An 873,571-nucleotide genomic window follows, 5' to 3' on the forward strand; every position below is an offset into this window, starting at 1 on the left:
TAAGGGGATTGGAAAGTGCCCTTTGTTCAACGTATTAAGTGTAATGGCCACAGAGGACCTCATCGAGGACAGGAGGGGACGTTTAAGTTGAAATTTGAAAGAGGGGAGAGAGTCAACCATGCAGGTAACTGGGGGAGGGGAGTTCGGGAAAGAGGACAGGAGGGGCATTCCAGCCAAGGGACCACCTGAGGCCTGTAGATGAATCGAGGAGTAGGGAAGGATGTGGCTATGTGGCTCTATGGAAATAATACATGGAAGAAGGTAGGAGCTGAGATTGGAGAGATAAGCCTGAGTCAGTTCTCAGGCTCTATGGGACTCTACATGGACAGGGAGAAAAGGAGAGCTACTAGGGGGATGGCATGGCAGGAATTTAAAGAGCTCACTGTCTGCTGGGTTGAGAACAGACTGTGAAGGGCAGAGGATGAAGTAGTGAGTTCAGTTCAGAGGCTGTTGTGGTGATCCAAGTGAAAAATGAGAAGATTGTGCCAGGGGGTGGCAGTGGAGATGTCGAACAGAATCTGGCTGTATGGTGATTATTGACACGACTTCCCAAAAGTCTAGATACGGGATAAGAGAATCATAGAGCATCATAGAACATAACGCCTTAGGGCTGCTACTCTAGTCCCAAACTCTCATGTTATGGTTGAGGAACCTGAGCCCAGAAAAACGGAGACTTTCAGTTACTTGCCCAAAGAGTTAGAGTTACTTGCCCAGTCGAGCTGGGAGTAGATGCCAGGGCTTCTAGTTTCAGTGACCACTGACAACAACTGACTACTTCCAGTAATGGGGGACAGCCACTTCCCTGGACCTGAGTAAAAATCTAACCAGGTACAGACCTGGCCACGAATAAGGACCTAAAACATACATGCACCCCTGTTGGGCCTAGTCCTGCCACAAAAGGCCCATTCTCTGTTTAGAGCAGTGACATTTTCCTTGGTAGCAGTACTCAGTCCCAGCTCATAGCCATGTTCTCATGAATGATATAAACAGCAGGCTTCCCTTTTAATTTATTGATAAATAATAAAGTCTCTGTAAAATCTTGGCGTCTTCTCATGACAGTAATGGTGCATGTACTGATGGGAAAGTCCCCAGCACCAAGAATAATGCATTCTATTCCCCTCTCCTCAGTTATCACTTTGACATTTCTCACAAATGTACCTTCCGCTCCTCTAATAATGTCTATAGAGCTATTTGGCTGTCAGCAGCAAAGCCCCCTTGGGTAATCTCAAAACTCTGAAGAAAAGAAGACTTGGTTCCCCCATGATCATCAAAATCTATTTGATCTAAGTCTGGACGCTTTGCCAACAACACATCTATTTATGTATAAGAAAAGAAACCTCACAACAAATATCTACAGACTGATAAAGTGTTTTTCCACTCACAAGGGGCTAAATTAAGGGTGCTGGCTCTGGAATGAAGCCAAAGTCATTTGGAGGAAAGGCCATTTTCTCTCCCCCACTCCTTGGCACTGCCGTGTGTCTCTTCTTTCTTCTTATGAGGCATATTTAATTGATAGGAACACCAATTCATCAAATATAACTTACAGTTGTGTAGAAGATGAGATGTGTGTAGTTGTTTTACAAAATATCTAATTTCCTGTTTGGCTTTTTCTTAATCTAGTAAAAGAATCAGTTTGCATTCTGTGAGCATCCACACATCAGCTAGCAGAAGAAGCCTCCAAAAAGCCTGCTGAGAGACAGGAACAAGTTTTTCTTGACTCAAAGCCAGCTTTATTCATTCCATGAAGCTGCTCACTCTGCTTTCACGGTGACTTTAATACAGGGTTCCTCTTTGCCAAATAGTATTTTGAATATCACATTTTATTCCAAAGACTAAGTTCAAGCTCTCTCTCTCTCCCAATACTGATACAGAAAAACAAACTTGAGTCTAACAGATTTTTCTAATTATTCTCTCCTCTTGCTTCCCCTAGCTCTGACACCCTTGCCAACACATTCTTTTTTTGGCAGGTAAGAACTAACCAAACGGTATGTATCTCAAGTTATGGGACACTGAATCCAACGCTCCTGAAATCTGAAGTCACATTTGTTTCTGAAAACATAAACAACAAGCTTCCTTCCTTATCTTGTACTCTTCAGTTACTCAAGATACTTGAGAAGGGGTTCAAGGAGGATTCTGTGTCTCACGTTTACCTCTGCTGATAAGAGGTGCTCTTGGGACCAAGTAATGCTGTCTCTGCTTAACTGACTCTTAATTTGGAGAAAGAAAACCACAGAAACTCAGAGAGGATGTGCTAGAAATTGGGAGACATGCCCAGTCTCAACAAGTAAAGTGATTTCTATGAGAGGAGTTTACGAATACGTGGGAGCAGAATCTGGATTTGAAAGTGACATGTTTACAGGGAGATGAGATGCTCATGCCTGCTTAAATACTTCTGTGTGGTTATTAATAATCCCCAAACATAACTAACTCACAAGGCATATGTTTCTGTTACAGTGAAATCAACTCACCGTATCATCAGGCAGGATAACATGCAAAGATTATCCGGAGCCACCCGGCATTGTCAGTAAGCGGCCAACTTTAGATATGGGTGAGCAATGGTGCTGCTTCAGTTCCTAGTGCCAGCACCCAGGAATCTGGCACTGAGGAAAGGAAATAAATTAGATCACAGCCCAGGTGGAATAGTTGTTCTGCTGGGCAGCCGGATGGGTCCCAGAAGAAAGCATGTGCCATAATTCTGCTGAGTCCTAGCAGAGACAGGCTATGTTGCAGTAAATGCTTCCAATACGACAAATCTGTGATTCAGGAATGGGGGAAGACAGGATTTTAAAATGTTCCTGTGTATCTGTAGCATTTTAAGCAAGTCATTCCACTTGCCCTTGCACTGGCTTCGCAAACTGCTCACTCGTCCTCCCATGCATAATCCTGCTTTTGGCTCCATTTCTTTTTCTTCAGAAAATCAGCTTAAAAGTAAGGAAGTTATCTGGGAAGAGTGGCATAGTCACCCATCACCACTTTAAGCCAACAGTGACATGCCAGAGGTAATTGAAGCTGGACAGGAGGACCTAGGTGCTAATGATGACCCTTGACAATGAGGCACCCTGGGACCCTGCCACACAAAGTGTTATTTATTGGCAGCACCGTCACCATCCCTCACAGTTTACTAGAAATGCAGGATGTCAGGGGCACCCCAAACCTGTTGGATCAAAATCTTCATTTTAACAGGTTGCGCAGGGGATTTGTGTGTATATTCAAGTTGAAGAAGCAGTGTTCTAAGTTACACGGGATCATTAGAATCCAGGAAAACAACTTCAGAAATATGATATTGGAAGTTGCAGAAAACAAACTTTTTCTACTTGATCTTTTCTCCTTAGGGGACATATATCTGCTTATTTCTATTATTTCTCTAAATGACTATATCTGCCAGAAATCTTTCAGATGTAAAGAACAAAAATAAATGAAAGAATGAAGAGAAAAAGAATAACAGATAAAAATTAAACAGGTCAAAGGAAAACTAGGAATACACTGGGCTATACGACAAAATGGTCATGGGCACGTAACTTCAGGCATGATTGAAACCAAACCTGTCATTTGGAATTTGGTCTTTGACTCTTGGCTCTTTTCTTAACATAAGCATCTTATAAAAGCAAACTCTCTCAACAGGTACCCCTTAACGTGGCCAATAGCTTTACTACAATAGCAAAGGAACAAACTTCTTTTCCAATAATTTAAGCAAAAACATCTGAGGTTCACTTTAATAAGCCCGATTAAGCCAAGTATTCATCCCTGGAGCAATCACTATGTATCTGATTGGGCAGGTCGGGTCACATGTACATCTCTTCGTCAATGGGATAAGGTCAGTGTCCAATTACCTGTGATTTTTTTAAAAAAATATAATTTCCAGAGGAAAAGGCAGATGCTCTTACTTGAAAGAGAGGGAATGGGGGTTAGGCAGGCCAGAACAGCAGATGACTAGTACTTTGTTGTCTTTGATGTTTATATTTCTAGCAGAATTTGTTGCAATCCCACTTTGTGATTGGGTTGCTCCAAGATGAATAGTGCCAGTCCTCACAAGAGAGAGACACTAGACCTCTAATTATTGTGCAAGGCCAAGTGAATGCACAAGCTGCCTGCTATGGATTCCAGAACAGGGAGCCCAAAGGAAAGCAAGGGCTAAGATTTGGAGACATGTGACCAAATCTTAGAGTTTGGGATGTAAACCAATAATGAATTGAAGCTAGCTTGCAAAGGGCATCTGTGAGTGTGAACTTGCTAATGAGGGGGATGACATCCAGGGAGAGTTTTAAGAAGTTAAGTTTGACAGCAAATGTGGGAGAATTACAATGGTGGATGAGGAATAAATCTTATATTTTAATCACCCTTCAGGTGAAAAAATTAAGATTCTTCACCTAAGTACTTGCATCTAAACTGACTTCAGCTGGCCATAAGAGTCCCTAAACAATAAGAGAATAGTTATTGGTTAAAGACAGTTCTCTATTGAGAAAGAGTTATGAGAACTGGTTAAAAGTCAATACTCAATACCTGTTCATTGATTAAATAAATTTTATAACAAATTTTGAAACAATCCTGCTTTAACAACTGGACATTCAGTTGATGTAGATTATATTTAAGTAGAGGGCTGCCCTTTTTCATGGAACATAATGCAATAACATTCTTTGGTCTCAATAAAAATAGTAAAGACTACAGAAGGAAAAAAAGAAGGAAGGAAAAAAGGAAGATAGAGGAAAAAAGAAGAAAGGAAGGGAGGGAGGGAGGGAGGAAGGAAAAAAGAGCAAGCGGGTTGGGAAGAAATGGAAAGAAAAAAAGGAGAGACAGGGACAAAGCTGTGCAAAAAAGTTATTTAAAAAGTCTGATAGGGTTCACAGCATTTTCTGTGAATCGATTTCCCATCAGAGCTCTTTAGACAGTCCTTAAACTTGTGAAGTCAGATGTCACTCTAAGTTCAGGCCTCCTCTGCATTTGAGCTTCACACTTACAGTTCTGACAGCCATCTGCAGTGTGTTCAGAACATTTTCTGAAGGTGACACTGGGAAAAGGACAGTTTCCTAACAGGACATGAGATTATGTGCTGTGGATCCTGATGGGAGGCCTGTCCTTCTGCTGAGAAAGGCCTTTAGTGTGTTGACATGTCTTTGAGCTTTCATGGGCACTGGGCTGGTCTCTATCTTCCTGAGGGAACCACTGACCACTCCCAGGAGTGAAGGCTGTCAGCCTCCCACTGAGCAGTACTCCAGGCAGCACTGGGCCTCTCAAGTCTTCAGTTTTCAGGAAGCTAGAAATAAATACTGCAAAACAAAGGAGCCCGAGATTGATAGGCCTATTTATTCTGGGGGGGGTGGGGGATTTCCAAGCTGGACTACCTCATCCTTCCCAGTGATGAACAACCACATCCTCAGAGAAACCCCTTTCTTTTCATCACACATGGTATATTCCTAGTACATTCTGCAATCAGTGCTGCTCTTCACCATCTGTCCATGGCTATTGATGTGTGTATGTGTGTGTTGGTCAGATGCCCTGATTTCGTTCTTGAATCTTTGGCTTTGACCTTTCATTTCCACTCAGGAGGAATGGGTCTGAGTTTTCACAGACAGGACATGATCAATAAATGAAAACTATTCACTTGGCCCCAAAAATCTGACTTTCTGGAAAGTTACTAAAATACGTGCAACAATCTGAAGATTCATTCTAAAATACTTCCCAATACATATTTTACAGTGTACACTTTTACTTGTTTTTATGTATAAATTTTTTCACCATCATTCTTGACAGATTAATATTTTTATTTATCGTGCCACCACAGACTAGTCGTCTGTGTCTGTGTGTGTGTTTGTAGTTTGTGTATATGTGGATCATATGTTTATGTGCATGAATGGTGTGTGTGTGTCTGTGTGTGTGTGTGTGTGTGTATATGCTGTGTTTGGGGCAGGATGGGATGTGTGTAATTTTGGTGTGCCTGTTTAAGGTTGTGTGTATATATGTAGTATGTATGTGTTTGTGTGTATTAATATATGTGTAGTATATATGTGTGTGATACATGTATGTGTTTGTGTTTGTAGGACTATGGAATGTGTGTATATATAGAGTGTGGGAGAGTTTACACATATGGTGTGTGTGTGTCCACTGTGTGTGTGTACTGTGTTTGAGGAGTATGCGGTATATATATCAGAATTTTGTGTATATGCATTTGTGACTTCCTTAATCATGTTTTGATCTAATAAAGAGACATCTTAAGAATATAAGAGGACATTGCTCTATTTCATATTTTAAAAATCTGTGTTTGAAGTAGGTTTTGAATATTTGTTTTCATACACAAAGTAATTATTCTGGTGCATAGCCAAAGGCAGCCATCTTGAACTTTTGGGAAAATGTCCAAAATAATACTTCCTAAAAGCTATTTAAAATTGGAATGGACATGCCATTTTTAGCTGTCCAAAGGGATGATAGAAAATAGTTGATGGTGTGTTATTTTAGAGGGAGAAAAACTATTAAAATGTTTCTGACGGTAGCAACAATAAAATACTAATGAGCCAGAGGAACAGATGGAAATTGAAAAGCATGTGCAATGTCAAAACCCAAAATACAGTGATTTGTTAAATTACAGGGCTTCTTCCCCCGGGAGAGGAGCTGCAGTTTGCTGATAAGTCAACGACAACCAGGATTATTACTGTAACACAGCAACGCCATTTTCCGCCTGAAACCTGCAAGAACTAATTAATTATATAGCTTTGGTTACTAGGTTAGAACCAAGCTTTTCTGTCTGGTTTCCAAAGACTGAACTTTATAAATTGTCAGAAGAACAGCATTCTCCTAATTTTCTGCTAACTATCGTAGATAGTTACAAAGACTACTATCAATTGCTAGGAGGGAAATATCCCATGATAGATTCTGTTTGCTCTTTTGACCATTTGGAAAGACTCTTTTTTCCCACAGCTTTTTACATACTGAAGATACCCAGACGTCTTTAGTGAGCAGAAATTTATAGTGCTGAATTGCAACTCTAAATATAATGTGAGCATCAGGAGGTGAGTGGCTACTAAGAAGGGTTTTCTAATAATGCCAGCTGGGCTTACTAGGCTTACTTGGGTAATGGAAAGAATATTGCTCTCTCTACTCAAAACAAAAGACCCCAATCTACTCCTTAATAAAGACGCGCGATGTCTCACGCCTGTAATCCCAGCAATTTGGGAGGCCGAGGTGGGCGGATCACAAGGTCAGGAGATCAAGACCATCCTGGCTAACACGGTGAAACTCTGTCTCTACTAAAAATACAAAAAATTAGTCGGGCTTGGTGGTGGGCGCCTGTAGTCCCAGCTACTCGGGAGGCTGAGGCAGGAGAATGGCGTGAACCCGGGAGGCGGAGCTTGCAGTGAGCCGAGATTGCGCCACTGCACTCCAGCGTTGGCGACAGAGCGAGACTCCGTCTCAAAAAAAAAAAAAAAAAAAAAAGTGAAATTTTAGACGCTTCCTGAGTACAGGCAAATAGGAAATTATATTCTATCCATTATAAAAGAGAAGAATCTCCATTGTTTTGTTTTTTACCCCAGAAGTAGTTGGGAATCAGAAACCAAACTGAATCCTGTAGATGCAATGAAAGCTTAGGAGAAGCAGACACTGGCTTGGAGCCTCCTGTGGTTCCTGGAGTCTTTCCTCTCTCCCTATACATTTCCTTTCTACTCAAGACTTGTTTTCTTAGTGCCAGAGAAACAAACCCCCTTCATTGCCCATGGGAGAGTGAACTCCCAGAGCCACACTGAAGAGAAGCTTGCTAAGATTCCCTAAAATTGTAACTGTGTACATTTATGGCCCAGCAAGTGTACTTCTCGAAATCTTACCCAGAGAAACACACATCTATCACACCAGGGGGCTTGTACTAGGGTAGCCAATACAGTATTGTTAGTAATAGATATGTGTTTACCAAGAGTGGAAGGGCTGAATAATGTAAGAGTATATTTAGGCCATTAAATTATTTGGGAAACTTTATATAAGATAGATTTATTTTAGTAACACCAGAAAACTTCTAAAATATAGTGTTGAGTTGAATGAATGCAAGTAATGGAATATATGAATATAATATAGCATGTTTTAAAAGGAAATCTGCACATATATACAAAACAATATCATACTTTTACAAATGTAAAGATAAATACACATAAAATGGTCTGGAATTAGTTCTATTGAATAATAAAAATAATTATTCTCTATGATGGAACTGGGTGTGGAGATGGTGGTCAAGTTGGATTTAGACTTATCTCACTAGGTATGAAATCCTGGAAAAGCTACTTACTCTGACTTGGATTCTTTATCTGTAAGATGATAATTGTTTTTAAAATGCCTACGTAATAGAGTTGCCATGAGGATTAACTGAGTTAATAATAACAATACATACGGAACACTTACTTAGAGTTCAGAAATGCTCTAAGAGCTTTACCTGTATTACCTTGTTTAGTATAAAGCAGGTAGAATTATTATGTACATTTTACAGGTCAAGACACTAAGGGACAGTGAAGTTAAAGTAACTTCCCAAAAGCCTCATAACTCCTAAGTTATGAGAAACCTTCCTAAAGCCAGAGGGTCTCAGACAATGAAAGTCTTCAAAATGAAGCAGTTAAATAAAGAATGAAAGGTCTTGAAGCCTAAAGGTATTTCCTGAAGTCCATGAGCCTTCTTTCATTGGAGGAAAATAAGTTTGGATCTATTTCCCAGCTGAAGAAAGACTAAGAAACCCGATCTATAATAGCATATTGCTCTAGCAACTAATTAAACAGAAGACAGACAGTCTTCCACTCAATCAGGTCCAAAATTTTGGGGTGAGTTTGATCTCTCCTTTTCCTGTATCCACTGGGACAGATTCAACAATTGATTTCAATGCGTCACCCCTCTGTGGCCTCATGTTGGGCTGAGTGCGCCTCCTCACCTTTTAACTTTGGGCTTATTCATGTGAATTACTTTGTTCAATAGGATGTGAATAGTCTTAATGTGAACAAAGGCTTAAAATGTGCTTGTGAAGTTTGGTTTGTCCTTTTGCACTTGTGCGCTGTTATGAAAAAAAATATAGTCTGGATATCCACTGTTCCTCCAGCCTAGGCTTGGAATGAGACAGGTAGAACAAACATGAACTTAACCGATAGCCTAGAGACAAATCCTGCTGAATCCAACCAGGATCAGCCAAACTCTAACTAACTGAAAGTCTCATGAGTGAAAAAAAGTGTGGCTATACGCTACTGAATTTCTGATCATTTATTGTTTTCATTATTGTTGTTACACAGCATTATTATAGCTTTGCTGACAGATATGCTCGACAAATATAATGCCTTCTTTTTTCAGTGACTCTGAAAGCTGTCTCTCCCCTTGCCCTGGAATAGATGCTTTAATTCTGCAAGTAGACAGTTTGAGAAGATAGCCTTCAACTGCTTTTCTTGCTTATATTATCCATCTGTTCCAATCACAGATCAGTGTTGATGATTGACTAATCTTTCTAGAGCCTAGTTTTGCTACTGTCATTTCTCTATTCCAAAATCTTCACTGACTGCCTAGTATGAGATACTGTCCCCACACTGCTCTAGCCCTTGCCAGTACCTGCTTTCTTATGCTTCTATACATTTTCACATGCAGTTTCCCCTGCCTAGAATGTTCTTCCATCAGCCCACCATTTCCATGTCTCTTATTCACATGGCTAGATTTTACTAATGATTGAAAGACTTCCTCTAATTTCTTTGAGTCTGCCCCTTCTTGAGGCACTCCTGTTCAGCATAAACCTTACCCCTTCCCCAAGTATATATGCACACATGCAGCAATCACACCTGGGTCTCTTGAAATAGAATATTCTTTTTTAAGCTCTTACAAGCTCACCATCCTATATAACTATATATATAGTTATCCTATATAACTATCCTAATTGTTTGCCCCCAGTGAAGGCCACAGGTCCATGGGCCTGTAAGTACTTGTCAGACAACACTTGGTTAAACTACGGAAACAAATTAATCCCTGAATTTCTGAATCTGTTCTATGATACAAATCTCCCATTGCACATTTCAGGTTTAGAGTATTTTCAGTGCACAATACGGGTTCATTTCACACTCATGTTATAAAATGAGTCAGTTGGAGTTCTACTCCATGTGATCACTCCAGGACCCAGGATAGAGGAGACCTTCATCTCACCACTTGTTCCCACAATTTCACTGTGGGTAACCAATGGAGCTGGGATTTGAACAAGGCAAATGACTCCCAAATCTGTTCTTTTACCCACTGCTTTATATGCCTCTCTAATCAAACACATTCCCATGAGGATACAGAGAAGGAATTCTCATGTAATCAACAATTTGCAAAGCATTTTAAATTTATTTTTTAACTCTTACTGTGGTACTAGGAAAGAAGTATTATTATTATATACATTTGGCTATAAGGAAATAAAATTTCTTAAGGTTAAGTAGTTTGCCAATGGTCACATAACTAAAAATATGCCAGAAACAGAATTCAGAACCATAGCTAAATACATGCCAGAATCAGAATTCAGAACCAAGATTGTTTGACAGGTTTCCAAGATATTACCTAGAATATAGCACTCAAGGATGAGAACAAAAATTTATTCTAAAAGCCAAGGGAGATAAGGGAATGCCAACTTGGAGATAATCAATAAGGGAAGCCACTCACACACACACACACAAAAAACACCCCACTATTTCAAGAATTTTCCCTTCAAAAGAATTAAAAATACTAATAAAAATGTTATTCTAATTACCCATATCTGATGAACTATGCATCAAGTAGCAATAATATATGCTTGATCCTCATTATTTGTGGATTTGGTATGTGCTAATACATCTACTCACTAAGACTCATTAGTAAGCCCCAAATCAATGTCCATGAAGCTTTCACAGTCATTCATGGACATGAAAAGAGTGATGAAAAATTTGAGTTACCAGACATGCATGTTTCCAACTCCAGCCAAATAAGGTAACTTCATGCTTTCTTATCTCAGCTCTAATACTGCAAACAAGAGTTTCTTTGGCAATCTACTTAATGCCATGTTTTTCACGCCGTTGTGCTTTTAGTTGCTGATGATGCTGTTTAAAAGGACCCCAAGCATAGTGCTGAAGTGCTGTCTAACTGCAAGAAGTGTTTCTACATGCAAGAAGACTGAATGTGCCTTATGGAAAACATACATGTACTAGATAAGTTTAGTTCAGGCATGATGTATAGTGCTATTGACTGTGTTCAATGTTAATAAATCAACAATATCATACATTTAAGAAAAAACAAGAAACTTGCTGCTTCAGCAAATGCTAAAGTAACATCTGCAGTGTATGACAAAGTTATGGAAAAGATGAAAAAGCAGCTAATTTGTGAATTTAGAAGATTACATGTGATAAAAATGCATAATGGACAGTATTGTCATGAGGCTAGAAACCAAAGAAATTTATGGTCATGTTACTCCGGGCCAGGAAAATTTCAAATTCTTCTCAGCTATTGCTGGCTGGCTTACATGCTTCAAAAAGTAGTATTGCATGAAAAATTTTAAATATGCAGTTTCTGCAGGTCAAGAGGCTGCAAAAAAATTTGTTTAAATAGTTACTAAGTGCTATGTGGAAGAGTAGATTTTCAATGATGATAAGTCTGTCTTGTCTTAGAAGGATGTTATCAAATGAATCTATATAACATAAAAGACCAATCAATGTTTGATTGATGAAAGCATTGTGATCAGAGGCTCTGGGGAACTTAACCCTGCATTTCCTCTAGGAGCAATAGTTCAATATTAGCTAATTCAGTGTCCATGGTAACTTTGTAGAACATAACTATTGTGAATAATGAAAACCAACTCTGCGTGTGTGTGTGTGTGTGTGTATGTGTGTGATGTATTAGATTGTTGCGCAGCACTTTAAACAGTATTAAGAGTTTCCTGGAGATGGGAAATCTGTATGGAGGTAAGGTCGAAATTATATTTCCTTTTATTGCTCTTCAATTTTTAATTCATATTCTAAGGTGATTTCTAAATTTTAAAAAAGAGTTCTTAGATTCTTAGAAGAGAATAGCAATAAAAATACAGGTGTGTATGTGTATATACACATATTATGTTATATAGATTCATTTGATAACATCCTTCTAAGACAAGACAGACTTATCATCATATGTGCACACAAATATATTGCTTGTGTGTGTCTAGTATTAACTGAAATTTTTTTCTAGTTTCTGCATGTAGGAATTTAATACTTCCAGGTTAAACTCTCTCATTGCATATGTTAACCATGCGGTATTTTCACAAAGTTCTCTTTTTTTTTTTAATCTTTTAATCTTATGTCATTTCCAAATAAATTTTTTAAATTAGCTAACAAGGAAATTGTGGCCAATAGTATTTTTTAAATTACTTTAGACATTTTGGGGGGTTTTGGAGTGTTTGTTTTTAAGACCTTAGCTGTTTTTAAATGAAAATGAAAGTGATTTGGCACTGACTGTATTCCTCTAAGAATTATTGTGATTGGAATAGATGCACTTAAGTCTCAGTGGGTGGCTAAATATTTGTTATTTTTTGAATAAGTTAGACTTTTCCATCTTTTGCAAAAATATCCCATAGGGTTCTTTATCAAAGGGACCATTTGCAGCCTTATTTTTTTCTTTTTTTGCAGTGTGTGTTATTAACACAAAATCTGATAAATAAGTAGGCTTCCTCTTATTCACATGGATCCTATTCTCTTCTATGAATCTAATAATTTTTTTAAATAAAAAATCACCTTAGAATATAAATTGAAAATTGAAGAGCAATAAAAAAGAAATATAATTTCTGCTTTATCTCCATACAGACTTCCCATCTCCAGGAAACTCTTAACTGCAGTTTAAAAGTCTGTGCAACAATCTAATTGTTCTACTTGATTGCAAATCATAGGATATGCAAACATAAAATGAACCTATCCCAGTAAATGTATTATCAAAATATTTTAAATATGCTTGCACAGAGGTGATGGAGATGTTATGTACCTGGATAGAAAGAAAACAAGGAAAGAAAGGCTTTCGGCAGAGACCTTGGATACTCTAGATTGTAATAGGAATAAAACTGCCATGAGTCTGTAGATATCTGGCCATGCCTAATAAGGGGATGGTAGAGGAGGGGGGGTTGATGGACCTTCGGAAATGGGAGCAGAAATTTCATATGCATAAGTGAAAGCAACACATGTCCAGCTCTATGTATTGAGGCTGTAAGAACCAGGCTTCTAGGATCTAGATTCTAGGGGCAGGAGACCTGAGAGAAAACATGGAATATATTGACATAGCAGCCAGTTATTGCCTCACTTGTATTCCTGTCTTATCATGTCAGTCCTTGCCTTCCAAATGCCAGCAAGCATCTGCTTTTGTTTGCCTGAGAAATCCTCAGACCTCCAGAGCCCACTTTGCACACAAGTACACCAGGTCTGAATTCTTGGGGAATGAGCAACACTCTCCCAGCAGTCTTCAACAAATGAATGAGGCCTGCTCACCTCAAGAAAGTATTGAAGCAGACTGGTTGGGGACTGTGAATGAAGCAACTGCTTGGGGACTGTGGTGAGCTCCCTCGCTGAAGTAGCCAGCTACAACTAGCTACAGCCTGTTTGATTTCATTTGGCAGTGTGGCCTTTGATTTGTCCAATTCTCTTGTGGGAAATCTGATTTTTAAATATTTATAATTAATTTAAACTTCTTTTTTTAAAAACAAATCATATTTGTTTATTTGATTTTTTTGGAAATAGAGTCTCACTCTTTCTCCCAGTCTTGAATGCAGTGGTGCAATAACAGCTCACTATAGCCTCAACCTTCCAAACTCAAGGGATCCTCCCATCTCAGCCTCCCAAGTAGCCAGGACTGCAGGCATGCACCGCCATGCCTGGATATATATATTATATATATTATATATATATATATATTATATATATTATATATATATATTATATATATAATATATGTCATATATATGTCATATATATGACATATATATGAGTCAGGGGTCTCCCTATGTTGCCCAGGCTGGTCTTGAACTCCAAGGCATGAGCAATCCTCCCTCCTCGGGCTCCCAAATGCTGAGATTATAGGCATGAGCCACTGTGCCCTGCCCAAACTTCTAAAACATACAAAACACACTACACAAAACATCAAAAAACCTTAGGTGGCATCTACTAAAACATATGTGTATAAACCTTATGACCAAGCAATTCTAATTCAGGTGGATACTCAAGAACACTACGTAATTAGAGCATCAAAACACACACATACTGTAATGTTCACAGAAGCACTATTCCTATCTCCAAAGCTGAAAGGGTCCAAATGCTTATAAACAGAAGGTTGGATAGATACATTTTGCATTTCCATACTATGGGATACTATGCAGCAGGGAGAATAAGTCAATCAGTGCTACCCACCACAAAATAAATGATGCTCTCAAACATCATGTTGAACAAAAGAAGCCACAACCAAGTATACCCTCTCTGTGAATTCATTCATATAAAATACACAAGCAGGCAAAATTAATATATGTTGTTGAGCATCAAAACAGGAGTTCCTATTCCAAGTCAGATCTTCCACTAGGATTTCATAAGTAATGATATATGCTTTGGGGTTAAATTATTTCTGTCTCTTTTAAGCTGTAATTATTCCTGGGAGGTTGATAACATGATTCTATAATTCATTATTACTTTAATATGGATTAGGTACCAACATTGACAGAAGGCCTCCTATTAGAGCTCCTAGCTCTGCTAGGAACTATAGATACAGAAGCGAACAAGTCAGAATCCCTGTCCCGCTGATTGGACAATGCCTAAAGCAAACCTTGAAATCATATATTAATTTATATAGATTTTGATTGCTGCCCATTCACTTCTGAACCAGTTGCAGAGGGCTGGACATATGAGATTATACTCATTTGCTTATGCTCAAACCTTAGGAGTAATACTCCCTTACTTTGAGTTTCCCAAAAACCTACCCTGAAAACAAAGAGTTAAGTGAAAGTAGCTTATCGTGGAGACAATTCTGGAAAACACTAGTGCAGGAGTGAGGTATGAGGGAGGAAAGACAAGTCTGAGGGGTGAGGGAGCTGGAGTGTTTATCCAACTACTCCTCTGAGTCATTAGTTTCAGACTGGTATTACAGAACATTACTTCTCTCCAATTACCTATGTGACAAAGAAAAGTCAAAGGAAACTCTCAGAAAAAGAAATGCAAAAACTGCCAGCTGGAAGTCAGGCCAAATACAATTTTCAGCAAAAGGACCAGAACCCAGAGTACATACTATAAGCATAGAGATCGGGTTTCGGTATCCTCCATCGGCTACAACTACCCAAAAAGAGGCAGTTCCTCAAATAAACGCATAGGTCCAGGTGAGAAGGGAAAAGAGACAAAATGAATTTCAGGTAGGCACTCAAACCAGTGTCTACTGCACACTCAAACCAGGAGTCAGACATCAAACAATGAAATAATCAAAAGTGAAAACAACATACTGTTGCTTATCTCTGGGTCCTCTCCAAGGATGGCCAACCTGGGTGTCTACACTCATCTCTGGACAGCTCACTTTCCAATTCCCTGGTTAATGCTTAGAAAGAAAGTAACCCTACAATCTTCCCCACTGGGCGATTTGAACCCGAAATAATTTCCTTGAGTGCAGAAATCCAAACTTCATCTTGCCCGACAGGTGTCCCTGCAGCCTGTGTGATTCTTCCACCAGTAGGGGGCACACTCTCTCACAAGGCAGCCTCTTCCATCACCAGAAAGTCTTCCTTATTCTGTAGCTCTGGCATGATCATAAAATCTGCATCCCCATGACTTCCATCATGCTCCCCTCTGTTGCCCTCTGGCCCATTGCTCCCTCCTGGGCCTGTCCTAGACTCCAGTTCCACCTCTGTAGTGTCACTCAGCCATATCCACAAGTGCCTTGGACCAGACATTGTTTTCACAGCATGGTAGGGGATGGGTAGATTTTTCTTTCATTCAGTCTCTACAGATGCTTTACAGATGAGCTCAATGAGGCTCAGAAAGGTTAAGTAACTGGGCCAGGATCATAGACTGACTAGTGAGAGAAGTGAGGTTCAAACACAGATTATCTGACTCCAATATAACCCACTGAGTATCTGGGGTGGGGGTGTGGTGTGGGTGGTGTGCATGTGTATGTATGAGTGTGAGTGTGCATGCATGCATAGTGTGCATGTGTGTGTATGTGTATGTGTGTATGTGGCTTCTCACTATCCCCCACACTACCACCCCCAAGTCCATTGAGTATCTCTCCATTTTCCACACCTATCCCTGACTACCTCATGCAATGAGATTAACCTCCACATCGGCAGCCCTTGAATCTTTCACCTTCCCCCAGCATCAAAATACACTTCTTTGGGGTCTCAGCCTCCAGAGTCTGTGCCTGCCCACCAAAAGGGCAATGGGTTCTCCCAATGAAGCAATGAAGGCCTGTGTGATAAATGACTGTGATTTCTCTCCAGGTTTTAACTTACCCTCAGATAATGCCTTCATGCAGAGACACAGCTGGGGTGGGAATTTCTGTCACTGGAGTAGGTGTAGGAGAATTGGGGGTTCCTTTGGAGATTTGTGGTGCAACCCAAATAACATCATATAACACATCCCACCTACTCAACCTATAGGCTGAGATCCCACTTAAAGGGATGGTAGTTTGCCCTAAGGAGCCACAGCTACCAGGCTGCAATGAAGCCCTGAATGCCCTCAGTGCACTGGGGTATACATTAGAGCCCCCCTGCCATGATGTTTGGGATTCAGTGTGCCCCTTCTTTTTAAGTCACAAAACAGTCCCATCCCTGCTCTTGTAGATTCCCCAGACAGATATCACAGACCAGTTGTTTCCTGACAGAATTTTCCTCCTCCTTGGAAATCAGTGCAGAAGGGAAGAAGCAGAGCTATTTCCATAAGACAGTGCTTGTTTTTGTGAAAAAGAGTAAGGAGTTTTAGTCACACAGGGGCCTGTTCAAAGCTGGGCTCTGTCTTAAACTAATGGGACAATGTGCTAGTTTCTCAAACTCTGAGTCTAAAGTCCCATGTATAAAAGAGAATAACCCTCACCAGCTCACAGGTTGCTATGAGGATTAAATGTTATGATACCTATGGATGTTCCATGCATGCTGTAATACTCAAAGTTGCTTTTCTTTTCCTGTTATAAAAGCAAGTCCCCACTTTCCTTCTGGTACAGAAAGAAAGGGCATTTCAAAATTAAGGGTTCTCTCTCTCTCTCTCTCATATTTTTAAAAGTAATGTATGAGACAGGAATACAGTCCTTCCTTGGCAGAGACAGCTAGTGACAGCCATGTGTTTTATCAGGGCAAAGAACTCCCCAGTTTCCCAGGCATGTTCTTTACATTGTTCTTAACTGTTGTTCATTTTTGTGCTGTATCTTCCAGTTCACAATCTACCAGACTCCATGGCAAAATCTGCCTTCACTCCTGCCAAAAATGATCATTTTCTCCTTCTTTGCTTCCCAATCGACTTTCCTATTCATTCCTGATGTCACTTGAAAACTTAGCTGCCCTCCCTCATCTATGAGTCTTAAGTTCAGCCTCCTACTGCTATGATTTTTCTTCAGCATCTGGGTTGCTTAACTTACTGCTGCCAGGGGGGATACAGATGTGCAGCAGATGCCAGGCTAAGTGGAAAGAGTGTGTCAAATGGAAAATGTATTCAGGTTGCCGTATGGATGGTAGAATGCTGGTTTTTTTCCAGACCTCTGGCTCTGGAACTTTGCAGAAAGTTAAGATTTTTTGAACATCTTATTGAAGCATAACATACAAGCAGAAAAAAATATGTATATATCACAAATGTGATATATATCATATATGATATATATCATAGCTTGATGAATTTTCAGTCTAAGCACACGTGTGTAACCACTATCCAAACCAAGTAAGAAAACATGACTAGAGCTCTATTCACCCACCACTGTCATTTCCCCAAGGATAAGCACTATTCTGACTTCTTAACAAAATACTTTCCATCATCAGTATATGCAGGGAATTGGCTCCAGGACTCCAGGGAATATCAAACTCCACATGTACCCAAGTCCTGCAGTCAGCTTTGCAGAACACACCTATACAAAAAGTTGACCTTCTGTACACATGGGGTTGGCATCCCAGGAATACCGTATTTTTATCTGCATTTGTTTGAAAAAAAAATCTATTGTATAAGTTGACCCATGCAGTTCAAACCTGTGTTGTTTAAGGGTAAACTGTAAATTTGTTTTTGAATTTTGTATGAATAAAATTCTCCATGATATACTCTGTTCTGTCTGGCTTCTTTCACTGAATATTATGTTTGTAAGATATAGTCATACTGCTGCATGTCATAGTTGTTCATATTTTCTCATTGCTGCGTGTAGTTCTATTGTATAAATATGCCACTATCCATTTCATCGTTAAAAAACATTTGGAATATCTCCAGAGTGAGGCTTTTAAGAAAAGCTCTGCTACGAAGATTCTTGTGCACGTCTTATATTGCATATGTGTGTTCTCTTGGGTACATACCTAGAAGTAGAATTGCTGGATTATAGGGTATCCATATACTAAACTTTAGTAAACTACCAGTTTCCAAAATGGTTAGACCATTTTATGCTCCCACCATCATAGGATGAGAGTTTCAGATGCTCTGTGTCCTCATCAACACCTGGTATTGTCTATGGTGTTTTGATTTTGCCTTATCTTCTTATTTGTTTTTTGGCATTCTAGTGGATGTGTAATTGTACCTCGTTATGGTTTTATTTGGCATTTTCCAAATGATGAATGAAGTTGAGCACATTTTACACATATTTATTGGCCATTTGTGTATCCCTTTTGTAAAGTGCCTATTAAAGTGTTTCATATATTTTTAAACTTTTTAATACTGTATTTTTAAAGTTTTTTATTAATTAAAAGATTTAAGTTTTTATGTAAGACTAGAATTGGAGAGTTGGTCACACTTTAATGGACTTTTCTATCACTTGTCCTGATTTTATAATAACTATAAATGTCTCCAGTTATCCCTAATGGCATCTCAAATTGTCAGAAATTTCTCCAAGCAATTTACTTTTATTCAAATGTGCACTCTATAGCACTTTTAGAAACCATGGATGGATATTCAGAAACCTAGTTTTTGTTATTTTATTTTACTGAATAGCTCTGTGACCACAGGCAAAGATTTCATTCTTCTTTAGTCTTAGTATCCCCACCTGAAAAATGAAAAGGCTGAATTTGAGATCGTCCATCTCTAATATTCTATAACATACTAATAAGTACGTTACTTGGAAGGGCAAGGAACAGGGTAAAAGAGATACTATGAAACTTAAAGAATTCCCATAAGCTTGGTAACCCTTGCTCTTGAATGAAAAATCTGCAAAACATTCTAAACCTCAATTTCAAAATTTCTTCCATCTTCTTTCATGTCTTAAATTTTACCCAAATTGTGTTTTCCACGCTAGGAGAAATATTGTATCAAAGCTCTAGTTATCCTTCTCTTCTTCAAAATTTTTTTCTTTACTGCAAACAGTAACTGGATCAGAATTGCCACTCTCCTCAAAATAAAGCAGCTCAGTATGGTTTGGTTTTGTTTTGGGGTGTGTGTGTGTGTGTGTGTGTGTGTGTGCGCGCCTGAAATGGAGGCAAAGAAAAAAAAATAAAACACTTATCTTGCATGACCTAACCATAGAACCCTGGACCAGCCTACTGCACCTATCCTACTTTCTATATACTTTTGCTTCCTTGAACAGATCCTTCTAAGCACTCAAAAGTAAAATGGGTGTCACTAACCTGAAATCCACAGTCCACATTTTCTCTCTCCCCTTCCTCAATAGTGGCTTAACTTCAGCTGCCCGATGGTGAACTGTTGTATCCCCACCTTAACTGGAAGATTTTACAAAATAGCATTTAAAAAGTCTTTACAACTTCAGTGAAATGAAAGATTTCATATAACAAGACACAAAATGCCATAAGCATAGGGGAAGTGATTAATAAATTAGACAATGTTTAAAAGAAGAAGCACGTTCATCAAAAGACACCATCAGAGAAAGAAAAGGCAAAGCATAGAGGGAAAAGGATATTTGATACATGGATAACCAACAAAGGACTTGTGGCTAGATTATTGTTTTCTAAAACCTTACAAATCAGTGAGAAAAGATAGACAACCCAATAGAGAATAAGCAGGACCTGTGAACAAACACTTTAAAAAGAAGATAAATAAACTTATAAACAGATGCACCCTCGGTAGTAATCAGGGAAATGCATATTAATACCTCCGTGAGATGCTACTATATGGACACCAGACTCATCATTACTTAAACATGCAAAAATATTGAATGTTGGAGAGGGTATGGAACAATGTAAATTCTTATACTTGCTAGTGGGAGTGTAAATTGGGACATCTACCTTTTTACGGGCAGTAAGACACAGTCTAATAGAATTAAAGATATATATAATCTGTGTGTGACTCAGTAATTGTACTGCTAACGCATAGCCTACAGAATTGCATACATATGTGCATCAAGATACATGTACTAATTTATAAGTGCATCATTCACAAGAGCAAAAAGCAAGAAACAATCTAAATATCAATCAATGGTATGAGGTTTAGATAAATTATTATATATTCATCCAGTAGAATACTGTAAGTAATGAAAATGAATGACTACAGCTATACAGAATGAGTTGAATGAACCTTCAAAACCCCATGTCAATAAAGGAAACCAAATGCAAAACAATACATGCCATTTGATTCAATCAATATAAAGTTCAAAAAAAGGCAAAACTTCTGGGCATAGTGTCTCATGCCTGGAATTCCAGCACTTTGGGAGGCCAAGCCAGGCAGATCACCTTAGGTCAGGAGTTCAGTTGGAGACCAGCCTGGCCAACAAGGTGAAACCCCATCTTTACTAAAAATACAAAAATTAGCTGGGCGTAGTGGCAGGTGCCTGTAATCCCAGCTACTCAGGGGGCTGAGGCAGGAGAATCTCTTGTAGCTGGGCATAGTGGCAGGTGCCTGTAATCCCAGCTACTCAGGGGGCTGAGGCAGGAGAATCTCTTGTAGCTGGGCATAGTGGCAGGTGCCTGTAATCCCAGCTACTCAAGAGGCTGAGGCAGGAGAATCTCTTGAATCTGGGAGGCGGAGGTAGCAGTGAGCTGAGATTGCACCAGTGTACTCCAGCATGGGCAACAGAGCAAGACTCTGTCAAAAAAAAAAAAAGGCAAAACTAAACTATATTATTTGTGGATTATTAAAAATATAAAGAAAAGCATATAAATGATTGCTTTAACCCTAGAATAGAGGTTACCTCTAGGGGAAGGAGGAAGAGAGATGTGTACTCACAGTTTCTGGTTTGCTGATAGCATTCTGATTCTTGATGTGGTGGTAGTTCACAGATGTAACCTTCACAACAAATTCTTACACAATATAATGATGTTTTAGGAAATTTTTGATATATGCTTTATTTTACAATATAAAAATAAAATAATGTGTGTCAATACCTGGCACATAGTAAATGCTCAATACATAATCAATTATTATCATAAATATATAATAATTGTATTTTTAAAGTACTTTGCATTTTACAAAGTGTTTTTCATGAAAAACAGGCATTGTTATTATTCCTGTTTCACAGATGAAAAACTAAGGCTTATTCTTGCCACAACGCAGCTAACCAAGAAGGAACACAGCTGGAAGCACAGCTCGGGTCTGCTGCTTTCAAATCCCATCTCTCTTCTAGGCTTTCCTACCTGCCATGTTGTTTAACCAAGGAAAATGAGCCAACAGCCTGATATGCAAAATCTCATTCATAACAGTGTTTGTTTAGCTGTGTGACTTGAGTCAAATGTCCGTGTGTGTGTGTGTGTAAGCCTTGGTTTTCCCTTGGGTCAAAGGTGTATGCAGGCTTCCTATTTGCTATAGAACCCAAAGTGACAGAAACAAACACATGTTGTGAGGTATAAAATGCTAAACATACTCAGTGAGTGCTGCTTTGATGTGCTTTTATCTATACTTTGAGTCTGAGCTTATTTTAATACTCAGTGTAAAACCAACATTGATGTTAACAGTTTCTCACTCTTCCTCCCAATGCTCCCACCTATCCACCACCAAAAGAAATAAATAATAAGGAGCCTGGTCTAATTGATGAGTTGAACATCAGGACCAATTATAACCAGACTGCACAGGACCAACACAGCCAAGTGTAACTGTAAACAATAGAAAGCATACATCTTTTCCTCACTGAAAGTTGATAAAAAGCATTTTCCCATTACATCCGTTGGAGAGAAGTTAAAGTGCACAAACTGGGAAATTAAGCTTATTTTCAGGCTGTTTTAACCGAAAACAATCTCTAGGCCTATCTCACATGTCTTCTGACAGGAGGGCATCCACTAGGAAGATTACGTCTATTATCAAGGTGAGCAATGAACTTTCCATTTACATTAGACTTTTATAATCTGATGAAAGAAAGGTACATTTATCTAGTCTTTTAAAAAGGAAAAGGAAACCCTACAAATCTGTCCATTATACCTGCCGAGAATCTAAAGTGAGGTCAAGACAAAAGCAGATTACTTTTGATAGTGTTAATAAGAGTTTATTGCAAGGCCTGTGAGCCAGATCTCCCTCTGTGGATTTCTGAATGGCTTTAGGAGCTGGGCTATTCTTAGAGTAATGAGAAAGAGCCTTATCTCACTCTATAGGAAATTCAAAGATCCCCATGGCTTCAGAAGCCTTACTGATGCACTTTAGCAAAACTGAAAGCTAGGGTGGTTACTATCACAAATTCATGTACAATATTAGGGATATAAAAAACCCTAAGAGGCATAGGCATGCAGTTCCCAATATGGTATATTAATAACAGCACCCCATAAAACCCTAATGGGACTGTGGCTGTTGCTATGACTAAATTTCGTTTTGAGGCAGTATTAGCAGTAGTATTATTAGTAAGTTAGGGTTATTGGTTTTCAGTATCAGACACTGACTCTAATTTAGATAACAGGGAATATATTGGAAAATTATTGAGGGCTCAAAGAATTAGTGAGTGGTTGGGTTTGGGAAGAAGTGGGAACCAAGAGAGTGACAGAGAACAGGACTCAGGCAGCAAAGCAACAGTCTCCTTGTCTATTGCAATAAGAAAACCCTAGTCAGGTAGGGTACCATCTTTATTATGTACGACCTATAGTCACTGTGTTCTTGGGTGACTGGATCAAGGTGTGAAGTTCTAGGAAAGATCATCTGATTGGCTAAGCTCAGATCATAGGTAACCTCCCTTCCCACAAAATAAACTTATATAGGGGACAAAAGCAGATGGAATATGACCCATTTCAGCTTCAGCAGTGGGCATGGAGTACCTGAAAATTTCTCTGCCACCAAGGCTACATAAGACGTCTCACTGAAAGTTCACTAAAGCCTCGATTTTTTGTCTGACTCAAATCCTCAGATAAAAAAGTCTTGAAAAAGACCTTGATTGCCGTTCCTGGAAGAGACACACTAACTGTCCCTATGTCTGTCCCTCAGTTCCCAGTCTCACATTCTTCACTAAATATAAACATACTTTATTTTTACTCTTAGATAATGAATGTTTTGAGGGCAGAGCATGCATCTTCATAAGAAGCCCAGGAGATGCTTGGCTTGTGAATGTTTTCTCTGAATTGCTGGTGAGTGGAAACAGTGGGTCCCCACTGGACTTTTGCCAGGCACTGCTTCAGAAGGCTTCCCCAGACTGATGAAAGGATGCACATGGATGGCCCGGGGCCCAGCCCGTGGTTGGGATCACGGGTTGTTTAGTGTTAAAATCCAGTTTTTATGCACTGGCGCATGAAGGAAAAATGAATCATTTAACCCCCTCAACCCCTCTTTGTCCCCTCAGCTCGTGACTCCATCCACCACCATCAAGATTGAGAGCACTACATAATGATGGGAGTGCCTGAAGCCACGTCTAAGGGTTTGCTTTAGGCTTCATCCTCTTTGTACTTCTGTCCCATTATCATCATCATCATCATCATCATCACTAAATGGTTTTCTTCTTCTTAAAGACATGCAGCAAGCACTCAATTAATGTCCACTATGAACAACATTCTATGCCAGATACTAGGCTAAGCATTTTAACATGAATTATCCAATTTAATCCTCATAATGACTACATTAGGCAAGAACTCCTACCATTTGTGACTGGTTTGACAGAGGAGCCCAGCTTTTTCTTGTTTTTCACTATCTGCTTTTTTGGAGAGGTATGGCAGAGTGAGGATAGAAAGTGCAAATTCAGGAGCCAGCTTGAGTTCCAATCTCACTCCCAGTGCTTACTCTCTATGTGACCTTGGATCAGATACTTAACTTCTCTGTGCTTCAGCTTGTTCTTCTATAAATGGAGATAGTAATAGTTCATACTTTATAACAGTATGTGTTAAATGAGCAAAAGCACTCAGAAAATTCCCAGTGTATTACAAGTATTCAATAAATGTTTAGAGTGGCCATGTCAACCTTCCTCACATCTACTTAACTCCACACCTCATGCCCCAGTCTCCCCTATCCTGAAAAGATTCCGATGGCCTGTAACTGCAACCCAGTTCTGGCCAGTAGAGACCAAAATGGGTTTGTGAAGTAGCCCATCTCATCAGGAAAGCCCGTATTCACTTTCACCTTCACAAAAAGCACAAGGAAATCCCTTAGGATGTTTCAGATGTCCTCTCCATAACATTACAGTATTTTTGTTCATTCTCCCTCGTCAGCACCTGTCTAGAGAATGGCTATTTTCGATTACAGATTTGATGTCTTAAGCTTGCTTTATTTACTTTTTATTATAAATTTGACTGCTTAGGATTTTCTGTTCTTAATTTCAGACATTTATATCTCATTTTCTTTATGAGAAAATCTAGGAATTATAGGTTTAATGCCATGGTAAGTAATATTAAAATAAATAGCAAGGCATGAATTGGTAAATTAAAACATCTAATAATTGGATTGGAGAAATACAAAAACTCTGGATTCAGTGAACCAGCACCAGTCTAATTTAAATGTCTAATTAAAAGTTATTTGGAGGCACAGCATACACGAACTGCATTGCTGTCTTCAATGACTGGGAATGAAGCTTGGTAACCAGAAGAAAAATTGGAATTGCATGAAGAAATGGGAATGGAGTGTAATATTTAATCAGAGTACTCCATTTTTATCAAGGCCTGTCCGACTCTACATTCCATTACCACTTCATTAAAAAATATGCTGTCCCCGGTGCTGAAACTGCTGTACTTGTTTAACAGCAGAGCAACCAAGCTTCAAGCCAGAAAAGGAAGTAGCAATGCCCCAGATGGAGGCAGGAGCTTTTGTTAGCTAAAGCACTATTTATCCAAAGTTGCTGGAGAGCTATGGAAGAAGAAAAAGAAGAAGGTTTGTGATTAGGCAAGTCTAGATTGGAAGTGATTTGACAAGAACAAGCCTGCCAGTCTGCAAGCTGATTCATACAGAGGGCTATTCATAGCACAGGGCTATTTAACACATTGTCAAATATGACATTCTAGAAATATAGCATGATCATTTGTACAAATAGCTAATGAACAGTGACATATTTAGATTGCCTACATAGAGGTGGCAGAGTACATGCAGCTAGGCAAAAAGAACTCCATCATCGTATAGCAAAAACAGAAAATGTCCAAAATAAAACTCTAAAATTAGATTTGTCTCCAGAGACTTACCAATTCTGGCACTACCAATTTGTCACTGCTACCTTTATCTCTCTGCTTTATTGTCTATAATATGGGATAACAACTGTGTCTACTTTTTGGCCTTGTGTGAAAATCAAATTGATATTAAGTAGGTTAAGATATATAATGCAATTAGGACAGTAACCAAGAAAGAACTAAGTCCTTAATAAACATATATTGCTATAAGTATTGGTAATATATCAATGACAGGTATTTTTCCCAACTAACAGCATGTGAAGTATAAGCGTTTGTATAAATATTACCAAAGCAAAACCTGAATGCTAAGCTGAACTTTTATTTACAGTGTTAATTACACGATGCTTTTATTTCTGTAGAATGGACAATAGAGTTTCTTCCCCTAAAGATGTTTCCCATTTTTAAGAGGTCAAAAGTTGGCTCCATTTTTTCAAAAACCTCTTACTTTTCTTTCCTTCTACTTTCTTAATGTCCTCAATTTAGTTCATTCATTCATTCCTTTATTTTAAAAATCTCCTATATCAAGCCCCCTTAATAAACTAGGCACTGTGCTAGACTAGATTTCTAAAAGAAGCCAATCAAGGAACTTGAAGGTCCTCTGTCATTAATAACAAGAGCTACTGTAAACACACAACCTATAGTACATTTGTACATTAGCAAACACCCACCCCACTCCCCACATACACACATTAAACAGGTTTTCATTATTATCCCATGTTACAGGTGAGGAAACTGAGGCTTAAAAGAGGGAGGATCTGCCTTAGGCACTGTGCCATAAGGGCTGGGGGCAATGACTAATCTGTACTCACACCTCACTGTTGAGTAGCCCACGTTTACCGAGGTGCTGACCTCTTCCTACCTCCCCTTTATCAGGACTGTGTAAAGAAAACAATTCGGGATAATTTAGAGACTAAGATCTCCTAGTGAAATACAAAGTTCCATCTTCTCCCCACTTCCTGCAGACACTGTCAATAGAGCATGAACTAAGAAAAATCTCTGCAGTCAAAATGCGGTGAGCGCAGCAGATGAATTACCTCTTATCTTTAGTTCTGCTTCCCTTCCTAGTGAATAAATGAGTAAATCAATATATCCCTAGGTCATATGCACCTCCTTTTACTCCAAGCAAGTGTTTGTGTTTTGTTTTGTTAAAAAAAAAAAAAACTAAGCCACCTAAAGCCATTTTCACAGTTTACCATCTAACAAAACACAGCAGTGGTAATTAAAACAATCTGGGGCTAGGGAAAGATGGAAGGAAAATCTGTCACCACCGAGACTATCAAGGAGAAAAAAGAGTCCTGGGGAGCGAAGCAGAAACATTGACAATTTGTTAGATCTAACCCCAGAGTGACGCACAGTGAAAGGATGAGGCAGAGATTGTTGCTACAGGAAATGTCAGCTTTATGTGAGAAGCCCGTGGAAGAACACTGAATAGGTACTCATAGTTTTCATCTTCTGCCAAGTCCAGGAAAGGACTGGGTTTTCTTTGTACAAATAGGAATTAACTCTCTGTCTTTATTTTCGTAGACTAGTTTTGGAAAGGAATAACCATTCTAGTATACTCACGCTGTGTCAGCTTAAAGTCAAGTGTTAAAGAGAAAGTCAACCCATATCCTAACTTTAAATTATTTTAAGTTTTGGTTTAACTTAATTTTAAGAATGCTGTCTTTCAAGTTCACAGTTAGTTTCCTTTTTCTTGTTCTGAGATAGTTCACCAAACTCCCCACCCCACTGGCTGAATTCACTCAGACCTCTCTCTGGGGTAAAATTGTTCAGTAGCTTTCAGCCTCCAACCCGTACCTGCTAGAGTAAAACCAGCAAGAACAACCCTGAAAAACTTCTGACCCCCACTCTTGTTATTCTGAATCTATTTTATAGGAAAAGTTTTCCTACTGGAGGTTTTGAGTACTCTACATCTTACACAGTTGCTGTCTTAAGGGGAAACTATTTGCCAGAAATTTGTGAATTCTCACACAGTAAGAAAAATAATCATTGGATTTGGAACAATTTTACTAACCTCATTTCTCTTACTATGTTGGTTAAAGGACATTGATTGGATGATGTAATAACAATAGCAACATCAACAATAGTAATCACAAACTCCTGTGTGATCGTATTCTTTATGGTAAATGTTATCATTATTTTAGTCTTCAAAGCAACTCTATGAAGTAAGGGTAATTGTTATCCCTACTCTACAAACAGGAAAACACCCACATTAGTTAGAAATGATTGATCTACATCAATGTTAAAAAAAAAAAAACTAAAGCTTTGTTATTGCTGCCTCCCAAAAATGTGAATCATTTAATTTACCATAACAAAATATAAGAATAACATGAAATGTAGGCTTCTTCATATCAACCAGAGATTTCTCAGGGGTTTTACATTATTTAGAAATTTATTGGTTTTTAGCTAGTCAGTCAGATAAGAGTGGAACAATAAATTACAATTTTCTATATTATCTTTGTCTAGATTCATTTTGAATTGTCTTTAAACAACAATTCTAGTCCCCCCAAAACTTATCCACAACATTAATATGTAGAAGTTGAAGAACAGAAAATATTAAGGGATGGAGACGGAAGAATATACATTCAAGAAATAAAAGAAGTAATCCCTCAGGGAGTGAGGGGAGTGAGATTACACAAGCTTTTTCCCCTAAACTGTTCCCAAATTGTTTGTTATAAAAAGAAAAACTAAAGAAAAATGCAGGGGTGTGTTATCTTCTCAAAGGAATTATATCTACTTCTGAGATGAGGAGTTTATACCTATAAGGACTAGAATCTGGAGTAAGAGGCACCTCTTGGATCCCTGCTTCCTCTCCTTCAGGTTGTCACTGGTGATTTGGAAGTGATCCTTTGTTACCATTGGCATTACCCGAACTTTAGCCATTCATTCCAGCACCAAGGTGAGAGACACATCCAAAGAACACCAGGCAGTGCTGGGCACAACAACATTGAAACGTATATTGCAGAGAGAGGGGGCCCAGCCAGAGAGAGTGAGAATAATCCAAGGAGGAAGAGGCAAATCATGAAACAGAGAGAAAACAATAAAAACCAGGCACGTAATGAGGCAAGAGCAAAAGGCTGGGGGATGCAACTGTGGAATAAAATTTGCAGTTCAGGAGCAAATTTTGCAATTATGAGAGTCCAGTCACCAACTGGGCTTGGGTGTCCTTGAACATATCATAGTCTTTGACCAAAGGAGCAAGAAATTCTAACATCTTTACCATTACCCTCATTTCTCAAAGGGGATTAACCTGACCTCCCCGTTGATTGTTATTTCAAGAAACCAGGCTCTAAGAGGTAAATCACTGAAAACATTTTGTGCTCACAGAAAGAATGAAAAGGAAGTGTTTGTAAGTAGTAAGAGTTGTAGTAATAATGGCAACAATTGCAACAGTAATGATGATAGTAATAATAGTTGAAATAATTATAAAAATTACATTTAATGAGAGCTTACCATATGCTTTCGCTGTGTTGCATGCTTATTTTAGACAATTCACTTCATCTTCACAACTCTGCTTCACTCATTTTGCAGAAGAAGAAAGTAAGTCTCAGAGGTAAGTCATTTGTTGAAAGACATAGAATTAGCAGGGGCTGGAGCCAAGATTGGAATCAAAGTCTGTCTGAATATGGAGCTTAAGTTAACTTATATATCCAGAAAGATGGATTAGACATACTGTTCTCTATTTCTTCTCTAAGTAAACTAAAAATCCTGGATGTGACGTATAAAACAAACAAAGGAGAACTCTGAAAGGTGAATAAAATAAGGCAGATAAACTAGGGGCCTTAGAACCCATGGAACAATGTGGTGGTGTGTTCTCTGGACTTGGATATGAAAAAGGAAGCAACCTGAAAATGTCAATGGACATAGAAAACAAGCAAACAAAGCATTTTTCACTAGCCAAAGGACCAGGAAGGGGAATCTTAGAAAGAAAGAAAATTCCTAGACCATAATTATACTATTATAGCCAAAGAACAAAGAACAAACTGTAAACCCACTCATGGCAGTAAGTATATTAAATGTAAATTGTCCAAATATACCAATTAAAAGACAAGGATGGGAAGAGTGGATTCAAAATGTAACTCAACTATATGCGGTCTACAAAAAAAAAGCACTTCAAATATAACAATATAGGTAGGTTAAAAGTAAAAGAATGAGAAAGATATATAAATATTAATTAAAAGAATACAAGAATGTCTATATTAATATCAGATAACATTATGTAATAGAAGAGTCAATCTGTCAAGAAGACATAGGAATCTTAATGTGTATGCATCAAGCAACAGAATTGCAAAATATGTGAAGCATAAACTGATAGAACTGAAAGGAAACAGAGATGTCCCATGATTATAGTTGGTGACTTCAACATCCCTCTCTCAACAATTGATATTTCTGTTCTAGAGAGAAAATCAGCAAGGATGTAGAAAACCTCAACACCACCATTAAACAGCAGGATCTAATTGACATTTATAGAACAACTCACTCAACATAGATAAAATTCTGGACCATAAAACACACTTGAGCACATTTGAAAGAAATAAAATCACACAGAATAGATTCTTATACCTTAAGGAATCAAATACACATTGATAACAAAAAGATAAGAATACCTTCAAATATCTGGAAACTAAACAACACACTTCTAAATAATTCAAGAATTGGAGAGAAACTCTCAAAGGAAATTAAAAAATACATTGAACTAAATAAAGAAATGGAACATATCAAAATCTATGGGCTATTTTTAAGGCAGTTCTGAGAGAGAAATTTACAGCACTAAATGTATATATTCAAAAAGATGAAAAAGTCTCAAACTAATAACCCAAGCCACATCAATAAACTAGAAAAAGGATAACAAAATAAATCCAACATAAGCAGAAGAAAGTAGTTAATAAAGATTAGAGCAGAAAACAATGGAATTGAATTGAAAACAGAGAAACAATACAGGAAGGTGAATGAAACAAAGAGCAGGTTATTCGAAAAGATCAATAAAATTGCCAAACCTCTATCAGGACTGTATCAGGGTTCTCCAGAGGGACAGAACAAGTAGGATATATGGAGGGGGATTTGTTAAGGGGAAGTGGCTCATAGGATCACAGAGGCAGAGAAGTTTTCCAATAGGCTGACTGTAGGCTGGAGAACCTGAAAAGCTGGTTGTGTGGCTCAAAACTGGTAGCATGGCTCAGCCCAAGTCCAAAACCTCAGAACCAAAGAAGCTGACAGTGCAACCTCCAGTCAGGCCCAAAAGCCCCTGAGAGGCCACTGGGAAAAGTCTCAGAGTCAAAACCTGAAGACGTAGAGTCTGATGTCCAAAGGCAGGAGTAGGAAAAGCCTTCTCTCTGGAAAGGAGAGAGAAGGCAGAGGGAGCAAATCCGCATTCTCTGCCTGTCTGTTCCAAATGGGCCTTCAGCTAATTGGATGGTGCCTGACCATAGTGAAGGTGAGTTTGTTTCTCTTAATCCACTGACTCAAAGATCAATGTCTACCAAAAACACTTGTACAGACACATGAAAAACAGTGCCTCATCACCCATGTAGGCATCCCTCAGTCCAGTCAAATTGACACCTGAAATTAACCATCACAAAAACTGAAAAGAAAAAGAGAAGACACAAGCATATCAGAAATAACACAGGGAATATGAATACAACCCAATTCTTTGAAAAAAAAAACTATTACAAATAACTAAATATAAAATGATAATTTGGATAGCCCTGTAACTGTTAAGTTAGCTAAATTCATAATTTTTAAAACTTTCAAAAAATAAATTTCCAGGCTCAGAAAGATATTTTCACTTTAACAATTCTTCCAAATCATTAATGAACAAATAGCATCAATTTTACATAATCTCTTCCAAAAAAAGATTTTAAGTGAGTTTAACAAGGCCACATAACAAAAGATAAATAGACAAAAATCTATTGTACTTCCATACACTACCAATAAGCACATGGACACTGACATATGTAATACCACTTCAATTTCTCAAAAATGAAATATCTAAGTATAAATCTAGCAACACATGTAAGGAACTCATTTTCTGTAAACTCCAAAATACTGATTACATACAACAAATAACTATAAAATGGTGATACATACAATGTACTGGGTGAGTCAACACAGTAAAGATGCCAGTTCTCTCCAAACTGGTGTACATCTTTAACACAACTACTATTAAAATCCAAGCAAAAATTTTGTAGATATGGACAAGATAATTCTAACATCCACATGGAAAGGTAAAATAACTAGAAATAGCTTAAACAATTTTTAAAAAGAAGAATATAGTGCAAGGAGTCAGTTTTCCTAATTTCAGGACGACTACACACACCCACACTAATCAACACTGTGTAGTATTGGTAAAGGGATAGACACATATGCCAATGGAACAGAACAGAGAACCCGAAAATAGAACCACACAAGCATGTTCAATTGATTTTTTGACAAAGATACAAAAGTTATTCAATTACTCAATGGAGGAAAGATAGTCTTTTAAACAAATGGTGATGGAGTAAATGGACACACATAGGCAAGAAAAAGTAAACAAGCATGCCCCTTAAAAACCCACACAAGACAAGGATGCCATCTCTCACAACTCATAGTCAACACAGTATTGGAATTTCGGCAAGGGTAATCAGGCAACAGTGAGAAATAAAGGGTATCCAAATAGGAAGAGATGAAGTCAAACTATCCCTGTTTGCAGATGACATGATCCTATATCTAGAAGATCCCATTGTCTTAGCCCAAAACATTCTTAAGCTGATAAACAACTTCAGCAAAGTATCATGATACAAAATTAGTGGACAAAAATCACTAACATTTCTATACACCAACAACAGGCCAACCAAGAGCCAAATCATGAGTAAACTCCTATTCACAATTGCCACAAAAAGAATAAAATACCTAGGAATATAACTGAAAAGGGAGGTGAAAGATCTCTACAAGGAGAAGTACAAACCACTGCTCAAATAAATCAGAGATGAAACAAACAAATGGAAAAACATTTCATGCTCATGGATAGGAAGACTCATTATCATTAAAATGTCCATACTGCCCAAAGCAATTTATAGATTCAACACTATTCCCATTGAACTACCATTTACATTCTTCACAGAACTACAGAAAACTATTTTAAAATGTATGTGGAACCAAAAAAAGGCCTGGATAGCCAAGGCAATCCCAAACAAAAAGAAGAAAGCTGAAGGCATCATTCTACCCCACTTTAAACTATACTGCAAGGCTACAGTAACCAAAACAGCATGGTACTTCTGCAAGAACAGACACATAGACCAATGGAACCGAATAGAGGACCAGAAATAAGACGGTACATCTACAACCATCTCATCTTTGAGAAACCTGACAAAAACAAACAATAGGGAAATGATTCTCTCTTCAATCAATGGTGTTAGGAATAAATGGCTAGCCATATGCAGAAAATTGAAAGTGAAACCTTTCCTTATACCATATACCAAAATTAAATCATGATGGATTAAAGACTTAAATGTAAAACCCCAAATTATAAAATCCTTGGAAGACAACCTAGGCAATACCATTCAGGACACAGGTATGAGCAAAGATTTCATGACAAAGACACCCAAGGTAATTGGAACAAAAAACAAAAATTGACAAGTGGGATCTAATTAAACTAAAGACTCTCTGCACAGTAAAAGAAACTATCAACAGAGTAAACAGACAACCTCCAGGATGGAAGGAAAATTTTCCAAACTATGTATCTGGAAAAGGTCTAATATCCAGCATCTATAAGGAATGTAAACAAAGTTACAAGGAAAAAAAAACATTAAAACGTGGGCAGGACATGAAGAGACACTTCTCAAAAGAAGACACACATGTTGCCAACAACCATGAAGAAAAGCTCAGCATCACTGATCATTAGAGAAATGCAAGTCAAAACCACAATGAGATACCATCTCATACCAGTCAGAATGTCTATTATTTAAAAGTCAAAAAATAACAGATGCTAGCAATGTTGTAAAGAAAAAGGAATGCTTATACACTGTTGGTGGAAGTGTAAATTAGTTCAACCACTGTCAAAGACAGTATGGTGATTCCTCAACGACCTGAAGACAGAAATACCATTTGACCTAGTGTCCCATTACTGGGTATATATCCAAAGTAATATAAACCATTCTATTATAAATACACATGCATACATATGTTCATTGTAGCACTGTTCACAACAACAAAGAAATGGAATCAACATAAATGCTCATAAATTATAGACTGGATAAAGAAAATATGGTACATGGACACCATGGAATACAATGCAACCATAAAAAGAATGAGATTATGTCCTTTGCAGTAACATAGATGGAGCTGGAAGCCATTATCCTTAGCAAACTAATGCAGGAACAGAAAACCCAATCTCGCATGTTCTTATAAATGGGAGCTAAATATTGGACACATAGAGGGGAAACAATACACACAGGGGCCTCTCAGAAGGTAGAGGGTGGAAGGAGAGAGAAGATCAGGAAAAATAACTAATGGGCACTATGCTTAATACTTGGGTGATTAAATAATCTGCATAACAAACCCCATGGCACATGTTTCCCTATGTAGCAAACCTGCACATGTGCCCCTGAATTTAAAATAAAAGTTTAAAAATAAAAAATAAATTAAAAATTTACAAAACAAAAAAAGAACAAATAAAAAAATAAAACCTGGCACATGTTTCACACTATGTACAAAAAGTAACTCAAAACGTGTCATGAGTTTAAATGCAAAACATAAAAAGGTAAAATTTAGAAAAAAATAAAATAAAATATTTCCAATCTAGAACTAGGCAAAAAGTTCTTACAATTAACATCACAAGCATAATCAATAAAAGAAAAACTTGACAAATTGAACTTTATCAAAATTAAAAACTGCTGATCTGTAAAAGACTGTAAAATAAAAAGACAAGCTATAGATTATTAGAAGAAAATATTTTCAATTCACATATCTGGCAAATAACTTTTATCTAAAATGTATACAGAATGCATAAAACTCAGCAGACAAAAAGTTAGATAATTGGGAAAAGACATAAAGAGGTATTTTACTAAGGAAGATTTGTAGATGGTAAATAAGCACATATAAAGATGGTCAATATATTAGCCATTGGGGAAATGCAAACTAAAGCCACAATAAGATATTACCACACACTATCAGAATGATTTTTTGTTCTTGTTTTGTTTAAGTGACAATGAGAGGTGAAGCTGGCTGGGCTTCTGGGTCAGGTGAGGACTTGGAGAACTTTTCTGTCTAGCCAAAGGATTGTAAATGCACCAATCAGCACTCTGTGTCTAGCTAAAGGATTGTAAACACACCAATCAGCACTCTGTAAAAACGCACCAATCAGCGCTCTGTGTCTAGCTAAAGTTTTGTAAACACACCAATCAGCACTCGGTAAAAACGGACCAATCAGCACCCTGTAAAATGGACCAATCAGCTATCTGTAAAATGGACCAATCAGCTCTCTTTAAAATGGACCAATCAGCAGGATGTGGGTGGGGCCAAATAAGGGAATGAAAGCTGGCCACGCCACTGGCTGGGGTCCTCTTCCGACGTGTGGAAGCTTTGATGTTTTGTTCTTGCAATAAATCTTACTGCTGCTCACTCTTTGGGTCCGCAGCATTTATGAGCTGTAACACTGACCGCAAAGGTCTGCAGCTTCACTCCTGAAGTCAGCAAGACCACGACTCCACTGGGAGGAACGAGTGGAACGAACAACTCTGGACGTACTGCCTTTAAGAGCTGTAATACTGACCGGGAAGGTCTGCAGCTTCATTCCTGAAATCAGCGAGGCCACAAACCCACCAGAAGGAAGAAACTCCGGACACGTCCGAATATCAGAAGGAACAAACTCCGGACGCACCATCTTTAAGAATTGTAACACTCACCGCGAGGGTCCGCAGCTTCATTCTTGAAGTCAGCAAGACCAAGGACCCACCAATTCCAGACACACCGCCACCACATGCTGGCAAAGATGTGCGGAAACTGGATCACTCATACATTGCTTATGCGTATGTAAAATAGTACAACCACACTGGAAAACAGTTGTCGATGTCTTTAAAAACTAAATATGCAATTACCATATAACCCAGCAATTTCTCTCCTGGACATTTATTCCACAGAAATGAAAATGTGTTTATACAAAAACCTGAAAGTGAATGTTGATAGCAGCTTTATTCATAACAGCCAAAACAGGGAAACAGCTCAGATGTCCTCCAGTGGGTCAATGGTAAAACAAACTGTGCTACATGTGCATAATTATTATTACTCTCTAATAAAAGGGAGAAGGCTGCTGATGCACACAGCAACCTGAATGAATCTCCAGAGTAAAAAAGCAAATCCCAAAAGTTGCATATGGTATGATTCTATTTATTCGACATACCTGAAGTTACATAATGCTAGAGATGGAAAACAGAATAACCATTGCCCAGAGTTAAGGGAGTGGTGAGACAGGAGAGAAGTGGGTGTGGCTATGTAAGGGCACACAGGAGGGAGCCTTTAGTGATGGAAATACCCTATATCTAAACTGTATCAATGTCAATATCTTGTTATTTCTTACAAGATGTTGTAAAATTCAATTTCATTGTAAGATACATATGCTTCCACACTAATCTCAGAGTAAAAGGTTTAATTTATTTATTTATTTATTTATTTATTTATTTTTGAGATGGAGTCTTGGTCTGTTGCCCAGGCTGAAGTGCAGTGGCACAATCCCGGCTCACTGCAAGCTCTGCCTCCCGGGTTCACTCCATTCTCCTGCCTCAGCCTCCAGAGTAGCTGGGACTACAGGTGCCCCCCACCACCCCTGGCTAATTTTTTATATTTTTAGTAGAGACGAGGTTTCACCGTGTTAGCCAGGATGGTCTTGATCTCCTGACCTCGTGATCTGCCTGCCTCAGCCTCCCAAAGTGCTGGGATTACAGGCGTGAGCCACCGCACCTGGCCAAAGGTTTAATTTTTTTAAGTCAAACATAGGCTTGTTGGTTACAGCTAGTCTTAGAATTGTACATGCTCAGTTCCACCATACGCTGTAGGGGAAAGATGTGCCTCTGTAGGCTTACTTGGCATAGGAAACAGATGTTCCACCATCTGTACAGAGACCATCCTTCAGGCTGCCTACACTCTAGTATTCCTTCCAGACCCAGAAGGTTTTGACTCACGACTGTATTTTGATCTTTCACTCACCCTAAATGTACATACAAATTCTAAGTCATGTATACATACATACAAGTGCTAAATCATCATAATTCCTATTTTCCTCTCAAATAAAGTTTTAAATCAGGAGTATGACACTGCCAAACACTGAGTGACTATAGCAGCACATATGCCACAACAGCCACAACAGATGGCTTACATGTCATGGTTTCTATCCCCAAGTTCTTCTGCCTAGTAAACCTATTAGTAAGCATGTTACAAAGAAGTATTATGGAATCGGGAGGAAAAGAAAGCAGGTTTTGTTGGCTAATGAGATCTCAGAGAATGAAAAAGTAGCATTCCACAAGGGTACATATCAGGTCCAATATTATAGCATCTAGATCCAAGGACTAAGAATCCTTTGTGGACATTTTGTTACTTTGTTTTTGTTTTGGTTTGTTTGGTTTGGTTTGGTTTCATTTGGTTTTGTTTGGCTTGATAAGAGGGATAAAGAAGGCCACAAATGCTTTTGAGAATCCAGTGAAAGTCTGGACCCACTTCCAACCTCCAAAAAAAATACACACATACACATTTTTCAGTTGATTGAAACTGTATAATCACTGCTGGAACCATTTTCTCTGACCTGTTTTAGAGAAATGCTCATTCAAGATATGATAATGTTCAAATGTCCAGATAACAAATATCAAACACATCTCTAAAATCCTTGAGCTGATGATAGCCAGATTTGTTCCCAGAATCTTTGGAGACTGTTATTAATTATAAATATCTCCACGTTATTGCATTGTTTTCTTCCCATATTCAAAGTGCTGATCTTCCTTACCTGTTCAGGTCCACCGAACATGCAGACTTAATAAATGATGTCTTGTCAATGCCATGCATTAATTGGCTATTGCCATAATAATGCTGTATAATCAACCATCTCAAAACTGGGTGTCTTACAACAACTAGCATTTCCCAAGTCTGCAGGTCTGTATCTGGGGTGGCTTTGGCTGGGCTCAGCAGGCAGTTCTGCTTTAAGCTAAACATCAGGTAGACTTGACATGGCTTGGGTTTGAGCATGATCCAAGTGTCTCTTGTATCCTTGGGCCAAAGGCTGCTTAGAGAAGGTTCTAATAGTAAATGTCAGAATAGTGAAAGACAAACCAAGCCACACAGATCCAGTTAAAGCTTCCACTTGCATCACATCTGTTAACATTGCATTGGCCAAAGCCAAGTCATATGACTGAACCCAGCATCAATTAAGTGGCCAAAAATGTCTACAGTGGAATAGGAGAATGGATGTTTGCTGAGCACTAATATAATACTTCACAAATCACAAACAACTTTCTAGTATTTCCCAAGGCTCTCATGATGCCAGGTGCTCTAGTGAAATTTCACCATACTCAAATGACTAAAACAAGAAATCAAAAAATATAATTACAGCTGAGAACATTTTGTATGACTCAACTATGTTTTAGAGCAGGGCTTCTTAACCTTGGCACTATTAACATTTAGGAATGCATACTTCTTTGTTTCTGGGAGTAAGGTGGTGCAGGGGGTGGCTGTGTGGTTCACTGAAGAATAGTTAGCCACATTCCTGGCATCTACCTACTAGATGCCAATAGTTCTCTCAAGTGATACTAACCAAAAATGTCTTCAGGCATTGTCAAGTGATCCCTGGGGGTCAAAATTGTCAGTGTTTGAGAACCACAATTTAAGAAAAATAGTCAACATCCAAGATACAATAAATATTGTCAATTGCCAAATAGAAAACATCAGTAATAAAATATATATTCTTGGTATCAGTATAAAAAAGTTTGCATTCAAATAAAATTGACCAGGTATTTTTATATGGTAGGCATTGGCAAATCCTTCTTAAATCCTTATTAACTACTCTGCCAGATGGGTAGCATTATTTCATGCTATTAAAGTTGAAAACAAGCTATAGTTAAATGAATTGTTCAAAGCCACAAAGATAAAAAGAGTAAAACTTGGATTTGAAATTTGATGTCTTCAACTTAAAATCCGCTTTGAGTAATAACACATGCTCTTATAGCATTTATAAAGGCTCCTGATTATTATAACCATTTCCACTCTGCTTTATTGGGTGTCCCTTTTCTATAAAGATGTGTGAGAACCAAAGAGTTCATAGAAAATAAGCCAATGTTTTATGTAATAAATAATTTAACAATTTATGTAATATTATGTAATGTAATAATTAATTATAAAAAGTTCATAGAAAACAAGGTAAGGTAAGAACCTCGAGCAGAACCTAAAAACAGATCTTGGAAAGAGCATACTAGGTGAATGGCCAGTGAAATGGCAAGAACAGAGGGCCTGAGTTGGGAGTTTGCTTGTTGGCTTATAAAAATAAGCCAAAGTTTTATGTAATATTTTAATTGAGTGCTCTTTATTACTGACATCACAAACACTAAATGATAAATTATTTATAAAGTCTTCAACCACTAAGAATAGTAGTTACATCATATGTACATTATAAAGAGTACTTGTTTTCTTATCAACTAAACCCACGATCATCATCATCATCATTAAAAGCATAATTTTAAAGTGGAAATAGTACCAATTTACCTTTTTTAGCTGGTTTATAGAAAGCATCTCAAAAATCAAAACTTCTACCCATGTGATTCTCATTGTTTGGAATATAACCTCTGGGGAGCTGTAGAACTATCTTCGATGTCTAAGTTTTTGCCACAACTCACTTTGAATTTATACAACTCCTTCAAATCCATAAGTGGATTATTGGATAATCCTTCACAATATACTGTTGGTCAGACAATATTTCACTGCTCCAACAACCCCTGCCTTAGTTGAGGCCACACTCTTCTTTCTCCTAGATAATTACAGTAGACCTAACTAATCTCCTTCCACCTTTGCCTGCTACAGACTATTCCCCGTGCAGCAGCCAGAGTGAGCTTTTGTAAATATAAATCAGGAAATGTTCATCACACTCCTACTTTGAGCATTCCAATGGGTTCCCACCACATTTAGAATAAAACTCAAATTCCTTTCCAAAGTTTGAAAGACCTAATAAGCTGGCCAACAGTAACATTTCTGCACTCATTCACAGCTTTTTTCCCCTTCATTCAGTGTTCTGCAGCCACTCTGACCCTGCTATTCCTCAGGCAAAACAAGCAAACTCCCAACTCAGGCCCTCTGTTCTTGCCATTTCACTGGCCATTCACCTAGTATGCTCTTTCCAAGATCTGTTTTTAGGTTCTGCTCAAGGTTCTTACCTTACCTTGTTTTCTCTGCAAAGCCTTTCCTGACCTTTGTGAAGAAGCATCTCTCGACTCTACCCACCCCCTCACTTTGTTCTTTTATAGCACCTCTTACTAACTGGCATCATATTGCACATGTTTTCTGCTCTTTTATTTATTAACTGTCTTTCCTATTAGAAGGTAAGCCTTACATAGGCAGGAACTATGTTTTGTTCATTATTCTATCTCCAGGACCTAGGAGCATACCTGGTATGTTGTAGGTCTTCAATAAGTATATGATGAGTAAATGATGAATGAAAGCTAAATATTAGCTGGAGACTCACAATATTTGGAAATTGAGGTAAGGTTTTCTTAAGTGGCTCTGCCACCCTACCACTACCATCCCCTACACACCTATAGATTCCAGAACGCTTCCCAAGGCTTCTGAGATTCTCTAAAGCTTTATGTTTTCAGGGCATCTCTAGTTCTGACTTCCTGATTTCTTAGTTTGTGAATCATCTTGTCATCCTCTCCATGCCGTCTTTGCCTCACACAAAAAAATAACCTTCTCATATAAGGCAACTTGTGTTTTTGGTAAACTTTACCAAAGACTTATAGACAATCTAAGGTAGGTTTATACTGAGACATTGTAAAGAAAACCTTTAGAGTAAACAGGAAACATTCTTCTTCTTATGAAGACTTTAGCCTCCACCCTATAGAAGACATCACTCATGGGTTCTCCTAAGCCCACAGCAAACTTCTGGCCCCCGCTTTACCCCACCCCCCGCACCCATCCTCTCCAGAGTTAAAACAAATTTCTCTCTTCACCTCACACAGAGCAATTCAGTCTTCTCTTTTATTGCCTTTGATCTTTCTGTCATCATGCTTCAGGGTCTCTCTCTTCCCATTCCAAGAAGCTCTTCAAGACATTCTTGAAGACATTCAAGACATTCAAGAAGACATTCAAGACATTCAAGAAGACATTCAAGACATTCTTGATAGACCTATTGCTTCTGTGACTATAAGAGGCTCTAATATTCCACATGGCCACAAAATACTGCCATCTGAATAAATATAATATCTAACCATTCTTCATTCTTCTTTTTCACGTGTAAATATATGCAAACACCCACACATACACACAGATGCACATATATATGTTATTGTGATTCATAAAAGAAAAATAATCAGGAAGCATCACTGAACTCACATGAACTCACAGTAAGTGTTGGTCATGGAGTATTTTGTCAATTAATCAGTTCTGAAAGATCAATTTTAATCAGGCAGATATCTATAAGACTTCCTGATGTTAAAAGCAGTTTTCTCATATTTGAAAAGACTAATAGCTTACTGCCTGTACAGTATCTATTTTCTCAAATAGAACCTGAAAATTAAGAATGGAAAGGGACAAAGATAGCCATCCTTGTAGATTCTTTTTATGCTTGTCCAATATTTTCACCTCTGAAATTCCTACAGGGATGAAGAAAATATAGGGACTGTCTGTTTACCTAAATGACATGGGCATATTGTTAATGAATAAAGTTATATGCAGATCAATATTTAGTGTTTCATCTAAAAATAAGAATATGTTTATATTATCATTTGCTTGTGAGACATAAGGTCTTGCTTACCCTGCCCACTGCCTGGTAGTACAGGGATACCTAAAACTTCAGGAAGTCGCAGTCATGGTGGTGGTGGGAGGGCTAATGCCTAACATTACCTTGCACCTAAATTGCTCCAGCAGGATTGTCACCCAGGCCATCCTGCATTCTTTGCTCTATTCTAAATAGTTGAGGGCCTCTCACTGTTTGCTGTTGCATCTGCCATACTATGTTGGATCTTTGGGAAGAGTTGACAGCTATTCCCACATCTTCTAAAATACTGTTTCCAGTATCTCCCATGTTCTGAAATATTCTATTGAGGCACATCACTCATTACTTGCCAGTAAATTCAATTGTCTAATAAGCATCTTAGATCCCAAGGCCAAGCATATATGCCAATGAAATCTCCCCTCCTTCTAGTATGACACGGTATCCCTAATAAGTAAAAAAGGCTAAGACCAATTCTGAATACCTGAATTCAATAGTCTTAACCTCTGGTTTGTAGCTTCAGACACTGACTATGGCCAACTCCACTCACTGCTTAGGTTCACCAATGAGGAAAAGGGCCACTGACTTGATTGATCCTTATGACTATACATGACACTTTTCAGGCTGGGAAATGTAGTTCCCCTGAGCTGTTATCCCCCCATGGATCAACAGCCTATCCTTTTCTACCTGAGTTGAACAAAATCTGAGCCCAGGGTTCAGACGGTCAACTAGTCATTTCAAATTTTCCTACAACGTCTTCTAGGACCCTATGCATCCCTCTGGCCCAAGTGTGAAAGAATAATCCTCCTGGTATATGCTTGCCAATTAAGGACCTTCAGAAAGAAGACACGAAAACAGGAGTAGAAGCTTCAGGGATTTATTGAGGTAAAAACTGTGAAATATAAAAGGGTGAGAGAAAGCCTTTGGACCATTATTCAGGCCTGATGCCATGAATGGAGAAGGGAGAGAAAGGAGGATAACACAGAAAGAGGCTACAACTGTGATGCAGCTCTGAGAAAGTCTTAGGCATCGCAGTGGGGAGCTCCAATGCAAAGAATGACTGTAGAAGAGTCTCTCAATAAATAGAAAAGCCCAGACCCTAGTCCCTCCGCAGCATGTAGACAATGACTGGAGGCAGCTTGGGAACAGTGTGCTCTCAGCTCAGATGCTGCAGGAGATCTTGAAGGTGCTACAGTAGGCTGTTAGCTATTTGCATTCCTTTCAGCAGTTTTTTCTTGTAGAGATATCTGAGCAATGTACATTCATGGTTGTCCCAGTAGGCAACATAGCACTCTATAATCTTGGTTGTGGCCTAATTCCGAGATGGGGGATAATTGTGCTGATGACATAATATAGGATCTGTCAGACACCAAGGCCAAGTAGCCAACAAGATCCCCCATGCCTCAAAGATCCAGAAAATTAACCTAAATTCTAGGCTCATCTTAAACAACATAATTTAATTATCTTTTGGCCAGATAGGGAGCATCTTAGCCTGGACCAATGCACCACCTGCATCTGCATCAGCACCAGTGGGGAGCTGGAACATTCAGTGCCCCATACATGGGAGCAGGAAGAAGGATTGTCTAGAGCTCTCAGCAACCTGGAACCTGTCCTCTGGGCTTGGGTTGGGCTTTCTGAGCCTCTCTGTTGGGAGAGGGCCTCAGGTGTTACTCATGGCTCCCATTTTCTTATTTACATCATAACCATAGTCCAGTATCTCCTATAGCAATACTAGAGACTAGCCTCATGATCTTACAGATTAAAATGATATGGGTTCCTGACTGAGAGGGTAATTATGCAAAGCATCTGTCCCTGTGATAAGGGGTGAGCTGAGATATAACGTTTAATTCTATTGATTCCCTGTGGGCTGGCTCCTCAGAAAAGGTAATAACCTCTGTAGGGCTCCATGAAAATTGTCCGCTTAAGGCAATTAATCCTGGAAAGGACTGAGGTAGAACACTTGGTCCTGATGTAGAGCAATTAACTATTGTCACATAGCTTCAGCCACAAGATTTGGACCCTAGCCCTCTGATGGTGTCAGTGGAGGGGATCCATGTACCCCACCACCTACTGGCTGGAGACCTAATCCCGAAATCTGACAACTGACCTTTCAGGATCCTTGTCTGCTATCCCACAGAATAATGGGGGACCACACAGGCACTAACCTGTTATGTCTCTGTAAGTTTCTCTCCCAATAAGTGTTTTTCCAGATCACCTGTTGTGTTTGCTATCAGGTCATTCACCCTTGGTTGCTATGCAGCTTCCCCCTGCATATAAATAAACCAGCGTATGGCACATGAGAAATCCACAAAAGTGGTAGACCATTGTGGAAAAGGAGTAGTGGGTTGATCTGAACAGAGGTAAAAAAAAGATTTCTCAATGTGTATATTTGATGTTTGAATGATAAGGATATGCCATCTATTTTTTAAAAATATATATAATTAAAAGGAGAAAAGGTTAAATCAATAACTGCTGGGAAACAATTATTAAAGTAAATAATTTAAATAAATGTCATACCGTTTTCTGCTCCAAATTTCTTAGCATGGATTTGAAAAGGACATTAACAACCACAAAAATAAAACATACCATGTGCAACAAGACAACCATCCCAACAGTGAAAGAGCATCACAATGGCGAAGGAGTGGTGCATATGTTTTCTTAAATAACACATTAGGATGCAATTTTCACTGAATCTGAAAAAGTTTTTAAACTCAGAGAGAAAAACTAACTAAAAGTAAGAAAAAGTTCTACTGCTTAAGAGTGGCAGAAACCTAAACATCACACAGATATTTCCCCCTGTTGGAGGTTAGGAAGCTGCAATTCACATTCTTCCTCCTAGCTCTTTACAGCCTAGTTGGAGAGACAGGCAACTAACAGGTAAGTAAAATGCAGCGGGATATACATGAAAAACAATTCCTGATAGATTGTTGATATATGTGCGAAAGAGAAAAAAAAAAGTCTCTAGAAAAATGTGTCCAAAACTATCTTGTCTACTTCCAACTAGAGATAGTTTTCTTAAACAAAGCGAAAGAGTAATGACCATAGAGGAAACAGCTAATCAATTGGATAACATTAAAAATAAGAACTTCTGTTCACCAAAAGACACAATTAAAAGAGTAAGAAAGTAAGCCACACAGTGGGAAACTATATTTTTATTACATGTACCTGACAAATCACTCCTACAAATTAATAAGAATAAAAAAGATGCTCCAATAGATAAATGAGCAAAAGACTTCAACTGGTATTTACAAAACAGGACAACTATATGACCAATAAACATTTGTAAAGCACAAAAAGGAAATGATAACCACAGTGAAGACACCACTATACAACCACCAGAATGACTCACTACTGGCAATGCCCATTGTTGACAATAATGGGAAACAATTATAATCTACGTACACTGTCAGAGAGAGCAAATTAGCAAGATCATTTTGGAAATTTGGGGTAGTATATACTTAAAGCCAGATTCATGCCTACTGTACATTTCTCAAATATGTACCCAAGAGAAATGAGTGTATATTTTCACCAAAAGGCAGGAGCATAAAAATGTTCAGAGCACTATTATTTGCAAAAACCAAAATCCAGAAACAACACAAATGTCTAACCACAGGGGAATGAATGGACACATAGTACTTTACTCATACAATGGAATACTATGCAATAATGAAAATAAAAGAGCTACAGCTACACACAACATGGAAAAAATTCACAGACACACTATTGAGTAAGAGAAATCAGAAATAAAAGTATTTATAGTGCCCAATTCCATTTGTACGAAGTTCTAAAGCAGACAAATGTAACTATAATATTAGAAGTCAAGATTGATGATTACTTTTGGGAAAGAGGAATTGTATGGATTGGAAGAAAGCCTTAAGAGGTCTTCTGAGGTCCTGGTTATGTTCAGCTTCTTGGCCTGAGTGGTGATCATACGGGTAGCTTCACTTCAGGATAAGTAAGCCATGCACTATGAGTTATGCACTTTTCTGCATGAATGCTACATTTAAATGAGAGAGTTTGAAAGCAAATAAAGTGTAATGAGTGCTTTGATAGATTTTACTGAGGACTCATGTGGGAGGAAACCCTGACACTGATTTAGATGACTGGGGAAAAGTTCCTGGACAGCTACACTGAATCCTGGAAGACTGATAGGAGTGAGCTCTGTCAATGGCAGTAAAGAGTACTCCAAGAAAAAAAAAAAAAGCTGGAGGTGAGAGAGATTGTAGTGCCTTCCAGGTACTGCAGCTATTTCTTGTGGCTGAAACACAGGGCTTTGGCGTTATGAGACAGGAGTAAGAAGAGAAGAAATGGGAGGGCTAAGGGAGTTGAGATTATAAAGGGCCTCCTAAGCCTTGTTAGGAAGTTTGGGTTTGCTCTTTGAGCAATCAAGAGTTGGTGTTGAATAGGGAGAAATATGATTAGGTGTGCATGTAAAGTCATCAGTGTAGCTATAATAGAGTATTGAGGATAGAGATGAGAGCTTCTGGAAAAAAATCTAAGCTAAAGGAAATAAAATCAGAGAGATAGAAAGGAGTGGAGGCTAATAAGGGCATATTTTACAGTAGGCTTTGGTATGTGATTGACTATGTGGCATATTCCATATTTTAGCCTGAGGTAGATGGATAGGTCTAGGACAATTTCCATATTTTAGCCTGTGCCATCTTCTGAGAGGAGAACACAAAAGGACAAACGGTTTGGGTGAAAATATGGGGTTAATTGACCAGCTATAACTGGTACTTCTGCATGTTAACACCACAGTGAGATTCTAAACACCCCAAACAGACTCTTATTCTTTATTGCACTTTTCTAAATCTCTTAGCAGTTTTTATAAGTCATTTCATTTCAGTCCCTCAATAGGCTCTAACATGGTCAGCCAGGCATTATTGTTCCACAGACAATGACTTCAGCTTGTAGACTTGTGCGGCCATTTAGAGTTGGCAAGCCATGATGCAGGACATGGAAGGGTGAAGTTGAAGCTCTACTATTATTCCTTCAGGGCCACATTGAGGAACCCCAGGGAAAGCCACTCTTCAACACCATACCTCTCGCTCTGTGGCTCTTGCCTGCACCAACATAAAGGTCAACCAAAGCAATGCATTTTATCATGTTCAAATATTAAAAAAAAAAAAAAAGCTCAAGAAGGCTTTATTATTGTTGCATCTGAGAAGCATCTGTAACTTATAGAAAACCCCAAAAGAACCACCAGTCAACTTCCTGGACTAACCCAGCCCTTGCTTGCTCTCCTCTCTAGTTGTCTAAGCTAATCTGAGATGATCCTTGGCCCTAGCTTGTGGAGCTATGCTAATTTTCGTGGCTACTGAGGCCCAGTTCATTGATTTTCCATGAGGGTAGCTGTGTTCAGACAGGTAGGTGGTGTGGCTATTTGTCCAATAGCATTAAAACAAACTGATTGACAGCTTCATCTCTTTGTCATGGACACCCACATGCCAAGTATTGTCAAACACTGGGAACACTTTGGCATCTCATGCTTAATGTCTCCCATTAACCCACAGATACAGATTAAGGTGATGAATTTCATGTCAACTCATTTTATTTATCACCTCTAAGATGGGCTGTTAAAGAACCACAGTGGTCAAATTGCTCATATATCTGCCACAAGCCAAATAGTCAGGAAAACTCCGCAAAGACCTGACATTTGAACATTTTCTTTCCAGAGAAGAAATAGCTGAACAATGCCATGTCTCTGAGTTTAATACAAAATCAAATTTAAAACTAAACATTTTTCTACTAATAAACAGAAAAGAATATATTAAGTGGGAAACGTTAATATCATTGGACTATTTGTTTACTGGGTGATGGTGTGGAATGAGAGAAGACGTATAATTATGGGTCATTTTGTCTAAAAGAAAATTCAAAATGAATAAGATTCAAAGACTTAAATGGAAAATTAAAATGTCTAAGTGCAGACATTGAAGCCTTAGGAAGCTTACTATCTATGAACATGTCCTCCAAAACAAATAATTCAAGGCTTGCCGCCAAAATCCATGCTATTTCTACATTTCTACTCGTTGTTTGAATAGGCATATGGTACATGAGTGAACCTAAGGGAATTAATTTTGTATCATCTGTCACCCATAAACTTATAGTAGAAACAAAATTGGAAGCCGGGAAACAGTTTCATCTGAGACTCGGCAAGTGATAACTGGATCATTGCCCAGTGGATCATTGCAGGAGACTCGAGGCAGGACATGGAAAGAGACTGTCACCAAGAAGCCATTGATCAGAGGGTGGATGTACCCAAGGGAGAGGCATTAGATTCCAAAGAGTAATTTAACTCTCCACTTTCATTTGAAGATGTCCAAGCACAGAATGTACCTCTACATCACTGTCTAGCTGGAAATGACCCTGCTTATTATCTAGCCTCATCCTTTCATTTTACAGAGGAAGCATCTAAGGACAGAGACACTGAGAAATGGAGCCAAGGTCATATAGCCGTTCAGGGGGCTGTGCTATGAATAGAACTCAGGACATCTTGAGTTTGTATTTGCCAATCTTTCTAGTACCTGTGCCTTATGCATTACAGTCACTGACCCCATAAATCTTTACTGAACATCATGTGTGATTAAGGTGCTGTGCTAGATGCCACGAGAATGATTTAACACTGCCTGTCCTCATTTGGATCAAATAAATTAACTGGTCTTTACCAACCAGTGTGTGGTCCACTGGGAATTTAACATCACTGAGACTTATTCATTCATGGCATTCCTCTCCAAAGATGACACTTCTCTAAATGCACAAACATGTTTGGGTGAGTGTCCCTTCCATGACACAGATCTGTACCTTCTAGGATACAAAGTGGGCAAAGTTTATCTGCACTGGCACCTCCTATTTGATAAAAACACAACAGGCCGGCTCTCTTTTCATTTGGGGAAACAGAGCTGCTTCCTAGCAGGCTTCATGAGGTCATGATGTTCTAGAGTGTTTATTGCCAAATAAATTTTTCTGACCTCAATACTCATGCTTGGCCATATTTATGTAGCAGCATCTCAACCCTTGGGCCATACTGCTTCAGCTTACCTATAAGGAGGACATGAAGGAATGTGTGAAACAAACACTGGGTCAAGGGTAAGACCTGAAAGAGCACAGTAAGCCTGATCACCTCGACATATCACAGCTATTAAATCCTTCTATTACACTATTAAATATTTAGGGAATCTTGTCATTACATTGTTAAATATGCTTCCATTTTTTTAAGCACTGCCCTCTCCGTTTAAATGCAAATACCTCTGAAAGGGTTAGTACACCAAACTTTTAATTTAGATCATTAGAATTTGCTTCTCCTCAATAGGAGGGAGCAGTGAATTAAGGACCAAGGACACCCGTGGCAGGGATGGAGTAGTCACTGTGATAACCTCAGACGTGTCTAATTCTGTAAAACTAGGATTCGGATCTCAAGGAGCAGCAATTCTGTACTAAGAAATTGGTTCTGTGCAGCCTTCTCTGGGGGTGATAATAACCATAATCATCATCATAATCATTAAGGCAACTGATATTTATTGGGGGCTTATTATGTTCCAGACACTTAGCTGAGAGCATGATACTATTGAGGCCACAGACAGGTTCGTTTGAGAATCTTAAATCTTCACTTATGACCCCTGCCAGCCTGCCAAAAGACTATGAGCAGATCTTAGTATACACCTCTTTCTTTTACCTGTAGACCAGGAGTACTCATTTTCTCTTTTGTGGAATTACCGAGATAAAATATATTCATTGTAAATATTGGTTACTCATTTAGCTGGTATGAGGTTATGCCTGGACAAGAAATACCACTTTCCTTGACTATCACAATTCAAGCATGGATCTTAGAGCCAAACTGCTCAGGTTAGAATCCTGGCTGTGTGTCCTCAGCTTCCCCATCTGTAAATTGGGGTGTAAAATGCCACTGCATAAGGTTTTCATGACAATTAAATGAGTTAACATATGTAAAGTGGCTGGCACATAGTATGTGAGCCTAAGGGCTAGCTCTTATTATTACATTATCATTATGCCAAAATATTGACTATGTAGAGTCTTGGCATAATGAAGGATGCAGAGCTGTGGACAGAGAGGATGTCTTTGCTCTCAGGCTTTAGATCTTCCCCTTAGTCAATGAGACTTTTCAAGCCAAATGGCCTCAATTGTCTATCAGCCACACGGTGGATCCAGGAACCCCCCTGCAAGGCTGTCCAGGACCTCTCCAAACTGTGCAGCATGGCCACTTTCTCTTCAAGGCTTTGCCAGTTTTCAGAAGCATTTCTGGGAGGGCAGCTACAGACCCTCCTCACTATTTTTCCCTGTTCTCATTCATGAAAAAAGGAAAATGCTTTTCTAGTCTAAAGATGGAAGAAAGATCTGGTCATCTGTATTTTTCTTAACTGTGAATGTTTAATTTTTCCTAGAAGTCTAGGGTTTAGGACACAAAAGCCTGGGAGATCTGCAGGCTATTTCTGGTTTCCAGGCCCTGCCTTAGGCATCCCTCCTCTGAAGCAACTGCCACCCGCATGATGGGGGAAAATTCAGTGAAAAAAGAAAAGAAGAAAGGTGAATATCTCCATACATTATTCTACCCTACTTAAACAAGAGGCTGTTTCTTAAATATGTAATTGCGAGTATCAGCACCTCAGTAGAAAGTCAGGTTCCCACTGCTTGTTCAGTCCTGAGAGCCCCTGAACACTGCCCTCTTGCCATTGCTGTCTTTTATTCTGTGTCCAGCATTGGACCCTGAAGTCTGTCCAGAATAGGAAATCAGAGTCCGGTGTGTTGCAGGTGCTGAGGGGACACATGCATCCGTTTCCATCCCTGGTAAGTGCCTGGTAAGTTTCTGCAGACCCGGGAATCCCACTTCTCAAATTGGCCCCCGACTGCTCAGCCACATTATCAATCCCTCCTGCTACCATCAGCAAATGAGGACGGGGAATGATTCCAGCTATGAACTGGACTCCTGGCAGGTTTGAATTCTAGGAAGGTCTGGTTGCTGCTGACTCCAACTTTGGTAGAAGTCAAGAGACCATTCCTTGCTTCAGCCAAGAAACAGAGTTCAAGTAAACCTGAAGCCCCACTCTTTATTTCCTGTCGAGACACTCCCTCTATCAGGGGTGTGTGTGTGTGTGTGTGTGTGTGTGTGTGTGTGTGTGTGTTACAGGTCTGAGTCTGATGTTGAAGGTTGAAATCCACAGAACATCTGGCTGCTGGGGAGGGAGGATGGCTAGAAGGTGAGGGAGGACAAGAACAAACTGGAAACTCACAAACGTGAGCTGGAGACCACAGAAATGGACTGAAACCAACCTCAGTTCTCATTTCTTCTGACCTTGGTCAGCTTCCTAAGACAAAGGAAGGACAGGGAATGGATCTGAAGGGACAAAGGGAAATCACTGGGCTTCTTAAATCGGTTAATTCTTTTTAGGAATCATCAGATATAAACGACTGAAGGGTACATAGTGGCCGGAGCAGCAAAGCTGCAGAAATATCTGAAGCTGTCACAGCAGCAAAAAGCAGGAGGTAAGGACACAGTTCAGTCTGACATAACTGCCCCTATCCTCAGCAGTATTGCAAGATACCTTACAATGCAGAAAAAGGCTAGGGCCATATCTAAATTTTAGGTAGAAATTGATGATGGATGTTTCCTGCAAGCTGACATAAATGTTATTACTCTTTTGCTCTAACGCTTTGGAAGCCACAGGGAAATTGCAGAATAAAACAAGTTTTAGGCTCTTGAGTCATCTGCCAATCTCCTGGCAGATATCTTTACATCTCAGAGCTGCCCCAAAGCAGTAGCATTATTTTTATGTATGCACATATAAAGAGGCATAAAAATAACACAAACATAAAAATAGTGCTGTGGCCCATCAGCCATGTGGCTCATCTTTGGGGTTATTCTAACCATGCTGTTCATCCGCATTGACTCACGCTTCAGAGAGAATATCTGGAAAAGGAGTGGGCAGAGCAGCCTGAGATCCTTAGACTTTACAGAGTGGCTGTGACCCACCCAGAAAATAAGCCATTTCCCTCAAATAAATTGAGTGCTGTAAAAGAAAGAAAATAACCCTTCCAGACCCATGAAGGCAAATCAGGATGATAGGAGAGAATAAAACAAAACAGAAAAGCATATCAGGTGCTAATGTGTGTGTGTGCGTGTGTGTGTGTATATATATATATATATATATACACATACGCACATGCATACATATACATACATGTATATATATACATACACACACGCATATATATACACACACACACGCATATATATACACACATGTATATATATATGCACACACGTACACACACACATACATAGAGAGACAGTGAGAGAGAGAGGACAGAGAGAAAGAGATACAGTATGATAAACGCTAAGAAAAAAGAGGAAGTACAGTAGTGCTGGGGTATAGGGACCACCAATTCTGCCTTGGAGAAATATATATATATATATATGTTCCTGAAATATAATAGGCTGAAACATATATATAAGCCTGAAACATAACGGGCTTTCAATAAATATTTGCTGAATTTTTCATTTTTGTTGTTATATACACTAAGTATAAAATAGAGTGCTAAACTGAAAATTCTCAGGCGTCAAACCCTCAGAGTGGGAAAAGCCTGTTGCCTGCAGTCCCTGAACAAGAATCCAGGTAGAGGTGGCCTAGTAAGGTTTGCCCAGCACTTTCCTAGAGACCGCTGATGGAAATAAATGGTGACCTTTCCCAGACAACATTGCCATATGAGATGACTAGATGGTGACCTTTCCCCGACAACATTGCCATATAAGATGACTAGAAACGTGCTAGGCCCCTGCCACAGATCAGGGTCCATCCAATCCAGAGCTATGCCCTGCTATGATGACAGTGCTTTGTTCCTGGAAGAATATGAAAGCCTCTGCCACCTTGATTTCACCCTGTGACACTGATCACTCTGAGCTGCAGGTGCTCAATGTTTGGTTGGAACATGTCACTTTTCGTATTTATTTCTCTTTCTGTCTCCTGTGCAAACCCTTTTTTGTTTATGGAAATCAGGCCTGGACTGAGAGAATAAAGGAAGACTGACTTTTCATTCTATATCTATCCTTTTTTTTTAAGTTGTTTTAAAACTTTTTCCTGTGAATTGTATAACATTTTCAATTAAAAAATGAGTTTAAAAGACCAAAAATCTACATGTTGCTTTCCACCAGTCTTCCTACCAATATTATTAGCAAGCGCTAGACCCAAGCACGACTTGCAGCCGGCTGGGAAGATTTGCTTTGATTCCAGCCTCTGACTCAATCCCATTTTTGCTACAAAGTAGGGCAACGAGATATAGCAGCAGGACTGGCCTCCTTTGCTGCATTTATTCCAGAGCTGCATGACTGTGAGTTTCTTTAACTGCAGAAGGCCTAGTGCACAGGACACAGCTCTGTGTGGCCCCCCTGTGGAGTTATTCTCTGACCCCCTGTCCGAGGTTGGGTAAGAGGAATGGATATGAAAGGCTAAACTTATTTGGCCTGTGCTTTCAACACCTGTGTAGCAATCCTCTTACCCAATATATTGAGTAGACAGAAGCAAAAGGATAGTCAATTATAATACGACAGCCCATTCTTTCATCAGATCCAGAATTCTCACAGCTTTCTATTTCAACTGACATTTGTTCCTTTTTAAATAAAGACCTTGTGCAAGCTTTATGAATATTTTTAATTAATAGATGCCTTCATCAAACACAAGAATAATTAACTGTTAAACTCACCAGAGAGCCCCCTAAAATTAGACTGATTATCTGGACCATAATTTGCTTTTTCAACACCACAGGGCACCCCCAGGACTCCAAATGCTTCGGTAACTCCCCCACATGCCTTTGCTCAGGGCATCTGAATCCTGCTCTGCTCCCTCCCTTCTAGAAGTGCACCTTCCTTTCTCCTAGCTTGTGACTTCTCTGCTTATTTGACCTCTCTCCTTCTCCAAAAATTGTAATGAACACAGCTCTCTTCTCTGCTTTGGTGCTCAGCTGCAACCTCTGCATGGAGAGCAATTATGGAGTAGAAGGAAGCAGGATGGATCATTTGGAGTTGGTCACAAGAAGCCAGAAGAGAAAGTGGAGAAACAAAAAGTGAAGGAAAGTGAAGGCAAATGTTTTCTCCAGCTGGCAAAAATACTTTAGGAAAATTGGCCCTGATTTAGACTGTGTGAAGGCAGGTCTTGCCTTTCATAACAAAAATCAAGGCCATCTTCTGAGAGTCAAATCAATTGAAGTTGGTTCTTCTTGAAATAAAGACCTTATGCAGGCTCATTTTTATGTAAATATTTTTAATTAATAGATGCCTTCATCAAACACAAGAAGAATTAAGCATTAACACTCACCAGAGACTCTGAAATTAGATTGATTATCTGCATCTTAATTTGCTTTTTTGACATTACTAATTTATTTTTAATAGTTCTGTAATTTAGCTTTATCTATTTCTTATTCTGCTTGACAGATCCAAGTGCCTGCAGCTCACCAGTCAGCCTCTATAATCTTTAGGTACTGCTGTCAGCACAGTATATTAATTTTTAAATTATCCAGCCAGTGTGAGGAAGAACATCAATTAATTTCCATATGGGAATCAAGCTAACATCTCTTTCCCCTCCCCAGTAATGGTGAAATTTAAATGAAGGAGAGGGCCAACTGCAAGGATAATCTAGATAAAGATAGGAAATTCTCACTCTTATATTACAGAATCTGCTGCCCTTGAAATGCCTTCCATTTGAATCAGTGCCTTAAAATCATTATTGTAGTGAAAATAAATGTTCCTTTGCTGCTACCTGTTATCCATAGAGTAAGTCATGGAAAAGCAGGGGATGGAGGGCAGGGACCTGTAATATTATGTTCATGGAAATATCCCAGGCACCTAGAACGATGTCTAGATGCAGTAGGCATCCAATAAATACTTGTTACAATACATTTACAAAAACACTAGATTGTGTATCTAGCAAACACTGCTGATGCTCTCTGAAGCTGAAACAAACTTGATTCATAACATGTAAAGTGGAGACAGTAGACACAGGATGGTTTTCAGCAACAAGCAAGGACAAGCAAAATCAGACAAAAGAGAATCACCTAAATTGCCATGACAAATGAATGAAAAGCAGGGAATGTTTACTTCTTTGCAAGGGATCATTTAGAACCATCATTTGTTTTCACGGACATGATAGATGATAGATAGATAGATAGATAGATAGATAGATAGATAGATAGATAGATAGATAGACAGACAGACAGATAGATAGATAGATAACACATTGAATGAGGTGAGCAGAGATTTGATATGACTTATTTGGAGAGAGTAATTGTGAGAGTCTATGGTAGGCAAACCACATGTAAGAAATTGGCTTAATTCTGACCCTGAAATTTAGACAGGGCATTGATAAACAGGTGGCCTCCAGAGGGGCAGATGAAAATGGGAGGGCATATGGAGAAAGGCTGCAGTATCTGGCAATGTTTAGTGTAAAGGAAAGATCTAAAGGGCCAATGGCATCTATATTGAACAAGAGGGAAGAACTGGATCAATGAAAACAGATATTTATTCCAGCATAAAAATATTTAAAGCAAATGAAAGTGACCCAAGGCTGCCATTCCAGCATAGACTCTCAATGCTTCTCATCTGCACAGCTGGATTAGACTCTTTCTTCGCCTTCCTACCTTCTGACTCCCTGATCCCAATCCATCCCAGTCCATCCCTGCCACTAGTGTCAGCCTGGTATTTCTAAAGCACGACATCCACTGCATCCCATCCAAGCTCAAAATCTCTTCAGTGGCTTCCAACTTCTTGTGTTGAACCAGATTCAAATTTCTGAGTCAGGCATTGAAGGATAGCTGCAGTAGGGCCTCAATTTACCTTTCCAGGGATCCTCCACATACCACACATGCACATCTTTCCCCCAGCTAAGCCAAAGAAACTCACTTGTCTTCAAACCAACATTATGACCCCTGCAAACATCAGCCCTGTGTTTCATGTGTAATCTCTCTGTGTGTCGTGATCCCTGAGCATCTCAGGTTGTCAAAAATCTCTCCACTTTTCAAAGGACCTTTTCCATTTGTTTCCATTTCTGATGAGATGAACACTTTATTAGTCAAAAAAAATTTACCAGAATTTCTCTCTAAAAGGAAGCTCCCTTTGTTTTTGGAAAACCCCTTAGAAACCTCATGGGGTCAGAAGCAAGAGCAGAAAAGCAGAATCCCAAATCAAAAAGTGGAATGACTGAGTGTCTGTGCATGGAAAAAAAGGTAAACAACAGAGTTATTTATGCAGGGTAAATTAGAACTGTAAGATTTGCATGCTGAAATCACGGCTGCTATGTGGCCCTTAGATTGGAGTATGAATAGAGAGGGCAGTTGCATTAATCCAGATGAATATCATGAAGGCACAGCCATGGGCATGCTAGTAGAGAGGGTGAGAAATGGTCAGGTTGAAGGCATTTATTAGACAGATCCATCAGGTTCACTGATGATCATATGTGGGAAGGGGATGAATTATGGCTAAACACCTCAATCTCTGTCTTGAGAAATGGGGTGGTTGGTTGTTAGAGCCAAAACTGAGATCAGCAACAATGGGCTTGGGGGAGGTGGAAATCAAACATTGCATTTTGGATGGTTGTCTCAGATGTCTGTGAAACATCTACATGGAAATATGAAACAGGCAATTGGATAAGTAAGATAAAAGTCTAAAGGAAAGATGTAGTTTAGATAAACACAATTAGGAGCTATTATTATAAGACTACGTAAAATTATAAAAATGGATTAGATGACATAGGGAAGGGAAGAAAAGAAAGAAAAAAGATTCTAGCTCAGTTCTTAGTCTTTAGAAATCCTAGAATTGGGGTTGAATGAAAGCAAGGGAATCTTTAATGGGGACAGAGGAAATGCAGCCCAAAAGGAAGTGGGCATTCAGGAGGCGTAATGTCCACAGGCAGGAAAATGGGAGACTCTCCCAGGAGAAGTGAGTGCTAACCATCTCAAGTATTACTAAGAAACCAAATAGCATGTGAACATAAAGTCAGTCTTACCTCAATAAAGCTTCTAATTTACTTAAATATTTTTGAAAGCACGAGGAGATTGAATGCTGAACTTCGAGGGCAGGACTTAGCCTTTGATAGGAGTATGAACTCTTTTTCCAAGATGATAAGAGAGAGAAGATGGATACACTTAGAGATCCATAAGTCTCCACAGAGCATGATGTCCCTGCAAGCAGCAGCTCTCTGAGATAGGAAGCAGTTAGTGATCTCATTGCCACATGAGTCCAACACCTGCAGTCCCCTTGACTCTGAACTCCAGCAACAGTACATTGGCATGCCTTTCATGGCAGCAATTTTTGAATTTGTCTACAAGAATGTACATTCCTTGAGGGAATAAACAGCACTTCTCTACATTTTGTGCAGCACCTAACATTGTATCTAGCTTGGAAGTCTTTAATTTGTGCTTTCCACTTGAGATCCTGATTTTTTTTTTGAAACATTGCTGAAAATTTCCTAGCATCATCAATATGTTATAAAAGATAGAAGAACCTGACCCAGAAATTAGTAAAATCACAAATGAGTTAGTCTATAAATATATTACTTTTCTAATTTAATTAGTAAAATCACAAATGAGTTAGTCTATAAATATGTTACTTTTCTAATTTAAGGTGAAAATCCTCACACAAGCTAAAGAAAAATTAAAGGGATTAGTTACACAAGGGATGGGACTATTTGATAGTGGAGTAGGGATTGGTTAAGAGAAAAGCTCAAAGCTGATCTCAGTCTTTCCTCTGAACTGAAGATTATAAGAGGAGCATGCCAGAAACCAAAGCCATAGTGTTTACAGAAAATGTATTTTAAAATAATTTACTCCAGGGCTTGAAATGGAAATGCTCATTTGCAACACAAAGATCTGGAGTTCCAGGAGCAGTTTGTGTCAGATGATGTTGCATTTACATCTCATGCAGAGTAACTTACCATAGCCTTTCATTCAGAGCATATTAACCAGTTTACAGTCTTAAGAGTGGCAAAGTAATCTTGGGATTTATAGGAGAGTCTTATCCAAAATAAATGAGGCCGGAGGTAAGAGGAAGACTTAGCAAGAAGGCTAGAAAGAACTAAAAAAATGGAGACATCAAGCAAGCAAGTCTAAGCTATTTTAACATAGTCTTGAATGTAGAAGGATGTGGCAGTCAGACCAAGTAGGAAGGGGCACCAGAGACATTTGAGAAGTGACCAAGGGGTTACTTCAGTTTCTGATCACAAATCTCACACCTTGTGTTTTCCTTGCAAGGTAACTTGCAATTCCTTAACTCATCACTTTAAAAAAACAAACAAACAAACCAACAAAAAAAGCGGTCATCTGAGCCCTCACTTCCTCCATCCAGAAAAGTCTCTTTTGCCATGTTTCCCTCAGTTCTTAACAATGGAGGTTTCAGATAATGCTTTTGGTTTTCCAGTGCACTGGGGACCACTAATGCCTGCTCTGCCAGATGAGTTTGCAGACTCTGTGGAACACGGGAGCCACCTAAATTATCCCTCTTGGAAGAGATCACAGAACTCACAGAAAATACTTGGAATATTAGAATCCAGAACCTTCCTTCCAGAATACACAAAGCCCTAGTCCAACTCACTCATTTTTCAAAGGAGAAAAATTGAGATACTATGTGAGTTGCACAGCTAGCTATGTGCAAAACCAAGACAAGAATGAGTAATCCAGCATGATGCCATGGATCAATTTCTCACCCTGAGCCTCAACTTCTCCATTGGTAAGTAGAGATAATAATGATCATTTTGCTGGGTGGCAGGGAACAAAATAATTGATGTATGTAAAATACCTACCACAGTGATTGGCTTGATTGACACGTAGCAGAAGTTCAAAAAATTGGTCTCTTCTCTTTCTCCCTTTCTTGTACCCACAACACAATGCATTACTTAATGCTATGAGAAACAACAGATTAAAGAACACACAAACCTTTTGCCAGTTTCAAGAACACCTAGAGAAGGAAATTTTCAGCATCCACTACATCTCAAATCAGTATGTTTCTGTATGTTCTATCCACAGTTAGACTGTTAAATAGCTTAGAAGTGTTTTATGTTGCTTCTTACATATGCTTCACCTTTCCTAGCATCTTCTCTCACAGCTGTGATACCCTAGGAGGCTCAGGAGGCATGGGATAAGAGCTTGTGTCTCTCAGGCTTTCATCAGCACCCTCAATGTGACCCATTCTCTCTACAGCAAGAGAAGAAAGGTTGTTCCTCTTCAGATGAGAACTGAATTTGCTTGTCTCTGCAGCTCCTCAGGATTTAGAAGAATGAATGTTCAGTGGCAATCAGCAGCCCATATAGACCCACTAGAAACTTAGATATTTCTATATGGTCAATTGAAATAGCAGCAAAGTGAGAGATGTTTTCTATCTATATGTTTTGGCGGAAAAAAATGAAGAAAAGAGAAGTGGATGGGCAAGAACTAGGAAAATGGGGATCCTGAAGTATGCACAAGGTACAGAAAGTCAATTTTGTCTCTCTCCACCTAATCAGTCGTTTCACATCTTGAATAGATAGTTCCCAAAATGTTAATCATCACATTAGCTTCCCTCTAAATCCTGGCTACTACCATCCTATCTTTTTTAATCCTGAAAAATATAAAAGCATTAATATTCCAGAGAAAAAATATTAATAATTGCTTATATAGTTTAATTCAGGTTAAGCTTGTTTTCTATGAGGAATCACAAAAGTTCTACTGCGAGGATCCAAGCACACACACAAAAAAACTCTAAGAGACAAGAGTTAAAATCTCTCATTTCAGCTGAGTTGTAATTTAAAAAAAAAAAAGAAAAAGAAGGAGAAGAAGAAAAGAAAGTTTTACAAAGATTATTTAAGTTTCACGGAAGGCATATTGGCATCAGGTATGTCTGGTTTTCATCTAACTTGAAAAAGCCTTCGATTTCAAAAATGAAACTATGCAAATGATTAGTTAGTCATTTTGTGTAAATGCTTTAGGATTTAGATGTTACTGTGGAAAATAAAGTAAAACAAAACAGCTTTAGTACAGCCCCAGTAAGCTTAGTCCATGGACAGCACATTAAATCCTGAATTAAACACTCCACCAAACTCTTCCTAATGAGCCATCCAAGTCTCTGATGTATATAATATACCTTTTTAAAAATGCATGAATACATATTCCACCCAGAGTTTTGGATGGCTCCTTTGGGTTATTTAAGTTTCAAAGGAGTCCATCAGTATCCCAGGTATAACATTCTATAAATGCCTTAAAAATGAAAATTCAGAAATTAGAAGCTCAAAATACCTTGAAGGGGAGCAATGTATTAGGAAAAAAAAAAACAGGCCATTCAAAGGCAAGGTTGATGAGGCATCTGCCTCCCAGAATTTCCTATCTCTGTCAGTTTGGGTCACAACCCTTAAAACAGCTGTAACTGTGTTCCTTCCAATCTAATTATACAACTCTTGGATAGCTTTGTTTATAATTCGAATCCAATAACCTCCCCTGACTCTTCTCTGGGCTGCTGTTACATGGCTACTCTTGGATGCTAGCATGCAATTGTAGAGACTGAGCAAGGAGGGATAGGCTGCTCAAAGCACTGGGATGGAGTCCCCACAGGCTCTTCTTCAAAGAATGTGAAGGTTGGTGCATCCCAGCCTAAGGAAGTTGGTGAGTCCAGAAAGGAAATACTTGTGGGTAGAGAAGAGTGAAGAAATCACAACAGAGGCTTACAGACAAGAAGCAGATGTCATCTTTCTTCCAGGGAGGCACAAGAAATAAACAGTGGATGACTTAGCAAGCAAGATGAGTCAGGAGGGAGAAGAGAGGGCATTTGGGAGAATGAAGGAACAAGTAGGAGTAGATCAGCATTAGCTGGGCAAATTCATTGTGCCTATGAATTCATTTAGCCTCATTGCAACTCTGACGGATAGCTGGGATTAGTTTTATTCTACAGAGGAGGTAACTGCATTCCAGGGAGATTTGGAAATCTCCATGAAATCACACAGCTAACAAGGGATAGAGCCAGAACTCACCCCCAGGACAAGATGACTCCAGAGCCTGTAGGCTGTGGTCCTGCTGTCTAGTGAAGGATGTATACTGAAACTGATTCCAGGGACTGTGGAAATGGGAAGGGGTGTCTGGAGGAACCTAGAAGAGCTATACCAAAATCTGTCCAACACAATCTGACTGCCCACCTGCAGTGTGTTTCCTCAAGTGTAAAAATATAAATCCCACTTCCTAGGGTTGTGGTAAGGATTTAAAAAGTTAGCATATGCAATGCACATGGCACATATACCTGGCACATTGAAAGTATCCAATGAGTGGGAGCTGTTTATTTTTATGTTGCTTGCCTAATGATTCATTTTACCACATCTGCTTGTAGAGAGATTTATGTTATGGTTCCATAGCTGTCTGTACATGAGAGCAAGTATTTGATAGTGTTTCAAGATTCTATAAATCCTACTCAGAATTTTTTCCAGTAGTAGAGAAATAAGTGATGATGAGCTAAGTGTGACTTGAACAGATCAACCTGGAGAGAACATTGTGGATCATGACCTAAGTTTAACAAAGTAAGACCTGGAAAGCTAGTTAATTCCAAAGGTTGAAGTTGAACATAGAAGCACATTTGTCATTGCTGTGTAATTTAGATCTTTAAATAACTGATAAAAAGTAAATCTCAACTTTCATACAAGGACAAAGGAAGGAATAGCTCACTGAATCTGATGATGCCACCATTTAGCACAAGTGGACTTGGTGGCTTGGAAGAGTCAGCTGACTTGTCCCACACGTCAGAACCAAGTCTGGACTTCCCACATCTAGTATCTGGATGCATTGTTCATTCAACTATGCCAGAGTCCTAGCAGTGTTGATGGTCATGCTAAAACACATCTAGACCTGACACATTCTCCTTGTAGTCAATGATGCGGTAAGATGATGCAGATTTTTCATGGCACCAGTAAGTGAACCAGATGGTCAGTCAAAAATGACATGCCCAGCCTCCAGAATCATCATTTCCAAAATTACGGGGATACTGATTGGCAAAGAAACTAAACACTTATCATGTCCTCTTAGAACTCTTGCTCCCACAAGTACAGAAGAAAAGTTAAGAGGTGACTTCCTGCCACAGCATAATTCCTGGGTGGAGAGATGATGGGAGGAGTGGGGAGAGTGGTCACACATCTTTTGTCAGTTGCAAGCCTGATCCCTGCTAGGATGCAAACCCCTACAGAATGAACCTCTGTGAACTCCACTCATTCCCCCTTTTACTTCCCCTCAATTTTTCTCCGCTCTTTTTCAAGACTCTTCTCCTCTCTCTAAAGAAGATGTTTTATTTGCAACAACATGGATGGAACTAGAGATCACTATGTTAAGTGAAATAAGCCAGGCACAGAAAGACAAAACATCCTATGGTCTCATTTATTTGTGAAATCTAAAAATCAAAACAATTATATTCATGGAGATAGAGAGTAAAAGAATGGTTACTAGAGGCTGGGAAGTGTAGTGGGGGTATGGGGTAAAGGTGGGGATGATTAATAAGTATTAAAAACAGAAAGAAGTAAAACCTACTATTTGATAGCACAACAGTGTGACTACAGTCAGTAATAACTTAATTATACATTTTAAAATAACTAAAAGAGTATAATTAGATTGTAATGTGAAGTATAAATGCTTGAGGGGATGGATACCCCATTCTCCATGGTGTGATTATTACACATTGCATGCCTGTATCAAAACATCTCATGTACCCCCAAAATATATACACCTACTATGTACCCACAAAAATTAAAAATTAAAAAAAAGATTTTAGGTTAAGATTTAAAGATAAGAAGGAAAGTAAAAAAGGAGTCTTCTATTTTATGTTTATTTGTTTTTTCAAATCCTAAGCCTGGACAAAGGCTAGGTACCATTTCTTCAAGTTACACTCACTATCTCAGATAGTCCCAGCAAGAAGGGGTGGGCTTTTCATGCATCTCAGAGGTATGCAGTTATCCAACCACTGTGTGCTGGCACTGCAGTGGGTATAATGGGTAACAAGAGAAGGCCAAGACATAGTCACAGCCAGGTTGGGAGAAAAGGAAAAGTAACTATGAAGGTTTTTCTTGTAAGGCTGATCTGATCTAATTATAAAATTCTGACACAAAGAAGCCCAGGCTACAAGTGCTATACTAAAAAAAAAAAAAATAGTGGGGAAGGGGTTAGGGGTTCTTTCCTTTAAATGTATTCCCTAATGTCAATGGAATTAGTTGAAATTCCTAATAACTGCAGATGTCAACCTCTTTCCCCAGAGACTGTGCTCTTCATTTGGGCTTATGTCTCTGTTGGCCCTGCCTTACCCTTCTGGGTTGTAAGGTGCTTTACTAAGCTCTTGGTACTAGCCCAACCAGAATGGTTCCCTGGGTTCTGAGAAGTCCTGCCCCAAGTGTCCCCCTGATGCTTGAAATCCTATCAGGGAGGATGGAGAAATTTTACACACAAATGTCCTCATGAGTGGCAGTTCAGTGACTTCAATCCATACAGTCCAAATGACAGAGAGAAAAGATACCTGCCAGATGCAGAGTTTTAAGGAAATCAAAGAAAGTCGGTATGTGGGAGAAAGATACAAAAGGAGAGGGCAGAGCCATTCAGAGAAACGTCATCTCGTGGCTAAGGTGACACTTGACTTTCCTCAGGATGCTGACTAGTTCTCCCACCTGCTTTGCCTATCCAGATTTTGTTCTGGGTGAAACTGACTTACCCATTTCCTCCAATTGGATCATCTCAGCCACAATCCCAGCACCAGCCTCCACTATGAGAGTGGGAATGGGTAGGTCTTTAGAAAAAAGGGAACTCAGGCTGAGTTGTTTGTCAGTCTTCTTGGCTTTGTTGTTTGTGTGGTCTCAACTTTAATTTGGATTGAGTTTTCTTTCTCTTTCTCTTTTGGGCATAAGGCTTTCTGCCCAAAATGAAGTGTTTTGAAGCACATCCCAGCCTGTTCTGAATTATAAAAGATTGAGTTAATTAACCTTCCCCCAGTTGATTACTTTCAACCTTTTTGTTGGCACATTGGGAAAATGTATTAGCGGTTACTAATTAAAGGTATTGAATATACCTTTATACTTCTTCAAATTCTTGGACTCCTGAGCTAAGTTGATTAAGAAGAAAGGGGAAAAGTTTATGTTGAATTTATCTTTGAAAATAGCTAGAAGAGACTACAAATAAACCAAGAAAAGGGAAGTTGTGACCTTATTTTTAACCTCTTCGTCCCTATAGTTTTGGGACTATTTTTAAGAATAATAGCTAATGATTTTTAAGTGCTTATCACACACAAGAACCATAATAAAAGCTTGCATGTAACATCTCATTTAAATTTCTCTATTCTCTGAGATAGATATGAATTCCAGTCCCATATTACAGATGAGTAAATTAGTTTAGAAGTCAAGCAAATTGCCCAAGATCACAAAGGTAGTACACGCCAGAGGCATAATGTAATGTTGGTGGTTTGTCTCTAAAGACAACGCATTTAATCTCAACAGCGTTGACCTAAATGATGATGTAATCATAGTTTTTGGAGTTGGAAACCTAAATGCCTGCTTGTAATTTCGAAGTTCATCATATTTTCTTATAACTCCTTTCTGCATTGGTTATTTAGTGTTGCATAACAAATTATCCCAAACATTTATTATCCCACACAGCTACAGCACTCAGGAATCCAGGAGCAGCTCAGCTGGGTGGGTCTGGTTCAGGGTCCCCGTGAGGTTGAAGTCAAGCTGGTAGCCAGGGCTGCAGGCATCTTTAGGCTCCACTGTGGCTGGAGTATCTGCTTCCAGGCTCACTCATGCAGTTGTTGACAGGTGTCAGCTCTTCACTGACTTTTGGCCAGAGACTCAAATTCTTCACCATGTGGGCCTCACCATAGGCAGCCTGAATGTCCTCATGACATGATAGCTGCATTCTCCCAGATCAAGTGACCCAAGAGGTATAAAGGTCATGATGGAAGCTGAAGTTCTTCACAGCTTAATCTCAAAGCTAAGACAGGGAATTTATTTTGAAAAGTGATTTCAGGTAACAGGAGTGGAGGACTGGGAAGAATAAAATATGAGAGGAGGGAAAGTCATCCAAGCGGTAATTATTGAGCTGGGCAACTGGGCTTCATCAACTGGGGATGGAGTCCTCTGGGAGTCTGTGTAAAGTATGCCTAGAATTATCCACCTAAAAACAGAAGAGTATGTATTTATCCAAAAGATCCTGTCCCCCAGTGATCAAGGGTGGGCTCAGGGAGTAGTGACAATCAGGCAGACAGCAAGAGATGTGGTGAGTTGCCAAGTGTACTTGGGTTGTGTTTGAATGCAGCATGTGTCCACAGCAATGACCAGAGCAAAAAGTTGGGATGGGACAATGTACATGTCTAATATATATGCATTAATCCCAATTAAGGCTAGAGACAAGGCCTCATTTATTTTTGTACCTTAGTGCATAAACTAGAGTCTAGTAGCTGGCAAATCTGTGCCATCCCATGTAATCAGTCTGGAGGCCCTTAATTTATTCAACACATAGGTACTGTACACATACTATGAGATAGACACCATGCAATACACTGATAGTCCTGTTGGAGCAATTTACAAAAATATTTAATAACCAGTATTACACAGATAATAAAATGCACACCAACCCTTCCCAGGCAGTAGGGTTACCCTGGAATATGCTTTCTTAATTCAAATCCGGAGATAGTTGAGTAATGAGCCATAAACTTCATTTTTACCGCGTGTCAAAGAGATAGGTCTGTTTGGATTTGGGGATGGAGTATGAAGGAAGGAGATGTTTTAGGGTGACTTCAAGAGAGGGGAGTGAGAATGATCGTTGAATAAAGAAGGAAAAGGCATTTCCAGGGTGGGAGGAAGGATGGGGAGAAAATGCACATGAAAGCACAGATCAACCATGTAAAAATGAATGGACCTCCCTTTATGTAGCTGAGAGTCAAGCTGGGAAACAAATACTAAATTAAAAAGTGTCAGAATCACCAAGTATCAATGTAAAGAAGTGCAAAGTATTTTTAAAAAAAAGCATATAAAAGTAGGGTATTTGGGGCCATATTAAAAATGTAAACTTCAATCTAAGGAGTCATAGAAAGAAAAGCTTTATTCTTTGCTATAGTCTGGATGCTGAGCTTCTGGAAGAGCTGTTCAGAAATGTTTATTGATCAAATAAATAAATAGAATCTAAACTGCTCATCTTAAAAAGAGGAAACTGGCCAGGCGCTGTGGCTCATGCCTGTAATCCCAGCACTTTGAGAGGCCGAGGCAGGCGGATCACTTGAGGTCAGGAGTTCAAGACTAGCCTGGCCAACATGGTGAAACCTTGTCTCTAATAAAATAAAAATAATTAGCTGGGCATGATGGCGGGTGCCTGTAATCCCAGCTACTCAGGAAGCTGAGACAGGAGAATCGCTTGAACCTGGGAGATGGTGGTTGTGGTGAGCCGAGATCGCACCACTCCAGCCAGGGAGGCTGAGTGAGACTCTGTCTCAAAAAACAAACAAACAAACAAACAAAAAAGAGGAAACTAAATCTTGGACTTTCGTTCTGATTCAGGAAGTTGCCAGACACTCTCACTGCCACCCACCCTAGCCAAAAAAGCAAAAAGTAAGCTCTAAATCATTTTACAACCCATTAGAGAGCTGACGACACTAAGAAACCTAAATGAAATAAAATCTAGAAATTAACAAACACTTCCAAGGAGAGAAGACACTCAAGATTGCTGTGTCCCCAGCAGAGTGATGGGAAGAAAAGGACTCCTCTATAGACAGAAACCTGAACTACGAGAAACGCTAAAAGACATGTTACCGGCTGAAGGAAAGTATTAGACAGAAACTCAGATTAATAGTAATGAACAAGGAGTACCAAAAAGGGTAAACATAAAATACTTTTAAATTATCTGTATTATATTATAGGAAATTTATTTAAAAGGCTATTGACCAAAACAAAAAATTTAATGAAAGTATACTGTAGGGTTTATAGCATATAATGGTAAAATAAATGACAACAAGTGCATAAAGGCTAGAAGAGAAGCAAATTTAGTGGTACTCTTACAAATCATTACAGGCATGGGAAGGCATATAACTGTGACAATTAAAATTTTTTATTATTACACAGAACAACTATTTTTAAATTATGTAAATATGTAGAGCTAAGAAAAATAAGGAGACTAGGTAAAATGGAATAGTGGGGGGAAAAAACTTCATTTATCCAAAAGATGACAGGAAATGAGAAGCAAAGCAAAAAGCAAAAAAGGTGAGAGAATAAAAATGAATATCAAGGCAATAGACATAAACTCAACAACAATAATAATTACATTAAATTTAAGTGGGAAGAAAAGACCATTGAAAGGCAGAGACTGACAAAACAAAAAGTAAGATCCAACTATTTAATATTTGTGGTCTAAGAGAATCCTCTAAATATAAAGACACAAACAGATTGAAAATGTAAGGTGGGAAAAGGATCTAACAAGTAAACTTAAAGCAAAGGAAAGCTGGCTATAATATTAGTATCAGATAAAGTAAATTTTAAAGCAGAAAGTATCACAAGAGATAAGAAAGGACGTTTCACAATGATGAAAGAAGAAATTCATCCAGAAGACATAATCTCAAATTATGCATCAAATAACAGTTCTTCAAAATACATTAGTTTATTAAGCAAAAACTAACACAACTGAAGGAAGAAATAGTCAAATCTACAATCCTAATCAGAGATCTAGGCAAAAAGATTTACAAGGTTTATACGTGATAAAGGACTTATATAGAAAACATATCAAAATCTCTTACAACTCAATAAGAAAACAGAAAAAAATCCAATTTAAGATATGCACAAAAGACTTAAATAGACACATCATAAAGGAAGATACAACAATGCCCAATAAACACATGAAAAGATTCTCACCACCATTACTCATCAGGGAAATGAAAATTAAAAACGCAGTGAAATGTCACTCTACACCTACTGGAAGAGCTAAAATCCACAAGGCAAGGATGTGAAGGAACTGAAACTCTAATAAATTGTTGATTGGAGGTAATATATCATAACCAGTTTGGAAAACAATTTGCCTTATAACCCAATAATACCATTTTCAGGTATTTACCAAGGAGGAAAGAAAACATCTGCTGAAAACAAAGCAGCTTTATTCATAGTAGCCAAAATCTGGAAACAACCCAAACGTCTATCACCAGGTAAACATGTAAACAAATTGTGGATGTTCATGCAATGGAATGCTAGTCAGCAATAAAAAGAACAAACTACTGAGACACACAACATGAATGAATCTCAAAAAACATCACATTGATCAAAAGAAGCCAAATGCAAAGAGATTGCATTGTGTGATGCCATTTATAGGAAACTCAAGAATGGGCAAACTAAGCTAGTGATAGAAATTAAAAAACAGTTGCCTCTAGAGAGGGGGAGGTAGAATTGCTAGAAAGGGGCATGAAGGGATTTGCTGGAGTGATAGAAAATGGTCAATAGCTTGTTGGGGATGGTGGTCATGAATGTGGAACCTTGTCAAAACTCATCAAACAGTAAGAATAGTAAAATTTCTTCATTTTACTTTATAGTATGCAAATCATACCTCAGATCAAAAATAGAAAAATTCAAACATTAAGGAACTTGAAATCTTTACGTCAATCAAATATTGCTTCAATAATGTTGATGTGGTTTGGCTGTGTCCCCACCTAAATCTCAACTTGAATTGTATCTCCCAGAATTCCCACATGTTGTGGGAGGCACCCAGGGGGAGGTAATTGAATCATGGGGGCTGGTCTTTCCCATGCTATTCTCTTGATAGTGAATAAATCTCATGAGATCCGATGGGTTTATCAGGGGTTTCCGCTTTTCCATCTCTCTCATTTTCTCTTGCCGCTACCATGTAAAAAGTGCCTTTCATCTCCTGCCATGATTCTGAGGCCTCCCCAGCCATGTGGAACTGTAAGACCAATTAAACCTCTTTTTCTTCCCAGTCTCAGGTATGTCTTTATCAGCAACATGAAAATGAACTAATACAAATGTCAAGTACCAAACAATTCCAAAACTTAGTGGTTTACAACAGCAAACATTTGCTTCTGCTCACAAGTGTGCAGGTTGACCAGTAGTACTTGGGGACTCATCTTATCTGGAGGCTACAGCAGCCACCCAGGGCAAGTTCTTCTCATGGCACTGGCAAAAGCAGAAGAGAAATAAGCAGTGACAGCCCTTAGAGCCTCAGCTTGTAACTAGCAACCTGTCATATCCACCTTCCATTGGCCAAAGCAAGTCAACTGACCAAGGCCAAAGCCAATGGACCAGAAAAGATACCTTACCCCCAGTGAACAATGGCAAGAGTGGAGAGGGAGGAAAAACTTAGGACATACAATACAATCTCATTAATCCAAATTAGTGTGAGAGGTGAAACAGAAACTGGGTCTCCGGACAACAAGCTCAGTGCCTCTGCCTCAGGCCACGCTGTCTCCACATTGTCTGGAAGCCAACAAGCTGGACTCCAGCTGTGTTCCAGGGGAAAGTTCCAGCACATCTTCCCACTCCCTGACAGGGAAGGGTGATAAGCCCAGAATACCACAGTGCTCCATACAGATATAAGATAGAAAGCCTCACTTTGGTTTTCCTAATGTTTGTTCCCCACACAGTCTAGAGGCTGACTCTGGGGAGCAACGGAGCTCACCCCTTGCATTGGGAGAAGAAACATTTGTTAATGGAAAGAAATGCAATACAGCCATCTAATGGATCCCAGATATCATAGGCCTACCTACTGCTTCCCTGCGAACATCTGAAGTAAATCACAACATAAAGGGCTGTTGTGTTTGTTTCACCTGGGTAGTTTCAATTTGAGCAAAGATGGGCACCCTCAAGGGTGGGGAGCAGCAGGTGCATGAGTTCTGTCACTGGATGTGGTTAATGGCTTGCAGCAGGTGCTTTTCACCTTTTGGGGGATAAATATTGAGCCCATCCCCAGCTTAAACAGCCAAGGAGATGAGATGTAATTCTGTTCCAAGAAATGAGTAGAAACTAAGGCCAATTTTTGCCCACCTACAAGGGGAAAGACTGTGATGGTCATTTCTTCTGCACATACTTATATAAATCAACCAGAAATTCCAGTCTCAATGTTCCTTTTGCTCATGTCAAACCATTTTCTCCTTGTGAACACAAAGTAAGCATAGCAAAGGCCTCCAGGGTCAAGCTCCCTTCCCACAAAATTATGGTCTGACCCTGGCAAGTGACCTGAGCTTCCTCAAGTTCTCCTGACTTGAGACATTTGTCCACATTCCAGTCAACTGAAGAAGTAATTTGATCTCATTCACTCTTCCAACAATCAACAATTGCTCACCTGCCAGGTGTCAGGAACTCTGCTGAGCTCTGGGGACAAAGATGTAAATAAGAAAACCATGGTCCCTTCCTTCCCAGAGCTTGTACAGGAGGAGACAAGACCGACAGAGACTAAACAGCTCCGGTGTGGTAGGAGTTAGGAAGCTGAACTGCACAGGTGCCTTCTGAGCCTCCTGAGCCACCTTAAGGACTCACACATTAACCCTAAGGCAGAGGGGAGTCATTTAAGAAGCAGCAGTCTGCGGCCACCGGCTGAGGCTGCAGTATTTTTTCCAAGAACCGCTGTGTATCAAAATGACGCTGCAGCTTCCACAGCCCTCAGGGAGCTTCATCCCGCTCTGCAGGGTTTCAAGCTGGAGAGCCTTCAGATGCACTTAAATTTTTACAAATGCCGTAAGTGGTGAAGTTGAGGGTGGATGCATTCTCTCTGGCCACACCCCACAGAGATTGGAAACAGCCTTTAGGGGTCTCAGGAGCGTCTGACTGAGGGGGGTAGTGGTCCCAGAGACCGCACACAGGCCCCTCTTACACTCTCACACCTCTCAAAGACTGAGAAGAAAAAAACCACCCTCACATTGTGATGCAGCGTCTTCCTTGCCAGGCCAGGTGTTTCTTGAAAAATCACCAGAGGGATTCTTGGTTAACACCCAGGCTCTACACTCAGCCCGCTGTGTGGCTTTGGGAAAATGACTTAAATCTTCATCTCCTTTTCAGTTTTCCATTAAATGAGTAAAGCAAACTTGAAAGTCTGGGGCCTCTCTGACATTCATGAACTATCATGGGAACTCTGGTAATACAAAATAAAATAAAATAAAAGTGAACTTCGCTTGGAAAATGTGGCTGGAAAGATATCTTATAGTTTCAATCAGTTATTCCTCAGAAGGCTTGTCTATGTAATAGCTTAGGACCAGGACCACACAAAAACAGTAACAGTGGTGTGTTTTTTTGGGGGGTGGAGGGAGGTCAGAGAGTTAGGGTTTGTCCCTTGCCTAGAATGTTATATTTAGAAGAAACTATTATTAGCCAAAATTTGGTATTTGGAATTATATTTATAAACCAACACACACAGTTCGGGCATGTTTCATTTAGCTCCCTAAGTATGAACAGGATTGCCCGGGTCAGATATGGAAAGTGATTTATGGTAATGTGTGCAGAGAACGAGGAGGCAGGCGGTATTGGAGCCTCAGAGGGGCTTAGGAGCTTGACACCAAACCAGTGGAATTGATTAAGGGAGATTTCATTTCCTCTGACTGTGTGGGAACTCTATCAGAGAGGGCATTTGGGGAAATGATTCTTATAATTTGTTCCCAGAGTAACCCGGAATAACAGTTTTGCCTTGCAGCTGAAACAGCCCTTCAGGGAAAGGCCCATCATGCCAAGGCAGTGTCAGAATTTTCCTCCAAGCCGGCTCTGCTCATACCTCAGGCTGGGAGCGAGGTCTACACCAAAGTGTGGGATGGGTCAGGGGCTCGGACTCCTTGGCCCCCACTTCCCACCCTCAGCACTCTGCATATCAGCAACATGGGAAAAGCACCAGAGGTGATTCATTACATCTGCCAAGAGTTGATCCAGAATAAAGGACCATACCCTCACTTCTGTTTAAAGGCTCCAGGCCAGCCTCGCCTCTGGGTTTATGCACAGGGTTTTACTCTGATGTCAGAGGACCTGAATGTGAGTACACGCACGTGTGCATGCGCGCATACATACTCTCCATTAGCATCTGAATTCTCCTCTTCCCTTTCTTCTTCTACCAAATATTAGGCAGCTTCTGTTACATTCTGGACACTTGATCTCGTAGTCAAGGTATCAGTTTGGAGATGGTGTTTGAAATGGGTGTAAACCAGCTCTCAGTGGGAAGTGACCTGGATAAGGAGAAGAGGGTGTGAGTATTTGAAGTTCTCTCAGTTGAGGGGGAATCAATGGGAACCTTGTGAAATCATTAGCGGAAATCCCAAAGGCACTCAGGACTGGGTCACTAATCATTTCATATCTGGGATCAAAGATTCAAAGTCTTTTATTTTTCTTCATCTGCCTTTGTTTTTAAACCAAGTAGAGAGAATAGGGAGGACAACTTACTCTATGACAAAAGAAGAAAATGTTTTTCTGTAAAAGAAATGTGTTATTTCTTGAATGGTCAGCAAGATTATACACAGTGGCCTCCTCCTGTCCAGGGGAAAAGCCAGCCAGCCTCAGGCCTTACCACGTGTAGAAGGAGGAACAGCAGTCCTTCAAAGATGACCACATCCTAATCCCTGGAACCTGTGACTATGTTGCTTTACACAGGTAGAGACTTTGAAGATGTGGTAAAGTCAAGCATCTTGAGAACAGAAGATTCCTCTGGGTTATCTGGGTGGACCCAATATCATCACAAGAGTATTCATAAGGAGGCAAGAGGGGTAAGAGTCAGAAGAGGAGAAGGCTGTGTCATGATGGAAGAAGAGGTGTACAGAGCCAGAGGGAGGAGATGCTAAGAGGCCATGAGCCAAGGAATCTAGGTGACTTCTAGAAGCTGGAAAAGGCAAGGCAATAGATTCTCCCCTAGAGCCTCTAGGTGGAATTCAGCCCTTCAGCATTTTGATTTTAGACTTCTGACCTACAGACTGTAAATGAAATTTTTGTCTTAAGCCACTGCATTTGTGATAATTAGAACATTAATAGGAAAATGATAGAAACTGATAAGAAACTAAGATACTATGTTACTATAAGACCATTTGGCTTCCAGCTACCAGCCTCTGCTTTGCTTTCTGAGACCACTCGTGCCTGTGGCATGCCAGAAGTGCTTGTAGAGTGACTGTCACCACCTCCTCCCAAGGGCTATCAAACAATGACTGATGGGAGCTGGTGAATACAAATCCCAGCTCCCTTGCCCTTGGGTGGAATAACTTTGCAGTGTGGGTTCTACACAAGCTCTCCAAGTTCCCCAATGGGATTAAGCTCCAGGTGCCCAGTGGCAGCGGGGTTGGTTAGCCTGGTTACCAGCTGCCTTCTCTTCCCTGTCTCAGTTTCCCAGTGCCCTCCAGGTGCCTCCTGGGATCATCTTCCAAATATACTACTTGTGCTTGAATCCTTGTCTCATGGTCTTCTTCTCAGGGAACTCTAAGTTGGAATATGACCAGAGCCCTGCTCTCCTTAGCTGGAATCACTCACTTGAGTCAAATGACTCAAGCAAGAACCACCAGACAGCCATAGCATGGAACATAAAACCCAAATAGACAGACAAGTGGCCTTAAACAAAAGAGTGCTCAGTCCTGTGGCAGCCTCCTGACCAAGCTGCTCCCACCTGGTTTCTCTCAGTCTCCACCTGTCTTACGTTCTGTGAGCTTCCCAATGAACCACGTTCTCTTAAGTTACCCAAAGTTAATTCCTGTAACCAACTTTGTGATCAAAAAACCTTATCAGACAGAGAATTATGGAAGGAGTGAAGGGAGAAGGTACACTTTTGGAAAAACAGAATGGGAACTGTGCCCCAAGAGTAGAAGACACATAATCAGACTTAATACCGAGCAGACTGGAATAAACATCGGCTTTCAGTGTTTCTCAAATGGAAGACTCCAAGGCATCCATTCTGCCCTTTCTCTGCCAGTGTCAGCCCCTCCCTCAGGAAGGACAATATCTAGGTGAGGCCACATGATTTTTCTATGAGGATTGACTGAACATGGGATTTTGGTCATTTAAATCTTGGGTGAATTATTTAACGAGCAGAAATGCAGGTGCCCAGGAGATCTTCCCTTTCTATTACGCAATGAGTGGAGGTGATGGGAACCCCTTTTTCTGTTGTTTTGGGTAGACCCATGATAGACTGAGCTCATGATATGTAGGGCTTGATCCTTGGTATCAGAAAAAAATAATAGGGGAGAGAAGCACAGCTGTTATCATCAAGAAACCTGTACAAGACTCATTCATTAGTTTATGGACAACAATGAAATATGTTGAAATAATGCAAATGACACTTAGATTCTAGAGACCTGATTTCTAGTTCAGCTAGTAACAGTAAACTTTGGCAAGCAACTTCACCTCTCTGTAGTCTCCATTTTCTTCAATTGTCAAGTGATTGGACAATGTGATTACTCCATGGCCTTATGACTATAGAAGAACATCATATTGGGGTGATCCAGTGCCAGCAAACCTATCACGGCCAACTGTTATGGTCATGAAATTAAGTAAGCGTATTTCCTCCAATGGCCTGCATGGTTGCTTCCTCATCATACCCAGCCTCCAGTAACCTGGGAGTTTAAAACTAGGAATCTAATTATTTTCTTTCAACATGAAATAGAGGCCGAAGAAATGGAGGTACAGCTCTAAGCTTAATTTCAATTCCAAATAACATAGACCAGTGTTGTAGGTGAATGTATCAGCTTTGAAAGAGAAAAAAAGTTTAAAAAATCTTATTCTTCATTAGGTATAGAATGAAAACATTTCTATTCCCTCCAGAAAGCAAGGGCATTTGGCTTCTAAAGCTGCTTTAAAAGAAATATGTTCATTTTGGAGAGACATAAGCTAACTACTTTCCATAAAATTGCTACTTCTTAGGACTGTAGCTAAAACCTGTAATCTGCTGAACCAATTCATTTAGCAAACATTTTGAGCACTTGCTATACCCCAGACACAGTCAAGTAGTGGAATACAAAGCTATATAATATTTAAAGTTCTTTCCTTATCTTGGGAGTATACGTTCTAAGATCCCCAATGGATGCCAGAAACCGTGAATAATATTGGACCCTAAAGATCATATAATTTTTTCCTACACATACATACCTATAATAAACTTTAATTCATAAATTAGGCAGAGCAAGAGATTAACAACAATAACTAATAATAAAATAAAACAATTGTAACAATATACTGTAATAAAAGTTACGTGAATGTGGTCTCCACGATCTCTTTCAAAATATCTTATTGTACTGTACTGCACATAACTAAAATCATAGAAAATAAAACCATGAAGAAGGAGGTACTAGTGTAATCTCTTTTATCTGAAAACTCACATCTATTTATTTAGTGCACAACTACATTCTGGGAACTTATTATGTCCTAGAAACAAATAAAACATAATGAACAAGGCACAGTCTCTGCCTTCAGGTGGCTCCCATGCCAGTGGCCAAAAGGGTCAAGAATAATGGGCTATTCTTATACTTTAGAGAGACAGATGTATACGCACAAGATTCTGGTCTAAATTCCTGCATAATTTTACTTTTATTTTCATTTAAATTTCACCAAAATGAAGAACATTGATATCAATTTCTCCTTCCCAAATGACAGTACTTCTTGTGTTCAAATTCCATTTAAGTCCCAGCAAGGTTCAAAAAATTACTTTGTGATCTGTGTAATTTTAGATTGATGGAGCAATATTTGTATGTGATTTGTTAACTCCTCATCTCCCATTTACTAGCTGTGCAACATCAAGCAAGTTGCCTCACTTCTCTGTGCTTCCTTTTTACACCTATTTCACATTGAGGTGAGGAGTTGCTACAGCAACTAAATGAGTTAATTTATGCAAAGCACTTAAAACAGAGCCTGCTGGATATATCCCAAGTTTACAACAAAAGTTAAATATTATTTTTGAATGTTTGAATTTCAGACATTCAACCAAAATGGGCAGTAAACTAATTTCTAAGGACTACATGTCTATTGACTATGAAACTTTCTGTATTAGTTATCCATTGCTACGTAACAAGCCACCCCAAAACTCTGTGGCTTAAAACAATAATCACGGATTACTTCATGATTTCTGTGAGACAGAAATTTAGGAGCAGCTTAGCTGGGCAGTTCTGCCTCAGGGTCTCTCACGACATCGCAGTCAGGTGGTGACTGAGACTGGGGTCATCTCAAACAGGTGTGGGCTGGAACAACTCGCCCTGTCTCCATGCAGTCCCCCCACAAGGCCTGACAAGCATGGGAGTTGCAGGTAGCCAGACTTCTCACACAGTGGTTCAGAGCTCCCAAGTCTCATGGACAGAGAAAGAGAGAGAGAGAAAGTAAGAGCTATATCACTTTTGAGAATCAAACCACAGAAGTCACATAGCATCACTTCCACCATAATCTGTGGTGGTAACAAGCCCTCCCCCGATCCCTACCCAGATTCAAGAGGAGGGAATGTAGTTCCACCTTTCAGTGGGAGGAGTGGTTGTCACATTATGAGAAGAGCATGTAAGACGGGAGAGAGATGATAGGTAGATAGGTAATAGATCGATAGAGAGAGAGAGAGAGAGATGGATGATAGAACTTTGTTAGCTTTATTGATGTATAATTGAGAAATAAAAAATATACACTTAAAATATACAACTTGATGTTTTGAAAAGTGGACACATTGTGAAATGATAACCACATCATATTTATCACCTCATATAGTTAACATATTCTTTTCTTTTTCTCCTTTTTGTGGTGAAAACACTTAAGACTTACAGTCTTTGCAAATTTCAAGTATACAATACAGTATTGCTATGGTCACCACGCTATACATTTGATCTTCAGAACATATTCATCTTGAATAACTGAAATGCTGTACCCTTTGACCAACATCATCCCATTTACCTCTCCCTCCCAGCCCCTGACAACCATTAGTCTATTCTCTACTTCTATAAATTTGACTATTTTAGATTCCACATATAAATGAGGTCATGTGGTATTTGTCTTTCTGGGCCTGGCTTACTTTACCTGGCATAATGTCCTCCAGTTTCACCCATGTTTTTGCAAATAGCACAATTTCCTTCTTCATAAAGCTGAATAATATTTCCTTGTGTATGTATACATATGCAACATTTTATTTATAAATTCATCCATCAATAGACACTTAGGCTGATTCCTTTGCTTAGCTATTGTGAATAATCCTGCAATGACATGGGAGTATAGATGTCGCTTTGACATACTGATTTCCTTTCCTATGGATGTATACCCAGAAGTGGGATTGCTGGACCTTATGGCAGTTTGTCTCTAATTTTTTAAGAAATCTCCACATTGTTTTCCATAATGGCTGTAGCAGTTGACATTCCCACCAATAGTGTACAAGGGTTGCCTTTTCTGCACATCTTCACCAACACCTGTTATCTTATAGCTTTTTGATAATAGTCATCCTAACAGGTATGAAGTGGCATCTCATTGTGGTTCTGATTTGCATTTTCCTGATGATTTGTGATATTGAGCACTTTTTTTATATTGCTGTTGACCATTAGTATAGCTTCTTTTGAGAAATGTCTGCTCACATTCTTGGTCCTTTTTTTTTTGAAATGATGTCTTGCTCTGTCACCCAGGCTGGAGTGCAGTGGCATGATCTTGGCTCATTATAACCTCCGCCTCCTGGGTTCAAGCAATTCTCCTACCTCAGCCTCCTGTGTAGCTGGGATTACAGGCGCCTGCCACCATGCCCAGCTAATTTTTGTATTTTAGTAGAGACGGGTTTTCACCATGTTGGCCAGGCTGCTCTCGAACTGCAGACCTCAGGTGATCCACCTGCCTGAGCCTCCCAAAGTGCAGGGATTACAGGAGTGAGCCACCGCGCCTAGCCTCTTGAACCATTTTTTTAAATTAGGTTTTTTGTTTTTAGACAGACATCAACTCCGACGATGAAAAATTAACAGGAGATCTATGAAACTCGGTACCAAGCTGTCCTCCACAACCTACCAAAGCCAGAGGGTGGAAGAAGGGACAAATGTCAGCTGCAGCAGGTGTCCTGGTGAAGCCCCTGATACCTGGGCATGGGGCACCTTCATCTGCACTGCCCTGAGGAACTGTGAGCTGTTGGAGATGCCAGCAAGCTTGGCTGTGTGCTGTGGTGAACATGAATGTGTACCGGACCCTGAGCAAGGCAGGCATGGCCCTGATTTCACAGTACTAGGGAATCAGTCTGTGACAATGGTCACTGTTTCCTTCTGGGTGAGTCTTAATACATCTAATGGCCAAAATGCAGGTGCCAGGAGCAAGAGAGCTTTGTTTTGTTTGCTGATGAATACCCTGATGGGCCTAGATAAGTTACTGGCCCATAATGTGCCCTCAATAAATATTTGTTGAATGAATGTATACTTCAAAGTCCCAATATAAACCATTGATCCTTACAAGGGGCTTCCCTGTTCTCCTCCCTACGTGTGAAGAAAGAAGGATCTACTTCCACAGCTTGCAATAATGATAAAAGTCATTTAAAGACTTCTTTAAAAATAACTCATTTGAAAAAAAGAAATCAAGACTCAATTGGCATCTTGTCCCTCAGAGCAGAGCAATCAAGCTAGGGCTGCCCTCTGTGGCTGCAGAGGGACTCCCTTCAATCCAGAGCCACCAGAGCAATGGAAAAGAAACAGGATAATTGAATGCCTGGCCCAGGCTTCATTGCAGTGTTTGGTCTCTGTCGAGCCACCGAGGAGAACTCTGAAGGCCAATTTGCAGGTTGATGCTTGGGGTCAGGTGTGGGGCTTTTCTGCCAGGAACGAAACTCAGCGATAATTTGGGGCCTGACTCAGGACCTGATTCTGATCCTATCTTGCTTCTCTTCCTCCTAAGAAGTCTGCCCTGTGCAGGGGACCTGAGGAGAATAGCTGCTAATGAGCCCAGTGCCATTTTGGGGGCTTTGCGTTCTTTATTGCAAGGTCACCCAGTGGTACTCTATATTCTAGAGCCCAGCCACAGCACCGTGAAAAAGAGCCAGAGAAGAAGCCCATTGGTTGTTGCAGGGCGAACCGCGAGAGTGCCAAGCATCCAAATACGGAAGAGGAATAAAATGAATCCTGCCATTGGTGGCACATATAGCCAGGCCTGCTGTTGTCAGGTTAAAGTCAGGCCATGTGCCATATAATGTCAACCAAACATTTCCAGCACCTGGTTGACCTCACATTCATAGCCACGCACACGAAAACACATCTACACACAGAGAGGGGAACACCGTGCTCACTCAAAGCTGAGATGTTTGTGTCAGCCCTGAGCAAGTGAGCTGAGGGTAGCTATAATCAGACCACTGGGACTTATCTCAGCAGTTTTCAAGGCAATGCCTTGACCTTTTTAAAAGATTTTTTTTCTTTTTTTTTTTTTTAAATAGAGACAAGGTCTCTGTATGTTACCAAGTTTGGTCTCAAACTCTTGGGCTCAAATGCTCCTCCTGCCTCGGCCTCCCAAAGTCCTGAGTTTACAAGTGTGGGTCACCACACCTGGCCTGCCTTCACCTTTTAAAAAAAAGCAGAAGACATTTTGCTACATGCAAATAAATAAATAAAAGCAGAGTAAGAACTGGGAAACCAGCCTGACATCCTAAGCCATGTGAAAATTATATTTTCACACCGTGAATTCAAGTCTTTCAGAGAAGTAGAACATTACAGAAAGATCTCTACAACTCATATGATACCTCCTCAGCCTTAATAAAGTACCTAAGGAATGTACTACAGGGTGCTGATTTCTTCTTAGTTTATTGCAAAAACTCCCCATCCAAATTATTTGAGGAGAATGAACTTTTTTAGTGTTTGTCTTAAAGGACAAGATCACTTGAGGGAAATCCGAAATGTCAGATTTGTTCAAGCAATATATACTTGAGGCTGGGCACAGTGGCTCACACCCGTAATCCCAACATTTTGGGGGGCCAAGGTGGGCCGATCGCTTGAGCCCAGTCATTCAAGCCCAGCCTGGGCAACGACATAGTAAGACCCTGACTCTACAAAATAATACAAAAATTAGCTGGGTGTGGTAGTACGCACCTGTAGTCCCAGCTACTTGGGAGGCTGAGGTGAGAGGATCACTTGAGTCCAGAAGGAAGAAGTTGAGCCTAGATCATGCCACTGCACTCCAGCCTGGGTGACAGAGTGAGACCCTGTCTCAGAAAAAAAAAGATATAGATATATATACTTGATTTGGGCACATTTTTGAATTTAGGGATGAATATAGATATTTTGGATGCTAAGAATTCATACCTTAGAGAAGAAAAAGAAAGAAACTAACTGAAACCCAATGGTGAAAGGGCAGCCTACCCTGCTTCCTCCACCTTTCAATGACTAGGAACAAATCTCTTTCTCTTTCTTTCTCAAAAAAACAAAAAAAAAACAAAAACAAACAAACAAAAAAAAAACTTATGGAGTCAGGAGTACAAGGGCAATTTTACTACATGGATACCTTGCATAGTGGTAAAGTCTGAGCTTTTAGTGTACCCATTACCCAAATAATGTACATTGTATTGTGCTCAACAGGTAATTTCTCATCCCTCATCTCTCTCCCACCCTCCCACATTTTCAAGTCTCCAGTGTCTATCATTCCACTCTCTACATCCATATGTATATGTTATTTAGCTCCCACTTATAAGTGAGAACATGTGATATTTGATTTTCTGTTTCTGAGTTATTTCAGAAAAATAGGGCCTCAAATTTCATCTATGTTGCTGGAAAAGAGACGTGATTTCATCCTTTTTTATGGCCACATAGTATGTCATGGTGTATAGGTACCACATTCTCTTTACCTAATCATCCATTGATGGACATTTGATTCCATGATTTTTGCTATTGTAAACAGTGCTGTGATAATCATGAGTGCAGGTGTCTTTATATAAAGCTTTCTTTTCCTTTGGGTCGATGCCCAGTATTGAGATTGCTGGATCCAATGGCAAGTCTATTTTTAGCTCTTTGCAAATCTCTTTCTCTTAACACTTTCATACCTCAGTGGCTTCCAAACTCTGTGAATAGTGGAATCCCTTTTTCAAATGAAAGTTTACATAGAGCCCCAAATACAAAGAAGTTCAAGGAGAGTGGCCGTGGGAAGCAGATGAGGACTTACGAGTCTGCATGTATCCCAGCTCCTTTCTGCTGTCACCCCCAAAACCCCTCATACATGTCCTGGATACTCCATGGAACATAGTTTTAGTGTCTCTGCACAAATATACAAAAGTAATCTCGGTGGAGGGAAAAAACATTTTTTAAGTTAGTTTTACACTTTTTTTTCAAACTTATTTTTAAAAAATAGCAATGTGTCTTTCCCAAATTTAGTATCCATTAGGAAAGAAAGAGTCTAAATTTTAAGTGTATATGTGAATTTCACAGGGAGTCAGACTTAATATTCTCAAAACCAACATCTCTGGGGAAAGCATAAGCCATGGTAAGAGGTATATTTGAGGATCCATAGATAGTTCATGATAGATAGTGATAATCATTCTTTCTATTTTGGACACTACGTTGTGTTAACCTTTATCCATGAGGTAAACGGGTGGATGGAAAAATCTATAGAGTCATTTAAGTTTGAAAAAGGAAAGAAACTTCAAGTTGCAGCTTCCCTATTTAGTATTAGTAGACATGATAGGTAATTTTTTGAGTGTCAACTTGACTGAGTCATGGGATACCCAGATAACAGGTTAAGAATTATTTTCCACTGTGTCTGTGAAGTTATTTCCAGAAGAGACTGGCATTCAAATTGGTGGGCTGAGTAAAGCAGATTGCCCTCTCCAGTGTGGGTAGGCTTTATCTATTCCATTAAGGGCCTGAATGGAACAAAAAGGCAGAGGAAGATTGAACTCACTCTCTCTCGGCCTGATTGCTTGAGATGGGACTTGGTCTTTCCCTGCCCTTAGCTCTCTGGTTCCCGGGCCTTCGGAATGGAACTGGAACCTACATCATTGGCTCTCTGGTTCTCAGGTCTATGAATGACCATCAGCTTTCCTGAGCCTCCAGCTATCAGACAGCAGATGTGAAACTTTCCAGCTCCATAATTGCATAAGTCAATATCATATATATATATATATAGTCATGTGCCACTTAATGACGTTTTGGTCAATGACAAACCGCATTTACAACAGTGGTCCCATAAGATTATAATGGAACTGAAAAATTTCTATCATCTAATAACATCAGAGCTATTCTAACATCATAGCATAATGCATTACTCGTTTGTGATGATGCTGATGTAAACAAACATACTGAGCTGCCAGTCATACAAAAATCTAGCACATGCAATTATTTACAGTACATAATACTTGATTGTGATGATAAATGACTGTTATTAGTTTAGGTATTTATTAAACTATACTTGTACTGTTATTTTAGAGTGTACTCCTTCTATTTATTATTTAAAAAGTTAACTATAAAACACCCTCAGGCATGTCCTTCAGGAGTTTCCAGAAGAAGGCATTATCATCATAAGAAATGACAACTCCGTGAGTATTATTGCCCCTGAAGACCTTCCAGCAGGACAAAATGAGGAGGTAAAAGACAGTGATATTGGTGATTCTGATCCTGTGTACGCCTAGGTTAATGTACAGATGTGTGTCGTTTTAACAAAGAGTCTAATAAATAAATAATTAATTAATCAATTAAAGCTCACTTTGGGAGGCCGAGATGGGTGGATCACTTGAGGTCAGGAGTTCAAGACCAGCCTCGTCAACATGGTGAAAGTCTGTCTCCACTAAAAATACAAAATTAGCTGGGCGTGGTGGTGCACGCCTGTAGTCCCAGTTACTCAGAAGCCTGAAGCATGAGAATCATTTGAACCCAGGAGGCAGAAGTTACAGTGAGCCAAGATTGCACCACTGCACTCCAGCCTGGGTGACAGAGCAAGACTCTGTCTCAGAAAAAATAAATAAATAAGTAAATAAATAAAGTTTATTGAATAAGGATATAAAGAAGATATTTGTGTATAGTTGTACAATATCTTTGTGTTTTAAGCTAATGTTACAAAATACTCAAAAAGTTAAAAAAATTAAAAGTTTGAAAAGTAAAAAGTTACAGTAAGTTAAAGTTAATTTATTATTGAATAAAAATTTAACATATTTAATGTGTCCTAAAGTTTATAGCATATAGTAATGTCTTCGGATTTCTCATACACTCACCACTTATTCACTGACTTATCCAGAGCAACTTATAGTCCTGCAAGCTCCGTTCATGGTAAGTGCCCTACACAGGTGCACCATTTTTTTTTTTTTTTTTTTTTGAGACAGAGTTTAACTCTTGTTGCCCAGGCTGGAGTGCAATGGCACAATCTTGGCTCACCACAACCTCTACCTCCCAGGTTCAAGCGATTCTCCTGCCTCAGCCTCCCTAGTAGCTGAGATTACAGGCATGCACATGCACCACCACGCCTGGCTAATTTTGTATTTTCAGTAGAGACAGGGTTTCTCCATGTTGATCAGGCTGGTCTCGAGCTCCTGACCTCAGGTGATCTGCCTGCCTCGGCCTCCCAAAGCGCTGGGATTATAGGCGTGAGCCACTGCGCCCGGCCAGGTGCATCATTTTTTATCTTTTGTAGTATATCTTTTTATCTTTTCCTGAACTCTCTCGATGATTAGATATGTTTAGATATACACACACTTAGCATTGTGTTACAATTGCCTACAGTATTCAGTACAGTAACAGGACGTACAGGTTTGTATCCCAGGAGCAACAGACTATGCCATATAGCCTAAGTGTGTAGTAGGCTGCACCATGTAGGTTTGTGTAAGGGCACTCTATGGTGTTCACACAACAACAAAACTGCCTAATGATGCCTTTATCAGAATGTAGCAACATCATTAAATGACACATGACTGTATAGGCATCCTATTTGTTCTGTTTCCCTACAGAACCCTAATACAGTAGATAAAACAAAGAAGGTCAGGAAAATTGGGGGATGAGTCAAAGTACAGGAACTAGTTAGAGATACTAGAGGAGACTGATCAAATCAGACCACAAAGTTATCAGTTAAGACCCCTTCTGACTACGAGCCCCCAGATGTGGAGATGGAGTCTTAAATCCCCAGGAATCAGTGCAGGGCGGCTGCATTTCTTGAAAGATCAGTATTCCTAACTTGATTCATGCAGAACTCACATAAGATTAACTCTGACACAGTGCAGCTGTTGTGTTTTGTTTTCTCTCTCAAAGGGGTGCACGGTGTGGCAATCACTTTGTTCATATTTTTGAATTTCTTGTGAGTAAAATGAATTCAGGGCACTTCATTAACTTTCTTAGCAGAAGAAGTCAATATGGTTACCTGTAAGTAATTAGTCAACCTGGAGAACAGTTCACGGCTGATTGACCAGCAAGTGAAAGATTTAACATAATGGGCAAAAAGAGTACTAGGGCAGCAGTCCTGGGGGCCTGGGCTCAGATTTCACCTCTGTCACTCACTCTGTGTCTCAGTACAGATCCCAACCATATACCTCCACTGCTCTGAGCTTCAGTTTCCTCACCTACAAAATTCAAGGCTGGGAGAATAATATTTATGTCATGAGCTTATAAGGGTTTTTTGAGAAATAAATTTAAAATATATATAAAACTGGCCCGGCGCAGTGGCTCATGCCTGTAATCCCAGCACTCTGGGAGGCCGAGGCACGCGGATTACGAGGTCAGGAGTTCGAGACCAGCCTGGCCAACATGATGAAACCCCGTGTCCACCAAAAAGTTTAAAAAATTAGCTGGGTAGGGAGGCGCGCACCTGTAGTCCCAGCTATCCGCGAGGCTGAGACAGGAGAATCGGTTGAACGTGGGAGGCAGAGGTTGCAGTGAGCCGAGATCGTGCCATTGCACTCCAGCCTGGGCGACAGGGTGAGACTCCATCTCAAAAAAAATAAAATAAAATAAAATAAACAAACAACAACAAAAAATATATATATATGTAAAACTTTCTTACATAGAGCCTAGAACATACTAGGAGCTCAATAAATTATACCCATCATAACTAATTAAAAATAAAGAGTATTTTTCCCCCATTAACCAGTAGTGGGAATAAATGACAACTAAGAGTGAAGAAGAGATAAGACCAAGAAAGACCAAGTAAAATGAAGCAGCAAGCTAAGATCCTTTAAAGCAGGGCCCTCCTTGTCAAAAAGATGCCTCCCACATGACTTCATGGCTGTAGTGGGCATGTGCCATGTATGTGACTACCCAGCTTGTTTGACGTGGCCTTTCTATTTTTTGGATAATTTCTCCTCTTTTAAGTCTGCCACCCTTAGGTAGGAGCTATAATCATTTATTTGCTTGTAATTATGGCATGGACATGTGACCTCAACCCCATTCCATCACACATTCCCAACTTGGACTTGGAAGAGAAAGCAGTTGCCATGGGGAACCCATTCTCTGCTGAGGGTGAATAATTGTGGCAGAGAGAATGCCTGCTTCAGAGGAAACAGTAGCTGAGATAGCACCCCACAGAGAGTAAAACCTGTAGGGTTGGTGCCTGATGGTGGCAGAACTTTGGTCTCTCTTAGGGCAGCCATTGGTGTCATTTGGCCATCATTCCGGACTGCATAGGCTCCATGTCTAATTCTCTTACATTCTATAATGCTACAAGCTATTTAGTATCTTGGCATAAGTGTATTTTATTATTTAACTGGTAGAGTGGATTCTGCTATTTGAAACCAAGAATGCCGCCAACTACTTGCACTCAAGACCACCATTGCATCGCAGCCCAGAAAGGAGTGCTCAGTAAATATTTGGCCAGTCAATGAGAGTTCATAAAAATGAATTACTGAAAACAAAGAAAGAGTTTAATAGGTTCAGAAAACTGGGACTTAAAAGTTATGATACATTATAAAAAGTTTTCCATTTTGGAAAATGGTTAATGCAAAAATTTAGGAGAGGTCATGAAAGACTTTGTGCTTTCCGTTTTACATGCATTATGTCTTCAAATCAACTTCAGTTATCTAGAACTTGATGACTCAAGTACCACCAACTTGTTGCTTTTAGTCACAACACAGGCACCAGGTGCTATTGTCATAGACAGGAGGGGACTAGCAACCATCTGTAGTCTATACTCTAACCCAGAAGATAAAGATGTAAACAGTGTGAGGGTGGGAAAGAATTTTCTCATTGCCTATAAGCATATCAGAATGAAATAATTAATTTATTTCTGTCCCTTAATCATTATGGTTTAAAAATAACCAGTCATTAATGTCTTCATTATTTTTATTCAACAAATATTTATTTATTCTAGGACTACCAAGTACCTGATACTATGCTAGAAATAATTAGAAATAATTAACAGTTAATAATATATCACCTGCTACTGGTTTGATTAAATTCAACTCAGAGTGTTCTCTCTGAAATTGCTTAACGGAAATCCAACTTGGGTGTTAACTAAAGTCTTCTAGCTCCTTAAGGCTTTGGTGAGATTGACTCAAATCTCTGTGCATGTTCTGGAAAGTTACAAATCCTCACCCAACCAAAAAGAATTGTAAATTCTATTTCCCTCTGGCTTCTACTTTCAACCTTGTGTGAATTATACACTTTCCATTACATATTTTGGAACTTTTTTTTAACCAAAAGTGAAACTCATAGTTTTCCCCTGACTGCCACCTCCGCTACCAAAGAATCACATTTACATAAGACCTTTATATGTATAGCGATTTGGGGAGAGAGGGATGTTTATATTACAGCAATGCAAATAACTTTGAAATGAATATTTGCCATTTGAGCTTCAAAATCCTTCTATTCTCTTGCAATAAGGCTCAGCCAGCCCATCACCTCTATTTCTCTTTCCCTTCTTTTTGTCCCTGTGTCCTCTAATTCTCATATATTTCTATATAGCAAAATAGCTAAGATATCAGGCTTTGGAACCAGGCCTCTGGGGTATGGATTCCAGCTCTATCCATTACAATTCGTGTGCCCTTGGGCAAGGTACTTTAGACCTGTGGGCCACACTTTCCGTGTCTGTGAAATAGGAACCACCCTAGTTCACAAGTGATTTGTAAAGTGAGTTAACATATATAATGTTTTTTAAAGTGAGTTAATACACATATGTAGCCCCTAGCACGTATGAGTGCATGCAAGCATTAGGACTTTCATTATTGTTAATATGGAGGGTTCAATTATCTTCTTTATTGGTGCTATCACATGGACTAACCCATCTCACATTCTGGCCTGAAAAATGTTTGTAAATAATTTTTCTTCCCTAAGAGGAATTTTCTTTCCATTTGCTAAGGTACTATCTGTTACTGGCCTGTGTGTAAGGGCTCAATTAGTAGTCCACCCAAGTACTTGGTTTCGAAAGCAGATGGCCTGAGTTGAAGCCTGGTACCACTCCTTACGACCTCCCTCTTGCCCCTTAAGCAACTTATCACTCCTGATGCTTCAGTTTCTTCATCTATAAAAAGGGGAATGATAATATCACCTATTCCAAAGTATTGTTTTGAAGATTAAATAAGTTAATACTTTGAGAAAGTAAACATTAGCTTGGACTGAGAAAGTAAAAATGTCTGGCCATTCATCAGGCTTGGATAACAGACAAAAGATGAAAACAGCTGCAAAGTTAACAGCTAATGATATTTCTTGCAAGGACACACCACTCTTGTAAAGTGTCATAAAACCCTCTTCGTTGGGTGACATCTGCTTTCTTATTTAGTGAGAAACTTTGTTCTTCAAAGTCATAGACTATCAGAAATGTGATGTTGAAATCACATCAGTATGCATGAAACATCTCTCTCTTGGATTGCTTGGTTGCTTGGTTTGGGCTTCAGTTTTTTTAAACACACATTTATTATCCCACAGTTTCTGTAGGTCAGAAGTCTGGGTGGGCTCCCTTGGCTCTTCTGCTAAGGGTCTCATAATGGTAAAATCAGAGTATTGGCCAGGCTGCATTCTTTTCTGGAGGCTCTGGGGAAGAATGTTTCCAAGATCATTCAGGTTGTTGCCCAAATTCAGTTCCTTGCAGTTGTAGGACTAGGGTCCCATTTCCTTGCTGGCCGTGTGAGCCTACTGGTCTCTGTTCTTGGAGGTTTCCCATAAAAACATCCCCCTCTTACCTGGAAGATTTCAGCTATTTTAACATTAAAAAAAAAAAAAAAAAAAGCAGCCCAGAGTTAACAACTCATGTGCAAACCTTCAAATAAGAGGTTTCTGGCTGCAATATTTTACATCTACCTTAACTTTGGTATTTCAAAGTAATTAACAGGACCTTAACAGGACCAACCCTGGGTCTACTTTGTGTCCAGATATAATGTTGATCCATTAAATATGGCACTGCTTTGCTTTGAGCCCATCAGAATACTACTTTAGTTTAATCTTGCCTAAAACTCCACCTTTCTCCAAAATCCTGTAATAACTGCATTGGTTCCTTTATTTGGTAAGATGCCCCACACTTCCTCTGATGTGTGCTCTCCCTCATTGCAATGAATCAGCAACCCAACTTAGTGGGACTAGGAGCTTGTCCCTGGTGGTCTTAGACTGATTGAGCTGGAAGAACTTAAATTGCTTTGAACAGAGACTGCCAAGTGGCAATACTCAATTTAATCTTCTCTATAACAACAAATACAATGATAATAACTATTACTAGTAGTATAAACTCTGTGGGTAAATACAAATAAAAGGACAATGATGCTGTGCCAAGGATGGAAGCTGCAGATAAGGCAGTTGGAGAAAACAAACAAACCACCATGTACTGTGTCTACAGAAATCCCTCAAACTGCAAAGATTTTCCCAAGGCAAATTTCCACTTCAGAAACCTCACTCGGTGTCATGTGACAATACCCTCGGTGCTGGTGGAAGAGGTTCGCTCCTTTGAAATGCTTTTTCAACATGCAACGTGGTTTTATGTTAACACTTCTGGACTATGAGCTGGAACAGTGAAGCCACAGTAAGACTTTAAAATGGATTTAAAAATCGGCCCCAAGATTAAGTAGAAAGATAAATTAATCTTAGAACTGTCTCTCACCCTTTCTTACTGAAAATGTGATTTTAAAAATATTTTTAGTAATAATTATTGATAATCCTAGCATAATGTAAAAGGGCCTGGGCTTTGGGGGATATTTTAAAAACATGCCAGAGGTTGCTCAGAGCATCCTCCCTCCCCATCTTTCTGGCCCATTTAGGTCGTATCTCTCTCATTTGGACAGTTAATCTTCAGTGTTTTCCAAACACTCAGTTTACAAAGATTGGGTCAATGTCTCGCAACGTTTGGAATCTTAATAGACTCTTAATAAATATCTGTTTGAAAAAATGAGTGGACTCTGATATGTGCTTCAAATGGTATACCACCCCCTAGAAATGTAAGTATGAGAGAAAATGCTGACCTGGAAATTATAAAAGGCAACCAGAGAGTAGTGTAAAAGTCGTTCAGACATAAGTAGATAAGACTTGCCCTAGGGCCACAGAACAACAAAACGTTTCTTATTGTTTGTCTGGTTTTTGTTTTGTTTTGTTTTGTTTTTGCTGTTGTTGTTTGTTAACTCAGTGTAGACAGAGCAATTCAGCTCACTTTAATTGGCTAAGTCGATCACTCTGTTAGTTTTCAGGTCAACTATCCTGCCTTCCTTAACTTTATGGGTATCTACCAGTAAATGCTTGATGGATGAATTTCCACAGTGTGTTCGGTTTGCTTTCAACCAAGCTCTATTCAGACTTATATGTATGTACACTTCTAATATTCAATTTTTAATTTTCTTAAGCTAACAAATAACTATTATTCACAGCAAATACTTAAGCAAATATCTGATTCACCAGTATGCTATTTAGTCTTTTCTGTTGCTGTTTGATCATTTATTTAAGGGGGAAACATTTAGGATATAACAAAATATACAAAGAACAGTACAGTGAACACCCAACTTAAGTAATAAAACAACAATCCGATTGAAATCTCCATCTCTGATTACAGACCCATCTATCCCAAGAGGTATCAATAATATTTAATTTGGGGATTATTGTTTCCATATATTTTTCTAAAACATTTGTAATTATCCATTTAAAAGTATATACAGTTTGTTTGCTTATTTTAGTCTAACTGGTATAATAATTTATTTCCTCCCCCAAAAAATGTTTAATCAATAATATCGTTTTGAGGTTTATCCCTCATGATATGTGTAACTCCTATACAGTATTCTATTATATGACGTTATCTGAATATACCAACAGTTTATTCCCTCTTAAATGAGTAAGTTGTTTTCTTTTTCCTTTTTCCTTTATTTATTTATTTATTTTTTGCTATTGTAAACAGTAATGTTACGAGAATTCTCATTCAGGCCTTCCAGGGGCTATGTGCAAGTTTTCTATGGTACACAGTTAAAAAGGGTAATAAAGATACTATTACAGTTACTACAACAACTACTACTAGTGATAACAAGGCTAACTTTTATTAGCCTATTTGTTTTAAAGTTATTAACTCATTTAATCCTAAGATTTCTATGAAGTAGATACAATTATTAACTCCAATTTACCAATAAGGAAAACATTTTGGGGAATTATTAGTTGTAGAATGAACATTCTCTTTTTTTTTTTTTTTTTTCTTTTTTGAAACAGAGTTTTGCTCTTGTTGCCTAGGCTGAAGTGCAATGGTGGAATCTCGACTCACTGCAACCTCCGCCTCCTGGGTTCAAGCGATTCTCCTGTCTCAGCCTCCCGAGTAGCTGGGATTGAATGAACATTTTCTGTCTTACAGAAATATTACCAAATTGTTTTCCTGGCTTCTTACAAAAATGTATATTCCCATCAGGAATATATACAACTTCCTGTTGCTCTACATTCTCACAAAAACTTAGTATTGGCAGACTTAAAATTTGTCTTCAAATGTGTACGTAGAGATAGATGTAAAGAGATATAGTCACTGAGTGTTTGAAACACAGATCAAGAAAGACTAAAGAGGTAGACTGAGATTGACATAGGAACAAATCAAAAGGAAGGCAAGCCTATGGAAGGAAACTGGAATATTTCACCCCCAAATATACTTTTTTAGCATATTTCAAGATGGATACTCAGAAGGGCTGCAAACCACAGAAATATCTTGAAATGCTGTCTTTTTGGGGCGGAGTTTTGCATCTGGAAAGGGAATCTGCACTAACGAAGTGAACAGCAGATACAAACAGGTTTTCCCTGAGGCCCTCCTTGTCTCCTTGTCCCAACCTAGGAATGATTAGCTCACAGAAAAAAAGAGACTAAAAGTCTGAAACATTTAAGGGTCTGCCAGAGAAACTTCTACCACAGGCTCCCATCTATTCTTTCTGAGGGCAGCTCTGAGATTTGTCATCTCCATAGCAAAGCAGCCATGGCTTCCTCCCTTACTCTCATCCCACCTCCCTCCCAAGAAACAATAAGTCTCTACTCTTGCTGTAACCTTCCAATGTAACCTCCAAACTCAGCCATCTGGCTTTTCTTTGAATCTCATACTTCGTGTCTGGCCCCTGTGTCAATATGCACTTTAATATATTTGTGTTCCACTTTTTCCTATTAATCTGTCTATTGTTAATCTGTCAGTTTGTTTTGTAGACTCAATTTGTCAAGCCTGAAGAAAGAGAAGGAAAAAAATTTCTCCTCACCCCTACATTATTTCAGGAATTAGGAAAGGTGGGCAAAGTAGTCAAGAGTTAAAAACTCAACAAAAACACCTCATCTGAAGCTTGACACTTAATTGATAGTCTTAAACATGCCTGTCCAAGCAATAGAGTCATACACATGCTAATTCTTCATTTCCCCAGCACTCATTCAGCTGTCAAAGACTACAGGGGGATATCTGAATTAAAGATCAGAGAATAGAAAATTCCTTTATCTCTAACTCTCAATTCTTCCCTACTTTTAACATTATGACTTTTCAATAGATGCTGTGTCCCTAAGCACCTCTACTCTCTCCTTTTTGTTATGAATAATTCAAATAGCACAGAGCAAATCAATAACACTCTTTTAAACCTAAAGTTATCACTTTTTCAGCAGCATTCATTCATTTTCTTTTGTTTCCTCTAGGAGAAAGAAATGTTTGTTATGTATGCTTGATCGATGGGCAAACATTCCCAAACTATGAACACAAAGAGATTAAAGGCCTTAGTACAAATCGGACTACACCCCCTGCAAAAAAAAGTATATAACTTACTAGGCCATTAGAGACACTCATTTTCACTAGTTCATTAGCATTAACCCTCTAAGACCAAAGGAACCTTAAGGTAGCACCAACTGGAAAATCTCCAGAGTGTGGGAAGTAGGCTTCTCACTGTAGCTACTATAGATTCCTTCCTCATCAAAGTGCCTTCTGTATTCAGCAGATTGTAGAGAAAGGTATGAAAACATGCTGGACCTGATCAAAGGGTAAGACTTGTTTTACTAAAAAATAAATTCAGGCCATGAAATGTTAAGATAGGCTCTAACAACAAAATAAACTATGTTTTACTCATGCATCCTATGTTTTTGTGGCAAACTCCTTTACACACTGAAAGACTTGAAGATACTCTCACCTCCGTAAAACACTATGCCTTAATTCTCAAGGAGAGAATTTTAGAGCTCTGGAAATTCCGGGTTCCTACTAGAGTTGATTTAAAAATTGTTACTGTCTATGAACCACCTCCTCTGATCTTGCAACCCCAGAAAAAAGCATTGCAATAGCAACAACAACAGCAACAGAATCTCCCTTCTTTCATTTCTCAGTCCCATTCCATTTTGTTATCGCCTGAATTTCTAAAATACCAGCCAGGATCACCAGTGGAAAATACAAAGAATATTCAACATCTCTTTCTGGCACTCCAATTTCAAAGACAAGCCCTCGTTCGGTGTCACTGTTACTGATAAAACCACTTCAGCTCAGGGATGGAAGAATGCCTTGTTACTTCCTCTTCCTGAAGCAAAGTAAACATGTTTCATGGCAGATCGTTGGTAGTTGAAAAGATTTGCAAGCTACTTAATGATTACAAACCAGCTTTTATTCTTTCATAAGGTGGGCAGAATCTTCCACTGTAATTTTCAAACAAAAAACGAATACTAGTAATTTTAAAAGAAATTTCTCTCCATTTGATTCTTGATCAAACCATGATGTAACTATTCTCCATTAGAAAATTGATTCTGAATCCTTTTAAATTACCCCATGACTTATTCACAGCTATAATTGTGATTCCAAGAATACTCAACAACTTCTAAAGAATATTCCAATTAGTAGTAGTTGAATTTTTTCTCAGAAGACAATGTCTTTTAAAATAATTTAGTGTGAGGTTAAGATATCAGGAGGTATGTTGTTATGCAAAATGTGTTTATCCTGAGACAGATGTCTAGAGGAGCCATCTAGAGCTTGTCTTGGTTTTTGTTTTTGTTTTGTTTTGTTTTGAGATGGAGTCTCACTCTTGTCGCCCAGGCTGGAGTGCAATGGCGTGATCTCGGCTCACTGCAACCTCCACCTCCTGGGTTCAAACTATTCTCCTGCCTCAGCCTCCTAAGTAGCTGAGCTTACAGGCATGCACCACCATGCTGGGCTAATTTTTGTACTTTTTTAGTAGAAACAGGGTTTCACCATGTTGGCCAGGTTCATCTCGAACTCCTGACCTCAAGTGAACCACCCAGCCTTGGCCTCCCCAAGTGCTGGGATTACAGGCGTGAGCCACTGCGCCTGGCCTTGTCTTGTTTTTAAAGAGTTTGTGACGGGTGGGAGAGGTCCAGAGAAAGACCAAGGTTTGGGGGGTGGGAAGGAATGCAGAGTGACAAAAGAAAGGGAGAGGAAGCAAGGAGGAGAAAGAACAATGGAGAGAACGGAAAATAAAGTAGACTGCATTTCATCACAGCTCCTCCTGATTAATGAATATGATAAGAAACTGATAATTGTCCTTAAGGAAGCATACAATTTTCATTTCTTTAGCACATTTGAGATCTATTTCTTTGGAACTACACTAAACTCCAGAATATCAGTATAGATACATCAGTATCAGGAAAAGCTGCTGCACCCAAAAATGCTAACTAAATAATGATTTAATTTTAGAAAAAGAACTAGCTATACACACACACACACACACACACACACACACACACACACACATCTACCAAAATAAACTAAGACCTCTCTTGATCCTCAACTCTCTTCTGTGTGGTCCATTGGCTGTAGGACATAATCGTTGTAAGAACAAGCTGCTGGATTTCAGGTACAACTGTTAAATGAGATAATACATCCACAATTATCAGGAGCTGACAATGGGAAATTGATATTATTGGCCATTGGTGGATTACTCCAGAAACAGACCTGAGATAAGAATTTAAAAGGGGTATTTAGCTTATTGGGGCAATAAAGGAAACACCAGGAAGAGGAGTGGGGAAGAAGGACAGGGAGAACATCATCAATAAAGAATGTCTTGTCAAACCGGCTGTCACAGAGCATGCCTGGGGAAAGTCTGGGGACAAGTACAAAACACAGTCCTCAGAATTAGATTATCTAAGGAGGGATGGAGCTAGGGAATGCATACACTAAGTTCTATAAGTCATTGGTTGAGGGCTGCTTGGATGAGGGGAGGAGGTGCATTATATCCCAGTCATCTCCAATTGGCAAAAGAGGCTTCAATGGCTACAGAAAGCCTCAGGCAAAGCAATTCAGATACTGGCAGGGGAATGTGGGCCCTGGGCCCTGTGAACTGTGGCTGCAAGGGCAAAAGGGTACAGGAGCATGACACCATCTGCTGACTACTCATGCAGGAACTCAACACTGCTGAGTATAAGGAAAGAATTACCCCACATTCCACAGAGCACCTGACTGAAACATTGTGCGGGTCATCTCTTTCAAAGGCAGGCTATTAAGCCCCAGGAGTTGGAGGACAATTGAATTTGATGTGACCAACTCAGCTTGCTTTCCACTCTCTAGCAAGATGCCCAAAGAGAACATGATGAAGCTCCACTCAAGTTACAGAGTTTGGACGTGCTTTGTCTTTTCATTTCTCAAGATGGATCTAAAGTCATGAAAATGTGTCCTTTGTTCTATAATCCTCATCTCGCAGAATCCTCACATCACACTATGTGAGCAAACATCCAATTATAGGATACAGAATTTGGCTGGCCTTTCCCACTGGTTCCTGGGAGGAAACCTCTAAACCCTTGGAATTTCTTGAGTAATAGGTACGTCTGTGTTATTCATGAGGGGTGTACTGGACCACACTGAGTTTGCACTAAAGAGGTGATTCATGGAAGACCCTCAATATCGTTTCAGGATGGGGTATCATGCTGCAAAAACCAACCACATTATTAGAAGGCTGGGGTTTTGAGCCACGTGATATCAGTCCAATTTCTTTAGAGAGAATTGGAGCTGAAGATTGAGTGCAACTATGTAGACAATGATTCAATCAAATATGCCTACATAATGAGACCCTAATAAAAGAAATCTGGACACCCGAGGCTCAAATGAGCTTCCCTGGTTGGTAATTATACATTGATGTGTTAGCGGAGGACAATGAGTCCTGAGGACTTGTAAGTTTCCCACTTGGGACCCTACCAGACATCACTCTGTGCATCTCTTCATTTGACTATTACTCATTTGTTTCCTTTATAATAAAACTATGATAGTAAGCATAGTGATGTTCTTGGTTCTTAGTTCTAGCAAATTATCAGAAATGGCTCAGGAACTCCCAAGCTTGCAGCTGGTGTCTGAAGTGAATTTAGTCTTGTATAGAACTTTGTTCTTCACTTGAAAATTTGACCTAACTTCAGACAGTTACAGTCAGAATTACACTGCGTAGCCCAAAATGTTATGCAATTCTTTTAAGATCTTTTGAGTGCTAAAGGGAGCAGAAGTTAACACAGGTCTTCCTTGTTCAAATCACAAGTGCTTTTCACTTCACCTGGCTGAATTTTGGGCTATTTCAGGAAAGGTTCAGGCTAGGTTCAGGGAAAACTCCAATAAAAGCGGCTTAAGATGTCCAAGAATATGATGAAGTACGTAATGTTTCCAAAAAAAATAAACAAAATTTGTTTCAACAAATAATTATCTATAAAGACAGCATGCAGATACAATTATGCCTGAATCTGTTCTTAAGCTCCTGTAGCCTAAAAGTTAATCTAGAGAACTTTGCTGATACTTCTCTAAAATTAAATATTGAGCCAGCTTGAGTTTTTCCTTATAGCATCACTACCATTATGCTTTGACATTTTCACAGATTCACTGATTTTTGTTTCACTTTCTTTAGCAAAAGAGCATGAAGTACATCCTCTTGCTCACATTAATCTCAAATGTGCAGAACAATAATATGTTTTTATTTATCTATAATTGAATTCATGTTTCTCACAACTACCTGCCTTCTGGGGGTGTGTGTCGTGTGTGTGTGTGTGTGTGTAGCATTTTATTTTGTAGGGGAGAGTATAGATGATTTGTATAGATTTTTTAAGTCATCTTTTTGAAGTATATATATACAGAAATATGTACAAATCATATGTGTCTAGCTGGGTGATTTTTCCCAAAGTAAACACACCTGCATAACTGGCACCCAGATCAAGAAATAGAACATGAACAGCACCCCAGAGCTCCCATGGCACCCTATCTTGGTCAAGATGGTAGGGGGTGATATAAACTTTCATATCTGCCTTCAGAGTCCTTGGCAGTGGTCTCTGGGGCAGAGGTCATTCTTCTGCCATCAGCTGCTGACATCTGTGGCCAGCACAACTGAGTAGCACCCATCAGTGGTCTCTGCTGACTGGGCCCCACGTCAGCTCTGGTTGGTGCTGTGAGCCCCTCCCGCCCCAGGAATACTATGGTGATTCTCCTGTGATTCTGGCTCACGTGGTCACTTGGCAGCCCTCCAGGACAGAACCCACACTCCATCACAGTGACACCCTCTGGAAGTATCCTCCACTATTTTCCCAACTATTTCTCCTTTCCTTCTTTGAGAAGGGGAGTTAGGTGGGGTGGAAACACTTCATGTTTCAGCCATGCCATGCCCAAACTCAAGCCCTCGCTCCTTCTGCCTAACAATGCAGTACCATGAAAACTGCTTATATGGGACCACTCCAGATTGGGGGCAGGGCATTCTTGGAAGCAGCTCTTTGTCTTGAGATAGGATACTACCAGGACTCATTTTGTCTCCCAGTCCAAATTGGAAACCTGCCAAAACTGAAACTGCAAGTGGCAGGAAAGCAACCTTTCACTACTGCCAAGACACTACCCTACCGCCGTGCCATGACAGTTTACAAATGCCATGGCAATGCCCACAAGTTGCCACCCATTTCTATGGCAAAACCCAGAGGTTACTCCCCATTTTCTAGTGATTTCTGAATAACCTGTCCCTTAATTTGTATGTCATTAAAAGTGGGTATAAATACCACTGCCAGCATCCCATGTGGCTACTCTCTGTGCACTGCCTATGCGCTAACCCTGAAATCACAGAGTTGTAATACAGCTGCTTCAATATAGCTCCTTTCTTCCACCACCAGCTCTCTCTTGAATTCTTTTGGGAGTGAAGCCTGCTCTACATCAGTTTTAGAGCAACAATTAGATACTCCTGTCTACTTCCCTCTGTTCTTGCCTAACACCAAGTTGATGATGGCCATATGCAGAGACAGAGGCTTGCAGAGTCCATCCAGCGTAATGTGGAAGCATGCTGCATACCCAGCTGGATGAGCTTAGGAAAACCTGGCCCCTCCACAAGATCCAACCTCATCTCAGAACAGATCTCAGGCACCTGACCTATTACTCTCTCTGTTTCCTTTCCTTCTTTTAACCTTGATATTATGGGCCTAGAAGCATGAGTCTTCAAACTTTCCTTTATTCCATATCATATCCTTCTACTCCAGGACATTAACTCTCCTATCTGAGCTTCTTTTTCCTTCACTTGGTTTATCTGTCTCCCATCCTAGTGGCCATAAACAAAAAGAGTATCCTCACTACCTTGGAAAAATATTGATAAGAGTCCTCCAAAGTTAGGAAATACATTATGGCCCAGTAAAACCTGATTTTCAAGAGTCTGGCCTTATAGGAGGGATAAGAGAAACATTACATTTCATGTCAAGAGCTGAATATTACTTTTTTCTCCTTAAATATCTTCTGTAATAATCCTAATCCTAATTTCCTCACTCCATTTTTCTCCTCTGAAACCAAAGAAATAAAAAATAAAAATGCTTTAGAAAGAAAAGGGAAAAGCCATATACACAGAAACATACAATTGAAAAGCATACCCACATAGTTTAAAATATCAATCATATAAGAGAAAAAAATGCATTAATGTAAAATATACAGTGAGGGATTTCAGCCAATGTACCTGCATGTATATAGTACCACACTTGGTAACTAATTCATCAACTCTAGAAGCACTGGGTTAAGGAACTCTGAAAACAAAAGGGAGATAATAATGTCTCCCATTTATGTGGTTATACATAGTTTATAAACTGTAGTGTTTTGTAGTTTATAAGATGCTTTTGAACACTTGCCTTATTTTAACTTCACATGACCCCTGTGGGATATGTTTTACCATCTTCATTTGGAGGCCTAGAGCAGTTCAATTACTTGCGACCCACATACAGCTATAATGTGAGAACAAAAAAACAGTGTATTCAAAACATGTCTTGCTTGTGGTTCTAAAGGTAGAAATGAAATGGGTATTTGGGGCAAACTGTCTTGTTTTTCCAAAGAGATATTTTTGTCACGTTGTTTCAGTTGTTCAGGTGATAACAAGCACAAGCCCACTCCATGTGCCCTAGAAACACTCAACAGGGGAAGTAAGCTACATGCCAACTGTGCATGCCTGAAAGAAATGCCCTACTTAGGAAAACGTAAAAGGCCACCATCTTCCCAACTTCTCAGTAGAGTGCTCCCCTTGAAACTATTGTGATGTGCATTGACACTGTGTTTTCTAGACAGGGATCAGAGGCAGGGGTTGTACATTTCCCACTCTGAAGGCCATTAAAAGCTTCAACTCTCAGAGTGGGAAGCAGAGAGGTTCCGAGAGAAGAAACAAGTTCTAGGAAATTCCAGGAAAAGGGTATCCTGGTATTTTATCTTAATTTTCCCTTTTCTGCATTGAAATTCCCTTGTGTTATCAGGAGTCAGTGAGGTCTGTTGTGTTCAAAAGCTACGGGTTATTTGTTCTTGGGAAATCATCTTTTGTACAATGCTTTGGGAAAACAGACCAGAGATGATAATTATGAAGTAGAAAAGGGATCACAGGCTTCAGGAAGAGATAGAGGGAGGGGATTGAGCCTCAGCCTGGAGCAGGAGATACTGAAGGCGCAAGTGGACCCATGGAACCTTCCAGTATTCCTCAGGGTTCCCAGAAACCTGCTATCACCCATATGGGGCTCAGACTTGGGGCCCCTAGACAGTAAAGAAAAGGGGGCGATATTTTTGGATCTGCATCTCCAACAAATCTCATGTCAAATTGTAATCCCCAGTTTTGGAGGTGGGACCTAATAGGAGGTGATTGGATGATGGAGGCAGGGTTCTCATGAATGAGTTAGCACCATCCCTCTGATGATGTTCTTATGAAAGTGAGTGAGTTACCATGAGATCTGGTTGTTTAAAAGCATGTAGTACCGCTCCCCTTCTCTCTCTTGGCCCTGTTTCTGCCATGTAAAATATCTGCTCCCACTTTGCCTTCCACCATGAGTAAAAGCTCCCTGAGGCTTCCTCAGAAGCAGATGCCACTTTGCTTCCTGTATAGTCTGCAGAACTGTGAGCCAGTTAAGCCTCTTTTCTTTATAAATTGCCCAGTCTCAGGTATTTCTTTATAACAATGCGAGAACTTACTAATACAGAAAATTGGTACCAAGGAGTAGAGCATTGCTCTAAAGACACCTGAAAGTGTGGAAGCAGCTTTGGAACTGGGTAACCAGCAGAGGTTGGAAGAGTATGGAGAGCTCAGAAGAAAACAGGAAGATGAGAGAAAGTTTGGAACTTCCTAGAGACTTATACATTTGTTTTGATTACAATGCTAATAGTGATATGAACAATACAGTCCAGGTTGAGGAGGTCTCAGATGGAGATGAGGAACTTATTGGGAACTGGAGCAAGTCACTTTTGTTATGCATTAGCAAAGAGGTTGGCTGCATTGTGCCCCTGCCCTGGGGATCTGTGGAACTTTGAATTGAGAATGAGGATTTAGAATATCTAGTGGAAGAAATTTCTAAGCAGCAAAGTGTTCAAGGTTTGGCCTGGCTGCTTCTAACAACCTATCTCATATGCACGGGCAAAGAAATGACCTAAAACCAGAACTTATATGTTAAAGGAAAGTAAAGACTAAGTTTGGAAAATCTGTGGCCAGGACATGTGGTAGAAAAGAAAAGCCCGTTTTCAGGAGACAAAGTCAAGTGGGCTGCAGAAATTTGCATAAGAAAAAAGGAGCCACACAGAGTCCCCATGGGACACTTCCTAGTGGAGCTATGAGAAGAGGGCCACCATCCTCCAGACCCTGGAATGGTAGATCCAGCAGCAGCTTGCACCATGCATCTGGAAAAGGCACAGGCACTCAATGCCAACCCATGAGAGCAGCCACAGGGGCTGAACCCTGCAAAGCCGCAGGGGCGGAACCGCCCAAAGCCTTGAGACCCCTCCCCTTGCACCAGTGTGCCCTGGATGTGAGACATGGAGTTAAGGGAGATTATTTTGGAGCTTTAAGATTTAATGACTGCCCTGCTGGGTTTCAGATGTGTGGGGCCTGTAGCCCTTTTCTTTTGGCTGATTTCTCCCTTTGGGAACAGGAGTATACCAATGCTTATACCTTCATTATATCTTGGAAGTAACTAATTTGTTTTTTATTTTACAGGCTCATAGGCAGAAGTGACTTGCCTTGTCTCAGATGAGACTTTGGACTTTGAAGTTTTGATTTAATGCTGGAATGAGTTAAGACTTTGGGGAACTGTTGACAAGGGATGATTGTATTTTGCAATGTGAGAAGGACATGAGATTTGGATGGGGCAGGAGGTAGAATTCAGTGGTTTGGATCTGTGTCCCCACCAAATCTCATGTCAAATTGTAAACCCTTATGCTGGAGGTGGGGCCTGGTGGGAGGCAATTGGAACATGGGGGCAGAATTCTCATGGATACATTGACATTATCCCCTCAGTGCTGTTCTCATGAGAGTGGGTGAGTTTTCATGAGATCTGGTTGTTTAAAAGTTTATGGCACCTCCCCCTCTCTCTCTTGGTCCTGCTCCTTCCATGTAAGACACTTCCTCCCACTTTGCCTTTAACCATGAGTAAAAGCTCCCTGAGGCCTCCTAGAATAAGCTGCTGTGCTTCTGGTACAGTCTGTGGAACTGTGAGCCAATTAAACCTCTTTCCTTCATAAATTACCCAGTCTCGGGTATTTCTGTATAGCAATGCAAGAACTGACTCATACAAGGGGGCTCCTTTAATGCAGGGAACCTGGGTTATAACTACAAATAACAGAAAGGATTCCGGTGTCTGAGTCTGTGTCTCTATCTACCCTTCTTACCTGTGTGCCAAAGAGGCAGGAGGGTGATTCTGAAAGTAAAAAGCTCACCGCCAATATTTTATTTTAGTACAAGAAAAGAGATTAATACTATGGATGTAGAGAAAGCAAGAGCTTGGAATCTAGAAACGACTTAGATCCCACCATGCCCTTACCAGCTATGCAATCTCAGATGGGCCACTCAATCCCACTGACAGTCAATTCTCTCATCTGTGAAATGAGTGTACCAATGCTACTTTATAGGCAGCTTTGTCAGGATTAAATGAAGTAATTTAGAAAAAGTACTTAGCAGGGTGACTGGTTGCCTGGCCCTTAATAAGTATTTCATGAGTTCAATTCTGTGCCAAAGATAAAGTATTGCTCACCAGCTAATTGGCCATTGTTCAAATTTTTTTAAGCAAAATGAAAACTTCAAGCTTATTAGAATTAAAATGCTCTGACCCCTTGTATTTTGGAATTATAAAAGATATTGTTTCTCAAAATAATGGTGGTGGGAGGGGTGGGGGGAACCCTCTGTTTGCTTAGGGCCATCTTCCAGCTCTTATCAGGTGGCATTTGCATTAGTCTGGTGGTAAATCCGTCCAGGATGCTGAATAAACAACTGCTTGCCTTTAGTTGGATCTTCAATTACATCAGATATGTGACCTGATGTCTGGAAGCCCTGGGCTGCCAAGGACAGAACAGTCTCTGTGAGGTGATTTAAAGGAGATCTTTGTTCCCTGGCCCCCAAATGTCTTTGTCCCATTATTTCTTGCAGTCTGACATGCTCCCTTTAAACCCCAAAGGCTTTCTGTGTTCAAGAGCTCCTTATCTATTGTTATGCAAATGTCCCTGGGAAAAACAATAATAATTCTTCATCGGCTAATATTTCAAGGAGAACTATAGCAACAAATGCTAACAATTTCTTGGAAGCTCAGATGTAGGAGAGGTATGTGTAAGATAAGGAAGAAGGGGTTGGGGGAAGAGTGAGTTATCTCTAAAAGGGGAGGTAGATGAGAAGGATGGGTTTTAGAAGTAGATAAGCCAGCTTCAGTTTCCCAGGAGCCAATCTCTAGAGCCATGATTTCTGTTTCCTCATTCATAAGGCAGGAAAGACAAAATTTACCTCACTAGGGTGGTTTTAAAGATTAAATGAGACAACATGCAGACTGCTTGTTCCTATGCATTCAAAGGAAGTGGTGACCATTAACTCCGCCTCCAGGCTGTAGGTTCTGAGGGACTAGGATGCAAGATCCCATCTGCCATTTGCTCACTGTGACCCTGGCCATCACTTGGCTTCCACCTGTGTAAAATGGGAAAAAGGTGTTTTCCTAGTCATTAAAAATGTAATATATGAGGCACAGCTTATTAATTTCTAGGTAGAAAACTATACGATTACTCAAGTCAATTGCATGTCATTGCTAATTTAAAGAAAAAGATAATCAATTGATTTTGGGTGAACAGTTTTAATTTGAAGCAGGATTAGTCAAGATAACAATGTATTTTAGCCAGAAATAAATTTAAGTCTGTAGTCATTAGAGTTAAAATATTCTTTCTAATAGCTATACAGTACAGAAAAAGACTGCTGAAGAAATTTGACATGTAATAAAAAAGAGAATGAAGAAAAAGTGAGAGTGGATTTAAAAGGCTGCTGTTCCGTTTTCAGACTGCAGGCTGCCCCCCTGCTGAGCTGCCCAGCTGCTCAGTTCATTTCTTAGTGAAGTGCCTTTTTTGGGCTTAGCCACAAGATGTCAGCCTAAGCTTAGCCATTTGTGCATTTTTCCGCGCCTCCAACCCATTTCTTCCCTTCCATTTCATTTCCTCTTTCGGCTCTGAGCAAATGAATAATCTTTTGGATTGTGGGCACTAGATGAATAACAATGGAGTAACTGGAGCATTCAAAGGGCCTCTGCTGATAGCAGCTTCCACCAAGTCTCAGGAAGAGCCCCCTTTCCTTCCCATTGCAGTCCCCAAGCCTGGGAGGCCATTGTCCTCTCTCAGGCCAAGTGTATCTATGTGTTGGCGCTTCCTACACAGGGACAAAAAATCCAGGATCCGTGACCCCTAGGAGAGAATGCTGTTAACCTGTCTCCCAGGAAGGTGGATAAAGGCGATTTCAGGTTGGCTCAGCAGCCCTGGGAACTTTCAAGGGTGAATACTGCTTTCTCAGCTGCAACCTGTCTTCCCCAATGCATCGGCATTTGAGAACAAGATACCCCACCTGGGTACGAGATGCCTGCAGTACCTCTAAGAATCATGTTCTCACCACATTGGTGAAGGCAAAAAATGGGCAGATTTTCTTTCCCCATGGATTTTTGTAAAGGTGAAAATTTTCCAGACACCCCCCCTACACACACCAGCAAATGTACACTTACAACTGACTGGTCAGAAATCAGTCACCTGCCTGTCCCTGAAACCATCAGCAGTAAGAGGAGTAGGGATGCCATAACTGGTTTAGATTAGTGAGATCCATCTCCTGGGCCTAGGGAGGGTCCACCTTCCTTAAGCACATAGCTTTTGCCAGAGATCAGTACTCCCGGAGCTGAATTCCAGGGCCTGCCGTGATGACCCAGAACTCAGGACACAGCCCTGTCTCCCAGGGGCTCAGTGAACACACGTCCAGTCACGACTGCCCAGGGAGATTTGCAGTGGGCTAGAGTTTTGCTAAAGAGAGGCCAGGCAACCACCAACTAAACTACCTGCCCTTTGCTGGAGAAAGAGGAGGAGGAAAAAGAAATAAATGCTGCTGAGACTGACAGAGCAGGAGCACCGTCATCTCAGACAAACACCGCCACTTTAAGCTCCAGCTCCCCTTCTAGCCTCATGCATTTCAAGGAAATCACTTCTCTTCTAACTACAAGCAGCCAGAAAGAGCAGACAGTAAAACACAGATAAGACAGCTCGGGCACAGAGGAAAGTAGGGGGCAAGTCGCTTGGGTAACTGCCAAAGTTCACCCTCATACAACGGGCCCCAGTAAAACAGTGGGCCTTAATAAGCACATTCCTTTCCCTTCAGGTGCACTAAGATAGGGAAGCTAAAAGCAGACTCAGGGGGCTATGCCTGCAGCTGCAGAAAGATATATGAGAACAGACACACAACTCTCCTTCCCAGATAAGCACAACAAAGAGACACAGAAGCAATCCAAGCCTCTGATAAACTCTCCTATCCTGAATTCTTAAAAACTCTTGGTCATAAGAGAGTGTGGCTCTGACCTAGCTTGGCCAGCCGCCCCTCTCAGGTTTATTTAAAATAAACTTGTCCCTGTTGACTGTAAAGCCACCCTTGAAGTTTCTCTCCTCTTTCTTTAATTCTTGCAGTGACTATATTGTCTCTGGCATCAAGAGGACTGGGGTCAGTCCAGTAGCTCTGGGCTCTGGGACCTGCTCTGCTTAGACTGTCTGAGAACCCGAGAGCATGGTGCCTCTGTTCTCTGGGTCTGTTTCCTTCAGAGAAATGCAGTCTGTTCCAGGATGTACAGCATCAGAACCAGCCTGGGCTATAGGCCTCCTATGGAAACAGGCAGGCTCAGGCCCATGCTTATCTGTCTCTCACTGTGCCATTGAGCCACCAGAGTCATGGGAGCCAGTGTTTTCCAACCGAAGGGACTTCTGTGCCCACTTTCTAGAACCTCTCCTTGAGCCGACCTATGGGGATAAAACACACACACGAAAGCAGGACATCCTGAGGAAGGGACCCTGGGAGGAAGATGAACAGTGAGACCATTCCTGTTCATCCTTGTAGAATAGGAGATAAGTTGATTTATCATTCATTAGACAGAACTGTGTAATAAAGGTATTTATGTGTGCAAGGCTGTGGTATGCAACAACTCTGGGGGAAGGAGGAAGAGAAAGAAATGAGACTTGGCTTTGGGTTGGATGTGCGATGCTTTTTCTCAGAGAAATCAATTTTTTGCAGAAAGAAGCATGCTGTCTATTGGGATGTCGCTGCCCCACGAACAGTCACTACACCCTTGATGCATCCTCTGCGGGGGGCTCAGGGCCTCAGGAACACTAAACACCACAGGGGACCAGGCTTCATCCTGACACACACTGGGAATCAACCCAGCTGTCATTTCCATGGGTGTGGAAGAAAACTAATGACTCAAGGCTTGAATCATAAGTGGTCCAGCTTCCACTGGCAGAGGTAGATAAGTCAGTGAGAAACTCAGATACATTCACAGCAACTGCAGCCTCTGACCGGAATGGGTCGAACCTGCAAGCCACCCTTGGCTTCAGCCTGCTTTTAGTTCACAACTTTGTGCAAAAGAGAAATTAGCAGCAATGTGAAATGTCACAATTTGAAGGAGTCTCTGCCAGGGCTGGACAGTTCAATTTCCTTTTCAACTCACTGCCCCAACATTGTCCTGCTACTTTCAAGGAGAGAAATTCAAGCATAAGGGCTTTGTGAACCAGGCTGAGAGCTCTGGACATGGAAGGAGAGGGAAGGGCCAGGTTCTCACTGGGACACATACTGTGGTGTGTAAAGGCATGGACCCTGGACCAGAATAGCCCAGGCCAATGCACTGCATCATTTCTCCTATTTCTGGGACTTCTGGCAAGCTCCCTGGACACTTCTGTAGCTCAGTCTTACCCTTAGTAAATAAGGCTAAGAGTAGCACCTGCCCCTGAGTTTTTATAAGGTTAAAATCACAAAAGATTCAGAAGAATGCATGGTATAGTGAGGGCTCAGTAAATGTTTATTATTTTTTATTATGATTTACCAGTTATTCTAATTTTGAGCAAGAGGGTTTCTCTGAGCTCTAATGAGGAGTCTCACCCTACCTCAAAGCAATGCAGGACAGAAAAGCCCCCAAATTGGGGCTTAGCCTGGTTCTTGGCTTCACCCAGGAAAGAACGTAAGGGTAAGCTGGTGGTGTTAGACAGCAACTTTATTGAAGCAGTAGCCTATAGCAACAGAGGCACTGCTCCTTGCAGAGGAGGGTTAACCCATAGACAGTGTGCCCACAGTGGCATCTTACAGCAACATCACCAGAAACAGACCTGTGGCTGAACAAGTTGTTTCTCACTCATTGAAATAAGGGAAAACACTGTGGAGAACTGTGGTGTCTCTCAGTAAGAGCATGTTAAAAAAGACAGTATAGGATGTGGGACTTTAGTTAGATTCCTGTCTTCATCAGCTCTGGCTGCTATATAACGAAGTACTGTAGCCTGGGTGGCTTATAAACAACGGCAATTTATTTCTCACATTTCTGAAGTCTGGGAAGTCTAAGATCACAATGCCACCATGGTTGGGGTCCAGGGAGGATCCTTTTTTGAGTTGCAGAATGCCAATTCCTTGCTGTTTCCTCACATGGCAGAAAGAGGGTGAGAGAGCTCTCTGGAGTCCCTATTATAAAAACACTGATCCTATTTATAAGAGTTCTACCTTCACTCCTCAAACACCTCCCTAGGCCCCAGCTCCTACCACAGTCACCTTGGGGGTTAGAATTTCAACATATGAATTTGGAGAAATGTAAACATTCAGTGCTTACCAGTGCTTTAGGGGATGTTTTACAGAATCGGACTTTTGCTCTGAAGTGGAGGCCATCAGGAAGTGGTGTTAACACTATGATTGAATACTTTAAAAATGTGATCTACAATTTGGAAGGAAGTAAGGTTAAAGCTGTGGTTGGTGAATAAGCCACTGTTACACATATTAGCTGGGAATGAGGAGTGTTTGGTCATTTGTGTAGTTTAGATAAGGTTCACGTTTCTGTCTGCATTCAGACATGACTGGAGTGGTCTTCTTTTTGTCTTGATTCACCACCATCACAGAGTGGCCTTTTCTGATGCTGGTACTCAGTGAAATTGTTTATACTCAGCCAGAGAATATTATGACCTAGCTGTGAGTGCCTGTTCTACTCCTAGCAACACCAAGAACTAACAGTGCTAGACCAGTTCTCAAATATGAAGGGTTGCGTCTCTGTTTCTTTCTACCCTCTTTTGGCCAAAGCAAACTAGTCAGGCATCAGGATGTAGATCATTGATCCCTACCATTGCTGAGACATTGCTAATCTGATATTTATCCAGAGCGCACTGTCTGCAGGCAAATTAGGGTTTTAATTCACCATCTTGTATTAGTCAGGACATCTCTTTTCTTCTAAAGCATTTCAAAGTCATGAACTAACCTAAAAATCATACGTGCTATAACACCTTCTTTATCTCTGGGCAGCTGACATATCTGAGTGAGGGCAATTAAGTCAGCCCACTGGAATTATTCAATTTCTGAGAGAAGCTTGTATTGCAAGGCCAAATTTAAGTTTCTGATCACGTAAATGGCTTTATAATTTTTAGCTTTTCTTTTTCAGTATGAACCACATAAAATCAAAATAAAATCACATTTATCTTGGCTAGAAGGTTTGCATGATTGTGAATAGTTCCCAAAAGGCTGGAAATTATTGGGTCCTCTTTCATCAGATAAAAAATAAATCAATCAACAAAATAAAATACAAATTAAAATAAAAAAGATGATGCCTGGGTTCAGAGGGAAGCAGCAATGGATGTAGACCTTTGAAGGGTAAGGCGGTAATATTTCATAGATGTCACATGACTGTCAATAAAAGAATCTGTGTAAGATGAGAAATTGTTAAGTGTAGTAGAGATCCTAGAACTAAGTCAATGGAAGTTTTCATACATTTTGCTATTGCTGTTATAGATCTTAAACAAGGTCGATATAGCTTGGCTACTAGAGCTAACAAAAGACTAAAATAAGCAGTAGGTCCCTAATGATTCCCACATAATTGGGTCAACACTTACTGAGATTTTTTATAAACAAAAAGTAAAAAGGGATTTGTGAATCTAGAAACTTGGAGAAAATTCTTTTAATAGTTACTGTTTCTGTGTGTATGCTTAAAAAGGAACATACTTCTTTTAACTTGAAAAGTATATGATTACTAAAAGCTAATTCTAGTAATACTTTTTACTAATATAAAATTAACATCAGCTCTCTTCTGGATTTGACATGTTTGGAAAATCTTTTGTATGTTTTTAAATCCCAAAGTTGAAGGACTCTCATAACAGTTTTGAAGTATTTAAAACCTGAAGAGTTTCAACAAACCTAATTATTCCTATTTTCCTTTATTTTATAGGGTGAAAGAGCAAAATTATTCTGAATTTTGGAAGGGTAAAAAAAATCATTATAAAGGACATGATACAAAGTCAAATAATTTCAGGCAACATTATAAATATTTTGTAAGTAACTGTTCTAATTAAGAATCAATTAAGAAAACTAAACATGAAGTTTCTTGAAAACTGATTTAAGTGCGTACAAAAGGCACCAAAATTTAACAGAATAATTAAATCACAAAAAGAAACTTCTACAATCTAAGCATAAAATAGGCCAGTCATGTTACATAAAAATGACACTCATTTTTTTCTGTTTTACGTCATTTTTGTAATAATTTGGAGTAAAAATTGAATACATGTCTCTGCATGTATTCAGGCATGCAGAGACAAGTATAAAAATAAGTAATGTTAAAACTTTTACTCATAGCTTTAAAAAACAACTAACTTACCAGCATATTAAATAATACATACATATCATATTAACTTTGTCCCATGAATAAGCTATTAAACATTTCTTAAGCATAAAATTATATATTCATATTCATATTCATATTTCTCTAATTATCATACCTTGTGTAATTAAATATTTATATTAATTATCCTTATATTAAATTAAACAAATATATATTATAAAATGTAATATATAGTACTTCATATTATAAATATATAAAACATAATTATATTATAAATATATAAAATATATAATTTGTTATCAATATGCAATATGTGAATTACATTTATAATATATAATATAATATTTATATTACTTATCATCTCTAATCAAAATAACCAACTTCTTTTTGCAGACACACAAAAAGTTAGAGAATAAAAAAGGAATTGTTTTATTATTTTTCTCTAAGAACACATATTATTTTAACATTTCAAAGGGAGAACAACTTTTTGCTTCTTTCTTTTCACAGTTAACAGCTTAATTAAAATAAGATTTGCCTACTATAAAATGTGCCCACTGTAAGTGTACAATTCAAATTGACTAAATTTATAGTTGCACAAGCACCACCACAATCCTACCTTAGTACATTTTCATACTCCCCAAAAAAGGTCCTTCACATCCATTTGCAGTCAATCCTGTCTTCCATCCCCAGCTTTAGTTAGGCACAATCATCTGCTTTGTCTCTATAAACTTGTCTTTTCTAGACATTGCATATAAATGGAATTACACAATACATAGGCTATTTTCGTCTGGATTCTTTTACTTAGCACAGTGTTTTTAAGGTTCATTCATGTTCTAGTACATATATTAGTTGTGTGCTTTTAATTATAGAACAGTGTTCCATGGTATGGTATACCACATTTATTTAACCATTGGCCAATCGATGGGCATTTCAATTGTTTTCAGTTAGACCTATTAGGAATAACACTGCTAGAAACATTCACAGACATGTCTTTGTATCAACATGAGTTCATTTTTCTTAAATAGATTCCAAGAAGTGGAATTTCTGGGTTGCATGGTAAGTTTAACTTTTTAAGAAACTGCCAAACTTACTTCCAGTGGAGCTGCACCATTTTAAACTCATACCAGCAATGTGTGGGGATTCCAGTTTCTCTTCATCCTCACCAACACAAGCTACTGTCTTACTATAGCCATTGTAGTGGGTATTTAGTAGTATATCATTGTGGTTTTTATCTATTATATATGGACCTATGATCCACTTCAGTTAATTTTTTGTGCAGTATGAGACAAGAGTCTTACAGTTTTCGTTGCTCTATATACCTGAGCTTGTGGCAATACTAAGATGTCTTGATTACTGGAGCTACATGGCAAATTTTGATAACAAGTATGTAAGTCCTCCAACTTCATTCTTCTTTCCAAATATTCTTTTGAATATTTTAAGTTCTTTACATATCCATATAAATTTTAGCATCAACTTGTTCATTCTGACAAAAATGCCTCCTAAGATAATTACAGGATTGGTTTGAATTTGTAGATTAATTTGGGGAGAATTGTGATCTTGACAAGAATTAGTCTCTAATCAATGAATATGACATGTCTTTACACTTATGTATACCTTTTAAATTTCTCTCAGCAATGTTTTATAAATTTCAATGTATAGGTTTTGCAAATGTTTTGCTACATTTGTAACTTTTATTCTTTTTCATGCGATTATAAATGAAATTTTTATTTCATGTTTGATTTATTTATTGCTAGTATATGGAAACATAATTTTGGAGTTTGATTTACTATCCTACAAAGTTGTTAAGCTAATCTATAACTTATAACATTTTCTACAGGATCTTGACATCTGTGAATAAAAACAGTCTATTTCTTCCTTGACAAACTGGATGCTTTTATTTTCCTATTTATAATTTATGTTTGCTTTATTTCACTCAGTAAAAAACTCTACTATAATTTTGAATAGAAATGGCAAAAGTGGATATCTTGGACTTGTTCACAGACATAGGGGAAAAGTATCCAGTTCTGTACCATTATGTGTGATGTTATCCGTGAATTTTATATAGGTATTCTTTATTAGAATGATGAAGACTTGCTTTTTTTTTACAGTTTGTTGAAGTTTTATCATTTATGGGTTAGATTTTTTTTCAAATTCTTTTCCTCCATTTATTAAGATAATCATGTGGTTTGTGTTCCTTATTCTAATATGGCATATTGTTTTGATTTTTGAATGTTAAACATACTTTGTAATCCTGAACCAAATCCTATTTGGTGATTGTGTAGCCAAATTGAGAGGGTCTCAATGGACTGTGTAGGGGTGGGCATCCTGCAGTTGGTGGGATCATACTGGACATTTGTAAGGAAAACCCAGTGTCAGGGGCACCAATGTGGAAAGCATCTCTCTTCAATCTGGAAGAATCCACTGCTTAAGGTGACAGCTGTAGCCAAAAGAGGGCACAGCTCTGAGATCATTAATTTACTGAGCATTTTGATGATTCACTGGTACTACATGGAGTCTCTTCCTCAGGTATAAGCTCAAACCTTACATTTCCGGAAGAGAAAGAAATCACAAGTTGGGTCATTGTGGAGAGATGGTAGGAAATTCCTCCATTTCAATGTAAGGACCAAAGAGGCCCCCCAGCTGGAATGACCTCTTTGTGAAACTGTTTGGTGAATGTTTCTGGAGATGGCCATCAAAGCTGAGCTGATGGTTTACTTTCTAAGGACCTTACTCAGGTGGCCACTTTCATTCTCTCTGCATAAATTATTTCTGCTCCCCCCAGCCCCAGGCGACAATAAGAACTGCATCGGCTTTCTTATTAAGAGTACTAACAGGGAATTTCTAACGTGGAATTTATAAGACCACTCAGTTTTGTGTAATTTCCCTTCTAATTATTGATTTCTTTCCTTGTACTTTTTGTCTTTTCTGAAACTTTGATTATTTCATTTTTCTTTTTTTCTGTAGTTTTTTTTAAGTACCATGCAAGATTTAAATAAAATATAATCTGATAGTTTATTTAAAATTACCTAGATTTCTCTTGGGATGTTGTTTATATTCTTCTTGGTCTACTTTTGAGACACTTCATATCCTCTCTTTATAAAGAGCAGATATGTCAGGAATATAATAGCAATAATCATATGCCCAGAATTTTTTCACTGTAAGACGTCTGTGATGCTTCAAGGCCTTCTATTGAAACAATGTCCCAGAGAGTTCATAATGACTAACAGAAATTCTTGCTTTGAAGAATTGCAGATGAAAAAAAAAAAAAGAAAAAAATCCACTGAAACTCTCTTTGCTTATTTGATAAAAGAACTGGTTGATACCAAAATTATCTGGGCATGGTGGTGGGCACCTGTAGTCCCAGCTGCTCAGGAGGCTGAGGCAGGAGAATGGCGTGAACCCAGGAGGTGGAGCTTGCAGTGAGCCGAGATTGCACCACTGCACTCCAGCCTGGGCAACAAAGCAAGATGCCATCTCAAAAAAAAAAAAAACAAAAAAAACAAAAACTGGTTGATACCTGTTAGAACCAAGATGGCTGACTTTAACAAGCTTGCTGACATTGCAGCCTGAATTTGCAGCCTGAATTTTCACTGATTCTTTCACTCTCACTCCTCCCAAATTTGCACATATGACTCATGAGTAGCATGAAGAGATAACTGCACAGGCCTAAGGACTTTTCAGACTCTGCTTACCTTCTACAATCACCTGCTAATCCCAGTATCTACCCCATGAATCTTTCTAAATACTGCCTTGGAACCAACACAGGGACACAGATGAGATTGACTCCTGTCTCTTTAGGGGTTGAATCTCAATGCAAAGCTTTTATTTTCTCAAAAACCCATTGTCATAGTATTGGCCTCCAGCACATAGGGCAGTGAGCCCCTTTAGGTTGATACCACTGTTCCCTCCTATGGGCGATGTCATTTATCTTCATTGGGCTCTACTATCTTCAGAGGTTCTTCTTTTGTGGAATTGCTTTCTGATTTTTCAAAGTTCCATGGCATCAGTTTCTTCTAGTGGTTAAGAGTGGCCAGCAAGTCACCTTCTCATGAAGGCTGTTTGTACACCCTCCTGGGGGCCAGAGCAAACTCTGCCAAGACACCAGCCATGTTTTTGAGGCTTCTCTCCCAAGCAGACTCTGCAACCTCTCTGCAAGAATGTGCAGACTATAGCATGTTTGTGGCAGCCTCACATACTGATCCTAGAGCACTTATATCTTCCTCAGTGTCAACTTCAAAACAACCTTTCTGTGAAGCTTTGTTAGATCTAATAGGATGCATGTCTCATCGACAAAGTGATTCAGAAAATGCAAGCAGTCATCTTCATCACAGTCCTATGGACTTCCAGGCTGAGGTGACACGCAGGGCAGGACTGACAGGTAGGCCAAAGTTCTGGGTAGAGAAGGTGGCACCAGGCAAAAGGTTTGGAAATTGAGTGGAGGGCCTAGGACCATTGCAGCCAGGAACTGAGAAAGCTGGGGTTGGGACTCGGGGAGAGGGAAGATGTAGGCCATAGACTGTAGTCTGACCGTGAGACTCAGGGGAGGATGCGGTTGAGAGCATGGAGAGGGTGTCCTTGGGAGAGGACCTAGGAAATAAGCCTCCATGAAAGGGCCCTGGAGCAGGAGCTGAAGCCTAATTGACATATCATCACCCCATCCCTTCATGCCCAGCCTCTCTCTGCTGGGATCACTCCCTGGCAACCAGCTTTTTATCAATCCCCTCTACCTGGCTGGCAAATCCTGAGCTTCACTCCAGGTGGTCACAATCTGACCCTTGTGACCTCATGCTTCCCCACCCCCATTTGTGAAGTTCCATCACAGGAAGTTCTTCTCCAGTGGCCCCTGATCCAGGGAGACCCACCCTGCAACAGCCCTTGTCTCCCTCCGCCCTTGGTTCCTTCTCACCCATCTCACCACCATCTGCCCAGGGGAGCCACATGTCCCAAATTTTGGAGAGAAAATAATTGAGGCTCATTTCCAGGACAGAGGGGCAAGCTGGGTCTAAAGAGCCAAGCAGAAAGGCTTCCCAAAATCGCTAGGTTGGGAGGGGTCAGAGACGTGTGGCTGCCCCAGCTGTTCTGACTCTGCCCCAGCTTTTGGCTCCACCCCCTTAAAGCACCTTCAGAGGTTCCCATGGCGACAGTAAACAAGTCTCCACTGCCTTGGCCATGTGCTGTGTTCACCCCACTCCTGATCTTGTTGGCTGCTCAGGGGCTGACAGCCCAGATGTGCAGCTGTGATGAGCAGAAACAGGGAGGAATGGAGCCCCCAGGTGAGCGGCGAGGCTTGGATTTAGGGAAGAGCAGCCTGGGGATGTGGATATGGATGGAAGAGGCTCTGAGATTTGGGATCTGAACTTGGGCATCAAGGCAGCAGTTCTTTCTTTATAGGAACTTCCTATTAAAACACATTTTTTAAAAAAAAAATTTAAATAAAGAAAGGAAAGGGCCTTATAGGAAAGGCCACAGTAGCTCAAAAATTATCAGTATAAGTTAAGGTTTCTGTGTCTGTTTACTTTTCCGATTTTAATAAAATAAAATATCTGACTCACTAGAGAAAATACATAAAACGTGTACTCGAAGCAGAAAGAGAATTAAAGAATCCCAGCATGGCCATTACTCATCTTAAGAAACAGAGCAGTATTTACCTTAGCCTCCTTCTGTGGGCCACCACCCCCTTCACCAAACAACCACGTCCTCGGTAGCCACTCTCCTGAATTATATGTTCATTAGTCAACTGCCTTTCTTTGTAGCTTGACTTAAACTTTCTGTACTATTAAACTATATATTGAATAGTTTTGCATGTTCGTAAGTTTTAAATACAGCTTGACACTCTATTATCCTGTTGATCTTGATTTTGTGGTGCCATATCTTGCTCCTGCTGACCCACTTCCTGAATGTCTGTCATTCTCACCTGTGTCTCTCCCTTTCTACTCTTCTTCCAGCCATTGTCATCACTTCCTCAAGCTGTCTAAATTCTGCCCAGCAGTCTGTGAAAATGTTGTGCTGATGACATATGTAAGGACTCTAACTCCCCTCAAACAATCTGCTCACCTGAAAGGCTCACTCCTGTTGTAATAAATGACACATAAGGTCACAATTCAACCGGTACCCATCTTGGATACCACTTCTTATGTAAACATCAAATATACACCCTCTTCCCACACACTAATGTATCCTGTATATTTGAAATAAAAGTTAGAGATATACATACAGAGATTTAAAATCTAAAACTGTCCCCTCCCCAGTAAGTCATGTATCCGTTAAAAGAATATCTGGAAACCTCCAAAAGGAAGCCAAGCATAGACTATTTGGAAGAACTTGAAGGAGCGAGAGCTGACCCCATCTTTGTACACTGGCAGCACAAGGAGTAAGTGTTACCCTCCCTCATAAGTAAGTGCTACGCTTCCTTATAATTTGCTAGTGCTTAAGGTTTTCAGTCCGAAAACTTCTCCAGCTTGGTGATCTCTGTCTACCTGGTGGCTCCATCTAGAGGGTCAAGTAAAAAAAAATGAAACCCAATTGTTGGCATTTTTCAAGAGTTATGCAAGTAGTGAGTGGGGTCTTTCTTCTCTCTTTATGCCTTTGTAATTTACTCTTTACATTTACTATTACACTTATCATGATCTGTTGTTTATTCGTGTTATTTAGGCCAATGCTTCTAAAGCTAACTGCTTTAGGATCATTTTTGAAATTTCCATTCCTTTTCAAATAAATATTTTTGTAAAAGAAATTGTTTTAAAAAAGTTCCTGGAAAAATAAAATGCAAAATTTATACACATTAGAAGTAAAAAAATGTTTATTAATAAATTTAGCAAGTCAGAACAGCTATATAGAAAAAGAAAAGAATTTCAGAAACTGTACTTGGTGTTTGTTGATAGTGTGCACATGGGGGATAAGTGTGGAAAAGAGCAACTCAAGGTGTGTTTTTCCTCTGTTCTCTCAACAGCAACAATCAACACGGAAGACTTCTGTGACCAAATGTGTGCACGTTTCTCTCCATACACCAAGCAAGCAATCTATTCTGCAGCAGACACCAACTGGAAGTCCTCCAATTCAATTCAATTCTGACACTGTCTACCTGGAAATGGCCTCAGCAACCACAGGTTGAGAGCTCAGTCCCACAAGAACACCTCCTCCTTCCAACCAGTTGAAACTCCACACCTCCAGAACTTCTCACTGACTGGCTTCGAGTTGAGGTTTCCACAGTCCTCTGTTTGAGTTTGATTAATTTGCTAGAGAAGTTCACAGAACACAAGGAAACACTTACTTATGTTGATCAATTTATCACAAAGGATGTTTTAAAGGATCCAAATGGGGGCCAGGCACAGTGGCTCATGCCTGTAATCCCAGCACTTTGGGAGGCTGAGGCAGGCGGATCATGAGGTCAGGAGATCAAGACCACCCTGGCTAACACGGTGAAACCCCGTCTCTACTTAAAAAAAAAAAAAAAAATTAGCCGGGTGTGGTGGTGGGCACCTGTAGTCCCAGCTACTCAGGAGGCTGAGGCAGGAGAATGGCATGAACCCAGGAGGCAGAGCTTGCAGTGAGCGGAGATTGCGCCTCTGCACTCCAGCCTGGGCAACAGACCAAGACTCTGTCTCAAAAAAAATAAATACATAAAATAAAAAATAAAAAATAAATAAATAAATAAATAAATAAAGGATCCAAATGAAAAGCCAGATGAAGAGATATATAGTGTGAGGCCTGGAAGAGCACAGGAGCTTCTGTCCCTGTGGAGTTGGGGTGTGTCATCCTCCTGGCACATGACAGGTTCTTCTTCTGCTTCCTGTCAGCCTCCACATGTTCAGCTCTCCAGAAGCTCTATACATCCTGTCCTTTCAGGCCTTTTATGAAGACTCCATTGGATAGGCAAGATAACAAACATGTAGAAATGTTATTAGACCAAAGGGTATGATCTATAATATCTATTATAATGCCAATAGACTGAGTGGGGAAACCCGGCAAGGCCTGTCTATTCAGATTCTTGTTAGCACCTCTGTGCAGCATTCCTTCCTCCAGGGTATGGCAGGACCTTTCTCAAATGAGGATCTTATGGCCCACAATCAGAAAGGCAGGGGAAGATTAGAGGAGGGCAGGGGAAGGTCAGAGAGAGAGATTATATTTTCTGAGGTCTGCTCCTGAGACTTAAAGCACTCCAACATTATAACAGAAGACTATGGGAGTTATGCCAACAACCATGGATGAAAACATGTTTTATATATAATATATATATTATATATAATTATATATTATGTATTATTATATATAATTATATATTATATATATTTTATATATACTCGCAAGAGGTTAATTCAGAAAATTGCTACTGTGGTTGCTACTTTTTGTCCTTTAACAACCAATTTAAAGTAAAATTTTGACTGAAATAGCAATTGATTTTTGAGAAATGTCAGCAATCGCAATGATAATAATTTTTTAGCCATTATCCCAAAGGAAACGAGTGATGTTTTCAAAATGTACTTCAATCCTTCAGCAATAATCAGATAAATAAATTTCCTGTAAAATTATAATTAAAAGTAAATGATACTTTTAATTTTTATGGATAAATAATATTTGTACATATTTATGAGATTCATGTGATATTTTGTTACATGCATACAATATATAATGGTCAAGACAGGGTATTTAGGGCAACTGCTACCTTGAGTATGTGTCATGTTCTGTGTTTATCATTTGAAATCTTCTTGCTATTTTGAAAGACAATACACTGTTGTTAACTATAATCACTCTACTATGATATTGAACAGTATAATTTATTCCTTTATCTAACTGTATGTTTGTACCCATTAACTAACCTCTGTCCATCTCCCGCACCCTTGCCATACACACTCTTTTCATCTTCTTGTATCTATTATTCTCTTCTCTACCTCCAGGAGATTAACATTTTTAGCTCCCACACATATGTGATGACTTGTAATATTTGTCTTTCTGTGCCTGGCTTTTTTCACTTATGTTAATGAACTCCAGTTCCATTCATGCTGCTGCAAATGACACGATTTCCTTATTTTTATTGCTGGATATTATTCCATTGTGTGTATACGCTGCATTTTTATCCATTGGTTTATTGACGAACACTTAGGTTGATTCCATATCTTTGCTATTGTTAGTAGTGCTACGATAAACATGGGAGTGCAGATATCTTTTTGAAATATTGATTTTGTTTTCTTTATATAAATACCCAGTAGTGGTATTTTTGAATCATATGGTAGTTCTATTTTTTGATTTTACTAATTTATATTCCCACCGGTAGTGTGTAAAAGTTCCCTTTTCTCCACATCCTCACCAGCATCTGTTATTTTTTGTCTTTTTAATAATAGTCATTCTAACTTAGGTAAGAGGATATCTAAATTATCTTTCAATGAAAGGAATGAGGGATACATTAATATTAGGCATTGATCTTCTTTTGACAGAAAAACATCAAAATGTTGTACAAATTTGTAAGGATTTGATAATAAATTTTGGCAGATGTCCAATATCAAGATCACCAACCACTTCATTAATAATTGTTGTTAAGTCATGGAACTTGTCTGCAGAAATTGTATTCTTCCAAGCTTCTAACTGAGGATTTTGCCCTTCAACCTTATCTGCTGTGAAAAGACATGTTTTTTTTTGCAAAGCAATATTAAGATAATTGAAATATCCAAAATACTAGACAAATGAGAAAGATTCGTTGTCCAATTTCATCTTAAAGTCAATATCAAATTGGTTGCTTACCTTGGAAACACTGAGATTGTTCTATAGTTCAACAGTTCTCCACCAAACTTTTACCCTCAATAAAGATGTACTTCCACATACATTAACAGTTGTTTTTAGTCAGCTTTCACATTATTGCCTATAAAAAAATTAAAGTTATTACCCTTATGGAATGATTACATTTTACAATTTCTCTAAGCATAATGTTTAGTTCAACAAGATTTTTTGCTTTTCTATATATAACAAAAATTTCTCAATGAAGCAAACATTACATTGATTTATAATCTATCGCAAGCTTCTTAATCTGACTAATTATTTCAGAACATGCCCCTACTGTGCTCAACAATTACATAGTTCCTGCCATTTGTGACTCATCATGTGAATTTGACCTGTTCTGTAACTCTTTCAATAAAGCAAGTCCACTTGCTTTGGCACAGTCAAATTGCACTAAAAGTGTTGAAACACTTACTCTCAACAACTGTCTTAATCCTCTCCCAGGACAGTAGTTGAATATTCACCATGCAGCAATGGTCCACAGACCACCACTTGAATTCCACTGAATAGGCATTGTTTTCTCCCCATCAACTGACAGGGAATTCCTAAAAGTGATGTTTAGCTTATTTTCTGTTTGCAAAGTCATACTATGGCACACTACATTTAGATTCATGCAACAAATATTTATTAGAATTAGAAATATTTAATAGAATTAAACAATGAGGCTATATCATTAGATACATGTTAAGTAGTGATCTTCCATGTCCAAAAAGTCTTTTCACACACTTGTCTTTCTTTGGGTTCAAATCAAGATAAAAAGTTTGTGTGTGTGTGTATGTGTGCTTTGTTTGTTTGGAGACAGAGTCTCGCACTGTTGCCCAGGCTGGAGTGCAGTGGTGCAATCTTGGCTCACTGCAAACTCCACTTCCCAGGTTCAAGTGATTCTTGTTGCCTCAGCCTCCCAAGTAGCGGGGATTGCAGAAGCCTGTAATCCACCACGCCTGGCTAATGTTTTGTGTTTTTTTTTGTTTTTTTTTTTTTTTTTTTGTATTTTTAGTAGAGATGGGGTTTCATTATGTTGGCCAGGCTGGTCTCAAACTGCTGACCTCATGATCCGCCCACTTCGGCCTACCAAAGTGCTGGGATTACAGGTGTGAGACACCGCGCCCGGCCGTGTGTGTGTTTTAAAATATTATTTTGAGTATGTCTTTTCTTGGTGGGGAAACTCAGCAGCAGAGGGCTGAGTTCAATAAAGGCTCCAATCAAAACATGATATACTCATTGATTCCCTCAAAGTTTACTCCCTTTGTGATTTATTTATTCCAATTTCTCACATTTTGTTTCTGCCTTTTTAGTTTAGCTCTTCCTCTAGACCACTCCAAGAGCATAGGCCTTGCTGGCATACTACTGTCTTTTTTCTTAAAAAATATATAGAGGGATCCTGTTAGATTAGTGTTCAGCAACTACTGCAGGCACGACATATCTGGCCCTGTACATTTTATGAAAATGAACTTACTGGAACACTGCTGTGCCTACTCATTTGTGTACTGTCTACGAAAGCTTTCATGCTACAACTTCCAAGTCCAGTGGTTGACACAGGAACCATATGACCTGCAAAACCAAGTATATTTACTATCTGACCCTTTACAGAAAGTCATGGAACCCAGAACTGGATGATCCATGGCAACTTCCATATTCTAGTTTTTCAAAATCCTTTTCTACTGCCATTCTTACTAAGGAGAATTTCAGCTGATAGCGGCAAACTAACAAGTAAATGTTTACCATGACTGAAGAGAGCTTCCTAAGGCAACCTTCCACCCCAGAAGCCTCATTTGTGGTTATGGGGCATGACCATAGTGCTGGCAGACCCCAGTCACTCAATAGATACAACATTCATTTATTCATGATTTTCTTTAAAAAATACGTTACACTAAAGGAACATGATTAAAAAAAAAAAAACACTACAGACTAATATCCCTGATTAACATAGATGCAAAAATCCTTAACAAAATACTAGCTAACCCATACAACAACATATCAAAAAGATAATCTACCATGATTAACTGGGTTTCATACCAGGGATGCAGGGATGGTTCAACACACACAGGCCAATAAATGAGATACACCACATAAACAGAATTAAAAACAAAAATCACATTATTATCTCAATAGACACAGATGTATTTGACAAAATACAGCATCCCTTTATGATTAAAACCCTCAGCAAAATCAGCATAGAAGGGGAATACTTTAATGGAATAAAAGGCATGTATAACAAACCCTCAATCAACATAATATTGAATGGGGAAAAGTTGAAAGCATTCCCCCTGAGAACTGGAGCAAGACAAGGAGGCCCATTCTCACCACTTCTATTCAGCGTAGTACTGGAAGTTCTAGCCAGAGCACTCAGACAAGAGAAGGAAATAAAGGACATCTAAATGGGTAAAGAGGAAGTCAAACTCTCACTGTTTGCTGATTATATGATCATATACCTAGAAAACCCTAAAGGCTCCCCCCAAACTTCCTAGAACTGATGAATGAATTTAGCAAAGTTTCAGGATACAAAATTAATGTACACAAATCCGTAGCTCTGCTATACACCATCAGCAACAAAGCTGAGAATCTAATCAAGAACTAAACCTCTTTTACAATAGCTGTAAAAAAAATAAATCAATAAAACCTTTAGGAACATACCCAACCAAGAAGGTGAAAGTATCCACAGAAAAAAACTACAAAACACTGCTGAAAGAAATCATAGACGACAAAAACAAATGGAAAAACATCCCATGCTTATGTATGGGCAGAATCAATATTGAGAAAATGACCATACTGGCAATGCAATCTACAAACTCAGTGCAATTCCCATCAAAATACCACCATCATTCCTCACAGAACTAGAAAAAACTATCCTAAATTTTATATGGAAACAATAAAGAGCTCACATAGCCAAAGCAAGATTAAGTAAAAAGAACAAATCTGGAGGCATCACATTACCTGATATCAAACTATACTATAAGGCCATAGTCACCAACATACCATGGTACTGATATAAAACTAGGCACATAGACCAATGGAACAGAATAGAGAACCCAGAATTAAACCCAAATACTTACAGCCAACTGATTTTAACAAGGCAAACAAAGACATAAAGTGGGGAAAGGACATCCTATTCAACAAATGATGCTGGGATAATTGGCAAGCCACACGTAGGAGAAAGAAACTGGATCATCAGCTCTTGCCTTATACAAAAATCAACTCAAGATGGATCAAGAACTTAAATCTAAGACCTGAAACTATAATAATTCTAGCAGACAATATCAAAAAAACTCTTCTAGACATTGGCTTAGTCAAGGATTTCATGACCAAGAACCAAAAACAAATGCAATATAAACAAAAATAAATAGCTGGAACTTAATTAAACTAAAGAGCTTTTGCACAGCCAAAGGTACAGTCAGCAGAGTGAACAGAAAACTGACAGAGTAGGAAAAATATTCACAATCAATACATCTGACAAAGGACTAATATCCAGAATCTAAAATGAACTCAAACAAATTGGCAAGAAAAAAACAAACAATCCCATCAAAAAGTGGGCTAAGGATAGGGATAGATAATTCTCAAAAGAAGATATTCAAATGGCCAACAAACATATGAAAAAAATGCTCAACATCACTAATGATCTCGGAAATGCAAATCAAACCCACAATGTGACACCACTTCACTCCTGCAAGAATGGCCACAATCAAAAAACAGTAGATGCTGGCGTGGATGCAATGAAAAGGGAACACTTCTATACTGCTGGTGGGAATAAAAACTAGTACAATCACTATGGAAAACAGTACGGAGATTTCTTAAGCAACTAAAATCGTAACTACCATTCGATCCAGCTATCCCACCACTGGGTATCTACCCAGAAGAAAATAAGTCATTATATGAAAAAGATACTTGCACATACATGTTTATAGCAGCACAATTCGCAACTGCAAAATTGTGGAACCAACCCAAATGCCCATCAATCAATGAGCAGATAAAGAAACTGTGGTGTATTTATATATGTATATGATGAAGTACTACTCAGCCATAAAAACGAATGAATTAATAGCATTTTCAGCAACCTGGAAGAGATTGGAGACTATTATTCTAAGTGAAGTAACTCAGGAATGGAAAACCAAACATCAGATATCCTCACTCATAAGTGGGAGCTAAGCTATGAGGATGCAAAGGCAGAAAAATAATGCAATGGACTTTGTGAACTCGGGAGAAAATGATGGGAAGGGGATGAAAGATAAAAGACCACAAATTGGGTTCCGTGTATACTGCTCAGGAGATGGGTGCATTAAAACCTCACAAATCACCATTAAAGAACTTGCTCATGTAATCCAATACCACCTGTTCCCCAACAACCTGTGGAAATAAAAAAAATTAATTAAAAATATATCCATTATTGTCATTTCATTTAGTTGAATACAGTTAATTCATACAACTTTGTATTTTAAGCAAGTTATGCAATCAGTGGTAACTTTTTAATAAGTTTATTTATAAACTTGCTTGTTTATAAGTCTAATATAGGAAATTTATAAAATTGAAACCATGAGAAATTTTATCCTCTTGCTGAACAAACAAAAATAGTTCGTGGCATTATGTGTATATTGTAAACTGATTTTTTAAAACCAGTTATATCAAAAACTCTTCTCATGTTGAACCCAAAGCCATTACTTCTTAGCTCATAACTATAGAAACAGAAGCTTACTATGTAAATATGCTTTTAACTGTCCACTAAAAGAAACATGACTTAATTACTTTTTCTTTAAGACAGGGTCTCACTCTGTCACCCAGGCTGGAGAATAACTTTCTGCTTCTTTCTTTTCATATTAAACAACTTAATTAGATATGATTTGCATACCATAAAATATATCCTCTGCAAGTGTACAATTCGAATTGTTTGGGTAAATTTATAGTTGTGCAAGCACCACCACAGTCCCGTTTTGGTACATTTTCATAACCCCCCAAATAGGTCCTTCACATCCATTTGCAGTCAATCCTGTCTTCCATCCCCAGCCTTAGTTAGACACACTGATCTGCTTTGTCTCTGTAAACCTGCCTTTTCTAGACATTGCATATAAATGCAATTATATAATACATAGGCTATTTTCCTCTGGCTGATTTCATTTAGCACCATATTTTTGAGGTTCATCCATATTTTAGCACATATGTTAGTAGTGTGCTTTTAATTATGGAACAGTATTCCATGGTATGGATATACCACATTTATTTCACCATTGATGGGTATTTGAATTGCTTCCAGTTAGACCTATTATGAATATCAATTCTAGAAACATTCACAGATGACTTTGTATCAACATGTTTTCATTTTTCTTAAACAGATTCCTGGGTTGCATGGCAGGTTTAACTTTTTAAGAAACTTCCAAACTTATTTCCAGTGCAGCTGCACCATTTTATACTAGTACCAGCAATGTGTGGGGATTCCAGTTTCTCTGCATCTTCACCAACGCTTGCTTCTGTCTGTCTTACTATAGCCATTTTAGTGGTACGCAGTAGTATATCACTGAGGTTTCAATCTGAATTGTCTAATGGCTCATAATATTATGATAATGTAGATCATTCATAGGCCCATAAGCCATTCTTATATCTTCCTTGGTGAAATATCTACCAAAATACTTTTGAACACTTTTGAATTGGTTTCTTATTGTTGAGTTTTAAGTGTTCTTTATATATTCTGGATTCAGGTCTATTATCCAATATACGATTTGCAAATGGTTTCTTCCTGTCTGTGGATTGTGTTTTTGTTTTCTTGAAAATAGTTTTTCTTCTTTCTCTCCTCTTTTCTCTCTCACTACGCATATATAGTTTCTATCAGCGTTGTCATACAGATTTCTAAAGTTCTGTTCACTTTTTAAAAATCAAAACTATGCAAATTTGTGCCCAAAGAAATTTCTTCTAATAGAAAAGCAACACACAAAACCCTAAACAAGCAGAAGGACCACAGAAGCTGGTGTTAGGACAGAAAACAAATTCACTGAGGGGAAAAAAAACAAAGCTGATCAGACAAACAAAAGTACCAGAGGACCTCATAATTAGGAAAATAAACAAAACACAGAAATGCTTAAATAAAATATTGGAGCTTAGTTGTACATTAACTTAGCAATCAGCCAAGGACAATTTGATACCTTAATATGTAAACACACAAGAGATCACAAATGTACACACTCTTACTGAGTCAAGGCTTCCAGCCCAAGACAGTAAATGTTTCATATGAATCCTGGTGAACCTGCATTTCTGTCAATTCCTTACAGGCAAAGACCCTAAAGAAAACAATGCAATATTAATAAGCAAGTATTAGAAAAGACTTATAGGATTTTGGCTTATGTAAAGTTTTTCAGAGATAATTCATAAAGCAAAGTTTTGCTTTGTATTGGATGCTATTAGGAAGTGGGGATAATTCCATGATTGGTTATCTTGATAAATCTTAAACAAAAAAAGCAATGGGATGGTGAGGCTAAAGCTGTGATTGTTAAACAAATGTCAGTTACTCATATTCTGACCAGGAGAGGAATATGTTTGGCCATTTTTTGCAGTTTTAGCAGTTTGTATGTTTTGTTTGCATTCAGACGTTATTACAGATTGGTCTTGGTTTTTGTTTTTGTTTTTCATCCACTAAAGCCACAGAGGTGCCTTGTCTAGTGCTCTTGTCTTTTTATGTTGAACAGGAGAACTTTACCACCTAGCTGTCAGTACTGGGCCAGATCCACCACACCTAACAGTAACAGCCCAGTTCTCAGATGCCAGGGGCTAGTGTCCTCTTTTTCAATGTGATAATCCAGGAATGCTACTATTAAGGATATGGGCTAGCAGGACTCTGAGGTGGGATGGAAGGCTCTCAGCTTCCCACAGGTGAGGAGAGAGGGTCTCAATGGACTACGTAGGGGTGGGCATCCTGCAGTTGGTGAGATCACATTGAACATTTGTAAGGAAAACCCAATGTCAGGGCACCAATGTGAAAAACATCACTCCTTACTCTGGAAGAATCCAGACTGCTTAAGGTGATAGCCGTGGCCAAAAGAGGGAACAGCTCTGAGGTCATTAATTTACCAAGCATTTTGATGATTCACTGTTACTACATTGTAGTCTCTTCCTCAGGTATAAGCCCAAATCTTCCATTTCCAGAAAAGAAACACATCACAAGTTGGGACATTGTTGAGCGATCACAGGAAACTTTCTCAATTTTTTTGTGAGGGCCAAAGGGGCCCCCAGCTTGAATAAAACCTCTTTATGGAAGTGTTTGGTGAAGGTTTTTGGAGATGGCCATCAAAGCTGAACTGATGGCTTATCTTCAAAGGACCTTCCTCAGGTGGCCACTTTCATTCTCTGTGCATGAATTCTTTCCGCAGCCCAAGCGACAATGAAAACTGCATAGGCTTTCTTATTAAGAGTGCTAATATGGAATTTCTAATGTGGAATTTGTAAAACCACTGAGTTTTGTGCAATTTCCCTTCTAATTATTAGTTTCTTTCTTTTACTTTTTATTTGTCCTGATACTTTAATTATTTCAAGTTTCTTTTTTTTCAATAGTCATTTTTAAGTACCATTCAGGATTTTATAAAAATATTAGTAATCGGGTAGTCTGTTTAAAATTCCTTAGATTTCTCTTGAGATGTTGTTTATATTCTTCTTAGTCTGCTTAGTAAACACTTCATATCCTCTCTTTAAAAAAAAGCAGATATGTCAGAAATATGATAGCAGTAATTACGTGCCCAGAACTTATTTTTTTTTTTTTGAGACCTTGCCCTGTCACCCAGGCTAGCATGCAATGGCGCAATCTCGGCTCACTTCAACCTCCACCTCCTGGGTTCAAGCAATTCTTCTGCCTCAGCCTCCCGAGTAGCTGAGATTACAGGTGCGCACCACCAAGTCCAGCTAATTTTTTGTATCTTTAGCAGAGGCGGGTTTCACCATGTTGGCCAGGCTGGTCTTGAACGCCTGGCCTCATGATCCACCCACCTTCGCCTCCCAAAGTGGTGCCCAGAACTCTTTCACTGTAAGATATGTCTGTGATGCTTCTGGGCCTGCTGTTGAAACCAGTCCCAAAGAGTTCATAATGACTAACAGAAAATCTTGATTTTGCAGAATGGCAGATGAAAAAAAACCAAGTCACTGAAACACTGAAACTCCCTCTGCTTTTGAGGTAAAAGAACTGCCTAACATTGGTTGGGACCAAGATGGCCTACTAGAACAAGCTTGCTGAAACTGCAGCCTGGATTTCCACTGCTTGTTTCATACTAACTTCTCCCAAATTTGCACATATGACTCATAAGGTAGCATGAAGAGATAACTGCACATGCCTGAGGACTTTTCAGACTCTGCTTACCTTCCACCAATCACCTGCTAACCCCAGTATCCACCCCATAAAACTTTTCTAAAAACTGCCTTGGAGCCAACACAGGAGACAGATGAGCTTGACTCCTGTCTTCTTGGTTGTTGAATTTCAGTGTAAGGCTTTTATTTTCTCAAAACCCATTGTCCTAGTATTGCCTTCTAGTGCATCAGGCAGTGAGCCCCTTTTGCTCCATAACACTGTTTCCTTCCTACGAGCAATGTCATTTACCCACATTGGGCTCTGCTGTCTTCAAAGGTTCTCCATTTGTACATTCACTTTCTGATTTTTCAAAGTTCCATGGCATCTGTTTCTTCTAATGGTTAAGAGTGGCCAGCAAGACACCTTGTCATGAAGATGTTTTGTACACCAGCCTGGGGGCCAGGGTAAATTCTGCCAAGACATCAGCCGTGTTTTTCAGGCTTCTCTCTGCAAGCCTCAAAGAATGTGCAAACCACAGCATGTTTGTGGTAGCCTCACATACTGATCCTACAGCACTTATGTCCTCCTCACTCTTCATTTTGAAGAAGGTTATCTTCAAAATGACCTTGCTGTGAAGCTCTGTTAGCTCTGATAGGGCGCATTTCTCATTGACATAGTGATTCAGAAAATGCAAGCAGCATATCAATGACTGTCATCTGGACTTCCATACCGATGGGACATATAGGGGAGGATTGACAGGTAGGCTAAAAATGCTGGGTAGAGAAGCTGGTGCCAGGAGAAATTTTTGGAAATTGAGTGGAGGATCTAAAATCCTTGCAGCCAGGAACTAAGAAAACTGGGGTTGGGACGTGGGGAGAGGGAAGCTGTAGACTATAGACTGTAGTCAGAGGCTGAGACTCAGGGCAGGATGCAGGTGAGAGTGGAGAGGCTTTCCTTAGGAGAGGACCATGGGAAATAAGTCTCCATGAAAGGGCCTTGGAGCAGGAGCCAGAACCCAATCATCACCATCCCTTCACCCCATCCCTTCAAGCCCAGCCCCTCTCTGCCGGGCTCACTCCCTGGTAACCTGGCTTTTATCAACCCCCTCTTCCTGGCTGGCCAATCCCCAGCTCCACTCCATGTGGGTCACAATCTGACCATTGTGACCTAATGCTCCCCCACCCCACTTGTGATTCCGTCACCGGAATTTCTTCTCAAGTGGTCTCTGATCCAGAGAGACACACCCAGCGGCAGCCGTTGACTCCCTCCACCCTTGCTTCCCTCTCAACCATCTCACCTCCATCTGTCCAGTGGAGCCAGATGTCCCACCTTCTTGGGAGAAATTAATTGAGGCTCATTTCCAGGACAGAGGGGCAAGCTGGGTCTGAGGAGCCAAGCAGAAAAACTTCCCAAAATCACTGGGTGGGGAGGGGTCAGAGACTTACTGCTGCCCCAGCTGTTCTGACTCTGCCCCCAGCTTTTGGCCCCACCCTTTTAAAGCACCTTCAGAGGTTCCCAATGGTGACAGTAAACAAGTCTCCACTGTCCTGGCCATCTCTGCTGTGTTCACCCTACTCCTGATCTTTCTGGCTGCTCAGGGACTGACAGCCAAGATGTGAGGCTGTGATGAGCAGGAACAGGGAGGCCTGGAGCCCCCAGGTGAGTGGAGTGGCTTGGCTTTAGGGAAGAGCAGCCTAGGTAAGTGGATATGGATGGAAGAGGCTCTGAAATTTGGGATCTGAACTTGGGGATCAAGGCAGCAGTTCTTTCTTTATAGGAACTTCCTATTAAAAAACATTTTTTTAATTTTTTTAATAAAAACAGGAAAGAGCCTTATAGGAAAGGGCTCAGTACTGTAGCCCAGGCTCTCAAAAATTATCAGTATAACTTAAGGTTTCTATGCCCAGTTACTTTTCCTATTTTAGTATAATAAAATAAAATATCTGACTCACTAGAGGAAATGCATAAAATGTGTACTCGAAGCACAAAGATAATTAATTAAAGAATCCCAGCATAGCCATCATTTGTCTTAAGAAACAGAGCAGTATTTACCTTAGCCTTCTTCTGTGGGCCCCCACCCCCTATATCAAAAAACCACCTCCTCGGTAGCCATTATGCTGAATTTTATGTTTATTTATCAATTGCTATTCTTTGTAGCTTGACTTCAACTTTCTGTACTCTTAAACAATATATTGAATAGATTTGCATGTCCATAAATTGTAAATATGGCTTTACAGTATATTATTCTCCGGGTCTTTTTTTGTGGTGCCGTATCTTGCTCCCACTGATGCACCTCCTGAATGTCTGTCATTCTCACCTATGTCTCTCCCTTTCTACCCTTCTTCTAGCCATTGTCATCACTTCCCTGATCTGCCTAAATTCTGCCCAGCAGTCCGTGAAAATGGTTTGCTGATGACATATGTAAGGACTTTAACTCCCCTCAAGCAATCTGCTCATCTCAAAGGGTAAAACATTGGCTCACTCCTAATGCAATAAATGACACATAAGGTCACAATTCAATGGTACTCTCCTTGGATACTGCTTCTTATGTGAACATCAAACTTACACTTGCTTCCTACACACTAACATATCTTGTATATTTGGAGTAAAAATTAGAGAAGTACATACAGGGATTTAAAATATAAAACATTTTTTTAGTTACCATTTCAATCTCGCTGCTTGTTATTGGTCTGTTCAGGGTATCTAATTCTTCCTGTTGTAAGATAGGAGGGTTATATCATTCCAAGGAGTTATCCACCTCCTCTAGGTTTTCTAGTTCATGCGCATGAAAGTGTTCATCGTAGCCTTGAATGATCTTTTGTATTTCTGTGGTGTCAGTTGTAATATCTCCCATTTCATTTCTGATTGAGTTTATTGGGATTTTCTGTCTTCTTGGTTAATTTTGCTAATGTTCAATCAGTTTTATTTATCTATTTTATTTATTAAGCTGGTTTCAAGAACAAGCTTTTTGTTTCATTTATCTTTTGTATTGTTTTTCGTTGTTATTTCAATTTCATTTAGTTCTGCACTGATCTTGTTTATTTCCTTTTTCTTGCTGGGTTTGGGTTTGGTTTGTTCTTGTTTCTCCAGTTCTTTGAGGTGTGAACTTAGGTTGTCCGTTTATGCTCTTTCAGATTTTTTGATGTTGGCATTTAGAGCTGTGAACTTTCCTCTTAGCACTGCCTTTGCTGTATTCCAGAGGTTTTGATAGGTTGTGTCACTATTTGCATTCAGTTTGAAGAATTCTTTAATTCCCATCTTGATTTCATACTTGACCCAGTGATCATTTAGGAGCAGGTTATTTAATTTCCATGTATTTTCATGGTTTTGAAGGTTCCTTTCGGAGTGGATTTCCAGTTTTATTCCACTGTGGTCTGATAGAGTACTTTATATAATTTCAATTCCCTTAAATTTACTGAGGCTCATTTTGTGGCCTATCATAAGGTCTATCTTAGAGAAAGTTCCATATGCTGATGATTATAATGTATATTCTGTAGTTGTTGGGTAGAATGTTCTGTAAATATCTGTTAAGTCCATTTGCTCTAGGGTATAGTTTAAATCCATTGTTTCTTTGCTAACTTTCTGTCTTGATGACCTGTCTAGTGTCGTCAGTGGAGTATTGAAGTCCCCCACTATTATTGTTTTGCTGTCTATTTCATTTGTTAGATCTAGTAGTAATTGTTTTATAAACTTGGGAGCTCCAGTATTAGGTGCATATATATTTAGGATTGTGATATTTTCCTGTTGAACAGGCCTTTTATCATTATATAATGTCTCCCTTTGTCTTTCTTAACTGCTGTTGCTTTAAAGTTTCTTTTGTCTGATATAAGAATAGCTACTCTTGCTCGCTTTTGGTCTCCATCTGCATGGAATCTCTTTTTCCACCCCTTTACCTTAAGTTAATGTGAGTCCTTAAGTGTTAGGTGAGTCTCTTTTTTTTTTAATTTTTAAATTATTATTATTATTATTATTATTATACTTTAAGTTTTAGGGTACATGTGCACAATGTGCAGGTTTGTTACATATGTATACATGTGCCATGCTGGTGTGCTGCACCCATTAACTCTTCATTTAGCATTAGGTATGTCTCCTAATGCTATCCCTCCCCCCTCCCCCCACCCCACAACAGTCCCCAGAGTGTGATGTTCCCCTTCCTGTGTCCATGTGTTCTCATTGTTCAATTCCCACCTATGAGTGAGAACATGTGGTGTTTGCTTTTTTGTCCTTGCAATACTTTACTGAGAATGATGATTTCCAATTTCATCCATGTCCCTACAAAGGACATGAACTCCTCGTTTTTTATGGCTGCATAGTATTCCATGGTGTATATGTGCCACATTTTCTTAATCCAGTCTATCATTGTTGGACATTTGGGTTGGTTCCAAGTCTTTGCTATTGTGAATAGTGCCTCAATAAACATACGTGTGCATGTGTCTTTATAGCAGCATGATTTATAGTCCTTTGGGTATATACCCAGTAATGGGATTGCTGGGTCAAATGGTATTTCTAGTTCTAGATCCCTGAGGAATTGCCACACTGACTTCCACAATGGTTGAACTAGTTTACAGTCCCACCAACAGTGTAAAAGTGTTCCTATTTCTCCACATCCTCTCCAGCACCTGTTGTTTCCTGACTTTTTAATGATTGCCATTCTAACTGGTGTGAGGTGGTATCTCATTGTGGTTTTGATTTGCATTTCTCTGATGAGGTGAGTCTCTTGAAGGCAGCAAATAGCTGGTGAATTCTTATCCATTCTGCAATTCTGTATCTTTTAAGTGGAGCATTTAGGCCATCTAAATTAAATATTAGTATTGAAATGTGAGATACTGTTCCATTCATAGTGCTATTTGTTGTACGTATATGCAATTCTCATCAAAATACCACCATCATTCTTCACAGAACTACAAAATCAATTCTAAAATTTATATGGAAGCAAAAAAGAGCCCGCATAACCAAAGCAAAAAGAACAAATCTGGAGGCATCACATTACCTGATTTCAAACTATACTATAAGGCCATAGTCACCAAAATATCATGGTACTGATATAAAGCTAGGCACATAGACCAATGGAACAGAACAGAGAACCCAGAAATAAACCCAAATACTTACAGCCAACTGATCTTTGACAAAGCAAAAAAAGACATAAAGTGGGGGAAAGGACACCCTATTCAACAAATGGTGCTGGGATAATTGGCAAGCCACATGTAGGAGAATGAAACTGGATCATCATCTCTTACCTTATACAAAAATCAACTCAAGATGGATCAAGGACTTAAATATAAGATGTGAAAAAATTCCAGCAGATGACATCAGAAAAACTCTTCTAGATATTAGCTTAGGCAAGGATTTCATGACCAAGAACCAAACAGCAAATGTAATATAAACAAAGATAAGCAACTGGGACTTGATTAAACTAAAGAGCTTTTGCATAGCAAAAGGAACAATCAGCAGAGTAAACAGAAAACTGACAGAGTGGGAGAAAATCTTCACAATCAATACATCTGGCAAAGGACTAATATCCAGAATCTAAAATGAACTCAAACAAATTAGCAAGAAGTAAACAAACAATCCCATCAAAAAGTGGGATAAGGACATGCATAGACAATTCTCAAAAGAAGACATACAAATGGCCAACAAACATATAAAAAATGCTCAACATCACTAATGATCAGGGAAATGCAAATCAAAACCACAAAGTGATACTACTTCACTCCTCCAAGAATGACCATCATCAAAAAATTTAAAAAAAAAAAAAAGATGTTGGCATGGATGCAATGAAAAGGGAACACTTCTACACTGCTTGTGGGAATGTAAACTAGTACAACCACTATGATAAAAACAGTATGGAGATTCCTTAAGGAACTAAAAGTAGAACTACTATTTGATATAGCTATCCCACTACTGAGTATCTACCCAGAAGAAAAGAAGCCATTATACAAAAAAGATACTTGCTCATGCATGTATATAATAGCACAATTCACAATTGTAAAAATGTGGGACCAACCCAAATGCCCATCAATCAATGAGTGAATAAAGAAACTGTGGTGCCTAGATATGTGTGTATATATATGTGTGTGTATATACATATATATATGCTACAGTTTCTGTGGCACATACACACACACAATGGAATACTACTCAGCCATAAAAAGAAATGAATTAATGGTATTTGAAGCAAACTGAAAGAGATTGGAGACTATTATTCTCAGTGAAGTAGGTCAGGAATGGAAAACCAAACATCGCATTTTCTCACTCATAAGTGGGAGCTAAGCTATGAGGATACAAAGGCATAAGAATGACACAATGGACTTTAGGAACTCAAGGGAAAAAGGTGGGAAGGGGGTGAGGGAGAAAAAACTACTAATTGGGTGCATTGTACACTGCTCTCACGTGATAGGTGCACCAAAATCTCAGAAATCACCAATAAAAAACTTACCCATGTAACCAAACATCACCTGTCCCCCAATAACCAACGGAAATAAAAAATTTTAAAAATAATAAATAAAACTGTCTGCTCTTCAGTAAGTTGTGTTTGCATTAAGAGAATATCTAGAAACCACCTACGGGAAGCAAGCATAGGCCACTTGGAAGAAGTTTCAAGAAGGAGAGCTGACCCCACCTTTGTACGCTGGCAGCACAAGGAGCCCTCAGTAAGTGTTACCCTTCCTTATCATGTGCTAAATGTTTAAGGCTTTGAGTCAGACAACTTCAAGATTGGTGATCTCTGTCAACCTCATGGCTTTGTCTAGAGGGTCAACTGAGAAAAGCAACAACGAGTTGGTGCATTTTTCAAGAGTCATGCAAGTAGTGTTGTCTTCCCTCTCTCTTTAGGCTTTGATGCTTTAGTCTTTACATTTACTGTAACACTGATCATGATCTGTTGTTTATTCAAGTTATTTAGGCTGATGCTGCTAAAGCTAACTGTATTAAGGACCATTTTTAAAATTTCCAGTCCTTTTCAAGTAAATATTTTTGTAAAAGAAAAATTTTTTAAAATTACTGAAAAGAGGAAATGCGAAAATTATACACATTAGAAGTCAAAAGTGTTTACTGATAAATTTAGAAAATGTAAAACTAAATTTAAATACATATATCAGGACAGATATATGGAAGAAAAATAATTTCAGAAACTGTACTTGGTGTTTGCTGAATGTGTGCATTGGGGAATGAGTGTGGAAAAGAGCAACTCAAGCTGTGTTTTTCCTCTCTTCTCTCAACAACAACAATCAACACAGAAGACTTCTGCCACCAAATATGTGCAGGTTTCTCTCCATACCCCAAGCTAGCAATTGATTCTGCAGTGGAAACCACCTGGGTGTCTCCAATTTAATTTAGTTCTGACACTATCTACCTGGGGATAGCCTCAGAAACCACAGGTTGAGGGCTCAGTCCCACAAGAACACCCCCTTCTTCTAACCAGTTGAAACTCCACACCTCCAGAACTTCTCACTGACTGGCTTCAAGCTGTGTTTCCCACAAACCCCTGTTTGAGTTTGACTAATTTGCTAGAGCAGTTCACAGAACACAAGGAAATACTCATGTTAATCAATGTATAACAAAGGATGTTTTAAAGGATCCAAATGAAAAATCAGATGAAGAGATATATACTGTGAGGCCTGGAAGAGCACAGGAGCTCCTGTCCCCATGGAGTTGGGGTGTGTCACCCTCCGGGCACATGGACAAGTTCTCCTTCACCTGCCTGTCAGCCTCCACATGTTCAGCTCTCCAGAAGCTCTACACACCCTGTCCTCTTAGGCATTTTATGAGGACTCCATTGGATAGGCATGACTGACATATGTGTAGAAATGTGATTGGATCAAAGGGTATGATCTATAATATCTATTATAATGCTGATAGACTAAGTGGGGAAACCCAGCAAGGCCTCTGTCTATTCAGATTCTTTTTGGCATCTCTGTGCAGCATTCCTACCTCCAGGGTATAGCAGGACCCTTTTTTTTTTTTTTTTTTTTTTTGAGACGGAGTCTCGCTCTGTCGCCCAGGCTGGAGTGCAGTGGCGCGATCTCGGCTCACTGCAAGCTCCGCCTCCCGGGTTCACGCCATTCTCCTGCCTCAGCCTCCCGAGTAGCTGGGACTACAGGCGCCCGCCACCTCGCCCGGCTAATTTCTTTTTGTGTTTTTTAGTAGAGAAGGACCCTTTCTTAAAGGAGGATCTTATGGCCCATAATCAGAGAGGTGGGGGAAGATTAGAGAGGACAGGGAAGGTCAGAAAGAGAGATGATATTTTCTGAGGCCTGCTCCTGAAACTTAAAATGCTCCAACATTACAACAGAAGACTATGAAAGTTATGAGCCAACAACCATGGATAAAAAAGTATGTATATGTATGTGTATATATATGTATATCTCACAAGTGGTTAATAGAGAAAATTGCTACTGTTATTGTCACTTTTGTCCTTCAATAACTATATTTGAAGTAAAATTTTGACTGAAATAAGAATTGAGTTTTTGAGCCATTTCAGCAATCTCATGACAATAATTTTTTTAGCCTTAATCCAAAATGAAACAAGTGATGTGTTTTCAAAATGTATCTTCAATCCTTCAGCAAGAATCAGTTACATAATTTTCCTGTACAATTACAATTAAAAATAAATATTTTTAAAACTGTAATTGGTAATTAATATTTAACGTATTTATGGAACAAGTGTGATATTTTCTTACATGCATAGAATATGTAATGGTCCAGTCAGGGTCTTTAGGGTAACCATTACCTCAAGTATTTGTGATATTCCATGTTTATCATTTCAAGTCTTCATGTGATTTTTGAAATATGCAATACATTGTTAACGATAATCACTCTACTCTGCTATTGAACATTAGAACCTATTCCTTTTATCTAACTGTATGTTTGTGCTCATTAACTAACTTCTGTTCATCTCCCTGCACCCTTGCCACACACACTCTTCTCAGCCTCTGATATCAATCAATCTATTCGCTACTTCCATGAGATTAATTTTTTTAGCTCCCACGTATATGTGATGACATGCAATATTTGTCTTTCTGTGCCTGGCCTACTTCACTTAACATAATGACCTCCAGTTCCATTCATGCTGCTGCAAATGACATGATTTATGCTTTTTATGGCTGAATTATATCCCTTTGTGTATAGACATTACATTTTCTTTATCCATTGGTTTATTGATGAACACTTAGGTTGATTCCATATCTTTGCTATTGTGAATAATGCTGCAATAAACATGGGGGTGCAGATATCTTATTGAAATATTGATTTTATTTCCTTTAGATAAGTACCAAGTAGTGCAATTTCTGCATAATATGGGTAGTTCTATTTTTAGTTTTACTCATTTATATTCCCAAAAATAGTGTATACAAGTTTTCTTTTCTCTACATCCTCAACGGCATCTGATATTTTTTGTCTTTTTAATAATAGTCATTCTAACCGAGGTTAAGATGATATCTAAATTATCTTTCAATGAAAGGAATGAGATCTGGATATATGAATATTAGTCATGGACCTTCTTTTGACAGAAAAACATCAAAGTGTTATATAAATTTGTAAGGCTTTTGATGATAAATTTTGGCAGATGTCCAATATCAAGACCACCAACTACTTTATTAATATGTGTCATTAAGTCATGGAATTTTCTGCAGAAACAGTATTATTCCAAGCTTCTAACTTGGGATTTTGCTCTTCGACCTCATCAGCCATGGAAAAAGATGTTGAATTTTTTCTTCCCAAAGCAATATTAAGACAATTGAAATGACTAAAAATATTAGACAAATGAGAAAGACTGGTTGTCCTATTCCATATTAGGTCAGTATCAAATTGGTTGCTTAACTTGGAAACACTGAGTTCACTCCATAGTTCAAATATTCTCCACCAAATCTTTCCCCTCAATGACAATGTACCTCCACATACATTAACAGTTGTTTTTAACCAGCTTCCACATTATTGTCTACGAAAAATTTTGAATTAAAATTATTACCATTTATGGGATGCATATGTTTTACTATGTCTGTAATCACAATGTTTAGTTCAACTAGATTTTTTGCTTTTATACAAATAACAAGAATTTCTCAAGCTTCTAAGTCTGGCTAATTATTCCAGAACATGGCCCTACTGTGCTCAACAATTACATAGCTCCTTCCATTTGTAACTCACCACATGAATTTGACAACATTCTCCTGCTCTGTATCCCATTCAATAAAGCAATTCCGTTTGCTGAGACACAGTCAAATTGCACTAAAAGTTTTGAAACACTTGATCTCAACCATTGTATTAATCATATCCCAGGCCAGTAGGTAAATATTCACCATGTATTAGTGGCCCACAGACCACATCAGAGTTCATGCTGGTCCTAGGACAAGAGTCAAGCACACCCTGCGTCCACCAGCTACTGGTAGCTGTCACTCAGGTAATGCACAGCTGAACAGAACCCAGTTCTCTCTCTTGCCTAGGTCCCCATCAATACATTAGTTCTGAATGATGCTGTGAATCTCTCTCAATACAAGGTCATAATCCTAACCCAGATGATTCCAAGATGGTGCTTCTTTCCCCACCATGATAACCTTTCTGCAACATCCTTGACCATTCCCACCATTATTTCTATTTCCCCTCTAAGAACATGTGGGTATATCTGGATCCCATTCATGTCATATGTGAACTGAGGACAGCTTGAGGACATTCAGTGTCAAGCCCTCTCTTCTTATGCCTTTATCACTGTGACATTTTCTCCTCCCAGGATCCCAAATGGGAAATAGGTCTTGAAAGGGATATCAGACACATGTCTGACCATGCGTCTCACCATTACATCAGTCTTTGGCCACTGTAGGAGCACCATTGCCCATCACCATATTAAAAGTGGCCACCTGCAGTCTTCCTTCCTTAGAGTGCATGCATACAAAAAAGATACTTGCTTATGCATGTTTATAGCAGCACAATTGCAATTTCAAAAATGTGGAACCAACCCAGGTGCCCATCAATCAACAAGCGGATAAAGATACTGTTATATATATATATATATATATATATATATATATATAATGGAATACTACTAAGCCATAAAAAGGAATGAATTAATGGCATTCACAGCAAACTGGATGAGATTGGAGACCATTATTCTAAGTGAAGTAACTCAGAAATGGAAAACCAAACATCAGTTATGAGCTCCCACTCATAAATGGAGCTAAGCTATGAGGATGCAAAGGCATAAGAATGATACAGTGGACTTTGGGGACACAGGGGGAAAGGATGGGACAGGGATGAGGGATAGGAGACTGCAGATTGGAAGATGCATGCACCAAAATCTCACAGATGACCACTAAAGAAATTACTTGTGTAACCAAATACCACCTTTTCCCCAAAAACCTGTGGAAATAAAAACTTTTAAAAAGACATCCATTATTGTCATTTCATTCAATTGAATACCATTTATACATATAATTTTGTATTTTAAGCAAGTTAGGGAATCAATGGTAACTTATTTATGTTTAGTTGTAAACTTGTTTATAAGTATATAAATACAATATTGGAAACTTGTAAGTATGTTTACTATCTGACCCTTCACAGAAAGTCATGGACCCCTGCACTGGATGGTCCATTACAACTTCCATATTCTAGTTTTTCAAAATCCTTTTCTGCTGCCATTCTTACTAAGGGAAATTTGAGTCGATGGCAGGAAAAAAAAAAAGTGAATTTTTACCATGACTGCAGAGATTTTCCTAAGGCAACTTTCCATTCCAGAAACTCCACCTGTGGTCATGGAAAAGGGCCTTTGCTCTGGCAGACCCCAGTCACTCATTGGAAATGCTCCTTCAACAAGCTCCACATTAGCTCCCCTGGATTTTACAGGCTCAAACAATTAAATCATAGTGTCTCTGACAGTAAGCCAGCTTTTAAAATCAGTCCCGTAACTAATGCTGAGTGGAAAGAGAAGCTGAGCTCAGTAAGTAGTATTTCTCACTCTTTGTTATGAACCATGTGTCCTTTCATTTTTTAATATTAATTATGTATGGCAATTGTTTTCTATATTATAGATTATTGTGAAAGGCTCCAGGCTTTTAAGAGAAACATTTGAACGTATAGCTGCCAAAAGCACTTTGAGATTAAAGTAGGGCTGGTGGAGATAGAGGTCCCTAAGCTCTCATTAAATGACAGCCTTTCAGAGAATTATCATTCTTCATCTTATGTCTTGGTCTAAGCAGCAGAGTCTCGTTACGGGGAAGTTTATAATAGATTAAATTTACAACTGTTACATCAGTGCCTAATATGGTGCTAGGCATATAGTAGACACTCATTAAATGTCTGTTGGATGAATGAGTGGTCTGTGATGGGTGCTTTCCATTGAATCTCAGCCCTCTGGAAACTTTAAATGTAAGAAAAAGTACTGCCGTGGGCATTTGGTAATGAGCGTCTGGACAGCAGCATGAAAAAGTCCAGACATAAATGAGCAGCGAGTTACCACACTTAGAGACCTGCACAGGGGCCACGGGGCGTGGGTCTGGAGGGCTTCAGGGGTGCACAACAAATAATGAATGACTAGCTTCACTGGAGTCTTATTTATGCTCAGTTGGTGACATTAGCTTCAGGTAAACTATCTTGTCTTCTTTAACCCTGTGGGCAGCCCTACTAAGTACTTGCTATAAGAATTTTCTCATGGCTTTTGGTTTTTGCTTATCTTCAATTCCCTAACAAGGATTTAAATAGAATCAAGACATCATTATATAAACCTTCTTGTATGGCAGTCAAAGGGACTTTCCAAGTTAACAAATAACTATTTTTTCCAAAAAATGCATACGTAAAAGCTGATTCATGAATTCGCTATTTATTCTTCATTCTTGATATTTGTTGCTTTCTTTTGTTGTGCAATATCTAATATTTACTGAAAGACATGAATGATACAATGAAAACATATTTACATATTATGCATCTTGAGAAATAAAACATTTTCAATCCATTCGAAGTCCCATGCGGTCTTACTCTTGATTATATAGCTCTTTCTCCCAGCTAGAGATAACAACTACCTTGACTTCCCTTAAAATATATAGTATTGTTTACAAACTTATGGTCTTTATGTGACTGGTATCATAATTTGGATATTCTTTTGCAAATTATTTCATTAATATTACATTTTTGAAGTTTAGCCTTACTGATACATGTGGCTGTTGTTTAGTATTTCATTGTATGAATATAACATGATATTTTTATTCATTTCACTTTTGATTAATATTTAGGTTCTTTGCACATTTTTATTCCTATTACAAACAACATTTTAATGAACATTCATATACAAGTCTCTTTGTGGACATTGCAAGAGTTTCTCTAAAGTTGGAAATTAATAATAACAACATTTATACTACTACTACTGATAAAATCTGCAACTTATTAAAAGCTAAAAATGTTACTTCTAAGTATTTTACATATATCACTTTATCCTTACATCAATGCTGTAAGAGAGATAAAATTATTGTCACCATTTTACAGATATAGAAAACATAAGTGGGCGATTGCTGGATGATATGCAAATTTTCAATTTTACCAAATATATCAAATAATTCTTCAATGGTTTCAAACAGTTTCCACTCTCATTAATGGTATATAAATATTAATATGTATTTTTGTAGCACTTGATCATGTCAGGTTTTCAAAATTTGTTTGAAAACATTTATAAAGATAAATAATATATATTCATGTATTATTTGTGTAAATGCTCAGAAAAGAGAGAAAGACAGAGATATCAAAATAAATTCTTTCTTAGACATGGTGGAAAAGGAAGGAGATCACAAAGTTTGGGAGATGAGAACACAGTAAAATGCCCTTAAGAGAGTCCAAAACATTATTAATCACCTGGCACATGCCTGTGCAAGGAGTGAAGGCATACAACTACAAAGTCTTTGTTTTCTCAATGCTTAAGGGGCTACTGAACACACTAACAGGAAAAGTCTGAATGAAAAATCCGAGGATAGAAAATCCCATCACCTCATTCAATGCTTTCCCAGCTTGAACATTGTAATTTCTCAGTGAGTGCTGTATGTGCTCTGAATACTTTCACGTTTTCCTTTTAGTTGTGGGTCATAAAGGAGCAGGTTTTACCTCCTTTAGTTGGGAAATAGCACAGAGAAAGCTCAGCACTTTTTTAAAACCTAAAATGTTCACTTTTCTCCAGCATGTATTAATTTTCTTGCATGTCCCATAAAAGGAAAGAATGTTTATTATGCATGCCTGATTGAGGGAGAGATATACTGAAATTATGAAGACAGGAGATTAAGGATCTTTACAACCATGGTCACATCAAATGAAAATAAAACTTTCCAGCCCATGGAGGCTGTGGGAAATGCCGTTTTCCACTAACCAATATTAACACTTGAAGCACATAGGGACCTTAAAGTCCCACCAAATGGAAATTCCCACAGTGCGGGAAGTGGGCTTTATACCACAGGGACAGCTGATTCCCTCCTCATCAAAGAGACCCTCTGTGTTCAGCAGATTTCAGAGACTCTGGCATTTTTGTAAGGGAGTTATGCAAACATGCTTGACTAAGTAAAAGGGTAAGACCGGTTTTGCAAAGAAATAAAAAATCAGGCCATAAAATTTTAAGATATGCTCACAACAACAAAACTATATTTTAGTCACACACCCTATGGTTTTATGGGAAATGCCTTTCCCTACTGAAAACTTAGAGGTACTATCACCTCTATAAACTACTACCCCCTAATCCTCAAAGGGAGAATTTAAGAACTCTGAAAGTTCTGATCCTCTGTTGAATTTTATAGAAGAAGCTTTACAAGGCCATGAACCACCCCTTCTGATTCTCTAATTCTGGAGAAAACATCAACAGCAGCAACAAAAGATTCCTTCTTTTGTTTCTCAGTCCCACTGAGTTTGAAAAGGTCTCTGAGTTCTTCAAACATCAATCTGGATTACTTAGTGGACAAAATTTAAAAGATAAATAAATAAATAACTCTTCCTGGCATTTGAGTTATAAAGAGACACCCAGGTTTGGTGTCACTGTTATTGGTTAAATCCCCTCAGCTCAGGGAGGGAATGTATTCTCTTCCTCTTTCCTGAAACAAAGGAAACATATTTCATGTTGGATGCTTGGTTATGGAGGGATCAGTTTCCAAGTGATTTAGTGATTATAAGCCAGTCCTTATTCCCCCATGAAACTACTCGAAAGTTGACATTTGCCATGATATTCAAATGAAAGAGAAGAAAAAAAAGAGTAGCTCATTTAGAAAATGCATTTCCCTTTGTCTATGTCTTAATAAAGCCATTGTGTCTATTCTCCATTAGGAGATCTGTGTCTGAGCTCTCCTAAATTACCTGAGAGCTTAGACTGTAACACGTGACTCGAGAAGAGCCTCTTCCATTAAAGACTATGCCAACTAACAGAACTTCAGCTCATGTTGTATTCAGAAGTGAATGTCTGAAGTCATTATATATTTTAGTTTCAAAAAAATGATTTTGAGAGGCATACTATTATTCAAGAGTGTGTTTATCCTGTGATAAGTTTCTGGAAGCATCATTTGATACTTGTCTTCTTTTTACATGGAGTGGGAGGTTGAGGTCCAGAGATACATAAAAGAATAGGGAAGGTATGTGAAGTGCTGAAAACAAGGGAGAGAAAAAAACAGAGAGAGAATCAATGAGAAAGACAGCAATTGAACAGGTCTTAAAATGTCTCATTCCTCCCTAATAAATTAGCATATATAGGAAATCTCAGTTTTTTTAAGGAGCATGAAGGGTAGGGCATGAAGGGTGGATGGCTTAGCTTAGTCCATTTTCTGCTGTTGTAAAACAGTACCAGACTGGGTAATTTATAAAGAACAGAAGCTTATTTGGCTCATGGTTCCAGAGGCTGGGAAATCCAACATCTAGGGGCTACACAGTGAGGGCCTTTTTGCTGTATCACAGCATGGCAGAAGGCAATACATGGTAAGGGACAGAGAGAGAAAAGGGAGATCAGACTGAGATAACTAACCCACTCCTGCAATAGTAAGCATTCACCCATTCATAGGGGCAAAGTTTTCATGATCTAGTCACCTCCTAATGGTCCCACCTGTTAATTGCATCACAATGTCAATTAAATTTCAACAGGAGTTTTGGAGGGGACATTCAAACCATAGCAGTGGGAAGGAAGAGTTCTGAACCTAAGGAAGCCCACAAGTGAGGCAACAAATCCAACTTCAAGAGTCAAAAATTAAAGCTAATATTGCTGGTTGTTGTCTTAGTTTGACATCCCATAGAGGCAGACCCTGATGCAGGGATTTGAGGACAATTAGCATATCTCTGAGGCAAAGGAAACACAAGTAGGACAGTGAGGAAGTGAGACACAGAAGGGAAATCAACCATAATGATAATAAAATCCAGCCAGCACTGGAGTGACTGGGACTCAGTCCCATCAGAGAATTCTGGGAGTTAGTGCAGAACAGATGCCTCAAAGGTCTTCCCTCTCTGGGGGTAAGAGAGCTGGGATACTCATTGACTGCTGCTTCTAGGGGTATTCATTTTGACACTTTCAGCACTGTCCATGAGCAGGCTCAGCCAGGCTTGCTCACCAGAGAAAGCTCCCAGGCACAGTGATATAGGCATTGGCAGCTGGAATCTATGAGTATACACTGAAGTGAGGGGAGGGAGGGTGGATGAGCACCAGCAGTGTCAGCTACATTTGTGCAGGGCTAAATATAAAGAAAGGGTTCTGCAACTCCCACTTTGTATCATACCCACAAAGCAGCTGACTTCCATGTTGCACAAGCTATTTTATAGATACATCACTTCATGTGACAGATTATGAAGCACAATTAATCAGGGGCCAATTGAATTTTAATACTGCCTCCTTTAATGACCTAGCAGGGCACAAAAGCTCTAGAAATACAAAGCTGCAGAGGATGGACGTGTTCTGCCTTTCATTTCTCAAGACAGATTTGCAATGATCAAGAGGCGTCCTGTGAATGCAGTTTGCAAAGGACTTAGGCACACAGCATCTCCTTTGTTCTCACCACAAGGCTGCCGGGTGTGCAGATGTGAGGATTATTTCAATGGTGAAGAAGCATCCTGAGAGGTTACGTAGTTCAACTAATGTCACACCAAGAGGTATGGACTTGACCCACTTTCTTCTTTCTGTTTTCTTCTTCCCACCATACCTTGCTGCATTATAAGACTACTGCCAGTTCAGGGAAGATTTTAGCTAAAGTTAATTTAAGGCCTCCAAGAATATTTGAAACTATGTGCTATATCTAAAAATATATAAAAATGATGATAAAATATAAAGTTGTGTTTCAATTTCTGACACACTGGTAGTTATAATATACAGATACAATAATGACTAAATCTCTAATTTCTGTCATCTGAAGTTGATTCTAGAGCACTTACTACTTGGAGAGTATTAAATATAAAATGAGCCTGAACTCTTCCTTATGGCATCATTGCCACTGCATTTGGAGAGTCTTCTAGGTTCACAGATTTTTGACCCACTTTCTTTAGCAAAAGCTCAGGAAGTAAAGTCACACATTTACTCACATTGCACTCAAATGTGTGGAGAAAAGACAGCATCTTTATTTCTCTAAAATGGACTTTTGGCTTCTCATAAGTGCCATCTGCTGGGTTGTATGTGTATGTCCTTGTGAATGTACAAGTAGGTTCAGAGGCATTAGAATTCTCAAACCTTTTGGTTGAAGCCTAACATATTTAAAGGACTGTGCAAATGTCTTAAATATACATCTCCATGATTTTTCACAAAATAAAGACAGGGAGTCAGCTCTCAGAGCAAGAAATAGAACATCATCAGCACAGCAAAACCACCACGCCCCTGCCATCTCTGTTACTATATCTTAGAGTGGGAGTAATTGACATAATCCAGTCTAGTAACCTAGGTCTGATTTAATATCTTAATCATGCATAAACTATTCATTATGTAAAACACCCACTCTGTCAGACTGTGCCACTCTCTCCCTTCTCTGCCCTCAGCAGGAGAGCATCTGGGCATTTGGACATGGAAGGTGTGGGGCACAAGCATCTCATGGCCAGGGAACGGGGGAGGAGCATCTCAGAGCTGCATCAGAGTTCATGCTGGTCCTAGGACAAGAGTCAAGCACACCCTGCTTTCACCAGCTGCTGGTAGCTTTCACTCAGGTAATGCACAGCTGAACAGAACCCAGTTCTTTCTCTTGACTGGGCCCCCATCAATACATTAGCTCCGAATGATGCTGTGAACCTCTCTCAGTACAAGTTCCTAATCCTAACCCAGATGATTCCAAGATGGTGCTTCTTTCCCCACCATGATAACCTTTCTGCAACATCCTTGACCATTCTCACCATTATTTCTATTTCCCCTCTTTAAGAACATGTGGGTATATCTGGATCCCATTCATGTCATATGTGAACTAAGGATAGCTTGAGGACATTCAGTGTCAAGCCCTCTCGTCTTATGCCTTTATCACTGTGACATTTTCTCCTCCCAGGATCCCAAATGCGAAATAGGTCTTGAAAGGGATATCAGACACATGTCTGACCATGCGTCTCACCATTACATCAGTCTTTGGCCACTGTAGGAGCACCATTGCCCATCGCCATATTAAAAGTGGCCACCTGCAGAGTCTTCCTTCCTTAGAGTCTATGCAGAAGCCCAAGAAACAGGCTGCAGCCCCAGTAATCTGGGGCTACTCTATACCTCTCTGGATGAACTTAACCTGCCACATTCCTGGGGGTAAGAACTTCAAGAACTGACATGTTCACTCCCTCCAATATCTGCCTTCCTTCCTTTTCTGACTTTGGATATGTAAAGTGATGATCTTCAGGCTTGGCTCTCATCTTTATTGTATTATAGCCTATCCTATCCCACTGAGCTTTTCTTTCTTCCACTGCATATCCAACCACTCCTCTCTTAGTGGTCCTAGACAGGAGGGGTCTTCTTTGCTGTAGAAGAAAGCCTGTGATCTCAGCCTGTAGGTGCAACTCTTAGTCTGCTCAATGGGGCCTACAGGAACCTTAGAAAATCTTTTCTCTCATAATAGAGGCTGACTCTCAAGGTTCTTATTAAACAACAACAATTTTGCAAGTCATGTTGTTCTCTTTGGATTTCTGCTATAGCAATTCTAATGTCTCTTCATCCTCCCATCCCCTACTCTCCACTTCACCAATCTTCCCAAGGCAATGGATGCTTCAGGCTGACTATGGAGAAGGCAATATAGTTAAAAACAGAAAAGAGAAAAATGTGTCAATATGTCTCAAAATATTAATCCCAACATACACAAATAAAGTAGTAAGTTGCATGAAGAGTAATTTTAGCATTTCACCCAATATTCCTGCATTTATGCAGAACCATGCATTGTAACTAAAGAACTCTAATTTACTAGCTTCGGAAGCATTGAGTTAAGAAGATTTTTTTAAAAAGTCAGCAGACATTCATGTTTATATGATCCTTTATTGTTTAAAGATGTTTTCACATAAATGATCTCATTTGATCCTCACAAAATGAAGTAAGTTTTGCTGTCTTCATTTGGAGGCTGACAAAGGCTAAACTATTTGCCACCAGTGTATAGTGATACAGTGAGATCAAAAAATAATCTTTCATTTTGAAACATACCTTTCATGTAAGTCTGAAAGTAAAAACTGAAACTAGGAGTTTGAGCTAGACTCGCGGCTTTGAGAAGAACCTTCTTTGTGAACCACTTTCATCATGAGATGTAAATCAAATAGGAGCCCATTATCCTTTGGGAAACTCTGAATATTGTCAAAAATCTCTAAATTCAAATGCATCAGAATGTTCTTAAAATGCGTACGGCATGGTTGTGGATGGTGCATCCTTGCAGAGGTTAATAAAAAGTGCAAAGTGATGTTTTCCTTCCTCTGGCAATAACCAGAGGCAGGACTTGGGGCTCTTTCACTCTGGAGAACATTAAAAACTTGGACTCTTTTCGGGACACAAATGTGAAAACCAGCAGGTTTTCAGTGTTCTAGCAGCTGTGCCCAAAGAGAAATCAGAGATAAATGGCAGCTGAGGAATTCTTTTAACAAGGAGAAGCTGGGATTGTATCTGTGAGCTTCTGTTTTGCACATTGTACTTACATTCCTTACGTTATTTTCAAGTACCAGCAGTGTCTAATTCATAGCCATTTTGGAACTGAGCTTAAAGGAATCTTCTTATCCACATTCTTTGGCAAAACAGACCAGAGAGAATAATTGTAGGAGATTGGTCAGGGTGGTGGGAGAAACTGTAGGAAAAACGCAAACCTTCTTGGAAGGCCATGGGGGTTTTGCAAAGCTTCGGGGAAGAATGAGCAGTTCTTACCCTGGGGCAAAGGGCGAGAAGTAGGTACAAAGGAATGCAGGGGAGTTTATCAGAATAGGTTGTTTACTCATATCTCCAGAAACCGGGCCTTTAATCATCCACGCAATTACCCACAAGTGTATTGACTCAAGGCCTTTGTCATTAAATCTACACTGAATAAATGCCCGCAGTGCCAGCTGGTCAGGGCCACAGCTGCTGACTCTTTACAGTACCCTCTTTGGGGTCTGTGGGTGGCCCTGGTCTCCTAGCCCACTCTTTCACTAGATACCTGTGTCTGAGTGCATTTGTTCATCTGTCATTCAGCCAGGGTCTGTGGGTCAGACCTGGCAAATAATTATGGTGTGAAGAAGGGGTCAGAAGGCCCAGGAGCAGTGGCTCACACCTGTAATCCCAGCATTTTGGGAGGCCAAAGTGGGCAGATCACTTGAGGCCAGGAGTTCGAGACCAGCCTGGCCAACATGGTGAAACCCTGTCTCTACTAAAAATACAAAAATTAGCTGGTGAGGTGGTGCATGCCTGTAACCCCAGCTACTCAGGAGGCTGAGGCAGGAGAATTTCTTGAACCTGGGAGGCAGAGTGAGCCAAGATCATACCACTACACTCCAGCCTGGGTGATGGGAATCTATCTCAAAAAAAAAAAAAAAAAAAAAAAGGAGGGGTCACAGACCTGAAGAAGGAGATAGATGGCGCCTCAGTCTGGAGCATGATGTGTTGAGGGCACAGATGGGCACATGGAACATTCCAGCACTCCTCAGGGTTCTCAGAATACCTGCTGACATCACAGAGGGGTCAGCTTGTAGACCACTGGACAGCAAAGGAAAGGGGACCTCTCATGCTGGAAATGGATTGGAAGCAGAATAAGTCGTTTTTTCAGTAATTGTCTAGGCCATGTGTATTAGCCAAAAATAAATTTAAATCTGTAGTTAAATATTCTGTTTCTCACAGATATCCTTTAAAATACATTAAAGGATAGCATCATATTGTCCAAAATAATAAGTGGGTTTTGATGTCTTTTTCTCTGTTCGCAGGCCACCTCTCTTTGCCAGTCTTGACAAATAATTTCTTAGTGAAGCACCTATTTCAGGCTGAGCCACAAGATGTCAGCCTAAGCTTAGTCATTTTGAATTTTCCTGGCCCTTGAAACAACTACATTTTTTCACTTTTATGACCAAGAAAAAGTCTGAGAAGCTCACGACCCCTCAGGATTAGGTACAGAGACCACAGCAGCTGCTTGCCCTGGGAGCTCTTCATGCCTGTTCTCAGCCATCTTCAGTGAAGATTTCACAGGATAACCCAAACTGGCTCCTTTCTGTGACACCACCCAGGGAACTGCATTCCAAGTGTGGGTGTACACGGATCTCCACCATTGGTCCTTGCTCTCTCTCCTGTCCCATCCTTTCTCCCCTTCCTCAGTTATGCTCTGGGGCAGGTGAGTAATCCTGCATGCCTTCGGAGATGTCCATTTGGGAATGAGATCCTACCTTTCCTTTTCCCAGGCACCCCCAGCCTTATGAGGGATTCCCATCACGTGGCTTTAGAGATGAGAAGGCATCTTTGCCATGAACTCTTGCTTCATCAGGTTGAAACTCACTCTTCCTGTGAACCCCCCACTTCTCTCTATTCTTTCACATGCTGGGAAGGGGACTGCAGAGACCTTTAGGGATAGTACAGAGGATGTGTCTCCTCGTGGCCAGCCCAGGGCAGGGACTGGACCCAGTGGTTTGCAGCCCTTTTTAGAAGGTTGGCATTTAACTCACTTTGTCCTTAGGTTTGGTTCATTGTCATCAAGATGGAGCGATGATGAATGTCCTCCTCAACATCTTTTACATTTTACACTGATAACAGTTATTAGAAAGAACAAAGTTGGACTTGTGGATCAGTGTGCAGTACTAGAGAAAAGAGGAAAACTCTAACCTATTTTGAGTACTTACTTTTTTTCATCTAATTGTCACAAGACAGTGAAGTTGCTATCACCTTCACTTGATAAATGAGGAAAATTTGAGCTCAGAAAGTATTCAGAAACTCGTTCAGGGTCTTAGAATGAATGAGTGAGACAGAAACACAAGTCTGTCTGATTCTAGAGTCCTGTTTTTTTCTTTCATTCTTTCCTTTTGAAAAAATTCCCTTTACTACTTCTGCATTTGATACAAAGTGGTATCTGGTAAATGGGCCTGAAAACTTTCTAAATAACTAGTTTTAAATAATCTCTGTGGAAATTTATACAAACAAAAAACTTCCTTGAAAAAGTATAAACTCCCTCTTCCAGTAGGCTACGACAGACTCTCAAATCATCCGCTTCAATCATTTAGAGCTGCCATGTGCCTTTGGCCTCCTGGTTAAAACTACATAGTCAGAATTGGAAATACAGGTAGCTATTAGTAGGAACAAAGACAGTGAATGTCCAGGACAGAACTGAGCTGCATTTCTAGGTTTGAATGGAACCAGTAATAAAAGTCCAAAATAAATGATCACCTCCACCATTCACTCTTCTATGATGGGTGTAATGTATTATTTTTTCTTTTTTAAAAAAAATTTTATTTTAGGTTCAGGGGTACATGTGCATGTCTGTTATATAGGTAAACTTGTGTCATGGGGGTTTATTGTACAGGTTATTTCTTAGCCCAGGTACTAAACCTAGTACCCAATAGTTATATTTTTCTGCTCCTCTCCCTCCTCCAACCCTTCACCCTCAGGTAGGCCCCAGTGTCTATTTTTCCCCTCTTTGTGTCAATGTGTTCTCATCATTTAGCTCCCTCTTTTACATGAGAACATGCAGAATTTGGTTTTCTATTCCTGTTAGTTTGCTAAGGATAATGGCCTCCAGCTCCATCTATGTTCCTGTGAAAGACATGGTCTCATTCTCTTTATGGCTGCATCATATTCCATGGTGTATACATACCACATTTTCTTTATCCAGTCTATCATTGAAGGGTATTTAAGTTGATTCAATATCTTGGCTATTGTGAATACTGCTGCAGTGAAATATGCATGCATGTGTCTTTATAATGGAACAATTTATATTCCTCTGGGTATATACCCAATAATGAGATTGCTTGGCCGAATAGTGGTTCTGGTTTTAGCCCTTTGAGGAATTGCCACACTGCTTTCCACAATGGTTGGACCAATTTACACTTCCACCAACAGTGTGTAAGCATTTCCTTTTCTCTGCAACCTCCTCAGCATCTGTTATTTTTTGACTTTTTAATAATAGCCATTTTGCCTAGTGTGAGATGGTATCTCACTGTGGTTTTTTTTCTTTACTTCAATAGGTTTTTGGGGGACAAGTAGTGTTTGGTTACATAACTAAGTTTCTTTAGTGGTGATTTCTGAGATTTTGGTGCATCCATTACCCGAGCAGTGTACACTGTATCCAATGTGTAGTCTTTTATCCCTCACCCCCTCCCACCTTGTCCCCCAAGTCCCCAAAGTCTGTTGTATCATTCTTACGTGTTTGCAACCTCATAGCTTAGCTTCCACTTATGATTGAGAATATCTGATGTTTGGTTTTCCATTCCTGAGTTACTGCACTTAAAATAATGGTTTCCAGTTTCATCCAGGTTGCTGTGAATGCCATTATTTTGTTCAATTTTATGTCTGAGTAGTATTCCATGGTATATAGATAGGTACAGATATAGACATATCACAATTTCTTTATCCAATCATTGATTGATGGGCATTTGGGCTGGTTTTACATTTTTGCAATTGGGAATTGTGCTGCTATAAACATGCATGAGCAAATATCTTTTTCATATAATGACTCATTTTCCTTTGTGTAGATACCCTGTAGTGGGATTGCTGGTTCAAATGGTAACTCTGCTTTTTAGTTCTTTAAGGAATATTTACACTGTTTTCCATAGTGTTTGTACTAGTTTACATTCCCATCAGCAGTGTAAAAGTGTTCCTTTTTCACCACATTCCCTCCAACATCTATTATTTTTTGATTTTTTTATTATGGCCATTCTTGCAGGAATAAGGTGATATCGCATTGTGGTTTTGATTTGCATTTCCCTGATCATTAGTGATATTGAGCATTTTTCATATGTTTGTTGGGCACTTGCATATCTTCTTCTGAGAATTATCTATTCATGTCCTTAGCCCACTTTTTGATGGGATTGTTTGTTTTATTCTTGCTTATTTGTTTGAGTCCCTTGTAGATTCTGGATATTAGTCCTTTGTGGGATGTATAGATTGGGAAGATCTTCTCACATTCTGTGGGTTGTCTGTTTACTCTGCTGATTGTTTCTTTTGTTGTGCAGAAGTTTTTTAGTTCAATTAAGTCCAACTATTTATCTTTGTTTTTGTTGCATTTGCTTTGGGGTTCTTGGTCATGAAGTCTTTGAATAAGCCAATGTCCAGAAGGGTGTTTCCAATGTTATCTTCTAGAATTTTTATGGTTTAAGGTCTTAGATTTAAGTCTTTCATCCATCTTGAGTTGATCTTTATATCCCATGAGAGATGAGGATCCAGTTTCATTCTTCTACATGTGGCTTGTCAAGTATCTCAGTACCATTCGTTGACTAGGGTGTCCTTCCCCTACTTCATGTTTATATTTGCTTTGTCAAAGATGAGTTGGTTGTAAGTATTTGCCTTTATTTCTGGGTTATCTATTATGTTTCATTGGTCTATGTGCCTATTATACCAGTACCATGCTGTTTTGGTGACTATGGTCTTACAGTATAGTTTGAAGTCAGGTAATGTGATGACTCCAGATTTGTTCTTTTTGCTTAGTCTTGCTTTGGCTATGCAGGCTCCTTTTTGGTGCCATGTGAATTTTAGAATTTTTTTTTCCTAGTTCTGTGAAGAATGATGGTGGTATTTTGATGGGAATTGCATTGAATTTATAGATTGCTACTGGCAATATGGTCATTTTCACAATATTGATTCTATTCATCCATGACCATGGGATATATTTCCATTTGTTTGTGTTATCTAAAATTTCTTTCAAAAGTATGTTGTAGTTTTCCTTGTAGAGGTCTTTCACCTCCTTGGTTAGGTATATTCCTAAGTATTTTTTTTCTGCAGCTATTGTAAAGGGGGTTGAGTTATTGATTTGATTCTCAGCTTGGTCGCTGTCAGTGTATAGAAGAGCTACTGATTTATGTACATTAATTTTGTATCATGAAGCCTGCTGAATTAATTTATCAGTTCTAGGGGCTTTTGGAAGGAGCCTTTAGGGTTTTCTAGGTATATGATCATATCATCAGCAAACAGTGACAGTTTGATTTCCTCTTTACTGGTTGGATGCCCTTTCTTTCTCTTGTCTGATTGCTCTTGCTAGGACTTCCAGTAATATGTTGAATTGAAGCGGTGAGAGTGGGCATCCTTGTCTTGTCCGAGTTCTCAGGGGGTATGCTTTCAACTTTTCCCCATTCAGTATTATGTTGGCTGTGAGTCTGTCATAGATGGCTTTTATTACATTAAGGTATGCCCCTTCTATGCCGATTTTGCTGAGGGTTTTAATCATAGAGCAATGCTGGATTTTCTCAAATGCTTTTGCTGTGTCTATTGAGATGATCTTGTGATTTTAGTTTTTAATTCTGTTTATGTGGTATATCACATTTATTGGCTGTGTATGTTGAACATCTCTGCATCCCGGGTATGAAACCCACTTGATCATGGTGGATTATCTTTTTGGATATGCTGTTGGAGTCGGTTAGCTATTATTTTGTTAAGGATTCTTGCATCTGTACTCAACAGGTATATTAGTCTGTAGTTTTCTTTTTTTGTTATGTTCTTTCAGTATAATGTATTTTTTGAAGGAAAACATGAATAAACCAATGTTGTATCTACTGAAGTCATTATTGGTGCTCTCTCTCACTTGCAACCTGCCTTCACCTAAGGTCATACGAAGCTTCTAGGGTTCCCTCCTCAGTTTCCTCCTTCTAGGGTTCCCTATCAGATTCAGATTCACCACTTTTTTTGTACCAAACTTATTTTAATGTTCCCTACAATGTTGAAATAAAATTCATAGATCACATGACCTATCTAGACACAAAATCTTTAAAACCATCAATATATTAAACTATAATACAAATAAAACATAAGACAAATGTCTAATAAAAATAAATGTATATAAATTTGCAAATAATCAAGTATGATTAAATTTGAAGATATAATGCAATGATATGAGGGTTGTATCTGTACATATAATGCCACAGCTACAAAGGCAGATGAGTCCAGGTGTGTAGTAGTGGTGGCTCAATTACCATAAGTATTGCTGCCTTAATGTTATTTTCTAAAATGGTAAAATAATCTGGATAACATTCCAAACAAAACAAGTAGAATTTCCCATGATTCACATAATGATTTATTTCTGAAAAATTTAAGGTATATGAAAATTATGCCAAAAAATGCTTTTTTTTCATTTGTTATACAGAATTAGATTCCAAACCAGAAAGATTATAAGCAAGCTTTTTATCCTCATGAATGCCTGGGGCCACTGAAAATCTGTGGGACACTGATCTGTGCATTGGAGGTGTTTACCATCTTCAGTGCACAGAGCTAAATGGCTCAATGCCAGGAGCACACCCTTCCTAATTAACCAAAATTGCCTTCAAAAGTTTCAAAACTTTCTGGGAGGCCATACTCGGCTTCCTGAAAACTTAAATTTTGAGCACACTTGAAGAGGCCCTTCTAGTCAACATTGGTCACAAGTGAGATGCTCCTGGACCAAAGCCATCCTGCTTCCTGGAGCCTGACACCGCTGAGATTTCAGGCCTTAGTTAGGAGCTGGGAGGCTTTACCAAGGTTGATAACCAACCCCAACCTAGCCTTCTCAGATGGACCTCATGACCATACCCCATGAAGCACTGGCTGCTTCCCAGAATGTAGCCACCCAGAGGATGTAGGTCCCTTTCCAGTAAAGAAAAAGTTTACCCTTCTCTCTTCCTTAAAGGCATCTTCCCTTCCCCATTATACTCACTCCAGCCACGGACATCACAATCTCTTCAAATTAAGCCAGCAGTTCTCAGAACGTGATCCAAGAAGTCTTGAGGTCCCTGAGACCCTCTCAGAGAGTCTGAGAGATCAAAAATATTGATATTATAATGTTAGGCACCATTTGCCTTTTTTATTCTTTCAGGAGTGTACAGTGGAGTTTTCCAGAGACTACATAATGTGATACCAGGATAGAATGAATGAACACAGAGCAGACCTGAGAATCCAGCTGTCTTCTTTAAGCTATTAAAGAGATTCATAAAACAAACACAAAGCCACTGATAGATAAAAACCTGTGTGAATATATCCCCTTGGGATCCTCAGTTACTTCTAACAGTGTCAAGGGGTCCTGAGGCCAAAAAGTTTGAGAACCGCTGGTTTAGACTTTCTCAAAAGACAGAAAAGTATTTACTTTCAACAGCTACTATTTCCACAGACCCACTAGCCCCTGAAGCTGGGAAACTAAGATTCAGAGCTGATTCCTTTCCTACAGTGATGCGAAGAGAGGGGCTGGCAGACAGAGGGAAAAAAACAAACAAACCAAAAATGGAAACAACAAAGCTCAGACTTTCACCTCAGTAGATATCCTCGGCTCACATACTTATCAGGCAATGAACATGACAGGCTGGGAGGAGGGTAGGGTGTGTATTTCATTTTCCACACCCAGATAATAGCCATTTAAAAATAAGTGGCCACCACTGGTAATAAACAGCACTCGCCATTCCCACTTACAACTCACTCGGCTTATTCATTCCTTCAGTTAAGAGCTATTGAGGGCCTGCTATGAGCAGGGAAGAAATGGAGTGTTATCCTCACCAACTAGCTTACAGCTAGGAAGAGACCTAAAGGCATAGAGAAAATGAACTCTAATAAAAGTTGAAGGTGAAACGGCCTAACACAAAGGCAAAAATTCAGTTCTATAGGGATTCTGAAGCTTGATTTTTCTGTTTGGAGCAGTGAGCATCATAGCAAGTTACAATTTGAGCCGAGACTCTGGAGAAATAGGCTGCAGAGATTAGACATAGTAGGGAAGGACTTGATGGTGAAGAATAGCATGAAAAAAGCAGAGAGGCAAGAACTGGGGAACAGGTTAGGAAACAGTCAGCTATAGCTAGTTTGGCTGGAATGCAGGGTGTGTGGAATTTACATATGGGAGATTGGGAAATAAAATTAGAGATGTACGTAAGGATCAGATCACAGAGAAGTTTCACTGTCAGGCTAAGGTTGTGACTAGGAAACCATAAGAAGACTTTGAGCTATTACCTTACAAGAGCTGTGCCTTAGAACAGTGAGCCTTGGTGTACAGTGTAGGATCAATTAAAGTAGGAGAAACTGGAAAAGTATAAAATAAAAGACAGGAAGAAGAACCAGGAAATAACATTTATCATGGGATGCATTATAACAGCAAACATTGGCAAGGGTATAGAACAACTATGACTTTTGTACACCGCTGCTTGGAGTATAAAGTTGAAAAGTCACTTCTCAGCATTTTGGCAATTTCCTGCAATGTTTAACTTGACCTTATGACCCAGCAATTTCACTAAGTGTTTGCCCAAAACACAAAAAAACCTAAGTCCACAGAGAAACTTGTACAATAATATGTCCAGCAACTGTGTTCAAAATATCTAAAAACTGGAAATAACCCAAATGTCCATCAAAAAATATTAAATAAATTATAGAATATTCATATAATAGAATATTTAACAATAAAAAGAATGAACTATGATACACCACAACATGGTTGAGTATCAAAAATGTGTTAAGTAAATAAAGAGTATGTGCTCTGTGATTTCACTTACCGTGTTTGAAATCTAAATTCAGAGAAAGTTAATCTTTTATAGAAATTATAGAAATCAAATAGTGGCTGCCTGGGGAGAGATGAGAAGGGAAGGGTGGGGAATGGACTGGAAGGAGCATGAGGGAACTCCCTGGAGGAATACAAATGCTTTGCATATTATTTGGGGTAGTAGTACACATATTATACAATTGTCTGAAACTCACAATCTGAACATGTGATACCTGTGCGTCTTATTTTGTAATAGTTCTGTCTTAGTTAGAAAAAATTCTAGGTCACTGAAAATGTAGCATTCACTCACCCTTCCTGAAAATAAAACTTACAACTAAAAACACTTATTTCTATTATCTGTGGAATCAATCAAAATTAATACAATGGCTGAAATCGTGGTTGGAAAAAAGCTTATTAGTGAGCAATAAAAAAAACTATAGGTGAAAATAAATGTGCTTAGATTTTTAAATCAATTTACTAATTTCTGTAAAAGACAATTAATGTGATAACATTAATACTTAAATTGTGGCCAAAAATTCTGAAAACAGTGGTGAATTTAAAGAAAAGGACATTATTTTAGTCTTGCTGCAGACAAAGCCAATATTACTCTCAAATACCATATTTTTATATTTAAAGTATTTATTGTAGACTCTAGTGAATGTCTTTTTGATTAAGCTCATGGTTCATAAAATTGGCTTTGAAAATAAAACTGATGTGTTTGCACTTATTTCTCACACTGCAAAGTAATATAGTGCTCACTGAAACGTGTCTTTCTATCTATTGAGTAGATAAAGCTCAGGTTTAAAAAAAGGTAGCATATAGCTTTATGCAATTAGCTTAGGAAGCAAAATTAAATTACAATTCATCATCTCTCACTCAGGTAAGCTCTATGTATATACTTAAGGTTACCTGTTTGGAAGTCAGGATTGTATGTTATGTTTAAAAACAAGATAGAGATCTGTGGAGTTTGTCATTCTAGTCACTTGCTTGGGAAGTAAACATGAGTTAAAAGTAGTTGGAAGTCCAAGAGGGAAAATATATCCTTGCACTGTGTGTAACTCATGTACCTCTCTCTAGAGGGAAAGCTAAGCTGCTACCTCTGGAGGGTGTTTTCCAGCGATAAGCAAATACGCAGTGATAAGATCTATGTAGAAATGGGATATTGTGTAGAAATGGGATATTGTGTAGAAAGTTGATTGAGTGGAGAGGGTCATGCAGTGTAATCTCCTGAAATACACTATAATTATTTGGATCTTTCCAGGTTCCCACTTTGGCCACTTAATTCTCTGAACCTCTACTACATGAAGAGACTAGAACTTGATTAGAAAAAAATGGAATGACTCTTAATGAGCAAGTGGATGAATAAATTGTGGTAAATCCCTACAAGTGACTATTAGAAAGCGAATGAGTAGAGTTAATTAATTCCATATTGACATTGTGCACTGTTTATGATACATTATGTAAGAAAAAAAAGCAAGATTCAGTATAATGTTCATTATAATAATATATTTTGGCAAAAACAAACCACAAGGACAAAAATTCCAATACAGATCTAAAAACAGTCCAACAAACAAATGTCATACTAGAAGAACAAATAATATTGTTTGGATTTAAGAGGAAAAATTTGACAGATCTGTTTATAATGCACACAGCAACTGCTATAAGGAAACAGCTCAGGAATGCATAGACTATGAAAGAAAAACCAGGAAAGATGAGTTAGCATGGATAGATGGATGCATGGATGGATGCATGGATGGATGCATGGATGGATGGATGGATGGATGGATGGATACATGGATGGATGCATGGATGGATGGATGGAAACATGAATGGATGGATGGATGGACGGACGGATACATGAATGAATGGATGGATGAATGGGTGGATGGATGGATGGATGGGTGGATGGATGGATGGATGGATGGATGGATGGATGGATGGATAGACGTAAATGAGGAAAAAATAAAGGGAAGAAGGAAAATTATTTTTCTTCAACAATCCAAAGACACTGTTCCTTTATTTTCACAGTATCTTATGCTTTTAATAATAATTCTATTGCTGAAATAACTTTTTTTCCTCTTCATCCTTAGTGTTCTCATATTTCATAATCAGGATCTAGATATGAGTCTTTTCTATTTAAAAAAACTTTTCTTTCAGCTCTGAAAAATATTTTTATATTGCTTCTTAGATAATTTAGAACCCTCAACTCCCCGTGTTCTTTCTTTCTGGCATAACTACTTGCTCGCTGTTGTACCTTCTTGATATATCCTTTATGTCTCTTATTATTTCTTTACAACTTTCTGTCTTGTTTTCTTGTTGTTCTACATTTTAAGAATTTCTTCACTTTTTGTCTCTTTTACTTAAAATGATTCTTTCATACACTTTATTCCATTTTATAGCATCCTGTTCTTGCCTTATGGATACAATAGCTCTGTAAATTGGTATTTCCACGTTCTCTTCTGTGCCCTGAATTCTCTCTCTCTCTCTCTCACACACACACACACACACACACACACACACACACAGAGAGAGAGAGAGAGAGAGAGAGAGAGAGAGAGAGAGAGAGAGAGAGAGGGAGATTATATTATCCTAAAACAGGAGACTAGGAGTTGGAACTGTAGTTAGAAAATGAGAGATGTCCACAGATTTCTGGAAAATAGGTAACATTATTAGGTTGGTGCAAAAGTAATTGCAGTTTTTGCATTACTTTATTACAAAAATCACAGTTACTTTTGCACCAACCTAATAAAAAGTGGTGACGACCAAGGAATAGGTGAGGAAAAAGGAAGAAAAGTTCCATCTTAGAATGGATGCTGAGGAATGTATGTGGCAGAAGAAGCCTACTGACCTGGTGAAAATGGGTTGCAGTTCCAATACCGAGATGACTCCAGGTAATTCAGAACTTTCACTATTGTTTATGAGATCAAATATACAAGGGTATGTAATACATATAGTTTAAAGAATTGAGCGTGTTTCCATCACTCAGTTTTAAAATTACCCATATTTTAGAACCTTCCTTGTGTCTCTTTCAGATTACATCCCTCTCTCATTCCTGATGTTGATTTGTGTGTGAATCATTTTTCTCTTTCAGTTTTTAAAGGTTTTTCTATCTATGTATCTGTAAATACATATATCAGATATGATTTTTATATAATTTTATATGATATATGTTATGTGTGCATATAACTTAGTTTTGCTTGGTTTTGAACTTATATAAATAGAATTATGCTATAAGTATTCTTCTAAGACTTGCTTCTGCATTCAACATTGTGTTTTTGAGGTTCATCCATGTTGAGGCATTTAGCTGTTATGTATTTATTCATTTTTCACTGCTGAATTTTATTTCATTATGTGACTATATTACTATTTATTGATTCAGTTTACTTTAATCAAAATTACGTGGTTCTCAACTTGGGGCTAGTCTGAATCATGATGTTATGAACATTCTTATGCACATATTCTATTACATGAGTACTGTACACAATTCTCTCTTGAAATAGATTCTTGTATTACAGAAATGCATAGGTTCTGTACCATACTAGATGCTAAACTGGTTTCCAAAGTTCTTGTGCTGTTTATTACATCCCAACCAACAGTGGATGGAAGTTTTAGTTCCCCTACATCTTAATCATTTTCAAACATTTAAAATCTTACCAAAATGGTAGTATACAATGGTGATCCATTTTGGTTTTAATTTTAATTCTTATTACTACAAATACATTTTAGGATTATTTTGAGCCACCTGTATTTTTTTTGGCTGTGAAAATTTTTGTTTATGCCACCTGACCATTTCTCCCCAAGATTTCGAGTTTTTTCTTAAACTGCCTATAAAAGAGGCTATCAGTTTGCTCATGATCTTTGATACTCACTAACAGTCATATTTGTTATTTATGAAATTTCCATATGGTCCTCCACATTTCTCAGTTCCCTTAGAGTTATATGGAATCACATGGCTAATTTATGAGGAAAGGCCTATTACAAGTCACTTCTAAGCCAAAGAATTTACAAGCTGGCACATGACCCTCTCATTCTTGCTATCCGTGCCACAGTGACAAAACAAGCCACAGGGTTCTCAAAAGTACAACTACAAGGCCAGGACGGCTCTGTTTGCCTGGATCCCTGAGTGATTCTGAGGAGCAGAGCACATACCCACACCCACTCACTCCAGACAACTCACACTGGATTTGTACTCTGAGAAATGTGAGGAGTAATTTGTTACTACTGCATAGTCTAGTCTAACACTGACTATACTTGCTCTTCTATGAATCAAATTTCCAGGCAGGCAGAAGTTTGTTCTGAGCTCTGTATTATATTTCACAGGACCATTTGTCTATTCCAGCATGAACAGCATGCTATCTCAATTATTATAATAATAATATTTTTCAATTTCAGTAGAAAAAAAGTCTCTATAACTTGTTCTGTCTTCAGGGGTGTTTCGTCTATTTTTGCCTTTTTATTCTTTTAGATAATTTTAGAATCTTCTTTTCAAGCTTCATGCCTAAAAATCCCTACTGAGATTTTGCTTGCAATTGCATTAAATATACAGATCAATTTGGTGAGAATTTACATCTTTGGTATACTGAATCCTTCATTTAGGTATGTTGTATATTCTGCACTTTATTTAGATTTTTAAAAAATGTTTTTCAATATATTTTATTTTTCCATAAAGCATTTATACAACTTTTAGTATATCAATCCCTAAGTAATTTATATTTTTATGTTTCTTTTCCTAAATGGCATATGTTAAAATTGCTTCATACAATTAATCACTATCGGTTTATGACTATTCAATTAATTTTATATTTTGATTTGTATCCAGCTACCTTATTAATTCTATTATTATTTCTAATATTTAACTAAACTTTCTTTTAGGTGTATAATATAGACAATTGTATCATCTATGAATAATGAAGATTTTATTTTCGCCTTTCAGATATTCATCTTACCTGCTGATCCTTCAAAGATCTCTAGTATCATCATGAAAAGAAATTACTATAGCAGGCATTTTTTCTTGCTATTAATCTTACAAGAAATTCTTTCAATCTACCACCATTGCTAGTTTGCCGAGAGGTTGTTTTGTGTTTTGTTTTCATTAATGAATGGTAAATTTTGTCAGATGATTTTTCTGCATCTATTGAGATGATCAGATATTTTTCTCCTTTAATTTGCTAATGAAATAAATCACATTGATAAGTTATCTAATATCAGACTGAGATAAGCAAACCTGGCAATGATAAATATTATAATTTTTATATTTTGCTGGATTTGGTTCATTAATATCTAGTTGAGGGTATTCCTAACTGTGCTAGTAAGTAAAATTACCCTGTAATATTCATGGTTTTGTCAGAATTTGGTATCAAGGTAACTTCGTTTCATCCATGAGTAGGATAGCATTTCTGTTTTTAATATACTCTGGTATAGATTGTATAATACCTGAACTATTTTTCCTAAGAATGTCTAGTAGACCTCACTGAAAATGTGGGGTTAGTGCTTTCACTGAAAATTTGGGGCTAGTGCTTTCTGTGTGGGGAGTTTTTTAGCTTCAAATGTAAATCTTTTGAAGTTTCTAGCTATATCCAGGTTTTCCTTTGACAGTGGGTCCAGTTTGGATTACTTGCATTTCCTTGGAAATTACCAATTTCAGCTAAGTTTTCAAATTAATTGGCATATATTATTCTATATTCTATATCAGGCCATTTTTCTTCTATCTGCTGGTTTTCATCAGTGATATCACCTTTCCTTGTGCATTGTGAATTTTTGAACTGTGAGCTACTAATTTTTATTTGAAATTTAATCTCTGGGAATTTTTTAATGTCAGTTTGAATTCGAGGTTTTACAAAAGGATATACATTTTCATCTGCCAGGTGCCTAAGGGTATTACCAAATTGCTACCACTTACATTAGAAGATCTGAGTGACATTTTCTAGACTGCACAGGCAGTGTTAAAATGAACTAAAACCCACTTCAGAGCTGGTTTATGATTACATATTTTTAGAAGAGACTTCTTCATTCAACACTAAGGTTAAAAACCACAAGCTTTATTGATGTTCCTTTCTGCACAGAGAGATTTTCTTTCCTAGTTCACCTTACCTCCAGGGGCATAGCCCTTAAGGATCCAAGCATTGCGCAATCTCCTAAGAGACTTTCACTTTGAGTGGGCCCTAAAATTTACCTCCCATACCCTGTATCCAGAGAGCTAATCAAAAGCTCAAGTTCCCCCACGCTTCTTAGAATCCCTTAAGGAAGCTCCAGCTGCAGTGTTTACCTGAATTATAAGATTCTGCTTTCACTTCTATGTGGAGGCTGCAGCTTGCAGATTCTTTTTTTCCTAATGCCAGCTCAATGAAGCACTTACATAATTTTTTTAAAAAAAAATTCCATCCAACATTTTCATTGCTTCAGTTAGAAGAGTTATTTAGTGTATCTAATCTAATCTGGTAAATTGCCCAACCCACTTCTTTCATCCTTATTGAATAAATCAGTGCTGCCAAACAGAACTTTCTGTGATGATAACTGACCAATTCAGAAGCCACCAGCCACATGTGGTAATTGAGCAATTCTTTTATATGACTTTTTCCCTGGCTATGGCATTCTGAATTGTGTAGCCAAGCATCTCCTCTACTCTTCTATATGGAATTCTAAGTTTTACCTCATAGGAACATTATGTGTCAGCACCGTCAATGGGTGAATGAAGGTCTATTTCTGCACAGTTATAGAATGTAGCCACTAGCCACAAGTGGCTATTTAAATAAATTAAAATTAAGTGAAAATAAAAGTGCACTTTTAAAATCACGAGTCACATTTCAATTGCTCATTTTCTTTTTTGTAAGAGAAGAATTTCTGGATGTGTGGCATCTACCTGGACACATCACAACAAAGGATTTAGCATAGGTTGTGGGATTGCATAAGCCAAAAACAGAAACAGAGCATAGGAAATGGCAGGAGGCACTCCCCAAATGGCTTCATTAGAATGAATCTTATCTCTGCAGCCCTGGCCTTACCTACCAGCCCTAATGAGCCTGCTCTGACTCATACTGGCTTCCTTTCATGCCCAGACCCTTTCATGCCCGGACCCATAAACACTTATACCTGAGCTCTCATCATGGAGTCTCTCCTTGTTATCTCTGGCATCTAATCTCTCCTTGGAACCTCAGGGAATCAGCCATTCAGCAGTAGGCCCATTCATAGAGGGTCTCCTCCCAAAGCTGCTGCAACCGAACACACAAAATGTCTATTTCCTTAAGGAACATGGATGAGTGTTTAAACTGTATCTCTTTGTAGAGTTACATTCTGCATAGGATAGGCACAGTTGTATGAAAAGAGCCCTGGACTTAGGGTCAGGAGAAACCATTTCTAACCCCAGCTCTGCCATTAGCCAGTTGCTTGTCCAAGTCCCATGGCTGTCCTGGGTACAGTTTCTCCAACTGCAAAAGAAGAGTGTTCAACTCCATCAAAATAGAAATCCCTTTCCTGGAGTCTAAATGGGAAGATTGAGTTACTCAAAGCTCACATATATAAACAGGTAGGAGATTGGACATGTTAAGATTTTCTGTTTCTATGCTGCTGGGTCCTTGTAACGGGTCAATCTCATTAGAAGGAAAACCAACCTCAAACTGGTAACTGGGGACTTGATGATGAAAGTGGTATAAATGGGGACTTTGGGGACACAGTCTGGGGTCCATATTACACGATTATTCACAGTGCACCATAGGACCTTCCTCATTGACATGGAGAGAAAGGCAGCATTAACCTGGCAGGCCTGGTGGGGATTCCATGGGCCCAGGGCTCCTTCTCTTTTTGTTCCATCTGGAGCTTTTCAACCTGGCCATGGGGGGTGGTAGTTTTGAGCCCCCCAGTGTCACTATAGGACATTTCTTCCATAGCAATCATTATTATTCCTATTTCTCTTAGTTCCTCTACACTCCATCCTGAATGACCAGTTTTCTAGTTTAGGGAAAATTAAACACTTATTGTTTCCAAGAGTATTTCTGGGTCATTTCCTGGGATTTTTGTCCTCTCTTTAAGGATAATATTTTGTTTCCCATTAACATGCATGTCACTTCTATAAATGGAAACTTCTTCCACTTATTGACTGTCTGAAAAATTGGAAACCATAGGATAAACTTATTTTCAAATAACATGTCAGTAATATTTTCAAACAGTAGGCACTAAATTTAAAATTGTGTATTTGTTAGTTGGAAAAAAGTACAATAAACACACCATAGGGTACCCAAAAGTCTAGAAACATAGGTGAAATCATATACATACTATACATTATACAGATGGGGAAATTGAGTTTCAGGGTGGCTAAAAGCTCAGGGTTGGTAGGTAACAGATCAGATCCAGAATTCAAGCCCATATTGGTTTGCCTCCAAAGCTATGTAGCTCGTCCCACATTAGGTGTAAATATCTCAAATCAGAAACAGCCCCCTAACACGTGTATATAAGTTTTCTCATTGGGAGCTTATAAATAACAGTCCAACATACCAACCAATCACCTTGAGAGTGATTGAATGAAATTGAGATGCTTTCTTTAAATATATTTTACTGTATATATTTGAGGCTTACAAGATGATGTTATGGGATACATATAGATAATATGGTTACTTATTGAAGCAGACTAACCTATCTATCATCTCATAGTTATTTTTGTATGTGTGACAAGAGCAGCTAAAATCTACTTATTTAACAAGAATGCCTAATACAATACAATTTTATTAAGTTTAGTTCTCAGGTAGTATATGAGATCGCTAATTTGCTTGTCCTACATAGATGCTTTCAATGTACAATGGGAGAATTAAACTAAGCTTTGGCTACTTCAAGATGTAAAAAACAAATTATCTTTTCATTATCTTCTTTTTGTTTTGGTTTTTTTTTTTTTTCCTGAGATGGAGTCTGGCTCTGTTGCCCAGGCTGGAGGGCAATGGTGCAGTCTCAGCTTACTGCAACCTCCACCTCCCAGGTTCAAGCAATTCTCCTGGCTCAGCCTCCAGAGTAGCTGGGATCACAGGCGCTCACCACCACTCCTGGCTAATTTTTGCATTTTTTTTTTTTTTTTTTTTTTAGTAGAGATAGGGTTTCACCATGTTGGCCAAGCTGGTCTTGAACTCCTGACCTCAGGTGATCCACCCGCCTCAGCCTCACAAAGTGCTGGAATTACAGGCATGAGCCACCACGCCCAGCCTCTTTTCATTATCTTTTCTAAAGAATTTTCTGAAAACATTATCTTTTCTAAAGAATTTTCTGAAAACATTTGTTTACCTTTCAAAAGGAAACATTTTCATCCTAAAGCCAATTCTATGTACCATTAACTTGTCTTCATTCTATGACCTTACATGTATGTGTAATGTCCTCTATCAGAGGAAGAAATCTAGTCACAGGGTGCAGTCATGTCTAACTCGTTTATCCAATTTGTGGCACAGTCCCCTCAGCAGCTATGATGACATAGCCTTAAGGAATCATCAAATGTTTGAGCTGAACAAGACCTTATCATAGGCTATTCCAACCTCCCCACTTCACAGATTAGTAGATTGAGGCCCATTTATTCACTTGGCACTCACCTACCGTGTGCCTTCAATGGGTGAGAAAAAGATGAATTACCTCAAGACATCAAATGACACCCCATGCCAGAGTTGGAATAATCATATCAATAGTTGAGACAATGGTGATGAGAATGCTTAGGATTTAAATATAATAGCACACATTCGACATGAGTTATGAAGGTATTGAAGGCAAGAGGTTTTGTGAATACAAACTCAGTGAGTACAAGGGAAGGAAGCCTGGGGAATGTCTTTAAACATGAAGATCTGAGGACTTCAGAGAAATATTTCAAAGCTTATATAGCAATGCCGCTTAAGTTGGAGAAACATGACTTGATGGAATAGTTGAGCATTTAACAAAGTATTATCAAGATAAAGGCAAGCTGTGGGGCGGCCTGGTGCCCAAAAGGTACAAGGTGGAGCACATGAGGCTCTCCAGCCTTCAGACATCAAAAAGACATTTCTGCCCTGGGTGGAACCAGTTTCTCCAGACTCATATCTTTCTCTCCTCCATTCTGCTCTGCAGGTGAAATCTAAGGGCACTCTTACCTAAACAGATACTGAATTACAAATGAAATCAATTGTCCTTGGCAAATCAAGGAGGTTAAGGGGAAAGATAAACTCTGTTCTACATCACCTCCCTGACAAGGCAGCAAGCCCGCGGATAAGAGCAATGGAGCACTGACGAGTGTAATGAAAATTCACAAGTTTGTTCTAGAAATGACTGGAGGAGACACCACAGGCCCCGTGCTCCCAAGACATCACCAATTCTTCTAAGGGATGCTTGGCCTCTGGGCACGTCTAATTACCCTTCAAGCATAATGTGGTTATAAAGAGCCTAAGCTGCTGTTGTATATGCCTCCCAAGTCTCCCCCCATCACCTCTGGAGGTGGGGACTTAACCAGAGAACTCTCCCTTTGGAGTATTTATGGCCTCAAGGAGGCTGGCTTTAAAACTGAAATGTTTCTGACACCTGAGCATCTAGTACACGGAGATGGGTCCTCTTTGTGTCTAAACTGTATTTGTTCTAAGGACTCAAGTGTATCCACACAGGTTTGGAGGGCATGTGAGGTGGGACCACTAAGACAGATTTGATGGAGATCTGGAAGTCTAAGCCACAACATTGATTCAAGGATACTGGAGCAGTGTCACAGGTAGGGGAGTACCTTCCTTGAAGTAGCCCCTGAGTATGTTTGAGATGAAAGGGTGGATAGAGACTCTCATAGAAGAGCAAATGAAAAGGTAAAATTGCATTATTACACTCTCCAGGACACTTGGAGAGAACAATTAGCCAACAGCATTGGGGTCAGTAGAACCAGGAACTGGCACTCTCAGCACAAATGTCAGCAGCCTCCATATTACAGATCAGCTGATTTCGTGAGGACATTGGCAGGCTCCAGGCCCAAGGCAGTAGTGGCCATGCCCTAGGATAGTTAGGGATTGATTAGCACAAGGAGTCAAAGCAGAGCGATGCCTTTTTCCCTTCTTCACTGGGAAAGAAATGTAGAGTGTGTGTCCTCTTGTGTCCCCTTCGCTAAGACAATAGGATTTACTTGCAGAATGTATGTAAGAAACCTGCAGAGACATCCCAAAAAGATTCAGTAGGAATTTGAGAGAGGTTGTCCTTCTTGCAGAGCATTTGGTGCTGGTGCAACCTCTAAAATCCAGGTCAAGTTAAAAACAAAAAGGCCGGGTGCGGTGGCTTATGCCTGTAATCCCAGCACTTTGGGAGGCTGAGGCAGGTGGATCACAAGGTCAGGAGATGGAGACCATCCTGGCTAACACAGTGAAACCCCATCTCCACTTAAAAAAAAAAAAAATACAAAAACTTAGCCGGGCGTGGTGGGATGTGCCTGTATTCCCAGCTACTTGGGAGGCTGAGGCAGGAGAATCGCTTGAACCCGGGAGGCAGAGGTTGCAATGAGCCGAAATCGTGCCACAGCACTCCAGCCTGGGCGACAGAGTGAGACTCTGTCAAAAAAAAAAAAAAAGCCTGTTTCTTTTTTTTTATTATTGAATACAATGTCCTTGTGGAATTCAACTACTTGGTATATTATAAAATATGGTTTCCACCTTTCTAGCATTCTTGTGGGTCCTTCGGCATCTTCTTTGTGTACTGCCATGAGCATTTCCTCACAAAATAGCACCAGTCAAGATAAGAACAATAACTTCTTTGAAAGGAGCAATGTTAGTGGATTCCGAAAATAACATACAGCAATTTCTACTGCACTGAGCCAATTGCCAAGAAGAGGTTCTAGAAGACATAATTTATTCTATCTGTGGCTGTCAAAACACATCTGCTGCCCTTTACACATTTTGCTTAAAAGATCACCTCCATGAATACTGAATCCATTACATACTGATGAGGGTTGGCCTTTATATGACTATAAATATATGTATGTTTGGGTGAATATATGCCACATTTGTATTCTTGTTTATTTTGTTCTACAGTGAGTGTATTTATTCAGGCAGTTTCCAACACAAACAACTGATATACATATGAATAAGACACAGGGGAGTTTAGGTGTAGAATGCCACACCTTCTTGCTCCAATTCAGGACACCGATGGAGTTACCAAAGTAGGGAGGCTCTAAGCCTTACCTAGAGAGAATTAACAACTGATTAGTGTTCATTAGTATCATTCTCACCCATATGCTGTTGAGTAGGAGAGATTGCCTCTTATACTTTCAGATAAAACTGTGTGTGTGCTGCTTTTGTTCACTAGATGAGATCCTGGGCAAGTAGCTTCACCTCTCTGGGCTCAGTTTTCTGATTCATAAAATAAGAATAACAATATCTGCTTTTTTCTCCCTCATAGGATGATTGTAATATATCATTACATAAAGTGGAAAATTACAATGCAAAAATATTTCTTTTTTATTACAATTACCCTTTTTTTAACAAAAAAGTATCAATTGAAAACTAAATGGAACCCTTAAGAAGAGTCCCTCTCAAAAACTAAATTATTGTAATGCTGAATTCCAAAGTAATTTATTAACAGTCTTTAGGATCAAAGCTGTCTCAATAGCTACAGGCAGTCTGCGTGGGATATTTTGTGTCCTCAGGATGAGGAGCTTTGCTTTTGGGAATCTATCCCATGTTAGTAACAGAAGCAGGGCTGTTGGAGGTACAGTGTTCCCTGAGACCCAAGGCAGAGACTCTCTTTTTCTGTAATCTGGGCTTTTCATAATTCAGGGTGATACACACCATAATTTATTGTTCTATAGTTTGGAGGATAAAGAAGTGAAAATCACATGTCAGAGCTTTCTCATCTGAAAAGTAAACACTGAAAAAGAAGTGCAAGTGGAAAAAAATATTAACTAACTCATACACTTAATTTGTTTAGAGTGCAGATTTCATGTTCTATGTTTTTTACTAGAATTTAAAATGAAGTTAACCAAGTTTGTTCCCACAGGCACTGGTTTCACCAGCACATCAAAGATGCCCCTTGGCCCCTTAGCTGATTGCAAGAGGTCCTTCATCACGTGAGCTTTTGGCAACAGAAAAATAAAAATTTTAGGACGTTTACCTGTTATAGACCCCAGGGGCCAGACATCTAATTTCTATTCCTCTAAGTGTCTCCTCTGTTCTCTTTGTGGCTCTGGAAACCAAGAACTCTTATCTGTCACCATGAAGCAGGTGGTTGCTGGGGATGAGGCTGATGGGAGCCCCACCCCTTCCATGAAGCAAATTGAGCCCATGTGAACAGGGTTAAGGATGGGGAATGCCAGCAGTCACATCTGGGTACTAGTTCCTGCCCCACCCCATCCGAAGTAAACAGAGGAAGGGGTGGCAGCATTTTACTAACTGAAAGTGAGGCTCAAGTATTTGTAAATGTCAGAAATCTAAAGATTAACACTTAGGAAAATGTTATACTTGCCAAAAAAAAACTAAGGATGCTATACAATTTTACTTCTTAAAAAATCAACCAAAAATAGTTCTCATATGCACCAAAAATAAGCATTCAATAAAAATATTCTTCATGGGTTTTACGTTATTTTACTAGTGTTTGGATTGTTCATGAAGCTACGCAGGTGGAATCATATGTAGACTCTTACATGCATGCCATTTGGTATTAGATGAAAAATTCACATTAGTAATAATTCTATACTTAGAAATTCATGTCACATAATTTTTTTGTCCAATACCCAAGTATAAGTGCTTTGGAAAAATCAATGACTTTTAAAAAGTTTTGTTGTTGTTGTTGTTGTTGTTTGTTTTTGTTTTTGTTTTGAGACGGAGTTTTGCTCTTGTTGCCCAAGCTGAAGTGCAATGGCACGATCTCAGCTCACTGCAACCTCTCCCTCCCTGGTTCAAGCGATTCTTCTGTCTCAGCCTCCCAAGTAGCTGGGATTACAGGCACCCGCCACCATGCCCAGCTAATTTTTTGTTTTTTTAGTGGGAGACAGAGTTTTGCCATGTTAGCCAGGCTGGTCTCGAACTCCTGACCTCAGGTGATCCATCTGTCTCAGCCTTCCAAAGTGCTGGGATTACAGGCGTGAGCCACCATGCACAGCCAAAAGTTTCAACTTTTTAAAATTAAATTTCTCTTCAGAAATTACACAATAACATGTATTCAGGCTCACTGGTACAAAGACATATTAAGAAAAAGTTAATATGTAGATCCTTATTTCCAAGGTAGTCAGACATATTTCTCCATGACTCCACAAATGTGTATCATGTTTTGTAATATTTTTACAAAATGAGTTTGTATTATTTACATTACTCTTCAACCTTCTCATCTCACTTTAGCAATCATTCATGGGTATTCCTCCAAGTCAATCTTGAAGATCTAATTATTCCTTATTATACCTGCAAAATGTTTCATTCTATGGATGTACCACAATTTGGCCAATCCTTGCACAGCTGATGGGCATTCAGTCTGTGTCCAGGTATATTGTTTTGTTTTGTTTGTAACTGTTTATTTTTCTACTACAAACAGTTTTATGACACCTTGCTAAACTTGATACACATATCTTTGAGTCCTGCCACTGTTACTAACATGGGATCGATTTCCAAAAGCAAAATGGTTGGGTAAAAGGGCACATGCATTCTTAGTTTACCAATTATTGATTGTTTGTTTTCTAAATGCTGTAGCAATTTATACACTCACCATCTTCTCTTTATGAGAGAAACACTCAAATTATTCTCTTCTAGCTATTTTGAAACATACAATAGATTATTGTTAAAATATTCTATATTTTAAATAGAAAAGCTTGTACATGCTATTGCAAAGATTTTTTAAAAACTAAAAGTCAACCGACAGCTATCCAAATGACAAAAATGTTAAAGTACAGTAACATTCAAAATTGAGCTTGAGTCATTGCTTATTTTTCCCACCAGATTTTAATTACACTAACAATTTTGTAATAGAACAGATGTAGAAAGGAACCAGCATCCCTTCCTAAATATTTTCCTGATCTTGCTCATATGCATTTGAGTCTTACAGATATGGTTCTAGCACATTACAATTTTTCACTTTTAATTTTTACTAAACATTAATAAGATAAGTACTTTTCCATTAAAAGGCTACTTAATATTTTATGATTTGGATCTATAAACTACTTAATAATTCACCTATTTTTGATTGTCTAGGTTACCTCCTGGTTTAGTAATTAGAGGTAACTGTGAAGTGAAAATATTCATGAATGCAAAATAATTCTTTTTGAAATATTTTCTTTGGATACATTTCCAAAAACAGAATAGCATAAACATGTTAACAGGTGTTGAGACATATTGCCAAATTATTTTCCAAATGTGTTGCACCTACTTAGCTAGGCACAAGCAAAGAATTAGGTTTATGAATGGCATTTAAACACCTTTAAAGACCCAGAAATCATTATTTTTCATGAGTTTTTTGGCACTTTAAAACAATTTTATGCTTCTAGAAACCAGTGGCTATTTTGGGGGAGATAGTGACTAGAAGAGGGAGCAAGTGGGTTTCTAAGGCCCCTGTCATTTTCTGTTTTTGACTGAGGAACTGATTCCTGGGTGTGTTTAGTTCATGAAAACTAGAAGAGCAGGCAACTGAGGATTTGAGCACTTTCTCTATGTATGTTATACTTCCATGAATGTTCAAGGAATGCACTGCAGGAATTTCTTAGAAATGTCAGTCACATTACTGAAAGACACAGGAACAACCTGGAACATTTTGCCAAGCCTCTCTTTGGTCAGAATTAGATTTCTATTTATGCTCATACATTCATATAAACCATCAAGTATGTTCAAAAGCACCAACTATGTGGCTGTTAAAAAATTAACTGCAGTCCAAAGTGATGCAACATCCTTCATTTTCTAAACCTCAGGAGCAATCTGATTATGGCACCATTAGGAAAGCAAAATCTATCAACTTGGAGCTTACTGTTTCTCAGAATAAACTCAACTAGGGACAAGGCCTAGAGGGGTTAAATGACTGGTCTAAAATCCACAGCTAACTGGTGGCAGAACTAGAACTAGAACCAGGTCTCAAGGTCACCATCGCAGACTTTCTTCAATATAACAGATTGCCTTCTCTCCTGTCTGAGACAAGCATCAAAAAAATAGACACTGATTAAAGTCTTTCAGTGGCTTCCTATCAGGCTTGGTTTAAGTTCTCCAATTTAGACCTTCCCCAATTTAGTGTTCTCTGTCCTATGTTTTTGTTATTTCCCAACACACACTGTCATCCTTGGGAGAACTAGATACTTTTATGTTTTGTACCTGTTGCCTTTTTTACTTAAAAGATCCGCCAGTGCTCAGCCTTTGTACATATTACCTCATTTAAAATATCCACACAAGAGTCCTATAAGGTAGGTTTTACAGATAAGAACTTTTCTAAGAGCACATAGCTACCACATTACATCCAGTTCTTTTTGATTTCAAAACCCATGTTCTGAACCACTCTTGCCTGCTGCCTCTGTTCTTCTGTCTATAGCAACTGTGAGTCTTGACAGTTATATGCAAACTTGTAGACAGTGTCTCCCTCATTTGCTCTTTCTTACAGCCCAGCCCTTTGGCTAAACATTTTTACTTTCCCAATTTACAGTTGAATAAATGGCGGCTCAGAAAGGTGAAGTGACTTGCTCAAGGTCACACCACGCTTATAGTCTGTACTGTACAATTCCCTGATTCTATATGATATTTCAGTTAATTATCTAAGTATTTACTGAAGACTTACTTGAAGAGCATTAAACTGGATACTCTAGGAATTAAAAAGATTGTTCATGAATTGCTTCCTGTATGTTCATGAATTACTTCCTGTGTGCTCATGAACTGCTTCCTCGTGTGTCTCCTCCATCTAGTGTATGAAACCCTAAAGAGAACAGAGCTCATCCCGTATTGCTCATCAGACTCCCACAATGCTTAGTCCAACCTGGGACCCAGAATCAGTAAGTACACATTATTAGACAAATTACCCCCAGAACTTTTTTTGGCTGCCAAGATAATCAGATGCCAATTACCCACCAGACATTCTTATCCTGTAGTTGATTCCAAGGTCATTCATCCCTTGGGTACCATTACTTCCTTTCTTTAAAAAAAAATACTTTAGAAAAATAGTTTTTATTTAAACCAGCCTTAGGCAACAAATATGAATTTCAACCTGCAAAAACATGTATAAAAGCACTGTCTGATTCGCCATCAGAAATTCTTTCCTAAGATGATAGTAAACGTACAAGTTCCAGAAAAAAAATACAATGAAATTTAAGCATTAACAATTCAAAAATGCTTTGAAGTCATATTTAAGAATAAAGTTCAATAACACCAAAAGCACAAATGACAACAGAAAAATAGATAGGTCTTCATCATAAATAAAAACTTTTGTGCTTCAAAGGACACCACCAAGAAAGTAAAACCACAGCCTACACAATGTGAAATAAATATTTGCAAATCATGTATCTCATAAGGGAACTGTATATAAAATCTAGAATGTGTTCTAGTACCTAGAACTCCTACAACTTAATAATAAAAAGGCAAATTACCAAAGTTAAAAATGGGCAAAAGATCTAAATAAACATGTCTCCAAATAAGATATGCAAATGGCTAATAAGCACATGAAAAGATTCTCAACAGCATTAGCCACCAGGGAAATGCAAACCAAAATCATAATGAGATACCACTTAACACCCATTAGAATGGCTTTAAGCAAAAAAGACAGATAATAAATTTTAATGAAGATGTGGAGAAAATGGAACTCTCATACTTTGCAGGTGGGAATATGAAACAGTGCAGCCACTTTGGAGAACAGTCTGGCATTTCCTAAAAATGTTCAACATAAAGTTACCACATGACCAAAAATGCTATTTCTAGTTATATACCCAAGAAAATAAAAACATATTTTCACATGAAAACCTGTCAATATTCCTACTAGCCAAAGGCGGAAACAATCCAGATATTCATCAGTTGATAAATGGATAGACAAAATGTGGTATATCTATACAATGCAGTATTATTTGGCCATAAAAAGGAGTAACGTACAAATACATGCTACAGTGTGGATAAACCTTAAACACATTATGTTAAATGAAATATGCCATTTGCAAAAATACCACATATTCCCTGATTCCATTAAAGTAAAATATCCAGGATAGGCAAAACTATAGAAACAAAGTAGATTAGTGGTTGCTTAGGTAAGAGGAGGTTTGTGGGAGAGGTGGAGAGCAAATGGGGAGTGACTACTATACTAAAGAGTATAGGAGTCTTTTTAGGGGGTGATAAAAATTTTAAAACTTCATGGAGGCGGTGGTTGCACAACTCTGAATATACCAAAACCATCAAATTGTATACTTTAAATGAGTGAATTGTATGGTATGTGAATTATATATCAATAATCCTTTCATTAAAAAGTACAAATAATACAGTTTGAGAAACTTCATAAATATTACAAGAAAATATTTGATGACATATCTTTACATTCAAAACAAGCTAAAGTATAATCAATGCATATCTTACTTGTGATTCACTTCTGTGAGTTTTTCCATATGTCACGTACATGTGATTTCTTCATGATCATCATCACACGAATTGGCAAAAACTAGAAACCAATCGCTTGGAAATTAAAGGAGAGAAAGTTGTCAGGTTGCCAGAAGTGGAAAAACAGGTTGAATACAGATTTGATGTTACCAGCTAAAGTTATGTGCATTACTTCACTAATTGGAAGAAAACAATTTTCCATTTGGAAAAGAAGGTGATACGATTCAGTGTGTCACCAATATCGTCTAGAAATTTAACACATAATGGCTATTGGGCAACGGATAGCCTATTCAAAAGTCAAAACCCAGTTAATATACAGCCCTCCTTTTCCCACCACTATGCTGAGTAGAGTGAATTCATCACTGTGTGTGTGTGTGTGTGTGTGTGTGTGTGTATGTGTATGTGTGTTGAGAAAAGGGAAACTTACTATGATACCAGTAGTAACAACTTTAAGATTTTATAAAACGAGTGTTATCAAGCAATGAGAATAAACAAATTACAATTACACACAAAAATATGGAAAAATCTCACAATCATAATATTAAGCAAAAGAAGCCAGATTTCATGCATGATTTCATTAATATAAACTCAAAAGGAGGCCAAGCTTACCTATGCTATCAGAAGTCAGGATAGTGGGTATCCTTAGGAAAGCTGGGAGTGGAGAGGGCATCTGGGAACTTCTGGGGCACTAAGAACATTCTGTTTCTTGTTTCAGATGGGGTCTAGATTTTCATTTTGTGCCGTGTCTGCAAATTATGTAGTTCATCCTGCCCTTACTCTACTCCTTTAACACATTGACTGTGTCTGGAATTTAAGAAAACAGTGTTTATAGCAGCTGTGCAAAGTGTCATGAATCACACATTCAGGGCAGGAAAAAATAGTCAATGTAGTCAAGCCAGTCTGAAGAAAGCAAGAATTCTTATGCACGTAATGAGAAGAAGTGTCCCAGTGCTAGTATCATTCATCTTTGAATCACAGCTTCCTCACCATTTAGAGAGGGGAGAAAAAGGAAAATAAGATGAACTGACCATCTTTTAACCTGAATACCAAGCAGATATAAAACATTATCATCTATGCTTTTCTCTTTCCACCAAGGTGAGGCATAATACATTTGATCACCAATTACTAATTAATCACGATTCTTTATCCATTAATTTTCAAAAAAAAAATCCTGGCAGAATCTTTCAATCTTGTGAATATTTTTTATTTTACATGTGCCTACCTTGCCGCCAGCACTAGATTGTTGACTGTTAGGCCTCTTAAATACCATACATTCCTTCAAGCAATTGACGTCCATGTCCAATACCCTATAGCCTCTATGGTGGAGGGAGAAAAATGTTGCTTTGAATTTTTGTTGTTGTTTTGATTTTGTTACATTTTTGTGTGTTTTTGTTTTGTTTTGTTTTGCTTTGCTATTTGCTTTAAATTAAAATCTCCAAAGTTGGCTAGATGCGGTGGCTCAAGCCTGTAATCCCAGCACTTTGTGGGGGCCAAGGCAGGTGGATTGCTTGAGTCCGGGAGTTTGAGACTAGCCTGGGCAACATGGTGAAACCCCTGTGTCTACAAACAATACAATTCCAGGTGTGGTGGCATGTGCCTCTGGTCCCAGCTACTCAGGAGGCTGAGGTAAGAGGATCATTTAAGCCAGGGCAGTCGAGGCTGCAGTGAGCCAAGATCATACCAGCACACTTCAACCTGGGCAAAAGAGCAAGATCCTGTCCCTAAAAATACCCTCCAAAGTTAACAGTTTGCCTTTTCTTCAAAAGGCTTAAAAAGAGGAGCATAAGGTCTTGCGATACTTTTACTTTTACTGTAAGACTGTACAGTCCTCAGCAATTTTGGCCTTAAAATGATCCAGAGCAACAAATGAGAGGCACAAGGGCTTTGAAGTAAGCTCAATGTTTATTGGAAACCCCAACTCTACTACTAAATATTTTTTTATCTGCCTTGGAGCTACAACAAAACCATTCTCTGAGCCTCAGGTTTTAATGGGTAAAATGGAAATTTTATTACCTGTTATTGTGAAGATTACTGTGAAGGCTAAATGAAATGTGGAAAAACCCTGAGAAAGTTTCTTGGAATATAAGTCAAGGAGGGGAAGAGAATAGCAGTTTATACAAAGAAATGGCTTATATTGTAAATCACTAAAGTATAATTTTCAAAAAGTAAAATCTTGACTTTTATGTAAATATAAAATGAACACATTGAAGATTTTATTCAACTTAATTAATAAACAGCAATATATAAATACTGGATCAAACAAAAATGTGAGAAACAGAAAAATATAGGTAGATGTAGATATATTTATAAAGAGAGACAGGAATGCAGAAATGAACTTTCTAATAGATGCAAAACTAAATATTGTTCTCTAGGGAAATTATTATAATGATGCTTGGGGTTATCTTATCCAAGGAAGATTTTATTCAACTTAATAAACAGCAATATATAAATACTGGATCAAATGAAAATGTGAGAAACAGAAAAATATAGATAGATGTAGATATATTTATAAAGAGAGACAGGAATGCAGAAATGAACTTTCTAATAGATGCAAAACTAAATATTGTTCTCTGGGAAATTATTCTAATGATATTTAGGGTTATCTCATCCAACTGGCATAAATCAAATTGTATCTCTACTGGTGAAAAATCATTTGCATTGCTTTCCACATGAATAATTAACTTTGCTATCAGTTTTCTACACATTAACTTCTATCCCTACAGAATTGTAAAACAGTCAACAGAAAGTCAATAAAGAGGTGCAGATTCCTGTAGTATCTGATGATCCTCTGAAAGTTCACTATACTATGTTTTGCCCTCTACTAAAAGGGCACTTGGTAACTTATCTTGCCCATTTCCAAGGCCGGAGCATTTTTTTTTCTTACAAAATTACCTACTGTGTAACGCATATGTGTACATGTAGCTGAATGGAGACAATTTGAAATGCAAAGCTCACACACATCCATTTCAAGTGCTGTAATGGGACAATACATTTCCTTGCTTTTTTGTGTGTATGCGTTTTGTAAGGAAGGATGGATATGTAGGTAGGTGAATAATTGTTGTAGAATATTATTCTTTTCTTTCTTTCTTTTTTTTTTTTTTTGAGACAGAGTCTCGCTCTGTCACCCAGGCTGGAGTGCAGTGGTGCAATCTCACCTCACTGCGAGCTCCGCCTCTCGGGTTCACACCACTCTCCTGCCTCAGCCTCCCCAGTAGCTGGGACTACAGGCGCCCGCCACCACGCCGGGGTAATTTTTTGTATTTTTAGTAGAGATGGGGTTTCACCATGTTAGCCAGGATGGTCCGATCTCCTGACCTCGTGATCCACCCACCTCAGCCTCCCAAAGTGCTGGGATTACAGGCGTGAGCCACCACGCCCGACCAGAATATTATTCTACTATACCAACTGATGATCAGTCTCTCCTTCACTCCTCATCCTAGCTGTTGAGCTGCTTTATTCTCATTGTACCAGGAGGGGACGGTTGCAGAGTAAAATGCAGATGCATTTAAAAAAAAAAAAAAAAAAAAAAAGCTCTTTTGGAGTTTTGAAGTCTTTGGGGTAACACAGAGACACCCATGAGTGACAGCAGCAGGTTTCTGGAGAAAGGGATGTTCTTGAGGGACCAAAAGAGAGATGCTTCCAGATTGAGAGGAGAGTAGTCGGTAAAGAAGTAATGAGCGGAGGCACAGGTGGGTGGCAGGGAGGGGCTTGCTCTGCTTCCCACGCAGTTCCCCTGAAAGGAGGAAGGTCCCTGGAGAGAGAAAACTGCTGCAGAGGGAGTCTAGGTGGATGGAGCCATAGACGGACTTGCAGGGATCCCTGATCCCTGGTTCCTAGCCTGACAGGGAAGGAACAGAGCTGAATTATTCCCTTGCCTTCCCACATGATGCAGGGAAAGCAGAGAGAAAGCCACTAGAGCTTCAGGGTGCAGGAGGAAGAGGAAATGTGAGATGATGCTTAGGAGCATATGTCAGTGACCAAAGACATTGTCGTGCTTCAAACCTGCTCTTCCCAGAGCAACCTGATTTCATAAATGCTCCTTAGGACTGGGCCAATGGACTGAAATTATCTCAACCACCTGGTGGAAAGTGAAAAGCAGGGGGGGTCCTCAATATTAAAATTAAGTTCTAAGAAAAAGTTATATTTTTTCAACAGCTATGTTGTGAGCTGATTTATAGATGCTATCTCTATGATTGCTGTGCTTGGAGAGATTCAGCCCCCCAGAAGGCCCAGTGCTTTGCCACCTCTTAGGATCCACACTACTGTACCTCTTTTACTGTCAATATCAGAAGGGCTCAGCCACAAGCCCTTGGAAGCTTAGAAAATTTGTCCTTCCTAAGACCCCAGAATTGTCTCAGGATTTAACTCTTGAGGCAGGCCACCCTGGAACGGGTTCACTCTGCATGTGTCTATAACCAGGTGGACTTTTATAACCAGATCATGTCCAACAGGGGTATAAAAAGATCCAATCGCATTTAGGAGTCCAGATAAATTTCCTAGTAAATCAGGAGACAGGCTACATAAATGTCTCCCACAGAGTCTATGCATTTAAGATGTCTAGAAATAGATGTTAAGCGACAGGACTAAAAGCACTGGATGAATATTTTTCAAGAGCCTCTAATTCTTACCTACCTTGCTGCCTCACTATGGCTGCTACTATATTCCTATGAATATAAGAAAAGTTACCCTAGGTCAAGGTATAAACCATCTGTGGCTAAGACAGCTGATGGTCATCAAAATCCACATTCTCCTCTTCCTTCTGGACACAGGGTAGACTACATTTCCCAGCCTTCCTTGAAGTAAGTGTAGTCACATAACCGAGTTACAGCCAGTGGGACTGGGGGAAAGCAGTGTGTGCTGCTTCCAGGCCCAGCCTATAACCCTCCCATAGGCACTGCTCCATGCTCTTTGTCCTTTGCCAAGAAAAGAGTGGTGATCACAGTAGCTTTGGTTGCCATGATCTGAGGACAGCAGCACTTTAGGTCACATCGGTGACCAAAGACATCAGACTTTGAGTGATATGGTCCCTGCCAACGTCCAGGCCTCTTTCTGGTTTCTTGGGTATAAGTGTGAAGACTGTGAGAGAGATTGAGGGCCACAGTCCTGGCTGTTGACCCTTCTTACGGGAGACTTTCTATCAGCCAAACTTGTAGTATGTGGTCATTGAAACTTTCTTCTTAGGTCCAAGAATGTCATTATATTGTCAGTAACAATATTCCTGGACAAAGAGGAAGAGAGATGCTAAAGTTTTGTATCATATGATTTCTGAAGTTCTCTCCTATAATCCTTATGTTAGCCCTCAGAGGTCGTGATCCTCTTTTATAATAGAAATAAACAAGATTCAGATGAATGTGCCTGATCTTAGCAGAGCCAATTATCCATGACACCCAGCCTCCATGAGTGACTGACATATTACTGAAATGAAATTTGAGGGTGTTTCATTTGATGGAGAACATCCAGGTCACCATCTTTTTATAGGCCAGCTGTTTTTTCCATCTTCCTTACTTGCAGAGAAATTAAAACTGCATGATACATTTCCTGTAGTGAAGCTAAGCCTGAAGCCTCAGGACCTGTGTGCACAGGGGCATGGAAGAGAATGTGTTTTAGCCATGCCATAAATACCTTATCATACATGACTTTTACAGAAATGTGACAAGAGCAACAAAAAGAAAGAAAGAGGCAACTTTGAAATCTCAATGCTCTTGGATTCATTCTTATCACATACTTGTGTCCTGGCACCCCCAGAAAGACCTTGGGGCAGAACAGGCAGACTCTCTGAGGCTGGGTCACTATGCAACGTTTCTAACACTCAAAAGCCACCGCTTCGCCTTTTTCCTTTTCCACACCATTGCCCCTCAGGTCAGTAGGTAAATGCCCTCTGCGGTAGGTAATATACTAACAACATAAACCAGCAGTCCACAGACCCTGACTACTCACCCATGCCTGTCACTGGAAGAAGGGGGTGGGAGCACAAGGTAAATACAATTTTCCCTCTTTAGCCACAAAGGATTTAATTCCCCCAAGCCCTCTTGATAGGAAAATTCACAATTATACGACTTGGAACACTAAGGTTCAAACAAGTTTAGATTTGACAAAATTCACTGAATTGTACCTTAGGATTTGTGCATTTCCTCATATGTAAATTCTACCTTAAAAACAACAATAAAAAAAAAAACACCTGACTACACTCTCACCAGGCTGGTTACAATTTTAAAAAGACTGACTATACCAAGTGTCAGTGAGGATGTGGATCAACTGGGATGTTCATTAGTGGTTGGTGCATAAACTTGTGCAAACACTTGGAAAGCCATGGATCCATGTATTAGTCCGTTCTCACACTGCTACAAAGATATTGCCTGAGACTGGGTAATTTATAAACAAAAGAGGGTTATTGAATCACAGCTCCACATGGCAAGAGAGGCTTCAGAGAACTTTCAATCATGGCAGAAGGTGAAGGGGAAGCAAGACGCATCTTACATGGTGGCAGGAAAGAGAGAGAGAGCAGGGGATACTGCCACTTTTAAAACCATCAGATCTCATGAGAACTCCCTCACTATCTGGAGAACAGCATAGGGAAACTGCCCCCATGATCCAATCTCCTCCCACCAAGTCCCTCTCTCGACACATGGGGACTACAATTTGAGACAAGATTTGGGTGGGGTCACAGAGCCAAACCATATCAATCAGTATCTTCCAAAGTTGAACAGATACACACGTTATGTTCCAATGATTCCACTTCTAGGTATGTACCCAACAGAAATGTACGTATATGGCTACCAAAGGCTATACTAGAACATTCACAGTAGCAATTGCTTTAATAGCTAAAAACTAGAAACAACCCAAATGTCCACAATAGAATGATTAAATAAATTACAGTATGCTCCTAAAATGGAATACTATGTAACACTGAGAATGAACAAGTTATTGCTAAGCACTACAAAGTGGAAAACTCTCTCAAACGTAATAATTGAGTGCAAGAAGCCAGACACAAAAGAATATGAACTGAATGACTCTTTTATATAAAATAATGAGGCAGAACTGATCCATGGTGATAGAACTTAAAATAGTGGTTTCTTTGTGTGATTAAGGAGTGAAGAGTAGGGCAGGGCCTGAAGAGGGCTTCTGGATACGAGAAATGTCCTATTTCTTCAGCTGGGTACAGTTCCCATGTGTGCTCACTTTATGAAAATTCACTGAGCTGTGCAATTAGTCTGTGTATCCTTGTCTATGTAAATTAGCCTGCAATTTTTAAAACTGCTAAAAAAAGATTTCAGATGCTCAACTTGAAAATTAACCTATGAGAGTCTTTAAAAATATACATTTTCTACATTTCTTGGAAGAAAACAATTAGAAGAAAACTCTTAGAGCAGTAAACTAAATAATGAGATCCTCTGACTAGCTGCAAAATTTTAATTAGTAGTAATAAGTACTGCAGTAGGCAGAGTAATGATCCTCCAAAGATGTCCACACCCTATCCCTGCATCCTGTGAACATGTTACCTTACATAGCAAAAGAGACTTTGCAAGATATTGGTCAAATAATGAAAAATTTCTGTTAGAGGGGAGGAACAACTTCAAGACATCTATTATACAACATGATGAGTATAATTCATAACAATATATTGTATACTTGAAAATTGCTAAAAGGGTGAATTTTAAGTGTTTTCACCACACAAAAAATAATTATGGAGAGGTAATGCATATGTTAATTAGTGTGATTTGGCCATTCCACAATGTATACACGTATCAAAACCCATCATGCTGCACAACATTAATGTATACAATTTTTATTTGTCAACTTAAATTAATTACTTTTAAAAGGGACTTTATAGATGTAATTGAAGTTATTCCAAGATTATCCTGGATTTCAGGATGGTCACAATCTATCATATGATTTCTTAAAATCAGAGAACATTTCCTGGCCGTAGTCCCATATATATACAGAGATGTATGATGGAAGAAAGGTCACAGGCATTCAGCATTGCTGACTTTGAAGATGGGGGAAGGGGGCATTAATAAAGGAATGTGGACACCTCTAGTATCTGGAAAAGCCAAGGAAAGAGGTTCTCCCCTACAGCCTCCAAAGAGAAATCAGCACTGCTGACACCTTGATTTTAGCCTAGTGAGACCCACGTCAGACTCCTGATCTGCAGAACTCTAATATGATACATTTGTGTTGTTTCAGCCACTAAGTCTGTGATAATTTCTTACAGTAGCAATAGAAAATGAATAAGAATGCTAAGCATTTAATTTCCGTTTATCATCCCATGCTAGCTAGAAACATAAAAGTGTTCTTTGCATCAAAGCATTAACTAAAGAATAAGCTAGTTTTAATTTTTCTGCAGATAAAGCACATTCTAAAAGACTTTCTAGAGCCTGTTTCTCATTCAAAATATGTGGTGTTTTTATGATATTATAACTCAAAGTTAATGACTTTTCTTCCCCAACTAAATTGTAGACACCCTCTTCTTATATAAATTCCACAAATCTTCCCTATGGGAGACACAAGAGTACACATTTTCTGTCTGTCTCTAGAATTTATGAGGTTTTACCCAAATGAATGTATTAAGTTTTTCTACATGATATCTCTCTCAATCTTCAGAACAGTCTAATATTGATCATTCAAAAGATCCAATTTGATCTCTGATCAATAAGATCTGATGGGCTAATATGGACTTGGTTGCCCTAATTTGGGTTCCCACAAACAGACTCTGAGACAAGGATTTAGGTGCAAGTAGTTTATTGGGGGGTATTTTCAGGAAGCATGGATAAGTAAAACCAGGAAGGGAGGAAAACTTAATAATGGGTGTTTTTATAAGAGGGTTACTACTGAGGGCAACAGAGCCACAGTCCCATTGGGATCTCTCCAGAGGCTGTGAACATGCCTCAGAATTGTCCCATAAAGAAGAAAATAACATGGGGTGTTTATGCACCAACTTCTGTCCCTTGTTGGCTGAGAGTTGCTCTCAAGGATGTGAATTTCCCAGCACACCTGGCCCACACTGCAGAAGCAGAGAATACCCCATGGTCAGAGAACCTGCTTGGGCATAGAAACACAGAAAACAGCTGACACCGTGTATCAGGGACCTCCAAGCTAAGTCAAAAGGATATGAATGAGGGACTGACTGTGTCAGTATGATCTATTTCAGGGCAAAGATATGTGATGTTAAATATGTGCTATGCATGGATTTTCCAATCACAACAGTGTGCAAAACCCAAAAGTGTGAAAACTAAAATTAACTTGATCTTGATTAAGAGTTATAATTTCCACCTGATATCAGATAAATTGACATGATCACTTTCTGGGTTTTCTCAGATAATTTTCATGACTTATTGGTCAGTTCAAATTTAATATTAACTCACATGCGGCTGGCCTTCTTAGGTCATCACGTTTACAACCTATTCATGGGGAAATCTATGGAAATGAATGGTCTCTACGATGAGAATTTTTCCAGATTGAACTCTTCGGGAAATTTAAGTACTTCCACGTAGACTTATTAGTAGATATTGACATGTCATTAGTCATTTGTAAAAAAATTTAATATATTGCAAATTTTTAAACATCAAAAAGCAAATAAAGCATTTTTATTCATTATTTGGCCAATCCAATGAAATCTCCCAAATAATAACAGATTCTGTTATTTCTTTTCTTGGTGGTTGATGGTTCTCAAGTCAACAGCTGAAGGAGAGGTGTCATGGTGTAAGGAAAACGGCACTCACTTAGACCCAGACATTCTTGAGTTCATGACCCACTTCTACCACATATTATTCTGTGGCTTTGGAAAAGTCACTTAACCTGTTGAAAATTTAGTTTTGCATGAGCATCACTCTCCATTACATGGGTAAAACTTGAGTCACTGAGAATGAACAGATTTCTGTACACTGTACAATTCTGACAGTTCATTCTGCTCATATCCTCCCATTTTTGCCAACTCTCTATCCCCAAGTTGTTCCAAGAGCGTTTTCACAACACATTGCCAAGCCTCTGTCCTTCCCTTTCTTGCCTATCCTCATTCTGTTATCTCCCTTTTTGGCTGCTTCATTAAGAGAGGAGCTGAGAATCTGGCATCTGGGCAAAACCATTACTTTGGAGAACACCACAAGGCCATTGCTAATTTTATCATCTTTGCCTTTAATGTACTAGTGGGAAGATTTATTTCTACCTTTAATAGTAAGATATCCTAAGTAGAAGGCATGTGGGTACTGCTGAGTCTTAGTTCTGTGAAGGTGGAGACTGTGTATGTTTTATTCCTTGTGAGAACCAAGGACTCAGCAAATACAGAGTACTTATTCAAACATTTTCTGAGGTTACTAGTTGATCCAAAATGTATTTAGTTGTTCAGAGATGCCAAATCTTGCTCAATATTTAGTCTGTGTTTTAGTATTGCTCCAAACCTTAAACCTAAACCTACCACTGACTTCAACAGAACTCTTCGCTTATTTTAACTGGAGATGGTATGAAGCAATGAGTCACCACTGACTATACATACCAGCAGTGCCTGATGCCAAATGGTTGGTGTGTTAATATAATTTTGTACACACAACAATGCACACATTCCAATACGGTAAGTAAAATAGAAAAGTTTCAAGAGTGAGAGCACGTAGTAGATATTTCTCAGAAATCTATGTGTGATTACCTAACCTTAGCAATTGCAATTAGGGGAAGGAAACGGAGAAAGCAGAATTCAGCTGTGTTTTAAGATTTATTTTATATATACCTTTTGTCCCTTGTAAAAAGAAAATTTGAAAAAGAAGAAGAAAAAGAAGAGGAGGGTGGGGGAGGAAAGGGAAAAGGACAAATGTGAAAAGAGGAAAGAGATGGAGAAGAAGAAAAGAAGAAAGAAAAGAGACATCTAATGTTAAAAAAGTTTTATTTCAAAATCTTTATTAAAAAAATGCTTTGCACTGAGCAATAGAGCTCAGGGAAAATAACGCCCTCTCTTCAACTTGTCTTTCTAAGTAACGTGAGGCAGTTGGGCCAACAATAGTGCTCCCCTCTACCTCTTCATCTCTCCATTTCCTAAATCTTAGAAGAAAATAAACCTACAAGAGTTTAGCCCCCAAATCTCAGTGAAACAGCCATGGAAGGGAGAGACCAGTGAAAATCTACTTCTACTTTGATGATAAAGGTTGAGAGAAATGCGATAAAATTTTTGAACTTGAGACACAAACTGGGCTGAACACACTTGGTATTAACTCCGTCTTTCACCTTGGCCTCAGGCCTTATCTTATTCCTCCAGCATTCCTTGGGATGGTAAAGGCAGGTACCCTCATATGCAAGTCATAGTTAGGAGAAGCGTTAGCATGTCCACCTCCAAAAGCTACATTAATCTGGAGTAGAACTGAACCCTGTCCAAGGGAGCTGAGTTACAGGACATGAGGCTCTGGAAACAGGGGCCATTTCTTTCTTTTTGTTTGTGTGTGTGTGTTTGATTGTTTGTTTTTGTCTACTGCCCCAATAAATTGGTTTCTTTTCTTAGAGTCTGATGCTAAAGAAGTCTCGACTCAGGAAAACCACAAGGGTGGACTTGGGAAGACTCAACAGGTTGTAATGACTCTCCAGCAAATCATGTCACCATGCCATTTGATGATGGTAGGAAGAAACAAAGCCTTGAAGATTCATGCATTGAGAGAATAAGAGTTAGTGAGTAAACCAGATGTGTTTCAGGACTGGGACCCTGCAGTCATCAACCACCTCACACCTGCGTCAGTAACAAACCCAAGCTACAGCATGATTTTTGTTCTACCTCAGCAGATATTTTATAGATGGAAAAACTGAGGCATAAAGTGGGTAAATACCTCCCCCAAGGTCACGAGATAAAGATAACGCAGTCATCAAATATTCTGTCTCCTCAACATCTGTCTTACTGGAATTCTTGATGGATTGGTACCCCCTTATTATAGTACTGATTTTAACATAGGTTGGTTTTGAATACTGGGTTTTTAAAAATCTTTTCAAATCATTTGTAAATTATGGAAATGTATACATCACATGAAACTTACCATTTTAATCATTTTTAAGTGCACAGTTTAGTTTAAGTACATTCACATTGTTGTGCACTGATCCATCACTATACCTTTTTCATCTGCTCCAGCTCAAACTCTGTACCCATTAAACAATAACTTCCCTTTGCCTCATCCCTCCAGGCCCTGGCAACCACCTCTGAATGCTATTTTATAGCAAAAAGAAATATTAACTTTTGAGCTTGGTTTACAACCAAAAACCACAATTACATGCAGGAGAGAGGGGGTGGGAAAAAGAGGTTAACTCAGAACTCAGTTACTTAGAAGACTCTGTGAGTGTGCTGTGTGTGTGTGTCTTTAAAAGACTCTCCACCTCCCAGCCCGCCTCCTCACACTTTGCCACTGGGTTGTTCAGTCCCCAGGTTCCCTCAGTCCCCAGAAGGAGCCAGCATGGACAATCTCCTTTACAGTTTCGGAAGCAGGTTTGTTGCCATGGAGTTCACATTTTGACGGGAGTTGAGAAGTATAAAGGTAACCATTTGTTTTAGTTTCAACGATCTGACAAAAAGATAGGCTGTTGCTCTTCTTCTGGAAAAGCCTGATTGGTAAGATTCCTTTAAGGGCTCAGCCCCAAAGAGCTTTATCCCATCCCCTCGCAGACTGAAAACTAAAGCCTGCAGAGACCTCTGAAGGAAAACCTGTCCCGGGCTCTGTCACTTCACACCCATGGCTAACCCTGGAGGTGGTGCTGTTTGCAACGGGAAACTTCACAATCACAAGAAACAGAGCAATGGCTCACAAAGCAGAAACTGCACAAAGAATGGAATAGTGAAGGAAGCCCAGGTAAGAGGCACTCTCCCCTACTCTTCTCTGAATTACCTGAACGTTTCAATATTTCTCTGTGAAGATATTTGAGGCTGTCCTAACTTAGAGTTCATCTTATGAAGGGTTTTTACATGTTTTGACTGTTGACTCTGTTAATAGAAAGTGCTTGGCTACCAAAAAGTTTAGGTGTGGATTAAGGAGAAAATGTCTTCTGTATGCAAAAGAGGATACACACAGACTCACACAGCTTCAGGCTCCCTAAAATACAAATGTACCTACTAGACTTTTGTCTCAAGCATTTTGCGGGGAGGGAAGAATTAAGAAAGTTCCAACTCTTTGCATATATTTTTGTCCAAGAGACCTGCTACAACCGTCATGCTTCAGAAGAAAAAGAGGAAGTGAAAGTACATTTTGCTGACATTATGTGGTGGAGATGGCATTCTTCCCAGGTCCATGAGAAATGCATCACTGTTTGAAAGGCGAGTTATTATTGGTGTGTAGTGGAGCATTGTTTTAGCTCACTACTTGATTTGAGGCCACAGTATTTCTTTGAAATGTGACGTCACAGACATTCTTTTCCAAAACACTTCAGAAAGCAGGGCTGATTGTGACACACTGCTCTCAGAAAACAGAACAGCATCTTTAAAACAAACTTGTATTTTCCAACTTGACACTTTTTTTTTTTTTCACTCTTATTGCACCGGGATGTTTGCAGAGTGTCCTAGGCAGGAGGAACTCGAGGAAAGTTGTCAGCTTGTTTTAAGAGAGAGCCTGGGTCTGTGAGGTCCTTATGTAAGGCAGTTCCCCACTCCCCACAGGACATCCCGTGTCACTCTGCTCTGAGCAGCAGAAGTGAGCTCATCTGCCTGAGGAGCAAGCCCAAGTAGTCAAACAGGTAGCCTCCTGTTTGGAAAGAGAAGTGGCACAGGGAGCCCCATGCAATCTTCCATCATTTGATCATCCAGAGAGCAAGTATCCACCCACAGGAAAGGCAGATTGTTCTAAGATCACAGGACAGGTGGGTCTGGCTGGGGCCAGTCCTCCTCTCAGTGAATTACATTCGTGTGTGCAATTGGAAGAGGCTAAAGGAGCTCTAGAGCCTGAGTTGTGTGTAAACAGGCTGTGGTCCCCAAAAGCATTCCCCTCTTAACAAAAGGCACTGTCCAACGCTGGGAGGTGTCTATCAGAAACCTCAGAACTGGCCTGTCCCACCTGAGGATCTGAAACCTGGAGCAATGTGAAGAGAAGGTGCTCAACTCCTGTCAGTTGTATGAAGGAAATTGCAGTAATATCCACCACTTATGCATCACTAAATATCAATTCAGGCCACTACTCAAGACGATCCTTGCCTCTGGAATGCCTGTAACTCACAAGCTATTCATCTACTTACCCTTGTGATTATTCTGACCCTGAGGGATCTCATCTGGGAAGAGATTCCTTCTTAACTTTTCTCCCTTTTATTTATTTTATCTTGGTTTTATAATCACATTCGAGGTATGAGATTAGAAACTTAGACAGTTATAACCACTCCTAAGTAAGGATAAAACCCAGGATTCTAAAGGTTCATTATGAAGTGCAGCTGCAAGACTGTAAATATCCTTGGACACTGAGGCTTCCCTAAGAACGGTCGAAAACATCAGGGCTGCTGTTGCCTTCCTGAAGGGCCATCCAGAGCCTCTTGTCTCAGACATATTTAGGTGTCACTAAGCTACAATTGGCTTTCATTGAGAGCCTCAATTATGGCTTAAAAAATATTTTTCAGAAAAACAAACGAACAAAAAAAACCCGGCTGAGATCATAGTGTAATAGGGCAAACGAGGGCTTATTGTCCCCTCCATGATGGGAACGAAGTTGTCTTTACTCTCAAGTTCCTTTGCCACCAGTTTTGATCCTTGGGACCCTTTAACAAACTAGGCCTAGACCAAAAGCCTTGCCTGTGGATAGAAGCAGTCTGCAAAGGCTTACAGAATCCTAGGCTGCTGGTCTCCCAAACACGTTCTGCCTGGCCTAACGTCTTCTGCCGCAGCATCTAAGATCCTACCAGCCCCTCCAATGATCCTCCCACCCTTTCTCTTCCCACTTATTTGCAACCACACAGCAACACAGTTATCTCTTTTATACATTAGGGGACCCTACAAGATTCTGTTGACAAAGGGTTCCCTGGCATAACAAACATATGAAAATTACTATTAGGCGGTGCTCATGAGTCCTCCTTCCCCCTGGTCCAGCGTAGGCTGCCATCCCTGCTCCAGCCTGCAGCAGGCTTGCTGCCCCAGTCTCAAGGCTGGCAAGGACCAGAGCCTTTCCATTCTTAGAAACCTTCTAGAGTTCCTTTCTGGAGCTTTTATGGAGCCTGACTATTTTTCCTGTTTTTTTTTTTTCTTTAAACCTCATATGTCCTGAGAATGCACAAAAACTGGTTTTCATCACTGACTAAGTCCATTTATTTGTTTATTCCCAACATGGCCTCCTACCTTTTACTTGTAACAGGACACTATCATACTAGAGGATTTGTTCTCCCTCTTCATGAGCATATCCACACTACAGACAGATGGGTGCTTAAAGTCTTAATCTATAAACTTGATATTTCTTATAATTTTTATTGAATTAAAATTCTTCCTAATGAATAGGAATTTCCTATTCCTTACTTAATTCTATATAATTACTTTGCAACTATTATCCACATAATTGCTTTTTAATTCCCAGCAATTATTTTTGACCTGACCATAAACTTTTATTTGGAAAACCAAAACCTAGGAAGGTAGACCTTGTGTCTCCATTGCATTTTCCCAGAAGTAGTTTCTTAAGAGGATAGAGTCTGCATTTTCTTCTCTTAAACGAAACCTGCAGGATGAAAAAAAAATTGTAAAGTTTTCCTAATCATCCCTTTCCTGGAAAACAAAAATGTTTGGGGATTAGAGTTACTCTAATTCAAGGTTTATTGAGTTCTTGACCTGAATGTTGTAATATTACCAGGTATAGGTTATGAGCCCTAACAGGTGGTTGCTTTTTTTTCACCAATACTTATTAAGCATCTGTTATTCTTAGGACCTATAAAGATAAATAAGAAGTTTACAATTTATCTGTTAGGAGAAAGCTTATATCAACATTAAAATAATCACATCAAAGTTAAATGCTAGTGCAAGGACAAGAGCTGCCATAAAGCAGACATAACTTGAGTACAAATGAGTGGTATAGATACTAGTACTAGAAGTTGGAGAAGAGCAAAAATAATAATAAATATCAATATTCTGCTATGTATCAGGAAGGGCTAAGCACTTCAGGCAGGCATCTCCTGTACCTTCAAAACAGCCCCATGAAGTGGTAGTATACTGTCCATTATACAGATGGGGAAAGATAAATCACTAAGGAACTTCTGAAGAATCACAATCAGCATGGCCAGGATTTGAGCCCAAATCCAAGTTGCTCCAAAGCCAGTTCCTTTTTCAGTATGTTCTAGGAAATCACAAGTTGGGGTGGTCAGTGACAGCTTCTCAGAGCAGAGAAGACTCAAATTGAACCTTGAGACATTATAATTGCAGAAAAAATAGGGAGCTTATTCCTGAGGGGCAAATGAGGAAAAGACAGGAAAGGAACTCCAGAGATGAATGTAGGAGTTGCTAGTAAAGGGCATAAGAAAGGTCATGAAGCATTCCAGGAAGCTGTGAGGCACAATAGGTCATGTGACTTTTGAGAGACTTTTCTCAATTCAGTGAGCCTTCATCGCAGACAGTGAGAAGCAGTGCTGTGGCTGAGGTGGTGCTCAGCAGATGCTGGAAGAAGAGAAAGGATTAAGCCACATTATTATGGAAATCATTTCCAGTTTTAGAACCATTTAAGCTGAACTTCTATTCTCCCCACCTTTCTATATCCTCTTGAAGTCTGCAATATCCTGGTAGAGCTACTCTTCTGCTGTAGTATAAACTTCTTCTAGAGAATAAGAGCAATGACTGATTGATAGTTTAATTGCAAACAGTGGTAGCTGCCTGACAGCCGTGGTAAGTACCTGTGTCTGTGGGGCTCACCTAGGCTACCCCCTGATTGAAATAGAGGTCAATATTCTCTCCAATTACTAGGAGAATTCATAAACTAAAAGTTTTGGAAATCCCTTTCAACTGCTCTGAGTCTTCATCTTAGTCTTGTCTTTGGTGTTCATTTTCTAATGCCTTTGTTTCTTGGCTCCTATTTCCTTAAAACAATCCCCAATGTGGCAAGGCTTCTCCATGAACTCCTTAAGGAATCCGCAGTTTTTCATGAGCTCATCATTTATAAAGCATTCTTGTGTGTCAGGTGCTGCAGTCATTAAGATGAAAATATTCTCCCTCCATTTATAAATAGCTCACAGTATAAATGAGAAAGACAAGCAATTATAGTATTTAATGGTAAGTACTATAGCAAATGTTACAGTTATCTATTCCTATGTAACAGCCAGTCCAAAACCCAATGGCTTGAAACAATAACTATTGGATTGTTCATGATTCAGGCAGGGGCTGCTAGGGATTGCCTTTCTCTGCTCCACGTGGTGTTTGCTGCAGATCAACTTGCCTGAGCATCCAAGATCACCCCATTCACATGTCCCAGACCTTGGTACCAGCTGTTGTCCAAAGCACCTTGTGTCTACTTCACCAGGACACCCTCTGCATGTGGTCTCATTATTCTGCAGAGTAGCCCAGGCTTTTTTACAGGATGACTGGCTTCTAAGAGAGTAAAAATAGAAACTACAAGACCTCTTTTATGTCCTAGGGACATTTCTGCTACATTCTGTAGACAAAGCCAGTCATAGTCCAGCTGAGATGCAAGGCGAGGAGAAACAGATGCTGCTTTTTTCATGACAGAGGCTGCAAAGTCACATTGAAAAAGGTTGTAAGGGATTGGAGAGATTATTGTGACCATCTTTGGAAATAGTCCACCACAATAGAAATATATGGACCTTGCATGGGAACACAGAAGAATGTGTATCTGACCTAGGCTGGGAAGACAACTTGCTTCAGAGAGGCATTTGACCCAAGTCTTGAAAGCAGAGTAGCCAGTTGTACAGGCATAGAAAGGCATTCCAGCAGAGGGAAAGGCTGTTAGAAGGATATAAAATATCAGAGCATTATGCCTTTGGCCAATGAAAGATGAGTTCATGGTAGGAGGTTCAGGATGCTTAATGGAAAGAACCAGGTGGGAAAAGATTGTAAAATGCCTTTGTCTTAGTTTACATTCCCCAAGAAACAGACCCAGAGATAAAGATTTGAGTGCAAGAAATTTATTAGGGAGGTGAACCCAGGAAGCACAGAGGAAAAATAGTGAAGTGAGGCACAGAAGGGAAGGAAGCCGATACGCTCATGAGCAAGTTACCATTGTTGGCAACTGGGACTGAGACTTGTCGGGGACATCTGGGAGATGGCGTACAACACATCTCAAAGCTGTCTAAATTTAAAAAAAAAAAAAAAAGATAAATGTCAACCAATTCCGGTCCATAATCAGTTGAGGGATGCTCAGCACTTGTAGACTTTCCACACATGGGCTGAGCACACTCCTATGGCAGAGAAAGCCCTCAAGCTGAGCTACAGGTGCTTGCAGTAAGAAATCACCAGAATGGAAGAAGGTCTGGATGCGCCAAGAGTGTCTTTTATAACCATTTATATGTGCAAGTGATGGAGGTTTGAGAAGGGAATTAGCATGATCAGATACGGTTTCTCCCAAACTGTGTAAGCTTTATTTATGGTGACTCTTAGAGCATGGTTTATGAATTAGCCCTGATCTAATGGGCTAATCATCATACAAGACAGGATTATGCTGTTAAGCAACATAAACAGAGCTTACCCACTGTGTTTGGCAAAGGAGAAAAGGGATATATCAAGGGTAAATATTATTGCCATAATTTGTTCCCTTTGCACTCAAGCAAGATGAAAAACCAGAAACCATGAACAGCTTAGCAAATTTTAACTATATAAAAAAACTAAAACTTAATATGGCAAGAAGCATCATAAAGGGTAATGCATAAAAAGCAATTGGAAAGCATGACTGAAGTAAAAACTCCTTTACAATAGCACCAGAAACATGAAGGACCTGGAAATAGATTTAAATAAAATGAAAATCAATTGGAAGGGAGTATGAAAATGCTACTGAGGGACATGAAAGGAAACTGAAAATAAGTGGAAAGGCATACAACACATGTAGAGGAAGACTCAGGATGAAAAATGCATTAATTCTGCCTAAGTTAACCTATCAGTTTCTGTGTAAGTCCAGTAAATAAATCAACATATTTTTGAGCCAGACAAATGACATTGAAGTTTATGTGTAAAATTAATAAGGAAGAATAATTGGAAAGACTATGATAAATAATAATAATGAGGGTGACTAGCACTACCAACTAGTAAATCATGTTGCTCACCAAAAGAATTAGAATGGTTTTCTATTAGTACATGAACAGATAGATAAATATTATAGGTAATTGTTAATCTATTAAAGTATAAGAAAATATCAATTTTAAAATAATATTTACATGGGAAAAGTCTTTATAACTATGATATAATACCCAGGAGCCATAAAACAGGAGGTCAACAATCTGACTACATAAAAATCAAATATTTATTTCTGCATGGCAAAAACAAAACAAGAATAACACCGTGAAATAACCAAAAGGCAAATTACAGACCAGGAAAATGTTTAAAATTTATATCATAAAATGCAATTTTCTGATTATATAAATAACTTTTAGAAATGAATACAAAAAGAGGCCAAACACCAGAAAGAAAAGAATGGACAAAAGCTATGATGAGGGAAATACAATTTGAAATACAAAAGGTAAGGAAAGGAAGAGAAAGAAGGGAAGAGAAGTCAGAAAAGGGAAGGAAAGGAATATGCTAGAATCAGTTTCCATGAGAAAAGAAAGAAAAGTCCATTTTCTCAGTTTGTGTGCATTAAGTGCAAAGTCAAGTTGAAACTTAGTTTGAATAATCTAGTTATTTTGATCAGTTTAATAATGATAATAGTAAAGCTAATAAATCAATTGTTGATGGGTGCTACATGCCAGGTCCTACTATGTAATTTGCCTCATTGAATTCTTATAGCAGTAATGCAAAGTGGATATTATTAGCCACATTCATACAGATGAGGAAACTGATGCTCTGAAAACATAAATAACTTACCCCAAGGTCACACAACTAGAACAAAACTGGGACATAAACTCTAGGCTATCTACCTTATCCTAACTTCTTACTTCAACAACTGTCGAAGACCCCATGATATTATCTACTTTCTATGATAATAGGCTTAGAGACCTTTATTTAACAACTGAACATAATACCAGTTGTCTAAGGTATCAATAATATACTTTTAAAAAGAAAGGTGCTTATGCTTTCACTGTGACTAAAGATATTGAAAGACATCAAGCTCCAATAGCTAATGCATGTTGGCCTATAGTTAAATCTTTGGGAGGTAATCAAGAACATAATAATTATAATAATCTTTAACATGTCTTGAGATCTTCAAAGTGCCAGGCATTCCCAGTGCTTTATGTTCATCATCTCACAGCATTCCTATGAGGTATTATTTTTGGACCCATTTTATAGGTGAGGAAACAGAAAGCTTTAGTAACTCAACCAAGGTCACCAACTTATAAGTATCAAAACCAGGTATGGAAACCAAGTTTGTTCAATCCTAGAACCTAAGTTCTTATCCTTTAGTCCACGCTTCCCCTGTAAACACAAGATAATGTTAGGCATGGGATTCATACCCACTTCCAGAGAGAAGGGGCCAGCAGACACAGCCTTAAAGGGCAGAGTCAGTGTGAGTTAAAAGAATGGTGAGTTGTTTTGTTTTCCTGATTTTTCATTCTTAATAAAAATTTTAGCTTATCACAAATGACACCAAACTGTCATATATCTGTGCTTTCAATAGGCAATGTTATTCACTCAGAGACATACCACATTAGTGAACCTGTCACCTCCATGCCTCACTTTGAACAACTCTAAGCTAAAGAAAATTGACCTCATGTGACTCTGAGTCATGTGGACTCACACTTAGCCCCAGTCAGAGCTTGAGAGATAGTCTGGCTTTCAGGAGCTTTTTTCAAGAGTACATGGCCTCCCTGAATAGAAACTTCACTTAGTACAATATTTTCTGGCAATACTGATATCTTAGACATGATGCAATAGATCAAGCTTGTCGACATGTGGCCTGCAGGCTGCATTTGGCCCAGGACATCTTTGGATGCAGACCAACATAGATTCATAAACTTTCTTAAAACATTATGAGATCTTTTTTGTGATTTTTTTTAGCTTATCAGCTATCATTAGTGTTAGTGTATTTTATGTGTGGCTCAAGACAATTCTTCTTCCAATGTGGCCCTGGAAAGCCAAAAGATTGGACACTCCTGCAGCAGATGAAAGATAGTTACAAATTCTTTGGAGTATTTCCCATTGAGAGGTAGAATCTAATTCTAATCCACTTGAACCTGGGCTAGACCTAATGACTTACTTGACCAAAAACGTGATGGAAGGGACAATCTGGGACTCCTGAGAGTCAGTTACAAGAAGACTCGCAGCTTGAACCCAGTCCTTGTAGAGTGCCCATTCTTGGAATCCAGCCACCATGCTTTAAGGAAGCCCAAGCAGCCCAAGAAGTTCAAGGAGAGAAACCAAGTATCCTTGCTCTGTTTCTAGCTGAGATGCAGTACCAACTTCTAAACTGTGTGAGTGATGTATCTTGGAAGTGAATCCTCCAGCCCCAGGGTGTGTTTGCTCCAATTGATACTTCATGGATCATAGACCAGCTGTCCCTGTTGGGCTCTGCCCATATTAAAAATTCTTGAGCAAATAAATAATTGCTGTTTTAAGTTTGCTGGTGGCTTATTAAGCAGCAATAAAAACTGAATACATGGATATTATATTTCCTTAAAATGACTAGAAAAGTCATTGTGCAATCTCAGTACCATTTTCAATGCTTTCATTTATATTTACATTTACAGAGTTTGCTTTGACCATGAATTTGCTATTAATCATTGGCAAAGACACATTTTCATAAGTTATAAATTTCTGTTTTGTTTGGCATAAGGACTGTATGCTTAAGCCCTTAACCAGAGATGAGTGTCCGGCTGTAAAAGCCAAACACAATGAACCTAAACCAATGCAAAAGCACACCCATTTGAAAATTGCCAAATCTGAAGTGTAATTATTAACCCTTAGGAGGTCTGTAATTTATTACATTGTCTATGAAGAAATAGTTGACTCAATAAAGTGTGTGTGCTCAGGTGTTTCATTGGCTTAATTAACATATTTTAAGTATTTTTAATATCTGCCAATTACAAATTAATTTTATCTATTGGTTAAAGCTTCCTGGAAAAATTTTCTCTCACTGTTGAGGTAAATTGATATTAACCTAATTAATTGCAAGAAGTCAACTATGCTGATTTTGAAATATATTTAATGTTTTTAGTAAATATGGCTACCTTTGTCTCAGTTGGCCTGTACTAATGTAGTTTTACTGGAATTCTAAGGTATTACAATCTATAAATTTACGACAGAAAGATCTATTGCCACCATATTAGAAATATTTTCCGGTGATTTGGAGTTCAAATTAACTATTTTGGGGGAAAAACACTACAAGCATAGCTCAGAGAAATACTCAAAATTATCCTCCACAATCTACTTCATCTATCTATCACAGTGCCATCTGAATCCTGCTCTCCTGAAGAGTTTTGACATATTGAAGATCATCTGAGCCCAGCGGAGTTTCAGATTGCAAATGCCTAGAGGAGCTAGCAGGGCCTTGTGTAGGACAGTAGGAGATGGTAAGAATGGGTTTAAATGAACAAGGCCTGGTGTTTCCAAGAGACAGAACAGGCTCCATCTTGATAGTTTTTCCAACTTTTAAAAGAAGCTGGAAATCCAAATTGAGGAAAGGAGGTCTCATGATTTCTAAATGTTGGCATCTAATTTTTAAAAATTCAAATCCTGTGGATTTAAAGAAAACATTGCTAACAAACACCAATTTGTAACCTCTAAACTATAGGCAAACAGAGTGTAGGAAATAGGCTAAAAAGTCCTAAGTACAGTGCTATTTTCTCATTTGTTTAGGAAAAATGGCTCAGAGAATTTGGCTCGCCTCGATTTAATTTACTTTATATTTCAAAAAGTGATAGATGAGTCTTCCACCTTCACTTTCCTGAGTTGATATATTAACAATTACCCTAGACTCTGCAGGTTTGAGGAACTCTTATGACCAGCTACATACACTAGATTTCCTTGACTAACCCAAATCTAAAATATTAAGTCCCAAAGTGTTCATCAAAGTGTTAGAGACCTGGTGATATTTATTGACCAAACCACAACTCTCAGATTTCATAGTCAGTGGTGCACAAACCTTCGTTAGATGATGTATTCATGAAGTCTAGTCACCAAGATTGTTCTCTAAATCTGGTCTAACTGGACCTTCAAAAGTTTCCCAAGCAAAAGGCTATGTGCAAGTCTTAATTATTCTCTTACCTATGGGTTATACACAGCTCTTATTTGTCTGTCTTGTGGTTGTGAGTCTTTTGGAGTTCAAGGATTCCTTTGAGAAGCTGTTATATACTTTCTAATGAAAATTAATATGTCCATAACTGCAAAATTTTTTACATAGAGAATGTGTGTATTCCCTGACTTCCTCAGATCCCCAGATTAGAAACTTTGGCTCTGAAATTTTGTATAAAACTAGGCTATTTCTGCACTTACAATCCAACTAGAAAAAAACAGCAAATCAACTGTTCCAGAGAAGACAGGGTAAAGGATTCACAAATTGATCCACCAAAAAAGAGAATATCACACATAACACAAAGTGATTGAGGCAGCAAGCCCCATGTGTGTTAGACATTTATTTAAAAATTGGATTAGAGGGTGGGTGTGGTGGCTCATGCCTATAGTTCTAAAGCTTTTGGAGGACAAGGAAGGAGGGTCAGTTGAGACTAGGAGTTTGAAACCAGTCTGGGAAACATGGCAAGACCCCATTTCTTAAAAAAAAAAAAGAAAAAAAAGAAAATTAATTAGCTGGACGTGGTGGCATGCATCTGTAGCCTTAGCTATCCCAGGAGGTTGAAGTGGGAGGACCACTTGAGCCCAGTAATTCAAGGTTACCGTGAGCTGTGATTGCTCCACTGCACTCCAGCCTAGGCAACAGAGTGAGACCCTTTCTCTATATTTTGTCATTTATATTAGAAGTTTGCATTTTATTACATAATATATTAATATTTATTTTGCTGTAAAACTATTTTTATATACTCTTTTAAAACTTTGAAGAAAACTGAACTCCGCAGAAAGATGTTTATGTGGTAGCTTTTCGCACTCCCGCACCCCTTAGGATGTCCCAGGAAAATGTGAACTCCTTAAGGAGGAATGATAGTAGAAAGACCACTAGCTTTGATATCAGATGTAACTGGGTTTGAATCTCGGTTCTGCCACTTACTAATTGGGCCATATTAGGAAGGTAACTTTATGTCTCTGATCCATTCTTTATGAGGCTATGGTAAAGAATAAATGAGATAGCACATGTAAGACTCCCAATAACTATCAGGCATACAGTAGATAGTCAATAAATGATTATTATCTATTAACATTAGCCTGCAGTCACCTCTTTCTTCTCTACTGCTATCATAAGACTAATCAGTACGATGCCCAGCATATAGTAGATGTTCAATAAATGACAGCCATAAACCCTTGAAATCCTTCATCCCATAATGACTTCTCAATCTTCATTTTACTTGACCTGTCTGCAGCATTAGTGAAAAATAATCACTCTCTCTTTCTCAAAGCACATTCTTCTCTTGACTTCCAGGGTATTACACTCTTGATTTTCCTCTTTATCACTAGCTTTTCCTATGCATTTTCTATTCTTGGTTCCTCCTCCTCTCTTTGACCTTTAAACAATGGAATGACCCAAGGCTTAGTCTATGCCCCTCTATTCTTTTCTAACTGCATATCTCTCATGAAGATCTGATCTTGTTTCATCATGTTAAATACAGTAAGACATTCTTCTTCAAAGGGTTAACTTGTTTAAGTTTGCTTGCCCTTTTTTCCCTGCTTTCAAGGCCAGACTCCCTTACTCTCTGTGTTCCCTTGCCCTGGGAAACAACCTTCCTCTCAGTCTTATCTATAGAGCCTACATTCCACATCTGCTACTCACTCTGTAAATCACCTCCCCCCACCACAACAGCCCCCCCACCAATCCCCCGCCACCATCCCCACCTCCACCAAAACTGTTTTCTTGTCAGTGTAACTGCATCCCTGCACGTCTCAAGTTAGCCAACTGGGTTCAGCTTAGATTGTGTGGTCCAACTCTAACCAATGGAGACTGCACACAGCAGTAGGAGCCCAGTGTGTTAGGGATAAATCTGCTGCTTTCCTTTGTTTGATGTGCTCTCGTGGTGACCAAACTAACGAGCAGCACCCTTCTGCAGAAGTAAACTTTGCCTTGCTGAGAAATCAACTATCAGAGTGTCATTTCCTTTGCGACTTCAAGCTTTATTTCTAACACATCATGATAGATAGATTAGATGGATGATAGATAGATATAGATAAGTAGATAGATGTATAAAATAGGCATTTCCAACTGACTACTTGATGTATAGAGATATGTAAATGTATATGCATAAATAGGCATTTCTGACTGCCTACTTGATCTTTCCACTTGGATAATCAAAAGTCGTCTCAAACTTAATATGTACCAAACTGTGCTCCTCATGTTTCCTCCTCCCGCTCTCTAAAACTATTTCCCTTACAGTCTTCCCCATCTCAATAAATGGCAACTCTATCCTTCTTGTGGCTCAAGCCATAAACCCTGGTGCCATTCGTGACTTTTCTCCTTCATTCTATTCTGCATTCTATCTCTCAGTAAAACATGAGCTGACCTTCACAGCACATCTAGAATCTGACCACTTCTCACCTTTCCCTCAGCAACTCCCTGGTCTTAGCCCCCTTTATCTCTCACCTAAAGTATTACAGAGCTCCAACTCTTTTATCTGTGTTCCACTGTCTATTGCTGCATAACAATGCAGCCCAACACACAGTGGCATAAAAAAATGATTTTATTATGCTTGTGGATTCTGCTGGTCAGGAATTCAGAAAAGGAACAGTGAGGACAGCTCTCCCCTGCTCCATGGTGTCTAGGGTCTCAGCTAGGATGACTCAACTGGCTGGGCTGGAGAAGCTGGGCCAGGAGGGTCCACTTTCCAGACTGCCTCCTCAGTGTCACACCTGGCACCTGGGCTGGGAAGGCCAAAGGGTGAGACAAGCCAGGACTGTGAACTGGATCGATGCAGCCATAAACAAGCCCACCAGGTTCAAGGGGAGGAGATTAGCCTGTCTCTTAATGGGAAGAGTAGCAAAGAATTCATGAGCATGTTTTAAAAACCACCATGTCCTGTTTCCACCCTCCCCTCCCCTCTGCCACAATCCACTAGACTTTCTCTATACAGCAGCCAGTGCTGCTGAAATAAAATCCAGAGATGTCATTCTTCTGCCCAAATCCTTCCCATGGCTCCCATTTCACTCACAGCAAAAAACAAAATACTTACCACGACCATAAGGCCCCACAGCCTGGCCAGATCATCTGTGACTCATCTCCTGCTACTTTCCCTGAGCTCACTCTAACCCCAGATGCTGCACAGCCTCTTCACTGTTCCTGGAGCCAGCCACCCATGGCGTCCTCCCACCTGCAACATTTGCATTTGCACTCCTCATCCCCCGTCCTGGAACACCCTTTACCCAGACATCCACAGGGCTCACCCTTCTCCTACTTGAAGTCTTCACTCACATAGCACCTTCTCTGTGGGACTCAGGCTCACATGCTTTCTAAAATTGCAACCCACCCCCCAACTTCCTGGCCCCTTTCCTGCTTAATTGTTCTCTTTAGCATTTAAAAACATCTGCACATGTGCACACACACACACACACACACAGAGTCACACATATACCTACACACATAAACACACATGCATGCACACATTAATTTATTTCCTATCTGTTGCCTGTCTCCACATTTAGACTGTGAGGTCCACCTGGGCAGGAATTTCTATCTTTTTCACTGCTGAATCTCTAGTACCTAGACCAGAGCCTATATGTAATAGGAGCTGAAAAATATTTATGGAATGAATAAAGACTATCTGTTTTTACAAATCTGTTCTTTGCAAGAACTCCCATTTAACATACCTAGATCTCTAAAAGACTAAGAAAGCTCTGCTCATATGATCCACAGACTTCTTTGTAAACTTCAAAGTATATAACCTCTTATTAATTAATTCACAGGTTTCTTAAGCTTTGTTGGACAGCATGGCTACTATTTACTACCACCTTTTTAAAAATCACAAAGTCATTAGATTACTTTGGTGACCAGGTAACAACATGCTTCTCTATTGCTATCCAGATATGATATACTCCAAGCTTGGAGGTAGGGAGCATGCTTTAAGCAGTGGAACTTTTTGAAGAGAATGAAAATAGAAATAAAATATTATTAATTCATCTTGATCATTCCTGCTGCATCTTAGCAGGAGATGAAATATGCCTGGATTAGAGGGAAAATGACTAATCTCCCAAGGTGTGTAGGGCTGTCATCAGCTTCTAATAAAATACTGCATTCTCAGAGTCGAGTGTCCAAGAAAGTAAATGCGATCTGTTTTCCTATGAATGACCCATATATGAGACGACTTTTAAAACTTTTATTTAACAAACTTTTACATTGCACTACATGCTAAGAACTTTACAAAAACCAACTCCGTTGACCCTCACAACAACCACGTGAGGTTGATACTGTTACTATCGTCATTTTTTAGATGACTAAACTTAGTCATGCAAAAGTTAACTAAATTTGCCTGAGATAAAACATATAGTTAGCAGTGCAATCTAGTCACAGGACCTGTCTTTTTATCATTAGATGAAATGCCCTTTCCTCCACCATTTTATTGTAAACATTTGCAAATTTATAGAAAACCTTATATAATTCTAAATAAATATTCATATATCTACTACCTAGATTCTAGTTAGCATTTTGCTATACGTTTACTACTTGTCTACCTATCTATCTATCTATCCATCCATATGTTTTATGCATCTCAAACGAAGTTGTAGAATAAATACACTTCACTTCTAAACCCTTCAGCATGCATACCATTAACTTCAATATTTTTCTATAGTTTTTTTTCTTTTGAGGTAAAATTTACATACAATGGAATGCACAAATCTGAAGTATATCATTCAATGAGTTTTGACCTGCATTGGCTTTTGATTCCTTTTTTGGAGAAAGTTTCCTAATGTAGTTTTGACTGTGGAAAGATGAACTAAAACTGCTCACTTAAAATTAAAGAGTTTAATCTCTGGAGAAGAGAACTGGCTAATGTGTAAATCATCATCTAATGACGTAAAGGAAGAGCTCACCAGAAGGCTGTCTTCTAGAGAAATTCCCCTGCTACACACTCATAATTCCACAGCGATCAGCAGCTATTTTCCTCTTTGTCTTTAGTGTAATCTCTCCAGCAGGAAAGGAACTTAGTTCAGTAATCTTTACAATTCCACTCCATCCCCTGTCTTCTTGAACACATGAAGAAAGCAAAGGCCAGGAATTATAATAGTTTGATGATCCTTAAAATAATGTCTGCTATTGCAAATTTCTTTAGTATCAATTTCAAAATTGATATTGTGAACTTGTATTTGTCTCATGTTACAAGCAAAGGCACTCCTTTCCTATGGCCCAAAATAAGAGCCACATGTAGAAAACTTCCTTTTCTGCGTGTCACAGATCACCACGTCAGAGAAAATAATTATACAGGTAATAACTGCTACCATACATGAGGACACTACTATATGTTCACCCTTTTATAAATATTGTCAATCCTTACAATAGACTTTCAAATTTCACATATAATGAACCAAGATTTGAAGAAATCAGATGATCACCCACACAGCTGGCAGGTAGTGGAAGCAGGATCTTCTGACTCCTAATATCACGTAACCTCACCCTACAGCCTTATCACCCTAGTAACCTGAATCATTATGTAAAACTTGGAAGCAGGATTTGACTTTCACACTTCCTGAGCTTGAATCCCAGCTTCATGGTGGTGTGACCTTGCATAAGCAGTTTAATCTCTCTGTGCCTCAGTTTTCTCACCTGGTAAATGAGGTGAATAGTAGTGCCTACCCTATTGGATGGTGGTGAGAAATTAATAAGATAATGCATGCAAAGCCTTAGAACAGTGCAGGCACCAGAGGAAATTCTCTACAAATGTGCACTATTACTAATATTGACCCTTGCAAGAATCTGCCTTATGTCCCTCTCTGCCCCTTCTTTGGTGAAACAGTGCCAGAATATGACAAGAGGTTGCATATTGGTTGACCTGCAGAAACCTTTTTTTAAAACTTCTATTTTAGGTTCAGGGGTACATGCACAGGCCTGTTATATAGGTAAACTTGTGTCACAGCAGTTTGTTGTACTTATTATTTCATCATCCAGGTACTAAGTCAAGCACCCATTAGTTATTTTTCCAGATCTTCTCCCTCCTCCCACCCTCCACCCTCCATTAGGTCCCAGTGTGTGTTGTTCCTCTATACCTGTCCATGTGTTCTAGGCATTTAGCTCCCACTTCTGAGAACATATGGTATTTGGTTTTCTCTTCCTGCATTAGTTTGCTAAGGATGATGGCCCCCACCTCCATCCCTGCTCCTGCAAAGGACATACTCTCGTTCTTTTTTATGGCTTCATAGTGTTCCATGGTGTATGTGTAACACATTTTCTTTATCCAGTTTGTCACTGATAAGGATTTAGGTTGATTCCATGTCTTTGCTGTTGTGAATAGTGCTAAAATGAACATATATGTGCATGTTTCTTTATGGTAGAACAATTTATATCCCTTTGGGCAGGTACCTGGTAATGGGATTGCTGCGTTGAGTGGTAGTTCTGTTTTTAGCTCTTTGAGGAATCATTGCACTGTCATCCACAATGGTTGAACTAATTTACACTCCCACCAACAGTGTGTAAGTGTTCCCTTTTTTTTGCAACCTTGCCAGCATCTGTTATTTCTCAACTTTTTAGTAATACCCGTACTGACTGGTGTGAGATGGTATGTCATTGTGGTTTTGATTTGCATTTCTCTAATCAGTGATATTGAGGTTTTTTCATATGCTTTTTGGCCACGTGTATGTCTTCTTTTGAGAAGTGTCTGTTCGTGTCCTCGGCCTGCAGAATCCTTTAACACACAGTGACAGAAATATACTTGAATAAAGCATCAATACGTCTTCAAATAAAAACAAACTGAATAGTAGAGTATAATAATATTAAGAAATTAAGGTTAGGTGCGAACAAAGTGCAGTGTTGAAACTCGGATGACCATAGCAGACCCTGCTGGTGCCATGTCCACTTCTGCTCTTGGCGGTTACCATTTCCATGTGCACAGCCTCCTCTCCAATGGCCAATTCCCATGCCCTTTTTCTGAGAACTTTCTGAAAAACTGTTACATGTCAGACACTGTTCTAGGAACTGGAGCCCGTTCTTCCCTAGTGGGCATCAGGCCAAAAGCACCGGAGATTCAACACCCCCTAGAAGCAGTGCTCAACCTTTGACTGATGGGAGCTGGATGATAAATACCCCAGCAGCCTCATCCTTCGGGAAAGATAATTCTTAGGTGTGTTCTACACTGTCTTCTGCAGACCCCGGTGGAAGCGAGCTCCAGCTGCCCACACTGGTAACTGCCTTAAAAGCACACCGTTCATTGGTTTCCTTCCCTTTTCTGGCTGGCTCATCTCTCCTCCTCTAACAGTGCTTCCTGGGATAACCTTCCAAATAAACAGGTTGTATTTGAATCTTTTATACAGGTTTGCTTCTGGAGAACCCAAAATTAAGACAGTGATTTTTATAAAACACGGCCAATTTTTACCCCTTTAACCTTCAGCATCAACTACAATGATCCTTACGTCTGTACGTCCCTTTCACATCCAGGATCTCATTGTACCCTCAGTCATCCAGGAAGTGATCCAGTGCTGTGAAGCAGATAAACAAATGCTACTGACCTGTTTTAGGATGAGAAAATGGGGCTCAGAAAAGTGAGATCAAAACCACATAGATAATAGAGACAGAGCTGGATAATATTATAATGCCAGACACAGACACGCCGACTCTACATTCAGGAATGCCTTCAAGGGCTGGGTGCAGCAGACACCTGTCAGGCCCTTATTCAGTGCATACAACTCCGTCCACTTCCCCTCATAAGAACAGGAAGGAAGGAAAAAAATCAGAGCCTCTGTTCTTCAGTAATCTATTTCAGCACGCACACACACACACACACACACACACACACACACACACACGCAAAAGTGTCAATTTAGTTATTAAACTGCCCAGAGGAACAGCTTTGGGAATCAGTCTTACTAAAATTTTAAAAATCCATGCGATTCTAAAAGCCTCAAAGAATAATACTGATTTCTACCTAAGACTTTTATAGCTAGGCAGCAAAGTGATTTTACATGGCATATCAGATAGCAAAATTTTCTACAAATCTCTCTTAAACAATTATTTACCTTTGTCATCACATCTCTATGTTTTATATGATGTATATTTCTTAGAATACCTTCTTTGGAGTCTTTGACCAGCCTCAGCTCTATTCTTAAAATCTTGACATTACGAATGGTTAATTCTAGACCCAGCAAGGGCACACGAGTCAATTCACGCCTTGGTTCCTTTGTTGAGTTTGCCCAAGGCAGAGGCATTGATGACACGGTTGGAACTCTTGGGTTCTTGCAACATAACATGCTTTTCAACCACCTACTTTGATAATTAGTCCTAAGGAAACTTGGCTCCAGAACTTCTTACATATTAGAATAATAATGGCAGAACGGATATCAGATCTCAGAGAACCATGTTATATGATTTTTTTTAAGATCTTAGTAATACATTTCTCAACAGGACCAGAAGTTTCTGTTCACAAAGTGTGAAAGCTCAGGGGGCTGATGTCTGGTGATTCAGTCCAGTGGAATCAGACTTCAGAATTTCATAGACCTGTGAGTTTTTTTTAAGTGAATTATATTGTACCAAAGTTTTTATTCTGCCATGATTCAAAAGATCTAATAACCCCTTATCCACTATCACTATCGTCCATAAATTCACCCTAAAAGATATTATGGACATGATGTCTGATTAAGAGACAGTCCCTAGGAAGATGTCCATATATGTATATACTTGCAAGCATAATATACTTATATGTTACACATATATATCATTTTTAAATTTTACCATACATCAGTGAAAATTTTCATACATGTCTTTAAAGTGTTATAGACTAGTATTTAGGAACTATTAGACTAACCAACAAGTAGATACAAGATAAGAATGGACTATTCTTCTCTGCTGGTTTTGCATTTTGTCAAAACCAGGATCAAAGCCAACAACAGTAACTAGCTTCCACTTCCTTTAAGGCTGAATTATTTATGCTTTGTTCTCTCACAAGAGTGTGATATTCAGACCTGGAACACAGCCTTGGGACACTCGTATCCTTTACTGCTGATGAAGCTATTTGGCTATTATTTTAAAATAGGAAGCAACAGAGACTCAAACAGGTATAGTCACTTGCCCAAGATCTCAAAACGGCCAATCCAGGGCAAGACATGCCTGTGCCCTTTGCCTGTAACACTGTACTCCCTTACACATCACAAAACCAGAAACAAACTCCGAAGGAGCCCTTGACAGTAACACTATTTGTCCACCCATGCAAATGATTTGGGGCACCTGGAGATATCCCACAGCTGAAGTACATCTCGGGTTAGTTTGTTAGCTTATGACAGGAGGGGCTGGCCTTTTCTTTAAGAATCCATCCTTTCCCATTGGTTCATTCTTAGCAAGACAACTGAATCACGTCCCTACAGACTGAGTATAGTACTCAGAAATAAAAGTGCTCCACATGGTGACCTGCGAAAATGATTCAATGGTTGAATTAAACAAGTCACAGACATCAGTTCGCTTTTGTTAAGTATAATGTCAATCTTAATATTCCAGTCAGATAACTCATGCTTTTCACCTATTCACTTCTTTCGGCTCAGGAGCTATGATGGCTAAAACATGCCTGGTTATACAAAGCTGGTTGATTCAGGAGTATTGCTAGTCAAGATTAGCCTTGCTCTGGGAGAGGTTATTTTTTCCTATATTATATGGCACTTGAAAACAATTAATCAGATAATTATAATTATGATCATGGATATTATTAGACTTTTTGGAAGCAAATTAATAAATTGTTGTGGTGCCATTTTCTTAGCGAATTACTTGTTTGGAGACAATATACTTATTTTTCATGGAAGCAAAAGGCTTTCATGAAAAGTAAAATAACATGTGCTGCTTTCAGTGCAAACAAAAGATCTCAGCCAGGGAATCCGTATATTTCAACTAAGTGTAATCTGTAAGGATACATTCTGTCTTCAAAGGAAACCAAAAGATGAACCAAGTTATATGGGGTAATAGGCTATGTGCAGCCACACACCAATTCCTAATAAACACACAGAGAAGGGAACAGCTGCTGAATCCTTGGCAAGTTTCTCTCTTTCTAGGTCAGAGAGCCTTCTGCTTCTACATGTGGCTGAATAGCAGTCCCTGTTTGGTCTAGCATCAGGGGACAGGAAATTTTGGGTGGGACCTAGGTATAGTAGCTCAGCAAGGAGGTGCAAGAAGAAATTGGTTTATTTTGATTCAAAAAGAAAAACTGTGGTTTGTAATCCAAGTTCAGTCCACGGAGCTCAGCCAAATGACTGTCAGAACCACATTGCATGTGCCTCCAGGAGCCCCACCCTCATAATAACTCATCCATGAGTCACTGGCTGCCCCTACTGTGAAGAAATGCCACAGGGCACACCACACTGTGATGTCAAAACACACCTCTGTTGTTGGTTCATTCCTGTGGAATTTAGGAGACTAGCCTTTTGAATTTTGGTCAGAGACTTGAAATTTCAGAACCAACTAAGTAAGCTGGACTCATCAAATTTTCTTCCACCACGAATATAAAAGAGATTTTAAAATGACTAACCACAAATCACTGTGAACCACTGAATACGGGGGCTCCCTGGAGATCTATTTACCACATCATCTTCCAATGGCCCTTTCAAGAACCATGCCTGATCAGGCTACCATTTGTTTAAACTCATCAGTAGCTTCCCGTGTTAAGATCAAAGCTGCAATCCTTAACACAATTTGCCAGCCCTGCATCACCTCCTCAGCCTATTCATTCTTACATTTGTTCCTTCATTCATTAAATATTTACTGGACCCCTGTTACATGTCAGACACTGTTCTAGGAACTGGGGTACTACTAGCAATGGACAAAGTGGATGGAGGTCCTCCTCCTGGAACTGACATTCAGCCATGCCTGCCCCTCCCTATCCATGAGCTACCCCAACCGCACACCCTCCTTACCATTCCTCAAGCACTTCCTTCTGCCTGGAAGACTTTTTATTCCTGGTAAACTCCTACTGATTATTCAGATTTTATTTAAAACTTCATTTTCTTTGGGGAGGACCTTCTCTTTTTCTGAACTAGGTCAGATCCCATCCTATAACCACTCCACAGCACTCTTAATTACTTATAATTTTCCTTTTTCTAAATATTGTTCATCCGTATTTCCTTCCAGACCAAGGGTTGGCAGCCTTTGATAGATAGTAAATATTTTCAGCTCTGTAAGCTATTCAGTCTCTGTTACAACTACTCAACTCTGCCACTGCACCGGAAATGCAGCCATAGGCAATACATGAACAAATGGATACAGCTGGGTTTCAATAAAACTTTATTACAAAATTAGGCTGCGGGCCATAATTTGCCAACTTCTGGACAATAGAACTTCCTATGATGATGGAAATGCTCTATAAATGTCCTGTCCAGTAAGGTAGCCACCAACTACATGAGAATATTGAGCACTTGAAATGTGGCTAGTGCAATCGAAGATCTCAATCTCTAAACTTAATTTAAACTATTGAAATTTAAATGTAACTAACGACATATGGCTAGCAACAATTGTATTGAACAGCATAGATCTAAACCGTGAGAGCAGGGCCTCTGTCCCTCTTGCTCACACCATTTCACCTGAACCTAGCACACTAGCTGGCACAGAGTTGGTGCTCAATATATAATTTTGGAATGAATGAATGAACAGATGTATAAACATGAAATAAATTATCAAACTCCTTGTCTCCTTTTCACCACTGCTATGGCACTTGGCTAGACTTCTTGCTCTCTAGTCTTAAAAGGTTCTATTTTTGTTCTATTTTGCACATGGTTTCTCTCCACTAGCCCATGACCTCCATGAGGCTGGGTGCTGTAAGACACTACCCAAGTGATCTTTCCCATGCCCAACACAGGTACACGCACGTGGAAGTCAAGCTTTGCACAGTGTTTGCAGCTACTAGTATTCACCTGAGATGGAAAAAGACTAAGTCCCATGGGTACTCTATTTCTGAAATATGTTCCAGTTTGTCATGTCTTAAAGATCTAACTTTTATGTTTCTTTCGGGCTTTAACCCTGGTATGTGGATTTGAGAGGATCAACTTAGTCCTGTCTTTTCCCGCTTCATAACCTTAGGCAAGTTGCTTAATGTCCTTGTGTCTCTCTTATTACGTGAAGATGATTCTAATTCCATTGCAGTGATCCACCACCTACTTCTTTGGAATAGCATGTAAGTAAATAAGAGCATGTCCATAAAAGCTTTTGAGCACCTGAGAGATAAACATTGTTCTCACATGGCATTTTATAATTGGTCAAGAACGTGGTAGTTATTCTCAGAGATATAAAACCAATAGTACATTGTTTTCTCTGATTTATCAGAATAACTCAATAAAAGCTCTGTGTTCCTCAAGTGAGCCAGCCAGTTATAAACAAGATCAGAATAATGCAGCCATTGCAGGATGGTGAAGGATAGCCACTTAGCTCTAAAGCTGAAGTAAGTCCAATTGACTTAGAACCTTCACCCTAGCTGTCATTCCAAGTGGGGTCCAGTTTACAAATATTTCTGCCCTGCATTTCTTCTGCAGTTCTGATAGGGGAACATCCCAATGAAAGCACACCTTTCTTTCACAACTACCTGAAAGACAAAGTCTGGCTTACCCTGCTATCAAAGGCGTTCCATTATTCAATTCCAGTGGACTCTATACAGCTTATCACCAAGTATATACCATTCAAGGCCCAGCCAGAGGCCCATGCAAGGCCATGTTCCCTCATTTCCACCCACCAATGGGTGCCCACACTGGTCCTCCTATCCTGGAAGGTCTTTACCACCTCTCTTAACTTTCCCAGTCTTGGCTCTCCCTCATTCACTCATTTCTTCAGCAGATATTCACTAAACACTCTGCTGGGGACTCAATTTAGACCCCTCCATGCAATCCTGCCTTTTGTGGGAATCCTTCATCCTTCACTCACCACTCTGGCTGCACCTTGCTGAAGCCTTGGCCCTCCTCAGATCCTCACTGTTTTGTTGGCTGACTTCTCAGGTGGTGAATGGGAAACTCAAGATGATGGGAAATTAAATTAACCTCTTATGAACTGACCTGATTAATCAATAGAAAGAAAGGGCTGGAGTAGCTAATATAGGAAAACTTGACCCCTCAAAGTTTCCATATTTGTAACTTATCACTCTCTTTGACTTCTGGGGTCAGTGAAGCCTAACACTTACAAAGACATGCTCAATCAATCAAGAACTAAGACTTGGGTCTTCTACAGAGTTAATTTTATACTTAAACTTCCTCAGACCTTGATTTGAATTTTGATCAGACCAGGTGTTTCCTAATACAGACATTTCCTTGAGGAGGTAATTTGGTTCTCAGACTTCCACCAAACCCTTCTAAGCAAAGGTTAGAAAGGAAAGAATTTAACAATATTCTGATAGTATGTGTGTATTAAGGTAATACTTGGTGTCATAATACATAAGCCACCAAATCCCAATGGCATAACCCAACAGAAATTTATTTCTATTCATAATAAATCTAATTGGTAGTGATAAGAAGTAGGGTTGGGAGGCGGTAAGGACTCTGTTCCTCACATTTCTTCAGAAAACCAGGCTAACAAAGGTTCTGGAATCTTTAATGTGTAGCTTCCAAGGTCATCTTGGCCATCAACATTCAGATGGCAACAGTGAAGAGAGGCTTTTATGAGCTAGTCATAGAAGTAACACACTTTTCTTCTATTCACTTCACGTTGCTCAGAACTCAGTCTTATGGCCACATTTGTCTTCAAGGGATGTCAGAAATGTAGCCTAGCTGTGAGGAGGAGAGGTAAATGGGTTTGGTGAATAGCCAGTCTTTGTCACACCAGACAATAGTGTTGAAATATTTAAAAGATAATAAGAGATAATGGAAGCTATTATTTTTGCAAGTGATCTTTTATTTTCTGTTCTTTCATTAATGAACAGAAAATATTTATTAAGTGACTTGCCTATTAAAAAATCTTTAAAATATTATTGTTATACAAGGTGGTGAGTGTAATGATGGTGTTATGCAGTGAGAACATCCAGCCTGGTGCTTTTTAGGAAGTGAAGCCAGAGCTGTGTCTTAAGGCAGGCAGAGTGTCTGTATGTGAGGTGGAGGTGAGGGAGAGGTGAAAGGGGAGAACAGTTGGGAAGAAACAGAAGAAACTGAAGAAATTACGAAAAGTGACGATATGAAGAAAGGCTAGGAAGGAATAAAAAGCAGGGTGTGAAGTGAGAGCCATTTGATACTGCTTAGGCAATAAATGGAAGGTGGAACATCAGAGATCAGGCAGATTATTGTCTTCTGTACCAAATAACTAAGCTCTATACTGAAAACCAACAATTCCCAAAGAGTTTTTCTCATGACATAGGTAGATGTCATGAAAGATAAAAGAAAAAAAAAATGTATTTGATATATGTACTGAGTTTCCCAAGTTAAATGGTTTTTCACTTCAGTATTGCTCACAGCACTTAACAAGTTGATTCAATCAGCAAATATTTATCCCACATCATGTGTGAGGCCATGTGTAGACACTGGGGACACAGTGAGGAATAAGAAAGATATTGCCACTGACTGCTACATCCTAGCTTTTGACATGAAAATCCCCAGCACAGGGCAAAGGTACATACTTTTTTTTCCCAAACTCTTTTTGTTGATGGCCATCTCTAGGGAGCAGATTAGAGTTAGACCTCCTGATGGTGTCCCATAATTCTTGTGGTCTTTCTTTATTATTCTTAATTATCTTTTCTCCTCTAACTGGAAAATTTATTTTCCAGAAATTATATTTGCAGAGAGTGGCTGAAAACATCTACATCTGGGGAAAGATGCCAACACACAGACATAGGAAGTACAGAGACCTTCAGTAAAATTTAACCCAACGAGAAACTTTACCATCACACATAAAATTAAACTACCCCAAATCAAGAACTAAATAGTGTATCATTTGCGTCAGTTCTACATGTAAAAACATACTTTTTGTTATTCACCAAAAAAAAAATGCTGTTATAGATGATGGTTGGATGTTAGAGCTAGAGAAAGAGTTGTCTAGCACCTGCAGAGTTGAGGAGTCAAAATCAAATAAAGAGACCACCCAGGAGGTAATTGCAGTGGTCCAGGAGAAAGGTGATGGGTATCTATCCTGATGTTCTCAATTCTATCTTGGGGATCTTTCTCTCTATTCATTGCTACTGTGCCTATCCTTCCACTGCTCAGCAGTCAAACCTTTGATCAATTCTTCCCTCATTCATGAAACCTCCCCTGCCTTTTCCAGCCAGTGTTAGCTTCATGTTCCTCCCAGTTCTCACAGCTGTTCCCTGAACATCTCTCTATGTACCATTTGTCAGCTTTCAGTCTCTCTGTGGACATTTCCTGTCTTCTGGCAGAACAGTTGGTAACATGGACACTCAATGAGACTTGGTTTAGTGTTGAACTGGTAAGAAAATAATGACAATAACAAAATATTTCAAATAGAATTGGTGCTGGAGTTTTGATGCTGTCGAAAAAGTAAATTTTACTATAAGTTGTCCTACATATTGGTAGATTTCAGCGGCCTGAACAACTTGAGTTGACTGAGCAACTAGATTTCTTCTACTCCAGCTATCCTACTTGGTTCTGCTAAATAGGAGCTTTCTTGAAGCTTGGATTTTATCATGTGAAACATTGTTTTATTACAGAGTCTGCTAATAAACTGCCAAGAGGTCAATGATTAATTACACCAGGTGCCTTCCGAAACAAAAATAAAATTATCAGGAAGGTGCTGTGTCCAAATAAACGTATCAACCAATAAACTGCTAACTGGTCAATGATTAATTGCACCTTGTGCCTTCCAAAACAAAAATACAATTATCAGGAAGGTGCTGTGTGCAAATAGATTTATCATACATGACTATACACATGTAGAATCAAGTGACACACTCTAAAAGAAGCAACTCTCCTATTTGTAAACAAATGATCTGGGCTGAGACTTGAGTTTTATAAAGCATTTCTAAACATTTGTATTTATAAAATACATGTCATAAAGCTATTGTTAAAATACTCATTTCTTAAAATCTCCAGACAATTTAGAGAAATTAATTCACCCTAATTAAGTAAGGCAAATTAAGTTGTATTATATGCCCTTCCAAGTAAGGTAGAACTGTACTCTCATCATTCTTGCATCATTCCATTTTCATGATCTTTGGTGCTATATCACTTGCATAACTTCAGTCATATCTAATTGACATTCCAAAGTATTTTGAAGAGAAATAAATGGCAGCTTTGAAATCAATCAGACATTCAAATGTTTTAGACTAAAAGCAGAGTTTTCTACTGAGGAAAGAACTGAATTTTACCAAACATTAGGTGATGATTTAAAAAAAAATACATGCTAAAAGTGCATAATCTATACAGTTGACCCTTGAATAACACAACTTTGAACTGTTAGGATCTATTTATACACTGATTTTTTTTCAATAGAAGTTACACTGGGTGCACCTCTCCTTCCTTCCTTTCCACCTCATCCACCTCTTTCATCTCTGCCACCCCTGAGATAGCAAGACCAACCTCTTCTCTTCCTCCTCCTCCTCCTCCTCAGCCTACTTAGTGTGAAGTCAGTGAGGATTAAGAACTTTATGATGATCCACTTCCACTTAATGAAAAGAAAATACATGTCCTCTCCCTTATGATTTTCTTAATAACATATTTTTCTCTAGCTTACTTTATAAGGATATAGTATATAATATAAATAACATACAAAATATGTGATAATCTGCTATTCATCAGTAAGGCTTCCCATCAACAGTAGGCTATTAGCAGTTAAGTTTTTGGAAAGTTTAAAGTTACACATAGATTTTTGACTGCACAGAAGGCCAGCACCCTTAACCCCCATGTTGTTCAAGGGTCAATGGTACTACCAATCAGGTTAGGGCATTCATTAACCAATCAGAGTTGATTTGGGACATAAACAACTGAGATGAGTATATCAGTGTGTACTAGATAGCCATCAGTCCTGCCCCCTCCACTGAGACCCATCAGTTAGTCCCATATTTAGTTTACAATTTTTGTTACTCTGATGGGAACTGACTGATGGATCCTTTCCACTGCAAGTAATGGAAGCCTCAAACGTGGGTAGATTGAAATGAGGCTTTTGTTATTCTCTCATAGCAAGTCTAGTATTGGGTAGTCCTTGGCTTTGTTGATTCAGTAACTCAACAATGTAATCGAAAACCAGTATTTTCCATCTCTTCATTCTACCATCTTTTGTGCATTAAAAAATGCCTTCCCCTTATGCCACAGGAAGGTTGCTGTAATTCCAGAAATCCCAATCAGACACAACAATGTCTGGAGAAAAACAGAGACATTTTCCATTTTTTACCAACTATTTTTATTCTTACATAAAGCCTTTCTCAGAAGTCACCCAATGGACGTTCCCTCACTTCCCATTGGCCAAGACTGGTCTTCATGCCCATGTCTAAACCAGTCACTGGCAAGACTACTATGGCTATCTTGGACTAATTATGCTTTACCCCCTGAGGCTAGAGAAAGGTCACCTTCAACTGAACATCAAGGTTCTTCTTGCAATAAATAAAGAATATGACCATAAGGTAGACAATCAACAGTCTGCATCGCATAACAAACCCCACCAGATGATCTGTTTGAAAGGAGAATTTGTGATCTTGTAAAGCCACACTTGCACTCAAGTCTCAGTGCTATGCTCATGAAACTCAAATTGAGCCCCATTTTTATGTTTCATTTCTTCTGTAGTAATGACAGTTGGACCACAGGGCTTGTTCAGAGTCTGAGGGAGAAGTGCTCCTATATAACTATGAATGAAATGTGAATCTCTTACAATCTTTGAAGGCTCATCTCCTACAACAGAACATTCCTTCAGGTTATCAAGAATAAAATGAGTCTTAGAGATGCGGAAATATTTTAGATGGGTGGATTAATCAGGATAAATAATGCTAACTGCTGCAACAGAAAAGCCATAAGTCTCACTAGCTTAACCATGAGTTTTATTCGTCAAACATGTAAAGTTCATTGAAGATCAGGCACCACTTTCACCCTGTAGCTTTTCCTTCTGGATCTGGTGGTTTGCAAGATTCAACGGTAGAGGAAGAGAGAGATGGATGAGACATACCAGCTCGTGACTGCCTCAGCCCAGAAGTGACACATGACATTTCCACTCAGAGTCCATCAGCCAGAATGAGTCACATGGCCTACCACAATTGCAAGAAAGGCTGGAAAATACAGAGAAAATCATGAATATATATATATATAATATATCTTCATTATTAGCTGTATTCTGTCTGCCATATGGTGTGTAAAAATCATTTTCACCATTGATATATTATTGGTCTGTAGTTTTCTTTATCTGTGATGTCTTTGTATAATTTTGATCACCAAGGTAATATAAGGCTCATATAATGCATTCAGAAGTGTTTTTTCCTTCTGAATATTTTAGAAGACTTTGTAAAGAATAGGCATTAATTCTTTAAATGTTTGGCAGAATTCACCAGCAAAGACATCTGGGATTGGGCTTTTTCTGTGGGAAGTTTCAAATTATTAATTCAATGCCTTCATTTTTACGGGTCTATTCAGATTTTCCACTTCTTATTGAGTTGGTTTTTTGTATTATGTGTCTTTCTTAGAGTGTCCATTTCATCTTAATTCTAATATGTTGACATATAATTATTCATCGCATTCCCTTATAATCAGTGTTATTTCTGTAAGAACAGCAGCAATGTCCCTCTTTCTTGATTTTAGTAATTTTGCTGGTTTCTCTTTTTGATTGATCCATCCAAGCAAAGCTTTGTTAATTTTGTTGATTTATTTGAAGAGCCACCTTATTTCTGTTATCTATTTCATTAATTTCCACTCTAATTTTTGTGATTGTTTTCTGTTTGCTTTAGCTTTAGTTTGTTTTACTTTTTCCATGGTCTTAAGATAAGGTGATAAGTTATTGATTTAGATCTTTCTTTTTAAAATAGAGGCATTAGAGCTATAAATGTCCTGTTAAGCACTGCTTTAGCTATATCTAATAAGTTTAGGTATACATGTCTTCATTTTTATTTATCTCAAAGTGTCTTCTAATTTCACTTGATGTCTTCTTTGACTCATTTACTATTTAGGAAAATGTTGTTTAATTTCCACATATTTGTAAATTTTCCCATTTTTTCTGTTATTGATTTCTAATTCCATTGCCGTTGGAAAGAACATACTTTGCATAATTTCAAGCTTTTTACATTTATTGAGGCTTATTTTATGACTAGCTGCAGAATGTTCCATATGCGCTTTAGAAAAATGTGTATTTTGCTGTTTTGGGGAGACGTGTTCCATAGATATCTCTTAAGTCTAGTTGGTTTATACTATTGTTCAAGTCTTCTATTTTCTTGTTGGTCTTCTGCCTACTTATTTTATTCATTATTGAAAGCAACATATTAAAGACTCTAATATTATTATGAAATTTTCTACTCTATTTCTATCAGTTTTTACTTTGCACTTTTTGGGATTTTGATGGTAGATGCATACATGTTTATTATTGTTACATCTTCCTAATGAATTAATCATTTTATTATTATAAAGTATCCATCTCTCCAGCAACAGTTTTGTTTTAAAATCTATTTTGTCTGATACTACTATAGCAATTTCAGCTTTCTTACGGGTGCTGTTTTCATGATATATCTTTTTCCATTCTTTTACTTTTAACTTGTTTGCATCTCTGAATCAAAAGTGTATCTACTCTAGACATTTTAGAGTTAGATTTGATTTTGTTTTCATCCAGTTTGACAATCTGTACTTGATTGGGTCATTTCATCCATTCACATCTTCTGTTATAACTGAGATAGTTTCATTTATGTATTTTTGCTTTTTGCCTTCTGTATATCTCATGTCCTTTTTGTTTATCCATTCCTAGTTTAGTGCTTTATTCTATATTTTAAGTGAATATTTTCTAGTATGATATTTTCATTATTTTAATAATTTTTCACTTTTTTTGAGTTTTCTTAGTTGCTCTACGGCTTGCCATACATATGTTAATGTACCAAAATCAACCGCAAATTTATACAAACTTAAATCCAGTGATATATAGAAATGTTACTTCTATATAGCCTACCTTCCCTTTTATGCTATTACTGTTATAATATGACATCTATATATTTATAAAATCAACAGTACAATCTTATAAATACTATGTTGTACAATTTTATGTCTTTTTTAAGAAGCTGGAAAGGAAAGGATGCCAAATATATAGGTGTATGCATGTACGTGTGTGTGTGTGTGTGTGTGTGTGTGTGTGTATGTATACATATTGAGAAAGAAAGAGTTTGTTACATCAACTTTCTTATTTATCTTCTTATTTAACATTTCTGGTTTTATTCATTAGTTGCTGTGGACTCTAATTGCCATGTTGTATAATTTCCTTAATTCAATATAGTTTTGCTCACATCCAATTTCTTTGTGCTGTTATTGCATAATATATGTCTATATATGTAAGTTCAACAATGAATTTATACATATTGTTTTATACAATTTCTTTTAAAATTATTTAATAGTAGTAAAGGGAAGGGAAGAAACGTGTATTTATACTTTTTTTTTTTTGACGGAGTCTTGCTGTGTCTCCAGGCTGGAGTGCAGTGGCGCAATCTCGGCTCACTGCAACCTCCACCTCCTGGGTTCAAGCAACTCCCCTGCCTCAGCCTCCCAAGTAGCTGGGACCATAGGCGCAAGCCACCACACCTGGCTAATATTTTTGTATTTTAGTAGAGACAGGGTTTCACCATGTTGGCCAGGATGGTCTCGATCTCCTAACCTCGTGATCCACCTGCCTTGGCCTCCCAAAGTGTTAGGATTACAGGCATGAGCCACTTTAATAATTTCATAATCACCTTTGCCTGTGCCCCCTTTTTTTTTTTTGGTTGGATTTGAATCATTGTCTGAAGTCACTTGCTTTCAGTCTGAAGACCTCCCTTTAGTACTTCTTGAAAGGTGGGTCTGCTATTAACAGATTCTTTCAGTTTTTGTTTATCCTGAAGTGTCTTTATTTTGCCTTCATTTTTGAAGGCTAGTTTTGCCAACATAAGATTATTGGTTGACTTCTTAAAATATTTGTGCATTTTGAATATGTCATCCCACTGCCTTTTGGCTTCCATTTTTTTCTACTCCAAAGAAAGCTGTTCACCTTATTGGGGTTCATTTTTATGTGATCAATTGTTTGGCTCTTGCTGCTTTTAAGATTTTCTCTTTGTCTCTTAACATTTTTACTATAATATGTCTGATAACAGATCTCTTTGCCTTTATTCAAATGGATATCATTAAGCTTCCATAGGTATGATTAATGTTTTTCATCAAATTTAGGGAGTTTTCAGCCAATATTTATTGAAATGTTTGTTCTGTTCCTTTTTCTCTCCTCTCTTTCTAACACTCATATTGTGTATATGTTGGTGTACTCAACGGTATCCCACATGTTTCAGAGGCCTTGTTCATTTGTCTTTATTTTTTTCCTCTGGTTTTTTTGTTTGTTTGTATTTTGTATTGCACAAATTCCCCTTCTCTATCTTAAAGTTTTCTAATTTTTTGGTCTTCCAGTTTAAATCTGCTATTGAGCCCCTCTAGTAAGTTTTTGTTTCTGTTATTACACTTTTCGATTTCAGAATTCCCACTTGGTTCTTTTTATTGTAATTTCTATTCTTTATAAATATTTTCTATTTGATAAGACATTGCCATCATACCTTCTTTTACTCCTTTAACATGGTTTCCTTTAGTTCTTTATATATATTTGTAATAGCCACGTGGCTGTATTTACTAAGTCCAACATCTTGGTCCTTCTCATAAGCAATATCTGTTGTTCTTATGTAGATCACATTTTTCTGTTTCTTTACATGACTCATATTTTTGGCTTAAAACTGAACATTTTAAATAAATTGTACAACTCTGAATACTAATCACTGCCCTCCCCCGCCCCCACTAGAGGATTGTCTTTGTTGTGTTTGCTTATTTTTTTAGTGACTTAGATGAGCTATTTTCATAAAGTATATTTACCTCACAGTGTAAAACCTCTAAGGTTGCCACTTAGAGAGTGCAGACTTCAGCATGTCATTGAAGTGACAGTGGTTTTAGGAAGCTTCTATATGACTGTGCCTTCCCAAATCATTCTGTAAAGCTATCTTCCTCTGTTGGTATCACTCCCAACTGTGAGTCTCCACTCCACTACTTGCTGCCGGATTGCTCTATTGGTTTTGACAGTGCCCTGCGGCATAAATTGCTTCACAATCTAATCCAATTAAATTCATGATCCTTGGTATGTTTAGCCTTTGAGGTTTATTCTGATCTTAAGAGGGCTCTTCATAGCTATCAATTTCCCTGATTCTCTCTGGCTGAACTACCTACATGAAGATTAGCTTGTTGCTTTTACCGAGTTACCAGTCTCTTCTAAAGTGCTTGCCACCAGAATCTCCACTGTTTTCCAGAGCACCCTTTAATCTTGAACTTCCCTACTCTTTGTGCCAAATAAAATAAGTTATCTTGGGGAATGCTCTGGAGCTCTCTCTCCCACTGGGCAAAGCCAATGAATCACTGCTTCAGAGCTAGGGAAAGGATAGTAGCTCTAGGTGGGGCAATACCTTCTGGTTTTCTTGGCTTTCCTCTTCCACCATGGAACCTCTATCCTGCTAGTGTGCTGGAGTAAGGGTAATTGGGGCCCCAGTATTCTCAGCATGCCATGTCTGATATAGAGTCTCTACCCTACCAGTGGGTGTTCATTAGAGGAAGTAAACCCTCAACCTCTCAGCCACACTTGCACAGAATTTAGCCTCTGCAAAACAGAACTGAGAGTGATAAGAAATGATGGTAGCTTGCCCCTCTCAAAGAAATACCATAACCCTTGCCTGAAGCAGGGGACAGGAAGCCTCATCTTGGCCACCTGCTCAAAGTAGAATGTTTCTACTTGCTGAACTGGGAGACAAAGGGAGAGAATAGGTCATGGCTCAATGCCACAGACTCTCAGTGTTCTTTTTTGATATTTAGTGTATTTCCTTCAATAAATATTTCTTCATTTGTTATATGCCCTTAAGACAATGTCCAAATACTTTAAAAAGTTATATTTTTATAATTTTTACCAGTTATGCTTTATTTCTACTGTGAAGATGATCTCTGAGGCTCTTTATGCCACCAGCAGGGAAATAGTCTACCTTCCATAGATTTTTAACCAGGCTCCTATGTTTGAACACCATATAATGTTTAAAGTAAATCTCTTATTCTATAACACTCACAGTGGTTCTGTTTCCCTACGCAAAACCTAACTGCTACAATGTAGGCAGAGACTTATTCTTAAACACCAGTATCCTTGGAAGTTTGTGTTCTCCCTCAGAGAAGGATCTATGCCAATCTTGATCATGATGTGGAAAACCCCAAATACGTTCCATTTCAGAAAGGAACATGGCCCTCTCGTTAGCTCCAGTGCTCTAGATTTCCTTTGCCATTTCATCCTCCCTGAGCCAATCTTATCCCCAACCTTCCTGCCCTTGTAGATCAACTAAGGCCTGAAAGCCTCCTCTTCCTCCTCATTCTCACCCTGACTTTTCTTTTCAAGGACTAACCTAGCAGTGTAATGGAATGTGTCATGTTGCATGGGCTGCCTCACTCTGAAAACAAAAGTCTGTTTGTGAATGGATGGTGAATTGGCAGCATTAAGTTGGTTTTAGATTTGCTCATCCTTTTGTATCATACCCTAAAAAGCTAGAGCACAAGAAGTGACTGCATCACACATTTTTCAAAGTGCTACTGAGATAGTCTGCGTCCCTGTGGCCAGGACAGTCACATGTGCTCTTCATCCTGTCTCCCTCAAGGGGTCGTGTTCCAGGAATTATACTGTCTCTTACCTTTATCTACAATTATGCTTAATCTATTAAATATTTTTCTAAGCTCCTATATACACTCAGTCTTTATTGCAAAATAAGCAACTCCCCTCACTATTAGTAACCGAAGTCACCACCTTCTCTCTGTCCTCTTCCCTACCACTATACTTCTTTAATAAGTCATCTCAGCTCCCTGTCCCATTGCCTTCACATTCTCTCTCTCCTTAAGTCCCTGCAGTCTGATAAAATTGCAGGGATAACAGGTTGATAAGATTACTTACTCAAGTTTTCTTGTGAGAGTCCCCATATACAATGGTCTTGTTGAACTTCTATATCTCAACTTAGTGTCACTCTTCAGTCCCTCACCTCTTCCTCCCTCTCCCACTTGCTGTCTCCTTAGAGGACCCTCATTCTCCCTCTTCTCCCTAGGTATTGATACATTATATTCTTTTGTCTTGTTTCTTTTTTTTCTTTTTTTTTTTTTGAGATGGAGTCTTGCTCTGTCACCCAGACTGGAGTGCAGTGATGCAATCTTGGCTCACTTCAACCTCTGCCTCCTGGGTTCAAGCAATTCCCCCTGCCTCAGCCTCCTGAGTAGCTGGGATTACAGGTGCCTGCCACCACACCTGGCTAATTTTTGTATTTTTTAGTAGAGACAGAGTTTCACCATGTTGGCCAGGCTGGTCTTGAACTCCTGACCTCAGGTGATCCACCCACCTCGGCCTCCCAAAGTGCTGGGATTACAGGCATGAGCCACAGCGCCCAGCTGATACATTATATTCTTGATCAATATATCCTAGGTCAATGTATATCCTTGGTCTCCTGTCTTTCTTCGTGAGACTCTCAGTCCCTTTTGCTAGAGTCTGGACAAATCCAGCAAGGAAGCCATATATATCCTTGGTCAATATATATGACCGAGAGAAAATATTGTCTTTCTCTTTTTTCTCAAATATGTCTCTAAAAGCAGCATTATCCATTCTAATAGTTTTCATCTATCATCTCTATTCAGAATATTTAACAAAAATCGTAACATTTAATGAGTTTTTGTATTGTAGCAGGTAACCTGCATATACTATCTCACTTAATTTTCAAAAGTGACCTTTACTAGCCCCACTTAGCACTGGAGACATTTGAGGCCTCGAAAAATTAAGTGACTTTCACAAGGTCACACAGGCAGCAAAGGAAAGTCTGACCCCTGAGCAAATCATCTTCATTGTTATGCTCGACAACCCAGCAACACCAGACTCCAGTTCAACCTCCTCAAGAATCACTCCTGATCACCCAGTGTGATGTGGTCCCTTCATTTGCATCATCCTTTGACATTCACATTTTGCTCTACATTATGGTCATTTGTGTCCCCACCACACACACACACACACACACACACACACACACACACACACCCTACTGCACTATCAATTCTGGGGAAAACATACTGTATTTATTGATTTCATATCTCCTCTAATGTTAGCCTAGGACAGCCAGTAAAAGAGCTACCTATTGAACAGAAGAGTAATTGTCTGTAAAGGGCTCCCTGCATATTCCAGCACCCAGTTTATTTCCAGATATGACAGAAGCGCAGGAAGTAAACAAACCCCAGGATGTCACATCATCCCAAACGACTAGATACTGTAGGCAATGTGGCTCAGGGTCTGTTTATTTTTAAGGCTGCGAAAGAAAAGGTAGAACAAGCCAAAGTGTATTACAAATAACAATGCTTATCTGCAGTAATAACAAGTGCTTAATAAATGCAAACTTATTAAGCAAGATTTTATGCTTCATTTACTTTGATAGGATGAAATTTTATATTTCAAAATAACTATCCAACAACAGATTGAGGAATTCCTCCTGGGAGGTGTGACTGACTTCAATTATAAGTAAAAGAATATAGTAAGTGAGTCACTAGCTATCTCTTAAGGAGACCAATACATTTCCAGATAGCTTTTTTCTCTGTGAAGATATCTCATTTTTCCTCTGCCAAATAAAATTAATTAAGTGACATTAAATTTAAAATGTATCTATTTATATGAGAGGAAAATAGATCCTGGTTTGGGCTGATGGACATTTTTGAAATTTTCTCCTTTGTGTTATTACTTGCTTCCAGAACAAGTCACAGGGGCAAGTAAATAGTTACATATAGGCCCAGTCTGTGCAACCAACTGAGGGTTTTATTTGCATCTAGGTAGACCATCTGTGATGTACAGTGCAGGGTTGCCTCAGAGCCAATTCAAGCAGAAACTGCCTATGGATTTCAAGAGAAAAGCACCACTTGATTTGGTTACAGGTGAAGCTCAGAAATGAAGATGGGGCCAGGAAAGGAAGAAGAGAAAACCTGCTGATTGCCATGGGTTGGACTTGAATGTCCTCACATTTTCTGTCTTTATGTACACCCACATAACTTAGCCATTCTCTAAGTCAGCCAAAGGGGTTAATTTGCAAGCAGGTTAAATTAAGGTTCTGAGGTCACCCACACTGGGTTCCCTTTATTCACCCTTTTTCTTCTGTGGTACCGGAAAAAGCACTGTATCCACAAATTCTGTCCCAAGCCTACTGCTCTTCCCTCTTTATGATTTGTACCTTATCGCATTCACCTTCAACCATGACTTAAACTGTGGCCCGTAGTAATTGACTCAGTCAGGGTCTTCCTTTTCTCCTACATTCCTCAGTGCTCTGGGAATTTATGCAGGCAATCACCACCCCCAAATTAGCATGTTCTGTACAGACTCATGTCTTCTCTCCAAAAAGCAGCCCTCCTTCCAAGTCCTTCTTTCTTCTTATCAACAATACTATACTGCTCCTTGCAGATAGTTTTCTTTTTCCTCTTCCTTGACTTCATATCTAATCAGTAGAAGTTCCAACATGTCTTCCTTCATGAGACTCTGAGTCCCTTTTGCTAGAGTCTGGACAAATCCAGCAAGGAAGCCAATTTTGTGTCCCTGTGATGCAGAAGGATGTGGGAGGTGGGTCTTAACTGGGCCAGGAAGTCACCTGGAATTGTGGAGATCGATGTAGTCTAAAGTTCAAGTGCAGAACAGAGCCAAGGAAAGGAGCCAAAGGTTTGTACTAAAATAGCATAGCAAGATCAGCCATCCATCAGACCTACATGACTGGGGTAAGGACATAGTTAGAGGGAGGAGTAGGAATGGGGTCTGTCTTGTTCATCTTTGAATCCCCAGTGCTGAACATGTTGCTTGCTCAGGGAAGGCATGCAACAAATGCCCTATATACAAGCCAAGAGTATAACCTTTCATTTACCTTTTACTCAAGACTGCCTATTAACCAATGCTCTTTCATTTTCATTAGCTTATGCCATGAAGTAGTGTTTGGGATGACACACTAGACAGGAATATCCACCTATGTTAGTTTGGGGTACCTATAGAAGTAACCTGAAATAATAAATAAATAAGGAGGCAAGCCATTTTAATAATATTTTGTGATGTTTTGACTTAAGAATTCAAATTTTAGATATCACTATAAAAAGGCTTTTAAAATTTCTTTAAGAATAATAATGTAGAGATTTAAAATATTCATCTACCAGACTGATTTGCTTTTCATCTATTTTTGTGGCTTGGGATAAAACTTCCAGTGACTAAATCACAGAGATTCCAAAAATTCTGCTTCTCATATAATGTAGAGGGAATGAAGATAATATGCTCTGGAAAACTGTGTTGATTACAATGACAAAGACTAGGAGAATCGTCAAAACAGTATTTCAAATGTACACGATTTAATATCATAAATCATTCTAAATACATCTAAATACATATATATGTATAAGCTAAATTAGTACCTTAAATATTAGTAGAGATCTGACAATTTTTGTAAATCACTAAAAGTTATGTATTCCAAGTATTCAAAACATTTTTTGTGTGTCATCTCTTTAAGAAATGGGAAATCTGCAGATTGATTTGTATTTATTGAATGAAATAATAAATGAATGTATAAATATTTATTAAGGACTAAAACAATTAAATATTAGCATTAGAGATACGTATTTACTAATCAATTGAGCAGATGTTGTTTGAGCTACTCTGTGCAAATCAATTAAACAGTCATCAGAATGGTTTGGTGTTAAAAGTCCACTTTCTACTGAAAAGTGAAATAAAACAGAAAATTTTTTAAACTTTTTACTATGAAAAATTTCAGACATACAGAAGAGTAGAAAAAAATAATATCATGAACACCTATATACTCTCCATCCAGATTCAAGAGTTAACGTTTCTCAAAGTTGCTTTATGTTTTTATGCAATTTTGACAAACCACCTTAAAGAGAACTACAGCTATTATAATGCTTTGCCCCTTAATACTTCAGCATGCATCACAAAGATTAAAACATTATGTGATGTAACTAAAAATATCTCTATCTTTCCTACTACAATTAATAATTCTTTAATAAGAATTTAATAAGAATAACAGGCTTTAACTGACAAAGATCAAAAAAGACAAAGAAGGGCATTACATAATTGTAAAGGGATCAGTGCAACAAGAAGAGCTAACTATCCTAAATATATATGCACCCAATACAGGAGCACCCAGATTAAAGCATAAAGCAAGTTCTTTGAGACCTACAAATACATATGGTCCACATTTGGATTTCCACAGTTGCTCAAAATTTGTCTTTCACCTGGTTTTTCACACAAAAATTAAAGAAAGAAAACAATTTGATGAAGGAACACACACTGGATTTACTTGTTTCCCTTAAGTCCTCTCTTCCACACTTCTTTTCTTTTATCAGACTTTTTTAAAAGACCAGGACAGTTGTCCTATAGAAAGTTCTACATTCTGGATTATCTGATTGTTTTCACATAAGGTCGTTTACCATGTTCCTTTAGTCTAGTATTTCTTGTAAAATGGAAGTTAAACATAAGAGCTTGACTAAGTTCAGGTTAAATATTTCATAGGTTTGCTGTGTATTGAATATTACACATAACAGGAGTGTAGAGTGGCTGCTTATTCCAACATTTGTGATATAATTTGATCACCTGGTTAAAGTAACGACCCCAAGTTTGTGATTAGGAAGTAAGCTGTGGGGTCATACTTTAGCAACTTGCAAACACTCTGTTCCTCATTAACTCTTCACCCAATGGTTTGAGTTTCTGTTGAGAACTTTTGCTTGAATCAATTATGTTACTATGGCTTGTAAAATAAAGTTTGCATTTTTGATTACCCTCTTCAATGGTCAGTTTCTAATTTATTTACAATCTTAAATATGGCCTTTGGAATTCAAAGGGTTGAAAGTTCACAATTTTAGGTATCATAGTATATCTGTAACAGGAGAATGCTAACCTTGGATTTTCTTTTGTGTTTTCAGCAAAATGGGAAGCCACATTTTTATGATAAGCTCATTGTTGAATCGTTTGAGGAAGCACCCCTTCATGTTATGGTTTTCACTTACATGGGATATGGAATTGGAACCCTGTTTGGCTATCTCAGAGACTTTTTAAGAAACTGGGGAATAGAAAAATGCAACGCAGCTGTGGAAAGAAAAGAACAAAAAGTACGTATGCGCACCTCCCTGGATCTTTGTCAATGCCTACTCCTCTCTAAAGTGTTCTCAGAAGTGGTGATGCAGGTGCAGATCCTAGAAAGCATGAGGTGCTCAGGAACTATTCAGGGCAAATTTCATTCATCTCCACCTCCTAAACCCCATTACCCATGGGCTTATGGACCTGTTTTTACAAACATCTCATGGGCAACTACTATTTGCCACATACCAAACTAAGGCTTTTCCCATACCTTGTAATATTTAATTTTTGTAACAACCCCATGATATAGATATTAAACTATAATTTTGAAGATAAAAACATCAAAATATAAAAGCAAGTGCTCCTGGGTGGGACTGTACTTTGGTCTTCTAGTTGTAAGTTGGGTATTATTTATGCTCTATCCTGAAAAGGAAAGTGCATTTGAGTGAACTGGGACTTTTTTATTTCATCTAAATCTGATTTCTCACCTTTGACACTATTAATATTTTGAACCAATTTTTTTGGGCATTGTAAGAATTTTAACAGCATCTGAAAAATATAGCATTAAACCACTAAAGCTAAGGACCCTGATGAAGTCACTGCACCCTCCACTACCTCTACTGGAACAGGCACTGGTATCCACTGCTGAGAGACCCATAGACAGTTCACATCACAGGACTCTGTGGAGACAATCCCCAGTACCAACTTGGAGCCGGGTAGACTCGGTGGGTGGTGAGACCCAGAAGAGAGACAACAATCACTGCAGTTCAGCTCACAGGAAGCCACATCCATAGGAAAAGGGGGAGAGTAATACATCAAGGGAACACCCCGAGGGACAAAAGAATCTGAACAACAGTCTTCAGCCCTAGACTTTCCCAAATGAGAAGGAACCAGAAAACCAACCTTGGTAATATGACAAAACAAGGCTCTTCAACACCCCCCAAAATATAATACTAGTTCACCAGCAATGGATCCAAACCAAGAAGAAATCCCTGATTTACCTGAAAAAGAATTCAGGAGGTTATTAAGCTAATCAGGGAGAGGCCAGAGAAAGGCAAAGCCCAATGCAAGAAAATCCAAAAAATGTTACAAGAAGTGAAGAGAGAAATATTCAAGGAAATAGATGGCTTAAAGTAAAAACAATCAAAAATTCAAGAAACTTTGGACACACTTTTAGAAATGCAAAATGCTCTGGAAAGTCTCAGCAATAGAATTGAACTAGTAGAAGAAAAAAATTCAGAGCTTAAAGACAAGGTCTTCGAATTAACCCAATTCAACAAAGACAAAGAAAAAATAATAAGAAAATATGAACAAAGCCTCCAAGAAGTCTGGGATTATGTTAAACAACCAAACCTAAGAATAATCAATGTTCCTGAGGAAGAAGAGAATTCTAAAAGCCTGGAAAACATATTTGGGGGAATAATTGAGGAAAACTTCCCTGGCCTTGCTAGAGACCTAGACATCCAAATACAAGAAGCACAAAGATCACCCAGGAAATTCATCACCAAAAGATCTTCACCTAGGTACACTGTCATCAGGTTATCCAAAGGAAACCATTTTAAGAGCTGTGAGACAGAAGCACCAGGTAACTTACAAAGGAAAAATCTATCAGATTAACAGCAGATTTCTCAGCAGAAACCCTACAAGCTAAGACAGAATTGGGGCCCTATCTTCAGCCCCCTCAAACAAAACAATTATCAGCCAAGAATTTTGTATACAGCGAAACTAAGCATCATATTTGAAGGAAAGATACAGTCATCTTCAGACAAACAAATGCCGAGATAATTCACACCAAGCCACCACTACAAGAACTGATAAAAGGAGCTCTAAATATTGAAACAAATCCTGGAAAACAGAGCTTCTTTAAAGCATAAATCACGTGGGACCTATTAAAAAACACACACACACAAGTTAAAAAGCAAAAACAAAAAAGAAAAAACCCAAAGTACACAGACAACAATGAGCATGACGAATGTAATGATACCTCACATTTCAATACTAACATTGAATGTAAATGGCCTAAATGATCCACTTAAAAGATACAGAACCACAGAATGGGTAAGAACTCACCAACCAACTATCTGCTGCCTTCAGGAGACTCACTTAACACATAAGGACTCACATAAACTTAAAGTAAACGGGTGGAAAGAGGCATTTCATGCAAATAGACACCAAAAGATAGCAGGGGTAGCTATTCTAATATCAGACAACTGTAAAGCAACAGTGGTTAAAAGGAACAAAGAGGGACATTATGTAATGGTAAAAGGCCTTGTCCAACAGGAAAATATCACAATCCTAAACATATATGCACCTAACACTGGAGATCCTAAATTTATAAAACGATTACTAACAGACCTAAGAAATGAGACAGACAGCAACACGATAATAGTGAGGGACTTCAGTACTCCACTGACAGCACTAGACAGGTCATCAAGAGAGAAAGTCAACAAAGAAACAATGGATTTAAACTATACCTTGGAACAAATGGACTTAACAGATATATACAGAACATTTCATCCAACAACCGCAGAATACACATTCTATTCAACAGCACATGGAACTTTCTCCAAGATAGACCATATGACAGGCCATAAAATGAGACTCAATAAATTTAGGAAAATTGAAATAATATCAAGCACTCTCTCAGGCCACAGTGGAATAAAACTGGAAATCAACTCCAAAAGGAACCTTCAAAACCATGCAAATACATGGAAATTAAATAACCTGCTCCTGAATGAGCACTGGGTCAAAAATGAAATCAACATGGAAATTAAAAAGTTCTTTGAAGTGACTGACAATAATGACATAACTTATCAAAACCTAAGGCAGTGCTAAGAGAAAGTTCATAGCCCTAAACTCCTACATCAGAATGTCTGAAAGAGCACAAATAGACACTGTAAGGCCACACCTCAAGGAACTAGAGAAACTTGAACAAACCAAACGCAAACCCAGCAGAAGAAAGGAAATAACCAGTGTGGCTGGCAAGATGGCCGAACAGGAACAGCTGTGCTCTGCAGCTCCCAGCAAGATCAATGTAGAAGGCATTTGATTTCTGCATTTCCAACTGAGGTACGGGGCTCATCTCACTGGGACTGGTTAGACGGTTGGTGCAGACCACAGAGGGCAAGCCGAAGCAGGGTGCGGCACTGCCTCACCTGGGAAGCGCAAGGGGTTGGGGAACTCCCTCCCCTAGCCAAGGGAAGCCCTGAGGGACTGTGCCACGAGGAACAGTGCATTCTGGTCCAGATACTACACTTTTCCCACAGTCTTCACAACCCGCAGACCAGGAGATTCCCTCAGGCGCCTACACCACCAGGACCCTGGGTTTCAAGCACAAAATTGGGCAGCTGTTTAGGCAGACACCAAGCTGGCTGCAGGAGTTTTTTTGTTGTTGTTTGGTTTTTTTCACACCCCAGTGGCACCTGGAACACCAGTGAGACAGAACCATTCACTCCCCTGGAAAGGGGGTTGAAGCCAGGGAACCAAGTGGTCTAATTCAGTGGATCCCACCCCCACGGAGCCCAGCAAGCTAAGATCCACTGGCTTGAAATTCTTGCTGCCAGCACAGCAGTCTGAAGTCAACCTGGGACACTCAAGCTCAGTAGCAGGAGGGGCATCCACCATTACTGAGGCTTGAGTAGGCTGTTTTCCCCTCACAGTGTAAACAAAGCAGTGGGGAAGTTCAAATTAGGTGGAGTACACCACAGCTCCTCAAAGCCGCTGTAGCCAGACTGCCACTCTAGATTCCTCCTCTCTGGGCCTGGCATCTCGGGAAAGAAAGGCAGCAGCCCCAGTCAGGGGTTTATAGATGGAACTCCCATCTCCCTGGGACAGAGCACCTGGGGGAAGGGGCAGCTGCAGGTGCAGCTTCAGCAGACTTAAACGTTCTTGCCTGCTGGCTCTGAAGAGAGCAGCATATCTCCCAGCACAGCACTCGAGCTCTGCTAAAGGACAGACTGGCTCCTCAAGTGGATCCCTGACCCCCAGGCCTCCTGACTGGGAGACACCTCCCAGCAGGGGTTGACAGACACCTCATACAGGAGAGCTCCGGCTGGCATCTGGTGGGTGGCCCTCTGGGATGAAGCTTCCAGAGGAAGGAACAGGCAGAATATTTCCTGTTCTGCAGCCTCCGCTGGTGATACCCAGGCAAACAGGGTCTGGAGTGGGCCTCCAGCAAACTCCAGCAGACCTGCAGCAGAGGGGCCTGACTGTTAGAAGGAAAACTAACAAAACAGAAAGGAATAGCGTCAACATCAACAAAAAGGACGTCCACACAAAAACCCCATTCGAAGGTCACCAACATAGAAGACCAAAGGTCGATAAATCCATGAGGATGAGGAAAAACCAGCACAAAAAAAGGCTGAAAACCAGAATGCCTCTTCTCCTCCAAAGGATCACAACTCCTCGCCAGCAAGGGAACAAAACTGGACGGAGAATGAGTTTGACGAATTGACAGAAGTAGGTTTCAGAAGGTGGGAAATAACAAACTCCTCCAAGCTAAAGAAGCATGTTCTAACCCAATGCAAGGAAGCTAAGAACCTTGAAAAAGGTTAGACGAATTGCTAACTAGAATAACCAGTTTAGAGAAGAACATAAATGACCTGATGGAGCTGAAAAACACAGCACAAAAACTTCGTGAAGCATACACAAGTATCAATAGCCAAATTGATCAAGCGGAAGAAAGGATATCAGAGATTGAAGATCAACTTAATGAAATAAAGCGTGAAAACAAGATTAGGGAAAGAAGAATAAAAAGGAACGAACAAAGCCTCCAAGAAATATGGGACTATGTGAAAAGACCAAACCTACATTTGATTGATGTACCTGAAAGTGACAGGGAGAATGGAACCAAGTTGGAAAACACTCTTCAGGATATTATCCAGGAGAAAAATGTTTAACCTGATTTGGTGTTTAATGAAAACTTCTGGGTAAAAGAGAAAGTTAAATTGGGATCTAGACGCTGATGAATAAATAGTAAGGCAAAGGGTGAATCAAGAGAGAAAAGGAATCTCTAAGAAGAGAGAATATGGTGCAAGATGGTCCAGAGGTTAGAGAAAGCATTGTACATTCAAGGAACCACGGAATTCCAATGACCGAGTGTTGTGAATGAGAGTGGGAGTATGTGGGCAGAAAGACTGCTGAGAGGCAAGCAGGGGCCAGACTATAATGGGTTCTTTTAGTAAGCCATGGACATGTATTATAAGAACAATGGGAAAGTATTGAAGGACTTCAGGCAAAGGAATGCATATTTGTAGACAGAAAGATAATTCTGTCTACCCTGTGAGAAATGGATTGCAGAAAGACAACAGAGAGATCAAAAAAGACATTAAGAGGTTGATGCAGATATACAGGTTTAAAAAAATCTAGGTGAGATGGTTGGCCTGGGACCAAGGTAGTGACAATAGGGTTGGTGACAAGAGAAAAGGCCAGGAGATGTTTAAGAGGTAGAGTTAGAGATGGTTGATTTGACCTAGGAAAATAGGAAGAAGGACAAATCAAAGACCACATCCAGGTTTATGAGAGGTAGCAGAAGGTGGTGTCATTCACTGAGATGGGTAATAGAGAAGCAAGATCCAGTTGGAGGGAGAAAGTAGTCAACTCATTTTTTGACAAGTTGAGTTTGAAGAACTGGCAGCTAAACTTAAAGATCTGGACTTCTGGAAAAAGTCTCAGTGGGATACTGTAACATCTTCAGTTTATCTTCAGCATGTCGACAGGAATCAAAGCCAGGGAAGTAGACAAGATCTTCCAGGGTAAGTTCATGGAGAAAAAAGAGAAAGGATGAAAAGAAAGTGAAGAACTTCAGAAAATTTAATAGATTTCAGAGACAGAGTCCCAATTCAAGACGAAAAGCAAAGTGACAAGAAAAAAAGTTAACAGTAGTTTAGAAACGAGGTTATTTGTGCTTGAACTAGGAAAGAGGCAGGTGGAAGGAAAAGGAAATTAATTATAGAGAATATTTAGGAGGTATCAATAAGTCTTGGTGGCTGAGTGTACAGAAGATAAGATAGAAGGAGGAAAATAGGGGAATCTCAAGTTCTAGTTTGGGCAGATACATGGATAGCAACATCACATCCATTACAATGAAATGGTTCTGTTGGCAAAATGGTGGCCACAGACAGCTTTGAGGACATAAAGGTTCTTGAGTTATAAAGGATAAAGAAACAGTTAAATCAAGCAGGAGACAACTCAGCATGCTTCCAGAGACGCAGGTTTCTCTGGTCCTAGTAGAGCTGACAATGTAACTGGGAAAATGGGATTTGAAGGGGAATTCTCCTTGGGCATTCTCACAGTGATCTCCATGGCCCCTAACCCCACCAGCTGCACTGTTCTAGAGGCTCTTATCACCAGTCGGCCTGCTCCCCAGGTACAAGTAACTAATGCATAATAAATCAGCACATTTCAGAGCACAGGGACAAAGGCTGAACCAAATGTAAATTTCTCAGGTGTGGCATTTCTTGGAAGGCTTAGGCTTCAAATCTACAATCTATTTTCTAACCTTTCAGTGTATTTGCTCTATTAAACTAGCAGGTCTAATCTTCTTGTTTATCTAAAGCAATTTCTTACATTTTATCAGGAAAAAAAATACACATGAAGAGTTGTTTCCTAGAAAGCCTACTCTGGGATGGGGGCCTGAATGCAGGAAGGTTATTGGGGTGTGCTCCTGGGATCAGCACCTGTGAGGCAGAGAAGGAAATGGCATGGCTCAGGAGGGAGGGGAGTTGGAGAGGAAAGAGGGGATGGAGTGAGTTGTGATGATGCAGACCCAGCAAAGGCCTCAACGAATCCCACAAGGAGTTCCGGAGATGAGAGGGCCTTTCAAGAGTCATCTGAGCTGAGGGAAGGGGGCTAGATCTTTTTACTCCTGCATTGATAGAAGCTGCCACCAGGGATCTTGGTGGAGGAAGATCCCTTCAGACCCAGGCAATCCTCATGGAGCTGTAAGCCTCCAATGCTCCTAGCAACTAGGGGAATGGATGCATCAGTTCTGAACGATGGGCTATGGACATCAAATGGCAGCCTGCACTTCAACACTTGCCCCTGTTGCTACAAGAACTGCTCGAACCGCCCCACAGGAGAAATGCATTGCATTAAATAAATTAATGATTTACCTTTCTTTACAAAATAAATGGTTTCCATCCTATCTGATCTCTGTGAGGTCCAGAGCAATAGTCAATAGACTCATGTAGATAAATGTGCCTTTCACATGGCATACCTTTTATTATTTGTTCAATTTGAGTCCCGTTAGAGACTTACAGCATTTCAGAGTGACAGGTTCTAATTAACTGCAGTCACTATCTTTCTGATGGGACTTGATCTCCCAACCCTGTCCATAGACTGACGCTTTAACTTTTTTTCTTTTTTTTTTTTTTGAGACGGAGTCTCACTCTGTCACCCAGGCAGACTAATGCAATCTCGGCTCACTGCAAACCTCCACCACCTGGGCTCAAGTGATCCTCCCACCTCAGCTTCCCGAGTGGCTGGGACCACAGGCATGTGCCACCACGCCTGGCTAATTTTTTATATTTTTGGTAAAGACAGGGTTTTGCCATGTTGCCTAGGCTGGTCTCAAACTGCTGACCTCAAGTGATCCATCCACTTTGGCCTCCCAAAGTGCCACCGCACCCAGCCCATCCTTAATCTTTTTTTTTTTTTTTTTTAAGAGAGAGTCTCACTCTGTCAAACAGGATGGAGTGCAGTGGTGCAATCTTGGCTCACTGCAACCTCCACCTCCCAGGTTCAAGTGATTCTCCTGCCTCAGCCTCTCAAGTAGATGGGACTACAGGCGTGCAACACCATGCCTGGCTAATTTTTGTATTTTTAGTACAGACAGCGTTTCACTATGTTGGCCAGGCTGGTCTTGAACTCCTGACCTCATTATCTGCCTGCCTCAGCCTCCCAAAGTGCTGGGATTACAGGCATGAGCCACCGCACCTGGCTCCCTTTAATCTTTTAATACCATCCCCAGTCCTTTACATCTGATAGTATTCTTGCTTTCTGTAAATAAGCTGTCTGATGCACATTTTGAATTCTCTTGCTCAAAACATGAAACATCCTATTTCCAGTGACACTTCATTCTTTTCAGCAGAAATGAGCATTATTCTATTCTAAAAGCTGGTTCCTAGGAGTGCAGAATACACTGCCCCACATGACAAGCCAGCCATGGGCAAAATGACACCAGAAAAGAGAATGCATTCATGAAGTGATGGTGGAAAATAAAAATTATGATTTTTTAAAAGATCATAAGTGAATGTTCTTATATCCACCTTTACTCATTTACTCTTCTTTCCTTTTCTTAATCAAATATAAGAATTTATTAATCCAATTTCACTATTTTCTCTTTCTCTGTGATGACTTGTCTCATACAGCCTTCCATTCAAATTAACGTGTTGTCCAAACTTATCTCTATTTATTTCTCCTTCTTTTTATTTCTAACTCAAATATTCTGAAATTGGTTCCCAAACATAAAGGCTCTGATCATCCTCTTTATCTGAATCACTTGAGTATTAACTGAAAAGAATAGAAAAATCAAAACCTCCTTCCAAGACAGCACTAAAAAGCTCAAGTTAGACTCCACTAACAATCAGTAGATCTTAACAAAAAGGACAAGATGCAAAGTTAATATTTTGCTTAAATGCGACTCTTTAGTTTTGGGCCAAGAATATCTCTTTGTTTTAATAAAAGACAACTTTAGAGTTGAACCACAAGTTCTCAAAAGTCCCTAGATAATTTATTTTTGCAATGATGTAACAGTCCAACTTTGCAAAATCCAGAAGAGAATGTCAGCAAATATAATCAATTAATGTCGAGCATCATCAGAGATTAGAAAATACTTCAAGTGCAGCCAATTCTACAGGTCCGCATTTCTCAAGTCGCTATGGTCCCAATATCAAACAAGTTCTGCAAAATCCGATATAACATGGCACCAATGGTAATTCTGTGTTCACATTAAATCCAGGTATTTCCTAGTACCCACACAAGTAAATCACAGACATTTCTGGCCCATCTTCAGAGATTTTTACTCCCACCGAAAACAAAGTGGGTTCAGCAAGCTGCAGCTGTAGAAAATTTTAGGACAAATATCTAAATGTTTGCATAAATTATAAATTGTTATTTTGCATCCACATTTTGCATCCTGATACATTAACAGTATTAGCCCAGAGAAACTTTCTTCTGAAGGATGAGGTCCATTAAGGTGACTGGGTATGAGATATGGTCTTGTCCAAAACAGACAGCCCAGGCACTGGTCTTCCTGTTTGGACCTGCATAGATCCGAACCCAAAGTTTCATTGGGGTATCTCTAGGAACGTAATATACTAATAAGTATGCAGCTTATGGGATAGAAATATTAGACCAGTGCTTTGCAGACTTGGCTACCCATTGGAATCACTGAGAACCTTTAAAAGATACAAATACCTAGGCTTTTCTCACAGATATCCTGATTTAATTGCTTTGTGATGCAGCCTTGGTAGTGGGGGGTGAGGCAGAGGGGAGGGCTGGTCAAACAAGCTTCCCAAGTGATTCTCATCCGCATACAAAATTGCAAATCAGTGTTTTAGAGCAATGCTTCTCAAACTTCATCATGCACACAGATTATCTGGGGATCATGTTAAAATGCAGATTCTGCTTCAATGGTTTTGGGTGGGGCCAAGATTCTGTAGCTATAAACAAGCTCCCAGGTGAAGCCAATGCTGCTAGTCTAAGACCACATGTTGATCCTTCCGTAACCGAGCCCAGATTCATTCTGCTCATCACACGACACCCAATAAGTTGACAGACATGGAGTTGGAGCAAGGAAGGTGACCTTATTTCGAAGACCCAGCAGACCAAGAAGATGGTAAACTAATGTCCCAAAGAACCAACCGTCAACACAAATTTCAGTCTCTATGTTAAGGGCAGAGGGAAGACAATGGGGCTCTGTTCAAGAGGTGACCAAAGACCATGGACATCTGGGCACCAGCAAGGTTCTGTGGAGGTTTGGAACATTTTGGCCTTGACCAGGTCACAATGCTCCTATAAATCTTTAACAAAACATAGTTGTTTACATATCTCCCCTTTAATCTCAGAGTTAAATTCAAAAAACTACATGACTGCTGTTTTTATGTTTTATTTCAGTGCCCTAAAATTATCCTAGCCTGTGTGCAGGAATGGGTAAAGGCTGCTTAAACAAAAATGGAATTTGCTGTGTTAGTTCTTTCGCTGTTTCACTGTTACGTCGCTAGTATCGCCTGAGAGCTTGCTAGAACTCTCAGACCCAGCCCAGCATCTTTAGTTTATCATGATCCTCAGGTGATACAGATACACATTAAAGTTTGAGAAGCACTGCTATTCTAAAGGTTCTCAATTTGCAATTCGGCTACCACCTGCATTCAGGTGCAGGCAGCGCCATCCCTTGAAACCTCCAGGTGTCTATCCCCTTTCACATGCACAGCTATCCTACTATCCCTTACAGGAAAGATGGTCTTAGCCCATCTGTGCTTTATTGTGGTAGACTTTGGCAATTAACGGTTACAGATCAACAGCTGATAATACCAGATCAATGCTTTACAACCTTGGCTGCACATTGTAGCTGTTCTGCCCCACACATTCATCATTACTAGCTTTCTGTCTCCGGTACTGCCTCCAATATCTCTTTTACCACCCCCACAAACTCCACCCTTGGAGCCCTCAAGCCCTTGATTTTAAGATCTTTTCATTCTCCTGTTATATTTCAGGTTCTCTTTTCCTTTCTTCTAACCATCTTAAATTCCATGGGCTTTGAAACGACCTCATCTTGATACCCACCCCCATGCTGACTGGTCGCCCTTCAAATTCAGCACCACTAGCCTCAAGATAGCCCTTGGTGCTGCCTGCCTATCACTCTGTTACTTAGGGCCTCTAGTCACTGACTGTTCTAAGTGGCAACTTCGTACTTTCCCCTTTCCCCTCAAACCTGCAACATTTCTTGTACCTCCTGACTTTCAGCTAATAATCTTGCTTCTATCAACTACAGAAAAAAAATAAGCTTTTAAAGAATTAAAATTACTTTTATTTAGCAGTCTTCCTGAGGACTGTAGACTGAAGCCTAGAGCCTCAGAGTAGCCCTTTAGACAGATCCTATCAGACTGCTCCAATGCAGCATTTCAGTTCACAGTTTATATACAGGTAGCAAAGATTCAGTATACGCAAAATCGCATCTAAGTTTGGGTGCAAGAGTACATCTGATTATAGTTTACAGAAGCATAACCACTAACCCCATCAGACATTAACTTATGTGTAGGAGAAGGCAAGAGCTAAAGTTATTTATTTATTTATTTATTTATTTATTTATTTATTTATCTGGGGGATTGTCCTACTTTATTTATTTTTTAATTTTTTTTATTTGTATGAATTTAAGGGGTAAGAATGCAGTTTTGTTACATAGATATATTGTGTAGTGGTGAAGTATAGGCTTTTTGTATAACCATCACCTGAATAATGTGCATTGTACCCATTAAGTAATTTCTCATTCCCCTACCTCCTCCCACCCTCCCACCCTTCCAACTTTCCAGTGTCTCTTATTTTACTCTCTACATCCATGTGTGTGCATTATTCAGCTCCCACTTAGAAGTGAGAACATGTAGTATTTGACTTTCTGTGTGTGAGTTGTTTCACTTAAGATAACAGCCTACCATTGCATCCCTGTTGCTGCAAAAGACATAATTTTATTCTTTTTTGTGGCTGAATGGTATTCCATTGTGTGTGTGTGTGTGTGTGTATGCACACACCACATTTGCTTTATCCAATTGTTGATGGACTGTTAGGTTGATTTCACATCTTTGCTGTTTTCAACGGTGCTACAATAAATACATATCTTTCTGATATAATAATTCCTTTTCCTTTGAGTAAATACCCAGTAGTGGGATTGCTGGATCAAATGGTAATTCTATTTTTAGTTCTTTGAGAAATCTCCATACTGTTTTCCATAGAAGTTGTACTAATTTAATTCCCACCAACAGTGTATAAACATCCTTTTTTCTCCACAATCTTGCCAACATCTGTTATTGTTTTGGCTTTTTAATAATAGACATTCTGAAGTAATTTATCTTTTGAGGAATACCGTGACTCAGGGAAGAGACATGGGGGTGCATATGCTCTACCTTGTTTTGTCTTCGAAGCATCTTTCTAGAAAGCTGCATATCATCACAGAGTCAGGGGCCTTGTGAAATTATGCAGGCAAGCAGAAATGAGGAAAAAACAGCTTCTAACATTTGTTACTTTGTCTCACACTTCCTATTTCATTGAGAAAATAGAAAAAGGTCAGCCCATCCACCTGCCCCCTCCACCACCTACCTGCTATTGTGCTCATATACTTGGCCTTCCACCTGCCACCACGGGACAGGTGTCTGGGTTCCTATCGAGGCCACCTGTGCGCTAGCTCACAGTCATCAGCAGTCATTCAGCCTTGACACATCCAAAACTGTGGGTTGAGTTTCCCCTCCAAACCTGTTCTTTTCACAATCTCCAGGTAAGTAAATGGCAACTCCACCAGTCCAGGTGCTCTGGACAAAACCTGTGAGTCAGCTTTGACTCAGCTCTTTCCTTTGTACCCAAAGTCAAATCTGTAGGCCAATACTGTCAGTTGTATGTTCCAAATACACTGTATTTGTTATCAGACTACTTCTTACCACCCCTGCTGCTACAAGCTTTGTCCAAACCACCATCTCCTCTCACCTCAGATGTACCCTGCTTCCACCCTTGAACCCAACAGTCTCTTCTCCACTAACAAGCAATGTGATGTTTAAAATCCTAAGTCAGGTCACAGCACATGTCTGGCCAGAACCCTTTAACATCTTCCCATCTCCTTCCAAGCAGAGCTGCCAGAGACTCTGCAGAACGCAGCCTCTCTTATGTCTCTAACTTCATCCCTTCTCCTCCTCTTCACTCCCAAGCACTGCTTCAGACACTAGGACCTCCTTGCTCTTCCTCAGACACTACCCACACGTGCCTGCCTCAGGTAATTTCCACTTACATAGCCCTCTGCCTGGAATGGCCCTCCCTAGGGTATCTGCATATCTCACTCTTTGACTCAGCTATCACCAAGAAACCAATAGCTTTAAATGCAGCCAGAATCACTGGCCAACACAATCCCCCATCTCCCCCACCAGGCTTGGATCTAAATATCTTCTGGCTAAAAAGCAAGAAGGGGCGAAAGTTGTCCACAGTTGTATCTGGCAGAGCATGTGCCATAGGCTAAGAAGGCAACCCCAAAATACCAAAGGCCGAGAAATATTTTGCTAAATAAGATAACTGGTAAAATCAGATCATAGTCTCCCACAGTGAATACTCAACAGAGACCAACATCTCTTTGTAGATATATATGTACAAGATATATATTTTTATTTGTATAATACAGAAACATATATATTTACACACACACATATCACTTGCACAAAGCCAGTATGTGAATGAGCGGGTTAAGACAAGCCCGAATGAAAAGCCACTTCTTAAACTAATGTTTTCTTCTTTTTCCTTTTTATTATGGAATTAGTGCACCAAAGCAAGCATTATTTTATCTTTGTGCATGCATTTTTTCTGTCTCTTCTGTGCACTTAACTACACTTAACGTTCGTGTGTACTTACTCTGTCCTTTATGGGATCACATCATACATCTTGTGTGACTTGTTTTTTTCCCCTAACTCTGGCTTTGAAGATATTTATATGCCAATACAGAACTACTTCATTCCTTTTAATAGCTGCACGATATTCCATAATATTCCATGATACTCCATATATGGGAATGCCATAATATACTTATTCCCATTTTTATTTTCATAAATAACTTGTCCATGATCAGTATATGCATTTATTCTAGGATAATTCCTGGAAGTGGCTTTCTGAGTCCAAGGCATGCACATTTTAACTTCTGAGACATACTGCCAATTTGCCTTTCAAAAATGCTTGCCTAGACCGACTCCAGTGAACAGTATCTAACAATGCATGCTTCCTTGCCAGCACTTGGTAGATTGATTATTATCAACATTTAAAAATTGTTTGGCTAATCTGATGGGTGAACATTATTTATTTTTGTCTTAATTTGCATTTTCCTGATTAATAGTATGACTGCACTTCTTTAAATATACTTTTTAGTTCTTCACACTTAACTCTTCTCAGACTGGCAGTTCCTATCCTTTGCTCATAATTTTATTAAACTTTTTGAAAATTGATTTAGAGGAACTCTATGTGCTCTTATATCAATAATTTTTCCATTAAATGTGTTTTAAATATTTCTCCAATTCTGTTTCTTGGCTCTTAACTTTATTTGCATTATATTTAGCCGCACATAAATGTGGAAACATTTATGTTTTCATTGTTGTTATTAGTTTTGATGTTAGTTTTCTTTTTTTCTCTTTGGGAAGGGGTGTTAGTCGTGTTTATAAAATGTTCCTACAGTTTCATTCAGAACTTTTGTGATTTGGGCTTTTATTTTAAACATTTGGTCCATAAATCTATTCATCCATCTAGTTTATTTCTATGTGCTGTCTGAGGTAAAGGACTATTTTTTAAATTTTTTTTAAATTTTATTTATTTATTTATTTATTTATTTATTTTTTGAGACAGGGTCTCACTCTGTCTCCCAGGCTGGAGTGCAGTGGCGTGGTGTCAGCTCACTGCAAACCTTCTCCCCATGGGTTCAAGTGATTCTAGTGCCTCAGCCACCAGAGTAGCTGGGATTACAGGCGCCCGCCACCACACCCACTTAATTTGTGTATGTTTAGTGGAGATGGAGTTTTCTCCATGTTGACCAGGCTGGTTTTGAACTCCTGGCCTCAAGTGATACGCCCGCCTCGGCCTCCCAAAATGCTGGGATTACAGGCATGAGCCACTGCACCTGATCAATTTTTTTAAAGATATTTCTAATAATTTCCCCAGTATCATTAATTAAATAGTTCTTTTCTTTTCTTTTCTTTTTCTTTTTCTTCTTTTTTTTTGATGGAGTCTTGCTCTTTCGCCCAGGCTGGAGTGCAGTGGTGTGATTTTGGCTCACTGCAACCTCTGCCTTCTGGGTTCAAGTGATTCTCCTGCCTCAGCCTTCCGAGTAGCTGGGATTACAGGCATGAGCCACCGCACCTGGCCAATTTTTTTTAACGATATTTCTAATAATTTCCCCAGTATCATTAATTAAATAGTTCTTTTTTTTCTTTTTCCTTTTCTTTTTTTTTTTTGTTTTGTTTTTGTTTTTGTTTTTGTTTTTGTTTTTGTTTTTGTTTTAGACAGTGTCTTGCTCTGTCGCCCAGGCTGGAGTACAGTTGCACGATCTTGTCTCCTAGGTTGGAACGATTCTCCTGCCTCAACCCCCCGAGTAGCTGAAATTACAGGCATGCGCGCCACCGCGCCCGGCTAATTTTTGTATTTTAGTATAGACGAGGTTTCACCGTCTTGGCCAGGCTAGTCTCAAACTCCTGACCTCAAGCGATCCGCCTGCCTCAGCCTCTCCAAGTGCTGGGATTACAGGCCAGGTGTGAGCCACAGAGCACGGCTAAATGGTTCATTTTTAACTCAGTTATATGAAATGTTGACCTATTTTCCTATTATTTGGGTAACTCTACAAGTTTTTAGATAATTCTTTAAGATTTTCTTTCTGTGTATACTTTAGAATTAGCTTGCGAGGTATAGAATTTGGAAAAAACTGGCCATTTTCATTAAATCTATAGGTTATCTTTGGAAAATATGATGTCTTCATAGCAGTCTTCCTGTTCAGAAATCTGTCTCTCCATTTCTTTACGTATTTCTTATGTTCTTTAGTAACAATTTATAATTTTCTTTATAAAAGTCTTACCATTTTCTCTTATGGGACACAATTTTTAATCATGACATAATTTGAATATTATCTTTTTCCCATACCATTTTCTAGTTAGCTATTGATAACATATAGCAAAGCAATTGTTATTTTTATATTCTAACCTCAAATGCTACCACCTTAATAAATTCACTCCTTCACAGTGTCTCAGATAGTTGCATTGGAATTTCTTGGAATTTTTCATGGGTGACATGAAAAATTGTACATATATTATCTTTGGGGTTTGATATTACAATAAACTTATTAATTGTCATATTTAACTCCTCTAAACTTACTTTTTTCTCTACTGAACTTTTTAAAATAAATGTATATTAATGCCTTTCACTGTGATTGTAAATTTGTTAGAGTTTTTTTTTTTTTTTTCTAAAGTGTTTCTGTGTAACTATCAGATACATAAAAGTCCTTGGCTCTAATAGTTCTTGGTGAATTTTTCCTTTTATTATGCTTTTTACCTTATATTCTAGTTTACCTTCTATTATTATTTATGTACCTTTTTTCCTTCAATAGCCATCTCTTTCTTTTATCTTCAGCATTTCCGGAAAATGTATGTCTCTTATAAGCAACAAATAGATTGAAATACAAAAAAAGTTGTATTTTAATAATGTATTCTATTAACACTTATTTAAACCATATGAAATTGCTGTTTTGATAGGTTAAAAATGGTCAAACATTGGCAATTCCATATGGTTAAACGTATTATAATACTGTAATTACATATTTATACTGATTCCTGCCATATTTTTTACATTCATATCTTCTTTTATTTTTATTTTTTATTTTAAATACTTCTCCTTTTATACTTAGTACAGTTGTTTTTCTTTTAACATATATGCATTTTTTTACTTCTCCTTTTTTAAAAACTTCAAGCTTTTTAAAAATTCTAAATATTTATAGTGTACAATATGATGCTTTGATATATATATACATTGTGAAATAATTATAACTGTCAAGCTAATAACATATCCATCATTTCACATAGTTACCATTTTCTTCCTTTTTTTGGTGAGAACATTTAGGATCTACTTTCTTATTAATTTCAAGTATACAATATATTATTAACTATAGTCACCATGCTGTACATTAGGTCTCCACAACTTATGCGTACAACATAATTGAAACGTTGTACCCTTTGACCAGTATCCCCCTATTTTCACCATGCCCCCAGGCCTGGCAACCACCATTCTACTCTCTGCTCCTATGATTTCAATGTTTTTAGATTTCACACGTAAGTGAGATCATATGCAGTAGTGTTTCTTTCTAATAGTGTTACAGTTTCAGGTCTTACATTTAAGTATTTAATCCATTTTGACTGCATTTTTATATATAGTATGAGAAAAGAATCCAATTTCATTATTCTGCATATGTATATCCAATTTTTCCAACACCATGTATTGAAAAGGGTCTCCTTTCCCCATTGTGTGTTTTTGGCTCCTTTGTCGAAGATCCATTACTGTGAATGCATGAATTTATTCCTGGGCTCTCTATTCTGTTCCATTGGCCTATGTGTCTGTTTCTATGCCAGTACCATGCTGTTTTGATTACTGTACCTTTGTAGTATATTTCAAAATCAGGTAGTGCATTCTCAATTATTACAGAAAAAGCCTGTGGGTGTTAACCTTATGACTCCTTGCATATACTGAAAAATGTGTGTATTTGTTTTTATTTGGTTGCTGACTTGGAAGAGTACAGAATTTTAAGTTTTAAGCAATCTGATAATTTTCTTCTGTGAAGTGTGAAACTTTATTTGCTTTAATAAGTACCTGATGAACTCTTTATATCTTAAAATTCAAATCTTTCCTCATCTCTAGAAATTTCTCCCTTCTCTTCCTTCTTACACTTTGCCTTCTTTCCCTCCTCCTTCTCTTCCTTTCCTCCTTAGTCTCCTTATTTCAATCTTGCCATGTCTATTAGAGAGATGTTTGTTCTTCTGAATCTGCCCTATATATATCTCTTGACTTTCCCTTTATATTTTCTTTATCCTTTTCACTGTCTTATGAAAAAAAATCATCAATATAATATTCTAGCTTATTAATTTGCCTTTTTGTCATGGTCATTATTTTTTGAACTGTTTATCCTTTAAATGGGTGCATTGTTCTGTTATGTTTATATAAAAATGTCACTTCTACATATATATATATATATATATATATATATATATATATATATATATATATATATATATATGTATTCATGTTCACCTATCTTGAGTGACTGTAGAAGTGGAACAGGATGAGTTTTCCAGGGCCAGTAGATTGTCTTCTTGTTATGTGGACTCTGCATTTCTCTACATTGGGGCATTGCTTTTCCCTCTTCTTCCTGTTGCCCACCACAAAGCTTTGTCCTGTGGCCAATATTATCACTTCTTATTTATTAGCCCAATAGAAAGAGGATGAAGGGATCTACCCTCACCTTGAATGTCAGCTTGTTATAGCTCTTCACTCTCAACTTGAAGCTGGCTTTATTAGCTTACATCCATGCCAGTCTTCTCTGCAAATATTTGGACCCATGGTTTCCTGTGGTTTAATTTCCCCAGTGATCAGATCTTACTTATGTCTGTCTTTGTGATTCTTCTGCATTTCTGATTCATTGATGACACTCTTGATGGTCTTTCGAGGCATTTACAACTTTATTTTGTTTCTTAAATATCTATTTTTTATTGTTTTTCCATGGAACTTTTAGAAGAGTGGTAGGATTCATATAAGTACTGAGTCTGCCATCTTTATTCAATATCTCTATCTAATTCTTTAAGAATAAAATTTAAATTTAGCCATCTTTAAGTTAGGTTCTTATACTTCAAAGAACTACTGTAAATACAGTTACCCTTATCAACCAAAAGGAAAATATAAGCATATTTTGTTATTATCCCAAGTTCTGCCTTAGAAACAGCTGGCTCTCAAAAGGACAATTATATAAAATACAGTATTCGGTGAGAACTGAAGTGTCAATGTAGACGCAAATGAATAACATTGTGTTTGATAAAGATTCTTTCTCACTCTACAAGAGATATGCTTCCAAATTTGGTAATAGTTTTAACAATGAGCTATGGATATGCTCTTTTCACTTTCATACAAGCATCAAGCCTTGTAGCAGGGTTTTTTGGAAAGAGCATGGTTTGGGAACTGGAAATATTAATAATTCCCATTTTGTCCAATCAAGTTTTCTGACTTTCCATCAACTTATCTATAAAAGTTTGATAGAAATATCTATAACACTTGGAAAATTATAAATTATCGTACAAATATAAAGATTGAAAAATAAAGATTATGACATTGCAGAAGAAACAATGCTATTTTTGTGGGTCTTTTTAGGTTTAACTCACTTCTTTCTACACTCCATTCTCCAAAATGATTGTGTCCTTATGGCCTGGTATTTTCTATCATATCTAGCCATTTGTATAGAAAGCAAAATAAAGATGGTAAGCCAAATGACAAATTAAGTCTATAGATAAATAAAGATATATCCTATTGCAATGCTTTTGTTTTTGAAATATCAAGTCCAGCTTCATTTTCTGGTTTAGTTAAAATGCTGTGGGAAGCTTCTCTGGGACTAGAGGACATTGACCTTTGGAAGGCGTTGGCTGCTCCTGAAGAAAGCTCCTGGCTGTTTAAAGGAATGGGGTGGAGTGGAAATACACACAGACAGGAAACCTCACAGGTGGGGAGAAGAGGGCCACGCCCAAAAGCAAGTCAGTTCATTCACCGATCAGATCTTTAATTCTAAGTAGGTCTCCAAACTCAATTGGCCCTCTCAGAAACATGTAGGTTACTGACCTTGTGTATCAGATCTGGGTTAATGTTTATGTCATGCACAAAGAAATAACTCTGAGTACTTTAAAAAAAAAAAAACAACAACAACAACACTAGCCCTTCCTTTTTGCAGGGGAGTTGCAAGTACTTAATTTATACAATTTCCATTAAGCATGAAGATTATTCCCTAGAAGGAAGTCTTTTCTGACCCTGCAGAATATATTAGAATCCCTGTATCTTGCCCTCAAAGCATTTATCTCAGTGAAGAGCCAGCTGTCCATTTCTACATAGGTACAAATTCTGAATCCCTGAGTCAGGAGGCAGAGAGGTTAGACAGGATGAAGTATTTTCCGACCTTCTCTTAGGTGGCCATGACAATGCATCTTCATGTGGCATGGGCTGGGAAGCCATGGGCTGTTTTTTCAAGCCAACGCCAAGTTCCCTATGACTAAAGGACACTCCTACTATATATAGTCTGGCAACCTGCTGGCCCTAGTTTTCCATATCACGGGCCAGGGTTTTTGTCATCACTGGTGTTTTGGAGGGAAGCTAGGTATGACCGAAATCACTCTGAAGTCACTGTCTAGGGGAGTGGGTGAGGTCCGAGGCTGACCAGAGTTCAAGTCACGCACCTTTCTGGGCCTGATTCTCCTCATGGGCCGAGTGGGTGTTTGAGCTCTAAAACAGCAGTCCCCGATCTTTTTGGCACCAGGGACTGCTTTTGAGGAAGACAATTTTTCCACCAAAAGCCAGGTGGGGTGAAGGGGTATAGTTTCAGGATGAAACTGTTCCACCTCAGATCATTAGGCATTAGATTCTCATAAGGATCACAAAACCTAGACCCCTCGCATGCGCAGTTCACAATAGGATTTGCACTCCTATGAGAATCTCATGCCACTGCTGATCTGACAGGAGGTGGAGCTCGGAGCCCAGGTGGTAATGCTCGCTCACCCGCTGCTCACCTCCTGCTGTGTGGCCTGGTTCCTAACAGGCCACAGACTGGTACCTGTCTGCAGCCCAGGGCTTGGGGACCCCTGCTCTGTGATTGTTGTGGCCCCTCTAGCCCTGGTGCCCTGTGCATCTTGTAGTTCCAAATCTGAAATTAATTTTAATTTTATAGACAGAATACTTTGATTCTTGTCTCCTCTCCAAAACCAACTGATACTTTATTTTGGGTAAGATTCCTCATAAAACCTAAAATTATAATTCTCTTCAGAGTCCAGAAATATTACTTACACACCTACTGCTCTCTTTTCTCATGATAGGATGAGTTTATAGATTATTATTTCAAATAAGACTTTTAAAATTATAAATAGAGAAACACAACATTTGGGGATATAGAATAATCCACAAAGCAGTAAACAGTCTGAAAAAAATGTATTGAATCAAAGAAGAAATAGTTTGAGAATGAGTTTTCTAGAATTATATAATCTTGTAGCCTCAAAAAATATGTCTCTTTCCCTGTGAGAAAGACATATAAAGAGTATAATTGATTATCAGAAACTTGGAGCTTTAAATCATAACAAAACCTACATCACAGCTACTTAAAGAAAATGCATTCAAGGTGAGACTTTTAAATGTAGAATTGCCCGACCATCCTTCAAATTTAAACAGTATATGCTTATGAACATTCTTTCCTACAAAAGAAAAGTATACTTTTTCCCCAAGAAATGATGCTGTTGTCACCAAGGACCAAAGGATGAAGTGACAGAACGATCTGTGGCTTGGGTGTAGCCATCTGCCATCAAAACCTGCCTATTCTCCATATTATATTCTGCAATGAACCAGTGCAGAGAATGAGTGGGCAAAGCGGTAGCATACGGTCATCCACAAAGGCACTCCCCATGGTCTCCTTGTTCCTTGAGGAAATCAGCTTCATTTAATAAGGGAAAGGAGAGCCAAGTGCTCCAAAGCATAGGCGGGAGAATGAGAAGGCTCACTCCCAATTATTCAGTGACCCCTCATTACCTGCAGGATAAAGGATGAGCTCTTCCTGCAAATGCTTCGGGTCCTCAAGCTTCCCACTGTCTGTGCCCAGCTGACATTGCAGCCTCACCCACGCTGTAGGGAGTCATTAGGGGATGGGGTCAGAGAGGTAACCAGAAGCTATATGAGTCAGGATGTCTAATCAGGAGTGAGGTGGGAGCCATTATAAGTTCTGAGCAAAGAGTGACAGCGTGTGCATTATATTTTATTCTTATCAATTCTTCCCAAATGCACTCCACATTCCCAGCATACAAACCCACTCCCCTGAGAACTCCCCAAGCATCCCTGCCCATAAAAATCTCATTCTGCTTTGGTGTCCATCTCCAAGGACTCTCCCACATAAAGCTTCCTTGATTCCTCCAACAAGGTAGGACTCTCCCTCCTACTGTAATCCCACGAATGTCCAAAGTGCTTGGCTTAGACGACAGTTACCATTATTGCATTTTCTGCCTTGGATTAATTTTCTTCTTGTTTGCTCCAAGAATACTCGCAGGAGAATCTTGAGGCTGCAGCATTCATCCTAAGAAAACCTTGCCATGAACTATTAATATCTCACTTGTATTATTTTCGCATTACTCCAGTATATCAACTTTGAAAACAAAAGACATCATTCTATTTACAGCATTCTGGTTTTAGTAATGGTATTTCCACTTACATAATATAGTAACTCTCTAGCTCACGGAAAATGTCAAATCCTAGAAAACGTAGCATTCCTACGCGTGATGTTAGCATCATTCTTTAACAGTTGTTAGCCAAAAATTAATTTGATGAATCTGATTTTTCCTAAATAGATTATTCTGATGCAGATGATTTTGATGTTAGTTCTATTTAGAACTAACTCCAAGAACAGTTTGTATATTTTATTTTCACATTGAAAATCAGTCAGATTTGCTTCAGCCTCAAAGAGCATGTTTATGTAAAATCAAATGAGCGCCGGCAATGAGCTATACTTTTTTTTCTAAACGGGAAGAGGGAACTATTAAGAGTCAAATGATGACATTAGACATGTCTTGCTTTAAGCCTCAGCTAGATTGCAGATCCCTTTGGTCATGGATTACACTTTATACAGCAACTCAGCGTTCTTACCTCAGCTGTGAGAGAGGCCCGCTGCCTCCACGAGCTCCTCTGATTAGTTTCCATTGGCCATGTAACAGCTAGCCACCCTCGAGTAGCAGTTTTGCCAGCAGGTCCGATAGTTCAAGTTCATCCCCACTTCTAATCACACGGTGAGTGATATATTCATGTTCAAAAAAGTTGAAATCACATGATCATCTCAACCATTTTTTTCCAACGAAACTGCTTTGGACATAGACACCTGTGTTACCCTTAGAGAAACTGCAGGGACGTGTTGTCTCCACTTGCTTTCGGGCTTGTATTGCACTGACATCTTTGTTACCCCTGTTCATCACATGTTTTCATTCCCCCACTAAAAGGCATGTTCTTTAGCCTCACAGATTTACTTCCCTCACCTACTGACCTTTGCTCAAAATATATCTGTAGATGTGTTATTTCCACAGCTCTTCCAGGTCTTCTTCCCTGCTTCAATTGTAAGTGAAATCCAGAAAGCAAAGAACCAGAGATAACCTTCTACCTCTGTTCTAACAGGATTTTGTGCCACTGTATCAAGACTTTGAAAATTTTTATACAAGAAACCTTTACATGCGAATCAGAGACAACTGGAACCGGCCCATCTGCAGTGCCCCAGGGCCTCTGTTTGATTTGATGGAGAGGGTATCAGACGACTATAACTGGACGTTTAGGTGAGAGAACTTCTTGGAGGGGATTGGTGAAAAGAAAAACCTTTCAAGGAAATCCTAGCATGGCCACTAGATGACAAATCCAAAAAAACAAGGCATGGAAGCCATTGGTTTTGTATCATTTATGCCTTTGCAAGCCCTCCTGATGCCAGGGGAGGAAGGCACAGTAAAGTAATCAAGCAGCTGCCAGAGTGGCTTTTTTGTATTGTAATTAACCTAAGACCTGGGTCAGAAGGTGCAGGACACACCAAGCCAGCCAGGAAGACACCTTTCAGCTTTATTGACAAATTCTACTCTCCTACTTACAGCTGAATGAGACAGTGATGACCATGGTTCTTGTTCTTCTGGAAGGCTCTTGCTAGAATTTAAACCAGAGCATGAGTGTCATAGAAATAAGTGCCCAAGGAAAATCAGGTCTAAGTAACAATCCATGGGTCAAGATGTCTTTCTCAAATGCTCTGCCCAACTTCATCATGGGTTTACCTTTCTCTTAGGGAAAACCATTTTTTGGTAACAACTTTGTTGATGCATAATACATGTACATTATTTTGGAGTACATGTAATAATTTAATACATTCATATAAATTGTAAAGATCAAATCAGTGTACTTGGGGCATCCATCATCTTAAATATTTGTCTTTTTTTATGCCAGAATCATTTAAATTATTTTCTTCTAGCTATTTTGAAATAGACCATACATTATTTTATAAACCACAGTCACCCTACTGATCTGAGTTTTATTTCTTCTATCACACCATATCTTTGTACCTGTTAGTCAATTTCTCTTTATCTCCCCCTCCTCCCTACCTTTTCTAGCCTCTGGTAACAACCAATCTACTCTCCCTTCATGAGATCTGCCTTTTTAGCTCCCACGTTATAGGTAAAAAGAAATGTGATATTTGACTGCTGTGCCTTGCTTATTTCACTTAATATAAAGGCCTCTAGTTCCATCCAAATTGCTTCAAATTACAAGGTTTTCTTTCTTTTTCTTTCTTTATGTTGAAAACAATGCAAGTTAATAAGAAAGAAAATATATGATTTGGGCCAGACCTAAGGCCCCTCCAGCACTAGGATAATTTTTTTTTTTTTACATTTGGGAAAATAAAACTTTATTAAATCAAATGAATGGGCATGTCTGTTTCCTAAGAAAGACAATGATAATGAACTTGGTGGAAGGAATAATAGTGGGTAGGAGTTTGTTGACTTTGCTTTTAGCCTCACGGTAGTTGGTAGAGCATCAGGGAATGATTAACATTTTTTTTTAATGTGACTGCTTATCTGCTTGTTCATTGCTGCAGCTTCAGTTCTGAGTTGACGCCTGAACTGCCAACAGTATCCATTATTCCAGACACGGTCCAAAGAGGGCAGCCAGCCTGCACTGGTCCTGGAGCTGTGATTAAAGTTGGCCCCAACTCAGTTTGGGGAAAGTTCCTTCAACTTCTCTTTTTCCTTTTCTTTAATAAATTCTTTATAGGACGGTCCTGTTTGTTGGTTCCCAGAGATGCATTCTTCATCCTGGATCATCCAGGGAGGTGTGGCACCTGAGTGGATGTTACCAACTCCTGGTATATCCTGATGACCAATGAATATCGGAGATAGTCCTGTCTCCATCCAGTCAAGCTCTGGAGCTGTGGCAGGTCCAAGTTGGAGGCCTGCTGTGGGCTGGAAGCTACCTGGCTGTTCATCCTTTTCCAGCTTCCAGGGACTAAAGTGCCCGGCACTGGCTGAGGGGGTCTGGATCCTCCGAGGGAAACCAACCTCTAGGACAGACTGAACCACCTCCTGCCAGCTCTGTTCCACCTCACAGATCTGAGCTGCCATCTCCTTGGTCACCTCATCCTCTTTTTCTTCATAGGAACCCAAGTCTTCCACCAGGGATTTTTTGAATCGTGCATAATCCTGGGGAGGGGATTATGTGCTCATTTACATGTTTCCCCACAGGTTTACTGGAAGAGTCATCAAAGATGTCATCAACATGGGCTCCTATAACTTCCTTGGTCTTGCAGCCAAGTATGATGAGTCTATGAGGACAATAAAGGATGTTTTAGAGGTGTATGGCACAGGCGTGGCCAGCACCAGGCATGAAATGGGTATGTACATTCACTGTTTTGAAACTTTTTGCTGTTAGGTCTCAGATTCCTTGTGTCTGTCTCTCAAATCTAGATCATATTTGGACTGTGTCCCTTAAAAAGGTGTTATAAACTGCAGAAAGAAAAAAAAGAGATATTTTGGGAAATTTCAAGCATTAGGCTGTTGCCAGGCAGTTTATTAATTGCATGTTTCAATTCTCCAGAATAGACAAAAATGGATCTTTCCTGCCCATATTATCTAAAATAGCAACACTGTGCCTCCTCTAGCTGGTCCTTTTCTGCCCTTTCTTCCACTTTTCTTAACGATGTTCATCACCAGTTAAAATGATCTTGCATTTGTATTTGTTTATGGCCTGTCTCTGCTCCTAAAACATAAGCTTTGTGAGAAGAGGGATTGGACTTGTGGAATGTTGCACTGAATAAATGAATGAATGGACCAGGTGAAGCAGACGAGCAGCCTGCCTCTTTATTTTCCTTTTAGTGAAAATGTTTTTCTCTTACTCAAAGTAGTAACATCTGTGAGAAGGAAACCCACTCATCTTCAATTCAGGAAGAAAGAATAATGCAAGCTTGTTCTTATAGAGTGCTTTTCAATTCTTGGCATGAGGATAGAGAGAGGGAGAGCGTTCATTTATTCAAAAAAAAAAAAAAAACCTGTGTAGGCAACACAGGTGGTGTTATTCTCATCTTCTGGGGGAAGAATCTGAGATCATGGCACCTAAGTGATGTACTCAAGGAAGTTAAATAACCAACCTAATTCCCAGTCTAGCTCAGCTTTCTCTACTACAGCCCTTCTCCCTCCTAGTGACACATGCAAGGTTCACCAGGTCAGTTAGGTCTGCCTAAGAATTGGAGGCAAATGTGATTAAAAAGGGATTTACTATCATGTTAATGAATTATGAACCACATGTCCCTCTTAGGTAACCAATTAGTAGAGAGTTTTAGAAACTATTTAATTATTCAGACTTGTGCAGCAAATAATTCACATTGAACAAAGTAGGTACCTTTTTAATCCTAACATTCATTGGCTAAAGCTCTAGAGTTAATAGTGGGTGCACAGATTTCTTAAGAAAAACATCTTACTTATCTTCATTTTGAGGCATAAGGGCTGGAGATGTTAACAGGGTGGAGATGAAAACAGGAGGCTTTACTCCACTTAGAAGGACTGGGTCACCGGTGATGCCCCATTTGGAGATGGGGCAGAGACTGGAGGAGTACCCCCAGCCATAAGGAGCACAGAGTCAGTAACCATTTGAGATATTTCCTCTGGTGCTGGTGACACCCAATACCAGGGTTGTTAATGACCAGCCAGAAGACACATTCCTGATAACAACCCCCCAACTCAGTGAGACAGAATGCTGCCTACACAGGCAGTAGAGGCTGAAGGAAAGCTGCTTGATACAGGCAGTGGTTCACTTACAGGGGAAGCCAGATATGGAACATGGGTCCCCGACTCCATAGGTTTAGCAAACCTTAAGAAACTAGGCAGAAATGAAGGTCCCATTTGGGACTTTCACTCAGCCCAAGTTCTTTCTCCTTCTGAATTGCCCAGTTTTTAATATTTCTCCATTTCATTTAGCTCTCCATGTCAAGTTCTAAGAAAAGGACTTTAACATTTTTCAAGTAAATAGTGAAAGACTCAAAGAGAAGCCACCGTCACTAATTTTAGGCAAATAGAATGACTGAAACATGAATATAAGGAGCCAGTCAGGAAATGAATAAATAAAGAGAGGATATTTAAAGTATTCCGCAACATTAACAATAATCTTAACATGGCATGCAAGAATTAGGAGTAGCGTGATTCTGAAAGCCATTTATTCTAATGAACACAGGTAACTTCTGGAAAACGTGTCTTAAGAGAATATTTAACAGTACAAATGGGTTAACAATGAAAATTGGAAAGCTAGAAGTTCAACAATTTTTAGTAACCAAAATACCTTCTTGAGAACCTACAAGTTCATGAATATTTAATCACTAAAAAATAACTCCTCAGAGCTTTTAAAAATAGTTTTCAATGTTCCAGGGGAAAAAGGAAAATAAAATCCATGTAACAAAAGAGGAAAGATAGAAAACGAAATAACAAGGAATCACTTAAAACTTAGATGACAGATATTATTTTGACAAAAAAAAAATGTACCTAAAACAGATTTGTCCATTAAAAGAAAAAGACTGAGATTTGGCCAAAAACCTAAGTTCAACTATGTGCTGCAATTTAAAAATATACGATATTAAGTTAAAATTATTTCAAAGGGTGAAAAATAGAAAGATAGGTCCCACCGGGTACCTAGAGCCCACCTCCCTGCTGCAACCACCAAAGGGGCTCAAAAGGGAGGTCATGTCAGTAGAAGGAGCAGCAAAGGAAGAGCCCAGGAGGCAGGTTCCCGGAGGAAGATTGTTTGCAAAACCTGCACCTGTAAATGTTAAAACTGAGCCCAAAAATACAGCTGGAAATGATATATTTCCAGACACATCTGTACAGAAGTGCAAAGGCTATTTTTAAGATGTGAAATTATGTACTACTGCTTATTTTAGAGTACAACTAGAAAATAGTGGAATACAAAATTAAGGGAGACTTTGACTCCTTTATGGGTCAATTTACATTCCACATAAATGAAGCAGCAAAGAACAAAAAAATGATATGGTAATAGGAGACAATAAGGTGTCTCCCACAGTTGACAACCATCGAGCCAGCATAACCTTGATCTCCAAATCTGACAAACAAGCATTTAATAAAGGGAAAACTATAAGTTACTATTACTTTATGTATTTTATATATAAAATACAAATAATATTATTACTTATAAAGTAATAAAGTAAGAAGCCAAAAATAAATAAATGATATAGAAGACATTAACAATGTAATCATTAATGATTGCTAATTTAATAGTTATCAATTGAATGCTAAACCTTAAAACATATTACCACTAGACTTCACCTTTTTAAATCCTCATTGAATTTACATAAAAATCTACTATATATTATGCCACAAAGAAAACCACATGAAATTCTAAAAAGTAGAACCTACATAAGTCACATTCTTGAATCCTGTGAATAAAGCTAAAAATTAATAAGAAACTAACAAGTATGAGATTATGGGAAGCAGCTAGTTGTGTACATAGAGGAAAATATAAGTCTTACTTTACTAAGCAGGAAAGATGAAAGCTAGTAAACTGGGCAACCAACATAGCAAGGAATAAAAGAAAAGCAAAAGTATTGAATTATTAAAGTTAAAAACAGAAACTTAGGAATTTGAAATAGTAATTTCTATTGAGCCAAGCTATCTGTACTTTTTTTTTTTTAAAGAGTTAGAGTTTCATTCTGTTACCCAAGCTGGAATGCAGTGGTGTAATCACAGCTCACTGTAACCTCAAACTCTTGGCCTCTAGTGATCCTCCTGCCTCAGCCCCCAAAATGCTGGGATTATAGGGAGGAGCCACCAGCCCAAGCCCAACATCTGTATTTTTAATAAGTCACTGGAGGTGATTCTGATAAGCAGCCACAGGTGACAATGATTGAGCTAGCATAACCTTGATTTCCAAATCTAACAAACATGCATTTAATAAAGGGAAAAGAATACATTACTATTACTTTATATATTTTATATATAAAATATAAATAATATTATTACTTATAAAACTATTACATATTTTTGTAAGTAACATGTATTTTGTAAATATGTAAAAAGAAAATATAAATATAAATATTTTATAAGTAATAATATAATATTATACATAGTATATATAAAAATTGGCATTGAGACTAACAGTACCTTCAAATAACAGAATAACATAATCAAGTAATTCTATTCAGGGATCAAAATAATAGTTCAATAAGGAGATAATTTAAAATATTGAAATAGCTAAGAAGTAAACTGATTATCTTCATAGATGCTGCTAAGCATTTATAAAATTCATTATCCATTTCTCTAAAATTTTAAATAGAACATAAACAAGAAATTCCTGAATAGAATAAAAAATATCTACCTCAAAGAGATTGTACTATGATTCTTGGTTAAATACTAGAAGTATTTATTTTAAAGTCAAGAAAAAGATGAAGATGCCTGTTTTACTATCATTTTTAACAAGCTTTGCAAGTACTAAACAATATAATTAATTATTCATTCTCTAAGTTAATGAATATTTATTGAAAGACTATTGTACAACAGAATAAGAAGTATATATATTACAAAGGAAGAGGTAAAATAGCCATTATTTGTAGATGAGTTTATTGTTCACCTTCTGGGTTTCAAGCTGTGACCTATGGAGGGCAAGTGAGACTTGTGGAGGGGCTGTTCTTGGGGCTACCAGAGAGAGAGGGAATTGAGCAAGTAGGACAGTGAGCCCATCCCTCCACTCGAAATAGAGTTTTGGTCCATTTTCCTCCACTTTACATATTTAAGTAATCAAAAATTTATTAGACATAAAAAGATTCAATAAAGAACAATTTTTTAATTCATACAGTAAAGTTAATAATCAACTATAAACGGTAAGAGATATATTAGGGAAATAATATTACTACTAAATATAACCAAAAATGGCAAACACCTAGGGAATAAACTTATTTTGAAGATGTTTGGAACCTATTGAAAGAAAACTACAAAACTTTTATAAAAGACTTAACAGAAGACATTTATAAAAAAAGACGGAGATACCATATCCTTGAAGGGGAAAATTCAGTATTGTAATTATATTAATTCTTCCCCAAACAAATACGTAAATTGAACACAAGCTCAACAGGCAGGGTAGAGGTGGGTGGGTAGAAACTAAAAGCCTGGAAACAGATAGCAACATTGCACTCTCATTTGTATACGATAAGAAGAGTATTTCAGATCAGGTGAGAAAAGGATCAATGATTTCATGATTAGTGTTATAACTGGTTGGTCATATAAGAGAAGAAGTTATATTCCCACCTCACATATTACATGTAGGTAAATTACACCCAGATAAATTGCAAATACATTTGAGATTGACATGGAAAAAACAAAAACCACCACCACCACCACCACCAAAAACACTTTCAAAATAAATGAGTGAATGAATAAATGAATTGATGAAAAATATCAAATGAGTAAAATGAAACTACTGAGACAATTCAAATATGAAATGCACTTGTGTGTGTTCCCAGGGAGGACCCTGTTAGGAATGTCAGACTGTTGTTTCCTTGATGTGCGCAATGCTTCTTTTCTGGTTTGTTGCTTATGACCAAACCCTGCTCAGTTCTACAACCTGTGTTGGCCTCCCATCTTTTCCAGGTGAATTCACCTCATCCTGGCAGAATGCCCTCTGTGTGGGAGGGGTCTTGCAAGCTGACTCAGTGCCACAGGGGCCACCCTGGTCATGGAAAATGGGCAGGCACTCTTCCCTGTTGGAGGTGAGGCAGCCTGCTCCCAACCCAACCACCTGCCACAGCTGTTTGCCCTTCAGGCTTCTCAAGCCTGATTCTGACAGTAGTCTATTTTGTCCTAATACCCCAGGGAACCAGAGAAAACACCCACAGAAACCTGAAGGGAAAAGATTCGGCAAAGTGAAACATTTAAACTTCTGTACATAGAAAACAAGGTTAACAAAGGTAAAAGTCAAAGAACACAATTGGAAAAAGTTATTCCCAATATATATGACAACATGTTAATATTCTTAACACTTAGAGACTCTCACAAACCACCAAAAAAAAGAATATCCCAATTTAAGAAATAGGATACGTTTTTGATAAGGTTCAAAACAGGCAAAACTTGGCCAGGTGCGGTGACTCATGCCTGTAATCCAGACACTTTGGGAGGCCTAGGCAGGCGGATCACGAGGTCAAGAGATCAAGACCATCCTGGCCAACATGGTGAAACCCCGTCTCTACTAAAAATACAAAAATTAGCTGGATGTGGTGGCATGCGCCTGTACTCCCTGCTACTTGGGAGGCTGAGGCAGGAAAATCGCTTGAACCCGGGAGTCAGAGGTTGCAGTGAGCCGAGATTGCGCCACTGTACTCCAGCCTCATGACCGAGTGAAAATCCATCCATCTCCAAAAAAAAAACAGGCAAAACTGCACAGCCAGGATAGTGTGACATTTCTCAACCCTTTTGTCATTATCACATCACCCCAAAGAATGATTAAGATATTGAGATATCCTTTTTCCCTAACTGACAAAAGTTAAAAAAAAATAATAACCCGTAGTTTCAAAGGAGTGAAGAAAAGAGCACTCTCATATACCATTGACAGAGAAAATTAGAGAGCAATTTGAAAAGGTATCAAAAGCAGCCATTTAACTTTGTAACTCTATTTTGAGCAATTTTGTCTTTAAAAAATGAATAAGTATTTAAACTTGAATAAAGTATTTAAATATGTTCAAGAATAATCATTGCAGTGAGACTAATAATGATAAAGTTAGGGAAACAAGTATGTTTCTAACATTCAGAAATTGATTAAATATATTTGGTGGATCTGTTTAGCATAATATTATTTAGCCATTTGAAATTATAATGAAATTCTTTAGCACCATGGTCAAGAACAAAAGCTCTGGGATTAAGTTGCTTAAACTCAAATCCTAGTTCCTCCTGTCGACCTAAAGAAAGAAACTGAAGCAAAATTAATATAGAGAGTTTATTTGGGCCGAAGTTGAGGACAGCTTCCCAGGACACACTTCCAAGTTGCTTTGGGAAGTGCTCCCTCCCGCCTTTGCCACAAGCAGGTTTTTAAAGGCAAAGAGGAACAAGGAGTGGGCTGATGCAAACTTACCTGATGGCAATTGTCACTGATATACAGAAATAACATTGGTTAATAATTGGCTATACATTGCTGAACTATAGGTTATGAACTATAGGATGCCCAGCATATTGTTCTTAATCATTAGAGAATTTGTAAAGCCCTCCTCCCAACCATTTATCTTCCTAACAAATTATCTGCTATCATTTAATTCAAATTATCAAGGCTCTTCCTGTGTTTCTTTCTCAAAGATTTGTAGCTAGGTCTAAGAAATGTAGTTTTGTTAACCTGAGCTTTTGAAGAAGGGACCAGCCTAAATATGCAATATGCCTAAAGTATATTTTAAATAAATATATTCTTATGGCCTTTTAAGTTGCCTTAAGAACGAGCAGTTTCTAAAAAATTGCTACCAAGTAGAGATCTTAACTTTCTTTTAAAAAGAAATTTTAATTAACATATTTTTACGTAAATCAATGTAACAAACACATTTTCAAGCAGTGGATTTGATTAAATTAGCAATGAACGTCCCAACTCCAATTGGTTAATAGACACCACAAAACCTTTCTTCATGAATAGTGCCAATTCCTCTCAAACCAAATTATTATAGATTCCAATTAATGAGATTTTATTGCATTTCTCTCAAGCCTTTTAATTTTCTTTTAAGAGTATGTTTCAGGAGAATGGGACTCTTGGAGGAATTGTTTGGGAGGAGAAAAATGAAAGCATATCTTTGTTTCTTAAAGCCTTTTGGCAATTTCCTGAGACCTAGTAGAGTTCTGACAACATAATTGCCCTTCTCCTGACCGTGATAGAAATTATAGCACAGCTCAATTTCAACTAGCAGGCATATTTCTGCAAGTGTAGAATTTAGTCCTATAGGTTCAACAAAGCCAAGCACAATTCAACAAGATATGACAGTAATTTTACATAAGTATAATACTTGCCAGCAAAGTGATATCTGGGATGATCAAACAATGTTGAAACTCATAGAATTTCAGAATTTGTAGATCTACCACCTTCCATCTTCCCACATAAATACCATAAGATGAGACACATGAAGCCCCAGAGATTTTTAATGACTTGCCAGTCAATGTTTCCACAGTCTGTAGGTCGAGAAGACTAGACATCAGTTCTCTTGAGTCCCACTGGAGAGCCATTTGTACTGCCCTATACTGCTCATAGCAAAAACTGAAAACCATCAAGATCAGAGGTCACTAAACCAATACAGCTGCCCCCTGTTTTTGTACAGTTTTAAATAATTGGAATAATAAAAATAAGAATAAGACTTGTGACACATGAATATTATATGAAGTTCAAATTTCAGTGTCCATAAATCTTTGTTGGATCACAGCCACACCCACTATTTTGTGTATTGTCTGACTGCTTTCACTTTACAATAGCAGAGTTGAATAGTTGCAACAACAACCATATGGCCTGCAAAGCCCAAAACATTTATTCTCTAGATCTCTATCAAAAGTTTGCTGATCTAGACAAGTACTTGACATCACAATGATTTAGAGAAAATAAATCCTCCAGATTTATAGCACTGAGCCACATTTCCAAATCTCAGTTCACATCAGCCAAACACCAAGCTCCTTCCTTTAGACTAAAAAACTCTCACTAGAGCCAAATATATTAAGAATACAAACTTCATTGACATCGGCACCTGTGTATATCTTTTAAGGCCAGTGATATCAACTTGAAGAAGACCAAGGACATCATCAATGTCTGCTCCTAATTTCTCATGTCCAGGTGATTATCTTTGGGAAGAGGGGCATTGAGGGTGGCAAAAGAACCATGTGACAGAAATGTAATACCAATCCATTTATTCTGTACTCTTCCTGATAATGCAAAAGAGTTAGACCTGGTAGTACAATGGAAGTCATTTCTGATCATCTTGACACCTGTGTTTCTTCTCATAGACAGGACATAACCTAAATACGTGACCTGACTTTTCACCTAGTGTTAAGTAGCCCAGGGTTGAAAAGACTTAAGTTGCAGGGTCCAGGAGTTTATCCAGACTTTCCCTATTTTTCATCTACCTATTTTATGTTTCTATTATCATCCTTCAGGGTAAAGATGTGTATATTCCTCTGAACTATTCACCAGCCTGGAGCCCCTATATAATTTGAGTTTATTTTAGTGAGCCCAGAAGGAGTAGAATAAACTCTCCTAATGAAGAGCTAGAACTGAAAGACCACATAGGGGCCTATGTATTAATCTTCATCAAAGGTACAATATAGAGCCTCTCATCTTATCATATACTACTTTCAGACTTAATTCTCTGCCATTTAGTCAAAGTAAAATACAGAAGGAGTAATGAAATCACAGAACTGAGGTTCAGCAAGGTCCCTAGAGTTTAGTCTAACTTACTTTTATGAAAGCTCATGCCAAAGTCCAGAAAGTCTCAATAACTTTCCCAAGGTCACATAGTTAATGAATGGAAAGGCCATGTGTATCACAAACTCGAGAGTGCAAGAATTATTCAAGTTCCTTTTTTTTATTACCAAGTTAATGTTGGCCCCAATTCCCAACCTGGATTTCTATTTTTAGTCCATATTGAGGCTCCCATTCTTCAAGATGGAGCAAAGCTTTTAGATTATTATGCAGCTCCCAACATCAGGGCTGTCTCCTGGTCCTTGGTCCCACAACCACACTGGTCAACACTGTTGGCCCACTGTTTAAATACAAGCCCTGTGGTCCAGCAACCTAGTGTCTCTGTCCTATGTTGGAGACTGAGGAGTCTATGTTGAGGATAGAAACTCCAGTATCTAGCGTTCAAGCCATGTTCATGCAACTTGCAACGGTCCCCAGGCAGCTACCATCAAGAGATATGAATGGATCCGTTGACCCCAGTCTTGATCAAATCCTCTTTACCCTCTCTGCTTCGCATACCTTGATTCCTCTCCTTTGAGTACTCCTAATGGAATCCCTTCAATTTGTGTAAGCTTCTATAAAGACTGGCAGGAAATAATTCCTGCTTTGGACCCTGTATCATGAACCTCTCTACGAACAAAAGACTAAACCCAACCTGGTTACTTACTAAACATGGAAGGAGGGGAATAAAAAGTTTTTAAGGAGAACGTGCATACATTAATATTTCAATAAATTGTCCTATGATGTTTATAACAACAAAGCTTTATATATTTAAGAACATACAGATGCTTAGCATCCCTTGGGCTAAGAGCTGCCAAAATTTCCTGCTTTGGAAAAAGCCACGGAATTGTGATGAAGTGTTTCATCTCTGGAGTCAGACATGCTGATTTGAATCTTGGCTCTAAACTTACTAACTGTGTGACCGTGGAACCTCCAAGGGGTCTTGAGGGTAAACTAAACTCTCAAGGTTCTTTTTTCCCTCATCTATAAAATGAAGATAATAATAGTACCAACCTCAAAAACTTGGATGACAATTAAGATAAGGTTTAAAATATTTCAGTACGTTAGGTTGGCACATTGTTAAGCAGATGGTCTGCATTTATCAGTTCTGTCTCCTTTAAGTAGCATCACGTTGGTACCTGTGTCCTCATTAGTAAAATAAGGATACAGTTGCTTACTTTATAGAATATGTGTAGGTGTGAGGATTAGAGAGGATATAGAGCATGAGGATTAAATTAAGCAATCATGGTACATTGCTGAACACTCATTACACATTATTTATAAAAATAAATAAAACTTTACAAAAAGGAAATTGAGACCAGGGGATGAGAGAGAAGTTATTATTCTGTCTACTTAGAAAATCTTCTCTCATCAGAATTGTTTGATGTGAAAGACCATCATAATTATATATCTGTGCCCCACTTAAGGTTTTTATTTACATCTGATCTAATATTTGCTAATGCTTCAACCTGCCAAAAAGCAGGTTGATTTGTGGTTTCTTTAAAATGAAGGCCTGAGTGAGTGGGCAGTTGAAAGTTACTTCCACCATTTTTCCAGACTTCACCATGATGGAGGGTCTTTAACCCAGCAGCAGTGGTGTATGCTTCGTAACTGTATGACCTAGACCCATTTCAGATACTACATCTGGCTTCTTCCAGACTATCTCGGAATATTGGCCAGAAAAACAAACTCACTCAAAAAGCAATATTGCTCCATAACCTCCATTAGACTGGATGGAAGTGGATCAAAGAGGACAGCAGAGTACCCCAAATGCTTTTGAAGCATGAACTCCAAGATGGAATTCTTTAAGCAGAATGTGAATGCTGGCTTTAATGCAAGAATTACCAGTTCAAGCAAAGTGGCACAGATGTGAACTCATAGCTCTGACTCACAGTGTGAATGGCAAGATGGGACAGCTGGCAGTTCCCCATAATAAACCGCCTGCTCTTAGGCCAGGTCTAAGGAACAGTTTATGAACAGGACATTCTGGACCAAAAGTGGCTACGGTTACAATTTGGAAAATAGTCTTCACGTGGGCTACAAAAGAAGAATTGGTAGTTGTGAAACAGGCTTGTTAATAACACCCACACTCTTTGTTATTAACAAATGTCAATATGTAGGCCAGTAATCTCTGACTAAAGAGTATGAGCCAGTCAGTATCAATAAAAATTCAGTAGACATGCATACAGTCCATAGATAGAATATTGGTACTTTATCTTGAATCTAATTTTTGATTTGACTGATGGCAGCAAATGTGGCACTTGGCACATGAAAATACCACTTAGAGAGCTGACAAGAGGATACTTCCAGTTTATGTTTATTACTTTATTCATAAGGCAGGTTTTGAGCATAACACTGAATAAATGGACCACCAGGACAAAAATAAGATTCATTTTATGCATAACATAGCAATTTGGAGATCCACTGTCAATAGCCAATCTATGGCTGTTATTGACTTTCAGAGACTAAAATGTCACAGAGAAACAGAAAAAAAAATTGTGGATTTATTTATACCTTCAGATAGCATTATAACTACGCTTTCTTAGGAGTTAAAAAATGCCAATATTTATATACCAAAGACAAAATGTTGTACTTGATTTCTAGAATTACCTAAGTATTTGCACCACCAACTGCAAGTTGACACCTTTACTCAATCAGGGTATGGCCTGAATCAATGTTTGTAGAAAGCAAAGCTTCTAGTGACTACTTTATTTCCCCAAGCTCTTCCTACATTTTTATTTTTTGAATATGAAGAGCAGGAAGAGAAAAGCAGCCCTTGATTAAAAGGAAGATTTTTCATTATTCCTTTAAAAATCCACCTCACCCTAGACCAGTCCAATCTGACTTTCAAAGGCATGACTTCCTGAAGTAGAAGTGGTGAAAGATCCTCAGCCATCCTAGGAATCTTTCAGGTTTGTTAATAAAATCTGAGCTATGAACACCAAACAGAGAAATTCCATGGTAATGGAGTTTGGGGCTTATTGTTTTCTATATAAATGAAGGTAAGCCCCTGGATGCAAAACCACTCTTAACTTGTAACTCAGCTGTGAGACATCTGGTCATAGAAATTGGTCTTGCATCTAGGAGATACAAATCACTTTGCTAACCATGTGCCCACTGGAAATCCTGAAAAAGGACTGTGTCTGGGGACTTCAGACCTCAGATGGACACCTACATTTCCTTTTTCTTCTCTCTTCCCTTGTTTTCTTTTTCCTTTTCCTTCTTTTCTTTTCTTCTTTTTTTCCCCTAATGAGATCTTGCTTTGTCACCCAGGCTGGCATGCAGTGGTGTGATCATAGCTCACTTCAGCCTCAACCTCCTAAGCTCAATCCTCTCACCTCAGCCTCCCAGATAGCTAGGACTATAGGTGCATACCACCATGCCCAGCTACTTTACTTTTTATTTATTTTTTAGAGATGGGGTTCTCACTGTATTGGCCAGGCTGGTCTCAGACTCCTGACTTCAAGTAATCCTCCTGCCTCGGCCTCCCAAAGTGCTGGGATTATAGGCATGAGCCACTGTGCCTAGCCTCCTCCCCGTCTTTAAGCCAGGTCTAATGGAAAGGATCTTGTAGGGAGCAATTTCTCAGACTGGTCTTAGACATACCCACTTCTCATGAGTCGGCTGGCTGTTTTATTGCGTGACAACACATCCCATATCATCCTCACAACTTTTAGTGATGCAATTGTTGTAGATACGCTCCTGAGATAGCAGGTTTTGGAAAGATTAACGGTGGAGAAAGACACATGGAGATGCATCATGAACTTCTGCTCATGCACTTCTGGGTGACTGGGCCAGTTTCCTGACCCTCTGGGCAGGAAAGGGGAAATATATCAAGTTGGCAAAGTGTGGGCACCCTGTGTCTTTACTAGAAGACTTCTCTAGGAATCAGTGTCTTCAAGCTGGTATTCACTGGCTAGTCACCTTGTTGCCTAGGCATTGAATGGCCATTTGATCTTCTTCCCTGTGCCACCTCCTACTCTAAGCTCAGCCCTGTCTTCATTATTCATCAAAAGGCCCCATATAACTCTACAAGTACCTACTATGTGTCGGCACTGTGGCAGACACTGTGGTTGCCAAGACAAACATCTATGACACCATCATAGAATGTCTGACACTATGGCCATCTATGATACTATTGTCAGTATCTATGGAAGTCATGGCATCTCACACACAGTATCTGCACCCCAAGGACTCTTTCTGTACTAGAGAAGATTGCCCTGGGAACATTCTCAGTTCAACTTAATAAGTGCTATAATCATCATATGATAAATGTTATTCAATCTTGGAAGAGAAAAATGACCAGTTTTCCCTGGGGAAGCTGAGAAAGGCATTAGAGAAAAGATGAAGGGCAAAAAATGGTTTTATGTGGAGGAAATAGTACGTGCAACATCGGGAAAGCCTAAAATGGCATTTTTCTCAATCCCTCTGCAAACTTTCAGGAAAGGTAGCCAGAGTCCACACAGCTGGTAATAGAAGACCTAAAGCCAGAACCTAGTCTCCTCATGCCCAGGCTGTTGGCCTTTTCACTGTCTGTTCTTGGAACCATTCCCATTGGGAAGAAGCCTCTTTTAGGTAAACGCGTATCTGGCAAATGATATGCCCATGTTTTATTCCCAAATATCAGTTTCTCTTTCTGTTCCATAATATATCTTTGATAATACAAAGTTTGAAATTACAATGTAAACTTTTAACATTGCACCAAATCTTGAGTCAGATTGACTACTAGAACACTTGTTTTTTGTTGTTGTTGTTGTTGTTTGTTTTTGTCTTTGTTTTTGTTTTTTGAGATGGAGTCTTGCTCTGTCGCCCAGGCTGGAGTGCAGTGGCACCATCTCAGCTCACTACAAGCTCCGCCTCCCGGGTTCACATCATTCTCCTGCCTCAGCCTCCCGAGTAGCTGGGACTACAGGCGCCCGCCACCACGCCCAGCTAATTTTTCGTATTTTTAGTTTCACCGTGTTAGCCAGGATGGTCTCGATCTCCTGACCTCGTGATCTGCCTGCCTTGGCCTCCCAAAGTGCTGGGATTATAGGCTTGAGCCATCGTGCCTGGCCTTTGTTTTTGTTTTAAGATGAAGTCTCTCTCTGTCGCCCAGGGTAGAGTGCAGTGGCTCGATCTCAGCTCACCGCAACCTCTGCCTCCCAAGTTCAAGCAATTCTCCTGCCTCAGCCTCCCAAGTAGATGGGATTATAGGCACCCGCCACTGCACCCGGCTATTTTTTTTTTTTTTTTTTGTATTTTTAGTAGAGATGAGGTTTCCCCATGTTGGCCAGGCTGGTCTTGAACTCCTGACCTTAGGTAATCTGCCCGCCTCAGTCTCCCAAAGTGCTGGGATTACAGGCGTGGGCCACGCGCCCAGCCTAGAACACTTGTTTTACTATGCCTTCTAATAACTTTGGGGATAAACAAATTCTAGTTTGAAAAGCAAGGCCCTTCAGTGTGACCTCTCATGAAGGCCACAGATCACCAAGTGCCTCTTCAACATGAAATGCAATATAAATGTTAGAACTGACCATTCAATACCTTCTTACCATTTTAGCACAGTAAGAAAATTAACGTACAGATTTAAATAAATTCTTATATCATACTTTGTATAGTAAACTATGTTGATCCTTAGGCAGAAGAAAGTATGTTTATAGCGGCCCTAAACATGCTAACAATACTTCCGTAACTTAAATCTGCGCAACAGCTCCTACGTTCTGTGTGTGCAAATTACAGCATCTCTCCACTTGTACATTTATCTGTTATGTTATATCATTCAGAAAGCACTGCTCAATAAAAACATGAGGCAAGACGCATGTGTAATTTAAATTTTCTAATAGCCATATTTAATAAGTAATAAAACAGGTAAAATCAATTTAATTATACATTTTCTTTAACACAGTATATGCAGACTATTGCCATTTAAATGTGTAATCACTATAAAAAAATATCGGGCCAGGTGCAGTGGCTCACGCCTGTAATCCCAGCACTTTGGGAGGCCACAGCGGGTGGATTGACTGAGCTCAGGAGTTCGAGACCAGCCTGCGCAACAAGGTGAAACCTCGTCTCTACTAAAATACAAAAAATTAGCTGGGCATGGGGGCATGCACCTGCAGTCCCAGCTACTTGGGAGGCTGAGGCAGGAGAATTGATTGAACCCGAGAGGCTGAGGTTGCAGTGAGTCAAGATCACACTACTGCATTCCAGCCTGGATGACAGAGCGAGATTCTATCTCAAAAAAAAAAAAAAAAAAACAAAACAATGTGCTATTTTACATTCTTTTTGTCATCGTACTATGGCTTCAGAAAATGGTACATATTTTACACTTACAGCACATCTTCATAAAGACATTAAATTTCCAATAATTAATATGAAATGTAATGCTATCAAAAAATAAATTTGCAGTTGGTGAAATGCAGTTTACTATGCTTTAGCTTTACATTTTAAGTTACTTAAAATAAAATAAAATTTGAAATTCAGTTTCTCAATTGCACTAACCACATGTAGCTGGTGGCTACCATATAGGACTGTGCAGACCTAGGAGTTCAAGTGAAAGCAAACAGAAAATACGGGCAGCATCAACATTTGCTGTAGCAAAGCATAAGGGGATTATGTTTAAGAAGGGATCAAAGGGCAAGTATGTAAGAGATTGTAAAGAGATAAAAACTAAACTTTGGAGTTAAACTAGATTATCTCTGTTGCTTTTTATTGGTAACCTCTTAAGCCTCAGTTTTCTTATCTGTGAAGTAAAAATACCTGCATTATTGGGCTTCTAAGATTAAATGAGAGAACCTAAACAGTGAGCTTAACACAGTATCTAGTACATTCCAAAGGTTCAATAAATTATAACTAGTTTTATTGGTATCTATGGAAATCATGGGATCTGTTTTGCATTTAGGTGTGGGAAAACTCTGATGGGGTTATAATTTAATTAATTACTTGTGAGATGTAGAGTAAAAAGAGAGAAGAATTGTGGGGTTTTTTTGTAAATTATATTTCATTTACAGCATGGTGAAAAGTGCACCAGTCATAGGTATACAGCTCAATGGATCTCCACAAAGCAAACATACCTATGTAACAAATGCAGAAATAGAACATTCAGAGAATCTAAAAACCATCCTCATGCTCCTAACAAAAGTAACTACTATCCTGACTTCTAACACTGCAGATCTGTTTTGTCTGGTTGCATATTTTATGTAAACGAAATGATACAGCCTGTACTTTTTTAGATGTCTGACTTTTTTCACTCAACAACAGATTTGTGAGATTTATCCACAATGTTGTGTGGAGCAGTAGTTCATTCTTTCTCATTGCTGTATTGAATTCCACTGTATAAATACCCCACATTGTATTTTTCCATTCTACAATAGTTGAATATTTGGGCTGTTTCTAGATTAGGGCAATGGCAAATCTTCCTGCTACAAGCACTCTTGTATAGGTCTTTTGGTGATGTGTACGTACTGGAATTTGAGTTTTCAATCTTGGCCTTGTTGAAAAGAGAAGGCTCACTTCTCATGTAATTTTATGTGCAGGCACCTTGGATAAGCACAAGGAGTTGGAGGACCTTGTGGCTAAGTTCCTGAATGTGGAAGCAGCTATGGTCTTTGGGATGGGATTCGCAACTAACTCAATGAATATCCCAGCATTAGTTGGAAAGGTGAGAATTGTTAACCTAATTGTCTTCTACTGTATTACTCCTAAGAACTGTAACTCTGAGTAGGTCCTTGTTAGAAGTATGGCTGAGATGGGCACGGTGGTTCACGCCTGTAATCCTAGCACTTTGGGAGCCCAAGGCGGGCGGATCACGAGGTCAAGAGACCTAGATCATCCTGGCCAACATAGTGAAACCCCGTCTCTACTAAAAATAAAAAAGTTACCTGGGCATGGTGGCACGCACCTGTAGTCCCAGCTACTTGGGAGGCTAAGGCAGGAGAATTGCTTGAACCCAGGAAGTGGAGGTTGCAATGAGCCGAGATCGGGCCACTGCACTCTAGCCTGGTGACAGAGTGAGACTCTGTCTCAAAAAAAAAAAAAGAAAAAAAGAAGAAGTATGGCTGAGAAGGTTCTTTTCGTAGGAGAAACTGATTGGATATTGGTATTTTTGAATAAGTATGCCAGCTTAGTCCAGCAAATCTTGTCATGATATTGCTGATTATATAATTGCAGCCCTAGACATGGGTCAGAATTCATCTTCAATGACAGTTTAACAAAGCAGTCATAATTTTGGGCTCCTGAGTTCCCATCTGCAACTTCTCAGAGCTAATATTTATTAAGCATTTATTTGGACAAAATATTTGTCCTACATTACCCATTTATTTTTTCATTCAATAAACCAATTATTGAGAACCTACTATGTCCTCATATAAGGGAAGATACAAGACATACAAAGATGAACAAGACCTATGTATTTTAAATTTATGTAGTTTAGAGTCTAATGGGGGAAACAATATGCTGAATAAAATAGGACAAATACCATAGAAAAGGCATGCCCATATACGAGGAAGGACAAAGAGCTGCCCAAAACCCTTCCTGAGAAAGTCTGCAATGTCTGTGCAAAAGTGGTGAGAGGAGAACAGAATTTTAACAGATAAATAAGTTGAATTATTTAGGACACGAAGAGGGAACAGCATGTGTAAAATACATAGGTTTGGAGGAACTAGAATATGGAATGGTGGTCAAAGAAAAGACCAGAGATGAAAGCAGGTGCCAAATGGCAATGAGCCATGTAATGACAATCATGCTGGTGTTTGAAATTGTTCCTCAGAAAAAAATGGGAAGTTGGCTGGTTCATTGCAAGTAAGCAAGTACATTAATCAAATTTATGCCTTTGAAAATGTGTCTCATCACAACTACATGCAATGTATGGTCTTAGACTGGATTTTGCACCAAACAACATCAAACGAATGATAATGTCTATAAAAAGCTTAAGACATCATTAGAAAAGTTGGGGAAATTTAAATTTGAACTGTCTATCAAATGATAGTATTGTAGAAGCATTGAACTTCTTGGATGTGATCACTGAATTGTGATTTTTTATAGGAGAATGTCCTGTTCTTAGGGAAGGTGAGGTAGAGGCTTATAGATAACTCCTAAATGTTCCGCCAGAAAAATTACAAATATGCATATATCTAGAGTACAAATATATGGGAATTTTTGTGGCTTTTGCCTCAAAAAAACTCAAAGCATGCTGTATGTGAAACTACAGAAATATAATGGAGTATTCAAAGATTCTGGAAGACCACAAAAGACAAAGGTCCACCATAATTTGCCTGCATTTTTGGTATGCTTAAGAAGTTTTACAATTTAGAAATGTTTAGTTTAAAAAGAAGAATACTTTTACAAAGGGTAATTTACAAGCAGTAAGTTAGGCTGACTTTATCCACATACCTCAGACTGAATTGCCATCCATACTTCTCCAAATTCAAAGTTTTTGACTGTAAAACTGAAGTTTTTGCATACATGGGATGTTAATACAGTGGAAAATAAGAATCAGAAGTAAGAGCTTGAATTGTCCTGCACAAAAGACCCTTGCCTTTCAGGAAGAATAACTAAAACTGTTCCAAATAATCTCTCATGGAAGTGCCCCTACAAGTTCATAACCCACCCAAAAATCTACCAGTCTTCCTGTCAGAGATCAACACTTTAGGCTCTACCTGGTGCTTAACAAGGATCTTGGATGAACTTCTCTACTGAAAACTATATGCAAATGTCGCAGTGAACATGTAATCTCTTAAAACAATTCCCATCTCCATCAGCTAACTGCTATACATGATTTTGTCCACATAGACACCAGGTTAAACTCTTGGCCTTTTAAAATTAAAGTGAGTTTTAGAAATTGTGTTATAGGTTTTAGAGTGTCTTCCTGTCCCCACAAGTTGTTTTTCCTTGGTTTTATTTATTGGCTTGTGTTTTGTGTGCTTGTTTTCTGCACAGGGATGCCTCATTTTAAGTGATGAGTTAAACCACACATCGCTTGTGCTTGGGGCCCGACTCTCAGGTGCAACCATAAGAATCTTCAAACACAACAGTGAGTATCAGTGTATTTTCTCAACATGTACTGGATTGCTCCTAGAAGAAAGTAAAGATTATTGATGAGGCTTTGTTCTGCTCTTCAAGGTGACAACGTAGCCTCATGAAACACAATTATGTTTATATTCACTCCTGGCTTGTTAACCTCTGGTGACCTGGAACAAATGGTTGAAATGCATTAAACATCCAAATTGTTAAGTGTAACCCAAACACATTAATGTCACTGTTAGTGGTTTTGCAATGTGGCCTCTAAATACATGATTGATCTCTCAGGACTGCCATTTAATTATCAGAAGTGTTATTACTCTTCCCTTTCTACAGCTCTGCCTTGGGAAAGTTTGAAGACTTAAGTTTTGTGTTAAGGTCAGGTAAAAAATTAGCCTGTTCCTTAGAAGAATGCCTCCTTTCACTTTGCCCACCCACAGATGCTCAGATCCCCACCCAACAAAACCATCTATTCGACTTCATTGAAATGTCCTTTCAGGGTCTGGTTTGTGTGGCTGGGTGGTGAGGAGCAGGCAGAAGGCTATTTCTTCTTTTAGGGTCTTGATGAGGCAGCATGGAAATTATCAGGAAACACTTTGAAGGAGGTGGATGGTGGTGGACATCTGAGTTCTCTCGTCCAGCTCTGCTCCTGACTTACTGTGTCACTTTGTATAAATCCTTTCATCTTTCTTGCATTCATTTTCCTCATCTGTAAAATGAGGTGTCGAACTCTGTGATAGGTAAGGATCCTCCTGGTTGAAAGGTTTTGATTCTAATTTGTTATTGTCGTTGGAAAATTCCCTTCTTTCTGTGCATGTGTACATGCATGCACACACATGCACTCACACACATGCACACACGTGTACACACACAAATTTGTTTTCTCTTTCTTCCTTACCACCTTTCTCTCCTGCCTTCCCTTCCCCTTCATTTTTCCCTGTTCCTCTTTCCTAGCTCTCCCCTCCATCCTCCAAGAAGGTAACAAAGTTTGAAGTGACAAGAAGAAGGCTGACGGAGAACTGAGGAAGAATTGTTTCAATTCTGTTCTGCCCACCTCGCAGCAATCTTAAACCAAAGAACAATTGTCCCATGGGGGAGGAAAGAAAATGCATGGGAGTATTCTCAAGTGAACCCCCTTGTCTAACTCGTAGAGTTGTTCAAATGAAAAATCTATGGCTCTCACTGAGTGGGGTGAGGTCTGGCTATGCCTTACTGAGCCGCTTTCAGTAGCTATGTGAAGATGAACAGTTAGAGTGCAGTTCAGGACCAGACCTTCCAGAAGAGCCAAACTATGGCCCCCTCAGACTTATAGGGTGGCTATAACATCTGGCTTAATGTCATTCAAAATACACTGACCTCATTTGTCCATTTTGCATCAAACACTCAATTTCGGCTTTAGACTTGGATAAGCCAAGTTAAATTCTTTCAGTTCTGCCTGAAATATCATGGATTGTCACATCTAGACTCAAATCTTTGGCAGTGTTGGGAATTCATGTTTGGAGTAGACGTCTTTCAAGGCTCCAAGTAAGTTTATTAAGAGACTACAAGGAATGCCTTTGGTATTAGCACAAGTGTGTTGTGCCCTTTGATTCTTCAGCATGACAGATGATTGCTGATCAAAGGCTCTGCCTACTTGGCAAAGGATAAAGGGGATAGCTAGGCAGTCATTCAACTGTAGTTCCATCTATGTATGTGGTTAAACGTGATAATCTCACTTCCAGAGAGACGTAGTCGGGGTGTTATCTCTTTGGAACAGATCAACATGATCATCATCAATGTAAACCCCTTGTTTCTTCACTCCATTCTACTGCGTCAGTGCTCATAATGCTAGCTGCACAATAGTGGCATCTAGGGAACATCCATAAAAGATCAATGACTGTGCCCACCTCAGATCAACTCAGTCCAAATATCTGTCATATAGATAGATAGGTAGGTAAGCATACATACATATATAAATGACCAACTGGGAGACTAAACGTAAGCTTCATTAATCATTGACCAAGCATTCCCTATTCTCCAGCTTAAGGCTTTTAGGGTAGAAATCCTCCAAGATGACCATCACTGGGTTGGGGCCAAAACACCTGCATTTTTTTCTGAGTTCCCCAGATGATTATAATGTATACTGAGAGATATAAGACCTAGAATCTTATTTTTTGAACCTCCTTTAATCTAAGCTGTCCCCAGACCTTGCCAGTGTGCCCTGGGATATATCACCAGACACCTGCCATATTAATTATCCTCACTCTTCCTCTCTCTACTCTTTTACACTCTTGATCGAAAGTTGGCAGAGAATGTGTTCCAAGCCAACATTTATTAAGTGTTTATTATCTATTCTGATTCAGGCACTATGTTAGCCCTTTGAAGGACTATAAAAGTGATAAGTAATATCTTAGCTATCTGAGGGCTTGGAATCTAGTAGGAAAGGTAGATATGCATGCAAGTTACTGTATAAAGTGAAAAGGGCCATGATGACATCAAGCAGTGGTTAAGAGTATAGGCTTTGGCTACGGTGCTTTCTCACACCCACTAAAATAGCTAAAATTTAAAAGATGACAACACCAAATGTTAGCAAGGCTATGGAGCCACCACTAGAATGCTCACCCATTGCCTGTGGAGTATAAAATGGCACAACTTCTTTGGAAAGTTATTTGGCAAGGTTTTATAAAGCTAAACATACTCCTTTACTATGACCCAGAAATTCTATACCTAGATATTTACCCAAGAGGAATGAAAGTGTGTGTCCATTAAAAGTCTTGTACAAGAATGTTCGTAGCATCTTTATTCATAATAGCCAAAATCTGGAAACAATCCGAATGTCTACCAACAGGATAGTAGAAAAAACTATTATTTATTTATACAATAGAACACTACTCCACAATTAAAAAAAAAAAGCAACAAGCTACTGCTACACATAACATGGCTGACTCTCAAGAAAAATTATTTTAATTATTTTGAGTGAAATAAACCAGACACAAACGTGTATACATACTGTCTGAGTTCATTTGTAGTCAATTCAAAAATAGACAAAACTAATCTATGATGATAGAAATTATAACAATGCTTGTCTCTGGTTTGGAGGGAGGGAATTGGTGAGAAGAGGCATAAAAGAACTTTCTGGGGCAATCTTTTGATGGGGTGATGGTTACATTCTTATTTAAATTCATCGAATTGTACACTTAATATTTGTATGTTTCCCTGTAAGTAAATTTAAGCTAACAATATTATTATAATCATACAACATATATAAAATTAAAACCATTGCTCCAATATTTTAAAACAAAGTACAGGCTTTGACCCATGCATTTGTGTCCTCATCCTACAGCTTATTAGACTGTGAAACTGTGGTCCTAGACACACTACTTTACCTTCTGGATCTCAATTTTTCTATTCCAAAAATGAGGATAATTATGATACACAAATAATACTGTGGTTGGAAAAGGCATATAAGTGCTTAGCACAATGCCTGGCAATGGGAACTACTGAATTATTTGTAGCTGCTATGTTATTACTATTATTACCCTCGTCATTGTCATCAGTGTCACTAAGGGACAGTAGAAAACATTATGGAAAAATGAAGAGTCTATTTCTCCTTGGGAATTGCATAAAATGGATGGCATTTGCAGTAGATGCTGAAGGATTAAGATAATTCTAATCAGGGAAGAAGAAAAGATTATTTCAAGCAGAAAACTAATCTGGAGCATGCAGAGAGCAGCAGGACTTTCAGCATGACCTGAACAATCATGCTAAGAATGTATGTACTTCAAAAAGCAACAAAAGGCACCTGGGAGTTCTGCTTCTTACCATGCTGTTCCCCAGCTAAACTGGTTTTTCTCAAAACATTTAGTTGCCTTCTCCATATGTCTAGTAGAGATGGAAACAGAGACACAAGCTTTAAGTTAAAGCTTTGAACAGCACTGGATGAAAAAAAAATAATAATTCTGAAGATCGTCTGTCTCTACAGCAGTGTTCTCTTAGAATTTCTCTATTCTCTGTTTTTGTGTTGTTTTGTTTTGTTGTTGTTTTTCCATTTGCTATTACCTGGAAGTCATCAGTGAGGGGCAGATGGACCCTGTGTGTCTCCAGATATGATACCCTAAAAAGCCTTTGACATCATTTATATGGGATGCAGGTTAGAGCACTGAATCCTGTCACCAGACAACCCCAAATTAGGAATGTTCTATTTTTAAAAAGGGAATTGTATTCTCTAAACATGTCAATACCATAAGAGACAGTGAAAGGCTGAGGAAATGGCCCAGATTAAAGGATAAGAAAGAACAGTATCAGCCAAGTGCAATGGCGGGTCCTAGACTAGATTCCAAAAGAGACAGGAAAATGCATAAAGGAAATTACTAGGCCAGTTTGAAAAATTGGAAGATGCATGGTAAATTAGATAATATTAGATAAGAATAGTGTATCAACATTAAAAATACTGAAGTGGATCATTTCACCATAGTCCAGGGGTAGACAACTTATGACCTGTGAACTAAGAACACTTTTACATATTTAAAGCGTCGTATAAAGAAAAAGAAGACTACGCAACAGAGACTGTATGTGGTCCACAAAGCCTAAAGTAAAACTATCTGGCTTTTTTATAGAAAAGGTTTGCTGAATCCTGCTGTAATTGTATGAGAATACCCTATTCTTAAAGGGGAGAATACCCTATTCTTAAAGAAGACACATTGAATTATTTAGGGGTAAAGACCATGATATATGCAACTTTGTCTTAATTCAGGGAAACAATTGTGTGTGTGTGTACACACACATTTAAACACAGGTGGACAGACATAGCTATAAATATGCATAGACGAGATGATTAAGCAAATGGGATAAAGTGTTAATAGGTGAATCTAGGTTAAAGTAAGTGGGTGTTCTTTGCAGTACTCTTATTCTTGGAATTTTTCTATTACGTTTCAAATTATTTCCAATAAAATTTTCCCTTAAATTCTTAACTTTTTGCTGAAATTACAATTTAAGGGTTAAATTTTATCTCCCAATTTTACAAAGCTCTCAAAACATTCAGTAACTTATTCTTCATGCCCTCCCTTTGTACTCATGAAAAATAGATAATAGTTACTATCTCTATCCTAACAATGAATGTTAGCTGTTGTTATTTAGACTAGCAACTAACATTTATTGAGAAAGTCCTCTGTGCCAGATGCTGAGGTAATGGCCTTCTCTAATTTATTTAGCCCTGTGAAGAATTCCATGAGGTAGGAACTGCTTTACAAATGAGAAGATTCAGGCTTAGAGTTATTAAGCAACTTGTCCAAGATCATACAACTGATTAATAGTGAAGCCTGGAGCTATCTGGGTAAATACTGCCCTTCCCAACTAATTGAGAATTGGGTGCAGCTAGGGTCAGAGTCTGTCCTCTAACCCATGGGAGTCTATTATGCCTGAGCTGCTGTTGCTCTTCTGCTCTCTTTGGTAGGAAAAATAATGCTCACCCTCCAAAGACGTCCATGCCCTCATCCCCAGAACCTACAAACATTATGTTGCCTGGCAAAGGGAATTCAGGTTGCAGATGGAATTCAGGCCGCAAAACAGCTAACCTTAAAGAGACTATCCACGTAGGTCTAGTGCAATCATAGGGTTGTTAAATGTGGAAAAGAGTGGCAAAAGAGTGAGGATCAGGGCAATGCAATGTGAGAAAGACTTAAAGAGCCCTTGCTGGCTTTGAAGATGAAAGAAGACCACAAGCTAAGGAATGCAGGAAGCATTTCCCTAGAAGCCGGAAAAACCAAGGACATGGATTCTCCCCTAGAGCTTCCAGACAGAAATACAGCCCTGCCAATATCTTGATTTTCACCCAGTCGAACCCATTTCAGACTTCTGACCTCTAGAACTGTAAGATAAGTTTGTGTTGTCTTAAAGTCACTAAGTGTATTCTAACTTCTTACAGCAGCAATAGGAAACCACTAGGCTTTCATTCACAGGTGCACAGAACCCTTGTTCCCACACACCCACATGTTTAATACAACTTTGAAACACGAGCATATTCTGCTGCTGTTGTATTTACATCACAAAAACAGACCCCTTGAGAGCAGTTATTTCCAGGGTCCTCTGAATGACTTCTTTCTTGAGAGGTGAGGGAAGCAAGAAGTATAAGGACAGGGAAAGAACTGAATGGAGTTATAATATGTACAGCATCAGATGCTGCTGGCTCTGTTTCTTGCTCTGCTATTCCCAAGATAATACTAACTGCTTTAGTATGCAGTGATGTCTTAATCCTTCATATGCATCCACACAGATTGGACTGATAATACAGGGATTGTTTAGGATCTGCAGAAACTGTATGTGCATGACACACACAACCAGTCCAGATAGAAGCTAATAACTTGTGAGACAGGTTTTAAGAATGGCCACCTGCACCAGAGCATTCTTAAACAATGGGATTGTGGAATTTCATGCAACTCTAAACTTGTTCTGCTCTCACAGACTGTCCTCTGCTTCATGTCCTCTCCTTACACCTTAACAATACTCTTCTGCCTGTTGGAGAGGAGGAGGTTCTATTTTTTAGCAGTACCAATGGAAGTGGACATCCTTTGTTATTTAAGCCAACTATAAATGAATCAGAATTCTGGGCCCTTGGATTTTTTAATTCTCTGTAGGAAAAAATACCTAAGATATACTTAAACCTACTCAGACCATCATAATAAACTTTTAAGCCTGTGTAAATAGGCTTGACCATTAACTCCAAAGCTATTCATTATTATTCTCTCTCCATTTCCCACAAAGCCAGAATGAATACCTGAGAAGACTAAATAGAAGGAAAGTTCTGCAAGGGAGCAAAATCAGAACACCGAAAGTCTATTTCCTAAAAAAACAGGAAAAGACTCAGAAGTGCATTTTTAGTGATGCTAAATTCAAAACTGGGTACTAGAGCCAGGCCTGGTGGCTCATATCTGTAAGCCCAACTACTCGGTTAGCTAAGATGAAAGGCTCACTTAAGGCCAGGAGTTCAAGACCAGCCTGGGCAACATAGCAAGACCTCATTTCTTAAACAATAACAACAACAACAAAAAAAACACCTGAGTACCAGAATCTTTTATCACCATAGATTAGTTCTTCTATAATAGTACATGTGGATAATAGCTGAGTCATAACTACTCTATCATTTATTCAGCTTTCACTGGTATTAAGTTCTTAGCTAACTGGTTCATTTAATTTTAACAGCAACCCAGATACAGAGTTCTTTTCATTATCCTCATTTTATTAAAGAGAAAACTAATCCTCAAAGTGATTATATGACCTGCCTAAGGTCAGGCAAATGATAAATCACAGGGGTCAAAATGCAGACCCAAGTCTGTTGCTTTTGTCTTGGTTTGCTTCCCCCAGCAGCAGACCTTGAGACACGGATGTAATCACAAGTCACTTATTCAGAAAGTGATGCCAGGAAGCACCAGTAGGTGAGCAGGGCACAGGAAGCACCAGTAGGTGACCAGGGCACAGGAAGGCAGCCAACATGGTGCATTGTCAAGCAAGTGACCAGAGTGGACAACAGGACCTCGATTCTACTAGGAAACTCTGGGTGCCAGGATAGATAACTCACTGTTATCCCTACCTGTGGGCTGAGGGAGCTGAAGTATTTACCCACAAATTCCCATTTGTGACTGATTGAAGGCTGCTCCCTAATCAGGCTATGTTCCCACAGCCAGAAAAAGAGCTCTTAGGCAAAGAATGGCCTGTGTTTGCATGAAGAAGCTGGGCTGAGAGGGTATAGGCAGGATGTGCACAGCACTTGTTAACACTCTTAACCACTAGCTGAGTCCAGCTATTTGCTGCCAGGCCATATGTAGGAGTCAGAAAGCTATGGTCCCTTGTGTAAAACTCAGTCCAGTGTGATGGCTAATGGAGCCCTATCCTGTTAGTAGCCTCAATTTCAATTCAGAATGCTGAAGTTTGGCCTCTGCATTCTTGCTCGCTGAGTATTAAAAAGATCTCTTTGCATTTTCTACTGTGGGCAGCTTCAGGGACATAGCCAACCCTCAGGCTGCCCTTGTGCTATCCAGCCATTCTCCAGCCATTTCACGGCCTCAGCTACAGAGTCAGCTGCAACCAGGAACCAACACATTTGTTCTCCATGGTGTTTCTGGTGCATTTTGAGGAAATGAGCAAATAATGAAATTATTTTTCCCCAATATTTCTCAGGCTTTCATATGCACACGAGGTACTTGGGGGCTCTTGTTAAAATGCAGACTCTGAGTGAGCAGGTCTGGGTGGGGGCCTGAGATCCTGCATTCTGACAAGCTCCTGGGTGCCGCTGCTGCTACTGCTGCTGCTGCTGTCATGCAGAACCACACTCAGAGCAGCGAGACTGCAGGCAACCTCGGTCCTCAAGTGAGTCACTAAGACTTTCTTAAGCTAGCCTCGGAGAAAAGCTGTTTCTTCAGCTTAGAGAGTTGTCATGAGGTCAGAGGTCCAGGCAGGTCAAGAATTTGGAGTAGTTTAAAAGAAAAAGTGGAAAGGAAGAACCAAAACTCTGCCTACTAAAGACCAAGAGGAGGAAGAAAAAGAAGGCCAGTGTTTGCCAGAAAACTCTGAGCACTACCTAGTCTGCAGAACAAGGGCTCGAGAGGTTGTTTAAGTAAAAAGTTAAACCCGTAAACATGGCTTAGACTACTTTGCAAGCCATGATCTTTTATATTTCAATGTCCAACTTGGATTTCTAAACTAGGTTGCTTAATAAAGCCAGCAATTGCCTCCCTATCTTTTAATGATAATTAAAAGGTATTGAGCCTTCATTGTAATGAGCCATTTACATTCACCAACTCATTTTAGCCTCATAACTACAAAATGAATCACCTGCTACTCTTATCTCCTTTTTGACAGATGAAGAAGAAACATCTATAAAGTGGTGAAGTGACTTAGATACACAGAGCTAGTAAGAGTCAGAGCTGGTAAACCTAGGAAGTCTGACTCCAGAGTCTCCGTTTTTAAGCATGACACGCTACCTCCTTTCCTGGCCTTTTCTACCCTCTGTTTGCCCCTGGATGGCAGAGTGATGAATGTAATACTTGGTAGCCTCCATCTCCCGTACACCTCTCCCAGGGCCAAGGCAGTTTTGGTTAGGTAGATGCTGCCAGCACCCACCTGACTGAGAATCCTAACCACTGGGCTCCTACACTGTTCCCTGAATCATGTCTCACCTTGGTGCATTGAGCCCCCTCATTTAGAGATCCCATCTCAGTACTTTGTCTCATTCCACAATCTCCTTCCTGAGGATCAGAATCCTATGCATTACATCAAGCCCAGAGCCCAAGCCTATTGGACACCCTGTCCCTGGTTTCTAGGTTCTGCCTGTCCTTCATCTCATGCCTACAGAGTCAAAAGTTGCTGCAATTACCCCCTCCCCCTGCAGGGTAAACAGGCCCTGTCCCTAGCACCTGCCTCATCCATAAGCCCAACCCAGGTCACCTGCTCTCAGCTGTCTTTTGCACTCTTCCAAGAAGATCCCTTTGCTTCTTTCAACTGCCTAAGGCTGTGCGACATCTATCCACATGTTTAAAGAGCCATCCAGAAAACCTGAGCCAAAGTCCTTGCACAATCTGCTTTATAAAACTTAAAGGCACCAGATTTTCAGTCAAAAATGCCCTCTGTGATCTCATGGAGAACAGACCCCATAAATGTGACTTTCAAAAAATAATTGTTTTGCTTGACAAAATTGGTCATTGTGATTTTGTTTCCGCCGAAAGGCTAAAAAAGGGGGACAGTCCTCCCCACCACCATCTTAAAAGTAAGAATAATTTCTTTGTCATCATTCATAGCTATTTAAATACCCGCTACTTACTATTTCACATTTGGGCTGAATCTTGAAGGATGAAACTGCATGTCCAAAGGAATAAGAGGAGTGGATATAGAGATGGGGGGTAAGGGACTAGGAACAGTAAAAAGTGACATTCATTCATCATCCATCCATCTTTTCATTTACAAAATATGAGTGCCGCTGATAGGCAGACACAAAAATATTTTTGCTGAGCAACCCAGAGAGTAGGGAACCAAAGGGTGTCTCTAAATGCAGATGAAAGTAGTTTTTGTGGGGTCATGGATGACAAAGAATAAACCACCAACCACACCAGGAGCATATGGAAAGTGGAGGCTGAGTTTCAGCCCCAATCTCGCATTCCTGGATCCATAGGAGAGGGAGCAGGGGCACTGAGAAATGGGCAGTGAGTGAAGATCTCACAGTAGATCTAGGCCTTTGGAAAACCCACAGCTGCACAAGAGAAGAGAAAGGAGGAAGCCCTGATGTATGCAACAGTGTTGCCATTTGACAGTGAAATAAGAGGAAAGCTAAATGTCTGGGTTTTTTCTTCCGGAAGACACACTATGAACTATGCCCTACCTTCTTGGAAGATTCTGGGTCCCTTGCTGCCTTGTGCTTTCTTTTCACAAAACTGCATCTTCAGCTTTTCCAGATCCAGGAGGCTTGCTATTATTAGGGTTTTGAATGTAAGAACAGGCACAGGCTCAGGCTGGCTAAGAGCATTTGTCACCTAAGCCTGATTGTAGCTTTGGACACATAGTTGGATTATTCCAAGTATTTAGTAATTCAGTAATCCAGTTAACTATGCTGGCAAAAGGCTAGGACTGTTTTGCACTAGGCACCAGAACATGGTCTCCACATTTTCATTTCTTATAGCTAGATATTTATAACCATCTGATAGGGTTTGGCTGTGTCCCCACCCAAATCTCATCTTGAATTGTAGCTCCCATAATTCCCATGTGTTGTGAGAGGGACCCAGTGGGAGATAATTGAATTATGGGGGCGGTTCCCCCTATACTGTTCTCGTGGTAGTGAATAAGTCTCACGAGATCTAATGGTGTTATAAAGGTTTTCCCCTTTCACTTGGCTCCCACTCTCTCGTCTGCCATCACGTAAGATGTGCCTTTCCCCTTCCGCCATGATTGTGAGGCTTCCCCAGCCACGTGGAGCTGTAAGTCCATTAAACCTCATTTTCTTTATAAATTACCCAGTCTCAGGTATGTCTTTATCAGTAGCGTGAAAATGGACTAATACACCACCAAACCAGCTCAATCCTTTTAGTCCTCTACAAACCAAAAGAAACCTCCTTAGTGAGTCAAATTTTGTGCTGAGTAACACCAAGGCATTATTAATGCTCAAATAGTGGTCATTTTAAGTCCGTGGTGTGTCATTGTGACTCAAGAACCACACTGTACCATAGCACCGTGTGTGTGTGCCTAGATGGTGTCAAAATTATACTTTTATTTTAATTTCCGTATCTCAGAATTTTCTTATTAAATCAACAAGAACAGGTTTGTTTGGAGGGCTTTTGTTTGGGGAACTTTTTTTAACAAAACTTCTGGCATTGTTTTTTTCATCTGCAAAAAACAAAAACCTAACAGTCCTTCCCTACTTCTCAGAGGTGTCATGGGGATTAACATAATGCAAGTGTAAGTGCCTTAATAAGCATCATTATTTTAAAAAAAATCCCTTGCAGATGTAAGCATGCAGCTTGCTGAAACGGTAGAATCCCATAAGGCCTACAGAACATAAATCACAATCCCTTAAATCTGCGGGTTTGTAACCCACGCACTGTAGCCTTGTAGAACGACAGAGAACCAGAGAGGAACATGCCAGGGGCTAAGGTGGGGCCAGAATCCAGGCCGAGCGCAGTCTTCCCTTTTCCTGTGTAGCTTCTGTGATTCTAAGAGGTCGGAGAGTTCATCCCCTGCAGGAGGAAAAAAAAAATGGCTAATTGATTTTCCTTCTGCTCAAGAATCCTGGTGTGTTGACCCTGGGGGGCTGTGAACTCCACCAAAAGCCACTCCCATGGCTATCTCCATTCAAGTCAAACACAACGAAGTCCCTGACTTGGAAAAGACTGGGATTCCTCTTGCTTCCCTCCGCAAAATGTATAAAACACAGCGCGGCCACCGAAAGTCTTGTTTTCATGTCTTGCGTGTTATTTTTAAAAATGGAGAAAAGCTTCTCTTTAGGACTCGTGGTGTTCATTTTAAAATTCTGGATTAATCCATCGTGTTTATGTGACCTTTTTGGTGCAAAAACAACACAGTGGCCTCTGAATTTACATATTTTTTCCAAATCTTAGAATATTCATTTTAAAATGACTACTAATTTAGTTCACTTGGGTTTAGTTTTTATTCCAGTGTCGTCGGAGCCACATTTACCATCTATCATTTCTGCACAAAAACTTATAAATTCCAAGTCCCAAAGGGAAAACATTCTTAACAGGAATGCTTTTATTCACCATCTCTTTATTCCATTCAGAGGATTTGGTTATAGAAGATGAATAATAGTATAAAATATTATAGACATAATAAATAAAAGATTATAGGAAAGGAAGACTGGTTCTCCAAGTCGCAAGGTTTTCTTCAATATTTTAGGAACTCTGCCTAAAGCAAAAGTGAAAAGAAGATACCCAAATAGGTGAAAGTTTATTAACTGAAAATTTCAAAACAAGAAAGCCGCTTTTTGTTTCCTTGGCTGCCATCTAGTGGTTAATAATGTACGCTAAAACACGCTCTTGGGAACGTTCAAAAAATATCTATCTGCTCGTTTTAAAACAAAACAAAAGATACCATCAATTTTTGAAAATATATTGCAGGTAGGAGATATTTATCTTTTCTAATAATTCTTATTTCTATCCACAAGTGGCATTTCCTTGCCTGTCTCCTAGTCTACGTTCTTTCTCCAGGAAAAGAACATTGATGCAATTATTAGGTAATGATTGAGCCTAGTACTGTGTACTAAGACTAGGGCGAGAAGGATGAGGACGAGGTCCCTGACTTCATGGAAGAGAGACATGAAAGCAAAAAACGAACATCGCGATGAGTGCTTAAAAAATAATAGACAAGTCGGGAGGGACACCAAGGAGGAAGCCCTTAACTCTGTTCTGTATTATTGACGAGAAGAGTTTGGGTTAAGACTTCAGTGATGAGTGAGCATTCTCCAGACAGACAAGAGGAAAAAAAGCATGGAGGAGAATCAGGAGGCTGTGTGTTGGGGGATGTTGACAAACTATGTCAGAAAGACAGGCAGAGGCTATATCAGGAAGGGCCATTCGAGATTGTATTAGGCAACTATTACTGGAACAAACCTCAGTTGCCAATAATAATCAGCAAGTATTTCTCACTGGAGGCTGCAGGTGAGCTGGGGTAACCGTGCCCTACGTGCCATTAATCCTCTCCCAGGGCCAACCTGAGACCAGGGGGCTAGCCTGGGCATTTTCTTTTCCTGTCACTAGCAGAAGCACAAGAGAAAGAGTAGAAATGCATAAGACCTCTTCAGATCTAGGTTTGGAACTAGCAAACTGTCTCTTCTCTGTATTCCGTTAGCCAAAGCAAGTCACTTGGCTGAACCCAAGCCAAGGGGCAGGGAAACGTTCTCCACTGGTGAGAGGAAAGGACTGCAAAGTCACAGAAGAAGGAACTCAAATGAGGTGGAAAATGGGCCAGTAATGTAGTCTGCAGCAAGTTCCATCTTGGAAATGGGTTTGAGGTTCCCATATTTGTCTAAAAAATGGTAAGAAAAACATTATATCGATCAAAGTAGAGGTCTCGCTTTGCGTTATGGGTTCCAGACCCCAGGGATACTGAGCATACAAACGTCTGGGCCCTGACCCACACCAACTGATTCAAAATCTCTGAGTAGAAATTTCGAGAATCTGCATTTTAACTGGTTACCCAGATGATTATTTCTATTCATCCTGAAGGTTGAGAACCACTGGAAGATTAATGAGAAAATAGAAAAAAAAGTCAAGGAGAAAACATAAAAGGAAAATGGGTTAAAAGAGGAAATAGTGCTCACAAAGAATACTAGAAATAGTGGGAAAAGGAATAAGAAAAACTAATGAAAAATGGTGTCCAGATGGCAGAGGGAAGAAGCTTAAAAGATAAGTGTGTGTTGAATTGTGTCAAATGCTGCCCACGGTCAAGTAGAACAAGAACTGAAGAAAGCTCTGTAAATTTGTCAATTAGGTAATATTATGTGAAAAGAACACAATAGTGATGCCAGGATATCAGGAGGCCTGTTTTGCAGATAAAAAGAGAAAAAAACAAAGAAAAGGAAAGTGGCATGAAATAAAACAAAGATCCACCATTCTTCCAATTCTTCTTTCACGGGTCCTTACGATCTTGGTGAAATTGATTAATTCCACATTTAAACTGACAAAGCACCTAAAGAGTTAGTTTCTGGCTAGTGATTAAAGAAAGGAAAGGAAAATGACCTTTTTTTTTTTTTTGTATCTGTTGGTTCTGATAACATGCCAGATATTATTGGTAGCATACAGGTAGCATACTATATCTAATACCTAAGGCTTTATATATTTGAATAAAGAATTATTCCCTTAATTCTTCATTATTTCATTATATATTTCCTTTATTTTTTCATTATTTATGTGATGTTTTCTTAAGGATGTTAAAGGAAGTCAAATAGTGTATTAACACTACTGTTTGGATTTCCAAGAGATCTTGCTAGTATGCAGCATCTTATTCATGTCACATGCTTTTTCTGAATTTCAGGACCCGATACCCAGTCTCTAGTGGGTGGATGCTGAGGACAGCTTGGAAGGTGCCATGCTAACAGGGGCCTCTCAGAGATGAGGTTCTGATATTGCACTATCAAATTCTGACTTGTCCTATCCCACTCCAAGTCATAGGAAGTCACCTTTATTTAAATGTGGTTTGCTTAAATGTACTTGATAATTAAAAAGAAACACACACACACAAATATATTCACAACTCTATTTCAAAGAACTATCTTGTGGCCTCATTGAATGTGGCAGAGTTGCAGTGTGGAAAAGTTAATGCAGCCACTAATGCATTCACTCAGCTTTGGGGGAAGCCCTAAAACAGATCTGAGCACAGACTGGAGACTCAAAGACAAAGTTGAAGGGCTCTCCATTGAGACCAAGAACTGCAGCTAATTTGAGCCTAGACCAGTGAGTGATAAGCCAATGCACATACGCTTCTTGAGAGCTTTGTCTGTAGTGGTCAAAACCAGTACTGACTATGCAGCTTTAGATTTATCTTTTTTTTTCACTTTGAGACAGAGTCTCGTTCTGTCACCCAGGCTGAAGTGCAGTGGTGTGATCTCGGCTCACTGCAACATCCGTCTCCTGGGTTCAAGCAATTCTCCTGTCTCAGCCTCCCAAGTAGCTGGGATTAGAGGTGCCTACCACCATACCCACTTAATTTTTTGTATTTTTAGTAGAGACTGGGTTTCACCATGTTGGTCCCGAACTCCTGACCTCAAAGATTTAGCTTTGCTAGATGTCACCTTTTGTGAGCATTTTAAATGGTGTTTCTAATGCCTGGTGAACATTGCATAACAGTCAAGCCAGCAGTTAAGTAGCATCTCCATCTTTTAAAATTAAGATTGGATTCTGGACCTAAGTATTTCAGTTTCATCTTCTCAAAAAAGGGAAAGCTTAGGAAATGCAAAAAATACACAGTACAAATATAATCAGTCTAAAAAATATGCCCATAAACCTCGGCCATTTTTTTCTTGCTAGGCTTAAATGTTAAAAACAAAATAATACACACACATGTACATATATACCAAACAGCTAGGTTGGTAGGCAAGTTCTTCTAAATGACCTCTCAACCCAAGCCCAGTCATCAACCTCTGATAGCAGATAAATGAATTGTCACTATTGATTATATTTGACATTAGAAGTTAACAAGATTATTCTGCCAGACATTCATCCTCCCTTGTTCTACATCACCATTTCATTTGAGAAGAAGGGACAATGGCTTTCACATAAGGCAGCAAAGGGTAGTGTTACAAATGTGGATTACAGTACAGACTACATGGGTTCAAATCCTGATTCTGTTGCTTATGATAGACCTCAGGCAGTTTACTCAACTCCTCTGTGTCTCAGTTTCCTGAACCACAGAATGGAAATGCTACTAGTACTTCCTCCAGATGGTTCTTATGAGGATTAAATGAGGTATGACAAAAACTGAGCTTAGAAGGGTGCCTGGCACACAGATAGGGCTCAATAACTGTGAGCTATTATTGTGTTCAGAGATCCCCAAATATTTTGAAAAAGAGGCTTAATTGTCCCACTGCTTTAAAGTTTTGAAACTTCTAAGACTGGGGGATGTCAGAAATCAAGGCTCAAAGTGTAGGAAGTGAGATCCGTGCAAACTCAGCTAAACTCTAACATGCTCATGTCTACACGATTGATGAGTGGTATTAATTATGTCTCTCAGAGTTCATTTCAGCCTGCAACAAAGCTTAGACCTAAGAGATGCATTTAACGTAGAATTTCAATCTCTCTAAGGCAGGCGGGGAGAGCCTTTAAGAGCCTAGGAAACCATGCCCCACTGGTGAGAGTTTACTCTGCCTACTTGTACAAATCCAACTATTTGTCTTGTCAGAGTTAAGTTCTACTGAAAAATAGACCTCTGTCTCTCTCTCCCTAAGGGTTCTCTGATTCTGAATTTGTTCTCTGAAAGTTTAGGTCTGAGTGTGAACATAAAACATCTGGAAAAAGAAAGTGGAAAAGGAAAAGTAAACCCTTTCATGACTCAATTTTTTTTTTTGGTATTATTTAAAGACACACAAAGCCTAGAGAAGCTCCTGAGAGATGCTGTCATCTATGGCCAGCCTCGAACCCGCAGAGCTTGGAAAAAGATTCTCATCCTGGTGGAGGGTGTCTACAGGTATGTAAATAACAGGACACATTTTACGACTCGGAGGCCTGCAGCAAGCTGACCAGTGCGGAAAGGCTCACCTTTCCTAGCTAAACAGAGAAATGACTTAGAATTGGTTATATGACACAGGGACCTGAGACAGAGCCACCAATGGGAGCTGTCAGACGTGGGTTATCTGTCTTTTTGATGACTCTATATATGGCACAGCAGCTTGGAGGCTGGCCGGCTTGTGAAGGCTTCCTCAGAAATATCCTCTCAAGGCATTGCTAACTTGAGTTGATCTTTCCACTACCTTTGACTGCCCCAGAGTTTCAAAGGCGTTTCGCAGCTGGGTTATTCAAGATCAAAACACTCCTTGCCTTTATGACTGGTAGAAATTGTTGATGGGTGGCCCGGATGCCCCTACCTGGACAGCACGCCCAACCCCCAGCTGCTTGCTGAACTTTGTTAGTGATTGCCATCAATACAAAAGATCTGCCTGTTTTCCCCAAGGTAGGAGTAACCTGGGGTGCAATTCTTGTTCCAGAGCCAGCGGGTAGGAATGGGCTGATGTCTAGTCCATAAGCCAAGGAGACATTATTTCAGAGTGCCCAATCCTGAATCAATTCTCAAACAATCCTGACGTTAGGCAAATTGAGGGGGATATCTCCTATAATGATAGAAAAGTGAAAAATATTAAAAGGAAGGAAGTGAAGGCTGTTCAACTTTAAGACAAGGAGGAGTGTGGCTACAAAGGAGACTTGAGGATAGACATAGGATTTCTTTCAGCCCGCTAATCTCATTAGTCCCTGAGTGCACATTTTTTCTGCTGCATGAGTGGATAATGAGCAGCAGCAGAAGTGTGCCTTTATTCCTTTTAAGAAAAAAAAAGTGAATTCTCCCAACTCTAAAATAATAATAATAAGAAGCTTGGTTTCATTTTATTTTTAACATTTTTAACTCCAGTACTTCTGCCCCCATGGTTAGGGTTCTGGATGTTCCCAGTCCTACTGTGGGAAATGCAAAGTTTGCATTTCCAGTTTCTACCAGCTCACTTTCTGCATCACCTACCATTACCTCCTCCAGCCAGCCCAGAGAGTATGTACTGTTGATGAAGTCTTTGGGAGCACTCTAGACATAGTAGTTCTCCAGGGTGAGCTTGTCCTTGCCCCAGCCTAGGCACATTTGGCGATTTTCAGTCATTATAACTGCAGTAGTGTGTGACTGGCATATGGTGGACAGAGGCCAGGGATGCTGCCAAGCATCCTACGATGCATGGGACAGCCCCTACAACACAGAGTTATCTAGCTCAAAATGTCGATAGTGCTAAGGCTGAGAAAACCTGTTCTGGTATAACTGACAACTCGTAGGCCTTAACTTGCAATTTTAAGAAATAATCTCATATTGACTCTGGGCTGTCATAACCTCAAGCATGGATCTTTTTCCCTGTGTGATTTGTGCCTGCTGCCAGCCTGGGAGGGGAGCAAATAGCCCTTATCTAAACACCTGTCATTCAGGCCTAGATTCGTGGGAACACAGATCAGCTGAGAGAGAGCAGACTGGGCATCTCCTTTAAGCAGAGTAAACAAAACCCAACTGCAAATAAATAGAACTTGGCTCCAGTAAATGAAAGTTAGGTCTTAACCATTTTGATCATGGCTGAAATTAAGTAGACAACTGGCATTTTACTGGCAAATATTCCCATCAGCTACACAGAGAAACAACTCCAGCAGCAGGGCTTCTTAGTGGCCATGCCAGGCGCCTGCATCCCACCACTTCAGAAGGACAAGGGACCCAGGTGTGGACTTCCAGCTCCAAGCCAGAGTGGTACCAAACCACAATTTTGGTTGCACTAGCAATAGTGACTGCTCAGTTACCTATTGCCATGTAACAAACCACCCAAAGCATAATGGCTTACACAGCAATGATTTATTATTTCCCACGCTACCGTGGGTTGTGTGGACCAACTGGGCAGTTCTTCTACTCCACATGGCATTGGTTGGAGGCCTCTCATGGAGGCCACTTCATTCAGCTGACACTTTGTCTGGGGCTGGAACATCCAAAATTACCCCACTTGCACATCTGGCCCTCGGTACTGGCTCTCACCTGGAGTGCCATGCTCTCTTCCACACAGCTTTCTCTATAGATAGTCTCTTCTCATTCTGTAGTCTAGCCAGAACTCCCTTACAACGTGGTGCTGGCTTCCAACAGAGCAAAAGCAAAGGCTGCCGGCACTGAGACATTATCACTTCTGCCCTGACCCATTGGCTCAAGTACATCATGAGGCCAGCCCCGATTCAAAAGAAGGTGAAATAGACCCTACCCCCTGATGGAGGATCCACTTGTATGTATAAGGATGGGAAGCTTTGCAGGCAGCCATCTTTGGAAGCCATCCACCACAGTGGCTCAATCAACCTGGTGATGACACAGAGTGAAGTCCCCACTTTCCAAGAATTTTCCTTCACAAGAAAGTTCCTTTCATTTCACCCACACAGGAATGTTGACTTTAAATGAGACCAAGACCTAAAAGGCCACATTCACAGATAGGTAACAGGGCATCTCTTTGACAAGCCTCAATCGCTCTTGGGGGCTTCAATTTCCTCATCTGTAAAATAAAGATAGCCTAGAGTTGAGTTCTACAGCCTTAAACCTCAAAGGAAAAGCCTTTATACAGGTGTTCTAATTTGCAACTATCACCAGATATTTCCCATAAGGCCAGGTGCAGTGGCTCATGCCTGTAATCCTATCACTTCGGGAGACCAAGGCAGGTGGATTACTTGAGGTTAGGAGTTCGAGACCAGCCTAGCCAACAGGGTGAAACCCCACCTCTACTAAAAAGACAAAAATTAGCCAGGTGTGGTGGTGCACTCCCATAATCCCAGTTACTGAGGAGGCTAAGGCACAAGAATCACTTGAACCTGGGAGGCAGAGGTTGCAGTGAGCCAAGATCATGCCACTGCACTCCAGCCTGGGAGACAGAGAGAGACTCTGTCTCAACAACAACAACAACAAAAAATTATTTCCCGTAGGATTTTCCAAAGGAGGGTTAGGAATGTGAAGTCAATAGTTCACAAATGCACTCCTACTTTTCGGAGGTATATTAGGAATGCATATCTTGTTGGTACCTACACAAAGCCTCCTTTGAATTTTAACTTCCAGATTTTTTCTCTTGCTTATGGTCTGCCACCATGGGTAAAGCACCCCCACATACATCAGCACAGAGCCCACATACATCAATTTTTTCATAACCCCCAAAGAGAGCAGTCAGCCAAATCAGAAAGTTTCAGGGAGATATCAAGATAGAAAAGGCTAGATACCCAGTCTGAGAAGTCAGACAACTCCACAAAACTAATAATAATAATGTCACCATTCATAGGTATTATTATTCATATGTAGAATATAGAGGAGTCAGGATTTGGAGGCAGGCCTGGGACCTAGGTTCAAATCCTGGCATCACCACCTACATCTGTGTGGCCTCCATAGGGTACTTTGGTAATAATAAATATTCAATGAGGTCATATAAGCTAGTGTTGGCAGAGGCCCAGCCCATAGAAAGCTCACAACCAAGAGTGGCTGTCTTTATTGTCACATTGATTTTCAGTCTAAGAAGTTGCAACTCAGAAAACAATAAGTCATCTATGTTGCAAGGCTGTTTGCTCTTCTTCCATCCAGAAAGTGGCTGTTAGAGAAAGAAACTCACACTGACCATGTGTCTACTCCTTGCTAAACATTTCCCATGTGCAGCCTTGAGTAAGCCTCCAAGTATTCCTGAAGTTATTGTGAATATGAAGAAATTGAGGCTCCGAGGCTTAGATTACTTGCCCCAGGACAGATAACCGAGATGAGGCAGAGCGGGGATTAAAACCAGGTGGCCCTGATGGGACAAAGGCTCAATGTAAATAGAAGAGTCAGCCCATGTGTCCACATCCAATGAAGTAAACATGGAAAATGCAAGATCACCCATTTGACCTTTACCATTAACCTATCTAGGCCTCAGTTTCTTCATCTGTAACACAGGGGCATTGAAACGTAAAACCCAAAGTTTCATGAATGCATGATTTGGGGTTTAAAACTAAAATAGTATTATTTCAGTGTTCTGAACTGTATGTTTTCATTAAGTATCATTTTAAAATCACATTTTCTAATTTCATGTCTCTGAGAAGTCTAGATCCCTTATCAACTCATAGTGGTTGAGAATCTCAAAATTATTCAAAAATATCCTTGAGGTGTGGTGTCCCAAATAACCTGGGACATAAACTAGCATAGCTGGAGCACTAACTTTCAAAATAAAATTAATCAAGGAATAATAGTCAGCTCTTCTAAAACAAATACATATATAAACATATGCACATATGCTGTAGCCTCAGAATACCATTTACTCTAAGAATGTAAGCTATTCTCCTATGCTCAAAATAATGTAAATTTAAGGATTGAGAACTTCAGTGGTAAACTGTCACCTGTATCTCTATGGTTTAAACAAATAAAGAAAAGAATAAGAAAACATTTGTTACTTTACTTTTAATTGACCTTAACTTTCTTTTTCTCTCTTTCCACCTTGCTTTCTTGTTTTGAGTTACACTTTGGGCCCACCAAGGAGATTTTTCCACCATGTGAGTTAGCTAGCCGGTGGTTTAATTCTCCATCTGCCAGTGGCTAATATGGTTTATATGTGGAGGGAAAAGTGGTGAGAGGGAGATTTCAAAAAGGAGGCTTTTCACTTAGCTAAGACATTATGTAATAGAAAAGATATAAAGGAATTATTCACTGGCTTGCTGGTTTAAGAATAATTCAAGTCCCTGCACAGAGCTTCAAATTAACTCGTGGAATTATCTTTACCTACAGTCGTGTTTTAGTTGTTTTTCTTCTATTGAAGTCAAAAGAAAAACACAACCTTCCATTCAGGAAGAAAGAATAAATTGCTGTTCTTGTTTTCTGTATCATTTTTGGCACTGTTTTTTGACAGCAATTCATGGGAATAACATAGATAGCCTTTTTATGCATGCGCTAGACTCAATATCCCACTGTGGGAAAAGGCTCAATTCAAATTTGATCACATTGTGAAAATGAAAACTTAGTGTGGGTGAATATAACTCTATAAAAGCTGAGTTCTCCCTAGGACTCTGTGTGTGCCCTGCATTAACTCCAAAAGTCAGCAGTATTGTAGAGTCATTAATCTTAGAGGAAGAAATATAAACCAGGTGGGCAGGCTCCTAACATCAGCTAGACCAGCCCCATGGAAGGATGGTTAATTAGCTGCCCGCAGTGTCTACAAACACTGTGGGCCATTAACTTTGGCTTCTGTCAAATTCAGTTCCAGAACAAAAAAATGGCTATTTGTGGCATGTCAGGTTTTTTGGCATATTTGTGTTACCAACTTATAACATTTTAAAGAGAAGAAAATTCTAGATTTCTGAGGACCTGCAGCCATTTATTATGTATGACATCCAGCATGACACCCACATGCCTCGCTCCTATAAGATTCAACACAGAACATTGTCAAGGGCTCCCACTTTCCCAAGTTAGGACTCGTTGCAACCATTTCCTCCTAAGCTCCTCCTCCTGAGGGCCGTAACGATTCACTAAATGCCCATCATGGATCAGGTAGTTTACAAGCATGATTTCAAGTGATTGTTATAAAGACCCTGTGAAGAGGGGCCCATCATCCTGTTTGTATTGCATATGAGGAAACTGAAGCAGAGAACATCACGCAAATTGCCCAAGCTCACAGTTAGTAAGCTTAGGCAGCCAGATGGCCAGACTGTCTTCCCCTCAATGGAAACAATTTTAACAAGCAATTAATTTAAGAACATGTTGGAATTAACTCACAAACTTACATAAGAAAAGACAACTGTATTTGGCCTTTATTTCATTAAAATCTGAACTCGGCCATCCAAAACTACCTCGTGGAACACACAAATGCTGCACCCAGTGATCATGATACTCTCTCCAAACCAACACCCGTTGGTCTGGGTGACTGTGCACACAGCCAGCTGGACTGTTTTGACTGAATCGACCTAACACTTAAGCTTATTTTTTAATACATTAAATTTAATCTAATAAATAATTAGGGGAAAAAGGAGACGTTCAACTCTGTTTGATTCAATGAATTAGCTCTTGAACTAACCTAAACGGTTGTTTGAATTGTTTGACAAGTTCCTTTGTGTGGTGAGTGTGTCTGTGTGTTTTCGTACAACTTGCCTGTCAATGCAGTCAAAACTGTGTGCAACATAGACACAGCTTGCAAAGTGTTCTGAGAACTGATTACTGTCAGATTTTTTTAATCCATTGAGTCCCAGAGGTGCCATGTAAATAGAAATTTTAATTTTATTTATTCATAGACTACATTTTTTTCCCTTTGTGCCGGAGGATGTACCAAAGCTTCCCAGGAGGATCTTTGTTAATTTAGAGCATTTCTGTCTCTGCCCTAGCATGGAAGGTTCTATCGTGTATCTGTCCCAGATCACAGGACTTGAAGTGCTTTTGCAACTTACAATATCATGAAAAATAAAACAGTTAGGGCTAAAACAAAAGAGTTCATCTACAGCAGTGGCCCTCTATATGTGGTCCGCAACCATTGGTGGCAGCATCTCCTGGGAGCTTGGCAAAAATGCACGTTCTCAGCCCACCCAATACCGACTGAATCAGAAACTCTGGGGTAGGAGTCTAGCAATCTGTGTTTTAACAAATCCTTCAGAGGATTCTGATGTTCACTCAACTTTCTGTTCCTCTGCCCTAAAGGAACAGAAAGAGGAGACACCTCGGTCTTTGACTTGAAGTGGGTATTGAACAAGAGGTCTCAAAGACTTCCTATTTTACTTTAATTAACACTATGATGTCTTAAATAAAGTTCTGTGTCTTTTTAATTCCCTCTTTTAATCTATGGCAATTCAAGCACCAAATTTAAGTCAAACAGACCTGGCCAAAAAGGCAATGCCAGGCTGATAAAGGGAATGACTATAGGGTAATTTAATCAATTCTAGCAGAATATCTAGAATCCAGAATGGTCAGTCTAGTTACACCAGTTGGCTTTACAAATAAATTGGATCAATAATGCAGTGAGCTGATTGTTTGCTTGAGAATTAGCTGAAACCAAAAGCACTTAAATCCATTGAATGTAAATTATTTTATCCAAGTAGCATAGAAATGCCCAAGTGGCCTTACAAGATTGAAAGGGTTGTCTCAGCCAAATAAAACATGCCTTCAGAACAAAGGAATGGCGTGTGTCAGGGAAGACTGTCTAGGATGTATTGATGGGGAAACTGACAGAGCTTCCCAGGAGGGTATTTGTTAGTTATGAGCATTTCTCCTTCTGCCCTAGCATGGAAGGTTCCATCGTGCATCTGCCCCAGATCATAGCTCTAAAGAAGAAATACAAGGCTTACCTCTACATAGATGAAGCTCACAGTATTGGGGCCGTGGGCCCAACCGGCCGGGGTGTCACGGAGTTCTTTGGACTAGACCCTCATGAAGTTGATGTGCTCATGGGCACATTCACCAAAAGTTTTGGAGCTTCAGGAGGTTACATAGCTGGAAGGAAGGTAAGAGAGGGCCTGCTTGTGTCTGTTTAAAACCTGAGCGCCCTGGGGATGCCGTGTGTAGGGCTTCTCTGAATTTCATGAAAGCTTCAATTCAGTTCACCACACCTCAGCTGATCACTCCAGCCTGGCTACAGTGGGTTCACAGCCAGATAAGGCCCAGAATATCGAGGAGCTCTCCCTCGAATAGTGAAGAGGAGCATGTGATGAGTGATCACACTATAATGAAATGGCAACACTGGCCGTGTACATAAGATGCAAAGTACCAGGCAGAGGAATAATTAACTCTGTTAAGTAGTATCTAGGACATGGTTTAGAATGAATATCCATCTGGTAGACAAATAATGGGGGGCCATATTTAACACACAGAGAGAATAATGTATACCAAGCCAGAAGTGATAAGGGATGTTCTGAAAACTATAAGCATTAAAAAACACAAAGAAGATAATAGCAACAGTAGGCAATGTTAGTTATTAGGGAGGCTGACCCTATGCTACAAGTTGTGGGTTTTAAGAGTTTTAATCAAAACGGTGGCAGGAATGTACTTTTAAGAAATATTCTCTGCAAAAAAAATTCTTTCCATAATGTTGCATACACCATAGGTCAAATCCTGCCATTCTCCAATATCTTATCAATATGCCTTAAAAATTCTGATCTGCTGGGATTAGACTGTTAAGTGAGTGTTGGCCCTGTCATTCTAGTGCCAATATCACCAAGAGGTTTGTGGAAAAAAAAAACAAAAAAAAACAATAAATATTTGAGAGAAATTTAAAAGGAGGGAAAGGAAAGGGACAAAGAAAATCCAATATTCAAACCTGGGTTTGAGAGATAAAGGAGCCAGTTATCTGAACAATGAGAGGATAGCCTTGTCCAAATTCTGACACCTATCTCAGACAAACCTACACCTGTCCCAAAGAGCAGATGTGACAGTGATGTTGGCTCAGCCTAGGATGCCACACCAGGCCCAAAACCAGTGCATGCAAGTGGTATCAACAAAAATCCCCACTTTCTTACCTATTGTGATGAACAGGAACAAGAGTTCAGACTTCTGGTAAACCAGTTAGACAAACCAAGAAGTGCAGCAGAAAACAGTCCTCTCATTGAAAGCTCATGATTTAAAACAACAGATTTAATTCTGGCCACTGGCCCTGCCATGAAATGCACAGATGCTTAAAATGTTCAGAGTTTTAAGTGGCCTTTACCCTTCAATAAGCACTGCTTTCTTTCGGGCTCAAAGCATTGTTTTTCATCCCCTCTTCACTGGCCTGTGGGAATCAGCTGGGTAATGCTAAAACCATTGGGAAAGCCCAGGATCTTACAAAATTCAGCTAAATCTGGTGAAAGGTTAAATGTTCCCTTCCTAGACTGTCGAAGCAGTAGGAGCAGAGGGTCTCAAATTTAGGAGCTCCCTGATCCTGGCTACATTGCTCTGTGAGCTTGTGGTTTTGTGATTACTTTAGCAGCAGTTCTGAACTACAAAATTTTTAACGAAGCATAACTCTACTTCCTGAACCAAAGGCACCTGAATAAACCGAAGCAAGCCAATTCTTGAAATGTTGTCAAATTTGGTGGATGTCACATTTTTCCCCCTAGAGTAGCTTCATTTGATACCCACTTTAAACAAAGGCTCGCGACTAGCAGAAGTAAACACCAGTTCACCATGATTCTCTCTCATGCTCTCCATTCTGATGTCAGCTAGAGTATTTTTAAGATGTAGGCGTTCTTGTCCACACAATTTCTATTCATTTGGCATAGATACTGAGCAATTGTGAAAATTACCATTATTTACATTAATCGGGATGCAGAAAAAGTATGTACATCTGTTCATTTTCTTATCTCTTAAAATGCTCATTTTATGCATATTTGGATACAGAGGGTCGCATTGTTCATTCCCTCTCCTCTCCCTCCTTTTTCCTCCCCACCTTTCTCTGTCTTCTCTTCCCTTCATGTTACACTGCAGTGTCTAAATTTACCACTAGATGGCAGCAAGAATTAGAGCGTGTCTGGCAGAGATTCGTTAGCCTACGCTGAGATCTGCCCTAAAACAGCAAGATGCAAAACCTTGAAAACATAGGGGCTGTTTCCAAGACCTGGGCGGTGAGCAGGAGGGCATTTGAGAAAATGCCTGTATCCCTGATGACTTAAAAATCAGTCAGATACACACCTGTGTGGAATGATTTTGGTCAGACTGTGATAAACCTGGGTAAACTGGCTTCCTTTCGGCTTAATGAGCCCATGATTTGATGGAACTTATGTATCCGTTCCTTTGTACCTTTAATTCTTTTTAATTATGTTAAGTTTCATTATGTATAATTTCAAGTCAAACATATATTTTATTCCTATGAACTTCAGATAATTTTGTGAAGAATTTTTACTTTGAGTCTGTTTAAATTAGGATTCGGCAAATACTAAAGATTTTTGTTTGAAAAAACTACTTCTACTAGTATGTTTAAATAATTAAGAGTAGAGTTTTCAAACTCTGATAACTGTACTGTAAGACAGATAGATAGGTAGATAGATAGTTGATAGACAGATGAATAATCTCCCAGATACTTCCCGTATATCTCAAATTCGGGGATTATTGCAAAATAGCTAGGATTCCAAACCAATGTATACAAAAGCAACAAAATTGAACATAAAAAAAGTTAAAGTACACACATTCAGACTTGCTGTTTTTCTGAAACTGTGTATAATTTCAATTTCACTGTTCTCATAGGGTTCTCAGTAAACCCTGAAATTTGAAAATAATCAGTTAGCTCCAAAAATCTAGAAAAAAGAGATAAAAACATCTGGCTCTTAACTCTCTTTTTAAGTGATGTTAATATTGGTATAGAGGGGCTGCATTCCCAGTAACAGTGTCTAGGAGGTTCTGGAAATCTTTATGGAATGGGTCAAGGTCAGAGTTTTATATATTAGCAACCAGATGAGACATGTAATGAAACACATTTGAAAACAAGGAGAAAAAAATGGTTTAGTATGACGATACTACTAGAGGAAACAGAGGTTTTGTTTTTATCTCAGAGCCTTTTCCTCACAAAGTGTCCTACAAATTCCCCTCTGCTAATTGGAAGTTGCTGCCAGGCTGTGATCCCCACTTTCCACCTCAAGGAAACTGCTAACAGTCTGTCCAGAGCCAGCAGAGTTTTGCTGTTTTGCTCACTTTGGGTTTGGAGCCGCTATAGATGCACAGTGAACAGCCTAACATGGAGGAGTCTGTCCTTTCAAGACCTTCCTGATGAAATTCCAGATCACTACTTCTCTCCACCTGTCAGAGCTCCGTGCCATGAATGGCTTCTTTGAAGGAAAGCCTAAGCTGATGGGACTAGGTTTCTTATTTTTATTCTTTCACATTTGTATTGATCCTGTTGCTGGGAAATGTGGTCAATGCCGAAGACCCCAAACTTTTCCCCAGGCAAGGATCTTGAGTCCACCTGCATGCCTGGTGCCGAACACTGGCTCCCACAGCCTCCACAGGCTGACCAGAGACTTGCAAATGAATGAAGCGATGGTAGCCCTTGTAACTGATAGGTTGCAGGGCTGGAATTCTGGAGAAGGGAACTGGGACAGGGCAGACAAATTTGGGGTGAGCATTAGCCCCAGAAGCCTGCATGCCAGCCAAAGCCAGGTCACTCTAAAAAGTGAGCTCTGCCCTGCACACTAGGCCCTGGCTGTATTTAACATCCCTTTGAAGTAAGCAGGGGTCAGGGAGTGAGCTCTAAGATGTTTATTCTAAGAGTCTCCTGTCTGATTTCCTCCCAAAAGGCCACCCTTGCCCTTGAACTTCAGGCCTGTGTGTAGAGAAAACAATCAGGGTTTTGAACTTCCAAATGGACGTGGAAACCTCGATACGAGGAGACCTCTAACCCACCCTGAAGAAGACACGACCCAGACTCGCCTTGCAAAAGACCAAAGCCACCTCTTAACTCATGGCTCATAGCACCCAATGGGGGAACGAGAGGGGGAATTAGTAGCCAGGAATCAAGGCTCTCCCTGACACTCTCCAGAAGTTACTCAAAGAGCTCCATTTTTTGAAACACACAAGCAAATAAACTTCCATCCAGAAACTCAGACCCTGAGAGAAAGCAAACTCAGTCCAAAAAAAATAAAATTTTGGGCAAGATAGTCTTAACATTAAAAAGAACCAGTGCTGCACCGATGAGGTATTTATTCAAACTAAGAAGGCTCATGACCTTGACTTTAAAAAATGTCTCAATCTGTGAATTAGGGTTGGGGACATTGGGAAGAGCCCTTTTCAAGATCAAAGGAAGTTTTGTTTTACTTCCTTGTCTGATCTTTGTCAGTGATGGTCCCCAAGCTAAGAGACAATTGCTACACTTGTCCCTGAGAATGCAGTTGAGTAATACCCTATATGCTTTGAGGCCCCTGGCCACCTTTCCTCCATCTCTAAAACCCGTCTGTTTTCCATTAGACGGTCAATATTTAGCAGGCCACCACTAGGTATCCACCACTATGGATTTTAAAAGAAGTGTAAAGCTCCATCCCTGCTCTCAAGGAAGTTTCAGTCCCTTTTGGAGAAACAAGAGAGATAGACATGAAACATTTGGAGACCAATGTGACTCAATCTGTGATTTAGTACCATATAGATGAGTAGATCAGGAACTCCCCACCTGCTCCAAAAAGAGGAACAGTCTCTGGGTTAGGGAAAGTACCGCAGGGTAAGGAGAGTGGAATTGGGGTCTGTGTTCTCCTGGACCCCCTCACACCACACCAAGCTTACTCTTCTGGGGAGAAGTCTGGAGAAGTCGAGTGTGGCCTAAGGGTGGGGCTCCAGAGCCAGCTTCTTTAGGTCCAAATCCTTGTTCTACCACCTTTTGGGAATAATTGTGTAAACTTTTCTGTGATTCAGTTGTTCTGTCTATAAAATGGGAATTAAAACAGTACCTACCTTAAAGAGTTATTGTGAAATTTAAATGTATTAATGCATACAAAGTTCTTAAAATGGAACCTCAGGCCACCAGGGAATATCAGCTATGCTGTTAGCTTCTAGCCTTATTATCTCTTCAGGGTCATTCAACCTGTCATCAAGCCTGGGTACTCCCTTATTGAAAATGTCTCTCTTTTCCTTTCTTTTCACTCCTACTGCCACCCCTCCCCATAAGGATGGAGGAAGAGTTAGGCTGAAAATCCTTGGTTTGATGTATGGGTCTACCAATGCGTAGTCACACAACCTTAGAATGTAACCCTGTGCAAAATGAGAGAGTTGAAACAGAGACACTCCAAGAAGCTTTTATATTTTGGTCCCTTCCTCCCGCCCCATGCTCCCAGTTCTAAGAATCTTTCAATTGGCCATTGATTAACAATACTCGGCCAGGCGTGGTGGCTCATGCCTGTAATCACAGCACTTTGGGAGGCCAAGGCCGGCGGATTACCAGAGGTCAGGAGTTCGAGACCAGCCTGGCCAACATGGTGAAACCCCATCTCTACTAAAAATACAAAAATTAGCCAGGAGTGGTGGCACACGCCTGTATTCCCAGCTACTCGGGAGGCTGAAGCAGGAGAATTGCTGGAGCCCAGGAGACGAAGGTTGCAGTGAGCCAAGGTCATGCCACTGCACTCCAGCCTGGCCGACAGAGCAAGACTCTGTCTAAAAAAAAAAAAAGTCACCAACTGCATCAGGTATTCACTGTTTCACTGTGTACCAGATGCTTTTCTAAGCATCCCATATATGTATTCACCCATTTCATCCTCATAAACTCCGAGGTAAGTATTACTATGATCTAATTTTTCAGAGAAGCCAACTAAGGCACAGAGAGATTTAGTAACTGGCCCATGGTCACACGGCAGTAAGTGGCAAAGCCAGGATTTGAATCTAAGCTATTGGGCATCAGAGGCTGCACTGTAACTCCTGCGTTATATTCCCTCCAAGGGGACAGTTCCTCATCCCCTTGTCTCAGAAGCACTGGCTTCTCCCTCTCTTCCCAATTGACACCTCCATTCTATGCCCATAAGATGCCATCCTTATTCCTAATTTTAGGACAGGCCCATGCCTTTTTGCTCCTCTGCATCTATCCAAATCTCCCCATCCCTCATGGCCAGATCACACCCTTGAAACACCTTGTTCCTGACACAGGTCCACGTAAGCCTCCATCATCCAATTCCCAGGACCCACCCACCCACTCCTCATTGGCTTCCCCAGCATCCTGTAGGGAGATATTCACTCTCAATAGAGAAAGGCAATCCCTGCTGCTGCTCCTCAGGAGCACGGAACATGCCACTGTGAAGGACAGCCCTGGCTGTGGCTACTCTGGCAAATGACTGCTGCTGTCTCTTTGAGGCACCTCAGATACTCCAAAGTGAACTTTCCGGATACCCTGTGGCTGATGAATTCAGTCAGGCCAGCATCATGCACATACTCTTCAGATATGGGGAAAACCCACCCAGCTTTTTTCATGAGGCTCACCAAATAAAAGAATCATCAGAAACTTAATTTCATTTATATAAATGGATAATGGATGCCAGGGACTAGCCTTATGGTCCCTTTCTATCCTCCCTCCCCTCCTGGACTCCCACACATGTCTAGGACAGAGAAGGTTATTGGTATATACTTGCTGGAAGGAAAGATGGAAGGGGGGAGGGGGAGAAGAAAAGAGGAAAGAAGGAAGGAAGGGAGGAAGGGAAGAAGGGAGGGAGGAAGGAAGGAAGGAAATACTTTGAAATACAGAGAAGAAACAGATTTAAATAAAGAATTTGAAATGAAAAGAGAGAGAACTAGAGTAGAAGGGAAGGGGAAGGAAGGAAGCTAGAAGGAAAGGAAGAAACAAAAAAACAAAGGGAATAGTTTGAAGTGAAGGAGAAGATGGAAAAAGGAAGTCATAGAAGAAGGACGGGTGAAAGGGGGGGATTCAGAATGAAAGACATATTGAAGACAGCAGGAAGAACAGAACACATCCCTTGGTTCCCCTCATGGACCAGGCAGAGTCATCACATCATTAATCTAACCTTCACCGACCACTGTAAGGCAGGCCACACACTGTGCTGAGGAAGAGAAACTGTGAATGTTGAAAATGCTTGTGAGCAACAATGCCCACACATACCTAAGAGAGATGGAAAAGTGATGGGCAGGGACCAGGCCCAGGCTCGGAAGTGGGAATGAATGTGACTAATGAAGGAGGGTGAGGAGGACATGAACCTACCCCAAAGCAGAGGATCTCGATTCCCAAGAGCTCTTTCCAAATCACCTTCATGAGGAAGGAAGACATAGCGAAGACACCTGCCTAAGTGGGATTCTGAGCTGTGCCGTTATTCTAAAGAGAAGGCATCTGATCCTTTAAAGACCCCACTGCTAATGCAGAGGCCTGTCATCAGCCCATTAGCTTTTCTGCAGGACACTTGGAGAGTCCCAGGCCATGAGACACTGTATAGGTGGGCTGATGGAGGGTCTCTGCCACCCAACTGAGCACCTGCAGATGCCAGCTCTGAGGCCCTCACCACTGCGGCATTAGATTACTGGAGCTTCTTAGGGCTTTCAGCAAGCTTACTTGGGACCTTATATTTGGCCTCAGGAGTCAGGCATACAGGTGAAAAATGGCTCCTACCACTGAAAACCAGCATTCTGGAGTGGCTCAGCATTCCAAAGAGTGTTACACAAAACACAAAATTCCAATAGTTCTCTGCTGCCAAAGGCATAACCAGAGTTTATCTGGTCCTAATATTCTGGTTTAATTTCCCACAAGCCTCTACTCAAACTGTCCTTTGCTGTCCTCCAAACATGCTGCCTCCATTCGTTTTTGCTGTGTAACAAACCACCCCCAAATTTGGTGTCTAAAAACACCACCATTTATTTAGCTTAAAACTCTGCCCATCAACAATGTGGGCTGGGCTCAGCTAAGGAGTTCTTTTGGTCTCATCTGGGCTTGCTTCTGTACAACAGTCCATTGTTGAGTCAGCAGGGCACTGCTTGGCCTGGGGTAGCTTCAGCTGGAATGGTCCTTCTCTGTTCCACATGGTTGTCATCCTCCAGCAAGCTAGCTCAGGCTTATTCACATAGCAGCTGGAGAGAGTTCTGAGAGGACAAAAGCACTCAAGGCATTTTGAGGCATAGACCCAGAACCACCACACCATCACCTCTGCCATATATTACTGAACAAAGAAAATCACAAGGCCAGCCCAGATTAATCCGCCTTTTGATGGAAGCAACTGCGAAGTTGGATTGCAAAGATGCATGGGTACAGACAGTGAGAGAATTACAGCTATTTTTGTAAACACTGCTATACATGCCTTCTGCTTTCTTGCTTCTGTTCCTTTGTTCAACTTCTCTCTTCTGCCACCCTCCCTCCACGTTTTCTTTTCCCCCTTAATTATCTTCATTCTTCAAGGCCTAATCATATCTCCTCATTGGAACCTTCTCTAACTACTTCAGCTAGAAGGACCCTCTCTCTTTCCTCTGCATCTTGCAGGCCTGTTGCATGTCCTAGTTTGCATGGACTGTGACTTATTCTACCATGCTTGTTCATGGGCACAATCATATGTAATATTCTCAAGGGCAAGGACCACATCCTGTATTCTTTGGGCACTGAACACAAAGTCAGTGCTCACACATAGTAGGTACTCAACAAATGCTTCAGGAATCATTTTTTCTTCACACATCTGGTTTTGCCTTAAAGTTCAACTCCAAACCTGCAGCATCCTGCTTTGCTGTAGATTCTAGGTTTTTGAGGGAGAGACTATGAAGGAAATAGAAAAAATAAATAGTTTGATGAAAACCATTGAAAGTTGGACCCCATTCATCTTTTGAGCATGAGATCAAATGTCTTTTGCTATGAGGATAGGGATGGGACTAGATGTAATTCCCACCACCAGTGTTGAGATTTATTTGCCTTCTTTTTGGGTTTCCCCTCTTTATTTAAGGACCTCGTGGATTATTTACGGGTTCACTCGCATAGTGCTGTTTATGCTTCATCCATGAGCCCACCGATAGCAGAGCAAATCATCAGATCACTAAAACTTATCATGGGACTGGATGGGACCACTCAAGGTAAGAGGATCTGCAGAGAGCACAGCTCCTGGACCTCTCTGTCTCCCTTCTGCCTCATTAATCTCCCCGCTTCTCAAATACACACCTTTATCTTATAGAACCCTATTTGTAAATCAAGCCATGTGATAAATGCACAAAACTGCCGTTAGCACACCATACAAAAACCCTTTGTTAAAGCAAAGAAAACTTTCTAATTTACCTCATTGTGAACAGCAAATTTCGATAATTTTGTGTGATCAATTCTGTTGAAATTAAGCAAATATTGTTTGTGTGCGTGTGTGTGCGCGCACGTGAGCGTGCACATGTTTGCCTGTGCTTGCTTGGGGCTGTCACTTGTGTTTCCCTAAGACCAAAGTAGCCAATTTAATATCCAATTTTTCAATCCTTTTATTTTTTATAGCCAGAGGTTGGACAGTGGAAGGCCACCACTGGCCATTGAGGATATATAGACAAAACACACACAATAAGCTTCCAGCCATTTCTTTGTCAGTGGGACCAGAGCTAAACTGTGCTACTTTGCTCAACCCAAATTAATCCTCTTTTTGAAAAATTGTTTCATAAAAGCCTCTTGGAACTCTCCCTCCATCTTGCAGAGATGGTTTATACAGATTCTACCACATGTCACACACCAGAGGGGATACGGTGCTGAATAAGGCAGTTCTTGCTGCCAGGCAAACTGGTGAGCACATTTATGGAAGTAGCAATTTATCCTGGCCACTGGACTGTACAATCTATGTGCCTCACCCCACCTCCCAGCTGACCTGAAGTCCTACATTGTTTAATGCAATGCTTCAAGCCTGCTATTTCAGTAGAAGTATGGGGTACTCCATCAGTTTTCAATATTATTAAAGCAGCAGAATATTCACATACAAATTTTGCTAGAAGCCTACTATATAAAACAGATAAGAACAAGGCTGATCTAGTTAAAGTAGTGTCTTCACTTACCCCCATACTGATACCCCCTGGGGCCCTTCTACTGAGCCCTAGTGCTCCCCAAGACACTTGTTTGAAAGACAAGACTTTTTCTTTTTCACTAAAGCAGGGTAAAGGCCTGCAGGAGGATATTTTTTCCTCCATATGAAATGCGGTGATTGGCTGATCTCTAGGATCCCTTCCAGGCTTGCCTTTTCGGTGTTATGACTCTGCATCCTATTGGTTGGTCTTTGTGAAAAGAAAACGACAGTCCAGTCTAGGAAGCCCTTATGGTATGAGACTGAAGGTAGCTGCCTGAATCTGCTCCTGTGATACTATTCACTCGTATGTGGCCTTAGATGAGTGACTTATCTATTCAACCCTGAGCAAGTTACTCAACTTCTCTGTACTTCAATTCATCCAGTTATGAAGTGAGAAAAACAATATTTATGAGCCAAGGTTTTTGTGAGAAGTAGGCAAATTAATCTGTACAAAATATTTAACATTGTGTCTGGAGACAAGTATCAGTAAGCATTGTATAATTGCTTGCTACTATTATTTGCTGTTGTTTCTGAGGTGATCGACAAGTATTTGAAGCATTTCTCAGAGATGCTGTAGGAAGCATCCTTATGACAGAAGTGAAGTAGGACTAGATGTCCTCTAAGATCCTGGATTAGTCAGGATAAGGGAGGTTTTGCCACCATAACAAATAAACCCTGTAGATCTCAGTGGCTTAACAGAACCAAGGTATTTCTTGTTTGCATCACATCTAATACCAATCAGTCAACTCTCTACACAGTGCTTGTCCTTGAAGACAGTGACTCAGGCTGCTTTCACCTTAAGGGTTCATCATCTCAACACATGGCCCCCATGGTTACCAAGGTAAAAAGAAAGAGAGGGTCAGCCTAGAGGTGACTCTTATCACCTTGCTTACAATTATTGGCTAAAACTAGTCATATGGCCACACCCCTGAAAAGAGGTAGGGGTAAATTAAGGGATACAGACATTGGATAAACAGGTACCTTTTATTTTGGAGGGGGAGGAGGTTCTTTTTTGTTTTTTGGGTTTTTTTAAAATTTGAGACAGAGTCTTGCTCTGTCACCCAGGCTGAAGGGCAGTGACATGATCTTGGCTCACTACAACCTCCACCTCCCAGACTCAAGTGATTCTCCTGCCTTAGCCTCCTGAGTAGTCAGGACTACAGGTGTGCACCAACAGGCATGCACCACCATGCCCAGCTAATTTTTTTTTTTTTTTTTTTTTGGAGACAGAGTTTCGCTCTTGTCACCCAAGCTGGAGTACAATGGTGCGATCTCAGCTCACTGCAACCTCCGCCTCCTGGGTTCAAGCAATACTCCTGCCTCAGCCTCCCGAGTAGCTGGGATTACAGGTGTCCCCCACCATGCCTGGCTATTTTTGTATTTTTAGTAGAGATGGGGTCTCGCCAGATTGGTCTCAAACTCCTGACCTCGGGTGATCTGCCTGCCTCGGCCTCCCAAAGCACTGGGATTACAGGCACGAGCCACCACACCTGGCCAATTTTTGTATTTGTAGTCGAGACGGGGTTTCACCACGTTGGCCATGCTGGTCGGGAACACCTGGCCTCAAGTGATTTGCCCACCCCAGGCTCCTAAAGTGCTGGGATTACAGGCGTGAGCCACTGTGCCTGTCTTAAACAGGTATCTTTTAACCTTTTAACATTGAAGCGAGATAGAGTGGCATCTTTTCCTCCACAAGCTTTCTGCTGTATGAAAAACTGTTCTGGAACTACTGGCTTCCCACAAAGCCATATTAATTCTCTTCTTAAACTTCAAGTGTTTCTTAATGGAAAATCAATTATTTGAGATTTAAGCAAAAATGCAAGTTAACTGAATTGTCTCAGAATGACTAGAATTATTCTTTGGTCTTGTTTTAAAGACAAGTGACTAGGAAAAAGTTATTCTAGAAATTAGCTTGTGTCTCAACAAAAATTTTCACTCATTTCCGGAGTCCTTTGGTCTATATGTCATCCGAATCAGTTGCTTTACATGTATGCAACTTTGCAATCATGTCCTTCCCTCCTCCGATTGGTTCATCACAGACAAAACTTGCTCTATTGATCTGATCACAGTGGAAGATCTGCAGAAAGATTACATTAAAGACATGAGCATTTGCTCCTCAGTAATCATCTGCCATCAATTTTTCTTCCCCTGAGGTAGTAGATATTTCCCTTGCTTCTCTCTCTTAGCCTTATACCTAAAGAATTCTTTGGTTACTTTTTTAACCTCAGTTTTAAAGCTTCTCACTTTACTCCTCTTGTCATCTTAAGAGAGAAAAAAAAAACAGAGAATGCTATGTGTATGGTCTGGTTTTTTTAGAGGCAAAATAGGAGAATGAGGGAGAAATATAGGACAGTTTATTTTCAAAGAAACAAAGGAAAGTAGAAGAAAAAGAAAATTGACAGAATTATCAGCCAAGTTTCAGGTAGTTCTGCCTGACACATCTTTTGAAGCAGTGAAAGTCATACAGTGAATGATCACACTGGCCTCATTTGCAACAATGGCTGCTTTAAATCAAATGAGCAGGACAGGTTAGGAATATTGCATTAGCTCACCCCTTTCTGCAGAGATAGACTCACTCTCAGGGTAAAGTTGCCCAGAGCTCAAAGGATGCACTGTTTCATGCAAGAGCTGCCTTACAGGATCTGAGAAAGAGAAGCCGGGCTCTGAGCCTTCATCTTCAGCCCACTCCACTACAACTGTGATTGGAGCCTTTCAAGGCTTTGTTTCAGGTTGAGTTTGGGGAGCAGTTGGCCAGATCTGTTCCTTGATGAATGTCTTCACTTTAATCTGCAATGCAAAGCCATACGCTTCAAAGAAAGGCAAGCTACAGGAATAAGGTCAGTGTTCCTTTGATGCCAAGGTTCAAAGATGAAATAGCAGTCCCAGTGAAATGACAATGTTTATGCACAAACAGCCACCTTCACTCTGCAGCCAGGCTGCTTGTGGAGTTAATGCACACAGGCTGAGGGGCTGCAGGCCGTGCATGCATTCCATATGCACCAAGACCCTTTTAATCTCCTGGTCTGTCACTCTGAGGAGTGCAGTGAGCCCAAAAGTGGAGATTTGATTTCTCCATCCTAATGGATGCTGGGTGGTCTTCCAGCCAAGCCAATGTTGTAAGCCCCTTAAGGGCAAGAAATGTGTCTTGAATTATTCTGGTGTTCCTCTGAGTGTCAAACTCAGTGCTCAGCTTAATAAATATGTCATGACTCAACTTCCCTCTTGCCAGCCTGCTCCATTTCAGGCCAATGTTTATGCTAAATAAGATCATGAGGATGTTTATCTCATAGGACTGGGAGCTGGGAATTGGTTCCACACCAGTTGTGGCAGCGGAAGGGATCACTCAGTGATTGAAGTTACTTTTGGAAAGGTCTAGAAAGATCGCAGCTCAGTCGTTTTCTTATCTAGACATAGCACACATAGCCTCAGGAAGGTGAGCCCCAAACCACACCGACTCCCCTGAGAAAGCATTGTCAAAAATCATCTTATTACTCATGTTTAAATCTTCGATGTATATTTTTCAAGTAATCAATCAACATTTTTTGAACTCCCAGTCTTGATCTTACCTTACTACACCTTCTTTCCCCAACTCTGGGTAAAATTCCATTTCTCAGAGAAGATAGAGTTTGTATGATGTGGCTAATTCACAGTGTGCTCTGCAGTGGTGCCCGGCCTGACATCTGCTCCATGAATGGCAAGTCACTTTCCCTCTCTTGGCCTTAGTTCCTTCATTGCAAATTAAAGGTTGTCAGAAGAATTAAGTGATGTGATACAGATAAGGAACTTAGCATGATGCTTGATACACACTAAACACTCAATAAAGTCATAGTACTTTCAACACATCTGCTTTATTCCCTTACTTCTGCAAATTTTCCAATAGCTTTACCCACCCTGGAGTTCTCCCTTTTTCCCCAAACTCACATCTTCCTACTCTATTAGCAACTCCCACACACTCTACTTGACATATATTCAGAATCAGGTCACTTCTCACACAGCCAACACTCTCTCTATCACCTCTCACCTGGATTCCTGGAGTAGCCTCCTGAATATTCTCCCCACTTTTGCTCTTGCCTTTTTATGGCTTCTTCTCCATGCAGAAGCCAAAATTATCTTTTTTAAAAAGGAGAAGAAAAACTAACTCATACCATGTCACTTCCCCACTGAGAACTTTCTGTCGTCTTTTCAGCTTACTCAGCAGAGTCCAGACTGTGGTCTTCACAGCTTCTCAGGATGTGGTCCTCCATATACCCTGCCACCCCTCCCCTCGCTCAGCCTACTACAGGCAGCTGGCATCCTTGCTTTTCCTAAAACACAGAGAGCAGCTCCCACAGAAGGGTCTTTGCACTTGCTGGTCCCTCTAAAACTGCTCTTCTGACCTATCGGCATAGCCCACTCCCTCCCTGCCATCCCCTTTCTGCTGAAAATCTGCCTTATTAGGGAATTGGCCCTATCCTAAATAGCAAATCCTCCTGTCCCTCTAATTCTCCTCACCTTGCTTTAATTTTTTTTTTTTTTTTTTTTTTTGACATGGAGTCTCACTCTGTCACCCAGGCTGGAGTGCAGTGGTGCCATCTCGGCTCACTGCAACCTCCACCTCTCGGGCTCAAGTGACTCTTGTGCCTCAGCCTCCTGAGTAGCTGGGACTACAGGAACCCACCGCCACGCCCAGCTAATTTTTGTATTTTTAGTAGAGACAGGGTTTCACCATGTTGGCCGGGCTGATCTTGAGCTCCCGACCTCAAGTAGTCCACCCACCTCGGCCTCCCAAAGTACTGGGATTACAGGCGTGAGGACCGCACCCAGCCGCTTTAATCTTTACAGCATTTATGAATACCTGAGAAATTGTATATGTATCTGCTTATTATCTGTTTGCCCTCACTAAAAGGTAAACTCCAGGAGAACAAGCACTTTGCCTATTTTATTTATTACACTGAAAACAGTGTCTGGCAAGTATAGGTTTCCAAAAATATTTATTGAAAGAATTCTTCTCGCTATCCCTCTTACCTCAGCAAATAAACAGCTCTGATCTCTTTTACATCTCTGTGCTTGATTCTTTCCCTTTCCATCTTCTAAAGACACCAGCCTCTTTTCACAAACTTGCACTTGTTGGTTTCTCTCATCCTAAAAAGACTTTCCTTGCCCCTTCTTTTTCCAACAGCCACCGAGCCTCAACCCATCCATTGCAGCAGATCTCAAAAGAGTGAGCTATTCCGCTGGCTTCCCATCTACCCTTCTCATGAAGTTTCCAGCCCCTGCAGCCTGTCCCCCGCCTGTCCTCTGCCTCCTTGCTCCATGGATCCTGCTCCCTCTAAAGCCACTCCTGTAAGCACACTCCCCTGCTTCTCTGCCAGATTAAACTTGATCTCTCTGCATCATTCTCTCTCTTTGAAAACAGCCTTCAAAGACTGTCTTCGTTGTAGAGATGCTCTTCTCTTCTGGTTTTTCTCTTATTTTTCTATTTGTTCTTCCTCTCTTTTCTGCCAGGCCTCTTTCCCTATCACTATTTGCCCTAATCCCACACTCTGTTCTTTTTATAGTTCCCGCTGCACAAGTACCCTCACCTGTTTCCTTTCCAAAACAGCTTGCGGACCCTCTACCCCCAGAGATTTCTGCATGACATGCTTGCTGCATTCTAACAAGCCCCAGGTGCTGCTGCTAGTCCAGGGACCAGCCTTTGAGAATCACTGCTGCATAATGACCCTGTAGTCACTCTTTCCCTCCCATCAGACATTAATGGCTTGTGGATTTCTTGTAGATAGAAACCATTAAATCTCCATAACAGGTCGGGCATGGTGGCTCACACCTGTAATCCCAGCACTTTGGGAGGCTGTGGTGAGTGGATCACTTGAGGTCAGGAGTTCGAGACCAACCTGGCCAACAAGGCAAAACCCCGTCTCTACTAAAAATACAAAAATTAGCTGGGCATGGTGGCACAAACCTGTAATCCCAGCTACTCTGGAGACTGAGGCAAGAGAATCGCTTGAGCCCAGGAGGCGGAGGCTGCAGTGAGCTGAGTTAAGGGGTAGCACCAGAGCTGAGAGGCCAAAGAAGAGACCCTGAGCCAGCAGACGAGATATGGGGTTTATTTAGGGGAACTTACGTACAGGGATGGTCCAGTGATTGTAGGCTGGACAGGAGAACTGCCACCACTTGTAAAAAGCATGTAGTTCATGTAGCATTTTCACTTAACATCCTTTCCCTAACAACCCCCACCTGGCAACCTTTATTCAACCTTTACTCAGCCTTTATTCAAAGGGCCTCAATCCCCTGTATGACAAGCATCCCACTGGACAAGCTGGGTACTCAGATGTTCCTCATAGGTAAGGAATGAATCTCCAGGTTGGCCACGCTCAAACTGTGAACACACATTCAGGTGTGTCTGCCATACAGGGTCATTCTCAGGAAATGCTTAAACTGTCACGGTCAGGTGTACGTACCATGCACAGGTGCAGCTACCATATAACAATCCACACAGTTCCTGACACATCATAGGCCTTCAATACATACTTTCCAGTTGAATTGGAAAGAAATGTGTTAAGTCTCAGTTATGTCGTGATGCAGATGCTCACAAAATATCTGTTTAGGGCCATCTTTTCATCAAAAGAATTGTATCTCCGAATACTTAACATCAGCAATCTGAGTAAATAAACTTGCTCATCAAGGACAACTTCTTTCTTATAATTCTTGTCTGCAGGCATGTCTAATTTTACTCATTATGCCTATCTGCTTATGATAGAGTCACTGATGTTGGGGAAAGTTCCCCCGCATGTCCCCAGTCATCATTTCATATTTCATGATGATGGGAGTGCCAGACAGAAGGGAGAGAGTGATTACAAGGTCATCATACAGCAGTGGTTCTCAAAGAGTGGTCCCTGGACCACCAGCAGCAATGTTACCTGGGGCTTGTTAGAACTGCAACAAAGCATTTCTGAATCAGCTGTTTTAACCATTCCTCCAGGAGATTCTGGTGCAGGCTCAAATTTGATAACCATGTTTCTACGTAACAGAAAAGAAACAGATCTGTGCAGTGGGAGAAGTAAAGTGAACAGAGGATGGAATTCTGGCAGATGCAAACAAAGGTAAAGGACCTAGCAAAAAAAAAGAAAAAAGGAGGAAGAAGAGCAGGCAGAAGAATAAGAAAAAGCCCGAAAGAGAAAAGCATGAAATGTGTTTGGATCCATTTCTTTAAATCTGTGTTTAAACCAAAACATCAACGCTGCCCTCTCAGTTACTACTAGCACCTTGCCTGTCCTTCAGTCCCCATGACCACTTTGGCATCAGGAATAGGAAAGGGAGTTTTGCTTATGAAATGCATGTGCCTCACAACAGTCACTCCCTAAGCCTGTGCTTTCACATAACTTTTTGAAGTATGTAAAGTCATTAAGAGTTCATGGTCACAACATTCATTTTATTGTTTGATTTGATAGTAGACATCTGACAGAGATACTGCCATTTCTCCAATAACTGCTATCCCTTAGGATAAATAGGGTAGCATTTATAATAATTATTTAAATTGTCTCTTCAGTGTATCTTCAATGGGTAGGATCAATTTGATGAAAGGAAATCCACAATGGGCAACACTGCTAGGTGTTGATTTATCATAGGATGACTCATGACAAAATATTCCATATTCCTAACTCAGAAAGAATGGTCTCTCCTATAATTATGTGGGATCTACTTAACTCATGCTATAACAGTCACCCTCCATTTGACTGCTGATCTTCCTCCCATGATCGTTACAATTTTGATGACATGGTGTTGAAATGAAATTGGCACTTTTTTGAAAAAAGATGATCTGCTTAACCTGATGCATCTAGTGAATATTAGATATTAAGATTCTTGTTATATTTTCAATTTCATGTCAGCTGTTTCATGAAACAGCAACTATATATCTTACCAAGCACTTACTTTGCCTACTGGCTACTGTGTAGTTTTTAGATCTACGGGCCCACTTATCTGAAGATCTAAACGTTTAAATATTTTAGAATTTTTGTGTAACATTAAGTCTTTCAAAATACAACACTTAACCAGAGACAGGAAAGTTGGAACGATTCTAGCTATATGAACAGGCCAGTACTTAAATTTGGATTACTCCATTGACGAGTTCATTTCTAATTTCACCAAAATGGCTATAAGAAAAATCATAATGTCTCTGACTTAATCAATTCTCTCTCAGCTATTACCTCAGTGCCAGGCTGGTGGGATAATCACCAACTTTCTGAATCACAAAACCACATTTTGTATCACATGGATGAAAACGTGATTCATTTATAATCAAGTGACCAGTAATGTCGGAAAGGGAAACAGTAATGGAAATTTACTTACAAGAGAAAAGGTATACAGAATTTCAATTACTAATGTGTAATATCTGATTTCAGTAGAATACACCTGCATCATTGTTAATAACACCTAAACTTAAATGATAAATTTAGGAAAAATGAAATTCTCTATTTTTCTTCAAAGTCACACATGTCCCTCTCTGCCCTTAAACTGAAGGAGTTTCTGGGTGGTAAGGCAGGGGAGGGGACAATGTGTCTGGAAGAAAAGGAAGGAGAAAACTAAAGATAAAATTAAGATGGAATAATGACTTGTGTTCTTCCTGGAAAACAATAGCTATTTAAGATCCTCAGAAATAGAGGAATTTGGCCAGGTGTGGTGGCTCACACCTGTAATTCCAGCACTTTGCGAGGCCAAGGCAGGTGGATCACCCGAGCTCAGAAATTCGAGACCAGCCTGGGCAACATGGCAAAACCCTGTCTCTACCAAAACATACAAAAAAATTAGATGGCGGTGGTGGCAGACACCTGTGGTCCCAGCTACTCGGGAGGAAGTGGTGGGAGGATCACTTGACCCTAGGAGGCAGAAGTTGCAGTGAGATTAAATCGAACCACTGCACTCCAGCCTGGGCAACAGAGTGAGACCTCATCTAAAAACATATATATATATATAATATACATATAAAAATTATATACATGTATATATAAATAAAAGTTATATATTATATACTTATATAGTATATAAATAAAAGTTATATATATTTATATATAATATATAAATAAAAGTTATATATATAATATATAGGGAGAGAGGAATTTGGCAGGAAGAAATAACAATGCAATATTTTCTCTTTTTAATGTTATGTTTTCTCAATATAGTATTCAGGGATTATTGCTGCAAAAAAGGTCATAAATAGTTACTCTGTTACTATTATCCTTCTTTAATTATCTTAGATATTATCAATTAAACAGATACTATCCAGATAACTACTTCAATTCTCTACTTTCCATAGGAAGAAAAAGCTTAACAAGCCTATCATAGAATGGAAATCCAGGTTTTGATGAGCTTTTTTAAGAAAGCCAATAAGAGAAGGATGGGGAAATTGAGTCTGCAAATTAGAGCTAAGTCCCCCAATCATTGTGCTGGTACAAGAAGTTCCTCTTCAATCTGGGCTTCCTTTACCCTTTAAAAACTAATTGCTATCAGACCAAGACCTGAGGAGGAAATATTCAATAGAAATGCTCCCTAGCAGAGGGCCTCCTCACAATAAATCTTTCTGAGGTTTTAGTTCTTGGATGAGTTGGGAAGTACTCAAAGCTTTCCATCTGTGGGGAAGTTGTTGCCTTGGCTGTAGAATTCTACTTGCACGTTACACACTGCCTTTAGCAGGGTTGGGGAATGAAGGCTTTCAGCTAATGGGATGCTCCTCTTTTCCTTTGGGTTTTGGCCTCTGGGAGAAGGCTCTCCATTCTTGAACTGCAGAAGTGATGGATTTTTTATTCATATTTGGTTAAATTATGGTGTTATAATATATATATTAATATATTTGGCTATATAGTGTTATATTTTATGATGATATTCCCTATTCTAAAATTAAAACTGAGTGTTCTGTTCCTTCATTGTGAAGTCCCTGTTTCTGCTGAGAACATCAGAGAGGCTAAAGATGACAATTTGGTTTCTATGCCCTGGGAAAGAAAGCATATATTCTGTTCATTGAAGTAGTTCAGATCATGTTTAAAAACATAGATAAGTAAACAGCTGTTGCTGATTAAATTGTTCTTATCCTCACAAACGAAGGGAATCTCTCTACAAAATTAAAGAAAGCAATCCAGGCCTTCCGTGATTTCCCAGAGACTTGCAGACTGGGCAACAGCTAATCCTCTCATATTTCCCTCATATTTGCCCCTTCACCACACAGACCTTCCTGGCTCCTGACTCCAAACATAGGTCCCCCTGAGCTTTCTGCTACTCAAGCTCATCTCCCAGAACAGGTGCAGAGCCAAAACTTGAGACAAAGGAAATCTGGACTCAGAACAGCTTGGGGATTCAGGCTGGAGTGACCCTTCTAGTTCTTGCCACCAACCCAGGGAGACCTTCCCTAAACATCCTTTCTAAAATATTGTCCCCTTTCCTGTGAGTTACTCAGTCCACCCCCACAGTCAGTATCATTTTCTTCATAGCACTTATTACCTCCTTGAATATGAATTTTCTTTCTGGGTTGATACCTGTTTTTGCCAGGAGAATACAAGTGCCATGAGGGCAGAGACACTGTCCCCAAACTGAAGTAGTACATGTTGGCTGAATAAATGACCCATTCAGCATCAGCTTTGGCCACATCTCCTCAACTATTCTGCAGGCAGCTTTTCCTCTATCTGGAAGGCTCTCATCCCTCCCCACAATACACTACCCCCATTCATTATCTCCTGAGCCCCTGGCCATCCTTCTAAGCCCTATCTTGATGGCCCCAGTCAGAAAATTATTCTTCCTTCCTTCAGTCCCTTGCGGTTTTTACTTCTATTATGTTAGTCACACACACCCCTAACCCAGCCCTCCAAATAGGTAGTGATTAGTTATTTAATTGCACCTTAAGCATCAAATACGTGAGTGAATGGGCACCGAACACTATACTTGGGACTAAGCAGATTTTCTGACAAGCTTGGGATCTAGTCACCATTTATAAACAATTAGAATGTTATTTCTTTGGAGGTTACTTATAGAATTATTTTAGTTCAAATACTGCTGTCATAACTACTTCATGGATGGGTGCATGCATAGGTCAAACTCTATAGCCTCTTTCCCATTCTTTTGATAAATGCATGGTTTTATATAACATACACTAGGGATTTGTCTAGACACCATCAGATATGGAGGTGAGCTGAGCATGCTGGATAATTCAAGCCAATGCTACTTAAATAGCAGAAGCAAAAATGGAGTTTTTCCTTTAATTATCAAGCAGTTAGTTGAATCTCTCACTTAAAGTTTCCTATAGGAGACACAATCTGAAACTCAAAAGTGTATTTGACTTTTTCATACACAGTAATCAGCAGGCACTGGGCAACAGCTAATCCTCTCTATCCAAGTTGAGTACATTTCTAAAATAGAGGAGGGTAGCGTGATTCTTAAGCATCCAAAATGACATTTTCCATCCTCCCTCCTTCTCCTCCTCCATCTTAATAATGATTTGCACTTAGGATGTTTTTCAATCAAGAAACTATGTTTTTGTGACATTACTTGGTGACTAGTAACAAGAGGTTGAGAAACTAAAACTCCCACAGAAAAATTTGGGTTTCTTTTTACAGACAATGAAAGATAAAGGGGTATTGGGATTTTGAGTCTTTGAAAATTTTCCATAGTATCCTTCTTTGTGGGGTTGGTATTAGTTAAGTTATGTTACTTGTTGTAACAGACAAATGCCAACAAAACTGTGGCTTAACACAATAGAAATTCATTTTTTCCTAACATAAAGTCCAAAATTGGTGTTTCTGTTGGGCAAGACAGTTCTCTTCCAAGAACCCAGCCTCCTTCCATTTTGTAGCTCCTCCAGCTTCAATGTACGGTTTCCAAAGTTGCTGACAAAGGGGTAAGAAGCATGAAGGATTGTGCCTTTTTCAGGCACATTTTCAAGGGCCATGGCTGGAAAGGCACATTGCATTTCTGCCCACATTCCATTGTTTGTAACTCAGTCACATGACTTTGCCTAACCACAAAGGAACCTGGGTAATGGAGTTAACTATGTGCCTAGGAGAGGAAATGAGTTTGGTGAGTAAGAACCAGACTTTGCCACAGTACTTAACCTCCACCCAGGACATTCTTTCCTCCGACTTTCTGATTCTTTCCAAATGCTCTCCTATTTTCTTCATAAATAAACTCTTGACCCGGAATAGAATAAAAGTATCTAAGAACAAAAGAAAAATAAAGTCTAAAGGACTGAATATGGATCTCTCCTCCTTTTTTAGGGACTCTCGGGTCTACTAGTCTGGCTTTTACCACAACTACTTCTAGTTTCTTTTTCACAGAACTCATTCCTAGCACATGGCAGGTGTTGCTATCATTGCTGTGATTCTGTTGCTCAGTTCCCAAAGCTGTGTACTTTCTGGAAGCAGAAAATAGACCCTGAAGATAATAATTCCTCAGAAGAAATTAAAATGACATAAAATTGGAGTAGCTCTGGAAGTCATGCCAGAGGAGGGGAGAATGTATATTTTGGAAATAGTAGCATACAGACATTAAGGACTTTTTTTCTTTGAAGAGGGGATGTGATGAGACAGAAAATGGCATCATTATCAGAAAATTAAAAATTGCAATTTAAAAACATGAACTGATTAGGCTAATTCTTTGAATTGAATGAGTTTGAGTGCACCCCAGTCACTCACTCAGCTCTCCTTGGGTACTTTTGGGACCATAGACGAAAAGGAAGCTAATAAATTTGAACAGGCAGCAAACCTCTGATGTTCATCACATTGGCACCCAGCCCTTGAGTAACTAAGGTAACCAGGCACGAGACTGAATTCTGAGCCCAGGTAGAGAAATAAAACTAGAGACTTCCTATCAGGATGGAGCTAATATTAGAATATGATTCCGATTAACATCACTTGCATTTTATCTACTTTTGAAAGCCCTAAAATCTGTTTGCTTCTGTTATGTCTAGATGGGCAAGTTCACACCAGATAATTCATTCTACAGCATATCTACAGGATTAAAAAAACAGCTCTAAAGCTTAAATTTCTATTTTTTATTCAGTTATTAGGAGAAAAAAGTTGATTAAAATGTCAAGGTCTTTTAAGTAACTATTAATTTTTGAATTTCAATCATTTTTATTTACCTTCTGCAGAGAAAAGATAAAGGAAAAAAGAGTGACACTTATAATGTATGTGCACTGAAAATACAACCATGCCTCTTTGTTAAATCACTTTGTGCGAATTATTTCATTTACTCTGATTATTTGTGAAATTTTATCATGAGATTGCCAGGTGAGGTACTGACCCTGCCTCTAACCCAATGTGGACTGGGAGAAAGTGGCACCAGCCCCTTCCAGCTGTGACCTACAACCTTTGCTCTGGTCCCTGCAACAAGGCACACATATTTTTACACTTGAGTTTGATAGGTTTAAAAAAAACAGGGACTAAGTGGGAAGATTTAGGGCATTGAGGGGGGAAAGAAAGGAGTACACTGGGTGATAGAAATTAGCTCTTAAGAGAGGAATTTTCTCTTTCCTACTGTTTATTTTTGACATGAGATACATTCACAAACTTCTCTCATAAGACATTGATTGTCTTCAGTGCAAACTGTTGGGAGCTGCAAGCTACACTATCCATTCACATCCTCAAACTTATCTTGTGGCTGTTATTGCAGATTTACTCCTCACTCAAATTCTGTCTCTTCTCTAGGGAAGAGGGAATGAAAAGCAAAGAGGAAAAGGACTGTGGTGCGGGTGATAAAACCATGATAATTCACACTTGGTTTAAAAAAAATCTTCTCACATTTCTCAGTGTCTACCTTGGAAGAGTGTTCACTGAATACAAAACTGGTTTCCTACAGCCTTTTTTCTCTCCATCCAACTCAGCCAGGACATGGTGTTTGCTCCATTTTTCTAAGGTCCCTCAATGAAAACAAGAGGCATCTACAAAAAATTCCGCCCAAAATGTACTGTCTGAGGGCCCCGGCATTCAAGGCCCTTGGCATTGTTGACAGAGGAGCTAGCTTCTGATTTCTAAATACATTTGCCACTTGGTTGCCAGCTGGAGAGACCGAAAGAGGCTGAGGGCATGGAGAGCTGCATTTTCTAAATGGTTTCAGGCCCCTGGCATTTCAGCAATAGGTAATACAAAACAGATGTTGGTGCTATGCTCCACTGGCTTTCAACTGAGGGCCTGCCTCAGTCCATGATTAATCACCTGTGCTGGGGGGCAAAAAAGTTCTACCTGGTCTTTTTGTGTGTGTGGACCTAAGGTCAGGGTTAGCAATCAAGGTGACAGACATTGCCTCTCTGCCTTGCTGTTGCTGCTTACCTACATGTGTGACAACTTGGGTTTGTCCAATAAATGCAAAATTAGCCAACAAACTGAACTCTAGTTAAGAGGGAAAGTTTGCCTGGTTGTGCAGAAATAGCTAGCAAACTGTTCCAGAACCTTCTGCCCCTTCATTTACTTTATCCAAAGAGTTAGCCAAGGGTAGACTTTTATGAAAGCTCAGTAAATTCTGCAGTTGATTTGAGTCTTTAAAAAATTTCCCTAGAAAGAATGTAAAGAGAATCTGTGTGTCTTTTAGATGGCACTGGGGCAAAAGATAGTGCAGCCACTTCCTTCCAGCCGTCCCACAAACAAGATATCCTTTTACATGAGCCCTACTGGAGCATCCTCTTCACATTTGCTTCCTCTGTGTGGTTGGACCCTGAGATGGGGGAGTGGTGATGTAATACATATGGAATTCCATGTTGGTTCAGTACAAGTGGGAAAGGAAAGAACATTATTCCATCTGTAGCATCTTCCAGGGTAAAGGGGAACTGGTATTCCACACTGGCCTTTGTTTTTCCTTCCTACAGCTGGGGAGGATTAGGCAGGTGGATTTGTGCCTGAGGAATCCCAGTGTGTGGGTCTGGGCTAGAGAGATTGTATTTGCTTTCTATTTCTACATTACGAATTACCACAAACTTAGTGACCATTGAATATATCAGTTTCCTTGGGTCAGGAGTCTGGGCACAGTGTATTCTCTGCTCAGGTTCTCATAATGCTGAAATCAAGGTGTCAGCAGCTGCTGTTTTATCTGGAGCTCAGGCACCTCCTCCAAGCTCACATGGCTGTGCCAGAATCCAGTCTTTTGGGGCTGTAGGACTGAGATCCCATTTCCTCTCTGGCTGTCAATGGGAACACTCTCAGCTTCTGGTGGCTGTTTCCGTCTCATGAGGGCCCCTCCATCTTCAAAGCCAGCAACGGAGAGTCTCCCTCACATCAAATACCCCGCCTCTCTCTCTCTCTTTGAATCTCTTTTAAAACTTCAGAGATGTTCACCTGTAGCTAAGACCTAATCAGGGCTCTCTTAATTAGGACTTCATTACTGGTGAACATCTCTGAAGTTTTGTGCCCTTTGTAAAATAGGAGGACTTTATGTAGTTAAATTCTCTGTGATCATCTGCTTCAACTTGAGCACTGAGAATGAAATTATTCTGATAAACATGTAATTCTTAAAAATAGGAATATATGGAGGACATGTCTTGGGCACCAAAAAGACCAAGAAGGAGACCGGGATGGCCAGGTTGGCTGTAGGTGCCGCAGGTCAGTTATGTAGACAAGAGGGACCCAGTTTTAGAGAGCAAATCCAAGTCAGTGAGTCCAGTCTTTGGTTCAAATTAATAGTTTTCAATATTTGTGAACCATAGAATTTTTCAAATAAATGTGTATGAAAGTATATATATATATTCTGTAGCACTCAAGTTATGTCAGACACCCTACTAACTGCTTAATATTTAATCCTCATAACAGTATGCAGTGGGCATTATTATTATTATCCTTGTCATGATTCCCATTTTACAATGAAGAATCCAGGTCTCAGAAAGAGGAAGTACCTTGCCCAAGATGGTAGAGTTTACTTTGAACCCAGCAAATTGGCTTCATACTGTTTGAGTGCTTGGCTGAGAAGTCATTGTCCTGGGCACAAGGCAAAAGTCTGGGGGGCTTCCCCATCAATTTTTCCCCATACCCTCCTCCCTGAGGCCTGTTCAGTGCATCCTACCCTAGCAAAGCTCTGGAAACCAAAAGGTTTTAATTCTGCAGGCAGCTGCCTTGGATGGGGCTTCCTGGTGGCCACCTTCATTTGCACGGTTTCTCAGAGCCCTTTCAAGGAACCACATTAACACAATTACTCAGCCTAGTATCTGTCTTTTGCCAATTCCTTTGTCTTCTTGCCACAAATTGGAACAGTTGTCGACACAGCTCCTCGCCCATTTCAGACATTTGCTGCCACCTTGGCTTCCTGACTAGTCTTGCTACCTCCAGCTTTTCCCTCATCCTGATCCATGCACTATACACTATGAGCTTTGTCTTCCTAACCCCCTCAGAGCATGTCATGTTTACTTACAATGCTTCCAGGGCTCTCTAATACCCATCAAAAAATTGTGACTCTCAAGGTGGCATTTTTAGCTTATGATGATCTAACTCTACTGATCTTTCCCATGACTGGAATCCAAACATTCTAGGCAAGTACTCATCCCTTTCCTCCCCATCCCCAAACTTGTGTCCACAAGATGTTAAGTTACCATCTCTAGGTCTCCTTCAAACTCTCAGAGCACTTCTTTTATTGGGCACTTGATTTTCTATCTTGTTGTGATTAATTTTTCTAGTTTATAAGACCCTTGAAAATAGTGGACACACTGATATTTTAATCTTCCACTGAACACAACAGCCACTTACAAATAATAGGTACTAAGTAAGTAGATGCTGAATCAATCATCCTCCCAGAAGTCCTGAGAAATAGATGTAGTAGCTATTACTATCATCCCCATTTAACAGATCAGTAAATTGAGGCTCAGAGATGATGAGTGACTTGCTCATCTCTATAGATATAGAGGCAGATAGAACCTAACGCACAAATCTATTGACTGAGGACAAAAATTTCTTGAGGCTGAATTATTCTCTGGTGTCTTCAGTTATTATCAATCATTATTTTTAGAGAATCAACAAACACTATATAATTTGTTACTTTCAGCAGTGGTTCTTAACTGGAGGTACACACCACAGTTACCCAGTGAGTTTTTCTGAAAGGTCCAACCTAGTCCTTCTGGAGCAGAATGTCTGCAGAGGGAGGTCTACTATGTGTGTGTGTGTGTATATATATATACACAGATTTTTTTGAGACGGAGTCTCGCTCTGTCGCCCAGGCTGGAGTGCAGTGGCGCAATCTTGGCTCACTGCAAGCTCCGCCTCCCAGGTTCACACCATTCTCCTGCCTCAGCCTCCCAAGTAGCTGGGACTACAGGCACCCGCCACCACGCCCAGCTAATTTTTTTGTATTTTTAGTAGACACAGGGTTTCACCATGTTAGCCAGGATGGTCTTGAGCTCCTGACCTTGTGATCCACCTGCCTCAGCCTCCCAAAGTGCTGGGATTACAGGTGTGAGCCACCGCACCTGGCCTACTATGTGTATTCTTGAAAAAAAAATTCTAGAAACCCTGATGTGTTTCTCTGGTTAAGAATCACTGATTTTGAGGCAAGAGAAAGAAATAAAGGGCACCCAAATAGGAAGAGAGGAAGTCAAACTATCTCTGCAGACAACATGATTATATATATCTAGAAAACCCCATAGTACTGGCCCCAAAGCCCCTCAGCTGATAAACGACTTCAGCAAAGTTGCAGGAAACAAAATCAATGTACTAAAATCACTAGCATTTCTATACACCAACAACAGCAAAACTGAGAGCCAAATTAGAAAAGAATCCCATTCACAATTGCCACAAAAAGAATAAAATACCTTGGAATAGAGCTAACCAGAGAGGTGAAAGATCTCTACAATGAAAATTACAAAACACTGTTCAAAGAAACCAGAGAAGACACAAACAAATGGAAAAATATTCCATGTTCATGGATAGGAAGAATCAACATCATTAAAATGGCTATACTGCCCAAAGCAATTTACAGATTCAGTTCTATGCCCATCAAACTACCAATGACATTCTTTACAAAACTAGAAAAAAAAAGATTTTAAAATTCATATGGAACCAAAAAAGAGCACAAATAGCCAAGGCAATCCTAAGTAAAAAGAACAAAGCTGGAGGCATCATGTTACCCAACTTCACACTATACTACAAGGCTACAGCAACCAAAACAGCATGATACTGGTAAGAAAACAGGCACATAGACCAATGGAACAGAATAGAGTGCTCAGAAATAAGACTGCATATCTTCAACCATCTGATCTTCAACAAACTTGACAAAAACAAGTAATGGGGAAAGGACTCCCTATTTAATAAATAATCAGCATCATTTATTAAATAGGGACAAATATAAATAATTCTGCCATAAAGCCACATGCATGCGAATGTTCCTTGCAGCACTATTCACAATAGCAAAGACATGGAATCAACCTAAATCCTTATCAATGACAGACTGAATAAAGAAAATTTGGTACATATACACCATGGAATACTATGCAGCCATAAGAAAGAACAAGATCATGTCTTTTGCAGGAACATGGATGGAGCTGGAGGCTATTCTCCTTAGCAAACTAACACAGGAACATAAAACCAAATACCACATGTTCTTACTTATAGGTGGGAGGTAAATGATAAGAACTTATGAACACAAAGAAGGAAACAACAGACACTGGGATCTGCTTGAGGGAGGAGGGTGGGAGGAGGGAGAGGAGCAGAAGAGAGAACTATTGTACTGGGCTTAACACCTGGCTGATGAGATAATATGTACAACAAACCCCCACGACACGTGTTTACCTATGTAACAAATCTTCACATGTACCCCGAAACCTAAAATTAAAATTAAAAAAAAGAATCACTGATTTACAAGGGTTCCCAGAAGGCCCTCAGCTTCCCATATTAGCTCATTTAATGTGTAAAATTACATAATTAATGGCTTGCTAAAATATTACTCTCTATTTAAATGCAAAGTAATATTATATCTTATCATTCATTTTATAAGTATTCAGGAAGCAATAATACTATGCAAATGTCTACATCTGTCTCATGGCACCTATTTTTGGTTATATATTATTTGATATCTGCCTTGCCTCCTGTTAGATCATTTGTTCCAAACAGTGTCAGAAATTTTTCATCTTCTATTGCCACCTCAGCAGCTGGCCTTGCTCCTGTACATAGTGAGTACTTTTCATTTGTGAAGTGTATAACTCCGTGAATGATGGAATTCACGCCTCATCATGAGCGAGTTTACCAGTTTTTCCAAAGAGCCAACTTTGATAATCTCCTAGGCACTGCCAATTTCCAGGTCAGCTGCGTAATGCCTTCATGATCTCCAAGCCTCTGTTTCCTCATCTGTGAAGTGGGCCCAAAAAGCCAGTTCCTGGCTCACAGTAGGTGCACAAGAAATGTCCATTCTCATCCTTGCTTGGGGATTAAATAGCTAACAGTGTATCTGAGCAGCTGGTGGGAGGTGGAGGCAGGGTGTTTTCCCAGAGCCCTCGAAATCAGGCCATGCCGACGGCTGCCCACCCCTGATGTCCAGCCTGCTCCTGCGTGCATTCCACAGGGGCAAGACTGAGCAGCCTGGAGAGCCCTTGGAACATGTGTATGTGACTATAAAACATGCTGTAGCCCTGGAATCCCGACATCAAAAGGGAGAGCTTCAGTGCCTGATAAAAATGTGCATTCCTCTTAGCAAACCACTCCAAATGTTCTTTTCTCCACCCCACTGGGAAGCTTGTCAGTGCTAATGTGATTCTTATGATTCTTGCTGCTCTGTAGCCTCTTGATCTTTACCGAGATCTCTCTGCCCCTGAGTGTGTTGGAAACAAAATGTCCTGTCTAGTGTTCAGTGCTTAAAATAACAGACGCTGGCTTCCTGCTGTCCATTGAAACTTTACTCCAAGGTCTCTCCCCATCACCCTCTGCCCCCTTGCCAAGCCAGGGGAAAAAGTCCAGGGTAAACTGGCAGATAGAGAAGCAGGGAGGGGCAGGGGAAATTAGGCATTCTTAGACCACTGCAGGCATTCTTTAATATCAATTTGATTTTCCCTGGGTTAATTTTTCAGAAATATCAACTTCTTGAGATGTGAGAAATGTTTTATGGAATGTGACTTCCCATCTCTAAAGACAAGGACCTCATTTTCCAAGCAATGCTGCCTAGGAGCATGTATGAGGTCATGCAGTCTGTATTCTGGACAGTGGTCATATGCTAAATAATTGAAGGAGGGAATGAGCTGGGTATATTTCTGAACATATATTTTCAAGCCTGGGAAATAGTAAAATAAGTCATCCCATGGTATCTGGGCATATTCATGTTTTCTGTTAGAAAACGAGATTGCAAAGTCTGCAGAAAATAGACCATGACAATGGTATTGGCTCACAAACTCACAAACTCGTCAACCCCATCTCTTTTGCTTAGGATTACGGGGGAAATGCATTCTCTTTTTTTGCATGCCAATGGTTTAACAGAGAAGAAATTTTCCTTCTTTAAGACAGGTCATTCTGGTAGTTTCAGCCATCTGTAATTCCTTCTGGGCCTCTGGGAGACTGAGTTGTCCTAAACATATTTTTGGAAATGCCACTGATCATTGTTTTTATTAGGCAACTGCAAAGCTTTGTAGTAAGAGGATTTGTGTTTTATTTGTTTTTCTTCCCCTGACCCAGCTGGTTTTGTTTTAACAGCATTGGAGGGGAGGTTAAAGTATTTGTGGCCTCCGTTAACCTAGCCTGTCTCTCAAAGCCAGCAAAGCCAGAAATCAGAAGAGATAGAACAGGAACAGACAGGTCATCAGCCAAGATAGGTACACCCTTGATTTAACCACCCTCAGGGGTGGGGTCGACAGGGAGGTTGATCTTAAGATGAGTGAAAGCTTCGGAGCATGTAGCTGTCGGGAGAGCAGGTCACCCCCACGAAAAGGTATCTCAGGAACCTGAGCACTCAGGAACTGCTGGGAAGTAATCATGCCAAACAAGAGGCTACCACATATGCCCATTTTTATTTGCCACACCCAGTGAAGGAGCATAGCTCAGCCAGGCTGCAATCAGATACCCAGAAAAGGCCATGCATGGCCCTAGGGGTGGACCAGAAATGGCAGCTATTTCTGAGACATCCCAGTCTGCTTGGCTGAACCTTGTTAAAACCAAAACTTATGCCAGGTCCCATCCCCAGAGATCCTGATTTAATGGGTCTGGGGTGCAGCCTGGACATAAGGTTTGCCAAGCTCTCCAGATGACTGTGAGGTGGCACTGAGGCTGCAGAGAACTATTGCCCAGCAGAAAATGGCAATTCCCCTTTCAACGACCTACTAAATGCCAGATGCAGTAGTAAACACTTTTCCCACATTAATTTCTTGATTTCTCCCAATTTTCCTGTAAGATAAGCTTATCTCTAATTTACAGCTAAAACTGAGATTTTTAGATTTTTAGGCTGTTCAGGTGGAGTTTGATTCCCATTCCACTTAACTCCAAAGCCTATTCCTTTTCCACTCAACAGCCTCCTCAGAGAATCCAAAATATGACAAAATAAATACTTACGGAAACTCTCCAGAGGGCTACATAAGAGATTATTTCATTCACTTATTTATGTGAGTAGGGACTTTCCCTGACTTCTGTGTAATATGTAGAAGAAAGATCAGAAACTACTTAATTGGAGACTCTGAGTGTCTTGAAGGGGATGTGGCCGCAGTGCCCAATCTCCAAAGCTTCCCTTTGCCATCCTAGCATGGCTGTCCCTGTACAAAAGGACATGCACCAAATATTGCTTCTGCTTTTGCAAATCACTCTTCAAGCAAGAATCTCAAAGCCCAACATAATTAATAAAATCATTTGCATCCTGTTTAGATGAGTAGCGTTTTATAGGTACAAATTCCACCTCTGTCCCCAGGCCTTCCAAGAGTATGAGAATGTTTTCAATTTTAAAGAATGAGCAATAGAGTAATTGAAAGGAGCTGTATCTTGGCAAACGCAAAAGACCTCAAAGGCATTTGTAGTAACCTATATGAGAAAGCGTGGCAACCACAAAGTGTGTCATAATGGCTTGTCAGCCATGCTGTGCTAAATGGTTTAAAGATAGGAAAGATAGGGAAGAATAAAACATTTAGTTCTTAGGAGTCAGATACCCCTGGATATCATCTGTTTGGTCAAGTCTCTGAAGGATCTGGAAGCAGGGAAATGGTGACATTAGCTGATGATCCAGTTTCTTGGGTTAATCAAGGAAGTAGGGACAGCCGGGGCCAATTAAGTAGCTAGGCAGCCAATGATAGATGAATCTTTATAGGCAAGCGCAAAGATAATGCCGTTGGGAAAAGCAATTGAAGTCATTCAGGCACTTCCAGGCCAGGAAATCCTCCTAGTCTTCAAGGGGGAACATGTAGGAATCATCAGGACCAGCCTGATGAAGTCATCTGTTCATTGTGTAGCTAATGATCCGCAAAAGTGCTGAATGCACACGGGGACAGGCCATATGGAATACATTTTGGTGGCTGAGATGTATCTGTGTGCCTTGATTTCCATCACCTTTAAAATAATCCTTACCATAGCCCTCTTTTCCTTTCCTTCTGTCCACAATCTCCCCCTACTCTTTATGTTCTTAACTCTCTAAACACAGTTTCAATGTATGGGTGATTTTTCTTAAGTAAGGCAAATATTCTCCTTCTTAATTTCTAGTTCTGCACTTCCAATAGGCTCTGTAAACATACAAGTTTCCAAGGGACACATCAGCATGTTATAAAATTCCTTTTGTTTTTTTAGCACAAAGGAGACTGTGTCTAAGCATATATATATACACAGATGTTTCTACACATCTCTGGATTCCTTACTTGTGTTCACATTGCAGATTTAGAATTGGGGATTTTGAAAGGAATATGAACTAAGAAACCATACTTGGAACTGCCTATCTCTTTCTTTAAAACCAGAGTTCCATCCAGGGACTCCAAAGTAAAGGTTTTCAATGAGTTGTCATGTTGATAAAACCAAGGAACACTATTCTATGTCCGGCTTTGTTTTCTCCCTCTCTGGTTGCTGCTATTTTGTCTCCCTTTCAGATTCATCCTACTCCTACTCCTTCCAATCATTAAATGTGGGATTCTTCAATTCCTGTAGTCTCACCTCATTTTTTCTTTTTTAGACAATCCATTCATCTTTCCAGCCTCATCTTGTCCCAGCTTCAACCACATCTTGCCTTGTTCACAACTTCTGTGTTCTTCCACAAATCACAAGACCATTGCACCTGTTTCCTAAGCCTGGAATACTCTCCTCTAGCTTTTTGTGTGGTTAGTACTTGCTTATCCTTCGGATCTTTGTTCATTCATCATTTATTGATTTTTTTCAGATTTGGTCCAGTCTCCCTCTTATGAGCTCTCATAACACCAGATAACATTTCTCTACACTGTGCATCCCAGTTGCAATTTTACATCCATTTGTGTGATTATTTTATTAATGTCTGTTTCTCTCACTAGACTATAAGCTCTTCTGTTTTTATATCTTACTGTTCCTATTGTTACTGACTCACCTTGCACTGCCCACCTCTCTTCTTTATAGGTTGCCACAGCTTCTACCAACCAATGGCTTACTCTGTCTCACAGATTCTGCTAATAAGCTTTTTTTCTGTGTCTTTCAATTTCTACTCTTACTACCAACTAAAGTTTACTACCATCCTCTCTAAATTTTTCACATCCACACTCTAATATCAAGAAGATCTGGTTTGTTTAATTTATATTTATTGTCTCTTTTTCAAAGCTCCTATGATAGACCAGTGTATGGCTTCCTTGCTAACACCCAAGTGGACTGCCTTTGGGTCAAGGGCATGCTCCATTCATTGTCTGTGGTCAGGATAGAGGGGCTGAGATGTCAGCATCCCTAAGAAAGAACAATAAGCCGGATGCTCTCTCCATCACAACCTGCCTGCTGGGAGCTGGCAGAGTTGGGGAGGGATCATCCTTGAGAACTGGAGTTGGGAAAAAGAAAGTAACAGAAAACAAGCATGGACAATTGGGGCATTTAGCATCCTCCTCCTTGGTCTGTGTTCCACTCAACTAAATCTCCATTTCTCTGCATATACCATATTGTTAACACAATTAAGGTGTCACAGAAGTGAAGTTCATTTAGGCCTGATGAGCAAAGGAAAACTTAAAGGAATATTTGAAGTATTTTGGGAGTGATAGAGCCTAGTGAAAAAATGTTAGATGTCTGGGTAAAGAAAGTGCCCTTTGGGTGCTTGTCTACACCTGGTTCACCTTCACTCCTTGGACACAGCCCTTCAGGACCTCTACCTAAAGTGAAGGGGGCCCTAGACTCCAACCTAGCGATATCCTATGCTAGTGATACCTTACCTAACCGCTCACAACATGAGGCTGTCAAACACTTGCTCAGCCTTCAACTCTCAACTGCCTCTACTAAAAAAAAAAGATATAATCATAATCCAAACAGCTGGCAGAAATGAGAGTTTTATTGATCTTCAGAAGAACCAATGACCACCATCCCTTACCTGGGTAGAGCATTATAGTGGAGGGGCTAACAACACAGATTCTGGAATCTAGGATTCTAGAATCCAATTCTGGCTTGGCCACCTACCAACTATGTAAATTTGTGTAAGTTACTTGGCTTCTCCTTGCGTATAACATAGGATTACAGTTCTTACACTAATTTGGTTGTTGTGATGACTAAATCAATAAATGTCAAGAGCTTATAACAGTGGTGACATTACATATGGGTGAGCTATAATTATTGTCGTTATTACTATTGTCCTTTAGAGGCTACCTGATCCAATTAGTAGCCACCACCTGAATTACTCATGACACATTTGGTTATAAGAGGCAGAAGAGGAAATGTATTGGCTGACACAGCAGGGACGTCCAAAAAAATGGTCTGGCACAGCTGGACCCAAAGGTTCAGATGATCCATCAGGACTCTCAGTGTCCTGCGCAGTGGCTTCTATGTGAGTCAATATCATTCTCAAGCAGGCTTCCTCCAGGTTAGGACAAAGATGTAGCTTGATAATTATCCCATGCTTAGACTTCTTCCTCAGTGGATCTAAAAGAAAGACTCAAATAGTCCCTAGTTGTGCTCCATCATCAAACCAATAATCAGGGGGATGAATTATTCCAACTGATTAAGACTGGCCCTCATACCACCTTGTAGAAAAGAGGAAGGGCAGGGCCAACCCTACTCAAACAGTATGGTTCTCTGGAGGAGGATGCTGAACACAAGATGCCCCCTGTTCAACCCTTTGAAAAGGCACAATCTGGGGCCATTTCTCTAAGAAGGGACCAGATGACTATGATTGACATGTTTACTGAAATGTTTACCCTATTTCCATCTGAAGAGTTACAAACACCCATGAGTGATGTTCAAAATATTGTATAACCTCTAGAGCAGAATCTCTGACCAGTTCGTCTGAACATCTCACCACTCAGAATGGAGGTCTGCTAAAGACAACCAATAAGACGAAAGACTGTAGTGGCACATTCCTGCCGAACAGCAATCCTGCATCAAATGCAAACTTTGGGCTGATTTCTAGGGGACTTCAATGTTTAATCCTATTCATTCTTATTGAGCAAACACTATCTAGCTTTGGCTGGCTTACTTACCCACCTGTTTTGAAGCAGGACCCGAGTAGACAGGCATCTTCAGGATGGGACTTTCTGCTCTTTCATCACTTTTTCATCTCACATGCGTGAACTCTGCACTGGGACACACACTTAGGACACAGGCTATAAGAGCTGAAGCACCAATAACCTTGACATGGACCCATGTATGTACTTTGCTTGTCTTTCTGTTCTGGGCCAATGTTGTCCTTTTTTCTGGCTTGGGAAAGCAGGGGTCCCCCTCTTTCCTCCCTTCTATTAGTCTACCACCAAATGCCTCAAAAAACAGCCCTAATCTCAGCAGGACTTATCTTTGTCTATGAATATGCTATCCCTACAAATTCAGATTGGATGAAGGATCCTTTGATTAGAGATTTAAATGAGGGACAATTTAATGAGCCAATTCAGCTTAGCTAAAAAGCATCTACCAATATCTGCTATGAAGTGTGGGGGGTGGGGGAAGTGGTTATGTTCCTTCTTATCACACTCCCTTCTCTTGAGTTGATGTTTTTAAGGTACTTTGCACAGAGTCTATACAAAATAGATACCTCCCCTGCCTCCCACCAGCCCTCTAGCGTATCCTGGCTTCAGTTGCTTGCAGCACCTCGTAGAACCCTCCACCTCCCTTCCTGCCTTCCAGGTGCAAGGTAGTACCTGGGCATCAGTGCCCACACCTGCTCCCCAGGAGATATCTCCCTTCCCTACTTCCTCCTCCCAGCTAGTGCTGCTGGCCTGCAGAAAGACTTAAAGATGCTTGCCAAGTTGACCGGACCTTTACTTCCCTCTTTCTAGTGGGAATTGATGGATTTCACGCCTGTCTCTTTTCAGGGCTGCAGAGAGTACAGCAACTTGCGAAAAACACAAGATACTTCAGACAAAGACTGCAGGAAATGGGATTCATTATCTATGGCAATGAGAATGCTTCTGTTGTTCCTCTGCTTCTTTATATGCCTGGTAAAGTAGCGTAAGTATCCAAGGCATCTCATAATCACACCTAAACCCCAAGGTGACCTAAGATGGCTTTTTGGCACAGGCGTTAGATTATGCATCTGGAATGGGGTGAGTGAGTTCAGAATTCACTCGTACGGCTTCTCGGAAGCCACCTGTCACTCTATCAGCTAGACCCTTCCCACAGGTCTTATAGAAAGGGAACCAAAGGTGCTGAGACTGAGCTCTCTCCCTAAATTCAAGTTCTGTGAATTTAGGGAAATCACTTATCTCCCTCAGCCTCACCTGTAAATTAAGCACAATCCTGAGCCTCCTTCTGACCCAAGATCGTTCTCAGGGAGAACTTCTGAAGATCATCTCTCCCCATATTACCATAAAAACAATGTGATCAGGCTCTGTGCTTTCTCCCATTGAACTCTGCAGCCGTCCTCAGAAGAGGACATTCTCATTTCAAGCGTGGGGAAGCTGAGGCTGAGAGCAGTTAAGCAACCTGCCCAAAGTCACACAAGTCAAACAGCAGTAAAACTAAGATGCAAAAACCCAAACTGAGGCTCACATTGAAGCTCATGCTCAGTTTCTCATGCCCTTACTGTGAACCTGTTTGGGGGTTGTTTACTTGATTGCAACTTTGAAACAGCATTAGCAACAACTGCATAAAGAGGAAAACATGACTTTTTGTCAGTTTGGCAGGGACAATTTTATACATGAGCCCTTCTCCAACCTGCTGGAGACTAATGTAATTATACTAATTACATGTTGTTAAAAGGAAGTTAACTGGCAGGGCACAGTGGCTCATGCCTGTAATCCCAGCACTTTGGGAGGCTGAGGCAGGTGGATCACCTGAGGTCAGGAGTTCGAGACCAGCCTGGCCAACATGGTGAGACCCTGTCTCTACTAAAAATACAAAAATTAGGTGGGCATGGTGGTGCATGCCTGTAGTCCTAGCTACTAGGGAGGCCGAGGCAGGAGGATCACTTGACACCAGGAGGCAGAGGTTGCATGAGCAGAGATTGTGCCACTGCACTCCAGCCTAGGTGACTGGGTGACAGAATGAGACCCTGTCAAAAAAAAAAAGGAAGTTAACTAAGCTCCTTTCTCAAGGTAAAATGTTTATTTTTATCTCTGACCAAGCACATGATAGAAATTCATATTCAACATACTACGCATCAGATTCTAGAGGTCCTAACTCCCCTCCAATGTAACCCATTGCTGGAACTTTCTGTTTGACTCTCTAATAGCCTGACTAGATTGGCAGAGTACTTGAAGTATTGAAAAGTACCAATAAAAGAGGTTTGGGTCTTACTTGTGAAAACTCATGGAGGGCAAGACTGAGTTATAAGTTCCTAAAAGACAGATTCTTCAGAGTATGCTCTTGGGTCATTTTACCACAGCAAAATCACAAGCAGTTAAAACACACATGAAGGCTGGGCGCGGTGGCTCATGCCTGTAATCCCATCACTTTGGGAGGCCCAGGCAGGCAGATCATGAGGTCAGGAGATCGAAACCATCCTGGCCAACATGGTGAAACCCCGTGTCTACAAAAAATACAAAAAACTAGCCGGGCGTGGTGGTGGGTGCCTGTAGTCCCAGCTACTCGGGAGGCTGAGGCAGGAAAGTGGCATGAACCTGGGAGGTGGAGCTTGCAGTGAGCCGAGATTGCACCACTGCACTCTAGCCAGGGCAACAGAGCAAGACTCCGTCTAAAAAAATAATAATAATAATAAGTTTTTTAGCATGCCACATCATTCCCACCAGTTGGCCCTTTGTTCACAGATCTGGGTCAGGAAAACATTGCATGAAGTATCTGAGGACATAATGTGCTACAGACATGTTATATATCATACTGCTCTGTGATAATGTTAAGGAGGGTTGACAACAGTGATTGAAAGTAGCAGACAATTCAAAGATCTTTAACCATCTGATTTTTGAAGACACATACAAACACACACACACACACAGACACACATACATTTATTCAAAATGATTGGGGAAATGATGTGTGTTGGAAGAAATATTCCAAACTTGGCTCAGGTTTATCTAATATTTTATCATTAGCTCAAAAGAAGGCACTGAAAATAAACTTGTCCAAGGTATAAAACACATAATTCTGGAGTGTTACAATGACAGTAGGGAGTGTTCTGGATAGTTCCAACTTTAATAATAAAAGCCAGAAGTAGAATCCCAACAGGTTGGAAAAATGAACCAACCCAATGAGAAGAGTCCGTAAGTAGTGAAAACAAATGCATGTAACTTCAAGAATTCACACAATATGCTATGAACGATATGCTTCATATAAAAGTTATGCTCTATGGTGTGATGAAAGGTTTGGAATCAAAAAGAAATTTGATTCTTCCTCTTCCTAGCTGGGGATTCTTGGACAAGTTACTCAGCTTTCTGAAGCTCCAGTTTTCTCATTTATAAAACGGGATATGATAGTATCTTATTTCATAAGGTTACTGTGAAGATTAAACAAAATGATGTCCATACAGCATTTGGCATGTTACCTCTTATATAAGAGCTATTCAGTGTTAGCTTTCATTATTAATAGCATCAATTAATAAAGTCATTAATAATGTCATTTTTAGTAATGTGTACAAAGCACTTAATATAGTAGTTGGCATGCCATAAGCATTCAATCAGTGGTAGCCATTTCACTACTACTCTGCAACAATGATGATCATTATCAGTTTCAACTGAGCGCAAGGTTGAATCACCACGGTTGCATGGCTCTCCAAAATAATTATTACAATTTTTGGTTGCATTACTCAAAATAAAATGTCCAGAAAAAATAGTAGGTAAAGATCCTGCTACACTCTGCTTCCATATTGCTATATTAGATGCTGGATAATATGTCAAACAATCTTGTTTCTTTCAACTTAAGATTGTTTTTTAAGAAGAGCTAATATCACAGAGTACTAAATATATGCTAAGTAAGGCTATTAGACCTCAGCGATTACCCACGGAGGGTAGGATGTTTAGCCCTAGTTTATAAATGAAGATGCTAAGACTTAGAAAGGTCAAATTACTTTCTAAAGCCGGGTACGGTAGCTCATGCCTGTAATCCCAACACTTTAGGAGGCTGAGGCAGATGGATCACCTGAGGTCAGGAGTTTGAAACCAGCCTGGCCAACCCTGTTTCTACTAAAAGTACAAAAAAAAAAAAAATTAGCTGGGCATGGTGGCAGGCACCTGTACTCTCAGCTACTTGGGAGATTGAGGCAGGATAATCGCTGGAACCCGGGAGGTGGAGGTTGCAGTGAGCCAAGATCATACCACTGCACTCCAGCCTGGGCAACAAGAGTGAAACTCCATGTCAAAAAAAAAATTACTCTCTAAGACTCACACAGGTTGTAGGCAGCAGAGCCCAGAATTCAAAGCCAGTTCCATTTGCTTCATAAACTAGAGCTCTTTTGAACACACAGCACAACCTCTCAAGCTTTAGTCCATAGGAAAAAAATGCACATCTCATTAAAGCAACACAGAGTCTAATTATTTTTAATGTCATCATTGGTGATTCAAAAGGCAACAATCACTACAAACAGAAAAAAAAAAAATCTGGGTCACCTAAGGAAACAGAACAGGTTAGTTACAAAAGGTAATATTATCTATTACAGGTAGGAGTTGCTGGCAAGAGTTTGCCCTGCTGTCTGGCTGTGTTTCCTTCTGTGATATTTCTTTGTTGGAAGTTTATATGTAGAGACATTTTTTGAAATAGGGCGTTAATTGTATAAGCCACTGTGGAAGCACTTCTTCCATTTGGTCATTTAAAAACCTTTGATTTTATTAAAGAATGGTGATCTCTCCACATTTCCTACTATGCAGAATGAAAATATAGTCTGTAGCCAGTTATCCTTTTGAACAAAGCCTTGTTATAACTCTACCACTGGAATCTTCTATAGAGCTGTGCAATGTGGTTTTACCCATAAAACATACACTTAAACAATCAAGAATATATTGTATTTGGTACTTGGTAAAGGGTTTGCATTTTTTCCCCTGTTCATGTAATACACTTGGAAGATGGTGTTATACAAGAGGTAGTGATTCTGCATACAATGCAATGCTAATGTTTATTATCATTATTATTATTTCACAAAGTTTAGTTTCTTTTAGCCTATTGCCAATTGCTTTGGGGAGTACAAACACAGAGGCTCATTATATAAAATTTCCAGTGCAATCATATATATTAACTTAAGAACACTAGCTTTAGTAGTGTAAGGTTTAAATTCAAAAATGCTCCAGGGAGACGCCAGGTTAGACTAATGAATCAACAGAGTCATATATTTTGCCCTGCATTCTTTGGCAAAACGTGCTTCCTTTGGCACAAAGAGAAACATGCAGACAGTGAAAGCGGTCTTCTGGGAGTCCTGAAAACTGGCCTGAGATCATGGGTCAGGTGGTTTGTACTCTAGCAATAAAAGCACTTGACTTGTTTCTCAGACAATTATGAGCTCTCATTCTGTGCAGTTCCGTGGGCAGCCTTCCATAGGGTGATCAAGAAAGAGAAAGAACAGCCTCTGTTTTCAAGCTTTCTCAGCTAGAAAGCTTCATCTCCTTCTAACCTTCCTAGTTGAAATCAAAGGGCTAATGTTGCCTCGCCCAAGCCAGGGAGCCAGAGAGGCTGTGTGTCTTGTGGGTCCTGCAGTCTCCATTGCTTCATCTGATAACCTATGTTCTATCTGAAACAACCAAAAGGCAGACTGCTCAACAGCAAAACAAGTGAATGGAAGAGCAGGCTTATTCTCCACGTCTGGTTCAAGAATTCTTCCTGAGCTGTGATTGGAATGTTTCTCTGGTGCTGTCAGCTTCCAGCCTAAAATAATACACCAGCAATCTCTTAATGCTAAGAACAGATCTGAGGCATTTACCTCACTTATGGGTAAAGTCACTCAGTAGTTAAGTTTTCCTGCAAAGACTAACAGAGCCCAAAGGGGAAAAAGAGTCACTTGGGAGTACATGCCTTTTTGTCTGACCTTGGCTCTCAGCACAAGATATTTACAGCCTTTGAGCTTGATATTCTAGAATTGTTACAGAGATTAGCTCTGGAAAAGAAATAGACTAGAAGGATAAAGGGAAGGAATCATAGCTTATGAAGGTTTTACTCTGCATCAGACCGCTTTCTAGTTCTATGACTTAACGTCCTATAGGCTGTAAGGTTCTCTGCGTGAACACTTCTTTCCTGGCCTCCTTTCTGCCCCATTCCTCTTAAACTCAGTTGCTGAGTTTATTATCCCTGTGCATCCCTGGGCATGTTCATTCACATATGAAACAATCAGGAGACCTTGCTATTTCTTATCTCTGATTTGATGGAAAATATAATCTTTGGCGCTGCAGTGGGAATATTGGCTTGGGGTTGGATACTACAGACCCTCTGATCTTGGTCTTCAAATTATACTCATTAAGTATAGGCTCATTGAAATTTCCACATTGTATTATTGGTATTAAGTTTATAAAACATATAGGTTTACAATTAATATAGATTCTTTCTTTATGGAATTGCATTATAGGAACTATTTGGTTTTTATACCTAGGGACCCTGCAGATGGATTTTATATCACTGCAGATTTGTTAAACCAGAGTCATAAACATCAGCATTTTCTGCTTGGTGTCAAAGACTCAATATCCACAATTATCTAATGAGTGTGTCAGACCCATAATACCACACACACACCATCATGAGTGGCACCAAGTGACTGACTGCCTGTTTATTTGTCAATTTTATTTGACAGAAGTTTAAAAACTTCAATCATCTTCCACTTATTATCATAAAAAAGAAAAAAGAAAAAAGAAAAAATCAATTAGCCATATTCCTTTTTTGTCAGGATAATTTTGTCTTTTCCCAACTAACCACTTTTTTTTTTTCTTTTTTTGCTTTTCCTTAAGGGCTTTTGCAAGGCATATGCTAGAGAAAAAAATTGGAGTGGTGGTCGTGGGATTTCCAGCCACTCCCCTCGCAGAAGCTCGGGCTCGGTTTTGTGTTTCAGCGGCACATACCCGGGAGATGTTAGACACGGTGAGTACACCACAGGCCAACGGGATCTCAGTACCAGTACCTTGGATTCAAAGCAAGTCCTTTTGTTGAGACAGCTTGGGGTTCTCTGGGTTTCTCTTGGGTTATTTAGGAAAACAACACTGACAAAAGTCACTGCCAAAAAACAAGAGCTCGTCAACAACAGCCAACACTGTGACCACTCAGTAGATAGAAATGAAAATCAGTTTAGTGAAGATTTCAATCAGTGTTTTGGTTTCCTACAAAAGACTGACTGAGTAGCCAAATGTTCTTCTATTTACTTGATCTTAAATGCAAAAGCTGGTCTAAAATGCTGTTTTAGACTTAATTACATGCATCCTGACATTTTTCATAGCCACTAAATCTGCCATAATAAAATATGACCCAACTAAGCAACATGTTGGAAAACCAACAAGAACAAATCTACATTACAGCAGCACCTAAGTGAGGTGGAAATGATTTTAAAATTGCCTTTTATTGTCCCTCGATTTCCATTGTTATGTGAATGAGTAATATCAGAGAACTAAGCCATCTACTCAGTTTGGAGTTAATGGGAAGAGTCACATAACATAAATGCAGTTTTGCAAACACTATTGAGAGTCAACTATGTGCAAACTTGGGGCAAAAAGTCTAGGAGAAGATGCTAATAAACAAGCAACACATATAATACCAGACAGAATGAATGAATCTTGAAGAAGAAATATAGAAAACTGTGGGATCATGAAGGTGGGGTGAATTATTAGAGTGGAGAAGATTCACAGGGGAGGTGGCTTTTGAGCCAGGCCTTTTTAATAAAGCTTATCGAGCATCATTCAAGACTTCCAATCAGTGGAGTGACACAATCATGTCATTATGAAATAAACGTGACAAATGAACTGGAGAGGAAAGGGGCAAAAGGAAAGGATCTAAGATGTAGCTATTTAAACAAAACAAGAGATGACAAGGCTAATGGTAGTGGAAACAAAAGAAACTAATCCATGAACAAATATTACAAATGAATGGAACTGCCATGACTTGACAAATGATTGGATGTGGTGCATATGTGGGAAGAGAGAATCAAAGACAATTTGAGGTCTTTAGCCCTGATGAATAGAAGGATGGTGAAGCACTTAAATGAGATAAGGTATACAGTAAGGAACAGCAAATTTTCAATGGGAGTGGGGGAATAGAATGAGCTCAGTCCTAGACATGTTGAGACTATGTGTCCATGGTCCACCTATAGAAGAAAAATAAGGTTCTAGAGCTTAGGAGAGTATGCAAAGCTGGAACTGCTATAGTTTAGGGAACTGAGGGATCCTTACAGCCAACAGTAGAAGATGTAATTGTCCAGATATGAGCAAGAGTGAACAGGGCAGACTCCTGGGGAGTGCCTACATTCCAGGGTAGATACAGGAATCGCAGGTGGGGACCCAGACTTACATGGAACTAGAGCAGTCAGGAAAGACATGTTCAGTGTAGTATTAAACTCCATACAGAGGAGAAAGTTTCAAGAAGGAGGAGGGTCAAAATGCCCCTCAAAACTGCAGGAAGTTTAAATGCAGTGAGTGATGAGAAGAAACTATTGGATTAGCAATTAGTAGGAACTTGATGTTCCATAGAGTAGGCATTTTAAGGGAATGAAGGGAACAGAAATAATAAAAAAATAAAAGAGTAAAGAGGATAACTTGAGTTTGAAATTATACACGTACACATGTGCACACACACGCACACACACACAGAGTTGCCATGTCCTTCGTCTTCACCAGTATAGCCTCAAAACATAAACCATTGTATTGTACACAGTAGGTACACAGTACAAATTATTGAGTAGCATGTTAACAACTGAGCTAACCAGATTTTGAGATGAGTGAACTTTGTTTTCTTTACACCCTTCTATATTTCCCAGATTCTCTAAAATGAGTATGTATTTCCAGAATGTGAATTTTAACAAATTGTTTCTTTTAAATGAAATGAGTTGGTGTTAAGAAAAGACAGGCAAAACTTTCAAGAAGTCTGACTGTAGAAAGAAAAATAGGTTTAGAAAATACCCTTGAAAATGTAGAAGGCTTGAGCATGTTTACACATTAAGGGAAGAAGACAGTGAAGAGGGGACCTTGCACAGAAGGGAGAGAAGAGAGCATGGCCGGGAAGCAAGTTCCCTGAGATGGCAGGAGGGACACACAGCATGGATGAATTTGTAATTTTGTGCTCCAAGCAGCACTGAGGTATTCATGTATGTGATTCTCTTCACAACTTCTTAATTGCTGCAAAACACCTGCTTTGAAAGGATACTGAGACATCAGTCATCTAGACAAATGCCTCTAAACTGTTGAGATCATGTGCCCATCTCAACAGAAAATTTTGAGCAGTTCCTTAATGTACATGTAAGAGAAAATGGAAAATGACCCTGATGAACAGCCAGTACATTAAGGTAGCAATTGAACCTAAAGGCTCATAGACTAGAAATAATATTAGACAAATGCACTCTGCGACCACATTTGGACAAGACAGAGACAAGGCCACAATACTTAATGTCTCCCTCTTCTGACTGACATGTGTGACAGTTGCTCATTCACCAATAACAACTCTAGCCTCGCTTTCATTCTCTCGCCTTTCAGATAGAAATTATAAATATATAGCCAGCCAGTGAACTGCTCCCACTTCTTAACAGCATCCAACCCAGAACTGGTCCCTGCTTCCTTAGAGTCATCTCAGGCACAAGCTCAAATGCAGTGAGAAGCCACTCCCATCTTCCTGTCACTAAGATGCCCACGGTTCTTCTGCAGTGTCCTCCCTCTCCCATCTCAGCAAGCTAAAGAAACCTAACTCTGAGCACGAGTGTGTTCTGGGTGGTCTTGGATCAGCAGACATTAACATAAATTCTTTATAAATGATCTATGCAATACCAATATATTACGTACATTATATAAGAGACACACAAATAAAAGTTTAAAAGGTTGAGATAAAAATGAATAGAGGTCGGGCGCAGTGGCTCACGCCTATAATCCCAGCACTTTGGGAGGTTGAGGTGGGCGGATGACCTGAGGTCAGGAGTTCGAGACCAGCCTGGCCAACATGGTGAAACCCCATCTCTACTAAAAATACAAAAATTAGCCAGGCGTAGTAGCATGTGCCTGTAATCCCAGCTACTCGAACTGCTGAGGCAGGAGAATCACTTGAACCCGGGAGGCGGAGGTTGCAGTGAGCCGAGATCATGCCACTGCACTCCAGCCTGGGCAACAGAGTGAGACGCTGTCTCAAAAAAAAAAAAAAAAAAAAAAATAGAAATCCTAATGTTTTCCTCCTGCATCCTCCATAAATTATCTCACAGATGCCCCAAATGTGCAGATCCTTCACTTTGGATACCACTGAACTAGTCCATCCCCCACCTTCAGCAAAGATTGCTAGAAACTATCCCAGAGAGGTGTCATTTTAAAGATAACTTTGGTTACTTTTTCTTAGTACTGAGATTTGATGTAGGAAATTTAGAAAAACAGGGAAGAACATTTTAAATACTCATACTCCTACCACCAAGAAATCAATTACTGTTAACAAGTTGGAGGAAATCTTAATTAATGTCAGTTTGAAAGATTTCCCAAAGAGGAAAGTCCATAAGATCTATTAGTCACCCATTCTAACATTAACAACCCTCACCTTACCTTTTCAAAGCATTAGACCCTAATATTATCTTCCTCCTCATTTGGCAGGTTAAGAAAAACAGGCTCAGAAAGGTTAAAAAGGCATGACCAATACCACAGGATTGGTGATATACTAGAATTGAAAATGACCTTTTTTTTATTTTATTATTAATATACTTTAAGTTTTAGGGTACATGTGCACAACGTGCAGGTTTGTTACATATGTATACATGTGCCATGTTGGTGTGCTGCACCCATTAACTCGTCATTTAGCATTAGGTATATCTCCTAATGCTATCCCTCCCCACTCCCCCCATCCCACAACAGTCCCTGGTGTGTGATGTTCCCCTTCCTGTGTCCATGTGTTCTCAGAAAATGACCTTTTTTTACTTCCTGGATCTCATTTGTTTCATGTGCAAAATGGGGGATACATGTACCCACCTAAAGTAAGAGAGTTGAAACAGACAAGTTCTCAGTCCCTGTGAGTTAAGTTCTAGTATTTTCTGGGACACAGAGATGAGTATTTAAAAGCAGGAGGCCTGGGGTAGCATGAGAGGACAGAGGATGATGTTAATCAGCTCCCGCAACATTCCTCTTTGTTCTTGGCCAGGTGATTTGCTGTGTCATGAAGATATAACTTCAAATGCATTCTGCAACCTTATCTTTTTCTTCCACAAGACTACATATAAGTCACTACATTTTAAAATAAAACCTTTTAAGGGTAAGCATGGGTCACATGTTTTTATTCTTCTCTTCACACTCTCAAAATAAAATAAACATTCATAGTATGGAGTTAGACCACTAAATAAAATTAATTAGCATCTAACATTCCTCTAGGGTCTTAAACCACAACCTAATGGTACGGATCTTGCTTCTTTTCTTTAAAATCAAAGAAGCTAGCAAACTAAGACTGTGTGTCTTTGTGAGGCTTGCTATTAATCTGGGCTCTGCAAAGCAGGGCTACTTAGGTGTTCAATGATAGCTATTGGAAAGCAATCTCATTGCAGGTTTTAGAAGCTCTTGATGAAATGGGTGATCTCTTGCAACTGAAATATTCCCGGCACAAGAAGTCAGCACGTCCTGAGCTCTATGATGAGACGAGCTTTGAACTCGAAGATTAAGTTTCCTGGTCCTGAATGACACATAAAGACTTTGCGAGAAAGACCTCCCTCCTTGCCTCACAAGGAATATAAATGGATTTCTCCCCCTTCCTCAGGACAATTTTGGTTCCCAGACCAGCTTGATTGAACTGAGGGAGACGTTGTTGTTTTTAATGTCTCCAGCTTGGACTGCAGAGACAAAAACATGATTCCAGATTTAAGTCTCTCTTCTTCCAAGTATTCTACTAGAAATACACACACACACACACACACACTTCTGAGAATATTTTTAATGGCAATAAGCCTGTGTTTTAGCTGCTACTGTGCAGACCCTTTCAGGGATTCCAACCAAATGCAAATGAGAGAATTTAAAATTTTTATTCAGTAAGTTCACTATGTGTTTACTTATTCCATCTGCAGATGTAAGTGAGTGTGGTGGACAGTAGCCACCTTCCTTGTTCCACTCATAAAAGCATCAGCTAGATCTCATCTGTATCATGGGAAGTTCCAGGCAGGAGGGTAAAGAAATGTTGTTTCTACCATTTGTCACATTTGGACGTTTTTCACAGACAAGTGTCAAAAGACATAGTTAATGTTTCGAGGGGGAAAGCAGAACTGATCAACTGCGACTAGAGACGTCTTTGAAGGAAATTTTCCTTTTCCTCTTGCTGGTCTCCTACAGTTTTACAGCTGAGCTTTTGAGGTTTGGAAAATTCAAGATGTTTGTTTCATAAGAAAAGGGGCAGAAAGCAAGCACAAGACACTTTTAGGTCTAGACTAAAATGGTAGTTACAACAATTTGAACCTTGTTGGTGCAGTGCACGGTGAATGCTTACCCTGCACAGCCTCTATTACCTTAAGGAATTAGTTGTCATTTTCCTATTGAATTTTGAGTAAATGGTGAAATTCAGTGTCCTTTAGAATCGACTCCCAAGACTATATTTGAAGAATGCATTGATTCAAGAAGGACATTTAAAAGCAAATTCTGACTTTTTCAAGACCAACACACTTGTTTAGGCCTATTAAATTGTACTATCACTTGTTACATGCCCTCTGAATTGGGAGAAAGTGGGCTTGCACACTTTGAGGTAACTAACTGTAATTTACTTGTGTTCTCTCTTTCTTGCTCTCCTTCTCAACATGAACACAAACCTCTATGGAAAAGTAGCCTCTTGTTAATCTGATCTAGTTTGTATGGAAAAAGCCCATGGAGAACCTTATCTTTAACAAGCTCCCAGAGGGTGCCCAGATTTGGAAATTCTAGAGAGCAGTGGTGACCTTTTAGCAAAGCTTCTGTAACAGTTCGAATGAGTTGCAGAACATTCCACTCCATCAAATGACACTGTAAACAAATCACTTCAAGAGAGGCTTGGTTTTGTGTGGCACAGATGGACCCAAGCTTTCATGCTGTGCACTGAGATAGAAACTCCACCCGCAGCGCCTGCGATGGATGGAGCAGTGTGCCCTGATGCTCAAAGCGTATTAAAGGAAAAAAAGTGATCAGCATGGAAAGTTTTTATGGGGAAATTATAACTCCAAGTGGGTGCATTGGTTTAAAAATGGATCACAATGATAGAGTTCTTCATGAATGTTTACAAGTTGTAAGGAATACCGTTAGTGAAAGAGGAAAAGAAGTGGGTTCTGAAAATGCAGTTTCCCATCCAATGATTTTGATAACAAAATTCCAACTTTTCTCAATGAAACTGATGCAGTATTATTTGTGCAAATAAAATGTGTCATAAATATGCAAAGAAAGGGAGACATACTGTTCTTATCTTGAATATGTGCATTTAAATGAATTGTCCAAAATGCATAAATGCCTTGCGTTCTATAAAGGAAACAGGAGGTCAAAAAGACAGCGAGATATCTAGTCCTTCCACAAGGTATGGAAAGCAATAAACATCTTCCTTTCTTTCTGGATCTGTCTGTGATGTTTACACACACCTTCACATCTACACTTCAAGTTTTAAGCCCCTAGACATGTGTCTTCATGAGCAGGAATGTCCACTATTATTACTTTCATGGAGGATATTGGGTCTAATTCATTGTGGGAAACTACTTACCTACCCAGCATGGAAGGCAGGGAGGAAGTTAGTCTCTTTTCATCAAGATTCAAGAGTACAGGGGCAATTTATTACACTGCAATGTACAAAACAAAAGGACCTGTTTCTGTTAGAGAGTCCATGTTGAATATACAGGTATGAGAACAACTGTTGATATACAGGTATAATCCAAGTAGAATGCTTCCACAGTGCATTAGAAGGTGCCCAAGCTCCACAGGGCCAATAATATTAGAGTATATGTCATATAGAATAAGGTTAATTAGGAGGGTGATTGTGAATAATGAGATTTTTAATTTTTTTAAGAAAAAGCTCTCAAATGCTAGGCTAATAAGTTCATGATTTTAATTCATGATTTTAATTCATGATTAAAATTATTTGATTATTGAGTCTTGATAATTATATCATCAACCATTACCCTCTACATCACCGCCCCGACCTTAGCTCTAATTATATCAGAGCCAAAAATGTGTCTTTGGTTAGATCTGTTGGAAAAGAGAATTTTCTATAATGTTATGCGCACTCAGCCCTTCTGTTCACATTTACACACATGCACACACACATACACATATGCATTTTTCCTTTACGGAGTAAGCAACTATGAAAATCTGGTTGGTTGAGAAATAAATGGAAGATGTTCTTGAAAATGACCTCAGGAAAGCAGAAGATAAAGGTTCCAGATGATATTTGTAAGGAGGCTATCTCTGTATAATAAGGAAATGGCATAGACTTATTCCTAATCTCATTATGAAACGATGGTGTCATGGACGTTTAACCATATTGCCTTTCAGCATGCTTTGATTTTACAGAGACGACAGGCTTTGGAATTTACTAGGAAGCTGGCTAAAATCCATACCCCTAGGCCCTACACCAGACCTTTACTGAAACATAATAGTTGTAGTGCCCAGGAATCTACATTTTTAACCAGCCTTCCTGCGTGATTCTAATCTATGCCAAAATTTAAGAACATTATTCAAACTCTAATTTGATAAACCAATTGACTCTAATAGCAGGAACCTTGTTCTGATTCTCTTGTTCATAATTAAGTGTATATATACTGGTAAAATTAATTTATTCCACAGTCAACCTTCTCTTCTCATTGGGACATTTTGTTCCCATTTTCCAAGTAACTTCTCTTTCTACAAAAATTGATCCAATATTGAAGAACCATCTGCGATTCATTTGGGTAAAATTATGCCTTCTTCAGTTTTCTGTATCATTCCCTATAAGATGCCCATTTGCTTTGAATGTGGTATCTTTCTTTTCTTTCTTTCTTTTTTTTTTTTTTTTTGAGACAGAGTTTTGTTCTTCTTGTTGCCCAGGCTATAGTGCAATGGCAAGATCTCGGCTCATTGCAACCTCCACCTCCCGGGTTCAAGCGATTCTCCTGCCTCAGCCTCCTGAGGAGCTGAGTTTACAGGCATGTGCCACCAAGCATGGCTAATTTTCTATTTTTAGTAGAGACAAGGTTTTTCCCTGTTGGTCAGGCTGGTCTCGAACTCCTGACCTTAGGTGATCCTCCCACCTCGGCCTCCCAAAGTGCTGGGATTACAGGCGTGAGCCACCGTGCCCGGCCTGAATGTAGTATCTTTCTTCTGTTTTCTTTTCCTGCTCTTTAAAAAACAACCTTCAACCTCTGATTATTTATTCCAACAACAGCTCTTCAGTAGGGTAAAAGTCTTAACAGTTCTTCAAACGAACAATATTCTTTTGTATTTTTCTTCAGAGATAGCAAATGTTATAAATGGCCTACTCTGATTTAAAAACCTAAGTTCCGATGATGATGAAACATTAACTCTTAAATATACATTTTGATTTATAGCAATAATAACAATTGTAACAACAGCAATTAAGAACAGCATCTGGTGAATTCTTGGCAATGTTTCCTGGTCTCAAAACAGTAAGAACAATTTGAAGTCTGTTCTTTAGAATGCCCTACTCAGCTGCATAATGTTTAGAAAATTAAAGAGTCTGTATTTTAAATATTTTTAGGTAATTATTGCGGGACATTGTCTTATGGTGTCCTGATGTACGTGGGGTGTGCATGTGTGTGTGTGTGTGTGTGCATGTGTCTTTGTGTGTGTGAGAAGGACAGAGAGAAATGTATGTTTCACTGAAACATTTGAAACGACCAATTTCACTTTATTGTGCCTGTAAAATGTTAGTTTTAAAATAAATAAAAATAATATGAAAATAATTGATGGTTTTCTGTTGATTTAGTTTAGGTTACCCTGAAAAAAGACTGAGGTAGAGATTTGTATTTAGGAATTCCACTGGGAAAATTGGTAGGGGTGGCTGGAGCTGGCTTGCACTGTGATAAGAACTAATTGTGCACATTTCTTTCTAATTCCTCATTCAGTGACATCAGATTGGTAGCTTGAAATTGGCCACAATGGGAGTATTTACACCATGGAAATTGGCAGACACTACAAGTCAGGGCTCTAGAGAGCTGTCTGTTAAACATTTACTAGCACACCACTGAGACCACCTACAATGGTACAATACAAACGTAAGAGTAAAGGAACAGGATTGGAAAGAGGAAGAATTTGAACTATGATGTTATCATAGCAAAGGCCTCAGCCAATTCCATGGAAACTGGGCAACTGAGATGGTCCTTTAGGGTCAAGTCAAAATGACAAGGATGCCAGATGCAAGCTATCAGTAGAGGTGTGGGGCCAGGCATTACCTTGGGCAGGTCTGTTGAGCTGACAACAATGCCTGGGAAGGGACTCAGCTGTGATTTATTATTTTTTAAATGATTTCTAATTGATCCATTTTTTTTAAAGTTTTATATCAGAAAATGTTAAACATACGTAAAATCGAATAGTATAATGAGCCCACATGCACCTATTACCCAGCTTCAAACATTACCAATTTATGGCCAGTCTTTTCTTCTATTCCCCAACCCATTTCACTCCCTCTCTCACCAGATTGCTTTGAAGCACATCCCAGAAATCATATTATCAGTAAACATTTTACTGAGTATCTCTAAAAGGAAGGGGTGTCTTAATTTATTCTTCTTTTCAACCTCATTAAAAGATAAGTCTTCAGGATAACAAAGGCATCAAAAGGAGTCAAATGTTAACCTTTTCTTTCCCTATTGTATAGCCTGCATGTAAATTCCCTGGATTAAAACTAGAAATTATTTCTAAAGTCAATACGTGGTGTCTTGAAGGACAATAAAGCAATCATTTTTAGACACTTACCACATGCCAGACACGATATTAAGAACTGCAACATTATCTTCCAAGTACTCTTGTAGAGATTAATAATGGCTTCATCTTGGAAGGCAAGTATATTCAAGTTATGAGGGGATTAACAGTGCATAAAGAGGACTTCCAAGACTTTGATGGTAGATTGTTTTTTCTTAGAATGTTTATCCTCTTCCTTATCAAATCAATTTTCTTAAAAAGTTATTTTAGCTAAACGTTATATATTAGCAGGAGTAATTCAATCAAGAATAAGGGAACAAGTGAAACCAGTTTCATTTGGAAAAGGTTGATTCCCATGCCAATCTGGGTTTAATGTAGGGACTGGTTATTCTAATTTTCATTGCATCCTGTGGTCCAAATGGGAGGCTGAATTCTGACATTTGCAAGTCAACTGCTCTGAGAAGTTATCACAGATACAAACCAATAAAATATCCAACAACAGAAGTTCAGAATAGGAGCAAAAGGAGACTTTGTTTTGCTGTGGCATATAACAGCGCTCCCTTTTATTCAGCCCAGCTGCTAATTTTTATATCAAAAGTATTGATTGAAGGGGCTAGTGGTTTTGGCCCTCACCCAAGTTTATTCAAGATCTTTCTTAATTAGGTTTGGGTCGGCTGCAGTGCCCATGGCCAGGGATAGGTCTGGCTCCAATCATCACATCGTGCTCTTACTTCATTATGGGCCAAGAACTAAGGCAAGGAAATGGCTGCTGCTTTGTTTCTCCAGCCCAAATGTGTGGGGTTTTTTCCCAGATCTGAAGCATGCGTGGACTAAAGGCATAAGGAAGACCAAAGGATGTGTAATGGCTTCGCTGTGATGAAATCAATCTACCCTACAACTTAACTATGACCCCAGCATGAATAAGGCTCTGTGTGTGAAAAGTGAATGGGTAGCAATGTGGGGTCATGGAAAATGCTCCTGGCATCATTTGAATAAAAACTTTTCAACAGGCTGATGCAGCCAATCAGTCTATCAGTTTTTTTGCCCTTTTAAGGGCAAAATAATCTCTGCCAACAATACATGATTTCCCCTTAATGTGTCTGTTTTGTAAATAATTGTGGTTGTCATACAACTATTTTTATAGTGTCCATCTCAATTTTATATAATTTACACCAGTCTTTTAAAAAAACGTTATACATGTAAAGCTTCAATTAATCATAGCCACAAATTATAAGCACCTGTAACAAAATAGGTTTCTTTCATATATAAAAATGTGTTAATATTTTAAAATGAAATTCAGTTCCCTCTAAAATATTTTCAACAAAATATCCATGAAGAGTTTTTAACTCTAAAAAAATTATCAAATAAAACTTCAAAATATAGATTTTTAAGCGATGTATTAATGAGACAATTCTAAGTGGGACCAATCAAAGTTAAAGATTTCCTATATAGATGAGGCTATAACTGCTATATACAGTCAATGTAACAGGTACATAATATAGAAAAATGAAAATATTTTATTAAAGTGGGTCCATTTCTAGTAAGATGAAAACTAACATTTTCAAAAGTTACACTGATTATTTGAGCATCTATTGTTTCTAATAGCGAATTAGAGAGGAAGTATGACTGGTATTGACATCAGTCAACATGGCTCTCGATTGTGAATAGAAATAGAAAGCCAGAGATTACCAGTTATTTGATGAAAACCAGCAATACCAAAGTGGGTAGCCAAGGAGAAAAAAATGAGAAATATCTTACTGACTGAAACAGACAATTCCTGGAAAAGTTAACTTTTTAAAAGTTCTAATTATGATCTTTGTAGGTCAACCTGATTGTATAAAGAAATTACATCCACAAAACAAGAATAGGCTGATATGTAAAGGAACCCAGAGTTTATAAAAATTAAAAATATGTAATATTAAAGTGGTGAAAATCAATAGAAAGCAAAGAAGAAAAAATCTTTGAATCTCAGAATATAAAGCAAAGGCCAGAAAAAAATAGAAAACATGAGAAAAAATGTAAAACGACAAAGAGGATACATACAGGAGGAACAATATCCATCTAATAAAAACTTGAGAAAGCATTATAATCCCTGAGGCTGAAACAAAATGGAAGATGAAAATGGACTAGCAAGTGCTAAGCGGATGAATATAAAAAGATTTTTATCTAAATACACCTTCATAAAATTTTTACTATCCCAAGGATAAAGGGAAGAACTTAAAATTGTTTTCAGCTAGAAAAAAAATTTTCACCTAAAAAGGTAAAAGTAATTGCTTTTACTACTGAATATTATAAACATGGAAAGTTCATACCAATTTTCACATCTGTTAACAGTGTATAAGTTATCCATTTCTCCAATCTGCACCAATACTATTATTATTTTTATAACATTTGTCAATCTTATAGGATAAAAAGGGGTTCTCTTTCATAAATGATGTCCATTTATAGTGATTTCTTTTCATATATATATACTGGCTGCTTGTATTTGTCTTTTGCACATTTGTTTGAATCCCCTGCTACTATTTCTATTGTAAATACCTCATCAGCAATACCAGATACTAGAAGACAACAAAGCACTGCCTTCAGAATTCATAGGGAAAATACTTTTGAATCTAAAATCCTATGTCCAGAAAAGTCTGTCTAATAAAGGGAGAGTAAAACGGGGATTTTTTTAAATGAAAGATTCAGAAAGTTTACTTCAGTACCCTTCCTTTAAAAAATTACTTGATGAATACTTCAATAAACACTTCCAAGTAAAAGAAAGACATAGTATCCAGGAAAGAGTGAAATTAATATAATAGTATAATGAAAAGAAATTTTGGAATGATAATTAAGGTAGATTAAATCAAAAGGTGATGGGTAATTTTTTGCTCAAGTCCCACTGGGTGTCCCTGGTTGCCAAGCAATCTCCTCCACATGGTGTTTCAGGGACCCAGGCTATTTCCAGCCTGTGGCTCCACCAACCCCTAGGACTTTGCCATTGCATGTGTGGTTATGGCTCCAGGTTTCAGCCTGGGGAAAAGAAAAAGTGATCATGGAAGAGGGCTCCCTTTACCCTGTATGATGATTGACTTAACTCTGACTCTTTAGACACATTGAGAGTGCTGGCAAGCCCTATTTCCAAGATCTCAGGGGAGCATCCAGAGATCTATAAAAAGCAGAATTGCTGCAGAGAATGCCCTAATATCTTAGTTCCTAGAGATGTAACCCTCCTATCCCAAAGCTGCTCCAACACCAACTTCATTTACTCACATCAGACAGATGAAATCTTATAAGCTTCATCCATTCTCCAGCTACAGAACCCAGAGTCATGACCACACAGCCAGTTGGTCAGCAGGTTAGACCAGTTACTTCTTGCGTCATGTCTCATTCTTATCAAGTATGGATGCACTCACCTAGTTCCTCAGGAAAGATATGCTTACTTCTGTTCACAGTGTACAAGGTGGCTGTAAGATGTGAATGCTCTCAGCAAAGGCACCTTTGAAATGGATGGGCTAGGCTGGAGGAGGGGGCGTTACAGCAGTGGTTGTCCATCTGCTGTCCTGGCCACAAGAACCATGGGCATGCTAAGTCTGGCCCATATGCTCCTCAGGATATGAAAACAGAGGTGATAGGTTTCTCACCTCTGTGATCTTTGCTCTGCCTCTCACATTGTCACACCTCACTTCAAGACCCTCCTGGGTTTCATTAGTGATGGTGAAAGTGAGCCAACTGGGGATTGGTGTAGGTTTGTTTGGAATTGCCTCTTTTAAAATTTCACTTTCACAGGGTAATAGCCTGGAGTCAACTCTTTGGTGAAATGCTGGAAAAGAAAAAATATGGTGCACTTTATGGCTTGTTTATCCATCTGCACCTTCCCTGATGCATGTTCCTGGAGTCTCTGCCTTCCTGGGTTGTGACCTTTCAGAATTTTGTAGCTTGTTCAAAGCTATTCTTCTGTGACAGTTTAAGGACTAGAAGAGAGAGCCACTAAAAATAACAGTGTGCACAACAATTCATTCCTGCCCCATCCCCAGTGCCGTTCTTCATTTCCACGTCCAGCCTTCAATGTGTATATATGTGAATGATGTGAAAATGAAATTTACATATGGTAGGTTCTCACCTTGTAGAAGTACGAATTTACAGGTCTGATTTTAGAAAATTATTGTTCATCACATCCCATGGGCATGTTCAGGTCTTTTAAATTTATACTTCTGAAGTTCATGATTAAATAGATGTTATACATTAAAGAAGAAAAGTTCAAAATGAGAGAGAGGCAACTTGAACATACATTTAGTTAACCAAAGCTTAAAAAATAATTTGAAAATTGTCTTAGGCTCATTATAATGATCTTGAATTATACTCTTAAGATATTCCAGGCAGGGTGTGGTGGCGCATGCCTGTAATTCCAGCACTTTGGGAGGCTGAGGTGGATAGATCGCTTGAGCCCAGGAGTTCAAGACCAGCCTGGGCAACGTGGTAAAACCCCATATCTACAAAAAATTTAAAAAATTAGCCAGGCATAGTGGCATGCGCCTCTAGTTTCAGTTCCTCAGAAGACTGAGGCGGTAGAATCACTTGAGCCTGGGAAGTCGAAGCTGCAGTGAGCCGTAATGCAGCCACTGTACTCCAGCCTGGGTGACAGAGTGAAACCTTGTCACGAAAAAAAAAAAAAAGAGATATTCCATAGAAGATGAACTTCTTTCATTACGTCTCAAATTTTCATCTACAAGATGCATTAAAAATGTACAGGTCTCTTTGATATGGTTTGGCTGTGTCCCTACCCAAATATCACCTTAAACTGTAATAATCCCCACATGTCATGGGCAGGGTCAGGTGGAGATAATTGAATCATGGGGGCAGTACCCCCATATGGTTCTCATAGTAGTGAATAAGTCTCACGAGATCTAATGGTTTTATAAATGCAAATTCCCCTGCATAAGCTGTCTTGCCTGCCGCCGTGTAATATGTGACTTTGCTCTTCATTCGCTTTCTGCCATGATTATAAGGCCTCCCCAGTCATGTGGAACTGTGAGTCAATTATACTCTTTCCTTTATAAATTACCCAGTCTCAGGTATGTCTTTATTAGAAGTGTGAGAACAGACTAATACACTCCTAAACTTGCAATTCTACCTCTGAGAATTTACACTAGAGAAATACTTAAGAACTTTAGTTTCTGGAAACATGATGATCTCACCAGAAATCCTCTCATTGCAAAGTGGAAATACTGGATAAAATGTAAGATTCTTTAAATGTAGGACTGAGCCCACAAGAAAGGAAAATCCCCAGGGATAAAATATGAAGAGGAACCTGAAATCATAAGCTGTAATAGCTAAGCTGAAATTCTGGAGGTCTTATGGGTATTTTCTGGTCTTAGTAACAGAGGTTTTTCCCTCTTTGTTCCAGTTTCCTTCCCACATAGGGAAAAAAGATGAAGACTTAGGCAACAAAGATAAAGACTTAGGCCAGTGAGAGGTGGGAAGTTAGACTACAAAAATCCACCCAAAGGCATAGAGCAATGACAAAGAAGCTTTTCTGTCTAGGCTCTAGATGAAAAAAAAATTGAAGTACTCTGAGAAATCATAACCACAGGCCTGACCTCACGAGTTTGGCACTTAGATTTACACTAGAATTTTCATGGGAAGAGATTAACTTAAACATGTTCTGTGCTGGTAATATCCATTGTGTACCTGGCAGAAGCCATTAGAAAATATCTCTGAAAGGTCATATTCTTCCACTGGGTTCCCCACTGAGATTCTACAGAAGATGAGCTTAGATCCAAAATTATAAAATGCATGGGGAACAAATGCACTATGAGAAACAGTAGTAGAAGTAGATCCCAGAAACCATAACAATAGATATCCTCTGATAGACATGAGAAAACATCATGTGTTAATGATTAAAGATATAAAGAATGAACTGAAAATATAGGAAAAGATGAGACTGGTTTGGAAAACAGAACTTTTAGAAATGTCAAAATATAATAATTAATAGTAAAAATCAATAGATGGGTTAAACAGGAACTTAGACTCACCTTAAGAGAAAATTAGTGAACCATATAAAAGAAAATTATTGAGAATGCAGTCTAAAGAAATAAGGAGATAGGAAATATATAGGAGAGTTTAACTGTACATAAGATCAGGTCATCTGCAAACAGGAAAATTTGACTTCCTCCTTTCCCATTTGGATGCCCTTTATTTCTTTCTCTGGCCTCATTACTGTGGTTAAGACTTCCAGAACTGTGTTGAATAAGAGTGGTGAGAGTGGGCATCTTTGCCTTCTTCCAGTTCCATTCAGTAAGATGTTAGCTGGATTTGTCATATGTGGCCTTTATTATGTTGAGGTTTCCATACCTAATTTATTAAGAGTGTATATCATGAAGGATTGTTGAATTTTATCAAAAGCTTTTTCTGCATCTATCAAGGTGATCATATGATTTTGTCCTTCAGTCTATTTATGTGATGTACAATGTTTATTGAATTGCATATGCTGAACCATCTTTGCATTCCTGGGATACATTTCACTTGATCATGGTGTATTTTTTTTTGATCTGTTGTTGGATTCAGTTAGCTAGTATTATGTTAAGGATTTTTGCATCTATGTTCAGAGATATTGTCCTGTAGCTTTTTTGTTGTGTCCTTGTCTGATTTTGATATCAGGGTTTTATAGAAAAATCTAGGCTCTACCAGAAAACTCTTAGAACTGATAAACAAATTCAATAAAATTGCAGGATACAAAATTAATATACAAAAATCAGTAGTGTTTCTGTATATGAACAACAAACTAGCTGAAAAGAAATTAATAAGTTTATCCCACGTACAATCGCTACCAAAAACAATAGAATACCAAGAAATAAGTTTAACCAAGGAGGTAAAGGACCTCTATAAGGAAAACTACAAAACAATGATGAGAGAAATTGGGCTGGGCACGATGGCTCATGCCTGTAATCCCAGCACTTTGGGAGGCTGAGGCAGGTGAATCACTTGAGGTCAGGAATTTGAGACCAGGCTGGCCAACATGGTGAAACCCCATCTCTGCTAAAAATAGAAAAAGTTAGCCATGCATGGTGGCACACACCTGTAATCCCAGCTACTGGGGAGGCTGAGGCAGGAGAATCGCTTGAACCCAGGAGGCAGAGATTGAAGTGAGCTGAGATCATGCCACTGCACTCCAGCCTGGGTGACAGAGTGAGACTCTGTCTCAAAAAGAAAAAAAAAAGGAAAGAAATTGAAGGGGATACAAATAGACATCCCATGCTCATGGATTGGAAGAATTAATATTGTTAAAATGAACATACTACTCAAAGGAATCTACAGAGTCAATGCAATCTCTATCAAAACACTAGACATTTTTCAAAGAAACAGAAAAAAAATTCTAAAATCTGTATGGAACCATAGAAGATCCCAAATAGTGAAAACAATCCTGAGCAAAAAGAACAAAGCTAGAAGTATCACACTGCCAGACATCAAAATATACTACAAAGCTGTAGTAACCAAAACATCATGGTGCTGGCATAAAAACAGACACATAGACCAATGAAATAGAAAGGAGAACCCAGATATTAATCCATATATCTACAGCCAACTGATTTTTGATGAAGATGCCAAGAACACTATTTAGGGAAAGGACTGTCTCTTCAATAAATGGTGCTGGGAAAACTGGATATCCATATGCAGAAGAATAAAATTAGACCCCCACCTCTCATTGTATAAAAAAATCAATTCAGAATTAATGAAAGACCTAAATGTAAACCTGAAACAACAAAACTGCTAGAAGAAAACATAGCAGAAATGCTTCAGGACATTGGTCTGGGGAAAGATTTTATGTATAAGTCCTCAAAAGCACAGGCAACAAAAGAAAACATAGGACTGAATCAAACTAAAAAGCTTCCACACAACAAAGAAAACAATCAACAGAGTGAGAGGACAACCTATAGAATGGGAGAATATATTTGCAAACTACTTACCTGACAGAGAATTAATATCCAGAATATACAAGGAACTCAGACATTTCAACAACAACAACAACAAAAACAATGTAAAAATGGGCAAATGATCTGAGCAGACATTTCTCAAAAGACATACATACAAAGGGTCAACAAATACATGAAAAAAATGCTCAGCATCACTTATCATCAGGGAAACGCAAATAAAAACCACAGTGAGGTAATATCTCACCCCAGTTAAGATGACTGTTATCAAAAAAACAGAAAATAACAAATGCTGGCAAGGATATAAAGAAAAGGGAACTCTTACAGACTGTTCGTGGGAATGTAAACTGGTACAGCCACTATGAACAACAGTGTGAAGGTTCCCCAAAAAACCTCAAATAGAACTAACATAAAAGGAATCCCACTACTAGGTATATATCCAAAAGAAGGTAAATCATTATACGGAAGAGACATATGCACTCCCATGTTTATTTCAGCACTACTCGCAATAGCCAAAATAGGTGATCTACCTAGGTATCCAACAACAGATGAATGAAGAAAATGTGGTATATATACACAATGGAATATTACTCAACCATCAAAAAGAATGAAATCCTGTCATTTGGGGCAACATAGAGGGAACTCAAGGACATTATGTTAAGTGAAATAAGCCAGGAACAGAAAGTTAAACACCACGTGTTCTCACTCATATATGGAAGCTAAAAAAAAAAAAAAAGTTGATCTTATAGAAGTAAAAAGTAAAACAAAAGATACCAGAGGCTTGTAAAGGTAGGGGAAAGGGAGGAATGGGGAGAGACTTATTGAAGGATACAAAATTACAGCTAGATACAAAATTACAGCTAGATAGGAGAAATAGGTTCTAGTGTTCTATACCACTGTAGGATGACTATAGTTAATAATAATACATCATTTCAAACAGCTAGAAGGAGGATTCTGAATGTCCCCAACACAAAGAAATGATATGTATTTAAGATGATGAATATGCTAGTTACCCTAATTTGATTACTATACTTTATATGTATCCAAACATCACTATGTACCCCATGAATATGTACAATTATTTTTGTCAACTAAAAAAATAAAATTAAAAACAAGGAAACTGTGAAGGAGTTTAAGAATGAATTGAGGATACTACAAAGATTGAGCAACAGGGATAACAACATTGTTTCCGAAATCTAAATGTTGGAAATAATGTAACCACTTACAAATAGAATTTTTGTTTAATTTTAGTATTTTTATAATTTTTATTTGACAAGTTTAATTAACTCAAGGTAAATACCTGTAAAAATGTATCTATTGACATTGAGAGTATAAATTTGTAAGCCTAAATATTTAAAACATGTATTCGTATAAATGCATAGGAAAATATCTTTAAAAAACTATACTAGATTTTCTTTGGATAAGTAGAATTATGTGCGTGTGTGTGTGTGTGTGTGTGTGTGTGTGTGTGTATAATCTTCCAGAATTAGAAAATAAACAATTTGGAGAAAAAATACCAACATACTGGAATAACTCAGAACATCACTCTTGGATTAATAATTCATTCTTGTTTAATGCCTTTATTTGAAGTCCCCACTGCTGGGTACTGGACCCTGAAGATAATGGTCAAGACTGCTTAGAGGTTTGTGGCTTTGTATTCCAAGACAAAAGTGTGAGAGGCCTCTTGAGAGTCCTCCTGACCCATGCAGAGTGAACCTGGATCTCAGACATGGAGTGCCCGTCACACAGGGTCAATATCTGGATTTTACAGAAACACCTGGCCTTATCCTCCACAGCTGTTTACCCCGGAGAGTCTGCTCCATTCAGAGAGCTGTCCACTCTGGAGAGTCTCCAGATACGGTTTTTAGGACACCCAGCTTCCGTGAGGATAATGAGAGAGCTAGACCCCATGTCATTCTGTAGGATGAATCTGTTGATTTCCCCCAATACCACCCACTCACCAAGCCCCTCCCATACTGGAGAGTTTGTAGTCTATGGACACAGCGTTGGCCATTCTGTATTCAGAATAAACAGCCTGCCCTTCTCTGAAGTCATCACTCATCCAGACTGTAGGTTGGCCTCCCCACCTCATTCTGAATCCTGATTCTAGGGGTCAACAGTCATTCATGAGGACCTGGACACTCATAAGAGAAAAATCTAGTAATGATTTCAAGAATAAATTCTGCCTTGGACTGTAAGCTTCCTGCTTCAGGAATCATGACACTCTATTGCAAAAGCAATTACATATCACAAGATACAAACACTGTCAATATGCTATTAACACCACATTTCCAAACTGGAGTAATTTCATACACCCCAGCCAGACAATAACACTTAGCTTTGATTAAATGCCTGTAACCTACCAAGCCCTATTCTAGGTACCTAAGCAACACAGTTGCGGCACAAAAGCCATGTTCTGAGGTCTTCTTTAGCTTCCCCATCATGTCCACCAGCGCTTGCAAAATTAATATTTTCTTAATCTTCTGGGCAAAAATTAAGGGCAAAATACTGCCCAGCTTCTGCTTTCCCTTCCCTTCAGACTGCTGTCTCCTCTAAGTTCTCCCAATATAGAAAGTCTAGAGCAGCCACTGAACATTTGTTAATTTGTTTGCTTCTTACCATCATTTTTGAGTCTGGCATAGCTCTTCAATGTTAAAGATGAGGAAGTAGACTAAGAGGGAAAAGTAACATTGGAATACAAAGGCATAAATCGCCAGGCCGTGAGAAACTGTTCAGTCTGTCCTATCCCAAGGACTAAGCTCTCCCTACTCTCCTAAACTGCCTCCCTACACAAATACTTAATGAGTAACAAATGTGTCAGGAGATAATAGGGAAGGAAGATAAAAGCCACTTCTGTCCCTACCTGTGAGATGCTCATGTTCTGGCAAATGAACCCAATGATCTGGTTAAAAGATCAAGTGTTTATGGAAGGCCAGCTGAGTTCACAGCAAGATTTAATAAAAAGAGTCATGACATCCTTGGGCTTACTTTATTCTCTGCATGCTGGTGTCTTCTTAGAGCAGATGCTCATATCCTCTTAGCCCACCTTGGAGGTTACCTGTAGGTTAGTGAACAAACACTCTGACAGCTCCCTATCCCAAGCACCTGCATCCCTCTGGTTAAAGATTCTCTCTTGACTCAGGAGTCCCTGGTTCACATAGGCAGGAGTGGATGTCTCAGGAGCAACTCTCTCCCATGAGCCATTGGAACTGGCAGATAAGCACCTTGGCCTCTTTGCCACCAGGGGTGATAATCTGAAAGTATGTTCTGCACAGCATCTCAGAATGTCCTTAGCAAGATAGTGCTCCAGCTGCCCACAGGGGCAACAGGCTCATCAATGAACCCTTTACGGCAGTCTTTCCTTCCCTGGCCCCCTTTTCCACTCTCTCATCATGCTTCTGGAATCTCCTCCCACGTAAACTCCTGGCACCCAAATCCTTGTCCCTGGGTCTGATTTTAGGTGAGCCCAAGCAAGAAGACAGCTCTTTTCTTTTCACCCACAAACATCTAATCTTGAGGTCTATGGTCTTATAGGAGTCACGAGAGCTTGCTCAGTAACTATGATAAAGTTATAACCTTCTCTAAGGAACCAAATATTGACCTTTCCACTGGAATGTCTTGACAAAGAAACTACTGACTATATGGAAAGTGTCCGGTGTCTTTTAAACGTGATGACGATGAGACATATTACCCACTTGCTCTGATGTGGTGGTAAAATGCAAGATCAGAGGTCAAGTAGACCTAGATTAAAACCCCAGCTCCACCTCTTTTTAGATGAGTTGCCTCAGAGGAGTTACTCAATATCTCTGAGACGCAGTTCCTTCATCTGTAAAATCAGATCTTAAATTTTACCTTATAATGACTTAATGTGTTAAGAAATGTAAAATATCAAGCACATTACCAGGCATAGTGTATGTGCTCAATAATGTGAAGTAGTATAGAATTCAGAGATTGCAAACACAAAAACCTAAGTAGTAAGGATAAAAGAGAAGCCAGCTGAGTGCTACATTAGGCTGTAGTGGGAATTGTGGCAAAGAGATTAATTCAAGCTCTTTCCAAAAGCATTAAAGTTCACATTTAAAGCCCACATCAACCAAACAAAATACCCCATGAGCCAGATCTCACCTGTGGGCTTCCCTCTTTGTGACTTCTGTTAGGAAACCAGACTAAGCCCTGCCTTTTCACATGCTGTTTCTTCTTCTTAAAATATTCCGTCTTTCCTTCATTGCCTGTCAAACTCCTATTCATCTTAAAAATCCCCACTTCCATGTAATCAAATATATAGATATGCTTCCACTTTTCTTTACAAGAGTAATTTCACCATTCTCCAGGCTCCTACCTGGCATGTAGTAATTAATGCATTGCATTTCATTATCTGCTCTCATATATTTTATTATCATTGTATTTAGTTATCTGCTGTCACATATTTCATCATCTGCTCTCTGATATAGTGTTAGATGCACAGTTGCAACTGACCTGATTATTTCCATGAGGGGTAACCAGCCACTGTCCTACATCCTCTGTTTTTACTCTTCTGTCATCCCAATTTCTATCCTGGAATACCCTCAACCTCCTCATGATCCAGAAGCCTTAGGACCCTCCTCCTGCCCAAGCTGCTATATATTATGATTGGTGAAATCCAATGCCAATCAATTGTTAAACATGTAAAATTTCTTCCTGATTCTCTCCACATCTTCCATGAGCTTCTTAAAGGCAAAGACCTTATTCTCTTCCCCTTTTATTCACAGCACCAAGAACAGTCCCTAACCCACAGCAGAAATTAATAAATGAATGAGTGAAGGAACAAATAAATAATTCAAACAAGTAGCGAATTATCTTTCTTAGGCATTTAGCACTCAGTGTTTCATATCAGTGATTTACATGACGATAAAGTAGACATCGATTGACAACAGTTCATTTAAGGAATTTGATTCTTCTTTCAAAATATTTCATCTGAGGAACATAGCAAAATAGCTAAAAATCTCCACGATCCCTGTATCCAAGTTCATATGGACTGTAACTTTGCCACTGTTCCTAACAAGATGTGGAGTTTATTTCTCCATCCTTTGAATCTGGGTTGGGCCATGTCCCTTGCTTCAGTCCATAGGACAATAGCAAACATGATGCAAGCTGAGGCTTAAAAAATGTTTATACAATAGGGTTTGCCCTCTTGCTATTAGCAACCCTGAGACCACCATGTGAAGTCATCCAAGCCAGAAGGCTGGATAATGAGAGACCACACAAAACAGAAGTGGACTGACTCATCTAAGGCTTCCTAGATTAATCAGCCTGCCAACTGCCTGCCAGACGTGTGGGTGAATCCATCCTAGACCATCCATCCTTAGCTGAGATATTAAGACCAGAAGATCTGCAGCCAACTTACAGAATTGTAAGAAGGATTAAATGCTTGTTGCTTTAAGCTATTAATGTTTGGGTTGATTTGTTAGGTAGCAAAAGCTAACTGATACAAGTATATTTTAATAAGTCTCTAGTCAAAATTTGCATTTACAAAGCAACATAAAAAGTAAATTTCTTGGAAATTAAAGAGAAACACACATGGATTATCTACTAAAAACATATAATATTAAGAATTTTTACCAAAAAATTTAATAGGTTGAGAGTAAAATATTCTTAGATAGGAAATGAGAATTTTACAAATAATTCTCTCCAAATTATAAACTTAATAAAAACAAAACTATTTTGAAAAATAACAATGAACAATGGCAGATTATCAAGCAATAGCACAAGCAGTTTTCTTTTATAAGAAAGTAAAATAGTGGACCGGGCGTGGTGGCTCACGCCTGTAATCCCAGCACTTTGGGAGGCTGAGGTGGGCGGATCACGAGGTCAGGAGATTGAGACCAACCTGGCTAACATGGTGAAACGCTGTCTCTACTAAAAATACAAAAAATTAGCCGGGCATGGTGGCACATGCCTGTAATCGCAGCTACTCAGGAGGCTGAGGCGGGAGAATGGTGTGAACCCAGGAGGCAGAGCTTGCAGTGAGTCGAGATCACGCCACTGCACTCCAGCCTAGGTGACAGAGTGAGACTCTGTCTCAAAAAAAAAAAAAAAAAGAAAGAAAGAAAGTAAAATAGTGTGGTAGTGTGGTACTGTATAAATTTGTATTCAACATTTATTCAAGAAATATTTATTAAGTATTCACTAGGTGCCAAGCACTGTTCTAGCTATTAGGATACAGCAATAAATAAGACAGATCAAGTGACAGTAACCTCATAAAGGTTATAAATCAAGCAATAGATTATAGAACAAAAGAGAAGAATACAAATAAGCCCAGGTACCTATGAAATCTTACATGATGATGAACTAACCAAAACAATGAAGATGTGAAAAGTGATTTAATTGTATTGTAATAGTACATAAGTACTTTAAGAAATTTAATTTTTTAATATTGCTTATCAGTAGTATAATATATTCATTCTTCAATTGTCCATAAGCTATAAATAATACTATTCTAAGCCCTTCAGGTTGAATGAATTAATACATTGCACTTCAGGTTTTTATAAGACCTGATTAAAACCTTTAATCTTTCACAATCACAAGCTCAAGTAGTAGACTTAATTGTTAGTCTTAATTATTTCTGCCACTGTGGTATTATGATAATCCACATTGTTGTCATGGACTTATGGGCATAGTATTCTTTCCCTTCCTTTGACTTTGGGCTTGGGTATGTGACATGCTTTGGCCAATAGGAGCAGGGCTTTAAATTCTGCTTGTATGATTGGCCATGTCTTCCCACACTTCTGCTTTTTGCCATGAAAAATACATATTTAAGAAGTTTTTGGTCTGAGGAGGATAAGAGACATATGGGGTAAACAATCCACAGCTGGAATCAAGCCCAACTAAGCCCAGTCTAGGTCAGCTGAACCTAAGCTGACCCACAGACACGAGTGAGAAATAAATGCTTACTGTTATAAGCTACTGAGTTACCATACCAACACATAGGAAGATCTATACATTTTAAATAACTGAATGCTTAAAAACTAAAAGAAAATATTAGGGAAGATTTTTTTTCCCTCAAATATGGAAGATTAAAAAAATAACATATAATGACTTTATTTAAAAATCAGTACTATCAAAAAGAACCAATAAATAAATGGGCAAAAGACATGAGAAGACAATAATTTCATATAATAAATACATAAAGAAAAATGTTAAATTTGAACAGCAATAAAAAATGCAGAGTAAATCCATAATAAAGCACCATTTCCAATGCTCTACTTATTAAAAATATGAATAATATAAGTTGTGTTTTGGGGAAACTAGGCCACTGCTCTTAAGACAGAGTCCAAGCACTTCACAATGATCACTAAACCCCACTCCAATGTCATCTCCCACCCCTCCCCCAAATCCAGCTCCACTGCCATCTTTCTGAAATGTTCTTAGGTTCCGCCTTCCTCAGGTACCTCTCATACATTATTCCTGAAGATATTCCTTCTTCCTCCTTGTCACCCTCACTTCCCAGCTCACCACTACCTCTTTCTCCTAGTTGACAGCATATAATTTTACTATATCATGTTTACCCTAGGAGATATGGTCACTACATGGAATAATGGCAGAATTGTCCCTATTATTGAAATTGTTTATTTTCTGTATCCTTAATTTTTGTTGCACACCTGTACTTGATTCCATGTGACTCCATTGACTTTATGACAATGGAATTCTCTCTAAAATTTCAGTACAGAATCCCACTTTATTGGTGACCTGCTAAGGGCCTTACATTACCTTCTCATAGATTATTGTCTCATAAAAGTCATGGCAACAACATTGCAAAGTAACTATAAACATACTCATTTTTATAGAAAAATAAAGTCTCAAAGAGGAGGTTAAGGACACTTCCAATCTCAGCTCTCACATGTAATGAGCTTGGAAGTCATCACTCCCATCCTTATAGCAAGAAATGTCTGAACAAACTGAAAATCCATCACTTTTCTTGGGCTCATCAGAAAACTGACATGGCAGGGCAAACTGTGACTCCAAAATCTGGGCATCCAGGGGCATCCAGGAAGTCACAGTTAAGATCTACTTACCTGGAGCAAAAGCTGTTGAAGCCTAAAGTAGTAAGAACTCTCAAATAGTAATTTTGGTGAATTTGTGGAGGCTCAGTGTACACTAGCATGATAGTGAGAAACTCCTGGGATCCCCAGTCTTAGAAGGGGGCCAGATTTTCATAAGGCTTACCTCCAGGAATGCCACAAGGTCTCACAATGAAGATCCAAGAAAGATTCCCTCCTGGCTCTGGCTGGGTATAGGAAAAGTAATCCTTGTTAAATATGTACATAACACTTTCCATAACAAAGACCTACTTTCCCGGGGGGAAAAATGTTGCCAGAGCCGTATTCTTTCTGGGAAAGGGATATTTCTCTTACGTTAGTCTCCAGTCTTCTTATTTTACCTAAAGAGGCTGCAGGGGAAGAAAACATAGCCAACAGTGGACATGACCCTAAGGAAATAGACTGGGAATGCTGAAACCAGGGAAGAATGTAGGTGGAAGAGGGGAAAATAGCTACATTACCAGTAGAACAGTTGTGAAGGTCACAGCCCAAAGACATAGGCTAAATAGAACACTGAGATTTAATTGAAAGATTACAAAACACTCCCCTTCCCCAACACCTTATACCAAGAGAGCTCCATTATAATGACAATATATTACAGCTGACAGAGTCTTTCTAAAGAGGAATCTGCAGGGAAGGCCAAAATCAAGATAAAAACAAGGATACTAGAAGAATTTGAAACTTCTTGCACTTATAGCTAAGCCTTAAACAAAGTCATATTTCTAGCCAGACTAATAAAAATCCTCACACTAAAGACCTATTTTCAGCCAATACAATGTGTTCAACTTTCAACAAAAAGGTACAAGGCATGCCAAAAGAAGAAACAATCTGAAAAATAAACCAATCTTCATAACTAGACTTAGATGTGATACAGATGTTTGAATTATCAGACAGGAAATTAAAATAACTCTGAAAAATGTGTTAAAGCCTCAAATGTAAAAAGTAACATGCAAGAAGAGATGGGTAATGTAAGAAGAGAGATAAAACTCTAAGAGAATCAAGTGGAAACTTTAGAAATAAAAAACACTGTAACAGAAATAAAGAATGCCTTTGATGGGGCTCATCAGGAGATTTGATGTGATTGAGAAAAGAATCAGCGCGCTTGGAGATAAGTTAACAGAAACTTCCCAAACTGAAATGCAAACAGAAAAATAAGTGAAAAATGCAGAAAAGAACATAGAAGTACTTAAGAAAAATTTCAAAAGGTAGAACATATGAGTAATGGAATACCAGAAGGAAAAGAAATGAAGCAGAAGAAATATTTTAAGTAGTAATGGCTGAGAACTTACCAAAACTAATTACAGACACTAAACCATAGATCTAGGAAGCTCAGAGAACACTATAAAGATAAATACAAACAACAACAACAATTAAAAAAAAAACCTGAGGCCAATCACATTCCAACTGTATAAAAAGACAAAGAAGGCCGGGCGCAGTGGCTCACTTCCATAATCCCAGCACTTTGGGAGGCCGAGGTGGGTGGATCACAAGGTCAAGAGATCAAGACCATCCTGGCCAATATGATAAAACCCTGTCTCTACTAAAAATACAAAAATTAGCTGGGCGTGGTAGCGCACACCTGTAGTCCCAGCTACTCTGAATGCTGAGGCAGGAGAATCACTTGAACCTGGGAGGCGGAGGTTGCAGACCACTGCACTCCAGCCTGGCGACAGAGTGAGACTCCATCTCAAAAAAAAAAAAAAAAAAAAAAAAAGACAAGGAAAATCTTGAAAGAAACCAAAGGAAAAAGCACCTTACCTAAAGAAGAACAAGGATAAGGATTACAGTGGACTTCTCATCAGAACCATAAAAGCAAAAAGAGAATGAAATTGCTATGATTTGAGTATGTCCACTCCAAAATTTATACGTTGCCAGTGTGAGATATGTGTGTGTATATACATATATATATATGAGGGCATTAAGAGTAATTAGGCCACTGAGGGCTGCTCCCTTGTTAATAGGGTTAAGGTCCTTTTAAAAGAGGCTTCCCTCAGGTTCAGCTAGCTTGCCCTATTTCCTTTTGCCACGTGAAGATGTAGCAAGAAGCTCATCAGATCAAAGGAGGAAAAATTGAAAGCCTTTCCTCTAAGATTAAGAAGAAGATAAGGATGCCCACTTTTACCACTTTGCTCAACACAGCACTGGAAGTCCTAGCCAGAGCATTAGTAAGAAAAATTAAAAGCACCCAAATTTGAAAGGAAGAAGCCAAACTGTTCCTGCTTGCTGATGGCATGATCTTATATTTAGAAAAACACAGTCCACTAAAAAATTCCTAAACTAATAAATAAATTGAGTAAAGTTGCAGGATACAAAATCAACATACAAAAATCAATAGCATTTCTATATCCCAATAGCAAACAATCTGAAAAAGAAATCAAGAAAGCAATTCCATTTATAATAGCTACAAAAATATACTATCAATAAATTTAACCAAAGAGGTGAAATATCTCTACAATAAAAACTATAAAACACAGATGAAAGAAATCAAAGAGGACATAAACAAATGGAAAGATATCTCATGTTCATAGATTGAAAGATTATTGTTGTTAAAATAACCATACTATCCAAAGCAATCTACAGATTCAATGTAATCCCCATCAAATAACCACCAGTAACATTCTCCACAGAAATAGAAAGAACAATCCTAATATTCATACAGAACCACAAAAGACCCTGAATACCCAAAGCAAGCCTGAGCAAAAAGAACAAAGCTAACTATGTTAAAGCAAACTAAATATGGCTGAGAAAGACTCCATACTTCTGCATTTGAGTCCTCATGGATGAACTGTAACCTAGCTTAACAGTCAGAAAAATTGAAAACCTAACTTAATAGTATGCACCTGTAACAATAGCTGAGCATTGGCCAATCCCAGCGACCATTCTTCAACCACTCATAGACTGCTAAATGGTCACTGCATTCAAATAAGGCAAATTCCAGGCTGTAACCAATCTCACTGTTTCTGTACCTCACTTCTGATTCCTGTATGTCACTTTACGTTTTTTGTCTATAAATTTGTTCTGACCACAAGGCACCCCTGGAGTCTCTGTAAATCTGCTGGGATTCTGGGGACTGCCAGATTTGCGAATCGCTTATTGCTCAATCAAACTCCTTTAAATTTAATTTGGCTGAAGTTTTTCTTTTATCAACTATAAGAATCCTAAAAGAAAATCTAGAAAATACTCTTCTGAACATTGATCTAGGCAAAGAATTTATGACTAAGTCCTCAAAAGCAAATGCAACAAAAACAAAAATTGACAATTGGGACCTAATTAAACTAAAGACCTTCTGCATAGCAGAAGAAACTGTCAACAGAGTAAACATACAACCTACAGAATAGGAGAAAATATTTGCAAACTGTGCATCTGACAAAGAGCTAATATCCAGCATCTATAAGGAACTTAACCAAATTTACAAGAGAAAAACATCACCATTAAAAAGTGGGCGAAGGACATAAATAGACACTTCTCAAAAGAAGACATCTCAAAGTGGCCAACAAACATATGAAAAAACGCTCAACATCACTAATCATCAGAGAAATGCAAAACAAAACCACAATGAGATACCATTTCATACCAATCAGAATGGCTATTATTAAATAAAAAAAATAGCAGATGTTGGCAAGGTTGTAGAGAAAAGGGAATGCTTATACACTGTCAATGGGATTGTAAATTAGTTCAGCCCCTGTGGAAAAGTTTGGACATTTCTCAAAGAACTAAAAATAGAGTTACCATTCAACTCAGCAATCCCATTATTAGATAGGAACCCAAAGGAAAATAAATCATTGTACCAAAAAGATACCTGCACTCACATGTTTATCACAGCACTATTCATAATAGCAAAGACATAAAATCAACATAGGTGCCCATCAGTGGTGGAATGTATAAAGAAAATGTGTTACATATACACCATGCAATACTATGCAGCCATAAATAAGAATAAAATTATGTGCTTTGCAACAACATGGATGCAGCTGGAGGCCATTATTCTACATGAATTAACACAGAAATAGAAAACCAAATACTGCACATTCTCACTTACAAGTGGGAGCTAAACATTAGGTGCACATGGACATAAAGATAGGAACAATACACAGTGGGGACTCCAAAAGAGGGTAGGGAGCAAGGGTTGAGAAACTACTTATTGGGTCCTATGGTTACTATTTGGGTGATGGGTTTAATAGAAATCAGCATCACACAATATATCCATGTAATAAACCTGCATGTGTATCCCTTGCATGTAAAAGAAAAGAACAAAGGTGAAGGCAACAGACCACCTGACTTCAAAATATACTGTAAAGCTATAGTAACCAAAATACCATGGTACTGGCATAAAAACAGACACATAGACCAATGGAACCAAATCAATAACCCATAAATAAAACCATGTATTAACAGCCAACCAATTTCCAACAAAGGTACCAAAAACAAACATTAGGGAAGGGACAGTCTCCTCAGTGAGTGGTGCTGGGAAAACTGAATGTTTCATATACACAAGAATGAAATTAGACCGCTATCTTCACCATATACAAAAATCAACTCAAAATGGATTGAAGACTTAAATGTAAGACCTGAAAATGATAAAACTACTAGAAGAAAACATTGGGTAAACACTTTAGGACACTGGTCTGGGGAAAGATGTTTTGGGTAAGAACTTAAAAGCATAGGCAACAAAAGCAAAAATAGACAAATGGAATTATATCAAACTAAAAAACTTCCGCATGGCAAAGGAACCAACCAACAGGGTGAAGCTACAACCTACAGAATAGGAGAAAATACTTGCAATATATCTCTTCTGCAAGGGATTAATATTCAGAATATATAAGGAACTCAAATAACAGCTAAAAAAGAAAAAATACAAATAATCAAATTTTAAAATGAGCAAATTATCCAAACAGACTTATCTCAAAAAAAAGAAAAAATACATACAAATGGCCAAAAGGTGGATGAAAAATGTTCAGTATCACTAATCATCAAGGAAAAGCAAATTAAAACCACAGTGAAATATTATTTTGCCCCTGTTAAATTATGAAAATTACAAAAAATAACAAATGCTTGCAAGGATATGGAGAAAGGCGAACTCTTATATACTGTTAGCGGGAATATAAGTTAGTACAGCCATTAAAACAAAACAGTATAAAACTTTCTCAAAAAACTAAAAATAGAAATACCATTTGATCCAGCAATACCATTACTGAGTATAGATCCAAAGGAAAGGAAATCAGCTCTCGGACGAGGTATCTGCATTCCCATGTTTATTGCAGCACTATTCACAATAGCAAAACTATGAAACAAACTAAGTGTCCATTAACACATGAATGGATGAGGAAAATGTAGTATATATACACAATAGAATAGTATTCATCTATTAAAAATTATAATTTCTGCATTTTGCAGTAACATACATGAGTGTGGAGGATATCATGTTAAGTGAAATAAATCAAGCACAGAAAGACAAATACTGCGTGTTCTCATTCATATGTGGAAGCTAAAAACGTTGGTTACATAGAAGTAGAGAGTAGAATACTGGTTTCCAGAGGCTGATAAGGACCAGAGGAGAGGAGATAGGCAGAGCTTGGTTAATGGGTACAAAATTACAGTTAGATGAGAGGAATAAGTTCTGGGGTTCTATAGTGCAATTAGGTGACTACAGTTAACAACAATTTATTGTATATTTCAAAACAGCTAGAAGAAAGAAATTTGAATGTTCCAAATACAAAGAAATGATAAATGTTTGGGGTGATGGATATTTGAATTGCCTTGATTTGATCACCACAGGTTGCATATGTGTATTGAAATATCACCTGTGCCTCATAAATATGTACAATTATTATGTATCAATTAAAATTGTTAATTATATTTCTAAAAAGAAGCCTAATAAGACCAAATACTGGCACCTTTGTCTTGGATTTCTCAGCCTCCAGAATTGTGAGAAATAAGTTTCTGTTCTTTGTCAATTACCCAGTCTGTGGTATTCTGTTATAGCAGCATGAAGACAGAAGTAAAATGTCTGAAGTGTTGAAAGAAAAAAATCAACAACCTAGAATTCTGTATCCAAAGAAATTATTTCATAAGTGAAAGAAAAATCTTTCTCAGGCAGACAAAAGCTGAGGGAATTCACTGGGAGCAGATCTGCCCTGTAAGAAATGTTAAAAGTTTTCGAGGCAGAAGGAAAATAACATGGATCTGAAATTTGGAGGTACATAAAGAACAGGGCCGGGAATGGCAGCTCATTCCTGTAATCCCAGCAATTTGGGAGGCCAGAGAGGGTGGATAGCTTGAGCCCAGGAGTTCAAGACCAGCTGGGGCAATGTGGTAAGACCCCATGTCAAAAGTGTTTTTAAAAAACATTAGCCCAGTACGGTGGCAGGTGCCTGTGGTCCCAGCTACTCAGGAGGCTGAGGTGGCAGGATCACTTGAACCCAAGTGATCAAGGCTGCAGTGAGCTCTGATCAATGCACTCTACGTTGGGCAACAGAGCAAGACCCTATCTCAAAACACACAAACACACACACACAGGCACACATGACACACAATGCTGGGAGTTCAGTGGTGCAATCACAGCTCACTGCAGCCTGGACCTGCTAGGCTCAAGGGATTCACTCACCTCACCCTCCCACATAGCCAAGACTACAGGCACGCACCACCACGCTTGATTCATTTGACGACTTTATTTAAAGTTTTGTTTTTGTTTTTTTTTTTTGTAGAGAAAGGGTCTCACTATGTTGGTCACAAACTTCTGGGTTCAAGCCGTCCTCCCACCTCAGCCTCCCAAACTGCTAGAATTAAAGGTGTGAGCCACTACACAGGGCCTAAATAATAACTTTTCAGAAGTAACAAAAGTAACAATGTATTGGAGTGATTATAGCATATGGTTAAGTAAGATAAATGACAGCAATGTCACAAGGTACAGGAGAGAAAAATTAGAAATATTCTGTTCAATGACACCTGTACTTCATATGAAGTGTGTTATAATGTTATTTAAACACAGACTGAGATTAGCTTTCCAGAAAATGTATATTGTACACTCTAGGGAAACCACTAATAAAATTTTTTCGGTATAATTAATATGCTAAGTGGGGAGATAAAATGGAATCATAGAAAATGCTTAATTAAAACCAAAAAAAGCAAAAGTGCAAGAAGGCAAAGAAGCAAAGAGAAATACACTGAGAAGAAAACAATTACAAACATGACAGCTGTTAATGTGACTATTATATCAATAATCACTTAAATCAGAATAGTCTAAATACACCAATTAAAAAGCAAAGATTATCAGTGTGGGTGAAAAAAAATCAAAGATGTGGTAAGTGGAAACACCCAGATATGGTTTCCAGATGGTCTCAATATACAATAAAGGCACAATAGAATGACTGGGCATCTCTTTTACAGAAAAAAAAGGACTAAGTCACTGACCTGAGTCAAGCTACGTCCATCAAAACATACAAAAACACATAGAGCAAAAACATGAAATAGCTCTAGATATTCAAAGAGTTGTTAAGGTAGTTGCATATACTAGTTAGAAATGCATTCGGTTGCAAGTAAGAAAATACTGTATAAACACTGGTTTAAACAAATAAGGGTTTAGATTTCTCACCTAAGAGAAAGGCCAGAGACAGGCAGTTTCTCGTATGGGTTCAGCTGCTCAACAGTGTCATCAAGGAGCCAGACTACCTCTCTCTTTTCATTCCATTTCCTTTGGCATTTGTCCTTATGTCTGTTGCCTCATTATCCCAAAGTGGCCACCATCGTTTTGGACCTCATGTCCTTATTCAAGACAAGAAAATAGGAAAGCGGCATGCTAATAGTATCTGTCCCACCTTAAGAGGAAAGTAGGTGCTTTCCCTGCAATTCCCTCAGAAGACTTCTGTTTACATCTTATTGGCCAGAACTATGTTACATAACCACCTGTAGATGCAAGGTAGGCTAGGAAAATTTGTATTTTGCTTTTTCAATCTATGTAATTTATGTAGGTGATACAGAAAAAGGTAGACCAACTTCCTTTTAGTGGCTACCGTTGTATATCCAAATGAAAACAGAAAAATGTAATTGTCCAGCTATCATTAGTTTTGTTTTTTCTTCTTTTGTTGTCTAAGTTTTTGATTTCTCAAAAAACAGCAAAAAATGTTTCTATTGAAGATTATCTAGGTAAGCCATAAATTCACCTAAAACTTGATCTACTTTTTTCCTTCTCTGAGCTATATCTGGAGTATATGTTTCCATGGATTAGGACAATATGGCTCAAGGGAAAAAACATAATTTAGGTGAATACATTGTGCAAAAGACATGCAAAATCCCTCTAGGTTTTGCATACAAGAGGTTTAAGTTATATCATTCTAGGATGACTTAGGGCATTTGGTGTAGAGTACCAAGCCAGGAGTCCAGTAGAACATTCTCAATTGCAAATGGTTGAATATCCAACTCCAGATGGCTTCCTTAAGCAACAAAAGGAGTTTCTTAGTTTGAGCAGAGGTTGATCCAGTGAGTCAATAATGTCACCAAGAAATGTGTGTGTGTGTGTGTGTGTGTGTGTGTGTGTGTGTGTGTGTATGTGTGTTTCCATGTGTCTTTTCTGCCATCTATATCAGTTTCACCCTAAGGTTGGAGAGTGACTCATGCTCACATGATGGCTGCCAACAATTACAAAGTTAATCTTTTTCTCATATACATTTAAAATTTGACAAAGAGATAAAGAGATATCTTGTTCTTATCTCAGCCATTTAGTTTGCTACCATGTTTCACCCTGTTCTGACTGAATCCTAATTGATCGATCACATGCTTACCCTGGAATCAATCACTGTGACAATAAGAGCACAATGATCTGACTGGCTTCTACCAACTAAGGCTCATCCCTGTAACCAGTGATGGGATGAATTTCATCTAAAATGTAAAATGCATAGCTACATAGAGAGAGGGGGTGCGCCTGGGGTGCCTTGCAGCAACCACAATTTCTACTAGATCAAGATTCCTGCATTGCTTCTCTACCATTTGTGAGGACAGGACCCCATGAAACTTGGATTCTTCTTCTATAACATACGAATGGTAAAACCTACTCAATCCATGCCTTGGCGCCCTTAAAAGGATTAAATATTAGGTGACTATTACTTTTAATGGCAAAAACCACAATTACTTTTGCACCAACTTAACAATATAAATAAAGATACTTTGTAAACTAAAATTTTTGGCAATGAAATTTAAGTTTCTGGATGAATTTCCATTATACACACTGGGCAGCTGCTGCATAACCACCTAGATTTACTTGGCCTTCCCATTCCTGTTTGCACCACACAACTTCCAGTGGCAGGCATCTATGTCCCTTTGCCCTGAGTGTTTTCTCTAGGCACCGGCCCTCTCTGCCCGTGTGGAAGTCAAGTCACAAGGGCGAGGGAATTAGCATCCTTTTCCATAGCCCTCAATCAGGCTAGCCTGTGAGTGACAGAATCAAGGAATCATTCCTTGCTTCCGAGATGGGATCATTCTGGCGTGTTTTTCACAGATCACAGAGTGGCACAGCATGATTAAACTCTGGGTGCCCACTACGGTAACTGGCTTGCTATCACATCTTATGTTGGCTTCCTTCCCTCCCAGTCTTAGTCCCACCCCTGCTTACTGGGACCACCTCCCAGATAAAGTTCTTGCGCTCATATCCTTGTCTCAGGATCAGCTTCTGGAGGAGCCCAAATGAAGACATAGAACAAACTAGAATCACATGACTATGAGAATGCTAATTTGACATGAAAAGTATATTCCAGACATTTTATTTTAAAACACACACAGTGATTCTTTTTAAGTTCTTTCTGTGTGTTTTCATTTTCTATGCATAGTATACCTTTGTTTCTAGTTAATTTATCATGCTGCCGGGCTAACTAAGGGGTCAAGCATGGCCTGCCTCCAGAAAAGATAAAACACACGCAATGATACCCAAGTGTATTTTTCACAAAGTCCTGCCCTGAGGATATATTATGCTATTAGAATATAGAACCTACAATTAGTATATTTATCAGTAAAATACACACTAGGCCATGATAAATTTGTGGGTTTGAAAGCAAAAGAAAAGAAACACATTCAAGATGCATTCACTTAGCCATTATCTTTTTTCCTAAGTTTTGTTGTGTACTGAGTTCATTTCTATTGCAACCAAGCTATTAAACTGACCATTTCAAGCTAGTAAACTGACCAAGCTATTAAACTAACCATCAAACTGAACTGGCCATTTCATCTAGGCCCAGAAGAAATGATGGCCTATTATGCGAGTATTTTAAAAGAATAATTTAGTTTTAAACCATCTAGTAGTGTTGCATACAAATATTAAAAAGTGAACTGTTAGCTATATTTGTTTTCTTATTTTACAATTAAATTCAAATTTGGTTAATAACAACCCTGCCTCAGGGCCTTTGTACCAGCTGGTCCCTCTATCTGGAGTGCATATCTCTGCATGGCTGGCTCTTTCTCATTATTTGGGTAGTAGAAAGAACTTCATGTAAAACTGCACTGTCCAGCATAGTAGCCGCCAGCCACATAAGGATGTTCAGCACTTCATATGTGCCATCTATGTGAAATATAGGCTGGATTTTGAAGGCTTAATATGAAAAAATATATTTTATTAATCATTTTAATATTGATTATAAGTTGAAGTGATCTTTTGTATACTTTGAGTTAAAACATGTATTATTAAAAGTAATTTTACTTATTTCTTTTTACTTTTCTCAATATACTCACAGAAAATTTTAAAATACATACATGGCCCATGTTTATAGCCCACATCATATCTCCATTACTCAGTGTAGACCTAATATAATCCCCATATCAACTTCATAGCACTGTTTGTCATCAAAGCACTTTGTCACCACTGCAATTGTACAAGTAAATTACCAATTGTTTACTTGTATATTGTAAGTTCCAGGCATCTTTTCAGCCAAGTTTACTCTGGCATATAGTAGATTGAAAACATACTTGATGAAATAAATAGATGAAGGAATAAAGGAATGAGGGACTATAAGGTCTGTTTTCCTGAGAGCTCCCCTGTCTATAGTAACTCCACCTCATTTGAGTGTCACCAGGTTAATGAGCTAGACTACATCCCCCTGGAGGCAGGGGTGCAACACACAAAAGAAACAGAACTTGTTCACTGGCCATTACTGAATTACGTTTTGTGGTTCTCTTTATGATAGTACCATCAGAAAGGTAAGACTATTTGTTTCATCTGGTAAGAGTGACCAACCCACCTAACACAGACCTAGCTCACGAGAGGATTTGCTGGTTATTAGGAAACTAATGACTCAGTAACTAAGGTGATTGACTGGGACCAAAAAGACTCTAGCTGACCTTCTGCTTAGGCAAGAGTCATTACAGCAATAAAGAAACTAGAGGGACTGTGCTGGGCTAGAAGTCACCTCTAATTGCTGGCCTCTGAATCCCATAACTGCCACTAAATGGCTAGCAGTGTTATATAAGTGATATAATTAAGCTTCATAGCTAACAACCCCATTAAGATGAATAGGGAAGTTCACTCTTCACTCACAACAATTACTTTTAGATTTGCCTGTCTGAATACTCAAAGACTTTGTCCAGACTGAATCAAAACCTACTTATACTTTGCCCTGAATTGACTCTGTCCTGTACAGAAAGCCAGCAGCCAGGGGTTGGGCAACTGTAGTGCTCTATAAGTTATGAGAGAAATTGTCATTTTCTCCTTTCTTATCTTAGATTTTTTATATTCAAGGAACAGAGAAGGTGTAGAATTTTGAACTCACATCCAGATTGCCTAGAGTTCAAATTCTACCCTGGCTAGCGATTTATAAAAAGGCTTTAAATAATGGTTTAACCTTTATCTGTTTATGTTTCCTGGTTTTGGATATCCTCACTGCAAAATACTTTGTTAAAATGAATAAAAAAGAAGAGTGTCATTTTTATGTATATACTATAATAATTAGGCCTTTCCTAAGACAGAAATTACTTGTAAGAATACATTTAAAACTTACCATCTATCTTGAATATAAACAGAAAAACCTCTCTAAAGTTTCCGCCAGTCTTTGTCAAATGCCTGTAAAATTTTAGCCTAATATTTTAATATTACTCTTCATATATAACAAATGTTTTGGAATATCTAGATTTTTTTTATTGTGATAAGAAATGTGTCTTAATTTAGGCTATAATCACAAAGTACCATATAAATAAATAATGGGAATTATTTTTCATCTTCTAAATATTAGGAATTTATTTTTCACTGTTCTGGAGACTGGAAGTCTGAGATTGAGGTGCCAATGTGGTCGGGTTCTGATGAGGGCCCAGTTCCCAGCTGCAGATGGCTGACTTCTCGTTGTATCCCAACATGGTAGGGAAAAGAGCAAGGGAGTTCTCTGGGGTCCCTTTTATGAGGGCACTAATCTCATCTTGAGGGCTCCATCTTCATGACCTAATTACCTGCAAAGTCCCCACCTCCTAATACTATCACATTGAGGGTTAGGATTTCAGCATAAATTTTGAAGGGACACAAACATTCAGTCCACTGCAAATATTTAACATGAGATCTACCCTCTTAACAAATCTTGAAGTGAACAATACAATATTGTTACTATAGGCAAGGCAATATCTGGATTATTAACTATGTTTTTCAGTTTTAAATTATGTGGACATGATCTGATAAAGGGTAACTTTGTTTTTCTACCTCATGTCTAAATGCCTGTAACTGGCCCCACTGCTCTGTTCATTGTTTTTTCTGGGCTTTTTTTCTTTTCTTTTTCTTTCTTTCTTTGTCTTTCTTTCTTTCTTTCTTTCTTTCTTTCTTTCTTTCTTTCTTTCTTTCTTTCTTTCTTTCTTTCCTTCCTTCCTTCCTTCTTTCCTTCCTTCCTTCCTTCCCTCCTTCCTTCCTTCCTTTTTTTATTTTGAGACAAGATCTTGCTCTGTCACCCAGGCTGCACTGCAGTAGTGAGATCACAACTCACTGCAGCCTCCAACTCCTGGGCTCAAACAATCCTCCCCTCTCAGCCTCCCAAGTAGCTAGGACCACAGGCATGTGCCACCATACCTGGCTAAATTTTTTTTTTTTGGAGTTGGGGTCTTGCTCCATTGCCCAGGCTGGTCTAGAATTTCTGGGTTCAAACCATTCTCCCACCTCGGTCTCCCAAAGTTCTGGGATTATAGGCATAAGCCACCACATTTGGCCCTCTTGTTTTCCTTTTTTTTGTTTTGTTTTGCCATTAATTTTTACCTAATTTCACAAAGGCACATGCTCATTATTCTCCTTATTCTTATTATTTATAACTGGCTTATATTTGAATAATAACATGCATCATTTATTTCATTGCCTGTCTTCCTCCCTTCCTTTCTCCCTCCTTCCTTTCTCCCTCTTTCCGTCCTCCTTCCCTCCCTCCATGCATTCAAAAAATACACTCTGTGCTTCTACTACCCAACAGTGAGTGAAACATGAGACCCACCTCTGGCCCTCATAAAGCTCCTCTAGTGGAAAAGACATACATAAACCTGTTTATCTTGTTTTTACATTTAATTTGCAAGCCTCTTGAAGGAAAGGACCACTTTTCATCCTGCGGTACAAGAGAGATTCCCAGGAATGCCTCTTAACATGACCAATGCCCTGTATCTTTATTTATATTTATGTTTAAAACTGACTGTGTATTTGCTTCTAGGACTCTTAAGATTTTCAGTGAACAGTTGAATCTTAAACCCTTCTTGGGGGATACAAAGGAAATGAAGAGGGTGAAGCCTGTGTTCAAGAAGCGGCCAGGATGGTGCCCAAATCTAGGGATTTACAGGTCAAGTCATGGCTTGCACTTTATTTCAATTATTCTGTAGAGTCACTCCTTCAACCAGCCGTGCTGACTTCACACCTTTTGCACTAGTGCCAAGGCCAGACTCAATAACTTTTCCACTTACGTAGCTTTATCTAGCAGTTAACAAACATGGATTTATCCTTGGAAAATCATTTCAGATGAAAGTTTCTCTGTTTAAAATTATTCCAAATAGATAAAGTCACAAGTTTCTCCTAATACACATAAATATAACTTGATTTCCCAAAACAAAAAAATAGAACACTTTAAATTCACAAAGGTACTATGGCTACTGCATTGACTTTCCACATCTGATTCCTTCATCATCTCAGAAATCAGGTTAACAACAATCCGAGACATAACCCATAGTGATTAATAAATAGTGATGTGAAATTGTCAATGCCAAGTGTCAGTTGTACCATCACCTGCATCAAATGAATGGGTCTCCCTTTGAGCACCATCAGGTGTTGAGTGCTCACCATTTGGAAAGGGACCTGTCCCTTTGAATTGCAATTATGCTAGAGCAGAGAACCTGCAAAGGGTGTCATCTCTACTGCAGGTAGCTCAGACTGTGATCCTGGAAGCTGGTCAACCCCACACCTACAAAATAAACCTCAACAGCATTAAAACCATCACTGTAAACCTCCAACTCACCTTCTAGTGAAGTTTCTCTCTCTCTCTCTCTGAGGCTGAATACCAGTTCCCAACAAAGGAAACAATGGGAATGTGATATCTGTGGTTGGAAAAAGCACTGCCTTTAAAATATGGTTTATTTTCTCATAAATCCACTTGACTTAATTTATCTAAATCCCATTTGTAATTTAAAAAATGAAATAAAACAAAATAAAATAAGACAAAGAGAAATAAAACAAAATTGAAAACACCAACGGAGTGGCCAAAGAAGAAAACTAACATTGGAGGTAAATTTCCACCTAATCTGGATTATGTTACCAAAGGCAGCTTCCTGCCTTCCCAGTGAGGGGGAGGAGTTAAGACCAAGCTTCATTAGCCATAATGATAATTACATGCATTTTCAAAGAGGCTATTATGCCGAGGCTTGAAGTGCTCTATAAACATTAATTAATTTAAGCTCTGGGTAGCCCAGCACCATTATGTCTTTTGTAAAGAAAAGTAAACAGAAGTGCTTAGAAGCTAAGTGGCTTCACTAGGCTCATTTAGCCAGCTGGCAGCATAGTTGTGAACAAAACTGAGTCTGAATGACAGTCTCCAATGCCAGTCACAGGCACAGAGGACTGCAAGGGACAAAGGGAAGGAGGGATACTGCAAAGTGGGATTAGTAAGGAAACGGCACAATCCTAAATGGGTTTCAAAGTGGGAGTGATGTGGCCTGATTTGCATGTTTAAAAGACCATTCGCACAACTGCGGGGAGAATGGGATTGGAGAAAGGCAAGAGTAAAATTAAGAAGGTCAGGAGTGTTGAAGGAGCCCTGGAAAAGAGATGATAGAGACCTGGCTGAGAGGGCTAGCCCTGAGGATGAGAAGTGGGTGGATTTCAGATGCGCTTTGGTGGTAGAAAATCAGCAGGGCTTGCTGTTGGATAGGCTGTGGAGGGGAAGGGAGGGGAGAAATTTGAATAACTGGGTGGATGATGGCACTTAATTTGCTGCCATTTTGCATTATGCCTATCATAACTATCTGTATTATCACAAATCTTTAGACATTGTCAATCAACTAAAAAAGAAAGAAAAATAGCACTTAATTATCATAGGAATTTCTATTTAAATATTAATGTGCAAAAAAAAAAAAGGCAATGAGAAGAGGAAATACATCCAGATTTTTACTCTGGGTGATCAGAACTATCATAAATATAGGTTTAGTTTTCCCTGATGTAATGGCCTGTGAAAATTTAAAAATGAAGAAAAGTTTGGGATGAAGCAGTAAAAAATTGTGGGCTCTGAGATGGTAAACTTTTTTTTTTTTTTTTTGAGATGGAGTCTCGCTCTGTTGCCCAGGCTGGAGTGCAGTGGTGCCATCTCGGCTCACTGCAACCTCCGCCTCCTGGGTTCAAGTGATTCTCTTGCCTCAGCCTCCCTAGTAGCTGGTATTACAGGCCTGCGCCACCATGCCCGGCTAATTTTTTATATTTGTAGTAGAGATGGGGTTTCACCATGCTGGCCAGGCTGGTCTCGAACTCCTGACCTCATGATCTGCCTGTGTCGGCCTTCCACAGTGCTGGGATTACAGGCATGAGCCACCGCGCCTGGCAGATGGTAAACTTTTTGAAGGTATCCACCCCTCCATACGCACTACCCATCTCCAGGCCTAGCACAGTCAGTGATGTGATGATAAATATTTAGCAACCAGCTTTGCAGGGAGAAAGGAATCAAGTTAGGGGAGCCCTGATTGGTAACATTTGCTGATTTCAATGGCACAAATATTCCCTCCATGGCTGAGTTCAAGCTACCAACATGATGTCATTCAATGGAGTTGGAAAGCAACGTACAGAAGCACATGGTTATACAGTGCATCCACCACACAGATGCAGCAAATGTGAGTAAATTCAAGGTCATTGTAAAATGTAAAGAGGAAATAAGTTTTGAGTATTACTTTTGCTTGTAATATCATATCTTTAATTGTACATTTATGTAATTTAATTCTGAATAATGGCCATGATTAAAAGCAGCTCACAACGTTTCTGAAATTTTAACATTCAGCTCTCACAAGTCACTATGTCCATCTTTAGCACACCATTCATGATTCACTGTAAGACATGCTAGATACCAATTGTTAAAAGAAAAACTCTAAACAAATTAAATTTAACAAAGTCTAATTGAACAAAGAACAATTCACCATTAGGGTAGCCTCCCAAACCAGAATAGGTTGAGAGCAAGGCTGGCTCTGCCGTGTAGTCAAAGAGGATTTATGGATAGAAAGAGGAAAGTGACGTACAGAAAACGGAAGTGAGGTACGGAAACAGCTGAGTTGGTTACAGCTGGGCATTTGCCTTATTTGAACAGAGTTCGAACAGTTGGCCACCTGTGAGTGGTTGAATTATGGCTGCTGTGATTGGCTGAGAATGAACTATTTGTTATGAGAAGATTATAGTCGGCTTCTACATCCAGTTAAGCTATAGTTCACTATGTACACAGAAGCCTGCAAGCAGAACTTAACATATGTAAGGAGGCAGCTTTAGGCTAAACTTAATTTAACACAATGAATGTTTGTGGAATGAGCTTCACTGGACTCCCTAAACTGATGAAAACATCTGTTTTATCATTCAAATTCTAGAAGGGTTTTTTTTAACCAAAATAATTAATAAGCAGTTACTAAGCATTAACTACATGCACAAAAGCTGAGTGCTAGGGGTTGGGGAAAATAAGTAACATGTATTAAATGTTACTGTGTGCCAGTCACTATTCTAGATTCTTTAATAAGTGAATTAATGCATGCAACAGCTTTATAAGGAGCTAGTATTATTATTCCCATGTTATGAGGGAAATTGCAGCACAGAGAAGATTATAAGCTCGATAATGCCACTACTTGAACTCTCTAATGTCAGGATAAATAAATTAAAATGAAGTAAAATCTCTGCTTTCAGCAGTCTCATAAAGAGACATGTACATAGGTATCTATTTCACATGCAAACACTCAATTTAGTTCATGGATCAAACTTTAGGATCTTGTTCAGATTTTAAACTACTGAAAGATTTTATAGTTTCAACAGTCACAGTGCACTTGAAATTATGGTCTATTTTAATAAAATGTGCCTTTATGGATAAATAAATTAATGGATAAATTAATTAATTAAATGACAATTCGGAAAAGCAATTAATTAGTTTGGTTAACATGGTCAATAGCTGCATTTTTAATTAGCAGTGATTTAGCATACATTTTTTATAGCCACTGCCTATTTCTCTTCATGCCACAACTTGCAGAGAATTAAGTTATAAAACTAGTTTATATGCCTATAAAAACCACAAGCTCTGCTAAATGGAAAACAAAGAAGGTAATTTGTACTGTCAAATCATCTTTTTAAACTTAGGAGGAGGGATTAGGGGCTGGCTGATTCAGAGTAAGAAATGCAAAACCTGTAAGGATAAACTCACCCTTTAAAATAATGTCTGACCCAACTTTTTAAATCTATTTTCAAACTACAACAAACTTGTGACTCTGAGGGACAAAAGTGTTTGTCCAAATGCTTGTCACATTGGTTCACACTGAAAACAGCTTTAAAATCACCTCGCATAAAATGTAGTAATGTCATAAGACTTCTCAGAATCCTATGAATATAACTTCAATAATATTACTCAAGCATCTATATGTTTAAAGACAGACTTAATCAGTCTTTTGAGTACTGATTGGTTTTGGATTTCCATACTTTTATTTTAATTTTGAGACGTCTTAGTTCCAAGGCTGAAACAACTTAATTGCTTTTGCAACAGAATTCCCTACCTTTGATGGGAAGCCAATGACAGAGACTCCTCAGAGGGCTGAGTTGTTCTGCCTGTCTGAGCCACTTTTATTCAATTATTTTACATCTAGAGCTCACAATTTTCCTCTGCCATTTCCGGGATCCCTTGTTGGAGTTGTGTCCACCTTTGTAATAGAATTCTTCCCCTGGGCATGGAAATATTACTGAGGCCTCCTTTAATAATTTTAACAAGGTGTTGTGCAAAAAGACATTTATTTCATGTGGGCGATGTGTGGGAAAAATATCTTTTTAATCCTGGATTTATATATTCATATATATATATATATATGTATATTTTTTGAGACGGAGTCTCGCCCTGTTGCCCAGGCTGGAGTGCAGTGGCGCGATCTGGGCTCACTGCAACATCTGCCTTCTGGGTTCAAGCAACTCTCATGACTCAGCCTCCCAAGTAGCTGGGATTACAGGTGCACGCCACCAGTGGATTTATATTTTCTTCCCATTTGAACCCACTTTGGATTTGGTATGAAGTAACTGCCAATTTTAAAGGTCTTAAGACAGAATTGGGGCCAAGATATATTTTGTAAGTAGTGAGAGTATCTTTATCCAGCTAGGGCCACGTGCACCAGCCCCTTCTGACTGGAAGGAGGAACACAACAGACCACGGTGGAAATTGTCTGCAGAGGGCTGGTGGCTCTGCACAATGCATGGAAGCACTGAGTCCCCTCAGGCCCAGACTCCCCTCCAAGAGAGACCTCTTGGAGGATACCTAGGACCTTGTGGGGTACCTATGTTGCCTCTTACCAAAAGGGGCTGCCTTGGCTTCTGCATTTTCTGGAAAGGTCTGCTACTGAGCTCTGGAACCATAAATCAGGTCAAATTGCTCCTCTGCTTGGGACCTTTTGCTGTTTTTCCGTAATTCTCAGAATAAATCCATGCCTCTCCATAGGGATCTGACCCATGCCCACCTCTCCAAGCACTTCTTCCTCCACTCCCCTCTCACTGTAGCCATACAAGCCCCATTTCTATGCCTTGGAGATGCCAAGCCCTTTCCCACCTCCAGGACTGTTTTAAGTGGTGGATCTTTTGCCCGGAAATCTCTTCTAGTATGTCCCTTCTCAAAATCAAGTGTCTGTTCAAATGTCGCCTCCCCAGAGATGGCCTCCCTCAGACTCTGTCATGTTCTACTTGAGCTTCTATGAAGGAATACCACAAACTGGGTGGCTTCAACTACTGACATTTATTTCTTACAGTTCTAAAAGCCGAAGAGTTCAAGATCAAGACCCTAGCTGATTTAGTGTCTGATGTGGGCCCACTTCGTGGTTTACAAACTTGCAAACAGTCATCTCCTTGTCTATCCTCACGTGGTGGACAGCAGAGAGAGGAGGCAAGTGCTGTCATGCCTCTTCCTGTAAGAGCACTAATCCCATTCATGAGGGCTTCACCCTCATGACCCAACTACTTCCCAACAGCCCCACCTCCGAATGCCATCACATTGGGGATTAGGGCTTCAATGCATGAATTTGGAAGGACAGTCCATAACACACTCTCTGCCTTGTCATCAAGTAGGGGAAGTGAGAGTGAGAGGGAAGGAGCCAGGACTGAGAGTGCCAATGAGCAGGTCAGCTCTGCAGGCAACTGGAGCTCATCCCCTCTGAGGACCCTCTAGATCTGCATAGAACAGTCCCCCAAGTTACACCCACATGGGAAGGAAATCAGAGTATTTACCCTCTCCTCCTGTCTGTCATTGTTTGAGGACTGCTCTCAGGACCTCCATCACCGGGTGCAGGTCAGACAGAGACGCACTCCTGTGGTCAGAGAACACCCTCAGGCAGAGTTACAAGTCATCAGAGCAGGGAGTCCTTGGCATCTATCCATATTGCCCAGGTGATACGGGACATTGGCAGTGTCTGCAACAAGCTACTTCAGAATCCTGAGGGGAGCTGGCCCTGTGGGTCTTGGTGGACTGGATGCATGGACAGCATTCCTGGAGGTATCGCCAGCTCCTGCTTTAACTCACTACACACACTTGGTGGCATCTTCCCTCTCTGATGCTCAGTTTCCCTGACTGTATATCAGGGATCTGGATCACAGTAGTGTTTTTTCTAAGTGTGGCATATGGATCACAGGTGGTACAAAAGGTAAGTTCAGGTAATAAGTGGATGGATATATTTTAATTTTAAGGATTACGCTTTTTATTACACAGGGTAACTAAATGCTGACACAAATACCCCCAAGTTCTCAGTGGCTTAACATAATAAACATTGATATCTTAAAAATAATAAAATAATAGATAAATTTTTAAAATAACATTAATTTCTTGCTCATGGAGAGTCCAGTGCAGGTTGGTGAGACAGGAGGGAGGAAGGCCTGCACAAGGTCATTCAAAACCCAAGATTCCTTCCGTCTATTGAGGCTGCCATTTTCTAGAACTCTGGAGTCCTTAACTATATTCTTTGCATCCAGACAGTAGACAAGGGGAGAGAGAAAGAAAGGGAAAGAGAGAAAGAATAGTGCAGATTTCAGGAATCAGTTCTAGAAATGAGTGAATCAGTACCATTTCTCGGCCAGAATTCGGCCATATGACCCCACCGGGGTGGAAAATGTAATTCTTCTGTGTGCCCAGGGTAAGAACAAATGGGGTTGGTGAATGCACACATAGAATTTTCAAATTTGAAATTAGAAAAATATTAGGTTAATAATAATGGAGGGGTTATATAGATGTGGCAAATTGTGAAGGTAGGAGATGAGTGGTCTCCCAACTGCAAGATTTTATATAGAATTTGTTTATCCAAGCTTTGTGTCAGTAAATAGGAACCTGCATCATGGAGAGACAATTCAGCTCATTTTTCTGGAAACTTTAGGAATCAGTTAACTAGTTACACAATAATGCTGCATAACAATCACTCTATAACTTAGTGGCATATCTGCAGAACAGGTGGGGTTGGTGACCTAAGCTGGGCTCAGCTGGCCTTGGCTTTAGGCTTCAAGTCAGGTCAAGGTCTGCTCCACATGTCTCTCATTTTTCTTAGAACAGTGGCTGCCCCAGGGCAGAAGCACAAGAAATATACAAAGTCTCTTAAGGCCTTCCCTCAAAACTGACATACTGTTGCTTTTACCCACAAGCCACTAGCCAAAGTAAGTCACACGGTGTATTAATCGGGTCCTCCAGTGAAACAGAACCAATAAGACATAGGTATAGATAGATAGACATAGACAGACACAGTCACAGACACAGACATAGATGTGAAACTTATTATAAGGAATTGGCTTATGCAATTATGCAGGCTGGGACGTCCTGCAATCTGCCATGTGCAAGCCAGAGACCAGGAAAGTTGGTGGTGCAGTTCTGAGAACTGGAGAGCTGATGGTGTACGTCCCAGTTAAGGGTAGGAGAAGACTGATATCCCAAGTCAATCAATCAGGCAGAGAGAGCAAATTCTTCCTTCGGTTTTTTGCTCTATTCTGGCCCTCAAGGGATTGGCTGATGCCTACCTACATTGGGGAAGAATCTGTTTTACTCAGTCCACCAATTCAAATGCTAATCTCATAGAGAAACACCCTCACAGACACATTCAGAATGAATGTTTAATCTGGGCACCCCATATCTCAGTCACGTTGACACATAAAATCAATCATCACATATCACTAAGCCTAATATCGATATATCAGTTGGGCAGAGAAACACTCCACGGGAAAACAATCCAATTTACCACAGGATTCCTGGAAGATATCCAAGGCAGAAGTGAGAAATCTTGAAGGGAAAAAAAAAATCAGGGAAAATGAGAATAAAACTTATACCCTATTTATATAGTTTTATTCATTACCAAAACTTTAGACTATAGTATCATTTTTCTTTGATCATGCAGTCTCTCACTACGATTAACTGAATGATGCATACTAAAATTATAGAGACAAGTTAGACAAAGTATTATGCGTCAACTTCCTATGCCATAAGACGACACTAGTAAACAACTTCCTTATGGGCTCAGGATGAAACTGAGTAATGTATTAAGTAGGCAAAACAGCATCATCTGGTGATAACTTAATGATTTTAGAAAACACACAGTAGGATCCTAATATAAGATAAACAACCCAGTTTTTCTTTTTTCCTTTAGTAGCATCCCTGTTATAGGAAAACTAAGCTGAAATTGAATTAACTAAGTTGAAATTTGTTTAATGCTTTTTAGAATCTAGATGTTGCCTTCCTCACCACACTTACCAAACTATACTGCAGTCAGTATGGTAGATTACAAAACCAGCCACACTTCCCTACTCTTCCCTTTATCTATACCCTCTGCAATGCACCTGTATAAGTCTTCCTATCAGGAGGTGGAATTAGCTCACACTTTAAGTCTAGGCCAGTTTTGTGACTTGCTTTAGACAGTAGAATTCAGCATAAGTGACATCCTACAACATCTGAGTATAGGCTCGCATCTCACAAACTTCCATTCTCTCTTGGACCTTGTCATCATTATGAGAACAAGTCCAAGCTAGTCTGCTGGTAAATGAGACACCACATGGAACAGAGCTGTTTTGTCCCAGCTGAGATTATCCTTGATGAACCAGGTCCTGGGCCACAGGCCTCCTCACACAGATGCACAACTGGGATTAGCCCAGATTGGCAAAACCACCCAACAAACTCATAGACTTGTGAGAAATAATAAATTGGTTTTTGCTCTTTTAAGACACTAAGTTTTGGGGTTGTTATGCATCGGTAGTTACTGACACACGTGGAGTGTACTCAGCCCAGTCTTCTACCTCACCAATGATGTTGGGTATGGCCATGGTGCTTTGGCCAATGGCATGTAAAAGGCTGCAATGTGAACGTAAACCTTATATGTGCTTGTGTGGGTGGGCTAGGCCTCTTGGAGTGTCCACTGTCTATGAAGCCCCATGAAGTTGTTGTTCTTTCAGCTTGAGTTCTGAAATGCAAACATGAAAACTTGAAATTGACCTGAAACCTGTACTCCATCCTAGACCACCCAAGATCGATCAAACCACAGCTGACCTGCAGATTTGTAAGTGTGAATTAAAATGTTTTTTGTTATAATCCACTGAGATTTTGGTGTTTTTGTTAAGTAGCATTATCACAGCAAAAACCAAGCTAATATACACAGTCTTCACATGTAAAGTTAATGTACTGTAGGTTGCATATTTCCTTGCTCCATAAACTAGCAGCACCCTTGAAAACATAATGCAATTGTTTATTGATTATATCATAATTGAATTGTACTGGGAAATTTTACAAATTAAAGAATTCTTTTATGAATTCTTTCTGTAAACCTCAGTTAATGGAGAAAGACCTTCCATTATATTGACTTCTTATTCCAGATTCAATATATTCAGTGCTAGATTAAATTGAAATTTATCTGAAGCCCAAAGAAGAAGGCAAGAGTCCTAGTCATGACACCCCCGTGGATTTATTCTCCTTCGACAAATCTAAATATTACTAACATTATCTAAAAAAAATCTGCCATTTATCTAGCTTATGAAAGTTCTATAACAGAAAAGAGATCATAGATGTTCTGAAGATTCAAAATAGCATTTTTTAGAATGTATGAGATTATGCTAAGGCACTTATAACAAATATAGTCAAACCCTATATTCAAAGATGTATCACAGACTATTATGCTTATTTCTGTTTATTGAAGTACAGTTTACATAGAGTGCACAAGTCTGAAATATACAGCTCAATTAACTTTTACATACATGCACAAGCATCCAGATCAAGATGGAGAACACTTGCAGTACTCTGAAGGAAAGTTTCCTTGCAACCCATCCCTGTCTATACCCTTCCCATAAGCAATATGCCGAACTCTCATCACCTTAGATTAGTTGTGCCTGTTCTTGAATTTCATATAAATGGAATGATACAGAATGTATTGTTTTGCATCTAGTTATTTTTTTCCATTAAATATTATGTCTCTGAGAATCATTCACATTGTTACATGTAGCCGCCAACCATTAATTCTTTTCCATTGGTGATTAGTGTTCCCTTGTATAGATACAGTAAAATTTGTTTATCCATTCTAAAATTGATACATGTTTGGATTGTTTCCAGCTGTGAACTATTAGGACTAAGGTTCTATGAATATTTGTACACGTCTTTTTGTTGATATAAGCACTCATTTGGCTGTCTGTATACTTCTTAATGGTATTTTAATGAAGGAAATTTTGTATAATGCAAATGTCCAAAAATAGAGCTTAGGCTAATTATTATATATTCATACAGGAACATATGCTGCAGCCATTAAAAGTGTTCTTTTGGAAGATTTTTTAATGGCCGTATGGTTTCAGTTATATCCCCAAATTATGTACAAATGTCTATATACATAGTGCAGTCTATGTATATTTGCATGTGCAGATAAATGGGTTGTTGTGTGTTTACATGTGCACACGTGTGTGTGTGTGTGTGTGTGTGTGTGTGTGTAAACAGAAAAGAACTATACCAGAGGTAAACAATAATCATCTTTAGGTAATATAAATATGTATAAATTCAATTTCATTTTAAATAATTCCCCATATTTTCAAGAGGAAAAATATTGTTTATAATAATAAAAATACTTTAAAAATTATAAGTAACCGAAATCTTCTATTCATCAGTAAAATCTTACATGACAAACCACATTTTTGTAATGCTTTCTTTTATTTACTATTTTATTTAACCTAAGTAATAGATCAAATCCTACTCCTCTTACCACAGAGCCAATGAGTCAGGATTGGTATAGTTAGGCCAAGCCGACATTCTCCTATGTGGCTCTGCCTGGACCATTTAATAATTCCAGTTTCTCATTAAGATTATTATCTAATTATACAATATGTAAAACAAGGAAAGAGGAGCAAGGAGAAAGGCAACACCTGAGTGCTTAATTGAGATAACAGAAGTACTGAACGAATCTCAGTAATTAGAGCCATCACAAATGAGATGCCTAGAAAATATTAAATAGCATGGTCTAACAGTGTATTATATTGCAGGAATGAACCCTGCTATAATGACGTATAGGTTTATCACATTTTGAAACATAACCTAATTTTTGCTGTTTATTTTCAGTTTACAGTAAACATTTTTATTTTAAATGCAATATTCTGAGACTATAACTTGTTTTATTCTGCATAATCATCATAACCTCAATTAAGACTCTATTTTCAAATTTAATTTGCCATAAATGGTCATCTGAAAGTCTCAACCAAAATCAAAGTCATTTTAGGAAGGAGTCTGAGAACAAGGCAATCCTGCAGCACTAAACATTTCCTTCTAGGATTTCTCTAGTCTAGGGATTAGTAAAATAGGCAAAATTGAAATTATACCATTATTCAATTCACTCAGTACTTCTGTTATCTCAGTTAAGCACTCAGATGTTACCGTTATCCCTACTCTTCTTTCTCTCTCTGTTTTAGAATAGTTACTTTTCCTAGATATTGTACAATTAGATAATAATCATAATGAGAGAGCCACATAGGAGGCTGTTGGCTTGGCCTGACCATACCAATCCTGACTCATTGGCACTATGGTAAGAGACAGGATTTTATATATTGCTCAGGTTAAATAAAATAGTATGTCAAGTAAACAGGCCAAATCCTACCCACAGTTTCTTTTTGTAAGTTCCATGAGCAAAGAATGGTTTTTACATTTTTATATGGTCATATTTTAAATGGTTATATAAGTACATAAGTAACGCCCTTGATTTTTTCTTCTTGTGGCACGAAGTTGAAAATGGTTACTATCCAGTGCTTAATAGGAAAGAAATTGCTGACCCTCACTCTAGTCCCCCTATGACACTACGATCTTCATTCATACTAATGAAATGGAGTGGGGTTTTTGGCAGAGATAATTCTATGTGGAAACAGCATTGTGCATTCAACATACCCATTTCCTTTGCCTCCTAAGCATTATAGGAATTCTTTATTTCCCAACTGTTCTTGCAGTTGGGTGGGGTCGGTGTAACTAAGTTCTGGTCAATGGCAAGTGATCTGGCCCTTAAAGCATGCTGAGCCTCCATATACTTTTTCTCTCTTCACTTGTGTGCTATATGAATGTTCTACAAAATGTACAGCCACTAATTAGGAGCCTGGGTCCCCTCATCAAAGGAAGACTGCCCTTTGGATACCAAAGTATGAAGAGTATTGCAGCATAAACAAAAAGCAAACTTTTATTATGCTAAGCCATTGGGCTTTGGAGGGATTGTTTGTTATAGCAACCAATGTTACTTTCCCTGACTACTACAAGTATAACTGGTTTTTCAATATTACCATGCCTGATATTACCATCACGTTGTTAACTCACAGAAACACACACACACACAAAAGTGTGAGAACAGTATATCTTTCAATCTTTGTGAGTAACCAAAACATCCCTTTAAAGTTTTAATTATTTGGCTTTCATGGCCCCGACAAATAAAACCTTTATTCCAAAACACTACTTTTTGTTTATCACTTATTATGGATAAAAGTTGATGGTTATTTACTAAACTACAATTTCAGAATCAAGTTAGACCCCAGGTAAATAAAGGAAAATCTCAACCTTTATAAAATAACAACCACGCTAAATTTGCATTCCAAAACGTGTAAACAGCTCTTTCATGCTTATTCCTCTACAAAGCTATTTCTCATTTAACTTTCATCATCCTGTTTAGAGTTTACAAGTGAGAATCTTCAGATTTCAGTTTAGACACATCTGGCTCACAAATGAGGCACTACACCCTGAGTCATTGTGAAATCCTCGCCACAAGCATTGATGATGAGATCTTGTGTTTATTAGTAAAGACGTTAGAACCAGCCAGTCGCAAAGCTATTTTAAGTGGAGACATCTCTGATGTGGCATCTTAGAGGTGTCAGTTTGATCTTTCTCTGCTGAGGAATGGCTGGATTAAATTCCACTTCTAAATGCAAATTAATCAGTTTTAGCTTTCTTTCAGATATAATCTGAACTGAAGTTGTTGAAAGATTATTTCAACTACTCTTTAGTTATTAAAAAAAAAGAGTTAAAACTTCTAGCCTGTTGGATTTTTTCTTTATTTCACTGAGCTCTTTTGACTTCCCTAGGGTATAATTATATTCCTTGTGCTTTTTAAAAAATGCAACATAAAGCTAAGGTATTTATTATTTTTAAATCACTAAAAACAATTTTCATTAACAACAAATTTATTTCTCCTTTGTCTTACACCAAGCCTGACTTGCTCCCCAAAACAAAGTGAACAAAAAAAAGAATTTAAGGCTAAGCTTTTAAGAATGGATTGATAATGACTTTTGATTGCAGCAGACAAAATTACTGATTCATAGAGTTCACCCTGAGGACAGCCCTCCTCTAATATGGTCACAGCCCACTGCCCTGAGGGAGTTGGATGATGTTGACAAACAACTTGGAACAAAGTGAAGTAAATTCCCAGGAAATTAGATGAACTCATGTTTCCCCTTTCTCCACACATAAGAAAAAGATAGCCAACACACCAACATATTCTCAATCAAGAATTTTTCCCATTTAACCTCACAAAAATGACTTAGCATCTCCGTATCTTGAAATAGATTTACCCACAATTGGGAAAAATCTCATCAGGGACTCCCTGATGTGATGCACTGAGAAGAACATAACATTATCCAGGCAGTATCCCTAGCCCAAACACATAATCCGAAATTAATCCTAGAGAAACAAACATACAAATACAAACTGAAGGGCATTCTGCAAAATCAGCTGACCTAGGCTTTCAAAGAATGTTAATGGCACAAAAGACCAAAAGAAAAAGGAGGACTGGGAGATGTGGACTGTTGAAGACCGAAGGTGATAAACAGACATGACAATGACAATAAAATGCAGAGTGATTCTCACCTGAATCCTGGACAGAAAAGAGTCGCTGTAAAGAATATTATAGGGACAATTTGAACCATTTGAATGTGGTTTATAAGTTAGATCATATTATTGTGTTGATGTTAAACGTCCTGAGAATTATGCTGTGATGATGTAGGAGGATCTCCTTACTCTTAAGAAATACCTACTGTAGTATTTGAGGTGAAAGGTTGTATTTAGCAGGTTTCTCTGTGTGATGAACTACCCTATTCACAAGAGCAACCATTTATTTTGCCCCTTATTCTATTTAGGCTCAGCTTACCTGGGTGCTTTCTCTGGTTTCAGCTGTGTTCTCTTAAGCTCTCTTATGTGTCTGCGATGAACTGTAGGTCTACTAGGTGGCTCTGCTTCTGAGAATAGGCAGGTGTCAGCTGGGGCAACAGTGGTGACTAGGATCACTCCAGCAGGCTAGTCCTGGATTACCAACATAGCAGTGGGAAAGTTCCAATACAGAGACAGGCACACACACACACACACACACACACACACACACACACACACACAGAGAGAGAGAGAGAGAGAGAGAGAGACAGAAAGACAGAGACAGAGAGAGAGATTGAGAGAGAAAGGAGGCATGTAAAGCTTATTGAAACCTAACCACAGAACTGGTACAACATCACCTCTGCTGCGTTTTGCTAGTGAAAGTAAATCACAAGGATTCCACGGGTACAAAGCCAGCTTGTAAAAAGCCTGGAGACAATGGTGAGAAAACTGTGGTCATTTTAAACAGTCTACCACAAGGAACTACAGATGTTCATTCAATTATGCTTGCAACTTTTCTATAGCTTTCCATTTATTTTAAAGCAAAAAGTAATAGAGGATGGCGCAAGGAGCCAGACACAAAAGAGTATATACTGTAAAATTCAATTATATTAATTTTCAAAGGCAAATCAAATGTATGGTGAGAGAAGTCAGAATATTGGTAACTTTCAGGTAATTGGCTTCTGGGGTACTGGTAACATTCTGTTTCTTGATCGGAGTAGCAAAAATTCCATTTGGATATGCACCCAGGATACATGCTGTTTTCTATATGTACAGCATACTTTAATTTTTGAAAGTTTACTTTGAGAAATACAAAGCACGTTGGTCTTGGAAGTTAGGAAACCTGGGCTCTTGTCCTGATGCTGCTACCAAGTCCCTGTGCAATATTGAGAATGTCTATTTAATTCTCTGGGCCTGTTGCCTCAACTGTAAAGGAAGCTAAATGAACTCTGTGGGCCCTTCCCAACATGTAGACCCCAAGATTTAATTCTGACCAAATAGTTTGTTCTCTTTTTTGCCTGGAAATTACATAACCTTGTAATTATGATGCACTTTTCTCCCCCAGTTATAACATGTGCCTGAGATTCTATTTTGCTTTCCAGAATTTGCACGGAAATAATAACAACAAAGCAAATGCAATAAAGGGGTCTCTTTTCAATGCAGATAGGAACTATAAGGGTTGGCTATTTGCAGAAGAGGTCACTGGAGGAGCAGGTCATTATGTTTTAATATCACACAGAAATGCAGTAAAGGAGTCTGGCATGTCAGGGAGAATCATCAGGAATGCTTCCAAGAAGCCGGTCCTATTTCACCACCGCTCCAGCCTTGTTCTGGGGAAGAATAGCACTCCCTCTGGAATAGTTTCTTGACCTCCTCAGAAACTCACCTATTTGGTGGTCTCTTGCATTCTCTGTACAGCTAGGGGCTTTTAGCATGAAGTGAAAAGAGCTACAGGTGAACCCCAGTCTTCATAGGTTTTGTGTGTGTTGGAGCATAGGGAAGTGGAATGTTGCTGGCGATCCAGGTGTCCCACAAGCCTGGCAGCTGCTTTCAGGGGTGGAGACCCTGGGAGCACCTCTGATTGTGGTGATTTTCTCATTTCTGAGCACTGTGACCCCTTCGTAGTTCAAAGGAGAGGCTCTAATGGAACAACACTTCAGGCTTTCTGTTCGTTTGTGTTTCCTTGAGGGCTTCCAGTTTACCTCTAAGGCTCCTTGGAGCTCCAAATTTCAGCAGTTTTCTAAAAGTTTCATTCATTGAATAGATATTTATGGAGCATTTACTATGTGAATTCAGAAGTGAATGAGGCAAACAAGCACACTGCCCTCATGGACAGAATGTGGAGTCCTGTATCGATCAGACAGAGACCTAGAATGACTTGCTTTTTCCTCCATGTGAGAGTGATAGTTGAACTTCACAACAGCCTGAGAGTAGACATTCTTAGCCCCAACTTACAGATGAGGCAGACGAGGAAACTGAGACTAGGGAGATAAAATAGTAAGTGAAGTCCATCTGACTAATTCCTTCATATACAGCCTCTAAAACAAGGTGGTGAGGTTGTGCCCAGTCCCTTAGGACAGCGGTTGACAAACTAAGTCATGTGGTCCAGCTGCCTAGCTGTATACACGAAATTTTATTAAAACACAGCTATACCCATTCCTTCATGTATTTTCTATGACTGGTTTCCCACTGCAACACCAGAGTTGATTAATTGCCAAAGGGACCTTACAGCCCACAAAGACAAAAAATATTTAACATCTTGCCCTCTAAAGAAAAAGTTTGCCATCCCTCCAGCCTCAGAACATTGCCCCCTAGTTAGGGTAATGAAAGTTCCTGGAACAAACCACAAAAGTTTAATGGCTTCACACATTTTTTAAAAAAGTTTATTTCTCAATTACACAATAGCCCAGCCAGGGTGTTCTTGGGCAAACGTAGGGGTCAGGTAGGGACTCTGCTCCAGAGACCCAGACTGATCATTGCTCTAAGGTTACCCTGGGCAAAAACATCCAGCCAGCAGACAGGGGTAAAAAAGAAAAGATCATGAACAGGAAGTTTTTATGGGCTAGATCTGAAAGGGACACACATTAATCCACCCATATTCTATTGGCCAGAATTCAGTCACGAGCATAGGATACTGAGAAATGAAGTGTACTAGAATGCCCAGGAAGAAACAGGTTTTGGGGAACACAGAACAGCCTCCACCACAATCCCTAAATACTAATCATTCTCACACCCAGAAAACGTCTCTGGCTGTGACTTCTCAAATCTGTTTTAAAGCTCAGATTCAATATGCATGTGTTTAAAAAACATTGCTTAATTGAGCCCTTACCTTTTTGAGATGCATACTGAAATATGTACATATGAAATGACATATCATGAATTTGCTTAAAATAATCTGAAACGGAGGAAATTTTTGAAAATACTGAGAATGCAGGTAAGACAAGATTGGCCATAAGTTTTGTTGAAGCTGGCTTATGAGTAAGGATTTAGTATATTATTCTCTTTACTTTTGTATATATTAAAAACTTTCCATAGTAAAAAAAATTAAGGATTACATTGAAACTACTCTTTGCTATGTTGTACCACTCTTTGGCAAAATAAAATAAAAACAATAAAATCCTAGTCATAATAGGCCACAAGGTTCTCTGCAATGATAGTAACTACAGGTGTTCTGGCTTATTAATTTCTCTTACTTCCTTAAAATATTCCAGTCAAATAAGCCTGCCTGTAAGATAAATGGGACCAATAATGAAAGACAAAATCTACGTGAGAATAGTACAATCAAGAGGCAGAATGGTTATAAAAGTTAATGTCAGACACCTATAGTACAAGCACTCCTAGGAAAGGTAATCTATTACTTGGGGTATAAACAAATACCAGATTTGTTACATGCATTTTAAAAACACTAATTGAGAATTACTCTGTGCAAGGCATTGTCTCAAAGATTATACTTGTCAGGATGTATATACTATTATACCAGCTGCTGTGCAAACATCCCTACATCACAATGTCTATGAACAAAGTTTTATCTCACTTGCTCAAGGTTCAATGCAGATATTCCTGGTCCAATTTTTCTCTTTTGAGCAGTAACTCAATTTGAGTTCCTTTCACCTCAGAGTCCTTTGCCATGTAGAAAGGAAAGAGAGGGCTGGGCACGTTGGCTCATGCCTGTAATCCCAGCACTTTGGGAGGCCGAAGCGGGTGGATCATTTGAGGTCAGGAGTTTGAGACCAGCCTGGCCAATACGGTGAAAATCTCTCTCTACTAAAGAGTACAAAAATCAGCCAGGCGTGGGGGCAGGATTCTGTAATCCCAGCTACTCCGTAAGCTGAGGAAGGAGAATTGCTTGAACCTGGGAAGCAGAGGCTGCAGTGAGCTGAGATCGCACCACTACACTCCAGCCTGGGTGACAGAGTGACTCTGTCAAAAAAAAAAAAAGAATGAATGAATGAAAAAGAAAAAAAAAAGGAAAGAGAGAGTGTGTGCAGATAATCACTCAGGATGTTTTATGGTCAACCTGGAAGGAAAAAAGCTCTTCACAGCCCAAACCTAGATCCAAGTATACCTAGAAAATGTCTCATAGCCATGAACCCAGAAAGAAAACTAGATACTGGGATGGAGGTGGGGAGTGGGGCGATGCTCTGAAATGTTCTACCACAAAGGTGATCCCAATCAAGGTCTAGTGGGAAAACAGACATGCAAACAGACACAAGTGCCCCAAGTGTCATAAAATCAGTAATAACGATATGAATAGGGTGCTCTGGACGCTCTGCTGAAGGAGGTAGGATTTTAAACATTTTTATCAGCTATTGGTACAATTTCATAAATGTGCTTGAAACTTAATTGGTTTAGTCTATTAAATTTGTAATTGTTTTTCCACAAAAATTGTAAGCCCGTGTTCCCTAACTCAAAAACAGAGCCCTGCTGGCAAGCCTGGTTCGGCAACTGGAATCAGAGCGTGGGTGTTTATCAATACTCGTTATATGTGCTTACTGGAACATAAATTCACCTGGAATGGGGATCTCTCAGCGTGAAGGGATTTTAATAGGATTCATTCATACATTTGTTCAACATTTTATAAAGACATCTGTCCCCAAAATTCAATTTACAATTTTTACAACATTTTACAAAGACTTTGATCTCCAAATCTCCATTTACAAATTATTTTACAAGAATTTACATTCATTGCAAAGGTTTCTTTCCAGAGTTTTTTAAAGGTCATTTTTGCCTTGGGTCCAAAACTGTTACTTTTAGATGAGAGGAGAAGCAGCTGAGGTTTACATGTGGAGACTGTGTGTGATGAAAGGGCAGGACACAGCGGCCCCTGGATCCTAATTCAGACCAGCCTGCCTCTGGCAATAGGAAAGTCATTTGTTCCTGCGAGCCCGTATCATAATCTGGCACAACTGGAGGTTAGAACAATCCTTAAAACTCTTTGGCTGTGGGATTCTAGTTTGCCATCTTAATTTATACATTCTATTTCGGCGCTGATTCTCCAGCCCTTTCCCTTTTAAGTGATCCTAATTAGAAAACACACAGGAGGATCCTTCCAGGATTTAAAAGCTGCTGGGATCCCCTCTTTGATCTCCCATCTGAAATACGGACGGTTATTGTTTCGCGTTTCCCCCCACTCCCCCCGACCCGCACTCCAGTGACAATTATTGGCATTTTAGAGCCTAGAGATAGAAATAAGATGTCTGACAGGCCCGGCTGCCTAAAAATCCAAAGCAAGCACCCCTCCAAACATCTCCCCTCCTCCCTCGCACCGTTCCCCACCCAAAAAAAAATAATGAAAAGGAAAAAATATAGCAGACTCTATAAACAGCTGCCAATTTATTAATAAGATGCTGGAGTTAGTTAGAATTTTAAAGATGCTTCAGGCATCTTTAAGGAGGCAGCAAGCCCTTCCTCTCCCGGGCACAAATAAGCCCAACCAGCAGACCCTACCTTAACTACCGCTATTTAAATTCTGCAAAGTACCGCGGTGACCGGAGGAACCTTCGCAAAGGCGCAAGGGTTTGCCTTAATTTGGTTAATACTTGGTTGAGATGCCTTGCGAGAACTCGAAAGCAGTTGAATTAAGAATCTTAAATCTTTCTAGGACGCGGAGAAGGAAGGTAGGAAATTGGGGAGGGGGAAAGGGAGGCGTGCCGTCAAGAAAGAGTTGATTATTTATTTAATTTCATTCACCAAGGGAGAATTCGGAGGCTCCATCCCGGAGGCACTGGGGTCCGGGACGCGGGAAAGGCTTGGAAATGTGCGACGCGGCTGTGTGCGAACGCGTGGACTAGGTCTTGGCTCGCTGGGAGGGAAGGGCTGGGCCGGCGCTGGGGAGGAGGAAGGGAGGGAACGGGTAGGAGGAGGGGAAGCGCAGTATAAAAGTCCCGGCCGGACTGAGCGTCCGCTACTCCGAGTCACTTCGGTAAGGCGGGAGCCCGAGCAAGGTCAAGGAGGGAAGTGCGCGGTGCCACGGACCGACACAGTTCGCTCTAGCATCTGACGCTCGGACTCCGCGCCCTCAGCCGGATCCCAGAGCCCTTCCATTCGCCAACCGCCCACTGCAAGGCATGAGCCGCACGCGGGAGCCCGAGGCTGCAGCGCGGTCATGAGGCGGTGGCCCGGGATCGACAGCTGCGCGACGCCAGCCCCCAAATCCCCTCTGGGCGCGGCACCCCCGGGATGAGCCCCCCACAGAGGCAAGCCCACTAGAGCTGAGATTCACTCCGAGTTCCTGAGCGCCTGAGCCGCGGGCACTGCGTCTCTGCAGCTTCCAGCCAACACCTGCGCCCGTGACCAGACGAACGCCTAGAGAGTCGGACTCCCCTCCCTTCCCAGGCTCTACGGGGCGCCGCGGATCCGCGAACAGCCGTGCCCGGCTAGCGGGCGGCCCAGCAAGTGTCAAGACCCTTCGGAACGACACTTTGGCACTCCTCCTCTCCCCCGACTGCTTCAGGCAGGGGTCGCAGGCAGACGCATGGCTTGTCCGGCGCCCCCTCCGTTTTCCATCACTGCAACTCCAGCTCCAGTTTGCCAATAAAGGTTTCTAAAGCAGCCCAGGCACCACCCCACCCACCCACAGCCCCGAGCCTCAGTGTGCACAAGGGCTCTACCCGCGCCCGTCACAGCGACCTCGGCAGCGGGCACTTGGTACAGCCCGGCAGGCTGACGCTGCCGCCGAGGGCGCCCCGGCTACCGCCAAACCGTGACAACCTCGGTGTGCCCGGGGCCCCCATCTGGAACCGGCCCTCCCCGGGACTCCGAGTGCGGGGCGGCGCGGCAGGCGGCCCCGAGGAGCGCGGAGAGTAGTGGAGGTGGCTTGCCGGGTGAGTGGCTCGGGGCGGCGAGGGCGGGGGCGCCAAGCGTGGAGGTAACTCCCGGCCGCAGCTGAAGCCCTCCTACTCCTCCTCCTCCTCCTCCTCCTCCTCCTCCTCCTCCTCCTCCTTCTCCTTCTCCTCCTCCTCCTCCCCGCGCTTCTCTGGCGGCCGCTCCCGCTCCAGCTGCGGCGCCGCGGCCACATCTGGGGCGCCCATGTGCGCTCGGGGGCTCGGCTGCGCCCGCCCCGCCGCCGACCCCGCAGCCCCCTGCCAGCAGGGTGGCCTCCGGCCCGGCCCGGGTCCCGGGCTGTCCCGGGACCCAGTCTCCGTCTCCGCCGCCGCCGCCGCCAGGCAGCGCCGGGGCTTGCTCCGCAGCCGGCTTGGACACCCCCGGCCTCGCGGTGGCTCCGCCGTGGTGCGGCGGCGGCGGCGGCGGCGGCGCCGGCAGCTCCTGCTCCCCCGGCCCCGCACACCCCGCCGCGCCCAGCGCCAGCCCCGCGGGCCCGGGAAGCGGAGCCCTGGCGGGAGCCGAGGCGGGAGCCGCGCTGCCGGGCTCCCGGGCTCCTACTCCTCCTCCCCCGGCGTCACCGCCGCCGCCGCCGGCCGCCGCGCCGGGTCCTAAAGCCGCGCGTCTCAAAAGGATGGTGCGCCTGGCGGCCGAGCTGCTGCTGCTGCTGGGGCTGCTGCTGCTCACGCTGCACATCACCGTGCTGCGCGGCTCGGGAGCCGCCGACGGGCCCGACGCGGCCGCGGGCAACGCCAGCCAAGCCCAGCTGCAGGTGAGTGCGCCGCCGGAGAGGGCCGTGCGCGGCTGCGGGGACGGTTTGTGGGGCGGGGGTGCTGAGCTAGTGCCGGGTGGATGCAGGGAGGCAGGTCCCCTGCCCCACCTAAGAGCAACTGTTTTGGCAGTAGTTTTGCCCGGGCCACTTGACTTAGGCAGAGGCGGAGCGGGGGCACGTGCCTGGAGGCTGCACCCGGCTTCCAGGTCTGCGGGCTGCGCTCCTTCAGTTCTGTCTGTCACGGGTCAGGTGCGGGGTTGGTGGGGAGGTGGGAAGGAGCGAGGTTTGGGATGAGCAGAGGAAGTGTGGAGAATGTGCTTGCTTGGGGGTGCTACCAGTCTTTCGTTGCCCTTCGGAGGCTGAGTAATGTTACTCGAGGCTGGAGGGACGCAAGGAGACTTTATAGGATGATATCCCTGAAGTCTTTGGGAGAAAGAACTCCGGGAGTCTACCCCTTTAGGAAGCAATGCCAAAGGTCAGGACATAATTTCCCAAGGAGAATAGCCAGGCATCCCCTCCTCACCCTCAGGGTTCCCTTGCTTCCAGTGTTCCTCTTCCTCCGGGAGCCTCGCCTGAGGTTCCCCCCTCCCCCCTTGTGCCCCCTTGGTCATGGGGAAGGTGCAGAGTGAAGGCACCGGTAGTGATTTGGGCCAGGGTTACCTGGGGCTTTTAAACTTGTAGCAAAGTCTTTCTCCCAAGGATCTTCCCCGTTGAAGGTCGCTTTAGCAATGGGATTCTGTTTATCCATTTCAACTTCAGGGCAAGGAGAGGGCGTAGTGGACGGTCAGACATAATGTGAGTTCTGACTTAGGAATAGAATTGCCCAGCTAGGCATTTCCTGCCGCTATGTTAGCGCCTTTCCTTGAGTCTAGGGGTGGGACAACTGTAAACTTGGAGCATAGGCAAAAGCAAGCAGGGATTTTCCCAGGAGGCAGAGGGGATTCTCTGGCTCCTAAAATCTGCTCAAACCAGGCGCGGTGGCTCACGCCTGTGATCCCAGCACTTTAGCAGGCAGAGGCGGGTGGATCACCTCAGGCCAGGTGTTGGAGACTATCCTGGCCGACATGGTGAAACCCCGTCTCTACTAAAAATACAAAAATTAGCTGGGCGTGGTGGCGCACGCCTGTAGTCCCAGTTACTCGGGAGGCTGAGGCAGGAGAATTGCTTGAACCCGGGAGGTTGTAGTGAGCTGAGATCGCGCCACTGCACTCCAGCCTGGGCGACAGAGCGAGACTCCGTCTCAAAAAAAAAATAAAATAAAATAAAATAAAATAAAATAAATAAATAAATAAATAAAATGAAATAAGCATTATTCATTGTTCCCAAAGGCCTTTATATTCATTGTCTTTGATAATTCACTTTTTACATCTTTATACAATTTATTGCGAAAAACTTTACCGTAAAGAGAAAACTAATAAAACACTTCCATTGTGTTTACTACGTGCCACCGTTTTAAGTACTTTACAGAATTTAACTCACTTAATTTAACCATAATCTTACAAGACATGGTACTGTTAATATAGCCTCATTTACAGATGCAAAAACTGAGGTACAGAGAGGTTAAAAAACTTGTCAAAGTTCAGACATTCCAAACTCTTGATTACACCAAATTTTGTCTCTACCAGGATAGACTAAAGCAAGGTGATTATTGCACGCAATTACAAAACAGTAGAAAAGTACACACCCCAAAGCTTAAAGTTGTTTTAACTTTGAGACATTTCTAAAAATGTCCTAACTTTGTGGGTTCTCTCACCTTCTCCCGTGGGTAGATAAGTACAGTGACAGACTGAGGGAATTTCTATGCGGAAGTTGAAGATGCCACCATCCTATAGACTGGGGCACCCACCAATCTAACACTGCGGAGATAATTCTTAATATCTTCAAGATTTCTGGAAGTTATATTTTATACATGATGCTTTCTTTCCTCATGGACTCATGAAAAGCCATAAAAATGATGTTCTGTGGAAAAGTAAATTTGGCAGATTACTTTATGAGGTGTTTGCTATCATTAGAATAACCCGGGGTTGGCCTTTTCCGCTTGAACAGTAAGGTAATGAGAGAAGCAGCTGGTGGAAGTGGCAGTTCTAAAAGGGAAGTGGACTGAATTCTCAAAAGGGGCTTTGGCTGAAGAACTGCCCCAAGAGGACACAACAAATGGGGGATTTAGAAAGAGTTATGCTCCTAGAAATATCTTGAGTCCCAAGTAGCTGCTAATCCACCAGCTTCAGCTTATCTTGTAATAGTGTTCGGTGAGACTGTCCACTCAATGCACACACTTTTCCAAGCAGAATGATGAGTTTAGCAGTTTAGTTCATAATTTTGCTGTTTTGTAATTTGTTATTATAAAAGTTTTATACTCTTCCTGACCAAAGTTATTTCTTTGGCCCTCTGACTCTCTGAAGGTATTATAAGTCAAAAGAAGAATGTTCTGCCAAATGAGGAGGTCTGCAAAAGACATTTATTAGTCCATCGTTTTCAGGCCCCAGAAAGTGAATTTGCTAGTAGCAGGTGTATTTGAAGACAAAACTGTGGACACTGTATTCTTTCTTTTTACCAGACATTTTAAACCCAAGTCTTAAACATCATCTAAATTTGTTGGTTCTGTGCTATCCTGAGCTACTAAAATCCTTCTTCACAATCAGAAAATTAATCAATCCATATACATCATTTTTATTGTTTTTATCTCTGTGTACAACCTTCTAAAATATAAGGTTGTCTTAGTCAGAAATATGCAATGGTGAGTTTATTTACCTGAATTGTAGTATGTTTGTATTCACTTAAAAAGGGACACATTCTTATTTAAGGATATATCAAGGACGCCCAATAAAGTAGTAGTAAGAAAAGCAACAATAATAGTTAAGATTTATTAAGTGCCTTTTATGTGGCAGGCACTGTTCTTAGCACTTTACACATACTAGCTTTCTTTCTTTTTTTTTTTTTTTTTTTTTTGAGACGCAGTCTTGCTCTGTCGCCCAGGCTGGAGTGCAGTGGCGCGATCTCTGCTCACTGCAACCTCCACTTCCCGGGTTCATGCCATTCTCCTGCCTCAGCCTCCCAAGTAGCTGGGACTACAGGCGCCTGCCACCACGCCCGGCTAATTTTTTTTTTTTTTGTATTTTTAGTAGAGACGGGGTTTCACCGTGTTAGCCAGGATGGTCTCACTCTCCTGACCTCATGATCCGCCCGCCTTGGCCTCCCAAAGTGCTGGGATTACAGGCGTGAGCCACCGCGCCCGGCCCATACTAGCTTTCTTAATCCTCACAAAAATCCCGGGAATTAGGTGCTATCATTATCCCTGTTTCAAAAGGAGAAACTGAGGTTAGGTAATTTGCCCAAGGTTGCACAGCTAGAAGCTTCTTCATTTATTTTCGTTATTTTATAGTGGGGAGCTATTTGAAGCATATTTCTACTGCAAGTTCTTGATAAAGTCATACACTCAAGAGAGAGAAAGGCTTTTAACAATTTACATTTTCAAATGTATCTTGACAGTCTTACTGTGTTAACTATGACATATATGTATATATACACATACATTATATATACATAATACACATATATGTATAAATGTTATCTAACTTTTTTTGTAGTTTCAGCGCACTAGGGGTTACATTTTTGACTCTTTGTATGACTGTCTCCCCTAGTATGCCCTAGTGTGCTCAAAACATTAATAGGTACGATGTTACAAGGTGGCAGTAAAAAGTTTTGAGTACACTCTCCATATTGGGTAACTGGCTGATGAAAATAAAAATGTTAGTCTTTGAATGGTTGTCAGTATTTTTAAAATATCTAGTAAGAAATGAGAAAACTATCTGCAGTAGCTGCATTAAAATGCATGGAAACATCAACTTTTTCTTGCTTTTGAATCTTAGTTCATTAGAATAAGTTTGTCTCATATTAATCAGATACTCAGATTAGTTCTTTCACATATATTTAATTAATGTTAATGATAAAACATACATAGATATGGATATAGATATAGATATATAATAAAAGTCATCTGGAAGACAAAATATAGAATCCATAGGCAATAATAGTACTAATAAAGGTATCTCCTTTGTCTGAAATTCAAATGATTGCCTTTCCACTAAATCTCAGTCAGTTTTAGAATCATGAATTTCTATATATTTTTAGTAGTAAGTCAGAACTCATTAAGGCAGTGAGATTTAAGCAAGTATTATAAAACACCAATTTGATTATTTTTACAATAACATTAAAGCAAACCAAACTCTCGAATGTAGTAAAATGTCTTTGTTCTCTGTTTCCTAACTATCATCTTTATGAACACTTTCCATCTTTTATCCCTTTATTGCCTTCAGTAAAACAGCTTAGCTTCTTGTATTCACTGCTTTGGATTTAGGAGTTCATCCAAGCCACTTATAGCAGTAGAAGCAAAAGCATAATTTATCTGTACTTAATACAAGAAAGTCAATAGCCATTTGTGTTTCTTATTTTGTGACTTACCTGCTCGTTTTCCAGTCAGGCTGATTACTTTTACTGGAATTTTTTTTTTTAATGATTGACAATTGTTTCACTTAGCTATTGCTGCAGAACAAACCACCCTAAAATTTAGTGGCTTAACACAACCACCATTTTATTTCTTCATGAATTTGTATGACAGCACCTTGCTTGGGCTCAGCTGAGTGGTTCTTCTGGTGATTTCACCTGATATTACTCATGTAGCTGTGGCCATCTGTTGGCTTCATGTGGGCTAGGTGGTCCAAAAATACCTCACTCATTTGTCTGATAGTTGGTGCTTGCTGTCACTTAGGTTTGCTCTCCATATAATCTCTCATCCTTAAGGAGTCTAGCTCATATATCTTTACATGGTGGACTCAGAGCAGCAAGAGAATAAAAGCAGAAATTGCAAGACCTATTGATGAGTTTGCACAACTTCATTTCAGCTGTATTCTATTAGCCAAACCATGTGGTTGCTTAGATTCTAGTGGACAAGAAATAGTTTCCACTTCTTGATGGGAGGAGCAGCAAAGTCACATTAAAGAAGAGCATGCGTACAGGGAGGAATCATAGGCATCTTTTTATCTTTGTTCTCCTAATTTTTGATTTACATTTTTAGAACCCATAGTGCAAGGACATAAAGTGTCCTTTTAGGTGACTGTATTTTTATCAAGGTGAAACTCTTTATCTCTTTTATTGCCTTTTGTCTTGAATACTTTTTTGTGTCATATTAATATTGCAACTTCTGCTCTTTCTTCCTTTTAGAATTTGTTTGGGTGTCTTTTCCAACCTTTATTTTCAAACTTTTTTTGACTTTTTAATTTACTTTTTTCAAATTTATTCATTTATTTTGAGATGGAGTCTCACTCTATCTCCCAGGCTGGAGTGCAGTGGCGCTATCTTGGCTCACTGCAAGCTCCACCTCCTGGGTTCACACCATTCTCCTGCCTCAGCCTCCCGAGTAGCTGGGACTACAGGCACATGCCACCATGCCTAGCTATTTTTTTGTATTTTTAGTGGAGACAGGGTTTCACCGTGTTAGCTAGGATGGTCTCAATCTCCTGACCTCATGATCTGCCCGCCTCGACCTCCCAAAGTGCTGGGATTACAGGTGTGAGCCACCATGCCCAGCCCAACTTTTTTCTTTTTTTTTTTTTGAGACGGAGTCTTGCTCTGTCACCCAGGCTGGAGTGCAGTGGCGCGATCTTGGCTCACTTCAAACTCTGCCTCCTGGCTTCACGCCATTCTCCTGCTTCAGCCTCCCGGGTAGCTGGGACTACAGGCGCCCGCCACCATGCCTGGCTAATTTTTTGTATTTTTAGTAGAGACGGGGTTTCACCCTGTTAGCCAGGATGGTCTCGATCTCCTGACCTCATGATCCTCTCGCCTCTGCCTCCCAAAGTGCTGGGATTACAGGTGTGAGCCACCGCGCCCGGCCCCAACTTTTTAATTTAAATATCTTTCTTATTAATAAGCTATATTAATAATGTCTATCTTAGGAATCAATTCTTACCAGTTTTATTATACTACCAATAATTATTTAGACTTAATTCTAAGATTTACTTATTTCTTTATCTAGCTGCTGCTGCCTTTTTTTTTTTTTTTTTCTTTTTGAGATGGAGTCTAGCTCTGTTGCCCAGGCTGGAGTCCAGGAGTGCAGTGGTGTGATCTCAGCTCACTGCAACCTCCCTCTCCCGGGTTCAAGCGATTCTCGTGCCTCAGCCTCCCAAATAGCTGGGATTACAGGTACCCACCACCATGCCCGGCTAATTTTTGTATTTTTAGTAGAGATGGAGTTTCACCATGTTGGCCAGGCTGGTCTCGAACTCTTCATCTCAGGTGATCTGCCCGTCCTGGCCTCCCAAAATGCTGGGATTACAGGTGTGAGCCACTGTGCCTGGCCTGCTGCTGCTGCTTCAATCTCATACTTTCATCTTTTATTTTGCTAGAACACAGTTTCAAAAATTTTTTCAGAGAGAATTTATTAATTATAAACTCTATAAGAACCTATATCTTTAGACATATCTTTATTTGATTCTCAGAATTAAATGCTAATTTGGCAGTTGGCTGTCTTCTATCTTATTTCCCCCCTAAGAATTTTAAGAATAGAATTTAATTTTTGATACCATCTCATATTTCAGATGAGAAGTCTAATACCATTTCTTTGTAGGTGATTTTTTTAAAAACTTGATGCTTTTATGATTTTTTTCCTTTATTTTAATGTTCGGAAATTTTACCAGGTTGTGTTTAGATTCAGGGCTTTAGCTGTTAGTCCTGTTCAGCATATGGTGGACCCTTTCATTCTGAAGTCTAAACTTTGTCTCCAGCTTGAAAAAATTTCTTTAGTTATATCTTTGGTATTTCCAATATCCCTGTACTCTTTTTCTGGAACTCCTGTTAGAGATTGAAACTAACATTGAGATTTCAAGATCTATCTTTCATGTCTCTGAATTTTTCTTCTCATACTTTTATTTCTGTTGTTTAATTGTGTCTTATGTCTCGAGGCATTCTTCTGGCTATTTCAACCCCAGTGTCTTGTTTAGGAAATATTTCATAACTGAACGCTCATAGTAAATATCAGATGCAAATGTCAAACTCAACCACTCTGAAACCCAGGACTGAATGAAATAGCTCTACCACTTCCTGCCCTCAGCCTTTTCTCCTAAATTCTATAGCCTCTTTTCTCCCCTTCTTTTTCTTTCCCTTTCTTTCCTTTTTCTTCCTTTTTTATCTTCCTTTCCTTTCTTTTTCCTTATCTTTCTTCTCTTCTCTCTCTCTCTCTTTCTGCATTTTTTAAAGTTTTTTAAAACTACATATAAATTACATGCAATAAAATGGATGAATCTTAAGGGTTCAGTTTCATTTTTGACAGTTGTATATGCCTATATAGTTACCACCAAAATTAGGATATAGAACATTCCCCATCACCCCAGAAAGTCTTCTAGTGCACAATTGTAGGCAATTTGCTCCTTCCAGAGGCAACCAATTTCTGGCTTCCATTACCGTAGATTAGTTTTGCCTGTTCCAGAGTTTCACATAAATGGAAATGTACTTTTTGCATTTTTCCATGTGCCTGGCTTCTCTCATTAAACTAAGTTTTTGAGATTCATTTATTTTGTGTGTATCAGTAGATTTCTCTCTTTTATTGCTAAATGATAGTCCACTGTGTAACTCTATCACAATTTGTATATCCCCATCAATGGACATTTGGTTTGTTTCCATTGCTTTGCATATTATGAGTAAGACCATGTTAGTATTCTTACACAAGCCTTTCTGTGGACCTATGTTTTCATTTCTTGTGAGTAAATTTCTAGTAGTAAGGCTGACATAGTCTCTGTTCTTGATAGTATTGTGGTAATTCTTCTAGGGAAACTGACTTTTTAGAGATCTCACTTTCCTTTTCTCACCTCTGTAGTGCTTCACTTTCAATTGGTTGCCACTTGTTTCATATCTACCAGAAATCCCTCTCTCTCTTCTGTTGGCCCTTCTTTCAGCTTTCCAATTCTGTTGTGGATTGACTCATATTTCTTCTACCTCCTCCATAGAATTAATAAATAGAAAAGAGGTAAACGCCACCTTGGTCGGCCACCTTGAGCTCAAGCACTATAATTCTATTTCTTAATTTTATTTTCCTTTATATAAACCAAAATAAAGTTCTATCATTTGTGCTGTTCCTTCATTTATTCACTTCTACTCATAGTTTAAAAGGCATTAATCTTTGAGGTTTGGGGGCATCCTCAGATGTCTATTCATTTGGTCAAGAAGAATCTGTTTTGGTTTTAATGCCTCCAAAGCAAATAATCTCAATAACATTTTCCATATGTCATACAAGTGTTTTTTAACAACTCTTAATATCAGAACATTTTTCCTCTGATATGCCCATTAAATCTTTTACGCTACATGTTAATTTCATGTTCACTTTGTTCACTTTTTTTTCTTCCCAGAGTTCATGAACAGGTGGCTGCTCTCTTTTCAAGAAACTTCTCCTGTAGAACTTGAAGATTATTATGTAATAGTTCCTTTGTCGTCTCCAAATTCCATTATCTCAGTTTCTTTAACTTGTCTTCATTAGTCTTATTGTAAAACATTTTAGTGCTTTCTGTGGTTCTATTATTTCTCTCTCATCTTCTGAGAGCATCTTTCTTTTGCAACCCTTGGCTTAGGGTTTACAAATTTTACCCTTTACAAATTTTATGATTTGTAAAGAAAAGAATGACAATGAAGCCCCTTAGGTCCTCAATGACAGCTAAGAGTGTCCCTCTGTCTCTACTCATCCCCCAAAGACAGGAGATAATTTAGAGATGGGATGGGGGTGTCGGTTTAGTGCCCAGATTATATGTAGTGAGTTCAAACAAACAGCAAGGGAATGTGTTGTAGAAAAAAAAAGAAAAGAAAAGAAAAAAAAACCTCACTTTGCATTTTATTTAAACCTTATACAATTCCTTTTTATAAGAATTATAAGAAACTGTGAACATAAATACGTAAAACCTAATTTCTTTCTTTCTGTGGCTTATCAGTCAAGAGGTTAGATCAAGTCCAGTGCTGACAAAACCAATATGCTTATTATGCCCAGTGTTTCTCTTGGGACTAAGCACTCACTGCCCATTGTGGTCCCTGACTTGATAATGTACCCTTCTGGCTCTTTCTCTTCCCTGCCTTCCTCCCTCTTCGCCTACCAGAGATTTCTGGGGTCATCTCTCAAATAAATTACTTGTTCTTTGTCTCAGGGCCTGCTTCTAGGAAAACCCACACTAAGTGAACCACACCCAAATGGTAGTCATGGTAATAATGGATACTCCTCTAGGTAGCAACAATACAGGAAGTCTCCAGAAGGGTAACAGAGCAGAGTTTCCATGAGGCCCCTGCTTGTTGTTGTCATTAACAGCGAGGAAGTCTGTTAGCCTCAGAGAGATGTGCTGCAGGCAGCAAAAGAACCAGGCTACCCCATGCCCTCCCGGAGCAGTCAGGAAGAGGGAAATTCCAAAATTACAGAGATGGGCTGCAAAGGTCACGCCTAGGCAAAGCCTACAAATTCCTGGTGTTTAGAGATCTAATGGGTCCTTTTTCTCCTGAGATGCTGATCCCATGGTCCTTTACTATCTTAGGTGGGAGGATGAGTAACAATGGGGAGGCCTCAGAGGCGTGTGGGATTGTCATCTACTCCCTGTGAGGCATCAACTCCCTGAGCACAGACCAGCACGTGTCCCTGGAAAGTTATTTTTGTAAACCGAGTAGAAGTAAAAACAGTAGGTTAACTACCCCTTCTTCCTGTTGGCCTGACTCATGCACATTTTAGTAAACCCAATCATCTTGCACAGAGCACTCTCTATGGCTGACACACATCCATTAGACAGCAACACCCACATTCCCCATGGAAGAGATAGTACTGCGAGGTTCATGGAATAGAAGAGTTCTGTCTTCAAGTTTGGGTCTCTGAGCTGCCTGATTTGCAGTTTTGAGTACCCCAATCACCAAATATTCAAGAGCAGTGACCTGGAAAAGGTCAGGTAGGCTTTGAATGCGATGGGCCATTGATGTCATCTGGACACCACTTATCTATTTTCAAAAATAACAAAGTATGTCCAAAATCTGTATGAAGAATGCAGAGAAGGTGGAAATGGTCATAGCCTGCCCCAGTGTTAACTTCCTCCCATAAGCATCCAGGTAGAATATTTTCACCAAGGACAAAGAAACAAATAACAGACATGCCTTGCCTCACAGGTAACCCTGGGAGATGGCAGTGAGGACAGGAGGAGAAGAGTGGCAGTCATTTTATTATTATTTTTTTAAATACAGCTTTGTTGAAGTGCAATTGACAACTAATAAACTGTACATATTTAAATGAAAAATTTGACAATACTGACACCTGTAAAACCATCACCATAGTCAAGATGATGAATAAATCTACCATCTGAAAAGTTTCCTTGTGCTCCTCTGTGAGCTTCAGCAATCTCCAAGCAACCACTGATCTGCCTTCTCTCACTGTAGATTAGTGTTGGATTTCCTAGACTTTTATATAAGTGGAATACAGAATGCATAGCATTGCATGATATGGCTTTTTGCTCATGTTGAGATTCATTCATGTTGTTCTGTGCATAGATAATTTGTTCCTTTTTATTACCAATTAATATTCTATTGTGTGGATATACCACCATATGTTTACCCATTGACCCATTTAGGTTATTTCCTATTTGGCAACTATTAAAGATGCTGTGAACATTCAGGTATAAGCCTTTGTGTGAACATTTGCTTTCATTTCTCTTGGGTGAATACTTTGGAGCAGAATGGTTGGATCATATAGCAGTTGTATGTTTAGCTTATTAAGAAATTCTGGAAATCTTTTTGGTGCACTCACATAAAGTGTTTAGGATCTACAACAATCCAGGTACTCCCTTGGAAAACTTCACAGCATTTGAAGGTTGAATCCCAGGATGATATTTTTCTTGGTTAAAATGTAAGTGTATGAACTACAGTATATTATGAAATACTGAAAGAAGGAGAGAAGATACTGTCTCCTTAGAAGGAATTCTCCTTTCTTTTCAGAATGCCCAAAGTAGTCTCATGGGTCTCGATTCTCCAAGTGATGGTGGTGACAGACATTGATTGTAGTGACCATCATGGTGGGGGTTGTGAAAAGAAAATTCGATGCTGGACCAAAAAAAAAAAAGAAAACAGGCCGGAAAAGTGTCCCAGAAGAAAACTCTACTTCTCCCGTGTCCTGCTGTCCAATATTCCTTGATTCTCTTGCCCCATTCCTTGTCCCCATGAGTGGAAATTAAGAAAACCAGAAATAGATTTCGTATCTCCTGCCTGGGGCCTCAATTACATTGTGACATAGAAACCTGGTATGGATTTTGAGCTCAACATGAATTGGAAGCCAAGTTTATTGCTGGGAATCTTCAAATTTCAGGGAGTAGGAAGAGCAAAAATAAAAATGGAGATCCTGCCGGGCGCGGTGGCTCATGCCTGTAATCCTAGCACTTTGAGAGGCCAAGGCGGGTGGATCACCTGAGGTCGGGAGTTCGAGACCAGCCTGACCAACATGGAGAAACCCCATCTCTACTGACAATACAAAATTAGCCGGGCGTGGTGGTGCATTCCTGTAATCCCAGCTACTCGGGAGGCTGAGGCAGGAAAATTGCTTGAACCAGGGAGCTAGAGGTTGCAATGAGCCAAGACTGTGCTATTGCATTCCTGCCTGGGCAACAAGAGCGAAACTCCATCTCAAAAAAAAAAAAAAAAAAAGGAGATCCCATTAGATGTTCCTAATTCTTAGCCCAAGAAATGAATTGAGGAAATTCTGACCTTCTGGGCACATGGGACATAGGAAAATACAGATTGTTAGTGACTCACATAGGATTCTCATTATGAGGGAAAATACTGTCCTTCTCTTACACATAAGGTAACCCATCCATTGCCCAAATGTTCACTAGGTGCATTCATGGCCCAGAGATAGACAAGAAGCTCAGAATGGCTTCTCAGCCCTTGCGCCCAGAATGCGATCTACAGACCACCAGTATTAGCATCTCCTGAAAGCTTGTTATAAAATAAGAGTTTTAAGCCATGCCCAGAACTACTGAATCAGAATCTGCATTTTAAAAATGTTTACTTATATATATTTTGGGGGTACAGGTGCAGGTTTCTTAGGTGCGTATATTGTGTAGTAGTGAAGTCTGGGCTTTTAGTGTACTCATCACCTGAGTAGTGAATATTGTACCCAGTGAGTAATTTTTCAGCCCTCATCCCCTCCACCTCCCACCTTTTGGAGTCCCCAGTGTCTGATTACTCTTTGTATGTCCGTGTATGCCCATTGTTTAGCCCCCACTTATAAGGGAGAACGTGGTATTCGACTTTCTGTTTCTGAGTTATTTTGCTTAGCATAATGGCCTCCGGTACCAGCCATGTTGCTGCGAGAGACATGACTTCATTCTTTTTTATGTCTAAGTAGTATTCCATGGTATATTTCTTTACCCAGTCTTCCACTGATGGACATTTAGGTTGATTCCATGTCTTTGCTGTTGTGAATAGTGCTGTGATATAAACAGATGAGTGCGGGTATCTTTTTGATGTATTGATTTCTTTCCCTTTGGGTATATACTCAGGAGTGGGATTGCTGGATTGAATGGTAGTTCTCTTTTTGGTACTTTGAGAAATCTCCATACTGTTTTCTATAAAGGTTGTGCTTATTTACATTCCCACCAACAGTGTATAAGTGTGCCCTTTTAGCCATGTCCTCGCCAACATATGTTGCTTTTAGATTTTTTAACAATAGCTATTCTGACTTGTGTAAAATGGTATCTCATTGTGGTTTTAATTTTTATTTCTCTGATAATTAGTTATGTAAAGCATTTTTTCATATGTTTGTTGTCCTCTTGTATGTCTTCTTTTGAAAAATGCCTGTTCATGTCCTTTGTCGACTTTTTAACGAGGTCATTTGGTTTTTTCTTGCTGAGTTGTTTGAGTTCCTTGTGGATTCTGTATGTTAGCCCTTTATCAGATGCAAATATTTTTTGCATCTGATAGTTTGCAAATATTTTTTCCTACAGAATCTGTATTTTGACAAGGTCCCCAGATTAATCATATGCAGGTCATGGTTTGAGAAACACTGGTCTACATGCATGTTTTTCTTGCAAGTTGCAGGTCCCAGAAAGCACTTAATACAGGTCCTGTGTTATCCAGCTATTGCCTAATAATAATGCTGTAGGACAACTACTCCAAATCTCAACGGTCTGCAATTATAAGCATGTACTCTCACACTCATGGGTCCATGGGTCAGCTGAGGTTCAGTAGATCTAGGCAGGGCATGGCTTTAAGCTATGGATTGGGTCTAGGTTTACACTATGGGTCTCCCATTCTTTTGTGACCAGCAGGTTACCTGCCACACATTTCTCTCATGGTGATGGGATTACACATCAGTCATATCTGTTACCATTTCATCAGCCAAAGCAAGTCACAAGATCCAACAGACTAGCCAAAAAGTGGTCATGGGCTTTGGAGTTGTTTTGATTCCAGTTCTGCTCCTCAGTTAAGTCTCTGCCCCTAAGCAAAATCCTTACACTTCTCTACATCTCTGTGTCCCATTCAGTAAAATGGGATAAGAATAGTTAACATCACCAGGGCTGTGTTGAGAAGCTGCTCAGCCTGGCTGTGTGGCCAGAGTCAGGCCAAGAGAAAGGGTGAGTCCCAGAGGGCCCTGCCACTGAGAAGTTAGAGCTGGAGAAAGCTCTCACATGTCATCCTATGGGTTGCTCTGGCAGCACATGATTCGGCCCCCACCAAGGGTTGTTTCTGAGTCAAGAAACACATGCCCATCACTTTCCATCTTTTTTCAGAATGGTTGTCCTTTCACTGCTTACAAATTGTGTGCTACATGGTAGGAACTGTGCCTGCAAATACGTTATTCATCACTCACGGGGCTTGGACAATATAAGCCTGCGACCACTTTCCCTGATGAAAGGGCACCGTTTCCTACCTTCCTTCCCCAGATGCAACAAGAGAAACAGAACATGCCTGGGGACAGGAGTTCCAAAGCTCTGTGCATAGTATATTGTACTTCCCTTTTTTCTTTTTTTTGAAATGGAGTCTCATTGTGTCACCCAGGCTGGAGTGCAGTGATGCAATCTTGGCTCACTGCAACCTCCACCTCCTGGGTTCAAGCAAGTCTACTGCCTCAGCCTCCTGAGTAGCTGGGATTACAGGCACCCACCACCACGCACGGCTAATTTTTATATTTTTAGTAGAGACGGGGTTTCACCATGTTGGCCAGAATGGTCTCGATCTCTTAACCTTGTGATCCACCCACCTCGGCCTCCCAAAGTGCTGGGATTACAGTCGTGAGCCAATGTGCCCGTCTCGGCCATCCTTCTAACAAGGACCTGCTCAGAGTTACAATTCTTAGGAGTAATACAGTAGAAGACAATTATGTTAACAAACTTCTCACCTTTCCAACTAATGCTGGGATATTCATTGAGTTAGCATGGGAAAGACTGGCACCCATGATTCAATTGCCTCCACCTGGGTCCTTCCCACAACACATGGGAATTCTGGGAGAAACAATTCGGTTGAGATTTGATTGGGGACACAACCAAGTCATATCATTCCACCCCGGCCCCTCCAAATTTCATGTCCTAACATTTCAAAACCAATCATGCCTTCCCAACAGTCCCCCAAAGGCTTAATTTATTTCAGAATTAACCCAAAAGTCCACAGTCCAAAGTCTCATCTGAGACAAGGCAAGTACCTTCTGCCTATGAGCCTGTAAAATCAAAAGCAAGCTAGTTACTTCCTAGATACAATGGGGGTACAGGTATTGGGTAAATACAGTCATTCCAAATGGGAGAAACTGGCCAAAACAGAGGGATTACAGGGCCCAGGCAAGTCTGAAATCCAGCAGGGCAGTTAAATTTTAAAGCTCCAAAATGATCTTCTTTGACTCCAGGTCTCACATCAAGGTGACACTGATGCAAGAGGTGGGTTCCCATGGTCTTGGGCAGCTCTGCCCCCGGGGCTTTGCAGGGTACAGCCTCCCTCCAGCTGCTTTCAGGGGCTGGCATTGAGTGTCTGCAGCTTTTCCAGGCACATGGTGCAAGCTGTCGGTAGATCTACCATTCTGGGATCTGGAGGACAGTGGCCCTCTTCTCACAGCTCCACTAGGCAGTGCCCAAGTAGGGACTCTGTGTGGGGGCTCCGGTCCCACATTTCCCTTCTGCACTGCCCTAGAAGAGGTTCTTCATGAGGACCCTGCCCCTGCAGCACACATGAAGTCCCTCCCACAACACATGAGAATTCTGGGAGATACAATTCAATTGAGATTTGAATGGGGACACAGCCAACATATCAACATGCCCTTGGCCCAGCAATTCCACCTGAGTATGTGCCCAACAGAAATCTATTCACTAATGCACTCAAAGACCTAAAAAATAATGTTCATAGCAGCACTGTTTAAAATGGCCCCAACCTTGAAACAACCCCAATGCCATCAACAGAATGGATAATAAGGTAGTTAAGTGTACACAGTGGGAATGAACAAATGACAACTATATGCAACATGCACAATTTCACAAATGTAATGTTGAGTGAAGGAAACCAGGCACAGTAAAGTACATGCTGGATAATTCTGTTTAGGTAAAGTTCAAAACCAGGAAAAAGGAACCTGTGCTGTTGGAAGAGAGTTACCTTTGTCAGGGAAGTGATGAAAAGGGAGTCCAAGGAGGGCAGCTAGGGTGCTGGTAATGTTTTGCCTCTTGATCTAGGCATTGGTTGCCTAGGTGTCTTCAGTTTGTGAAATCTCATTGAGTTGTAGAGTTATATATGTGTATATTTCTGTAGGAATATCATACTTCAATTTTAATAAAAGAGTAAAGAATGCAGCAGGCAGGGTACATGGTGTAGAAGAGATGGCTGATTTTCACTGGGAAAGATTACCCACAGCCCTGGAGTTCACTCTCTGGGCTCCCTGATGTGCGTACTATCCCACAGATTGTTCTCCAAATTAGAATGAATGCAGGCTGGTTTCAGTATTATGGGGGTGCTCCTCTGCCTCAGGTCCCAGTGCCATTGTTACAACATCAAAGACCAACTGCTGGCTGAGATGCGGTCCATATGAAAAGAGTGACCAGCAAATTTACTGCTTGACTTCATTCCCCTTAAAAGGAACTGGCTCCATGGTCCTCCTTCAAAGCTCAATTGTAGACATATATCTTCTTTATAGGACATCGTTTACAATAAAGAGGAGCAATAACTTAAAATTTAAAAAAAAGAATACTTTTGAGAGCACTGTGAGGTGGACATTCCATTTAATAAACATCACTGTGGTTACATTGCCCAAACATTCCCAGAAGTCCAGCCATGGGCCTGAGAGACTTCTACTGGACATGGTGACTTTTGGGGACTAATTTGAATTATATTTTTATGCTCTAGCCCTCTCCCTAGGCTCTGAAAGTTCTTGAGAAGGTCATTAATGAGAGGCAATCTACTTCAAACCAGAGGGCCACCTCACTAAAATCAGGCAAAATGGCAAAATTCATAGCCCATTACTCATTAACTTATTTGGAGCTGCCCTTCAGTAGGGTAAACATTTTTTTAAGGGTTGGGGCCAAATTAAACTCCTGGATCGATTATACATAGTTCCCCAATACCCACATGGACATCACTCCACATAATTCCAGTGTGAAAATCTCACAGACTTATTAGCATTTCCAGATACTAGAACTCAACTAGAAAACAACAAAGTTGTTTTTATGCCTATCAGAAAATGAAGAATGTTATTAACTTTCCAAGAAGGAAAAAAGTAAAATTATTTATAATATACAGGATGTTTTTGGCTTCACATGGAGTCTGACCCAGGTGGTGGAGAAAGTCACATCTACGATCAAAATGACCAGCCTCCTGAAAACTGACCAATCCAGAATAATCCTTTCAGGTTCACTCATGATAGCAGTTGATCAGCCCATAGAGGATACAACGTTCTAAAGAGTGGGCAAGTCATCCACTTCTGTTTAACCCATTACTCCTGAAAAGGTTCAGCTCTCCATACTTTGCTGGAAAAAGGCTAACAACTCAGTGCATCCTTCCCTCTCTGCTCCCCTCACTGGTACATTCAGGAAGACACGAACCAGGTGAGACAACTGAGAGCTCCTTACTGAGAGTGTGAAGTGTGATGGTGGCACAACATGCAATTCCGAAGACATCATGAAATGAGATAAATCTGGGGAATCCACATCAACTAGAAAAAAACTGGAAACATTTGAAGAGGCATTGGGATCACAAAGAGAGTGAATCTAAACATTGAACAGCAGGTATTAAATAGAAATAATGAAAGGCAAGTTCTCAGGAAAAAATCTGTGGCAGACTAGGTATTCGAAGTTCTGTTCCAGGTTCTCCCCAGGGACTCATTGCCCTGAAACTCTGTCTGGTGTGGTTCTCTCATGCCCCACAATGGTTCTTTCACTTCTTATTCACCAAGGCCAGGATTAATGCTAAGGTCTGGACGAACCCAATAATGGGCATGAATGGCCTTGGCCTTAAGTTTTCAGGGATCCATCTGCAGGGTCCTCCCTGAGATCTGAGAAGGGTTTTACTTACTTCTTTCATCTTAAGGTGAATGCTAGTGGGGGAATTATTGTGGTGTGCCCCAAGAACGTTCTGTGTCTTGGTCCTGACAATCTACATGAAGTACCTTTTGTGCCACCAGGATACGTGGGCACATGACAGGTACTCACATACACAAGGGTCACTGCACATGGCTGCAGGAATGCCCAGGTTGGACCGGGGCTTCATCTGTGCTCCAACCCACCTGCACTCCATGGTGAGGCACTCTGTTTAGAAGGCAGGTTGCAGACACTCACCAAATTCTAGAATGTTGTTGTAGGCAAGAAAGCCAAGCCCCAATGTCTCATTTCATTGACAAAGAATCTAAAACCTGGAGAAATTAAAAGATTTGGCTAAGACCATACCATTCATTTATCCTACAGCCAGTACCAGACTCCAAAGCAAGTCATCTTTCATGAAGCCACACAATCCCCCATTTCTGAACATCTGTAAAAGTTTTTATAGCCCCACTTAGCTAAAGAGAATTAGAGTAAGTGTACATCTAAAGTGCTGGGATCCTGCTACATGGTGGTTGCTCTTAGGTTGTTACAGGAGCAGAAAGGTAATTAAATGGACATGAATTGTCTCTTTTATTTAATATACAACCAAACTGCAGTAAGGCAAATGAAATAATGTACATATAAGCATTGAGCACTGCCCAGCCACATGGCATTCTACAATTCCATTCATTCATTCAGCACTTTCATATCGCGTGGCTGTGATCAGCAGATATTGTGCTAGGCACTGGAGATTCAATAGAGAACAAGCTTATGTTCTAGAAAGAAAACTGACAATAATTGATTCAGAATAAAGGAATTATTATAGATTGTGATAGGTGCTTAGCAGGACATAAACAGGGAGCAAAAGATAGGGAATAACTGGGAGTTCCTACTAAAAGAGGGTGGTCAAGGAAGGACTTGATGGAAAAGTGACACTTGAGTCCTGAGCTGGGGGAATAAAAGGACCAGCTCTGCAAAGAACTCAGGAGAGCCAGTCAGGCAGACGGAATCACAAACACCAAAGCCTTGAGATAGGAAGGACTTTGGCATGACTAAGGGATGGAAAAGAGACTGGAGAACAGTGTGTAAGGAAGAAAGTGGCACATGAACTTGCAGAAAAAAGCAAGGATTTTGCAGGTCATGATAAAGAATATGGCTGTTCTAGGATTGGTGAGGAAGCAGCCATTGAAGAGCTTCTAAATGATGGCTCCATCTGATCAGTGGATAATGAGAGGGAAGAACATAGATATGTTAGAAAATTTCACAATAATTCAGGTAAGAGGTGATGGGATGTGGACCAGGGTAGAGAAGAGTGGATGGATGCAAGGCACAGTTCTGAGACAGAGCCAACAGGATATGCTGTTGGATTGCATTTCAGAGTTAAGAAGTGAAGAGTCAAAGACAGCTTCCAGTTTCACAAGGGTAGAGTTCATGTCAGTGGATTTATATGGGACATGTGGAATATGAGATGCCTCTGGGACATGTAAGTGAAGATAATAGCAGGGAGGCTGTGAAGTGGACAGGGAGCTGAGAGTGAGGTGTCATGATGAAAGTGGTAAAAGGAGAACCAAGAGGTGTGTCACAGAAGCCAGGGGAGAAGAATGCCTTAAGGAGAGAGGACTTCTATCGAATGCTGCTGTGAGAACAAAAAAGATGAGGCCAGAGAAGTGCTCATTCAACTGGGCAACGCAGCCATGACTGGTGACCTGAATGAGGTCACCAACTGCTCTGCAGTTGCAGAGGCATCATGGGAACAGACTCCAGTGTCTATTGGGTAAAGGAACAAATGGAAGGTGAGGAAATGGAGACAGAATATACAAATAAGTCTTGCAAAAGTTTTACTATAAAAAGGGGAGATATATGAACATGTGGTCAAAAAAGAGTTTTTGGTTCATGTAAGATCAGAGATACCAGGGCATCTGTGAGGCTGATGAGAACGATCCAATAGAAAGGGAGAGATTGATGATGCAAAACTGAGAGAGGAGAAATGAGGAGTGAATTCTTCAAGAAGGCAAGGGGCTATGTGTGAGCATTGGCCTTTCACAGAAGCAGGAAAGCTTGTTCTGTGTAACAATTGGGAAGAGAAAGAAAATGAGCTATGCAGACAGGAGTATAAATAGAGTGATGGTAATAAAAGAGTTACCATCTCATGACTCCTGTTCCATCAGTGAAATATGAAGTGAGGGCAGGAGCACAAGTAGGACGTTTGAGGAGAGAAGATATAAAATGGTCATCTTGGATACTGGAGCAAGTAAGGTTGTGAAGGAAGGGCAGTTGGATTTTGGAACAGTGCTTAGTATTCATTTGAGGGTTTGAGGACATGAATCTAAAATAAAGCAAGTTTGTCAAGTTGGATGCTTTTATTGTTCCCATCACCCACCTGCTTGGCTACTAACCTACAGAAGTTGGATCACTGAGTTCAACCAAAATGGAGGTGTTGCCAGTCAAATATATAAGGAGAAGAGAAAGGGGCAAGCAGAGTTGAGGGCCGTTGCAAGGAAATGATTAAAATAAAAGAACACTTGTTGAAGAAGGAAAGTAAAAACAAGAGAAGGCTGAAGGGAGGTGAGAAAATGGCAGTGGCTTGGAGATCTCAATGAGTTTTAAAACTGGAAAAATGAGTTAAAAGAATGGAAAGTGTCTTTATGTAGAAGGTTTACTGACAAAAGGTCTAGGGAAGAGGGTGGTTGAGATGCAGTAGAGGGAAAGGGTATGGGAGGTGAGGAGGTCCAAGAACTGGGGAGGTCATCTACATGGATGTTGAAGTCACCAAAAAGGACAACAGGAGGTCAATGGTAAAGAAGACTAAGCCAGAAGCTGGGCTTTTAGATGAACGGAGAATGACCAGAAACTCCACAGAGCAGTTGGAACATCCAGCATCTTGAAAGGAGCAGGATTTGTTTGTTCAGTTTTTGTTTTTATTTTTCAGGAGGAAGGGGAAGAAAAAGTCAGGAGTTAGCCATGGAACCAAGAAGATCCAGGAGAAGGTTGAGGGGATGTTCAGAGAAGTGGAAAATGAGAGATTGATTATCATGGAGGAAAAGCCCGAGAAGGTCCAGTAAAAGGTTTGGGAAGGTGAAGGAGGACAGGCTGAGTCCAATTAAGTGTTCAGAGATGTGTAGAATGGAGAGCCTGGTCTCTTGATGGCAGCTGGGGGAGCCATGATGGGAATGGTCCTGCACTTCTCTTGAATGGAGGTGAGACTCTTTGCTCATTGGCATGATGGCTTCTAGGCTGTTGTTTCTATGCTTATTAAGGTTGGTATAAAAGCATCAGATGAGGGGTAGGAATTACTTGAGCCTTGATAGGTGAGGTTGGCAGCCATAGCTTAAGACATCGGGTTCCTTACTGTTCATGTGTGAAGTAGTGGGAGCTGGTAGTTATACAGATTTCACCTGATTTTATCTACTTGTTTTTGTCATATACTTAAATAGTCCCTACTGTGGGCCAGACACTTTTTTAAGCATTTGATTAATATTGACTTATTTAACCGTCAAAACAACACCTTGAGGTAGGCATTATTGTTATCCTCATTTTACACAATAAGGTTAAGTACCTTGTCCAAGTCACACAGATAGCAGAGGTAGAGGCAAGATTTGAACTTTGGCTGTCTGGACACCAGAGTCCATGCTTTTAATCACTGTGACTGCGTGGCTTGGGGAAGAAGTTCCTTGTCTATTACCAAAAAAGAACTCTTGCCTTGGAATTCAGAAGACATAACTTTGAGTCCCTACTCTGTCACTAACTGGCTGTGACCATGGGCACAACATTTAACATCTTTCACCCTCAGCTTTCTTAGTGGTCAGTTCCATGCAGTCATTCAGGGACCCAGGATGATGGAGGCCCTGATGTCTTCTTAGCAGTCCCAGCTCAGAAGTGACACACATCACTTCTGCTCACATAGATCATCCTTTGATGCGGGATGACTTGGAAATGTATTCCCTGATAAGGGTTGCCTCCAGCTTGGCACAAAGACACGTATTTTTGGTAGAAAGCTAGCCCTCTCTGCCTCATTACTCAATATGGCTTATGCTTTTAAGATTCTGCAGTGTTCCACACTTAGGGCTGTCCTCTTAGCTGTTTGTCTTATTCCTGCTTGACCTCTAGGTCTCTCTTATTATAAAAGCAGTAAAACGACCATCTGAATGCCATTGACTGCCATGCATCCCCTCACTTTTCAAATATAAGCTATGAATAAAAAAAAATTAGCCCTTCACTAATGCCAAAACCTAGGGAAGAAATTAAGCATGCCCAATATTTTAAGCTATATCCATCACCGTTAAGCATCTGTTTGCACTATGTCTATCCATTAACTAATCAGCAAAACATGGTTTCAGTAGGAATTGTTACAACCCATTTGATATGGAATGACAAGACTTAGAGGTTCAGAGTATTTCTGCAGTTAGAATAGCAGGCACAGTTTTCCTGAAATAGATATTTGAAGGGAAGATGGAATTGTTTCTCAATTTTCCACATAATATGTTTGCTTAGTGGAATGAGGATAGACCTCAATGCTCATGGTATTTGCAGAAGGGAGTGTTTGTCTATTACCACATCTCCAGTGTAGGCACTGGTGATTCATCTGCAGGTCAGAAAGAGAGCCCTGTTAGCCAGTTTAGGAAGGTCACATTTATAGACAAATCCAAACAAGGTACTTTGCTATCCTCTCTTTTGTTCACAGACAGACAAGATAAACCTAGGCAGAGAGAAAACTTGCCTCAATCTTGGATTAAATGCAGAGGTCTGCTTGAACATTCCAAGGTCAAACTAAAAGTCTACAAGAGCAGGAGACTTGATTCAAAACAGCTCGTCTCTGACTGGTTTTCATGTGGGCAGAGGGGACTCTCTCGACACTAAGATGACCACAGCTCACATAGAGGTGTCAGCTGAAATATGGAGGATTACCACTACTGTAGAAGATGTCCTATGCAAAAAAAAAAAAAACCAGCATAAGCTAATGAAAATATATAGTGGTCACTTATTCGGACATTACATGTCCTCAAGTCCTACAAATTATTTGGTAAGGCAGCTTTGTGATTTGTTTTCACACAGCAAGATGACTAGTGAAAAGAATTTAATGATAAGCAAACACATTGCATATAAAAACATATTAAAGATACTTATTTAGCATGAAGGCTTATTCCAGTTCACAGGCATGGTATTACCTTTACTATATACTTCCATAATTTAAACACAGATAAGGAGATAATGTGGTTTCTTCAAAATCCCTGGCCAGGTTTTGACCACATTTTCTATTGAGAAGACATGTCCCCCTTTTCATTCCCCTAGAAGCAAACTACCTATGCACAAGTCAAAAGTGAGTAAAATGTGTAAAAGGGAAAGGTGTGTTTCACCTAAGTGTCATATTCAGAAACATCTGCTTTGCCTGGTGTATATGGCATTAATTTCCTGCCAGTTTTCTATTGGAAGGCCCTTCTGAGTCTTCTGAAATTGAACATCAGGTCATGTTTCTTTAATCAACCTTGGAAACAATGAAAGAAAGGAGTGGTGGAGAGGTTTCTTTTTATAAAATGTTCCTAAAGTCAAAAAAGTCTAGAAGAAAGAACATGCACAACTTTGGACCATGAGTCTGGGATTTTAATACCAAAAAGCACTTATTCCCTGCCACCCCATGTTGGTTAAATATCTTCCTTCCTTCTTGTATTGGTTATCTATTGCTGTATAACAAATTACCCTATACTTATGCTACCCCGTAGCTGCTCAAAAGAACACACGTTTATTATCTCAGAACTTCCATGGGTCCGGAATTCAGACACAGCTTACCTGGATCCCTTGGCCCATGGTCTCTCACAGGCTACAGTAAAGGTAGCCCTCAGTTCCTTGCCATGTGGGCCTCTCCGTGGTGCAGCTCTCAGGATGGCAGCAGAATTTATCAGAGCAGGTAAGTGAATAAAGCCAGAAAAAGAGTATGAGCAAGACAAAATCCACAGTCTTTGTCACCTAATCTCAGTGACATTCCATCATGTTTGCCATACCCTATTTGTCAGAAGCAAGTCGTTTGCTCCATCCCACACTCAAAGGGAGGGGATTGCACAAGGCTGTGTATTCCAGGAGATGGGGTCATTGAGGGCCATTTCAGAAGCTGCCTGCCATACTCCCCTCCACATGTACCTGCCCATTCCTGTGTGTCCCAATAGTGATAGTTCCCCTGCACACTCTAGTGTAGTTACATGGGTCCTTACTTTTCCAGATTTCCTTAATTCCTTCATTTTATTTCATTTCTCATTTCTCTCCTTTCATGTCAATTCAAAATAATACTTAGTTTCATCTTCTAAACTGTTGCTCTCCTCTGCTCACAAACTTCCAATCATTCCCCTTTCCATGACTCAAAACAGATACTGAGGAACTCCATATCTGGAACTGACCCACCTTTCCTGCTCCTCAATTTATAGGCTGCATTTTCAGCCAAATTAGACTCTCACTATTCCTTGTACCCGCCCACTCCGATGTTCTTTGCCCTCTTTCCGGTTGCAAAAATTCTGGACAGGCCACAAAAGCTTTTCTGTGGGCTGGGCGCTGTGGCTCACGCCTATAATCCCAGCACTTTGAGAGACTGAGGTGGGCAGATCACTTGAAGTCAGGCGTTCAAGACCAGCTGGCCAACATGGTGAAACCCCGTCTCTACTGAAAATACACAAAAAAGAATTAGTCGGGCATGGTGGCACACACCTGTAATCCCAGCTACTCGGGAGGCTGAGGCAGCAGAATCACTTGAACCCAGGAGGCGGAGGTTGCAGTGAGCCAAGATCATGCCACTGCACTTTAGCCTGGGCAACACAGCGAGACTCCATCTCAAAAAAAAAAAAAAAGCTTTTCTGTGAACTGTCGAGGTAGAAATGGGCCCACTTCTGAACCCTCACAGCATGGTTCATCCACTGAGTGAATATTGCATTCTTCCTGCTCCCTGCCTATCTGTGGGTACGAAGCATCCCTACTGCCCACTCTGCCTGCCAGGACAGAGGAAGGGCCATGTGACCAGCAACTGTAGCTTACTCCTCTGTTATACCCATGGCATGCAGTGTAGCTACTTGCATATGGAAAGTGCCCAAGAAAGTCTGGAAGGTCAGGGAGTGTCGTGCTTTCCAAAATGCCTTCACCACATTTAAGGAGGCAGAGCAGATACGTGTTTTTTCATTTTATAGATGAGAAACCTGAGACCCGGAAAGTTTACCTACTTGCCTGAAATGGACAATGGCAAAGCCATGATTAAATTCCCAAGTTCTAAGACCTTGTCCAATCCCCCAGTGCCCTGGCCTTATAAGAAGAAAGTAACTGATTTGGGATTCTCCATTCATACCTTTTCTTTTTTCTTTTCAATGTAAAACCACCTGACTGAACTTGGTTTTTAATAAAGCAATTTAGAGTCACTTGATAACTCCTGCATTGTAATTAATATCCTTCTCTCTTTTTTTTTTAAACCATTCCAGGGGAAAGAAGGGAGCAAGACAGAGATTTAAAAATATATATATGTATAGTGCCGGGCCCAGTGGCTCAGGCCTGTAATCCCAGCACTTTGGGAGGCTGAGGCGGGTGGATCACCTGAGATCAGGAGTTAGAGACCAGTCTGGCCAACATGGTGAAACCCCGTCTCTACTGAAAATACAAAGCCAGGTGTGGTGGCACATGCTTGTAATCCCAGCTACTTGGGAGGCTGAGGCAGGAGAATCACTTGAACCTGGGAGGCAGAGGTTTCAGTGAGCCGAGATCGCACCATTGCACTCCAGCCTGGGCAAAAAAATGTGAATCTCCGTCTCAAAAAAAAAATAAGAAGAGATTTAGAGACAGAAAGAGGGCCTGGGTCTGCAATTTCTTGTTCTTCTGTGAAGTAAACTTTTCAACTTACCAAAAACACAGCATCAGGAAATGTTGTGTCTTTAAGTGTCAGCGTGTCCCTTCCTGACCCCTGATTCATGTCTGCCCATCTGATGAAGTTATCAGTGGCTTGCAGCCTGTACAGGTCAGGAGGGTTCCAATGACCCAGGACACCTTCGCCGGATGCTGTGGCTGAAACCACAGCATTTCTGGCAGCAAAGTGAGGGGTGTGTGTGTGTGTGTGTGTGTGTGTGTGTGTGTGTGTGTGTAGGTAGGTAGGAGGAGCAACTTAAAAGAGAGACTTTAGCATGAGGGATGATTATTTCTCAAAACCCACCATCTAGGCCTCTGTAGGCAATATTCTGAATTCAAAATGACTTTCAGCCAAGTCGTGTTTGCACCTGGGAACTGTGAGAAGTATTGAAAGCTTCATAAAGGAGAGGAAACCTGACCACGACAGGAAGTGACTTACAGCCCCTGAGGCTCAGATGTATTGACATAAGGTAGTGAAGTAGGAAAGAATTACGGTTTTCAAAAAGAAGTAGGATCTTGGTTTCTCTTTTATCCCAGTGTGATGTGTGTGTCCTAGAACAAAATCCTCTAACCACAGTGCAAAAGTGACATTCATGCAACAGGAGTGGTCTAAATCCCTTGCCTTTGTGGGTCTGATACAGAGGAAAGTCAGAATTTCCTCTATGACTTGTTCATCGTGTGTCAGTGTTGTGGTTTCCAAGTGCTGTGCAAACCTGATTTTCCAAGTTCCAGGTGGGCTATGTGGGTGATGGCAGCGTCCAAAAGTGCGGAAGAAATGAGCTAAAGCCAGCAAGTTACTTGGAGACTGAGGTTGTGGCTGCCCGATTCATAGTAGTACATTTCTTTGTGTGCACAAATTGTCAGATATTCTTATTCTCTAGCATTTCTTGTTGCTTGATTCTTCTTTATGAACATTTCTTGTTGCTCCACTTGAAGCAACAAGGGATCTGATATCCAGCAGCAGGTGAGTATACAAAAAGCTGAGTATGAACTGCATTGCTGGTGTGTGAACTGTCTTGGAAGAACCATGTCACTGGAAAATTTGATATTCTTTTGAAAAGATGATGGGCCTTACCAGTGAGATGTCTCCACTCCAGAGGAAGCTATTTTTTTAATGCAACACCTTGCCTGACATACTGCTTCAAGATCAATCTCAGGAGAATCTTGAGTGTAGCAAAAGCATTCTGCACCATTTCCCAGCAAGTGATTTCATAATAAATAAGACCATTGAACTTTACCTCTTGAGCCAGGCCTCATAATACTAATTTCTACCAGTGTTCTTCACATGTAGCTGGGGTGAAATGTGCTCAGTTTGTTTTCCCCTTTCAGTTCACTTCTTTTCGTCTCCTTCATCCAAAACCCAGTGTTAGAGGGACAGTTTGAAACAACCTGAAGGGATGGCATATGATGACTTTTGAGGCCGTTCCCTTGATCCCCAGATGTTTCCCTGTTCTGCATGACCTGCCATTTGGGGGTGAGCGGGGGAAGCCAGTGGAATAAATATATTTCTATCTGCAAAACCGAGCACTGGCTTTGAATTAACATGAAGGGACAAATGGAAAGCAAGGTGAAAGTATATGATGTAAGAGAGTTGATCAACATGAAAATACTGGTAGAAAGTGCTGTAACTTCTTAAGCGGCTTGTACAGGAGAAAAAGCTGTTTATCTTTAGGTAAGATTGGCTAAACATCGTGGGCCAAGTTCAGGCCCCACGTACATGTGGTCAGGTCAGGAGCCCTGCAAAGAACCTGTTGCCTTTATCCAAATATTACTCATTGTTGGGTGGAATTTTTTAGGATGATTTTTGAAAAGATAAATAAAATAAGGACACAAAGATCTGGGGGGAAAAAGCCAAATCTCACGGGAATCAGGGTTCCTAATGATCTTCTGTTCTCCCCACCACTGAAAGGTACTGAAAACAGGCAGAAGGGAGATCAGCTGCGAGCCTGCCCATTTCACAGATGGAACAGGGCTGAGGAGCTGGTGCAGCCATTCCAGGCCAGCATCCCCTGCCTCCCACCCCTAGTTCTGCCAGCAGACCACTGCCGCCAGACATGAAACACGGGCAGGCCAACTGGAACCCTTCCGTGCCCCAGGTGGACAGACATGGCAGGACCACACGGAGTCCATTCTTCTCCAGCAAAGTAGTGATGTGTTCCAGGCAAAAGCCCAATCGAGGATGTTTTGGCCCAAAGGAAACATTTACAACCAAATTATACACCTCGGAAAATAAACGAGCTTTCATTTTGGAAGGAAACCCCGCCAGGCTCTTTATTATTTACACCACAGTCATAAAGTTGGTTTTAATCTCTGTAGTGGAATGCTGCTGAATTGGCCAACTGGCAGGCTCTGGTGGTTCGAGTGGGGACCACTTTGCCTTTCGGAACACACAATGGGAAGCCAAAGGAAGTACTTCTCCTGAACCATTTTTCTCAGCCTCCATCATTTTTTGTTGCGTTTTGTTTTGTTTTGTTTTGTTTTGTTTTGTTTTGTTTTGTTTTGTTTTGTTTTGTTTCCTGGCATGTTCATTACAACTTTAAAGCAGACTCCTTTCTGCACTCTCTTTTCCTTTTTTCTCATTTGCAAAAATTGCTGGGGCCTTCCAGAAAAAGGCTTAATGTAATGTTTCCTTTCCAAATTGATGAAAATCCAGGAGGAGGCCCAAGAAAGTCTATAATGGATTTCCATCGATCGCTTCCAGGGGAACTGGATATAAAAGCTCACAGTGAACAGAAGGGAAGAGCTATCATGCATGTTCTCTTTTTCTACCTTAACAAAGAAATCTGGAGATGGAAAACTGCTGGTAGTCTGCTCCCAGGGTTCATGCCATGAAACGACCACGTTGATAGGGTAGCCAGGAGGCTTAGGATTTCTGGGATGGCCTAGGTTTCAAATATTTTATACCATTATCAGATTATACACTGGGTACTGTGTCCAATTTTAGGTTTGGAATAAAGAGGGCCCCTACTAGCTTTCAAGGATGTGGCTGGGTGCTTTCAGTTAGGAAACTCCTTTGATAAGGCTCAGAGTCGATTCAGCTTGCGGAGAATTTCACACGTACTGAAGACGTGAGAATGAAGTCCTTGGGGGCATATGGAGTTTTAGCAAACAGAGCAGGAAAAGAGCGAGTAATGGGCAAGGCTTTTGTCCTCATTGATTGGGCAAACCATGGCAACACAGTTAAGCATGCCAGGCAGCTTCCAAAACTTGCTGCACATTGGAATCGCCTGGGGATCTTTTTAAGGTCCTGGTGCCTGGACCCTTCCCCAGACTCCCTGTCTGATTTATATGGTTTGGGATGTGACTGAGGCATCAGGATGTACATTTGGGAACCCCTGCTGTGGATTGTAAGCTCCATGAGGGTAAGATTCGTGTCTATCTTGCTCCCTATTGTATTTCCAGTCTTTGGAACGGAGTAATTGGCTCTCAGTAATTACATATTGAATGAGTAAATGGATACATGCCCTGCAGCTCATCTGCCCACACACCATCAAAATGAATCCCAGCTAATTAGGTGATTTCAGCTTTTAAGTATGTTGGGTGGTTTGGGATGAGTGTGGCTTACATTCTAGGTCTCCTTTGCCCCCATCTATTTTACCCTCTGCTTCTCCCTACTGAAAACATCCTGAGAATTATTTTATCATCTCTTCTTAGGCCACTTTTAATATTCATGACCTGGAAATTTTATAACTTATGACCATTGATTGCTTTGTATTTTCCATAAGTCAGGAATTTATACCTTAGCTGTTCTGCTCCTTGGATTTCTGCCTCCCTCCCTATAATACTTTAATTATTCAGAGATCAATCCAGTCATTTTTGGCCTGCAAAGCCCTGGGGATTTCTTTCACCCAGTAGTTGAATGGTGAGCACTTGTCCTCTCCTTCTGATGTTGAAGGTTTTCACTTCCCGCTCCCTGCTTCCATTCCATCTCACCCCCCTTCCACAGGCATTGAATTCTGGCAGTGGATAAGTCAGCTTTTATTGTAAAAATGTTTATGGAGACTGTCAGTTCTTAACCTTCAAACTGAACCATGCTGTTTGTATTTTTCCAAGTGATGGAGAGTGTGAAGGACTAATGAAAATGGAGCGTGAAGAGATCAAACATGCGTCGTGGAATCTCTGTTCAAAACCCAGAATGGGAGAAAGTCCACTTTGCAGGGGAAGGCAGAATTCTGGGGATGGATCCTCTGTGAGTCAGGCTCAGGGCCTGAGATCATGATCTGGCATGAGAGAAAGTGAGGTGCAGGGAGCAAGGGGACCAGCGTGGTATGTGGGAGGTAGAGATCATAAGACTTTCTCTTTGGAGAAGCTAGAGCTAGAAATATATTTCCTTTGGTCAGAGAGCAAGCAAGAGTTGCAACAGACTCTATCTTCTGACCTTCTCAAGCCTGCTTTCAAAAGTCAGGATGTTGAAAGAAGCCATTCATAAGTTTGTATAGCATGCCATGTTGGAGAACTTTTTGCTTACCGTGTGACTTTTCTGTACGCCACTGGGGAGGGTGAGCACTTAGAACTTGGAGCCGAACTCTTAGTAACTGAATACCCAGGACTCTGGTTAAAAATGGGTTTGGCTCTACCTTAAAAGTCAATCTGTATATCTGCAGACTTGGGGAGTAAGTGAGAGAGTCCAAGCTGAAGCAAGCAAGCAAATGACATTTTCACAGGCTGAGGTATAAATTTGCTGGAGGAAAGCAAAGCTCTGGTTGCTACATGAGCTTTCCAGTTGGGGGCTGTGAGATTTATCTGAAAAGAGCATTTTCTTGGGTTGGATTCTTGGCAGCAGTTGGCCCTGTCTACGGAGCCTTAAGACACAAGAGTGTGAATGGATCCCTCAGGCCTCTTTTCTGGAAGATGTCCCTGGAAGAGCAACGAGCAAGTGCACAAGGGAGATGGTGAATGAATGCAGCTCAGGAAGTTATGCTTTTTCCTTGGAGTAGGGACCATTTGGCTTTGATGATGGCTGCTGTGTACATGCTGGGAACAATTAGATTGTCCTTCTTCACCTTCATACATGAATCATTGCTTTAATCAGGAAAAGTAAAAGTTAGGTGTTGGATGGTCTGAGATTTATCCTTGCTGATGGGTTCATCGTGGGGAGGCTTTTGCAGCATCAGAGAGCTTTTCAGTATAAAGGGGCGCCATCTTGGCTGGGCACAGTGGCTCACACCTGTAATCCCAGCACTTTGGGAGGCCAAGGCAGGCGGATCATTTGAGGTCTGGAGTTCAAGACCAGCCTGACCAACATGGTGAAACCCCGTCTCTACTAAAAATACAAAAATACATTAGCTGGGTGTGGTGGCGTGCACCTGTAGTCCCAGATACTCAGGAGGCTGAGGCAGGAGAATCGCTTGAACACGGGAGACAGAGGTTACAGTGGGCCAAGACTGCACCACTTGCACTCCAGCTTGGGCAACAGAGCGAGACTCTGTCTCAAAAAAAAAAAGAGGAGCCATCTTAAAACCATGATGATAGTAACTTGGCCTTTGGGGCAACTGAAGGAAACTGTTTTTCTCCACTCTCTCTTGTCTCTCACCTTCTGTCTTCCCACTTCTCTCATTTACTGACAGATAATTTCTCCTCTCTCTTAGGCCCACCTGGGGTCCCCAGCCCCCCCTCTCAGATCTCACTTAATCTTCTGCCAGACCTCTGAGCTAGAAAAGTTTATCTCATCCATTAGCCAATCTGGAACCAACCTGTCCTTCCCCATGGACCTGTGTGGCTTAATTAGAGACAGACACACAGCGAGGGAGAAATCAGTTGGAGGCCTGTTGCTGCTCCATTTGGGGTACTTGCTACCCAAGCAGACCTGGCAAAGCTAGCATTTATTGGCACAGGGAAAAGCAGGAAGGAACCAAGTCTCACAGTTCATCCTCCACCTTCAGGGTTTTTGATCTTCTCACCCTGCGTGTTGATCTCTTATGTCACTTGCTCAGTGTGCAGCTTCCTTCACCCAGGGACCCAGAGGGTGAGGAGCTCTGCCTTCCCTCACGGTGTTATCATAGGGGCATTCCTGAGGAGTGGGTGACCACTCAGAGGGTCTCCCCATGCTGGATGGGAGGCCTTGGAGCTCATTCGCTGTTGATCTGATTGTGCTTTTCCAAGATAAAAGTGCACTCTTTGAGAGCGCTGTGTTTCCTGGAAAGCATCTCCCATTGCCAAAGTACCATTCAGAATGATAGCTCCTTACCGACTATCAGCCACTGTTCCTCACCTTCTCTTGGTGAGAGCAGAGGTTCTCAGATGTGAGCCTGCAGAGAATCGCCAGGAGGCCTTGCTCAAACACCTGCTGCTGGGCCCCACCCCAGAAGCTCTGATTCCACAGGGGATAGGACCCGAGAATCAGCATTTTAAACACATTTCCAGGCGATTCCAACACTGCTGGCCTGGGGCCCCCATTTTGAGAACACATGAATTAAATTAATAACTCAGTATCATTATCAGTTTTTCTGTGAGCTCAGCTAGGAAACAATGGGCTAGTTCAGATATCTTAAAATTTAAAAAAAAGCTAAAATTAAAATAACACATACACATCCATATCCATATATATATATATATGTGTGTGTGTATGTTTATACACACACATAAAAACACACTTATAAATGTGTATTTATGGGCCAGGCACAGTGGCTCATGCCTATAATCCCAGCACCTTGGGAGGCCGAGGTGAGCGGATCACTTGAGGTCAGGAGTTCAAGACCAGCCTGGCCAACATGGCAAAACCCCATCATCTCTACTAAAAAAAAAAAAAAAAAAAAATACAAACATTAGGCATGGTGGTACATGCCTGTAATCCCAGCTACTTGGGAGACTGAGGCAGGAGAATCACTTGAGCCCAGGAGGGGGAGGTTGCAGTGAGCCAAGATCACGTCACTGCACCCCAGCCTGGGCGACAGAGCAAAACTCCATCTCAAAAATAAATAAATAAATAAATAAAGCAAATGTGTATTTATATCTGCAAATATATATTTATATTTATATAACCATATACATATACTTTAAATATGTGTATATATAAGTATAAACAGATGTATATACAAATAGAAAATATTTGAATTCATATTTGACTTTGAAGAAAAGCAAGCAGATTCAGAAAATGTTCAGAATCAGAATTGAATTCAAGAGAGCAAAATACCTGCCCCCCGCATCTCCTGCTGAGCCTCATTTCTGCACCTGCTTCCTAAACCCCTGCTGCTCTCTGTTGCTTTGCCAGGGCTGCTCCTTGGTGCACTTGCTGGGTGCTCAGTGGTGACTTGGTCACAGGCAGGTGGCAAGAGCTGTTGGTACCTCCAGCACAGTCTCTATATTCTCTCTCTGGGCAAAGGGAGAAGCTGGGCACTACCCATGATATCACTCAGAGGCAGATGACTGTGCCATCCTGTGCCAGGACTCGGGGTCACCACACAGGTAAGGGCCAACACAGGAACAGAGCCAGGGAGAACTTTTCCACCTCTGCCAGAGCTTCTTCTCATCCTTCCACATCCCAGAATCCACACATGGTTCGAGAGATGTAGGAGGAGTCAACTGTGGCCACACTTATTGGGCATTGAAATCCTGTTTGTCATTCCTTCCTTTTCCATCTATTCATTGTCCCTTCCATTCATTCAGAGAGCATTTAGTGAGGTCCTACTCTGTACTGGGCTCTAGGCCAAGTGCTGAGGCACAGAAGTGACAGAACAGACACGGTCCCTGCCTCATGGTTCTGACATCCTGGTAGGGGCCACAACACAGAAGAAAGCCCATAAATAGAATAATTTCAGCTAACAAATACTACAAATTAAATAAGCAGAATGATAGAGGGGAGCTTTTAAAGGGTGGGAAAGAACACTGGTTATATAAGATGATCAGGGAAGTCCTCTCTCTCTGGAGGTGACATTTAAGCTGAGACTTGAAGGATAGAAGAGAGAATGATGGCAACCTGGACTAGGACAGTGGCAGAGGAATTTGAAAAAATGGATAAAATGCTCTTTTTGTTGTTAGCAAGTAATAAGGGACTTGAAGATGTTAACATGGCTAATGTAATTTACCCCATTGTACAGTTGAGTTTACAGTTCAGTCATTATTTGTGTGTGTGTTTTTAGCCAGAAACTGGACAAAAATAAGTAAATGTCTAATAATTTATAGAAAAAGAAAAGAAGTATATATATGGTAGAGAAGTAATGAGGAGCAAGGAGGGATTAACTCTGCTGAAGATCAGGGAAGGTTTACAGAGAAGGCAGTATCTAAATAAGGTTTTAAAGGATGCATAGGAGTTTTCTATGTGGATAAGGGAAGGAAAGACTTTGCAGGTAGAGTAGACAGAAAGAAGTGCGACACTAGGGCATCTATTAGCACTTATAAGCCTCTATATGAATTACAACAAGTCATTCCCTCTGGGAAGACAATATCACTTCCTTCATTCTCAACTTCAGCCATTACTTGCCCCCTCATCAGACATCTTTGCACCATGCACAAATTGTACAATGTACATGGCATGGTAGACCTAAGTGAAACTACAAGGGGTCCGCTGTGCCCCTGCCTATCAGGCTTTGAAATCCTGTTTGTTCATTCAGCCCACCAACCAGCCATTCATTCATTCAGAGGATATTTAGTAAAGTTCCTGGGGTTTTTTTTTTTGGTGTGACTGCAGTTATAAAGAGGGAAAGACCATTTGTAATTTAGTCATGGAAAACCGTGAAGATCCACCAGGCAGTGATACCCAAGCAGCCAGTAGGAGAGCATCAGGCTGGGAGTTCGAAACCCTGTGTCCTGGGCCCTGGCTTGTGCCACCTTCCTCTTCAAAGATCCTCTAGAGGACAGGCGTGGTGGCTCATGCCTGTTATCCCAGCACTTTGGGAGGCTGAGGTGGGCAGATCACCTGAGGTCAGGAGTTTGAGACCAGCCTGGCCAACATGGTGAAACCCCATTTTTACTAAAAACACAAAAATTAGCCAGGCGTGGTGGCGGGTGCCTGTAATCCCAGCTATTCAGGAGGCTGAGACAGGAGAATCACTTGAATCCAGGAGGTGGAGGTTACACTGAGCCTAGATTGCACTATCATACTCCAGCCTGGGCAACAGAGTGAGACCCCGTCTCAAAAAAAAAAAAAAAAAAAAAAAGATCCTCTAGATTATGCTTTGTAAAAATGGAGAGTTGAATCCCAAAACCCATCTTGTGCCCTGCCCCCACCAGGCAGGTCCAGCATGACTATTCTCAGGACTAGTTGTATTTTAATAGGGGATCATGGGATCATGGAGATAAAATGGCTTTAAAATCAAATGACTGAAACACTGACCACGTCTTCCATCCTCAAGGTGGACCTTTTTGGAGAGGCTGGCAATGGTGGTGTTGGTCCTTTCTCTGTATTCTGAGCACTCTCTTTACACTGAGATTGTTGGAAGAGGTATTCACTCTCCCCGACAGCTGTTTACACCCCTAGTAAGTATGAGCCAGGTGACTTTGGCAGGATTCCAAACCTCAGTTTTCTCATCTGTACAATGGGGGTGATGATAATTATATCCACCCAGTGGGAAGCTTTGAAAGCCAATCGGTAGAAGTGATACGTAAAAGTGTTTGAGCAAGGCTGGCATGGAGAGGACATTTGAAAAAGGTGGAGGAGGTGGAGGTGTGGCTGTCACTAGGGAAGATAGGAGCTGGGCCTGAGGGGAAAAAACAGTGAAGAGAAAATGTAACAATGTGAAAGTGAGTGCTAGAAAAGTCTAATGAGAGAAGAGAATAATAAAGAGGAGAAAAGAAGTGTTTTTACCACACAGATGCTACCCATTTTACTGGTGAGAAAGCTCGAGCCACAGGGAAATAACATGCTCAACATGAAGCTCCTCTTTTTTCAAACACTATATTTTCCTGTATGTCTTATTGGCTGGAAAATAAAATAACAGTAACAGAGAAGCTTGGCTTCTTTAAGAGAGTATCGGCCAGGCTCGATGGCTCATGCCTGTAATCCCAGCATTTTGGGAGACCAAAGTGGGAGGATCATCTGAGGTCAGGAGTTTGAGACCAGCCTGGCCAACATGGTGAAAACCTGTCTCTACTAAAAATACAAAAAAATTAGCCAAGCGTGGTGGTGGATGCCTGTAATCTCAGCTACTAGGGAGGCTGAGGTGGGAGAATCACTTGAACCTGGGAGGTGAAGGTTGCAGGGCCTGGTTCTCTGCGTCTTCCTCAGTTCTCTGCCTCATCTGACCCACTGAATAGCTCTCATGTTTACATAGTGTACTATGTGCCATTTCATTCCTAACTTCTCCCCTCTCGAATCAGTGATAATCCATTGTTTTTATCATCACTATATCTATGGGTTTTGTTGACGAGACCTGATTAACCCTAAAAAGTCATTACACTGCACAAGTAAAGCAGTGTTGGGGTGGACTGTTATCTAGATGTGTATTTTCCTTAAAAAAAAAAAAAATGAGGCCAGGACTTCCCCTACCAAACCAAGTCAGGGAGCAGAGTTGAGAATTAAATCCACAGTGTACTGTGGGCCAGTGTTCTTGAGCCAGTCCTCTGAGAACTGTTATTCTGGAGCCGAGCAGCATTTAGGGGAGGCCAGGGAATTCAAAGTGGCTGCAGACTCTCTTGTTCTAACCAGCTCCAGGGTAGAAATTAGGACAGCACCGTACAGTGAAAGGAGCAAGGATTTCATAGCCTACTTACTATCTAGGGGCCTCTCAGCCTTAATTTCCTTATCTGTGGAAGAGGGGCACTCATGTCTACCTCACATGGATGTCATGAGACCAGATTTAATGTATAGTGCCTGGAACGGGTGGTATTATAGCTGCTATTTCTCCCAAGCATACCTGTGTCCCCCAAACATTCCGTTTACCTCTCTCAATCCATGTTCCACCTTTCTCCATCCTATTTATTTCTTGGGCACATGATCTGCATGTATTACATCAACAGGCTCCCTTGCTGTCTAGCTTCTGATTGGGTTTGGCCAATGTTAGGCATGGCAGGAAATGAACGCCCACCTTACTTCCAACCCCACAGCTCTCTCTTTCCCTTTGGTTAACAGTAGCCTCTCCCTGTCCTTGCATCTTCAGGCCTGGAGATGTGAGCTCTCCCTGGCTTTACTGGCCCTGGATACTAGAGCATCCTTGGTGGTTTCTGGGCACTTTGTCCAGATATGTTAAATTGTTCCTTTATTAAGCTCTCCTTAGTTACCCACTTGGAGGGTGCCATTCATTCCCTGCTCAGACTCAAACTGATACATCCTAATATTATGAGGTTTATATTGAGGAGAATAGTAAACATGTTCTCTGTTGAACATCTCCCCCTTCATGACCACATCCCAAAAGAAAGCCTCTGAGAACTTGTGATTCTCTTTTCTCGAACCTCAGTTAACTGAGGTTCTCATGGTAGAATTCTCGTTGGTGAGAACAACACTGGGAGGAGCTGTTTCTCTAGGATCAGAATAGGGAATTGTATCGGGGAAAAATGAAGTGTTCGAAAGGAGTTTGGGTGCCTTCTGGTGCATGGCCTTCTGTTCTCCCCATAAGGACCCTCACAGGAGGACAAACCCAAGGGAAGTCCTGCTCACAAGCCGTGGTTCTCCATACTGGTTCCGGCTTGTCAGTGCATTAGACCAACATCCGGATAGGGGCCTCTTAAAGAAGGTGAGAGAGCATAACATGGTGATGTTAAAACCTTACAGATGGCGAGCTGTGGTATCATAATTAGGAATCTGGGCCGGGCGCAATGGCTCATGCCTGTAATCCCAACACTTTGGGAGGCCGAGGCGGGTGGATCACCTGAGGTCAGGAGTTCAAGACCAGCCTGGCCAACATGGTGAAACCCCGTCTCTACTAAAAATACAAAAATTAGCCAGGCATGGTGGTATGCGCCTGTAGTCCCAGTCTTGGGAGGCTGAGGCAGGAGAATCGCTTGAACCCAGGAGGCGGAGGTTGCAGTGAGCCGAGATCGTACCACTGCACTCCAGCCTGGGCGACAGAGTGAGACTCTGTCTCAAAAAAAAAAAAACAAAAACAAAAGGAGTCTAGATAATTTTACTTCCTTACATTGAAAACTTCCACTCCTTCAGAATTTCCCACTTTCTACTTTGCATTTTATATGGATACAAGCATTTCTTAACTTCCCCTCTGTAATCTAAATTTGAAGACAAAAACTGTCCAAATAAAATTTTCATAATATTAAAAATGTGAATCTCATACAAATAAAGAAAAAGCACATGTCAACTACTTAACTAAATGAATGAAAGAAAAGGAAGATGCTAATGACATCTCAGAGCATTTGAGAAACAGATGTTTATAAAGTTAGTGGGGAAAATGATGATGAAGTAAGTGTGTAAACATAAATAAGACTGATTAATGTCCTGTAGAGCCATAAAACAGTTAGCACTGAGTTATTGTTTCTACTAGACAAAAACATTTCTATATCTACAGAATGAAAATCTATAAGTTAACATGTAACTTTTAGTCTGGGCCCTAATCAATAGGAAATAATAAGCCAAGTGAAGATACATGCTCCTACAGAATTAAATACTTTGGGGCAGGCCTGTGCCCCAATACTAAGTGATAAACTTGCAGTCATCCTTTTGCTTCATTTCCAAGTTTTGGAAAAGTTGTCTTAACAAGCCATGTGCTATTGGCACTGTCTCACCCTAGCACAGTACCTGATACATAATAAATATCGATGGAGTGTTTGTTGAATGAATCCATGAATAGAGCTAACAGCCCAGCTTCCTATAGAGAAAGGTTAGCTAAGCTAAGTCAAGAGCCCACAATTGCATCAGCTGCCAGTTTTCCAAGCAGGAATCACACCATTTCCCTAGAGAATAACAGAACAGCAGTCCAAACAGGAACAATCTGTACAGGCAGGTGGCAAAGGGAACAGGTGCCGGTGGCAGGAGCTTTCTCTTCACCTCTGGCCATATGTGGCCTATGACAGCTCTATAATTGTTTTACAGTGTCGGGGGGTCCTGTTAATAAATGGGCATTACTAGTTTCTAGTAGCACACAGAGCTGTACAGGTGCATCATGAAAGCACAAAGGAGAACTGTTAAGTCTCAGCTTCGAGTCTTTGAAAAACTGGCAATGAAGCTATTACCAAAAAAGCACCTGTCAGTGAAGAAAGTCGTTGGCAGGGCTTTGGAATTTTCCAACAGGTTTTACCCAGCTTTGAGCTAACAGGTAGAAGGATAGAGAGAAAGGAGAAGATGTTCTAGTCATTGCAGATAGAATCTACATTTCATGCATTTGTGAACCACTGGATTTTTATTTAATCTCCCCACCCTCAATTTGATGTTTTCAGCATTTGGAATAAAGTGGAGTTTTTTTTTTTTTTGAAGTTAGTGTGAAATAATTTCTCCAGAACAAGTGTCTCTTTAGGATTCCATTCCGAGGAAGTCAGAGCTGAATAGAGTGAGAGGCTTTCTGCAACTCTCATTCTACCTCACCATGGTCATTTCACAGAATAAATAACCAAGGTCCTATATCAGTCAGCTTTTGTTGTGTAACAAACCACACTGGGTTCACTAGCTTAAACCCGCAAGGATTTATTATTTCTCATGACTCTCTGGGTCAGCAGGGTGGCTCTCATAGCCTGGGGAGGCTCAGCCAGGGCTGGATGGTCTAGGACAGTCTCCATCTGAGTGACTGGCCATTGGCAGGCTGGTGAATCTGGTATAAATTATCTCTGCTGCACACGTCTCTCACCATTCAACAGGCTAGCTTGGCCTTCTTCACCGAGTGTTCTCAGCATTCCAAAGAGCAAAAAAAAATAGGCAATCCTAAGGCACAAGTGCTTTTCAAGTCTCTGTTAACTGTTGTCCCTTTGGCCGCAGTAAGAAGCTCAAAGAAGGCCAGGCACAGTGGCTCATGCCCGTAATCCCAGCACTTTGAGAGGCTGAGTTGGGTGGATCACCTGAGGTCAGGAATTCAAGACCAGCCTGGCCAACATAGTAAAACCCCGTCTCTACTAAAAATATAAAAAATTAGCCAGGTGTGGTGGTGGTGGGCACCTGTAATCCCAGCTACTCTGGAGGCTGAGGCAGGAGAATCGCCTGAACCCAGAAGGCAGAGGTTGCAGTGAGCCGAGATCGCGCCATTGCCCTTCAGCCTGGGCAACAAGAGGGAAGAGTGAAACTCTGTCTCAAAAAAAAAAAAAAGAAAAAAGAAGCTCAAAGAGTGTGGAAGCAACTACCTGAGGCGTGGATCTTTAGAGAAAAGAAGAATTTGTGGACATTTTTGCCAACCAGTCTACCATAAGTGCAGAGGTGCAATAACTTACCAAAGCTCACAAAACAGGAAGAGGCAATGCTGGGACCCAGACCCAGACCTTGAAACTCCTGGCCCCAGTCCTTTCCACAGTACCCTGAACCCTTTTCAGGATTCCAAGGTTAACGTCCAATGACCTTTGAAACCCATTTTAGAAGTACTTGGAGCAGAGAGATTAGCAATAGGTTTCAATGAGGGTTCTTAACTTTAGTGTTGAGAAGAATCCATCTCCTTAATTAGGATAATAACTTGGCAAGGGTCCCTAGGCCACCCCTACCCCAGACCTCAGCTTCTGAACTCTGCCATCCATGTCCTTTGGCTTAATTTCCAGGTTCTCCCTCTCACCAACAGAACACCAGCCTTGGCCTGGGCCTTATATCCCCTCATTCTATGCAGGGAGACACAGAATCACTGCAGGAGATGTTCGCCTTCTGGTGTCCTGTTCGACACCCGTTCCCTCTGGTCGTAGGAGGACTTAGATACTTGGGCCTTTTAGGTGCACTAATGATCTGGTGCCTCTTCAAATTGGGTCCTGGAAACCGAGTCCTAGACAGTTACCACTCTGTTTTCTTTGCCGGTAATGGAGAAAGCACAACTTGGAAAATCACCAATAATCCACACTCATTAAATATTTGCTCAAAGTTTGACTTAAAGGGGTGGCTGAACTCTAACAGGGCTGAAGAGGAGGGATGGAAGCCCCCTGGTGGCCACTGGTGGCCTGGCCTTTATAGCCCTGAGCTGGTTAGCTGCAGCCTGGAAGGCTGATAGAAAGCCTTGCCCTTAACTGGATGCTGAGGATGGCTGGCCTCACACCACAAGGGCTTTATCAAAGTGGTTCTGGAAAGTATGATTTCTCCATCTCTCTACATTTGCAGGGATGTTTTAGGTGATGTGTGAAGGGTTTGTTTTTCTTTTTCTTTTTTTTTTTGGCCTAACTCACTTTCCACTCGTGTACTCTGCTTCTTACATGTTTTCTTACACTTGAAAGAATAATTTATCCTTCATTTCAGTTCATTCTTTAGCCTAACAGGACATAAAAGAAATCGGTCCTGGAAAAGCTACCACTCTGTTTTCTTTGCCAGCAATGGAGAAAGCACAACTTGAAAAAATTCACCAATAATCTGCACATTTTCAAGATCAAAGCAGTTTACAGAAGTATTCAAGACACACCAGTGAAGTGTTGATCTCCATTTTGTCAGCCGGCCCCAAGAACCTTCAATGAGGAGAGATACACAGGGATGGGTGGCCCCTCCACCTCAAAGCCAGCTCCCTACCCAAATGCAAAGAGTTGCCCATTCTTCATTTCTTCTAAAGCCTGAGATAATAAACGAGGTCACTGCCAAGCCCTAAAGTAAACATCGTTATGATACATTCTGCCGCCATAACTAGGGATTCCTCAGCTATTAGTCAGACCGTGACAGCAGGCTCCATTCCCAAACCAGGACTGAGACCCTCCTGAATTCTTGAGCCCATGATGTACCTGTGTCACTGGCTCTCAGGGCTGTCGTCAGAGTGCCCAGCAAAGACTGAAGCATACGTATGGCCGTTTCCCCTCTGCCAGCAATAGTTCCTAAAGGGGCATTGCACTGTCATGCTTGCTATAAAATACGGCCATTGACATTTGCTCTGTTCCTGCTGCCTGAAGGGGAATGATTGCCATCATACACAGGCTTCATGAGAGCAGCAGCTGGTCAGCCTTGTCATCTGTGTCTTCACAGTGCAGTTTTTCCCCAGTGCATCCTGGCTGCCTCTTTCCAACACTTCTCAGAATAAGTCCCAACAAGCCCCCCACCACCCCCTGCTTCCACTCCTAGGATCGTGGTCTCCATCCATCTTCCTGAGCACTAAGAACAAGTGTGCCCCTTCTAGAAAGCCGATTTTATGGTCTAAAACTCACTTTATTCATTCTCCTGGTTTTCTCATCTTAGGAGTGCTTGCTCCTCAATCATGTTAAAGATAATCAGTGTGCCATTTTCTTCTTTTATCTCTTCAAATGGCAAAACTTTTGCTCTTCCCTTTGAAATACCACTAGTGGCATTCTTGAACTTATTTTTAGATGTGTGGAACTGTTCCAGACAAAATCGATGCTCGGCACAGATAAAGCCCCGAGTGTGTTTATTGTGGGTAGAAGAAAATGGAGTGTTTGAATGTGGAAGGCGCACAGCCATGTGCCTGGGTGCAGTATGGCTTCCTTTCATCTGGAAAAAGGAAACAAGCATTGTCGATAATAATATGCAGATGTCCAGCCCCAAATGAGGATATATTGCTAATTAACTATATTGTTAGTTTGTTTTAAGGAGAGAGGCTGTAGTGACATTAATTATAATCTCTGTTGTTTGTTGTTCAAAGTCTATGAGACCAAATGCATTGCTAATAATATCTTCTTTAATATCTTCAGTAGAAGATTCCTAGGGTTTTTTTGTTTTTCTTTAGAATCCCACATAAAAGCCACATTAGGGGTAATGAGGCCTGTAGCCTGAGCCTAATTAAAATAAAATCTAACTAGGCCCTCGTTACCCAATGATAACTTTAGCCATCATTATCATCAACTAGTACTTATTTGTTGCCCCCTGAGCTTGTGAAACTGGGGGAAGGAGGAGGGAGTTTGGAGACTGAAGACAGGGCCTGTTCTTTGCCTTTCAGAAATTTGCCAGCCAGTCTGCCTTCAAGAAGTCTGCCTGATTGTGTTAATCTGGGGAATAGTTACCAGTTTTTGCCTTAAAGAGAAAAAGTACTAAACTTTCCTAGACAGCCACAATTTGTTACTGATTTGTGCCTCTTCTGGAGGTTCTGAAAGTGGTGAAATCAACCCTGTTCTTCAGATTCCAGTCCTTGGTTGGTGTTTGCAGAATAGGGCAGGTGGCTATTTGCAGACTGGGACAATGATGCTTAGCACATTTTTTCCAAAAGAGGATGCATCACTCATTTCCATAGCTTTATCTTCCTCCTATTGTAGTGCTCATCCTAATTTGCCCTGTGGCTTGGTTGTCCAAAAAACCTCACTCCCTCTCTTTTGTATTCATCTGCCTGTGTCAAATGACCAGCTGGGGGACTCTGGCCATTCTGACCACTCTGACCCTAGATGTGGCTATGGCCATCCACCTTGGTCACAAACACAGCCACGATGAGCAACGCCAGCTATGCAGTGGCTGGAGGCAGTGATTGGACATTCTTGGTGTTGGACCAGGATGTACTCAGTATAAAGGACACAAGTGATTAAAACGTGTGGATTTGTCATCTGAGAAAAACTGCACCCAGCCTAAAGATGAGAGGTTTTCTCTTCTTGATTCATCTCAGCAGAGCTTTCCCAAGGGCATCCAGGGCCAGCTGATGAGAATGAGGAAGGAGGGATGAGATCCCAGCACCATGTAGCTTCAGCAAACCTCCAAGTGCCCCAGAGGATGCTACCAGAGAAGTGGTAGCCTAGTGGACAAGTCACAGCGCAGTGTGATAGAAGGCTGTCAGACCAAAGGCTGGTGGGCTAAGACTGTGCGTTGGGCCCGATGTGTATAATATTTAACTCTGTTATTTCATATGAAAACAGCAGGTGTCTCTGATCGTTACTCTCACCACATTTCAGCTCTGAAACCCTTTGGATCTATAAACCACAGCTCTGTCAGACCTGAGAGACTCCTTCACCAAGATTGCAAAGCTCCTGAACCCCTCCCCAGCTCCCTGTTCTCTTAACCTGATGCATCTGCTGTACGTTTACAAGCCTTTTTTATTTCAGTTCAAACATTGCTTCCTCTGAAAACCTTTCTTTCTTTTTAATACCAATTTGCAAAGGAAGGAGTTTTATAATACCTACCTCAAATGGTAACAGTAGGTTTTCTGGATTTCTCTCCTTCATGAGTATCCTTATGGATTTTGATAGATTCAGTGTACATCAGTCAAGTACAATCTTTTTGTCCAAATTCTCTGATCTGTGAGCAATGGGGGCCTGTCAAGCTGACTCCTGTGTTCTTTCAAGAGTACCCTGTTAATCATCGAAAGCTTCCTTGCTTCTTGTTGCAGGAAAGTATCCCAAATTCATCTGTGCCTTCCCCGCCCAAGCTCTGCACTCAATCCATTTGTCCAAGGAATGCTGGTTCCTTTTGGTGAGGAAAAACCTCTTGCAATTGTGATAGTATTTGGTTGGTGCAAAAGTAATGGCGGTTTTTGCCATTACTTTCAATGGCAAAACCTTTATAATTTTCTGGGTCATCACAACTCAGAAATTAAAATCCCAAGAGGGCACATTGCTACTGGTACTGCAGCATTGTCAATGTTAACATTAAGATTAATGATAACAGTAAAAGACATATGGAGGTCACCATTCCAGGACCAGCGTGATAGCTCCATAATACTATCAGGGACCTAAGCCCACCATCTGTCCAGTCAGCCACGCTTAGACTACAGCCTCCATCCTCAGGCCTGCCAGCCGCCTCATTTCACGTCAAGCCTTGTTTCCTCATTTCAGGCAGGACAAAGTGGAAGAGAGAAAGGCAAATGGCAAAACCGAATCTGAAAACTCCTTTGCAGCAGTTCTGTCCAGAACCTTCCACTTACTCCTCATGGGGCAGAATTGTGTCATATGGTCGCACTCAGATGAAGTGGATGCTGGGAAATGTAGTTTTTGCCAGGTCCACAGCCACCTGAAACAAACACCAAGTAAGAAAAAGAGGGGACTAGACATTGGGCAGGCAATTGCAATGTCTGCCACAGTACTGCCATGTAAGGCAAAATGCTAGGCTGTAAGAAGAGGATATTTTTATTACTATTCCTGTTTTTGATAAGTTCTAAAATAATAGAAGGAGAGGAGCACCAAGCAGTAGCTAAATAATTTGACCAATGAAGATCACCTGCCTCAGCAATGGAAGAGTTCATGTGCATAAGCCGTTTAATAGCTGCATTTCTTCTGTTTTCCTTCTCAGTGGTAGTCACAGCTCTGAAATTATAGTCACAAGAGGAAACATTGCTGCTGGTGCTGCAGCATTGTCAATGTTAACTCATAGATAGTTAACTCAATGTTAACTCATTGTCGATGTTAACTCATAGATTGATGTTCAACTCAAAGACACATTGTGGGTAAAGCAATATTTTCCCAAACTGAGCAGGCCCCCTTGTGTCACTTTAACTGGGGCAGAATGAATTCAATGGCATTTTGGAAAGAATGGTCATGATGCTTTCCTTAAATTCCCAGACTTTCCTAAGGTATCATTTTCAGAGAAGAATGTTTGCTTGCCTGAATAAAACACAAAATATTTTACTTTTAACCTTGAGATCCACCCCTCTTGAAAATCTTTACTCTGCTGGAATAATTCACGTGGAATACTCAGTGAGTGAACTTGGTAATAGCTGGACTGATGTCCTCAACCAGGACCTCCAAGGGGGGCTCTGCAAGGAGGATGTGCAGTAAGTCCCTTTGAGAAGAGATAAAGAAAGGTTTTCTTCTGCATTACTAGGATATTCTGTCTGTTGTCTCCTACCCTAGATTTAAAGTCTAGATGACTAAAATAATGGCTACTCTCAAATCTTGTTATTGATTGAATAAAACAGGGTTTCATTCTATATGAGCCATCCTTAGCCACACTTCCCCTATCCTAGGATTTCCAATTTCTTAACAGCTTGGGGGCATGCCATTGCAAGGAGGCAAGGTGTCCAGTTAAATATGTTTTGAAAGAGGTGCAAGAGTAACTCAGATGTTCAGAGATTGTGATTAGCATTTCTTTATTACTTCCCATCTTCCAAATACTTTACAAACACCAAGCCTGTGTCTGGGGGGCAGGGCGGTTCGGAGAGATGGAGAAATGCCACAGTTGTGTGCATAACTGAAGCCAAAACATACTTCAGCCCCAGTTGTCTGACTATTCCCGGCAGAGGTACTTGTGGCCTGAACTGCCCAGCCAGTGACCCTAACGCGACACTTCCCTTTCCATGTGTAGACACAACCCAACCCAAGTATCTTGACTAATCCTGCGGGGAGGGTACAGGGCTCTTCTTATTATCTAATCTGCTTTACATGCAAAGTCCTCGAGTCCTAGAGAGTTTAAGGGGTTTGCTTGGTCTGGGGCTAAGCCAGAAGCACTCTGTGGTGGTGAATTTCCTACCAGGAAAAATTCAAGAGTCACATCAATCAATCAATCAGACTTAGTCCCTGTTTTTTCAGACATCTAGGCAAAATGTTAAAGAGTAGCAAAAACACATTTTCTACTTCTTCTAAAATGTAAGTGTTCATAGTAGGAAGAGTACTCCATTCACAGGGGAAAGGAAAGAGAGCCTCATTTTTAACCTAATTAAACAGTATACCTCCATTGTGGCTATGAAGTTAGGGCTTGATTTACAAGAAGTACTAAAGCAATTGGGAAGCAAATTCTGGGCCCCTTCCAAGATTTGTAATCCTAAATCCTGCACAAGAAATTCTCCATGACAATCTAACTGTCCTCCCTAATGTTGTTGGAGAAGTTTTAGGGTTGGAGATTAAGGGAAAAAAGCAAGGGAACAAATGCATTCAGCTATCTCCCCTTTGGGATGTCATCGAGAAATCTTATGTTGAGAAAAGATAGCATGCTCTCTCTCCTCTCCTGTCTTCTCTTCTCTTCTCTTCTCTTCTCTTCTCTTCTCTTCCCTTCCCTTCTCTCCTCTCCTCTCCTCTTCTCTTCACTTCGCTTCTCTTCTCTCTTGCTCCTTCTCTTTCTCTCTTCTATTCTTTCTCTTCTCTTCACTCCTCTTCTCTTCTCTCTCGCTCCTTCTCTTTCTTTCTTCTCTTCCTTCTCTTCTCTTTTCTCTTCTCTTCTCTTTCTCCTTCTCCTTCTTCTTCCTCTCTCTCTCTCTCTCTCTCTCTCTCTCTCTCTCTCTCTCTCTCTCTCTCTCTCTCCATGCTAGGTTCAAACAATAATACATTTGGCCTCTGTTGCATTGAGTAATGTCTCAAAATGTCAGGGCAACTCCCTCTACCAGGATGTGCCAGGAGACGAAAACCATGGCAGAGAGGTGGCTGGAAAGGTGAACAAAGACACTGCCCCCGGCCACATCTTCTGAGCTGTGGAAAGGCGAGCAAAAACATGCTGCAGAGCAGCCAGCTTTCCCCGGTCACTGCATGTTTTAAAGAGGTGACAGACGAGGTCTCTATCTCCACCCTCCCCTTGGCTTCTTCGAACATTCAGAGGCGGTCTCTGAACCAGTGAGTTTGTTCCTGAGCCCCATTCCTATTTAAACAGATTTATAAAAATCCATTCGCAGCTGGGCTTGGTGGAACGTGCCTGTAATCTCAGCTACTTGGGAGGCTGAGGTGGGAGGATTACTTGAGCCCAGGAGTCTGAGGTTGTAGTGAGCTCAGTTGTGCCACTGCACTCCAGCCTGGGCAACAGAGCAAGACCCTGTCTCTAAAAAATGACACATAAATAAAAGTAAAAATAATAATCCCTTCCCTAAGGTTAGCTCTCCAAGAAGATATGTATCTGCTAGTGTGTTTCAGCCTCAGTGCTCTTGACCTTGGGCGCTCAGAGTCATGAGTGTTTTTATACCAGATGTAACCCTTTGGCTGGGTCAGAGGCACTGTGGTGGGGGGCAAAGAGGGCGTGTGGAGACAGTGTGCTGAAATATACACTCCCAAACCCCAAAACATGCCCAAGAAAAACAAGAACATTAACCACTGACCCAAAGCCTGGTGAAATTCTATCTCCTTGTCTCTCTCCACCAGTAAACATGAAAATGCTATCCCTGAAGGCTGGAGTAAATCTTCTGTGAGAGGAGAGAGGGAGAAAAAGAAAGGCTGGTTTGGAAAAGGAGTCCAGCAACTTCTCAATCACTAGAGAAATTTCCCCATAGTGATAAAGAAATGGTGACATTTTTCACAGCTGGGAAAAACAGTGGGCTTGCACTTTTCAGTATAAAACCATTAGATTTCAGAATGCCTTTTCGTGACTTTTTCTTTGGCTATTCCTGTCTCTTCATCCTCATCACCTATGGTTCTTCCCTCCTTCTCTCTACAACAGCTTCGCTGGCCATTCTGTTTCTCAAACCAGCCAAGCTCATTCCCATCCTGGACTTGAGTGCTTCCTTTGCTGTTCCTTTTGCTAAAATGTCCTTCCCCCAGATTATGGCAGGGTGCCACCTTCTCTTGTTAAGATCTTGCCTCAAGTGTCACCTTCTCTGAGGGGTTCTCCCTGACCACCTATCTAAGGTTTTCCCCAGCCACTCTCCATCATCTTCTTTCTTTTCTTCTTGGCAGTCACCGTTCTTTGATCTGATCTTATTTATTTATCTATGGATTTATTGTTTATTTCCCTCACCTTGTTGTACATTTCAAAATAATAGGTCTCATGTCTATCCTGTTTATTGCTGTATCTCCTGTGCCTAGAATGGTTGGCATTTGATGATTGGATGGATGGGTGTGTGGGTGGAAGGATGGATGGATGGATGGATGGATGGATGGATAGATGGATATGTGAATGGAGTATGGATGGGTTGATAGACAAATGGACAGACAAATGGATGAATGTATGTAATGAATAATATGGCCCAAGAACTATATCCAGCTTGGTCAGATCTTTTGCTCCATAGCCTACACAAAAGAAACCAACTCTGGACACTAGAGCTATAACTAAAGCCAAGGTGGTTAATCAGTTGAAGCTGTGAGAAGAGAAACATAATTTGGTTCCAGCTCTAAATGAACACCTGTTCTTCCTCAAAATAGTGTTTTCATTTTTAAAGTACTTTGAAGCTTAATAAATAGCCCATAACTCATTAACACTCAGAAAATTCCCAAGTAGCAGGCTAGAAGTTTTCTGATGATCTGGCTTTTAAGACATGAAGAAACTAAACCATGGGTTTGCAAAACAAGTTTGGAATGCCCTACTGGCTTAATTTCAGCCACTGGAATTGTCCTTGCTCCTGAATATAATGGACTGTTAAGGGTGACATTTTTTAATCATGTGTCTCCTTAACAGGTGTTTGCTTGTTTGTTTGTTTTAGAATAACCTCAACGTGGGAAGTGACACCACATCAGAAACCAGCTTTTCTCTCTCCAAAGAAGCACCAAGGGAGCATCTGGACCACCAGGCTGCACACCAACCCTTCCCCAGACCGCGATTCCGACAAGAGACGGGGCACCCTTCATTGCAAAGAGATTTCCCCAGATCCTTTCTCCTTGATCTACCAAACTTTCCAGATCTTTCCAAAGCTGATATCAATGGGCAGAATCCAAATATCCAGGTAATTCTTGGCACCTGGAAGATGGGAGATAACAAAACAGTCCATCTTTTGTTTTCTGATGATTCCAGTGGAAACTGCTGCCTTACCTCACTTTTCTTCTTAACCCCTTAATGATTCCTGCTTAAGATCATGTTATCTCCATAAGAACAGTGCTGCATTTCATTAAGTGACACCCTTGATTGTGAGATGCACAATTATTTTGTGAACCACTCAAAAGAAGAAAACACTACCAATTAAAGTATGACACACCAAGGATTACAAGATACATACTAATTTAAGAGACAGTGAAATATAAAAGCAAAACAAAACAAAATAGTCTGAAATATAAAAACAAAACAAAACAAAATTGATGAAATGTGGCCGTTATAGGAAAAGGCCAATCTGACCTGTGAATAGATTGGGCAAATGTTTTCAAATATGAGTTCAAAGCACTCAGGAAAGCTGTTTCTCTTAGTGCCCCTCTAAACTTGCCTTGGACACCAGAAATTCCTTCACAAAGAGACAAGCTTCCGTTACTCTAAAGTATACATGACTTACAAAACAATAAGAGGAAGGAAGTTGAGAACAGGAGTTCCTAGGAGAGAGATGACTATCTTCCACTAAGTTGGGATCTGATGAAGCAGTGGGAAATGGGAGGTTAGGGAAAGGGTGACTGGGGTTAAAAATAATAACTCTCACCTACACTGAAATAGCTCAGTATACTTTACAAAGCAAATGTTGATCGGATTTGACCCTCCCAACACCCTCATGAAGGAGACAAAGCCCGTGTCATTTTTCTAATACTATTGGTAATGCACCAGATACTCAGGAAGTTACTGTTTGGTTTACCCAAAGTCACATGGCAGTAAATAGTAGTTATAGGGCTCAAATCCAGGCTCTCAGACTCCCAACCCACATTCAGAGGCAAACTCCTAATTTTGAATGTTGTTTGTACCTTTCTCTGTTTCCTCCCAAAGATGGTCCCCATGATGGTTGAGAGAGGCTCATCCCCCGGGCAACCCAGCCCCTATCCAACTCTCGTCCTCATATGCCTGCTTCCATATTTTTTTTAAAGATGGCCTCACTCAGTCACCCAGGTTAGAATACAATGGCACGATCATAGCTTACTGCATGCAGCCCCTACCTCCCAGGCTCAAGCGATCCTCCCACCTCAGCCTCCCGAGTAGCTGGAACTTCAAGTGTGTGCCCCCACATCCAGCTCATTTTTTAATTTTTTGTAGAAACAGGGTTTTGCCATATCGCTCAGGCTGGGCTCAAACTCCTGGGCTCAAGCGATCCCCCTGCCTCAGCCTGCCAAAGTGCTGGGATTACAAGTATGAGCCACCACAGCCAGCCCATACTTGTAAGCTTTGCTTCCAATTCTTTCTATTTGTATAGGTGCACCTTTTCTGTACTTTTTCCTCTCTGGACCAAATGCCAATTTGCTTACATAGCAGAAAGTTCCTGAACTTGGACTCAGACCAATTGATCCTTCATTAACTGCCTCTCTCTCCACAGACTAACACCCTCTGCATGATACGGTTTTAGATCAGGTTTCGTTGACCTGAGTTGTTTTGCTCTTAACACCAGCATCATGGGAGCACGCAAATCTCACTGAGAACACTTGGAATACCAACCCCCGCTGTATATAAAATGCTGCATTAGGTTATAGGAAATTGAAAAATGTAAGACCTGTTCCCTCCAATAAATTAGATCTGTGTGAAGATCCCAGCTACCACATAAAACAGTGCTGGAGGGATCATGAAGACAGAGGAGGAAAAGCACTGTGTCCCAAGGGGGTGGATCTCAATAGGTGGAAAGAAGTCGGACAGGCTCTATTGATGGCACAGAGTGACAAATATTTTGGAGGTCACTCTTTGACAACCCATGCACAGAAATCACTACAAGCCCCAGTTAAAATTTCTGGTGAGTCTTGTATTGTTTTAATTGATAAATTGGAAAAACAGGCCTTTGGCTCCAATGGCCCCTCTCCAGGGACTGGCCACGTGGTGTGATAAAGAGCAATGGAACCCTTTGGAATAGGTGCAGATTGGCAAGGAAGGCACTGACTTCATACCGTTGCTCAACCTTGTTTCCTATCATGGCTCATCCATGTGTTTATAGATGTTCTGGTTCCAGAATCAGGCAGTTCTCATCCCAAGGGTGTTTAGGCCATGCCCAAAACAATCTGAAGCCTGCTGTGGCTAGCGCTTTTTCCCAGAGGTGGGAATGTCACTTGGGGCATAATGCTGAGGACTGAGCTATAATATCAGTGTAATTGATTTAAGAATTACTAACGCAAAGTCATAGGAAAATGCCTGGATGCGGGAGAACGGAAGGCTGCCGGGGACTGTTCCTTCATTGGAAAGTTATTGGCTGCTTTGTGCTTGAACCCAATTTCAGACAGAACTTCTTGGGATCCCCTTTCTGTCTTCTAGATAAATCCATCTGTCTGAAAATTCCCATTCCCTACCTAGACCTCACTTGGGTCTTTTTTATTTTATTTTATTTTATTTTATTTTATTTTATTTTGACAAGGTCTTTCTTTGTCACCTATGCTACGGTACAGTTGTGCAATCATGGCTTGTTGAGGCCTTGAACTCCTGGGCTCAAGTGATCCTCCTACCTCAGCCTCCTGAGTAGCTGGGACTACAGGTGTGAGCCACCATGCCTAGCTAATCTTTTTTATTTTTTGAAGAGACCAGGCCTCACTGTGTTGCCCAGGCTGGTCTCAAACTCCTGGCCTCAAGTAATTTTCCTGCCTCAGCCTCTCAAAATGCGGGGATTATAGACATGAGTCACTGCAACTGACCTGTCTTTTAAAAATATTACTTAAATATTAGGGAAAAGCTATAGCGTAAAGGCTGAAAGGCAGTTGGGACTCCCAGAGCTGGGAACCCCAGTTACCCTTTGTACAGCAAAGATCACCGTAACTCCCAAGAATAAAGGTTTACCATAGCTCCAGATGTGAATGTTATTGGCCAAATGGATTAAAAATTAATGCGGCTCCAGCCTAGCTACTGTCAAAGTCAACAAATCAAAAAGAGTAAGCCAACAATACATTTTTGCCTACTGCCCAGTCAAGTTATTCTATTTCTGCTCTATACAATCCCTATCGGTTAATTTTCTGTGAGCAATACAGAGGGGTGGAGGGTGGCCAGCATTTTATTGATCTGATGACGTTTTGGCCCTGAAGAAAATAAAATTGTGGTGCGTTTCTGGCCTTCTGTTTGTGGAAGACCACAAAATGTTAGTATTGGTCACTCAGAAAGATGTTCAAAGAAAGAATAAAACAACTGCTACCCCTGGGAGCCCCCGCCTTCTGTTGGCGTGTAATTGTGTGTGTGTGTGTGTGTATGTGTGCATGTGCATGCACACAAACACACCCACACACCACACAGCACTAGCTGCTGCAGCCCCATGCACCACTGCACTTGTGTAAACCAGTTCCCTGGTGGTCCTTTAAAACATGAGGTGCTTTCTACAAGGAGGTGATGGTTTCCGTGTTGGCAGCCCTCACCCCTTCCTCAGAGCACTGTTCTTTTGTTGAAATCCACTGGTTTGACACAGGGCCGATTCAGCCCAGCAGACAGCCCTGCTGGTCCCTGACGGTCCCTGCCGGCCCCGTCAAAGCATTCCCTCTCCCTGGGTAGCAGAGTGAAGTCAGGTGAGGGGCCCTTCAGTAGGTCAGCTTCCGCTGCCAGGGCTCCTGGCCTCATCTGCCCCTTCCCCTGGCAACCTGCCTTTGCCCCCATCTGGTTCTCCCTAGCTGGAGCCTGGGAGCTGAATGGGAACTTGATACCCGCCTTCCCCTCCGCACCTCCCCACCCCTTCAGGCTCTGGAAGTGTTTCCCACGCTCCAGGGCTAAGGAAACAGCCTGCACCTTTCCAAAGTGACATCGCTAAGCCCATGCAAGAGTCCACGTCCCGCCCCCTCTCCACTCCCCGCCCCCCCCGCGCCCGGCCCCCGGGCCTCTTGACTTTCAGGATAGGAAATCCTTCTAAAAGCCCCAACACCTGCTTCTGCAGAGCATTTTAACTCCCAGAAGTCAGGCAGCCTCGGTCCCAAGTGAATCAGACAATTCTATTTTAAGACTGGCTTCAAGCTGTGGAAGTGAGGAGGGGAAGAAAATGCGCAAAATAGAACAAAAATGGTCTCAGACTACTAAACTGAGTCTCCATATGAAATTTAAAACAATATAAGAGGTTGGGTTTTATCAAAAACAAAAATCATTCAGGAAAGAAAGTAAATCCCCCAGAACAAGTTAGACTTTGGTATCCTTGGCTGGGTTTTCAGTCTGCAGCTGATAGTCAGATATCAGAGACAAAAATCTCTGAAATAAATGCACTGTTAGGCTTACTACATTGGTTCATTACTACACTAGCTATTCACAACCAAAATATTCTCTTTTCTGGATCAAGTTGAGATTAGTATTCATTTCAACCCATATATTTATTTCTTTTCTCCCATTAAGACGGACTTAAAAATAGTCATGTAAAGGCCTTTTTTTCCTTGCACAGACATATTAACATGGCCACAGGCCTCTTGAGCGCCACAAGATACAATCAGATGAGTTGGCCAGGGTTACAGTTGTACGTGCTTCTACTTTTGATTTTGCCTCCTCCTTTTTCTCTAAAATACTTTTAGAGGAATGGCAGGTCTGGCTGGATAAGAATCAAGAAATTTCTCTGCCCAAGACATGGACCCATGCCCCTATAGAGACAAGCCTGTTCGGCTCAGATTCTCATGGGGTACTGCTGCCAATATATGGAGGCAGATTGGCTTGTGTTTGGGATCAGGCACCACCATTTAGTCAGCCAGACTTGACCTCCGTAGCCCCATGCGGGTTACTGGATGTCTTTGTGCCTCAGTTTCCTTGTCTATAAAATTGGAATGACAATACTACATATGAGCAGCTATGTAGTATAATACTATATATAAGTGTGATTATCTGTGAGGATTCAATGAGATCATCCATATGAAGTGCTTAGCACAGGGCCCAGTATAGGATAAGCTTCCTAGAACGGATAGATGCTCGTTGGTGATGATATTGGAGATGAAGATGACAAAGGAAATGTACAAAAAATTAATTGGGAATCAGAAGAACTGGTTCAGAGACCAACACTACATCTTCCTTGCTGTTTACCTCGGGACCTTGAATTCTCCAAGCCAGTTTCCGTCCCTGAAAATTGAGTCTAAGTTGTGTAGAAGGGACAGTAATGCCTAGATTGGCGTGCTGCAAGTCTCAAAGCAGTAACTACAGTTAGCTGGGGTTGCCACCCTTGTTCTTAGAGCATCAGCAGGTGTGAGAAGAGGGAATTAGATATCTTCCTAGTCCATTTTGTGTTCTTTCCATGGCAGTTATCGAGGAAGAAGGGGTAGAATAATCTGGATTTAAAACCCTTGTTGGAGACAGGTCCTTCAATGCTCTGTGCTCCTGAGGAAATCCTTTTCCTCTCTGGAAAATACCTGCCCACTCCCACCAGTTTCCACAGCTCACAAGGCTTAGAGGACCAACAAGCAAGAAGGCTTTCCTGAGTTTGAAGAGCATGGCCTCTGTATTCTCAGTGGCGTTGGTTTATTATCACCTAGACTGAGAATGGTGTGGGTTTCCCTATGGGAAGTGCATTTCCGAGCAAGAATCAAGAGTTTGCTTCTAGTCAATGTATTAATTTTCAAGAGAAGGAAAGCTGATCAAGGTGCATTGGAACTTTTCCTCGTTTCCTAAGACAGAATTATCGAAATGGGCACTTCTTTTGGACTCTCTTTCTTGGAGCTGGGGAGATTGTGCCAGAAATTGAACTTGAGGCTTTTGAAAGAGTTCCCTTTCTTTTATCATCATGACTTGAGTGTGAAAAAGTCCAGAAGAAAAAAATATACTAAGACACTTCAATTATGTGTGTTAAGGATGAGAAAGGACGGTAAGATCTAGAGACTTTGTCAGTTTGGAAATCTGTGCTCACTCCACACCTACAGTTCATCACATTGATCATTGTTCAAGACATCTTTATCAACGGATTCTTTGATGCTAAAAAGCATGTAAATAGAATGAGAGCAATAGGAAACATAAAACGAGCCCTCGCCATTGGAGAAGTCATTGATCACACTCATTAAGTCTTTTTAATTGGATGCCTATGAAACCTCAGGCTCAAGATTAGATTTCTTCTTTTGATATCAGCATGAGGTTTTCACTTTGTTAACTGTAGGGAAGGGTGCGGTGGATCCTAAGATTTGTTGTTTTGTGTTTTGTTTTTGTTTTAGTTCAGTTGAGGCAGTGGCTAGCAATTAAGGGGAAAAATAAACCTCTAAGTGTTGAGATTTAGTCATCGATATAGCTTTTGGAGTAAATTTGTATTTTGCTACTCATTGCCTGGCCAGGCAACAAGTCTATTTTGTTTGGATCTGAGCAGCAGTTTGGAGAAAAAAAAAATCATATTGACGGTAATAGCTTGAAACATGAAATTGTTTTTATTCCCAGCTTGGAGAAATTGCAGGGCACGTTTTGTTTAAGCAATCCCTTTGACTCCAGTCTGAATACAAATGGAATACCAAAAGTGTTGGGCACATTCCCTCTTATCTCCTACCCAGAGACTGATTTCATTACCATAATTGTGGGCTTGCCTGGCTCTTGGCAGCCTCTCCCCTCCAAGACCCTTAATAGCCTTGCAGACGATTGTTGCAGCTCAGTTCCCTCAGATGGGGCTGCAGAGAAGAAAGGTTATGTCTCCAAAGGCTCAGCATCGCCCTGTCACTGCCCAGCTTGGCTCGGCTCTACCCAGCTGTGTGCTCCTTCTCCACTTGTCTTTCTGAGCTTCTGTGTGGGTCCCTGTTACCATTACTCTCCCACGACCATTCATTCCAGCAAATAGCAATGATACAAGATGTATGATGTATTCCTTTTCTTTTCTTCCCCCCTACCCTTTTTTTTTTTTTTACTTTTGGGATTACTGAAAAGCTCCACAATTATTTACAAATATGCAAAGGGTGCCTACAAGACTGGAGTAAGGGTGGTGGCATGGGGTAAAGCTAGTAGTGCCCTTCTAGGTGTCCCGTGACAGAGGAGAAGGGTGCACTTGGCCTGCTGCAGCCTGAGTAGACTCTGGGGTTGAAAGTCACCCTCTTGACCATGTGTCCAGACTCCACAAAACCACAGCCCGGGCCCATTGGCTGGGCAACATCATTTGAAGTGAGCAGAATAATTCAAACCTCCCCATTCGTAACACAAAAGGAAGGGGTTATTTGTCTCAGGGATGGGCACGCCCTGGTGCAATTTGGCAGAGCATCTCAGCAACTCTATCAGATGTCAGGTTAGGGCAAAAGTGGAAATGCGTCTGCCCAGTACATCTTGGGTTGATTACTTGGAGTGCATGTTTCTGATTCATTTGCACATAACTCATCCAGGGGGTGTTGCAAGAGCTATGCGATGGCCAAAGGAACCCAATGCGTCTTTTATTATGTTTTTTAAACAAGTCTCTCTACGTTGATTGTCTCTTGGAACCAAGAAGCTTCATTCTTCCAGCCCCGTGACAGACTTCAAAATGAGACTTTCATAAATCTGAGAACAAGTTCTAGCTTTGGCTCCAGGACTATCTGCTCTGACCCTAAGGGTTAGTTGAGGAGTGTGAAGGCTAGGATGAGCCATGGGGTGAGTGAAAATTGTAGCTGGGAAAGCCTCGTCTTGAGGAGCTTGTACTTATGTCTCTATACACCCTGAAGCAACCAGCCCCCACCTGCACCTGTGGTCTTTTTGTTTCTTTGGTCTCATGAGGAGACAGTAGCTCTGTCACTTACTTTTTGAGAGACAGTGTGGCAAAGTTAGGGACAGCATGGGCTCTAGAACCAGACTCCCCATGTCTGCCACTTACTAGCCCTGTGACTTTAGGCAAGTTGTTGATGTCTCTGTGCACCAGTTTTCCTTGGTGGTAAAAGTTATCTGGCAATCATCTCAAAACTTAATAGTTTGAGACAATGACCACGGGATTGCTGTGGGTCAGGAATTTGACTGGGACTCAGCTGGGAGAGCTTGTCTCTGCTCCATGTGATGTTGGCTAGAGTGACCCAATTGAGGCTGGAAGATCCACGATGGCCCTACTCACATGACTGAGGCCTCAGAGCTAGACGTGGGCTGAGGGACCTTGGTTCTCCTCCATGCAGCCTCTCTCTTTACATGGTCTCTACACATGTAGTGGTCTAGGCTAAGCTTCCTTACATAGCGGTTAGAACATTCCAAGAGAATGAAAATGAAAGCTGTAAGGCCTCTGTTAATACCTGTCACCATTCCACTCCTACCCATTCTGCTGGACAGAGTGAATCACATGGCTAATGCAGATCTCCAGGGAGGAGAAATGGGCTCCACCTCTCTCAATGGGAGATGTGGCACACAAAAACACAGATGGGAGGTCTTTACAAGAGTTAAATAATACAGGTGGAGCATTTAGGATAGTGCCTGGTACAGAGTTTGTGTTCATAAATGTTATGTTTTATTATAATATGATTATTCTGGTATCACTTCAGGAACAAATATAGTACATGTTTACTTCCTGAGTGAAAGGCTTCTCAATACCACATGGAGGAGAGACAAACTCTCCAGGCTCAGCCCTACTCAAATTCCTAACCCACAGCAATCCAACAGTCATTGTTTCCAGCTATTAAGTTTTTAGTCATCAGTAAATCAGGGACTCTAGTGATGAATTTTCCCCTCCCAACCCAAAGCCATGTTCCATCTAGCCGTGGAATTCTTGTGGACCATCCCTGGAGGTTTTCCATTGTGTATCGCCATGCAATCTCAGCTTTCCTTCACAACGGATGCATCCATCATTTCCCTCTGCCCTCTCAGACTTTCTTCCAAGGGTCATGTAGCTTGGAGGCTGTTGACTCCACACTGACCCCAGCCTGTTCTGAATTCTTCAGGTCACCATAGAGGTGGTCGACGGTCCTGACTCTGAAGCAGATAAAGATCAGCATCCGGAGAATAAGCCCAGCTGGTCAGTCCCATCCCCCGACTGGCGGGCCTGGTGGCAGAGGTCCCTGTCCTTGGCCAGGGCAAACAGCGGGGACCAGGACTACAAGTACGACAGTACCTCAGACGACAGCAACTTCCTCAACCCCCCCAGGGGGTGGGACCATACAGCCCCAGGCCACCGGACTTTTGAAACCAAAGATCAGCCAGAATATGGTGAGTTTACCACCTAGTAATATAAAATTGGTGGGAAGAATAAACGAGGATGATGCCTTGGACATGGAGCCAAGCAAAACCCTGCTTAGAGCATGTGGCTTTTGGTCTTCTGTGAGGCAAACCTCACAAAGGCTGTCTTCCGCAGAAGCCCAAAGGAGGCACCAGCAGCCACATTTTTCTGGAAAGACTATAATTTTAAATCAAATCATAATCACTATACCAATTATCCGAAGAGATAATTTTTTTAGGATCTTTGGGGTTCTTTCTGCCTCCCCCGCCCCTCAAATTTCAGTTTTATTTCTAAAAATGAAGAAATTCTCCAATTAACTTCCTTGTATTTTTTACTGTAAAAATTCATCCTGAAAATCAGTGTAGTAAAAGAGATACGTACGGCTGCTTCCTTTGACCAGGCAACTGTGTTATGTTTGATACTGGCAGTGGAGTGGTCCTTGGGAACCCACATGAACGTGTGTGTCTCAGGTCTTCAAAGTAACCCCCCCCCCCCAATACATTTCAAAACTCCAAGTTGAGAGATCTGGTTTCCTGTGTTTTGGGAGTAGGATAAGTGAGGTAACACCTTCCAAATTCAGTGAGTTAAAATAATAAAAGTTCATTTCTCACTTGAGTTGGGTAGGAGAACTCAGCTCCACTCAGTCATTCAGGGATCCAGCCTCCTCCCATTTTGGAGTTCCACCAACTGTTAGGGCCTGAGAGTTATCCCCTGGATATTCTGTGTCCAGCTGGTGTCCAGGGAAAGAAAGGGAGCCTGGAGAAGGAACACACACTCGTAAGGCCCTCAGCCTGGAGGTGACACACATCAGATCTACTGAAATTCTGTTGGGAAGACCTGGTCACATGGCCCCACCTTGGTGCAAGGGAGGCTGGGAAATGTATTCTCTGTGTGTCCAAGAAAAAGAGGAACCCAATTTGGCAAGCATCTGGCCAGATTTTGTGGGGAATCAGGCAGTTTGTTATAAGGATATTTAATGTCTTACAAATGCACCCATCGTCATGATTTTCTTGTGGCTTCACCATCAGTGGACTTTGGAATGAGCAGTATATGAAGGGGATGACTTGTCTTACACCATTTGCATGCTAACCTTAATCCCCATTTTTCAACAGATAGACCAATTGTATATTAGACAGTCATTTCTTCTCATTAATAGAGAATTCTAAGCAACTTGCAAAAGAACAAGACAAAAATATTTTTTTGCCACATCATCAGTTGTTCAACCAACATTTATTAAGAGCAAATGCTGTGTCCAGCACTATGCTGGGTACAAAAATGAGCAAGGCATAGTCTGTCCCCAGAACAGATCTCACCAATCTGTGGACCAAGGGAGAAAATTAACCAACAGAGCAAAATAGTGCCATGGTAGAGATGTACATCAAATGCCAGGGGAACTGAAAGAGAACTCTAGAAGGGATGTCTCTTCTAGCCAGCAGGCTCATGAAACCTTCACCTTTCCCAAAGGAAGTCAAGTTATCTGCTTTCCAAGAGGAAAGACGGGATAATAGCCAACATTTAAATAGTACTTACCATGCACTAGTCCCTGTTCATGGCGTTTCACATATACTATTTCATTAAATCAGCTCTCTGAAGCAGATACTGCACTTTACAGATGGGAAAACTAAAGCCTGGAAAACTTAAGCAATTTAACCTGGAGGGCTAAGACCTGAGATTCACCCCAGGCAGTCTGGGTCCAGAATCTGTCCTCTTGACCACTATACAATTCTGCCTTTCTGGGGAAAAAAGTAGCACACCACTTAGGACAGTAGAAGGATCTAGAAATGAGTGCTTAGGTTGGAAGATAGGAATGGGAGGAAAAGATCAGCGCCACTGAGTGAGAGAAGCACAGAGGACCGCTTGATGCCAGCCTGAGATTGCACAGCGTTTGTGGCTTCACCTGTTTGCCCAGCCCACACAGAACGTTGTTTCTATGAGTAGAGCTCAGACACCTGGCATCAGAATCATTCAGTTGCATGTTTAAAAATGCCAATTCTGGGCTGCAGCCCCTTCCTTATGTACCAGTAGTCCTCAAAGTGTGGCCCCCAGAACCAGCACCACTAGCATCACGTGGAAATGCAAATGTTTCAAGCCTGACTCCAGACCTACTGAGTCAGAAACTCTGGAGTGGGACCCAGAAATCCGTTTGAACAAGCCCTCCAGGCACTCTGCTGCATTGCGCACCTCTGTTTGAGATGAATGGTTCTCCACCTTGATTGCTCATTATACTCACCTGGGGAATTTTTTTTTCAATCCCGATGCCTAGACTTCTCCCCAGACCAGTTGAATTGGGATCTCTGAATATGGGTCCCAGGCATCGTTGTCTTTTAAAGCTCCGAGGATGACTTCATTGTTCAGCCCGGGTTGAAGGCCACTGCTCTCCATCTCCTGAATGAGAAGGTCTAGAAGTGAGACCTGGAGTCTGTTGTTTGCATCTTTGTTTCTTTCCTTTTTCAATCAAGGTCACCAGATGATTCTCTTGCACACTGAAGTTTGAAGACCACCACTAGAAACAACTTTTTCATCTAAAGCCTTTACAGAGTACAGTTTGCTGAATTTATGAGCATTAAGAACACCCCCTCTATTTCCATCTTGAGGCTAGAATTTGCCCTGGGGCAGTTACTGTGGCTACCTCAGCCACCCTCACCCCCAGCCTCCTAGACCTAGAGTACCATTGAGCTCCTCACATCAGGAGCTCGTAGCATGCCTGGGCCATGGAGAAGCTCCATCCTGTATTATTTCAAAGTACCTCCTAGTATCTTCCCCATCATTAGACTGGACATCGGGATTGCTACTTTATAAATAAAGTCGTGTTCTGTGCAGTACCTCTAAAGCAGTGCTTCTCAGACTTTCATGTGCACATGAATAGCCCCGGGCCTTGTTAAAATGCACCTTCGATGCAATAGGTATAAGAAAAGGGCAGAAGCCTGGGCGAAGCTGAGACTGCTAGCCCTCCGACCACACTTTGAGTAGCAAAACTCTACGCCCATTGTAGGTGCTCAGTAGCATTTGGCAGAATGAATGAATGAGTGATCATTGCTTCCCAGGATAGCCCACATTCTGGAATTCATCTTTTCCGGAATTCCATACAGCATCAGATAAACTGAGAATTCCCCTTTTCTTTCTGTTTTTTTATTTATTTAATTTTTTTAAGACATGGAGTCTTGCCCTGTTGCCCAGGCTGGAGTGCAGTGGTGCGATCATAGCTCACTGAAGCCTCCAACTCCTGGGCTCAAGCAGTCCTCCCACCTCAGCCTCCAAAAGTGCTGGGATTTTAATCCCACAGACCCACTTTTATTGCAGTCAACAGGAAACTTCAAGCAATTTCTAAGTATTTATCCCTATATTGTGTGCTGTTGTGGAGGAAACAGAAAGAGAACATTTCACCCAGGAAGGAGAGGTTCATGCAATAGCAAAGCAGTGCAAGTCACTGTATCTCGGGGCGTGCAGCCTCGTCTGAGACAGGCTAAAATTGCCACAGGAGCTAGCCTTTGTGGAGGAGGTAGATCTCAGAGTTTTGAAGGTAGAATTTTTAGTAAGAATTTATATATTTGTCCGCAAGGATTATTTCTAAAAATCCTAGGTGAAATACATGTAGGATACAATGGCATCTGTAGAATGAATTACAAAATACACAACAGAAGACAGACCCCACTTGTGATGATGAAAACACAGATGAGATGATGCTGTGAGTCAGCTCAACTGTGGAAAGTATGTGTTTGAGATGCTGCATTTTAAATCTCTTCTGTGTAGATACTTGGGGTATCCAGGGCAAAGGGAGAGTTCCAAATAAATATGTTTTGGTCTAACAGTAGTATACCATTTCCAGAATTGTTTAGAATAGCCCACATAATGAAATTACATAGGTACTGCTTATTGTTACTTGGGTTAGGACCCAGTTGAAATTCTCTAACTGGTCATAACCCTATTTTAATAGATTTCACAGTGATTTTTTTTCAGTGGTTTTCCTTTATAATGTTTAATTATGGCCACGTAAGAGCGTATCTTAAAGCCAGAGCAACGTGGGCCAGAATCAAAACTGCTAGAATACCAAGCTATGGAACAGGATACGGTGGGAGCAGACAGATCTTAGATCTAATTCCAGCTCAGCCAAGCTTCACCTGTGTGACCTTAGGCAAGTACCTTAACCTCTCTGAGCCTCAGTCTCCCTGCCCATAAAAAGAGGATGTTTCCACCTACCTCACAGGGTTGTTGTAGGAGTTAAATCAGTAGATCGACAGGGCAGCTGGTTAAAGCAAGCCCTCAGTAATCGGTAGACACTGTCATCTAGGATTAGTGGTGCAGGTTTACTAGTGGCCAAGTCAAGACCCAAGTCACTTCAGTTGCCCCACCACTATGACTGGCCCACAGGACGCTAGTGCCCTGAAACTAAGAAAGGACTACTTTAAAACTCCAGCGGCATCCTTGAAACCCAGCTCTCAGCCCACTGCACTCGGGATAGTTTTATTTCCTCCTTGAGTTATTTGATGTCACAGCCAGGGGCTGTCAAAGCACCATATAGATGCTCCCAGGAACTGTTTTTTCCTGCCGTTGTCATTATCTTTGTGATTATAGCTGCTCACATTCATTTTCTGCTCTGGGCAGTGGCCCCTGGTAGGTGAGCAACTGAGAACAGGCTTGTTTTATTATAGCAGAAAGGAGCACTGCCCTCAATGATTTGTCCCTGTCAGAAATGCCCGTTCTGTTCTTTGAAGACATTAAACAAATAGAAATCCCCAAGAGGAGGGTCTTTGCCGGGACATTGATGGGGGCCCGTGTGCTGTGAAAGCTTCAGGGGAGTGAGCTCACATACATACTTCTTCCTAGGAGGCAGTTTCACTTCACTGTCAGCCTCAATAGAAATAATTAGCCACATGGCGAGTTCTATGCCTAACTTTGGGGGACCCATATGAAAAAAATGTTTGGAAATAAAATGGCTTTGTGAGCATTTAAAATAAAGATGTGGAGAAAGCCACTTACTGCAATAATAAATCCTTGATGGCTTCAGAGTCTGGCAGCTGTCTAGAGAGTATATTTTAGGGAGGATTTTATGGGGTATTTGTAATAGTTAGCTTTTGCTGCTTAGAAAACCACCCCCAGGCCAGGCATGGTGACGTATGTCTGTAATCCCAGCACTTTGGGAGGCCAAGGCAGGAGGATTGCCTGAAGCCAGGATTTCAAGGCTAGCCTGGGCAACATAGTGAAACCTCATCTCTATAAAATTTTTTTGAAAACTTTGGCCAGGCATGTTGGCACATGCCTGTAGTCCCAGCTACTCAGGAGGCTGAGGCAAGAGGATTGCTTGAGCCCAGGAATTCAGGGCTGCAATGAGCCATGATGGTGCCACTGCACTCCAGCCTAGGTGACAGAGTGAAACCTCGAAACAGCTTAAAAAATAAAAAAGAAAGGAAAAAAAAAGCCAACCGCAAAATTAAAGGAATGAAAGAGTTCTCTCCCTCACAAGTCCGTGGGTTGTCTGGACTCTTCTGGTCTGGTCTGGACTGGCTTGGCTGGGGCTGGATGGTTTAGGCTGGCCTCACTCACAATGAGGGGTGCCCAGCTGTGTAGATGCTGTATTGAGATGGCTGGGGCCTCTCTCCACTGGTCCCTCCCCCTCCAGGAGGCTAGCCTAGGCACTTCACGCTTGGGGGAAGAGTTCCCTGCAGCAAGACGGAATGCACGGGCACTTTGTATACCTCAGCTGGCATCCTATTTGCTATTATCCCATTGGCCAAAGCAAGTCATGTGGCCCATCCTGGAATCAGCCCGAGAGGGGAGTAGCCAAGGGCGTGGATTTGGAAAGAGGAATTATGGGCATGATTTTTCACATAATCGGACACAATATTAACATTTAATAATTTAGATCCAAGAAACTATAACAAGAAAGTGCCTCATGCAGGGATTCCAACACAAGAGAGTTTAATGCTAAAATACATAGTTTAATGCTAAAATCTCAAAGTTCAGGGGTGATGTCTCTCCAAATTTGCTCTCTACATTGCGATAATGGAGAGGCCAGGCTGCATGAGATTTCTGGATAGTGGAGGTCCCTTTGCTTTTGCAAAGCCAAGAACACCATTTGGCATCATTGGGTTATGTCTTATGCTGGTACCCACCCCACAGGTGATGCAAACTCTACCTAGGGGATTTAATAAGATTTCTTCTGACTTACTCATTCCCCCTTTTTATGAGTATAAAAACATTATAATCTTTACTTTTGACCTTTTTTTAGCTGTTATTCCCTTTAACAAAATCTGGCCTCGGTGGTGTGTGCAGGATGTGACTGGGTGAGTGCTCATGTGCGTATGACCCGCTGCACCTGGATGCTTCTCTGACAAGTGTGCAATTGTGTGCTTGTTCCAGGCACCTCTCTGGTGCCCTTGGGGAGGTGACTGAGAGACACCAGACTGCAAAGTTCTCGGTGGGAGCAGCGACTGCTCCTACCTGAGTGGTTTCTCCATCCAGAAGCAACTTGTTTCTCCAGTCCTACTGTGTGATACCCAATAAGAGATGGTAGAGAGGAAAGAAGCTAATGCCAGGGAAGGCAGCCGAATTTCCTGACACAGAGCATTAGTTTCAAGCATCTGCTTAGCTGAGTGGTTGGAAAACCATTTCTTAGGAGAAAAATCAAAGTTCAGAAAAATTCTTTTTGGGGGATTGGGAGGAAAATAGATGGGGCCTCGGGGGGCAGATAAGATGGGAGCAAGCTCTCCACTCAGAGTTAGGGAGGAGGACACAACCATGAAATCCACCCCCCACCACCCCGCTCCTCCAATTCCACTTAGTGGACTGAGGAGGCTCCACAGCCCTGTGTTTGCCTGAGGCATGTTCAGAGTGAATGCCATGTAAACAACAGCCTGGAAGGCTGGCACGGGCCCACATTTCAGGTAGAAACATGTGTGGACTACATTCCTGCTGGGCCTATGTAATAACAATCGCCACGACCTGTTATGAACAGAGGGTACTCCCTCCCGGCAAGGGGCATGCCTTTAGCTCCACGCTTGGCAGCAGCAGAGGGCCCAAGGCCATAGGAAGATCTGGGTAAACCAGGAGAAACTGTCACAGAGCAGAGGTACTGCAGAAAGAATCACGCTTTAGAGAGAAAGGGCGTGGTACCAGAGCCCTGCTTTCCTTTCTGTTAACCCAGTGACCTTGAACCAGGCATCCTACCACTCCAAGACTTTACTTTTGATAAGAGGAACTCAGTTTGATAGGTGTATTAGTCTATTCTCATACTGCTCATGAAGACATACCCGAGACTGGGTAATTTATAAAGGAAAGAGATTTAATGGACTCACAGTTCCACATGGCTGGGGAGGCCTCACAATCATGGTGGAAGGCAAAGGAAGAGCAAAGGGACATCTTACATGGTGTCAGGCCAGGGAGAGTTTGTGCAGGGGAACTCCCATTTATAAAACCATCAGATCTCGTGAGACTTATTCACTGCCACGAAAACAACATGGGGAAACTGCCCCCATGATTCAGTTATCTCCAGCTGGCCCCACTCTTGACACATAGGAATTATTACAATTCAAGGTAAGATGTGGGTGGGGAGACAGAGCCAAACCATATCAATAGGGTACCACCCTCTCCCACACCTCTCACCTCCAAGCCCCCCTATTTCCTGGCCTACTTTTCCTTTTTGCACACCACTCATCAATTTCTAACATGCCATCTAATTCACTTGTTTTTTGTGTTTATTGATGATTGTTTCTCTTTTCTCACTAAAATATTAGTTCCTCCAAGGCAAGGATCTTTGAAAGTTGTACTTAATAGTGTATCTCATGTACCAAGAATTGTGCCTGACATACAAAAAGGGTTCAATAGGTATTCACTGGATGGATGTTGAATAATGACCTTGAGGGATCATCTCTAGCTTCACCATTAATGTATCGGTAATCTATTGCTACACGTAACAAAATATCCCAAAGTTGGTGGCTTAAAACAACAACCGTTTATTATTTCTCATGATCCTGTGGCTCAGGAGTTCAGGCAGGGCCACTGGGTAGGTACTCTGCTCCTGATGGCAACAGCTGCATTCAGCTGTCCACTGGGAATGGCTAGAAGGCTTGAGAAGGCTTTGCTCACATGTCTGGTGTCTGTAGTCCATGTGGCTCCTCTCTGTCCATGTGATGTCCCATAATTCACAGGTCTAGCATGGACATCTTTCACAGTAACTGGATTCCCCAAAGCAAAAGTCAGAAGCTGCCAGGCCTTAAGGTCAAGGCCAGCCCAGATTCTAGAGAAAATAGATTCTCCTCTCTCTCTCTTTCTCTCTGTATGTCAATGAGAGGCTATAAGCACAGAGAGGGAAGGAACTGAGGGTGGTTACCTTTGGAAACTGCCTAGCATATTACCCCATGCTGTGCAAATGTATGCATTCTCAGTAAGTGTTTTCTGGGCACCTTCTAGGGATGTACAGACCACCACAGTGCCCAAAACCTCCTTGCTGTCACAAAGCTGATCCCTAAATGAGCCCTGGAGCTGTAAACCTTTTAGCTCCAGCTGAAAAGTCCTCTCCAGCAATCCCCTCCCACAGCGAGAAGGATAGAAGTGAATAATTGACAGGCTGCTTGATGGGGAGATTGGGAGACTCTTTGGCCAAAGTTGATGACCATCTCCCTGGCTGTCTTCCAGATTCCACAGATGGCGAGGGTGACTGGAGTCTCTGGTCTGTCTGCAGCGTCACCTGCGGGAACGGCAACCAGAAACGGACCCGGTCTTGTGGCTACGCGTGCACTGCAACAGAATCGAGGACCTGTGACCGTCCAAACTGCCCAGGTGCGTTTACCTGAGTGTGTAGCTCCAAGTTCAAGGGGAAAGCTTTTTAATTTATCATTAAAAACTTAGTGACATTGTCTTTTTAAAAGATGCACTACTTTTCTTTTCTTTTTTTTTTTGAGACGGAGTCTCTCCCTGTCGCCCAGGCTGGAGTGCAGTGGCACAATCTCAGCTCACTGCAATCTCCACCTCCTGGGTTCAAGCAATTCTCCTGCCTCAGCCTCCTGAGTAGCTGGGATTACAGGCACATGCCACCATGCCTGGCTAATTTTTGTAGTTTTTTAAGTAGAGAAGGGGTTTCACCATGTTGGCCAGGTTGGTCTCAAATTCCTGACCTTGTGATCCGCCCGCCTCAGCCTCCCAAGGTGCTGGGATTACAGGCATGAGGCAAGATGTAACTACTTTTCTAATAAGACTTCTGACCAGAGTGAGTCAGGAGATAATTGATGAGCTGAATGGATTTTCTGAGTCTTATGCACAATTGCAGTGGCCGTGACCTAAAAGACAATGTCGCATTGTACTTATTTAATTTAGAGGAGGGACTCTGGTTAGATTGGGTTTTTGATGTGGGATTTGTTGTCCCTTGAAGAGAAACAGAAGGCAGACACTCATGGTCTGATGAGGAAGCCAGGATGAGAGGCTTGACAACCATCTGCAGGAAAAAGACAGCCCCACCGGTAATACCAGAGAGTTGCCAAAGGCTCCCAGGAGCGCAACCTGGGGCGTCTTGGTAGTTAACTGTCACTTTATACTGCATTGTCAGTGCTTCAAAAACTAAACTAATTGCACACTTGGTGAGAGGTCATGTTGAGAGTCAACAATAATTGTGATTGACTATAGCAGTGGTTGTCAAACTATGGCCAGGTCTGGCTCGAGACCTGTTTTTGTGTGTCCCATACATTTTTAAACTGTTGTGAAGAGAAGAAGAAAGAGAAGGAGGAGGAAGAAGAGAAGGGGAAGGGCATGGAGGAAGAGAAGGAGGAGGAGGAGGGGGAGGAGGAGGAAGAGGAGGAGGAAGCTGCAACCAAGACCATATGTGACCCACAAAACCTAAAATATGTACCCTCTGACCCTTTAAAAAAGGCTTAGTAACTCCTGGTGTATAGTCTTACTGTGTATTTCCCATTGCCAGGTAGAATACCAGCCTAAAATAATATCTTAGAGCCTTTCAAGAAACCACACATTCCAAATGGCTTTGGCTGAAAAAAATTTCAGAGACAGAAAATCTGATCCTTACACCCCAGACTTCCTTTTTCTACCTTAGACACTCAGTTCTCCAACCAGAGACATTTGGAACAAAGGAGAAATGAAAGCACAAAGGCGTTTCTGAGGAGAGGGAGGAAGAATCAGATTGGAATGAATGTGTATGTTAGCAAAAGGGGACACGTAGAAAACAGGGCTGAAATGCAAGAAGTGGCGGTTCTGGCTCCATGTCAGCCATGCAGATGGATTTCAAAACAGTGGAGCAACCATTACGGTGCTTTTCCTGACTTTCCCATGCTCATTAGGATGAGCTGAGTTGGAAGCCTGGTGGGTGGAATCTGGATGTGTAGAAATAAGCAATAAATAATAACAATATGAGGAGGAGGAAGAGGGAAACAGGAAGGAAATGAAAAAGAGAAGAATATGAAGTAAACGAAAATAATGATGAAGGTAAAAAGATGAGGCAAAAGAAAATGAAGATTGCCTGGTGCGGTGGCTCATGCCTGTAATCCCAGCACTTTGGGAGGCCGAGGCGGGCAGATCACAAGGTCAGGAGATCGAGACCATCCTGGCTAACACGGTGAAATGCCGTCTCTACTAAAAATACAAAATATTAGTCGGGCATGGTGGCGGGCGCCTGTAGTCCCAGCTACTCGGGAGGCTGAGGCAGGAGAATGGCAGGAACCCGGGAGGCGGAGCTTGCAGTGAGCCAAGTGAGCCGAGATCGGGCCACTGCACTCCAGCCCGGGCGACAGAGCAAGACTCCGTCTCAAAACAAAAAAAGAAAGAAAGAAAATGAAGATAAAGGTGAAGAAGAAAAAATAAAATAGATGATGATGAAGAAGATTTTTTGAGTACTTAAGTGTCAAGCAAATGGCTAAAGTCCTTACAGGTATTATTTTGTTTAATGTTCACAATAACTTTATGAAATAGGTATTTATGATTGTACTCATTCGACAGCTATAGTAACTGAGGCATAGAGGATTAACTTGCCTAGAGTCACACAGAAAGCAAGTGATCAACCTGGAATTTGAATCCGGACAGTCTGATTACAGAGTTCATATTCTTAATCATTAAACTCTTTGGTCTTTACCAAGAGAAGGGTATTGGAATCAGCCACACAGGGACACAGATAGCATTTGAAGTCAAGGTTTGGGGGCTTTCCTGTTGTTTTCTCTTCCAGAGCTCACATCCAGACTCAAGGTGGTAGATTTAAGTGCCTTGTCAGGGGAAGGCTCCCCTCTGCCTCCATTTACAAATGTTTCCTTCTTGTTTTCTGTCACCGCGGAGAGCAGTGTGGCCAGGAGCCCTCTTCATACCTTTTCTTCTCGTGTGTCCTCACCCTCCTTGCATCCTTTCTGCCTCTCAGTTCCTGGCTATTGCAGCTTTTCTGGGCTCCCTTGTAACATGAAGGATTTCGTTTTTAAGGATCTCTTTACTTGTTTGATTCGTTGATTCCCAGCTTTCCTGGAAAGACTCATGGGGCAAAGTCTCCCTGGCCTGGCAGTTATTACACTGTAAAAGTTTGTCCTGTAGGTCAACCCTGCAAATAAGTTTGAGGTGCCTCACATAAAATCAGAGAGAGCCCCTTAAAGGAAATCAAGTCAGGGAAACCAGCAGGGAAGGCCAAGGCTCACCAGCAAATGTTACCACAGTGCCTCACTCCCTCCTCCTCTTATTGCTTTAGCTTGCACCGGATTCCTGATTGTAAAGGAAGCTTGGTTAGGGGTGGTAGTTTGGGTGAGCCAGTAAGTTTGAGTAGAGCTGGGTTCAGTTCCTCAGAGCAAATTATGAGAAGCCCAACTTTTTCTTTCTGAAGCATCACCAACAATGCTAAGTGTCCTAGAATATGAGATAACTCTTCTTGGCTATGCATTGTAGCATCCTCAGTGAGCTAGACAAAGAATGAGCTAGACAAATATTCAAGGGAAAACTACCACCTAACACTTCCCACTTGCTGCTCTAAGTACTTTCTTTACACCAACTCATTTCATTATTTCAACTCTAGGAGGTAGGGCAATTTGTTCTTCCCATTTACAGATGTAAAAACTGAGGCACACAAAAGTTCACTGGCTACCCCAAGGTCACGTGGCTAGTAATGATTTCAACGCACACAGTCAGTCATTAAGAACAAGATATTAAACACTACGTTCTACTGCCTCTGGTTTAGTTTGTCACCCTGACACCATCCTGACATGTGTCCCCCACTGCCCAAAACCCCATCCCTGGGCTCAGTGAGTGAGTTCCTAGGACTTATTCAGGCACATTTGGATCTGATTTCACGTTGCCAATGTATCTGGGGTTTTAATATAGTTTCTGCACTACGACCTGCTTTTTACTGTTTCCTCTGTTGGCAAGTTTCTGCCCGTGAGTAGTAATGAATACAAAAAAGGCTTTGTTCAGGTGTATTTATTTTTTTATTGTTGGGGTGGGGGAGATAACTTTTTCCATGTAATGATGGAAAAATGAGCTCTTGTCTGTGTTTAGGAATTGAAGACACTTTTAGGACAGCTGCCACCGAAGTGAGTCTGCTTGCGGGAAGCGAGGAGTTTAATGCCACCAAACTGTTTGAAGTTGGTAAGATTTTTTTCTTTTTTAATCCAAATATTGACTTAGTGCCTCGGAGATTCCTTTTGCTTTTGCAATGCCATCCTTGGATCCACGTAAATGTTTCATTTTCCTTTTCTGGGGTCCAGTGCTCCCAGCATGTGTCTTGCTTGCTGAATATACTTCAAGCAAGAGAAAACAGTCCTAAGCCTCCTCCACCGGACCGAGCGCTTCTGTGTTCACTCTGCTCTCTATGCAGCCTTCACAGCCAGAGGCAGATGGGGACCTGTCTCTCAGCACAGAATAAGCCCATAGCAGGGGCTCAAGTCACATGGAATCTGTTCTTACTCAGCCTTCATTGAGCGTCCTCAAGAAAATCAAGAAATGGTGCCCTCAGTTCTCCAGCAGAGGGAGGGAGGGAAAGAGGAGATTTTCTCAAAATATTGCACCTCCATCCCCTGCAAAAATTTTTTATACACCGGGCCAGGCGCGGTGGGTCATGCCTATAATCCTAGCACTTTGGGAGGCTGAGGCGGGCAGATCACGAGGTCAGGAGATCAAGACCATCCTGACTAACATGGTGAAACCCCCCCGTCTCTACTAAAAATACAAAAAAATTAGCTGGGCATGGTGGCAGGCGCCTGTAGTCCCAGCTACTCGGGAGGCTGAGGCAGGAGAATGGTGTGAACCCAGGAGGCGGAGGTTGCAGTGAGCTGAGATCGCGCCACTGCACTCCAGCACTCCAGCCTGGGTGACAGAGCGAGACTCCGTCTCAAAAAAAAAAAAAAAAAAGAATTCTTCATAAACCTTTGGTACAGTTTGCTACTTGTCCACTAGAAAATGGTAGAGCAAATGCAATAAATGTAAACCAAACAAAATGGAAAGTGACTCTTCAGGTGCAAGGTGCAAGCTTACTTTTTTGAAATAGCTTTATGTGCTTCTCTATATACTTAAGGATTGTAGAAGGGTAAAATTCCTTCTGTCCCATATCTTTTAGCTACCCAAAAGTTCTTACTTAGCCTCTTCACCTCTGCCCTGCCTCCTCAGTCAAAATTTAGCAGTCCTGAGTCTTTTTTTTTTTCATAGCCCTGCAATTTGGGAGCTAATTTGGTGAACAAAAATGTTCCTCAAATGCCTATTGGGGTCAGGTAATGGGGTCAGGTAAGCATCTCAGTAGAACAAGTCTCGAATAAAAGGAAAGACAAATAAGAAAGTCTGGAGGAAAATAATGGTCCAGCACTGTGATGAAAAGAAAATGGTCTGGGCACAGTGACTCACATCTGTAATCCCAGCACTTTGGGAGGCTGAGGCGGGTGGATCACCTGAGGCCAGGAGTTTGAGACCAGCCTGGCCAACATGGGGAAACCCCATCTCTACTGAAAATACAAAAATTAGCTGGGCTTGGTGGCAGGCGCCTGTAATCCCAGCTACTCTGGAGGCTGAGGCAGGAGAATCACTGGAACCCAGGAGGTGGAGGTTGCAGTGAGTCGAGATCACACCATTGCACTCCAGCTTGGGCAACAAGAGTGAAACTCCATCTCAAAAAAAAAAGAAAGAAAAAGAAAAAAAAGAAAAGAAACAGCTACAGTGTCGGGGGCAGTAGAGAATGGTAGGGTCTGTGACAAAATGAAAAGCTTTATCCAAAGGGTCGGCCATGATGTGGCCGCCATGGAATGAATACCCACCCAGTATTGCCAGATGTTCTGGGTTTCTAAGAGAGGCCTGAAATCTTGATTTTGCCAGATTATATCTTAATTTTTTAAATGCTTGATAGAAATTTATTTTAAAAACAAATCCAATCAGAAATGTCTATGAGCCAAATTGGATGCAGTTTGGAAATTCAGTGTCGCTAGGGCCTCTACCTCATCCCTCCAATCCCTTCACACACATATGATCAAATTGCATTTAACAGGAACCGTCTGCAAATACAATGCATTTGACTGAAAAATAGAAATGACTTTAAAGGCAAGACTTTGACATAAAGTGGTAGAACCTTAAAGGCATTCTTCTGAGACAGAAAGTTTCTCAGGACTCTTCATATCACACCCCACAGGCAGGCAGCATCTAGCTGCTTTGCAGAACACAGCCCAGATGCACAAAGCCACATTGGCATGTGGCTAAGGACACCAGAGCTGAGTAGACATGGTGTCTCAGTCAGGGTCCAGGCAGGAAAGAACATGGCACACTCAAGTTAGGTAACTGAGGAGCCTTTGGTGAGGGACTGCTTGCAAAGGTACAAGCAGAGTGGAAGGATTGAACTTTCATTCTCTCAATGACTACTCAGAGAGGAGGCCACAGCCACAGCCTATCCCAGCTGGCAGCACCTCGACACTCTTGGGTGCACCCTCTAGGTTCCCTCCCACTTAATCCTCTTTGCAACTTTATGAGAGAAGTGCTATTTTTATGCCCAAATTACAGATGAGAAAACTGAAGCACAGCAAGGTAAAATACCTCACTCAAGTCACAGAGCTCCTGAAAGTTGCGTTGCAATTCAATCCCAGGCTGTTTAGCATGCGATCCCACACTTTGCCTTTCGCCAGGCCTTTCTGAGTTCATAAGACATGCCCAATTTTTCTCTTCCTCGTTCTATTGATGAGTGCCCAAAGCCCTCTTGCCAGCTGCCCCTCACCCTGACCGTGTGATTTCCACCCACACCACCACCAGCCTCCCAGGCTCCTGGGTCAGAGCTGGAGTCACTGCTGATGTCTTCCTCTCTTTACTCCAAAGTCCACCAGCCACCAAGGCCTGGCAGCTGTAACTCTCTGATCTCTTCTGATCCCACCTGCTGTTTCCTCCCAGAGTATCTCACCTGGACCCTCCCCATCATTATCGGCTCTGAATTCATTTTCTTACTGCACAGCTCAGTTAATAGCTCACTATCACTCACAAACTTTCCATGGCTCCCTAGTACCCGCTGAACCAGCCTAAACTGAACAAGATTGCCATGATCTGACACCAACAATCTTATATTCCTATACCTTCTGCTCCCATGAAACTGAACATGTCATGCCCCAGCCCCAGACATCCCCAGCAGATTTTTTCCTGCATAACCTTAGTTTGCACAATGAATGCTACCTGGAGAGCCTTCCCTTGTCCTTCCCCCATCGATGCTATTGCAGTCTGTGTCCATTAGACACCTCCAAGACCCAGACACCAAGATGGGATTAGGCATGCAAGAGATTTTTTGAGGAAACACCCAGGAAAGATAAAGAGGAAGGCAGCAGGACTAGGCAGGGACAGCTTTCAGATCGAGGTGCATGCCTGACTCCTACAAAAGAAGAAAGGAAGGCAGGCTCAGCCATGCTGACTGGGAATCCCAGCAAAAGTTGCCTGTTGGAGGAGTCGCTTGTCGGGCGGTTCCCCTACCACGCTCAGTCATTGGCTGAGAGCAGCCAGGGGGTGGATGTTAAAATCACGATAGATCCAAAGGTGCAACCTGGAGGCTGCTGGTCAGCAAAGCATCCACAGCAGGTTCCCTTGTAGGAGCTCTGAGCAGGACACTTGTGGCTGTCACACGGCCCTGACATGGCTCAGGAGCAACCTGGTGTCACGTGCTCCTTGAAGCAACCCTGACTTCCCCTGCTAGAAATGACCTTGCATTTTTGGACACCCCTGGGGCTTTTTGCCTTTGCCTCCCTTAATGCACCCCACATTCCACCACAGTTGGCTTCCTTAGATATGCCTCATCTTACCCACCGCAGCTCACTGGGGCAGATGACCCACCCACTCACTGGGCTGTTGGTGACCAGCCCACATTTCCTCCACCCATAGCATGTCCCTGCACCTCCAACTGGCAACCCCTCTGTGCCTTTGCCTGAGGTCTTTCTCTGGACCCGAGCCCAGCTGCGCATGAATGCACAGGGCATTCCTAGCTGGAAATCCAGGACCAGTCCCCTGTCAGTGATGAATGGGAGCTGGTGGATAAAAACTCAGATCCCCATCAATAAAAACAAATCCGGACTCAGTAAGGAGAGGATTTATTCAAAGGATTATTGCAGGGAGGCAAGGGATGTTATCTCCCTATTATTGCAATGGGATGAACGCTGTGACCATAAGATCTGCAAGCATCTCAAGGTTAGGCAAGGAGAGTTTCCTTTTATAGAGAAGTAAATAAGGGAAAGTGAGATGAAAGAGTGGCATGATCAGATAGTAGATTGGAGAATGCTCTACCCTGAAGCCAGTCTCTTTCCAAAAGGGACCCTTAAGGAGGGGCTGTGCTGGTTTAGGCTGAGGGTGGGCCAAAGTCCAGGGACCTGGGTGAAGGAGAGAAGCTTAATCAAAGTTTGGTTAAGATGCATTTTGTCAGCCAGGCGTGGTGGCTTACACCTGTAATCCCAGCACTTTGGGAGTCCGAGGTGGGTGGATCTTGAAGTCAGGAGTTCAAGACCAACCTGGCCAATGTGGTGAAACCCCGTCTCTACTAAAAATACAAAAATTAGTCGGGCAGAGTGGCAGGTGCCAGTATTCCCAGCTACTCGGGAGACTGAGGCAGGAGAATTGCTTGAACCCGGGCAGCAGAGGTTGCAGTGAGCTGAGATCATGCCACTGCATTCTAGCCTGGGTGACATAGTGAGACTCCATCCACTCACTGCCTCACCCCCCGCCAAAAAAAAAGATGTATTTTGTCCTGATCAATCAGTGAGGACAAGCAGTTTTTGAGGCAAAGAAGGGAATTTGTGCTTCTGGCCTTGTCACAGGTGAACAAAGCAGACCTCTGTGAGTCTTTTCTAAGTCCTATGGGGAAAGGGCGTTCTTTGCAATAAGCTGTTTTCCAGAATGCAGAAGGGCTGGGGGACTCCTAACCTTCACTGTTTTCCAGGATCACAGGGCTTGGGTAAAGTTTAACATTGTCTCAGATAGGAAAATGCTGAGGCATGTTCTCTATGCGGTTTCCCAGATCCCAGTGGGAGTTACCAGTTCCTTACAGTGGTTACTCGTTTGCTCCACACCCTGTATTAGCTGCCCTCCCTTCTCTAATTCCCCTGCTCCCCTGCCTCTGTTTCCTGAAATCACTTCCCAAAAAATCATTTTCACTGGAATCTTTTTGTCTCAGGGTCTGGGGTAACCCAAACTAAGACATTCACTAAACCTGAGACTCACTAAACCTGAAGTCCTGGACTCAGATGACTGAGGGACCAAGAGATCACCCATAAATGAAAGGATCAAGTAGGAGCTGTGCTGAGCTGGGGACCTTCGGCCCTGTCCATGGAGGGGTCACCATTCACCTGTTCACAGGATCAGTTGTTCCCATGGGAGAATGCAGGATCAGCATAATTCGATCTTTTGGTTTTTCAAATAAAGCCAGGAATCCACATTTATAATTGGAATAACCTAATTCTTAAATATAGGCAACTAATCAATTATTTTTAATACTGAAAGAACCAAACACAACCCTTCTGGGGGTAGATTTTGACCCAGGCCTACAGGTCACTGGCCTGTGACCCAAATCTTAAGCTCCCTAAAAGTAAGTGCCCCGGGCTCCTTCCTCTTTGAGGCGCCTTGCCATGTGAATTTGCAGACAGCGATGGTTACATGCCTAAGGTTAAGAGGCTGGGGGAACCAGTCCATATGTGGCAAAATCAAAACTGAGTCCTATAAATCTTCCTTTGGGGCCTTTTCCATCATATCATCACTTATTTCTTTATATTTTTATTTTTTATTTTTATTATTGATTTATTTATTTGTTTATTGAGACAGAGTCTTGCTGTGTTGCTCAGGCTGGAGTGCAGTGGTGCAATCTCAGCTCACTGCAACCTCTGCCTCCCAGGTTCAAGCGATTCTCCTGCCTCAGCCTCCTGAGTAGCTGGGATTACAGGCGCATGCCACAACACCTGGCTAATATTGTGTATTTTTAGTAGAGACGGGGTTTCACCTTGTTGGCCAGGCTGGTCTTAAACTCCTGACCTCAGTGTTTTAAGATGATCCGCCCGCCTCAGCCTCCCAAAGTGCTGGGATTACAGGCATATGCCACCGTGCCTGGCCTCATCACTTATTTAGAGGGGAGATTCAAATAATTCTGAATTCTTAAGTTTGTTAGGAGTGATAATCGGATCACGGTTATCTAGGAAAATATCCTCTTTTTTGTAGATGCTTACTAAAATTTAGGGGTGACATTATATATTTCCACAACATTTTTTAAAAGATAAAACAAATATAATAATAGTTAAATCCAGGTGATGAAATATGGGTAGTCATTGTATAAGAATATTCTCTACTTTTCTGTGTGTCTGAAAATTTCATAATATAAAGTGGGGCATTTGGAGGAAGTCTTGTGAATAATGAAGTTCCCAAGTTCAAGGGACGTGAGAACGGCCATCCACTTCTGATGGTGCCAGGGGGCTGCAGGGGTGTCTGGCTCTAGGACAGGAGTTGTTGACTTCAGGGAGTTGTTGACTTTAGTGTCCTCCTGCGGGCCCTCAGGAGCAGCCTGGTGTCACATGCTCCTTGAAGCACCTCCTGTGGGCCGGTTGTACACGCGGTGAGAGGGTTTCTCTTTGGCCTTTTCCAGACACAGACAGCTGTGAGCGCTGGATGAGCTGCAAAAGCGAGTTCTTAAAGAAGTACATGCACAAGGTGATGAATGACCTGCCCAGCTGCCCCTGCTCCTACCCCACTGAGGTGGCCTACAGCACGGCCGACATCTTCGACCGCATCAAGCGCAAGGACTTCCGCTGGAAGGACGCCAGCGGGCCCAAGGAGAAGCTGGAGATCTACAAGCCCACTGCCCGGTACTGCATCCGCTCCATGCTGTCCCTGGAGAGCACCACGCTGGCGGCACAGCACTGCTGCTACGGCGACAACATGCAGCTCATCACCAGGGGCAAGGGGGCGGGCACGCCCAACCTCATCAGCACCGAGTTCTCCGCGGAGCTCCACTACAAGGTGGACGTCCTGCCCTGGATTATCTGCAAGGGTGACTGGAGCAGGTATAACGAGGCCCGGCCTCCCAACAACGGACAGAAGTGCACAGAGAGCCCCTCGGACGAGGACTACATCAAGCAGTTCCAAGAGGCCAGGGAATATTAAAGAGACTGGGATGAGGTGGAGGACGCTGCCTCTGGTTCTGGAGCACACACGTGCTGCACTGACGTGCCGACTGGCGCCGAGACCTTCATAGCTGCGGTCGTGTATATTTGTATATACCACATGAGTATTTCTCATACATTACGCTAGGGGCGTGTGCCACGCCCAGGGGACTGCCTTGTGAAGCCGCCCTCGCCATCTGCAGAGCTCCTTGAAAGTGCCCCTGGGGAGCGATGTGGGCAGAAGGATGGGGACAACTTGGAAGCCAGAAGAAGAACCTGGAAGCCACAGTGGGTGCGACTCAATTCACACCCGGATCCAGAGTTTCAAAGAGAGGCAAAGGGGGAAAGAGACTGAGGTTGTAAACGTTATAAGCAGTTTTTATATATAACTTATTTAATACAAATGTGACTTAATTAAGCGTAACCTTTTCTCTGGAGTTGTGGTGAAACTAATCACGTCTGTGAGAGATCAGAAAGAAAGAGACTTAGGGAAGTGGAAGAGAAAGGGAATTTTGGAATTTATTTCTTTAAAAATAATGCAATGGAAATATATCAAAACATGTAAACGCCCACCTTAAACCAAATGTTATTTGGTCATGAGGCACCTTGCTGGAGTCTCAGATTCCAAAAGTCTCTTCTTCAGACTGGGTAGGGAATATGATATTTTAGGGACAAAGCTGAGGACTGGTTTTAAATAGGCTTTAAAATAAAAGATCAATATTATCATAATGCTATCATTCTGCTAAACGGCCCCAAAACAGTAGAATTTCTGCTCATGTCCTAGCAGGTTCAGAAGACTGCAGCCAAGTTCAGATGTAAAAACAAGAAGTAGCACTTTTCCAAAGGAAAACAACAAAACAAATGGGAAAAAGATAATGGACCGCATTTCACCTATTTTAATACTATTTTAACAATTTTTTCATCTACCAATATATCCCCAATAAATAAATATAAAAGGGGGGGAGGGTCAATCTGGGGAATCTTAGTTTTTTATGTTTTAAGAAAACAAAAAAAACTGCATTATTTTTGTAAAGTATTTATTGAGTCACGGATTATTGTGCATCAAGCAATTGTTAATATGACCTGGTCCTATGGGGTAGAACTTAGGAAAAATAAAGTTGGTTCTTATTCAATATTTTACTTTGCAAAATTCTAGTAAAAGAGAGTATATAATAAAATCATAATAAAAGGTGTTACCTGCATCCTTCATTTATGATACAAATGCCATAAATAGCCCGTGTGAAGCAAGACTTCAAGGCAGGGGAAAGAAAATTTCAACCCAGGTGGGAATAAAAGGCTCATTCATTGATTGACATGATTGTGGGTGGTGTAAGTCATGGCATCCTTGGCACCAAAATCGTCTACCCAACCCCCAGGAGGCTGAGGCCCATTGACACATGTGTGACTTTTTGCCCGCCCAGACCTAAGGAAGCCAAACCAGAGCAAAGGCTTAAGACAGCCCAGATGAGCAGGGCCACTTCCACAGAAAATTCTGCAATTACAATTATAAGTAGAACTACTCATCATGAAAAGTATTCCTTTTCCCGATGAGAAAATCAAAGCTCAGAAAACATAAAGACATTGGACCCATCTTTCATTTCCTAGCCTAGTATTCTCTCTACTGTAGCACATTTTTGAAGTCCTTATATTCCCGGTACCTTTGGCATTCCTAACCCCACCCTTAAGTTATCCTGACACAATTCTATTCTTATGGAAAACTTTTTACCAGTCATTTACACATTTTTTTTTTGAGACAGTCTCACTCTGTCCCCCAAGCTGGAGTGCAGTGACGTGATCTTGACTCACCACAACTTCCGCCTCCTGAGTTCAAGCGATTCTCGTGCCTCAGCCTCCCGAGTAGCTGGGATTACAGGCATGTGCCACCACGCCTGGCTAACTCTTGTATTTTTAGGAGAGATAAGGTTTCACCATGTTGGCCAGGCTGGTCTTGAACTCCTGGCCTCAAGTGTTCTGCCTGCCTTGGCCTCCCAAAGCACTGGGATTACAAGCATGAAACACCATGCCCAGACATTTACACCTTACAATGAATTATTTACACCTTAGAAGGTATTGCCCATTCTCAGAATATTTATATTTAAGATCTGTGTCTAATCACGGAATGAGAAGACTTATTCACATCTGAAGCAATTTTTTGCTACAGATGAACTGAACTAGTAGGAAGAGAATCAATGCGTCCGTGTATCAGGCATATAGATTTGGTTTATAATAATGAGGAAATTTTTTTTGCAAAGAGAATTGGCTGGCAATGGAATGCATTGCCTTTGAGGTGGTGAGTATCCTGTCAGGACAGGTATTCAAGCAGAGGCTGGAGATTAGTCACATGAACAGCTCAACTGGGTGATCAGGAGAGACAAAAATGTATAGGACAAAACCCTCTGATGTGTTTGTTAAGTGTAAGCACAAAGTACTATGAAGAAATAGAGGCAGAAATCAGGGAAGTATCTGTTGGTTCTAATGAAGGAGTGGGATTTTATAAAGCATAAAAGAGCAAGGGGAAGTGGGTGTATTTGTAATAAGAAAATAGTATGGAGAAAAGCAAAGAAATAGGTAAGTACTTGGTGTTTTCTGAAAACCGGGAGTTTAAGGTGATGAGCAGAGGAACAAGAGTGGCAAGTTATGGAGCCATGTCTAAGGTATTTTTGTTAAGGATTTAGAGTGAAATCTCAAAGAGAACAGAGAGCTTTCTTACTACGGTGAAAATGACTAATGTGAGCCATGCTGTCCATGAGCTATTTGCCTTTTAATATCAGACCTTGCTGACCTAATGAACTGAGAGTTGGAAGGTGGGGTAAATTGGAGGGGAGGGCTCCAGGACTCTGCCTACTGAGAACACCCTGGTCTCCCATGCATCATCAGATGGTTCCAAACCTCTGGAAATTTGCTGAACTATAATCCACCTCTATTAGGATGAGCTAATTTTCAGTCCCAATGCTTTAGTGGGCCAATGAGTGATCTTCGGAAATCAAGACCTCATGCCTAGGTTGTCTAATAAGACTAGGAGACCCTTATCTCATTCAACACAGGGCCCCAAGCTGGTGCCAGGGCAACCCCAGGCAGTTCACTCAGTGGGCAGTAGATCATCTGCTCAAGGGCCAGCTTTGCCTGCAGCAGAGTAAGGAATGAGCAAGGCCACTTCCACAGAAAATTCTGTGGAATTCTAAGGAATGTCTGCAGTCTCGTTGCAGTCCTTGTAAATATGACCCCGCAGTAGCTGCTCAAATTTTTCTCTTTGAGTGCACTGCTCTTTTGCCTTCCCCTGGAAAGAGAGTTCTAGTAATTCAGTGGGCATCCTGGGTGCCACATCTGAACACAACAGTGGTAAACAGAGATGCCCACGGCCCTCTAGTGGCTGCACATGGGAAGGGTAAAGGAGAGGCCAGGGCAGCCTATAGCTTTCTCTTCGGACCCAGTTCATGTAACCGCCATGATTATAGTCTCCCAAGCACCTCAGTCTTTATGTCTTAGTGGCCAAGAGGGTAGAGTTCTCTGTCTTAACGCCGGGGATTAAAGAACAGCTACTATACAAGCCACCATCTTCTGAGCCCACACTTTGTGTCTCTGTGTTAATCATTTTACCACAGGAGACCGGCATTATTACATCCAGTCTATAGATAAGGAAAAGAAGCCCAACAAGGTTAGCTAACTTGTTCAAGGTCAGACCACTTGGTAAATGACAGAGCTCCTTGAAGCCAGCAGTGTCTGATCACCAAAGCCCAGGCTCTTAAACCTAACGCCTGTGCTCTCCTCTCCTCCTAACTCATCCCAAGGTCTGCTGGATCCATGCTTTTCTGTGACTCACTGCCTTTGCTTAGATTGTTCAAAGAGGATCTGGCTTTATCTCTATGTATTTTGCCCAGTTATCTCATAGTCCATAAAAGGATTTTGTGGTTCTATAGCTGAGCCCTTGCTCAGGTTGGGTAAGTCACAAAGCTCAACATTTCTAAAAGATAGCCTGATCCATGGGTGAAAACAAAGATGGGTCTGCTTTTCCCACCACACATAAGCCCTGTGCTAACTGCTGCCTGTTAGGTAGAGCTCAGGGGCAACATAACAGGCACCTAACCTTCCTACATGCCCAGGTTCCAGCACTGCACCTGGCATGCATAGTCAGGCAATGTGCAGAGGGCTTAAGAGTTTGAGGGTTCAGTGGGCCTGGACTCCAATCCTGACTCTCTCACTTGCCTGCTGGGAGTTGTCAGACAAGTTAATACATTGGCATTTAGTCATTTGCCAAATATTTATTGAGCATATACATACGCCAGATACCAGGGATACAGCGGTGTACAAATCAAAGTCCCTCCTCTTGGAGGGGAGATAGTGGATAAGTAAATAAGTGCAGAATCTGAGATTATGGTAAGTGATATAAAGTCAAGTTTTTGATCACACATGTATGATGTTACATTATTTAAGGTGATGCTGGTTGCTGTAACAAATAATCCTCAAAATCACAGTGGCTTAACCCAAAAAAACTCTAAAGAGTATGTTTCTAGCCAAGTGGCCCACCTCTAAGTGACAACCCAGGGACCCAGACTCCTTCCATCTTGTGGCTCTGCCACCATCAAGGTATGACTTTCTAGGATGCCCTGGGGTCATCTCAATCCCAGTCTGTTCAAAAGGTAGAAAGCAGGGAGAAAACTTGTAAAGTTTTTTGTAGGTTCAGCAGTGAAGTACTGTCCAATGCTTCCAGTCACTCTCCTCAGCTCTGCTACATGACACATCCTTCTGCAAGGGAGACTGGGAAATGAAGTCCAGATGAGGGGTCCAGGAAGCAGAGATGGCTGCATGAGCACCCAGTCAGTCTCTGCCAACTACCCAATCCACAAGACAGGAAAGAAAGGCAGCAGAAGAGGCTCTGGGTGGAATCAAAGTGGGCGGTCATGGGGAGAGGTCCTTCTCACTCCCCCACTGTCTTCCACATTGTACTATAGTGCTAAGCTGGACCCCATTTTCCTTGTCTATAAATTGGGGTAAGTCCACCTGTCCAAACTACCCATTGTCCAGTGCTTTTGCTGTCCCAAGCATCCCCTCAGCACTTTCCATATCTGTTCAAACCAGCCCAACTTTCAAGCAGCAGCTCCCACATGTCTTTGCCTGATGGCTTTTTCCATCATCGTGGAGCCCAGTGAGCTTGCACAGAAGACTGGAAGTGCTGGGAGTCAACAGACTGAGTGCCTGTCAGTCAACTGTTTGGTGATCTTGGGGGAATCAGTAAACCCATAAGACTCCACTCATTGGTCAATGAATACCCCAACTCCCTCACCCCTCGAGTGGGGCCATTGTGAAGTGTGTTTTATACCAGTCCACGAGCTCCCAGTGGGATTGAGTTCCAGTTGCCTATAGCAGTCACCTACTTGAAAACACACACTTTATTAGCTTCCTTGCCTTCCCCATCTCTCTTCCCCACTTCCCTACTAGTACTCGCTGGAATCTTCTACCAAATAAGCAGCTTGCTCAGCGCCATCTCTCAGAGTGTGCTTCCAGGGGACCCCAAACCAAGACATCACTTCACGCTTAAATACTTATTAAGTGCTATTCAAATATTATTGTTAATATTTGATATTTAATATTTGATAATAACATAGTATTATTTGAATAGCACTTATTTCATTGTGCACATCTGAAGATGGTTTTGCTATGGGTGATAAATCTACCAAAGAAGAGTCAATCTCATTCTGGCCAGAGACAGGAACTCTACTAGATTTTAATACCGTTGAGTTGTTAAAAAAAAAAAAAAAAAAAACCCTTAATTTTTATTATTAGATTCAACAGACAGAAAATTAATCTGCCAAATGCCTCTAACATTTTTAAGTACTTTTCCATAATTTTAGAATTAATTTCCTTGCTGACTACAGACCCGTACTACTCTGAGGACCACACTTGGAGTGGGACTGCTCAAATCAAGTGAGCAATAGTGATCAAAACCCCTGTGAGTGTCAATTCCATCCCGACACACAAAGAGTTATGAATAAGCTTCCCAGGAAGTGTTGTGGGGCGGGGATTAGGGCGGAGTTCTCTGTTTGTCATTCATTTACAATTTCCAATGGAAAAATGTGTGGGTCGTCCCATTATGCCTGCACAATTTCGGACAAATTAAAGGCTTGCCTCAGTAATTACTGGGTGGGTATATACAGAAACATACATCCATGTCTACAGGTCCTGCATACAGTAGTGTAAATTAAGGCAGAAAGTTTACAGCCAGTTGTTTTTCTGAGGCTTAGTATTGGTTTACCATATGAGAGTAGAAGGAGAGGGACATATTCCAGGATCAGAAGGTAAGATTTTTAAGGAACGAATTTATGAGACTAGCAATTCTTGGTTGAATCCCACCAAAAGAACAAAGTTTAAATGCATACCTTTTTTCTTTTTAATTTCTGTGTAGAGATTTAAAAAACCAAGCTAAAAAGACCAGTGCCTTGCCTGTAATGGCAAAAATAACATCATCCTCAACCATTTTAGTGGCAGGGGAATGAGTGGGGCACTGGATTGAGACACAGCTGCAATAGCAAAGCTGGGTAAGAATTTTATGACTTTGCTAATTTTCTATCTGTTCTGGGAGTAATAAATGTGCCCTTATAGATATTCACGATTGCCCTCAAAATGAAAAAAACCTTTTAAATGGCACAGAAAAGCCTTTCATTCTTGAGGCATGTAATTCATGGATGATTTTCAAAATGTCATATTTGAATTGGGAAAGTAACATTTCTTGAATTAATCAGCCAATTGCTTCAAGAATATGACTCAAAGGATATAAAAATTTCAAGCCTGACTTTTAAAAAAGAAAAAGGAATTTTTTTTCTATGTTGTTTAGTTTATTTTTCACAAAGGTCATAGCTAAATCAGGTTTATTTGCCATGGAAGAGAACAGTCTAAATGAAGTACACTTTTAGTTCTTTAGTAAAAGGGAATGTTAGCAAATTTTAACAAGCACCACTTTAAATTTTTACACCATTAGACATGCGGTTTTGCTTTGTCTAGTTATACCCTTCTTTATTTCCCTCTCTACCAGATTTTGGTGGTGTTTTTTGTTTGTTTGTTTGTCTGTTTTCACCTTTGGAGAGCTCAGCAAATGGAGAAGGAGAAAGGACAAAAAAAAAAAAAAAAAAAAAAGCAAAGAAAATAAAACAAAGACTTCCAGGACAAAATTCTCTAAGGGGCCTCTAAAGTCACTCACTCTCTGTGTTATCAACATAAGTAAAGGGAGGTCTTTGCAAAGGGAAGACAAGAGAGACTCATACCACTGACTTGACTTTTCCCAAAGAACCTTCAAAAATCCTCCCTTAGAGCTGTCAGGACCCAGCAGAGACCAGGAAGGGATTCCTAAAGGTTTGAAGTCTCAGAGCCAAGGGATGGGGACTCTGGTCAAGAAAGAACGAGGTGTCCCATGCTGGTGGCTACAGAGGACAGAATCTCCTGTCAAGAACATGTCAGGATCCTCACCTGGGGATCCTAGAGAGTGGAGCCCAAGGCCACCTGCTCTGTGTTTCAGGAAAAAGACCACATTTGAATCCCTCTTGAGGGCTCCCTCCTGCTATTACAGGATATTGGAGGGAGAGAGAAAGAACAAAAGCAGCTGATCCAGTGCCAGAAAGATAAAGGCTTGTTCACACTACTCACCAGCAGCAAATGTATAAAGCTGAAGCTTAACATCAAACTCACTTTCTGTTCCACTCTTCACTATGTCTACACAGCACCATTCCAGTCAACCTCCCCACAGCATTCCTCCCATCCCCTCGGCCACACATTTGACCCTCTTATAGCCAATTGGCCATCCTTTGGGCCAGTCTTTTTCAAAATACTTTTGGAACATTTTATGGAAGTAGTACATACATTCAGAAAAGCACACACGTATCATAAGTTCACGGCTCAATGAATTTTCACAAAGTGAATACACCCATGTCACCAACATCCATACCAACACCAAGAAAAAACAGAATATAAGGCTCATGAAGGAGCTCTCTGGGGCTACAGAAATGTTCTATATATTGTGTGGTTTGATTGTCAAAACTCACTGAAGTGTACACTTTTTAAAAACTGAATTTCTTTGTATGTAAATTTTACCACAACACAAAATAAATAAGGCAAAACCAGCACTCCCATGCCCCCGTCCAGTAACGGGCACTCACTCCTCACCAAGAATAATCAGTATCATGAATTTTACACCAGATTAGTTTTGTCTGATTTTGACCTTCGGGTAAATGGAATCGTACAGCACCCGCTCTGTGAGGTCTGGCATATTTTGCTCAATATTGGATTGTGAAATTCTTCCATATCGCTGCTTGCAGCTAAAGGTCATTCATGCTTATCACATTTCCAATGTGTGAATATATCACAATTTTATTTAACAGTTCTACCATGGAGGAACATTTGGATTGTTTCTAGATTGGGGCTTTCACAAAGAGTGCTACTATGGACAGTCCAGGGTGTGCTTTTGGGTGTGCGTATTCACACATTTCCATGGGGAGTGGAATTAGAAGGTCATAGGGCATGCACAGCTTTAGTTGATACTGCCCAGTAGTTTTCCAAAGTGGTTGTCCTGGTGGACACTCCGTTTAGGAGTGTTTGAAAGTTCCCATTCTTTAGCCAATCTCAATTTCACCCCCTTCACTGTCTTTCCTGACTACTCCACTCTGTGATCTCTTAATTATTTATGTTTAACTCAATACGTGCATACTGAGCCCCATTCACTGTGCTGCGTGCTGGGGACACAAAAAGGAATAGACAGGAATCCATCATCAATGAATGAATGGCCCAGTGGGGGTGTCTGTAACACAGTGTGAATCTGATGTAACTCAGATGCTTGTAATACAATGTAAATGGTACCATGGGACCAAATGAGGGTGTGATTAATTATGGCAGTAATAACTAGTGAGCCAGAATTTATACATTATTATTTAGGAAAATAAACCCAATGATTCCAAGTCTTGGCAAGGCGATGAGGAAACAGAAACTCTTACCATCACCGCTTATGGTGTTATGAATTGAACAGTACTTTGCCTATATCTAGTAAGTTGAATCTGCCACATAGCTGGATGCATCAGTTTCACTCCTGAGGGCCTGTTTTTGTATTGTCAAAAAGTGGAAACAGTTTAAATTGTCCACCAACAGAGGAACAGACAAATCAACCATGTTAAGTTCATAATAGAGAATACAATCCAGCTGTTAAATGATCTAGGCTATTCGTATTGTCAAAAATGTGTCTATACTGTCTGAAAAAGAAAATTACAGATGGATGCATGTTAGGTACAGAACATTTGTGTTCCCCCAAAATTTAAATGTTGAAATCCTAACCCCCAAAGTTATGATATTCGGAGGTGCAGCTTATGGGAGGTTATTAGGTCATGAGGGTGGAACCCACATGAATGAGATTAGCATCCTTACAAAAGGGACCCCGAGAGAGCTCTCTTGCCCTCTTTCCACCATGTAAGCACAAAATGAGAGGTCAGCAGTCTATAAACCAGAAGAGGACTCTCAGCAAAATCTGGCCATGCTAGCACCTTGATCTCAGACTTCCAGCCTCCAGAAATGTGAGAAATACATTTCTGTTGTTTATAGGCCACTCAGTCTATGGTAGTTTGTTGTATCAGCCTGAACTGACTAAGACAGTATATGAAAGTAGTATACAATTTTAATAATTTAAAACTCACAATGCAAGGCTACATTATATCTGGACACCAACATACATAATAAAAATACTAAACTATGCATGGGAAGACTAAGCACCAACTTCAAGACAATAGTTACCTCTGAGATGAATGACAGTGAGTGGGTGGAGGAGGGGATACTTTAGAGGTAACATTTTATTTCTTTAAAAAAAAAAAGCCTAACAGAATAAAGGACAAAACATTTTATGCTCATCTCAAGAGATGAAGAGAGTATTTGACAAAATTGAATATTATTTCATAATAAAAACTCTCAATGAATTAGGTGTAGAAGAAATGCACCTCAACACAATCAAGACCATATAGCACAAGCCCACAGCTAACATCATACTCATCAGTGAAAAGTTCATTAAAGCTTTTAACCATCAGTGAAAAGCTTTTCCTCCAAGATCAGGAACAAGACAAGCATGCTCACTCTTACTGCTTATATTCAGCACAGTTCTGGAAATCTTAGCCAGAACAAGTAGGCAAGAAAAAGAAATAAAAGGCATCTAAATCAGAAGACAGGAAGTGAATTTATCTCTGTTTGCAGATGGTATTATCTTATATTCAGAAAATCCTAAAGGCTCCACCAAAAAGCTGATAGAATTAATAAACAAATTCAGTAAAGTCATAGGATACAAAATTAACATAAAAAAATCAGCAATGTTTCTATAAGCAAAAAAACTATCCAAAAAAGAAATCAAGAAAACATTCTCATTTACAACAGCATCAAAAAAAACTAAGGATGAATACATTTAACCAAATGGATGAAAGATCTGTACACTGAAAAGTATAAAACATCAATGAAAGAAACTGAATAAAAAATAAACACTTGAAAAAATACTCTGTGTTTACGGATTGGAAGAATTTATATCACAAAAATGTCCATATTACCCAAAGCAATCTACAAATTCGATGCAATCCCTAACAAAATTCTGATGATATTTTTCATAGAAACATAAAAAACAATTCCAAAATTCATATGGAAGCACAAAAAATACTAAATAGCCAAAGCAATCTTGAGCAAAAGGAACAAAGCTGGAAGTATAACACTATATGTCAAAATATACTACAAAGGTGTAGTAATCAAAACAACATGATACTAACATATAAATCAATGGAGCAGAATAGAGAGCTCCAAAGTAAATCTACAAATTTGTGGTCAACTGATCTTTGACACATTTGCAAGAACACACAATGGGGAAAGGGTGGTCTCTTCAATAAATGGTGCTGAGAAAACTGGATATCCACCTGCAGAAGAATGAAATTGGACTCTTATCTCACCCCACATATAATAGTCAACTCAAAATGGATTAAAGACTTAAATATAAGACCTAAAACTGTAAAACAACTGGAAGGAAACAGGAAAAAAAATGTATTGACATTGGTCTTGGCAGAGATTTGTCTCCTGCCCAAATATGTAGGCAACAAAAGCAAAAATAGGCAAACGGGTTTGCATCAAAGGAAAAAGGTTCTGCACAGCTAAGGAAGCAATCAACAGAGTAAAGAGAAAAATTATGGGCTGAGAGAAAATACTTGCAAACCGTACATCTGATATGGGGTTAATCCGAAATACATAAAAAACTCAAACAACTTAACAGCAAGAAAACAACTTGATTAAAAAGTGAGCAAAGGACCTGAATAGACATTTCTCAAAAGAAGACATACAGAAGGCCAATGGATATATGTAAAGTTGCTCAATGTCACTAACCGCAGGAAAATGCAAATTAAAACTACAATAGGATATTACTTCATACCTGTAAGGAAGATGTTTATCAAAAAATATAAAGAGGCCAGGCACGGTGGCTCACGCCTGTAATCCCAGCACTTTGGGAGGCTGAGGCGAGTGGATCACCTGAGGTCAGGAGTTTGAGACCAACCTGGCCATCATGGTGAAACCCCATCTCTACTGAAAATACAAAAATTAGCTGGGCATGGTGGCGGGTGCCTGTAATCCCAGCTACTCTGGAGGCTGAGGTGGGAGAATCACTTGAACCCGGGAAGCGGAGGTTGCAGTGAGCTGAGATCATGCCATTGCACTCCAGCCTGGGCAACAAGAGTGAAACTCCATCTCAAAAAAATAGATATAGATAGATGATAGATAGATAGATAGATAGATAGATGATAGATAGATAGATAGATAGATAGATAGATAGATAGATAATAAAATATTTGTAAGAATGTGGAAAAGGAGAACTCTTGTACACTGCTGGTGGGAATGTAAATTGCTACAGCCATTATGGGAAACAGCATGAAAGCTCCTCAAAAAATTAAATATAGAACTACCATGTAATCTAGCAATCCCACTCCTGGGTATATATCCAAAGAAAATTAAATCAGTATGTGAAAGAGATATCTGCATCTTCATGTTCATTGCATGATTATACTCAATAGCTGAGATATGAAATCAACATAAGTGTTCATATACAGATAAACAAGTAAGGGAAATGTGGTATGTTCACATTATGAGATGCTAGTCAGCTTTTAAAAAGGAAGAAATTCTTTCATTTATGAGAACATGGATGAACTTGGAGGACATTATGTTTAGTGATATAAGTCAGGCACAGAAAGACAAATTCTGCGTGATCTCACTTATATGTGGAATCTAAAAAAATCAAACTCATACCAGCAGAGAGTAGAATGGTAGTAACCAGGGGCTTGGGAGGCGTAAAGGGGTGTGGAAAGGGGAAATGTTAGTTAAAGTGTACAAAGTTTCAGTTAGGAGAAACAAGTTCTGGAGATTTATTGTACAGCATGATGACTGTAGTTAATAATCTATTACATACTTGAAAATTGCTGAGAGTCTATTTTAAATATTCTCAAAAAAAATGAATGTGGTGATTGATATGTTAACTAGCTTAATTTTCCCACAATGTATACACATATCAAAACATCACATTGTACACCATAAATATAGACAATTAATCATTTGTCAGTTAAGAATTAATTAACTTTTTTAAAAGAACATATATATATCTTAAAGTGTTGATACGAGTTAAATCTGAGTATTGGGTAGGGTACAACTGCTACGTTATCTTCTGTATATGTGATATATTTTAAACCAAGTACCAAAAGTAAGCAAAACTAAAAGGGAAAATGCAATTATGCTGTGAGTTTAGATGGGATCCTACAAAGCCATGCACATGTGAGTTCACAGCCGGCATATGTGAGTTCACAGTCGGCATGTGTGGCCAGTGTATGTGGCCGTGATGGGTTGAATATGGAAATGTCGTGGGTGAGACATCCTTACTCACTCACTCACAGGTAATGAAGCCACTCCTACCAGCCTTGCTGGTTCCTCCAAGAGATGCAGAGAGGCACATCCTGCACAACGCCCTGCAACTTCTCCCTTCCTCTCCCTCATGCACAGTCTGAGATAAACAGAGCACTAGACTCGGAACCATGTTCTAAATTCAGCATTTACTGGACAGGAGGCCTCAAACAAGTTTCACAGCCCTAATGAGTCGCAGCCTGCTGAATCACACCTTCCACTCTCTCCTGCTCTCCTGCCTCTGGGGCCATGACAGTGGACTGAAGGGAGCCAAGGAGACATAATAAGAAAGCAAACTATGGGGCCCCTGGCTCCCACCTCCAGCTGAAACACCTACTTTGTGCTACTCTGGGAAATCATCACACTTAGTCATCTTTACAATTTTTACAAATGAGGACCCTGAAGCTCAGGGAGTGGGCTTGCCATGATCACAAGAGTAGATCCGTATTTAAACCTGGGTATGTCTGACTCTAAATCCATTTCTTCTTTTCCCCACTTTTTATTCAAATGTGGAAATGGTATCTTTGATTTCTTTTGTTCCCTCTGCTTCACCTTACCTACACCAAAGGAGCATCTGGGTGGGGTGTGGAGGAAGTAAAATTTGAGCCTCATCTGCGCATCTTCCAAATTCTAGCAGGTCCCCCTCGAGCTAAAAGGCATTTTTTCCTGATCTTCACCAGTCAGTTCTTCTTTGGGCCCCATCCCACCACCTTAACCAATGACTCCCGCATCCAGGTCTGCCCACAGATCCCTTCTACAGCCTCCCCCTGAAAACTAATTGCAGATTATTAGAACTTTGGCTTCCATTCCAGTGTGGAAGAAGCCAGAATTTAACACTCCATCCTAACAATTTCCCCCCACACGCACCTGTTAAGTTTAGCCTAAGGCTGCCTCCTTACACATTTTAAGTTCAACCTAAAGGTTTCTCTGCAAATAGTGAAGTGTAACCTAACTGGATGTGTAAACAGACTGTAGCTTACTCTTGTGTCAATCACAGAATTTTGGCCAATCACAGGCAGCCAACTATTCAAACCCTGTTCAAATAAGGTAAACACGGAGCCGTAGTCAATTGGGCTGTTTCTGCACCTCACTTCCATTTTCTGTACAACACTTTCCTTTTTCTTCCACCACACAGCAGGGCTGGAGTGTTGCTGGAGTGTCTCTGAGCCTATTCGGGCTCGGGAGACTGCCTGATTTTGCAAATCATTCTTTGCTCAATTAAACTCTGCTAAATTTAATTTGTCTACATTTCTTCTTTTAACACACCTTACCACATCACTAAAGTCCTATTTTAAACAGCTCCTTTTACCAATATATCATGTCCAGCTATCAAGAAAAAATTATAAGACATAGTAAAAGGCAAAAACTACAGTTTAAAGAAACAGAGCAAGCCATCAGAGCCAGACTCAGATATGGCAGGGATGCTGGAATTGTTAGGCCAGGAATTTAAAACAACAAGGATTAGGGTGCTAAGGGCTCTAATGAATAAAGTTGGCAACATGCAAAAATAAACTGGCAATGTAAGCAGAGAGATAAAAAATTCTAAGAAAGAAACATAAAATGAGATGCTAAAGATCAAAAACATAACAGAAATGAAGGATGCTTTTGATGGGCTTTTTGGCAGACTGGACTTGACTGAAGAAAGAATCTCTGAACTTGAAGACATCTCAATAGAAACCACCAAAACTGAAAAGCAAAGAGAAAAAAAGACTGAAAGAAACAAAACAGAACAGTCAAGACTTAGAGACAACTATGAAAATTGTAACATACACATAATGGGAATACAAGAAGGAGAAGAAAGAGCAGAAGAAATATTTGAAATAATAATAACAGAATTTCCCTCAAATTAATGGCAAACATAAAACTATAAATCCAGGAAGTTCAGAGAATAATGAGTGGGATAATGCCAAAAAGAAAAACCCCTACACCTAGGCATATGATTTTTAAACTACAGAAAAACAAAGAAAAAATTCCAAAAGAAGCCAAAGGGAAAAAACACCTTATCTATAAAGGAGCAAAGATAAGAATTACATCCACCTTCTCCTCAGAAACCACATAAGCAATAAAAGAGTGGAGTGAAACATTTAAAGTATTGAGAGAGAGAAAAAAAACCACCTAGATCCTGTGCCCTGTGAAATTAGACTTCAAAAGTAAAGGAGAAATAAACCTTTTCTCAGACAAACAAAAATGGATGGAATTTGTTACCAGTAGAAGTGCCTTGCAAGAAATGCTAAAAGAAATTCTTTAAGAAAAAAGGAAAATGATAAAGGTCAGAAACTCAGATCTTCATAAAAAAGGAGGAGAATCAGAAAAGGAATAGTGAAGGTAAAACAAAGTCTGTTATTTTTCTCTTTCTTGATTGATCTAACAGATAACAGTGTGTTCAAAATAATAACAGCAATAATTTATTCAATTATGCACATATCTATATCTATCTATATGTTTATACATGCATGTATGCTTATGTATAAGTGAAATGAATTCCAGCAATAATACAAGGGATGAGATGGAAGAATTAGAATTATTATAAGGTTCTCACACTATCCATGAAGTGGTACAGTGTTATTTGAAAGTGGACTTGGATTAGTTGTAAATGTACATTGCAAAATCTAGAGCAACTGCTAAAAAAAAGTTTAAAAGGAAGTATAACTAATATGCTAATAAAGGAGAGAAAATAGAATCACATAAAATGCTCAGTGAAAACCACGAAAGGCAGAAAAAGAATGGAAGACAAAAACAGCAAAAAACAACAAGGACAACAAATAAAAAATAGTAATAAATATGATAGGTATTGATGTAACTATATCAACAATCACTTTGAACATCAATGACCTAAATATACCAATTGAAAAACAGAGGTTCTCCTAGTGGATCAGGAAACAAGACTCAACTATATGCTGTCTACAAGGAATCCACTTTAAATATAAGGCCACGTAGAAAGGTAAGTGTTTGCAGAAACATGTTATGCTTGCACCAATCAAAGGAAAGTAGCAGTAGCTATCTCAAACAGAGTAGACTTAAGACCAAGGAAAGTTATCAGGGATAAAACGAGTTGTTACGTGATGATAAAAGGATCAAGTCTCCAAGAAGACATAACAATCCTTAATATGTATTCACCTAATAACAGAACATCAAAATACATGAGAAAGAAACTAATAGACTGCAAAAAGACATAGATGAATCCATTATCATAGTTACAGATTTCAATACCCCAACATCCCTCATAGTTGAACTCAACAACACAATTAATCAACTGGACATAATGGACATCTATAGCCTACTTCATCCAACAACAGCAGAATACACTTTCTTCTCAAGCTTATATGAAATATTCACCAGGACAGACCACATACTGGACCATAAAATACACCTTAAAAAATATAAAAGAATAGAAATCATACAATGTCCACTCTCAGACCACAATGGAATTGAACTAGAAAACAATAACAGAAAGCTGAAAAATCCCAAAAGCTTACAGATTACACAACATACTTCTAAATAACACATGGGTCAAAGAAAACATCTCAAGACAAACTTTTAAACACTTTGAACTAAATGAAAATGAAAACACAACTTACCAAAATTTGTAGGATGAGGCAAAAGTAGTGCTTAAAGGGAAACTCTGAAAAGGTAAATAAATTCAATAAGCTTCTGCGCTGGCCAACTGTGAATAAAAGAGAAAGGGTACAAATTACTAATATCAGAAATGAAAGAGTGGATATCACTACAGATATCATGGACATTAAAAGGATAATAAAGGAATACCATGAATAACTCTATGCCCACAAATTGATAACCTAAATGAAATGGATCAATTCCTGGAAAAACACAATCTGCCAAAATTCACACAAGAAGGAACAGACAATCTGAAAAGGTCTATATCTATTAAGGAAATTGAATTGATAATTAATAACCTGTCAAAACAGAAAGCACTAGCCCAGGTAGGTTCAATGTTGAATTATACCAAACATTTTAAAAAGAAATTATTTCAATTCTCTACAATATCTTTCAGAAAATAGAAGTAGAGGGAATTATTATTAACTCATCCTATGAGAGCAGCATTATCCTATTACCAAAACCAGACAAAGCTATTACAAAAAAAGTACTGACCAACATATCTCATGAATATTCGTGCAAAAATCCTCAACACAACATTAGCAAATCAAATCCAGTAATGGACAAAAATAATTATGCCCCATGACCAAGTGGGATTTATCCTAGATATGCAAAGGTGGCTCAACATGTGAAAATTAATTAATGTAACATATCAACTGCTAAAAAAGAAAGATCACATGATCATAGAAACAGATGCAGAAAAATCATCTGACAAAATTCAACACCCATTCATTATAAAAAAAAAAAACTTTCAATGAACTAGGAATAGATGGGAACTTCCTCAACTTGATAAAGAAAACCTACAAAACACCCGATAGTTAATACTTAGCGGTAAGAAACTCAAAGCTTTCCCACTAAGATTAGGTACAAAGCAAAAACATCCCTTCTCACCATTCCTTTTCAACATCATACTACAAGTCCTATCTAATGCAATAAGACAAGAAAAAGAAATAAAAGCCATATAGATTGAGAAGGAAAAAAAGGAAGAAATAAAACTGTCTGTTCATGGATGACATGATTTTCTATGTAAAAAATCCAAAACAATCAACAAAAAATCTGGAATTAATAAGCAATTATAGCGGCATTGCAGGATACAAAGTTAATACACAAATGTTCATTGCTGTATACCAACAATGAACAAGTGGAATTTGAAATTCAAAACACAATACCATTTACATTAACACCTCAAAATTGAAATCCTTAGGTATAAACCTAATAAAATACATACAAGATCTACACCAAAAAAACAAAACAAAACAAAAAAGCTACAAATCTCTGATGAGAGAAATCAAAGAAGTAAATAAATTGAGAGATACTCCATGTTAGGGAGGCTCAATTTTGTCAAGATGTCAGTTCTTCCCAACTTGATCTATAGATTCAAGGCAATCTTATTCAAAATCCCAACAAGTTATTTCATAGATATCAATAAATTGGTTCTAAAGTGTATAGGGAGAGATAAAAGACCCAGAATAGCCAACAAAATATTGAAGGAGAAGAACAAAGGTAAACGACTCATACTACCTGACTCTAAGACATAATATAAAGCTACAGTAATCAAGACAGTGTAGTACTGACAAAAGAATAGGCAAATAGATCAATGGAACAGACTAGAGAGCCAGAGAATAGACCTACACCAATAGAGTCAGTTGACCTTTGACAAGGGATGAAAGACAACACAGTGGAGAAAGGAGTTTCTTTAATAAGTGTTATTGGAAAAAGTGAGCATTCACATGCAAAACAAATGAATCTAGTCACAGACTTTATACCCTTCACAAAAATTAACTCAAAATGAATCATAGACCTAAATGTGAAACATAAGATTATCTAAAAGTCCTAGAAGATAACATAGGAGAAAATCTAGATGACCTTGTGTTAGGCAATGACTTTTTAGGTACAATACCAAAGGCACTATCCGTGGAAAAAAAAGTGTTGGTAAGCTGGACTTCATTAAAATTAAACTTTTTTGTTCTGTGAAAGACACTGTCTGCATGAAAAAACAAGCCAAAGACTGGGAGAAAATATTTTCAAAAGACCTAACAGATAAATATCCAAATATACAGAGAACCCTAAAACTCAACAATAAGAACACAAACAACCCGATTCTTTAAATGTTTCTGAGGACACTTGAAAAAATAAATAAATAAATAAATAAATAAAAATGAGCCAAAGACTCTAACAGACACTTCACCAAAGAAGATATACAGATGGCAAATAAGCATATAAAAAGATATTTCACATCATATGTCATCAGGGAAATGCAAATTAACACAACAACAAGATACCATTAGAATGGCCAAAATCCAAAACATTGACAACATCAGATGCTGACAAGGATGTGGAGCAACAGGAATTCTTATTCATTGAGAATAGTGAGAATTCAAAATGGCGTGACCACTTTGGAAGACAGTTTGATGTTTGCTTATGAAATTAAACGTACGCTTACCATAGGATCCAACAATTGTGCTGCTTGGTATTTACCCAAAAAACTTGAAAAATTGTGTCCACACAAAAACAAAAAAACCTGCACACAGGTGTTTATAGCAGCTTTATTCATAATTGACAAAACTTGGAATCAGCCAAGATGTCCTTCAGTAGGTGAAGGGATAAACTATATCTTATTAGCACTGAATAATATTCCATTGTCTGGCTATCCAGTGCTAATAAGTGCTGGCTATCCAGTGCTATTCAGTGCTAATAAGAAATGAGCCGTCAAGCCATGAGAAAATATTTTTTGAAACTCAGTGAAAAAAGTTAAAGAAGCCAATCTAAAGAGGCTACCTACACTATGATTCCAACTACATAGCCTTCTAGAAAAGGCAAAACTATGAAGACAGGAAAAAGATCAATGGTTGCCAGGGGTTGAGAAGAGGAAGGGATAAATAGGCAGAGCACAGAACACTTTCAGGACAGTGAAACTATGCTATGTGTTACTATAATGGTTAATACAGGTCATTATACATTTGTCCAAACTCATATAACTGTACAACAGCACGAGTGAACCCTAATGAACTCTGGGTGATAATGATGTGTCAATGTAGGTTCATCAGTTGTAACAAATGCATGACTCTAGTGGAAGATGTCGATAGTCAGAGAGAGTATGTCTCTATGGGGGCAGGGGATATTTGGGAAATCTCTGTTCCTTCTGTTCAATTTCGTTATGAAACTAAAAATGCTCTGAAACAATAGTCTATTTTTTAAGTGACTATTAGGTAGAAGAAAAAAAAAAACACTAATTGCAGAAAACCAAACAAGGCAAGGCCAACTAGACTATGAGCAACTGCTGGCTCCTGCTGCATGAACTAGACACTTATCTGGTCACATGTGCCTGGCAGCCCGGGTATTTCTACTGCTAATCAGAAACTGGAAGTTATTGAAAACAGAGCTCAGAGACACAGGACCCACTGAGTCACATTGCATCTGAGTTTCACAGAGGTCAAGGGTTGAGGAATGATCCTGACTTAATCCTAACAGGTAACAGTCACTCGGAGAGTGAGAGAAGGGAGCTAGATAGGATATAGATCAGAGAAAAGAGAGAATGAAAGGAAAGAAAGACAGGCAAAATGGCAGCTCGTAGAAGTATATCCCACATTCTATCTCCTTTATTTGTCAAAACAAACAACAAAAAGGATTGGTTTCCAGAGTTCTAAGGTTGCTATAATGCCTAAAGAAACATGGGTTAAGTTTTGGCTACAGGAAAATGTTTGTATCTATTTGAAGATTAACCCCCTCCCCCCTGCACACACACACTCTAGAGGGTGAGAGAGACGTGGGGACAGCCAGCCAACCTTCTTGTCCCTGGGCCTGCAGCAGCATCAGGGCACCTGGTGTGGAGCTGTGGCTGGAGGCTGATTAGAGGAAGGAGGCTCTCTAACCAGCTCAGGTCCTGCAGAGATTGTGAGGGCTCTTCTGGGAAACAGGGACAGGGCAGCACCACCAGCATGACACAGAAGGAAGAAAGCACAGGCAGTTCTGAAAACTCCACCGAAGGGTTGGGGGCTGGAGAGTCTGCACTGCCTGCTTTCAGGAAGTGACCCAACACCCCAAAGTCAGAAACTGGGGTACACCAGGTGAAGTTGTAGAGAAAGCAACACCAGGGTCCCCTCCTGTGAGAAGCAATCTATACCTCTGCTGGTTATAAGTAAGCAATAACCCTGCTGAGGGGCTCATGGGTCCTGGAAGAGCACAGGATGTTGTCTTTTTCCCTGGAACTAAGACTTGTATTCATGGAATAGGTGGTAGAGTGTGAGTTGAGCAAAAATACTTCCTAAATTCCCAAATGAGTTCAGACCTCATTAGCAGAGTTCTGTGTGATACATTAGCTTTGTACTAGAGGAGGGATGTTAACCCTAAAAGCATTGACTTCACACTGTGCTTGCAAACCAAAGGACAGAACTTAGAGACAAATGGTACCAAAGTGCTCAAAGCTGAAAACAAGAGAACCGAACTCTGGTTAATTTAAAAAGAAAAGAAGTATAGGACAGATATTAGGTGGCTTTAGAAAGACCCAAATATATAAAACCACATCAAATATTAAGGGAGGATGCTATGTCAATTAGGATAAGGCTTGACAGCAGGTGAGAGAAAAACAAAGTAACCATGGCTCAAATAAGGTAGAAGCTTATTGCTCTCTCATTAAAAAACAGAAGTTGATAGTCCCAGGTAAGTACAAGTTCTGGGTTTCCTCAGTCTCACTGCTCCATATTTCTCTTGAAGCAGTTTCCATTTCATGGTCTAAGATGACTGTCCAAGCTCTAGCCATCACATTCTTATTTCAGCTAGCAAAAAAAGAGGGAGTGGGAAAGGGCTTCCCAGAAGTTAAAGATACCATTTCTTTTTACATCCCATTGACTAGAACGTAGTCATATGGCCACAGTGAGTTGCATGAGGTGATGGTGGAAATCATCTTTATTGGCAGAGCACAGTGGCTCATACCTGTAATCCCAGTACTTTGGGAGGCCGAGGCTGGTGGATCAGTTGGGGTCAGGATTTCGAGACCAGCCTGTCCAACATGGTGGAACCCTGTCTCTACTGAAAACACAAAAATTAGCCAGGCATGGTGGTACGTGCCTGTAATCCCAGCAACTCAGGAGGCTGAGGCATGAGAATCGTTTGAACCCAGGAGGAGGTGAAGGTTTCCGTGAGCTGAGATCATGCCACTACACTGCAGCCTAGGTGACAGAATGAGACCCTGTCTCCAAAACAATAAAAAGAGATCGTCTTTATCTAGAATAGTCATGTGCCCCACATAAAAAAAAAAAAAAAAAAAAAAAGATTTTATGACAAATAAAGAAGATGCTGAAAAGAAAATTAGCAGTTTTGTCCACAGGGGCCTAAACCACATGAATACTGATGACAATTGTCAAAATTCTTACAGCTAGTGTGGTAGACCAGAAACCCTCTGAAGCCTGCTGCCTTTCTAGGTAAGAGGGGATTGTCGCTTGGATCCAAGGGGAGAAACGCTCTAGGACGTTCCAGAATTCTGGCCCCAGAAGCATCTAAAACCCTCATTAGCACTGCAAGGTAAACATAATCCTTCCTCTGTCTGCCTAGGCCTGGTGCCTTGAAGCCTCAGCCTGAGCACAGGGACGTGGTGTGTTTTCTTCACCACTTGATCCTCGGCTTCTAGCCCAGGGCCTGGCACACACAGTGAGCTCTCAAAGACATGCTTGTGAAGCTGATGAATGACTGCTACATTCAACTCCCTCCCATATAAATACATAACTATTTTTCACATGTATGTACATATTAAAAAGTAGCGTTGAATTCACATCTTTTCTTTTCATGTGTATTTTACTAGGGAATGTCGAAGTGTGTGTAGAGACAGGAGAGGCAGCACTCAGATTCTTGGGCTAGACTGCTCAGGTTTGACTCCCTAATTGGCTGCATGCTAGCTATGTGACCTTGAGCAAGGTACTTAACTTCTCCATGCCTTCGTTTCTTCATTGTAAAATATGATCATAACGATACTGTTGCTCACAGGGTTGCCATGAAGAATTAATGAGTCAACATTTATATTATGGAAATTGTGCATGTGTATCGCTTAAAATAGTGATTGGCACAGAGTGTTCAATAAAACAAAATATTAAAAGTACAAGTACCGTTTTGCAAAGTCATTTTTTAATGTCGTAAAGAGATTCTCCTCCTGAACAGAGCTGAAAAGCTGCAACCTAGCCTAGATGACTTCCAATTTGACAGCTTTTTAGGTCCAAGCATTTCTTAAAAGTGCTGTACTCCCAAGAGTGAGGCAGTTCGTCATCTTCAAAGGCAGTTTGTGCTGCATCTCCTGGGTGTCCAGACCTAGCTTAAAGAGATACGGGTTGTTCTAAGAGAAAAGACACACTCCCACCCTCTTTTCTTGGCTAAGGAACCCAGTGCAGCCACTGACTGTATTTCTCTCTCCAACTCTTCCACCTGCCAACTCGCTTGCTTCATAGCATCTCAGCAGCTGACCATATTGCAAACAGATCAGTTTCCTTTGATGCCCTGGACCAGACGAGGTCCATATGAGGTTCTCAAACAAAGCTTTTGCTTTGTTTCTAAACAACTTAAGAAGATTTCAAAGAGGAAGACGTGCTCTATTTTCTCAGGATCCCTTTTCCTGCTCAAACAGAAAGAAAAGCCCAAGACCCAGGGAGGGACCCAGTGATACAGACAGACAGACTTTGAGAAGGAGACAGGATAAGGAATAGCTGCAAAGCTTAGATTACTTCCTAAAGGATGGGGGTGGAATATGTGATCTTTATCTAATCAGACAGTCTACTCAGGAAGTCCCCGAGATCAAAGCAAGGGGCTTTTTATTTAGCACTGTGTCAACTTGAAAACAGTCCTGGCAAAGCCACAGATCTGGATAAGCTCACACCTCTCCCCACCCCCGCTGCCCTGACCTGTCTCTCAGCATCTGAACTCTCTTAACATTCCATTTAGAATAAAATCCTGGGTTAAAAAGAGTCCCTGGGATTACTGTAGGAAGAGACAACATTTGACAAAGCAAGGCAGAAAACGCCACAGTCCTTCCTGACTTCCAGAACAATTGGGTGCATACTCTGGGGGAAGACACCACCCAGGCATTGTGTCACAGCGTCTCGGAGGAAAAATAGGAACTAAGAGCAATCAGACCACAACATGGAATAGGGAGGGCAAGAGAACAGAGCTACAGTCCCCAAATATTACTTGCTACAAAGAATAAGAGAGTCGGTAGGGTTGGGGTATGTCCTTGTAAAGCAGGAGAAACACATTGAAGAAATGTGTTGAAGAAAAGACAGGGGCTTGAGAAGACTAGGGACTGGTCCAAAGGAAGGGAGGTCACTTACTGGAAACACAATGACTCAGGCGGAGCAAGGCAAGAAAGTTGGAATCACACTGCAAAGGTAGAAAGAGCTCATCTTCCTGGATGAAAGACTATTGAACCGTGGTTCCCATAACCCAGTGTGTTACCAAAGAGAAAGAACTCAGCCCTATTCCTTTCCCAATGTAACTTATATCCTACCAAATCCAGTATCTACCAAAAAACAGATAAATGCTTCAGTATGATACTATTCATATGAAACTACGTTTTCTTGGCCATTTACTTTGTTAGGCAACATATAGTATCTCATTTAATCTTTATAACTACCATACGACTATAATTCTCATTTGATAACCTGCATTTATTCCTTTAGACCTGATTTTTCTTATACATGTCATGGACTACTCCCAGAGTTAATTACTAAAAGAATGTTCTTAAATGAGAGTATTTAGTATTTATCTTGGAAAAAAAGCCTTCTTCTTCAATCCCAGAATTTTGAAATGAAGGCTTCTTTATGGAAGAATAAACTAACCAACAGAAAATCATTGGTTTATTCTTTCATAAATAGATGGGCCAAAATATTTTTGGTCTCCTCTGACCAAAAAAATTGTTAATAGCCTGAATGATAAGAAATGCATTCTTTCTTGTGAGTCTTTCTGAGTTTCTATTTAGTTAGCTGCTTTTAGGGTGTGTGCTTCTCTAAGAAATGTTATCTATCTCCCTTCCTATAAGGACAACAACTTGCAGTGGTGTGAAATTATTATAAGTCGAGAAGTATTTGCAGTAATTGCTTGGTGCCCTATAAAAACATACTGTAACTTTCAGGTACTATCCCTGGGACCTAGCTGTGAAATCAACTTTCATAACCCTCACGAATGCTTGTGTACCTGTTTACAACAAGTGGCTGTTTACAAAGCATGTCCCCATGGGTTGTCTCTGACTTTCACAGCCCCACCTCACAGGTAAGGGAACAGAAGATGACAGCAAGGAATCAATTAGCTTAAAAATTCACAGAGAGTTGTAGGGAACAATTGCCTTGCTAGCTGCAAGATATAACTAAATGTGAGGTGTGTTTTTTAAATATGACTTCTAGCTCCAGAACTTGTGCAGCTTAAAAGTGATAGGCAGTACCCAAAGATGCAGAAAAGAGGATCTTGTCCACATTTTAGGCAGGGGTGTAGAATTTAAATTTACATCCTTACTTCTCACTGAAAACTAACAGGTCTTAATTGTGATTAGATGAGAGACTTTTGGAAGAAACTAAGTTTCAGTTGGCTTTAATTATGCCTTAATCATGCTCATCTATTTCAAATATTAAGGAAGCTTGCACTGGAATGGGTAGAAAGGGCTAGAAAATGAAAAACAAAATGATGCCTACAAAGTGTCTTCACACCGCTTTCAATTTTCCAGGCATAATCTCTTCTTGAGGTTGGTGTCAAGCCAGGTGTCAGGAACAGCACCTAGCACCACTACAGAAAGCACCTACTAAACAAATTATTAGATATTACATACATTTGAAGCTGGAAGCACGCTTAGAAATAACCTAGTTTAAGTTTCTTATTTTCTGGATGAGAAAATTAAACCCCAGGAAGGCAAAGAGACTTGCTCATGCAGCTGAAGAAAAATACAAGGATCCCTAGCTTTGATGACCACATTTTAACACCATCTGAATAGAAAATATTTGTTTCTTTTCGGCTTCTTATCCTGTTAGTGCAGCTATTTCTCTATTGCTGCCTCAAAGAAACAAATCAGAATGTTTCTGTTTATTTTATAGGTAGTGTTCCAACCAGGGAGCTCCTGGATGCAAGGAACAGAGAGCCACTCGACCTAAGTGACCACCAGAGGGTGCCCACAGGACAGCCCGACAAATGGGGTGAGGTGGGGGGATGGCCCTGGAGTGTCTCCCTTCTCACGAGAAACGCATGTGGTATCACAACTGAGACTTATCTTTTGTTCCCATCAAGAAGTTAGAGGTCTCAGGTCTCTTCTGAAATGCGAGGTTGCACATCTGTATTGGGGAAGAAAATCTGCAACACGTGCCAACCTCGTGCTTAAGATGTATTTGTTTCGAACTCCTGCATGCTTGCTCTTCTGGTATCTGTCTCCATAAATAAAATGGGAAGAAATATGTCACTTTGATTTCCACACAGGCAGAAGAGAGTTGTGATTAGATGTCATGAGAGGGTCCACAGTTTCTGCTACAGGAAAGGTGATAGGGGGATTATAATATTCACCTTTCCCCAACTTGTTTCCTGGAACAGTTACCTAGTTGTCCCCAGAGAATCGATAATGGGTTTAGACAAAAACCCTGTGTTCCCTTCGGAAGACGAAATTCCTTTCAGAAGAAAGCCAGATCCAGAATAATCAATTAATTCCACCTGTATCAAAACTGTGACATGTGGGTAATATCCATTCATTCCTTCCCTTTGATAAACTAGGTTCATCCATTTGAACCTGATTTTTCTTACATGCCAGTAATTACTCCGAGAACTGACTCTTAACAGAAAATTTTTCAAGTATAATATTTGACATACACTTTAAAAGAAAACATTGTTCTTTAATCCCAGCATTTCAAAATGGAGGTTTCCTTATGAATATAGAACACCAATACACACGTCGACCATCAAAAAAGTGGTACCTACAAAGAGGTAGTCCTATCTTACCACCTCTTTATAGTCACATCTTCCACCCAACCCTCCCAACTCCGGGTAACCACTGATCTGTTTTCCATCACTACAGTTTTTGAAATGTCATGTAACCAGAAACATGCAGTGTGTTACCTTTTTGTGAGTGGTTTCTTTCGCTCAGCATAAGGCCTTTGAGATTCATCCAAGTTATCATATGTGTCAGCAGTTTATTCTTTTTTATTGCTGAGTAGCATTCCATGTATGGATGCACCAGAGCTTGTTTATCCACTCGCCTACTAAAGGATATTTAAGTTGTTTGTAAGTTTTGGGAAATTATGAAAATAATTGCTATAAACATTTATGTACAGATTTTTATGTGCACCTAAGATTTCATTTCTCTAGGGTAAATACTTAGGAGTGGGACCGTTGGGTCATGTAGTATGTATATGTATATATTCGATTTAAGTATATGTATATATTCAATTTAGTAAGTATATGTATATATTCGATTTTTCAGAGTGGCTGTACCATTTCCATCTCCAGCATCAATATGTGAGTGTTCCATACATACACATACTCAGTTGCTACACATCCTCACCAACACTTGGTATGAATTTTTTTTATTTTAGCCATTCTAATAGGTATATAGTGGTATCTCAACATGTTGTTAGTTTGATTTCCTTAGCGTTTCATGATGTTGAGCATTTTTCATGTGTTTCTTTGCCTTTCATAAATCCTTTTTGATGGTATGCCCAGTCAGGTCTTTTGTTCATTTTTTAAATTGGGTTGTTTACACATGATTATCTCAATAGATGAAGAAGAGGCCTTCAATAAAATTCAACACCCCTTCATGTTAAAAACTCTCAATAAACTAGGTATTGCTGAAACATACCTCAAAATAATAAGAGCCATATATGGCAAACCCACAGCCAATATCATACTGAATGGGCAAAAGCTGGAAGCATTTCCCTTGAAAATTGGCACAAGACAAGGATGCCCTCTCTCACCGCTCCTATTTAACACAGTATTGGAAGTTCTGGCCAGGACAATCAGGAAGAGAAAGAAATAAAGCATATGCGAATAGGAAGAGGGGAAGTCAAATTATCTTTGTTTGCAGATGACATGATCCTATATCTAGAAAACCCCATTATCTCAGCCCAAAAGCTTCTTAAGCTGATAAGCAACTTCAGCAAAGTCTCAGGATAGAAAATCAACGTGCAAAAATCACCAGCATTCCTATAACAAACAACAGGCAACCAGAGAGCCAAATCATGAATGAACTCCCATTGACAATTGCTACAAAAAGAATAAAATACCCAGGAATAGAGCTAATAAGGGAAGTGAAGAACCTCTTCAAGGAGAACTACAAACCACTGCTCAAGAAAATCAGAGAAGACACAATGGAGCAACATTTCATGCACAAGGATAGGAAGAATCAATATCATGAAAATGGCCATACTGCCCAAAGTAATTTGTAGATTCAGTGCTATCCCATTAAACTACCATCGACATTCTTCACAAATTAGAAAAAAAAACTATTCTAAAATTCATATGGGACCAAAAAGAGCCTGAATAGCCAAGACAATCCTAAGCAAAAAGAACAAAGCTGGAGGCATCACACTATTTGACTTCAAACTATACTACAAGGTCACAGTAACCAAAACAGCATGGTACTGGTACAAGAACAGACACATAGACCAGTGGAACAGAACAGAGAACTCAGAAATAAGACCGCACACCTACAACTATCTGACCTTTGACAAACTTGACAAAAACAAGCAATGGGGAAATGACTCCCTATTTATAAATGGTGCTGGGAGTGCTGGCTAGCCATATGCAGAAAATCGAAACTGGACCCCTTCACTACGCCATATACAAAAATTAACTCAAAATGGATTAAAGACTTAAATGTAAAACCCAAAACTATAAAAATCCTAGAAGAAAATCTAGGCAATCCCATTCAGGACATAGGCATGGGCATAGATTTCATGATGAAAATGTCAAAAGCAATCTCAACAAAAGCAAAAATTGACAAACAGGATCTAATTAAACTAAAGAGCGACTGCACAGCAAAAGAAACTATCATTAGAGTGAACAGACAACCTACAGAATGGGAGAAAATTTTTGCAATCTATCCACCTGACAAAGGTCTAATATTCAGAGTCTACGAGGAACTTAAACAAATTTACAAGAAAAAAAACCAAACAACCCCATTAAAAAGTGAGCAAAGGACATGAACAGACACTTCTCAACAGAAGACATACATGTGGCCAACAAACATGAAGAAAAGCTCAACATCCCTGATCATTAGAGAACTGCAAATTAAAACCACAATGAGATACCATCTCACGCCCGTCAGAATGGTGATTATTAAAAAGTCAAGAAACAATGGATGCTGGTGAGGTTGCAGAGAAAAAGGAACCCTGTTACATTGTTGGTGGGAGTGTAAATTAGTTCAACCATTGTGGAAGACAGTGTGGTGATTCCTCAAATATGTAGAGGCAGAAATATCATTTGACCAGCAATCCCATTACTGGGTATATACCCCCCAAAATATAAATCATTTTATTATGAAGACACATGCACACATATGTTCACTGCAGCACTATTCACAATAGCAAAGACATGGAATCAACCTAAATGCCCATCAATGATAGACTGGATAAAGAAAATGTGGTACATATACAACATGGAATACTATGCTGCTATAAAAAGGAATGAGATCGTGCCTTTGCAGGGACATGCATGGAGTGGGAAGCCATTATCCTCAGCAAACTAACACAGGAACAGATAACCAAACACCATGTGTTCTCACTTATAAGTGGGAGCTGAATGATGAGAACACATGGTCACATTGTGGGGAACAACACACACTGGGACCTGTAGGAGGGTGGGGGGAGGGAGAGCATCAGGAAGAATATCTAATGAATGCTGGGCTTAATACCTGGGTGATGGGATAATCCGTGCAGCAAACCATGGCAAACATTTACCTATGTAACAAATCTGCACATCCTGCACATGCACCACTGAACTTAAAATAAAAATTGAATTTAAAAAGTTTAAAAAATTAAATAAAACCTAATTTTAAAAAGTAAAATAAAATAAAATTGGGTTGTTTTCTTACTGTTGATTTCTTTCTTCAGCATTTGTAGCCTTTGGCATAAGGATCCTGCATGTTATATTGGATTTGTAACTTAAACATTTCATTTTTTGAAGCTATTGTTAATAATTGAGATAGAATGAATTGTGTCCCTGCCACCTCCCTGCCAAAAAAATTTATATGTTGAGATCCTAACTCCCAGTACTTCAGAATGTGACTATATTTGGAGATAGGGTTTTTAAGGAGGTAAGTCAGGTAAAATGAGGTAATTAGAATGGTGTAATGCAATATGACTGGTGTAAGAAGAAATTAGGACACAAACAGGCACAGAGAAGACCAGGTGAAGACAAAGGGAGAAGACAGCCATCTACGAATCAAAGAAAAAGCCCTCAGAAGAAGTCAACACCACTAAAACCTTGATCTCACCTTTCTAGCTTCCTGAACTGTGAGAAAATAGATTTCTATTGGTCAAGCCACTCAGTCTGTGGCACTTTGTTACAGCCCCAGCAAATAAATATAGTAATATGCTTTTGTTTTTTTTCATTTCAGTTTCAATTGTTCATTGCTTACAAATACAAACAACTTGTTTTTGTGTTTACTTTGTATCCTTGCCACCCTGTTATATTCACTATTAGTCCTAGGAGTTTATTCTTAAAGATTCTTGGGGATTTTCTACATAAACAATCATGTCATCTGCAAATAGAGACAGTTTTTTTTTTCTTCCAATTGACATGTCTTTTATTTCTTATTTTTGCAATTACAACAGTTAGGACTTCCAGTATAATGGAGAATAAGAGGGATAAGAGTGGACATCCATTTTTCACCATTAAGTATAATTTTAGCTGCGGAGATTTTCGTAAATATCATTCTCAACTTGAGAATGTTCATCTTGTTCGTTGAGAGCTTCTATCATGAATGGATGTTATGTTTGTCAAATTCCTTTTTTTTTTTTAATCAAGTCATAGTCTTGCTCTGTCACCCAGACCAGAGTGCAGTGACACAATCTCAACTCACTGCAACCTCTGCCTCCTAAATTCAAGCAATTCTCCTGCCTCAGCCTCCCGAGTAGCTGGGATTACAGGTGCCTGCCACCACACATGGCTAATTTTTGTATTTTTAATGGAGATGGAGTTTCATCATGTTGGCCAGGCTGTCTGAACTCCTGACCTCAAGTGATCTACCCGCCTCAGCCTCTTAAAGTGCTGGGATTACAGGCATGAGCCACCACGCCTGGCTGTGTTTGTCAAATTATTTTTCTGTATCTATTGATATAGTCATGTGGTTTTCTTCTCTCAATTGTTAACATGTGGAATTACATTGATTGATTTTTGAATACTGAATTAGTCTTACATTTCCTAGCTAAGCCTCAGTTGATTTTCTACATTGCTATATTTAATTTTCTAATATTATGATGTGGACTTTTGCATCTATATTTATGAGAGATATTAGTCTGTAGTTTTAATTTCTTGTAGTGGCGTTAATTTTGGTATCAGGAAAATACTGGCCCCATAAAAAATTGGAAAGCTTTGGCTCTTCCTTTATCTCCTAGAGGAGATCATGTAGAACTGTTATTATGTCTTCTTTAAATGTTTAGTAGAATATGTCAGTGAAACTACCTGAGCTTGAGATTTCCTTTTGTGGAAGATTTTAAACTATGGATTCAATGTATTTAATATTTATAGAACTATTCAGGTATCTATTTTATCTTGGGTGAGTTTAGATAGTTTGTGGCTTTTGAGAAATTGCTTTATTTCATCTGGATTGTAGAATTTATATGCACTGAGGTGTTCATAGTATTTCTTTTTTATCTGTCTAATGTTTGCAGAGTCTGTATCTTTTATTCCTGACATTAGTAATGTTTGTCTTCTCTCCCTTTTTTCTTTATCAGTCTTGCTAGAGTTCATAAATTTTACTGATCTTCTCAAAGAACCAGCTTTTGGTTTAATGGATTTGTTGTATTGTTTTTGTTTGTTTGTTTTCAACTTTACCAAGTTTTTACTATATCTGCATGATTTTCTTCTGTCTGCTTTCAGTTTGTTTTGCTCTTTTTTTCTTGTTTTAAGGTTGGAGCTTAGATTGAGTTGAGCCCTTTCTTATTTTCTAGTATAAGCATTTAATGCTCTAAATTTCCTTCTAAACACTGCTTTATCTGCATCCCACAATTTTGATATGTTGTATTTTTATTTATGTTTGTTCCCTCTGTTTTCTCAATCCTCTGATTCCACTTTCCTGCCTTTTAGGGAGGTTATTAAACATATTTTAGTGTTCTAAGACATTTTACGTAAGTCTCAGACAGACATTCCCAACAAACTATAGACGGTGTCCTCCAGATTCAAGACATAGCTCAAATTAATGAGAAAATTCAGGAGTTTCCTGCTTTAAGAAAAGTTATTACATCAAAAATTTTAAGTGCATTTCCAATAGAATAGAGGTGATTCTTTACATCATCAAAATATTTATTAAACAATTCTATACTGAAGCACCACCCAGTTCCCCATTTCTGATAAAGAAAAGTCTCAGCTTTGCCTTGGAGAAGGAGAATCACCTCTGTTCCATACATAATTCCTGTGATTTGTGCTATATAAACTTGTACTTCATTTTTGCTGAAGCTAGTTAGAGGTGTTACTGTGTGTGTTTTGGGGGTTTTTTTGTGGCTTTTTTTTTTTTTTTCTGTCACTTGCACTGAAAGAGTCCTGGTGACTAATACAAATTCCTCTAACAGGAAATTCCACAGTGCTTTTTTAAGTATTTTTTTAACTTTACTCCCTTCTTTATTTTCCGTGACACTGGTCAGCAAATTTCACAAAGACAAGGACTGTGACCATCTTGCTCACCATGCAATATTCTGTGACCAATACCTATTTTTGAATAAATGACAGGTCTCTGGTTTTCAGTTGGGATTTGTTTGGGTCAGGATGCAAATGGATTAATTGACCCATTTAATATAATGATGCTGGAGCACGTTTTAATGTTCGGTCTCATTGAAGAAATGACCGTAAGTGGTCTGATCCTCAAGTAATTTCCAGTATGACTTCTTTCCTTGGGCCATGGCATGCATTTACTGTGTCCCTGTAGACCACAAAAAGATTTTCCTCCCATGGACAATTTCTGACAATGTTCTTTGTGGTTTTGGAAATAGAGATTACTTACTTCAAAATTGTGTTAACATGAATTTTGTCTATTAAGATCCATACATGTGTGTTGGGCCAACTATGTATGTTGTGGGGCCCAGTGCAAAATGAAAATGTGGGGCCCCTGTCAAAAAGCAGGGGGTAAATGCCATGAAAGGTACTGAAATATAAAGCTGTTTTCTCTCTTCCACAGTCTCCCTCTTGACTTGTCATCATGTTGTTTATTTGCTATTTAATGTTGCTCTAAGTAAACTTAAATTATAATTTTAAGTTCTTAGCATGAATTTTATCATTCATCTTTATATTGTGCAATGCCAGTTTTAAATGCAAATAAAGAGCTTTTAATGTGTGTGAAGAATCACCAAAATTAAAAAATTTGGATCTATAGCTCATACATGTGTATGTATTTAATTCTTACCAGACCAATGAAAATGCTGCACAAAACTAACTTGACTGTTTTTGTTTTACTTATTCATATACTCAACTTCTACCAACATTCCCTAACTGGGGATTAGTGATGAATAAGGAAGGACTGAAAAGAAAAGAAAATATAGATTATCCTACCTTTTCCACTCTATGTCATTTTCAGCATATGTGGTTGGCTAACATAGGCTATGATAAGGTTTTTTGTTCATTCATGATTCATTCAATGCCATTTTCTTCTTTCTGCATTCAAAGCAAATTCTGGTGTGAACGGAAAGTTTGGCCTTTGGGGCTGTCAGGGCTGTTGCTTGATTTGTATGTTGTGGGTATAACATGCTTCGAGTCTTCCTGAACTCCTGTGCATCGCCAGAATTCCGTGCTCATGGGCCATCATAACACTATACGCAAATGTGCAGCAAAGGAGAGCAGACACACAAATTCACATTTTGTACAGAACTCTTCTGCTTATGTGCATGCTCCGTGGCTCCATCAGACTTCACTTACACAATACAACTTAAAATTATTAACAGCAGAACATCCCACCAAGTGTGGGGCCCTTCTGAGCATGGTCCCTGTGCCACTGCCCATGGATCACATGCCCATGCAGCCAGCCTGGCATGTACGTGGAGAAAGTAACAATAAAGTGATTCTGCACTTTTCATTTGTTTTGTTATTCTACCCACACTTGACTCCCTGGGAAATCTGTGGAATCAAGTGTGACATTTTGAGATCATTAACTACTTGACAGGGGAGGAGAGAGAAATTTAAAGCAAATGTGTCAGAAGTCATACCTGATTAAAGATCAATCCAGAACAAAGATAAAGGCACCTTAGAAATTGCAACATCAGTCAAGAGCAAGATGAGATTTGAGCCCAAATATTTTAGGGAAAGGTCAGTTATGTCAAGGAACACAGAGCTGCTCTCTCCAAAGCATATTTAAATAAAAATATTCACGTTTTTTCCACCTGCCACAAACTCTTTACACTGCCTTCTTTTAAAATGATATAGTTGATGTTTCATACCTAAGCTACGATGTTCAAACTTAAACAGCTTGGTGCCACAATGGGGTTGTTGTTCATGTGAAAAATAATGCCTCGTTGTTCTATCAACAAAAAAGTACATATTATAATGAGTTAAATGTAACATGCCCTTTACACAACATAAAAAGTATTTCTTGCTTCGTTTTTATTACTTTTTTATTTTTGAATCTTTTAAAATGCATCACACACTTACTTTCCTCCTCAACAGTATCCAATTTAGCCTTTCGTTGAAGACTAAAGATTGTCAGGTTAAACATCAATTATGATACTTCCAACTGGATTCAACACGTATTTACTCAGGGAGCACTCACAGGGAGGCATTATGCCAAGAGAAATGGCAATGCTATTCAGTGTTTATGATCCCAACTGGAGAGGAAAGGCAGATGCATAATTTCAAAATTCCTGGCAGAACACAGCAAGTTCCATTATATAAACCTAAACAAGTACCATGGGAACACGTAAGGATGGGGGAGGGAGAGTACATCATGGGAATTTGAGTGGGTCTTGAAGGATAACCTGTGATGGTAAGAAAGGGTGTGCCAAGCTATGGAAGTCACAGGTTTGAGGCAGAAATCCATGGGTGTGAAATAGAGCAGGGTGTTTCACTAGAACCACAGGTCATATATTTGGCAATATATAGAACAGTGAGAGAGAGTGGAACTAATATCTACAAACCACAGGGAGCTGTAGAAGGCTTGGTAAGGGAAGATGGCACCTGAATTACACTTTAATGCAATAATGCATTTTGAAATGTGTAGGACTGTTTGAAACTGTCGTAGTATAGAAACTGTTGTACTATTTAATGTGTTCTTTTAACTGGTTATTCTGTCACCTTTCTCTTTTGGTCTGCCAACTATCTCTTCTTAACGCTATCAAGGTATATGACTCTAGTAGCATCTACATCTAACTTTCTACTAAAATTCTGCTTCTAGTCTACTAAAAGCTTGGATACTAAATAACCAAGATTATTAGTATTATATTTAAATAAGTACACATAGGCTATGAGAAATAGACTGAAATTTACTATTTTTCTAGACTGCTTACTATTTCACTTAGTGAAAAACAAGGATTTGCCTAAGACTAAAGCACATGGGTCTAGTATCCAAAAAAGATTAAAATTTCTAAAGGAAACTTCTGGTTAAAAGTAGAATTGACTGTGACTATTTCTTCTTCCTACCCAAATCTCATTAAAATGACAGTCAAATAATTTTAAGAAACAAATTCATAGACAAGGTCAAAAAGAATGAGAGACCATTTGTCATAAATGTTTTCAACACATTTTTGGAAGGTGAGAAATGGATGGAAGAATGGTAATTACCTTGGCAGAATAAAGCAAAGGGAAAACCAAATGCTTTCAGACAAGCAAGAACAGAGCAGCTTCACTCTGCAGGAGCTCTAAATTGCTCAGTGCTTATAAGCAGTGAGTATTTCAAGAGGAAGATGAGAGCAAGGCCCACTGTGGAAAAAGACATTTGTTGAAAGTCTACCACAGCACAGCTGAGCCCATTAAGTCTCCTCTCTCATTGTGTGCATCCACACAACTCTTTACCAGCTTCCTGGAAGAAAGTTGAAGGTTTATTCTTTGGAGTAAATGTATTTGGGGAGCATGACCAGAGAAGAGCATAGATAAAGCAAAGGTGAAGTAAAAGTCTACTATGGACACCCCCCATTCCCTTCCCTATGCTCCTTCCAGAACTCTCCCCTCACCTATGCACACACACACACACACACACACACACACACACACACAAACACACACCCTGGCAGGAGATTTAGATTTCTCTCCAAATAGTACAAAGAAAAGGCCTATAGATAATGACATTTACTTCCTGATAACCCTATGATGAAGTTTGGAGAAAAGCCCCATCCGTGATTTTAGAGTACCCAATCATAGTGTCTTACTCTTGAATATAAACATACCACCAGCGATCTGCAGAGTCTCCAGCATGAATGAATGAAATCAAAAAGAAAAAAAGAGTAAATGTAGGAATTAATAAAAAATGTTAAAAATAGTATTCATGTTCTCAGATAAGAAAAGATATTGTATCATGCTGTTGTGAGTAATGAACACAGAGGAAAAAAAAAGAGCTCTTGAAAATAAAAAAATATAATTACTGAAATACTTTTAAATGTAATAGAAAGTTGACAAGGTTGAAAAAATGTCCAGAGAGAAGAGGCAAACAGCAAAAGCAAAAAGAAACTAAGGAAAACAAATTAGAGGATCAATCCAACCACCTCCAAGAGAAGTTGGAGGCAGACAGAACAGGGAGACAAACAGAGAGAGGAGAGAAAATTGTCAAAGAACTCATGCAAGAAAATTTTCCCGGAACTAAAAGAATAAATTTCCAAACTGAAAGAGTTCTCTGAGAGTCTAAGACAATAAAAGATGAAAAATTTACACCAAGGTGCATCACTGAGAAATCTCAGAACACAGTTAAAAAGAAGATCTTAAACGCTTCCAGGAAGGAAAAAAACACATTACATAGAAAAGAATACAAATCCAAAAGGCTTCTCAATAACAGTAAGTTTCCAGGGGGCCCAAAGGAGAATGAGTTTCAACCAGGGCTGCTTCCTGGGTGTGCTACCACTGACATCACATAGGGCCCCGCATTCAGAAGGGGGCCTCACACTTGGCTTTAATGGTGTGGCTGCCATTTTGAAATTCTTAATACTTTTATCTTTGAATTTGTTTTGTAAGTAAAGACCAATAGCACAGTAGTGCATGCCCTGAGCAGTCTTGGCTCATGCCCCGTCCTGCCCCCTGCCTCCTCTTATCTCCCAGGGATGGGTTCTTGGCTACCTCCTCCCCTAACGCCACCCAGAGATCACTGCTGCCCTGTGCCCGCAGTGGAAGAATTGAGGTTGGGCCAGCACATCCTACACACTTAGCTGCAAGTCAGGACTCTGATGCCTATGAAGGTCTACACTCACCCCTCAAGTATGCCAGAGCCTGAGGCAGTATAACATTAACTAGGAAATTAGACACATCATGAAAGTTTGAGAGAGACCATCCTAGAAAGGAAAAAGCTTTTTTCCTGTTCTTTGTAAAAAAGACTTTTAAGTATTTATTTTGCATTGGGCTCTACAAATTATGTACCCAGCCCTGATGTCAATGTTTTCTGCCTAAAAAGTGAGATTTTTTTTTTGTATCTCAAAAATCTCAACTATGAGTATCACTAAAGATAAAAAGAGCAGGTACTCCTAACATTGGTTGATGTATAACTACACCAGAATGGTTCCAGTGTGAACCCTGGGCCTCCCAGTTGGGGGATTCCCAGTTTCAATGAGTCTCTTCTGAGCCACACTCTGTCTACTGGATTTGAATGCTGGCATCAGGCATCCAGCCAGCAATGATTTCTGATGAAATAAAACAGTTTCAGATAGGACTAGATGTTTCCAAGGGAATCCATGAGAAGATTTCCAGGTTCGATGTTTTTGATGTATGAATAGAGGCACCAGAATTCAGAGGGATTCTGGGGTTTTGTAACCTCAAGTTAAAGCAAAACCATCTCAAGTGGGGTTTGAGACCCTGAAAATGGCTTCCAGGAACGAGGAGGATTTCCTTCTCTGGGGAATTTTAAGAGGAATATTCTGGCTCACCTGGAAGGACACAGTTTTGACCAGAGGCAACAAGGTGGGGAGACCCAGACAGACTCTCTAAGCCCCTCCCATCTTGTGAGTCTCTGATTTTCAGTTTTTTAGACGCCGAGGTCATTGCCAGCTATGAGAAGAGCCAAGTCTAGACCTTGCCCTTTGAAGTAAGCACTGCTACTTGCTTCACACAGCTCCTCATTCCCAAAGCATTTTATTCTTCCCTGACACCTTCCCCCTCACTGCCACCCCCAAATCTCAGACCTCACTGGATATGGTGACCTGACAACTGCCCTTTACATGGGGATTTGTATGGTAAATTGCCACTAAGAGGCCCCTGATCCACACCTTCCTCACCAATTTATGCTGTCGTGGCTTTCAGACAGAAACTGGGGAATTCACATGTGGCAGGCTTGGCGGTTCATCAGACAGGTTCTATTAACTTGGTCACCAGGTGGTAACCATATTATTTCATGCTTCTTGGTAACTTTTGTGCAACACAATTACCTTTGACAGTTCTTGAGTGGGACAGCAATTTTCAGCAAATGTTTTCGGTAACCAGAGGCCAGAAGGAAAGGAAATGTGAGTGCTTCAGTTAAGCTTTGAGTGTGGCTCTGACAGCTCTTCAGCACCTCTGTCGTGTTATAAATAGGAATTTGGTGGAAATTTAGTACACATGGAACTTACAAAAGGGGGTTGAGCAAGGCTGATGATGGCTTCTACTGCATTTAAGAAAGCATTTGTCCTTACGTTACCAGAAAAGGGTCCTGATCGAGACCCCAAGAGAGGGTTCTTGGATCTTGTGCAAAGAAGAATTCGAGGCAAGTACATAAAGTGAGAGCAAGTTTATTAAGAAAGTAAAGGAATAAAAGAATGGCTACTCTGTAGGCAGAGCAGCCCTTAGGGTTGCTGGTTGGCTATTTTTAGAGTTATTTCTTGATTATACATGAAACAAGGGTGGATTATTTGTGAGTTTTCTGAGAAAGAGACAGGCAATTCCTGGAACTGAGGGTTTCTCCCCTTTTTAGACCACATAGGGTAATTTTCTGACCTGCCATGGCATTTGTAAACTGTCATGGTGCTGGTGGGAGTGTAATTAGCATATAATGAGCAGTGAGGAAGACCAGATGTCACTTTCATCGCCATCTTGGTTTTGGTGAGTTTTGGCCAGCTTCTTCACCACATCATTTTCTCAGCAAAGTCTTTATGACCTGTACCTTTTGCCAACCTCCTAGCCCATCCTGTGACTTAGAATGCCTGACCTCCTGGGAATGCAGCCCAGTAGGTCTCAGTCTTATTTTACCAGCCCCTGTTCAAGATGGACTTGCTCTGGTTCAAACGCCTCTGACATACAGTATAATAAGTCCTACCATGATGAAATTCTTCTGAGCTCCAAAATACAGTAGGTTGCAAGGATTTTCTTTCAGTAGGGTTTCATGCTAAAGATGTTTTGACATCCTTCACACCAATTCCTCATTGCAAAGAATGTGACATTCACGTCTTGGACTTGCTTGAATTTACAGTGCCTTCAGCATTCCTTGAAGATATCCAAGAAAGATGCAGTCCACCCTCCAAGTATTGATTTCTAATCTCAGGAAAAAGGTAAGCAGTCATCACAGATGGGCTGTTCCAAATCTGGTCTTACAGAGTAAGCAATTGAATTGCTTCTCCACACTCCTCACCATCACCACCATCACCAATACACCTACACACAAACACACATGCACACACAAATACACACACCCATGCATGCACACATATACATGCAATAGCCACTTTCTAAGCACAAAACAAAATACCTGCAGTCTCTAATCATACATCATAGGAAAGGAAAAGAGCGATTTGCCCACCAAATCATCAGGTATTAAAGGGATTGATCACACACAATTGGTAAATCTGCTGAGTTTAGGACTGGCAGAGTTGAACACGAGGTCACATGGCCACAAATACATCCTGGAGCATATGCTGTGACTTGAATCCCATTGGCCTGGTACACAGCAAAACTTCCCTTTGACACACCCAAGAGAAGAGTCTGGACTTTGCTCCCATTTCATGAACAATGTTTCACAGGCAAGCTTTCTTTTGATCTCCAGTGACTAGACACATGATATCATCAGCTCTAAATCAAGCCACATTTTTACCCTCTGCCTGAAATGGTGAGGACAACGCCAGCTAATCTGTAACATGTTGCAGATAGCAACATCTCCTGGGACCATCATTTTTCACCTTCTTTATTTGTTTAGCAGCCACTTTGTCAATTAAAGCTGGTGATATTTTCCCCAGACTCAGAGAACAGAATTTTGATTATAAACTTTTCCTTCATATCTCATCCTTACCAAAGTTTGACATTTAGCCATTACTGATTTTGAACGAATTTTCTACATGTCTGGGGGCTTTGTTCTTGCCTTACATGTGATTTTTTTTTGTAGACACCAATAATACAAAAAGTGATCTGCATAGGATATGATACAGAATAACTCAAGTAGACATGGCCTTTCTTCCCCCAAATGAAACAAGTGACAGTATGTCAACCTTTCATAAGTGTTGAACATTCATCTTCTGCTTGGTTTAGATGATGAGAGGAGGGACACAAAAGCCAGGGATTATGTATGTAACCAAGTAGTCCCAGCTCACGCTCAATATGAAAACAGTTAGGTTGAAGTCTTTTGCTTGATTCCTTTAAAAATATTAATAGCAGTCTGGAGTCCTTTTTTCTCTTATTATAGAAACACAAAGTATGTCTGTTACACAAGCATGTCAGGAAGCACAAGCAAGCACAAAGGAGAACAAGAACAAACAACCCATAAATACTCCAATTTTTTCACCTGGCTGTCTCTACTACAGAGTCTGAAAAAGGCCAATACTATCCAGCCTCCTTGCAGCTTAGGTGGGCATATGACACATTTCTAGCTAATGAGACCTCAACAGGGAAAAACAGGAACAAACACAAAAAAACATCTGGGGAGATTCCAGATTCTCCCATCTTCCTTCCTTGATATAAGCTTCAGCTGCTGTCTTGAGACCATGAGACAGTTAGCCAGCCTAGCATGAGGAAGACAGCCAATATATTAAGGATGACAGAGTGGGCCTGCAGGCATCATTGCAACACCGAACCAATGCCAGCAACCTCCTACCTCCAGATGTTTTATCAAGTAAGACAATCACTGCCTACTTATTTCAACGACTACTGATTGGGTTTTCTGTTATATGCAGCATTCTAACTGATACTCCCAACTATCTAACAAAAACTCCATCATACCAGTATACATTATTCAAGTGTGTTTGCTTTTTTTTTTTGCTTAGATTTACCTTTTGGTTATTTTTTTATTTTTATGGATATATAATAGATGTGCATATCTGTGAGGAGTAGCTGATATTTTGACACAAGCATACAATGTGTAATTATCAAATCAGGGTAATTAGGTTAACCATCACCTTAAATATTTATCATGTTTTAGGGGTTATAAGCCTTCCAATTCCACTCTCTTAGTGATTTTGAAATATACAATAAATTATTGCGAAGTCTTTTGCTTTTGCAGAAGATCAAATACATGTCTTTTTGCTTAAGCTGAAACATTACAAATTTACCACTGAAATCAACTTCAGTAATGATTTTACTCTTATAATGATAATAATACATTATATTCTCATGGCACCTTAGCTTTCATTATCTCATTAATTGAATTCTCATTTTGGAAGTAAGAAAAATGTAGCACAGAGAGATTAAGTTGCCCAGGAAGTAGCTGGGGCTTAAATTCAAGTATTGTGACTACAAATACTTTCCTCTTTCAGTAATATTATGTGCTGAGTCTTCTTCAGTGAGTTCTAGCAAATCTGCAGACCTACAGCTTGGGGAATGAGTAAACAGGAGCTGTCAGTTCTAAAGTCAGCCTAGCTATCAACCACATTGAGAGCAAAATTCATTTCTCAAGCAGGTCACCAAGACTGAGCATAGAGTTCTTCCAGAGGTAGCACTTGAATAATCATGTCATCAAATGTCATCGTGGTAGCAGAGAATAAGCATGCTAACTTTTCCCAGTCCTCCAGAAAAAGGATACTTTTGTCTTTCCTTTTCCAATTTCTTTTACCCATTTGGGAGAGTATGCCACAAATGTGGTTTTTAAATATATGAACCGATGCTTTTATCCTAATAGTTAAGAACATGGCCTTTAGAATCACACAGAGCTGAATTCACATCTAGCTTCACCACTTACTAGGCATGACCGTTGGCAAGTTAACTTCTTGGGATTCAGCCCTCTTTTCCGTAACATGAGGGTAACGTAGTCACAATATTTCAAGGAAGTTTTGGGGACTAAATGAGAAAACGTGAGCTTGAAAAAGTGGGGCATATTTTTTATGTTCTCTGTGGTCTCTTCCAATTCTGTAACTCTGTAATAGGATTCAACAAACATTTCTTGTGGACTTGTAATGTGGCCTTATCTTGCATGATCCTCAGAGTAACCCTATGGAGTTAAACCATCCCAAACCTTAGCAACTTGAAACAACAAACTTCTATCATTTTTCAAAATTCTGCAGATGAGTTGGTTGGTTCTTCTCATCTGAGCTGGCTTGGCCAGGCTCTCTCATGCATCTGTGATGAAACGGAGGAACAGCTGTTGGCTGGCTGTTCTAGGATGGCCACAATCACACATCTGGTAGTTGGATGGCTATCAGTGCTGCAGGATGACTAGCAGGTGTTCTCCTCCTCCCGCAGGCTAGCCTGGGCTGGTGGTTCACTTTGTGGTCACAAGAGAGTGAGAAAAAGTGTGCAACACCCCTTGAAGCCTAAGTTCAGAACTGACACATGTTCATTTCTGCCACATTTGATTAGTCAAAGCAAGTCCCAGGCCAGCCCAGGTATAGCAGGCGAGGAACTAGACTCCACCCCTTGATGAGAGGAGCTGTAAAGTCATGTGCAAGCCTAGGAAGACTCCGTGGCCATTTTAGCAGTCGATTAGGCTACTCAGCCAGTTTTCTGGAGCCACACATGTGGGCTGGCCTTCCCAAGTCTTCTCCGCCCAAAAAGCCAGACAGAGTTTGTTTTTCCAGCAGGGCGCATATCGCAGGCCTGGGTGGGTTGTTTGTTTTTGTGTTTGTTTTGACTTTTAGCTATTTCCAGGATGTTTCTTTCATGGAGGAGAACGACTCAGTTCTGTCTGCCATGTGTATTAAGATGAGCTACAAGAGAGCATTGCTTTCTTGTAATGCAAGAAATGCAATGTAGTCAGAGGCTCTGAAATCTGGTGGGGACAGCGGCAGCAGAGACTGTGACAGCCTCGGGACACAGGAGGCCACCTTGGTCTTCAGTCTTAGGTGCCTGGAGCTACCAGACAGCCAAAGTTGCACAAGGCACAGGCATGACCTGCCAGGTTGCCCAGCCAGGCCAGGGATGACAGGGCACGTTCACCTCACCAGCTAATCAGAGACAATCCCCGCCTGAGGAATGAGCGGAACTCCCAGCCCTCAGATGACGCTGGGCTTGAGTTTTCTCTGCTAGCACATTTGGAGATTTCACAAGAGCCATAAAAGTTTGCAAAGGGCCTTGGAGTGCCTCATTCAATGAAATCACACCCTCCCTTCTGGACTGGGTTAAGGAGGGGTCACACACACCCGACAGGGTGCCTCCAGATGGGGGTGTGTAGAGGATGGGTCCTTATCCAGCTCCGGTCACTTCTCACCCCTTCCAAAAACCCACTGTGGGCCAGGACAAGGAGAAACAAGAGATCGTGACTGGCAGAGATATAGGAAGGAATGTCCCAAAAAGAGCAAAAAACTTGCTCTCATGTACTTTGCTGACTGAGCCTCTGGGAATGGAGCCTTCTCCTGAGGAAATACCACAACATGGCTCAGAGGCGGAAGGCTCCGAGAAGGGTCCTGGCAAGTAGGGGAAAATGTCCCTTCAACGGCCTCTCTGACCTCAGGCAGAGCCCCACTCAGTGACATTCCTGGGTGAGTGGGCAAAATGAGAAATTCCTCCTACAATTCTCTCTGCCCACAGAAGGTATTAAATGAGGTCCGGCAAGAGGCCAGGATCAGGTAAGTCTAGAGGCCAGAAACCTCAGCCAGGCCTACCCAGCACTCAGGAAGAGCAGAGGCTCAGCAGCCCCTGAGGGAGGCACAGCTTGGCTCTTGGAAAATGGCCCTACTGGGCCTCATTCTCCAGGTACTTGGTTTTTGGCTCTAGAGACAATGCTGAGTTCAGTTCTCACCCATGTGAAAGTTTTCAAATCCAAAAGCCAGGGAGACGCCTCACACCATACCCAGACAGAGGGACAAGGAATAAAACTCACCCACTTCCTTTCTATGCGTTTCTCCCTGCAGGCTGCGGTTCCACCGCTTCCAGGCGGCTGGATGGGGCCGCCCCACCCCCGCCCCGCCGCCCCCGCCCCCGCCCCCACTGTGGTTCCTGCTTTCCTCAGTAGCAAAGTGCTTCAGATGTGAAGATGGCCCACCCGTGTCCTGTGATGTGGAGCTCCCCCTCGGGACTCAGGGAATTGGGCGTCCACCTCCTCACAGCATCACACCCCTTTCTTTCACCTGCAATTCCCATTCGCCAAGCATTGGCTGCGGGTCTCCCAGCAGACGGTTGCATCCTGACTATAGAAAGAAAGACATTAGGGATCCCAACAAGTGGAATCTATTCCTGCAGAATCCAGGACTTGGGAGGATTCCCAAACCTGACTGGGCAGCCAGCCCAGTTTCCAAGGTCATCACTAGGGCCAGCAAGCCCCTCTGTGGGTCCTCCCAGCCCACCGGGCTTCTGCGCACTTCCTGTCACTCCCCACTGAGGAATGCTCTCACTGGTAGTCCCTCTGCTTGTGGATGTCCTACCTTCTCCCTTTTCTCAATTGCTCCACCCAGACCGATTCCATCGTTCCTTCATTTTTTTAGAGAGCATTCTCTTTTCTAGTATTTAATTGACTTTTTGATTGTGTGACACCAATAGGACTCTCATCCTGATATGGGGAGAAGCATGACCTCTAGACGGCCAGGAAGTACCCTTGATCTTGACCTGCAAGCTCTAGGGGACAGTCTTAGGGACGACCTCAAGATTACAGAATATCTATATTTGCGCACACACACACGCACACACACACCCTCCTGCCTGGATTGGATTCCCAAGCCCAAGTTTTCCTTCAACACAACATTTGGAATTAGACTTTTCAGATCCTGGTAAAAGCATGCAATTAATTTAAGTAAATGGAGGCAAAGGGGAGGGAGGGTGTCTACATAATGGGATGGAAAGTTGGTAGGGAACAGGTAGGGAGAGAGACTCTTCATGGGAAAGAGAGCTAAAATCAGAGATTCTCAGGAGTTAACAGAAAGATCTGCCTGTACAGATATCTGTACCCAGGAGAGGTTTTCTGGAATGCTGTCTTTATTCTCTCAAAGATCTCCTAGCCTCATTTGATAACATCCTATCTCCTGGGAAGAAAATGTGAGATTAGCCCATGGGGTCAATATGAAGCGTGAGGCAGAAGTTCCCTGAAGCCAAGTTCCCCGGCATCCTTTGCCTTCCTCATGTTCCCCGAGGGCCTTGTATTCCCAACGTGCCTTTCCCCTTGCCCACAGTGCTCGCGCCTCTCCATCTGTGTGGGCTATGTGTTCACTCCACACTGAGCACACTCAGCGGCTGGCATGATTCATGGCCACAGCAGGCCCAGAAATTGGTCCCAGTGGTCTCCAAGGTTTCTCTGGCTTGAAGCACATCGAAGGCCCTCAGGCTCCCCGGATTCTGCTGAGCTCAGATCCCAGTAAGGAAATCCAGCCTCACACAGGCAAGCATGTCCAGTTAAACTGCTCCCTCCCCCACCTCCCCAGCCTCCTCATGCACATTTACACACATTCACTAGGCTGGATGCCTAGAAACATCAACCTGCCTGATTCTGCCTCTTAAAACTGGTGTTTATTTTCGTTCAAAAAAAATTGGAAGGACAGTGTAACCACATTGTAGGTAATGAAGAAAAGAGTTAAAAATCATCATTCTCAGTCCATCTACCCTGACCCAATTATTTTTACTTCTGTTTAGTCCTGATTTGTATGCATATTGATTTTTAAAAATAGCAGTCATCAGAACGTGGGGAATTTGTTGGCTTTTTTCTCCAAGTCAGTTGCATTTTCTGACCTGTAAGGCCTTTGGGTGCTGGAGTTCACCAATGGCTGGCTGGCAGGACCACACCCAAACGCCAAGCCCCTGGAACCAGCTCGCAAGGCAATGGAGAAGGGCAAATACTGTAGTGCCTCCATCCCTCCTGGAGCCAATCTAAGCATCCTTAACCTCCATGGGGGACTGGGGGGAAATTGAGTTGTCTCCCTGAGTTGAACACCTTTGGGTGTATCCAATGCCATGGCTCCAGCCCTGTTCCCTGGCATATCTACACTGGGGGAGGGAGGGAGGTCTAGCACACACCTTTTCCCAGCTGAGTGATGCAAGGCTGGTACCCTGTAGAACAGAGCCATCAGTGTCTCTGGAGAATGGCCCCTGGCACTGGAATCAGAGTGAGTGGAACACCAGATGCTTGTTCGCTGAGCCAACCCCATCAGTTCCACTGATTCCCCAAACCTACTGGGTTTTCCTAACTCAGCTTGAGGTTACAGGGGGGCAGCTGAGGATGGTGAGCAGGACCCAGTGGACTGACCCCACTGCTGTCCCAGCCTCCTCACATACAGTTGGTCTCTTTGGTGATAACACTTAGCTTCCTCTCAGTAGGTTAAAAAAAAAAAAAAAAAAAAAAAAAGAATGAAGAACAGGACTACTTGGCCGACATACTAGCTAAGAGAAACCTTGGAGGCAGCTGGAGGGCTACTGCCCATTTGACAGGGGCCATGCTTCCAAACACAAATATTAACCTTGGCAATCTGACTGTCTTCTGCTTCATGACTTACACAGTGCTTTTTGGGGTCATGTTTAAGTTGGGAAAGAGAGAGGTGAAGGAAAAAAGATACAAAGTCTCCTGGAACAACTGAGCTTTTGATTTCTAGAGAGTATTTAACTGGTACCAGTGTTCAAAATCCACCCTGGTTAAAGGCCACTACTTTTCTGCTTTTCTTGGGCAGAATGGATTGTGTAGATAAATCCAAGTATCTCCTCCTCCTGGGGTCCTGAGGCTGGAGATAACAAAAAATAAAAATGTCAACACCTGGATTTTTGGTAAAGATGGCAAAAGCACTCAAGTGATGACTAATCCCCATGACTTGAAACTGGGAACCTTGGGAATCAGCTTCACAAAGCAGGAAGATGTTTTTCTGCACCATAATCTTCCCCAGTTGAGCCCACAGCCAATGAGCCTGCATCTAACCCATTAGCGAAGCCAAATCCAGAAGATGGCAGAGATTCCGCCCACAGCACTATGCTAGCAGCACTGCCCTATAGGGTGTGTCAGGAGTTCAGCGCATCCAGCGATGGAAGGGGAGAGTCCTCCTGACAACTTCAAGGTTGTCGAGGACAGCAAAACTCAACATTAGTGCTGGAGGCTTTGAAACTGGCGGCCCCAGACCTCAGCAGTCATCAGGGCTTCAGAGAAGCCAGAAAAATATGTGTTGCATCTGTTAAGTCATTGTTTAGTGGTTTATGACACAGTTACCTTAGTTCCTCAAGATACATATAATTTGGGGCCCCTTTCCAGGAGGGCATTTCAATACACCATTTGAACCAATGATTCCACTTTTATTAATTTGCCTTTAGGCAATAATCAGGGCTGCCTGTGCAATCTTAACCACTTAGAAGTTTGACTGTGTTCATAAGAGTGAAACATGAATTAGCTAAATACATTATGTACCGACAAGCAATATGTAGTCATTTAAAATTATGTCCTAAATAATTTAATGTGAAAAGTGTTGATATGGTAACTGAAAAGGTGTTATGAAACAGTATGCATAGCATGATCCTGAAATGACTGCAAAACACTGTGTACAGTACGATGCTGTTTTTGTTTAAAATGCCTATATGTGTTTATACAGTCACAGAAAAGAACTCTGTGAGGGGAGTCCTTCTTTGCTTCCCACATTCCTGCCTCTACTCACAAAACAGGAGCTTCCTCCAACTCTCTGGCTTTTTCAAGTACTAAGGAGGAAGTGCCCACTGGGGAGCAGACCCTCCACTTTAGACAGAATGGCCTATTGGTCACATTAACACACAAGTAGATGGGAGTCATTGTGCCTGAAAACCTAAAACAGGAACTCCTCCTTTCCTGGGCTCTCCAACCCACTCCCTGAAGGCCATAGGTCCTTTTCCTGCCCAACCACGTCTCTTCTTTCTGGTTCTAGAGTCTCAGATTGTCTTGGGTAAGTGAAAACACTCATGCTCTCCCTGAGCCCCAGTTGCCTCAATTTGAGCAATTAGCAAAGTTTATTGGCCAGGCACGGTGGCTCACACCTGTAATCCCAGCACTTCGGGAGGCCGAGGCAGGTGGATCACTTGAGGTCAGGAGTTCGAGACCAGCCTGGCCAACAGGGTGAAACCCCGTCTCTACTAAAAATACAAAAAATTAGCTGGGTGTTTTGTGGCACTTGCCTGTAATCCCAGCTACTCGAGAGGCTGAGGCAGGAAAATCGCTTGAATCCGGGGGGCAGAGGTTTTAGTAAGCCAAGATCTCGCCATTGCACTCCAGCCTGGGCGACATAGCGAGACTTTGTCTCAAAAAAAAAAAAAAAATGGATAATTTTTATTCCATTTGCCTCAATTCCTCATAAGTGCCAGTTAGACTCCTGGAGGGGAAAAGAAATGAGTGGTAGAATTCAGTCAACAATTCAGTCACCTGAATTCAGAATGGCATAAGGCAGTGGTTTTAAGAGATATTTGCGCCCCCAGGAGACATTTGGCAATATCTAGAGGCATTTTTTGTTGTACCAACAGGATTAGGGATTGAGGAGGGTGTTGTTACCAGCATCTAGTGGGAAAAGACCAGAAAGACTACAAAATACCCTACAATGCATCATCCAACCCAAAATGTTGAGGTAATGACAATGTTGGGAAACCCTAGTTTTAAAGATCTATGCCAAAGTGTTAACAGCAGCTTGTCTTCTATTTTCTATATTTGTAATTTTTCTACAATATTTGTGTGTTGCTTTACTAAAAAGGAAAACAATAAAAGCTACTTTTACTTTTAAGACAAAGTGGCCATAGCATGTCAGAAGTTCAGATGTGGCCAAATGTTGGTGACTGTTGATAAAGAAAATAATAAACCTGGTTCTTACCAACAGCCCTTGGCACTCTTTGGAACCCCCCGTGGAATGAAAATAGTGACTAAGAGGAAGAGAGATTGGATTTGATAGAGTCTACTCATAGACATGCATTATTAAAAAAGAAACTTAGCAAGGCAACCCGTGCCTAGAGACCTAGCCTAGTGGATTTCACGTTGGCTGACTTTTTTTCTGTTCACTCAAATGGTATGAATTTTTAGCTGCTGACACCACTGTATGGGTGGTGTGGGGCATGCCAGGGAGCATCTAGTTCTGGCTCCATAGGTTTATTATGGCTGGCCAGTCCTAATTAAAAGACTCCCTTTGTCTTGTCTTCAGGACTTCCAGACATGGAACTGGGGCTTTATTTTTGGCTCTGGGCATCTATGCTGCTTCCTGTTATGTTGCCAGATTCATACGTAAGCTAAGGCAGCCCTAGAGGAATATTTCCCTCCCTTTATTCTTATTCCTTAGTACAGTTCTGGATCCACAGCCAATCAAGCGTATCATAGAAGAGCCAGCAACTCTGACGTGCAAAACGCCCATGTCCTGCCACCCCCAACATGCTGGTATTTTTGACAGTCCTCAATTAGAGCAGTACGGTTAACTTCAGCCTGTCATTTGTGTGGGTTAAGCTGTTTGAAAAATCCTTGAGGGATCAGCCAGTGGTGGGAGGATGATTTTCCTATAAACAAATGATGGAACCTCGATGTCTGGAAGATACTAGCTGTGGTTTGGTTCCTGGGGCCTTTTGAGGGGACAGAAATGTCAGCTCCCTTCTTCCTTGGCTCTCTGGGCTGTCTCACAGCTGGGACTGATGCTCTCCATTCCAGCATTGGAAGACCCTCAGGAGGCCTCCGGACCACAGAGATATCTGGTTCCAGTTTCATTTTATCATTGCTAGTGCTAAAGGTGTAACATTTATCCCCAAGTGACTATATAAAATAATTTCTTCAAGGGAGATCCTGGGTATGAAGTTCATATAAACACTTCAGAATAGCTAGAAAAGTTTATTTTGATTTTAGAATAATGTTTCACAAGGACTGAGTCACCAAAACCACTCTTCCCATAAGTCCATTTCACTGGGAGAATATTTATACAAAAATCCTTAATATTGGGGTCGTGGGAGGGAAAGTGTGCAGATAATGTAAAAGGATTTTAATTCCGAAAGAAACAAAGAAAAAAAGAAGAGGACCAGCATATCCAGTTTTGTTTTACGTGATCTGAAATTTTATCTGATCTCTCAGTAGATTGTTACCAAAATCCTGATATTAGAAAGAAGTCTCTATCCATTCACATATAACATGATAGTCTATGTAGAAATTTGCAAGAAATCTACAAAAAAGCACCAGAATTAATACATGAGTTTATCAAGGTCACGGGATACAAGATCAGCATTTAAAAATCAATCATATGTCTATACATTAGCAATCAACTACTGGAAATCAAAATTTTAAAAAATAATACGGTTTAAAAATTACATAGTCTGGACATGGTAGCTCACACCTGTAATCCTAGTACTTTCAGAGGCAAAGGCAGGAAGATCTCTTGAGCCCAGGAGTTTGAGACCTGACTGGGCAACATAGGGAGACCCTGTCTCTATAAGAAATTTAAACATTAGCCAGGTATGGTGGCATGCACCTATAGTTCCAGCTACTCAGGAGGCAGAGCCCAGGAGGCTGAGGCTGCAGTGAGCCGTAATGGTGCCTCTGCACTTCAGCCTGGGTGACAGAGCAAAGTCCTGTCTCAAAAAAACAAAACAAAAACAAAAACAAGATGTAATTATGTATACATTTTAAAATATATGCAGAATCTGTATAATAAAAACTCCAAAAACTAATGAAAGAAAGAAGATCTAAATAAACGGAGAGACATACTGCATCCATGGACTGGAAGACTCAACAATATTAAGGTGTTAATTTTCCCACAAGATGATTTAAGGATTTAACTAAATTTCAATTGCCATCCCAGTTAACAATCTTTTGTACACATAGTAACACTGACTCTGACTCTAAAATTTACGTGGAAAAGCAAAGAAACTTAAAAGAGGCGAAAAATGTTGAAAAAAATAAACTTGAAGAAATCACATTATACAATTTTAAGGCTTACTTTAAAGCAATAATAATGAGAACCATCACAATTTAAAACTTACGCTCTATGAAAAAAGAATGAAAGGCAAGCTACAGACTGAGATAAATATTTGCAAATCACATATCTGACAACTTATCATCATAATATATAAAGAATTCTCAAAAATTCAATAGTACATAAACAAAAAGACTAACCTTTAGATTTTTATTTTTATATATATATACATTTTTAGAGACAGAGTCTCACTCTGTTTGTTACCCAGAATGAGTGCAGTGGTGTGATCATAGCTCACTACAGCCTTGAACTGCTAGGCACATGAGATTCTCCTGCCTTAGCCTCCCAAGTAGCTGAGACTATAGGACTACAGGTGCATACCACCACATCCAGCTAATTTATTTTATTTTTTGTAGAGATGAGGTCTCACTATGTTACCCAGGCTGATCTTGAGCTCCTGGGCTCAAGTAATCCTTGCACCTTGGCTTCCAAAAGTGAAAAAAAAAAAAACAAAACCTAATTTTTAAATTTTTAAAACCTAAATTTTAAAAGAGTTGAACAGGCACTTCTCCAAAGAAGATATAAGGATGGCAAATAAACATATGAAAAGAAGCTAAACATCATTACCTATTAAGGAATAGGAAACTAAGTCCACAATAAGATACCACTAGACACACATTAGAATGGCTTAAAAAAATTGACAACACCAAGTTTTGACAAACATGCAGAGCTACTGGAACTCACATGCATTGCCAGTGGGGATGCAAAATAGTATAACCAGTCTGGAAAACTACTTGGAACTTTCTTAATTAATTAAACATATACTTACCATATGACCCAAAAACCCCATCCCTGGATATTTATCCTGGAGAAATGAAAGCCTCTCCTCACACAGATACCTGGTCACGAATGTTTTAGCATCTGTATTAATAAATTTCCAAAATTGGGAAAAACCAACACATCCTTCAGTGAGTGAATTTGGGATACTATTCAGCAATAAAGATGGTCCAAGAAACAAATCAGACAGATCTTAAAGGCATTCGCTGCATAAAAGAAGCCATTCTCAAATAGTTACATATTATATGATTCCATTTATACAACGTTCTTGAAAAGGTAAAACTATAGGAACTGAGAATAGATTAGTGGTTGCTTGGGGTGAGGAGAGAATTTGCCTCTAAAGGAGTAGCATTGTGGAATTTGGGGGGCTGTTGGAACTGTCTGTACTATAATTGTGGTGGTGGTGGTTACTTATATCTATACTTGTAGCATACTGTATACACATGAAAATGTCAATTTTGCTCTATATAAATTGAAATTTTTTCAAATTTAAAAGTAAGCTTTGTGTCACCATAGAACAGTGCTATTTTTAATAGAACATTTGATGATGGAAATGTTCCATATTTTGTATCCAATTCTGTAGCCACTAGTCTCATATAACTAGTAAGCACTTGAAATCTGGCAAGCATGACAGAAGAACTGAATTTTTCATTTCATTTAATTTTACTGAATTTAACTGTAAGTAGCCACATATAGCTACTAGCTACTGTATTGGGCAGCGCACCCACAGAAGACTGAAATTTCTATATTGTGTTCCAGAGCTTATCCAACTTGTGCTGATGCAGAAAACAGGAATATCTAGAATAATGAGAAATCAAAAATTCATTACATGTATGCTCATTAAGAATGCACTAACTTTTAGGCCGGGCACAGTGGCTCAAGCCTGTAATCTCAGCACTTTGGGAGGCCAAGGTGGGTGGATCACTTGAAGTCAGGAGTTCAACACCAGCCTGGACAACATGGCGAAACCCCATCTTTACAAAAAATACAAAAAGTAGCCAGGCGTGGTGGAGCACGCCTGTAATCCCAGATACTTGGGAGGCTGCGGCATAAGAATCGCTTGAACCCCAGAGGCAGAGGTAGCAGTAAGCCAAGAATGCACCACTGAACTCCAGCCTGGGTGACAGAGCAAGACTGTCTCAAAAAAAAAAAAAAAAAATGCATTAACTTTTAGATTTTATAGCAGATGTTGCTTGCAGGTTAAAGTTTTCTGAAATTTGGGCTCAAGTAAATTTATATTCCTTCAGCATATTACATTCAATGAAGTGATGGGCCTGTGTGCTGGAGCAGTCAGAAGACACACCACTAGCCTGTTGGGTGGCTTTAGAAGCCAGTCTGTGGCCTTTTTTAATTGTCATAAGTAATTCAAAAGCAAACCGTGGCATGTTGACTAGCTTGGGTCAACCATAACAAGTAATGATGCTGTCTCTCAGACATTGCAGAACCATTGAACCAGTGTTTTAAGATAATACACAAGAAAATACAAGATTCTTTACAATCCAGTCCTGATCACATCTCACCACTCTCTATATCTACAGAGGAATTTGTAATTTCTCCATCATGCACCTCTGTTGTTTGCTTTAGCTGTCAATTCCACATGGAGTTCCTTTTCTACTCTCTTTTAGTGTGATAAAAGGTGCCTTCCCTGGAGCGGGCAAGGTGGTTCACATCTGTAATCCCAGTGCTTTGGGAGGCCAAGATGGGAGGATTGCTTGAGACCAGGAGTTGAAGACCAACCTGAGCAACATAGCAAGATGCTGTATATACAAAAGAAATTAAAATAGTAGCCAGGCTTACTGGGCACCTGTAGTCCCAACTACTCAGGAGGCTGAGGCAGGAGGATCTCTTGAGCCCATGAGCTCAAGGCTGCAGTGAGCTATGATGGCACTACTATGCTCCAGCCTAAGTTACATATTAGGTGACAGAGCAAGATTTTGTCTCAAAAAAAAAAAAAAAAAAATGCCTTCCCTGTCTCTGTTGTAGTGTTCCCAAACATTTGAGTATCTCCCAGTCATTTGAGTATCTTCCTGATCTTGTGCCTTGTCTCCATCCTTCCTATACTATTACTCACCTTCATATTTTTAATTTGGCTCACCTTCATTTACTTAAGTTTGTCTTAAGCAATACTATCTGTGACATCATGGGTTTCACATGCTAGTTATATTTTTGCTAACACACATTAAGTAAATAAATGTATGTATAAGGAAAGCTATTTCGCCATTCATGCCCTAACATAAACTCACATGCCAATGTGGGACACATTCATCAGCTTGGTAACAACTTCCATAGTTAGCTGGAGTATCTACACCTCCAGGAAGTGGGTGATTTGCCCCCTACTGCTGCAGCAATAAGGCACAAGTCCTGTTCAGGGGATTGGAAGACTGTTTGTTGGGTAAATCAACTGCCCAGGCTCTGACATTTGAAAGTCCTCCCACAGAGCATCTGGCCCACTGCCTGATTCTACTGGGAAGCTCCCTTACATATAAAGCTTTCAATCCTATTTTAAGTACTTTATTATAAATAGTAACAGAGATCCAAAGACCACCAGACATTTGAGGAATGCCTCCCACATAAAAGACAGAAACTAAAATAAAGAAAGAGGAAAAAAAGTAATACGAAAGACACAGAAATCATGTGGGGTTCAGAAGAAAACTTCAAAAAGTCTCACAAAACTTAACATCCTTAGATTTAAATGAGAAGGTGATGCATCTATGAGACAAGAACAAAGTACTGTCAAAATAATGAATAAGGTAATAAGAAAAAAACTCATCAATTTTTAAAAGGATAGCTCATTTTTTTGAAATCAATAGAAAGCTTGGAAAATAAAGTAGATGAAAGCTCCCAGAAAGCAGAACAAATAAACAGCAATTTTTTAAAAGAGTGATAAGATGAGAGTCTTGGAGAAATAATCTAAAAGATTCAAGATCCAAATAATAGTTATTCCAGAGATGTAGAGAAAAGAAAGAGAAGGAAATTATCAAATAAATAACTAAAGAAAAATTCCATGTTGAAGAACATGTCTTGAGGTCAAAACAGTCCACCAAGTGACCCCCACTCTGAGACTCATTGAAGTAAAGAGAAGATCCTAAACACTACCCCACAGAAAGAGAAATGTCACTTACAAAGGATTGGAAATGAGATTTCCATTGCGCTAGTCACAGCAACCTGTGCTAGAAGACAATGAAACAATTGAGTTTTAACCAGAAATCTACAAACAGACAAATTACAAATAATTGTGAGGGGAAGAAAAAAGACATTTCCAGACACATTCCTAAACTAAAAAATAATTGCCTCTCATGTGATCTTTCTTAGGAAACCATTAAAGAACATAATCCTACAAAAGGAAAAAGTGCGCCAAGAAAAGTGAAGGATGTGGAAATCCAGAAATGGAGATCATAAGGTGATGGTGAAGAAATATTTCAGGATGTCAACTGCACAGCAGCCCTAAAGACCGCATCAAAACAGGGTGATGGAGGGATCCGGCAGGAAGGTCTTTAGAGAAAAAAAAAACGGAACAAAGAAATTATATGTTTGAGTTTTGGAAAAGCTGTCAGTGGGCACTGGCAGATCTAATGGATAAAATTAAGGTGAGACTCAAAAACTGCAGCTGAAAAACAACAACCAAATAAAACATTGTATGAGAAAGAGAATCACAGTTCCCTACTTGGTTCTAAAATAAACCATGTTTATCAATCATAATAATATGAAGAGTGACAATTTAGCTCAAGATTGTGATGTTATAATGTTAGGAAAATAGAGGGAAAGGAAAAGGGGAGCAGGCATATGGCGGTATTATGGTCTTAACACAGCAGGAAGTTAGCACACAGGGTCTAAAATGGATAAATCCAGAAAGAATATAAGCAAATAATTTTGAGCAGTAAGACTTGAGCATAGGAAGGGGTAAGGCCCTTGCTACTATGGGGCATTTATTTAATGTTTGAGTTATATCCACATATGTTATTTTAAAAAAACTTCTAAAATTAGAGAGAGAAATTATGGTTCCTGGGATATAGATCAGAGAGCAAAGATTTAGTTGCTGAGAGGACTCATAAATTGCAGCAAAACCATCTTTCTAAAGGCTCCTTTCTGCAACACTACCTCCAGATGATAGGACAATATTACACAAGGGAAGAGAGGGAAAACCGTGCCCAAGCTCCACCCTCTCCTTTGGGAAATTCTTGGCTCAGCTCGCAATACTAAATCTTTGTTCCATGGTGTTTTAGGACTGCACTCTTTGAAGGTGAGATGTTTATTTTCCATGGCTGGAAAGTTTCCTACATCCCTACCCACTACACATGACTGAGGAATTGCACAAGCCTCAGCGTGCTTTCTCCAACACTGGTATGTCAAGCCCTGGCTGCAAATTATGTGTAATGTGATGGCAAAGGTGCCTTTGGAGTGCTCCATGGACTGGCTCTGTCTTTCATTTCAGCCAGGTGAATGGCTCAACATATAGCTAGGGATCTGATGGTGGGGGAATGACAACTTAATTTAACTGCACTTAACTGCCACTGTGTAATTCTTTCTGCTCTCCCAAGCCCCTAGTCCTGTATTATCTTGGTCAAGGAGATCCCCCAGTTCTAAAGAGTCCTATGGAGATTTCATAGGACTCCTCATATTGGCCAAAAAATAGCTATGTTGATACCATGTGCAAACTTTCTTGTAACTCAACCACTGTTGCTTCCTAAATGGTGACAGCTCATTACAGTCATCTGCTATTACACTAAAATGCTGTTGGGATTTCATCTCACTCTTTATTCCCACTGGATATTTGGCAGGAGAGCTAAGGTTTTGTCTAGTAAAGCACTCTTAACAAAAAAATAGAGAAAGGACAAGAAGAGAGAAGCATCACAATTCCATATCTTGATTTGAGGATGTGCCATTGAGATGTTAATGTCTTACATAATAAGAGGTTTTATGGCTTAAATTCAAGAGTTGGGAATGCAGCAGCTGTTATCCCAGTCAGGTCTACAGTTTTCCCAGATTTCACAATGAACAATAGGAGCAATTGTTGTAAAGCACAGTCTCTTCATTCAGCATGGCAATGTCAGGGAAGTAATATACCTTTCTATACTCAGTTTTAGGGAACTGGGTTTTGGAATTGAGGAGCTGCCTGCAGCCCAGCCTCATAACTTACCTATCAAAACTAAGCCTAGCTCAACATGACTTTACTGTTTATTCCAGAAAATTCTTGCCCAGTAAGTAACTTGAATGTTGGCCCCAAGAGCTTCCAGAAAATCTATTTTTTTCAAACAATGAGCTACCAATCAGCCTCCTTTCTCAGGCCAACAGATTGCTCCATGGAGCAGACCTTCTTGCTTATCAAAGCATGAGATGCTCTAGATAACACTTAACTTTTCTGGGTCCTTCAGGCCCAAGCTATTAAATCATGAACTTTGCCCAGATGAAATCCCCACATTGAAAGGCCTGCCTTAAACCACTCAAAACCAGATCTGAAACTCTATCCATATCTGCCCTTGACCTCTTCCTTCCACAATACCACCAAGAGTCTGTCAAGGTGGTGCTCTCCCTCATGGCAGTAAGTAATAAACCCAGCTTGAATTGATCAATGGGGTATTTCTGTGGTCTTTTTGTAGAGTTGGCAGTTGACAAACACATGCAGATTTCCACCCTTGTTTGTAGAGTCACAACTGTTAGCTTGGCAGTCTTGCTCTGTTAGCCCCTTTTCCAGTTCTTTCAATTATTTACTCTTTCATTCAAATGTTTATTGAATGCTACTGTGAGCCAAGGGATATAAGAAGCTTGGTTCCTCATTCCATGGAGTAGGGAAGGAAGACACAAATCAACAAATCATATAAATATAGATGATACTAAATTGTGCTAAATGCTATAAAGGAAGAGTATGGGATGGCAGAAAAACATTTAATAGGCTTACAAAGATCTGCAAAGGATTAGACCATTGGGGCTGAGATAGGAAGAATTAGTAATCTTCAGATAAGTCTCTGAAAAGGAAGAAGGAAGACCTGTTCCAACCCAAAGGAACAACCCCCCACCCACCCCAATTAGGCTACGAATTCATTATCATGCTCTTCAATTCCTTTATCTTCAGGATCAGATAACTATTTTGTTGCTTTTGGCTACTTGTTTTTCACAACAATGAAAAAGAAAGATAAATGTGCTTCAAATAACTGAAGAGAAAAGACAACAAATACATGTTTTCTCACTGTTAAATTCCCTTTTCTCTGAGATTCTTTAAACCCCTGATAAGAAGGGGACGTGATAAAAATGGAAGATCAATTACTCTGCAAAAAAGTCTGGAGATTGCTTATAGTCTTATATACACGTAAAATACCATATAGCCCAGAATTTTCATTCCTAGGTATTTACCCAAGAGAAATGAAAATATATACCCACGCAAAGACTTACACATGAATATCTACAGCCCTGCTAATCTTAATAGCCCCAATCTGAAAACAACCCAGTGCTCAACAGTAGAATGGATTAACATTCAATGCAATACTATACAGCAAAGAAAATTAATGATCTACTACTACATGCAACAACATGGATGCATCTCACAAACACAAGAAAAAAGTCAGACTAGAATGAATATGTCAGGCCTCTGAGCCCAAGCCAAGCCATCGCATCCCCTGTGACTTGCACGTATATGCCCAGATGGCCTGAAGTAACTGAAGAATCACAAAAGAAGTGAATAGGCCCTGCCGCACCTTAACTGATGAAATTCCCCCACAAAAGAAGTGTAAATGGCCGGTCCTTGCCTTAACTGATGACATTACCTTGTGAAAGTCCTTTGCCTGGCTCATCCTGGCTCAAAAAGCACCCCCACTGAGCACCTTGCGACCCTCACTCCTGCCCGCCAGAGAACAAACCCCCTTTGACTGTAATTTTCCTTTACCTACCCAAATCCTATAAAACGGCCCCACCCTTATCTCCCTTCGCTGACTTTCTTTTCGGACTCAGCCCGCCTGCACCCAGGTGAAATAAACAGCCATGTTGCTCACACAAAGCCTGTTTGGTGGTCTCTTCACACGGACGCGCATGAAATTTGGTGCCGTGACTTGGATGGGGGGACCTCCCTTGGGAGATCAATCCCCCGTCCTCCTGCTCTTTGCTCCGTGAGAAAGATCCACCTATGACCTCAGGTCCTCAGACCGACCAGCCCAAGGAACATCTCACCAATTTTAAATCAGGTAGGCGGCCTCTTCTTACTCTCTTCTCCAACCTCTCTCACTGTCCCTCAACCACTTTCTCCTTTCCACTCTTCAATCTCTCCCTTCTCTTAATTTCAATTCCTTTCATTTTCTGGGAGAGACAAAGGACACACGTTTTATCCGTGGACACAAAACTTCGGCGCCAGTCACGGACTGGGAAGGCAGCCTTCCCTTGGTGTTTAATCATGGCAGGGATGCCTGATTATTCATCCATGTTTCAAAGGTGTCAGACCACACAGGGACGCTTACTCACTGCAGGGACGCCTCTCTGATCATTCACCCACGTTTCAAGGGTGTCAGACCACGCAGGGACGCCTGCCTTGGTCCTTCACCCTTAGCGGCAAGTCCCGCTTTTCTGGGGAAGGGGCAAGTACCCCAACCCCTTCTCTCCTTGTCTCTACCCCTTCTCTGCTTTTCTGGGAGAGGGGCAAGTACCCCTCAACCCCTTCTCTCCTTGTCTCTACCCCTTCTCTGCTTTCCTGGGGCAGGGTCAAGTACCCCTCAACCCCTTCTCCTTCACCCTTAGCGGCAAGTCCCGCTTTCCTAGGGGGCAAGAACCCCCCAATCGCTTATTTCCACACCCCAACCTCTTATCTCTGCACCCCAATCGCTTATTTCCATGCCCCAACCTCTTATCTCTGCGCCCCAGCCACATCTCCGGCACACAAGAACTTCCAAACACCTGAACCGCAGTGGCCAGGCATTCCTCCAGAACCTCCTCCCACAGGAGCTTGCTACACGTGCCGGAAATCTGGCCACTGGGCCAAGGAATGCCCGCAGGCCAGGATTCCTCCTAAGCCGCATCCCATCTGTGTGGGACCCCACTGAAAATCGGACTGTTCAACTCACCTGGCAGCCACTCCCAGAGCCCCTGGAACTCTGGCCCAAGGCTCTCTGACTCCTTCCCAGATCTTCTCGGCTTAGCAGCTGAAGACTGACACTGCCCGATGGCCTCAGAAGCCCCCTAGACCATCACGGATGCCGAGCTTCGGGTAACTCTCACAGTGGAAGGTAAGCCCGTCCCCTTCTTAATCAATACGGAGGCTACACACTCCACATTACCTTCTTTTCAAGGACCTGTTTCCCTTGCCTCCATAACTGTTGTGGGTATTGACGGCCAGGCTTCTAAACCTCTTAAAACTCCCCAACTCTGGTGCCAACTTAGACAATACTCTTTTAAGCACTCCTTTTTAGTTATCCCCACCTGCCCAGTTCCCTTATTAGGCCGAGACACTTTAACTAAATTATCTGCTTCCCTGACTATTCCTGGACTACAGCTATATCTCATTGCCGCCCTTCTTCCCAATCCAAAGCCTCCTTTGCATCCTCCTCTTCTATCCCCCACCTTAACCCACAAGTATAAGATACCTCTACTCCCTCCTTGGCGGCCGATCATGCACCCCTTACCATCTCATTAAAACCTAATCACCCTTACCCCACTCAATGCCAATATCCCATCCTGCAGCACACTTGCCTGTTATCACTCGCCTGCTACAGCACGGCCTTTTAAAGCCTATAAACTCTCCTTACAATTCCCCCATTTTACCTGTGCTAAAACCAGACAAGCCTTACAACTTAGTTCAGGATCTGCGCCTTATCGACCAAATTGTTTTGCCTATCCACCCCGTGGTGCCAAACCCATATACTCTCCTATCCTCAATACCTGCCTCTACAACCCATTATTCTGTTCTAGATCTCAAACATGCTTTCTTTACTATTCCTTTGCACCCTTAATCCCAGCCTCTCTTCGCTTTCACTTGGACTGACCCTGACACCCATCAAGCTCAGCAAATTACCTAGGCTGTACTGCCGCAAAGCTTCACAGACAGCCCCCATTACTTCAATCAAGCCCAAATTTCTTCCTCATCTGTTACCTATCTCGGCATAATTCTCATAAAAATACATGTGCTCTCCCTGCCAATCGTGTCCAACTGATCTCTCAAACCCAAGCACCTTCTACAAAACAACAACTCCTTTCCTTCCTAGGCATGGTTAGCGCGGTCAGAATTCTTACACAAGAGCCAGGACCACACCCTGTAGCCTTTCTGTCCAAACAACTTGACCTTACTGTTTAAGCCTAGCCCTCATGTCTGCGTGCAGCAGCTGCCGCTGCTTTAATACTTTCAGAGGCCCTCAAAATCACAAACTGTGCTCAACTCACTCTCTAAAGTTCTCATAACTTCCAAAATCTATTTTCTTCCTCATACCTGACGCATATACTTTCTGCTTCCCAGCTCCTTCAGCTGTACTCACTCCTTGTTGAGTCTCCCACAACTACCACTGTTCCTGGCCCAGACTTCAATCCGGCCTCCCACATTATTCCTGATACCACACCTGACCCCCATGACTGTATCTCTCTGATCCACCTGACATTCACATTTCCCCAAATTTCCTTCTTTCCTGTTCCTCACCCAGATCACGCTTGATTTATTGATGGCGGTTCCACCAGGCCTAATCGCCACACACCAGCAAAGGCAGGTTATGCTATAGTACAAGCCACTAGCCCGCCTCTTAGAACCTCTCATTTCCTTTCCATCGTGGAAATCTATCCTCAAGGAAATAACTTCTCAGTGTTCCATCTGCTATTCTACTACTCCTCAGGGATTATTCAGGCCCCCTCCCTTCCCTACACATCAAGCTCGAGGATTTGCCCCACCCAGGACTGGCAAATTAGCTTTACTCAACATGCCCTGAGTCAGATAACTAAAATACCTCTTAGTCTAGGTAGACGCTTTTCACTGGATAGGTACAGGCCTTCCCTATAGGGTCTGAGAAGGCCACCGCAGTCATTTCTTCCGTTCTGTTAGACATAATTCCTCAGTTTAGCCCTCCCACCTCAATACAGTCTGATAACACATAAGCCTTTATTAGTCAAATCAGCCGAGCAGTTTTTCAGGCTCTTAGTTTTCAGTGAAACCTTTATATCCCTTACGGTCCTCCATCTTCAAGAAAAGTAGAATGGACTAAAGGTCTTTTAAAAACACACCTCACCAAGCTCAGCCACCAACTTCAAAAGGACTGGACAATACTTTTACCACTTTCCCTTCTCAGAATTCAGGCCTGTCCTCAGGGTACAGCCCATTTAAGCTCCTGTATAGACGCCTTTTTATTAGGCCCCAGTCTCATTCCAGACACCAGACCAACTTGGACTGTGCCCCCCAAAAAAACTTGTCATCCCTACTATCTTCTGTCTAGTCATACTCCTATTCACCTTTCTCAACTACCCATACATGCCCTGCTCTTGTTTACACTGCCAGTTTACACTGTTTTTCCAAGCCATCACAGCTGATATCTCCTGGTGCTATCCCCAAACTGCCACTCTTAACTCTTGAAGTAAATAAATAATCTTTGCTGGCAGGACTATGCTGAATCTCCTTAGGCATTCTCTAATCAGATATCCTGAGTCATCCCAGTTCTTAGACCTTTTACACCTGTTTTTCTCCTTCTGTTTTTCCATTTAGTTTCTCAATTCATCCAAAACCGTATCCAGGCCATCACCAATCATTCTATACCACAAATGTTTCTTCTAACATCCCCACAATATCACCCCTTGCCACAAGACCTCCCTTCAGCTTAATCTCTCCCACTCTAGGTTCCCACGCCGCCCCTAATCCCGCTTGAAGCAGCCCTGAGAAACATCGCCCATTCTCTCTCCGCACCACCCCCCAAAAATTTTCGCCGCCCCAACACTTCAACACTATTTTGTTTTATTTTTCTTATTAATATAAGAAGGCAGGAATGTCAGGCCTCTGAGCCCAAGCCAAGCCATCGCATCCCCTGTGACTTGCACGTATATGCCCAGATGGCCTGAAGTAACTGAAGAATCACAAAAGGAGTGAATATGCCCTGCCCCATCTTAACTGATGAAATTCCACAACAAAAGAAGTGCAAATGGCCGGTCCTTGCCTTAACTGATGACATTACCTTGTGAAAGTCCTTTTCCTGGCTCATCCTGGCTCAAAAAGCTCCCCCACTGAGCACCTTGAGACCCCCACTCCTGCCCACCTGAGAACAAATCCCCTTTGACTGTAATTTTCCTTTACCTACCCAAATCCTATAAAACAGCCCCACCCTTATCTCCCTTTGCTGACTCTCTTTTCGGACTCAGCCTGCCTGCACCCAGGTGAAATAAACAGCCATGTTGCTCACACAAAGCCTGTTTGGTGGTCTCTTCACATGGACGCGCATGAAAGAATACATACTGCATGATTCTGTTTATATGAAATTCTAGAAAAAGCAAAAACATCAGTGGTTGCCTAGAATTAGCAGTAAAGGGAGATTGACTGCAAAGGGTGTGAAATAGCAAGAAATATATATATATATATATATATATATATATTTGTCTCTCCCCCTGTTTCTTGCACAGAGCTCCTAAAACCTTTATAACTTCCTGAGAGATAGTGGTAGGGTGCTAAGAGAATCTTTTGTTCTAATATTTGGTCTCTGTCCTGGTTCCTGAGACAGGGACCCTAATACCCTTGTAGATTGGGGTGATCTAGGGGAATCTTTTGTTCTAATATTTGGTCTTTGACACCAGATCCTAACATACTGCTCTTTAGATTTTTGTGAACCTGAGTGATAGGAGTAGCTGGCACAGAGCTCCCAAATCTCTCAGAATTTCCTGGGTGATAGAAGCATCTTTTGTTCCAATGAGACAACTCTTGTTGGGCTCCTACATTGGGGGTGGTCACCAGAAAGACCAAATCTTGATTACAAGCTTGGAACTTTCAGCTCCACCCACACTCTTTGGAGAAGAAAGAGAGGCTGGAAATGGACTTAATAATCAATCATGCATACATGATGAAGTCACCATAAAATTCCCCAAACTATGGGGTTCAGAAAGCTTCCAGTGGGGTCAATTTATTCATATGCTAGGAGTGTGGTGCACCCTAACTCCACAGGGACAGAAGCTCCTGTGCTCTGAAATCTTTGCCCTGTATATAGCTGTTCATCTGCAGTTTTTGTTATACCCTTTATTAATGAACCCATAAACATAAGTAAATTGCTTTCCTGAGTTCTGTGACTCTAGCAAATTAATCAAAACAAAAGAAGGAGTCATGAAAACCCCCAATGTTTTCTGGCCAATTGGTCAGAAGTCTAAGTGACAACCTACTACTGTATTTGCAATTTTCAGTTAGCATCAGAAGTCAGGGTTGGGGAAGGGTTTGTGGAACTGAGCCTTCAACCTGTGGGATCTGATCTAGCTCTAGGTCATAGTGTGAGAATTGAGTTAAATTACAGGACACCTAGTTAATGTCCAATGCAGAATTGCTTGTTAGTGGCAGTGCAGGGAGGGGGAACCCACACATATCTGATGTCAGAAGTGTTGCATTGAGTAGTGTGTGTGAGTGGAAAGAAACAGTTTTGTTTTTTCCTCAGAAATGAGCATTAAGGAATTTTGGGGGTGATGGAAATGTCTCCAGCCCATCAGAATCCATCAGAAAACTACTTACGCAATTTATCAAGAATGCCAATTTCTTCCTATGAGGAGATTTGTATATAATAACTCACAAAAAAGGTTTAATCCCAGATAAGGTTTGGGATATTTTTTCTTCCAAATATGCATGCACTAAAAAAGAGGGATTTAAAAAAAAAACAAACATTTTAAATGTTATCTGTTGTGATTATTTGTCAGTGATGGGGTTGTAAAGGAATTTTATTTTCTTCCTTGTCTGCAGATTAACATTTTTCTGGTATATGGATGTCCTGCTTTTGGAGTTCTAATAATAAGAAATAAAAGTTTTTACCTTTATTTAAATAAAGAATTCCCATTTTGCATTATAAAATGTTTGATGATGAGAAATGAAGTAAGAAGTATGAATGTGCTGGTGTGGGAGCCTGTGGAAGAGAGGACCATGTCATCTCAACTGTCCTGAGCTGAGCAGTGAATTGCGGTCAGGAAGGGGAGGTAATTCCTTAGGGAAGGAAGGGTATGGAGAGTCAGAGATTAATGGCCCCATGGCCATGGCAGGAGTGGCAGAGGCTGATTAGGTCTTGTCAGTTCTCCCCACATCTTTTGTCCCCATAGTGACCAAAGATAGACAGATAGTCAAGGTCCACCTGATATATAGCAGCCTGCCCTGTGTGCCTGCCCGTAGGCCTAAGATAGCTGGACTGAAGCTAAGTCTACATATCTGACCCCCGAGATGGGTCAACTTGGTATCTCCCCAACTTGGTATCAACTTGGTCAATAGACACCTGTGTCCATTGAAAGAAAAGAGAACTTGAAGTGACCTGGGGTAGTTTGCTGTTCGTTAGATTGCTGTACCTACTGCATTTCCCAAGGCCAAGTTAGAATGCCCCTTTCTAAGTAAGTGTATTCCTCATGTCTTGGCCCCACAGCAGGTTTCTGTGCATGTGCACTAGAACTTTCTCCTGTTTGCCACTCTGGCTACAGCCACGAATATGCTCCATTGAACTATTTTTTTTTTTCTGAGCCAAGTTGAAATGGTTGCATGCCTAAATATTATGAGTCAGCAAATGAAAAGATGGATTTTGACTGATAATTTTCAGAACAAACAGATCAATTTAACTTGAATAAATATAATTGATGATGGAAAATTCAATTGGACCAAAGAATATCTTTGTCTCTTATTTTCATATAATGTTTGGCTATAAAGTCTTCCATTGGCTCTATCTGGCCAACAACCTACACGTGATTTCAAATTCAAGTTTCTTATTTTCTTAACTTTTCATATTCAACTTGGATCTTTTATACTTATCTATTTGTTCTTTATTCATTTGATAAATATTTGTTGATTGCCTATTCTGTGCCAGGAATTATCCTAGACATTAGGAATTGAGCAATGAATGAGACAGGTTTGGTCTCTAGATTCACGGAGCATATACTCTAATGTAAAAGATGGACAATGAGCACCAAAAAAAGATAATAATTTGAGAGAGTTGTGAGTGCCATAATAAAAAGTAAAACAGGATAACAAAATAGAGAGTAACTGGAATGTACACTGAGTATATTTCAGCTTGATGTGTCATCAAAGGCCTGTCTGAGGTGGTGATAGTTGAGCATAGGCCTGAATGATTGAAAGAAAAGGAGAGCATCAGGACAGTCACAGGGAGTGACAGGTGTGAAAACTCCAATGCAGGAACAAACTTGGTGTGTTGAGGGGGCCTAGGAAAGGCCGCAGTGGCGAGGGGAGAGCTGACAAAAAAGAGAGGGGAGAGGTGGGTTTGAAGAGGCACAGGGCCCCGGGCCATGGAAGATCTTGTAGGGTATGGTAAGAAGTTTTGGGTTTATTTCGACTGAATGGAAAACCACTGGAAACAAGTAGGGAAGAGATGTGATGATTTATGTGTCTTACGAAGTCTGGCTGTGGGGAGGAGAACGGCCTGGGGATAGGAAAGGAATGGAGGCAGGGAGTCTAGTTAGAAGGCAGAAGATGAGACAACACAAGATGATAGCTTGAACTGAAATGGCAGTGGAGGGGATACTGAGGAAGACAGAGATTCAGGATATGTTTGCAGAGATGAGGAAAAGACGGGATTCAAAGACAACATTTAGATTTTTTTACCTGAGCAACTGGGCAAGCGAGAACAACATCAGCTGAAATGATGAATTCTGGGGAGAGAACAGTTTGTGGACAGAAGGGAAATAGAAGACTTGGAATATGTTTTGGACATATTTGGAAATGCTTTATTAGGTGTCACAGTAGAGATGTCAAGTAGGTAATCTGGAGTTTGGATGCAGTTCAGGCTGGACATTTGGGAGGCGTGATATTTGATAAAGCTGTAAGATTTGATAAGATCATCTGTGAAGAAAAGAGGGCTGAGAACCAAGCCCTGAGACCACCAATGTTCAGAGGTCAGGAAGAGAACAGAAACCATCAAAGGATACTGAGAAGGAGAAACCAGGGAGGGATGAGGAAACCCAGAAGAATGAAGTGTCTAAGAACCCAAGTGAAGAAAGCCTATAATTCTAAACCTTCTACTGCTTCCTACTTATTTCTAATTTCTACCTTTTATCTATAAACAATCCTGTAAGCAGTGTTTGCACTATTTCAGCCCCAAAACACACCACACCCAGACCTACTGAAAAGATATTTATTGTGATTAAGTCTTTGGACCATAGCCCAACATCTTCCTAGCCGCCTATGTGGTTGATTTTTCTTTCTCCTGCCCAGGGAAAGGTCAGCCAAACACAAGTCCCTGCATAATGTGACACAGGTCTTCTTCATTTCACCCAGCATTGACTTCCCTGTACTAAGAAAATGAGCATTTAATAGATACACTCTCTCCGACAAAAGATGGGATCCAGAGAACATTCTTATAGTTGCATACCAAAAAGCATTTCCCCTTTCCTTGCAGAGTCTACGCTTCTCTTGGTACCAAGAGGGTTTTGCCTGATTTGACTACACACACACACACACACTCTCTCTCACACACACACTAACTCAGGTCAGGAATTAAAAACTTTGAGCAGCTCAGTAATTGGTTTTAGGAGTGGAAGTACCAAATGCTACCACCATTCAGCTCTTGCTAAGCCTTGGGCATTGTAGCTAATCATTTAGTAACATTGAAAGGCTCCTTTTATGGAGGCTTCCCCATCATCAATGAACTCATTTTATATAAATATTTAGCTAGGCAATAAACTGGACAGCCTATATTACTCAACATCAGCCTCAAAAGACCCTCCCGATTTTATATACACAGCATCCTGGTAGAGTAATAGATTTTACACGCATGACATGGTTAGCGGTAAATACACCAGGGTAGGTCAAACCCTGTTTGGTTCTCTGCTTTTAACTGTCTTGGGCTTTGTGTGTTTCTTTAATCAGTTGGATGATTTAGATAAACAAAATGTATTAGTCTTTGTAAGTATAACATGCCTTGAACTTTTTCCAGATATTCATTCCCATTCATCATCATAATAGTTGCTCCCCCTTGGCCATCATTAAGATTAGAAATGTCCTTGAACCATTTAATGATATTCCACAAGACTGGACAGACTTTTCATGCCTTGATGAATTGCGATCACTCAGCTTAGACCAATGAAATTGGATATCCTTTAATGTGCCTGATGACTTTAAGGAATTTAGGAAAAGCAGTGCTGCAGCATCAAAATGGCTTCACAGAATAACCATCCATTTGGGGAAAGATGCATGGCTTATGTAAAAATTGATGAATGAGTTAGATCTAATCTAATAGCTAACTGCAATGAGTATTATTTATTTGTTCATATTGCTAAATATGGTTTTATCTACAAGTGACTATTTATTAGAGCACTCATTAGAATCCTTAATGAAGGTATGAACTGATTTTTTTAAAGCCCAAGTTAGAATGCTGAAGGAAGATTCCTCCAAGTAAATTGACTTTTAGCTGTTCACACCACAGATGATGGGAAAAAAATGAAAAACTTAAAAACAAGGCTGGGCCAGGATATGTTCCAGCTACCCCGGAGCTATGAAAAACTGGTTGCTTCTATTTTATGGGGTCCTGCATCTCCAAATGGCCACTGATTGACCCCCAAAGTTCTGCAATACATAAGCAAGCAGACTTGACAATTTGTGCCATAAATATCTTTAATATTTTCACAAATATTTTGATTCCATAGGCTCTGAAACCATTGACATTCCCATGGTGTAGAGCTGCCTATTATATTGGCATATTTAAATCATCTTTAAGTTTCTTCCTAAACCATGGTTTGAGACCACAGGATTAAGAACAGAAACTCCCAGGTGTATAGTAGAGAGCACTGTGCTTGGAGTAAAAAGATCAGCCTTCAAGTCCTGGTGTTATCATAGGCAATTTAATTAAATTACTCACAGAAGCATCAGTTTCTTCCTTTATTCATCAATTATTTATTGAGCATCTATAATTTTCTGAGCAGTATTCTTGGGATAGATGAGAGAACAAAAAAGAATACAGGGATTACACTCCACTGTTGGCCTTGTTTAATATAACTTTCTTCCTTCCAGAATTGTTGTATAGGTCAAATGAGACATCAAAAATAAAACCACTTTATAGAGAGCTTTGGGGCAATTTATACACTAACTCCTGGCAGCCATGAGTTGAGGGCTGCTCCAGGGAATGTCACTTCTGTCCTGCCACAGGCAGAGCAGTCTTCTGCATTTTGGAGCGAACCCTGAGGTAGGCACAGATGCAGATAGTGGTGGTTGCAAATTAGCTGATCCACACTGGAAACAGTAGGGACCAGGGGATATGGAAGGGAACTGTCAGTGAATGATGCAGACATGAAAAGATAAACCCATTTTTGTCATTACTCTGCTGGTTAGGTGGTGCCTGCCTGTCCCCTTCCCCAACCCCTGTACCCTAATACACACCAGCCACCTGCAGGATGGCTTGCAATGCATTAGTAACTCTTCTCATGAATCAGCTGGACCTGAAATACTCTAGACTTGAGTTTCTCACACTGGAGTTTGTGGCTCCTGTGGGTCTATGGATGTAGCCTCCAAAACCATGAATTCAATGACAATACTACAATTTTTAAAATTTTCATTTTGATGACAAACTAAAATAAATTAATACAGATATATTCAGGGTGACCTTGTGACTAGTCATAGTAGGCAATTTCATTTTCTGCATTTGTATTTGAGGTTGAAGTAATGGTGATGCCAAATGAAGATTTCAGGTAGCTGGAAAAGAAAAAAATGGAAAAATTGAGAGATGACCAATAATGTATATTTAAGGGCTAGGTGCAATGGCTCAAGCCTGTAATCCCAGCACTTTGGGAGGCTGAGGCAGGTGGATCACTTGAGGTCAGGAGTTCGAGACCAGCCTGGCCAACATGGTGGAACCTCGTCTCTATCAAAAATACAAAAATTAGCTGGGCGTGGTGGCACATGCCTATAATTCCAGCTACTCAGGAGGCTGAGGCAGAAGAATCACTTGAACCCAGGAGGTGGAGGTTGCAGTGAGCCAAGATTGCATCATTGCACTCCAGCCCATACAACAGAGCAAGACCCTGTCTCAAAAATAAATAAATAATGTATGTTTAAATGTATGTTGAACATTTTAAAAGCCTAGGTGGGCTTATCTGTATGTTCATGTTCTGAGCAGAGATGGTGCATGGGTCACATCTACGTATATATCAAACTTGGTTGGCAATAAATGTAGTAGTCAACTCTCAGTAATTTTTCATGAAATGGCTGTGTCGCAATTTCCCAGGGTGTTTATTAAGTGGATTGGCTGAGAATAAATAATGGATAGGTAGTTTAAAACAAATGTATTGTCCAAAAGGAAGTGCAATGCAAATCATAATGTTGACAACTCAGATGATGGCTATCAAGTTTAAAATCAACAGGATCAAGTCAACTAATGAAATATTGTTTCCAAATAAATGCTTCTATAATAAAAGCAGTACTTCTGCTTCTGGAAAGATGAAATGCAGGTACTTTTCCCTATTCTCTCCATTAAGTGTAGCTAAAACACTGGGCATTATATATAAAACAAATATGAGTAGAGTTGGAAAGGTGGAGAAAAGAAGGTGGACTAACTAGCGACCCTGGGACCTGAGGAACAGTACGGTGGTGAGTTCTGTTTTTATTCTGCCTCATCTATCCCATCAAATACTACTCATACTGAGAACCAGGAGGATTGCAATATGAATGACAAAAGACAATCAACAGATGTCAACACAAAGATAAGAGAATTATTTGACAAGGATTTTAAAGCAGCCATTATAAAAATTCTTCAACAAGCAAGTTTGAACATGCTTGAAACAAATGGAATATATTAAATCTCAGCAAAGAAATATAAGATACAAAGAAAAAACACATGGAAATTATAGAGTTGAAAACACAATAACCCAAATTAAATTATATAATAATTTAAGGTAAACCAATAAAAACAAAACATAATGTAACGTAATTTATTATATCATTATTAACATGAACTTTATTGGTCTGGAATCTTATATTCACTTGGAAATCTACTTAGATGTATAATTGTACAACAGCTATATACATAAAAAGCTTATACCTTTCTATGTTTGTACATTTTGAAGTGGCATTATTTTAAAATAATTTATGTTAATACTAAGGAAACTGAAAATTTTTTCTTTTATAAAGGTTTCTCATTAAAACAAACATTTTAAAATGACATTTATAATGTATTATGAGCTAAATTATGTTCCCCCAAAATCCATGTTGATGTCCTAAGCCCCGGGGCCTCAGAATGTGACTTTATTTGAAGACACAGCCTTTACAAAAAAAGTAATTAAGGTAAAATGAGGTCATTAGAGTGGACCCTAATCCATTACGACTGATGTCCTTATAAGAAGAGGAGATTAGGACAGAATTCACCAGTGTAACCATCTAGTACTAGGCTTTCTTCCTGGGAGATTTTTTGATTACTACTTTAATATCAGTACTTGTTATAGGTCTATTTAGATTTTCTATTTCTTTTTAAGTCCGTTTTGGTAGTTGCTGTTTTCTGTAAGAATTTGTCAATTTCATCTAAGTTGTCTGATTAGTTGGTATACAGTTATCCATGCCATTTCCTTTATATTCTTTTCATTTCTGTAAGGTCAAGCAGTATCATCCCCTCTTCTATTTCTGATTTTAGGCATTTGAGTCTTCTCTCTTTTTTCTTGGCCGTTCTAGCTAACAGTTTGTCAGTATTATTGATCTTTTTGACAAACCAACTTTTGGATTCATTTTCTCTATTGTTTTTCAATTCGTTATTTCATTAATTCCCTCTCTAATCCTTATTATTTCCTCTTTCTACTTGCTTTGAGCTTCGTTTGCTCTTCTTTCTCCATTGTCTTAAGGTAGAATGTTTGGTTGTTGATATGGGATCTTTCTTCTTTTTTAGCGTAGGCATTTAAACTTCCCTGTGAGCACTGCTTTCACCGCATCCCCTAAGTTTTGGTATGTTGTGTCTTTGTTTTCATTCATCTCAAAATATTTTCTTATTTTCCTCTGCTTTTATCTTAGACCTGTTGGTTATTTAGTAGTGCGCTGTTAAATTTACACATGTTCGTGAATTTCCCAAATCTTTCTGTTACTTTTAATTTTATTCTCTTGTGATCAGAGGACGTATATTGTATGATTTCAATCCTTTTAAATTTATTAAGGCTTGTTGTATAGCCTGACATACAGTCTATTCTGGTGAATGTTCCTTGTGCACTTGAGAAGAATGTTTATTCTGTTATTGGGTACAGTGTTCTATTGATGTCTATTAGGTCTGCTTTGTGTATACTGTTGTTCAAGTCTTGTATTTCCTTGTTGATCTTATGCCTCATTATTCTATCCAATATTTAAAGTGGAATATTTAAGTATCTGAATATTAATGTTGAATTGTCTGTTTTTCCCCTCGATCATGTCAGTCATGTATTTTGGGATTCTGCTGTTAGGTGCATATATGTTTATAATATTTATAAATTCCTAATGAATTGATCCTCTCATCATTACATTGTATGCCCTTTTTATCTCTAGTAATATATTTTGTTTTAAAATCTATTTTGTCTGATATTTGTTTAGCCATTACAACTTCCATGTGATTACTGTTTGCATGATACATCTTCTTCCACCTTTTTACATTCAACTAACTTATATATTTGAATATAAAGTATAACTTCTGTAGAGAGCATATAATTGCATCTTGTTTTTCAGTCTCGTCTGATACCCTCTCAGCTTTTGACTGGATTACTTAATCCACTCACATCTGTGATGATTAATTTTATGTGTCAACTTGGAGGGTGTTTTAACATGAAATTAGTATTTAAATCAGTGAACACTGAGTAAAGCAGATTGCCCTATTCTGTGGGTGCCTCGTTCAATGAATTGACAGCTTGAATGAATAAAAAGACTGGCCTCCCTAAGCAAGAGGGAATTCTCCAGCAGATCACCTTCAGACATCATTGGCACTATCGGCTTTCCTGGGTCTCTGTCTGCTGATCTTCAGACTATAACCGTATCCTGGGCTCTCCTGAGTCTCAAGTCTGCTGGCTCACACTACAGATTTTTATTTGCTAGGTTTTATATTCATTTGAGCCAAATCCTTATTTTATATATATATGTAAAACTTATTTTATAAAACTATATCATGTTATATATGTATACACATATATGTAATTTTATATATATACATATATATGTATGTATGCATATGCTACTGCTTTTTTTCTGGAGAACACTAATACAACATCTAATGTTATTATTGATATAGTTAGATTTATATTGCCATTTAATTGTTTTCTATATGTCTCATGTGTCTATTGTGTTCCTCTATTCCTATTTTACTGCTTTATTTTGCATTGTCAGTATCTCTAGTGTAACATTTTAATTTATTTAATGGTTTTTTATAACTTATTTAGTTTGTTTTCTCTCAGTGGTTGCTCTAGGGCTTACCATATACATCAGAATTCATCAGAATTTACTTCAGATTTATACTAACTTAATTCCATCAAGAAACAGAAATGTTCCTCCTGTATAGCTCTATTACCCATTCTTCCTTTCTGTGTTATCATTGTCACACATATTACATCTATAGATGCCATAAACCTAACAATACATCATTATAATGAGTACTTAATGTAATTTTTGTCTATTAAAGAGAGATAACAAAGAAGAGTAGGTATTTATTTGTAGCATTTGTTCTATGTGCTTTCTTATTTATCATTTCTAGTTCTCTTTATTTGTTCCCATGTGTTCAAGTTATCATCTAGTATCATTTCCTCACTCCAGTACAACTCTGCCTCCACCCATCTCCTTTAAGTGGTTGTTGTCAAGTACATTGCATTTCCATCTATTATAGCCCCAACAATACAATGATACATGTAGTGTTTTATACACTTGATTTATAAAATTAATTAAGACAAGAAAGAAAAATATATATACTGTCTTTCATAATTGCAATTATCAGTGCTCTTTGTTTTTTCTCTATGGACTCAATTTCCATCTGGGTTTACTTGCTTTCAGCCTAAAAATTTCCTTTAGTATTTATGATAAGGCAGGTCTGATAGCAGCAAATTCTTTCAGTTTTTTTTTTTTTTCTGGATATGTCTTGATTTTTTTCTTCATTTTTGAAAGACAGTCTTTTAAGATATAAGATTCTTGGTTGATTGTTGTTGTTTATTTCAGCACTTTGAATGTGTTGCTCCATTGCCTTCTGACAGCCATGATTTCTTATAAAAAGTCAGTTGTTCATTTTATTGGGGTTCCCTTATAAATGACATTTTTCTCTTGCTGCTTTCAAAATTTTCTCCTTGTCTTTGAATTTCAGTATTTTTTCTATGATATGTTAAACAGAAAATAATGGATCTCTCTGTTTCCTACTTGAGTTTATTGAGCTTCCTGAGTGTGTTTTCCAGCAAATTTGGGGAGCTTTCAGCTGCTATTTCTTCAAATACTTTTTCTTCTCCTTTCTCTTTCTTTTCTTCTTCTAGTACTTCCATTATGCATATTTCAGTTTATTTACGGGTGTTCCACAGTTTCTCAAGGCTCTTTTTTCTTCATTTTATTTTCTCACTGTTCTCCAGATGGTATAATCCCTATCAGTCTATCAAATTTGCTTATTCTTTATTCTGCCAGTAAAAAATCTCCTGTTGAGCCCCTTTAATAAAGTTGTTTAGTTCAGTTGTACTTCTTGACACCAGAATTACCATTTGGTTCTATTTTTATGTCTATCTCTTTATTGATATTCTATATTTGATGAGATATTGTCTTCATACTGTACTTCTTTAAGCATTTTTAAAAATTCTTTGAGCATATTTATAATGGCTACTTTAAAGTCTTTATAAAATCTGACATTTGGTCCCTCTCTGAGGAAGTTTCTGTTGACTATTTTGTGTGTGTGAGCATCCGTGTGTGTGTGAGAGAGAAACAGAGAGAAATAACAAGTCACTGTTCCTGTTTCTTTTGCTGTCTCGTAATTTTTTTTTTTTTTTTGAGACAGAGTCTTGCTCTTTCGCCCAGGCTGGAGTGCAGTGGTGCCATCTCAGCTCACTGCAAGCTCTGCCTCCCGGGGTTCACACCATTCTCCTGCCTCAGCCTCCCGAGTAACTGGGACTACAGGCGCCCGCCACCGCGCCCGGCTAATTTTTTGTATTTTTAGTAGAGATGGGGTTTCACCGTGTTAGCCAGGATTGTCTCGATCTCCTGACCTTGTGATCTGCCCGCCTCAGCCTCCCAAAGTGCTGGGATTACAGACATGAGCCACCACACCTGGCCTCTTTCGTAATTTTTTTAAAAGTGGACATTTTAGGTAACATTTTGTAGCAACTCTGGTTATTAGTTCATCTCTTCCCTTTCTGGGTCTTGTTTTTGTTGCTGTTTCTTTGCTCATTTGTTTGGTGACTTAGCTAGTCCATTTTGATAAAACCATTTCTCTCACAGTGTAAAGCCTTGGCTGTCACTCCTCACAGGATGCAGCCTTGGGCATGCACCTGCTCACCCTGGAATTAAAATAATTTTAGCAGTTTTCTTTGATTGTCTCTTTCCCCTCATATCTTCATTAAAATGTCTGTCCTTTTCATATTATACCCAGCAATTAGGCTCCACTAATTACCACTAATTGTTCTATTGTTTTGGAAAATGCCCTCTGATATAAATTACTCAGCAGTATAATTGGGCTGGGGTAGTTTTTAAAGATAGGTGTGTTGTGTTTTGTTTTGTTTTGTTTTTTACTTTAAGTTCTGGGATACATGTGCAGAATGTGCAGGTTTGTTACATAGGTATATATGTGCCATGGTGGTTTGCTGCACCCATCAACCCATCATCTACATTAGGTATTTCTCCTAATGCTATCCCTCCCCGAGCCCCCCACCCCCCAACAGGCTCTGGTATGTGATGTTCCCCTCCCTGTGTTCATGCATTCTCATTGTTCAACTCCCACCTATACATGAGAAAATGCGGTGTTTGGTTTTCTGTTCCTGTGTTAGCTTGCTGAGAATGATGATTTCCAGCTTCATCCATATCCCTGCAAAGGATATAAACTCATTCTTTTTTATGGCTGCACAGTATTCCATGGTGTATATGTGCCACATTTTCTTTATCCAGTCTATCATTGATGGGCATCTGAGTTGGTTCCAAGTCTTTGCTGTTGTGAATAGTGCTGCAATAAACATATGTGTGCATATGTCTTTATAGTAGAATAATTTATAATCCTTTGGGTATATACCCAGTAATTAGATTGCTGAGTCAAATGGTATTTCTGGTTCTAGATCCTTGAGGAATCACCACACTGTATTCCACAATGTTTGAACTAATTTACACTCCAACCAACAGTGTAAAAGCGTTCCTAATTCTCCACATTTTCTCCAGCATCTGTTGTTTCCTGACTTCTTAATGATTGCCATTCTAACTGGCATGAGACAGTATCTCATTGTGGTTTTGATTTGCATTTCTCTAGTAACTAGTGATGATGAATTTTTCATGTTTGCTGGCTGCATAAATGTCTTCTTTTAAGAAGTGTCTGTTCATATCCTTCACCCACTTTTTGATGGGGTTGTTTTTTTTTTGTAAATTTGTTTAAGTTCCTTGTAGATTCTGGATATTAGCCCTTTGTCAGATGGGTAGATTGAAAAAATTTTCTCCCATTCTGTAGGTTGCCTGTTCACTCTGATGATCATTTATTTTGCTGCGCAAAAGCTCTTTAGTTTAATTAGATCCCATTTGTCAATTTTGGCTTTTGTTGTCTTTGCTTTTGGTGTTTTCATCATGAACTCTTTGCCCATGCCTGTGTCCTGAATAGTATTGCCTAGGTTTTCTTCTAGGGTTTTTATGGTTTTAGGTCTTATGTTTAAGTGTATAATCCATCTTGAGTTAATTTTTTATAAGGTGTAAGGAAGGGGTCCAGTTTCAGTTTTCTGTATATGACCAGCCAGTTTTCCCAACACCATTTATTAAATAGGGAATCCTTTCCCCATTGCTTGTTTTTGTCAGGTTTGTCAAAGATCAGATGGTTGTAGATGTGTGGCATTATTTCTGAGGCCTCTGTTCTGTTCCATTGGTCTATATATCTGTTTTGGTACCAGTACCATGCTGTTTTGGCTACTGTAGCCTTGTAGTATAGTTTGAAGTCAGGAAGCGTGATGCCTCCAGCTTTGTTCTTTTTGCTTATGATTGTCTTGGCTATATGGGCTCTTTTTCTGGTTCCATATGAAATTTAAAATAGTTTTTTTTCTAATTCTGTGAATAAAGTCAATGGTAGCTTGATGGGGATAGCATAGAATCTATAAATTACTTTGGGCAGTATGACCATTTTCACAATTTTGATTCTTCCTATCCATGAGCATGGAATGTTTTTCCATTTGTTTGTGTCCTCTCTTATTTCCTTGAGCAGTGGCTTGTAGTTTTCCTTGAAGAGGTCCTTCACAACCCTTGTAAGTTGTATTTCTATGTATTTTATTCTCTTTGTAGCAGTTGTGAATGGGAGTTCACTCATGATTTGGCTGTTTGCTTATTATTGGTGTATAGGAATGCTTGTGATTTTTGCACATTGGTTTTGTATCCTGAGACTTTGCAGAAGTTGCTTATCAGCTTAAGGAGATTTTGGGCTGAGACAATGGGGTTTTCTAAATATACAATCATGTCATCTGCAAACAGAGATTATTTGACTTCCTCTCTTCCTATTTGAATACCCTTTATTTCTTTCTCTTGTCTGATTGCCCTGGCCAGAACTTCCAACCCTGTGTTGAAAAGGAGTGGTGAGAGCGGGCATGCTTGTCTTGTGCCAGTTTTCAGGGAATGTGTCCAGCTATTGCCCATCCAATATGATATTGGCTGTGGGTTTGCCATAAATAGCTCTTATTATTTTGAGATACATTCCATCGATACCTAGTTTATTGAGGGTTTTTAGCACGAAGGGCTGTTGAATTTTGTCAAAGGCCTTTTCTGCATCTGTTGAGACAATCATGTGGTTTTTGCCATTGGTTCTGTTTATGTGATGGATTACGTTTATTGATTTGTGTATGTTGAATCAGCCTTGCATCCCAGGAATGAACCCAACTTGATCATGGTGGATAACCTTTTTGATATGCTGCTGGATTCGGTTTGCCAGTATTTTATTGAGGATTTTTGCATCAGTGTTCATCAGGGATATTGGACTGAAATTTTCTTTTTTTGTGGTGTCTCCACCAGGTTTTGGTATCAGGATGATGCTGGCCTCATAAAATGAGTTAGGGAGGATTCCCTCTTTTTCTATTGTTTGGAATAGTTTCAGAAGGAATGGTACCAGCTCTTTTTTATATCTCTGGTAGAATTCAGCTGTGAATCCATCTGGTCCTAGGTTTTTTTTGGTTGGTAGGCTATTAATTACTGCCTCAATTTCAGAACTTGTTATTGGCCTATTCAGGGATTTGACTTCTTCCTGGTGTAGTCTTGGGAGGGTGTATATGTCCAGGAATTTATTCATTTCTTCTAGATTTGCTAGTTTATTTGCATAGAGGTGTTTATAGTATTCTCTGATGGTAGTTTGTATTTCTGTGGGATCAGTGATGATATCCCCTTTATCATTTTTTATTGTGTCTATTTGATTCTTCTCTCTTTTCTTCTTTATTATTCTGGCTAGCAGTCTATATATTTTGTTAATTTTTTCAAATAACCCGCTCCTGGATTCATTGATTTTTTTGAAGGATTTTTCGTGTCTCTATCTCCTTCAGTTCTACTCTGATCTTAGTTATTTCTTTTCTTCTGCTAACTTTGAATTTGTTTGCTGTTGCTTCTCTAGTTCTTTTAATGGTGACATTAGGGTGTCGATTTTAGATCTTTCCTGCTTTTTCCTGTGGGCATTTAGTGCTATAAATTTCCCTCTTAACACTGCTTTAACTGTGTCCCAGAGATTCTGTTACATTGTGTCTTTGTTCTTATTGGTTTCAAAGAACTTATTTATTACTGCCTTAATTTTGTTATTTACCCAGTAGTCATTCAGGAGCAGGTTGTTCAGCTTCCATGTAGTTGTGCAGTTTTGAGTGAGTTTCTTAATCCTGAGTTCTAATTTGATTGTACTGTGGTCTGAGAGACTGTTTGTTATGATTTCCATTGTTTTGCATTTGCTGAGGAGTGTTTTACTTCCAATTATGTGGTCAATTTTAAAATAAGTGTGATGTGATGTTGCGAAGATTGTCTATTCTGTTGATTTGGGGTGGAGAGTTCTATAAATGTCTATTAGGTCTGCTTGGTCCAGAGCTGAGTTCGAGTCCTGAATATCCTTGTTAATTTTCTGTCTCGTTGATCTGTCTGATATTGACAGTGGGGTGTTAAAGTCTCCCACTATTATTCTGTGGGAGTCTAAGTCTCTTTGTAGGTCTCTAGAACTTACTTTATGAATCTGGGTGCTCCTGTATTGTGTGCATATATATTTAGGATAGTTAGCTCTTCTTGTTGCATTGATCCCTTTACCATTATGTAATGCCTTTCTTTGTCTTTTTTGATCTTTGTTGGTTTAAAGTCTATTTTATCAAATACTAAGATTGCCACCCCTGCTTTATTTTTGCTTTCAGTTTGCTTGGTAAATATTCCTCCATCCCTTTATTTTGAGCCTATGTGTGTCTTTGCATGTGAGATGGGTCTCCTGAATACAGCACACTGATAGGTCTTGACTCTTTATCCAATTTGCCTCTCCGTGTCTTTTAATTGGGGCATTTAGCCCATTTACATTTAAGGTTAATATTGTTATATGTTAATTTGATCCTGTCATCATGATGATAGCTGGTTATTTTGCCCATTAGTTGATGCAGTTTCTTCATAGGGTCAATGGTCTTTACAATTTGATATGTTTTTGCAGTGGCTGGTATTGGTTTTACCTTTCCATATTTAGTGCTTGCTTCAGGAGCTCTTGTAAGGCAGGCCTGGTGGTGACAAAATCTCTCAGCATTTGCTTGTCTGTAAAGGATTTTATTTCTCTTTTGCTTATGAAGCTTAGTTTGGCTGGATATGAAATTCTGGGTTGAAAATTCTTTTCTTTAAGAATGTTGAATATTGGCCCCCATTCTCTTCTGGCTTATAGGGTTTCTGCAGAGAGATCCACTGTTAGTCTGATGGGCTTCTCTTTGTGGGTAACCCGACATTTCTCTCTGGCTACCCTTAATATTTTTTCCTTCATTTCAACCTTGGTAAATCTGACAAACATGCGTCTCGTGGTTCCTCTTCTCAAGGAGTATCTTTGTGGTGTTCTCTATATTTCCTACATTTGAATGTTGGCCTGTCTTGGTGGGTTGGGGAAGTTCTCCTGGATGATATCCTGAAGAGCGTTTTCCAACTTGGTTCCATTCTCCCTGTCACTTCCAGGTACACCAATCAAACATAGGTTTGGTCTTTTCACATAGTCTCATATTTCTTGGAGGCTTTGTTTGTTCCTTTTCATTCTTTTTTCTCTAATCTTGTCTTCACATTTTATTTAAGTTGATCTTCAAACTCTGATATCCTTTCTTCCATTTGATCGATTTGGCTGTTGACACTTGTGTATGCTTCACAAAGTTCTTGTGCTGGGTTTTTCAGCTCCATCCGGTCATTTATGTTCTTCTCTAGACTGGTTATTCTAGTTAGCACTCCTCTAATCTTTTTTCAAGGTTCTTAGCTTCCTATCATTGGGTTAGAACATGCTCCTTTAGCTTGGAGGAGTTTGTTATTACCCACCTTCTGAAGCCTATTTCTGTCAATTCATCAAACTCATTCTCCATCCAGTTTTGTTCCCTTGCTGGTAAGGAGTTGTGATCCTTGGGAGGAGAAGAGGCATTCTGGTTTTTGGAATTTTCAGCCTTTTTGTGCTGGTTTTTCCTCATCTTTGTGGATTTATCTACCTTTGGTCTTTGATGTTGGTGACCTTCACATGGAGTTTTTGTGTGGGCGTCCTTTTTGTTGGTGTTAATGCTATTCCTTTTTGTTTGTTAGTTTTCCTTCTAACAGTCAGGCCTCTCTGCTGCAGGTCTGCTGGAGTTTGCTGGAGGTCCACTCCAGACCCTGTTTGCCTGGGTATCACCAGCAGAGGCTGCAGAACAGCAAAGACTACAGCCTGTTCCTTCCTCTGGAAGCTTCGTCCCAGAGGGGCACCCGCCAGATGCCAGCTGGAGCTCTCCTGTATGAGGTGTCTGTCAACCCCTGCTTGGTGGTGTCTCCCAGTCAGGAGGCATGGAGGCCAGGGATCCACTTGAGGAGGCAGTCTGTCCCTTAGCAGAGCTCAAGCACTGTGCTGGGGGATCCACTGTTCTCTTCAGAGCTGGCAGGCAGGAACATTTAAGTCTCCTGAAGCTGCGCCCACAGCTGCCCCTTCTCCCAGGTGCTCTGTCCCAGGGAGATGGGAGTTTTATCTATAAGCCCCTGACTGGGGCTGCTGCCTTTCTTTCAGAGATGCCCTGCCCAGAGAGGAGGAATCTAGAGAGGCAGTTTGGCTACAGCAGCTTTGCAGAGCTGCGGTGGACCCTGCCCAGTTCAAACTTCCTGGTGGCTTTGTTTACACTGTGAGGGGAAAACCGCCTACTCAAGCCTCAGCAATGGCGGACGCCCCTCCCCCCTCCAAGCTCAAGCATCCCAGGTCGACTTCAGACTGCTGTGCTGGCAGTGAGAATTTCAAACCAGTGGTCTTAGCTTGCTGGGCTCCATGGGGGTGGGATCTGCCGAGCTAGACCACTTGGCTCCCTGGCTTCAGCCCCCTTTCCAGGGGAGTGAACGGTTCTGTCTCGCTGGCATTCCAGGCACCACTGGGGTGTGGAAAAAAACTCCTGCAGCTAGCTCGGTGTCTGCCCAAACAGCCGCCCAGTTTTGTGCTTGAAACTCAGGGCCCTGGTGGTATAGGCACCCAAGGGAATCTCCTGGTCTGTGGGTTGCGAAGACTGTGGGAAAAGCATAGTATCTGAGCCAGAATGCACCATCCCTCACGGCACAGGTCCTCACAGCTTCCCTTGGCTAGGGAAGGGAGTTCTCCAACCCTTTGCACTTCCCAGGTGAGGCTACGTGCCACCCTGCTTCTAACCCTTCATGGGCCATGCCCACTGTCTAACCAGTCCCAATGAGATAAGCCAGGTACCTCAGATGGAAATGCAGAAATCACTTCCCTTCTGCATTGATCTCACTGGGAGCTGCAGACTGGAGCTGTTCCTATTTGGCCATCTTGAGAAGTCTGTTAAGGATAGTTTTAAGGTTTATTCTGATGCCACAGGACTCTTCTTAGATTCCTCTTTTTTGCTTCTTTTTGGTGAACTAGCTAGGGTATTGTTTAGCTTGTTGTTCTTAGTACCAGGAGCACCCTTATGCTTGCACTTCTCCACACTCTGTTTTAGATAAATTCAGTTTCTTTGGAGAGGGCATCAGTGCTCTTTTCTTATAGTCTGCCTCTCCCTCAGCAAACTCTCTAAGCCATTATTCTGGGTGCTGGGCAGGGCGGTAGCCTCTGGTCTTCTTTGTTTGCCCATCCCAGAATGAAATATCTGATTTATACATGATTTGCGGGGCAAGGGTGATTGGGACCTCAGTTTTCTTGGGAAAAGAAACTTCTTTCCTGGGGTTGAGTCTCTGTCTATGAATAAGTGATGGCTATAGGAAAGTAGCCTCCAGCCTCTCAGATGTGCACACCAGGATCCAGCCTCTTCAACTTGGAGTTGGAGGGGATGAGAAATGCCGGCAGCCTGCTCCTCCTGGTGAGATAGAGTAGGACTTGGTTGGGAGCTGAAAGGAGAGGCAGCCCCAGTCTTCTTGGCCACACTCAACCAGAGTGAATCTTCTATCAGTATGAGCTGGAAGTTGGGGGGCAGGGAGTGGGTCATGGCCCAAATGCCACAAACTAGCTGTTTTTAGCCAGTTTCAGTAAATTTTTCTTGAAAACATATTCTTAATTTGTTTTATGCTCTTAGAACATTTTCCAAATACTCTGGGAAGTTGGAGTCTGTGGAGCTTCTCGTGCTGTCATCCCAGAAGTAGAACATCCCCAAACTATCTTCTAAAGGTTTGTTTTGGCCAGGTGCGGTGGCTCACACCTGTAATCCTAGCACTTTGGGAGGCCAAGGTGGGAGGATTGCTTAAGCCTAGGAGTTCAAGACCAAGCTGGGCAACATGGCAAGACCCTGTCTCTACAAAATATAAAAAATTATCTGGGTATCATGGTGTACACCTGTAGTCCCAGCTAGTTGGGAGGCTGATGTGGGAGGATTGCTTGAGCCTGGGAAGTTGAGGCTGTGGTGAGCCATGATCGTGCCACTGTGCTCCAGCCTGGGCAACAGAGGGAGACCTTGTCTCAAAAATTAATAAATAACTGTGTTTTGTCTTTTATATTTAGATTTACAGTTTATCTGTAATTTATTTCTGTGTATGGCATGAGATATAATTCACATTTTTTTCACTTGTGTATCTACTTGCTCCAGGAACATTTAAAAATACACTTTCCCTACTGCTTTGCTATGCCATAATTGTTGAAAATTAAGTGTCCATATATTTGTGGAAAGTGAAACGTGACAGAAAAATAAAGCAAAAAAGGAATGCAAAATGCTGGAGGGGGTGTGGTTAGGAGCTTGCTCAGGGACGACCTTGCCAAGAAGGTAACATTCCAGCAGAGCTGAAGGAGATGAGGGAAGAGCAAGCCATGTGAAGCCATCTGGAAAGTGCTTTCCAAGCAGGGGGTACAAGCATGTGCAATGCTTCTGAGATGGGAGGGTGTGTGGGCTGCTCAAAGAACAGCAAGGAGGCCAGAGAAATAGTATGGGGTCGGAGAACAAGAAGGAGCAGATCCCAGGGCCTTGTAGGAACTCTGGGACAAGGTGTACTGGAAGGTTTTGAGCAGACAGGTGCCATGATCTTACTCCTTTTGGCTGCCAGTGCACAGGTGACTGTCAGGACAAGAGTGGAAGCAGGGAGACCAGTGCAGAACCTATTGTAATAACTCAGGCAAAAGACAATCTGATTGTAGCAGTGGAGGTGGTAAGGAGCAGTTAGATTCAGCCTACACTTTAAAGGAAAGCCAACAGGATTTGTGAATGGATTGGTTGTAGAATCACAGAAGGAAAGTAAAAATTCAAGGATGTCAGGTGGTGGCCCTCAGTGAATCTAGCCTCTGCTACAAATGCCCTTAGGCTGTCCCTCCCTCTTGAATCTGGGCTGAACCAGGTGATTTAATATAAGCAATAAATGTGGCAAAAGTGATGCTGGGCCATTATGGACCTAAACCTGTAGAAGGCCTGGTAGTTTCTGCTTTTGTGCTCCTGGGAAGCTTGACCTGCCGTGTCTTTTTGGCATGTGGTGTGGAAAGATGCTGTAGAGAGGCTCTGAGCCTGCATGGAGTAAGAAGGACACTCAGCCATCCAGCATCCCAGCTCGGCCTATCTCCTAGCTCACCTTCCAGCTAAATGCAGCACACTAGTGACTAGCAGCAAGAGCAGCAGAAAAACCACTGAGTTACGTTAAGCTCAATTTACAGAATTGTGGGCAAATAAAACAGTTGTTGTTTAAGCCATTAAGGCTTGGGGTGATTTGTTATTCAGCCATAGAACATGAAACAGATGACCCCCAGAGTTTTGGCCTGAGTGCACAGAAGGATGGAGCTACCATTTACCAGGTGGGAAAGACTGCTAGTTAACAGGTTTGGGGGAAGAACCTGGGTGGAAAGATTAAAATCTTACTACTTGTACATGGAAAAGAACACATGTTTTTCTTAATATATTGGAAGATATCCTCTACCTCTTAAGCATTACTGGATTTTCCAAGGCCAGGAAAGATCATTTTAGGAGTAACTCTTTGGATCTCCATCATAATAGCGACAGTAAAGGTTAAAGGAATTGTTTTGAATTTTTTTCTTTTAGGCTTCTGACACTCTGTTGACAAAGAAATCCCCATGGCAATTCAAGGCAAAGAAACTCCCACCCACAAAGTTTTTCTGCATTGCCACTTGTGGTTTCAGGGCTTCAGTAACTGCACCATGTAAAGGAGAAACCACTGGACTCACTTTCTCTCCCAGCTTTCCACAACTGGTCATAATGAACCACCTTGGGCTTGGCTGATGGTCTTCTGGAAGCTGAGTGTGCCGCCTTGGAGGGAAGCCCTTGCCAGTTTTAGATTTAATCCTTCCTGTGGCCAAACACTTTAGAGACAGAAGCATGGGGGAAAAAAAAAAGATTGCCTGGTCAATTTGGTCAGCCTGTGAGTTTCTGATCATAGACATCTGGCTAATACCTTGCGGACTTGAATGCAAATTAAGTGCTGGGGAGGGGTGGTGTGTTCCTTAAGAATTCTTAAGGCCCCAGAACAAATATTAATGTGATATTATTAACTTTATGTTTCCAACCTCCCATTCACTCCCCCTATAGCCCACTACATTTACCTACTCATACTTCCTTCCCCTGGTTAATCGGCTTCTGGGAAAGGTTTAGAATACAACTAAATGAAAACAACTTAATCATACACATTAATCATATACACAGGGATTCATTGCTGCTGGGCTCAGCCTTGTCTTGGGCCAGCGTTCCTGGGAGGGGGAGTGGCTTCCACCTCTGTTCCCTCTGAAGGTCACCAGCCACTGCAACCTTAAGGTGAACAGGAAGACTGGGTTTTGCGGGCAGAGGGGACTCCCAGTGTTGAGCGTTTATAGGATTTATGTCAGAACAATGCTGATGTGCCTTAAACATTTAGTTTTAAGAAAAATTTTGGAAGACATTAAGAAAAATTTACCATGAAATTATGTTATGAACAGCCAGACTTGAGAGATGCCCTTTTGGAAATGGGTGTTGTGTGAGGCCCCCATGGCATGCACGTCGTGAAAATGTGTTCGTGACACAGGACACTGTTCTGGCCTCTGCAAATTTCTTAAAGTCATGAAACGCCTTTAGCTAAAGCTTCTTCCAACTACCGTTAACACCATTCCAGGTCATTTCCTTGAAGGCATCCACCAGTCCTTGATGAACTGTTGCTCTTCAGCTTCTGTTTACTTCACCATATCCTTAAAAGTGTTTGTCTGTCTCCAGCAGTCTGGTGCCTGTTAACACTGACTTAGTTGCGAACTTCACAAACTTTTGTGGCATATCCAGCCTTATCACTCGGAGAATGTCCCTCCGATGTTACGGATGAAAATGGCTGAGCAGGTGCACATGTCAGGAGGAGAGCCCCAGTGAGGGGCATAAGCAGACTGGTGAGTCCACCCTCAGTGGAGGGCCTAAAAACCCTAGTGGCCAAGAATACATGTGGAGTGGAATGTGTTTCAGTGTGAAGTCCTCCAGAAGCAACCCTGAGATAAGGAGTTGACTCCAAGTAGTTCATCTGGGAGATGATTTCAGTAAACACAGGTAGGAGAGTCAAGAAGGAACCAGAAAAGGGGAGAAAGCCAACACAAGGTGTACTAAGTCAACTACCAGAGGGGGAAACTGAAGCTTAATTCCTGTAGGAACTCTCTCAAAAACTGCGAAACACATATTCGGTATTATCGCACCCAAGTAGCAAAGGAGCTAGCCAATTTATACACCAACTTCTAGGGAGTGCTGATTCCCTGGCACTTGTGGCCTACAGCACCCAGAGACAGAATAGCTTTCCATCGTTCTGGAAAAAGCCTGTCAAAGTTGTGTGGGGGATACTAAAACAGTGAGGTTCAAGAGCAATGACCATGGCCTGCTCTAGGATGCCTTCCAGGCTGGCTTTCATTGGCTGAGACCTTACCACAGTGCTTGTTGTATGCACCTGCAGCCTGAAAATATGGATATCAGCTATTCTGCTCAGCATTGTCATAGATTTCCCCAGAAGTTTAAGGAACAAATATATGTACTGGGCATCATTAGGCTGAGCCAGCATTGTATGGGAAAGCAGTAAATGAGGGATTGTGTAAACCTATAGGTCTGGTCATCTTTTTGTGATATTATTAAATGAAAACTGCAGGCTATAGAACCCCATTTTGGGAGTTCAATATAGCACCATTTTTTGTGTTAAAAACACACAGAAAATTCATGCATAAAGAGTCTGTAGGGTGTTTATTAAGGGTTGCCTCTAGGGAAGTAGGATTATGAGCTAAATTTTTATTTAAAATTTACATTTTTAAAATTTTCCTTATCTATTTTCTAATTTTTTTCCTAATAAGCAGACTACCTTTGTAATAAAAATGGCCAAATCAAAAAATAAAAGATCCCACAATTATTAATACAATCTCAAGATTCAAGAATGATGCTCTTTTCTAAATCTTCTCTTCTTCATTCCCTCCCTTCCTTCTTCCCTCCTTCCATCCAGTGTCAAAACAGAGTGACCTCACTTGTCTGCAGGTCACTGGTATGCAATATTACCACTCTCAAATGTGGGAGAAAACTGGAAATTATGCAAAAAAGGCTTTTGAGTAGCCCCGAGAGATGTCCTCATACCCGTAAACCAAAATTCATTCACTTTGCTCACAGACAAGCCCCTCAGACTAGCATCTAGGACTTATTTATACATACTTTGTAAAAAAAATTCTAACATATTGATATCCAAATTCAATTTCACATTAATTTTCTGTCTTTCCAACTTCTATTTTAGGTTCAGGGGGTACGTGTGCAGGTTTGTTACATGGGTAGAATGTTGTGGGGGTTTGGTTTACGGATAATTGTATCACCCAGTTAATCAGCATAGGACCCGATAGGTGGTTTTTCAATTCTTACCTTCCTCTCACCCTCCACTCTCAAGTAGGTCTTGGTATCGATTGTTCCCTTCTTTGTGTCCGTGTGAACTCAGTGTTTAGCTCCCACTTATAATTGAGAACATGCATTATTTGATTTTCTGCTTAGGATAATGGCCTCCAGTTCCATTCATGTTGCCAGAGAGGACATGATTTCATTTTTTTTTTTTTTTTTTTTTTTTTTGAGATGGAGTTTCACTCTCGTCACCTAGGCTGGAGTGCAATGGCGTGATCTCGGCTCACTGCAACCTCCGCCTCCCTGGTTCAAGTGATTCTCTTGCCTCAGCCTCCCAATTAGTTGGGATTACAGGCACCCACCACCACGCCCAGCTTAATTTTTGTATTTTTTAGTAGAGATGGGGTTTCACCATGTTGGCCAGGCCAACTCCTGACCTCAGGTGATCCACCCACCTTGGTCTCCCAAAGTGCTGGGATTACAGGTGTGAGCCAATGTGCCTGGCTGATTTCATTCTTTTTTATGGCTGCATAGTATTCCATGGTGTATATGTACCACATTTTCTTTATCTAGTTCACTGCTGATGGGCATCTAGGTTGATTCCATGTCTTTGCTATTGTGAATAGTGCTGCAGTAAACATATGCATGCATGTGTCTTTACAGTAGAATGCCTTGTATTTCTTTAGGTATATACCTAGTAATGGGATTATTGGGTTGAATGGTAGTTCCATTTTAAGTTCTTTGAGAAATCTCCAGGCTGCTTTCCACAGTGGCTGACGTAATTTACATTGCCACCAGCAGAGTATAATTGTTTTCCTTTCTCCACATCAAGTTCACATTTAGACATGGTAATTAGAAGGTAAGAAAGGGCCTGCCATAGGCAGACATACTGAAGGCAGAGAAAACAGTGGCAGAGCTGACAAGACAGTCCAATCAGCACAGGCACTCCAGGTGCCTTAAGCAAAATCACATGCTCTTGTCTCCTCACCAAGCCCTGAAGATGCCCCTGTTTCCAAATCCAGAGCTAGGTCACAGTGACCACCTTGAGGAATCCAGACCAGGCTTAATTCTACTCAAGAGAACCAGATATCCAACACTCAGACCTTACAAAGAAATCAAATATAGGCACACAGTTAAAAGCATCCATGTTAAAAGTGGGCACCTTAAAATACAGCTTCAGATTCTTGGTGATATAAGCCAGATTAGAGAATGAGGTTATTTTCTCATCTGTTTCTACTTTTTCTACTTTAGTGTGAAATGAAGTTGATTTTACATCTCTCAGTATTCTCTGGTTCCAGTAGCTGATCTTTAATATCCGATCTGATAAGGAAGGAACTTATATTACCTGTTACATTTTTGCCTCCATGATTCTGAATATCACTATGTTCCCCCTCTTGGCTTCACAATATTCCTTAAAAAAAAAATGTAGAAAATTGAAGAGTAAAGTCTTGACAAACTGTTCTTGGAGACGCTGTGCTCTTTTATACTGGCCAGTTTTTGAACTCTTAATAAAAGGGGTCCTTAACAAGCTCAAATGTTTAAATATAAATGGAAAAAGGGCAAAAGGAGATGAAAGAAGTGGCATTCCTGGTGAAACTGGTCAGACGATTTTCAGACTCCAAAGTGTCCTGATAGTTTTATGTGATCCAATCCAGTTCCTGAAAAATCTCTGCCAACAGGTAACAGGTCTTCAAAAGCTTTTGAAGCCAAAGGCTCCCCACCAGCCAGCCCATCTCTCACTAAGTTCTCAGCCTCATTAAGAATGAGAAACAGATACCACGGCACCAACCTGTCTATGAGAGCACAGCAAGACAAATGTAATTGCCTGTACCAGGAATACAAATCAGCAACTCTCAAATTATTCATATTTACACCCACTATATTTTGGTTGTCTTTCCTTTATAATTTGGCCATACATTGATGTCAAGTGTATAATTTTATCTGGGATTTATCAGTTACCGCCCAGAGCCATGATTACATGGTGCAGGGCACTTCCTCCCCCTGAGCAAGTCTATCTTTAGTATCTTCTTGATAACCACTTCTTACATAAAAAAAAAAGAAAAAATCAAAAGGAAAATCTTGGTTTTCTTATGTGGCTCCAGAATCCCTGAATATAACACTTAGAAGTAATTTATCAACTGAAACTATCGAGCTTTTAGCTGCCACTACAATTTTTCAAAGCAAAGTGTTCTTATTCTTTCTCTTTGTTATTTTTATCAAATTGCAAGAGAAATTTTAGGGACTTCCATATTGAGCATTCAATCATGTACTAAGTTCAACTTGCATCTTGCCAGTGTCTTCTTTAACTGCGTAACACTGGCCTTGGAACAATCAGAACAACAGCAAGATGGATAATGGTATGATTTCTGGGAGAACATTTTATAAACAAAATAAATAATAGCTCTCTAACCAAGGATTCAAAAGATAATTTATTAGTCTGAGAAGAGGAGTCACATACTATACCCAGTAATACGCTTCTTTTATTTTTGTGCCTTTATCTTAAAAATATATTTAAACAAAAACAAAGATAATATTGAATTTTCCCATAAACTTTGCTTTCTTATTTACAGTGTTATATTGTAAATAACTTTCCATTATACACAAATTAAGGACTGTGCATTACTGTATGTTCTCTTTACATATTCTTTCATAATATAGTCCATACAGCTCGAAGCTATGCAATATTTAAGCTTAGAAAAGCTTGATGAAATAAGTACAAACTGTATCAATCAGACTATTATTTAAAAAGGTTCTGACATTAATTCTCTGCTAGATTGTTTCACTGAAACCATTCTTTGTTAAAGAAAAATGCCCCATATAAGGGATGAGAACAACAGTTTAAGTTACCACAGGATCCACTTAAACTGGTTAACAAATAAAAACACTTTATTACTTATTACTGTTATTAAATGGAGCACTACCACTGTCAAGTCATTTAAACAAGTAGATTTACTCTTCAGTTCTGACATATCACATCAGCGACAGTTGGTACCTCTTTACGAAATAAAAAATGTTTCCTGCAACTTTAGGTTTTACTTGTAAACAGTTAAAGCACACATTTTGTAAAGATGATTTAACCATTCCTGGTCACACAATGAGGAGTTTCTATTTCATCCACGGAGAAGCAAACACACATACTCCACACATACACATATGTGCGCACATACGCGCACACACTCACACACAGTCCCGCTCACCCACCAAAGGCCCGCGTGTCACTAAGCGCTAACTACAGCAGCACTTGTGTCTCGAGCAGTGCACGAGGTTGCAATAGGAATTATAAAACAAGAAAGATAAAACAACCAACTTCAGTTAAAAACCCCCAAAAGCTCAGGTTCTGAAATGCCTCTGAGACGCTTCACACTCAGCCTGAAGGGTCAGTTCACTGGGCTCTCCAGGCGGCACACCCCACCTTCGATTGCCACAGACTGTCCTGCCACCGCACCAGGAGGAAGTCTTGAAATGTGAGTCTGCAGAGAGAGAGAGACAGCAGAGCATCAGAGGGGTCAGCGGTGTCCCTTGCCACACCCCTACCCGTGTCCAAAAAAGGTGGAGGAAACACCAGAGCATTAGGCCTTCATTTTGCTTCTGAGCATCCACAGACTGTACCACTGGTAAACTTTAGTTACTGAAAGATCGTTTGTTCAAATCGCTCAGGAAATATTTACTGAGCATCTGCTACATGCCAAGCACAGCACTAGCAACTTGAGATACAGAGGTGACCAAGTTAGCCAAGACCCCTGACCGCACAGAATGTATAGTTTAATTATATTCACAAGAGTAGCAGTTTTAATGCCAGCTCTATTGAGTATAGTCATTATGTGAAAACTAGTAATTTGTATATGTTTTGTCTTCTAAACAGAGTAACTAAGGATACTTAATTCATGTTTATATCCCAAATTTATTCCTTAAAGAATTTCAGTAGCTTACAAAAACTCAGATAATTCAATAGCCTAAAGTAGGAGAGGAAATGAGAAGAAAAATAAGAGCTTACAAAATAAGGTAAAGACGGAAGTGGGGCCAACGAAGAAATCTAAGCTGAGGAGTTTGGTACCCGTGCCAGAGGCAAGCCTGCTGCCCTGTCTCTCAGTTTCCTAGCAGCAGAGATCAGGTAGGTGGTTCATGTAGCATAAAGATCACAGCAAACCCACTGCTTGGATGAGAACAATTGTTCCTGGCACTGAGACCAAGGAGCCATTTCTCCTATAGTCTTTGTAAAGAGGGCACTGTGTTTAGTGACTGAGTGAAGACATCAGCTATACAACAGGGAGTTTTGTAGGGCTGAGTGTTACAACATCACTCAGAGGAGGCTGGGGCTGGAGGCTCCGGTAGAAGACAGTAAGCACTTCACTCTGTTTCATGAGGGGTCAGGATGAGGTCAGCCAAGAATTCCTCTTTTTGGTGATCTGGCTTAATCCAAGGATAGATAAATGTCTGGAATTTCTAAGAAGAAAGAGGGGCTGCATAAACTTCACGCAATCCTCTCTACTTGTTCTCTAAACGAGCTTTTCCTAAGTACTGAAACATGGTGAGTCTCATCAGAAGACAAGAACCTTGGTCTGAAAAAGTGTGAGCCAAGATGTGTTTGAAGCTTCCTGTGGAGATCTCAATGGGGCATCAAATCATATAAACAGTGGGAGCCGTTTAAGAAAATGTTTTATATGAGCTTATCTCCAGAGTTCTTTTTGAAAGAAGTGAGCTTAGGCCGGGCGTGGTGGCTCACGCTTGTAATCCCAGCACTTTGGGAGGCCGAGGCGGGCAGATCACGAGGTCAGGAGATAGAGACCATCCTGGCCAACATGGTGAAACCCTGTCTCTACTAAAAATGCAAAAAAATTAGCCAGGCGTGGTGGCAGGCGCCTGTAGTCCCAGCTACTTGGGAGGCTGAGGCAGGAGAATGGCATGAACCTGGGAGGTGGAGCTTGAAGTGAGCCGAGATCACGCCACTGCACTCGAGCCTGGGCGACAGAGCGAGACTCCGTCTCAAAAAAAAAAAAAAAAAGAAAGAAAGAAGTGAGCTTAAATTTCTCTTTAGCCTAAAAACAGACCACTTTCTGCAACAAACTTGGATGTCAGCATAAAAAATGCAATAAACTGTTTTACACTGAGCAAGTGTCCAAGGACTGTGTAGACTCTAGAGTATCCTACAAGCAGAAGAACTTAACAAAGTACCTTTACAATATTTAAATAGCAATGCATTTTTATTGGAATTTGGAACTAATGGGAAATAACACATTAAAATGATACATGAAAAAGCAGCAGACATCTATTTTGGGTCATCTCCCTCCACTCCTTGCTACATGCCCTGCTCATACATCTCTCTGTGATACCATGTCTCTGGCTTTTTCTCAAGGGAAGCCTTGACCAGGCACCCAACTCAACTTAGAAGTTCTTCTTTTAGCTCCTATAGCACCCATATGAGCATTTCTCATCCAGTCTTGGTTTTGAATCTTTAGGTTTCTGTAATTGAAAGTCGGTTTTGGGCAGAAGCTTTGTTACATACATCTCAGTTTCCCTGTACCTGACCATGTGTTTCACACAGAAGCATACTACTCCGGAAATGCTGAGTGGGTAAATGACTGAAATAGACCATTCTAGGGCTATGTTTATGTAAACATGCAGAATCTTAAGGCACCCTGCTCCTGCCATTCAAGAGACAGCCGCATCTTCTCATGCAGTGCTAGCCACATCCCTGGTGAAGGTGAAGGCCAAAGTAAAAAGATTTGGCAGTATCGGGCGCTGGTCACCAGGGCTGCTTTTAACTCTGGTAAAGCAGATGTTCTCACCATCAGTGACCCCTTCCTTGACCTCAACTACATAGTCTACATGTTCCCATATGATTCCACCCATGGCAAATCCCATGGCACCATCAAGGCTGAGAATGGGAAGCTTGTCATCAATGGAAATCCCATCAGCATCTTTCAGGAGTGAGATCCCACCAAAATCAAATGGGGCCATGCTGGTGCTGAGTACATTATGGAGCCCACCAGTATCTTCACGACCATGGAGAAGGCTGGAGCTCACTTGCAGCAGGGAGCCAAAAGGGTCATCATCTCTGCTGCCTCTGCTGAGGCCCCCATGTTTATATAGGCATGAACCATGAGAAGTATGACAACAGTCTCAAGATCGTCAGCAATGCCTCCTGTACCACCAACTGCTTAGCACCCCTGGCCAAAGCCATCTATGACAACTTTGGTATCATGGAAGGATTCATGACCACAGTCCACGCTATCACTGCCACCCAGAAGACTGTGGATGGCCCCTCCGGGAAACTGTGGCATGAGGGCTGTGTGGCTCTCCAGAACATCATCCCTGCATCTACTGGCACTGCCAAGGCTGTGGGCAAGGTCATCCCCGAGCTGAACAGGAAGCTCAATGGCATGGCCTTCCATGTCCCCATTGCCAATGTGTCAGTTATGGACCTGACCTACCGTCTGGAGAAACCTGCCAAATATGATGATATCAAGAAGGTGGTGAAGCAGGTGTCAGAGGGCCCCCTCAAGGGCATCCTGGACTACACTGAGCACCAGATTGTCTCCTCCAACAGTGATACCCACTCTTCCATCTTCCATGCTGGGGCTGGCAATGCCCTCAACAACCACCTTGTCAAGCTCATTTCCTGGTGTGACAACGAATTTGGCTACAGCAATATGGTGGTGGACCTCATGGCCCACATGGCCTCCAAGGAATAAGACCCCTGGACCACCAGCCCCAGCGACAGCATGAAAGGAAGAGAGAGGCCCTCAGCTGCTGGGAGTCCCTGCCCACACTCAGTCCCCTACCACACTGAGAATCTCCCCTCCTCACAATGTCCATGCAGACACCCTGAAGAGGGAGGGGCCTAGGGAGCCCCACCCTGTTGTATACCATGAATAAAGTCCCCTGCGCTCAGCCAAAAAAAAAAAGGTGTGGGGGGGAAAAGAATTTTAAGTGTTTTAACTGATATGACCAATCTGTTTGGCTGAAAAGTGAATCATACTAGTTTGCCATAGTAAAGATTAATCTTAGATTTTTTTGGACGGGCGTGGTGGCTCACGCCTGTAATCCTAGCACTTTGGGAGGCTGAGGCAGGCGGATCCCCCGAGGTCAGGAGTTCGAGACCAGCCTGGCCAACAGGGCGAAACCCCACCTCTACTAAAAATACAAAAAAAATTAGCTGGGTGTGGTGGTGCATGCCTGTAATCCCAGCTACTCCGGAGGCTGAGGCAGGAGAATCGCTTGAACCCAGGAGGCAGAGGTTGCAGTGAGCCAACCTCTCACTGCACTCCACTGCACTCCAGTGCAGTGAGCCAACCTCGTGCCACTGCACTACAGCACTCCCTCTCAAAAAAAAAAAAAAAAAAAAAGGCCTGGTGCGGTAGCTCACGCCTGTAATCCCAGCACTTTGGGAGGCCAAGGCGGGCGGATCACGAGGTCAGGAGTTTGAGACCATCCTGGCTAACATGGTGAAACCCCGTCTCTACTAAAAATACAAAAAAAATTAGCCGGACGTGGTGGCAGGCACCTGTAGTCCCAGCTATTCGGGAGGCTGAGGCTGGAGAATGGTGTGAACCCTGGAGGCGGAGCTTGCAGTAAGCCAAGATCGCGCCACTGCATTCCAGCCTGGGCGACAGAGCGAGACTCTATCTCAAAAAAAAAAGAAACTTTGTTTTTTTTTTAAAGTATAGACTAACTAAAATTTTCCACTTTCCAGTTGATGGCACTGTTAGAATAGAGATGGAGCTTTAGATTCTCAGATGCAAACAGCTCCACACCAATGGGATCCACTGGCCGTGTAGTTATAATTTGCCGCTTTCTTGCTAATTCCCTAAGAAGCACAGACAGATTCTTGAGGTTAACACCCCTTGAAAAACTATCAACTTATAAATTAAACTGACTGTTCAAAGCCAATATTAGGGCTATATCTTTTTATAAAACCAAATACAATGGATTAACAAATTTAGCTCGAAGATTTTAAAATAAGAAAATTAAGAGAAAAGTAATATAGAAAGTATATAATTGCCTGATAACCTAATCACAATCTAAGTAGTAGCTAAAATTTCCTGTCATTCATACTCAATGTTAAGATCTTCCAAGACCACCTTAGAAACTGCTCTTGTATGGTTTCTAGGAAAACTGCACACAACTTAATTTTAAAAGTCCTCTTCCAGAGAGAGATCATTGGAGGCATGAGCAACTTAAACAGCAGTCAAATGGGGGCCCTTGAGTCTTGTCCATTTGTTGTATAGTGCTGCATTAATAACATTCTGACAAATCCAGCACAAGGAGGAACATGAAAAACACTAGGGTAAAGTTGTTTGCATGGGCATTTTCCTTCCTGGAAAGCAGGACTCTAGCCTCCTGAGACAAGTGTGTTCAGCTCAATTTTATGTTACCACGTGCTTTTGAAGAAACAGATATCTGTTTCCACCACTTTCCCTTCTCCTGTTAATTCTTACTTATTTTTCAAATTGCTGAGTCATAGAAAACATCTAATTTTTCATGCACTAACAATGTCACATGAACTTTAATATAATCTGGAATACTGTGTATAGTTTATAGAATAAAAATCCATTTAACAACAAGTTAAGCTTCTCTTCTGTATTTATCACTACTTGGGCAATGTAAATATGGTATATGGTACTGTGAGACTGTATTGTGAACTGGGTAGTACCTTACATCCTTGCATTGTGAATTCTTGCCTGACATGATAATAGTCACCCTCAGCTTTCTTTTTTTTTTTTTTTTCTTTTTTCTTGAGACGCAGTCTCACTCTGTCACCCAGGCTGGAGTGCAGTGGCGCGATCTCAGCTCACTGCAACCTCCACCCACCAGGTTCAAGAGATTCTCCTGCCTCAGTCTCCTGGGTAGCTGGGACTATAGGCGCGTGCCACTACACCTGGCTAATTTTTTTTTTTTTTAGTAGAGATGGGGTTTCACCATGTTAGCCAGGATGGTCTCGATCTCCTGACCTCATGATCCGCCTGCCTTGGCCTCCCAAAGTGCTGATTACAGGCATGAGCCACTGCGCCCGGCCACCCTCAGCTGTCTTTTAGTGCCACAAACGTGATACACCTTAAATGACTAAGTCCAGAGAGAAAGGCAAGAGAAGGGCTGGGGAAGTGTGTCTGGTTGGTTTTTATTGCCTTGTTTCTATTGTGGGCTTTTACATTTTTTTCTCTCTTAATGAGTTGACTCAGGAGACACTGCCACCCACCCCTATCCTTTTCCCAGAAGTTCCCTACCCATCGCTTTTTAAGAGCTGTCTTTCAAAAAGACACAATTTGTGAATAACTATATTCTAAGCATTCTTTGTGTGCAGCATTAAACCTTGGAATGTAGTTAACTGCTCTAAAAATAGAGTTTGGTCGTCAGACTTCATCCTGAAAGCAGATGTACTCAACTAGCTGACAGTTTCACATGAACCTTCTTAATATAGTCTAGAATAATGTGTATATTTTATAGAATAAAAATCCATTAACTATGGGTGAAAAGATCTGGGTGCCCACTTACTAAGCCTGTGTGATATTGGACAACGGAAAATGAAGACTGGGTTAGATGGTCTCTAGAGCATCCTTTCAGAGTTTGGACAATCTCTGATGCTGACTTCATTTAGCTTGTGTATACATTGTTAATGAATCAAAAAAAAGTATTTACTTCTATTTTCTCATTGTCTTAAATTAAAAGTATTAAATAGGCCAGAGCAATTTGAAGATACAATTCCCGAGTTCAGCCAACCAATCAGAAATATCAACAGAATGAGAAAGGAATGCCATATGTTATTTATCTTACTGTGTGTCGCTCATACCTCATTCTCCACGTTGAAAACAAGGATGCCAGATGAAACACAAAGATGACATTCGGGTAAATTTCATTGTTAGCACTGAAACAGGGATATATACAGGGCAAAAAGTTCTATTGTTCTCACATACAAATATCATGTCTAAGGAGCCTTAAAATAAGATTAAAATGCTGTCTGATGAGAACAGCATATTCTTCCAGCCTACAGGCCACTTTGGTTCTTACTATCACCAGGCTCACTGACACCACACTTCAGTCAGAGGCAACATCAGACAAGAGTTCCCTCCTATTTTTAGGTTAAAAGCCCAGTGAAGATACTCACATAAACATGGCAAGCCCCACAGTAACTATTATTTCACCACTCACATGGAGAATTATCATGAATATTCCCTCTTGCTACAGGTGATAAAAGTGCTCCATTATTTAACAAATATTTATTCTGCAAGTTATTATGGGGGAACAGAAGAATGAAACATGGATCTCGCTCTAAGTGCAATTATGTCTTTGCAGGATGCAGAAACTAGTTCTTTGTGAAATCTTAACAATAAGTCCCTATATTTGCATAATGCTTTAGTTTCCATAGCACTTTTGCATCAATGAGATCCCTCAAAATACCATGTCAGACAGAAAGATGTATACTATACCTATTTTTTTCAGATGAAAAAAAAAATGAGACAGAATGATAATGTGGTTTGCTTATGGTCAGAGAGGAAGTGGAAAAATTGAGATGTGAATGAAAGCCTCTGAACTCCAAATTTAGGGCTATCTTGACTCCCCCTGAAGACTTACCATGAAGGAGGATTCTAAATCTGGCTCTGTTAAGAGACATGCCTTTAACTGCAGGAGGTTTTCAGGGTGAATCAGAGCTTGCTCAGGAAAGCTACTGGAACAAATCTTACCAACAAATTTCAAGATGATTCTGGGACTCAGAGAAATCGGTTTGAGCCTCAACTCTGCTGTTGATAGATTGGATAGTTTCTGGATCGGGAAATCACTGGCTCTCTGGGTTTCAATGTCTTTTTCGGTAAAAGTGAAAAACTTCAACTCAATTATATTCAGAGTTCTTTCTGATTTTGACATTCTACGGAGTTTTACTACTGAGGGTTTCCCTTCAGGTCTGTAAGGGGAGGCTATGGGTCACCATTTCCTTGGTCAAGACAGCCCAAGGGAACTGTCTTTTCCTCTTCATAGGGAACCTGGCCTCAACATCCTGATGATTTGTACTAGGTGAAACCCAAAATGTCATTTATGGTCTTCTGGTTGGTAAGCTGCCAGATAACATGAATCTTACTATAGTTTGAAAAGAGCATCTTCTATTTGAAAAGAAATGAAAGGCTAACACTTAAACTATCATTAAGAATGAGGCTACTCTCCATTTGTGTAATGGACAATTTCCTGAGAATCTCAGTTAATCTGTCAGTGAGGAATTTTGGAGGGGAAAAATACAAACCACCAACAACTGATTTGAAGAAAGTTCTCTTTGTCAAAATCTTGTGCTTCCTGACTTACTGATCCGACCCATGCCCCCAAAGAACTGTTAAGGCACGGAGACCCAGAAAGCAGCATTTCTCAAGCTGACTTCTGCTGGGTCCTGGCAGGTGCTCTCTCTTTAAAAAAAAAAAAGCGGGGGGCAGTGCGGGAGCATGGGCAAAAGCTGCAAGTGTATTGCTCCACCTTGTTCTACCCTTCTTAGAGCCAGACAGGCACATGAGCACAGAAAGGTTCAGACATCCTGCATTCAAAAGACCTGTGTGACTCTGTCAAAGTTAGTTCATCCCAAATGTCAAGGAATGCCTTCCTTTAATACTAGCTGTACCTGGAACTACTACAAAAAATATGCTGAAACTTTCCTTTTATTTTACTCCAAAACGTAACCTCACTTTCCTTTGCTGATTCTTCCTCATCTCCCCAGCAACTAAATGTTGGAATGTCCAAAGACTCAACAGTTAGACTACTTTTCTTCCACTCATTTTAAAGAAAAATGTCTATGAAGTGTTTTGGATATAAAGTGAAGCAGCTGGTTGCACTGGAAATTGAGGTAAGAATAATAACTCCATAGATCAACCTCCTCCTCCAGTCGCCACTCCATTTCTTTACTTCCATTTACAGCAAAGTTATTTGAAAGAGTTCTCTACACCTATTACCTCAAATTCTTTCCTTCCATTTTCTCTTTAAGCCCTCTATAATCAGCTTTTTGCTTTCACCTCTCCACCAAAACCCCTCTTTATCAAAATAAGAAATGACTTCCAATGCCAAATCCAATAGCCTGTCCTCAAATCTAATTTCACAAGGCCCAGCAGCAGCATCTGATAAAGTTGATCACCTGCTTCTCCTTGAAACACCCTTTTCCCTTGTTTTTTAGGACACCACTCTCACCTGGTTCTCCTCTGACCTCTATGATTATAACTTTTCAGTCTCCCTGGTTGCTTCCCCAACTTATAAGTACAAAATTTCCCCAGGAATCTTTTCTCCTGTCTGTGTTCACCTCCTTGGTGATCTCATCCAAATGTTTTTTAAAAAAATGTTTATATGCTGAGATTCCCTAATATGTATCTCCATCTTAGTCCTTTCTCCTAAACTCCAGACACACATATCCAGCTACCTTTTGGGCCTCCCCATTTGATGCCTAACAGGCATCTTGAAATTAACATGTCCAGAACTGAGTTTCTGCTACTTCCCCTCAAGTCTTTTCCCCCAACTTCACCTTCTTCCTCACCCTAGTAAATGGCAATTCTATTCTTCTGTTTAGGCCAAAATCTTAAGAGTCATCATTGCCTTTTCTATTTCCCTCATATCTCTATCCAACCCAACAGCAAATCCCATTGGCTCTATCTTAAAATACACACAGAAGCCAACTACTTCTCACCACCTGTGTGGATAATGCTCTAGTCCAAGTCATTATTATCACTCACCTCTATGGCAACAACCTTCCACCCGGCCTCCCTTTCAGCAGCTGGAGTCACCTCTTAAGATGTAAGTCAGTTCATATCATTCCACTGCTCATTACTCCCCAGTGGCTCCCATTTCAGGGGAAAAGCCCAAATACTGACCATGGATAAAAAACTATGTAATCTATCTGACCTTCCATTGCCTACTCTGACCCACTAAGACCGGCCTTCTCACTGTCCCTCCAACACACCAGGCACACTCCTACTTGAGAGTGTTTGCACCTGCTATTCCCTATGCCTGGAATGTTCTTGCCTTGCTCCCATAAATCCTCCAAGACTTTACTCGAATGACACCTTTGAAGTGAAACCTACCTAACGCTGGAATCCCTGTACCTCCTAACCCCTTCCCTAGCTTCACATCTCTTTTTAGCACTTATCACAAACATAGTATAGGCCTTACTTATCTTGTTCGTTATTTCCCCCACCAGTATGTAAGTCCTCAAGTACAGGGATTCTTGTCGCTTGGTTCACTATGATGTCCCCAGAAAAGTACCTCAATATAGAAGGCACTCAATGGTATTTAATAAATAATTCATTCAAAAAATGAGATACTGTGTTTTATCAAACTTTTACTCCTAAGTAAACTGAGGTTTTTTAATAGCTGAAATCTCAAGCCAAGTAATAAGGCTTCCGTCTTAGTCAGTCATTATTAGCTACTGTAATAACCCTAACTCTTAACTGTTCAAAATTTTACCATGATATTCACAAAAGCCATCAATGGAAGAAATCAAAGAATTATTGGGGTTCTAATCTGTTTTAGGAAGCACATTTAAAATAACATTAATTTTCTATTTCAAATGAAGAAAGATCTATTTCCAAGTACTCTGAGCATCTCCTACTAGTGAATTGTTAATATAACCCTCATCCTAAATTAAGTTTCATTTTATCGCTTCAACATTGCAGCAGACAGTGCAGTCCAAACATGTACAGTACAGTGATGACAGCTCAAGAGCATAAAAGCAAACTGTCAGTACCTACCACTTACTGCATCCAGAAGTATTTGAAAGAAATGTAAATAGAGAGAACAGCGCAACCATAGCCAAATGTCTCAATTAGTGAATACTAAAATGTTAAGTTTTCACAAATTTTCAGTATTGCTTTACTTACAGAACATAAAAGTCATACATTGTAACTATCACAAACAAATTCTAATCCTTAGGATTAAACAGAACAAGCACTCCAAGATGAAGACTTTTAAAAAAACATAAACTATATTATTTGGATGAATCATACTGGAATAAAAATGTATTCTAACAGATAGACTTGATTAGGGTTCAAAATCTACAACACGGGTTAGTCTCAAATGCCTGTGAAGCAGGTCAGGTGTAGGACTGTGGAAGTGAAGCGCCCAGGCTTCACCAAACAGGGCGGCTACCACCTGGCTCTAACCAATCACTGCCACATAGGAAGTGGGTCCCAGTGTTGCCAAATCATCTGCTCTTATAGGAGAAAACAATCCAGAACTTAAAAATCATATTTTAACATAAAATTTTAAATGTTTAAATCTGTGTAAAATTTTTCCATATAATTTGTATTTTATATATATTTAATTTTTTTCAAAGCTGCTATGATGAATACAGCTTTTGATCTTAAATCTGGAGATTACTGGGAAGAAAGGACAGTGGGAACAAAATGTTATATCTACGCACCATCCTAACTCAAAGTTCTACCCTAAAGCTCAACATGCAGTCACTCATTAAAGAGCTGTCCACCAAATGCCTACTATGTGTTGGGCCCTGTGTTGTCATTAGTACCTGCACATATAAGATATACCTAGTAGATTCCACATCTGTAACTCACCCATTTAATAAAATAATGTAATAAAAGTTGTTACATCATAAAATCAATGGGGGATTCTCAATATTTATAATCATAGAAACCAATATCTTTTCTCAAGTTAGTAAGTTAACATGAAATAACAATGACATGACCAAGATTATAGTTTTTGTCTTGAGACTGAAAAAACAAGAGAAAATTCCTTTCATCATTTGGCTACTGCTTCCCAACCAAAAAACAAAAACACCATAGATAATCATTACTCATTTCCTGTTCATAATAAAGTCAATCATTTTTAAGTACATTTGTCTCATTTACATGTCATGGTTATATGTCCTGTGAGCAAACAGCAGGCATGAGTCTGGCTGGGAAGATACATATTTATCTAAAATGTTGGGTACTAGAAGGTAACAAGGTGATATTCTAAGTTAGGTTCACATCTGTGACTGATAACTACATACGTATGTGGAGATAGAGAAATTAATGTTTTCATTACTTTTCATGTTGCTAAAATAAAGAAGTTCATCCACTTCATTTCTACTAACATGGAGGGTCTACAAGTCAAGTAATAGATTAAAATAGACATTTATCTTTGCAAAGATCTTACCCTACACCATGATTAAAATGAGAATAATTTGAATACATATTATTCGCACCTCTGGGAAGACTTATACTCTTAACAACACAGTAAATTCCCTCTTTGTTTTTCTATTTATTGCTTTGGAGCAATGTTGAATGAATCATTTGGAAGAAATTAATGATGTAAGACTAATTAGGCAAAAATAAAATTACCAACGACTGTTAGAAATTAACTTGAGGCTGAGGAAACTGTTTTTCATACATTCAATCTTCTGCAGTCTTTTCCTGTTTGTGCAAATGACTTTCTAAATAGACCCAATGGGATCATCCTGGCAGCCCTAAGAGCATGAAAAAGAAACACAAGTTTCTACATTTCAAATTCTGGGCAAACTTAAAAGGTACAAGTAAAATCAGTGATTAGCCACTTTTCCTGTGGTTTATAAGTGCACTTGCCAAACTTGGCTGTCTCGGATGTTTTCTTAGTATATAGGTTTATTGGTGGCGCCTCAACTACCATCCCGAGGCAGTTGGCTTCCCGCCAGGGATCAGATGCCTTTAGTTGTTGGATAATATAAGAACTAGATTATCAAAAGCAGTTAAAATTTGGTTAAGACTAAGGCCAATTTGTATCTAGGTGTTTCCTGTCAAATCTAAAATATGGTCCAATAAATCTATTTAGCTGGATACATCCATTCAATGACTAAATGCCATTGGCCACTATTGTGAAATGGAAGTCTCTTTTAAGGGATTCATGGTCAATACATCCTGTAGGTGTTCCACTGCCCAGTGCTCAGTGGAATACAAGAAGATTGCCTGTAATCAAGGTTCACACAAGAGAAATTTAACACAGCTAGTAAGGAATATTCTCCCTTCTTCTTTCAAAAGGAAAATTACCTGGATGGGTGAGCTTAAAAGAAATGCTGAAGGCACACCTTAGGTTTGATTTAAAAACCTAAGTTGTGGCGCTGTCAAAGTGGTAGACCTCTATCAGATAGTTTTTAGAAAGAGCTCCTTTGCCACCATTTTGGCTTGAATTGCAGGGTTCAGGGAGGAGTGTCTTTTCTTGTAGCTTCCAACAATTTTTTTTTCCTGTTCTGGGAACTCTGAATTCACTTACCAGCTGGCTTATTAACTTATTAACATTAACTTATTAACTTATTAACATTAACTTGCAAGTTAGAGTTGCATTTTGTCAAAATGTAATAACCATTACCATTTCCACCAAAGGAGCACGGTGAAAATTCAGGTGGCATCACTCTTGTCATAGTCAATATAAATGCCACCTTTGGGAGCATAACTGCAGTGTAAATGGGGCCTGTGGAGCTGTGGTGTGATGGTCCTGAGAAATTCCCTGCAACTTCCACCATCACCTCCTTCCTCCACCACTACTGCTGCCACCACCACCCATCATAACAAATGCAGCATCTATTACATGCACTTCATTTTTATTATTCAACTAATTTTCAGAATTCTATCAAAGCATCAATAGATGAGGAAACTAAGGATCAAAGTTGTAACTTGCCCCGGCTTATAAAGCAGGGACTCCAGGATTGAAATCCAAGTCTGACTAATTCTAAAGCCCATGCTGTCAATCATTACATGCCTCTTTAAAGACAATCTTACCTGGGGAACATAGCAAGACCCTGTCTTGACAAGAAATAAAATAAAAATTAGCCAGGTGAGGTGTGCCCCTGCAGTCCTAGTTACTAGGGAGGCTGAGGCTGGAGGATCTCTTGAACCCAGGAATTTGAGGTTACAGTGAGCCATAATCGGGTCACTGCACTCCAGCCTGGATGACAGAGCAAGAGCCTATCTCGTAAAAAACAAAAACAAAAACCCAGATAGTCTAGCTAATATCATTTTTAAGACTTTCAAAAAACAGAGGTATGATTTTACACACAATAAAGTGCATAGATGTTCAGTAAAGGGTTTGATGATTTTTAATGATTTGTATCCCCATGAAACCAAATCCTAAGGAGAATATTTTCCACACAGGACATTTCTATTACTGCCCCCAAATTCCCTCATGCCCTTTTCCTGAAGCAATCACTTTCTGATTTCTATCACCATAGCTTAGTTGGGCCAGTTATTAAACTTCATATAAATAGAATAATTCACTTAGTACTCTTTCATGTCTGGCTTTGTTCACTCAACATAACTTTGTGAACAAAGTTAAAGTTATGTAGGAAAATTATTTAGCTTTGTGAGGGTTTACCCTTGGCCCAAGAAGATCTTATTAAAGTTTTATAAAAAGGCCAGGTGTGCAGTGGCTCACACTTGTAATCTCAGTGCTTTGGGAGGCCGAGGCGGGAGTATTGCTTGAGGCCAACAGTTTGAGATTACGCCAGCCTGGGCAACATAGCAAGACCTCATCTCTACAAAACATTTAAAAATTAGCCAGGCCTGGTGGTGTACCTATAGTCTTAGCTACTTGGGGAGCTGATGCAAGAGGATCGTTTGAGCCCAGGAATTTGAGGTTACAGTGAGCTATGATTGTGCCACTGCACTCCAAGTGGGTGATACAGTGAGATCCTGTCTCTAAAGTAAGTAAGTAAATAAATAAATTGCATTATTTAGGTAAATAGGATGATTTTATGAGGTTTTCAGACATTAAAGCTGACAAAAGTTAATAGTCATCACATCAAGATTTACATACATAATCACATTCAAAATGATTAAGAATAAAAGAAAAATATCTCAAATAAATTGCAATTTCTAGTCAAACACCTATTTCTATATCAATTTTGATTTCTTAATTTATCTTTCATTTACATTTTTTTCTGAATCTCTGTTCAGAAATAATCCTTTGTTACACATAAAAAATATTTTTAGCACAAATAATCCTTTGTGTTATTGCCCTAGTCTTAATACCACAAAGCCACCTGTTTTACCTTGGTTATATTTTTATCTTTAAGAGCCAGATACACTTATTTAGTCAGTTATACCCCAATAACCTTGTGAATAAAAAATTTGAGAATTAAAAACAAATAAGGGTGTTCTTATTTCACCAATCCTCACCTAATTTTAGAAAAATCACTTCCCTAAAGCAGCAACTTCGCCTGAAAAATTCTTTATATCCCTAAACAGACTGAAAGAAAAGTGAGATTATGAGAAACCTATGACAGTTTACTAGATATTGTGTGCTTTTAGTAGTTTAACACTGGTAATACTTGAAGGCCAAGAGTAAATAGGATAACATTTTAAAATGTATACTTAATTAAAGTTTAAAGTACGTAAGCAGTTAGGTAAGCTTGTGAAGAAGCTGACCAAAATACATACATCAGGAGATACAAGTGTCCATTTAAATTTCCTCTTTCATTTTTTTAAAAGAATATTTTATTAAGGTTGTTGAATGTATAATTTCTCATTTTAGAAATCTTTCTTGTAAAGACAATTCTTTCATCTGACGACAAACAGCATCCACACTGCTGGTGATTATTCTGGCCCTCCACATTGAATAAAATTTGGTTTATTTAATTTAATTAATTAAGTTATTTTTGAGATGGAGTCTCCCTCTGTTGCCCAGGCTGGGGTGCAGTGGCGTGATCTCGGCTCACTGCAACCTCCGCCTCCTGGGTTCAAGTGATTCTCCTGCCTCAGCCTCCCGAGCAGCTGGGACTACAGGTGTGTGCCACCATGCCCAGCTAATTTTTTTTTTTTTTTTGTATTTTTAGTAGAGACGGGATTCCACCATGTTAGCCAGGATAGTCTTGATCTCCTGACCTTGTGATCTGCCCGCCTCAGCCTCCGAAAGTGCTGAGATTACAGGCATGAGCCACCATGCCCAGCCAGTTTCCTCCTGAGACACAAATTTCCGTCTATAATTCTGAGACAATATTTAATAATTTCTGCAGTGTCTGGTGGACCCTGCTGCATCAACCAATCTGGCAATTCCCTTCCCTCAGAATGCTGTGAAACTGCAGAGCTGGACGGTATTCCTGCTGATTCCAAAGCTGATTCATTGATTTTTAGGGTTGCCTCTTCTGTGGAGGAACACTGCCTTGATTATAGTAGCTTAACAGTAGGTCTTAAAGTCTGGTACTGTAAGTCCTCTAACTCTGATCTTTTTTAAAGTTGATTTTTGCAGTTCTAGGTCCTTTAAATTCCCACACAAATTATAAAACCAACTTGTCAATTTCTTATTTAAAAATGTCTGCTGGAATTTTTATTGAGATTGCTTTGAATCTATAGCTGAATGTGGAAAGAATGGCTATCTTACTGTGTTTTCCAATCCATGAATATGGCATGTTTCTCTATTTAGATTGTCTTTTATTTCTCTCAGCAAGGTTTTATAGTTTTCAGGGAACACGTCTTGCACATCATTCGTTAGATTCATTTCATGTCCTCTGAGAATAACTATGGCTTTTACTATTTCTTTTCCAAGTTTTATCTTTTATTTGCTTTATTGTACTAGTGGAGCATCCAATAAAATACTGAATAGAAGTGATGAGTGGATGCCCTCTTTGTCTGTTGTCAGTGTTAGAAAGAAAGTGTTCAGTGTTTCACCAATTAGTATGATTTTAGCTGTAGGTTTTTGATAGATGACGCCCTTAATCACATTGAGGAATTTTCCTTGGATATCTCATATTTTGAGGGTTTTTTCTTTTTTTTTTTTTTTTTTGAGACAGTCTCACTCTGTCACCCAGGCTGGAGTGCAGTGGTGTGATCTCTGCTCACTACAAGCTCTGCCTCCCAGGTTCACGCCATTCTCCTGCCTCAGCCTCCCGAGTAGCTGGGACTACAGGCGCCCGCCACCATGCCTGGCTAATTTTTTGTATTTTTAGTAGAGACAGGGTTTCACTATGTTAGCCAGGATGGTCTCGAGCTCCTGACCTGGTGATCTGCCCGCCTTGGCCTCCCAAAGTGCTGGGATTACAGGCATTAGCCACCGTGCCCGGCTATTTTGAGGTTTTTATCATTCATGCAAGTTGAGATGATCATATGGAATCAAGAGGAACATATGGGTTTTCTCCTTTATTTTGGTAACAGAGTAAATTATATCAATTAACATTTTTAACAGCTTTACTGAGATATAATTCATATATCAGAAAATTCATCCACTTAAATAACTTTTCAATTCAGTAGTTTTTAATATATTTGCAAAATGTGCAATGTTCTAATTCCAGAAAATTTTCGTCACCACTAAAAGAAACCCTGTGCCCATTAGCACTCACTCCCCATTCCCTTACCTCTACCACTAATCTACCTTATCTCTATGGATTTTCCTATTCTGGACATTTCATATAAACAAAATCATACACTATGTGGCCATTAGTGTCTGGCTTCTTTTACCTAGAATAATGTTTTCAAGGTTCATCCAAGCTACAGTATATATCTGCACTTCATTCCTTTTTACAGCTGAAAATATTCCATTGTATGAATATTTCACATTTTGCTGATCCATTCATCAGTTGATGGGCATTTGGATTGTTTCTTCTTTTTTTGCTGTTATGAATAATGCTGCTATAAGTATCTATGCACAAGTTTTCATGTGGACCTATCTTTTCATTTTCTTGGGCATATACCTAGAAATGGAATTGCTGGGTCACATGGTAACTCTATGTTTAACTTTTTGAGGAACTGCCAAACTGTTGTCCAAAGTAGCAGCACCATTTTTACATTCCTATCAGTGATATATGAGGGTTCCAATTTCTCCACATCCTCACCAAGACTTGTTAATATTCACAATTTTTATCATAGCCATCTTGTTGGATGTGAAGTGGTATCTACTTGTGGTTGTCATCTGCATTTCACTAATGACTACTGATGTTGAGCATCTTTTCCTGTACTTACTGGCTATTTGTATATCGTCTTTAGAAAAATGTCTACTCAGATCTCATGCCCATTTTATGCCTTCTTATTGTTCAGTTGTAAGAGTTCTATATATGTTCTGGTACAAGCTCCTCACCAATTACATGATTTGCAAATATTTTTTCCTATTTTGTGGGCTTTTTTTACTTTCTTGATGTTATCCTTTGAAGCATAAAAGTTTTAAATTTTTATGATGACCTATTTATTTTTTCTTTTGTTGCCTGTGCTTTTGGAATCATATCTAAGAAATAACTGCATAATCCAAGGACAGAAAGATTTACTCCTAAGTCCTCCTAAGAAATTCATAGTTTTAGCTCTTAATATTTTGGTTCCTGATAAATTTTGAGTTAGTTTTTATATATGGGATAAAGGGTCCAACTTCATTATTTTACATGTGGATATCCTTATGTTCCAGGATCATTTGTTGGCAATGACTGACTTTTGAAATGTTAAGTCAACTGTGCATTCCTTGGAAAAACCTTATTTGGTGTCCACGGGCAATAATACTGCTGGATTTTTCATTCCAAAGTAATAACTTATTAAGCATCTCCGCATATATATTCATGACAGCTATTGGTCTGTAGTTTTCCTTCCTTGTAACATCTTTGTCAAATACTGAGGTTACCCTTGTCTCATAAAATGGGTTGGAAAACAATCCCTCTGCTTTGTTTTTCTGAAAGAAATGGCATAAGATTAATGTTATTTCTTCCTGAAATGTCTGATATAAAATGCCAGTGATGCCATCTGGGCATAAAGTTTACTTTATGAGAATGTTTTGCTTATAGAAATTCAATTTCTTAAATATGTAAATGGTTATTTAAAATTTTTTGTGTTTAGTTTGTTAAGTTGGTTTTCTTCAACAAATTAATAAATTTCATCCAGTTGCTGCCTCTGTTGAAATAAAGTTAGCCACTTAATGCCTACAGAATCGGTGAATGCATTACTATTTCCTTTTCATTCTTGCTATTGGTAATTTGTGGGTTTCTTTCTTTCTTTCCTAATCATTCTTTCTAAAGTTTTATCAATTTCACTAATTTTTTTTCAAAGAACTTCGTCTAGCTTTGTTTTTCTCCATTTTAAAATTTCTTTTCTATGTTACTGCTTGCATTCTTATTTTGATTATTTTCTATCTATTCTTCTTAAAGCTTCTTAAGATGATAGCTTAACTCATTTATTTTAAACTTTCTTTTCTACCATAAGTATTTAAGGACATACTTTTCCTTTTAATGTTTTAATTGCATCCTATAAATTCTGATATATTGTTTTAATTATCATTCAGTTGAAAATAATTGTCAGCTTCTCTTGGTAAATACTCCTTATGAACTTGAAAATAATAACTTGTTGAATGTAATGTTCTATAAATACCACTTTGGTCAAGTTGGGTCTATTATTCATATCCTTACTAATTTTTATTCAAGTCATTTACTATTGTATGTCTTATTTCATACTGAGAGAAAGAAGGATGTTAAAGTTTCCAACTATGACTACAGATTTGTCTATTACTCCTTTTATTACTGTCAATTTTTGTTTCTTTTACTAGGCACATATACATTTAGACGTTTTATACCTTTTTAATTGAATGGACCACATTTTCAATATGAAATGTCCTGTTTTATCTCATATCTCCTATGTCTGACACTAATATAGCCATACCAGCTTTCATTTTTGAAAATTATTTTATTTCTAATTTTTATCTCATTTAACTTTTTCTATTATTTTTCATCCTTCCTGGGTTTGAAATTATCTTTTAAATGATGTGAATATACTCAATATCAGTTATTTTATGTTTTTATTTTTTTCAACTGACATACTAATCATTTTATTGACACATAATATTTTACATATGTATGGGATACATGTGATACTTTGTTTCATGCACAGAATGTGTTATGATCAAGTCAGGGTATTTGGGGTATCCATCACCTTGAGTATTTATCATTTCTATACATATTGGGAAAATTTCAAGTTCTATCTTCTAGCTACTGGAAATATATAATACATTGTGGTTAACTATAGTCAACTTACTCTATCAAAAATTAGAACTCATACTTTCTATCTAACTGTACCCATTGACCGACCTCTCTTCATTCCCTCCTCCCACTCACACACCTTTCCAAGTCTCTGGTATTTATCACTGTACTCTCTATCTCCATGAGATCAGCATGTTTGAGCTCTCACACGTAAGTGAGAACATGCTAAAGTTGTCTTTCTGTGCCTGCCTTACTTCACTTAACATAATGACCTCCACTTCAATCCATGCTGTTGCAAATGACATGATTTCATTCTTTAATATGCCCAATAGTATTCCATTGTGTATACAGACTACATTTTCTTGATCCATTCATCTGTTCATATATTTTTAGGTTGATTCTATATACTTGCTATTGTGAGTAGTGCTGCAATGAACATGCAAGTACAGCACAGGTATCCCTTTGATGTACTGACGTCCTTTTCTTTGGATAAATACCCAGTAGTAGAAAGGTTGGATTGCATGGTAGTCCTATTTTCAGTTTTTTGAGAAATCTCCATATTGTTTCCCATAGTGGCTGTATGAATTTACATTTCTACCAACAGTGTATGAGTTTCGTTTTTTCTGCATCCTCACCAGGACCTGCTATATTTTGTCTTTTTAATAACTGCTATTCCAAGTGGGGTAAGATAATATCTCACTGTGTTTATGATTTGCATTTCCCTGATGATTACTGACGTTGAGCATTTTGTCACATGTCTGTTGGCCATTTGTATGTCTTCTTTTGAGAGGTATCTACTCATGTCTTTTGGCTACTTTTTAATGGGATCTTTTTTTTTAAACATTGAGTTGTTTGAGTTCTTGTATATTCTGATTATTAGTCCTCTGTCAGAAGAAAAGTTTGCAAATATTTTCTCCCATTCAACTGGTTGTCTGCTCATTCTGTCAATTGTTTCCATTCCTGTGAAGCAGCTCTTTAGTTTAATAAGAGTCCTATTTGTCTCTTTTGGGATTTTTTGTCTGTGCTTTTGAGGTCCTGGCCACAAAAATCTTTGCCTAAACCAATGTCCTGAAGTATTTTCCCTATGTTTTCTTCTAGTAGTTTTATAGTTTGGGGCCTTACATTTAAGATTTTAATCAATCTTGAATGGATTTTTATATATGAAGAGAGTCAGGCATTCAGTTTCATTCTTCTGCATATGAATATCTAATTTTCCCAGCAGCATTTATTGAAGAGGGCGTCCCTTCCCCAATGTACGTTCTTAGAGCCTTTGTGAAAAATCAGTTGGCTATAAAGGTATGGATTTCTGGATTCTCTACTCTGTTCTATTGGTCTATATGCCTGTTTTTATCATAATGTTTTGGTTACTATAGGTTTGCAAGGTATTCTGAAGTCAAGTAGTGTGAAGTATTCAGCTTTGTTCTTTTTGCCAAGGATTGCGTTGGCTATTTGGGCTCTTTTGGGGTTCCATATAAATGTTAGGATTGTCTTTTCTATTACTGTGGAAAATATCATTGGTATTTGGTCAATAGGATTGTTTTAAAGATACTAATTCTTCTGATCCATGAGCATGGGATGTCTTTCCATTTGTCTGTGTCCTCTTCAATTACTTTTATCAGTGTTTTGTAGCCTTCCTAGTACAGGTCTTTCATCTCCTTGGTTAAATTTATTACTAGGTATTTCTTTTTAGCTATTGTAAATGGTGTTGCCTTCTTGATTTCTTTCTCCAGGCAGTTCATCATTGGTGTATAAAAATGCTACTAATTTTTACGTGTTGATTTTGTATCCTGGATCAGGAATTTCCCTTAAGCAAGGTTTGGGATCTGAGCCCAGGTGAAACTCTAGAGAATTCTCCATTCTTATAGTCCAGGCACCAGCATTCTAACCACGGGAGACTTCTCTTTGTTTATAGGCAAGCCGTCAGCTTTCCATGTTGCTAAGGTGTTCGTTTTGCTCTTTGTAACCTCCTCCAGATTTCTGTGTCATGGAATATTTCTTCACTCTCTTACCCTGGCACTAGGCTTCTGTACAACACTGCCTGGCCCTTGATGAAGGCCCTGTACATGTTGGGAGCAGGAGAGGTTTTTTAAAATCTCTTTTGCTTTAATCCAGCCTTCTGTTGCAACTGTGTTGCACTTGATAAAGGACCACTATGCTTCCGAGTTGTCTTGCGGCTCTCTTGCTATGCCTCTAGTCTTTCTCTGGCCACTGCCATGTATTTGGTGAAAATCTTATGCACCTTAATGAATCACTCACAATTCTTTGCTCTGCTCCAAGCTTTGGTGTGTTGCCACTTGATGAAGGCCTCACAGAGAAAAACTGGCGGTGGGTATAAGCTCTCTGTGAATGGAGTGTCTCAGGATTTTAATCTGTCACACCAGCTCACACACGGCCATAAAGATTTCATTAAAAATTTGGCTGATTTGTCTTTATATACCTCTGTGTTGAGTTTGACTCCTCCTCCTGCTGCTCTGCCAGGGAATAAAGCAATCAGAGGTTTTTGTCTCCTAGGAAGGGCTTGTCTCTTTCTGGAATTTAGTTTACTTAGGTTTTTCTCTACCTAATAACTTCTCTGGATACTTTTTAAAAATTTATGATTCTATAGATTATGCAGCTCATTCACATAGTTGGGAGTAGAAGCAACAGTCTCTTGTAACTTTCTTCATTCTAATTAGAAGTGGAGTTTCTTTGCACTTCTTTTGATAACCCCCCCTTGTGTACATCATGTTTTATACTTAAGTCTCCCTCCTATGGCTTTATGTGAGAGGTAAGTTTTAAGCCTAGGAAAAAGCACTCAGAAATCTCATCTCTGCTATCCTTTGTAAATATACATTCACTAAGTTTTTTTTAAAGACCTGGAAACCATCTTCATGAAGATAAAACATGTTAGAACACAGTAGGTACTATATTGGTATTACAAAAATCCTACTGAAAATTAAGTGGCAACATATTTGTTTATGTAATCTGGAATGTTGAATTTGGAATTCTGCAGATTGGAAGCAACAACAAGGACTTAATGGGGTCTAGTCATCTGTATTGAGACAGATAAGGTTTTGCTTCCTCGTTCTTATCATATCATATCACAGGAAAGGCTTAAGGCAAGGTAAGGATTTCTTATTCTCATATTACAGATGAGGCCTCTGGGATCCAGAGGCAGAGTGATCAAACCACAGCTCACAGTGTGCATGGAGTGGGAGGGCAACCCAGGCTCCAACTTCCTGGCACTGCACCCATCCCAATACTTATTTATTTTAACTGCATGGCCCAAAGAACTAGTCAGATGTGCCAAGAACAGAAATCCTGGCACGACCTCATGAGGTTTCGAAGACTTCATGGCATTAAAATAGAAAATGTTAAAAACAAAATGTAAATATCATTGAGTTACCACCCAGTGCCCTGTGCTTTCCCTAGGTGAGGGAAATATGGTATGGGCAACATCTGTCCTGTTTCATTACCATGTGTCAGAGTATGACACAGGGTTTGTCACACAAGGCAGAGAAACATCACAAATAAATATTTGTTGAGTAAATTTTTTTTTTTAAGAAAAGCTGAGTAATATAACAAAAAACATCCCAAGAGGACAGCACCTTGATTATGAAAAAGCTTAGTCTCTCTTAGATCCCACTGGAAAACAAGGAACTATCATAGAAATATTTTGCAAAATATTTGTAATGGGATGTGTTATCTGAATTTTGGTCATTCTAGTCAGGAATTCAAAATGAGAAAAAGGCAATAGTTTGGGGGAATGTAATCATTCATCCAATGCAGACTTGGTTATAAACCAAGGGTGATATTTTTTGAACTGCATCATTTCAAGTACAAGACCCAAAGAACTAATCAAATGTGCCACAAGACCCAAGAGTGACATTTAAAAAATTTTTAATTTGAAAATAATTTAAGAATTACACAATCGTTCCGGGAAGATCTATACATCCTTTACCAAGGTTCACCTACTGTTAACATTTTGCTCCATTTGCTTTGCAATTTGCTGTTGCTCTATCCATCCATTCATCCACATAATATATTTTTCTGACCCACTGAGAAAATATTGTCCATATTATGGCCCTTTACCCCTAGATGCATTAGTGTGTATTTCATAAGAATAAAAATATTATACACCACAGTACAGTAATCAACTTCAGTAAGTTTAACCATGATAAAACACTTTTTACTAACCATATTCCAATTTTGTAAATTGACCTAATAATGCATTTATAGCATTTTTCTGATATAGGATCTAGTCTAGGACCAGTTACTGCATTTAGTTGTCACATCTCTTTAGAATTATTTCCTCTGGAACATTTCTGCAGCCTGTCTTTTATGACATTGACATTATTGAAGAACACGTTTCTTTCTTTCTTTCTTCACAGAATGTTCCTCATTTTAAATGTGTCTGATGTTTCTTCACAGTTAGGTTCAGGTTATACATTTCCAGATGGAATACTACACAAGTGATACTGTATCCTCAAGTTATCATAGCCAGAGGCACATATTGTCCATCTGCCCCTCATTGGTGGTATTAATTCTGATCACATGGTCAAGGTGTTGCCTGGTTTCTCCATTATATAGTTATTATTTTTCCCTGCAACTAATAAGAAGTCTGTGGAGAGACACTTAAAGACTATAAAATAGTCTGCTCCTCCTCAAGGAAATTTTTATAACAGTATTTTCACTGTGGTTATAAAAAGTGACCTCTACATAATAAAAGAAACCTAATTTCATGTATTATAGCTGAATAAGTTCCATGCCAGTTTTAACACCTGTTTCTATTACAGTAGTCCATGCACACTGGGTGTTTATTAAAAACTCTTCATTAACTGTCTGCTATCTGGGTAGGATACGGACAATCTGTTTTTAAAATCCAACTGGTACTGATGCCCTAATTTTGGCTCCTTAAAAATAAATCTTTATCTTATGTTATCAAAGCAGTTTAGAAATTAAATTAAATGATTTAATTGCAAGAACATTCTTTAAAAAAAAAAGACTTGTAAAAGAACCTACCTCTATTTATTCAAATTATACATGCATTCTGGTTACAATGATACTGATTATTATCCAGCCTTTTCTACGCAATATGATTTTTAGCTAAGCTTTAATTCAAGGCTTTAACTTGGGATTAAACACAACTAGCTCATATATGTTCAAATGGCCAGGTGGCCTCAGTTTCTGAGTTTGGTAACAAGCAGAAGGAAGACAATTTTTGAAAACAAGGGCACAAGTGTTTTAACTTTTAAAAATAGTTTTTAAATTTTAAATATTTTAAGATGCCTTCTTACTCATTTCGCTACCACGGCTCTCAACATTATGGAGGAACATGTTTCGGAAACCAGTCATGATGCTGAACAGGTATGCCACTAGTTAGTTCAACTATTCTTTTATAGAAGTCAGGAAACCAGAGGGAGAGGAAGGTCCAAAGCTTAAACAGAATACAAACATTGTTATAGCCCCTTTTCTCTTTTGAGCTCAGCCTCTCATCTATAACTTTGTCTTACTTGCAATACAAAAAAATTCTAGCATTTATAACAAAAGAGATAATTTTTCTTTTTGATCAATAAAATTCCGCAGCCAAATCATTAGTGTTTTTGTTTTGGGGTTTTCTTTTTTTTTTTTTTTTTCCTTGAAAGTATTTGTAGTCACAGGCTCAAAGGAGAAAGGAAGGAAGAGGGATTAACTCTCCTCAAGGAAGGTCAAAAACATAATTTACAAGAGAGGCAAGAGGACCAGCTGTATCTGCTGGCCCAATTGACTACCAGCTGGAGAATTTACCAGCAATAAGAAAACCATGTCTACCAGATGTCAAGCAATATAACTGGAGGCCAAATATCTTCGGGCTCATAGCAGGACTCTACACTCTTTCCTACCTATATTTCACATTAAATAGTAAGGTGTCTTTCACGGGCCACCAGCAAGGATAACAAAAAATTTCCACACAAGGGACTTAATAACATAATCATACCCCATCAGACTGGCTTCAGTGCTGACGTCCACCTCAAACATGCTCTTTTGTTAAAAAGCAATCTTAGTTCTGAATCAATATTAAGGGGACAGAGAAACTGAAATGGCTTCAAGCTACTGTTAGGCAAGGATTCTTGGGGTTTATCAGGCTTGTTTTATGTATGGGAACTGTTTTGTCACTGAGAAGAAATGAATCTGAAAATATGAATAATCATTTTCATACTTATTCATTAAACCTGTGCTGTTCAATATGGTAGCCACGAGCCACATGTGGCTATTTAAATTTAAATTAAGTAAAATTTAAAATTCAGCTCCTCCATCAAACTAGCCACATTTAAGTGCTCAATAACCACATGTGGCTAGTAGCTTCCCTGTTGGAAAACAGAGATATAAAATGTTTACATCACACAAAATTCTATTAGACAGTGCTGTTCTAAACCCTTAAATCACCTTTAAAATGGACAATTATATTTCCATTCTATATAAATTATGAAATAAAGCAATATTTTATGTATTCTCTTAGGAAACAGGTCTACTAACACAATAGGAATATTGTACCAGATGAAGGTGAAGCAAAGGGGGAGGGTGGATCTCAGCAAAATTTTCACAATATAAGTCAATCCTTGTCTGAATAAATGTTCTTTACACTACTCACAAAAGTTCTGTGGAGCTACAGGCTGGCTGGATAATATACAAAGGATAGTCAGGATAGGTATTACATGACAAATAAGCAATAAAGTGTTCTTTATTATATTTATCCTTTATGATTCAATCTGTAACAGACTGCTCATATCAGAAGTTTTCCTATTTTATATGTCAAAATGTGCAAAATAAATCATTTCTTTTAAAAACAATGCTGCACAACTTCACAGCTTTATAACTGAGGTACTTTAATGCCAAGTAAACATCACAGGCCACAGCTGTTTCTAAAAAATTTATGAACAAGAAGAACATGAGGCCAATATAAAATAAAATCCACAAATCATGTTGCTTATTCCCAGGCTCAACCATCATGAGTCCAGGGAAGCAAAGCAACTCCGGAGATAGTATGTGGATGCCTATGTGATTATTGCAACTCACTGAGCGACGAGTGCCACAGGCATGTGGGACATGGACAGAGACCTTTAATTCTGCCCATGAAGACACCAGGTCAGGGCATGACAGAACACACTGAAAGGTGAGACAGGTCATATTTGCAAGCATGTCAGCCACCTGTGCCATCAAACATGCAGGATGCTTTCTAGGGTTAAAGCTTGTTTGACTCAGTTTCCTTTATTCCAACACTTCTTGCAGAAACATCCATCTATGTCAGCTCATCAGCTTCACTCCCATTTTCTCTTCCCAAACCCCAGTTTCCTCTTCTCTACTTATTCACAATGGGCAAAAAGGAACAAGCTGGGGGCTGTGGGGGAAAGTGGGCAGGCTCCTCCTAATGCTCCCCTGCTGTGTCACCAAAAGCAAAATAGATATGCTGGTTTTCTCTGGAGCTGTTAGCATTGTTAACTGTTCTTATTCGGATGCTTATGAAGACCACAAAGCTACTGCCCAAAAAAAGCTGAAAAAATTCATCCACATCAACTTAGCTGGTTAGAGGTTTATGCGATGGCTACAAGGTTTTCAGGTTATGACCGTTTTTTCCCACTTACCTTGGCTTTCCCATCCTGGGCTGACATATATCCGACACACATGCTCTCCGTCGTGTGGCTCCACAGAAATTCCACTGCCATAAAAGAGAACACAAATAGGCACATTCAGATCACAGATGGAAAATAAATCTTTGCTTTTTAATAGAACAGTTAAAGATAGCTTTATATTTAACACACTCAGTTCCCCACTTTCCATTTGCTTGTTCATAAATGTCAAGATGATTTATCACTAAAACTGTGTAATGCCATTTACTGTGAAATGAAAAATGTATCTCTTTCCTGTCAAAAGTTATGATTATTACATGTAAAATAAATGCTCTTCTGTTTGACTCTTGTAACATTAAATGCACACACACACACTCGTACATACGGTACACAGTGATTTTGTAAATGTAATATTCCATAGTGTGTTTTATTTTAAAACACGTGCATGCACACACACACACATACACACACACCAGGTCTTAATTTCTTTCCTTATTGAGACGGAGTTTCACTCTTGTTGTCCAGGCTTGAGTGCAATGGCGCAATCCCAGCTCATTGCAGACTCTGCCTCGCAGGTTCAAGTGATTTTCCTGCCTCAGCCTCCTGAGTAGCTGGGATGACAGGCATGCACCACTACACCCAGCTAATTTTGTATTTTTAGTAGAGACGGGGTTTCACCATGTTGGCCAGGCTGGTCTCGAACTCCTGACCTCAGGTGATCCACCCGCCTTGGCCTCCCAAAGTGCTGAGATTACAGGTGTGAGCCACCGCACCCAGCCCTTAATTTCTAAATACCATTCTCTACGAAAAAGAACCAGGATTCTTTGGAGAAATGTCCATTCCAGAGCTGGGACAGAGAAAATATAAAATGAATCTGGAACATCTTGTTGTACCAGAAAAGTAAGGAAATGCTCAAAGAGTAAAGGGGACTTATCCAAAAGACCCAGGGGTCAACTTGAAGGGCTCTTACTGGCAAAAATCTGTGCCTATGAAAATAAATAATGAGAGTAATGAGTTATAACCACTGAACAAAGTCAGAACCAGTGAGCCCATACTGATCCAAACAAATAAATGGGGAAGAAGACAAAGCTCTTCCTTCAGCAGAATGCCAACTAATAAGTATAGAAAAAATAACAGAGTTAGAAAATAATGGTTGCTAAAACTAGTAGGTGGAAATTTGAAGAAGGATGGGCTATTTACATAGCTTCAAAGTATCTCTCCAAAAAATTCTTATAACAGGAAAAACTGTTTGTTCACTGTGGAAACACTTGATGGACTCCAACTTAACTCCATGAACAAAGCTAACACCACCAATTAAGGCACAAATCAGTACCATGTGCCTTTTGATAAGATACCTTGAGACACAACACTTCTGTGGTATTTGGTATTCCTGACAAAAATGCATAACCAGAATTGAATGAGGAAACATCAAACAGACTTGAAATAGCAACACTCTACTAAATAACTGGTTTGAACTCTTCAAAAATGCCAAAGTCAGAAAACACAAAGTTGAGAAACTTCCTGTTTAAAGAATACATGACAACTGAACACAATGTGTCATTCTGGATTGTACCCTGGACTTGGTGGTGGGGAGAGATGTTATAAAGGACATTATGGAAACAATTGATAAAGTTGGAAAAGGGACTCTGGGTTAGACAGTAGTGTTGTATCAATACTAAAAGCCATGACTTTGATAACTGTACTGTGATTATTTAGTAGAATGGCCTTGTTCTTAAGAAATACTCACCAAAGTATTAGGAATAAAGGAGCCTGATGTCTCCAATTCACTCTCAAATAGTTCAGGGAAAAAAATGCACTTATTTGTTTGTGTGTATGTGTGTGTGCATGTGCATGCTCGTGTGCATGTAGAGGGAGGAGGGCATGAGGATGGGAAAGCAAATGGAAGGAAAGGAAAACACTGGTTGAATCTGGGAAAAGGAATCATGGTTGTCCCTTGCACTATTCTTGCAACTTTTCTGTATGTATAAAATTATATCTAAATAAAAAGTTACAAAAAGAAAACTGCAAACATCCAGGGATGCCCACAAAGCTCTGTCACATTCCAGTACACAGCATCAAAATTCTGAGTTTTCGAAGGCATTTTTAAAGTTGTAATGTACTCCAATAAAAATTTCAAAAGTCCCTGATAATAAAACTGCATTGCTCAACACTAAACCCTGTCCCCCAGGCCATCCATCTGTTTATATCTCTAAGCTAGTTAAGCCTGGAGACAAGTGTTTGAGTTGAGACCCAACTGTGTGATCCATGATCCTAGCCTCTGAAGGCTTTGCCAGACATGTGGGGAAGAAAGAGGCAGTAAGGGGCAAAATGGAGTTCCTCAGATACATGGCTCATTCCCTTATCATTAATTAGTTATCAAACCTGCCAACCTGCTCAACAGACGCTCCACTGAAGAGTGAAGGAAAAGTGTCACGCAATGAAGCAAGTTCTCTTCACCAGATGTTTTTTCGTCCACACACATCTGCTTTAAACTTCAAAAATCTTGACATCCAGAGCAAGGTCTGGGATAGTCTAACTTGCCTAACAGAGGAAAGGCACTCAAGTCTTACTGAAGTTCTCTAGAGTAGTGACAATACATTTTATTCAAATACAAAGTTAAAGCATTTCTAAAATTGCACCTTTTCCTCATGCCCCGAATATTAAGGGGGCAACTGCTCAGGAATTAGCCAAGAAAAATCATAAAAATATAGCCAATATGACCATGAGAGCAAAGGATAAAGACATTACCCTTTATTTTTTAAATATCATTTTAATGATTTTTAAATGTATTATTCTCCCTATAAATGTAGTCTGCTTTCAAAAAATGGAATAAACACAAAAATTTAGACTTACAAAAGAGGATAAATTAGAATACACTGATGAACTTCATTAAATGACTATTTTTATATGAATGGTTTTCAATAAAATTTCTAGATCTAGTGTTTAGGAGTTTTTAAAGAAAATAACTCAATGTCTAAAATTTCATTCTTCACTGTTTTCACAAACATTTATCCCATCCCACAGTAAAAGGCAAAGCATTGTACTGACACATTTTTTAATAATGACAATTCAAATCAGTTTTCAGTTATTAATTCACGCTAGCTTGAAAATCTCAGAAGAAATTGTCTAGAATTTAAATTATAAAACACTTTTAAGAGAAATTATTTCATTACTTGTAGTACATGCATAATGCAAGTTAATTTAACAAATTATTTCTTAGTGGAAGACTTCAGGGAAGCAGGACAAGGAGCAGCTAACACTTAGAATCTAAGATGTGCCAGGCATTGTCTTTCATAGCAGAACTCAGCAAAGCAGAAATGGGGAACCTGAGGCTCAGAGAAGGGAAGCAGTACGGTTTAAGTCATTTTACTAGGCACACAGACTGGATTTCAAGCTGGACTCTGGGATCACAAAGCCTGTGGTATTTCATTGTTATATTACTCTGAAATCTACTCAGTATAGATAAGGATTTGTACTTGTTACACATTAAGAAGACCAAATTCCTTACAAACACCAAAAGACACGAAACATCAAACACAAACACCAAATAACTCTTAAAACATTTTAAATCTCTCTTAAGGAAAGCTTTTAAACCATAACGAAACCCAGAGACCACAAAAGATGGCCAAGATCAATATATTTGACTAGTTAAAAAGTATTTATAGCGTTTTCCTTCTTTTTTTTTTTTTTTTTTTTTTAAGACAGAGTTTTACTCTGTCACCTAGGCTGGAGTGCGGTGGCACAATCTCAGCTCACTACACCCTCCACCTCCCAGGTTCAAGCGATTCTCGATTCTCCTGCCTGGCTAATTTTTGTATTTTTAGTAGAGACAGGGTTTCACCATGTCAGCCAGGCTGGTTTCGAACTCTTGACCTCAGGTGATCCGCCCACCTCAGCTTTTCAAAGTGCTGGGATTACAGGAATGGGCCACCGCACCTGGCCTGTTTAGAGTGTTTGTTTTTGCCATTTGGAGAAAAATGAAAGTCAAGAGATGAATGACAAATTTGGGGAAATATTTGCAATTCATAGCATAAACAAAAGGCTAATTTTCTTAATATTTAAAGATCTCCTACAAATCAATGAGACAAATATCCAAAGAAAATGCAAAAAGGATATGAACAAAAGGGAATATGAATGGCTCTAAAACATATGAAAAGATAATTTACATTACTCATACTAAAATAAACGCAAATTAAAATCACAAGATACCATTATCAGGTTTCAGACTATTATCAGACTACCAGGTTTCAGATATCAAAAAGTTTGAAACAACATCGTGTTAGCTGGGAGTGGAGAAAAGAGCAGATTCATATAGCAGTGGTGGGAGTATGGCCATCTGCAAGAACATTCTCTTAATCCGTGGTAATTATGCTCTGTAATGCTGATGAACACTGAATTAGCAAATAATGAGCCACTACAGGTAGGGAAAATACAGGGCTAAGTTCCTGCAAATCTCTGGTCAAAACATTTTTAATAGCATATCAACAAATAACCTTATTTTATATGTGTTTCTGTTTAACCTTTTTTTTTTTTTTTTTTGACAGAGTCTCGCTCTGTCACCCAGGCTGGAGTGCAGTGGTGTGATCTCGGCTCACTGCAAGCTCTGCCTCCCGGGTTCACGCCATTCTCCTGCCTCAGCCTCCCTAGTAGCTCGGACTACAGGCGCCCACCACCACGCCCGGCTAATTTTTTGTGTTTTTAGTAGAGACGGGGTTTCACTGTGTTAGCCAGGATGGTCTCTCGTTCTCCTGACCTTGTTATCCGCGTGCCTCGGCCTCCCAATGTTTAATCTTTTAAAAATATTTATTTACTTATTTATTTAGAAATAATTATATGCATAAACACTAGCCAAGAAGGGTTTAACGTTTTCCTGATGCTGGGTAACATGCCCATAAATTTCTTTGGCTTTCAAGTTACACAATAATGCTGTCCTCTATGCTTTTTTTATTGGTCATCATTTCATGAATCTACTAATTTAGCTGCTTTTCCATCTTTTCCATTGCTGCATATATAGATGTTACTTTAGCACCTTCTGGAGCAGCCTCACATACAGATCAGTGAGTTTCCTCTTCTTTTATCTGGGTGTATCATATGGTTGATTCATTAACAATGAATTCACCACTAATAGCACTATAATTTCTGCCTAAATGAAGCTTATCCAAAATGCACATTTTTCCCCATGAGACACTACCATCTTCTCGCACTCTGAAACACCAGACAGCACTTCAGTACTATGCTTGGCGCAATTTTAAATGGCAAAATCACCATTAAAAAGTGCAAAAATGTGGAAAACATGGCACAAAATAGGCCACAAAATGGATACATTTGTAGTACCAGAGCTGAGACAGGAAGGCAGAACATCATCTTGTTTACCTCAGCTGGGAATGTGCACATGAGGTGACTCAAAATGTTTACCAGTTCATGCATGTCCACAAGTGACTATGAGAGTGCTGAAATGCTGATTCATGGATTACAAATAAATGTTAGCAAGTAGGCAAATTAACAAATACAGAATCCAGGAATAATGAGGATTGACTGTATTTATCAAAATTACACACTCTTTGACCTAGCAATTCTATTTCTAGATATTTATTCCACAGATATGCCTTTATATATATAAAATAACATATTTATAAGAATCTTCATCAAAGTAGCTTTAATCAGCAAGAAACTGGAAACCAATTAATTGCCTATTGGACATATGTATAACTATGATACTGTATACAATGAAATACTATGTAACAATTAAAAACAAATGAGGAAGCTCTACATGGATATGGAACCAACTACACTGTTTTTCAAACTTTTTGATCACAAGCCACAGTAAAATCCAAAACCAAATCAAAACAAACAACAACAAAAAAAACCCCACACATTGTCATTTACTACACACATCTATTTATAACTAAAATTTCACAAAGTAATAATTGCTCTTCTACTTAACAATGTATTGATCTCTTCTACTGGGTTCTTTATAGTCTACTTATTGCTTTTTAACAATTCTGCTTGTGATTTACTAAATTGATTTAGAACTTATTAATGTGACATGCTGCAGTTTAAAAAAAAACACTAGTCTACAAGATAGCTTGGCTAAAAAAAGAAAGGTAAGGTGGAGAATAATGTATAGATATGGTTCTGCCATTTTTGTGAAATAAAATAAAAGACGATCATGTATGAACATGCTTGTAAGTACATAGAGTCTCTCTGGAAGACTATCTTAGCAACTGGCAGCAACGGTTCCTCCTGTAGAGGGAACTAGTTGAGTAAGGAACTTGAGTGAAGGGCAACCTATTTTTCACCACCTTCTGAAACTTCTGAATTTGATCCTGTTTTCATATATTTCCTATTTTTTAATGCCTCTAAAAATCTTGATTACCCTGTTAACCTACAATATATATGAAGAATTTCTTCCCTGTTTAGATGAAGACATTCTGATTTTAGCATATATTTTAATTGTCCCTCATTAGAATGTATTATCATGATGTGAAACTAGTCTAAAACGTCCAATTTGTTTCTTGTCTCATGATTATCTAAAACATAAGCAAATCTTAGGATGGGGCATGAAGAAGCCTCTACTTCCATTTACACCAAACACATATACTTAAGGCAAAATCTGCTATGTTCAAAGGGCAATCAAAACAAACAGAACAAAACAAACACGCACTGTACCTGACAACTTCCTCAAGCTGCTTTTCCATCAGAAATTTTAAAAGGTCAAAATCATTATAAGTTTTTTTTAAAATAAATAGAGACATTTGTGAGTAAGTTTTATCTCACAAAAAAGCTTTCAAAATGTGTTATTAGTTAAGTCCTAATGTATAATTAAAACTCAGCAAAGAGTAGTACAAAGTTTGCTCAAATACGGTTACATAGAAAAATTTAAAATCTCAGTAAAAGAGTAGCATTTACCATCAGTGATATCTGGAAGTCTATAATGTGTCTCCTGATTTTGAGTACTTAATTGAAATTCTTCCATGTACTGAAAATTGAAGTTTATGGTAAGAGTATTAAAAGATAATTCTAATAACACAGCAAACCTGGGAAATGCTACTTCATAGCACTGGAATTTTTCCAGGTGTAATGATTACATGAGGAAGACCATGAACTCCAGCAACACGCAGGGTAAATGAGTGGCCTGAAGTGACACATCTGAGCCTGTGAAAGCGCTGGCTATAACAGTCTCGGTGTGGTCAAGCTCAAGCTTATTTCCATCTAGAGAAGCTTCTAGCCTTTCAGTAATGACCATTTTCCTTTGGTAGTGACTAGTAGCTGTTTATAACCTCAACTACTGATTGAAAAATGCTTATGTTCTTTAGAAGGCCAAAGCCCAGGGCTTTGTGGGACTTCTAGAAATGCCCAGACCACGAAAAGATTCTCATCAGAAAACATTAACAACACACTAAAATAAGATTCTGAGTAGGTTTAACATGTGAAACATAGACACAGAGATTTGGCACAATTCTTCTCCATCAAGTGGCTTCTTAACATATCATGTCATACAAATGCAATGTGAGAAAACGTACACACCATTGATCCTGTTCCAACATTGGAGAATGGCTTAGATAGGGATGAGCTGCACGTGTGCACTTCATAAATGATGGATTAATTGCATTATAAGAACCTTCAGGATGTATTTGTACTTAATCTTAGAGGCTAGGCTTTCCAGAAAGTTGTATTTAAGAATTTGGAACAAGTAAATTTATATGCCCAACACCGGTACTACTTCAGTTTTGGTGGAGCTCTGCTATATAAAGCAGCCCTTAATCCCCAATGCAAGGCTTTGCCTCCTAGTGGCATTTAAATCACCAGCTTTATGGGTTAAAAGAGCTACAAGCTACCTCTCTCATGATGTTTTCCCCAGGATACTTCTCTTTCAAAATCATCCACATATCATCCTGTTTAAATTAAGTCAGACAAAACCATTTCCTTACCAGGTTGCAAGTAAGTTTTTTCTATCCAAATGGATTCTTTTTTCTGACCAGAAAGAAGTCATCAGTCACTCTCCTCCTCTTTAAAAATATATATACATATATTGTCCTCCAATTGTTGTTAACAACCCCCAGCTGCACTGGCTCCCACACCCACTTAAAACCTCTCTGCTTAGCTTCACATCCCAGACTTGCTTGCAAGGAAAACAGAACTCCAAAATCAGAACCGTCTTGGGCTGGGCAGTTGCCAAGTTAGCTGCCACTCTTGAGCCTTAGGTCAAATGGCACGCCCTGGGACATTTTGCACAGTATTTAAGTTACTCCTTATTGAATAAAGAGAAATTCATTTTTTAAATGGGAAGAATGAGGCACTGTAAATAGAACAGCCTCCTCTTATCACTGTAGATTTTTGCCCCTGGTTGTTAGGGTCTTTATAACCAGCAGGGTGTTTATCTTTAGAAAAAAAAAATGCAAAGACGCTTTACTGTCTTGACATGGAATCCTTAAGACTCATATAATGCATGTCCCATTATGGCCATGAAGAAACTTTGACTTGGCATGCTTCCCTGAAAAACTTTCACCACTTAACTGTCTTGGGAGCAACGGGGATTGAGTTCTATAGAATCCTGGTTACACTAAGCCAAGAAAATAATCATTCCCTCTTTCTAAGGCTTGTTTAGATTTGTTCAAGACTAACTAACAAAGGATGCTGACTGAAAAGAGGAGGATGTGGGTCAAATAGTAACAAAAGTCCTGGAGGACACTTCAGTTATCTTCCTGTTTTATCCTTTTATTGTATTAGAAGCTGCTGGAAACAGGGCCACTTGGTTGGGACTTGGAAGTTCTCTGGTGAACAGAAAACCATTCAGTAAAACAAGTTTTATTAAAACGCAATTTTATTCATTCAACCAACACATTTTTAGGATTTATTTCATGGTAAACTCTATTATCCTTTGAGCAGATGAAACTGACTATAAAATTTCCTGAGTGTAATAAGAATTACATAGTCATTAGAATTCTATTCATAAATTTTTGTATTCTATATTTCAGATGGAAAACTTTGTGAGCCAAAAAATAATATTTCTTGGCAAGATAATCACTAGAACTATACTTCTCATGATGGAGAAGAAAATTACAGATGAAAATCTATTTCCAATATTCAGAGTATATTAGTGATACAATATATAGAGATATGTTCATGATTTAAAGGAAAGAAAGTCCTGGTATAAACAAAGTGTCAGATTATAGATACTTGCAATCAATATCTTTGTATTATAAAACCAAAACTAATTCTGAAAATATTAATCTCAGAGCACTACTTCATCAGATTAATGCTACTCTTCATTGTTGAAAAGTTTAAATATCATGTCTGCCTCATTCACCTTGCATCTAAGTTACTTACTGTTCTTCATTCCATCTGATCCTTAAATAAGAACTAAAATGTGGCTTATCTCTTAAGAGATATCTTCACTATAGTGAAGATGTAACAATTCCAAAACATTGCTGAGGCAACTAAAGAAATGAGCTTCCAACCATGACAATGGACTGTCACGTAGAACAAAGTTTTAATTCCATTCTTAAGATAAAGTTATTAACATCAGACAAACATCTATAAATACCTCTTTTCCCACTACCAGCCTAAAAGCTAATTTGTGTTCTCTTTGATGGTTATGTTTATGATCATGTGAGCCCAGCAGAAATGCCTAGTCATAAGTGCTCACTGTGGCATGTGCCATGTAATGGAAATAAGTGATATTGCTGGTGCCCTGAGAATGAAGCTCCTTTGAAGTACATGTGTTTATATGTGCTCGCCAAATTTTTAATACCAGTAAAACCAAAAGGCGGTTTGGAATTTTAACTTACAGTAAAATAACCTTTTATCTTTTTAATGTTCCAGGAAGCATCAATTCAATTTAACATTTTTTATTTTGAAACCACAGCATACTTTGGTAACAGCAACAAAACAAAGTACTCGATAAAGAACTTTGCCTATTCTGAAAAGAGGGAGGAAAATACTGCATTTGAGTTCTAATTGGCCACAGTAAAACAGTTTGATTTGATAGAGCTATGTCTACAATGATAAAATAACTCATTATCCTTTCAGGTAATTATGTGAGAACATGCGGAAATTTTCATATAATAAATCATATACCATTTATATAAAGTTTAAAATCAAGGAAAACTAAACAATGTACCATTTAGAGACATATAAAAGTGTGAAAAAGCTTTCAGGAAAAGCAGGGGGTAAACACAAAGTAAAGGAGGGAGAAAGCACAGTAGTAAGATCAGAGAGGCCCACATAGGGGCTTCAAACATATGGGTAATGGGCAATTTCTTAGGCTTGGTGGCAGGTCCACAGGTGTTCATTTTATTATTGTCCTTTATAACTTACAAATTTATTATGTCCTTCTTTTAAAAATATATTAAACATTTCATAGTAAAAGATGAAAAAAAGGATAAAAGGGTAGCTGGACAAATGGAAGCAGGATCATGTACAAAAGTTAATTATCAGCATTATGAACACATCTGTTGATAGGAAAGAATCTGAAGTTATTCTCTGCATAAGGTGGGGTTAACTTAATGGCAAGGTAACAATTACATGTGTGCTCATCGCATAATCAGGCTCTGGATGAACTGTGGGCCTCAAATCTGTTTAGGATGAAGAACTCCAACACAAGCTTGGCACAAAAGCCACTGGTTAAACACACAGCCTCTTTTTACTTCTAAGAGCCCATATGCCTCCTATCCTGAATTGCTTAAGATTTTTCTATATGGAATCTGTTTTTCATTGATCGCCACATTCACTGCTTCCTACTGACCACTCCCTGGCAGACACCCTTGAACTTCATAGGGTCTATCAGGCTCCCAACAACACATGTTTTGGTACAAGGTGCAAAACAGGAAATTAACCCATATACTAAGCTTGGCTGTTTATGCTATATATTTGCATATATTCTAATTACCTGTATCTAATTACAAGCTTAAAATGGTAAAGAACTCATTTTTTTCACCAGAAGACTTGGTTTGGTATGCCTGCCTTTGTTTATCCATTTATTAACCATACTATATACGGCAGCCTCAATAAAGCACTTCTGTAGAGGCCTGGAAAGCACATGTAATTGTACTTCAGCAGGTAAAAATACATTGGCTTATTTTTTCTCTAAAAGCAGAGAGAAAATTAATTCTTTTCAGCTGTTTCATTCCAGGGACAAGCATTTGCTTTGCGTTAAATCAGCGATTTGTAGGCTGGGCTTTGTCAGCATCTCATGATCTGGGGGTAGGAGGTGGCAGGATGGGTGTTGCAAACATGTTCACATCCAAATTGTCCCTTTACAAGGCTATTTGCAGAGACTTTCCTCTGTGATCCCTTTAAACTGCCTCAAAATCATCTAGTTCTTGGATGCTCCTCATTATCCAACATTTCCAACCAATATTGTTTGTTTTTTTGTGAGCATGAGAATATTTTCTGTGATATTTCATTTTTCTGGAACAAGAATCAACTTCTTTTAAAGTTTCTGCTAAATCATCAATAAAGAAACTCCATTTGGCACCTAAATCATCCATCCAATAATTATTGGGAACCTATTAAGTTCAATATGACATGGCTTCTGCCCTCAAATAGTTCACAATCTGGTGGTATGATTCTTAGAAGCAGTGGAATTTTCCAGCGCCTGGAAAGATATTTCAAACCTCTATAGCCCCTGTGTGTGTCACTGGAGCTCAAAGACCTATGATTTATTCCTCTCAAATAACTGAGTTCAGAAAAAAGATTAAGAAGTGCTGGCCTATGAGAAGGGGCTAGGATGTGTCACAGTCATTGTTAGAAGGAATGTCAACTGCATGGTGCTAACAGAGCACAAGGAAAGAGCAAATTACCTGGGGTGAGGACTTCCAGAGGATTCGAAGAAGATTCACATTTGATCAGGGTTTTAAAGACTTGTATTGGCCCAGAGCTTAGCACAGCAAGAGCATATGCAAGTTATTGCGGGAAAAAAATAACTCTTTGGAAGACCAAGTGATGTGGAGTGGCCAGAGTTGAGACATTGAGAATGAATGAAGAGAAAAACTAGTTGAACTCCATGAACATATACAATTATTACGATTATTTGTCAATTATTTTTTTTTTTTAAAAAGGACTAGTCAGAAATAACACTGAAAGCATATTCTGAGGTCAGATCAGGGGATGCCATTTCCCATCAAGTTAGGTAGCTCCCATTTGTGCTATAGGAAATTCACCAGCACAGGGTGTGTGTGAGTGTGTGTGTGTGTGTGTGTCTGTCTGTGTGTGTGCCTGTCTGTGTGTGTGCTGCCTGCTGAAAAATTAAAGGTAGAGAGCATTGAAGTAACAGTAAGAGATACATGTTTGTTTTTATTTTAGTATACATAAGAAGATTCAACATTTAGCTTAGACGTATAGTAAACTAATTACATATACTTATGTCACTCTTGGGTTGAACAGTGTCCTTCTGATCTTGGGATTGGTGTGGCTCTCTAGGTCAGGTTCTCATTTTTGCCCTTTCTTCTTTCGGGAAGTCTTCTCTCCTGCCCCTGGTTTGGGACCCATGGCTATGTTCTCTGGGCCAGCTGCAGAGTTGTTATATAGAAAGAACTCTGGGAGCAATAATGGAGACGGGACTGAGGGGACAAATAGAGGAAGAAAGGCTGGAGGTGAGGAGGCTAAGGAGGTGAGGGAAACTTGATTACAGACTGCAATGTAAAAGGACACGCATCATATTTGTCCTAGAGGGTCCCCAAAAAGAGAATCAGGATCTACTGATGAAAACCAAAACCCAACAGCTGCCTAAAGATGGCAACAGAGCATCTTGATTTGTCATTACAGCTCATTAGACGAAAGGGCTTAAAAAGTTTATTAGTTATCTACTGCTACGTAATAAATTCTCTCAAAATGCGGTGGTTTAAGACAGCAAACACTTATTATCTCAGTTTCTGTGGGTCAGAAATTCCACGGTGGCTTCATTGGGTGGTTCTTTAGCAGGCTCTCCGATGAGATTTCAGTCAAGATGTTGCCATAGACTGCTGTCACCTGAAGGCTCACTCAGATCTCTGAGGCCGTTGGCAGGAAGCCCCGGTTCCTCAGAAGCAGCTGTTGGGAGGAAGTCGCAGTTTTTTGCGAAGTGGGCTTCCCCACAGTGCTGCTTGAGTGTCCTCATGACATGGCAGTTGGTCTCACCCAGAGGGAGTGATTCAACAGAGAGCCCAAGGAGGAAGCCACAATGCCTTTTTGACCTAGTCTCAGAAATCAGACACTTTCACTTCTGCCATAAATTTATTGGTTGGAAGCGAGTCTCTAGTGTTTGGCTCACAGTCAAGGGCAGGGAAATTGAGTTCCACCTCTTGAAGGGAGGAGCATTCAACAAACTATGGACAAAGCACCTGTAACAAGGTCACACAAGTGGACTTTGAAAGTTCCTTCATACCTGAGATTCTCCGATTCTATTCATGAATCAGTAGACAAAGGGCAAACCTCAAAAGTGTCTGTTACTTGAGTCATATCACCTTGGAAGCAGCCCACTGGAGCTCTGATAACTAATGTATTTGTCAAGAGGAAAGTCTACATAACGGCTTCCAGGAAACTCCATCAAGTGGCAATGAGGTTCGACTGAAAACTGCTTGTGTGGTGTAATGAGAACATTATTTACAATTTTGAGAAAAGAAAGTGGACACAGAAAAGGCTACAGTAGGAGATTGTGTGATTATATTATTCTTGGGACCAAAAAAGTGATTAACAATACACAGCAGTTAAGTTTTTTTTTTTAATTTTGGAAATTGTTTTATTTGGATGTGTAGAAAAGAAAGACTTCTGAGCTTTCCTCGTTACTAGAAATTACTGAGCTCCAGAAGCCATGAGTTTATAGTTATACTCTTATGACAGTGAAAAAGTCATAAAGTCATGGGAAGTCATGGTCCAAACACGAAGCAAATTAATTTATAGCCTGATTTGGAGCAACTGATAGAAAGGAGAATCCACTTGATCTTGATGACTGAAATAGTCCCCTTTTACAGGCAGAGGTTTATGACAAACCCTGATCTTTATGGGTCCAATCTTCTGCTTCTAGGGTATGCAGTGAGCACTATTTATACTATAATCTTGATGCTGTTAATGCTGGTTACTGACATTATTTAGAATCAATCCCTGATCAAACTATAGAGATAAGTACAGATATAAGAAGGCAAATGTTAATAATCATAACAACAATGGTATTGTTGACAGAGGTTGAGGTGAGGTAGGAGAGTGAAGGAGGAAGAGAAAAGGAGAAAAGCGAATGCTATAGGGTCTGAATGTTTGTTTCCTCCAAAATCCATGTTGAAACCTATTCCCCAATACGGCAGTATTAAGATGTGGGACCCTGAAGAGGTGATTAGGTCTTAAGGACTCTGCCCTCATGAATGGATTAATATCTTCATAGATTAATGGGTTATCATGGGAGTGGAACTGGTGGTTTTATAAGAAGATGAAGAGAGACCTGAGCTAGCACACTTAGCCCCCTCACCATGTGACATCAGTGTGCCCCTATGGGACTCTACAGATAGTCCCCGCCAGCAAGAAGGCCCTCATCACATGCAGCCCCTTGGCCTTGGACTTCTAAGCCTCCATGACTGTAAGAAATAAATTAATTTTCTTTACAAACTACTCAGATATTCTGTTAGTTTTAGGTATTCTGTTATAAGCAATAGAAACAGACTAACAGAAAACAGTGCATGAACTTTCCTCAACTTATATAGTTGAAGTGGTGAGGAATGTTTGATAGACATTATATAAAGTTAATATATCAAGAAACAGTGTGCTAAAATACAATAAAATTAAACATATTATTTCAAGTTAGAGTAGAATTCCAACAAAAATCAAGAAGGAAGGGAAGTGGGACATGGTGTGAGCTAAGTTTTTAACTTTTTCACAGCAAGGGGTCACAAGTTACTGACTAATCAAGAAATAGATGTGTGAGCACATTCTACAGAGTGAGGGTGTTTCCCGTGAGAATAACCAGAACCAAAGACTGACTGGTGGCTCTGGAAATGGAGTGTAAAAGGTGACTTTCACATCTTTGATTCCTGTCCTTCTATACTGTTTGAATTTACTTTGTTTCCTATCCTTCTATACTGTTTGAATTTATTTTCTTACCAAATACTTCACATTCATAACTTTTATAGAAAGTTCACATAATTGGTAGCATCTATAAGTTGACATTAGCCTATGTTCGCCAGGTTTTAGTAGATAAGCTTCATAAGCATCAACGCCTCCAGTTAATGAACGGCAAGGTTTCACTTATTTCATAAACTGGCACTTCACACTTAATGCTTCCTCTTGAAATAAAGAGTAGGAACCAGTTTATAAATCACTACATTGGTAATAAAAACTATATAACGTGAGCTAAAATACTATGACTTATCCTTAAATATGCATTTCTGTACCACCAAAAATGAAAAGACAACCAAAAAGACATTACAGTTTTCAGGGTTAACACAAATGGGTAAGAGTCCAGGCTCAGCAAAGTACTGTGATACTCCTTTTTAGGAATAATCGATGAAACAATTTTAATGCCCCCCCCAACCCACCGCTGCCCAAACACTAGGGGTTATTCTTCTGAGGTTTTTTGTTTGTTTGTTTTACTATACTTTAAGTTCTGGGATACATGTGCAGAACGTGCAGGTCTGTTACATAGGTATACACGTGCCATGGAGGGCTTGCTACACCCATCAACCTGTCATCTACATTAAGTATTTCTCCTAATGCTATCCGTCACCTAGCCCCGCACCCCCTGACAAGCTCTGGTGTGTGATGTTCCCCTCTCTGTGTCGATGTGTTCTCACTGTTAAACTCCCAGTTATGAGTGAGAACATGTGGTGTTTGGTTTTCTGTTCCTGTGTTAAGTTTGCTGAGAATGATGGTTTCCAGCTTCATCCATGTCCCTGCAAAGGTTTTATGTAAACCCCATGTCCATCCTCTGCTTATGTTTAAAACCAACCAGGTTGGGTTTAACTATCTAACTGGAAGAATATTCAAAGGATTCAACAACGATTAAGACACCAAAGAAGAAAACTAGTATTTGTCTTGGTTTAACAAAACATGACTGTTAAAAAGCACATCTCCTTGGAGGAACCTAGGTACTATGTGCAGAGGGTAGAAGGAGACAGTATGGCAAAAAAAAAAAAAAAAAAAAATACAGCTGGTGGTTAGTGTCCAGGTGGAGAAAAAGGCCTTTTATATAAAGTGTAGTTTTTCTCTGAGGAATGAACAAAGAGATTTTATGAAAATGTTTTGGGCACCTATAGAAAAAGTATTTTTTATACCCATAAAAAACACACAGTCTTCTATTTTATAAACTATGAAGGGACGTGTACTATAGCAATCGACAACAATCACACAATATACATCAGGCACCACTCACGCTTTCTGTAAGGAAATTTATAGGAAGGGTTAAACTACCACAACCCCCGTGGATGACCTATAGTGTTTGTATTAAAAAAAAAAAAAAAAAAACAGAAGAATGGACTAATACACTGAGCTATCACCATACAGTAGAATATAACACAGCAATGAAAATGTACAAACTCCTACTGCATGTAACATTGTTGAATCTAACAAGCTTGAATGCTGACTGAAGATTAGACACAAGTGATACGTATTCCTGATTCTATTTATATAATAAATAAAACCAGGCAGAACTAACCATGGTGTTAAAAGTGAGCATACTGTTTAACTTTGGAGGGGATAAAGACCAGAAGGTGTCAAAAGGGGACTTCTGGGGTTGTGGCAAAGTTCTATTTTTTTTTTAATCTGCATGCTGGTTATAGGGGGTGGGTTCACTTTGTGATAATTCATCAAGCAGTTGCAGTTATGATTTGTAGACTTTTCTAAATGTATGTATGCTTCAGTTAAAAAGTTAACTTTAAAAAAATAACAAATAGTGCCCCTGCTAGTGCATGTGTCACCTTTATGCAGATTTTTTTAATGTGTCCCCTCTGGAGAGATGGATTAGAAAAAGGCAACCCTGTGGTCAGCGGCAGCCCCACAACTCTGTGCCTTCACAGAGGGTGGGCTGGGTTTCATCCCCACTGGTGCTTGGGTAGAAACAAAACCACACATCTGGATGGAAATCTGCAAATCTGCGAAAATACTCATTTGACCCTCCCTCACCACAGCTTTATCAGGAGGCCAGGGCAGATGTCCTTGTTTTACAGATGAGGAAGTAGCATGGAACAGCAAGACCAATGCACGAAGGTGTCATGGTTAACGAGCCACGGAGCCAGGACTGACCTCTAAGGCCAGTAGCTCTTCACATGCTTCTCATTCCTTTTGGGGAAGGGGAACAGGAAGAAGCCTCTCTATTACTGTGTGCCTTGTTATGGGTCACCTCAAATGCTTTGTGGAATAAGATAGGACATGAATACAGGGTCCAACATTCTTAATACTGGACTTTAGTAAAGGTCCTTGGTTCTAAGCTTATTTGAAATATATTCTCTAAGTGTATACTTAAAAATGAACATTCATCTTTTACATGCTTATCTACGGAAAAAGATCAGTAGAACAGGGATGTTCAGATATCAATAAAGCATGCTGACCCTCCCGCAGTTTAAAATTATTGACTTAAGGGTATAAATATTTTCATTTTTTCTTGGAAAAAAAAATAGAAAGACACACACAATGTATATGTCTCACTTACCTAGAAGTGTCTGCTTATTTTGGGAGGAGTCAGGCTCGGCAGAACATCTGCATGAACGGAGGACAATCACTCCGCCAAGCACGCCATCTTCACTGGCAAGGAAAGGTGAACCTAGGCAGAAAGGACTAGTAGTTATTTTTCAGTGAATTTTACTTTTTAAATTTTCAATTTTCATTTGATTATTAGAACAAAAATGTGGCATGAATAAGAAAATGCCCATTTTCTGATAATCACCATTGTTCATACCTCATTATATACTTGATGGCAAAGGCAGGTTTATGCCTGAATAGGGGCCATTTGGCAAAGAAAATGCCACATGCTGTCAAGAAGATGTAAGTGGGGGAGGGAATGTGCATTACTGTATTCAGAATGGAATTGGAAATGCTACCAGATTAAAGGACCAAAACACAAATACAGGAAAAAATGCTCAATGACTCCCTTTGATCAACTCTTAGGGATCACTTACCACAGGCTCTCCCTGCTGTCAGGGACACACCACCAAAAGCTTCAGTTTACTACCTTAAATGCAATTTGAAACAATAAGCCACAAACTTTATTATAAACATTTTTAAATGCTTCTGATGGTTCGCACAAATAAGGGTGAAACTGCATTTCTATGATGAGAGTCTGGTGGTTAGAAAGAGTTGGGCTTCCTTGAGATCTCACACACTGAACCATTGTGAACATTTCAAGAACATTATATTTTAAAACCCCTCATTTTTCTTGCCCAAGGACATCTTCTTCAAACATCTGGCATAGCAAGTGAGCACGTGGAAAATAAATGCAAAATTAACCCAAGAACTATCAAAGAGAGTAGTAAAAAATCAAAACCAATCAAATTGGATTTGGTGGGAGCTTCTGCTTAAACTTACTATATTAAATACATGTATTTTTCTCCCTCCCTCTCCAAATCCTAGTGAACTGATGGGAAAGGAAGAAAGAAGCCATAGCCCAATAAGGGCAGAGAAAGAGGCAGACAAGGAAAAAACTGACCTTTTGGAAAACGGTAAGAAGACAGACAAGTGGTTGCTCACCTAGCAAACCCATGAAAGCTGAAACCTAAGTTTTCATGAGGCAGGGGAAAACTGGAGTGGAGGATACCCACAGGAAACCAAACCAGTTTTGCTGTAAAATGCAAAAAGGTTCAGAAATTGTAGGCTTCAAGATCCTCTGAAGGCAGGGGTACAGGGTAGAGAGGATAAAAGATGGTAGGTTGACAGTGTCCAAAAGAATCCTCTAGACCAGAGGTTGTCCTGCTAAGAATGCCATTATTTTGTTTTGTTTTTAGTTTTTAAAGGGTTGTTTTAAAAAAAAAAAAAGGAGGAGGAGGAAGAGAAGGAAGACAACATGCCACAGAGACCGTGACACAGGCTGCAAGCCCATAATCTTTATTCTCTAGCTCTTTACAGAAAAACTTTGCCAACTCCTGATCTAGAACAGGAGATCAGAACTGCAATTCCTTTCCAAAAAGGAAGTGACTCCTCCCTAACGCTGAAGAAGCCAGGATATTTACTCTCTAAAGAAGGTGAACTAGAGAGTTGAGACTTGGGAGCATCAGGGTTAGCCCAGGGCAGGAAAGAGGCTACACACTGAAAACAGGGAGCTGAGGTGTAAGTCTTTATGCTAAACAGTGAAATAACCAGCTCCCAGGATGCAAGAAATCAAGCTGATATCCTCCAAGAAGAGACTGGATAATCCCTTTCCAGCAACGCAGCCAACTCAAGACTAACGACCTACTTGAGAGACACCCCCAAGAAAACGTGTCCTCGACTTAGGGTAAGAGCTTCAAGATGACAAGTATGACTCATACACTAAAGGTTTTTAGTTCGGCTTAGCGTTTAACTATTAAATAGTTAATACCAAACAGTTGGTATTTAACTATTAAAGAGTACAGACAATCTAGGATTATTAGTTGTTTTAGTTAGGCCTCTGTTTTAGGAAAGACAGAGACCAAAAGAAATAAAATAGTACAGCATCATCCTGATACCAAAGCCTGGCAGAGACACAACAAAAAAAGAGAATTTTAGACCAATATCCCTGATGAACATCGATGCAAAAATCCTCAATAAAATACTGGCAAACCGAATCCAGCAGCACATCAAAAAGCTTATCCACCATGATCAAGTGGGCTTCATCCCTGGGATGCAAGGCTGGTTCAACATACGAAAATCAATAAACATAGTCCAGCATATAAACAGAACCAATGACAAAAACCACATGATTATCTCAATAGATGCAGAAAAGGCCTTTGACAAAATTCAACAACGCTTCATGCTAAAAACTCTCAATAAATTAGGTATTGATGGGACGTATCTCAAAATAATAAGAGCTATCTATGACAAATCCACAGCCAATATTGTACTGAATGGGCAAAAACTGGAAGCATTCCCTTTGAAAACTGGCACAAGACAGGGATGCCCTCTCTCACCACTTCTATTCAACATAGTGTTGGAAGTTCTGGCCAGGGCAATCAGGCAGGAGAAGGAAATAAAGGGTATTCAATTACGAAAAGAGGAAATCAAATTGTCCCTGTTTGCAGATGACATGATTGTACATCTAGAAAACCCCATTGTCTCAGCCCAAAATCTCCTTAAGCTGATAGACAATTTCAGCAAAGTCTCAGGATACAAAATCAATGTGCAAAAATCACAAGCATTCTTATACACCAATAACAGACAAACAGAGAGCCAAATCATGAGTGAACTCCCATTCACAATTGCTTCAGAGAGAATAAAATACCTAGGAATACAACTTACAAGGGACGTGAAGGACCTCTTCAAGGAGAACTACAAACCACTGCTCAATGACATAAAAGAGGATACAAACAAATGGAAGAACACTCCACGCTCATGGGTAGGAAGAATCAATATCATGAAAATGGCCATACTGCCCAAGGTAATTTATAGATTCAATGCCATCCCCATCAAGCTACCAATGACTTTCTTCACAGAATTGGAAAAAACTACTTTAAAGTTCATATGGAACCAAAAAGGAGCCCGCATTGCCAAGTCAATCCTAATTTATAGATTCAATGCCCAAGGTAATTTATAGATTCAATGCCATCCCCATCAAGCTACCAATGACTTTCTTTACAGAATTGGAAAAAACTACTTTAAAGTTCATATGGAACCAAAAAGGAGCCCGCATTGCCAAGTCAATCCTAAGCCAAAAGAACAAAGCTGGAGGCATCACGCTACCTGACTTCAAACTATACTACAAGGCTACAGTAATCAAAACAGCATGGTACTGGTACCAAAACAGAGATATAGACCAATGGAACAGAACAGAGCCCTCAGAAATAATGCCACATATCTACAACCATCTGATCTTTGACAAACCTGACAAAAACAAGAAATGGGGAAATGATTCCCTATTTAATAAATGGTGCTGGGAAAACTGGCTAGCCATATGTAGAAAGCTGAAACTGGATCCCTTCCTTATACCTTATACAAAAATTAATTCAAGATGGATTAAAGACTTAAATGTTAGACCTAAAACCATAAAAACCCTAGAAGAAAACCTAGGCAATACCATTCAGGACATAGCCATGGGCAAGGACTTTATGTCTAAAACACCAAAAGCAATGGCAACAAAAGCCAAAATTGACAAATGGGATCTAATTAATCTAAAGAGCTTCTGCACAGCAAAAGAAACCACCATCAGAGTGAACAGGCAACCTATAGAATGGGAGAAAATTTTTGCAATCTACTCATCTGACAAAGGGCGAATATCCAGAATCTACAATGAACTCAAACAAATTTACAAGAAAAAAACAAACAACCCCATCAAAAAGTGGGCAAAGGATATGAACAGACACTTCTCAAAAGAAGACATTTATGCAGCCAAAAGACACATGAAAAAATGCTCATCATCACTGGCCATTAGAGAAATGCATATCAAAACCACAATGAGACACCATCTCACATCAGTTAGAATGGCGATCATTAAAAAGTTAGGAAACGACTGGTGCTGGAGGGGATGTGGAGAAATAGGAAGACTTTTACACTGTTGGTGGGACTGTAAACTAGTTCAACCATTGTGGAAGTCAGTGTGGCGATTCCTCAGGGATCTAGAACTAGAAACACCATTTGACCCAGCCAGCCCATTACTGGGTATACACCCAAAGGATTATAGATCATGCTGCTATAAAGACACATGCACACGTATGTTTACTGCAGCACTATTCACAATAGCAAAGACTTGGAACCAACCCAAATGTCCATCAATGATAGACTGGATTAAGAAAATGTGGCACATATACACCATGGAATACTATGCAGCCATAAAAAAGGATGAGTTCATGTCCTTTGCAGGGACATGGATAAAGCTGGAAACCATCATTCTCAGCAAACTATCGCAAGGACAAAAAACCAAACACCACATGTTCTCACTCATAGATGGGAATTGAACAATGAGAACACATGGACACAGGAAGGGGAACATCACACACCGGGGCCTGTTGTGGGGTCGGGGGAGTGGGGAGGGATAGCATTTGGAGATATACCTAGTGTTAAGTGACGAGTTACTGGGTGTAGCACACCAACATGGCACATGTATACATATGTAACTAACCTGCATGTTGTGCACATGTACCCTAAAACTTAAAGTATAATTAAAAAAGAAAAAAGAAACAAAAGAGTAACACAGGGAAAATTTGGGCAAGTGTCCTGAGCAGAAGAAAAGTAAAACAAAACAAGAACAAAAAAATTAAAAAGATGAAAAATGAGTCAAAAATATAAGAAAATCATAAAGCTAGGCCAGAATTATCCAATATGTGAATAACAGGAGTTTTAGAAAGAGAGACTAGAAAAAATAAAAGGAGTAAAATTTCAAAGAAATAATTCAAAAACATTTCCAAGAATTGAAGATGAGTGTTCAAACTGAAAAGGTCCATCAACCTCCCCGTACAACTCATGAAAAAGGGGCCCCACGAAGATTTAACACTATGAAATATTAAAATACTAAGAAAGGAGAGAAGGGTCTAAAAACTTTCAAATGGGAAGAAAAGATCACATGGAAAGCAATGGTATTACAGTGGCATCAGATTTCTCAACAACAGCAACACCTGAAGCTAAAAGATGATGAGGCACTATCTTCAAAATGCTGAGGAAAAATTATTTCCAACCTAGAATTCTATATTCAGCCAAAAGGTCAATAAAGTATGAAAGTGGAATAAAGCTCTACAAAGTCTCAAAGAGATTACCTCCCATGCATTCTTTCTCAGAAAGCTACAGGATGAATGTTCCTTGACAGAATGAAGAAGGGAGGTAAATAATGAGGAAGAAAATAAGATCTGGATACAGAGGATCCAAAACAAGAGAAGATAATGGGATTCCAGATGACACAGCTATGCATCAAGCTGAGAGAGCAAACTGTCCAAATTGGAGCATGAAGCCAGAAGAGGCCAGGAAAGGTAATTCTAAGGGGAGGGAAAAATAAACTGACTGAATACATGTTGGTTTGAAATTATTGAGAGAAAATGTTTCAGATTTTGAGGAAAGTTTGGAGATGAAAGAGTGACTATTACCAAAAAAATAATAAGACTTGTACAAGAAATGAAATGGAATCACAGTATACTATGTAGTTAGGATGTGAATAGCTAGAGTAAACAAATATAAACTCTCATACTGATAAGCTAAAAAAAAAAAAAGAGGGAGAAATATAATACACTGAGAGAAGTTTAATTTTCAGAACCACCTGCCATGAGACATTTTATTATCATTTACAGATGAAGAACCTGAGTTTCAGAGAGGTTCAATGACTTGCTACAGCCATGCTATAGTTGAGTAGGAAATATGGCTTCCCCCAGCATCTTCTGTGCCATGATCCTTGCTTCATTTGTAGCAATGCCTCTCAGGTAACACAAAAATCTCTGAATAACCTCAAAATGCAACTGTGTGCTGGAAACCTCCATCCCAGCAGTACTCAAACATGGCACCTCTACAACTGTTCCTTTTACCACCAAATCCAGAAACTTCTTCTGGGCTCCTATAGCTCATCTAAGCTCAAAATCCTTTACCTCTTCCCTCTCCAACAAGTCAACACTTCAAACCATGTCAAATCTGTTAGTTCTCCCTATTACCTCATTTTTGCCTGCCCCCTCCCTTCATTCCCACTGACAAGACCCTCAATGTATTCTCATTGTCCAAGAAACCCTGCAACTAGCTCCAATATGGCCTCCTGCTCTAGTCATTCAAATCGCTAAATTAATTAATTCAATAAAAATGTACTAAGTGCCAGGACTCTTCCAGGCATTGGGGATACAGAAGTGAACAAAGCCCCTGCATACATCTAGTTGAGCAGCTTGGGGGACAAGTATTAAACTCACAAACCAATATGGAAATCCACCCAATAGCAGTAAGTGCTATGAAGAAAATGAACCAGGTAAATGATGGAGAGTGTCACTGGGGCTGAGCCTTGTCTACATTAAAGAGCAAGAAGGCCTCTTTTGGTAAGGAGCTAACCATGTGATAATCTGAGGAAAGACCATTCCAGGCAGATCAATCAGCAAATGCAGAGACTCTGAGGTGAGGGAGGGTCAGGGAAGAGAGGATAGAACATGCTTTCAAGAGAGAGGCAGGGCCAGGTCACAGACAGTGATAACATTTATCTGGACTTGTAAAAGTTACTTAGCTGTGCAGAATGTAGTGGCAAGGCAAGCATAAAAGCAACAAGCCACTAAAGAAGCTGCTGTGGCAGCCCAGTTGAGAGATGACAGTGGCTTGGGTGAGCCTTGTGACAGTGGAGGCTGTCTACAGAAGCTGGGTCTGCAATATATTCTGCAAGTAGAACTAATAGAGTTGTTGATGGAAGGGACATGAGAGGCATGGGAAACAGAGACTTCAAAGTTTACTGTAAAAAGAGATATGCATCCCAGCCATGGCCATATCATTAAACAACTGAAAAACCTGTAATAGCTCCCAACTGCCTGTAGAATGATGCCCAAATTCCTTAGTCTGGCGTAGCCTTTCTTATCCTTCCCAATCTTATCACCCTGTTTATTTTACACATCATTTGTACTTCCCAAACTCCACTCCCCTAAGATTTCCCCCTGGGCCCACTGTTGTGAACTGTCCTTCCTGGCTCCCTTTCCCCCCATAAACTGAGTCTGTTCTTTAACTCCAGTGCCTTTTATACAGATCCAGACTTTCTGGGGTAAAGGTATTTGATTTACCTTTAAAGCCCCCTAGTGATTAGCAAAACAATTCCACCACACACACACATACACAGACACACAGACACAGACACAGACACACACACACACACACACACCACACACATACTCCTGCCTACATCACTGAAGTGTGGCAAAGAGAATGGCAAGAAAGAAGAGAATGATCCCAGCACTTTGGGAGGCCAAGGTGGGTGGATCACAATGTCAGGAGTTCAAGACCGTCTTGGTCTTGAAGGCCAAGATAATGAAACCCTGTCTCTACTAAAAATACAAAAATTAGCCTGGCATGGTGGTGGGTGGCTGTAATCCCAGCTACTCAGGAAGCTGAGGCAGAGAATTGCTTGAACCCCGGAGGTGGAGGTTGCAGTGAGCCGATATCGTGCCCCCGCCCTCCAGCCTGGGCAACAGAGCAAGACTCTGTCTTTAAAAACAAACAAACAAACAAACAAAAAAACAGAGACAGAGAGAGAATGGCACTTTTACATAAGTGCTATGAAAGAGAGCAGGGGCCCCAGGCTACCATGCAAGCTTATATCAGTGTTGCATTTGGTATGAGTTCATCCAATTATTTAATGAAAGTATGGTTAGAGTGCATTTCAAGATTCCATATTTTTTGTGGAAAATACTCAGATTTTTATATGATCACCATGGTGCCGGAAAAACACTAACACAGACAGAAAACCATGTTTTAGTCTTGGGATAGCAACTATGTGTTATTAAGATATAATTTTTTAAATTGCACTCTTCAGTTTTTTCATTATAAATAACAGATATTAAAAGACATCTTTGAAGGCTGTTGTGAGGACTGAATTTGTATGTATGAACTTTTTAACTTCTAAGATGCTATTTAAACATTTGGTGGCAGTAACATTGATGGTAAGGACCCTTCAGCATTTTGCTGGTTTTCAAAGACTATCATGTGGAACAAGATCTATTACTATACTGGCCTAGTTAATCTTCTACAACAGCTGGAACCAGTGCTCAACTGACTAGATGGTGGTGGTGATAGGGTATCAATTTCCCTAGCTAAAAATGTTGAAGTGTCTATATAAAAGGAAACATTATTTATTCCTCTTACTAGTAAAGAAAACAAAAAGAAAGAAAAATTAACATGGAATGACATGTGGGGCACTGCTTAAGCGCTTTCTATATCCACAGAGGGAACTGGGGACAAAAATTAATAAATTAAGACAATCTTAAATTCCATTAACATATGTGCAAGCAGCTGCAAAAAACAAGTGGATTAGTAAAGAAGTAAGAAAGAAGATCAAACTTTATTCACTATAATAATCTCAACTAGATCCCTTAAATACCTAAGTCTGTAACTGCTATGGAATGAAACTGTAATTACAGATGGTGAGACACACTCACTGTGATTAAATGTATGTAATCTGGACATTCACTTAGGTTGTAAATCCAGACTATACACAAATTACAGACCCACTTATTGTATTTGTGCTATAATCTTTAAGGACGAAAACACTGAAGAAATTTGAGAGGAGAACCACAATGAATATTAAAACAGAGCAGTTAACAAGAATTTGAATGCATATTATTTTGGTTGCTAGTAACAGATTCCTAATTAGAAAAATCTAAAGCAGAAAGGGGAATTTGCCAGCTCATAAAATCTAAGAGGAAAAAAACCAAAGGGGTTAACCCTGGTATGATCAACTGGAACCACAAGGCCAGTGGAGTAGAGTTAGGATTAGACAAACAAATCCACAGATGTCCACAACACACAAATGGACAGAACAAAGAGCCAAGGAACCAGGAAATCAGAGTTCCAGATTTGGTGCTGTATTCTTGAACAAGACACTCTATCTCTCTGAACCGTGCTTTTTTTCCTTCATCTGAAAAATTAGACACTGGACTAGTAGTCTCTGATGTGCATGTATAGTGTTAGGAGTATTTTCAGTATTAGAGATTCATCTCTACCCACAAGCACAACCAGCATTACCTGACACTAGACAAGCCAAAACATCAGAGTTCCTTTTGCAAAACCGGACACACAGCTTCCTCTTCAACATGTGGGAATTTATCAAGAGAGGCATTCTGTAGCTAGAAGGTAGCTGCTAGTGTTCCACCTTCCCATTACATTTAATAAAGAATTTCTGTCCTTTCAATGAATTTCTGTGCATTGCTTTTTTCTTTTTAATTCCTATGCGCCAAATCACTTGAATGCCATTCTCTCTTTGAGGAATTACATATCTATGGAGAAAAATAAATATATTGACACACAGACAGTTTGGAGGTCAGGTGAGCGAGAAAATACTGGGGAAACGATGAATATTCTCTACTGAAAACACATACATTAACTCCAGAACAAAAGATTATAAATATATTATTTAAATACCAAAGTAGGATAACAATTTATACTTCCTGGAAGATCAAGGACTTTTTCTCTTAAGATGCACTTAAGTCTACAAGATTGTCTCCATCGTCCTATAAGATGTATATTAAGTTAACTGCATTCTACCATTTGCTGCTCCTACAAAAATCCCAATGGAATGATGTTCACTACACTCACTTTATAGAAGAGAAACCAAAGGAAACAAAGAAAGAACCTTAGGCATATGGAGGTAAATGAGCCTACAGAAACACAAGGAAGAAGTGGGAGCTGGGCATTAAACCACTGGTCCAGGTCTCTGTCTATAAACCCAGAGGACTACCTGTTCCTGAAGAATCCACCTCCAGCCCAGCTTATGGGTATCATCACTGTGTGCCATTTTCTGGTGATAAGCATAATATTAAGGTCTCCAAATTAACTTTTAAAGAGGAGAGGAGAGTTGAATTGAAAACAGAGTTAAGTTTGGCCAATAACCATTTTGAAATCCCTTATCTAACAAAATTTAAAAGATAGGAAGAGTCACCTTATTTCAGAACAGAAAATTCCAAACTTCCAAACCATAATCAAAACTATAATCCCATATACATATGGGAGAGATATTCAATCTTCGGATAAATTTACTGACTCTGCCACAAAGATTAGCAGTAATAAACCAAACCAAACTGAGAATTCAATTAAAGCCTCAGCTTCTTGATTTAATCAATCATATATGTACCTAATACTGTACTAGAAATGAGACAAGAGATTTCTTTGTTGCTTTTAAAAAGTTTAACACAGGGAGCTGTCCTCAAGGAAATAATTCAGTTGAGAAGAAAAAAACAACATATTTTGAAATTCATAAAGCAGTCTAAGAAGAATCAGAAGGCATCTTCTTTTTCTGAATATTCCATCCCAGCATTCTATCTGCAAGTGGAGGGACCTGGGATCCCACAAACCCATCATCCAGCAACAGTGATGAGTTGAGACAGGTGAACTGCTGACCAAGGGAGCAAGCGGGAATGTCCTACAGAGAACTGAAGACTCAGTGGAGGGGAAGCCAAATGGCCTAGGTTTTCAGCCCTAGTTCCAGCATTCTCCATGATTAACTTTTAGGTAAGAAGTTCTTCGCCTTCAGAATCTACTACCCTGCCAACCCCTAGATGCAGGAGAATGTAGTGAACACCTTCCTCCCTGTTTCCAGCTGCTAGACCTCCATCTCCAGGAGTATCACAAAGTAGAAGAGGGCAAAATAAAGCCAGATAGTGGCAGAAGGCAAACTGTCCTTTGTGGGAGCAGGTAGGGTGGTATAGATGCATATCTGCATATTAATACTAAACTAGAAGCCATGAATTTGAGAAGTACAACATTCATTCAACAAATATTTCATATTTTATAAAAGTTCACTTCACAATATTTAAGAATCAGTTCTGTACCAACCAATGTGTACATACTGAATAAGGTAAAATTGGTGGTCTCAAGTCATCTATGATATGATAATCAATAAACAATCAATGTTAGAAGGGAAAATCAAGCAGGATAAGAGAGACACAGTTGTATGACAGGTATGGAGGGAGACAGTATTTTAATCAGGATGGTCAAGCATCCTCTCTGAGAAAGCTAAAATTTAGAGAAAAACTCCAGCAAGTAAGAGAACAAACAACATAGGTACTGGAGGCTTGAGACAAAAATGTTTCCAGTGTAGTAAAGAAATACATCTCCACAGACAATTTATATAACACAGATACTAGGCCTAATGACCAGGTATGTTCATCATTTTACATCAAGAAAAGGAGGGGCTAGTTGGTATTCCGCTGATTGTTAACAGTTGGTATCCTTAATGGTTGTTAACTATCTTGACTATCCCATGACAAAAAGTAAATTTTCATTAAATTACTGTTCTTCTAAGAAATGTACTACAAAAACCACCCCTGTAGGTTTTAAATAACAACAATAATAACAAAAACCCCACAAAATAATACAAAATGAAAGTATCTGTCTTACTCCAAGGCCTATTCTATAGATGTAAGTACCATCAAGAGTTCCTTGTAGGCAAAAGCCACACCAAGGCAATTTTCAATGCCCTATATTCACTGTCACTTAGCCCTAAAAAAAATTCTTCTTATCAATAAAGTCACGAAAAAAAGTTTTTATCAGAAAAAACGGAGTTCTTTGTATATCCTTTCTGAAATTATCCATATGTAATCTGGGCATTTTTAAAACTTTTCATTCAATAGATCATGTCATATAAACTATTCTCAATCTGACTTTTTAAATTCAACAATATAACTCAGAGATCCTCCATCTCAGCACACACAAATTTAGCTTAGACTTTTCAACAATGAATATGCTCCTGGACATAGATGTTATCACTTCTTTATTTAGTATCCTATTGATGGACATTTAGATTGTTACCAATTTTGGTTTTTTGCCATTGCAAGTAATGCCACAGTGAACATCTGGACATATTTACCTTTCACACGTGTATGAATATATCTATAGGACATATTTCTAAACACAGAGTTGATGAATCAATCAGCATACTCATTTATTTGCTACAGATTCCTAAACTTTCCTCTAAAAACATTTATACCCACAAGAAACAGTGTTTGAGAGTACCTATTTTCCCTATGGGGAAATGCCAGCCTTACAAAAACTGGGTATTAGCAAACTTTTTGATTATTACTAATCTGATACATGAAAAATAGTAGTATCACACTACTGTCTTGATTTGTATTTATTTATGAATAAGGTAATTACCTATATGTTTACAAGCCATTTGTGTTTCTTTATCTGTGAGCTGCTTTCACATCTGTGGCATACACAACTGTTTGCCTACATATTATCCATTCTCCCTATCTTCCTTACAGTAAGGCAACCCCCAATTTTGTTTGGGGCAGAAAAGTGCCTAGCTTCCCAAACTCTTTTGTGGCTGGTTAGCTAAGTGGCAAAGTTTTCTAGCAGAGCTTATTAAAGGGCAGACTTCACTAGCACAAATTTTATTGGCTGCTGCCATCTGCTTCAGACTTTGTGCCTGAAAGTGGAACAGCTATCTTGTTCTCATGAAGAATAAAGCCACCTACTAAAGACAGCCAAACAGAAAGAGGCTAAGCCCCAAATGCACTATGAAGCCTGTGTGCCAGGCTGAAAGGCTGGATTGCTTTCAGATGTTTTATGTGAGAAAATAAAAGCCCTCATTTTGTTAAGCCCTTCTGTCTGGATTTGTCATATCAACATAATCCCAAACTGAAAATTTCCTTCATCCAGATCTTTATTGGGTACTTGTATTTTTTTCTTACTAATTTGCTATACTCTTTACTTATTAAGGCAGTAAGCCCTTGGCTATTATGTGTTGCAAATATTTTTCCCCAGTTGGTCATATATTTGTTAATTTTGTCTATGATCTTTTTTGTAATACAGAAGTTTTTAATGCTTATGTAATCAAAATATGTAGTCTCTTTCTTCTAAGGCTTCTGTGTTGGCAGTTTTACAAGAAAGGTCTTCCCTAATCAAAAATTATGAAAATAACTTATCCATGTTTTCTATTTGTGCTTTTACAATTACAATTTTTAATTTTAGAACTTCAGTTCTTCTGGACTTAATTTTGGTATAAAGACTACAGTGAAGATCTTGTTGCTGTTTTATATTCCTAAATGGTCAGCCAATTGCCCAACATAAATTTCTTGAAAAAGGCCTCTCTTACCCATTGACTTGAAATACATTTTTAATCACATAGTAAATTCCCATATGTATTTGCATCTGTACCTAGATTATCCTGTTCCATTGATGAAATTATTCCTATATAAATTTCGAGTGGCTTTATTTTCACAATATTCTTTGCTGCTTTCATATCATTTTTCCACATTATCTTAAACATCAGCTTGACAAATACTCTTGCCTTGACTTTAATTAGAATTTTCATATGGTCATAATTTAATTAACTGTGATTTTGCTTTAGGGTCAGAATGTCCTGATAATATTTTCCCAGGAAAGCCTAAAGACAGAGTCAATTATAGCCTTGTCACTCCAAAATTCTGGGATCATGTGTATTCTTACACAAAGAAACGTGGCGTGGTACCCTAAAATAAAATACGCAAGTAGACTTGTACATAATTTAAAAGGATCGCTTATGCCTTTGATCAAATAAGTATCTTTGTAGAATGTCTTCTGAGATGTACATAGTAGGAAATGCAACATTTTTTTCACAGTCAGTTCTTACTCTGCTATCTATTTTATTTGCCACAGGCTATAATCACCATCCATAATACTCCAAGAAAATAATTCTCAGCAACCCTCAGCCTACTCCCAAAAAACAGGACGAAAAGAACACAAAACAAACCAACCAACAAACAAAAAAAACCCTTAGTTCTAAGAGGGGTTAGATGGCAAGTTGTCTTCGAGTGAGGTAAAAACACCCAGGATTGGTATATTTTTAGGTCAATTAATCATGTGTATATGGAAGAATTCACTGATACAGTGTTTAAAACATGTATAGCATTAAAACTTTTTTTTCTGGGTGAATAGAGTGTTTGCTCATTAAATTCTAGATTCTATGTGTGCTAACTATCTTATGGTATCTACACTATAGTCCAAAGGCACCAGTGCTCCCGAGCAATGCCTTTTGCTTCAGGAGGACTATGCTGGTATCTTTTATGTGGACTTGGTAAACAAAGTTGATATGGCCAAATAATGCAGGTGAGCAACTTGGGGTACATGGGACTGTCTCCACCAATCACTGCCTGAAGACCTTCCAAAGGACATCGGACCTTAAAGAACATTATACATTTAGTTATTGTTGCTCATTGTGTTTCCTTCTCTGATTTATTTCCTTATATACCCAATTTTACCATGAGAGCAACTCTATTCACTTTTACTTTGTGTGGTCAGATCCCACTTACTGTGCAGAAGCACATAACATAGAGGCCTTCTAGCACGCTTTTAATTCCTATGTAAAATCAGTTTAATGTAGCTTTGTGTACTCTCATTAACTTTGTTTTTAAGTAAGTAAATAAATAAATCTATTTTATTGTGACAACAATGGCTTTGCACAGCTGCTGTGTGGGAAGCTTGATAAAATGGTGATTGCTGATATTCCAGTTTCTATTAAGTTTCTGGATTCTTCAATATTTTTCACTTTGATGATTGTACTGAGAGGTTATACAGTTACATAATTATAAATGCATACTGTTATACGTGAACTTACAACTCTAGGTCTAGAAATACTGCAATGTTTACATTGTGAACTTTAGATGAAACTGTCACATATCCCTATATAGTGAATCACTGTATCCTGAACCCTATAATAGGGAGTCACCCATTAATGCAGGAGGACTTTTACATAGAAAGCTATAATTCAATTGTACAACATATCAGTGCAATGATACACAGGGTGTTGCATCTCACTTGAATGTACTTCTCTATATAAAGGCATACCTTGAAGATACCGAAGGTTCATTTCCAAACAACTTCAATAGAGCAAATAACACAATAAATGGCAAATCACAATAAAGTGAGTCATGCAAGTTTTTTGGTTTCCCAGTGCATATGAAAGTTATGTTTACACTACTATACTATAATTTACTAACTGTATAGCAGTGCTATGTCTAAAAAATGTAAATAACTTAATTTAAAAGTACTTTTATTGCAAAAATGCTAATGATTATCTGAGACTTAGATGAGTCATATCCTTTTGCTGGTGGGCGGTCTTGCCTCGATGTTGAAGGCTGCTGTTGGATCAGAGTGATGGCTCATGAAGACTGAGGTGGCTGTGACAATTCCTTAAAATAAGATGGCAATGAAGTTTGCTGCATTAATTGACTTCCTTTCATGAAAGATTTCTTTGTAGCATGCAATGCTGTTTAATCACATTTTACTCACAGTAGAGCTTTCAAAATTAAAGTCAGTCCTCTCAAACCTTGAAGTTGCTTTATCAAATAAGTTATGCAATATCCTAATTCTTTGTCCTTATTTCAACAATGTTCACAGCTTCTTCACCAGGAGAAGATTTCATCTCAAGAAATCACTTTCTTTGCTCATCCACAGAAGCAACTCCTCATCCGTTAAAGTTTTATCATAAAATTGCAGCAATTCAGTCACATCTTCAGGCACCATTCTAATTCTAGTTTCTTGATATATCTACCAAGTCTACAGTTACTTCCTCCGATGAAGTCTTAAACTCCTCAAAGTCATCAATGAGGGTTAGAATATACTTCTTCCAAACTCTTGTGAATGTTATTTTGACCTCTTCCCATGAATCACAAATGTTCCCAATGGCATCTAGAAGGTTTTTAATTTACTTGACCCAGATTTCAAAAGCAACAAATCCTGATGGAGAAGGTTTTCTAAAGGTTTTTAATTTACTTGTCCCCGGTTCATCAGAAGAATCACTATCTATGGCAGCTATAGCCTTATAAAATGTATTCCTTAAATAATAAAGAGTTTCAGTATGGATATTATGTTAGCAGGCATGAAAACATTAATCTCCTTGTACATCTCCATCAGAACCCTTGGACGACCAGGTGCATTGTCATAGAACAAAACTATTTTGAAAGGAATATTTTTTCCTGAGCAGCAGCTCTCAACAGTGGGATTAAAGTATTCAGTAAACTGTGCTGTAAACAGATGTGCTGTCATCTAGACTTTGTTGTCCCATTTATAAGGCACAGGAAGAGTAGATTTAGCATAAGTCCTAAGGGCCATAGGATTTTTTGAATGATAAATAAGCATTGGCTTCAATTGAAAATCACCAGCTGCATTAGTTTCTAACAAGAGAGTCAGCATGTTCTCAGAAGCCAAGGCACTGACTTCTCCTGGCCAGCTATGAAAGTCCTAGATGGCATCATCTTCCAACAGAAGGCCATTTTTGTCTGCCTTCAAAATCTGTTGTTTAGTGTAGTCACCTTCTTCAGTGATCTTAGCTAGATCTTCTGGATAACTTGTGGCAGCTTCTCCATAAGGACTTGTTGCTTCTTCTTGCATTTTTATATTATGGAGGCAGCTTCTTTCCTTATACCTCATGAATGAATCTCTGCTAGATTCAACTTTTCTTCTGCAGCTTCCTCACCTCTCTCAGCCTTAACAGAATTAAAGAGAGTTAGGATCTTGCTCTGGATTGGGATCCTTAACACTGAGTGTTATATCAGATGTTCTATCCCCATACCAAGCTGTTTCACTTCCTTATCATCTGTGTGTTCACTAGAGTAGCACTTTTTAATTTCCTTCAAGAACTTTTCCTTTGCATTCACAACTTGGCTAACTGGTGTAGGAGGCTTACCTTTTGACCCATCTCAGCTTTTGACATGCCTTCCTCACTAACCTTAATCATTTCTAGCTTTTGACTTAAAGTGAGAGATTTGCAACTCTTCAATTCACCTGAAGATGCAGAGTCATTAATTGGCCTAATTTCAATATTTTTGTGTCTCAGTGAATAAGGAGGCCAAGGACAGCAAGAGAAACAGGGGAACAATTGGTTAGTGGAGGAATCAGAGCATACACATTTATTACACACAGGTTTACAGTCTTTTATGACCACAGTTTGTGGCACCCCAAAACATTACCATAGTAACATCAAAGATCACTGATGACAGACTATCAGCACAGATACAGTAACAATAAAAAAGCTTGAGATATTGCAAGAATTACCAAAATGTGACATAGAAATACAAAGTGAGCATACACTGTTGGAAAAATGGCATCAACAGATTTGTTCAATGCAGAGTTGCCATAGATCTTCAATTTGTTTTGAAAAATGCAGTATCTGCTAAGCATAATAAAATGAGGTATGCCTCTATTCCATTCTTAGTGAACTCGCTGAACATACTAAATACCTGCTCTGTACTCAATGCTCTCCCAAGCAGTGTGATACACATACATTAAAAAAAAAAAAAAATTCCTGAAAAACCTACAACTCTGTTGGCCAGACACAATTTACTTATATAAAGCTAGAAAACAGCATATAGTAATATTTTAAATTTTTATATATACAAATTCATATATATACATATTCCATACATACTATAAATATGTACATCTCACTAGAATCTACAGGCAACTAGACTATCTGTTCACCACTGACCACCCAGAACAGTGTCTGACACATAGTAGGTGATCAACAAATATTTCTTAAGTAAATAAATGAGAAGCTATTGAGCTATTGGAATCTGAGAAGGGCATACTCACTTTATTAGGGAAAGGCCTCAGGATGGAGAAAAGAAGGAAAATCCGCCCTTGGATAATGGGTTGAACTTGGTTCAACATCATGGTGCTGAGCAAACACTAGATAATCAGTCACAGCTCTTGACTATTTGGACAATGTGAACATTGATAAAGGTCACAAAGAAGAGTGCTCAGAATATGGCAGACACTTAGTATCCACTACATGATCTGGACCTAGAGAAAGGCTGAAGGCTGCGTGACCAGGACATGTGGAAAGATGATGTCCCTAACAGGCAGTGCTGGGAAAAGAGCCAACTGGGTTTAGACATGGAATAGTTTTGTCAAATCAAGGAACTAATGATTAACGAAAGGAGCCAAGAAGAGAAGGGACAGGAACAAAGTCTGGAAGTCCAAGGGACAATAATGTAGAGACCACTAGATCTATGGAGGAGGAGAAACAACATGAAAAGAAAATCAAATGGACTAAAATGGAAACATCAGAGAGGAATGGCAAGGAACTGATGGTGCAGACAGGGGAACTCACTGAAATCGGAACAGCAGGGGAAGAAACAGACCTGAGGGATCTTGTGGCAAAAGAGAAGAATGGATGAGGGAATTGCTATAAAAGACAGCAACTGGTGGCCAAGACGTTCAAGAGAGTGGTATTGTCTTCAGGATCTACTTAGCATGTTGATGACACAATGGTCACATTAATCAGGGAGTTAACTGTTTAATGGAATTCCAATATGATTTTTAGGTGTTTCAAAAAGTCAAGCAAGCACTGCTAGACCTGGAGATCTCATGGTGGAAGACTCGCATTGTAAACATTCTCTTCCCACTTGGGAATGGCATATACTTACATTGGGATTTAAGAGCCTAAACTGAAAGGGAGGGAGATCATAAAAAGGTGACTCATCACCTAGAAGAGTGCATGGATAGCATCATTAATTTTCCTTCATTTATTCTTTAGCTAGTTATTACGTACTATTCATTACATACTGAACCCCATTCTAGATGATGGGATTACATCAGTAAACAAGATACTGATGGTCCCAGGTCACAGGAAGGTTACATTCTGATGGCAGAAATGGCTAAGCAAGCAAATACACACATACACATCATTTACAACAGTAATAGTCCCACGGAGGAAACAAACAAGGGGCTGAGAGGGAGGCTGATAGGGCCAAGAGGAACCCACCACTGCATGGTCTTTCAGAGCAGGTGGTATTTCAATTCTGACTAAAAGATGAGGAAGAAGGAAGATTGGAAAAGATGAGGAAGATGAAGGTTGGAAAGAAGGATGTTCCAGATGAAGAAAATAAAACATGCCAAGGTCCTGAGAAGTAAAGAACCTAGGAATTGAGGGGGAAAAAAAAAAAAACAAGGAGGCCAGTGTCCTGAGCAAGAAAGTGACCTGGGATGATGTTGAGGAGACAGACAGTAATCACACTGGAAACCATGAAGTAGTGTCTGCATTTCATCCTCTTTTCAGTGGAGGGCCATCAAAGGGATAAGACAGTGAATTTATATCTTCAGAAATAAAATCTTTAGAGAATGAATTGAAACTTGCTGCTCTGTGGAGAATGATGGGGTGGGGATAGTTGTCAAGAGAAGAGGCAGGAAGACTGCTTAGGAAACGTCTGTGGTAGTTTCAGGGAGAGTTCCTTGGTGAGTCTGGAGAGACCTCCATGTCCCCTGGATGGCCTCCCTTCCCCTGTCCCAGGGAGGTATCCTAGCATGGCTGAATGAGCAAACCCTCACCACAGTACTTAGTATATGCCATAGCATATGCTGCTTAGAGTAGAAGTGGGACAAGAAGAAACATGACTGAGGACTGAAGCCAGGTGCTCTACCGAAGAGAGAATGTGAGTTACTGCTCCCCATCAGGGGGCCCACGTACCACAGCCAAATGTGCGCAAGTGGTTACTAACCTCGACCTGTCATTTCAACCAGATTATTTATATGTCCCCTTGTCATTACATGATATCAAGTGCAGTGCCCTAAGGACAGTTGTCAGAGAATTCTGGGCACAGCAAGGCCATTTCCTGTGAAATTCCTTCCCAAGTCTGAGGCTCTGAATTCCTTCCTTGTGTCAGTCCCTGGAGGCCTTGTTTATCCCTGGAAGCCCCCATCATCCTAATTCAGCAGAGCTCCAAATTGTTAACCTTAGGACACTGGGCAGGATCTACTTTATAGCTTGTCATTTTTTACTAAATAAAGCCCTGAAAATGCCTAGGAAGACTTCACCAGAAGTCTTCACTTTGTGGTGGAATTTAAGCTGACCTGTTTGATTTAATTGCATATTTTTACATTCTACACATGTCTAGGAGCCTTGGGCTGTGGAGAATCTTTTACTGTGTCTAATAAATAAAACAAAAATAAGGAACTGCAGGATCAAACAATAAATGCCTTCTTAAAAAAACAGGGAAAAATGAGAGCCATTAACTTTTAAAGTTTTTAAAAAACATTTTTGGAGAGTAAATCTTATAATTTAACACTGACAAAATGGCTAATAAGATAGCAAGGGTAACTGAAAATTATTAACTCCTTTCCTTCATTTGTATTGGTAAAAATATCTCTGCCAGAATTAATACAGGGGGTCTTCAAAAAATTCATAGAAACTGTGCATTATGAAACTATGCATGGATTTCAAAAAATGTTTGCATGAAAATAAACTCACACTAACTTGTTATAACATGTCTGAAAGAGATCTAGTTTGAAGCACTAAGAAATATAAGACATCAGTTTGAAAAGAGCCCCTCTCATAGTGACATCAATTCTACTAAAGTTGAAGAAAGAACAAACATCAAACTTATGGTGAAGGTTGGGTGGGAGAATGGTGGAATCACTGATGCTTTATGAAAAGTTCATGGGGACAATGCCCCAAATAAATCAGCAGTTTACAAATGCATTACTCATTCTAAGAAGAGACGAGACAATGTTGAAGATGAAGCCTGCAGCAGCAGACCATCCACATCAATTTGCAAGGAAAAAAATGTGTCTTGTTCATGCCCTGATTACAGAGGACTGACAATTAACAGCAGAAACCATAACCAACACCCTGGTCTGCTGCTGTGCATTTCATCTTCAACACTGTCTCATCCCTTCTTAAAATGAGTTATCCATTTGTAAACCGCTGATTTACATGGGGCATTGCCCCATAAACTTTTCACAAGGCAATAGATATCTCAATTGCTTCAGCTTACACAATACTGACTAAAAAATTTAAGTTGAACAAACTCTCCACTCGCCAGGTGCCAAAAGTGTTGCAACCAGATCAGCTGCAGACAAGAGCAGAGCTTTCAATGGGAATTTTAAACAAGCGGGATCAAGATCCTCAAGCACTTCTTCAAAGAACTATAACAGCAGATGAAACATGGCTTTACTAATAGGATCCAGAAGACAAAGCACAATCAAAGCAATGGCTACAAAGAGATGGAAGTAAACCCATCAGAGCAAAAACATACCAGTCAAGAGCAACGGTCATGGCAACAGTTTTTTGGGGATGCTAAAGACATTTTGCTTGCTGACTTTCTGGAGGGCCAAAGAATGATAAATCTGCTTATTATGAGAGTGTTCTGAGACCATCAGCCAAAGCTTTAGCAGAAAAATGCCTAGGAAGACTTCACCAGAGAGTCCTCTACCACAACAACATCCTGCTCACTCCTCTCATCAAACAAGGGCAATTTTGTGAAAGTTTTGATGGAAAATCATTAGCCCTCCACCATATAGTCCTGATTTGGCTCCTTCTTTTTGTTTGCTATCCTAAAGAAAAAAACCTGTAAAGGGTGCCAATTATTCTTCAATTAATGATGTAAAAAAGACTGCATTGACACTGTTATATACTCAGGACCCTCAGATCTTTCGGAATGGACTAAATGGCTGGTATCACTGCTTGCAAAAGTGTCTTTAACTGGCTGAAGCTTATGTTGAGAAATAAAGTTTATATTTTTAATTCCATTTTTCATGAACTTTTTGCAGTCCCTTCACGTGACATCAGTGGCATTGAAAGACCAAATTGATTTGTCAGTCACCTTTGTCTTAATTTATACAGGAGCAAGCACATGACAGCCAAACTTAAGTCACTCTAAGGAAAAATAAAATAATAAAATAAAATAAAAAGCTTGTAATGAGAAAAGAACTAAATACAAAAGCAAGTACCTACTAGGAAAAAAATGGTCAGAATAACCCACAAGCCAGACTTTTCTTTTTGTTCACAACATACAAGAAGGAAAAATGTTTTAAAATGGGATCCTATGAGTTCATGTCCTTTGCAGGGACATGGATGAAGCTGGAAACCATCATTCTCAGCAAACTATCACAAGGACAGAAAACCAAACACCGCATGTTCTCACTCATAGGTGGGAACTGAACAATGAGATCACTTGGACACAGGGCAGTGAACATCACACACTGGGGCCTGTTGGGGGATGGGGGACTGGGGGAGGGATAGCATTAGGAGAAATACCTAATGTAAATGAGGAGTTGATGGGTTCAGCAAACCAACATGGCACATGTATACCTGTGTATCAAACCTGCACGTTATGCACATGTACCCTAGAACTTAAAGTATAATAAAAAATAAAAAATAAAATGGGATCCTATAAATTATATACATTATTTTAAAACCCAAACATTCAGGTAAATAAAATGTAAAAAGCAGGATGGTATATATACGATAGGATGGCTTTAGGGAAGTCTAAATCAATAAATAATGCTTTATGCTCAAAAACAACTTTTACTTTATAGAATTTTTGTAAGAAAGAAATAAAACCACAAAACTTTATTGTAGTATACTTAAAGGATTTAAATTAACCTAAATTTACATGAAGAAAAATATTTTATAGATGTTTTTCTGTATATACACATATAGATAAACTCACAACTTTTTAATGCTTTTTTTCTTTTTAATTTTATTTTATTTTTCAACTTTTATTTTAGATTCAGGAAGTATACAGTTTCTTAAATAGTCATTAATCATCTGTGATAAGGCTGCAATGTCACTCTTAAGAATTCTGGGAACTCTACCTACAGAAGAACAAGTTTATCCAAATATGCAGAAACACAGACATTCACAATCTAATAGAGCTATGTTAATAAGCTGGAGTAAACACTGAATTATCACACTAATTTTAGTGATTCCATATAAGCAGGGTCTGTTATGGAACTATATCCCGGAAGGGGCTAATAACTAAAGGACAAAAAGACCCTACACCCACAGAATTGCCTGACAGTGTAAAAATCAAGTGAAGAATCACTGTGAAATTCATTTTTTTAAAAATCTAAATTTCAAGAAAGATGTTTTCATTTGTAAGTTTTCAATTATTGCATTGTCACCAAAAGAGTACTAAATATAGCCTAGTCATTGGTGGTACACAAAACCTTAACTGAGAGTACAAAATATAGTCAAGACAGTAGTGGTACACAAAACCTCAATCTAGTGTGTAAACAAAAAGGTCAACATTAGAAGTAATGGTCAATCCGAAATATTTCAAAACCGCACACTTATTTTAGAGCCATTTGTTAACAAGAGCAAGTTCTACACATTCAATTGAGTGAACAGTATTGTTTTGATGGTGAACACCCTAAAGGAAGAAAAAGAGTGCCAGTAATTCAAATTTTTAATTTCCACAGTTTTTGTTGTTGTTGTTTTCGTTTGTTTGTTTGTTTTAGATGGGGTTTCGCTCTTGTTGCCTAGGCTGGAATGCAATGGCACGATCTTGGCTCACTGCAACCTCTGCCTTCTGGGTTCAAATGATTCTCCTGCCTCAGCCTCCCGAGTAGCTGGGATTACAGGTGCCCCCCACCATGCCCAGCTAATTTTTAGTAGAGATGGGGTTTTACCATGTTGGCCAGGCTGGTCTCAAACTCCTGACCCTTGGATGATCCACCTGCCTCAGCCTCCCAAAGTGCTGAGATTACAGGCATGAGCCACCACTCCTGGCCCATAGTTAAGCTTAATTATCAATTTCTGGGATAAATAAAAAAAAGAATCATTCACTTTCTTGACCCATCCAGCTGGGCTCCATCCCAGGACTCCTAAGCCCTGTGGTTGTTGCATGTTCATGTTAGTTAACGCCACAGCTCAGCGAAAAAACAACTGATCTGGGGACAAGCAGGTCAACTTGCCAACATACAACATTAGTACATGTGGGTTCAGAGCACTCTGCATTTTTCTTTCATATTCTAATTGTGACAAACAAGGCTATATAAGGTTTAAAATTTTGGCAAATGTAAATGAGGTTTATGGAAACAATATTCATGTCATGCCTGAACAAGGATAGTGTCTTCTACTAAAACCAGATTGGGATTTCATGTCATGAGACAAGTTTGTGTAGCAGTTCATCTACTGGCCCCTAGAGGCCACTCTCCATCACCCCTCAAAGATTTATGCCCCTGGCTGATATCCGTCCTGTCATAATACCTAGTTGACTTCATGGTGCATGGAGACTATCCTTCCAACTCCATGACTTCTCAATTTTTTTACCTCTTACTTTATTTATGTTACCCACTCACTCCCTTTATCGTCCCCTAGTCTTTGTGATTTCCCAGTAACATCACCTCTTGCGTGAACCTCACTTGCAAGAATCTCACTAACCACCCCTAACTGCACAGTGCATACCTTCTGGTTCCCAGACTCCAACAACCTCCCTCCCAAGTCCTCATTTTGGCCCTAAGTAGCCAAAGTCCATAGTCCATCATTATAATTAATTCTCTGCAGAAACCATCAGCTAAATTGGTCTGCTCTTGCCCCATCATACTCACCTGACAAAATTCCAACCATAATTAAATCTTACTCCATGCCTGCACCCATAAACCAAACTTTGCTGAAGATAATTACACTACCATGCTGACCATGCCTTCTTTAAATTCATGGTCACTATCTTCAATTTGGACCCTTAATGCTGCCTGGCAATACATAGGCAAGTACTGACCTATACTTTCTTGTTTTTCCTCAAATTTCCAATATTTCCTCCTCCATGGGAACTCTGCTGCTGTCTTTCCCTGGGAGAGACAGAAGCAGAAAGAACTTTCATCAGCCCCCACCACATCTTGATTCAAGACTTGCCTCCTGTTACTACAGATGAATTGCTCATGCTCCTCCAAGGTCAATAGCTTCACCTGTTGACTAGGTCTACTGCTTCTTGCCTCCTCAGGGACCTTCACCTCTGCCCGAACACACACATCATTAATTTGTCTCTTTCATGAATCATTGTCCTGTATTATTTGCTCTAACTTCTCATCTATAGAAAAACATACACATTTGTCTTCTATATAGACAAGAAAAAAACACTTTCCTCTCCAGCTACCACCCCATTATCTTCTTCAAGAAAGGAAAAATTCCTTCAAAGATGTGTCTGTACTCACTGTTTCCTATTTATCTCCTCAGTCTCTTCCCTTACCCACTCACACTGGGATTTGTATCCCCTCCACTTCATCCAAACCTACTGTGAAAGGTCATCTATCACCACCACAGGGTGCTAGTCAGTGATCAGTTCCCCAGTCCTCCTCTTACTGCTCATCGGAAGAGTCTGACCTGCTGATCGTGCTTTGCTGCTTTCTAGCACTTACTTCACTTGACTTTCAGGACTTCACAAACTCCTGGATTTTCTCCAGAAGCACCAGCCACTCCTCCTCAATCTCATTGCTGGTTCCTCTTTATCTCTTTACTTTACCTTTGGAATGTTCCAGAGCTCTTCAAGGTCTTCTTTTATCTGCATCGATTTTCCTGATCTCATATCATGTATCACTTTAAAATATCATCTGCACACCATTGATTCTCAAATTTATTTTAGCTCAGGCCTTATCCCTGAACTTGACACTTATATATGCAATTGCCTAATTAACATTTCCACTTGTTCATTTTATAAGCATCTTTTGAAACTGCTGATCTTTCCCCACAAGACTTATTCTTCCTGGAGGCTTTCCTAGATCAGTAAACAGAAACCTCATTTCTCTTCTTTGCCCAGGCCCAAAATCCTCAAGTCATCGTGACTCTTCTCTTTATCTTTCACCCTATATTAATTAATTAGCAAATCCTGTTAGCTTTACCTTCAAAAACTATCCGGAATCCAATCACTTTCCCATCTACCTCCATTACCCTGGTCCAAGCCACTACTATCTCTTAACTGAATTAGCCTAATAGCCTCCTATCTAGTCCGTCAGGTTCTACTCTTGCCTCCCAAAATCTATTGTCAGCACCCAAGCCAGAATGGCTTCAATAAAATGTAATTCAGGCCAATTTATCTTCTCAAAACTCTTCAAGGCTCCCATCTTATGATGGCTTGCAAGGCCTTGCATGGCCCTTACTACTTCTTCCAGCTCATCCGTAACCATCCTTCCCCTTGCTCACACTGCTCCAGCCACACAGGCCTCCCTGCCATCCCTCAGCCAACTCTAGACACATTGCTAACTCCTTTGCACATGCTGTTCCCTCTGTCTGGTACGTTCTTCCCTCCACTGGCCACATGGCTCTCTCCATCACCTTTGGATTTCTGCTCAAATGTCACCTTCTAAGGGAAACTTACCCTGACCATGCTCAAAAACTGCAAGCTTCTCTCCTGCATTTTCTATCCACCTTTTGTACTTCATTTTTCTCTGTAGCTTTTATTACCATATGATAGACTAAGTTTTACCTATTTATTTATTGTCTGCCTGACTTGATAAAATGTAACTTCCATAACAATATAGACTTTGTTTTATTATTCACTGTTGTATTTCTAGTGCCTGGCCTGAAACATAGTGTATGCACGAATCCTTATTGAATAATAAGAAAATATATGTTTTGGAGCCACCCCGATGGAAGGGCTCTCCAGGATTATCTAGGCCAGGAATTGGCAAGCTTTTTCCATAAAGGGCCAGGCAGTAAAATTTTCAGCTTTGTAGGCAATATGGTCTATGTCACAACTACTCAACTCTGCCATTGTAGCACGAAAGCAGTTATGGACTGTATGTAAACAAGTGAGTGTAGCTATGTTTTAATAAAATTTTGTTTACAAAATCAGTTGGTAGGTGGGATTGAACCTGCAGGCCATAGTTTGCCAACCCCCAGTGTAGGTTATTTCACTACATGAGCATTAAAGCCTTAATCACCAATTCTCCCAGAGTTTATTAAACAAAGTTCCCAACTTCCAGAGCTAGGAAGAGTCGTCCAGATCAAGGATCATCTAGTCCAACCCCTGAGGCAGACAGCAGATGTTTATACAAGATTCATTCTTTCCATCGAAAAGAAGCCCCATTTTGTGGAGGAGACAATCATGTGTCCAGCTAAGAAATTGTTTCTCAGTGTCTCTGTAACTAGAGGGGATGATGGGACACAGTTCTAGCCAATAAGACACAAGGAGGCAGGACCATCAGAGACATTGTGGAGCTGGCACATAGGACCTCTGGACATCTTATTATGAGAAAAAAAATAAATCTCTCTGGTTAATCCATGATATGTGGCTTCCAAAGAGAGGTTTTTAAAGAGTGAAATTAAGTCTTTGATTAAGCCACATAAGTAGCTTTTAAAGAGAGAAATGAATCACTCAAGATTTTAAAAGCCACTGCACTTGTACATTTCATTATCCTGTAGTCATATGCAGCTATTTAGCATTTGAAATGTGGCTAGTACAACTGAGAAACTGAACTTCTAATTGTATTTAATTTTAGTTAATTTAAATTTAAATAGCCAGATGTGACTAATGACTGCTATATGGGACAGCATGGCTTTTGACTGTTAAAGAAAAGCGAAGTATAATAAGGCATGCACATTGATTTTGATAGTAGTTTGAAGGGCATGAACCCTTTTTTCCTAAGCATGGTAAAAAGGAATAGCTGCCTTTCCCACATATCTGCCAAGTTCTTGCCCCACACCCAGCAGTGACCAGTATTTTTGGTTTAAAGATTTTCCAGGCATCACAAGAGATGTTGAGCTTATACATTCCTGTTCTCAAAACTTTAAATTGAATTTCTACATACTAACAGTGAACAATCTGAAATGGAAATTAATGCATGCTTGTTCTTAAAACTTTGAACTCGATTTCTATATACTAATAATGAACAAGTTGAAAAGGAAATTAAGGGGAAAAATCCATTTACAATAGCATTAAAAAGAATAAAATACTTGTAAATAAACTTAACCAAAAAGGCAAAACACTTGTACACTGAAAACTATAAAATATTTTTAAAAATAAATTAAAGGTACAAAAAATGGAAAGGCATCTTGTGTTTATGGAGTACAATTAATATTGTTAAGATGTCAATACTACCCAGAATGATCTACAGATTTAATGCCATCTCTATCAAATTCCCAGTGGCAATTTTGGCAGAAATAAAAACACCCATCCAAAAATTTACATGGAATCTCAGGAGACCCCAAATAACCAAAACTATCCTAAAAAAGAACAAAATTGGAGGCTTCACACTTCCTGATTTCAAAACTTAGTATGATGCCACAGTAACCAAAAGAGTATGGTAATGGCATAAAGACAGACATATAGATCGATGGAATAGAATAGAGAGCCCAGAAATAAACACTCATATGTGTTTAATGATTTTTCAAGACGGGTGTCAAGACCATTCGATGGGGAAAGGATAGTCTTTTTCGATAATGATGCTAGGAAAAGTGGATATCCACATGCAAAGGAATTAAGTTGGACCCTTGCTTTACAACATATGCAAAAATAAACTCATAATGAATCAAAGATCTAAATGTAAGAGTAAAAACTATAAAACTCCTATAAGAAAACACAGGGGGCAAGCTTCATGACATTGGATTTGGCAATGACTTTTTGTATATGACACCAAAAGCACAGGCAACAAATAAAAAAACAGGCAAATTAGATCACATCAAAATTAAAATTAAAAAGTTATTCTGTGCATCAAAGGACATGATCTATGGAATAACAGAAAATATCTGTAAATCACATATCTAATAAGAGGTTAATATCCAGAATATACAAAGAACTTTTACAACTCAATAACAAATCAAAGAACTAATCAAAAAGTGGGCAAAGGACTTCATACACATCTTCTCCAAAGATATACAAATGGCCAATAAGCACATGAAAAGATGCTTAATGTCACTAATTAATAACAAAAAGCAAACCAAAACCACAAAGAGATACCAACACATACCCATTAGGATGGCTACTATCAAAAAAAGAAAAAACCCAGAAAATAACAAGTATTGGTGAGGATGTAAAGAAATGGGAAGGCACTGTTGGGAATATAAAATGTGCAGCTGCTAAGGAAAACAGTATAGCAGTTCCTCAAAAAACCAAAACCAGAATTACCATACAATCCAGGAATTCCATTTCTGGATATTTACCCAAAAGAACTGAAAGCAAATCTCAAAGAGATATTTGTACACCCATATTAATTGCAGCATTATTCACAACAGCCAAAGGTGTTATTCACAACGGCCACAGGCTAAATTGTATCTCCTGCTCCCCAAATGCATATTTTGAAGTCCTAATCCCCAGTATCTCAGAATATAGCTGTATTGGAGACAGAGTCTTTAAAGGCTTAATTAAGGTTAAATGAGGTCATTAGGATGGGCTCTAATCCAACATGGCTTGTGTCATTACAAGAGGAAATTAGGACACAGAAAACTCACAGAGGAAAGACCATGAGAAGACTCTGGGATAAGATGGTCATCTACAAGCCAAGGAGAAAGAGATCTCATTAGCAACCAATCATGCTGACATCTTGAACTTGGACTTCTAGCCTCCTTAACTGTGAGGAAATAAATTTCTGTTGTTTGAGCCACCCAGTCTATGGTACTTTGTTATGGTAGCCCCAGCACACTAATATAAGGAACAACCCAAATGTCCATTGACAGATGAATGGATAAACAAAATGTAGTATATACATGCAATAAGATATTTAGAAATAAAAAGGAATGAAATTCTGACACATGCTACAACTTGGATGAACCTTAAGGACATTATTCTAAGTGAAATAAGCCAGTTGCAAAAGGTCAAATACTACATGATTCCACTTACAAGAGGTACCCAGAGTAGCCAAATTCATTAGGATAAAAAGTAGAATGATAGTTGCCAGGAGCTGCAGAGAGGAGGGAAAGGGGAGTTGTTTAATGGATACAGAAGTTCAGTTTTACAACATGAAAAGAGTCTGAAGATTGGCTGCACAAGAATGTGAAGATGCTTAACCCTACAGAACTGTACACTTATGGTTAAAGCAAGGCACTCACAGTGACTCATGCCTGTAATCCCAACACTTGGGAAAGCCGAGACAGGAAGATTGCTTGAGGCCAGGAATTCAAGACCAGCCGGGGCAATATAGAGAGATTCCATCTCTAAAAAATAAATAATAAATAAAAAAGTAGCCAGGCATGGCTGCTCATGCCTGTAGTCCAAGTTACTTGGGAGGCTGGGGTGGGAGGATCGCTTAAGCCCAGGAGGTCAAAGCTGTAGTGAGCCATGATGGTGCCACTGCATTCCAGCCTAGGTGACAGAGCAAGACCCCCTTTCTCTCTCCCAAAAAAAAAAAAAAAAAAAAAGGAAAGGAAAAAAAAAGGTTAAAATGGTAAATTTCATGCCATGTGTATTTTACCACAATTTTTTTAAAAAGCAGATGACTAGGAACAAAAACAGTATCATTACAGATCTATCAGAATAGTTAAATAAGAAATAGTGACAAACCTAGCAAAGATGTGGAGAAACTGAATCACTCGTACCTTGCTACTGGGAATATGACTCCGGAAAACAACTCTGTGGTTCCTTAAACACCCAAAGACCCAGCAAACATACTTTTGGGCATTTATTGTCAAGAAATGAAAACTCATGCGAACACAAAAATCTGTACACTAGCACTCACAGTAATTAATTTATTTATAATACTGAAAATAAATTTATTTATAATACTAAAAAAATAGAAACAACCCAGATGTACTTCAGTGAGTAAAAGGTTCAACAAATTATGGTGTGTCCACACCAGGGAATACCACTCAGTAATAAAAAGAAATGAACTACTGATACACACCAAAACATGGATGAATCTCCACGGAATTTTGCTGAGTATAAAGAGACAATCCTAAAAGGTCACATACTGAATGATTCCATCTATATAACATTTTTGAAATGACAAAATTATAGAGACAGGAGACTATTGGTTGCCAGGGATTAAAGTCAGGGTGGGTGGGTGGGTGAGTGATAGTCAGGTGATGTGGTTATAAAGGGGGAACGTGAGGGATTCTTGTGATGATTAAGGGGTTCTGTATCATGACTTGTGGTGAATACATGAACTCACACATGATAAAACTGCATAGAACTAAATACACATACACACATGCACACACACAAACTACAAGTAAAGCTGGGGAAACTGAGTAACATTGGCAAGTTGTATCAATATCATATAGCCTAGTTGTGACATTCTATTATAATTCTGCAAGACATTAACATTAGGAGAAACTGGGTAACTGGTATATAGATTTCTCCATATTATTTCTTCCAACTGCATGTGAATCTACAGTTAAGTCAAAATTAAAAGTTTAATTAAAAAAAAACCTTCAAATTGGAAACCTGCACTGAATATTCTTCAGGTTAATATAAGGAAGAAAAATAAGCTAATAAAGTATATATTAAAAACTCACAAAAACGTGTGAAATCTTATTTTGAGCAGCTATATCACAAAATAAGACTTGCACGCCTTTATTTTGACATTGATGACAGCAAACATGCAAAGAATCAGTAAACTTCAGTTTTGATCACCTTACATAAATCCAGTTATGTAAGTCCTCTTTAAAATCAAAAAGCCACCTCTGGCTGGGCGTGGTGGCTTGTGCCTGTAATCCCAGCACTTTGGGAGGCCAAGGCAGGAAGATCACAAGGTCACGAGTTCAAGACCAGGATAGCCAACACAGTGAAACCCCGTCACCACTAAAAATACATTAGCCAGGCGTGGTGGCATGCGCCTGTAATCCCAGCCACAGGGGAGGCTGAGGCAGGAGAACTGCTTGAACTCTAGAGGTGGAAGTTGCACTGAGCTAAGATGGTACCACTGCACTCCAGCCTGGGCGACAAAGCAAGACTCCATCTTAAAAGATAGTAATAATAATAATAAAGCCACTTCCTTATTCTTCATCAGAGACTGAAATCAGGACATCATACTACTAAAATGTGGACATGACTATCTCATGAGGAACAGCAGTGGCAGCTCACATGTGTACAGAATTTTCTCAGTTTTTATAAACCTAATCTCATTGTATCAATGGTAACTTTGTGAGGTAGGCAAAGCAGACTTGTCTGTGCTTTTTTAAGCCACAAAAATGACTTCAAAAGAAAACTAAAAAATGTTCAACAAACATTGATACTACTTTTTCAAGTCAATTTTCCTATGGCTTTTTAAGGTTTCAAATCATCAGGGAAGCTGAAAAAGTAATACAATGAAGATTTATATATGCTTCACCTAGATTCTCATATTAACATTTTGCTACATTTGAGTTCTTTCATAGATATAGAGATGGAAATTAACACACATACAATACACACACACACACACACACACACACACACGACACACAAATACTTTTTTTTCCTAAGGCACTCGCAAGTAACTGTCAAATATTGCAACCCTTCATCCTAAATGAAGACATCACCTGAACAAGGACATTCTCCTACCTAAACCACTATAATATTATCATGCCTAAGACTACAAATAGTAATTCAAACTACCATCTATTAAAATTTCTTCAACCATCTTTAAAATGTCTTCCTAAAAAAAAAAAAAAAGCTAATTACTCCCAAATTATTTTGTTTAAAGTGTCATTGCTTCATAATTATTTGACCAAAGGAGCTAATTTTTACCTATAGCACTAGTTGTCAGTCAATTGGTACTTTGGTTGGATTCTTTAAATATTGGCTTCTATATTGATAACATAGTCATTTGTTTTGCGTATTTGTCTCTAAATATTACAGAATATAAGAAGTTCTTTGGAACATTGTACATATTTTACAAGAAAAAGAAGGGAAGGAAGACAAACAGGATTATACCTGACCTTTTAAAAAAAGGTGCCCTAAAAACACATACACACGGCCAGGTGCAGTGGCTCATGACTGTAATCCTAGTACTTTGGGAGACCAAGATGGGTAGATCAACTGAGGTCAGGAGTTCGAGACCAGTCTGGCCAACATGGTGAAACTTCATGTCTACTAAAAATACAAAGTTAGCCAGGCATGGTGGTGGGCACCTGTAATCCCAGCTACTCCAGAGGCTGAGGCAGGAGAATCGCTTGAACCCAGGAGGCGGAGGGTTCAGTGAGGCGAGGTTGCACCATTGCATTCCAGCCTGAGCAACAAAAGTAAAACTCCATCTCAAAAAAACAAAAACAAAAACAAAAACAAAAACAAAAAACAAAAAACAAAACCACATACACACATTTACAGCAAACACACTGAAAATTTTCCTAACAAATACAATTACAGAATTCCTAATCACAAATTCAAATAAAGCCTGCTACTTGATTTTAAGTGGTTTAAATGACTAGAAATCTTGCTACTTAAAACAAACAAAGATACTCTGAGCTTACCCAATTTGAAACTAAAAATCAACTCAGAAGTGTGGTAAAATACCAGAAAATCACCAATGTCATTATGCCTCAGATAGACTATTTGAGAAGTATGCCACATAAGCTGCTCCCTGTTGATGCTAATGAATGGACTGGATTTTACACATTCATAAAATGTTAAGAATAACATTGTTTAATACACTTCATTCTTCTCTCAAGAATGTGTGGTTTTCACAGGCTCAAAAGTCATAGTTATTTTCAAATATCTGGTAGGTTTTAAAAAGTGAGATTATAATGAGGGGAAGCAACTTCACAACTATAAAAATCATCCTAAATTATGTTATGAGCATTATAATAATTATGGATTTATTTATTCATCTAATCCACCAAATGCAGCTTAGGCCCTATTCAGACTAATTAGTCAATATACTGTGCAACTCAACCTTCAGTGTCATATGATTTAATTTCCCTTTGCTTCTTGCAACATTATAATTATGTGCTTTGAGTTTACCGTAACTAATATTAGTGGTTTTCCCCACATGCTCACAAACTAAAGGAAGAGACAAAAAGCTTTTTGATCACCTAATAAGTACCCTTAGGAGAAAAAAAATTTGCTAATATGGAGACAAGAATTTTTGGTTTTTTTATGTGTGTGTGTTTTTTTTTTTTGCATGAGATGAAACAAATTCCTTGTATGATTTTAATTACATCCTAATACTTCATAAACATCTTTTAAAACTCAATAAAATACCAATTGTGAATAGTTCAGCAGCTCCCAATGATGGGATGGCACTAACCTTTATAATCAAGTCCATGGTCCCCCAAACTGGCCACTTTTTAAAATCAAATAAATCAGTAGCAAAACAATAGCTCTTTTTAACGTAACGCAAGATTGTTTACAGAGTTTGGGAGTTTGGTTTTTTGTTTTGCCTTTGTTAGTACTATGCTTATTATTTGCTTTCCAACCAAAAAATATTACCAAATTATTTCCAGTTATCAAAATTTAGTAGCTATTTTAAATGGCTTTTTGGTTTGGTTCCCCAAAGGCCTGGGTGAAGAACACATCTGTGGTAGATACAATCATCTCTGCTACTTAAAAAGCTCCAAATGTACAAAATGTATGAAACTTCCAGGCTCTAGAAGGCTTTCTTGCAAACAGGAAACCTCAGCCACAGGGAGAAAACCAACTTCCATTTTGAGAGCCCAAAATCCAAGAAGTTATTCTCTTGCTGCCAGCTACCCATTTCCACTGATTCCAGTAAGTCCATCTTATTAGTCTGCTGCTGATCAATACTGTTAGTAATTTAATGCAGTAATAAAATTTTTTTCTTTTTCCTATTTGTAAGAAGAAAGGAAGAAGAGAAAAATAATTGAACTTCCCACACACACTGACTCAGTATCATCCCAAGATAAAAATGCATCCACCATGTCAAAGAAGGTTAACTTCTGGGTTCTTTGGAAATTGTGATGGTTGTTTCTCAGAATCAACATGTACTGAAAAAATCAAATTTAGTGTTAACTCAATATAACATACAGACGAACTATTTATTTTCAAATGACAGTTGTCCAGGTCAATAAATGTCCTTTTTTTTTTTTTTTTTTTTTTTTTTTTTTTTTTGAGAGAGTGTCTTGCTCTGTTGCCCAGGCTAGAATGCAGTGGCATGATCTTGGCTCACTGCAACCTCTGCTTCCTGGGTTCAAGCTGTTCTCCTGCCTCAGCCTCCCGAGTAGCAGGAACTATAGGCACCTGACACCATGCCTGGCTAATTCTTGTATTTTTAGTAGAGACGGGGTTTTCCCATGTTGGCCAGGCTGGTCTCGAACTCCTGACCTCAAATGATCTGCCTGCTTTGGTTTCTAAATGTGATTTTTAATCATCCATTGTATCCAAGGGAAAAAAGTCTCAAATGTCTATTACCTTCAATAATGCCATTGAGTATTATCTCTCTAATCACTCTTCCTATTCTTCAACCTCCTGACATTCTGATACAAGCTACAAGCTTTCTGCGTCTTGTTTTAAATGAATTATTTCTTAAGCCTCAATTTAAAAAGGGGTAGAGGGGGGCACTCTGAGAGGTATTTCAGAGCTCACCATAACAACACCCCAGAAAGGGGCAAGCAAAAGGCATTCAATTCTACCATGAGCTTCCTAATGAATATTCTTGAAGGCTCTTATAAAACCGCATTCATTTTCTAAGTGACTGATATCCTTATAGAAATTTCCCATCTTTTCTTTTTCCTTTTATTCCCAATCCACCTACCCACTTAAATGCATTCTATACATTTTATAAAACTTCTATACACTTAAAAATGTTCTGGAATTATACATATGTATCTTATGTCACAAGGAAAGAAAAATGATTTATTTTGCAACTTTGTGACCCTCTGTAAGATGTACTCTAGTTAAACAAAAAAGAAGATAAAAATGCAAGGTATACATTTGTGTACTAACTTGTACACATTTTAGAAGCAAAGTTGATGGATATCAGTCACCTATTGACAAGATGATTTGGAGTCTAAACCATCTAACTTGTCCCCTTCTTCATCATTTCTGATCCTCTCTCTCTCCCAGCCGCTCAACAGAGTTCTTTTCTCACCCTGCCACTACACAAACTTCAGAGTTGACTTGTACCCTCTTAATGCCTAACCCCAAAAGCTTTTTCTGCATATTTATTTACAACTGTAAATACATTGCAATCCTTTCAGTTATGAAACAAGATCCCTTCTATCTCTGGCTTCCAAATCACAAGTGTCCTTTTCTCTTCCCTCATTCTTTCTCTCTTTTCTATCCCCTTCAAAGGATACTCTTTTTCTAGCAATGGGGTTAAAAATAATAGTCAGAATCTCTGCTCTCCTAGAGTTTATGCCCTGCTTAAGGGAGACAAACAATAATAACAAGTAAATACAGAATAAATCAAGAAGGGTTAAATAGAAACATAAACCAGAGTAGGAGGGCAGGAAAAGGAGTAAAATTTTAGGTAGGGTGGACAGGGAAAGCTTCTTTGAGAAAATGACATGTGAGCAGATCTGGCCTTTTAGCTGAATCCTGCATATGGAAGTACCATAAATCATGGAAGACAACCCCAAGGTCTCAACTCCCCTCTCAAAGTCTAGTCCCACATACGGCTACTGACTATCATGTCTACAAATACCTCTATACCAACATGGTCAAAACCAATGCCATTCTCTCTACATGTCCAATGTTTCAAATATGACATTCCTATAATTTCTTATTGGCATGTAATTCCATGTCCTTCAGAATCTAAACTCCAGCTATTCAAATGCCTCTTTCCCCACATCTGTCACATTTTATCAGCTATAAAGCCCCAGAGATTCTCTTTGAGAGTCTTTAGTACATGACCCTCCTTTCTATCCAATCTAGTTCTATTTCTCTAATTGCCACTGCCTACAAATTAGTACCTCATCTCCAAGGTCTCCTTCCTCCAATCCATCCCACATCTTAGAATAAAACTGTATTTACTGAGTATAGCTCCGTTCCAAGATGGCCAAACAGGAACAGCTCTGGTATGCAGCTCCCAGCGTGATCTATGCAAAGACGGATGATTTCTGCATTTCCAACTGAGGAACCTGGTTCATCTCATTGGGACTACTCAGAAAGTGGGTGCAGACCACGGAGGGAGAGCCAAAGCAGGGTGCGGCATCGCCTCATCCAGGAAGCGCAAGGGGTCAGAGGATTTCCCTTTCCTAGCCAAGGGAAGCCATGACAGATGCCATCTCCATCAAGCTACCAATGACTTTCTTCACAGATTTGGAAAAGACTATTTTAAAGTTCATATGGAACCAAAAAAGAGCCTGCATTGCCAAGACAATCCTAAGCAAAAAGAACAAAGCTGGAGGCATCACACTACCTGACTTCAAACTATACTACAGTAACCAAAACAGCATGGTACTGGTGCCAAAACAGATATACCGACCAACGGAACAGAACAGGGGACTCAGAAATAACACCATGCATCTACAACCATCTCATCTTTGACAAACCTGACAAAAACAAGAAATGGGGAAAGGATTCCCTATTTAATAAACGGTGCTGGGAAAACTGGCTAGCCTTATGTAGAAAGCTGAAACTGGATCCCCTCTTTACACCTTATACAAAAATTAATTTGAGATGGATTAAAGACTTAAATGTTAGACCTGAAACCATAAAAACCCTAGAAGAAAACCTAGGCAATACCATTCAGGACATAGGCGTGGGCAAAGACTTCATGACTAAAACACCAAAAGCAATCGCAACAAAAGCCAAAATTGACAAATGGGATCTAATTCGACTAAAGAGCTTCTGCACAGCAAAAGAAACTACCATCAGAGTGAACAGGCAACCTACAGAATGGGAGAAAATTTTTGCAATCTATCCATCTAACAAAGGGCTAATATCCAGAATCTACAAAGAACTTAAACAAATTTACAAGAAAAAATCAAACAACCCCATCAAAAAGTGGGCAAAGAATATGAACAGACAGTTTTCAAAAGAAGACGTTTATGCAGCCAGCAGACACATGAAAAAATGCTCATCATCACTGCTCATCAGAGAAATACAAATCAAAACCACAATGAGATACCATCTCACACCAGTTAGAACAGCGATCATTAAAAAGTCAGGAAACAACAGTTGTTGGAGAGGATGTGGAGAAATAGGAACGCTTTTACACTGTTGGTGGGAGTGTAAATTAGTTCAACCATTGTGGAAGACAGTGTGGCGATTCCTCAAGGATCTAGAACTAGAAAGACCATTTGACCCAGCCATCCCATTACTGGGTATATAAACCAAAGGATTATAGAAACATGCTACTATAAAGACACATGCACACATACGTTTATTTCAGAACTATTCACAATAGCAAAGATTTGGAACCAACCCAAACATCCATCAATGATAGACTGGATTAAGAAAATGTGGCACATATACACCATGGAATACTATGCAGCCATAAAAAAGGATGAGTTCATGTCCTTTGTAGTGACATGGATGAAGCTGGAAACCATCATTCTCAGCAAACTATTGCAAGGACAAAAAACCAAACACCGCATGTTCTCACTCATAGGTGGGAACTGAACAATGAGAACACATGGACACAGGAAGTGGAACATCACACACCGGGGCCTGTTGTGGGGTGGGGGGATGGGGGAGGGATAGCATTAGGAGAAATACCTCATGTAAATGACGAGTTAATGGGTGCAGCAAACCAACATGGCACATGTATACATATGTAACAAACCTGCACATTGTGCACATGTACCCTAGAACTTAAAGTATAATAATAATAATATATCTTAAAAAAACTCTATTGCCAAAAGCCTTATGTGGCTGTCCACTACATTAAGAAAAATTGCTTGTTTGTTTGTTTGTTTTTCCAGTTGTAATTATACCATTCTCTTGACTATATTCTGTCTACCTCTTAAATTAGATAACTTGCTGATCATAAAACAAACCCCAAGATTTTCCCTCCTGAAGACACTTCATTCATGACTCTTTCCTTAATCTACCAGATATGACACCTTCCTCTGCTTCTTTTGAACTCTTCAGCCCTTTCCTACTTCACCACATTAAGAGTTTAACTATGGGCCAGGCATGGTGGCTCACAACTGTAATCCCAGCATTTTGGGAGGTAAAAGCAGGAGGATTACTGGAGCCCAGGAGTTCAAGATCAGCCTGGGCAACATAGTGAGACCCTGTCTCCATAGAAAAATTAAAAATTTAGCTGGATGTGGTGGTAAGTGCCTGTAATCCTAGCTACTTAGGAGGCTGAGGCGCAAGGACCGCTAGAGCCCAGGGGGGTTGTAAGTTACAGGGAGCTATGATCGTGCTACTGCACTCCAGCCTGCATGACAGAGGGAGACTCAGTCTTGAAAAGAAATAAAAATAAAAAAGGATTTTAACTGTTAAGGTTTTGATATTTTTATTTCAATAGTTTTGGGGTTTGGAATGGTTTTGGGTTTCAATGGTTTTGAGTTACATGAATACATTCTTTAAGTGGTTATTTCTGATATTTTAGTGAACCTGTCACCTGAGCGGTATATACTGTGCCCAATATGTAGTCTTTTATCCCTCACTCCCCTCCCAATCTTCTCCTATGAGTCCTCAAAGTCCATTATATCACTCTTATGCCTTTGTGTCCTCACAGCTTAACTCCCACTTATAAGTGAGAACATATGATATTTGGTTTTCTATTCTTGAGTGACTTCACTTAGAATAATGGCCTCCAGCCCCATCCAAGTTTCTGTAAAAGACATTATTTCATTCCTTTTTATGGTTGAATAGTATTCCATGGTGTGTATATACCATATTTTCTTTATCCACTCGTTAGTCAATGGGTACTAAGGTTGGTTCCATATGTTTGCAATTATAAATTGTGCTCCTATAAACTTGTATGTGCATGTGTCTTTTTCTTATAATGACTTCATTTCCTTTGGGTAGCTACTCAGTAGTGGGACTGCTGGATCAAATGGTAGATCTATTTTTAGATCTTTAAGGAATCTTCATACTGTTTTCCATAATGATTGCACAAATTCACATTTCTACCAGCAGTGTAAAAGTGTTCTCTTTACATTACATCCATGCCAACATTTATTGTTTTTTGACTTTTAAATTATGGTCATTCTTGTAGGCATAGGGTGGTAACTCACTGTGGTTTTAATTTGCATTTCCCTAATGATTAGTGATATTGAGCATTTTTTTCATGTTTGTTGGCAGTATATCTTCTTTGGAGAAATGTCTACTCATGTTCTTGGTCTACTTTTTGATAGGATTTTTTTTTCTTGATTTGTTTGAAAAAGAATATATGTAACACATAATTTGTCAAACACATAAATAGAACAAACATCCATTAATTCACTAAACAACTTGGAAAAGTAATCCCTACCAACATTGTTGAGACTTCCCAAATCCTCCCTTCCAGAGAAAACTACTACCCTGAATTACTTCTTAATAACTTCTTTCTCTCCTTTATAGTTTTAATATATATGTATGTATAATTAATGTTTGATTTTGCTAAGATATCTTAATGGTGGCATACTGACTGCATTCCTTTGCAAACTGCATTTTCTAACTTAAGTATCATGATTTTAAGGTTCATTCATGCTGATGGGTACAGTTGCAAGGCATCCATTTTTACTGCCATATGGTATTCTGTTGGTGGACATTACAGTTCTTTCCATCATTTAAAATAAGTGCTATAGATATTCTTGTGCATGTCATCTGGTACATACATAGAAATACAGGACCAGAGTTTCTGGGTTTTGGGCAGGCACATGTTCCACTTTTCATGAAAATTGAAATGAATGAATATTTTTCCAAAATGATTGTCCCTATTTAAAAACATCAATATTTAAAACACACATTTCATATTTTCTATCTAGTAATTCTAATATCTAAAGTCTTTGGTAGGCCAGGCATGGTGGCTCATGCCTGTAATCCCAGCACTTTGGGAGGCCGAGGTTGGGGGATCACCTGAGGTCAGGAGTTTGAGACCAGCCTGGCCAACATGGTGAAACCCCATCTCTACCAAAAATATAAAAAATTAGCTGGGCATGGTGGCGGATGCTTGTAATCTCAGCTACTTGGGAGGCTGAGGCAGGAGAATCACTTGAACCCTGGAGGCGGAGACTGCAGTGTGCTGAGATCATGCCATTGCACTCCAGCCTGGGTGACAGAGCAAGACTCCATCTCAAAAACAAAACAAAACAAAAAAAACTATATTGACTAACACGGTGAAACCCCGTCTCTACTAAAAATACAAAAAATTAGCTGGGCAAGGTGGCAGACACTTGTAATCCCAGCTACTTGGGAGGCTGAGGGAGGAGAATCACTTGAATCCAGGAGGCGGAGACTGCAGTGTGCCGAGATCACGCCACTGTACTCCAGCCTGGGCAACAGGAGTGAAACTCCATCTCAAATAAATAAATAAACAAACAAACAAATAAATAAAGTCTTTGGTAGTCTGGTTAAAGTTTCTGTTGACCTACATGCTCTCTCTCATGGTAACTCTCTTTTACGTGTTTTACTTTATTTTATCCTTCTATTTTAGATTCATATATGAGATTTCTTTGAGATCTGAGCTGACAGTGTACTCCTTCAGAAAGGATCTTCACTTATTTCTCCCAAACTCCTGGGAGTTTCATACATCTAGGACTACCTTACACAAAAATTTTCATCCATTCATTTGAAAGTGTGATTTTTGCCTTTTTAAATATTTTGTCTAGCATTTTTAGATTATTTGTAGTCAGAAGATTCCAGGATCTCCATTTCACAAAATTGCCCAGAATGCAAGTTCCTATATTTCCTGAACTTTAGTACAGTGCTTATTCACCTTATATTTTATTTACTGTGCATTTGTTTTTTTCTTTTCCGCTGGAATGCAAGTTTTTTTGATAGCAAGGCTGTTTTATTTATCTGTGAATCTCTCATAGTAACCAGCAAAGTATCTTGTATATGCATAGCTGTCAATGAATAATTGTTAAATAAAAAGATAAATAAAATTCTGAAAATATAAAGCCTAGAGCCCAAGAATTAGTGGCAAATATTGCCCAAAGAGATACGCTTAATTTATATTTTCCTTATTTTGCAGTTTGGACATGTGAGTATAACCAGCTAAATATCACAGCATTTATAACAGTGAAGGAGAAACATCTTTGATTTTTCTAATAGACAAAAAAGAATACATTTTCTTAGGAATCCCTCAAGCTCCAGATGGCTACAAAGAAAAAAGATTTTAGTGTTTGAAAAAGAGAAATATGCTTATCAAATATGAAGCAAAGTCTTATAAAAACACAATGCCCTGGAAAAGAGAACATTATATTTTTTAAATATTCTAAATCATTAAGAAATTCATGAAATGATGATCACAGAGGCTAAATGTGTAATTACAGGGTACTTTTGTTCTTCCTATGACAGCTACTGTTCACATAAAATATTAATTGAATATAACTTCTCTATTTGGCAGAAAAGCATAAGAGGGGACTCCATCTCAATTGTCGACAGCACTCTACAATTGACAGTGATCCTCTAATGTCAATGACAGTGTAAGAACATCTCCCCAAAAGAATGAAGTAAAATATAGAGCAAAAATCACTTTTTAAAATCGTAATACTATATTCCACATGGAATTTTCCAACAATAGTCACAAAGATTGTAGGTTTATAAGACTAGTAGCTTAGTTCAGAAATTCAAAGAAAAAAAAGAAGTCATTTTCACAGATAACATTTTATCAATCATTATATTTAGTAATAAACAGAAACCAACTAAAAAAAAATGTACCATGATATTAGTCGTTAAGTACTGAGCAGGAATCTATAATGCTGCCCCACAGTTCACATACCACACATACAGCCAAGGTTTGCATCAAAAAGAATAATTCACAAAACCAAGTTGGTTTAAAAATAACCATGAAGAGGAAAAGTCACATCTGAATCACTGAAAGAGGTTTTATATGTGTATATGTGTGTAATCTTTTAAAAAGAACAACTAAAAAGGAAACTACTTATTTCTTCCCCCACTTAACTAAGCATTCAGTCTATAATCAGCTGGTTAGCATGAAGTATTATTAAGGCACTATTTTTACAGTACCCATTTTTATGAGTTTTGTATGTTACATGAAGAGTGGTTTTCAAAGAAATGTGCAGACTGGTTATTCTCTTTTATGCTTCCAATATTAAGTCAAACCAAAGCCCTGATCTTGGCATAAGGTAATGCAAGTGGAAACAAAAACATTTCAATCTCTGAAATGCCTTTCAATTTTCCTCCATTTGGTCTATCACATTAAAGTCTTGTTTATCAAAAATAGATTTAAACAAACCCTACACTTAAGATGGTGGCGGAGTTTTTTCAAATTGCAGTAAGAGAAAAAAATCTTTATTTTAGTAAGTTACTAGCTACTTTAGGAAAAATACATAAAAACAAATTATTAGACCCATAAGCAATAATGGTTGAGCCTAGTTATAATGATTTAAAATTCACAGTCTGGAACCGCAATTATTTTTGCACCAACCTAATAGGTGTCCACTCAAGGAAAATCATTACACAAAAAACTGCACTCGTATGTGTACCACAGCACTATTCACAATAGCAAAGACATGGAATCAACTGAAGTGTCCATCAACAGATGACTAAAGAAAATATGATACACACACACACACACACACACACACACGAATACTATTCAGCCACAAAAAAGAATGAAATCATGTCTTCTGAAGCAACATGGATGGAGCTGGAGGCCATTATCTTAACTGAAATAACTCACAAACAGGAAGTCAAATACCAAATGTTCTCACTTATAGATGGGAGCTAAATAATGTGTACACATGGACATAGAGTCTACAATAGTAGACAGTGGAGACTCAAAAGGGTGGGAGAGTCAGGGAATGAGGGATGAGAAATTACGTAATGGGTACAATGTACATTATTCAGGTGATGGTTACACTGAAAGCCCAGACTTCACCACTACACAATACATCCATGTAGCAAAACTGCACTTGAACCCCTTAAATTTTTACCAAAAAAAAGTGAACTTAGGTTAATTGTAAATGTATGTTCCAAACTCTAGAGCAACCACTAAAAAAAATAACTTACATGCTAAAAAAGAGAGGAAATGAAATCATATAAAATGTTTAGTTAAAAGAATATAGAGAAGTAAGCACTTATATGCAGTAAAATGATACAGACAAAAATTACAGACAAATCTCTTTCAGTAGAGGAATGAATAAATTATGGAACCATGAAATATTTGGCTATAAAACTATATATACTGATATATTAAGAGCATTAAGCTATGTTAAGTGGAAAGCATATTGCAAAACAATACATTAAAAATCTCTTCTATATAATTTTTAAAATGATGGAAGAAAGAAAGAAAAGGGAGGATGGCAGGAAAGGAGTGAGGGAAAGCCATAAATATACATACCAATCTGTTAGCAGTGGTTCTTTCTGGCAGGAGAAATGAGACTCAGAATGAATGAAAAGGGGTTATTGAACTTAATTGTCATATACAATTTTTCTACACATGCATTGTAATGAGAATCACTAGATATTTTATACAAATATTTTTTTAAAAAGAAAAAACAAAGGAAGCAAAAAGGGAAGAATATTGTGGTTTCCACAAAACCAAGAAAGTGGTTGCTAGCTTACCTCCATCATTGGCTGAAAGGATTTCAACCAAATCATTTCAAATAGAAACTTGAGATCCACCATTAATAGTTTTAATTTATAATTTCATTTAATGGCTAATTTGATTTACAACTTTTTTTTTTTTTTTTGAGACAGAGTTTTTGCTCTATTGCCCAGGCTGGAGTGCAGTAGCACAATATTGGCTCACTGCAATCTCTGCCTCCCATGTTCAAGCGATTCTCCTACCTCAGCCTCCCAAGTTCAAGAGATTCCCCTGCCTTAGCCTCCCAAGTAGCTGGGATTACAGGCGCTGGCCACCACGCCCAGCTAATATTTGTATTTTTAGTAGAGACAAGGTTTCACCATGTTGGCCAGGTTGATCTCGAACTCCGTGACCTCATGTGATCCACCCACCTCAGCCTCCCGAAGTGCTAGGATTACAGGCCACGGCATTCAGCCTACAACTATTCTTCATACAAGTAGTTTAGTTTGGCTTGTGAACTAAACCAAGGATCAAATATAATTTTGGAGCTGGAAGGAATTTTAGAAACCATCCGTATTTGCCCCCTCCTTTTACATATGAGGAAATTAAGAATAAAGAGATTTGTCCTAAAACAGACAACTAATTACACCACCAGTGTGTTAAAAGAGAAAAAAACTCAACCTCCTTGCTTCTAGTCTAGTCCTCTGGTAATTCAATTTATTTCCTTCCATTTACCTTGTAAATATCATCTGTGCTTCCTAAGTAGTTCCTGAAAATTTTCCTTTTTCAATCCCATTTCCAAATTATCTGCCTGAAAAGAATTTCACATTTATGTGCTGAATCCAGAAGATACGACATAGACAGTAGCATGGCAAAAGCATTTAGAAACTGCCTCTTATCTAGCATTTTTGCTTTTATTCTTAATAAAACTGCTGAAGCAACTTGTTTAACCAATGAGACGGACACAAAGTTGAGAGTGGAAACAACTGTCTTGACTCCCAGAACATTGTTCTTCTGTATTTCATACCATTTTACATTTTTTATTTTTTAAATAAAAGGCAGTGTTTTCTTGCACAACAAACACCCACTGGTTAACAAGATGACTTTTGGAAGTCACTGAACTCTTGCAAACTAAGTTTCAGCTATTAAAGGAACAGGGTCCATTAGGTGAGCTCAGACATTTCTTGCTCCTTTCCACGAGTCTGGAATTTCTAAGATGGGGCTCAATATGTATTAGGTAATGGATCCCAGTGGCAAGATGAAATACTGCAGATCAACTCCGTGAACAGTTTTATAGAGTTATACGAAGCAACAGAAAAGAGCAGAGTTCAGGAACTCCTTAGCATAAACCCAAACTTGGGGAAGTAGAACTAGCTAATCTGTAGTTTTAGACTCAGTAAAGTACTTGGGATCATTCTCAACAACCATAAAGTTACCATGTGCCATAATTACACATCCATCACAGGGTTCCTAGAAAGTGAATGTTTTTATTTTTTAACTTTTAATTTTTGTGGGTACACAGTAGGTATACGTATTTATGAGGTACCTGAGATGTTTTGATACAGGAATGCAATGTGAAATAATCACACCATCAACTATAGGGTATCCATCCCTCAAGCATTTGTCCTTTGTGTTTCAGATGATCCAATTACACTCTTTTAGTTATTTTAAAATGTATAATTAAATTATTATTGGCCATAGTCACCCTGTTGTGCCATCAAATAGTAGGGTCTTATTCATTCTTTCTTATTTTTTTGTACCTGTTAAGCATCCCCACCTCCCGCCAAGTCCTCCACTACCTTCCATGAGTTCAATTGTTTTGATTTTTAGATCCTACAAATAAGTGAGAACATGTGATATTTGTCTTTCTGTGCCTGGCTTATTTCACTTAACATAATGATCTCCCCCAGTTCCATCCATGTTGTTGCAAATGACAAGATCTCATTCTTTTTTATGTCTGCATAGTACTCCATTGTGTATATGTGCCACGTTTTCTTTATTCATTCATCTGCTGGACACTTAGGTTGCTTCCAAATCTTGGCTATTGTGAACGCTGCCACAACAAACATGGGAGTGCAAATATCTCTTCAATATACTGCTTCCCTTCTTTTGGGGATATACATAGCAGTGGGATTGCTGGATCACATGGTAGCTCTATTTTTAGATTTTTGAGGAACCTCCAAACTGTTCTCCATAGTGGTTGTACTAATTTACATTCCCACCAACAGTGTACCAGCATTCTCTTTTCTCTGCATCTTCACCAGAGTTTGCTATTGCCTATCTTTTGGATATAAGTCATTTTAACTGGGGTGAGATAACATCTCATTGTAGTTTTGATTTGCATTTCTCTGATAAGCAATAATGTTGAGCGCTTTTTCATATGCCTGTTTGCAATTTTTATGTCTTCATTTGAGAAATGTCTGTTCAAATCTTTTGCCCATTTTTTGATCAGATTATTAGATTTTTTCCTATAGGGTTGTTTGGGCTCCTTATATATTCTGGTTATTAATCCCTTGTCAGATGGATAGTTTGCAAATTATCTTCTCCCATTCTTTGGGTTGTCTCTTCACTTTGTTGTTCCCTTTGCTATGGAGAAGCTTTTTAACTTGATATAATCTCTTCTGTCCATTTTTGCTTTGGTTGCCTGCACTTGCAGGGTATTAGTCAAGAAATTTTTCCCAGACCAATGTCCTAGAGATTTTCCCCAGTGCTTTCTTGTAGTAGTTTCATAGATTGGGGTCTTAGATTTAAGTCTTTAGTCTGTTTTGATTTGATTTTTGTATATGGTGAGAGACAGGAGTCTAGTTTCATTCTTCTGCATATGGATATCCAGTTTTCCCAGCACCATTTGTTGAAGAGAGTTTTCCAGAGCGTATGTTCTTGACAACTTTGTGGAACGTGAGTTCATTGTAGGTGTGTGGATTTGTTTCTGGGTTCTATATTCTGTTCCATTGGTCTATGTGTCTGTTTTTATGCCAGTCCCATGCCATTTTGGTTACTATAATATAATCTGAAGTTATATAATGTGATTCCTCCATTTTTGTTCTTTTTGCTTAGGACAGCTTTGGCTATTCTGGGTCTTTTGCGAGTCCACATAAATTTTAGGGTTGTTTTTTCTATTTCAGAAGAATGTCATTTGTATTTTGATAGGGATTGCATTGAATCTTTGGACTGCTTTGGGTACTATGGACATTTTAACAATATTGATTCTTCCAATCCATACACATGAAGTATTTTTCCATTTTTTTGTTGTCCTCTTCAATTTTGTTTCATCAGTGTTTTATAGTTTTAGTTACAGAGATCTTTCTAAGTAGTGAACTTTTGATGAGCATCTAGTTTTCTACTCTTACTATTCCTTCTCATTAACATTCTGAGAATGCATCTAATAACTCATAACAATTACGTAAATCACATATGCTATTAAGCCGATGAATTTGGTTTTCTTTTAAAACAGCATTCAACAACAGTAATTGTTAAAACAAAATAACAATAAAACCTAAGTCTGATTCTAATACATTTGAGGAAATAGTACATGAATATAATCAACCTTTTTCTGAAAAATCACTAGAGATAGACCTTAAATGCCTATTCATGACTCATTTCTCAGCACACATTTTGCCACTGGTCAATTCTTATTAACATATTAACATATGGTTATGTATTTATTCTACTATATGAGAGCCTTGTCAGTGTCTTACAGCTTGGGGATTAGCTTAGTTATATGGAAGATTTCATGTGGTACTATCTACTGTGGTGGAATTTCTTTTCACAATCAGTATTAACTGTGGTTCTTTTCCTCTGCTAGACCCTAGAGGTAGGTCTAGAAATACAAATGGAGTACCTGACTCATAGTGCTTATAGAAGTGAAATAATCCATATTTAGAAGATGTAATCTTCTTAATGTTATACTTACTGATAAACTTGTTTTGCATAGTCTCCAACAGGGCTTGGTGAGCATCCTCAGCTTGTAAAGCATGTGAACATTCTCTAGCCAGTATGGTGCGCACAAGATGCTCTCCACATCCTAGAAATCCAAAGAAACCAACAGTTGAGGAAAAGCAGCACCGAACACCCTGCTTATTTCAATAGCATTAGAACACCCTTATGCATCATTTAAGAGAGTAGTTAGCTGGGAAAATAATTCCGTGAGGGATGAAATGACTTCCATGAGCAATCTGGTAATTTTAGTAAAGAGATTCAGCAGAAACTAAACACAAAGTTTATCAATCAAAAGCAAACCAATACAAATTAATATGATACGTAGTTCTCTGTTTAACTAGTATGTGTTGACTGGTGTTAGGCACTAACAAAAAAAATCCCCCTAAAAAATATTATGTGTAATTGTTAAACCACATTGGTACTTTTCAATATACACTCATTGCCACAAATACCATCAGTTCATAAAAGTGTGAATTTTTCAGGACATAGGCATGGGCAAGGACTTCATGTCTAAAACACCAAAAGCAATGGCAACAAAAGCCAAAATTGACAAATGGGATCTAATTAAACTAAAGAGCTTCTGCACAGCAAAAGAAACTACCATCAGAGTGAACAGGCAACCTACAGAATGGGAGAAAATTTTTGCAATGTACTCATCTGACAAAGGGCTAATATCCAGAATCTACAATGAACTCAAACAAATTTACAAGAAAAAAACAAACAACCCCATCAAAAAGTGGGCAAAGGATATGCAAGAACACTTCTCAAAAGAAGACATTTATGCAGCCAACAAACATGCAAAAATGCTTATCATCACTGGTCATCAGAGAAATGCAAATCAAAACCACAATGAGATACCATCTCACACCAGATAGAAATGCAATCATTAAAAAGTCAAGAAACAACAGATGCTGGAAAGGATGTGGAGAAACAGGAACACTTGTACACTGTTGGTGGGAGTGTAAATTAGTTCAACCATTATGGAAGATAGTCTGGTGATTCCTCAAGGATCTAGAACTGAAAATGCCATTTGACCCAGCAATCCCATTACTAGGTATATATTCCAAGGATTATAAATCATTCTACTATAAAGACACATGCACCCGTATGTTTCTAGCAGCACTCTTCACAATAGCAAAGACTTGGAACCAACCCAAACGTCCATCAATGACAGACTGGATAAAGAAAATGTGGCACATAGGCCGGGCACAGTGGCTCACGCCTGTAATCCCAACACTTTGGGAGGCCGAGGTGGGTGGACCCACCTGAGGTCAGGAGCTTGAGACCAGCCTGGCCAACATGGTGAAACCCCATCTCTACTAAAAAATACAAAAATTAGCCAGGTGTAGTGGCAGGTGCCTTAATCCCAGCTACTTGGGAGGGAGAGGCAAGAGAATCATTTGAACCTGGTAGGCGGAGTTTGCTGTGAGCTGAGATCGAGCCATTGCACTCAAGCCTGGGGGACAAGAACAAGATTTCTCAAAAAAAAAAAAAAAAAAGAAAGAAAGAAAATGTAGCATGTATACACCATGGAATACTACGCAGCCATAAAAACGGATGAGTTCATGTCCTTTGCAGGGACGTGGATGAAGCTGGAAACCATCATTCTCAGCAAACTAACACAGGAACAGAAAACTAAGCACTGCATGTTCTCACTCATAAGTGGGAGTTGAACAATGAGAACACATGGACACAGGGAGGGGAACATCACACACCAGGGCCTGTCAGGAGGTGGGGGGCAAAGGGAAGGATAGTATTAGGAGAAATACCTAATGTAAGTGATGGGTTGATGGGTGGAGCAAACCACCATGGCACATGTATACCTATGTAACAAAACTGCACGTTCTGCACATGTATCCCAAAACTTAAAGTATAATAAAAAATAATAGAATAAAAAGAACAGGAGCCATTAGGACCTTCAAGGAAAAAAATGCCCTCTTCAACCAGAAACAAATATGCTGAATAGGTAAAACACTGCCTTTGACTATTACATTAGTCATAGCAGATTAGAAATATGTCATATTATAAATAGTCAATTAGAAATAAGATTACATTCCTCTCCAGTGTTGGAAATGGATGTTTTAAGAAAATTATTCAGCAAGACTGGAAAATGAGAGGAAAGAAAAAGAATCAATAGAAGAATGGGAATTCTGAAGTAGTTGTTCACCTATTCAGTAAAAAAATAAACACAGGCCTTCTAAAAGAGAAAAAAAAGGATGAATTTTTTTTAGAAATTGCCAGATATTTCCCAGAAATGGCTTCCCTGTATTTTTGGTAAAGCGTAAATGCAAACATCCTTCAGGATCTAAATATCTCTTTGTGAATGAATACCTACACTTCAAGGAAGATCTAGATACATAAGTCAATGTGTAACTTTGTGGCATTCCCTATTCAGTAAATTTTTGCAATATTGTTTTTATAATCGGGAAAAAGATGACAATAAAGCTAACAGAAAGAAATCACGTTGGACACTTACTAAGAACAACCATTGTGCTTAGCTCATGAAACGCCATAAAGTTTAATTCCCTTTGTGTACATACTTGATGTTGAACAGTGAAATGTTACACTTTAGGACAATAATAACTGCTAGAAAATTGGCATATTATAAACTAAATGAATGTTCAGAAGGTTATATACACATGCCTGAAGTCAAAAAGCTAAACCACATGAAGTTAACATTACATGAAAACTACACAATGTATGTCAGAAAGACTTTGCTCTGCTGTTATACAGGAATATATATACAGAGCTTTCCAATGATTGATCTTTTTACCAAGAAACTTTTAAAATTATGACTTATACTCTCTGACATTGATCATCTTTAACAAAGAGCCATGAAACCAAAGCTTATTCTCCTGTAGGTTCCAATCAAAGAAAGTTTGACTTATGTGCTCTTACCTACAAAATTCCAAGGTTTCTTAGAATATGCTGCCATAGAGCTGAAGTGTGATTCAAAGGCAAACAGTTCCACTCTTTATTCACCAAAAAATAAGACTTTCACTATACCCTCTTTTTGTCCTTACTTTTCCAAGTAAGAGTATGTGTATGTTCTCACATCTTAGCAGAAAACATGGATTATAAAAGACCTGACAAGATTCCTAGAAGTAAAAAATACCAAGTTCTAAAAAAAGAAAAATTTAGCATCAATAAGTATGACAAATGAATGGATTAAAACACATAATAAATTCATAACTTATGTTTTTAAAAGCACTAATCACCTTTGGAGGATGCTATGAAACCAACTCACTATTCTGAAAATTGATAAAAGAAAACAAGCAAGCATGTTTCTGTCCTTCCAATAGGGACTACATACCAGAGTAACCCAACAATTTATGAAGGAATATTTTCTCTACAGAAGTATCCCAGATAATAAATGAAAAAGAAATTAATAGAATTGGAATATAACCATTTGTAACCCACAATGTAATAACTGATAGAGGCAATCATCAGTGGCTGCTAATACCACAGAAAGATACCAGACACTATGTATCTCTTGACAAAATCATACCGACGTAGTCTTGTCCACTGCCCAAAAAAAACTGTACTTGAATCCGATTAGGCCTCTAAATTCAGTTATCAATTTCCAGAAATAAAGAACATCTGCAAAAAGACCTACAGTTGCATCATACTTAATGATGAAACGCTGAATTGTTTCTCCCTAGGATCAGAAACAGGGCAATGATGTCTGCTTTCATCACTTCTCTTCAACAATGTACTGGAGATTTCAGCCATTGTAATAAGGCAAGGGGAAAAAAGGCATAAAGAACAGAAAGGAAGAAGTAAAACTGTCTCTATTCACAGATGATATAATTTTCTACGTAGAAAATCCCAAAGGATCTACAAAACAACTATTAGAGGTATCTCTCCATATTCTTCCTGTCTGGTTAGTCTAGGACAAAGGCTGGCAGAAGATACCTGCCTGGTACTTACCAGTCCTCAAAATATGGACCTGACCTTCATTTCTTTCCCCATTCATTCACTTGCCAGGCTGTTATTGAGTCCCTACTCTGTGGTAGGCCCAGCGTACACAGCAGTTGGCAGGGGTGCTACTACATATTGTCAGACCTCCCCAACAGTGTCAGGCCCCTGCCTGATGACTCAGTATTCACTTAACTGTCATTCTGGCCAGTCCAGATGTCAATGCCCTGATTGTGTATTCTACACACCAACCTCAAGGATTCATATAAAAACCCTGGATTCAGCAGCAGGAATCCTGGACATTCCCACGGCCCTAGGAGTGCCAGTCTCTACGGCCAGGTCATCTCACATTAATCCTAACCCTTACTCCAGCCCCAGCTCTCTCTTTCCCAGTATGTTTCCTGTTGCTGAGAATTCAGCATGTCCCATGCTCAAAGATAATACATGTCTTCTACTTGTGGGTATCCCGAAACTTTCAAAACCCACACTGAAGATGAACTACCAATAAAAAATTCCAACCCCCAACTTCAACACACATATACATACAACCAAAAGGAAGAATGAGCAATAGCAAAAAACAAAAAAATTATTTCAAGAAGTGAAAATAATTGGACAGCAGTTGAAAACAAATTTGTAAAAGGCCAAATAGTAAATATTTTAGGCTTTGAATGCTACATGTAATTTCTTTCTATAAAATCTTCTTAATGTTTTTTGCAACAAGTCTTAAAAACTAAAAAATCATTCTTAGCTTATGAGCTATACAAAAACAGGCCATGAACCAGATTTGGCCCACAGGTCATTGTTTGCCTATCCCTGAAATAGAGCAAACTGTAGTACAATAAGAAAAAGAAACAGAGCCTAGAATGATAAAGAGAAAGAAAATGAGGAGTTAAGAGTCCAAAAGTGTAAAATGATAATGTCCAATGCATTAATAGGCATTTTGAAAGAGAGGAAAGAAAGAAGAAAGCACTAATATTTGCATAAGGAATAAGAATTTTCTAGAATTTAAGTTATTAAACTGAAGATCCACAGAGTTCCAAAAAAGAGGAATAAAAATAGAAATCCATCCTTAATTGTAACAGTTTGAAGCTCTGGACCAAAGGCAACAAGAAAATATTAAAAACTCACCAAAAAGAAAAGGAAAAAAATTCACCTACAAAAAAATTCAAAAATTTTTAAATTAAACTGATAACTAAATATCTCCAAGCAACAAAAGAAGCCGCAAGACTAATATCTTAAAGATGCTATGGCAAAAAAAACAAGCAAACAGAAAAAAACACTGCCAACCTGGAATCAGTTAAACTACCATTCTACTAGAGTGAGGGTGAATAGAGACCGTTTCAGACATGTAACGACAAATTCATTTCTCAGAGATTTTAACTCCCAGCTCACTTTTACTCTGCCCAACACTACTCCTTGTCATCATTCTTGCTGAATTTAATATTTATCTAGATGATTCTCCCGATATCTTGGCTTTTGCTATTCTGATATCCTCTCCTCCAGTTATCCACACTACCTGATAAACTCACACCCATTTCAGCAGTAACGTGAACTCCTCAGTCACATCAATTGGAATCATCTCATTCCTATCTTTCCAGCTCCCTCCCTTGAGCACTCCAACTCCAACATTCCCTCCATCTCACCAAAAACTGCCATCCATTAATTCTGCTGCCTTTTAACTATTCCTCACCCCACTCAGGTCCTCACCTCTATTCTTAACTAACTAAAATTCCATGCTTCATCAACTTACATCCATCCCCTTACTCCCAAAAACCTCCCTGCTGCTCTCACTTCATCAAACATGCCTGGCAAAAGCCCACCCTGGAGTAACAGTCAGAATAGCTATACTGGGCTGCAAAAACAACGTCCAAATCTCAGTGACTTAAAATATAATTCTCACTAATGTTATAGGTCATACCTGCATCACCTGAAGATCTGCTTCACACACTCACTCAAACCTAGGTGAAAGGAACAAACCTAGGCAGATGGAGACTCCATCACCTGTAAATGCACTACCTGAATCACATACTTCCCCTCCACAAGAACGAGGCCACCCTGCTGTTCCAGAAGGCTGTTTTACCACCTTAGCCTGAAAGTGACAAATATCATTACCATTCCGGTCCCTGGCCAGAAAGAGCTACACATTCTTAGGCAACTACAAGGGGCCTGTGAAATATAGGGGAATATATGGATCTTCAGAGAGCATTAAGTTGAATGTCTCTGCCATATCTGACTAAATCCAACTTTCCATGCCTGCACTTGCATAGCTAAGCCTGAGGCACAGCAGCATGACTGAGGGGTGACATGCATGAGCATCAAGGACCATCCATGGCCACTGAGTGGGAAAAATTAAAAAAAAAGAGAAAAGAAAAGAAAAAAGAAAGAAAACACCATCTGCTGAGGACGGCAGGAGGGAAAGGACAGACCTGAAAACCAAAGGGTACTGCTAGGTAGCCCGACTAGACCCAGTCTCTTCCCAGGCATCTGTTACACGAGGTTTTCTAATTTAAGTTTAAATTTAAAAACCTGCCGCTTTAGCAACGCAATTCAGTTCTCTTTTTTAAGGCTACATCCATTCCTATCATAAATAATATAAAATTACCATTTAACCATTTTTAAAGTATGCAATTCAGTGGCATTAAGTACATTCACACTGTTGTACAACCATCAGCACCATCTAGCTCCAGAACTTTTTCATATTCCCAAATGGATACTCTATGTATGTATATACCATATGTTCTTTATTCATTCATCTGTCAATGAATATATGGGACCAAATGCATTCTTAAACTATATACGTGGCTCTTTGCTGGTGATTGAAAATGGCTCAGAAAACTTTACACTGAAAGAAGACGACTTCTAGCTACTTTTTCCAATTCAAACATGCAACTCTGTGTTGATTCAAACATAATTTCTGATAAGCTCATATACACATATTTATCAGATGCCATTAGCAGCAATACACGAAAAAGATCATTTGATCTGAGAATATTTATTTTAACTGACTTTTTTAGGGGGGAAACCCAGGATATATTTAATTACTTCCAACTACAGAATTTCGTTTTAGTTCATTTGAATAAAAAAAAAATACTTTAATACTTCATATTGTCTGAAAAATGGAGTCCTGCATATTTTAAAACCACCTTTTATCCATCTAAAGAATGACCACTTCCCTCAATCATGTGACACCACTTCAGTGAAGCCACCTTTAAATCATCTGTTTTTGAATTTGTCTGGAATCCAGAAAAAGTTGGCAAAACCCCAAGGAAACTAGAAGAGTTAATTAATAAAGTATCTTTATTTTCCTGTCATCTAAATCCTTCCAACAATGCCATTATTTCTCTAGTGGATACATTAGCTTACATTACAAAAAGCTTCTGTAACTTTACCCATAGGAGAAATCTGATATTTCTGTGTCAAGAAGCAGGGTCTTTTTTAAGAAGAGGACAGCTTGCACATTTTATTTACTCTATTCATTCATTCTCATTTTCTCTCCTCCTTCCCTCCCTCACCCCTCCCACCCTCTTACACACACACCCCTACCTTAAGGCCTATAGGGTAAGGGTTAGTATCTGTTCTGCAGTGAGACTCATGTTTGAATCCAGCAGGGTGACTTTGGGTTATTTAGGGCTCAGTTTCCATAGCTGTAAAATGGGGAATGGGATACCAACTACCTCACAGGGTTGTTTTGAGGACAAAATGAGAAAAATCACATAAAGCATTTAGCATGGAGTTGACCATAGAGTAAGCACTTAATAAATACTACTATGATGAAAATAACCATCTTAAGAAAAATTTTCTACTACTTTGCTGCCTCTCATCCTATTCTCTGTATGTTCCTTCTATTAAAGTGATTCTCAGCTAGCTTAACAATCATCACTGAGAGAGCCTAAAATAGAATTTAAAAGTTTATCCTTTGCCTTGTAATTCTAAATGAAGGCTACTGCTTCAAATCAAGCTAAGCCTTTACATAGGGTAAAAATGACCACCTAGGTAAACCTATCATTATCAAAACAAAACAAATAGTATGGTAAAGATTTCTCTTAGCCTGGCAGGAAACATTTTAACTTGATTATCTAGAGACTGTGGATCATGCTTGACTTTTCTTATTTATTCCTTTTATTTTCCCCAGTATCTAAAATAAAACCTATTTTTATTCTCCAACAGGTTTATTGCCCGACTTAAGATTACACTCCTGCGTTCACAATACTTTCTCTTAAGGCAAGTTAGTAAAGGGGAAAGCAAAGTTTCCCATGATGGGATTTGGCCCCATTCACTTCACTTCCCTGTATCTTGAGTACACGAGTTGATCAGAGTGAACATGAACAGATGCCATGGGTGTTTTATGTTGCCTGACCTTCATCACACATTTATAATTGTTTTTAACTTCAGCTCCAGTGATAGATGCAGCCTTTAAAACAAGATAATTAAATATAGGGATTGTGACAGCCCAACAAAATCATATTGTCAAATTAAGTTTTAGTTCCAAAAGGTAAAAGTAACAAACTGAAAAGCTTTTGCAATAAGAATAGAGAAACATCAAAATTTACCAATTCTTGGCTAACATGTAAGATATATCTTCATTGCATTTCTAGATTATTTTCAATCTTTTTTGTCTTCATCTAATGTAGTAGTAGCAGCAGTGGTGGGATGAGCCCCATTATTACAAAATGAAAATTAAAAGACCTTTATGTGTCCAGTTATTAATGTAGTGTTCTAATGGTTGAGGACAATAATATAATTGCTCCACAGGACCTCAAAATAAGATTAGGATTTTAAAATATAACTCATAATCTCACAGATCTTTCTTATCTGTGCAGACTTTTTGTCTTCTAAACCACTCCCACCTCAATTCTAATACAAAGAGCCCCAGAGGGGAAAAAGTGAAGTTGCATTCACAGCAGAGACACAACCCACATTCCTAGGCAGCCTCCTACAAAAGCACAGGCTCGACAGCAACAAAAGCTCACATTCAGTACCCCTGGCACACCACACGTCTCCAAGGATTACTGATGATTTTGAAGTATTTATGTCATCTTATAAATGCTGCCATTCACTCTCACTGTGGCTAGTGGGCATCTGAAAAATCTTTCAACACATCCCCTCTTAGAAGTCCACAGGGATAGATAACTAATAAGAAAGGGCCTTTCCAAATTTAAAAGGAAACATTTGGTACTTCAGTTTCCAGTATTGCAACATCTCTTTTTCAACAAAGGAATTTATTACACAGTACGTCACCTTTTCCCTGTCAAAGGATTTACTGCCAATTTTGGAGTTGGGTTACTTCTGGTTTTCAAGCCTGTCTTGTGAAATTAAAGAGAGAGCTACCTTAAAAGTGATAGGACACACATGATTTCAGTCTTCACAGTGTCCCTATGGTTATCAAACCTGGAACCTATTATATACAAGGGGAAAACATAAGGAGCTTCATAAAGAGATGGAATAAGTGGTGAAGATGTCTAATCCAGTCACATCTTAAGGTTATAGCTCACCGACACATATTTAGCGTTTCCCAAATATTCAGAGTTCTCTGTAATCCACAACTTGTCTCATACTTTGGTTATTTATTGTAATGTATCAAAAACAACTCAGGCTTTTCAATTTTTTCTGTGATAAATAATAACCAAAAGAAAAACCAATTTTATAATTATCTCCTAGAGATATCATCTCTTACAAAGTAGGGTGTGATTGATATATGCGTTAGCATTTCATAATTATTTTTAATATAGAGAAATATTATCACAGTTATGATTAAACACAGATATCTAGAGCACGGTGCTAGACATATAGTACATATACTAAGTGCTTTATACATATATTAGTTTTTATCACTACTGCCAATTTTATTGAGGATATAACCAAATCACACACTCATACGAAAAATCCCAACTGTCTAAATAAGTAGCTCCATAAATAGGAAAGGTTCCAGTTTTATGAACGCAAATACTTTCACAGATTAAAACCTTTTTGAAAAAAACTAAAACCAAAAAAACAAACAAACAAAAAAACCTTCAACAAACATGAGTAGTGAAAACGCTTCATCCCGTCTACCATGTCAGAGGAAGTGTGTAATTGACAAAGCTTCAGCCACTCTCTTTTCCTTGCTCTTCTGGGTGTGTCTGTGAGGGTGCTGCCAGAGGAGACTGACATTTGAGTCAGTGGATTAGGAGAGGAAGACCCACCCTCAATGTGGGTAGGTGCTATCCAACTGGCTGCCAGCACAGCAAAGACAAAGCAGGGGGAAGAAGGTGGGATAACTTTGTTTGCTGGGTCTTCTGGCTTTTCCCTTTCCTATACTGGATGCTTCCTCCTGCTCCTCCTGCCCTTGGACATCATACTTCAGGTTCTTCAGCCTTTGGATTCCTGCACTTACACCATTGGTTTGCTGGGGGCTCTTGGGCCTTTGGCCACAGACTGAAGGGTGCACTGTCAGCTTCCCTGGTTTTGAGGCTTTCGGACTCAGACTGAGCCACTACTGGATTCTTTCTTCCCCAGCTTGCAGATGGTCTATCCTGGGACTTCACCTTGTAATCAGGTAAGCCAGTTCTCCCTAATAAACTCCCTTTCATATACATAAATATCCTATAAGTTCTGTCCCTCTGGAGAACCCTAATACACATCTCAATGTAGAAATTTACCCAATATTCATTTTGAGTGTTAATACAGGAGATAAAGCAGAACCTTGCTTTCTGTTCTAAATTATTTAAATTTAGTTACCTAAATTATAACACTCTAATTAGAGCATCAGGGACAAATGAACCCAGGGAAGGAGGAAAAAAAATCAGAGGCAACCATCACCAGTAAAAGTGGTATTCTTATCTATGGTGGTGCTGCTAAGATTGTATCACTATATTGTATTTATCTGGGAAACAGAGTATATGTATAAGCATTAGATTTATCCACACCTGAGAACTTCATTAGGAAAGTAGCCATAAAAGAAGCAACACTGTTTGTAATGTTCAGTTGATGCTCTTGTCAATCTTCTATCTGGATTCCTGTTCCATCAGAGAGAAGGATCACATATGAGGAGAACCAGCTCTGGCTGTAGAACCTGAAATGAGTCACTTATGACATCTATGCTTCAGCTTCCTCATTTGAAAAACTAAATGGCTTAGCTTTAATAGTTTTATATTCCTCACAAGACAAAATATTTACCACTGAATGTAGTTTTAGAACTTTAATAACTTGCTGGTTAAAATATAGTTAAGAGGCTTGCAATAGGCAGATGACTTGAGAAAACCCTTTTTAAAAGCTGTTAATTAATGAAAAAATATACTTAGATTAAATTCAATTATAGAAAACTTAATTTTTTTAGGGAGAAAGGGTCACTGACTCACTGACTCACTGATTAAATAATCAACTACTGTATATCTGGGGCTTTAGAATTATCTTGCAAGGAAAGTACTATCATCTCATCTGACAAACAAGAAAAGTGATTTGGAAGAACTAAGATTCTAAGATCCAAGTATTGTGACTCCTAGTAACATGCTCATTCCATAACAGTCACTGCAGAAACCAGGCTAATATCATCACATGAATAAAGGAGATATAAACAAAGAAAATCCAAAGCCCCAAAAATCTGAGAATATGGACAAGATCATAGTAATAATTATCTGCAAATAAGGAGCACAACAGGTTCTGATACTAACACTTAGGACTGTAGATAGTCTCCAATTTTAACCAGAAAGTCCTATAAATAGTAAGTCACCAAGCACATCCCAACAAAATAAAATTAAAGATTTTATTTTGCCTCTAAGCCATGGTGTGCATTTCATGAGCCAGAAAAAAAAAACCAAAGCCAAAATGCAGTTATAAACATCTACAAATATGCAGATGTCATGTAAAATATTTCACTATACATATTGATTATATATGTGGTATAAAGTCCACAAACAGAAAGAACATAAGCAAGACAGTTATACTACACCATAAATCTAACCTATAACTACTGAGCCAGCCACATATATTAAATATTTAATTAATAATTTTCTTAATGACTTAAAATTTAGAAGTAATTTATTGGGGTCATTTTGATCTCTTTAAAAGCTGAAAAGGAAGTTTGAGCCAATGTTATTTCTCAATAAATTCCTCTGTACAAAGGAGAGGCAATATAAATCATTTCATCAGCTTTAAAGCTGTACGCAAAGTTTAAAAACAACATTCAGTATTTAGAGGCCAAATAAAGTACCATAGAAAAAAGTCTTAAATCTGCTCACCAGTCATTGCTTATCCCTTTCTCTATTCAATACAGTATCAAGGGAAGTTTTGAGGGCAGGGAAAGACACACTGCTCTGAAGGAGGAAGGAGAAAATAGTATTCATATTTTATTCTCTACATCTGGGTAGAATTTAAGGAATATCAATACAGAAATTGTCCAAAAGCTGTCTTACCACCAACTAGAAAAATTATCAGATGAAAGTAGCAGATAAAAGAAGAAAGGGGCAAAATACAGGAAGGCCACCTCAAATGAGTTAGGTAACAAAAGACAAATAGACAATATACAATTTGGGACTCTTCAAGGTTTTCATTTGACACTATTACTAAGAAATAATAACAGGAAAAGAAGGAACTACATCAACTTGTATTACTTGTTAAATTTATTTATTTAATTTATTTTAGCCAGCAAGTTAACTTACAGTTTTATTCAAAATTACCTAAGACTGTGCTTCCCAATCTCTCTCAGGTCATGAGAAAAAGATATATCTTGGACTAAAATGTTTCATATAGTCTCAGGAAATTCACAGAATGCCCCATAAAAACCAATACATAGATTCCATAGGGTCTACAAATCCCAAATTAAGAAACCACATGGCTATAATTTTATTTAAAAATCTATAAGCGTATGGTTTTAAACCTGTAGGCTAAGGTTTCAATTTGATTTTGATTTTTTTTTTCTTCCTTGAAACAGAGTCTTGCTCTGTCACCCAGGCTGGAGTGCCCTAGTGCGATCTCAGCTCACTGCAACCTCTGCTTCCCGGGTTCAAGCCATTCTCCTGCCTCAGCCTCCTGAGGAGCTGGGATTACAGGTGCCTGCCACCACACCTGGTTAATTTTTGTATTTTTTAGTAGAGACAGGGTTTTGCCATGTTGGCCAGGCTGGTCTCAAACTCCTGACCTCAGGTGATCCACCCGCCTTGGCCTCCCAAAGTGCTGGGATTACAGGAGTGAGCCACTGCGCCCGGTCTGATTTTGATTTTTAATACTGCTGCTGGACCCATGAACTACAGTGATACTATCATCGCCTAGAGGCTAACATGAAAATTGCAGTAAAAATTTGGAAACTAGATTATTATGTTAAAATCACATTTCCTACTTAAAAAAAAAAAAAGGAGGAGGAGGATCATTGGAGAAATGGCTGGTTCTGGGTCTCTGGGTCTCATAAAAGATGTATTCAAGAGGAGTCTGAGGCATCTTGTTCTACCCAAAAACAAGAAAATTACCAAAGATAGTAAAGTCAAAGATCACAGAAACCAACATAAAGGGGCTCCAGTGCCAAAAGATGGACAATTTTACCAGCTAAAATAATGGTTCTAAATCCTCTAATATGTCTCACAAGCCTCCAAAACAGATCCCTGAAATTTCCACTTCTAGTTAGGATGAAGAAACTTCCAAGAGTCCAGCACTCCCACTGTAATAACAATAGCAAGCCAGATAAGCTACAGTCATGGGTTTTTTAACGAAAATGCACAAATATCTCAATAAACCTAATTCCAAAAAAGATAAGCCTTTCCTATGAGAAAACAGAGCCATGGTCTCTTCTATTCCTAAGGAAGCAGTGGAAAAAGAATAAATGCTGTAGATGAGGACAAGAAATTAGTTGAACTTTAATAAACTTCAAATGACTACATGTGAGCTACCATGATGCATCAGAATCAAAAGAAACCCCATTCACTAAACAAGGCTGAATCCATTCATCAATTCTTTCCTACAGGTCTTCACTAATAGCTCCAAAAATGTAGGGTAGAGCAGGAGAGCTGAAAGATATCCACACCCTGAGGTGCATAAGTTCTTTGGCAAGTGAAAAGCAGCAGCATTTTGAAGTCTGGGGACACAACAAGAGAGCTGAAGGAGAAGAGCCAACCTGGATGCAGAGAGCCATCACTTACTGCAAGGCAGCAGCCACCAAGCAATGGGAAAAGTAAAAAAGAGCTGAAAGAAATCCCTCAGAAGCACACTGGATCTTCCCTAAGTGCACTGCAACTGTCCACCAAAGTGTGAGACCAGAGTGGTAAGACAAAGGAAGATCTCATAGGTGGGTGAAAGTAAAAATATCCCCAGTGACCCAATAAGCTGAAAGCTAGGCTGTAAAAGACAGAAGGCAAGAGAAAGAGAGAAATTCCCCCTTCCTAAAGCTGACAGCTGGTCTATAAATAGATAAATAGATAAAGAGATATCTGGAGTTTTGCTGGTGCTCGGATCCCAGCCTTTGCTGAATAGTAAGACTTGACACTACCATCAGAATATCTCAAGCCAGCATATGGAAACAAAAAAGAGCCCAAAGAGACAGGGCAATCCTAAGCAAAAAGAAGAAAGCTGGAGGCATCACACTATCTGACTTTAAATTATACTACAAAGCTACAATAACCAAAACAGTATGGTACTGGTAAAAAAACAGACACATAGACCAGTGGAACAGAATAGAAAACTCAGAAATAAAGCCATACACCTACAACCATCTGACCTTCAACAAAGCTGACAAAAATTAGCAATGAAGAAATGACTCTGTATTTAATAATTGGTGCTGGGATAACTGGTTAGCCATACACAGAAGAATGAAATTGGACCCCTACCTTTCACCATATACAAAAATTAACTCAAGGTGGATCTCAAACTATAAAAATCCTAGAAGAAAACCTAGGAAATACCATCCTGGACAACAGCCTTGGCAAAGAATATATGACTAAGACCTCAAAAGCAACTGCAATAAAAACAAAAATTGACAAGAGGGATCCAATTAAACTAAAGAGCTTTTGCACAGCAAAAGAACCCATCAACAGAGTAGACAGACAATCCACACAATGGGAGAAAATATTTGCAAACTATGTTTCTGACAAATGTCTAATATCCTGAATCTATAAGGAACTTAACTCAATAAACTAAAAACAAAAAATCCCATTAAAAAGTAGGCAAAGGACATGAACAAACACTTTTTCTTTTCTTTTGTGTGTGTGTGTGTGTGTGTGTGTGTGTGTGTGTGTGTGTGTGTGTGATGGAGTCTCATTTTGTCACACAGGCTGGAGTGCAGTGGTGCAATATTAGTTCACTGCAGCCTCTGCCTCCCAGGTTCAAGCGATTCTAATGCCTCAGCCTCCCAAGTAGCTGGTACTACAGGCACCCACCACCACGCCCAGCTAATTTTTGTATTTTTAGTAGACATAGGGTTTCACCATGTTGGCCAAGCTGGTCTTGAACTCCTGACCGCCTCGGCCTCTCAAAGTGCTAGGATTATAGGCGTGGGCCACCATGCCCAGCCTGAACAAACACTTTTCAAAAGAAGACATACAAATGGCCAACAAACATACCAAAAAAAAAAATGTTCAACATCGCTACTGATCAGAGAAACACAAATCAAATTCACAATGAGATACCATCTCACACCAGTTAGAATGGCTATTATAAAAAAGGCAAAAAAAAAAAAAAAAAGGTGTTGGCAAAGCTGTGGAGAAAAGAGAACACTTATACACTGTTGGTGGGAATATAAATTAGTTCAACCACTGTGGAAAGCAGTTTGGAGATTTCTTCTCAAAGAACTAAAAACAAAACTACCACATGACCCAGCAATCCCATTACCAAGTATATACCCAAAGGAAAATAAAGTATGCTACAAAAAAGGCACATGCACTCATATGTTCATCACAGGACTATTCACAATAGCAAAGACATAGAATCAACCGAGGTGCATATTAATGGTGGATTAAAGAAAATGTGGTACATATACGCCCTGGAAAATACGTAAATATAAAAAAGAATGAAAATATGTCCTTCGCAGCAACATAAATGTAGGTGGAAGTCATCATCCTAAGCAAACTAACACAAAAACAGAAAACCAAATACCACATGTTCACACCTATAAATGGGAGCTAAACATTGGGTATATATGGTCATAAATATGAAAACAATAGACACCAGGGACTACTACAGGGAAGATTGATGGAGGGGTGCAAGGGCTGAAAAACTACCTATTGGGTACTACACTCACTACCTGGGTGATGAGATCAGTGTCACACAATATACCCATGTAACAAACCTGCACACGTACCCCCTGAATCTAAAATAAAAGCTGAAATCTCTTTAAAAAAAAAAAAAGAAAGAAAGAGAAAAGAAAAGGCAACGCAAGGCAAAGCTGTTAGTTACTTCACCCAGTTTTTGAATTTTGTTGAACAGACTATGATACTTGGAGCATCTGCAGCCACCTTATGACCATAAAGGGGCAAGCCTGAGTACCAAAGTCAAGAGTTGAGGATGGTGGAGCAGAAAGACGGAAAGGAATGGAGTCTTTGATGCTGAATAAACCAACCACCAACCACCGAAGCACCTTTCTTGAGAATTTCTCCTGTGAAATAATAATGCTTGTTATTTAAGCCAAAAAAATGTAGTATATATAAACCATGGAATACTATGCAGCCATAAAAAATAATAAAAATCACACCTTTTACAGTAACATGGATGAAGCTCAATGCCATTATCCTAAATGAAATAACTCAAAAACAGAAAATCAAATACTATATGTTCTCTCTCATAAATGGGAGCTATACAATGAGTACACATGAACATACAGAAGGAAATAATAGACACTGAGGACTTCAAATGAGTGGAGGGTGAAAGGAGGATAAGGGTTGAAAAATTACCTACTGGGTAGAGTGTTCACAATTTGAGTGATGGATACACTAGAAGCCCAAACCTCACTATTATGTGACATATCCATGTAACAAACCTGCACACACACACCCTGGACCTATAAAAACAAAAATACATATATAAATGTTTTATATGTATAAAGGGCTGAAATGTTTTATATGTATAAAACATTTATATATGTTTATATGTATAAAGCATCTATATAAAAATGTGTGTGTGTGTCTGTGTATGTGTGTATATATATATATACACTCAATTTGTCATACTAGATGCATGGAATAAGAAAGACTGTACCCTTTTTCAGAGGCAAATATCTTCTGCAGTCTCTTCTGTTTTCAAATATAATGTTTAGTATACAATCAATAATTATAAGACATATGAAAAAGTAAGAAATAGTGTGACTGGGAAACAAGAGAAGGAACAGGCAACAGAAGTAGACTACTAATAGCCCAGATGTTGGAATTATCAGATAAGGTTTTTAAATGAAAAATAATTTATGTAAGTGAAAAAAATATTCCTAAAAGATGGGAAACTCCAACATAGAAAACCTATTAAAATAAATCAAAAAGAAATACACAAAATGAAAAAGTATCACAAGTGAAAATGCATTCAGTGGGCTTTAGAGCAAGCAAAAGACAGCAAACAAAAGGATCATTGAACTTGATATAGTCATGAGAAATTATCCAAACTGAAATACAAAGAGGAAAAGAATGAATAAATAGGAATGTGGTATCCAATGTCTGTAGAACAATATCGAATGCATATAACCGCAGCCCTAGAAGTAAAAGAGAGAACACGCCAGAATAAATAACTGAAAATATAATAGCTAAGAATTTTCCACACCTAACAACCCAATAACCTCAGAAAACTCCAAAATGGATAATGCAAATACTATCACATTTAAGGACACCATAGTAAAACTGCTGGAAAGCAAATATGAAATATTAAAAACACATGGGAAAAAAAGATACATTACATACAAAGAGACCACTACAGATACTTCTCACCAGAAACAATGGATGCAAAAAGATAGTGGGATGACATTTTTTAATTATTGAAAGAAAAAAGCCAACACAGAATTCTCTATGCAGAGAAAACATCCTTCAAAAGCAAAGGGGAAGTAAAGATATTTCTGATAAACAAAGCTGGGAAGACTCATCATCAGGAAACATGAAATATAAAAATACTAAAGGGCATTTGTTTAGGTTAAGGAAAACAATACCAGAGAGAACCCTGAGCTCTTTCTTTAAAAAGAAAGCATCAGAAAGTGGAACTCATTCAGTAAGTTTAAAAGTATATATATTTAGTGTGTGTGAGTACATGTGTAAATTTTTTAAAAGACAACTGAATATCTAACACAATAATATATTTTAGAATTTGTAACATAATATGCCAAGAGCTCAAAGGATGGGAAAGAAATAATGAACTTAACTTTTTAAGTTTCTTGCATTGTCATAAAGTAACATTATCCTAAGTGGACCATGGTAAATTAATGATGTATATTATAATTCCCTACAGCAACTACAGAAAACATAATACATAGAATGATGGCAAAATATTTACGGAGAAGAAAAGAACAATAAAACGAAAGAATAGAAAACAAAAAGCAAGGTGGTATATTTAGCCCAATTACATCAATACTTACATTAAACATAAATGGACTAAATACTCCATGTAAAAGGCACGGGTTATCAATCTAGAATAATCTTTTTATTAATAAATGGGAGACCCAATTGTTGTTTGTTTATAAGAAATATACTTTACTATACAGACAAAATAGGCTAAAAGTAAAACAGATAAAAAACATATAGCAGACAAGTACTAAGGATAAGAAAGTTGCTCTGACTATATTAATATTAAACAAAGTTACATAAAAACAAAGCAAATTATCCAGAGACAAAGAGAATATTTTATGATAAAAGTGTCAATTATGAAAGTGTCAATTAATAGAAGACATAACAATCTAAATGTGTGTACACTTAGTAACAAAGCATCTAAATAATGGGAAAAATATAATGGATATAACAGATTGAAATACATCAAATATATAAAAATCATAAATTAGTAATTTTATAAATGAGCAAATAAATAAATAGGAAATATTTTAATACATAAAATGAAACCTAATTGGATGTCTTAGGAGATTATCTGTGCATCATCTCTTTATTTTGAAAAATAATACATTAAAAAAAGATGTGAACATCTTTTCTGCCTTTACTTTATGAACTATTCCTCTGGGTAGCCAAATAGATAAGCAAAAGGTCGTCTTTTTAGAAGAACTACAGTTAATAAATGCAGGAGAATGTATAAAACTCTGGCCTATAGTCACACAATGGAATATTAAACAACAACTAAAATAAATGCACTAGAGTGACATGGCAACTATATGGACAATTATAAAAGTATACTTAGTAAAAGAAGTAAAACACAGAGGACTATACAACATATGATACCATAGACCTATAGGTCAATAAAAACCATAAAACTAACAATATATTATTTGGGGATGCATACATATATGATTAAACATTCTGCTTAAAGCAAGGGAATGATACACAAATTTCAAAATAGTGGTTACCCATGGAGAAGAATTTGTGACAAGGTAGGAGAGGGTGCAACAGTATTATTAATCAGAGAATTTGTGACAAGGTAGGAGAGGCTGCAACAGTGTTATTAATCAGAGTGACATAAGCAAGATGGTGGAATAGAAGTTTTCTATCATCAATCCCCTAAAGGAGCATCAATTTGACCACTACCTACAAAGGAAAATACATCTGTGGGAGTCCAGAGTCCAACAGAGAAGTTTTAGCACACAGTTGGAGCACAAGATCCAGAATAAATGCACTGAAGAGACTAAGAAGAGGATGGGTAAGAGGGATGACCCTTATCGCCCCTCCCCCAAGGTGGCACAGCTCAGTGCCAAAAGAGATACCCTCACCACAATTTCTCTCACAATGGAAAGTGAGAGTGCAGTGAGTAAGCTCCTGGGTACCCCAGCTGTGCAGGATGCTGTCCAGGAAGCCCACTTCTTTCTTGCCCCACCCAGAATACTGAAGTGATTGGCACAATTAAGTAGTTGAGGAGGTTAGGAGAAGGAAGGGGAGGGAGGCCCTGATGCTACTAACCACTCCATGACTCCTTCAGAAAGCCTGCACACAAGCCATGTGGGATGCCTTGCCTGTGTAACACCCCTAAACAGCCCCATGGGCACCCCAAATTCTCTATTCACAACACCTTCCCCCAGGCCAACTCCCCAAGCATGACCCCATGGATGGCAAATAGAAGTGTCTTGTGCAGATAGCCAGCTCAACTCTGCAGGATTGAGAAAAGGCATAAAATATTAAGAATACCTCCCCAAAACAAAAGCGAATAAAAGACATGGAATAGGCGTAAAAAAAAGGTTTAAGAGCGTCTCAGAATCCCTAGCTGGGCTGACTGGTGAAGGTGTTTCTCTCTTGAAACTAGTTAGTAGAGACTGGAGGACATAATTGCTTCAACTGCAAAGCCAGTAATGCAACATGTCAAAGAACAAAAAGTTGAGGAAACATGACACTATCAAAGAAACATAATAATATCCCATTAATTGATCAAAAAAATGGAGATCTACAAATTGTCTGAAAAATAATTCAAAATAATTGTTTTTGGGAAGCTCAGCAAGCTACAAAAAATATATAGACAACACAATAAAATCAGAAAAACATACATGAACAAAATAAGAAATTTAATAAAAAGATTAAAATCATGCAAAATAATCACAAACAGATTCTGAAAAATACAATCAATGAAATGAAAAAATTTAATAGAGAACATTAACAGCAGACTTGATAAAGAATCAATCTGATAAAGATTTGAAAGAATCTGTGAACTCAAAGACAGCTCATTTAAAAATATTCCATCAGAGAAGAAAAAAAAATGAAAAGAAATAAAGCCTACAGGATTTATGGAGTACCATCTAGCATTATGGAAGTTCAAACAGGAGAAGAGAAAGAGAAAGAAAGACACATAGCTTTTTTTTAAGAGTTAAAAACTACTCAAATCTGGGGAGAGATATAGGCATCCAAATACAAGAAGCTCAAATGTCTCTAAACAGCTTCCACTGAAAACATACTTCATCAAGATACATTATTATCAAATCATCAAAAACCAAATGCAAAGGGAGAAAATTTTAAAGCAGCAAGAGAGGCTCATCACATACAAGAAAATTCCCAAAGGTGTCAACAGATTTCTCAGTAGAAACCTTGCAGGCCAGGAGAGAGTAGGATAATGTATTTGAAGTGCCAGAATTAAAAACAAAAACAAACAAACAAAATCCTGCCAACCGAGAATATTTTACCTGGCAAAGCTGTCCTTCAGAAAAGGAAAAATAAAGGTTTTCCCAGAAAAACAAACTTAAAGGAGTTCACCATCATTAAACTTGTTTTACAAGAAATGCTAAAGGGAGTTCTACTAGCTGAAATGAAAGGATGCTATTTAGTAACATGAAAACATATCAAGGTATAAAACTCGTTGGTGAAGGAAAGGACATAGTCAAGTTTAGAATACTTTAATACTGAATTGATGGTATATAAAAGACATAACTCTGGTATAATGGTTAAAAGACAAAAATATTTAAAAATACCTGTAGCTACAATAATTTGTTAACAGATACACAACATAAAAAGATGTAAATTGTGGTATCAAAAACATAAAATGGATAGGGAGATAAAACTGTAGAGTTTTCATATCTAATCAAAGTTAGCTGTTAGCTTAAAATAGATTTTCATAACTATACAATTTTTATGTATGTTTCATAGTAACTACAAAGCAAAAGAGCATGACATTACAGAAAGTCATCAAATCACAAAGACAGCAAGAAAAGAACAAAGGGTCTACAAAACACCCAGAAAATAACAAAACGGCAATAGTACATCCCTACTATCAATAATTACATTGAATGTAAATATACTAAATTCTACAATAAAAAGGCAAACAGTGGCATACAGACCCAACTATATGCTATATACACTCACTAAAGCTTTAAGGATACACATAGATTAAAAATGAAGGGATGAAAAAAAGATATAAATGAAAACCAAAAGACAGCGGGGGAGCTATATTTATTATAAGACAAAGTAGACTTCAAGTCAAAAGGTGTAACAACAGATAAAGCAGGTCATTATAGAATGATAAAGTGATTAATTCACCAAAAGGATGTAACAATTGTAAATACATATGTACCCATCATCAGAATACCTAAACAAATATTAACAGATCTGAAGAGGACAGATAGCAATAAAATAATAGTAGAGAACTTCAATATCCCACTTTCAACAATGGATAGATTATGCAAATAGAAAATAAGGAAACATTAAATTTGAACTATATGTTAGATCTAATGGACCTAACAGACATACAGAACATTCCACCCAACAGCAGCCAAATATACAGATAGCCAGCTCAACTCTGCAGGATTTTCTCAAGTGCACACAGGATACTTTCCAGGATGTGCTAGGCCACAAAAAAACTCTTAACAAATTTAAGAACATTGAAATCATACCAAGTCTTTCCCAGCCACAACAGAATTAAATAGAAACAGGTGGAAAACTAGAAAATTTGCAAATATATGGAAATTAAATAACACACTCTGAAAGAAACAATGGGTCAAGGAAGAAATTAAAAGGGAAATTTTAAAATATCTGAGACAAACAAAAATGGAAACACAACATAACAAAATGTATGTGTGCAGAAAAAGCAGTTCTAAAACAGAAGTTAACAGCAACATACACCTACATGAAAAAAGAAAGACCTTAAACAAACAACCTAATTTTATACTTCAATAAACTAGAAAAAGAAAAACATACGAAGGCCAAAGTTAGCAGAAGGAAGGAAATAACAAAGATCAGAGCAGAAATAAATAAAATCAAGACTAGATAACCAATAGAAAAGATCAACAAAACCAAGCTGTTTTAGAAAAGAGAAACAAAATTGACAAACTTTTAGCTAGACTAAGAATAAAAGAAAAAAGACTAAAATAAAATCATAAATGAAAAAAGACACATTACAACTGATACCACAGAAATCCAAAAGATTACAAGACACTACCATGAACAATTATATGCTAACAAATTAGATAACCTAGTAGAAATGCATAAATTCCTAGAAATATATAATCTACCAACATTGAATCATGAAGAAAAAGAAAATCTCAACAGACCAATAAGAAGTAAGGAAATTGAATCAGTAATCAAGAATCTCTCATCCAAGAAAAGCCCAGAACCTGGTAGCTTTGCTACTGAGTTCTACCAAACATTTAAAGAACTAATAACAATCCTTCTCAACTCTTTCAAAAAACCAAGTAAGAGGGAATATTTCCAAACTCATTTTACAAGAGCAGCATTGCCTTCATACCAAAGCTAAGCAAAGGCATTGTAAGAAAAGAAAATTACTGTCCAATATCCTTGATGACACAGATGCAAAAATTCTCAATAAAATACTAGCAAACTGAATTCAATAGCACATTAAAATGTTCATTCACCATGACCAAGTGAGATTTGTCTCCAGAATGTAAGGATGGCTCCCATATGCAAATTTATAAATGGGACACACCACATTAATAGAATGAAGAACAAAAACCATATGATCATCTCAAGAGAGACAGAAGAAGCACTTGAGAAAATTCAACATGCTTTCATGATTAAAAAAAGAAACTCTCAACAAATTAGGTACAGAATGCACCTCAACACAATAAAGACCTCAACTTCAATGGTCAAAAGTTGAAAGCTTTTCCTCTAACATCAGGAACAAGATAAGGATACCCACTCTCATCACTTCTTTTCAACACAGTACTGCAAGTCTTAGCCAGAGAAATTAGGCCAAAAAAAAAAACAAAAGAGAGAGAATTTTGGTACATTGTGTTTCCATTTTTGTTTGCCTAAACAAAAAGGCATCCAAATCAGAAAGGGAGAAGTAAAACTGTTACTATTGGCAGATGACAAAATGTTATATATAGAAAACTGTAAATACTTCATCAAAAAACTATTAAAATAAACAAATTCAGTACAGTTGCAGGACACAAAATCAACATACAAAAATCAGTTGCATTTCTATACACTAACAATAAAATATCCAAAAAGATATTAAGAAAATAATCCCATTTATAATAGCATCAAAAAGAATAAAATATTCAGATATAAATTTAACTAAGAAGATAAAAGACCTGTACACTCAAAACTATAAAACATTGGGCTAGGAACAGTGGCTCACTCCTATAATCCCAGCATTTTGGGAGGCCAAAGCATGAGGATTGCTTGAGTCCAGGAGTTTGAGACCAGCCTGGCAACATAGCCAAGACCTCATCTTTACGAAAAATAAAAATAATATCCGGGCATGGTGGCACGTGTCCGTAGTCCCACCTATTCAGGAGGCTGAGGTGGGAGGATCACTTGAGCCCAGGAGGCGATTCCATTGAGCCATGATTGTGCAACTGTACTCCAGCCTGGGTGACACAGTGAGACCCTGTCTCAAAAGAAAAAAACAAAAATAAAAGCTATAAAATAATGATGAAGAAACTGAAGAAAAAAATAAGTGCAGCTATCTGTGTTCTGTGTTCACGGACTGAAAGAATACTGTCAAAACATCCATACTACCCAAAGTGATCCACAGATTGAATGTAATCCTTATCAAAATTTCAATGATGTTTTTCACAGAAATAGAAAGAACAATGCTAAAATTCATACAGAACCACAAAACACCCTAATTAGCTAATGCAATCTTGTGCAAGAAAAACAAGGGTGGAAGCATCATGTGTCCTAACTTCAAATTATATTACAAAGCTATAGTAACCAAAATAGTGTGGCACTGGCATAAAAACAGAAACACAGATCAATGGAACAGAATAGAAAGCCTAGAAATAAACCCACACATACGCAGTCAACTAATCTTTGACAAAGGCAATAAAACACACAATGGAGAAGGGATGTTCTCTTCAAAAATCGGGTTGAAAAAACTGAATATCTACGTGCAAAAAATAAAATTGGATCCTTATACCATACACAAAAACCAACTCAAAATAGATTAAAGATTTAAACATAATACCTAGACTCCTGGAAGAGTAAAACTAAAGGAGTAAAACTCCTAGAAGAAAACATAGGGAAGAAGCTCCATGACAAATGTGTTGGAAATGATTTTTTTTTTTTGATATGACAACAAAAGCACAGGCAACAAAAGCAAAAATAAGCAAGTAGGACTACATCAAACTGAAAGGTTTCTGCACAGCAAAGGAGACAATCAACAAAATGAAAGCAATCCATTGAATGGGAAAAAATATTTGCAAACTAAATACTAGTTGAGCATACCTAACCCAAAAATCTAAAAGCTGAAATGCTCCAAAATTTGAAATTTTTTGAGTGCCAACATGATACTCAAAGGAAATGCTCATTGGGGCATTTCAGATTTCCAATTTTCAGATTAGGGATGCTCAACTGGTATGTATTCTGCAATTATTCCAAAATCTGAAAAACTCCGAAATTCAAAAAACTTCTGGTGCCCAGCATTTCAGATAAAGGATACTCAATCTGTAGCCAATAAGGGATTAAAATCCAAAATATATAAGGACCTCACTAGCAAAAAATAAAATAAACTAAAATAACTTTATTTTTTATAATGGACAAAGGACATGAATAGGACATTCTCCCAAAGATACACAAATAGCCAATAGGTAGTTATATGAAAAGTTGTTCAACATCACTATCAGGGAAGTGCAAATCAAAACCACAATGAGGTATTCCCTCACACCTCTTAGGATGGCTACTACCAAAACATCAAAAAATAAAAAGTGTTGACAAGGATGTGGAGAAAAGGGAACCCTTGTACACTGTTGGTGGAATTATAAATTAGTACAGCCATTCTGGAAAACAACATGGAGGTTCCTCAAAAAGTTAAAAACAGAACTACCATATAATCGAACAATCCCACTTCTCGTTGTATATGCAAAGGAAATGAAATCAGTACCTCAAACAGACAATTGCACTCCAATGTTCCCTGCAGCATTATTCACAATAGCCAAGATATGGAAACTACCTAAGTGTCTATCAATGAATGAATGAATGAATGAAGAAAGTGTGTGTGTGTGTGTGTGTGTGTGTGTGTGTGTGTGTGATTTAGCCTTTAAAACCAAGAAAATCCTGTCATTTGTGACAACATGGATGAACTTAGAGGATATCAGGCTAAGTGAAATAAGCCAAACAAAAAAAGACAACTACAGCATGTTCTCACTTATATATAAAAATCTAAAGTCAAGCTTATAGAAACAGAGAATAGAAGAGTGTTTACCAGGGTGAGGAAATGAGGAGATAGTGTCACAGGGTACGAACTTATGGTTGTAAGATGAATAAATTCTGGAGGATTAATGTATTAGCATTGTGATTACAGTTAATAATAATGTATTGTAGAACTGAACTTTGCTGAGAGAGTAGATCTTTATTCTCACGACACCAAAAAAGGTAACTATGTGAGTTGATGGATTATGTTAATTAGTTTGATTGTGGCAATCATCTCACGTTTTTCCATTTGTCTGTGTCATCTCTGATTTCTTTAAGAAGTGTTTTGTAATTCTTTTCCTGTTTTTGTTTTTGTTTTTCTTGAGAAGGAGTCTCTGTCACCCAGGCTGGAGTGCAATGGTGCAATCTCGGCCAACCGCAACTTCCACCTTCCTGGGTTCAAGCGATTCTCCTGCCTCAGCCTCCTGACTAGCTGAGACTACAGGCGCGCACCATCACGCCCGGCTAATTTTTGTATTTTTTAGTAGAGACAGGGTTTCACCATATTGGACAGGCTGGTCTCAAACTCCTGACCTTGTGATCCACCCACCTTGGCCTCCCAAAGTGCTGGGATTACAGGCGTGAGCCACCACGTCTGGCCTTGTAATTCTTGTTGTAGAGATCTTTCACCTTCCTGGTCAAAAAACTACCTACTGGGTACTATGCTTATTACCTGGGTGATGAAATAATCTGTACACCAAACCCCTGCAATTTACCTATATAACAAACCTTTACGTGTACCCCTGAACCTAAAATGAAAGTTAATAAATAAAGATTATATTGGTTACTTATGCAAAGCACCTTCCTTCTTTTCTAGACTTAAAAAAAAAACAGTAGAATGAGGCTAAATGAGCACATATTTGAATTTTACTATGCTAATGAAACAGCATTATACTATGTCATATTAGGACAGTTACAACACTTATTGAACAGAAAGAGTTTATTAATTTCCACACTAATTTTGCAAATGATACTTGAGAGGAAAACAAATTCAAACACAACTAGGAATCTTGCCCCAGAACCAAGAAGCAAAGCAGAACATAAACAATATGAAAAAGGCCAGATTCCACTTCTTCTACTCAATTTAAGTGAAATGAAGATATAAACAAACTTTGTGGTGGCATTTTTTTATCTACTATATTTGATTTTTCAAAACAAAAACATCCATTTTCTATGGCCAGCTCTCTGTTAGCCAAAAATAAAAGATGCATGGTTTTGGTAAGAACAGATTTAAATGAAAATTACATGATTTTTTTAACTCTCTAAATACCTAATCTATAACTTTTCTAGTAAAAATAAAAATAGCTAATTAAATTTAAATTTAGCCTTTCTTCTTCCTTCTCACATTATTCTACCTTCATTGAGGGAAGACACACTATATTCCTCGGGCATTCAGGCCCTGTTTGACCTCTCTGAACTACAGCTTTACTTGAAAAAGAGAATCATTATGTAAAAAGTACTCAGCACAGTACCTGACCATGGCACATGCTCAACAAATGCTAACTACTGTTATCATCCTTATTATTATCTCTTTTAGTTTTTGGTTCATCCTTATTACTGATCACAGAATGATGGCAAGTGTCAAGTTTAGTAGGATACCGGTGGCCACCACCTACACATCTACTCCCTTCTCCTTTCCAGAATGAAATTTGATTTCCTTCTGCTTTCCACCCACCCACAGTCATGTACATAACCCATACGCATGTCCTGTACTCATCACTGGTTCATGGGTAATCCCATTTTCCTCTGTCAGTGATTGATCCAGAAATAAACATACGACATTAGCCAATCAACAAAACATTGACTGAGAAGTCTGCTGGGGAGCTTCTAAAGAAAGAGTTCCTCATTCCTAGGAAAAAAAAAAAAACTAAAAGAAGATTTTTTTTTTAATTCCTCTGGAGATCTTTTTGTGATGAGTTTTCTGGCAATGCAGTAGCCACTGGGCTATCAGCCCAAGAAAGAAGCCAACAATGAAGCAACGGAGCAAGCAAGAGAAGTGGAGAACCAGGTCCTTGATGTCATCAATGGAGCCCGTGAACAAATTAACCCTGGAGTCTTCCTACCTCTGAACTTCCTCTTATGCAAAATCATGTATTTTCTTATTATTGAAGCCAATTTGTGCTGTAATTTCCGTTAACTGCAACCCAAAGCACCCTAATCACTACAGTAAGGGAAAAGGGTAATAGATTTTATCAAAACTACACCAATCCAAACTTAAACTACCCTTCACTTCATAGAACAAAGCCTCTACCATGAATACCTGAAGTTCCGGGTTTTTTTATTATTATTATCATACTTTAAGTTCTAGGGTACATGTGCACAATGTACAGGTTTGTTACATCTGTATACATGTGCCATGTTGGTGTGCTGCACCCCACCCATTAACTTGTCATTTAACATTAGGTATATCTCCTAATGCTATCCCTCCCCCCTCCCCCACCCCACAACAGGCTCCAGTGTGTGACGTTTCCCTTCCTGTGTCCAAGTGTTCTCATTGTTCAATTCTCACCTATGAGTGAGAACATGAGGTGTTTGGTTTTTTGTCCTTGCGATAGTTTGCTGAGAATGATGGTTTCCAGCTTCATCCATGTCCCTACAAAGGACATGAACTCATCCTTTTTTATGGCTGTATACTATTCCATGGTGTATATGTGCCACATTTTCTTAATCCACTCTACCATTGATGGACACTTGGGTTGGTTCCAAGTCTCTGCTATTGCAAATAGTGCCGCAATATACATACCTGTGCATGTGTCTTTATAGCAGCATGTTTTATAATCCTTTGGGTATATACCCAGTAATGGGATGGCTGGGTCAAATGGTATTTCTAGTTCTAGATCCCTGAGGAATCGCCACACTGTCTTCCACAATGGTTGAACTAGTTTACAGTCCTACCAACAGTGTAAAAGTGTTCCTATTTCTCCACATCCTCTCCAGCATCTGTTGTTTCCTGACTTCTTAATGATCACCATTCTAACTGGTGTGAGATGGTATCTCATTGTGGTTTTGATTTGCATTTATCTGATAAGCAGTGATGATGAGCATTTTTTCATGTGTCTGTTGGCTGCATAAATGTCTTCTTTTGAGAAGTGTCTGTTCATCTTCTTTGCCCACTTTTTGATAAGGTTGTTTTTTTCTTGTAAATTTGTTGGAGTTCTTTGTAGGTTCTGGCTATTAGCCCTTTGTCAGATGAGTAGATTGCAAAACTTTTCTCCCATTCTGTAGGTTGCCTGTTCACTCTGATAGTAGTTTTTTTGCTGTGCAGAAGCTCTTTAGTTTAATTAGATCCCATTTGTCAATTTTGGCTTTTGTTGCCATTGCTTTTGGTATATTAGTCATGAAGTCTTTGCCCATGCCTATGTCCTGAATGGTATTGCCTAGGTTTTCTTATATGGTTTTTATGGTTTTAGGTCTAACATTTAAGTCTTTGATCCATCTTGAATTAATTTTTGTATAAAGTGTAAGGAAGGGATCCAGTTTCAGCCTTCTACATACAGCTAGCCAGTTTTCCCGGCACCATTTATTAAATAGGGAATCCTTTCCCCATTGCTTGTTTTTGTCAGGTTTGTCAAAGATCAGATGGTTGTAGATGTGTGATATTATTTCTGAGGGCTCTGTTCTGTTCCATTGGTCTATATCTCTGTTTTGGTACCAGTACCATGCTGTTTTGGTTACTGTAGCCTTGTAGTATAGTTTGAAGTCAGGTAGCGAGATGCCTCCAGCTTTGTTCTTTTGGCTTAGGATTGTCTTGGCAATGTGGGCTCTTTTTTGGTTCCATATGAACTTTAAAGTAGCAAACAGGAACACTAGTTCCAGTTTACCAATGAGGAACAAGTCAGTCATTTTGCCAATCAGAATCTGTTTGACAGTGCTTCAAAAAAGTAAAGGGTTCCTGAATTCAATTCAACTGATGTTTATTGAGTACCTACTATATCTTTAAGCCAATAGTCTCGTCCTCAAGGAGCTCCTAGGCTTTCTGGAGAAAAACAACCATACGAGTAGTATAAGTTCCACATCATGGCACCACTGACCTTGGAGGGAGTAAATCTTTGAAGTTGGGCATGGGAAGAAACAAAAGAGGGAGGGAGGGAGGGAGAGAGACAGAAGGCAGAGCAAGAAGTGGGGAGACAGAGAGGGAGAATGGCTGCAGAAAAGAGAAGATATTTAGCTCATCTCAGGCTTCACCACATGGATAAGGAGGGAAGGGATTCTAAACAAGAGCAAAAAGAGAAACATGCACTCCTCAAGAAATTGTGCTAAGTTGTTTACATTGCAATTATAGCAGAAAGAAAAAATAAAGTGAATGACGGTAGCTAGGACTTTCTATTAAATAATAAGAGTTGCCCAGACTTGTAGATTAATAAGACAAACCTGTGCAATTCCCATAGTGAGTGGCTGAAAACTGTCTATGAACTTGATGGCACAGGCAGGGTTTAACTTGCAAAGGTGGTTCTGAGGAAAGTCCAGGACTACATTGCTTATGCTTATTCCAGATACAAATGTTATAATTCTGATATGAAAAGCTACAAAGAAAGACCTGCTACTAAGATGAAGAATAAAATCAAAACAGGTAAGATGAGTCAGACAAAGGAGGGTATGTAAAACAAAGATAAAAAATCTTTAACTTGAGAATATTATATTTCCATATCCCACAAAATTTACTTTTGCATGAGAAGGAAAGCATAACAGGTAGAGCAGAGGCAAATCTAAATTTTAAGGACAAGAAAGAACTCAGGTGAAACAAATGTGCAGCAAATCTTCAAATCCTTATTATTCTCTGACATGAATTTTACTAGCTATCTTAGCTATACTGCAGTAAATACTCTTTTATATATCTGAGAACACATCACTACATCATCTTAGCAGATTTCAATTGGGAGCCTATTAATTATTCTATCATCAATATTAGTAAACAGTGATCATTATGATAGATTACAACATATATAATTTACTAGGAAATTTTGAAGAACCAGTAAAACATTCTAGGGCTGGGATAGAGAGAGAGAAATGGAGAAACAAGAACTCCTCAGCATTATTAAACACAGCCATAACAGAGTCCCGACTAACAGGAAATGCAATGGTGCGAAGTGAGAACATCCATGATAATTAGCATAGCTGTGTGTTTCTCCTCCATAAGGAAAGGTGTCCCAATTCTGGGATGGATGGGCACAATCCTTCCAATCTGCTCCCTCCGTTAGGATTCAAGCTGAAGTCTGATTCCAAAGCCCATAAATCCCTCACCTCAATGTGCCCCTAAGTGTACTTGCTCTTCAATTCAATGTAGGTACAGGCAGACCTAAAATACCATTGTAGAATTTTAGTTGAAGTCTCTATTTCTTCAATATCCAACTGAGATTTTTTAAAACAACTATCCATGCTTTCTACTAGTCAGTATTTATTTCAATTCTTTTTCATCAAAGCTAAAAGAAAAACACAACATACAAATAAGTGTACTTTTCATGATATGAACAAAACATTCTGAAAATAAAAATGTAAGGTATCTTTAATCGTGGCATTTTATACTGTGGGCTGGATCATGCTGCAATTCACTAATGAGAACCATGACATACATTCAATAACAAGTTAATAAAAATGCAAACTGTTTCTACATTTTACATTTACATGTTCCCACTTTTTCTCCATGATTCATCAATAAATCTTTTTGCCCAAATTAACCAGCCATCATGAACAGAGCTAGTTAAAATAAATACATTTGATTCAGCACTATGCCTTTCTAACCCCTCTATCAGCATCTTTTCAAGTTAGCAGTTTGTTGTATTCACTTCTGTTTGCAGCAAGAACCTTGGCTAACATACAGGAATTGGTATATTCCATAAGAGTCTAAAAACATAAGCATCACTTCTTCCAACACAATAAGCCTGTCTTGGTAGTCTCCATACATGCTAGACCAAATGGTCGGTTGTTAAACTATTCATTAATGCTCACAGGGATACCCAAGAGTCAAGAATATACACCAGATCATCTTAGCTTTAGATGCACCAAAACACAATGAGGAAAGCAACTGGTAATTTGTATGTGATGGGTGTTGCACAGCACCACTTTGTCCATCAAAGTGTTGTCTTGCTGCTTAAAGTACTGTCTGTGGACCAGCAGCACTGGCATTATCTGGGAGCTTGCGAAAATGTAGAATCCCAAGACTCATCCCAGACCCACTGGATCATAGCCTGCCTTTTAACAAGATCCCCAAGGTGATTCATACACTTAAAAAAAAAAAAAAAAAAAAAAACTTGAGAATACACCATTCAGATTATTATCCCAAAGAATGCTGAGAAACAGGAGCCCAAACTAAAGTTTGTGTTTAAAGATCAGTACACCTTACACTGACAATGTCCAGGGAAATCTTAAGAAGAATTAAATATCTACATGTCAAACATCTGAAAGCAAAACCCCGGAATTCCCTGGGCATCAATTTTTTCATGACAGCTTGCCAGTATCAGACATACTAAGTACCTTCAAAAAGTGATGAGTTATACCATGGACAACTTTCATAGCAACAAATTATCAATTTACAAAACTCAAAGTCAACACATTGTACCTCACAGTCATTTAAGCTGGCATGACTTTAAAGTACACACAAATATGAAGCAACCCATTGGAACTATTTGATTTATGTTAAACAGAACTATGGAATTTAAACATTCGTATGCTCAACCAAACCCTATTCCTAGCCAGTCGGCTCACTGATCAGTTTACAGATATCCTTCCAACATATACTGTTCAGCTAAATTTAATATATTTTTTAAAATAAATCTTACTTCAAGTAAATTTCCTGAGCTGAAAAGAACTACAGCAAAATAATACCAAAAACAGCCCTGTGCCATAAAAGGCACTAGTTGTATTTAGTGAATTCTGCATTTCACAAGAACCTTCTACAGAGGGAACCAAGGTGGCAAACCCACGAAGGCCTTGAGTCCAGCAAGGGCCATGAAGCAGCATGTCACAAAGAAATTGTTTTTCTCCTCCTTTTGATGAGTTATGCTTTCAAGTCAGGAAATTAGAAACAGGTGTGCCAGAGGGCACACACATCCTCGCTCCACACTGAAAAACACACGTTTCCAATTTTCAAACATGAAAGAGACTCCTGTTGAATGAAAGAAGAAATGAAAATCCAGCCCTGTTTCTGTGAACCATATGAAGGGAGCTTAGAAAGTCTTTGACAGGTTGCTCAACTTACCCCCTCTCCAACTGACAGCAGGTAGTACTCCACAATGGGAAGGAAAAGGCATTCTTTCAAGTGAGAACAATCAAAGGGAGAACTACATCAAGGATGGCAGAACTGGCATTTTAACTCATCACTTGATCTTACGCCTTTGTTTTTTTTTTTTTTTTTTTTTAACATTTCTTCACCTTGTGTTTTAAAATTAGAAGTCTGTTCTTTCACAAAACAACAACAAAGCAATGCAAAGTAAGTATCTAGCAAAAAAAATCTGAGAAATTAAAACATCAAAAGTGCATCTTGGGGATCACTTTATCCATTATATCCCAGGTCTACAATCTCTTTCAGAGAAAGACTTACCTTCCTTCCATGATGTCCTCAGCTCTTCTAGAGGTTAGGGGCTGAAGACATTTCAGTGAGTGTAGGAGGGTGATGGGTAGTGTTAAGATTAAAAACAACTGGTTTTGTTGAGATTTGGGGAGAGAAAGGTGGCAAGAAGGGAGATGTACTAATGGCTGCAACAACAGTCAAGCCATCAGGTACACTGAGGTACCTGCAAGTGATCCTTTGGGAAGCGCCACAGTGCATATTCCCTAGGTGAATGGATGCAGCAGAGCCTCATTCGGTGCTAATATAAGCCTTTTGCTATAGCTAATATGTCAACATATTCCTATATTGGCAAGAAGGTTTCCTATATTACCAAGGCCCCAGGTTTCATGTCTTTTGAGGACAAGGACTATGTTTTTAATTCTCTCTTATCATAACCAGGCTAGAACATAAAATAAGAGCCTCTAAAACAGCTGCTGCTTTATTGCATGAGGCCAATTACAAGTCGTCTTGCTGAGGAGCAAAATACATGAACTCATGATGCATGGAAAGATATCCTTCATATCCTTTAAAATTATGTTTGGAAGAATAATAATACATAAAAATGTTCATTATAAAATATTAAATGAACAAAGTACAATACAAGCTAAGCAGTATTTCCGCTTTTGTTTAATGGCAAAAATCCACCGAAAATATTAATAGTGACTACCACAGGATGGCAAAAATTATCAGTTTCATTTCCCAAATCCTATCAATGAGCATGCATTATTTCACAATCAGGAAAAAAATCTACTCATTTAAAATCTCTAAGATACAAGTAACATGTCGCACTGAATGAAAGGAAGAAATCCACTCATTTAAAATCTCTAAGATATATCAATTGCTGTCACATTGAACTGGTTTCTTAGAAAATCATCTGGCATAATTCAGAATTCTACATAATTGCATACCATCAGTGACTTTACTTATATAAAAAGCAAGAAGCAATATATTAAAAGTTAATCAGATATGAAGTGACCTAATTAGAGTATGCAATAAACTCAGAATAGAATTCCCATCCCAGATAATTACTTCAGTTCTTAGAAATGTGCTGGTAGTTTATATACTCTGTTATCTGTAAATGAATATTATTTTTCCCACCCCCAACAACCAAACAGTCCAAAGAGTTAAGTGCTTTTAAGATGACAATGTTTACAAACATTAGGGTTTTATCTAGGCTCACATCTAGAAGTCATAATTCACAAAAAGATTTCCCATGGCATTATTCCTAACCCCACATATTATGTCTCAAATTATTTCAGCTCCAGTGGCAGCTCCTCAGCATTCTAAGAATCTCATTGAGAGTGACAAAAATTATGAAGGTTTATTCTTTCATAAGGACAAGAAACTTCTGAGAAGCCAGTGTCAGCCTGCCCAACAAGGCAGATTAAGGAATCAAAGTGGACTAAAGAGTCTGGATGTCACCAACAGGACTAAGAGCAATGTATTTAACTCCTTGACTAGTTTTGCCTCTCAGCGTCTGGATCATTCCTCATCATGCCAGAACACTCTCAGAGAAGAAAGAGCTATCTTCATGTATCTTCTAAAAGTATGATCATCTCCCTACTCAAGAGTCCCCCTTTCATACAAAAGAAAATGTCTAAACACCACGACCTAAGTCCCCAAATTAAGCCCCAAACACCTCAGACTCAATCATCTTCTTCAGGCATCCTCTGCTCTTATCAAGAATATACCACTCTTAGCCCCTCATTTGCCTTCCTCTCAGCCTTCACTCATCCGGGCTTCACTGGCTTACCCCACCACAATGTATTTGTTTGTCATTCATATTCATTCACACTCATTCAGCAGTTGTAGGTAATAAGCAACATTCACACATCAACGAACAAAGCTGATGAAAATCCCAACCCCTAAGGAATTTAGAGCAGGGTAGAAAATAAAAAGAAAATAGCCAAGAGCTAAAAATAGAACCACCATTTGACCCAGCAATCCCATTACTGGGTATATACTCAAAGGAAAATAAATTGTTCTACCAAAAAGACAAGGCACTCACATGTCCATCATAGTATTATTCACTATAGCAAAGACCTGGAATCAACCTAGATGCCCATCAGTGGTGAATTAACAAATAAAATGTGGTACATATACACCATAGAACACTACACAGCCACAGAAAAGAACAAAAAAAATATCCCTTGCAGCAACATGGATGTAGTTGGAGGTCATTATCCTAAGCAAATTAATGCAGAAACAGAAAACCAAATACCCTATATTCTCACTTATATGTGGCAGCTACACATTGGGTACACATGGACATAAAGATAGGAACAATAGACAATGAGGACTACTAGAGTGCGGAGGAAAGAAGAGGCACAAGGGTTGAAAAACTATCTATTGGGTACTACACTCATGACCTGGGTGATAGGATCAATCGTACCACAACCTCAGTATCATGCGATATATTCATGTAACAAACCTGCAAATGTACCCATGAATCTACAGTAAAAGTTGAAATTAAAAGAAAGAAAAAGAAATAAAGGACAACTCAAATTAGAAAATAAAACCGATCCAGCAGCACATCAAAAAGCTTATCCACCATGATCAAGTGGGCTTCATCCCTGGGATGCAAGGCTGGTTCAACATACGAAAATCAATAAATGTAATCCAGCATATAAACAGAACCAATGACAAAAACCATATGATTATCCCAACAGATGCAGAAAAGGCCTTTGACAAAATTCAACAACCCTTCATGCTAAAAACTCTCAATAAATTAGGTACTGATGGGAAGTATCTCAAAATAATAAGAGCTATCTATGACAAACCCACAGCCAATATCGTACTGAATGGGCAAAAACTGGAAGCATTCCCTTTGAAAATTGGCACAAGACAGGGATGCCCTCTCTCACCACTCCTATTTAACATAGTGTTGGAAGTTCTGGCCAGGGCAATCAGGCAGGAGAAGGAAATAAAGGATATTCAATTATGAAAAAAGGAAGTCAAATTGTCCCTGTTTGCAGATGACATGATTGTATATCTAGAAAACCTCATTGTCTCAGCCCAAAATCTCCTTAAGCTGGTAGGCAACTTCAGCAAAGTCTCAGGATACAAAATCAATGTGCAAAAATCACAAGCATTCTTATACACCAATAACAGACAAACAGAGAGCCAAATCATGAGTGAACTCCCATTCACAATTGCTTCAAAGAGAATAAAATAGCTAGGAATCCAACTTACAAGGGAAGTGAAGGACCTCTTCAAGGAGAACTACAAACCACTGCTCAATGAAATAAAACAGGATACAAACAAATGAAAGAACATTCCATGCTCATGGGTAGGAAGAATCAATATCGGGAAAATGGCCATACTGTCCAAGGTAATTTATAGATTCAATGCCATCCCCATCAAGCTACCAATGACTTTCTTCACAGAATTGGAAAAAACTACTTTAAAGTTCATATGAAACCAAAAAAGAGCCCACATTGCCAAGTCAATCCTAAGCCAAAAGAACAAAGCTGGAGGCATCTCGCTACCTGACTTCAAACTATATTATAAGACTACAGTAACCAAAACAGCACGGTACTGGTACCAAAACAGAGATATAGACCAATGGAACAGAACAGAGCCCTCAGAAACAATGCCACATATCTACAACCATCTGGTCTTTGACAAACCTGACAAAAACAAGAAATGGGGAAACGATTCCCTATTTAATAAATGGTGCTGGGAAAACTGGCTAGCCGTATGTAGAAGGCTGAAACTGGATCCCTTCCTTACACCTTATACAAAAATTAATTCAAGATGGATCAAAGACTTAACTGTTAGACCTGAAACCATAAAAACCATATAAGAAAACCTAGGCAATACCATTCAGGACATAGGCAAGGGCAAGGACTTCATGTCTAAAACACCAAAAGCAATGGCAACAAAAGCCAAAATTGACAAATGGGATCTAATTAAACTAAAGAGCTTCTGCACAGCAAAAGAAACTACTATCAGAGTGAACAGGCAACCTATAGAATGGGAGAAAATTTTTGCAATCTACTCATCTGACAAAGGGCTAATATCCAGAATCTACAATGAACTCCAACAAATTTACAAGAAAAAAACAAACAACCCCATCAAAAAGTGGGCAAAGAAGATGAACAGACACTTCTCAAAAGAAGACATTTATGCAACCAAAAGACACATGAAAAAATGCTCATCATCACTGGCCATCAGAGAAATACGTATCAAAACCACAATGAGATACCATCTCACACCAGTTAGAATGGTGATCATTAAAAAGTCAGGAAACAACAGATGCTGGAGAGGATGTGGAGAAATAGGAACACTTTTACACTGTTGGTGGGACTGTAAACTAGTTCAACCATTGTGGAAGTCAGTGTGGCGATTCCTCAGGGATCTAGAACTAGAAATACCATTTGACCCAGCAATCCCATTACTGGGTATATACCCAAAGGATTAGAAATCATGCTGCTATAAAGACACATGCACACGTATGTTTACTGTGGCACTATTCACAATAGCAAAGACTTGGAACCAACCCAAATGTCCAACAATGATAGACTGGATTAAGAAAATGTGGCACATATACACCATGGAATACTATGCAGCCATAAAAAAGGATGAGTTCATGTCCTTTTTAGGGACATGGATGAAGCTGGAAACCATCATTCCATCATTCTCAGCAAACTATCGCAAGGACAAAAAACCAAACACCGCATGTTCTCACTCATAGGTGGGAATTGAACAATGAGAACACATGGACACAGGAAGGGGAACATCACACACCGGGGCTTGTTGTGGGGTGGGGGAGGGGGGAGGGATAGCATTAGGAGATATACCTAATGTTAAATGACGAGTTAATGGGTGCAGCACACCAACATGGCACATGTATACATATGTAACTAATCTGCACGTTGTGCACATGTACCCTAAAACTTAAAGTATAATAATAAAATTAAATTAAATTAAATTAAACCAATTTTTTAAAAAGAAAATTGTGTAAAGATATAAAATATTAGATAATGATACTTGCTACGGGAAAAAATAAAACATGAAAGGGAGACAGGAAATGTTGGCTGAAGGAAGAACTCCATGTTTATATAGGATGGCTGCAGAAGAACTCATCAAGGTGACTCATTTGAATAAAGGTCTGATGAGGTGAGAGTGGGGGCTTGAGACACTGAGGGTGGAGGAGAAGCAGCAGCTTGACAAAGCCCCTATGGCGGGAGTGTGCGTGGCATGTGTGAAGTACTGCAAAGGAGCCACCGTAGCTGGAATTGTGTGAGCAAGAGAAGAAAAGCAAGAGGTTCTGAGGGGAAGCTGGGAAGTATCTCCAACAAGGCCTTATAGGCCCTTCATTAGGACTGTGGCTTTCCCATTTATTAAGATGGGAAGTGGCTTAACATTTCAAAATAGAGGTATATCGTTTGAGTTCGGTTTGAACACCAGTTGCAGGGTTGCAAAACAAATAAAGGGGGAATGGGGCAAAAAGCAAGAGACCAGCTAGGAGGCTAGCAATGATCCAGATTAGAGATGATGGCACCACAGAACTGTTGGTGGCCATTAACGTGCTGAGAAGTGGTCAGATTTTAAATATATTCAGAGAGGAGAGTAAACAAAGTTTGTTGGTGAATTGGATGTGCGTGAGATAGAAAAGAGGGTCAAGGATGAACCCAAAATTTTGACTTGAGCCACTGGAATTGACACTTGCTGTGGGGAAAATATTTCAAGAGAACACGTTTAGGGTTAGGCAAGAGCTCATATTCGGACATGCTAAATAGATGTCTGTTATATATACAAGTGGAGATTTTAACAAGCACTTGAATTATAACTCAGTTATGGAGAGAGGCCCAGGTTGGAGATAAAATTGTAGGAATCATCAGCACATAGATGGTACTTAGCCATCAGACTGGATGAGACACAAAGGGAGCAGGTATACAAAGAAAGAGAGAAGAGGTTCAAGGACTAAGCACTGAGGCACTCCAACACTGAGACGTCAAAGAGATGAGGAATATTAACAAAGGAGACTAAGAAGGAGCAGCCAGTGAGGTGGCAGGAAAAACAGGAGTGTGTGGTCCCTGGAAGTCTATTAAGGACAGTATTTACAGGAGGAGCAAGTTATTTGAGCAACCGTGTCAAATGTTGCTTATAGGACTAAAGGATAATCACATGACTTTAGAGGTAATTGTTAATCTTGACAAGAACAGATTGGTGGCGTGGTAGAGGAGAAGTCCTGACTGAAGTAGAATAAAATTGAGTGAGAGAAGAGAACTAAGAAAAATAATAAACCTTGAGTATAGAAAATTCCTTGAGGTTTCACCTTGAAGGGTTGCTAAGAAATGGGGAGAGGGCTAGAAGGAAGACTGGAACCCTAGGTGATTTGCACTGAGTCCTCAGTAGAATAGGGCTTGTATTCACCAAGAGTGCCTGTGACACACAGAGTACAAGAATGACTGCTGCTAAATAGAAGCTGAAGCATGGATTCCTGCCTGCCTTCCACATACCCTTAAAGAGCAATGACCACATGGCATTTGTCAATATCTCAGCAGTAGTCTCCCATTGGCTCCTGCTGTCACATAACCCCCCTCTCACAGAGAAGGCTGTCTCGTGCCCTCCTGACAAAGGTCTCTGGGCACGAGTTTTCTAACACAGTCCCATAGACAATCTCCCACAGAGGGACAGAGGAAGACCTCTGGTTGTTAAGTTGAGAAATCAAAAAGGAATGGCATATTCTCCTAGCCCTTGAGGAAGAAACTAATCACTAGCTCAGAAATATTGAGGCATAAGGCTGTTCTCAATTTTGGTATTTTTTTAATCCCATCTACCTTTGAAGCTACTCCTGGCAAGTCCTGACCACAACCCTCTCCGTCCTCAGGTTTCTAGAAATGCCCAGAGCCAAGACCTTAAAAAGCAAAGAACTGAGAAAATCAGAAATCCTTTGGCCTCACAGCAGAAACAAGGTAGTAGGTCTTTCTTCATGCCAGAATACTTTAAGGAGGGGAAATGAAGCCTACATCTTCTGATCTTAGTCAATTGCCATCAGTACCCCTGTACTCACTGTTTCCAGCACTTTTTGAGGCCAAAGTGGGAGGATCACTGGAGCCCAGGAGTTCAAGACCAGCCCGGGCAACACAGCAAGATCCTGTCTCTACAAAAAAATTAAAAATTATCCAGGTGTGATGGTGTGCACCTGTAGTCCTACCTACTTGGGAGGCTGAGGCAGGAGGATCACTTGAGCCCAGGAGTCCAAGGTTGCAATGAGCCATGATCACACCACTGCATTCACTCCAGCCTAGGCGACAGAGTGAGACTTTGTCTTTTTTTTTTTTAAAGGAAAGAAAAAAGAACTGTATAGACAAGTAACGGAAAAGCAATGTTAAGGTAAACCAAAGCATAAACTTAATCTCTTGCTTTTTTCCCCTCCTTCTGATCTTCTAATCTTCAATCTGCTCGTCCTTTCCATAGCCAGAGACATATCCCAGATATTTCTAACATTATGTATTTGCTGTGTTACTGAAAAATTATGTGTGAATTCAAATGTGGCAAATTGAATTATATTTTAAAATCCTATTTAAAGAAAGTCCATGGTGAATAATCTGTTTGAAAAAGTAAGCATTCTTCTCAAACAGGGAGGACCCACACATACATTTCTTAATTTTTATTTGTATACCGGGCACTTACCCTGTACAAGGCTGTTTGCCAGGCACTCAGGAGACACAAATATACCCACAGCCCTCTTTCCTCAAGAGTTTATCTTACTGCCTCAAGACAGTCTGAAACAAATTATTTATTTTCTAGAAAAAGCTGAGAATAAGAAAAGCTTTTACTATAATTTATCAATTCTAAAATATACTTTTTTCACATTTTTAAACTTCTGGATTCAGGTGTGTTATAACTGATGCATCCTCCCATGTAATCCTCCAGGCATTACATGCCTGGTGGCAGTAGTGACAGAGCTGCCACTGCCTCTAGATGCAAGCGGTTCGCATGTGTTGACCCTTCAGTTACGTGCCGTGTTGGAACTACATGTGTTGAGTTAAACTGTTGTTTAAAATGTGTTCAGAAGGATTACGGTGTGATACAGAATTCAAATTAAAAATAACTGTACACATAGAAAGGTATGGAAATGGCAATGAGGCATGACTTTGCTATCAGTGAAGGAAATACTTCTCACTGATGAGACATCCCTAATTCTATATTTTCCTGTAAAGCAACCACCATGCATTAAGTGATGAGAAGGCAGTGTGTTATACTTTAATTGACAGTCTTTTGTTTCCTTAGTGGTATAAAAATAATGGTGCATCTGATAAAGGATGATGACTTAGATTCAATGAAATACAGTAAGTATTGAGCCCCTACTCTGGGACAAGAAATGCACTAAAAGCTTTGTGTATGTCAACTTACTTACCCCTTACAGTAATGGTAGATATTATTCTGGTTTTACAAATAACCCCTTGCCCAGGCTCCACAGCTAGTGGGTCTGGAAGAGTCTGGACAGGAACTCATGTGCCTGCTCTAGTCTATCCCTAGCTAGGCAAATTCCTATGACGCCAGAACATTAGTCAGAGTTTGAAAGGTCAGCTCCTGTTAATCCACCCCCTCTCCCCAAGCCCTTACTCATTTCTCCTCACCCAGTGATGAGAACAAGATGCTAGAGTTTATCCCTCAGGCTAATGACCAAATCACCCATCTGGCCTTGGGAGAGCCCTATCCTAACCATAACTAACTATCTTTTCTCCGCCTTTCAATTATCACCTTCTAAGATATATAATCCTAAAATGCAGGCCAGGTCTCTGGATTTTCTGCAGCAGCCTAAGGCACAAGTCTTCTTTATTTTGGCCAAACAGTTGCAAAATTCAGTGCTCCACCTTTCTTCTGACTTGATCACCCAACTCTGCCATGTGTTTCCATTGTCAACTTCATAGCAACAGCCCCATGAGAAACAAGAATGAGGCAATCACACAAAGTCCAACGGACAAGAGGGACTGGAGATTTACTCTATCATCCCCAGGTTCTGTGGGCTGATGATGGTTAGTCTTTTAGCTTGCGAAGAGTATAACATGACAAGTTGGGTATCTAAGTTAAAAAGCTACACTGGATGTCATGAACTGGAAAGCTAGAGGTATCTTTAGACATATGAAACTATCTTCAACTGACACAGGATAGGCAAAAGAGGAAATATTCAAAAGCAATGGAGAAAAACCTTAATTTTACAATTTTAACTTTACCTACCCATTCCTTGCATTCTACTTAATAGAATCAAATCCATGGAGTATGTTCTTATTCCAACTTGCACATCACCAATTTTAAAATAAGGGTAGGGGACTGGTGGACAATCTCCTCGGACTTGGAAATCTCTTTTCCAAATTGACACAATCAGGCAGGCTCTCAGGATTTCAGTTTAGAATAGAAGCCAATTCTCCTAACATCTAGATATGAAAGTAATGTCTAAACAACAACCTATCTCACTGAACAACATATTGACCACAAAGAAAACTCTTATAATACATGATTCCAACTGTGATTTCTTTGAGACAATCAAAATGCAACTATGAATTAGTCTTTGCTTTGTTCAAGTACTACAATTTTCCATAGACACGGGGCCATACTAAATTATGTTCACAGCCTAATTTGTAAACATTATGCATCAAGGTTTTCATGTGCCACCAATATTAAATTAAAATTTAAAATTAACTCATATTATTACATTATGCTCATTTCTTCAAAAATGACTAAAAACAATTTTTTGACAATTATAGTAGTATGGATTCGATTCAACATTAATTCATTTTAGACTTCTCCTGATAGGCCAATGGCTCAAAACCATGTTTTTCCACTGATGCAAGAAATGGAGCTAGGTCAGGAGGCTGCTAAGATAGGCAGGCATGAGAAGATGAGTCTGAAAGAACAGAGTCAGGAAAGAAGAAACAGAAAGAAACCACAAATATGAGAGTGGTGCCAAGATTTCAAGTCTGAGCAAAGGATAGGAGAATAAGAGCAATGAAAGAGATAGAGGACACAGGAGAAAGGTGACACAGGGTGGGGATGAAGAATGAAATGTTCTGTTGAACCTCATGAGTCTGATATGTATACACAGCACCCATAGGAACATGCCCACCAGGAAGTCAGAAAGGACTCACATGCACCTCAAAAGTCCAAAGTAGATACAGACATGGAAGCCAATCCCAAGAGAGAACAGCTGAAATCATGAGAACAGCAGAAATAACAAGAAATCAGCAGGAGAAAGCACAGAATTCACCAAAGGCTCAACCCTGGGGCTGTGGGCAATGGGAGGACAGAGGAGTAAGAATCTATGAAGAAGGCCAAGATGGAACAGGTCAGAGAGGCAGACAAACCAAGAGGGTTCCAGGATCTATGCTACATGCAAAAGAAAAAGTCACTTGCATCAGAGATCGCAGAAAGAGCAGACAGAAAGCAGGACAAGAGGGCTACTGGACTGGGTGCTTTGTTAGTGTGGTGGGGCAGAAACCAATGTGATAAGAAATTGGAGAGAGAAAGGTAGGAAAGGAAGCCATATTTGTCCACTCTCCCGATAAAGTCTGATGCTGTTGGAGAGAAAGGGATGGGACTGTAACTTGAAGGATAACATGAAAAAGGAATGAATCAATATTATTTTGTCAACCAGAGGTATCATCACATAATGAGAAAAGGCTTCACGTACATCTGGCACAGGCATGATTAAAGTATGGAAATAGACAACAACCATTCTGCCTATTAAAACTCTCCATGTCCACCATTCCTCATCTCCTGCACACACGCACGCACGCACACACACATACGCACACACACACTTTGTACTAAATGATAATGCCTTTACAATATACATATAAAAAGAAGACCTGTATTACATTAAAAGTGTCGTTCAAGGACTGAATGTCATAAACTGTATATTTGGAAATGTACCTTGTAAGTTTTATGTCAACATTTTACTCAAGAGATTATCTGTTAATTTTTGAAATTAACTGCTACTTTTATGTCTTTTGTTATCTAAACTTGGCAGCATCATGGGTCATTAGAAAAAATATAGATCTATAAAAATATAATTAACCATAGTTAACTCCAGAGTTGTATTGAAAATGTTAGTGGGTCGGGTGCAGTGACTTAAGCCTGTAATCCCAGCACTTTGGGAGGCCTAGGAGGGCAGATCACTTGAGGCCAAGAGTTCAAGACCAGCCTGGCCAACATGGCAAAACCCTGTCTCTACTAAAAATACAAAAAATCAGCCGGGTGTGGTGGTGCACGCCTGTAATCCCAGCTACTCGGAAGGCTGAAGCATGAGAATCACTTGAACCTGGGAGGCAGAAATTGCAGTGAGCCAAGATCGCACCACTGCTCCAGCATGGGGACAGAGTGAGACTCTGACTCAAAAAAAAAAAAAAAAAAAAAAAAAGAAAATGTTAGCAAAGTATTTACACTGATACTAAACAACCCTTAAAACCTCGCAAATACTGAAGATCTTTCCCACATCCATACACTGTCATAGCACATGTTCTATGTTTACCCACAAATATTGCTTTTAATCATTAAATGATTGACAAGGTTGAAGTTATGAGAAATGGTTATGAAAGCAGCAAATACCTGAGGTACTCACAGCTGTGGAGTAGGGGTTATGAGCTCCAGTATTTTCAGCCCAGCAGCCACATCCATAAAGAGCAGCCTGGGGAAAAAAGAAAATAGATATAATATTTCAGAAATATCATATGTAATTATTAGTTTTCAACAGAAATCATACCCTCTAATAAAGCCTGGTTTAATAATGATGTAAAACAACTAGGTGATAATACCAGATGTTGTATAAGACATACGCACACGATGCTTTTAATACTATCAAAACTATGTTTTCAGATATTCCATTAATCTTAAAACTTTCAGAAAATAGCAAAAGCAAGTTTCTTAGTGTCATCAGCAGTAATTTTTTCCTTCCCTGAAAAACTTCTCCCTTTTGTAATTTGTCAGCTAGTTGTTCTTCTGGCCCCTTAAAACCAATGTGGTTGGCTTAAAATAGTAGTTTTCAAACTAGGTGTGTGTCAGATCACTTGGGGAGCTTACTGATAAGAACCCTGATTCCTGGAAATTCTGACTTAGTGTCTGGGGCAGACCTAGGAATCAGTACTGTTAACCAGGGCCATGGGGTACTGGGATGCAGCTGGTCCTCCTGCCATGCTCCAGGAAACCCTGCTTCAAGAGGGCCTTTTCCATGTCTGTGTTGACGTGGCACAAGAGGAAGTGCAAATAGTTCTGTACCAAAGGGCCCAATATATGCTCACTACTGTGCTAGATTCAGCCAGATGAAAAGAAAGGAGGCAAAAAGGCCTACTCAAGCTCATCACTTTGTTAGGTGGTGGAGCAGATTTATACATCTGAAACCATCAGGTACACAATAAGCTACTATGGTTTTATAACAGATTATGACAATCATTCCTATTTTGTTTTTAATAATGCTACTTCTCTTCAATATCCACAATGACTTTTCTGACTTTGGGAGGGAAATCACAACTAATAACTCTTCCACTCCATAGTAAGAAGTAGAGATTAAAATTTTTAAAAAACCTAGCTAGCTAGCTATCATAGCAAAATACAAGGTGGCATGCTCAAGAGTTCATTACTAAATGGTTGATAAGAATGAGAAACTTGAAACAACCTAAATGTCAATCAGTGAGGAAATGGCTAAACTTTGGCATGGCATTATGTGGAATTCATTGCAAAGGTTAAAAATAAAAGAATTAAGCTTTTTAAAAAGTCTTTAAGAACAAATACAGAAAGAGCTCCCAAACATATTGTTGAATTGAAAACAATAGCAAGCTACAATACATTCAGTATTCCCTGCCACTGATGGAGGAAAAAGATACTCCCATAAAGCAGTACTGATATTTTCTAAGAGTTCATTCTGAGGACTGGGGAATAGGCTAAGACTGAGGATGGGGACCAGACTTCAGCTTTCTATGATATTCTGTTATTTTTTTACAAGGATCTTAGAAATCATTCGCTCCAATATTCTACCCAGAGCGGGAATCTCCATGAAACATCCCAGGCACTTCTGACACTGAGAACCTCACTGCCTCATGTGGGAACACATTCTGTTTACGGACACTTCCCATTGGTAGCAAATATGTGCTGTATTATAACCTCCAACCACTAGTCCTGCCTCTGCTCTCTGGAAGTACTGTAACCTCCCCCAGAAAGTCCTCCAATTTTTTAAAAACAGCTATTTTAGTTCTCTTTTCTAACCCAAAGAAACCCAAATTTGTGAGCTGTTCCCCAAGACTCTGCGATGCACAAACCCACCACTCTCTCATAATTACCCTCCTAGAGAAATAAGTCAGTGTCCAGGATAACCAGAGACGGAAGTCTCCCATGTTCATGTGACCCATAGTTGCTATCTCCAGATGTTACAGACAATATCCCTCTTAAAATTAGAAGCAAGAACTGAGCGGGATACTCTCAATATGGTAGACATTGGGAAATCTGTTTACTGTTTCTGACAACACCACGCTTCTAAAATACATGCTGGCTCAGGGTCAGTGTGGCAACTGAAAGCCCTTCAGAAGTGATTTAGAATATGAATTTATAAATAAACTGGCAGACTTGTGGGATAACTATTCAACTGGTACTCCCTGAAGCAAGTGCTGGGTCAGCCAGTCTCAGAGAACACAAGAAATCAATGGAAGGACCCATTCTTTCTTCATTGAAAACTATCATCTTTTACGTCCCCCACAATTAACATGACCAGTAGCCTGCACTCAAAAAATAGTAAATAAGGTCCCAAGGACACCTCTTATAAAGCCAGGGGAGGTCATCTTTCTAGAAAAGAACATTTACACTTACCCTTTGCTCCTTCCCTTTAAGAAAATTCCCTTTATGATACCCTTCCTTAGTTTCAAGACCTAAAATTGTCTTTCTTCTTAACCTTCTGAAATTCATTGGGCTGAGACAGTGATAGGTAAGATAAAAGAATTAGAGGTTGTCCATCTCTTATCCACTTCATTGGATAAAATATGGCAACCTTAAGCAAGCCTTTAAAAACAAATTTTTAAAATCTTACTTCTTTTTGGTAGTAAAACTGTATTAAAATTTTATTAAAGCTATTATCATGCAGTAAAAGTAGGTCATATAAATGATATTATTATTAGTCTTCTCTGGGCAATAGTTTCCTCTTCTATACAATAAAGATAATGAAAATACCTACCTCATATTGTTGTCACAGGATCATGCGAATTAACGTACTTGCTGAACATAGCAAGTGCTTAATTAACAGTAGCTATAGCTGTTATTACTAGGGGCTATAATATGTAATTTAAATACATTTTGACATTGAATCTTCTACAAGTTTGTAAGGTAGCCGGTTATCCCCATTTTACAGAGGTGGAAAGTGGAGCTGAAAGATGTTAAGTAACTTGTTCAAAGTAAGGGGCATGGTAAATGGGGAGGTGGGATTAGAATAGAGGTTTACCTAGATCGGAAGTCCACACTTAACCAGTAAACTCAACCGCCTATTTGTGTGGGGGTGGGGTGAGGTTTAGGAGGACAAATGAAATATAATAATTCCTTTCTCATGTCCAAACTGTAAATTCAAATTATTACAGTAAGCTAAAGAAGCAAATAAGTTCTAATTCAAATTGCCATTTCTTATCCTTTTTTTTTTTTTTTCTTTTTTTTGAGACAGAATCTTGCTCTGTCTCCCAGGCTGGAGTGCAGTGGCATGTTTGGCTCACTGCAACCTCAGCCTCTCAGGTTCAAGCAATTCTCCTGCCTCAGTCTCCCCAAGTAGCTGGGATTACAGGTGTCAGCCATCATGCTCAGATAATTTTTGTTCTGTTTTGTTTTGTTTTGACACAGAGTCTCACTCTCACCCACGCTGGAGTGCAGTAGCGAGATCTCAGCTCACTGCAACCTCTGCCTCCCAGGTTCAAGCGATTCTCTTGCCTTATCCCCCCCAACTGGCTGGGATTACAGGCTTATACCACCACGCCCAGCTATTTTTTGTATTTTTAGTAGAGATGGGTGTCACCATGTTGGCCAAGCTGGTCTTGAACTCCTGACTTCAACTGATCTACCTGCATTGGCCTCCCAAAGTGCTGGGAATTACAGGCGTGAGCCACTGCACCTGGCTTAATTTTTGTATTGTTAGTAGAGATGGCGTGAGCCAAAGTGCTGGGATTACAGAAAACAGTGAGAAAGTCATGGGGACTATAATGCATTGAAGGTGACTCTGCTGGCTTCTCTCACCTTCTCTACTTCTCTATGGGGTTTTACCATGTTGGCCCGGCTGGTCTTGAACTCCTGACCTCAACTGATCTGCCCACCTTGGCCTTCCATGCTGGGATTACAGGAGTGAGCCACTGCGCCTGGCCTCAAATTACCATTCACCATCTGCACTGCTATCACATATCTACAGCAGGGTAATATGCTAAAATTTTTAAGTAGTTAATTGTGCATTTAAAATACATTAAAAGTATCTAGTTTCAGCACACTTTAAAAAATAATTAGCCTTTGATATAACTTGCTTTTGTATTTTGTTTCATTTGGGCTTGTCAAAAAGAACTGTTCTTTACCTCTCATCTGATACTTACATAGTTTCAAGTTTATTACATCTCCTCTATCCAAGCATTATAATCCAATTAAGCAACTGCATTTTCATATAAGCCCTTTTACTCCTTTCTTCCACACTCTTTCCTGATTTTCTAACTCTCAGAAGCTGTGTATTCACAAACTAGCCAAGTGAGGCAAACCAACACATAAATTTTACGGAAGTATTTCTTTTGCTCAGGACAGTTCTAAGTGCAGTGGCAGAATAGCTTCTAGATTGTTAGACGTAATATCCTGCTAACATAGTCCAGAACTATCCTTAGTTCTGTTGTTGCCATTTTGCTAACCAAAACAAACAGAAAACAGTGAGAAAGTCATGGGGACTATAATGCATCAAAGGTGACTCTGCTGGCTTTTCTCTCACCTTCTCTACTAGCGTATCCAAATCTGATATGCCAAGCTTGACTTTCCTATTGCAAACTTGACAAATACACAGGACTTTATAATGTAGAAAAATACCATGACCAGACAAAGGCTTTTACAATGAGTTAAAGCATTGTACATACGTTGAGTAATCATTCCCTATACAGCCCCTTGCACACTAGGCAGAGTAGCACAAAACTAGTTATTCTTCCCTTCCCCTTTTTCCTAGTCTAGGAATGTAAGCAGCTTAGAGCAGATCAAACAACACCACTTTGGGGTGTGCAGTGATATTCTCCATGAATTGGATCTCTCTGCTTCAAATAGTCACTAACCATCATGAAAAAAGTAACTGTGACACTGACTCTTCTTCAAATGTGACAAAGTACACAAAGCATAACAAGACACATTCCATCTATAAGATGCCACCCAAATACTGAGTTTAAATGAACCCTTGCAACTACTCCGTGAGAATATCCAATTCATCTGTTCACTCAACAAACATTTATTAAGCCCACAAGTAATGTGCCAAAATTGATTTATCCTCAGAAAGCTTCCTAGATCAAATAGATTGTTAAATTTCATTCTCAGTATAAAACTAAAAATGAGAGACGGGGGAAAGGGGCAAAGTGAAGAAGATGTGCAAGTGAACTGGGGACAAGCAAATTTTACATAAATTAGACCATCTCCATTTCTAGATTTGTTAAGTGGTATCATGTGTTGGTGACCTGAAATACTGGTTATTTTCTAAAATGGCTGAAATGCTGGATCAGAGGAGGGATGTAAAGGGCCAAATGTCACAATACATGGAACAGAGGAAATAAAAAATGTAACTCTAAAATCATTTCTCCAACTAAAAAGCAAGCAGTATAGTCAAGTAGAGCTTGTTCCTAAAGAGAGTGACATTTACAGAGAGAAAATGGAAACTGGCACACATTTATTAAATGTCTACTAAATACCCAGGCCAGTGCCCAGCCTGCTGAAAGGAGAAAAACTAGGATCAACGATTGTAAAGATGAGAAACAAACCAATTACTATGAGATAGGTTTTCTTAAAAAGAATTTTAAAAAGGTATTTGGTTGATGATTTATACTACATGTTAAAAAACAATGACATTCATTTTTTCTAAAGAAAAAATGTTCCCACTGGTTAAAAAATTGTGAGCTAAAAATTCCATGCTTTACTTTGAAAGGCTAGTTTAAAAAACCCATAATTACTTACCTGCCCAACTCTCCCCGGATGTTTCAAGGCCAAGCCTCCACTGGAGACAGCAGCAGCAACATTCCCTTCGTGGTCCACAACCACAGCGCCTACCGTGTCCAAAGTGCCTGAGTCATTTTCCTGCAGAGCAAAAGTGGCACAAGTATTCACTAGGCATGGAGTGGGACAATCTGATATGACTACATAGCACTTTTCCATACAATCATGACAGAACAAAATCTAAACTAATCCCTAAGTGGAACATTGAGCAATCTCCTAAAATTATCTATTATCAAGTTGCCATTTAAATCCTATTTAAGTCAAAATGTATTTTCCACCGAGAAATCCCAAACAAAAGGTATCCTGTTGCTTTTCTCTAATAATAAGGCTATAGTGTCTTTTTAATGGAGGAAATGTCACAATTTAATATAAATTACAGTATACAGCAGTATCTCTTCATTCTCAAGAATTAAGTTCATGTTTGAGAATGTGTAGAGGAAACCATCGGTGGCATAAATGAGCTAATAATAAATACTCTTGTTGGTATTTCTTTAAGTATTATATACAAACATCTAATAGAAATACATTCCACACAATAAATTAAGAAAATGGCATTTACAATCTTAAAGTATACCACACTATCATTTTTCTCTTAGAGTTCCTTGTTTGTGAGAAAATTTATGGCAAGCTCCCTTCTCTCCTATAACAGTAACATGCTTGCCAATTGTATGGCAGAAAAGTGTACGTTCTTGGAAGGTTTGTGTTTCAATGTTTTGTCCCAGGTCCCACATGTTTAAGGCACATAGTGATATTTACTGACTATGAGCCGCTGTCTCCTACCTCCAAAGTTTATGGGTCACCTGTGCAAGAGAGACAAACACTACACTACTGGATAGAAACAATGATTAAGGGAGGCAAGAAAAAAATTCATGGAAAAAGAAGTCTCATATATTAAAAAGGGGGGTTACGGTAGGTTTTTAGGTTAATAGTAGTCATGGTGGTGTTCTTATGCTAGGGCATTGGTTTTCAAACCTTGCCCTACAACCCTAGACCCCACCCTTACCCCCACCACCAGTATGCATGTAAGAGCCAGGCCCAACGCCGGGTTCAACATGAACAGCTCCTCATCCTGTGTGATTTATTGCTCACATTACTGAGCAGGACTTGGTTGGTACTGAGAGATCCCTAAGAAGCAAAATGACACACTAAAGCCATCACCAGAAAAGTCAATGAGCTCCCGGGCCCATCTCAGAAGTTTAGCAACATTGAAGAGTTTCTAAATAGTGGAAGCAGAATTCAAACAAGAGATGTTTCCCTAAAGCAAACTGGAAAACTCAGAAGTAGAGTGTGCCACAACAAAATTTTACATCAAGTCTGTTAGGAAAAGGTACTTACATCTAGAATTTATATTTCTTGCTCTAAATTCTAACTTCCCTTAAATATACTGATACACTATGACAGTACTTAGTTTGATAGGAAATGCTGAACTGGCTGAAATGAATGCTATATTCCTAATCCCTCTTTTAACCACAGCTAGGGAAAGTCTAGCCAATGGATCCACATGGTCATATCTCAGAATGACATAGTTCTGCTCAAGGCATGTGCCCTTCAAGAATACTTCCTGGCCTGAACTCCCTAAGGAAAGGTTTGATCCACTCCACATCACACTGAATGCAACAGACACTCAGGACATATTTATTTTTTAATTAGGATGCAGGATGTCTGTATCCCTGGTGGTACAAAACATGCCCAATAGTGAGTAACATGCAATGCCATCCCAATGTCAGGGCCAGTTTTCTACCTCTGTTTCGCAAGATTTGACTTCACGCAAATCCAGATGCTGCCGCTATCTTAGGGAAGACTTAACAATAACCAGACTTGCTCATTCAGGTTGGACAAAGCAAAGTCTGTCTTCTCTGGTAGGTAAGATTAAGAACAGCAGTACGGAAATGCATTAAAAACATTTTATTCCAGAAAAGATGGATAATCTTAAAGAGAAATATACTTTTAAGAGGAATATTTGTTTTATAATGCTAATAAATAATTTTATATCTTTGCAATCTTGGGTAGAGAAGTGTTAGTTCCCCAGATGCCAAGTTTGATGTCACCTTTAAGAAGGCTTCTCAAATTTTAATGTGCACACACATCATCAGGAGAATTTGTTTAAATGCAGATTCTGATGGAGCAATCTGGGAACTATCCAAGACTGTATATCTAACAATATTCCACACTATGCTGATGGTCTAACAGCATCCCACCCCAGGGGACCATTATCCACCAAATACCTGCCCCATTCATTCTGAAGCAAACTATTTATAGGCACAAATCTGCTGAAGGAGAAACTTAAACTACCTAAGGCTAACATTATGCCAGTATAAAAGATTTAAGTTCTATCTTGCTCAACTGTCAACTGACAGCATATCACCACTATTATACTACATGGATTTGGTATCTATATTTTAAAATACTGATCTTACACTTTGAATAGCAAACAAATCTCACACAAATAAACAAACTGTAAAATAACTTTCCTCAACAATAACAACAGAGAAGTCAAGAAAGGGTATTCTTTTAAGATTATTTTTGGAAATACTGAGTTTTTATTGACAGACATATGCCAGTACTTTTTGCCCTTATTCTTTGCTATAAAATTCTGGAAATTTTTACACACTTTTTTCCCTAGCCCAAGTAAGGCATAATGTAAAGTGACTGTCTTCATCAGTCCTACCAGATAAGGATGATTGCTTCTGGTAAATAATCAAATTGTGACTTTCATCCTATTTCACTGTCTAACCTTTGAGGGAGGGTTATGTCTCTTTTTTACATTTCAGTTATTTTAATTAATAAATATTATATATATTTATGGTATATAGCATGATGTTTTGATATAGGCATAGATTGTAGAATGGCAGAAATCAAGCTAATTAACATATACATTACCTCACATAATCATTTATTTCTGGCGAGAATGCTTACAATCTACTCTCTTAAGGGTATTTTTCATTAGCTCTTTTTTATAAACTCCAACTGCTGATACTACCCATGCATTCTGTAAAACAGAATTTTATAGAGGGAATAAGTAACGTATACACAATGCTATGCATTATCTGTAAAGTAATTTTCCTAGCATTTCAATCAGGATATTGTGAACCATGAGAACTGTTATACCTAACCAAACTCCTGTAGAAAGATACAAAAACTGATGTCAGTATAACTGGATTATACATACATGGATTTACTGTAACTTCGTTTTCAAAACTGAAAAGTCATGCAAATAATAAAGAATCCTGTTCCAAATTAAGCTAAATATTCCTAAGAGCCTGTAACACCTAAAAAAAATCAGAATTACTTCATAAATATTCAAGAATTAGTTCATAGGCTTCACATACTGCAAAGCAAATTTAAGGATGATGAAGTAATATTTAAGCATTTTTATGAAGTGCAGATAAATTAGGTGAAAGACAAACATTGGTATTTTGGCCATAATAATTTCACAGAGCTCGTTTGTACAGGAATGAAATCTTAGAAAGGTTAAAAAACATACAATGACTGTTACTATATAGAGCTACTATTACACTCTTACACTCTATAAATACTTAAAAAATATATGCACTACACAGATACACATATACCTATTGTCCTTGACTAAAACATGCTATTTGTATTACTTTTTTGATAAAATTGTAACTAAAAAGCAACTGTATAAAACTATAGTCCTCTTCAAAATAAGCATGTATATAAAGTTAGCATAGAGGTTACATGTGTTAAAGAAAACACTGAAATAAAACTTTCTTGAAGTAACCAATAAATAAGCAGTCCCTGTTTTCTCTGTTCCAAATTAGAGATGGTTATTATATAGTTATTATAAGAATTAAAGTAACAGATGTAAACTACTTTAAAATGAATAAATCCCTTCATACAAAGTTAAGGCACTTCCCACCAGAAAATTAAGCTTCTAATCTGCACTCTCTGAAATCTGCCAAGAGACACCATCTATCAGTCTTTTTTTTTTTTTTTTTGAGACAGAATTTCGCTCTTGTTGCCCAGGCTGGAGTGCAATGGCATGATCTTGGCTCACAGCAACCTCCACCTCCCAGGTTTGAGCGATTCTCCTGCCTCAGCTTCCCGAGTAGGGGGATTAAAGGCACCCACCACCACACCCAGCTAATTTTTTTGTATTTTTAGTATAGACACAGTTTCACTATGTTAGCCAGGCTGGTCTTGAACTCCTGACCTCAGGCTATCCACCTGCCTTGGCCTCCCAAAGTGCTGGGATTACAGGCATGAGCCACCAGGCCCAGCCCCATCTACCAGTCTTTTATCTTATTAACTCAGTCTTTCTTCTGTCCAGACTTACTCAAATATCAAGTAGCTAAAAAATAAGAATATATCTTAAATGTATAAGTGCATTCTAAAATAGGTCTATTATGGGATTATCTTAATATAATGATAAAGACACAAATGCATTCTTTGAAAACATACCAAGCCCTCCTCGTATACCTCTGTCAGGTTTGAGAGCAGCATTATAACTGGCATGAGCTTCCACTTGAGAAATGCAGATGACTTATACCCTAACATGACAGTACAATAATGCCATCATAAAGCTTTCACATCTCTGAGTATCCTAAACACAGAGAGATGGCTCCAGCTACAGGACATCTAGACCTAGCTCTATATCTCTCACAAATCAGCCATCCAACAGCAGGGCCACTGTGGGCTACAGTTTATCAACTATGTGTAAACAAAGTATAATCTAGCTAGGCCGGGCTGGGTGGCTCACGCCTGTAATCCCAGCACTTTGGGACGCCAAGGTGGGTGGATCTCCTGAGGCCAGGAGTTCAAGACTAGCCTGGCCAACATGGTGAAACCCTGTCTCTACTACAAATACAAAAAAAAAAATTAGCTAGGCATGGTGGTGTGCACCTGTAGTCCCAGCTACTCAGAGGCTGGGATGGGAGAATCGCTTGAACCCAGGAGGTGGAGGTTGCAGTGAGCCGAGATCACGCCACTGCACTCCAGCCTGGGTGACACAGTGAGACTCTGTCTCAAAAATAATAATAATTTAGCTAGAATTATCTACTCTCACCTATGTGGACTGCATGAAACCAGCAAAAATCTGAACATAGGAACACTCAATGATATTATCTTCCCTCTTTAGAAAATCATCTTCTGATGCCCAATACTATTAACGATGTTTCTTATAAACTATAGTCAAGATGTCTATTCTTAAGTAATCTTTTATTTTCTTTGTTTAATAGGTATGAATTAAATGGCTTTGCAACACTATACAAATTGGTACCAAATATATTTATAGAGCAAGAGGAAAAAAATGTATACCATATAAAAATCTAAACAGAGTGGTCAACATAGCAGACCCTGCCTCTACAAAAAATAAAAAACCCAGCCAGGCATGGTGGCACACACCTGTAGTCTGAGCTACTCAGGAGGCTGAGGCTGGAAGATCCCCTGTGCCCAGGAGTGCAAGGCTATAGTGAGCAATCGTCACACCACTGCACTCCAGTCAGGACAACAGAGTAAGACACTATCTCTAAACAAGCAAAAAAATAAACAATAAAATCTTTATACTATTTATTTCCTAAATCACTTGACAAAAATTAACAGAAGCATTTTCAGGTTAAAATAAAAATAACGTGTTTGAACCATGCTTTTAAGGGGATTTAACATATCTGGGTTAGAGGAATTAAATTCATACCATAAAAAAGATTACTTAAAAATTCCAAACCCTCAAAGATAGCAAAGGACGATGTTTTCTAACTGGTAGAATTCCTATACAATGTTCTGGGGTTTGCAACATTAAAGGTGGAAAAGGCAACAGTTTTCATCTTGGTTTTTAAGATAATCTTTTAAATAATGAATTGGAAGCTTTTCTCTTTAAAATGGAACAGTTTGAAGGGCCTCAGAGTGCATGTTGAATGAGTGTGTGTAAGTGATGGTAGAGATCACACGAATACTCATGGCTTAAATTATTACACAGCTAAACAGTAAATACTATCACAAAAGTAGTTTTATGCAGCTTTAAATCATTTCTATTCTCACTCATACGCAGTTTAATTAATATCATTTAACTTATACCCATAGTGAACCACTGGTTAAAGATTGAGAACCTGGGATATGCTGAACTTGAAATAAAAATTACAGCAAGTTCCTTAAGATGACATTAAGTAGGTCATTAAACTGCATTCATCCTATCAAAATACTTACAGAACACATCTCAAGGACTTCAAATATTAAATATTTAATGATAAGTATGTCCAATTTGACTTATTTGTCTGAAATGAATATTAATCACAATTTTATAATTCTAAATCAAAATTTATAAGTTCTACATTAAATATAAACCTACCTATGACCCAACAATGAAATTCTTAAGTATTTACCAAAGAGAAATCAAAATGTATACCACAAAAAGACTTGTCAAGGGTGTTCATGGCACCTTTATTTGCAATAGCCAAAACCTGGGAACAATCCAAATGTCTATCAACAGGGGAATGGGTAAACGAATCATGATATTGTCAATACTGGAAGATTGCTGAGCAATAAAAAGGAGCCCATGCTATATGTAACAATATGAATAATCTTTCAGACATATGCTGAGCAAAAGAAGCTGGACACAAAAGAACATATAGACTCCATTTTAACGAACAAGTAAAACTATGGTGAAAAAGAATCAGAAAATTGTTATCTTCATTGGGGAGGACACCACCTATGAAGGGGCACAAGAAAACTTTCTGGAGTCATGGAAATATTCTATATTTTGATAGGAGTATTGGTTACATGGTTATATACACATGTTAAAATTCATCGAATTATACACTCAAGATGCATGCATTTTACTGTGTGTAAATTTTACCTGTAAAAAAGGCAAAAAAAAATCAATAGCAATGTACTATCTTAAAAAACAAAACCAAACATTCAAAACATCAGATCATGAACAAATTTTTCAACTTTTTCCTATTGGCATAAGGCATATTTAATACACATTTGGTTGTAACTATAAGAAAAAAGGGAAAACCTGAAAAATATGAATGAGATATTAAGAGACATGGCTCAAAGTCTAATCTGTGGTTAACTATAGAGAATAGACAAAATAAAAGAGAGAAAATATTTAAAGACAAAATGGCTCAAATTTTCCAGCACTGATAGAAAACAAGAATCCTGATCTCCAGGAAGCCAGAGAAAAAGGGAAAAAGCCAGATAGAAAAGAGATGTCACCTACAACAGAATGACAGCCAAATTCCTGGAAGCTCAGTAGGCCAGAAGGCTATAATTGGTTGGTATAATATCCTCAAAGAAAAGCAACTATAAACTTACAAATGGTATTCAACAAAACTGCCTTTTAGGAACAAAATTAAAGACATTTATCAATATATAAATAAATCCAATGAGTTCACTGCCAGGAGGACTGCATTTAATAAAGTCCGTAAGGGGCATTCTACTTAACACTACAACCTGTCCTCCTTCTGCATCCTCCCTACCATCCACACACAAGCACACCTAATCTCCCGTTCTTTGCTCTACTTTATATTTTTTCCATAACATCTCATCACCTTCTAAAATGATAGAATGCTCATATCATTTACATTGCCCATCTCTCTGACAAGATGATAGGCTTCATGAAGGCAGGAACCTTTGCATGTTTTATACACTAACATATGCCAAGCACCCAGAAAAGCCCTTGACACCTCTTAGGCACTCAGTAAACACTTGTTGAATGGATGAATAAATAAATAAATGATATATTTCATGAAGAAGGGAAATAAATGAAGGAGGACAAGCAGACACGCAACAAGAAATGGGTAAGCAAACACAACGGCAAACCTGCATATAAATTAAAACACACAGTGAAACCCTGTCTCTACTAAAAATACAAAACATGAGCCAGGCATGGCGGTGTGTGCCCATAGTCCCAGCTACTCGGGAGGCTGAGGCAGGAGAATTGCTTGAACCCGGGAAACAGAGGTTGCAGTGAGCTGAGATTGTGCCACTGCCCTCCAGCCTGGGCGACAGAGCAAGACTCCGTCTCCAAAAAAAAAAAAAAAAACTTAAAAAATAATAATGTCTTATTGAATGTCATCAGATTGGATTTTAAAATCTGGCTAGATGTTATTTATGAGAGATAAGCCTAAAGCATAAGTATATGGAAAAGTTGAAAGTAAAAGGATGGGGAAGAAAAAACGATACACCAAGCAGATATCAATCCAAACAATGAAACTATGTTAACATCACACAAAATAAGTGTTAAGACAGAAAGCATTAATAGAGATACAGGGCTTTACATGATAAATGCTGAAAGCTTAGAGTCACCAAGGAAATACAATATTTCTAAATTTGTATGTATTTTTAAAAGCCTCAAATTTATGTAAAGTAAAAACAGAGAAATCAACAAATCATACTCCACAATGAGGTATTTCAACATGTTTCTCTCAATTATGAAGAGGTCAAGCAAGAAAAATCAGTAAGAAATGGACGTGAATAGCATATTAAAAAGCTTGATTTTATAGCACTGACAGATCTCTGTACCCAATTTTAGAAAAGAAAGTTTCTTTTCAGGCACAAACTGATCACACGTTAAACCATAAACTAAATCATTAACAAATTTCAAAAAACAATATCAAACAATATACTCTCTGACTATAATACAATTAACTTAGGAGTCAATAAAAGTAGATAAAATTTGGAAATTAAAAGATTAAAAATTCTTCTAAATAATTTATGGATCAAATAAATCAAAATGGAAACAAAAAATACTTAAAAATGAAAAACAAAAATGTAGCATTTCAAAACTTGTGGGATACAGTAAAAGTAGTACTAAGAGGGAAATTTATGTCCAAAATTTTAACATCAGAAAAGAAGAAAAAATTAATAAGCTAACTATCCAACAAAAGAAATTAGAAAGAGAACAAGACAAACACAAAGAAAAAGGGGGAAAAAAACCAAAGAAAAAATGAAAAATCAATGAAGGAGATAGATATAAACTTTAAATAAAGAGACCAAAAAAGGCAAAGTTGGTTCTGTGAGAAAATACTTGAATGAATTCAATCTGATTGGCAATCACTTTCTCTGTGTATCACCTAAATCTCAGCAAAAGCCCATCCCTCCAGCCTTGTCCTCCAACACTAGCCTCATCTCTCTCAAGTAATAACAGACGCTAGCATCTCTGCCTCACTTGTACTTCATACAGTGCAAATGTCACTTTCCACCCCTACCCTCATCCCCACCCCACCCACACCACACATTAAAGTACTACATATCTTCAAGTGATGCAGGCTCAAATAATTCCAGAAAAAGATTTCTTGGCCACGCACAGTGGCTCACGCCTGTAATCCCTACACTTTGGGAGGCCAAGGCAGGCAGATTACTTGAGGTCAGGAGTTCAAGATCAGTCTGGCCAACATGGAGAAACCCCATCTCTACTAAAAATATTTTAAAAAATAGCCAGGCACAATGGCATGCACCTGTAGCCCAGCTACTCAGAAGGCTGAGGCAAGAGAATAGCCTGAACCTTGGAGGTGGAGGCTAGAGTGAGCCGAGATTGCGCCACTGCACTCCAGCCTGGGTGACCCAGCGAGACTCCATCTCAAAAACAAAGATTTCTTGAATCACTTCCCGACCAAACAGGAGGCCCTTGCGCCTTTCAACCTCTAATACACACATTTCTCCACAATACAAGAAGACCATAGGCTGGCTTGTTACAGGATCTTTATTGGCTTATCTTGCCCCTCATGCATCTATAAGCAACAAAGTATCATAAAATTAATATTCTTTAATTGAATCTCATCAATAACTCAAACTTTGTTCCTTCTGAAACTGCATCTTGCTCAATTTGGACATGTGATCCAAACTCAGCTTATCTAAAGCAGTTTTCTATTACCTAACATTTCTGATTATTTCATATTTAGATCTTCCCTAATGTACCATTTTGCACATCACTCTTAAATGAGTTTGTTCCCAAAAGCACATCCTTTAACAACTGCCGTGAAATATTTGGCTGGTCCCCATAATAACCAAACCAAAATCCACACCCATTTCTCGTAATATGGGAGTAATCCTTATTTCTGGAAGTTTTGCGTGCCCTTTAGTCTATTGTTCAAAACAAACTTCTAAGACTAAAACCATCGAACATTAAGCCTCTCACTTTATCTGTAAAAAAATTGTATTTCTTGATATTGGTCCCATATTGCTATATTCAGTGTTTCCTTTTTGAAAAAATTCTTTACTGCCCTCCCATCCTATGAGGTCATTTGGTACTGGATCACACTTTTCTCATTTTTTACTAATTCAGTTCTATTTTACTCCAAAGTTTCTTGATTTCCTAAAAGTGAGAACAAGCAATGCCCATACTACACTTTAGCTCTAACTTTGTTTTTCCCACTGGAGAGCTGGTCATCCTTCACTGTAATCAGTCACCACTGTCTGGGAAATATATTCAAGAGAGAAGAAGAGAACCAAGATCATTTGGTAGTTTTACTTCATAGAGGCATGTGTATCATAGTATTAATACTTCAAAGACAGAAACAACACAACATGCTACTAACATACCGACTAATAGGATATGAATTCATTACTGGGCAGATTTAAAAATACAAAGCTAGACAAGCTAAGACCTTGCTAATTATTAATAAATAGCAAAGAAATCTCCTTTATAAATGCAGGCAACCTTTTCCAATTTAGTTGTCCAATTTGGCTCTTTCCAAAAACACCTAGCTATGGTCTGGACCTCTGGTCTTTCTTTCATTTTAGGGCACATATTTATCTTCTCTGGATAAAATTACACTTTCTCTTTTAAATACGAGAGCTCTGCCAGCCTTTAAACTGAGTCTTATAGCAGTGGGGAGTAACAGATAAAGGACTGGAAGGTAACATGGACAATCTGGATTCTATTCCTGTCAATGAAACACCATAACAGTTGGGATGGGCCACTTAACTTGGATTTAAATTCAACCCTTTCCAGACTGTAGAAAAATATTTAATGTTGACTTAATACAGTAATAAGTTACCTTATTTAACATGAGATTTTTTAAGTACAGCGTATCTATGCATATCACCAAATGGCCATATAATTATGAATATACCCACAAAAATAGAAACTGTTATTCAAAATCATAAATACATGACGATTAAAGATAAGCATATTGAAAAGCAAAAAGAAAGAAATAGTACCTATATACTCTTTATCCTTTCGTTCCTCAATAGATCTTATTAGAAAGTAAAGAACTGAGAGAGTAGGAAAGGAGTTAAGTATATTCTAGGATATAAAATATAACCTAAATTATGATAGTGCCATATCCTAGAAAATCGAATGTCATTCAAATTAATCTCAGTGATGTTTTCAGAGACTCTAAATACCCAAAGCCTGTGTTTAGTTCAAATAGCCACAAGGATGGGCCATTCATACATATTTCAAAATATTCCCCTCATTTGGTCAGAAGTACGATAATACAAATAAAAGTAGCATGATATTCAGGGGGACTCTAGCTATGGTCATAATTCCTCTATGGCCTATTTTACTTTGCTAAATTCTGCAGACAGTTTAACTTTATCAACTGACATTCCCCCACCAGGAATTACAAGCTGCAAAAACCAGCGTTTGGTTTGACCAGCAAAGTGTAGTTTGGTGTTACACATTTTTTTTTAAAATATCTTACAATGGAACACACATGGCCAGTCAGCCCCACTCTCTTCTACTTGTCTACCTCTCTAGACCTGTCTCACACATTTAGGCTGCCTACCTGCCTGGCACCCCTGGCTTCTGAGTTTGAAACCACTGTCCTGCAGAAAACCTACGGTGCAACCAAACTCATCCATTTGCAGGCCTCTGAACCCAGGACTTTTATCTTTCTTTCTACCCAGACATATAAGTCTGACCCTTTATCCAACATCCAGCTTAAATTCCTCCAATTCCATTAAGACTGCCATGTGAAACTTAGCAGAGCTTAGAGTGATTTCTCCATCCAGTTAATTCCTGTGGCTCTCACTGATGATTTTGTTCTTCTAACACATACCAAATGGCATGATTTCTTTTTATTGTTTAATTCCTTCGGATCAAATACATAAAGGGCAGGGACTAGGTGCCATATCCTCTATTCATTCTCTAAGATCTATTTAAAAGCCTGTACATAAATAGCATTCAATAAATGTTTGCTGGTGATAATGTTGAGGCCAAAGGTTAAAAAAAAAAGGACTGGAAAAGAAAAATTAAAGACTGCAAGAAGCCATGACTTCTGGTGGAAAAAACACCAATCAAAGCCCATGCACTTCTCCAAATGACTAGCTGGTAGTTCCTCAAGCTACACAAACTGATGAAGCAGTGAAAATAGAGCACTGCCTGTTTCTTGGGCTAATAATCCAAAAAGGATATTTTACAAACCTCAACACTTCTTCACAGAAAAGACAACAATGCTTACAAAATAAAAATGCTCTTAGCACAGCCAAAAAAAGGCACAATCACAAGCTTCATAAACTTGTCTGAGCTCACAAGGCAATTCATATTTCCATTCTGTAAGTCCCCTAGCCCCCCTGGAAAATCACACATCCAAAATAAACATGTGCTACAAAATAGATAGGAATTCTTGTGATGAGGGTCCATTCCTTTTCTTGGCGGTGTGGGGAAGACATGGTCTAGAAGTTCATTTGTAAACAGGCAGTTTTACCTGCATTAACAGGAAAGGCACTTGGTCAAGTTTCTCTAGATGAGCACGCCCCCTTGTGGGCACTTCCTGACTCACCTCTTTGGAATGGCCAGTGGAGATTGTGGGCTGTTTCAAGCTATTATTTTTCAACATTCATTTCCCTCCCTTACTTACATATTATCTTACATCTCTATAATGTTGAGTGAGCATAATAATATTATTTGGTAATACTTCAGATAACCTATCCCTTTTATTTCCCCAAATACAAGCTTATTGTTAAAACAAGCTTAGTTTTTAGACTAATGCATGTTTGAAGCCCTTAAATAAAAGATTTTAAACCTATTGGAAGACTGCAAAATTTACTATTAAGAGGAAATATCATTATATGGGTTTTCTCTTTCAAAATTAATATTCAAATCATCAGCTGTAGATGCTTAAATTAGTAATGTCAACTGAGTAAAGGCACTATTTCTAGAGACTGTGATAAGGATAAAGTAACAAAATGCTCACGCTTCTATGGACATACACAAACAAAATAACCACATACACCAACCTCAAAATGGCAAATGTGTAAAGCAGATAATTCAATTCAATTAACACTTATTAAGTACCTGTCATCTGTGCCAACTAGAAGAAAGAAATTTGATCTGCATGGCATTGGAGCTAGCTCATAAAGGAAGAGTTGAATTAGAATTTTCAGGAAGCAAAGAAGTAGTTAATATTCCATTATTAATTACTGCTTATCCCATTAAGGGAAGGAATATGAACAAAAACTTGGATTTGAGAACTCTCAGCAAATAAAACTGAAAAGAGAAATATATTTGGTGAGAAAAAAAGGTAATTCCAGAAGGAAGATAATGGAAAAGTAGCTTGTAGCTAGGTTTCAAGAGGGTTTATAAAATTCAGCTTAAAAGTTTGGGTTTTAACCCACAGACAGTAAAGATTCTATTAAAGTTTCTTCCAGGAGAGAGACAAAACCAATGCAGGTATTTTTAGGGAAATGTATCTTCTGATAGCACACAGAATTAAAACGGAATAGAGCAGGACTAGAGGCAAAGAAGCCAGGCATGAAGATACTGCAACAGTCCAGCCACTGAGGGTGAAAAGACAAAGGCTCACTGGTAGTATGTCTACTAAAAAGAAACAAGAAAAAAAAAAGTAGTGCATGTATTCATTAAATGTTTATTGAGCATTTATTATATGTCAAGCTGAGAAACCATGGTAAATAAGACATACAATAGCTGTCCTCCTGGAACCTCATTCTACTGGAAGATAAAGACATCAAATAACCACACTAATAATGACAGAGAGACAATTGGAGCAGCACAATAGCTTAAAGAGAGAGAAGAAGGAAGGAGACAGGCAACATTCCCTGGATCTGGAATCACAGGTGTGAAGACCTTGACACAGGAAGAATCTTGACAATGTGACCCGGAGTGAGATGGCAAAAGATTGGAAAGACAGACAGCCATGTCTGCTCCCATAGGGTCCTGGGGACTCTGTTGGGGAGCCTATACTTTATTCTTAAGAGCAGCTGGAAGTGAGTTAAGGGTTCAAGCAGGAGCATGACAAAATCAAACTGTACTTTTAGAAAACTTCAAGAATGCTGGGCAGAGAAATGACTGAAAGGGCAGGGCAGTTGTGGGCAGATAGGTAGGAAGCTAGTGCAATCATCCAGGAGAGTGAGTGGAGCATGATTCTAAACATGCTGAGTTAGACTGTGATGGGTCAAACAAGTGAAAATGTGTAATAGGCAGGAGAAAACAGGCAACTGGAACAGGTTGGGACATAAAAAAAAGGAAATGGAAAAATACATATAGATTCATCCATTCAAATAAACCTTCATTAAATAGCTGCTAATGTGTCAGGTCCTCTGCTGGGCAGGGGAAAATAAAGAGCAAGGAGCCTGACTTGAGAGAACTGGCTGCCTGGTGAAGGTTTGACTGTGAACAATGAAAGTGACCCTGAGGCAAATCCTGGAAGCAAAGAGGAAGAGCTGCAACTCCAAGAAGGGAGTTCTAGACTACCTGGAGGAAAACTAAATGAGTGATGCTGGACATGAAGTCATTAACTGAATTCAATCATATAATCCCAGTTCATCTAAAATGTTCCATGTTTATTTATGCAATGGGTGCTTTTCTAAGCCCACTGTGACATATTAGGAAGAACAAGCAATGATCTCAAATACCGGCCCAATAGCTTACCCATTCCTGCAGATTATGATTCGGTATGTTTAAAGCAGAACCTAAGAATCTGTAGTTTTAAAAGTCCCCAGATGAATCTAATGATCAGCCAGGTTTAGGATCCACTAGAATAAAGAATTCCTTAATAAGAGAATCAAGGAAGTTTGGACATACTCCATGTTGACAATGAATATGTATTAAGAGTATTACACCAAGCTAAAAAAGACCATGGTAATTACCTAGTTCAACATGCTGACTTAACTGCTGAGGAAACTAAAGTCTAGAGAGGTTCCATGTTTGCCCAAAGTCTCTGGACTGGCTTATAATAGATCTAGATACAACTCTTGACCCTTTATACACTGTCTCTCACCTTACCCTATTCCCTCCACTCCTCAAGTAATTCCAGTCTCAAGTCTTGAATTTCAAATAGTTCCTGGGACCCGACTATGTATTTAAAATATTCTAAGCTGATTAGAGAAGACACAGCTGAACCAAGGCTTTAAAAAGTTACAGATAATTTTCCATCAACCTAATTAAGCACTGGTTATTTCTTGTCTTGTGATCTTAAAATACCCTTGTACTTGTAATAGGTGTGTGTGTGTGTGTATGTGTGTGTGTGTACACACACATTTGGTTTTTTTAATGCACTCATTTATTCTGCTGTCTTATTAGCTATACATGTGTCAGCATCACCATGTCTATGATAGGGCAAATCAGGTCATTGGTGTATGGTGATAGCATATGATATCACATGGAGACATATTTAAACTTGGAATGTGATGTTCTTAACACCAGCATCTAAGCCAATTTCCAGATATGAAGGCTTCTATCTGTAGTCCCAGTGAGATTCCATTCACTGGAGATATTTCCTGATAGGAAAGCTACAAGGTGGTGACTTGATATTATACACAAGATCAGCTGGGACTATTCCAATGATAACATTAAGAAATGTTCCTTTTTTCCCTCTCCATTGATTCCGTTAAATACTACAAATTTTAAGTCTCTACAGAGCTATTAAATACTCAAAATTTAGGAAGAATTTACAAGGCCGACAATATCTGATGTCAACTTATAACAAATATTCTGACAAACCACAGGTTACTTCCGTTACAAAACAAAAACAGTAGTTAAGATTTCTTAACATTGCCTTCTTGCCTCAATTTCATCTTACTTATAACTTTAAGACTTCATATAGATTTAAGGTATAGCTTGGTGTGGATTTAAGGACGACCTGGGAAGAAACTCAATCTCCTAGGTATTGAATCTTTATATGCTAAGTTAGAAGCTTTTCCTAAATATGGAATATATACACATACACACACACACACACACACACACACACACACACACACAGAGACACTGCAATTGTCCAGTCATCAAAGGTCGAAAGTTTTAGACTCAGATATTGATGATTGGCATAAAGTACTATAAGCTATAAACATTTAGAAGATCCTCATATACTGAAAACAAATGCCAATCATCAGGCTTTATAACCTAAATAAATGTATGGGATGGGGGTGATCCAATAAGACATTAATTAAGTTACTGACCTATCTACTGATTTACATGTAAAATCTGTAGGCTCATCCAGTAATCAAGATAGTCTTATGTGAGGCAAATGTAATTTTCAGTATATTACCTACAACTAAAAAAAAAATTTCAAATACCAGACAATCATTTCACAGAATGAGTTTTCGGTTTTATTTTTAAAAAATACATAAAGTAATCTCTTTATGTAAAAGATAAGTCAAAGAAGTTTCCTACTTTGGTTTACTCATATATTCATATACTAATCAACTTCTTGAGCAATATGACAAAACTCCAGACCATGCAAAGTCAATTTCTAGAGAAGACTAATTACTCCTTTTCCTGCACTCTTAATACTCTAAGAGTCCCTTCCAGTCACATCCAGGGCTGGCTGTTTGAAACTTATATTTATGGAATCTAGATTATGCCATGCATTCACTCAGTTTGTTTTTCCAGTGTCAGGGTCTCCTCTTCTGGCAAGCACAGACAAGTACAAATGGAACAATCTGAGGAAAACATGTTGTTTTTTGTGCATTTATTTTCTTTGATCTTAGCCTACCTCTCACCCAAAAACTACAATGATTTAGTATGATACAGTTAAGCATTTACATAATAATTTCAAGATGGTGGATAAAAGGGAAAAATGTTACCCACAATATACTTCAAAAGAATAGAATATATTTATATGAAGGGTACAAAGCAAGGCCCAACATTTCCTTTCTGAAACATGTGGCCAATTTGATGTCCCTATGTGGTGGCTAAAGAATACAAAATTAAAAGTTGTAGCATCTCTTTAGAGTGGTTTTGAACACACAACATTGTATGAAAGCACCAAAATCATTGCAAAATTTTTTAACTTGTTTATTAAAAATCAAAGAAGGAAAGATATTCATTCACACAATGGAAAATGTCTGATTAACTTTCATTTCACTATCCCATGTAAGTACTGCTTTACCTAAACACCAATGAAATTAATTAAAAACTTAAATTACTTTGTAAAAGTCATGGGAGGAGGCAAATAATTATGTACATTCAACTGTAAAATCTGTTATTAAAGAAAAAGAGATGGAAACTATTTCAACAATATGCTTGTGAAAAATGAAGAGAAAGGAAAAAAAAGGCTTGAAACATCAAAAATGTTGAGATCAAACAATACCCCCAACCTCTTTTAATACTCTAAGAGTCCCTTCCAGTCATATCCAGGGCTGGCTGTTTGAAACTGATATTTATGAAATCTAGATTATGCCATGCATTCAATCAGTTTGTTTTCCCAATACGAGGGTCTCCTCTTTTAGCAAGTAACTCTCAGTCATGTAGCAACCCAGTCAGTCCTGTAGCATAAGCCAAGTACAGCAATTGGCCAATGAGTTAATGAGTTAAACACTTCATTCCAAAAGTAAGGTTTCCTCTTCCAAATAGGATAAAGATTAGTAAACAATACAACCACTTTTTTCTTGTGTCAAAACAAAGCAAACAATAAATTTAAAACAGGTAATCACTTCATCACATACACCACATGAACTTACTGATAAGTATTCCAACAATGAGAGGCCATGGCAATTTTGTAAGGGGAGATCCAGATGTCCATTTGCAGAAATTATGGAAGATACAGGAACATGCTGAACTTTACTGTGTGTATACAATGAGCAAAACTCAGATTGAAGGAAACATCACAGGACAAACAGTCCAGGTTATTTGACAGAAAAATAGTCCTTGCTTTGCCTAATATACATAAATTTCAATTACCAGAGTTTATTTAAATCACACCAGTCCCTCGACAACATGGTTCAAATTTCAATTACCATGGTATTATTAACTCTGAGTAACTGCATGAAATATAAACTCCCCCGCCATCTCCTTGGTTCACAAACCACTGCAAACATCAGTGATGCACATCACGATCAGTGACCAATCATGACATTCTTTGAAAGTCTGTCAGTGATGTGTCACTGTGCAAAGACAGCAGGTGGAAACGTTGCCTCTCTGTCTCTAAGTGATGAATTTACAGAAGAAAGTCAAGGAAAAACAAAAACAAAACAAAACAAAAGTGATAATGCTGGAAGTGAAATTCAAATGAAAGATAAATGAAGTTATACGAGAAATAAGTGACCACGGGCATGTCTGACACTGCTGCCATTAAGGCTCTAGATATACAGACAGAGGAACTTACTAAAGAGGATCTTATCAAGGAGTGGAGTTGGGACAAAAAGGATGAAGATGTCCCAGAGGAAGTGACATTGGCAAAAATTTCACACTAAAGGAAGACTGGCAGCTATGTGGTGACACTGAAAGAGCAAAAGGTAGAATGTTGAAAGCTGATCCAAAATTAGAAAGGAGTATGAAAATTCACCACCACATAGAAAAGATGTTCATATGACATCATAAGTTACATGCTGAGGAGGCAAGTACTGTTCAAATTATAAATTTTTATCCTAAATAAAACACTGTTAATGTTTCTAAATGCTTTAGTGTACTAAGTAAATATTGGTTTTACTTTTTTCTGTTTCCATACACATTTATAACCAACAGTAAAAGAGATTTCTGGGTTTTTCTTTCTGTTTTTCTTCTTTCCTCTTTTTGAGACAGAGTCGGGGAGACAGAGTCTCACTCTGTTGCCCAGGCTGGAGTGCAGTAGCATGATTATGGCTCACTGTAACCTCAAACTCCTGGGCTCAAGCTATCCTCCCACCTCAGCATCCTGAGTAACGGGGACTACAGGTGCATGCCACCATGCCCAGCCAGTTTTTCTTTTGTATTTACATATAGAGAGACAGGGTCTTGCTATGTTATCCAGGCTGGTCTCGAAACTCCTAGCCTCAAGTGATCCTCTTGCCTCGGCCTCCCAAAGCACTGGGATGACAGGTGTGAGTCACTGTACTCCACCAAGAGTTTTTAACGTTTTGACAAAAATATTTAAAGGTCATGGAACAAGCTAAATTTACACCATTAAGCCCACTCTGCATGGTTTCAGCTTGCATGGTCACTTTATGGTCCAGCCCTACCATGCAAAGTATGGACTGTCTGTATACCATAAAAATAAGAAAGAGATAAAAGAAAAATCCAGAAGAGACAGGTCTACCCAGAGAGTGAAGTAGAACAGAACTTAAGGACTACTATTTTTATTTCACAATATAATACTACAGCTAAATAGTCATCTTTTTCTTCTCCATCATGTCTTCCCTCTAAATAACAAAAAAATAAGCAAGGATGAAACAAAGATGCCAATTACCAAGAATGGATAATTACTAAGAATTTATGTTCCTCATTTTAAAGTATTTTATCTTAAAATCTATACATCCTAAAAGCAGAGATAAAATATGCTTTTATTCAATTTATGTATAGACTAGCTATTTAGCTCAATATTACTTTGTATTAACAAGGGATATGTTAATTGTGGGGAAGGAGATTATAAAAACTTATCTCCATTAATGCTATACACTGTAAACGACCTACCAAATAGCCACTACCATTGACAATAAAACTGCTATTTTGTTTGGGAAGACAATGTGTCTATCCTCAAGCCATGAACTATGAGATGGTAATTATGACAACTCACCCAATTTCCTAGGCTCCTTTGCAGCTGGAAATAGCCATGTGACTGAATTGTGCCCCTTCTCAACTACTAAGGAGAAGTTTATTGAGGGAGATTCCAGAAAAATTTTGAATCCCAGATAAAAAAGGAAAATACATCTGGCACTTCTCCCTCTTTGCCATCCTGCCTTACTCTCACTTTGAATGCAGATGTGACATCTAAAATTTCAGGAGCCATATCACATCCATGAGGCAAAGGTATAAGAAAAAGGCCCAAGAGAATACCAGATATGTTAGCCCTAGCATCATCAGAAACCTAAACTAATGCCAGCAACCAACCACCTCCAAACTTATTACTATGTGGCTACGGGCCAGAGAGCAAGGGGACAAATATGCATTTCTTAAACCACAGTCAGGTTTTCCATTGTTTGCAGCCAAAAGCATTCCATGGATTAATAATTCTTACTTTAAACTAATCAAATGTAAGTATAAACGGTCAAAGACTAAAGAAAACAAGAGCGCTCTAATTTATAGAGGTAGAATACCAAGCAGAATAAAGTCTTCTGGCTTTAATTTGTATTTCTACTTGTACTGTGATAATGTTTGTATAATCGATTACTTTAAAAGAAAAAAAATCAATGCAATAAAAAAATCCCAAATTTATCTAGTTTTTTTTTCACACTTTAAATTACAGGCATAACTTGGAAATAGTGCAGGTTTCGTTCCAGACCACCACAATAGAGCAAATATTACAATAAAGTGAGTCAAATAAATATTTTGGTTTCCGAGTGCACATAAAAGTTATGTTTACACTTTACTGTAGTCTATTAAGTGTATAATAGCATTATGTTTAAAAAAATATGCATACCTTAACTTTAAAATAATTTATTGCTAAAAAATGTTACTCATCTGAACCTTCAGCAAGCAATTCATAATCTTTTGGCTGGTGAAGGGCCTTGCCTCAATGTTGATGGCTGCTGACTAATCAGGGTGGCAGTTGCTCATACATGAGATGGCTGTGGCAACTTCTTAAAACAAACTAATAAGGAAGTTTATCACATTGAATGACCCTTCCTTTCACCAAAGATTTCTCTGTAGTACATGATGTTACTTGACAGCATTTTACCCACAGAACTTCTTTCAAAACTGGATTCAACTCTCAAACCCTGCCGTTGCTTTATTAATAAGCTCACCTAATATTTTAAATCCTGGCTGGGCACGGTGGCTCATGCCTGTAATCCCAGCACTTTGGGAGACCAAGGTGGGTGGATCACCTGAGGTCAGGAGTTCCAGACCAGCCTGGCCAACATGGTGAAACCCCATCTCTACTAAAAATACAAAAATTAGCCAGGCGTGGTGGCGGGCGCCTGTAGTCTCAGCTGCTCAGGAGGCTGAGGCAGGAGAATTGCTTGAACCTGTGAGGCGGAGGTTGCAGTGAGCCAAGATCGTGCCACTGCACTCCAGCCTGAGCAACAGATCAAGACTCCCTCTAAAAAAAAAAAAAAAAAAAAAAAATTATAAATCCTTTCTCATTTCAACCATACTTTCAGCATCTTCATCCAGAGTAGATTCCATCTAAATAAATCACTTTTTTTATTTATCCACAAGCAGCAACTCTTCACCTGTAAAGTTCTATCATGAGATTGTAGCAATTCAAGCCACATCTTCAGGCCCTACCTCTAATTCTAGTTCTCTTGCTACTTCCACCACATCCACAGCGACTTCCTCCACTGAAGTCCTGAATCCCTCAAAGTCATCCATGAGGCTTGGAATCCATTTCTTCCAAATGCCTATGAATGTTGATATTTTGACTTTCTCCCATGAATCACGAATATACACAATGGCATCTAGAATAGTGAGTCCTTTCCAGAAGGTTTTCAATTCACCTTGTCCAGATCCATCAGAGGAATCACTATCTATGGCAGCCTTAGCCTTACAAAATGTCTTTCTTAAGCAATAAAGACTTGAAAATCGAAATTACCCCTTGATTCACAGCAAGCATAATGAGGATCTTGGTGGCATATAATTCAAATGAAAGAAACAGAGGCAGATGGTACACCAAAAGGTATTCTATTAGCTTTGGGTGTTTAAGGGGCTATTGGCATCAAGTAATAGGTTTTATGGTGAAAATGGAAAGCATTGGTCAATCTGAGCCCATTAAGTTGGAGATGGGTTAAGAAAGTTACTGATTTCCACTGCCTACTTCTACCACCAGAAAGCCCCATTTCCCCAGCTCTACTCTTTTAGTAAATGGCAAATATCCAACTGCTCAGCTAAAACCCTTAAATCCTCTGCTCAGCTAAAACTCTTAATTCCTCTCTCTTTCTTGCCAATAACTATTGGCATCAATATTGTCTTTCCAGAAACCCTCAAAATATTTTCTGGATATATTCACTTATCGTCATCTCCATCCCTATCACCTACAGTCCAAGGTGCCATAATCTCCAAACTGCAATGACTTTGTAACTAGTCTCCCAACTTCTACTCTTACCTCCCCCTTGGACTGATTATTCACATAGTAGCCCATGGAGAACTTTGCAAAATGTGAATAAGAAAGCACTGTTTCCCTACTTTAAACTCTTCAATGGCTAGCCATTATTCTTGAATAAAATTCAAGAATAAAATAAATAAAATTCTTGAATAAAATTATTGAATAAAATTCAAACTCCTTGCCATGATCTACCAGGTCCTAAAGGAGCTAGCCCATACCAACTGCTCCAGCTTCATCTCATACTATTCTCCCCTTGCTCACTGATTTGGCACACTGACTCTCTCTCTCCATTCCTGTAATGTGCCAAACTCCCACAGGGCCTCTGCACATGCAGCTCATTCTGCCTGGAACACTCTTCCACTGAGTCTTCATAAAAGCCACTCATTTTTTAGATGTCACCTCAAATGTTATCTCCTCATAGGGGTCTCCGTTGACCATCCTATTTAACAAAGTCTTCATTCAGACTCTCACATCCAAGTTACTCTATATCACATCATTTTGTTCTTCTTTTTTTCCTTCATAACAGTTACAAGAATAACTATCTTAATTATATGCTAATATGTCTCTTTCTCCTAAAATGTAAGGTCTCATTAGAGCATGAGCTTCCTCCATCTTGTTCACCATTATTTTCTTACTACCCAGTTCAGTCCCATTTCCTGAATGGAAAACTGAACTACTTGAGTAATTCCAGCTGAAGATATTCTCCATGAGATGCAGTGAAACTCCTATATATAAAAATCCTAACCTGATCTCCACAAAAAGAATGGTATGAGAATTTCACAGCAGCTTTATTCGTAATAGTAAAAAACTGGAAAAAAAATCAAATGTCCATCAACAGGAAAACGGATAAACAAATTAATGTGTATTTATATTAGGAAATATTAATCAGTAATAAAAAAGAATAAATCGGTGATACAATGTCTAATAAAAGCTTTCTGTGAAAGAAGCCAAACAGAAAAGAGTACATTCTGTATGATTCCATTTATATAACGTTCAGAGCAAGAAAAAGCATTTACTGTAATAAAAATCAGGACAGTGGCTGCCTTTAAGTTGGAGACTAACTGGAAAGCAGCATGAAAGAACTGGAAATATTCTATATCTTGATAGGTGTATGGTTTACATGGGCATATATGTTTATAAAAACTGATTAAATCATTTACTCTATGCAAATTTTATTACGATGTTTTTGGTTTTTTTTTTTTTTTTTTTTTTTTTTGAGACAGGGTCTCACTCCATCACCCAGGCTAGAGCACAGTGACATGATCACGGCTCACTGCAGCCTTGACACCCCAGACTCAGGTGATTCTCCTACCTCAGCCTCCCGAGTAGCTGAGAGTACAGGTATGCACCACCATATCCAGCTAAATTTTTGTACAGATGGGGTTTTCCTTGTTGCCCATGATGGTCTCAACTCCTGAGCTCTAGTAATCCACCCACCTCAGCCTCCCAAAGTACTGTGATTTACAGGCATGAGCCACTGCACCTGGCCTATCATGAATTTTTAAAAAGGCAAAAAAGTCCTAAATTCATTCACCCACACATCACATCCGATGCAGAAACCCAAGAAATAGACTATCCACCATCATATCAAGATCTACTTATTAATTTGTTCATCTGCCTTCTAAATTCTTATCCTTTGCCGGCAGAAAATTAAAAAGGTTTGTACCAAACTGATTATCTCGTGGCAACACACCAAGAAAATATCTATCACTACAAAAGATGATGTATTGTGCATTCATACATAGGTAAACCATATAAAACTATGACACAAAGGACAAAACAGTATCTAAGCCATTACAGAAGAACTAAACAATAAAGAATATTGATGAATGCTAAGGTACATCACATGACTATGTGACCTGGGACACCCATCATGAGCTGTATGCTAAGAAACCCCTAAGCCACAGGCTGAGCAAGAATGTTGTAGTTTTCAATTTCTTTCTATCCCTAAAAACGCCTGAATACAATATGTATATTTTCTTATACTTACACTCTACTCCCTAAACAGTCATGTTAAGAATCACTATCAGGAGCTGTAAGAACCAAAACAGTAGCCACGAGCCAAATGTAGCTATTCAGAAATTAAAATGAGTCAAGGACAAATGGAAAGCTGAATTTTTAATTTTATAAAATTTTAATTTTCTAATATATTAAACTATTAGGAAGATTTAAGTATACCTGTAATAACTTGGTATGTAAATTTACTATTTCACAGTAAATTTTTATGAAATATAAATACAGATCAAATATATCTAATAAAAATTTAGTGTTATAATTGAGATGTGGAAAACTCAAACTGGTTCTGAAGACTTAATACTAAAAACGATAATGTAAAATAGCTCATTAATAATTTTTCCCTGATCATATTTCAAAGTTATATTTTAGATCCACTGGTTTAAATAAAATATATTAAAATTAATTTCCCTTGTTTCTTTCTACTTTCTTTTTCTCTTTTATGAGCCTAATATTATGAACATATTTTTAATGTAGCTACTGAAAAACTTTAAAGTACATATGTGACACACATTCTATTTCTACTGAATTGTATCGTCCTAAAGCTTGTATCTAAATGCAGAAGATATATCATCTGATACATTAATTTGAATATTTCAAACACCACCTGACCTTCTCACTTGATTGTCTTCTTTTCTTTAGTTGCATAAAATCTGTGTCCACCCTTTCTGCCAGCTCTAGTTTCCTCTTGTTTCTTTTAAATGCAGCTAAACTGAATCCTATAAAATAAAAATAAAAAACATTAAATATAACATTTAAGAAATATTAGGGCAATGGGTCAAATAAGATATCTGAAGAGCCTTCCCAGAAGAAAATCCTTCAGTATGTTAAATTAAGGGTTTAAAAAGTCTTTTCAATGTATACAGGGATAGTAGGAGAATAAGAGAAATAAATTAAGATTTTAAAATTAAGAAAATGGTCCAACCCAGAGAAACAAAGGAGTCCTGAAGGCAGATACTACCCTCAGGGCATCTGTTGATGCAAGCCTCCTCCAACTGTCGTTTTAAAGGTCTCTGCGCAAAGGAGGTAAGAGACGAAACTTGGGCACAATGCAGTATGAGAAAACACACTGGAGATTATCCACAAAGAAAGGAGAAAGTCTCAATGGTTGATATTCCCAGTGAATGGGCAAATGAGAAAAAAGCCACCAGGCACCAAAAAATAATAAAAAGTAAATAAAACATTTTTTAAACCAGAAAACTTGCAAATCTCAGCTTTGGTTCTAGATGTAAAGAGGAAACATCTCCCTAGAAATTTCAGGACTAATGCGGGCATTTAGATAGACCTCGAGTAGAATTCTTATTACCTGTGAGATCCCAGGGTAAAAAAGTGATCAACAGTGCTTCAAAGGGCCTCCAAACACAAATGCAAATACTCCCCAGAAAAACAAACTGGCCTTAACTTACCCAGACCTCAAAGAACTCCCATGTTTCAATCAACATGTGCTCATAGTTTTAAAAGGAAAATTCATAAAACACATAAGAGATAAACTACCAAGAATAAAAGCCAGCCGAATATCAGAAAGCATAACCTGACCTGCAAAAATCTCAGATACTGGAATAATCAGATACAGAATATAACACACGTTTATGCTCAGAGAAAGAAAAGAAAGACATCAAAAACAGGATTAAGCAGCAAGATGATAAACTGACTAGGCTGAATTGAAGAACAAATAGAGCTTCAATCAATCAATAAAATAATCAAAATTTTAAAACTTGATATACAAATTTTAACAGCCAATTAGATCCAGCTGATAAGAGAAATTACAAACTGGAACATAACACTGACAAAGTTATTGAAGTTTTCTGATAATGGCAGACTAAGTTATTCAGAGTAATTATCCACAGAATATTCCTAAAAACATTGGGTAAAATATTTAAAATACCACCTTAAAAGCATTCAAAACCTTACAAGCACTAAGCTAAATTCTTGGGTAAACTGAGGACTAAAGGTATTATTGCACTGTGAACATTTGCCAACACTAGCACACTTGCATTCGACTAAATGGCATCAAGGAGAGGGATACGTCAAGCCCAAAGCCCATTAAGAGTACAGAGTTTTATAGGAGACATTCCCCACAATAAACTGGGAATTTAAAGGGCTAATTCTCTTAGAGTAAAGCTAATCCATAACTGAGTCCATTACTCCCTCTATCTCAAAAGCAAATGCATGCAGGCAATATTGTCCCAGATTACAGCAGAGCATGAGACCGACAGAAGGTGGGGGGAAAAAACAGGGAGAAGGTAGAGAAAAAGAAAGAACAAAGTATTCGAAAGAGGTGGGGAAAGAAAACTATCTCTGAGAAACTTTTGGTCTCATGGGGCCCTTGCATAGATTTACAAATATACACACTGTACAGTCCCAGAAGGAAAAGAAAGAGAGAAAGAGAAGATGGTTACTTGAAGAAATAATAGCTGAAAACTTGCCAAATTTGATGAAAGATATGAACACCCAAGATATAAACACCCAAGAAGCTCAAGGAACTCCAAGTAGGAAAACTGAGAGATCCATACCAAGGCACATTATAATCAAATTGTCAAAGGCCAAAGACAAAGAGAGAATCTTGAAAAGCAGATTATCACCTACTAGGGATCCCCAATAATATTATAAGCAGATTTCTCATCAGAAACTTTGGAAGCCAGAAACAGTGGGTTGATATATTCAAAGTGCTGAAACAACAAAAGCATCAACCAAGAACCCTGGAAGTGGCCAAACGATCCTTCAAAAATGAGGGGCAAATTAAAATACTCTCAGGTAAACAAAAACTGAGATAGTTCATTTTTACTGGACCTACCCTGCAAGAAATGCTGAAGGAAATCCTTCCGGTTAAAATGAAAGAACCTTAGACAGAACTCAAACCTGTAAATAAATAATGATCTCTGATAAAGATAAGTACATGGACAACTGTAAAAGCTAGTCTTACTGTAATTTTGGTTTCTAACTATGCTTTTTGTTTTCCACGTGATTTTATTTTATTTATTTATTTTTGAGACAGAGTCTCCCTCTGTCGCCCAAGCTGGAGTACAGTGGCACAATCTGGACTCACTACAACCCCTGCCTCCCAGGTTCAAGCAATTCACTTGCCTCGGCCTCCCAAGTAGCGGGGATTACAGGCACGTGCCACCACGCCTGGCTAATTTTTTGTATTTTTAGTAAAGACAGGGTTTCACCATGTCGGCCAGACTCGTCTCAAACTCCTGAGCTCAGGTGATTCGCCCGCATCAGCCTCCCAAAGTGCTGGAATTACAGGTATGAGCCACCATGCCTAGCTTATTTTCTACATGATTTAAGAAATTAAAGCATTAAAACACTATCAGTCTGTTTTGAGACAGACAATGGGAAAAGATACAATTTTGCAAAAGAGGGTTGAGACAGAGCTGTATAAGAACAGAATTTTTATTTGTTATTGAAGTTAAGCTGGTCTAAATTCAAATTAGAGTGTTATAATTTTAGAATGTTAAATGTAATCCCCATTGTAACCACAAAAAAAAATAGCAAGACAATATACACAAAAGAAAATGAAAAGAGAACACAATAAACCAAGTAGATCTAAAAGATATAAACAGAACACTATATTCGACAACAGAATTCACATTCTTCTCAAGTTCACTTGGGACATTTTTCCAAAATGTCCCATTTGTGTGTGAGCACAAATCAAATCTCAATAGATTGTAAAAGATAGGTATTGTACAATGTATCTTCTCCAACTACAACAGGATGGAGTTAGAAATCAATGGTAGAAGAAAACTGGAAAATGCACAAATTGTGAAAACTAAAATACAGAAAGAAATCACAAAGGAATCAGAAAATCCTCAGATAAGAATAAAAATTAATACACCAAAACTTACAAAGTACATCAAAAGCCTTATGAAGGGAAAATTTTATGGCTATAAACACATTAAAAAATAAGAAAGATTTCAAACAACAACCTAGCTTTAAAACTTAAGGGACTAGTAAAAGAAGAATTAAACCCAAAGCTAGCAGAACAAGGGAAATAAAGATCAGAGTGGAGATAAATAAAATAGATAATACCAAAAAAATAGAGAAAAACAAATAAAACCAAAAGTTAGTTCATGGAAAACATTAACAAAATTTAAATCTTTAGCTAGATTAACTAAGAAAAAAAAAGACAAATTACTATAATCAGAAATCAAAGTGGGGACATTACTACTGATTCTTCAAAAATAAAAAGTATTATAGGCCAGGCACAGTGGCTCATGCCTGTAATCCCAGCACTTTGGGAAACCAATGTGGGTGAATCACTTGAATACAGGAGTTCGAGACCAGCCTGGGCAACATGGTGAAACCCTGTCTCTATAAAAAATACAAAAATTAGCCAGGCATGGTGGCATGCACCTGTAGTCCCAGCTACTCCAGCAGCTGAGATGGGAGAATCATCTTAGTCTGGGCAGTCAAGGTTGCAGTGAGCCATGTTTGCGCCACTGCACTCCAGCCTGGTCAAGAGCAAGACCTTGTCTCAAAAAAAAAAAAAAAATTATATCTCTATATACATATATATATGTGTGTGTGTGTGTGTGTGTGTGTGTGTGTGTTGTGTATGTGTATACGTGCGTATGTATGTGTGTGTATATACACATATATACACACACATAGGTGTATATATACACACACATACATACGCACGTATACACATACACAACACACACACACATATATATGTATATAGAGATATAATTTTTTTGAGACAATGTATATATGCATATATATGTACACACACATATAAATAAGAGAGTTCTATGAAAAATTGTGTACCCAAATATTGAATGGCCTAAATGAAATTAACAAAGTCCAATAACACAAAACCTACAAGACTGCATCATGAAGAAATAGAAAATTTAAATTAACCAATAACTAGTAAGGAGATTGAATCAATAATCCAAACTCTCCCGGCAAAAAAAAAATTCCCAGACTTCATGACTTCACTGGAGCATTCTACCAAACATTTAAACAACAAACACCAAAAACATTAACGAAGAGGAAACGCTTCCAAAGTCATTCTATGAGGCCAGCACTATCCTAATACCAAAACCATACAAAGACACCATAAGAAAGCTATCAACCAATACCCCTTATGAACGTTGATGCAAAATTCCTCAACAAAATACTGCCAAACCAAATGCAGCAGCATATTAAAAGGATAATACACTATGACAAAGTGCAATTTATTCCTAAGAAGCAAAGGTCGTTCAACATATGAAAATCAATGTTATACACCAACATTAACAGGATGAAGGGAAAAAGCCATATGATCTTTTTTTTTTTTTTTTTAACAGAGACAGGGCCTCACTATGTTGCCCAGGCTGGTCTTGAACTTCTGGCCTCAAGTGATCCTCCCGCCTCAGCCTCCCAAAGTGCTGGGATTATAGGCAAGAGCCACTCCACCCAGCATGATCATAAATTGATGCACAAATAATCATGTTATAAAATTCAAAATTCTTTCATAGTAAAAACACCAAACCAGAAATAGAAAGAAACTACTTCAACATAAAAAGGCAAAATATGAAAAGCCCACAACTAACATCATATCTATGGTGAAAGACTGAAAGCTTTTCCCCTAAAATCAGAAACATGACAAGGATATGTACTTTTACCACTTCTAGTACTAGAAGTCCAAACCTAATATTAGAAGTACTAGAACTAGAAGTCCTAGAAGTACTGGAAGTCCTAGCCAAGGCAATTAGGCAAGGAAAAGAGGTAAAAGGCATTCAAATTGGAAAGGAGGAAATTATACTTGATCTTATACTTGGAACATCCTAAAGATCTCCAACCCCGTCCCCCAACACAAACACACAAACCCACTAGAACTAATAAATTCAGCAAAGTTGTATGATACAAAATCAACACTCAAAAATCAGTTGCATTTCTATAAATTAACAATGAACAATTTAAAAAGAAATTAAGAAAGCAATCCCATTTACAATAGCATCGAAAAGTATAAAATGCTTAGAAAAAAACTAAAATCAAGGAGGCAAAATACTTGTATGCTGAAAACTACAAAACATTGCTGAAAGAAATTAAAGACGTTAATAATGAAAAGACACCCAGGTTCATGAATTGGAAGCTTTAATATTGTTAAGATGTCAGTACTACTAAAAGCAATCTACAGATTCAGTGTAATCCCTAACAAAATCCCAATAGTGTTTTTTTTTTTTTAAGAAATAGAAATATCAATCCTAAAATTCATGTACAATCTAAAGGGACCCTAAATAATCAAAACAATCTTGGAAACAAAAAAAAAGTTGGAAGTCTCACTTCCTAATTTCAAAACTTACTGCAAAGCTACAGCAATCAAAACAGTATGGAGGCTGGGCGTGGTGGCTCACACCTGTAATCCCAGCACTTTGGAGGCCGAGGCAGGCAAATCATTTGAAGTCAGGAGTTCAAAACCAGCCTGGCCAGCATGGTGAAACCTCATCTCTACTAAAAATACAAAAAAAAAATTAGCCGGGTGTGGTGGTGGGCACTTGTAATCCCAACTACACAGGAGGCTGTGGCAGGAGAATTGTTTGAGCCCGGGAAGCGGAGGTTGCAGTGAGCAGAGGATCGCACCATTGCACTCCAGCCTGGGCAACAGAGTAAGACTCCATCTCAAAAAAAAAAAAAAAAAAATATGGAAATGGCATAAAGGCCATTACACAGAAAAATGCAATAGATTAAAGAGTTCAAAAATAAACTCTCACATATATGGTCAACGATTTGACGAGGGTACTAGCACCATTCAATAGGGAAACAACAGTCTTCAACAAACTGTGTTTGAAAGATTAGACAACCACATGCAAAGGAATGTAGTTAGACCCCCACTTTATACCATATAAAAAAATTAATTCAAAATGGATCAAAGACCTAAGTGTAAGAGCTAAAACTATAAATCTCTTAGAAAACAACATAGGGGAAAGGTTGGATATAACACCAAAACACAGACAATAAAAGAAAAAAATAGATAAAAATTTAAAAGACACAATGGAGTGAAAGACACAATCAATGGAGTGAAAAGGCAACTCGTGGAATGGGATAAGATATTTGCAAGTCATATCGGATAAGTGTTAACATCCAGAACATATGAAGAATTCCTATATCTCAACAAGAAAAACCCTGATTGAAAAATAGGCAAAGGACTAGGATATATATTTCTCTAAGAAAGATATAAAAATGGCCAATAAGCACATAAAAAGACACTTTAACAGCATAATCATTATGGAAATGCAAATCAAAATCACAATGAAATACCAACTCACAGCCATTAGGATGCCAACTATTTTTTAAAAAGTAAAGGAAAGAACAAGTATTGGTAAGGGTATGGAGAAACTGGAACCCTGGTGCACTGTTGATAGAACATGAAATGGTGCAGCCACTATGGAAAACAGACAATATGGTGGCTTCTCAGAAAATAAAAATAGAATAACCATGTGATCCAGCAATTCCATTTCGGGGTACCCAAAAAAAATGGACAGCAGGGACTCAAACAGATATTTGCATAGCCATGTTCACAGTAGCATTATGCATGACAACCAAAAGGTAGTGTAACCCACGTATTCATCAGTGGATGAGTAGATAAACAAAATGTGGTATATACATACAATGAAACACTATTCAGCCTTAAAAAGAAATTCTGACACATGCTACAACATGGATGAACCTTGAAGAAGTCATGCTAAGTGAAATAAGCCAATTACAAAAGGACAAGTACTCTATGATTCCACTTATAAAAGCAGAATTCATAGAGACAAAAATGAACTAGCCAGGGACTAAATGGAAGGCACATGGGGAGTTACTGCTTAATGGGTACAGCTTTGGTGTTACGAGATGAAGAGGGTTCTATAGTTGATGGTACTGTTAGTTCCATAACAATAAGAAAATATTTAAAGCTACTGAACTATACCATTAAAAATATTTAAGATGGTAAATTTTATGTTATGTGTATTTTACCATAATTTTAAAAAGAACTACAAAAAAAGTACAAGAATGTTTACAGAAGCTTTATTCATAATAGCCAAAAATTGGAAACAACCCAGACATAAATGGGTAAATGGCTAAACAGTAGTAGTACCTCCATACCATGAATACTCAGGAATGAAAAAAAAACAAGCTATTGATAAACACAACCTGGATGTTATCTCCAGAGAGTTATAGTGAGGAAGGAAAAAAAAAAAAGCAAATACCAAAAGGTTACAGTCTGTATGATACCATTTATATTACATTCTTGAAATGACAAAATTATACAAATGTAAAATATATTAGTGGCTATCGGGGTTAAGGTGGGAAAGAAGATAACATCACTGATTATTAGAGAACTGCAAATCAAAACCACAATGAGATACTATCTCACACCAGTCAGAATGGCTATTATTAAAAAGTCAAAAGATAAGACACTGGTGAGGTTGCGGAGAAAAAGTGCTTACACACTGCTGGTGGAAGTGTAAATTAGTTCAGCCATTGTGGAAAGCAGTGTGGTAATTCATCAAAGAGCTAAAAACAGAACTACCATTTGACCTAGCAACCCCGTTACTGAGTATATACCCAAAGGAATACAAGTTGTTCTGTCATAAAGACACATGCATGCATCTGTTCACTGCAGCACTATTCACAACAGCAAATACATGGAATCAACCTAAATGCCCATCAATGGTAGACTGGATAAAGAAAATATGGTACATATACACCATGGAATACTATGCAGCCATAAAAAAGAGTAAGATCATGTCTTTAGCACGAGCATGGATGGAGATGGCCATTATCCTTAGCAAACTAACACAGGAACAAAAAATACCGCATGCTCTCACTTATAAGTGGGAGCCAAATGATGGAAACACATGGACACACAGAGAGGAACAAAAGACAGTGGAGCCTAACTGAGGGTGAAGGGTGGGAGGGGGGAAAAGGATCAGGAAAAATAACTAAAGGGCACTTAGCTTAATACCTGGGTGACTAAATAGTCTGTACAACAAACCCCTGTGACATGAGTTTACCTATATAACAAACCTGTACATGTGCCCCTAAAATTAAAAGTGTTTAAAAAATAGGTATTCGGAAAATAAAATACAGAAAATGTGAAGGAAGAAATTATCCCAAAATTTTCTTTTAATTTCTCCAAATCTGAAGCATATAAATGTCCAGACTTAATGTGCAAAATGAGCACTCAACATAAAGAATTAAAAAAAAAATGCCCCAAGATGCTTCATTGTGATCATCAAAACATGGGAATTAAGAGCTTCCTTCCAAAGAGAAAAAAATACACCACAATATTTGTGAGTCTTGCATAATAATAGCAAGACTGGAAACCAGATGATAAGAGAACAATTTCCTCAAAAACCTAAGGGAAACTGATTTTCAGTCTCGTATGTACTGAATAAGGAATAAAACAAGGAAGAAAAACACATGAGATCCAGGAAACAGAGAACCTGATACTGGAGAGAGGCGAAGGAGATCACAAGGTGAAGCAAGGCACAGTCCAGGATGGCAGCCACACAGCAGACCTAGTAAGACTCGAGACTGGAAGGGGCCAGGTGGCCTGTCTCCAAGGGAAAAAAAGGGAACTGACAGATGACCTAATTTGTTTGCCTGATATAAGGACTGTAAAATAAGTTCCATTGGAAAGACTGTAAGACATAATTAGTGACAGGGATCATGGGAATTTAAAACTCTCATATTTCAGCCCTACTGCTACACACACATTTCTCTTCCCTCTAGCCTCCCTATATTACAACTTTCAGCATTACATGAATATTCATTCTGAATATAATTTTTTTTTAGACACAAGGTCTCGCTCTGTCACACAAACTGGAATACAGTGGTGCAATCATAGCCCACTGCAGCCTCAAACTCCTAAGCTCAAAGGATTCTCCTGCCTCAACCTCCCAAGTAGCTGAGAGTACAGGAGTGCACGACCACACCTGGCTAATTATACCCTATTTAACTAAGTTGGTTTCCTTGGAGTTAATCCTCACTTTTTCATTTGATTATTTAAATTATATTCACAGATTTCAGTGATAAAAATAAAATTTTTATTTAAAAAATAGTGTTTTTAATATTTCTTTCTCATTTTATGCAAATATTTTTAAACAGACATATACACAAACATATACATATTTATAACTTCATTTTTCACTCTTTTAAAGTCATTAGATTCAATCATTATCAGAGATTAGTCTTCATAACAATTTCTAGTTACTTCATAACATTTCATTATAAGAATATATGATCATTTATTTACTCATATTCCTGTGTTGGGTATAAGATTTTTTTCAAAATTTTGTATATTCTTAATAATGCTCACTTGAGCACCCTTCTACATAAATCTTTGTCTATCTCCAGTGACAGGTTCCCAGAAGCAGAACAAGGCTTTTAAAGCTTTTTATCTGTACTACTTAGTTGTCCTCTAAAATCTCTGCCAATTCACATTTATACTTACAATGTACTATGATTATTTAACCAAACACTTACCAGGAGTAATATGTTTTAAATCTTTCAAAAGTTAAAAGGGAACAAATTTAACATGTACTCATTTTAATTTGAATTTGCCTGTCAGTTATGTTATATTATCTACTTAGGACTTTTGATCATTTTTATATTGGGCAATTACTTGTATTTGTGTTGTTTTTAATTTGGTAAATTTCTTCATAGATTAAGGATATTTATCCCTTTGTCATATTTGTGATAACTGTTTTTCAGTTTAACTCTATGTAGTCACACCTTTGTTTTTCCTTCCCTTGCATTTGTATCTAAAAAGTCCTTCCCTCAGCTCAAGGACTGTTAAATATTGACCTATATTTTCTTCTCTCTCTCTCTCTCCATCTCTCTCTCTCATTGAAGGGTGGTATTAATGCTTTATTAGTAGTAATTATTTTAAGTAATCTCTAAAAGGGATCTTTTAGTAATACTTTTATAAAAGCATAAGGAAGCAGTGAGAAGACCTCAGGAATACAAAGGTGGTTTAAAATGAAATAACTTTCTACGTAGCTTTTAACTACAAATCTTTCAACATATAAGTATTCTTCCATAAATATCTGTACTACATGGGTCATAACAGAAGCAATATTATACTTTAGGTATATATGCTCATATAGCTTAATTTTTTTTAAGTTTTTACTCACTTGTGGTCATGATGTTAGGAGGGCAAGAGGGTATTCCATGATCTACTGCCCATCTGTAGGCTCCTTCTCCAACTAAAAAGCTAACAACAGAAAAATTATTTTTAAAATTCACAGTGTCATCTTCTCCTACATATTCAATAAATATAGGTAATATGGTAAGGCAGTTGAGAAAAAGTCTTGCATATGGACATAATTCCAGATTTACCTCAAAGTAGTAAGATGACTGCATGCTAAAAAATTCCTGAAAATTTTTCTCCAAATTAGAAATTTTACAATTGGAATGTTACAATACCATTTGCAATAACTAACTAGTAAAAATTGGCAAACTCAAACATAATAAGATGTAAAAATGGTTGACTTCTCAGTAGAAAACATTAAGATTTATCTTGGACCAACAGGGTTCTCAGTTAATGTCACAAGATTGGTTACTCAAATTAACAGTTTACAATTAAGTGAATGCCTTCAGATTTGGCATTATTACCTAGCAGAATACCTGGATCCATCCAAAATTAGTGGGTACATCTGGAGATGCCCAAATATATATGCTTACATTTCTAAGCCCTGATGCAACGAAAATACATACATAACCTTCAGAATCACTTTTACTGTGGTAAGTACTATGGTATGTCCCAAAAGTAACTTTTAAGTCCTAAATAGCAAGTTTTAATATAACAAAGTGGATAAAAGGATATTGCTAGCTAAATATAAAAGACTTGTTTTCAAAGATTTCAAATAGCATGTAGGATAATTACCCCATTCCCTAAGTAATTTGACTAAGCAAATAGTAATAGCAAGCAGTTACCATAATAATTAATCACTCCATCTTCTTCCATAGCCAACTTCTTAAAGATCTCAGCCAGCTAGTAATGGATTCCTTGAACTTGTGCCTACTTGCTAGTTTTCCACTCCCTATTTTTTTGTTTCTGTTATTTTAATCATTCCAACATTAAAAACTCGAAGTAACACATATTGAAGTCTTAAGATTTGACTGCTAATAAGACCAGTGACAGACTGGCAAAACAAAATCTAAGTAGACCCTCAGAAACATATCCAAATGGTTCCAATGGGAAACCAAATGGTTAATCTCAATAACTGCTTTCTAATATACATAAAGATGGGGATGGAGGGACTATTTTAAATAGAGAGGAGAGAAGGCCAATGAGAATAAACAACTTTACCTCTTCAAAATTCTACTTTAAAAAAAAAATTCTAAAGGATTCTAAGAATAGAAAACAGTTTTTCCTATTCTTGTACGAAATGAAATCCTCTCCAAAGAAAAGCCGTCACATAAACTTCAAATGTTAAGATGACTGAAATAGGAGCTTGGACGCAAATTTGAACTGTCCTGATGGCATTTTTAGCATTTCCTTCTTCTAGGAAAAAAAAACTGATAAAAGAAATAATTCTGTTCATGAGAAGATGTAAAAGAGAAGTTGAAGTAGTAAACTACATGATCAAGACAAAAGTTTGGAGTTAATCTAATATTCTCAGCACTCCCATTGGTCACTTTGGGTTCAATTCCAGTATCTGGAATCAGTGAGGGGCATTTTACAAAATATTCTTAGCTTTATTTTATATATTTTTTAATCATTCGAAGGTTTGATTCTAAGTAAAATCAATTTGCTATTGTCAACTATTTAAGTTTTTAAATACTTCGGGCACTGTAAAATATTCATAGGAAGGCAAATAGTTGGATGTCATCTTATGGATAAGGATACTAACTATCTACCCTTTCCTCAACATAAAAAAGTATTGTATAGTAGGTCATCATCACACAAAATATCATATAATTGCTTTTGAAATCATTTTAGCAGAAGCTTTTACTAAAAACTATACTGACATGTCAAAAAAATCACATTTCTAAACATTGAATGCAGCACCGATTCAAATTTCTCTCAAGCATTCTTCTGATTCTCCGAGGAGGAAACTTTTAGAAAAGGTTCACGCCAATCTACTTCAAAGTCCCATTGACTCTACCTTTATAACATATCTGGAATCTGACCACTTCTCACCACCTCCACTGCTACCACCTTGGTCTGAGCCACCATCATCTGATACCTACAATGCTGCAGTGGCCCCACTATTTTTATGCTTGCCTTGCCCTGTATTCCCTGACCTCAGTCAATTCTCAATACACCAGCCACTAAAATCCTTGTAAAATACAAGTCAGGTAATGGCACTCCTCTTTCAAAATCCTGTAAAACCTCTTGTGAGGACCAGTGTAAAAACTAGGGTCTTTTTAAAAATCTACAAGCTCCCATGGAATCTGATCCTTACCGCTCCCCAGTTCATCTCTTATTGCTCTTACCTCCTTGTGTACTCTACTCATTGTCGTGTAAAGCCACAAACATACCAAGGAGGCTCCAGCCTCAGGGTCTTCACCCTGAATGTTCCCTCTGTCTGGCTCTTTCCCTATTTCCCAAATGGGAAATTCCTTCACATGCTCAAATATCCCTCCTTCATGAGGCTTCCTTAAAAATGCATCCCACTACCCTGCACTCCTCTACCCAGTACTCACAATCTCCTTATCCTGCTCCTTTTACCTTCTTCCACCTTCTAACATATTACATAATTGATAATTTACACATTGTATCTGTTAGTTTATTTCTGTATAAAGTCCTTAAAAGCTTCGAGCTTCATAAGGGTGGAGATCTTCGTTTCTTCATCAACATATCTCAAGCATTTAGAACAGTGCCTAAAGCATACTAAACATTAAATAAAAATTGTCAAGATATTAAACAAAATAATAGAGTGTCAAACTTCTCTAGATTAAAGGACAGCATTTTCCTTGTGTTATACCCATCTTCGTTTACATTAAAGCAGATCTAAATGGTTACAAAACAAAAAGCAACACTCTACTGAAACCACCACGGAGGTGAGGTAATTAAAACTCTCAGCTGGACGCAGTGGCTCACACCTGCAATCCCAACACTTTGGGAGGCCGAGGCAAGTGGATCACTTGAGGTCAGGAGTTTGAGACCAGCCTGGCCAACATGGTGAAACCCTGTCTTTACCAAAACTATAAAAAAATATGCCGGGTGTGATGGCACGCACCTGTAATCCCAGCTACTCGGGAGGCTGAGGCAGGAGAACCGCTTGAACTCGGGAGGTGGAGGTTGCAGTGAGCCAAGATCGTGCCACTGCACTCCAGTCTAGGTGACAGAGTGAGACTCCATCTCAAAAAAAAAAAAAAAAAAAACTCTCAAGAACTGAGCTGCAAGTGCTGACAGAGAAAACACCCTGAAACGGACTATCTGGGCAAATACGGTGATAGGAATTACAATCTCATGGATGTACTCATGTGAATTACAATCTCGTGGATGTTCTCATGGATGCGAACCTCCCATTTTCAAAGAATCATGACTATAATCAGTCTAAAATGTGTAATTTAGTGGTTCAGAAAGCGCTCAAGGATCTTCAGGAACCCCCGTAATCAAAATACATTGTTTTCAAAGAGAAAGATATGGGAGAACATAACTAATTCTCTGGACTCAAGAACTGATTTCCATTTTATCTATGACTTCTTTACTCTTCATAAATACAAAAAACTGAAGAAAGATAACTTCGGTTATTGATTATTTAAAGCTTATCAACACATAAAATGCAAATAAAGAAAAACTTGCTATACTTGGAAATAACACATAACAACCAAATTATAACTGTTCTCTTTTGGACTCTGTTTTAATTTTTTTATTATTGAAATGTTCTAACATATACAACTGTGTTCCCCCAAAATTCATAGTTTGAAACCTCACCCCCAAGGTATTGGGATTGCATTAGGAGGTGGGGCCTTTTGGGAGGTGATTAGGTCATGAGGGTGAAGCCCTCTTGAATGGGATTAGCCCTCTTGAATGCCCCCTTTAATGGGACACTGAATCCCCCAGCTCCTTGATCTTGAACTTCCCAGCCTTCAGGACTGTGAGAAACTTGTATTGTTTATAAGCTAACTAGTTTATGATATTAAGGTGTTTTGTTATAGTAGAAACTCTCTAGAGTTCACTGTCTAAATGTAATATAGTTTTAAAAAATTCCCTGAGTACCCTAAATCAACATAACCAAATTTATCATGTTTTTACTTTGAGCTTATTTACATGTGATCCAAATATTTCTAGTCATCTAATTTCTATTATAATCTAGAAAGTGAACTTCCAGGTATGTGAGAGATTTTTCACTTCTGGACAAGATGGAGTAACAGGGAACAAAGTTACCCTCTTATTTGAAGTGGTGAAAAAAACAAAAGACAAAATATAGAAAATAACAGTTTTCAGACGTTAAGACATTAGGCATAGGACAGTAATCCTTGAGAGAAAGGAAAACAAGGTAAACCTTGTGACTGCCTTACTGCAATCATAGAGTTCACCTTCATTACTGCCTAGAGAGTTTCTAAACCACAGCACAGCAGCTCCAGCAATATCTCTGAGTTGAAGTGACATAGTCGGGCATCCAGAGAGGCCATGTAGCCAGAGTTCACAATACCAGAGAGGAGAAAGCTGCATATAGAGAGTACGCTAGAGATCTGCAGAGAGTATCCCTCTAAGCTTCAGCTAAGTAGAGATCAGTGAATGTGTAAGAAGAAATTACCCAAAGCACTGGAACAAATGAAATGAAAGTTTAAAAAAAAAAAAAGAAACAAAGTCCCCAAGTTCAGACAGCCAGGAACAACAGCTCCTGCTCCCACCAGCCAAAGTAAAGGCCTCATTCTAGGTGCATCTGTTATAATACTTTGAAAGATTCTACCTCAATAGCAAGGCAAAATTAGCTCAAGGCCAAATGCTTTTCGTCTCATGTAAGTTTAAAGCGAGACCTGAAAGGCTCAAGCTGTTTTTAAGTAACTTAGCCACATCCTAGAATAAAATGTAAGAATAGTTTTTAAAATACAAAAATACACAGCACCCAAAAAGGTAAAACTCACAATGTCTGAAACCCAATAAAAATTACCAAGTATGCAAAATAGGAAGAAAGGTAACCTATTATGAGGTGAAAAATCATTCAATCGAAAACAATCCATAAATAACAAAGATAACAGAATTAGCAAACAAAGATATTTAAATAGTTGTTATAACACTATTCATATGTTCAGGAAGCTAGAGGAAAGTTTAACCATGTTAAGTAGATACATGGAAGACATTTTTTAAAGATGCAAATCAAACTTGTAGAGATAAAAATAACAATACATAAAGAAATAAAACACAAGCTGAATGGGATTAGCAGGTAATTAGACATTAAGTGATTAGACAGAAAAATAATTAGTAAACTTGAAGATAGCAATAGAAACTATTCAAAATGAAACAAAGAGAGAAAAAACAATGAAAAAAGTAAACAAATCATGAGTGATCTGTAAACTACTACAAGAGGCTGAAATTACATGTAATCAGAATTCTGAATAGAAGAGACAGGGATTCAGAAAAAAATATCTGAAAAGATAATGAGGAATTTTTTTCCCAAAGTTGATGAAATATATATCCCCACACATCCAAAAAGCAAAAGGAACCCAAACCAAAGTTATTACAAGAAAACTATAAACCAGTATCACTCATAAACATATATGTAAAAATTCTTTACCAAATATTAGCAAACTGAAGCCAACAATATATAAAAAGGATAATATATTATGACCAAGTAGAATTTATCCCAGGAATGCAAGTGCTGCTTTGTCAGTCAAAAATCAAAGAATCACTAAATTAGCTAACTAAATTTTTTAAATTATAAGATCATCTCAATAGATGCAGCAAAGCATTTGACAAAGTACAATACCTATTCCTACTAAAGTTCTCAGCACACTAAGTGATATGGTTTGGCTGTGTCCCCACCCAAATCTTATATTGAATTGTAGCTCCCATAATACCCATGTGTCATGGGAGGGACCCAGTGGGATATAACTGAATCATGGGAGCAGGTTTTTCCCGTGCTGTTCTTGTGAGTAAATCTCATGAGCTTTGACAGTTTTATAAAGGGTAGTTCCTCTGCACACGTTGTCTTGCCTGCCATCATGTAATGTAAGAGGGACTTTTGCTCCTCCTTCACCTTTTGCCATGATTGTGAGGCTTCGCCAGCCATGTCGAACTGTGAGTCCATTAAACCTCTTTTTTTAATAAATTACCCAGTCCTGGGTATTAGTTCATAGCAGTATAAAAATGAGGTAATACATTAGGAAAAGAAAGGAACTTTCTCAATATGATCAAGAGCATCTGTGATTAACCTACAGCAATCATCTTACTTAATGGTGAAAGACCAAATGCTTCTTCCTTAATATCACAAAGAAGGGAATGATGTCCACTCTCACACTTCTCTACCATATACCGCATTGGAGGTTCCAGACAATGCAATAAAGCATGAAAAAAATTAGTTAAAAGAATCCAGGTTAGAAATAGAAATAAAACTATATTCATTCCCAGGAGACATAATATTTATGTAAAAAATCTTAGCTGGGCACGGTGGCTCACATCTGTAATCCCAGCACTGTGGGAGGCTGAGGTGGGCGGATCACCTGTGGTCAGGTGTTCGAGATCAGCCTGGCCAACCCCTCCTCTACTAAAAATACAAAAATTAGCAGGGCATGGTGGTGCATGCCTGTAATCCTAGCTACTCAGGAGGCTGAGGCAGGAGAATCGCTTGAACCTAGGAAGCAGAGACTGCAGCGAGCCGAGATCATGCCATTGCACTCCAGCCTGGGCAACAGAGCAAGATTCCGAGACAGAAGGGGGAGGGGAGGGGAGGGGAGGGGAGGGGAGCGGAGGGAAGGGAAGATAAGAGAAGAGAAAGGAAGGGAAGAGAAGAGAAAGGAAGGGAAGGAGAGAGAGAGAGAGAGAAAGAAAGAAAAGAGAAAGAAAGAAAGGAAGAAAGAAAGAAAGAAAGAAAGAAAGAAAGAAAGAAAGAAAGAAAGAAAGAAAGTCAGTCTTATGGAATCTATAAAAATGGGACTAAAACAAATGGATTTACCAAATTCCCATGATAGAATGTCAATATGTTAAAATCAATCACATTTCTATATACTGACAATGAACAGTTGGAAATTAACATGCTTAATTTCCATTTACCACAGCATCAAAAAAAAGTGAAGTACCAGGTATAAATATAATAAAAGCTGTGCAAGATCTATACACTGGAAACTATAAAACAGTTGGGAGCGTTTAAAAATCTTAATAAATGCATATATTAGAATCACAATCAAAATTCTGGCAGGCTATTTACAGAAATGGAAAAACAAATTCTAAAATTCATATGAAAATGTTAAATACCTATAATATCAGAACAATCAAACATAAAGTTGAAAACTATGTTTGTGAGAAAACCAGCTAGTTCCAGACAAGTGTAGCATTATTATATAATTTTAATAAAGACGCAGCCATCACTTTCTCCCATATGTTTTCTCTTTGTAAAATATTAAAATATTGCATATGTCCCCTTTGACAATTGCCTCATCTTACTCCCTCTTCCCCTGAGGTAATCACAGTGGCTTTAGTAACCTACTTTACAAGTCATTTTTGTACATCTATGCACATATTTATGTAGCCAAAGAAAATTAGAGTATTGTATATGCTGTAATAATATGAAAGAATACGTGGCAATGAGAAAATCAGGGTTATTGTTACCTAGGGGTAGGGCAGAGATGGGGGTCACGGTGAGCATGGGGGACAGTAGAAGGAACAAGGAGTACATGTTAAATCTCTTCTAACTTTGGAAAGATTTTTTAAATGTTATATTACTCCTGGTAAGTGTTTTGTTGAATGATCATAAGACGTTGTAGGTAGAAATGTAAATTGGCAGAGTTTAGTCTAGGCAGCTCCAAATCTTTTGGTGGTGTTTTATTTCCTATCCTAGATGGCAGAAAACAGGTATGCATCACATTGTTTTGTAATCTTTTTAAGAAAACAGAAGTTAAAATGAACACATCATCAGCAACTTGATTTTTTTACCCTACAATGTGAGGTCTATTTCTGTGCACTGAATTGTGTCCACCCAAAAATTCATTTGTTGAAACCCTAGCCCTCAGTGTGATAATATTTGGAGATGGGGCCTTTGGGAAATAATGAGAGTTGGATAAAATGAGGGTAGGGCCCTCATGATGTTATTAGTGTCTTTATAAGAAAGAAATTTTTCTCTCTCTCAACAACCCCTTCCCTACACCCCTATCTCTAGTGTAAGGACACAGTGAGAAGGCAAGCCAGAAAAGGAACGCTCACCAGAAACCAAACAGGCGGGAACCTAGATCTTGGACCGCTTAACTTCCAGAACTGTGAGAAATACTTTTCTACTGTTTGAGCCACTGAATCTAAGGTATTTTGTTAAGGCAGCCCAAGTAAATTAATTCTAACACTAAGCCATGTTACTATACACAAATGTTTCTCTCCTTTTTTCTAATGCCACAGGGTATCTAATAATATAACTAGAAAACAGTTTATTTAGCCATTGATGGATATTTAGGTAGCTTACATTTTTATATTCTACAAGCAACAATGCTATAGCCTTCATGTGCTGTACAAGCCTTCTCATGAAGGCATTTTGTCTCAGGATAGAAATGCTGGAGCATACAGTGTCCCTTTTCAATTTGTACTTAATAAATAATACCAAAATGTCTCTCAACTGGCTGTTTATGTTCCCATCAACAGCAGAAGAATCTATTTTTCTGCACCCTGAATAATACTGCACATTGTTGGTTTTTGTTAATTTTGCTACTTGAAAATAGTGAAAATATCATCTTTTTTTTTTTTACTAACAATTCCTTGATTAATATTATTGGGCACCTTTTAATGTATTTATATCTCATTAATATTTTCTTTCCCATAAATTGCCTATTTGTATCCTTTACTGATTTTTAAAATTTGGGTTGTCTTTTTCTTATTGATATTTTATAGTTCATAAATACTCTGGATAATCTTTTGTTTGCTACATATCCTGCAAATAATTTTTCTCAGTTCCAAAGGACATACTGTCTTTTAATTCTGATCGTAGTATCTTCACTTGTATAATAGGTATACATCTTCACTTGTCATATGTTTCAATACTTAGCTTTATTTTTTATCTTAATATATTTTTTGCTGCCTCATAGTCATAAGAATACTCTCCCATATTTTTTCCTAATATTTTTATACTACACTTTTTTACTTTTGGGTTTGGGCTTTTTCTTAGTGATGTGACATCGGAATTTAATGTTCTTGCACTAGGTAGTCAATTGCCCCAACACAATTTATTTAATACATCATTCTTTTTCCCCACAGTGATTTGAGATGACACTGTTATCATAGACCAAATTCCCTCATGCACTGAGTCAGCTTCTAGACTTGCAGTTCTTACTGATCTTTTTATCCATATCTACATCAACCTGTGTTAATTACTATAGTATTATATAACAGTATCATGCTATCCATTAAGTACATCCAACTCTTTCATCTGTTTTACAACTGTCTTGACTATTCTTGTACACTTGTTCCTCCATATAAATTTGAGAATCTGCTTGGTAAATGCCATGAGGAGTGGGGTCAATGGGATTATGGTAGATTCGTAGGTGAACTTCAAAATACTTTTTACATGGTTTATGCTATTTTTCTTGCCAACCAAACAACTACATCTTTTTCTCCCTACTGGGTACATATCTTCTAAATTGTTTAGTTCATGTTAATTAGGTTTTACACACAATAGGAAATATTGGGTGAAAGAACACAGTCATGTTTAAATGCACATTACAGAGAATATAAATCCAGAGACAATCTCTTTGCACTTATTACTCCCTTAAAAAGGTATGGCTAGAAGGACTCCGCATGCACCTACTGAACAAACACTTAGTAAATTATGGATTGGTAATCTCATACCAGTTAAACAAAATAGCATGGGTTTAATATAAATCATTAGAGAAGCAAGTGTAAGATTTTTTTTTTTTTTTGAGACGGAGTCTCGCTCTGTTGGCCAGGCTAGAGTGAAGTGGCGCGATCTCAGCTCACTGCAAGCTCCGCCTCCTGGGTTCACACCATTCTCCTGCCTCAACCTCTAGCTGGGACTACAGGTGCCCGCCACCATACCCGGCTAATTTTTTGTACTTTTAGTAGAGACGGGGTTTCACCGTGGTCTCGATCTCCTGATCTCGTGATCTGCCCGCCTCAGCCTCCCAAAGTGCTGGGGTTACAAGGGTGAGCCACCGCGCCCGGCTTTTCTCACTTTCAGAGTTATCAGGAAACTTACTGAAATCCATCCAACACATATTAGAAAGGATCTCAATAAATCAGATTTGCTTTCCCTTACCACTGCTTTATCAAAAACACATAATATTAAAAATTGATATTTGAGATTTTTTTCATAATTGACTCTCTAGTGCCATAATTAAACTGGGACATATATAATTAAAATCTGAAATCTATCTGGGTAAAGGATTTAAGATTTTTCTAAACTATATTAATTTATTTTCTGTGACTTCAAAACACAGTAGAATCAAAGTGATTCCTACAGCACTGTCACCACAACTTTGAACACAGAACATTAATGTAACCTCCACAACCAGGCATGCTGAGCATAGACTAAGTGTGACAAGGTATTAAAGCATAAAGTTTTAATATTGTTAGGCATGCTAACAGTACGGTGGCTATGTTGTGCAAACACAGAATTACTTACAAAACTATTTAAGGGTAAACTACAATGTCAGGGATTTGCTTTAAAATACTATAGGGGCCAGGCACAGCGGCTCATGCCTGTTAATCCCAGCTCTCTGGGAGGCCAAGGCAGGAGGATTGCTTGAGTCCAGGAGTTTGAGATGAGCCTGGGCAGCATAACAAGACCCCATCTCTACAAAAAATAAAAATAATGTCCAGGAACGGTGGCACATGCATGTAGTCCCAGCTACTCAGGAGGCTGAGGCAGGAGGATCTCTTGAGCCCAGGAGGTCAAGGCTGCAGTGAGCCATGACTGTGCCACTGCACTCCAGCCTGGGTGACAGAGTGAGACCCTGTCTCAAAAATAAAATAAAACAAAATAAAAATAAACAAAAACAAAAAACCCTATAGGAAAAAAACTGAGATGCATGAAACAGATGAAGTACAAAACACTGGTAATTGGAGCTGTATCACAGGTTTATAAGGGCTATTTACTATGTTCCATGTACTTTTATTCTAAGAACTTCTCAAAATTAAAAATTACTTTAGACTCTGGACTACAATGTGTAAGTTTTTTTTAAGTTTCATAATAAAATGAGCCCAGTTGAACACTGATCCCCTTTCTGCTTTAATCCATAATATTCTTTTCTATCCAAAACTTTATTAGCTGTACAAAATGTTCCAAGATCACGGAACAAAGTTTGTCTTCTTCGCAAAGGCATGCTACCTGGTATGTAACCAACAGCATCAGCCTTCTGTGGATAAAAATGCACTAAAGACAGGGAAAGTCAGGAAGAACAAAGTGGTTACCAGGGAGGAATTCTGCCAGCCGAGAGCTTGCCCTTCTGCCCTTCACATAAGAGTCTGTTGGCAACCGAGACTGGGTTCTTGATTCCTATAAAAAAAAAAAAAAAATTGGCAAAAAAGATGTCAGAAATGTCTTCTAGTTTCCCACTCAGTTTTGCAGTTGTTTCAATAAAACAACTTGAATATATCTTGGAAATTCTTTTTCGATATATCAAATAATACTAATGAAAACCCTTAATAACCATGAGCAATAAGAGTTAAATCAAAAAATGTATGAAAACCTAGAAGAAAAGAACGAATATAAAATACATATTCTCATGTTTTGTCACGTGCTATAGAAGCAAAGGCTGAATTGAAATACTACATATTTAAATTAGGTTCCTTTTTAATAGATTTCAGAATAGAGTTTTTAAAATGAACTGAAAATATGGTACTATCTTACTATCAAAACTATATACATGCTCCAGGCATTTAGTGACCACAAAACCATAAATTCCTTTTAAAGAGTAAACATGATTATAAACAGCTTCAAATTGACCTTGGAGAGAAAAATTAATGGGGGAAAAATAAGCCAAAAATTTTAAATGTCACCTACAAGAGAGACAGAACGGGGAAATGTCCTTCAAATTGGGTAAGGGTGGGAGAAGAGGCCAACTGTGTAAAAGATTGTAACCTAAAATGTGGTTCAGATTCTTTCCAAGAGGCTAACCAGTATGTACAAGTGAGGTGATAGTGCTTATCCAGGAGAACTGACAGGACAGTTTTGAGTGTGATAAACACTGTCAGGATGACAATGACAAAGACAATGACACTGATGACGACAATGATGATGATGGTGGAAGGCAATCAAAGTAACTATTTCCTAATGTGCTCCAGGCCCAGTGCCAAATTCTTAAATCTATCGGATGAGTTAGCTGATCCTTCAATTCTGTCATGTAACCACACTTATTAATCCTATCTGATTAATGAGAAAACATTTATACAGAGGGTTAAGTTGCCTGCCCATGATCACAGCGCTGAGTTTTAACATGGAGGCAGCCAATATCGGAGACCATACCCTTCATCACTAATATACGCCTGCCTTTCAGGAAATGATTAATACAAACAAATCATCAGTGGAATATATAAAGAGACTACAAAAATTTAAATTAAGGCCAACAGACTCCAAGAAAAACCAATTGTAGAAATGTAGCTCAATACCAAATCTTCCACAAAAAAAGTATGAAATACAAAAAAAAAAAAAAAGAAAAGCCCAAATCAGATCCCTTTACTAGTTCTTAAAACAATATAGTTCTAGATGTGATGATTCAATATTGTAAAGACATTCATCTTTTCCAAGTTAACTTATAAATCCAAATCTTTACTCCAACTTATAAATCCAATTTATAACTTTATATTGTTTACAAATTAACAATTTATGTTATAAATGTATAACTTATAACTTATAAATTTATAACTTATAACTTATAAATTGGATTTATAAGTTATAAGTTACAACTTATACATTTATAACACAACTTATAAATCCAATTTATAACTTATAAATCCAATTCTCCATCAAAACTTCAAAATGATTTCCAGGATACATAAGAAGCTGACTCTTAATCAGAAAAATAAAACTTTGAAAAAGAAAAATGAAGAGTTATTTACCCTGCAAGATATCATTTTTTTATTTGAAGCTATTCTAATTAAAAAACAGTGGTTTGAGTACAAAATAAAGAAATGTCAATGAAATAGAATAAAGCTAAAGTTCAGAAACAAACACTTTTGAATTTAGGTATTTAATATTTCAAATCAGTAGGAAAAGGATAAACTACATATAAGAGGGAGAAAGAACACAAAGGTAAAAGCCTAGGAGTCAGACTACTTTGTAACTGTTCCAGTTAACCGGTTTATTGCTTCTCAGCTACAAATTCACCCTTTATTGCCTGATGTGTGAAAATGGATATGGGCCCTCTAAGTACGTTTCCTTTGCCAGCTAGCACAATAGGTAAGCTTTGTCAGTAGAGGACACTAAAGAAACACTGTAGGAGGAAAGTGTTGTCTTGCGCACCAGGCTTCACTTCTGACCAATGTGGTACTCTCCTGTACTAAGTGCCCACAGGGAGCAGCTTTCTCCAGCATTTGAACACCACGTTTTCTCCAGCTCCTGATTTGTGCCACAGCAGCATAGCTGAGAGCTCCAGAAAGAATGAGACCATACTCCAATTCAGGTCATTGATACCCACACCCACTCCTCAGCCCCATAGGCACACATAGCAAGTGTTCCACGGGGTGCCTGCGTAGTGAGCCAAAGCCCAATCTTTATCCTGCCCAAGGGAGGTTTAATTCTCACAGCATCTTGACCTCTGTGTGCCCACCTACCAGCCTGAGCTTGCCTCTGCCTCACAGGATTGATCCTACTCACACAATGACTGTAGACCAGCTCTGGCCTGGGTAACCCAGCAACTTCTCTGCCATACAGTGAATGATAGCCACACCTTCTTCAATGACGTCTAAACGTACTTCCAAACGTGTTCTTCTTTGGGTATTCTCTCTCTGCCCTAGGATACATTTTTGAGTTCTCGTCCCATGTTTATAGAGTTACTCTTCAATCACTGCTTAATAACTCTTTATATTAAACTTCTATTTAAACTATGGTATGGTTTCTGTCTTCTAGTTTTACCCAGACTAATACAATGTCCTTGGACAAACTACTAAATCTCTCTTGTGTCTCAGTTTCCTCATCTGTAAAGCATAGACCTCATGAGCGTATTGTGAGAATTAAATGATTTAAAAGCATAGACCTCAAAATGGTATTACATAGGATAAAAGCATAGGCCTCATAACGGTATTACATAGGATAAAAGCATAGGCCTCATAAGGGTATCGTGAGAACTAAATGATTTAAAATATGTAAACCACTGGGCTGGATGCGGTGGCTCACGCCTGTAATCTCAGCACTTTAGGAGGCTGGTGGGTGGATCACCTGAGGTTAGGAGTTCAAGACCAGCTTGGCCAGCATGGTGAAACCCGTCTCTACTAAAAATATAAAAATTAGCCAGGCGTGGTGGCACACACCTGTTATCCCAGTTACTCAGGAGGCTGAGGCAGGAGAATCACTTGAACCCAAGAGGCAGAGGTTGCAGTGAGCCAAGATCGCACCACTGCACTCCAACCTCGGCCAACACCCAGAGCTAGACTCCATCTCAAAAATAAATAAATAAATAAATATGTAAACCACTGTAGAACAATGCCTACGGTATTACTGTCATTTAACAAACTGTACTTATTGTTATTCAATTAACTATGTAGGAACAATTTGAAGTCATTTCAGAAAAAAATGCATTCAAGAGGTAAATGAAAAATAAACTATACATATGTTAGAAGAAAATACAAGTAAATTGTGCTTATAAATTATGAGAGACTTTAAGAAATACAAAATACAAAAGCCACAAAAGAGAAAGTAGTAAGTTTGACAAACAAAAATGTTTAATTCCAATATGATTAAGGACATTTATAAACAGGGTTAAAACGCAAGCCACACAAGAGGTATGAACAGGTAGTACACAGAGAAATGCTAATGGCCTTCAAACACACGAAATTTTATTAAATACCAATAAAACTGCATAATAAGAGAAACTAAAATTAAAACTAATTAAAAAGAAAGGATATAAAAGATCAGAACAAATAAATAACCAAATTGACCTAAGTGACACACACAGAGCACTGTACTCAACAACTCCAGAATACATATTCTTTTGAAGTTCACGTGGAAATTTACCAAAACACACCATAATCTGGGCCATACAGCAAGTCTCTAAAAGCTTCAAGGGATTGGTATCATACATAGTATATTCTCTGGCCACAGTGGAATTAAACTAGAAATCAACAAAGAAAGCTAACTAAAATGTCTTCAGGCAAATAAATTTGACAACTCATATGAAATAGACAAATTCCTAGAAAAACGCACATGAAAAATAAAATATAATCATATAAATGTTAAAAATATTGAATCCTACTTTTTAAAACTTCCCACAAAGAAAACCCCGTTAATTTGAAATAATTTATGAATTCCTTCAAACAATTAAAAAGTAATTATTCCAATCATATACAAACCTTTTCAAAGAATGGGGGAAAAAAAAGTACCCAACTCATTTTTGAAAGCAGCCATAACAGGGTACAGAAACAAATTATCACACAGTCACCTAATTTCCCAACACAATTCTGTGAGGAAAAGACTTCCTTTCAATAGAGGGCAATGGACCATTTGGATATCCATATGAGGAAAAAATAAATAAATGTTGACCCCTATGTTACATATACAAAAATTAATCTGAGCTTGATAAGAAAGCTAAACATGATGGATAAAAACAATAAAATTACAGAAAGAATGAAGATTATCTTCATAACTTTGAACAGGCAAAAACTTAAAATACAAAGAGTTAATCACAAAAGAAAAGGTTGCTAACTTAAACTTCATTAAAATCAGAAACTTCTATTCATCAAAAAACACCATTAAGAGATTGTAAAGGCAAACCATAGACTGGGAGAAGATATCCATAATACATGTATCTTACAAAGGATTTGTATGTAAAATATTTAAAATACTCCAACAAATCAATAAAAGATATAATCAAATAAAAATCTGCAAAAGATGCAAATATGCACTTCTCAACAAGGCTATCTAAATGGTCAAAAAGCATATGAAAAGGCTCTTATAAGTCACTAGGGACACTCAAATTGAATACCACTACACACATAAATCACTAGGGACACTCAATAATACCACTACACACATATCAAAATGGCTGAATTTTAAAAACAATTAACAATACCAAAAATTGGCAAGGATGCAGAGTAACTGAAAAGCTCCTACACTGCTAGTAGGAGTATAAACTGCAACAATTACTTTTGAAAACCGGCAGTATCTATTAAAACAAAATATATATGCATATGTACCTAAAGAAGTACATACGTGGCCAGGCACAGTGGCTCACGCCTATAATCTCAGCACTTTGGGAGGCTGAAGCTGGCAGATCACTTGAGGTCAGGAGTTCAAGACCAGCCTGGCCAACATGGTGAAACCCTGTTTCTACTAAAAATGCAAAAATTAGCCAGGCACTGTGGTGGGTGCCTGTAATCCCAGCTACTTGGGAGGCTGAGGCAGAAGAATCAATTGAACCCAGGAGGCAGAGGTTGCAGTGAGCCGAGATCGCACCACTGCACTCCAGGCTGGGTAACAGAATGAGACTCCGCACCACTGCACTCCAGGCTGGGTAACAGAATGAGACTCCATCTCAAAAAAAAAAAAAAAAAAAAAACAGAAGTACATATGTCTACCAAAAGACATGTAAAATAATATTCACTGAAGCTTTACTCAAAAAAGTAAAAAGCTAGAAATTTCATATGCCCATTAAGAGGAGAGTAAATACAGAAGTTATGGTATATCCATTCAATGAAATACTACTAAGTGGTAAAAAATAAAATACTACTGACACAAAACATGGATCCATCTCACAGGCATAACATTAAGCAAAAGAAAACAGACACAGAAGTGTCTGATCCCACTCATGTAAATTTTAGGAACAGGCAAATTAATCTATGGCACCCAAAGTTAGCATGAGGGAAGAGAGCACAAGAAGTATGGACCAAGGAGAAGCATAAGGGGTCCTTCCAGGATTATGAAAATGTTCTACCTTTTGACATGGAAATGTTTAATGTCTTGATCTAGGTGGTGGCTTATATGGTGTCTACATCTAAAAATTCATGAAGCTGTACACATAAAATACATACTTCATGTATATTTTGCTTTAATAAATGAATTATAAAACATGAGACATATCTTTTATGTACTGATGTGGAAAAAATCTCCAAAAGATTATATTTAAATCTAAAAAGTTTATAATAATTAACACATTTATTTTTTAAGAAAACAAATACAGGCACAAAATAAAACTGTGTTTCTGTTACATAAAAATATAGATAAAAGCACTGGATTTTTACTGGTTAAACCCCACGGGGAAAGGAAATGAGAAAGAAAAGATCTTTTGGAGGATCAAAGGTAAATTTTATTTATATTACCTGAAATTTTTTACAACAAAAAATATAGTGTGTATTTCAAATTGTAAAATTAATATTCTAAATCATGTCTTAAATGTCTTTAATCTCTTCAAGGGATACAGGAGAATGATCAAATTCAAACCAAAAACTACTTATAACTAAGACTGTATGTTTTAAATTCAATAAAAAAAGAACATTTGTTTTAAACACTATTCCAAGCAGAAATGGTGAAAAAGACTGTAATCATCTTTAGAAGGCATGAAATGGTCACGTGCATGATTTTCCAAAGATAGTAGGTCATAATGCCCACATACCACTCAGTGCTCCAACTGCTCCAAAATTTAAGGATTTTCCATCCATTATGCTGGCATCACACTCAATTTCACCTAACAGATTTAGATTAGATCCCATTCCTGCATTTGTAAAAGGAGAATCCTAAAAGACAAAAACAAAAATTAAAATATCATTAGTCTTAAAAAAAGTATTAATGTCAGTCCTTCATGAAATTTTCTAAAAGCTAGAAGGTGAGAGAATACTTTCCAACACATAGTATGATGCCAATACCACCCTGATGTTAAAACATGACAAAGATATCAGCAGCAAAGTACAGATCAATATACTTTGTAAATATTGACCAAAAAAACATCAAAGAAATAGCAGCAAAACAAATCCAGCAAAATATAAAAAGGACTGTATATCACAAACAAGAGGAAAGTAAGATTGGTTTAATATCTGAAAATCAATGTAATACCCTGTATTAATAAAATACAGGGAAAAAAACATGATTGTATCAAAAAAAAAACACAGAAAAAAGGCATCTGACAAAATCCAACACCCTTTCATGAGAAAAACAGAAAACTAGATAAGGGAACTTCTTAACTTGACAAAGGGGATCAATGAAAAGGCCAGGCCAGGCGCAGTGGCTCACACCTGTAATCCCAACACTTAGGGAGGCCAAGGTGGAAGGATCACTTGAGCCTAGCTGTTCAAGACCACTCTGGGCAACACAGTGAGACACCATCTATACAAAAAAATTTAAAACTTAGCCAGGTGTGGTGGTATGCATCTGTGGTGCCAGCTGCTCGGGAGGCTGAGGTTGGAGATCACTGAAGCCTAGGAGATTGAGGCTCCAGCAAACCATAATTACGCCAAAAAAAAAGTCCAGAGTTAACATTATAATTAATGGTGAAAGACTGGATGCCTTCCCCTAAGATCAGGAACAAGACAAGGATATCCACTCTCAGTACCTATTCACCAATATACTGTACAATCTAACCAGACAATTAGACAAAAAGGAGAAAGAAAGAAAGGAAGAAAGGAAGGAAGGAAGGAAGGAAGGAAGGAAGGAAGGAAGGAAGGAAGGAAGGAAGGAAGAGAAAGAAAAGGAAGGAAGGAAGGAAGGAAGGAAGGAAGGTAGGTAGGTAGGTCTAGATTGGAAAAGAAGAAGTAAAATTGTCTGTTTCAAGATAACATGACGCTGTATGTAGAAAATCCTAAAGAATCCACTAAAAAAAAATTAGAATTAATAAGTTTAGGAAGGTTGCAGGATATGAGATTAATGTGCAAAAATCAATTGGATTTTTATATATTAGCGATAAACAATCTAAAAATGAAATCAAGAAAATCTCACAATAACATCAAAAACAAAAAAACAGAAATACATTTTTAAAAGAAGTATAAGACTTGTATGCTAAAAACTGTAAAACACATTGAAAAAATTTTTAATTCAATACCTAAATAGGTGGAAAACATTCTATGTACGTGGACCAGAAGGCTTAATGTTGTTACAATGGCAATACTCCCCAAATCAATCTAATTCAAAATAATCCTTTATCAAATCCTAGCTACTTTTTTTGGCAGAAACTGACAGGCTGATCCTAAAATTCATATGGAAATGCAAGAGACGCAGAATAACCAAAACAATCTTGAAAAGAACAGAACTGAAGGACTCATACTTACTACAAAACTACAGTAATCAAGACAGTGTAATATAGACATATAGCTAAGGATAGATATATAAATTGATATAATAGAAATGAGAATCCAGAAATAATACACCCTTATAATCAATTCAACAAGGTTGCCACAACAATTCAATAAAGAAGGTATAGTCTTTCGTGGGTTTTTTTTTTTTTTTTTTGAGATGGAGTCTTGCTCTGTTGCGCAGGCTGGAGTGCAGTGGTGTGATCTCGGCTCACTGCGAGCTCTGCCTCCTGGGTTCACGCCATTCTCCTGCCTCAGCCTCTTGAGTAGGTGGGACTACAGCCACCCACTACCATGCCCAGCTAATTTTTTGTATTTTTAGTAGAGACAGGGTTTTCACCGTGTTAGCCAGGATGGTCTCGATCTCCTGACCTCGTGATCCACCCGCCTCAGCCTCCCAAAGTGCTGGGATTACAGGCATGAGCCACCGCGCCTGGCCAGAAGGTATAGTCTTTTCAATAAATGGTACTGGGACAATTAGATAGCCACATGTAAGAAAATGAAGTTGGACCCCTATCTCACACCATGTATAAAAATTAACTCAAAGTGGACCAAAGCCCTGTATGTAAGAGCTAAAACTACCTAACTCTTCAAAGAAAACATAACAACAAATGTTCATAACCTTGGATAACAAAATAGTTTCAGATTTGACACCAAAAATACAACCAAAGAAAAAACTAGGTAAATAGGACTTCATCAAAATTTAAAACTTTTATTTCAAAGGACACCATAAAGAAAATAGGGGGAAAAAAACACAAAATGGAAGAAAAAATTTCAAGCCATGTATCTAATAAGGGATTTATATCCAGAATATATATTTAAAAAAATTCTACAGCTCTAAAACAAAAAGATGACACAATTTAAAAATGGGAAAAGAATATGAATTAACATTTCTCCAAATAAGATATATAAATCAACAGCAAGCACATGAAAAGATGTTCATGCCATTGTACTCTAGCCTGGGCAACAAAGTGAGACCCTGTCTCTAAAAAATAAATAGATAAAAATCAATTCTAAAAACAGAAAAATGTGGCCAGCCATGGTGGCTCACACCTGTAATCCCAGCACTTTGGGAGGCCGAGGCAGGCAGATCACTTGAGGCCAGGACTTCAAAACAAGCCTGGCCAACATGGTGAGAACCTGTCTCTACTAACAATACAAAAATCAGCTGGACATGGTGGTGGTCATCTGTAATCGCAGCTACTCAGGAGGCTGAGGCACGAGAATCGCTTGAACCCAGGAGGCAGAGGTTGTAGTGAGCCAAGATCTTGCACCACTGCACTCCAGCCTGGGTGACAGGGCGAGACTCTGTCTCAAAAAAAGAAAAAGAAAAATGTTCAACATCTTTTGTCATCAGGAAAAGGCAAATCAAAACCCACAACAAAATACTACTTCAAACCCACAAGGATGGCTATAATCATACAGATAACAACACATGTTGGGAAGGATGTACGGACATGCAAGTAAGCAGAATAATATGGCCCACAACCAGAATAAATACCAAATAATAACAAACGCAGAAATGACAACAATGACCGAATTAGCAAACAATTTTAATGTTAGCTAACAATGTTAAACTCGATCATATAAACATACTCTATATGTTCAGGTAGGTATATGAAAGCATTAGCAAAAGAAGGAAAGAAAACACAACTGTAAAAATTTTTGACCAGGCACAGCAGCTCACACCTGTAATCCCAGCACTTTGGGAGGCCAAGGCGGGAGGATTACAAGGTCAGGCATTCGAGACCAGCCTGGCCAACATGGTGAAACCCCATCTCTACTAAAAATACAAAAATTAGCTGGGCATGGTGGTGCTCACCTGTAATCCCAGCTACTCAGGAAGCTGAGGCAGGAGAATCACTTGAACCCGGGAGGTGGAGGCTGCAGTGAGCTGAGATCATGCCACTGCACTCCATCCTGGGTGACAGAGCAACACACTGTCTCAAAAAAAAATAAATAAATAAAAATAAAAATTTTTAGAGATGAAGTAGACAATAATTTAAGGTAAAGGCACTTTGAAAATGGTTAACAGTAAATTTGGCACTGCAGAAGAAAATAGCAATAAACGTAATAATACAGCAATAAAAATTATCCAAATAAATGACAAAGTGAAAAAAATACTAAGAAAAGGAAAAAGAAGAAAAAGAAAAGGAGGAGGAAAAGAAAGAAAAAAACAGTACTGGAGAAGAATGGGAAATATCAAATGATCCAACATGCACGTAACTGGAGTCCCAAATAAAAGTAGACAAATGGATGAACAATAAAAATATTAGCCAAAAATTATCCAAACTTAATAAACACTATGAACATACAAATCCAAGAAGCTCAACAATCCCCAAATAAAAGAAATATGAATAAAAATACAACAGAGTACATCATAATCAAAATGCTGAAAACCAGCAATAAAATCTTAAGAGCAACAAGAGCAAAAAGACACATGTGAAAATGAACAAAAATATTAAAGCAGATTTCTGGTCAGAAACAATGCAAGACAGAAGACAATGGAGTAATCTCTTTAAAGAACTAAGAGAGGAAACAAACTAAAAACTGAGAAAACTACAAAATGTCTTCATTAAGTAAAGGCAAAATAAAGACTTCTTCAGACACATAAAAATTGGGATAATTTTTCACCAGCAAACCTACACTATAAGTAATGTTAAAGGATATTCTACAGGCCAAACAAAAAAGACACCACATGTAAATCTGGGATATGCAAAAGAATGCAAGTGATTAATACTCTAAATAAGTGGGAAGATATAAAGAACTTTTATCTCATTTTCAAAGTGTTTCAAATGATAATTGTTTAAAGCAAAAATACTAACAATGTATCATGGGGTTTATAACATATACAGGTGCAAACTATAGGGCACAAGTAGCACAAAGATTGTGAGGAATGAATGGAAGTGTAATGTTACAAGCTTCTGACATTATACATGAAGGCCTATAATATTAATATAATTTGAAAGTAGACTATGATAATCCAAAAGTGTATTTTGCAAATGGTAGGGCAACTACTAAAAAAATAAAAGAAGTATAGCTAATAGGACAAAAGTGGAGAAAAAAATGGTTCATTTTTTTTAAATCCTCAAAAGATAGCATAAGAAGAAGAAATAAGAACAAAGTAGAGATGAAAGGAATAGAAAATAACGAGATGATTGCTTTATATGCAGCCATATCAACAATTACATTAAATTTAGCTGGGCACAGTGGCGCACACCTGTAATCCCAGCACTTTGGGAGGCCAAGGCAGGCGTATCACGAGGTCAGGAGTTCAAGACCAGCCTGGCCAACATGGTGAAATCCTGTCTCTATTAAAAATAAAAAAATTAGCTGGGCATGGTGGCGGGCACCTGTAATCCCAGCTACTCGGGAGGCTGAGGCAGGAGAATCACTTGAAACCAGAAGGCAGAGGTTACAGTGAGCCAAGATAGCACCACTGTACTCCAGCTTGGTCAATGAAAGCGAAACACTGTCTCAAAAAAAAAAAAAAATTATATTCAAATTGTCTAAGCACTTGAATTAGAGGCTCACTGACTGTCAGAAAACTTTACAAGAAACTGTACTTAATTATAAGAGCATAGACAGCTAAAAGTAAAAGCATATTAGGAGATATTACCAAAAATATATCAAAACATCCCTTCTCTCATTGCTCATATTAGTGATGTCTGACTCTTCTTTTACATTCCTAATCAGTCTGGCTTGATGTTGATAAATTTTATTAATCTTTTAAAGAACTAACTTAACTATTGGTTTGGTTGACTTTCTGTTTTCTATTTCATTGATTTCTACTTTTTTTCTTTTGTATAATTTTTTTTCTTTTTGTATACTTTGGATATGACATGCTTCTCTTTTTCTAGTTTCTTAAAATGATAGGTTAAGTAACTGATTTGAGATCTTCCTTCTTTTCTAATAAGCAATGAATGCTACAAATTTCTTCAGAATGAGGAACATCATCCCTCTTGAATATACATGCAAAAATCCTTAACAAAATATTAACAAATCTAATCCAGCAATATATAAAAAGAACAATACATTATAGCCAAGTGAAATACATCCCAGTAATACAAGACTAGTCCAACATTAGAAAATCAATTAACAGACCAGGAAAAATCACAAGATCATATCAATACTTGCTGCAAAAACATCCTAAAAATAATTCAGTATCCATTCATGATGTTAAAAACTCTCAGAAATCCAGGAATAGAGGAGAATTTCCTTAACTTAATTAACTTAAAAATGATAATACATCATAACCAAGTAGCGTTTATTCCAGAAATGCAGGGCTGATTAAACAGTTAAAAAAAAATCACCTTCCATTCCATGATGGCCAAATAGGAACAGCTCCGGTCTGCAGCTCCCAACATGACCAATGCAGAAGACAAGTGATTTCTGCATTTCCAATTGAGGTACCTGGTTCATCTCACTGGGACTGGTTGGACAGTGGGTGGAGGCCACGGAGGGTGAGCCGAAGCTGGGTGGGGCATCGCCTCACCCAGGAAGCACAAGGGGTCGGAGGATTTCCCTTTGACAGTCTGCCATGACAGACTGTACCTGGAAAAACAGGACACTCCTGACCAAATACTGTGCTTTTCCCATGGTCTTAGCAGCCGGCAGACCAGGAGATTCTCTCCCATGCCTGGCTCGGCAGGTCCCACACCCATGGAGCCTTGCTCACTACTAGCGCAGCAGTCTGAGATCAACCTGCGAGGCTGCAGCCTGGTGCGGGAAGGGGCGTCCACCATTGCTGAGGCTTGAATAGGTAAACGAAGTGGCTGGGAAGCTCGAACTGGGTGGAGCCCACCGCAGCTCAGCAAGGCCTACTGCCTCTACAAACTCCACCTCTGTGGGGAGGGCATAGCTGAACAAAAGGCAGCAGAAACTTCTGCAGACTTAAACGTCCCTGTCTGATAGCTCTAAAGAGAGCAGTGGTTCTCCCAGCATTTCATTTCAGCTCTGAGAACGAACAGACTGCCTCCTCAAGTGGGTCTCTGAGCCCCGTGTAGCCTAACTGGAAGACACCTCCCAGTAGGGGCTGACAGACACCTCATACAGGTGGGTGCCCCTCTGAGATGTAGCTTCCAGAGAAAGGATCAGGTAGCAATATTTGCCATTCTGCAATATTTGCTGTTCTGCAGCCTCTGCTGGTGATACCCAGGCAAACAGGGTCTGGAGTGGACCTCTAGCAAATTCCAACAGACCTGCAGCTGAGGGACATGACTGTTAGAAGGAAAACTAACAAACAGAAAGAAATAGCATCAACATCAACAAAAAGGACATCCACACCAAAAACCCCATCTGTAGGTCACCAACATCAAAGACAAAAGGTAGATAAAACCACAAAGATGAGGAGAAACCAGAGCAGAAAAACTGAATATTCTAAAAACCAGAGCGCCTCTTCTCCAAAGGATCACAGCTCTTCGCCAGCAATGGAACAAAGCTGGATGGAGAATGACTTTGAGGAGATGACAGAAGTAGGCTTCAGAAGGTCGGTAATAACAAACTTCTCCGAGCTAAAGGAGCATGTTCTAACACATCGCAAAAAGCTAAAAACCTTGAAAAAAGGTTAGACAAATGGCTAACTAGAATAAACAGTGTAGAAAAGACCTTAAATGACCTGATGGAGCTGAAAACCATGGCATGAGAACTTTGTGACACACGCACAATCTTCAATAGCTGATTCAATCAAGTGGAAAAAAGGATATCAGTGATTGAAGATTAAATTAATGAAATAAAGTGAGAAGACAAGAATAGAGAAAAAAGAGTAAAAAGAAACAAACAAAGCCTTCAAGAAATATGGGACTATGTGAAAAGACCAAATCTACGTCTGATTGGTATACCTCAAAGTGACAGGCAGAATGGAACCAACTTGGAAAACACTCTTCAGGATATCATCCAGGAGAACTTCCCCAACCTAGCAAGGCAGGCCAACATTCAAATCCAGGAAATACAGAGAACACCACAAAGATACTCCTCGAGAAGAGCAACTCCAAGACACATAATTGTCAGATTCACCAAGGTTGAAATGAAGGAAAAAATGTTAAGGGCAGCCAGAAAGAAATGTCAGGTTACCCACAAAGGGAAGCCCATCAGACTAACAGCTGATTTCTTGGTGGAAACCCTACAAGCCAGAAGAGAGTGGGGGCCAATATTCAACATTCTTAAAGAAAAGAATTTTCAACTCAGAATTTCATATCCAGCCAAACTAAGCTTCCTAAGTGAAGGAGAAATAAAATCCTTTACAGACAAGCAAATGCTGAGAGATTTTGTCACCACCAGGCCTGCCTTACAAGAACTCCTGAAGGAAGCACTAAACATGGAAAGGAACAACCAGTACCAGGCACTGCAAAAACATGCCAAATTGTAAAGACCATCAATGCTATGAAGAAACTGTATCAATTAACGGCAAAATAACCAGCTAACATCATAATGACAGGATCAAATTCACACATCACAATATTAACCTTAAATGTAAATGGGCTAAATGCCCCAACTAAAAGACACAGACTGGCAAATTGTATAAAGAGTCAAGACCCATCAGTGTGCTGTATTCAGGAAACCCATCTCACGTGCAGAGACACACATAGGCTCAAAATAAAGGGGTGGAGGAAGATCTAACAAGCAAATGGAAAGCAAAAAAAAGCAGGGGTTGCAATCCTAGTCTCTGATAAAACAGACTGTAAACCAACAAAGATCAAAACAGACAAAGAAGGCCATTACATAATGGTAAAGGGATCAATTCAACAAAAAGAGCTAACTATCCTAAATATATATGCACCAAATACAAGAGCACCCAGATTCATAAAGGAAGTTCTGAGAGACCTAAAAAGAGATTTAGACTCCCACACAATAATAATGGGAGACTTTAACATCCCACTGTCAATATTAGACAGATCAACAAGACAGAAGGTTAACAAGGATATCCAGGGCTTGAACTCAGCTCTGCACCAAGCAGACCTAATAGACACCTACAGAAGTCTCCACCCCAAATCAACAGAATATACATTCTTCCCAGCACCACACTGCACTTATTCTAAAATTGACCACATAATTGGAAATAAAGCACTCCTCAGCAAATGTAAAAGAACAGAAATCACAACAAACTGTCTCTCAGACCACAGTGCAATCAAATTAGAACTCAGGATTAAGAAACTCACTCAAAACTGCACAACTGCCAGGTGCAGTCGCTCACGCCTGTAATCCCAGCACTTTGGGAGGCCGAGGAGGGCAGATCACCTGAGGTCGGGAGTTCGAGACCAGCCTGACCAACATGGAGAAACCCCATCTCTACTAAAAATACAAAAAAACTAGCCAGGCATGGTGGCGCATGCCTGTAATCCCACATACTCGGGGGGCTGAGGCAGGAGAATCGCTTGAACCCAGGAGGCGGAGGTTGCAGTGAGCCAAGATCACACCATTGCACTCCAGCCTGGGCAACAAGAGTGAAACTCGTAAAAAAAAAAAAAAAATGCACAATTACATGGAAATTGAACAACCTGCTCCTGAATGACTACTGGGTAAATAACAAAATGAAGGCAGAAATAAAGATGTTCTTTGAAACCAATGAGAACAAAGACACAACATACCAGAATCTCTGGGACACATTTAAAGCAGTGTGTAGACGGAAATTTATAGCACTAAATGCCCACAAGAGAAAACAGGAAAAATCCAAAATCAACACCGTAATATCACAATTAAAAGAACTAGAGAAGCAAGAGCAAACAAATTCAAAAGCTAGCAGAAGGCAAAGAAATAACTAAGTTTAGAGCAGAACTGAAGGAGACAGAGACACAAAAAACCCTTCACAAAATCAATGAATCCAGGAGCTGGTTTTTTGAAAAGATCAACAAAATAGATAGACTGCTAGCAACACTAATAAAGAAGAAAAGAGAGAAGAATCAAATAGATGCAATAAAAAATGATAAAGAAGATATGACCACCAATCCCACAGAAATACAAACTACCATCAGAGAATACTATAAACAACTCTATGCAAACACATTGGAAAATCTAGAAGAAATGGATAAATTCCTGGACACACATACCCTCCCAAGACTAAACCTGGAAGAAGTTGAATCTCTAAATAGACCAATAACAGGCTCTGAAATTGAGGCAATAATTAATAGCCTACCAACCAAAAAAAGTCCAGGACAGACGGATTCACAGCCGAGTTCTACCAGAGGTACAAAGGGGAGCTGGTATCATTCCTTCTGAAACTATTCCAATCAATAGAAAAAGAGAGAATCCTCCCTAACTCATTTTATGAGGCCAGCATCATCCTTATACCAAAGCCTGGCGGAGACACAACAGAAGAAGAGGATTTTAGACCAATATCCTTGTTGAACATCGATGCAAAAATCCTCAACAAAATACTGGCAAACCGAATCCAGCAGCACATCAAAAAGCTTATCCATCACAATCAAGTTGGCTTCATCCCTGGGATGCAAAGCTGGTTCAACATACACAAATCAATAAACATAATCCATCACATAAATAGAACCAACAACAAAAACCACATGATTATCTCAATAGATGCAGAAAAGGCCTTCGACAAAATTCAACAGCCTTCATGCTAAAAACTCTCAATAAACTAGGTACTGATGGAATGTATCTCAAAATAATAAGAGTTATCTATGACAAACCCACAGCCAATATCATACTGGATGGGCAATAGCTGGAAGCATTCCCTTTGAAAACTGGCACAAGACAAGCATGCCCTCTCTCAGCACTCCTATTCAACATAGTGTTGGAAGTTCTGGCCAGAGCAATCAGGCAGGAGAAAGAAATAAAGGGTATTCAATTAGGAAAAGAAGAAGTCAAATTGTCCCTGTTTGCAGATGACATGATTGTATATTTAGAAAACCCCATCATCTCAGCCCAAAATCTCCTTACGCTGATAAGCAACTTCAGCAAAGTCTCAGGATACAAAATCAATGTGCAAAAATCACAAGCATTCCTATACACCAATAACAGACAAACAGAGAGCCAAATCATGAGTGAACTCCCATTCACGGTTGCTACAAAGAGAATAAAATACCTAGGAATCCAACTTACAAGGGATGTGAAGGACCTCTTCAAGGAGAACTACAAACCACTGCTCAACAAAATAAAAGAGGACACAAACAAATGGAAGAACAGTCCATGCTCATGGGTAGGAAGAATCAATGTCATGAAAATGGCCATAGTGCCCAAGGTAATTTATAGATTCAATGCCATCCCCATCAAGCTACCAATGACTTTCTTTACAGAATTGGAAAAACTACTTTAAAGTTCATATGGAACCAAAAAAAGAGCCTGCATTGCCAAGACAATCCTAAGCAAAAAGAACAAAGCTGGAGGCATCATGCTACCTGACTTCAAACTATACTACAAGGCTACAGTAACCAAAACAGCATAGTACTGGTACCAAAACAGATATATAGACCAATGGAACAGAACAGAGGCCTCAGAAATAACACTACACATCTACAACCATCTGATCTTTGACAAAACTGACAAAAACAAGAAATGGGGAAATGATTCCCTATTTAATAAATGGTGCTGGGAAAACTGGCTAGCCTTATGTAGAAAGCTGAAACTGGATCCCTTCCTTACACCTTATATAAAAATTAATTCAAGATGGATTAAAGACTTAAATGTTAGACCTAAAACCATAAAAACCCTAGAAGAAAACCTAGGCAATACCATTCAGGACACAGGCAGGGGCAAAGACTTCATAACTAAAACACCAAAAGCAATGGCAACAAAAGCCAAAATAGACAAATGGGATCTAATTAAACTAAAGAGCTTCTGCACAGCAAAAAGAAACTACCATCAGAGTGAACAGGCAACCTACAGAATGGGAGAAAATTTTTGCAATCTACTCATCTGACAAAGGGCTAATATCCAGAATCTGCAAAGAACTTAAATAAATTTACAAGAAAAAAACCCCATCAAAAAGTAGGCAAAGGATATGAACAGACACTTCTCAATAGAAGACATTTATGCAGCCAACAGACACATGAAAAAATGCTCATCATCACTGCTCATCAGAGAAATGAAAATCAAAACCACAATGAGATACCATCTCACACCAATTAGAACGGCGATCATTAAAAATTCAGGAAACAACAGATGCTGGAGAGGATGTGGAGAAATAAGAACGCTTTTACACTGTTGGTGGGAGTGTAAATTAGTTCAACCATTGTGGAAGACAATGTGGCAATTCCTCAAGGATCTAGAACTAGAAAGACCATTTGACCCAGCGATCCCATTACTGGGTATATGCCCAAAAGATTATAAATAATGCTACTATAAAGACACATGCACACATACGTTTATTTCAGCACTATTCACAATAGCAAAGACTTGGAACCAACCTAAACATCCATCAATGATAGACTGGATTAAGAAATGTGGCACATATACACCATGGAATTCTATGCAGCCATAAAAAAGGATGAGTTCATGTCCTTTGCAGGGACATGGAAGAAGCTGGAAACCATCATTCTCAGCAAACTATCACGAGGACAGAAAACCAAACACCGCATGTTCTCACTCATAGATGGGAACTGAATAATGAAAACACTTGGACACAGGGCGGAGAACATCACACACCAGGGCCTGTCAGGCGGTGGGGGGCTGGGGGAGGGATAGCATTAGGAGAAATACCTAATGTAAATGACGAGTTGATGGGTGCAGCAAACCAACATGGCACATGTGTAGCTATGTAACAAACCTGCACGTCGTGTACATCTACCCTAGAACTTAAAGTATAATTTTAAAAAAAAATCAATGTAATTCACCATATTAAGAGAAAAAGGAAAAAACCATATGATCATCTCAGTAGATACAGATAAAGAGGCTAACTAAATCCAACATCCATTCGTGATTTAAAAAAAAAAAAAAGATCCTGGAAAACAAGGAATAGAAGGGAACTTTCTCAACCTTCTCAACCACATAAAAACTTATTTATGAAAAACAAATAGTTATTCCTATATTTGTCTATATTTTAAAAACAAGCCAAGTGAACCACTGAGTTAGTAAGCTCATAGGATACAAGATCAATATATAAACAAAAACTTTTTCTATATAGTAGTAATAAACTATTGGAAATTAAATGTTTTTAATATCAATTATCATAGCATCAAAACATGAAATACTTGGGAATAAACATAATACATACAAGATCTGTACACTGGAAACCACAAAATAATCTTGAGAGATATTTTTTAAATCCAATAAATGGAAAGAAATACTATGTTCATGAACTGGAAAATTCAGTATTATTAAATTGATCAACAGGTTCAACACAATCCCAATATAAATTCCGGCAGTCTTTCTCTTCTTGTAAAGATTGACAAGTTGGTTTTAAAATACTTATGTAAATGCAAAGGAACTAGAATAGCAAAGAAATCTTGAAAAGAAATTTAGGGACTCACATTGCCTGATTTCAAGATTTCAAGAGTGTGGTATTGACATAAATTTAGATATATAGATGAAAGAGATGGAATAGAGTTCAGAAATAGACACACAGAGAAATGGTCAATTTTTGCCAAAGGTGGCAAGGCAATTCAATGGAGAAAGAATAACATTTTCAAGAAACTGTACTAGAAAAATATACAAAGGAAATAAAAGATATTTACCTCACACTAGAATTCAGGAAAAATTGTTTTTGAAAAGGACCATACACCTACATGTAGGGGTTAAAACTATAAACACTGTAAAAGAAAAAACAGGATAAAGTATTGTGACCTTACATTAGGCAAGTATTTCTTACACAGAAAAACATATATTATACAAGAAAAAATAATTGAATTTTATCACTTTACTGTTCAAAAGCAATTAAAAAAAGCAAGCCATTATACATATACATATGTGTATGTATATGCACACATACATACATACATAGGTTAGTACAAAAACATGTATATCCTTGCTCTGTCAGCTGAGAGGCCCTATAAACAATGATACTCCAACGAGCACATCTAGGAACCAAGCTTTGGATTCAAATACTATTCTCCAATAAGGTAACCAGTATTCCTTGGAGAAATGGCTGATTCTAGGACTGAGGCAAGAAATGTACAAGGTAAGCCTGGCCGGGTGTGGTGGCTCACGCCTGTAATCCCAACCCTCTGGGAGGCCCAGACAGGAGAATCACTTGAGCTCAGGAGTTCGAGACCAGCCTGGGCAACACAGCGAAACTCCATCTCTAAAAAATAAAATACAAAAATTAGCCAGGTGTGATGGCAGGCACCTGTAGTCCCAGCTATTGAGCGGCTGAAGTGGGAGGATGGCTTGAGCCTGGGAGGCTGAGGTTGCAGTGAGCTGTGATCATGCCACTGCACTCCACCAGCCTGGGCAACACAGTGAGACAGCAACTGTCTCAAAAAAAAAAAATGAGCCTGGAGCATCTTATACTACCAGAAAGGAAGTGTTCAAAAATAAAAAAAAGAAATCATAATGATGGGGATATATCAAAGGGCCACAAGGGCCAACTGAAAGAGCTCCCAATGGCCAAAGCAGAAACAATTTGAGCAACAAAATAAATAAAGCAGTATTAGACTACAACTAAAAGGATAAAATGTAAATATCCATGAGTCCATACTGATATAAATTCATTACTGAATGAATAAATACATAAATAAATAGGAGGAAAAAGAAAATTTTTGCAAAAGAATTCCAAAAATATTAGTTACTCCATGCTCAAGAAGGTGAAGCAAAACTCCCCACTCCTTAAGTGTGAGGTACCTATACTGACTTCCTTCTGAAGAATACAGTATATGTGTAGAGGGAAAAAAGAATACCTTTAGAGTGGAAAAACCCAGCAAACACTACACTGTGTAAGGCATGTGATACAAGTCAACATCAACAGCGATAAGTCATGGTCATAATATGTACCCTTGATATCGTATGATGAGAATGACAATTTATCTCTAAGGTCTTCCACCTAAAAACCCATAACCCCATTCTTTTTTTTTTTTTTTTTTTTTTTTTTGAGACAGAGTCTCGCTCAGTTGCCCAGGCTGGAGTGCAGTGGCTCGATCTCCACTCACTGCAAGCTCCGCCTCCTGGGTTCACGCCATTCTCCTGCCTCAGCCTCCCGAGTAGCTGGGACTACAGGTACCCGCCACCATGCCCAGCTAATTTTTTTGTATTTTTTTAGTAGAGATGGGGTTTCACTGTGTTAGCCAGGATGGTCGTGATCTCCTGACCTCGTGATCTGCCCTCCTCAGTCTCCCAAAGTGCTGGGATTACAGGCGTGAGCCACCGCACCCGGCCACCCATAACCCCATTCTAATCATGACAAAAACATCATACAAATCTCAATTAAAGGAAACTCCACAAAACACTGGACTAGTATTCCTCAAACAGGTTATGGTCACAAAAAACAAGGAAAGTCTGAGAAACTGTCACAGCCAAGAGGAACCTAGAAACATGACAACTAAAAATGTAATGTGGTATCCTGGATGGAACCCTGGAAGAGAAAAAAGGCATTAGGCAAAAACTAAGAAAATCTGAACGAAGTATGGATGTCAGTTAATAATGTATCAATAAAGGTTCATTCATTATGACAAATGTACCTGCTAATTAAGATGCTAATTAGGGAAACTGGATATTAGCATATGAGAATTCTCTAAACCAGTGGTCCCCAACCTTTTTGGCACCACTGGGACCAGTTTTGTGGAAGACAATTTTTCCATGGATGGGGTGGGGAATGGTTTTAGAATGAAGCTGTTCCACCTCAGATCATCAGGCATTAGATTCTTATAAGGAGCATGCAACCTAGATCCCTCACATGTGCAGTTCACAATAGGGCTCCTGCTGCTATAAGAATCTAATGCCACCACTGATCTGACAGGAAGCAGAGCTCAGGCGGTAATGCTCACTTGCCCACCATTCCCCTCCTACTGTGTGGCCCAGTTCCTAACAGGCCACAGACTGATACCAGTCTGAGGCCCTAGGGTTACGGACCCCTGCTCTAAAATATCTTCACAATTGTTTTGTAAATCTTTAAACTGTTCTAAAATAAGTTTATTAAAGAAAAATGGGGCCAGGCATGGTGGCTCATGTCTGTAATCCCAACACTTTGGGAGGCCGAGGCAGGTGGATCACCTGAGGTCAGGAGTTCAAGACCAGCCTGGTCAACATGGTAAAACCCCATCTCTACTAAAAATACAAAAAGCAGCTGGGCATGGTGGCGTGCATCTGTAATCTCAGCTACTCTGGAGACTGAGGCTAGAGAATCGCTTGAACCCGGAGGGTGGAGGCTGCAGTGAGCTGAGATCACACCACTGCACTCTAGCCTGGGAGATAAATTAAGACTCCATCTCAAGAAAAAAAGAAAAAAGAAAAATGGGCCAGGCAGGGTGACTCACACCTGTAATCCTAACACTCTGGGAAGCCAAGGTGGGCAGACAGCTTGAATCCGGCAGTTCAAGACCAGCCTGAGAAAAATGGTGAAACTCAGTCTCTACAAAAAAAAAATACAAAAATTTGCCAAGCATGGTGGTACACGCATGTAGTCCCAGCTACCCTGGAGGCTGAGGTGGGAGGATCGATTGAGCCTAGGAGGTGGAGGCTGCAGTGAGCCATGATCATGCCACCACTCTCCAGCTTGGGAAACACAACAAGATCCTGTCTCAAAAAAATAAAAATAAATAAGTTTATTAAAGAAAAATCAAACCACAGTCTGGGAGAAATTTTATAAAACATATTATCTCTTAACGGACTTCTATCCAGAATTTATTTTTAAAAATCCATACATAACGCAGTAAGACAATCCAAAGTTTTTAAGGGGCAAACAGTTTTATATAGATTGCAAATAACACATGAAAACATGCTTAGCATCATTAGCCATAAAATGTCTCTTATTGATCAAACTCTATTCAAATTTCCCTGAACTACTTTTCAACTGGGCTAGACTTTTGGACTTCCATGTTTATCTCTGTACTGTTCAATTTTAATAAGAATCTTGCTAAATCAGTCTAACAAGATACTCCCACCCTTGATATCTGGTCACCCTCAATATTTAATCAGATTCCTCATTCTCCACCATCCCCCAAGTGACATCTGATCACTGTGGTCTGTCTCCAGCAAGAATTCTGTTAGGCCGATTTAGCTAGAATCTCCCCTTACCTGTGATGTTTCCTGTTAGTAATTTTCCATCCACTGACTCCTACCCAGTTTTTTAGCTATAAATTGTCACTTGTCCATGCTGTATTCAGAGTTGAACCCAATCTCTCTCCCTCACTGCAAAATCCCATAGCAGTTGACATGGTCTGGATGTTTTGTCTCCTTCAAATCTCGTACTGAAATGTGACCTCCAACGTTGGAGGTGGGCCTAGTAGGAGGTATCTGGGTCATGGGGGCGGATACTTCATAGAATGGCTTGGTGCTGTTCTCACAGTAATTAGTAAGTTTTCACTGTATGAGTCCATGTGAGATCTGGTTGTTTAAAAGAGCCTGCCACCTCTTCCCTCTCTTTCTTGCTCCCTCTCTCACCATGTGATATACCGACTCCTCCTTTGTCTCCTACCATTATTTTAAACTTCCTGAGGTCTCACCAGAAGCTGAGCTGATGCTGGTGTCATGCTTGTATAGCCTGCAGAGCCAAGAGCCAAATAAACCTCTTTTCTTTATAAATTATCCAGCCTCAGGTATTCCTTTATAGCAATGCGAAAGCAACTAATACAGCAGTGGTTCCTACAGCTATCACAATAGTTCCTCCCTTGAATAAAGTCTGCCTTACCACCTTTCACACGGGTCATAAATAATTTTTTCATTAACAGTAGCCATTAGGGAAATGCAAATTAAAACCACCAGATACCATTATATAACCACTAAAATGACTAAAATTTAAAAGATTGACAAAACTAAGTATTGGCAAAACTGCAGATCTGTGGAAATCTGAATGAATTATATATGTTGCTAGTGAGAACACAAATGGCAAATTGTTTAGCAGTTTTCTTTAAAGTTAACCATACACTCACCACAGACTCAGCAATTCTATTCCTAAGAATTTTATCTGTGAGAAATGAAAGCATATGTTCACATAAATTCACATAAAGTCTACATAAAGACATAATACATATATATATATATATATATATATATGTATTTCTTATACACCCAACAATATGGGTGAATCTCAAAAGCATTACGTGAGTTAAAGAAGCCAGTCACAAAAGATCACAAGTTCTATAATTCTATTTAGAATAAAATCTAGAAAAGACTGAACTATAGTGACAAAAAGCAGATAATGGTTGCCAGGGGCCACTGAGGGAGAGGATTCACTGTGGATAGGTATGAGGGAAATTTGAGAGTAATGGAAATGTTATACATCATGATTGTACTGGTGGTTACACAATTGTATATATTTGTCGAAACCCATCAAATTGTACACTTTACATTGATCAATTTTGTTGCATGTAAATTATACTCCAATAAAGCTGACAAAAAAGTAGTATACCTATTACTTGACATAAACTAATCAGCCTATATACTAACTTGCCCCTTATAAATAATAAAATCACTTTTGGAGGCTGAGACAGGAGGATCACTCAAGGTCGGCGGTTTGAGACCAGCCTGGGCACCACAGTAGGACCCCATCTCTCCAAAAATTTTTTTTTAAATAGCTGGGCATGGTGGTGCATGCCTGTAGTCCCAGCTGCTCGGGAGGGAGATCAGGGAGACTGCTTGAGCTCAGGAGCTCTAAGCTGCAGTAAGCTATGATTGCACCACTGCGCTCCAGCCTGGGCAACAGAGTGAGACCTTTCTCTAAAAAAAAATAATAATAAATTTAAATAATTTAAAATAATATACATAAACTTTTTAAGCGGTCATCTGATCTTCTGATGTAACTCATTTTGCGTAATTAATAATCATGTCCAGTAAGTAGCCAGTGCTCCTTTTAAAATCTGTCAGACTCTGTCACTCCTCTGTTCATAAACCTACAATGGTTTCCTAGCACACTTAGAATAAAATCCAAAGTCCTAATTTTCAACATTTACAAGGCCCTACATGATCTGACCCTTCCCTCCCTCTTCCAACTTACTCTCCGCATTCTTCTCTCTTACCACACTCCAGCCCACACTGCGATTCTGAGCACATCAAGAAAGCCCCTACCTCAGGGCTGTTGCATCTATTATTCATTCATTCCTTTGAGATGCTGAGTTTGGTGAGAGATTTCTAGTGAAAGAAGAGGGCCCATAAATATAGACTGCATGTGTGTGCGTGCGTGTGTGTGTGTGTGTGTGTAGATGCATTACATGTATGTATAAATACCTGAGGTCCCACAGTGATTAGTATTATAAAGAAGAATGAAGTGGAATATGAAGGGACAGTGGGTACTTTTCTCTCTGAACAAGAACTCCCTTCCCCAACATCTTCACATGGCTTTCTCCCCCATTTCATTCATGTCTCTGTTCAAAAGTCAGCTTTATCAGAGAGTGCTCCCCTTACTGACTCATCTAGAATAGCATTTCCCCAGCCATTCCCAACATTCTCTTATCTCTATTTTATTTTTCTTTATGGCACTTTCCGCTACCTGACAGTATACATAATTTTTGTTTGTCTACCCCTCCAAATAGAATGTAAGACCCTTAAATATAAGAATTTGTCTTTTTAGGCTGGACGCGGTGGCTCACACCTGTAATCCCAGCACTTTGGGAGGCTAAAGTGGGCAGATCACGAGGTCAGGAGATCGAGACCATCCTGACTAACACGGTGAAACCCCGTATCTACTAAAAATACAAAAAATTAGCTGGGCGTGGTAGTGGGCGCCTGTAGTCCCAGCTACTCGGGAGGCTAAGGCAGTAGAATGGCGTGAACCCAGGAGGCGGAGCTTGCAGTGAGCCGAGATCACGCCACTGCACTCCAGCCTGGGCGACTGAGCGAGACTCCGTCTCAAAAAAAAAAAAAAAAAAAGAATTTGTCTCTTTAGGTGCTATATCCCAATATGTAAGGCAATGCCTGGCACATGGCAGGTAGGTAATCAATAAGTATTTGCAGAATGAATGAACAGCAGTTAATTATAACTAGATATAAACAGAGTAATTATTGTGAGCTATAACCCCTTAAGCAAGCTGATACTTATTAATTCTTACAGGTTGCTCCTATAGAGAAATGTCAGGAAAATGTAGTGGAGTGCTAAGAATCTAATCTTTTCAAGATTAAAACAAGAGAAATTAAACAAACTTAGGCAACAGTATTTTCTGTTTCTAAAAAATGGAATTCTAAAACCAAAATATATTTTAAACTTATTCATAACTTTTCAAGGAGACATGGCTTTAAGAAGTGAGATGCCCTTTGACTAACCAACCCAGCAAAGAGAGGGCAGAAAGGCCAACAGGCAAGTCAGGAGCTACTCTCCCACCACGACATGGAAACCCTTTCCTATTAATGAAATTTTGGAACCCCAAGCCAAGGCAAAGATCTGCAAAGTATTACTCTTTCACTATAAACCACAACTTGTATTACCCATTTAATGTCCTTTGCTGAAGGCATAAAATAATATAAGAACTGTTTGCAAGGCTCCAGGGTATACTGCATCTCTGAGGATCTATTATGAGACCTCTATTAACAGCTCTTACAGATGCAAACAATTTAGTTTTCAAATATTGTACAAAAACTAGACTGGCACATTATAAAATCATTTTTATATAAAATGATTTATGTTTGTCCAATTTCCAATCTTCCTTTAACGAGAAGTCAGACATTAACAGGAAATTACTAATATGTTAGTACTCACACTCTGTCGCTCAAGTGCAAATTCAACAAACACATCATTAGATACATGAAATAAAGTAGAATATATAACTCTTGTTGAAAATTGAATGTCCTATCAAAATCATTTTAATTGAGTTTGTGACCAGCCCGGCCAACATGATGAAATGCCATTTCCACTAAAAATACAAAAATTAGCCAGGCGTGATGGCAGGTGCCTGTAATCTCAGCTACTCAGAAGGCTGAAGCAGGAGAATCACTTGAACCTTGAACCTGGGAGGCAAAGGCTTTAGTGAGCCAAGACTGTACCACTGCGTACTCCAGCTGGGCGACAGAGCAAGACTCTGTCTCAAAAAAAAAGAAAAATCATTTTAATTACTAACTTCATTGATAAGCAGATACCTTTAACCTTCTAAAGCTGAGAAAGGTGGGGAAAAAGCTTTCGAAATGAACTTTCTTGCATCTTTTTAAAAGAGTTACAAAAACAGGATATGTACTCCATGTCATTATACTCTTTTTCAAACTAACACTAGTAAAACTTGTACAATATGCCTATCTTAGCTAGCACTATTCTAAGAATTACTAATTTTCTGGTATCCCAACATCAGTTTTCATTTACAGGATGAATGGAAGCCAATGAAACTGTATTACTGACTGAAAAAATCATTTGGGGAATTTTTTTTTGTTTAGTTGCCAATTAAGCTCAAATTTTCAAGAATTGGATGGTTAAAAGATTTCCAATTTAGATTCCTCTGTGGTAGCACAGGTTAAGAGTCATTAATTCAACAAATATTTATTGGACACCATTGTACCAGGCAAATCTTTTCTGTAAAGGGCAAGATATATTAACTAGTTCAGGCCTCGTGGGCCACATAGACAATGCTACAACTACTGAGCTCTGCCACTGTAGCACAAAAGCAGCAATAGAAAATACACAAATGAATAAGCATGGCTGTGTTCCAATAAAACTTCATTTATGGATACTGAGATATGAATTTCATATACTTCTCTGGTGTCATGAAATATTATTCTTCTTTTGATTTTGTTTCAACCATTTAAAAAAGTGAAAATCATTCTTAGTTTGCAGGCCATTCAAAACCAGGCATCTGGCCAGATTTGGCTTTCTGGCCATAGTTGGCCAATCCTTGATCTAAACCACGGGGATATAGCAGTGAACGAAACAGAAAAACATTCTTACCTACATGGAGCCTCAATTCTAGCTAAGGGAGACAAACAATAAGAAATTAAATACATTAGATAACATGTCAGATAGCAGTAAACACGAGAGTGAAAAAATAAAACAGGTAAGCAATAGGAGTACTGGGGATGGTCAGAGGGCTTTTATTAAAAAGAAAACTATAGCAGTAGTTACAATTTATTTATCATTTTTTTGGACATAATTTCAGACTTATAGAAAAGTACGATAGTCTAGTATCTAGACTATATAAAGAGCTCCAAATTTCAATAACAACCCAAAAAATCAATTTGAAAATGGGCAAAAAACTTGAACAGACTCAAATAAACATTTCTACCAAAAAGATACACAAATGGCTACAGGAACATTAATATATCCAATATCATGATCATCAGCGAAATGAAAACCAAAACTACAAAGATTTTACTTCACATCCACAAGGACAGTTATGACGACAAAAACAGAAAATAGTAAGTGCTAACAAAGATGTAGAAAAAATTATAACCTTGCATATTGCTGCTGGAAATGCAAAAAGGGTTCATTCAGTTACCATGGAAAAAGGTTCAACAAAAAGTTAAACACAGGCCAAGCGCGGTGGCTCACACCTGTAATCCCAGCACTTTGGGAGGCCAAGGAGGGCAGATCACTCGAGGTCAGGAGTTCAAAATCAGCCTGGCCAACATGGTGAAACCCCATCTCTACTAAAAATATTTTTAAAAATTAGTCGGGCATGGCGGTGGGCGCCTATAATCCCAGCTACTGGGGAGGCTGAGGCAGGAGAATAGCTTGAACCTGGGAGGCGGAGGTTGCAGTGAGCTGAGACGGCGCCATTGCTCCAGCCTGGGCAACAAGCGCAAAACTCTGTCTCAAAAAAAAAAAAAAAAAAAAAAGTTAAACATAGAATTAATTACCATATGACCCAGCAATTTCACTTCTAGGTATATACCCAAAAGAACTGAAAAAAGTTACTCAAATACCTATACAAGAGTATTCATAGCAACACTATGCACAATAGCCAAAAGGTAGAAACAACCCATATGTCCATCAATGAATGAATGGATTTGGAATGAAACAAACTGTGATAGATACATGAATAATGTTGAATACTGCTCCTCCAAAAAATGAAGTACTGATACATGCTACACTGTGAACAAACTTTAAAAACATTATTCTAAGCGAAAAAAGCCAGACAGCAAAGGCCACATAAATGGCATGATTCTATCAATATAAAATATCCAGAAGAGGTAAATCCATGGACAGAAAGCAGATGGGTGGTCCACAAGGGGGAAAGGATAAAAGAATGAAGAGCAACTGCTTGATGAGTATGAGGTTTCCTTTGGGGAGATAAAAATGTTTGGAACTGAAAGTGGTAGTTGCACAACACTGTGAGCATTTTAATGCCATGGGATTATGCATTTTAAAATGCTTCATTTTGTATTCTAAGAATTTCACTTCAATTTAAAAAGGCAGACACAAAAGAATACATAATATATGATTCCATTTACATGAAGTTCTAGAACAGGCAAGACTAATATATGGCAATAGAGGTCAGGACCAGTGTTACCCTGAGGTGACTGAAGGGGGCACAAGGGGCCTTCTGGAGGGCAGAAATGTTCCGTTTGCTGATCTGGGTGCTAGTGACACAAGGCCGGCCATGTTCACTCTGAAAAAAATTCATGAAGCTGTCCCCTTAAAATAAATGTGTATAGTTTTCCATATGTATACTATACACACAAGAAAGCTTTGAAACTATAAAATTTTCAAAATAAGATTGCAAATTTTTTAAAAACTGTTACCATTGTGAATTAAAGGGTCCAAAGGATCTCTCAGTATTATTTCTTATGCCTGCATGTATCCACAATTAACTTACAAAGTTTTTTTTTTAAAGAGTCAAAGAATTAAAATTCCAGACTCTCATCCCCAAAGATTCTGGTCCAGGTCATGAGTTGAAAGCTAGGGAATCATCATTTTTTAAAATAAGCTACCTCCAACAATTCTAATCCAGCCCTCACCTTGAGAAACTCCAGTGTAAATGAACTCCGTCAGCTGCTTAACTTCATATTCTCCATGAACCACATCTGGAGGGGGCTTGTAAAGGCATCTATTGCAACAGCACAGAGGATATTGGGAGTAAAAAAGCTACAAATGATCCATGAGAGGCTACAAAAGCTAACCACTCTGGGGCTAGGATTCAACCCTGGAAAAAAAATTAGATGGACTGGAGAAAAGTTAATAAAATGGGAGACAGTCAATGGTAAATAGACATAGAAACCTTTCTGGGCAATCATCACAAAGACAGCCATAAATATTATCCACAAAACAGCAATTTTTCTTATGTTTTCCATTAAGATGTAATGCAATCAAGATAAATGATGTTGGAAGCTAAATATCCTTTAGGAAGTTATCAGGACAAAGTGTGAAAATCAGTGCAGTATGCTTGGACTTTCAGTACGTTCCTTCATCACAAACAGTAAAAACAATATTTCACTCCTGGGACTAAAAGTAAATAAACAATTTGGTTCAACCTTATTTGGGTCACCGAGGTTTTTGATCTGCTTTAGCTTCAGGTCAAAAATTTTAGAGTGATATACTTTGGTATTAGTTCAAATTGTTTCAATGAGGAATTTTTTTGAAAAGTCTAGTTTGATTTGAAGCTCATTTTCAAAATAAAAGTTAATATTTAAGTCCAATTCCTATTCTGAAAAATTAAATCAAAGCTCATTCCGGCTTTACTATTAGTTTGGTAGAAATCCCTATTACAACAATTCGCAGCCTCTAGACCATTAAATTAATGACCATTAAACCATACATTCATTTCCCTGGCCCTTGCAACAAGACAAAAGCTAATAATCTCTGTCCAAGACTTATTTCCAGCTATACCTTAAAATGATATACAGTGCTACAAAAGCTCCTACACTCAAAAGAACCAGCTGTCACTTAGCTCTGGGAGATTGTAGCCCTGGGAGAATGCATGCTCCATGTGGCCAGATCTCATTTTTGCCAAGATAATTTAGAAGTCCAGATGCTTATATTAGTCTCCTCATTTTTACATGTTGACAACAAATTCCAGTTTTTAAAAGCTAGTCTATGGGCCAATCAACACGCATCTGTGAAATGTCTCTTTTGCAATCTCTGGCCTACATCACTTTGTAAGATTAAGAAGGTCTCAAGCTTCTTCAGATGCAAAATCTAAGCTTGCGTAAATCTTCAGTTTTCCATACAATACAGGTTTCAGGCAAAATAGCTCTTTGACACAAATGACAGTCCTAACAACAAATTTTATTATCATGCTTAAATATTTAAAATATTGAATTACCTCTTGCTACTTAAAGAAACAATACAGAAGTAACCTGTACTGCAGTCTACCAAGTGTCAACTCACCTTTACTAAAAAGAGCCAGATTAGTGGTCAGAAATGCTGCATATCTTCTGATTATAACAAATAAAATTTGTAATACCTTTTTCCTTCTCCAAAACGAGTCAGATGAGCTTTCTACTCAGAGTCCACAGGAAGTCATGGTATTTTTCTCAAATACCAGAAAACTAATAAAATATCATGGTATTTTTCTCAAATATCATTAGTATAGACAACTTCATCTACAACTTTACCCAGTGGTAAACTGCCTATCAAGACAAAACATGATAACCTTTTTAGAACTAGTAATTTGTAGCAAACACACACACACACACACACACACACACACACACACATTCCCCATACACAGAAGCGCATGGGAGGTGGGGCTATAATGTTCAGGTAACATGCAAAAATGGCAAAGATATAATCAGGTAAAATAATTATAGGATAATGAGAATCTATCTATAAATCAGATAACCAGCCCCCACATAGGGAAAAGTTGACTCTTCCATTCCCACTATGAACATTAACGACTTCAAGATCAAGAAAGTAGGCACATGACATAAAATAAGTATTAAATTTTGAAGAAATCCTGGCATTCAGATGGACAGGGTTTACGGAAGAAAAATTCTCTGGTAAACACAGAAACAGTAACAAGATAACCAACTCAGATATCTGTTCAAGTACCCTGCCCAAGAAATTAAAATTACTACATCCAGGACTTGCCCCTCCATCTTCTCTCCCAGCACGCCCATTCACCATTTCTCTGCACTTATTTTAGGATATAGAGGATGGGTTTGAAGGATGTAAATCTATCAATTATACTGCACTTTGTTCAGTTCTGGAAAAAATGCTCAATGAAAAGAAGGTAAAACTATGGCAAAACTTTTTTTATTAGTAATAAATTTAACTGTGTTAACCTTGTTTTCCATGACAAAATAATTACAGAATATGGACAATAATAGAGATCTGCAACATAGAAGCCACAAGAGGATTAATAATTCCTTCTAAGTTTTGGTATAGTATTGATCTAAAAAGCAGAATTTTCATAACTGCAGCTAATTGGAAGTCACATTATTTATTATCATGGGACTACAGAAAGCAAGGTCAGAAAGAAGCTAGACTTATCATCCAATTTAATATCCAGTTTGCAAGTAGTTGCTAACTACAGCTTAAAATATTTCCAGGGAAGTTATATATCCATGTGAATATGAACGTGTTGTGCCGAAAACACAGAAAACATGCAGTTCCCATATAGCAGAGGGTGATCTGCCATTATAAACACTCTTAAGTCAATGCTTGTATAGGAAAATTAGCAGATATTTGCAAATTCATTTTCGGGTCACTGAAAATTAAAGCCAGAAAGCCTATTTTCATCCATGTATTGAAAAAAAGGCACATGAGATTATTTCTGTAGTGATGCTGCCTGTTCTTAGACTTATTCTTAGTCACATATGAACATTTTCACCCAAATACTGGCCAATTATAAACAATTAAGACATGCATTACTGAGCTATATATTATTATGTTTGAGGCTGTAGCCAATTGGCTACAGCCAATTAATATTACATTTATAAAGAGTAAAAAGTTCAAGAATTAATGAACTTTAACCAATAAGTTTCAGCAGAGTTAGCCACAAAACACTTTTATTAGGCCCAAATGAAGTATCTTTCATTCATTAATACAGAACCTCAGGGCATACTTGCAAATCAGAGGTTCAATTATCTTAAAAAAAAGTTCCTAAGGAAACAAAAAACTTTCCATTTTTGTTCTGTAAACTGCTCCTAAACAACAAGGTATTCTTTCTTTTTTGGCATTCTCTTTTCTCCCTATCTCAGGACATATTTACAGATGCACTGGCTGCTTTACAGACATGCTAAAAGTTCTTGCTGCAGTTGATCAAAGTTGGAATGTCTGAGGAAATTACTCAACTTAGACAGCCTGGAATTATATCTAGCCAAATAGAGCACTCTACTTTCAACATGTGTTAAAGTAATATTTTAGCTATCCTGGATGTAAGTTGAGAGAACATTTGTTTGCATCACATTCTGTGAACACTTGAGTCAAACATAGTATGTTGAATACCAGGTTTTAGTATCTGTGACAGTTCATTTTTTTAACTATTCAATTTACAAAAGACAACATACTTCATTTAAAAAAAAAAACCCTCACACAACAACATACGTAGTAGAAACTAAGGCTTTTTATGATCTTCTTTAAGTGCCCAAGCTTTTCTGGAAATGTCAGAAAAAATTGAACCAATGTTAATATTTGTTCATTAGAGCATTTGTTAATCTGACATAAAATATTCTGTCCAAAAATGGAAACTTTACTTTTTCTTGCACTGCCCACTATGAGCTCAAGATATTTTTATTATTTAAAATATTTTCACAAAAAGGCACTGCACATCTGCACTCACCTCCTTTCTATTACTAATCTGCCTAATTTACAAGGGCACATACAACATAATTAAGCAGAAAAATGACATCACAACAGTTTTCACATTTTTTAATTGAAAGCCACATAATTACAGTACAGTTACTTGTCAAAAACATAACACAAATCTCTAAAATAGAATATTGGCTTCAATAAACTTTCACATTTGAAATAGTTTTAAACTTTGTTTTAGTTGGATTCTTTATGATGTCCAGGAAGAGGTTAGTTAGCACACACAGTACCTGAAATTGTCCTTTCCACATGAGCTAAAACAGAAAAGACAAATGTAGCTGTTTCTCCAGTACTACCAAATTTGGCAGCCACTTATACTTCCCTTCAACCTAAATAATTATACCTTTTAACCATATTGACAATAATATGGAAACATCACTCAAGAAGAACCTAACAGACCATGGAATTATAATAATTTAAACCATCCTTTTATCAAATGACATGGTCAGAACTGGAGAGGAAAGAGGGATACTAGTAACTTTTAAGTCCTCTACTAAGCTTTTTTTAATAAAAAGACTTCCAACCCACTAGAAAACGTTGCTTACATTTGCACATACTCCAGAAAAGGGAAACATAAATAAATTCCCCACTCTGAATGTGTTATAGTGTTGATGTCCTGTGTTACAGTACATGTGTGTCATGAACTGTCAGGAAATGTGTACACCATGCAGGAGGCTGGACCCTGAGTGAGAATGACTGCCAGTAAAAACTACCTGGCAATGGGAATGGCCAAAGAACTTCTGTCAAATGTCTAAGATTCAGCTTTAAGCTGATTTCTATAGTGAGGTACAATCCTTCATTATTCTAACACTTAGGTAATGAACACATGAAAGAAAGAGAGAGAGGAGAGCAAGATTTAGAATCTTGATGAGAATCTGGTTTTTTTTTTTTTTTTTTTTGAGACACAGTCTTGCTCTGTCACCCAGGCTGGAGTGCAGTGGCACAATCTCAGCTCACTGCAAGCTCCACCTCCTGGGTTCATGCCATTCTCATGCCTCAGCCTCCCGAGTAGCTGGGACTACAGGCACCCGGACTACACCCAGCTAATTTTTTGTATTTTTAGTAGAGACGGGGTTTCACCGTGTTAGCCAGGATGGTCTTGATCTCCTGACCTCGTGATCCGCCCGTCTCGGCCTCCCAAAGTGCTGGGATTACAGGTGTGAGCAACTGTGCCAGGCCGAGAATCTTAAAAATTATGTAACTTAAGTTTCTTCCTCATTCTTTTCCAGATTCTGAATAAAGGGGCGGGTTTGAGAGATGGAAAAAAAACTTAAAATCAAAAGGTAGTCTTTGAAATTAAACACCATCATACCAGCCTGTGATTTTCCAAACATAGAAAAATCTTATTAGCCTACATCCTTCATTACCAAGAGCAAAACAGACAAAAACAGTAGATGTTAAGGTATAAACCTGATGCCGCAAATGACACAGATCCAAACAAACACAAATACACATACACACACACACACACAATCATTCAAAAATCACAACACTATAAATCCTAGGACCAATGAATCTAATTAAATCCCTTTTGTGTAATATTCCTATTAATATAGGACTAGAAGACATTTTACACTCAAAAATCCAAAAGTCTAAATTGTTTCCACGTAGTCAAAACACAGGATTTCCACTAACTACACCACGCTACCATATATGGCTTTAGGTAGCTCAAAACTGAATTCCAAAATGAAGTATATTTTTGAGAGTAACAACTCCCAGAGAAAAACAAGGGCATACATAGAGAGTTCCATGCTCCTCAGGAACTGCTAGGTCTGATCTTGGACCCTCTCTTCTACTAGATTCAGCCAGGATGAATATATCTGATGAGATCCACATACCTCATCAAGAAATGGCCGGAAAAGCCTAAAATCATTTTTCATGTTCCCATTACTACAAAGTAAAAGCATGATAAGCTCTATACTTAAGTGTTTTGACTTGGTCAAAAGCTAACACCGGGTTTGCTACCATGTAAAATTAATCTAGAATGTAATCATTGATTCCGTTTTCTTTTTATTCTTTAAAAAAAAAAAAGGGCAGTTGGGGAAGAAATCACTGCTTTTCCATTAAGCAGGTACTTTGTGCTAGAGAGCATGTGTCATTTCTAGGGTCTCAGAAAAAGAACGGATGTATCTATGTGTAAACACAAACAGTAAGTTACAAGTTGCCCCTTAGTACTAAAGGCAAGAATCAGCATCAGTACTCAAAAAAGTGTTTTAAAAAGAGTGTAACTTACTTTTACTGTCCCAGGCTAAATGGGCTCTGTCTGGTGCTTCTTTGTCTGCACATGGCCACCCACAGCCTGTCTTCTAATTAAATCAATGCTCTAGCAGCAGAACAAGCAAACAAGTTGCCTCCCATCTGCGTACAGCTCTTCAGGATACATTTCCCTTGTTCAGAAGGTGGAAATTCTTGGGAGAGGTGATTTTCTCTGCCTCTTCACAAGAAGGACATGGATACTTGGCTGGATGCAACTCCATGAAGTGTAACTGTGTGTGTACACCTCAAAAAATAAAACAAAAAATGCAGAGAAACATAAAGACTCCATAAACAGCTGGAATACACAGAAATACTGAAGCACCACTGGGAATACTGCTAAACAGACAGGCAAAATAGGGTCTTTGAAATAATCAATAATACCAAGTAAAGAAAAAAAACAGGAAAAAAGAGCACCTAAGGTCAAAACTCAAATTTCATGCAATGAAAACATTGTAAGTACTACAAAAGAAAAAAGGTAAATCTTCTACTTCACATACATAGAAACACATCCCACTCCCCTTACAGAGAATAAAAGATATTATCAATGGAAGAAAAAAATGAGATTTTCAAGGGTGGTAGGTCTAAAATTAGACTCACCAGCCACATCATAGTTAATGAGCACTTACGTAAATGTGAGCTAAATGCATCAAGCTGTCTTTCCAGTGTGGTCAGCTCTACTGGGGGGCAGGGGGCGCTGGGGAAAGAGCAAGGGACCACTCTGCTTATGAAAATATAATTTCTACAAAAAATAAAAATGTACAGGAAACTGGAGATGCTCGTTTATTTAAATAATTTTAAACTTCCCAAATAACAAAAATGACCTTAAAGCAGATGCCCCTCCTTTTCTGCAATAAAAACCAACTGACTGAAGTAGGGTAGGGAGCAGGGTGTGGTTAAGCATCTGCTCACAAGAAAACTTGTTATAAGTTTGGTGAGGTGAAAAGGGAAATTATCGGCCCTTCCCAATGTCCCCTTCCATCCTAGGTATGCCCATATGCCATCAGGAAGCCACACCATCTCCATGACCACTAGGCATTTCAAGGACTGGCAGGCCTTAGAAGTTTCTTCTATCCCCCTGAGGCACACAGACAATTCCAGCCAGAAGTATAGAGCCCAGGGAAGAGAATATGGCCTATTCCTGCAGCTGCACAAGAGGCCTGGGCTGGGGTCCGCTCACAATGAACTACTCAAGTGTGACCAACATTCCCATTCTGGAGATCCCTGCCTGCCTTAAAGAAATGAAGAGCTAGCTGGGCACGGTGGCTCACACCTGTCATCCCAGCACTTTGGGAGGCCGAGGCGGGTGGATCACTTGAGGCCAGGAGTTCGAGACCAGCCTGGGAAACATGGCAAAACCCCATCTCTACTAAAAACACAAAAAAAATTAGCCAGGTGTGGTGGCGCACGCCTGTAGTCCCAACTACTCAGGAGGCTGAGGCATGAGAATCATTTGAACCCGGGAGGTGGAGATTGCAGTGAGCCAAGATCATACCACTGCACTCCAGCCTAGGCGACAGAGCAAGAATCTGTCTGAACAACAGCAAAAAAAATGTAGAGATACAGACAAATGTATAACAGTATTATACATAATAATATAAATATATAATGAAAATACCTACTTTCTTTCTCTTACATACCAAAATATCAGTCACCTGAATAAGTTATTCTTAAAGGACTTCCCTAGAGTTTACAAGCAAGCAATATTTGTATTACACAGAGATCCAAGACAATGAACTGTTTTTAACAGAATGACTAAAAACTTGGCCCAATATAATCTCCCCTATAAACACTAAAGCATTTGGACAAGAAACGAGTTTTAACCATGAATTAGCATCTCCCCTGACCATAGGGAGCTTTAAAGCATGAATCAAGTGAATAAAAAACTTCACAGTCCATTTTTAATAACAGAAGTTCAACAAAAGATTTTTAACAAAGGAACCTGTATAATTTGCCTTTTACTATATAAAATGTAAAAGCTATTCCTATCACTATTCTTTTTTTTTTTTTAGACAGAGTCTCACTCCGTAGCCCAGGCTGGAGTGCAGTGGCACAGTCTCGGCTCACTGCCAACCTCTGCCTCCTGGGTCCTGGTTCAAGTAATTCTCCTGCCTCAGCCTCCCAACTAGCTGGGATTACAGGAACGCGCCACAATGCCCAGCTAAATTTTGTATTTTTATTAGAGACGGGGTTTCACCATATTGGCCAGGCTGGTCTTGAACTCCTGACCTCATGATCCATCCGCTTCGGCCTCCCAAAGATCCGTCCACTTCGGCCTCCCAAAGTGCTGGGATTACAGGCATGAGCCACCGTGCCCGGCCCCTATCACTATTCTTAATACACAGTATTCTACCTACCAAAATAATCAGTTTTCAGAATGAATTAACCAAACTTTCTCAAAGGTTACAACAAGATCTTCAAAACCTCTGCCAAATTCATCAGTTTTCTCACAAAAGATTATAAATTACCTTCCAAAAGTCTGTCGTTCATATTTCACCTATTATTACTCATTAGACTTTTTTAAACCAGGTCTTCATACTTTATAAGAAAAACACCAATGTGCAAAATGAGCTTCAGGCAGTATTTTATAAATAGTTCATTTTCTATCAGAATCCATGAAACACTTTCTACTTTAGAAACAATCCTAAGAAAATGGTAGCATCATGACTCACCCAGTTCTATATCCAATTTTCTCAAAAAAGAAATTCACATCACAAGTTACACCATGTGAAATATGCAAAATTATGGTCCAGAATCTTAAATCCACGTCACTACTTGATCCAAAACTATTTCAAAGGCAGCCAAAAAAGCAACTGTCATCCAAATGTATAGTCCCAAATATGAAGACCAAATTCTTTCACAATATTAATCTTCTCTGCTGTGAGTGAAACCAGAGTTGTACCATCCAGTGAACAGAATTCACTTTCTCATCAGTTATTAAGATAATCTCAAAAAAGCTATATGAAACAACAGGAATGAATCGATTTACCAATAAATCATTAAAATATGATCTATAAACTGACCTTTCCATTTTCTTCCCTGCATTTTGAAGATAAACAAAATATATTTTGGAGTAATATCATTTGCATTTCCACACTGCAGAAAACCTCTCATACAGAAGCAGCCACCTTCCCTCCCAAAACTCTAAAGGAAGAAGGTGGTCAATTTAATAGATAGGAACTTTTGCACCCGCCCCTCCTTTACTTAAATGAAGAAAACACCTCATTCTGGTGTCCAGAAGTGACAGTCTTAAGATGACATCATTTGTCTGCAGTGGTGGTAAAGAAAAATAAAACCACACAAAATTATCAGTCTCTAAGAAAAGCTAAAAAATGATATGTCTGCATAATTCCCTTTACTCTGTGTGTGTGTGTGTCTCTGTGGTATTTACACACACACACACACACACACACACACACACACATACATATACACATATTTCTTTTGCCTTGTCTCTTCCTCTTCCCCATGCATGGAGTTAAGAACGGTGTACTTTTCACTATTTGGGAAAATACAAATTATCACATTTTTTAAATATACAGCCAGATACACTTTCTAGGCAATAAAGACCATTAGAACATTTCAGTCATTTCAATCCACAATTAGTATTTAAGGAATTCACATCAATTTCAATATCTGCCTAAGTAATAATATAACGGGCAAGTTTTTAAAATATGTTTATGTATTGTTTCCTTAAGCTCAGTGGCAAGAACATCATTTTTTAAATCAAAAAGTATATCCCAAAGTCTAAAGAGAAAAGAACAATGACTGTTTGCATCTGTTCAATAATCCAGACATGACTTAACTGAATAGACTGACCAAAACTAAAGATAAGTGTTTATTCTCAAATTAAATATAACACATTGTTAATACAGCTCTCCAGAATTTTTCTCAGCACTTTTCAGTATTCTGAAAGGACTCAATACTGCTACTTATATTTCTCTAAGTACAGCAAATACTAGAATCCAATCTTCTTACATCTTTCCATTGACCCAAGCTATTACAATACTACCCCAACTGAACTCCATCTGAAAACCTATCCTGTTTTAAGGTAATGAATCACAATTATTCAAGGTGAGAGAAACTGCAGGGGGAAGTATAAGCATGATTTCCAACATACTTCTTAAGATTTAGGAAAATTCTTCCAATTAGTGTAAGCTTAACCTTAAACTATTAACATATATTTCATTCAAAGAGTCCATAGAAAAGTTAATTGTTAGATAATTAATTGAAATTCTTCCACAAATTTAATAATTACAAGTTGAGGCCAGGCACGGTGGCTCATGCCTGTAATCGCAGCACTTTGGGAGGCCGAGGTGGGTGGATCACCTGAGCTCAAGAGTTCAAGACCACCCTGGTCAACATGGTGAAACCCTGTCTCTACTTAAAAAAAAAAATACAAAAATTAGCCGGGTGTGGTGGTGCATGCCTGTAGTCCCAGCTACACGGGAGGCTGAGGCACAAGAATCACTTGAGCCTGGGAGGCAGAGGTTGCAGTGAGCCAAGATCGCACCACTGCACTCCAGCTTGGGCTACAGAGTGAGAATCCATCTCAAAAATATATATATAAAAAATAAAATAACTAAAAGTTGAGGTGTGGGATGTACTAAAGTCACTTGGGGAAGAATTCTATGCTACCATTATCCTTATGACTTATTCCAAGCAAAAATAATAGAACAAGAAATTTTTTTCCTTTAAATTCATATCCACATTCTTAAAAAAACACAAGTTATCCGAAACTGTAAGTCCACCTACTCAGGAGAAACTCATTATTTCAAAATGTATTTTTATCATTTTTAAGTATAAATAAGTAAACCCCTTAAAAGTAGGATTCAACACTAGGGGAAAATAGAATGAAATAGTAAACATGATATATAAGTATGACTTAGGAAAATTAAAGTTATTCTAAGATGAAAAGAGAAACTTAATTTTATTCAGTTTTGCATTCATAGTTGCCATTCTAGTATATTCTCCAGATACTCATTAACCTTCTTTCCCAGACCTACAGTGACTCCATGAAAGTAATTTTCAACTAACAATTGAACTAGTTAAGTTAGATGAAGCCCTCTTTGTGTGTCTGTTTTGAGTAAAGGTAACATTTGGTGGTAAATACATCTATCTTCTTTCTTATGTCATTTTTCTCCTCTTATCCTCAACATATAATTAACCTTTCTTTGATGCTGTAAAACTTGTCATTAATAGTTGCCATAAATATTCATCTCATACATACCATTTCCAAAGCACCTCATAACTGTAATAATTGCTAACAGTTATGGGGTGCTTACTACGTACCACACACTGTTCTAAGAGACTGTCATGTATTAGGCATATACTAACTCAGTTTATCTTCACAACTCCATGAAGTGGGAATTACTATCCTCATAAATAGGGAAACTGAGTCAAGGACAGACTGTGCCACACCCACGGACACATGGCTAATGACTGGTAGAGCTGGTATGAAATGTATCAGTCATATCAGGAGGGCATCACACATCCCCATGTCAGATTCAATAGAACTAGGTGCCCACCATATACTTTCACCTTCCTTGACTACATTAGGACCAATCTGAGAAATTAAAATCTACAAAGCATGATCAAAAGCTCAGGTCCACAATTAAGCAAGAGAATATACAGAAAGCTCAGGTCCACAATTAAGCATGAGAATATACAGAAAACACGGCTAGGACTAATGGTAAACACCTGGGCAATTTTCACAAGGAAAGGCATGAAAGGGTAAGTGCCTTGGTATGAGAGCCTAAATACAAGGGCCACAACCCAGTCAACCTGGAAATGTCGACTTTATCATCTCCTCCCTCAAACTCATCATTGTTTTTGTCATCATGTCTTACTTGATTCCCTAAGTAGTATTCTCAACCAGAAAAATATTTTTCACAATAATCCTCTCAACTGATTGACACAAATCTATCTTCTCCAAGTTTGAGCAGCAAGTCGATCTTCTGAAGACCTCAATATCCCCTGCACAAATTCATCAAGGTTCCAAATCAAGAGAACTGAGAGAACCTCACTCTAGAGTATAAAAAATTATGGCAAACGTGAGAGCCTCCCCACTCAATTATTCGATGTCCACAGTAAACTGGGGACAAACCTAACCATAACACTGGGACAAGGCACACTTCACAGCACACAATTTCAGGGTATATATCTAACTGTTAGGTTCGTGAAGAATCTTCCCCTTCTACTTTAGGCACTTCTAGACAGTTGGAATTTTTCTTTTATTTTTAAACAACAGAATATACATCACTTTTTGGGGGTTAACTTCAAGGATTTTCCTACTGAAAATGGGAAACTTAAGTATCCAATCCTTAACTTTTGTATTCATGAATCTCACAAAAAAAAAAGAAAAGAAAGGAATTTAACCAGCTTTTATATTACTCAGAAAAGTCACCAATGAAAACAACAATATCATAGGCTTCTTCATAACTTTGCTAATATTGGTGGGAAACACTGCTCATATAATTTATGGTTGACTAACTCAACAATTTCATGTCATTTAAGAACAATAAAGATAAACTCACAAATATTTTAAATAAAACAGAGAAAAGAAATACCTCAAGTTCCACCAGTGCTGCAGTGACTGCGTCAGTTGCAAGAGCACCGGCCTGCAGCTTTTCAATTGCCTATGAAACCAAGGGGAGAGATTATTCATTGCAAAATCACAACTTCTCAAACTTTCCAAAAGCTTAAAGAAGTATGGGAGACACTTAGATTAATAAAAATTGACCACTAGTTCCATTCCATACTTTAAGACATAAACTACTCAGATTAAAAACAAGCAAGTGTTTATATTCAGGTTAATTGGTAATATGGCTCACTTAATATTATTCAAATTAAAACAATAAAATCTAGTTATTAAATGAAAAGTACAAGGAATTTAGTAAGCTTCATTCATTGTAAGGCAATTCAAAATAGCCACAGAAATTGTATGACCCAGTTTGGTTCAAATATCCTGACAATTCATATTTTATACAGAACACTAAATCTCAAACTAATCATTTCTCCTCCCACTGTTAATACTCTCCATACTTAAAAAGAAGTGACTCTCAGTCACAGGGGCATGCCAGAATCTGAGGATAAAAGCATACATTTGACAAAAACATTTTGGATACTATAATGTAAATTCTAAATCAAGATGTATCATATTATTTTGTAATATAAACTACACAGACTAAAGGTCTATAAAATCACCTGGCCTTGAGCATAAATTAGGAGAGGAAAAGAGAGAGAAGGAAAAGTCATTTATAAATGAATTATTAACATTCCAATTTAGTCAACAAAGAGAAAACTCAAAAACTAAGAACTGTATTCCTAATTAAACTTTTAAGAAGTTTATTCATTGTAAATATTAAAGAGGCTAAGTATACGATTCAAATGTATTAGATTTCTAGGACTATAGTTATATAAAATTTATTTTCAGATGACAGAAAAATTTCACACTTTGAAAAATAAGAAAAAATATAAAATAGCTTCGAGAACTTTTAGCTTTATTATTACAAATTTCAAAAGAACAAAATCCCTGTAACAAAATATTCTTATTTATAGGACTTCATTCATAAGAAAAAGCTTGAATCTCTGATAAAGTATAATCTTCTTTTTAATGTTACGTAAATATCAATGAAAAGAGCAGAGAGAGAGAGACGCATATTTACTTGATATATAATATTCAACTAGATTCTATTTGCATAAAAAGTAATGGAAGGTTTGCCTACAAGACTAGTAAGAATCAAAATAAAAACAAACATTTCTTCTGAGTCCATTCCTGTCCCCACATTAAATATTCAACAATTTAGCAAAACCTCAAAAACCAATGGGAAAAAAGCACAACTGAGTACAAGGGCAAAACTGAACTCTGGAATGACAATGAACTTGCTATGATACAAACTACATGATGAAAAACAGAATGAAAAAGTATAGGAAAGTACCCATTTTAATTTTTTTATTTATTTTTTTCCCTTCATGGAAAAACACATTGACTGCCTTTAAGCTGTTTTCTCTATCCTTCTGTCTACAGAAGTTCAACATCGTTGCAAAGATTAAAAGAGATATGATTGTGTGCCCACAATTACAAAAATACAGACTTTAATCTGGGAAAGTGGGGAAAGAGCTAAGCAACATGTGGAGAAAAACACAAAACAACACAAAACGATCCCCTACAAAAACAAGCAAAATAATTTTGTAGTCCAAACTGGAAGACTGTCCTAGAAATGAAACTTTTAAATGTTGAATTTCAAGGTAAAACTGCTTTCTGTTCAAAACTGCAATGCACAGATCATACACATTGTGTTCATACCTTCTGACAAGCTCGTTTGCATACATGTTTATACTCCTTGGCTTTGGATTCAGAATGATAACCTGCACCTAAAGTAGAAAATAAAATCCAGTTAATTATTAAAATATCAAGAGACCTTGCTTATGTTATATAAATACTCCATATAAACTGATGCTGTCCTAGTAAAAAACAAAACTATTGCCCTAACTGTATGGCGTTTTATGACTTCTTACTCCAGTGTAAGCCTTTTTAATACCATGCCTTATCTCCGTTTTCAAAAGCTCTTTTCCTGCCAAAAGCCCTAAAAATAGCTCATGTCCCCAAAGAGGCTTCACCAAGGTCCCCTCCCCTCTTCTTTTCAAGAACCTCTTTCCAAAATCAGGAGTTCTTTTGATCTGCAGCTAATAACCCAGAAGGTGTCGGGGACAGGGTCCCTCCGGGTTCCTCTCTGCTGACTGTCAGAAAGCCCCTGCCATTTGGGAAGTTACTGTTTCAAATCCAGAATTCATAAGAGTAATTCAGAAAGCTGAATCGCTTCTGAATAACATTTGAAGTTGAGGTGTCTTACATCTCGCATGTCCACAACCACCACCAATTGCACCATTCCTAAACAAACACTTCACATCCTCTCACCCACTAGAATGTAGCTCAGGGTGTCTCTGAAAGCTAAGTGACAGCACATTCATGACTCTCTATGAGAATTCCTGGTGGTCTCTGTCTTTTAATCAAATACCCAAGAACTGTCTCAAGAGAATGGCTCTGAATAAAATGGTTTCCCTACAAGGATACATAACTTGCTTAGTTAGGGACTTAAGAATAATCTAAACAAGAAGGAAACAAAGACAAGAGCCCTTAAACTCTCTTAATTAGGCCTCTCTCTAATCAAAGTTCATTAATGGAGCACTGAACCACCTATCCCTACCCACCCCTAAAGCCCCATAGGGGTCCAATGTATGGAAGGTTAAGAAATACACCTCTAGGCCAAACACAGTGGCTCATGCCTGCAATCCCAGCACTTTGGGAGGCTGAGGCGGGAGGATCACTTGAGGCCAGGTGTTTGAGACCAGCCTGGCCAACATGGAGAAACCCCATCTCTCCTAAAAATACAAAAAAAGTAGCCAAGCATGGTGGCACATGCCTGTAATCCCAGCTACTCAGGGGGCTGGGGCACGGGAATAGCTTGAACCTGGGAGGCAGAGGTTGCAGTGAACCAAGATCATGCCACTGCACTCCAGCCTACGCAACAGAGTGAGACTTTGACTCCAAAAAACAAACAAACAAACACATGTTTTCCATTTTAAAAAAGACAAAAACAGAAAAGCTACATCTCTAGGCCTTAGGATTCCTACAGGTCTGCAGACTCTGACACAAACCTAACCTACCTTTCCTCAAGGTAGAGAAAGCACTCACCCACGAAACTGTCGTACAAGGAGCCAGGAAAGCAGAGATGCCCAAGCCACCAGAATCCACAATACACCCAAATCCTAAACCTGTTTCTCAAGAGAACTCTGAACATTCACAGAGCCTGTGCCAATATTTAATAGGCCTCTCTTCATGGTTCTCTAAGAACAGGTGATCTCAAGTTGGCTGTCTTAGATCTCAGAGGCCACAATCTTTCAGCAGCATTTCCTAAAGCATGGGATACTATTCCAAAAAGATGACTTCAGTGTAAGGGACAAGGGCATTTAATAGCCTTAACATGTAAATCCTTTTGAAATAATAAAAGTCTCAGCAGAGCCCCCCCCCCACCCCGTACATCTTTAATTCCTGGTTAACACTTGCTAATTTCCCTGTTTAACAATGGAAAGGCAGGCTCAGGATCCAAGCCACTGACAAATAGGATCTAGTTAAACTTCAATTACAGTGTTTTGTTTGCACTGTGTTTAAAGTTATTTTCTCTTTATGGCAAGTGATACTGCTATTTCATTTAAGTAACCATAAACTTCATTTTTCAAATGTTAAGATTAAAAAGCGTTTAGTTGTTTGAATATTAGATAAAACAGTATAGGCAGTGGGAAAAATCAAGAATCTACTACATGAATCACAAAAGTTTGGGCAAGTCTACTCTAGTGCTAAAAAAACTGCTCTACACTGGACAAGGATATGAATTTTTGACCCTTAAATGTGCAAGATACACGCTTTTGCATAATCAATCACTCTTTCTAATAATTTAGAAGTGAGGGTCACCCTTAATTCACACAATATCCTATCATAACTCAGAGTTCCTACTCTTCTTGCTGACCCCCAGCACCAACCTTTACCTGAGAGTATGAAATTAAATAATTCAAAGTTAAAACTGTTGAACCAGCTGGGCACGGTGGCTCATGCCTGTAATCCCAACACTTTGGGAGGCCGAGGCGGGTGGATCACCTGAGTCAGGAGTTTGAGAGCAGCCTGGCCAACATGGTGAAACCCCATTTCTACTAAACATACAAAAATTAGCCGGGCATGGTGGCACGTGCCTGTAATCCCAGTTACTCAGGAGGCTGAGGCAGGAGAATTGTGAAGCTTGCAGAGTGAGCCAAGATCACACCACTGCAGCCTGGGCAACAAGAGCGAAACTTAGTCTTAAAAAAAAAAAAAAAAGTTGAGCCATTAAATCATTCTGAGCCTTGAAAGGAATGTGGCTATGCACCCTGAGTCACACAACATGCAGCTGCAACTTTTGCCTTTTTCCTGTAAATAATTAGGAAGACCAAACAACACCAGAGATAAGACCCTCTCAGATCACTGCCCCTTCTCACAAAGTAAAAAGTAATCTTCCTTAGGATGTAGCAATCTATAACCAATCAAATTGCTGTAACTTATGCACTGGTCTCCTACGGAAAATGTTACCATCCTGCTAAAATTTTTCTATCTCTACCTACATAAATGAAAACTTAACTTCTCCACTTTGGAACACAGACCCCATTTGTTTGGAGTCAGTGTTTCCCAGGTGGACATCCTCAAGCTTTGTGCATGAATAAGCTCTACCTTTAATCATAGCTTCTGAATTCCATTATTTAAGGTTGGCAGAGCCATTATCATCTAGTCTGTGTCTAAGACAGGAGGGACAGGGTCATAATAGTTATAGAAAGTAAGGCTTTCCAACTAATTGAAGCTTTATGTTATTGCTTGTTACAACTTTCAGACCTTTCTTTTACACTTTCCAAACACTCACTCTGAATACGGTAACTCACTGGTATCATGGAAGATAATGGAAGATGTACCATCAACATAGTGTAGTGGAAAGAACACAGACTAGGAGTCTGAAGGCAGAAGCTCTAGTCCCAGGTCTACTTTTAACTGGATTATTTCTGTAAATTTACCTCACCTCCTTGTAAAAGCACCTGTGAGAAAATGGGATTAAACCTGGTTTCTGGTTTTTTGGATTTGTTTAGATACTCTGGATTAGATTCACATAAGGCTTCTCGGGTTGTCCAGTCTAGATATGGCCAAACGTTAATGGCCAGGCAGGACACCAGTCTCACAAGAAGAAACATTTCTACTCCTCATTCCATATCAAAGTTAATCCTGCTGTCATCTTGCTTGACTACCCAGGGAAAGTTAAAAGGAAACCCAGACATTCTTTCTCTCTTCATGGAGGTCATGGAAAGTAGACTCTGAATACAAGAAAATAAAAATGGCCAAAGGAAAAAGAGCCTGCTGAGGAAACCTGGGCAGAGCAGCACTGTTCTGCAACCCAAGACCTTTTAAAGATGGGAGGCCCAGGGGATGAACTCCACTGTGTCTGTCCTCATGGTCCTCTGAAGTAGAAAGATCACAGGCTGACACAGCATCAAAAGCACTAGACTGAGACATAAGGGCCTACTTAGGTGTTTCTTACACTGGCTCTAGCACCAACCACCAGTGTCTGAAGTCTCTTAAGTCACTTAATCTCTCTGGTCTTAAGGTTCCTCACTTAAAATATTAAGAGGGTGGGCCGGGTGTGGTGGCTTACGCCTGTAATCCCAGCACTTTGGGAGGCCAAGGCAGGTGGATCACCCGAGGTCAGGAGTTTGAGACCCACCTGGCCAATATGGTGAAACCCCATCTACTAAAAATACAAAAATTAGCCAGACGTGATGGTGGACGTCTGTAATCCCAGCTACTCAAGAGGCTGAGGCAGGTGAATTGCTTGAACTTGGGAGGTGGAGGCTGCAGTGAGCCAAGATCACACCATTGCATTCCAACCTGGGCGACAAGAGTAAAACTCCATCTCAAAAAAAAAAAAAAAAAAGAAGGTGAACCAGCTCAAAGATTGTGTAATAATTATGCCCTAAGATACCCACAGTCTCACATGGGAATCAATACAATTTTTTCAGCAATATTTTATTTTATTTTATTGAGATGGTGTCTCGGTTTGTTGCCCAGGCTGGAGCGCAGTGGCATGATGTCGGCTCACTGCAACCTCCACCTCCTGGGTTCAAGCAATTCTCCTGCCTCAGCCTCCCACAGCAACATTATTTTTAAAAAACATAAACCAGAGTTCAAAAATTACTTTGTCTGGTTTTAATACTACCTAACCTAAATACATCTATTACATAGAGTTAAAGTAAATAATAGGTTAGGGAAGTGAAAACCTAGGAAGAGCTGCCATTCTAAGATCTTCTAACTGGGGAGTAAAGAGGGAGGTCCTCACTATATCCAAGTCAAACAATCGCTTTGCTTCCAATTCCTCTCTGGCAGTTTTGCCTCCTCCAAGTGTGAAATGTGATTCTCAGTGTACTTCAAGGCAGAAAAAGAAAAATCAACATTATTGGCATCTTCCAAGCCATCCACAAAGCTTACCTGCATGCACCAACACAAAGCCTCCTCGTTTCTCTTTATAGGACTGCTTTGTTTCCAACTCTTTGGCTGTTATTTTACCAGCCGAAACCTGAGATGATCTGGAAGGCAGCCCTTCTCCAGAACTCATCCCCTTCTCCATGGTCATTCTCCAAGATTACCATCTTCTACTGAGAAAGGGGCATACTTCCATCCAAAAGTAATTGCAGGAGAGGAATTACCCTAAAGGAAAACAGGCAAAGATGGTATACATTTCTTTCCACCAACACATAAGTTACTTACACAAATTCATGCAAAGATAATGTTCAAAAATCCTATTTTTAAGTTATTTAATTGAGCAATACAAAAAAGGTATCAAAGCTATTTATTAAAATTATTTTTTCTTATTCCCATTGAAGTCGGATAAAATTATTTAATTGGGTAATATAAAAAGGTTAGAATTTAAATCTCTCTGTCCACTGATAGTACCTGCTTAGGGGCGAGCGCAGTGGCTTACACCTGTAATCCCAGCACTTTGGGAGGCTGAGGCGGGTGGATCACCTGAGGTCAGGAGTTCGAGACCAGCCTGACCAACATGGTGAAACCTCATCTCTACTAAAAATACAAAAAATTTAGCTGGTGTGGTGGCACACACCTGTAATCCCAGCTACGCAGGAGGCTGAGGCAGAAGAATCACTGAACTCAGGAGGCAGAAGTTGCAGTGAGCCGAGATCGCACCACTACACTCCAGCCTGGGCAACAAAGTAAGCTCTGTCTCAAAAAAAAAAAAAAAAAAAAAAAGGAGTCTCAAAAAGAAAAAAGAAAAGAAAAGAAACATAAAGAAGTTACTTAGCTGCCTATTCCAAAATAAAAAAAAGCAGGTTACTCAGAACACACTCTACATCCCAGTGTTTATTACCAGCCCACAAGAGAGTATTATTTTATTCATGTTAGTTGCTTTATAAGCACATTTTCAATAATCAATATGTGTAGTTTTCACAATTCTTTTCTAGTTCCTCATGTTATTTTTTAAAACAATTTTATCTGCTAAATCAAGCAAAAATTTGAGCTTTTATTTTTAAGTTTCAAATTTGTTTGAATGTTTGGTTTTGGGTGGTATTTGGGGAGTTTTTTATTTGTATTTTACATAAGTATTGACCCACAATGGATTGAAAATTTTTGAAAGCTGGTCTTTTATAACAGAGATAGTCTGACAAGCACTGTTATCTGGCATTTTTAAATTCCCTTAATTCTTGGTTTAAGAGTCTATTTAATTTTTATTATATAACATTTTATTTATAAGACAAATCATTTAAAATCAATTATATATACACATCGTTGCATTCAAATATTTATACAGATTCACAAATGCAGGAAAAAATTTTTACTACAAAAGTGCTGATTTTTAATTGAGTAACAGTAAATTTAAATGCCTGGTTTTGTTTTTGTTTTGTGGTGGTGTGTTTTGTCTTCCTAACCATGTTTTTCTTCCAAAGATTTCACAAGAATCTGCCTCAATTACCTTTATTTTCTTTTGGTTATTTCTCACAATATTTCTCTGAAATAGGCTATCATTTAGCCATGTATGACTTGACAAAGTTGATTTAGTGGTTCATCTGTCAGCCTATAATGCCATCATGTCTGTATCATGCCATGATATTTGGCCCAGCCATGAAATGAGCTTGGGACCATTAGTCTAGAAGCATAAACATAGATTGAAAACTCAGGCTTTGGAAAATTACGAGCTTCAGCTAAAACGAAAACACATCTAAGCAGTATGGACTATGAAACCTCAAGCAACTTTGAATCACTGTCATCTGAGATATTTTTTCATAACTAAGAAATTATAATATTTATATTTTGTAAGAAAATACTGGCCAGGCGCGGTGGCTCACGCCTGTAATCTAGCACTTCGGGAGGCCAAGGCGGGTGGATCACAAGGTCAGGAGTTCAAGACCAGCCTGGCCAACATGGTGAAACCCTGTCTCTATTAATTAGCCAGGCATGGTGGTGGGTGCCTGTAATCCCAGCTACTTGGGAGGCTGAGGCAGAGAATTCCTTGAACCCAGGAGGTGGAGGTTGCCTTGAGCTGCGATCGCGCCACTGCACTCCAGCCTGGGCGACGGAGCAAGACTTCGTCTCAAAAAAAAAAGTACAGATTTCCTTATTTTTTGGCCGGGCACAGTGACTCACGCCTGTAATCCCAGCACTTTGGGAGGCCGAGGCAGGCAGATCACAAGGTCAGGAGTTCAAGACCAGCCTGGCCAACATGGTAAAACCCCGTCTCCACTAAAAATACAAAAAGCTGGGCATGGTGGCGCGTTCCTGTAATCCCAGCTAGTCGAGAGGCTGAGGCAGGAGAATTGCTTGAACTGGGACCCGGGAGGCGAGGTTGCAGTGAGCAGAGATCACGCCACTGCACTCCGGCCTGGGCTACAGAGCAAGACTCCATCTCAAAAAAAAAAAAAAAGAAAAAAGAAAAAAAGAAAAGAAAAGAAAATACAAACATAATTATAACATCAACATTTTATATGGTTTGATGTAACAGGCATCTTAATATATATGAGAGATTTTAAAGCATTGCTTCTCAACGTTGTCTAAAAAGAAATGTGGAAGGTGATTAATATTCCATTTCTTGAGCAATCTACTCTCCCTCAGAGACTATCTGAAATATATTTATTTAGCAAACCATATAATCTCAACAAACCCCTCCAAAAATCCTGGCCCTAAAGTTCCACTGGACTGGGAAAGGAACTCAACTAAATTAACTATCAATACATGACTCTATCCTCCAACTCCCAATGGTTACTGAAATATTTTTTATTCAGTTAGAAATGAAGCAACTTCTACTCCAACATCAGTTTTTGTTTAACTCAGAACTCATTAAAGGTCTGACATCTAATAAATAAAGAGTGCCAACAAAAGACAAAAACAAAAAAAGGGCAAATAGACAAATCTCAGTTTGCAGAAAAATTACATAATAGCTTAACCAGACAAAAAATTCTAAATCTCACTCGAAAGATGCAAAATAAAATTACACTTAAATACCATTTTTTAACTTAGATTGACAATTATCAAAAAATAACATATTTTGAGAGTACAGAAAAACCGGAGCTAAGTTGCTAGCGGCAGTATAAATTGGTACGACTCAACAACAGCAATTTGGCAAAATCAATCAAAATTAAGATATAGCCCGAAAAATGTCTTGATGGAAGTGGTTAAAAATAAAAGCAGCCATTGGAAACAATGAGAAAACTTGATAAACATATATGTAACAGTCTCAAACATATTTGCTAAGTAAAAAAGGAATGGAAATAACTAATTTTTTAAGGTATGGTACAGAAGTATTTGCAGTACCATATGCAAAGTATAAATCTGGACAGATAAACAAAAAAGTCATACAATACTGATTACCAAAGGAGATTTGGATAACTAATAACAAAAGATGGGATAGAAATTTCACTGTTCACCCCCTTGAAACTTTCGAATTTGAACCATCTGAATGAATTATTTATAAAAAAATTTTTATTAATTTATTCATTTACGGGAATACTAGGTAATGAGCTAAGCCAAAGAACCAAAATAGGGCAAGCATGTTTCTCTGAGTATTGAACTTCTGGGATGCATAAGCTACAGGGAATCCAAATTGAGGGGGAAGGAAATCATAGTATTTGGTCTTTACAGTTAAGATGAGGGAGAAAAATAAATCATGAATGTAGCTTATCATCAAATATCTGTGATGTTTTTATCATATATGTAATCATTGTTACAAATCATTATGTGAAACTGGCTAAGTGTACTTAAGTCAATACATAGATCCACAAGAAAAATGTCTAATACTTCAGCTAACCTTTGAGGTAACACTCAACACAAAAGATTTCCAATGAAAGGAGAAACATAGGCACGTAACAGGTTTAGACCAAAAAAAAAAAAAACTTCTATCAATCACTTTAATAATGGCTTTATTTCTGACAAAAATGTTTGAACACAGACATTTTGCAATTTCCTCCTAGTAATGATATTAAAATTCATCATGATTATTTCTAAATAACACTGGCAACTTGTCTATCCTCTGCAACTGTTGCTCAAAAAGTTAAACAGAGTTATGCTATGACCCAAGAATTCCATTTCTAGGTATATACCCAAGAGAACTAAAAACATATGCTACACAAAAACTTATACATGGATATTCATAGCAATATTATTCACAGCATCCAAAAACAACCCAAAGGTCCATCAACTGATGATGAATAAACAAAATGTGGTATAGTCACACAATGGAACATTATTCAACCATAAAAAGGAATGCAGTGCTGACACATACTATGTCATTAAAGAATATTGAAACAATGAAAAAAACAGACACAAATGGCCACATATTATATGATTCCATTTATATGAAATGTCCAGAATAAGCAAATCTAAAGAGACAGACGGTAGATCTGTGATTGCTTAGAGCTGGAGGGATGGAAGGTAGGGTGATGGAGAGGGACTGCTACTGGGAGCACTTTCTTTTTGTGCTGATAAAAATGTTCTAGGACCAGGTGTGGTGGGTCACGCTTGTAATCCTAGCACTTTGGGAGGTCAAGGCGGGTGGATCACCTGAGGTCAGAAGTTTGAGACAAGCCTGGCCAACATGGCGAAATCCCGTCTCTACTAAAAATACAAAAATTAGCTGGGTGCGGTGGCGAGCGCCTGTAATCCCAGCTACTCGGGAGGTTGAGACAGGAGAATCGCTTGAACCAGGGAGGCAAAGGTTGCAGTGAGTCAAGATTGCGCCACTGCACCTCAGCCTGGGCAAAAGAGGGAAACTCCGTCCAAAAAAAAAAAAAAAAAAGCCTGGGCTCAGTGGCTCACACCTGTAATCCCAGCACTTTGGGAGGCCGAGGCAGGCCAATCACCTGAGGTCGGGAGTTCAAGACCAGCCTGACCAACAAGGAGAAACCCCGTCTCTACTAAAAATACAAAAATAGCTAGGCGTGGTGGCGCATGCCTGTAATCCCAGCTACTCGGAAGGCTGAGGCAGGAGAATCGCTTGAACCCAGGAAGCAGAGGTTGCAGTGAGCAGAGACCGCGCCATCGCACTCCAGCCTGGGCAACAAGAGCAAAACTCCATCTCAAAAAAATAAAAATAAAAAAAAGTTCTAAAATTGAATTTGGTAATGGTTGCACAACTCTGTGAATACACTAAATACCACTGAATTGTACACTTTGAATGGGTAAATTGATACACTGGGTACATTTTAAATGGGTAAACTGATCTTATTAAGCTGTTCGAAAAAAAAGAAAAAAAAGTCTTGCTCCCCATAAATTGTATCTTTCCCAAGTTACTTAACCCAATGGCATTTTCTTAATCTTCTGCTTACAACCTTTGATTCTCTTGATCACCTGCTTTCCTTGGCAACACACAAATCTACTACCCTAGTTCTTCATAACTCACCTCTGACCCCAACTGCAAATGTTTCCTTCAGCAATTTCTTTTTTTTTTTTTTTTTTGAGACACAGTCTCGCTCTGTTGCCTAGGCTGGAGTGCAGTGGCGCAACCTCAACTCACTGCAACCTCTGCCTCCCGGGTTCAAACAATTCTCCTGCCTCAGCCTCCTGAGTGGCCAGGACTAAAGGCACGCACCCCCATGCCTGGCTAATTTTTGTATTTTTAGTAGAGACAGGAATTCACTATGTTGGCCAAGCTGGTCTCGAACTCCTGACCTCAGGTGATCCACCCACCTCAGCCTCCCAGACTGCTGAGATTACAGGTGTAAGCCACCACTCCCGGCCAACCTTCAGCAACTTCATCTACTGCCAACCTTTCAAAACTATCCTCTCAGCAAATCAGATGATTCCTAACTTTATCTTCTGTCTTACCTATAGCCACAAGTTTTATGGATAGCTCAATCTAGGTCCACCTCACTCTTGGCCTAACCAAAACACGCTCTGCAGGGACTTTCATGGCACTAATTTAAGGTCTAAATCTTGCCTCATCTCTCTAAAAGATGGTTTTATTTTCCTACTGTATGTGATGACACTGTTTTTTTTTCTTACACCACTTTGAAAACTACCACGTCCTGTTGCTGTGGTGTTAAAGTTTTTCACCGTAGGTTTGCTTATTCTTTAAGAAGCAGTTGAAAAAGGAAGTAAGTCATGGAATTCATCCATCTTACAGCAAAGGGCTTTGATAGAAATCCAGCCCTTAAGCTATTACAACTCATGAATAAATAATTGTGTTGTTGCTTTTTTTTTTTTTTTTTTTTTTTGAGACAGAGTCTCACTCTGTCACCCAGGCTGGAGTGCAGTGGCATGATCTGAACTCACTGCAATCTCTGCCTCCCAGGTTCAAGCGATTCTTGTGTCTCAGCCTCCTGAGTAGCTGGAATTACAGGCGCAGGCCACCATGCCGGGCTAATTTTTTTTTTTTTTTTTTTGTATTTTTAGTAGAGACGGGGTTTCACTATGTTGGTCAGGCTGGTCTTGAACTCCTGACCTCAAATGATCCGCCTGCCTGGGCCTCCCAAAGTGCTGGGATTACAGGCGTGAGCCACCACACCCAGCCTTGTGTTGTTGCTTTTAACATCGTGATATTGAAGGTTTAATGCCTCATTAAATGAACTCCAGGACATACTTAAATTCATCTTCTAACCAGTAATTCCACTTCTGAGAAAACTTTCTACCAAAATAACTAAATAGAGAAAAGGTTTTATGCCTTTTATACCATGTTTAACACAGGATAATTTAGAATAACAAAAATCTGGGAGCAACCTAAATGTCCAATACAGAAAAACGGTTAAGAAAACAATAACCTACACTTTTATGATCAACTGATTTTCAACAAGAGTGTTGAAATGGTTTCTACCATTCAATGGAGGAAAGGACAGTCCTTTCATCAAATGATGCTAGAACTGGATAGCCACATGCAATAGAATGAAACTGAACTCCTACCTCACATCATACAGAAAAATTAACTCTAAATATCCTCCCTATTGCACTTGACAAGTCTTTGAAAAAAAAATTCTAAGTAGATAAAGGACACCATTCAAGAAAGTAAAAGGACAACCCATAAAATGGGAGAAAACGCAAGAAAATATTGCAAATCATGTATCTGGAAAGGGACTTACATTTAGAATATAGAAAGAACTCATACAACTTTAATATAAGACAATTCAATTTAAAAATGGGCAAAGGAATTAAATGGACATTTCTCCAAAGATATACAAAGGGTCAATAAGCACATTAAAAGATGCTCAACATTATTAGCCATCAGGGAAATGCAAATCAACACTACAATGAGCTACCACTTTATAAGCACTAAGACTGCTATAACCAAAAAGAAAGATAAGTGCTCCCAAGGATATGAAAAAATCAGAACCCTTATAACCTGCTGGTGGGAATGTAAAATGGTGCAACCAGTTTGGAAAACATTTGGCACTCACTCAAAAAGTTAAACATAGAGTTACCATATGCCCACCAATTCCACTTCTAGGTATATACTCAAGAGAACTGAAAACGTATGTCCATACAAAAACTTGTACACAGATGTTTATAGCAGAATTATTCAAAATAGCCAAAAAGTAGAAACAACCTAAATGTCCATCGACCGATGATGGTTAAGCAAAATGTGGCATATTCACACAATGGAACATTACCCATCCATAAAACAGAATGAAATACTGATACACAGACATTGATGAACCTTGAAAACATACTAACTGAAAGACACCAGACAAGTGAGGCCATATATTCTATGATTCCATTTATATGAAATGCCAGTATAGGAAAATCCATAGATACAGAAAGTAGATTAGTGGTTACAAGGCCTGGGAGAGAAAGCAGAGAATCTAATGGGGAGTGACTGTCATGAGTATAGGATTTCTTTTGGGGGTGATGAAAATGTTCTGAAAGTAGATAGTGGTGATGGGTGCACAACTTTGCGATATGAGAAAAAGCACTGAAATTTACAATTTTAAAGAATAAATTTTATGGTGCATGAATACCTTAATAAGACTTTCTCAAGAGGAAAAAAGACAATCTATCCGTGCAATGAACACAATGTATGTAACTATGCCTCTTAGTTATAACCGTATTTTACACGCATACATTATGATCACAAATAGGTTAATATGAATAAAATATTAGAAAAAAGATCAAAATGCTGGGTTGGCAGAACTATAGGTGATCTCTTCATAACTATTTCTGCATTTTCCAGATGTTCCTTAGTAAGCACTGCTTTTTGTAAGTGGTGGGGAAAAGTTTTATTTACAACAAAAAAGATAAATTATTAAACTCCTAAGAATATAAGTAAAAATTCCTTCGCTAATAAAGAATAATAATAATTCAGCAATCTAATGGCCCCTAACACACCTTTCCTTCCCCTCCCCTACAGAAGCCAGGAAAGTTGAACTCTCTCCTTCCGGAAACACGATACCCTCGATTTCCAGGACATCTCTAGCTCCTGCTTTCCCCCCCTCCTCTCCAGCTGCTCCATCTTCTCGGTCCTTTCCTCCTCCTCTTCTTCCTCCTCCTCCTCCCCCTGAGTAGTAAGTGCTAACGACCCGCAGGACTCTCATCAGGCCTCTATTACTAAGTAAGGGGCTGCCTTACCCCCAACCCGCCACCCAGGACAAGGCGCACATTCTCGGCTGTCTGCGAACCTCGGACTCTGAGACATCTCCAGCCTGAGACTGCAAAGTGGGTGAAGAACTGCGAGAACTCCCCACATACAGACAGTACTTCCCCGGTGGCCACGAGGACGCCAAGCCGGAGATGAGGCTGGGAAGGGGGACGACGGGGCCGCCTAGAGCGACCAAGACTAGGGAACTAGGGACATCCTGGCCCCCTCCTCTAGCCCCGCCCGGGGCAAGGGGTGTCCTGCGCGCCGCCCCCTCTCGGACCCGGAGAGGACGTCCCAGCTAGCGTACGGGGCCCACACACAGAGGCAGCAGCGCGGAGGCGGCAGCGGCGCGGACAGCGTGGGAAAGAGGGACACTCACCCGCTTCAGCCCCGAGCCTTCACTGCACCGGAAGTAGTCACCCGCCCGTTGCCAGGGTGAGGAAGCGGGGCTGACATCAAGTCTCCCCATTGGTCATTCGGGGTACCACGTGGTCGGAAGCAGCCTCCCACAAGCGGCTCTGACTCCGCCCTCCGCTTCGGAGCGGCTCACCTGGCCTCAGAGGTGCAGCGCTAACTCCACCTGGGGCTTCGTTCTGAGCTGCGCATGCGCTATTGCTTATCTCTACCCACCCCGCCCCTGAATAAGCCCGCAGGATGTGATTATATCTGAGTGGTTGATTGACTAATACTGTGATGAGAAATGAAATTAAACTGACCATCATTTTATCTAGGTGTCGCTTAAGAGTTACTTTCTTTCAATCCTTAGAGCACTGTTAGACGGTAGGGAAAACTAAGGTTCAGCCTGCATTGCTTGTAGGAGTTGGGGCACGAGCCTTGCCCAGGGGGAAGGAGTGTAGGCGGTCTTTTATCGGCTAGGATGTAAGACCGAAACCCAGTCATGGGTTTTGATGACCCATGACTGATGGATTTTCCTTATACTTCCACCAAAACATCACGTCGAACTGAATGTAAAGGCAGAAATGAGAATCTAACTGGCTTCTTTAAGCCAGCTATAGAGGAATTTACACTAATGCAAAAGATAACACTTTTCTTACCACATTTTTTTGTTTTTGGAAAATATTTATTCTTCATTAAAATGTCTTAATTATATTAACACATAATGGTTTATTATTGTTATTTTAAATAACTTTTTAACATTTCAGTTTTTTGTTGGTTTTTTTCTTTTTTTTTTGGAGATGGAGTTTCACTCTGTCAACCAGGCTGGAGTGCAATGGCACGATCTCGGCTCACTGCAACCTCTGCCTCCCGGGCTCAAGCGATTCTCCTGCCTCAGACTCCTGAGTAGCTGGGATTACAGGCGCTCGATACACACCCGACTAATTTTTTGTATTTTTAGTAGAGACGGGTTTTCACCATGTTTGCCATGCTGGTCTCGAACTCCTGACCTCAGGTGATCCTACTGCCTTGGCCTCCCAAAGTTCTGGGATTACTGGCGTGAGCCACCGCACCCAGCCACATTTCAGCTTTGTATTCAATTTTTAATATAGTAAATATTAATAGATGTAACCCACAGAAACAAAAGCTTTGGAGTGTTCTCTACTATTTTGGGGAGTATAAAGGTATGCTGAAACCAAAAAGTTCGAGAACCACTGATACCATTATTATAAATATAACCTATGTGGTTTTATTATGTAACTTGGGGCTTTTTTTCTTTCTCTTCTACCACTGACTTCTTAGGGAGGGGCAAGGGGAAGAAGTTTATTACATAGTAAGAATAACAGTTTATTACATAGCAATAGTAACTGAAACCGATTTTGTTACCTAGAAGTAGGATGGATATTATAACAAAACATAACATAATAACATCATAAAAGTAAAACGTGTGGCACTGGCTTTGGAACTAGGTGAAGCAGCAAGAGCAGGAAGGGATCCAAAGTATTAACAAGAGTCTAAAAGGACTTGAGGAAGCTGCCAATGAGGGCTTAAAGGGAGCTAAGGAAGATGTTATTGGAAGCTGGAGAAAATGGGGCCCTTGTTATATAGTGCCAGAAAGTTTGGCCCAGGCATTAGGAAGCAGACATAAACCATCCCCATTGTGACCTTTCTGAATTCCTCACCCGCAGAATCCATCAGCATAATAAAATAGTTGTTCTTTTGCACCTTTAAAGTGGATTTTTACACAGCAATATTAACTGGAACCAGCAGGAATAAAAGAAAGATGTTAAAGTTTTAAAAAGACATAGACATGCTCCCTTCCATTTCTTAGGCAACATTCTTCCTGGAATTTAACTACATTGTAATAATCATCTCCCAGTGCTGCTCTGTATACTTTTGTCTTGGGTATCACACCCAGATGCCACACAGGCCATCCTCTGGTAGGTGAATACTGCTCAAGTAAAAGTAACAAAATTCTTCGGACCCTTTTTTTTATTATTATTATTGAGGCAGAGTCTCACTCTGTTGCCCAGGCTAGAATGCAGTGGTGCGATCTCAGCTCACTGCAACCTCTGCCTCCCCGGTTCAAGTGATTCTCCTGCCTCAGCCTCCCCAGTGGCTGGGATTACAGGTGCCCGTGACCACGCCCGGCTAATTTTTGTCTTTTTAGTAAAGATGGGGTTTTGTCATGCTGGCCAGGCTGGTCTCGAGCTCCTGACCTTAGGTGATCCACCCATCTCGGCCTCCCAAAGTGCTGGGATTACAGGCATGAACCACCATGCCCAGCCCAGACCCAAGTTTTAACATTTTTAACCTGCATTGGGTACAGTAACAATGAGATCCTTTGAAATATTAATAACGAACAGTTGTAATATCTATTTGATTAACTCAACATGTTAAATTTGAAAGGAAAGTCTATACTAGTAAATCTCCTTCAGAAAAAATCTGGTTGCCTCCCTCTTCCTGTTCCCACCTCTCCCAAACCCGGAAAAGCAGCAAGCTGAGGAATTACTTCCTTTATCTCAAATAATCATGTCTGCTGCATCTTGATCTTTGTACTCTAAGTAAGCCCCCTCTGTCCTGGTTCCCTGGGGGTCTCCCTTTGTTTTGTATTCCTGGAAAACTATTGCTTTAACACATGTGTCAGAAATGTAGCAGAACAATAGTGATAGTTTTCAATTGTTGTGCCGCAAGTTAACACCAATTCACCTGCTTAAGACAACACAAATGTAATATTTCCGTTTCTGTGGATCAGGTGTCCAGGTCTCTGCTCAGATCTCAGAAGGCTGAAATCAAGGTGTCAGTCAGAGCTGCCATCTCATCGGATGCCCAGAGCGATTCTCCAAGCTCATTCAGGTGATTGGCAGAATTCAAATCCTTGCAGCTGTAGAGCTGGCCACTTTTGTCTTCTTCAAGGTCAGGAGGAGCAGTCCTCTCTGACTTTTCCACCTTGAAAGGACTCAACTGATTAGGTCAGGTCCCCCAGGATAATCTCTCCTTTGATGAACACAGAGTCAATGATTCGTCGTCAAGTTTCAGGAGGGATGGCCATCATATTCTCAGCTTCCATCCACACTCCAGGGGAGAGGATCATACAGGGTCTGTGCACCAGGGGTAGAAATCTTGCAGGTCATCTTAGAATTTTGCCTACCACGTGGAAAAAAGAAAGTTTCAATTATAGATGGACTGCGACAACCCTTCAAGCAGTCCTATGGTAGACAACAGTTGTTTCGCCTGCCCAGCATGAATTCCTTCTTATTTCTCCTAACAGCACCCCACTTCACTTCCAGGGACTGCCCTTCACCACTTGCACCCAGCGTAAGTGGGACTGTCCATCAGGATGCTCCGTGGGATGATCAACTGACCCATGCTAAGCTAAAGCTGCTTCTTGCCTGGAATTTGAAAATTGACAGCAATAATGCAAAGAGTAAAAGCAGTTGTTTATTCAACCAAGGTTACAGAGTTCCCTGTTACTGCTCCAGAGCTTGTATTTTTCCAAAACCTGCTTCCTTAGTTTTTCTTTCAATTATCTTAGGTACTCCCTATCCTTCCAACAAATTCCTTTTATCTTCTTTAATATATAAAATTTTGAGCAAGACAAATAATCCAGAGATTACTTGACTCCCATGTCAAGCCCTGATGACAACACATTGTCTTCGGAGCCCTGACGAAGACTGGTAAGATGAAAGGTGGCCCACCTGCCATCTCTGGTTTCATCCTTGTTGTCTGTCAATTATCTGGCCAGCTATGTTGTCATCCCCCATTCATAGGGCAATATAAATATTCTTCCTGCACAACAAACTGTCTGACCAGTTTGTGATTTAACACCTTTCTCTGCAATCTCTTAGCTTTTTTATTGTAACATGTAAAGAGTGTCCCCCCATTCTCATAAGCTTGTTATAAACATGAAATACAATTTGCTGAACCAGAACCAGTGTCAGCTTCTCAATCACTTTTTCCTAACCACCTTATTTTAAATTGCAATCACACTACCCTGCCTGTTCTCCTTCCTGTTTTATCTCTATCAGTAGCACACACCCCAACTAATCCTCTACAATTTTCCCCATTCTTTTAGTTTATTAATCATCTCTCCTGTAAAGTCAGTTCCATAAAGATGGGGCTATCTTTATTTATTTTTTATTTTTTATTTTTTTGAGACAGTGTCTTGTTGTAGCACCCAGGCTGGAGTGTAGCGATGCTACCATGGCTCACTGCAGCCTCAAACTCCTGGGATCAAGCCATCCTCCTGCCTAAGTCTCCCAAGTAGCTGGGACTACAGATGTGAGCAACTGCACCCAGCTAGAACAGAGATTTAAAAAGAAAAAAAAACATTTTATTGATGTTAAACATAAATACAGAAAAGTACAGCTTGATGATTCTTCATATAGTAAACACAGTGTGTAACCATTCCTCAGATCAAGTGAAAAAAATCATGACCTCGCCCCAGGGTAATCCTGACATCTAACATCACACATCCATTTTCTCTATATTTAAACATTATATGAATGGAATTTTACAGTATGAAAACTCTTTTATGTGTATTAATGTCACACGTTGAGATTAGTCCACGTTGGATGTTTATTCTCCTTGCCATGTGGTATTTCACTGAGATAATTTATCCATTACATTGTGTTTTCTTTCCAACTTTTAGGTTCAGAGGTACATGTACAGGTTTGTTACATGGGTAAATTGTGTGCTGCAGGAGTTTGGTGTACAGATTATTTTGTCACCCAGGTAATAAGCATAGTACCTGATAGGTAGTTTTTTGATCCTCACCCTCCTCCCACTATGTACCTTCAAGTAGGTCCGGGTGTCTATTGTTCCCTGCATTGTGTCCATGTGTACTCAGTGATTAGCTCCCACTTACAAATGACAAAATGTGATATTTGGTTTTCTCCTCCTGCGTTAGTTTGCTTAGGATAATGGCCTCCAGCTTCATCCATGTTGCTGTAAAGGACATGATCTCATTCTCTTTTATGGCTGCTTAGTATTCCATAGTGTATCAGTACCACATTTTCTTTATCCAGTCCATCGTTGATGGGCATCTAGGTTGACTGCATGTCTTTGCCATTGTGAATAGTGCTGCAATGAACATATGCATGTGTGTCTTTATGGTAGAACAATTTATATTCCTTTAGGCATATACCAGTAATGGGATTGCTGGGTTAAATGGTATTTCTGTTTTAAGTTCTTTGAGAAATCTCCAGACTGCCTTCCACAGTGGCTGAACTAATTTACATTCCCACCAGCAGGGTATAGGCATTCCCTTTTCCCCACAACCTCGTCAGCATCGATTGTCTTTTGACTTTTTAGTAATAGCCATTCTGACTGGTATGACGTGATGTCTCATTGCGGTTTTGATTTGCATTCCTCTAATGATTAATGATGTTGAGCATTTTTTCATAAGCTTGTTGGATACATTTGTCTTCTTTTGAGAAGTGTTTGCTCATGTCCTTTACCCAGTTTTTAATGGAATTTTTTTGTTTTGGCTTGTTAATTTGTTTAATTTCCTTACAGATTCTGGATTAGACCTACGTCAGATGCATAGTTTGCAAATATTTTCTCCCATTCTGTAGGTTGTCAGTTTACTCTGTTGATAGTTTATTTTGCTGTGCAGAGGCTCTTTAGCTTAATTAGGTCCCACTTGTCTATTTTTGTTTTCTTTGCAATTGCTTTTGAAGTCTTCATCATAAAATCTTTGCCAAAGCCTATGTCCAAAATCATATTTTCTAGGTTTTTCTCTAGGGTTTTTATAATTTTGGGTTTTACATTTAAGTCTTTAATCCATCTTGAGTTGATTTTTGTATATGGTAAAATGAAGGGGTCCAGTTTCAATCTTCTGCATATGGCTAAACAGTTATCCCAGCACCATTTATTGAATAGTGAGTCATTTCTTCATTGCTTGTTTTTGACAGCTTTGTTGAAGTTCAGATAGTTGCAGGTGTGAGGCATTATTTCTGGACTCTCTATTCTGTTTCATTGGTCTATGTGTCTGTTTTGTACCAGTACCATGCTGTTTTGATTACTGTAGGCTTGTAGTATACTTTCAAGTCAGGTAGTGTCATGCCTTCAGCTTTGTTCTTTTTGCTTAGGATTGCTTCCACTATTTGGGTTATTTTGGAGTCCCATATGAATTTTAGAGTGGTTTTTTTCTAATTCCATGAAAAATGTAATGGTAGTTTGATAGAAGTAGCATTAGCATTAAATCTATAAATTGCCTTGGGCAGTATGGCCATTTTAACAATATTGATCCTTCCTATCCATAAGCATGGAATGTTTTGTTTGTGTTGTCTCTGATTTCTTTCAGCTGTGTTTTGTAATTCTCACTGTAGAGGTCTTTCACCTCCCTAGTTAAGTGTATTCCTAGGTATTTCATTCTTTTGTGGCTATTGTAAATGGGATTGCATTCTGCATTTGACTCTCAGCTTGGACATTATTGATATGTAGAAATACTACTAATTTTTGTATGTTGATTTTATATCCTTAAACTTTGCTGGCCATGGTTCACACCTGTAATCCCAGCACTTTGGGAGGCCAAGGCGGGTGGATCACTTGAGGTCAGGAGTTCAAGACCAGCCTGACCAAAATGGTGAAGCCCCATCTCTACTAAAAAAAATACAAAATTAGTCAGGCATGGTGGTGCATGCCTGTAATCCCAGCTACTTGGAAGGCTGAGGCAGGAGAATTGCTTGAACCAGGGAGGTGGAGGTTGCAGTGAGCCAAGATCGCACCATTGCACTCCAGCCTGGACAAGAACAAAACTCTCTCTAAAAAAAAAAAAAAGAAAACAAAACAACAGCAACAAAAACTTTGCTGAAGTGTTTTATCATGTCATATCTAGAAGCTCTTGGGTCAAGACTATGTGGCTTTCTAAGTACAGAATCATATCATCCGCAAAGAGAGATAGTGTGACTTCCTCTCTTTCTATTTGGATGTCCTTTATTTCTTTCTCTTGCCTTGTTGTTCTGGCTAGGACTTCTAGTATAATACTATGTTGAATAGCAGTAGTGAGAGTGGGCATCTTTGTCTTGTTCTGGTTCTCAAGGGGAATGCTTCTAGCTTTTATCCATTCAGTATGATGTTGGCTATGGGTTTGTCATAGATGGCTCTTATTATTATCATTATTATTATTATTATTATTTTGAGATGGAGTCTCGCCCTGTTGCCCAGGCTGGAGTGCAGTGCGATATTGGCTCACTGCAACCCCCACCTCCTCGGTTCAAGCGATTCTCCTGCCTCAGCCTCCCGAGTAGCTGGGATTACAGGAGCACACCACCACGCCCAGCTAATTTTTGTATTTTAGTAGAGATGGGGTTTCACCATCTTGGCCAGGCTGGTCTCAAACTCCTGACCTCAAATGATCCTCCTGCCTTGGCCTCCCAAAGTTCTGGGATTACAGGCGTGAGCCACCACGCCCGGCCAAGACCACCTTTTGATGGGCAGAGTAGCACGTGCCTATAGGGAGGGAAGGAATTGATGGTGGCATTCTGGGAGACAAATTGCCACACTCAGTAAGGGTTCAGTGGTGGCATGCCCCCAACATCCCTTTTGGTTACTAAAGCAAGAAAAAAATTGAATTTATTAAAAGGATGGGAGTAGCTCACAAAATCAAAAAGAAGACTCTCAGAAAAGATAGGAACTAGAGAAGTTCTAGCTAGCAAGCACTAATGGACATGTTTTCGAGGTGCAGCCACAGGATAAATCAACTTTATGTGTTTCTCATACTTTTGTCTTCCTGCTCAAATTCCAAGCTAAAAAAATTTTGTCACATAATTGAATCAGTGTTTCCACCTTATCCAAGAGAGGACAAGATCCTTGAACTCATACTCCCTCTAAAACTGCATAAAATGGGAGAAGGAAATCAATAAACTATTCCCAAGGTAAGAAACATGGATGCCAGGCTGCAGAACAACGGATGCTCATTGTCCAGGATGCTTTGGGTATAACTTTACCTAAGATAAGAGGACCAGCAAGGGTTTCTCCAACTCCATACATATCCTTTAAAAAAAAAATCTGGGCCGGGCCTGGTGGCTCACGCCTGTAATCCCAGCACTTTGGGAAGCCAAGGCAGGTGGGTCACGAGGTCAGGAGATCGAGACCACCCTGGCTAACATGGATGCCTCTATTAAAAATAGAGGCTAACCCTGTCTCTATTAAACATACAAAAAATTAGTTGGGCACGGTGGCACGCACCTGTAGTCCTAGCTACTCGGGAGGCTGAGGCAGAAGAATCACTTCAACCCGGGAGGTGGAGGTTGCAGTGAGCCGAGATCGCACCACTGCATTCCAGCCTGGGTGACAGAGCAAGAAGACTGTGTCAAAAAAAAAAAAAGAAAAGAAAAGAAAAACTGCCTCTATGCTATGTTATCTATGTCTGTGAATTCAATAAAGTTTCACCAAACTTAAAAATATATTATTTGTTTGGAATTATTAATCATTGTTATTTTATATAGTTTAGAACTAACAACATTTCTCCATCCTTTATGATCTTGGTGAAGAAGAGTGTACCTGATAGTACTTGGGGAAAAAATGTATTTAGCTTCTATTTCAATGTTTCTCTTAAGTGTGAGGATAACACTGAAGGGATGTAATTTGTATACTAAACTAACTTTTTTTTTAATGTATTTTATTTTTAGAGATGGGGGTCTCACTATATTGCCCAGGGTGGTCTTAAACTCCTGGGCTCCAGTGATACTGCCACCTTGGCCTCCCACACTGCTGAAATTACAGGCATGAGCCACCACACTCGGCCCTAAACTAACTTTTGAAAAACATTTTATTATGAATTTTTTTTTTGAGACAGAGTCTCACTCTGTCTCTCAGGTTGGAGTGCAGTGGCATGATCTCGGCTCACCGCAACCTTCGTCTCCCGGGTTCAAGCAATTCTGCCTCAGCCACCTGAGTAGCTGGGATTACAGGCATGTGCCACCACACCTGGCTAATTTTTGTATTTTTAGTAGAGATGGGGTTTTGCCATGTTAGCCATTCTGGTCTCGAACTCCTGACCTCAGGTGATCTGCCCACCTCGGCCTCCCAAAGTGCTGGAATTACAGGCATGAGCCACTGCACCCGGCCCATTATGGAAAATTTTTAAAATCTGTTAAAATAAGACAACAATGGGGCAGGTGCAGTGGCTCACGCCTGTAATCCCAGCAGTTTGGGAGGCTGATGTGGGTGGATCACCTGAGGTCAGGAGTTCGAGACCAGCCTGGCCAACCTGGTGAAACCCCATCTCTGCTAAAAATACAAAAATTAGCTGGGCCTGGTGGTTGGTGCCTGTAATCCCAGCTACTTGGGAGGCTGAGGCAGGAGAATCACTCGAACCCAGGAGGCGGAGGGTGCAGTGAGCCAAGATCACGCCATTGCACTCCAGCCTGGACATCAAGAGCGAAACTCCGTCTCAAAAAAAATAAATAAATAAATAAGACAACAACGAAGTTTACAGCATTGATTCACTCTCCTTTCCTTTTGAATGAAATCCCATGTTCCAGTCACCAATTAGTCTGTAGTTTATCTGAGTTTATTCTGGCTGCTCACACTTTGTTAGCAGATGCTGCTGGTGCCCAGATTGCAGCTACTTGGCTACCTCTAGTCTCAGCCCTGGCAAGCAGCTCCAGCCTGCACCATCAGCTTCCCTGTCCTTCTGCTTTCTGTCCCAGAGCCAGCTCCAATGCCCAAGCATAACTTGGGGACACATGGAAGTGAGCACCCACCAAGGGGGGTGTTCACCCTCAACCAAAGGGGATTTAAATGCTCCAGCCTTAAGCCCTTCAGGCCAATTCTGAGAGGCAAACTGTAAACTTCTCGGAGTTCTTGGGATACTGAGTCTTGCAGCAAAGGATGAAGTGTCCTGACATTGGCTTTTCCTTCCTTTCTGCCTTACGCTTCATAGCCTCTCACTTTGCTGTCTGCAATCACCTGCCAAAAAACTCCCTGCACCTACACTCCTGTCTAGGGGTTTGTATTCACGGGAACCCAGATTTAGACAGGCTCCTTTATCCAGTCATATCTTTTGGTTACTGGCAACGTCTAATATTGATTTATATGAAGCTCATTTTGCAGACATAACTCAAGATGTTTTTTCAAGATGTTGGCTGATGTAATTAACTGCTGTAGAGAACAGCATTATGTAGGAGCAGCATTATTTTGCTCTTCCTCTTTTTTGAGACAGAGTCTTGCTCTGTTGCCTAGGCTGGAGTGCAGTAGCACAATCTCAGCTCACTGCAACCTCCGCCTCCCAGGTTCTAGTGATCCTCCTCCCTCAGCCTCCCAAGTAGCCGGGACTATCAGCGTGCACCACCATGCCCAGATAATATTTGTAATTTTAGTAGAGCTGGGGTTTCGCCATGTTGGCCAGGCTGGTCTCAAACTCCTGACCTCAGCTGATCCGCCCTCCTTGGCCTCCCAATATTTTACCTTTCTACAGAAATTGAGTAGCACTCTCTTCAATATTCTTGCTTAGTTAAAAGGGAGGGAGGGAGGAAGGAAGGAAAGAAGAAAGGAAAGTGGAGAGGGAAATGAATAAGCTCTTCTTTCTGACAGTTTTTACTACAAAATTTAAGTGTGCTTTTGGAGCTGAACATAAAAAACTTCACTCACCCAATTTGAGTTCCGAGCTTTACCTCTAAATCTTGTACTAGAGCCATCTAAGCTATGGGTGTATTAGCACCCAGTTAGGATGTGTTAGCAAGTGAATTGGCTGTCAGCACTTTGAGACCTGGGAACACACCCAGGCCCCCAGGGAAGCCGGACCCAGAGGTCAGAGGACAGCACTATTGTAGCCCAGTGTCTCTAATGGGAAACAGATGCTCCCAGCTGTCGCCTGCCATCAGCCAGCTCACTGAATGTTTTCAGCCCTGGCTCCTTCTGGACCAATCGAGCTGTATAAACACATTTTATCCGCAAGCCTGGTTGTGGGGGCAGCCAACCTATCTGTCTTCTTTTCTATTAGGAGAGCCTGCCTGTGCTGAATCCAAGGTTTAACTCATTAGAATAACAATTAAACAAAGGTAGGATTTTTTTTTCCCTTTTTTTTGTAAAGCTTCTATTTTCTTTTTGCTAACAGGGTTGATATTAGCTGATGGTTAATCTATTGAAAGTCAGGGGCAAAGGAAATCTGTTTGAAATGAGAATCTTTTTTTATTTTTTGATGGAGTCTCACTCTGTCGCCCAGGCTGGAGTGCAGTGGCACGATCTCAGCTCACTGCAACCTCTGCCTCTCAGGTTCAAGCAATCATCTTGCCTCAGCCTCCATAGTAGCTGGGATTACAGGCACATGCCACCATGACTAGCTGATTTTTGTATTTTCGGTAGAAACAGGATTTCACCATGTTGGCCAGGCTGGTCTTGAATTCCTGACCTCAAGTGATCTGTCTGCCTCCAAAAGTGCTAGGATTACAGGTGTGAGCCACCGCTCCTGGCCTGATATGAGATTGCTTTAAAGAGAAATGCAGACGTGGTATGGGAGATCGGGATGCCTGACTTGTAGAAGTAATCACATGTCCTTAGGAGTATCACTTAGCCTCTTTGGGCTTCATTTTCCTTTTTCAGTAAAACGAAGGCATTAGACTTAACTGATCACTAAAGAACTTTCTCATTATTAACATTTTAAATAATTTGTCATTTTATGGCTTCTATACATTCTTTCATTTAACATATTTTCTGAGCATCTGTTATGTACACAGCAGTCTTACTGGCACTTGTAAAACATTAACAATAGATTCCTTAGAGAGCCTAGGCCATAAGGCATCTGTTTCCTTGTCTCTCTCCAGCAGCTCTTCCCTTTTGTTCCCAATAACAACAGTCACTTGGACCATGGTAACTTATCTGCATCTCCATTTTATGTGGCTTTGCTGGGTCTGCCAGTCACGGTGACATTGCAGCCCAGCCCAGGTATGAGCATGTGATCCGGGCCTTGCTAATAACATACCATGCCCTGGGCCATGTAAGTCTGGGCTCATGACTTATGCCAGTCCAATCCAAGTTCTTCCCTGAAATTTTCAACAATCATTTTTGGAGAGAAGATGCTCTTTTACATGTAGGGTTACTAAATAGGAGAGAGTGGCCATTCCCTTTTTCTTTTGCATGGAGAAAGTTCGTCTAAAGTTGAAAAAAACTGAGGCCAACACATGAAGAGAAGCAGAGCCAGAGATGGGGAGAAATTTCAAATGGCCTTGTTTGAAGCCCCTTCCCGCCCAGCTATGTTCACTAATCTCTCACTCCCTCTTCCTCTCTTTATCTCTCTCTCTCTTAGACAGTTTTGATCTCAAACTTTTGGCCTCAAGCGATCCTCTCATCCCGGCCTCTCAAAGTGCTGTGATTACAGGTGTCAGCCACCGTGCCCACCGCACCTGGCCACTCTCAGATAGTTTGAGATGGCTTTCTGTCACTTTCAACGAAAAGACTCCTGACAAATACATAGTCAAACCCCCATTTTTTTTAGTATAAGGAAACTGATTCTCACAGTGTTTGGAATTTTTTCAAGCTTCCATGGTGAGTGAGTAGCAGAGGCGGTACACAATCATAGATCTCCTGACTTCCAAACCAGTTCTTTCATTTTCATGTTTCTTCCACCTTTGTATGATGAACATTTTCGAACATGCTGAAAATCTGAAAATAAAGAAAAGCAGGCCGAGTGTGGTGGCTCACGCCTGTAATCCCAGCACTTTGGGAGGCTGAGGTGGGTGGATCCCCTGAGGTCAGGAGTTCAAGACCAGCCTGGCCAACATGGTGAAACCCAGTCTCTACGAAAAATACAAAATTAGCCAGGCGTGGTGGTGGGTGCCTGTAGTCCCAGCTACTTGGGAGGCTGAGGCAGGAGGATCACTTGAACCTGGGAGGGATAGGTTGCAGTAAACCGAGATTGCACCACTGTAATCCAGCCTAGGCGACAGAGCAAGACTCTGTCTCAAAAATAATAATAATAATAATTGCAAAAACGTGGCATATTTAACAACCAGTCACTGCTTTTTTTAGGTGAGTTGAATCCTTACATATGTTATCAAACCGAAATGGGGTCTGCTTGCCTGGCACGGTAAGGCCAAACATCTACATTGAGGTTTGCAGTGGGAGAAAGGAGGGTGTTTATTTGCAGGGCACCAAGCAAGGAGAATCTAGGCAGCTCGTGCTTAAGACCCAATCTCCTCGATGGTTTGTAAGTAAGGGTTTTTAAAGGCAGAGGTAAATTTCAGGAAAGCAGAAGTTACAGGCAAAATCATAAATCAATACATGGAGGTTGCATATTGGTTTGGCATATAAAGGGCAGGATATCTTGAAGTGGGAGCTTCTAGGTCATAGGTAGATTAGAAAATTTTCTGATTTGCAATTGATAAGGAAGAGAAGCATCGTTTAAAAATTTGGAGTCAGCAGGCCAGCGCAGTGGCTCATGCCTGTAATCCCAGCACTTTGGAAGGCTGAGGTGGGTGGATCACCTGAGGTCGGGAGTTCGAGACCAGCCTGACCAACCCCTCTCTACTAAAAATACAAAATTAGCCAGGCCTGGTGGCGGGTGCCTGTAATCCCAGCTACTCGGAAGGCTGGGGCAGGAGAATGTCTTGAACCCGAGAGATGGAGGTTGCGGTGAGCCCAGATCACACCATTGCACTCCAGCCTAGGCAACAAAAGCAAAACTCCATCTCAAAAAAAAAAAAAAAGAATTTTTGGAGTCAGCAGAAAAAGAATGCCAGCCCTGGCTTGTGGATGTGACCTTCTCCAGGTACCTCAGGAATAAATTTAGAACAAAAAACAGCAGTCAGAGTTCAGCTCTCAGTTCTCCCTTTTCTGAGGTCTTTGGGTCAGTGGGTCCATTTGATGGGGGATCTGGATTTCTGAAAAACAATTCAGGGACATAAGTTGTTACCTTTAGGCCGGGTGTGGTGGCTCTTGCCTGTAATCCCAGCACTTTGGGAGGCTGAGCTGGGCGGATCACCTGAGGTCAGGAGTTTGTGACCAGCCTGGCCAACATGGTGGAACCCCATCTCTACTAAAAATACAAGAAATTAGTTTGACGTGGTGGCACGCGCCTGTAGTCCCAGCTACTCGGGAGGCTGAGGCAGGAGAAGATGTTACCTTTAATTTATATAGGAAACCAAATACCCTGTGATTCTACCCTCCTTGGCTATTGTTTTAAGCTACTGTTACTTCTTGCTTATCTATTTTCCTATTTACTTCTCAGGGCTAGCCAGGTGCCTGGAATTTTCCTTGAAGGAACTTAAGATTTTCCTTTCTTTCCATGCTTGAGAGGGATCCCACAGACTCCTAGGAGGGGGTTCTGCTCCATTTGTACCTCTCTTGGCCAAGTGATATCTCAGTAATCCTGCCAGTCACTCTCTAGACAAACAGCTCTAAGAGTAGTTTGGAGACACAGAAGCCGCGTAAGCCTACAGAAAAAAGCTGGTCAGTCCTAAACTGAAACAGGCTGGGCTTTCACAAATTTTGCTTGTCCAAAAAACAGGCTCAAATTACATCCCAAACAACTCACGGCTTTTTATAGGGCTCTTTTAACACTTTAGCCAAATAATTGTTAGTTTATTTTGTGTAAATGGTTTAAATATATGTTTTAGCATTAAAATGATCCAAAACCAACACTTGGCATTGCTTTCAAGTGCCTTTTCAACCTTCCCTCAGTGGAAACCAGATTAACTTCAAATTTTATAAGAGAAATGTCCTAATCTTCCCATTCTGCCCTCAGTGGTTCCAAAATCATGAGAAAATGGGCATCTTCAGTTTCTTCTATTTTCTGTAACTTTTCATTAATTATTGAGATATTTATTCAGAAATGAACCAGGGAACATATGCTTCAAATTTTATTTTTATGGTTTTTTTTCACTATGCCATGAATAATGTCCAAAACATCAATATTAAACCAAATTAAACCATAACTGACAAGGGCACATTTGAATCTAATAGGTGGTCAACTGCATTTTTTCTGATCCAATTCTACAAATGTAGTAGAATTTGTACTAGAAAAATCCAAAATATTCTTAGAAACAACAAAATGGAAATTTTTAAAAGGAGAAATTCTATATAACATGGTCATTTAAAGCCAGATTTACCACTGGAAAAATTTCCTGGGAGCAAAGCCATATTTATTAAAGACAAATGTACCTCAAGTACAGGAATATCTTTCTTTCAGGATTCTCAAAATGTAAATGTTTACACATACAAATAGTGACACATTGTACTTTACAGCAATATTTCTACAACTGTGGAGCTGGAAGAAACTGTGATAAACTCTGTGGATCCCCTTGGGTGCCTTTTACCATTTCTGTGCCCTGCCCTTAGCTTCTATGTTTTTGCTTTGAACAGCCAGAGTCTGTGACTCTTCAAAGCCATCCCTTGGCCTGTTGGAGCCACTCTGCCCACTTTGCGGAGAGCTACAAGTGACTAGGAGTTCACATCCACCCAGGATGGCCTTCGGCCAACAAATGACTGGTGGTGACATATAGATGCCCAGCCCCCTTCCCTCAAGAGGGTACAAACTCTGGGGTGTAATTTAGACTCTAGAGCATCCCTATGGGATGAAGCAGAGACTGGGGCTCTGTCTGAAATTTCTCGCTTGCTTAGCTTCTTTCTATTCCTTGTCCTATCTCCTTCATTACCTTATCTGTTCCCCCCAAAAGTCCTTCCTTAACATATTGCTTGCACACAACTCCTCATCTCAAGGTCTGCTTCCAAAGAACCCCATGTAAGACCTGAGATGAAGTTTACCTGCTCCAATCCTTTCATTTCACCAATGCTTAGCCCAATCTGTCTGTCAAGAACATGTACCATGTTCTGGGCATGGTTTAGGCATGGAGAAGTGCCAATCTCTAGGAAAGTGGAAATGACAGTCTTTTGACCCAGGCTTACATTATCTTCTGTCAGGGCCAGTTTGAGAGTTCAAGGGAATGTGTTACCAGTCACAAGTACGTGAATTACCTCATGCATTCAGCATTCATTCAGGCATTATCTACTAACAACACTCATGGAAGCTGGGAAACAGAGAAACCTAATAAAGATTAATTGGAAAATTATGTAAATCATCTACTCCAACCTGAAGTAGGCCAGTAGAAAAATATCCAAAGATTTACCTGAGTCCAACATCATTCACTCAGAAACTATTAAACATTATTATTTGATTCTCAATATCACTTTCTTCTTTTTTCTATTATTATCTCTAAGGTTTACAAATATAAAACATGACCGGAAATTGCTGGTAGAAAGTGGTTTTATTTTTGGCCCCAAGAGATTCTAAACACTCATATGGGAGGTTTCCAGTAAAAGCACCTCTATTCCCACTTTACTTTTTTTTTTTTTTTTTTTGAGATACACTCTGTCACCCAAGCTGGAGTGCAGTGGTGTGATCTTGGCTCACTGCAACCTCTGCCTCCTGGGTACAAGTGATTCTTGTGCCTCAGCCTCCTGAGTAGCTGGGACTACAGGCATGCGCCAACACAACTGGCTAATTTTTGTATTATTAGTAGAGGTGGGGTTTCACCATGTTAGCCAGGCTGGTCTCAAACACCTGACCTCAAGTGATCCACCCACCTTGGCCTCCCAAAGTGCTGGGATTACAGGCGTGAGCCACCGCGCCTGGCCTCCCACTCTACTTTTTAATCATTTATCCAATAAATATTTACAGGGTATGAGCTTTGACTGCTGCCTACCTTCTAATCAGCCATGTTATATTTTTTGCACAGTCCCAGCTGGTCCTCTTTTTCCTAGAACTTATTACTAAACAAACAAACAAACAAACAAAAACAAATAAACAAAAAACAAAATAAATAAGTAATGGTTACAATTCAGATACTATCTGTAGTAGGCAGCATAATAATCCCCCTGAAATACCTATGTCCTAATCCACAGAATCTGTGAGCATGTAATTTCACATGGCAAAAGGACATTGAAGTTGCAGATGGAATTAAGGTTACCAATCAGATGACCTTAAATAGAGAGATTATCCTAGATTACCTAGATGGGTGCAATGCAATCAGAAGAGTCCTTAAATGTGGAAGAGGGAATCAGGAGTATCAGTGTCGGAGTAATGGGATGTGAGCAAGGCTTAAGTGGCCACTGCTAACTTTGAAAATGGGAGAGGACCATGAGCCAAGGAGTGAAGACAGCCTCTAGAAGTTGGAAAAGAAAATGGATTCTCCCTTAGAGCCTCCAGAAAGGAACACAGCCCTGCCAACACCTTGGTTTTAGCCCAGTAATACTAATTGTATATAATGGAATTGGAAAATAATAAATTTGTGCGTGGGTTTTTTTGTCTTGTTTTGTTTTTTTGAGACGGAGTCTTGCTCTGTCACCCAGGCTGGAGTGCAATGGCATGATCTCGGCTCACTGTAACCTCCGCCTCCCAGGTTCAAGCGATTCTCCCACCTCAGCCTCCCGAGTAGCTGAGATTACAAGCGCCTGCCACCATGCCAGCTAATTTCTGTATCTTTAGTAGAGATGAGGTTTTACCACATTGGCCAGGCTGGTCTTGAACTCCTGACCTCAAATGATCTGTCCGCCTCGGCCTCCCAAAGTGCTGGGGTTACGGGCCTGAGCCACTACACCTGGCCAAATTTGCGTTATTTTAAGCCACTAATTTTGTGATAATTTGTTACAGCAACAATAGGAAATTGATATGCCATCTGCTTTCCAGATTCATTGCTGCATCTGAAGAAACTACGAAACCTTTGCCTGTGTCACAGGCATAATTCATATGTCAATCACTCAATTTTGACTTCCCTACCTGTCTTTGAAATGCCCTGCTATTCTTTCTGGCTGTCACTAGTGTCTTCTATATTTGAGCTCTATTGCAATCACGGGTCAAGTGCCATTGCTTTCTTCTGGCCTCAGTACAAAACTAACACCAACAATAATAAATATTTTCCAGCTTAGAAGTGGTAATTCCCCTTGCAATTTATACTTTGTGGTATCCAGCTTCCTTTTCTGCTTCCCGTTCCATTTTTACAGTCTGTTTCATTTGAGACTTTGGAGATAATGATGTTCAGTGATGATAGCAATAAAAAATGAAATACAGATGGGTTTATGACAAGAGGAAATTTGCCAACTTCTCTGGACAACATATATTAAGACCAAAGACACAGAGTGATGGCATCAGTATCACCAAGGCCCCAAATAATTCCATATATGCATTACTTATACCCTAATTTATTCCTTTATTCATTCGATTGAACATTTACAAGTATCGATTGAGTGCTGACCCTGTGCCAAAAACTGCTCTAGTTACGATTATGAGGATTCACCCATGACAAAGATCTCTGCCCTTGTGAAATTTATATTCTGCTGTGGGGAAGTAGGCAATAAACTAGATAGACAAATAATAAAATAGGTTGATGATGTGAAGTGCAATGAGATAAAAGAGCAGGATAAGCAGGATTAAGTAGGGGTGCTGCCATTTACATCAGGTGGACAAGGTAAGCCTCACTTTAAAAAGTGTATTTGAGGCTGAGCATGGTGGCTCATGCCTGTAATCCCAGCACTTTGGGAGGCCGAGGCAGGTGGATCACCTGAGGTCAGGAGTTCGAAACCGGGCTGGCCAACACGGCGAAACCCCGTCTCTAAAAAAATACAAAAATCAGCCTGGCGTGGTGGCACATGTCTGTAATCCCAGCTACTCCAGAGGCTGAGGCAGAAGAATCGCTTGAACCCAGGAGGTGGAGACTGCAGTGAGCCAAGATCTCGCCACTGCACTCCAGCCTGGGTGACAGAGCAAGACCCTATGTAAAAAAAAAAAAAAAAAAGTGAACAAATAAAAGTAAAAAGTGACATTTGAGAAAATACTTGAAGAAATTGAGAGAATCATTTCAGACAGAGGAGCAACCAGTTCAATGGCTGTGAGTGAAGGGCAAGCCTGGAGGGTTGGAGAAGTAGCAAGGTCAGTAGCTAGAGCAGGAGCAAGGGGGAGAGAGTTAGGCAACGAAGTAGAAAAGCAATTGAGGGGAAGACTCTGACTTTGAATCCAGATGAAAAATAGGGAGTAGCCAGGCACGGTGGCTCACACCTGTAATCCTAGCACTTTGGGAGGCTGAGGCAGGTGGATCATCTGAGGTCAGGAGTTTGAGACCAGCCTGGGCAACATGGGGAAACCCCATCTCTACTAAAAATACACAACATTAGCTGGGCATGGTGGCGGGCATCTGTAATCCCAACTACTCAGGGAGCTGTGGCTGAAGACTTGCTTGAAGCCGGGAGGCGGAGGTTGCAGTGAGCTGAAATCCCGCCACTGCACTCCAACCTGGTGACAAAGCAAGACTCTGCCTCAAAAAAAAAAAAAAAAAAAAAAATGAAAAGAAAAATAGGGAGCCATTATATGTGACATGACCTCATTACGTTTTAAATCGATTGTCTGGCCAGGAGTGGTGACTCATGCCTGTAATCCCAGCACTTTGGGAGTCCAAGGCAGGTGGATCACCTGAGGTCAAGAGTTTCAGACAAGCCTGGCCAACATGGTGAAACTCTGTCTCTATTAAAGATACAAAAAAAAAAAAAAAATAGCCAGACATGGTGGTGCACACCTGTAATCCCAGCTACTCAGGAGGCTGAGGCAGGAGAATTGCTTGAACCTGGGGGGGTGGAGGTTGCAGTGAGCCAAGATTTGTGCCACTGCACTCTAGTCTGGGTAGCAGAGCAAGACTCTGCCTCTAAATAAATAAATAAACAGATTATCCTAGTTGCTAAGAATCTACTGTAGAGAAGCAATAGAGAGAGCGGGGCACCATGCATTAAGCAATTTCAGTAATCTAGCTGAGAGATGATGGCTGGAGCTAGGGGGCAGCAGGGGTGGGAAGAGATCAGATTCTGGTTATATTTTGAAGGTAGAGCCAAGATGATTTCCTGTTAGACTGGACATGAACTATGTCAGAAAGAAAAGGATAAAAGATGACTCCAAGCTCTTTAGCTTAGCAACTAGGATGGCGTGTTCAGTCATTGAAATATGGAAAACAATACGGAGAAGATTATTTATGGAGTAGGGGGAGATCAGGTCAAGTTGGGACATGTTAATTCCGATACATCTAACAGATATCCGAGTGGAGATATCAACCAGGCAGTGGAATATATGAGCCTAGAATTCAGGAGACATTTCTGGATTGGAAATATATTTTTTAGAATCACAAACATATAGTTTATATTTAAAGTCATGAGAATAAAATTGAGATCACCTAAGGGAATGGGTGCAGATACAGAGAAGTGGCCAAAATCTCAGTAAGAGGTCAAGGAGATGGGAAGAATCTACAGAGAAGGTTGAAAAAGATGAGTCAGGCAGGGTGCGGTGGCTCACGCTTGTAATCCCAGCACTTTGGGAGGCTGAGGTGGGTGGATCACTTGAGGTCAAAAGTTTGAGACCAGCCTAGCCAACAGGGCAAAACCCCATCTCTACTGAAAATACAGAAATTAGCTGAGCATGGTGGCACACGCCTGTAGTCCCAGCTACTTGTGAGGCTGAGGCAGGAGAACGGCTTGAGCCCAGGAAGTGGAGGTTGCAATGAGCCAAGATCACACCACTGCACTCCAGCCTGGGCAACAGAGAGAATCTCAGTCTCAAAAAAAAGAAAAGAAAAAGAGGATGTAGGAGGAAAACCAGTAGAGTGTGAAGACCTGAAACCCAAGTGAGGAAGTGCTCCCAGGAAGAGAAAGTGATCAACTAAGAAGCAGACTGAGGTTTGTCCGCATTGAGGATTTAGTGGCATTGGAGTCATTGGTTAACCTTGATTGGAGCACTTTCTTGGAGTTCTGATGGCAATGCCTAATTTGAGAAAAGGAGACTAGGGGGAAAAACATAGACAGATCTTTTGAGGAATTTTGTTTAGCCACACTAAAGAGAAGCAAAGATTGAAGCTATAGCAAGAGAAGTGAAGTCAAGAGAGTGTTTCTTTTACAATAAGAAAATTAATAGCACGAATAAATGTGCTGACAGGAATGATCAAAAGGAGAGGGAGAAATTGATATTGGTGCAGAGGGAAGAACTGTTGAAGCTATGTTTTTGAACAGGCTGTAGGAGATGGTACAGAGCAGTGGTTCCTAAGCTTCAGGGTGAGTCGGAATGCCCTAGAGGGCCTGCAAACACACAGATTGCAGGGCCCCCACCCCTAGAGTTTCTCATTCAGTCCATCTGGAGTGGAACCTGAGAACTTGCATTTCTTTCTTTCTTTTTTTTTTTTTTTTTGAAACAGTCACCCGGGCTGGAGTGCAGTGGCACGATCTCAGCTCACTGCAACCTCCACTTACCAGGTTCAAGCAATTCTCCTGTCTCAGCCTCCCAAGTAGCTGGGATTACAGGTGCACATCACCACACCTGGCTAATTTTTGTATTTTTAGTAGAGACAAGGTTTCACCATATTGGTCAGGCTGGTCTCAAACTCCTGACCTCAGGTAATCCACCCACCTCGGCCTCCCAAATGCCGGGATTACAGGCATGAACCACCCCACCCAGCTGAACTTGCATTTCTAGTAAGTTCCCAGATAATGCTGACGCTACTGGTTTAGGGAACATATTTAGGAACACATTAGGAACCTATATTTACCAATATAGGGAAGGAGGTTGTTGGCTTTATTTTATTTTATTTTATTTTATTTTGAGACAGTCTTGCTGTGTCCGCCAGGCTGGAGTGCAGTGGTGTGATCTCGGCTCACTGCAACCTCCACCTCCCAGGTTCAAGCGATTCTCCTGCCTCAGCCTCCCAAGTAGCTGGGACTACAGGTGCGCACCTGTAGTGGCTAATTTTTTGTATTTTTAGTACAGATGGGGTTTCACCGTGTTAGCCAGGATGGTCTTGATCTCCTGACCTCGTGATCCATCTGCCTCAGCCTCCTAAAGTGCTGGGATTACAGGCGTGAGCCACCACACCCAGCTGGTCGTTGGCTTTAAATAGGAGTCTGGGCTGGGCATGGTGGCTCATGCCTGTAATCCCAGCATGAATGAATGAATCCTCACCCTTTGGAAGGCTGAGGTGGGTGGATCACTTGAGGCCAGGAGTTCAAAACCAGCCTGGTCAACATAGCAAAACCCCATCTCTATTAAAAATACAAAAAATTAGCTGGGTGTGGTGACACATGCCTGTATTCCTAGCTACTCGAGAGGCTGAGGCATGAAAATCGATTGAACCCTGGAGGAGGAGGTTGCAGTGAGCCGAGATCACTCCACCGCACTCCAACCTGGGCGACAGAGTAAGACTCTGTCTCAGAAGAAATGAAAATAAAAGTAAATAGGAGTCTGTTAATTTGTAATAACAGATTCATCCATTAAAGTAGTTATACATGAGGGTTTACTTTGGAAAGATGCAGTCGGGAAGACAAAGACAGCTAACATAGCCAGTCTGTGTCTCAGGATATGTGATTCACCGAGAGCCTAGCAGTGCTTCTGACGAGAAGTCACTCAGGATAGCTCTAAGTTTCCAGGCACATTACCCTCACCTTCTACTAGCTGGGCCATTTTTCTGATGTACAGCCAAGTAGAAACTCTCGGATCACAGAAGTACTCCCTTTACATGAATAGAACGCCTCAGCAGCCTCTCCTGGCTGAAGCTCAGCAGCATTCTTGGAGTCCCAGGTGCTCTTTGCAATGCGTGTTCCATAACATCGCAAAAGAGCCTAACTCAACATGATTGTGTTATTTTGCTCGCCAGCATTTGGAGTCGTGATGAGCTGAGGGCTGAGCCAAAAACCCCAAGAAGCCTGAGCCTGCATTTTTTTTGTTGTTGCTCTTACTGCAATGTTCATCTCTTGCCAGAAACAGCCACTAGCAATCAATCTTTCCGTAAAGTTTTTCTTTTCTCCCCCATCGTTGAGGAGATAGGGGATAGCAATACATTCTGAATATTCAGAATGTAATAGCAACAACAACTTCCCTCTGTGTAGCTGTTTAAAGTTTTAAAACATTTTCCCGGCCGGGCGCAGTGGCTCACGCCTGTAATTCCAGCACTTTGGGAGGCCAAGGTGGGTGGATCACCTGAGATCAGGAGTTCAAGATCAGCCTGGCTAACATGGTGAAATCCCACCTCTACTAAAAATACAAAAATTAGCCAGGCATGGTAGCACATGCCTGTAATCCCAGCTACTCAGGAGGCTGAGGCAGGAGAATTGCTTGAACACAGGAGGCAGAGGTTGCAGTGAGCCGAGATCATGGCATTGCACTCCAGCCTGGACAACAAGAGCGAAACTCCATCTCAAAAAAACAAAACAAACAAACAAACAAAAAACATTTTCCCCTTCAATTTATTGCATCCACTTTGTACATGAGGAAACTGGGGCTCAGAGAGGGAAAGGAAATTCAACTGGTGGAACCAGGACTCCTGATCTTTGGATGCCAAGGTTCAAATCTTTTCCAAATTCCAAATTCATTTTGTCATATGCTGGTCTGAACAGCTCTTCCAAGCCCCTCTGACTTGGCACATGGCAGAAACAACAATGGCGAATGGCATGAACTCACCCATTGCCCCTCTTTGGAATACCTTGCATACCTTATCTGTGTTAGCTTTTGCCCCTTGTCTCTGCACCCTGATTAATAATGGTTTGTTGATTGATTGAGCTGGTTTTCTATATGCCATACATTTGAGGAGGTAAATAGGTGGGCATGGTTTTTATGCCTTTATTTTTTTTAAGTAGACTTTATTTTGTAGAAAAACTTTAGGTTTACAGAAAATTGAAAGTTACAAATTGATCAGAAAGTAGAGTTCCCACATACCCCTTCTCCCTCTGCACAGGGTAGTCTCTATTATTTACATCTTATGTCTATGTGGTACAAGTGGTGAACCAACATTGATACCTATTATTATTACTATTATTATTATTATTGAGACGGAGTCTTGCTCTGTCCCCCAGGCTGGAGTGCAGTGGCATGAATCTCAGCTCACTGCAACCTCCGCCTCCCAGGTTCAAGAGATTCTCGTGCCTCAGCCTCCCGAGTAACTGGGATTACAGGCATGCACAACTGCGCCCGGCTAGTTTTTGTATTTTTAGTAGAGATGGGGCTTCACCATGTTGGGCAAGCTGGTCTCAAACTCCTGACCTCAAGTTATCTGCCTGCCTTGACCTCCCAAAGTGCTGGAATTACAGGAGTGAGCCACCGCGCCCGGCCAATACCTATTATTAACTAAAATCTACAATTTACATCAGGATTCACTCTTTGTGTTATAATTCTATGGCTTTTGACATGTATAATTTATAATGACATGTATCCACCATTACAGTATCTGAGTATTTTTCACTGATCTAAACATCTTCTGTGCTTCATCTGTTTGTCACTCCCTCTTGTCCCCTACCCCCCACCCCCAAGGTCCTAGCAACCATTGATCTTTTTACTGTTTCCATAATTTTGTATTTTTCAGAATGCTATATAGTTAGAATCATACCGTATGCAGGCTTTTCTGTTCAGATTGGCTTCTTTCACATAGTAATATGCATATGTTTTCTCTATGTCTTTTCATGGCTTGATAACTAGATTGCTAGAGTGCAGTGGCATGATCTCGGCTCACTGCACCTCCACCTCCTGGATTCAAGCGATTCTCCTGCCTCAGCCACGAGAGTATCTGGGATCATAGGCGTGCTCCACCACACCAGGCTAATTTTTGTATTTTTAGTAGAGATGGGGTTTCACCATGTTGCCCATGCTGGTGTCAAGCTCCCGAGCTCAAGCGATCTGCCTACCTCAGCCTCCCAAAGTGCTGAGATTACACTCGTTAGCCACTGCACCTGGCTTCATTTCTTTTTATTGCTGAATACTATTCCATTGTATGTATGTGCCACAATTTTTTTATCCATTTGCCTATTGAAGGACATCTTGGTTGCTTCCAAGTTTAGGCAATTATTAATAAAATTTCTGTTAATAACTGTGTGCAGGTTTTTGTGTGGATATAGTTTGCATCTAATTTGAGTAGACAAAGAAGAGTGTGATTGCTGGATCATAGGGTCAGATTATGTTTAATTTTGTAAGAAACTGCCAGCAAAGAAGGAGAATTCCTTTTACTCCACATCCTTGTCGCAATTATTGTGTCAGTGTTTTGAATTTTAGCGATTCTAATAGGCATATAGTGGTATTTTATTTTATTTTGTTTTGTTTTGTTTTTTGAAACAGAGTCTCACTCTGTCGCCCAGGCTGGAGTGCAATGGCACAATCTTGGCTCACTGCAACCTCTGCCTCCTGAGTTCAAGCAATTCTCATGCCTCAGCCTCCCGAGTAGCTGGGACTACAGGCACATGCCACCTCATCCAGCTAATTTTTTGTAATTTTAGTAGAGACGGGGTTTGGCCGTGTTGCCCAGGCTGGTCTGGAACTCCTGGCCTCAAGCAATCCGTCTGCCTCAGGCTCCCAAAGTGCTAGGATTACAGGTATGAGCCACCGCGCCCAGACTATTTTATTTTTATTTATTATTATTATTAATATTATTCTTTTTGAGACAGTGTGCCACTGTGTTGCCCAGGCTGGAATGCAGTGGTGAAATCTTGGCTCACTGCAGCCTGACATCCCAGGCTCAAGCGATCCTCCCACCTCAGCCTCCAAAGTAGCTGGGACTACAGGTGCACACCATCACACCCAGCTCCGTTTATATTTTTGATGTTTATTTCACTAACTCTCAAGTCCTACAAATCATCAACTGTTCTCTCCCATAATATCTTTTCAGGGCCGGTTTTTATTTTGGCTAAGCTGAGTTTAGTTCATAAGATATGGATTAGTAATTTTCACCCTTCATAATAAGAAAGTTTATCAATTCTGAAATAATCTAGTTAGAGTAGAAAGAGTCTTATTCACAAAAGACACTATTATTACCTCCAATTTGCCAGAGAAAGACTCCAGACTTCTTCTTTCTTCCTTTTCTTTTCTCTCTTGTTTCTTTTTGGGTTTGTTGTTATGGATCCTCTAGCGTCAGCCTCCCAAGTAGCTGGGACTGCAGACACACGCCACTGTGCCCGGCTAAATTTTTAAAATTTTTTGTAGATACAGGGACTCCCTATATTGCCCAGGCTGGTCTTGAACTCCTGGCTTCAAGCCCTCCTCCCACCTTGACCCATCAAAGTGTTGGACTTACAGGCATGAGCCATTGTGCTTGGTATCTTGTTTCTCTCCTCTCTCTCTCTCTCTCTCTCTCTCTCTCTCTCTCTCTGGAACTATAGTCTCTAGGCAAAAAAAAAAAATGAAGGCATACCAGATTTCTTATGTTAAAAGATCTTGTCCCTTCTAGAAAGATATGCTAATGTAGATCTAAAGAAGAAAGATTTTTCCAAAATGATGGATTTAATTAACACTATTTCTTTCTTTCTTTTTTTTTTTTTTAAGACAGAGTTTTGCTCTTGTTGCCCAGGCTGGAGCGCAATGGCATGATCTCGGCTCACTGCAACCTCTGCCTCTCAGGTTCAAGTGATTCTCCTGCCTCAGCCTCCCAAGTAGCTGGGATTACAGGCACCAGCCAGCACGCCCGGCTAATTTTTGTATTTTTAGTAGAGATGGGGTTTCACCATGTTGGCCAGGCTGGTCTTGAACACCTAACTTCAGATGATCCACCAGCCTCGGCCTCCCAAAGTGCTGGGATTACAGGTGTGAGGCACTGCACCCGGCCAACACTCTTTCTTGATGTAAGTTGGTATCATTTCATAGAAATGATGAATCATTTTCAGGGAGAAAAAAAAGCTCTCTTAGCTCTAGAGATTTTTAGAACCTTCAAAATAAATGTAAAAGGCTTCTATGTTCATTTCAGATGAGCTGTTTGTACCAGTCAGGGCTCTTGATTGCAAACAACAGAAATGGATTGTGTTTAACTGAACTGGAAAAGAAATTAGTTGGCTGCTCACAGAATTGATGATATGGCTGGAAAATGGGCCACAACCAATGAAGGCTAGACTTGCAAAATTGTAATAAAAATCTTACCCCAGGAAGAGTCTGGTTATGCTGTCATTCCCACTGGATACTTCTTGCTACCACCAAATAAATGAATTCTAACTGTCCCCTCATGTCTGTATCATTTGTTCCAGATTCAAGGTTTTGGGAGAAGACAGCACCTGATTGGTTGAATCAGATCACATGACTGATATTGCTATTGGGAAGGGGAAGGGTCTGAGAGGACTTCCTCCCACCAAAATTTGCGCAATGGTAAATTTTAGAGGTAAAACTAAAAAACGTGTTCATTACTGGGAATATAAAGACAAGAGGCCAGCTATTGTTGAAATAATGCTGTATAACAAGCTAAATACATAAACAGATTTCAGTGGCTTGTAATGACACTTATTTTCCTCAATCATAGGTCTTCAGGCTGGCTGGGGAAGTTCTGCTTCAGGTTGTGAGTTGGCTGGGCTTGGCTCCAGATGGAAGATCCGGTTTACGACTGCTCCAAATGTCTTTCATTCTAGAAAGAGCAGCTACTAAGGGCACACTTATGAAGATGGCAAAAGCACGAGAGGCCACGCCAAACCACACAAGCACACTTACAACCTCTGCTCATATATCTGATGACATTCCGTTGTTTAAAGTGAATTACATGGCCAAGTTCAAAGACAAATGAGATAAGGTATACATTCTGTCTATTCTACTGGTTACTGTGGATTCAATTGCTCTTATTTTTGTAGTTTCCTAAAGTGGAAGCTTGGATGACTGATTTAAGATCCTTCTTTTCAAATATATTCATTTAATGATATAAATTTCCCTCCAAGTACTGCCTTCACTGCGTCCTGAAAACTTTTATAAGTTGTATTTTTGGCCAAGCGTGGTGGCTCATGCGTGTAATCCTAGCACTTTGGGAGGCCGAGGCGGGCGGATCACCTGAGGTCAGGAGTTCGAGACCAGCCTGATCAACATGGATAAACCCCATCTATACTAAAAATACAAAAATTAGCTGGACGTGGTGGCAGGTGCCTGTAATCCCAGATACTCGGGAGGCTGAGGCAGGAGAATCGCTTGAACCCAGGAGGCGGAGGTTGCAGTGAGCTGAGATTGTGCCACTGCACTCCAGCCTGGGTGACTCCATCTCAAAAGAAAAAAAAAAGTTGTATTTTAATTTAGTTCAAAATATTTTAAAATTTCTCTTGAGGATTCCTCTTTGACCTAAAAGTGTGTTATTAAATCTTCAAGTGTTCTTTTATTTTCCTTCGTTTTTTTTCTTTTTTCTTTTTCTTTCTTTTTTTTTCTTTTTTGAGACAGAGTCTTGTTCTGTTGCCCAGGGTGGAGTGCAGTGGCATGATCTCAGCTCACTGCAACCTCTGCCTCCCAGGTTCAAGAGATTCTCCTGCCTCAGCCTCCCGAGTAGCTGAGACTACAGGTGCATGCCACCATGCCTGACTAATTTTTGTATTTTTAGTAGAGACGGTGTTTCACCATGTTGGCCAGGCTGGTCTCAAACTCCTGACCTCAAGTGATCCACTCACCTCGGCCTCCCAAAGTGCTGGGATTACAGGCGTCAGCCACCGTGCCTGAACTTTCCTGTGTTTTTTCAAGTGTTTTTTATATTTTTATGTTTCTGTGTTTTTTTTTAATTTCTGTTTTAATTTCATTGTAGTTTGAGAATAAACATTGCATAATTTATTTTTTTTTACATTTTTTAATGTAAGTTTTATGGCCCAGAATGTGGTTTATCTTGGTGAATGCTCCATTTGAACCTGTAAAAAAATATGTAATCTACAATTGTTGGATAAATTAACCTATAGAGGTCAACTATATCCAGTTCATTGATGGTGCTGTTCAGTTCAACTAAGTCCTTATTGATTTTCTGCCTGTTGAATCTGTTTATTTATGATGGAGGGATGTTGGAGCCTCCAACTGTAATAGTGGATTCATCTATTTCCTTGCTGTTCTATCAGTTTTTGCCTCACATATTTTGATGCTCTGTTATTAGGTTCATACACATTAAGGACTGGTTTGTCTTCTTGGTGTATTCACCTTTTATCATTGTGTAGTACCCCTCTTTATCTTTGATAACTTTCCTTGCTCTGAAATCTGCTCTGTCTGAAATTAATATAGTTATTCCCACTTTTTTTTTTTTTTAGATGGAGTCTTGCTCTGTCGCCAGGCTGGAGTGCAGTGGCATGATCTTGACTCACCGCAACCTCCGCCTTCCGGGTTCAAGTGATTTTCCTGCCTCGGCCTCCCAAGTAGCTGGGACTACAGACGTCCAGCCACCATGCCCAGCTAATTTTTGTAATTTTAGTAGAGCAAGGTTTCACCATGTTGGCCTCCATCTCTTGACCGTGTGATCCACCCACCTCGGCCTCCCAAAGTGCTGGGATTACAGGTGTGAGCCACTGCATCTGGCCTATTCCCATTTTTTATGATTAATGCTAGCATAGCATATCTTTTTCCATCTCTTTACTTTTAATCTATATGTGTCTTTATATTCTAAATGGGTTTCTTGTGGACAACATATACAGGTGTTCCTCAACTTATGATGAGGTTATGTCTTGATAAACCCAGAATAGTTTATCGTAAGTCAAAAATGCATTTAATACATCCAACCTACAAAATCTCATAGCTTAGCCTACCTTAAAAATTAGCCTACAGTTGAGCAAAATAATCTAATACAAAGCCTATTTTATAATAATGTGTGGAATATCTCATGTAATTTATTGAAGACTGTACTGAAAGCAAAAGATAGAGTGGTTTATACAGGAATTTGAAGTACAGTTTCTACTGAGTGCATATCACTTTCACATCATCGTAAAGTCAAAAAATTGTAAGTTGAACCATCATAAATTGGGGACTATCTGTAGTTGTGTCTTGTTTTTTGATCCATAATGGTCTTTTTTTTTTTTTTTTTTTTTTTTGAGATGGTGTCTCACTCTGTTGTCCAGGCTTGGGTGCAATGGCATGATCTCGGCTCACTGCAACCTCTGCCTCCCGGGTTCAAGCGATTCTCCTGCCTCAGCCTCCCAAGTAGCTGGGATTACAGACATGCACCACCATGCCTGGGTAATTTTTTTGTATTTTAAGTAGAGATGGAGGTTTCACTATGTTGGCCAGGTTGGCCTTTAACTCCTGACCTCAGGTGATCTGCCTGCCTTGGCCTCCCGAAGTGCTGGGAACATAGGCGTGAGTCACCGCGCCCAGCTTAAACAGCTTATTTTAGTATTTCTTGCAAGGCTGAGCTATTAGCAACAAGTTCTCTCAATTTTTGTTTTTCTAAGACACTCTATTTCTCCTTCACTTTTGAAGGATAATTTCAGAGTACAGAATTTTAGGTTGGTGTTTCTTTTCTCAGCAGTTTTAATGTTTTATTCTACTCTTCTGGTTTGTATGGTTTCTTAGACGTCAGATGTAATTCTTATCTTTGCTTCTTTGTGGGTAAAATGTGTTTTTTCCTCTGGCATCTTTCAAGATTTTTCCTGTATATTTGATTTTCTAAAGTTTGAATATGATATTCCTAGGTATAGGGGTTTTCTTGGTTTTTGTTTTCTTTTTCTTTCTTTTTTTTGGGGGGGGGATGGGAGGGGCTTTTATCCTGCTAGGTGTTCTCTGAGATCCCTCAATCTGTGGTTTGGTGTCTGGCGTAAGTTTAGGAAAATTCTCAGTGATTATTGCTTCAAATATTGTGTCTATTCCTTTTTCTTTTTTCTTCTTCTGGTATTCCCATTACATGTATGTTGCATCACTTGTAGTAGCCCCACAGTTCTCAGATATTCTGTTCTGTGTTTGTTTGTTTGTTTGTTTGTTTGTTTTCCAGTCTTTTTTCTGTTTGCTTTTTAGTTTTGGAGGTTTCTACTCAGATATTCTCAATGTTACAGATTATTACCTCAGCCACGTCCAGTCTACTAATGAGCCCATCAAAGGTATTCTTCATTTCTGTTTTAGTGCTTTTGATATGTAGAAGTTCTTTTCAAGAGTTTGGGGTTTCACTCTTGTTGCCCAAGCTGGAGTGCAATGGAACAATCTCTTGGCTCACTGCAACCTCTGTCTCCCGGGTTCAAGCGATTCTCCTGCCTCAGCCTCCTGAGTAGCTAGGATTACAGGCATGTGCCACCACATCCAGCTAATTTTTTGTGTTTTTAGTGGAAATGGGGTTTCACCATGTTAGCCAGGCTGGTCTCGAACCCCTGACCTCAGGTGATCCACCTGCCTCAGCCTCCCAAAGTGCTGGAATTACAGGCATGAGCCACCTCGCCTGGCCTAGAAGTTTTTTTTATTCTTTCTTAGAATTTTCATCTTTCTGCTTACATTATCCATCTGTTCTTGTATGTTGTCTACTTTTTCCATTAGAGCCCTTAGCATATTCATCAGTGTTTTAACAATTCCCAGTCTGATAATTCTAAAATTCTGCCATATCAGATTCTGGTTCTGATATTCAGTCTCTTCAAACTGTGTTTTTGTTTTTTAGTATGTCTTGTAATTTTTTGTTGAAAGGTAAATATGATGCACTGGTTAAGAAGAACTGCAATAAATGGAACTTTACTAATGTGATGAGTTGTTGGGGGAGGGGAAGCTCTATATCCTTTGATTAGGTCTCAGTCTTGTGGTGAGCCTGTGCCCCAGACTGTGAACTTCAACAGTGCTTCTCAGGACCCCTCCCCCCTTAGGTGGGACAGGATGGCTGGAGCTAGCTGAAGCTGGGTATTTCCCCTGTCTCAGGTAGATTAGGCTCTGATGAAGCCCCAGAAGGTTGAACTCTAATAAAATCATTTATTTTGAGAGCAGGCCTGTTTAGAAAGAACAGAATTCTCTGGTGTATTTTAAAATGGTTTCTATTCTCCTCCACCTGCCAGAAGCACAAGGGGTTTTTTCTCTAAGATTCACACCTTGTAGAGACTCAGTAGATAAAACTCACAAAACCATGGGTCCCCCGCCCCCTCACAAAACTGTGAGTCCCCCACCCTGTTAAACTCCGGGGGACCCTGGAATCTCAGAGTTGTCCACACTGAGCCTCCAGCAATTCATCAATTACAGTTCAGATTTTCCCATCCTAGTACTGGTGCCAGCTAAGTTTTCTGCCCCTGTAAATTGTGATTCTCCGTATCTGCCTATCTATCTCCTCAGTTCTGGGGGCAGCTGCTTGCCCTGTGACCTCACTTTTCTGATATATCTATGAAGAGTTATTGATTTTTCATTCTGTTCAGCTTTTTACTTGCTGTTGGGACAGAGTGGTGACTTCTAAGATCCTAACATGTCAGACCTTAAAGCAGAAGTTCCTGCCTATATTTTGCTGAGAGGCATTGGAAAGTTACTTGGCAAAAAATTCTATTTTAAACAGTGAAGAATCAGAAACAATAATCCAATCAGCCCCAGGTCCTCCAGGGTATAAAAGAAGGACCAATGGGTGGAAACAGGTTGGAAATCAGCATTGGCTCACAGGAGAATGATCAAATGATAATGATTTTTTGTGGTTATACCAAACTCTGGATGGGACCTGAAGCTGGAGTTGGAGGATCTACAAAGCCTCAAGGGAAGGAAGACTTTTAATGCTTATTGTCTGCTGTCTCTTTCCTTCCTTCCTTCTTTCCTTTCTTCCTTCTCCTCCTCTTCCTCCTTCTTCTTTCTTCTTTTCTTTTCTTTCTTTTCCCAACATCTTATTCCTTAGAATCATACAAAATGAAACTCTACAGATGGGATCAAAGAAGGCTGAAGATGACAAAGAAAAAAGGGAGATAACAAAAGGAATAGAAGAGGAAATTTTAGGGAATTTGTTGTTAGAAGGTAGAAAAAGGTAATCAGAAATGATCCTATGGAAGATAGGATGCCTCACTTCTGATTAAGAAATTCAAGGTTTTATGGACAGAACTTTAACCCTTCTCCCCCAGTGTCCTGAGAGTGACATCCCCTCCACCCCAGGCAATGGCTCTTTCTGGGGCAGGAAATTCTCCAAACAAGTTTCCAAATTAAGGGTTTTGATTGAGCTCACTTCCCAGAATTTTGTTCTGGCCTCTTTTTCCGATTACAGAATATGAATCAGCTAATGATTCTGAAAAATAAAACTTCGGATACTTCTTTGTACTTGGAGAAAGAAAGAAATATACTGTGCAGTGCTCTTTTGATACATTCCAGAATAATCTTCATATTAACTCAATGGGGAAGCAATTGGATTTCCTCTGAAAGAGAGGAGAACATATCTCCCACATTGCAAAAAAAAAAAAAACCTGTCAATAAATTCCAGGAACAGGAGCTACTACAAATGTTCCCATTTTTTGAAGAGAATTTGTTCTGACCTCACTTCTAAGGGACTTGGTGTATGTGTCTTGAGCTTATTTTCCATTTGCTAATTAAAAGTACCTTGTCAGCAGTATTTATTACTATTATTATTGGTGAATGAATCATCCTCTTTTTCCACCAAATCTACTTTCCAGACTCACCCATTCTAAATGCTGGCTTACAACTCACTCATGGCTGCCAAAACAACCCACTCAGATGAGTCTCCTCAGCGTTTCTCTGCCAAATCCTTTTCCTCTCTAATCTGAGACTAAAAGTCTTATTTGAAAAATTGCCTGCTCTTAAAAAATTTTCTGGATTGACATATGTCTTACTCCCATAACAAAACATTTTTTGCATTCTTCCAAGACCAAGTCAGATCTCCTTAATAAGGCATGAAAAATATAGATTTGCCTTCAGCTTAGTGTCTTCCAGGGCAGACCTGTGAATTCTGAGTCTTGCTAATGAATGGATTGCCAGAGAAGTCTTAGAGACCCACATTCTCTCTGTATTTGTAAGATATCATAGCAGTGGAAATTCTAATCAATGCATTAAAAAAGGGCCGCTCTAACCCTGTACTTTATTTTTCAATTGAATTTCCAACTCTCAAAAAATCACAAAAATAGTACCAAGATGCTCGTACAGCCTTCACCAAGCTCCCCCAAAGTTAACAACTTATGTAACTAGTTAATCAGTTACCAAAATCAGAAAATTAACATTAATTGATTCATTACTATTACCTAAGTGATAAACTTTATTCCAATTTCACTAGTTGTCCTGCTAATCTCCCTTTTCTGGTCCCAGATCCCATTGAGTATCACGTGTTGCATTCAGTTGTTATGTCTCTTTAGACGCTTTAATTTAGGGCTATTACTCAATCCTTCATTTTTCATGACCTTGGCACTTCTAAAAGTCAGTTATTTCGGGCCAGTTATTTTGTAGACTATCTTTCAGTTTGAGATATCTCTTCTTAGAAAATGACCTCTCACACACCTCTGACCAGATTTCTGGAAGGGTATTGAGGTTCTACACTTGTGAGAAAATGTATGCTCAGGGGAAAAATAGTGAAATTATGCCAAATAAATACTTATTTCTTCTATAGTTTAGGAACATACTGAAAAATGAGGCCTCATGCCACTGATCTTTTGAGGCCTATATGAGTCTGAAATGTAGTTATCCTTTTCAAAGCAATCAAGTAGTGTGCAATCAATTACAAAAAAAAAAACCCAGAAAAATGAACTCAAATGGCTTAAGCCACAAAGAAGATTTATTGGCATACATAACTGAGAAATCTGGCGGTAAGTTGAACTTCAGGCAAATGTTGACCCAGGTCCCCCTAAGTCTTTCAACCTTAACTTTACCTGCCACAGTGTTGGCTTCACCTCAGGGATGGCTTTCTATATGGTCACAAGGTGGTTATCAATAAAACTGGGGTAACATGCCCTCTCATCCACATCCAGAACATCATAACCCAGTCACTAGGGCCCCCAGATGAAATGCAGTAATTGCCTTAAACCACCTGCTCTCCTGAGCCAAGAATAGAACCACTGTCACCCAAATCACATATGGGGTGCTGTTAGGAAGCGAAAAGGAGAAATGGATGCTATATTGATATGGTTTGGCTGTGTCCCCACGCAAATCTCATCTTGAATTCCCACATGTTGTGAGAGAGACCCAGTGAGAGGTAATTAAATCATGGGGGTGAGTCTTTCCCATGTTGCTCTCATGATAGTGAATAAGTCTCATGACATCTAATGGTTTTGTTTTTTTTTTTTATTTTTTGAGATGGAGTCTCGCTCTGTCACCCAGGCTGGAGTTCAGTGGTGCGATCTCGGCTCACTGCAAGCTCTGCCTCCTGGGTTCACATCATTCTCCTGCCTCAGCCTCCCGAGTAGCTGGGACTACAGGCACCCGCCACCACGCCCGGCTAATTTTTTGTATTTTTAGTAGAGATGGGCTTTCACCATGTTAGCCAGGATGGTCTCAATCTCCTGACCTTGTGATCTGCCCACCCCGGCCTCCCAAAGTGCTGGGATTACAGGTGTGAGCCACCGTGCCCGGCTGAGATCTAATGGTTTTAAAAAAGGGAGTTTCCCTGCACAAGCTCTCTCCTCTTGTCTGCTGCCATGTGAGATATGCCTTTCACCTTCCACCATGATTGTGAGGCCTCCCCAGCCATGTGGAACTATAAGTCCATTAAACCTTTCTCTTTTGTAAATTGCCCAGTCTCCGGTATGTCTTTATCAGCAGCATGAAAATGGACTAATACATATGTAGACAATTAACTATGTCCCCACAGGCTAGAATCCTTAGTGGTGGAATTGCAGAGAAGTGTATATATGGGGCAGGAGATTCTGTGCCCATGTGTTCCAATGGATGCTCAATGCTAAGATGGACTCAGCAGGAAGGTCAGAAAGAACACAGTCTGGAAGAAATTAGGCATGAAAACTGGGAGAAGGTGGTCTGTATTGCTTTAGTATAACACTGTCTTTGGTGGGCATTTAGACCTATGCACCCACAAGTGTGTTCTGTGCAACATGGAATAATGATAGGCCCCATTTGAAATATGGGTCCTCAAGCAGACAAGTTTGAGAAATGTTACCTCCCATCAAACATACCTGTGCCTCAGGCCACATCTCCTCAGCCCATAGTTTTACTCCAGCCATTGCTGTGGCAACTAGCCATGGACCTCATCTCAGCCATACTATGCTCCTCCTGTTTTCTGCCTCAGGGCTTCTTTGTCACTGCAGGCTGGGATGCCTTCAGGAGTCTGTTGAGTGCTTCTAATGCATGTACAATCCTGGACACGTGAAAGAGGTAACATCTAAGGGGAAAGCTTTGATAAATGTGGGATGGAGCCAATGAAAACAATTTCTCATCTGGGTGCAGTCGGTGGCTCATGCCTGTAACCCCAGCACTTTGGGGGCCAAGGCAGGCAAATCACCTGAGGTCAGGCATTTGAGACCAGCCTGACCAACATGGCGGAACCCCATCTCTACTAAAAATACAAAACATTAGCCAGGTGTGTGGTGGTGGGCACCTGTAATCCCAGCTACTCAGGAGGCTGAGGCAGGAGAATTGCTTGAACCTGGGAGGTGGAGGTTGCAGTGAGCAAAGACCGCACCACTGCACTCCAGCCTGGGCGACAAGAGCAAAATTCCATCTCGGAAAAAAAAAAAAAGAAAAAGAAAAGAAAGGAAGACAGAGAGAGAAAGACAGAAGGAAGGAAGGAGAAAGAAAGAAAGAAAGAAAGAAAGAAAGAAAGAAAGAAAGAAAGAAAGAAAGAAAGAAAGAAAGAAAGAAAGAGAAAGAAAGAAGGAAGGAAGGAAGGAAGGAAGGAAGGAAGGAAGGAAGGAAGGAAGGAAGGAAGGAAGGAAGGAAAGAAAGAAAGAGAAAGAAAGAAAGAAAGAAAAAAAGAGAAAGAGAAAGGAAGAAAGAGACAGAGAGAGAGAAAGGAAGGAAGGAAGGAAGGAAGGAAAAGAAAGAAAATTTCTCTCAGGTAGAAATTCTGAGGTGCCTTCTACACAGCTCCTCCATGGAGCACTATCCATGTAGAGCCCTACAGTGGTTATTGACTCAATAGCACACCCTTGGATTGGCTTATTTTTTCTTTCTCTTTTCTGCTGTTCCTGCTCCTCAGGATCACTTTAAAAACAAAACATCCGGGCACAGTGGCTCATGCCTGTAATTCCAGCACTTTGGGAGGCCGAGGTGGGCAGATCACCTGAGGTCAGGAGTTCAAGACCAGCCTGGTCCAACTTGGTGAAGCCCTGTCTCTACTAAAAATACAATAATTAGCTGGGCGTGGTGGCACACGCCTGTAATCCCAGCTACTAGGGAGGCTGAGGCAGGACAATTGCTTGAACCTGGGAGGTGGAGATTGCAGTGAGCCAAGATTGTGCCACTGGACTACAGCCTAGGCAACAGAATAAGACTCTGTCTTTAAATAAATAAATAAATATAGGGCCAGGCATGGTGGCTCACACCTGTAATCCCAGCACTTTGAGACATCAAGGCACATGGATCACTTGAGTCCAGGAATTTGAGACCAGCCTGGGCAACATGGTGAAACCCTGTCTCTACCAAAATACAAAAATTAGCCTGGTGTGGTGGTGCACGCCTATAGTCTTAGCTACTTGTGAGGCTGAGGTGGGAGGATCACTTGAGCCCAGGCGGCAGAGATTGCAGCAAAATGAGATCTTGCTACTGCACTCCAGCCTGGGTGACAGTCAGACCCTATCTCAAAAAAACAAAAACAAAAACCAGATCAGGCCATATCTGTAATCCCAGCACTTTAGGAGGCCAAAGTGGGAGAACTTGAGCACAGGAGTTTGAGACCAGCCTGGGCAACATAGTAAGACACTATCTAAAGAATTAAAGAATGAGCTGGGTGTGGTGGCATGTTCCTGCAGTCCCAGCTACTTGGGGGTGTGGGCTGAGGTGGGAGGATCTCTTGAGCCAGGGAGGTCGAGGCTGCAGTGAGCTGTGATTGTGCCACTGCACTGCAGCGTGGGTGGCAGAGCGAGACCCTGTCTCCAAACAAAACTACTTTCACACAAACCCTTATCTCGGGCTGTGCTTTCTAGAATAACCTAGATTAAGACTCCAGATGAAACAATTAGTTATTCTAGTGCAGACTTCTCTAAGTCCCTATTGTTTAATGGACAGCAGTGATACTCTAAAATTGTTTATAGTATATAGTATTCTCTAAATTTATTGACATTGCAATACTTTTTCTTTCATGAACATTTTGTGAGGCTAGTGTTCTGCAGACACATTTTGGGCAAGTTTGGCCTAGACTGAACACCCTGGGTCTCACATGATGTGATTGTAGCAGCTGTCTCCAAGAGTGACCCCTAATGAGCCATTCCTGGTAGCCATGGCTACCATTCCCCATTCTCACATTAAATCTAGGCTGGCCTGGGACTTGTGTCAGCCAATAGAATGAACATAAATAACACTGCAGGCCTGGCCTTTAAGACAACTGGCAATTCCCACTGTCTCCTTCTGGGAATACTACCTTTGGGAGCCTTGAGTTACCATTTAAGAAATCTGGCTACTCTGGGCCGGGCACGGTGGCTCACGCCTGTAATCCTAGCACTTTGGGAGGCTGAGGCAGTTGGATCACGAGGTTGGGAGTTTGAGACCAGCCTAACCAACTTGGAGAAACCCCATCTCTACTAAAAATACAAAATTAACCGGGCGTGGTGGCACATGCCAGTAATCCCAGCTACTCAGGAGGCTGAGGCAGGAGAATCACTTGAACTCAGGAGGTGGAGGTTGCGGTGAGCCAATATCGTGCCATTGCACTATAGCCTGGATAACAAGAGCGAAACTCCGTCTCAAAAAAAAAAAAGGAAAAGAAAGAAAGAAATCTGGCTCCTAGAGGAGAGGCCCTGAGACAACAGGGAAAGAGATGCAGCTGCTCAGCATCCCAGGCTGAATTTCCAGATGGCTCCAGTCTTAGCCACATCTCACTGTAAACCAAGCCAGACCAGAGGAACTGCCCAGCTAAGGCTACTCAACATACAGAAACATAAGTATAATAACAAGTTTATTGTTTTAAACCACTAAGTTTTGTGGTGGTTTGTAATAAATTGCAATAGATAACAGAAACAGTGGTAGAATAGAGCTTGGAACTGTCTGCTTTTGAGCTCTCAATATGGAGTCCTAAAACAGGGAATTGGGTACAAATGCTTCAGCCTTTGATTTTTTGCTTGGATGCTTTCCTGCTTCTCTTAGTGTCACCTATTAACCTATTTCGTGGGGTTTTCTTTCTATTAAAATTTTAGTACAAAATCATGAGTCTCCTTCTTAGCTACTGCCTAAGGGAGATGAAATCTGCTTTGAGATTCAGATCTTTCCACCTATTTTTCATGGTTTCTGGCCTCCCAGTGTTCCCTCCAAACTTCTGGTAGCAGTTCTTTGAGGAATCAACCATTTCTGCTTTTAGTGAATGTGCCCAGTCCACCCTGGCTCAATTGGGGAATTTTGGGCACACAGGCCTGGCCAATCAGAGCTTCCCTTTCCCGAGCCACAGTGATTAGAGATGGCAATGATCCAAGATAACCAAGCTATATCAGACTTCTGCTTTAACAACTGAAAAATAAACATTTTATCTTCCACTGGAATTGGGGTATGAATAGCTAAGCAACAAAACACATATAGTCTTCATATACATTGAGCTGACACAGCCCACACTGTAGATTAAAGCTAGACTTCTCTTAAAAGCCAGAGGTGTATATTCAGTGGTTTGCTTGACATCTCCATTTACATGTCAAATAGGTGCTACAACTTAGTATGTCCAAAAAGCAACTCTTGGTATTCACACATCCCAAATATGCTTTTCCAATAGTCTTTTCAATCCCGTAAATGGCTCCCCCATTGACCAGAACTATGGAGTTATCCTTGATTCTTCTCTTTATTTCACAGCCAATCCATCAGAAAACTGCTTCTGCTTTCCCCTCAAAGAACATCCAAATCCAATTATTTTTCATTGCCTCCACTATCCTGTTACAAACCTTCATTTTTTCTTGCATAGATTTTTCCATTAGCACATATCATTTATGTGTTTATTTATGCCCTCTCCTATCACTAGTATATAAGTTCTATGAATATTCCCAGGAATGTAAGAATGTAAATTCCGTGGATTTTGTTAATGCAGCTATGTGTTTAGTCACTGTTTTAAACACAATGCTTTGTTCACTGTACCTCTGGTGCCTATAACAATGATTAACACATATAAGATGTTCAATAAAGACTTGTTAATTAAATTAATAAAAATACACAGAAGACAGTGGTTAGATCATAGAGACAGACAAGGTACTAATGTCATAGTTTGAGCTCCTTGATCCAACTGAACCTGAAGACCTATGCTGGGCTTTATGATTGCATGAGCCAATAAGCTCTCATTTTTTATTAGGCCAGTTTTGAGTTGGATTTCTAGGAAAAACTTGCAACTGGAAGAACCCTGATACACTAAATATCCTTAAACTTATTTCTCAAGCAACAAAATGGTAGAACTTTTACTATCTTCTCAGCCTACCTCCATAGATCTGTTAACATTTGTGAGGCTCAAATGAGTAACTATATACGGAAGCACATTGCTGACTTCAACATAATTCTGCCAATGTGTGAGCTGTTGTTACTCACAACTATGTAAATAATAAGATCTTATCATTGAAAGGAAAATTAGACTAGGAAACTGAAATCTTTCAAGTTATCAAAAAAATTACTTTGGCTGCCAAAGTGGGACTCTAAACAGCCATGAAAGCCTGTTCAGGTTTTCCAGGGATAGAAAACAGCATAGCTCCACTGAGGAGACTTAAAGGGATGACAGAGAACCAGGAATACAGCTGCTTTACAAGTTTTAAAAAAGAAGAAGGTAATGGTGGTAGTGCGTGTTTTGCAGAGGGCTGGTGGTGGGAGGTGGGGGTGGGGGGAGACTTAAAGACAACCATGCCCAGATCTCTTCCTTTTACAGAAGAGGCCTTGAAATTGTCAGTTCCTTGTTCAAGATCACAGAGCCACTTTCAGTGGCAGGTTTGGGACCAGAAATCCGAGTCTCCTGGCTTCCAATCCCATACTCTTTCCTATATACCACGAATATACTGTTTTACTCTTTTGATTTTTTTCTTTGTTTTTCCTTCCTCTAAATTTTTGGAGATACATTGTAGCTTTGGAGATAAAATTTGAAGTCTCCTCCATTTCAATATTTGACCTATGGAACAATTTGTAGACAGAGGATGGAGAGACGAAGTCTTATTCCAGTATTCCAAAGTTTTCTTGCCCAAGAAAATCTCAATAGTTCAAGTTGTTGGCTGCCATCTATGCTTCAAAGGCCCTAAACTCTTTCTTCCAAAGTATTTTGGCTTTAAGATCTTTAAATTGTGTTGGTCTTTTATTAATTCCTAAAGGCCTTTTTATAAACACTGAACAATAAATAAAAGAAGAGGGGCCGGACACAGTGGCTCACACCTGGAATCCCAGCACTTTGGGAGGCCGAGGCGGGCGGATCATGAGGTCAGGAGATCGAGACCATCCTAGCTAACACGGTGAAACCCCGTCTCTACTAAACATACAAAAAAAAAATTAGCCGGGCTTGGTGGCGGGCGCCTGAAGTCCCAGCTACTCGAGAGGCTGAGGCAGGAGAATGGCGTGAACCTGGGAGGCGGAGCTTGCAGTGAGCCCAGATCGTGCCACTGCACTCCAGCCTGGGCGACAGAGCGAGACTCCGTCTCAAAAAAAAAAGAAGAGGAGGACAATCAACTTTCAAGGCAAAAGAGAAAAACATCTACACAACAGTGTGAAATGTGGGGAGTACATCACTGGGGGTTGGGGGAAGTTGAGTGAAGAGAGGAGGTCAGGGGAACGTGTGAAGATCTGGGGTCCACTCTTCATGGAGCTGTTTCCAGGATAAGTATCCACCCTTGGGAATATTATAAAAGGGGTGGCACAGGCTTTGATGCCCCAGCCTCTGCCTTCTGTGACCTTTCTATAGCCACCATCACCACCTTGCTCTCTATGTTCTCACTTCTGGCTCCCAATCTCTTCATTCCTTTTGAAACAGCAAAGAGATTGGCCAAGTTGGCAGCTGTATGCAGATCTGAAGCTCAGAAGAGATACCAGAGTCATTCATGTATTGAGGATCACTGCAGCTACAGGGAGCTATTTCATTCAGGGTCACCCATTTCTGAAGCAGCCCATATCCAATGACTTAGATGCTGGAGTACAAAAGCCCAACACCTCAGCGGGACTGGGGACAACCCTGAAGGCCCATTCTGGCTTCTGAGCTTCTCATACACTGGCTGAGTCTGTGATGAGCCCTGCATTGCTGTCTATCCTTGCTCCTTTCCCCTCCTCTCCTCAGGCATTGAATTCAAGCCCACTCCCCAGTAAACATCTTGCACACTAAACTCCATCTCAGCATCTGCTTCTCAGATAACCCAACCTAGGGAATGCGCTCCTTCATCTCACTCTTGGTTTTTTTTTTTTTTTTTTTTTTTTTTTTTTTGAGACAGAGTCTCATTCTGTCACCAGGCTGGAGTGCAGTGGCGCAATCTCAGCTCACTGCAACCTCCGCCTCCTGGGTTCAAGCGATTCTCCTGCTTCAGCCTCCTGAATAGCTGGGACTACAGGTGTGCGCCACCACGCCCACCTAATTTTTGTATTTTTAGTAGAGACAGGGTTTCACCATGTTGGCCAGGATGGTCTCGATCTCTTAATCTTGTGATCTGCCTACCTCGGCCTCCCAAAGTGCTGGGATTACAGGCGTGAGCCACCATGCCCAGCCTCACTCTTGTTTCATCTACGCTCCTGGGTTTCCTAGTTCCTAATGTCCTGATGGCACCTCCACCCACTTTCCCCAGAACTAACTTGATAACCTGTTCTGTTCAGGGTTTTCCAGAATCTGCCATGACAGCCATTTTGTTGGACTCATCACCAGGAAACACACTCCAATTACCTGCTGAATCCTACTAGCCCAGGTTCTATCTTTTGGACCATGACATTTGAACCTTGAGATGGGGCAAGAACCAGATCCTCTATCTGAGCTGGATGAACAGAAAGAATTTATGTTGGTAGCATACTGAAATAGCCACTGGGTCCCCTGGAATGAGGTCATCACAATCCAAGACAGAAGATATGGTGCAGCACCTGTGTGCACAGGCATTGCTTGAAATTCTGTGACTGAACTTTGAACTGCTGAGTCATTGCTGAAATACCAGAGAGGGCACTGTATAGTTAGCGAGGTGCATGGATGAAACTTAGGTGGAAAAGAAGATATGTAGTTTTTTTTTCAAAATTGACTGCTTTTTGCACAGATGCATTCAAGTTTTCAATTTTGTCATAGGTTCTCTACTTGTAAATAGATATATGCTCACATTATTTTATTATTATTTATTTTCTTACTAATGTTTAATTATTTTAAATTAATTTATAATTTGTCCACAGACAATTCACTTTCTCTGTTGAGTTTTTTATTTTTTTTTACAGACAGGGTCTCACTCTGTTGTCCAGGCTGGAATGCAGTGGCACGATCATAGCTCACTGCAACCTCAAACTGCTGGCCTCAAGAGATCCTCCTGCCTCAGACTCCTAAGTAGCAAGGTAGCAAAGTATGCACTATTATGCCTGGCTAATTCTTTGTATTTTTTTGTAGAGACAGGGTCTTTTTATGTTGTCTCGAACTTCTGGCTTCAAGCAATTGTCCCACCTTGGCCTCCCAAAAAGCTGGGATTACAGGAATGAATAGTTATATTTATGTATTTATTATTATTATTATTATTGAGACGGAGTCTCACTCTGTCACCAGGCTGGAGTGCAGTGGCACGATCTCAGCCCACTGCAACCTCCATCTCCCGGGTTCAAGTGATTCTTCTGCCTCAGCCTCCCAAGTAGCTGGGATTACAGGCATCTGCCACCACACCCAACTAATTTTGTATCCTTAGTAAAGACAGGATTTCATCATGTTGGCCAGGCTGGTCTCAAACTCTTGACTTCAGGTGATCCACCAGCCTCAGCCTCCCAAAGTGCTGGGATTACAGGCATGAGCCACCACGCCCGGCTAAGGAGTTATTTTTATAAAGTGTCCTGTCGACTACTTCTTTGGTTTGGTTTTCGGGAAGTAGATATTTGTTGATTTAATATATGAAAGTATTCAGAAGAGAGTGGTTAGACTATGGTGCTAATATCATGGTTTGAATTCCTGAATCCCACCTAACTTGAAGAACTATGCTATGATTTGAATGCCCCCTTCAAGCATCATGTTGAAATTTAATTGCCGGCTGGGTACGGTGGCTTACACCTGTAATCCCAGCACTTTGGGAGGCCGAGGTGGGTGGATCACCTGAGGTCAGGAGTTTGCGATCAGCCTGGCCAACATGGTGAAACCCCGTCTCTACTAACAATATAAAAATTAGCTGGGCATGGTGGTGGGTGCCTGTAATCCCAGCTACCTGGGAGGCTGAGGAAGGAGAATTGCTTGAACCTGGGAGGCAGAGGTTGCAGTGAGCTGAGACTGCGCCATTGCACTCCAGTCCGGGCAACAAGAGCAAAACGCTGTCTCAAAAAAAAAAAAAAAAAAAAAGGAAAGAAAGAAAGAAAGAAATTTCATTGCCAACGCAATGGTATTGGGAGGTGAGGCTTTTGTTTTTGTTTTTGAAACAGAGTCTCGCTCTGTTGCCCAGGCTGGAGTGCAATGGCATGTCTCAGCTCACTGCAACCTCCGCCTCCCGGGTTCAAGCAATTCTCTTGCCTCGGCCTCTGGAGGTGAACTTTTTAAGAGGTAATTGGGTTATGAGGGCTCCACCCTCATGAATGGACTAATGTCATTATTGTGGGAGTGGGTTAGTTTTCATGGGAGTGGGCTCCTGATAAAAGGATAGATTCAACCTGATTTCTCTCTGTCTCATTCTCACCCTCCCTTGCCCTTCAGCCTTCCACCATTTATGTGGCCCTCACCAGATGCTGTCACCATACCTTCGGACTTTCCAGCCTCCAAAACTGTAAGTCAAATAATCTTCTATTGTGTCTAAATTACCTGGCTTCAGGCATTCTGTTATAACAACACAAAACAGACTAAGACAACCTATCCCTGAGCTTTTTAGCTACGTGTGCCAATATGTTCTCTTTTGCTTGTGCCAGATTGAGTTGGATTTTAAATGAAAGAACTTGCACGTGACCTTGGGAAAATCACTAAATGTTTCTAAACTTGTTTCTCAAGCAGCAAAATGGTAAAACTATAAACCCAGCCTACCTCCTATGTAGCAGATACAAACATATTCCCTTGAGCATTTCTACCACAGTGTAGGCTCACCTAAATTTCAGCAACCAACATCCAAATCTCTTTGGCTGAAGAGTTCTTGGCTACACCAGATTCTACTTCACTCTGCTGGCAGTCAGACAAGCTCCTGAGCAGCCCTCAAATAATGTTACATCAATAGCCCAGCTTCCTTAGCCCTCAGGTGTGATCACTTCAAAGTGGTTGTTCTGTGCTCTCTGCAAGAACATCCTAGTAGGATTAAGCCCTAGTTGCCTACAGTGGTAACCTGCCTATCAACAAACACATCCTTTGTTGCCTGTCTTCTCTTCCCTGACACACTCCCCTACTCCTTTATTGGTGCTTCCTGGAATCTCGTTGTAAACAGACTACTGTCACTCAGATTCCTATCTCAGGATCTGCTTTTAAGGGAGCAAAACTAAAGAAAGTTACACCTTCCCAATGCTTGGTAAACACAAATCTCTGTGTGATTTGCCTGTGATCAGGACATGGCTGAGTTGTCACTGGTAGAAGTGGTTTAAACTCAAGTCATCAATGCACGTTTACAAGCATGAAAGCTGTGATGGCTAGTCTCATGATGAATTAATATTGTTAAGCTCTTCATTTTATTCCATACGCAATTGTGTTTATTTTAAAAATAACTCTTCAATGGATTCTGTAGATCGACGAATAAAGCACCTGTAAAGATAATCTTGCCTTAAAACAGCTGAAAGTATGTGCACCTTTATAGAATCAATTGCATAAACAGCACTGGTATGAATAAAGCTGGAATATATTTGCACACAATGATTGAGAGCTCCACAGAACATGTTGCGATGGTGGAAAAGTATTTTCAATGGCTTAGAGAGGCTCCTGCACATGGAAGGATGAGAAATGAGATGACTCATAAGGAGCCAACTCTCAAGTCTTAAAACCAACTTCATCCGACACCAGACTTTGTGTGGCAACCACAGCCCCAAAACAAAGAGGAAACACCATATGTTCCCAGTGTGGGAAGACTGCTGGGCCCCACTGGTCTTATCGGTGACACCTGCACTCCCAGCTGGGGAGAATAACTGGTAGTGTCATCTTCAAAAGCAGAGGACAGCAAACACAGCACAAAGAAGCACCAGAAATGTGGGCTGAAGGGGTTGGTGGGTTGATTAGCTGGCCATCGTATTCAGGGAGCTGGACGAGAGCCATCATGTCCTCTGTTTCCCATGCTGGTGGCCACAGCTCTCATCTTGGCAACAACCCATCACTGGCAAGGTGGTTTGAGAACTTCCTCTTTCATCCCATCTTCTCACCCTTCCCCCATTCTGCTGCTCTGCCCCCAAACCACACATTTAGGGTTCACTTGACAAGGCAGAGGCTTGTTATAATTTCTTATCCATTCATGCTGCTATAACAAAATGCCTGAGACTGGATAATTTATAAAGAACAGAAATTTATTTCTCACAATTCTGGAAGCTGGGAAGTCCAAGATCAAGGCTTGGCATTTGGTCTAGTGAGGATCTTCATATTGCATCCTCACATGGCAGAAGGCTGAAGGGCAAGCTAGCCAAGCACTCTGCGAAGCCTCTTCTGTAAGGGCCTTAATACTATTTATGAGGAAGGAACTCCCATTGCCTAATTACCTCTGAAAGCCCCCACCTTTAATACCAGCACATTGGTAACACCTGAATTTTGGAGGTGACACATTAAGACCATAGCATGATTTATATTTTGCTTGCCCCTCCCTCTCAATTTCCACCATTATTCAAAGAATTAAAGAACACCAGAGGTGCAGCCTCCTCAAAACTAAAATAATAATATAAATATGTATATAAATATACACACATACTTGATAGGCATCTCTATATAGAGGTATATATATATATATACATAGGGATAGAGAGAAAGAGAGAGAGAGAAGAAAGAAGAGAGAGAGAGAAGGAAAGAGACACACAGAGAGAAAGAGACAGAGAGAAAGAGAGAGACAGAAAGAAAGAGAGACGGAGAGAAAGAGACAGAGAGACAAAGAAAGAAAGAAGAAGAAAGAGACCGAGAGAAAGAAGGAAAGAGACACAGAGGAAGAGAAAGAGAAACAGAGATAAAGAAAGAGACAGAGAGAAAGAGAGATGGAGAGAAAGAAGGAGAGACAGAGAGAGAAAGAAAAAGAGAAAGAAAAAGAGAGAGAAAGAAAGAGAGAAAGAAAAAGAGAGACAGAAAAGGATGGAAGGAAGAAAGGAAGGAGAAGAAAGAAAAAGAAAGAAAGAGAAAGAAAGAAAAGAAAAGAAAGAGACACAAAGAGAGAGAGAAAGAAAAAAGAGAAGGAAGGAAGGAGATGTGGTGAAATTTTAACAGTTGGGGAATATGGATGAAGGGCATATGGAAGTTTTTTAGACCATTCTTGCAACCTTAATGTAAGTCTGAAATGTTATTTCAAAATTAAAAATAAAGAAACTAATTATTAGAACACTGGTATAATTATGTATAATTATGATCACAGTATGATCATAGTATTTTTTAACTATTAAAAATCTATTTGTGGTTGGGCATGGTGGCTTATGCCTGTAATCTCAGCACTTTTGGATCACTTGAGGTCATTTGAGGAGTTTGAGACCAGCCTGGCCAACATGGTGAAACCCTGTCTCTACAAAAAATACAAAACATTAGCTGGGCATGATGGCACACGCCTGTAATCCCAGCTATTTGGGAGGCTGAGGCAGGAGAATCACTTGAACCTGGAAGATGGAGTTTGCAGTGAGCCAAGATTGTTCCACCACACTCCAGCCTGTGCAGCAGAGCGAGACTCTGTCTCAAAAAAAAAAAAAAAAAGTTTTCCTTTCCTTTTCATTTTTGTCAAGGTGAGATTTACATGAAATTAACCATTTTTAAAGTGAATAATTTAGTGGCATGTAATACTTTCACAATGTTGTATAAGCGCCATTTCTACCTAATTCCAAAACATTTTCATCATCTCAAAAGGAAACCCCATGCCAAGTGTTCCAGTTATCCCCATCCCCTCTTCACAGCCTTTACACATCTGTTTTCTGTCTCTATGACTTTGCCTATTCTGGATATTTCATATAAATGGAATCATTCAATATTTGTCCTTTTGTGTCTAGCTTATTTCACTTGGCATGTTTTCAAGGTTCATCCATGCTATAGCATGTATCAGTACTTCATTTATTCTTACGGCTGAATAATATTCCTTTTTTTTTTTTTTTTTGGAGATAGAGTCTCGTTCTATCCCCAGACTGGAGTGCAGTGGCTCGATCTCAGCTCACTGCAACCTCCGCCTCCCAGGTTCAAGCGATTCTCCTGCCTCAGCCTCCCGAGAAGCTGGGATTACAGGCACCCACCATCACGCCTGGCTAATTTTTGTATTTTTAGTAGAGACGGGTTTCACCATGTTGGCCAGGCTGGTCTCAAACTCCTGACCTCAGATGATCCACTCGCCTCAGCCTCCCAGAGTACTGGGATTACAGACATAAGCCACTGCGCCCGGCCTTTTTTTTTTTTTTTTTTTTTTTTCCTTGAAACAGAGTCTTGCTTTGACACCCAGGCTGGAGTGCAGTGATGCGATCTCAGCTCACTGCAACCTCCGCATCCCGGGTTCAAGTGATTCTCCTGCCTCAGCCTCCCAAGTAGCTGGGATTACAGGCATGTGCTACCACACCCAGCTAATTTTTGTATTTTTAGTAGAGATGGCGTTTTGCCATGTTGGCCAGGCTGGTCTCGAACTCCTGACCTCAGTTGATCCATCTGCCTCGGCCTCCCAAAGTGCTGGGATTATAAGCATGAGCCATCGCGCCCGGCCCAGATAATGTTCCATTTTATGGATATACCACAATTCATTTATCCATTCATCTGTTGATGTATCTATGGCTGTTTCCACCTTCTAGCTATTGTGAATAGTGCTGCCGTAAACATAGAACACATGAAAACTTGGTGTTTGTTAGTGTCTATTTATGACTTAAAATATAAGTCCCCTCTGAAAATCTATGAATAATATGACACTTAGACTTCTCAGATGTGTAAGTTCCTTTTTGTATTTAAGCTAGTTTAGATTGGGTTTCTGTCAACTTGAAAGAATCCTGACTACCACAAAATTTTTAAATATCTCTCAAAATGCAGTCTTTTGGATCTACGGAAAAAGTTTGCTCATTAACAATAACTTTTTGAAACAAGACCAAGTAAAATTTTCTGAAGTTCAAAGCTCTCCTGTCCGCAAGCAAACTTGAAATGAATAAGAATCTGAAACATTTCTGAAATAGAAGAATGAGCTCAGCTAAGCACAGAACATTCCTGAACAGTGTCTGCCACTGCAACAGGATAATCATAATACAGGGTCTTGAACCAGAAGTGTTTTTGTGTGTGCCAGATTTAAAGAAATTCACAGTCCTTTAACTGTGAAAGAATTCTAATTTTAAAAACCAAACCTTTCCTAAATCAACGGTAATCATTTTTTGCAACCATCTGAACAGAAGTTGGAAAACACAAACACTGTTCTTTACTTCTTTACCGTCTGCTTCCTGCCATCCATCCTTCATCTCTTGTGGTCATAGGAATTTCAGCATTTTCTTTTCGAAAGGCTTCTAGGAATTGCCTTTGGTTTACTTGGTGAAATCTTGCACCGCATACACTTCTTCAAAAGCACATTGTTTCTTCCCATTTTTGTTGAAGAAAAACCAAGTAATGAGAGAATGTATTTGCTGACAACCTCAAAAAAATTCTATCACCTTCAGTTCATTTTGATCTGGGGATTCTTGACTCACCTGGTTAATCAGGATCCAGTTTAATCTGAGGTCTAGCCTACTTCCCACTATATAACTGCTGTGGTGGATCAGCAGTGGAGTTTGCATTTCCTTCTGCTTCTCAAATCTCTTCACTCTCTTCCTTTTCCCTCCAGGATACTGTGGATTGGAGCAATCAAATTCTTGCTTCTAGAAATGTGAGATTGGTGCAACACATTCTAATTCAATGTGATGTTCACTTAAACTGAGGTGAATTTAGGAACTTTCCATCATTTGGGGGAACTATGTTTGGCTATATGGTCAGTGAACATGTCTTAAAAGTAAAAGGAGAGGGGAAAGGAGAGGAGGGGACAAAGAAGAGAGAGACAGGAAGAGGGGCAGAAGAGAAGGGGAGAGAGAGATGAAGAGAAAAAGAGAGAGAGAGAAATAAGGAGAGAGGGAGAACAGGAAGAGAGAAAGAAAAATACTTTTTTTGGTTTATGTCAGGGGTCCCCCACCCCTGGGCCATGGACCGGTACCAGTCCCTGGCCTGTTAGGAACCAGGCCGCACAGCAGGAGGTGAGCAGGGGTGAGTGAGCCTTACAACCTGAGCTCTATCTCTGTCAGATCAGCGGCAGCATTAGCTTCTCATAGGAGCGTGAAACCTACTGTGAACTGTGCATGCAGGGGATCTAGTTTGCACGCTCCTTATAAGAATCTAATGCCTGATGATCTGAGGTGAAACGGTTTCATCCTGAAACTATGCCCCAAGCCCTATTCAGTGAAAGAAATTGTCTTCCATGAAACCAGTTCCTGGTGCCAGAAAGATTGGGGACCGCTGGCTTATATGACTAAAGAGACAGAGGAATCTCATTTCAGGTGAAACTTGATCAATTGGATCAAACATATCCCCAAGGACCTGATGTTTTTGCATCTCTTCATTATGCTAAGGTCAAGATGGTTGCCACAAGCCCTCAGAGATATATGCTAGCTTTCTATTATCTAGGAGGAAAGAGATGCAGAATTCCCACTGCAGTTCCATGAGTCACCCTGATTGGACTGACGAAGGTCACATGCCTGTCTCTGCATCAATCACTATGGCCAGTGGGGGTGGGGGATGGGATGGATTATGATGACTGGATGGATCTAGGTCACATGTTTCATCCCTAGAGTTAGAGCTGGAGTCAGCATCGCCAGATGCACACAGATTCCCAAAAAGAAACCTAGAACTACTGGTAAGAGAAGTGTATGCTGGAAAGAAAATCAATGAATGTCCATCATGTTGATCTTCCAGTTTGGCCAGATGATTCCATATCTTTATAATTCCTCCTTTTAATCTATATTAGTTTGAGTTGGCTTCTTGTACTTACAGCCAAAGAGTGTTCACTAAGACCTCACACTAGAATAGTGAAAAGAGAAAAAACAGCAGTGGCCTAAGTTTCAGGGAAGAGGTTGAACACAGTGAAGTTACATCACATGGACACTTAGCTCATATAAGAGGACAATAACAGTGTAAATTACTTGGGTGGCTCTGCCCCCCATCTGAGATGGCAGGTGTGAATGGCTCTTCCCTTAACCAGCTTGGTTCTGTCTTTCCTCCCATTGTATGAGCATCTTGCCAACTATAACATGATTCTAGTATACATTTCATAAAAGAGGGCCCTACACCAGCTTTAACTGGTACTCAACAAAAGGAACAGAAATGGCTGGAGAAATAACTGGCCAAGCAGTACTTATTGAATATGTTACTCTCCAAAGTGGCATGTTTCTGAAAGGCTCTAAAGATAATTTTCCTAAAGGACTTTCAAGGAATATTTTTCTAAAAGACATTTTGTTTTTCTTTCTTTTTTAAAATATTCCCACAGCAATAGAATTTTTTTCTTAAAGAATTTTGAGGGAAGTGTTGCTGATTTATAAGATTAGACTCCACCACACCTAGAAAGATAATTATCATCCACTGAAGCTAAGAAAACTGATCAGTGGAAGAAATGGAATATCACTGTGTCTATGAACATAATCAATCTGAGGGTTTGGCCCCATATTGGCCAACTATTAAAATGGGTCTCTGCACATCATTAAAACTTAATAAATATTGAAAAATGAATTTGGTTGATTCTGGCCAAATGGCCATGCTTGATGAGATAACCTGGACCCAGCATGCTTAAATTCTGTTTTGGGGCATTTCACAGTGATTTGGTGGACAGAGAGAGGTGGTATTACTTTTAATACCATTTCTGCTATGAATTATTTGTATGATCTGGGGAAAATTACATAATTTCTCCAAGTTTCAAGTTTCCCCACTGGTGAAATGAGAATAAAAATGCTTACCCTACTTGTTTTCCAGAGTTATTAAAAATTGGTGGCCTATACTCTCTTAAGCAGCTGCTTGATGTCTTCTAGGGCTGCATGAATGATATACAGAAGGAAAAATATTCAGATGGAAAACAATGTCAGTGCCTCCAGAGATATTCAGTGAACAGTTTATCCCATCTAATGTACCCTTGGTTGTTAAAATATAATCAAGCACAACAGTACAACCCAACAGGAAGCATAGTTTCTCCATGGCACCATAGCAATCCTAATGGAGATGATATTTCTACTACTGTGTGTTGCCAACTCCCAGCTTATGATCTTTGACCCAAAAAGCTCCAGAGAGGAACAAATTATGAAAAATAGCCTCTGCTGTCCAGAACAAAGCCTAGTGCTAAGTCAAAAAAGAAAGAAACACTGGGAGCCAGCCACGCAGATCTAAGCTTTCCAAGCAGAGGAAGTAATTTAATGGGACCTGCTTCCAGGGAATCTGGATGTTGTGATGTACAGTGAAGCAGAAAGAGGTTTATGTTGTTCCAGGCAAAGCTCAGTTCTGAGATTACAGAAACTGTCTTTTTGGTCAAGTTGCTTTATGATTTAAAAATAAAAAAGACTTCTCTTTTCTGCATACGCCTAAATCTAAATCCTGCCTTCAGGTAGCCATATGCCTCTTTCAAGAGTCCAATAAGGCTTGGGAAGCTACTAATAACAACTTGTCCTTTGCCCTGTAAAGGCATTGCTTTCCTCATTTTCCGTCATTCCAAGGGATATATGGATATACGTATATGTGTACCTAGTGACCCAGCAAATCCTGTCTTAGTATGTACCCAGCAGAAACGGTTGTCTATGTCCACCATAGGCATTTCAAAAGTGTTCATAGCAGTACTGTATGAAATTGCTCCAAAGTGGAAACGGGTAGGAATTTAACTCTTCAGCTTTATTTACTATTCTTTTAGCATCTGAATAGGAAAGTAGATTAGTTGGACGGAACCCACTGAAGTTAACTGAAAATTCACTTACATGGAAACCTTTATCTGTTCCTAGAATGACTTACACAATTTTCTTGTGAAGATGTAGTGTTTTCAATAAACTCACATCTCATGTCATGGGCAAAATTACCAGGAAAGTTGTTAAGAACTAATACCATTTGATTGTCTCTGAAAATATTGAATATGGGCTGAGCTTGGTGGCTCATGCCTGTAATCACAGCACTTTGGGAGGCCAAGGCTCTCCACCGGGCGTGGTGGCTCACACTTGTAATCCCAGCATTTTGGGAGGCAGAGGCAGGCAGATCATGAGGTCAGGAGCTCGAGAACAGCCTGGCCAACACAGTGAAACCCTGTCTCTACTAAAAATACAAAATTAGCTGGGCATGGTGGCGGGTGCCTGTAATCCCAGCTACTCGGGAGGCTGAGGCAGGAGAATCGCCTAACCTGGGAGTCAGAGGTTGCGGTGGGCCGAGATTGCGCCACTGCACTCCAGCCTGGGCGACAGAGCTAGACTCCGTCTCAAAAACAAACAAACAAACGAACAAAAACAACAAAAAACAGTGAATCTCTCTCTCACTCTCTCTCTCTTTCTCTACACACACACACACACACACACACCACTTATTGGTTCTGTTTCTCTGGAGAACCCTGACAAACACAAGGGATGTGGGTGATGCACCATGGTATCCACGAAGGTTGATGTTATGCTTTGGATGTCTGTCCCCTCCAAATCTCATGTTGAAACATGATACCAAAGTTCAAGGTGGGGCTTGGTGGGAGGTGTTAGGGTCATGGGGGTGGATCCCTCATGAAAGGCTTGGTTTGCTGTCCTTGCAGTAATGAATGAGTTCTCACTCTATTAGTTCACCTGAGCTAGTTGTTTGAAAGAGCCTGGCACCTCTGCTTCTCCCTCTTGCCCTGTCTCTCACCATGTGATGTGTGGCTCTTTGCCTCCCACCATGATTGGAAGCTTCTTAAGCCCCTAACCAGATGCAGATGCTGGCACCACACTTCTTGGGTATAGCTTTTGTATGTGCAGTGACAGCAAAGACCTCAGCTGAGGCATCTCGGAAATTGTCCCAATTTGAAGCAAGGCGGAGTGGCCTTTGTACCTCACAACCCCCTGGTAGGGGGAGGATGGCCTGATCTTGGACTTGGAAGCTCCCTTCAGCAGGGGGGCAGTGACTGGAGAGAGACTCAGAACCATAAGCCAAATAAACCTCTTTTCTTTGTAAATTACCCAGCCTCAGGTGTTCCTTTGTAGCAACACTTATGGACTAACACAGTTATTGAGGTAGGAGGAAAGAACACACACAATGTGTTATCTTCTTGCATAACTTTTAAATATTTACATGTACGGCGTGTGGGTCTCCACTTGCCCTCTTGCCCCATCCAGAGGTTGCTGGAACCAGCTCACAGTGGCTCTCTGGAGCTGATTGTATCCATTTCTTCTCAACTCCCGGTTTGGTGACATCAGGTTGGTAGCTCGGTACCACTGCATGCTGTGGGTATTTACACCAAGGAAATCAGCAAACACTACAAATCAGGGCTATTTTTCCTCCAGGGAGCTGGCTGCTTAATGTTTACCTACACAGTCTGCCTGGGTTCCATAAATGGTAGCAGCAAGCCTGCCCCACACACCAGCAATTCCACGAGGAAGTCCCTGGTCCATGGCGCCATCTCTCCTGAGCTCCCACGACTCCATTTCTTCCCGCACAACCCTTTAGCTATAGGGAGGTGACAGGTCCCCACTGCCACTTCTCTTTGAGTTGTTCCCCACTCTTCCTTGTTCAATTGGTAGGTAGTCCCTCCACTACAGCCTCTTTCTTTGAACTGTCTGAGATGAACTCTGTTTCCTGCTGGGCCTTGACTGGTAAGAAAGGCAGATCTGTTCCTTATTCTGTGCTTCAGCCTACAATTCAACGGCCATCCCCTCCCCTCTTCCAGCTTCTAGCTTCAGGATCAGCAGCCGACAAGTTGTTTGATTTTTCACCTTCCCTCCTTTCTACCCTGTCCATTTGTCCTTCCTTGCCAAACATGCAGAAGAAGAGGCTTAGAGTCTCTGCTGTGGCTTCAGTCCTGCTACAAATATCTTTTTTTTTTTTTTTTTTGGGAGATGGAGTTTTCCTATTTGTTGCCCAGGATGGAGTGCAGTGGCATGATCTCAGCTCACTGCAACCTCCGCTTCCCGGGTTCAAGCAATTCTCCTGCGTCAGCCTCCCTAGTAGCTGGGATTACAGGCATGCGCCACCATGCCCAGCTAATTCTACATTTTTAATAGAGACAGGGTTTCACCATGTTGGTCAGGCTGGTCTTGAATTCGTGACCTCAGATGATCCACCCGCCTCGGCCTCCCAAAGTGCTAGGAATACAGGCATGAGCCACTGCGCCCAGCCAGTCCTGCTACAAACTTTCAGTCACACTCCAGAAAAGACATCACCGCAGCCCATTGTTTTGTTCTTCTGTTACCCTGGCTACTTAATATATGTGGCAGAGTTGCTTATTGAGGTTAGTTTTGGAAGCCCCAAATATATAAAAGAGAGCGGAAAGGCAACTGTCACAATTAACTGGAAACAATACATTTAATTTGAGAAATCAAGAGTTACAGCAATCACGTGGGGCTGTGGGGCTCTGCTTATCTCATCTCCTTCAATTATTTTGCAAATCTGAACCTCTTGTGGTTTCAACATGCAATCTTATATCCCTGCATGTCTGACTTACACTTTCAGTAATCACTCCGAATAATGAGCCTGGACTTAGAACAAGGGCAGGGACTGCTGCAGGCCCTGGCACACCATGCAGACCATTGACCTGCCTTCTTGCCACACAATAGCTGTGGAGTTCGGTGTTTTTTTCAAGTTGCCTCATCTTTCCCAAGTCCCTCTAGTCACACTGCCTCCCTGAGTTGGCAGAGACACGGTGTGGCTTTGGTGAGGTTAATCAAGAACAAAAAAGAACATCTCTGTCTTCTTTTTCATTTGGTTTTGCTAACCACCAATGCTTTTTTTGCTTCTCAGAAAAAAAGGAAAGAAAAGAAAAAAAAGCTGTGGCTATCAGGTTGGTCTGCTTAATCCTTCTGCCTTGCCTTCTCTTTCTTCTGGAAAAAGACCTGATTTCCCTTCCCACATCTAGTCAGTGGGCGGTAAGGACAAAGGAAGTTGGGTAGTTGGAACCACCTGACCCAAGCTAGACCAATCACAGTTTCTGTCCCATATGCCACTTGAGTTGAGTTGCCAAATCAGTTGTTTCTGAGACATCTAGGAGTGGCATCGTTGGGGGAAGGTTTTCAAGGTACTTCTGACGGAGATTCCTCGGGGCACCTGGGTCCTGTCATTTGGCAGATTGTTTAGCGTTTAATTTGAATGCATGAGCTGTGCATCATTCCACCAGTAAATCTCTTATTTACTTGCAAGCCATGAAATGAGGCCCGGAAATGAGACCCAGCTTTGCCCAAAGGTGAGACGGAGAGAGTCAACATAATCTGAAGATAGGATAAAACGAGGAGAGCCTCTCTCTCTCTCTCAAGGCAGTCAAAGTGGAAAGACAGAAGGTCTCAGAACAGCCAATCACAGCTAGTCTTTGCAAGGCCTTCCAGGCACGGCAATCTGTCTTCTGAGCCTCCAAATCTCACCAGCCAGATTATGGACACCAAGGAGCTAGCGAACTCTACCAGTGACACGCTTCCAAAATACTCATCTCTATGTATGGTGGAGGCCTTGGCCATTATGTAGTCTGTATTACTAGCTTCTAGATCTAAAAGGTAAATGAAGTTTCCCTTTTTCTTATTCTGCACCATTCAACAATACTAACTTAGGACCTTAAATGAGTTTTGTCAGCATTTTTACATTTGAATTCACATAAAGTTATCTTCAAAGGAATGACCTTGCGCCCAGTCAAGGGTAACTCCAATAAAAAACTTGCCAACCTTATGTGAAAATGAAATGAGTTGTTGGGGAAGGGAAGGCATTGAGAATATTTTCTGAAGTGTAATAGTAATAATAAGGTTGAATATTTCATTCAATCCTTAATACTGCTCTAGGACCTAGGTACTGTTAGTATCACCATATTAAAGTTGGAAAATTAGGTCTAAAAGAGCTAAATCACTGGTTCCAAATCACTTATTACTAGTGAATGGCAGAGCTGGGATTCAAAACCAGGTTGACTGACTCCAAATTCTATACAGTTAGCCATTATGCTAGTTCCTACATGCCAGTCACTGTGGGGACCCCATTATTCGTCTCGCATCTTAAAGTGTATTGCTAGCAGGGTCAAAGTCATGTTTTTCAAACCTTTGGATACTGTACTGCAATGGCTTGGCACTGGGGAACATATCCCAATATCTGCCTACCATAGCATAATATAGCCCTTCTCTGAGTCACAAGCAAAGTCATCTCAAAAGGAGGGTAAATCTGATGCGATAGTGGTAGATATCTCACAAGTGGATCATCATAAAAAGTTCATATAAGCAATCGTAACAAATAATACATCATTTTTAACATTGAGTTCTCAGAGAGGAGAACTTCTTCCTTGTAGATATGCATAAAAGGCCAGCATGAGGAAACTGAGCCCAGATGGAGAATGAGGTTTCTGTATCAGATAGAA

At 39.5% G+C, this 873,571-nt stretch overlaps 3 protein-coding genes, 6 long non-coding RNA genes and 3 pseudogenes across 40 annotated transcripts, besides 22 other annotated features; 6 read left to right on the forward strand and 6 right to left on the reverse strand.

Moving 5' to 3' along the window:
• Positions 1-42,402: 42,402 nt before the first annotated feature.
• On the reverse strand, positions 42,403-129,718 carry LINC01722 (long intergenic non-protein coding RNA 1722). Its single transcript, NR_109868.1, has 12 exons — positions 128,964-129,718; positions 127,599-127,685; positions 122,343-122,391; positions 118,018-118,135; positions 101,931-102,107; positions 97,828-97,920; positions 84,194-84,315; positions 79,507-79,619; positions 71,546-71,700; positions 69,840-70,625; positions 43,703-43,804; positions 42,403-42,876 (listed from the first exon to the last, which is right to left on the reverse strand). It is a non-coding gene; the product is annotated as a long intergenic non-protein coding RNA 1722 (long non-coding RNA).
• Positions 103,717-103,917: a silencer, noted in NCBI's record as "peak4148 fragment used in MPRA reporter construct". NCBI's record gives its function as "represses an SCP1 promoter by STARR-seq MPRAs in K562 erythroleukemia cells {active_cell/tissue: K562}" and the evidence as "EXISTENCE:reporter gene assay evidence [ECO:0000049][PMID:32103011]".
• On the reverse strand, positions 112,076-114,162 carry LOC102606466 (uncharacterized). The gene is made up of 2 exons (NR_109872.1): positions 113,931-114,162; positions 112,076-112,673 (listed from the first exon to the last, which is right to left on the reverse strand). It is a non-coding gene; the product is annotated as an uncharacterized LOC102606466 (long non-coding RNA).
• On the forward strand, positions 113,010-118,103 carry LOC105372535 (uncharacterized). Of its 4 annotated transcripts, XR_937274.3 has the most exons (5): positions 113,010-113,555; positions 114,228-114,300; positions 114,531-114,652; positions 115,232-115,481; positions 117,714-118,103. It is a non-coding gene; the product is annotated as an uncharacterized LOC105372535 (long non-coding RNA). The 4 variants fall into 4 exon arrangements; XR_937273.3 differs by lacking the exon at positions 117,714-118,103 and having other exon boundaries at positions 115,232-116,813; XR_007067534.1 differs by lacking the exon at positions 117,714-118,103 and having other exon boundaries at positions 114,228-114,652; positions 115,232-115,672.
• On the forward strand, positions 127,539-128,826 carry LINC01723 (long intergenic non-protein coding RNA 1723). Its single transcript, NR_109870.1, has 2 exons — positions 127,539-127,960; positions 128,650-128,826. It is a non-coding gene; the product is annotated as a long intergenic non-protein coding RNA 1723 (long non-coding RNA).
• Positions 143,720-144,014: a silencer, noted in NCBI's record as "tiled region #3567; HepG2 Repressive DNase matched - State 12:CtcfO". NCBI's record gives its function as "represses a minimal TATA promoter and a strong SV40 promoter by Sharpr-MPRA in HepG2 cells {active_cell/tissue: HepG2}" and the evidence as "EXISTENCE:reporter gene assay evidence [ECO:0000049][PMID:27701403]".
• Positions 177,072-177,243: a silencer, noted in NCBI's record as "fragment chr20:12980521-12980692 (GRCh37/hg19 assembly coordinates)". NCBI's record gives its function as "represses an EF-1alpha promoter that drives an FKBP-Casp9 reporter gene in an ReSE screen in HepG2 liver carcinoma cells {active_cell/tissue: HepG2}" and the evidence as "EXISTENCE:reporter gene assay evidence [ECO:0000049][PMID:32094911]".
• SPTLC3 (serine palmitoyltransferase long chain base subunit 3) lies at positions 186,171-346,302 on the forward strand. 6 transcript variants are annotated; one of them, NM_001349945.2, is made up of 13 exons: positions 186,171-186,271; positions 186,400-186,583; positions 226,144-226,329; positions 249,455-249,609; positions 251,548-251,696; positions 268,282-268,406; positions 270,683-270,776; positions 287,311-287,416; positions 294,705-294,924; positions 303,790-303,916; positions 331,202-331,337; positions 337,202-337,331; positions 341,953-346,302. In NM_001349945.2, exons 2-13 carry the CDS (start codon positions 186,467-186,469, stop codon positions 342,064-342,066), a joined length of 1,659 nt encoding a protein of 552 aa, NP_001336874.1. In that variant the 5' UTR covers positions 186,171-186,271; positions 186,400-186,466; the 3' UTR covers positions 342,067-346,302. The 6 variants fall into 6 exon arrangements, with proteins under 6 accessions (NP_001336874.1, XP_047296211.1, NP_060797.2 ...); XM_047440255.1 differs by lacking the exon at positions 341,953-346,302 and adding an exon at positions 341,556-341,670; NM_018327.4 differs by having other exon boundaries at positions 186,171-186,583.
• Positions 206,680-207,879: an enhancer, noted in NCBI's record as "CDK7 strongly-dependent group 2 enhancer chr20:13010129-13011328 (GRCh37/hg19 assembly coordinates)". NCBI's record gives its function as "activates an origin of replication core promoter dependent on BRD2, BRD4, P300/CBP, MED14 and CDK7 cofactors, with strong dependence on CDK7, by STARR-seq in HCT116 cells {active_cell/tissue: HCT116}" and the evidence as "EXISTENCE:reporter gene assay evidence [ECO:0000049][PMID:35650434]".
• Positions 250,693-251,513, reverse strand: CENATACP1 (CENATAC pseudogene 1; annotated as a pseudogene).
• On the reverse strand, positions 281,971-816,131 carry TASP1 (taspase 1). 23 transcript variants are annotated; one of them, XR_001754319.3, is made up of 15 exons: positions 816,093-816,131; positions 807,133-807,351; positions 802,384-802,451; positions 800,645-800,713; positions 764,449-764,569; positions 758,096-758,180; positions 746,706-746,785; positions 736,207-736,313; positions 711,221-711,340; positions 705,632-705,710; positions 660,426-660,536; positions 612,243-612,353; positions 594,647-594,720; positions 493,169-493,254; positions 281,971-282,456 (listed from the first exon to the last, which is right to left on the reverse strand). XR_001754319.3 is itself a non-coding variant. In NM_001323604.2 (15 exons), exons 6-15 carry the CDS (start codon positions 764,543-764,545, stop codon positions 567,559-567,561), a joined length of 957 nt encoding a protein of 318 aa, NP_001310533.1. In that variant the 5' UTR covers positions 764,546-764,569; positions 777,742-777,816; positions 800,645-800,713; positions 802,384-802,451; positions 807,133-807,351; positions 816,093-816,131; the 3' UTR covers positions 566,593-567,558. The 23 variants fall into 23 exon arrangements, 17 of the variants coding, with proteins under 17 accessions (XP_047296225.1, NP_001310533.1, NP_001310532.1 ...); XR_007067463.1 differs by lacking the exon at positions 281,971-282,456 and adding an exon at positions 409,325-443,381; NM_001323604.2 differs by lacking the exons at positions 281,971-282,456; positions 493,169-493,254 and adding exons at positions 566,593-567,651; positions 777,742-777,816.
• Positions 299,443-299,492: an enhancer, noted in NCBI's record as "active region_17549". NCBI's record gives its function as "activates an Ori minimal core promoter by ATAC-STARR-seq in GM12878 lymphoblastoid cells {active_cell/tissue: GM12878}" and the evidence as "EXISTENCE:reporter gene assay evidence [ECO:0000049][PMID:35858748]".
• Positions 351,871-351,920: an enhancer, noted in NCBI's record as "active region_17550". NCBI's record gives its function as "activates an Ori minimal core promoter by ATAC-STARR-seq in GM12878 lymphoblastoid cells {active_cell/tissue: GM12878}" and the evidence as "EXISTENCE:reporter gene assay evidence [ECO:0000049][PMID:35858748]".
• Positions 398,256-398,375: a silencer, noted in NCBI's record as "silent region_12677". NCBI's record gives its function as "represses an Ori minimal core promoter by ATAC-STARR-seq in GM12878 lymphoblastoid cells {active_cell/tissue: GM12878}" and the evidence as "EXISTENCE:reporter gene assay evidence [ECO:0000049][PMID:35858748]".
• Positions 398,473-503,922, forward strand: ISM1 (isthmin 1). 2 transcript variants are annotated; one of them, XM_017027680.2, is made up of 7 exons: positions 398,473-399,113; positions 447,703-447,942; positions 456,833-457,097; positions 465,739-465,882; positions 469,573-469,662; positions 502,265-502,363; positions 503,635-503,922. In XM_017027680.2, exons 1-7 carry the CDS (start codon positions 398,976-398,978, stop codon positions 503,859-503,861), a joined length of 1,203 nt encoding a protein of 400 aa, XP_016883169.1. In that variant the 5' UTR covers positions 398,473-398,975; the 3' UTR covers positions 503,862-503,922. The 2 variants fall into 2 exon arrangements, with proteins under 2 accessions (XP_016883169.1, NP_543016.1); NM_080826.2 differs by lacking the exons at positions 502,265-502,363; positions 503,635-503,922 and adding an exon at positions 476,141-477,850.
• Positions 398,835-398,904: a silencer, noted in NCBI's record as "silent region_12678". NCBI's record gives its function as "represses an Ori minimal core promoter by ATAC-STARR-seq in GM12878 lymphoblastoid cells {active_cell/tissue: GM12878}" and the evidence as "EXISTENCE:reporter gene assay evidence [ECO:0000049][PMID:35858748]".
• Positions 414,619-416,886, reverse strand: ISM1-AS1 (ISM1 antisense RNA 1). Its single transcript, NR_040043.1, has 3 exons — positions 416,652-416,886; positions 416,183-416,303; positions 414,619-415,308 (listed from the first exon to the last, which is right to left on the reverse strand). It is a non-coding gene; the product is annotated as an ISM1 antisense RNA 1 (long non-coding RNA).
• Positions 424,541-424,835: an enhancer, noted in NCBI's record as "tiled region #1935; K562 Activating non-DNase unmatched - State 24:Quies". NCBI's record gives its function as "activates a minimal TATA promoter and a strong SV40 promoter by Sharpr-MPRA in K562 cells {active_cell/tissue: K562}" and the evidence as "EXISTENCE:reporter gene assay evidence [ECO:0000049][PMID:27701403]".
• Positions 439,321-439,615: a silencer, noted in NCBI's record as "tiled region #7489; K562 Repressive non-DNase unmatched - State 13:Ctcf". NCBI's record gives its function as "represses a minimal TATA promoter and a strong SV40 promoter by Sharpr-MPRA in K562 cells {active_cell/tissue: K562}" and the evidence as "EXISTENCE:reporter gene assay evidence [ECO:0000049][PMID:27701403]".
• LOC124904872 (uncharacterized) lies at positions 514,940-532,805 on the forward strand. The gene is made up of 3 exons (XR_007067535.1): positions 514,940-516,004; positions 531,818-532,092; positions 532,729-532,805. It is a non-coding gene; the product is annotated as an uncharacterized LOC124904872 (long non-coding RNA).
• Positions 533,675-534,180: an enhancer, noted in NCBI's record as "NANOG-H3K27ac hESC enhancer chr20:13337123-13337628 (GRCh37/hg19 assembly coordinates)". NCBI's record gives its function as "activates a minimal SCP1, AML or CMV promoter by ChIP-STARR-seq in naive H9 embryonic stem cells {active_cell/tissue: H9 hESC(naive)}" and the evidence as "EXISTENCE:reporter gene assay evidence [ECO:0000049][PMID:30033119]".
• Positions 534,777-535,698: an enhancer, noted in NCBI's record as "OCT4-NANOG-H3K27ac hESC enhancer chr20:13338225-13339146 (GRCh37/hg19 assembly coordinates)". NCBI's record gives its function as "activates a minimal SCP1, AML or CMV promoter by ChIP-STARR-seq in naive and primed H9 embryonic stem cells {active_cell/tissue: H9 hESC(naive and primed)}" and the evidence as "EXISTENCE:reporter gene assay evidence [ECO:0000049][PMID:30033119]".
• Positions 538,621-539,456: an enhancer, noted in NCBI's record as "OCT4-NANOG-H3K27ac hESC enhancer chr20:13342069-13342904 (GRCh37/hg19 assembly coordinates)". NCBI's record gives its function as "activates a minimal SCP1, AML or CMV promoter by ChIP-STARR-seq in primed H9 embryonic stem cells {active_cell/tissue: H9 hESC(primed)}" and the evidence as "EXISTENCE:reporter gene assay evidence [ECO:0000049][PMID:30033119]".
• Positions 539,457-540,291: an enhancer, noted in NCBI's record as "OCT4-NANOG-H3K27ac hESC enhancer chr20:13342905-13343739 (GRCh37/hg19 assembly coordinates)". NCBI's record gives its function as "activates a minimal SCP1, AML or CMV promoter by ChIP-STARR-seq in naive and primed H9 embryonic stem cells {active_cell/tissue: H9 hESC(naive and primed)}" and the evidence as "EXISTENCE:reporter gene assay evidence [ECO:0000049][PMID:30033119]".
• GAPDHP2 (glyceraldehyde-3-phosphate dehydrogenase pseudogene 2) lies at positions 569,813-571,076 on the forward strand (annotated as a pseudogene).
• Positions 583,049-583,269, reverse strand: MRPS36P6 (mitochondrial ribosomal protein S36 pseudogene 6; annotated as a pseudogene).
• Positions 713,189-713,720: an enhancer, noted in NCBI's record as "NANOG hESC enhancer chr20:13516637-13517168 (GRCh37/hg19 assembly coordinates)". NCBI's record gives its function as "activates a minimal SCP1, AML or CMV promoter by ChIP-STARR-seq in naive H9 embryonic stem cells {active_cell/tissue: H9 hESC(naive)}" and the evidence as "EXISTENCE:reporter gene assay evidence [ECO:0000049][PMID:30033119]".
• Positions 726,721-727,015: a silencer, noted in NCBI's record as "tiled region #15076; HepG2 Repressive non-DNase unmatched - State 15:Elon". NCBI's record gives its function as "represses a minimal TATA promoter and a strong SV40 promoter by Sharpr-MPRA in HepG2 cells {active_cell/tissue: HepG2}" and the evidence as "EXISTENCE:reporter gene assay evidence [ECO:0000049][PMID:27701403]".
• Positions 804,001-804,295: a silencer, noted in NCBI's record as "tiled region #9064; K562 Repressive non-DNase unmatched - State 24:Quies". NCBI's record gives its function as "represses a minimal TATA promoter and a strong SV40 promoter by Sharpr-MPRA in K562 cells {active_cell/tissue: K562}" and the evidence as "EXISTENCE:reporter gene assay evidence [ECO:0000049][PMID:27701403]".
• Positions 815,488-815,988: an enhancer, noted in NCBI's record as "H3K27ac hESC enhancer chr20:13618936-13619436 (GRCh37/hg19 assembly coordinates)". NCBI's record gives its function as "activates a minimal SCP1, AML or CMV promoter by ChIP-STARR-seq in primed H9 embryonic stem cells {active_cell/tissue: H9 hESC(primed)}" and the evidence as "EXISTENCE:reporter gene assay evidence [ECO:0000049][PMID:30033119]".
• Positions 815,488-816,031: a biological region, named in NCBI's record as "H3K27ac hESC enhancer GRCh37_chr20:13618936-13619436".
• Positions 815,602-815,691: an enhancer, noted in NCBI's record as "active region_17551". NCBI's record gives its function as "activates an Ori minimal core promoter by ATAC-STARR-seq in GM12878 lymphoblastoid cells {active_cell/tissue: GM12878}" and the evidence as "EXISTENCE:reporter gene assay evidence [ECO:0000049][PMID:35858748]".
• Positions 815,882-816,031: a silencer, noted in NCBI's record as "silent region_12679". NCBI's record gives its function as "represses an Ori minimal core promoter by ATAC-STARR-seq in GM12878 lymphoblastoid cells {active_cell/tissue: GM12878}" and the evidence as "EXISTENCE:reporter gene assay evidence [ECO:0000049][PMID:35858748]".
• Positions 826,721-827,015: a silencer, noted in NCBI's record as "tiled region #128; HepG2 Repressive non-DNase unmatched - State 21:Repr". NCBI's record gives its function as "represses a minimal TATA promoter and a strong SV40 promoter by Sharpr-MPRA in HepG2 cells {active_cell/tissue: HepG2}" and the evidence as "EXISTENCE:reporter gene assay evidence [ECO:0000049][PMID:27701403]".

Source organism: Homo sapiens, chromosome 20, assembly GCF_000001405.40.
Source record: "Homo sapiens chromosome 20, GRCh38.p14 Primary Assembly".
Lineage (NCBI taxonomy): Eukaryota > Metazoa > Chordata > Mammalia > Primates > Hominidae > Homo > Homo sapiens.

Coding starts and splice junctions, on each gene's coding strand:
- SPTLC3 (NM_018327.4), top strand. CDS start 186,467: ATGGCTAACCCTGGAGGTGGTGCTGTTTGCAACGGGAAACTTCACAAT. Junction 294,925..303,789: donor GTTACATAGCTGGAAGGAAG/GTAAGAGAGGGC, acceptor TCTTTATTTAAG/GACCTCGTGGATTATTTACG. Junction 303,917..331,201: donor ACTGGATGGGACCACTCAAG/GTAAGAGGATCT, acceptor GTCTCTTTTCAG/GGCTGCAGAGAGTACAGCAA.
- ISM1 (NM_080826.2), top strand. CDS start 398,976: ATGGTGCGCCTGGCGGCCGAGCTGCTGCTGCTGCTGGGGCTGCTGCTG. Junction 447,943..456,832: donor GGCAGAATCCAAATATCCAG/GTAATTCTTGGC, acceptor TGAATTCTTCAG/GTCACCATAGAGGTGGTCGA. Junction 457,098..465,738: donor CAAAGATCAGCCAGAATATG/GTGAGTTTACCA, acceptor GCTGTCTTCCAG/ATTCCACAGATGGCGAGGGT.
- TASP1 (NM_017714.3), bottom strand. CDS start 807,277: ATGACCATGGAGAAGGGGATGAGTTCTGGAGAAGGGCTGCCTTCCAGA. Junction 746,786..758,095: donor GCTGGCAGAATTCCTCCCTG/GTAACCACTTTG, acceptor TTCTGTTGTTAG/CTTTTTAGTTGGAGAAGGAG. Junction 660,537..705,631: donor CACAGCTGTGAGTACCTCAG/GTATTTGCTGCT, acceptor TTGGATTTCTAG/GATGTGGAGAGCATCTTGTG.